Source organism: Pantherophis guttatus, chromosome 11 (assembly GCF_059756535.1).
Source record: "Pantherophis guttatus breed Tessera chromosome 11, ASM5975653v1, whole genome shotgun sequence".
Classification (NCBI taxonomy): domain Eukaryota; kingdom Metazoa; phylum Chordata; class Lepidosauria; order Squamata; family Colubridae; genus Pantherophis; species Pantherophis guttatus.
The window spans coordinates 24,549,437-25,692,835 of NC_142073.1; the positions used below are offsets into that span (position 1 = coordinate 24,549,437).

A 1,143,399-nucleotide genomic window follows, 5' to 3' on the forward strand; every position below is an offset into this window, starting at 1 on the left:
CCTGCAGAGGCAACAGGAGAGAGTCAAGTGCTGAAATGTACATAATGGTATCCAAAATCATTTGATGAATGGGTGGCCTTATAAATTTTCAAATTCATTTTTCCTGTTTTCTTTGTTCCTTCTCACAAATTCTTCAGAATGTTAACAAAACTTTTATTTTATTTTATTTTTTTTATTTTTTTAAATTTGATTTATATGCCGCCCTTCTCCGGAGACTCAGGGCGGCTTATAGTGCGTTAAGCAACAGCCTTCATCCTTTTGTATATTTATAAAAAGTCAGCTTATTGCCCCCACAAACTGGGTCCTCATTTCACCTACCTTAGAAAGGATGGAAGGCTGAGTCAACCTTGAGCCTGGCGAGATTCGATCTTACTTTAATTGCAGACAGCTGGTGTTAAATTACAGTGCTTCTGTCTGTTGAGCTAAACCAGCTAAACCAGCTCTTTTGTTATATCCAGTCTAGGAAAATTATCCAGGTCTCTCACTCTCTTGGTTTGTTATTTGTATTTCCTTTCTAATTATTAAGACATCAGTCAGTTTCTTTTGTATGTCCAGGCTAACATCTTTTTATTATTATTATTTGAAGTAAAAAGAAGGCATATAAGGTTGGTGTTAGGCCCAAAGATCACACAGTGAAAACTAATCAAGTGCACATTCCATCCCAGTTGGATTATTTAATCAAGGTCAAAACTGATATATAAATTGATCCCTTAATGGACTTTTGCTGATATCAGGACTAAAATGGGGAGGTTTTATAGCTTTGTTTATATGGGATACGGGATGAAGAGATTATTTATTGTATTTTAAGGGAAGATGATGTTAGTCAAATTGTTTATGCTCATTGAGATGGTGGGAAGTCACTTCTTTATATATGTCTTTTCTTTTTCTTTACTATATTCTTTTTTCTTTTTATCTGCACTTTTTTTATTTTTTTAGTTTTTTAGCTTGTATTAATTTCTATAGTAATTATAATTCTTAAAATACTAAAAAACATTCCAGTTCAATAAATAAATTTTGAGTCATATATTGGGACACAAGTGTGTAAGAGCAGGAAAGCCCTCAGTATAATGGCTTCATAATGTGGCTCTATCATTCAGATATAATCTTTTTTCTGTGGATACTCATCTGTGTGGATACTCACTCGGCATGTATGAGTATGTTATGTGAAGCAGCCCAGCCTGTTAAGCTGTCACATGGTTTTCTGTGTGGTTCTCAGACATTCTGAGGAAACCACTCTGAAAATGGTCCATGTGCCACTTCTGGGGAAAAAAATGGATATAACTACCTGCAATCCAGTGCTTTATCTGGCTCCCCCTTACCCTCACCCCAGCAAAAATATATGTTTGGATGGTAGGGAATCACAGTCCTTTACTCAAGTGGAAGAAAGAAATGCAAAACTTTAAACTTTGATTTCATTATAAATAGAGCTCATGTTTGATGCATAGCATTAGCTGGAATTCTTTCATGATACCTTCAGAACTTTTCTGCAATAATGGTAATTATCTGAATTTTTGTATCCTTGAAAACCAACTCTTGAAATTTTTTTTGCATTGTCAGTCAAGGGAACCCTGACATAAAGACCTAGAAGTTGCATTTGCACAAAATGTAAAGATACTTTAATTTTAACTTGGTTAGCTAATAATTCAAGATATTATGCAAATATCAATAATAAATCAGTTCATTAACCAAGTTAAGTGTGTTGTGCAAATACCATCTTAGTGGCTTAGCATGCACATCAGGTCATTGTGTAATTCTGCCCTTAACAAAGCAGAATGGAGCACAAGGAACCACACATCCAATTAACTGAATAGGTTGCTGAGTAGGGATCATCAGTTCAGATAACGGGGCTAAAGAAACTCGAGCAGAATATTTCTATTCAAAGACATAAAATCTAAAGACTGGTCTGGTATACCTCCTCCACACCAAGAAAGGGAATGGACAATGCACCACGGGACAACTTGATGCAGCCCAATTCAACAGTTCTATTTAATTAATTAAAATTATTTTTAAAATTATTTTAATTTTGGTCATTCACATTTTACTTTGTCCTTCCTTTGGTATCTTTTCTTTAATTATTCTATTAAATGGTTATCCAATCTCTTCTTAAAAACTTCCAGTATTGGAGCATTTATAACTTCTGGAGGCAAGTTGTTCCACTGATCAATTGTTCTCACTGTCAGGAAATTTCTCCTTAGTTCTAGGTTGCTTCTCTCCTTGATTAGTTTCTACCCATTGCTTCTTGTCCTGCCCTCAGGTGCTTTGGAGAATACCTTGACTCCCTCTTCTTTGTGGCAGCCCCTGAGATATTGGAAGACTGCTATCATGTCTCCCCTGGTCCTTCTTTTCATCAAAGTAGACATGCCCAATTCAGTGGTGGGCTGCAAACTGGTTTAACAATCAGTTCTGTGAGCACTCGCTGGGCGTGCACATAGCGTTCAAAATACAGCAATTTGAAGCTCAGGTGCTTACTTTCTAAAGCAGCCCCGTAAGTAGAACAGTGGAGGTGTGGAAATCAGCTGTGCTTCAAAAATCAGCTGAGCCAGAAAGAAGGAAATATAGGACAGGATAGGGCGGGTGCGGGTGGGCGGGGCCATCTGATCGTTGGAACTATCGATCCAAATCGGTAGCAGCCCACCACTGGGCCAATTCCTGCAACCGTTCTTCGTATGTTTTAGCCTCCAGTCCCCTACTCATCTTCGTTGTTCTTCTCTGCACTCTTTCTAGAGTCTCAACATCTTTTTTCTATCGTGGCGACCAAAACTGGATGCAGTATTCTAAGTATGGCCTTACCAAGGCATTGTATAAGTTGCTGTAGATCTGCAAGAAATCCATATGCCTTTCTTCATATTGTCACAAAGAGTGGTGTTGACAATCCTGGTGGAAATGTGTTGCAGATATTTAAATTTAAACTTTTACTTATTTCTAAGTATACTAAGTATACTTTTGAATAGGTTGAAGTACCCATGACAACAACACACTGAATACGCAAGGTCCTGGAGAGAATAGTTGTTGAAAGCAATTGCAGGGAAAAACAGTGGCATAGAATATCCACACAATGAAAGACCTTTTAAATGCCAGACAACAAAGCATCTGCCTTCGATGCATAAAGAATAACCTTGCCATTCCACTCTGCATAGTGACTCTCTTCCAACTAAAGTGCTTTTCCATTCTCCTATAAATAAACCACTGAAACTCACTAGGTTCTCATCCTGCCAGAAGGAGAAAAATATTGTCGCAACTGGTTGGGAGAAAACTAAAGATTGTTGAAAAGGGCAAATAGTACAGGGAGTCCTCATCTTACATCAACTCGTTTAGTGACCGTTCAAAATTCCAATAGTACTGAAAAAAGTGACTTACGACCATTTTTCGCATTTACGACCATTGCAGCATCCCCACAGTCATGTGATCAAAATTTAGACGCCTGGCAACTGGCTGGTATTTCTGACAGTTGCAGCGTCCCGGGCTCATTTGATTCCCTTCCGACAAGCAAAGTCAATAGGAAAGCCAGATTCACCTTATTACTAACTTATTGCAGCAATTCACTTAACACGAAAGGTCACGAAAAGTCATAAAATGGGACAAAACTCACTTAACAAAGTCATAAAATGGGTTAAAACTCACTTAACTATCTTGCTTTTGTATTTATTTATTTTGCCATGTTCATGTAGTATATATTGGAGGTGCTGACCCTTTGAGAGCTGAATGCAATGAAATTTCATTTTAATGTATGCCGATTAGTGTACATTCAAAGTGACAATAAAGTTATTCTTAAAGTCTTAAAAGTAAAAAGTTGCTTAGTGTTAATAGGATATTCAATTTAGTAGCTGGAACCCAGAGGTGGGTTTCAACAAGTTCTGACCAGTTTTGGCGAACCGGTAGCGGAAATTTTGAGTAGTTCAGAGAACCGGTAGTGACAATTCTGACTGGCCCCGCCCCCATCTATTCTCTGCCTCTCAAGTCCCAGCTGATCCAGAGGAAATGGGGATTTTGCAGTAACCTTCCCCTGGAGTAGGGTGGGAATGGAGATTTTACAGTATCCTTCCCCTACCATGCCCACCCAGCCACGCCCATCAAGCCACACCCATAGAACTGGTAGTAAAAATTTTTGAAACCCATCATTGCTGGAACCGTAAAGTGTACCACAGGCCAGAACACACAGTTGTAGTTGATTGATTGGAGAGTGCTGCTCCTGCATGAGGCAATCTACGCTATGATTGGTTGCTCTGGGTAAAGGGGGAGTTTCCTTTTTTCCCGCCTTTTTCTTCCCTGTGCTCTGCATGCTGTTTAAATTTACCTCATGATGTTCCTGTCTTCCTGACTATCTTCTCTGATATAAATATAATTTTTTTTTATAAATTTATATATATTTATTTCTATAAAACTACAAGTTCATGTCAATGTCTCTGACCTCATTTGGTTACTTGCTGCACAATTCCCTGACACTTAGCCATGAAAACTTTGACCTCCATTGTGGTTGTAAGTCGAAGGACAACTATAGGTCCACACTCAGTGACTCTGACTGGGCTTTCTTCTCTGCCAACACTGGATCATCAGTGGCGGGACCTCAGTGTCCAGCACTGGGATAAGTTTCATGTGTTCAGGGACCTGTGGCTGCCCTTGAATTGCACATGGCTCTTTCCCCATAGCCCCCACCAATAAGCAGAAAATGGCATCATAAAACGACGTGTTTTGTTCAGTCATGATTGGTTTAAGTACATGGAATTCAACCCACACTTTACAACAGTGATGATTTACAAGCCATCATGTGGCTGGATTCCGAATTCACATCCCGATGGCTGCATCTCCATTGCTTCTTTGCTCTAGCATACATTGCACATTGAAATGAGCTTCTTTTGATGCTTCCTGACATCAACCAGAAGCATCAGTGGCAAAGATCAGGGAAGGCTTGTCAAGAAAAATCATGCCAATGAAAACCATCTCACATATGCCTTCTGGCAGAAAATGAATGCTAAGAAGCAAAGTTACACTCAAAAAGCTGCATAACTGAGCTTTTCCTATGCGCTTTCCTCCAACTGGGAAGTTTAAATAATTTCACCTGGCAGAAAAAAAAACTATTGTTTTCTTCTTTGGCTTCTCTTGGATAAGGCAGGAAGGCTCCAATTTGCTCCAGTGGGCCTTCTGATATCTCAGGCTCTTACTCTGTAGTCAGAAGCACAACTTCTGTGCAAGTAAATGTCACTACAAAATTGGTGGGAATTTTGTCAATTAGTTCAAGAGGACTTGAAGATCTGCTGCCTGGAGTAACACATTGCATATGCAAAGTTGCAATTTGCAAAGAATTTCTTCATCACTACCACAGCTTTCTTTTTCCAAAATTTTACATGGCAATTAATGCTCTGTTGCTTGCATATTCTTTCCTGCCCACTATTCATAAGGCAGCAGCACATGCTTCAGCAAATGTCTGAGAAATAAAGCTTTGCCACATTTCAGCTAAGCCAAACCTGCCCAGTGTGTGGACTTAATGCAGCTTGCCAACCAAAGATTGATGCCTTAGACAGTGCAAGAGAAGTCTACCATAATGGAGTGTATCAGTTGCTGTTGGTGTCTGAGCATAAGCATTCTCAGCTTTGAACCATAAAAATGGAATGCATCTTATCAGTGCTTGGTAGCCCAACAGGCACCTGTCCACCCCACATTTCTTGCTACTCTAGATTGACTGCAAAAAGAGTCATAACCCTGGGGGGGGGGGATACTTAAAAAGTCATGTCAAAAAGGCCTGAGCTAGGACATGAAGTGAATCATGAATTTCCTCAAAGAAACTGAAAAACAAATGCAAGAATTGTCCTGATTATTTAAAGTATTCTGACTAGAGTTTCTGAGATCTGTAATCCAAGTTATCTCAGGTGCATCAGATTAGTAAAATCTTAAGTTAATACAATATTTCTGTGACAGTGAAATGCTTCTTCAAGCTCATAAAAGCCACATTTGGGGGCTATAGGGTGAACACTCTGTTGAGATGAAATACCAGAGTGTTTTAATCTGGAATAAACATCACCAATATAACATGTTCTATTTAAACTACATGTCCCATAAAACAATGTTCCACTTTCCCCTCCCACCTGATATAAAAGGTACTCACCTTCTAGTTGTATTCCACTCTCGTTTGTGTTCCAGTTATACAATGTACCTAGAAAGAAGATTAAAGGATAGACTTATTAGTTTGGAAACAAAATAAAACATATATTTTGATTCTATTTATATGGAGTTGTTTGGCTTGATCCTTTTTTAACATAACACACTCACAGAGCAGAATTTATATTTATAAAGCAGTATGCAGAAACACTTAGGATTGACTGAAATTTATTCTTTGTGGAGTGATTAAACACTGTACTTTACAATATCATAAAGACTGCTAGCAGCTGATGAAACAGTGAATTGTACCAAAAGCCGATGTGTGTTTATTGAAGAGTAAATTCCACCTCATTCAGTGAGGTTTATTCCCAAGTAAGTATTTAGGAAAAATAAAGGAACTCCTGAGTCACTAATTCAGGATGAAGCAACTTTATAGTGGCCAGAAAGCATACTTAAAAAAAAAAAGTTGCCAAAAGTCACAATGGGCAAGACATGAAAGCACCACACAGCTACCACCCCCTCATAAAGCACTTTCAATTAACTGCCTTATTTCTACATATTTTTATGATTTGGTTTATGATACAAACCCATTTAACTTGGTACTTTGTGTCTCAGCATATTGTGCAACTCCAGGAAGTTGAGGAATTGTGTCTGCAAAACCATCATAGAATTAGAGAGTTGGATGGGACCTCAAGGAACATGTAGCCCAACCCTCTGCCATGAGCAGGAAAACCAACTGAATGATCATTGAGTGGTGGCTATTCAGCTCTTCTCAAAAACCTCCAGAGAGGGAGAACCCACTTCACCTGTAGGGTGACTGATCCACTTACTGTTTCCTTTATACTGTTTCCCTACCCAGATGTGATTTCAAAATCACATCTGGGTAGCTTCAAGTTATGCCTATTATTTTGATAGCTGAAGAGGAGAGTCCTTGCCCATCTTTCTTACGGCATCCTTTATGCATATGAACATTGATATCATGACTCCCTTTAGTTTTCTTTTTTCCAGACTGAGCATCCAAGTTCCTTCAGCCTGTCTTGATAAGTTATCTGTGAATCATCTCTTCGGACTTGTTAATAACCTTCTGGAAATGTGGTGGCCCAATCTCCACAGGTTCAAATAGAGAAATAATGTTTTCAAATGGCTTTGATAGGAGCCTTTTTCAAATGCAGCCCAGAATTGTGTTAGCCCTTCTGGCAACTCTCTCACCCTGCCAATTCAAATTCATCTTATTGTTACTGACTACCCCAAGGCCTTTTCCAATGTCGTATTTCCCAGCTATGATTCCCTCGTCATGTATGCACGTCCTACAGTTTTTCTCCCTAAATGTAATTCCTTCTATTTCTCCCTGTCAAAGAACATCTTGTTCATCTCAACCTGTCCAAATTTTCTACCATCCTCGGTGTGTCATATTCAAATGTGCTAATCAGCCCATCAATCCCAACCTTCAGGACATTGAGGAATATGTTGAATAATATTGGTCCCCAAACCTTTTTAGGTGTGTTAAATTCATTAACAGCAATAGCAATAGCACTTAAGACTTATATGCCACTTCACAGTGCTTTACAGCCCTCTCTAAGCGGTTTACAGAGTCAGCCTGTTGCCCTCAACAATCTGGGTCCTCATTTTACCAACCTCAGAAGGATGGAAGGCTAAGTCAACCTTGAGCCTGGTGAGAATCGAACTGCAGGCAGTCAGCAGAATTAGCCTGCAACACTACATTTTAACCACTGTAGTACCACAGCTCTTTGAAAATCCATGAAGAATTGCCCCTGTATATCATACACAGATTGCTTCTTGATTCCACAATCTTTGGTTCTTCCATTCTTACTTGAAAGACGAATTCTGTGTGGTACTCTGCCTCAAACCAAGGTATTCTTGCTTCTCCCAAAATTGTTTTTCTTCTGATGTGAAGCTATGCTAATTGATGATAATGGGAGTTGGAATCCATCCCAAAACTCCCTCAGCACAGGTACGTTTCTTCACCACCCTTTGCCTGCTGGGATGACTGATCAGCATGCCCATCTGAAGTCTATCAGTTAAGGTTAAGGAAAAAGGCTAAGAAAAAAAAAAGCAATTTTGTTTTAAAATGGAGGGAATACACATTCCCTGAAACAATCAGAAATGCAAAATATCTCAATGGTTTCAGAAAAGTAATTTTCATTAGTATTGAGCTAGTTGTTCATCAGCACACTTGTTTACAATTTTCTATAGCACCGTCTCTAGCTAATAAATAAGGCAAAAGAGGTGCGTGCATCTGCATGAACATTTGTCTTTCTTTTTTTGAAACAAATTCTCTGTTTTTCAAAGATCTGTCATGAGTATGCATTAAACTAGAGACTTTAGGAATAAAATGTAATACAAATGACATGTATCTTGTTGAAGGATGGCAAAAACAGTAGATCAAATTGATATATTTGAATGCAAACGTAGCTAAACAATTTCCAGTGTTGAAGCTGAAATTGTAAGTGATCACAAAATGCTTCTTTGCATCAGAAAGAGCAGAATGGAATCTCATAACCTGAGTGCCCTTGAGAAATTATGCAACTGCACAATCCCATCTTCTAAAAGTTGGACAGACAATTCTGTAAATATGGATAGCTTATTTTTCCACATTCAGAATTGTCCTCATGAAACATGCAGTCACTTGGCCTCCCATCCCTGCCTGCTTTGCCTGAGTAAAATAGTTCACTCTTAAAAATGGCAAGGCCTCATCACCACTTTCTTATAATATTTATTTTCTGAAACATACAACCTTGCTCCCAATTTTTTCTCATACCTTCCTGGGTGCATGGTCAGTTGCAGGTCAGTTACTAGGTAAATATCCCACAAGGAGTAACTGAACTTTTCTGTTTGAAATGTTTTGCTTCTTATCCGAATAGCTAAGCAGCGAAAGGAAGGAAGGAAGGAAGGAAGGAAGGAAGGAAGGAAGGAAGGAAGGAAGGAAGGAAGGAAGGAAGGAAGGAAGGAAGGAAGGAAGGTGCTGTGACTCAACTTCTAGACAACTCTGCCTGGATGACTGAGAATCTTCATCAAACCCACGAAGAAGGTAAAATCATGTATCTCAGGAAAAAAGATAGATGATCCCATTTTGCCTGTTCTCCCCCAACCCCCCAAATCTAATCATATTAACTTCCTTCTCTCTTCCTCTGGGCAGCCTCTGAGAATGAAATTTCCTGGATTGTTTGAAGTTACTGAATTTCTTCATTAGAATGTAAAGTTAAATGTTGACTGCTAAATCTTTTTAAGATTCTTGCTTTATGTGTCAAATCATCTCAGTTGCTATCATCAGCTCCCATTTATTGAAGCTATCCATTTAATAGCTGAGAATAATTTCCCCTCTTGGTTGCTATCACATTTAATAGGTTATGAGCTGTCCGCATAGCAGAAGCATAAATTCCTAGTTGAATTCCAGAATAGAGCTTGGCTGTCCCCAGAAGGGAACACACATCCTCCTGAGTTCTTCTTCCCTTCTTCAAATTCAAATCCAACCTTTTTACAAACCATCTGCTTTCCTACTGCATCTGACTTCAGGACTGATATAGGAGAAAGGCAGATAATTGGAAGCCCAAGGCAACAGAAATCACCCCTTTCAAAGTATTGAAAAGTATTTATTTACATTGATTAATTCATTCATCCATCCATCCATCCATCCATTCATTCATCCATTAATTGAGGGATGTTTGTGGAGATTCTCAGTCCTCCAGGTCATGGTTGTCCCAAAGGTGCTTTTTTCAAGAGGCAGCTGGACTTTCTTGTTTTTCTTTGAAGACATTTCACTTGTCTTCCAAGAAGCTTCTTCAGCTCTGACTGGATGGTGGGGAATGGAAGGATTTATATTCCTTGCAGACAGCTGGTCATTTGAATTCTTTTAGAGAATCATTGAGGCCACTTGGAGGTTTACCTGTGTCCTCAGGATCACCTGAGTGGAGCCTTCTTGGAACTGCTGAAAGGACTGTGTTGTAGATTGGAGATAGGTGATGTCATATCCCTCCCCCTCTGTTGAGAGAGGGCTGTTCAATTCTGACATAGATGGCCTCTTTGACCCCTCTTTCAAACCCTTGGTCCTCTCTGTCCAAAATGTGGTCTCTTTTGGACGGAGACAACCGCTGGGATATTAACTGAGAGGTATTCCAATTAGGGAGGGACACAGTGCCTCAGTGGCTAAGACGCAGAGCTTGTCGATCGAAAGGTCTGCAGTTCAGCAGTTCGAATCCCTAGTGCTGCGTAACGGGGTGAGCTCCCATTACTTGTCCCAGCTTCTGCCAACCTAGCCGTTCGAAAGCACATGAAAAATGCAAGTAGAAAAATAGGGACCACCTTTGGTGGGAAGGTAAGAGTGCTCCGTGCGCCTTTGGCGTTGAGTCATGCCAGCCACATGACGACAGAGACGACTTCAGACAGCGCTGGCTCTTCGGCTTAGAAATGGAGATGAGCACCGCCCCCTAGAGTCGGGAACGACTAGCACATATGTTTGAGGGGAACCTTTACCTTTACCTTATTCCAATTAGGATCCACAAAAAGGACCCAAATGCCTGGATAAGCTTTCAGTTCTCCAGAGCCATTGATCAGTCCCAGTGCTGCGAGAACAAAAAGAGAACCAAAAGCAGGAGAAGCTGCAGAAAACTGCCAAATTAGGCCAGATGTTTTACGTTTTTGAATTTAAAGTCACTCCCGAAACGGAGACACGGACTTAACATAGATGGTTATTTCACAGGGGTGTCCCAAATTACATCTAATACTTAAGAAAAAGTATCAAGAGAAGACAACCGGCATCTCGTGGAATTAATTTTGATCTAATCCGTTCCCATATTTTACTGGATGGAAACATTTATTTTATAGAAGAGTGGCTTGAGGATGGTTTCCTTTTTTTTCAAGTGGAAGAGGGGTGTGTGTGTGTGTGTGTGTGTGTGTGTGTGTGTGTGTAGGTACTACCAGCAGATGGCCCAGAAGATAGCAATCTGGTTGCCTGCTGCAGTCTAGTGGTCGCTGCAGCCCCTGTTTCCATTTACACCTGATCTTCCTTATCTCAGGACTCATCCGGCAAGGCCAAAACAGAAGAGTCACATGAACATTTTTACAACCTATACTTGTAATTGTAATAAGTTTATATAAATTGCAAAAAAAAAGAGAGAGTCCCTTTTCACTCCTATGGGTTATCTGTTCTTCAATCTCAGATCTTCTGTCACATGCCTGGAAGTTTTGGCTCTGCGTAGAATCTTAGCTTTTCCTAGCCCTGCACTCTTCTGGATAGAGCACTCTGATGCCATTTCTGGGATCTGTTGGAGACCCTCTCCCAGTTTAGGAATCTTAGACCACTTTGGCCTTGACTTTCCACATCCTCTCTGGTTGCTCCTTCAGGCCCTGGTGCTTCTCCAGCTTGTCATAACTACTTTTTCCCGAAGTTGCTGCCACTTGATACTGCTATGTCTATCACCACCTCTGATTTCTGGAAATGAATAAAAATATATAATTCTGTGCTAATAGAAACACATTTTAATCTTTTAATCCACATTTTATTATGCAATTTTGTTATGCTTTGAGAATATTTTTGTGAAATGTAAAAATATATACCTATATATATCTAAATAACAAATAATCCGGTGTATTTCTAAAAAGGTCCTTCTTGTTAAGGATATTTTGCTTGCCCTATTTCCAATGGGTTCTCCCCACCTTAACTCCTGGCCATTATGAATATTTTTTTTTTTTTTTTTTATTGAAAAGGTTTTCAAATACAAATTTTTCCCCCTTTTTCCCCCCCCTCCCCCCCCTCCCTAACCCCCCCTCCCCACCCTTCCCCCCCTGTGACTTCTTCGTAACAAAAAAAAACCCTAATTCATAACAGATTACTTACTCCCTCCTCAAAATACTGACCTTTACTTACTAAAAATATTATAAATCCCCCTTTATCCATACATTTCAGAAAAGAAGAAGAGAAAAAAAAACAAAACAAAAAAAAACAAACACATTATACTATAACTATTATAAAATAACTCTAATTTAGCATAATAGTGTTTTATATCTATGCATTATTGCAACAATTCAAAACCACCTTCCACTTTAAAACTATACAATAAGTCCTACTTTAATAACATTTCGAAGCGGGCTCCCCATAAAATCTAATTTAACATTTATTCCACTCTATCCATTTCCTCCACTCCCCTAAATGTATCACTTAAAAATCCCTTTTCTTAAACTAATCAGTCTGTAGCTAGCTTATTCACCCACTGTCTTACAAATTTACCATACACAACAATTCTTGATATCTTTAATTCACTGCCCACACTACTTAAAATATATATATATATATATATATTCCATTATATCTAAATAAAAAAAGAAAAGACAATAACTTTAAATTTATAGTCCATATAATATCTTCTTGAAGTCTTTCCACTGGATTGTTAAAACCAACATCCATAATAGGGTGACATAGCTTGCGGATGCAACAGTTTATTCAAGATCTCCAATCATATCTGCCCCCATCAGTAGTAAACATCTTCTTATATATATAAAAGTAAAAACAACCACCCGAGTGACATTATAATTGTATTCCATATAATAATAATTGTGGGTTTCATCAGGATTATTAATTTCCATCATCGTATTGGGTAACAACCCGATCTTCTGCATGTCCCAATGTGATTCTCTTGCCTTATAATTCAAGATAATTATAATATATTTATCAACACAAAAAGAAGTTTCAAAATAGATAATTCAAAACCATCAATTTGAGGCTCTTTCCATGTCCCAAAATTACGGCAATGCAGAGATCTGCCACTATCCTCAGGATGATATTGACCAATATGTCGCCTCCTCTATGTTTTCACATAATCATTCATATTTTAAAATCACTGGCTTCACTGTTGCTTGGGTTAGAAATTTCTATTTTTGTACAACCTATTTCTTTTTTTGTTTTCTTTTTTTTGTGGGTTTGACCTCCATCCTAATTTTTTGTGTCTCGCATTTCTTTTTTATCCCTTGTATATCCTCTAATTGGTTTCCATGCTTGTCCTTGCCTTGATAAGTCATCACATTAAAATCAGATGGCACTTCTCTCAAATTTGTAGATAATCCAGCTGGGGTATCCGATGAATCCAAAGGCAATTTATCTGGTACAGTCTCTGTCTTTAGTTCCAGCTCCTTCTGCTTATCCTGTATTATATCTGAAGACGTTAAATTCATTTTCAACCTATTTTGATAAAATTCTTCCGCCCTTTCAACAGTATTTAACTGGTATCTTTCTCCTTGATATCTCAATATAATACCAACTGGGACGTCCCACCGGAATTGAATATTTCTCCTTTTTAACTCAGACACCAGAAAGCCAAATTTCTTCCTTTCCATTAGTATCTTAGGTGGGAGTTCCTTGTAAATCCAAATCTTTCTTCCATACAATTGCAAATTAGAATTGAAGGAATTTTGCACAATTTTATTCCTAATTTCTTTATCTGAAAAATAGATTACCACATCTCTAGGCAATTGCCTTTGCTTGGCAGTCCAAGAGTTTATTCGATAAGCTCTGTCAATCCTACAAAACACTTCCTCAGGTTGAATCTTTAAAATCCCAGCTAGAAATTCAGAAGATATTTTCCTTAAGTCATCTCTGTTATTTTCCTGCAAACCTCTAAGTCTTATTGCATATTCTGTGAAATTATATTGTATCTTTAGAACCTCTTTTTGAATCCTCTGTTCCAGATATTCTACATTACCAGACTTTTGGTCAGCATCCATTTTAAATTTTTCTTCTGAACTATAATCCTGAATATTTAACAAATCATTTTCAATTTTTTGAATTCTATTGTCCAATTTATCTTGAATTTCATCCATTTTTGACTCTAGTAAATTAATATTTGTATCCAACCGAATCATGAATTCTGGCAATTTTAAAATTTTTTGCTGCAAAAAGTCAAACTTGGATTTCACCAATTCCTTAGTTTCCTGCTTAAATTTTTCAAGTTGCTGATTCACAATCTCATCCCTTCTTTCAATCTCCTCTAAGAGAAATTCTATTATATTAAAATCAGGTTTCTGGGACTGAAGAGTTAAAACATATTGCTTTAAATTCTTGGTGGGGGAATCCCCCCCACCTATTTGTTTGTCTGACTTCACAAGCCTCAGTGCCATGTTTCCGCCTAAGCAGGCTTTGTTAGAAGAAGAAAAAAAAAAAAAAACAAGACAAAAGACTTCCAGCCAGCAACACTCAAGCCTCCAGGGAAAAAAGAGAAAAACAAAAACAGGAGCGGAGTTTTGTCTACAAATGTAGCCAGTGGTATTTATTCCGCTACATTGTAATAATAAAAAACGGAAGAACTTTCCCTCTCAAACTCTTCTCCAGCCGCGGCAGACGCCATTTTAAAAAGAAACTTTTTTCCTCTTTCTCTTCCTCTATTCTCTTAAGTAATTTTTAAAAGATAAGTAAAATACTTGCGCTTCAGTATTACAGGTCCAGCTCACATTTTCTTTGAGTAATCTGTCAAATTCGCAGGCTTGCTTTTGACGCCTGGCTCTGCATTAGCAGAGGTCTCCCAAAGCCCGGAGCAACGGCTGGGGATATGGGGCATCTCATCCGCTCCATCCCAAAAGTAAAAGAAAAACTTTTGGGACTCTGCAGAGAGTTCTACCCACCCCTGCCGGCTCTATCTCCGTTTCCTCATGGGAACGGAGTTTTTTCGAGCCGCCGTTCCGTTGTGAAGGCGGCTCTGACAGGCAGTGGAAGCTGACGATCCCTAAGGAACGTCTGGCGGCGGCCAGCAGCAAACAGGAAGTTCGCCATTATGAATATTATAGCCAGATCCGAGAAGAGGGGAAAATAGAGCAGAAAAACTAAATTCTGCTGCATTTCTGGTCAGGGCTTCTTAATTAATTAATTAATTAATTAATTAATTAATTAATTGGTTCGATTTATATGCCGCCCTTCTCCGGAGACTCAGGGAGGCTTACAATGCGTTAAGCAATAGCCTTCATACTTTTGTGTATACCAGCTTAGTAGGGCTTTCCCCCCCCCCCAAGCAGTGTTCTTTTTTATACAAAGTCAGCTTATTGCCCCCCCAATCCGGGTCCTCATTTTACCTACCTCGAAAGGATGGAAGGCTGAGTCAACCTTGAGCCTGGTGAGATTTGAACTTGCAGTAATTGCAGGCAGCTGGTGTTACTTAACAGTGCTTTAGTCTGCTGCGTCACCAAGGCTCTTATGAATCTACACTTAACTTAATCTACACTTAATCTACAAAGTCTTCCTCTCCCAACTACTAAATACTCTATTTTCAGAAGAAAATCCAGAGCAGGGCTGACTGTTCAGAGCCAGCATTTCTTCATCTCCTCCTGACCCCAACCATCTTGAACTTGCTAGGAGAGGTGGCATATATCAACGACAAACATTACATTTTAATCTTGGCATCTGTGCTCCTGGCATAATAAGTTACCTGTGCTCATGAATAAAAGACTTTCTTGCTGTTTTCACGTGTTAATGTAGCTCTTTGTCCCCCAGCAGCTCCTGAAACCTTACCTTTATAATAAACTATTATGCCATTTTGAGTAGATGCTTGTTTTCTGATGTGAGGGAGCTTTGCAAATCATCCATTTCCCAAAAGAGTCTCTCTATGAGGGACTTAGATGGGAGATATAGATGAGGGAATAGAAAGGAAACTCATCAAATATGCAGATGACACTAAACTAGCAGGAATAGCCAATCCCCCCCCCCCAGAAGACAAGCTCAGGATCCCAAAAGATCTTGACAGACTTGAACAATAGGCCCTACCCAACAAAATGAAATTTAACAGGGAGAAAAGCAAGGTTTTACACTTAGGCAGGAAAAACCAAAGGTACAAGCACAGATTAGGTGAAACCTGATTCAAAAACAGTAACTGCGAGAGAGATCTTATGTACAACTGCTTAAATATGAGCTGGGAGTGTGTGGCAGCAGCCAAAAAAGCCTTAGTTGCATAATAAACATAGGCATCAAATCTAAATCATGTGAAGTATTTGTTCCACTTTATAAAGCCTTAGTAAGGCCACACCTAGAATCCTGCATCCAGTTTTGCTCACCACATGACAAAAAAGATGTTGAGACTTTGGAAAAAGTGCAGAGAAGAGCAACTAGGATGATTAAAGACCTGGAGACTAAAACATATGAAGAACTGGGTTTGGCTAGTCTAGAGAAAAGAAGGACTAGGGGTGACATGATAGCAGCATTCCAGTATCTGACGGGCTACCACAAAGTACCAGAAGACAAGATAAGAAACAATGGATGGAAACTAATGAAGGAGAGAAGCAACCTAGAGCTAAGGAGAAATTTCCTGACCATTAGAACAATTAATCAGTGGATCAACTTGCCTCCAGTTGTTGTGGGTACTTCATCACTGGAAGTTTTTAAGAAGGGACTGGGCAGCTACTTGTCTCAAATTGTAGGGTCTCTTGCTTGAGCAGAGGGCTGGACTAGAAGACCTCCAAGGTCCCTTCCAGCTCCATTCTGATTGATGATGGATTGATAAAATGGTGGTTTCTAAGTGTGATAAATAAAGCAAAGAAACAAACAAACCCTTCCAGCTTTACTTCATTAGTGGACTTCAAGTCTAATCTTTCTTTGGTCCTGACTTGTGTTTTTCCCTTGAAACACACAATGCTACTAGCCCTGTTTGTGATGGGAGGAATTTCTCAGTGATGGGTTCAGCCGCAGCATTTCATTCCTATCTGAACCCAGGATCTGCAAACAAGTCCAGTAAAGGTTTCTCTTAATAAAGGGCTTTTTCATGGAGCTGCTTTGTCTTATCATTGCGCATCCCAGCTACTCTCCTCACAGGATGTTCTGAATGCTGGTTTATTGCCACACTGGAACAGTTGCAGTTTTGGGAAGGCTTTTATATTACAGCTATATTATTGCTGAATTGCTGTGTCCAGAAACATTTATTTGCATGTTTTATAACCATCATATTTCTTAAAGGATTTTTTTTCCCAACCAAGAGACAACAGTAGATAAAAGGAGATTATGAGAGTGGGTAGGATTGGAAAATGTTACCAAATTATATTTTCTTTTTGTAGAAAGGAAAGGCTTTATGGCAGTGGGCCCCTGAGCAAAGAATCTCAGTTATTGACTAACTTCAGGGGACTGAGGGCAAATATCAACTAAATCACATTTTTGCAGGTTCTAAAATTGCAAAGAGAAGAATGGAATGGAATGGAATGGAATGGAATAGAATAGAATAGAATAGAATAGAATAGAATAGAATAGAATAGAATAGAATAGAATAGAATAGAATAAGCTGGAAGGAACCTTGGAGGTCTTCTAGTCCAGCCCCCTACTCAAGCAGGACAACCTATCGCATTTCAGATAAGTGACTGTCTAGAGTAGATCCTTCTTAAAAACCTCCAGCCATGGAGCACCCACGATTCCTGAAGGCAAGCTGGTTAATTGTCTTCACTGTTAGGAAGTTTCTCCTTAATTCCAGGTTGCTTCTCTCTTTGATTAGTTTCCATCCATCGTTTCTTCTCTTGCCTTCAGGTCAAGACCCCCTCTTCTTTCTGGCAGCCCCTCCAATACTGGAACCCTGCTATCATGTCACCCCTAATTCTTCTTTTCTTTAGACTAGCCAGACCTAAACCCTGCAGCCGTTTTCCATAAGTTTTACTCTCCAGGCCTTTGATCATCTGAGTTGCTCTTCTCTGAACTTCTTCCAAAGTCTCAACATCTTTTTTATAGTATGGTGACCAAAATTGGTTGCAGGAATCCAGGCGTGGTCTTACTAGGGTTTTATAAAGTGGCATTAATACTTCACATGATCTTGATTCTATGATTCTCCTTATACAACCCAGGATTGTATTAGCTTTTTTGGCGGCGGCTGCACACTGCTGGCTCATATTCAAGTGATCATCTACTAGGACTCCAAGGTCCCTCTCACAGTTTTTTAGCCATGTCTTGCCTAATCTGTATATAGGCATGCCCACAACTGTAGCACAATAGTTATCAGCATAGATCCCTGAAAGTATTCCCAGTTCATTTAGCCATGTGTTATAAAGATTCGGAATGGATGAACTGGTCATCTGAAGAAAATGCCCTCTAAGAAATTTTACCTGGGCCATAATGTTTGCCAAAAGTACATGAGGTGCAGAATTTTCATGAAGACATGTCAATCAATTTGGCCCTTTGCCCCTCACATGATTGAAACATTGCCTGTTGCAAAACCCCAGAGAGTAGAGAGGAGAGACACACAACTCTCGACAGAGTAGGTTTCATTGGCCCTCTCCTGAAGGCTACAATGATGAGCATCTTCAAAAGTGAATCTCTTACAGGTTTTAACAACAGTGGGATCTGTAAATATAAAAAGATATCTAATATACAGGTAGTCCTCGACTTACAACAGTTCATTTAGTGTCCATTTAGACATTACAACAGCACTGAATACAGTGACTTATGACCATTAAGAGCCACGGTGGCACAGTGCAGGGGTGGTTCTACTTACCTTTACTACCAGTTTGCAATGGGATTGCGCATGCGCAGATCACCAATGACGACATCTGGGGCAGTGGGCGGGGCCTCCTATCGGGTTTACTACCAGTTCTTGCGAACCGGTCTGAACCGGGGGCAACCCACCACTGGCGCAGTACTGCAGGCTACTTCTGCTGACTGCCGGCTGCCTGCAATTTGGCAGTTCAAATCTCACCAGGCTCAAGGATGACTCAGCGTTCCATCCTTCTGAGGTGGGTAAAACGAGGACCCAGATTGTTGGGAGTAAGAGGCTGACTCTGTAAACCGCTTAGAGAGGGCTGGAAAGCACTGTGAAGCAGCATATAAGTCTAAGTGCTATGGCTATTGCTATTTTTCATACTTATGACCATTGCAACATCCTCATGGTCATGTGATCCAAATTCAGATATTTGCCAGCTGATTCATATTTTTGATGTTTGCAGTGTCCCTGGGTCACGTGATCCCCTTTTGCGTCCTTCTGACAAGCAAAGTCAATGGGGAAGCCAGACTCACTTAACAACCGTGCTATTAATTTAACAACTGCAGTGATTCACTTAACAACTGTGGCAAGAAAGGTCGTAAAATGGAGCCAAACTCACTTAACAAATGTCCCACGTAACGACAAATTTTGGGTTCAATAGTGGTTGTAAGTCAAGGACTACATGTACATGACTCTGGGAGGCTAATATCCAAGCTATAGCTAAGGATTTGTGCCTGAAGGGGTGGATCACCAATAAAGCTAACACAATTCAAGATTTTAGGACTTGCTTCCTTGGTGTGTCATCTACATTAGCCAAGTTCCAGTTCCAATGGCAGCAATCCTTCTGCTGTGGCTCTTCGTCTGGTTTGGCCAGTCCCAGGGACGATTTCCTGGCTCATGTTTAGGGACGTCCAGCCTAGTCTCACTCCCATATGCTCCACTGCATGCCATGGTTGTAAGAAGGCAGCTGGCAGGGGCACAGGCGGTAAGGAGGCCAGAGATGAGCAATCTGGTCCTTTGGCTGGAGATCATGAGACTACAACTCAGCCTAAAACCTGTTGCAGATCCTCCCCTGCCATTATAAAGGCACAAAATCACCCTTGGATGCAAGAGAATAAAACAGATTGTGACAGGATACAAATGAAATATACAAATCAATAAAGTAACAGTCATCATGAAAATCTGTGGATGTACGCATGGCACCTGTTATAGAAATTAACACCTCTAACAATAGCATGCAAGGTGGCAAAAGAGAAGAAGCCAGATTGTGATGGTTCCTACTTGCTGACCCAAATATAATCCCATAAGATGCATATTCATACTTCTAAAACGAGGGCTTTAAATAAGCTTGAAGAGGAAATGTACATTGGCAAGACTTGCTGTGTTTTGCACCTAAAATCGGATGCCTCCACCATAAAAATATTACAGAAATACACATGCGTTGAGTTCATTTGCATAATGCCTTTGATTACTCTCCTGATTGTTTTGTAGCATTTTTTTAATGGGGTTTCTTTTGTAAAACAAAGATCGCAGTCTATAGAAGCATAAAGCCTTGGTGAGCGAGCTGTGATCCTCTGGGTCTTACTGAGCATAATGAATCCTTTCAATCACAAAACGGCCTAAACTACAATTCCATTTTAAGGTGTTTTGTCTGATTTGGAAGTATTTCTCAGCCAAACTCATAGGAGTTATGGAAAAAGGGAGGAGGGAATGTTATGGATGCCAGTTCTTGGAAAGAGGGTTAGGCTATTAAGCAGTGGTGGGGTCCTTCCAGTTTAACAACCAATTTGGTGATCATGCGCAGTGCGTGTGTGCACAGTTGAACAAAAAATCACCTTCTGCGTTAGTGCTAGGGAATTAAAACAGCTGAGGTGCGGCAATCCACTCTGCCTCTCTAATCAGCTGCAAAGATAAAGGTAAGTAAAGTGCAGGGGTGAGCAGGTAGGCCCAGCTATCATCAGAGCTACCAGTTCTCCTGAACCGGTCCGAACCGGTAGAATCCCACCCCTGCTATTAAGCAAATAACAACCTCCAAACTCACAATGAAATAGAATAGAATAGAATAGAATAGAATAGAATAGAATAGAATAGAATAGAATAGAATAGAATAGAATAGAATAGAATAGAATAACAGAGTTGGAAGGGACCTTGGAGGTCTTCTAGTCCAACCCCTGCTTAGGCAGGAAACTTTATACCACTTCAGACGAATGGTTGTCCAATTTCCAAGTGTTGGAGCACTTACAACTTCTGGAGGCAGATTGTTCCATTGGTTAATTGTTCTAACTGTCAGGAAATTTCTCCTTAGTTCTAAGTTGCTTCTCTCCTTGATTAGTTTCTACCCATTGCCTCTTGTCCTGCCCTCAGGTGCTTTGGAGAATAGCTTGACTCCCTCTTCTTTGTGGCAGCCCCTGAGATATTGGAACACTGCTATCATGTCTCCCCTGGTCCTTCTTTTCATCAAACTATACATACCCAGTTCCTGCAACTGTTCTTTATATCTTTTATCCTCAAGTCCCCTAATCATCTCAGTTGCTCTTCTCTGCACTCTTTCTAGAGTCTCCACATCTTTTTTTTACATCGTGGCAACCAAAAGTGGATGCAACATTCCAAGTGTGGCCTTACCAAGGCATTATAAAGTGGTATTAACTCTCCACGTGATCTTGATTGTATCCCTCTGTTTATGCAGCCTAGAACTGTGCTGGCATTTTTGGCAGCTGCAGCATACGATTGGCTCATTTTTAAGTGATTATCACCTCAGTAGCTGCAGCTCATTTAACCAGTAATCTGAGGGATGGTGCCCATGGAGGGGGAAAGGAATGATAGACTACAAGGAAGCATCACTTTTCCAAGAAGGAGGGGCACATTCCAGAAAGGGGGGGCAAGACAAGATGCAGCCCAACTTGGAGCTGGATAGGATAGAAAGGAAGAGAGTCAGGATAAGGACTTCCTAGAATCTCCCAGGGTATATCTCTTAGAGTGAGAAGAGTAAAGTGAAGATTATGCCAGACAAACCTTATTGCATTCTTTGACAAAATGGCTAAATTAGCAGGCCAGCAAAATGAGATAGGCATAATATACTTGGACTTCACTAGGACATTTGGGGAAGTAGACCACAGCCCGTTTCTGGCTAAGATAGAAAAATGTGGGATGAACAGCATCATCACAAAGATGGATTTGTAAGTGGCTGACCAACCATACTCAACATGTAGTCCTCAACGGAAGTACATCTACAGGCTCAAGGTTGACTCAGCCTTCCATCCTTATGAGGTAGGTAAATTGAGGACCCGGATTGTGGGGGCAATAAGCCGACTTTGTATAGAACAACACTGCTTAGGGGGCCCCGAAAGCCCTAATAAGCAGGTATATACATAAAAGTATGCAGGCTATTGCTATAATGCATTGTAAGCCGCCCTGAGTCTACGGAGAAGGGCGGCATATAAATTGGACAAATAAATAAATAAATAAATAAATAAATAAATAAATAAATAAATAAATAAATAAATAAATAAATAAATAAATAAATAAATAAATAAATAAATAAATAAATAAAAAATAAATAATGCATGGAGGGAAGTATACAGTGAGGTATCTCAAGGTTCTGTCTTCGTCCCAGGACTTTTCAACATCTTCATAAATGATCTAGATGAGGGGATAGAAGGGGAACTCATCAAATTTGCAGATGACACAAAGGCAGGGGGGAGGATAAACACTTCAGAAGATAGGCTCAAGATCCAGAAGGACCTTGACAGACTTGAACACAGGGCCTTATCCAGCAAAATGCAATTCAGGTGGTGAGAAAAATAAGGTTTTACACTAAGGCAAGAAAAAACAAATGCAGAGGTATAGACTAGGTGGTACTTGGATCAACTGTGACAGGGATGTAGGAACCCTAGTAGACAATCAGAATACAGAATTACAGAGTTGAAAGGGACCTGGGAGGTCTCCTAATCCAACCCCCAGCCTTGGTAGGAGAAGCTATACCATTCTGGACAAATGGCTGTCCAATCAATCCTTAAAAACCTCCATTGTTGGGGCACCGACAACTTCTGAAGGCAAGCCCTTCCAATGATTAATTGTTCTCACTGTCAGGAAATTTCTCCTTAGCTCTAGATTGGATATCTCTTTGATAAGTTTCCATCTGTTTTTACTTTTTATGTCTTCTCCAAACTACCTTAAGTTGTTCCCTCTTTTTTGTGACAGCCTCTCAAATATCAGAACACTATCATGTCACCCCCCAGTCCTTTTCTTTGATAGACTGGACATACTCAGTTCCTGCAGCTGTTCATTATATATTTCAGCCTCCAGTCCAGTCCCCTAATAGCAATAGCACTTAGACTTATATACCGCTTCACAGTGCTTTACAGCGCTCTCTAAGCAGTTTACAGAGTATTGTCCCCAACAATCTGGGTCCTCATTTTACCCACCTTGGAAAGATGGAAGGCTGAGTCAATCATGAGCCTGGTGAGAATCGAACTGCCAAATTGCAGACAGCTGGCAGTCAACAGAAGTAGCCTGCAGTACTGCATTTTAACCACTATGCCACTGTGGCTCAATCATCTTTGTTAATGTTTTCTGCACTCTTTCCAGAACCTTAAGATCTTTTTTGTATAGTGGTGACCAGAACTGGATGCAGTATTTCAGGTGTGGCCTTACCAAGGCCGTATGTAGTGGTACTAATACTTCACATGATCTTTATACTATTCTTCCGTGGATGCAGCCTAGGGAAGGCACTGAGCCAGGAACTGATCCATCTTATACTGGAGAGCATGTTGGCTGAGGAATGCTGGGAGGTGAAGTCTTAAAGCTGAGAAACATTGCAACACAAGATGGCGAGGCTTCCACCTCTCCCTCATGATACAAATGGTCAACAGCCATCTTTCAGTGAGAGTTAATGGAGAGATTAGGAAAATGACAGAAAGAATGTCAGACAACCAACTAATCAACTAAGAGAGGCATTGCATCAGTAGTTGATCTCATGAACTACAACTCAATCCAGGTTGCCAAACCCCAGAAGAAGATCCTCTCTCAGTGATCTCAGCAATAAATAAGGACTGACAGTTCATCCTCAAAAAGTCTGTACCTAACCCTAATTCTTGTAGCAAAAAATCTCATGGAAATCTGCATATTCTTTCTTGTTTGTTTATACTAATTGTGTTTGGCTACTCCCACCAGAGTTAGCCAATCAGCTTAGCCTGCAGCTATAAAATTGTTTATCTACAAAAGTTTAATCCAGTTCAGCCAGAACACTTTAATTCCTCAAATATTTTAACAACTTACTGTTAAAACCATAGTACAAGAAGCTTCTGCAAGAGCCTTTTCCAAAGAATTAACATTTCCGGAGCACGTCTTTCTAAAGGTCTTCTCAAACAACTGTCCCTTAGCAAGTTACTGGGCTGTATGAGAAGAGAACCCTCTTGCCCCAGGAGGCTTTCGGTACCATAAGGAAGGGGTCTCCCTTTGAGAGACTCCACTTCTTCTTTTTTAATTTTTATTTATACATTTTTCCTTAAACATACATAGGTGCTTAATGAACAGTGTATTGTCTGAGTCATTTTAAATAAGAATAGAATAGAATAGAATAGAATAGAATAGAATAGAATAGAATAGAATAGAATAGAATAGAATAGAATAGAATAGAATAGAATAGAATAGAATTCTTTATTGGCCAGGTGTGATAATAATAATTCTGATAATAATAGTAAAAAATAGTAATAATGATAATAATGTTTGCTTATTTATAATAATAATTTTCCATCTTTTACTTAAACATAATGGTGATTTTTCATCTTCTAATTTCTACCTCTTTAATCTAAACACTGGTAAAACATATCCCATGTTGAAAAATATTCTGTTTCTTGTCTTTTATTTTTAACGTATTTATGTTTTTTATCCTGTGGCTGTTCACCGCCCTGAGTCCTTCGGGAGTAGGGCGGTATACAAATCAAATACAAATCAAATAAAACTAAACTAATGTCAATCTATCCATCTCCGCAAAGTCTAATTTTTTAAAATTATATTTTCATCTGTAGGGGTGTCCTCATTTTTCCAATATTGTGCAAATATAATTCTTGCTGCTGTCAACATGTGAAGTATTAAATATGTATTTCTTTTATTATAGCTTTCTGGTATTATGCCTAACAAGAATATTTCTGGCTTCAAGTCTATATATACTCGTGTTTCTCCAAAAAGACGAGCCACCTTGAAAAGAAACCCTATCATGTTTTTGAGCGCATGCGATTAAATTAAGCCCTACCCTCAAAATTAGCCCTAATTAAGACCCCGCCCACCCCGGGGTGCAGTGGGTTGGGCGACGTACACAGGTAAGTAATCTAGGGTGGGGATGGGGGTGGTGGAGCTGCCCTATTTACCAGGCCTTGCACACCCCGAGACCTGCCTCGCCTTCTTCTGCAGCCACTTGCCACTACTCGCACACATCACCCTGGCCTCCATTTTGCCTTCAGATGCCTGCCAGAAGGCATCTGCAGCCGATAACAAGAGCTCTGGACTGATCTGTTTTAGCCTCCAGTCCAGTGGTGGGTTTCAAAAATTTTTACTACCGGTTCTGTGAGTGTGGCTTGATGGGCGTGGCAGGGGAAGGATACTGTAAAATCTCCATTCCTATCCCACTCCAGGGGAAGGATACTGCAAAATCCCCATTTCCTCCCGATCAGCTGGTACTTGGGAGGCAGAGAATAGATGGGGGTGGGGCCAGTCAGAATTTTTACTACCGGTTCTCCGAACTACTCAACATTTCTGATACCGGTTCTCCAGAACTGGTCAGAACCTGCTGGAACCCACCTCTGCTCCAGTCCCCTAATCATCCTGGTTGCTCTTCTCTGCACTCTTTCTAGAGTCTCAACATCTTTTTTATAGTGTGGTGACCAAAACTGAACTAACTGCGATAGCACTTAGACTTCTTTATTGCTTTTTTTTTTTTTAATTTGATTTATATGCCGCCCTTCTCCGGAGACTCAGGGCGGCTTGCAATGCGTTAAGCAATAGCCTTCATCCTTTTGTATATTTATACAAAGTCAGCTTATTGCCCCCACAAACTGGGTCCTCAATTTACCTACCTTAGAAAGGATGGAAGGCTGAGTCAACCTTGAGCCTGGCGAGATTCGATCTTACTTTAATTGCAGACAGCTGGTGTTAAATTACAGTGCTTCTGTCTGTTGAGCTAAACCAGGCTCTGGTTTAGTAAAGCTTCACAATGCTTTACAGCTCTCTCTAAACGGTTTAGAGAGTCAGCCTATTGCCCCCAACAATCCAGGTCCTCAGTTTACTGGCCTCAGAAAATCGATCTTGAGTCAGTCAAGGATTGAACTCCTGGCAGGGAGCTGAATTAGCCTGCAATACTACATTCTAACCACTGCGCCACCATGGCTCTATCCAAGTATTACAGTAATTAGTCAGCATGGTTTTGCCTTACAGAGCAGGCACTCGGCATGGGGTTGGCCTCATTTTGCTGGGATTTATCCGCGCCATTTTGGTGGCAGGGCATTTTGTGTGTGTGTTGATCTTTTGGATCAGGAAACAAGCCCATCTAGTCTGAACACTTGGTCCTGCAGTTCCCAGCTAGACGCTGCTGTACTTGGAAGGCTCATAAACTGGGTAGAATTCTAATGTACAGTATGAATTACACAATTGTGTACACAGTACGCAATTCTTAGTAAAGGCTGGGTTGATTTGTATCTACAATATGTTATTTTGATCTCATATTCAACATTTACGGAGTCTGGAGTATAATCCTGATTTATGTTTTACCCATTTACATAGCAGTACATCTCAGTAATTGGTTATAAACGTATAATATATAAACTGCTGCTGTTATGACCAATTCTCACTCAGTTGCCTCTATTTCCACATACCCAGAAAGCACCGTAGCCTTGGACACGACTGAAGAGTTGCAGAAATTGCAAACGCTACACAAGAGCAGAAGAGACTGTGTGGCACAAGCCAGGAAATGAGAGTTTGCTGTTTAAATTTCAAGAAGACAAGCTGTGATTTTCTCATGGGAGAAGAGATTGGTGGTCATTCACCTGCCATTCCTTAATTGTTATGAGGATTAATGTCTTGTATCCACTTTGGGAAAGGAAACGGGGAGACAGTTCATGAATCATGTCAAGCTATTGAAGGAAGCCACAATTATCTAAATGCACACATCGTGCAATGGTAAAACTAAACAAGCAGCATTCTGGTGAACACAAAGCGTGAACTCAGGCAAATTAATAACACTGATCATCTCCTTCACCAAAGAAGCTGTTAGTGGGAAGAAAGAAGAGATGTTAACAACCAAGGCACCTGGACAACATTGAGGTGAAGGCCGTCAACTAACTGGATCAAAAGAGCCTTCTGTGACTGATGTGTTTTGCTCTGCTCTGAATCAGCTGATGCATCTTTACAGATAAACAGAGTTGGAAGGGACCTTGTAGGTCATCTAGTCCAACCCCCCGCCCAAGCAGGTGACACTCCACCATTTCTGACAGAGGGCAGTCCAGTCTCTTCTTGAAAGCCTCCAGTGATGAAGCGCCCACAGCTTTTGGAGGCAACTTCTGTTCCATCGGTTGATTGATCTCACTGTCAGAAAATGTCTCCTTATTTCTAGGTTGAATCTCTTCTTGGTCAGTTTTCTTCCATTATTCCTTGTCTGGCCTTCAGATGCCTTGGAAAATAGCTTGACCCCCTTCCTCTCTGTGACAACCCCTCAAATATTGGAACTTCTCCAGCTTGGGTAGAGCTGGCAGGTGGGGGAAGGCCTTGGGTCAAGGTCCCATCCACAATGGATGGCCAAAGAAGCACATTTTTATGTATTCAATTTATATGCCGCCCCTCTCCGAAGACCCAGGACTTATTTTGCAGATAAGTCCTTGACTTACAACAGTTCTTTTAGTGACCATTCAAAGCTACAACAGCACTGAAAGAAGTGACTTATTATGACCATTTTTCACACTTACAACCATTGCCCAAGGTCATGTGATCAAAATTCGGATGTTTGTCAACTGGTTCATATTTATGATGGTCGCAGTGTCGCAGGGTCATGTGATCTCTTTTGCGACCTTCTGGTAAGCAAAGTCAATGGGGAAGCCAGATTCGACTGTGGCAGGAAAGGTCATAAAATGGGGCAAAATTCACTTGACAAATGTTTCTCTTAGCAACAGAAATAGTAGGCTCAATTGTGGTGATAAGTCGAGGACTACCTGTACTTAAAGCTCTTTATCAATTTCCAGGAAGAATGTCAGAAACTAAATAAGAACTACTGGCCTTGTTTTGGGTACATTAAGTTGTTTGAACTTCTTTCTCATAGACCCTTTGTAGATCTCCGTGGACTGAGACTTTACTTCAGCTATAAGGCTGTTCCTCACTCAACATGCTTCGAGAGCCCCCTTCTCCATCTTACATTCGGAGAAGACCCTCACATCTTGTTAACCGGAGTCAAACTAAACTTTGCTACATCCTGCATATCAATGGTGGGTTCACCAGCATCAACTGGTGTTACCACCGGTTCTCTTCGCACACGCGCTTTGCGCGCGATTGCAGGCAAAGGTGGTTGCCATAGGGAGGGGTCCTTAGATTTTAAAACAGTGGTTGGTTGTTCCCGGTTTGCGCTGGTTCGCAAGAACCAGTAGTAAAAATTTGTAGTAGTTCAGAGAACCGGTAATAACATTGGCTGGCCACGCCCCTGAACCGGTCCCCGGCCTGATTGCCACTCGCTTACCCCGCCCACCTCATCAGAGGCTTTTTAAATTATTATTTTTAAAAGCATTTTTTCTACAACCTCTTCGGCCGAAGAGGTTGTAGGGGGAAAAAATGCCTTTAAAAGCCGCTGGCAATCCCAACTGAGTTGCCTGATCATCAGAGGCTTTTCAAAGCATTTTTTTCTGCAACCTCTTAAGGTTGTAGAAAAAATGTTTTTAAAAGTAAAAAAAAAAAAAAAAGGTGGCCACGCCCACCCAGTCACATTATCCCCACCAAGCCATGCCCACAAAATAAACCACGCCCACATAACGGGTAGTAAAAAAATTTAGAACCCACCCCTGTCTTAAAACCAAGGAATCAATCATTGGTTCCATATGTGGAGAGAGTCAACTGATCCTAAAGGCAGAAGTTCCCAACCCTTTTTCCCTCTGGCCACATTCCTCCCATGACAAGGTGAGTACGAGGCATAGATGAATAATGTATGGATGTGCATAAAAGGCTTGGGTTTGCCTCTGTAAAATTCTGCTGTATCTTTTTTCTCCCTGCTAAAGGAAAGAGACAATGACATGGCATCTTCACTGGCTATTTCAAAAGCACACACACACACACAAATCAGAGTGCATGTTGTGAATATGATCACAACATATAGCACAAGCAATTTTCTGTCTCTCCCCGGTATTTCTTAATCACAGAAGGGATTTCTGTGAATGTGCTTTCCTTCTCAAACCCACAAGTAATGGTGGTTTAGTATCTTATTAATATTCCCCAGCAGTTCCCTTCACCAAAAACCCAGGACTGTCCCAATTAAGTCCAGCCACAAGCAAACCAATGTGGACTCCTTGGCCAGAACAATGGCCAAGGAGTCCACAAGGGACTTGAAAGCTTCCCAAATAAGATAAACCCACCAGGCAAAATTAAGTCCTCAATACAAGAGGGTTCCCAAGGCACGATCCAAAGTCAAGGCATGATGTCAATCCAAAACAAGGCAGGAATCATGACGACCAGAAAACACACAGCTCGGAAATTAACATGTTGTTCCCAGCATTGCTTCCATATGTCTGCTGTGCTAAATAGCCAGCTTCTGGTGCAGCCCATCGAGAAGAGCGAGGCTGCCTCCTTACGAGTAATCTGGTTGACCTTCTCTGCTCCTACCAGTTCTTGGTAGGCAGAAGGCAGTTCCTCTTCCTCATCCCTGACCGGCTGCAACTGCATGCTTTCCCCACCTGAAGCCTCAGGGCTGTCCCTCTGCAGCTGTGCTTCGGACAAATCCCTCTCAGCCAGCTGCTCCCCTCCTGATGTGCCCAGGACTGGTTCGTCCTCCTCTGAACTGACATCTGGAGAGGTATCTGGGGAAGTGTCTGGAGGAGTCATCACAGTGAGTTTGCCTCTTCTCCATTCTGGAATTTCCCAAGCAGACCTCAGAAGCAGACTGAACTAAAGCAACTTGAAAGTTTACTTCATTTGAAATGAAGGAGCCCTTGAGTTGGGAACAGCTCCATCTTGCCAAGTACAGCCTCCTTTCAATCTGGTGTCTACAGGAACACAGTTTTCCACCTTCCTCCACACTCAAAAGGACCAACTCTTTCCACCTATATAGAATAGAACAGAGCTGGAAGGAGCCTTGGAGTTCTTCTTCTTTTTTTTTTTAATTTGATTTATATGCCGCCCTTCTCCGAAGACTCAGGGCGGCTTACAATGTGCTCAGCAATAGCCTTCATCCTTTTGTATATTTATACAAAGTCAGCTTATTGCCCCCACAAACTGGGTCCTCATTTCACCTACCTTAGAAAGGATGGAAGGCTGAGTCAACCTTGACTCTTCTAATCCAGCCCCCTGTTCAAGCAGGACATCCTATGCCATTTCAGATAAGTGACTGTCCAGTCTCTTCTTAAAAACCTCCAGTGATGGAGTGCCCACGATTTCTGGAGGCAAGCTGTTCCACTGGTTAATTGTCCTCACTGTTAGGAAATTTCTCCTTAATTCCAGGTTGCTTCTCTCCTTGGTTAGTTTCCATCCGTTGCTTCTTCTCCTGCCTTCTGGTGCTTTGGAGAATAATTTGACCCCCTCTTCTTTCTGGCAGCCCCTCAAATACTGGAATGCTGCTATCATATCACCCCTAATTCTTTTTTTCTTTAGACTAGCCTGACCCAAATCCTGCAGCTGTTCTTCATATGTTTTAGTCTCCAGGCCTTTGATCATCTTAGTTGCTCTTCTTTGAACTGTTTCCAAAGTCTCAACATCTTTTTTGTAGTATGGTGGACCAAACTTGGTTGCAGTATTCCAGTGTGGTCTTACTAGCGTTTTATAAAGTGGCACTAATACTTCACGTGATCTTGATTCTATGCCTCTATTTATACAACTCAGGATTGTATTAGCTTTTTTGGCTGCTGCTGCACACGGCTGGCTCACATACCAGTTGAAGAAAGTTCTTGTAGGAGATGACTGGTGCAGGGATGACCATACTTGTTCTGCTCTAACCAAGCTTCTTCCTCCCGCATCAGGGACAATGTGACTTTCTTCTGAACATTGGACTGTCTTCCACATCTCCATCCAGAACGGTGAACATGGAAAAAGCATGTTACATAGTACAGTATTTCAGGGAAGTTAGGGCTATTTCTCAGATTCTGAATGTCTCCCTGTCCTTCCTGATGATGGAGGACATCATTTTCAGCAACAGTAATAATTTCACATAATTATTAATGTGAACCAATTGGAAGAATAGAAATGGCTGCAAATTTTTGATTTTGAAGTGTTTTTGGAGGTGGAAGATGAGCTGTTCCTAATGAATCTGTTTTATCTGCAGAATGGGTTCTTCTGCTGGTGGAAATGTGTTATTAATTATCTATTGTTGCTTAATAATTTTGCAGCCCAGCTGCACCCCTCTCTTAAAAGCATGGACAATAGAAAATATTTTCAATAAACAAGCAAACACACCAGAATTTTTGCGCATATATATGGGATTTGTTTGAAAATTTCCCCTCTACGTTCTTCAGTTTTCAGTTCTTCCCTGCTTCCTGTCCAATAACCCAAAGTAGTGTGCACATTTTTAATGTATTATTTTCACCATGGAGACACATCACATAGCTGACCTTTCCATTTCTAATAAAAATAGATTTTCTTCATGCACATTTCTTGTCATCGACTGTGCCTGCAATAAGAACCGAGGGCCCTCATGCCCTAATTTTGTTCATGCGTTTACAAAAACACACCTGAGTGGTCTGGAAAACTATGGCAAAACAAGGGAGCTGGGCTTGTAATTGTTTACATCAGGCCAGAGTTGAAAAGTGAGCCACTTTTACACAGGGAGGAAATCTGGGCAGGAAAAGTTTCGTTCTGAATTCTGAATTAAGTCTGTATGGGGCCACAACATGTTTGCTGAGAGGGTGGGGCTGTGCTTGCCCCTCTTCTATTCTTTATTTGCCCCCCCTCCCCCGGTGCACTTGTGGAGGAGAAACGTACAAGTAGCCTTGACTTAAAAGCACAACTGAGCCAAAAATTTATGTTGTTAAGTGAGACATTAGTGAGTTTTATTGCATTTTATGACACTGCTGTTAAGCGAATCACTGCAATTGTTAAGTTAGCAGCACAGTTGTTAAGTGAATCTGGCTTCCTCATTGATTCTGTTTGTCAGAAGGTTGCAAAAGCGAATCCCATGACCCCAGAGGTGGGTTTCAGCAGGTTCTGACCAGTTCTGGAGAACCGGTAGCAGAAATTTTGAGTAGTTCAGAGAACTGGTAGTAAAAATTCTGACTGCCCCCGCCCCCATCTATTCTCTGCCTCCCAAGTACCAGCTGATCGGCAGGAAATGGGGATTTTGCAGTAACATTCCCCTGCCACGCCCACCAAGCCACGCCCACGGAACCGGTAGTAAAAAAATTTGAAACCCACCACTGCATGACCCCCAAGACACTGTAACCGTCATAAATATGAGTCAATTGCCAAACGGCCCAATTTTGACCAGGTAAGCGTGGGGATGCTGCAATGGTTATAAGTGTGAAAAATAGTCCTTTTTCAGGGCCGTTGTAACTTTGAACGGTCACTAAATGAAATGTTGTAAGTCGAGGACTACCTGTACTGAAGGAGAAAGGGGGGAGGGGCTACATGCAGCAGACGTAACGCTGCTCAGAAAAACATTCTAAATGCACATTGGCAATTTGGGCATACAAGTGAAATAATTCTGTTTTAATAATTTCCGTTCAGGATTAGGTGAATTTATAGGAACCAATCTCACAGGTGATTGCCACAAATGTATATTTCTGCATCTGATTTTTCCTTTTTTGTTTCCTTTCCCAATAACAGCCCTTCAGGGTACATCAGGTCAGGAAACAGGCGGCACAAGTACTACAATACAAAGAAAAATGCTGAGGCCCTAGAACGAGCGTAGAGAAAAGGAACAAAGGTGAATAGAAGTCTGGAGACTAAACTGTACTATGAATGGTTGCAAGGAATAGATAGGGATGTTTCGCCTATCAAAGGGAAGACCTAGGGGAGACATGATAGCTGCCTTCCAGTATTGGAGGCTCTGTCGGAGGGAAGAGGGCTTTGATTTATTTTCTGAAAGCAGAACAAGAAGCAATGGGTGGAAGCTCCCTAAAGAGAGACCCAACCTGGAACTAAAGAGCAATTTTCTGACAGTGAGAACAAATACCCCTTGCAACAACTTGCCTCCTGGAATTGTGAGTATTCCATCACTGGAGGTTTCTAGTGGACAACTATTTGTCCAGGATGGTTTAAGGACTTTTGGCCAGGTGTTTGGATTAGAAGACCTTCAAGGTTTCTTCTAGCCTTATGACACTATGTGTCAGGGTTCCAAGTAACATCCCCAATGAAAGAAGACTCACTTCTTCCTGTCTATCCAGGCGAAGAGATTTGCCTAAAGGTGGATTTGCCTAATTCCTTCAAGAAGGAATTCCTTCTTGAAGGCCATTTCTGTGCTCCTCTATACTCTGGTGGAGTCTGGACAGGGCCACCTTTGATCTGATGGGACTTCATTCTTTTAAACATCTTTTCCTTGGACATGGGTTTATTTGGATGACGAAGTTTTCTTCTGGCAAACTTTCAGAATTGGATCTGTGATTTGGTCAAAATTTTCTGCATACACATAATCTGAAAAGCAGACTCAATGTTAAATCAACTCAATTTTTCATGCCTATCTGAATCATCAAAATGGATTCAAATTAATGTGCTGGTTTCATTTTCTGAATGAAATTTTAAAAGGGTTTTAACATTGAAAGGGTGTGCAGGTGTTTTGATTTGATGACTTGGACTGAATAATTGGTTTGATTTGGAAAGGGGGAGTGATTGGCAGATTCATTCAAATTGACTTTAATTCTAATTTCCAAAACTCCCTCCCTCCCTCTCTTTCACACCCATGCACTCATATAAGTTCCCAATAAGCAACTGAGTTGAAAGATCATTTAAAAGCAGTTTATTCGGGTACCCTGATAAAATGGGATCTCTTAATGAAAAAGGAAGCGAGAGAATCTTGAACCCTATGTTTCCCTCCTTTTTATAGTTTATTAACTTTGTTGTATTAAGAAAATGTAAGAGGAAAGTTGATTGGACAGGGAAAAAGTACCCTCCCCTTTGCATAGGCAATTACATGTAGTCAAACATATTAGATATTTGCATCCCATAATATCACACATGTTCATTAAAATGAGGTCTGATGTTAAAAGGGACATCATTGTAAGGAAAAAGGTTGTTTGGAGTTCACAAAAGAGATAAACCAGACCCCAATTTGTACTAACCAGCTTTTTCTGATCTGGAGCTAGTCTCCTGCTTGTTTATCAGTTTACACCAGTTTACACCACTTCAGACAAATGGTTATCCAATCTTTTCTTATAAACTTCCAGTGTTGGAGCATTTACAACTTCTGGAGGCAAGTTGTTCCACTGATTCATTGTTCTCACTGTCAGGAAATTTCTCCTTAGTTCTAGGTTGCTTCTCTCCTTGATTAGTTTCTACCCATTGCTTCTTGTCCTGCCCTCAGGTGCTTTGGAGAATAGCTTGACTCCCTCTTCTTTGTGGTAGCCCCTGAGATATTGGAAGACTGCTATCATATCACCCCTAGTCCTTCTTTTCATTAAACTAGACATACCCAGTTCCTGCAATCGTTCTTCGTATGTTTTAGCCTCCAGTCCCCTAATCATCTTTGTTGCTCTTCTCTGCACTCTTTCCAGAGTCTCAACCAGTTGTGAAATCTAATTTTTTTTACTATCAGTTCTATGGGTGTGGCTTGGTGGGTGTCATGTTGCTTGGTGGGCGTGGCTTGGTGGGCGTGGCAGGGGAAGGATATTATTGGTTATCATCCAGGCCAGCTCAAGTATGGAAGGAGCTTCATTTTGCAATCATTTTCACCTGGCTCAAATACCGACCCAGACTGGCCATTTCGTAGCCTCTTTCAAACAGGAGCATCCACTACAAAGAAACAATTATATAACCCTGAGCTCATTTTTTTTTCTTACAATTTCTTTCCTACTGGACTGATATCATGCCTCTTCTCCACAAATGCAATATATTCACCAAGAGATTCTGTAGCCAGGTCTCCCCACTGCAAGCCCAACCCTTAAGCCTTACACAGCCTTGATTCCAATGCTGAGTAGAACGATTTCCCCCACTATAACTAGAAATAGTAATAAGGAGACCTTACAAGAGCTAAGAAAGAGAGGCCTATTTGCGCAGGCAGGTTTTTTTATCACGCTGAAATGCTCGGAGATTGATCCTTGCTTTGAGATGCGGTTTTGGTAGCTTGTCAAAAGGGAGAGGGGGGGGCATCCTCCATCATCAAAAAATGTTACGAGTTTCTCGGCACTTGGCAGCATAATGAGAAGGAAACTCAACATGCAAGAGACCCCACTTTGGATTTTGTAGTAGCACATCCAAAAGTCTTCTTAGATGAAGAGGCCCCTGATGCAAAATAAGAGGTGCTTCACGTTTTGCTAAATCCCAAACATTGTCACAATGCAAGTAGTGTGATTCTCTCACCCTCCCCAAATAGGATAAGGGATAAAAATGGGGGCTTAGAGCCACAAAGTTCCTCCTGCTGCGTTCATGATCCCAGAGATGATCACATTCCTCTCAGCATCTTCAGGATGTTCCTGGAGAAGCTCCATTTTACAAAACAAAAACAGCAGCGGGAAAGTTTCCTGGGTGCTTGAGGGGGATTTCCTCTTAGGAATTGCTAATGACAAAATCCGAGACTCACATCTACGTTGGAAGGAAAATCCATCTGGTTCAATTCCAAGCTAGGAGAAAGACACTGGAAGCAACACGGAGGCTGATTAGAAAGAACTACGTACACAAAGGCAGTGTGCAGTTTTGGGTCAGCTGAACAACTAGTAGCTGAGTGAGAGGAAGGGTTCTTATAGGGTTCTGTGTTTCTGAAGTTTGGGATTTGTGCAATATGGGCTTTGTATTTCTAAAGAGGGTGTCGGGCAATTCCCATTGTGGCTGATGGTTTATGTCCTGTGCTGGATTTTGGGTGAGGGGCTGCTTGTTATAATCCTATTACTTGGCTTTTGTTAGCTGTTAAATTTTGCTGTAAGGCAGTGTTTCTCAACCTTGGAAGCTTGAAGATGGGTGGACTTCAACTCCCAGAATCCCCCAGCCAGCAGCTGGCTGGGGGATTCTGGGAGTTGAAGTCCACCCATCTTCAAGCTACCAAGGTTGAGAAACACTGCTGTAAGGGGTTTCAAAATATCCTGTCTTGAATGTTGCTTTGTTGATTCCGAGTTCATTGTTTACCTTTAGACTCACTTCAAAATAATGCTCGCACGTCAATTGGATATATGGCACAATAATTGTTGGCCTGTGTTTGTTTCAACAGTCATTTGTATGCTGCCTACTCACAAGACAAGGGAAATTCCAGGTTGATAGAAAATGATCCTAAATGCCAGAGATAGTTTCCATATATTTGAGAAATGAATAATATGCCACTAATTCTCTTCATATATATTTATCTTGGTCTTGGTCTGCAAAATTGGTTTTTAAAGTATGTCAGTTACAATTGACCAGGCTTATGAAAAACTCAAAAAATGACATCGGGCTGTTTTATCAAAAAGAGGAAGGTCATTTCACAAAAGCTTCTGCTTTTCCCTTTTGCAAAAAGAGATGAATAACATCTGATCTTAGAATGGTCATTGATTATCAAGGATTACTCCTGCAACTAATAGGGGAAAGTACTGGTCTTCATTTGACCACACTGTTGCCTTGCAAGCAACTAGGGAACAATTGGCTAGGATTGGTGTAGGATGGGAGAATATTGGCTTCATAATCCCTGAACCCAGATTTTTTTTCATTCTTCTTTGCCAGCCAATTGGCCCTTGAACCACCAGCATTCTGCAAAACAGCAGAATGTAGGGTTTGAGATAGTCGCAAATAGTCATGGAGTCAAGATTTGTGGTTCCTTGGAATCAGTGCTTAGAGGCAAAATTTAAACATGGGGCTTAATACCAGTGGTGGGTTTCAAAAATTTTTACTACAGGTTCTGAGGGTGTGGTTTGGTGGGTGTGGCATGGCTTGGTAGGTGTGGCTTGGTGGGTGTGGCAGGGGAAGAATACTGTAAAATCTCCATTCCCACCTCCCTCCGGGGGAAGGATACTGCAAAATCCCCATTTCCTCCCCATCAGCTGGGACTTGGGAGGCAGAGAATAGATGGGGGTGGGGCCAGTCAGAATTTTTACTACCGGTTCTCCGAACTACTCAAAATTTCCGCTACCGGTTCTCCAGAACTGGTCAGAACCTGCTGAAACCCACCTCTGCTTAATACTCACCAAGCTCATCTCTGCGGAAGACACTGCAAAACTGATAGGTTTGGGCCTGTATGTCATTTTGTGGAAACCAAGTTGTGCAGGATGTCATGTGATTGATTCAGTTTGAACAGACAATGGAAAATTCTGTTGTGACTCTGACCCCCGAGCCCGTCTTATCGGAGGGAGAAGACTCCGAAGGTGAAGGAGAGGAGTTGGCCAGGCCTCCCTCTCCAGGACCTCCTCTCTGGCAATGCCTCAGGTGTCTCCCAAGGGAGAAGAGATTGGCCAGGAGCCAGGTATCTCCGAACAGTCGCAGTCGGACAGTGATGGAGATAAGTCTTGGCTGGATCCACACCAGCGTCGGAGAGACAAGCGCACGCAGCAGAAAAGGAGGCGTGCCAGAGATTAAGCTGAGTCACTGGACCACACCCCACAGGGGATAAAAGGGGGTGTGGTGGCCATTCAGGCTCTGTGATGGACAAAACTAAACAACTAGCGAGTCACATTGTATCTCTGAAACTACGTTATCTGCCCGCCTTGGATTTAATACGGACTAGACTTGACAATTCTTTGACTTTCTGTATTTGTTTTGGTTTATCTGACAGAAGAGGAACACCTCCCTCTGTGAGTAAAGTTCTTGGCAAGCAGCTACTGGGTTGCTGTCAATCCTGTTATCGAAGGAATTTATTGTCTGCAAGTTTTATTTAACCCCTGGCTGACTGTTTGTGTGCGTGTGTGAGACGGGGACAGAACAGATTCCCAGGATCAGATTAAAAGTGCAGTTGGGCAAATGTGAGTGCATGTGGGCCCAGATCTTTTTTCCACGTCCTAAGTCAGGCTTCTGCAACTGGATATCCTGCAGGAATTTGGACTTCAGTTCCAAGAACTCCCCAGCCCAACACAGCTGCAGTTAAGTATTCCTGACATTAAAGACCATGTAGCTGGAAAGTGCAAAGTTTAGGGTTAGGGTTTCCTCCTCCCTTGTGCCTTAAGGTCTAGAAGAAAACCCCAAATACTTACCTCGACTTATAACAGTTCATTTAGTGACTGTTCAAATTTACAACGGCACCGAAAAAGTGACATATGACCATTTTTTACAGACTTTTGCAGCATCCCCATGATCATGTGATCAAAATTCAGATGTTTGGCAACTGACTCATATTTATGACGGTTGCAATGTCCCGGGGTCACATGATCCCCTTTTGCGACCTTCTGACCAGCAAAGTCAATGGGGAAGCCAGATTCACTTAACAACCGTGTCATTAATGTAACAACTGCAGTGATTCGTTTAACAGGTGTGGCAAGAAAGGTCGTAAAATGGGGCAAAATTTATTTAACAAATGTCTCACTTAGCAACAAAACAATTTGGGCTCAACTGAGTCGAGGACAACCTGTGTTTCCAAATATTCTGTTTAAGAATGTGAAATGTTGAGTTCCATATTCAAATAACATTTTTTCTCTTGTGTTTTAAAAAAGGAGAGTTCTGGACCTTCAGGCATATCTTGCTTGTTTTGCCAACCATCAAACATTTCCAGCCATTTTAAACTCTGCATAGCAGTTCAGGTATAAATAGAATTCACATATAACAAGTATGAAATCAGAAAAGGCGTCAGCTGTCAAAAGTTCAGAATCATCCATTTCAAGTGTGACTTATTTGTGAAATCCAAATATCACTTTAATATTACTAAATGTAGGTAAATACTGCTTTTCACTATAAGCCAGCCCTAAAAGGAAAGTTTGCCTAGACCATTTTAATGGCCCCATGGCCAAGCTTTTAAGCTCTTTAATCTATTCTATTCTATTCTATTCTATTCTATTCTATTCTATTCCATTCCATTCCATTCCATTCCATTCCATTCCATTCCATTCCATTCCATTCCATTCTATTCTATTCTATTCTATTCTATTCTATTCTATTCTATTCTATTCTATAGAAGCAAGTAGGAGAATGGGTTCCTTGGTGATGCCCTCAAGCTATGGAGTTCCTTCCTCTACAGTTCTGGAGAATTTCCTCTGACTTGTTTTTAAAAAAGGCTAAAACTCCTTTTTTTATCCCAACTTTCCTCCTCAAAAAAGTCATTGATACTTTTGTGGATTTGATGTAGTATTTTTATGTGTTATTGTTTTCTGAGATAACTGGACTTTGTGGATGATGATTTATATCTTGTTAAAGGCTCATTATGGCATATAGTTTCTGAGATTGAGAGAGAGATCCTTGGTCGGTTGTCAGTCAGTGACCTGAGCTTGGTATTCTGACACCTTCCCAGACCGTATTTTGTTTAACCTCACTTTAGTTTTGAGATCTTCTCACCTTGAAAATAATGCGGGTAGATCATACAGACTTCTCCTACAGGGGTTCCTGATTCAATCCCAAGGAATCTCCTAGCTGATGTGGAGAAGATCCCTGTCTGAAAGTCATAGAGTAAGACAATTATTTGGGCACAATAAAGAGTAACTTCCTAACTGTCCAGGCCTGCTAAAATATCACACTTCAAAATAAAGCATCATGGATAAATGAGTAAAAATTTAGAGGCTGCCTGAAAAAAAAAAGTGACAGATTGACAGGAAAGTTGGTTAAGGAAAATTTGAGGAGATTAGTATCGTTTCTGCTTTCATGGGATGTGTTCTAGTGGATTTAAATCAATCTTTTGCAAGTATATTCATTACGCTGCCCCCAAATCACACACAACTGTACACACTTATTGCTATCTGTTTATTACCCACAGGATCAGAATTTGAAGCAGGTTAACATTCTGTCTAGCTAACGGTTCTCTCCAGCAAAAATGGATTCAAAAGCAGAAGGAACAAAGCGGGGCTTTGAGAGATGCCACTCAAACATAGAATTGGCAGGTTGGCAAAGTTTCCTGGTGCCAGCTAGGTGCAATCAGAGAAGAGCAGAGCCAGGCAAATACTCTCTTTTAATCAATCGCTAGAAAGAACACAATGATCTGGATTTGAAAAGATGGCTTTTGATTGAAGATGGCTGAATGCTGAACAAAAAAGGGATGAGCCATATCTGAAAGGACAGCTTGAGAAGCAAATGAAAAAGCACAGAAAGAGAGGGAAAGATGGATTGTAACAGGGATAGATGTGTGTATGTTATTGTAACATTGCAATCAGACAATGGTGCCCACAAGCAGAGCCAGTTCTGGTGAGGATTGAGCTTCATGTTTAGAAGTCTCCCCCTTTGGGCCTGAGACCCCTTCTTTCTTCACCTCCAAAGCACAATTTTGGATATGAGTTGATCATGACACATGACAAACATATTAGCCAATATTTCTAGTTTGATCTAAGTAACTCCCAAAATGAGAAGAGTGAAGCCGGCGGGCAGCCTCAAAAATGGGAACTTAGCTATTTCATAGCTCATGGAATCAAGCATCTCCATTTATTCTTCAATAGGAAAGTGGCATCAGAAATGGCCAGGAGAGAAACTGGGCAGGGGGTCCCTGATGTTTGGTGCATGTTCTTTGTAGTAAGGTGACCAATCGTCCTCCTTTAGGGAAGACAGTCCTTCTTCCGTAAGTTCTGTCCTCTCTTGAAAAGTGTCCTCCTACATGTCCTCCTTTTCGATATTTGAAGACTAAACTGTAAATCTCCGTATTCGATTGATGCCGATCCGATCCGTTGCATGTGATGTGATGTATTTGTATTTGACATGACGATTCGTCAAGACTCGGTACAGTGCGGTGAGACACGATTGTGAGACACATGCACTCCGCACAGGAGAATTGTTTTGAGAGAGTGCGCTGCATGCAAGTGGCTTTCCAATACAAATCACAATAAAATTAAAATCAACAACCCAATTAAAACAATTTAAAATTATAACAATGTACACCCATAACGGATCAGTTAAGTTGACGAAAGAGCCACGTCTTCAACTCACGACGGAAGGAAAAGAGGCCGGGGGCTGTCCTGAGCTCGGTGGGCAAATCATTCCAGAGGGTCGGGGCTCCCACAGAGAACGCTCTCCTCCTGGGGGCCATCAGCCGACATTGTTTGGCTGAAAGCACCCAGAGGAGGCCCACTCTGTGAGATCGCACGGGACGGTGGGAGAGCAGCTGGAGATGGTCCTTCAAGTACCCCGGGCCTAAGCCATGAAGGGCTTTATAGGTAAACACCAGCACCTTGAAATGAATCCGGAACGCCACCAGCAGCCAGTGCAGCTCGCGCAGGAGAGGTGTTACATGGGAGTATCGAGAAGCCCCCGTAATTACCCGCGTGGCCGCAGATGGGAGTTGAAGTTCATTCATGTTTAAATAGCCAAGGTTGAGAAATAGTGTGCTACAGTCAGAAGTCCGACATGGCCTGAGAAACCAAAGCAGACTCTTACCATTGCTCGTTGCAGCCCATTCCTAGATACTACAAATAAGGTGACCAACTTTTTTACAAGGAGAAGGAGGACACAAATAAATTGAAGAAAAAAAAATTCACTGAGAAAGAAGTGAGTCTAATGCGTGCCTGTCTGCCATGTCATGTTTTGGTAAGAAGTAGAAGTTTTTGTAAGCCGCCCTGAGTCCCTCGGGAGAATGGCGGCATATAAATCTATAATAAATCGCAATAATAAATAAATAAATAAATCTAAACCACGTGAAGACTAAAGACTAAACCATATGAAGAACAGCTGCAGATTTTGGCTATGGCCCACCTAGAGAAGAAAAGGGGGACATGATAGCAGCATTCCAGTATTTGAGGGGCTGCCACAAAGAAGAGGGGGTCAAATTATTATCCAAAGCCCCAGAAGGCAGGAGAAGAAACAATGGATGGAAACTGATCAAAGAGAGAAGCAACCTGGAACTAAGGAGAAACTTTCCAACAGTGAGGACAATTAACCAGTGGAACAGCTTGCCTCCAGAAATCGTGGGTGCTCCATCACTGGAGGTTTTTAAGAAGAGACTGGACAGTCATGTATCTGAAATAGTAAGTTCTCCTCTTGAGCAGGGGGCTGGACTAGAAGACCTCCAAGGTCCCTTCCAGCTCTATTCTGATTCTATTCTCAGAATTGCCCAGCCAACATGCTGGCTGGGGAATTCTTGGAGTCAAAGTTCACCAGTCTTAAGATCGCCAAGGTTAAGACACACTGCTCTGGTGTTTACATATTATATGTTGTATGCTATGAATATATTACAAATATGATGCACAATGTATAATATATATTAGAATACATCATGAGTATAATAGGCCTAAAGTATAACCGTATCTAGCCTTTTCCTGAACCCAGTGGGAAACCCACATTGCTGGAATGTGCGTATCACTGATAATGGAAAATCTTGGATGTGTGTGTGAGTGAATTATTGCTGGCGATACTAGGTGGAACATTAATGGTTCACAAGGAATGCAGTGGATGGCATTTTTCATGGAGTCATAGAACAGGGAGTAAGAATGTGAAGTTCCTGACGTGACTGGGGCAAGATGTACCATACACATGGATTCAGAGTAAACAAGCTGGGTATAAGGAGAAGACTGGAATGAACCCAGACCCTGAGGTAGGAGATGACTCTTGTTGGAGCAGGGGATGTCCTGGGTCTGCTTCCCAGCTCATTCTAACACAGCCGGATTACCTGCGTATGTGAGTGTTGTGTGAATGGGTAGCCTAGTTGGACAAGACTTACAGCAACTTGAGTAGCCTTGTTGGGCATAGTTTCTTGATAGCCTAGTTGGACATAGCTTACCCTTGAAACTAGACAAATACAGGTAGTCCTCGACTTACGACCACAATGGAGCCCAAAATTTTTATTGCTAAGTAAAACATTCGTTAAGTGAATTTTGCTCCATTTTATAACCTTTCTTGCCACAATTGTTAAGTGAATCACTGCAGTTGTTAAATTAGTGACACGGTTGTTAAGTGAATCTGGCTTCCCCATTGACTTTGCTTGTCAGAAGGTCGCAAAAGGGGATCTCGTGACCCCAGGACGTTGCAGGTGTCATAAATGTGAATCAGTTGTCAAGCATCTGAATTTTGATCATGGGGATGCTGCAAAGGTCATTAGTGTGGTCATAAGTTACTTTTTTCAGTGCCGTTGTAACTTTGAATGGTCACTAAGTGAACTGTTGTAAGTCGAGGACTACCTGTAATATATATGTATATGTGTATGTGTATGTGTATATGTATAAATTAATTGCACGCTTGCCTTGCTTTTTGTCCGAATAACACAAGAATAAAAGAACTATTGGAAAACTCTACTTTGAGTGGTTTGAACTCAATTTTACCACATCAGCAGATCAGAGACTGTTGGATTATTGCAAAGAAAACTTTGGAGGACGGATGCAAAGTATATCAGCAATACATGAACTTTGTCCAGGAAAACAAGATACATGAAAGGAATTTAGAGTTATTCTCCTATGACTCCCCTTGGTATAAGAGGGAGGGAAGAGTGTTCCAATAGTTTGATATTATCAATAAAGTAGAATTTCAGTAAGAGCCGGTTTGGTGTAGTGATTGAGGCAATGAGCTAGAAACTAGGTCCTAGTTACTAGGAGATGCCTTAGAGCAGGGGTCTCCAACCTTGGCAACTTTAAGCTTGGCGGACTTCAACTCCCAGAATTCCCCAGCCAGCAAAGCTGAAGAGTTGAAGTCCACAAGTCTTAAAGTTGCCAAGGTTGGACATTCCTGCGTTAGAGTACAAGATACCATTGCCATTCTTCAATCCTCCTCTTCCTCTTCCTCCTCCTCCTCCTCCTCCTCTTTCTCTTTCTCCTCCTCTTTCTTCTCCTCCTCCTCCTCCTCCCCCTTTTCCTTCTTCTACCTTAGCAGCCATCTTGGGAGGAAAGGTTTGTTAGTAGCTGCCACAGGAAGAAAAGTAGCTGGCACCTCCATGCGTGCCACTGCCACCACCTTTCTTTAACCTTCCTTCTCCTTCCACTCCTCCTTTTTCTGCTTCTCCTCCTCTTACCGTGAGTTCTAATTTTACTTTAGATACAAAACTCTCAGGTGCAAGAAATCAGGAGCCAGGATAGGGTTCAAAAATGCTACAAGTTTATTCCATGTTGCCTATACACAAGAACTGGTTTACTAACAGTCAAGACAAATTGGTGCCAGGTAAGAGTCAATGGACTTAAGGGGGGGGGGCTGAATCTAGGTCTCTTTTGGGGGCATAGGGACTCCAAACTGATGATGCCTTTGACCCTGCCCTCAGGTTCAGCCTGGTCATCTCCTACAAAAACCAGCTAGCTGATCTTGGAAGGAAGAAGGCAAGGCCAAACCAAAACATTGCCAAGAAAACTTCAGGGACTTATCCGGTCAACAACTATGAGTCTAGGCTGACTCAAAGGTACCAAACAACACCAACAGTATTTTTTTGTGGAGTTCATTTCATGACCTGGCCTATTTATAGGGCTGACATCAATTCTGAAAACCATACAGTGTTTCCCTTTCTCTCCCTCTATACCAAGAGTTCATGTTTTGGTCATGGTCTTCATATAACTTTCTCCAAGGTCATCTCTGTAGTTCTCTACAGTAACAGGAAGAAAGTGGACATCTTGGAGAAAAGTGAAGGAAGTACTATATGTGTCTGGCCAGGTTGTCTCTCTCTGTATGTAATGTCAGTCCCAGGAAGTCCAGGAAGTAGGGGAGAAATGAGAAGGACAAATAGGGTCAGCAGTAAGAAGCTGAAAGCCAAGGGTGATTAGACATCAGAAAGCAACATCTTCATTTTGGCTTCTTTAGGAATGGACTATGGATGCCAAAATTGAACCCAACCCAACTGGAGAAAAAGTGCTGAGGAGCAATGTAACAGAGAAAGAAAGAATTACAATAAGGGACAGATTAATCTCTGCTGTTGAAATACCAAGCAGAGACAGAACATGGATGGACATGATGTGGAGTGGATGTTCTTCTGGCTGTTTAGTAGGTCCCTTCAGCCACATTCCCTGGATGGGAACAATGTCAACAGCAACAGTAGAGTAATAAATGCCGGCAAATGCCACAATATTGTCCGTTCGCAGGGAGATTCACCCCTGTAATAGTGGTCTCACTCAGTAAGAAAGGGGGTCATTCTTCTTCCCAGGAATGACTGGCTGGTGACAAGAAGAGCAGACTCGGGCCTTGTGACAAGTTGGATGGGGACAGCAGCTCCAAGAAGACCTATTCCTCCATTGACCAAAGGCTTTGGCATCCCTTTTTCTCTCCCTTGGACTGAGAAGCCTGTTTGCTGCATGCCTGCATTGAGAGACCTTCAGGGGAACTACAAACAACCCATCCCGGCAGCTTTCAATTTGTTTTCAAAGGAAAAAGGGTTGGCTCCTCCATCTTTAAATCACAGAAGCTGCTGACGCCTCCTACATCACCAAGTGTTTTCTAAATCTCTGCCATCTTAAGACATTCGCTCTGCGGTTGAAGTATGGACTGAGGGGGTTTGATTATTTTAATGGGTTTTAATATATGTTTTAAATTTATATTTATACTTTTATGTATTTTGTATGTATTTTATGTTTCACTGGGTTTGTTTTTATTGTTGTGAGCCGCCCTGAGTCTACGGAGATAGGGCAGCATACAAATCACATAAAATAAAATAAAATAAAATAATAAAATAAAATAAAATAAAATAAAATAAAATAAAATAAAATAAAATAAAATAAAATAAAATAAAATAAAATAAAATAAAATAAAATAAATAAGGTCCACAACTCTTCAGCAAAAACGAAGGACCTGGAGCCATCCAGATGTTCCTCAAATATGAGTTCTAGTAGTCTCAGCCTGGATGATAAATCTTGAATTGGCTTGGGATCTCTTGTTGAAAGCTATCTGGAGGCCACAGGATTCATTGCCTCTTGCCTTGAGTCAGGAGGGCAGAAAAGAAGCAGAAGCAAAGCCAAGTTTTCATGCTGGTCCCCAATGTTAATTTGAGAGATTAGTTGCGGGACAGTTGGGGGTAGGAAAGACAATTGGGGGATAGAAGAGACAGTTGGAGGATAGGAAAAATCTATCCTTTTTAATAAAACCCTGTCATCTACATACAATAAGGCCCTGAAACAGGACTTGTGTAAGTTCCATCTGTGGATGAAATAATTAGCAGTGATTAATAATTAACAGCATATAAATTTGACTTAATATTTTAATGGAATAGTTTTCCGAATTGGGAGTCATTAGTGTATCTCCACACAAAAGTGCTAAGAACTTTTGGATACATTACAAGAGTCTGTTAAATATAGAATTAGTTGGCCAGGATTCAGCCAGCTACTTTGGGCCTGTCCTGAGGGAGCCCCGGTCTTTTTTTGGGGTGGGGAATAAACAGTTTCTGGAGTCAGCCTGTCTTGGAAACCCCTACACTGCCAAGAAACCACTGAGACATGGAAGGAAAACCTCTTGCTTTGAGAATGCAGACCTCCGCCATCTTACCGTCATCAGCCCTGCACACTTAAGATTCATGCCTAAACACACATAGAAATCCTGCTGAATTCAATAGGGTTTCTTTTATGAGGAGACATGATTAGGATTAGACAGTTTCCTGCTTTGGGTCTTGTCATCTCTCTCAAAATGGCTGTGCTGGCTGAGGATTCTGGGCGCTGGAATCCCATCCGGATAAAATTGGCTTAGATTATATGACTGTAATGCCTACATGGTAAATACTCCAGGAAATACTCCAGTTCTGCTCCCGTGATCATCCTTGTGCCTCTCCTGTTTCAGCTACCTAATTTATTTCTATAAACTTCTCCAGGTAAAATTTTACCTTTGTAAGAGGACGGGAAAGTTTGTAGTGAAACAAAGATAGAGTTAATTATTCAGGAGTGTAAAATTCCAACTGTAAGTTTCATGATTTTTTTTAAAAAAAAGAAAATTGAAGTATGTCTGCTTGCCGATATTAGTGTTCTCTGGCCATTCAAAATAGATAAAGCTGAATACAATTAGTAAAGCAATCATCCAAAACCCCAACAAATTTCAGCTTAAAATGTATTGTGCAGAGCGACGAGGGGGGAAAAACATAGAGCTGTTTAAAAATGGTAGTTTAAAATTCATAGCACTAAAACTTCCATTTAAAAACATGGGTATAAGGCAGAGGTCTGCAACCTTAAACACTCAAAGAGCCATTTGGACCCATTTCCCACAGAAAAGAAAAAAACAGAAGCCACAAAACCCTTCCCGTGCCTGACTATTTCTTGAGCGGCCACAAAACTAGCATATGTAGTTGAATTAAATGTTTTATTTTCTTCTGAAACTTTTCTTTTCTTGGATTTATTCATGGTTGGCCTACCGGAGGTTGAAAAGCTCAATAAATTGCGTGCTGGCGGGTATTGCACATTGGCGGTTTGAGTGACAGGGAGCCGCAGCAGACGGGTGAAAGAGCCACATGAGGCTCCAGAGCCGCAGGCTGCTGACCCCTGGTATAAGGACTCCTGCCTTGGGCAGGGGGTTGGGTTAGAAGACCTCCAAAGTCCCTTCCAGCCCTAGGACTCCATATCTGGAAGAATAAAAACAACTGCTGGAAGGGATCTCATGCCAATCACCAGGGGAAATCAAATTGTCAGGAGAACAAAGACAATCGTCTCCGCTCTATATCCCGAGAAGTCGCTTGCACGAGTTCGCATTTGCTGAATAAGCCATATGTCACATTCAGTTTGTTAAATCAGGCTGTGTGCCTGGGGTTGCCTAGTCTATCGGCCATCAGTGTGGCTTGTAATTCACAGGGGCTGAGTTCTCACAACAAGGAGCAAACAGACACCCGCAACAAACACAACCTTGAGTTAATTGTTGTTTGAACACAGTGGAGGTGGGGGGAGGCATTCTGCAAAGGGCAAAGCTGAATCCTGGATTGATGGCCAGTTTGGTCTGAAGTTCAGGGGGGGAAATCTGAGACTGCAACCACATAGGAGCATCACATGGCTCAGCGGTTTTTCAATCTTGGCAGGTTTAAAAGGGGTGGTCTTCAGCACCCAGAATTCTCCCAGAATTCCAGGCTTTCCATGAAACAGTAGCTGCATTTCAAACGCAGAAGGAGACAATGGTGCCAGGGCTGGACTAGAAGACCTCCAAGGTCCCTTCCAGATTCTGTTCTGTTCCATTCCGTTCCGTCCCATCCCATCCCATCCCATCCCATCCCATCCCATCCCATCCTATCCTATCCTATCCTATTCTACTCTACTCATTTGAGTCTCTATGGGGGAGGTATCGGAATGGTGGTGGGCACAATTTTTTTTTTATTTGATTTATATGCCGCCCTTCTCTGGAGACTCAGGGCGGCTTACAATGCGCTAAGCAATAGCCTTCATTCTTTTGTATATTTATACAAAGTCAGCTTATTGCCCCCACAAACTGGGTCCTCAATTTACCTACCTTAGAAAGGATGGAAGGCTGAGTCGACCTTGAGCCTGGTGAGATTCGAACTTACAGTAATTGCAGGCAGCTGGTGTTAATCACAATGCTATCAGTCTGCTGAGCCACCAGGCCCTGTGGAATTGAAGCCTCACTCACAAAAGGGATTCGAGTTTTGATCCTGATGTTGCATCCAATATCTTGCAGAATTTGATCTCTGCCATGGATGTTCCTGGATAGTGTCAAGACGCATACAAAGCACATATGCATATACTTGTTACAAACACTGGTTGGCTACTGATAAATCAGGTAAAACTACTGACTTCAGTAACATTTTTACACAAACAGTTTAGAGTTTTCTGGAATCCTTCAGCTGATCTAACACACCCGCTGCTGGTCATTTGCTCTTTAAACGTAAAAGCAGATTAAGAATAATAGGTCTCCGACAAACTTCATAGATTCGGGAAAAAATTTTAAGATAGAAAATTCATTAGCAAGTTATTCTGTTAATCCGACTTTGGCATTCTGCCTGAGCAGAGGAAGGAAAAAAAAAGTAGATGTAAGCAGTCAAAAAAACCTTAATGCAGTGGCCACAACCATGTGATTAAAACAGAAGGAAGGAAAGGGAAGGGAAGGGGAGGGGAGGGGAGGGGAGAGGGGAGGGGAGGGGAGGGGAGGGGAGAAGAGAGGAGAGGAGAGGAGAAGAGAAGAGAAGAGAAGAGAAGAGAAGAGAAGAGAAGAGAAGAGAAGAGAAATAGGGAAGGTTGTGAAGAAATGGGATATAACAGAACAGCTTGTAATCTATTTTGACTGCTTAATGGCTCCTTCTCCTGATTAGCCCTTGCAAACCAGAAGAGACAAAGCAGGAAATCCATTCTTAGTGCCTTGTGTTGGCATCAATTTTAAGTCACTTCCTGGTTCAGAGTTTGGTTAACAAGATCATTTTCGGTAGAGAAGTAGCCTGTATTTTCCGTCCTCCCCTGGCAGCTTTCTTTTTTTTGGAAGTTGATCTCATATAGTGGGATTTCTATTTCATTAGGAGTTTGCTCCTTTTGGAAATAATGGGTCTCGGGCTGTCTTCCCCCCTCCCTCTCTCTGTCATCACACAATGAAACGAATCTTGAGGAGGGGATAAAAGGATCTTCTCGAATGTGTCAGCAGGAAATGCTCCGGCAGCCTGCAGTGTAATGGAAGACAATCTCGGCTAAAATTGCACATATCAACAAGGCATCAACAGCAGGAGCAAAGGTGATGGAAACACCTGTCTTGGGTTAAGCAGTATTGATGAGAAATGTTAACCAAAGGAAAAAAATAAAAAAAGGAAGACCTCTGTAACAGCTTAAGAAAAAACCCACACCAGCCAAAATACTTAGAACTTACTGAGGTTCTAAGTTGCTTTCAGAAGGATGGAGGTCGGAATGGGACATCATCCGTCCCTTGATTGTGAGATGGCTGTATAAATATGGTTGATAGATACATAAATATGGTATATAAATAAAGTTTCTGCCTTCATTGAAAAATCTTAAACCTCATTGAGATGGGCAGTCTACATTGGATACCAGATGAAATGTGCTTCTTTGACCCCACATCCTTAAATTGAAGTGGAAATCGGACCCAAAGGGAAGTCTCTGAGGTGATCACCAAACTCATGGAGACTTTAGGGCTTCTTCCTTCTCTGTGCTTCCCTGGTTCTACACCTCCTTCCTAGATATTGGCCTAAGAATGTCCTAGGGCAGGGGTGTCAAACTCGATTTCATTGAGGGCCGTATCAGGGTTGCGTTTGACCTTGGGGGGGGCAGAGGGGGCGTGGCCAGCTCAATGTCACTCGTGTTGGGGGCGCCTGTGGTGGCCCAAGTGCTCTGCCAGTGAAAACAGGCTCCCGAGCTCTGTTTTCGGCTGCAACGGCCTCCTGCAACCCTCTGCCAGTGAAAATGGCACTTGGGAGCTTGGCACGCAGCAGTGGTGGGTTGCTCCTGGTTCGGCCCGGTCTGGCTGAGCCGGTAGCGGTGACACTATTATGTCACCAAACTGGTTCTCTTTCTTCGGGAACTGGGCCCTCCTGCCCGCCCCCCGCGTTATTCCGACCTTATATTTCTTCTTTTTTCACCCAGCTGAGAGGTGCGGCAGAGCGGATTGCCCACCTCAGCTGGGCAGATTCACAATGCGCTTGCGCAAAGCGCAAGTTTGGCACGCATGTGAGCGAAGCAACCATGCGCGTGGCGATCGCGCACAAAGCACGCAACCGAAGAGGTGATCACACGCGAAGCATGCGCACAAAGAGAACCAGTAGTAAAGCCGGTTAGAACCCACCCCTGGCACGCAGCCCTTCCGATCTCCGTTTTCTCTAGCAGAGGCACCACGGGCCGGTCCTTCATCATTTCCAGGTCGGCCCCACGGGCCAGATCTAAGCAACCCGTGGGCCAAATCTGACCCGCGGGCCTTGAGATTGACACCCCTGTCCTACAGTCAGATGTTCTAGCAGGAACCAAGAAACCTTTAAACTGGTCCAAAGAGCCAAGAGGCACTTGCTGAGGATTATAGAAGTGATCCTTCCAACAGGAGGAATCTCCAGAATCTCTGTCACCAGACAGAGGACAATTCATTCAGATTTATCAAAGTCACTTAAAGGGACATGACAAACTCATTTCCTTATGAGAATGGATGGCTGCCATCTGGTTTCTTGAGGTTTACAGATAGACACCTGCGTTATATTTATGCAGTCTTTCATGTGACTAAATTATGGGGGGCAGGGAGTATATTCCCTGTTGACTGAGATGAGATTAATTAAAATGTAACCTTTATTGTGACCCTCCCCCAACAATCTGTTCCTTTCTTTTGTATTTTTCTCCTTCAGCAGAATTACACACTAATAAATTGTGCTTTTCTAAGAGGGAAGAAATTCCACAATACCGAAAATATATATATTTTTAATTTTACTAAATGTTTTATAGAGGACATTATATATGTATGTGTGGGTGGGTGTTTTCTGAGGTTTTCGCGGGTATTTGTATGTAGGTCTTTGGTTATTCGGGTTTTCTCCCGCGTAAAATTGGAAGTACCTTAGCGACGTTTCGATGAAGTCTCATTCGTCATCTTCAGACTAGTGTCTTCGGCCTTGTGCTTCTAGGAGCAATGTGTGATCATGGTTGTTTCTTCATTTTAACTGCCAGAGCACAGCCAAGCCCCCTCCCAATCAGAACACAGCCATGCTCCCACCCAATCAGTTCATACTCCCACTGGCAGTTAAAAAGAAGAAACAACCATGATCACACATTGCTCCTAGAAGCACATAGCTGAAGACACCAGCCTGAAGATGACGAATGAGACTTTGTCGAAACATCGCCAAGGTACTTCCAATTTTACGTGGAAGAAAACCCGAATAACCAAAGACCTACATAGATAGATAGATAGATAGATAGATAGATAGATAGATAGATAGATAGATAGATAGATATCTCCTCCATGTGTTCAGCTACCCAGGATTTTAAACCCATGTTGTCCTGTTCACCATTAAACCATCCTTGCAAGCAGCCTCCATGTTTCCAGTGACTTCCTTCCCACTTGGAATTGAACCCAGATGGACATTCCTTCTAACTGTTCCTCGCTCAGGGCTGCATCCAGGGATTGGCTGGAGGGTGCTGGCTAGGTGCAAACTCTTATTAGAAATTCCCCAACAGAAATTTTCAACAGCAGCTTTTCTGCAACTGCAACTTCCAAATGCTCTTCAAAGGCAGCCTACTTTGCTGTGCTCTCTCTATATGAAAGATGACATGGACATGAATCGCAATTATGACTTGCAGCTGTGGGGCTAAATTGTGGTCAATGTTGGGTTCACACCTTTCCTTTTCCCCATTTCCCTGCACAGAGGAAATAAGAACGTTTTCATACAACCTGCAACCAATACGCAGTACTCCATTTGCTCTGTGCTTTGTGGAGACCAGAGTTTGCAATGAAAGATTATTCGGTTTTGATTTGCTGGTGTGGCTTGAAGAGACCACAGTTCGGCGTTTGCCAGAAGAGAGAAGGAGAAGCTTCGGCCCCATTTCCACTTGTGTGAAAATTGGGAGGATGGGGGAGATAGAAGGAAAGTTTCCTCCCAGCGCCCAATAATTTAATCTCGCCATGACAAATTGTTGCTATAGTACCAGTGTTTTTTGAACAAAAACATTTATTTCCTTCTTGGTTTAACTTAGCCAACTGTATCTTCTTGTCACATGGAGAAATATTCACAAAAGACTCCAGAGATAGCTGGAGGTGATAAAATTCAGTGGAGTTTTGAAAGTAATCTTGGAGACAGGCCTGTTTTCACACCCAGATGTGATTCAGAAACTGCCCTCACTGTAGCCTCAAGCACAGAAGGATGGTAGGAAACAGCTCCCATCTGTTCCTCTTTATCGTGTGTGTGTGTGTGTGTGTGTGTGTCTGTGTCTGTGTCTGTGTCTGTGTGTTTCTGCTTCAAAATACCACAGTTACCTTTTTTCTTTTTTAAAAAAATTATTTTTATTTTTCATAAACACATTTACATGTACAGTCATTTCCATCATTTTTCATTCATATTTTCTTTTAACTTTCATTTTTAATTTTTACTTTTTCGGGGCTGCCCTTTAACCCTTTACCTTCACTCCAACCTTCTCTTCCCCTGTTTCTCCTCTTACTTCCTTCGTTCTTCCTCTCCTCTTTCCTACTTCCCCTTCTCTTCTCCCACTCCTCTCTTCTTCCCCCCTTCTAACCTTCTCCTCTACTCCTCTTTCCACTCCCTCTTCTTCCTCTCCTTTTCTCTTTCTTCTTTCTCCTCTTCTCTCCTCTCCTCTCTTTTCCCTTCCTCTCTCTCTACTCCTTCCCGGCTCTCCTGTTGTTTTCCTTTTCAGTTCAATCTAAAGTGGAAAATACCACAGTTACCTATAAGCAGTCCAGTCCAAGCAAAATAAATTGTATTCTATTTTGGACTGTATTATAGGAGAATGCATAACTATATGGAAGAAAAATGCATGCAACATTAGTATCTCAACTATGGGAAGAAGGGAGGGAGGGAGGGAGGGAAGGAAGGAAGGAAGGAAGATCCACAAGATTATAATAGGAGAATAATAATGGCAGATGAACTGGAGATAAGTAAATCTGTTAATTTTGGTTTTTTGTATCTCTCATTTTTGCAACTGTGCCATGTTCAAATTGATATTTTTAAAACACTTTGCATTCAATTTGTTTATTTTGTGCACATTTCTGCATTGGTATTATTGCTTATCATATTGCTTAATCTACTGCTTTTGCTTTACAATTTTCCATCATCTAATCAATGCTAAAAATTGATACCAGGAAAATGTCCGCCTGTTTTTGTTCTACAATATTTTGGAAATAGCTGGATATTTTTCTTCCCAGGCTCAGGGAAAAGAACCCATCTCCACTGCCATCTCTCAAGTCTGAACTCTGGGCAACCTCAGCACATATTGCCTTTTTAGATGGGGTAAATATTTAAACATTAACATCTTAAAAGACTATAATAAATGTGTTTGGCATTAAAAAGATAGCAAGCAGGGGAAAGCGTTCAGATGTGCTCTATACTGGACTTTACATGTTAACATAAATATAATTCCATTATATTGAGGATATAAATAATATAATGTGCATAAAAATTCTCCTGCATTTTTTATTTAATCATTTAAATCTGACTAAATAATTCACATCTGAAATTGCAAAGGAGAAGAGGGTTTTTGAAGAATTCCCCCTCAGCAGCATGTGGAATTATTTAATGCAGTGTTTCTCAACCTAAGGAGGTTGAGGTTAAGGAGTTAGGAACACAAGTGGTGTTTTCATCTGTACTTCCAATGATAGGTCAACATCCAATAAGGCAACAAAGAATTTTAGACATGAACCACTGGCTTTAAGAGTTGGTGCCACGAAGAGAACTTCAGACTCCCAGACCACAGTCTGCATTATCAACATGAAGTGCTTCTGGCAACGAATGCGTTGCAGTTCACAAAAACTGGGAAGAATGTATTTGGAAAACGACTGGCTCAGCTTATCCAAAGGGCTTTAAACTAAAATTGAGGGGGGAGGCTGACCAATCCTTAGAATCTTTAGGACCTAATTCTATGCATAAACTTCAAGACAACAATCGAACAATGAGGTAGAGAATGATGGGAAGTGGGGGGGAACCCTCATAAATGTAGGAAGAATACTGAGTGGTGTGGTGGCCTAGAGCTGGAGCTCTCACCTCACAATCAGGAGGCTGTAAGTTCGATCCTGGGCAGATATTTCTCTCTCTGGGTACAATGAGAATATATCTGCTGAACAAAACTCCGCATTGGTAACAGGAAGGGCATCTGGACAGTAAACAGTCTGCTAGCTCCATTCAGTTGCCCAGACTCCACTCCGCAGGGGATTATAGGGTCATTAAAAGAAGATGATGTAGGAAAAGTACTCAGGGTCAGCCATACAGGACTTGTCCCTGATTCACTATCTCCTGGATCTGTGTCTGCTGCCTCTCCAGGTGGATAGTCCGTCTGATTGTCCCTTTCAGCCACAGATTCTGGTGTGGAGTTCTCACTCTACATCCCTACAAGAAAGAAGTCAAGGGGCCAACCAGTTCTTTCCAACCTTGGAAAGAAATTGTCAGGCATCTGGAGAATAAGATAAGTAACTCAAAAGCATCTTTGGAAAAAGCCATTTGAAGTAAACTTTTGAGAAACGAAGCAGGAATGAACCAAGAACCACTATCTTTACAAAGGAAGAATGTTTGTTTTGAGAAGCTGGAGGGGACAGTGAGAATGAAAAGGCCTGCTGGAGGCAAGGAAGTGACGTTGGCAGTTCTTTAATTGAAAGTCCCCAATGGTTAATTTAGCTACAGACTTGTTCAATTTATGGTTCTTCTCAGGGGCGAAATGCCCCCGGTTCGGACCGAATCACCCGATCCGGTAGCGATGGCAGCGGATGGTTCAGAGAACCGGTAGCAAAAATCCCTGCACGCCCCTCCCCCATGCCCAGCTGAGCCGTGAGATCATCAGAGGCTGGGGTTTTTTACTTTTAAAAGCATTTTTTCTACAACCTCTTCAGCCAAAAAAATGCTTTTAAAAGTAAAAAAAAAAAGCCTCTGATGATTGCGCGGCTCAGCTGGGATCGTCAGAGGCTTCTAAAATCATTTTTTTTCTGCAACCTCTTCGGCCGAAGAGGTTGTAGAAAAAATGCTTTTAAAAGTAAAAAAAAAAAATGTTGGCCACGCCCACCCAGTCACATTACCCCACCACCAGCAAGCCACGCCCACAGAACCGGTAGTAACAAATTTTAGATTTCACCACTGGTTCTTCTTCATCTCTAATGAATGTCAATTCAGACTAAGGCTGACATGTCCCCTATTGTCTTGGCCTCCCTCCTTTATCCCATTCAAAGCCAAGAATACTTTCATAGTGGATAATAGAGAGCCCAAAGTGTTGTGGGGAAGTAGAAGATACAGGCCTAAATTTGGAAGGGTAGGAGACCCTACAGAATCTTAGGGAAGTGTTCATCTAAACCTCAATCTCAGAAAGTTTAGGTTGTGTGGATTTCAACTCCCTCCCTCAATTCTGGAAGTTGAAGTTCATTCATCATAAAATAGCTAAGATTAAGAAACACTGGTCTAAACTCTTTGGGGTTCTGAATTCTACCTCCACATCATCACAACTTGATAACAACTTTGACACTTCTTTTCATCATTCATTCAGTGTCAGCACTCCAAACTACATTCGTTCCAGTGCTGACATAAGGAGGAGAAGAGGGGGCAGCTGGCAAGAGGACGCTTGACTTTTCACCTACTTATTTTCCCTGGATAATATCCCCTAGGAGATGGAGATGGGAGGGGGAACATTCCTGGGAGCTGAAGTCGTAGATATGGGGAGAGTGATTTGGAAGATGGCCAATGAGATGCAGAGAATTGGGGAACGGAAAGGAAAGGTTTGGGGTCAGGAAGTCAGTGTTGGTTACGACATAATTGGGGACAGATTGTCGTGCTTAATAAATGAAAGATTTCATCAAAGACTTTGTTTGAAATGCAATTTATTTGAGATGACTTCGCAACCTGACATTCAGAACATGATGATGATAGCAATAGCGATAGCACTTAGACATATATACCGCTTCACAATGCTTTCCAGCCCTCTCTAAGCGATTTACAGAGTCAGCCTCTTGCCCCCAACAATCTGGGTCCTCTATTTCCTTCCATCGGAAGGTCCTTCCATCGGAAGGATGGAAGGCTGAGCCAACCTTGAGTCTGGTGAGATTCAAACTGCCGAACTGAAGGTAGCTGGCAATCAGCAGAAGTAGCCTGCAGAACTGCACTCTAACGTCTGTGCCACCACGGCTCTTGCTGATGATGTTACCTAGTTGGGTCATGTAATGCCCCAAGAATGCAAGAATGTAATGCAAGAAAGCAACCCAACTCAGAGAGCCCCCAAGGATCCCTCATTTCAACCCTGAGCTACAAATATTCTCTTCCATCAGTAAAATACAGAATATGGAGTAACTGAAAACATTGTAAAATATGTTCTATTTCTTGTATTATGATTAGCTAATTCTGAGAAATATCCCACCCCCACCCCCCAAGCCACCACATCTTTTCTGATATCCCCAAAAGACTCCATTTCTAAGCTGGAATTAATTACTTTCCTTTTGGGGGGTTTGTACCACAGGTGGGCATCACATAATGTAACAACTGGTTTGCCCAGTACCAAAAATGTGAGCCCGCGCGTGTTGTGACCCAGGCCCAAGTAAGTAGTAGGAAAATCAGTCAGTGAAAAGACAAACAAACTTTATTCGAACAGCTGAGAATTACTTCATTCCCAGCATCGTTCAACTAAGTTCAATTAAAGCAAATTCCTCCCAACACAAATTCCTCAGTCCTATCGCAAACCTTGGTCCAATTAGGCAAACTGCCAAAGGCCTTTCTTGGCAAACTTTCAGAAGTCACAGATACAAAAATAAATACAAGACATAGACGAAGAAGAAGATGAAACTACCAATGTTGTTTTCCAGCAAAGCCCAAACGCCATTGCTGGTCTGTTTTAAGCTTTATGGGAGGGGCCAATCATCTCTTGGCCCTACTCCTGAGTCGTCCACTTTGCTTGAGCTGCTCTTGCCTTCTGGCAGCTCTTCTCATGCGTGCATTAGAAACAGGCTCCTCCTGTTCCTCTGCCTCACTCCTGTCAGCCTCTGGAGGCACTGGAGTCCGCACCTCACTCCCAGATGGCCCTGGCCCCATCTCTGCCTCGGACGCAGAGCCCTCATCCGGGCCTTCCCCAGCCTCCAGGACTGGCCCATGTTCTTCCTCAGCCTCATCATTGTCCGCCTCTGCTGCCAGTTCCGCAGGCTGCAGGCGGAGCACAACAGTGCGTGTGCTTCAAAAATAGCAATATAGAACGGGATAGGGCCCACCCGCTGGTCGCAACTACCAGTCCACTGAACCAGTCAGAACCGGCAGCAGCCCGCCTCTGGCTTGCACACTGTTTCTATTTCCAATGTCTACGCCAACGGCAAAAATAATCTTTGCTTTCTGGGCAGGAGAAGGTGAGCAAATGCGCAATCCTATCTTGGACTCCAGGTATCTTTGACGTACTTCATTTAAGCATGTTACCGTTAACCTTGTAAAATGTGCTTCCGTATGTGCTAGTGACTTCATTAATTATATAACATTTTATGGCTTTAGAGTGATAAATGGGGTTTAATACCCCAGTGGTAGGACCACTGAACTGGGAGAAAAGTCCCTTTCGGTGCTGTTATTTTTATTAATAATTGGTTTAATTGGATTGCATTAATTGAGGGACATAGATTAGATAGCAGGATCTGGCAAAGAGGGCATTGTAAACCATGACATATCAAAACTGTGGTCTCAACAGAAGATGACAATTGTTCAAATTGCCAAATTGTTGGATTGTTTGTTTAAAACATTTATGCCACCCTTTACAGACAAACTCTCAAGGGTTTGAGTTGAGGGCGGTTCATACTCCAGAAATAAAACAATTTATGTCACATTATAACACAAGAACCGATAAAATCACAACATAAAAACCTGGTGCCACAATCATACTTCATTGATGTGATTCACTACATTCTCATTTCCTCGCCTGATTGTTATCATTGTTATCATAGAAATGTGGAATTATAGATGTGGACTACAAGGATGATGAACTCCCTATAATGTGCAAAAAAGCCTGAAGCAAAAATTGTCCTGAAGAAAGAGTCATCCAGTTTTTTCTTTGTTTCTTTGGCCATGAAAAATAGTTCCGGCCATCTTTCCTAGGGTCTCCTATATGTACCCAAACTCAGCTAACAATGCCTTCCTTTAATTGCCTTTATTCCAGACTGAATACCCCCAGGTCCTTCAGCCTGTACTCCTAAACATCTTCTTAACCTGCTGTATCATCTCTGTGATTCTCCTCTGGACTCTCTCCAGTTTTTCAATATTTTTCTGAAATGGTGATGTCCAGAACGTACATAGTACTCCAATTATAGTCTCAGCAGTACCAAATAAAGAGGAATAATGACTTCATAGTTTTTGCTCCTGTGTTCCTTCCAACATCACCCAGAACTGAGTTAGCTCTTCTAGCAGGTACATTACACAGCTGACTCATCTTTAGCCAGTTGTCAGGATCATCTCCAAGTTCTTCTCCAAAGTAGAATTATGTTTATTCATGTTTTATGTTATTCCTGTCTCACCTCTATTTCAATGAGTCCAAATGGCGTACAGAGCAGTGGTGAAATCCAATTTTTTTTACTACCGGTTCTGTGGGCGTGGCTTGGTGGGCATGGCAGGGGAAGGATACTGCAAAATCTTCATTTCCACCCCACTCCAGGGGAAGGATACTGCAAAATCCCCATTCCCTCCCCACTCCTGGGGGAAGGATATTGCAAAATCTCCATTCCCTCCCCACTCTGGAGCCAGCCAGAGGTGGTATTTGCCGGTTCTCTGAACTGCTCAAAATTTCCGCTACCGGTTCTCCAGAACCTGTCAGAACCTGCTGGATTTCACCCCTGGTATAAAGGTTCCTCCACTGTCTGACATCATTATGAAGTAAAGTACACCGAGAGATTTGAGATGATTGGAACAGTCAGCAGTCTTCTTGGCTGCTGTAATGGCTATGTGGGAATGGCCTTGGGAGACAGGACAATGAGACGCAACCAAGGGAACAGTCAGATAAAAGACAGCTGAGTCCACAGCTGGGCAAGAGGCTCAGAAGAGGCCCTCCCTAGTTTTGAGATTGTAAAGGGACAAGTATACTGCAATGTACTTCCAGACTAGCAAGATTCTGTTAATGTAATCTTATAATAAAGTAGAATCAGCTCATCTACTCGTGTTTCCTATCTGTAAGGCTGACAGCTGCATGGGGATTTTAACTTGGCTGTCTCAAATCTGAGTCCAGTTCTCAAATCAATATACCATGTATGGTTTCCACTTGGAGTAATTCTAACAGTTCTATAATAATTACATTTTCTCCCTGTTGGTTCCAAGACTTATTTCATAGCCCTGTTTTGTTAATCCAAGCCCTAAGTGCAAGGATATGAAACTACAATGTGACCCTCCAGATGTTGCAAAAATATAAGTCCAGTAACGCCAGACATTACAGCCAATGGCACAGATTGTCAAAACTGTTGTGCTTGTGCTCTTTCATCGCTTGGTGCCAGTCTGCCATGAACTCTGAGGAGGGGGAGGATTCAGGAGTAATGAAGAGTTCACTGTATCTGCCAGAGACACAACTTCAAGGTTGGACGGCTGAGAATGGACCACAGCTGCGTTCCAACCCACATTGAAGCAACCGTTCCAAAAACAACCTCTCTGAATTTGATTGGACAATGGGGCTCAGCAGGAGGATGCACCCAAGGGAGGGAAAGTTACACTTGGGATTTTGGTGCATGCTTTTCATTTCTGGCTTTGCTCTACTGTATTTCACTTGACTTTTAGTAAACTATACCTTTCTCAACAAATGGAGTTAAGGATTGTTCTTGCTTAAAGGGTCAAGTTGAGGCAGGTCTGACACAGATTCTGGGGAACAGATGTGGAACAGATAGAATTCCATGTTTAGGACTTTGGAGAAAGTGGCTGCCTTGGTCCCTGATTTTCTCCACTCTGATATTCATATACCATTGTATGGACTGCAAGACTAACTAGGAGCCCCTTTAAGGGCCTAGTAGGGATGGCTGTAGGGACGCGGTGGTCAGTGGCTAAGATGCTCAGCTTGTCGATCAAAAGGTTGGCAATTCAGTGGTTCGAATCCCTAGTGCCACGTAACAGGGTGAGTTCCCATTCCTTGTCCCAGCTTCTGTCAACCTAGCAGTTCAAAAGCACGTAAAAAATGCAAGTAGAAAAATAGGGACCCCCTTTGGTGGGAAGGTAACAGTGTTCCGTGCGCCTTTGGCATTGAGTCATGCCGGCCACATGACCACGGAGACGTCTTCGGACAGCACTGGCTTTCTGGCTTTGAAACGGAGATGAGCAGCGCCCCCTAGAGTAGGGAACGACTAGCACGTATGTGAGAGGGGAACCTTTACATTTACCTTTAGGGATGGCCATAATTCTTATCTACTGCTAGTATTGCCCAGTCCATATTTTAGCACTTTATGCAGGAGACTACGAGGAGGCATTCTGTCAAAGGCTTTGTGAGATCCAGAAGCATGAGGTCTGCAGCATTGCCCTGATCTACTGAGCTAGTCATCTTATCAAAGCAGGTGACAAGGTTAATCTGGTATGACAGGTTTACAGCACACTCATCCTGGCCGTCCCTTTCATCATTCATGCCTCTCCATGTCTAAGAGGAGGCTGCGCTGGAACTCCCGTTTTTACTGATCTGCTTTGCCAAACTGTCTCCTTTCATGTCTAAGGCTTGAATATATTCTTACCAGGCTTTAGATCGGTGTTTCTCAACCTTGGTAGCTTGAAGATGGGTGGACTTTAACTCTCAGAATCCCCCAGCCAGCAGCGCTGGCTGGGGGATTCTGGGAGTTGAAGTCCATCCATCTTCAAGCTTCCAAGGTTGAGAAACACTGCTTTAGATGGACATTCTTTATATGCATTTTAATAGTAATTGCAGGTGACCAGGCTGAGCCCGAGGGAGGGGTCAAACATGTCATCAGTTTGGAGTCTCTTTGCACTCACAGTAAATCTAAGTCCAATCTCCCTTGAATTCCATTGACTCTTATCTACCACCAATTTGCCTCCTATAACCTAATTTCCTTTCAGTTTTTCTTTGTCCCTTCCCATAAAATTCTTCAAAACTTCAAGAAGTTTCTTTTACAAATCCAACGTAGGAAAGTTATCCAAGTCACTTTTTTAGTTTGTCATTTGTATATTCCTCTTATTTATTATGACGTAAGCCCGTCCCATTTGTATGTCCACATCTCTTTCTGTATCATTCTTATGAAATCTTTTAAACACAGTCTGTCAAGAATGAGGCAATGATTCTTAAAATTAACTTTTGCGTACGTTTTTCAAAATATCCTTCAATACATCCAATGTTAAAATATTTTGCTTCGTCTGTATTAGCAAGTCAATTTTTCCCTTGCTTCTTGTTCCCTCTAATGTCCAACTTCATAAATTCCATCAAACTTATTTAAATTAATTTTCCCACAGGAGACATTCTTATGATTAATTCCAAAATATTATTTCAAATCCATCTAGACTTTTAATTCATTTGTAACTTTCCAAAATCAAAGTCCTTTTGCTATTTATTCAAAAACCATTTTTAAAACTTAAAGTTGTATTTAAAATTTCTTTCACTAAGGATTAAAGGAAGCTCATCTGGTGTTTTCTGATTTGTTGAGCCAAAAGTTCCTGATAGCTGAAAGTGGTTAACAAGAAGTATGTGAATTTAGTTTTCCTTTCCAAAGTGTCACCCATAGTCCAAGCAAGATAGAACCACAGAATCATAGGGTTTGAAGGGACTTTGAAGATCTTCTAGTTTAAGGGTGTCAAACTCATGTTGTCACGGCAGTGTCATGTAGTGTATCGGGACTTGTTTCCACTTTGCTAAACTGGGTGTAGGCGTGGCCAGAGCATGACGCATCCGACCCACGGACTGTGAGTTTGACACCGCTGTTTTAGTTCAACCCCCTTTCCAAGACAGGAATCCTCAAACTACCATGAACAAATGGTTGCCCAATTTTTTTCTTGAAAACCTCCAGGGATGAAGCATCCACAATTCCAGGAGACCTGCTGTTCCACTGCTAAATCGTTCTCACTCTCAGGAAATTCCTCCTTATTTCCAAGTTGGATCTCCTTCTGACAAACCTCCGTCTGTTGCTTCTTGTCCTGCCTTCAGGTGCTATGGAGAATAAATCGACCCTCTTCCCTGTGCAGCCCTTCAAGCATTGGAAGGCTGCTGTCGTGCCTTCCTTGTCTTCTCTTTTTGGTAAATGTACATTCTTTATGGGATTTAGCCCCCAGGCTCCTTATCATTTTTGTTGCTCTTCTCTGCACTCTTTTCTACAACCTTAGCATCTTTTTTTGTATTGAGGTGTCTAGAACTGGATTCAGTATTCCAAACATGAGCTCACCTGTGCATTATATAGTGGTGCTATCACTTCCCATGATCTTGATGCTGGCCCTAGGACTGCATTGGTTTTTTGGGGTCATATTTAAGTGGTGGTCAGCCAGGACACCTAGATCCCCCTCACAGGCAGTGCTGTTGAGCCAGTTACTGACTATCCTATACCTTTCCATTGATTTTTTTTTCCTGCCTAGATGCAGGGCCTTTATTCACTGAATTGCATCCTTGAGATTTTCCTCTGAAGTGTTAGCCAGGCCCCTGTGCTTGGTGTCATCTAGTAATTGCTTTGCTCATTTCTAGGTGCACACTAATCCGCTGCTTATCTTTTCTGGGATTTTCTCAGGTGTTGATGTCAAGCGGATTGATCTGTCATTTCCTGGATCCACTTTTTTCCCCCTTTTGAAACACTGAGACCACATCAGCTCTTTTCCAGCCCTCTGACAGTTCCTGTGTGCTCCAGGAGGTCTCAAAAGATTTCATTCAGTTATTTTGAGATCATGTCTGTCAGCTCCTTCAGTACTCTGGGGCATAAACCATTTGGTCCAGCCAGGAGACCCGAACTTGCTCAGAGCATCTAGATGTTCCCTAATCAATTCTTTGTCTATTTCCTCCTGCATTCGTCTTCTATCTCCCACAGTGGTGGTTTTGACAGGTTGAACTATTTTTTTTTCCTTTTGTGTAAAGACAGATGCAGAAGCAGAAGGGGAGAAAGGAAGGAAGGAAGAAAAAGAAAGAAAGAAAGAAAGGTAGAAAGAAAGAGAAAGAAAGAAAGAAAGAAAGAAAGAAAGAAAGAAAGAAAGAAAGAAAGAAAGAAAGAAAGAAAGAAAGAAAGAAAGAAAGAAAGAACATAGAATCATAGGGATGGAGGGAATCTTGGAAGTCTTTTAGTCCAAACCGCTTCCCATCACCAGCAGATCTTATACTATCATGGACAAATGGATGTCCAGTCTTATCTTCAAAAACTTCACGCAATGGAGCACCCATAACTCTGGGAGGCAAACTGTCTCATTGACTAATTGTTCTCACTATCAGTAAATTTCTGCTTAGTTCCAGGTTGGATCTCTCTCTTTAACGAGCTCCCACCTACTGCTTCTTGTCCTGTGCTCAGGTGCTTTGAAGAATAGTTGTTCCCCTCTTCTTGGAGACAGCCTTTCTAATATTGGAAAACTACTATCATGTCACCACAATTCCTTCTTTTCATTAAACTAGACACACACAGTTCCTGCAACCGTTCATCGTATATTTCAGCCTCCAGCTCCCTAATCATCTTTTTTCTCTGTACTCTTCCCAGAATCTCAACATCTTTTTTGTACTGTGCTAACATAAAAAAATGAAAGATAATGACAACTGTAGGGAACACACAGGGAAGAGTGCAGGTCGACAATGAGACTATCGAAGCCATAAACCATCTGGAACGAGCTCCCCCCAGAGATACGGAAGATCCCGGACCTGCGCACGTTTCGCCGTGCTCTCAAAACTTTTCTATTTCAGCAAGCTGGCCTGGCCTAACTCCCCTCTTTTAAATTTTTTAAATTTTTTAATTCGTGACTTTATAAATTGGGTGTTTTAATCTGTGTTTCGGTCAAAATATTTAATAATTTTAAGGGATTTTTAATATTTGTATTATCTGTATTTTATCTTGGCTGTTCACCGCCCTGAGTCCTTCGGGAGTAGGGCGGTATAGAAATTTGATTAAATAAAATAATAAATAAATAAAATAAAGGAATTCATCTTCCTGGGCTCTAAAATTGACCAAAGTTGTGTCTGCAGCCCTGAGATCAGAAGCCCTACAGCTTCTTTGAAGAACCACAATGTCTGATATGAATAACATCTGGAAGAGTAAAGACATCAGCCTCACAACCAAATGCAGATTAGCTGATGGAATAATTTTTCCAGTTGCTACTTATGGCTGTGAAACTTGGACTCTGAAAAAGGCAGATAGAAGGGTGGACACCTTGAGAACTGTGGCACCGGAGGTGACTTCTGCATCCCATTGGCTGCCAAAATAACAAGCAAAGAAGTCCTAGACCTGTGATGGCAAACCTATGGCAAGTGTGCTAAAGGTGGCACACAGAGCCCTCTCTGTCGGCATGCACGCCGTTGCCCCAGCTCAGCCAGCTGGTCATTGGGTTTCTGAGGCGTACATGCACACCGGCCAGCTAATCATTTATTTATTATTGTTTTATTTATTTATTGGTTCGATTTATATGCCGCCCTTCTCCGGAGACTCAGGGCTTACAATGCTTTTAAGCAATAGCCTTCATACTTTTGTATACACCTGCTTAGTAGGGCGTTCGCCCCCCCCCCAGTGGTGTTCTATTTTATACAAAGTCAGCTTATTGCCCCCACAATCCGGGTCCTCATTTTACCTACCTCGGAAGGATGGAAGGCTGAGTCAACCTTGAGCCTGGTGAGATTCGAACTTGCAGTAATTGCAGGCAGCTGGTGCTACTTAATAGCGCTTTAGTCTGCTGCGCCACCAAGGCTCTTCGGGTTTCCAGTACTCTTTTTTTTTTTGTAAAAAGTTTATTTTTATTTTTTACACACACACACACACACACACACACACACACACACACACACACAGAATGTATTTTTGCTGAACAGAGTGTTTGGCCGATTAACAAATTTAAACAATTTTTAATCTTTACAACTAAAATTACCATTTCTATACCTCCTTTTTGCCATAGTGTTTATTTTATCTATTTTTTACCAATATCACCCTTCATTTTCATCTCTAATTTTAACCAAATTCCAATTTTCCCTTCTATTCTATATTAAACCCCTTCTTATTGTCATCTGTTTTTATATCCATCATCAGAATAATTAATTTTATGATGTTACAATTGTTCAATTCTTATAGGAATAGTGAACCCACTTGTTTTATAACTTACATTTTCTTAAGTAATACAGTCCAACATTTTAATATAATCAGTTACTTATGTAAATATCTTTTCCATTTATATATTCAAACACAAAAAGAAAAAAAATATAAACATGGCTATTTCAATTAGTTCCATTTTCATACATCAAATAATTTCCCCATATCATTTTAATCATTTTTATACACACCACCATAAACCATTAAAAGTATTTCAATTATTACATTTTAATCTTATTCATATTTCTCAGAAAAGAAAAAAAACTCATCATTATCTAGATTTCAAAAATATAAATGATAATATTCCAATTATTGTACAATTCATTTTCACCATCATATACTTTACCATTATTTCTCGCTACAATTCACATTTCAATTCTAAATGTATACCTCAAATTCCTCTTTCATTTCTTTCTCCTTTTCTCCCTTTTCAATTTTATTTTTACATTTTTCTTTCCCCTTCTTTCCTGCACTTTAAAATCCTGATCTCTCCTATTTTGCCCTATATTTCCCATTGTTCCCTCTTTCTTTTCTCTTTTTTTTATTTCACCACTGTTTAGCCTGCTGTTTAACCCAATATTGTCATTCTGTATATCAAAATTCTGGATTTTTCTCTTCTGCCCTATATTCCCTGTTATTTTCCACCCTCTTTCTCTCTTTTTTATTTTTTCACTGTAAATCCCAGTGTAATCATTTAAATTCTTTATATCCTTTCTGTTCCACTCTTCGGGTTTCCAGTGCTCTGGTGTGCATGCATGCCTTCTACTTTGGTCACTCTGTGCCTAAAAGGTTTGCCATCACTGTCCTAGACCAAACCTCACCAAAAATATAATTTGAAGCCAAGGTTATCAGACACAAGCTGTCATATTTTGGTCATGTCACACAAGCAGACTTATCTGAAAAGTCAACCATGCTGGGAGCGATCAGTGGAAAAAGGAGAAGGGGCCACCCTAGTACCCATTGCCTGGACACTATAAAGAATAACACTGGGAGATCCAAAGGAGGCGGTGTGAGACAGAGGAGCATGGAGAGTGCTGATCCATAGGGTGGCCAAGAGTTGGACATGACTGAATGGCTGATGACGACACCGTATTCCAAATGTGGTCCTACCAGTGCAGCTTAAAGTCATACTAATACATCACGTGATCTTGATACTATCCCTCAGTTGATAAAACCTAGGACTGCATTGGCTTTTTTGGCGGTTGTAGCACACTGCTGGCTCATATTTAAGTGACTATCCACGAGGCCACCTAGATCTCCCTCACAGTCACTACCATTCAGCCAGATACCATCTATTCTATATTTATGCATTTGGTTTTTCTTGTCTAAGTAGAGAACCTTGCTTTTCTCATCACTGAATTGCATTGTGTTGGAGAAGGCCCAGCGTTCAAGCCTACCAAGATCCTTCTGATTCTTGAATCTGTCTGCCCAAGAGTTACAATTTCCTCCAGCTTCATTTCAAATTTGATGAGTGCCCCCATATCCCTTTGTCTGAATCATTTATGAAGGTATTGAAGAGTACTAGGCATAAGAAAAAAAAAATTTGAGTACTCACTGCATGCTTCCCTCCATGTAGATGTATTTCCATTGAGGACTACACGTCGAGTGTCATTAGTCAGCCACTTGCAAATCCATCTGGTGGTGATGCTGTCTAACCCACGTTTATCTATTATCCATCAATCTCACCAAGAAATACAATAGGTTGTGGTCTACTTTGTCAAATGCTTTACTGAATCTAAGTAAACTATGTCCAAAACATTTTCCGGATCCATTATTTTGGTCACTTTGTTGACCAAATTAAAGTTTTGTCAGTCATGATTTGTTTTTAACAAACCCTTGTTGGCTTCTGGTCATCGCTTAGCTCATTTCCAGGTGATGACAAATCCACTGTTTGATTATCGTTTCCATTATCATTCATTGGAAATGATTCCAAAACCTAGATCATTTTCCCAGGTATTGATGCTGATTGGTTTGTAGTTGCCTGGATCATTCCCCCCCCCACCTTTTTGAAGATTGGAAGCACATCGTCTGTTTTCCAGTCCTCTGGCAGTTCCTCAATGTTCCAGGAAAGAAGCTTTTTGGTTTTCAAAATCATAGCCAGTTGCCAAAAATTCCTCTAAAAATATCAGCAAGTACTTCCAGACTTGAGAGAGACCTTTTAAGGATCGGGCATACAGTATAACCTTCAAGGTGGGTGTGAGGAGTGTTTTGCAGGTTAGCTTTTCAGGAAAGACCAGAAGGGGCTTGTTGGTCAAAGTTGTGAGTGGCAATTTTTGCCCCAGTGGGATAACAAGACATTGAGGCTGTCAAGGGAATGTCTTCTTCCTCAATTTAAATGAGGCTAAAACAGAGAATCCAGAGTTGCTTATATACCCCGGGGCAACTGATTGGATTCAGCCCCTCAATTTCTCTTGCCTTGGCTTAGTGAGGAATTCTTCACAAGGAAGGAATTCAAGGTTGCACCTATCAATATTTCAAGTTTGCTTATTGCAGTCAAAGGAGCCCAAGATTTTGTGTGGCAGTTTTGCATTTTGAGGCATTGGATGTTCTGTTTTGACAGTTGAGATTATTTCTATGTGTTTCCAGGTGCCTAAATATTTTATTAAGAACTCCATCAGATAGATTGATACTTTAATATTTATTAATTTTATAAAAAAACTAACCAGTTTTCTTCTTTCTACTCCTTTCTCCTTTAGAATAAAGTCACACTCCTTTACTATTGGTAGACTGCCAACTGGATATTTATGATGAGAGGGGAAGGCAGCAGATGTTCTGGCTCCCTTTTTTCTTTTCACACTGTGTTTTAGAGGTGAACAAAGACACAAATAAGACAAACGGCTTTGTCATTCATTAAAAATGTCCTCGGTTTTATGCAAATCATATGGGAAGAGAAAAACACAAGGGTATTGATTTACCACCAAATACATTTTCATGATCTTTATGAGCCAAGATTAAAAAAGAAACAACGGGTTGGGTACCCATGCTTTTAAACTGTCAACCTCTTGCTAGGCTAGGATGATATGTATCACTCAATAAGTTTACGGTTGTGACCAGAGGTCACGACAACATTACACAGGATAAAAAAGAATGCAATTAGTAATAAAATGGGGGAAAAGGAAAATAAAGAGAAGGCAAGCAAGAAAATTAAGGTGGGACCAATATTAAAATGAGAGCTGAAAAATCTCTAAGGCTGAAAGAAAGCATCGCAAAAGTAGCAACTTATCTGCCAACAACTGGAATTACACCTGGAAGATTAGTTGGAAACTAATCAAAGAGAGAAGCAATCTGGAATTAAGGAGAAACTTCCTAACAGTGAGGACAATTAACCTGTGGAACAGCTTGCCTCCAGAAATCGTGGGCGCTCCATGACTGGAGGTTTTTAAGAAGAGATTAGACAGTCACCTGTCTGAAATGGTATAGGTTCTCCTGCTTGAACAGGGGGCTGGACTAGAAGACCTCCAAGGTCCCTTCCAGCTCTATTCTATTCTAAAGTCATTCAGTCATTTAGATTACAGATTAACAGAGTTGGAAGGGACCTTGGAGGTCATCTAGTCCAGGCCCCCACCCAATCAGGACACCCTACACCATTTCTGACAGATGGCAGTCCAGTCTCTTCTTGAAAGCCTCCAGTGATGAAGCTCCCACAACTTCCAAAGTCAACTTCTGATCCATTGCTTGATTGTTCCCACTGTCAGAAAATTTCTCCTTATTTCTAGGTTGAATCTCTCCTTGTTCAGTTTCCATCCGTTATTCCTTGTCTGGCCTTCGGGTGCTATGAAAAACAGCTTGACCCCCTTCCTCCTCTCTGTGGCAGCCCCTCAAATATTGGAAGACTGCTATCCTGTCTCCCCTGGTCCTTCTCTTCACTAGACTAGCCAGGCCCAATTCATGTGTTTTAACTTCCAGCCCCCTAATCATCTTTTTTTCTCAGATCAAGGAATAGCTCAGATCAAGGAATTTGATAGCAATGATCCAGATTTCCATATGACTTATGGCCATTTTCCACACCTAGAATTGTTCTGTCAGAAAATTCCTCCTTATTTCTAGGTTGAATCTCTCCTTGGTTTCCATCCATTATTCCTTGTCCGGCCTTCAGCAGTTGAGCCTTTTGTTTTCCCCCTGATTTCATGGTAGATAGGGAGGGGATAGTATATCCAAACTCATTTGCTCAGCTAGCTTATAGTTCACCCAGTACCCAAGTGTTGGAGAATGTGGTTGTGAATCCATATTGTGTGTGCCTCTGGTTCCCCTCTGAAGGTCTCCCCTGGATTATGGGCAAAACTCTTTTGCGGTATCCATTTTGCTAACTAGAAGGTTCTTCCAGGCTCACTCCAGAAAACCCCTCCCTTAAGCCCATCCCGCGGCTGCCAAGGGAAAAGGAAAAATAATTGCACCCAAGCTCTCTTTCTTCCCTTGCAAATATGACACCGTCCTTGAGAAAAGATTTTCTCTGAAGTGTGTCTCCATCATTATTTAAACCCAGGGCGCCCCATTGATTTTAATGGGATTATGCTGGAGACGAAAGGAATCCCAGAGTGCAGCCAGGGACAGACGGTTGCGTGTTGAGAGGACTTTTGTTCTGCTTCTGCCTTTGCCCTTCTGCGGGCTGCTCAATTGGGCTTCCCTTATGGAAGCAAATGCAAACCCAGCAGAGGTGGAGATGGGGAAGTCAACAGGAAGCAAATTAGGAATCGATCGTCTGGCTCCGACTGCTGTGGAGGCAAGACTAAAGCAGCAAAGATGAAGGCAAAAATGGGCCTTTGCAGAGGAAACATAGTAAGAATAACAGACTTGGAAGGGACCTTGGAGGTCTTCTAGTCCAGCCCCCTGTTCAAGCAGGAGATCCTATACCATTTCAGATAAGTGACTGTCTATTCTCTTCTTAAAAACCTCCAGTGATGGAGTGCCCACGATTTCTGGAGGCCAGCTGTTCCACTGGTTAATTGTCCTCACTGTTAGGAAGTTGCTCCTTAATTCCAGGTTGCTTCTCTCTTTGATTAGTTTCCATCCATTGGTTCTTGTCTTGCCTTTTTGGTGCTTTGGAGAATAATTTGACCCCCTCTTCTTTCTGGCAGCCCCTCAAATACTGGAAGACTGCTATCATGTCCCCCCTAATTCTTCTTTTCTTTAACTAGCCTGACCCAAAATCTGCAGCTGTTCTTCATATGTTTTAGTCTTTAGTCTTCATATGGTTTAGATGGGAGTTGAAGTTCAGGAAATTTCTCCTTAGTTCTTGTTTTTTACAAACGCCCATTCTTCCTATTACAAATCTATTCTGCATCTCCAGATCCTGAACATTTTGAAGAATTGCATCAGCGGATATTCTACCTGAAATGACTTTTCCCATTATCAAAGAGCTGGCAGGAAGTCCCATTTGATACCTTTTTCGTGTCTAACAAAATGTTGCAGAGGAGATCTTGATCTCCAAGCTAAAATGAAACCCCCCTTGAAAGGAAAGGAGAAACAAGGAACGGTTGTCTTCAATGATACTACCTGTGTGAGATTCCCAGGAGCAACCGGCTGTTTTATGCCAGAGAAGATTGAATTGCAGTTCACATGGACCTTTGTTTGATGTAACAAGTAATTAGAAATCAGGTGGGGCCCCAGTGTGATGGATCTAGAAAAGTGACCTACAAGGTCCCTTCCAACTGTGTTAATCTGTAATCTGTAATCTAAGAAAGAAAGAAAACTGATTCCTCCATGCAATGCAAACTAATAGCAACACAACATGGACTTTGTTCCTAGCCTGGCTCATACTTCTTGCTAAGCCAAGATGCTTTGACCTGTAATTTCTCAAGAACCTGGAATTAGTTAATATAATGACATCTGGGATTCCTTTGCACAAAATGCAGTAATTTAAAAATAGAATATCTTTGTTACAGAAATGTATTAGAAATGTGGGCTTTTTCTGTTTCTCTGTATTATTTTAAAGCAAGAAACTATTAATAATAATAATAATGAAAAAAAGAAACTGGAATGAGTTGAGTTGAATATTATGCAACCAATGCACTGTGGCTTGTCCCCATGAACAAACCACAGACCATTCGTGGCAGAAAGCAGACAGTTCCTGCTTATCTATCTTGAGCTGTGGTGGCCCAGTGGTTAGAATGCAGTACTGCAGGCTACTTCTGCCAACTGCCAGCTGAGTGCAATTCAATTCTCACCAGCTCAAGGCTGACTCAGCCTTCCATCCTTCTGAGGTGGGTAAAATGAGGACCCAGATCAGAGGTGGTATTCAGCTGGTTCTGACCAGTTCTGGAGAACCGGTAGTGGAAATTTTGAGTAGTTCGGAGAACCAGCAAATACCACCTCTGACTGGCCCCGCCCCCATCTATTCGCTGCCTCCTGAGTCCCAGCTGATCGGCTGGGCCTTCTTTTGTTGCCCTGCACACGGAGCTGGAAAGCAGGTTAATGGGGTGGGGTGGGAATAGAGATTTTACAGTATTCTTCCCCTGGAGTGGGGTGGAAATTGAGATTTTACAGTATCCTTCCCCTGCCACACCCACCAAGCCAAGCCAAGCCACGCCCACCAAGCCAAGCCATGCCCACCAAGCCACGCCCACATAGCCAGTAGTAAAAAAATTTGAATCCCACCACTGACCCAGATTGTTGGAGGACAATAGGCTGACTCTGTAAAACCGCTTAGAGAGGGCTGTAAGGCACTGTGGAGCAGTATATAAGTCGAAGTGCTATCGCTATCGCTATGTCAGTCCTCAGGGAAATTAAGTTGAATCCTGACTTGCACCTCCAACCTTCCCTTGCCACTCCTCTGGATTCTCTTGTGTCCCCAGGACTTTTGCTCCATCCCACTCCCAGCCCTCGAGTAAGCAGCCATAAGAGTCCCAGTCCTAAAAGAGGTTTTGCCCAACACTGTCCAAGAAACCCTCAAGATACATTAAAACTGTTAGAAAACTGTTATCCTGGAGGAACTGGGGTGACTGAATATGGAGGCACAGGTGGAGGGGGAAGGAGGATCAGCAATGGGGACAGCAAATGTCACGCTGGTAGAGTTTTGGATGGGCCCGATCTTGTCAGATTTCTAACAAACTTGGCACTATGTTGAGCCCATTTACTGGGAAGATAGTTGGTTTTGTCAATTTTTTGCTCCATTGCACATGGTGTTTCAAAATGGCTTTAAACTGTCAATGTGATAGTTTTACTGTTTAACTACCCAGAATTGTGTGTTAATTGGGTAGCCACATCAATCCAATCAACAAATGAACAGTGTTGTTTTAACAGACTTTGTACAATTTTATTCTGGTTTTAGTTAGATCTCGACTAAGAAAAAGAAATAATAAGTTGGCTTTTCTTTTCCTGTCTTTCTTCTGTGGACGTTTTCATTTTTGTTAGATTTTGGATAGATAAAATCTAATGCATTGTTCCAATCTCGTTTTGTGAGCTACCCGAAGAGTTCCTGCTTTTCAGAAGCTTGGAGATCCAACTGCATCTCAACATAGCAGAAAAATAATTAATATAATCACCATGTAATAGATTATTAATAGGTTGCATACTGTACCGCATGCTAATTGCCCATGTTCCCACCTGCAGTTGCCATTAACATTTAATGAGAGAATTTGCAGAGATTTTTGTAGGCAGCTTTATTTTTCCCACTCCTTGGGGGCCAATAATTATCTCCTGCTCCTGCCGCAAAAGGCAAGATCCCTTGCTTTGCAGAAGACCAAAGAGGCTGCATCTCCAGGCCGTTTCTGCCTGGCTGCCCTTCCAGTAAGGGAATCTGATAGCTGCCCTTCATAAGCAGACGGTGGCTAGGCTGCAATGTTGGTTTGGGGCAGTGGTGAAATCCAAATTTTTTTACTACTGGTTCTGTGGGCGTGGCTTGGTGGGTGTGGTGTGGCTTGGTGGGCATGGTCTGGTTTGGTGGGCGTGGCAGGGAAGGATACTCCAAAATCCCCATTCCCTCCCCACTCTTTGGGGAAGGATATTGCAAAATTCCCATTCCCTCCCCCCCTGGGGGAAGGATATTGCAAAATCTCCATTCCCACCCCACTCCGGAGCCAGCCAGAGGTGGTATTTGCCGGTTCTTCGAACTGCTCAAAATTTCTGCTACTGGTTCTCCAGAACCTGTCAGAACCTGCTAGATTTCACCCCTGGTTTGGGAGTTGCTTCAGTATAGAGGTTGAACAGATCAATCAGGAAGAGCTGAAGAGGAAGCAGTTCTCCATAAGAAGAAGAATCAAAGAAGAGAACCCACTCAGGAGACAAGAGTGACCATCAAATGCAAGAGCTGTAGATGTTCTGTCCTCACTACACAGCCTGTGTGCAGCCTGACATGCAGCTAAACCCACCTATCCTCCAATAAAACAGGCCGTGTGTGTAGATCTGAATGCTTTATTGAAAGAACAGTATATGGTGAAACGGGGGGAAATAGGGATCCATACAATGAGAACCAAATACAAGATAGGCAGTATTGAGTTACTGCTGAACATAACAATTAATAAATACAAGCAATTTAAATCTCACCAGGGAAGCTCTGTGTGTGGGATGCGAGTTTGTCCTTGGATGACCATGCGTCACAGATTAAGATGGATTCTTCTTTGTGCTTCTGCCTTTTCCAAATGCTAAAGGAAAGGGAGTCTGGCTTCTCAGCGTGCACTTGTTTTGAGAGTGCGGGCTGATAGGTAAATGGGTTGGGTTAGCTTCAAACAATATACTTGATATTTGTCACTCCAGCCACTAGATGGTGCTAGAGAGCAACAATAGTATATAAAGATCCTGTTAGGGTATATTTGTCCTTCCAGCCACTAGATGGGGCTAGAGAGCAACAACAGTATATAAAGATCATGTTAGGGTATATTTGTCCCTCCAGCCACTAGATGGGGCTAGAGAGCAACAACAGCAGTGGTGGGATTCAGCCAGTTCGCACCACTTCGGGAGAACCGACTGTTAACTTTCTGAGCAGTTTGGTGACCAGTTGTTGGAAGAAATTATTAGGGCAGAGAACCAGTTGTTAAATTATTTGAATCCCACCACTGAACAACAGCATATAAAAATTATATGCTGGGGCATGACAGTGGAATATAGTCTGCACTACTGGAACTGAGGTTCTGAGCAGGGGTGAAATCTAAAAGTTGTTACTACCGGTTCTGTGGGCGTGGCTTGGTGGGGGTGGGGGTAATGTGACTGGGTGGGCTTGGCCAATTTTTTTTAACTTTTAAAACCATTTTTTACATGTAAAACCATGTTAAAAAATGCTTTCAAAAGGCTCTGACGATCCCAGCTGAATTGCCTGATCAGCAGGCAACTCAGCTGGGATCGTCAGAGCTTGGATCGTCAGAGGCATTTAAAAGAAAGAAAGCCTTTGATGATCGTGCGGCTCAGCTAGGCATGGGGGGCGGGGGCAGGGATTTTTGCTACCGGTTCTCCAAACTGCCCGCCGCCATCGCTACCTACTCGCCCGAGCCGGTCCGAACCGGGAGCATTTCACCCCTGGTTCTGAGCCTTCAGGGGAAGAAAATAAGAGACTTCCAGTATTGGCTGTATTGACCAACACACAACTTCAGGAGTGAGGACAAGATGTTGAGTTCCTGAGGTCAACCTTATGAGGAACAGCTGAGGGAACTTGAATGAATGAAGCCTTATGAAGAAGATTGCCCACTGCAATATCACAGCGATTATGTATGCCTACCAGGCTTTAAGTTCTAAGCCTATTCCTTCCAACTTTGTGGATCAACAGATATTTGGTTGGTTGTTACAAATGTTGATTTGGTAAACCAGGAGTATCAAACTCAATTTCATTGAGGTCCACATCAGGGATGTGTTTGACCTCGGTGAGCCGAGTAGATATGGTGGGTGTGGGTGTGGCCAGCTCAATGTCCTGAAGCTCTCTGCCAGCGAAAACAGAGCCCAGGAGGGTCACGTGACCCTCCCAAGTTCCGTTTTCGCTGGCAGAGACCCTTCAGGCCGGTCCTTCGCTGTTTCCAGGGTGGCCCCATGGGCCAGATCTAAGCACCCCGTGGGCCAGATGCCGCCCATAGGCCTTGAGTTTGATACTCCTGTGGTAAACCATAGTTCCAAAGATGAAAAAAGAGCCGAGGTGGCACAGTGGTTAGAGTGCAGTACTGTAGCTACTTCAGCTGACTGCTAGTTCAGCAGATCAAATCACACCAGGCTCAAGGTTGACTCAGCCTTCCATCCTTCCGAGGTGGGTAAAATGAGGACCCAGATTGTTGGGGGCAATATGCTAATGCAATATGTTAATATGCAATATGCTATATGCTAACTTTGTAAACCGCTTAGAGAGGGCTGTAAAGCACTTTGAAGAGGTATAGAAGTCTAACTAATAAATAAAATAAAAATAAATAAATAAATGAATGAATGAATGAACAGATAAGCAGTTTCAGGAATGGAGTACGCATGATTACCAAAAGTCATGGAGAAACCTAGAAGTCGTTTTAAATATTCCAAAATAGCTGGCTGGTTGGTTGAAGTTCTTGGTCTTAAGGGAAAGCAATGTTATCCTAGAATTAAAGAAAGTGGATGTAGGAGTTGAGCAGGCTGAGCCCGAGAGAGGGTCAAATGTCTCATAAGTCTGGAGTCCCTGTGCATCCACAAGAGATCCAAGTTTAGCCCACCTTGAATATGTCTCTTATCTCCCGCTCATTTCCCTTAATGGCCAGTTGGTCAGATTCTTCTGGAGAGCTTAAGCTTGCAATAAATCTTTATACTAATTTGAACCAGTGGTGGGTTGCCCCCGGTTCAGCCCGGTTCTATAGAACTGGTAGTAAAACCGGTGGGAGGCTCCGCCCACCAACCCCGACGTCATCAGGAAGCTTCTGCGCAGAAGCGCAAGCGCGAAGTGGGCATGAACATGCAGCCCCATTGCGAACCAGTAGTAAAGGTAAGTAGAACCCACCCCTGATTTGAACTGCCTGAATCTCCTGATTTCTCTGGTGCTTGACAGTGGAGTTAAGTAGGACTCCTTTGCATGATTAGCTAATGGGAAATAGAGCTCAATATGGGTAAGGGCTTCTTAGGAACAAGATATAAAAAGCATAATTGTAAGAAATTCCAGTGAGGGGGGGGAAAGGATGCACAGCAGAAGACGCCAACAGAAAGAAGCAATATTATAGAAAATGGAAAGATCACAAAGAAAGAATAAAAACAAGTAACCTGTAATTGTAAAGCTGATGAAGCTCAGAATAAGGCGAGGTTAGGAAAGAATGCTAATAATAACAAAAAAAAAAAAAACTTTTCATCAGATATATTCAGAATAAAATAATGAGAAAATAATTAGTGTATCAGCTGCTTGCAGGAGACTTGCTAGAATTGATGTCAGCTCTACAAGGTAGACCAGATCAGGAAAATGACTCCACAAGAAGACAACAACTGTGCTTTACTGAGATGGACTCTGCTGCATTTCCCCTTCTCTTCCTCTTATATCCCAAGGAGTCAAGGGGACCCAACCTGAGTCGTCTTCTAATACTTTCTCTCCTCATCAACAGTACTTCATAAAAGTGGATATCAGGTGAATGCTCCATTTCTAGTCAAAGTACCCTTCAACAATTAATAATGGGTTAACCCTATTTCTTGTTTCTTTCTTTCTTGACATTGGTCAGAAGATTCCTGCTTGTGGTGGACCAGAAGACCTCCAAGATTTCGTCCAACTCTAGGATTCTAAGACTGGAGCGTGTGCTTACCAAATTGTTGGATGACACAAAATTGGGCCGCCTCTAGAATGTAGAATCCAAAATCATCTTGGTATGTTAAAGAAACACACTCAATGTAACAAAATAAAATTTAAGGTAGAAAGATGCAAAATTTCTTCACCAAGAAACAAAGCATAAACATAGCAAGTATAGCAAGAGGGATATCTAGCTTCCACCAAAGTTTGTGAAAAAGTAGCTAATTACAAACCCAATATGACTCAGCAAAGTAATACAATTGCCCAAAAGGCAAATGCAATTTCGCATTGCATTAAGAAGAGAATTATGCGATGCGATGCATCCATGTCACTGTGCTTTTGTCAAGCAATGCACAAGCTGGGCATCCTATTTTGAAGAGGATTCTAAGAAATGGTGGCACGTGCAGAGAAGGGAAACGAAAACAATCTAGGAAGTGGAAACTCAGTTTACGAGGAAAGGCTCAGAGAACTGGGTATTGAATGTTTAGCATTCAGAAGAGAGGACAGAATAGAATAGAATCACAGAGTTGGAAGGGATCTTGGAGGTCTTCTAGTCCAACCCCCTGCTTAGGCAGCAAACCCTACACCACTTCAGACAAATGGTTGTTCAACATCTTCTTAAAAACGTCCAGTGTTGGAGCATTTACAACTTCTGGAGGCAAGTTGTTCCACTAATTCATTGTTCTAACTATCAGGACATTTCTCTTTAGGATTGTGGCTTGAGGGTTTTACCTGAGAGGAAGTGGCAAAGAAGAAGATCAAGACTTGTCTTCTCTCGTTTGAGAGAACAGGACATGAAATAATGAATTTAAATTACTGAAAGGCAGATTCTGAATGAATATTGAAAAACAGCAGTTTAGCCGAGGAACTTGTGACCCAGAGATACGATGGGCTCCTTCTTGTGTGGACACCGGGCAGTAGGCAGCCAGCTGATGAAGAGGCTTTAGTCTGGATTTCTGCACTAAGCCGGAAGCTAGGCGTGGTCCTCTCTAAATAGCTTCTTCCAACTCTAGGACTGTAGTGATTGAATAGGCATGCTCAGCCCTCTTTAATTCCCTTGTTGGAGAACCATCCGCTTCCATGAGCTTTGCAGAAACAAGATGAGGTGTGGGCTGAGCCAGGGGTGAAATCCAGCAGGTTCTGACAGGTTCTGGAGAACCGGTAGCAGAAATTTTGAGCAGTTCTGAGAACCAGCAAATACCACCTCTGGCTGGCCCCAGAGTGGGGAGGGAATGGGGATTTTGCAGTATCCTTCCCCTGCCATACCCACCAAGCCACACCCACCAAGTCACACCACGCCCACCAAGCCACGCCCACAGAACTGGTAGTAAAAAGAAAATGGATTTCACCACTGGGCTGAGAACTCCACAAAACAACATGCAGACACACTCTGTTATCCCCCAACACAATGCCTGCCCCTAATGTACACAGAAAGCAACTCCCTGTTCATCAATACACTCACAAGTCGCTTCCCTGTCCCAAAAGGAGGGGGGGCATTGGTCACAGGACTGGCTGGGACTGAGGCATCGGAAGTCCTGAATTTGGCCGCCAGGGATGGGGGCATGATGGACACTGGCTAGGTGTGACCAGAGATGGGTTTCAGCAGGTTCTGACCAGTTCTGGAGAACCGGTAGCAGAAATTTTGAGTAGTTCGGAGAACCGGTAGTAAAAATTCTGACCGGCCCCACCCCCATCTATTCTCTGCCTCCCAAGTCCCAGCTGATCGGGAGGAAATGAGGATTTTGCAGTAACTTTTTCCTGGACTGGGGAGGGAATGGAGATTTTATAGTATCCTTCTGGAGTGGGGTGGGAATGGAGATTTTACAGTATCCTTCCCTTGCCATGTCCACCAAGCCATGCCCACCAAGCCACACGCACAGAACCGGTAGTAAAAAAATTTGAAACCCATCACTGGGTGTGACCTCTATCTCCTTCTAAAGCCCAGCTAAGCATCACTCTGCTCTGAAGGATTTGACTCCCCTTTAGCAAAAGTCCCAGTTGGTTGTGTGAACGGACCTCAAGTGTTATCTGCAAAATGCATCCAAGGAGCAAGATCATCCATTTATTTGAAACACCCGGAATAATCAACCCGCTTGCTCCTGGCTGAATTGATCCTACAAGGCATATTTCATCCACCGAGGCCTTCTATTAAGGATCAGACATGAATCAAAGTCTTCTTTAAACAAACACATTTACTTTATGGCATGTTTTCCTAAACCAGCTCCAGCCATTAAAATGGATAGGCTCCTTCATGCCCCCTTCCCCCTCTCTATCTTGTTTGTCAAGGCTGCTGGAGGGGAAGGGCAAAAAGAAAGCAGCCTCAGGGACTGCAAACAATTCAAACTCTCGTAGACGTCTATGGAGATTAGAATAGAATGAGAGTTGGAAGGGAGCTGGTAGGTCATCTAGCCCAACCCCCCACCCAAGCAGGAAACCCTACACCAGTGATGGCTAATCTTTTTGTCGTCGGATGCCAAAATCTGGGAGTGCGGGGGGGGGTCGTGTGTGTGTGCCCACACCCATAATTCAATGCTCCCCCTGGTGCCCTGTCCCCCGCGCATGCGCCCCCCCGCACTTCCCTGCACATGCGTGCATGACACCTCCCGCACCCCATTTTGGGCCTAGCAGGTCTCCGTGAAGCCTCAGAGGCCAGAAACGGCCCATTTTCAGACTTCAAGTAGGCCCGTTTTTCGCCCTCCCAAGGCTCCAGAATATTTCCTGAAGCCTGGGGAGGGCAAAAATGGCCTTCCCCGCCCCACAGAAGCACTCCAGATGCTGGAAATGGTCCATTTCCTGACTTCCGGTGGGCCCAGAAGGTCCGTTTTTTGCCCTCCCCAGGTTCCAGAATCTTTCCTGGTGCCTGGGGAGGGCAAAAACAGCCTCCCCCACCCCCCGGAGGCTGAAAACTCCCTCCCAGAGCCTCCGCATGGGCCCTGTACTTACCTGGCATCCAAAACAGGCCACATGGAGACTCCTGGGAGGGGAGGGGCACCATGGGCGGGGCCAGCCAAAAATCAGCTAGCCGATGCACGCATGCATGCTGGAGCTGAGCTAGGGCAATGTCTCACATGCCATAGGTTCACCATCACGGTCCTAGACCATTTCTGGCAGAGGGCAGTCCAGTCTCTTCTTGAAAGCCTCCAGTGATGAAGCTCCTACAACTTCCGAAGGCAACTTCTGTTCCATTGGTTGATTGCTCTGTCAGAAAATTCCTCTTTATTTCCGGGTTGAATTTCTCCTTGATCAGTTTCCATCCATTATTCCTTGTCTGGCCTTTGGGTGCCTTGGAAAATAGGTTGACCCCCTCCTCTCCGTGGCAGCCCCTCAAATATTGGAATACTGAATAGCAATAGAACTTAGACTTATATACCGCTTTACAGTGCTTTACAGCTCTCACTAAGCGGTTTACAGAGACAGCACATTGCTCCCCAACAATTTGGGTCCTCATTTTACCCACCTCGGAAGGATGGAAGGTTGAGTCAACCTTGAGCCTGGTGAAATTTGAACTGCCAAATTGTCAGCCGGCAGTCAGCAGAAGTAGCCTGCAGTACTGCACTCTAACCACTGCGCCACCGTGTCTCATGCATGAGTGCATTCCAAAATAGAAACAGAGGTTCATACAGTTGATAGGATCTATTTGGGCCATCAAGTCTAACATCCTGCTTAGTGCAGAAATCTTCATCAAAGCATCCGACAGGTGGCTTTGATCTTTAGCCGGTGGAGACCCCTCCCCCTTCTCTTGGTAATGGGTGCCATTATTGAAGTGCTCTTAGTTTTAGGATGTTCATCCTGGTTTCCTACCAAAGTTAGGAATTCTGCAATTAATAGCTTGTAATTCTGAATTTCGCACCCTGGAACATGAGATAACAGATATTGAGCTGCATGGTGTCTATCTGAGTCTTTGAAAACAAGTACAACTGGTCCTTGACTTACAACCGTGCATTTAGTGACCGTTCAAAGTTACAACAGCACTGAAAAAAGTGACTTATGACCATTTTTCACACTTATTGCCTTTGCAGCATCCCCATAACCGTGTGAACAAAATTCAGATGCTTGGCAATTGGTTCATACAAGGTCATGTGATCACCTTTAGTAGTGGGGTAGCCAGATTCACGTAACACCTTATCAACTGCAGTGATTCACTTAGCAACTGTGGCAAGAAAGGTTGCAAAATGGGGCAAAACTCACTTAACAAATGTCTCACTTAACTTTTTGGAAATTTTGGGCTCAATTATGGCCGTAAGTCGAGGACAGAAACTCATATCCCACTACAATTCTCTTCTCACAAGGCAGTTTTTGTCGCCAGAAATCCTCACTGCCCCTTGTTCGTCGCCTGCTTCCGTTCTCGGAATCTTCCATAAAATTTCATGCTCAGAACTGGACAGGAGACTCCGTGGAGCCTGATCAAAGCAGTGCAAAGGGGAGCTTTTGTTTCATGGGCTATGAAAACTGTACTTTTATTCACATTCTCCAAAATGAGATTGGCCTGCAAGGCGACGCTGACTCATGTTCAGTTTTGCGATCAGCTACGAATCCAAAATATTCCCAACTATTTTTACCAAGTCAGGAATCCCTTTTCTCTTTGCATTTGATTTCTGTTTCTTGGTGAAGTGCTGCACAGTCACGCTTCTAGATTTCATTCTGCTATTTCAGAAGATACATTACCTCTGTGTCTCCCCAGCCAATGATCTTCCCAAGGCCGGAATACCCCCCCACTCTCCCAGCGAGGCAGGCTGGACCATTGCAGGAAAAGGGCTCCTTCTGGCTGCAAAACAGTTTGGTCTTGAGTTTGCAGAACCTCAGAAGAGGCTCCTTTGGGAAACAACATTTTGGTCCTTTGGGCTTTAGCTGAACCCCTTTTTATCCCACAGAGTGTTCTTTAAAAAAAGGAAAGAAAGGCAAAACATTCAGAGTGCTTTTTCAGCTTCTTGCTATTTTATTACCTGCTTTATTGAGTTTTTATGTGCTGTATTTATTGATACTCTTATTGCTTCTGATTGCATCTTGATGACCATCCTGTTTTCTGTCTTGATTTTGAGGCACTGTACTTTGTATCATATATTTTTATTATCCAGCTGAGGTTATTTGGCAATTTAAAGCCTAACAAACAAGTAGATCAATAAAGGACCCTGCTGAGCCAGGGAGTCAATGTGGAGTTTTGAAGAGGCAGTTTTTTTTGGAGAGCTCACCAAGTGGAAGGTTGCAACCCAATTCACATTGTCTTTTGGCCTCTGCTTACAGATCAGCTCAAAGGCTTTGGGGGAAAGTGCAACAAGTTCCCAGGACAGAATGAAAAACTGCCAAGTGTCTTGCATAGCAACAGAAGGCAAGACAAGAAACAATAGATAGAAACTGATCAAGGAGATAAGCAAAAGTGAGAACAATAAAACCAGTGGAACAGGTTCCCTTCAGAAGGTATGGGTCTTCCATTACTGGAGATTTTTAAGAAGAGACTGTATGGTCACTTCTCTGAAATGCTATAGAACAGAACAGAACAGAACAGAACAGAACAGAACAGAATAAGAATTAGAATTAGAATTCTTTATTGGCCAAGTGTGATTGGACACACAAGGAATTTGTCTTGGTGCATACGCTCTCGGTGTACATAAAAGAAAAGATACATTCGTCAAGAATCATAAGGTACAACACTTATTGATCTCTTGCTTGAGCAAGGATTTGGTCAAAACTTTCAACTTTATTCTGATTGACAGATTAACAGAGTTGGAAGGGACCTTGTAGGTCATCTAGTCCAACCTTTTACCCAAGCAGGAGACCCTACACCATTTCTGACAGAGGGCAGTTCAGTCTCTGGATTTCACTACCCAAATTCCCCAGCCACCACGTGTAGAAGCCTTTTCTGACAACAGGCCCTTCCTAATCACGAACCCTTGCTTGTCAACCAGTGTGCGTGCGCGCACTTCAGTATTGTGTGAAGGCAGAGCTATCTTTCAACCCCTCCCTCTTCCCAAAACACATAATTCTCCTCTAGCAGGAGATGGTTCAATTCATGCAGGAATAATTAAGTGGGGGGAGCAAGCCCTCCTCCCAAGGTTTACAGCAGGTCTCTCTCCTCTTAGCACCAGTTGTTGACTTGCACTCTCCACACATCCTGAAAATGCTTGTTTTCCCTCCAAAAGGAAAAAAAGGAAGTATGTGGCCAGCATCTCTGTCCATGGGGCTCCCTAGATTCTGGGCAAAGCACCTTCCAGCCCCAGGCGCCTCCTTCCTAGTTTTTCAGTCTGCTTCCTCTGCATTTACCCTTCCAGCCATTCCTCACAATAACACCCTCTGGGGGGGACGGATCTTGGGTTAGTCAGTTGCAAAATGATAAATCAAAATTTAGTTAACTGTTAAAAGTGGGAAACAGTATGGAAAGAGAGTTATGTCTGGAATAAAGTACTACCAGTGTGATGAGGTTTTCTGCTTTCCAGCTAAGACGTATTTTTCTGCCCAGGTAACTAAAAACAAACTGTAAGTCCACCTGAGAATTTTTGGCTTGGGGTTTGAAATGTGTGCCTTAGTTTGGACTCTTTTATCCTGAAGCCAAATGAAAGCAAAATGCCATGATGGGTTTGTTGTTTTGTTTTAAAATATATATATATAAATGATGCCTCCTTTCCTAGAAATTAATTTCCTCTATAGATGATGAATAATTCAGTAGTTTGTTATGTGGACTATGTCCTGTGGGGAGGAAATGCTACATTAGAAAAGATCCCTTTGATTCAAATGCATCTCTTTGGCTCAGGCTACATCCAAGCAGGACAGAAGCGCATCATTCTGGCTCCTGAGCAAATCCCTCTGACTGGGATCCCCAATGGTGAGAGCACCTCAGTGGTACTCAAAAATTGCCTATTGAGAGAAGTGGGGCATGGGGCAGGCATGTCCATGGGTTGATGTAAAGGAGTCAAGCTGGCATCTCTTTTTGATACTATCTTGATTATGATACATATAAAAGGGGCGGAGTGTGAATCTCCCATTCGTGACCCTCCCTTCACACTTTTGACCTGGGGGAGAAGAAGGGTCAGAGCCTTGATAGTACAGTGGTCAAATGCACCCTGTTATTAACACAGCTGCCTGCAATTACTGCAGGTTCGAATCTCGCCAGGCTCAAGGTCGACTCAGCCTTCCATCCTTTCTAAGGTAGGTAAATTGAGGACCCAGATTGTGGGGGCAATAAGATGACTTTGTATAAATATACAAAAGGATGAAGGCTATTGCTTAACGCACTGTAAGCCGCCCTGAGTCTCCGGAGAAGGGCGGCATATAAATCAAATTTTTTTTAAAAAAGGGTCATTTGGCCGGTTTCCTCCCTGCAGAAATGGCAAGCATGAGCCCCAGAGGGTTTTTCCTCCCTTTGCTGTCACCCAAAGCATCCCTTTCCCCCCCCCACCTCTCTCTTCCCATTCAAAACATAGATCGGCCCACCTCAAAAGACCCCAAGCCCCCACCTCTTAGGCCTTCCCTAGGGAAGCTGCAACATGCAAGCTCATTGCTAGGGGGCAGCAAAGAGTGAGGTGTGAAGGCTTTTTGGTCTTTGCTGGCATCTAGCGCAAGGGTCCCCAACCCGATCCATGGACTGTGGCATGCCAGAAACTCTCTCCATGGACCCGATCCCTGGTGCCTAAAAGGTTGGGAGCCACTGATCTAGTGGAATGCCAGAATGGGGGTCTCTTCCCTCCCCCTGGGATGGTCTGAAAGCTCCAGATACCAGTCACAATGCTGCCACTGGCCTGTTTTTTATTTGAGCCACACTATTATGGCCACCAACTGTAAAGAGCCTTGGTGGCGCAGCAGATTAAAGTGCTGTAAAGTGCTGTTAAGTAGCACCAGCTGCCTGCAATTACTGCAAGTTCGAATCTCACCAGGCTCAAGGTGGACTCAGCCTTCCATCCTTTTGAGGTAGGTAAAATGAGGACCCGGATTGTGGGGGCAATAAGCTGACTTTGTATAAAAAAGAACACTGCTTGGGGGTGGGGGGCGAAAGCCCTACTAAGTAGGTATATACAAAAGTATGAAGGCTATTGCTTAATGCATTGTAAGCCGCCCTGAGTCTCCGGAGAAGGGCGGCATATAAATTGAACCAATAAATAAATAAATAAACTTTTCCTGGAGCAGTGGTGCTGCAGTGGTTAGAATGCAGTATTGCAGGCTAATTCAGCTCATTGCCGACAGTTCGATCCTCACCGGCTCAAGACTGACTCAACCTTCCATCCTTCTAAGGTTGTTAAAATGAGGGCAATAGGCGGACTCTGTAAACCACTTAGATAGGGCTTTAAATCACTGTGAAGCGGTATATATGTCAAAGTGCTAATGCTATCTTGGCTGTTCTGACAATACCCTGTGGACATCCATGGGAGAAAGAGAGAAAGGAAGCCAGAGCTAGCAGAGCTCCCTCTCTCTCTCTCTCTCTCACACACACACACACAAACTTCCAAGTTGTGTTGCTGGGATTGGCTCAGGAGTATCAACTGGATTTCCAGGAGGAGGGAGCTTGAGCAGCCTTTCCTGCCTCATTCTATTCCCTCTTTTGGCACAGCTCCTGCCAGGAGAGCAGGAGAAAGCTACCAAAAAGGCTGTCTGAAAAAGTCCAGGTGGCCACTAGAGAGCCACAAAAATATGCCGCCCATTCTCTGTCTCTTCAGTGCCATCTTTTGCTCACTTCAGTTTTTGCAGGGCGATAAATCCTCCGTTCAGATCCCATCAGCTCTGAGTCTGTCCATGAAACGGAAGTGTTACAGCCAATGATTTACCATCTCAATTAAGAGATTATGCAAAGGACTTATATTGACAGTAAAGACCTATCTTTTTTTTTTAAAAAAAAAAACAGACATCAGCCAGAAACACTGCCTGAAATTTTGCCTTTTCTCTCTCCCCTCCAGTCTTTAAAAGGAGCTGGAAGTCTCTGATCCTGGTCCCTGCGGAAACTGTCAGGATAGGGCCCGTCTTTCCCCAGGGAAAAGGCAGCAGCTGAGAGAAAAACCCTCCCGCTTTGCCCCGCCAGAAGGGCGGCTTTGCCCTCCTGCTCCGCCGATGGCCTAGTTGACGGGGGCAAAGCAAGGCGGGCTGCAGGGGTGTCGCATTGTCTTCAGGCGGAAGCCATCGCATCCTTTGGCCCTGATGCAAGATTAGTTAGTTAGTTAATTATATTTATATACTGCCCCGTCTCCCGAGGGACTCGGGGCGGTGAACAGCCAGCAAATAAAATACACAGATGCAAAATTTAAAACAATATTAAAATCCAATTAAATCAATTTGGCCCATAGTTAAAAACCCTATATTAAAACCCTTAATTTTTTAAAACAACTATTTTTAAAAAGAGTAGGTCAGGCCAGCCCGGCTTGATGAAACAAAAACGTCTTTAGGGCAGTTCGGAAAGCGCGAAGGTCAGGGATCCGCCGTATCTCTGGGGGCAACTCGTTCCAGAGGGCGGGTGCCCCCACAGAGAAGGCTCTCCCCGGCATTGTCTGGCCGACGGCACCCTGAGGAGGCCCTCTCTGTAGGAGGCTACCGGTGGCATAAGGTTGAGGGGCCACAAGGGACCCCCGCGGGCCCCCAAGCCGGCTGGTCCCGGCCCTCCGTCGCCTCGCCGCCCACGAGCTCCTTGGCCTACAACAGCCCCTCCCGCCGCTTTGGAGCAAACAGGGCGACTTTCTCCTGCCGTCGGCAGCTCCTCCGCTGCGGAGGGAGAAGCGGGCCTAAAGCGGACAGATCTTTCGCTCCCTCCGCCGCGCTCCTGCTCCAGAGTCCCGAGCGCGCGTCCCGGAGTTGGCGGCGGCCGCCCCTTCGCCGAACTTGTGAGTTCTGGCAACTTTGGGGCGGGGGGGCGGCGGGAAGGCTTGTCGGCGCGGAGGAGCCGCGGCAGGTGCTGCCCGAGGAGGGGGGGAGGCGCGCCACACCTGCGCCCCCTCCGGGCCTCCGCGCCCTCCGGCTTCCCACGCCCTCGGCCGGCGGCGAAGGCGGCTGGGCGCGCGAGGAGCCCGGCGCCGCTTCCCCTTCCCCGCTGGCGCGCCAAGCGCAGGTGACCGGAAGGAGGGCGCCGGGGCGGAGGGCGCCGCTTCAGCCACCCGCGTCTGGCCTCGCGGGGGGTGGGCGGCTTTCCTGCGGGTTGCTATGGCGGAGGCGGAGGGAGGCGGAGGAGGAGGCGGCGGCTCGGTCTGCCTGCGGCGCGGAGAGCAGCTCTTCTTCGCCGGCAGCTTCCAAGAAGGCGGCGGCAAGCGAAGGCAGCCCCGCCCCGCCCTGCCCCGCCCGCCCGGCCAGCCGCTCCCGGCGCCCGGCTCTTCCGCGCAGCGTCCCCGCTCGCGGCTCGTCCGGCAGGCGAGGAAGCCGGGCGGCCGCTGTGCATCGACGGCGCCGGAGAGGACGGAGGAGGCAGACGGAGGACCGGCGAGATGCGGTGCTGAGCGCTCGGCTTGCACCGGCGCGGACAACGGTGCGCCCCGCCCAGGTCAGTGGCGGCTCCGTTCCCCGAGCCGAGCCGGCTGAGAGGGCGGGGGCGGCGGAGTCCCGGACGCGTTGGGCTGAGGCGGCCAGAGGTCTGTCCGCGGGGCCTGCGGAACTCCGGGCGACCGCTCGCCACGCTGGAGCCCGGGGCTGGGAAAGGCAGCCATGGAAGCCTGCGCGGGCTTCCCCCTTCGGTCTCCCTCCCGACGGGCCTCGGAGGGGCGGCGGTGGGCGCGGTCGCGCAACTTGGCACCAGTTGCTCAGAGGTCGGAGTCCCCCCCGCCCCTCCCTCCCGCGGTGCGTTTGGGCCGCAAGTTGGCGCCTGGGGAGACGGAGGGCGCAGCGCAGCAGGTGGGGAAGGCGGGGAGCCTTCGGAAGAAAGTTTTTCCCTCAGCCGGGAAGGGAGCGGGGCGGCAGGCGCCCCGGGAACTCCCCGCCGATTCAGACCGAAAATCGCTCCTCCCGCTTGGTGGGCCGGCCTGCTGTGTGTGTGGGGGGGGGGGGTGTTGGGGTGTCTCCCTCGGCTCCCAGTCCCGACCCTTCTTTCGACGCCCTCCGGGTGGGTTCGGCGCGGATCATCGGAAAACCCTCGGGGGGCTCCGTTCCGTGTGGCCGCTCGCTTCGTCTTCCCACTCAGCCTCTGGATCGGAGTTTTGCCTTGCGGGTCCAAATTGGGAGGCTGGGGGGGGGATGTCGGACCGGGTTCCCTAAGGTCATCAAGACGCCCTTAAGCATCCGCTCTTGGGGTCGGAGAAGCTTGGGAGACCCCGATCTTCCCTTGTGAAGCTGTGGTTCCCGCGCCCGTCCGGTCGGCCGGTTGCAGATTAAACTCCGGGATGCCTTCCCTTAAAGTTTGCCCGGTGAAGATCTAGCTAATTCTAGCAGATGCAACCTGCTAAATTGTTTAAGTGCTGAATGTGGTTGTGTTATTTTTCTAGCTTAGCACGTTGTGTGAACCCGGGCTGGTTGTCCACTAATGTAGCTCAATATAGTGCACAAACGTAGAAAGTGGGTTGACAGGATAACCAAGTAAGGCTTGTCTGAATGCAGGCAATTAATCCTTGATTTAAATTAGATATGGGAAGAATGGGCTCTGTTGCCTTTGCTAGCTAAGGGGCTAGACAGGAAAGGGATTGCAACTAGTTGATGCCAGGAGTTTGTTGAGAAGTTAGTTCTGGTCTGCTCCATTGTCCTTACTCCCGAGGAAGCCCACTGCATCGCTTAAGAAACCCAAGGATGATTACACACAGACTTACTGTAGTTTCCATGATTTAATTTTTCATTCAGCCTTCTGAATTAGGAGCTGCCTCTCCAGGCTCCACTTGTTGAAGGCAATGCTTGGCCTGGATGGGTGCAGTGTTTTAATCAGCCTCTTGTTTTTCTGCAGGGCACTTTAGGAAAAGTGCATTCCGAATGCCAGGACTAATGCCCAGCTGGGGATGTGCCAGGGGAAAGTGGTCCTTTGCCAACTTTTGTGGAATTGATTAGGAGCAGGGTGGATATTTTTGTTTAAGTGCCACTCAGTGCCTCCCTGCTTTCCTTCGTTTGACTTTATGCTGAGAGGCCTTTTGCAGAAATGCAACCTAGTGGTTGCACACTCGTCACACCTCATTTTAGCCTGCACATCCAGCCCATATTTAATGTCACTCAACTTTTCATGTAAGTCCCCAGAAAGCGAGGCCATTTCATAAAACTGGTTCAGTTAACTCGATGTTTCTCAATCCCGGCAATTTTTAAGATGTGTGGATTTCAACTCCCAGAATGCTGGCTGGACCATTCTGGGAGTTGAAATCCACACATCTTAAAATTTCTGAAGTTGAGAATCACTGAGTTAATCAAAAGCAGCTCAGGTTTACCTACCCAATGATTATTTTAATAACTATGCAATGTTCCACTTCCTGTTCCCCCTAAAAAATTGTATCAGGAGGCAAGAACAGAATTTACCCACATTTGGTAGAAATCTGTGTGAGGTTTTTTAGACAACTCGAGTGAAAAAAAAAAACCTAAAGGCTAAGAAAAAAAGCTAAGGGTGCCTTTCCCTTTGATGTTTCTCCAAAAATCTTTGCATGATCTGATAGTAAGGGAATCAATGCTCACTGGCTAATCCAATTAGAGATTAATGGGTTGAGTGAAGGAGGTTTGCTCACCACTGGAAGTTCAAAGATGCTCAACAGGCTCCTTTGGGGAAAGTGTAAGGATGAGTACATGACCCAAATGCATTTATCACAGGCTGCAGATTCTTGCAAGATTTATACTCATCAGGTCATAACAATGAAGTCATTGTTTGAACCAGAAAAGCCCTAGATATTTATCTGTCTGGAACGGAGGTTGGGTGCCTCTCCATAATCACCAGGAGACACGCTGGCTAGTGATCATAATTTTAAAAATCTTGCTACACCATCCCTGGTTTCTCTTGCCCCCTCCTCCTATGTTGTCCTCAAAGCTGATTGTTACAATGTGTTGCATCATACATAGCATATCATTGTTGGAAATGGGTATTGGCTGAAATACTACCTCTGAACTCTTGACCGGCCAAACTCAAATACTCTTCTTAAAAATTGCACATCAATATGCATTTTTTAAGGATAAAAATTATTTTTGTATCTGGTGCATTATGGCCTTGTTTGCAAATCAAAAGAATTACGTTACATTAGAAAATCCCTATACTATTAAGGCTTGTTGCATTCTTGAATGATATCAATGTGTCCTTCATTAGGATGTCAGAAGTCCATAAAGATGGAGGCAGCATGAACTGAACCCAAGGATTTAGTGGTCTTTAGATAACCATGGGTATAATTTCATTTTGAAGCAGACAGTTTCTGCAGTATGGCAATCTTCAAGAAAATGGCTAAGTCTTATATTGTTTACAAATGATATATTCTGAATGTGCAGTGCATATATTAGACCTATTTAAATTTAGTATTCTTATGATTACAGAACTAAAATGGAACATGTATTGGTTGTTCTTAGTATAAATGAATTCATTAGGGAATTAGTACAATTTTTCTGTAGACATAAAGGTTTAAAGTAAAAAGAATACAATTATCATCTATAACTGTTGGATGCCTATTTCATCAACCCTGATACTAAAATATTTTTTTAAAAAAGGAAGCAGAACTCTTGAATGTCAGTCAGTCCCCACCCCCTGGCACACTTTGAATAATAATTTTAGTGTCCCAAATCATGGATGCTTGGATATCTAGACTAGATGGATCCTGAAGAATCCTGATCCTTCTTTGTTTCTAGAGATCTTAATGGAAAGATCTGTTGTAGCTGACTTGGAGATAAGCAAAGAGGTTCCCAGGTGGATTTGACTCACAACTCTCTTCCACTTCAGTCATACCTTTTTTTGACTGATGTGGATTTCTCTGATCTCAGTGTCCAAAAGGGATTTGGTCATGTCAGCTTGCAATTAGACTCAGTTGCATCTTGCTCCCCATCTCTGGGCCAAAAGCTATCAGCTAGAACAGTGATGGCTAACCTTTTTGCCGTTGCGTGCCAAAAGTGGGGGTGCTTGCGTGCCCACACCCATAATTCAATGCACCCCGTCCCCCTGCACATGTGACTCCCCCCCCCGTGTTCCCCCTGCTTTTGGCATGTGATGGCACAATGGGCCCATTTCTCACCCTCCCCAGGCTCCAGAGGCTTTCTAGGAGCCTGGAGAGGGCAAAAACGGCCTTCCCCGATCCCCTGGAGGCTGGAAATGGCCTGTTTCCTGACTTCCGGTGGGCCCAGAAGGCCCGAAAACCAGCTGGCCAGCGCACGCATGCACGCTGGAGCTCAGCTAGGGTAATTCTTGCGTGCCCACTGATATGGCTTCACGTGCCACAGGTGGCACACGTGCCAAAGGTTCACCATCACGGAGCTAGAAGGTACATTTGACCTCACTGGTTTTTGTGCACAGTATTTGTTCATAAAATCTGCCAAAATCTGTGGATCAACTCCCAGAATTCTCCAGCCAGCTATACTGGGTGGGGAATTCTAGAAGTTGAAGTCCACATATTTTAAAGTCCCCAGGACTGAAAAACACTGGTTTATTATCAATTGCCCAGACGATAGAACTGCAGCTTATGAAGCTTATTTTGGCTGCAGTGTCCATGGATGGAGGTACACAGCAGGTCTGATTCATAATAGGTGTAGCCCAAATTATTACCAGAAAAAAGTACTTTTTGAAAGGTGCCGTATATTTCAGGAAAGCCAGCTTTTCCTTGGGGATATTTGCTTCCATGTGAATGCCCGAAGAGCGAATGCCCGAGTTTTCTGGAGTGAAGGATTGATTTCCTCCAAAAGTGAATCGCACCTACCTATTCTTTCTAGGGTGGGCATTTTGCTCTTCTTCCCAATCCTCCGTATTCTGCCTTTGGTTCCAAGCTTTGTCTAAATCGTGATTTTGCAAGGTTTGTTCTTCCTAGATCCTTCCCTCTGGTTCCTTAGTGACCTGTTTGGACCAGTTCCAGCTGCTATTCCCCACTGAATTCACTCTTGCCTCTGATTCCACAGCACCTGACCTGATGCAAGGCAAGCAGAGATAAATCTGGAAGATGTGAATTTTGCATTGGTGCTTGATTTGTAACATAATCCATAATTCTTTATTTGATTTCTTTCTATCTATTTATTACCAGTTAGTCTTCTCAGCCAGCCGCCTCCTGCTGCTGCCCTGATCGAAATTGCCAAAAGTGGAAGCTTCTTGGCAGCTTCTCAGAAAGCTTCCACCTGCAAATCCTCCTGGTTTCTTTATGTGTGAATTTATAGGATAGAACTAATGTAACTTGAATGTGGTCTGAAATTCTGCTGAAGAAACGGAATACTTTGGAATTGTCCCGATGTACATGCAGAACTTGCTTTCATGCTTTGCCCAGGTATGCCTTACAGTTTCTCAGGTGCACTCGCCCTTCATGAAGAAGTTTTCTGCTTTTCTGACTCTCTTCTGTTTTAAAGTTCTTCCTAGATTTCTTTAAATGAAGAGTTTGGATTTCCCTTATTTTGAACTCCGCATCTTTCCCTCCATCTGAAGCCCCTCCCCCCTCACACACACACATTGAGGTAGGCTGCAGATGGCTGAAGAGAAGGTTGTGTGGTGAAGGGACATCTGGGCATGCTTTTTGGCCAGCTCTCACTGGGAATTGAGCTTCATATACATTAATTCTCCTCCTCTTCCTCTTCCTCCTCCTCCCTCCTCCTCCTTCCTGGTTTTCTCCAATATTCTGTTTGAGGAAGAAAAAGCAATGAAAGCAAATTTTCTTACATCAAATTGGGTGAAAATGAGTAAAGAAAAACGGGGGAAATATCCACTGAAATTAGACTGCCTAATCAAATGAAACTCAGTTTCAAGTTTTCATTTGAATCTTCTTTTCTAGATTGATTTTGAATTCGTTTGGCAATTTTTAAAGCCAGCTCTCTGCTTTCTAGTGATGGGTATAGAAGTCTGATGTGTGTGGCACTGGAAACCGCCAAGCTGGGGGAAAATCTTGCATTTTCTTTTTGCTTCCTCTTGTCTGAAGTTTCGAAAAGGTGAGTTGCTTGATGTGAAAGAAAGGGAACGCACAGCATTAGGTGTAACAGGTTTCTTGGCAGTTTCTACAGACCTAAATGAAAGCAGTCTGAAACGGAAGATTTAACCTTGTATTTACACAGCTTCTAGAATGCTAGGAGAGGAGTGGAAGGAATTTAATTTTTTTTTCTTCTTTGTTGCAACAGCGATTGTTTTTTCTTAGTAGGAAACTCCCATAGATGCAGATGAGATTTGTCTCCTGTGCCCAAAAACACCATTGGGAGAAAAAAAAAATTCTGAGTCGACAGGTAAGATTTGTTAGGCCAAGGGCTGTTATCAGGAAGATTGAGGTCTTGGATTTGGCAGGCAGTTTAGCTGAGATCCAGGTTGCAATCTGCAATAAGCAGGTGACTGAGCCCACCTTAGTCCCATGTGGCCTCTTCTCTCTCTCTGCTGATCCCATGATGCATACTGGCTTTTCCAAGGCTTTTCAGGAGACGAAGCACCAGATGTGGAGCATCGCTAGAGGAAGGCAGAGTGAAGCTGATGGACCACAAGTGAGAGCTCCTATTTGAGCCTGTCTCCTGATGAGAAGGGCAGCCAAAGACTTATCACCCTTATTGAAGATGTCAGTAGCTGCCCAGGAGCCCTCTAGCATGGCCAGACCTGTTGGGTTGGGAGGAGGGAAGGGAGGACATCTATAGGACCACAGTGAGGAGTAGTCATGCCATATGGCAGGAATGTCAAACTCAATTTCATTGAGAGCCGGGTCAGGGTTGTGTTTGACCTCCGAGGGACTGGGATGGACATGGCCAGGGTGGGCATGGCCAACTCGATGCCACTCGTGTTGGGGGTGCCTGTGGTGGCCCAAACGCTCTGCCAGCAAAAACGGGATCCCAAGTTCCGTTTACGGATGCGACTGCTTCCTGCAACCCTCCGCCAGTAAAAACAGAGCTCGGGAGGGCCGCGTGCAGCCCTCCCGAGCTCCATTTTCACTGGCAGAGGAATTATGGGCCAGTCCTTTGCTGTTTTCAGGTCGGTCCTGCAGGCCAGATCTAAGCATCCTGTTTCTTTTTAATTAAAAATTGTGTATTTTGATACTGTAAGGCAGGGGTCCCCAATCCCTGGGCCTCAGCCCGGTACTGGGCCATGACCCATTCAGAACTGGGCCACATGAGTGATGGGTGAGCGCGTGCATGTATGCAATTCCATTTGTCCGAGCGGTGGGCACTTGCAGGCGTGCGTGAAGCTCCATTTGTGCTAGTGGCAGGCATGCCTGCCGCTCATGCCAAATGGAGCTTCACGCAGGCGTGCGAGGGCCCACCGCTTGTGCAAATGGAGCTGCACATGCCTGTCACTCGCGCCTGTGATTCACATGGAACAGTTTCCTCCCCCCCCCCCACCAGTCCTCAAAACTGGAAAGTTTGTGGATCACTGCAGTATGCCATCCAGAGTCTTGTAGAATAAGTGGCCATAATAAATTACAAAATAAATAAATGAATAAAGTATATTGCTTGATGACGCCACAGAAAAGACAGATGCTTTCTATGGCCATCACTGTAAAGGGCTTGGAAAGAGTTCCTGGAACTGTGTGATTCGGGGCAGCTCAGGGCTACAATATGACTCCCTTCCCACTTTCTTTCCACTCCATGTCTTTTTCTCAGGAGGAGAAAATACAGCTATTTGCAGGGTGGCAGCGTTGGTGCCATGTAATTATGTGGGTCTCTAAAATTTGTGACTTGTAGCTGCTGGATAGCGACAGATAGACTGAGCTGGCTAACTGAGAATCTCCTCCTAAACACAAATTTATTTTGACATTTAATTTGAGAGAGACTGGTGGAGTTATTCTGGCACATATTGGGCCCCAGTTACTGGAATATCTGAGGCAATTTTTAATGGTGCTCAGGGTCAGTCAACAACTGTGCAGATACCTCCAGCAACTGTTCTGTTTGACAGTTTGGCTTTCCCCCCCTTTTAAAAAAAAATATGCCTCAGAACAGCAGGCTCTTTGGAACAGGGAGGAAGAAAATATTTCAAGAGAGAGTTGCCCAGAGTTTGAAGAGGAGAGGAAGAAGGTCCCAGTGAAATGAAGATGTTTTTATCGTTGTTACCAAGCAATTGCAATCCTTTCTTCTCAGAGAAGCTCTTGTGTTTCTCAATGAGTGCTGAATGATTTCTGGATGCAGGGATTCTAAATCTGATGTGAGGCTCATGTTGGCACTCAGCAGAGAGCATCCCTAGGAGATGAGCCGTTCCCACTGCCATTACAGCAGGATGACTGCAGGAGGGTGTAGCAGAATTAGGCTTCACCTTGAAGGATGCTGAAAAAGAATGACTACGAATACAGATTAGGCGAGACCTGGCTCAAAAACAGTGAGAGGGATCTTGGAGTCCTAATGGACAATCACTTAAATATGAGCCAGTGGTGTATGGCAGTAGCCAAAAATAGCTAATACAATCCTTGGTTGTATAAACAGAGGCATAGAATCAAAATCATGCGAAGTATTAGTACTGCTTTATAAAACCTTAGTAAGACCACACCTGGAGTACTGTATCCAGTTTTGGTCACCACATTACAAAAAAAGATGTTGAGACTTTGGAAAAAGTGCAGAGAAGAGCAACTAAGATGATCAAAGGCCCCTGGAGACTAAAACATATGAAGAACGGTTGCAGGATTTGGGTTTGGCTAATCTAGAGAAAAGAAGGATTAGGGGTGACATGATAGCTGTATTCCAGTATTTGAGGGGCTGCCACAAAGAGGAGGGAGTCAACTTATTTTCCAAAGCACCAGAAGGCAGGACAAGAAACAATGGAGGGAAACTAATCAAGGAGAGAAGCAACCTGGAATTAAGGAGAAACTTCCTAACAGTGAGGACAATTAACTAGTGGAACAGCTTGCCACCAGAGGTTGTGTGTGCTTCATCACTGGAGGTTTTTAAGAAGAGATTGGATAGTCACTTATCTGGAATGGTATAGGTTCTCCTGCTTGAACAAGGGGGTGGACTAGAAGACCTCCAAGGTCCATTGTATTCTGATTGATTGATCTTCTCTCCGTATGTGGGAGACCAGAGCCCTGGATTCCATTCTTTATCCCAGTCTCGGAGGGCTGTTTTGCACCACCCCGCCAGGCCTTGCATCCAATTGGAGGAACCACTGACAACTAAGGAATCTTCCTAGATTGGAACAACCCTGGCCAAATCCTTCCACTCTTGGGAATTGATTTCTGCCTCATCAATTCCCTTGGCGCCTGGGGATTTGCTCTTTGTCCAAGGTGGAGGCCTTGAAAAGCCTCTCCGTATTGTAGAACAAGCTTTTTTGAATGCATGACTTTCCCAGTTAACTTGGCCAACGCTTGATCAGGAAAGGGGGAAGAGTCTGCAGTGGGGTCTTTCCCATAGCACATCCTATATATGTGTACACGTGTGGCTCTTCCGTTTTTCTACCCACGATCCTCTGAAATTTTGATTCTTTCCCAACCAACCACAGGCTTTAGTGGGGGAGGAAGGTATATCTTGGATAAATAACCCTCCATGATGCCTAACCAATACCAAGCCAATAATGCTGAATAAAATCTAATCTAGTGAAAACTTATGACAAATGTATAAATGAATATTATCATGCCCTGTTTTGTCCTCTCTTTCTGGCATCAGAAAATTTATTGTACGCTTGTTCCCAGGGTGAAAAATTTAGACAGCTCCATAATGGAAGGTCAGAGATTAATTATTTATGGGGGGACATCAATCAGCCTGTGGAGATGATTTATTTATAAATTCCAGAGCTGTAAGTGAAATGTGAATTCTGATTTTGCCTTAGCTTCTTTCTTTCCTTTTATTGATTGTTGAAGAAAGTGAGCGTTGTGTAAAATTCTATATTGACTGCTACAGTATCAGTTCTTTGGAAATTAATAAGAATTCTGTATTGGGATAACCTGAGAGATAATCATTTATGCTTATCTTTTGAGTTCTAGCAAGAAAACTAAATACTTGCAAGATAATTTGCTGTTAAGGAGGATTTTTTTAACTTTTAAATATCTTCCCTTGTCTTCCTCTTCCTTCTTTTTGTTATCTTCATCCACTTGTAACATTTCTTGAACATTAAACTGTAAAGAGAGGCTTGTGTTGGGTGAGCATGAAAGCATGAAAAGAAAAGGCTTGAAGAGGGAAGAAAGAAAAAAAATTTTTTTTAATGTTTTTTAATTGTGACGATCAGCTTGAAGTTTACATAGATAAGAGCTGTTTGGGCCATAGTAGATCTCCTGGACTACCAATCAGGAGGGCTCTGTGTCCCTTGTTCTGACTAGCAAATTCTATTAGAAGGCACGAATCTGCACAGAAGCTCATACCTTTTAATAAATTCTGTTAGTCATAAAAGGTGCTGACGGATTCCTGATTTTAGAGTGGAGCTCCGTGTTAGCTGCTCTTCAGCCAAGCTGATAAAACACAGCTCTACCCTCCCCCTCGCCGACCACCCTGGATGGTATCTTCAGAGAAATCTTTGTGATTCCAAATTTTAAAAATTGCTTGGTTTATCCTTCCCATCTCTGGTAGCCTCTGGATATTGCTGGACTTCAGCATGTCTCCCTCCCCTCACAGCCAGCAGAAACTATTCAGGGTTGAAGCGTGGAAGTAAAATCTGCATTGGACTCCGCTTCCACCCTTATGCGGAAGAGTTTGTCCACAGGAGCATAGCTGGATGTAGGGGATCCTTTTGGCCAGAAAGATGTGTGGGTGTGTTGCTAGGGTTTGAGCCAGACTCAGGAGTCCAGCCTGAGGGCAGCACCTGAGACTGTATCCCTGACCGAATTTGAACAACAAGCTAAGCAGAGTCTGGGCTAATTGGTATTTGGGCGGAAGGGCTTCAGACCAGACTGGGAGGTCAGAAAGCAGCCCAGAAGAAGGCATTCTCACTCGGCTGCCAAGGAAACCAAGAAGAGCTTCTGAGGTTGTTAGAAGGCCCTGAGCTTGATTTGAAGATTTACATTTTTTTCTGCCAAATGTCACAAAAGAGGATGAAGCTGCATCAGAAGGGAGAAATCCAAGATAGGTTCACAATATTTACCTGGCTGCACCCTCTCTCTTCCCCCCACCCCACCCCACCTTTGAGGAGGAAACATAATAGACGCACAGTGCCAGAGCTTTTCATCTCACAATTAAGAGTAACCTTATTATGTTCCTGCATGTGTATAAAAAGCATTTATAGTGAACTAGTGGAAGAAGCCTCGTTAAATAAACAGGGTTCCAGTTTAGTGATTTCTGGACAAAAGGAAACGGGGGTCTGTGCAGGGGAGGGCCAGGGAGCCACTCCTGAAGCCATTGAAGTCTGGAGCAACTGGTGGATTGCTTGGTGGAGCTGCGAAAACGGTGATTTTGATGGGGGTAAACATTCCCCTGGAGGAACAAAAGGAAAGATGCAGACTTCAGTGCTTTTAATAATCATTCTTTTTGTTCCTGTTGCTTCGCTTGCGCTCCTGCTCAGCCACATCCATTCAGAGACCATCCTGCTACTCGGTGGCTACCCATCTTTATCATTAAGGGTTTATCATTAAGGCAAGTAAACACAATTAAGGAAAAGAATGGGTGAGTGTAAGCAATGCAAATGGGGTGCGTGTTGCAAATAAATCTTTTAAACTGGATTATGAATGTTTGCAGGGGTGTGGGGAAGGGGGTTGCACACTACAAATCTGCGAAGAGGCTGACCTTCCAGGCTATTAGAAAGCCAGAGGGGAAAGCTATATAAAATCACTTCACTTCTCCCTAAAAGTTTTTCATTTAAGATGTTATAACAGCCAAGGATTCACCCAACCATCCTCAGTCACGGTGAAATGTGAACTGCATCTTATTTATTTTCTTCAGTTCTGGAAATGTCAGGATTAAATTAGCTGTGGAAAAGAATGCAATTTGAAGAAAGCAAGAGAGAAGAGGGAGATGAGAAGGAGGAAGAATTGGCCAGGAAGATGGCTCTGAGGCACCCTGGCTCACCATTTTCCACGTCCTTTAGTATTCTTCATGCCAAGGATAGCCAACATTTGTGCTTGACATGCCACCCTTAGGACAATAGTCCCCAGGAATTGCAACATGAATAGCCTGTTCTTACACATGGCTCATCCCATAATAACCTAGTCTTACCTGGAGCTTTGGACTTCACTATTACTGATTTATAAAACATCTAAATCATCTTTCTGCTCAGATCAGGCTTTTAATGGCGTTCATGTCTAAATCCAAGCCTGGCAAAGGTGCCAAGTAATATAAGAGGAAGTGAAGGGAAGAGCCCGTTTTCAGGTTGGACAGCTCTGGAGAAGACCAAATTCATATTTTAGGCACCACTGGAGAAGGAAGGGGAAGACCTTCCTTCAAAGGGTGGCTTTTTCAAAAGTTGCTGTTTTGCACTGTTGATGGTGGTTGATGTGGTATTGATTTAGTATGAGGTGAACTCAACTTTCGAGGTTTAGAAACCATGGTTTATTATTTATGGTTGAGTGTGAGTCCAGTCAATTTTACTTCATTCAACAAATCACTCAAAGGAAACCATTCTTTAGGCTATAAGAAAGACAGAAGGATCAGTATGTGTTGAAAATTCGACCTCCAGATTTTGAAATAAAACTTAAGACAGTTGATCTCTTTCCAATTAAGTGGGTTGCAGCTGCCAGGTTCCCTATATTGGCATTCCAGTTTTATTATTAACACTCTAATTCAAAATCTGAATGCTTACGGGATTGTGATTTTAATCATAGGATAAAGCTTCATGTTTTACATTATACTTCCCTAACTTGTTCATATTCAGCTATGTTGGACATTGGCTTCTATGATCTGCTATCTCAAGATGCATGGGAAACACTGAAAAATGAGATTATAAAACCCCAGTCTAACACAATACTGCAGAGAAAGAAAAACAAGAGACCCAGATGAAACCAGCATAGTTGCATGAAGAATTTTTTGATTAAGTGAGGGACAGAAAGGAAAATAAAAAAAATGGAAAAACAGAATACCAACAAATAGCTTCCAAGGTGCCTTCCGTTCCTATCTTTTATTGATATTGATGTGTTTGCTGCAGGATTAGGGAGCTTGCAGCTCAATACATTTGAAGTGCACTAGATGGAGAAAGGTATTTCAGACTAGTGAAACTGTTGATTTGTGTAGTTGCAAATAAAAATGAATAGTAGCTATTTCTGTTTCATGTTAATTAGGGATGATGACAGTTACCAAATACTATTGTGTTATATCAGGTACAACATCAAAGAGACCTATCAGTTGTCGAATAGGCTAAAAAGCAATGTGTCTTTCATTGAGCTTGGCACTTGGTGCTTTCATGGCCACATCTTGGCATCAACTTGAAAGCTCTCCCTTGCTAATGTTTGGCCTGGTCTTGCGTTTATCCCAAAGTTGTCTAATGCCACACTGAGCTGGGCCCAAACCCTTTGTATTATTGCTTATCAATAATTGAGTGCTAATAGCTCTCACCTCTCATTGTCAAATAATGGAAGAGCATGTCATGCAAAGCTTTGAAATAATCAACATTTAATCTGTAAAATGGAAACTTCAGGAGAATTTTTTGCAAAAGGAATGCTGACAGCTCTTTCTTGCATCTTCTGGACTATATGTCCTGACCTAGACTTCTGATAGTTTTCACCCTGCTGCTAGTTTATATTTATTCTCAGTCCCTTCAAAAAGTACGTAGCTCTAGAGAAAAGCATTGTTTGTCACTAAGTCTAAAATAACCTATCGAAGTAGGAATAGTAAATGGATATTTTATTATAATAATTCACAAATGAGGAAATGCCTGAGAAACAACAGGTAGCCCTTAAATTATGGCCAGTCACTTGGTGACCATTTGGAGTTATAATGGACTTCCTCAGGACCACTAATGACCTGAATTCACAATTTCTGATGCCCCCCCCATGGTTCCCCGATCGCATTTCGGCTGCTTGGCAACTGACCTGCTTTATAGCCTTTTATAGCACATCACTGCGATTTATGGTGTTCTTTGCTGGAAACTGGGGTTTATTTCTGGTTTCTGACCAAAAACATCCAGTGAGGACAATGGATTCACTGAACAACCACAATATTCATTTTACAGTGGCTGCATTCACTTAACGAGCGCACAGAAAAGGTCACAACATGGGGTATGGTGAGCTCTCCTTAATGACCGGCATGATTTAACAATAGTATTTCCTGGAAATACTACTGTAAGTCATGCCGGTCATTCAGAAACCAGAAATAAACACCTGTTTCCAGCAAAGAATACCGTAAATTGCAGTGATGTGGCCATGGGATGCTGTAAAAGGCCGTAAAGCAGGTCAGTTGCCAAGCAGCCAAAATGTTCCTGTGGCTCAGGAGAGGTGGAGACCCTGGGTCACCTATTCCTTCAATGTTCCTTTAACAGAGAGATTTGGAAAAACCCATATCCTTCCCATAACTGCTAGGCACCCTGGCCATTCCAAGCCTGCTTATCTCCAGTGGCTGCTTAAGGACGAACGGTCCATAACTACAGCGCAGGTGGCTAAATTCTGCACAGCAGCCCTGGGGGTTCATCAGAAATACGTGTCAGACCCACCATAGCCCTTCTACACAACAAATGTGGCAAACCCTTGCGCTGCTTATTCCTTTCCCTTTTAGCATTAAACTGACTACGGGCCACACAGTTTATGGCAGTTTATGGCAGCCTCCGCTTTGGCTGCTTTGGCTGCCATAGGAACCGGGAGGGGGGAGAGCTAGGGAGCTTGGGGGGGGGAAGCGTGCTGGAGGAGGGGCATGGCTTCGGAAGAAACGAAACTGAATCCTTGAAGGGGCTATCGGGTCAACCGTCGAGGCATTCCTGATTGATGACGCTGCCAGACGTGCTTCCACCTGACCCTGGGAGACCTTTGGATTGGATGATTTACGATGGACAGTGGGAGGGGATGCTTTCTATATGCACTTTTCGTGCCTAATGCTTTAATTTCAGCTTAGCTGTGGTTGCGTTCACTTCACTTCTAGTAAAAGTACCCTCCTCTATAAAACATGGAGTTTGGGTCATTCTTTCCTGGACTTTGAAGGAAGCACACCTGACAGATTGTAATTTTAATATAGTTAGACCATCTGTAATTGACAGACTGGATTTTATCCTAGATTTTAGCTGTTATTTATTATTTTATACTAGAATTTTTAACTGTATATTTACTCATCTCCTTTTAATGACCCCATAATCCCTTGTGGGGTGGAGTCTGGGCAACTGAATGGAGCTGAGTGTTTAATGGCCGGATGCCCTTCCTGTCGCCAATGCAGAATTTTATTCAGCAGATATTGTGCCCAGAGAGAAATATATGCCTCTACCTAGGATCGAACCCATTTAATGGTATATTTACCTAGTGTTTTAATTTGTTCTGGTCGCTGGTCTATGACCGTAATAAACCGAATTGATTGATTGAATTGTAAGTCGGGGGTCTGCCTGTATATAAGGGCAAAGGTAATGCACGCATACAAGTTCTCCTCCTGGATTGTATGGAATTGAGGGGTTTTTTTCTCCCCTGCGTTTTGTCTGGTTTGGCTGCTGGCAGGGTGGGTGTTAAGCAGCCCATGAGGGTGGATTTCAGAAATTAGTCATGGCCAAAGCGGAGGTTTTCACACCTCCTGCTAAACTTGACAGTGAGGCATGAAACACGGCTGCCTGATTAGTGCAGTTCTAATTGAGTGAAATAATGAATGTGTGAAAATTAGTCATCTGCTGGTAGTTGGTGCATCTCCTTATCTTCAGATGAATAAGGCTTGTGGCAGGGAAGATTTTTTCTCCCATATTAAGCTTTGGATGAAACAAAGCACGTTGTATTGCAGTCTCCATGATGTTGAGACTCTGGAAAGAGTGCTGAGAAGAGCAGCCAAGAGGATTACGGGACTGGAGGCTAAAACATACGAAGAACAGTTGCAGGAACTGGGCATGGCTAGTCTAGGGAAGAGAAGGACCAGGGGAGACATGATTGCAATGTTAGGATGGCCAAACAGAATGAGATGCCTGCCTAGATCAGAGAGAGCAGGTTCATCTCCTTGGGATGAGGGCTTGGGCGATCCTAGACCTGGAGGTAGCTGGGACCTTTATTGTCCACCGTTTTGCATGCTGGTAGTTTCTGAGATGGTCTCCTGAGATGGAGTTTTCCTTGTTATCTCCCACAGCAGGAAGTCATGACAAATAGACAGGAGCCACCAATGGTGGGGAAAGGATTAATAATAGAGACCAACCCAATAGTTGGGGATGCTGGTTCTTCATTGCTTTGCTATTCTTGGCAATCCATAGCCTATAACAGTGATGGCTTTTTGCCATCGTGTGCCAAAAGCAGGGGGAGTGTGGGGGGGTTGCCACATTTTGCAAGGAATTAATGAACTTTATATCTGTTTGAGGAGATATTTCTCCAAGAAATATTGACTGGAAGTTTTTGTTATTTCTTTTTAAATTAATTCCCTGGATTCATCTGAAAACCTGGCATATTTAACAAACCTTCCTTTGCCATTTTTTAGATCAGTGGTAATTTGACATCCCGAATGACTGCTTTATGCCAGCTTTGAATCAAAATGATATTGAACAGACACATTTCTGACAGTGTTTATAGCTGGAGGAGCCATTAAGTATACCAAATTGATAACTGAGATGCACCTTTCAAAATTCTTGGAATGCCTGTCTCAAAAGGGTTTTTTTTTTATTCATTAGATGTAGGTGATCTCTGGAATTTCTGTACAAACTGACTTGATCCCCACTGCTATAAAGGTCTCCTGCAAAGACTGATTTTCTCACTTCTATAAATGGTCTCAGGCAATTCTTGTGTAACGCAGCTATTTCTGATGTTTTATTTTGAAAGCTTTATTCAGAAATTTGCTGCCTTTTAGAACGGTTACAAGTTTCTCCATCTTTTGATTTTTCAAAAAAAGTATGACATTATTCTTGTTTATCCAAAGATAGAAAGGCAGATAAAATACTTTTGGTAGATTTAGCTTCATATGCCAAAATGGAGAAGGCTGAACAAGCGTTGCTATTTCTTTGCAAGCAGGCAAAAGAGAAAGGGTAATGTTAAAATGCGACATAAGATAGGGCTAATTTTCTTCAAAAAGACTGTACTGTGTTCCATCTTGCTGAATGCATGAAGAGAAGGTGGCAGACTTTCAACAAACCAGTAATGTGGGGTTTTCCCCATAAATGCTGCAGTTGTGGCTGTTAACCTACAAGTAATCCTTGTCCAGCAACCATTCATTGGGAGACTGTTTGAAGTTAGTGCTGAAAGAGGTGGCTTAGGAATGTTCCTGTCACTTGCACCAATCCCAGGGTCTCCATGGTCCCCTCCCCCCATGATTGTGATCTATGGGTTTGGCAACTGGCTCTCCATTACGAGGGTCTCCGTATCTCACCGTCAAGCAATCAATACTTGCAACCTTCACTGCTGGCTTCCAACAAGCAAAGTCAGTGGTGGGGAAGCTTGCAGGTCGCGAATGGCAGGTCACAGCTGGCAATCACGGGACCCTGCAATGCTGCAGCCACAGGGATTTGCCTAGTGACAACAACTGGGACCCACAGAACTCCTATTGTATGTCAGGGAGGTCGTGTGACGTCACTCTTTATGGCCGTGTCCCTTAGCAACAGAGTTGCTGGTCTGAACTACCGTCATTAAGCAAGATAGATTTGTTAATTAGTAAATAGGTTCCTTAATGATTCCTTTTAAAGGATAACATAATCTTGTAATTTTTATAAGCCTCTTTCTAGCTCCTTATGTGGGAAAACCATACCATGCTTACAAAACACAATTGAATTTATGCTGAGTCAGTGAGACTTGTATCCCAGAACAGGATTATCCTGGTAAGTATCCAAAGAGGTCATTGCTATTATCATAGATGCACAGTTGCTTCCACACATGCCACATTGCATTTAATGAATCGATTTTAAATTATTAAATATTTTAAAATATATAGCTGCCCATTTTTTAACCAGCTCTGGGCAGCTCTCAATCAAGAATTAAAAGATGTATAAAATCATTTGAAAAAGTATAAAACTCAACCTGTTAAAACACAAAACATTAACAACAACAAAAACCTAGCCCCAATCTGTGCTAACATGCCATCATCTAATCTCCCGATGCTTGTGGGGGAAAAGTCTTTTGGAAGACCAGGAAGGCAGAGGCCTGCCCAAATTCACGGGGCAGAGAGTTCCACAGGGCAGAAGCAACCGGGGAAAAGACAGGATTCCTAGGGCCCATCCGTTGGCAATATTTAGGAGAAGGGACTAGGAGCATGCTCACCCTATCTGACCTGGTAGGACACACAGGTGAATTTAGGGAAAGACAGTCCTTCAGATAGCTCGGCCCTGTGCACCTGGAAAGACACAAGAAGCCAGTGAAGCTCACATAATACAGGTATTACATGGGTAAATCCAGGGGCCCCCATTACTGTGTGTGCTGCTGCATTCTGAACCAGTTGAATTTTCCAGGTGCTCTTCAGGTATAGCCCTATGTAGAGTGCATTGCAGTAATCCGGACCCCTCCGTCAGTAGGGGGCCATGCAGATTTGGTGACAACCAGCCCCTCGCGTTCATTTTATGAAAAAGACAGTCAGTGCAGAAGTGGTTGTAAAAATTCCCATCTCGAGAGCAATAGATGAGAGAATGGATTAGAAAATTGAAGATAGCTCATTATCTCCAAGTGGAGAGCAGAGGCTGGGACCTGGAAAAACTTCCTAGCCGAAAGAACTTCCCTTTTTAAAGCAGCTTCCCTGGAAGGTGGAGCCCTGGCCGCCGGCTGGTTTCAAACAGGCAAGGCAAAATTAAGCAAAGCTCAGCCCATTTTCAACAACGTCCTTGGCCCTTTCAGGTTGGAAGAAACCTTTGACTCTGGATGCAGTAAGAGGTCAGATTCAGACCTTTTGGGGGGCAACTTTCTGCAATTTAACTTCTAGCTTTCCAACTCTCTATGGCATAATTTTTAAAATGTAGTTTTCATGTTTTTGCATGATGCGTTGGCTCTCTTGTGAACCCTTTGGATAGAATATGATCCATTTCAGATGCTAAGAAAAAGATTTGCAATGTTCCCGCAAATACTTCTCAAAAGATGAGCACCCTCTTCCCACAAAGAGCCACCTGGGAAGAGCTGCCTTTTATTGGGATTCTGGGCGACGTGCCCTCCTATGTCGCAAACAGAAACGTGCTGGTCTTTATGTGGATGTCTGAATATTCAGTGGAAACGATCTCCGGAATGGGTTGCCTTGCCTTGTGTATGTTAAATGGCATTTGACTGATTCCACAAGCAACACTTTCACTTGAAGATGGATTTTCTGTGGAATTTCTTCATTAGTTCTTACCCAATTCTCCCTCCGCCTCTCATTTGCCCACAGAAAGAGTAGGAAACCAAGAGCCATGGACTCTTTGTGGAGTAGATCAGAGGCATACAATGACTCCAGTTTGCTGAGCATACAAGGCTTGGCTGAAGCAGGGCTGAGTGCTGGTAAAAGTAGACCAGGGGAGGCTTTTAGACCCGACTGTTAATAGGACAAGGATCAGAGAGAAGCTATCCCTTCTCCCCCAAAGACCTTTATGTAGAGTGGGTGGGGGGAAAAGAGGACCAAGTATTTGAAGATTGATTGCAAGTATAAATATAATTTGCATTTGATACATAGCAGTCGCTGCAATTCTTTCATAATAGCTTTGTAGATTTTCTATAATAATTAAAAGGTTCTTGTGTCCATGTCTCTCTGCACTGGTCCAGTTTGGGGAGACATTACAAGTCAGCTTTCAGGGTATTAGCGGACTCTTGATAAGGGCTTTGCACCCTGCTAGAAGTAGACTACTCTATTAAGCCTTAATAAGGTTTATCTATTTGGACATAGCATGCTGTATGAACACAGTAATTGTGTTTTGTTAACCCAAATCTAGGCCTAATTACATTTTGTGAAGCCAGCTGTTGCATTTCAGCACTGAGCAGGAAAGGAGAGCCCAGATTTCCAGACTCTGAATGGATTCCTTGGTGGGGAAACACACAGACTGCCTGTGCTCAGAGCCTCCGGAACGCTTCAGCTTTAGGCTGCCAAAACTGAATGGCAAACTTCCCAAACCCAGCATCTTGTCTTTAAAGCAAGAGAATACAAAATGCTGTGGTAGTAAGCCTTGAATAGAAAAATATATTTATTTAAATTAAAACCTTGGAAAATCTCCCTGAACTGAAATGAGGCCAAAAGGTTCACTGCCACCCATTTGATCGTATGACACTCCTTGTAGCTCTTCAGGGTGGAGAAAGAAACGGCAAGAAAAGAGGCCACTTCCTGGTTGGAAAAAGGTATTTTTACCCAGGAGGCCGAAGAGTGCTCAGCAAACCAGCTAGCTGTATGGTGAACTGAAGGAAGTCCCTGGGTGCTTCTGCCTCAGGCCCTCACAAAGCTCCCTCTGTATTTATTTCCTTTGGTTGGAAACAGAATGCCATTTCTGGAGGATTTGCTATTTCTCAGGAGTTATGAAATAATTAATTTAGGGCAAGGTAATAACTCTGTAGACAGAAGGGGGGAATGGGAAGGTAGCATGAAACATACAAGCCTTGAGGCTCACAAAGCTTGGATGTCACAACTCTTTGGGCTGGGATTTAGAAGGGTAATTGTATTTTTCATTTGGCCCGGTGCTGGGAAAGAAAACAAAATACTTGTTCATAACTTGTCCATTGGCTTGGATTCTAAGAAGCAAAATAATATTGATTCAGTTTGTCTTGAGAGGATGGTTCCTTTGAACAAAATGTTGGGTTGTGGCAAGGTGGGAACCAGTGGTAAGGGGCAAGCAGGAGAGGTGGAGGGAACATAGAATAATAAGGTTGGAAGGAAGCTTGGAGGTCTTCTAATCCAACTCCTTGCATAGCAGGGGACTCGACACAATTCCAGTCAAATGGCTGTCCAGTCTCTTCTGGAAAACTTCCAGTGATGGAGCACCCACAATTTAAGAGTTAAGAGATTCCACAAAATAATTGTTCTTGCTGTCAGGAAATTTCTCCTTACTTCTAGGTTGGATCTCTCTGTATCAAGTTTCCATCCATTACTTCTTGTCCTGCCCTCTGGTTCTTTGGAGTCAATCCCCTCTTCTCTGTGACAGACCCTCAAGTATTGCAAGACAGATCTCATGTCCTCCTTAATCCTTCTCTTCCTTAGGCTGGACATACGTAGACAGGTCATCATACAATGTAGCCTCCAGTCCCCTGATCATCTTTCTTGTTCTTTTCTGCACACTTTCTAGGATTTCAGCATCTTTTTCATATTGTTGTGACCTGGATGTAGTAATCTAAGTGTGGTCTCACCAATATAAAGCGGTACCATCTACTGGATACTGGCCAGTGTCTACAAGAAGGCATCTCACAGAAGCCCTTTGGGAATATTCTATTGTCACATAAAGTTGTAGCATCTACTTTGGATAAGACAACTGGGCCGATAACGCCTATTCACTCCTACGTGTCCCTTTTTAGCATTTTTCATCTCCTTCAGTATTAAGATATTATTTGTTTATTCTTAAAAAAATAATTTAGTTTGTGTGTGTGTGTGTGATTTAAACAATCAAGGCTGGGTAAAAACTAGCTTTCCTCCCCTCCATTATGTCCCAGTCCATATTGAGCAATCAATGGTTTCATAAAAATAAATACAAAATTGGAGCTGCACATTATACATTGCTGTGTTCCTTGTTGTTTACCTTTGAAGTCCCTGGACAAGACTTGACACTTGTGAGGGTTGGCAAGAAGTCAGAAAGAGAGTAACCAAGTCCCAGGATGGAAAGGAAGCGAAGGAAGAGCTGCAGGGCAGAGAGGACTAATTAATGGGCAGTCAAGGTCTCCATCGAATCAATCCAAAGAATGAGCTTCCATTGAGCTACCAGGAAATATCCGTAGATTTGCCTGGACGTTTCCATTTCAGTTCACAAATGTTTGTTCAAGACAGAAGGATCATTTATTAACTAGTGTCATTCATTCCCTTTGTCAGACGGGTAGCTACAGATGCAGAATCCACAGGAGAGAAGGGGAGGCGGTAGCTCCCTGGTCCTTCCCTGCTTGTTGTGACATGTTGTGTGACTTTCACATGGGTGACTTTGGGCTAGTCCTCCTCTCTCAACCCAACCTACTACACAGGGTTGTTGTGGGGAAAATAGGACAAGGGATAAGTTGCCCTTGACTTACGACCACAATTGAGCCCAAAATTTCTGTGGCTAAGTGAGAAATTTGTTAAGTGAGTTTTGCCCCATTTTACGACTTTTCTTGCCACATTTGTTAAGTGAATCACTGCAGTTGTTAAATTAGTAGCACGGTTGTTAAGCGAATCTGGTTTCCTCATTGACTTTGCTTCTCAGAAGGTCACAGAAGGGGACCACATGACTCCACGATACTGCAACCATCATAAATGTGAGTCAGTTGTCAAGCATCCGGATGTAAATCAGGTGACCATGGGGATGCTGCAATGGTCATAAGTGTGAAAAACGGTCATAAGTCACTTTTTTCAGCGCTGTAACTTTTTCAGTGCCGTGAATGGTCGCTAAGCTGTTAACTGTTGTAAATTGAGGACTACTTGTATTAAGTATGTGTGCGATATGTACGAGTTACAAATAAAGTAATAAAGGTAGGATATAAATCTAATAAATCAAATAAACATCACCCACCCCATTTTTTCCCTACATTTTGAGGGTTTTGTTTGGGGGGAGAATTTTGCCAAGGAGAGGAGAGAGTCAGTTACAAAGAATTTGTTCCTCCAAAGTGGAAGTGTGGAGCCCCACTGATAGCTGTGGCTGCAGTATGTCAGTTTCTAAAAAGGAACTTCCTGTGGTGCGTTGTTTTTTGAACAACAAACAATCATACAATTAATTCTTTACAATCTAAAAAAAACCACTTTGTCTTTTTATTGGCAAGAGTCCATGATGTAGACAAGGAGAGACAGATCAGATTAACATAGTTGGAAGGGATCTTGTAGGTCATCTAATCCAACCCCCCGCCCAAGCAGGAGACCCTACACTGTTTCTGACAGATGGCAGTCCAATCTCTTAAAGACTCCAGTGATGAAGCTCCCACAACGTCTGAAGGCAACTTCTGTTCCATTGGTTGATTGTTCTCACTGTCAGAAAATTCCTCCTTATTTCCAGGTTGAATCTCTCCTTGATCAGTTTGCATCCATTGTTCTTTGTCTGGCCTTCAGGTGCCTTGGAAAATAGCTTGACCCCCTTCCTCTCTCTGGTAGTCCCTCAAATATTACAACACCGCCATCATGTCTCCCTGGTCCTTCTCTTCACTAGACCAGCCATGCCGAGTACTTGCAACCGATCAAGCAGGTTCTCTGTATTATGTGATCAAAGATAAAAATGAAATCTACTCTCTGTGTATCTAATGTGACAAAACACCACTGAATCATGGAGACAGATTAGCAACTTTAAGATATATGGAGTTCAACTCCCAGCATTCCCTCTTGCTTTAATTTCATCTCCATCCCAGTACTGAGATTTCCTCTAATCAAAAACCAAAAAAAAAAAAAAAAAACCCAAACAAAACATTCTTTGGTTCTGTCTTTTCCTTAAAGAAGAAGAGACGTGCTTCTCTGGGCAGGTTTGAAAAGCAGTTTGAAGAGACAAAATGGCAGCTTGTGCTTGATGGGACATCATTGGGGATTCCCTCTAAAGCATTAAATGAGTTTGAATCTTCAAAATCAGACAAATCGTTTCTCAGGCTACCAAACCTTTGTTTATTATCCTTCAGAAATCCTAGCGTGCCTGATGCTGGAGGAGACAAGCATTATTCCCAACTTCAAAAGAGGGAGGAAAGTAAGAAATCCAGGGAGCTACAGATCAGTTAGTTTGACATCGTTAGCTGGGAAGATTCTGCACGGCTGTTTCCCAACCTCAAAAACTTCAACTCCCAGTTGAAGTCTGAACATCTTAAAGCTCTGAACCAAATAAAAAAAAAAGACCTCTGTGTAAGAATGTTTGAAACAAACCCATTAAAAGGAAGCAGAAGTACAGATAGTCCTTGATTTACAACAGTTCATTTAGTGACCGAAGTTACAACGGCACTGAAAAAAGTAACTTTTGACCATTTTTCATATTTGCAACCATGGTCTCCATGGCCACGTGATCAAAATTCACATGTGTGGCAACTGACTCATATTTATGACGGTTGCAGTGTCCCGGAGTCATGTGATCACTTTTTGTGACTTCTAACAAGCAAAATCAATGGGGAACCAGATTCACTTAACCACCGTGTTCTGAGCCATGGTGGCGCAGTGGTTAGAATGCAGTACTGCAGGCTACTTCTGCTGACTGCCAGCTGCCTGCAACTTGGCAGTTCGATTCTGACCTGCTCAAGGTTGACTTAGCCTTCTATCCTTCTGAGGTGGGTAAAATGAGGACCCAGATTGTTGGGGGCAAATAGGCTGACTCTGTAAACCACTTAGAGAGGGCTGCAAAGCACTGCGAAGATGTATATGTCTTAGGGCTATTGCTATAGCTGTCTCTCTCTATGTCTGTCTGTTTGTCTGTCTCTCTCTCTCTTCCCTCATCCATCCATCTATCCATCTCTATATCTATCTAAGAGCCGTGGTGCCACAGTGGTTAGAATGCAGCATTGCAAGCTAACTTTGCAACCACCAGCAGTTCGATCCTGACCGGTGGACTCAGCCTTCCGTCCTTCTGAGGTGGGTAAAATGAGGACCCAGATTGTTGGGGGCAAATAGGCTGACTTCGTAAACCGCTTAGAGAGGGCTGCAAAGCATTATGAAGCAGTATATTAAGTCTAAGTGCTATTGCTATTGCTACTAACTTAACTGGAGTGGTTCACTTAACTGTGGCAAGAAAGGTGGTAAAATGGGGCAAAACTCATTAAAATGTTAGCAACAGAAATTTTGGGCTCAATTGTGGCCGTAAGTCGAGGATTATTTGTATGCAAGAACAAGGCTTTAATAAGTGAAATCTTCATTTTTTGATAAACTACTTGAAAATAATAAAACAACACAAATTATTAGAGATGAAAGGAAAGTTAGTCATTTGTGAAAAATATCAACAAGTATTGGATGGGAGATGCTTGGCTTCGTAAAAATCTATTTGAATACTATTTTGACATTTTATTTGATTGCTACATGGAAGTGAACCAATGATCAATATTGATGGTGAGGACCCCTTGATTGGATGATTTAGAGGCAGAAGTTGGATGCTGTGACTGAATGGAAGGTGAGCAGCGTGAGCAAAGCAAGGGGTATCAGCACTGCCTTTTAGCAGCATGGCAACCACAGGAAGCAAGGAAAGAGCCCAAGATTTCCTCTCTATGGTCCCAAAAGGCAGGATGCAAAATAAAGCATCTAACACAATTGAAGATTAGGAGATAATTCCAAACCGAGAAACAATTCAAGAGTGGAACCAAAACCCCAGTCAGAGAGAGAGGTTACAAAGACCAAATGTCGATCTCCGACTTTCTGTCAGCTTCCTCTGGAACCACCTGTGCTCCGCCGTACAAACACCACACGCACACGCTCAAAAGAGAATGCTATATGGTTTAATCGTAGCTTACACGGTGGTCAAACAGAAAGCGCTGAAGTTCTTCAAAGAGAAACAAAGTCGGAGATGGCCGTTCCGCCAGGCATCCGGTTTTATAGAACGCTATTCAAGCGTCCCGCCCTCGTTCTATTACAAACTTAAAGCAACCGCGTCAGCTTTCCCACTTAGCTCCGTTGCGGCTCGCTATCCATTCCAGTATTCGCTGTTCCTTATAATATCGATATCTACTTTCTCTCTACATCTTTATGCCTACTGATTCCCCCCCCCCTTATTCCCCTTTCCGTCCACCACCTTATATCACCGTGCCCTGCTAAACGCAATAACATCCCCCCCTTCACCGTGTCTTTGGTCGTCTGGTTCATCGTGCTCTACCCAGCCGTCCATGGTCAGGTAACTCATAGTCATAGTCCCCAGGATATGGTGTTGAGGGGGTTTTGACACTTGACATGCGACCCCCAGGTCTCTTCCTGTGGGAACAAAAGCATTTGGTTATTCTTGTCAAGTGGAACTGTTTCTACCTGGTTTATTAGGGTATGTGTCATGGAATCGTTTGAGTAAACGTGGAGCGTTTATGTCTTTGGCTTTCACCCATGTTGCTTCTGAGATAGGGTACCCCTTCCACCGTACTAAATATCTAACCCTCCCATGATGTAATTTCGAATCGAGTATTTTCTTGATTTCGTATACATTGCCTGCTATAGGTCCTGGGCGTGTTCCTGTCTCTCTTATTCTGGCTGCTGATTTCAGGAGACTAATGTGGAACACTGGATGTATTCTTTTTAGTAAGGGAGGTAGTTTCAAAGACACCGTTACGGGATTTATTATCCTGGTGATGGTAAAGGGACCTATGTACTTTGGACCCAGCTGACACCAAATCCAGAGCCAATCAAGATAGGACAGGGATAAGAGACCGTTTTTGAGGTTAAAATTTTCATCCTAAGGGTCAGGAAAAATGCTAGTGGGGGCATCAAGTCTTGGCTGATGACCAGGTCTTTGCAATATTTTTTCCCCTCTCATATCTAAGCTGCAACCTCAGCTCTTGTCTAACCTTGTTCAGTGTGATAAAATATTCAGCAAGAATTCTCTCTTGCTCACCCAGCCTCAGCAGCTAAACGATACTGTATTCCCCATCACAAACAGAAAGCTTTTGCTCTCCACCCTCCTTTGTGTCTAATGTTGGGGTAATAAAATAACGAAGCATGATGGTTAAGTGACAAAAAATTACCAGCTCACTTTTGAGTTATGGAGTGCTTCTGTAAAATAGCATTTAAATTATATCAAGCCAATGCATTTCTTACTGAGATTGCCACAATGGAGTTATAATTGCAACTTCCCTTCAGCGGCTGAGGTGAAATTTGCCAGACATGAATCAACAGAATTGAAAAAAAGAAAAAAAGGTTAAATATATCATTTTGTTTCATCTTCCTTATTTGTGAGTCTTCTGGACAACTGGAATTGAACTGATCCCCATTTTCATTGTGGGGCAAGCTCTTTGTGCAACAGACTTCCCTTGCTTGGTATCTTTCAAATACAGATTACACCTGGCAACCAGATGGATATCCCGGAAACTGGAATCCAAAGGCAATTTTTAAAAATTGCTAAACCCCTTCCCCCAATAGTTTACACTTGTTTTGTTGAATGGAAAAACAATTGCCTTCATTCATAAGGAGTTTCTTTATATATGGATCCTTTTTCCCCCTTATATTTTTCTTCCTTCCCCCCTCCCCTTTTTCCCCTCTGCACTTCTTTTTGTATTTTTCTTAGCTTGTATTTTTTTAATATTTCTATTTTTAAACTTCAATAAAAGTTATTATAAAAAAAGGAACTGTAATCCAAAGGTCTCTAGAAGGTACCACATTGGAAAAGTCTCTTCCGTAACCTGGCACTAGAATCCCGAGTGTGCCTGCCCGATTTTCTCAGCTCAGAAGCCGCCCCTTGCCAGGGATTTTATGTGTGAGAAAGCAGAGAATGGAAAATGGTTGGGAGAAACTGGCCTCTTATGCCCTGCATTGTTTCTGCTTTGTGAACAATTTGATGAAAGAGGATTCGCCCCCAGAAGGTATTTCATAGAAAAGGGGAATTTCTAAAATTTTCTTCTGAATGAATGTGCTACTTCGCCCCCTCCTAACTGAAGAAGAACAAGGGACCCTCTCTGAGGGAGGTTTTATATATATATTGAGACACTGGAGAAAATATTGCACAAAGAAAGACTGGCTGTGTGCATTACTGACCCCTCCCTCCCCTCCCTCTGTTATATACCTCTTACCTCTCGTCTGTCTGTCTGTCTCTCTCTCTACTCCAACATATGGGAGGGGGCATTCTGCTCCCTTTTGCCTTTCAGCTCCAATCCAGGAGCCCTCGAGCAGTCGCATTCACGACAAACCATTTTATACCAAATTTATATTTTGCTGATTGATTGATTGATTGGTTCGATTTATATGCCGCCCTTCTCCGGAGATTCAGGGCGGCTTACAATGCGTTAAGCAATAGCCTTCATACTTTTGTATATACCTGCTTAGTAGGGCTTTTTTGCCCCCCCCCCAAGTGGTGTTCTTTTTTATACAGAGTCAGCTTATTGCCCCCCCAATCCGGGTCCTCATTTTACCTACCTCGAAAGGATGGAAGGCTGAGTCAACCTTGAGCCTGGTGAGATTTGAACTCGCAGTAATTGTAGGCAGCTGGTGCTACTTAACAGCACTTTAGTCTGCTGTGCCACCAAGGCTCCCTTTATTTCTTTATCAGCAAAATAGAAATTTTATATATAATCTCTCTATTATCTCTGTCTCTCTCTCTCTTTCTCTCTCTCTGAGAGAGATAGATGATAGATAGATAGATAGATAGATAGATAGATAGATAGATAGATAGATACCGAGACACAGAGAGAGAGATGGAGATGTAACACAGGGAGGGAGGGGTAAGTAACGCACACGGCCAGTCTTTCCTTGTGCAATAATCTCCCCGATGGTCTCAAGCCCCCAAGGTTAGTAGTGGATTCTTTCCAGAAGGTGTTTCAATCCTCCTCTCACTGCTAAAGTGGGGACAAAATGGTTAGAGAATTCTTCCAACCCTTTGGAACTGTTGGGAAAGACAGTTCACCCAACTGACCAAACAGCTTTATGTGTAAGCTCCATTGTGACTGTGGAAGACTAGGATGGAAAAAGCCAGGCCGCCCTAGATCGATGTGAGAAGTGAGAGTTAAAAGAAAAGGGGAGGTTGCCATTCTGACTATACCAATCCAACTTCTCTTTTCAAAGACTCCTGGGCTGTCATTGAAGATGCTCAGGAATTGAATTCTCCAACGAAAGTTGGAGATAGAATAAGAACTGGGTTTTGATGGCCATGGTGGCAGAGCTTCTGCAAACTCTTGCGACCACATTTGGTTTGTGGGCAAAGCACTAAAAGCCTTTTAAGATCTTCTGCCAAATAGGTAGGTAGAGAAAACTGGAGGAGCAAATTCTCTGAATTTTTCAGGGCGGGGAAAGAAGGAAAGAAGCACAAGGGAAAAAAAACCCCCAAACCATTTCTATTACCTTGTACAGATAAAGCGATCAGAAAAACCTCACCCAAATAAATGCCAAATGAAGCAGAAAAGGAAAAAAACCTTTTGTGGAATTAAAAAAAAAACTTTGGGAAGAGTGAAGGTTTGGCATGAAGCGACTCCATTTGCAGAACAGGCTCCTGAACTCACTTGGGTATTCTGGAGCTTCGTATGTTGTGGGAAGAAGGGCAGCTTGATTTTTTTAACATGCTGTTTGACCCAGGCCATCATATTAAGCCATAATTTGGTTCATATATTGTGTGAACACAGCGTTTGCCTGTTGTCTATTTGTTACCAGCCCACATATTCCTCTGAGGTCCTGGGGAGAAATTTACAGTAAGAGATGCATATGGCAACATTGATTTTTATTAACAGATCATGTCATCACACCAACGCAACATGTACTTAATGCTGCAGCAGAAGGAGCCCCGTCTGCTGTTGAGAAAGAAGGGAAAAGATTTTCAGCAGGACACAAAAACTCTTGCCCTCAATTGTATCGGGGTCTTCCTTCTCCACTCCCCCAGGAGAGGATTTGGGTGGATACCAGCCATGGCTGACTTCAGCTTCACCCTGGGAAGGTCTACAATCTACATAGATTGTCTACAAAAACAATGGCTACCAACCTGCTTTCCATGGAGGACCTGTATACTGCACGAGTCAAAAAGAGGGCTGTGAAAATATCTACAGACCCCTCACATCCTGGACATCAATGGTTTCAACTCTTACCCTCAAAACGACGCTATAGAGCACTGCACACCAGAACAACTAGACACAAGGACAGGTTTTTCCCAAACGCCATCACTCTGCTAAACAAATAATTCCCTCAACACTGTCAAACTATTTACTAAATCTGCACTACTATTAATCTTCTCATTGTTCCCATCACCCATCTCCTCCCACTTATGACTGCATGACTGTAATCTTGTTGCTGGTATCCTTAAGATTTACATTGGCTGTTTCCCTATGACTATCATTAAGTGTTGTACCTTATGATTCTTGACTAATGTATCTTTTCTTTTATGTACACCGAGAGCATATGCACCAAAGACAAATTCCTTGTGTGTCCAATCATACTTGGCCAATAAAAATTCTATTCTATTCTATTCTAGGTAGCCATGGGATCTCCTGTGTTATGCCGGACACGAGGCCAGCTGGGTCTCCTGCGGAGTACTGGCAAATGGCTCTTTGCCGTTGCCAAGCCTGGCAGGGTGCCCCTGAGCTTCCGGTGCAGCTGCAGACAGGCAGTCAGGTTTTGCCCTGGAACTGGCTGGCTTCCACCCCCCTTCTAAAGAGAGCAGAGGCTCTTGTGTGGATGCTGGTTTGTTTTGGGGACATGGGGAGGGCGCGGGCGACAGAGATTGGCATCCAAATAGATTCTGGAATCCAAGTTCCAAAGGTAAGTTCCGCTTACCTTTGTAGCAAAGGTGGGCTTCACATAATGTAACAACCGGTTCGCCAAGTCAAATACGTGAGCATGAGTGCACCTTGCACACATGCGTGCTGCGTCAAAAATACGGCGATTGTATAAGACGGGATAGTGTCGCGGTGGGTGGGTGGGCCCAGCCGCTGGCTGTAATTACCGATCCACCTGAACCAGCTGAATCCCACCCGTGCATTGTAGGAAGAAGACAGATGGCCTCTGGGCAAGAAGGAGAATATGGCTCTGGCTTTCCTCGCTGGTGCAAAACCCGTAATATTTTGTGGAGATGTTCTTGGACCATGATTTCTATCTACCTTGAGATGCTCCTTTTCTGCTGGGTGGATCCTGATATTAGTCTTCCTAGAAGACTAACTCTTAACTCATCAGTGTGTAACTTATTACCTGGGTTTGCAGAGCATGCTTAACTTGGCTAGTTAAAAGAATTCGGCAGCTGCATTTGCATGAGAGATTAAGCTTGGCTGGTGTTAACTTCGATTCGTTCTTGTGTTGTATGAACTCAAGTCTATTCAGTTTGTGGTTCAGTGAGTTCTGCACAGTTAGAAAAAGGGTTAATTCAGAAGCCAGGCAAAGTGCACTGTGTAAGCAGTCAGCGGTGTTCCTAGATAATGCTTTTGTTGTGTAATTGCCCTCTTTGGTTTGTGGAATTGACCTGTGATGAGAGGAAATTGGGACCCAAAGGAGATGTTGGATTCCATATTTGGGTTTGCACAACAAACTAGACTAGCATCAACAGACTTTGTGATTCTGTGTGCAGTGGAAACCCAGCTGTTATCTTAGTAGGTTGCAGGAATCAAGTTACCCTTTCAGCAATAACATGTTTTGTTTTTAGTATCTCATGTTCTATGAATATAAGAATCTAATTTGTTCATGTAGGTTTAACTTGTTTGAACCCAGCCAGAAAATTTCCATAATACAACCAATAACATATATGGAGACCAGCCCTATAATTCTTACATAAAATTTCAGGCAGGAAAAGGGGGTTGTACGACCCCACTTATCACACCAACTAATCTGGGATCCTTCTGTGAACCGTAGCCCCTATACAGGTAGTCCTCGACTCATGACCACAATTGAGCCCCAAATTTCTGTTGCTAAGTGAGACATTTGTTAAGTGAGTTTTGCCCCCCACAAAAGGGGGTCACATGACCCCGGGACACTGTGACCGTCATAAATATGACCCAGTTGCCAAGTGTCTGGAATTTTGATCACATGAACATGGAGATGCTGCAGTGGTGGAAAAAGCTGTAAGTCACTTTATTCAGTCCCGTTGTACGTTGAATGGTCACTAAATGAACTCTTGTAAATCGAGGACTACCTGTACAGTTGGAAAGCAAAGGGGGGTGGGGTCAGCAGGTCAATAGAGGGATACCATCTAGATCAGAGTTCTCCAACCTTTCTGCTTTGCAGAGTGGTGGGCAGGGGGGCAGAGGCAATGATTCCGTGTGAGTGGCTGGCAAGCGTGGGCACGCACACAGCTCCATTGGTGTGAGAGGCACGCACACACATCTGCCTCTCTCACAAATGGAATGCAGGCGCACACGCCCACCCACTACTTGCGCAAGCGAGGATGTGCGTGCGTGTATGCTTGCCAGCCATTTCCATGGCCCAGACGCCATCCCCTCATGGCGCACTAATGGCCACGGCCCCCAGGCTGTGGACAATGATCTAGATCAGCGGTCACCAACTGGTGGTCCGTGAGAAAATTTTGGTGGTCTACAGAAAAATTATTTGCATTTTTTATATTGCACTAAATCAGGGGTCCTCAAACTACGGCCCCTGGGACAGATAACGTGCAATGAACGCTTGTGTTGCTGCAGAGAGTCTCCCCCTTCGGGGTCTTCTTGTGTGGGTCGGAGGGGGGCAGAAATTCCAACTTTGGGGCCTGCTTCAGCCTTCTGGTGGGGGGCTTTGGACGAAGGCTGGAGGGAAGCACCACTGGCGGCGAAGAGCGGAGGGCCTCGTTCCAGTGGGACTGCATCATGGCCTGGAACTAACTGACCATCTCAGCCCTCTGAGCCTCCAGGCGCCGGCACCTGGTCTTGCACTCCTGCAGGTCTTCCCTCTGCTTGGAAAGCCTATGCTCCTAGTCCTCAGTGAGTTGCTTCTGCTGAGCCTCCTTCTCGGTCAGATCCAATTTGAACTGAGCTGTTTTGCCAACTCTTTCTCATGGGGGCTGCTCTGAAGGCTCTGAAGACTTTCTTGTTTCAGCGAGCCGGGCTGGCTTAAGATTTTAATTGATTAATTTTATGGGTAAGGGGTTTTAAAATTGGGTAGCCAAATTGATTTAATTATTTTTTAAATTATTTTAATTTTCATACTGTATGTATTTTAACCTTGGCTGTTCACTGCCCTGAGTCCTTCGGGAGAAAGACAGTATAAAAGAAAAAATAATAAATAAATAAATAAATAAAATAATTAGCTCCAACAACTGCTTCCTGTCGGGGCACTAAGGAGCCCGGGCAGGCAGGCAAGGAGGAACTGGGAGGGGAGGAGCAAGTAGAGGCTGGCGGGGCGCCCCTCAAAATGAGTGACATTGAGTTGGCCATGCCCACCCAATCACATGCCCACCTAGCCATGCCTACTCAGCTGGTCATTAGCCAGATCATATTAGTGGTCCATGGGATTTAAAATTATGAATTTAGTGGTCCCTGAGGTCCAAAAGGTTGGTGACCCTTGATCTAGATCACTTAAAGGGTTAATAACACTTTATATTGTATTATTGAGACCACACTGGCATCCTGCTCTGGTTACCCTGATACAAAAGAGATTCCCGAGAGTCTAGAAAGCGTTCAGAGAAGAGCAACAGAGAGGATAACTAAATCAAATAAGGAACGGTTGAGGGAGCTGGGTATGTTTAGCCTATCAAAGAAATACTTAGGAGAGACATAATAATTGTCTTCCAGTGTTTGAGGGGCTGTCACGGAAAAGAGGCCTCCAAAGCAGAACAAGAAGCAATGGGTGGAGACTTGCTAAAAAGAGATCCATCCTGAAGCTAAAGAGAAATGTCCTGACCGAAGAATTAATCAGTGGAACAACTTGCCTCCTGGAGCTGTGAGTTCTCCATCATTGGTGCTTTTCAAAAGTAGACTGGACAACCATTTGACCAAGATGGCATAAGGTCTGCCCTTGACCAGGAGGGTGGACTAGAAGGCTTCCAAGGTACCTTTTAGCCTTGTGAGTCTATGTCCCATAATAACAATATCACTTAAGACTTATATACCGCTTCACAGTGCTTTGCTGCCCTCTCTAAGCGGTTTACAGAGTCAGCCTCTTGCCTCCAACAATCTGGGCCCTCACTTTACCAACCTTAGAAAGATGGAAGGCTGAGTCAACCTTGAACAGGTCAGGATCAAACTCCTGGCAGTGAGCAGAGTCAGCCGGCAATACTTGCTTAACGCATTGTAAGCCGCCCTGAGTCTCCGGAGAAGGGCGGCATATAAATCAAATAAAAAAAAATACTGCATTTTAACAGGAAGGAAGGAAGGAAGGAAGGAAGGAAGGAAAATAGCCCTTAGACTTATATACCACTTCATAGTGCTTTACAGCCCTCTCTAAGCAGTATACAGAGTCAGCCTATTTGCCCCCAACAATCTGGGTCCTCATTTTGCCCACCTCAGAAGGATGGAAAGTTGAGTCAACCTTGAGCCTGGTGAGGATTGAGCTCCTGGCAGTGGGCAGAGTCACCCTGCAATGCTGCATTCTGACCCCTGCAAAGGATGGATGGATAGATGGGAAGGAAGGAAGGAAGGAAGGAAGGAAGGAAGGAAGGAAGGAAGGAAGGAAGGAAGGAAGGAAAGGAAGGAAGATAGCACTAGCCATTAAGACTTATATACCGCTTCACAGTGCTTCACAGCCTTCTCTAAGCAGTATACAGAGTCAGCCTCTTGCCCCCAACAATCTGGGTCCTCTTTTTACCCACCTCAGAAGGATGGAAGGCTGAGTCAACCTGGAGCTGCTCAGGATCGAACGCCTGGAGTGAGCACTGACTTAACCGGCAGTACTGCATTGCAACCACTGCGCCACCATGGCTGTAACCTGGAGTCTTCATTCCAAGTCCAACAACCTGGGCATTATACTTGTCATCAGTGCATAAGAATGTTATTTCCCTGCGAGTCCAATCTCAGAAATGCTCCACCAAAGCAGGAGTTACGGCTGGGCAGAGATTTATGCTGAGTGGTTGATTGAACTATTATTATAGATAATAATAGATATATATAGATATTATTATAGAACTATTATGGTAGGAACTGTGCTGAAGAAAGGGTGGCTGGGACTACAGGAAGGACATTTTTACAAAGTTCATTTGTGTTCACATTTTATTAAAATGAAATATACTTGTTTTATAAACACTTTGGGTAGTTTAATCACTGCCCCTTCTATCACATTAAACATTTACAGCTGTGACGTGACTATCGCTGGGGAGAGGTCCCAAGGTCGGGGGGCATCTGCAGCTGATCTGTGTCAAAAGATCAGGGGCCCTGGTGGCTCATATGGTTAGAACATTGAGTCAAAAGCAGGGGTGAAATGCTCCCGGTTCAGACCGGCTCGGGTGAGTAGGTAGCGATGGCAGCGGGCAGTTCGGAGAACCGGTAGCAAAAATCCCTGCCCCCACCCCTCATGCCCAGCTGAGCCGCGCGATCATCAGAGGCCTTTTTTCTTTTAAATGCCTCTGACGATCCCAGCTGAGTTGCCTGATTGGCAGAGGGTTTTTTAAAAACTGAGGTTTTGTTTTTAAAACCTTCTGACGATCAGGCAACTCACCTGGGATCGTCAGAGCCTTTTGAAAGCATTTTTTACATGGTTTTACATGTAAAAAATGGTTTTAAAAGTAAAAAAAAATTGGCCACGCCCACCCAGTCACATTACCCTCCCCCCACCAAGCCACACCCACAGAACCGGTAGTAACAAATTTTAGATTTCACCACTGGTCAAAAGCCTTGAGCGGTGGCAGTTCGAAACCCAAGAGCCAGCCGCGTGACGGAATGAGTTCATGTCAATTTGACCCAGCTCATTCGAAGCCATACTGTCAGAGGCAATCGGCCCCGTTACCTTCCTGGGGTAATTGCCTGGATCGTGGCATTTTCCTTGTGTATGCTCTTGAAAAATAAAACCTGAATACATTTCTTCTAAGAAAATTCATTTATTTGTAAAGAAGAAAATAAAACACCTAACTGATCTAATAAGTTACATTTTGAATAAAAGTTCGGACTTCTGGCAAGAGAACAAAAGGGGAAGAGTGTGAAGGAATGCGGATACACGTAGCTTACTGATAAGAAGTTGGCAAGCTACGGAAAGTCTGACAGTCCAGAAATGAGAGCTCAGCTGGTAAATACAAAAACACAGTGACACATACGTACAAATGCAAGTAGATAAATAGGTACTACTTTGGTGGGAAAATAACAGGGACATGAAAGAGCCCCCTCGGGCGTCCCCTGGCCGACAGTGATGTCACCGGCTAATCCTTTCAACCCAGAAGCACCTTAAATGCTGCCTCCGACACGAAGTAGTAGCCAAAAAAAATCAATACAGTGGCCGCAACTGTATGATGGAAGTGCTACCTCATCATCAACAGGTGAAGCTGCAGCCGTAGGCTTTGGGTGCTTCTGGCTGCAGCTCTGATCTAGGGAGAGAAAAGCCATGGCCTTCAGTTTCCTGGAATGGCAGCGACATTTTCTGGAGAGCTGCGCAAAGAGATTCCCACCCAGTTTGAGAGATTCCAAGGTTACATTGCAGTCAGCCTGAAATGAGAAGAAACTTCCTGAAATTCTTTTAACCATTGTTCTGCAAGAGAAGATTATTACCCTGCCATGGAGGCAGATCAGACTTACGTACTATGGGATACACCCATAGATCCTCACCTTTTGTATATTGGAGTAGGAGTTTAAAGATTAATCAAATAATGCATATGGGGCCCCAAACCACCCACTGCGGTACCAGGCCCCTAAGTTGCTTGCTCGTTGGTTGTGTCCCTTGCCGCCAGTAACCTCGGAGGCTTGTGTGCTGCAAAGAGAGAAGGCCACGCTTGTATATCATCTTCTGAGAGACCCATATGCAACACGCCGGGCTTTTAGCCATCCTGTAACAGTAATTATGCTAAGCAAACAGACACTCATCTCATTTCAAAGCAAGCCTCTGCCAGACTTCTTAGCTTCTGTTTCCAGCAAATGGAAAAGCGAAAACATTTGTGGTTGATTCATGGAGGCTGACACTATAAATCGTAGGTGGTGAAAAGAAAAAAAGGGGGGGAAGAAATCCAACCTTGGCAAGTAAATTGGATCGTCTTTATGATCCCACTTTAATGCTCCTGTTAACACTGGATTGATTATTGATTAAGGAGCCCCTTCTGCACTGATTCCAGTTTTTCACGGCACACAATTCCAGCTACTTCACATTTTGGGGAACAAAACTCTGAACCCAAAATCTTTTCAAGATGATTATCCTAATACACTTTTCTGTAGGGTGGATGGCACTTAGAGATAATGTGTGTGGGTCTTTTGGGTGGAGCATCATTTGGTGTAGTGGTTAGAGCAAGGCAGCTTAGTTAGGTAGATAAATCCATTTTGGATGCTTGAGAACAAATTGCAGACTTTACTATAAAACTGTTGTGGGGGAAAGTATTTATCTGACTAGCTTTTATGCCACTCCAGTTGTTGACAGATTCAGAGCAGCTCACAGTCCTACCATGTGTAAAGAGGAAAACCAGATAACAAATGCTTCCTGCATAATTTTAACACAACAATAATGGAATTCTCCCATGCCAAAGAACTATAAAAATCCATGCAGTCATACACTCAAACGCAGGAGGAATCTCTCTCAACTCATCTCCCTCCCAAAGCTTTCTGAAACAGTAAAACCTTTATTGCTTTCCTAAATCCCAATAAAGTTTGGGCAAATTGAATATCCAGGAGTAGCAGAGAAGGGAGCCTGTTTGCAAATCTACAGATTTTGGATGCAATTTTTTTGGGGGTCTTAAAACGTGAATAGAAAACAAATCACTCTTGTTCCATCCTTAATCATTCTAAAGCTCCCCCAGAGCCAAAATCAGGCTGTAGAAATCAGCTGTTTTGCTATTGAATTTCAGAAGCACAATTTGAGATGTTTATATTGGGGAGTGAAAAGGTGCACGGTTTTGAACATGGAACTGCAAACAATGGCATCTGGGAGGCATCGCACGCCTTAAAAATCTACCCAAATTGCCTCTCTCATTGCAATCTCATTGAACGATGAACCTGGCTTTCGTAAGCTGGGGAAGTGCATTTTGGCCCCTCTATGGAGAAAGTGATAAGCCATCCCTGCTCAGGGAGGAATGCAGGTTGAAGCTTCCAGAAAAGGCTGCCCCCCAAGACTGGCAAAGGGGAGGACGCCCATCTCCTCAGGCCAAGGACCTGAAATGAATTTGAGATGTAAACTTCAAAACTGTTTTCCATCCCTCCCACCCCCCCAAGCAATATAACCATATTGTCGAGGAGTCCTCCTCGGTGGGGTAAGCTGTAATGCCATGGGGTTTGCCCAAGAGGAAGCTGGGCCAGTCTTTGCTTTCGACTCTTCTTATGTCCTGACGGATACTGAAGCCATTTCTGTTCTTCTCTGGCTGCATTGCTGCTTTGGAAGGCAATTCCTTCCTCCCCCACCCAATTCAAAGCCATGCTCAAATTTTCCACTTTTGGTGGCTGGGTGTAAATTAAGGGATAACTTCTCAAATTGTTCCTTCAGCCGATTCTGCACTCCTTTCTTTCCCTGCGTGCTTTTCCCCCAATTGAAATCATTAAATGTGCGCTATGAATTAGGGCTCCTTGGCCATAATCACACAATGTAATTGGCAGCCGAGCAGGCTCCACCAGAGCTGCCTCTCCCCACCCTCCTCCCTCTCCACCAAAGTTTAAAGGTCAGTGAGAATATTTTTTTCTATAATCTGACAGGCACAGGAGGTATATGGTGACTCATTTGCGGCAAGGTAATTCACCAGGAAATCTATAAATCAAGCTAAGGGGAATATTGGATCATGCTCATATCTGAACCCATTTGATTCGGTTCACGACAGAAATCAATAGGAGACAGGCGGCCTGGAATTGCCGCTGATTTATGCCCTTGTAGCCCAGGGAAGGAACATTTGCAGGTGTCAAGTCTTGGCTGCTCAAGAGAAGCCCAAAGGCACCGAAAGCTCCTAGGAGAGAAGTAGCCCACGGGAGCTGCCAGCAGCTGCTGCCTGATCATGCCTTGTAAAATGGAACGGAATGGAATGGAATAGTTGGAAGGGACCTTGGAGGTCTTCTAGTCCAGCCTCTTGCTCAAGCAGGAGATCCTATACCATTTCGGACAAGTGACTGTCCAATCTTTTCTTAAACTCCTCCAGTGATGGAGCACCCACAATTTCTACTGGAAAGCTGTTTCACTGGTTAATTTTTTATTTATTTATTTATTTATTATCAAATTTATATACTGCCCTTCTCCCGAAGGACTCAGGGCGGTGTACAGCCAAAGTAAAAAACATAGATACAAACATTAAAAACAATTTAAAAAGATATATATATGTTTGGCCCCATAATTAAAAGAACAATAACAGACCTATTAAAAACATTTAAAAAGTGAGGACCCAGTTGTGGGGGCAATAAGCTGACTTTGTATAAATATACAAAAGGATGAAGGCTATTGCTGAGCACATTGTAAGCCGCCCTGAGTCTTCGGAGAAGGGCGGCATATAAATCAAATTTAAAAAAAAAAGTATTAAGCTAGCCCGGCTTGCTGGAAAAAGAAGGTTTTAAGGGCACTGTGGAAGGCACCAAGGTCTTGAATTCTTTTTTTTTTTTTTTTTTTTTTTTTTATTGAAAAGGTTTTCAAATACAAATTTTTCCCCCTTTTTCCCCCCCCTCCCCCCCCTCCCTAACCCCCCCTCCCCACCCTTCCCCCCCTGTGACTTCTTCGTAACAAAAAAAAACCCTAATTCATAACAGATTACTTACTCCCTCCTCAAAATACTGACCTTTACTTACTAAAAGTATTATAAATCCCCCTTTATCCATACATTTCAGAAAAGAAGAAGAGAAAAAAAAACAAAACAAAAAAAAACAAACACATTATACTATAACTATTATAAAATAACTCTAATTTAGCATAATAGTGTTTTATATCTATGCATTATTGCAACAATTCAAAACCACCTTCCACTTTAAAACTATACAATAAGTCCTACTTTAATAACATTTCAAAGCGGGCTCCCCATAAAATCTAATTTAACATTTATTCCACTCTATCCATTTCCTCCACTCCCCTAAATGTATCACTTAAAAATCCCTTTTCTTAAACTAATCAGTCTGTAGCTAGCTTATTCACCCACTGTCTTACAAATTTACCATACACAACAATTCTTGATATCTTTAATTCACTACCCACACTACTTAAAAATATATATATATATATATTCCATTATATCTAAATAAAAAAAAGAAAAGACAATAACTTTAAATTTATAGTCCATATAATATCTTCTTGAAGTCTTTCCACTGGATTGTTAAAACCAACATCCATAATAGGGTGACATAGCTTGCGGATGCAACAGTTTATTCAAGATCTCCAATCATATCTGCCCCCATCAGTAGTAAACATCTTCTTATATATATAAAAGTAAAAACAACCACCCGAGTGACATTATAATTGTATTCCATATAATAATAATTGTGGGTTTCATCAGGATTATTAATTTCCATCATCGTATTGGGTAACAACCCGATCTTCTGCATGTCCCAATGTGATTCTCTTGCCTTATAATTCAAGATAATTATAATATATTTATCAACACAAAAAGAAGTTTCAAAATAGATAATTCAAAACCATCAATTTGAGGCTCTTTCCATGTCCCAAAATTACGGCAATGCAGAGATCTGCCACTATCCTCAGGATGATATTGACCAATATGTCGCCTCCTCTATGTTTTCACATAATCATTCATATTTTAAAATCACTGGCTTCACTGTTGCTTGGGTTAGAAATTTCTATTTTTGTACAACCTATTTCTTTTTTTGTTTTCTTTTTGTGGGTTTGACCTCCATCCTAATTTTTTGTGTCTCGCATTTCTTTTTTATCCCTTGTATATCCTCTAATTGGTTTCCATGCTTGTCCTTGCCTTGATAAGTCATCACATTAAAATCAGATGGCACTTCTCTCAAATTTGTAGATAATCCAGCTGGGGTATCCGATAAATCCAAAGGCAATTTATCTGGTACAGTCTCTGTCTTTAGTTCCAGCTCCTTCTGCTTATCCTGTATTATATCTGAAGACGTTAAATTCATTTTCAACCTATTTTGATAAAATTCTTCCGCCCTTTCAACAGTATTTAACTGGTATCTTTCTCCTTGATATCTCAATATAATACCAACTGGGACGTCCCACCGGAATTGAATATTTCTCCTTTTTAACTCAGACACCAGAAAGCCAAATTTCTTCCTTTCCATTAATATCTTAGGTGGGAGTTCCTTGTAAATCCAAATCTTTCTTCCATACAATTGCAAATTAGAATTGAAGGAATTTTGCACAATTTTATTCCTAATTTCTTTATCTGAAAAATAGATTACCACATCTCTAGGCAATTGCCTTTGCTTGGCAGTCCAAGAGTTTATTCGATAAGCTCTGTCAATCCTACAAAACACTTCCTCAGGTTGAATCTTTAAAATCCCAGCTAGAAATTCAGAAGATATTTTCCTTAAGTCATCTCTGTTATTTTCCTGCAAACCTCTAAGTCTTATTGCATATTCTGTGAAATTATATTGTATCTTTAGAACCTCTTTTTGAATCCTCTGTTCCAGATATTCTACATTACCAGACTTTTGGTCAGCATCCATTTTAAATTTTTCTTCTGAACTATAATCCTGAATATTTAACAAATCATTTTCAATTTTTTGAAATCTATTGTCCAATTTATCTTGAATTTCATCCATTTTTGACTCTAGTAAATTAGTATTTGTATCCAACCGAATCATGAATTCTGGCAATTTTAAAATTTTTTGCTGCAAAAAGTCAAACTTGGATTTCACCAATTCCTTAGTTTCCTGCTTAAATTTTTCAAGTTGCTGATTCACAATCTCATCCCTTCTTTCAATCTCCTCTAAGAGAAATTCTATTATATTAAAATCAGGTTTCTGGGACTGAAGAGTTAAAACATATTGCTTTAAATTCTTGGTGGGGGAATCCCCCCCACCTATTTGTTTGTCTGACTTCACAAGCCTCAGTGCCATGTTTCCGCCTAAGCAGGCTTTGTTAGAAGAAGAAAAAAAAAAAAAACAAGACAAAAGACTTCCAGCCAGCAACACTCAAGCCTCCAGGGAAAAAAGAGAAAAACAAAAACAGGAGCGGAGTTTTGTCTACAAATGTAGCCAGTGGTATTTATTCCGCTACATTGTAATAATAAAAAACGGAAGAACTTTCCCTCTCAAACTCTTCTCCAGCCGCGGCAGACGCCATTTTAAAAAGAAACTTTTTTCCTCTTTCTCTTCCTCTATTCTCTTAAGTAATTTTTAAAAGATAAGTAAAATACTTGCGCTTCAGTATTACAGGTCCAGCTCACATTTTCTTTGAGTAATCTGTCAAATTCGCAAGCTTGCTTTTGACGCCTGGCTCTGCATTAGCAGAGGTCTCCCAAAGCCCGGAGCAACGGCTGGGGATATGGGGCATCTCATCCGCTCCATCCCAAAAGTAAAAGAAAAACTTTTGGGACTCTGCAGAGAGTTCTACCCACCCCTGCCGGCTCTATCTCCGTTTCCTCATGGGAACGGAGTTTTTTCGAGCCGCCGTTCCGTTGTGAAGGCGGCTCTAACAGGCAGTGGAAGCTGACGATCCCTAAGGAACGTCTGGCGGCGGCCAGCAGCAAACAGGAAGTCCCCGTCTTGAATTCTTCATATCTCTGGGGACAGTTGATTCCAGAGGGTGGGAGCCCCCACAGAGAAGGCCCTCCCCCTGGGGGCCACCAGTCTACATTGCTTGGCCGATGGCACCCTGAGGAGGCCCTCTCTGTGGGAGTGCACAGGTCGGTGGGAGACCATTGGTGGCAGCAGGCGGTCTTGAAGATATTCAGGTCCTATGCCATGGAGTGCTTTAAAGTTGATAACCAACACCTTGAAGCGCACCCGGAAAAACCACTGGGAGCCAGTGCAGCTCATGCAGGAGAGGTGTTATGTGGCAGCGCCATGCAGCTCCCGTAACTACCCGCGCGGCCGCATTCTGGACCAGCTGGAGTCTCCGGGTGCTCTTCAAGGGGAGCCCCATGTAGAGAGCATTGCCGTAGTACAGGCGAGAGGTGACGAGGGCATGAGTGACTGTGCACAAGGAATCCCGATCTAGGAAGGGCCGCAACTGGCGGATCAGGCGAACCTGACCAAAATTCCCCCTGGCTACAGCCGTCAGATGTTCCTCCAAGGACAGCTGTGTATCCAGGAGGACGCCCAAATTGCGAGCCCTCTCCGTGGGGGCCAACGACTCGCCCCCAATAGTCAGTGATGGTGTCAACTGACTATATCGGGATGCCGGAAACCACAGCCACTCGGTCTTGGATGGGTTGAGCCTGAGCCTGTTCCTCCCCATCCAGATCCGCACGGCCTCCAGGCACCGGGACATCACTTCAAGGGCATCATTGTCCTCCCTGTTAGGAAGTTTCTCCTTAATTCTAGATTGCTTCTCTCCTTGATTAGTTTCCATCCATTGTTTCTTGTCCTGCCCTCTGGTGCTTTGGAGAATAAGTTGTAGGGACTCAGCACTTCTGGTCAGCCATCTCTTTTCCCAGAACGTGCGAATATCTTCCGCTTGCCTTTGTTCATGTCTTTTTAAATCTCATAGCCAGGGTGTCCGATCTTGTGCGGGATGTGTGTGTGTGTTATGGCAGACCAGGCACACCTCACAGGATGCCTCCAATATCCTCCTCACGGACACACTGTGGGGGGCATTATGTGGGGTGTGTATGGTCTGTCATTAAAACACCCCTTTCCCAGAAAGGACCTGAGCTGTGAATTATTTTCTAAGGCTCTGTATTTCCATGATCTGAAGACCTTCCTGGATAAGTTCACAGGTTCCATGTTGGAGACTTGGGCTTTCTTGGGTGGGGCTGTGCACTTCTGTGAAATGAGACGGGAAAGAGTTGGCACTGATCGACCTTGCTTGGTGGGTAAGAGGGCGAGCTAATTTTGTGGCAGGCTCCACACATTCAGCTGGAGGTCCGGCCTGTGTCCTTTAGCTGGTGAGAATGAAGTGAGGGAGAAGAAAGAGAGGAAGAAGACAACAGTGTTGTTGTGTTTGTTAATGATATGCCATAGAGCAACCATTCATAGTTCTGCTAAAGTGATTTGTCATTTTTCTCTCTCTACTGTTGGGTCAGACTTGATGGGAAGTGGGATTCTAGTGGATCAGAGTTACTCACGCTGTATTCAGTTTTTAAAAGCATTGCAGGAGGCAAGGAGTCTAAGTTGTAGCTGTAGGACCAAAGGATGGTATTTTCTTTTCTGTACTTATCTTCCTACTGGAAATCCCCCAGCCTTGGGCTCTTTTTTGCTGATGGATAAAACCTACGGATAATGCATATTCTGTTTTACCGCCGCAGTTGGCTGACTTGCTAGGTGTTAAGAAACAGAGATTGGTATTCTTTCAGTCCACAGTAAAAGGCTCATCTTCCCATAAATACCTGCATTTTATTTCCCTCGTTTTGGGCTTAAAATAAGGCATCCAGAAGATAACAGGCGGTGTGAGTGTCTGGTTTTCGCATCTCTTCTCTGCTTTAACACGAACATGGCACAGGCACACACACACACAGAGACCACGAACCAAATTGACCTCTTTCTACCTGTCTAATTACAATTCACAAGACTTTGGATTTGATCCTTCCTAGATGCAGAGCACACAATGTAAATACAATTGCATAAATGGGCTTTTCATTCAAAGGTGGCTGTTATTAGTTTCCCTAATCCTCACACCTGAAAAAAGTACCAAATTTAATCCTGCCCCTTGTCACTTCAGATACTGAAGCTTTTGATCTGCTTTAGAACATTGGGGATTTATTCAAGAGCTTTGACATATGCCTCACATCCCCCAATTTAGTAAAAATCTCCAGCTAGCCCTCAATTCAGCCTCTTGGGAGATAGTTGGAAAGTGCCGAATGAATTCTGGTCCTACTCAGGAGAAAGAGCCAAGAGGAGATGGGTGGAGAGCAGGAAAGTCTGCCGGGGAGGGGTCTGGGTGGAGGACAGAGGGGTCACCTGGAAGGAGAGACTTAACTGCAGGGACAAGAGGAGCCAGAGATAGAGGACAAGAAAACACCGTCCCGTAGAGATCTCCCTTCTGGCAGAATTCCAGGTTGCAAGTCAGGGGATAGCAGAGAAACGGTGTTTCAGAGTTGTAGAAGGCATGGAGAATGGCCTTGAAGCACAGGAGGAAGATCCATTACCAAGGCAATAATCAGACAATGATGGCTTGAGCCCATTCCAAACAACATCTCCGATAGTAAAGGTAAAGGTTCCCTCGCACATGTGTGCTAGTTGTTTCTGGCTCTAGGAGCCATGTTCATCTCTGTTTCAAAGCCGAAGAGCCAACGCTGTCCAAAGACGTCTCCATGGTCATGTGGCCGGCATGATTAAACGTCAGAGGTGCACGGAGCACTATTACCTTCCCACCAAAGGTGGTCCCTATTTTTCTACTTGCATTTTTTACCTGCTTTTGAACTGCTAAGTTGGCAGAAGTAACACTAACAGACAAGTAATGGGAGCTCACTCAGTTACGCGGTGCTAGGGATTCAAACCGTTGAACTTCTGTCTTAGCCACTGAGCCACCCCATCCCCTAACATCTAACTAACCGCATCCCCTAACATCTCAAGATAAGCCCCTCCCTAATTCACATGAAGGTAAAGGCATGTTCTGACAGGATAGTCAGAGCTGAAGAAGCTTCTTGGATGAGAAACAAAATGTCCTTAAAGAAAAAACAAGAAAGTCCTGAAAAAGCACCTTTGGGACAACCATGAGCTGGATGGCTGAGAATCTCTACCGACTTCTATACGGCATTGGTTTCTAGGTCTAATTGTACCTTATGTCAACTTCAACAATGGCTGTGTGTGTCTGTTGTGATCTAGGCTTCCTGAGTCATTAAAACACACGAGTAGTCCCAAAAATCTCTTCTATTGCTACAGCTGTGAATTACGTTCATTCACAGCTGAATTCCAATTAGTTGCAAAAAGTCCTTCAGGAGAAGTCCTTCGTGTTAGAAAATGGGGTTGAGGGGTACCCCGGACCGTGAACCAGCTCATGAGCAAACACACTGGGACTGAAATAAATCTGACAGAGGCGTCTTGTGTAAAAATATAATTTACTTTAAAACATTTAAAAAGCACTATGTCTTTAAGAAAGCACATTAAAAACAAAGTCTTATCTTGGTTATGTGAAGCAAGGCTATCTCCCTAGATTCCTCTCCACAATACCGAAACAGTTCACAAGAGAATAAAGCTAACATGAAGATAAGCAGCTTCGGTGTCGATACATCATCGAGGTAGTAGAAGGGCGGCAGCACAAACTTCACAGCTAAAAGTCACCTGAAGTAAAAACAGTTCAAAGAAGCAAACGTAGCTTGAAGTTTGTGGGAGGCAGAATGTCCAGCAACAGCAGTCCCGATGATAGCTTGTGTGCTTCAAAACAGCAAAAGGCAAGCATCCGTAGGAGTTTCTCTGCAACAGCGTCTGGAGTCCTTATCTGTGCTTCTCCTCCCATCTGCGACGTTGCACTGAGCTCTGCTTGCAGCTTCCAGCAAGAGCTCTTGCATCTAGGCCTAAAACAGCGTTTAGGCCTGAGTAGCAAGCAAAAAGGTCCTTGCTTATATGGGGAGTTAACCTGCAATTAACTAGGGCGGGGAAAGCTTGCAGGTAATTGCAAACAGGAGATGGCTTAATTGAAACCATACTGTTTGTGACTGATCAAGTAGCCACAGCAATCCTGAAAACACTCGTGACATTTCGGGATAATCACCAACCTTTAGCTCCCTTGACACGCTGCCAAAGACCTACTTGGCAAAGCCACAGGGAGGTCCAGAATCAGAGGGAGCAGAATTAACAATGTTGCTTTCCTGCAAAGGGCCCATGTACCTTTGCTTCTCTTTTAAGCCTTATGGGAGGGGCCAATCATCTCTAGACCTTACTCCTGAGTCGTCCCTTTAGTTTTAACTGTTCTTGCCTTCTGGCAGCTCTTTGCATGCATGCATTAGGAACAGGCTCCCCCTGTTCCTCTGCCTCTCTGATGTCCGACTCTGGAGGCTCCAGAATCCGTGCATAGCTCCCAGATGGCCCTGGCCCCATCTCTACCTCCGACACAGAGCCCTCGTCCGAGCCTTCCCCAGACTCCAGGACTGGCCCATGTTCCTCCCCAGCCTCCTCACTGTCCGACTCCGCTGCCAGCTCCACAGGCTGCTGGTGGATCGCAACAGTGTCCTGGATGTATGTATAGAGTGGATTTATTTACAGTTCTTGCAAAAGACTGACCACATCTTTCTGGCAGTGGTGAAATCCTCCAGGGATCACCACTGGTTCGCTGCCTGCGTGCTGTGTGCCAAACGCACGCACTGTGCACGCACCTGTGCAGCACACCCCAAAAGCACGCTGCACACGCATGCACAGTGCACACAAAATGTGCGCTTTGCACAGAAAAAGAAAACTTCACTAGGTAAGTAGAACAGCTGTGCCGTACGATTTAGCTTCGCTAGAAAGCAGGATTTCTTGCTTTCTAGCGAATATAAACCGTGTGGCACAGCTGATTGTCAGAAATACCGGTTAGCTTTTTTTAACTACCGGTTCGCCCGATCCGGTAGCTTTTTTTTTTACTACTGGTTTGCCCAAACCGGTAGTTTTTATCACTACCGGTTTTCCCAAACTGGAGCAAACCGGTAGCATTTCACCCCTGCTTTCTGGTGCTCATGTGAGCAGTTCAGATGTAATGCTAGAAGCATTCTTGGGCACAATGGAAACAACTCCCATAATCTGAGACTTTGTCGAATTCAAGAGAAGCCCAGGCTTAGTAGAGGGTATAGGAGTTAGTGATCTCGCAGGTGGAGCAACAGATGAGACACCAACAACAGAGCTTTAGCTACAGCACACTAGTACCGCCGAACGAAGACACGGGGAGCCGTTCTAATAAGACTGGCCAATACAGGTAGTCCTCGATTTACAACAGTTTGTTTAGTGAGTATTCAAAGTTACCACGGCACTGAAAAAACTGACTTACGATCATTTTTCACAGTTATGACCTTTCCAGCATCCCCATGATCATGTGATCAAAATCCATATGCTTGGCAACTGATTCATATTTATGACGGTTGCAGTGTCCCAAGATCATGTGATCACCTTTTCCCACCTTCTGACAACCGAAGTCAATGGGGAAGCCCGATTCACTTAACAACTAGATTACTAACTTACCAACTGCAGTGATTCACTTAACAACTGAGGCAAGAAAGGCCGTAAAATAGGACAAAACTCACTTAACAAATGTCTCACTTAACAACAGAAATTTTGGGCTCAATTGTGGTTGTAAGTCGAGGACTAAGGCTATATAGCCAGTTCACCAAAAACCTGAAGCTTAAAATGTGGAGCTTTTAACCTTTCCCTTGGCTAAGGTGAAGTTCTCTCCCTTTTAAGTGCTCTTCAGGCCATGAACAAGTTTCCGAGGAAATATCAGTTGTGTTCACGTAACATCCTTAACTTGGTTACTGAGTTGACATATTTTCTGAGTTCATAGAATCAATCATAAATGAACTCAGTGCTGGATTCATTTAGCACACTAAGAGCAAACAAAATAAATCATAGTTAAAGTTAAGAAAACTTAGCATGTTCCATGAATGCAACTGTTGATTGTTTAATTGATCTGATTAAGCATGTCAAATAAACAGATATCCTTCCCAGATTCCACTGCAATAATTCGTTGGGTTTAGATGTGTTAATAAATTATGCTTTCTTGGTAGATCATAAGATTTAAGTACTGCGAGTGATAGGTAGTCCATTCATACTTTAGAAAATTTAGCTTAATTTCTGTGAAAATTAGTTTCCACATAGACAAAAGTGAACCAACCGATACCAATCATTGCTGAAATGATAAAAATTGTCTTTGCCACCCAAAAGATAAATAACCTTTAACTTCTTATGTAGAGTGCGTGGAAGGTAGAGGCAGAAGAAATTTGAATATGATTTATAGTATAAGTATATACTATCATGCCGGACACACAGCAGTCATTGGAAGTGTGCGGGAATGGCTTCACTGTTTTGCCTCAATCAATCTATCTGAGGTTTGTTTTTTGGGGGGGGATATTCTATGGTGCTTTGCCTTGTTAGCCAGGAGTCCCCTGAGCTTTTCACAGGCTTCATTCTCTGCTTCGCATACACCTTTGAGGAATTTCATGTCTACTATGATGGAAGGTAAAATATGGAAAAGGGGTGATGTGGGAAATTGGCTAGAAAGGGAACGTTTTATTTCATGCAAGTGTAACTCGGCAACAGGTGTGGGGAGGGGCTCTTCCTGGGAAGACATGGCATCTAGAACCCAGTTCCTGCAGTGAGTGGGGTCTGATGTAGCCACCAGTGGAATAAGAGGGTGCCAAAGTTTGTAAGCTGTCCTGCAACTGGTGGGTGTGGAATTGGCCTGAATTTGGGCCTTCGGGGGGGTTGCTGTTCATTATGGATGGAGCTGCACAAGCCTTTTCCTCCAATGATTAGATTAGATTCATAGAGTTGGAAGGGACTTTGTAGGTCATCTAGTCCAACCCTCCACTCAAGTAGGAGAGCCTACACCATTTCTGGCAGAGGGCAGTCCAGTCTCTTCTTGAAAGCTTCCAGGGATGAAGCTCCCACAACTTCCAAAGGCAACTTCTGTTCCATGGGTTGATTGTTCTCACTGTCAGGAAATTTCTCCTTATTTCCAGGTTGAATCGCTCCTTGATCAGTTTCCATCCATTATTCCTTGTCTGACCTTCGGGTGCTTTGGAAAATAGCTTGACCCCCTTCCTCCTCTCTGTGGCAGCCCCTCAAATATTGGAACACTGCTATCCTGTCTCCCCTGGTCCTTCTCTTCCCTAGAATCATGGGCTACCTGTATTTGTTTCTAAAATTCAGAACACGAGCAAGGAATTGTGATTGTCCCTGCAGCTCTATGCTGTAAAATAGGGATTCTAAGCAAAGCGTGGCATAAGCGTGAAATCTGCAGTTGTCCCAAAGGTGCTTTTTTCAGGAGGCCACTGGGCTTTCTGGTTTTGCTTGGAAGACGTTTCGCTTCACATCCAAGAAGCTTCTTCAGCTCTGAGTTTCATAAGGATCCTCATTTTCAGGTGTAAGGGTGAAGGACAGAGAGCAAAAGAGTCCCCAGCTGTAAGACACTTGGAAGATATTTTGGGGTATTTTTTTCCCCCAGATCACAGGTAGTCCTCGACTTACAACAGTTTGCTTAGTGACCTTTCAAAGTTACAACAGCACAGAAAGAATGACTTAGGATTGTTTTTCATACTTACGACTATTGCAGCATCCCCATCAGTAGTGGGTTTCAAATTTTTTTACTACTGGTTCTGTGGGTGTGTCTTGGGCGTGGCAGGGGAAGGTTACTGCAAAATCCCCATTTCTTCCCGATCAGCTGGGACTCGGAAGGCAGAGAATAGATGGGGGTGAGGCCAGTCAGAATTTTTACTACCGATTCTCTGAACTATTCAAAATTTCTGCTACCGGTTCTCCAGAACTGGTCAGAACCTGCTGAAACCCAGCTCTCATCCCCATGGTCACATGATTCCAACCTCGACAACTTTAAGATGTGTGGCTGGCTTGTGAATTCTGGGAGTTGAAGTCCACGTGGGATAAGAGTCGCTGAGCTTGACAATCGCTGCTCTAATGGGATGAACATCGAACATGAACATTGATGAGAGGCCACTTACTTTCTCAAGATCAGTGAAGGGCAAGAAAAACAAAAACATCTGAATATTTGGTTCATCTTCCATGGATATGACGACCCTGGAAATGAATGACAGACTTTCCCCTCAGTTCCAAAGACCTGAAACGATTTGTGCAGCTTTGCAGGCAGATGAAAACCTTTTCTTGTGATGCTGGTGGTTGTATTTGAAGCACAACAGAGAGGATATTGAGGGCTGGGAGTAGTTTTACAATGTGCACATTTTTACAATCAAGGTATTGATTTTTATTAGTTTTTCATTTTAGGACTATATTATGACAGTTTAATCTGCAATTGGGAGAACACTATCATAATCTATAATGTAGTCATTCTTTTATTAATTCACATCAATGGCATTATCAGAAGATTTTTCCTCCAGAAGATACACTGAGTCTATGCAGCTTCTGTTTCTTTCAGTGGGGATTGCAAAAGCAGCTATTGATTATTCACATTTATCTGTTTGCTGTGATTTACTATTACTCCATAAGGTATTGCCGGCAGTATATACAGTGTCATCAAGAACAAATAGCAACAATAAAACTGCAAAAGTAAGAGACATTAAAACTACCCGACAGTGTAACCAACTATAATCCCATTCATAATTAAAAAGTTTAGAGGAAAAGAAATGTTTCAATCTGGCACAAGAATGAAGCAAAGGTCAGTATCAATTGCATCTCCTTGGATTTGGCATTCCCAAAGTGAATTTCCACCATACATCAGCTCCTTAGTTTGGTTATTCCACACTACAATTCTACTACCACTATTCATAGATAGTAGTGAGAGACCTATGAGAAGAAAACAAATATTTGCATCCCAGGCCATTTATAACCAACATCTTGAATTGAGCAGAATAACAAACAGAGAACAAATATAATCCCTTTAGAGTTATTATGCTGTACAGCAAACCAGACTCCCATTCACGGAATTCTGCTCACATGAAAATATTGGAACTGGAATGTATTTGCTTCAAAACCAGTCTGAACTATCATGTTCCAAATTTCTGCCATGAAAAAAAAAACAGATTGCTGGTTGGGGGAGCATTTGTAAGCATTCTGTGATGGTAGCCACAGAAAGTGATTGCAGCCAACTGGACTGGGTAGGGTTCTGCACTTGTCCTCTAGGGCTATTTCAATGATGACCACTTTGGATGAATGCAGATCTGATGAAGAGCTGCAAGAGGAATCGGGGGAGGGAAGCCACCGTTTTCACTGTTTGGAATTTGCAGTCCTGGCAAGTTCTCATGAGCTCGTCTTACGGGCAACATAACTCCTAACATAACATAACTCCTAAGAATGACATTGTTTCAGAGTTATGGAGGGAATTGGACAGTGCATCTATGACTTGCTCCAGAGTCAGGAATTTCTAGGTTTAAAAAAAATGTTACGGCTTAATTAACAGCTTTGTTTTACAATGGTTTTGCACAACATGGTGAACCATGTCTGGTTTAGTATATTTTTTGAACTCAGCCAGTGAATCTTTTAAGAATTTTCCATCTTTCCATATATCGGGATGAACAAGGAATTGTGAAAAATCTTCAGAACTCAAAATATCTCTGTGGAAAGCTACCTAAGGAAGAAAGAGAGATGCTGCACCGCTTTCATAATTCCCCAATAAAATGATGCTTTTGTTTCATTCTTTTGATTTTATTTGCAAATTTCCATCCTATTTTTTCATCGTTCAGTCTTACTCATTGGTATTCTAATGATAATTCTGTTTATTTCATTGCTCTCAATTTTCTGGCTGGACTTTGCAGCCCAGGAGCAGATGTTCAGGGCTTTGTTATCACTATTCCATAGTGAGATCGAATTTCCAACAAATTGAGGTTTGTCAAGAATCCATTCCAATTCTGTAAATCTTTGGGGCAGTCCTTTCTAATAGCGATAGCACTTAGATTTATATACCGCTTCATAGTATTTTACAGCCCTGTCTAAGCAGTTTACAGAATCGGCATATTGCCCCCTACAATCTGGGTCCTCATTTTACCCACCTCAGAAGGATGGAAGGCTAAACCAACCTTGAGCCAGTGAGGATCAAAATGCTGGCAGTTGGCAGAATTAGCCTGCAATACTGCATTCTAACCACTGCACTACCAAGGCTCTTTGGTAATGGGCTTGTCACCTGGAAAGAAACTTCTCTAAGAAGTGATCTCTTTCATGTAATGGCCTCATTTGAGAAGGTGAATGAGGTGATCCACAGTCCTCTGTGGCATTTACAAGCCACGATGGCGTAGTGGTTAGAATGCAGTACTGCAGGCTACTTCTGCTGACTGCTGGCTGCTAGCAATTTGGAAGTTCGAATCACGCTCAAGGTTGACTCAGCCTTCCATCCTTCCGAGGTCGGTAAAATGAGGACCCAGATTGTTGGGGCAATAGGCTGACTCTGTAAACCGCTTAGAAAGGGCTGTAAAAGCACTGTGAAGTGGGATATAAGTCTAAGGGCTATTGCTATTGCAAGACACACTGGTCCTCTTCTCAAGAAGCTGATATTAACAGCTCACATGAATGGTACCAGCTCAGATAGTTGGCCGCAGGGGACCCTAGTGCTTGATCACAAAAGAGATTATCTTGGGAATAAATATAGACTTGTCTATATGAGTCTGTTGATGGACTTCATGGTGTTTTGCATTTCCTCTACCAAGATCCTCATGTAGGACTTTTAGAACATCTAAGCTGGCCTGTCAAAAGGCCCTGAGGAGGCCTTGAGGGCAAAGTGAGTGGATGGGCTCTCTGCCCCGATAACGAAATTCCTCACTTGCTGCCATAGCTGTGACTAGCATCAGATTCCAGATGCTACCAACTCTCAGACTTTATTCTGGTAGACACCGCTATCCTACCCCAATTACTGAATGCCAGAAACTATATTACACATGCAGACATGATAGCTGTATTCCAGTATTTGAGGGGCTGCCACAAAGAAGAGGGGGTCAAATTATTCTCCAAAGCACCGGCGGGCAGGACAAGAAACACTGGATGGAAACTAATCAAAGAGAGAAGCAACCTGAGATTAAGGAGAAATTTCCTAATAGGGAGGACAATTAACTAGTGGAACAGCTTGCCACCAGAGGTTGTGTGTGCTTCATCACTGAAGGTTTTTAAGAAGAGATTGGATAGTCACTTGTCTGAAATGCTAGGATCTCCTGCTTGAGCAGGGGGCTGGACTAGAAAACCCCCAAGGTCCCTTCCAGTTTTCTTTTCTTTTCTTTTCTTTTCTTTTCTTTTCTTTTCTTTTCTTTTCTTTTCTCTTCTCTTCTCTTCTCTTCTCTTCTCTTCTCTTCTCTTCTCTTCTCTTCTCTTCTCTTCTCTTCTCTTCTCTTCTCTTCTCTTCTCCTCTCCTCTCCTCTCCTCTCCTCTCCTCTCCTCTCCTCTCCTCTCCTCTCCTCTCCTCTCCTCTCCTCTCCTCTCCTCTCCTCTCCTCTCCTCTCCTCTCCTCTACGCTCTCCCCTACCCTACCCTATCCTAGCTGGTGGTGTGGAATGTAGAGTTGCAGTAGAATGGAGACAGGTTTCGATCAGGGAAGGGGGAAAGGTCATTTTGTTTTGAATGAGGGCTTTGTGGGTTAGAAAAGGAAGCCACTTCGAGGCAAGCAAGTAATTGGGAGGTGGCTGTGAAACAGGCAGTTAGATGACTGGACAAGTGAGAATGAGGGGCAGAAAAGAAAAAAAAGGCTGCAGAGAACAAACGCACCATCTCTGTGAGTCTGGCTAAGGAAGAGCTTGGATCAGTGTGGTTCTGCCCAGCATGGCCAGTTGGTCATCGGCATCCCCAAAGAACCACAGGGACCTGAAAGCAGCAAGTGGGAGCAGGCGAGTTGTGCATGTTGCTTTCACGATAGACTAAGCTGTGCTGTGGTGCAGCTCGGCATGCATCTGAATCTGGCCTGAGGCTCATTGTTATTGTTAAGCTACAGCCGCCTTAGCCAAAGTCTCTCTCTACCACTTAAGTTTTCCTTTTTTTACTGTATGGCCTGGCATGACCCCGAGAGCCAGATAGGGAGCAAGTCAAGTCCCTTTCTGGCTTCCAGAGAAAATCCAGCTAATATAAGATAGCATAAAGTTGAGTTGCTTTCACAATAATAGTCCTGCTGTGGTTTTGTTTTCACCTTTTTTTACCCCCATGGAGGACACACACAGATGTCAGTCAGTCAACGAAAGACTCTCTCCCCCACCCTTCATTTAGGTGCTACCATCCAGATGCAGCTACTACCTACCACTTTTCAAAGTAGGACTTGCCAACTGGCCAGGATTGGAAAAGTGTCTCCTGAGATGCTGTCCAAAGAGAAATCAAGCCAGTTGTAGTTCACCATGTCATCTGCAATATAATTGCAAGACCAAACTTGACCCTGACTCTGCTTAAGAGTGCAATGCCATGCTATCCTAAAATTAAATCCTCCTTCAAAGTTCACAGTGAAGCAGTGGATTTTCAGGGAGGCTCTTTGCACTGCTCTGCAACTGATCTTTAGCACGGCTACATTTTTGAAAGAAGAATTTGTGAGCCCATAGATGGAATGCGGGTGCCATTTCTCCAGAGCGGAGGTCACTCTCTCCATCTCCTTCAGCTGGTGGGATTTCTTTAGCGTGGACTTTTTCCTAATGAAGAGATCCTCCTGCCCTGTAGGTCAGCATCATTAGTTCTCTACCAGACAGCTTTTCTGTAGAGTTTAGTTTAAAAACTTTTACTCATTCGAAAAGCTGCTGAATGCAGAATTTTTAACGGTGAAAATACAGCCATTTTTGGCATTTCTAGCAGCAGAACAAGATCTTAGCGGAGCAAAGAGAGATGGGACTGAAATGTCAGATGGACAGGGAACATTTTCTTCTCCACCTGAACCGCAAGCATTAATTGACTTAATTAGTAGATTAATTATCTGTAGCTTAAGTGGGAGCTGTGCAGAGCATGGGCTTTTGCAGGAGAACTTCGCAATAAATTTTGTTTCTTCATAGGTCAATTAGCAAAGATCAAATCAAAGAGTTAAGACAATCTTTATGCATTTACAGATTTATTTTTATTTTGGGTTTCTGGTGTTTCATTTTTCACATATAGCCTGGTGTTCAATTGGCTAGAACAGAGGTCTTCAAACTTGGCAGGTTTAAGACGCGTGGACTTCAATTCCCAGAATTCTCCAGCCAGCAAAGCTGGAGAATTCTGGGAGCTGAAGTTCATACATCTTCAACTGTGCTCATTTTTTCCTCATATGATCTTAGACCATTTCCCAACTGTCTTTCTACTCTTATAAACTACAGAAAGGTGTTTGGGGGCCCGTTTTTAATTTATTAATTTATTATAAATGGATTAGAAAAACAAGTTTGTTTGCTAGTATTTTTGCATATTAGTTCCTGCACTGGGTAGTGCTCTCTTTATTCCACATTTATAGCGGTGACAGTTTCCAGAATATTTTCTTGGCAAGTGAAATAGCCATTCTGAGAATTTCTTCAAATTCCCCTTCCTGTCCCATTGTTGGAAAACTGGACCTATAAAGGAGTGAGGGCTTGTGTTGTCAGCCTAATTAATTAAAGTGGGAAGGTGGTGGGGTCTATTTCGAACATTTATTTGCATTTATTTCAATAATTTACATGGCTGCCCAATTCAACCCATGTGACTCAGGGTGGCATGAAACAAAAAATGGGAAAAGTGACACAGTCCCCCTCCCAGAGAATCCAGCTAGCTTGGTCAAGTGGCTGATTTTGTTTCCTGGCTCCTCCATCCCCTGAGAAACTCACAATCTGCCCAGGGGCCTAAGGCTTTGTGCAGGGGTCAGGCTGGCAGCTCAAAGCCCCAAGCCCTTTACTTTCCTCCTTCCCCGTTTGAGAGCTTCTCTGCTCCATTGTGGTGGCGCAGTGGTTAGAATGCAGTACTGCAGGCTACTTCTGCTGACTGCCGGCTGCCTGCAATTAGGCAGCTCGAATCTAACCAGGCTCAAGATTGACTCGGACATCTTTCCAAGGTCGGTAAAATGAGGACCCAGATTGTTGGGGGCAAGAAGTTCAGATCAGAGAGGGCTGTAAAGCACTGTGAAGCAGTATATAAGTCTTAAGTGCTATTGCTATTGTTGTCCTGATTTTGGAGAAGTCGGCTCATTTGGCAGGAGCCCAACCTAGGCTTGTAGCTCCAGCAGCAAAGTCCTTCAAAATAGGTCAGCGTAAACACTCGAAGGAAGGGCACGGTTATTTTAAAAAGATTTCTACACTTCTAAGCTGTTGGCTGCCTGTCCTGCAACATTCATGGCCTGTAAGCAGTTCTGGCTAAGGTTTTGCAACAGAGCTGGCCTTAGTTAGAAAATCAACATGTTGTCAACAACGAATTGTACCTGTTACCTGGTGGCCTTAATGAAGGAGGGTGCTGGGGTTCACGTGCACCAAAATAGCTTCAGCCAGATAAAGACTGCACATCTGGCTCCAGCTGCCCATGCTGTCTTCCATGCATGCCTCTTCCTTTCCCCTGTCCTTCCCCTGCTCCTAATCTGCCAGTCTTCCCCGTGGCTGGAAGTCTGCAGAGTCCATGCGTGTCCCACATTTGCATATGGTGGTGTGACTTTGCATCCCACGGCTAAGCCCACTATATGCAGAGTCACAAACTCCTTGAACACCCGAGGAGAAAGTAAATGTTTGGCTCCCTTTCTTCTTTGTCCTCCACCATTAATTAAAGCTTCTTTTTCCTCCTGGGTGACAATTAAACATCTGCAGGATGCAGAGATTTTTTAGCACTGGGCAGGGAGAAAGAACTCCCTGCGCCTTGGCATAATTGCTTGGTTTTTAATGAGGGAGGGAGGCTGTATGCGCACACAACGCCTCCTGCGCCTGCCGAATGCCCGACTCTCGCAGCCGTAACTTGCCGGATTATTTGCATATCACTTCATCAAGTTAAAAAGGGTGTGAAAATGCCACACTCTTTTCCTCTCCCTGTGCTAGGTTTTAATGAAGGATAAAGTTTCTCACTAATGACAGTCAGGAAATTAGTTTCAGATCCCTGAGGACTTGTGAAAGAGGTGCCAAGGATATCAAAAGGACAAAGAAAGGAAAGAGAGAACAAAACGGGAAGCATCAGAAATTGGCTTTTGTCGTTGGAGGTCCCAATTAGCTTGGTCTTTAATATATGCAGTCAGACATTTTTTTTAATCAGGTAGCTCAGCCGACTTCTCCGAACTGATTACTGACGTGGCCCTGACCAGTAATTTATCGTAACAAGGGCTAGAATCAGTCTCCAGCTTTGCTAATTAAAAGACTACTGTATCAAGTATTCTCCTCTCCTTGTGGTTTTGCTTCTATTCTGATGGTAAGATACATTACGCTTGGACAGTGCAGACGCAGGGCCGGTTAAATGGCGGCTTCTCTAGTTTTCAGAAAACAAGACACCCTCGAGAGTTCATTTCAATGCGCTTGTTGGCTTAAAGCAGAACCCTTTTTGTCACAGCCATTTTTCTCCAGTCTGGGACCTGCCGTGTGCCAGTTGGGCTTTGAATCTCCAGCACCAAGAAAGTCTGGTTTAATTCTTAATAATGGGGCCCACCTGAAAGAGCCTTGGTGGCGTAGCAGACTAAAGCGCTGTTAACTAGCACCAGCTGCCTGCAATTACCGCGAGTTCAAATCTCACCAGGCTCAAGGTTGACTCAGCCTTCCATCCTTTCGAGGTAGGTAAAATGAGGACCCGGATTGTGGGGGCAATAAGCTGACTTTGTATAAAAAAGAACACCGCTTGGGGGGCCCGAAAGCCCTACTAAGCAGGTATATACAAAAGTATGAAGGCTATTGCTTAACGCATTGTAAGCCTCCCTGAGTCTCCGGAGAAGGGCGGCATATAAATCGAACCAATAAATACAATAAATAAATAAATAAATCCCAACTGCTCCTTGAAAGAAGCTTTGGTGTTAACTGAAGTAGAAAACTCTGCACAGCAACAACCTCTGGAAGCACAGAGGTTCTCCCAATCCTTAAAGGAGGCCCCTTTGGATAGCCTGTCTTACTCAGGTGCAGACTAAATCTTTGCTCAGCACTGAATGGAGCCCAGAAGGCAAAGGGTAAATCAACACACTCTGGGGCTGTGCTGTGAGTAGCTAACCCAAGAGCCAAGCTTTGAATAAGGAATTAGGACTTAGTGGTTACCTCTGTAATTGTCAGAGCTGCCCCATTCAGATCCCTTTGGAAAGAGAGACCCTCGGCTCCATTTGAGTGAAGTTTCCTGTGCAAAAAGTTACAAACTTTTCCACTTCATCCTGGCCCTCTCCCCTTGATCAGTCTGTCTTCAGCCAATGGAGAGCTGCATAAGTCTTTTGAGAATCGCTTAGATGTTTGGGGCCATCCACCTTCCATTCTCAGGGTGTGCAACCTTGAAGACTGGCACAGGCTGGTTCCAGCTTCTCTGGTCTTCGTCAAGATGTCATTCTCCCTCCCTGTTTCCCATCATTACTCCATACAAGTTTATTGCCCCTTTTGTTCCCCTCACCCCTTAGCTTTTGATGGCAGGATCCCAGCAAGGCGCCAAGATGAAGATGGCAGAACTGACACCTATTTTTTTCCTAAATTGACTGCCTCTTTGGCGTTATATTTCCGTTGGTCAAGTTATATATTATCCTAAGCTTAACAATGTCTGGTGAAAAATGCTTGCAGGTCTGGATGTTCAACACTTTGCTGCCCAATGTCGTTCTGACCCAAACGAAGATCTCCGACCTGCTGTTTATATTGGGAGGTAAGCTGGCATTTGAGCTTTCCTCCCAGGCCTTCTTTTCCAGAGCAGCTTAGCTCTTTCAGAGGTGCTGCTGATGACAGGATCTCAGAAAAAGAAGACTCCAGCAAACATTCCTCAATTTCATTTCATTTCTCTAACTCCTGGTTAGATATTCTTCGTTGGATCTCTGAAATCTACCAAGCGGAGAACGTTATCTATTTGTTTTATATAGCCCTAAGCAAGGCCTTGTTTGAACTTTTTCCAACCGGTTCCCCAGGGGGTGTTCATTTCAACTCTCAGAATTCCCCAGTCAACAGAAATATTGTTGAGAATTTGGGGAGTTGAAGTTCTCACAAAAGGAGGCTCCCTGGTTAGCTGGAGCCAATTTTCCCCCATTCTTGAGATTTCTGGACACATCCCACAATTCTCAGGTAGCCCAGCCCTCTGGAAGGTACCAAGCTGGATAAAATAGGATCTGTGTACACTTCCTTCTGGGCACTTTTCTAAGACAAAGCTTGCCATGTCTAAAATGGGGGCCTTTCTGGAACCAGCCACAGGAAGCCTCATTAGGCCCAGGATAAGTTTGCCCAGAGCATGGGCAGTGAACAGTTTCCAGAGAGCCCCAATTCCAACTTCTCTTGTTCTTTGAGAGGCACAGGGGTCAGCAGGCAATTCTGTGGTCACTTCTTGTCTCTCCTGGGCTCCAGGACTTTGCTTCTTCCAAGAGAAGCCCATGGAACAGCTGGCCAGAGCTTCCATGGGAGCAGAAAGGTGCTGTAATGAAGGAAGCTTGAAAGTGGCTTCTCTTGGGACTGTTCCCTTCAGAAGAGAGGATGCTCGTATCATGCTCTTTGCCATAGAGGGGTTCTGTCAATGTCGTCTCAAATAAAATAAATTGCATTTCCAAACAGATAGTCTTTGAAGAAATCTTTCATTTTATTAAGCACAGCAATCTGTCCCCAATCATGGCATAGCCAACTCTGACTTCCTGACCCCAAACCTTCCCTTTCCATTCCCCAATTCTCTGCGTCTCATTGGCCTTCTTCCAAATCACTCTCCCCATATCTACTACTTAAGCTCCCAGGAATGTCCCCCCTCCCATCTCATCTCCTAGGAGATATTATCTTCAAGGAAAATAAGTAGGTGAAATGTCAAGCGTCCTCTTGCCAGCTGCCCCCTCTTCTCCTTCTTATGTCAGCACTAGAGTAAATGCAGGTTGAAGTGCTGACAGGTTCCTGGCTCCCCATCCCAGAGCATTTGCCTAGCGATTTCTGCCAGATTTCAAAGGCTATCCCAGCAAGTTGCTTGCAGCAGTGAGTGGGAAAGCTGAGATGTGCTGCCAGAAAACCATAATAATAATCAGAATCAGAATAGAGCTGTGGAAGGGACCTTGGAGGTCTTCTAGTCCAACCTCCTGCTGAGGGAGGAGACCCTATAACATTTGGGATAAGTGGCTGTCCAGTCTTTTCTTAAAAGCCTCCACCCACAACTTCTGGAGTCAAGCAGTTCCACTGGTTAATTGTCCTCAGTGTTAGGAAATTTCTCCTTAATTTTAGGTTGCTTCTGTCCTTGATTAATTTCCATCCGTTGTTTCTTGTCCTGCCCTCTGATGCTTTGGAAAATAAGTTCAACCCCTTTTCTTTGTGGCAGCCCCTCAAATACTGGAAGACTGCTATCATGTCTCCCCTAGTCCTTCTTTTCTCTAGACTAGCCATATCCAGTTCCAATTGTTCTTCATATGTTTTAGTCTCCAGGCCTTTAATCATCTTAGTTGCTCTTTTCTGCACTTTTTCCCCCCAAAGTCTCAACATCTTTTTTGTAATGTGGTCACCAAAACAGGATGCAGTATTCCAGATGTGGCCAATCAGTCAATTGATTGAATTCAACCAATCAGTTCAATCAGTCAACCACAACATCTGAATGCAAGCCTGGTTAATTGTTCTCACTGTTAGAAAATTTATCTTTAATTCCAGGTTGCTTCTCTCCTTGATTAGTTTCCATCCATTCTTTCTTCTCTTGCCTTCTGGGGCTTTGGAAAATAGGTTGACCTCCTCTTCTTTGTGACAGCCTCTCAAATACTAGAATACTGCTATCATGTCATCCCGGTTCTTCTTTTCTCTAGACTTTCTTTCCATAGACCTTGTTCTTTTATCAGAACTTTTCAAGTGGTTTTATATTCTGTAGGCTGGTTATGATCAGCCCAATGGTGAGGTGCTGCTCTCTCCCCAGTTTCCTGCTGGAAAGAAATTGAATGCGCAAATCGTCCTTCATCATAATTACAGTAGCGAGGCCAAGTAATTCATAAAAGAAGGAGGGATATATTGAGAGCCAATATTGTTTCAGTCTTAATCAATATTAATAATTGTTTGGTTTTTAAAAGTGCAGCGTGCAGTCGGAAAAGATATACTGAGATGAAGTCCTTAACCTGCCAAATTTTGTTATTACCCTTAAAGGAATCATAATTCTATGGCCAGGCGTTTCTTTACAAAGGGGACGTCATTAGTTGTAGAAATGTATCTTTTATTTATTTCCAAAACGTCAGGCCCTGCTTTTAATTATACATGAGCTAAAAAGGTCATTGACTCTTTCATTAAAGTCAGAGCTGCAGAATTGAGGAGCTTCATGCAAATCATATTTATACAGCGCCAGGCTGCTGCCAAGGTCTGTCACACCTTCAGCTGCTAAGAAAGGAACGGTTACCGACACATTAGCAAAGGTTAATTCTAGAATATTGAAGGGAGGGAGACCTCCTGCATTCCTGACAACAGACACGGTATATAAATCTTTCAAAGGAGTTTTTGCAGGTTGCAGTGATGGGAAATATCTTCAGGGGAAAAAGTCTTTCCAGGAAAATGCACAAGGGTACGGTGACGGCAAGAGCTCAGATGCAGCAGGTTGTTTGAGTTTCATCAACTGATTGTGCTTCAGACGAATAACACCAGGAGTGTGGAAGGAAGACGCTAAAGCCAATTAAGGAGAAAGTTGGCACTGGCACTACTGGGCTGGGCAGAGATGGCATGGGGGGGAGTGTAGGGTCAAGATGGCACCTATTGACACGTGATGGAAGCTCCACACCTCAGAATAGAGTGGAATGGAGCTGGAAGGGACCTTGGAGGTTTTCTAGTCCAGCCCTCAGCTCAAGCAGGAGAACCTATACCATTTCAGACAAGTGGCTGTCTAGTCTCTTCTTAAAAACCTCCAGTAATGCAGCTGTTCTTCATATGTTTTAGCCTCCAGGCCTTTGATCATCTTAGTTGCTCTTCTCTGAACTTTTTCCAAAGTCTGGACATCTTTTTTGTGGTATGGTGACCAAAATTGGTTGCAGTATTCCAGGTGTGGCCTTACTAGGGTTTTGTAAAGTGCTGCATACTTCATGTGATCTTGATTCTATGCGTCTGTTTATAAAACCCAGGATTGTATTAGCGTTTTTGGCTGCACATTGTTGGCTCATATTCAAGTGATCATCCACTAGGACTCCCAGGTCCCTCTCACAGTTTCTGTTTTTAGCTTTTCCAAGAGCATATTAGATGTGGTATAGTTTAAAAGGAGGCAGGGATTGGGACTGAAGGATACAGAAGGCGGGCCCTGCCAACTGGGCTTATTGGATTTGAAGTCCATGAAGGCTACTAGGCAGTAAATGATGGTCAGGCTTTGTCCTTGCTTTAGGAGGGAAGGGAAGAAGAGCAGAGTCAACCCTCATGTCCATGTTTCTTACCAGATGTGCCGTTGCCAAAGAAAGCAAGGCAATGCCAGCATTGTTCTGGTTTTATTTTCTAAAAACATCAGGGTTTGTGTGTTGGAGGCATTGTGGGAAATTAAGGCCGAGCTAGATGGCAGTATTTGCATTATAGCAGACCACTCACAGCATCGATTTTTGATTTGTTATTCATTATTGCTATTATAGTTTATTATATATTGCATGCTTTTGTTATTTTGCTATATATCATATTTATTTTTTATCTTATATCATTGTATTCGAATCGTCTTCATATTATTTCCAGAAAAACTGAAAGGAAGAGCCAGTGTAATTATGAAAGTTTAATTCTGGGACTTTTTATCTTATATTTATTCTATATCTAACAGATCTAAACGCATTGTGCAAATAATGCCATTTTTCTTTATTCAGGGAACTATGTAAAGTTTTCTCTATGGTATGAAAAGTCCAATGAAACTAGGACTGAAGTGATTTTTCTGGCTAAAAATGTTAGATGATTATGCTGTACCATCAGTTGAATTTACAGCCCATAGAGGCAAAATGCAAGAGATCAACTTCACATGTAAAAAACCTTTAAAATACCAATTTAGATAAATGGCACCACACAAAGCTTGGAATGAGTGGCCCACTCTTTTGAACACGATTGAGCCTCTTTTGCTAATTTTGTTAGCATTTAAAACAAATAAAAAAACAAACTACTTGGAGAACGTATTTAAAAGGACATATTTCAAAAAAGCGGAAGCAGGTCTGACTGTCCACAATGAAAGTAATTCTTAAAGACTTTCAGCCCAACGGTCTGTGATTCACTGTGAGATGGGGATTAAATCCAGATTTCTCATAAAGGAATGTATCTGTCTGTTTTTTCTCAATTCCTCATTTTTTCCCATCCATTTGCAGTGGCATCTTTCCAGATAACATATGAACATTATTTTTTCATCAAACTGAATGAAAACGTTGGGGAGGGGTGGAAGGCATCTTGCAACATGCCCAGGAAATCATATTCAGTTACTCACAGCCAACCTGTGTGCAATTTATCCACTCCGTGTAGTGTTAAGTTCATTTGGATTCCCCTGCGTCAAAATGCCAGCCAGGCTTCTTATTAACTCGTGGGTGGCTTATGTATGAAAGGCAGAGTATGTTTCCAGAACTTCCTTTAATTAGAGGTTTCATTTTAACAGCTGAAATCAAGATTAGCAGGGAAGGACTCCGCTTGGAATAATGCATCAAAGTCAAGAATCACCTTGACAAAAACAGATGGAAGGCTCAGTCATTAAGGAGAAAATGTTTGCATTTTTTCGAGGCATTTTGACTTTTAAGATTAAGGAGAAGGCTAGCAGGGAAGGAAACTGCTTTGATGGAATAGATGAAAGTTGCTAAAATTATATCACAATTTTCTTCTCTGCCACTTTCTTTGTATTTCTTACAAGAAGCACCCTGCATGAAATTTGGAGGTAGTTGTGTTTGCATAAACTCTCCCATGATAATAGCTCTCTGTACTGTGCAAACTGCTGTTGAGATCATATTATGCTAAGTCATGGTTTTGTATACTCGGATCTGGGCCCCGGGCCTTGAGTTTGACACCCCTGGAGTAGCCAAATCCTAATGTGGGAACCCAATCATAGTCTCCTTACATGAGAAGAGTCCCTGGGAGCTTCTGTACAAAAGAGGGGATATTAAGGCACTTTAAAGGTGTGGTATCTGCCCAGACTTCTTTGGGATGGAGGTGGGTGGGTTAAGTTATATGTACTATAAATGCAAATAAATGCTATCATAAATAAAATAAAATAAATAGAAATAAACTTTGATTGGGGAAGCTTACAAAAGAAAACAAGGCTAATGGTGAAGGTTTCGTAGGGAGTTCATGTTACGTTCACTGTTGTCGACTCAAACTCTGCATGTTGAACATCAGAATTATGTTTTCTTTGAAATATTTAACATTTAAAATGCACCAAAGACGATCACACTTGTGTGTCCAATCACACTTGGCTAATAAAGAATTCTATTCTACTTCAGTGAGGCTGGAATATTGTCCCATAAATGTCAAAATTTACCAAGGTTATAAACCTTGATTCTTGTTGAACTTTTAACCCAGCTTGTCCAATGATGTGGACTTCAACTCCCCAAAGCTTTGGTACTTGCCACGCTCACTGGGGAAGGCTGGGAGTTGCAGTTTCCATCCCAGTAGTGTGCGGGGAGAGCTGGACAGCTTGTCTTCAGAAGAGAAGCTGTTCCAACAGTGAGAACAATTAACCAGTGGTTAGTTTGCCTTTCTGTTCAGAAGTTGTGCATGCTCCATCCCTGGAGGTCTTGAAGAAGAGACTGCACAGCCACCTGCCTGAAATAGGGTCTCCTGCTTGAGGAGGGGGTTGGACTAGAAGACCTCCAAGGTCCCTTCCAGCTTTACTTGGATTGATTGATTGATTGATTGATTGACTGATTGATTGATTGGAAGGCTGCCTACCCCTGGTCTTTCTGCATGCATTTTTTTCTGGGAGGAAAATCCTCCACCAAGGCTCTTCATTCATTCATTCAGCCTCAGAGCCCGTCTACCTCTCCAAGTCTGTTGGTAAAGAATCCCGTTCCCTTCGCATTTCCAAAAGGGAATCCAGTTACCCGCACCGTTTCTGTTCTGGTAGCGAAGAAATTAAGACCAAATGGTTCCCCCATTTGCTATTTACAGTCTTCCAAGGGAGCTCCTGGAAGATTTTCATCTGAGTAAAGAGCATTAAAAAACTGCTTATGATAGTTTTTGGATCAAAAGTAGTATAAACTACACTTGGAGGACCTTCAAGGCTCGCTCGTTAACTTGCTAATGGATGTAGCGTGTTATTATGAAGATTAGCCGCTCGTGAGCCCCGCCGTAATTTGTACCCTGAAAACTTATAAGGAGAAATCGTTTTGACTGCAAAGGCTTGGCGCTTGTTTACTCAGCTCTGCTTATTATAGTCTTTTGCACAAGAGGGAAACAAGGCCTGTGGGCGACTAGTGCATGCGGTCGGTGATTATATCGGTAGAGGCACGCTCGAGTGTGTTTATGTATACGTTTGTAAGACACAGTGTATACTTATTATGCCTTCTCTGGGACTAGAAAGCAGTTGGGTACCACCATCAGCCCTTGGTCTCCGGCATCCCTTCCTCTCTGCTTCCCTAGGCCTGGACTGGCTCTCAGAGCCTCTCTGAAAGGGTGCTGCCAAACTCCTCCTATTTTTAATGTGATGGAAAGAAATTTAAATCCAGTATTTTAGAGTAATCCTATTTATTTATTTATTTTTGTTCAGTCTGATTCTTGGAGGCAGCTTGGAAAAGTCACTGCAGTTTTCTTGGTAAGGTTTTTTCAGAAGTGGTTTGCCATTATCTCCTTCCTAGGGCTGAGAGAGAGCGACTGGCCTAAAGTCAACCAGTGGGCTTTCATACTTACGGCAGGACTAGATCTCCCGGTCTCCCACTTTATTTTATTTATTTTATTATTCATATTTCTATGCCTTCTTTACCCTGATGCCTTACCCGGCATCCTGGTTCTCAATCCGACTTAAAGTGTCTACCAAATTAAAGTTTGGTAGGTTCTACTTCTTACTGTTACTTGTGCACTTTCCCCCCTCCCAGAAAAATCTCCTGGAATACCCCTCCAAAATTTGTACCATCCTTGCTTAAAAGGATTGCCTTCTCTCCCCTGTTGGCTCCTGTGGTCGCTGACATTCCCACAACACACTTAATCTGTTGACTGGCTTTGCCCATTTCCAGGTTCACACAATATCTTGGCCCATAGACTAATCAAGCAGTTTGTGTTCAGACAATATGCTAAGACACACAACTCCAAAACAACTCAGAACAACCCCTCATATCACACACACACACACTCTACCTAAGTTTGTGTTTGTGCCCATGCAGGCACTGTGCTTTTTCCTTACCTGGTTATGCATGTTGTAGCTTCTCGGTCATTAGGAGGAGTTGGGGACTTTCTCGAACTCTGACGCCTGCCTTGGGAAATCAATGATGGCTTAAGTTGGCTTTGGGACTGCTGGCTTTGAGGAGTCTGTTTGGGAGCTTAATAGACTGATCAGTTCCAGGTGGATTTTGGCTTTAAATATATCCTCAACTTGTACAGGTAGTCCTTGATTTACAACATTTCACTTAGTGATTGTTTGACGTTACCACAGCACTGAAAAAAGTGACATGGCCGTTTTTCACAGGGTCATGGGATCAAAATTTGGATGCTTGACAACTGATTTATATCTACAACAGTTGCAGAGTCCTCGGGTCATGTGATCTCCTTCTGACAAACAAAGTCAATGGGGAAGTCAGATTCACTTAACAAGCATGTTACTAACTTAACACCTGTGGCCAGAAAGGTCGTAAAATGAGGCAGAACTCATTTAACAACTGTCTCACTTAGCAACAGAAATTATGGGCTCAATTGTGATAATAAATCGAGGACTACCTGTACTGTTGTTGTCCTGGTTAAGCTTTTTTTCCCCCTATTGTGGGGGAAATTATTTTTCAGATGAATGGGACTGTTTACTAGACAAATTGAGACATAAGGAATGTGTCCTTGTAGCTCACAGCAGCCTGTGGTAAGTTTTATCAGAACATTCCCATAGCAACACCTGAATGTCAAGATGCAAATGTTTCTTTTAATGAAGACCATTGTTCTCCGTAGATAACAGAAGGGCAGGAAGGATCCTGAAGTCTATAATATGTTATTACTTATGAAAGTGCATGCACACATAATTTCCCCCCTCCTTTCTGAAATGTATAACTATGAGTGCATCTCTTTGTCTGCAAGGGTGTGTTTCCCACTAATTTTTGAGAGGAGACCCGTCTAGTGTGTACCTGATCGTTTACGTTGGGTCCTGGTTTTGATTTTACACTGTTGTCCATATGTAGCTAAGCTTTGTTGTTTTCCCAAGGTGCTTGCTGTCCAGCCCTCGGAAGACCTGATGCCCCTCACTCACGTGGAGTCAAATAATGGCTCAGACATGCAAGAGCCATCTATAAATCTATATGTGTGGAACGTCTATACTCTGCTGTATATAAGCCTTTTTTCAAGGCTTAGCGTTGACTTAGAAGGATGCTCATTCGTGCTCATTCTTCTTCATGGAAGAATCAGGATAGAGACTGTACTCATACTTTCAAATTTGTTGTGGGAGACAATTTTCAAGAATGCCATGAACATCTTAGAAAACAAAAGGTTCACAGAACACATTAATCCAGAGCAGGGGTCTCCAACCTTGGCAACTTTAAGACTTGTGGACTTTAACTCCCAGAATTCCTGACCCAGCATTCCAGCTGTGGAGTTGAAGCCCACAAGTCATAAAAGGGCCATAGTTCCCCACCTCTGTTTTAGAATAATGATTCCCAAACTTCTCAACTTTAAGATGTGTGGCCAGCAACTCCCAGAATTCTCCAGCCACCCATCCACACATCTTACTCGACAACATTGAGAAATGTTGCTTTAGCTCTTTCTTGTGCTCCCTCCCTGTAGAGCTGTACTTCTTTTCCATAATATTCGGCCTGTTGGTTGATCTTTTTCTAATTTCTGGGTTGTCCTGGGGGGATTGGCGAGGAAAGGAGAGCGGGAGCTTCTAGGTGGAACTCTGCACAGTCCCATGTCCTGCCCCAGGGGGTCTGACTAACACTGTGTAGTTCTCAGGGCAACCCCAGATGTCTGGGCCGTAGATCGCCTTAGGCATGCTTGAAATTGCCCCTATAAATATGCTTTCTTGGATAAACTTGTCCTAAGCAAATCATCCTCCACAGAACTTTATTTCTTTGTGTGTGTGTGTGTGTGTGTGTGTGTGTGTGTGTGTGTGTGTGTGTGTGATGTTTTATTTGTTTTATTTATATAGCTTTCAATTTTCATCAAATAGTGTGTGATCTGGGTACAGTTACGTTTAAATAGTCATAATACATATCTTTGTTGTTGTGTTCATCACCATAATATTGATAATATAATAACAATACCACAGAACTTTATTTCTGGTCATTCTTTTTCTCCTGTGAAATTGCAGTGGGCTTTAGAAAGAGCCTTGAGGAAGAGATGCAACCAAGACAATGCTCAGATAAAAAATATTGTGTTGGAGGTGAAAATATAACCTGAGAAAGCTCTCAAGTTTTTCCTGGACATAAAGGGATTCATAGCTTTGGTTTCTTAGTCTGGTCCACCTCGAAGGGCTGATAGAAATTGCCATTGAGAATGTAGCAGAGCCCAACATACAACAGGAAGAAGTTTGCCTTCAAAACTGCCCTTAAGGTGGCAAATTGTTTGTGGGATAGGAAACTTTAAAAACAAATGTTTGTCTCTGCAAGGAGGATTTCCAGTTATTTTTTTTATATATGTAGCAGTGCACCCTGTTATCTGAAAAGGATAACAGCTAAGTGCAATGTGTTAATTAAAACAATAACCAAGAAGCATCCTGATACTTTTGAGCATTAATGTATGCTAATAGGCATAATTTACTTTTCTTTTGGTAGAAAAACCTTCCCTTGCTTCTAAAGCATACAAAATACCATTGCAGTTTCAATTTCCAGAAAACATAATAAAATAGAATCTCGGTAATATCTTCTTAGAATGACCTATTCCCCACGTGAATCATGCATAACGCTTTAATGTGGCCAACAAGGACAATATAGTGTAGACATTTATTTAATTACGACTATACAAATTAGTTGTAAATTTTGCAAAGCCGCATATGGTATTTTCTCTTTTACTGCCATTTTAAACAGCACAAGAACCATTTTTTTTTTTAAAAAAAGTGTTTGATTCATTTAACATTTGCAGCGACAGACTGTAGAAAAGGTTGATCCACTGATTTTTCTTCCTGCTTCTATGTGAAAAGAGTCTCTTGGTTTTCCCACTATTTAGCAGCCAGGATCTTTAACAGAAGGTTTGGCCAGGAAAAGAAACCAGTCCTGCCTGCTGGAAAGCCACAGATACGTCATTGGAAAAATGGTGGCATTAAGCAAGGCTAAGGAACGATGGCTCTTTTATGACTTGTGGACTTCAACTCCCAGAATTCCCAAGCCAGCCATATTGTTCTCTCCCCCCTTTGTGTGTGTGTGTGTGTGTGTGTGTGTGTGTATGTGTGTGTGTGTGAAGGTGCTGTGGGAAGAAATATCCATCTGGTTCAGTTCCAAGCTGGGAGAAAGACGCTGGAAACACGGAGGCTGATTGGAAAGAGGGTTTAATGATGAAACAGAACCACATGGGTTCTGGGCAGCTGACCACATGGAGTTGAGAGGGAGGGGGTTATGCCTTCTCTTGGGCTTTGCACTTGAACTTCCTGTTCCTGTGCAAGAACATGTATTCTATTGGCTGTTGTCAGACTCCTATGGGGCCATGTAGGGGTCATAGCTGGCTCTCTAGGCAAAGTACAAACCCAAGGAGCTTGTCTGAGCTACGTTTGGTTGAAGTTTGGGGTGATGCAGTGAAGGGGCTTTTGTTCTTAAAGGGTGTTGGACAATTCCTATTATGGCTTAGTGGCTTTTTTCTGTGTTGGAGCTTGAGTGAGGGTATTTGCTTATGAATAGAGCTGTCTAGATACTTGGCTTCTTTCAATAAGCCCTTTCTCTCTTAAGTGCTGGCATCTGTTGTGGGCTACTAAGAAAAGTTGGGGGCTGCTTTCTCCCTCTAAAAAAACATGTTTCTTCATTTCTCATCCAGGGAAATATAATATTCTGCCTTTTTAATATTTCTCAAAATATTTCATTCTTCTAGGAGACCACTCTCCTAGAGGGTGCTAACTTTCTACCGTGCAATTGAGGACAAAAAACTCTGCCAGGGAAGAAGGTTTAGCATGATCCCTAGGTTTAATGTTGTGACACAAGTGACCTAAAAGATGCTGTGCAATTTCCGGTATATAGGTATGAAGTTATCAAAAGCTTTGGTTTTTTTTTTTTCCTCATGTGATGAGGGCTAATATCAAAGGACTAAAAAAGAACAAAGGAAAAAAGTAATAGGGGCTCACAGCAACAGGGCAAATATCAGCAAATTGGCAGAAAGATTGTTTGCTTTTCTTTTTTTCTTTTTTTTTAAACAGCCTTGATGTAGCCCAGAGGGAGCCTTTCGTTATTGGGACACACAAAACATGCACCAATTTTATGGTTTCAAGTCCTTGGGGTTTCTTCATTTCAGATTTTAATTTTTTTGTCTTGAGGAAGAGATGACCCAAATTATTTCAGATTCAGTTGGAACAGAATTTGAGTGCCATATACTAACAGCCAAATACATTCTTTCTCCAAAAAACAAACAAACAAAAAAAAAAAAAACCAAAAAAAAACAACAACCCTGGGCCCAGCTTATTCCTTTTTTTTTTAATAACAACTGAGAATGAACTGCATGATAGTTTTGCTTTTTTTAAAAAAAAATGCTAATCTAAAATATTTATTTTTAAATACGTTGCACTTAGCAGAATGTGGATTCTTCTCTCTCTCCTAACTTCAGGATTCATGTTGTCTTTTGAGGCACAGCCTCCCCAAAGCAGTTTACAAGGCACAACATCTTAAACAATAATTTAACAAGTTAAAATAGCATCCTAAAATATTTTGAATAACAGATGCAGCGAGCATGATAAAATACAGATGGACATCCATTCCCTGGAACAAATCTCCACATGGAGTGTTTTGCTGTTTCATATTCTTGGTCGGTAGGCCCAGGGAGAGGTGGGAGGAGAGAGGAGGCAACATATAGGAAGTTTATTAGCTATGCACAATATTTAGTAGCCGCTTACTGCTTTCTTTCTACCAGGTGGCCCTTGAAACAGGAAGCCAACTGAGATGCTGACCTCAACTCAAGCTTTGGGGATTAAAGAGAAGACCTTTGCTTCTTTCGGTGGGCTTAAACTGGATTGATAAGAGGACATTAATGATGAAGCTGACCTGCATGTTTTCCTTCATTCTTCTGTTTGGAGCAGCTGGGCTTCTCATTTTCATCCATCTGCAGGATCCAGAAGAAGTTGTACCCCAGCAAGCTTCAGGTACCTTCAGGTTCTACTTCACACTGTTTTTACCAAATGCATTTTTTTTTAAACTAAATAACACTTATGGGAAAGAATATCCTGAAAGATTTTCTGTAATTCAGATAAGTGGCAAGGTTCAATTATCAGTTGAAGAGAAGTTGTGGCAAACTGTTCTTGAAGGTTCTTGAACAGTAAAGTTTATTCATTTCCTGCAAACTATACATTGCACTGTTGTTCCCAAGCAAACAGTTGCAACCTTTGATTCAATGATGGAAAGTATTGTCAACGTGTATGGCTTGTCAGTTCAACAGGCAATATTTTCCTGCGCTGTCTGTTCTGAACTGATATATCTAACACTCAGGGGAAAACCCGGCTGACAGCAGTTTCTCAACCAAAATGGAATCACCCCAAAATCTCATGTGGAAAAAAAGTGCATTTTCTCATATACCAAAGAAAGACAAGCCAGAAAAATACTATCGTGGAAATTGTATTCTAATTAATAGTGAGAAAACGTATCTGTAGCCTTTCACTTAGGAATTAGTGCCAAGTCAAGAATGTTTTCAGTCATGTATATCACCAAAACGCACCTACATACTACTTTCACTAATCTGGTGTTCTTGAGTTTGTATCTGTAGCTCCAGAATTCTCACAATGACTAGGATTGCCGCATGTTGAAATCCCAGCAGATCCAGTGGTTGGGGAAGGTTGAAGTATATAGAGAGGATCTGCCACATTTGGTTTAAGTGGTCTGGAGAGGATTCCTAAGCTTTGTTTGGGAATTCATCTGCTCTTTCAAGTTGTTAAAAACAGTCTTTTGGGGTTTCATGAGGACTAGGCTTTGGCTCTTGTCTAGGTTTATAGTGGAATAACAGTGGAATAATTTTGATTGGTTTATAGCATGGGTGTCAAACTCTATTTCATTGAGGGTCGCATCAGGGTTGTGCTTGACCTTGGAGGACCGGGTGTGTGTGACCGGGTGTGGGCATGGCCAGCTCGATGTCACTTGTGTCAGGGGCACCTGTGGTGGCCAAGTGCTAAAGCAGGACTTCGCTGAGACTCTCCCTCCCTCATTATAATCCTTCCTTCCTTCCTTCCTTCCTTCCTTCCTTCCTTCCTTCCTTCCTTCCTTCCTTCCTTTTCTTCTTTTTCCTTCCCTCTTCATTCTCCTTTCTTCTTCCTGTCCCTCTTTCCTTATTTTTCCTTCCTTGCTCTCTTTCCATCTTTCCTTCTTTTTCTTCATCTTTTCTCTTTCCCTTTCTCCTTTCATGTCCCTTCTTGCATGCTCAAATGCAAAAGGGGAAACATTTCTCCTTTTGTTTTGTTTTTAGTTTGTTTTGGTAGCCCTCTGCCAGCAAAAACAAAGCTCAGTTTTTGCTGGCAGAGGGCTGCAAAAGACCCGAGTTCTCTTTTTGCCAGCAGAGGCACCGCAGGCTGGTCCTTTGCTGTTTCCAGGCCAGCCCCATGGCCAGCAAGATCTAAGCACCCCACAGTCCAGATCTGGCCTACAGGCCTTGAGTTCAACACCCCTGGTTTATAGTGTTTGTAGGTATCCAATAAAAACTTTCCCCTTACCAAAGTGGTACTATCTGAACCAGCCAAACACAAGATTTCCCCATCAAATTTACTAGGGTAGGGAAAATATTAATATGAAGCAATTGTAGTTGATCCTTGGTAGCAACCAAGTCCTTCCTGTCAGATGCCACCTCAGCATATCTTAGAATAACCTCTGCATTTTTTGTGCATTTCCACAAAAGTGCCACCATATGATACTCCCAAGGAGAAAACAATGATACCTTTTCTGAGGAGAAAATAATCACTGTTAATATAGTCAGTCCAGTTAATTAGAGATAGTGGTCATGTGTTTTGTGGGGGGGCTAGAAAAAAACTCTTGCTTGACATGGTTGAGGAAAACAGAAAGGAAAAAGAGGTTGATTAGAAGTTAATACATCTACTTAATATGCAAGTAGCCCAAGTTCGAATCCCAGAAGGGTATGGCTAGCTGATGAGGGCTAAATAGGAGCCCTGGTAGTGCAGCAAACTAAAGCACTGTTATTAACATCAGCTGCCTGCAATTACTGTAAGCTCGAATCTCCCCAGGCTCAAGGTTGACTCAGCCTTCCATCCTTTCTAAGGTAGGTAAATTGAGGACCCAGTTTGTGGGGGCAATAAGCTGACTTTGTATAAATATACAAAAGGATGAAGGCTATTGCTTAACGCACTGTAAACTGCCCAGAGTCTCCGGAAAAGGGCGGCATATAAATCAAATTTAAAAAAAAAAGCTTGAAATAGATCTATACTAGTCTCCCTTTATTTCTTTGTCAATAAACGTAAATTTAACACAAAAAAATAGTCTGTCGCTAAAGTGACTGCCTGCAAAGGCGCCTGGATTGGGGGCTGAACGGCTAAAGCGGAAGCAGTATGCTCCATCCCATAATTGGGTAGGCCAGGTTGCCCTGATAGACGGGTCTCACAGGAAAAAACATTTAGATAGGAAATAAATTAAATGGGATAGACTGAATCCGGGAATTCACTGGAATCTCCCTGGAACAGCTCTGGATGATTTGTGGGAACAAATCAAGGGAATGAAGGATCATTTGTCCATACAGTTGTCAAAGTCAGACTTGACTTGATGGCACTTACCTAAGTAGTTTCTGAAGCAAAGTTAAGACGAGATAATTTTGTTCTTCAGTTTTCACTGCCTGCTTTAAAGATGGTAGTTTGTTTATAGCCTGAGCAGCCGTGATGCAAATTAAATGAGAATCATAAAACTTTTAAGTAATGCTTGCATTACTTCCCGTCACCAAAGTACTCCTGACAGTGGCTGTTTTTGTTGATTTGTTACCGTTCATTTATTGCTTCACACTGCAACCTAATTGTTATCCTGTACCGAGAAAGCAATATCGAAGTAATTTTCCACAACATTAGTTACAATTTTCTTCTGATCCTTCAAGTGCAACAATCCCATCCTGTTGGCTTCTCTGAGCATATAAACCTTGATTACATTTATTTCTTGGAAACGAAGTCTTAAAATATATATAAAATATATGTATTTGCAACCGCAGGTGTTGTAGAAGCTTTTTCCTGGCGGTTGTCAGATATTTTGTCCTGATATTAGGTGAAGTCCAGAGCATTTCGTTCTGCTTTGATGGACTGTTTTGATGGACAGCTCTTTAAAAAGGGCAAAACAGAATCTATGAGCGCTTGCGTTAAAACTATGCAACATATTTTGTTTGCTGTGTCAGTTATGGTAACTTCACCCACTGTAGAGACTTGGAGGAATATCACTAATGAATGCCGGAGTGACATTTGAAGGGCTGCACAGAATGTTCTAAAAAGATGATGTTTGTTTCAAAAGTTGGAGGCAGCTGAATAGATTGCCAAAAAATTATATTCGCCTCCTGAACATTTGTGTTGTTTTATTGCTGGTTTGTTCTGTGCTGTTTGATTGAAGTGGCTGGTTCCTCTTCATCATCCACAATCTTTGGCTTCTTTGCTTAAATTCTTAGTGAATGGTTTTGACTGTAACCATCTTCACGCCTTTCCATGACATCATCCTTCCTGAAGCAGGATTGTGGCATCCACAATATCACCTAGATGGCACGTTCCACCAAGTTTTATTGCATTGTGTAGGCAAAACAAATGAAGGCTTGGACCAACAAGGAGAAAGGAAAAATGTCGACTGGCGGCCCCTAGGGGGAGAGCCTTCTCTGTGGGGGCACCTACGATCTGGAACGAGCTTCCCCCGGAGATACGGAGGATCCCGGATCTGCGCACCTTCCGTCGCGTGCTCAAGATTTTCTTATTTCATCAAGCTGGCCTGGCCTAAATCTTTTCCCCTTCTAAATGTAAATTTTAATTTGTTTTTAAATTATTGGGTATTTTAAATTTGTCTCAGCCAAATTATTTAATTCATTTTTATTTTATTTTAAATTTTTGTATTTATGTGTTTTATTCTGTGGCTGTTCACCGCTCTGAGTCCTTCAGGAGTAGGGCAGTATATAAATCCAATAAAAACAAAAACAAAGCAAAACAAAATATGAAATGAGGTAAAGTGACATTTCAGCTCCATCCTAGAAGTGATGCTGAGAAAAATGTTGTCAAAATAAAAGGAACATGAAAGTGATAGGAAAGAAATGGAAACATCTTTGTCGCTTCTGCAACTTTCCTTTTCTGTTCTAAGGACTTATCCTTCCAAGTAGAACATTGTTTAGATTTAAGTCAGCGTGTGTCTTCAATAACTTTTTCATTAAACATACACCCACATCACTTTTCTTCCCCCGTTGTTATCCCCGTGTGCACAGTTATGCTGCTAAAGCCCTCCAGATCACCAGCCTTCCTCAGACTGACACCTTCAAGATGATGAATGGGGGGCTGCAATACCCCAGAATTTCTGGCCAGTAGGGAATTCCGGTCATTGTAGTAGCAATATATCACCATGTACAGGTAGTCCTTGATGTACAACAGTTCATTTAGTGACCATTCAAAGTTACAATTACACTGAAAAAAGTGACATGACCGTTTTTCACAGGGCCATGGGATCAAAATTTGGACGCTTGACAACTGATTCATATCTATGACGGTTGCAGAGTCCTGGGGTCATGTGATCTATATTCAGATACTTGACAACTGACTCACATTTATGATGTTTGCTGTGTACCAAGGTCATGTGATCGCCTTTTCCCACCTTCTGACAACCAAAGTCAATGGGGAAACCAGATTCACTTAACAACCAGGTTACTAACTTACCAATTGCAGTGATTCAGTTAACAAATGTGGCATGAAAGCTAATAGAAAGGATGCAATTTGGAGAACATTTTATACAATCTATTTAGGCAATATATCAAAAACAAACAGCGCAAATAATAATCAATGGTGGTTTAACAGATAATTTTAATATAGAAAAAGGAACAAGGCAAGGCTGTCCCTTGTCTCCGTTATTGTTTATTTTGACGCTGGAAATTTTATTAAATAAAATACGTGGGACTAATATAATAAAGGGAATCAGAATTAGACGGCATGAATATAAGTTACGAGCATTTGTGGACGACCTGGTGGTTACCTTAACCCAACCGGTACAATCGATTACAGCCTTGATGGATATAATCTGCTCATATGGACAAGTATCTGGTTTTAAAATAAATACAGCTAAAACAAAGATAATAGCTAAAAACATGGACAGAAGCCAGAAAGAAGAGATAGAAAGGTTAACAGGATTTGAAATAGTTAAGAAGGTTAAATATTTAGGGGTTTATATTATGAATGCAAATATGAAATTATATCAACATAATTATGAACCGTTATGGCAAAAAATACAGAAAGAGATGGAAAATTGGAAGAAATTGCAACTGTCTTTGCTGGGTAGGATAGCTGCTGTAAAAATGAATATCTTACCAAGATTCTTATTTCTTTTTCAAATGATACCTATACTTAAAAAAGATGAAAATCTGAAGGAATGGCAGAAGGGCATAAACAAGTTTGTGTGGGCAGGGAAGAAACCTAGAGTTAATCAAAAGATAATGCAAGATACCCGAGAAAGAGGTGGTCTTAAAATGCCCAACTTAAGACTGTATTATGAAGCTGCTACTCTCTTAGCAATTACAGATTGGATAAATTTAACGGAGGAAGAGATACTGAATATTGAAGGATACGGTCTGGTCTACGGCTGGCATGCTTACCTATTGTATGACAAGAAAGTAGATAAGACTTTTAAAAGTCATATATTAAGAAACAATGTAGGCTGGTGGCCCCCAGGGGGAGAGCCTTCTCTGTGGGGGCTCCTACCCTCTGGAATCAGTTGCCCCCTGAGATAAGGAGAATCCATGACCTCAATGCCTTCCGTCGTGCCCTTAATGCCCATCTTTTCCAGCAAGCCGGGCTGGCTTAAGAAATTTTTAAATTCTTTTAATCAGTTTGTGACTTCTTAACTTTCGGGCCAAATTTATATATATTTTTAACTGTTTTTAATATTTGTATTCTATGTTCTTATCTTGGCTGTACACCGCCCTGAGTCCTCAGGGAGAAGGGCGGTATATAAATTGGAAATTAAATTAAATTAAATTAAATTAAATGCTCTACTGCATGTCTGGAAAAAGTATAAATATAAACTAAAGGATAAGTTACCAATATGGACAGTACCCAGACACGCGATAGAGAATATAAATTTGGAGCAAAAGCAAGATAAGTTTACATATAAGGAACTCCTTTATAAGGAAGGAGTTAGATTACAACTAAAATCTATGGAGCAATTAAGAGAAGAAGGAATTATTAAGACTTGGTTTCAGTATGGTCAGCTGCAGGCCAGATGGAGAGAGGATCAAAAAACTGGTATTTTGCAGCAGGATGAGAATTTGATAAAGCAAATAAGAGATAAAGGTCAAATGCATATTAAAAGGTTGTATAATGTATTAGTGGAAATAGATTCAGAAACAGAGCTAGTCAAGGATTGTATGATAAAATGGGCACAAAACATAGGTGAACCAATAATGTTGGATACATGGGAAAAGATATGGGTTAGAAATGTAAGATTTACACAAGCTCAAAACTTAAGAGAGAACTTTTACAAAATGTTTTATAGATGGCATTTAGACCCAAAAAAACTAGCCTGCATGTATCCAAATTTACAACCCAAGTGTTGGCGATGTGAGTGTGAAGATGCTACATATTTTCATATATGGTGGACATGTAAAAAAATTAAGGCTTTTTGGATTAAAATATGGTGGATTATTCAAAATATTTTAAGGAAAAAAATTAAATTTACACCACAGTTTTTTTTGTTGGGAATAGTCACGGATTGTACTGTAATAGAGACTAAGTTGGTTTTGAATTTAATAACAGCTGCCAGGTTACTGGTGGCACAGTACTGGAAGAAGGAAGATCCACCTACCATTGAGGAATGGACATTAAAAGTTGTGCATCTGGCTGAGATGGCAAAAATTTCATCATATCTTAAAGATCATTCAAATGAAAGATACATATCAGAATAGAGAAGATTGACTATATGCAAAAAAAGTATCCGAACAAGAAGATTCATATAGCTTATGAATGAAATATTTTTAAGTAGTTTATGTTTATAGTTCTTGAGTTATAAGGAGTTAAAGACTTAGGGAGAATATGAATGTAATAATTTGTTAGCATATTTTAGCTTTATGTTTGTGAATGCTATACCCTGTGCCTGTTCTGGGGGAAAGGGTGGTAGTGGGGAAAATGTTTGTATTTCTTATAAAACTCTTAAATAAAAAAACAAAAAACAAAAAAACAAATGTGGCAAGAAAGGTCATGAAATGGGGCAAAACTCACTTAACAAATGTCTCAATTAGCAATATAAATTTTGGGCTCAATTGTGGTCATAAATCGAGGATTACCTGTACTGGAAAATGTTTTGGGATGCTCAGAGGAAAGGGAAGGGTTGAAATACAAAGAAGGATGAATTTCTCTCACTTCAGTCTGTTTGCAGAACTTCGTGTGAGTGATCTGTTGCTATGTTGCATTTGGACGTTGTATGGAGTGGATTTTAAGCAAAATTATGGCATCTTTGCATACAACAAAATGCTTGCTAACGTGTGGGAAATATTTTACAAATGGTCAGGAAATAATCAAATGGTCCAGAAATTTATGCTGAGAAGATCAATGGATGGGTGAATGTATCTATCAGATTTTAATAAAAAATTGCCACCCTTGGCAAAAATAGGAGAAAGACGGAGGGGGCAATTAATAAAGCCATGAGAAATGTTTGTTTGGGCAACATTAAGCAGTGGAAAAAAACATTTCATTTAGATTAGTCATGGAACTTCTGTCAGTTGATGCAGAAACAAAATGTTACTCTTGGCATAATTTTTGTTAAGAGTTTTGAGTAAAAGATTAAAAACTAACAATAATTAATATAAAATAAAAGAAAGTAAAAGGAGAGGGAGAAAAAAACTCCCTCAAAAGGTGCAAATAGAAAGAATGAAAAGAAATAGAAAGAAGCAGTTTCTGATTTTTTTCAGCAAATAATAAGTACAATTACAAAATTATCTTTTACTCTGTGGTTACAAGGAAAGCCCTCTCTTTCCATTATCTACTCTATTGTTTTCTAATCATCAAAGCCATTTTTGTTTTGTTTTGTGCAAAGCAATTTAGTTGTTTCTAGCAACTAAAATAGATGTTGTCTTCTCTAATCAAAGAAGTCAGTTTTGGTCACCTCCAGTTTCCATCATCTCAACAAATTCCCCTACTGAGAAGTTTTTCCACTTTAAAAAAAATAAATTTTTATTAATTTTCTATTAATTACATTTCTTAGTGCTTAATAAACATCGTGTTGTCTGGGTATTTAAATTGCTTAGCAATACAAATTCCTTTCTTACTCTCCACCCCCTTTTCTCCAACCACTGGTAGAATAAGTTCCATCTTTGATAATATTCTGTGTCTTTTTTCTGTTTGATTTTCAGTGTATGTCCATTTCTGCACAATCTAGTATCTTCTTAATTATCTCTTTGTCTTGTGGTGTTTCTTCATTTTTCCAATATTGTACGAAGATAATCCTCACTGCATGTAATATTAAATGTATACTTTTCTTATCAATTTTTTCAGATATTATCCCTAATAACATATCTTTTCTTTTATGTACACTGAGACCAAGACAAATTCCTTGTGTGTCCAATCACACTTGGCCAATAAAAATTCTATTCTATTCTATTCTATATTCTATAAAAACAGTTCAGGTTTAAAATCTACATGTTTCCCTATTATCTTTTCTAGCCATCTGTGTATTTTTGCCCAAAATTTTAGAAGTTTTCTTACTTTTGAACATGCAATAACAACTCTGCAATTATCATGCAAAGTTCCATGACTTTTTTTTCCCAACTGCCTATCAATCCCAAAAGAAAAACCTCTGGTTTCAATTGTATATTACAGTCTTTAAGATCTTCTGAATTAGTGTATGTATTTGCATCCAAAACTTTCTGAGTTTTCACATGTCCAGCAAACAAGAAATGCCCCTGCCTGTTCACATTCCTGCAAGATATATACTAGAACAGCTAATAGTTCCATGGCTTTTTACCAATATTTTCTAGAACTAATCATGTGAACATTTGCTATTGTGGAAATATTTCTTTTGATTGATCATGGATTGTTTTAATTGTTTATTGAATGAGACCCAAGCCATGTTTATATAACACAGTGGCTGTACTTACACTGTCTAGTAATTCATCATGCACAGAGAGTTCAGCGATATTCTTCTTAATCCTTCCCATTAAATAACAGCATTAAGGATAATGTAAAGCATGCAAATAAGTTTTCAAGTAAAACAGTATGTGGAAAGGTATTTGTTCTTACAAATATTAGGTATAACAGGAACTATTCAGTGGTGGATTTCAAAAATTTTTACTACTGGTTCTGTGGGTGTGGTTTGGTGGGCGTGGCATGGCATGGCATGGCTTGGTGGGCATGGCAGGGGAAAGATACTGTAAAATCTCCATTCCCATCCCACTCCAGGGGAAGGATATTGTAAAATCTCCATTCCCTCCCCACTCCAGAGGAAGGATACTGCAAAATCCCCATTTCCTCCCAATCAGCTGGGACTTGGGAGGCAGAGAATAAATGGGGGCTGGCCAGTCAGAACTTTTACTACTGGTTCTCCGAACTACTCAAAATTTCCACTACCGGTTCTCCAGAACTGGTCAGAACCTGCTGAAACCCACCTCTGGAACTATTACTATAATTTTGCAGATGATGCTAAGCTGGCAGAATAGCCAACACATTAGATGATAAGCTCAAAATCCAGATGGATCTTGACAGACTTGAACATGGGGCCCTATCGAACAAAATGAAATTCAATGTAGAGAAAAGTAAAGTCTTACACTTAGGCAAGAAAAACCAAAAGTACACATATAGACTGGGTGGAACCAGGCTTAAGAGCAGTAACTGTGAGAGGGATCTTGGAGTCTTAGTGGACAACCAATTAAATATGAGCCAACAGTGTGCAGCAGCAGCCAAAAAAGCCAATGCGATCCTAAATTGCATTAACAGAGAGATACAGTCAAGATCAAGGGAGGTACTACTCCCACTCTGTAAAGCCTTAGTAAGACCACACCTAGAATCCTGCATCCAGTTTTGGTCCCCACACTATAAAAAGAGGTTGAGACTCTAGAAAGAGTGCAGAGAAGAGCAACCAAGATGATGAGGGAACTGGAGGCTAAAACATACAATGAACGGTTGCAGGAGCTGGGCCTGGCTAGTCTAGTGAAGAGAAGGACCAGGGGAGACAGGAGAGCAGTCTTCCAATATTTTTCAAAGCACCTGAAGGTCAGACAAGGAATAATGGATAGAAACTGAACAAGGAGAGATTCAACCTAGAAATTAGGATAATTTTTTTGGCAGAGAAAACAATCAACCCATGGAACAGAAGTTGCCTTCAAAAGTTCTGGGAGCTTCATCACTGGAAGCTTTCAAGAAGAGACTGGACTGCCATCTGTCAGAAATGGTGTAGGGTCTCCTGCTTGGACTAGATGACCTACAAGGTCCCTTCCAACTCTGTTAATCTGTTAAACTGCTGGTGTTAAATTTATAATGAAGAATATATTTTGTACAGGGGGTGATGGTTGGACCAAAGAGTTTACATTTGCAGCTAAAGCGCTGGCCATGACCTGCATCACTTTAATCCTGAGGACAGATAAACAAGCCAGAGATTGGAGCTGCCCATTATTACTGCACTCAGCCATGAGCTCTCTCAGAATAATGGCAACTCTTTGAACTATGGAAAATTTCAAACCCTCCCCTCCCTTTGCTTACCAGGACAGAATTCTCTGTGCTTAAATCCAAAAAGAACGGCTTCTGCGCAATTCAGGAAACTCAGGTCAATCTTGGAATGATTCAGATAAATGACTGCATTGGAAAGCTAACCTGGAATAGACCAGTCTGACAATCCCAGGCTGGAGTCTGTAGAGACCACAGAAGTTCAAGACAGTGCAAGACAAGAGTTTACAAATAAATCCGTACCCAAACATAGATTTTAGAACATAGAATAACAGAGTTGCAGGAACCTTGGAGGTCTGCTAGTCTAACCCCCTGCAAGTGACCCTATATTATTCCAGACAAATGGCTCTCCAGTCTCTTCCTGAGCATCCCTAGTGATGGAGCACCACAACTTCTGAAGGTTAATTGTCTGGTTAATTCTAGTTAATTGTCCTCCCTGTTAGGATTATTCTCCTTAGTTCTAGGTTGGATCTTTCTTTAAGGACCTTCTATCAATTAGTTCTCGTTCTAATCTCGGGTGCTTTAGAGAATTATTTTTGCAGTTTTGTACCACAGTAGATTGCACACAGCCATGGGACCTTAACTTCCCCCCAAATATTAACTTTTAGTATCCCGGAGTTGTTTGGGAATGGGGCATCACTTAAATCAGCCAAGCAATTAAAAAGAACTAGCAAACAAGTGCCACTGATTTATTTTTTTTAATTTGATTTATATGCTGCCCTTCTCCGGAGACTCAGGGCGGCTTACAATGCGTTAAGCAATAGCCTTCATACTTTTGTATATTTTATACAAAGTCAGCTTATTGCCCCCACAAACCGGGTCCTCAATTCTCTACATTAAGATAAAGAAGCAAATGCTCTTTCTGCGGAGCTGTGATGCCATTTATTTTGCTGATTGTGGCCTCTTGAGATGGAAACTCTTGGGAACTAACTAACTTACACGCACCTTTTCTGGTAATGAGCGGATGATAGATTGGATAGGATCCAGATGTAGAGGTGTAGTGCTCAACTTACAACAGTTCTTTTAGTGGCCATTCAAAGTTACAACGGCACTGAAAAAAAAGTGACTTATGACCATTTTTCACACTTATGACTGTTGCAGCATCCCCATGGTCGTGAGATCAAAATTCAGACGCTTGGCAACTGACTCGCATTTATGACGGTTGCAGTGTCCCAGTGGTCATGTGATCCTCTTTTGTGACCTTCTGACAATCAAAGTCCATGGGGAAACCAGATTCACTTAACAACCAAGTTACTAATTTATCAACTGCAGTGATTCACTTAACAACTGGGGCAAGAAAGGCCATAAAATGGGACCAAACTCAATTAATAAATGTCTCACTTAACAACATGAATTTGGGGTTCAATTGTGGTCGTATGTCAAGGACTACCCGTACCATGTTTCATGGAAAAATGCATCCACTCACAGAAAGGCTGTTATTGTCCCAACGTCTGTAATGAAAAAAGCCAAATAATGAAACACATCCAAGGATAGTTTTTGACTTACTTCTATTGTAAAGTATCCAGACTGACTATAAAAATCTTAAATAAATAAGCAAAACTCAGAGAAGCTATTGTAAGCACAAACACGTTACGGAGTTAATTTTTACTTAATGTATAACTTAATTCTGTAAATTCTCATGCAGACTCTTTCAGAAGCATTTGCTGAAAAAGGTTCATGCTCAGTTTCTTTGATATTGTTTTTTGAAGGGGATCTTTTTTCTTCTTTCCTTTTAAATTGAATATTGTTTTATGTGATATTAGTTATGAAAGAGAACGGTCCTGCTTTTGTGCTGTAAAATTATTTTATAAAAACATTAAATCCTCATTACTACTTTAATATTTCACGGGTCCAGTAAAAATTGAGTTTGAACAGCTTAGAAGTGCTTTTATTTACAGATTCCAATATAAGAAAAAGTCTTTTTAAAAATGTATTGGATAATTTTTCTTGCCTCATATATTCGACATTAGTCACTTCTGTAGGCTTTTCAGTCTCTCTTTAGTGTCTAAACATTGTTTTAGAGACCTCATAATATTCAAACCAAAATGGATTCTCGTAATAAATTGGTGACTTCTCCCAATGGAAAGCATTGAGCTAAATTATAAATTTGGGTCCTGCATTCTTGTCCATTGGGATAATAAAACTGATGCACACAAGATACCTGGATGTGCATCTCTCTACAATGGCAGGTTTAAGCTATCTTAATTTTGAAGAAGGAAGGGCAGAAAAAACTGTAAGGCAGCTGTGGCTTGCCTATCCCAAAGTTACAATGGCACTGAAAAGGACGATTTATGACCAGGAGTGAAATGCTACTGGTTTGGACTGGTCAGGGTGAACCAGTAGTAAAAAAAATGCTACCAGTTCGAACGAACCGGTATTTCTGATGATCTTGGCTTGGCTTCCGGTGGACTTCCGGGTGCGCTTCAAGGTGTTGGTGATCACCTTTAAAGCGCTCCATGGCTTAGGGCCAGGGTACTTACGGGACCGCCTTCTGCCACCAATAGCCTCCCACCGGCCAGTTCGCTCCCACAGAGAGGGCCTCCTCAGGGTGCCGTCGGCTAGACAATGCCGGCTGGCGACCCCCAGGAGGAGAGCCTTCTCTGTGGTGGCACCTACCCTTTGGAACAATCTACCCCCAGAGATACGAGTGATCTCCGACCTCCGGACCTTTCGTCGGGCCCTAAAAACTCATCTCTTTCAGTTAGCCGGTCTCTCTTGATTTTATGATTTTATGGTTGGTTTTAAATTTTGATATGGATTTTAAATTGATAAATTTTAAACTATGGGCCAAATTTAATTATTTTAAATCTATTTTTAATTGTATTTATGGATAAATGTTTTTATTTTGGCTGTTCACCGCCCTGAGTCCGAAAGGAGAAGGGCGGTATAGAAATTCGAATAATAAATAATAAATAAATAAATCAGCTGTGCCGCGCAATTTAGATTTGCTAGACAGCAGGAAATCCTACTTTCTAGCAAATCTACATTACGCAGCACAACTGTTCCCCCCCCTCGCTGTTTTACTTACCTTAGAAAAGACTTCTTAATCCTCCTTTTTCAGCACTACGCGGTAGTGCCTGAGGTTCACATGTGCGTGAAGCGCGCATTTGGCACGCACTGTGAATGCATGCGTGCAGCAAACCGGTAGCAAAGCGAACCGGTAGCAGACTTCGGAGCATTTCACCCCTGTTTATTTCACCCCGGTTTTTCACAGTTATGACCTTTGCAGCATCTTCATGGACATGTGATCAAAATTCAGATGCTTGGCAACTGGTTCATATTTATGACCATTTGTTGTGTCCCAATCATTTTTGGTGATGTCCTGACAAGCAAAATCAATGGGGAAACCAGATTCCCTTAACAACCGGGTTGCTAACTTATCAACTGCAGTGATTCACTTAACACCTGTGGCAAGAAAGACCGTAAAATGGGGCAAAACTCACATTACAAATGTCTCACTTAACAACAGGGCTCCATTGTGGTCGTAAATCGAATACTACCTGCACAATGTTAAGATAAGACAACCTTCTCAAAGGCAAAGAAGATGAGTAAAAAACAAGGACTGGCAAACCTTAGAGCAGTCTAAAAACAACCATTCATTACCATCAACTTCTGATGGTGTCCAGGGTCGAAACTGGACTGTGGTGCCAGAAAAAGATTTGCTGGGCCAGTTTGTACGTACCTGTCTTTGTCATGCATTAGAGCTCTGTTAGGTTTTGCAGAGGGAAAAGGTGGGGTGTTTGCTCCAGAGGGGAGGTCAGGAGTCATCCCAGTTAAGATTTGTTTCCCGCTGTTCCATTGGAGTTTTCTTGAATGCCAGAGCCCCATCAACAATGCCCAGCAACTCACTGCAATCATTTATTCCAAACATATGCACACGTCATGTTGGGTACAAATTACAGAGCGTGTACACAGCTCAGTGATAACTGCTCATTTCCATAATGCTCTTCTACTCCACAATGCACAGCTTGTTATCTGCACAAGGAGCTTGAAAAATATCTTGACAAAGCAGTTGAGGATAAATGGGAAGCTATATGTAATCCAGAAGAACGTACCTTTTAAAGATATTTAAAACAATAGGGTGCGAACGTTACCAAGCCATCAACATGGCCTAGAATTCTGAAGGACCTAAAATACAGGCAGTCCTCGACTTATGACCACAATTGAGCCCAAAATTTCTGTTGCTAAATGAGACATTTGTTTAGTGAGTTTTGCCCTGTTTTATGAGTTAAGTGAATCGCCACAGGTGTTAACTTAGTAACACGGTTGTTAAGTGAAGCTGGCTTCCCCATTGACTTTGCTTGTCAGAAGTTTGCAAACATGACCCCAGAACATTGCAACCGTCATAAATATGAATCAGTTGCCAAGCATCTGAATGAGCCTTCATCTTCATCAAGTCTACATGCCTGTTTTGCTCTTTGAGAGCACAGAAAGAATGATAGGCTTTGTGTTTTCTGTGTCAATCTTGGAGGGCATAGAGCAGGGGTGAAATCTAAAATTTGTTACTACCAGTTCTGTGGGCGTGGCTTGGGGGGGGTTAATGTGACTGGGTGGGCGTGGCCAACTTTTTCTTTTTTTACTTTTAAAAGCATTTTTTCTACAACCTTAAGAAGTTGCAGAAAAAAATGCTTTTAGAAGCCTCTGATGATCAGGCAACTCAGCTGGGATCGCCAGAGGCTTTTAAAAGCTTTTTTTTTTTTTTTACAACCTCTTCGGCCGAAGAGGTTGTAGAAAAAATGCTTTTAAAAGTAAAAAAAACAGCCTCTGATGATCGCGCGGCTCAGCTGGGTATGGGGGGGTTGCAGGGATTTTTGCTACCAGTTCTCCGAACTACCTGCCGCCATCGCTACCAGATTGGGCGATCCGGTCCGAACCGGGAGCATTTCACCCCTGGCATAGAGTTTCTTCCAGGTTTCTCCTACAGGTGTTTTTGGGATTGATTTCTCTGATAGGGTGCTAGAGAGGTAACTGTGGGTGTTGAGTCTTGATAAACTGCTTCCCATCCTGTAGCCACTGAAGTTGTAATTGGGAATATTTTCTATTGAGACTTAATTGAATAGTGATACTCAATAATGTGTTGTTGTTGTTAGTTGCGAAGTCGTGTCCGACCCATCGCGATCCCATGGACAACGTTCCTCCAGGCCTTCCTGTCCTCTACCATCCCCTGGAGTCCATTTAAGCTCACGCCGATTACAATATTGCGTAGTAGTAGTAATTAATTTACTTCCCCTTGAACATTTCACCACTAAATGCGGTAGATACCAGAACGCCACAAATTCTCTTGTGGGAATTTCACTGAAATTTTCTTCTGCTTGGCAAAGATTTCAAAAATAAATTCTCTTATACTAAAGTTGAATGAGAATTGGTAGGAAAGGATGCAGGGGAACTTGAGGTGCCAACTATGTTAACACTAATATCCAATGGGGATATGAGGAATGAGAAATGACTTCTCATTTATTCTGTGTTTCACACTCAGCTTCATGAAAGGGAGAAACACATTGTGGGGGAGTGCCTTTTTCAAGATACTTCCGATTGCTAGAAAGTCTTCATTTTCAGATACATTTATAAATAACAAAATTGCATGTAGTTTTAGATGACCAGAATGGAAAATGACCTTCATATCCTTAGCCCACTGTGTCTCAACCTTGACAACTTGAAGATGAGTGGACTTCAATTCCCAGGCTTCCCCAGCCAGCATCTTCAAGAGTGACAACTTTCAATTCTCCATCAATTTATCCCACCCCTCTTTCAAGCCATCAAAGTTGGCCATCAACTCACATTATGACAATAAATTTGAAAAGTTAACTTGTGTTTTGTTATTAAGTACTTTCTCTTCTTTTAAGGGCCATCCTCATGTCTCTGTGATTGTGGCTCAAAGATGACTAGTGAACCATTTTTAAGACATGCATCTTCCCAATGACCTTCATCTCATCTGTAGCCCACAGAAGAGGCAGTTTAAAGTCATATTTAGCTGTTCTACTTCAAAGGAACTTTCTATGCCAGCTTATTTTTCTGCCAGTTTAAGGACTGGAGAAGTGCTGGTTATAAGCACTAAATCTCTTCCCTCTCAGATTGGGATCACTCCTAGCCATAATGTTTGAAAGATAAAAAAAAAATCTATGAGCTTTCCCTATGCCATGTTTGATTTAAAACACTTCGATCATGTTCCCTCTCATTTATCCCTTTTGTAGCAAAAGAGACCCAGATATTAGAGTCTTCTGCACATTTTCATCTCTTATTGCAATACATCCTTTCACAGAGAGGCCAACCAGAACTTCTTATCACACCCCAGATGCAACATTTGGCATTATAACATTCACAGTTTTATTTTTTGATTCCTTCCTGATTGGTATTTAGAATGAAATCCACTTTAGAAATTTTTGAGAGTATTCGTAGTTCGGGTTGTAGGTTTTTGCAAGCGTTACGTTCTCCGAGCTTGCTGCTCAGCTCCCAGGTGTTTCGTTACCAAACTAGGTAACATCTTCAGTGGGGTTTTTGGGTGAAGGGTCTTGTTCATTTATATAGGAACTGGGTGGTTGCTTGGTCTTGTGACTGATTGAATCACAGGACAGATTCTGATCCTGTGACTTTTGACTGGTTGCTGTGAGGTGCAGAATTCAACAGGTGAAGGGGTGGTCGGTTCTGTCATTATAGGTGGGTCAGATGGTCCACTTCCTTATTGGTTCATACGCTGGTTCTAAGTTAGTGTGTTTGTTGATGGACTTGTTGGTAGAATGCCAGGCTTCAATAAACTTGTGTGGCCAATGACTTCAGTTTCGTCCCAGTTGAACTGGCATTGTTTGTTGTCAGTGTGACTGGTTAATGTTAATGTTAATTTTATTTATATACCGCCTTTCTCCCGAAGGACTCGGGGTGGTGTACAGCCAATTTAAAAACATAAATATACAGACATCATCATTAAAAGTAATTAAAATCAATTAAACTGTTTCGGCCAAAATTTAAAACCCCAAGTTAAAACTCCAATTTAAAAACCACTTAAATAGACAGCCCCGCCTGTCGGAAGAGTAGGGTCTTAAGGGCACAGCGAAAAACCCGGAGGTCCGAGATTGTACGTATTTCCGGGGGCAGTTCATTCCAAAGGGCAGGAGCTCCCACTGAGAAGGCTCTCCTCCTGGGTGTTGCCAGCCAGCATAATTTGGCCGACGGCACCCTGAGGAGTCCCTCTCTGTGGGAGCGAACTGGTTGGTGGGAGGCTATTGGTGGCAGAAGGCGGTCCCGTAAATACCCTGGTCCTATGCCATGGAGCGCTTTAAAGGTGGTAACCAACACCTTGAATTGCACCCAGAAGACCACTGGGAGCCTGTGCAGCTCGCGCAGGAGGGGTGTTACGTTGCACCCATAACCACCCGTGCAGCCACACTCTGGACCAGTTGGAGCCCCCGAGTGCTCTTCAAGGGGAGCCCCATGTAGAGAGCATTACAGTAGTCCAGCTGGGAGGTGACAAGGGTGTGAGTGACCGTGCGTAGGGCGTCCCGGTCTAGAAAGTGACGCAACTGGCGGATCAGGCGAACCTGATCACCTGACTGGTGATCAGGAACTTTGGGTCATGCCGTTTGATGGCCAGCTGGTGTTCATAACTTCTGGTTTTTAACTGTCGTCCTATCTGCCCGACATAGAACTGGTTACAGTTATTGCAACTGATTCTACATTCACCTTTTTTTTATAGCTACCGCAATCAGAATCAACATCTTTATGGAATTGTGTGTCCATGATTTTGCCCAGTTAAGAACAAACTGCTCAGATCCTATCAGTGTAGATTGGATGTTATGATATTTCCCCCTGTATGCATCATTTTATATTTACTTAAACTGCAGCTGCTCTTTGTGTAGTTCATCCGGTTTAAAGAAGTCCTTCCGGAGCTCCTCCCGATCTTCTTTGGTTTTCTTTCTCTGAATTGTATAACCAGCATCTTATCAAAGGTCAAGAACAGTATCAAGAACACAGAGCCTTGAGGGATCTATTTCTGACTTAACTCTATTGAAAAAAAATGCCTATTAAATTCTTCATTTTCTTTTTTAAAAATCCAATTAGGAAATGGAAGATTTTTATATCACGTGGCCACTAAGTTTACTTAAGAGTCTTTGATACAGAGCTTTGTCAACAACTTTGAAATTTCAAGTATATAATGCCCCTGGGTCATCTCCACCCTCTGCCTGTTGATTTCTCTCAAAGAACTACATGGTCATTGAGCCAAGATTTACCTTTGGGGAATTTTTCTTCTGATACTTAATCACTTTTTGTTTGATTACAAATGTTTATCATGGAGCTGTGGCAGCGCGGTGGTTGGAATGCAGTACTGCAGGCTACATTTGCTGACTGCCAGCTGACTGCAGTTCAGCAGTTCGATCCTGACCAGACTCAAGGTCTCAGACTAGGCCTTCCATCCTTCCGAGGTGGATAAAACGAGGCCTCAGATTATTGGGGGCCATAGGCTGACTCTGGAAACCACTTAGAGAGAGTTATAAAGCACTGTGAAGTGATATATAAGTCTAAGTGCTATTGCTATTTGGGAATGTTATGTGTTTTTGCTAAGAGGTCAGCCCTCTCACATTGGAGTCCTTTACAAGTCTCAGGTAGAAGCTGTCAGGATCCAATGATTTGTTAGCATGTCATAGTCTATCAAACTATCCTAGAGTACGTTCTCTTGTGTCTCAGTTTGGTTCAGATGTTCTAATCCAATCCAGCAGACTCCCGATGACTGTCCTATGCCTTCCACAGTGCACACAGATGCAGAGAATTCCTTCAGTCTCTTTACAATCCCATAATTCTCCTTTTTCACCTGCTTTCCTGTTTGATTGTCTGCTTTAAATACTTGACTTTGGTCTTAGAAACAAGAGGGCTATGGTGTTTTGCAAAGCAGCTTTCATGGAGTGCTTTGGTCAAATCTGTATAAAGGTGAAGGACATTTTGCAAATCACTCTTTCTCCATCACTGAATGAAAAATTGCTGGGGGGTGGGGAGGAGGATATTTTCCTTTTATTTTTTTAAAAATTAAATGTATAAACCATCAAATCCAGCAAACTCAAAGTGGCCTATCATCAAAATAGAACATCAATTCTTTTTATTAAACATTCTTTTTAAAAAAGAAAGATGTAAGCATCCAAAAACACTAAGGGCGGTCTCTATTCTGGCATTTTCCAACATAAATAAAATAAAATAAATTGTCCCCGCTTTTCTTTTGAAAGAGTGAATTCCATTTGTGAGGGTTTGATCTGTGTGGAAGCTGCCTTTATTCCAGCAAGGGGGTCTCAGGGGCTGAAGCAAGCTGAGGCTTGGCCCATGCGCTGGGTCCAGACTTTTGACCAACCAGCATCAATGATTGGAATAGGCAGGGAGAAAGAAATCACTAGGCAGATTTTAAATGGATTCTGTCTGAGAGAGCTCAAAGACAAATGCCAACGTTGTATGGATCAGAATGAGACTGGCGTAATTAAATTTCAAGTGAAGAGGGGAGATGTGGCAATGGCTCTCCTTTGGACTTCAGGGATGGAGGAGTATTGACTGTGCCTTAGCTAATACGAGGAGTAAATCAGGTGCAATTCAGCCTTTGATGTCAGTGATGGCAGAAAGAGAAAATTCAGTTGCATTTTCTTCTGCATACATTCCGCAATTTCCTGGAAGAAGGATTTCTTTTCAGAAGACAAGCATGCCTAGTTTATCCGGGTGCTTCAAATAATGTTATCCTTTCTGCATAAACAATAACAAGTTTGTTCTGTGTGTATTGGCAGCTTGGAATAATTTCCATGGAGTGGGATAATCTATATTTTCTCCTTAATGCCTAAATTGAAACCTATTGAAACAAGAAAACACTTTAACTCCAGCCTCCATGGCTTCGAGCCTTGAAAAGAAAAGCAGAGATTGCTTATCAGATTTTCAGGAGAGACTGAATTGGTGGGATAGCTTATAACTTAGAAAAGAGAAATAAAATTTAAAACGATCATGATAGTTTAGAGAAATGAGCTGGAAGTAACAAAATGAAATTTAACAAATGAAAAATACAAAATGCTCAAGTTAGGAAACAGAAATGAAATGCACCAGTACAGAGGTGAAAGCTATGTGGTTTGATAATAATATTTGTGAAGAAAGATTTCAGAATAGTAACGGAATGCAACACGAATGTAAGTCAGCCATGTGTTGTGGTCCGCCAGCAGCCTGCGGAACTGGCAGCGGAGTCGGACAGCGATGTGGCTGAGGAAGAACATGGGCCAGTCCTGGAGGCTGGGCAAGGCCCGGATGAGGGCTCTGCATCGGAGGCAGAGATGGGGCCAGGGCCATCGGGGAGTGAGGTGCAGCCTCCAGAGCCTCCGGAGACTGACAGGAGTGAGGCAGAGGAACAGGAGGAGCCTGTTCCTAATGCACGCATGAGAAGAGCTGCCAGAATGCAAGAGCAGCTCAAGCAAAGAGGACAACTCGGGTGTAGGGCCAAGAGATGATTGGCCCCTCCCATAAGGCTTAAAACAGACCAGCAACGGCTCTTGGGCTCTTTGTCGGAAAACAACATTGATAGACTTGTTCTTGTCTTGCTGCACTTATCTCTTGTCGGCGTCTTCTGCTTCTGAACTTTTGCCAAGAGAAGCCTTTGGCAGTTTGCCTAATTACACCAAGGTTGTTGATTAGACTGAAGAATTTGTGTTATGAAAAGTTTGTTTTAATTTAGTTTGGACTACGCTGAGAATGAGTTAATTCTCAGCTGTTCTAATAAAGTCTGTTTGTTTTGGAACTGTTTGCGTCGATTGCTACCTACTTGGGCCTGGATCACAACACCGTGTGTGGCAAAGAAGAGAAAGCAAAAGCAATGTTAGGTTAGGAAACCAACCAGTCTGGGGTATGTGCAAGACCTGCTACTTCAGAGAAAGGCCCGGACTGCCCAACCCTCTGACCAGAATGTGGCAACCCACCTTATCAGACATGCCATTGGCACTAATGAGTATGGCGAGATAGACCAGGAAAAGCTTATGGCAATGTTGACTCTTCCTGATGACTTAGCACGCATCAGAGGTGGTATTCAGCCGGTTTGGATCAGTTTGGGCGAACCGGTAGCTCTGACGATGAGCTGGCCCAGCCCACCCACACCCGCCCTGTCCTGTCCTTTATTTCCTGCTTTCTAAGTCATCTCAATTGCGCAGCACAGCTGATTCTCCCCCCCTTGCTGTTCTACTTACCGTTGCTGACTTGGAAGGTAAGCAGCTGAGCTTCTAAAGGCTCGATTTTCAGGGTGAAGCACATGCTCACCAAACCAGTTATTAAACCGGCAGCATTCCACCACTGGCACGCATGTATAGGGATGATATAACTGTTATAGTGGTAATAAAATGCATATTCTGGTTCTCTATCACAGTAATGTGACAATATTTTTTTGAATTCCCCTAGAATTCAGTTCAGAAACCGAGTGAGGGCCTCTAATAGTAGCACCCCTGAAATGTGAGGAGTGGGCTCTGTGGATCCGACACTAGGGGAGAGATAATGTCCCAGTTGTTTAGCCTGTTTTGTGTGGTATCACATGTCACAGACCAGTTACATTATTGTACAGGCTGACTGTGGAATTCTGGGAGTTGAAGTCCACATATCTTCAAGCTGGGAAGGTTGAGAAGTATGCAATCTTGTATTGCTAGAGACTTTAACTTCCTCTTAGGACTAAAATTGCATGCTGGGTTGAAAATTCAGCCAAGCTTCAGGTTGCTTCTATTTATGCTACTGTCGTCATTTTATCACCAGGGGGACCTGTGAGCAATAAAGTTTGCTGGGCCCCCAGTTGAGTAAAAACTAATTTAAGAATTGCCATCATTAGACTGAAATTTAATTCAAGTAGACTTTCTTTTGTCTCTTGATGTTGGCCTTTTAGTTATTTTTCCATTAAGTTTATTGTCATGTACCTAACAAGCTCATTTTCTGTGAATGGATATCTTTAAAAACCTTCAAGAAAAGCAAATGATTGGAAACACATTTATCACAGAGTACCAAGTTTCTATTTTAAATACAATTTTATTGAAGGGTTTAAAAACAAGATTAAAATTAATACAAATTAAAATGCAGCAAGAAGGAAAAAAGAAAAAGGAAATTAAAAAGTAAGCTAAAGTGCATAAAGAATAAAGGGAAAAGAAAGAAAAGAAAGTAAAAAGAGGTAAAGAAGTGGCTTTTGATATTCTTTACAGCTATATAAGTGCAATAATTTGTATTAAATACTGCAGTTATAATGCCACTTTTCTTAAGGCTGAAGAGGAGTGCTGAGTACTGAGAAAGGATTCCGGTAGAGGATTCTCTGGGCCTGCTGATAACGTCCCTGTTTTCTCAGCGTCCCACAAGTTTAGCCTTTGCAGTGGGGACTGATATGCATGTGTAAAGTTTTATCTCTTAGTTCACCCATCCAGTCAGATATGGAATCAGGAAAATGTTCTTCTCTCCCTCCCTCTCCCTGTCCCCCTGTCTTTCTCTTTCTCCCTCCCTCCCCCTCTGCCCCCCCCTCTCTCTCTCCCTCCCTCCCTCCCTCCTTCTCTATCTATGGATGATCATGTCATTTATTAGAGAAGATCAGAATAGCCTCTGAAATTTGAAGCTAGGCTGCTTAACAAGGCAAATTGCAGGCATCCTGTGATTCCCACACTCAAAGGTTGGTGCCAGTTTTCAGTTGTTTATAGAACAATGTGACACTTTTAAATCTTAGCAAGTAGCAATACTTAGCCAACATGGGCTGGCCTAAAAATAACAACAACAACCTTAAGTAGCCTAGAACCTTCTTATAGCTGGGTGGGAGCCCACCAAGAAATCTGCAGAGTCTAGAGTCTCATTGCATTGAAAGGAGATAGATTCCACCCCCTCCCGTTATGGCCAGATAAAGTATGTCAGTGGTGACCCTGAAGTTGCTAGGAGTCAAACTTGGTGTGAGTGGTTTTTGCCTAAGAAACTTGAGAGCAAAGACCCAAAGGTTCTGTAGGAAGCCCCTCTCCCCAGATTAAAATATTCTTTATTCTTAATTTTAAAAAGAGGCAAGATAGAATATTTCCCCAAAGGAGGAATGGAGAAAAATCTTAGTTAACAAAGGCAGAAAGCAGCCGCAGTCTTCCTGCCATAGGAAAACAACTTCAAACTAAGATTGAAGAGGCTGCCCTTTGGGAATGCAGATTTTGTACCCATTCAGAAAGACCCGGCCATCCTATTCATAAACAAAATGCCTTTAGACACAGCTCCCCCAGGCTGGAGCTGGGGATTAAAAATTTACATTCCCCCACCCAAATTCTGAAGACAGGACATGACCTTTAAGACATAATAGGTTTAACTCACTCACTACCATTGAAATAGCAAAAGTCACAAGCCTCACTACATTGCACAACCCTCTGAAGCATCTCAATCACAAAACCCCAGAACCTAATAAAGATCCATCCACTCACTCAGCCACTTTGTCAGCCACCCCAGAAACATGCTGCTGTCACTGAAGTTTCTGGAAAGCCAATAAACAGAGACTGTCTTTCCAACCAACCAGCCTCCATTTCATCTCCAGCGTCTTTCTCCCGGGTTGGAACCAGACCTGCTTTTTCTTCCCCCAATTCCCTCTGGCATCACTCCATCATGGAAGGCCGATTTCCCTGGCACCTGGGAGAGTTGTGTCCTCCATGACTCCCAGACTCTCCTCCCTCCACCTTTAGAAGAACAGCTGGATGCCCCTCTGTCACCAGGCCTGGAGGGGCAGTTTCTTTCTCATGTGTAAATGTATTAGTCACCCTATATCAACTTTCTCAGGAAAATGCATTAAAAGAACAAGGTTAAATATAAATACAAAGATATAAGAGCCATCAGTGAAACAGCTGTTGCTGAAAAGATCTGAAATTAAAGCAGCAAAGATAGAACAAAGTATACAAAAATGCAGCGCAGAAGTGCAGAGTTTAGATTCTAAATCACGATGATACAGATGTTTGGAATGGCATCTGAATTCAATTGCTGCTTACCTTGAGCCTTAAAAATATGAGCCTTCATTGGCACTAAACAATGCCATCTCTCTCACCCAACCTGGTATCTTTGTCTTGTTTGGAGTAGAACTGAGCTTTGATTCTTAGTAATGTAGGAAGTTAGCACCCACCCCCTCCTCCTAGAAGAATGAAATATTTTAGGAAATATTAAAGAGGCAGAATATTATATTTCCCTGGATGAGAAAAGCGGAAACATGTTTTTAAAGACAAAAGCAGCTTCTTGCAGCTCCCTGCCCCCCCTCCCCCCGCTTCACTCCAGGGTGATGGGATTAAGACATGGCCCTCAGGCAGAGATGGGTTTCAGCAGGTTCTGACCCAGTTCTGGAGAACCGGTAGCAGAAATTTTGAGTAGTTCAGAGAACTGGTAGTAAAAATTCTGACTGCCCCCACCCCCATCTATTCTCTGCCTCCCAAGTACCAGCTGATCGGCAGGAAATGGGATTTTTTTTTTTTTTAATTTGATTTATATGCCGCCCTTCTCCCGAGACTCAGGGCGGCTTACAATGCGTTAAGCAATAGCCTTCATACTTTTGTATATTTTATACAAAGCCAGCTTATTGCCCCCACAAACTGGGTCCTCATTTCACCTACCTTAGAAAGGATGGAAGGCTGAGTCAACCTTGAGCCTGGTGAGATTTGAACTTGCAGTAATTGCAGGCAGCTGAATGTTAATAACAGGGTGTGTAGACCACTGTACTATCAAGGCTCTTTTGCAGTAACCTTCCCCTGGAGTGGGGAGGGAATGGAGATATTACAGTATCCTTCCCCTGCCACGCCTATCAAGCCACGCCCATGATGCCATGCCACGCCCACCAAGCCACACCCACAGAACCAGTAGTAAAAAATTTTGAAACCCACCACTGCCCTCAGGACATGATAGGATTAGCCCTCTACCCATCTAGCAACAGAACTCACCACATGGCACCTGGGGAGATTGCATCACCCAGCAAGAGTCAACCAAGCTTGGGACTCAAGACACTTCAAAGTTACCCCTGCATGGGCCCATGGGAATCTGACAACCAATCAGAATACAGGAACAGGAAGCTCCAAGGCGGGGCCCAAGAGAGGGTTTAAATCTCTCTCTCTCCCATGTGCTTTTTTGTCCAGGACCTCAAACCCATGTGGTCCTGTCCACCATTAAACCATCTTTCCAAGCAGCCTCCATGTTTCCAGTGTCTTTCTCCCCACTTGGAACTGAACCCAGATGGGCATTTCTTCCAACAGTAACAAATTAGAAAAAATGTGCCCTAGTGCCACTAGTAGAGATTGTTTCATGTGACACAGCTGGGAGCAGTCTTTCTTTTTATCTAACTGATTGTGCGTTTTATGAAAAGCCATATTTATGGATCTGTTTGTAGCCTATGATCTCCTCTTGAAATGTACAGTAAGAGAAATGAATGATAAAGTACCTTAACAAATTCAGATGCCCCTGAAAGAGAGCAAGAAGCAGTTACAAATATTACAATTAAGGGCTCACCCACCCCTTGTTTGCCAAGGACAGGTATCACAATAGAGCCTCCATCTCGTTGTCGGTTTGCTGGTGTGGTGGAATCATTGGCTAAAGGAGAGGGTGTGTGTGTGTGAAAAGGCAATTCAGCATGAAGTCACTTCATGAAAGGAGATGGCAGAGGCCCGGCCATTGAAGACTTTACCTGGGCTTCCCAAGGGCAATGCAGTCAGTGGTGAACACTTGTAAATAGGTGATCAACAGTAAATAACCGGCTTGGCTCTATTCATGAAGTTGTTCTGGTTCCTTGAGCCTGACAGCTGCCAAGGCAAGCCATAGCCTGTCCCTAGTATTCTGGTTGAGAGTAGCATCGTTCATCTTGCAACAGCAGAAGACTTCCCCTGTGGACTTCCTTGGTGCACGAAGGAGGCGCCTGCAAAAGCAAGAAGACAATCATACGGGAAGCTGGACCTCTTGGCTGATTTCCTTTTCCTTTCTCTAGTCCTTTCCTCCAGTATCTTCTGCTGGTTGAATTTTACTCTTCTGCATTTTTCCTATTGTTGCTTATCGTTAAAGGGAGTAACATGAGGATCATACATATAAATATGTAAGAGTTATTTTAGCTTCAATGTCACCACATTACAAAAAAGATGTTGAGACTTTGGAAAAGGTGAATAGTAGAGCAACTAAGATGATTACAGGCCTGGAGACTAAAACACATGAAGAACAGTTGCAGGAGTTGTGTATGACTAGTCTAGAGAAAAGAAAGACCTGATAGCAGCAGTATTTGAGGGGCTGCCACAAAGAGGAGGGGGTCTGATTATTTTCTAAAGCATCTTGAAAGCAGGACAAGAAACAATGGATGGAAGCTAATCAAGGAGAGAAGCAACCTGGAACTAAGGCAAAACTTCCTAACAGTGAGGACAATTAACCAGTGGAATGACTTGCCTTCAGAAATTCCTGAGAAGCTCCATCGCTGGAGGTTTTCCAGAAGAGACTGGACAGCCACTTGTCTGAGATGGTATAGAGTCTCCTGCTAGAGCAGACAGTTGGACCTTCAAAGTCTCTTCCAACCGGTGGTGAAATGTAAAATTTGTTACTACCGGTTCTGTGGGTGTGGCTTGGTGGGGTGGGGATAATGTGATTGGGTGGGCATGGCCAACTTTTTTTTTACTTTTAAAAGCATTTTTTCTACAACCTTAAGCGGTTGCAGAAAAAAATGCTTTTAGAAGCCTCTGACGATCCCAGCTGAATCACCCCCCCTAAGCGGTGTTCTTTTTTTTACAAAGTCAGCTTATTGCCCCCACAATCCAGGTCCTCATTTTACCTACCTCAAAAGGAGGGAAGGCTGAGTCAACATTGAGCCTGGTAAGATTTGAATTTGTAGTAATTGTAGGCAGCTGGTGCTACTTAATAGCACTTTAGTCTGCTGCGCCACCAAGGCTCTTTGTCCCATGAATGCAATGCAACAGGTTGGAAAGTAGCTTTTAAAGGAAATTAGCAGTGCAGCAAAAACTCTGCAAAGCAAATGGTGGTGTCAGTTCCATCTGGAAGAATTTGGAGGCCTCTTCTGCTGCTCTCCTCAACCACAATGAGTACCTGGTGTGTAGCAGTGCATCCATGTACAATGGAGTGGGGGCAGCCAATACTTCTTTTGCTCTCAGATTGAGCGATCTATATTAACAAGGAGATTAAATAGCAGTCAGAAACTAACAGACAAAATTGGGCTGAAATTTACAAGTTACCCATGGGGGGATATAAAAACAGCTTGAGCAAAAGAAATTGGTTACTGCAACAGCAATAAGATGCAAGGTTTTGTGCTTTGTTGGTTTGTTTTTTTAATGGAGGATTTATTTTAATAACACAGTGATCTTGGAAACATCTTGAATTAGATGCCTCTTAAGGGCAGCATGTTTAGAAATGCACATTAGAAAATGTATTGCCCTATTTAGATTAGGATCATTTAAAATATAATATTCAGGCAAGCTCAAAAGTAGTAAAATCAGCATTTCTCAGAGAGGCGAGGCAGCTGGGCCAGCAAAGCTTCAAGTGGTTCATCTGTAATGCTCTCTACATGGGGCTCCCCTTGAGGAGCACCCGGAGGCTCCAACTGGCGCAGAGTGCGGCCGCGTGGGTGGTTATGGGAGCGACATGGCGCTCCCATGTAACACCTCTCCTGCGCGAGCTGCACTGGCTCCCGGTGGTCTTCTGGGTGCGCTTCAAGGTTTTGGTTACCACCTTTAGAGCGCTCCATGGCTCAGGACCTGGTTACTTACGGGACCGCCTGCTGCCACCAGTAGCCTCTCACCGGCCAGTACGCTCTCATAGAGAGGGGCTCCTCAGGGTGCCGTCGGCCAAACAGTGCCGACTGGCAGCCCCCAGGGGAAGAGCCTTCACTGTGGGGGCACGTGCTATCTGGAATGAGCTCCCCCCGGAGATACGGAGGATCCCGGATTTACGCACCTTCCGCCGTGCCCTCAAGACCTTTTTATTCCAACAGGCTGGGCTGGCCTAACCTCCCTTTTTAATTGTAAATTTTAAATTTGTCTAAAACTTTAGGGGTGTTTTAATCTGTTCGGGGCCAAATTTATTTAATTAGGTTTTTATACTGTTTTTAAATTTTGTAATCTGTGTGTTTTACCTCTTGGCTGGTCACCGCCCTGAGTCCTTCGGGAGTAGGGCGGTATATAAATCTAATAAAATAAAATAAATAAATAATTTGAAGAATCAAGCGGATGAGGAGAAAACCTTCATGGGAGCCCTTATTAATTTTATTTTATTAATTTTTTAATTTATTTCTATTTAGCCCTGATTTTTAAAGGAAGATGGCTTTTGGGGCCAACGAAGGCTCCTACCTCCCAGGGCAAATAGGCACAGGCAGAACAGTAGGATAAAGCAGGTGACAGGATCTCCTAAAATAATTAGTGACTTTGTGTGACGCTGTCCTTCAAAGTATCAGATTAGTCTTACCTTGCCTGGATAGGTTGGTTCCCTTTGGTCTGTCAGCTATGCAGCTCTGTGTGAACAATGACAGTGTTTTTGCCTTGGCTGGTCCTTCCACAGCCTCTGTGCTTCCAACAACTTTCCTACAGCAGCCCCCAAAGCCCTCCTGAGCAGTATGGATGGGATGGGATGGAATCTTGGAACAGACCTTGGAGGTCTTCTAGTCCAACCCCCTGCTCAGGCAGGAATCCCTTGAACCATTTCAGACAAATGGTTGTCCAATCTCTTCTTAAAACCTTCCAGTGTTGGAGCATTCACAACTTCTGGAGGCAAGTTGTTCCACTGATTAATTGTTCTCACTGTCAGGAAATTTCTCCTTAGTTCTAAATTGGTTCTCTCCTTGATTAGTTTCCACCCATTGTTTCTTGTCCTGCCTTCAGATGCTTTGGAGAATACCTTGACTCCCTCTTCTTTGTGGCAACCCCTGAGATATAGGAAGACTGCTATCACTAGTCCTTCTTTTCATTAGTTGATTGAGATGCTTTTCCCAGTTTAACCTTCTTTGTCTTTCAAGGACAGCTCTTTGGGGAGAGGGCGGGAAGAGACTGTCCTGATATATACATTTAGTGAATGCCACCATTGACATATTCTTTGTTGTCTACTGGTTACCTGCAACCAGTAGACATCAAAACTGTTATACTGTGCAGAAGCCTGACATCCCTTTCAGACTCCAATCCATGAGTTGTCATGGCCAAAACAGAAGCATTACCCAGAGTGCTGAGATTTCATCTTTTCCCTTCTCCAAACATCAGTCTGAAAGGAAGGTATGTAGTGCAAATCCCTTCCACCTATTGTTCTCAAAAGTTTTAAATGGCAGTTTTTCAGAGAACACACACAGACGAACGCAGAACAGGAAAGATTTCCAACGTACCCAGGCACTCTTAAATTATATTATTTTTTGATCATTATAAAAATTATATTTTTCATTTTGTTCTCTCAGTACAAGTCATTGTTACTGTCTCCGGATCTGCTCCCAGGAGAACAAGTTAAAAGCCTCCTTATTTTCAGCTTTTTAAGGTGGTACTGGGCATTAAGGTTGAACCTGATTAGTAGTTGCATGGAAGAACACTGGAAATCATATTGGAACTGCTCTTAATTTTAGGATATTCTTGGTGTCCAGCAAAAATCTACTTCCACTTAATTTAAACCCACTGTTTCTTGCTGGTATTCAGGCTAGGAACCATTCTGAGTGATGCTGGCCTTTTTTCTACATGGCAGCATATCTGGAAAACAACTTTTATCGAATTTTGCAGTAACATCATCGTTGACCAGTAACTGAAAGGAAAGAAACTCCAACTCCAATTTGGGCTGTGGATTATGGAAAAGGCAGGTGTCCAGGTTAGTACAGGTAGTCCTTGATTTACGACCACAATTGAGCCCCAAATTCCTGTTGTTAAGTGAGACATTTGTTGAGTCAGTTGTTAGCATTCCAGAAAACCCCAACTCCAAGTAAAGACGCAGAAGCAAGCATTTTCCAAAGTTCTCCTGTCAGCATTGGACGCCATATTAGGCCGGAAGCTTCCATGCTGCCATCAGTTTTGCCCCATTTTATGACTTTTCTTGCCCCAATTGTTAAGTGAGTCACTGCAGTTGATAAGTTAGTGACACCGTTGTTAAGCAAATCTGGCTTCCCCGTTGACTTTCTTTGTCAGAAGGTCACAAAAAGTGATCATGTGGCCCCAAAACACTGCAAAGCTCATAAATATGAATCAGTTGCCAAGCATTTGAATTTTGATCACATGATCATGGGGATGTTGCAAAGGTTGTAGCTATGAAAAACAGTCATAAGTCACATTTTTCAGCATCCTTGTAATCATTGCTAAGTGAACTGTGTAAGTCGAGGACTACCTGTAGTATTCAGCCATGTTCATGAAAAGTCACTGGCCCCCAACCCTACTGATATAGAGTTGGTCATGACGGATCGATATTTTCCCCAACAGACATTGATACTCATGTTCTTGTTTATTGAATGCTCATTGTTTATTTGAGTATCTAAGTTTGGAATCGTGATTGCATTTTCTTTATTTTATATCTGATGTTTGAAGTTGGACAGCATGTGGTGATGATTCCTCCCCCAGCTTCAACACAACCCACACTCTCTTCAGCTCCCATCTCTTGGCAACACCGTTGTCACTTTGGTTGGGTTCAGGCTTGGTACGGTGTCCTCTGGATGGCCTCCAAGAAGATATTTGTGGTTTTGTAGTTGCTAGGAAACAGGCTTCTGGGCTTCCCAACCATCTCCATGTGGAGCATTGGGAGCATGGGGTGTCAGAAGAGATGATCAATGGCAGCCCAGCTTATTTATTCCAACCTATGAACAAGAATCTGGCCCACTAAAGTTCAACACTAAATTGGTGCCAGATACTGTAAAAGCAGGGTGGATAAAAATCAATGATTTTTTTTTAAAAAATCAAAAAAAAATCAGATTTTTTTTTTATTTAAATCAGATTTTTTTGATTTTTATCGAATTTATTTTAATGAAAAACTTTTGGGGTAAAAATCTATCGTAAGATAGTTTTCCATTTAAGATACATGAATAATTTAGTTTATTCAGCATGAAATGGAGCTTAGTTATGTAGCATGAGGCTGTATATTCCGCAACACTGGGACTATCGGTGAGTCAACAGAGGGCCAAAGGAGTAGCAGAGATGACAGTTGCTCTTTAAAAATTATGATTTAAATCGAGTTGATTTAAATCAAGCCTTTTTACTAGTGATTTAAATCATGATTTAAATTGTGATTTAAATCAACTCGATTTAAATCAAATCCACCCTGCTGTAAAGGTCAATGGAATTCAGGAAGGGGTTGGACTTGAAGCACTTATGGGAACACAAGGAGGCTAAACTGATGATGCACTTAACTGCCCCCCACCCCACCCCAGCTTTGCCTGCTCTTCTCCTATACCAGGGATGTCACACTGCAGGAGCCTGGATAGCTCAGCAGACTAATGCATTGTAATTTAACTCCAGCTGTCTGCAATTAAAGTAAGATCGAATCTCGCCAGGCTCAAGGTTGACTCAGCCTTCCATCCTTTCTAAGGTAGGTTAAATGAGGACCCAGTTTGTGGGGGCAATAAGCTGACTTTGTATAAATATACAAAAGGATGAAGGCTATTGCTTAACGCATTGTAAGCCGCCCTGAGTCTTCGGAAAAGGGCGGCATATAAATCAAATTTAAAAAAAACCCAAAAAACTCCAGGCCTGTGGGCTGCATCGTGGGGCTGCCCTGGAAACAGCGAAGGACCGGTTTGCAGTACCTCTGCCAGTGAAAATGGGCTCCCAATGTCCGTTTTCGGCAGACGCGGCCCTCCTGAGCTCTGTTTTTGCTGGCAGAGGGTTGCAGGAGGCCGTCCCAGCCGAAAACGGACATTGGGAGCCCATTTTGAAAGGCAGAGCACTCGGGCTACCACAGGCACCCCAACACAAGCGACGTCAAGCTGGCCACGCCCACCCTGCCCAAACCCATCCCGGCCCCCCAAAGTCAAACACAACCCCGATGCAGCCCTCAGTGAAATCGAGGTTGAAACCCCTGTCTTATCCCTACCTTCTTGGGTACCCCTTCAAGAAGGATCTCAGCCCATCTCTTCAATGGATCAGGCATTGCTACCATGAGATTCAATCCCAGGCAGGCTCCTGAAGGACGCACTATATTTTAAACTATTGTATGACTAGGATCCACATGATTGGTCTTGTCCTAATACCAGGCATGCAGTGAACCCCAAACTTGCTGTAAGGGCTTCAGAAAAAAAGCAGAATAAAGACCAGTTTAAATTTACATCAAACTTGTAACATACTTTCCTTCCTGAAATTGAACATACCTTCAATTTCAAGGGTTATTTATCATTAGGACATTGATTGATTGATTGATTGGTTCGATTTATATGCCGCCCTTCTCCAGAGACTCAGGGCGGCTTACAATGCGTTAAGCAATAGCCTTCATACTTTTGTATATACCTGCTTAGTAGGGCTTTCAGCCCCCCCAAGCGGTGTTCTTTTTTTATACAAAGTCAGCTTATTGCCTCCACAATCCGGGTCCTCATTTTACCTACCTCGAAAGGATGGAAGGCTGAGTCAACCTTGAGCCTGGTGAGATTTGAACTTGCAGTAATTGCAGGCAGTAATTTGTCTTCTAATGCTTCTATTCGTGATTAAGTGCTCCTTATACCTAAGTGCTTTGTAGATTTTTGTGAAAAAATATGCCTAAAATACATATAAAAGAGCAAAAATAGTTGGACTAGACATTCTGTTGCATTTCTCTGGAAAACAGGAAGAAGCAACGCTAGGGAAATGTGGTTGTCAGATCCCGTGTCTGTCTAAACTTTTACCTGTCTGCTACAAGCTGTTCTATTGGACCCTTGCCTGATTTTGTCATGGACCATGTAATATACTTTCCAACGTCAGTTCTTGTCTCATTGACTGATTGATTGAACTCAGTCAACTGATGATTGATTGAACCTTAGTAAGGCCACACCATCCAGTTTTGGTCACCACATTACAAAAAAGATGTTGAGACTTTGGAAAAAAAGTGCAAAGAAGAGCAACTAAGATGATTAAAGGCCTGGAGACTAAAACATAGGAAGAACTATTGTAGCAGTGGTGAGTTTCAAAATTTTTTACTACCGGTTCTGTGGGTGTGGCTTGGTGGGCGTGGCAGGGGAAGGATACTGTAAAATCTCCATTCCCTCCCCAATCCAGGGGAAGGTTACTGCAAAATCCCCATTTCCTCCCGATCAGGTGGGACTTGGGAGGCAGAGAATGGATGGGGGCGGGGCCAGTCAGAATTTTTACTGCCAGTTCCCCAGAACTGGTCAGAACCTGCTGAAACACACCTCTGAATTGTACGAACTGGATATGGCCAGTCTAGAGAAAAGAAGGACTAGGGGTGACATGTTAGCAGTCTTCCAGCATTTTGGGGGCTGCCACAAAGAAGAGGGGGTCAAATTATTCTCCAAAGCCCCAGAAGGCAGGACAAGAAGCAATGGATGGAAACTAATCAAGGAGAGAAGCAACCCGGAGTTAAAGAGAAACTTCCTAACAGTGAGGTCAGTTAACCAGTGGAACAGCTTACCACCAGAAGTTGTGGTTGCTGCATCACTGGAAGCTTTTAAGAAGAGAGTAGACAGCCATTTGTCTGAAATAATATAGGATATCCTGCTTGAGCAGGGGTTTGGACTAAAAGACCTCCAAGGTCCCTGCCAACTCTATTCTGATTGATTGATTGACTGTTTCAGAACTGCAGCTTTTAAAAATATCACATCCCTGTGCATCATATTCTTCCAAACTATTCTTATTGCACCTTAGAAAACAAGAGTGTAGCCGTGAAACAGGACTAGACCTCTCGCCTCTTCTGCATTACCAGAAATCCCAAAGACAGAAGCCAAGCTGAACATCCAAGCACAGGGGAGGCAACTCACATCTGGATGGGGACAGATCAAAATTCTGATATACCCTCCTAAACATTTTAAGATCTTTCAGAACATCCCATTCCAAGAGGCCAAGCATCGTCTTCGTATGATCCCTGGAAGCCCTTGTCATGCCCCAGCGATTTACATGATAATTCACCAGTAAACTTTAAAATGGCTGATTCGTGATTTTTTTTTTTTAGTTCTTCATTGCAAATTATAGAGATAGAGCTGTACAATTTCATTGCAGCAAAAGCAACAAAGGACACCCCCGCCCACCCATCTCATGTCAAGGTAGTGTAAGCATTCTTGATTGAAGCTACTTCTCCAAACCTGGTCTGTCCATTGAAAAGAAGAAAAATTCTGGGGGGAAGATCAGTTCTGCCCCTGTCAATGTTCAGCCTTTTTCCAGTGGCAAACAACCCACAAGGGATTCCCAGCCCTCAATTTCCAATTTCCCAGCCTCCCAAATCTTGCCGTCAAAATTCAGTAGTGAATCTCCAGGTTTGGACACTGCTTTATTTTCATTTTAAAAAAGGCCTAAATGGTAAAGAAAGGTGGGTTCATCTATTTTTCTTTTAACGCCAAGAAAAATCCACCCGAAAATAAAATCTGGTTGAAAATCCATCCTATTTTCTCCACATGCAGCTAGTTCTCGAATTAGAACCATTCATTTAGAGACTGCAATGTTATAGTGGCACTGAAAGAAGTCAGTTGGGACCAGTCCTTGCACTTATGACCATTGCAGCAGCCCCACGGTCCCCTGATCAACATTTGGGTGCTTGCCAGCCGACATGTATTTACAAAGATTGCAGCTTCCCAGGGTCCTCAGATCACCCTAGGCGACCTTCCCAGGCGGCTTCCAACAAGCAAAGCCAAGGGGAGGAAGCTGCTTAACGACCTTGTGATTCACTTAACCACTGTCGCAAAAAACTAATAAAATCAGGCAAGACTCACTTAATAACATTGCTTTGCTTAGCAATGTCAATTCTGTTCCCAACTTTGGTCATAAGTCAAGGATATGAGACAAACAGATTGGAATGTTTCATTATGCCAAAGTTTACTTTGCACACAGTAATCTTAAAAAAAAGGCTAAGCAACAACATACAGGTCGTCCTCGACTTACAACCACAACTGAGCCCAAAATTTCTGTTGCTAAGTGAGATATTTGTTAGGTGAATTTTGCCCAATTTTTACGACCTTTCTTGCCACAGTTGTTAAGTGAATCATTGCATTTGTTAAGTTAGTAACACGGTTGTTAAGTGAATCTGGCTTCCCCATGGAGTTTGCTTGTCAGAAGGTCACAAAAGGGACCACGTGATCACAAGAGACTGTCACAAGTCATAAATACATTTGTCAAGTGTTTGAATTTTGATCGCACGACCCTGGGGATGCTGCATTGGTCGTAAGTGTGAAAAATGGTTATAAGTCATTTTTTTCTGTGCAGCTGTAACTTTGAACAGTCACTAAATGAACTGTTGTAAGTTGAGGCTACCTGTACTAGCTTTCAGCTAGATGAAAGAAGAGCAACCAAGATGATTAGGGGACCAGAAGCTAAAGCATACGATGAACAGTTGCAGGAACTGGGCATGGATAGTCTAGGGAAGAGAAGGACCAGGGGAGACAGGATAGCATCTTCCAATATTTGAGGGGCTGCCACAGAGAGGAGGAAGGGGATCAAGCTATTCTCCAAAGCACCCGAAGGCCAGACAAGGAATAATGGATGGAAACTGAACAAGGAGAGATTCAACCTGGAAATAAGGAGAAGTTTTCTGACAGTGAGAGCAATCAACCGATGGAACAGAAGTTGCCTTCGGAAGTTGTGGGAGCTTCATCACTGGAGGCTTTCAAGAAGAGACTGGACTGCCATCTGTCAGAAATGGTGTAGGGTCTCCTGCTTGGGCAGGGGGTTGGACTAGATGACCTACAAGGTCCCTTCCAATTCTATGAATCTGTTTAAAAAAATAGATTCGTCCCCAACTGCTACTGCAGGGCCTTCAATTTAGGCTGCCTTCCCCACCACCCAGTATTGACGCTGAGCAAATCGGACACGAAAACAGCAGCTGCTCTTAAGCAAACAAGAGGCTCCCATCTGCACGGACAATATTAACAATTCATAAATGCACCAAGAAGAAATAAAAGGCTTAACGGCTCTGCTAACAGGCATTGATTAAGCGCTCGTAGCCATTTGAGCAGTTAGTCAATAATATCAATGTTTGTCTACCTCCATTCTTTACCCTTGTCTTTCTTGGCTAAACCGTTTCATCTTTACTGGCAGCACGTTCCCAAAATAAACAGCTGCCGCAGGATAATTAATTGACAAAGCCACAGCCTGCTGGACCACTCCTTTCAGGAAGTGTCAAGATGAAGATCTGGCCCTGCAGAAGTTGCTCTTGGCAGCAGGGAGAGTCCCTCAGGTGGGGAAGGAAGGAGGGGTGGCCTCCTCAGAAAGGGGAAGGCAACGGGCCCACCTTGAAAGAGCCCCTGTTGGGCAGCAAGGAAGAGGATTTTACAGGGTCCAATCTGGGTTGGTCAACCGGACCAGAGGTTTACTTTTGGACTCATGCTGGAGCCCATCCTCAGGGAACTTCCCTCGATCGGAGTGTGCGCTTTGGGAAGTGGGAGATGCTTCTAATGTAATCTACCAGATCCCCTGCATGGATTGTCCCATGACACCTCTCCTGCGCGAGCTGCACTGGCTCCTGGTGGTCTTCCGGGTGCCCTTCAAGGTGTTGGTTCTCACCTTTAAAGCGCTCCATGGCTTAGGGCCAGGGTATTTACGAGACCACCTTCTGCTACCTATAACCTCCCACCGGCCAATACGCTCTCACAGAGAGGGCCTCCTCAGGGGGCCGTCGGTCAAGCAATGTTGGCTGGCGGCCCCCAGGGGGAGAGCCTTCTCTGTGGGGGCACCCGCCCTCTGGAATGAGCTACCTCCCGGAATACGGCTGATCCCGGATCTCCGCACTTTCCGTAAGGCCCTGAAGACGTTTTTATTTCAGCAAGCCGGCCAGGCCTGAATAGGTTTTATGGGTTAGTTTTAATTGTATAGCTTGGGGTTTTAAACTGGGAGGCCGATTAATTTAATTTATTTTTAGTTATCTTAACTTTTATATTGTATGTTATTTTAATTTTCGGCTGTTCACCGCCCTGAGTCCCTTCAGGGAGAAGGGTGGGATATACAATACAATACAATACAATACAATACAATACAATACAATACAATACAATACAATACAATACAATACAATACAAAAATAAAATAATAAAATAAAATAAAATAAAATAAAATAAAATAAAATAAAATAATAAATAAAATAAAATAATAAAATTAAATTAAAATAAAATAAAATAAAATAAAATAAAATAATAAAATAAAATAAAATAAAATAAAATAAATAAAATAAAATAAATAAAATAAAATAAAATAAAATAAAATAAAATAAAATAAATAAATAATTTTTTTAAAAAATGACTATGTAGGACAGACGGGGAGGAAGCTGACTACCAGATTGCAAGGACTCAAGGGAGCGGACAGACAAGGAGACTCAAACTCATTGGTAGCCTCACAATGCAGAGTCCAGGCAGTCACCTATCTGAAACGGTATAGGTTCTCCTGCTTGAGCAGGGGGCTGGACTAGAAGACCTCCAAGGTCCCTTCCAGCTCATTCTATTCTATTCTATTCTATTCTATTCTATTCTATTCTATTCTATTCTATTCTATTCTATTCTATTCTATTCCATTCCATTCCATTCCATTCCATTCCATTCCATTCCATTCCATTCCATTACATTACATTACATTACATTACATTCCATTACATTACATTACATTCCATTACATTGAACAAGGACATTCAATTTTGCAGCTTAGTGCAGATTGTTGGATGAGCAGGCAAAAAACAGTCAGGGAAGTGATTGAAGCCTGGGAAACAGGCCCCTTGTCAGTCAACAAGAATGCTGATTTCCCCCCAGCTTATCAAGCCCTTATGAGGTGAGGGTTTGGAAGCACAAGGAAACAGTAGCCATCAAGACCCCAGTCAACAACTAAAGAGCCACATCCCATAAATGCCACCCACAGAATAGCCCAAAGCTCACCTTCTGGTGAGAGAGAAGTTCCCTGAGGATGGGCCCCAGCACAAGTTCAAAAGCCCAGAAGAGTAACCCTCTGATCCCAGTGACCGACAGAGATTGGATCCTGCAACATTTTCATGGGACACGCATATTTGCCTTCATTCAGAAGAGGATTTTAGTTAGTTCATCTTTATTTTTTTTATTTTTTAAAAAAGACCCCTTTTTAAATCAACTTTCTTCACTTCCCATTTCTCATATCTGGCTGGGGAATTCTGGGAGTTGAAGTCCACACGTCTTCAAGCTGCCAAGGGTGACAAATGCTGGAGATGATTGTCATGTCCATACAGTAGAGCTTTTCTTGGAGCAACAAGAAAAAAATGGATCAACCGAACGGATGGCAAATGGGGTTTGGGGTGGGTGGGAGGAGGAGTATAAATATATTCCCAAATTCTCACTGAATTTCAAGGGAATATGTTGACATTGGGGGAATTGTACGAATTGATTCAAATTTCTTCCCTGATGAAGTACTTTCTTCAGATGTCTTGGGACTTTAAGGATAATAAAATGCACAATTTTTTCCTAACACCAAAGTCCCCCTCCCTTATTTTCCAGTGATTTGGTTGATAGATTTCTTGTTTTTTAAAGGAACACTTGGAATAATTTTAAAAAAAATATTCTTTTTCGTATTTTGCGAACTGATACAGATTTCTCATTGCCTTCTTTGGGAATTTTTGTTGGACTTCCTCCTCTCGGATTTTCTAATAGTGCATCCCCGGAATATCAACCAGGTCAAAACTATTTTTGAGTTAGACACAACAATTTCTTCCATTTTTTCATAAACAAGTTGAAAACAACATTTTTTTAAAAAAAATAAAACCTTCAAACACGGGAGAAAGTCACATTGACAGATTGATGTATCCAAGCAGGGAATGTTGAGTGCTAGCTTTAGAGAGCTTGAAATCCATCAAAGTTTCCTGACCAGCCTCTCACTTTTTGCACTTGTATATTAAAAGCAGGTTCAGTATCCTTCTTTCCATTCTGGGAATCAGGCAACCTTTTGATTTTGGCAGAAAAAGATGAGTAGGAAATTTGTTTGGCTCAGCGTTTAGAATAGAATAGAGCTGGAAGGGACCTTGGAGGTCTTCTAGTCCAGCCCCTTGCTCAAGCAGGAGATCCTATATCATCTCAGACAAGTGACTGTCTAGTCTCTTCTTAAAAACCTCCAGTGATGGAGTGCCCATGATTTCTGGTGGCAAGCTGTTCCATTGGTTAATTGTCTTCACTGTTAGGAAGTTTCTCCTTAATCCCAGGTTGCTTCTCTCCTTGATTAGTTTCCATCCATTGTTTCTTGTCCTGCCTTCTGGTGCTTTGCAGAATAATTTGACCCACTCTTCTTTGTGGCAGCCCCTCAAATACTGGAATATTTCTTTGCAAAGAGATTTCTTTTTTAAAGGGAAGTGATGGAGTTGTCCATTTCTAGTTGGAGGTTATCCAGAAATGGTTGGTCTGGGGGAGGGTCTTTCTGCTGTCAGCGAGGCCAAATGTTGATGAAGTATCTCAAGAAGGATTCTGCCAAGATCTCTGGAAGTAATAATACTCCTCTAGATTCCATTGGCCAGACAGCACCTGGAATCCTATGCCCAGTGCTGGTCATCACAATACAAAAAGGATGATGAAGAACTGGAAAAAGTACAGACAAGAGCCACAAAGACAATAAGAGTTTTGGAGGCTAAATCCTAAAACAGTTAAAGGAAGTTGGAGGGGGAAAAAAGGAGGCTAGGGGAGACATGATGGCATTGGAAATGTTTTAAGAGAGGCTGACACAGGGCAAAGGATTTATTTTTCACTGTGCCCATGAAGCACAAGGGCAAGAACCAATGGGATTAGAAACCCTACAGAGGGAGGTCCGAATTTGAAATAAGAGGGCATTTCATAATTGTGAGAGCTATAACTTCTGGAGTTGCAGATGCTCCAACATTGAGATTTCCAAGGAAAGATTGGTGAGCCATTTCTCTGGGATGGTCCAGAGTGTTGCACTAGAAGACATTCAAGATCACTATCATCTCTAGAATTCAAGAATTCTATGATAAAACATGCTTTCAACTAAAGCAACTTTACATACAGTATGTTAAGCAGTATGTAAGTTTTATGCTATTCTTCAGCTATTTGTTCCAAGATTAGAGGTGTCCAGATTCTAGAACCCACAATACAGGCATTGCAACAAAGCAATGTCCATAAAGGAGAATTCTGAAGAATCCAATTTTAAACCAAGAGCTTATTAGGTCACAGAAAAGTTTTAGGTGATTCTCACGAGCCTAGAATTCAGTAAGGAGTCAAACCACAGTAGAAATATTTCCTTATACACCAAAGAAATTCACACTATCTAAAATAATCTGTTTCATCAAACTCTTTATTTGGACTACGGGGCATGACACTCATGAGTGCCTCATTTTTGAATTCATGTGGACTGTATGCGTGGCACAAGGGTTATACAACTCAGATTGACTTCACAACATTTATTGGGACTTTCAAGAAAAGCATCAGGAGCACTTTACACAGTTGCTGAATTGTGAATTTGGGCATTTTAACTACTCGTCAAACTAACTGACCGTCTTCACGCCGAAAGCTTAATCGGTTACTAAATTAATCCATTTTCTGCGTTTCCACAGATAGGAAACCTGGCTTTTTCCAAAGGCCTTTGGGGGTTAATTACAATCAGCAGCAGCATGCCAAACAAATTTTAGTCTATTAATTTTAGTACCTAATTAGATTTTACTATTTTAATTAATTACAATACTGATCTTTGTACCACGTTTTATTTTGTAGGTTTTATAAGCCATCTGAAGTCAGGTAGCAGATAAGTCTTGTAAATAAATAAATCTGGTATCATACACTTGTTGAGTTGTCCCCAGCAGGCTTTAACTACCCATGAAACCCACCAGCCAGGCCTGTGATGTGAAAAGCCCTGCTCCTCTGTGCAGCACTTATGCAGAGTGAAACTAAGAGCCAAGGTGGAGCAGTGGTTAGACTGCAGTACTGCAGGCTACTTCAGCTGACTGCTAGCTGCAGTTCGGCAGTTCAAATCCCACCAGGCTCAAGGTTGACTCAGCCTTCTGTCCTTCCGAGGTGGCTAAATGAGGACCCAGATTGTTGGGGGCCAGAGGCTGACTCTGGAAACCACTTAGAGAGGACTGAGAAGCACTGTGAAGCGGTATATAAGTCTAAGGGCCATTGCTAGTGCTATCAATGCTAATGTCCCTATAGCAGTTTTGAAGGGTTGATATACAATAAATCAGTTCACCATGATCTAAGACTGTGTCTGCAGAAAAGGACCTATTGAAACCATAGCTGTTAGGCAGTGCTCTCTGCAAGGATCCCTTAGAACTTGGTAAAACACCCCAGAAAATTCTGACTTTTTTTTATGCATAGTTAATCTTTATCAGACCAGTATGACTTAGTTTTCTTGAACACAGCCAGATTCTGCTATACTGCCTATAAAATTAGACACACTCTTTGCCACTAATTGTAACATTCTGACCAGATTTTGTGTTTTTATTCTTATTTTATCTTTTATTTTGAATTCTGGTCTGTGATTGTAGTGAACTTTGCTTGTATCAGTCAATTAATCAGTTAATCAATCACTAGTACAGGTAATCCTTGAGTTGCGACAGTTCACTTAGTGACCGTTTGAAATTATGACATTCCCCCCCAAATACTTACGACACAGTCCCTAGGTTATGAATGTTGTAGCACCATGGCAGTCGTTCACTCTTACGTACGACTGCAGAGTCACTGCAACATTCACCCTGCCAATCCTCCCCCTCCCGCCAGATCACTTCCCTTGCAAACATCTAGCGAGCTGTGTCCTCTCAGCCTCTCTGCTGTGGTTCCTTTGCCTGCATCTCTGCAGGCTCCAGTTGTCTTTGCAAAAAGCCTTTGGTGCAAAAGCCTTGAAGAAAGCTGGCCGAACCCTCCAGGGGTGAGTGATTATGTCCCAGTAGGCTCCAGTCATCTTTGCTAAAAACTTTTGTAACAATTATAATCCCCATGTTTTCTCAAAGTCAATCGGATGAACCTGTGACTGGTTCTCTTAGCAAGGCCCTGTTCTCCTCCAGGAAGCTCAGGGAGCTCTGGTACCTTTGCTTACTTCGTGCGATGACTCCTCCGGACGCTTCCCCAGATATATCTCCAGATGTCAGCTCGGAGGAGAATGAACCAGTTGCAGGCCCGTCTGGAGGGGAGTTGGCCAATGGCTCCAAGCAGCCGTCTGAGAGGGATTGGGCTGAAACAGAGCTACAGCAGGACAGCCTTCGGGTGGGGAAAGCATGCAGCTGGAGCCGGCCAGTGATGGGGAAGAGGAACTGCCTCCTGCACTGATCCAAGAACACGCAGGGCAGAGAAAAGGCAGGAGCAGAGAAGGTCAGCCAGATTACTCCTAAGGAGGCAGCCTCGCCCTTCTTGATGGGCTGCCCCAGAAGTTGGCTTTTTAGCACAGCAGACAGAGGGAAGCCATGCTGGGAACATCGTCTTCATTTCCTAGCCGTCTGTTTTCTGGTCGTTGTGATTCTTTTCTTGCTTTGGATTGACAATGTGCCTTGACTTGGATCGTGCCTTGTGAACTCTGGGCCTTTCTTGCTTCGTGAACCCTCTTGTGTTGTGGATTTAATTTTGGTTGGGACACTTTCAAGTGCCTTGTGGACTCCTTGGCCATTGCTCTGTGGACTAGCATCGGTCTGCTTGTGGCTGGACTTAATTGGGACAGTTCTGGGTTTTTGGTGAAGGGAGTTGCTGGGGAACATTAATAAACCCACTAAACCACTATTAAATGTGTGTGCGAGTGAGTGGGGCAGCATACTTTGGTGCAATGTCTAGTGCAGGGTGAATGCAGCGCGTTGTTCTAAAAACAAGGATACAAATTTCAGCTTTATCTCTACTAATTCAGACACACTGTGGATAACACTGCTGCAGCCCAGAAAGGTCATTCATGTTAATCCATTTCTGAGCATACAATCTTCTCACTTGTCCAGATACATTACCTGGACAGGCAGCAAATGCATATCTTCTTTTCCTTTTTTTCCCCCGCACAGATAAGATGGACAGTCATTCAGAAATAGCCTTTGATTTTAATTAAAATTGATTTTTTTAATATTATACCACCTGAAAGTTAAATTAGCTCCTTGTAGAAAAATTGAAGTATAGTAACTGTAATAAATAAATGAAGATTCAACCAGTGCAACAAAAGCTAGGCCAACACTTTTGATCCAGTTCTTAACTGGACCATTAACTTCCCTTTTTGAAAAAGGCTCCCTCTCATAGTTTCAGAGGAGTAAACGATTTTCCTTCAAATTCTTGCCTGGTGGATGGTTTGGCTTAATTTTTAGAAGATACTTACCTGTATCCAGGCCTGTCCTGGTATTGTTCTTATGGGTTTTGGAAAATGATTTGGGTTGCTCTTCCCTTCTTAGAAATCCTCCGGTCTTTTAATGTCAAATAAGAAAATCTCACTTTTGTGGTCAAGTTAGCCCAGGGTGAATTTCGTACCCATTATATATTGCTACAGATGGGAATATACAGCCAGTGCAAAACTGAAAGGGAACCTGCTCTTGAAATTGCTTTCAGTGGAGAATAACATTTCCATGGGATTCTGCTGGGAGCAATGAAATGCTCCTGCATTTCGGAGGGAAGGAATGAAATCTTCTCCGCATCCTCTGAGGTTAGAATCAGAATATAGCTGGAAGGGACCTTGGAGGTCTTCTAGTCCAGTCCCCTTCTCAAGCAAGAGATCCTATACCATTTCAGACTAGTGACTGTCCAGTCTCTTCTTAAAAACATCCAGTGATGGAGTTCCCACAATTTCTGGTGGCAAGGCGTTCCACTGGTTACTTGTCCTCACTGTTAGGATGCTTCTCCTTAGTTCCAGGTTGCTTTTCTCCTTGATTAGTTTCCATCCATTGTTTCTTCTCCTGCCTTCTGGTGCTTTGGAGAATAAAATGACCCCCTCCTCTTCTTTGTGGCAGCCTCTCAAATACTGGAAGACTGCTATCATGTCCCCCCTAGTCCTTCTTTTCTCTAGACTAGGCATACCCAATTCCCTCAACCGTTCTTCATATGTTTTAGTCTCTAGGCCTTTAATCATTTTAGTTGCTCTTCTCTGCATTTTTCCAAAGTCTCAACATCTTGTTTGTAATGTGGTGATCAAAACAGGATGCAGGATTCCAGGTGCGGCCTTAACTAAGGCTTTATGAAGGTCTCATCCTTGTAGACGGAAAGCCCGCCCACAGGTGGGCGGTAACAGTCAAGGTGGAGTTTGCTTATTGCTCCATTCAGTGATGGTGTAGCGGAGAGGGGTGGATGAATGTCCTTCCTTTTGATGTGCAGCCATCTCTCCTATAGTCCGCAATAGCCTCATTTTGATCCCACAAGAGACTTCCAGGAGCTTTTTCTGGTTGAGAAGTGTGGGAATTTGGGGTGATAAAAAGAAAGCCATTTATTTGGTATCTGGGTCACCTTTCTCTCTCTTTTTTTGTACACCAATTTTTCTTGTTAGTGCTGGGCATATGTTTCTGTTTAGTTTGTTTTTCTGTTTTGTATTTTGCCTCTTATGACAAAACAAAATAAATATGCATAACAAAAACAGAAAGAAAGCAACCACAGTAACCGCTCTACCCCTGCTGGCAGAGCATTAAAATACCGCCAGGAAAACCCCCAGGATAAATGCTCCCTGAACCCTGGTGGGTTCAGATGGAAAGACAGGGAAGACTCTTGTGCAAGGTAGGGGGGAAACTTGAGGCTGGGTTTTAGTATAGAATGAAGCCCACTCCTTGACAGGGATGGAGCAAGAGCCTGCAGAAGATTTTTCTCCAAAACTAAGAGGGGGGGGCGGGATGTCAAGACTCGTCACCTGAACAAGGTGTTGCTAATTCTCTGCATCGCTCATTGCATTTCTGCTTCAGAGAACAGGCAGTGTTCTGTATGTGACGGTCTATGAGTAATGTTTGTAGCTGCTCTTATTCTCACCTGTTCAAAGATAGCTCACTGCCGTTTGCTCAGTGGGCTGCGACAGCTCCGTTAATCAGGCAATTGCCGAGCTGTTCGGTGCCACCAGCATTCATCAGACAAGAGCAGGGGGCTCATCCCCTCTCGCTCCCCATTTGTTCCTTTGATACCCTAAAAGCTGCTGTACCCATATTTTTTTGTCAAAAAGATCTATGGAAGACTTTCACTGCTTTGATTACTGCAATGAGTTTATATCATTATTACCATGGGACGCGGTGGCTCAGTGGCTAAGACGCTGAGCTTGTCGATCGAAAGGTCGGCAGTTCAGCGGTTCGAATCCCTAGTGCTGCGTAACGGGGTGAGCTCCTCTTACTTGTCCCAGCTTCTGCCAACCTAGCAGTTCGAAAGCCCATAAAAAATGCAAGTAGAAAAATAGGGACCACCTTTGGTGGGAAGGGAACAGCATTCCGTGCGCCTTTGGCATTGAGTCATGCCGGCCACATGACCACGGAGACGTCTTCGGACAGCGCTGGCTCTTTGGCTTTGAAACGGAGATGAGCACCGCCCCCTAGAGTCAGGAACGACTAGCACATATGTGCGAGAGGAACCTTTGCCTTTACCATGGGCTCGTTGTTGTTGTTGTTTTTAATTAGGCCTGAATGGATTGAAGACGTAAACAATACCTGTGATGCAGATTATCTGGAATCTACTGTAAAATGGAACGGATGTATGGTAAAGTTGTGTATGAAATCACACACATACTCACACATGTAAGTATGTGTGTGATTGTGTGAACCTTTTTTTCAACTCCAATATGCTGAGTCTCCCTCCCTCTCGTGTTTCCTTCTTTCTTTCTTTCCAAGAGCCTAATTTAAATGGCCAATTTCCTTAGTAATAGATCATCCTGTCACCATCACTGGTCTTCAAATCAATGTTGATTCCTGGCAACAGCCTGAAAATCTCTGCACTTTACTTGGCAACGTTTTTGGAAGTTTGTCCTGGCCGTATTCCTGGAGCTGGCAGTCACTGGCCCAAAGCTGGCTTCCAGCCTAAGGCAGCGCTAGAACTCACGGTCTCCTGGTGCCTTGAACCACTCTGAAAAACCGATGTATTCTTCTCCTGTCAGTTCAGCGAGGAAGGAAGAGGACTAAGGGAGAAAGCCTGAAAAAGCATGAGAGTATAGGTAGCCCTCGACTTACGACCACAATTGAGCCCAAAATTTCTGTTGCTAAGTGAAACATTCGTTAAGGGAGTTTTGCTCCATTTTACGAACGTTCTTGCCAGAGTTAAGTGAATCTGGCTGCCCTATTGACGTTGTTTGTCAGAAGGTTGCAAAAGGGAATCACAGGAGCCCTGGACACATAAATAGGAGTCTTGAATTTTGATCATGTGACCATGGGGATGCTTGCAACGATTGTAAGTGTGAAAAACGATCATAGGTCACCTTTTTTAGTGCTGTTGTAACTTTGAACGGTCACTAAATGAATTGTTGCAAGTTGAGAACTACCTATATTGACTTCACTACAAAGGAGCAAATGGAGAGATCTTGGGCACAGATGAGTTTGGAGTAAGGAAGCGGGTGCAAAGGGAAAGACCCCTCAAGACAGAAGAGTTGCAAAGAACGGCAGGACTAAATTTTGTGTACCTTAGAATGCGAGGCATGGACAATTTTAAAAAGCTTTTCAGAGACAGATCTAAAAAAGAAGGATTCAGATTCTTTTTTGAGCCATTTGAAACACATATTCATAGAATCGTCCCAAACTCTTTCAGCATTCCCCAATCAAGTGGATCAGTACAAGCCAATAGAAAGTATAAGTGCAGTTCTGAGACATTATTTCTTTATAAAATTTTATATTCTATATCTGAGAATTTGCCAATTATTTTTTTAAAAAATAAATGTACGGTGGGATGCAATTGAATTAAAATGTCCAAAAAGCTTAGTTCATACTTAATTAAAACAGTTTATAAATGAAAAATCAATAAAACCATTAACAACATACATTGAGGTGGCCCAGAGGTTAGAGTGCAGTACTGCAGGCTACTTCAGCTGACTGCTAGCTGCAGTTCACCAGTTCAAATCTCACCGGCTCAAATGTTGACTCAGCCTTCCACCCTTCCGAGGTGGATAAAATGAGGACCCAGATTGCTGGGGGCAAGAGGCTGACTCTGTAAACCGCTTAGAGCGGGCTGTAAAAGCACTATGAAGAGGTATATAAGTCTAAGTGCTATTGCTATTGCTGTACTATACATTAAATCTACAGACTCCTTTTAAATCTGTGTGATTGACAAGAACCCTCCTGATGCCCTTCTCTCTTGGGAAACTAGAACAAGTAATCCCCAAATGATCTTTGACCCTTTTACCAAATAACCTTTTGATTTCTGGAGAGCTTGAAGAGAAAATGGGTATCTCTGAATTCCAAAGCAGTGAGAAGCTTGAAAAAAGTATGGTATCTATTGGATCGTTTTGGAAAAGACCCAGCTGACTTCATGTCTCCAGGCTGACCACTTTGGAGCTAAGATTTACCTACAATCAATGCTGATTGTTCTGAAGGGCTTCTGAATTTTAGTTCCTCTCTGACCCTTGCTGGTGAAGCTGTTTTACTGGTGCTGTCCAAGGTGCTGCTCTCACTAAAATACGAAATGGTCTATCTATCAGTACCACAGATATATTGTCAGCCCTGCCTCTGCTCGATCCTTTAAGTAAGAGTGATCCTTGACTCCATTTAGTCAGAAAGGTATAGTTGACTAAAGATCAAGCAGAACACAGTTAAAGCAAACCCAGGTCTGAGTTTTCCCGTGCCAAATTCCCAAATGTATTTCCCCCTTCCCAAGACTCTCTGCCTTTCGTGCCTGGTTGTCCAATCATTCAAACCAGACGTTGTTGGAACAGTCTTCTTTAGAATGCGGCTATGTTCCTTCCCAGACAGTTGTCCTTGAAGTTGTGTCTACAGCCGGTAGAGTGAATAGTGGAGCCTTCTTCCTCCCTCCCATTAAGTCCGTCCCCCCACCAGAGTTCATGGCAGACTGGCACTGAGCAAAAGTACAACGCAGGTGTGAAGTGGCAGTCCTGACATATATTATCATGTTTCATTTGATTTTTGAGCAAATTCCATTTTTAAAAAATAGCCCTCAGTATACTCTTTATACTATACAACATTTCTTAATTTACAGGTATTCACTATGCAACTTTCCCAAAGATACATTCGTGTTACACATTCTCTGGTTTTACTGGTATTATATAAAGAGAAGTGCTCAGTTTCTCAAAGGTAGGAGATTTACAGCAGGTTTCAGGGAAGGAAGTGTAAAGGGAGAAAAGCTATGTGATAGTGGAGAATAATCTCTCTCTCTCTCAGCATAAATGGATGGATGTGCAAAGCGGTATGTGTCGGTGTAAATAATATGAATTACTCTTTATTTCTGCTTTTACCTGTGACATAGCAACTTGGGGTTGAAAAACTTAAAGCATCCATGTGGAACAAGAATAAATGTCAAACGAGATCATTGTCTATGCAGAAATGGGTGTATTTTGAGGGTGGTTAGAATGAAGGCCTTCCCTGTGCTAAACCTTTTTTTTTAACCATCTGTGGAATAAGTGATTGAGTTGCAGAAGGGCTCTTCTTGTCTTCCTATTACAATCACGTTTTGTCTTTTCCTAGACATGAATCAAGGCTTCAAGAGCCCAGGAAGAGTTAAAAGGAAAGGAGCCCTTGCATCGTCCTGGCTCCCCTCTTTTCTGTAGCAGGCATGAATCTCCTGAAGAGCTGTCAAGCCAGGCAGCTTTGCAGGTCTGCTTAGGTGCCTTAGTAGCCTCCCTCGGTGGCTGTCCATGTTTTCTAGTTGACAGCCCCAAGATAGCAATCAAAATGAATCACTCAGCAAATGAGACACATTTTGGCTCTGCATTTCCAAATGTGACAGTCACGTTTGTTTCCTCTTTCAGCAGCATTTAAGGTCTTTCTGGAGCTCAGGCTGATGTCAAGGAAGAGCTTGACAAGGAGGGGGGGAGTACCCCAAAGTTAAGCAGAGAGCGAGTGTGTGTAGAAATAAACCTTTCTCAGCCAGATTGAAAAATTAGGCTTGAATATGCTGCTTTTCTTACTCTTAAGAATTCTTTGCTTAAGAGAACTGGCCCTCAGCTTCTAAGTGGTGTGTGTGTGTGTGTGTGTGTGTCACTTAATGGCCGCTAAGTTTGCTTTACGACTGCCCCATTAATTTAACAACCACCACAAAAAGGTCATAAAATCAGATTGGTCATGTGATGACCTGCTTTACAACCGTCATGACTTCCAGTCACAATTGCCAGGTTCAATTATGCTCCTACATGAAGAACCAGCTGTTTTGGATCTGTGTCCTATTGATCATCTTTCCTAGTCATAACTGAAGCCAAGGAGAGTGTTGAAAGTCCTAAATTGTTGAATGGATGCAAGGAAGAGGTATGTGACAGTGGAAAAGAATATCAATCTCTCTCCCTCTTCTCTCCCTCCCTCTCTCTCTCTCTTTTTCTTTCTCTCTTTCTCTTTCTTTCTCTCTCTTTTTCTCTTTTCTCTCTTTCTCTTTCTCTCTCTCTTTTTTCTCTCTCTCTCTTTCTCTCTCCCTCTCCCTCCCTCCCCCTCTCTCCCTCTGTGTGTGTGTGTGTGTGTGTGTGTGTGTGTGTGAGAGAGAGAGAGAGAGAGAGAGAGAGAGAGAGAGAGAGAGAGAGTATCTCTGTGTGTGTCAGCGTGTGTGTGTGAACTTAATCCAGACAAGACTGAGATTTTATAGAGGTCTACTCCAGAGTTGGGCATATAACCTGCTTGAATGGGGCAATAACAGTCTTGAAAGTACAACTTCTCAACTCATCTGGATAAACCTAAGCTGGAGAAGATTAGCACAACTCATCCATAAAAATACACTATTGATAACTATTGGAAGAAATGTAAAGTGCTGCCTCTCAAGTCAATCTGTCAAGGACTGCATGAACACATCCATGTGGATTTCTGGGCAATACTTCAGAAGTTGTTTTCCATTGTCCTTTTCTGGGATCAGAAGTATCTTGATGACAATCTTGGATTCTACAAATGCCCCCATGCAGGGCAGGTTTTCTTAATTGCCAGTCTAGCCCCTTATGTTCTTGGTCTCCCAGCTAAGTACTAACCATATCCAGCTTTGTTTAATTTTATTGACTTCTGCCAAGGCTACCTAGATGCTGCCCAAAAGCTATTCATTCTTTTAAAAAATAATGTTTCTCTTTCTCTCTGTATGACTCCTTTAACTGGGTCAGTTTAGCCTACAAAAAGAGATGACTAAGGGGAGGCATGATCACAGTCTTTGAATATTTGGTTCAATTTCAAATTTAAACAATTTGGTTTCAGGAAAAAACTATCCTGTAATCTGCAATTCCTACACTGCAAAAACATATGGACTACACAACTCGATCAGGGCAAAGCAATAGACACAATTTACATAGACTTCTGTAAAGCCTTTGATTCAGTGGTACACAACAAACTACTTCTAAAATCTTATGGCATTTCCGGATCCCTGCATAAGTGGATAGCTGTGTTCCAGGGGTGGGTTCTACTTACCTTTACTACCGGTTTGTAGCGGGGCCGCGTGCTTGCTTGCTTCTCTCATGTACGCTCTTCTGCACAAGTGCAGAAGCTTCTGCACATGCACAAAAGTGTTTTGATGATGTTGTGGTCGGTGGGTAGAGCCTCCTGCTGGTTTTACTACCGGTTCTATAGAAACGGTGCGAACCAGGGACAACCCATCACTGCTGTGTTCCTACCAAACAGGCAACAAGTAGTCAAAATAGGGATCGCCCTATCAAACCCTGCACCTGTTAACAGCGGTGTCCCCCAAGGCAGTGTTTTAGGACCCACACTCTTTATACTTTACACAAATGACCTTTGCGATCATATTAAAAGCAACTGTGTTCTCCTTGCTGATGATGTAAAACTATTCAACACCACCACCAATACTGCTGCCCTTCAAAAAGACCTTGACTATGTGTCAGAATGGTGAAACAAATGGCAACTTGAAATCTCAACCAACAACATATTGGCAAAAAAAATCAGAACATAAAATACATGCTGGATGGATACAATCTTGTAGACATCCCTCACTCTGTTAAAGACCTTGGAGTACTCATCTCTAATGATCTAAGTGCCAGAGCCCACTGTACCATTGCCAAAAAGACAATTAAGAGTTGTTAACCTAATCTTGCATAGCTTCTTCTCTGGTAATATTGTACTTCTAACTAGAGCAGGGGTGGGCAAATGTGGCTCTTTTACAACCTGTGGACTTCAACTCCCAGAATTCCCAAGACAGCCAAGCTGACGCAGGAATTCTGGGAGTTGAAGTCCACAGGTTGTAAAAGAGCCACATTTGCCCACCCCTAAACTAGAGCATACAAAACATTTGCTAGACCAATTCTTGAATACAGCTCATCTATCTGGAACCCACACAGTATATCGGACATTAATACAATTGAGAGAGTCCAGAGATATTTCACGAGAAGAGTCCTCGACTCCTCTAACCGCAATAGAATACCTTATGCCACCAGACTTGAAATTTTGCACTTAGACAACTTAGAACTTCATCGTCTTCGGTCCAACCTAAACATAGTACATAAAATTATCTGCTACAACGTCCTACCTATCAATGAATACTTCAGCTTCAACCAAAACAATACATGAGCAAATAATAGATACAAACTCAAGGTAAACCGCTCCAAACTCGATTGCAGAAAATACGACTTCAGCAACAGAGTGGATCAATGCCTGGAATGCTCTACCTGACTCTGTGGTTTCTTCCCCAAACCCCCAAAACTTTAACCTAAGACTGTCTACTGGCGACCTCACCCCATTCCTAAGAGGTCTGTAAGGGGCGTGCATAAGAGCATCAGCATGCCTTCCGTCCCTGTCCTAATGTTCCCTTTTATTCGTATCCATTTCATGTATTCATAATCATGTTTATACTTTTATCTGTTATCTTATACATGTTTGACAAATAAATAAATAAATGAATATCGAATATAGAATATAGAATGACAGAGTGGAAGGGACCTTGGAAGTCTTTAAGTCCAACCCCCTGCTCAGGCAGGAAACCCTACACCACTTCAGACAAATGGTTGTCCAATCTCTTCTTAAAAGCCTCCAGTGTTTTTTTTTTTATTATTTTTATTTGATTTATATGCCGCCCTTCTCCGGAGACTCAGGGGCGGCTTACAATGTGTTAAGCAATAGCCTTCATACTTTTGTATATTTATACAAAGTCAGCTTATTGCCCCCACAAACTGGGTCCTCAATTTACCCACCTTAGAAAGGATGGAAGACTGAGTCAACCTTGAGCCTGGTGAGAATTGAACTCGCAGTAATTGCAGGCAGCTGGATGTTAAATGCTGCCTTAGTAGGAGGCATTAGCCTCCTACACCACTCAGGCTCAGGCGTGTTGGAGCTTTCACAACTTCTGGAGGCAAGTTGTTCCACTGATTAATTGTTTTCACTGTCAGGAAATTTCTTCTTAGTTCTAAGTTGCTTCTCTCCTTGATTAGTTTCCACTCATTGTTTCTTGTCCTGCTTTCACATGCTTTGGAGAATAGCTTGACTCCTTCTTCTTTGGGGCAACCCCTGAGATATTGGAAAACTGAAGGAATCCATAGATTCTGTGGGATGGGTTGGTCAAGAGCCAATGGGTGGAAGCTTTACAGCAGAAGATTCAAACTTGAGACAAGGAGGGATGTTCTGAGTGTAAGAGCGATTAAGTGGTTTTCAAAAAAGGCTGTCAGCCATTTGTCTCAGGTGGTCGAGGATTTCTGCCCTAGTTGAACCAGGAACCGCCCCCCCCCCAAGGTTCCCTCCAGCCATAGGATTCTATAATGTTAAACATGAAAACAAAACACTTCTTGTTTATGTTATAATTGGATTCAGTTCTTTTGAACTCTAGTGGCAAAGTTAGTTCTTATTTCACCATATATTATTCTTTTATTGGGTTTCCACAATTGTTTTTCCTCACGTTAATCATGAAGGAAAAAATACAATGACAGCAGTGACAAAATCTCTTGTATCGTAATTGCTTCTGCTAAATATGAGAGTGAAACTAAGTCATTTGTTCAGTTGTCTCATTCTTTTAAAAAATGACTGTGAGAATGATAACTTAACATTTCTTAATATAGAAAAAGCCTTATAAAGGCTGGGAAATCTGAAAATGACAAAATAAGGAGAATGGGAAAAAAGTTAACAACCGAAAGAATGCTAATTCATTTTTTTCCAGGGCAGGCTGAAAATGCTATCATACATATTTTGAAATGTCTTTGATCTTTTGACCATTTAAAAGCTTCAAAAATCCATTCCAGCAAAATATGGCAACATGTCAAGATGCTCATTACTGTTCACAAGAATAATCCCAATAAGCTTTAAAGAAATGTGAGAATGATACCATGCTGATATAATTGGGACTGAAGATTTCACTTATAGGTGTGTTCCATTTCCAGAGGATCGTTTTTATTTTATCGGTCTGTATGTTGGAGTGAAAGGCAGACTAAAGGCTGATGTCACATCCATCACTCTTCTAAAACCAGCAAGCCTTTAGAGAGCAGGATGAAAATGGCTCTGAAATTTGCAGCTAATCATTTTGGGGGTGATTTCAGCAATACTTCAGAAGGTGGCAGAATACCTGAAAGGGTCCCTTGGGAACCTTTATTCTTGAGTTTTGAAATTGTTCTTATACCTGTCCCACTTAGGATGAATGTTTCCTACAGAATGGTCTAGAATGGAAGTGCTCCAAGCCGTCTCTCGGGGACATTCCCCTCAAAATCATCCTGAGCAAATCTGAGGAATGTCAAATTTCGTTCAGACTGATATTTCACGAACCTTAGGAATAAGCTGAAGGATACTATTCTGATAATAATTATTGAAGATATGAGCCAAGTCCTTAATCATGAAGAAATTCAGCAATTGCCAATGCTTACACATGAAACTCTTTGTAGGACAGGTCTGTGGTCCAAATCCTCCATCTCCTTCCCTGACCCTTTTCTCATAACTGCTGCTTTCTCAGAGTAAGAAGGGGTTCACTCCAATTGGATTATTTTAACAGGCTGTGTCAGTTTAGGAACTCTGCTTCTGAGCTTCCGTGATCTTGCTCTCATATTGCTTCCCTCTGTTTTCTTCTTCTTCCCTGCCTCCTTTGATCTCTGAGAGGTAGGAGCTTCTCCTCAGGGAACTGAGAGGCCTGTATCTCTCCCACCATTTCCATCCAAGTCTCGACAGAAGTGGGCAAGGTCTCCTCCTTTTCCCCCTCTCATCTGGGAGAATCAGAGAGGAGAAATGGATGGGGAATTTCCTTCTGTACTATATCCTTTTTAGCACCTTTCCCAGCAGTCTCTGTAAATTGGAGGGCAAAGGCCGGTGAACTCTGGGACTTGAAGCCCACCTCTCTTAAAGTTGCCAAGGTTGAGAAACTTTGTTCTAGAATCGCTTCTTTAGCTTCAGGCAAGGGGTTGTAGGAGGAGGCTGGAGTTCCCTCTACCTGCCTTGATAATGGTCCAACTACCTGCCCCATTCACCAGGTCAGTTGGCTTCCAACTCAGAGCCTGAAGGCTGGCAGGTGCTGGCCAATCAGGCAGCTTGAGTTTGTATGGGTATTGCAGATGGACACAAACCAGGCGGGTTTCATTCAAGTGAAGGAAAAAAATATTTCTGGCGGGAAGGTCTGGGAGGCAGTGGAAATGTGTAGCTTTAGATCATTTTCCTCAACGAATACAATGAACAATCATGTTTTATTCATTTGTTGTGAGTTCTCTTTATCTAGTTTTAGGATTGTGTGGAGAATAGATCATGGTTTAGATCATGTTTAATCAGAAACATTGAACTTTCAAAAGGTTCACAAACTTTTAAACACCATTGTGCTGGTTCCATTGACCTCTGCAATTAAAGGGAACACATGTGGTTCTTTAGACCGTCTTGTTGAGGAAAGAAAGGAAAGTGGGTCTGCGGAATGATATGTGGTAGCAATCTAACAGGGAGGCCTTCTTGGTTTAGTTTATAATAAGCTTTTGCAAGATGAGTTTTTCTTGAGAGATTATTGTGCTTCCTGGAGAAATCTGGAGGCTTCTGGAACAGGCATAGGCAGTTAATCTGATGACAAATGAATGAGTTATGAGTCTAGGATCAGGCCAGCTGAGTTACTGGTAGTTTATACAGCAGTGAAAGTATTGTTCCAAGGTGGAATTTGTCCTTTCAGTTTCACAACTGGATCGCATGAGATTGGCTGACAAAAGTTGGAGTTTAGCATCCAAGAGTTGAAAGAGAGCCTTTCACAAACAGACCATGAATTGAGTGCCTCTGTCTGAGATCAGATTATTGGGCCAAAAACTGTGAATAAACAGATGGCTGAATGAACAGTCTTTGGAAAGGAGAAAGGTCACAACTGGGTATGAAATGAACTGTTTAGAACAAAACATTCACCAGGTCCAAAATACTTCCAAGCCTTTGTCAAGGGGTGTTTAGTAATAAAACCCAAGAAAATTGTTCCACGATCACTTCAGGCAATGAAAAGAATGAACCCATCTAGTTGGCTTAATGGTTAAAGAACTGCTACCGGGATAACTCTGGCAAAAAGAAACATTGGCATTGACATCTATTCTAACTGAAGGCCACCAAAAGTCACGGAGGAGGTGGTGGATGGTTTTTAAGTAATCCAGATGGCTCTCTTGCAAGACTTTCTCCTCCAGGAAAGAGGAGGATGGGATGAGGAGAGGAGAGGAGAGGAGAGGAGAGAGCTGGAAGGGACCTTGGAAGTCTTCTAGTCCAGCCCCGCGCTCAAGCAGGAGAACCTATACCACCTCAGACAAGTGACTGCCCAGTCTCTTCTTAAAAACCTCCAGTGATGAAGCACCCACAACTTCTGGAAGCAAGCTGTTCCACTGGTGAATTGTCCTCACTGTTAGGAAGTTTCTCCTTCATTCCAGGTTGCTTCTCTCCTTGATTAGTTTTCAACCATTGTTTCTTCTCCTGCCTTCTGGTGCTTTGGAAAATAAATTGACCCCCCCCTAGTAAGTAAGTAAGTATACTTTATTGCGGTCATAGACCAAAAAAACCAAAACATCCAAGACACACAGCTGGCACACGACTAGACTGAAGTGCAAAACGGCAACAAGAGCAGTGGTGGAAACCACTCCGTCAAACTCACAGTACATGTATTTTAAATTTTTAGCTCCAATCTATATGGACTGTAGTCGATTAAAATTGTACATAGGTAGAAACTACTATATTACAATTTGCATAAAATCCACACATCGGCACTTTTTACAACCACCAGCTAACTCAACCGCTGGCGGTCAATAAAGCTAACCTCAGTCAGTGCGTCCAGCCCATCCCTTCCCCCGGCTCTTACGTCCCAAGACTGCAGCAAAATTTTTTGCTACCTTTAGTGTAATCTTAGAGTCATTGACCCCCCTCTTCTTTGTGGCAGCCCCTCAAATACTGGAAGACTGCTATCATGTCCCCCCTAATTCTTCTTTTCTTTAGACTAACCAAGCCCAAATCCTGCAGCCGTTTTTCATATGTTTTAGTCTCCAGGCCTTTGACCATTTTAGTTGCTCTTCTCTGAACTTTTTCCAAAGTCTCAACCCAGTTGGCCATTGGGATGAATTCTTCCCATTCCCAAGATGAGAAGGAGGGTGAAGCAGAGGATTCAGGAAATTCGTTCCAAAGGTGTTTTCTCAAGAGGCAACTAGACTGTCTTGTTTTTCTTTGAAGATGTTTCAGTTCTCTGAGCTGAAGAAGCTTTTTGGATGAGAAGTGAAACGCCTTCAAAGAAAAACAAGATAGTCCAGTTGCCTCTTGAGAAAGCACCTTTGGGACAGCCGTGACCTGGATGACTGAGAATTTCTGTAGACATTCAGGAAAGTCTCGTATCCCAGCAGAGCACCTGGCTGTTGCTTCTGCCAAATACAAAGACTATCAGTCAGGAAAGGAGACTCCTTCTGAGCCCCATATTTTCTTGGGGAAAGGGGAGCAAAGGTGGGAAGGAGTTGTATAAAACAAAGTATTGAAGATTTGTGTAGGAACATTTGTTCCATGAGGTAAGGATGCTAGAGATGTGAAATTTAAAATGCATCAGACACTTGACAACAAATGCACCCAAAATGAAATTCTCACAGAAGCTTCACTAACTATATTTTTAAAAAGTAAAATAGGTTAGGTTACAGAAAGCTTGACAAATGACTACCTTCACTCCTAGGATGCAATTTATCTCTGAGTTCACTGGAGCATCCCTTCCTTTGTTCTCTTGATAACACTCCTTTGATGGACCAAAGAGCTGAGTATCCCTTTCCCAAATTATTTATTATTTATTATTTAAATTTTTTATACCACCCTTCTCTCGAGGGACTCAGGGCGGTGCACAGCCACAATAAAACACACATATCCATAAAATTTAAAAGCAGTTTAAAAACATATTAAATAATTTGGCCGCTAAATTATTAAAAAACTAAAACAACCATTAAAATTCATGTTTAAGCCAGCCCAGCTTGTTGAAACAATAATATCACAACTGAGGACCCAGTTGTGGGGGCAATAAGCTGACTTTGTATAAATATACAAAAGGATGAAGGCTATTGCTTAGCGCATTGTAAGCCGCCCTGAGTCTCCGGAGAAGGGCGGCATATAAATCAAATTAAAAAAAAAAAAAGTCTTGAGGGCACGGCGAAAGGTGCGTAGGTCAGGGATCATCCGTATCTCCGGGGGCAATTCATTCCAGAGGGCAGGTGCCCCCACAGAGAAGGCTTTCCCCCTGGGGGTCACCAGTCGACTTTGTTTGACCAACGGCAACCTGAAGAGACCCTCTCTGTGGGAGCGTATTGGCCGGTGGGAGGCTATCGGTGGCAGAAGGTGATCTCATAAGTACCCAGGTCCTAAGCCATGGAGTGCTTTAAAGATGGTAACCAGCACCTTGAATCGCACCCAGAAGACCACCGGGAGCCAGTGCAGCTCGCGCAGGAGAGGTGTTACATGGATGTGCCATGTCGCTCCCATAACCACCCGCGCGGCCGCATTCTGGACCAGTTGGAGCCTCCGAGTGCTCTTCAAGGGGAGCCCCATGTAGAGAGCATTACAGAGGTCCAGACGGGAAGTGACGAGGGCATGAGTGACCGTGCACAAGGCATCCCGGTCCAGAAAGGGACGCAACTGGTGAATCAGGCGAACCTGATAAAAAGGTCCCCTGGCCACAGCCATCACATGATCTTCTAGAGACAGCTGTGCATTCAGGAGGACACCCAAGTTGTGAGCCCTCTCTGAGGGGGCCAAGATCTCACCCCCAATAGTCAGTGATGGAACCAGCTGGCTATACCGGGACGCCAGAAGCCACAGCCACTTGGTCTTGGAGGGGTTGAGTCTGAGCTTGTTTCTCCCCATCCAGATCCGCACGGCCTCCAGGCACCAGGACATCATGTCAAGGGCATCATTGGGGTGGTCCGGGGTGGAGATGTAAAATGATGGGAGAATGAACATATGTTCTAAACTTGCAGTGTTTTCCAGCCCACCCTCTTCTGTCCCAGAGAGGGAGAAGATCAGAAGAAGAAAAGAATTGTGCCCACCTGATTTGACTCTGCAGGAGCTTGCACAGAATCTTGTAGGTGTTCTAGGTTCTTGTGATCAGGGAAGACTTTGATGGGGTGTGGAACTGCTTCAAGGAAATGGGGGCTTTCCTCACAGCACCTGTGTCTGCTAACACCTCCTTGTTAATAAATCATACTACTTTTCAGCAGGCAGGTGTTTTCTCCTGGGCCAGGCAATGTAATCGCCTCCCAGGACAGGGGCTGCCTGTAGAAACGTGGCTCAAAAGCAAAAGTGGATATATCTATGGGAATAACAAAAGGAAGGTGTGATCTTGGATTATAGAGAGAGGATGTGAAGTAAAAAATGGTAGGGGGATTGTCGAGGAGTTTAATTCAAAAATTTAATTTTAACGTTTAATTCATAGCTGCAGAAAAACAAAATGCATTTAATGCTGAGTATCAGAACAAACTACAGATGGAGCGTAAGATCATAGAAAATAGAATTCATAGAGACAGCTTATAGGCATATGCAGAAACTGTACATAAGGTGTTTAAAAAATGACTTTTATTACATTCATCACCACAGAGTTGGAAGGGACCTTGGAGGTCTTCTAGTCCAACCCCCTGGACAAGCAGGAGATCCTATACTTGTGATGGCACGCGTGCCGGAAGTGGCATGCAGAGCCATCTCTTCTGGCACACGAGCTGTTGCCCGTTGCTCTTCTGGGTTCCGGCATGCTGGCCAGCTGGTCTTCCCTCGTGTGGGAGCACCGGAAATGGAAGAGCAGCCACCCTGGAATATAAATCCTTCCCCTCCCCACCATCCAGTCAGAGCTGAAGAAGCTTCTTGGATGAGAAGTGAAACGTCTTCAAAGAAAAAAACAAGGAAGCCCAGTTGCCTCCTGAAAAAGCACCTTTGGGGCACCTATGGCAATGTCATTTCTTTTTTTCCCATTTATATTAGCCCATATGCATTCAAGGAGGCTTTCATCCATGGTTTTATTTTAACATGGGCATAAATTACCCAAAGTCTGTTTTAACGGATATCCCTGGTGGTCTTGGCAAAGTAGCAAACATATTTAGCTGTTCCAAACTTCAGCCCCATCTGGGGATTGCCACCGAAGGTGAATGTTTTATTTGTACAGTCTTTGTTTCTCATAGGTGACTAAAATCCACCCAGGAGTTTTTATATGGCAAAGGTAGCTCACAAAAGCAGCTCTTACAAAGAGAAATAATATTTATACATAAAGATTTTGTTTTGGGGAAAGATTTTTCTTTCACAAGAGAGAAGTCTGCTCAGTGTCAGAAACTCACTTGGAGGGAACCCATTTGTAAGATGAATAAGGAAGGCTGGTGCACATTGCAAACGCAGGAATAAAATTATGACAAATGTTGGCAAACTGCGGAAAATGTTGCACCTCTTTGAGTACATTTGGGGCCTGGCAAGATAAATGGAATCCATTTCACTTCAGCCTGGATGCCTTTGAGGAAACGGAATTGCCAAAATAACTGAAGCCAACACATTTCCTCAATTTGGCATACAAGTTGTGTTGTTGGGAATCACCTAAGTACAATGTGAACCTATTTGATGCGAGCAATTGAATCCTCAAAAGAGATCAACAAGTCATCCAGGTAAACGGCCCAATACATGTTGAACATCTAGTGAAAGGCACGATTCATAAATTGATCAAGATTAATGGGGCATTCACTAGACCACAAACTCTTTACAATGTATTTAAACTTGAGTAACATGTCAGGGCAGTAATGTGCAATTCTGCCTTACTTATTTCAGCCATGTCATGTGATCAGACTGACTGGATATTATATTGGAATGGTCAGTGGTAAAAGGAAAGGAGGATGCCAAAAACCCCAGTGGCTGGACACCATCAAAGGCAACACTTACATAAAAGAACTAAAGCATAAAAGAACTCGGAAGAAGCTGTTCAAGACTGGAAACCGTGGAAAGAGCTGGTCCATGGCATCGCCAAGAATCGGACATGATTGAGGGGATAGCATCATCATCATCATTGACATGGGTCAAGAGCAGTTAAATTTTCATGCTCATCTTTGATATGAATCGGGTTCTTGACTCCTCTGAGACCCAGTTCAATAAAAATGAAGCGTCTTCTGCAGCTGTTTAAAGAACTCATACGTGAGAATAAAGATAATAATCCCTAATGGATGCAGAATTTAGGTCTATATAATCATGAAGTTAATTCAGACAGCTCTTTTCCACTTTATCAAAGAGCTGGGGGCAGCTTTTTCGACTGCTCTCCAGAACTCCTCAAAAGCTGGCCGATTGCTTCTCAGACATGGACAGTGACAGGAATCTGTAAGCCAGGAATTACTTTTGTAATACAGTGGTGGAATTGCGGGGGTGGGGGGGGAGAATCTCTGTTTCCCCTTCATCAGCATAATTTGAAAATTTGTCAGGTAAAATGGGAAAGGTTTCTGTGACACAAAAAGTGTGAGGCTATTTGAAGTGCAATTTGCATGGCTGGAATCAAAGGTTGTTTTGTCCCAGCGAGTGTGTGGAACAGGAGTCTAAATCCAATGCATACCTGACACGAATGGAAACATCATGGGGGCCTGAGCTGCTACTCTGTAAATCCTGATTGGTGCTCTTCTTCTTAGAATTAAGGGAAAAAGTTAGTTTTTATGCCCAGATGTTAGATAGATGATAGATAGGCAGGGAATATAATGCTAATTTGGATAATTGCAGATGGTGAATAGAAATTATTTTTCTAGTAGAAAAATGGGACCAGAGTGCCAGAAGAGAGCATCTTCCTCACACAGTTTGACAGAATAAGTGTGTAACATTTATTTTCAGGTAATTATGGAATCTTTGATTTCTTTCATCAGGCCTGTTTAAATCCAAAGAATGGTCAGGACAAATTACTCAGATGGATCACCAGACACATAAATTCACATAAATTCTGGTTCTCCACTTCTGAACTCTTTGAGGTTGGAATGAAGCCATTTCCTGAAAGGCCAATCTTATAAGGACTTCAAGTACCTGTCAGCAAAATGCCTGCCTTTTGAGTGCCCCTGCTTTGGCAGGTCGCTTTTGTGCAAAATAGCTAGATTTTCTACAATAGATCTACCGACCATCAGTGCTGCTTTTCTTTCATGGATAGAAGGTCCCACCTAACTCCCAGACGGCCGGGGTGTGCATCTAAAAATCTCTGATCAATTAGGGGGAGAAAGGCAAGGAGGGAATGAAAAATGTGGCTTCTATGCCTTCATCAGGCTCTCTTGGCAGCCAATTTTACCAAAATTAAGATTTTCAACAAGTTTTTAAAAAAATGTTTTATTAACAGAAGAAGGAGTTGAGTTGCAGAGATTTCCCTAATTTGATTACTTTCATTTTAGAACCCAAATTATTTTTTACATCATGGGGCAACGATTTCTTCAATTTCTAGCACTAATAGGCCTTCTCTGAATTGACTGGCTGTTCCCTGGGAATGTGATAGCTTCTTGTTCATGTTTTCCCACACACCTCTTGAAACATTAACATGCTATGAAGAGACAATTCAATTATTATTATTTTGCTGGAATTCCTCCAGTTTTCCATCTTTTCCCAAGCAGAAGTGATTTCATATTTCCAGAGTCTCTGGGGTGCCCAGGTGAATGAGCCCTTTGAGTCCAAGTGGCTGATTGAGCCTGGCTCATTTTAGCTCACATTCTGTGCTAACAATTGAAAGGTGGCCACATGCATTTATGCTTCTTATTCGTGCCCGATTTCACCACTGGCTATCACTCATTTTGCAGCTTTCAGCCTTGCTCTAAAGTCAGCCTAGTCGTTCTCGTCTAGGCTATTCTGTTGCAAAAGAAAAGTCCCCATTTGGCAGTTCCTAAACTGGCTAAAAAAGCAATTATAAATCTCAGCCAGGAGCCATCTGCGATAAATTCTTTATGCTTTAAAGAGAAGTATTAGTCATACCTAGTCTGGAAGGTTGTACAGTTTCCAGATTGACCCTTGTATTTCAAAGAGGCAGGAGGCCGTTGCTGGAGAATTGCAGTGGGTGAAAACAGTAGCCTTAAGGACCCTTTTTTTCTGGTTGGATTAACATCCATAGCACAGGTAGGCAGAGGCCTGCAGGAGGCCGTCGCAGCCGAAAACGGAGTCCAAGAGGACCACATGAGGCCCTCACAAGCTCCATTTTCACTGGCAGAGGCACTGTGGGTCGGTCTTTTGCTGTTTCCAGGGTGACCCAGCAGGCCAGATCTAAGCACCCCACTGGCCGGATCCAGCCCACTGGCTTGAGTTTGACAACCTGGTCTAGACTCTTCTTAAAAACCTCCAGTGATGGAGTGCCCATGATTTCTGGAGGCCAGCTGTTCCACTGGTTAATTGTCCTCATTGTTAGGAAGTTTCTCCTTAATTCCAGGTTGCTTCTCTCCCTGATTAGTTTCCATCCATTGTTTCTTGTCCTGCCCTCTGGTGCTTTGGAGAATAAGTTGACCCCCTCCTCTTTGTGGCAGCCCCTCAAATACTGGAATACGGCTATCATATCACCCCTGATTTTTCTTTTCTTTAGACTAGCCAGACCCAAAATCTGCAGCTGTTCTTCATATGTTTTAATCTCCAGGCCTTTGATCATCTTAGTTGCTCTTCTCTGAACTTTTTCCAAAAAAAGTTTTCCACAAACTTGTGGGCTTCAATTCCCAGAATCCCTCAGACAGCCATGCCAAGTCCACAAATCTTAACAGTGGCCACATTTGGAGATCCCTGATCTGACTCATAAGAGCAGGCAGTGATGTTCAGAAATGTAAAAAAACCTTCCTTACTAATAATCTGATTTATTAATTCAGCACTCTCAGATTTTTTTGTTTCCCTAAAAAAATTTATCTGGTTTGGTTTGAGCTGTAGCTAAATATTTTTTTCTTTTTATGGAAAAAAAGGGACACAGACGAGTCTTTGGTGTTTTAATCATTTGACCATCCATGTAAGTTATTAGAGAAAAATTGTAGCCATTAATTGAATGGAAAATTGCTATTTACCCTGTGGAAAAGGATAATTACGGCTGTTGGCCAGTTCTTCACTCTTCTTTCTCATATTTCACATCCCCCCTTTTTCCCTTTTATGTGCGGTTTTTGGAAATAGTAATACAGAGAAAAGGAAGGTTATAAATGAGCTCCTAGCTCCAGTCTATACATCAAATACATCATCTGCTAATTTCTTCATATTCAGAAGAGGGGAGGGGGGTTGCTTGTCATTTCCAGAGTTATGTGCATAGATTTTCCAATTCTTCTTGCCAATCTTACTGCTTGCTTATTCAGGAAAAGTCGATTTACCGGGAGCTGGTGTTACAAAAAAAAAAAAAAAATGGGCAGAATTGAGGTTCTTTTCTGTTTAATCAGGGATGGAACCAGAGCCCAAATATCTTTGAGGGGAACAAGATCAGGAACCCCCAATACGTATCTATACACTATAGAGCTGTGATGGTGAACCTATGGCACGCATGCCACAGGTGCCATGCAGAGCCCTCTCTGCTGGCACATGAGCCGTCACCCCAGCTCAGCTCCACCACACATGCGTGAGTGCCTCCAGCCGACCAGCTGTTTTTTGGGTCTCTGCCGCACAGGTGTAGGGGGCAGGGCACATGCGGGAGACATGCGCGTCTGCATGTGCCGGAAGGGGTGTTGCGGGGAGGTGCGGTGCAACCCCCACAGCCCGTTTTTGGTCCCAGGAGGCTGCAGGGAGGCCTGCTAGGCCCAAAATGGGGCACGGGGGGGTTATGCGCACATGCACGGGGGAACGGGGGGTGCCGTGGGGAGCGCATGGGTCAAGTGCACATGCACGGGGGCAGGGGGAGCATGGTGGGGCACACACGGGGGTGTCGCACACGCATTGTATTATGGGTGCTGGCATTGAGTCATTGCACTGCCTCGCACCTTCAGATGCTGAAATCTGCCTTACAATTAAGTTTATTTTCCCTTTGACAGAGGCTTCTATTTTTCTCTTATTCTCAGAATGCTCAAATGCTGTGTCTAATCAATTAATCAATCATCCATCCCCCAATTTTATTTTGGTATTTATGCAGCATAAAGTGCAACCCTGCAGAATAAATTACATATCATAACAATATAAAAAAGACACTATAATTGTAATGGTGTATGGGAATGGCCTTGGGAGACAGAGCAACAAGAGGCAGCCAAGGAAACAATCAGACAAAAGGCAGTTTAGCCGGCACAAGGAATGTAGGTATGTATGGCAAGAGGCTCAGAAGAGACCCTCCTTAGTCTTAGGGCTGTGAAGAGGATGGGGGAAGAAATGGACTTTAAGACTTGCAAGGTTCTGTTAATACTAATTCTTAGTAGAATTAGCTCATCTGTTGTGCTTCCTGTCTGGTCTACTTTGTATGGCCGCCAATAATACTGCATTTACCAGTGTGCCAATCCTAACTTCAGGTAGCAGGCAGGCCCTGTGAGGTACCATTTTGTGTTTCCCAGCTTTTCTGAACCTCAGTTTTCTTGACCGAGATGCCATTTTTCTGCATGGCAACCAGATATGCTAAAATAATGACGTTCCTTGCCAGACCTTTGGAACACCTGCCTCCCTCCTTTCCTCACTGGAGCTAGTTAGCAGGTTGCAGGTCAGGCATCTTCCATTCAAGAAGGAAGGAAGTCCCAGTGGTATTCCAGTTCTTTGAATCTGGCAGGTGCCACTTGCCAACTGTCTTCTAAGCCTCCGTAACTGTGAATATCAAAATGCTAAGCAGATCAATAAGATTTCAGGGCCCAGCCCAAGATCAATAATAAAACAGGAGTTCAAGGATTAATTGAGTCCTGTGATGGACAACAAATCATTGCTCATCCTGTGTTCAGCGCGTAGTAATAAAAGCCCATCTTTATTTTCGACCTGAAAGAAAATGATTCCTCCTCTTTTTTCTTTTGTTCTCATTCTTTACTGTTCGTGGGATACATGGAGCTGAAACAGATCATCTTTTAACAACGCCATAATCCCTTGTGGGGTGGAGTCTGGGCAACAGAATGGAGCTGAGTGTTTTAATGGCCAGATGCCCTTCCTGTCGCCAATGCGGAGTTTTTTTTTCAGCAGATACATTCTCATTGTGCCCAGAGAGAGAAATATCTGCCTCTACCTAGGATCGAACTCACAGCCTCCTGATTGTGATGTCTGCTTCAAATTCCTCCTTGTAAAGAGGAAATATTTGCAAATACTTTCACCATGCTCAAATACAAGTAGCCTTCGACTTACAACAGTTCATTTAGTGATCATTCAAAGTTACAGCGGCACTGAAAAAAGTGACTTAGGACCGTTTCTCATACTTAGGACTGTTGCAGCATCCTAATGATCATGTGATCAAAATTCAGATGGCTTGGCCACTGGTTCATACTTATGACAGTCACAGTGTCCCGAAGTCACGTGATCCCTTTTGCGACCTTCTGACAAGCAAAGTCATTGGGGAAGCCAGATTCAGTTAACAACCAGGTTACTAACTGCAGTATAACAACTGTGCTCCGTTTTCACTGGCAGAGAGCTGCAGGAGGCCATTGCAGCCAAAAACGGAGCCCGGGAGGCCTCACGAGCTCTCTTTTCACTGGCAGAGGCACTGCAGGGCAGTCCTTCACTGTTTCCAGGGCGGCCCTGCGGGCCAGATCTAAACACTTTGCAGGCCACATTCATCCCTTGAGTTTGACACCTGTGTGTTATAAGAACTCCGAGGCGGGATGATGATAACAGGCCATCCTTGGGGCCCTGCCATCTCGGGTATCAGGCTGGAACTGACTTGGAGAGAAGGCATCTTGATGGCCCAGTGCCCCTCCCTAATCCCCATACAGTTACAGCAAAAGCAAAAGCATTCAAGGCATTCATCCCCCAAGAAGCATCCCCCCCTCCCCTTCAAAATGGCAGCGTTTTGGCAGGGACCCAACACCATGGCTAGTTCGCTAATTATGTGAGTTGCCTTCAGTCACGGGATGCAAATTCTCCTCCTCCCACCTGACCGATTTAAAGCCAGACAGAGCTTCAGGAATCTCTTGCTGTTCGGACAGAAGCACACACGACTAAAAAGCCAAATATTTGTAAACCATTTTCCATTTTTGAGTCTTAGCATATGATAATTGACACAGTCTAATGGTCATCTGCCGATTGTGTGGTTTCTCTAAAGCATGGATGTTTATGGTTATAATAAAGGGGGGATATTATTTATTTATTTATTTATTTATTTATTTATTTATTTATTTATTTATTTAATTTCTATACCGCCCTTCTCCCGAAGGACTCAGGGCGGTGAACAGAATAAGATTTCATATACATATAATATTTTTTTTTTATATAAATAGTAAATAATAAATTGAGTCAACTTGGTGTATCTGCTAAGACCTTGGCATAGAACTTAGATGTTTATGCTAGCCCTGCTTGTTGAAACAGAAAGGTCTTCAGGGCACGTCGGAAAGTGCGAAGATCTGGGATTATTCGTATTCCAGGGGGTATTTTGTTCCAAAGAGTAGGTGTCCCCACAGAGAAGGGGAATATTATCACAGTTGTTCCCACTTTCAAGGTTTTCTTTGGGAAGCAAACTTTTCTGCACTTTCAACATTTGTCAAGTTCCCGTAAGACATACTTGAACTTATCTATGGCTTTGTAGAGAGTCGAAGAACATGGTTAGGAAGGAAATGTTTGGTGTCACTCAAGAACAGTGGTCCAGAAAGAGTGCAGAGAAGAGCAACAAAAATGAATAGGGGACTGTAGGTTGAAACTTATGAAGAACGGTTGTGCGAATTGGGTTTGGCTAATTTAACGAAAAGAAGGACTCGGGATGACATGATAGCAGCCTTCCAGTATTTGAGGGGCTGCCATAAAGAAGAGGGGACCAAAGCACCAGAAGGCAGGAGAAGAAACAATGGGTGGAAGCTAATCAAGGAGAGAAAAAAGCAACCTGGAATTAAGGAGAAACTTCCTAACAGTAAGAATGTGGAACTGAAGTTGCCTTCAGAAGTTGTGGATGCTCCATCACTGGAGGTTTTTAAGAAGAGACTGGACAGCCACTTGTCTGAAATGGTATAGGGTCTCCTACCTGGAGGGAGGGGTTGAAGTAGAAGACCTCCAAAGTCCCTTCCAGCCCTACTATGAGTCAGCAGTTTGAAAAATATAAAAAGTTAATGGCCACCAAGCAGTTTCAGGCTTGGTATCTTTATCACCTCCTAGTTTAATTCCACACCCACCCACTTTTTTTCCCCCTTCTGCATCACAAAATTCTTGCTTTCTGTGTTAGTAGCAGTTTCATGCTTATGTTCTCTACATCTCTATATTTATTTATTTATCTATTTGTTATTCTGCACCATCCAGAAGCTTCTTGGCAGCTGGTAAATCATCTGTTACACTCAGCTTTTCATTCCAGTGTTCAGATACTTTGCTCCTCTTTTCCACAGTGTTATTAAATTTTTGTTAAACCAAGAGAGTTAAATGTATTCAAATGTGTAATTTGTGATTGCATCACCAAAATCCTGTGACTTTGCAAAATAAATATAGGCAGCATTCTTTAGGCAAATCCATAGTACAGGTTGTCCTAAAAACCAGAATTTCCACTGCTAAACAAAGCGGTTAAGTTAGTCATGCCGAGATATTTTTTTCTCATGGTTGTTAAGCAAACCATTGCGGTTGCTCAGTCAATCATGCGGTCATTAAACAAATCTGACTTGCCACAGGTTCGTCATCACGGGCCTAAGAGTTGTGTTATTTAATCTAGAAGGGTGTTTTCTACTTGCAAATATATGTGTCTTGCTAGGGTTACTTCTCTGTCTCAGAGTTATTGTTGTCAGGATTCGGTGTCATCTCAAATAAACTGCATTTCAAACAAATAGTCCTTGATCGAAATCTTTCAATTATTAGACACAACAATCGAAAACTCCGACTCAGTCGCAGCCAACAGTGACTTCCTGGTCCAAACCCTCCCTTTCCTTTCCCCACTGCTCTGCTTCTCATTGGCCATCTTCCAAGTCACTCTGCTGTTATCTACTACTTCAGCTCAAAGGAATTTCCCCCCTCCCAACCCATCTCCTAGGGGATAGTATCTCCAAGGAAAATAAGTAGGTGAAAAGTCAAGTGTCCTCTTGCCAGATGCCCCCATCTTCTCCTTCTTATGTCAGCACTGGAGTGAATGCAGCTTGGAGTGCTGACAATTGTCTTTTTTCCTCCCTCCCCTCCAGGCAGTATTTCTCAACCGTGGCAACTTTAAGGTGTCTGGACTTCAATTCCCAGAATTTCCCAACCATCCACATATCTTAAAGTTGTCAAGCTGAGAAACAGTGCTCTGTGGGATGTTCTTGAAACATCCTCATCTGTCCTCTGCCACTCCTTTCCAGGCTGCCCCTCTTGCTCTTTAATATACCCTTCGGCAGAAGTGGGTAATGCATGGGCAGTGGCATCATTATATTACTTAAGGGGTTACTGGGCTCTATCATTCGGTTCATTGAGCCAGAAAATGCCAAAGTTCTTTACTGGTACAGACCCAGCCAGTGTTTTCATTTTATGATTCAGGGTGTTGTGCAAACTCAGAAAGTTGGATAAATGGCTCTGTGTATAAATTGAGTGTATGTTCAGGAAAGGCAGCCTTAAATGTCTATTATTTCTTTTGTTTTCTGCTGGAAACCAAGAAGCAACTATGCTGTTGCCATTGGTTGATGGGCCCTCCCACAGCCATGATATAATCTAGTGGGCTCTGTAAAAATGGAGGTTGAAGGCAATCCTGCAGCCCATCATCTACAAAAGTGGTAGTCAGTTTTTAGTTAGGAGTGTCCAGTCATTAGCAATAGCAATATCGCTTAGACTTATATACCGCTTCACAGTGCTTTACAGCCCTCTCTAAGTGGTTTACAAAGTCAGCATATTGGGTCCTCATTTTACCAACCTTGGAAGCGTGGAAGAAGCCTTGAGCCGGTCAGACTCAAACTCCTAGCAGTCGGCAGAATTAACCTGCTATATTGCATTCTAACCACTGTGCCACCACGGCTCCTAAATTATCTAAATTTTTTCTCTGCTCTGGTTGGGATTTTCAGAAATGTGCTTGCAACACAAACCAGCTTTCCTTTTGCAAACTGAAAGTCATTTTTGGTCAAATATGTTTGATAAATAAATGGGATTTATGGACTGGATGGTTAAAAGTGTGTCATGCAATATTAAATGGTTATTAGATTGAGGATGAAAAACATTCAGTTCCTCTTCTGAGTCTGCCATACCATGAGACAAAGGGAGGCAGGAGCTCACCTGGGATTGGTTTTCAGTCTTGTGAAAAGCGAAGGATTAACTGAATGTGCCTTCTAGTATTTTAATGCAAGATGGGGGTGAGCTATACATGAATATGAAAGAGATGAAGAAAATTGGCCTTTGGTGTCAAAATAACTCACCTTACTTTGAATTTGCTTGGTATTTCGAGGCACCCTGGCCAGAAAAAGGCTCTTAACTCATTGCATTTCCTAATTGAGATGAATACCTAGAAGAACCCTGCACATGTAAGGGTGAAAAACCTTATTTCTCTTTGCAGAGCTGGGCAACTGCAGATCTATGGAATAGCAGAAAATTGCTCTTACAGCTTCACCCCAGTGTGAAGCAGCTGGCAGCTAACTGTCCTGTGGCCAAAGGCCCGGGCTGGGACAAACGATGTCTCAGCAAATGGGCCAGGCTGAAGGGTACGGGGCGGAAGCAGGAGTGAAATGCTCCCGGTTTGGACCGGATCGCCTGATCCAGTAGCGATGGCAGCGGGTGGTTCGGTAGCAAAAATCCCTACGACCCCCCCCCCCACACACACACACACCATGCTCAGCTGAGCCGCACAATCATCAGAGGCTTTTTTTTTTTTACTTTTAAAAGCATTTTTTCTACATTTCTTCTGAGAAAAAAAATGCTTTTAAAAGTAAAAAAAAAGGCTCTTGATGATCGTGTGGCTCAGCTGGGATCGTCAGAGGCTTTTCAAAGCATTTTTTTCTGCAACCTCTTGGCTGAAGAAGTGGTAAAAAAAATGCTTTGAAAAGTCTGTGAGGATCCCAGCTGAGTTGCCTGATCGGCAGAGGCTTTTCAAAAAATGCTTTGAAAAGTTTTTTTTTTTAAAGTTGGCCACGCCCACCCAGTCACATTACCCCCCACCACCAAGCCACGCCCACAGAACCGGTAGTAACAAATTTTACATTTCACCCCTGGGCGGAAGGGCGGATGCCCATTGGCCAGGACAAATAGTTGGGGGAGAGTCAGCGGAGGAGGAAAGCTAGCTGTAAATTGGCAGAGGCAGGAAGCTGGAGGAGAAGGAGGCACAGCCAAAGGTAGGAGCCTGAAGGTCCTAGACCTGAAGCAGGTATTGTTCCTGTGAAAGCACTAAAATAACTTCAGGGTTTTTTCCTCCCTCCTTCCATGTGCTTGCTAGGTTGCCCCTTGGCAACACTACTCTGCCCATTCTGTCTCTTCCCTGCCTCCCAACCCAATCCTGGTGAGGCCCTGAGATGGAGATGGGGAGCAGATTGTCTGCAGCATTGCTCAGCTGCACTTCCTCTGACAAATGGAGGAGTGTAAGTGTGCTTAAAAAGGAAACTGATACAGTGATTTTTGCATAATCAGAAAGGGTGTTTGGTATGATCTAAGAGAGCTATTTTCGTCCAGCCGAAGGTCCATTAGTCAGAGACTGGTGACTAAGTCATGCCACTCCAAATTTAATATTATCCCCAAATGGAAATGTATGGAGAATAAACTAGAAATGTGCCATAATACAGTCTGGTGTGATGCTATCATCAGTCACAGGCTGCACACATCCAACACATGAAACCAAAGCAACATGGGGCTTGGGGACTTTGTGGATTTAACATGTTGTGGGAATTCAGCATCTTAGCATCTTGAGTGAAGCCATCATACATATTGGTTTGAGAATAACCAAAGAGTGAGGCTATATATGTCAGCATTCCAAGTAATGCATCTGCCAAAATCAGAATTCCGAGGCAGGTAGATTCCTCAAAGAACATGTTTATTGGATACATCATATTGGCACAGCTAATGAAAACCAACTCTAAAAGTTCCCACGTTTTTTCCTCTAATTAAAAGAGCAAATAATTCCTTCCCCATATGTCCCTAGTCCAAGGAAAGCAGCTGGCAGGCTGCTTGGTCACTCCTCTCCTCCTTCAACTGCCACCTGTTGGGATGATCTTGGTTCCCACAAGAAAACTTTTTTGTTTTGACTGGTAGTTGGTCTTTCTACTTTCCCCTCTCAGAGTTCGTGACAACTATGAGGCAACAAAAGATGGCTTTAGCCAGGTTCATTTCAGAGTTGATTGCATAATCACATGACTATGACTGCCATCTTGACTTTTTCTTTACAGACACTCCTGGCATGTGATGTTCACCCAGAACATTTTTCTGACTGACTTCGCACTTTGACTTTGTGCAAGTGCACAAAGTAGCCCTTGGGCTGAGAAGAAAGTCTGTGGGCATCTCTCTGCACATCCCTGGTCCTTTCGCTTAGTTCATAACCCAAGATTAAGAGAAGTGAAACCTGCAAAGCTTCATCAGTTTTCTCCCAAGGGAAGGGCTTCATATTGGTGTCAGTATGGCAGAAAAGTTGATCCCTGTTATTGCAGAGATAACTCTTTGTGGTGGGGGGGGGGGGGAAAGAATCTGGCACTGGTTGTTTTTGTTCCCTTTTCATTTCTTTTTTCCAGTAGGGGAAAGCAAAAAGGAAAGATTCTATTTTATTTGCCACCAGACCATAAACAAAGAAATATGAACCTCTATCAGTTATATTGCATACATCATATTTATTCTGAAATTATTTCCCTTTTGCCTTACAACGGAGCCCCGATACATTTTAAGGAAGTGGATATATTTTGGGGTGATCTCCCTCAACAAATTCCCCTTTGGATCCTGGGTTGCTCTTTGCAGTGGGGAAGTGAGAGTTTTGTGCTGTCACTGATCCACATTTTTCCGGCGTCCAGCATGTAAAGCAGGAGCCCTATATATTTGGGGGAAGCAAAGGGCAGATACACTTGTAAATCTGCTTTTGCATCAGGAGGGCATATATGGTGCCCTAATCCGCTAGACAAAACATCAACCAGAAGCAGTATGAGAACCAAGGTCACGGCAACAAACATCTGCTGAGACCAAGGGGGAAGCTACTACTGGATTGATTGGTTAATGTGACCCAGGACACCTGAGCGAGGTGGGACGTTTCTATTCTTTTTATTACTCTGAAGCGCGGGAAATACTCAGAGCTAGCTTCAACTTTCTAAGTATCGATACGATGTATTCAATAAAAGGTCTTTCAAGCCAGAATGGAGCTTCCAAGTCCTGATTGAATTGGGTCCATTGCTCAGAACTATGACAGTAATTGGACAAGTTGGAGATAACCAGGGGAAAGCTGGGGAGAAGGGACAAGTTAACCAGATGCTTTGGGCATGAAAGTTCAGATCCGGTTTTGCTACACTGAAACCACTTAGCTTTAGTAAAGTGTGTAATGGCTTCCAGAATCTTTCTTTCGTAACTGACCAAGTTGGGGAGGTTACCTTTTGGTCTCAAACCAAGATGAAGAGCCTTTGATTCAACGGCAGCCTGGCCAATGCAGGAGAATTCAAGACAGACTGGCAGAGCGGTGGTCTTTCTTATTTCTATCCTTTGGAGCTACCGATGAGCTGGCGTGATCCTCTCCAGAAGACCAGGGAGGAGGCCTGACCTGAGCTCTTCCCTTGGGGTTCAAAGGAAGTTTGGGAAGCCAGGGAGGATGCAGAGCTCCGGAAAGATACAGTGGAAGATGGGGCCTTCACACAAACCCTTGGCTACCTTGTGGCTGAAGAAGTGCAGAAATGCCACTCTTCTTCTTCTGCAAAAACTTCTTCTGCGAAAGGAACTGAAGAAGTAAAGTCTCTTGAAAATTGAATGAAAGTGGTAGAAGAAAAGCCAGGACAATATATTTACCCAGCATAACTTGGAGCTAAATTAGATATTGGAGAGTTTCCATTGCAAAAGCATCAGTGCCAAATTAGTGGGTTGAAACTGGGGAAATCAGTTCAGGTTATTCTATTATTTTAGGTCTAGGCCCGTGATGGCGAACCTTTGGCACATGTGCTCAAAGTGGCATGTGAAGCCTTGCCTGTTTGTCTTTCGGGTTTCTGGCCCACATACGCGTGTGACAATCAGCTGTCCTTCGCACGCGTGGTAGTGCCAAAAACCAGCGTCCACATGTGCGCCAGCCAGCTGATCATTGGGCGCACATGTGCGCTAGAACCCAGAAGTTCGGCTTTTCTGGAGCGTGGCCCTGACGAGCACGCGCGTGGCATTTCCCTGCAACCTTTTCAGCACTCGGTGCCAAAAAGGTTCACCATCACTGTCTAGGCATTGCTTCCTTTAAGGGAGTCGAGGTTGTGTAGTGGTTAAAGTACTGGATTCAGATTGGGAGTTTCCGTTACCAGGGATAAAAGCTCTTTGAGTAACTTTGTGCTGATCGTTGACACTCAACTTGATTAAATAGAGTTATGTACAGAAAATGGAGGGGATGCTGTTTGCTTCCTTAGTTGACAGAAGAACTGGATTTAACTGGATATATAACTGAATGGGAATACACCTAACTAAATAAACATTCTTCTCTCTATCCTGGCTCTCACAACTGTATCAAGTAAAGAAAAAAAATCACAGCCATAACCACTTGGGTGATGTACCCCCACTTAGTAACACTTTGAGCTCAATTGTGGTTGTAAGTTGAGGACTACCTTTACTGATTATTCATGGTTTTTTGGGATGCAGTTTGGAAATCATCCCCCTTTTGTGTGGAGGGAGAGGTAGGAGATGTTTCTGCTGCAGGACTGATTTTTGTATATATATATATATTTTATATATATATATATATATATATATAACCCCTTTTTTTAAAAAAAATTGATTTATATGCCGCCCTTTTCCGGAGACTCAGGGCGGCTTACAATGCGTTAAGCAATAGCCTTCATTCTTTTTGTATATTTATACAAAGTCAGCTTATTGCCCCCACAAACTGGGTCCTCAATTTACCTACCTTAGAAAGGATGGAAGGCTGAGTCGACCTTGAGCCTTGGAGAGATTCGAACTTATAGTAATTGCAGGCAGCTGGTGTTAATCACAATGCTATCAGTCTGCTGAGCCACCAGGCTCAGCTTGTGCTGTTTCTAATTTGTTCTCTCCCTTTGTCCTGGCACAGAATGTGTCTAGAACCCAGTATTTTATAAAATTAACTAATATCTCTGCTTATGTTGATGGATCAATAGCTGAGAACTCCAACCGGTAAAGGAGAGATTTGCCTCTGGCTTTCCCCAGGATAACACCAGTCTATGTAAATTACTGGCTTGTTTTTCTCTCCCCGCTTAAAAAAAAAAGGGCGAGGGGAAGTAAGCATTTGCAGCGAAGTAAGAACATGGTTCTTCTCTTGGATGGCTGAATATTTTACCATCAACACGAAGCCTTTGAAATTCCTGTAAGTAATCAAGGATACTCATTTCTTCCACTGCTCTGCAATTCTGGTTTGCCTGTAAAGCCACTGTGGTCTCAGCGCACTGAAATGCAAAGCCGTTGCTGGAGCTGAGCCTAACATCTGAACATTTTCATCTAAGTTCCCAGATTCCCTGTGATTGGATTGTTGGGCTGAACTGCAGGCCTTTTCCAAACTGATTTGGAAGATTGAATTAAATCCGGTGGGCCCAATTTTCTGAATCAGTTTAAATCATCAAATTGAATTGACATCCAAGTGGAATCAATGATTTGAAGCAGATTAAATCTGATCTCCATCACCCAAATTCGTTTCCTCCCTTTCCTTCTTCCTTTTGCCTTATGACACACCTGGTTCTGGGGGAATGGACTCTTTTGGAGCCTCAGAACTTGACTGCACCTTTTTTGTATACTTTTTTTTTTTTTTGTAAGAGTAGGTTCAAGCTTGATCCTCTTACTTGGAAAAGCAGGAAGGCTATTAATTCTTTTTTTCTTCAAATAAATTGACAGATAGGAGACAGTTAATCTCTAGCAATTTAGAACAAGTTGCTGTGAATGCCATGTGGGGCTGGAGCCATCCAAAAATATTTGGAAAGCATTGTCAAATCAAGAGCTGAGAAAGTTAAAAAAAAAAAAAAGCTGCTCAAATTGTTCCAATTTCTGATACCACCACCACCCCCTCCCCCGCAAAAGGGGAGAGCAAGGGGACTGCAGCTGAAGAGGCAGCAAGAGAAAGGTTTAACCAGATCTTGACCAGAGCAGCTCCTCTGGTTGTGCCTGCAGGCTAGAATACGGAATTGAACTGGTTGGTTTACAAGAGTCATGAAGAAGGCCAGAAAAGGAATAATGGATGAAAACTGATCAAGGAGAGATTCAATCTGGAAATAAGGAGGAATTTCCTGACAGTGAGACCAATCAACCAATGGAACAGAAGTTGCCTTCAGAAGTTGTGGGAGCTTCATCCCTGGAGGCTTTCAAGAAGAGACTGGACTGCACTCTGTCAGAAATGGTGTAGGGTTTCGTGCGTGGGTGGAGGGTTGGACTAGATGACCTACAAGGTCCCTTCCAACTCTGTTAATCTGGTGCTTCTCTTAGCCAGACATTGGCTGCAGATCCCGGAATGGGACAACTCTCCATGGTCAACTCACCAGAGACCAACTCGCTGTAGGACAGTTCAAACATTCTATTTAATTATTTAAAATAATTTTAAAAATATTTTAATTTTTGTTATTCACATTTCAGTTTGTCCTTCCTTTATCATCCTTTCTTTAATGATTCTATTCAAGTACTAGCTGGATCCCCGGTCTTCACTACGAAACTATGTGATTGGGCTTGATAAATCGACACTTACAGCTTGAATCCTCCCCTATCCTATCCCCTTCTCTCCCTCAGGCTTTCTGTCCCCTTCTCTCCATGAGGCTTGCCCCACAGAAGCCTCTCCTCTCCTATCCCCTTCTCTCCAGAGTTATTTTCAAGTTGGGAGGGGGAGTAGAACGTCTAACTCCTTAGCATCAGAACGTGTTAATAATAATATAGGAAATACTAATGCTCTGATGGTCATTTCGAAAAATCCTTTCTTAGTGAGCACCTAGAAGCCAAGAGGAACATACGTGGCAAATTTCAAGTTTGTAGGCTTTACAGTTCTGGAGATTTTGTGATTAATGCGTGAGTGGTTTTCACTTTTATATATATAAATTTCTTCAATATTAGTGTAACTCTTGTGCCACAGTGAGTTGGCCATGGCAAGTTGGCTGTGGTGAGTTGGCCATGGTCAGTGGCGAGCTGTCTGCTTGATCCCTGGGAATCCATTTGGGCAAACCAATTAAATTCAACTGCTCTTCTCCATTGCTTAGAAAAGGATGGGCATGGGTGACTTTAAAGGGGCGCTCTGTGGAAGGTGAAGTGAAAGAAAGCTCTCTTTACAATGTTTCTCAGAAAAGGTGGAATTCTTTTGGGTAGAACCCTCTTCCCTTTAGATCTGGTAGGCTGCTTCCTTCACAGTCTTCCCAAAAGTCACCATTTGAGATCCCAAGAAAGGTTGGGTGAAATTCTCCTGCAGGGAAATTCTCTGTCCTGTCTCTCTGGCCACACGTTTGAAGGGGAGTTTCAAGAGGCATTTGCTCCCTGCTCTGCTCTGGGAAAGATTTGCGAATTACTCTATTCCTCCCTTCCCTCTGACATGACAGGAGCGCCATGAAACAGGATCCAGGAAAGAGCCCAAGCAAAAGGGAGCATCTTGTTTCAGTTGGTGTAGAGATTGTTCCAGCTTCATGGAAGCTGAGCCAGTCCATTGCTTCATCAACAAAATTGCATAAGATTCAAAAGACTAGAAGAAGGTCATAGAGAACAAGCATTTTGGATCCAAATGGATTTATAAATATGTAAGAACTTACATGAGAATCAAACAGTTCCACAGTATCCATTTCTGAAGCCCAAAACTTGATAACACTTAAGAAATCCCTGTAAGAAATCTCTCTGATTTGTATTAAGACGCCTTAGCTTGTGTTGTTAGAGAACTAAAACATTTTTTCTACAAAACTGCTTTCCAAATGTGTAACCTCATTAGGAGAGAATCTATAAACAAGTAATCTAACTTATTACCTGTTTAGGTACAAGCATTATAAGTAAGCCTATATATTATATAAATAAACTTATACTCCTCTTTGTTCACAATCCTGTAACCAAAAAAAATCAATTTTCTTTTTGATAGTATTATTCTTATTACCCAAAAAATGCCACAACTCTTTAGATTTTTCTTCCCTTTGAAACTGATACCATAATCCCTTCTTTATTTCATCCTCAATTACTAAATGGATGAAAGTTTATTCTGGTTCTCTGATCTTTTATAGCATTTCCCCTTGCTCTTAAACGGTGAACATGAATTTGTGCTCAGAAATTATCTAAAAGAATCTGAGCCCTTTAAAACATTAAACCCCCTGGCTAGATGAATCTAAACATTTTCTTTCATCACCTACATCAGTCTATGTTCTGCAAATACTTTCCTTCTTCATCTCTCCCATGTTAAACCTGAAAACGTTACATGTAATTATTTTGTAGTTACAGTTCAAGAAAGAATCTCCTGAAACAATTTCATAAATCTCATTATATTTATATTTCATGTGATATTACAGCTCTGATATAAAATTTCCCATCAGACAGATACTGAGTGGGGTTGTTGTTGTTCAGTTGCTAAATTGTGTGTCAGCATTCTGATGCTGCCATAAAAAGACGAGGCTTGACTTTTCACCTACTTTCACCTATTTCTCTGTAGATAATATCCCCTAGGAGATGGGATGGTGGGGGGAACATTCCTGTGGGGTGAGGTCAGAAGCTGAGGAGACTGACTTGGAAGATGGCCAATGAGAAGATGAGAATTGGGGAACGGAAAGGGAAGGGTTTGGGGGTCAGAGGGTTAGTATTGGCTACGACTAAGTCGGGGCCAGATCTGTCGTATTCAATAAATGGAATACTTCAGCAAATGGCAGATGACATCGAAACCTGACATTGTGTCTATGACCCCATGGACCACAGCACACCCCCCACCCACCCACCCCGTGCCCCACAGTCTCACTGGGTCTGTCTAAACTCTTTCCCACTGCATCCAGGATACTCTCTAACCATCTCTTCCTCTGCTGTCTCCTTCTCCTTTTTTGCCTTCTGTCTTTTTTGCCTTCTGTCCTCCTCGGATCTTTTCCAAGGAGCCCTCTCTTCTCATTTGTGACCAAAGTATTTGAGCTCCAGCTTCAGGATCTCCCAAAGAACAGTCATGGTTGACTTCCTTTAGGATTGACTGATTTGATTTCCTTGCAGTCCGATACCTCAGTTGGAAAGAAAGAGTTCTTCAGCACTCAGCCTTCCTTATAAGTCCCAAGTCTCACAGCCAGGCATTGCTACTGGGAAAACCGTAGCTTTGACTCTAGGACTTTGTTGGCAAGGTGATGTCTCTGCTTTTTAATAAGCTGTCTAGGTTTGCCATAGCTTTCCTCCCAAGGAGCAAGCCTCTTTTAATTTCATGGCGGCAGTCGCCATCTGCAGTGATCTTGGAGCCTAAGAAAATAATTCTCCTCTTTTACCCTCATCAAGAGACTCCAATATATATTTAGTTCCTCTTCACTTTCTGCCATTAGAATGGTATCATCTGCATATTGAAGATTGTTGATTTCTCCTGGCAATTTTAATTCCAGGGAGTGTGCGCAGGTATGCAAACAGACCAGGAGTGGATTCTACTTACCTTTACTACCGGTTTGCAACGGGGCCGCGTGCGTGCTCTTGCTTCGCTCGTGCACGTGCTCTTCTGCGCATGGGTAGAAGCGTTTTGATGACGTCAAGGTGGGTGGGCGGAGCTTCCCTCCGGTTTTACTACCAGTTCTATAGAACAGGTCTGAACCGGGGGCAACCCACCACTGAAAGAGACTCCTAAACGTAGAAATATAAGGACAGATAATAAGGAATTTATCCTTATTATCCGCATAGTAATCTTTTGAGCCTGATTCTGAGAATCTAGGGTTAGCTAGTAGCAACTGAGAAAACCAAAGTTATGTGACCTCTTCTTAGATCACAATATTTGACACCACATATTGTATGAAAGTAAATAGATTTGGCATTTCTACCCATTTCCATGATCAGAGATGCCAACCCTTTGCATACTTTCCATTTCCGAATCATTCGGAAATTCATACATTCAATTCTTTGAAATCTGCACTGGTCTTGTATGCCTAGGAAATGAGAAAGAGTCAAAGAAAGAAGCATTTCTTACGAGTCTGGGGGTGGTTCCTAAGGGTACCATAGATGGCAAAAACTGGACAGCTTCATAAAGGCTGCTCTTTTGAGATGATAACCAGCAACTCACATTCTTTCAGCATGTGATTTGAGCAGGTAATGGGTTAAGAAAAAAACAACTATCCTTTGCAAGATTAATAGCTTCAGAAGGAAAGAGAGACAACAGAGAAGACAACAGACCAAAGAGATTTACTGAAAAGACTTTGGAAAACCTATGAATTCCTACCAGAATCAGGTCAAGATGGGTAGCAGCTGTCCATATAATCACTGAGAAACAAAACAAACAGGGTGGCACCTAATTCACCAGAGGTGGGTTTCCCATACTGTAGCAACCAGTTCGCCCAGCACCGGAAATGTGAGTGCACACAGTTGCGTGCGACGTCAAACAACACGACAATTTGCTTGCGTGCACTGTCCACACATGCGTGCAGCATTAAAAACACAGCGATATAGGACCGGTTCATGCGAACCGGCTGAATACCACCTCTGTAATTAACCCTGGGGGCTTGGAGATGAAACAGGATAGATGCTTAGTGTATCTCACACTATTCTGACCAATTGCTGTATTTTATTCTCCTGTATCCAAGTTGCAGTAGTATCCACAACAAACAATATTGATGCCAAAATGATGACCTCTGTGGTGACTTTACAAATAATTATTATTGTAGCCATTATATTTTTGCCTTTTGACATCTGGAGCAAGTATATACATTGTATGATGGCATTGTCACACATGTCTTGTCCTTTGACAGTCTCACAGCTCATGTCCCCCCCCCCCACCCCTCTGCAGACACCCATGTCAAACTGTTAACCCGACACTATTGTTGCACACCACAAACTAGTTATTCTGAGCAACCATCCATTGGGATATTGGAATAAGTGATGGTCAAACTTTACTGGGCTGGATTTAGAAAATTGGTGTGGGATGAGAACCCCGCTTCAGATAATTTATTGGTTAAGTCAGATCTGTCTGCATTATGTGCTCAAAAAAAAATTAAGATGGCAGCCACAAAGTTGAAAGCCTGTCCATAAAAAAAATAGACACTGTTTTGATCACGTTGTTACATCCTGCAAATTCCCTGTGATAAGTTCTTGGAGCTTTTTCCAAATGTATTCAGAACATTATTTGATCACACACTGAGTCACAGTTTGCTTATCTATGATTTATTGAATACAGTAGAATAGTCCTTGCACACCTAATGCTGAGCCCTAAAACATGGTTTGCAATCCAATTTGGTTTGGATAGCCAGTGAAGCTGGCCAGTCTGCTGTTGTCCCTCACTCAGCAGGGACTTCACCTGAAGGAAACCCTTTTTAACAGATTAACAGAGTTGGAAGGAACCTTGTAGGTCATCTAGTCCAAACCCCCTCCCCGCCCAAGCAGGAGACCCTACACCATTTCTGACAGATGGCAGTCCAGTCTCTTCTTGAAAGCTTCCAGGGATGAAGCTCCCACAACTTCTGAAGGCAACTTCTGTTCCATGGGTTGATTGCTCTTATGTGATCAGCAATTAATATCTAGATGAGAAGAGATTAACACCAAGATTAACAGTAGACTAACATTCAGGAAGCAAACAATACCCCAATCAAGAAACTACCAAGCCAGACAAATAAGATAACAGTAAATAACGGCCTAATCAAGAACCACCAAGTCCATTAAGTATTTGGGGATATATCTGACAGCAAGATGCAGTACACTCAAGGAGATGAATATATTGCCTAGAATGCTATATTTGTTCCAGACAATTCCAATTATGTTGGGAAAAGATTATTTTGAAGATTTGAACAAAATAGTGTTAAAATATATTTGGCGGGGTAAAAAGGCGAGGATAAAATTAAAACTGTTGCAAGATGCTAGAATAAGAGGAGGTTTTGGGTTGCCTGATTGGGAATTATACTACCAAGCAACAAATTTGATGTGGATTAAAGAATGGATAATGTTAAGAAATACTAGATTGTTGAGTTTAGAAGGACATGACTTGTTTTTGGGCTGGCATGCTTTTTTATGGTACAAGGGCACAAAAACACAGGGGTACTTTAGAAGACATTATATACGAGAGTCTTTGCTATTAAATTGGGAGAAGATTAAAAGACAACATTATTTAAAAATTCCAGTCTGGTTATCTACTGTTGAAGCATTCTCATATTCAATAACATTTAGAAAGGAACAAATGGTTAGATAAGGTGAATTATTGAATGAAAAGGGTGAACTTAAATTGAAGCAAGAATTAGAAGAACAGGATATAAAGATGAATTGGTTTTCTTATATGCAAATACGTTCTAGATATTACCTTCTGTAAGACAGAAGGTTTTTATAATAACTTGACTAATCTAGATAAAATTCTAACAGGTACCGATGACAATGTAATTAAAAAATTGTATGGATATTTACTAGAAGTTAAACTGGAAGAAGAACAAGTTAAAGAAACAATGATTGCTTGGGGGGGAAATTTTGGACATGGAATCGACTTAGAGAAATGGCAAAAATTCTGGTCACAAAATTAAAAAGTGACAATGTCAACTGCATATAAAGAAAATTTGTATAAGATGTTTTACAGGTGGCATCTTTCCCCGACTAGAATAGCCAGAATGTTCAAAAATAAATCTGAAAAGTGTTGGAAATGTCATCAGATACTGGGCTCATACTACCATATGTGGTGGACGTGTGTAGAAGCCAAAAGATACTGGACTAAAATCCACACATGGTTGGAAAAAATGACAAAAAAACACATAGACTTTAAACCAGAGATTTTTTTATTAGGGATTGTACTAGAAGTATACAATAGAGAATTGAGATATTTGATTGTGAATGTATTAACAGCAACTAGAATTTTGTTTGCTAAAAACTGGAAAAATGAGAAAATACTAACGCAAGATGAAGTTATTAAGAAAATTATGGAATGTGCTGAAATGAGCAAATTGACATTTGAAATTAGAGAACAAGAAGATAAACAATACTATAAGATATGGGATTTATTTTATCAATGGCTACATAATAAAATATGGAAATGAAATAGGTAATATAAGAACGGTAGAAATATACAAAATACAATACAAAGTTGTATGACTATTGTTAACCTAGGATGAAGAAATGAATGTTATAATATAAATATTTGAAAACAATTTTTATGGAAAAAGGGGAAAGCCATAGTTTGTTTGTTTGTTTGTTTGTTTATTATATTTCTATACCGCCTTTCTCCCATAGGACTCAAGGCGGTGTACAGTCAAGAAAAATATAGACACACAAACATCATAAAATTGCTAATTAAAATTATTACTTAGTTTGGTCAATTAAATAAAACCCAGAATTAGATCACATTTAAAAAATCATTCACATGTTCATATGTTTAGCCCTGCCTGTTGGAACATCAGGGTCTTGAGGGCACGGCGGAAAGCACGGAGATCAGGGATATTCCGTATCTCCGGGGGCAGTTCATTCCTAAGGGTTGGAGCCCTCACAGAGAAGGCCCTCCCCTGGGAGTCGCCAGTCGACATAATTTGACTGACGGTACCCTGAGTAGTCCCTCCCTGTGAGAACGAACTGGTCGGTGGGAGGCTATTGGTGGCAAAAGACGGTCTCGTAGGTACCCAGGTCCTAAGCCATGGAACGCTTTAAAGGTGATAACTAACACCTTGAATCGCACCCAGAAGACCACTGGGAGCCAGTGCAGCTCGCGTAGGAGAGGTGTTACATGGGCGTAACGAGCTGCACCCATAATCACCTGTGCAGCTACGTTCTGGACCAGTTGGAGCCTCCGGGTGCTTTTCAAGGGGAGCCCCATGTAGAGAGCATTACAGTAGTCCATACAGGAGGTAACTAGGGCATGAGTGACCATGCGCAAGGCGTCCCGATCTAGAAAGGGACGCAACTGGCGGATCAGGCGAACCTGATAAAAGACACCCCTGGCCACGGCCGTGACATGATCTTCTAAAGATAGCCGTGAATCCAGGAGGACACCCAAGTTGCGGGCCCTCTCTGTGGGGAGCAAGATCTCATCCCCTATTGTCAGTGATGGTACCAGCTGACTATACCGGGACGCCGGAAGCCACAGCCACTCGGTCTTGGAGGGGTTGAGTCTGAGCTTGTTTCTCCCTATCCAGATCCGCATGGCCTCCAGGCAACAGGACATCACAGCAAGGGCATCATTGGGGTGGTCTGGGGTGGAGATGTATAGCTGTGTGTCATCAGCATACTGATGAACACACCCCGAAACCACGGATGATCTCGCCTAGCGGTTTTACATAAATGTTGAACAGAAGGGGTGAGAAGACTGACCCTTGTGGCACCCCACAAATAAGGTGCCTCGAGGTCGACCTCTGCCCCCTGCCAACACAAACTGCGAACGGTCAGAGAGGAAGGAGGAAAACCACCGAAGCACGGTGCCCCCTATTCCTAACCCCTCCAGCCAGTGCAGTAAGATACCATGGTCGATGGTATCAAAAGCCGCTGAGAGATCTAATAGGACCAGGATATAGGAGCAACCTCTGTCCCGAGCCCTCCAGAGATCATCCACCAACGCGACCAATGCCGTTTCCGTGCTGTATCGTGACCTGAAGCCCGACTGGAATGGATCCAGATAGACAACTTCATCCAGGTATCGGGGTAGTTGTCGCGCCACCACACTCTCAACAACCTTCGCAACAAAGCGAAGATTGGAGACTGGACGATAATTTGATAATATAGCCGGGTCCAGGGAAGGCTTCTTGAGGAGGGGCTTCACCACCGCCTCTTTCAGAGAGGGAGGGAAGAAACCCTCACTCAAAGAAGCATTAATAATCCCCTGGAGCCAGCTCGTGTAACCGCCCGGGAGGCCAGCACCAACCAGGAAGGACACGGGTCCAATAAACATGTGACAGCGCTAAGCCTACCCAGAATCCTGTCCACGTCCTCAGGAGTCACAAGGTCAAACCCCTCCCAGATAACATTCTCAAGACCCACCTCCGTCACCCCATCCGAATCTACCCAATCAGAGGCCAGGCCTTCCCGAATCTGAGTGACTTTGTCATGCAGGAATTGCACAAAATCCTCAGCCCTGCCCTTCAAGGGGTCTTCCCTTGCTCCCAGATGAAGGAGGGAGCGGGTCACCCTAAACAGGGCTGCTGGGCGGTTCTCTGCAGACCCGATAAGAGCGGAAAAATAATTAGATTTTGCCACTTTTATCGCCACCAGGTAGATCTTAATATGAGACCTCACCAGTGTTCGGTCAGATTCAGATTGGCTTGTCCTCCAATCGCTCTCCAGGCATCTTTTCCGACACTTCATCTCTCTCAGCTCCTCGGAAAACCAAGGAGCTAGATGAGATCGGCATCGGGTCAGAGGCCGCAAAGGCACAATGTGGTCCAAGGCCCCAGTAGCCGCCCTGTCCCAGGCGACCACCAGGTCCTCAGTCGAGTCATGAGCCAGAGTCTCAGGAAATGGCCCAAGCTCCATCAGGAACCTTTCGGGGTCCATCAGGCGCCTGGGATGGAACCATTTGGTTGGTTCCGTCTCCCTGCGGTGGGTGGAAGTGACTTGAAAGTCCATGTGAAGGAGAGAATGATCAGACCATGACAAGGGCTTGATGTCTATATCCCCTATTCTTAGATCATTCAGCCACTGATCAGAGACAAAAATCAAGTCCAGAGTGTGATTCCCCAAGTGGGTGGGGCCTTGAACTACCTGGGTCAGGTCCATGGCCGTCATGGAAGCCATGAACTTCCGAGCCGTCTCCGACATCTCACCAGCGGATGGCAGGTTAAAATCCCCCATAACAATAAGTCTGGGGGTTTCCACTGCCATCCCGGCTATAATGTCGAGCAGCTCAGGCAGGACCGCTGTTACGTGGCAGGGAGCCAGGTACGCAATCAGTAGGCCCATCTGAATCCCCCGACCCCACTTCACAAGGAGGGACTCACATCCGGCTATCTGAGGAACAGTGGCCTCCCTCGGGCAAAGACTTTCTCTAATGATTGCTGCCACTCCCCCATCCCTTCCCTGAGTCCTTGGCTGATGGAATGCACGGAAACCTGGCGGGCACATTTCCACAAGGGGAACTCCTCCCTCCTGGCCTAACCAGGTCTCCGTAATCCCTGCCAGGTCAGCACCCCCCTCTGAAATAAGATCATGGATGAGGGGGGCTTTATTTACCACTGACCTGGCATTACATAACATCAGCCGTAGTTAAATGATTAATGAGGGTTATATTACAAAGATACTTATTAGACTGGTAATATGAGAAATTAGATAATTAGTAAGCAATGAATATGGTGAGGAAGCATAAAAGACTTGTAACCGACTGACACACTGTTTGCAATTGTATGGATGATGGATTTATGTTTTATGTTTTGTTTTTAAAAAATAAAAAAATGCTTAAAAAAAAAAAAGAACCACCAAGTCCACTCTAACTAACATTGACAGGACAAGCCACCAGGATATAAAACGAGAGCAAACCCTACTCTCTTATTAATGCTGATGATGTTACCTAGCTTGGTAATGAAAAGTCTGCAAAAAAACCCCATCCAGACTCCACAACTCACCCCTGAGCTATAAATATTCTCTTCTATCCTAGTGATCTGCTAGCCTCTTTCAGCATCTTTCTGGGTGAAGAACACAATCTAAATGATGATGAATGAAAATACAAGGGGAAAAGAAATGCGTAATGTGTTCAAAGAGAAGAATTAACTATTCTCCTTTTTTGTAAATTAATTACCAAGAGATTAAAACTATGTCTGTGCATTCATCTGAAAAACAAATGTGAGCTGCCTGAATGCGCCTCCATTAATTATATGTCTATTGAAAAAGAAGAATGAAAATAATTAAAAGGAAAGAACATGTGGCACTGAACATGAAAATTATAAAATGAAAGGAAAATGATTTTTCCACAATACAGCTCCATAGTTAAAATGTACATGTGAAGGGGTTTGCTATTATAGAAAATCTAAATATGTCAAACGATTTAAGTCACACAAGAATTAGATTTCATTATTTTGTTTCCATTTATCTATTTTATTCCCTGCATTTTGGAAAACCACTAATTGGAAGAGCTGATCACTGATCCGTGTTTAGGAAGGCCCAATTTACATCCGTCTTTGAGCCTCTTGTTTGCACTTTCTCCTCAGGAACACGAGGCCTAATTTATAGCCTGAGGGAGAATATTTGTGAATATTTTATTCGGTCGAAATGACTGCTAGAAAGTTACATTTGTTAGGGATGCTCAAAATTTTACAGGCTGTGTCTAGTTCAGCTCACTCATTACAGCTCCTCTGTTTTTCTTTTGACTTCTTTGTAGAAGAAGATTCATGGCAAGAGCAGCACGCGGCATCCACAACAGCCTTGATTATAGAAATCTGCTTTGAATGTTGTAAGAAATGTGTTTGTGTTGAATCTATTTTGGAGAATGGCTTGTTTGAAAATAATGTTCCACTTCGTGAAATATACAGCAGAGTGAAATCTTCAAAAATGCTCTTCTAGTGAAATTCAGGTCTTTTAATTGGGAGCTTTTAACTGGATTACGGCACGATCCATATTTTATCCTAAAGTTTCTCTCTGTTATTCAATTTGATGAAAGAAGAGGTGCTTTCAGAATTTCATGCGAAAAAGTTGAGAATTTGGGAGAAATCCTCCACAGTGAATTATGTCCTTACACTTCTGCAGAATATATTCACAGTTGCCGAAGGGATCGTGTGAAGTAAAGCTCACCCATTAAAAGGAACTGTGAGGAGATTCCAGACTGACTTCTTTTCCCATGGCAGAGTTAAACTGCAGGACTTGCTGAAGCCACCAAGATGGCATCAGACAAATGTGTGGAAGACCATCAAGATGGTTGTGAGCTTCCCAAAGCTGCTCTGGAGCACAGAAAGTTGTAGTAGAGGAATTCAGGGCCAGCTTTGGGATTCTTTTCCTTCACTAATGGAAAACTCCCCCCCCACCCACCCCCCATCTTAACAAGTGTGTGTGAATTAAACTAATTCAGCCATTGCACCTTGCCCCTCTCCATAGCAGAAATTATACTAGTAGTCTAAGATATTTGGAAATTAATGTTCTGGCAAGGCTCAACCGGTCTTTTAAGAATGCAAATCCTAATTTTCTACGTAACTCAGATATATACAGTATCTGTGTTCCATAGAAAATTAGGATTTGAATTCTTAAAAGACCGTGTGTGTGTGTGTGTGTGTGTGTGTGTGTGTGTGTGTGTACACATATATACACACACAAAAAAATAAATGCATGTGATGTCCAAAAGGTTTTGGTGTCATGTGAGCAAACTAACAATTATCTACACTTCTAGTCAAGACACCGTGTGTGTGTGTGTGTGTGTGTGTGTGTGTGTGTGTGTGTGTATCTTTTCTAGAAGAGGGCTGCAAATAAGAAAAAAAACCCATAAAATCATAATTGAAATGTAATTAAAAGTCAAAATAAAAATGTATCAATCAGTTAAAAAGCTAGGAGTACCAGGAAGAAATTATTTGTATTCCAGTCAAAAAACATTCTTCTCCATTTTTCCAGTTAATAGACCAAACAACACATGCCTTTTGTTTTGAAAATAACAGTAATAATAAATGTTTAAATTTCTGATGCAGCTGCAGTTCAGTGTTAGGCATGCAATCAAGTGCCAAGTGGTTCACATCCTGGGGGATTGTAATCTCATACCTGGCAAGCCTCCAAAGAAATGAATCTATAATACAATTAGTATAAACCCATATTTTTAGCGAAATGTAGTAATTATGTAATTTACTCAATTGGCTTAGCACAGAGAGAGAGAGAGCTTCCCAATAAAAGATATAAAAGCAGCCTAATTTGATCAAAATTAGAACTGAACTATCTTTGTCTGGAGCTGTTGAACATGATTTGATTTGCTGGGAAATACAAGCCACCTGAACAAAGAGATGAGTTATTTGGATGGATGTTGCACCTAAGATGTATAAATTACAAGACAATAAACGGAGAAATGGGGCCATATCCACTCTCCCTGAATTGCTGATGCCTACAAGCATCTAAAAATAGATCAGTTCAAACAAACAAACAAACAGAAACACTCAATTTTAAGGCCAGGAAATGGGAAATACCAGCTGAATGGCCACGAAGAAGCCAAGTTCATTCTCAAGGACGAAGGCCTGGCCTGGAGCCTTAAACAGCCCATGTGCCTACACAGTTGGGGAATATGGGAAGGGCCACAGCACTGTTGCAAAACCATCTTCATCTATCTCTCTTCCATAAACTCATCACCAAAAAAGGACTTTCCATCTAAGATCTCGGGGTCAACAGGGAGGGATCAACAATGATGGACAATACAGTAGGTAGATTAAAAGCCCATCCCTTTTAATGCAAGTTGCATGCATCTGGTGGCACCTGCTGTTTTGCTGTCATTAACCTCACCTATATGTGACCTGTAAAACTTAAGTTGCTTTTCCCAACTTGCCCTCCAGATGTATTGGGATAAAAGAAAATCCAAACAGATCTTGGAAGCTATATAGTGTCGTCATACCAAGTGAGGAGCAGCTTTAAATCTTTAAAAATTAATTTGAACACTAGCAGGATCTGTAACAAAAGCTTACAGAGTGAAGAAATTCTTTTCAGAATATGTGCCAGCCAAACAACCTTCTAGGTAACTCCATTCCATTCTTTGCTCCCTATTCAATAATCGAGCATCACTGATGTTCATCTTTTTGACTGCCTCCATTCTCCGTGCTTCTATCATGCTGATGTTTCCCCATGGTGACTGACACTTTCCTTTGTTTCTGAGTGACAAAAGGGCTAGCCAATAGGGAAGAGTAGCCCATTTGGATGGATTCACAGGACAGACTGACTCCTGAATCCAAGTCAGTAAAACAAAATTGCTGTGGTCATGTCAGTTTTGTCCAAGTGCTTAAGCAGATGCTGGCTGAAGTTAAAAATCCTGCTGCAACAGCATCTGGCCAGCTTGCAAGTATGCAACACATGCTCCCCTAAGCTGATGCAATCAAGAAAAGGAGAACTAGGGGTGATAGGATACCAGTGTTCCAGTATTTGAGGAGCTGTCACAAAGATGATGGGGGCAAATCAGTGGTGAAATGTAAAATTTCTTACTACCGGTTCTGTGGATGTGGCTTGGGGGGGGGGTTAATGTTGTGACTAGGTGGGCGTGGCCAACTTTTTTTTTTTTTAACTTTTAAAAGCATTTTTTCAGCCGAAGAGGTTGTAGAAAGGAGCCTGGTTTAGCTCAACAGACAGAAGCACTGTAATTTAACACCAGCTGCCTGCAATTAAAGTAAGATCGAATCTCGCCAGGCTCAAGGTTGACTCAGCCTTCCATCCTTTCTAAGGTAGGTTAAATTGAGGACTCAGTTTGTGGGGGCAATAAACTGACTTTGTATAAAAATATACAAAAGTATGAAGGCTATTGCTTAACACATTGTAAGCCGCCCTGAGTCTCCGGAGAAGGGCGGCATATAAATCAAATAATAATAAAAAATATATTAAAAAAATGCTTTTAAAGGTTTTTTAAAAAGCCTCTGATGATTGCGATCCAGGGCGATCCAGTCCGAACCGGGAGCATTTCACCCCTGGGGCAAATTGTTTACCAAAGCACCAGAAAGCGAGACAAGAACCAATAGATGGAAACTAATCAAGGAGAGAACCAACCTAGAACTAAGGAGAAACATCCTGACAGGGAGGACAATTAACCAGTGGAAAAGCATCACTGGAGATTTCCAAGAAGAGACTGGATAGCCACTTGTCCGAAATGGTATAGATTCTCCTGCTTCTGCAGGGAGTTGGACTAGGGTCCCTTTTGTTATTTTATGTTCTATATTCTAAGATGTGCTGCTGAGATGCAGTGTCCAGACAAGAAGCGTCTCGGTCTCTCCCAGTTCTTCATCTAGGTTGGCCACTACTCCTCCACCCTGCTGTGGAGCTTCCCCTTTTGATTGCTTTTTAGTTTACTTTGTCAGGTTGTATAAAGTCTCCTGACTCTGGTGGCATTCACCTGAGTGAAGGTGGGAACTCTTTGGAATTGGGAGCATTTCAATCTCATGATAAAGATTGCCCTCACAGAAAATAAATAAGACCGAGTCAGCTTGTTAATGTCATCGCCCCTTTTCTTACCATGCAAGTCTGCCCTTTTGGCTACGCAGCGGAGATTCTGGATCCATGCATTATTTAAAAAGGGCCATTTGGCTCCCCATAGGATATTCAAGTTGCTAGGACAACCATGCTATCGTTTACAGAGTCCATGGTCATGAAAAGTGTTTTGCCATTCTCTCACATCTTTGAGCAAGGGGAGGACGGGGTTCCTACTGTGACCCATCCCACCTGATGGGGAAGTCGAGGACCCGAGAGGCAGCTAAAAGATTGATGCCTGAATTGGTTATAAATAAATGAATAAAATGGAAGGGGCCACCACCTGCTACGTTTCAGCGTACTGAGCATCAAATTCTGCCCAGAAGTAGGGCTGGTCCTGTGGTTTCCATTATAAGGCCAAGAACAGGTCCAACTAAGGAAATTGAAGCATCAAATCTCCCTTCATGGGTGCTTTGATTGTGAGCCTGAAACATTTCCTTGCAGAATAAATTTAACATGTTCTTATTCTCAAATGTTAAAATGGAGGCAAAAGCCCTAACAAATTAACTATGTGGTATTACTATTTGTGCTATGTTTGGGGCCTATTTAATTAATGCCCCATCTCAATAAATGCCAATTTAGAGCAAAAACATTCTGTGCAGGAGGCACCGATGCGGTTGGTCCTGCCTGTTGGCATCTGCTCATATCTATTCCAAAATTAGCTGCTTAAACACTACTCCGCTCACCAAAACATCCTCTCTAGAATTTGGTAGATGACATAGAAACAGGCAGTTCCTCAGAAAATGCTGTAGAAGCAAACCATTTAGAACTGGGGTCCCAAATGCCTGGTCCGCAGCCCACTACCAGGCTGTGGCCCATTTAGAACTGGGCCACGAAAGTGGCAGGTGAGTGCATGTGCGAGGTGAGTCCATTTGTGTGAGCGGGGGAACATGTGCCTGCCGCTTGCACAAATAAAGTTGCACTTGCATGCACAGCTGCTGCTCGTGCGGGACCGTCCCCTCTCTCCACCCCATCCCACCCCTCCGGTCTGCAAAGCCGGAAAGGCTGAGGCCCACTGATTTAGGACTTTCCCCCTTAAAAGGAGCCGGTCTAATGGTTAAGACACCAGACTAGAAAGTGGGGATCATGAGTTCTAGTTCTGTCATAGCCATGAATTCCGGCTGAGTGACTTTGGGGCAGTCACTCTCTCTCGGTCCAATTCACCTCACAGGATTGTTGTTGTTGTTGTGGGGAAAATAGGTGGAGGAAGATGTGTTGAATATGTTCGCTGTTTTGAGTTATTTGTAAAAATAATAAAGGTGGGATATACGTAAATAATAAAATAAATAAATAGTTCCTCTTAAAAAATCGATCTGTGGAGTCCTGGGTCTTCTCTGAGCTTGAGGGTTATTTGCAGATGTTTCATTACCCAATTAGGGTATATCCTCTCTCTGAGGGAACAAACCTCCTACACGCTAGCCTTGATGATGATATTACCTAGTTGGGTAACACGTCCCTTAATGTTGGCAGGATTTGGATTTGGCTAGTCTAGAGAAAAGAAGGACTAGGGGTGACACGATAGCAGTATTCCAGTATTTGAGGGGCTGCCACAAAGAAGAGGGGGGTCAACTTATTCTCCAAAGCCCTAGAGGGCAGGACAAGAAACAACGGATGGAAACTAATCCAGGAGAGAAGCAGCCTGGAATTAAGGAGAAACTTCCTAACAGTGAGGACAATTAACCAGTGGAACAGCTTGCCACCAGAAGTTGTGGGTGCTTCATCACTGGAGGTTTTTAAGAAGAGACTAGAGAGTCATCTGTCTGAAATGGTCTGGGTCAGGTGTCAGCAACCTGCGGCTCCGGAACTGCATGCAGCTCTTTGGGCCCTCTGCTGTGGCTCTTTGTCAGGTGGTCCCACCATTGGCTGACCCCGCCCCTCATCCTCCCCTCCCAGTCACTTCTCGCCTGGCCTGAGAAGGTAACGGTGACGGCAGGGGATGGAGAAGCAGCCAGGGCAGAGACAGAGAGATACAGAGAGAGGGGGGGAGAGAGAGAGATGTCAAAAGGATTTTGTGGTTCCTGGTGTTTTTTAACAACCGGTTCTCTGCCCTAATGACCGGCTGGGTAGGCGTGGCTGGGGGGGTCATGTAAGCAGTGGATGTGAGTGACATCGAGTTGGCCACACCCACCCAGGTTTTGTGGCTCCCAGTGTTTTCTTTTCGGTGGGAAATGGGTCCAAATGGCTGTTTGAGTGTTTAAGGTTGCAGACCCCTGGTCTAGGTTCTCCTGCTTGAGCAGGGGGCTGGACTAGAAGACCTCCAAGTTTAATTTAATTTAATTTAATTTAATTTAATTTCCAATTTATATACCGCCCTTCTCCCTGAGGACTCAGGGCGGTGTACAGCCAAGATAAAAAACATAGGATACAAATATTAAAACATTTAAAAATATATATAAATTTTGGCCCGAAAGTTAAGAATCACAGACTAATTAAAAGAATTTAAAAATTTAAAAATTTTAAAAATTTCTTCTTAGGCCAACCCGGCTTGTTGAAAAAGATGGGTTTTCAGGGAACGACGGAAGGCATTGAGGTCCTGGATTCTTCTTATCTCTGGGGGCAACTGATTCCAGAGGGTAGGAGCCCCCACAGAGAAGGCCCTTCCCCTGGGGGTCACCAGCCTACATTGTTTGGCTGATGGCACCCTGAGGAGGCCCTCTCTGTGGGAGCGCACGGGTCGATGGGAGATCGTCGGTAGCAGCAGGCGGTCTCGGAGATAGCTAGGCCCTATGCCATGGAGCGCTTTAAAGGTGATAACCAACACCTTGAAGCGCACCCGGAAGACCACCGGGAGCCAGTGCAGCTCGCGCAGGAGCGGTGTTACATGGGAGCGCCATGTTGCTCCCGTCACTACCCGCGCTGCTGCATTCTGGACCAGCTGGAGCCTCCGGGTGCTCTTCAAGGGGAGCCCCATGTAGAGAGCGTTGCAGTAGTCAAGGCGAGAGGTGACGAGGGCGTGAGTGACTGTGCACAGGGAATCCCGATCCAGAAAGGGCCGCAACTGGCGAATCAGGCGAACCTGATAAAAGGTCCCCCTGGTAACAGCCGTCAGATGTTCCTCCAAAGACAGCTGCCTATCCAGGAGGACTCCCAGATTGCGAGCCCTTTCAGTGGGGGCCAAAGACTCGCCCCCAATAGTCAGTGATGGAGTCAACTGACTATATCGGGATGCCGGGAGCCACAGCCACTCAGTCTTGGAAGGGTTGAGCCTGAGCCTGTTCCTCCCCATCCAGATCCGCACAGCCTCCAGGCACTGGGACATCACTTCAAGGGCATCGTTGGGGTGGCCTGGGGTGGAAATGTACAGCTGGGTGTCATCAGCGTACTGGTGGTATCTCACCCCAAAGCCACGGATGATCTCGCCCAGCGGCTTCACATAAATGTTGAACAGAAGGGGCGAGAGGACCGATCCCTGCGGCACTCCACAAATGAGAGGCCTCGAGGTCGACCTCTGCCCCCCTGCCAACACAAACTGCGACCGGTCGGAGAGAAAGGAGGAGAACCACCGCAACACAGTGCCTCCCACCCCCAACTCTTCCAGCCGGTGCAGCATGATACCATGGTCGATGGTATCAAAAGCCGCTGAGAGATCTAATAGGACCAGAACAGAGGAATAACCCCTGTCCCGAGCCCTCCAGAGATCATCCGCCAACGCGACCAATGCCGTTTCCGTGCTGTGCCCAGACCTGAAACCCGACTGGAACGGATCTAGATAGGATGTTTCCTCCAGGAATTGTGGAAACTGTTGCGCGACCACACTCTCAACAACCTTCGCAATGAAGCGAAGGTTGGAGACAGGACGATAGTTAGCCAATATTGCTGGGTCCAGGGACGGCTTCTTGAGGAGAGGCCTCACCACCGCCTCTTTCAGGGCAGCGGGGAAGTAACCCTCACTCAACGAAGCATTAATGACGCCCTGGAGCCAGCCTCGTGTAACCTCCCGGGAAGCCAGTACCAACCAGGAGGGACACGGGTCCAGTAAACATGTGGCCGCACTAAGTCTCCCCAAAATCCTGTCCACATCATCGGGAGTCACAGCATCAAACTCCTCCCAGATAACATTCTCAAGACTGTTCCTCGTCACCCTGCCCTGATCTACCCAGTCAGAGTCCAAATCCCCCCGGATCTGAGCGATTTTGTCATACAGGTATTGTCCGAAATCCTCCGCCCTGCCTTCTAAGGGATCCTCCCGCGCTCCCGGATGGAGCAGGGCGCGGGTCACCCTAAACAGGGCGGCCGGACGATTCCCTGATGACGCAATAGAGGCGGAAAAGTAGTTAGACTTTGCCGTCTTTATCGCCACTAGGTAGGTCTTAATATGCGACCTTACCAGTGTTCGATCAGATTCAGCGAGACTGGCCCTCCAACCGCTCTCCAGGCGTCTTTTCCGGCGCTTCATTTCCCTCAGCTCCTCAGTAAACCAAGGAGCCGCCCGGGATCGGCATCGGGTCAGAGGCCGCAAAGGCACAACTCGGTCCAAGGCCCCACCAGCCGCCCGATCCCAGGCGGCTACCAGGTCCTCGGCCGAGTCATGTGCTAGATCCTCAGGAAATGGCCCAAGCTCCGTCTGGAACCTATCAGGATCCATCAGGCGCCTGGGGCGGATCCATCTAGTTGGGTCCGCCTCCCTGCGGCAAGGGGTCGCGGTTCGAAGATCTAGGCGAAGGAGTGAGTGGTCAGTCCATGACAAGGGTTCCATGTCTATATCCCCTATAACAAGACCACTCAACCACTGGCCAGAGACAAAAATCAAATCCAGAGTGTGACCTCCCCTGTGAGTAGGGCCATGAACTAACTGGGTCAGGTCCATGGCCGTCATGGAAGCCATGAACTCCCGAGCCACCTCAGACGTTTCACCGACGGATGGCAAGTTGAAATCACCCATGACTAAAAGCCTGGGTGTATCTACTGCCACCGTGGCTATCACGTCGAGTAGCTCAGGTAGGGCTGTTGCCACGCGGCAGGGAGCCAGGTACGTAAGCAACAAGCCCATCTGAACCCCACGGCCCCACCTCACAAGGAGGGACTCACATCCGGCTATCTGAGGCACAGTGGTCTCCCTCGGATCCAGATCCTCGTTAATAATAACCGCCACCCCCCCGCCCCTCCCCTTCCAGCTCTATTCTGATTGGTTGATCTTCTGGCTACCACGGAAAGTACTGCATCCTTCAGGCAGCACAGATTGAGGGAGATGGGACTCGGCCTTTTTTTTTTATCAGCATTTGCAAAGGTCAAATGGCTCACTCATTGATCGTCCACTCTGTGTAAAGGGCACCCAAGCTTGTTTCTGCCCGGGCATCATCAGAGCAGCCTTGGTGCTTCCAAGAAGGTGATGTGTGGCTGCCAGTCTGGTCTGTGTTGCCACTGAGAACAAGCATCTTCAAAGGAAAGAGAGAGAAGGGGCCTTTGCTGTTCGGACTGTGAAAATGCTCTTAACAATTTGGTTTCTTCTTCTAATCCAGGGGTGTCAAACTCGATTTCATTGAGGGCCACATCAGGGTTGTGTTTGACAGTGGGTGGGTATGGCCAGGGTGGGCATAGCCAGCTGGACGTCACTCCTGTTGGGGGCACTTGCGGTGGCCTGAACAGCGGTGCCAGAGAAAACAGGCTCCTGAACTCCGTTTCTGGCTGCCACAGCCTCCTGCAACCCTCTGCCAGTGAAAACGGAGGTCGGGAGGGCCGCGGGCGGCCCTCCCGACCTCCGTTTTCACTGGCAGAGGGTTGCAGGAGGCTGTGGCAGCCAGAAACGGAGCTCGGGAACACATTTGCTCTGCAGGCTGGTCCTTCGCTGTTTCCAGGGTGGCTCCACGGGACAGATCTAAGTACCCCGCGGGCCAGATGCGGCCCGTGGGCCTTGAGTTTGACACCCCTGTTCTAATCCTCTGCTGCATTCGAGAGTCACAGTGAACAAAGAAAAGAAACTCAAGCGAGGACTTCGTTTATTTCCCCGTTGTTGTTGTTTTTATCTGAGCAATGACAAAATGCATTCTCACATCAAGGATGCACCACAGAAGTGTTTGGTTCTTCATTTGGTTCTTTTTGCATTGTTCCTTCTGTTTCTGCCCCACAGAAGCTTGCAGAAGGATAATACGGTATTTTGTGCTTTGGACCTGAAGGAGGGCTCTGAAGCTGCCCAGGCTGCCTTCTCCCCTCGTTAGCAACAGCAATTAACCCTGAAGGAAATGCCTCCCTCCCCCCATTCCCGACACAGCCATAAGCATCCAGCAGAAAGAATTTGCTTCTTAGATGCATCTTCAAGGAAAGATGCTTCTTCTCCCTCCTGTTCGATTAGCCAAAATGTTCCCAGGACTCTCCCCAAACTGCTGGAAGTGTGGGGAGATAGGTACTTACTATTACATATGGTGGACCTGCCCTAAGGTAATCGAATTTTGGAGATTTATACAGAGGTGGATATTAGAAATCACGGGATATAAATTACAATTGAAACCAGAATATTATCTATTAAATATTAGGCCAGATAAGATAGGCATCCGCATATATATGGTGTCTGATTACATATATCACAACTGCAGCAAGAATATGTTTTGCTCAACATTGGAAGGGGAAAGACCTACCGGCTGAAGATTTGATTTTGGGAAAAATTATCGAATATGCAGAAGCTGACAGATTAACAAAAACTCTGAGAGATCAAAAGGATTCCGTATATTTTCAATGTTGGGACCAGTGCTATATCTGGTTGAATGATAGAACAAAAAAAGGATAAGGTTAGTATAGATTTTATTTTTTATTTGTATATCTTGACTGAAGTTAATATACTGTGTAAAGCTCCCGTCGCAATCTGTGTGTGAATAAATGTTTTGTTGTAAAGAAATTTAAAAAAAAAATTTAAAAAAAAAAAGGAAAGATGCTTCTCATCCTTATTATTTTTCTAATGAATCCCTGTCGGAAACAGAGGTGGCTACAGCCATTTCTAGTAAGAACTTCTAGTATGCCAAGTCAAGAAATGATTTAGGGCAGTCTAAGTGGGCTTCTGGCATTCTCTGGAAGGGTTCCCACAAAGTTGGGAATTAACCTGTTGCCTGAGTGTGTGTAAAACAGATTTGTCCCAATGGCTCCAGGGCCCAGTGCGCCTTTTCATCCTTGCTTGTCCCAGATTTAATCCTTTCGTTTTTATGTCATGTATTACTGCGCCTTTTAGTTTTTTATGTTTTTGTGTTATTTATTGTTCTGTAGCACCTAGTTGGCTATATAAAATAGACAGACAGACAGATACTGCACTGTAAGCTGACAAAATTGATTGGGTTCACACAACATGCTAAACCACAAAAGGATACAACCCAGATTAAAAACTCAAATTTAGGGTGTTTTGCAGATGCAACCACAATTTCTTTAATCGATTAGTTGAGGAAGTTCTTTCTATCAGGAGTCAACCAGCCCTACGTATTTCTCCCCAGATTCAACTTGATGTACGTAAATCAATTATTTAGGAATCCTTCCTTGTTTAATTGGCATTTCTGAATTTTCAGTAGGAACAGTATTTGTATAAAACAGAATAAAAGCAATTTAAAAATTAGAAGACCATGGAGAATTCCCATGTGTCTGCACAGAAATTTTAATAACTAGTAGGAAGGTGGAAATATAGGAAATGAAAAGAGAATCAGATCACCAAGGAAGAGTCCAGGCAGGGGAGCGAGGAATTATAAAGTAGGTATCGGAGAGGCAAAAGTTCAGAAGGAGATGAGACTTGGGGGGGGGGATCAAGGGAGTTTCTGATGAGTGAAGGTGGCATAATCCCAGGATCTAAACCAGTGTTTCTCAACCTTGGTAAATTTAACAGTTGTTGTGGACTTCAACTCCCAGAATTCCCCAGCCAGCAAAAGGCAGGGCTAAAGAATTCCTCTTTCAGCTCTGTATTTTCCAATGTGTTGTCAAACAAACTAATGAAGCTTGAGACAGATAGAAACATATATGTGTGTAGAGAGGAGGGGGAGGGAGGGAGTGGGGAAGAGAGAGGAACTACATCTCAAAGTGGTAAAAGAATTTGAGGACAGTCGGACCTGTTAAATCCAAACAAACCAAGATGGTGGGGGGGGGATCAAATTTTTGTTTTTTATGTGCATCACATATAAAAACAAACAACAGATGGTTGCACTATTAAAGCTGCAGTCTTCATTTTTGTTTTTGTTTTTTTGTTTTTTGTTTTAATTTGATTTATATGCTGCCCTTCTCCGGAGACTCAGGGCGGCTTACAATGTGTTAAGCAGTAGCCTTCATCCTTTTGTATATTTCTACAAAGTCAGCTTATTGCCCCCACAAACTGGGTCCTCAATTTACCTACCTTAGAAAGGATGGAAGGCTGAGTCAACCTTGAGCCTTGGAGAGATTCGAACCAGCAGTAAATTGCAGGCAGCTGTGTTAATAACAGGGTGCGTAGACCACTGTACTATCAAGGCCCCTGTTTGACCAGACCAACTAGACATCCAGTTGTTCCATGGACTAGAAATTAAATCCTATAAACAATGTTTGAAGAAATTAAACAGGCTTTCCCTTGGGAAAAGGAGACTCAAGAATAAAGGATGAAATATTTGGAGGGTTGTCATAACAAAGAAAGTAAAAATCTGTTGTCCATTGTTCTACAGCACAGACCACAGAATAATTAGTTTATGATATAGCCGTGATGGTGAACCTATGGCACGCGTGCCACAGGTGGCACGTGGAGCCATATCGGTGGGCACGCAAGCTCAGCTCTGGCATACATGTGCGCATCGGCCAGCTGATTTTCGGGCCTTCCGGGCCCAATGGAAGTCGGCAAACAGGCCATTTCCGGCCTCCAGAGAGCCTCTAGGGAGGTGGAGAAGGCCATTTTTTGCCCTCCCCAGGCTCCTAGAAAGGCTCTGGAGCCTGGGGAAGGTGAAAAACGGGCCTACTGGGCCCACCGTGCCATCACATCCAAAAGCGAAGGAAGCACGCGGGGGTCGGTGGGGGTGTGTCACGCACACATGCACGGGGGCGGGGCGCATAGAATTATGGGTGTGAGCACACTCGCGCACAACCCCCCTGCACTCCCTCCGCTTTTGGCATGTGATGGCAAAAAGGTTAGCCATCACTGTGATATAGGAAGGTAAATTCCATATATAAACTTGGGGGGGGGGGAAGCTTGATGACAATAAAAGCAAAAATGGTAGAGGGACGTGTCCCAAAGCTGCTTTTTCAAGAGGCAACTGGCCTTGAAGTGATTGTCCACTAGGACTCCAAGATCCCTTTCACCTTTACTGCTATTGAGCCACGTTTCACCTAATCTGTACCTGGACATTGGGTTTTTCGTGCCTAATGTAAAACCTTATTTTTCTTTCCATTGAATTTCATCTTGTTCGAGTCTGTCAAGATCCATCTGGATCTTGAACCTATCTTCTGGGGTGTTGGCTATTCCTGCTAGCTTACTGTCATCTGCAAATTTGATGAATAGATATGTAGATATGGTAGATCAGTGTTTCTCAACCTTGGTAGGTTGAAGATGGGTGGACTTCAACTCCAAGAATCCCCCAGCCAGCGCTGCTGGCTGGGGGATTCTGGGAGTTGAAGTCCACCCATCTTCAACCTACCAAGGTTGAGAAACACTGTGGTAGATGATAGACAGACATCATCTAGACTTCATTATGGGGCGCTGTGGGTGCTGATGTCAGCGTTCCAGAAAAACCCCAACTCCAAGTAAAGACACGGAAGCAAGCATTTTTCCAAAGTTCTCTTTACTAGAATAGGTAAACTGGCACATCTGGGAAAACCCAAATCTGAAAAGCCCAGGTTTTCCTTCAGTAAGTCAAAGCTCCGAAAACCATCCCCTTTCCCCTCAGTCGATCACATGCTCCAATCTGTCACTGCGTTTTTGTATTTACCAGATGAGCTCTTATTTTTGGACTTTCAGACTTACCGTAGCTTGCCAAGTTCTTATCAGTAAGCTAACTGCGCATGTCCACATTCTTTCACTTTCTTCTAACTTTCTTTGTTCGCCTGCCAAGAGGTCCGGCAGGAACGCTGCCAAGATGTAATTAATTAGCTAATAAGATGTTTTTACTTCTTTATAATAAAATGTGTTTATTAGAATATATCTCGGGTCACGATCCATTCTCTAATCAAGGTGCAATTACCCAAAAGCAGAATGGGATTAATTGCCACCCTGACACAATCAACGTCCGTCCCATCTCGACCCAGCCTCCTGACCACTCCTTCTCCAGATGCTGGATCGTCCTGACCTTGACCGACAGGAAGAATGCTATTATGTCTACTAACAACAACCCCCCCCATCCTTAATCCCCCCGTCCTACTTTCCCACACATGAGAAGGTGGCCGCATTGAAGCTTGCAGCCTAATATGGCTTCCAAAGCTGACAGCTGAATTGATAGGGAAGCATTCTTGAGCTGTGGTATTTTATTTTATTATTTTTATTATTTTTATTTTTAATTTTTATTTATTTTTATATGCCGCCCTTCTCCGGAGACTCAGGGCGGCTTACAATGCGTTAAGCAATAGCCTTCATACTTTTGTATATTTATACAAAGTCAGCTTATTGCCCCCACAAACCGGGTCCTCATTTTACCCACCTTAGAAAGGATGGAAGGCTGAGTCGACCTTGAGCCTGGTGAGAATTGAACTCGCAGTAATTGCAGGCAGCTGGATGTTAAATGCTGCCTTAGTAGGAGGCATTAGCCTCCTACACCACTCAGGCTCCTCTATTCTTGGGCAGTAGCTTTTCCCAGGCTCCATCTCCAGATTTCCTGGACTTCATTTCCCATTGATATGGCTAAGGCCGAGAATGTAAACTTGCGGAAGTTGTTGACAAGCAAACCTTCCGTAGTGATCCTAGCCTGACTTTCCCGGGAAATGTCATCTCCACCCTTGCGAAGAAAGAGAGCAGAGGCCCTTATGACTGTTAGCAGAGGTTGACCATGACTTGCAACTTGCATCTACCATCTCCAGAATTGGCCAATGATTAATAAACAATTCAGCAAACCTGCTTTCTGCTAGGCCTTGAAATAAATGTGTTGCTTTCCGAGTAAATAAATCCCCCCAAACCTTATGATTCATCTCCCCAGGGAGCAAATGCTGCGCCTTTGTTCTTCCTAGCTGAAAGTGTGATGGTGATGCATGTTGTCACCGATGGTATTAATGACCTTCTATTTTTGTATAAAGACAATGGCTGAATCTCTTCTCTACCTTCCCTTGAGAACTTGGTCTCAGCCTCTTTTCTTCTTCTGCAGAAATCTTCTCCCAATCTCCCCAACCCCCAGATCGGCTGCTTTCACTGATGCGTACATATAGTTGTCTGTGTGTGTATGTGTGTGTGTGAGAGAGAGAGACTAGAGACTATTTGATGCCATTCAAAATTATTAGTGAGTTTCTTGCCTTTCTAATTTGTTGTGTTTAAAATCCCACCCAAGAGCATGTGCTGTAATTTAATCTTTCACTATAGAATTCATTTTTTATTTCCCATCATGGCTCCACAAGGGCTCTTGACTGGCAGCTTTCAGATGCTTTTATAAAAACAGAATATCCATCTGGAAGCCCCCCTTGAGGGGAGGGGAAAGGGAAATGGAAAGGGAATCTGATCGACCCTTTAGTCTCTGCTAGCTGCAGAAAATTCGCCCTGTCCTCATGTCCCTTGCCATTACTCAGTCTTCAGTCGTAGAACATAGAACCATAGGTCTGGAAGGGATCTTGGAGGTCTTCCAGTCCAACCCCCTACTCAAGCAGGGGACTCTGTGCCATTCTGGACAAACGGCCACCCAATTTCTGCATCAGCCTGTGCCTGCTGCTCCCACGACCACCACTACACCAGTTGCAAACCACCCCTTTAGCAGAAGGCACCGACAGGAAGAGGTGGCAGTGATGGCAACATGTACACCATACTTTAGATTCAAATACTGACAGGAGTGCCCACCACTCACACAAATGGAGCTGTTCACATGCCTGGCACTCACAGAACCATTTCCTCCTCCTCCGCTGGTCCACAAAGCCAGAAAGGTTGGGGACCACTGCCCTAGATTATAGCATCCCACCGTCAAGCACTTGCCCTCCACTTAAAGTCCATTAGTGCTGCACAGCCTGCTCCCTTTTGCAATTGCAATCCATGGACTCCATGGGCCTACGGGAGAAACAGGGCACCAAAAGATGGCCATGATCAACAGGGGATCCTTGGTTCTCGCTGACTTTGGGGGGGCAGCTGGAAGGGTCAGATGCTGCCAAAGAACGGGCAGTTTTCTCTGTCGGAGAGAAGCTGGCATTCCCCCCCCCCCCCCCGAAGACACAATCTATGAGGAGTCGGCCAGGCTGGCCTTGGAGAAGCCTCTCTCTGCAAAAAGGTAGCACAAAAAGAAGGGTAAAGAAACAAAATAGATGCGACAGCAAACTAGTAATTATGCCAAGTTGTTTTCAAAGTGGAGCTTTTGAGGACAGTCTGTGAGTGGTGCGATTGGTATTATTCATGTGGCTGCATTAATCACCCTATTTCTCTCAGAAGTTCCCCCGAGACTCATTTTGTATAATAACCTTTTCCTCCCTGACCTCTTTCTGAATCGTTTCATTCGCCTGTTTTAAACACTGGGTTTTTCCGCAAATTAGAAACAAAAAAGAAGAATCAGCATTTAAGGCCACCCAGAAGGCAAGAGATACAGTAACACTCTCTCAGCTCCCCCCACCCCCACCTCTCACATTATAGTGTAACAAGTACAAATTCATGCTGCACACCTACCCGGCTGTACCCTTTTTCATCTGCAATAAAATTAAACGGAATTAACATAAAACCAAGAAGTGGGATGCCTGCTGCTTAATTACTTTTCACTTTAAAGGGATTTCTGCAAAATCCAGGAAAAAGAAGAGCATCATTCAGGGGAATTCCAGGGCTCAGGTTAGGCTGAGAGGAGGTCACAATCAGTGGCCAACCACATTGGTGCCAGCAAAACAACATGGAAGCCACCATTAATGTAATGTATCAAGTTTCGGCGGGAAGTTTAAAGATAAATGCACGTTGGTGATTGGCTAGCTCCCTAGCCAGAAAGGTCTATAAAGGGAGCTGTTCCACTGTATCTTTTGCTGGAGTCACACCGTGAATTAAAGAGCTGTTGTTACTGATGACCTGGCTTCTGTCTCCTCATTCACCCGACTTAACAATTAAGTCAGACTCACCCTGAAGGAGATTTGCCTCCAACGTTCTTGTCCTAATATTGGTGAGCTTGAGTGAAATCATCTTCCAGATTCCTATGGATAATAAAAAGCAGAAAACTGGATGAGGGCTTCGGTGCATGAATGCCCGTATGATAGAGAAAGCATATTGATAAATCAGCAGTTAAAAGGTAAAAGATCATTGGTAGAAAATTGCAGAGACCTGTTATTTTACATCTTACGGAGATAATTTTTTCCCATCTCTTCCATAAAGTACATTTACTGACAGGGAGGGAGATCCATTTCTTCATTCTCTGGTTCTCAAATTGCTCTGCTCTCTTCATGCCCTCCTGCAGAAGGATACTTCTGGGGGGAGAAAAGGAGAAATTTCCTGGTAGTGAGAACAATTAATCAGTGGAAGGGCTTGCTTGGCCTCCAGAAGTTGTGGGTGCTCCATCAGAGGAGTTTTGAAGAAGTATAAGGTCTCCTGCTTGAGTGGGGGTTGGGCAAGAAGACCCCCTTCCAACTCTTATTATTCTGTTTCTGCATCTACTTTTGAGTTTCTTGCATGGATTTTGCAGTCGTTTTTCAACAATTTCAGTGTTGCTGTCTATTACCAGCAGCCCACCAAGCGACCTGCTTTTGCAGATGTTCTATATGGGTCATTTTAAATAGCAATAAACATCCTCCGCTGAGGACAGTCCCCAAATGCCCTGGTTGTGGGCAAACTCAGGCAGCAGAAGGCAGGAAGATGGAGCAAGCGAAAAAGAGGATGGGGATAGACAGTCAGAAAAGTCTCTTGAGCTCCCCAGATATTTCTAGGAAGGAAGAAGTGACAAATGAAAAGCATAAGCTGCAGGAGGCCATTACAACAGTGGAAATTAATTCCTCACCATTCTTGTTCCAATGACTTCTTATTAATGGCATTCAGTTCCTAAAGCCCCTCAGAGGCTTGGAGAACAGCTCACATCAAGAAGGCTCAAACTAAGCAACCAGCCTTCTCCTTTTGCTTTGATGTACGCCTGGTTTCTCTAATCAGTCTTATAGGTTAAAGACATCAGGGGCTGAGTGAAATCCACACAGCCCTGCATTGTCAGGATCCCCATTTTTACTGAACTCGCTTGCAGCTGGATAATTATACAAAATATGACGTTGGTTGGAGGTGAGAGAGGAAAGTAATGAAAGCAGCATCAGATCATTGTGACACAAATGTCTCTGGAGATTCTCAGTCATCTGGGTCAGGGTTATCCCAAAGGCGCTTTTTTTCCAAGAGGCAACTGGACTTTCTTGTTTTTCTTTGAAGATGTTTTGCTTCTCATCCCAGAAGCTTCTTCAGCTCTGACTGGATGGTGGGGAATTGCAGGATTTATATTCCTTGCAGAGGAAGACGGCTCCACACCCATTTGCACCACTGAGGTGACCCTGAGGACACAGAGAAACCTCCAAGTGGCCTCAAGGACTCTCTGAAAGACTACAAATGACCAGCTTTATCTGCAAGGAATATAAATCCTTCCCTGCCCCACCATCCAGTCAGAGCTGAAGAAACTTCTTTGATGAGAAGTGAAATGTCTTCAAAAGAAAACAAGGAAGTCCAGCTGCCTCCTGAAAAAGCACCTTTGGGACAACCATAGCCTGGATGATGGAGAATCTCCATAGACTTCTAGCTATGCGTTTTTGGATGAACACCCTTTGAATGGTGTGGGAGCGTGAACAGATTTCCAGAAAAATTGCAGGCTACAGGAACCGTTTGCGCTTCAGTTTGAGATGCAGGCAACACAGACTCATCCCCAACAGCCTCCGCCTGACTTCAACAGAGAAGGGACACAGGGCAGAAAAAGCAGCCAAGAAGGCTCCACACGCATTTGCACCACTCAGGTGACCCTGAGGACACAGAGAAACCTCCAAGTGGCCTCAAGGACTCTCTAAAAGGATGCAAATGACCAGCTTTATCTGCAAGGAATATAAATCCTTCCCTGCCCCACCATCCAGTCAGAGCTGAAGAAGCTTCTTGGATGAGAAGCAAAATGTCTTCAAAGAAAAACGAAGTCCAGTTGCCTCGGAAAAAGCACCTTTGGGACATTGTGACACAAATTGTGCTTCTTTGTTACAAAAGGTCTCCAAATCTGGTAAGTGTCCCTTCTCTTCTGTCTTCTGCATCAGCCTTCATGAGACAGCTCACAAAAATCTTGATGGTTCTGTTCAGGGGTGAAATCCAGCAGGTTCTGACAGGTTCTGGAGAAGCGGTGGCAGAAATTTTGAGCAGTTCGGAGAACCGGCAAATACCACCTCTGGCTGGTCCCAGAATGGGGATTTTGCAGTATCCTTCCCCTGCCACGCCCACCAAGCCACACCACGCCTGCCAAGCCACGCCTACAGAACTGGTAGTAAAAAAACTTGGATTTCACCACTGGTTCTGTTGTCTCCTCTTTTTCCAGTACTCTAGGCCTGTGATGGCAAATCTATGGCACGCATGCCAGAAGTGGCACACAGAGCCATCTCTCCAGGCACACCAGCTGTCACCCGTTTGCTCTTCCAGGTTCCGGCATGCACATGCATGTCTGCCAGCTGGTCTTTGCGCACATATGTGTGCCAGAAGCTGGAAACGCGCCAGGTGACCGGCATGCATGCGCATAGCGGAAACCAGAAGCATAGCTGCCCAGCGTGTGCATGCACACCAAGAAACTGCTATTCCAGTTTCCGGTGCTCCCCCGCTCGCATGCACACGCTCCCGTTTTGGCACTTGGTGCCGAAAAAGTTCGCCAACAGTGCTCTAGGCTAAGAACATGTAAGAGTACATATGACCCCCAGACAGCACAATCTGAATCATAGAATCACAGGGCTGAAAGAGATCTTGGAGGTCTTCTAATTCAACCTCCTGCCCTAAGCAGTGATCCTTATACCATCCTGGATAAAGGGATGTGCAGTCTATTCTTGAAAACCTTCAGTGACAGACAGAGGACCCCCAGCTCTAGGAGGCAAACGGCTTTAATAGTTCTCACTGTCGGGAAATTCAACCTTATTTCCAGGTGCTTCCTGGAACTAGCTTCCACCCATTGCTTCTTTCCTGCCTTAAATGCTTTGCAGAATAAGTCAATCTCCTCTTTGCTGTTACAGCCCCCCAAGTACTGGAAGACAGTTATCATGTCACCCCCTAAGTCTTCTCTTGATAGGTTAGACCCAGTTCCCTTAACCGTTCATCATACAGTTTAGCCTGCAGAGCCCTGATCATCTTTTTCTCCCCCCCCCATGTTTTATTTACTTTATTTGAATAACATAAAAATCCCATTTCAATCAAACAGTCTGTTGTCTGGGTACAGATGCTTTTTATTTAATCATAATCAAAATGTTTGCAATAACATTCATCACAATCACATTGATGCTATAATAACAATAATATGTTGTTTGTCTGTTTTATCAAATTTCCATTTTAACATTTATCCTTTTTATGTCCCTGCATTTCTAACTTCCATTTTTCTTGTCTAACCATTGGTAAAATAAAATAAAATGATCAGACCCTGATCTTCTCTGCACTCTTTCTAGGGCCTCAGTATCTTTTTTGTATCACGGTGACCAGAATTGTACCACCAAATGTGGCTTCACTGGTGCACTATAGAGAGCAGTATAGAGCAGTACCATCACTTCTCATCATCTTGATTCTATTCTTCGATGCATAGCCTAGGACTGCATTGCCTTTTTTGGCAGCTGCAGCACACTGCTGACTCACACTTACCGTATTTTCTGGCATATAAGACGACTTTTTAACACATGAAAATCTTCTCAAAAGTCAGGGGTCGTCTTATACGCTGGGTGTCGTTCTCCTGTAACCAGGCAAACCAGCCTGAAAGGCTCTGACGAGCCAAGCTCTGACTATCCCAGCTGAGTTGCCTGCTAATCAGGCAACTCAGCTTGGATCTCCAAAGCCATGTAAAAGAAAAAAAGTTTTCCCCCTCCAGCTTGCTTACCTTAGCTGCTAGTCGCAACGCTTGCCTTGCTTCGCTTGCCTGCAATCCATTCCATCAGCAAGCAACTCCCTGCCTGCAATCAAGCAGGCAGGGAGTTGTGGACTTCAACTCCCAGAATTCCTCAGCCAGCAAAACAAAACTGGCTGAGGAATTCTGGGAGTTGAAGTCTACAAGTCTTAAAGTTGCCAAGGTTGGAGACCCCTGTTCTATTGGGTAAGTTTTTTTCCCCTTTGGGATCTTTAAAAAAAATAGTTAATTGGGGGTTTTTTTTAGTTGTTCTTTTTTAGACCTAGCCATTTAAAGTTTAGGAAGTTTTAAATTTAGCTTTCATATAAAAATAAAAATAAAATAATATATGTGCAGCTTTCTGAGATTTAGTGTGTTTCTGTAGTGTTTCACTCTAACTACACAAACACACAAAATCTCACAAAGCTGTATGTGGGATTTTGTGTGTGTAAAGTGTGAAAGTTGTTTTTTTTGGGGGGGGCTTTTTGTGGCTGTGTGAGGTTCCTGCTTGTTGCAGGGGCCATTTTGGGTCTAGCACAGCTGCTTTTACATTGTGGGTGAGCCAGTTGATGTTTTTTAATTTTTATTTGGTATACATTGGAAGAGGGGTAGTCGTATACGGCGAGTATAGCCCAAACCCTATATTTTAACAGGAAAAGTCGGGGGTCGTCTTATACGCTCAGTCGTCTTATACGCCGGAAAATACGGTAAGTGGTTCTCAATTAGGATTCACAGACCCCTCTCACAGTTACTACTATTGAGCCAGGTACTGCCTATTTTATACCTGGGCATTTGATTTTTCTTGCCTAAGTGCCTTACTTTCTTTCCTAGAAGCCTTACTTTTCCCACCGCTAAATTTCATTATGTTGGATAGGGCCCAGTGTTCAAGTCTGTTGAGATCCTTCTGGATCTGGAGCTTATTTTCTAAAGTTTTGATGTTATCTGCAAATTGGATGAATTCCTCTTTTATCACCTCATCCAAATCATTTAAGAAGATATTGAAGAGGACTTGAGCCTAAGACAGAACCTTGAGATACCCCACTGCATTCTTTCCTCCATATAGATGTAGTCCCATTGAGGACTACATGTCGAATGCTGTGGGTCAGCCAGATGTGGTGGTACTGTGTATCCTGCCCTGTTCTATCTTACTAAGAAGTAGATTGTGGTCTACTTTGTCAAATGCCTTGCTGAAGTTTAAGTATGCCATATTCACCAGCATTTCCTTGATCCACTAATTTAGTCACTTTGTCAAAGAAAGCAATAAGGTTTGACTGGCATGATCTATTTTTGACAAGCCCATGCTGGCTTCTAGTAATTTTCTTGTTTGTTTCTGGTGCTCAAAAATGATTATATTTTCCAGGATTTTTGCACGTATCGCTGATTGGTCTGTAATTTCCTGGGTCCACTTTTTTTCTCTTCTTTGAAAATTGGAAGCTCTTTTCCAATCCTCTGGCACTTTCCACATGGTCCAGTATTGTTAAAAGATTTTATTTAGAGATCACATCTGCCAGTTCTTTCTGAACCCTGGGATGTAAACCATCTGGTCCCAAAGATTTGAACTTATCTAAAGTGGAAAGGTGTGTTCTTACTTCTTTTTTTTTTGGCCTATGTTGACCTGTTTTCTTGTTCTGTCTCCCATGATGCTGCTTTTGATAGGTTGAACTATCTTTTATTTTTGTGTGAAGACAGGTGCAAAGAAAGAATTACAGTTCCTCCCTGCTGCCCTTCATTCTTTCCAGATAGATATATAGATATATAGAGATAGATAGATAGATAGATAGATAGATAGATAGACAGACAGACAGACAGACAGACAGACAGACAGACAGACAGACAGACAGACAGACAGACGGAGGAAAGGGGGGAATAGAATGGTGCATTAGCTTTGGAGGGCAAAACTCCTTGGAGTCCTTCATAAAAGATGAGAATCCATTGCAATATTTTGCTATATTTCTCACTTGTCATGTTTGTTATTCTTGGCGAGCAATTAAGTAGCGCAGTCATGCTGCGCATCTACAGGTGGCATATAACAGTAAATGTAGTTGATGCATAATTTACAATATGATAAACAGTGGAAAAAATCAAAACTTTAAACCAGATAAGCCAGTGGCCATGAATAGTGGAAGTGAAAAAGGTGCCTAAATTGATTGATTGATTGATTGATTGATTGATTGATTGATTGATTGATTGGTTCGATTTATATGCTGCCCTTTTCCGGAGACTTAGGGCGGCTTACAATGCGTTAAGCAATAGCCTTCATACTTTTGTATATGCCTGCTTAGTAGGGCTTTCCCCCCCCCCCCAAGCGGTGTTCTTTTTTATACAAAGTCAGCTTATTGCCCCCACAATCCGGGTCCTCATTTTACCTACCTCAGAAGGATGGAAGGCTGAGTCAACCTTGAGCCTGGTGAGATTTGAACTCGCAGTAATTGCAGGCAGCTGGTGCTATTTAACAGCACTTTAGTCTGCTGCACCACCAAGGCTCTGATTGAAATTGAAAATAAGGTTGGTGGATTCCTTATTTCTAGGGAAGAATGCGCTTCATTGGCTGGATGAAGGATGCAGACCTTCTGCCTAGGAAAGCAGAAGTTCCATCTTACTCTGGCCATGGTTTCTTAAACCCAATTGTTTCAGAAGGCTTTTTCTACAAGTCATACTTTAGTGTAACAAGGCTGAAAGTTTAATTCTCTGTAGTGAGCCAAACCATTTCTTTAAGATCAGTGAAATTTTTTTTTTAATTTGATTTATATGCCGCCCTTCTCTGGAGACTCAGGGCGGCTTACAGTGCGTTAAGCAATAGCCTTCATACTTTTGTATATTTTATACAAAGTCAGCTTATTGCCCCCACAAACTGGGTCCTCAATTTACCTACCTTAGAAAGGATGGAAGGCTGAGTCAACCTTGAGCCTGGCGAGATTTGAACTTACTTTAATTGCAGACAGCTGGTGTTAAATTACAGTGCCTTGTCTGCAGAGCTATCCAGGCTCATTCGATTTTATTTTATTTTCATTTTATTTCAACTTCATTTTATTATGTTGCTTCCTGTTGCTTTTGGTCCTAGTCTCAAGCCTTCACTCAGAATTATGGCTCACCCATCCCTGATCATGAGCTCATAGGTGGACATGTGTTGAGCAAGATCAACCCGATGGCACAGCCTGAATTCTCCAGGAACAGGACCTCAGAACTGCAAAGGGCACCTGGTGAGATGGCCTCCCTTGGATTGAGAAATCAGGGGTCAACATCACTGCTCTAGAGACAGGAATTCAGGAAGGGTCTTGTCCAGAGGTGAAATGTAAAATTTGTTACTACCGGTTCTGTGTGCGTGGCTTGGTGTGGTGGGGTGGTAATATGACTGAGTGAGCATGGCCAACCTTTTTTTTTTTTTTACTTTTAAAACCATTTTTCGGCTGAAGAGGTTATTTAAAAATGCTTTTAAAGCCTCTGACGATCCCAGCTGAGTTGCCTGATCGGCAGAGGCTTTTTTTTCCTTTTAAAAACATTTTTTCTATAACCTCTTGGGCAGAAGAGGTTGTAGAAAAAATGCTTTTAAAAGCCTCTGACGATCCCAGCTAAGCTGCGCGATCATCAGAGGCTTTTTTTTTACTTTTAAAAGTTAAAAAAAAAAGCCTCTGATGATCGCACGGCTCAGCTGGGCAATGGAGGAGGGGTAGGGATTTTTGCTACCGGTTCTCTAAACCACCCGCCTCCATTGCTACCGGATCGGGCAATCCGGTCTGAACCGGGAGCATTTCACCCCTGGTCTTGCATAAGAGTGGCAGAACTTTATGAAGTTCTCAGGTGACATTTTGATTCTCTTCTGTATTCACCTGTACAACCAAGAGTTACTTGGTTAAGTTGGGCAGCAAAATAAAATAATAAAATAAAATAAAATAATAAAATAAAATAAAATAAAATAAAATAAAATAATAAAATAAAATAAAATAAAATAAAATAAAATAAAATAAAATAAAATAAAATAAAATAAAATAAAATAAAATAAAATAAAATAAAATAATAAAAATGTCCTAGGGATCATTGGGAACACTAGGAATGGAGTAGCAGAAATACTCTTGGACTCTCTTAGGCTGAAAAAAAGTTCCTTGTTTCCGTCCTCTCGTTATGAGGGCCACAACTTCAGAAATGCAGGCTCCTACAGCATCTCACTTCACTTATTATTATTTATTTATTTTTTATTTATTTATATGCCGCCCTTCTCCGGAGACTCAGGGCGGCTTACAATGCGTTAAGCAATAGCCTTCATCCTTTTGTATATTTATACAAAGTCAGCTTATTGCCCCCACAAACTGGGTCCTCATTTCACCTACCGTAGAAAGGATGGAAGGCTGAGTCAACCTTGAGCCTTGGAGAGATTCGAACCCTGCAGTAATTGCAGGCAGCTGGTCTTAATAACCAGCTTAATAACAGGGTGCCTTAAACCCCTGTACTACCAAGGCTCTATCTCTATCTTTTATAAGATACATCAACAAATTGCAGCTTCCTGCAATAACACCAGCGGAACTGCAAAACACTGCGCTACTTGGAACATCGTACATCTTAAGAAGGTACTTGGCTGATACCTAGGACGCTGGCAGCAACCCGTATCAACCATTAGTACCAGTCAATGGTATTCGTGATGCATTTTTGAATGTTCAGTTGACTGAGTTTCATGTTTAATGAATAAAAGAGATAATAAAGAAGATACTTGGTTGATACCTAGGACGCTGGCAGCAACCCGTATCAACCATCAGAGCCAGTCAGTGATATTTGTGATGCATTTTTAAATGTTCAGTTGACTGAGTTTCATGTTTAATGAATAAAAGAAATCATCATCATATATACTCAGGCATTACTTTAACAGTTTTTACAGTTAGGACTTGAACTGTTAAATTTTTACCAGTCTCATACTGTGAATCAAATTGAAGATTAAATCAATAATAATAACAATAACAATAACAATATCATAATGGCAGTTAAGACCTGAGCAGTGCCTGTAATACAATACTCAGCCAGAATAATTGATTGGGCTTAGTTAGAACTTGATAACTTGGATTGAAGGACAAAAAATCTAATGACAATGCACCATGCTTTGCACCCAAAAAGTGATGTTGATCGATTGTACTTGCCAAGATCTCAGGGTGGCAGAGGTCTCTTACAGGTTAAACAAACTGTGGATGAGGAAAAACATGGCTTAAATGAGTAAAAAGCAAAAGAGCCTCTGCTGAAGGAGGTGAACAAGGGAAACCTTTAAAACAACAAGATTGAACAGAAACAATTGAGCATTTGAGTTTCTAACTGGAAAAAGAATCCTATGTGCAGCCAATACCTGAAGGACATCGAAAGAAATGAAGATTCAAAGCTAACATGGAGCTGGTTGAGAACAGGGGTGCTAAAGAAAGAAACTGAAGGCTTAATTTTGGCTGCCCAAGAACAAGCCTTGCAGACCAATTCCATGAAATCAAAAATTCATCATGTCAGCAATAACAGCAAATGTTATGAGAAAAACGAAACATTACATTCTGTGACAATGCCTCTATCAAACATCCACATCTGCCTATTCCAGGTCTTTGGGAAGGATTCAATAGGTGGGCAAAAATGCCAAATCCAGTCTAAACATCTGGCTGACTGTGTGAAGAACCATAATTCATTTAACTTGTATGCTGCCTGATTCTCAGTGACGCTGGACAGCTCACAACAATGAAAAAAGTTGCAATAATATCAAAAGATTTAAAAAAAGAAAGATAAAAGATGGCAAGTATGATGATGTGGGCCCTCTCCCTTACCAAATCCTGGGTGAAAATACCCCTGTTGAGCCTGGTGCTACTCACCCCCAGTGAATGAATCAGGGTTATTGTAAAACCTTTCCCTAAAAAAGGGTATTTCCCTTTATGTGAAGAAGTTGTTCTTTCCTAATTTTTATTGTTTTATCGTATCTGCAAAATGCAGGGGGCTCTGGGCCTGCTGGAAGGCACCCAGACACAGCCTCCATCCCTGTTAATGAAGGGAAGAATGCATATTCATTCCAGAGATGATTTTTCCCAAGGAAGGTGGGCTAGACATGAATATGGAGAAAGAGGGACGTTTTTTTTCCGTGGTTTGCAAGATTGCTGGCTTTTTGTTCTGTGGGTTCAGGATGAAAATAGCGGTGGCCTAAATTGTGCAATTCACTTGTGCCAGAAAGAATGGCAAAGCTCCTGAATGGATGACTGAGACGTTTCTCCCAAAAGAACCTTTTAGCTCCTCCAGCTCTGGGATTTTATAAAAGACATTGAAATATTCATGCAGCTTTTCACCGCCTATTTCTCTTCTTTATTGAAGGCTCTATCAATAGTTGCATGTAGAATTGTAGCGATCCTACTTGGCTAAAAATAGTTCATGGCAATTACTCTGACCCTGGAGCACTGAAAGCTGGCTGGCTGCCCCTGTGCATGCAAAGTAGAAAACGCAAAAGATCTGGACTTTCTGAGTGGTTGGATAGCTAAGATGGCACCTCCATCCCCAGCAGGTAGAGGGAGCAGGTGGCAAGTTCTCCCAAACACTGGCTGTTCTAAATTAAGTGAGATTCCACTGGCTCCAAATAAGTGGTGGTTAATCACGTTCACCCTTCATGTGGCTAGTAAAGTGTACGAAAGTACACTTTACTAGAGCCAAGTGGTTACAGGGTAGCAATGCCAGATCTGAATTTTCACGCCCAAAGCATCTGGTTAACTTTTCCCTTCGCCCCACCTGTCCCCCTGGATATCTCCCTTATCCAATTTCATTCAAGCAAATTGTTTTAGTTACAGTCTCTGGCTTGGTGGGCTGGATGGCATAGCAATAGCACAGTGTCAAGATTTGAGGCCATCTCAAATAAATTGCATTTCAAACAAAGTCTTTGAAGAAAAACTTCTATTTATTAAGCACGACATTCTAAACCCGACTCCAATCGAAGCCAACACTGACTTCCAGCCCAAAACCCTCCCTTTCCATTCCCCACTCCCCTGCACTCATTGGCCATCTTCCAAGTCATTCTACCCCTAATCTACTCCAACTCAAAGCAATTTCCCCCCTCCCATCCCATCTCCTAGGGGATATTATCTCAAGGGAAAATAAGTAGATGAAAAGTCAAACGTCCCTTTCCAGACGCCTTCACTTCTCCTTCTTGAAGTGCTGACTTCTAGACTTATATACCGCTTCACAGTGCTGTACAGCCCCCTCTGAGCAGTTTACAGAGTCAACCTATTGCCCCCAACAATTTGGGTCCTCGTTTTATCGACCTCAGAAGGATGGAAGGTTGAGTCAACCTTGAGCCTAGTGCAGGGGTCTGCAACCTTAAACACTCAAAGAGCCATTTGGACCTGTTTCCCACAGAAAAGAAAACACCGGGAGCCACAAAACCCTTCCCGTGCCTGACTATTTCTTGAGCGACCACAAAACTAGCATATGTAGTTGAATTAAACCTTCTGTTTTCTTCTGAAACTTTTCTTTTCTTCGATTTATCCATGGTTGGCCTACCAGGGATTGAAAAGCTCAATAAATTGTGTGCCGGTGGGTGTCACACATTGGCGGTTGTGATGCATATTTTGAGTGACAGGGAGCTGCAGCAGAGGGGTGAAAGAGCCATATGCGGCTCCAGAGCTGCAGGTTGCTGACCCCTGCCTAGTGAGATTCGATCTGCTAAATTGCAAGCAGCTGGCAGTCAGCAGAAATAGCCTGCAGGATTGCACTCTACTTCAGCTCCCACAGCATGGCACAAAGTTTAGAATCCCCTCGTCCCAGCCTCCCCTCTACCTCTCTGCAGCTCCCTCCCCCCATTGCCTATGGCAGGCTGGCATCTGGAGAAGCATGGCTGGTGTAGCAGGAGGGCAGTCCTGACAGGTGGCTTCTCTTCCCTTCTGGCTTTCAAGACACCGAGTCTAGACTTTTTAGATCTTAGTGTGACAACCTAGTGCCTGAACCATTGATGGGGAGCTGGCACTGGCTAATGGTGGCAGGGTTAAGTGTATTTTACACACAGGTCTGAGAGTCTCTTGAGAGTTTGTCCAAGGATATTTTGACTGCAGCTCATCTTTACAATTAATGTGCTACAGAAGGGTGCTGACCTCTGCAATTATACCTGACAAAACCCACATGAACCAATCTTCAGGTTTCACTGCATTTCTTTTGTGCTCTTGTAATAAAGGAAGTGATTTTGGACGGATGGAATTGGAAAGGTTCCTGCCTTGAAAGTTTTAATCTGTCATTTTACATGCCAGGGCACTTGGAAGACTTTCATTTTTCTCCCTCTCCTGCATATTTTAGCCTTCCTTCATCAGCACCTTTGTACATGGTTAGGAAATGAAAATGTGGCAGGTTTATTAGGATGTCCAATAAACACAATCATACGAATCCTTCAAACAATACGGGAAGCTGTAAGGAACATTGAATTACGCCTGGAATGTTAAAATGCTTAAAGGGACAAACACGACAATGTCCAAGGGAAGATGGGAGGCCTGCTTGTTGAAAGCCTGCTGAGCAGAAACAGAGCAAAAGGAAGGAAAATAAGAGTAGTAAGTGGCTCCTGATGCAGTGACTCCTCCAGACGCTTCCCCAGATGCCTCCCTGGATGTCAATTCAGACGAGGATGAACCAAACACATCAGGAGAGGAGTTGGTCAATCACTCCAGGGCAGGGGCTGCAAGTCCACGTCAGGGGGGTTTAGGACTTTTTTTTTTTAATTTGATTTATATGCCGCCCTTCTCCGGAGACTCAGGGCGGCTTACAATGCGTTAAGCAATAGCCTTCATCCTTTTGTATATTTATACAAAGTCAGCTTATTGCCCCCACAAACTGGGTCCTCATTTCACCTACCTTAGAAAGGATGGAAGGCTGAGTCAACCTTGAGCCTTGGAGAGATTCGAACCAGCAGAAATTGCAGGCAGCTGGTCTTAATAACCAGCTTAATAACAGGGTGCCTTAGACCACTGTACTACCAAGGCTCCTACCCTTGGCCACGCCTGCTTCTCCGCCAGGCTTCCGCCTCGGGGGATTCTCCTCTAACTTTTCTCCTCGGCTGACACTCCTCTGCCCATTTGCCACGGCCAGTCGGCCACGGCCCCTCCGTCCCACACACTTCGGCACGGCCCATTCGACGCCACACTTCTTTTTTTTTTGAAAAGAATTTTTTTTATTTTAAAACAAAAACAAAACATAAAACCATCATCATTCCAAACAATTACAGACAGTGTGTCGATCGGTTAGCGTTCTATTGTGCTTAATCCCAATCTTCAGAATACCAATTTGTAACAAAAGTTTATTTCTCATAAAAAAAGAATTTCACATATTTTATCTTTACGTCCACCTCATATTACATATTTCATCTCCATGTTTTATTACCTATCCATTGATAAAACAAATCCCATATCAAATAATATTGTTTATCTTCCTGTTCTCTAATTTCAAATGTCAATTTACTCATTTTAGCACATTCCATAATTTTCTTAATAACCTCATCATCAGTAGGTAACTTCTCGCCTTTTCAATTTTTGGCAAATACAATTCTAGCCGCTGTTAAAACATTCACAATTAAATATTGCAATTTTCTGTTGTATGTTTCTGGTAAAATCCCTAATAAAAATATCTCTGGTTTAAAGTCAACGTGTTTCTTTATCATTTTTTCCAACCACGTGTATATCTTAGTCCAATATCTCTTAGCTTCTACACATGTCCACCACATATGGTACTATGATCCTGGAGTCTGATGACACTTCCAACATTTCTCCAATTTGTTCTTGAACATTCTGACTATCCTCATCGGGGGTAGATCCCACCTGTAAAACATCTTATACAAATCCTCCTTATAAGCTGTAGACATTGTCATTTTATAATTATGCTACCACAATTTTTGCCATTTCTCTAAATCAATACCATGACCAAAATTTTTCCCCCATTGATTCTTTAACTTGTTCTTCTTCCAATTTTACCTCTAGCAAATATCCATACAATTTTTTAATTACATAGTCATCAGAACCCATCAAAATCTTATCAAAATAATCAAAACATTGTAAAAACCTTCTTGTTTTAAGATCTTCTTCATATCTAGAACATATTTGCAAATATGAAAACCAATCCATCTTAAAGCCCTGTTCTTCTAATTCTTGCTTAAATTTAAGTTCACCCTTTTCATCCATTAATTCACTATATCTAACAATTTGTTCCTTTCTGAATACTACTGAATATGAAAATGCTTCAATTGTAGATACCCAGACTGGAATCTTCAAATAATGTTGTTTTTTAACCTTCTCCCTATTCAACAATAAAGCTTCTCGTATCTGGTGCCTTCTAAAGTACCCCTGTATTTTCGTTCCGTTATACCATAAAAAAGCATGCCACCCGATCAACAAATCATGTCCTTCTAAATTCAATAATCTAATATTTCTCAAAGTTACCCATTCTTTAATCCACATCAGACTTGTTGCTCGATGCCACACTGTTAGTTCTGGGCTTTTCACTTCCTGGGACAATTAGCCTCCAGCCGCCATTCCGACGTCAGGGGTAGTGGTTGATGGGAAAGAAACTGGACGAGCAGCTGGCTGAGAAGGATTTGGCTGAAGCACAGCTGCAGAGGGACAGCCCTGAGGCTTCAGGTGGGGAAAGGATGCAGCTGCAGCCGGTCAGGGATGAGGAAGAGGAACTGCCTTCTGCATTTGATCTAAGAACACGTAGGACAGAGAAAACGCAGGAGCAGAGAAGGTCAACCAGATTACTCATAAGGAGGCAGCTTTGCCCTTCTTGATGGGCTGCACCAGAAGCTGGCTATTTAGTACAGCGGACAGATGGAGATGATGCTGGAACAACGTATTTGTTTGCTTGCTGTGTGTTTTCTGATGGTTATGATTCCTGCCTTGACTTTGGATCATGTCTTGTGAACTCTGGACTTTTCTTGCCTCGTGAATCCTCTTGTATTGTGGATTTAATTTTGCCTGGTGGGTTTATCTTGTTTGGGAAACTTTCAAGTGCCTTGTGGACTCCTTGGCCATTGCTCTGTGGACTAGCATTGGTTTGCTTGTGTCTGGACTTAATTGGGACAGTTCTGGTTTTTAGTGAAGGAAATTGCTGGGGAATATTAATAAACCCACTGTAGGTGTGAGTGAGTGGGACAGCACACTGATTGATAGGCAAAAGTTGGGTACCTATTAAGGTTCATCAGCAAAAGTCTGATATTCCTTGGAAAAAAGTTTGTGCATTCACAGTCGGAGACATACACCATAGGCAGCACGCAAGAGGGAGGCTTGTCTCTTCCCTTGAAGCAGTGAGCGTAGAGTGGGGTTTCTGAACCGTGACAGTTTGAAGAGGTCTGGACTTCATGCTGGCTGGGGAATTCTGGGAGTTGAAGTTCACATCTCTTAACGTTGTAGAAAGAAAGGTGGCCAACCTAGTGCCTGAACTAAAGATTAGAGAGATGAGCAGCTGCTCTGGATGAAACAGAAGACCTCTCATGAACCATACCCAGCAATGGCCAAATCTGTATAGCCAGAGTTTCGGGACTACATTATGCATGTTTGTGTGCATATTTACATGAGGTATGTTTCACAACATATGTCCCGCCACTTTAATATGGGGTCATATTATTTTACCCCTGGGTTTAACACTACAGTTATGTTTCCTGCACCCAGATGGCTGGGCAATTTGGCAGTTGTAGTTGGAAGAGAACCTCTAAATTAAAAAAAATAAATAAAGTGGGGGGGGGTTGTTTCAGGTTCCAGGTTAGCTATTTTATCTTCATGTGTGAGATAAAACTCCCTTAACTGAAGAGGCCGAGATCAGGAAAAAGACTTGCAGCCAGTCCTTTCCCTGACAGGCCACTGATTTTATACAGGGAATTTCTTTATTTGTGATGGAGGGAAAGATTCAGAAGACTGTATGATCTTTTCCTGTTTGAAAACTCCATTCTAGGAAGAAGCATTTGTAGCAAGAGGGTGGATTCATCCTGAGCAGCTGGTGTTGGGCTCCAGAGCAGGGAGACCCGGGTCCAAGTTCTCTGGGGGTTTGGCACCTGCCACTTTCTCGTAGCCTAGCCTGCCCCACAGGGCTGTTCTGGGGAAGGCTGGAGGAGGCTTCTCCGGATGGAAACTTAAGAACTGCATAAATCAGTACCTCCCCAGAGACTCGGCTCTTCTTACCAGGAGCACCAGAGGACAAGCAACAGTAGAACAGAGCCAGGCAGCTGCTGCACTCAAAAATCACAAATGCTGCCTTTTGCACAGGCTCAACTTTGCACTGTGTGAGCAGGACCCCAACCAGCAATGGTAATCCTCGACTTACCACAGTTCATTTAGTGACCGTTCAAAGCTACAATGGCACTGGGAAAAGGGACTTAGGATGGTTTTTCACACTTATGACTGTTGCAGCCTCCCCACGGTCACATGAGCAAAGGTGTGGTGCTTGGCAACTGACTCACATTTATGATGGTTGCAGTGTCCTGGGGGGCCACGTGTTCCCCTTTAGCGACCTTCTGACAAGCAGAGTCAACGGGGAAACCAGATTCACCCAACAACCGTGTTCCTAACATAACAAATGCAACAATTCACTTAACAACTGTGAAGAGGAAAGTTGTAAAAATGAGTCAAACTCACTTAGCAAATGTTTCACTTAGCAACAGACATTTTGGGCTCAGTTGTGGTCATAACTCGAGGACTACCTTCTATTCGGTTGGCCAGAGTGGGGCTTCCTCCACATTTGCTACTCTTACTTATTTCAGGCATCGATGTCAAGTTGGCCTATTCACATGCGTTTCCTACACCTGGTAAGGCCCTTTGGGGCAAGAGTAATGCTTTTCCCATTTCCTTCCAGTTTTTCCAAACAAACAGGAAACCCACAAATCTTCTGAGGGAGGAGGCTTTGGCGGGTGAGTGGCAAGCCATCTTTTTGACTGGAGCTTATGCTTGGAAGTAAACAGTGATGACTTGGTGGCACAGCAGACTAAAGCACTGTTAAGTAACACCAGCTGCCTGCAATTACTGCAAGTTCAAATCTTACCAGGCTCAAGGTTGATTCAGCCTTCCATCTCTTCCGAGGTGAAATGAGGACCCGGATTGTGGGGGCAATAAGATGACTTTGTATAAAAAAGAACACCGCTTAGCGGGGGCCGAAAGCCCTACTAAGCAGGTATATACAAAAGTACGAAGGCTATTGCTTAACGCATTGTAAGCCTCCCTGAGTCTCCGGAGAAGGGCGGCATATAAATCGAACCAATAAATAAATAAATAAATGACTGCAAAACCATCCTCCTAAACATTGTCATCTTCCACCCCCAATGCAGTAACTCTCCTGCATCTTCTATTTAAGCCAAGAGATGCGGTGTTTAAAAATACACTGTTAGTACCTTTTAGGCAAACTCGATGCAGTTCATAATTTATGCTGCTTTTTCTCCATGGAACTTCTCTTACCTTGAGTGTCTGGCACATCTGGAGAAAGGGAATAACTTCCTACTATTCCATTGTTAGCGGTTCAGTTCAGCACAAATACCGAATGAGAAAATAATATTTTTACATAGCTTGAATACGAAATTAAAGAAAAGGTGGTACATTCCCCTACGTCCATGATGGTGAACCTATGGCACGTGTGCCACGGGTGGCACGTCTAGCCATCTCTGCGGGCACGAGAGCCGTCGCCCTAGGTCAGCTCCACCACGCATGCACGCATGCCTCCCACTGTCCAGCTGATTTTCAGGTCTCTGCCGTGCATGCAGGAGATGCGCACACATGCGCAAGGGGGCAGAGGGGTCACGCAGGGTCGGGGGGCATTGCATTATGGGTGTGGGCACACACACGTGTGCTATTGTGCACGCACGCACTTTTGGCACCCAAGGAAAAAATGGTTAGCTATCACTGCCCTCGGTAAAGCTTCTGCCTAAAACATTCTTGGAATGAGTGGGAATTGTGAGATTTCATCATTCAGATGTTTTATCTGAACTAGCAGAATTGTCAAAGAGAGAACGCACTAAATTCTTGAATGATGTTCTCAAATGGCATAAAAGATTCTTCTCCTCTTGTAAATAACTTCTAATTACAGTATGAAGTATTAGCTGTAACGTCAGGAGCTCTTCCAAATGAATAAATACATGATTGTAGGAAAGTGTCAAGCAATGTTTCCTACCAGCTGCCAATTAGGAGAGTCTCTGGACCACCGTAGCGCAGTGGTTAGAGTGCAGTATTGCAGGCTAACTGCCTAGAGCCAGGAGTTCGATCCTGACCAACTTAAAGTTGACTCAACCTTCCATCCTTTCCAGGTGGGTAAAATGAGGACCCAGATTGTTGGGGGCATTAAGCTGACTCTGTAAACTGCTTAGAGAGGGCTGCAAAGCACTGTGAAGTGGTATGTAAGTCTAAAGGCTATTTCTGTTGCTTTGGCCAGAGAGACCACTTATAGCATGACCACAGAAATAAGAGATACACTGTCTAGCTGACTTAGAACTTAGAATAACTTTATTATCACTTTGAATGTACACGAATCGGCATTCATTAAAATGAAATTTCATTACATACAGCTCTCAAAAGGTCTCCTAATATACACTACATAAACATGACAAAATAAATAAATAATAAATAAATAAATAAATATTTATTATGCATATACCGGTACCTACATACCTACATATATTATATGACACAGAGAAACAACCCAATCTAGTTTGAATGTATACATGTACATGATGAGAAAAACTAATCTTGCGAGTTTGCCAGATGGATGGCAAAGGGAACAAAGCTGTTCCAGAATCTGATAGTCCTGTTAGAAATACTTCAAAACCTCCTTCCAGAGGGGAGCAACAGAAACAGACCGTGAAATGGGTGTGTGGGGTCTCTAACCATGCTTTGAACTGTAAGCACATAGCGCTTATAAGCAGTATCCTGAATAACGGGAAGTGAGCTTCATGTAATCTTCTCCACTGTCCTCACCACTCTCTGTAGGGGCTTTCTATCTGAGGCGCTGCTGCGCCCAAACCAAACAGTGATGCAGTTTGTTAAAATGCTCTCAGTTGTGCCTCTGTAGAAAGTGACTAGGACAGAAGAAGAAAAATGACAGTTTCCGAATAAGGGATATAGTCGCAGATAAACAGTGCCTTTATTAAGACAGGACACACCATTAATACTCACTCTCTCAGGAGATGAGCTAAAACTAAATAATATTATTCTAAGTTTGGTTGCTCTGTGCAGAAGGGGCTGCAATTTCTGGGCTGCAAGGCTCCCGGGAGCCCACTAGAGAGCAGTAGGGTATCTAGTGCCCATCCTTGCTGCCCAGATAGGAGAATCTTGCAAACAGGGTCAAAAGCTCCCCACAGGGAAAGCCCACCATTCTAAGCAATCCCAGCGGCAGGCATCCATCACTTGAAGAAGGTGCCAATATATTCTGTGGAGCCTTCTCCTTTTGGTATCTCCCATGAGCATTTGCATGAAACCATGCTCAAAATGCCTTTTATGCTTGGCCAACCGTGATCTCATGGCCAAGTTGTATTCCTTCTCATGGCTGCTCTAAATAATTATAGAGCATAAGCAGAGTTCAAGCTTGGCTTGCAGAGGGACGTGTCCTCTTTTTTGTGACAGTAAAAGCCAGATGGGAAGAGCTGCTCCGAAGAAGTGATAAAATTTAAATGAGCTCCTTCAGAGATCAGACCAACCGCACCTGGGAGATTTCAAATGCAAAGCGTGTGATCAGACTGTAATCAAGTCGGTGAAAAATAGAGGGGGCTCCTGGTATAAGAGACTATAATTGGACAATGGGTATACGGTTGTTGCAATTGTCATGCCTCTTGACTTTTTTGACCTCCCCTCCAAATGCCCTCATGGTCATCACCTACTAAGAAGGAGAGGAATTGCCATGGGAATTGCAGTCATCGTGAAGAGAGGCAGAGAAGAGGGATCAGCAACAAGAGAAAGCAGATTTCATGCCGGGATGTTTTTCTCCCATTTCAAGGATGGGTGGAGAAAGATGCTCAGTTGATCTCCTGGGCCCAGGGGAAGGGCCTCCACCCTAGCCTTGCTTTCGCAGGCTTTGAGCTTTCCAGCTGATGCACCTGAGAAACAGAATTCTGCAGATAATAAAAACAGGTGATGTTTGTTTATGTAGGTATATGATAAACAGACTTAATGAGCAGTGAGGTAAGCTAATGAGCCGAGGTGGCGCAGTAGTTAGAGTGCAGTACTGCAGCTACTTCAGCTGACTGCTAGTTCAGCAGATCAGCGGATCAAATCTCACCGGCTGAAGGTTGACTCAGCCTTCCATCCTTCCGAGGTGAGTAAAATGAGGACCCAGATTGTTGGGGGCAATATGCTATTTAGTATACAGTCTTTGGTGTAAGCCGCCCAGAGTTCTCGGAGAATGGGCGGCATAGAAATAATAATAATAATAATAATAATAATAATAATAATAATAATAATAATAATAAGAAGAAGAAGAAGAAGAAGAAGAAGAAGAAGAAGAAGAAGAAGAAGAAGAAGAAGAAGAAGAAGAAGAAGAAGAAGAAGAAGAAGAAGAAGAAGAAGAAGAAGAAGAAGTTAGAATGTTCTTCAGGAGGAAAATAAATGTCCTTCAATGGGGAGATATGTAAGGCATTAATGTTGAGGAGGAGAAATGGAGGGCACACATATAAGATGGGGAGGCTGAGGATGGGAAAGCCCTACATTGGAGAAGGACTTAGGGTGAATTAGCTGGACATAGACAGTGGCTAGAAAGGAAAGTAGAGTTCTGGGCTGCATCAGAGCAGCACCAGGGGTGAAATGCTCCCATTTCGGACCGGATTGCCCGATCTGGTAGCGATGGAGGCGGGTGGTTCGGAGAACCGTTAGCAAAAATCCCTGCGCCCCTCCCCCCCATGCCCAGCTGAGCCATGCGATCATCAGAGGCTTTTTTTTTAACTTTTAAAAACATTTTTTCTACAACCTCTTCAGCCGAAAAAATGCTTTTAAAAGCCTCTGACGATCCCAGCTGAGTTGCCTGATCGTCAGAGGCTTTTCAAAGCATTTTTTCAAAGCATGTAAAAAAATGCTTTTAAAAGAAAAAAAAAGTTGCCCACGCCCACCCAGTCACATTACCCACCACCACCACCAAGCCACACCCACAAAACCAGTAGTAACAAATTTTACATTTCACCACTGAGCAGCATGGTATTGAAGATATCATGGGGAACTGAAAGCTAAAAGATATATAGTGACTAGAATTTGGTATGTCTAGTTTAATGAAAAGAAGGACTAGGGCGGTGACATGATAGCAGTCTTCCAATATCTGAGAAGAGAGGGTCAGCCTATTCTCCAAAGCACCAGAAGGCAGGACAAGAAGCAACGGGTGGAAACTAATCAAGGAGAGAAGCAACCTAGAACTAAGGAGAAATTTCCTGACAGTGAGAACAATTAACCAGCGGAACAACTTGCTTCCAGAAGTCATGGGTGCTCCATCACTGGAGGCTTTTAAGAAGAGATTGGACAACCATTTGTCTGAATTGGTATAAGGTTTCCTGCCTGAAGACCTCCATGGTTATTCTGTTAAGATCATGAAATCATGAAATCACTATTGAGCCACCCTGAGTCTTCGGAGAGGGGCAGCATATAAATTGAATAGATTAGATTAGATTAGATTAGATTAGATTAGATTAGATTAGATTAGATTAGTTAAATTAAATTAAATTAAATTAAATTAAATTAAATTAAATTATTAAATTAAATGAATTGAATTGAATTGAATTGAATTGAATTAATTCCTCTCTTCTTGGTCCTTTTGGACTCCTGTGTGTACAGTTTTGGGCACACAAAACACATTTCAAAAAGAATATAGACTGGTTAGAACAGATTCAGCAGAAAGCAAGAGGGGTGATAACAGGGATTTGAGGTTATGCCCTAGGAGGAGACACTAAACAAACTTGGCATGTTCAGTATGAAGGAAAGGAGAAGAGATGTTAGCCACATTTAGGTTCATGAAAGGGTGCCATAGGGAAGATGGTCAGAAGCTATTTTTCATGACCACAAAAGAAATAATGGGTACAGGTTGCATCCACTTAGATTCTATTCAAATGTTAGGCAAAACATCCTGGCAGTAAAATCTGTACAAAAGGGGAACCACCTACATATATGAGCCATGGTGGCACAGTGGTTAGAATCAGAGGTGGGTTTCAGCAGGTTCTGATCAGTTCTGGAGAACCGATAGCGGAAATTTTGAGTAGTTCGGAGAACCGGTAGTAACAATTCTGACTGGCCTCGCCCCCATCTATTCTCTGCCTCCCAAGTCCCAGCTGATCGGGAAGAAATGGGGATTTTGCAGTAACCTTCCACTGGATTGGGGAGGGAATGGAGATTTTACAGTATCCTTTCCCTGCCACGCCCACCAAGCCACGCCCACAGAACCGGTAGTAAAAAAAATTGAAACCTACCCCTGGTTAGAATGCAGCACTGCAGGCTGCTTCTGCTGACTACCGTCTGCCAGCAATTTGGCAGTTCAGATCTCACCAGGCTCAAGGTTGACTCAGCCTTCCATCCTTCAGAGGTCGGTAAAATGAAGACCCTGATGGTTGGGGGCAAGACAGAGGCTGACTCTGTAAACTGTTCAGAGAGGGCTGTAAAGCACTGTGAAGCGGTATATAAGTCTAAGTGCTATTGCATTGCTATAGAGGTTGTGTTTTTTCAACTTTGGGGTTTTTAAAGATAACATTACATAGCCATCTCTTGAGGATTGGTTTAATTGGTTTTCCTGCATAATGCAGAGCAGTAGATTAGATCATCCTTATCGTCCCTTTCAGCTCTATTCAGTTATGTGCTTCCATGCGGTGGGTTCATATGAATGCGCACATGACTTGTGTTGACGTCCATTTCCCATATAAATACAAGAGCAAACAATAGTTAAGGGTTGATCCAGCCCCCTTCCTCTGTGCCTCCTATTCTGTATAAAAAGAGATCATCCTTATGAGTCACTGTGAAAGCTGACTTTATGGCAAAGGGACTGGAGTAGAGGGATATCTGAAACCTTTTTGGGTACAAATTTGGGTTGACGTTTTTTTCTTTCTAACTCCCAAATTGTAATCAAAACATTATGTTTAGAGCAAAATGGTAATTTATTGGATAAAATCTACTGGTGCAATAACAATTAATAAAATACACCTATGAAAGATAAGACGCACAGACTTTTGCATGGAAGTCTCTTGCACAGTTTCTGCAACCTTGCATATTCATCAGAATATATCAGAAGAAAAGCAGTAGGGGCATCGGCTTCCTGTATATATACAGGAAGCCCATTTGCCTTCTTGAAATAATCCTTACCTCCTTCCATGGTAGGAGTGCAGTGGCTCATGAGTTTAGGATGCTGGGCTGACAATTGGCAGGCTCGCATTCGAGACCTGATGGCTTCTATTGGGGTGGGGTGAGCTCCTCTCACATGCTCCAGCTCCTGCCAATTCAGCAGCTTGAAATGGGTGAGTGCGAGTAGATAAATGGGTACCACTTTGGTGGTCAACTTAACAGGGATATGAAAGGAGCCCCCAACTGGCTATCTCCCGGGCAATGGGGAGGTCACCATTCAATCCTTTCAACCCGGAAGCACTTTGCCCCCCCCCCCGCCCCGACATAAGTATAGCAGTACTCCTTAAACTCTGAGTCTTTCTTGCAGTTGAATTTATCTATAGCTCTGCTACTGTTTGGGGTATTAATACGAATACAATCTTGCAGGAAGGATGCGGATCTTTTTTAAAACCTGGAAATTACATTTTCCGTGTAGGTTCTTATCAGCAAATCAAAATATCATGTTATTTATTCGCTTGATAGAAAACTTGAATGAATTATGTTGTCAGAGAAACACTCCAAGGGGAAACTTCACACTACTTTCTCCCTGGGAAAAGGTAAGACAGTGCAGATGACAGAAGGTAGATTGGTAGCGTGAAGTCAGAAGATAATAATTTCTTGGTTGTAGTGAAAATTGATTGTGTTGAGTAGGAGTTCAGGATGAATATCAGATGCAACATCTGTGGAGCTTCTCAATCATCCAGGTCATGGTGGCGTATAAATGTAATAAATAAAATGTATTATTTATTTATATGTACTTCATGTTTCCAAACTGCCCATCTCCCTTAAACTCCTTATAAGTTTATAGTAACAGAACTTTGAAAGTCTGAATGGGTTTTTTCCACCTCCCTTTATATTTGAAAGAATTAGAGGGGGTTGTCTGAGAATTTTTCTCGTTAGTATCTCAGCTGCTGTCAATTACAACATAGAATAATACAGTTGCAAGAGACCTCAGAGGTCTTCTAGTCCAACCTTCTGCTGGAGCAGGAGATCTTATATCATTCTGGATATCATTGGTTGTCCAATCTCTTCTTGAAAGCTTCCGGTGATGGAGCATTCACAGCTTCCGGAGGTAAACTGTTCCACTGATTAATTGTTCTTACTGTCTGGAAATTTCTCCTTTGTTCTAGGTAAGATCTGTCTTTAACAAGTTTCCACCCATTATTTCTTGTCCTGCTTTCAAGCACTTTGGAGAATCGATTGATCCACTCTTCTCTGTGACAGCCTTCAAGTCCTGGAAGCCTGCTATCATATTATCCCTAGTCCTTTTCTTTGTTAGACTAGACATACCTAGTTCCCTCAATCATTCATAGCTAATGCTCTCAATCGTTCATCATATGGTTTAGCCTCCAGGATCCCTTACCATCTTCGTTGCTGTTTTCTGCACTCTTTCTAGAGTCTCATCTTTTTTGCCTCAACATCTTTGTGATGACCAGAACTGGATGCAATATTCCAAGTGTATTCTTACCCGTATAAAGTACCCAGTATAAAGTACTATCATTTCATATGAACTTACTACTATCCCTCTGTTGATGGACCCCATTGGCTCTTTTGGCAGCTGCAACACACGGCTGGCTCATACTTAACTGGTGGTCCACTGGGACAGAGGCTCCCAACCTTTTGGGCATGAGGGACCAGTTCCGTGGAGAGAGTTTTTCCGTGGACCGGAGAGGGCATGGTTTCACGAGCTACCTGCGCCCCGCGGATGGGGCTTCGCTTGTTTGCACAGCCTGGTTTCTGGCCTGCCACAGCCCAATGCTAGTCCATGGACCAGGGGTTGGGGACCTCTGCATTAGGACACCTAGATCTCTCTCACAGTTACTACTCTTGAGCCAGGTACCACCTATTCTGTACACATGAATTTGGTTTTTTCCTGCATAAGTGCAGGACTTTATTTTTCTCACCATTGAATTGCATTTTGATGGATGGGGCCCAGTGTTCAAATCTATGAAGATCCCTCTGTGTGTTGAGTCTATTTTCCAAAGTGTTGGCTATTCCCCCCCATATTCTGACTTCTGTATTTTTTTTTTACAACCTGAGTGGTTTTGTGTGGCTATCCCTTTGCAAAGCATAAAATAGGAGGCATTTGTCTGCAAGTTTAGTGGCATCATGCAATTGTAATGGTCAAATCAGAGGCATCTGAACTATGGCATTCTGATTTTAAATTGTAATCTTAATAGGAGTGCCAAGAGTACACTTTGATATTTCATATTTGCAGGATGTTCAGCTCTATAGCTTTTTTAACATGTGGCAAAATGGAGCAGATGAAGTGTACAACTTTTTATTTTAAGTATTGAGGATGCTACCAATTTTTTTCTTTTTCTTTTTTTCACCATTTTAAAATCTGAGCCATCTTACAACTTACGTCAGGCTTCTCTTTCTTTAGTGTTGTGATATCAAACAATGTATCATATCAAATCTGCTTTCAAAGCCTTGGATGTCTACTGTATACTATTTTTTTTTGTTAGTTCAAGTACCTTAAAATAGAATACCTTAGACAGATTAGAATTTTGTATTTAATAAAACCTATCCAACTCGCCTGGAAACAAATTCCCCAAAATTCAAAATGTCCATCAATGTTTAAACAACTTCCCATGTGCTCTTACTGTGCAACATTGTTGTGGTTGGGTACCATTTGAGAGCATGTAAAGATGCACCCAAAGTCCCAGCTCAGAATTAATTGTCAAGAAAACTAAAGACTAAAACATTCACTATTTTTGCAACAGTCTCAGGAGGGCCCCGGAGTTTTCCTTAATGGTTTTTCAGCTCATGTTGCAAAACCGCCTGTTTGCTCTCATTGTCACAACTGTCACTTAGTCTCACTTTTGACTGCTTTAACATGTCATCTCATCTGTTCTGATTGACTATATGTACAGCCTGTCAGAGGTGTCCACAGAGACGGTCAGAATTGTCAAGATGGCCATCATGACTGCACTGTGAAACATCACATCCATAAAATTAGGAGGGGCTTCAAACATCTTGATGTTTTGCACTTCTGCTGCTGATGCTCCTTTCTATAAATTTAAAAGCTTAAGAGATGCGCAAATATTGCAGAGGCCTGGAGGTTCTGAGACCCTGGTAGTCATTTAGAGGTGCTGGGTGCTGACATCAGCTACGGCAGGAATTTGAACTTAATCGGGCAGAAACAAAAACCTTTGTACCAGAAAGCTTGGCCAAACCAAAACTTGGCTGGCACAAATAGCCTATTTCAAAAGTACAACTTGGCATTTGGTAATTCATTTACCAGCAAGCCTTGGTACTACAGGGGTTTAAGGCACCCTGTTATTAAGCTGCTTAAGACCAGCTGCCTGCAATTACTGCAGGGTTCGAATCTCGCCAAGGCTCAAGGTTGACTCAGCCTTCCATCCTTTCTAAGGTAGGTGAAATGAGGACCCAGTTTGTGGGGGCAATAAGCTGACTTTGTATAAATATACAAAAGGATGAAGGCTATTGCTGAGCACATTGTAAGCCGCCCTGAGTCTTCGGAGAAGGGCGGCATATAAATCAAATTAAAAAAAAAAAAAAAAAAAAAGCCCTGTCAACCATATGGCTTGTTTATAGGACTTAAAGAGCTGACTATTTCATAATTCTAGGTGGCTTGTAGCAATCCATAAAAAAAGTTGTTAAAACCGAAGTACCCTTTCCCCCAGGCCCCAGACCAAATAGCCCACCCATTCAGCCCCTTGTCTTAGCCCAGTGTTTGAGGGATGTGCTAAAGGGGGAGGCATCCTTCAGATCTCAGGTGGAAGGCAAGGAGCTGTGGCAGAGCCAAGAAGGTGCACCTCCAAACTCCCATCAGGTGCAATATTTAAGGCAGGGCACCTGGAGCACACTCATCCTACCTAATTTAGACACCCTCATGGGGAGGTGGTCCTGCACATAACCCAGGCTTGGGCCATGTGGGCCTTTAACGATGATAACCAGCCTCTCAAACTCTCAGCACTCAGAAAGCAACGGGAGCCAGTGCAGCACACGCAGCAATGGGGTTGCTTGGGTGAATTATGGGGCAGCCAAAACTGGGTACACCACTGCATTCTGGACTGGCTGCCATTTCCAGATGGTCTTCAAAGGCAGCCAAAGGTAGAGCATGTTGAGCATGCAGGAGTGGGCACAATTATGTATGTTCAGGATGAATTTTGCAAAGGCCTCTCTAGCCATGGTTGCCACCAGCTCTTCCACCACAAGTCCAGGAGGACCATCAAACTGTATGTCTGATCTGTCCAAGGGAGTGTAACACCCTCCAGAATCAGAGATGTCAGCTCTTCTGATCCCGTGGGAAGCAAAGACCCACTCAATCTCGTGTGGGCGCCTCAAAGGCAAATGGCTCAGAAAGCCATCACATCCCAAAGTTTGCAGATGTTAGGCTTACTTTAAAAGAGACAGAAGCTGGTATTCCAAGGGCTGCTTCATTGATGGAGGAAGGTTTTTTTCCCACAACCAGCCTCGGCACGCGACCTCAGGGCAGTCTCAGGTCAGACAGCAAAGGCTCCCCTGTGCCCCTCTTTTCTTTTCCATCCAGCTGTTACTTGTCTCTTCTTTCCTGCAGAACCTCCCGCCCAATGTTGGTCTCTTGCAGCCTCCACATTAGAAGCCGCTTTGTGGCTTCTAATCGTACAAAATAGCCTGCTAATCCCATGGAAACGAACAGAGAAACATGGATGCTTGACAAGTCAACAGACCTTCCAAGCATGACCGACATATTTATCTCGGAGCATTGTGTCTGCCTTTCCCAGCTGCTCATGACACAACCACACTTCTTAGCGCAACTGCACGGCTCAGCGGAAAGGTCAGTTTGCAGATTGCGCCATCTTTTCTCCAAATGCTTCTGACACAGCCAGATGGCCTTTATTTTCCTCCCAAGCTTAGGTTCCTGGAGTCTCTCCGTTGTCTCTGCAGCCGTTTTTATTTTTCTTCCCCAGCGTCGTTTTCAAAGCCATTTGCTACAGAATCCCAAGTTAGGTCTCCATTTGCAGCGTGCTCTGGCTCCCTCCAAGTCGAGAACCGGTCCCAATTATCTGCGTCTCCAAATTAATAAGGAAGCCTCCAACAGGGAAGTAAAATATTCATGTATTCAGGATGTATTTATTGTTCAACTGCTTATTGCAAATGATGGCCCTGATGGCCTAAATGTCTTCTTCTCTGGAGGTGGTAAATGTGATCCGACAGCTTAATAATCAACCCACGTTTAATTCCAGCAAGAGTCTTCAGTCACAGCTTCTCGGTTTTGTTTATTTGTTAGGCAACAAGTTGCACCACGACTTAAACCTTTAAAAGCCTCCGTGGAAAAGAGCCTGGTACATCAACTCTTTTAAAGCCGATGCCTTGGGAATACGGCAATGATTAGATTGCAAATACAATTAATGCGGAGTTAGATCCTCTCGGAAGACATAAAGGTTACTCTTCCTGCGCTTGTTTCCCTTCCATCTGTTCAACTGCAGGCTGTGGGATCTGGGCTTAGACGAAGGGAAACATGTGGACCTTTGCCGCTCCGAAGGAGGCTCCGTGAGAAATACACGGGAGGCACAGAAGCAGACTTGGCCAAGCAAGGGATGAATGAATTAAAAACAAGGGGTGAATAAAAGAAGGGCCTGCAGGGGGCAGATGGCTGTAACGACAGGATTGAAGCCCCACCCGGTATTAGGTGCAAACCATTGTGGTCCCGCCTTGACTTTTTTTGATCAGTTGATCCCTGATATGCATTTAGCTTGACCAACATGAGAAAAAAGCCGCCTAAGTCCCAGAATGAGCAATCAAAGTATCCTAGGATTGGGGTGGAGGGAGGGGTGGGAAAAGGGTCTCCAGACTTTGTTTGAACATATCCAGGGAACCAATAAAGGAGGATATTTGTAGCTCGGGGTTGAAAGGAGGGTTAATGGTGACTATCCTAGATTAAGCCAAGTCCAAAAATGCTAGGGAATTTTTAGAAGCCTGGCATTCTGTGTGCCTGTTGATTAGCCATCAATAGGCACATAGGCATAAACAGTATCTATACACTATATACTGTGTAAAAGAGACAATCAACAAGCCAAAAAGGGAACAAAAAGACCCGAGCACCTCTCCACCAGCAATCAGCACCCAGATGTCCCACAGGTTTCCCATCCGTGATGGCAACCTGTGGCACGCAGAGAGATCGCTCTGGGCATGCCGGCCGTTGCCTGTTGCTCTTCCTGGTCTTTGAGTTTGACACCCTGGCCTAGACCATCTGATCCAAAGTCCAGCCTGCTGCTTTCCCAGGATGCCCGGGGCCTTGCCCTGAAGCCTTTGGGTGGGCAGCAGCCCTCCCCCCTTCCTTCCCAAAGGCCAGCGCCCTTCTGTGTCGGCAGCCCAGGCAATTTTCCAGCTGAATATTTTTCTGCTACCTCTATTCCATCTGCTGCTGGTGTGCTTTTCATGTGATTCTTGAGTAATGTTTAACATTTCTGGAAACTCGGGCCCATTTATTTCTGTTGCTCTGCTAATTAGCAAGTATTGCAGTTTTTCTTTTTTTAAAACAAAGTTAAGCTGGTTTGACGGCTGGTTTTTTTGGCATTTGTTCAGATCTCCTGAACAAATAGGCATCCAATAGATGAGTAATGCTGCTATTTAGTGAATCTCGAGAGTGACTGAATTACCTGACTTTAACATTTTTAAATAGGTTAAAATGGATTGCTATTTATAAAACAATGTTGATGGCTGAGAAACAATGCTGTCGATTCCCATTCTCATTGGTTAGAATAGAAAAGCAGAACTTTCAGACTTCAATACTTTGATGCTTTGCAACTCAGCAGAATGTAAGCAAAGTCTGAAAAAGCACTGAGAAAAAAAGAACCTTCTGATCAACTCGTTTTTGTTTTTAAGCCATGCAGTAGGAAGAGAAATATATTTCAAACTATCTACAGACTCTTGCATTTTCTTAACCTGTATTGTTTAAACAAATCATTTTAAATGTATTACTTTCTCAAAGTCATCATGCCTTTAAGAGTTCCAGGAAGAGATTTCAAAACCGCCTTCTCTTCAAGCAAAATTCCATTTATTTTGAAAGAATAGAGAATTTTAGAATAATTCGCAGGAATGAAGTGTGGTGTCTGTGCAATTATGTACAGGTAGTCCTCGACTTACGACCACAATTGAGCCCAAAATGTATGTTGCTAAGTGAGAAATTTGTTAAGTGAGTTTCGCCCCATGTTACGACTTTTCTTGCCACATTTGTTAAGTGAATCACCGCAGTTGTTAAATAAGTCACATGATTGAATCTAAGTGAATCTGGCTTCCCCACTGACTTTGCTTGTCAGAAGGTCGCAAAAGGGGATCACGTGACCCCAGGACACTGCAACCGTCATAAATGTGAGTCAGTTGTCAAGCATCCAAATGTAAATAGCAATAGCCCTTAGACTTCTATACCGCTTCGCAGTGCTATACAGCCTTCTCTAAGCGGTTTTATAAAGTCAGCCTATTGCCCTCAACAATCTGGGTCCTCATTGTTAAAAACTGATCCTGCCAAACAAACCTTATTGCCTTTTTTGACAAAGGTGATTAAATTAATGGATAAGGGAAACACTGTGGACAAAACAAAACAAGACAAAACAACAATTTACAGAATGCAAAATAACAAGAGTTGGAAGGGATCTTGGAGGTCTTCTAGTCCAACCCCCTGCTCAGGCAGGAAACCCCTACACCATTTCAGACCAATCTCTTCTTAAAAGCCTCCAATGTTGGAGCATTCACAACTTCTGGAGACAAGTTGTTCCACTGATTCATTGTTCTAAATGTCAGGAAACTTCTCCTTAGTTCTAGGTTGCTTCTTTCCTTAGTGACTTTCCATCCATTGCTTCTTGTCCTGCCCTCAGGTGCTTTGGAGAATAGGTTGACTCCCTCTTCTTTGTAGCATCCGCTCATGTCAAACCTCTTCATTAGACTAGACATACCCAGTTCCTCCAACCGTTCTTCATTTGTTTTAGTCTTTGGTTTCCTCATCATCTTTGTTGTTCTTCTCTGCATTGGATTCTGATTTGTCAGTTCTCATGTTGGAGCTCCTGGAGGAAAGGATGAGTAGAAATCTAATAATTGACTAAATAAGTTTGAGCAGATACCTGTCAGGTTGGCTCTGCTTTGATTCAGCTGATATTTTTCCAGGAGGAGCCAATCTTAAAAAAGACACTTGGTTTTTGCAATAGTTCAGCAAAGCCTCTCCTTGGTGCTGCTTTGGAGAACAACATGGTCCCTCACTGTGAAGAGCAGACAGCAGGACCAACAACTTGTCATGATTTTTTCCCCTTTTAGGTTCACCTTCAACACTGCTTATTTTGTGTTTGTTCCCTTTCTGAAGTTCTTCTGTAGTGACCCCAAGAGAGGCAACCTTTTGCCTTCCCAACATCCCAGCTATAAGTACCACCATGGCCACTGACAGAGGATTGGGGAAGTTCCAGTTCACAACTTCTCCACAAGGATTACCACCAATCAGACTCAAGTCTTAAAATGTGATGTTTAGCACTCCTCTGCAGTAACCGTTCATGTCTTCCAGAGTCCCGGGTGTCTATAATGTTCATAAACACAAATCAAAACCAATATTTCCCCCCATCCAGGAGCTGAGAAAATAGACGTGTGATTTCAGATCTACCCAGGGAATGCTGTGACATTTAAATCCAATTATCTTCTTTTCCCCTCCTTGATGATGAAAATATATCAGCCGGGAGAAAGATCTGCTCGATAAATCTATCACCTTCTGGTTCTTAAAAAAACTTTGCAATACAACTTCTGAGAATTTGCAGTCCTTTCTTTAATAATCCTTTTGATGCAAAGAGAAGACCAGAAATCTAGAATAAATAAAGGGCACGAGGGGGAAAATGTCCATAAAATTAAGTACAGCAAATCTTCAATGAATCTGGATCCTTCTCCCCATTAAAACCATGGATGGGAGATCTAGAGAAATATCAGGTCTCCCTAATAAATTAAACAGCTCATCACTCAGGCACCCTTGTATTGTACGGTTTTCCTCAGCTCTTAGGTTACCGGCTGAATTTCATTTTTCTGCCTGCCGTCTGCAGAAGAGGATAATTAAGCATATTCTAGCATTCCAGTACAGCTCGATTTCACACAGCACTAAGGAATAATTGACTCCAAATGAATTGGAAAGTGGGTAAGTAATTGTAGTTATTATTCTGATGTAAATATTAGCTCTCGACTGACATTTCGAAAGATTTAGTGGAGGCATTTTGTGATAGCACAGATCATTACTTTAGCACCAAAGGAGAGAAGGTATGGGGAAAGGAAGAAACTATTACAATTACTTTATGTACCTGAAACTTATGTATACAATATCATTTATTTTCATGTAGTTATATGGCCTGCAAAAACTTTCATTAATACCAGTGTGTGATTTATAGCGATCTGTGAATTGCATTAGCACCAGAGTAATAGATGGCACATTTCTGGAAATAGTTCTGTGTTATGCATTCCAGGAACACATCATAAATTATTCTGCCATTTTCCTTACTGCTATCAGCTGATAGATATTCCTCTGAGTTCTAATTGTAATAGCTGTGTAACCAATGAAAATATTTGTTAAAATGACATAATTGTTAACTGGTGAATAAAATCTCAAAGATAAGGAGTTGCTTGGCAGGATGGAGCAGCCTAAACCACTTAGTACCATTTTCCAATACTTTCTACCTTCAAAGCATCACCAATGTCGATTTCCAGATTTCAGATTTGGCTTAGGCAAGTGCATCTTACGAGCCATGGTGGTGCAGTGGTTAGAATGTAGTATTGTAGGCTAATTCTGCCGAATGCCAGCAATTCAGTCCTGACCGGCTCAAGGTTGACTCAGCCTTCTATCCTTCCATGGTTGGTAAAATTAGAACCCAGACTGCTGGGGGCAATATGCTGAGATTGTAAACCACTCAGAGAGTGCTGTAAAACACTATGGAGAGTTATATAAAGCCAAGTGCTATTGCTATTTTGAAAACGCCAAAAGAAAATGTAAACATGGTTTGAATAAAGATGCTTAAAAATTATAGTGAGGAAGGACTTCCTTCAGATGAAAGTCTGGCTTACCTCCTTGATTTGCAGGGTCCAGACACAGTTTCCTAACCTATTACAGATTTAATCAAGCAGGAGACCCTACACCAGGGGTGTCAAACTTGCAGCCCGTGGGCCAGATGCATCATGTGCTGGCCACGCCCATCCCCTGTTTAGTGAAGGGGGGAAAAGTCACGATATGTCATGTGACGACAATGTGACACCGTGAGTTGGCACCCTTGCCCTACACCATTTCTGACAGATGGCAGTCCAGTCTCTTCTTGAAAGCTTCCAGTGATGAAGCTCCCACAACTTCTGAAGGCAACTTCTGTTCCATGGGTTGATTGTTCTCACTGTCAGAAAATTCCTCCTTATTTCCAGGTTGAATCTCTCCTTTTTCAGTTTCCACCCATTATTCCTTGTCTGGCCTTCCGGTGCTTTGGAAAATAGCTTGATCCCTTCCTCTCTGTGGCAGCCCCTCAAATATTGGAAGATGCTATCCTGTCTCCCCTGGTCCTTCTCTTCACTAGACTAGCCAGACCCAGTTCCTGCAACCGTTCATCCTATGTTTTAGTCTCCAGGTATGCACAGAGGGTACAAAACACATTACTTCCTGGTTAAAACCAGGAAGTAATAATAACCGGGCAGGTGGGCAGAGCCTTGTGTGGCGATCACTACTGATCGCCGCACAAAGCATTGTAAGCCGCCCTGAGTCTCCGGAGAAGGGCGGCATATAAATCAAATTAAAAAAACAAAACAAAAACCACCCGTCACAATTGCTTCTGGATCGGGCAATCCGGTCCGAACCAGGAACATTTCACCCCTGAATTCAGGGGTGAGAGAAGAAAATCCTACATACAGGCAAGACAAACCAAATGCACAAATATAAAACATGTGATTGTAGCAACTGTGAGAGGGATTTAGGTGTGTTAGTAGACCACCAGTTAATTATCAACCAGCAATGTGCCAAAAAGTCAATACAGTCCTAGGTTGCATCAACAGAGGAATAGGATCAAGGTCATGTGAAGAGTTAGTATTGCTTTATACTGCTTTGGTAATGCCATATTTGGATACTGCATCCAATTCTGGTCACCAAGATACAAACACCCCCCCCCCCACATATTGTGATCTTAGAAAGAGTGCAGAGAAGAACAACAAAATGATAAGGAGTCTTGAGACTAAACTATATGATGAGTGATGGGGGAACTGGGAATGTCTAGACTAACAAAGGGAAGGACTAGGGGTGATACCATAGCAGTCTTCCAGTGCTTGAAGGGCTGTCACAGAGGGGCTGTCACCAAGAAGAGGGGGTCAATCCCAAAGCATCTGAGGGCAAGTAGTGGGTGGAAGCCAGTGGTGGGATTCAAGTAATTTAACAACCGGTTCTCTGCCCTAATGATTTCTTCCAACAACCACTTTGCCAAACTGCTCAGAAAGTTAACAACCGGTTCTCCCGAAGTGGTGCGAACTGGCTGAATCCCACCACTGGTGGAAGCTTGTTAAAGGAAGGTCCAACCTAGAAGTAAGTATCCAGATTTCCTGACAATTGCCTTCTGAGTTTGAGGGTGCTCCATCACTGGAAGTTTTCAAGAAGGGACTGGACAACCATTTGTCCGGAATGGTATAGGGTCTCCTGCGTGAAGAACTCAAAGGTTCCTCCCAACCCTATTATTCTATGTTCATCACCCTCACAGTTTTCTTTCTTCTCCTCCTCTAGTGCAGAACAGTACAGAAACCCTGTCTAATTCAAACCCAGCAGGAAATTTTTCTACTTCCATGTCCACATGAATTAGGAGATGGTGAGAAGTAAACAATTATGCTAATTTCAGCCCTGAATTAACTGATTTATCTCATTAACTGCCTGGCATTTAGGACTGGCCCTCAACCAGCTGGTCTTGTTGAGGGCTAAACTAAATATCCTTGGTCAACTTCCCTCCTTCTCCCAGACACAGAAGCCACTAAAGTGCTTCCTGCCCTTTCGTCTTCTCTAATGCAGACCAAGTCTGCAAATAAGAGCCTTGGTGACGCAGCAGACTAAAGTGCTGTTAAGTAGCACCAGCTGCCTGCAATTACTGTGAGTTCAAATCTCACCAGGCTCAAGGTTGACTCAGCCTTCCATCCTTCCGAGGTAGGTAAAATGAGGACCCGGATTGTGGGGGCAATAAGCTGACTTTGTATAAAAAAAGAACACCGCTTAGGGGGGCCCGAAAGCCCTACTAAGCAGGTATATACAAAAGTATGAAGGCTATTGCTTAATGCATTGTAAGCCTCCCTGAGTCTCCGGAGAAGGGCGGCATATAAATCGAACCAATAAATAAATAAATCGAACCAATAAATAAGTGAACCTGGCTTGTCCCTAGATGTCCATTTCTGCTCCTTTAATCCCACTGCCAGCACGGAGGGGGAGTGTGCATACAAATGTAGCTGGTAATTAAACAATTAAACCAGTATGTTGTCTATTGGCCCAGGCATTCCTACACTCCAGGCCTGAAATGCATGTCAAAGGCACACATCTTAATTACATTTTTTTTAGAAATGTAGCCTTTGATCTACAGTATCTAAGTGTGGTCCTCAGAAAACTGCTGAACCGTTTCCTCTTACCAAACCCATTGACACATTTGCTTCCATTTTTTAATTCATCAGTTGTGCTTCTCTAAGCAATTATTTTTCTTACCCTTGAAAATAGATCTTGGTAGAAATTTCTGAAAGGGAGAAAGTTAATTGATGTTTTGGGACACAAAGATTTAGCGAAGCTCCTAGGAAAAGGAAGTTCTTTCCAGAGCAGAGAAAGTCAAACACTAAGGAAGGAGGATTGCAGAAGATCAGCTATTACTGCTCGTCAAAATTCCCCTTCTAATTCCAAATTATCTGCCAATAAAAGAGAATAGCTGAAGTTCAGGGTTGAACTCTGGAGTCATTGGTACTTTCTGAATTTGGTGGATTGCTGGCAGATGGTTATTACCTGACTAGGTGACATCTGTTGTGGCTCCGTTGCCTGAGCCTAGGGAGAGGAGTTGGCAAGGCCTCCCTCTCCAGGACCCTCCTCTCTGGCAATGCCTCCAGAGGACACCGAAGGCCAAGAGATAGGCCCAGAGCCAAGCATGTCCCCGCAGCCACAGGTGGACAGCGACGAAGGAGATAAGTGCTGGCTGGATCCTCAACAGCGGCGCAGGGAGAAGTGTGCGCAGCAGAGGGGAAGGCGTGCCAGAGATTAGCTGAGTCACTGGACCACACCCCACAGGGTATAAATGTGGGTGTGGTGGCCGGTTCAGTTTGTGATGAGCAAAAACTAGAAATAATCCATGATCTCTGTGTTACTGGACTTCTGCCTGCCTTGTCGGACTGCATTTGGACTAATCCTTGTATTGCTGAGCCTTTGCCTGCTTTATCGGAATGCTTGCAGTCTAATCTTTGTTTTGTGTGAGTAAAGTCTGAATTGGCAGCTAGCCACTGAGTTGCTGCCAGCTTTATCTTCAAATACTTTGTCGTGTGGCTTATTAACTCCGGGCCATCTGTGGGGGTGCATGTGGGGTACGGGGACAGAACAACATCATCAATCCTGGTGAGTGTGGGATTTGCTCCCTGTTTATACACGGTAGCTTGTCCTGACAATGTTGATGGGGGTAGTAATTTTCCCTGTGATCGTTCCATAATTAGAGACTGTTTTTTGCTTGATTTTTTTATCTGGTGTTATTCCCTGCTTATTTGAGTCTTGGCTGCTGGTAGGGCATGTTCTGATCTTCCTGTTTCCGTCCTACCTTTTTTATGTTCTCTTTTGAATAGTGTGTAAATGTGATTTATTACTGTGTCTATTGATGGCTGATTTGTGGGAATGCCAAGCTTCCAGGAATTCTCTTGCATTTTTGGATTTAGCTTGGTCTAGAATGCTCCATTTCCCAGCTGAAACTATATTTGAATCTGTTAATGATTAAGGAGTTTTCATCATATCTTCTGACTGCTAGTTGGTATTCATGGATGCCTCTGCTAGACTTCTGCCTGTTTGTTCTATAATATAATGCCTATTACAATTCATACTTTGCATGTTGGAGACGAGTCCTGGTTTTCTTTTTAGACTACTGGGTCTTTTGCTTTAAGAAGTTTTGGAGGGCTTTAGTTGGTCAAAAGACAGTCATGGCACGTTCCATCTTGTTGAAAATCATTGTCAAGGGAACCTGTTTCCTTTTTCTGGGGTTCTGTGTTGCTGGCAGTCCATTTGTATTCATCTGAATAATGTTCTTATGCAGCTCCTGTTGTGGGAGGTTGGGTTACTTTAGTAGTGAAAACTTGGCTAGCGTAGATTGTTTTTTAATAGATTTGCTTTTTTAAAATTTGCTATCATTTCCTCTATTGATGGAGATATACAGGAAGGGTAATGTGGTGCAGTGGCCTAGAGGTGGAGCGCTCGCCTCACAATCAGGAGGCTGTGAGTTCGATCCTAGGTAGAGGCAGATATTTCTCTCTGGGCACAATGAGAATATATTTGCTGGGGAAAAAATTCCACATTGGCGTCCAGAAGGGCATCCGGCCAGTAACACTCTGCTAGCTCCATTCAGTTGGCCAGACTCCACCCCGCAAGGGATTATGGGGCCATTAAAAGAGGATGATGATACAAGAAGAGTAATGTATTGTTGCTTATTTTTATGACTTTTATTCATTTGAAGGAATGGTTAATTGTTGATTGTTTCATGTGTCTTTTCTAGTTGTTCCTTTTTTCTTAAGAGAAAAGTATTGTGTACATGCTGGATCCATACTTTTGATTATATACACTGGAGTGCTATAATTTCTATATTCTGCATTACAGTCTCAGCTTTACAGTCCTGAGAGCAATGATCCCATTAGTGTTCATAAGATTTGTTGGTATATCTGATTCTGTGCTATAATTATCTATGTTATGTTTTCTGAGTCTTTAGCAAGTCCTGTGGTTTACCTGGTTTACCTTGCCTGCTTAGCTGCAACTCAACTGATTTAGTTCAATGTCAGAATCAGAGTCGTCTGTGTAGGGACGTTTGGATCAGCAAAATACATTTCAAGTCAAATCATCTCAAGTTAATGTCCATCTTAGAAAACTCTTAGCTCATTGGGGTAGTTCAGACGAGAAGCATAACCATGAGCACGATTGATATCGTTATTGTAAGGTTACATTAACAGACTATAGAAATAGAATAACAGAGTTGGAAGGGAGCTTGGAGGTCTTCTAGTCGAACCCCTTGCTTAGGCAGGAAACCCTACACCACTTAAGACAAATGGTTATCCAGGCTCTTCTTAAAAACTTCCAGTGTTTGAGCATTCACAACTTCTGCAGGCAGGTTGTTCCACTGATTAATTGTTCTAACTGTCAGGAAATTTCTCCTTAGTTCTAAATTGCTTCTCTCCTTGATTAGTTTCCACCCATTGCTTCTTCTCCTGCCTTCAGGTGCTTTGGAGAATAGCTTGACTCCCTCTTCTTTGTGGCAGCCCCTGAGATATTGGAACACTGCTATCATGTCTGCCCTAGTCCTTCTTTTCAATAAACTAGACATACCCAGTTCCTGCAACCATTCTTTGTGTGTTTTAGCCTCCTGTCTCCTAATCCTCTTTGTTGCTCTTCTCTGCACTCTTTCTAGAGTCTCCACATCTTTTTTTTACATCGTGGCAACCAAAAGTGGATGCCAAGTGAGGCCTTACCAAGGCATTATAAAGTGGTATTAACACTTCACGTGATGTAGTCCTTAACTTACAACAGTGCATTTAGTGATGATTTGAAGTTACAATGGCACTGAAAAAAGTGAGTTATGATCATTTTTCACACTTAAGACCGTTGCAGCATCCCTATGGTCATGTGATCAAAATTCAGAGTCTTGGCAATTGTCTCATATTTATGACGGTCGCAGTGTCCTGAGGTCACGTGAGCCCCTTTTGCGACCTTCTGACAAGCAAAGTCAGTGGGGAAGCCAGATTCACTTAACAACGCTGTTAGTGATTTAACAACTGCAGTGATTCACTTAACAACTATGGCCAGAAAATTCGTAAAATGGGGCAAAACTCACTTAACAAATTTCTCACTTAGCAACATAAATTTTGGGCTCAGTTGTGGTCATAAGTAGAGGACTACTTGTATTGCAAGACTGAAATATTTCTCCCTTCCTTTCCTTTTACTCTCTAAACTAAACTCTAAACTAGAGAGGGTTCCTTCTGAAATCCTTCCCACACCTTCCCTCCTTCTGTGGGCTGAGATATTTTTTAAATGTGGGTTGTCCAGTCTGCAGTTCTTCCTCCTGCCTCCCAATTCCATATACCATTATCAGAACTCTTCACACCTACAGGGAGTATTTTTTATGTCTTTCTCCCCAAAAGATGCATACGAAAAGCTGACTCCAATTGTCAGCTAAGCAAGGTATACCTGACTAAGAAACCAATGCCACGAAGGACAGAGCTACTGTTGTGGTGACAGCTGTAGTAGCAGAATCTTGCTTCCTGCTTTGGTCTTTGTTTCAACTAGCTTGGTCTGAGTCATTTTCTCAAGTTATTTTCTTGGCCCCAGCTCAAGTCCTGCCTATCTAACTCTTGCCTGGGTAGAGGTTCTTCCTCCTATTCCTGAAGACTAATTCTCTACACCAGGGGTGTCAAACTCGATTTCATTGAGGGATGCATCAAGGTTGGGTTTGACCTTGGGGGGGGGCATGACCAGCTTGACGTCACTGATGTCGGGGCACCTGTGGAGGCCTGAGTGCTCTGCCAGTGAAACCGGGCTCCCAATCTCTGTTTTCGGCTGGGACAGCCTCCTGCAACCCTCTGCCAACTAAAATGGAGGTTGGGAGGGCCGCATGCAAGCCGGTCCTTCACTGATTCCAGGGTGACCCCGTGGGCCAGATCTAAGCACCTCCAGCTCATGGGCCTTGAGTTAGACACCCCTGCTCTACACTGTTCTCCTTGATAAGTCATGTAATTCTATGATGGTTTTTTTAAATTCTATTTCTTTATATTAATTCTACTAGCTGTACCCGGCCACACGTTGCTGTGGCCCAGTCTTGTGGGTATTTTTTGACCGAGTGCCAATAATGTCCCTCAGTAGCTCAGGTCACGCCTACTTTGCCTCCGTCCCAGTTTGCCGCGGGTGTAAGAGCTGGTTTCCCGGCTTGCCGGTATAACCGCCTTCACCTTCGCAGCTCTCTGCACCACAGGCGGCATCGGGGTCTCTGGCAAAGGTACGGCATACTCTGTTAGTCGGGAGGACGCTTGGCGGCGGTTGACATTTCCCGCCATTTTGCTTGTGGGTTTGGCGGCGGCGGAGTTGAGGGGAAAAGACCCGGCTCGTGCCTGCCATTGTGGTGCTGCGATGTTAAAGTCCAAAAAGATAGTATAGCGTGTGTTGCTTTTATGTCCAACAGATGGCGCTGTTTTTCAAAAACATGTTTTTACCTGTCACAGGTGTGACATGTATATAATATAGGTTTATAAAAACACGTGCGTATTCGAATGCAACGTTGTGTCAAAATTTCAAAGCAATCGGTGAAGAACTTTCGGAGATTTACGATTCTGAACAAAAGAACATTTACATTTTTATTTATATAGATTCTAAAGAATTCTATTCTTTATATACAGTTGTATGTGAATAAGTCATCTATCTAATTGGGTATCAACCATAATTGTTTTGTTTTCTGATCCTTGTGCTAAGGGTTGTCTAGATATTAGTTGCAAGGTACCTCTTTAGTCAGTAGTTTTGTGCCTGCTAAACATCTTCCTGGCATTAGGATTGCTTGAATGGCCTGAGCAGTTATGTTTCCCCTCTAGCGACAAAAGTCCTGTCACCTAAAATCCTGTCTTGTAATGGAGTGGTGTTTTTCAACAACATCATTGGCCCATCTTTGAAGGCACCAACTTCTGAGCGTTTCCATGGAGCAATTTAGAAATTATATGCTATTGACCTGCAAAGCAAGTGGCTTGCAAGAGCTGATCATAAGCAATAGCCGGAGCAGTTAGATTTATGTGCCGCTTCTCAGTGCTTTACAGCCTTCTCTAAGTGGTTACATCTTGCACCCAGCAATCTGGGTCAGCACTGTTTTATTATTGTTTTCCTTTGGGTTTTTTTCAAGCGATGTAAAGTCATCTAGGAAATTGCTAGCAGACTCTGCATTACTTTAAAGAGATTTTTGCTCACCTGTCCCCAGCAGCTTTTCAAATTCCATCATTTGTTGTTGCCAACCAAAATGAGCCATGATGTCAGGATAGGGATCTTGTCTGCGTGTGGGGTCCATTTCCCCCAAGATTGGATTTGACCCCAGAATGTTTTAGAGGTCATGTGCACAATGCATTAACAGAGTGAAGATCCACCATTAAACTTGAGCAAGATCTTTCAGCTTTTGACAATTAGGAAGTGGAGCTATGGAGGTATTAATGAGTCTGAGATGGAAAGAAGGTGATGGAAAACACAATTCTGCCACTTCACTGGGTAGGAAGCTTTTAAGTCCATGACCCTGTCTTGAATCATGCAATAATTACAGTTTGCTGAAGAAACTAAGAACAAAATAGAAATGGAAGAAATAAGTGCTGTGGCTGCTCCTAAAGCACAGAAGAGAAGGAAGAGGAGGAGAAGGAGAAGATGGAAGGGCGGGAGGGAGGGAGGGAGGAAGGAAGGAAGGAAGGACTGGCCAGCTAATTCTTCAGAAGTTTACCATGCAAGAAAAAGTCTCACTTCAAAATGATAAAATCTGCTTACTATTAGCATCCCCAATTGTTCTTAGCAGAATGAAAATCTCTTCACTGAAGGTTATGGACTGTAATGTACCACTCTTGCCCAATGCAGATTGGCAGATAAATGCTTGTTTGACTTCAACATGATATCTGTATTTTCATTACCACCCACCTCTTTCTTTGCAGTATTTCTAAGCTGGATAGATTTTAAATTCTTGTTTCCCATCCCATTTTGTATTCAAGTCTTCCGGCTGAAGCTGTTGCATAGTTTTAACCACTAGGAGCATGAATAAGTACAAAATTCCACACGGAATGTGATAAAATCCACAAAAACACGTCTGTCTTCTTCCTTCCTTCCATTATAATTCGCTTTGGTTTTTTGCTCAATAACTGTAGCAAATCATTGTGAGTTGCTGGGCTACGTTAGAGTCAGTTGAATTGTGACATCATTGTGAGTTTTAGGCATTCATTGAATTATTATAATTTAGTGATTCCTTCAATGGCTGTTAGAAAGGTTATAGAGAACATTGCAATAAGGATTTGTCAGTCGGTGTTAAAGTAAGTTTAACAGACATTCTAGAATAGTCTGTTGCAATTTCATGCCCTCCACAACAACTGCCATCGTTCTTATCCTGTTTCTTCCGTTGGGCCAGTTTAGGACAGTAACCCCCTCCTGGATTGCAAGCAAGAGAAAGGGAGCCCTTCAGGAAAGCTGCTCCCAAAAGCAGGCCTTGCGTTCTGAATGCCTTTTTTTTAGTTTAGAGAGAATTTCGTCCCCTTTTGCTTTTGCTGGATTATTTTAGAAAGATAAGGAAATGGCTCTTAGGACAAGTTGCCCAGCTCTGCAACAGATGCATATTTTCAGAATGGAGTGGCAAAACTGAAGAGCAAATGAAAAGAATCATCTGAAGCAATGAGTTTTATTTATTTAATGTCTGCGAGGAATTTGAAATGTTGGTTTAAGTCACGTAGAGCCTTTCTGAGAGAATTTGCAAATGTTGCAGGAGTAGGTAAACACCACATCCCAAGGAAATAGGTCAAGGATGCCTTGGAGCGCTTTCCCATCTCACCTTGAAATAAGTTCTCCAAAGGTTTCAGTCTGTCAGTCCCATTTGGTTGGGGAGGGCTGCATCCCTTACGCCGACGACAGAGGAGCCAGACGTGGGGAAGAAAAGCGCCAGAGGTTCCCTGGGCTGCCTGTTTGCTCCTGCTCCAAGGCATTTTGCAGCTGTCAGCGGAGGAGCTTTTTCCTCCTGCCTTTCCTTCTTTGCCTCAGCAAGGTGGGAGAAGCACCGAGAAAAGAATAAATGTACCTTCTCCTGTGGAAATCTCATTCACGTTCGTGTTCCTTCCTCTCTGCATAGGCATAAAATATTAAGTTAGCCCTTGCTTTCCTTTCTGAAGCCCCTTTTCCATCAGCCAGCCGGTTTCACCCAACACTTGTGCACCAATTCACTTCTGGCCTTGAGGTTGTTTGTTTGTTTGTTTGTTTGTTTGTTTGTTTGTTTATTTATTTATTTATTTATTTATTTATTTATTTATTTATTTATTTATTTATTTATTTATATGCCTCCCTTCTCCGGAGACTCAGGGCGGCTTACAGTGCGTTAAGCAATAGTCTTCATACTTTTGTATATACCAGCTTAGTAGGGCTTTCGGCCCCCCCAAAGCGGTGTTCTTTTTTATACAAAGTCAGCTTATTGCCCCCACAAACCGGCTCCTCATTTTACCTACTTCGGAAGGATGGAAGGCTGAGTCCACCTTGAGCCTGGTGAGATTTGAACTCGCAGTAATTGCAGGCAGCTGGCAGCTAAGTGCTACTTTAACAGCAGTTTTAGTCCGCTGCGCCACCAAGGCTCTTTTCTGGAGGTAGGGTGGGAGGTGGGGTGGTGGGGGAAGGGAGCTTTTAGCTGTGTGTCTTCAACCAATTGGAGTCTTCTCTGCGAAATGGCTGGGGTGATTTGGGAGTGCCAGCAACAGTGATCAGGTGGTTTTCCCCAATTGGGAAAGCCAAAAGGCGATTTTCATGTTGCATATCTACGTCTGCTGTTCATGATTGGTGAACTCTACATATAGGCATCCCAGCTTTGGAAGCTGTGCTGAGAGCTGTTCTCGGCCACCCCGGTGCAAATCTGATTCCTGGTTGGATCTCAGCTGCGTCTTCTAGTTCATCCCCTTGCTCAGGCAGGAAACCCTATACCATGTCAGACAAATGGTTGTCCAATCTCTTCTTAAAAGCCTCCAATGTTGGAGCATTCACTACTTCTGGAGGGAAGCTGTTCCACTTGTTAATTTTTCTCATTGTCAGAACGTTCCTCCTTAGTTCTAGATTGGTTCTCTCCTTGGTTAGCTTCCATCCTTCATTTCGTGTCATGCCTTCAGGTGTTTTGGAGAAGAGATTGACCCCCCTCTTCTTTGTGGCAGACCCTTAGATATTAGAACACTGCTATCACGTCACCCCTAGTCCTTCTTTTCATTCAGGTATCCTTGGCCCAGCTTTCTTTCACTGAGAAGAGATTCTGGTTTGGTTTACTGGGCTGCTTCTTCCAATAATGGGCTTTTTGTCTCCAGGTAAAACCATGGCAGAGCTCAAACAGGGTTTGTGACCTCTATATCCCCAAAGACAAATGAAATGTTTTCCTTATTATGAGCTCATAGGTGTCTCTTGACTATATCAAAATATTTTTGTAATATCTTTCCTGCAGTGCATAGAAAGGAAATTTACTTGGGCATAAATTGTCACCCTGCTGTCAGTGATGACCACAGGCAGATGTTAAGTCATAATCTTTGCCAGGATTGCACAGAAGCTGGCCTGCATGGGGACCCCTAGAATCTACGCTGATGATGCTGATTTGAATCATTTGCAGTAGATCTGGCTTCTGGTATGGTTGCCAGTTGCTTGCTTGCCTCCTTTTTAGATTATTTCAGGGTTGTGCTGATTTTTGATAATTTTTGGTCTATGGCTGGTGTAATTAAAAAAAATTAAACAAGTCGTATTTGCTATCCTGAGCAGGTCGGTGATTGGACAGATGATGTGTCCACCCCAGCCAAATAATCCAGGTGTTTGTATACCACCCTAAGTCTCTCTGTGAGAGAGATGAGCAATTTAAAAGTTGGCAAATAAAAGGATTTCGTGCACAACCTGCATGCTCACTACCAGCCAGCTAAAATCTGCATTATCCACATGTCCATGAGTCATTTGAACTAAACTCAACTAGCCGTCTTCCAGTATTTGAGGGGCTGCCACACAGAAGAGAGGGTCAACCTATTCCCCAAAGCACCAGAAGGCAAGACAAGAAACAATGGTTGGAAACTAACCAGAGAAGCAACCTGGAATTAAGGAAAACTTCTTAACAGTGAGGCCAATTAACCAGTGAAACAGCTGGCCTCCAGAAATCGTGGGTGCTCCGTGGCTGGAGGTTTTTAAGAAGAGATTAGACAGTCACTTATCTGAAATAGTATAAGTTCTCCTGCTTGAGCAGTGGGGCTGGGCTAGAAGACTTCCAGGGTCCCTTCCAGCTCTATTCTACTCTACTCTACCCTACCCTACCCTATCCTCCCGAGCTCCGTTTTCACCGGCAGAGAGTTGCAGGGAGGCCGTGGCAGCCAAAAACGGAGCTCGGGAACCCGTTTTCACTGGCAGAAACACTGTGGGCCAGTCCTTCGCTGTTTCCAGGGTGGCCCCACGGGCCAGATCTAAGTACCCTGCGGGCCAGATCTGGGCCCTGGGCCTCGAGTTTGACACCCCAATGTAGAGCCTGCATGGAAAAGCAGGGTTTCTGTCAGAGAACTCAAGGACAGCAGAGTGACCCAAATTCAAAGGGAGGAAACTCAGAGGCTGTTCCTGTCAGGATCACTTTAAATCTTTTTTTCTTGAAGCAGCCTGTGTCCAGCACCCCGTATTTTATATGTGAACATCCAGAGCAGGGTCTTGTTTTGTTTTGTTTTATTACGGTTTATTGAACAAACCACAAGTAGCACCAGAAACTTACTAAGCAAAAAATCGAACACCATACATTATGATAAGCATGATATGTGCAAGCCAGCCTAAATAGATTAAGAATGGAGATACACTTTGCAAACGCTGTGATATTCTTCCTGGGCGCATATTTGGAATTTTTGTGTTAGAAGAGTTATAACTCTGAGCTGAAACAAATGTTCTCATCCGATCAAAACCTTAGTGTTCCTGGTTTTTTTCCCTTTGTCTCTCACTCTCATTCTCCCCCTCCACACACACTTATGTCTGGAATGGAATGGAACGGAACGGAACGGAATGGAATGGAACGGAACGGAACGGAACAGAACAGAACAGAATATTAGAATGAAGAACAGGACAGAACAGAATAGAATAGAATAATGGAATGAAGAATAGAAAGAAACTTCACAGCACTGTGTAAGCCCCTCTTTCGCCAGCATCACTAATGAATGACCCAGGCCTCTGAGCCTGGGATTTTCTCAGACTGATAGGCGTGGGTGGGGGGGAGCCCAGTTTGAAAGAACTGTACTCTCCCACTGTCCAAAATGGAAAAACGTGCCCAAAGAAGAAAATGGAGGGGAGGGATGATCCCTTCCCCATGATCAGTAAAGCTCGTCACATATGTCCATGGCAAAACCTGCTCAACATTCTGGTTACCACTAAGGATGTTTTCAGGTTGTAACAGAAATGGGTGAAGAAATAATATTTGAGGGTAGCATCGTTCTCTTCTGGCTCAAGAAAAGATGCTGTGTCACGTTGTGATGCCACAGTACTGAACAGCTGGAAAGAACTGAGAGAAGAAGAAGAAGGACAGGGATGCTGAGGGTCTTGGAGGTTCAGTCCCATGCAGAGTAGCCACAGGAACCAGGTATAAAGAAGGGAAAGAGTCACAGCAGGACTCTCTTATAAGGAGAGTCACAGTAGTAAGGATTTCCTTCAATCCTTTCAAATACAGGGATGTCACAGGACAGTAGAGTGTTTCCTATTCTCCAAAGCATCTGAGGGCAGGACAAGAAATAACAGATGGAAGAATATCAAGGAGTGATTCAACCTAGAATTTAAGGAGAAATTTCCTGATGGTGAGAACAATTCATCGGTGGAACGGCTTGCCTCCAGAATTTGTGGCTGCTCCATCACTGGAGGATTTTAAGAAGAGACTGGACAGCCATTTGTGCAGCAGTGGCTTGGACTAGAAACCTCCAAGTCCTTCCAACTCTCAAATGTCATTATTTTATAAGTTCAAGTTAGCAGTCAGAAAAGCTTCACAGTAGAAAAATTTTTTCCTAAAGCTATGGGATAATATGCAAAATATTCCATGCACTAACTGTATAGAGCTAACTCAGTTTGGTCTAGTGCAAAGGTATCAAATTAAAGGCCCGCAGGCCAGATCTTGCCCGTGCGGTGCTTAGATCTGGCCCACGGGGCCGCCCTGGAAAAGCGAAGGAACGGCCCGCAGTGCCTCTGCCAGCGAAACAGGCTCCTCAGCTCCGTTTTCGGCTGTGACGGCCTCGCGCAACCCTCTGCCAGCGAAAACAGAGCTCAGAAGAGTTGCCTTTCTGAGAAAATGGCAGGAGGCCATTTCAGCTGAAAATGGAGCTCAGGGGCCCGTTTTCGCTGGCTGAGCGCTCCAGGCAGCGACACGAATGACATTGAGCCGGCCACGCCCAGCCGGGCCCCCGAGATCAGGCACAACCCTGATGCCACCTTCAATGAAATCGAGTTTGACATCCCTGGTCTAGTGGTTTAGGTACCAGGCTGGAAAGCAGGAGAGTTCAAGCCCGGCCTTAGCCATAAAAACCGGCTGGGTGACTTTGGGCCAGTCCCTGTCTCTCAGCCCAACCCACCTCACAGGGTTGTTGTGGGGAAAATAGGAGGAAGGTGTGTTGAATGTGTTCACTGCCTTGAGTTACTTGTAAAAATAATAAAGGCAGGCTACAAATAAATAAACTTTTCCTTGCACGAAGCGACCCCTTTTAGGTGATCCAAAGCGAGTTTGGTTTGGAGACCTAACTACGTGCTTCGTTCCAGATACAGACCAGAAGACACAATGTTCTGGGCAGAAGGGTTTCCATGGAGAGAGGAAGGGAAAAAAGCCACCGATGTTGGCAGCAGCATCCACAGCTGCTAAGGGGAGGTAGGGAAAAGAAGATGTGGGGAAGGTTGGTGGGCAGGCCAGCTCATGGGCCCAGCAAGGGAGGGAGAGCCCATCAGAACCTCCAGATTTTATTTTGATCAACAACCAGAACAACAAACAAAATATTCTACTTTCAAGTCTGCCAGACTGCAGTGCATCCCAAATGGTTTGGCAGAAGTTCTGAAATATTGACTGTAGAATGTGTGCATAATAACAAAAACACCAAACCAAGTTAAAACCATAAGACAATAGCCAAGGTGCCATGACATAAGCATTGGCCTTAATTGCTATCCTAGCCCCGCACCTGGGGAAGAGACAAATGGAAGGCCCGGAGGATTGGGCCCTCTGGGTCTCAAGCTGTTCTGTCCCCGTCGCACGCACGCACGCACACACACACACAAACAGACAGCCAGGAGTTAATGAATCAAACAGTCAGGAATTCCTTTAAGATAACAGTCGTGGCAGCGAACCATGAACTCCTTCAAAAAGAGATTTTACTCACTAAGGGAGGTTTTTTTCTCCTCAGTCCGATATACCAAATTAATTCCTCAAAGCAAAGAATTGTCAAAGTCCTGTCCGAAGAAATCCAAAAAGAGATTCTTTTTTTTTTTTTTTTTTATTGAAAAGGTTTTCAAATACAAATTTTTCCCCCTTTTTCCCCCCCCTCCCCCCCCTCCCTGACCCCCCCTCCCCACCCTTCCCCCCCTGTGACTTCTTCGTAACAAAAAAAAACCCTAATTCATAACAGATTACTTACTCCCTCCTCAAAATACTGACCTTTACTTACTAAAAGTATTATAAATCCCCCTTTATCCATACATTTCAGAAAAGAAGAAGAGAAAAAAAAAAAAAAAAAAAAAAAAAAAACAAACACATTATACTATAACTATTATAAAATAACTCTAATTTAGCATAATAGTGTTTTATATCTATGCATTATTGCAACAATTCAAAACCACCTTCCACTTTAAAACTATACAATAAGTCCTACTTTAATAACATTTCAAAGCGGGCTCCCCATAAAATCTAATTTAACATTTATTCCACTCTATCCATTTCCTCCACTCCCCTAAATGTATCACTTAAAAATCCCTTTTCTTAAACTAATCAGTCTGTAGCTAGCTTATTCACCCACTGTCTTACAAATTTACCATACACAACAATTCTTGATATCTTTAATTCACTGCCCACACTACTTAAAAATATATATATATATATATTCCATTATATCTAAATAAAAAAAGAAAAGACAATAACTTTAAATTTATAGTCCATATAATATCTTCTTGAAGTCTTTCCACTGGATTGTTAAAACCAACATCCATAATAGGGTGACATAGCTTGCGGATGCAACAGTTTATTCAAGATCTCCAATCATATCTGCCCCCATCAGTAGTAAACATCTTCTTATATATATAAAAGTAAAAACAACCACCCGAGTGACATTATAATTGTATTCCATATAATAATAATTGTGGGTTTCATCAGGATTATTAATTTCCATCATCGTATTGGGTAACAACCCGATCTTCTGCATGTCCCAATGTGATTCTCTTGCCTTATAATTCAAGATAATTATAATATATTTATCAACACAAAAAGAAGTTTCAAAGTAGATAATTCAAAACCATCAATTTGAGGCTCTTTCCATGTCCCAAAATTACGGCAATGCAGAGATCTGCCACTATCCTCAGGATGATATTGACCAATATGTCGCCTCCTCTATGTTTTCACATAATCATTCATATTTTAAAATCACTGGCTTCACTGTTGCTTGGGTTAGAAATTTCTATTTTTGTACAACCTATTTCTTTTTTTGTTTTCTTTTTGTGGGTTTGACCTCCATCCTAATTTTTTGTGTCTCGCATTTCTTTTTTATCCCTTGTATATCCTCTAATTGGTTTCCATGCTTGTCCTTGCCTTGATAAGTCATCACATTAAAATCAGATGGCACTTCTCTCAAATTTGTAGATAATCCAGCTGGGGTATCCGATAAATCCAAAGGCAATTTATCTGGTACAGTCTCTGTCTTTAGTTCCAGCTCCTTCTGCTTATCCTGTATTATATCTGAAGACGTTAAATTCATTTTCAACCTATTTTGATAAAATTCTTCCGCCCTTTCAACAGTATTTAACTGGTATCTTTCTCCTTGATATCTCAATATAATACCAACTGGGACGTCCCACCGGAATTGAATATTTCTCCTTTTTAACTCAGACACCAGAAAGCCAAATTTCTTCCTTTCCATTAGTATCTTAGGTGGGAGTTCCTTGTAAATCCAAATCTTTCTTCCATACAATTGCAAATTAGAATTGAAGGAATTTTGCACAATTTTATTCCTAATTTCTTTATCTGAAAAATAGATTACCACATCTCTAGGCAATTGCCTTTGCTTGGCAGTCCAAGAGTTTATTCGATAAGCTCTGTCAATCCTACAAAACACTTCCTCAGGTTGAATCTTTAAAATCCCAGCTAGAAATTCAGAAGATATTTTCCTTAAGTCATCTCTGTTATTTTCCTGCAAACCTCTAAGTCTTATTGCATATTCTGTGAAATTATATTGTATCTTTAGAACCTCTTTTTGAATCCTCTGTTCCAGATATTCTACATTACCAGACTTTTGGTCAGCATCCATTTTAAATTTTTCTTCTGAACTATAATCCTGAATATTTAACAATGCGGCCAGCAGCAAACAGGAAGTCCAAAAAGAGATTCTAACAGGGTTCTAGAAACACAATATGACTTCCGAGCTTTTCAATTTGTCCGTCACAAGGCCTGAATAGCCGACACACCCCCTTTTATCCCTTGTGGGGTGTGGTCCAGTGACTCAGCTCAATCTCTGGCCCGCCCACGCCTCTTTCTCTGCTGCGCACGCTTATCCTTCTGACGCTGTCTGGGGTCCAGCCAAAACTCATCCCCCTCGCTCTCTATCTGCGGCTGCTCCGAAGTGCCTTGCTCCTGGCATATCTCTTGGCCTTTGGAGGAAACCGGAGGCATTGCCAGAGAGGAGGGTCCTGGAGAGGGAGGCCTTGCCAAATCCTCTCCTTCACCTTCTGAGTCCTCTCCCTCTGTTAGGACAGGCTCGGGGGTCGGAATCACAACACAAGCTGTGCCATGGGGCAGGTGCCAATTCCTGGGTGTCAACCAAGGTGCATTGTTTAATAGAGAGAATTCAAGGTCTGTGTCAGACCTCGTAAGGCAGTTGGTCTTCAGAAGAGATGAAGGAGATGTCTCTGTGCCATGCAGAGCTTTAAATGGGACAACCAACACATTACGGAATACAGAATACAGAATAACAGAGTTGGCAGGGACCTTGGAGGTCTGCTAGTACAACCTCCTGCCTGAGCAGGAGAACCTATGCCATTCCCTTCATAAAACCTCTAGTGATGGAGCACCCACAACCTCTGGAGGCATGTCCAAATGGTGGTTTTTCAGGAGGCAACTGGACTTCGTTTTTTCCTTGAAGACACTTCGCTTCTCATCCATGAAGCTCCTTCAGTTCTGAGAGTTCTTGGATAAGAAGCAAAACATCTTCCGGGTGGGGGCGGGGGACATCCATGACCTGGATGGCTGCTAATCTCCATAGACATTCTGGAAACAAGCCATTCCACTGATTGATGCTTCTCACTGACAGGAAATTAGTCCTTAATTCTAGGTTGGATCTGTCTTTGTTAAGCTTCCATCTGTTATTTCTTGTTTTGCCCTCAGATGCTTTGGAGAATTGGTGAGAAACCCCCCCCCCATAATAGCCCCTCAAATATTAGAAGACTGCTATCATGTTACCCCCAGTCTTTCTCTTCATTAGATTAGATATTCCCAGTTTCTGGTGGCACAATGATTAGAATGACTCTGCCCACTGCCAGGAGTTTGATCCTGACTGGTTCAAGGTTGATTCAGCCTTCCATCCTTCCAAGGTTGGTAAAATGACTCTATATGTCATTTCTGACAAGTGGCTTTCCAGTCTCTTTTCAAAAATCTCCAGTGATGAAGCACCCATAACTTCTGGTGGCAAGCTGTTCCACTGGTTAATTGTCCTCATCGTTAGGAAGTTTCTCCTGAATTTCATGTTGCTTCTCTCCTTGATTAGTTTCCACCAGTGGTGAAATGTAAAATTTGTTACTACCAGCCCTGTGGGCGTGGCTTGGTGGGGGGGGGTAATGTGACTGGGTGAGTGTAGCCAACTTTTTTTTTTTTTTTACTTTTAAAAAAAAATTTCTACAACCTCTTCGGCTGAAGCGGTTGTTTAAAAAATGCTTTTAAAAGCCTCTGACGATCCCAGCTGAGTTGCCTGAGCGTCAGAGACTTTTTTTTCTTTTAAAAGCTTTTTTTCTACAACCTCTTCCACCGAACAGGTTGTAGAAAAAATGCTTTTAAAAGCCTCTGACAATCCCAGCTGAGCTGCGCGATCATCGGAGGCTTTTTTTTTTACTTTTAAAAGCTTTTTTTCGGCCGAAGAGGTTGTAGAAAAAATGCTTTTAAAAATTAAAAAAAAGCCTCTGATGATTGTGTGGCTCAGCTGGGCATGGGGGGGGGCAGGGATTTTTGCTACCGGTTCTCCGAACCACCCGCTGCCAACACTAACGGATCGGGCGATCCGGTCCGAACTGGGAGCATTTCACCCTAGTTTCCACCCATTGTTTCTTGTCCTACCCTCTGATGCTTTGGAAAATAATTGACCCCCTCTTCTTTGTGGCAGCCTCTAAAACACTGGAATCCTGCTATCACGTCCCCCCTAATCCTTCTTTTCTCTAGACTAGGCATACCCAATTCCTGCAATCGTTCTTCATATGTTTTTGTCTCCAGGCCTTTAATCATCTTAGTTGCTCTTCTTTGCACTATTTCCAAAGTCTCAACATCCTTTTTTGTAATGTGGTGACCAAACCACATTGCAAAATTTTCTTGCCTACGTGTAAAATCTTACTTATCTTTCCACTGAATTGCATTGTCTTAGATAATGCCGACTGTTCAAGTCTGTCAACATCCTTTGGATCTTGAGCCTATCTTCTAAAATGTTGGCTGTTCCCCCACAGCTTGATGTTTTCTGCAAATTTGGTGAGTCCCTCTTCTATCCCTTCATCTAAATCATTTATGAAGATGTTGAAGAGTACTGGACCTAAGACAGAACTTTAAGTTATCCCATTGCTTACTTCCCTCCATGTAGATGTGGTTCCATTGATGACTACACATTGAGTGCAGTTGCATTGGTCAGCCAGTTATGAATCCATCTGATGGTGATGCTGTTTATCCACATTTTTCTATCTTATTAAAAAGTAGGCCATGGTCTACTTTGTTAAATGCTTTACTGTGAAATCTACTATGTCCATTTAGCGATCCACTAATTTAGTCACTTTGTCAAAGAATGCAGTAAGATTTTTTGGCATGATCTCTTAAAGTTGTAAAATTTAAAAATGTTTAAAAAATTGTAAAAACAACCTAAAATATAATTAATAATATTTTTTATTATTTTTTTCCTTTTTTTATACAATTTTTAAAAATAATGAAAATTCAGAGATCTAGATATAATTTATAAATTTAATTACAATTAGTTATGTTTAATTAAAATTGGTTTTTTTTAAAAAAAATGAAGATTGGATTAAGGGAGGGTTTTAACCTCTTGAAATTAATCCTGGAATAAGTCTTAAAAGTTAGTCCTCCACTCCCTGATGCAGCTAGATTTAAAATCAAACAGTACTTCTCAGAGGGAAGAAGAAAAAAGAAAAAAAATAGAGAATAAAAATAGAGAATTTGTGTCTGTCTGCGTGTGTGTTTACATACATATTTATTCTGCATTTTATCTATGCATTATATATGATTTCTGTAGAAGCCATCTTTGTAGAAACCTGCAGGAAACACACTGGTGGAGCTTTTGAACCAGCAAACTTCAGCAGGTGTTAATGCTTCTGAGTGTTTTTCAAGGGCCCCCTTACGCCAGCACTCCTAACATGTATTTGCCATTTTCTGCTCATCAGGATTCTCATCAGGAATAGTTGATAAACCCATCGTGTTCCGAGTGGGTGTTTGTCCACCTCTCAAAGGCTGCAACAGGAACAGGTCCCAAAACACCTCTCCTTGGGGTCTTAATTCTCTAGCTCAGAACTTCATCTAGAAGTTCTCCAGTCCTGTTTCTGGCAGGTGGAAGGAGACCATCTGTGCTGGCAGTGACTGATCAGGAAGGAATCATAAATTGGCAGTGGTCAAATGGTCATGTTTGTGTGCCACAAATATGGATTTCCCCACCCAAGTAGTGATCTTTGGGCCACCAGAAGCTAAAGTGGTTTGAGGATGATAATAAACCTCTTTCAGGCAAGAAGAAGGCTGCCCTGCAGGCCATGGATTCTCTTGCCTTCCAAGCAGAGGGAAAAATAGTGGTTTATTTATTTATTATTATTTATTATTCAAATTTATAGACCGCCCTTCTCCCGAAGGACTCAGGGCGGTGTACAGCCAAAGTAAAAAACATAGATACAAACATTAAAAACAATTTAAAAAGATATATATAAGTTTGGCCCCAAAGTTAAAAAACAATAACAAAACATATTTAAAAAACATTTAAAAAGTGTTAAGCCAGCCCGGCTTGCTGAAAAAGAAAGGTCTTCAGGGCACGGCGGAAGGCACCGAGGTCTTGAATTCTTCGTATCTCTGGGGGCAGTTGATTCAAACCACTGCTTTGTGCCAATTTCCACATTGTTGGGATTTGTTGCCACAGAGTCTCATATGCCTCCCCCGAAGCATATTAATAAAATCACGATATTCATCATTATGCAAATCTTTGCTATCCAACAAGTCATCTCCTCTTCCTTTGTTATTCCTACTGTCTGAATTTCATTATGAAACAGGATTATCACCAAGACAGTGTGTGGAGGGAAGGAAGGCGGCCTGTGGAAATGTCAATCGGTGCTTTTCAGAATAGATCCAGTTATTGTTTGAGGCTTGTTGCTTTTTGTACTTCTAAAAGGGGTTCTTAGCAGAAATGAAAAAAAATAAATAAATATGAAAGATGTGGAGAGTGTGTAGGCAAGAGTCTTTCCTTCAAAGCGTGTTACAATATTGGGAGATTTGAGTTGGGTGACAGTCGTGCAGCATGATGTCCCTTTGAATGAATTGCACAAAAATAATCCTTGTGCAGCTCTCCCACCAGTGTGAAGATTTGGGTAGGGAAAATCTCCAGGGAAGTGATGAAAGAACATTTGCATTTGTTCCTTCCTTCCTTCCTTCCAAAAGCTGTCCCACTGAGTATTGCTTAAATCCACTCTCTAGATCAGTGATGGCTAACCTTTTTGCCATCGTGTGCCAGGAGGGGCGATCGGGGGAGTCGCGCACACGCGTACCCACAGCCATAATTCTATGCACCCTGCACATGCGCGCACAATCCTCCCCCCTCCCCCCGTTCCTGGCATGCGATGGCCCGGTAGGCCCGTTTTTCTCTCTTACCTGGCTCCAGAGCCTTTCTAGCAGTCTGCGGAGGGTGAAAACAGCCTTCCCCACCCTCCCGGAGGTCCTCCAGAGGCCAAAAACGGCCCATTTGCCAACATCCGGTTGGACCGGAAGTTTGCAATCAGGCCGTTTTCATCCTCCGGAGGACCTCCGGGAAGGTGGGGAAGGCCATTTTTGCCCTCCCCAGACTCCTAGAGAGGCTCTGGAGGCTGGGGACAGCAAAAAATGGGCCTTCCCCACCCCCCACCCCCGAGGCCCTCTGGAGGCAGGAAACAGCCTGTTTCCCTACTTCTGGTGGGCCCAGAAGACCTGAAAATCAGCTGGCGGAGCTGAGCTCGCATGCCCACTGATATGGCTACACGTGCCACCTGTGGCACACGTGTTATAGGTTCACCATCACGGCTCTAGATTATCAACGCATGTTTAGGCTCAGTAAGAAGGCAGCCCTTAGAAAATGGTGTTTATATAGATTGTTGTTCAACTGAAAGATCTGGAACACAGAAGTTTGCTTCCTTTATTAAAAGAATGAAGTTATTTATTTATTTATGTCTTGTCTTTCCAGAAGGTCCCCAAGCAGTTTAAAATTACAATCCAAACAGATTAAAACAAAAGCATTACTGAAGTTTCTTGCCATATGCATCAGACTAATGCTGTTACTTTTCTCCTTAGTTTCCCTTGGCAGCCCTGGCATTTGCCCAGATGGAGGCCTGATATTCTAAACAAATCAATCATCTGTTGATTAAGAATTTGTTTGCTGTTTATAAATTCGGAGAATGACAGCTGTTTGCATTTTATTTAATAAGAATGATGGCATGTAGGGTTTTTTTCCCAAGTTATGCATCAGGAGCTCAGCAAAGGTATTGAAACTGTCGGCATACACGTTTCCCAGCAAATTGTAATTCAGAGGCTTCTAGCGCATCACATTTTTGTTCTTTTCCATTCCGCCCCCCCCCCCCCAGCATTATTTATAAAATACGTTGCAGTCACTCTGCTACAATTGCTAAATTTTGAAATACATTGTGTTGGCTAACTATGATTTCTTACAGAAACAATTGGGTGTGCTGAGTTCACACAACATGCTGTAAGAACAGGAAAAAAGCTGCATGATTGTATTGCTTAGCGCATTGTAAGCCGCCCTGAGTCTCCGGAGAAGGGCGGCATATAAATCAATTAAAAAAAAAAAAACTAAGTTTACCCAAGATAAAATGGACAAAAAAGAAACTGGATCTTTTGTGGTCCTCTCTGTTTTGAGAAGCATCTTTGTCTCAGTTGGGGATGTGACACCAACCCCCCCTTCCCATTTTCTTAAGCCAGAAGAGAATTTTGGATGTATCCACAGAATCACCAAAACTGCCCTTCCATAACTATTGCATGGATAAATTATTCTACAATCTTAAATTTGGAAGAGAGAATAAAATCATTCAGGGGCATCTGTAAGGGGAGGCTGGAATATGGCATCCAGTTTTGGTCACCACATTACAAAAAAAGATGTTGAGACTTTGGAAATAGTGCAGAGAAGAGCAACTAAGGTGATTAAAGGCCTGGAGACAAAAGCATTTGAAGAATAGTTGGAGGAATTGGGTGTGGCCAGTCTAGAGAAAATAAGGACTAGAGTTAACATGATAGCCATATTCCAATATTTGAAGGGTTGCCACAAGGGGGTCAACTTATTTTCCAAAGCAATGGATGGAAACTAATTAACCTGCATGCTTACTACCAGCCAGCTAAAATCTGCATTATCCACATGTCCATGAGTCATTTGAACTAAACTCAACTAGCAGTCTTCCAGTACTTGAGGGGCTGCCACGAAGAAGAGGGGGGTCAACCTATTCCCCAAAGCACCAGAAGGCAAGACAAGAAACAATGGTTGGAAACTAACCAGAGAAGCAACTTGGAATTAAGGAGAAACAATGAGGACAATTAACCAGTGGAACAATTGTGGGTGCTCTATCACTGGAAATTTTTAAGAAGAGACTGGACAGTCACTTGTCTGAAATGGTATAGGGTCTCCTGTTTAAGCAGGTTGTTGGACTAGAAGACCTCCGAGGTCTTTTCCAGCTCTATTCTGATTGATTGATTGATTGATTGATTGATTGATTGATTGATTGAGACAGTCAAGTGAAGAGGATGCCTGGGACTGCTCATTGAAGGGGGGGGCAGGACTTCAGATTGCCTCTGCCATCTTGATTCATTTGAACACCGTTTTTTAGGTAACCAAGAGTGGATTTCTCTTAGATATGCTACCTTGTTGATAGATAAAATGGATAGAAAAAAATAGAAGGCTATATATTTTTGTTTTGTAATGAAAAAGTTTTCTTGATGCCCAGCACCATTTTACATCATTTTAAATGTATCTATTCATCAGAGGGATTTTTCATCTGACAGGAAAAAAAGTCTATTTTTACAGATGATCCTGCAGTCTCTTGGAATAATCATAAGTTCAAGATAAAATTGTTAATTATTCAGTGGCTGTATCAGAGCATTCACACTGAATTCCTATGTGCTAAAAGTTTCAGAAGAAACAAGCAATTCAAATAAAATATTGCAGAATACTAAAAAGGCAAACAGGGACACATTCTTGTGCTATGGACTCCTTGCCACTTTCCTTTGTGACCAGAGGCAAGCTCACCTGACCAATAACCAGCCAAGACACAGAGAAAACCTCCTTGTTTCATTTATTACAACAAATAGGGAGAGAAGCTATCAAAAGTGCATATCGGACGTAAATACAATCGAGAGAGTCCAGAGATATTTGTTCTGCCCCAGCTCCGGATTTCCGAGGATATTGACACACACCAACGGTCCTTATCAAATTTATTAAGTAGCAAGAATAAACAAGATCGGCAAAGGTTGGCAACCAGCCCAGAAAACAAGATATGATAAACCAAAATACTCTGATTATAAATACGAGTTGTTCCAGCAAGAACGCACTAGCTGCGTGCGACTTAAATAGGCTAAGGGAGTGGCCAATTATCCTCAAACCTTACTCTCCAGTAGACCTCCTCCTCCTGAGTAGCCACTCCTGCCTTCTGGCAGCCCTGCATGCTCGAGCATTGAGGAGAGGCTCCTCCGCTTCGCTCTCTCCACTTGAAGGAGCCTCTGGAGGTTCTGAAGGCCCTGGCTGAGTCTCTGCCTCTGGCACCACATCCTCTTCAGCCTCCTCACTGTCCGACGCGAGCGCCGGCTGTGCCGGCTGCTGGCGCAACCCCACACCAGCCTTCTCGTTGTCGGGATCAGCCATGATCCCCGCAGGACGCTGGCGGGCCACCACAATTTTAAGAGAAGAGTCCTCCAGTACTCTAACCAGACTTCAAATTTTGGGCTTAGACAACTTAGAACTACACCGACTTCAGTCTGATCTAAGCATTCCCTTCTTTATGAAACCCTGTCCCAGCCACCACATCCCTCCTCATTCCCCATTGGCTGAGGTACTATGAGGTTACATTCTTTCCAACTGCCTTCTACATATTTCCTGCTATCCTTCCCTAACATACTAAATCGTACAACACATGTACATTTCAATTAGCAGATAATACATGCAAGGTGTGTCAACTAATATTCAATAGTCTATTGAGCATGCTCTTTTAGCTTTTGAGTTCTTGGGTTATTTTATGGCTTCTTAGCCAGTGCAACTTGTTCCGTCCCAACCCAGCCATTCCAAATCAGCTACACCCAGTGAGCGGCGTTGAGCCGGCCATGCCCACCTAGTCGCAGCAACCCAGCTGTGACCACCTAGCCACACCTACCCAGCCACACCCACCTGTCCGCTGTGAGTTGTCATAGTCTTACATGCAGTTGACTATTTGAAGGCAACCATAATGCTGATCCAGACCTCAATGAAATTGAGTTTGACACCCCCATTTTAGAACAATAGGTTCTTTCTTGTTATTCAGTTTTAGCTTTGTCTTTCCTCTTATACAATTCTGTTTTAGCTTTCCTTTAATCTTCAATTTTTGAAGACCTTTCATTTACTCCTATCACTTGGAAGGCAGCACATTAAGCTGAAAGCATTTGTCCCCAACAGGAAAGTCTTCAGAACTGTAGACATGCTGACCAGTTGCAGGAAAATGTTCCTCCTTCTCGGGAAATTTGGTCAACATTTGTTTAAAGCAATTTGAACCCTTATCTTAATTAAATTAATTATACCATTTATCAATCACATAATAATATTTTCTGGCTAATGTATAGTTCAAATATGGTAAAATGAGGACCCAGATTGTTGGGGGCAAATAGGCTGACTCTGTAAACTACTTTACTTTACTTTACTTTACTTTACTTTACTTTACTTTACTTTACTTTACTTTACTTTACTTTACTTTACTTTACTTTACTTTACTTTACTTTACTTTACTTTACTTTTTGTCATTGCACCTCATACAACGAAATTAAATGCTATCTTCAGTGTAGTAGGAAATCAAGGTTAAGGCATCTCTTATCTTCACCACTACTGAAGATCTGATTAGCATCAAGATGTTCAGCAATGAGTAAAAGTCTTGACTCTAAACCTGGGATGAGCTGTGTAAAAGCTGTTCTTGCAATTGAAAAATTTAACAATAACATCTCTGATTTTCATGATATTCTTTCATGGGTGTGTATGTTTTAGCTACACAGGTTGCAACACAATATGCAGTGCCCCATGGCCCTCAAATGCAAAAAGGAAAGATTAAATCAAACATTTAATCTTTCTTCTCCTGCCACCATGGCTCTTTTATGTAAGAAGCTGGAGACATAATTGGAAACGGAAGCTCTATCTGCAGTTACAAAAAGAAGAGGGATACCTCTCACCCCTCTAGATGAAAGCTTGGAAGGGCTTTATGCTGATGGAAATCTTTGGGACCCCTCCCATACAGGGATAGACAACAGGGGTGAAATCCACTTACCTTCACTACCGGTTCGCAAATGTGAGTGTGCGTGCCTCCTGCACACATACGCAGAGCCTTCTGTGCATGCACTGAGGGTCAAAATCAGGACGTGATGACATCCAGGTGGGTGGGCGGAGCCTCCAGCCGCTGGCACTACCAGTTCGCCCAAGCCGGATAGAACCAGCTGAATTTCACCACTGGTAAACCGTTCACACCTTTCACACTCTAGCTAGCCAAACAAAAAATGTGTTTTCTTTTTCCAGTTTCATTCAACTGGATAGAAAAAAGAATTTGTTTTTCAAATTTCCACCAACTGCTAGAATTTGGCTAAAATTCCCCTGAGTGGAGTGCAGTTCTTTACACTGAATTCAGATTATCAGATCTAACAGCTCCTCGTGTATTCTTACTAGGAACTTATTAAATAAACCCAGACATTTTGTCAGGTGGAAGTCAAACAAAAATGTGCATCTTTCTTTTGTTCTTGTCCTCATTAAGGGAAAAATTGTCATTAGGCAGATCTATTTAGAGCTGGCAGAGAAATGTGTTTTGACTTTGATTATGGCAATTAAAACCTTGGCCATTCAAATTCAGTGCGTGTTATTACTTAAATAACAATTTCATTCCTGGAACACATTTTGCTAAGGAAGGCTGTTAAATTAGGTGATAAAAGGTTACTTTTGTCTTTGAAGTTGAAATATGTAAGCATTATTCTTATCTGTCTCGAATTAGAAAGGCTGCCATATCATATATTTTAGAGGCCTCATTATCAAATTTCTCCAGACTTCATAAAACAAACAGATACTTCACTTCCTGTCCTGTTTAATTCTGGCATAGCAATTTATTTTGGTTTTCAGGAAGAGGGAAGAAAGAAGAGGTTTTTTTTTTAATGTTTGACAGGAGAAGATATCTTTTCATTTGAAATGTCTCAAAGTGTAAGCCTGAAAACTATGACAGCGCTGCAGATTTATTTATTGGTCACATTTATATGGCCGCCCATCTTACGAAAAGGGACTCTGGGCAGCATATAGCAAGCCAATAAAACAATAAATATAAATAGTTACAGTCATTATGAATACTTATTACAACATTAAAAACTATAAAAGCAGAACTGAACAAGAAAATAGTAGACAGAGGGGGGCCATCTCATGAGTCCATCCCTACCCCAGGGTCTCCAGGCCTAGCCAGGTCTTGAGGGGCCTTCAGAAGTTCCATGGAGAAGGGCTACCGCGGTGGACAAAAGGAGGAGGAAAATCACAGAAGAGGAAAAAAGTTTTGAGGGGGTTGTATCTGGGCAAAAATTCCTTTAAAAAACTGTAGGGGGAGATTGGTGGTGTTGTTTAAAAAGCAGGGTAGAGATTAAGACCTTTAAAAAGGACAAGTCTCAGAGAAGTCAAATCTTAAAGCCAAAATGTGGGATTTTGATATTTTTTCCACTTGGTTTTTATTAGCGCTAATCGAGAATCTGAAATGAAATCCCTCACAATCCTATGGAAGTCCTTTTGAGCGTAATAGGACTCAAGATGCAGAATTGCACATAGCCTTTACTGTATTCCCACATAATGTTAGCCGGTATTCGTAAACTTAATTTGAAGTGTTTATTCTGCCAGTCATGAGGCAATGAAAAACTTTGTGACCTTCTCTCAAAAGCATGGAATCAAAATGGGAACGTTCACACATGAGATCCCAGAGCGGAAACCATGGATATCTCAATAATGATCTAAAACTCAGACCTGAATCTGATTCCGAGCACTGGTTTCCAATAATAAGAAAGAGTAACTATGCCATTCTGCTCTTCAAGATGAATCTTAGAATGAATCCATTTTTTGTTGATTTCTCTTTCTCCAGGCCTGAAGCTCACATAAACCTCAATTCCAGGATTATTATTTATCTGAGTGGGAAAGTGGGTTGCTTCTGGGGGAGAATAGTGGACAGAAACTGCCCAGGAACTGGATTTTTACTTAAAAAATGATTAAAGGATAATGTTAGAACTATGTTGGATACTTTTCAATATGTGGAACAACATAATGAAAAATAAACCGCATTGATTTTTTTTAGATGCAGAGAAGGCTTCTGACAGTTTGAACTAGACTTGCTTGTTTAAGATTTTGGAAGATATGAATTTCAGAGAGAATTCTTAAATGGGGAAATTGATTTATATTTTGTCAGTGGCACAAATAATTGTTAATGGAGATTTAATCGAACTGTGAGATACAAAAAGGAACAAGATAAGGTTGCTCACTCTCCCCTCTTTTGTTTATTTAGTCTTTAACATACTGAATACAGATATAAGATGTAGGAGTTGACCAGGCTGAGGCCAGCAGGATCAAATGCATCATCAGTCTGGAGTCCCTTTGCACCCACAACAGATCAAAGTCTTGAATTCTATTGACTCTTTTCTCTCACCAATTTGCTTTGATTGTTAGTACTTCAGATTCTTGTAAAGAGTGTTAGCAAGCAATAAACCTGCATTTATTTGAGCTAACTTGCGTCTTGATTTCTTGCACCTGACACAGGGTTAAAGATCCATGTTAAGAACTGTTGTGGATGACCTGGTTCTGATTTTGATAGCCCCATTGAAGGGTTTGAACTATTAATGATTAAATGAACATAATTTGGTATATTAGCAGGTTTTAAGATTGCTAGCAAGTTAAAGACGTTAACAAAATACATGAAGATTCAAGATCACACAGAATTGAAGAATAAAACAGATTTTAAAATTGAAAAGACAGTAAAATACTTGGGTATAACTGTGACAAATATGAATTGTATGTTATTCAAAATAACCATATTAAGACATGCAATGAAGTTAAAACAGATATGTCAAGATAGGATAAATTACAATTGTCATTGTTGAGTAGAATCTCTGCGATTAAGATGAATGTTTTAACTAGAATGTTATTTTTGTTTCAAACTATGCTTGTTTTGACAACTGATTTACTATTTAAATAAAAGCAGAATGATTTATCTACATTTGTTTGATAAGGGGGAAAAGCCACAATCAAATAGGAGGTACTGCAAGATGCTAAGCTAAGGAGTGAGAAGGATTGGGCCAAGTCGATTTGAAGTTATACTTTGCTACCCATTGTTGAGCATGGATGAAATTGTGGGGGATATTAAGAAATAGATTATTTGAGTTAGCAAGACATGATCTGAGATTTAGGCAGCAAGGATATTTATGGTATGATAAAGCTAACGTTAATGCAGATTTCAAAATAATTACATTAAGATGGGCCATTCTTAGAATATGATATGAATATAAATTTAGGTTGTGTCTAAACTTCGGTAGCCTTCAGTTCATAACTATTTTGATTAGAGAAAAGACTAGTTTTAGCATGAAACCAAAAAAGTGGATTTACTATTTGTGGTTTTTATAAGCAGGAAACGAAAGATAACAGAAATTGTGAGGGGGGGTTGTAGTCATAGAGTAAGAAATAACTTTGTAACCATGCTTATATTTGCTGCCGAGGAAATCAGAAACTTCTTTTTATTTTCATTTTTTTCTGCACTTTTTCTTTCTCTTCCTTTTCTCTCAGTATCTTTGTTTTCTTTCTGAAATGTAGTGGGTTCCAATGAGCCAGGCAACTCCAGGTGACTTCAACTCTCTTTATTCCATGTTAAAAGCAAGTAGTAAAAGGCTAGAACAAGCTTTCTTAACCAGGAACAGACCAAGAATATACGTTGTTAAGGCTGCTGCTACAGGCTGGCCACTGGGTGGAGTAATTGACCAACCAAGCGGATTAGACCTACAACCCCGGCCACCTATTGGTAGAATCAGAGAACCACCAGCTGCGGCCGTTGCAACCCGGAAGCACAGCCAAGCCGATCCCAAGACACAACACTTTCTTCTGCATTAGTTTGTGTTAGCTTTTATGTTCTTTTTAAAACATGTAGGTATGTATGTATCTATACTATACAGTAGCTATCACAGAAGAGAAGCCATTCTTGAACATTAGTAACCAGGAAAACGAATGAAATGGGTGAAATGCCAAAGAATCTGAATGTATTATACACCGCAGACTGCTAAATCGACTTGGCTGCCGGTGCCTCTGCCCTTGTGATGGTTTCTCATTTGCATGGGTGTCTTTTAAACTCCAAAGAGTTCTGGAAGACGAGACCTTGGGAAAGGAGAGAAGGCAGGAAGGAAAGGGATCAGCACTGAGAACCAACCCAATGAATGCTCTACTGTCCAGGGGTGGGTTCTAATTTTTTTTACTACCAGTTCTGTGGGTGTGGCTTATTTTGTGGGTGTGGCTTGGTGGGGGTAATGTGACTGGGTAGGCATGGCCAACTTTTTTTTTTTTAACTTTTAAAAGCATTTTTTCTACAACCTCTTCGGCCGAAGAGGTTGCAGGAAAAAATGCTTTTAAAAGCCTCTGACGATCAGGCAATTCAGCTGGGATCGCCAGAGGCTTTTAAAGGCTTTTTTTTTTCTACAACCACTTCGGCTGAAGAGGTTGTAGAAAAAATGCTTTAGAAGCCTCTGACAATCCCAGCTGAGCTGCGCAATCATCAGAGGCTTTTTTAAAAATTATTTTTAAAAGCATTTTTTCAGCCGAAGAGGCTGTAGAAAAAATGCTTTTAAAAGTTTTTTTTTAAAAGCCTCTGATGAGGTGGGCGGGGTAAGTGAGCAGCAACCAGACCGGGGACCGGTTCGGGGGCGTGGCCAGCCAGTGTTATTACCAGTTCTCCAAACTACTACAACTTTTTACTACCGGTTCTTGCAAACTGGGAGCAACCCACCACTGCTACTGTCCCATCTGAGGACACTTCAATTACCCGAGTGTTATTCCAGAGACCCCCAAGGCCACACAGTTCACTTTGTTATGATTCTGGAAAATAATTCTGTGTTCCACAAAAGTAAAAATGATGTCCAACTCTGAATAACATTTGCCTGGTTTACCCTGTGTCTAACCAAAATCTGCTTCCTTGCAGTTGGTCTGGTCCTGTCTTCTGGGGGAACAGAAAAGAAGTCTACTCTCTCCCCTATATTCTTTAGAGATCTGGACATTATTATTGTATCTTCCACCAGTTGTACCTTCTGCAAGTTAGACATCCCCAGTTCCTTTAATCGATCCTTGTAGGACATGGTGTCAGGTCACTTTCTGGCCCCAGGTTATCCCTCTTCACAGTATGCTCTGAATGTGCTTAGGAAATCCAAGTGGGGATTGCCAGGGCAGAGTAGAGGAGACCAATTATTTTCCAGACTCTGCGCTCCCTTTATACAAAGCTCAGCTGTTGTGCAATAGATGTACTTGTTTTTTAGATATATAATTCCACTTACATGAAAAATACTAAAGAAAGCTAACAAAAGTTGCATGAATGAAATCTAAAAAATCAATACAGTGCAGTAGACTTGGTGGTTGGCCAAACCTAAGAGGGGCTATTTCCATTATTGCTATTTCCCCAAATATGAAAATGAATTGGAGGGGAGAGAAAGACCAATGTGATTCAGATAGAAGGTAAAGGAGGCAGTCCAGGGTTTTTTTTTCTCCCAATGGAATTTCACCAGTTTCCTAAACTTTTGTAGAATCCTCCCAGATCTTTCAAGATTTCACTGAGATTTCATACGATTTTAGCATTCATATGCACGATCAAGTAAGATTTCAACATTCTCATGTGGGAATAAATAGAGTCACAGTAGCAATGAGAAGATGGCATAAAATTGGATAAATAGAAATAAAGTGCATAAAATTCTTGAGGAATTGTGCAAGACTCTTGCGATTTCATCAATAATTGTCACAATCCCTCAAGTTTACTTTTCATTAACATTTTAGCTGTTTTAGAGAAAAAAAACAGATAAAAGATATGAAATAAAACAAAGGATTACAAATATCATAGAGATAATTTCCAGTTATAATTTATTGTGAATTAAATGAATATATTTTAATATTTTAGAGAACCAAGTTGAGGTACTGGCTAAGGCATCAAGATATAAACTGGGGGTCCATGAATTCTAATCCTGCCATAGGTACAAAGCCAACTTGGTGGCCTTGAGCCAGTCACTCTCTTTCAGCCCTAGGAAGGAGGCAATAGAAACCACTTCCAGAATCATGCCAAGAAAACTGAAAGGCCTTGTCCAAACAGTAACCAGGAGTCAAGACTGACTTGAAAGTTCCAATATAATTTTAAAAATATGAATTTTATGTATTTATTTATTTATTGTTGATACAACTGTTGATACAGTTCTTTACAGGAATTATTGAATCTGTCATTTATACCTTTATAACTTGGTTTAGGGGACGTGGTCGCTCAGTGGCTAAGACGCTGAGCTTGTCGATCGAAAGGTTGGCAGTTCAGCGGTTCGAATCCCTAGTGCCGCACCATGGAATGAGCTCCCGTTGTCCCAGCTTCTGCCAACCTAGCAGTTTGAAAGCAGGTAAAAAAAGTGCAAGTAGAAAAATAGGGACCACCTTTGGTGGGAAGGTAACAGCGTTCCGTGCGCCTTTGGCGTTGAGTCATGCCGGCCACATGACCACGGAGACGTCTTCGGACAGTGCTGGCTCTTTGGCTTTGAAACGGAGATGAGCACCGCCCCCTAGAGTCAGGAACGACTAGTACGTATGTGCGAGGGGAACCTTTACATTTACCTTAAACTTGGTTTATCTCAGCATTGTTTATATGCATAAACAGGTAGATATAGTTTATATACAGTACTTTACATGCATATAAAGCCCCCTTGCACTGATGATATTGCACAGTCAAGTAATGAAACATCTACAAGCAAACAACCACATTCAGGGAGCACCAAGAACTCCACAGTTCAACCCTGAGCTCCAGACATTCTCCAGGAAACTGGAACTGGAAAGGGGTTTGTTCTGTCTTTCTTCCAGGACGGATTCTCCAGTTCCCAGTCTAGCCTGCAGCCGGGGGATTCCCTGGGGGTTTGCCATCCAAATGCTAACTAGGACCAATCTATCTTAGTTTGGGAGATTAGCCAAGATCGGGCGTGATGTCCGAGAGTTCAGAAATCAAGTTAGCACCCAAGAAGCCTTCCCATTCTTTGCAACATCCCCCTGAGGTTGGCTTGGCATTGCTGCCCCACACACTTCAGTCTGCAGCCCTGCAACACGTACTCTTTCATTCAGAGAATACAGAAGCAGCTATCAGCATCCAACCTATATTCATTTTGTCAGAGCTCTGGAATACTTTCCATCTAGATGTTCCCTCGCCTCCTTCCATTGTTCATGGTCTTCCAGTTTATAATGAAGTTGTAAAGTTGCAGTTAGTGTAGATATTGGTCTTCAGGTGCATGGTGATAGCCACTTTGTGGGGAAGCTGGGAGACATGCTCCAACATGCACAAATGGTTACTGATCTCTGATCGAATGGGGTCTGGAGCAGAATCCATCAAAGTGAGTGATTCTCATATTTATTAGAAATTTTGTATATAGCCCTACAGAACAGATAGTGCAGAATCCACATGTATTTTTCTGTTTAATTGCCACAAGGAAGCAGGAAACGTTTATTCAGAGAAAAGACATAGAGTATACCCATAGGGTATACCACCAATAGCCTCCCACCGGCCAGTACGCTCCCATAGAGAGGGGCTCCTCCGGGTGCCGTCGGCCAAACAGTATCGACTGGCGGGCCCCAGGGGAGAGAGCCTTCTCTGTGGGGGCACCTATCGTCTGGAATGAGCTCCCCCCGGAGATACGGAGGATCCCAGATCTGCGCACCTTCCGTCGCGCGCTCAAGACTTTCTTATTTCATCAAGCTGGCCTGGCCTAAATCTTTTCCCCTTTTAAATGTAAATGTAAATTTGTTTTTAAATTATGGGGTATTTTAAATTTGTCTCAGCCAAATTATTTAATTCGTTTTTATTCTATTTTAAATTTTTGTATTTATGCGTTTTATTCTGTGGCTGTTCACCGCCCTGAGTCCTTCAGGAGTAGGGCGGTATAGAAATCTAATAAAACAAACAAAACATAAAACAAACCCATGATGGCAAACCTATGGCACGCATGCCAGAGGTGGCACACAACACCTCTCTGATGGCACACGAGCTGTCGCCCCAGTTGAGCTCTGCTGCGCATGCATGCATTCCTCCCGCTGGCCAGCTGCTCTTCAGGTCTCTGCCACACATGCGCCAGGGCCACACATGTGCAGGGGGGGCCTGCGCACATTGCATTTTGAGGGTTTGCACACTCTTTGGGCACTCGGTCCAGAAGAGGTTATCCGTCACTGGAGTATACCATAGGTGCAACTGCAAACCTATAAACACTGCCATCTACTGGTTGAAAAATATACTGCTGTAGTTGTTGTACAAAATACATGAACAATGTATTCCAAGAAACTTTTATTTGTGTTTCTCAGTCTGAAGGGCACTTTTTAGTTCAGTGAGATCTAAAATTCAATTCTGATGATGAAAACAAACATCATATGAACAGCACTGCCCTACATCTACTTAATACGATGTCTCCTCAAGGAGACTTCCTACAATTATGTCTGATTGCAGCTTCAGTCTCTCAAGCATCAACATATTTATCAAGGTTGCTATAGCCCTCTCCTCTGCCTTTCAGTTCTGCTGGTTTACGCATCGTACTAAACTTTGAAAAACATTTGTTAAGTAAACCGTGACTGGATCTATAAAACAGGGTTTCCTGCCCAGAATGTTTAGGTTCTCACAATGTATTATGCCAGAGAAAACACATTGCAGTCTAAGATCATGTGTGAGCTCACCCATAGATGTTCAGGCTTGGAAGCGTTTCCAAAGAAAGAGAAGCAGCAATGGAGGATCAGCTCCATCGTCTAAATTAAATGCCTTTTTGCAAAAGCAACTCGATGCTTCTCCCACCAGCCAGAGGGGTGCAGGAGCACATGGGCTCTCCCTCCCCAGTCTGAGACAAATCATTACAGTATTTACTTCCATTCTGAATTCCCTGACTGCAGTTTAATGGGCATATTTACAAAGCTGTGCATAATAATAAAATTATCTCTAATGATGTTTAGAAGTGTGACTTTGGCGTTTAGAGAATTCTCTTATTATCTCTCCGAGCAGATTAAATCTCTGCCAGGCTTTTGTTTGAAGCAGATGGAAAAGGGGCAGTTGGCGCTTACGGGAAGGCAGGGTTGGCTGCCTATGGAAGGGGGCTGAGGGATGGTCCCGTTGGACTGAGAGGGCAGGTGGGATGAGAGCGTTTGCCACTGTTTAGCTTTGGCCATTGGACCCTTGGCACGAGCCCTTTGGAGCTTTCCATCTTGGAGGGCAGGAGCTTGTAGGGTGCCGAGACAGAACACACGGAGAAGGCCCTTGTTATCGGCTGCAGCGCTTGCAGGGGTCAAGGGAAAGATCCTGGCCTGAGCTCAGGTTTGACCCTCAGTCTGACCACCATGCTAGGTGGTTCCACCCTGCCTCTGACATGTACCCGAGTTTTTTTTTTTTTTAATTTGATTTATATGCCGCCCTTCTCCAGAGACTCAGGGCGGCTTACAATGCGTTAAGCAATAGCCTTCATTCTTTTTGTATATTTTTTTTATACAAAGTCAGCTTATTGCCCCCACAAACTGGGTCCTCATTTCACCTACCTTAGAAAGGATGGAAGGCTGAGTCAACCTTGAGCCTTGGAGAGATTCGAACCAGCAGAAATTGCAGGCAGGTGTGTTAATAACCACTGTACTATCAAGGCTCTTGAGTTTGCTGTATTCGCAACATCACTCAGGGATTTATTTTCTTTTTACCTGAATGATAAGATATCCCTTTGGTGGTGACATGTCCAACCCGACCCGACAGCTCCAAGGATACAAGAATCAGAGATTTCAAGAAAGCCTCTTTCACAGGGGTCTGATGGTAAAGACAAAATCTTGGAAACAGCCAGAGGAATCTCATTTATAGGGAGGCTTAACAAAGCAGGGCCTCTCAATTTACTGGAAATGATCCTTTCCAGGTTTCCTGCCATTTGGGTAGACAGTTTATGAGAGCAGCTGTCAACAGACTTGCCCTCCATCTGTCTCTCCTGTCCCTTCCATGGTTTCCTTTGTGTCCAGATTCAGTAGCTGAGACACCAACATTACTTGGATGGGGTGAGATAAGCTACCAGTGGACTCACTCCCCCTTGTCACTTGGCTGCTGATGTCTAATAGTCCATTCATTACTCTTTCAGTCTCTCCCCACTGTCACCGGTGGAACACAAGCTATTCATGGAGAAAGTTCCTTTTTATTCTTCCTCTTCCTTCTTTTAAGGATTTTTTAAATATACCATATCTTCCTTAATAGCAAAGGCACTTAGACTTATATACCGCTTCACAGTGCTTTGCAGCCCTCTCTGAGCGGTTTACAAAGTCAGCCTATTGTCCCCCAACAATCTGGGTCCTCATTTTACCAACCTCGGAAGGATGGAAGGTTGAGTCAACCTTCAGCCGGTGAGACTCAAACTGCTGGCAGCCGGCAGTCAGCAGAATTAGCTGCAGTACTGCATTCTAACCACTGCGCCACGACGGCTCATAAAGGCACACATTAACATTGAATAAAGGCCCACAAATGCACAAGAACCAAAATCTTCCTTGCTATAACCTCGAAAAGTGATATTTGTGCACTCTGAAGTTATGAAAGTGGACTCGCTCCACGCACCTCCAAGACTGAAGTTAGACACCCCAATGTGATCCTGACTCTCCCAAAGTTTGATTCCTTTCCTAAAAGTGCTTTAGATATGAAGGACAATGCATTAAAAATATAATAAATTGCCCAGCAAATGGGAGAAGATAGGTGTACAATGGAGAAAAATGACCCCCACTGGGATGCTCAAAGAAAGCAATACTTGTTATTCCCTCCCCATACACCCTTGGTTCTCTTTGCAGCTTTCACCAGAACTCCCTTTCCTTGGCAGTGGTGCCCTTCCAGCTACCTTTTGCTTTTGGGTCACTGAGTAAGCGCATCAAACAAGTGCAGAACGTGGTGTGCAGAATCACATGCGGAGGGTGGAGGTTCATTCTCCCAAGCTCGTGGGTTGGTTTCCGAATCTTCATTACCAGGCTAGATAACATCTTCAGTGGAGTTTAGGAGATGCCAGTATCAGTGTTCCTCTATTTATAAAAGCTTCATGTGATCAGTAGGGCTTGTGATGAGGAATTCACATCAGGTGAGGATTGTTGTGTGAAGTGCTGGTTAGGGGCGTGGGGGGGTTGCATGTGTGGTTGAGGGTTGGTGCTGTTGCGGGTTGGCTGTACGGTTGATTCAAATTCTCAGGAGTTCGTAGCAGGGGTGGGTTCTACCCAGGGGTGAAATGCTCCCGGTTCGGACTGGCTCGGGCAAGTAAGTAGTGATGGCGGCGGGCAGTTCGGAGAACCGGTAGCAAAAATCCCTCCCCCCCCCCAGCCTCCAGCTTGCTTACCTTCGCATACCTGCCTTGCTTCGCTTGCTGTAATCCCTGCAATCCATTGCATCAGCAAGCAACTGAATCTCCCTACCTGCAATCAAGCTCATCGGTGAGCAGCTCTTTCTGCCTGCCTGCCTGTAAGTTTTTTTCCCCCTTTGGGAGCTTTAAAAAAAATAATTAATTGGGGTTTTTTTTAGTTGTTCTTTTTTTAGACCTAGTCATTTAAAGTTTAGGAAGTTTTAAACTTAGCCGCTTTTATATAAAAATTAAAATAAAATAAAATAAAATAATATTTGTGCAGCTTTCTGAGATTTTGTGTGTTTCTGTACTACACAAACACACAAAATCTCACAAAGCTGTATGTGGAATTTTGTGTGTGTAAAGTGTGAAAGTTGGTTTTTGTGGCTTTTTGTGGCTGTGTGAGGTTCCTGCTTGTTGCAGGGCCATTTTGGATCTAGCACAGCTGCTTTTACATTGTGGGTGAGCCTGTTGTGTTGTGTTGTGTGTGTGAAAGTTGTTTTTTGGGGCTTTTTGTGGCTGTGTGAGGTTCCTGCTTGTTGCAGGGGCCATTTTGGGTCTAGCACAGCTGCTTTTATATTGTGCGTGAGACAGTTGTGTTGTGTTGTGTGTGTGTAAAGTGTGAAAGTTGGTTTTTGTGGCTTTTTGTGGCTGTGTGAGGTTCATGCTTGTTGCAGGGGCCATTTTGGGTCTAGCACAGCTGCTTTTACATTGTGGGTGAGCCAGTTGTGTTGCGTTGTGTTTTGTAGGTTAAAAAAGGGCAAAGAAGTGACATCAACTTGGCCATACCCACCTGACCAACAAGCCACACCCACCCAGTCATCTGACCACTAAGCCACGCCCACTAATTAAGCCACACCCACAGAACCAGTAGCAAAAATTTTTAGATTTCACCCCTGGCTCTACCTACCTTTACTACCGGTTCGCAATGGGGCCGTGCACGCACTCTTCTGCGCATGCACAGAAGCATTTTGATGATGTCGCGGTCGGTGGGCGGAGCCTCCCGCCGGTTTTACTACTGGTTTTATAGAACCGGTCCAACTGGGGGCAACCCACCACTGGTTCGTAGGCTGGTTGTAGGTCGATGGAATTGCTTGTGGAGTGCCAGACTTCGATAAGCCCGTGTACGTGGTAGCGTGGCCGATGATTCTTGTATTGCTCCAATCAAATTGGTGCTGCTTGGTATCAGTGTGGGTCGAGATTAGGGATTTGGGATCGTGGCAATTGACTGCCAGCTGGTGTCCATGGATTCTGGTTTCAATTTCACATCTCTTGTTCTGAGGAAGACATGGGCTCCAGCTGGCTGGAGAATTCTAGGAGTTGAAGTCTACAAGTCTTAAAGCTATCACGTTTGAAGACCTCTGGCCTAGTGTGTCATTCAGGGAAACCCAGCCCTTCCTTGAAGACAAGCTCGCTTGTCGTGCAGTCAGCTGATGGATGGCTTTCGAAGAGGCTCTCAGACCGAAAGTGGGCTCAGACCAGGAGTGAAGAAGCCCAGGCTTATGGGTGGCCTCGGGGACAGTCTTTCTTTCTCTCCCACCAGCCCGACCTTCCTCACAAAGTTCTTTTGAGGACAAAACCTCAAATCTTACTGGGAATCAGGAGGCATATAAATTTACTACAGTGTCATCATCATTAATGCCCTCGTGTCAACCTGATCTCTTGCAGAAAAGGTGGGATGCAAATGAAATTCAGCATCATCTGAAAGAATAGCTATGGGAGCTCTATCGATGAAACATCTGTTAGGGAGAGAAGCAATAAATTTCTAGATTCTAGTAGGAATAAAAATAAAGAGTTATATTTTTATCCAATATACTGCAACATTAAAACAGCAAGCAGACAGATGTGAACAATGGAATTAATATACTGAATTAAAGCAAGGAAATGGATAACGTGTGATGTCACCTGATGCAACCTTTTCTCTTGGGAGAAATTTAAATAGGTAGCATGTCAAGTTGCGGCAAGGGACCTAGTGAAAACTGCCTTGGATTCAAAGTGAGGTAGTGTGTTTCATAGGTGCGTGAATGTTTATAATAAATAAAATAGAATATTAAAGAGATTGCATAGCAGAAGCCTTCCTTTACCACAAAATCTTCTCTAAACCAGGCCTTCAGTTAGGTCAGATCATGAAACAGACTGCAAAGGAAGCATTTAAACTTTATTTAATAGGCTATAATAAGCTACATTAAAATAACATCGCAGGATGCAATGTTTCTTCATTTCTTCTTGGTCCCATATGAAGGATTCTTAAAAGCTTTAGCAAGCCTCTTTTACGAAAGAGGAAAAAATATCCAGGGCACTCTCTTGATTTCTCATTTGTATTTCCCTTTTAAACGTTAACACCTCAGCCAGTTCCTTGGGTAGATCCAGTGAAACATCCTTTCCTATATCATTCGCTGGGCCTGTCAGTTGTAAATCCTCTTTCAATGCCATCTCTATCTTGTTAGATAAAGTTTGTTCTACCTCTGTCATTTCTTCAATAACGTCTTTTGGACATATTCTATTGATAGAAGAATACTATCATTACTGACAATTGATATTGGGCAACTGTTTTCTGATTCCATTTTTTAAAAGTCTCCTTCAGTATTTTTATTGTTACAACGTTTGCCTCATATTACAGACTTGTAAATCTTTCTTCTGCCTAAAAACTGTAGTGTCCAGTTTTTGAAATCATCAAATTTCCTACCTTATAATATCTTGTAAAAACCAAAGCTGGATCTATAAAGCTGTTTGTTCTTTATAATTAATTCCAAATTTTTATTTGGACCATAATACTTTTATAACTTTCTAAGATCTAATTTAGCTTTTGGATGTTTATTTCAGATTCTTTAAATTCTTATGTGTATGATTAAATTTTTCTTTTGTTCAGGATTGAAGGCACTTGGCATTTTCAAACTAGTTGTTGTGAAGGTTGGTAACAGCTTAACAGTAGTTAATGAGCAATTTCCAAAAGTGATTAGAAAGTTAGGTTTGCAAACTTATTGTCCTTTAAATGTCTCTGCCAAAGGTGTGCAGAAGATATTTAATCCTGTTGTTGTCCAGTGCTCAAACCTGTGGAAAATTTCTGTCCTGCATTCTCCTTGCAAGGAAAGCTGTCCAGAGCATATGTGAGCGATCTCCCTTCCTCTTGTTATCCAGAAAGTTCCAAGGAGCTGGTCTAAAAGACAGACCAATGTTACAAGAACATTGGGGGTTGGACTGGCCCTTCCCAACTCTGTTAATCTGTCTGTTAAGAAACAAATAGAATCCAATTTTATTTTTTTTAAAAAGGGGGAAGTGTAAATGTAAAAATTTCCTTTTTAATTTTAAGTAATCGCATCTAAAACAGAGAGAGACAAAAAATGTCCTCTATTCAAAAGACATATAAAATCAGAAAATTCTTCCGATGAAGGATATGCTGTACTGTGTGGTACTCCAAGCAGGTCACACAATGCCAGTTTGAAGAAGACACATAGGAATTTAATTTATACAGAAGCAACCAACTTTAATCCAAATTTGGAGACAATTTTAACTCTGTTCCTACTCTTCCCCTTCAATATCCAACTTTTGGTTCCTTTTCTCTTGGAGTTCTCTCTGCAGTCTTTTCAAAGATGAAACCCTTTTCATACCTAGCAGAAATAGAGAGGTTTGTATACATGACCCCGGGCATGTCTTTTAAGCAGATGGAGATTCCATCTCTGAGATAAATGAATGGGTCTGAAATGCAGGCATATATCTGACTGTCAGTAAATCAAGTTTTCAAAAAGAAAAACATTACTTGGTGCTGTCAGAATGCCCAAATGGATTAGACCTCTTCTCACCTAATCGTATTTTCTAGATAATAAACATGTTTTCAGTCATGTTAACAATCAGTCCTTCATGTTTGAAATGGACTTTTAAAAGCTTTTATGCCTGTTTGCTTTTCAGTGTTATGACTGGAATTACATCTCAACACTATGCAAATGTTGGCTGTTTTGCTAAGTCAGAACCTCTGCAAAAGCAGCCCTGAGCTGTACCTTTGAAATTATTAAATAAGACTTAAAATTATCTCTTAAATCCTAAAGATTTCTGGATGCGGCATTTACTTATTGCTCAAGATATAGTAGAAGGTTGGTCTAGTATTCAGACCAATTCTGAATACAATTTCACAAATCCTGGTAATTAGCATACTGTTGACTGTGGGAAGGGCTTCTTGATGCTTCAAACTCTGTACCAATCCTTACCCCAGAGCTCCTCATCCATTTTTCACCAATGGGCATATTTGGAATTTTGAGAGCCTAATATGAGTGCTGACCTAGTTGACACAAAGGGACAGTAAGAACAGAATAACAGAGTTGGAAGGGACCTTGGAGGTCTTCTAGTCCAATCCTCTGCACAAGCAGGAGATCCTATAGTAATCTAGACAAATGACTTTCCAATCTCTTCTTTAAAACCTCCAGTGATAGAGCACCCACAGCTTCTGAAGGCAAGCCATTTGACTGGTTAATTGTTTTCACTGTCAGGAAATTTCTCCTGAGTTCTAGGTTGCTTCTCTCCTTGATTAGTTTCCATTCTTTGCTTCTTGTCTTGCCTTCTGGTGCTTTGGAAAACAGGTTGAGCCCCTCTTCTTTGTGGCAGCCCTTCAAATATTGGAACACTGCTCTCATGTCACCCCTAGTCCTACTTTACATTAAACTAGACATACCCAATTCCTGCTAACCGTTATTTAACTTTCAGCTCTCTAATCATCTTTGTTGCTCTTCTCTGCACTTTTTCCAGACTCTCTACATCTTCTTTTATATCATGGCAACAAAAAATGGATGCAGTATTCCAAGTGTGGTCTTACTAAGGCTTTATAAAGTGGTACCAATTCTTCACATTTTCTTGATTCTATTCTCTGTTAATATACTCTAGGATTGCATTGGTTTTTTTGACTGCTGCCGCACACTGCTGGCTCATATTTAAGTGGTTGTCTAGTAGGATTCCTAGGTCCCTGTTGTACTTACTGCTATTGAACCAGGTTCCACCAAATCTGTACATTTTTTCTTTCCTAAGTGTAAAACTTTACTTTTCTTACAATTGAATTTCATTTTGTTAGATAGGGCCCAGTGCTCAAGTCTAGATCGTGAGCCTATCTTCTGTGGTGTTGGCTATTCCTGTCACCTTGCTGTTGTCTGCAAATTTGATGAGTTCCCCTTCCATTCCCTCATCTAAATCATTTATGAAGATATTGAAGACATTGGGCCTAAGACAGAATCTTGAAATACCCCACTGCTTACTTACTATTAAAGACTATATGTTGAGTGTGGTTTGTCAGCCAATTACAAATCCATCCGGTGGTGATACTGTCTACCTTTAGTAAGTTTTTCTAACTTACTAAGAAGTAGGTTGTGGTCTACTGTGTCAAAGCCTTACTGAACTCCAAGGGGGTTGGACTAGAAGACCTCCAAGGTCCCTTTCAACTCTGATATTCTCTATTCTGTATTCTATATCAAACATGAACTTTCGTAAGAAAAGTCTATTAAAGGCTCCATCACTTTTCTTCATTTGGGACATAAATTTCCAGCACTATAGTTCAACTCCATATAAATAAACACCATGTTATTGTTTTAGGAAGTTAATGAGATACATTGTGTGGATTCTATTTTTCCCCCATTGCCTCAGTTGGGAGGCCATATAAATGCATAAATAAATAACTGATGCGGCTGAAGTTGCCCCTCTGCTTTAAGGAATGTCAACTTCCCTATTATTACTATAACTACCACTATTTTTTGATGTTACAAAAACTCTTCAAAAAATGAAAATGGGTCAGGTGGGCCACAGAGTCCATAAGTGGTGAGACAAGTACCGTGTTGCACGTCAGAGCTTTAACCAATTGTTGGTGTGGCTCACCGTGGTAGAGGAGCAAGGCAAGAGAGCTGAAGTGGGAGGAGGAAGACAAGCAAGGAATTGCAAAGGAAGTGAGGAAAATAACCATGCAAATGTTGCATACAACATCAACTTATGACTACAACTGAGCCCAAAATTTCTTTTGTTAAGTGAATTTTGCTCCATTTTGCAACCTTTATTGACATAATCATTAAGTGAATCACTGCAGTTGATAAGTTAGTAATCTGGTTGTTAAATGAATCTGAGTTCCCCGTTGATTCTGCTTGCCAAAAGATCACAAAAGGTAATCATGTAACCCTGGGATGCTGCAATGGTGATAAATATGAACTAGTCGCCAAACATCTGGATTTTGATCACATGATCATGGAGATGCTGCAAAGCTTGTAACTGTGGAAAATAGCCACTTTGTAACTTTGAATGGTCACAAAACAAACTGTTGTAAATTGAGGACTACCTGTATTGGCAAGGTTGAATCTGGATTGTTCAACTTGGAAGTAGGTTAACAGAAAATATGAACTCCATGTGAGATAGTCACCCTAAGTGGCAAGTACTCATTTGCTGCCTGGGAGTAGCTGGAGATGCTGCCTGTTATCAGTAGGGACTTTCATATTTTTTTTATTTTTATTTAGTTTGTCACACATGTATAAGATAACAGGTATAAGCATAAACATGGACATGAGCACAGGTAATGAGTACAAATATTGCGAGGCTTCAAGCTGAGCTCCAACTACTTTCTCTATAAGGGATGTAAGGAAGAGATAATGTCCTTCAGTGTGCCCAAGAAGGAGGAAAATGCCAACCTTCTAGTTAAAATAATGGCCCGGGGGAGGGGGGAGGCTGTTTGCAGGCTGGGTCCATCACGGCTGTGCCTAGATTACTATTGGCCAGCAAAGAAACACTCCTGGAGTTTCTATCTACCAGTTCTCGCTCTACCTAACAAAAGAGGCAAAGCTTTTCAAGTACCTTGGAAAGGAGAAAGAGCTTCTGAGAAAACATCATGGTGAGATGGGCTGTTTTCATCTTGGCTGAGGGGCCAAAAGGCTATGAGAGGGCCTGTTCGTTTTGGGGTGCCGTCCTCTCTCCAGCAATCTGCAGCCTCCCTACGCATTGAAGAGGCGGCTTGTGCCAAGGTTGCCTCTCTCCAAATGCAGTCATGTGGCTGATTTGCTTTTGCATATTGTATGAAATCTGCAAATTATCTCTTATGCTACAAAGCCCAGTGAATCACAGTATGATGTAATGTGCTAAGTGAACCTTGTTAAAGGGGAAAAAGGAAATCTTTGTTATTTGGAAAAGATAACATTGATTGCTTGGGCATTGTTTTCATAAATTGAGCAGACTTAATTTTAGCTCTAGTTATTCCTCCCTCAAAAAAAAAAGGTGAAATGTTGTACAGACTCATAATCTTACTATCCAGTGAACTATTCCAAAAATATTTTGCACTTTCAGAAGTCCTCTTTACTGGTTAAAAGATAATTCCAACATGTATATTAAGTCCTGACAGCATGCACAGATTTTGAGATAAAAGTCAGGGAAAACTAAATTTCTACCAGTATTTCTCTTCAACTCACATAAGGCAAACAGTATAAATTTTAATGTTGTCAAGCTTTTACACCCAAGCAGCTCTCATAAAATCTAAAAATATGAAACACTCTTTTTTTGTGATCTGAATGTGTTGGTCTTCGGGTGTCCTACGTCAGTCTGTCTTAGTTTATAAATACTTTCGATCAAGTTTTCTTTTATGTTTTCATTTAAAGCAATTCACTCACCTTGTATGAAATGAAAATGTTGGTTTTCATTTGATTATTACTTGAGGTATAAGTTTTCTTCTATTAAACTCATTTACTTTTTATACAGTTTTGCCTTTGAAAAAATATTCATCTCTATAAAGCTTGATTCCAAATTCAATTGAGATATTTTCATAAAATCCATGGTTTCACAACTCAACCAGTAGTAGATTCACGATTGGCTCCAGGATCCTACTCAAAGGAGAGTTATAAATGGGGTTGAAATCTCTATGGAGAACATCTCAAATGGGGTATGGCAGATCTCTGCCTAGATCCAGTGCTGTTCAGGGACTTTATAAGAGGTATGGATATGAGGGAATGCTTACCAGATTTGCCGAGGATAGGAACCTAGGAGGAATGGCTATTATTTGGGGAAGAAGGAAAACATTCAAAAAGACTTAGGCTTGAGCAGTGGGAAGAAATAAATAGGATAACATTTATAACAAGGAGAAATGTAAATTCATATGTCTAACAAAACAAAAGAAACATGGACAGAATAGGGAAAATCTGGCTGAAGAGCACCATGTATGAGAAAAACATGGGCGTACCAGTAGAACATATGTCCGAACATTGCAACGCAGCTGCAGAGAAGGCCAATAATATCTTGAAGAACATCAAGAGGGACATGGAATCAAGGTTGCAGAAAGTAATCATCCCATTCTATTCTGCCTTGGTCAGACCTCAATTGGAGTACTGTGTTCAGTTTTACACACAAAGTTTAAAAAAGAGTTGACCAGCTGGACCAGACAGGGGTTCCAGTTAAAGGACTGGAAAATAAGTCTTACAAGAATAGTTAAAAAACATTTGCAGGAACTGGGTATGGCTAGTCTAGAGAAAAGAATGACTAGGGGGGGCATGATAGCAGTATTCCAGTATTTGAGGGGCTGCCACAAAGAAGAGGGGGTCAACTTATTTTCCAAAGCACCAGAAGGCAGGACAAGAAAAAATGGATGGAAACAGATCAAGGAGAGAAGTAGCGGAATTAAGGAGAAACTTCCTAACAGTGAGGACAATTAATCAGTGGAACAGAAGTTGCCTTCAGAAGTTGTGGATGCTCCATCACTGGAGGTTTTTAAGAAGAGACCGGATGGCCACTTGTCTCAAATTGTATAGGGTTAGATTAGAAGACTTCCAACGTGTATTCTTCCAGCTCTATTCTGATTGATATTAAAATAAAAGCTGTCAGGCTTAGCTGCAAGTTGCAACCTTAATGGGCATTAATGTTTCTGTTCATCAGGCTACATATAAAAGATGGAATTTTAAACTTTAGTTGAAAATCTTGGTCTTCACCATATAACACTGCCAAAAAGAAACCACAGGAAAACCTACCTTAAAAAAACATAATAATAATCAATTAGTAGCAACATGACCTTTGGCCTCATTCTGCAGGCATTCCCCACACCATCTGTGACATCAGGGAATGAAGGCAGGAAGCTCCCGCCCCCACATCCTTCATTTTTCTATGCAGAAATCAGGGCATTTGCAGTGGGGGGTTAGGGTTAGGGTTAGAAAATAAAAAAGTCAAGGTGGCCATGTGATCGGAGACCCACTCCCACTCCCTTTTCATCTGTACTGTGCATTCAACATATGTAAAAAAAAGAGTGAGTGTCAACTGTCCGACTAGCGAACCCAAAATAAGGAAACACTCTGGGGAGCTTTGAAATCCCAAAAGTAAAACTTTATTGGATACACTATTTCGGTACTGAAGAAACAAAACCAGCTCTGGTTTTCCCGCGCAAAGGCTTGCCCAGTTAAACAATAACTTCCTCTTCTCCCAACCCCTGGGTGATCACATTGTCCAATTATGAAACATCCTTTTGTCTTTCTCCAGCACCTGCAGCGGAGACCTTGATGGTTTCCAGACTCTCATGATCTCTGCCTATGTTCTCAGCATTCCATTTCCCCTTTCCTTCCTCCCAGTTCATTAGCAATCATTAAGGTTTGAAAGAAGCAAAGTGGTTCAAGACTGTATGGCCACCATCTCGACTCTTTGACAACCCTGCAGACTCTCCCAAGAGCAATGATAAATCCTAATCAAGGGAGTCCCAGGTTACTCTCCCGGAGGGGTTCATTCAGGAGAAACGTTGCTTCCTTACTAGGATTTGTTTAGAAGATCCATCAGTACATAAATGTCCCAAGGCTGAAACTGAAACTGCTCCAGTGGGAAATCGACATTTGAAACGCCATTATAACTGCTTGGAAGCCCATCCAAGAACTAAGAAGGTGGAACCCACAAATGTCCTTTAATGAATGCCAAATGGATTTGGGAAACACTCCTGGGAATGGGCCATCAGCTACCCTGGCCCTTGAAGAGAATCGTTGTATCTAAGAGCAATGATGGTGCAGTGGTTGGAATGCAGTATTGCAGGCTGAATCTGCCAACTGCCAGCAGTGTGATTCTCACTCTCGCAAGGTTGACTCATCCTTCCACCCTTCTGAGGTTGGTAAAATGGGGACCCAGATTGTTGGTGTCAATATGCTGACTCTGTAAACCGCTTAGATAGGGCTATAAAGCACTGGGAAGCAGTATAGAAGTCTAAGTGCTATGGCTATTGTTATTGCTCTTCCTTCCTTCCTTCCTCCCTTCCTCCCTCCTTCCTTCCTTCCTTCTTCCTTCCATCCATCCATCCATCCATCCATCCATCCATCCATCCATTCATGATGAGCAGTGGCTAGAATGCAGTATTGCAGGCTAACTCTGCCCGCTGCCAGGAGTTCAATTCTCACTGGCTCAAGGTTGACTCAGCCTTCCACCCTTCTGAGGTGAGTAAAATGAGGACCCATATTGTTGGGGGCAAGAGGCTGACTCTGTAAACCGCTTAGAGAGGGCTGGAAAACACTCTGAAGTGTTATATAAGTCTAAGTGCTATTGCTGTCCTACCTGGAAAGGCCTCCTCTGAGAGGAAGCATTTAGCAACTGCCAGGAAGCTCTTTCAGGTGGGTGCCTGCATTTGAATGATGAACCCAACCACTGACCCCAGCTGGAAGTGCGAGCAGTGGAACCAGCTCCTTGCAGCCAGTAATTTCAAAGATGATGGGATCTTTTCATTTCTGTGCTCACAGAAGAGTGTCAAAGCACGCTGGCGCTGGAGTTTGTAATGGGATTTAAGACCTTTAATCTACCAGGTCAGTGGTTCAGATCCAAGCAAAGCCATTACCTCTCCTGAACTTCTGAGGAAAGTTATTTCAGTTCCGACAAAGAGGGACCCACTCTCGTCCAGGAGAGATAACAACCCCAGAGCGCCATTATCTTCCTTGCAATTTCGAATTCTTCTCTCTCAGCTTTGCCCTTCTCCTAGCCAGAGTCATCTTTGTTGGTCCTTCTCAACATGGACTATGCTCAATAATTTAAGGTTTCACAGAAATTGGCCAGGAGAGATTTAAAATATCATGCAGATGATGCCGTGCGGTCCTACGGTCTGAGCAAGAAATATGGGGTGGGGGGAGCAAAATGGAGGCGGGGGGTCTATGGACCTTTCAAAGGACAGAAGGAAGCCCCTCAGCTGCTTTATCATAAATTCAGTGCCTGTTCATCCCAAATCCATCCCTCCTTTCGGTGGGTGGCAGCAGGCTTCAATCAAACTTCTTGTAGCCATTTTCCTACTTAGAATCATACAATCATAGAATCCGTAGGGGTGATTTTAAATTATTTTAATTAATTTTAATTAATTTTAAATTGATTTTAATGTTTATGTAATTTTTTGTTCGTTCTTGTAAGCCGCCCTGAGTCCTTCAGGAGAAGGGCAGCATATAAATTACATAAATAAATAAATAATAAATAGAGCCTTGGTAGTACAGTGGTTTAATGCACCCTGTTATTAACACAGCTGCCTGCAATTACTGCAGGTTCGAATCTCGCCAGGTTCAAGGTTGACTCAGCCTTCCATCCTTTCAAAGGTAGGTAAAATGAGGACCCAGTTTGTGGGGGCAATAAGCTGACTTTGTATAAATATACAAAAGTATGAAGGCTATTGCTTAACGCATTGTAAGCCGCCCTGAGTCTCCGGAGAAGGGCGGCATATAAATCAAATTTAAAAATAATAATAATAAATAAATAAATTGGGAAATTGGAAGGATCACAAGGATCAAGTGAACCCGAGGAAAGCCAGATAAATCATTTGTTAGAGGTAGCTGTTCTGCCTTTTAATAACCTCCATAGTTTGAGAAATGTGGCCTCTGAAGTAGACTGTCCCACTGTTATAAGAGGTTTTTCTGTGTTTTCAAATGGAATCTAAGTAGTTGCAACGTAAGTCCATTCTTTCTGATCCTAGTTTCTGTGACCAGTACAGTGTTCCTGTCCATCTTCCCAATGGCCCTTTTTATATCGTACCTGAACATCTAATGTTTCCCTTCACTCTTCTTTCCTCCTGGCTGAGTGTCCCACCTTCTCTCAGCCTTTCCCACTAAACATCTTCTCAAGTCCCTGTATCATTTCTCCTAGCTCCTCTCCAACCTTCCCATATTCTTCTGGAAATGTGGTGCCCAGAACTGTGCATAACTTCCACAGTGGTCTCAACAATGCCAAGTGGAAAGGAATAATATGTCTTCTTCTAAAGCAGAAGAATCGAAGTAGCAGCTGTCTCACTGCTGGCTTGTATTCAGCTACTTGTCAGTGATCACTCCCAAGTGCTGCTCTGAAGCAGATTTCCAAGCCATGAATCCCCTACCTTGTGTGTATGCCATTCCAGCTGCATCTTTTTTCACACATCCTCTTAACAAATAAGATATTTTTTTTTTGTTTTAACCAAATAACAGAGTTGGAAGGAACCTTGGAGGTCTTCTAGTCCAACCCCCTTCAACAGGAGACCCTATATCATGAGCCGTGGTGGCGCAGTGGTTAGAGTGCAGTACTGCAGGCTACTTCTGCTGCCTGTCAGCTGCCTGCAATTTGGCAGTTCAAATCTCACCAGGCTCAAGGTTGACTCAGCCTTCTATCCTTCTGAGGTCAGTAAAATGAGGACCCAGATTGTTGGGGTAAACCGTTTAGAGAGGGCTGTAAAAGCACTCTAAAGCGGTATATAAGTCTAAGTGCTATTGCGATGTCTATCATCTGGGCAAATGACTGCCCAGTTTCTTCTTAAAAACCTCCAGTGCTGGAGCACCTACAACTTCTGTAGGCAAGCCCTTAGGTTGATTAATTGTTCTCACTGTCAAAAACTTTTAGGTTAGATTTCCTTTGATAAGTTTCCATCTGCTGCTTCTTGTCCTGTCCTCAGGTGCTTTGGAGAATACATTGATTTTGCAGTTGATTTCTGTTCCCAAATGACAATAATTTTCAATTATCTCTGGTTGGTTGGTTGGCTGGCTGGCTGGCTTGTTTATTTGATTCCAGGCAGTTTAACGTAATATGATGCCAAAGATATAAAATGAAGGATGCAGGTTAAGACAAAGGTAACAAGGATTACTAGGAGACAGCAAACCTAGGTTTTGAGGAGAGAGACTGAAGGAATTGGGATATTTCAGGAAGGGCTGCGCAAGGAGGATACAATAGCACCCCTCCCAGAAAGGATGCTTTGTAGAAAATCAAGATCCATTCTCTTTCATATAGTAGTAACTGTGTAACTGAAAAATAACTGTGTAAAAGTAGTAACTCAATAGTAGTTGACGGATCTTGGAGTCCTAGTGGACAATCATTTAAATATGAGCCAGCCATGTGCAGCAGCTGCCAAAAAAGCCAACACAATTCTGGGCTGCATAAACAGAGGGATAGAATCAAGATCACGTGAAGTGTTAATACCACTTTATAATGCCTTGGTAAGGCCACACTTGGAATATTGCATTCAGTTGTGGTCGCCATGATGTAAAAAAGATGTGGAGACTCTAGAAAGAGTGCACAGAAGAGCAACAAAGATGATTAGGGGACTGGAGGCTAAAACATATGAAGAACGATTGCAGGAACTGGGTATGTCTAGTTTGATGAAAAGAAGGACTAAGGGAGACATGATAGCTGTGTCCCAATATCTCAGGGGCTGCCACAAAGAAGAGGGAGTGAACTTATTCTCCAAAGCACCAGAGAGCAGGAAAAGAAGCAACGGATGGAAACTAATCAAGGAGAGAAGCAACTTGGAACTCAGGAGAAATTTCCTGACAATGAGAACAATTAACCAGTGGAACAACTGGCCTCCAGAAGTTGTGAATGCTCCAACACTGGAAATTTTTAAGAAGATATTGGATAACCATTTGTCTGAAGTGGTGTAGGGTTTTCTGCCTAAGCAGGGGGTTGGACTAGAAGACCTCCAAGGTCCCTTCCAACTCTGTTATTCTAAATTCATTACTGAATGCAGAACACGGAGCAATGCATTTAAGGGCAGGAAGGCAGATTCCTTGGGGGGTGGGGGGGTGCTAACTGTCAGAGCAGCTGGGCAGAACAACGCATGACCCAGAGATGTGGTGGGCTCCCCTTTGCTGGATATCCTCAAGGGGAAGTGGAATCCTGTAATTTGGATTCCTTCACAGCCCTGAATGACCCTTTGCAGCTCTTCCTTGTACTTTTTCAAACTGCTTGCAAAGGAGGCTTTTGTTTGTCTATCTTTTGAAGGGACTTTAAAATCTTCCAGATTTCAAGAATTATAGTTGCGCGCTAGCTTGAGCTTTGGCAGTAATTGAAAACTTGGATTAGTATGACGTCTGATATCTATTGTTCTCCCTTCCTTTCTGAACTGAAAAGAGCCAATGGAAATGTTCTGTCTGGGCTCTTTGGGATTGAGCCAAAACCAGCCACGGAGGTTGTCAGAAAGCATAATAAAAATTATGCACCTCTTGGCCATTTCCTAAATAGGAAATGCAAGACTGCCACGCCCCACTCATGAATTTCAACCAACATTCTTGGGTCCTTTGACAGAAATACCTAAAGGTAAATTTCTTTCACCTAATAAAAGAACTTTGGAAGAGGGGTGAACTTCTCTATCCAGCACTAAAAGTCAACCCATCATCCATAAAGTCTTCAAGATGAAGTTGCTTCTGGACATGGATCGGGGTCCTAATTATACAGCAAAGTTTAATCTTCTTAGCAGTTCAGGTTGAACAAGACACCCATCTCGATGCCATATTGTAAGGTTGCAACACTGGGAAATACTTGCTGAAAAAGAAAGAACAATATAAAGCAGGGGTCTCCAACCTTGGCAACTTTAAGCCTGGCGGACTTCAACTCCCAGAATTCCTCAGCCAGCAAAACTCAATCCCAAAGAACATTTCCATTGGCTCTTTTCAGTTCAGAAAGGAAGGAAGGAATTCTGGGAGTTGAAGTCCACCAAGGCTTAATGTTGCCACGGTTGGAGGCCCCTGATATAAAGGAAAATCAGCGGAGTTAATAGCAAAGGCATAACTGGTTGTCCTCTGGCTTTAAATCCAAGGTAGCATCCAGCAACGAGGAAATTGGGGCCGATTAGAGATGGCAAAGGATTAAGGTGGGTGATAAGCCCACCATATATACACCACGAGTTCCACCATTAGGAGGGATGCCAGCCTAGATTTCCCCCAAGGGCTTACTTTTGAATCCACTGGGAATTTTGCAATACAGGGAGTCCTCGGCTTACGACCGCAACGGAATGAAACATTTGTTAAGTGAATTTTGCCCCATTTTATGACCTTCCTTGCCACAGCTGTTAAGTGAATTGCTGCAGTTAAGTTATAACACGGCTGTTAAGTGAATCGGGCTTCCCCATGGACTTTGCTCGTCAGTAGATCGCAAAAAGGATCATGTGATCCCAGGGCACTGCGACCGTCATTAATATGAGCCAGTTGCCAAGGGTCTGAATTTTGATTACGTGATCCTGGGAATGCTGCAATGGATGTTAAGTGTGGAAAATGGTCATAAGTCACTTTTTTCAGTGTCGTCTAACAGTCACTAAATGAACTGTTGTAAGTCTGAATAGGCTGATGTAAAAAAAACCCAAACCATCTGAAGAAACCATCCTTCAGCTGTGGAGAGGGCTGGCCAGAAGTTGCTATTTGTAGCCTTGAAAAACAGACTCTTCATTTTCTGTTCTGTAAAGCAAACATGGTTTTAATGTATTTATTGATTTTAAGTACTGCTGGTTTTATTTTTTAATTTAATTATGTTCTCTTATAAATGTTCTCTTATTAACGGTTTGGGATTTTGGATTCTTCCGGGAGCTGGAGAATAGAAATAAAATCAACTACTACAACTAAAGCATAGTTTAGAATAAAATTAAATAAGAGCGATTGTTTCCTCTTTGTTAATGGAAGGAAAAGCGTGCCAGAGAGAGCAGCCTAGGAAGCCTCTGGCTCACCTGCTTTTCATAGCATTTCCCAAATTACTTTATGGAATTTCAGCTGCAGAACTGGGGTTGAATGTTCTACGTGAAGTCATACGGGGGAAGTTGAAGAAAACCTTAAATGAGATCAAATCAAAACAGGTTCTCTCCAGTGACATAATTCTGCACTACGAGGATCCCGGCGTCACGCAGGCATGCACATACATGGGAAAAGTTCAGGGAAGAGCAACTGAGATGATCAAAGGCCTGGAGACTAAAATATATATGAAGAACGGCTGCAGGATTTGGCTAGTCTAAAGAAAAGAAGGACCCAGGGAGGACATGATAGCAGTCTTCTGGTATTTGAGCCGCTGCCACAAAGAGGAGGGGTTAAATTTATTTTCCAAAGCATCAAAAGGCAGGACAAGAAACAACGGATGGAAACTAATCAAAGAGAGAAGCAACCTGGAATTAAGGAGAAACTTCCTAGCAGTCAGGACAATTAACCAGTGGAACAACTGGCCTTCAGACATTGTGGGTGCTTCATCACTGGAGGTTTTTAAGAAGAGACTGGGCAGTCACTTGTCTGAGGTGGTCTAGGTTCTCCTGCTTGAGCACGGGGCTGGACTAGAAGATCTCCAAGGTCCCTTCCAGCTTTCTCTTCTCTTCTCTTCTCTTCTCTTCTCTTCTCTTCTCTTCTCTTCTCTTCTCTTCTCTTCTCTTCTCTTCTCTTCTCTTCTCTTCTCCTACAATCCCTACAAACACCACAAGACAAGTGCAACTTTGGGAGCAATATACCCTGTGGGGATCTCTTGATATTTGCTCCTGTTCCCTGGAGGCCAGTAGAGTTGCTGCAACTACAAGCATGCCATTTGATTGAATCATTCCCTTGATTGGCGCGATAGAAACGGAAAGGAAAACCTGGAAGGAGCTCTGCAAATGATTGTGGTCCCTGAAGACAAATCCTATCTGGCTCTGGAATTATTTTTAGTAACCCTAATACTTCCTCTCCTCAGAGAAACTCCACAGGGTATGCGCGAAAAAGAACAAAGCACCTCCAAGATCTTGCCGGATTCATTATTTCTATTTCCAAGTAAGTATCTTGTTGCATTCTCCAGGGCAGCTGAAAGTGACAGCCGAAAGCTGCAGCTTGAATTTCTTATAAGAGGGAGATCAATAATTTCAGAGCTGTCATTTTGGACAATTCTTTGCTTCCCTTTCAGCAGTGTGACTGAAACGAGGAAAGTTTTTTCTCTTACATTTGTTGCATTTTATCTTTCCAAAAATTACCAATTACACATACGCAGCCAATCTTCTTCTTTGATCCTGCCCCCCCCAACTCCTTGTCCCATAACAAAAAACTGTGATTTGGTCACAATGTGCTCAGTGTCACTTATAAATGTATTAGAAGTAGCCTGCTCTAATTTCATATTACTGTTGTTATCAAGGATTCACATCAGTTCTGGTTCATTTAGCATTTCCAAAGTGACAGACAGTAAAAGATAAAATATAAAAATAAAAGATATATAAAAAGAATTCAGGAGCAGGAAGAAAAGCAAAATATAGTTTTAAAAAAAGAGGAAAGCTGGTGAATGATGTTATTGATTTTTATCTGGTTTAACATTTTTATTGAATTATAAAATAGTAACATCAAATCACAACTTTTTGCTTTTTCATTATAATATGAGGAAGCCATTTCTATAGAAATAGAAATGTTACTGATTTTTATTGATGTTATTATTATTGACCATTATTATTGATAAATGGACTTCATTTTAGCTAGCATTTATTTGGTCAGGGATCTGCTACATGCCCACACCCAATTTTCCATCTATTACATAGGTGTCAAACTCGCCGCGTCACATTGCCATCACGTGACATATCACAGTGTTTTTTTCCCTTCGTGGAGCTGGGGTGGGCGTGGCCTGCGCGAGACGCATCTGGCCTGTGGGCTGCCAAATTTGATACCCCTGATTATTAGAATTCCAAATCTCGAACAATATTCCATGAATTGCCTTGAAATATGGCCATTGAATGTTTCACTCTCCCTGTGGAACAGGGCTGCATAGCAATGGAGTGAGCAGTACAGCCACTGCCTGGAGTCTAAAAGGACTTTCTGCAGCTCTTTAAAGCAGCTGTGTCTTTTCCCAGGAAAAGGTGTATCTGTTCTGCCCCGGCTACAGACCCCAAAGAACGCAGCATACACAAAGTCTGTACAAACCTTACTTTACTAAATTAAATCAGTCTTTTTCAAACAAAGGCTGTTAATTAACTTTCTTAACAGCCTACAAGAATCCAAAGAATAAATAATCATAATCTTACTGTGGTTGGCAGAAAGCCCAGAAGCAATTTGCAGGAAACTGATAAGAGAACTAAAATCAGGACGCGAAGGAGAGTGAACGAAGTTGTTCCCTGCAAATTGCCTCAGTCGTCGTCCTTCCTTAAATAGGCTAAAGGATTGGCCAATTACCCCAAGCCTTACTCTCGAGGAGACCTCCTCCTGAGGAACCACTCCTGCCTTTTGGCAGCTCTGCGCACCCGTGCATCGAGATGAGGCTCCTCCTCTTCTTCCTCTTCACTTATGGGAGCTTCTGGAGGTTCTGAAGGCCCTGGCTGAATCCCTGCCTCTGGCACCACATCTTCTCCAGCCTCCTCATTGTCTGACTCGAGTGCCAACTGCACAGGCTGCTGGCGCAGCACCACACCAGCCTCCTCGCTGTCAGAATCAGCTACTAGCTGCACAGGCCGCTGACGGGCCACAGCAGTATTAATTGCAAAAGGCAAATCTGGAAAAGTGCTCAGTTTAAAGAGTTGCCAAGAGGTGCTGGGTGGGTGCCCAGGAATACTGAAGCCCTTTTAAATCTGAAGCCCTACCGAGATCTATATAGATAGTCCTTGATTTACGACCACAATTGAGCCCAAACTTTGTTGCTAAGTGAGGCATTTGTTAAGTGAGTTTTGCCCCGTTTTACGACCTTTCTTGCTATTATTGTTAAGTGAATCATTGTATTTGTTAAATTAGTAACACTGTTGTTCAGTGAATCCGGCTTCCCCATTGACTGCTTGTCAGAAGGTTGCAAAGGGGGATCCTGGGACATTGCAACTGTCATAACTGTGAGTCAGTTGCCAAGCATCTGAATTCGGGTCACGTAATCCTGGGGATGCTGTAAGGGTCGCAAGTGTGAAAAACGGTCATAAGTCACTTTTTTCAGTGCTGTTATAACTTTGAACAGTCATTAAATGAACGGTTGTAAGTCGAGGACTGCCAGCCATGTGGGCCTCTGCTCCTGTAATTCCAAGGCAAGTTGCATGAGATCTTCAGAATTCTCTTCCCATCCAGTAGCAGCTCTTGGGAAGGTTCCTCTTCCCCTGTGTGGTTGAAGAGGGCAAGGAGCAGCCATCACCCCCTTCTCATTATGTAGTCCTGATATTAAATACAGGGAGTCCTTGATTTACAACAGTTCATTTAGTGAACATTCAAAGTTGCAACTTGTGACCGTTTTTCACACTTATGACCATTGCAGCATCCCCGAGATCACGTGATCAAAATTCAGACGTTTGGGGAATTGACTCATATTTATGACGGTTGCAGCGTCCCGGGGTCACGTGATCCCCTGTGGCAGCCTTCCGACAAGCAAAGTCAATGGGGAAGCCAGGTTCATTTAACAACGGTGTTACTAACTTCTCAACTGCAGTGATTCACTTAACAACTGAATCAAGAAAGGTTGTAAAATGGGGCAACCGTCACTTAACAAACGTCTCCCTTAACAACAGAAAATTTGGGCTCAATGGTGGTTGTAGGTTGAGGATTACCTGTACAGTGCATGTTCCTATAGCCCAGGCAGTGCTGAAGCATTTGGAAGCGGCTGCAACCTCCATGCCATGCACTGAGCACTCAGATTAACAGAGTTGGAAGGGACCTTGGAGATCATCTAGTCCAAAACCACCCCCCCAACAAGCAGGAAACCCTACACCAAGGATGGCTAACCTTTGGGCCATTGCGTGCCAAAAGCTGGGAGAGTGCGGGGGGGGTTACTCACGTGCGTGCCCACACCCATAATTTTATGCATCTCACCCCCCACACACATGCGACACCCCACGCTCCCCCCACTTTTGGCACATGATGGCCCGGTGGGCCCGGTAGGTCTGTTTTTCGCTCTCCCCAGACTCTAGGAGCCTGGGGAGGGCGAAAACAGCCTTCCCCCCACCTCCCACTGGAAGTCAGCAAAAGGGCCGTTTTGGGCCTCTGGAGAGCCTCGGGGGGGGGGAGGTCGTTTTTGCCCTCAACAGGCACCTAGAAAGGCTCTGGAGCCTGGGGAGAGTGAAAAATAGGCCTTCCCCACCCTCACCCCGCCCCCTGGAGGCCCTCCGGAGGCTGGAAACAGCCTGTTTCCTGACTTCCAGTGGGCCCAGAAGGCCCGAAAATCAGCTGTGCGTCAGAGCTGAGCTCGCGTGCCCACCGATATGGCTCTGTGTGCCACCTGTGGCACGCGTGCCATAGGTTCACCATCACGGCCCTACACCATTTCTGACAGATGGCTGTCAGTCTCCCTTTGAAAGCCTCCAGTGATGAAGCTCCCAGAGCTTCCGAAGGCAGCTTCTGTCCTTGAGAAGCAAGAAATCCTGTCAACAGAGGGAGCTTTCCCATTTCTCCGGTGGCTGCCCGTACGCCTCCTGCCTTTGGGAATCCTGCCTTCTCCTTTCCTTGTTAATTGAAGGCAACCTAGATTTTGCTCTGCTTGAAATTCAGAAGGTCAGAAGATTGTAGGGGGCTCTTGGCCACGTCTGGGGCTGCTTCCAAAGTCTGATCCTTCAGACCCCGAGAGGGAAGCAGCAAAGCCCTTGGACATGCGGGTGGAAGGAAAGGAAATGGTCTTAATCGATTCACCCTGGAAGCTTTTTATGGGGCTGTTCAGGAGAGCTGCATGGTGCCTAGAAATGCGAGGAATGATTGATTCCTGCCGGGTGGGCATTAGGACAAACTGGGCTTCAGGAGAAAGGGGCTCTCTGTGGAAGCATTTTCTCACTGACGGACAGCTTGCCGTAGAAATTGTGTAATGAGTGAGCCACACTGTGAAATATCCAACCTTTCAATGACATTTCTGACATTAAACAAAAAAAGAAGGCTAAATTGCTAGCCAAGCGAGTGACAAAACGGCGGAGAGGCTTGATGGTTGATCATTGTTAGCAGCCTGGCTGTGAATAAACGATACATGAATAAGGCTGGTAAAGCTTCATTTCTGCTTTTTAAAATTAATGGAGGGAATCATTTTTGAGCCTAAGCGTATTGTTTACAGTATCGTATTTTCTTCAGAAGCCCGGATTATTTAAAGCACAGACAGATTACTCAAGGGGTTTAACGTGTTCTGGCTCCGAAAAAGAAAAAGGAAATAAGAGTTGAAATGTTTCCAAGTAGTTATTTTCACTCCGCTCAAAGAGAACCCAGAGATGAAAAATAAAACAACAACTAACTAGGGATGATGATGGGTAGGGAAAAATGTTCTTGGTGGGTTTCAGCTCCGTCTTAAAATTGATGTTTGTGAGGAAAGAAAGGCGTTGCTGCTGAATGGGTTTGTGCGGGTCTGTCTTTCATGTGGATAAGTGAAAAGAATCAGAAATTTTTTTGCAAGCCATTTGCTGAAAGAAAATATACTCTAGCTGCAATTCTGGAAAAAATGCACCAGCGTTTGTCTTGAAACTGCAGCTAGTGGATTTCAAAATGATTGGATTTACACAATATACAGGTAGTCCTCGATTTACCACCAGAATTGAGCTTAAAATTTCTGCTGTTAAGTGAGACGTTTGTTAAGTGAGGTTTGCCCCATTTTACAAACTTTCTTGCCACAGTTGTTAAGTGGATCTGCCTTCTCCATTGACTGCTTGTCAGAAGGTTACCAAAGGGGGTCACATGATTCCAGGCCACTGCAACCGTCGTAAGTATGAACCAGTTGCCCCACATCTGAATTTTTTTTTTTTATTGAAAAAGTTTTCAAATACAAGTTTTTCCCCCTTTCCCCCCCTCTTCCCTAACCCCCCCTCACCACCCATCCCCCCCTGTGACTTCTTCTTCACAACAATAAGCTAATTCATAATTAATTACATAATATTTTACCATGCCCTTACTCACTCCTCAAAGTACTGACCTTTAGCATAATATTCTTATAACTCCGCTTTTCTCCGCTTTTTGCAATAATCTACCCTTTTTCTCCTCCCCCAAACTTATAAAATATTATTATTATTACAACAACATAACCTTTAATCTTTTATATATATTAATATAACATTTCAAAGCAGCCTTCTCCAAATTTAACATTTATTCAGTTCTATCCAATTCTTCCACTCCCCAAAATATATGACTTAAAAATCCTTTTTCTTAAACTAATCAATCACTAAACTAGCCTATTTCAACCCAGTTTCCTGCAAGATTACCATACACTACAATTCTAAATATAATCCACTGCCCACTCTGCTAAAATATACATATGTCTATATATACATTCCATTTTATAAAAAGAGAAAAGACAATAACTTTAAATTTATAATTTATAAATTTATAAATCCATTTAGTATCTTCTTTGATGTCTTTCCACTAGATTGTTAAATCCATCATCCATAATAGGGTAACATAGCATCCTGGTGCAACAGTTTATTCAAAATCTTCAGTCATCTTCTGCCCCCATCAATAATGAATATCCTCATGTATATATAAAAATAAAAACAACCACCCGAGTGACATTATAATTATATTCCATATAGTTGTAATTGTGGTTTTCATCAGGATTATAAATTCCCATCATCTTAGTGGGTAACAGCCAGATCTTCTGCATGCCCCAGCATAACTCTCTTGCCTTGTAACTCAAAATAGTTATAATATATTTATCGGTAAAAGAAATCCAAAATAGATAGTTCAAATCCAACAATGTAAGGCTCTTTCCACATCCCAAAATCACGGCATTGCAGAGATCTGCCACTTTCCTCAAGATAGTATTAAACGATAATTCGCCTCCAATATCTTTTCACATATTCATTTGTTTTTTAAAATCCCTGGCTTCACTGTTGCTTGGTTTAGAAACTACTATTTCTACGAGATCTGTTTCTTTTCTTTTTCTTTTGCGGGTTGCATTTCCATCCAGATTTTCTTCCTACAAGTTGTGTATCAGCTGATCGGTTGTCATTCTGCTTTGTAAATTGATCTTGTTGGTTTTGTTTTATTATCTCATATGTCTTTTCCATCACTTGTATATCAACTAGTTGATTTACGCACTTGTCTGTAACTTGATAATTCATCACATTAGAATCAGATGACACTGCTCTCAAATTTATAGACAGTCCAGCTGGGGTATCCAAGGAGTCCGAAGACAGTTTATCTACCACAGCCTCTGTAATTTGATGTTTTCCCTTTATTTCCAGCTCCTTTTGCTTGTCCTGTGTTATGCCTAAAGATGTTAAATTTATTTTTAAAATTTTTTGATAAAATTCTTCCGCTTTTTCGACAGTATTCCAATCTTACTCCTTGGTATCTCAATATTAAACCAACTGGGACGTCCCACCTAAATAGAATATTCCTTTTTTTTAACTCATTCACTAGAAAACCAAATTTCTTCCTCTCCATTAACATCTTGGGCGGGAGTTCCTTAAAAATCCAAATCTTTCTTCCACGAATTTGCAAAGTAGAATTATAAGAATTCTGCACAATATTATTTCTAATTTCTTTGTCTGTGAAATAAATCACCACATCTCTAGGCAATTGCCTTTGTTTTGCCAACCAGGAGTTTATTCTATAAATTCTGTCAATCCTGCAAAACACTTCATCAGGTTGAACCTTTAAAATCCCAGCCAGAATTTCAGAAGATATCTTCCTTAAATCATCTCTGTCATTTTCCTGCAGACCTCTCAGTCTAATTGCATATTCTGTAAAATTGTGTTGGATCATTAAAACTTCTCTTTCAATCCTCTGTTGTACATTTTCTTCATTACCAGTCTTTTGATCAACCTCCATTTTAAGTTTGTCTTCTGAACTATTATCCTGAGTGTTTGCCAAATCCTTTTTAATTTTTTGGATCTTGTCATCCAAATTCTCCTCAGTTTCTTTCATTTTAGACTCTAATAATTTAGTATTTGCTTCCAACTGAATCACAAAGTCTGCTAAGCCATTAGCTGTTTTTAAAATCTTTCGATCCAAAAAGCCAAACTTAGATTTCACCAATTCACCAATTTCTTTGATTTCCAACTTAAATTTTTCAAGTTGCTGATTCACAATCTCATCCCTTCTTACAATCTCGTCAAGAAGAAATTCTATTATATTAAAGTCAGATTTCTGAGACTGGAGAGTTAAAACTTGTTGATGTAATTTATTAATGGGGGAACTCTACCCACCCCAGCCGGCTCTATCTCTATCTCTATCTCCTAATGGAAACGGAGTTTTTTCGAGCCGTCATTCCGCTGAAAAAGGCGGCTCTTACAGGCAGTGGGTTCGACGATCCCGAAGGAGCGTCCAGCGGGGACAAGCAGCAAACCAGAAGTCCGCCCCACATCTGAATTTTGATAAGATGATCATGGGGATGCAGCAAAGGTCATAACTGTGAAAAACGGCCGTAAATCACGTTTTTCCGTGCCATTGTAACTTGGAACGGTCACTAAATGAGCTGTTGTATGTCGAGGACTACCTGTACTGACTTTTGAGGTTAACTGTACAATTTCTGTGTTGTTGTTGTTAGCCGAAATCAATCCGCCTCAGGATGAAGGCCTCATCATTGCAGGCTGTGGACCAATAATACTCCATACTGGACCAGTGCAGGTTGGTAGAGAGAAACTTTCTAACTTCCCAGACTAGGGCAGAAAAATGAACTTTTACCCAGTCAAATTTACCCAGCTTCTCCGGGTCTTAGAAGCCTCAAAATGTTCCTCTTCTCCGCTGTACTCACCACTCTCTGTAGGGACTTTCTATCTGAGGCATATGGTTCTTTAATTTCATTAGAGACCATTCCTGGCGTACTCCATAGAAAATATTTTGTCTTTTTGCTTATCTTTGTGTTGACTTACCAAGTTGTTAATGCCTGGCAAGTAAAATAAAACAATAAAATAAATCCCAGCCATTTCTTAAACTTCATCTTCCATGTAGCCTTTTGGTTCTTTATTCTGTATTACTAAAAATGTAACGAAGTGTCAAAGGTCGTTATTCAATTTCATTGCATGTGGCAAAACAGCGCCATTTCCTGTGCAAAGGCCGTCGTTTATTGACAGTCAAATGGCAACCAGCCTCTCTTCGCATTTCTCCTTAGGCGTCTCAGGCGGGAAGCAAGGCCCTTCAGCACATCTTGGCTGGAGAATTTGGATCCTGCGAGTGACGTTCCGCCAATTTTTGCCTTTACTTTACTCTCAAGTGACAAGAACAGGAGCAAACATGGCACAGCAATCTTAGCACTAAGAATTAATGAGGATAGGGAGCGGGGAAAAAAACACACACAGGCACATTTCCAATGATTTATTAATAAATTCTTCAGTAAAAACCAAGCAAGTTGAATTTTCCCATTAACACAATTGAGAATGTAATGAGCTTCTTAATTTATGACTCCAGTAACTTTCTCTGATTTGAATTATAAAAGAATCGCGTGAGCTCCATTCTAATTGCCCAAGTGTGTCTGGAGATGACAGTTTGTTTAGGTTCATTCCAGCATCTAATCTAAATAAATTAACAAACAGCAGACAGTCTCTGCTGCAAGTCATTGTGATCTAACTGTATAAATGGATTTTTTAAATGGATCAGATCCAAGTTAATAAAACAGGAATAGTGAGCTTGCCTCCTTAATTCAGACACTGTCCACCCGATAGAGAATAGTTTTATCGCTAACGGCTTCACAGTTACAGATCTAGGTCAACCGATGGAGCCCATTTTGCAAATATTTACATCTCATAAATTTCAGTCTGGCGATTGCCCCGTCTCAGGCGATTCCTCACAGGGCTCAATGGAAGCCCCCAATGCTGCTCCAGCCCTCATCCACCTCCTCTGTGCCTGCACATTGAAGGTCTTCAAGACGGACCACCTTGGCCACAGGAATGCTGCAGAGGACAGGTTCCATTTGGGGATCCTTCAGCAAATGCACCCCGTGCTCCATTTCTTATTGTCCACCAAAGGCTGCTCAGCCTGGAAGTCCAGTGTCCCTGAAGAGCACCACGGTCAGACAGACAGACAGGTTAACAGAGCAGGAGACCCTACACCATTTCTGACAGAGGGCAGTCCAATCTCTTCTTGAAAGCCTCCAGGGATGAAGCTCCCACAACTTCCGAAGGCAACTTCTGTTCCATGGATTGATTGTTCTCACTGTCAGAAAATTTCTCCTTATTTCCAGGTTGAATCTCTTCTTCTTCAGTTTCCATCCATGTTTCCTTGTCTGGCCTTCAGGTGCCTTGGAAAATAGCTTGACCCCCTCCTCTCTGTGGCAGCCTCTCAAATATTGGAAGACGGCTATCATGTCTCCCCTGGTCCTTCTCTTCAAAGGAGTGCCTGCAACTCTTATGCATACAGCTGTCAGTCCTGCCCCCGAAGCCCAGGTGGGCCTTCCAGGTCGCTTCAGCATGTAGTATGGGCACTTCTGACCCACCCAAAGCAATTAAGGGAGATGAACGGAGTGGACTGGCTTTGACAATGTGAACTGAGATGCCTCCAACAACCCAAATGGCTTCATCAAAGCACATCACCACTGCTTCTCATTGGCCTTGCCTTGAATATATTTTATATACTGTACATAGGCAGTCCGCTCATAGATGGCAAGGACTATCAGGTCTTCAGTTCATTGAGTGAAAAAGGCCACATATTTATCTTTCCAATACCGCAGCATCAATCCTTTGGCCATAATAAGATATGGGGAATCCATTTACGTTGTCCAGCTGTCAAATTCCAGATACTAGGTATCTAGTTCAAAAGGAAATTATCATCTGAACATTTTAACACAGAATTATGTTTTTTGTAAAAATTTGTGTTTTAATGAAACCTCATCTTACTGCATTTCTAACAAATGCTGTTTTTGACAGCCTTTTCTATATCAACATAACAGTGCAATAAATTCTAAATATTTTGTACAAGTCAAAATTAGATGTTCACTCTTGTTATGGAACTTTAAAAAATGTCAAGGTAATAAGGAACCTCTAGTTCTTTATTCCACTCATTTCTTAGGATCTGCATATCAAATTGATGCTTTTTTTTCTTTTTTCTTTGTTGCATTTCTTTCACTTTCTTATAAAAGCACTTTCTACGTATATATTTTTGTTTTCTTTGGCAATATATGTATTTTTATCTTTGCAGAGCATTTTCATTTCTTTTTTGCCACTCTTAAATGCAATAAAATAATAATTAAATAAAACTGGATTTTTTTTACATAACAAGAGCAAAAAAAGGAAATTTCACATGCAAACTAGTTCTGCTATCTATTAATGGTGGATCATTCCTGTTAGGGCTTCTAAAATGGCAGGTTTGGGGGATTCAAGATGCCAGAAAATGTAAATGTTCCTTTACAACAACGCACCCAGGAGATCTGCCATTAAATATTATTATTATTATTATTATTATTATTATTATTATTATTATTATTATTATTATTATTATTTAAATTTCTATACCGCCCTTCTCCAGAATAGGACTCAGGGCGGTGAACAGCCAGAGTAAAAAACAATACATACAAAATTTAAAAGCAATTTAAAATAATTAAATATTATTTAATTATTAATTATTATTATTTATTTATTTAAATAAATAAATTAAATATCCAGTGGGGACCACAATGGTGTCACATTGTGTATGTTTTGTGCGATGACATCACTATTAATTACCTCCCAAATCTTATTTTTTTTAAATCATGCTGACAGAATCATCACATGTGACCAATTCTGAGGGCTGCAGAATTGCAAACCATCTAAAAATACTTTATTATTTCATGTTTGCAAGTGGTTTTACCAGCCTCTTTAAATGATTATAACATAAATGATGATAATAAATAAAACAGGAAACAAACAGGAGGTGTGGAGACAACAGGAACCTGCACCACTGCTCTGCCAGGCCTTGAAGAATTTGCACGCAGGGTCTTGAAAGTTAACCTCATAACCTTTGCTGAAGTAATTCAATGTTATTTTAAATCACGGGTGTCAAACTCGCCATGTCACAATTCGCACCTGACGTTTCACAACGTTTTCCCCATTTGCGGAGCTGGGGTGGGTGTGGCCTGCGCGTGATGCATCCAGCCCACAGACCACCAGTTCGACACCCCTGTTTTAAATGAACTGCGCCACTCAGTCCAACAGTCAGACTAAACCCAAGAATGATGTAGAACAAACAAGCCAGAGTTCAGTTCTTTATTTGTTCACAACAATAGACAGACTCTTGCCAGATTAAACCCTTACTACTCTCATCCCACTGGAGATTCCCGGGGAGATTCTAGGACAGAGTTTCTCAACCTTCTAGGAAGATGTTCTGTCCCCAACCACACACACACACACACACACACCAACAGACGTTCAGAAGTTAAAGACCAAACCAGCTGGCAAAATCCTTTTCCTTAAGATAACGGAACTTGGCAACAACCTAGTGGCTGCCTGCCAAGAGTTTATTATTTACAAAGAGGAGAGATAACTTCTCCCCACTTCTGATACATCAAAAGAAACAGCTCAATAATTACGGAGTCAATCAAGTCCAGAGATAGTCCAGCTAAGTCTTATAGCAAAAAGTCCGGCAATGCAGAATGGCGTGGAAGCTTTCATCTTTGTTCATCACAAGGTTTGACTGGCCACCACACTCCCTTTTATATCCTGTGGGGTGTGGTCCAGTGACTCAGTCTAATCTCCGGCACGCCTTTTCTTCTGTTGCGCGCGCTTATCTCTGCGACGCTGGCGTGGATCCAGCCAAGACTCATTACCCTCATCACTGTCCATCTGTGGCTGCGTGGATGTGTTTGGCCCCGGCCCTATCTCTTGCCCTTTGGTGGACACCGAAGGCATTGCCAGAGAGGAGGGTCCTGGAGAGGGAGGCCTTGCCAACTCCTCTTCTTCACTCTCGGAGTCCTCTCCTGCCGATGACACAGGCTCAGGTAATGGAGCCACAACAGAAGTAACTATCCTTTCTTCCTTTTCCTCCTATCCAACTCTGGATTGTGCTGCCTCAGCCCCTCTCCTTTCAAGAATGCGCTCCCTCCTTCCTGGGAACTTGCCGCCCCCCCCCCCCAGAGAACAGGCAGCTGAGAGAGGGGGGAGGAGGGGCTGCCAATGTGCAATTTATCACTGTCTGGACTTGCCAGTGATGTGGGACTATAAAAGAGACTGTTTCAAAGGTTAATGTTTGCAGCATCTGAAAGTGATATCATATCAAGATTTATAGCAGGTGCTGGCAGAGAAGAAAAGTTTGTGTCTGCCCACCCTATTCAGGCGTCTCCCTGCTGCCAGCCCCCTATGCCTCCCCCCGGGAGACAGTCCGGTGGGGAGGGGTGACATCTCCCTGCCTCACTTTGGGGCAGGAATGGCGCAGATGCTTCTGCTCAACCCTCTGACAGCCACACGGAGTCAGCCCCATCCCCCTCCTATCCCAATGGGTCTCAATTTGTGGTCTGAAGGCCCTGAGGGGCCTTGATCAGTGGTGGGTTTCAAATTTTTTTAATACAGGTTCTGTGGGTGTGGCTTGATGGGCGTGGCTTGGTGGGCATGGCAGGGAAGGATACTGTAAAATCTCCATTCCCACCTCACTCCAGGGGAAGGTTACTGCAAAATTGGTAGTACAGTGGTTTAAAACACCCTGTTATTAACACAGCTGCCTGCAATTACTGCAGGTTCGAATCTTACCAGGCTCAAGGTTGACTCAGCCTTCCATCCTTTCTAAGGTAGGTTAAATGAGGACCCAGTTTGTGGGGGGCAATAAGCTGACTTTGTATAAATATACAAAAGTATGAAGGCTATTGCTTAACACATTGTAAGCCGCCCTGAGTCTCTGGAGAAGGGCGGCATATAAATCAATTTTTTTAAAAAAAATCCCCATTTCCTCCCGATCAGCTGGGACTTGGGAGGCAGAGAATAGATGGGGGTGGGGCCAGTCAGAACTTTTACTACTGGTTCTCCGAACTACTCATAATTTCCGCTACTAGTTCTCCAGAACTGGTCAGAACCTGCTGAAACCCACCTCTGGCCTTGATGTCATCACAGAGGGCTTGAAAATGATTTAAATCTGGAGTTAAGTCTTGGGAGTCCATGGCTACGAAAGGTATTTAAAGGGAGTTGGTAGTTAAGAAAAGGTTGAGGACCACTGTCCTATCCCATAATTCCATTGACCACAGTTTTAAAATGTTCAACAAGTTCAGGGTGGGGCACACACACACATCCTGTGAAGTTTGCTAGGGAAGGCAATAATAATGACTGGTTTACAACAGCCGAGCTATGGCCAGTAGAAGCTTCAGTTGTGATTTCGTTTTGTATATGAGTGAGGCAACTGTAAACTGCTCAGACTATGGTTAGATCTTGGCTTTCTATATTACCTACCTCACCATTATAGTTTAGCAATTATTTTGTGTGTGTGAGTGAAGAAGGCTTTTATAACATGTTCAACACTAGGTAAATCTGCCGTGCGAAGACAGACAGCAAATGATGCGCCATGGGACGCCGTAGCTGTCTAAAGGTTTGGAACTCTTCCTGCCCATCAGTCTAGACATTATGCTAATTAGCTCTCTTCAGGTCACCGATTACAGCGACTTCATAAAGTCATTTTTTGTGAAGATTATTGGGGTTTTGCTATGGTGCAGCCCTGTGAATACTCGGAACGTGATGTAAAAATGTTAGTTTTATTGTGTGGCCTAGGATCATGCTTCTAAGCTGGAAGGAATTCAAAAGAATTGTGAAGAAGACTGCCAAAGAGCATAGAATAAAAATGAAACTCCCACACAGGTACACCAATACATAATGCAAAAGTTCATAAAAGCTTCTGGTTGCGTTTATGAGGAGTTTAGCTGTTGTCAGCATTTTCCTTTTTTATGTTCATTTAATGTCATTTTGAAGAGCAGTAGATCTGGAAAATCAATAAAGAAATAATGGGTTACATAACTGGTTTGGCACCTGCAGTTCCATGCCTTTGAAAGGACCTTGAGCCCACTCCAAGACTTCAGTGGACCTTCTGAGGAGAAGGCCTCAGTTACTATGTCACCCCTTCCTCCAGCTGGGAAGGGGGAAAAGCAGTGGTGAAATCCAAATTTTGTTACTACCGATTCTGTGGGCGTGGCTTGGTGGACATGGTATGGCTTGGTGAGTGTGGCTTGGTGGTGTGGCAGGGGAAGGATACTGCAAAATCTCCATTCCCACCCCACTCCAGGGAAAGGGTACTGCAAAATCCCCATTCCTTCCCTACTCCTAGGGGAAAGGATATTGCAAAATCTCCATTCCCACCCCACTCTAGGGCCAGCCAGAGGTGGTATTTGCCAATTCTCCGAACTACTCAAAATTTCTGCTACCGGTTCTCCAGAACCTGCCAGAACCTGCTGGATTTCACCCCTGGGGGAAAGGAACCCAGGTTACCTCAGGGGTGTCACCAGGTAGATGCCACTTCTCTCCAATTACCTCCCTGTGGTTTCTTAAATAGAAGATACAAGCGATCTGAATCGGGATTTTTAAGGTCATAAGCATGTGTGAATGGGGCCCATTTTAAAGGGAAACAATTCAAAATGAGAAATGAGCCTGTTTTTTCCTGTGTTTCAAATTACAAATCCTAGGAAATGATTATAAATCTTGTGTTTTCTCCGTCAGCTCATTTTAGCAGAGCCATCTATAATAGATGGATAATACTTGCTTTCCTATCTGGCTGCCACTTCCAATTTAGCAGATTATCATGACAGATTCAATTCTGTTTTGATATGGCCTCTGCATTTAATTAGCGAGAGAAAACAGAGGTTGACTTTAATGTGATTGTGCAGCCCATAATTGGTTAACTACATTGCTGGTTCTGTGCCTGGCATCTTCTCACTTGGGAACCAACCAGCCACCAAAGGCAATCTTGTATTCCTTCAGGTAGTCGTTTTTAGGTGGACCAAATAGCTCCCCATGCATCTGGATCAGAAGTCGGGAGGGCACCCAGGCCATGTCCATCTTCTTATTCTAAATCTCCTCCTCCTCCTCCTCTTCCTCCTCCTCCTCCTCCTCCTCCTCCTCCTCCTCCTCCTCCGTTCCTTTCAACCCCTGGGCTTCAGCTGTTGCCACCCAACTCTTGTTGGTGAACCTCTAGCAGGCTAGAGAGGGATGTACTTGTGATGTTCTTTGGTGACGCACTCTGCTGCAAACCAGGATTTTTGTGGTTGATCCATGGTGGTACAGTGGTTAGCACGCAGTATTGCAGGCTAATTCTGCCCACATCCTGGAGTTCAGTTCTGACCAGCTCAAGGTTGACTCAGCCTTCCATCCTTCTGAAGTTGGTAAAATGAGGACCCAAATTATTGGGGGCAATATGCAGACTCTGTAAACCACTTAGAAAGGGCTCTAAAGCACTATGAAGCGGTATATACCCTGTTTCCCTGAAAATAAGATATCCCCTGATAATAAGCCCAATTGGGCTTTTGAGCACATGCGCTAAAATAATCCCCCTCTGAAAATAAGCCCTCCCCGAAAATATTTAAACGCATGTGTAGCCGGTCCCCGCCATTTCCTCTGGTTTCCTCCACGTGCCCCAAAATAATAAGACCTCCCCCAAAATTATTTCGGGGTTCAAAAAAAAAAACAAGACGGGGAAACACGGTAAATCTAAATGCTATGGCTATTCCTGTAAGACTGCCAAATCTTTCCAGAGATTTCGGGGGGTAGGAGATAGGCAAGGTAACTTCCTCATTCCAGAACAACAAAAAATCTTATTGATGACTTGTCTGACTGTATCAAAAACCTATCAAATCAATATAGAGAAATCAGTAGGATATGGTCATAATACTGGTAGCCATCGGGTTACGATGGCACTGAACAAATGGTACTTATAACCGATCCCAGGAGTTGTGGCCATTGCAACACCCTTGTGGTCACGAGATTTATGACCTTTCTCCCATAAGCAAAGTCAATGGGGAAGCTGGCAGGAAATCACTGGCACATGAGGTCCTCGCTTAACAACCTGGATGATCCTTGCTTAACAATGGCAATTGGAACTGCTGGAGCTGCCATCACTAAGCAACGCAGTTATGTGACATTTGGCAATTTTCAATTGCTTAACAATGGCAATTCTTTCCCAGTTATTGCCCCTGAGGGAGATGAGCAGTTTCTAAATGTGATATACGAATAATAAAAATAAATAGCCCAAGAACTACCTGTAAATTGTCACCCGTACAGTTAACCCCAATTTGTTCTACATAGTCTGTCCTCTTCAAAAAGACCTTTTGTGTAAAAATTGCAGTCTTGATTAGCAGAAAATATGAGCTGGAATAAGACGGCTCCTCCTAGGTGTCTCAGTATTTTTGAGTTTTCAAATAAGAATCTAAGTAAGTTTTTAAGAAGAGATTGGACAACCATTTGTCTGAAATGGTACAAAGTTTCCTGCCTGAGCAGGGGGTTGGACTAGAAGACCTCCAAGGCTCCTTCCAGCCTTATGACTCTGTGATTCTAAGTTGTGTGCCTCCGTTAACTGTCAAAAACACAACTTCCAGTGATGTAGGGTGAAGATTCAGTTCATAATGCATATTGCTTGCTCCAAAGTTTGACTGCTTTTTGATTCCAGTGAGTTCAAAGAGAAGATGCTGAATTTTCAAGCTTCTTTGTGTGATGCCGGAACATTTTTTGAAGAACTGGCACCAAAAGCAAGAAGGCTTATGTTCTTGCAAAGCAGCAAGACAAATTTGTGTCATTCCTGGGCAATGCTAGAAAATGTTGGGAAAAGGGAAATCGACTGGTTGCGGAGATAAAGCTTGGGGTGCCAGAAATCCATCCATTCATGACACCGTTCGGTGAAACAAAGAGATTAATTTGGTCTCTCCAAAGAAAAGAAGTGAATTGTACTCTCTTAGGAGAGGAGTTAATGCAGGGCACATTCATGCTTTGTACTCATTTCTTATGATAATCAAACAATTAACTTTTACATTTTTAAAAGCTGCCTTCTCTGCAAATCCTAAATATCTTTGTGTGAGTTCATATTACTCAGGTAACCTCAAAAGTGTCAGAGCAATCTTGATGCGCAAAACAAGGATGCTAAAAGGGGCTGATTCCTTTTATTAAGAATCCTTCTTGCCTGAAATGACACCTTGCAAAGCTTTGCTCTCAGCTTAGAGGCAATTGCCATCTTTGTAATTGGACATAACTAAAGATGAGGAAGACAGAAAGCCTGACATTTATCATGTTGTTCTGTCCCCGTCTCACACACGCACACAAACAGTCAGCCAGGAGTTAAATAAAACTTGCAGACAATAAATTCCTTCAATAACAGGATTGGCAGCAACCCAGTAGCTGCTTGCCAAGAACTTTACTCACAGAGGGAGGTGTTCCTCCTCCATCAGATAAACCAAAACAAATACACAAAGCCACAGAATTGTCAAATCCAGTCTGTATTAAATCCAAGGCAGGCAGATAACGTAGTTTCAGAGATACAATGCAACTCGCTAGTTGTTTAGTTTTGTCTGTCACAGAGCCTGAATGGCCACCACACCCCCTTTTATCCCCTGTGGAGTGTGGTCCAGTGACTCAGCTTAATCTCTGGCACGCCTCCTTTTCTGCTGCGTGCGCTTGTCTCTCCGACGCTGCAATGGATCCAACCAAGACTTACCTCCGTCACTGTCCGACTGCGACTGTTCAGAGATACCTGGCTCCTGGCCAATCTCTTCTCCTTCGGGAGACACCTGAGGCATTGCCAGAGAGGAGGGTCCTGGAGAGGGAGGCCTGGCCAACTCCTCTTCTTCACCTTCAGAGTCTTCTCCCTCCGATAAGACGGGCTCGGGGGTCGGAGTCACAACACATATTTCTACTGAGTCTCTACACATGGCTCTTAATGCAAGAAGGACTTGCAAATTCTTAGCGGGGAATATTAATTTCTGCCTTGGATTAGATTTGTATGACAGGTGTAAAATGGGGGTTCTGATCTCAGCAAAATGTTCTTAGAACACCCTAACTAGCCCAATGGACTGCAGCAGGATTTATTTGCTGCATCTCTCTTCCTTCCAAAATGATGCAAAAAGCTGCTAATCATCTCATAAATCGTCTTCTAGCTCCCCTTTTACAATTTTGAATTCAAACGGAAGGAGAGTGTCATCAAATTATCTGAATTATCCCAACATTGTTTGTATTCCATATTGTTTAAAGCAATCTGACTTTTAGGAATTGTCTGTAACAGTTTTCTCTTAGCATTAAAACGTTGGATCTCAGTTGGAGGTGTTGTATTTTATGACAGCAGAGTATGTTTTGAGACATCATGTCTACATGTGGACATCTAGTTTACTTGTGTGAAAAAAACTACAGTGCGCTGGAATTTTGTCTGTCCTCTTCTTGACAGCAAGTCATGCCAAACCAACCTGATTTTGTTCTTTGACAAAGTGACTAAATGAGAGGATTGGGGGAAATGCTGTGGATAGAGTATACTTAGACTTCAGTAAGGCAATTGACAAAATAGATCACAGCCTGCTTCATGATAAGATAGAAAAATGTGAGATAGACAGAATTACCAGCAGGTGGATTCATAACTGGCTGACCAACTGCACTGAACAACAGACCTCTATCTACATGTAGAGAAGCATACAGTGGGGTATCCTGAGGTTCTGTCTTAGGCCCAATACTGTTCAAAATTTCATTTAGACAAGTGGACAGAAGAGGAAGCCATCAAATTTGCAGATGACACCAAGCTGGTGTCCAACACTTTGGAAGATTTGACGAGACTTGAACATCTTGTTTTGTTGGGCCCTATCCAACAAAATGCAACTCAATGGTGAGAAAAGTAAGGTCCTGCACTTAGGCAGAAAAAAATCAAATTCATATGTACAGAAAAGGTGATACTTGGCTCAAGTATAGTAACTGTGAGAGAGATCTAGATGTCCTAGCAGACCACGACTTAAATATGAGCCAATGGTGTGCTGCAGATGCCAAAAATGCCAATCCAGTCCTGGATTGCATCAACAAAGAGATAGTATCAAGGTCACATGAAGTGATAATACTGTTTTCTACTGCACTGTAAGACTACACTTGGAATTCTGCGTCCAGTTCTGGTCACCACAAAGATATTGAGACTCTAAACGAGTGCAGAGAAGAGCAACAATGATGACTAGGGGACTGGAGGCTAAACTACATGATGAATGGTTGTGGGATCGAGGTATGTCTCATCTAATGAAGCTAAAGACCCAATAGCTATCTTCCGGGATTTAAGGGGCTGTCATAGGGAAAAAGGAATTGAACTATTCTCCAAAGCATCTGAGAGCCGGACAAGAAATGACAGATGGAATATCATTAGAGAGAAATCCAATCCACAATTAAGAAGAAATTTCCTGAGCGTTAGAACAATCAACCAGTGGAATGGCTTCCCTCCAGAAGTTGTGGATGCTCCATCACTGGAGGTTTCCAAGAAGAGATTGGCCATCCATTTGTCTGGAATGGTATATAGCAAGGGTGTCAAAGTCAATTTCATTGAGGGCCGCCTCAGGATTGTGTTTGACTTTGAGGTGCCAGGGGGCGTGGCCATGATGGGCATAGCCAGCTCGATGTCACTTGTGTCAGGGGCACCTGTGGTGGCCCAAGCAGGGCTGGGAGGATCCACTTTTGCTACTAGTTTGTTTTGCTAGCACTCTGCTAGCGAAAACTGAGCTCGGGGGACCACGCACGGATCCCCCGGCTCCATTTTCGGCTGTGACGGCCTCCTGCAGTCCACTGCCAATGAAAAGCGCCACTGTACAAAGCCCTCCCAAGCCCCATTTTTGCTGGCAGAGTCACTGCGGGCTGGTCCTTCGCTGTTTCCAGGGCGGCCTCACGGGCCAGCCCAGATCTAAGCATCCCGCGGGCCAGATTGAGTTTGACACCCCTGGTATATAGCAGGGGTGGGTTCTAAAATTTTTTACTACCGGTTCTGTGGGCATGGCTTATTTTGTGGGGGTGGTTTGATGGTCATGTGACAATTCTTTAGGATTTAGCCGAGGTACTGATCTACCAGGCTTTTAACTGCTTGCAGAGCTGTACCGGTCTACCCATTTGTTTTTGGAGGCACCAGTCTACTCATTTGTTCTTGGAGGCACCGGTCTACCCATTTGTTTTTGGAGGCCCTGGTCTACTCATTTGTTTTTGGAGGCCCCGGTCTACCCATTTGTTTTTGGAGGCACTGGTCTACCCATTTGTTTTTCGAGGCACCGGTCTACTCATTTGTTTTTCAAGGCACCGGTCTACTCATTTGTTTTTGGAGGCACCTGTCTACCCATTTGTTTTTGGAGGCACTGGTCTACCCATTTGTTTTTCGAGGCACCGGTCTACTCATTTGTTCTTGGAGGCACCGGTCTACCCATTTGTTTTTGGAGGCCCTGGTCTACTCATTTGTTTTTGGAGGCCCCGGTCTACCCATTTGTTTTTGGAGGCACTGGTCTACCCATTTGTTTTTCGAGGCACCGGTCTACTCATTTGTTTTTCGAGGCACCGGTCTACTCATTTGTTTTTGGAGGCACCTGTCTACCCATTTGTTTTTGGAGGCACTGGTCTACCCATTTGTTTTTCGAGGCACCGGTCTACTCATTTGTTTTTGGAGACACCGGTCTACCCATTTATTTTTGGAGGCAGCAGTCTACTCATTTGTTCTTGGAGGCACCGGTCTACCCATTTGTTTTTGGAGGCACTGGTCTACCCATTTGTTTTTCGAGGCACCGGTCTACTCATTTGTTTTTCGAGGCACCGGTCTACTCATTTGTTTTTGGAGGCACCTGTCTACCCATTTGTTTTTCGAGGCACTGGTCTACCCATTTGTTTTTCGAGGCACCGGTCTACCCATTTGTTTTTGGAGGCATCGGTCTACTCATTTGTTCTTGGAGGCACCGGTCTACCCATTTGTTTTTGGAGGCCCTGGTCTACTCATTTGTTTTTGGAGGCCCCGGTCTACCCATTTGTTTTTGGAGGCACTGGTCTACCCATTTGTTTTTCGAGGCACCGGTCTACTCATTTGTTTTTTGAGGCACCGGTCTACTCATTTGTTTTTCGAGGCACCTGTCTACCCATTTGTTTTTGGAGGCACTGGTCTACCCATTTGTTTTTCGAGGCACCAGTCTACTCATTTGTTTTTCGAGGCACCTGTCTACCCATTTGTTTTTGGAGGCACCGGTCTACCCATTTGTTTTTCGAGGCACCAGTCTACTCATTTGTTTTTGGAGGCACCTGTCTACCCATTTGTTTTTGGAGGCACCTGTCTACCCATTTGTTTTTGGAGGCACCAGTCTACCCATTTGTTTTTCGAGCGCACTGGTCTACCAACACACTGCCTTTTAACACTGATCAGCTGTAGGGTGGCCCTTTAGCAACAGTTTAAACAGCTTTTTTCCTAGCCGATCAGCTGGGACTCAGGAGGCCGCGAATAGATGGGGGGCGGGGCCAAATAAATAATGCGGGGAGGGGCAGCTCCCGAACAAAGAGAACCGGTTCGGTGACATCATATTGTCACTGCTACTGGCTCGGCCGAACTGGGAGGAACCCACCCCTGGTATATAGGGTCCCCTGCCATGCACAGGGAATTGGACTAAACAATCAAGAGCTTCCCTTCTAGTTCTATGATTCTTTGGCCAGGCAGCCTCTGCTCCTTGGAGCATATAAGGCGTCCATCTTTTCAGGGGGGAAATATCAAGATGGTGGCTAGACGCTCCAGCCATTTTTCAGGTATGGCTGCCTCGAATCTGGTATTCTGCAGCTTCTGAACTAATTCAGCAAGTGCATTGGAAGTGATGCAGGAAAGACAAGGATTTGTGATTTTTTTTTAAAAAAAAGAATCGTCTCTTTTCAATGTTGTATTGACCACAAAGTAAATTTGATTAGTCCAAAGAGAAGGAAATGAGCAATGTGGGTGGGAAAGAGAGCAGGAGAATGCTTGCCAAGATAAAGGGTTATTGACTTCCCAGGAGCAAAAGGAAATATTTATCAGGAACTCTAATCACTGTGTTGAGAATAAAGAAACATTATAGAAACAGCTTTTTGTTTTTTGTTTTTTAAAAGTCCTAATTTGTTTACCATAATTAGATTTAATTTTTAAAAACATCAGAGTTGTCACAGATATAATTCATGCCTGCAGGTTTTTTTTATTTGATTTATATGCCGCCCTTCTCCGGAGACTCAGGGCGGCTTACAATGCGTTAAGCAATAGCCTTCATACTTTTGTATATTTATACAAAGTCAGCTTATTGCCCCCACAATCCGGGTCCTCATTTTACCTACCTTAGAAAGGATGGAAGGCTGAGTCAACCTTGAGCCTGGTGAGATTTGAACTTGCAGTAATTGCAGGCAGCTGATGTTAATAACAGTGCTTTAGTCTGCTGTGCCTCTTTCTGGCAAATTTATTGATATGGCAAAATAACTGGCATGTCCACAGATCACAGGCCAGGGCTCAAAATGCCACATCTCACTCCTGAAGGAAGGAGTAACTATGGTGAGTGCTAAGTCCCAGCCGGAGTTTTTTGCTAATGTTCCATTCCACACTTTGGAGTAGGGGAGGGTGGGTATTTTCTTAAAGGAAGCTAATCAACTAATCTAATCTGGAGAGAATTAATCTAGAACTAAAGAAAAATTTCCTGACAGGTAGAACAATTAATCCGTGGAACAACTTGCCTCCAGAAGCTGTGGGTCCTCCAACACTGGAAGTTGGACAACCATTTGTCTGTAGTGGTGTAGGATTTGCTGCCTCAGCAGGGGGTTGGACTAGAAGACCTCTAAGGTCCCTTCCAACTCTGTTATTCTATTAAACATTCATTAGGTAATTCTGTTACAGGTTAGTTCTAAGCAGCATAAGTAGGTGTGGTTGTGGGTTTTTTCCTGCTCAGCCTTAAAGGAGGAGGAGCCGGGAGTGACAGGCAGCTGAAATACGGCTTGCTGCCCGTTATGACTTCATAGGTGGGTCAAGGCAGAACAGGAGGTGAGCGCCAGATGACGATTTGCCTGAAGATCTCCAGTGCACTTCAGTCGTGGGGTCTGCTGTGCAGAGGCCAGTCCTGGGCATTTCAGACAGACTTATTTGCAAGCAAACGTGCAGAGACATATAAAATACTCTGGTGATTATTCCATCTTTGAAAGCTAATGGAAAAATCTTTCAGACATAAACATCTGATAGCTTTCAATTCCCCTGTTAAGTTGGCTTTGCGAAGAGAGGAGCATGTTGCTTTCCTGGGGAGGGGAGGGGAGTGATGAGCTGAAGCTGCCTCTCCATATTTCACACACTGAGCTCAACGCAATTGCTTCTGCTGTCTATAACTTTGGACAGCAATCCACGGTCGGGTGCACATTGGTGTCTCCTCCTCAGAACAAATGGCCTGCAACCTCCTTTGCAAATCGAGGTGAGACCAAGTTTGGTCCGCTCAGACTCACATCTGCTTGCTGCCAGATGTGAGGCTGGCATCAGCACAGCAACGTGGTCAAATGGAAGGAGTAAAAAGCCAGGAAGCTGCCCTTTAGTAGTGGAGGCCTCTCTTAATATGCGGGTGGTATAATGACTTTGAAATCGTTTGGCTCTGTGCGTCACCTCAGCCCAGTTCCTTGCCTCTTCCTTCCCCGCGGTTGCTCCAGGATTGTCAAACAATTGGACAGCACTTGGTAAGGCTGCCTGCAAGGAATATAAATCCTTCCCTGCCCCACCATCCAGTCAGAGCTGAAGAAGCTTCTTGGATGAGAAGCGAAAGGTCTTCAAAGAAGAACCAGAAAGTCCAGTCGCCTCCTGAGAAAGTGCCTTTGGGCAACCATGACCTGGATGGCTGAGAATCTCCATAGACATTTAGCTAGGCACTGGTAGGGCTGAGTTTGGTTGGCAGTCTGCTGCAATGAGAACAAAGCATCTGTAAGGAACAAAGATTCCAGCCTGTATCCTTTAACAGATTAACAGAGTTGGAAGGGACCTTGTAGGTCATCTAGTCCAACCCCCCACCCAAGCAGGAGACCCTACACCATTTCTGACAAATGGCAGTCCAGTCTCCCCTTGAAAGCTTCCAGTCATAAAGCTCCCACAACTTCTGAAGGTAAGCTGTTCTTGAGAAGCGTCTTCCTAAGAGAAGTCCTGACAACAGACCGACCTTTCCCACTTCTCAGGTGGTTGCCCATACGCCTGACTTTGAGAGTCCTGTGTTGTAGCGCGGGAATAACGAGAGGCACAAGCAAGCTAGTGACAACAGCTCTTTAATTCAGGGTGAGACTTCAGCAAAGAAACACAGGCAACAGCCCTCTTTATATACTTTTCAGAGGCAACCAAGAACCAATCAGAATTCACTGTACATTTGAATTTCCCGCACAAAATAGATACATACATAACATCCTGCTTTCTTCTTTCCTTGTTAATTGAAGGCAACTTCTGTTCCACAGGGTTGATGGCTCTCACTGTCAGAAAATTTCTCCTTATTTCCAGGTTGAACCTCTCCTTGTTCAGTTTCCATCCATTATCCTGGCCAGATTTCAGCTACAAAAAGATGGAGAAAGAGCCCCTTGGATTTTTCCTGCCTGAAACTTTGCATATACAGTTCTTTAAATACCAGATTTGTACTTTGACTAGAAAAGGAGTGCTCCACTTAGGGGTGGGGTTCTGTCAGTAAGCTACCTATACCGTACTACCTATACTGCATATACTATAATGCACACACCTTCTTAATTAATATGCAGGTGCAGTTGCTACTCCCCTTAGAATTATTCTGTTCTCCAAATTTTGGAAGGCAGTCTGCTCAAGATATGCAAATCTTATGGGAAGGCCCATTCCAGTAGTGGGTTCCACTAACCTTCACTACCGGTTTGGAATTGGGAGCATGCGTGCGTGTGTGTTTGCTTTGCTCATAAAAATTTGCAAATAAGAGATTTGCAGATGGCACTCTAATTTTGATTTTGCATTACTTAAAAAATGCAAAAGATTAGACATAGACCACAAATTTCTTACCCATTCTAATGGGCTTTGTCTCCATTTTAAGCCAACCATTGGCAATTCTGTGCTGGTTTAAGGTCTGCCGGACTGGACTGCAGAATCTGGATGACCACTAGAAGGCAGTGGACAAGGGAACCTTTCTCCATCTCTTGGCCACCCTCCAGCGGTCTTCTGATTTTGGCCACCCCCATTGCAAGTGCCCCATTGTTACCACCGTGCTTTGTCAAATACTGTCTTCATGCAAATATTCGATGCGACAGCAGAGAGTAGCTGAAAGTTGTTAAGTAGAAGCCACAAGTATGTGCTGACAGAGCCCGAGCCCTAATGGAGCTAATTATTGCTATTCCTGGCAATAGAGCCAGAGATGATGGGGTGAATTAAAAGCCCCAGGTTGGCATTTCTGCTCTCAGGGTAGAATTCCAACGGAATATTAATTAAGTCCAGGAAACGTCGCTCTAATTGGGATGCCTACAAGAATAAGCAACAACATAAAGTTACGAGTTGCGCTTCTAATGATGCAGAAGGATTATGGCGCCTCTGCTTGCGCTGTGCTGAGTTTTCCATCTCCCTCTTCCATCATGCAGCAAATTGCTCAAAGTTCTCTAATTTCATGGCGCAGGAACCAAAAAGCAGTTTTAGGGAGTTTTGTTGGTGTTTTATTTTGCCACAGAGGTGAGGATCAGCGAACAGATGCGGCCCGATCCAAAATCACACCACCCAGGAAACTTCAGCTAGTCCTCAACGTACAACAGTTCATTTAGTGACCGTTCAAAATTACAACAGCGCTGAAAAAAAATAACTTACGACCATTTTTCACACTTGTGACCATTGCAGCATCCCCATGGTCACATGATCAAAACTCAGATCCTTGGCAACTGTTTGTGACGGTGGCGGTATCCCTGGGTCACGTGATCCCCTTTTGGGACCTTCTGACAAGCAAAGTCAATGTTGAATCCAGAGTCACTCAACAACTTGGTTACTAATTTAACAACTGTGGTGATTCACTTAATTGTGACAAGAAAGGTCGTAAAATAGGGCAAAATAATAAATGTCTCCCTTAACAAAGGAAATTTGGGGCTCAACTGTGATCGTAAATCGAGGACTACTTGTACTAAATGTGCTTCCTGATGTGCAAAATAGTGTAAATTTGCTCCAGGGAAGCTGGGCCCCAGCAGCACTGCAAACCTACAGGCTCCCTGTTGGGAAGTAGGAGGATTCACTTCTTCTTTTCCACATTTCCTCTTTTTTGTGGATAATTTTTATTACAGGAACATTTTACAAAGATTCTTAAAACTATAGAAATATAAATGCAAAAAGAAAGAGATTATAGACGGGTAAAAGAATAAGTGAAGAATGACAAAAGAGTAAGGAAAAAAGAGATATCCAAAGAAGTGACTTCCTTTTCTTTGTGTGTGCAGAAGTTGCCAACAGAGCAGCTGCCATTCCCATCATCCACGTTGCACATCACGCTCTCTTCTTCCCATGGACAAAGCTTTTTAATCAGTAAATCCCCAAATCAGCCGTTTGCGTTTATCCCTTTTCAGCAAAGAGTCTGAAAAGAGTTTTCCAGTCTTCTATAAACGTAGTTTCCTCCTTAATTGAACAAGTCAGTTTAGCCATTTCTGCAAACTCGACCACCTTCACAATCCATCGCTGTGGCCTTCCATCTTTGTGCCTAGCACAGCCTGGCTATAGGAAACCAACCGACCGTGAGCCTTTTCTAGTTCAACGCTCCTAAGATCCACTTTCATCTGAAGGTTAATTTTTTAAAACTCTGCATCATCACATGTATTTGTATCCAGCACCTTTTCACTTTTTCATAAGTCCACCATGCACGATAAAATGTCCCTTTGCGTTTTTCACATTTTCAGTTGTGATTAGAAGTACCGTCGTACATCTTAGACAATTTCTCTGGTGTCACATATCCATGGTACATCATTTTTAAAAAGTTTTCTTTTCAATTGTGAGGCAAATGAATTTCAGACCTTTTAATTGTCTTCTCTTCCATTGATTTATTTGAATATTATAACTAAAATTCTTTGCCCGTTTTACGATACGTTCTTTAACTTGCTCTTCTTCCATTTTAAATCTCAATAAAAGTGTATATGTTTTAGTATAGGAAGTCCTCAATTTACAATCTCAATTGAGCCCAAAATTTAGGTTGTTAAGGGAAACATTTGTTTAGTGAGTTTTGCTCCATCTTTCTTGTCCTGGTTATTAAGTGAATCACTGCAGTTATTAAGTTAGTAACAAGGTTGTTAAGTGAATCTTAAGTGTCCATCATAAATATGAGTCAATTGCAAAGTGTCTGAATTTTGATCACATGACCATAGGGTTGCTGCCACAGTTGTAAGTGTGAAAAAGTGTCATAAGTCACTTTTTTCAGTACTGTTGTAATTTCAAACAGTCACTAAATGAACTGTTGTAAGTCAGGGACTGCCTGAAATCACATGTTCATCTTTAAGCACAAAACTTTTTCAAATTCTTTTTTATCACATTCTATTCCTGGAGGGACGCAGTGGCTCAGTGGCTAAGATGCTGAGCTTGTCAATCGAAAGGTCGGCAGTTCGAATCCCGAGTGCTACCGCGTAACAGGGCGAGTTCCCGTGACTTGTCCCAGCTTCTGCCAACCTAGCAGTTCGAAAGCCCGTAAAAAAAAAATGCAAGTAGAAAAAATAGGGACCACCTTTGGTGGGAAGGTAACAGTGCTCCATGCGCCTTTGGTGTTGAGTCATGCCGGCCAGATGACCACGGAGATATCTTCAGACAGCTCTGGCTCTTCAGTTTTGAAACGGAGATGAGCAGCGCCCCCTAGAGTCGGGAACGACTAGCACATATGTGCATGGGGAACCTTTACCTTATTCCTGGAATGGTCTAGTCATCCAGGCACCAGTCTAGAAAGCAAGAAACCATGAGTTCAAGTCTCGCCTTAGTCCAGTTGCTCTCTCTCAGCCCAACCAACTTCACAGGCTTGTTGTTATTGCCATGGGGAAATTGTGTTGGATATGTTCACCGTCTTGAGTTATTTGTAAAAATAATAATATGTTCTTCCACTGAAAATCTAAAAATGAGGTAGATATAGCAGACTTCCCTAGGTTAGTCAGAGATGCAGTAGTCATATTTACCTAATATTCTAAAATTGTTTAATCTTAACCTTTCTTATTTAGAGAGTTTGCAAATTGGGCAAACCTATTAAATCTACATCTTCTGATATTTTTGTAAAGCCGTCAAATTCTGTAAGAATTAATGAGAAGAAGGGGGAGTCAAATGAAAACCTCAAAAGAGAAGAGAACCATATTTTCCTGAGCAATTCTCTTTATTAAGCTGGTAAAAATCAAATATTTAATAACTTGTTTTGAAGGTGAAACTATAGTTTATAACAGTTGTTGGACAAGAAATACATCGACGCTGACAAAAACATTCCATATTTTGTTTCACACAATTGCAGTACCGGCCCATGAGAATTTTCCAGTCACACCACAATGTTTAACTACAGGTTGTAGTCCTTGAGCTACGGCCACAATTGAGCCCAAAATTTATGTTGCTAAGTGAAACACTTGTTAAGTGAGTTTGTCCCCATTTTACAACCTTTCTTGCAGGAGTTGTTAAGTGAATCACTGCAGGCGTTAAGCTAGTAACACGGTTGTTAAGTGAATCTGGCTTCCCCGTTGACTTTGCTTGTCAGAAAGTCGCAAAAGGGGATCACATGACCCAGGGACACTGCAACCGTCATAAATATGAGTCAAGCATCTGAATTTTGATCACGTAACCGTGGGGATGCTGCAATGGTCATCCGTGTGAAAAACGATCATAAGTCATTTTTTTCAGTGTTGTAACCTTGAATGGTCACTAAATGAGCTGTTGTACAGTAAGTCGTACTTGGAGGGTACTCATATGCTCTGGAGCAGTGGTGGGTTCCTCCCGGTTCAGCCCGGTTCGGGCGAGCCGGTAGCGGTGATGATATGACGTCACCGAACCGGTTCTCTTTGTTTGGGAGCTGGGCCCTACCGCCCCCCCACCCGTGTTATTCTTACCTTTTATTTGGCCCCGCCCCCAATCTATTTGCTGCCTCCCGAATCCCAGCTGATTGGCTAGAAGGAAAAAAACTGTTCAAACTCTTGCCGCGGGGCTTCAAAGGGCCGCCCTACAGCTGATCAGTGTTAAAAGGCAGTGTGGTGATAGACCAGTGTGCTCCAAAAAAAAATGGGTAGACCGGTACAGCTCTGCAAGCAGTTAAAAGCCTGGTAGACCAGTACCTCTGCTAAGTCCTAAAGAATTGTCCCATGACCATCAAACCACGCCCACAAAATAAGCCACACCCACAGAACCGGTAGTAAAAAAATTTAGAACCCACCCCTGCTCTGGAGAGAGATGGGAGCCTTCTGCTACTCACCCTTGAAATCATTGCAAAGACGCAGGGGGACAGAGGAGCCTCCGATATGCAGATCTGTGAGCCGTGGTGTCTCAGTGCTTAGCATGCATTGCAAGCAGTCCTTGATTTACAACAGGTCATTTAGTGAACGTTCAAAGTTACAATGGCACCGAAAAAAGTGACTTATGGCCGTTTTTCACACTTATGACCGTTGCAGGATCCCCATGGTCATGTGATTTACATTCGGATGCTTGGCAACTGATTCATATTTATGACGGTCGCAGTGTTCCAGGGTCATGGGATCGACCCCCTGACAAGCAGTGTCAACGTGGAAGCCAGATTCACTTAACAGCTGTGTTCCTAATTTAACGACTGCAGTGATTCGCTTAACAAATATGGCAGGGAAAGTCATAAAATGGGACAAAACTCGCTTAGCAAATTTCTCACTTAGCCACTTAAATTCTGGGCTCCATTGTGGTCATAAATCGAGGACAACCTGTACTGCAAACTAATTCTGCCCAGAGCCAGGATCAGGCTCAGGATCAGGCTCAGCCTTCCGTTTTACTGGCCACTTGAGAGGGGACCACAGACAACAGCAGGTGTATCTGCTTTGCCCGTGGCCCTTCCAGGTCTACAAGTCTCTCTCTCCTTGCTTTACCTACTTTCCCTCTCCTGAAACAAAACTGGGAAATAGAAATGTTGAGACGAACAACATTTCTTGGTCTACGAGGCAGAGAGCTCCTTGGCCCAAAAAATTAGTAGCAATTTAAAGCAAAGAAGCAACATGAATAAATATTCATCAGCAACAGCAATAAAATATTATTTATGTTCAATCTGCTTTCCAGTCTTTGCATCCAAGAGCTGAGAAGCCAGTTCCAGCTCATGTCCCAAACAGAGACACAGAAGACGCAAATGGTGCTCAGTCTCCTGGATTTCCAGATCCCTCCTCCAACCAGTGGGACAGAAGCCAGGAAAGAACAGCAGCTGACCTCTGGCCTAAGGATGGCATTTTCCTACCTGGAAAATGCCATCATGACCAGCAGTTTCCCATCCTGAGTAGTGCGGTGTCCTAGAGGTGGATCTCTCACCTCACACTCAGGAGGCTGTGAGTTCGATCCTAGGTAGAGGCAGAGGTTTCTCTCTCTGGGCTCAATGAGAATATATCTGCTGAATATAACTCTGCATTGGCGACAGGAAGGGCATCCGGCCAGTAAACGCTCAGCTCCATTCAGTTGCCCAGACGCCACCCCCCAAGGGATTATGGGGTCGTTAAAAGAAGACAATGACAAGCAGTTTCCCATCCTGTGCCCACCTTCATCTCTTCTTCCAATCTGACGTAGTTGGAGTCGCAATGCCCATCATTTGCTGTGCACCCACTGGGTAAAATCAGGATTTTGGTGTGGTTTTATTTTAATAAAGATTCCCCACCTCATTTTTTTTTCTTAAATAACTGCACTGATGGCAGGAGAAACTAGAATTATATTCTCTCCAGGGAAGTGTTCGGCTTTCACACTCCCAACTTTTAGGAAAATGACAGAGTCCAATTTCTTTCAGCAAGCTTTTCTTAGACGGATATTAATTGTCCTGATTTTAAGCTTCATTTTAATTTTCTTGACTTTATTCTTCATTTCTGTATGTTTTAAAGTTGGTTTTATTGTTGTAAGATGACTTAGAACATAGAAGATAGAATCAGGAGCCTGAGTGGGGTAGGAGGCTAATGCCTCCTACTAAGGCAGCATTTAACATCCAGCTGCCTGCAATTACTGCGAGTTCAATTCTCACCAGGCTCAAGGTTGACTCAGCCTTCCATCCTTTCTAAGGTGGGTAAATTGAGGACCCAGTTTGTGGGGGCAATAAGCTGATTATGTATAAAATATACAAAAGTATGAAGGCTATTGCTTAATGCACTGTAAGTTTAACCCTGAGTCTCCGGAGGAGGGCGGCATATAAAAATAAATAAAAATAATAAATAAATAAATAAATGGGACTGGAAGGGACCTCAAAAGTCTTCTAGTCCAACCTCTTGCTCAAGACAGGACACCATCCCAGCCTTAATGGTTGCTCAGTCTATTCTTGAAAACTTCCAATGATGGAGCTCCCACAATGCCAAGAGGCAGCTGCTTCCTTGGTTAATCAGAAAATTTCTCCCAACTTCTAGGTTGGATCTTTCTTTGACAAACTTCCACCCGTTACTTCTCGTCCTGCCCACTGATGCTTTGGAGAATGAATCAATCCCCTCTTGTCTGTGACAGCCCTTCAAGCACTGGAAGACAGTTGTCCCCCAATTCTTCTCTTCAATAGGCTGGACATATCTACTTCCCTTAACCATTAATTATATTGATTTAGCCTCTGAGCCCTTTAACGTCTTTGTTGCTCTTCCCCGCACACTTTCTGGGGTCTCAGCATCTTTTTTTGCATCATGGCGACCAGAACTATACACAGTATTCCAAGCGTGGCCTCCCTAGTGTGATATAAGTAGTGTTGTCATTTCTCGTGGTCTGGATGCTGTCCCTCTGTTGATGCAACCTAGGACTGTGCATTGGCTTCTTTGGCTGCTGCAGCAGACGGCTGGCTCCGTCTGCTTAAACTGCGGTCCATTAGGACACTTGGATCACAAATTTAATTGAATGATAGAATGATAAGAACAAGAATAACTGATTTTATTGTTGGCCTCCAGGTGTATTGTTTTTTGTTTGTTAAATTTTTATGCCAGCAGCGCTGGCTGGGGGATTCTGGGAGTTGAAGTCCACCCATCTTCAAGCTTCCAAGGTTGAGAAACACTGACCTATATAAAGTGAATCAGGGCGGCTTGCAAGTTATAAAAGAGATAAAGGAATAATTTAAATGTTAATACGTTAAAACTATGCAGATTAAGATTACAAAAACTATTCTAAAACAACAACTAAGAGATGGACAGGAAAGGGATCAGGTCTTCGTATCCCACTAGCCACCTCCTGCTTCCTTGGAGCCCCAGCCAACTGGCAAGGCCACATTTTAATGCCTTCCAGAAGGCCAAAGGGGTGGGAGCAGTTCCACAGGGATGGAGCCACAGCAGAAAAGGCTCTTCTGGTTGAACCCGGCTGCTGGAATTCCTTAGCAGATGGGATCCATAGCAGGCCTCTCCTGCTGGCATCCATTGAGGAAAGATGGCTCCTCAGATGCCCTGGACCCATGCCACGTAGGGCTTTAAAAGTGACAACCAACACCTTGAATTGGATCTGGAAGCAAAGTGGTAACCAATGCAGCTCACACAGTAGCAGTGTTATGTGTGCTGCACTAGGAGCTCCCAGGATTGCATCCTGCAGCTGCTGCAGCTTCCAGATTCAGCCACCCCATCTTGCCTGGGCTCAACTGAAGCCTGTTGTCCCCATCCGGATCCCTGTAGCCTCCAGGTACCAAGAAAGGGTGACCATGTCACTGCGTTTTTTTATTTACCAGCTGAGCTCATTATTTCTGGACTATCAGACTTTCCATAGCTTGCCAAGAATCCTTATCAGTAAACTAAACTGCGCATGTCCACCCACATTCCTTCACACACTTTCCTTTGTTCTCTTGCCAGAAAGGTCCGGCTGAGAAATAGCCGGCACGAATTTTTTCAAAAATGTAATTAATTAGACTAGTGAGATGTTTTATTTTCTTTATAACAAATAAATGAGTTTTCTTAGAAGAAATATCTTCGGGTTTTGTTTTCTTAAAGTATGCTTGCAAGGAAAAGCCTCGATCCACTCCTCATAATCAAGGTGCGATTATCCCAAAGGCAGAATGGGATTAATCAGCGCCCTGACAGACCACAGCATCTCTTGGATCTCCAGGGATCGAGATTTATAATTTGCAACATCAGCATATTTATTTCAGCCCATGTAGTCAGATGATCCCACCCAACAGGTTCATGTAGATGTTAAAATGGGGCGGAGAAAGTACTGGAATGGCTGTGGGCTGGACCCCTTGCTCCCTTTGAACACCGATTGGGACCAGCCTTGGAGAAAGGAATGGCCTCCAGCAGCTCAGCCAGGGAAGTTGCTGCTGCCAGACTGGCTGGAACCATTTCCAAGAGGGAAACTCCCCCATCTGGCCTCACCCAGGTCTTGGTGATGCACACCAGGTCTGTGTGATCACAAATAATGGGGAGGGGGCTTGTTGTTGACTGCTGTTGTGGCCCACTAGCGGCCTGCACGGATTGTGGCTGATCCCGACAATGAGGAGGCTGGTGTGGTGTCGTGCCAGCAGCCTGTGCAGCCGACGCTTGAGTCAGACAGCGAGGAGGCTGAAGAGGATGTGGTGCCAGAGGCAGAGACTCAGCCAGGGCCTTCAGAACCTCCAGAGGCTCCTTCAAGTGCAGAGAGTGAAGTGGAGGAGCCTCTTCTCAATGCTCGAGCACGCAGGGCTGCCAAAAGGCAGGAGTGGCTACTCAGGAGGAGGTCTCCTCGAGAGTAAGGCTTGGGGCTAATTGGCCACTCCCTTAGCCTATTTAAGTTCGCACACAGCTGGCAAATATTGCTGGAAACAACGTTTGGTCCTACGCAGAGCATTTGAGAGTGAGTTTTTTGTTACAACTTGGTTTCTGGGCTGATTGCCAACCCTTGTCGGACTTTGTTTAATCTCTGTAATTCATAGCAGGCTGATAAGGACATTTGTGGTTAAAGCCTGCATTTTGAAAGGGGTCTGCTTGTATTAAACGGAGTTTTTGGAGCTGTGTGTGTGTGCTACACTTTTTGGGACCCATAGCAGAACAACTGCCCTGGCATTCATCAGCAGCAGACAAAGGCCCTGGCCTCCGGGGGTCCACTGTCCAGGGTCTGGGCTTGAGCTCAGAGAGCCGGAATATGCCACCGATATTAAGTTTAGGGTTGTCTTCCCCTTTGGCTCCCACCTCACCCCATGTCTGTCACCACTTGAATCTGTTGCTACATCCCCCACCCCAGGAGAGGATTCTCTGCCTCCCACACTGGCCCTGATAGGACTGGTCCAAATTAATCTGATAGGACTGAGCTTTGCTTTCCAAGAGACGTTCCTGCTATCATGTAACAGACACTGACCTGCAGTCGGCACACAGGTCCTCATTAATTAAACTGATGCTTCCCTGGGCAACTCTGACAGTGACAAGTGGCAGCATCTATTCTAAGGAGGTGCACAAAAGAGGCTGCTTAATGTCAGTCACATTCACCAAGGAGGGAGAGGGGGGGAGTCGCATTCCCCCTTGTGCTAAGAATCAGGCATCCCAGCCTTGTTAAGCCATCCCCAGTCATGCACTGCGATCGACAACCTGCCACCCTGATTTTCTGATGGGCTCTCTAGGGTACAACAGTATCCTATGAATCTACAGCAGGCCCTGTTTCTCAGGAGGGTTTGGGAAGATGCTCCAGAAAAATCTGCAGGATTAGAAACACGGGTATTAATGGAAGTTATAGTGGAACAGAATAACAGAGTTGGAAGGGACCTTGGAGGTCTTCTAGTCCAACCCCCTGCTCAGGCAGTAAACCCTTACCATTTTAGACAAACGGTTGTCCAATCTCTCCTTTAAAACTTCCAGTATTGGAGCATTCACAGCTTCTGGAGGCAAGTTGTTCCACTGATTAATTGTTCTAACTTTCTCTTTAGTTCGAGATTGCTTCTCTTCTTGATTAGGTTCCATTCATTGCTTCTTGTCCAGCCTTCAGGCTTTTTGGAAATAGGTTGACCCCCCCCCTCTTCTTTGGGGTAGGCCCTATTATGCTATTATGTCACACCTAGTCCTTCTTTTCATTAAACTAAATATACCCAATTCCAACAACCGTTCTTTATATGTTTTAGCCTCCAGTCCCCTAATCATCTCTGTTGATCTTCTCTGCACTCTTTTTAGAGTCTCAACATCTTTTTTACATCGTAACAACCAAAACTGGATGCAGTATTCCAAGTGTGGTCTTATCAAGGCATTATAAAGTGGTATTAACACTTCATGTGATCTTGATTCTGTCCTTCTATTAATGCAGCCTAAAACTGTGTTGGCTCTTTTGGCCGCTGCAGCACATGGCTGGCTCATATTTAAGTGATTGTGTACTAAGACTCCAAGATCCCTCTCACAATTACTACTGTTGAGCCAGGTACCACATATACTATACCTGTGCATTTGGGTTTTCTTGTCTAAATGTAGAACCTTACTTTTTTCACCACTGAATTTCATTTTGTTACATAACGCCCAATGTTCAAGTCTGTCGAGATCCTTCTGTATCTTAAGCCCATCTTCTGGAGTGTTGGCTATTCCTGCCAGCTTAGTGTCATCTGCAAAGTTGATGAGTTCCCCATCGATCCCTCAGGCAAACCATTGATGAAGATGTTGAAGAGTACTGGGCCTGAGACAGAACCTTGGGGTACCCCATTGCATACTTCCCTCCATGTAGATGCAGTTCCATTGAGGACTACACGTTGAGTGCGGTTGGTTAGCAAGTTACAAATCCATCCGGTGGTGATGCTGTCTAACCCACACTTTTCTATCTTATCAAGTACTAAGTTGTGGTCTACTTTATCAAATGCCTTATTGAAGTCCAAGTAAATTATATCCATAGTATTCCTCTGGTCCACTAATTTGCTATTCCTGACCCTGGAAAAATCTGCCTGGACTTTGTCTATCTCCATTCACTTGCTTGAGGTAGAAGCTTTATGCAAGCATCGAATTTGATGCCTAATTCTATGCTTGCATAAATGTCTCTACAACAAGGGAGTGAATGGAGATGGACAAAGTCCAGGCAGATTTTTCCAGGGTCAGGAATAGCAACTTCTATTTTTGCTGGCTGTAGCCCTAAAAGAAAATTAAATGGAAATGCTGCGCCAGTTGAATTAAACAACAGAACCAAGAACCAAGAACACAGAATGGTGAGTTTTTCTTCCAAGAGCAGCCTGTTTTGAAAGGTTATACCTCTCAATTTATACGGAGGGTCATAAGTGTTTCCTCTATCGGACCCTAATCTCAGCAATTCATGAGGTCAATGAGATAGGTCCAAATCCACCAATCCATCATGGACCCAAACCCCAAACCTACCTGTTACCTGGTCTCTTCCCTGCCCTCAGGAGTCTTCAACTCCTTATGCTTTTCAGACCACTTGTTTTAAAGCTAGTGGCCATTATCCTATCTTGTCATAATTAATTCCACCAGTCATTTATGTGCCCTTTAATTTATTTTAAACTGCCTTCTGGGCAACTTCATTGGTTGATCCTTGGGTCAGTCTCACTTTCTCTATGCAACACATGTTTTTATTCGCTCCAACCTCCTTTTAAGCAAAAGAACTCCAAGGGTTTTGGAGCCCTTACTCATCTGGTAGCCTGCTTCTCTACTTTTCTCATATCTACAGGAAGTCCTCGACTTACAACGGTTCATTTAGTGACCATTCAAAGTTACGACGGCATTGAAAAAAGTGACTAAAGACCATTTTTCACATGTTATGACCATTGTAGCATCCCTGAGTCATGTGATCAAAATTCAGACTTAGCAACTGGCTCATATTTATGACGGTCGCAGTGCCCCAGGGTCACGTGATCCCTTTTTGCAGCCTTCCGACAAGCGAAGTTAATGGAGAAACCAGATTCACTTAACTGTGTCAGTAATTGAATAACTGCAAGGGGGGCAAGAAAGGCCGTAAAATGGAGCAAAATTCACTTAAATGTTTCAATTAGCAACTGAAATTTTGGCCTCAATTGTGGTCATAAGTCAAGGACTACCTGTATTTTATCAACAAGAACGTCACAAAATATTCCAGATGTAGACATGCCATGGATTTGTATAAGGATTTACAGTTTGGCAGTTTCATTTCCAGTCCCTTTCCAAAAAATCTTTAGGGTGGATTTTTAGCCTGTGCCCACACTGAATGGATCCTAAGATTCCTGTTCAATTACGGACTGCTCATAATCTGTTGAGCCGGTTTAAAGAGGTTGTTGAATAGAATCACCTTTGGGCTTCATCACCATGAACTATTTGGTGCTCTCTGCAAGTATGACCAATTCCATCCTAATCCCCAAGTCAAGACATTTGAAACACTTTTTAAAAAAGCTCTAAATCCAACACAGATCCTAGAGGGAAACCATTTTCACTTCCTCTGACTGGAAAAAAATCACCCATTGATTCTTACACTTGGCTTTCTGTTTCCTGAAGAATTAAGAAATCTAGAAATAAAGGACAAGCCTTCCATCGTTGCAACTATTAAGTTTCCTCACAAGTCTTCAATGAGGGACCTCAATAAATGGTGAATTAGTAATCCTGTTTTAGAGCTCTCCCAAAAGCCAATTCAATTTTAAAGTCATTTGATCAAATCCCCAAATTGAATCGACTTCCTGAATTGAATCAGGATCTCAAGCTGAACCATCAAATTGTATCAGATGCATCTAAATTGATTTTGATTCTTTGGGCAGTTTTGCACATCTCCCTTCTCTTCAATTCATTAAAATTGTGAGATCAATTGATACAACTGAATTGCTGCTTCGGTTCTTCTTCTTCTTTTTTGAGTCGCAAGGCCTAGTGTTTCTATCACTATCACTACCTGGAGAGTGGGGAGAGGGGGAATATGGCCAATGGATGAAGCAGCCCCTGGGCAACGTGTGGAGCATAATTGGGAAGCACATCCAGAAGAGACGTTCTCTATGGTCCCCTCTTCAGCCTTAAACAGGCACAGACGAAGCCCCTGCAGCCGCATTGAAGACGTGATGCAGGGGTGAAATCCAGCAGGTTCTGACAGGTTCTGGAGAACTGGTAGCGGAAATTTTGAGCAGTTCGGAGAACTGGCAAATGCCACCACTGGCTGGCCCCAGAGTGGGGAGGGAATGGGGATTTTGCAGTATCCTTCCCCCAGGAGTGGGGAGGGAATGGGGATTTTGCAATATTCTTCCCCTGGAGTGAGGTGGGAATGGAGATTTTGCAGTATCCTTCCCCTGCCACGCCTACCAAGCCACACCACGCCCATCAAGCACGCCCACAGAACCGGTAGTAAAAAAATTTGGATTTCACCACTGAGGTGATGGGATGAATCCATCTGGCTGCAGCAGAGATGCTTTGGCGAAGTTCACACAACATATTTAAACGATAAGCTAGATTGACAATTGCATCATTATTTATTTATTTATTTAGGAAATTTATATTGCCTATTCACTCATGGCAACTCAAGGCGGGTTACAGGAATATAAAAACCTCATACATAAAAAATAAAACTAATAAAAGAGAATAATCAAATAATATAATAACCCCGGCAACATCACATCACCCGAGCCATTTAATGGGCTGGGTCCTGCTCTGGGTTCCCCAGGCCCTCTGGCAGAAACAGGTCTTCAGCACCTTCCGGAAGACTTTTAAGAGTGGGGTCCAGTCTAATCTCTGTGGGAATAATGTTCCAGAGAGAGGGAGACACCACAGAGAAGGCCCTTCTTCTGGGTCCCACCAGGTGTATCTCTCTAGGGGATGGGACCCACCACATTCCTTGCCTCCCCACTCTGGTGGGGGGATGTGACCGGGAAGAGAGGGTCCCTCAGATCACCTGGTCCCAAGCCATGAAGGGCTTTAAAGGTGACAATCTTGAATTGCACCTGGAAGCAAATCAGCAACCAAGGCAGTTCCTGCAGGAGAGGCGATACATGGGCACACCAAGTCTACACAAAACCATGCGGGCCACTGCATTTTGCACCAACTGGCGCTTCCGGATGCTCTTCAAGGGCAGCCCCATGTAGAGCGTGTTGCAATTACGAATTTCCTGTGAATATTGAACTGCTGTAAAGCACCAGGTGCAAGTTGGCATTTGCTTTAGAAAAAAAGAGTCAGAAGGCAGTTCTGTTGGCTGTTTCCGAAGAAGGAAAGGAGCTCAGATGCCTCCTATGAAAGCAACTGATTATACTGCCTGTTTCCTAAAAGTGTAATTCCCAAGAAAAATAAACCCTAAGAGGTTCCAGATTGGTATCCTTCTGGATTTGTTTTCTGTTCTCTGCCCCCGTCCTCTTGGCTTGGCATGTCCCCCCATCCCTTTGGAAGCCAACCCAGGGGGAAGAGGGAGAGTTAGGGCCAGAAGATTGAAGTGGGTGGAAATACAAAATGAAGGGAGGGACAGCAAAAAGCCCTTAATAGAGCTTCTCCTCGATCTACGACCACAATTGAGCCCAACTGTGCTAACTGAGGTATTCATTAAGTGAGTTTTGCCCCATTCTGTGACCTTTCTTGCCACATTTGTTAAGGGAATCACTGAAATTGCTAAGTTGGTAACACAGTCCTTGAATGAACCACTGCAGTTGGTAAGTTAGTAGCACCGTTGTTAAGTGAATTTGCCTTCCCCACTGACTTTGCTTGTCAGGAGGTCACTAAAGGGGATCATGTGACCCAGTGGGACACTGCAACGGTCATAAATATGAGCCAGTTGCCAAAAAACTAAATTTTGATCACGTGACGACCCTGGGAATGCTGCAACAGTCGTAAGTGTGAAAAACGGTCACGAGTCACTTTTTTCAGTGCTGTTGTAACTTTGAATGGTTGTAAGTGGAGGACTGCCTGTAATGGAAAGCAGCACACTGGATCAACCAGGAAAGTGAATGCAACATTTTATGCCGATCCCACTTGTGACCACCCTTTCTCTTTTCTTTCTTTAGGAATGAGATACGGCCAGGGATCTCAGGAAGCTAAAAGAGTAAGCTGCCTTTGCCTTGCCTTGCCTTCTTTTCCTTTCCTTTCCTTTCCTCTCCTCTCCTCTCCTCTCCTCTCCTCTCCTCTCCTCTCCTCTCCTCTCCTCTCCTCTCCTCTCCTCTCCTCTCCTCTCCTTTCCTTTCCTTTCCTTTCTCCTTTCTCCTTTCTCCTTTCTCCTTTCCTTTCCTATCCTTTCTCCTTTCTCCTTTCCTTTCTCCTTTCTCCTTTCTCCTTTCTCCTTTCTCCTTTCCTTTCCTATCCTTTCCTATCCTTTCCTTTCTCCTTTCCTTTCCTTTCCTTTCTCCTTTCTCCTTTCCTTTCCTTTCCTTTCCTTTCCTTTCTCCTTTCTCCTTTCTCCTTTCCTATCCTTTCCTTTCTCCTTTCCTTTCTCCTTTCCTTTCCTTTCTCCTTTCTCCTTTCTCCTTTCTCCTTTCTCCTTTCTCCTTTCTCCTTTCCTTTCCTTTCCTATCCTATCCTATCCTTTCCTTTCTGAAATCCGTGGGGAAGGCTGAGTGGAAGGAAGACAGCCTGAAGAGAGAAGGAGGTTTCCTTGAATGTAAATTCCCTCATTGCCACCTCTCGATTTATTAGATCAATAAATGATCTAATAAACCAAATGCACTTTTTGAAATACACCTTTTTTCTTTTTTTTCTTTTTTGAAGTTGCCTAGGCTGAATAAACCGAATGCACAAGAAATATTCCACATAACCATGTTTTGCACCCAGCCTGGCTAATCAGAAACTCCTCCCGATGGCCCAATTCATTCTGAATGGAAAAGAAGTTGGGGATAAGGCTCCCCCTGCTGTCGCTTTGCAGTCAACAAGGGCTCTGCTGAAGAGGGGCAGGGAAATCAAGGCCTGCCTTTGGGAATCAGCTGGAATAATCCAAAACCCCTCCTCCCCCCTCTTATTGACATAATTGCAAGGGAGAGCTGAGCCACCACCCCACTGCCGGTATTTGCTGGGGTGAGGGGAATTGCCAGGGGCAGCAGGGAGATGCACATCAGAAATGCAAGCCTGGTAAATATGAAGTGCCACAGGCTGCCATCAATTGTTCTAATCAGCTAGCAATCCAATTTTGCATTTTTTTTTCAGAATTTTGCAATGCAATTCATTAAAAGTTAGATAACCAGACAGAGAGACTGTCAGGTTAAATGTCTAACCCATTCATATCACATCCCCTCATAGTCCTGCAAGGGTTAACACAACCACATATCCCATCACTCCACCTTACCTCCGACTCCTCCCCCTGGGTATAAGAGGTCCCACCACGAGACCATCCAGTAGTTCCAGATGTGTATCTGCAATAGAAGGACAAAAGGTCAGTTACTGTTAGAGGAATGGGCCTAGGAACAATCCAGGCCTGCAATAAAAGAATTCCTTGAAGACATTACTCTGTCTCACGAATTATTGGGTTAGATCCATCACTGTATCAGAGACAGACAGGTATACATATCAAATTGAATAACAGAGTTGGAAGGGACCTTGGAGGTCTTCTAATCCAACCCCCTGCTTGAGCTGGAGATCCTATACCATTTTAGACAAGTGGCTGTCCAGTCTCTTCTTAAAAACCTCCAATGATGAAGCACCCACAAGTTCTGGAGACAAGCCGTTCCACTGGTTAATTGTCCTCACCATTAGGAAATTTCTCCTTAGCTCTAGGTTGCTTCTCTCCTTGGTTAGTTTCCATCCATTGTTTCTTGTCCTGCCTTCTGGTGCTTTGGGAAATAGGTTGACCCTACTCTTCTTTGTGGCAGTCCCCCAAATACTGGAACGCTGCTATCATGTCTCCCGTGGGCCTTCTTTTCACTAGACTAGATATACCCAATTCCTGCAGCCATTCTTCATAGGTTTCAGCCTCCAGCCCTCTAATCATCTTGGTTGCTCTTCTCTGCACATTTTCCAGAGTCTCAACATCTTTTTTATTTTGTGGTGACCAAAATTGGATGTATATTCCAAGTGTAGATATATGTATAAGCATACATAAGCAAACTTGTGAAAATTATGAACAGAAATGTATGTGTATTCCAGAAACCTTGTTAAATTTTAAATTGCAAGGAAAAATGAATATGGCTGGAGAAATCAGCGTCAAAATATAGACACATTTTACTCCTAAAAGCATCCTCAAGTTGGCACATATTATAGTAGTTTGCATTATTCACACAACTGAGAAATTCAGAAACAAACTTGACATACCATAATTCAACCCTATGTCTGAAGGAAATGGAAATTGTTATACTCGGTTTTTGTTGCTGCATGCCGCAGAGTTGCATTTTTGTGAATTATGCAGCCATGTCAATCCAATAGCTCAATAAATCTTTTTTGTTCAATAGTGAGTCGCTTGACTCACTGCTTGTGACACTAATTGTACAGTAAACCCAAATAACCAACAAGAACATCATACCCAAGCAAAAGACTCTTGTGACAACTTGATGTGATTATCTCAATTGCAAAATGTGCAAAGTTGATTGCTTGTTTCTCACAACATACTCACCTACAAATTATCCCATTTGAGGCTGGTCCAATGTGTTGTGCAAACACAACCATTCTTTAATTAACAGAGACCGGACAGAGTTTTGACAAGACTGTCCAGGACAAGTACAGATGTTCTGGGGCTGTCCTGGGGGAGAGAGGAGGGAGGAATGAAAAAAAATCAAGCTGGCAACTCTGGCCGTACAATCAAATAATCTGTGCATTACATGTAGAAAAGGGCTAGTCGTTCAATCACACAATCTTGACTTGCTGCGGGACAAGAAATGGTCCGCTAACATCAAAGAAATGGTGGAATAGAATCATTAAAGAAAGGATGCAAAAAGAAGTGACAGAATAAAATGTGGATGGCAAAAATTTTAATATTTTTTATTTATTTTAAATAAATAGAATTGTTATATTGACCCGTAACAAGTTGACTGTGATGAGTTGGCTGTGGCAAGTTGTCCCATTCCCCTCTAGATGTCCCTGCCAGTTCTTCTCCTCACACTTTGTGCTGCCCCACTCCCCTCACTCACTCACTCACTCACACACACACAGACACACACACTCTCATACAGTCGGAGTTTTACAGGTGTATACAAACCTCCCCCCCCCAAAAAAAAGGTCCTCCGAGAGCAGCCCCATTGCACAGGTTCAGATTCCAAGCTGAGCACAGCAAGAGTCACTGGGTAACTGAGTCCAAAGAGGGACGCAGGAAGTCCAGGAAAGCAGTCCAGGAGTTAAACAGATCAGGATACACAGCACAAGCACACAAGGCACAAAAATGGACAGGTTGCTCCAGCAACACTCAAGTCCTCAGGGCGGGATTAAGTAGGTGACCCCAGCGCAGCCCTTCATGAGAGGCCAGGTTGCTTCCTCGTGAGTAGCCTAGCTCAGGGGTTCCCATCCTCTGAACTGTGGGAGGGGCCCCCAACTAACAGGCTGCAGCCTATTCAAAACCTGGCTGCAGGAGAGATTGCCATGCTTGAAGTTCCACTTGCATGAGTGGCTAGCAAGCACGTGCACGCATGCTTGAAGCGCCACTCATGAAAGTGTAGGTGCTTGCACTCACGTGCAACGCTCCACTCGTGAGAGTGGAGGGCACTTGCGCTCGCACACAGAGCTCCATTTGTGCATTGAGATTAGTTGATGGGAGGGGGAAAGATAGGTTCTGACAGGATGGGGGGGATGGGAAAATTGTGTTTTCAGTCAACTGGTCTTAACACTCTCTGGGAGCCATTGTAGTTACTTGGGGCTTTATCTGTGCCCTCAGGGTCACCTGACTCAGGTGTGGGATCTTCTTGGAACAGCCAAAAGGGCTGCATTGTAAATTGGGGGTAGATGGTGGTCTTATCCCTCCCCCTCTGTTGGGAGAGGGCTGCTCATTGTTAACATAAATTGCCTCTTTTCAAAAATAAAAACCACTTTTGACCTGGATGACTGAGAATCTTCATAGACACTAAGCTTTGAAAATATGAATCCTGTTTCCTTGGTGGTTTCCTTCTCAGGTTTAGCTCTAGAATTGATGTTCAGATTAATAGCGACACATTCAAAAGTAGGAAGTAAAAAAACCATCACCTCAGCCTCAGTGTGGTGTGTAAAGCAGTGCACGGCGTGCCAAAGTTTGGCTGAGCTAAAACGGTAGATATGACTGGCATCATTAAACTCTGCCAGCTGTGATGAATGCTGCCTTCATTGAGTAATGCCTTGGTTCTCTTCTTCCATTAGGAAAGCGCGTCAAGCAATGATCAGGGCGGGAAAACACAGGCAAATGGAGGCGCTACCTTTCCGGTGGGAAACCAGAGGGCCTCATTACATCCCGTGCAAGATGAGTCTGTGAAGCACCGAAGCTCAGGCCAAGCCCGGAAGGCCTTAGCGGGGATTCGAGACCGACAACGGAAAAGTTCAGCTGCTAATTCTGCCAGGGCCTATCAACGAAGGAGGAAATTTGTCCTGAAAAGCAGCCCCCTCCGGATTGCAGTTAATGGCTCCTTCCTCAGCCTGCCCGTCCTGAAAGCTGAGGCGAAGGACGAGCTGAGGTGGAGAAACCTCTATGAGGTCCAAAGAGAGAGAAAACGCATCATGAGAGAGACGTGCTCCAAGTACAAGAGCAACAACAAAAGAGTAATCACCCCTTATCATGTGTCCAGGATATTTGTTGAAGATAAATATCGAATTTTATATTGTGAAGTCCCTAAAGCCGGCTGCTCCAACTGGAAGAGAGTACTCATGGTTCTCAATGGACTGGCCTCCTCAACCAGGGTTATTCAGCACAATACTGTCCATTATGGGAATTATTTGAAGAAGCTGGATGGTTTTGATCACAAAGGGATCAACTACAGGCTCAGTACTTACACTAAGATGCTCTTTGTTCGCGAACCTTTTGAGAAGTTAGTGTCGGCATTTCGAGACAAGTTTGAGCATCCAAACAATTATTACCATCCCGTCTTCGGCAGGCCCATTATTTCAAAGTATCGCCCCAATGCCACCAAGGAGGCTCTGAGGACAGGCTCTGGGGTAGAGTTCAAAGAGTTCATTCAGTATCTTCTCGATGTGCATCGGCCGGTCGGCATGGACATCCACTGGGATCACATCAACAGGCTCTGTAGTCCTTGCTTAGTAGACTATGACTTCATTGGGAAATTTGAAACAATGGAAGAAGATGCTAACTTTTTCCTCCATTTGATAAATGCTCCCCAAAACTTGACTTTTCCTAGGTTTAAAGATAGACATTCCAATGAAGAGAGGACAACCACTCAGATCACGCAACAATATTTTACACAGCTTTCTCCTTCTCAAAGGCAGCGTAGTTATGATTTCTATTACATGGATTATTTAATGTTTAATTACTCGAAGCCTTTTGAAGACCTTTATTAAGTGGAGGTGAGCTGTTGGTTGCAGCCTTGTGGGGCTCCTCCTATGCAATTTTGTGGAACAGACATTTATACTAATACATAAGCTCCGTGAATGAGCTTCATTACACCAGAAGCTTAAATTAGTTGTTCTGTCTTTCATATTCCCAGCAATCTCCAGTTTTCCCATGGGTGTCTCTGTGAGGTTGGCAGGGTTGGGAAGTCTGATAAAGTATGTCTCACAGTGTCACAATCCCAGCTTCTCCCTTTCTGTTTTGCCTGGAACATCACAAAACAAATTCAGAGGGACGGTATTTGCATTAACACATCACAGGGCGCACTTCATCACTTTGGCACCATAATGGTTAGGCACATTTTAATTTAATTTAATCATTATATTTGTGGTGAAAACTCTGGAAGGCTTGCAAAACTCCCAAACAGTAAAACAGTTAGAACCCACAGAAAGGGACAGCCCTGACCAAAACAGCTATAAAGCTACACAAAAATACGACAAATATATAACAAGCACATTAAGCCCAAGCCTGGGAACAGAGCCAGGTCTTAAAGGTTCTCCAAAAGCCTAAGAGATGGATATCATCCAGGCAATATCTTGCGGGGGGGGGTGCTATTCCAGGGGGGGGGGGCTGATGAAGAAATGCTTCAGAGGACAAGATGGCAGCACTGAGTGGAGGCCAGATATGCCAAGTAAGCTGAAACAATTGGAGACAGGCAGTCCCTCAACCAAGTGGGCTCTAGGCCATGAAAATCTTTATAGGTGATAATAACTTGAATGGCACCCAGAGGCCAACTGGCAAGATCTGCAGCTCATGTAGCTGGAGGGATTCATAACACCGAATTTTGTACCAGCTGCAGCTTCTGGATGGTTTTGAAAGCCAGCCCCACATAGACCATATTGCTGTAGTCCAACCTTGAGGTGATCAGGGCCTGAGTGACCATCTGAAGGGCTTCCTGGTCAAAGAACTGGCCCGATGATTACACAAGATGAACCTGTACAAATACCTGCCTGCCCACAGTTGCCCTCCAAGTAGGATTTTAGAATCCTATAGGACCTTCAGGTAGTGCATTACAGTAGTTTGAGTGGAGAAGGGCAACCCCACCCAAGGCCAGCCGTGGAGATGTCCCCAGCCCAGAGGGCAAAATAGCCACTGCCACTCAGTCTTCTCAGGATTGGCCCAAACATTGTTCTTGTGCTGCCCCGCTCACCTCCCCCACACACGTACATACAGCAAAAGTCTAGAGGTGTTTATTCAAGCCCTGCAAACAGATCCTCTGAAAGCACGCCCATTGCACAGGTCTGGACTCTGAGCTCAGCATGGCAAGAGTCACTGGGTAACCAAGTCCAACGGGCACACACGAAGTCCAGGAAAGCAATCCATGAGTCAAATGGGTCAGGACATGTGGCATGAGCACACAAGGCACAGAACTGAGCACGTTGCTCCAGGAATGCTCAAGTCCTTAAGTAGGCAACGACAGTGCAGCCCTTCATGAGAGGCGAGGTTGCCTCCTCACAAGTAGTCTAGCTGACCAGCTTTGTGCCTGTCTCCTCTCTTCTCTACCTGTCCTTGGATCAGGATGAGGTGTGGACACCACCTCCTCTTCATTGCTAATGGGTGGCAGCTGCTCCTGCTCCTTACCTGGAGTCTCCTAGCCAATTTGCTGCAGCTGCTGCTCATCTCCCTCAGCCTCAGCCTGCCACTCGTCCAATGGCCTCAGGCTAGCACTCTCCAAACCCCAATCCTGACCAACAGTTGGCTCCTCACTTTCCTCTGCTGATTCAAACTCACCCTCCTCCTCTGAACCTGCATCTGGAGAGGGGTCCAGGGGTGGATCCATGGCACTTCTGCCCCATCCAGACCCAACCAGCCTCCAGATATTAGTACATCAACAGTCTCACCTGCCCAATTCAGGGTTGTAATGTACAACTGGGTATCATTATCATACTGACAGATTGCCTCATCCAGCAGTTCCATTAGATGTTAAACAAAGGGGAAGAAAGCATGGAACCCTGAGGCACCCTACAAAGTGAGGGGCCATGGGAATGGTCTGTCTTCTCCTGCCAATTGAGAGGAGACCGAGACTGATCATTGAGGAAGGAGGCAAAACACTACAACGCAGAGCCTCCCTCTCCAACCCCCCTATCCAGTCCATGAGGATCCCATGGTCCATGGTATTGAAAACCAGAGAGAGGAAAGAGCACGAGGATGAATGCGCCATCCCAGTTCCACCAAGCATCATTAACGAACTCAACCTCTGTAAATCTATTTAACAGTAACAGATCTAGACAATCCCTTTCCTCCAAGATCCTCTGCAACTTCTAGCCAACCATCTTCTCCACCACCTTTCCCAAAAAGGGAAGTTTGGAAACTGGCCAATACTTATCCAGAATTGGGGTGGAGGGGTAGATTGTCTAGCAATAGCCTCTTTTTTTCTTATTCTATTTTTATTGTATTTTTAAAAAATTAAAATGCAAACACAAAACTTCTCTTGAGGAAGAGGCACACTACTTTCTCTTCAAAGGCAGAAAGAACAGTGTTCCTTCCTTCAAATAGAATAGAATAACAGAGTTGGAGGGGACCTTGGAGGTCTTCTAGTCCATCCCCCTGCTTAGGCAGGAAAGCCTACACCACTTCAGACAAATGGTTATCCAACATCTTCTTAAAAACTTCAAATGTTGGAGCAGTCACAACTTCTGGAGGCAAGTTGTTCCACTGATTAATTGTTCTCACTGTCAGGAAATTTCTCTTTAGTTTTAGGTTGCTTCTCTCCTTGATTAGTTTCCACCCATTGCTTCTTGTTCTACCCTCAGGTGCTTTGGAGAACAGCTTGACTCCCTGTGCTGATATCACTGCATGGACCCAAGCCCTGGTCGCTAGACAGGTGGGTGGACTCATATATTGGAGGATTTTGTCCACATCCTCAGGAGTCACAGGACTGAACTCATCCAGATAACCTCACAAGCCTCAGGAAACTCACTTGGACCTCCCAGCCACAGCCCACCTCCAAGCGTATTTGAGCAACCTTATCCACCAAACAGTAGTCCTTGATTTACGACCACAATTCAAACCAGATTTTTCATCGGAGGTCATGGTGAGCTGCACCCAATTTTATGACAATTTTTATAGCAGTTGTTAAGCAAATCCAGCTTTCCCCAAGGCATTTTCTGCCATGGTGGCACAGGGGTTTAGAATGTAGTATTGCTGGTTGATCCTTCATTCCCACTGCCAGCAGTTCGATCCTGTCCTGCTCAAGGTTGACCTAGCCTTCCATCCTTCCGAGGTGGGTAAAATGAGGACCCAGATGGCCGACTCTTGTAAACCGCTCAGAGAGGGCTGTGAAGCGATGTATAAGCCTAAGTGCTAATGCTATTTTTCGGTAAAAATTGGCAAAAAAAAAAAAAAGGTTGCAAATCTCAATCACATGATTGCAGGACGCTGGAATTGGTCGTGAATGCGACTGTTTGCCAGGTGCCCAAATTGACTTCAAGGGTGGTACAACAGTCATAAGTACAAGTACGTAACTTTGAACAGTTATTAAACAAATGGTCTTAAATCAAGGACTATCTGCAGAATGAAAATTCCTCACCACAGCCCTGTAGATGGTCCTCCAAGCTCAATTCTCCCTAATGGAGGGAATCACTCTGAAACAGGTTGCTGGGAAACTCTTGGCAGACGTGGCAAGGTTGGAATACATTTTTTGTATATTTTTTTAATTGAAAGTTTACAAAAGATATAAAAACCATGGGAGGGAGGGAGGGAGGAAGGAAGGATTGTAGGTTTGTAAAACAAATAGCAAGAAGCTTCCAATTTCCTTTGCAGCAAATATAAGTAGGAGCACAAAATTTATGATGACAAACCCTTCCTTTTTTCTATTATTCTTTTTTTCCCCCTTCAAAATCACAAGTCGAGCTTTTTTTTTTCTGTTTCGTGCAAAAAGTCTATAAGGGATTTCCAGGCAATCAGAAGTGTAGATATTGTTTTGGGGGTTTTTTTTGTAATCAAACCAGTAATTTAGCCATCTCAGCAAATTCCATCATCTTCACCAACTGTTGAAGGTTGCGTCGAGTCTTGTCACTTTTAAACATGTCATAGTCTCACTGCAATCATCATTTTAAAAACAAAGTCCTGTGACTTTTTTCTAGTGGCTTGTCAGAGACCCAAAGTTTCTGGTTTCAGTAGTACTTTATTTAACCTTTAATTTTTTTTAAATTGATGCATGTATTTGTATCCAAAATGTTGCTTTTTTTTTCATGTTCACATTTCCAACGAAGATTCAAAATACTTTTGTACATTCTAGACTATTTCTCTGACCACAAATGTCAACAATACATCATTTTATAAAAATTCCCTTTAAGGCTAGAACATAATGAAAATGTCAAGCCCTTCAATCACACATTTTCCCATTAGTCTATTTGTATATTATAGCCAAAGATTTTAGCACATTTTATCATACAGGTAGTCCTTGACTTACGACTACAATTGAGCCCAAAATTTCTGTTGCTAAGTGAGACATTTAAGTTAGTTTTGCCCCATTTTACAACCTTTGTTGCTAAGTGAGTCACTGCAGTTGATAAGTTAGTAACACGGTTGTTAAGTGAATCCGGCTTCCTCATTGACTTTACTTGTCAGAAGGTCACAAAAGGGGATCATGTGACACTGCAACTGTCATAAATATGAGTCAGTTGCCAAACGTCTCAATTTTGATCATGTGACCAGGGGTGAAATGCTATTGGTTTGCATGAACCGGTAGTAAAAAAAATGCTACCAGTTCAGGCGAACCGGTATTTCCAACAATCAGCTGTGCCGCACGATTTAAATTCGCTAGAAAGCAGGAAATCCTGTTTTCTAATGAATCTAAATCGCGTGGCACAGCTGTTTCCCCCCCAGCTGTTCTACTTATCTTTGCAGACTCAGAAAAGGCTTCTTAATCCTCCTTCTTCAGCGCTGCATGGTAGCACCTGCAGTGCGCATGTGCGCGAAGTGAACCAGTAGCGAAGCGAACCGGTAGCAGACTTCAGAGCAGTTCACCCCTGCATGTGACCATAGGGATGCTGCAATGGTCATAAGTGTGGAAAAACAGTCATGTCACTTTTTTCAGTGGTGTTGTAACTGAACGGTCACTAAACGAACTACCTGTAAGTTGAGAACTAACTGTATATTCTTTCACTTGCTTTTCTTCTGTCAGTAAAAATTTATACATTTTAGCTGAAATATCTTCATCATTAATACACAATTCTATTTCAAATCAGTCTTACCTTGTTCAAAACCATAACATCTTTTATTCACTTTAAACTTTTCTGTTAAATGTAGATAACAAAACAGTTGACAAAATCTGTGGGACCTGCCACAACTTAGATCTCTAAACAGAAATTATCCTTGGCTCCATTTGTTGAGAAAGGTAGAGTTTATTAGAGATCAAGTGTGTTGCAGTAGTGCAAAGCCAGAACTGAAAATCATGCGCCAAAATCTCTAAGTTCTCCTTTTCCCTCCTTTAACTATCTCTCATTGCCCACCACAGTGTAACCAATCAGATTCAGGCAAAATGTTTTCCTAATGGTCAGTCCAAGCATAGTTTGGTATGCAAGCCCCTTTTTTTCCTCCAGCTGGGTGGCCTTGAGGCAGCATCTTGAGGAAATACAGCATTTACTTTCATTTCCCCAAGCATTCTTCCCTTCATTCCCCCTCCGAAAAGTTCATGGCAGCCTGTCACCGCATAGCAGTGAAGCACAAGCAGGCATAAAATGGCAGTTGACATTCTGCTCTCCTTGGGAAAAGGCATTAGTCCCAGAAATGAAAAGAAAAGAGAAGAGAAGAGAAGAGAAGAGAAGAGAAGAGAAGAGAAGAGAAGAGAAGAGAAGAGAAGAGAAGAGAAGGGTTAATAATTTAATGAAGTTTATCAGGATACTGGGCATGAAATTTATGTAAGAGCTTAAGAAGCCTGCACATGTTGAGCGGCCACCAATTCAGTTTCAGAGGTGGGGAAATGTCCCTGTGAGATCAGGTATTGGTCCTATGGAAATGTGAGTCCAAAATTTCCTTCACTTCAAAATGTTGCTCACCTTCTATGAGATCGGGAGGAGGAGGGGCTTCTGCAAGGAGAGGTTTTGGCTAATTTAAGTAGACTGCAGTGGAAGACCATAAGGTCCTTTGCAGGGGTGAAATGCTCCCGGTTCGGACCGGATCGACTGATCCGGTAGCGATGGAGGCGAGTGGTTCGGAGAACCGGTAGCAAAAATCCCTGCCCTCCCCCCCCCAAGCCCAGCTGAGCCGCACGATCATTTTTTTTCTTTTAAATGGCTCTGACGATCCAAGCTGAGTTGCCTTGATCGGCAGAGGGTTTTTAAAAAACCCTCTGACGATCAGGCAACTCAGCTGGGATCATCAGAGCCTTTTGAAAGCAGTTTTTTACAACCTCTTTGCTGAAGAGGTTGTAGAAAAAAATGGTTTTAAAAGAAAAAAAAATTGGCCACGCCCATCCAGTCACATTACCCCCCACACACACCAAGCCACGACCCACAGAACTGGTAGTAACAAATTTTAGATTTCACCACTGGTCCTTTGGTAATTTAAGTTCAACAGTCACTGGGTTAATCATACTTACAATGGGGAAAGGACCTACCAACTTTTTTGAAGGTTGTTTAAACTGCAGATACTTGGTAGACAAATAAACATCAAGCTCTGTGATTTTTTTCTGCAGTGTCCTCTTTTTGTCAGCATGTTTCTGATATGTTTCTCTGACCTCATCTAGTGCCTGCCGAAACATTGGCCGTGTGGTTTGCTATTGTTTCACCCACTCTGTTAGAGAGAGGGATGTAGGTGCCTCCTCTGGGAGTTCTGGCATGCCTACAAAGTCAATGCTGGTTGCAACTTGGAAAGGGACAAAGCCCATGCTGCTATGTACTGCATTGTTATACACTTGCAAATGGGAACAGCTGTGCCCAGTTATCCTGCTGATAATTGGCACAATATCTCAGGTACTGTTCCAATACACCATTGGTACATTCATAGGCACCATTGGTCTGAGAATGATGCAAAGAGGTAAGACCTTGGGTGGTGTTGTTGTTGTTAGTTGTGAAGTCGTGTCCAACCCATCGTGACCTCATTGTCAACCTTCCTGTCCTCTACCATCCCCCAGAGACCATTTAAGATCATGCTGACTGCTTCAGTGACTCCACTTGGGTAGTAATTTCAAGAACTCTTGCCAGAATTGAGAGGTGAATTGTGCTCCTTGATTGGAGATAATTCTCTCGGGAGCCCCATGTAGACAATAAATGTGTTGCACAAACAGTTTTGCCAGGGTTCGTGCAGAGGTGATCTTGGGCATGCTAAAAATGTACTAGTTTAGGGGGGAAAAGGTCGGTGGTAACCCAAATCACAGTGTTCCCAGAGCTTTCAGGTAGCTCAACAATGAAATCCATGGAGATTTCTTTCCAGGATGCTGAGAAGTTAGCCACCTGCTGTAGTAGCTCCTGTGGCTTGCACACCATCTCTTTTGCCACTGCACATATAGGGCCATTAGCCATGTAGCCTTCCATGTCCTGTTTCATACTCAGCCACCAGACCAGACATAGGGTTTTAATAAAACCAAAATGCCTTGTGGTTTTAGAGCTGTGGCTCCTCTGCAAAACTGAGAATATATCTCAGTCAAGTCATTGGCATCCTTCAGTCTCAAGAGACTATGGTATCGTGCTCTGGAAAGAGGTCCTAAAACAGCATCTAGTGTGACTAAAAAGGCCAATTCAAGAGTGGCAATCCCTTCTACACTGAGGGCAGATACATTCTGTTCCCTGCTCAGCCCCCAGATTTCGCTGATTCCGGGACTGCCTCTTTGCCTCAGCCTGCCGAACAAGTGTCTCTGAACATTTCGAACGTATCTCAGTAGGTGAGCCATTTATGTTGACTTATCATCATCATCTCTACAGGTAGACCTCTACTTACAATTCATTTAGTGACCAAAGTTACAATGGCACTGAAAAATGTGACTTATGACCATTTTTCACACTTACAACCGTTGCAGCATCCCCACGATCACGTGATCAAAATTCAGACTCTTGGCCATTGTCTCATATTTATGACAATTGCAGGGTCACGTGATCCCCTATTGCGACCTTCTGACAAGCAAAGTCAATGGGGAAGGCAGATTCACTTAACAACCCGGTTACTAACTTATCAACTGCAGTGATTCACTTAACAACTGAGGCAAGAAAGGTTGTAAAATTTGGCAAAACTCACTGAACAAATGTTTCACTTAACAACAGAAATTTTGGGCTTAATTGTGGTTGTAAGCCGAGGACTACCTGTAAAGTACTTGTGCTGAAAGCTATAAAGGTGTTTTTGGCAACACCTGAGTTTGTATTTATTCCCTACTTTAAGAATAGCCAAGACTTTTTTTTAAAGTCTTCATTCACTTGAGCTTTATCATCCCATAGATCTATCCATGCTGTCCAAATCTTAGATGTTCTAAATCCAATAACCTTCTATTTCTTAACAAAACTCGCCTTTTCATCCAAACTAAATAGCAAGCAGAAAAATATAATTTCAAACCTAGTAAGACCAACCCTTCTTTTTCTTTTGCAGCTTCTAGTATATTGCCCTGTTTTTTCCTTTGCCATAAAATTTAGATATATCCTGCCATTATTTAAATAGTACATCAGTTCTCAAAACAGGTGCTGACTGAAACAAAAATAACATTCTGAGTAAAACATTCATCTTAGCCACAGAAATTCTCCCAAACAATGACAATTGTATTGACATATTTTTTAACTTCATTCCATTCTTAACTAAATTGTTTTGAAATACATTCATATTAGTCAAAATGATATCCAAATATTTTGCCTTCTTCTTAATTCTGAAACTCATTTTATTCATTTTATTCAGTTCCGTTTGGTTTTATGACTTCACATTTTTGTTAATATCGTAGTCATTTATTAAGTTTAAACCTACTAATCCAAAATCTTTTCATTTATTCATTAAAAGTTCAATTTCCCTTAAAGGTTCTTCCAAATTAAAATCAAGTCATGTGTGGCTCATTCTTAATCTTTACTCCCATAATCCTCTCATCTTATTATCAGCGTTCCAAACTATGATTTATTTTATATTTCTAAATTAATATTTCAAGGATTAAAATCAACAAAGGAGGAATCAATGGGCAACCATTGCGTTCCTTTTTTGTCTGATGTGGTTTAGTTCAATTCTTCATTAACGATTATTTGTGATGAAGTATAAATTTCACCCATTTTATAAAATTCTCCTCAAACTTCATATCTTCTTTTTAAAAAGTCCAAATTAAAAAAGCATTCTCTGCATTTAAAAAAAATCAATGATGCTTGTTTTTCGTTATGTTATCCAAATATTCCAAAATAGAACACGGAATATAGATTGATGGAATTGGAAGAGGCCTTGGAGGTTTTATAGTCCAATCTCCTGTGGCAACAGATCCTGATACAGGGATGCATTGATAATGTTACCTAGTCTGAATAATGAAAAGTCTCCAAGAAAACAGCCAACCTCAGATAAAACAACTGGACCACCAAAGATCTCTCATTTCAACACCAAGCTAGAAATATTCTCCTCTTTCAGTCCTATACCATTCCAGACAAGTGGCTGCCCAGTCTCTTCTTGAAAACTTCCAGTAATGGAGCACCCATAACTTCTGGAGGCAAGCCATTTCATTGATTAATTGTTCTCAGTCATTCATCATATGGTACTGCATCTGACACAGTTCTTCCATTAATTTTCAACTATCTTTTAGGTAAAAACTCACATCGATCTTCATGAATACATTCTTGCAAAATTATTTCCAATCTTTCAGGTAAAATTGTGAACAACTTATCATTGTTATTCAACAATGATATTGATTTGTAATTTCTTACTGAAATCAAATCTTGCCCCTCTATTAAAGAGGGTCGAGGCTACGTAGCTAACACTTTGGAAGACAGACTCAAGATTCAAAAGAATCTCAACGGACTTAAAACACAAGGTCCTGCCAATAAAATGCAGTTGATTGGTGAGAAAGATAATCCTTTCTCACCAATCCTATCCTTAGGCAAAAAAAAATCAAATGCAGAGATATAGAATAACAGGCTTAAGAGTAGTAACTGTGAGAGAGATCTAGGTGTCCTAGTCAATCATGGACAACGTTTTTCACCCATTTTACCATACAGTCCTTAAGGTATTTATCTTTTCCAAATTCATCCTAAGTAAGAGACTTTGGAAATCAAATGGTCTTTCCCAGAACATAAACTCAATTCAATTTCTGACTGTCTCCAGCAAAAGCAAAACATTTTTTATCAATTTGAAATTTTTCAAATATTCAATTAAACCAATCACAATTAAATCCATCAGTTACTAGTTGTTGCCTCGCTTTTATCTTAGGATTTCCTACCAATATCAATAGAACACAATATATCATCCATTTAGATGTGATTAGCATCTCCTTCCTATCATGTGGTGACAGCCACAATGGTACCTTAGTAGCCAATCTTCTTTTATATTTCACCCATGTATATCCATCAATTGCCTAATAGAACGATTCTTAAAAGTAGGTTAAACCTTTATTTTCTCATACCATAAATATGCATACCACTCAAATCTCAAATCAAAACCTTCAAGGTCCAACAACCTTGAATTTTTCAATACTATCCACTCTTTCAGTCATATCAAACAACACACGTTATAGTACCATCTACGATCTGACAATCCAAGACCTCCCCTTTCTTTTGCTTCTTATAGAAGCTAATTCTTATTTTTTTACTTTACTTTGCCAAATAAATTTGGAAATATCCTGCTGCCATTGTTTAAAGGAGAGGTCTTTAATCAAAATCAATATGGTTTGAAACAGAGATAGCATTCTAGGTAAAATATTCATTTTAGTAACAGAGATTCTTCCTGTCAGTGACAGATCTCATTTTTCCTATTTCTGCATATTGACTTTTATCAGTTTTAACATAATTATTTTTATACAATGTAGATTTTTTGTTAGAGAGAATCACCCCCAGGTACTTTACCTTTTTCACAACCTTGAATCCCAACAGTTGTGTTTTGTTTTCCAATTTTCCTTGATCTTCTTCATTCATATTCGTAGCCAACATTTTTGTCTTTTGTTTGTTTATTTTCATCCCCACAAGTTCTCCAAATATTTTAAGCTTCTTCATGACATGTTCAATATTGTCCAAAGACTCTTGTAGAGTCTTGTAGAGTCTTGTAGAATCAGCAAAAGCATGTCACTTATACATATATGTGCTTGTGTGCCTTTACTTGTAATCCTCTTACTCCATTGTCTTGTTTAATGTCTCTGTTTAGTAATTCAAACACCAAGATAAATAAAATAAAGAGGATAAAGGACAACTCTGTTTTGTCCTTTCTATCTCTCATACGCTTTCATCAGATTTCCATCTGCCATAATCTGGGCCTTCTATAATGTATAAATAGATTTCAGTGCATGTATAAAATTCAATCCAAAGTCTATCTTCTCAACTACATTAAACATAAGATCCAGTGGTGGTATTGATTTACTTTTGCTCCCAGTTCGCAAATGTGAGTGCGCACACGTGACACCTCTGTGCATGCGCAGAACGTCAAAAATGGGTGGGTGGGCGGAGCCTCCCACAGCTGCCACTACCAGTTTGCCTGAACTGGATAGAACCGGCTGAATACCACCATTGATAAGATCAAATGTTCAAGGGCTTTCTCTGCATTCAAAAAGATTGTTACATCTTGTTTATCATTGCTTTCTTGTAAATATTCAATTATGTCCAAAACAATTGTTACTTTTTTTTTAATTCACTGAATTTCTGTAGCTGCCAAACTCAACCAAGTGACTCTGCAGGCATAATTCTAGGTTGTTCTGCTCTCCTTCATCATTCTTCTATTAGTCACTTTTATCCCAGGCAGATGGTTACTAAACGTAAGCTTTTGTCATGCAGAGTTTGGAGAGAGGTGACACACATTGCAAATCAAGGCTATTCTCTTTAACTAGCTCCCTAATAAATTGTATCAAAGCCCTTTCACCAAAAGTAAAACAGTAAAAATAAAAATAACCGAATAAAAATTAGACTGTCCCCCTAGCCATTGAAAACTTTAATAGGTCCTCTCTTTTTCTCATAAGTCTTTAAATCTTTAAACTGAGGTTGCTCTTGTATTTTTGTAGTTTCAAAAGAACGTTTAGCTTACCGCAAGGAGTCTTATTTTTGCTGCAAAAGGAAATCTCTCTTCAACTCTTCAGGAGCCTGAGTGGCGTAGGAGGCTAATGCCTCCTACTAAGGCAGCATTTAACATCCAGCTGCCTGCAATTACTGCAAGTTCAATTCTCACCAGGCTCAAGGTCGACTCAGCCTTCCATCCTTTCTAAGGTGGGTAAATTGAGGACCCGGTTTGTGGGGGCAATAAGCTGACTTTGTATAAAATATACAAAAGTATGAAGGCTATTGCTTAATGCCTTGTTAGCCGCCCTGAGTCTCCGGAGAAGGGCGGCATATAAAAATAAAAAAATAATAGTTAAAAAAAACCTATAATTAATTACTTCTTAAAGTGAATAAAAGATGGGGAGAACAAGGCTGTAAAATCTGTAACAGTTCCTCTGAAGTTAGGAGCATAGAGAAAAGTCCAGGGCTCCCAACAACTCAAGTTTCAATCTAACTGCAAATGTTTTTCCATCTCTGCAGTTTAATCAGAAGGAGCTTCCATTCGGAAAACACCTGGTTAATTCCCCACCAGAACTAAGGAAAAGGTTGGAGTAATTACAATGCTTTGTCATCCTTATCACCATGTTATAGGCCCAAAGGCGCAAACTGTCACTCAAGTTTGGTTAGATTTACTTTTTGTCTTTCTCCAGTGTTGCTGCAGCAGTTGCTGCTGGTGCTTCATGTCTTTAAGCTTCCCAGAAAACCATGGTGGACCCCAGGATTGGCACACAGGGGGCACACGGGCACAATCCACTCAAGGGCCTCAATCACCCACCTATTTCAGGCTGTAACCAAGGCATCGGCCAAACTTCCTAACAGATTCTCAGTGGAAATGAAAAGCTCCCTCTGCAACCCAGCAGGTCCCCAGATTGGGCCGATCTACCTAGCCCCGTCTCCCAACCCCATCTCATGAATCATTAGGTTCTTTCCAGCAGAAACTGAGGCGAATGCTTTGGTAAATCCAAATAACAGGTGGGTCTAGTGTGGAGTCTAAATGAATTCCCATGTTCAGGTCAATTGCTGGTATCTGCAGACCTTTATCTCCTCCTCCTTTTTTTTTTTAAGCAGCTTTGCTGTTTTCCAGTTTTTATGATATCTCATTTCGCAGTTTGCTTAATTTCAAATTATTTTAAAAACAAGAAATGCAAATATATAATTGTCACTTTAACATCTTCTTAGATTGAAACATTGATGGAAAAGAACTTTCAGCTGTGGATGCCTGTTGGTGATACATGCTAAACATTTTTTTAAAAACTCCATTGCAGAACGATTTCTCAGACACAGCAGGAAAGTGATAAATCAGAATATACATTTACGGCATATTAAATGTACATGCGCTTTAACTGTCTCCATGACTTTTTATTTTTCAATAATGTCTGCATTTAGTATATTTCTATATCTAATGGCAGGGTTCCTAATAAAACACCTGATTTTCTTCAGTATGATCTTGATGTCTGTTTGCATCATATAGTAATGAAAGTTGGAAAACGGAGTAGAGGGAATTCTAAGGGAGGCTTGACTCCTCAATAAACAGATAATCAGGAATTTGCAGAAAATGCTATTTTTGTAGGTGGTTCCAACTCCCTTTAGGGAATTTCAAAAGTGGATGCACCAATGGAAGACAACAGCTATGTAATGAACACAAAAGTGCAAAATTAAGCCAGATGTTAGTTTGTAGGATGTGAATATATTCTGTTCCATCTATAGCTCCCTGATGGCATATTTGTCTGCAGAAAAAAAATGGAACATAGCACATTTACATCTTTATGCATGCTATTAAAATTCTTTTAATCCTTGGCATTAACATAAATCTTAATTTTAATCTATGTAGTCTCAGGGAATATCAGATGTTGCTTTTAAAGAAGCAAATAAATTTAGACACAGCTTTTATTTATTTATTTACTTAGTCATCAGGTGTTTTTTTTTATCACTAGAAAGAGCTAACTGCCCCCTTAAAAATCTCCAAGTAAGGAGATTTTTAATTTCCATAAACTAAACCCAGTTTTCTAATGACATCTATGTTGCAAACCAGAAGTATTGAATCATGACAAGCAGGACCAATTTTCTTAAAGGGAAAAACAACTCATGAAGATTGGGAAACTGAAAATATGATTATAAAAGTCCAGTCCAGCACAATACCACTGAAAAAGAAAAATAAGAAATTCAAGAAGAAACCACCATGGTTGCGCAAAGAATTCTCAGATAAATTGAAAGACAAAAAGGACAAGTATAACAAAGAGCCAAGGTGATGCAGTGGTTAGAGTGCAATACTGCAGGCTACTTCAGCTGACTGCTAGCTGCAGTTTGGCAGTTCAAATCTCACCAGGCTCAAGGTTGACTCAGCCTTCTGTCCTTCCGAGGTGGGCAAAATGAGGACCCAGATTGTTGGGGGCAAGAGGCTGACTCTGTAAACCGCTTAGAGAGGGCAGCAAAGCACTGTAAAGCGGCATGTAAGTCTAAGTGCTATTGCTATGCTACTTCAGCTTTCTTTTGCTTTACAGATTTTCACATTTATAAATGTGAGAATTGGTCATAAAGCCCTATGAAGCGGTATATAAGTCTAAGCGGTATATAAGTCTAAGTGCTATTGCTATAACAATTAGAAAGAGGGACATATAAATAAGGCAGAGAAACAGCAGGTAGCCCGAATCTGCAGAGATGAAGTCAGGAAGGCTGAGTCTCAGAATGAACTAAAATGTAGGATAGACAGCAATACCACCAGATGGATTTATAACTGACTGATAAACCAAACTCAACCTGTAGTCTTAATGAAACTACATCTACCATACATGGAGCAATGGGGTACCCCAAGGTTCTGTTATAGGCCCAGTACTGTTAAATAACTTCATAAATGTTTTAGATGAGGGAACAGAAGGGAAACTCAACAAATTCGCAGACTCTGCTAAATTGGCAGTAATAGCCAACACCCCAGAAGATAGGCTCAAGATCCAGAAGATAGACTTGAATATTGGGCCCTATCTAACAAAATGAAATTCATTGTAGAGAAAAGCAAGGTTTTACACATAAGAGAAAAAACCCAAATGTACAGCTACAGATTAGATGAAACTTGCTTCAATAGCAGTAACTGCATGAGGGAACTAGTAAATGATCTCCTAAATATGAGCCAACAGTGTGCTACAACCACCAAAAAAGCCAATGCAATCCTAGACTGTATTAACAGAGGGATAGAATCAAGATCACATGAAGTGTTAATTCCATTTTATAATGCCTTGATAAGACCATACTTGGAATACTGCATCCAGTTTTGGTCGCCACGATATAAAAAAGATGTGGAGACTCTAGAAAGAGTGCAGAGAAGAGCAACGAAGATGATTAGGGGGTTGGAGGCTAAAACATATGAAGAACGGTTGCAGGAATTGGGGATGTCTAATCAAGTGAAAAGAAGGATTAGGGGTGACATGATAATAGTGTTCCAATATCTGAGGGGCTGCCACAGAGAAAAGGGGGTCAATTTAGTTTTCAAATCATCAGAAGGCAAGATAAGCTATGATGGCTGCAGAATTCTGGGAGTTGAAGTCCACAAGTCTTAAGGCTGCCAAGTTTGAAGACCTCTGTTCCTAGGCGCTCATTTTACAATCCAGATACACTTCTGGAACTTTCTGGAACATTTGATTTCTGGACTGACACAGATCATTCTAACTTCTTTGCCACTGCACTATCCCATTGGTGAACCTGTTCTGTGCTGGCTTCTAGTTTCACTATTTGTCTCATGCAGGTACAACTCTGGACTGCGCTTTGTTCCACTGACATTATGCCTTAGCTATCAAGCAACAGCATGTTTATTTCTCCTCTTTGCCCACCTCCTGTTTGCCCAATGGGCATGCTCTTTACCACTGATTTTTCTGGTCATTAAACGAATTGGAACATATGCCAGTATGTTCTGCTTCTCATGTTACCCTGATAATTCTACCTTGAGTAGAACAAGCAAGGTAGTAGTAGTAGAACCACATCTGGAGTACTGCATCTGGTTTTGGTCACCACATTACAAAAAAGATGTTGAGACTTTGGAAAAAGGGCAGAGAAGAGAAACTAAGATGATTAAAGCCTGGAGACTAAAACATAGGAAGAACGGTTGAAGGAACTGGGTATGCGTAAATATCCCTGGACTAGCGTAAAGGTGGAACTCCGAGTGTCTCATCTTACAAAAACTAATACAAGCAGCCAGTTAACAAAGCTGAGTGTACGTACTGTAGGAGGATGGAAGAATGATTGAGAACATAATCTGCTATTGTTATTTAAATACTTAAAGTGGTCCTCAGACTTGGGTTAGAGCCTGGAGTAGCAGAAGATGATCCAGAAGGAGGAAACCAAGCCAAGACCACAAGGGTTCTTCCCTCCAAGACCTAACTCCTCTTTAGGCAATGGCTCACTTGCCCCAGAGGAAGGCCTCAGAGGGAAGTCCTCCCATGATTGGTCAGTAAAGGCCTCAGGTTAGGGAGATGCTGTGGCCCCAAGATAGAGACATTCTGAAGAAAAGAATGGCCCTACTTCATGCCTTTGCAATCCCAGCTACAGCAGAGAGAAAGAAAACGATAGTGAATGTCATTCCTGAAATGACATTAATTGAAATGGCCATCATTAGTCAAATGATGGATCTCTTTCATCAGCAACACTGGAAGAACTTGAGAAGGTGAGTGATTACTATTTTCCTGTAATTATTGCATAATGAAATGATTTTTTTTTATCCAGGATGCCTTCTTGCCAGCAGCTTTTCCCACTCAAGTAAAGCAGAATAACAGAGTCTGAAGGGTCCTTGGAGGTCTTCTAGTCCAACCCCCTGCTCAGGCAGGAACCCCTATGCCATTTCAGACAAATGGTTATCCAATCTCTTCTTTAAAACTTCAAATGTTGGAGCATTTACAACTTCTGGAGGCAAGTTGTTCCACTGATTAATTGTTCTCACTGTCAGGAAATTTCTCCTTAGTTCTTAATTCTCTCCTTGATTAGTTTCCACCCATTGCTTCTTGCCCTGGCTTCACGTGCTTTGGAGAATAGCTTGATTCCTCTTTCTTCTTTGTGGCAGCCCCTGAGATATTAGAACACTGCTATCATATCACCCCTAGTCAGTGGTGAAATCCAAATTCTTTTACTACCGGTTCTGTGGGCGTGGCTTGGTGGGCATAGTGTGGCTTGGTGGGCGTGGCTTGGTGGACACGGCAGGGGAAGGATATTGCAAAATCTCCATTCCCACCCTACTCTGGAGGCAGCCAGAGGTAGTATTTGCCGGTTCTCCAAACTACTCAAAATTTCCGCTACCGGTTCTCCAGAACCTGTTAGAACCTGCTGGATTTCACCCCTGTCCCTAGTTTCTTTTCATTAAACTAGACATACCCAGTTCCTGCAACTGTTCTTTGTATGTTTTAGCCTCCTGTCCCCTAACCATCTTTGTTGCTGAACCAGTTTGGTCTAGTGGTTAAGGCATCAGGCTAGAAATATGACCTTTAATTATGAGATGGTTGCGGACAATGAAACTTTAAGGGAAAGCTAAGTTTTTTAATACTCTGATACACTCCCTTAGTACAGCCATAACCTCTATAAGCTACAAACTCCTGCAAAGTATTTGATACAAACATATTAAGGCCACTTAAATAGTTAAATAGTTCTCTTCTTTCCAAATTTTGCATTTAAAGGAAAGGAGCGCTCAGGTTAATTCTAGACCTCTGCATTATATTTCAGAGGAAGGTACCCTGGAACTCCTTGTAATGCAGAGAAGGTAAGATTTGCTTCAGATGAAAAGACCAGACGATAAAAAAAATGTACATCATGTCTCACCTCCTAAATTAATGCTGAGAGGCTCAATTTTCTTCCATTAGTTTGTATCTTATGTTCACAGGGACTGACAAGTTTTATCAAAGTTTCTCTTAAAACCTATCCAGAGTTTTCCCCTATTACGTGTTTCTATATAATCAGTGGCTGATGAGTGACCTGCTCCTGTTTGCAAAATGCCACTAATTAATTAACCACTCGTTAAGAAATCTGTTGTTCCTTTATTTATCTCTTTTAGAATGTCATAAAGATGCTGGCACGGTAGAAAAGCCGTAGTGCAAACTGGTGGCTTTTGCAAGTGTTGGGAAAGTTGCATGCAGAAAATGCTGATAAACAGTTCTGCATTGTCCTGAAGGCTGATTGAGGGTTGCCTGTAACTGCCCTTAGCTGCCACCACGTACCTTTGCTTTGAAGGAGTTGATGGGTAAGTGGAGGTTGAAGAGGGCCACGAGAAATGATCAAAACCATTAAAAAGCGAAAGTTAGAATATTTCAGACATGTGATGAGACACCTGGAAAAATACGGCATCCTTCACTTAACCCTCCAGGGAAAGATTGAAGGTAAACGAGGTCCAGGCAGAAGAAGAACATCATGGCTTCAAAATCTAAGGGACCGGTTTGGACAAAACTCAACAGCGCTTGTTCATGCGGCTGTTGATAAAAATAGGATCACCAACATGATCGCCAACATCCAGTGATGGATATGGCACAAGAAGAAGAAGAATGCAACTGTCTCCAAATGACAGGTGCATCTGTTCCCTCATGTGCGGTGGCTGCAGAGGTCTGCTCCAGCCTTTAGCCCACCTTTATAAAGACCAAGAGGGGGGAATGGAAGGGATGGCTATTACATTAATTCGTAAATGAAATCAAGCTACACAGGTTGATCAACCTCTTAGAGACTCAAATTCCAGCTCATAGTGACCTTGACCAGTTCGAACAGTGGGACAGAACCAAGAATTACATTAAATGGAGACAGATGTCAAGTCTTGCATTTGAGTAAGAAAACTCAAATGTATAGGCCCAAGATGAGAGACCCCTAGTCTTGGTGATAGTCCTTGTGATTCAGGAGGACTATTATTTATTATTTATTCAATTTATATACCACCCTTCTCCTATTGGACTCAGGGCGGTGCGCAGCCAAGGATAAAAAACATACCAATACAAAATTTAAAATCAATTAAAAGAATTATATAGCTTTGGCCCACAATTTAAAACAATCCAATTAAAACCCAATTTACACTTAAAAAGCTAAAAAACTAAAAAGAGCTAAAAGGGGGGGGGGTTCATGCCAGCCCTGCTTGATGGAAAAGAAAAGTTTTTAGGGCACGGCGAAAGGCCCGGAGATCTGGTATCCTTCGTATCTCTGGGGGCAAATTGTTCCAGAGGGCAGGTGCTGCCACAGAGAAGGCCCTCCCCCTGGGGGTCACCAGCCGACGTTGCCTGGCTGACGGCACCTTGAGGAGTCCCTCTCTGTGGGAGCGTACTAGTTGAAAACCTGCTGAGTGTGAGCAAATGAGGGGTTGAGGCCAGTGAAATCTTGGTCTGCAGTGGCACAAGCACTGCATCCAAGTCACAGGAGATGGCTAGCCTACTGAGCATTTTGTTTAGACCACATTTACAGTAATATGTTATGTTCAAGGCATTTGGTTTAAAAGTGGACATGTCCAAAAGCAAAAAAAAGTTTGGGCGAAAATGCATGTGTGGTTAGAAAAAATGTTAAGACAGCATATACCTGTAGTTTTTAAGTCATGACTATTTTTGTTAGGCATAATACCAGAAAAATATGATAAAAGGAATGTATATTTGATATTACATGTTTTAACAGCAGCAAGAATTGTATTTGCACAACATTGGAAAGCGAGGAAACACCTACGGAAGAAGATATAATTTTAAAAGTATCGGGCTGTGCAGAAATGGACAGATTTAAGACTGAAGTTAAAAGAAAAAGAAGACACAGAATATTTTCAAACTTGGGACTTGTTTTATCAATGGTTGTTTTATCAACGGGTAGAAACTAGGAATTTAAGAAGTATTACTATGTAAATGAATGGACTCAGTACGCTGTTCATTAAGCACATATTGAATGTAAAGAGAAAACCAATAAAAATATTTAAAAATAAAAAATAAAAGGCCTGTTGGAAGAAACATCCTTCTGGGTTCTGCTCCAAGTGGGGAAACAGACACTGGAAACATAGAGACTGCTTGGAAAGATGGTTTAATGGTGGACAGGATCACATGGCTTGAGTTCCTGAACAGAAAAGGGGGCAGATACAGTAAATCCTTGGGTTTTTATGCTCTCTCTGGCTCTGCATTTCCTGGGGCCCAGAAAGAGTATCCTGATTGGTTGTCAGACTCCCAGGGGGTGGGGGGTCTTAGCTAGCCGATGGTCACATGTGCTTCCCAGGTCACATGTGGTGAGTTTCTGCTGATATTGTGTAGAGAGCTAATCCTATCTTTGTTGGATCTTTGGCAATTCCTACTATGGCTCTGCCTGAAGGAGGTAGATCTTTGTTATGTAGAATAGACTGGCCCAGGCCTTAATGGCCCATTGACAAAGGGTGGGGGGCAGGAAGGTGGGAGCTGCTTTGTCTGTAAAATATGCTTCTCCATTTCTCATCCAGGGAAATATAATATTCTGCCTTTTTCATATTTCCTAAAATATTTCACTCTTCCAGGAAAGGGGTGGGTGCTAACTTCCTACAGGCCCATGGAGAAGGTTGAAGGGAGAGCTCCAAGGATGATAAGGAGGTCTGGAATTATTGAGAGTTTGCAGAAGACTAATAGAAAACATGATCATCATCTACAAAGACCTAAAAGTGGCCAGGTATAAAAGGAGCATGATCTGGTGTAAAGGTCTGATGTGTTCTCCGTGAGGGAGCAAGCAAGCAGGAAGAACAATCAGAAGTTTTGACAGTCAATTCAGAGAAGGGATGAGGCGAGAACGAGGGAGAAGAAGAGAGAAAGAGAGTTGGTTGCTGCTGTTTCCAGAATGCTGCTGATTTCCTATTGAGTGTGACTGGAGCATTGCTGCCTGCTGACTTAGTTGAAATAGCTTCAGGGGATATATAAGGAAACTACTCCCAGAAAGGAGGTTCACTATGCAACAAACAAGGAGAGCCAACAACAGGGTGGAGGAGAAGTCAAGTGTGAAGAGGTGTTTGGTTTGTTGTTCAACAGAGGAAGCTCTTGTGACCTGCAAGAATGTGCCATCTTGATTTTCCTTATGGAAAACAAAAGTGTATATACTAAGAGGGCAGGGCGATAGACATCCTGGAAAGGAAGACAAAGAGGCTGGAGTTAACTGTTTGCCCCCTGTTTATCTGGGATCTTAGATCTGACATTGGAAGGGATTTGTAAAAGGGACAATAGTACCAAGAAGCCTCTCAGAAGAAAGATACCTCTAGCTGTAATCATGGTTTTAATCCCACTAAATTTCAGTAATAGTAACAATGTCATACCTGCCCTCAGCGGTTCTCAACCTGGGGGTCGCGACCCCTTTGGGGGTCGAACGGCCATTTCACAGGGGTCACCAAAGCCCTCTCTCGCCCCCCCCCCACGCCTTCACTCACCCTCACCCTCTGCCTCTGTTGGATCGCCCGGTCGCCGTTCGCTTACCCCGCCCACCCCCAATCTATTGCTGCCTCCGGAGTCCCAGCTGATGGCTAGAGGGAAAAAAAAACTGTTTAAATTCTTGCCGCCGGGCTTCAAAGGGCCGCCCTACAACAGATCAGTGTTAAAAGAAAACAAATGAGAAGATCGGTGCCTGCAAAAATAGAAAAAACATCCTCTTTCAGCTTCAGCAGAGGTTAATTAGCATAAATTGATTAGCTCGCCCCCCCCACTCTCAGCTGATTTGCTCTCAGCTGTTTTGTGCAGGCTCCTTGGCAAGCTCTTGTTTTCCAAGCTGCAAAAGAGTGCAGGAGCATTTTTTTTTTCCCTAGCTAAAACGAAACTGAAAGGGTCTTTGCTGCAGCGTGACAAAATGAGGCAGGGAGAGAGATTTCTTTTTCTTTTTGCTCACCAAAAAAGGTAGGTGCAAACAATGGGAAATTTAGGGCAAAAGAGGAGAGTTCAAGATTTTAAAACACAAAAGAAAAAAAGCTCTATTTAACTAGGGAATTGTAATAATTGAGATACTATTAATTGTATATTGTGTTGAAAGCAGAAATGGTTAAGTTGTGGTTTGGAGGAATGTATGGGGGAAATTATTTGGTTTATTATTATTGGTAAATATAATTAATGGATTTGTAAGAAATTGGATTGCATGGAAATAATTGGAATATTCATGTTCATATTGATTAATATACAAAAAAGATAGTTATATAACTAATTGATTTATATTAAAATGTTGAATTTGTATTAAACAACTATTACATAATTAACCAATGTGAGGATGGATATAAAAATAGATGACAATGCGAAGGGGTATAATATAGAATAGAAGGGAAAAATTGAATTTGATTAAGATTAGAGATGAGGATGAAGGGTAATATTGGTTTTTAATTGGTTTTTAATCTATTTTAAAATAGATGAGGAATAAATATGGTAAAAAGGAAATATAGAAATTGTAAATTTAATTGAAATGACTAAATACTGTGTTGGAAGAAATATCCTTCTGGGTTCTGCTCCAAGTGGGGAAAAAGACACTGGAAACATGGAGACTGCTTGGAAAGATGGTTTAATGGTGGACAGGATCACATGGCTTGATGGGGCCCATTGTGTTAGTTTCTGTTGCTATTGTGTTGCAAATGTCCTTTGACAAAGGATTGACTTTCTGCCTCTGGCCCATTAACAAAGGGTGGGGGGCGGGAAGGTGGGAGCTGCTTTGTCTGTAAAATATGCTTCTCCATTTCTCATCCAGGGAAATATAATATTCTGCCTTTTTCATATTTCCTAAAATATTTCACTCTTCCAGGAAAGGGGTGGGTGCTAACCTCCTACAACTGTTTAAATTTGTGAACCGGTCAAATACTCTGTTCAAAGAAAATACGTTATATGTTTGTATGTGTGTTTCTAATTATTGCTATTTATTGCTATTTGTTCTCTTTTATTCTTTAAAGTTTAACAATTCATTCTTTATCTTAATATCTTAATATTTGTTTGGGGTTGACTTTCTTCCCTTTCATCTTTTTTATTGTACAGCAATCTTTCTCCTCGAACCTACCACCTCTCTCTTTTCTTTCCTTCTTACTTTCTCTTCCTCCCCTTCTTCTTCTCCTCCCTACTTCCTTTCTTTCTCCTTCTCCTCCTCTCTTCCTCCCTCTCTTACCCTCACTCCTACTCTAATTTCCCTTCCCTTCCTTCATCCCTCTCTATTGCTGTATCCTTTTATGCATATGGACTACTCAGAGGGCTGAAAAAGTTATTTTTGATTGGTCCTCGCACTTTTGACTTACCTCAAACTTACGATTGTCCTCACAATTTACGTTTTTGCCCTATGTTGTCACCATGGTGAAGAGAAGCAGTTGTGAAATGAGTGACATGGTTGTTAAGAATGCTGCACGGGCATAAATGTGAGGATGGTCATAAGTGTGAGGACCAGAAAAGTGCGAGGACCTGTCAGAAATGACTTTTTTCAGCCCTCTGAGTAGTCCCTATATACATAGCCATGGCCACCCGGTCACATGACCAGTTAGCCACGCCCACCCAGTCACATGACCTCCAAGCCACACCCACAAAATAAGCCATGCCCACAGAACCAGTAGTAAAAAAATTTAGAACCCACCCCTGGTTGGGGGTCACCACAACATGAGGAACTGTATTAAAGGGTTGCGGCATTAGGAAGGTTGAGAACCACTGTGCTAGGACTTCAACTTTGCTCTGTTTGTGCCTCATACTTTGAACATTAGCGCATCTGAGTCCTTTTTGGCTTACCCTGTGTTTACTTCCTATATCCATGTTGCCTAGATCTATTCTATGTTCTATGTCTCCTGTTTTATGTCTGAATTCCCCTTCCTTCTCCCCACTCCTTATCTCATTGTTTCATTGGTTGTCTTGAAATTTATGCTTGGGATTAAGTCCTAAAGATTTGTCTCTCTCTCTCCTTCCAGTTTTGCTTTAAAGTCCTTTGGGTAGGCCAAGCCAATTGTTTTTCTTTTCTTTTTCTTTTTTTGAGTTTCTTTGCTCTTCAGCTTTTTCACTGGTGTTTGAGTAACTTCCAAGTGTTTCCAGAATTAAAGACTTGGCTCTCTAAACGTTCATTCAATATTGTGCAGGAGAGCAAATGTATTCCTAGACCATGAATTCCCACCTGATGTGTCCTTTCCTACTGTATGTGTTATGTTGTAGGTCTTTTCTATCCCTTGATTTACTTTTATTTATTTATTATTTATTTATGAGTCCAATTTATATGCCGCCCTTCTCCGTAGACTCAGGGCGGTTTACAATGCATTATAGCAATAGCCTGCATACTTTTATGTATATACCTGCTTATTAGGGCTTTCGGCCCCCACTAAGCAGTGTTGTTCTATACAAAGCTGGCTTATTGTCCCCACAATCCAGGTCCTCAATTTACCTACCTCGAAAGGATGGAAGGCTGAGTCAACCTTGAGCCTGGTGAGATTCGAACTCGCACTAATTGCAGGCAGCTGGCAGCTAAATGCTAGCACTTAACAGCACTTAGTCCGCTGCACCACCGAGGCTCTTTATTTCCTCAGTAGTAATTCATTTTGCACTAGCAAGTGTCAGGATCAGATAATGCACACATCCTTATACACTTTCAGAAGCTGGTCTGCTAAAATATAGATGTGTAGAAGCTGATACTTCAGAGACAAGGCTCATGCCTGTAGTGTACATGTAGCCATTGTAGCACAGACTTCTCAAGGAATCAACTTACACGCTTAGGCCCACTAATGAAAGCTTCACCATTGAATGAGGGTGGATTTGAGATGGTAGCCTGTTCCCTTGTTTGACAGTTCATACAGTCAGGAAGTTCATACAGTTCATACAGTCTGATTTCTAATCTGAGCCTCCTTCGTTGTAGTTTGAACCCACTAGATTTGATCCTGCCTTCTGTGACAATAGAAAGCAAGTCCCTTTCATTTTCAAGATGACAAACTTAAGATATTTGAAAACTGCTGTCATGTCATCCCTCAGTCTGTAGGCTAATCATGGAAGTTAAACCTTTTAACCATTATACCTAGGGTTTGGTTCCATCCTGACATATCTCCCCTGAACCCTTCTATCCTTTTTGAGTGCAAAGCCCAGGACTGGGTAAAATATTTGTCAGTTGGGTCTAACCAATAAAATATTGGACTTGAGCCAGAGCATATTCAGGGAGAACAAAGTAGAAGAAAATCCCCAGATCTAGGGCTTTGAACTCTGAATGGAAAAGTTGGATGCAAATCTATATATATAAAAGCCAAATACCACTCACTCATCACAAAATCTCCAGAACTGTAAAGCCTACAAACTTGAAATTTGCCACGTATGTTCCTCTTGTCTTCTAGGTGCTCACTAAGAAAGGATTTTTCGAAATGACCCTCAGATCATTAGTATTTCATATACAGTATATTCATATACAGTATATTCACACACTCTGATGCTACGGAGTTAGATGTTCTGCTCCCCCTCCCCACCTGAAAGGAACTCTGTCCCAACTGCCAGTTGCCTTATATTAACACACTCTGATACTACCCCTTCACTAAACCGGGCATGGGCGTGGCCAGTGTATGACTCATCCGGCCTGCGGGCTGGGACATTCTACTCCCCCTCTGTTCCAACTGCCAGTTGCCTTATATTACCACGCTCTGATGCTACGGAGTTACACATTCTTCAGGCTTTAAGTATCAATTTATCATGCCTGCTCACATAGTTTCGTAGCAAAGCACAGGCATCCAGCTAGTATACTATAATATTTGAAAGAAAGAAAGAAAGAAAGAAAGAAAGAAAGAAAGAAAGAAAGAAAGAAAGAAAGAAAGAAAGAAAGAAAGAAAGGAAGAAAGAAAGAAACCAGTGTTGGGATGTAACCTGTTTTGAGGATCACTGGGGGAGATGCGGCCCTCCCGAGCTCCGTTTTCGCTGGCAGAGGCACCGTGGGCTGGTCCTTCACTGTTTCCAGGGCAGCCCCATGGGCCAGATCTAAGCACCCTGTGGGCCACATCTGTGTCACATTTTGACACCCCTGGTATAAACTTTTCTTTGCGATAATACAGAATCTCTCTGTGGAAACTGCTTAAAATGCTTTAGTTCCTTCCCATATTTTTACCCTCTTCAGCGGCATCCTTAACCGTGGCAGCTGAGAGCGGTTCATTCCCACATGCAACTCCTTCCTCATCCGGGGGCGGGGAGGAAAAGGCCTTCTGTCCCTCCTTTTCCTTTTCCACCATGCTCAGTTCTCCAGTGGGAGAGACAGAGGCTTTTCCATGGCATCTCCTGCAGAGGAAAAGGAAAGCAAAGTGTTTCTGGAGCCGTTCCCGCCTTCTGTTTGAAAGAAAAGGGACATCTCATTCTCACAACGATCCCATGTTTCCATTAGATCCCTCAAAAACTCAGAGAACTTAAACAAATCTAATTGGTATCTCGCTCTCCACATCATCATTGCAGCCAGGATCTCGTTTGCGCAAGAATGGAAATCCAAAAATACCCCATCGGAGGCTACGTTAACCGCAAAGATCATGGACTGTGCAGAGGCAGACAAGCTTACCGGACTTTTGCGAGATAGACAAGAATCGGGCTATATATGAGTTGGGACCGGTGGTCTGCTTGGCTGCAAAAAAGAAATCTTAAGAAGAATGTAAAATAATAATCTTAGTGTGACTGTGGGTAAATATTTATAGGAATATTGCATGGCAGTTGAGAATTCATTCTTCTGGATAATCTTTTCTTTTTTGATGATTTGGTTTAATGGAGGTTTGTACTATTTCTAGGCAAAAATTGATGCTTTAAAACTCTATATGTATTATATTACTGTTCTGTCCCCGTCTCACACACGCACCCCCACAGACAGGCAACAGCTAAAGAACTCAGCTGACAACAGTTTATCTGGTATCAGAATTGGCAGCAACCCAGTGGCTGGCTGCCAGGTATTCTTTACTCATGAGGAGGGAGTTTCTCCCTTCGTCCAGGAACAAAGCCAATACACAATAATCAACAAAGTCCAGTAAATACAAAGAAGGTCGTCCGATATCCGTTTTTTGCTTGTCACAGAGCTGAACCGGCCACCACACCCTCTTTTATACCCTGTAGGGTGTGGTCCAGTGACTCAGCCTAATCCCTGGCACGCCTCTTCTTCTGTTGCGCGCGCTTATCTCTGCGACGCTGCCGAGGATCCAGCCAAGACTCATCTTCCTCATTACTGTCCACCTGTAGCTGCGTGGACGTGCTTGACCCCGGGCCTATCTCTTGACCTTCGGCGGACACCAAAGGCATTGCCAGAAAGGAGGGTACTGGAGAGGGAGGCCTTGCCAACTCCTCTCCTTCACTCTCGGAGTCCTCTCCTGCCGATGACACAGGCTCAGGTAACGGAGCCACAACAATTACTCTCTGCAATTCTATCCATATTGCTATATCTTTTTTCTGTAATTTTTAATAATTTTCAATAAAAATTAAAAACAACAACAACCCAGAGTTGGCTTGCAAACAAAGGCATGTTGTGTACATGAAGGCATGAAGCCTTCTTGGCATCTGGGTTTATTCTGTTAATGATATAAGGTTGAATTCTTCTTTGTTTGTTTCATGATGTCCAGAGTCACTTTGATTAAGTTAGATGGCTAGCTAAACCCTCCAATGCAGCCCTTTTCCAAACTCTCTTGTAGTGTTATTGAAAACAAGAAAACAAAATTCTGGTGATTTTTTTCAGAAGGAGAGGAGAAAAAAATGTAATTCATATTATGAAAGCATTCTACTGTGAAACCTGAAGCAAGAGTGGCATCCAGTGGTGTCTGTTTTTAATAAAACACCGCAGAAAGCAGTTAAAATAATTGTTTTCACTAGCTCCTTCCAACACAAGACACCTCGGCTGGTTGCTGAAATGATCTTCTTTTTGCTTTATGCTCAGAAGCATCAACCGAGCAGCCAACCTTACAGCCAGAGGGGGGTAAACAGACGGGTGTCTAAAAGATCAAGTTGTCTGCATGTAAAAATCAGGTGGGTCTCTCAAAGCCGTCGGCCAAACAGTTTCGACTGGCGGCCCCTAGGGGGAGAGCCTTCTCTGTGGGGGCACCTACGATCTGGAACGAGCTCCCCCCGGAGATACGGAGGATCCCGAATCTGTGCACCTTCCGTTGCGCGCTTAAGACATTTTTATTTCATCAAGCTGGCCTGGCCTAAATCTTCTCCCCTTTTTAAAGGTAAATTTTAATTTGTTTTTAAATTATGGGGTATTTAAAATTGTTCAGCCAAATTATTTAATTTGTTTTTATTCTATTTTTAAACTTTTGTATTTATGTATTTTATCTTGTGGCTGTTCACCACCCTGAGTCCTTCGGGAGTAGGGTGGTATTGAAATTTAATAAATAAAATAAATAAATAAATAAAGCTGTAGCTGCCATCTTCACTTTTTTGACACCTAATCCTGAAGATCCCCTCTTCCCACTGCAAAGCCACTACCCAAGGTTAAAACCGTTTCTTCTACCTGATCTGGTTCAGTTTATTGTGTGAACAGAGCCTTATATTAGGTCACTTCTAGGTCAGACACTCCTGACCTGACAAAGTGCTCTGAAGGCTTTGTTGAACACTTTTGAAAAGTTTGCAACTGAGAACCCGTCTGTAAAACATATGACTAAGGAGACCCAAATAATACCCTACCAAGTGCAGAGTTTGTGCACGTTCAAGCCAGCCCAAGTTTGACTGTGTCACTGCAGCCAATCAGTCCTAAGATCTTGAGCCATCCACGCACGGATATTGAAAGGGTGAGGCTTCAGGCTCCTGCTTTGGCATCAGAAACTCTGGGAACATCAAAAATTGGAACACGGAATGGGACAACTTGCCGCAGTCAACTCACCACGGGACAACTCGCTGCAGGACAATTTAACAGTTCAATTTAATTACTTAAATAAAAAATATTTCGGTTTTTGTCATTGACATTTCATTCTGTCCTTCCTCTGCATCGTTTCTTTAAAGATTCTATTCTACCATTCCTTTGATTTTAGTGTAACTCTTGTCCCGCAGCAACTTGGCCGTGGCAAGGTGGCTGTGGTGAGTTGCCTATGGCGAATTGTCCTAGAGCCCTGGAGCATCCCCTCCTTGTAGGAACATCTGGAACAGGCAGATGTTCTTGGGAGAATCCCTCAAGTTAACCAGCAGCACCTTGAATCCTGTGCAGCTTGTTAGATAAGAGCTTTGTGAGCGTTGGTGGCACAGCGGACTAAAGTGCTGTTAAAGTAGCATTTAGCTGCCAGCTGCCTGCAATTACCGTGAGTTCAAATCTCACCAGGCTCAAGGTTGACTCAGCCTTCCATCCTTTCGAGGTAGGTAAAATGAGGACCCGGATTGTGGGGGCAATAGGCTGACTTTGTATAAAAAGAACACCGCTTAGGGTGGGCCAAAAAAGCCCTACTAAGCAGGTATATACAAAAGTATGAAGGCTATTGCTTAACGCATTGTAAGCCGCCCTGAGTCTCCGGAGAAGGGCGGCATATAAATCGAACCAATAAATAAATAAATAAATAAATAAATAAATAAATAAATAAATAAATAAATAAATAAATAAATAAATAAATAAATAAATAAATAAATAAAAACAGAATTGTTTGCACTGAGACGGAAAAAGAGAGCTGGGTTGGTGTAGTGTTAAATTCCTAGGCTAGAAACCAGCAGACCCTGCATTCTAGCCCTGCCTGAGGAATTAGGGAGCAGGCAATGGCAAACCACTTCTGAAAACCTTACCAAGAAGACAGCAAGGATTGGTCCAGGCATCACCAGGAATCAAGATTTACTCAAAGCTTCCGGCCCCCCCCAAAAGACAAAAACAGTATAAAAGCAACATCTTGGATTAAAATACTTTTGGCAATACTTGTCAACTGTCCCATTGGGTTAGACAGCAAAAGAAACTCCTGGCCCATTTATTTTAACCAACAATATAACTTTATTGAAGTAGAAAAGCCAGTTCTAATGATCTTGTGCGCAAACAGCATAGAAAACTCCCTCTGGAGACTTCCCATTGTCCATTGTCCACCAATCATTTTCACTCACTTTGTTTTGGGAACGGTCTGTCTGCCTCGGACACTCCCAGCTGGAGGCCTTGGGGTGTTGGGTCCATCTCAGGCTTCCAGTTCGCACACTTCCATTCCAAATTTCCCTTCAAGGGCCTCCCTTACATTCCAATGCCTTTCCTGCCCCCTCCCGTTGCTGGTTGCGAGCTCGGGTGTGTAGTGAGTCAACCATGACAGCGATGAAGCTATTGATCCAAGGCAAGGGACAACATTCCCTCTCAGGACCCAGAAATAGAGCAGGCCAACAAACCAAAAATGGCGCTCCATACCCGTCTTCAAGGGAAATTGGAAGAAAGTAGGGGCAGTTCCTCCCATTAGTCTCATCAGCTGAGAGTTGAGGGTGACAGGAATACAGCTAGACCTCGACTTACAACAGTTTTGTTTAGTGACTGTTCAAAGTTACAACAGCACTGAAAAAGGTGACTTGTGACCATTTTTCACACTTATGACCATCGTCACTGCCACATGATCAAAATTCAGACAGTTGGCAACTGGCTCGTATTTATGACAGTCGCCGTGTCCCCTGGTCACATGATCCCCTCTTGCGAACCTTCTGACAAGCCAAGTCAATGGGGAAGCCAGGTTCATTTAACAACGGTGTTACTAACATAATAACTGCAGTGATTCACTTAACAACAGTGGCCAGAAAGGTGGTAAAATGGGGCTAAACTCACTTAACAACTGTCTCACTTAGCAATGGAAATTTTGGGCTCAATTGTGGTCGTAAGTCGAGGACTACCTGTAGTATTCCAACACTCTTCTCCAGAGCACAAATTGGGGAAGGTTTTATTACATGTCTGGAATTATCTTTATTGAATAAGCAGAAGCAGCACACTAAAATTGCTCAGATGGTGGATGACCGTAACAATCTCAAACATTATTGAAACTAATATATTGATCCCTCTTTAGGGATGAAAACTGGCTGGGTGACTTTGGGCCAATCTCCAGGAGATTCTCCTTCAACCCAATGGGTCATTGTTGTGGGGAAAATAGGAGGAGGGGGTAGTATTAGGTATGTTCACTTAAGGTTAGAGTATTTATAAAAATAATAAAAGTGGGATATAACTCTAATAAATAACAAAAAAATCCTTCAAAATGAATTTTGTTCTTTAAATCGGTTGTCTTAAGAATCAAACTGGCATTTAGGGCAGCACAGTGATGTGTCCTCCTGCAGGTTGTCATATCAGGCAACAAATGATTGACCTACAAAACTCTACAAAGAAGTTGCTTTGATTGAGTCATGAAATCTCTTTCCCACTGATGGCCACAAGGTGTCAGCAGATATATTATCTGTGTTTGGAAGATTACAAAAATAATACAGTACCGTAGTTGCAAACCTGCATGCAAAGAGGGAAAATATTTTCTCTTCAATTTCTCACTCGTATTGTACAAAGAAAGCCGTTAAGGAAACTGGCTGTGGCACCTGCAGTAGAATCCTGACAGCCTTCAGGCTCATGTGCAGTTACCTGGTTAGAAACAAAGCTTTCTCTTCAAATATATAGTCAAGGAGCCCAGGTGAAGAAGACCTGAAGTTGTTAAACTTTCATCTGGACTGAATTGCAAGACATCGACTTGATCCCAAGAAACAACAACAAAATTCCGATAAATGGTCTTGAGGACCTGCAAGTTTTTGACATATAAAAAGTTCTTGGACATCAAAAGTTGGCTTTGTGCAACTTAATTTGGTCAAGTGGAAGTATTTTCACCATGGGTTTTAGATTTTTCTGGCAGTCAATGTGTTACTTTATAGCTTTTCTGCTTAAGGCTATCTATAAGACAACAGATATTGGACAAACCTGCTGAAATTTGAGGGTCCATTGTCTCCAACCAATTGTATTGATTTGACTTTGACTAATAAGGCACATTGCTGACGAACAGCCCACAAGGCGGATTTCTCTTCTCTTTTTCTACTCGTTCTGGAATCTGTGTATTTTACGAGGATGGGAACAGGTTTTAATTTAAAACAATTCAGAAACAGTAAATTTACCTATTTTTGCTTGGATTTTTTTCCAGCAATCTTTGGAATAACCCACATTGCAATAATGGGTCCTTCATCATTTGTATGTTTGAAAGCTTCCTATCAAATCCTCTAGGGCAGTGTTTCTCAACCTTGGAAGCTTGAAGTTGGGTGGACTTCAACTCCCAGAATCCCCCAGCCAGTGGGAGTTGAAGTCCACCCATCTTCAAGCTACCAAGGTTGAGAAACACTGCTCTAGGGTTGTGTTGTAGCAGTCAATGGGTTTTAAGCCAAGTCACCTTTTTTCTTTTCCCCCCAAAGCTTGCTTGCTTCTTGTGTCTGTCCTGAAGGAAGGAAGCGGCCTTAGAAAAAGTCTGCGAAGGAGAATGAAGTGTGAAGAAGATGGGAGCTGGAGTAGCATTTCTCCACTTCTTCCTGTGAATGGTTGTGAGTCATCTCTGTATGCAAAGATCGTGAGAGCTTGGAGCCAGCAAGGTCACCACTGCAGGTGGTTGAGAAAGAGATGGACTGTCTCATAACAAAAGACAGTGTCATAATTGGACAATGTCCAAGAAGGAAGGATTGTTTAACTGGGCAAGCATTTGCAAAGGAAACCAGAACTTGTTTCGCTTCTTCAGTACCAACATGGTGTATCCAATAAAGTTTTACTTTTGGGATTTCTCCCAAGAGTGTTTCCTTGTTTTGGATTCACTAATTGGACAGTTGACATTAAACCAGCTCTCTTAACTCAACTCAGCCTGCTCAGGGAAAACCAAGAGAGCTGTGACCTAACAATGTCCAGAACGGAGCAAAAAGCTGATGCCACAGCAAAGACTGGATCTCACCTGGATCTTACCTGAAAAACAAGGAAGTTGAAGAGCCGAAACAAAGGGTTATAGCAATTGCAGAGAAAATAAAGCAATATGATAACCAACTCCAACAAAACTCATAATTTTGAGCGAACCAGCTTCATTTCTACCACAAGTGAACATGGTGCTACCACAAGTGAAAAACCTAATGAAGAAAATACCCTGAAATTTGGGAAGAACTTGTGGGAAAACAGCAAGAAGCACAATGGGAATGCAAAATGGATCAAGCAGGTTGAAAGCATTGTAAAGGTGACTAGAATGGAAGATGTTCACATAACAAAAGAAAAGGTGCAAAAACAAGCCAAGAAGATCAGGAACTGGAGTGGCCCCTGGTTTAGATAAGCTGCATGGATTCTGGTTGAAATCATTAACAAATTTGCATGCAAGATTAGCAAACCAAATAAATTAGGCTCTGGAAACACCAGAAAGTGAAAAATGGCTAACATCTAGAAGAACCTTTTTGATTCAGAAGGATGTAGAAAAAAGAAATAAACCTGAAAATTATAGGCCTGCTGACAGCATACAAATTACTTACAGTCATGACTGCAAACCAAATTTAGGGATATCTAGAAAATAAGGTTTTGCTACCTGTAGAACAGAAAGGATGCTGCAAAAATTCAAGAGGAACCAAAGACTAACTGATGATTGATAAACTGGTTTTGAAGAATTCAAAGAAAAGACAAACAAGTTTGTTCATGACTTTGATTGATTATAAGAAAGCATTTTATTTTGTTCCACACAGCTGGATTGAGAAATGCTTGGACATTTTTGGAATTAGCAGCAACATCCAGAAATTCCCAAAGACTTCCATGAAACTATGGCAACTAAGTTGATGGCCTGTGGAGAAGAACTTGGTGAAGTTGAAATCAAATGAGGAATCTTCCAAGGCCACTCATTGTTATCTCTGTTATTTGTACTTTGAAGCTGGGACAGCCAAGGCAACAAAGAAATGTGCAGGAGCGGTGTAGATGAACAGTGATTGAACCTGGGTGAGAAGATTCCTTTTTTATTTAGACCCTAACTTTAAAACGAAAAAAAAAGAGAAAAATCCAGAAAAAGAGACTCTTAGAACTATTTCTTAAAGCAGCGAACAACCATAGAAAGAAAAATCCAAGACCCGAAAAAAAGGAACTGAGGGGAGAAAAGCTAAAGACCTTTTAAAATATAGAAAATTGGATTTTTAAACTGGGTAGGCATTGTTTTGGAAAGGCATTATAAAATACTGGAACTATCTACTTGAATAGCTGACTTTGTTTCCATAAATTGAACTAAAATTGGATTAATCAATCAGACTTGAAACAATGCTGAAACCTAAGCTGAGGGCGCCATCTACTGGTGAATGGCAAATATGCCATACCCCTACAAGCCTGGGAAAATTCCTGATAAGAAAAATAAACAATATTCATGTGGAGGATTCATGTGATACTTACTGTTCTATAACTATTTACTTTATGATTACTGGAAACTTTATTGTGAGAATAAAAAGACTCTTAAGTAAAGTGACTTTTGATTTGTGGAAAGCTGCCTGGACTATTTAAATGGAACTGATTAATAATCCTGAGTTGTAAAGAACTGTGATGATTGAATTTTCTGAGGAGCAACATTGGACTTGAATATATTGTTTTTGGACTATTGAGTAAGAGCGGGACTTACTAAAATAAGACAAGATGCTCCACCAGGAAGAAATGAGTGAGATTTCAAAAGAAATTGTGTTGATGTTTCAAAGCATTAGGGACACTATAACAAAGAATCACAGAGCGATAAAGAATCTGTTGCAAGGCATAAATGGAAAAATAGAAAATATCCTACAATTGATGATGAATGAAGATCAAATAGTCCAGGAAAGAGAGGAGACAGGAGAAAGAATGGAGGAAAAGATAAAACAGACAAACCAGCAATTAAAGCAAGAAGATGAGAAGAAGACAATAAAGATACTAATGACTGATTAAATAAATCAAGGGAAAAGTACATTAAGAGATTTAAAAATGGAATTGGATAACCTGGAAGATACTTTTGAAAGGGAGATAGGGGTGTGGGTGGACACTCTGGAGATCTGGCAGCTTAGGAGGATAAAGATGGGAGAAATATTCAGACTGAATGGTGAAGACACAGATGCTGATAGAGACAACGATCCAAGAGAGGAGAATGGGAAGCAAGCTAAAAAATGAATAAGAATTGAAGTATTAAAATGGGCAAGAGATGATGGATAGAAAGGAATTTTTCTCTTTTTTTTTCTAATATAATGATGGCCTGATTAAAAACCAGAATAGAGGTAGAAATAAGAATACATACCTTTATATAAAGCAATAGTTGAATGGAAAGATTGGAGGTTGAAAGATGGTACTATTAGGTATGATTAAATAATAGGATGATTGGTACTAGAATGATGCACTGAGACTCTGAATAATGAAGGACTATGTCTTGATATAAACATGTGTATTAACACTAGGATTAGTAATGGTGGCTTGACGAGAAGCTAGAACACAGGTAGAAATAAGAAATAGGGGAAATATTTGCAGATATAATCTTTATATAATAGTATATAAGTAATAACTAGATGGAAAGATTAGAGGTTGAAAGATGGTATTACTATGTATGCTTAATAATATCATTGGCATTAAAATGGAACATTGAAATATTGAATACACTAAAACAAACATGTATATACTAGGATTATATAAGTTTGATTAATGTAACATGTTGTTATTTTTGTTGTTGCTGTTGTTATTGCTATTTGTATCAAAATGAATTATACCTAGAGGCCACACTGTTCATGTATTGATATTGATCAGGGGTGAAATTCACTTACCTTCCCTACCGGTTCACAAATGTGTGCGCACCGAAATCTTTGGTTGAAATGCTAAAGGAGATAAGTGACTGCCTGTTCTTGCTATGATGAAGGGGGAAAACATTTCTTTTTATATATATTTTTCTTTATTTTTTCTTTTCTTTATGCTTCATTTTTTCTCTTAACATCCTATATTTGCTTTGTAATAACTTTTTGTCTTTGTATTTTTAATCTTTAATAAAAGTCACTCTTATCCCAATGCAGACTGGAATGAGCAATTCTTTGCAGCCTTTAGGGATTTACTGGATGCTCTTAAGGAGAGAGTTGATCAGAAGCTGCTGGTGTTTTCTTCTTTTTCCCCTCTCCCTTCCTTCACATGCTTCTCTTCCTGCTTATTTTGGCCGTGACCTATTTTTAGATCCCCATCAAACATGACTGGGAATGTCACTTGAGAGAATGACATCCAGAAGATTCAACTCTATCACAAGTACGTACAGCAAACTGGTACCTAAAAGTTGCCTTGAAGTCTTGCCTTCCTGTCTATTCCAGGATGAAGGAATTGAAAATAATTATAAATGAAGATCAACTGGTCCCTGCTGTGATTGTGAGTGAAGGCTGCATCAATGAGAGGGAAAAAGAGAGCGCCTGCTTGCCTGCCAGCCAGAGAAATTCCCAGGTCTGGCATTGTGAAGGAAGAGAAGTAGAAGAGTCTTTCGCTGAGGAGGAGGAGGAGGAGTTTCTTCCTTCTCTCAAGCTGAATGTGTGGGAAGGAAGGAAGGAAGGAAGGAAGGAAGGAAGGAAGGAAGGAAGGAAGGAAGGAAGGAAAGGGAGGGAGGGGGGAGAGGGAGAGACACAGAGAGAGGGAGGGAAGGAAGGAAGGAAGGAGGGAGGGAGGGGGAGAGAGACAGAGAGAGGGACGGAAGGAAAAAGGAAGGAAGGAGGGAGGGAGGGAGGGAGGGGGAGAGAGACAGAGAGAGGGAGGGAAGGAAGGAAGGAGGGAGGGAGGGGGAGAGAGACAGAGAGGGAGGGAAGGAAGGAAGGAAGGAGGGAGGGGGAGAGAGACAAAGAGAGGGAGGGAAGGAAGGAAGGAAGGAGGGAGGGAGGGAGGGAGACAGAGGGAAGGAAAGAAGGAAAGAAAGGAAGGAGGGGGAGAGAGAATGAGAACAAAAACATTTCACTCTAAGACTGCCCAAAAGATAAAGCAAATGCTTACTGCTATCTTTTATCTTTTTAAAATTTTGTGTCTTCAAGTCCGTTTTTGGCCACAGGCAATTATCTGGTCTAGATCCTGCAGTTTTCATGGGAAGATTTTCAGAAGTAGTTTGCCATTATTTCCTTCCTGGGGCTGAGAGAGAGTGGCCGTCCCGGGATCACCCAGCTGGCTTTGTGCCTAAAGCAGGACTCGAATGCAAGATCTCCCGGTTTCAGGCCTGGCCCTTTAACCACTCCTGTGGCTCTTCACTGTAATAGTAGTACGTCCTGTAATAATGCTCATGTCCAAACAAGGATTTTGTTCTTTTACTGCCACTTACATTTGTGTTTCTCTATCTTGCTGGTTGCTTTCCAAGGCCAGTTTGCCAGAAGCTACAAGTGTTCTGATATCATTAAGGCCGTTTTCTCACTCTCTGCTTCAAACGTATTTTTTTTAATATTGAACACTTTGATATATCTGTTTTCACCTCTAAAAAGATGAGGCCAAGTCAGTTACCAATATGCTCCGGGTTGAATAAATTGCTGTCATTTGCGCAGGTCAGCACATTCTTACCTTCTCCTTGTTTCATAGAGATGATTAGCACTGTTTGAAATCCGCCTAGCTCAGTCATCACTGAATCCCTTTCCTTCTTTGCAAGGAAGACCTCAGGGATGTCCACAGGATGTAGTTGTAAAGTCAAGCTGGCAACGATGGTGATGCAACTGAAGCAACCCACATAAAAAACAAGTGCTATTGCTAGCTATAAATGAATATTTTACCAAAATTTCTATTTCTTTTTCAAATGATACCAATACTTAAAAAAGATGAGAATTTGAAGGAATGGCAGAAGGGCATAAATAAGTTTGTGTGGGCAGGGAAGAAACCACGAGTCAAACAAAAGATATTGCAAGATACTAGAGAAAGAGGTGGTCTTAAGATGCCCAATTCAAGATTGTATTATGAAGCTGCTGCCCTCTCAGCAATCACAGATTGGATAAACTTAACGGAGGAAAAGATATTGAATATTGAAGGATATGGTTTGGTTTATGGCTGGCATGCTTACTTAGTGTATGATAAGAAAGTAGATAAGACTTTTAAAAGTCATATATTAAGAAATGCTCTATTGCGTGTCTGGAAAAAGTATAAATATAAACTAAATGATAGGTTACCAATATGGACAGTACCCAGACACGCGATAGAGAACATAAATTTAGAGCAAAAGCAAGATAAGATTACATATAAGGAACTCCTTTATAAGGAAGGAGTCAGACTACAGTTAAAATCCATGGAACAATTAAAAGAAGAAGGGACTATTAAGACTTGGTTTCAATATGGACAGCTGCTGGCTAGATGGAGAGAAGATCAAAAAATTGGTATTTTGCAGCAGGATGAGAATTTGATAAAGCAAATAAGAGATGAAGGTCAAATGCACATAAAAAGGTTGTACAATGCATTATTGGAAATAGATTCAGAAACAGACTTAGTCAAGGGTTGTATGATAAAATGGGCACAAAATGTAGGTGAACCAATAATGATGGAAACATGGGAAAAGATATGGGTTAGAAATGTAAGATTTACACAAGCACAAAATTTAAGGGAGAATTTTTACAAAATGTTTTATAGATGGCATTTAGACCCAAAAAAACTAGCTTGTATGTATCCAAATTTACAACCCAAGTGTTGGCGATGTGAGTGTGAAGATGCTACATATTTTCATATATGGTGGACATGTAAAAAGATTAAGGCTTTTTGGATAAAAATATGGTGGATTATTCAAAATATTTTGAAGAAAAAAATTAAATTTACACCACAGTTTTTTCTGTTGGGAATAGTTACGGATTGTACTGTAATAGAGACTAAGCTGGTTTTGAATTTAATAACAGCTGCCAGATTACTGGTGGCACAGTACTGGAAGAAGGAAGATCCACCTACTATTGAGGAATGGACATTAAAAGTTGTGCATTTGGCGGAAATGGCAAAAATTTCATCATACCTTAAAGACCATTCAAATGAGAGATATATATTGGAATGGAGAAAATGGATTGATTACATACAGAAGAAGTATCCGAATAAGAAGATTCATATAGCTTATGAATGAAATAATATTAAGTAGTTTATGTTTGTTTTTTCTGAGTTATAAGGAGTTAAGGACCTAGGGAGAATATGAAATGTAATAATTTGTTAGCACATTTTAGTTCTTGGTTTGTGAGTGCTATACCCTGTGCTCGTTCTGGGAAGTCTAGGGAGGGGGGTGGGGGGAGGGAGGGGAAGGGAGGGTGGGAAGGGGAGGGGGGTTGAGGGGGGAAGGGTGGGGGGTGAAAATGTTTGTATTTTTCATAAAACTTTTTAATAAAAAAAAAACAAGTGCTATTGCTATTGCTATCAAGCTGATTTATTGATAATGTCCACAACTATTCAAAACCATAGAAATTTCAGTATTTGCCAAACCTCAGCTTTTCAAATCTCAAATCTGCAGAACTGCATCATTGTCAATGGCCCTCAGATGCATCTGGCTTCAGAAAGATGGCAGTTTGCCTTAACAAAAGACTCGGGGTTTTAGTTCCTATCTTGATGTCTATCGATGGCCCAAGTTGGGTGAGCTTTGCCAGCATCGCAGCTCAGTGCCATCAAGCAGGATTGTTCAGCCACATTGTTCCTTTTACTTGCTGAGCCTGAAGTCAGCAATAAACTCTGCAACAATATTTCTGAACTGGATGCTACGAACATTCTGGGGAGAACAGGTAAGTCATCCTGCAAGGACTTGCTTTTCTGGATTTCTCTAGAAACAATTTTGCATCTTGAGATCATAACCTTCCAATTTTGTCCTGATACCAAGAAATATCTTGCCCTGCAAACCCATCTTAACACTGCAAATCTGGCTCATGGAACCCCTATAAGGGGGGAACCATCTGCTTCACCCCACTTGACAGGTTCCATTTCACGTTTGCAAGAAGCTCCTGAGATTGTAACTTGTCACCTGCAACTTGAAGGAACTTTCTGCTTTCATCCTTAGAAACCAGAAAAGCTGAAAAATCAAAGCTATTTTTATGGCTTCGGGTACAGTTGCCATCCATTCTCCATTTGTTATTGACTATATTTTGGGTCATATCCTTTCTCTCCATCTTGTTCCATTTCTTTACTCCAATCTGTTTCTTAGAGCTTGTTACAGCTGCTACGGAGATGGAAATTAGATAACTCCCTAAATTTTTAATTATGGAGTAATCTAATCTCCATCCTTCAGAAGAGTCCTCTTCCCACTGAAGAAACTGAACCGATTACATGACCCTTCCATTCTCTCTCTAGTCTAATCTTCTCTTTATTTTCTTAAGAGGGAGCTTTCCAAATTCTAGCTACCTCTCTAGTTAATGTATTGGAGAGCTTTGGGTTCTGTTCCTTTCCTCCTCCTCCCAGGATCTTCTTCTCCAATGCATCCCAAGTGATCTTTGGTTACCACCACAGCATTTTTCAGAGACGCATCAAGCCTGATCTCATACTGATGAAAGACATGTAATTTCAAGCTTTTGTCATTAATGTACCCTGAGGGTCTACAGTCTGGGGCTTCGGAACCACATCTGATGCCCTGAGCAAAGCTCTCAAACCTGTTCAGAAGATGCCATCAAACTGTAATTTTAAATGACACATGGGGGAAATGAGGAATAATCATATTAACTAATTTTAAGCATTGTCTTTGTCCTGCCCCCAAGTCTTCTATTTTTTTAGTAGGTTTCTGAATTGCTTCTGAAATATGAGGTGTCCTATTAAGTAGTGTAGTGTCTTTTGTAGCAGATTTTGGCTATTGGAATTTATGCCCATCCATCGATGGAAAGATGGTTCTGCAGCTCTCTTCTCTGATAAGCTTCTACTCTAGCTTTCAAGCAAAAGGTTTCCCTGATGTGAAAACTGAGAAGGTTTATTGATTTGTAACCGAATCCTTTGGTGGATCATCTGCACAAGCTGACATCCCTTTTGCCATGCCATTGCAACTTGAGATAACTTTCCCATAAAGTGGGAATTCCTGGATTCCCCATAATGGATATTTGCACTGGGCCTGGCTATAGCAGAGCAGAGCAGAGCAGAGCAGAGCAGAGCAGAGCAGAGCAGAGCAGAGCAGAGCAGAGCAGAGTAGAGTAGAGTAGAGTAGAGTAGAGTAGAGTAGAGTAGAGTAGAGTAAGGAATAGAATCGAATCGAATCGAATCAGTGGTGGATTAAGGCTCACTGGTGTCCTAAACACTGGCAAATCTTGGTGCCCCCCTCCTTTGTACATACTGTACAAATCTTCATTGGTTTTTTTCTTTCTTTCTCAACTTTGTGGTGCCCCCTTTGGGCCTGGTGCCCTAAGCACGTGCTTAGTCTGCTTAATGGTTAATACACCACTGAACAGAGTAGAGTAGAGTAGAGTAGAGTAGAGTAGAGTAGAGTAGAGTAGAGTAGAGTAGAGTAGAGTAGAGTAGAGAATATAGAGTAAGGAATAGAATGGAATGGAATGGAATGGAATAGGGAATAGGGAACATGGTAGAGTAGAGTAAGGAGTAGCGTAGCATAGCATAGCATAGCATAGCATAGCATAGAATAGAATAGAATAGAATAAGCTTTGCCAAACAGTGACAGGAGGAAGGTGGTGAATTCCTAAGTGGGGGAGGCTATGGAATGCAAGAGAATCTTCTGTTGCTAACAGATGTTATTTATCAATATCAAATTATGAAGGATGTTTGACCGGAGTAGATAGTTTTTCCCAAACCAAAGAAGAAAGGGATACTAATCTTTGGGCTTGATTATTGATGTCCCTTTTCCAGGTGTCTTCATGCTTTCTTTCTGGGGGGTGGGGGTGGGGATGATATGAAATCAATTGCTCAGCTCCAGTGGGGCTGCACCAGGCTGGACCAGGCTATTCAGCAGGGAATTTGCTGTTGGTTGTTGTTTTCTTCTATGAGTGATACGTCTCCAACGGTCTGTCTGTAAAGGTTCATGTACAGGTTCATTTCATCTGGTAGTTTTGTTCCTTATTGTGTTCAGTTTGGATACAGTCTTCTTCCTTTGACTGGAGTTGCTCATTGTAGGTTGTGCCTCAGAGTGTCTAGAGTTGCCTCTAGATCTTTTTCTTCAAGTAATTTGTTTAATTTAATTTAGTATAAGGAAAGTTATAAAAGAGGAATCACTGCACTTTGAACTATATTAAAACAAAAGAAACCAGGCAGATCTCATTTGGAATATGCAAAAAATTTCATGTCTGATAGAAATTTCACAGTGATTTTCACCATGCCAGATTTTTCACATGCTAAGGAAGGAACATGTGGATTAATTTGGAAGGTTTGCACTATTATTTATGGTATGTCATTACCGGTTTATTTTTGTTAAATATTTTATGGTTATGCAGCAGTGTTCTATGTAATTATGCTTGCAATATGTATTGGTTTGGCGGGTTTTGTCTGTAATAAATTTGCAGATAGATTGAATCATTACAATGATATCTGAAAAATCAGCTACCTGAAAATATAAAATAGTAGACTTACAGGGTTTTGCTTTTTTTGTTACGTTTTGTTTTTTAAACCCTCCAAAACTATTGCAGTAGGAAGCACAACATGCAACCTCCTTCAACTGGGAACTAGCATCTGGCTGTATAGGATTTCACACATCGTGTGTCAGCATCCCAAGGAGGCGCTAGCTCTGCCAGAAAACGTTGTAGGCTTGTGAGAATCCCTTGAGAACCTCAGTGTCTCTAGCAAATAAAGGACTAGATCACACCCTCCATATTTGCCGCTCTTTAGATTGTAACTATATGTGTCTTTTGTCTTTGAATGCATATCTGTATATATCTATATATATATCGCTGTATATAAACAGAGATGATTTTAATTATCACAGCTCTAATTTGATTAAGGCGGTGTTCAAGCAAACTTCCCATTCAGTGCAATGCCGGTGATTACAGAGCAGTAACAGAAGAGCTGCTGCCACAACTGGCAATTGGACTCTAGCCCTTTTCAATCTGGGTCTCCCCAGATTCGGAGGACTTCAGACTCACCTATCTGGAAAACATCAGCTCCACACACCCAAGATTACCAAATTGAACATTCCGATTCCAGCAGCACAGGGAATGCTGGAAAAGCTAAAATCATTGAGAGCTTCTGTGACCCTCATTCTTAAATTTGATATCTCACCCATCTCCAAAGTTAAATGACTTAGATGAGGGAATAGAAGGGGAACTTATCAAATTTGCAAATAATACTAAGCTGGCAGAATAGCCAACACCCTAGATGATAGGCTCAATATCCAGATGGATCTTGACAGACTTGAACACTGGGCCCTATCTAACAAAATGAAATTCAATGTAGAGAAAAGTAAAGTCTTACACTTAGGCAAGAAAAACCAAAAATACACATACAGACTGGGTGAAACCAGACTTAATAGCAGTAACTATGAGAGGGATCTCGGAGTCTTAGTGGACAACCAGTTAAATATGAGCCAACAGTGTGTGATGGCAGCCAAAAAATCCAATGCAATCCTAAATTGCATTAACAGAGGGATTTAATCAAGATGAAGGGAGGTATTAATACCACTCTGTAAAGCCCTACTAAGACCACATCTAGAGTACTGCATCCAGTTTTGGTTACCACACTATAAAATAGATGTTGAGACTCTAGAAAGAGTGCAGAGAAGAGCAACGAAGATGAGTAGGGGACTGGAGACTAAAACATACAAAGAACAGTTGCAGGAATTGGGCAGTGAAGAGAAGGACCAGGGGAGACATGATAGCAGTGTTCCAATATTTGAGGGGCTGCCACAGAGAGGAAAGAATCAAGCCAGAGGTGAAATCTACTTACCTTCCTTACAGGTTCAGAAGTGCATGGTCCTTTAAGAGGTGAGGTTTCCGAGGAACGAGGAGGGGCTACCATAGAGACAAGGAGTTGATGCTCCTGAGAGCTCACACTGGAAGGTGAAGAATTGGGGGGAAGTGGATGGAGGGATTCCCCCCTACCCGTGGAACTGCATGCAGGGGATGTTGGTCATTCTGTGGGCAAAGATGAGAGGGGTGAGGAATTAGGTTGGCAGTATGATCGAAGCTGGGCCCAATGTGGGGGAGACTGTGGGGTTAATTTGGCCAGGCAAATTATTACCACCCCCCTGCTATCAAAGTGGATCCTGAGTGCTGCGCTACAATTGAGAAATGGGCAACGGAGCGGCTGGCACGAGGGAAGGAGGAGGAACAGGGAGAAGAAAGAGGCGGCCTTCTCCTTCCCTCACGCTGGCCACTCTGTTACCCATTTCTCCATTACAGCGCAGCGCCCAGGATCCATTTTGAGAGCTGGGGGGGGAGGTAATTTAACAACAGGTTCACACGAATCGGTGTGAACCGGCTGAATCCCACCACTGGGTATCCTCAACTTTGGTTTTTTTAAAAAGCCAAGATGGCAGCCATAACAGTATGCTCCAAATGCTGCCTGATACATCATATTCCAGGCTGTTTTGGTTCTTCTTTCTCCTAGGCTTGTCAGCTTTCAGATCTTCACTAGGCATTTTAGGCAGGCTGGCCAGTTTCCTCTCCTACGTATGCAGAGATCCATCATGTTCTTTTCTTTCAGGGTCGGTAATCTTTCAGGATGCAATCTGAGAGGTTTTGTCTCATGAGCTTTTGGACTCTGCTGGAGCCCATCTTCAGGGAACTTCTCTCTAGCAGAGTGTGTGCTGTTCTGAGGGTAATGTTGTGACCGAGGCCCACGTGGTGATTACCAAACACAATTCAGTCCTGAACAGACTTATTTTATTAAAACAGCTGAGAATTAATTCATTCTCAGCTTAGTCCAAAACAAAATTCTTCATAACCAGTCCTACAGCCTTATCACCAACCTTTGATGTCTTTGGCAACCTGCCAAAGGCTTTTCTTGGCAAAAACCCCACAAAGTTCAAGAGACACTGACAAGAAGCACTGGAATCTACGTTGCTTTTCTACAACAGCTCGTTGCTGCTCTTTTAAGCCTTATGGGAGTGGCCAATCATCTTCTGGCCTTACTCCCAAGTCGTCCTTTTTGCTTCAGCTGCTCTTGCCTTCTGGCAGCTCTTCGCATGCGTGCAATAGGAACAGGCTCCTCCTGTTCCTCTGCCTCTCTGCTGTCCACCTCTGGAGGCTCCGGAGTCTGCGCATCACTCCCAGATGGCCCTGGCCCCATCTCAACCTCCGACGCAGAGCCCTCATCCGGGCCTTCCCCAGCCTCCAGAACTGGCCCATTGTCCTCCCCAGCCTCCTCACTGTCCGACTCTGCTGCCAGCTCCGCAAGCTGTTGGCGGACCACAACAGTTGGTGCTTATGTGATGCCTGTTGTATGTGGGGTTTTTAGATGTTGATTGGGGTGTTGATGGCTGGCTTTTAAGATGTCGGCTGTCGTTTGCTTGTGCTGTCCAGCCCTCGCCTTATAAAGTCTTGCTAATCTTATCCAGAGCATAGAAAATGAGTATTAAGTTAGACAGACAGAGAGACTTATGGAGGAAAAAAATGTAACAGGGATATTTACACTATTAGTTTACACCTTTCAATGCAAGGTAGTCTTTGTTTAGCAACCACAATACGGACTAGCAACTGGCTTAAATGAAGCAGTCACTAAGTGAAACCACAACTGTGCTTATGATCTTACTTGAGCCATGGTGGCGCATGGGTCAGAGTGCAGTACCGCAGGCTACTTCTGCTGACTGCCGGCTGACTGCAATTTGGCAGTTCGAATCCCACCAGGCTCAAGGTTGACTCAGCCTTCCGTCCTTCCGAGGTTAGTAAAATGAGGACCCAGATTGTTGGGGGCAAGAGGCTGACTCTGTAAACCGCTTAGAGAGGGTTAGAAAGCACTGTGAAGCGGTATATAAGTCTAAGTGCTATTGCTACTTCAGCTTTCTTTTGCTTTACAGAGCTGCAAAGGTTATAAATGTGAGAATTGATCATAAAGTTACTTTTACATCACTGCTTTAACTGTGAATGGTGGCTACATGAGGCAGTTGCTAAATGAGCACTATTTGTATCTCTCCACACTTTGCAATCCTTACAAAACCATCCTAACTTCCATCACATCCTCACATAACTTTTGTAGCTCTTTCTTTCTGAGGTTCTCATAAATTCCATTCAGTCAAATCTTTTTTTGCTCTTCCCCTTTCTAAAACTCCCTTTACGTTTTCCACGCTTTGGTAATCCACTTCATATGCATTATGGGATCAAACAGCCTCAGTATTTTGTTTTCTTAATGGTCATTCACTTTTGTATTCCATCCACATTCATTCATCAGCCATTCATGTTTGCTTCAATCTTCTTGATTTACCACCTTTCTTTCTTAATCATCCCTTCGCCGCTGTATTCTGCTCTCATTTCCATATAATAAAGGGGAAGGAATCTTAGACAAACCATTTTACTTATTTCAACAAATACTCATTCGCCACTATTGCAAAAATACTCATTCTTCACAACCACTACATATTACACATTACTTTTCTACCAGCATTTATACTTTTATTAATTGTCTTCATCCATTTCCCCCATATTTAGTAAATGTAAATGTACCAAGGTACACAAATTCATCAACTTGCTTGAGTTTTTCACCAATTATATATATTATAATTTTAATTATTTTAGTTCCAGAGTTCGCAGAATGTCTGTTTCTTTCTTTACATCTATATGTGTGTGTGTATTTTCTTACTTCTTCGTAGGATTTGTGTGTGTTTTTCCTCTAGCCAGGTTTTTCCTACGCAGAAAAACCTTGGTTACGTAGGAAAAACCTGGCTAGAGGAAAAACATATCTATCTATCTATCTATCTATCTATCTATCTATCTATCTATCTATCTATGCATATTCTTTCTAGCCAGGTTTTACCTACGTAAACTTAGTTGTTCTACAGCCCTAGGTTCTGTGAAATCTCATTCACAAGTTTCTGGGCCTTTTTTCTGCTGACAAACTGCAACTCTGTGTTGCTCTCTGGGAGACTCAGATAGCTATTTCTGCCTCTTAAGGCATCTTCGGTGAGCCACACCCACTTCTCAGATATCCTTCCTGTAAAGGTACAATGTATCTTTGTTCCTGTAGAACAACTAAGTTTATGTAGGTAAAACCTGGCTAGAAAGAATATGCACATAAAAGCCTACGAAAAAGGAAAAAAGATACATTGTGATATTAAAATTAGAAATGGTGACTATAAAGAAGACATTTTCTGGAAAATTTGGAAACCATTTGTGGACTATGCGCTGGGAAAATTGGATGCTTCGGTACCTGTACCCCGAGAACGTGGATTTTGGCGATCATGAGGATATATCTGAAGAACCAAATCTTCCTTTCTTATGTATAGCACAGGGTGAAATATTGTATATGTTGTTTGTAATGTTAGTAATTTAAAATATAAAATGTTAAAAAGAAAAAAAAGAAAAGAAAAAAAAAGAAACAGTCCTGTCACTTTTTTCAGTGCCATTGTAACTTCAAACACTCATTAAATGAACTGTTGTAAGTTGAGGACTACCTATATTAGCCCAAACTGGCTTACACACTCTATTCTGCGCTTCTCAAGTTTTGCTCATTTTCCACTCAGGATTCTGCAAACACCATCCCAGAGCCGCTTGATAAATGAAGCCCCTACAGTTTTTGCATTCAGTCGTGTTGCTTTTCCCTTTGTGTAAGGCAGGGGTGTCAAACTCGCGTCCCCCCCGAGTTTTATTTTCGCTGGCAGAGGGTTGCAGGAGGCCATCGCGGCTGAAAATGAAGCTCGGGAGCCCGTTTTCACTGGCAGAGCGCTCAGGCTGCCACAGGCGCCCCCAACATGAGTGACATTAAGATGGCCATGCCCCCCCTGGCCACGCCCCCCTCCCCCCTCCCCTGAGGTCAAACACAACCCTGACGTGGCCCTCAATGAAATTGAGTTTGACACCCCTGGTGTAAGAGAACTGTTGCAGTCTTCTTTCCATAATCAAGTACAGATGCAACTTTCAAACAGAGGAGGGAACAAGGCAGCCAGCTGCTTCCATAAAGCACTGTTTCTGCTTACTGCCATATAGCACGTCTTACATATCCTGCTTCCCGCTTCCTCTCACCGGGCTGGTCTCATTGCTTTTATTTTTAATTCCATTCATTTTGTTAGAGGCTCCTTATTTAGCGCTCGTCGCCTACTTCCCAGGTTTTCTTTTTAATTCCATCAAAATTATTCTTTTTCTTAGCCATAAACTTTACTTGATTACATTTCATGCAACTTAGCCTTTTCTGTATATACAGGTAGTCTTCAACTTACAACCACAATTGAGCCAAAAATGTATGTGGTTAAGTGAGACATTAGTTGGGTCTTGCCCCATTTTACAACCTTTCTTGCCACCGTTGTTAAGCGAATCACTGCAGTTGATCAATTGCAGTTGACCCAGTTGTTAAGTGAATCTGGTTTCCCCATTGACTTGGCTTGTCAGGAGGTTACAAAAAATGATCCCATGACTCTGGGACAAAATAACGGTCATAAGTGAGAACAGTGGTCCAAAATCACTTTTTTCAATCCCATTGTAACTTTGAACTGTCATTAAATGAACTGTTATATATCAAGGACTACCTGTATACATTATGAAATATCTTTCAGTGATTATTTTTGCAGTAGGCTTAATTCATCCACAGCTTGTCATATTTTAATTTACCACCAAGCAAGCATTTTATTTCACAGTTCCCATCAATGTAACTCTCCATATCTCCGTGGCACTCTTACCGTTCTCCAAACATCTTCCTCAACCTCCCTCCTTCCCTACATCCAGTTCCCACTTGGTTGGGAAATTAAGCTACCTTCCAATATGTTCCATTCGGGATTCTGAATTTCTCTGCCTTCAAGTGTTCTATTTTTATTCTCCTTTCTTTCATATATTGCCTTTTCTTGTAAGTCTGTTTTTTCCCCTAGGATTTGATTGGAACACTATCGAAATGAATGAAAAAGAAAAGATCCAGAAGGATCTTGACAGACTTGAAGCCTATCCAACGAAGTGTAGTTCAGTGGTAAAAGTAAGAACTTACACTTAGGCAAGAAAAACTAAATGCACAGGTGTAGAAGAGGTGGTACCTGGCTCAACAGTAGTAATTGTGAGAGGGATCTTGGAATCCTACTGGACAATCCAGTAAGTATGAGCCAGCCGTGTGCTGTAGCTGCCAAAAAAGCCAATCCAGTCCTAGGCTCCATCAACAGAGGGATAGAATCAAGATCACCTATGATCAAGCGGCCATTTGACTGAAATGGTCTAGTCAAACCCCTGAGCAGGGGTTCGACTAGAAGACCTCCAAGGCCTCTTCTGAGTCTGTTATATTGTAAGTATTAAAATGTGTTCGATTCCATTCTCACAACCTCTCATGCTCATTAATTCTGTCTTTTTTCTGAACAATTTCACAAATAAAATTTTAAAATTTGTTAAGCGTATTTGGAACAAAGAGATGTTTTCTGAGCAAACACTCATCGAACAGATCCCATTCCTAACCATTTTGAGATTTCACAATGGTCTTTCACCCTCTTGAAAATGAAAGAAAAGATTTCACCCTCTTTTCTTTCATTGCCACATTCATGTCATCTAGAAGAATAATTTGCTCCCTAAAATATCGGAATATTGCACAATCCCCAGCTCCATCTCTGTTTGGTCCATTATTACTGTTGGTTCCTCCAGTTCAGAGTGCCTTCGTTCGGATCTGCCCCCTTTCTTAACTAAATAGGCATCCACTTATCCATTCGCTTCATCTGTCATTCAATACATTCTTGCACATGGTGCAGTTGTCACTAGATAGGACTGCAAATTTCTTCTGCTGTCTTCCATTTCCCACCCATCCCGACTGGAATTGTTTGTAAATGTACACTTAATGTATTATTTCTGAAGACCCCATCCATCTTGAAGTCCTTTTCCTGCCACAACAATTTATATTTTCATTGCTCTTAAGTTTATTAAAATCAATTTTCTATGACTACACTACCCTGTAGCTTGAGAACTTTAATATTGTTTGCACACTTTACCTGATGTTTCTGCCACATTTTCTGAGATTCAGGGCAACTGGGCAGACCTTCTATGAAAGAAACCCACATCACTGTGACATCCAACCAAGGGAACTAGGAACTGCAACTGCCGACAGAACCACTAGAGCAGTGTTTCTCAACCTTGGGCGCTGGACGATGTGTGGACTTCAACTCCCAGAATTCCCCAGCCACGCCCAAGGTTGAGAAACACTGCACTAGAGTTCGAAGAGATGAAACCGCCATTGGCGTTGGACAGGTGCCACTAAAAGCTGATAGAAAGCCATGTGAGGTATCACAGAATAACACCCACAATTATTAGAACAATGGACTTCCAGTGCCCCCACTATGCTAGACTCTACGCTTCCTAACTGGGCCTGCAAAGCCACCTCCATGTCATGCCCCCATCGGAGCCTGAATCTGCGGGGAAAGATGAGCTGGAACAGGAGCCGACAGTGATCGAGGAGGCAGCTCCATTAGCTTTGGAGGAAACTGGGGAAGGGCAGAGCCAGTCAGGTGAAAGCATTTTAGGATTAGAACAGTTTATAAACCTATAGGCATGGAGGAACAGGGGCAAGATGAACATGAGAGACAGAGCTCAGGCGATGAGCAAGGACCACCCCCTCCTGATCCTAGAGCACAAAGAGAAGACAGAAGGCAAGTACACAGGCTGAGCTGGCTACGAGGGAGGAGAGTGCCCTGCCCCCCTTCACAAGGCACACTGAGATGTAAGGAGATGCCGGCGGGAGGGGCATTTGTCGGGAACAAGCACTGAATCTATGGAGCCTCGTGTGCACTTGCCGACATCTGGAGATTACTGTGCTCTGTCTTGTGGGGCTTGGCCGGTTTACCTGCTTCGCTGGACAGCTGGCCCTGGTTACTGTTTTGCTCCCCTTGCTTACTGGACTACTCACAGTCAGAGGCTGTTGAAGGTGCATGTGAGAGCTTTGCTCAAGGACTTCTAGTAAATGTGGGGATGTTTGGAGGCAAAATCGGAGCAATTTTATTGAAGTTAGACCTGTTCTCTGGCTGTGTTGCTTTCGTGCCATGCCCCGGATCATCACACTCCACAAATGAACTGCATCACAGCATGTGGTGCTCGCTGAGAAACCATACTCAATGAGTATTTCTTAATGGTACTATATGGAAAGAAAGAAGTGGTGGGTTATCCCAAGGTTCCGTCTTAGGCCCAGGACTCTTCAACATCTTCATAAATAGCCGCCCTGAGTCTCCAGAGAGAGGCGGCATATAAAATAAATAAATAAATAAATAAATAAATAAATAAAGAATGAATGAATGAATGAATGAATGAATGAATGAATGAATGAATGACTTGGATGAGGGAATAAAAGGGGAACTCATCAAATTTGCAGATGACACTAAACTGGCAGGGATAGGCAACATCCCCGAAGAAAAGCTCAGAATCCAAAAGGATCTTGACAGACTTGAACAATGGGCCCTATCCAACAGAATGAAATTTAATATGGAGAAAAGCAAGATTTTACACTTAGGCAGGAAAAACCAAAGGTACAAGTACAAATTAGGCGAAACCTGGTTTAAAAACAATAACTGTGAGAGCGATCTTGGATCACTTAAACATGAGCCAACCATGTGCGGCAGCAGCCAAAAAAGCTAATACAGTCCTTGGTTGTATAAACCTTGGCATAGGCTCAAAATCACATTAAATATTAGTATCACTTTATAAAACTGTAGTAAGGCCATACCTGGAATACGGCATCCAGTTTTGGTCACTACATTACAAAAAAGACGTTGAGATTTTGGATGAAGTGCAAAGAAGAGCAGCTAAGATGACCTAGAGACTAAAACATATGAAGAACGGTTGCAGGAATTGGATACGGCTAGTCTAGAGAAAAGAAAGACTAAGAGTGACATGATAGCAGTATTCCAGTATTTGAGGGGCTGCCCCAAAGAAGAGGGGGTCAACCTATTTTTCAAAGCACCAGAGGGCAGGACAAGAAACAATGGATGGAAACTAATCAAGGAGAGAAGCAACCTGGAATTAAGGAGAAACTTCCTAAGAGTGAGAACAAGTAACCATTGGAACGGAAGTTGCCTTCAGAAATTATGGGTGTTCCAACACTGCGGGTTTTTAAGAAGAGATCAGACAGCCACTTGTCTGAAATGGTCTAGGGCAGTGTTTCTCAATCTTGGTAGCTTGAAGATGGGTGGACTTCAACTCCCAGAATCCCCCAGCCAGCGCTGCTGGCTTACAGCATTAAGCTTAGAGTCTAGAATTACTTAGATTTGCCACAGCATGTTTTTCCAGCTTATCCTATTTTGATTTCCAAAATTATCAGATTATAAATGACTACTTTCAAGATTTATACTTTTTATTGTGTTTTTATTGTTTGTAAACCGCCTAGAGTCCCTGTGAGTCTTCAGGCTATATACATTTTCTAAATAAATAAATAAATTTATATACACCGGACTTTTGAGCACAGCCACCGAGAGTTACCCTAAAATGTCCTCAACTTGTAGAACTTCATTTTAACAAGAATAGCATAAAAACATCCTGTTTTTTATATTCTGTCTTAATTGAAATATTTATCAGCCCTAAGAGAACAACTTCTGCAAGAAAAATGCTACTGGCAACTAAAATGTTGTCTTCAAAGTAATCTAAACTAATACATATGCTTTATATCCTTAAATAGTCAATTATTCAGATAATAATGAATTAAATGAAATGATATTGATAAAGTATAGAAATAAAAATAATGCACCTCTTGCATAAATTTTGTTTTGCCCTAATATCCTCATCAGTAATATTTTATTTCCACAGTAATTTTATATCATGAATCTGGATGAAGTTTTTAAGGACATAGGAGTTGCATGCTGAAGTTGAGTAACTATATTTTAATTTTTTTGTCTTTTTGGTTTCAACACAATACAGAGTGGTAGTTTCCTTTGTATGGTTTTAAATAGTTGAGCTTTTAACTGAAACTCGGGGAAAAATCCTATCATAGTGGTGAAAGATGTTATTTTCAGGGTCAGAAGTACCATCCTGAGATTTCTTTCTTAAAACAATGACACTTTAGTATCTCAGTGGCTCTATGAATACTTTTGAAGTGTCATATTAAAACCCATCTCTTGGCCTTCAGGCAAAAAGAAGCAATTAGTCTCCAAGTTGTGAATAAATAAAAATCCATTTATAAACCTGTCCTTGACATGTACCTTGAAAATCTTAGAAACTTCATCTAGTGGGAAAAGAAACGTTAGACTGAAAACACCAATACTTAATCATACTGCAATGTTTCTCCATGATACTGTTTAGTTGGCATTGTGTCTTTTAAGTATTAATTCATATGTATATATTCATTGTACTGACATGCAGGATCCTAAAACAACAGAAAGAAGAAAGAATTGCAGCATAATAGAGGTCTGTAAAACGGAAAACATGCATTATGCCTGAACATTTTTGCGACTTTAAATATGCATCCAGCTGATTCAGATAAACAATACACCTTTTCTATGTGGTAAACATTTAAAATGAGTGATGATTAAAAAACAACAACCCTATTTTAGTCTACTCGGTTCAAAGTCTAATTAGGCAGAAGGTTCAGATGGCTTGTTCCATTCCTATTGTCTTGTTGTGAGAAATTGGATTACTGAAAGGGATTCTGTCTTCCAGATTATTTGGACTACAACTCCCACAAAACCTTGCCGTTTGGCCATTTGGGTTTGAGTTAATGGAGTTAAATTGTTAGTGCTAAATTCCTGAAGGGCATCAGGTGGCTTGGCCCTATTAAAGGCAGGAAGGAGGACAACACTTTGCAATGGTTTGTTTTGTAATTTTATGCACTTTACCATCCTGGGAATGGTGGGAACTGATCTTTCCACAGCCCCTCCGTCTTTCAGCTGGACTGTTCACGTAATTAACCTGCAATTCATCAAAAGTGGCCTTCATGCTGGGCCCCAGAACAAATCTAGTTTCTAGTTTCTGCCCTCCTTAGGAAAAGAGGTAGACCTCTTCCCCAGTCCGTGTCATTCAGGCAGGGACCCTGAGACTAATGTACCGATTGTAAAAGAAAAAATGTAGGTCAAATATGTGAGCACCCATAGACATCTACCCTGAACCTCATCTATACAGTGATAGGAACTGAGCTGGTGGGGATCTTGTATGGACAGCGGACTGCATGGATTTAATCTTTTGGGAGAGTCAACCCAATTGGTGTCCTCAGATTCCCAACTAAACTTGTTCAGTGTGATTTCTTCCAAGATCTGTGGCTGAGCCACCAATATAATGATGCCCTTTCTATATTGTTCCTATATTATTCCTATATTGTTTACCATCCATGTCTTGCATTTTACAAAGGATTTTACAGGGCTCCAGAAAAGAGGACAAACCAAAGGCTGTTTCATTATAAGGAAAGATGATGGCAATTGACTTCTTTAGTATGGGACAAAGGAGGGCTAATGGGAGACACATCAGACAGAGGAAATCACGCATGTGATAAAAGTGAGAGAATGAGAAAGAAGCATTCTTTCTTCTCCCACAGAAACTCAAGGTCATCCATTAAAACTAAGTGCATGGAGATTAGGATCACCAGGGGGAAATGCATTTTTACAAGGTAGAGAGGGAATTCACTACCAGCAGAGTAGCCAATATAGCTGGTTTACAAAGGGCCTGATGGGGTTTTATGGATGATGAGGCCCTCAGGACTACCCATACTGGTGGCTCTTCACTTCTTTCTGAACCTCAGGGAGTTTTAATGGTGGTTGGCAAAGGCAAAAAGTAGAAGGGGTTAGCACTGTTAACCATCCAGATGGGCCTGATCTACCCTCTGACTATAGGCAGTCCTTGACTTAACAATAGTTCATTTAATGACCGTTCAAGGTTACAACAGCACTGAAAAAAGTGACTTATGAACATTTTTCAGTTAGGACCTTTGAAGCATCCTCATTGATCATGTGATCAAAATTCAGACACTTGGCAACTTATGACCATTGCCGTGTTCTGGAGTCATGTGATCCCCATTTTGTGACTTTCAGACAAGCAGCCAGTGGAGAACCCAGATTCACTCAACAACCACGTTACTAATTTGTCAACTGCAGTGATTCACTTAACAACTGTGGCAAGGAAGGTTGTAAAATGGATAGAGCCTGGATAGCTCAACAGACTAAAAAAGCCTGTTATTAACATTCAGCTGTCTGCAATTATTGCATGTTGGAATCTCGCCAGGCTCAAGGTTGACTCAGCCTTCCATCCATTCTAAGGTAGGTAAATTGAGGACCCAGTTTGTGGGGGCAATAAGCTGACTTTGTATAAATATACAAAAGTATGAAGGCTATTGCTTAACGCATTGTAAGCCGCCCTGAGTCTCCGGAGAAGGGCGGCATATAAATCTAATTTTAAAAAAAAGGGGGGGGGACAAAACTCACTTAACAAGTGTCTCACTTAACAACAGGAATTTGGGGCTAAATTGTTGTTGTAAGTCAAGGACTACCTGTTTGTGTCCACCTATAAACTGCCTTGCACTTACATGACACCAACTTCAACCTCTGTTATCTGGTGCTATTTTTGTCCAAATCTTATTTTTGTTCTTTATTGCTTCTATGTCATTTGGGAAAGGGTGAATCTGTTGCATACTCACAACAATATGTTTCAGCTTGGTAGGTATTACCACTGTTACTTGAGGGATACATGTGATATTAACTAGCAGGGATTAGGAAATTTAAGTGGGGTTCTCTGATAAAATTGGTTTGGTCAATTGACTTGAGGCGCAAAGGCCAATAGAATAAAGGGGAGGGGGAGAGCTCCTCATTCCTCTTTCTCAAAACATTTTTTGTAAAACTAGGGAGTAAAAAGAGGGAGTCAATCTATTCTCCAAAGCACCTGAAGGGAAGACAAGAAACAATGAATGGAAACTAATCAAGGAGAGAAGCAACCTTCAATTAAGGAGAAACTTCCTGACAGTGAGGACAATTAACCAGTGGAACAGCTGGCCTCCAGAAGTGGAGATTTTTAAGAAGAGACTGAATATCACTTGTCTGAAATGGTATAGAACAGTGATGGCTAACCTTTTTGCCATCGCGTGCCAAAAGCGGGAGGGAGCACGGGGGAGTCGCCAGTGTGTGTGCCCACACCCATAATTCACTCCCCCTGCATGTGTGGCCCCCCTGCACATGTGCTCATAACCCCCCCCCCACGCCACATTTTGGGCCCAGTAGGCCTATCTGAAGCCTCTGGAGGGCGAAAACAGCCTCCCCCACTCCCCCAGAGACCCTCTGGAGGCCAGAAACGGACCATTTCCCAACTTCTGGTAAGCCCAGACGACCTGTTTTTTTCGCCCTCCAGAAGCTTTCCTGAGGCTGGGGAGGGCGAAAACAGCCTTCTTCACCCCCCCCCGGAGGCCCTTTGGAGGCCGGAAACACCCTCCCAGAGCCTCCATGCGAGCCCTGTACTTACCTGGCATCCAAAACAGGCCACTTGGAGACTCCTGGGAGGTGAGGTGTGGGGTGGAGCCAGCCAAAAATCAGCTGGCCGGTGTGCGCATGCACGGTGGAACTGAGATAGGGCAACACCTCACGTGTCCGAAGATATGGCTCCGCATGCCACCTGTGGCACACGTGCCATAGGCTTGCCATCATGGGTATAGGGTCTCCTGCTTGAGCAGGAGGTTGGACTAGAACAGGGGTCTCCAACCTTGGCAACTTTAATTCCCCAGTGCTGGCTGGGGAATTCTGGGATTTGAAGTCCTCCAGGCTAAAAGTTGCCAAGGTTGGAAACCCCTGGACTAGACCTCTAAGGTACCTTCCAGCTCTATTCTGATTGATTGACCTCCTTGACTACCCACTGCTAAAGGAGTTATTTTCCCCTGGCAAATAAATTGTTTACAAATAGGATCCTCTGCAGATCCAAATTTCCCCCAGAACTGTATCCGGAAGCTCCCCTTGCTTGCAGTCTGGGATGGCAAAGAACGCCCCAAAATCTCAAGTTGTTCTGATGGATGCAGTAAAAAACAAGCAGGGAATCCTAACCCGGATAGATCTCTATCCAATGACCTACTTCTCTTTGTCTTCTCTTCTTCTTCTTTTCCCTCCCACTTCAGAAGCTGAGCTAAAAAAAAAATCCATAAATTAAGGAAATTAACTGATGGAGCCTCTGGCATCTTTGTAAGCTATTTAAATCTTTAAATTTACAACATCTTCTGCATATATCAAGTAATTGAAGTAACTGCAGGGATGTAACTTTAATGAGAAAATTTCCCTCTTCTCCTGCAGCTTGTGTTTGGGAAATAAATAAATAAACTCCCCTTGGGGGGGGGGGAAAGTTTCTGCTTTACTTCTTAAGAAAGTGGTTGGAGGCTTTGTCTGTTTGTGGGGCATTCCCCAGGTTCGAACAACCATCAGAAAAACTTCAGGGAGTCCAACTGAAAAAAAGCCTTTCTTTCTTTGTAGTGAATGTTAGGAGAGTTTTTCTTAACCCTATGGGTGAATTGACCTTTTGCATCAATGGCGAGCAAAGAATGACATAACTTTTTTGCTGTTTCTCCTCTCTGCCCATAGTAGGCAGTACAGCTGCAAACTTACCTTCACGCTGCCCCAAATGTGCGCCCAAATTCTGTGGTTAAAAGGATTGTTAAGGTGCAATTTAATAATGCTTGTGTTCCCTTGAGAACAAACCTCTTTATCAGGATTTTATCTTAATGCTGACAATTTTCTACCTAGCTTTTAAACCAAGGATATACAGATAACCCTTCAGAAGTTGTGGGTGCTCCATAATTGGAGGTTTTTAAGAGACTGGACAGCCACTTGTCTGAAATTGCATAAGGTTTCCTGCTTCAGCAGGGGGTTGGACTAGAAGACCTCCAAGGTCCCTTCCAGCTCTATTCTGATTGATTTGACTTAAAAGTACCCATGTTAAAAACAAGAATGTATAGATCACATATATAAGTAGCAATAACCATAAGGATACCAGGCCAGCCTTTGTGATTGAAATAGCAGAACAGGGAAAGTTCTGCTTAGCTAAGCATGTTTTGGTACTTCTGCCACCACATCCTAACCAGGAGAAACATCGGTGCTTTGCTTTTTATCCTTCTCAATTTTATAATCAACACGCATTACAATAGTGGCAATAAAGGTGCTTTTTCAAGAGGCAACTGGACTTTCTGGTTTTCCTTTGAAGACGTTTCACTTCTCATCCAAGAAGCTTCTTCAGCTCTGAGCATCTTTAAAGAAAAACCAGAAAGTCCAGTTGCCTCTTGAAAAAGCCCCTTTGGGACAACCGTGACCTGGATGACGGACAGTCTCCATAGAGAGTGGCCTTAAATGAAGCCTTCATTACGGTGCAATGTTTATTTTCAGGGCGCATCTTAACATGCTGAAGCGGAAAGGGTGAGTATAGGATACGACCAAAGCTCCTCCAAGGGGAAACCCGGACTGGGTCTTCACAGGCCCCCGAACGATTCAGTGTTTCCAGTAGCGAAAGGCGGCCTCCTTCTGAGCCGCTCGGGGCCCGGAGAAGGAAGGCTGGGAACGGGGGCCGGTCGAGGAGCAGCTGGCGGGGCAGGAGACGGGAGGGAGATGCGGCCCGACGGGGCGCCGCAGCCGCAGCCGCCGCTCGGGGCGAGGCAGGGCCGACGGCCCCAGGGACTCGCAAGCTGGCGCCCCAGCCTGGGAGAGCCGGCTGGAAGACCCCCGAGGCGGCGCTCGCCAGCCACGCCGCGGCAGAGCCGGGGGCGCGGGGAGAGGCCGGGCAAGCCGAGGCGGGCCGGGCCCCCGGCAGCTGCCTTCGCCGAGCCCGCCTTGGAAACGGCGCCTGTGGCCCGCGGCGGCCGGCGCTTCCCTCCAACGGCCACGCACGTCAGCGGAGGAGCCTCGGCGGGGCCCGCGCGGGTCGGGGAGGCAGGCCGGGCGCGCGTGGAAGCGCCAAACTTGATCCGCCTTATCAACAAGTGCCCCTCGCGCGCCGCCCTCCGCCCGTCGCCGGCAGAGGAGTCGCCCGTGCCCGCCTTCCTCGCCCGGGAGCCCGACGCCGAGGCCGGCTGCAGCTGCGCGAGGAACCGGCGCGGCGATGGCTCGAATCAGCCCAGCCGCCCGTCGCCGGAGGGACGCGGCCGCCGTGGCCTGACGCCGTCGAGCAGCGGGGACGCTCGGACCGTTAGCGGGCGCGGAAAGTGAGTGCCGCGGGAAGAGCGCTGCCCCAGGGGGCCCCGGCCGCCCCCAATAGCCGCAGGCAGGGGATGCTCCGGTTCCCTCGGCCGGGTCGCCGGGGGCGCTGAGCGCTCGGAGGGGGCAGAGCCCGGGGCGAGAGTCGGCCTCCGCCGCGGCTGCTGCCCGCCTGGCGCTCTCCCTCCCCGCGGCGCTTGGCGAGCGGAGAGGCGGCCGCCTCGCCTGCCGCTCCGCTCCGCTCCCCTCCTCCTCCTCCTCCTCCCTCCGCAGACCCAGAGACAAAACAAACAGAAAGGAGGCGCGGGGCGGGGGGAGCCGCCTGGCAGAGCGCTCGCAGCCAGCGGGCGGCGGCGGCGGGGGACAAAAGGCAGGCCAGCGCCCGGCTCCTGCCTCTCCGGGCCGCCGACCGAGCGGAGCAGCGCCGCGGACAGCCCGCAGCCAGGGCGGGGAGGCGGGGCGCGCATCGCCGGCTCGCCCGTTCTGCGGCGCACAAGGTAAGGCGAGACAGCCCAGCCGGCCGCGGCTCTTCCTGCCTGTCTGCGCGCGCGCCGATCCTGGCCGGCGCCACGGGGGACGTGCGGCTTGCGCGCCCGGCGGGATCGGGGCCCCCGGGGAAGCCCCGCTTCCCGGCCTGCAGGGGTGGGGGAGGACGGACGGACGGACGGGGGCCGCCAGCGCCGCCACCTCCGCCTCTCGCCTCGGCCGCGCCACGGCTCCGCTTGGGAGGGAGGCCCGCGCGCGCCGCCGCCGCCGCCGCTTCCCCCGGAGCCGGTTCCTCGGAAGGGGCAAAAGCCGCCGCCGCCTGAAGAGCGCGATGCCCGGCTCGGCCTTCGCCCCACCGCCGCCCGGGGGAACGTGGTTCACGCCGGCCCACTAGTCCCCGGAGCCGCCAGGGCGGGCGGGCGGCCGGCCGGCTCTGCAGCCTCGCATGGTAGGGTCCGGGGCGCGGGGGCGGGCCGGGCGGAAGGCCGGCGAGGGCCGCGCTGAGGGCCGGCAGGGATGACAACGGGAGCGAGAGGCCGCGGGGTCGGCGGGCGATCGGCGGCTGCTCTGCCTCCCCGCTCCGCTTGTGCCGGCAGCTCGTCCGGGCGCCATGTTGGGCTTTTCCTCCGGGGGGCAGGCGGGTCGCCCGGCCTGGCCGCTCGGCGCTTCTCGGCGAACTTCGGGGCGCCGCGCGGACTCCCGGCGGGTCAGCGCGGCGGGGATCGCTCGCACGCCGCGCTGGCCGGCCGGCGCTCGGTTGCCTTCCTGACGGGGCCGAGCCGGGAAGGATGGCGGGAAGTTCGGCGCGCCGAGAAAGTTTCTGAGGGGAAGCGAGAGCTCCGTGGAGGGAGCCGCGCCGGCCGAGACAAAAGCCCACCTGGCCGGGACCCCTTCTCGGCCCTCTCCCGCTGCCCGGGGTCGGCCCCGCCGGACATGGAGGCATCCCGGCGGCGACGGATGAAGGGGATCCCGGCGGCCGCGGTGCCCCGGAGGGCCGGGCTAGGCCGGAGGGTCGGCGGGGGCGCCGTGAGGGGAGGGGGCTGCGCTGCAGGGGAGGCTGGCAAGGGGGGGGGTTGCGTGTTGGCGCAGAATTCACGCGGCGTCTTAAATGGGCACGAAGGAATCAATCGCGGGAGTGAATCCGAGCGCTGGTTTCAATTGTTGTCGTTAATCCAGGCAACCATCAACTTGGGAAGCAGAAGCGTTTTTATATCCTTAATTAGCCTGGCTTCCCATCTGCAGCCTCCGTGGAAACTCTGAGCCCCCTTTGGCTCGGCTCCTGTGTGGCGCTTGCAGTTCTCTGCCCCCTCGGCGGCTCCTTCTCTGCGGGGGCTCTCAGTGCTGCCCTCCACCAGCTCCCATCCCACCCCCCAGCGGCTCCTCTCTTCCCCCCAGCTGTGAGCAAATGGGAGAAAATTTCATCCAACCCAACTTCCTTTTTGCATTTTTGAAGTCTTTCTAAAAGTAGGAATTCGGTCTGAAACTTCTGTTGAAGAATAGCGGGCTTGAGGGAGGTTGGGGGGGGGGGCAGGCAGAGAGTCAGGCAGACAATACCCTGGAAACTTCTGCAGCCTTTCCTCCCCACTTTTTCCCCCCAGGGTGATTGCCATGGGCACAGAGGAGAATGGAGCTTGCACAACTGCCTTCTGTTACCTTTTATGGATAAAAATGAAAGTGTCCCAGAGAAGCAGCTATGTGGAGAAACAATTCTGGTAAACTCATCTCAAGCTGTAGCAGCCTAGCTAGTTTAATCACCCCTAGAGAGCTGAACAACTGTGAGCTCAATGGGACACAAAATCATTTTGTGTGTAAATGAGCATGGGATGGCGCTTATTTCACTTTTCATGGGCAAATAGATTTTACAAGCAGTGCTTTGGCAGTTAGCATAGGAAAGCAGGGAGGGAGGGAGGGAGGCAGTGAAAGATCCCAGTGAGCCATGCCAGATGCACACGTCAGTTCCACTGGTTTGGGGCACGAGCCACTTGGGAATCTTCCCACCTTAATGGAAAGGTGCCGTCCAGAGTTGCATATTATTTTTTGGCCTGGTTGGGGTGGGGAGAAGCAATATACCTTCAGCAGGTTGACACGATTTTTTTTCTCCAGGGGCAGGTTGTCCACACAGATTGTTTGAAACTTGGTGTGTGTGCCCCTTACTATTCTTAAATGTTTTCCTACCTGGATTTCTTGAGTTATTATTTTAAGAATTATTTGAATGCATAATAATAGGTAATGCTTGAGTAATATGCTATTTTAAGGACATGATATAATAAATTGCATGTCTGTAATTCAAAGCATGATGTCCATCTTCTGTGACAACAGTGATGAGTATCTTTGCATCCATCTTTTTAAATGTGGGTCTTAGTTTTAGAATCACATTTGTTAAGTTTGACTCTTCTTTTCTTGCCTTTTCTTTTCTCCTGCTGTGAGAGACAAAGAATTCACAAGATTGATTTCAGGAAATCCTACTAGGGAATAAATATATTTTTCTGGCTACTTATTGAAAGTGAAAATAATATTGCAGCTCAGTGCAAAATTGCTGCAAAGCAAGCCCTACTGGACAGTAAAGTAAACCTTCTGTAAGGTTTGTGAACCTAATGTTGTTTAGCACGTAACAAATGTTATAATCTGAGAATTTGTTTCCAAGGAAGCCTCTTTGGCATAGCTAAGATCTGTCTTCCATATAGATGTTAGATAGGCTTCTCCTGCACTGTTAACATCAAAGAGAATTATAGCAGCGAGTTGAACATTCGCTCTTGAGCTGGGTAGGGTGATGGGGCAGCAGGCATATATATTTCAAGATAAAGCTCTTTTTTCAAGTGGCTCCTTGCTCTAAAATTTCATTCCAAAAATGCAAGGAATGGGAAAGGTTTCTTTTCATTAAGGAAATGGTGAGCTTCAACTGACTGGACTTTTTAAGCAAGAAATACCTTTCCTTGGGCTTTGGACTTGAGCCATTCTACATGAGGTTGGGTCTGTGGAGTTTTGGATTTAACCCTCATGAACACAAGGATGTGGCTGTTAGGAAAAGACTAGGTATCAGTCCTTAAGAGGAGGTACATTGGCAAATAGAATACAATGCCAGGAGACAGTGAGATTTGGGTAGGTGTGACAGATACAGCGCATACATTTATAAAAATCCAAGTGGCTTGAGTTGCCACATGAAATATTCCCCGAAGAAAAGGAATATCCACTCCCTTAGAAAACTCAATCCTTCTTGAAGTCAGTACTTTGCTTGAGATCAGTACTGTGTTATCAAGAGTTTCCTGTCAACTAGCTGAGGCTAGTTTTGATCAGTTTGGGTTCTGCACAGGTCGAGCCTTCGTACTAAGAGAGAGCAAATGATGGAGATCCGAGGTGATGCCAAAGACAGACTCCCCAGAAAGGACTCTTTGCCCACCATGTTGCTACATTTGTCCCTGAAGTCCAAAAATGGTATTTTCCATCTTAGGAAAAGTGCTTCCAGTTGTTGCCTGTTGTATGGTGGGAATGGTGTTGCCCAAGTGAACCCCTGGGATGCTATTTCGACGGAAAGATAAAGATTCTGAGAAAAGAGTTTAATCTCTAAACAAGCAAAATGTTCTGTGAAATGCCACAGAGGAGATATACTTGCCAACTCTTGGCTGAATAGACTTCTGCAATATGACAACATTAAATTATACTCAAAACATTGCATATAATTAAACATTTCATAATTGTTTAATCTTTGGCATATTTTGCTTTAATACATGAAGGAGAGGTTAGAAGTGCTGGGTCTGCTCTGTTTTTTGCAAGATTTTCTGCTGGCTACCTATATATATGCCCTACATTGATGCCAATGAAAATAACGGGTAGACTTCCCTATGTCAAATATTAAAAAGTGAATATTGACAAAGTCCTTATATTTCTGCATAGATCAGAATTCCATAGCATTTGAGTAAAATGGTAATACACGTATTTCATTTAAAGACGTACTGCATCTGTAAGTTTCAAATGTGGGGTGTATGGAAACAGCAGCTTTAGGTATTAAATATAAGAGGATTGAGGTATGTGTGTGTTTCAAAGTGAGGCCACTGGATAATTGGAAATTATGTACAGAAAAGACATTGCAGGGCAGTGATAATTGATTAAACCTTTAGTTTTGCCTGTCCTTCCATTCTCTCTTCTGGGTACATTGTCCTGAAGATAACAAATAGCTATCTGTTTTCTTGTGTGGTTAGTTATTTAAAAAGCAACAAAAATAGTTCCAAGTTTGATGTGAATTTTACTACATGTCTAAATGAAACGCCTTAGGTACTGAGGAAGTCACTAATTTAGAGGTGTCTTGTTACTGAGACAAACTTGCAAAAACCCCTGAATCCCAATTCACAAATTGGTTATTCGTTTGTCAGGGGATATTTCACATCTAACACATAAGCCTGCGACCTTTAATTAGAATTTTGCAGTTTGTTTTATGCCCCTTGAGGCTGACACCTTGAAAAAGATTTTTTTCCCCTTGATTTCTTATTGCTAATAAGCATCTTTTTCTTTGCCGCTGGTCCTTCGAAGACTATGATGCAAATACACTTAATTATGGAGGTGGCAATAATTTGTTAGCTGAATATGTGATCAGGCAGATGCAAAAGAGATCTTATTAGATCTGTGATCACGCTGGAATCAAGGTAGCGCACAACAGCATTTAAGAGGAAATTGTTCTTTTCTGTCTGAGGTTTCTAGGAGGAAGGCAGAGCGATGTCCCGGCTCTCTCTGACACGGTCCCCAGTTTCTCCCATTGCTGCTCAAGGAATTCCTCTCCCTGCCCAGCTCACCAAATCTAACGCCCCGGTGCATATTGATGTAGGAGGTCACATGTATACCAGCAGCCTAGCAACTTTGACCAAATACCCAGATTCCAGGTAAGGTCACCCTTGCTGAAGGGCCAATGCCTTTGCATTTTTTGTGGTGGTTGTTATTACTATTGAATAAGAGAATTCCAAATAATTGTGTTATTTCCAGACAACTGTGATTTTGGAGGATGATGCTCTTGGTTCAGGGGAAGGAAATGTGCTATTTAAAGGCAATTTTAATTCAGGGGATATATGTTTTTTTGTCAGCCAACTATCCAACGATTTGTCTTTTGTTTTTAAATAAAAAATTCTGCTGTTTTCCCTTTCAATAGTTTTTTTAAAGGTCTTGTTATGTCAAGGGGATGTTCTTCCATAGGAAGGTTGCTTTAATCTGCAGCAGCCTTCCATAGAATGGTAAAAATGTGAGTCCTCCTATAACAAACACTCTCTCGGTGCATGTATGTGTATGTGTTTGTGTGTGTGTGGTATTAATTAATATACAGGAATGACATAAGCCATTAATTTGCTGGTGCTGTACTTCCCCTTGCCTCTTCTGAATGATTTGGAAGTAAATTCCAGTTTCAACCACCTTGCAAACACATGTCATTTTCATTTGAAAGCATTTCCAGGGGTAGAGTCAAAGGCTTAAATTGAGCAATACCTTCTAAATGTTGAACCACAATTTGCTGCTGCCTAGAGTGACTTTTATAGCATTGTAACTGGTAGAAATTAAAGCCACATCCATTTCATCGAGAGGGGATGCTTTGGGGTTTTCTCTGCGGTTTCGGTATTGAATTCCATTGGAAGACGGTCTTCTTGGATGAAGGTTGGATGCCATTTTAAGCATCCCCCCGGCACCATTGCTATCTAGTTGGAACAGATATAATCCCAAGGAGTTCAGAATAAGTTAACATCAGTAAGAAGTTAGAATTCCCTAAAGAATTCTGGCCTAAAGAAAGGGCCTGGCTATTGCACATTGATCCCCTGGTCTTTCAGATCATGGACATACTACTTGCTTGATCGTAGCTCATCATTAAAAAGGCCTTCCCTAGAAAAACCACAGGATTGTTATTCTTGCAGAGCCCATATGGACCCATAATTGTTTACAAAGAGGAGGGACCCCGGCTGTCTGAAAAGAATGGTTACGTCTACCAATAGGCAATAATGTAAATCCATGTAGTTTTTCAGCTTTGGTCAACCTTCCCCTCTCTATTACATTAAAGACATTGTAGAGGAAGAGACCTATTAAGCCTATTTGGGCAAAAGAAAAGTCAGAAGGAATCTGACAACCACTTTAAATGTATACATTTTATTAAAAGGCATATGTTTTTTATGAAAATCACACTCCTGGTTTTTAATACTATATTAACACACATGGGGCTGTTTGGAATAAAGCCGTTAGAAATTTGGGTTCAACCCCTTCCAATGGGGCAGAAGAACCATAAGGCCTGAATTGAGCCCCTGGCAATAATTGTGTATGTGCTTTGGCCAAACAAAGCTTTAATACAAATGGGATAATGCAGCGTACCTCTGTTTTCTATGCATTTAGGATGAGATTTTTATCTGCTCTATAATTTAGCCTTTTAACTTTGGAGTTCCAAGAGCTGTAATTACGTGTAAATTCCATAAATGTAGTGATTCAGTATGAGTGGGATAATGTTTGCAAGCAAGCAATACCAACCTTTTTGGTGACAGGGTAATTTTATGCAGTTTTATGTGGTGTAATGATAATTTGGAAGAAAACATTGCTTGATGTTATTGATGTAAAAGATACCTATCAGTTATTAAAAATCATTAATATTAACACTACTTTTTTGCAAGTATCTTCCAATGGATTCCCAGAAATATATTTTTAAGTTGCTTAAATGTGTTCATGTCTCTTAAATAACCAACTAATAGATGAGCCATAGTGGTCCTAATAACATAAAAGCTGATTTAAAATCATCCAGTTTATTGGTAGCCATGCCTTTGTCCCACAACTATGGATATGTTAATATGTGTACATAGATTCACATCTTCTTTTCTATCATTCTGGTTGTTTTTAAATTTCTTTAACTTTGAAGTCTGTAATAAAATGCTGCTTATACCTTTTAGGGTCTGAAGAAGGGAGCTTAAAGATGCTGATTATATTAAAGTTTTGTTACATGTGCATCCTCTTTTCTCATTGGTTTTAATCATGGTGTGGGTTTCATGTGAGCATATAATTTTCAAAATCAAGAGATAGGCTGTAATAAATGTAGGCTGGCAAGTAAAACGCAGGAGCCGTAAGCCATCCCCAACTAAGGAAAGGCATTGAAGGCTTCTGGACTATCCTGTTCCAGGATAGATGGCTGGAACAGACATTTTTTTTTTTAATTTGATTTATATGCCGCCCTTCTCCGGAGACTCAGGGCGGCTTACAATGTGCTCAGCAATAGCCTTCATCCTTTTGTATATTTATACAAAGTCAGCTTATTGCCCCCACAACTGGGTCCTCAATTTACCTACCTTAGAAAGGATGGAAGGCTGAGTCAACCTTGAACCTTGGCGAGATTCGAACCTGCAGTAATTGCAGGCAGCTGGTCTTAATAACCAGCTTAATAACAGGGTGCCTTAGACCACTGTACTACCAAGGCGTTCAGAATAAGTTAACATCAATAGAAGTTATAATTCCCATTCTGCTTAATTGATAATAACTGAATGCACTCCAGGTTGCCTCTGCTGGAGAATCTCTGGATGCATTCATCAACTTCATTCTAAGAAAGCAAATCTTGCTGTGTTCATTAGGATTATTGTCATACATGTACCGGATTGTAGCCGCAACCAAATGTCTGTTATTTTGCTTGGATTTGTGTCTGCACAGTAATTTATAAACTTCAGACTTTCTGGTCCATTATTGGTTTCTCTTGGAGTTAAAGAGACCATGTTACCTGAAACTTTATTAAAAGAAATGATTGTTATAATTCGATGTTTGACAATTGGGAAAGCAATTAGAGTATTGGGGGAGTCTATCAGGATGTGTAGGGATGAGCATGGCTGTGAGACAGTCATTTAAATCAATTATAAGAAAAGAATCAAGAGGGCAGGCAGAGAAAGAACACCGAGGATTGGAATTCGCTTCCTGGCTTCTACCGCCCTTGAGCAGCCAGAGAGGCCACATGTTCAATGCACCACCTTTGAAGATGAGCATCTGTGCTGGTGTGGCTGCAGAGCCCCCCCCTCTCCCAGGTCTCATGCTCAGAAGCGCTCCAGCATGAGAAACGGGAGTCCCATGGAGAAGCATGATGGCCCAGGGAAGGGTCAGTGAGCTGCTTCCTCCTTCATGGCATCTTGCCCAATTCACGCCGCTTCAACAATGGGGTGTGAGGATGAGGAGCCTTGTACTATCCTGGTTTGTATCCCAGGGCAACTTGGATTCCCGTTACTTGTAAAAGGAAGGAGGGACGGGAGCAATCTGCTGACTTTCAGATGTCTCCCCAACAAATATTCAGTAGTCAATCTATTTTTTCAATTTGCATCCTGTCTTTATAATCCCAAGTGGTGAATGCCGCTTCCTCACAAGAGTATTTCATTTTGGTTCTAGAACTTCTGTCTACCTCTGTGGAATGCAGAAAAGCCTCATAAACTGCCAAGTTGGCAAATGCACACCTGTATCAAAGGACTTTTTATTAAGTTTTTCTAAATCAGGAGAAAAACTGGCTTGTAGTGTTGCATCCCATAGTAAATACAAAAGTGGTCCCCAGCCTTTCTGGCACCAGGGATGGGTTTCATGGAAGACAATTTTTCCATGGAGCAGGTGGGGGGGGGATGGTTTTGCATGCAACCTAGATCCCGCACATGTGCCGATGAAGCTTCGCTTGCTCTCCCGCCACTTGCGTGGCCTGGTTCCTAACAGGCCGGTAGGGCCCAGTCCATGGCCCCAGGGCTGGGGACCCCCACTGTAGATGAATTCATGATGCCAGCTCGGGAGCCGTTGAGCGAGGCCTCTGGCTTCCAGCTTCTCCCACCTCCGCAGACTCCCTTGCCTGCCTCTTTGCAACCCTGATGTGACGGGTGGGGAGAAGGAAAGATAACGCAGGACTCTTGTCACTCCTTTACCGTGAGCTGGAAGCTTTGGGACAAATGCAGCCCAGAAATAGGGCATTACAGGCAGCCCTCAACTTACAACCATTCATTTAGTGACAGTTCAAAGGTACAACGGCATTGAAAAAAGGAACCTTTGACCGTTTTCACACTTACAACCTTTCCAGCATCTCCATGATCATGTGGTCAAAATCCAGCCGCTTGGCAAATGACTCATATTTATGACGGTTACAGCGTCCAGAGGTCATGCACATTCGGACAAGCAAAGTCAATGGGGAAGCCAGATACGCTGAACAACCGCGTTACTAATCTAGCACCTGCAGTGATTCACTTAACAACTGTGGCAAGAAAGGTCGTAAAATGAAGCAAAACTCACTTAACAAATGTCTTGCTTAGCAACAGAAATTTATTAATTCAATTTGTTTATTTATTTATTTATTGGTTCGATTTATATGCCGCCCTTTTCCGGAGACTCAGGGCAGCTTACAATGCGTTAAGCAATAGCCTTCATACTTTTGTATATACCTGCTTAGTAGGGCCCCCCCTAAGCGGTGTTCTTTTTGTTTTTTTAATACAAAGTCAGCTTATTGCCCCCACAAACCGGGTCCTCATTTTACCTACCTCGGAAGGATGGAAGGCTGAGTCAACCTTGAGCCTAGTGAGATTTGAACTTGCAGCAATTGCAGGCAGCTAGTGCTACTTAACAGCACTTTAGTGTGCTGCGCCACCAAGGCTCTTTGTGGTTATAAGTCAAGGACTACCTGTATAAACAGTACACAGAGTTTTAAAACCCATTAAGAACAAAAAGAGAGCCAGCTTGCTCTGGAAATATGGTAGAAATTAGGAGATGGTGAATTCTAGTCCTTAAACAAAAGTCCGTCACTCGAGGCCTGAGGAAAAGTTCCGGCAAAGCCACTTTTCACAGAGAAGGATGCTAAGAAAACTGCAGGGGCTTCTTCTTGCGGTTATCAAGATTGACCGCAATGACCCTGATAGCAACAACAGAAAATAGAAATAGTTTTGCCTGATGCCCAAATATTTCTTTATTTTTATGTTTATTAAGAAAACAATACGGCTGCCCAACCCACAGTGGCTCTAGGCAGCTGACAGAAATAAAATATTTAATAAATGTTCAATAATAAATAAAATAAAATAAAAAAGCGCCCATGAGCTTGCTCCTAGGATAAGCGCCTGGGAGTGGCACATGCATTTGAGTGAATGTTGGTGACCCCCTCCTCCCCCCCCCCAGTGAGAGTCTTCAGTGGTGGGTTCTGCATGAACCAGTCCTCCTCCTCCTCATTGGTCAGGGAGAGAGACCAGCCCACACATGGAGGAAAGTGATGGTTGAAGGGTGGATGGAGTGGAGGCAGAGAGCTTGAGCTGTTGCACTGGTGGGGCTTCCTGCCATTCCTGTCCTCCCTGGAATGACTGAGCGGATGCACGTGAATGATTGGGGTGGGGTGGCACAGCCTTCGGTTCTACAGGGAGGTGGGCCTGGGGGCCATAGGGTGGCACATCGCATCAGTGTAGTGATGGGCATTGGGCACTATGGGAACCAGGGGCAGGCCATTCATTGCAGGGGAAAATGCCCCTGATGTTTAGTATCCGTGGCATTTCCCGCCCCCATCTGAGTTCACGCTCAGTCCCTGGACCGCATTCCCTCAGAGGCCCAAATCTGTTGCTGCTGCTGCTGCTGCTGAATGTGAGGTCGGTCAACAACAAGGCTCCCCTCATTCTAGATGTTGAGGAGGAGCATGCTGACCTGGGGGTGGGGGGTTTCCCCTCTTAGAGATATGTCCAGCCAGGTTTAGGATTTGGCACCAGCTGAAGCCCCAGGGCAGGGGAGTGGGGCAGGGTGGCAGTGGTCATTGGAGAGTCTCTTTCCCGCTTCAAGGGCCTTGCTGCCGAAATCCCTGGCTGCAAGACCCTGTTTCTGAGGCTGGGCTCCCAGGATCGTCTGGGAATGTTGCTACTTGACCAAACTCCCTGCTGCAGAACAACTTCTTTGCCTGAAGTGCCAGAAGCCGTCTCAGTAAAGCTTAATGGTTCTGGGTGGCTTCCATCTGTCTTCCCTAGGTTTGGCTTCAGAAGCAGCTCAGGAGTTCATGTCCTTCACGGTGGCCATGGACCTATTTCATATTGTCACAGGTCTGACTTGGAACAGTGGTCACACACCAGATTTAATACTCTTATTGGAGCAACGTCAACATGGTCAAGTGGGGAGCCTAACCTTATCTCCCCAGTTATGGTTTGACCACACCCTGATAGCCTCTTCCATCACCACCTCTCTGCAGGGAGACTGGGCCCATTAGGATGGTTCACTTCTGGAAAATGGTGGACCCAAATCGATTCCAGGGGGATCTGGAGAATATCCCGAGAATTTGCTGCGTGGTCCTACCAAAACCTTAACAGTAACCACCTACAACAGAATTGTGCCTTGGTGACCTACCACGACCCTTCGCTCCCATCGTTCCCTGTGGTTCATGGAGGAACTGAAGAGTTCTGAGATCGGTTCAAAGACATCTAGAGCACTGCTGGAGAAAAACAAAGGATGACTCCAAGTGGACACATCTTAGAGCTGCTATTAAGACCTATCTTGGCGGGGGGGGGGAGTGGTGAAAGAAAACTATTTCTGCTCTTATTCCATCCACAGTGTCACCCGTCAACCTTGTTCTGGCTCACCCAATCCCTCCTATCCTAGGGGAATTCGGACAATCATCTTCAGGGCTGTGCAGAAGAATTTGTTGAACACCAGTTGGATACAATTGCTCGGATTTATTCCCAGTTAGAACTTTGCAAGGTGCTAGTCCTTATGAGATGCCTAGGAAGACAGCTTGCCCAGCAATTTGGAAACAAGTTTGTCCCAATTGGACCTAGGGAAGTGGACAGTGTCCTCTGTGCTGTCACAGTCAGTTAGACCCTTGTCGCTCCTGGCTGGTGAAAGCCTCCAAGACAGTGACTACCACGTGGGTTCATGCAGTGATAAGTTCTTCAGTAGATGAGGGGACATTCCCAGGACCTTTTAAAGAGCCCTGGTTTTTCCCCTCAAAAAAACATCACTTGACCCCACCTGCCCGGACAACTTTTGTCCAGCCTCCCATCTTCCTTTTTTGGGGAAGGTAGTGGAAAAGGTGATTGCTTGGCAGCTGTAGGGGATCCTGAATGAAACAGATTTCCTGGACCCCTTTCACTCAGGATTCAGGCCTGGCTATGGGATATGGACAGCCTTGGTTGAACTTATGGGCAGCCTCTGGTGGGAGCAGGATGGAGGTAGTGCAACCGTTCTCACTCTCCTTGACCCCTCAGCAGCCTTTGATACTATTGATCCTGGTTTCCTCTTGGACCAATTATATGAGTTGGGGCTGGGTGGCTCCTCCAAGGTCAGTTCCAGCTGATATTGATAGGGAGCGAGAGATCCAGTCCCAGACTGCTGATTTGCGTTGTCTCGCAGGGCTCAGTACTCTATCCACTCTTGTTTAACATCTACATGAAGTCATTGCGTGAGGCCTTCCATCGCCATGGGTCAAGACATCATCGATACATTGACAATGCTCAACTCTTCCTCTTCACACATGGTGACCTGAGTGATGCTGCCTCTGCCCTCTTGCAAAGCCTGGAGGTTGTAGAGATCTGGATGGAGAACAACAGACTCAGACTGAACCCTGGCAAGACTGAATGGCTTTGGATGCCATTCCGCATTCTGCGCATGCTCCAAGATGGCGGCGACCAAATGAGCTCCGTTTCGGGGATGGGAGAGTTGCCGGTCGTCAGGGTCTTCAGGAGCCTTCCTGTCCATCTCCGGCTCCAGTCCCAGTGAGGGGAGCATCCGCCCTGCCTGTTGAGGGCTTTTTCGCCCTCCGGAACATCAGGGCAGGGCTGGACGGCACCGCGGGAGATGGGGCGATGGGCCTGGCTGCGGCAGCTGTTTCCGGTGTTGGGGGGAAGCGGAGGCCAAAGCGTCCGGCGGCGGGCGGCGTTTGTGCGGCGGCGGCTTGGAAGTGGCCCCCCCTCGCTCCCTATAGCCCTCTGGATCCCTGGGGCGCTCTTTTCCGGCGTTTTCGGGGGCTCCGGTGAGCCTTGGGAGCTTGGGGTGCCTGGTTGCGAGCTGGCGACGACGGCGGCGGCGGAGGCAGTGGCTGACATGAACCGGCCGGCCAGAGAAACAGCCAGGCAGCAGGTTGATGGGGGAGAAGCGGACAGCCTCACCCCTAGGACTACCATCTGGCTCACAGTAGATTTTTACTGTGATGGGGTGTTTTTTAGAACAAAGCTGTGACTGGGGGGTTGTGGAAATTGGGGCTGGAGAGGCGGGAGGCTGACCATGGTTTGGTTGGTTGGCCGCCTCGGGTGGCCTCTCCTCCCCTCCATTTCCCCCCAGGTAAGGGTGGGTGTTGGCCTTAATGGCCAATCACCCCTGGATTGAGCTTTCCTGTCTCGCTACTCCTACTCTCACCTCAAGGAAGATCTTGTGCTCGTGGGTCTATTATCATCTTTATTACATCTTTATTATTACCATCGTTATTAACATCTACACTTTGGACACTTTGGACCCTTATTATGCTCCACTCACACCCTCGCTGGTAGGAGAGACTGTGCACCATTTGAGAGAGCTGAGGGATTTTCCACATCCCAACGGAGAGGATAGAACATTGTTCCCGTCAACCTTGTAACGGGACCGGCCGTCGTGAGAGGATGGTTGGCCATTAACCTCTGTTGGAGAAAAAGAACATTGGACCTTCTCCCTGTCGTGAGAGGACAGTGGAGTCCAGCCCTATAAATGGACATATTGTGACCTTTATGCTCAGTTATCCCTTTGGACTATGATAGACTCCCGGACTGGCTTTTCTTTTCCCATCTTTGGCTCGGTTGATGCTCCAAAAAACCGACCTTCTTGCGCTGCGAGACTCCCCCCTCTCGCAGGCCTGGCCCTCCACATTATCGAGGGCCTATCTTGATGACGGGCTTTGGGACCCCGAGAGATGGCATGCAGCAAAGAGGGGGCTGAGGGGTTTTTTAGCTAAATTTTTAAGGAAAATTTTAAGGGGACCCGGGAGGACGGGTGGGGGTTGTAAAAGTGGACCTGGGGGGGTCCAGATAGTGACTGTGCGGGATGATGGGTTGGTTAGCTGCAGCAGAGGGGTCGCGAAAGGAAATTTAACTGGGGGGCAGGGGGACGATAGAAAGGGCTGTGTAATTGAAATCATGAGTGGGAGGGGCAGGTATGACGGGCGCAGGGGGTCATATCAAGTGTCGGGGGTGCGCACGCGCTGTCTCCGAGCGATTGCGCACTCCGGCCCCCAATGTGTGACTCGTGTCCTGGGTTGTGTAGAGCCTCAGGCCCAGGGTCCGCGGCTGATGTTATGTAATGCCAGGTCGGTGGTTAATAAGGCCCCCCTCATCTGTGATCTTATTTTGGAAGGGGGTGCAGACCTGGCAGGTATTACGGAGACCTGGTTGGGCCAAGAGGGGGGGGTCCCCCTCGTAGAGATGTGCCCGCCAGGTTTCCGTGCATTTCATCAGCCAAGGGCCCAGGGGAGGGGTGGGGGAGTGGCGGTGATCATTAGGGAGAGTCTTTGTCCGAGGGAGACCACTGTTCCTCAGATAGCCGGATGTGAGTCCCTTTGTGTGAAGTGGGGTCGTGGGGTGCAGATGGGTTTGCTGACTACGTACCTGGCTCCCTGCCACGTGGCAGCGACCCTGCCCGAGCTACTCGACGTCATTGCCGGGGTGGCGGTCGATACCCCCAGACTTATTGTCATGGGGGATTTCAACCTCCCATCCGCAGGTGAGGCGTCAGAGGTGGCTCGGGAGTTCATGGCTTCCATGACGGCCTTGGACCTGACCCAGTTAGTTCAAGGCCCCACTCACATAGGGGGACACACTCTGGACCTGATTTTTATCTCTGGTCAGTGGTTGAATGATCTTGGTAGAGGGGACCTAGATATTAAACCCTTGTCATGGACAGATCATTCACTCCTTCAACTAGACTTTCCTACCGCCTCCCCCCACCGCAGGGAGACGGAACCGACCAGATGGTTCCGTCCCAGGCGCCTGATGGATCCCGAAAGGTTCCTGACGGAGCTTGGGCCATTTCCTGAGACTCTAACACACGACTCGACTGAAGAGCTGGTGGCCGCCTGGGAAAGGGCGGCCGCTGGAGCTTTGGACCGCGTCGTGCCTTTGCGGCCTCTGACCCGATGCCGATCTCAATTAGCTCCTTGGTTCTCTGAGGAGCTGAGAGAGATGAAGCGTCGGAAAAGACGCCTAGAGAGCATTTGGAGGACTAGTCAATCCGATTCCGACCGGACACAGGTGAGGTCTTATATCAAGACCTACCTAGTGGCGATAAAAGCGGCAAAATCTAACCATTTTTCCGCTCTTATCGCATCTGCAGAGAACCGCCCAGCCGCCCTGTTTAGGGTGACCCACTCCCTTCTTCGGGGGGGAGTGCGGGAAGATCCCTTGCAGGGTCGTGCTGAGGATTTTGTGCAATTCCTGCACGATAAAGTCGCTCGGATTCGGGATGGCTTGGACTCCGATTGGATGAGTCCACGGGAGGAGACCGGGGCAGGTCTTGAGAATGTTATCTGGGAGGAGTTTGATCCTGTGACTCCCGAGGATGTGGACAGGGTCCTGGGTAAGATTAGTGCCGCCACGTGTTTATTGGACCCATGTCCCTCCTGGTTGGTACTGGCCTCCCGGGAGGTTACACGAGGCTGGCTCCAGGGGATTATAGGTGCTTCTCTGGGTGAGGGTGCCTTTCCTGCTGCCTTGAAAGAGGCAGTAGTGAGGCCCCTCCTCAAGAAGCCTTCCCTGGACCCGGCTGAATTAGCCAACTATCATCCAGTCTCCAACCTTCGTTTTGTGGCGAAGGTTGTTGAGAGCGTGGTGGCACGACAACTTCCCCGGCACCTGGATGAAGCTATCTATCTAGACCCGTACCAGTCGGGCTTCAGGCGGGGGTACAGCACAGAAACGGCATTGGTCGCGTTGGTGGATGATCTCTGGAGGGCTCGGGACAGGGGTTGTTCCTCTGTCCTGGTCCTATTAGACCTCTCAGCGGCTTTTGATACCATCGACCATGGTATCATGCTGCAGCGGTTGAGGGGGTTAGGAATAGGGGGCACCGTTTTGCGGTGGTTCTCCTCCTTCCTCTCCGACCGCTCGCAGTTCGTGTTGGCAGGGGGGCAGAGGTCGACCTCGAGGCGTCTCGCATGGGGAGTGCCGCAAGGGTTGGTCCTCTCGCCCCTCCTGTTCAACATTTATGTGAAGCCGCTGGGTGAGATCATCCGTGGTTTTGGGGTGAAGTGTCATCTGTACGCTGACGATACTCAGCTGTACATCTCCACCCCAGACCACCCCAACGATGCCCTTGATGTGATGTCCCGCTGCCTGGAGGCCGTGCGGGTCTGGATGGGGAGGAACAGGCTCAGACTCAACCCCTCCAAGACCGAGTGGCTGTGGCTTCCGGCGCCCCGATATAGTCAGCAGGTGCCATCGCTGACTATTGGGGGTGAATCTTTGCCCCCCACAGAGAGGGCTCGCAATCTGGGTGTCCTGGACGCACGGCTGTCTTTAGAAGAGCACATGACGGCCGTGGCCAGGGGGGCCTTTTATCAGGTTCGCCTGATTCGCCAGTTGCAGCCCTTTCTGGACCGGGACGCCTTGCGCACGGTCACTCATGCCCTTGTCACCTCCCGGTTGGACTATTGTAATGCTCTCTACATGGGGCTCCCCTTGAAGAGCACTCGGAGGCTCCAGCTGGTCCAGAATGCGGCCGCGCGGGTGGTTATGGGCGCAACCCGTTATGCCCATGTGACACCCCTCCTGCGCGAGCTGCACTGGCTCCCGGTGGTCTTCCGAGTGCGATTCAAGGTGTTGGTTACCACCTTTAAAGCGCTCCATGGCATAGGACCCGGGTACCTCCGAGACCGTCTTCTGCCACCAATAGCCTCCCACCGACCAGTTCTTTCCCACAGAGAGGGCCTCCTCAGGGTGCCATCGGCCAAGTTATGTCGGCTGGTGACGCCCAGGGGGAGGGCCTTCTCTGTGGGAGCCCCAGCCCTGTGGAATGAACTGCCCCCGGAAATTCGTAAGATCTCCGACCTCCGGGTGTTTCGCTGCGCATTGAAGACCCTGTTGTTCCGCCAGGCCGGACTATCAACACAATAGTTTTAAATTGGGGTATTTAAATTTATTGGGGTTTTAAATTTGAGCCACTTATTTAATTATTTTAAATTTTATATCATTGTTTTGTCTGTGTTTTTAAATAGGCTGTACACCGCCCTGAGTCCTTCGGGAGACGGGCGGTATAGAAATAAAATTATTATTATTATTATTATTATTATTATTATTATTATTATTATTATTATTATTATTATTATTATTATTATTATTATTATTATTCAGCCTCGGGATCCGAGTGTTTGTCATCCTTAGTTTGGGTGGGGTTGCAGTACCCTGTTCAGACCCAATTCTCAACTTAGGGATTCTCCTGGACTCAAGAGCAAGTGGCGGGTGTCACCAGGAGAGCTTTGACACCACTCCAGTTTGTGCACCAATTGCAACCTTTCCTGGATCAGAACTCCCTAAGCTCAGTTACTCAAGCCCAGGTCATCTCTTGCCTGGACAACTGCAGGGAGCTGTTTATAGGGGAATCCTTGAAGTCCATTTGGAAGCTTCAACAGCAGCAAGAGCAATCTTTGGGGCCCCTAAGATGGCCCATATTGCACCTCTGTTTCGTGAACTTCCCTGACTACCGGTCTGCTTCTGAGTGCAGTTCAAGGTGTTGGTTATAACCTTTAAAGACCTAGATAGCACAAGTCCCGGCTACCTGGTGACCTGCTTTGTCCTGCTAAGAGAAGCCCATCCTACTTGTGCCGGCAGAGAAAGCTTTGTATTTTGTATCCCAGTCAAAGAACTCCCAACGACTATCAGGGTCCCAAAGAAGAGCCTTTTCTTGGCTACAACACCTGCCCTTTGCAGCATCTTACCCTCTAAGGTAAGATCTTCCCCCGCCCGCCTATCCTTCCCCAAGAGCCTAAAGATTTGGCTCTTCCGGTTGGCCTGGGGACCAAATGGGGGTTCCATGCTGGAGGTGGCTGCTAGATTGACAGCGGACTCCACCCCCCCCCCTCCTCCCTGCACTTTGCTCTCTACCTGCCCCTCTCTTTGGTTATCATATCGATTACGCTCTGTGTATTCATTTTCATTGTCTTTTTATGGTTCTATTGTTTTACTTCCGATTACACTACTCTTACTTTCTTTTTATTATTGTAAGCCACCTAGAGTAGCCCCATGGCGAGATAGGCAGCAAGTAAAGTTAAATAAATAAAGTTGGTATTAATAATCTGCCTGGAGAAAACCTTACTCAGTTTGGGGATTTGAAGCTGCCATAGAACGTGGACACTGTAGATGGTTAGAGATGACTTTTTGGGATGCCACACAGATCAAAGACACGCAACAGGAACTGAGTCCCTACACTAAAATATCCCCCCTTTCTTGCCTGTAGCACCTAGAAATGTCAGAGGAATTCCAGATTTCCCTGGAAGAGGGCAGGAAATAGGCTCTTCCAAGCATCTCCTCTGATTTCTGTCTTGTAAAATGGAAGGCAGAAGAGGGGACCCTTGCCTGGGAATCCTTTCACCAACAAGCAGAAGCTTCACAGCCAACATAAGGTTCCTTCATCGTCAATTGTGTGCACTCCTGGTAGACAACCTGTCATCTCTGTGGACAAGCTTTCTCTCTTAATTTATTTTAAGCATTTTTCAAAAAAAAGTCAAACATTTGTAAATATTAGGTATTTCTATTCCATGGTTGATGCTACATTTTTGAAAGAAAAGTCTCCTTTGGATTTCACATTCATTATTCCATTCTTGCTAATATGGAAACGGTTGTTTTATTATATCATGATCCTTGGATGGAGACTTACTGTGTATCAAGTAAATACATCTGTGCACATAATAATCCTATTGAGCAGGAGATGCAGAAATTATTGCAGCTGTGCTCTAGGTCTTCATAGAGTCCACACGGTTTTAGGCCAAACTCTAACCTAACAAAGAAACCATTTCTCCACTCTTGTGGATGGTACTGATTCACATATATTGAAGTTGAAAGGGCCACCTCTTTTGTAAAACAGGGTCACTTTTCTTCCCCTCTCCATCTTGAATAGAATAGAATGGAATTCTTTATTGGCCAAGTGTGACTGGACACACAAGGAATTTGTCTTTGGTGCACATTCTCTCAGTGTAATATATATTCGCCAAGAATCAAGATATAACAGTGATAGTCAAAGGATACTAATAAGCAATCAAATCATACTAGGAAACAATAAAAACAATATAAGTTGTAAAGATACAAGTAACATTGATATAGCCATAAGTGGGAAGTGATAGGTACTAGTAAGGGTGAGAAGAAGAATAGTAATACAGTCTTAGTAGTTCATTTGACAGTGTTGTGGGAATTAGTTGTTTAGTAGAGTGATGGCATCCTGAAAAAAACTCCTTGTGTATTGTTGTTGTGTGCTGAGCCCTGTAGTGTCTACTCCATTAAGTGCTTGATTCCTATGTAACATTGAGTCTTGGTGTTCATGGAATTGGTTAAGGAGATTCTACAATTTGCTGTAAGAAGCTAAGCCCATGCAAAGAAAGTACACTAACATACAGTGCATTCAGGAAGTCTTCATACACCTCTTTCACCCCCTTTTGTCGATTTTGTTATGCTGTAACCAGATTCTACAGTTGTTGAAATTCATTTTTTCTCATTAATCTACACTCAGTACCCCATAATGATAAAGTGAAAACAGAATTTTAGAAATGTCTGAATTTATTAAAAAGAAAAAACTGAAATATCACGTTGGCATATGTATTCAGACCCATTGCAACAACATGTGAAATTTAGTTCAAGTGCCTCCCATTTCTCTTGATTGTTGCTGACATGTTTCTACACCTTGATTAGAGTCCACCTGTGGTAAATTGATTGGACGTGATTTGGAAAGGCACACATCTCCCTGTAGAAGGCCTCACGGCTGACAAGGCACACTGTAGCAGAGCAAAAGCCATGAGGTCAAAGGAACTGCCTGCAGAGCTCAGAGACCAGGATTATTGCAAGGCACAGATCTAGGGAAGGCTACAATAAAATTTCTGCTGCACTGATGGTTCCTAAGAGCAGAGTGGCCTCCATAATTCTCAAATGTAAAATGTTTGGCACAACCAGGACTCTTCCAAGAACTGGTTGCCTGGTCAAACTGAGCAATCAGGGGAGAAAGGCCTTAGTAAGAGAGGTGACCAAGAACCAGAGGTGGGTTTCAGCAGGTTCTGATCAGTTCTGGAGAACCGGTAGCAGAAATTTTGAGTAGTTCGGAGAACTGGTAGTCAAAATTCTGACTGGCCCCACCCCCATCTATTCTCTGCCTCCCGAGTCCCAGCTGATCAGGAGGAAATGGGGATTTTGCAGTAACCTTTCCTTGGATTAGGGAGGGAATGGAGATTTTACAGTATCCTTCCCCTGCCACGCCCACCAAGCCACACCCACAGAACCAGTAGTAAAAAATTCTGAAACCCACCACTGCCAAGAACCCAATGGTCACTCTGACTTAGCTCCAGAGATCCTGTGTGGAGATGGGATAGAGTTCCAGAAGGTCAACCATTACTGCAGTTCTCCACCGATCTGGGTTTTATGGTTGGTTGGCTAGACTGAAGCCTCTCCTCAGTGCCAAACACATGAAAACTCACTTGGAGTTTGCAAAAAAGCACCTGAAGGACTCTCAGACTGTGAGGAACAAGATTTTCTGGTCTGATGAAACCAAGATTGAACTGTATGGCCTCAATTCTAAACATTATGCCTGTTGGAAAGCAGGCACCACTCCTCACCTGCTCAATATCATCCCAACAGCAAAGCATGGTGGCAGCATCATGCTGTGGAGGTGTTTTTCGGCAGGAGGGACTGGGAGATTGGTCAGGGCTGAAGGAAAGCTGAATGGATCAAAGTACTTGAAAACCTGTTCCACAGCGCTCAGGACCTCAGACTGGGCTCCAAGATGACACATAGCCAAGACGAGACAGGAGTGACTTAGGGACAACTGTGAATGTCCTAGAGTGGCCCAGCCAGAGCCCTGACTTGAACCCTATTGAACGTCTCTGGAGGGACCTGAAAATGTCTGTCCACCGATGGTTGCCATCCAACCTGACTTGAATTTGCAAGGAAGAATGTTAGAAAGTCCCCCAATCCAGCTATGCATAGCTTGTTGTGTTGTACCCCAAAAAACTTGAGGCTGTAATTGCTGCCAAAGGTGCTTGAGCACCTTCTTTGCCCAGTGAAGGGTCTGAATACTTACGCCAATGTTATATTTCAGTTTTTTCTTTTTAATAAATTTCTAAAATTCTGTTTTCGCTTTGTCATCATGGGATACTAAGTGTAGATTAATGAGAAAAAATGAATTTCAACAATTGTAGAATCAGGCTACAGCATAACAAAATTGACAAAAGCGAAGGGGGTCTGGATACTTTCTGAATGCACTGAAGCTTAATATTTTGTGTGGAACCTTTCTTTTTCAATAAAAGATCTACCAAAGGTAATCAACAAACAAAATCTATTTGCCTTAGCACTACTTTATGTCTCAATTTGAATACAGACAGAAAGAGGTATAGATATTCCATTTCATCCAAGACTCTTTGGCGCTACAAAGCAACCACCTTCTCAACAACTTCCCTTAAAAGGGGAAGTTGGAAGAATAATAAAAGTTGTCTAAATCTTTTTTCAGATCCAGCAATTGCTTCTTGAGAAGGAAGTGGACCACCATTTCTTTCAGAACTGATGGAATCTCCTCTCTCTTACCAGAGGTGGCATTTACCACCTGATAGACCCACCTGTATGCTCCTTCCCTGGAGGCCTTGACTATCCAGAAGTGCATGGATCTAAAACTCAAATGGTTGACCATAGCACCAAGAGCCCTCTCCACTTCCTCAGAACTAACAGGATCAAATGTCTTCCAAAAAGACTGCCAATTTCATTGGACCTGCAAAACTGGAGTCCAACTCATCTTAAAGCCAAGCGGCTTTACTTACAAAGTATTGTAAATAGTCCACATGGTGGTCCTACAGGTATTCCACCCATCCACGAGAGAGACCAGGTTACTCTGAACAGGATTACATTTTTAGACACAAGAGTCAGTTAATGTAACATTGTAATAAAATACAACTAGTTCAACTGGTAGTATTTCCCATCTGGTCTACCTAGTAAGTCTGAAAGTAACCATTCTTTTCACCTATTTCCCTTATAACCTGAGAAACAAGAGAGGGTCTCTTCTGAGCCTCTTTCTCCACTCATTATGCAGCTGGGGCCTCTGCTGTCTCTTGTCTGACCATTCCTTTAGCAGCATCTCTTGGCCTAGTCTCCCAAGGACTTCCTCCCATAACATCACTTAACTGAACTAAGTCAAACCATGCATCAAAGCCTCAGGAACAAGTTCCTTCTGAAATCTAGTTGGATCCATAAGCACTTGGGGAAGATGAATTAAACAGGCCCAGCCTCCCTGCAACTAGAGGTACCTCAATAAATTCTAGGGTTACACACACACACACACACATACACATACACATATACATATATATATATTTGCCAATTCCTGATCATGTTACAACTGTCACAAGACAAAAATCCATGGGCCAAGTCCTCAATAAATTGGATTAGATCCATACTTGTCATAGTGGCCAACAAACCCCTGGGCTCCTAAGAAATGTAGGATGAAGTCCCACAGCACTGTAAGCCTGGGTAGCTCCACTACTAGCAGCCAAGGCCAGGAAGCTATGACACTTCAGAGAGGTTGGTACAGCAGTTCAACCCATCCCTGATGCCTGGTCACACCCAGCTATTGGCAAGGTATGACAATCACCCAGATTAGCTACCCACCCCTGCCCTGGGGTTGTCGTGGGTTCCGTAGCTGAAACCCACTTTGGCACATTTCTCAACTGTACATGCCAGCTTTTGTTTATTTTTCTTTTTATACAGCATGACGTCCCAAATGAAATATAGAACATAGAAGTTGTTTGCTATGGGACTGTTATGTCTGAGTTGTGACTTTGAGTAAGAAATGTACAGGTGCTGTGTCCTGCTGCACTGGGAACTGAGTGGAGCACTTCACTCTTACATAAATGGGCCTTTAGAGAAACAAAGGAATTTGGTTGAGAGGTTTGGTTTGTAGGATGAGCTCGTTGCCCAAATGCTGATTTTTAACACCCCAGATTTGTGTTACATAACATAAAACAGTAAAGGGATCACCAAAATCCTTGACACAATAAATGTTCTACAGCAAGATGTAAGATTGTTTCTAAACTCACTGAATTGTTTTGCAGCTTGAGTGTGTTTTCATGTATTTGTGCGAGATGGAATTAGCTTAAGGGTGATCCTTGCTCTTTGAGTAAAAAAAAAAAAAAAATGGGTCTAGGCAAACCCATTTTAACCAAGAGAACCTCAAAGTCCTGCCAGTCAGTTAGGAGATGGATTGGGGCTGGAATATTAGGCACACACAGTGCTGTGTTTGAATACCAGCAGTTGCCTATTCAAGACACCAGGAAAGCTAATAATGCTATCTGATTCTCCAGAAGATGTGGAAGATCTTGAGATTCTGTTATAAGGCTGAATAAGTTCTGAACTTTGTGTAAAACTTGGTTGTCTGCCTAAGGATGCTGTATGGGGTAGGTCTTATGCTTGGAAAGTCACACTAGCCCATAATTAGTCAAATTTTGTAGAGATTCTGAGCAGAAGAGTCCATGGATAATACTTGATTCATTAACAGAAGTCACTGGAGGACTCTTGCTCAAATCAGCTAATAGGCCTGATGTGCTGGGCAAGCCATCTTAAGATCTCAGAGGGAAGTGAGATAAAAAGCTAGTTGAACTAAAAAAAAGGATGTCATTTGACTTGGATCAAAAGCAAACATTCGGGTATTTTGCTGTGTTATCTTTTGATGGGTTGATGTAAATACTGAAAAGAGAAAATCTTATCCATGTTAGTGTGCCATACCATGTGTACTAATCAAACAGGTGATAAGGATGAAGGGTAAATCAGACATAAAACAAGTTATGTAGAAAGCAAACACAGGGTCAGTCGAAAAGGACTCAAATGCCTATACGCCATTGCACAAAGTATGAGAAATGAACAGGGGGAACTAGAAATGCAAGTACATGAGGGCAGATATGAAATTGTTGCCATGACAGAAACTTGGTGGGATGAAATCCATGAATGGAATATATAGCTAGAGGATTTAAGCTGTTTAAAAGAAATAAAAGAGGAGATGGAGTTGCACTATATATAAGAAATAACTACATCTCTACAGAAATACAGCAGAACATTGATGAAAACCATCTTGAATGCATTTGGGTCAATATAAAAGAAAAAAAAAGAATGACATTGCAATAGGTGTATAATATAGGCCACCCAACCAAATAGTGGAAACAGGTGGAACATTTTGCTAAGTCAGTTAACTAAGATATGTAGGAAGCACATCATAATAGTAATAGGGGACTTTAATTATCCTGACATGAACTGGGAGACAAACTCTGCACCAAGTGGAAGATCAAACAGGTTCCTGACAAACCTAGCTGACAATTTTGTCTCCCAGGAAGTAGAGAAGAAAACTAGAGAGTCAGCCATACTGGACTTAATTCTCACTAACAGAGATGAAATGATATAATAGCAATAGCACTTGGGTTTATATACCGCTTCATAGTGCTTTACAGCCCTCTCTAAGTAGTTTACAGAATCAGCGTACTGCCTCTAACAATCTCGGTCCTCATTTTACCCACCTCAGAAAGATGGACGACTTGAGTTGGTCAGGATCGAACTGCTGGCAGTTAACATTGAGGTAGCCTGCAATACTGTATTACTGCATTCTAACTACTGCACCACCATGGCTCATTGAAGGCAATGAAGGAAATTAGAGGGGGGAGGACCATGCAATATTGGAATTCGACATTATGCAAGCACAAGCAATAGAACAAAGTCAAACTAGAGTCTTAGACTTTAAGAGAGCTGATTTCAATAAACTTAAAGCTTGGGAAGGATTCCATACATGAGAATCCTCAAGGGGAAAACAGCCCAAGAAGCTTGGGAATTGTGAAAAGTGAGATTCTAAAAGCCCAGTTAGCACAATTTCAGTAAAGAAGAAATATAAGGGATCTCAAAAGGAACCAGCATGGCTACACAAAGAATTCTCTGATAAACTGAAAGACAAAAAGGACAATTATAAAAAATGGAAAGAGGGGCACATAACTAAGGCAGAATATCAGCAAATAGCCAAGTCTGCAAAGACGGAGTCAGGAAAGCTAAGGCTCAAAATGAAGTAAACCTTGTGACAAAAGTCAAAAATAACAAAAACTTCTTTCAACATGTAAAAAACAATAAAAATGTCAAGGAAATGATTGGTCCATTAATGGGAGAAAATGGCAAGAAGGTGATGAGCAACAGGGAGAAAGCAGAACTGCTTAATTCGTTTTTTGCATGTCTTTACACAAAAGGAAAAAATAGTGCAGTTTATCAAAACAAAGACAGATTGGGAATACAAAGTAAAGTAGGCAAGAACACCTGTCCACCCTAGATGAGCTTACCAGGACCAAATGGATTACACTCCAAGGTTCTGAAGGAACTGGCAGATGTGATATCAGAGCCATTGAGTTGGAAGAGACCTTGGAGGTCTTCTAGTCTAACCCCCTGCTCAGGCAGGAAACCCTATACCATTTCAGACAAACAATTGTCCAATCTCTTCTTAAAAACGTCCAGTGTTGGAGCATTCACAACTTCAGAAGATGTTCCACTACAATTGTTCTCACTGTCAGGAAATTTCTCCTTAGTTCTAGGTTGGTTCTCTCTTTGATTAGTTTCCATCCATTGTTTCGTGTCCTGCTTTCAGGTGCTTTAGAAAATAGGTTGACCCCTCTTTTTTGTGGCAGATCCTTAGATCCATCTATCTGTGATTATTAAAGGAAATATCCTCATAAAAGTAGCCAGTAATAAACAGTGAATTCTCAGGTGGACCTGAGAATCCTTGTTTCCAGTCTTTTTTGCTTCAAAATCACATTTTTCAAGACAAAACTTGCATTCCTTGATAGCTCTTTATTCATTAGACAACTGTTTCCATGTGACAATGACTTAATCAGTATTTATAACTCTAGAAGAACACCCTGATGATATTTATTATTCAAATTTGAAAGAGTTGGTGCTTTTCAATTCTCTTTCATCATGTTGTTACTGGGAAATATGCATGTAGAACTTTCTAAATAAATTAATTTGCCACTTTGGTACACTTGACTTTTAATGTGGGTTGTCCCTTCTTTTGCAGAAGGAATCTTCTCATCTTTGCAGATAATTATGTGTATTAAATCTGGATGACCGTAATTCTCTATGCTGTTCAGTCACTAGATACAATTTTGATCTGCAAAAGTTCCTGGGACATTCCAGGAAGAACATTTACAGGCAGGAGAAACACGATGTTTAGACAAAATCCCAAAGCATTTAACCTTGTAGGGATGCATGTTGAAACCTGCTTGGCACCAGTGTTTATTAGGCCTCATTGACTACCTGTGTTTGAAGGAATATCAGAGAGGGAAGTTTGAACAGTTTCAAGTACTCGGCATGGCTAGTCTAGTGAAGAGAAGGACCAGGGGAGACATGATAGCAATGTTCTAATACTTGAGGGGCTGTTACAGAGAGGAAGGGGTCAAACTATTTTCCAAAGCACCCGAAGGCCAGACAAGGAATAATGGATGGAAACTGATTTAAGGAGAGAACCAACCCAGAACTAAGGTGAAATTTCCTGACAGTGAGAACAATTAATCAGTGGAACACCTCCAGAAGTTGTGGGAGCTTCATCACTGGAAGCTTTCAAGAAGAGACTGGACTGCCATCTGTCAGAAATGTGTAGGGTCTCCTGCTTGGGGGGGGGTGTTGGACTAGATGACCTACAAGGTCCCTTCCAACCTTGTTCATCTGTTAATCCCCTTCGGCCCCATTAGCTTTAGCAAGCGTTGCCCTCAGAGAAGCAAAACAAGGCAACCAAAATTAGGGATTAGGCCTCAGAGCCGAAACTGCTCCCCACCCTTTTATTTTGATAACAGCGGTGCGGTATTGATGCCTGCATCTAAGATCATGGTTAAAGACAGAATAACCATTATTCTACATCTTAAATTGTGTTTTTAAAAGAGAGGAAACTGCCACATTGCTATTTTGGGGCAGATTTTGACTGTAGTTTTGAGAGCCCTGGTAGATCTTCATTATTGTTCACCTGCTTTTCTTCTGCCCTGGTTGAGGGATTTTGGGGGAAGGGGTTGGTGGAGGTAGCCTTGAAAGGTACAAAAAAAGAGAAGTGACCAATCCCGAAGTTCAATCTGATGGCTGCATTTGATTGGAATCTAAAGCTAGATAGATGCTCCTTTGGAAGCATATGTAAACCAGCTATTGAGGCAGAAGTGTCAAGCAATTTATTCAGTGGAAGAAAACACCATTAAATGCATAGTTTGGGGGATCCAAGAGGAAGCAAATGGGAGTGAAAGTCCACCATGATTACAAGGAAATCCAGGAAACAAAAAGGAAATCCAGGAAACAAAGTCTTTTATATCCTGTAATATCCTATATGAATGGCATACCAGGGCTTAAAATTACCCACAAATGGCTCCAATTTCCTCTCCCTTGGATTCTTTATATGAAATTCAGGAACTTTGCATCTAAATTATTCATTCACCAAAAAAGTTACTAGAGTATTCTGTTTACTAAGAAAGCCTTCTTGTTTTACCAGTCAATAAAAAAAATAAGACAGTTTCTGCCTGCAAAGATATTTATTTCATTAAGTAAATATATTAATTTTAAGCAATAAATTATTAAACATAATAAGTAAATTAAATATATTTATCTATATCCTGCCTTTAATATTTTTACAAATAACTCAAGGCAGTGAACGTATCCAACATACCTTCCTCCTATTCTCCCACAACAACCCTGTGAATTGGGTTCTGCTGAGAGTGACTGGCCCAAAGTCACCCAGCAGCTTTCGTGGCTATGACAGGACTCGAACTCTCAGTAGTCTAGCTTGGTGCCTTAACCACTACTACACCAAACTGACCAAACTTAAGCTATAAAAGACATATCACAAAAGAAAAAAAAAGAGATTGGAAGTGAAAACAAAATCGATGTGTGGTTTCTGTGCTTAAACCACTCTATTTTAAAAAAAAAAAAAACTTTGTCTGAAAGAGAGTAAGTCTATTTTACTTGGGCAATCTTACTACTTTTACATAGAGTGCTGCATCCCTATATTAAAGCATCTTTAAAAAAACAGAAAAGGCTCAGTTTTACAACCCATCTGTCTAGTCTATGGAGGCTAATGGCTGGTTGCCTTTGTAGGTCATCCTGTCTGCTGGAATCATGTAACTTTTTGGTTCACACAAAGCACAAGGCAATTAACTTTTTTATTTGACAGCTGTCCTAAGGCTCTTCAAACCAGCTTTGTTCAAGAAGTCGCCCTGGGAAAGGAATCGTAAGGCCTTGTAGCAACCAGTGGACTGCATTCACAGGACACCCTCAGCCTGGTGCTCGTATTAGTAACTCATTGGTGCAATAGATTAATTTACAAACCAGTCCAGTGAACCATAATCTGCTAATCCTGGTTATAGGTGAAATGTAAAATTTGTTACTATCGGTTCTGTGGGCATGACTTGGGGGGGGGTGTAATGTGACTGGGTGGGTGTGGCCAACTTTTTTTTTTTAACTTTTAAAAGCATTTTTTTTTCTACAACCTCTTCGACGGAAGAGGTTGCAGAAAAAAAATGCTTTTAAAAGCCTCTGACGATCCCAGCTGAGCCACATGATCCTCAGAGGCTTTTTTTTTTACTTTTAAAAGCATTTTTTCAGCTGAAGAGGTTGTAGAAAAAAATGCTTTTAAAAGTGAAAAAAAAAGCCTCTGATGATCTCATGGGTCAGCTGGGCATTGGAGGGGGGGCAGGGATTTTTGCTACCGGTTCTCCAAACCACCCACCCGCCATCACTACCGGATCGGGCCATCTGGTCTGAACAGGGAGCATGTCATCCCTGGTTTAGCATCTTGTGCGAACGCAGCCTTTGAGCCTTTATCCAACCTTGACGGAGGCTGGGCTGGACCCAAACCTGGAACCTGATGCTGAAGGTGTTTCCCTGGATATCTCTGGTTCAAAACAGACAGTGAAATAGGAGAAAAATGGCCTTGGTGGAGCCCTCTATTATAATCCCTACCATGCTGATTGTAAAGCAGGGACACTAAAAAGGGGGACAGTTCTGGTCCACAGCATGAAATTTTCCTATTCAATTCTTATTTACATTGAGTTTTTCACCATGAGAGAGAACTTTGGGAGAATTTGGACCAATCCCTCCCTTTCAGCCCCAAAGCCAGTGTGGGGCAAAGTCAAGATGAAGGGGCTGGGCTGGGCTGGGAGCAAGAAGACTCAGGTTAAAGTCCGTCCCCCAGAAGCTCCTTGAAGGGGCTACCTTACAGGTTTGTTGTAGGGAGAAACAGGAAGATCCTGTACAAATGATGGGATAGAAAGAAGAAAATAAATAAATGGAGCATGAATGGACACGAGACACAGTGACACCTAAGCCATGAATCTGTTTCCCGTAACAATTATGTTTTTGGTTGTGTTCCTAAGCAAACCTTGCTGTTTGTAAGCTTAATTGGGGGGGGGGGGAGATTTGGAATGCCACAGACACTAAATAGCTTGTGCAGGCGTGTTTTGTCTTGCTAGCTTGCTCTTAAAAGGTTTTTAAACAAAAAAAAGCATAAGCATGTCAAGATACAGAATAAAGAATGAGAGAGTTGAAAGGGACCTTGAAGGTCTTCTAGTCCAATCCCTTGCTCAGGCAGGAGACCCTATATGAGCTGTGGTGGCGCAGTGGTTAGAGTGCAGTACTGCAGGCTACTTCTGCTGCCTGCCGGCTGCCTGCAATTTGGCACTTCAAATCTCACTGGCTCAAGGTTGACTCAGGCTTCCATCCTTCCGAGGTGGGTAAAATGAGGACCCAGATTGTTGGGGGCGATATGCTGGCTCTGTAAACCGCTTAGAGAGAGCTGGAAACCACTGTAAAGCGGTATATAAGTCTAAGTGCTATTGCTATATCATTCCAGACAAATGGCTGTCCAATCTTAAAAACCTCCATAAGACATAATAATCAAGACATAATGCAACGACAAACATAAAAATATGGATATCAAATTCATATTTCACTATTATACTAATGCCGTCATCTAAATTAACAGTACCTATAGTCTGTAAATGACATAACATGGAAAAACCAGAGAAAGAAAAGGTTTGGAAATGCAATTCAGAAACGACACAAATCTAGGAAATTTCAGCAAGTAAAACTTCTCGGCCCTTTGATTGAAAAGTGACCAACTTAGACATTGATCAACAAAATACTTTGGCCACACAGCACTGCAGATCAGGGTAGATTTCTTTTTCAAAAGTTGTGTGCTTATTGTACAAGGGCAGCTCTCAACAAACTCACATGGTATTCAGCAGAGAAATGCAAGTTCGGCTTACTTCCCCCCACCCCTCTCTTATATCCTGCCTTAACATCACCCATATCCTGTTTGTTTAAGCCCAAGGGCACAAGATGGCTTGTTCTCCTATTAATTCAGATCTAATTTTGCCTACTTAGCAGAGGTTGCAAAATGGCCCATCCTGTTTCTTGCTTCCCGGGAGGTGGGCGGGAGGAGCATTCAAAGAGCAAAGTGTTATTCTGCTGAAGGGAGCCTTGCTAAGGATAGATAAGGAGGCCATTCTTATTCTTCTCTTGAATGGCAGAGAGAAGAACAAAGGATCCCGTATTGCCTTAGCCGAGGGCCCAAAATCCAGTCTGCTTTAGGGGATATATGCTGAGGGTAGACCCAGGTTCTAAACTAGATTAGATTGAATGTCTCCTTAACTAATATTTATTTATTTACTAAGTACTGTATAGCTAAGTACTGTATAACTACAGTGAGCACTGTTACTCATGTATTTCTGATCTATATCTGCCATAAGCCTGTCTTCTGGAACGCACCCTGGTTTGGGAGGGTTTGAAGAAACAACATTTTATTACAGTCTAAGACTAGCGCATAGGAATTAAAATGACCTCATATGATTTGAGAATACAACCACATCGCATTCATTAAGACTTCTGTTGTAGGCTGTGACAAGAGCGAAGCCTTGGGACTTGGGTTGGGATTTAGCAATGGTGTAAGTGATTCCAGGGCACTCACATTTTAGGAATGCCCCTAAATTCCTTTGTTCTCCAGCAGCGCGCATAGAAGGGACGTTCAGGTAAGACAACGTCCGGTCTGAACAGCCAAGCAGTCTGTCAAGGCTTGGGGTCATTGAGCGCTCCATTCCTTCCCAAGCATGCACATCAAGAGAGCGATCTTAACAACTCTGAGGTCATGTACCTCTGGAGTAGGGCCTTTTGATGCCTTCTTTCTGGTAACTGCAAAGCCCTTGATCTTGATTTCCTGGGGTTGGGCAGCTTGCAAGGACTTCAAAGGCTCTGGCTAGTGAGACTTGGGTGCCCCCTCCCACCAGCCCCATTGCTGCCTCCTGGGGAATGCCTCTCTCCAGCTCGGCAGTGCCATGTTGCCCACCTCTGCCTCTTGAATGCCATATCTGAGGAAAGAGGAAATGACAGACACCACACAGGGGAGAGGGAAGAGCTCAGGGAACTTGTCAGCTCCGCTCTGTCTTCTCAGGTTTCTGGGGATACGACAGCTCTCAGGCAGGATGGGGAAGGGGGCAAGAGGAAGGGGTCTCTCTACAGGCTGGCCAGGTTTTGCCCTCAGGGCCCCCGGACAAATCTGAATCTTTAAACAGGGTTCTTTTGGAGCTTGTTTCTCATAAATGAACCGTTGTATTGTGACCATTTGACTTGGGACAGGGAAAATACCTTTGCGATCCATTAAAGAGCACAGATACAGCTGAATAATTAAAGGTTAGTTGCGCGATTTGCTGAGAATAATGTTTAAAGAGCTCTCTTTGCAAGGGAGATTGAGACCCTGCTATGCCACAGGGAAGGGAATTGCCCCCAGAAATTGAACCACTCCCGTCAGCGAGAAAGCGAAGCAGTTCAAGTGCTGAGCTGCTAGAAATGTGAAGTCTGGGACTTTGAGGGATTTAGCACAATTGTTGCACTCCCCTACATGTGAAGCTGTAGAAAGATGTCCACAATAACCTCTAGTCTAGTCTAGTGTAATCAATGTCTTGCTTCTCACAGCAGGACAATCTTGAGTGGGCATCGGGCTGATAACTGACAGCCATCATGGCCACTGTCTTGACTTGGGAGATCCCTGAAGATGCTGGGTCTCAGAATGTGAACCCCAAACCACCCAATCCTTCTCCAGAGGGAGTTGCTGCAGGAGCCTAGGATGGGAAAGAGAGGCGTGTCTGCAGTGAGGTAGTGACCGAGAGCCATAAAATGGGCTCGGCCCTTAATCTATGCAAAGTATAGCAGGCTCCCCAGGTGTCTGCCTGAGGAAACCACACCTGAGACCGGAGGCGCAAGCAGCTGCTCCCAGCTGCCTGCTCTGGAAAAGGATGGGGTGCCCCTCTCCTTGGACTGATGCTTGGTACGTGGGGCCAGAAGCACCTTTTGTCTTGGTGGCTTCATGCTAAGCCTGAACGAAGAAGGCATACAGCTATTATGGCAGCCCAGAATCTGTGAGCCCAGCCAGCCCATTCATTGGCTTTGGCTTGGAGCACTTCAGAGCATCTTTATTACAAAATTATCAACAAATGTACATTGTAGTTCAGAGCTCTCGTGATGGAGTTCAGCCCCACAACCGCAACACACACACACACACACACACACAGCTCTCCTGGTGTGTAGGGAGCAAAGGAAGCTCCTGCCCTTTGGAAGAGGGGCTGTTTTGAGGACAACCCCCAGGTTTGCCCTGGGGATAGCGTCTATGCTGTTGGTACCCTTGCCTTAGAAGGCACAGGCGGCAGTGGCAGAGGGATTGTTTTCAATTAATTGAAGACTTCACACAGGCCATTCTCTTGGGCTGAGAATTGATACGCTTGCTTGCTTACTAACCTTTGAAGCTCCTGGTTTTTTTAAAAAAAATACTATATTTCATTGTAATTTTATCAAGGGCCCAGCTGTTTTGGTAGAAAGTTCCGTATCCCAGCACGTTTTTTTTTAAAAAAACAACCTCAGTCCAACAGAGACGGATCTTTTTAATGGGAATAAAACATGCTGCATTTGCTATTTATAAGAAGAAAGATGCTTTCTCCCTGTGGGCCCTGGGAAATTAGAATGGCTCTTGTGCCTTTGCGTGATGGCCATCCCTGCCCCGTGCTGTGGTCTCTCCTCCTGAACTTCTCCTGCTGCCTAAGATGAGACAGCACAGCTGCCAAGGGATGCCCCAGCTGTGCTCTTTCCTTATATTGTCAGCTGCCGTTTGACTGCTTCCTTCCTCCCCCCCCCCCCCATCTTCTTTATTTTTAAAGGCATTTGCAGTTTCTTTTCCTGCTTTGGGGCAGAGATGTTGAGACCTTCGGCTTTGTTTGGAGAGTGGGTTAGAGGAGACGGCTGAGTCTAGAATGGCATGGGAGTTGCCACTCAAACACGTTCAGCTGCCTCGCCTGCCCGGATAAGCCATGCCAGGAGGGCGTTGGAGGGGAGCCCTAGGCAGCCGATGTGGGAAGATTAGCCAAGGCTGTTTAAAGGCAGCCCAGCATCTTCCCGAAGGGCACATTGGGGCCTGGCTAGGGAGTGTTTCCTTGAGGCAGGAACAGAAATGGGTGAGGGTGTTCTTTGTGAAGAAGGGAAACGCAGGAGCTGGTGGATATGAGTAGACTAGTGTGTTTTCAGAAACAAAAGGAATTTCTGCGTATATTTAAATATACATTTAAATTCATGTATTTGTTCACAGCACCATGACACATGATGTTTTTTTCAAATTTATGAGCACAAGAGCCTGCCCCAAGAAACTTATAATAAAAAAGTCAGCCTGGGAAATGGAAGGAGCTTCTCAAATTGATGTCCTCCATAATGTGTAAGATTATCACTCCCTGCATCTATCCCCTCTTTCTCTTTCTCCCTCCCCCTCCCTCTCTCACACACACACACAAAACGCTCACACACACCCCCACCCCACACACCAGGCCTGGAGCAGTGATGGCAAACCTTTGGGGCTCAGTGTGTCAAACATTTGGAAAATGCCTACTTTGTCTCTGGTGATCTCTCTCTCTCTCTCCCTCCCCCACCCCCACCCCCCCGTCTCTCTCTCTCTCTCTCACACACACACACAGAGTGGTACTCATTGGCAGCACCAGGGCTGGGTGAGGTCCAGAGCTCCACTTCAGCCCTCGTGCCACTGCTGCTGGTCATGAGCCTTGGCGAATGGCACAGCTGCCCTACAGCCAGTGCTTTTCACGATCCTGCAGGCACCGTTTACCTTCAGGCAATGTTCTCTTTCTGTTGTCAGGCCTATTAGGCCTCCTGGAGCCTCTTCCACGGGTCAAACGAGGCCTTCATTCTTGAAGTGGCTTCAGTGAATGCTTTTCCGCAGCCTCCGAAAACCAAGGGTGCCATTTTCGGAGCAAAAGCATGTCCCCCTCGTGTGACTTCCGGAGGCCTTCTGAGAGTACACCCCATTCTTGTGTGGCCTCTGAAATTCATGTGAAAACACCATCCTAAAAGGATGCAAATGACCAGCTGTCTGCAAGAAATATAAATCCTTCCATTCCCCACCATCCACTCAGAGCTGAAGGAGCTTCTTAGAAGAGAAGCGAAATGTCTTCAAAGAAAAAACAACGAAGTCTAGCTGCCTCTTGAAAAAAGCATCTTTGGGACAACCATGACCTGGATGTCTGAGAATCTCTACAGACGTGTGAGAACAAAGCCTGCTTTCAAGAATAGCTGTTGTCAGGTGTTGGTAAACACTGGCATGTCACCTAAAATGTCATGAAGAGTCACCTTTAACTTGTGTGCTATATGTTCGCCATCATTGGCCTAGAGGAAATTGAAAGCCCAAGCGTCTGAAAGGCACCAGTTTAGGAAAGTTATCATTTAATAATAGGTTTAGCTTGTTATTAGGCTAGCATGACAGAGGACATATTTCAACAGAGTAAAAAGAGCACATTTTAGAGCAGGGGTCTCCAACCTTGGCAACTTTAAGACTTGTGGATTTCAATTCTGGGAGTTGAAGTCCACAAGTCTTAAAGTTGCCAAGGTTGGAGACCCCTGTTTTAGAGGGCTCACTTAAAGCTTGTTTCAATCACACCATAAATATAAGTGATATAACACCAGATGTTATTCCCAACTGGAAGTGAATTGGATAATGGTCTACTTGGATAGGCCTTGGATGGTCTACTTGGATAGGCCTCTTCAAAGTTTTCTTCTCCCACGATCAAGGCTTCTGGCTTTTTATCTTATTTTCAGTCCACTTGAGAATTCCTTTTGAATTTTTGAGTTTTCCTGGAGCTGGTCAGGGAAGCTATTGGTTGTTTCTTGTGGCAAATTCCTTGAGGACTCCTGGCTGCCTGAAATGTGAAAAAAGCCACTTTTTGTGTCTCCTTGGGATTTAGCAAAATGCAGGAAGCCTGGGAGGCTACTGTCACCAGAGAGAGGAGAGAAGCCCCCCCAAAAACCAAAGAGCCTTGGTAGTACAAGGGTTTAAGGCACCCTGTTATTAAGCTGCTTAAGACCAGCTGCCTGCAATTACTGCAGGGTTCGAATCTCGCCAAGGCTCAAGGTTGACTCAGCCTTCCATCCTTTCTAAGGTAGGTGAAATGAGGACCCAGTTTGTGGGGGCAATAAGCTGACTTTGTATAAATATACAAAAAGGATGAAGGCTATTGCTGAGCACATTGTAAGCCGCCCTGAGTCTTCGGAGAAGGGCGGCATATAAATCAAATTAAAAAAAAAAAAAAATCCCAGAACATCCCTGTCATCCCTTGGCCACCTCAATATCAAATCTATCCTAGAGGAGGTCCATACTTCCAAATTCTTTTTTCTCTCAAATGCAAATTCCTTTAATTAATGTTATTAAGGCAGGTGGGAGAGCTATTTTTATATAAGATTCTAATTTCTCTGCCTCCATATCCAATGATGGCCCAAGTCCAAGTCTTCCCTGCAGGTGAATGGAACTTTGAGGAACATTGAGGAACATCTGAAGGTGCACAATTTGACTGCAGTCGAGGGAGGACATGTGGATGAGTCCTATGGTCAGGAAGGGACATTGCCAAAAACAGTTTGCTGTAAGTGGTTCCAGAGAAGGGGGAAAGCAAGTACCTGGAGGAAGTGATGGGTGGCAGAATAAATAGAAGATGGAACAGGGAAGGTGTGGGGTCAGGGCCATGTGGAAGGCCATCCTCAAATACGGAAGCTAAGTGTGGGCAGGTCTCTTTCTCTCAGCCCAACCTCCCTTGCATGTTGTGGGGATCAAGTGAAGGGAGATTCTTAACAGGAGCCCCTGGGGGAAAGGTGGGCTTTGCAGCTCCTCAGCCCAGAGGCAGAGGATTGAAGATGGCATTACCTTCCATTAAGGAACACGTTGATGTCAAAAGGGAAGCCTAGTGGAGGGGGGAGGGGGGGCATGCTAGCAAGAGAACATCTTTCCCAAACTGACCTCAGACTGATTAGGACACTATCTGAGCTCTTGGAGGGCTATCAATGGAATCTTTGGACCTGATTAGGAGAGAATCTCCCAGGCTCCTTTCCTAGCCCAGCCCCCTTCCAGTATCCGGGCAAGCAAGCTGAGCTGGTTGGGAAGGCAGCAGAGTTTCCAAACCTCTTATTTTTAGAGGGTCCCGCTCACTTTAAGGTGGGAGCCAGGTTGCTTCCTTGGATCTCAGGAAGACAAAGTCTGGAGGGAACACCCAGCCTTGAGTTTCCCCCACTGCTGTTACCACACGGTGGGAGGCAAGGGATGACTTGACAAGCATGGTCTTGGGGCTGTTGCCATGGGGGAAACTGGGAATTCTTCTCCAGCTCAATTTTTCATTCCCCAGAGATTTGTTTCCAAGCCAAAGCTTTTTGCCTCATCCCTAAAAAATCCTTTTCTCCCTGACAAACCCCAGTTTCAAGGACTGCACTTTCATATGTCTTGAGAAACTGCAGTACTGCACTCTAACTAGTGGTTAGAGTGCAGTACTGCAGGCTGCTACTGCTAACTGCCAGCTGCCTGCAATTTGGCAGTTCAAATCCACCAGGCTCAAGGTTGACTCAGCCTTCCCTCCTTCCGAGGTGGGTAAAATGAGGAGCCAGATTGTTGGGGGCAAGAGGCTGACTCTGTAAACCGCTTAGAGAGGGCTGTAAAAGCACTATGAAGCGGTATATAGTCTAAGTGCTATTGCTATTCAAGGCGGGGTGGAGGAAATATTTTAAGTTGGGGGGTGTACTTCTGTACTTCTGTCAGCAGCACAAGTCTTTGAATGGGAAAGTTAGTTGGGACACACGGAGAACAGTCATTCAGAGCAGCACTAGAAATGAGGGGTTTTCCAGCTGTTCTCCATGTCCCCAATTGAAGGGAGGAAGTCCCACAGCATCTAAGGCAGCAAATGTTGCTTTCCTTCCCTTCCACAGCCAGGAGAATTCTTGAAATCTTTAGGTACAGAAATCCTTCTTTGAACACCTCAGTTCCCACAAGCCTCTTTTGCATCAGTGGCATTCTGTATTTTAAAGACGGCCAATGCTTCTGTGTGAACTGTGAGCTAACTATGTCTAGTCTATCAAAGAGGAGAATGGGGAGGGGGGGGCATGATAACTGTCTTCCAGTACTCGAAGGCTGTCACAGACAAGGCGGGGGGGGGGTGACTTCTATGCTCTATGTAACAAGGACAGGCCTTTCCACTCATTTTCTCATATTATGCTGCACTACAGTCTACATAGAATAAAAAGGGTCAAAGAAGCTAATGTCCAAGGCAGGACCTCTTCAGTTGTGTGCCTTTTTGAGTCTGAATTGAATTTCCAGTGTTGCCAAGTGTTCCCTGCCAGTCCCTGCACTTCTCTGTGGTTTAAATTGAACGTTCTTCTCTCTCTCTCTTCCCCCCAACCTTTTTGGTTATAGTTTTAATCATTACTTCAGCTAAAGCAGCAGCTTCCTGAGCTACGTAAATAATAATTTGATTTTACTCAATTCCTCTGGGATGTGTTTTTCTGCCTTGCAGCAAGCATGCTTGAAAGGAAGTAAGATCAGAAGTAAGTGGAACTCATGCTGGATCTCTGCGTTTAAAAATTGTCAGCCAAATGTCCTTGCAGGGGTCAATTTTTTTCACTTTGGTTGGTTGGCTCTGCCCATTTCTTGACCAGATAGGAAAATGCAAAGGGCTTGGGGAGATGGATTTTAACAGAAATGTAATTCCACCAAAGAAAGCCAAAAACTCAGGCTGAGGGAAACAGAATAAGAGTTGGAAGGGACCTTGGAGGTCTTCTAGTCCAACTCCCTGCTCAGGAAACCTGCTGTCCCACTGCTCAGGAAACCTTCTACCATTTCAGACAAATGGCTGTCAATCTCTTCTTAAAAACGTCCAGTGTTGGAGCATTCACAACTTCTGGAGGCAAGTAGTTCCACTGGTTAATTGTTCTAACTGTCAGGAAATTTCTCTTTAGTTTTAGGTTGCTTCTCTCCTTAATTATTTCCATCCATTGCTTCTTGTCCTGCCTTCAAATGCTTTGGAGACGAGGTTGACCCCCTCTTCTTTGTGGCAACCCCTGAGATTTTGGAACACTGCTATCACATCACCCCTAGTCCTTCTTTTCATCAAACTAGACATACCCAGTTCCAGCAACCGTTCTTTATATGTTTTAGCCTCCAGTCCCCTACTCATCTTTGTTGTTCTTCTCTGCACTCTTTCTAGAGTCTCAACATCTTTTTTACATCGTGGCGTCCAAAACTGAAATGTGGTCTTATCAAGGCATTATAAAGTGGTATTAACACTTCACGTGATCTTGATTCTATCCATCTATTAATGAAGCCTAGAACTGTTGGCTTTTTTTGGCAGCTGCAGCACATGGCTGGCTCATATTTAAGTGATTGTCCACTAGGACACCAAGATCCCTCTCACAGTTATTACTATTGAGTCAGATACCACCTATACTATGTGCATCTGGTTTTTTTTGCCTAAATGTAATACCTTACTTTTTTCACAATTGAATTTCATTTTCTTGGATAGCACCTAATGTTCAAGTCTATCAAGATCCTTCTGTATCTTAAGCCCATCTTCTGGAGTGTTGGCTACTCCTGCCAGCTTGGTGTCATCTGCAATTTGATGACTTCCCCATCTATGTTGAAGAGTACTGGACCCAAGACAGAGCCTTGGGGTACCCCACTGCATACTTCCCCCCATGTAGATGTAGTTCCATTGAGGACTACACATTGAGTGCGGTTCGTCAGCCAGTTACGAATCCATCTTTTCACGTAGTAGGTTGTGGTCTACTTTATCAAATGCCTTACTAAAGTACAAGTAAATTATATCCACAGGATTCCTGTGGTCCACTAATTTTGTCACTTTGTCAAAGAATGCACTAAGATTTGTCTGGCATGATCGGTTTTTGACAAACTCATGTTGGCTCATGGTTATGACTTTGTTTGCCTTTAAGTGTTCGCTGATTCATTGCTCGATTATCTTTTTCAGAAACTATAATCAAATCCATCCGCTTCTGGTGATTTGAACTTGTCTAGGGTGGACAGGTGCTCACTTACCATTTTTTAACCTATTTTAATTTATATTCCTAATCTGCTTTTACGGTACTGTTTTTGATAGGTTGAACTGTTTTTTCCTTTCATTTAAAGACGGATGCAAAAAATGAGTTTAGTAGTTCTGCTTTCTTCCTGTTGCTTGTCACCTTCTTGCCACTTTCTCCCATTAATGGACCAATCATTTCCTTGACTTTTTTTTTTTCTATGAAAAAGTGGTAAAAGGGAGCACAAAAGAGAAAGAGGTGGAGACCAGCCCTTAGTAGGAAAGAAAAATCTTCCTGCAAGCACCAGTAAACTACATTCATTAATACTACTTGTTCATGTTAGTGTTGCTGCATTGCTAAATTAATTCCATATAAAATTGAGGACAAGCCTTATCACTTTATCCTCCTGCAGATTAATTCTGCTTTGAATCAAGAGGAGCTGAAAGCAGATTCAGTCCAGTAGCAGTCATGGGCTTACAGCTGAGAGGACTTAACCCTTGGTTGCACAAAGCATTGTTGTAACCCTGGAGGTTCTGAGTCTTGGGGGGGGGGGGGGGCTTTCCCATATTGATTTTACACCATGTTGGTTCCATTCCAGAAAATAATGGGTGAGGTCAGGACAAAAATGGAAATCGATTCATCTATCTATAAAACCAGCAACATTAAATACGATAAAGTAATGCTCCTCTCTGCCTTAATAAAAGTGTGATTTAGGAACAAGGAAGTCTTCAGGGAGTCTCAGGTGGCCTTGAGTTCAAAGAGAAGGACTCTCTTCTGCTTGCCAAAAAATAAAAAATGAAAGGCAAATGTAAGCAAGCAAGAAGAGGTTTTAGACATGCAAGTATCCCTGATGAAGATCATCTTCTCGTTAGATTTATTTTGCAGTGAACTGTTCTGAATGCTATCTAGATAATTGCATTGTAAATATTGTCCTGCTAATACTGATCCAGAATAACAGAGCACAGGAGCTGTTCCAAATATCGGAGTTTACTCTTGAGCAATGCTGGGGGCAGATTTTTTGGAGGGGGGGCAGACAAAAAATATTCTTGCAACCAGCTTTGGCTCAAGGCTTTCTTCTCTGATCTCTAGATCATCTGAAAGCTCTCAAAACCCGACAAGGTCGTCATTACTGCACATAACCGGCTCGGTTGCTGCAGGAAAATTCCCTGGTTCTCACAGATAACACCTTCAGCATTGATGGTATCATCGGTATCTTTAAAACATGTTGATGTGTGTTGGCAACCCAACATTAACAGGATTCCCAGGGTGTTCAAAGAAGTGGGCGTGTCCCCCACTGACATAAGCCAGCCCACAGGATGGCTCAAGGATTTGGATCCAGGCAAGTTTTGGCCAAGATGCTGTAGCAGGCAACGGATTGCCACCCAAACCTTCCTGCTCCTTTTGGGAACCCATGGCATAATTAGTGGCTATGGGGCAAAGTAACCAACACACCGAGGCTTACTAAGATGATTTCCTAATTAACTCCAACCCCAGCAATGGGCTGAAACCAGGAGTAGGAGGGAGAGTTGGCCACTGAGCGGGGAAGCAGAGCCTTTCTCTGGCGTTCAGCAGGGAGCGGGGTATTCCGCAATATTAAATATCTCTGTAATTAACCCAGAGGAGAGTACAGATGGAAGGTATATTAATGAAATCTGCGGATGATTACTAAATTAGAAAGAACTGGAAACTCCAGATTAAGGACCGATAGTGGAAAGGAAATTATACATGAAGTGGGAAGACAAGGCAACATCAAAAGGAGGCTTCGATCTGGGCCATCCAGGGAGGAGGGAGGCAGCCGCCTGTCCCCAAACTACCCGTGTTGAGTCAAAAACTGCACCCAGATGCCTGGGGGCCACTCTGCTTCCGGAGAGATGCGGAGAAAGAAGGAGGGAAAGGGGGAAGAAGGGGGGGGAAGAGGCGCTTTCTGCCAGCAAAAAATGTTGGCCATAGGAGACTTTTAAAGATTGGAGATATTTTGCAGCCAGACGACAAGAGAGTGAAATGTGTAGCTTCTTCTGACAAGGAGCCGTTTGGGGTTTTGCTTTTTAAGTAGGCTGCATTTGCGAACACCCCCAGATGGGAAATTGGGCCCCAGAAGAGATTGCATCACACGGTTTCCCCCTCCCAAAAGATGAGACGTGGCTGGAAAATTTTAGAAGGAAGCAATCTCCAAAATGCCTGGTATGGACGCCATGTCTTCAGTTTCATAAACCATGGTTCCTAAGCCGAGAACAGAAGGTGGTTAGGGAAGATTCCCCTTGTGCCCCCTTTCTCCCTGCAGGACTGACTGGCTGCCTGTGATGAGCACAGGACATCTGGCCTGCCCTCATCCTGGACCCCTGTCGTGGTTGTGTTTCTGCTGAGGACTCAGTAGGTTGTGTCAGGGTTCCATGTAACAACCCCAAAGCAATCCAAACTCCGAGGCCTAGAGTTTCCTCAAAGCATAATTTTATTTGGGATGTCATATTGGCACAGCTGGTGAAAGCCCGACTCTGAAGGACCCAGGGTTTTCCCCGCCCAAATCAAAACCTAAAGTTCTTGTCCCCCAGGTCACATATCCATCACGTGGTCCAATCAGGTCGCAGTCCCAACTCCGGCTAGCTTTGGTCCACACTCTTCCAACACCTGGTAGAGCGTCCCAAAATCCATGGGGATTTTGGGAGCATCTTCAGGGCTACCAGGTTGTGTGGTTCAAGCAGTGGTTGCGTCCTCCTGAATCAGAGCCACCTGAGCCTATCCTCAGAGCTTTCTTTTGCAGGGAGGGAAAGAAGGGACTGATGCTGGCCTGCTTTCTAGAGTCATCTGGGCTTCTTCTGTTCCTCAGCCAACCAGTCCTGTGACCATCATCGGTTCGTGGTTCTTGTTCATATTCGTGACCATGTGACTTGACTCTGGGGTGCATGTGGTTTAGTCTGCAGGACAAACTTAAGTTCTGCAGCCTCCTGCCCTAAAAATGAGTCTAGGTGAGTTAAGGAAAGCTCTCTGGGACCTTAGAAAGGATGTGCTGCCTTTCTGTTTTTCCCCCAGCCTTCTGCTCCCTTTGCCAACTCTTTTCCTTTTCTCCCCTCTGCCTCCCCAGAATAAGCCGCCTCTTTAATGGCACAGAGCCGATAGTCTTGGACAGTTTAAAACAACACTATTTCATTGATCGAGATGGTGAAATATTCAGATACATCTTGAGCTTCTTAAGAACTTCAAAGCTGCTGCTCCCAGAGGATTTTAAGGTAAGACAGGCAAGAAACCTGTAATCTGTTTTTTTCTTATTAATTAATTGATGTTTCTTCCTTCTCTTGTCCTCTCTGTCTGTAGGGAGGGCGAAAAGAGTTTGCCATTTTCAAACTCAATGCAGAGGCTGACACCACGCTTGGTTATTGTTTGCTTAACCATGGTTTGTTCAATAAACCACAGTTGTCTGGGTTCACACAACATGCTATACCAGGAAACACAGTTTTCCAGACTATGGGATGCATTTTGTAGTGGAGAGTTGTGCCATGGGCTCTTTTCCAGAAACAAGATGGAGCCAGGATAAAAACCAGATTAAAATAGAATTAAAGTAATTACTGATAGTTAATTCCAGGTAGTTATGTATGTATTGAATGTAATGTTTCACATTGAAAAGTTATAACAAGGTGCCCACTTTTGTAGCGGTAGTGAATTCTTTGATTTTTCAAGGCAGGGAACTGGGGTCAACCACGGTCTAAAAGTCAAGATGTTGCCCACAACCACACAGCCCATGGTTTAATTAGTTTTCTTTTGTACTAGAGATGCCCTTGACTGGGATACCCTACAGCTTGTACTGAGCTGCCTCTGGCTTCAGGTGACATGTGGTTTGGTTTAGTGCAGGAGTGTCAAACTCAAGATCTGGCCTGCGGGCCCACCCTGGAAACAGCAAAGGACCAGCCTGCGGTGCCTCTGCCAGCAAAAACCGAACTCGGGAGGGCCACACGTGGCCTTCCCGGGCTCTGTTTTTGGCTGCAAGGGCCTCCTGCAGCCCTCTGCCAGTGTAAACGGAGCCAAGGAGTGATGTTGAGCTGACCACGCCCAACACACACACACACACACACACACACACACACACACACACACACACACACAGGGTCAAATGCAACCCTGATGTGGCCCTCAATGAAATCGAGTTTGACACCCCTGGTTTAGTGCATTTTGTGGACGTGGTGAGCTTTCTGGACATATACTTTGAAAGGGCTGCTTCCGCAGGAGCTTAGGATGGCATTGGGCATTAGAATCATGGCCTTGAAAGGGCTGCAGCAGCAGACATCCCAACAGGAGGCATGGGCAATCTGGAGAGCATTGTGCCTAGTGTCAGGTTCCAGCCAAGTGCTCCTGCAGTTCCGAAAGCTCACACTTGCCATGCACAGGTCTGCTTTGCTCCCTGCTGAACCGTTCCTGGCCAACCCAGCTCCTTTGATGCTTCCCAATGGGTGTGTTTCCCTTGCTGGGAGTGTCCCTTAACCTTGTGCTCTGCTGCGGTTATTGGAACAGGGATGGGAGTAAAGCACCCAAGTCAGAATAAGGAGTGTGCAGTGCTTGAAACCTTCTCTGGTAAGGACCCACCTCTGAGACAGCCTGCTCAACCAGGCATCCTTCAGATGAATTGGGAAAGCAGCAAGCTGGCTGGCAATCCTTGAAGCTGAAGCCCTGAACTCTCTGGAGGAGGCCAGTGTAGAGAATGTGGATCTAGCAGGGTTTTCCCCAGGTATCAGGCACCTGGGCTTATTTAATCCTTTAGCCAAAGTATTGAGGATCGATAAGAGGATGAGTTGGAAATAGCTATGGGTAGGATAGCGCTGAATGAACTACGGTTATGCGTGACCCTCAGAATTCTGGCCACCCCTGCAGCTGCAGTCACGTGATCTGAGAGCTTCACAACCGGTTCATACTCACCGCAGGTTTCAGCACATTGCAATCACATAATCTCCATTGGCAACCTTTCCCCAGAAAGGTTCCCTGCGGAAGCCAGCAGGGAAATTCTCAAGACGCTGAAGTAAATCTCCTCCAGCCCCTCTGCACTGGTATTGCACAGCCCCCCACGCTCACCCTCATGTCTCCCTTGGCATTCTTCTGACTTCTTGCATTCCTCCTCATACCTGACCTGTGCCATACCTCTCAAGCACCCCCTTGTACCCCTTCCCTCATCTGCATGTCTTGCACATCCCTTTGCACCTGATTTGCACCCCACTTCTTATACACCTGACCTATGCTGAGCTGCTCACACATCCCCTTGCATCCTACCCCACATCCCATGCACTGCTGCCCCACCCAGCAGCAGCTACTTATCTGCTTGCCGGCCTGCCTGCCTGCCTAGGATTTACAACTTCTTGCTTACTTCCCCACTGACTTTGGTTGTGGGAAGCTGGCAACAAGTTGCCTTGCCTAAGCAAGGGATTCAGTTAACAATAGCAATAGCACTTAACAATTCGACTTAGACTTATATACCGCTTCACAGTGTTTTACAGCACTCTCTAAGCGGTTTTACAGAATCAGCATATTGCCCCCAACAATCTGGATCCTCATTTTACCCACCTCGGAAGGATGGAAGGCTGAGTCAACCTTGAACAGGTCAGGATCAAACTCCTGGCAATGAGCAGAGTCAGTCTGCATTCCAGCCACTGCGCCACTAGAGCTCTTGCAATAGCAACAGGATTGCAGGGATTGCTGTCACTAAGCGATACAGCCACAATTTACTATCACATCACTTAGTGATAGAAATTCCCATTGCGATTACTTCCATCAATCAAGTACCTCTATAGCCACAATACATTTTTATTCTTTTATTGTTACTTCAAAAATGCATAGCCATCCTTTAGAGCAAAAGCTTTCCATGAATTACTTAAACCTCTTAAAAAACCACAATCCAAATATTTCAGGTATAATTTCAGTTGTATACAAAATAGTAATACTCCACTGTGATAATTTCTAGCAGAGGCACAGAAAAGTATCTGATCCCAGGCATTTAGGGTTTATAACTGGTTGCCTCAACCACATGAAATGTGTTTCAACTGAATTCAAAACAGCTTTTTGAGCTCAAAAGACTTGCAACGTAGAAGTTGAAGCCTCCTGTTTCAAACAAGGGAATGTTGAAACTTGAAACATTCTGAATTCAAACCATTAGTAGCAAAAAGTAAAGCAGCATAAATAAAATAAATTAAAAGGCTCTATTGCAGCACAGCATATTAAATTATTAACATATGCCAGGATATGAGCCTTTATCCCACTTGGGAAATAGAAATCTTTGATGAGGAATCACTGAGCCAAATTATGCCAGAAACTATAAATGTCTTTAGTAATGTGTTTTGGATGGTCAGGAGAAATGTGCTTTTTCGGTTTTGTTTCTAGATTTGGAGAAATAAGGGGGTGTCGCATCATATCAAAATGGCAGGGAAACGCAGGTGCTGGACTTCTTTTAGCATGAAGCAGCAGGTCTTGAGTGACCAACCTCTCTCTCTAGGCTTCTCGGGAGGCTTGGGAGGCAATCAACATCTGCTCTACTTTAATGCTCCTTTTGCTATTATGATTTGAGATACCTAAGAAAGAATGTAAGCATCCAAGACACAGTTGTAACAAGGCTTAGTAAGCCTTAGTAAGACCACACCTAGAGTACTGCATCCAGTTTTGGTCACCACACTATAAAAAAGATGTTGAGACTCTAGAAAAAGTGCAGAGAAGAGCAACTAAGATGATTAGGGGACTGGAGGCTAAAACATATGATGTACAGTTGCAGGAACTGGGCATGGCTAATCTAATGAAGAGGAGGACCAGGGGAGACAGGAGAGCAGTCTTCCAATACTTGTGGGGCTGCCACGAGAGGAGGGGGTCAACCTGTTTTCCAAAGCACCCGAAGGCCAGACAAGGAAGAATGGATGAAAACTGACCAAGGAGAGATTCAACTTGGAAATAAGGAGAAATTTTCTGACAGTGAGAACCATCAACCCATGGAACAGAAGTTGCCTTCAGAAGTTGTGGGAGCTTCACCACTGGAGACTTTCAAGAAGAGATTGGACTGCCATTTGTCAGAAATGGTGTAGGGTCTCCTGCTTGGGCGGGGGGTTGGACTAGATGACCTACAAGATCCCTTCCAATTCTGTTAATCTGTTAAGATTATGGCAGTTCTTACAGAGGAAAATGAATTGTACGGCTCCTTTTGGAACGTTTCATGCAACTCAGCAGGAGTCGTTGAAACAAATTTCCAAGGATTTGTGGATGCTGTCCCTTTTAAGCAGCACTATGAACAGAATGCAGCATCTCAGAAATATTTATGCTGGCTACATGGGCCATCAGTGTATTTGCATCCAACTGCTAGGACTTAAGTGCTTCAGCATTTCCGTTAATCAAAACAATATTACAAATAGAACCTTTTTAGATTTGAAAATTACAGGACATTGATCGAATTTGGGCTCCTTGGCATTCTCCACCATCTCTTGCCTTCCAGAAAGTCTTCCTTGTTTGCCAAAGTGGCTTGGAAAATAGTATTGCCATGTGGACCCTATTATGAGTTTGTTGATTAGCTGGAATACAGCCACACTGGATTCTGTTCAACATGCAGTGATGCAAGATACATTTCTCAAAAACTTGTGCTGGAAGGACCATCATTGCTGTTTCTACCACCAGTTAATCCTGTTCTTCAAAGTTGCCTTACTGGAGTCCATGCTAAGAGCTGTCTGATCTACAAGGGATTCGGTCATTCTTATAGTTAGGAGCTAATTCTTATAGGAGCTTCATCACTGGAAGCTTTCAAGCAGAGACTGGACTGCCATCTCTCAAAAATAGTGTAGGGTCTCTTGCTTGGGAGGGGTTGGACTAGATGACCTACAAGGTCCCTTCCAACTCTATTAATCTAATCTAATCTAATAGTGAATGGGGAAGTATCTTCCATTGGAGGTTAAGCCATCTTACTCAACCAAGGGGTTTGTTTCAGAATTCATGATTATTATTAGTATAACTCCTACTTGTGCTTTTGTCAATTGCTCTAGTCATTGTTCGTTTTTTAAATCATTTTTCTCTGCCATTCTCCTCAATGTTGGGGGAGGGGGTGTCTGACATACACACAAAAGAGAAGGGCCTTCATTGATATAGTTATGGACATCGATTTGATTTTTTTGGCCTCTTACGTGGAATTGGAAATCAGTGGTCAGCTTTTGTGGAGAGAAAGGCTCAGGACAAAGATCCTGAGACCAACTTCTCAGAGGCTCTCCTGAGTTTCAGAGAAGGAGCTTCATGGGCCTTAAGGCAAAGCTTCTCCGTGGAGACAAACAAGGTCCAGAGCTCCGTTCAGTGCATGGAGTTGGCGGAAGAGCTCTTATAGCTTTGCCAGGCAGCCCAATGCCAGGGCCATTTTCCAGTAAGGTGTCTGAAAAAGGTTCGTTCTTTGGCCACTTCTTTGGGGTGATATGGTGATTGGACCTCTCGGCAATGCAGTCTATGGGGTCTTCAGCATTTAAAAGCTCCCAAATTCTCACCACAAAGTTACCAGACTGTAAAATCTGTCTAAATCTGAATTACCTGGTTGAAGGAAGGAACAAGAAGGAATGGAGAAGATAACTTCCAAGGATGAAGAACAGAGAAGCCAAACTGTCCCTTCAAGTTTTGGAGAGGATGTCTTGTGAGCTTATCCAAGCCCAGCTCAAGGCTAGTTTCTGGGACTGCTTTGCTTTAGATCAGGGGTGTCAAAAGTCAAGGCCTGGAGGCTGGATCTGGCCCGCGGGGCTGCCCTGGAAACAGCAAAAGACTGGCCCATGGTGCCTCTGCCAGTGAAATCGGAGCTTGGGAGGGCCCCGCGCGGCATTCCCAGACTCCATTTTCGGCCATGATGGCCTCTTGCAGCCCTCTGCCAGTGAAACTGGAGGCCATCATGGCCGAAAACGGAGCTCGTGAGCCTGTTTTGCTGGCCGAGTGCTCAGGCCGCCACAGGCGCCCCCCCCCCCGGACATGAGTGATGTCAAGCTGGCCATGCCCACCCTGGCCCCCTGAGATCAAACACAACCCTGATGCGGCCCTCAATGAAATCGAGTTTGACACCCCTGCTTTAGAGGGATTTATAAACTGATCCAGACGATGGGAAGGAATGAACAAAAGAAAATGCTATCTATAAAACAAATGTGCTGGTTTTGTTTTATCTTTGCTATGAGATAGAACAATGCAAAATATAAAGGGAGGTGTCAATCCTCGCACCTCTTATTCCAGGAGTTTTTCCACCAGTTCTAGCAGGGCTGATTTTGGATGTGGGCTCTTAAGAGTCCTGCCTGCGTGGAGGGCTGTTTTCAGACTAAGCGAGTGCTGAGCAATGAAGACAGTCATACCTTTTATGTTCCTAGCTAGCAGTTCTCTATTATCACATCTGGCTGAAGTGTGTTTACAGTGCATATTAACTACTGTTCCAGTTGCTAATAAGGCAAGGTTCAAAGTACTCTCTACCTTGGCTACATCCTCCACTTAACTCCACAGCACGTAGCAGCAAACAACAGAAGGACTTTGAGTTAGCAGTTACGGCTTTTTATAGAAGTCACAGGCACATGGAAACTGTCTTTGCAATTGTGAGAAGGCTTCCTCAAGAGCAGGCCGTAGGAGGAGTGGGGGACCCATTGGAGTCATGTGGGTTGCTGGGATCTTCAGAGCTTCTCTTTCCACCCCTTGCGCCCTCATGCAGCTCCGAGGGCTGAAATTAGGCCTAGCCAGCCTTCCCCAACCTCTGGGGCTTTGTCTGTGCTAGCTTGAGAGAAGTAGTCCAGACATAGCTGAGAGCACCAGCTTGGAGGAGATGGTGGTGGCAACAGTGAGACTTGTTAGATTCAGTGTTTTGATCATTTAAGACTTGAACGAGGTCATTAATTGTTATTAATATTGCTGGAGAGTAAACCGTCTCTCTTGCCTTGCGGGATTCCTCCAGTAGGCCGGAGCTTGTATTTTAGCCATTTCCCCTGGGCAATGAATGCCAGAGGGGCTTGGCTTGTTTTCCAGCACCTTGAAAAAACCTTGTCAGCACTTTTTCATTTGGACTCCCCGTTTCCTGCCCTGAGTCATCTGAATAAAAATGGGAGTAAAGCCTCCTTCTATCAGATGAGCAAGATCAGATTGGCAGCTTCCCGGGTGCAGCCAGCAGCCAGCCTGAGAAGGCAATTCTGCTTCTGCCTTGAAAGTGTTTCGTGGGTGTTCCCTTGCACGGCTTCCTCTTGAGCAAGAGAGTGAAATTGCACTGAAGGATGGGATGCTCAGGAAGCAGCGTTGCTTTCCAAGCCGCATACGAGAACTTGAGCATGTGGTCTCAGAAGAGCCACCCCTTGGAGAGGTAGGACTTCTGAAGACTCAAGAGAGAGACCAGACTCAAAAGAAGCAGGGAGTTCTTGGGGAGAAGGAGAAGGGGGGGAGGAGAGAGAGAGAAGAATATGCTTATATTAAAAATGTCCTTTTCAGAAAACTGCATAGATGAGAAGGAATTTAGCTGCTTTCTTTCTTGTTTTGTTTGTCTCTCCATCCCTCTGATAATCTTCTCAACATCCTGTATAGGCAACAATCTTTGGAAGCTGTATTAAAGGAAGCAGGGAAAGAATGATTGAAAATATTTCACCCTTAAACACCCCTCTGTCAGGTGCATAAAATAATAAGAATTCTTATTTTCTAGCCAGTTCACAAGAGAAGAATATTAGCAGATTTCTCCTGTTGGGCCTAGTAATCCCAAATAGAAATAATTTGGCATAGTTCTCCACCCAAATATATTATTGGAATGTTTTCAAGTCATCTTAAAGCAAAGCCTATAATTAGAGGAGGCCCTTGCAGGTTGCCCTCTGGTAAATCTTTGCTACACTGCTGGGAATAAGATCGCTCCTGCCCTCCCCGGCCTGTAGCCATTTGGGCCATGAGAACAGATCACCAGAACCCGTCCATCGCTCTCCTCTTGGCCCTGTTCACTGCGGAGTCTGGGAGTTGCTCTCAACACACCTGCAGGGCAAAGAATTGGAGCAGGCAGTGCAGAACAACCCAATCTTAATATTCTTTGCAAATATTAAGATGAGACTTCCTGTCTTCTCCAGGTGTGGCTCTCAAGTGCCATTCAGGTTCTTGTAGGGCTGGCTGCCAGATCTTTGAGGTATGTTTTGCAATGTTTTGCTTAAACAATATCCTATGGTGGAGAGTTCTGCAGATTTCCTGCCAGATTTCAATAAGAGAGTGAAACAATTGTTTTCCTTACAAGCTATTCAGCTTCGTCCTTGCAACAGTAAGAGGGAGATTACTGTTGCTTGGAATATAAACCTATGGATTAAAGAAATATAATTAGTGAATAAATTCTGGAATTTAAGTTCTCTCTCTTGCACGATCTTCGGGACAGGGCTAACCTGCTGCTGTTGCCCCTCACTTCAGCCTCCCTCTGCAGGTACATCATGATGGTGCCTTTCCATAAATCAGACATTTGGACTGTTCAGATGCTCTGAAATTGAATGATTTGCAGTCCACCTTCTGTTAGGGAAGGAAGAGGTGGCTCCATGGCTGGGATTGGACTTCTATGGCCTACAGCTTAAAATGCATGGGAGATTGCAAGGAAATTGCAGTCCAGGAGTCAGGAGACCAATAGGAGCACATAAGGCATGGGTCAAAGAAGAAATATCCAAAATTAGGATAGTTGGAGGGTGGAGGTTCGTTCTCCAAGCTTGTGGGTTGGTTTCTGAACGTTTTGTTACCAGGCTAGGTAACATCTTCAGCAGAATTTAGGGAAGTGCCCGGAGAGTGTCTAGTTGCAGAAGGCAACCAGCCAAGTCTTGGGCTGCAGATTTCTGATGTTTTGCTCTGAACATTTAGTGCTGTGTAGGCACAACATCTTCATCTCTTCCTTCTTGAGGACTTTTTAAAGATGCTTCTAAGCAGGGGAGTTAGACAAAGCAATTTCCCCCCTTCCAATATTTGTGGCCTGAACTGAAGTAAGTCTTCTTGATTCATCTTTTATTTTATTTATTTATTTATTTATTTATTTTTCATATTTGTATACCGCCCTACTCCCGAAGGACTCAGGGCAGTGAACAGCCATAATAAATACAAATACATATAGAAGTTAAAAACTATTAAGAAACAGATTAAGTAATTTAGGCTCAAAGATTAAAAACATCCAAATTTATCTAAAGAGGTTTAAAACTCAATTTAAAAGCCAGTTTAAAAGCCAATTAAAAAGGGAGAGTTAGGCCAGACCAGCTTGTTGGAATAGAAATGTTTTCAGGGCACGGCGGAATATGCGTACGTCTTGGATGTTTCGTAACTCCGGGGGAAGCCCGTTCCAGATGGTAGGTGCCCCCACAGAAAAGGCTCTCCCCCTGGGGGCCGTCAGTCGACATTGTTTGGCCGACGGCACCCTGAGGAGTCCCTCTCTATGGGAGCGAACTGGTCGGTGAGAGGCTATTGGTGGCAGGAGGCGGTCTCGTAAGTACCCTGGTCCTGAGCCATGGAGCGCTCTAAAGATAGTAACTAAAACCTTGAAGCGCACCCGGAAGACCACTGGGAGCCAGTGCAGCTCGCGCAGGAGGGGGGTTACATGAGAGCACCACATTGCTCCCATCACCACCCGCGCAGCCGCATTCTGGACCAGTTGGAGCCTTCAGGTGCTTCTCAAGGAGAGCCCCATGTAGAGAGCATTACAATAATCCAGGCGTGAGGTGACAAGGGCGTGAGTGACCGTGCGTAACGAGTCCCGATCCAGAAAGGGATGCAACTGGCGAATCAGGCGAACTGATAAAAAGTCCTCCTGGCTACGGCCGTCATATGCTCTTCAAAAGACAGCCGTGAGTCCAGGAGGATGCCCAAGTTGCGAACCCCATCTGTGGGGGCCAACGACTCGCCCCCAATAGTCAGAGATGGCGCCAACTGACTATATTGGGACGACGGAAACCACAGCCACTCGGTCTTGGATGGGTTGAGTCTGAGTTTGTTCCTCCCCATCCAGATCCGTACGGCCTCCAGGCACCGGGACATCACCTCGAGGGCATCATTGGGGTGGTCTGGGGTGGAGATGTACAGCTGGGTGTCATCAGCGTACTGATGGTACTTCACCCCAAAACCACGGATGATCTCACCCAGCGGCTTCACATAAATGTTGAATAGAAGGGGCGAGATTCTTGATTCTCCAAGACACCCATTGGAGGTTTCTGGGGATCAGGGAAGAAACCTTTGAAGGAGGTTTTCCTTGTTGGATGGAGATGTCATTTTCTAGCCAGGGATGTTAGGATCAGTTGGACCTTTCTTGTGGGAGAACTGCTCTGCTACAGCCTAATCAGGGCCACAGGCTCCCTCATCTCTCTCATTCCACAATTAACCAGTGGAACAACTGGCCTCCAGAAATTGTGGATGCTCCATCACTGGAGGTTTTTAAGAAGAGACTAGACAGTGACTTGTCTGAAATGGTATAGGTTCTCCTACTTGAACAGGGGGATGGACTAGAAGACCTCCAAAGTTCTGTTCTGTTCTATTCTGTTCTGTTCTGTTCTGTTCTGTTCTGTTCTGTTCTGTTCTGTTCTGTTCTGTTCTATTCTATTCTATTCTATTCTATTCTATTCTATTCTATTCTATTCTATTCTATTCTCTGCCCATCTTAAGGTAGGCTTTATGCTATATTTCTAACGGCGCTCAAATGCTTGCAGAAAGTGTTTGAATGAATTCTTAAACCTTGGCTGCTTGTAAGTCTACAAACAGGATGCCTTCATTTTTCTGTATTGTTTTGTTTGGTATGTGTAAATCTGGCAGGTTTTCTGAAAAATGATCTCTGAACAGTCCCCTTCTTAAGAGAGGTAGGGTACCACAGAGTTGCTTCGGGGAAGAGGATGGTACCAAAGGAGGGGAAAACATCTCCAACCTGAGCGATGGTCACTCGATGCAGGAAAATGTGTGTACCTGCTTGGTTAAACTTGAGTTTTGCTTTGTAAAACTTTTTTGTAAAAAAATTTATGTACAGCTCTTTTTATGTACAGCCTCACTTTTTTTATACTTTTATTCCAAAGTAAGTCGCACTGTATTCAGTGCAATAGGGTTTCCGATTCAGATTGAGTAGCCAATAAAAATTTCCTATTTGATTGCAAGGAGTGTTCATCAATGACAAAATGGATTCAGTGGCTCATACTAGTGGAAGACTTTTAGGTAAGTAGGGATGACCATGAATTAGACTGCCATTTAGCCTACGGAGTTCTTTCCTGGTTACATTTTTAGAGAATGAGATGCAACTGTTGAAATAGTGACAATTAGGAAAAGTACACTAGGACAGGGCTCCCCAAAACTACCGGGCCACGGCCTGTTCGAAACCGGGCCTCATGAGCAATGGGCAAATGTTCGTGTGCAAAGCTCTATTCATGCGAGTGGCGGGCCCTTGCCCTCGCACACAGATCTCCACTTGGGCGAAGGAGTTTGTGCGCAAAGTTCCATCCATGAGCACTCTCTGCTCATTCACCCTTCCTTCACATGAGTGCAAGTGCCATCCGCTTGTGTGCAAAGCTCCATTTGGGGGAGTGGAGGTCGCCTTCCACTCACATGCACACACACACCTCTGCCAGGCTACCAAGGTGGCAAGTTGGGGACTGTTGCCCTAGGAGATCAGTTCTGGCAAAGACTCTGTTTGAGCTGTGGTGGCGCAGTGGTTAGAATGCAGTACTGCAGGCTACTTCTGCTGCCTGCCGGCTGCCTGCAATTTGGCAGTTCAAATCTCACAAGGCTCAAGGTTGACTCAGCCTTCCATCTTTCCAAGGTGGGTAAAATGAGGAGCCAGTTTGTTGGGGGCAACATGCAAGCTCTGTAAACCGCTTAGAGAGGGCTGTGAAGCAGTATATAAGTCTAAGTGCTCTTGCTGTTGCTGTTTCTGCTATTGTGCCACGTGGCTTCAGTTTATTTTTATTTTATTTTTTTTAATTTGATTTATACGCCCTGAGTCTTCTCCGGAGACTCAGGGCGGCTTACAAGGCGTTAAGCAATAGCCTTCATTCTTTTGTATATCTTATACAAAGTCAGCTTATTGCCCCCACAAACTGGGTCCTCAATTTACCTACCTTAGAAAGGATGGAAGGCTGAGTCAACCTTGAGCCTGGCGAGATTCGAACCTGCAGTAATTGTAGGCATCTGGTCTTAATAACAGGGTGCCTTAGACCACTGTACTACCAAGGCTCTTATTATCTTATTGTATGGTTCTTATATGCACAAGTGGAATAAAAGGCAGGCAGGCAAATACACTGCAATCACAACACCTTGGCAAGGTCAGAGTGAGCATCCACACAAGCTGGCAGGGCAGGACTTTGGCCACATCGTTGTGGCTGCCATCTTGACTTTTTGACTTCCCCCCCTCCCCCGCCCCCCAAGCAAAAGGATATAATGGACTTTTTGGCATCCGTGGAATATTAACCTTTTTTTTAAGAAAAAGTCTCTATTTGCAGGGGTCAGGGGAACAATCCATTGCTGTTTCTAGCCTCTCCCTCTCCCTTCCTTCAAAAGGACTTCAGTCTTTTATATGAAGAAGCCAAGTATTACCAGCTGCAGCCGATGATCAAAGAACTGGAGCGATGGAAGCAGGAGAAAGAGCAACAGAAACATTTCCAGCCCTGTGACTGCTTGGTGGTGAGGGTGACTCCGGATCTCGGTGAGCGGATCGCATTGAGTGGGGAGAAGGCGCTGATTGAGGAGATTTTTCCAGAGACGGGGGATGTGATGTGCAACTCGGTGAATGCTGGCTGGAACCAGGACCCCACCCACGTCATCCGCTTTCCCTTGAACGGGTACTGCCGGCTGAATTCGGTGCAGGTAATTCTGCCCTTCCACCTCCTTTTTTGTTGGCGGAAGAATCCTCTCTGCTTTCGTGTCTCTCCATCTAGTGCACGGCAATGTGTTTATGGCAGGGGTGTCAAATCCGGCCTGCAGGGTGCTTAGATCTGGCCTGCGGGCCCGCCCTGGAAACAGCCTGCGGTGCGTCTGCCAGTGAAAACGGAACTCCGGAGGATCACGCGCAGCCCTCCCGGGCTCTGTTTTCAACCGTGACGGCCTCCTGCATCCCTCTGCCAGTGAAAATGGAGCTAGGGAGGGCCCTCCCAGGCTCTGTTTTCACTGGCAGAGGGATGCAGGAGGCCATCACAGCCGAAAACAGAGCCTCCTTGAGTGATCTCGAGCTGGCCACCACCCACCCACCCACCCAGCTCCTGAAGGTCAGACACAACCCTGATGTGGCCCTCAATGAAATCGAGTTCAACACCCCTGGTTTATGGTGAGCTCATGCACTGTTCAAAGTATTCCCCCCCCTTCCTCTCTCTTCTTCTTTCCCCTCCCAAGTTCAAGCAGGAGAAAAAAAATAGATTTAGATTTTGTATATGTTAGCACCACGCTGATCTCATAATGGTGTTAGCCTGACAAATGCTAATTTTTTTTCATCATCGCATACCCTGCAGTCCTCTTTTTCCTTCTACGTTGCCCCTAGGAAGGAGGGGAAGAAAAAACCCCCTATCAAACTATAGTACGTACAAAAGGAGAAAAGGAAAGGAAAGGGGGAGAGAAATGTTTTGCATGCCACTTTGTAGAAAATGCAACAATGTTTAAATGCATAATTTATGTCCCGCTCATAATTAAATGATAGAGCCTGCAGGATGGACTTTAAAAAATGATCTCTGCACTTTTTTCCCCCAAAAAGATGTACTGTAAAAATTGCCCAGAGTATTTAAAATAAAATGTGTTCCACTTTATACTCAAAGGCTTTTGTAGGGATTGATTGAGAGTTTTTTTTTCCTTCCATCCTTTTTTAAAGTTTTAAAATTAGGTCTTGAAACAAAGGCAGGCTGATCAGCAGGTGCAGGAAGAGGCAACCCAGGGTCCATGTGTCCTTTGGCGTCTTCTTTGGAAGAGTTCTCCCACCAGGGCTAGTCGCCCCCAGGAGGGGGGACCGCTCAGCAGGCTTTGATAGAGCCTCATTAATTAGGGAAGCCCAAAAAACAAGGGCCTTCTTGCAGGAGATCTTCCTTAGGTGCCATGCAGGGGGAGTTCATTTCTGGCCAAAGATTTGGGCTGGTGGGAGCCAAGGAAGCCCCCCAGGACCATGGTTATTGTTGTTCTCTTGAGTGGCCAGTCCTGAAGAAGAGAAGGAGCAGCCTCGGAAGTCACCGCTGGTCTTTTTGGTGATGCTGGTGGCTGAGGATGAAGTGGGAGATGAATTCCTACCCAATTTAATCCTTGAAACCCCAGTGGAATTTCTCCCCACCGTTTTTAAATCAGTTTATTTATTAATGAAACGTATTACATGCTTGACTTCACTGTCATGATCGCAGAATGGAATAGATGTAGGAATAAAAGTTATAAAATTACAACAGACTATAAAACAGCAAGAATGGATTAAAATTATAAAACAACAGTGATCTTAAGATACAAGAAATAGAAGAATAGTTTGACTCTGTATTAGAATTTCTAGCAAGCCAAATCCTTCTGTGGCTCACTGGGAAATGGCTTAAGAAGCCACCCAAGATCCAAGTGCAAAAATGCCTCCTTCCAGGAATGAGAGAAGAAAATTGAGCTTTGGTTTATTTTTACCTCTAGAATTGTATATTCAGTGAGGGAAAACTATTAATTGAGCAGCTGAACATAGATCTATGTTCATTCATAAATCTAAAGATTATGCTTCCAAAATTCAGCAACTTCTAAAGTTTCTAGCTTGATGCCTTAATAGAAAAGAATAGAATAGAATAGAATTCTTTATTGCTAAGTGTGATTTGGACACACAAGGAATTTGTCTTTGATGCATATGCCCTCAGTGTACATAAAAAGACAAGATACATTCGTCAAGAATCATAAGGTACAACACTTAATGATAGTCATAGGGTACAAATAAGCTATCAAATCATACTAGGAAACAATATCAGTATAAATCGTAAGGATACAAGCAACAAAGTTACAGTCATGCAGTCATAAGTGGGAGGAGATGGGTGATGGGAACGATGAGAAGATTAATAGTCATAGTAATGCAGACTTAGTGAATAGTTTGACAGTGTTGAGGGAATTATTTGTTTAGCAGAGTGATGGCATTTGGGAAAAACTGTTCTTGTGTCTAGTTGTTTTGGTGTGCAGAGCTCTATAACACAGTTATATCACTAACCAACTGCAGCTTATGATAATGAAGACAAACCAGGAGTTAGAGAACCCCCCCAAAAGATAAAACAAATTGATTTTTTAACTTTAGGGCCATGAGATCAGGTGGTATAATGATCCATGATGACTACGTCAATCTTAGGACATCTTAGGACCTGGGTACTTACGAGATCGCCTTCTGCTACCGATAGCCTCCCACCGGCCAGTACGTTCCCACAGAGAGGGACTCCTCGGGGTGCCGTCGGTCAAACTATGTCGACTGGCGACTCCCAGGGGGAGATCCTTCTCTGTGGGGGCACCTGCCCTCTGGAATGAATTGCCCCCGGAGATTCATATGATTTCTGACCTACGTACCTTTCGTCGTGCCCTCAAGATGCTGTTGTTTCAACAAGTTGGGCTGGCCTGAATACCAAGATCAATTTTAAGTTATATGGGTTGTCTTTGTCTTAATTGAAATGGGCCAAATTATTTAATTCCCTTTTAAACTGTTTTAAATTTTATATGTGTTCGTTTTTATTTTTGGCTGTGCACCGCCCTGAGTCCTTCCGGAGAAGGGCGGTATAAAAATTAAATAAATAAATAAATAAACCCTCCAAATACAGAAAAATTGCCAAAACAGGCTACTTTAAAACAACTAAAAAGGAAGTGAATTAAAAGCATAATTTTTGTATTATAACAGCCATGCTTTTCCCATCAGGAACAGTTGAGTTAACTACAGCAGGCTATAGCAGCAATGCAAACACATAGAGTTAAGAACTGTGGAAGCAGCTAAATTACTTTTAATTAAGCTTAATTATTCCCAATTTCACCTTTAATCTACCCACTCCTTCACCCAAAATCCCATTGCTGTAATTCAGCCATTTTGCTGCCCAATCTGAATCATATCATTTGGGGCCATTTTTTAAAAAGGAGTCCTAGGAGCAGGTGGCTTCCAGGAATCTCCTACCTTCTTTCCTATTCTTATTTTTGAAAAATAATACAAAAAAACTATGACTCCACAAATGAGCCATTTTGCCAGCAAATGTCAGTGGCCAATCATGGGGGACAACTGCATTTAGGGAGTAACAATCAGAGTACAGCCTCCCATCCCTGAAATCATGCTGTCAGCTCTTGAAAAAGTGCTTTCATTGGCAGTAATGAGACTCAGGAGTGTTTTCCCATGTGAAAATCCCAAGCCAGGTTCAGCAAGGAAAATAAAGGCTTCCCTTTTTTTCCAGTTCTACCCACACTGATGGGATGGAGGCCAGTATGGTATAATAACTGATCTTGGATTGCAAAGGTCTGAGCCAGATTTCTTGTTAAACTATGTTGTCTTGACAGTGGAGCAACCAGAGAGAAACCCCAAATCATATTTGCACCTAAATATGTTACAACTTCGACATGAAGGTTTGACATTCAAACCTTCTTGAGTATCTGCCAAGGTGTCCAATAAAGCATTTGATGAGTTAATTTTATCTGGAGATAATAAGAAATATATTTAGCAATATTTAAAGTGCAAAAGCATCAAGTTGCTAAATTCTTCATTTCAGATTTTTGCAAATTATTGGATGTCTGTTCATTTCACCTGCAAATTTATAATCTTTCACAATGCTTTTCAGCACGACAAGAAATTAAGAGGTTTCAGAAGTTGCTAATGTGTTAGATCTAAATCGAAAACGTTTCAGTTGAATTCACTGCCATTCAGCAGTTTTAGGACATCTAAATTCTTCTTGTACTACATTATATTTTTTGAAGAAATGATTCATAAGCTGGTCTGAATCATATAATTTATTGTGTGTGTATGTAAATAGAGACATATTTGCCTCAAATTTTTAAATTAAGATTAGTCCAAAGTAATTTCTTCATGTGCACAAAGATCAAATTTTGGTCCCCAAATTTTCCCAATGTAAATTGCAGCTTGTCATGCTGGAATTGTGCCTCTGCACAAATATATCTTCATGCGAATAATTATTCTAGGATATTTGGTAAGAAAATTCCATTTTTATAAATGTCTAGAGATGTGTTAGATCCAACTATATAATGGGTTTATTTCAGTTAATTCAATATCCTGATAATTTCTTAAACTGTTGTACAATATCTACAACATGAAGTAAATAATCTTAATTATCAAGGAGACTCTAAAGACTAAAAACACCTTTATATACAAAATATCATTTGATTTATTAGTAAAACAGACCAATAGTACTAAAACCAAATTAAATCTAATGGAACATAAATAATTTCCTTGGCAAGTTCCTTAAGACAACATACAATGTGAAGAAATATATTTATAATTTGAAGGATTGAGATATATTGTACTAATAATTACAAAAGATAATCCAGCTCGAAATATATTTCAAGAATTCAACCTGCATCATAGCAAAATATTCTTTTTCATACACGGTGAAGTTGTCATTGCCAACTTAGTTTACTCTAAATCTAAAATATCAGTTAATAGGCTAATTCTGACTGAAATGTATTGCTGTTTTATTACTGCAAAGATTCAATTGGATTCATTGGCATAGCCTCATTGCCAGAGTTGCTGTGGCAATTTTTGGAGGTATATTTAACAAATAGGCTTCAGTGATCATTTGTACACTCAGCAAAATTAACCCTAACCTTCCTCAGCTTTAATGTTAATGAAAGGGGGGGGGGAAACTTGATTCCTTAGCTCCAACAGAAAAGCAGCAAAAGGCTCCACGATATCCAGTTGCCCAGGAAAGCCAATTTAGCTGGAGGACTTCCTGGTTTCCGTGGATTTGAAAGTGTCTTTTACTTCCTATAACAATAATGGTGCTGCCAAATAACAATTCTGAGTTTTAGCAATGTTTTAAAGATTTATCTTGATCAAAGAAATATTCAGTTTCAGGAACCATTGTGTCAGCATTTAAAGTTTGATTTCACACTTTAAATGTTGTTTTATTTAATCAAAAGGTTTGTATAGTGGCTGAAGTTTAGAGTCTGAGTGACTGGATCGAGGAAAGGGCTCAAAGGGTGCACAGTGGAAAGTGGCACAAAGGCTCTTGTAGCCAAGACGGCTACCTGTTGTTTGAGTAGGACTCAAGAGTCCGGGAGGGACTCACAGGGTCTCTGGGAAGCAGTGCAACCCATCCAGAGCTAAAGATGTTAAACTCCCAGATTCTGAAGCCTCTCGGTCTCCCCAGGATAATTTATATGATTTAATTACTGTAAAATCTCCATACGTACGGAATATTGACTTCCAATTTAGCACATAGAAAAATGTCATATAATTCTTAAACTAGGAATTATCACAATTCCAAAGTCCATTAATTTTTTTCCAAATTAGTGCATTAATTTCCCCCCTGAAATATATGCAACAAGCTGACCCAGCTATAATAACCCCAATAGTCATTAACTTTTATATCATTTACCTAAATTTTTTGTTTTAACTGGCTAACAAAAATCATAACACTACTACTGTTACCAGGAAAATTTGTTTTATTGATAAAACAAGTTTTCCTGATAACAGTTATAGGAGCCTGATTGGATATACCAGGAAAACATGTATTACAGTTTTTCTACCCCTTCAATTCTGGCTATTAAAAAATAATTGCCTAAGTTGGGTGGATAGATGGACAAACTATCTACTTTCCTTGTGGTGGGCCACAAAGTTGATTTCCATTGGAAATGCATGCATGTACCTATTGCTTATCAAAGAACTTCTGTCAATATTGAAATGAATAACGGGCATTAAGAGCCCAATCTCCAGTATGAGTAGAAAAGGGCCCTCCTGTTTTGGGGACGATTCGAATGTTCGGCCTTTCTCACTGCAGTTTCCCATTCGGTTCCCAGGCCAGGTGTCCTTGGAGGCTGTTTTAGTCTGGTTTGGCACCTCTGGTTTGCCGTTTGTCCTCTCATTCCCAGTCCCATATGTTACTGCTCCAAATTCCTCTTCCCCTCCCATGCGATTTATGGCAGGATGCCAGCCAAGTGAAGAAGCTGAAGATGGCAGACCTGACAATGTGTGCATTCCATAGATAAGGCAAAGTCGAGTTGTAAGCAAGCAGCATTATGCAAATTTGGGTTGGGGGAGCCAAGCAAAAGGCATCTGCTCCTGTTTGTCCTGGCTCATTGACTCCAACTCACAAAGAAATGCCTCATTAAGTGGCACTGAGGACCTCAAGGGAGGAGGGGAAGAAGCCCAGGGTCAGCCTTCTAAGGAGGCTTTCCAACCACTCTTGAATCAGATCTTTACAGCAGATTCCACCGTTCAGCAGTACCGTGCATGTGACTCCGCAACGACCTCTTCCTCTTGTGCCGTATCCATCATCGGACATTGGCGATCATGTTGGCGATCCTATTTTTATCAACAGCCGCACGAAAAAGTGCTGCTGCGTTTTGTCCAAAGCGGTCCCTTAGATTTGGAAGCCATGATGTTCTTCTTCCTGGACTTCGTTTGCCTTCAATCTTTCCCAATCTGCAACGACTAGAGATTTTATTTGTTTGTTTGCTTATTTATACCACGCCTCTATTATTTTACAAATGAATGAAGACGATGAACATTCCCAGCACACCTTCCTCCTCCTATTTCCCCCCCAGCAGCCCTCAACCCTGTGGGGTGAGTTGGGCTGAGAGCGTGTGGCTGGCCCAAAGTCCTCCAGCTGGCTTTCATGCCTAAGGCAGGACTAGAACTTACATTTTTGCTTTCTAGCCTGGTTGTCAATTGTCCCACTCAGCCTTCTAGCAAAGAAAGACTCCTAGCCATTTGTTTTTGCCCAGAGTCTGCTTTTCTGAAGCTTAAATAGTTACAGAATTAGCGAAGCTAAATCTGAGGATTTCCTGCAGCAACAGTTCAAAGTAATTTTTCCTCTTCCCCTCCCTCCCCCTGGGTTATCTGCAAATGTCCAATCAGGTGCTTGTATATTGTTTAGGAAACAGGCGCTTGATTTCCAGCTCTGCATATTGTTAGTTGGCCTTGGCTGGCTGGAGCTTCTCACAAGGCTCAACTGGGCTTTTGTCCCCACTTCTTCCTTACAGTCCAATCTGCCCACCACCCCCGTTGCTAAAGTCAGGCTGTCAGTTCATGAAGCTTGGATAGGTGAGATGCAGCCATGACCCGGGTGCCCTAACCACTAGACCAAACTGACTTGAGATGGCCCCTTGCCCCCTGCTGCCTGGCACAGCTCTCATCCCGGGCAGGAGAGGTCCCGGCTGTGCAGGTTGGAGCTGAGGAAGAAATAGGCAACTGGGTTGAGAAGGACCTTTGGATCCCTTTGCAAATTTGGAGGCCATGGGCCAGGTGCCAACATAAAATTGAGGATGTAGCTGTGTTGAGATCTGGTGGAAATGACAGCACCATAAGAAAGACAAATCCATGTGTGTTAATAGCAGATCTGTTCCTTCCCCCTCCCAGAAACAAGGAAAACCCCTAAAAGACAAATTGCACCAGTAAATGTGTTTGCAGACGTTTGCACTGTCTCCCCCCACTCCCACCATTGCATATTCATGATGAGTCATAGCCTCATTTGGTTATGACTGAAGCCCTAGCGTTGCTTTTCCTTAAGAGGTTGCATCAATATCACTACCAGACAGAATGTTACTCCATAATGTACTGAACTGCCCTGCAGAACGCTTGTTTGTTTGATTAATATTTGGCTTTTCTGTAGAGGTTTGCTGTAAGCAAGACTTTAATCACACTGTAGTCATTTAGGAATAACTTATAGAATTATCACTGCATCATATGCTAGGAGATCCTGAAAGACCAAGATCTATCATGTAGCTCCTAGCTCCTCTCCTGGGCCCTTTGGAACCAAGTATTTTGCAGAGTCATTTATACCCTAAACGAGTCCAGAAAACTAAAATAACATTGAAAAAGTCCGCTGGTAGCCTCAGTTCAGAAGAAATCCTGCGTTGAAATCCTTTTTTGACCAAATCGCATTTGATAAACTCTCAGATTCAATCTCTACAGCGTCGTCCCTGTCTGGAGTCCGAAAGAACAGGGAAAGAAGGTGAATGGCCAATTGCTTTAACAAAAGTATTCCAACCTTTAGGTTATTGCTCTTTTGCTGCTAAGTCTTCATAAGGTTTGGCTGATCCATGGCTAAGACATCTTAAAGGAGCTTTTGCCTTTTCAAGCAATTTTTGCTGCAGATATAAAACATAGAATAATAAGGATTGTGTAGGATCTTGGAGGTCTTCTAATCCAACCACCTGCCCAGGGCAGGAGATCTTATACCATTCTGGACAAACAGCTGTCCAGTCTCTTCTTGAAAACCTCCAGTGATTAAGCACCTGCAGTTTTTGAAGGCAAGCAGTTTGATTGTTCTGTCAGAAAATCTCTCCTTATTTTTAGGTTGGATCACTTCTTGGTTAGTTTCCATCCATTGTTTCTTGTCCTGCCTTCTGGTGCTTTGAAGAATAGCTTGACCCCCACTTCTGTGTGGCAACCCTTCAGATACTGGAAGACTGCTGTCATATCACTCTTAGTCCTTCTTTTCATTAAATTAGACATACCCAATTCATGCAACCATTCTTCATATGTTTTAGCCTTCAGTCCCCTAATCATCTTTGTTGCTCTTCTCTGCACTCTTTCTAGAGTGTCAACGTATTTTTTTTGGTATTGTGGTGACCAGGAACTGGATGCAGCATTCCAAGTGTGGTCTCACCAGTACAGTATAAAGCACTGTTGATGCAACCTAGGACTGCATTAGGGTTTTTTGGCAGCTACAACACCCTGCTGGCTCATACTTAAATGGTTTCTCACGGTTGCTACCATTGAGGCAGGAACACCTATTCTATATCTGTCCTAGTATTTCTTGCGTATGTGTAGGACCTTACTTAGTCACCATCAGAATTTTGTTGGATCAGGCATGATGTTCAATTCTGTCACGGTCCTTCTGAATCTTGAGTCTACCTTCAAAAGTGTTGGTGTCCCCACTGCATGCTTCCTTCCATTGTGGATGTGGTTCCATTGAGGACTACCCACTGAGTGCGGTTGCTAAGCCAGTTGTAAACTTGCCTATCACTACTGTCCCTGTTGCGGGTTTTCCATCAGTTCTGCCATCAAGGAGTTGTGCGTGATTGCACCGTTTAATTGTTCCATCAATCATGGTGTCCTGCTGAACTGGCTTCAGGAGTTTGGGATGGATGGCATTGCATTGTGCTGGCTCTCCACCTTCCTCTGGAGTCAATATTGATAAGGGAAGGAGAGATCCAGCTCACAGCCTCTATTTTGTAAGGTGCCTCAGGGCTGGGTTCTCTCCTATTGAACCTCTGTATGAGACCACTGAGTGAGGTCATCCAGAAGATTGAGGCAAGGTATCATCAATATGCTGATGAGATCCAGTTTTACCTCACTATTCCAGGCCGCCTGAGCAGTGCCATAGTTATCCTGTCTTGGTGCCAGAAGACTGTAGAGAACTGGATGGAGCACAATGGGCTTCGACTCAACCCAAGCAAGGCTGGGTGGGTTCTGCTATCTGGGCACTCCAGTGACAAAGGTCTTCCATCTTTGTCCTGGATGGGGTGGAAACCTGGTGTGCAATCTGGTGGTCCTCCTGGAGTTATGACGCCTCCTAGAAGGGCAGGCGGCTGCTGTGGCTAGAAGAGCCTGAGCACACCTTTGGGTAATGTGCCCATTGTGTCCATTCTTGGACTGGTGGGCCCTGCTCACCATCACTCACAGTTTCTGGCCTCTTGTTTGGATGACTGCAATGCATTCTACGCGGTGCTGCCCTTGAAAACCATTTGGAAGCTTCAACTGGTGCAAAATGTAGCTGCATGGGTAGTAAATGGTATTGTATATTCAACGTACGTAACACCACTATGAGAGCTGCATTGGATGCCTGTGTTTCTGCTGGTTGAATTAAACCTGGAAACACACCTTTAAAGCCCTTCATGGCTTGGCTCTGGATTGCGTAAGGAACCATCTTCTCCCAGTGGGTTCCACCTGTCCAATCCACTCTGGTGGTTTTGCATGCTACCGGTCCCATCAAGGAAGGAATGTCAGCTGGTGGGAACTAGGAGACCTGCCCTTCCCACCATTCTCCTCCCAGAATTAAAGATGACCCCAGCCCTCTTGGCTTTTTGTAAGACTTTGAAGACCTGGCTTTGTGTCCATGTCTGGGGATCATGAGTGCCCTCTGCCAAGTCACTTGCTTGTGGTGGGCAGCTATAGAAAATAAATGTTCCTAATATCTCTGAGGGTTTCAGAAAGGGCACTGCCAACCTCACCTCTGCTTCAGAAGGTCCTTCAAGACCTTGTAACGGTTGCATCCCTCCATCTATTATTCCTGTTTTAGCTTTGCTTTTATTATTTTAAAATAGTTTAATACTTATTATATAATGGCTTTAGCTAATGATTGTCTTATTTATTTACTGTTATTTACTGGATTATTGTACGCCACCCAGAGTCACTTTGGGTGCGATGGGTGGCCCTAAAAAAAATGTTTAATAAGTAAATGTAGCTTTAGCATTCTTTTTAGTCTTCTGGGTGGGGAATAATGGAGATGAGATGCATCTCCAAATAACAGAGATGATACTGAGGAGGCAAGTGTGACTGGGAGCCTCTCTGGATAAGAAGCGAGGAGAGGGCCATTCCTGTTAGGGAGATCTGCAGGCAGTTCATGAGTTAGATTACTGGGAGCCATTGGAGAAATTCCATGCTCACTGCCTCAATGCAACCTGTTCAACAACATGGTTTTGCCCCACTCTCTACTTCCTAAAGCACCTTGGAATAGAAGTATTTTAAAAGCAGCAGAGCAATTATACCACCTAGTGAGCGATCCTTCGGCCATGGTGAAAGATTAAAGCTAAAAGCAAAGAAAGATAAGGACTTAACCATAATTAAAAGCAAAATGCTGGGTCTGAAATAAGATTAACAATTTAAAATGAACAAGGGACAGTTGAAGTTAGGATTATTTACTTTAAAGTATTTTTTTAAATAATGAAATAAATAATTCACATCTGACTGGGAAACAAGAAAGCAATTGGTGGGTTTTGCCGAAGAGGTAAGAGAAAGTTGCAAAAGATCATAGAGACCATAGAGATCATGTATCATCGACATAAAAGATCATGTAGACCATAAAATAACAGGGTACTGAATGCCTTTTATTTTTACTTTTCCTTACTGGATTATAAATGAAAGAAAGACTACTGTTAAGAAAGCAGTGAAACTTGCAGAATTGAGGAGAGGATGTTTGACGGAGCAAATGACAAAAAAAGGGGATTTTATCAGAAATACTGCAAAGGATATTCAAAGACTTAAGGGAAAATGTGACTGAATCAGTCGAGAGAGGTTCAGCCTCATTGGAAGGAAGAATGGAGGAGAAATTTGAAAACATGGAAGAAAATATAAATTTTAAAAAAGTGAAGAATCTGAAGATTCTTAAAGTGAAAACCAGAGACTTTTCTTTTGGGTCTAATGGAAAAAGATTTGGGGAAAAATCTTTTTTTGTTGACAGCAATAAGATTACTTTATGCTCAAAAATGGAAGGACACTTTGATTCCCACAATGGGTGAATGGCTGTAAAAGTTGATTGATTTAACAGAGATGGCTAAATTGACTGCTATGGTTAAAGAAAACATGATTAATTTTGTTTCTACTTGGAAACCACTTTTGGACTTCGTGCTTGAGGTGGAAAAATGAAACTTTGATTTTGGGTTTTGCCAATTAAATACAGTGCATTCAGGCAGTATTTAATAAATTTACAGGGAGTTCCAAAATTCTGTTTTTGCTTTGTCATTATGGGGTACTGAGTGTAGATTAATGAGGAAAAAAATAAATTTCAACAACTGTAGAATCAGGCTGCAGCATAACAAAATTGACAAAAGTGAAGGAGGTCTGAATACTTTCTGAATTGCACTGTAGATTTGTTATTATAGAAATTGTTACTTCACATTATGATATAAAAATAAAAATAGCAATAGCACTTAGACTTATATACCGCTTCACAGTGCTTACAGCCCTCTCTAAGCGGTTGACAGAGTCAGCCTCTTGCCCCCAACAATTTGGGTCCTCATTTTACCAACCTCAGAAGGATGGAAGGCTAAGTCAACCTTAAGCTTGGTGAGATTCGAACTGCCAAATTGCAGGCAGCCGGCAGTCAGCAGAAGTAGCCTGCAGTACTGCATTTTAACCACTGCACCACTGCACACAAAGATAAAATGTAAGCAGTATCTGTTTAAAAAAATTGATTACATTTCATGGGAGAATTTAAGGAAGATCTGCAAATATGGAAAAAAGATAAAGAATTTGAAGAATCTACAATACAAATGAGCAACACAGAAACATTCAGCCAAAAGATGTAAAAAGATTTAGATAATGTGGCATTACTGGATTTAAAAGAGAAAGAATGTTGCTTGGGAGTGAGAGTAGTTAGGGAACAATCTGGCAAATTCTCAATTTACTGAGAATTGCTGAAGCCTTAAAAATAGAATGGGAAGAAGAAGACATGGTTGCAGAAGTCAACACGTATCTGTACCAAAAATAAATGTACCAAGAAATATATCTGTGCATCTTGTCAGGAAGAAGACAAATTAATGCCAAGCTAAGGACCAATAATGCAGAGATACTGGATAAGAGAGCAGAATATAAAATTTACTTCTTTCATAAGGGACAAGACAATAAGGTTCCTTTAAAAATGCTGGAAACTTTTAAAATACTTTTTGCTCAAAATGGACAAAAATTGGTTGATTATTTTGGGACTTACAGGGTGAAGGATATGGGAAGAAATGAACTATGTATGTAGTTTTAAAGTGGGATAAATAATACTAATAATAACTAAGGTTGAAACTACTGTAAAAATGGAAGTAACCGCATTTCTTTTTCTGTTATTTTCTGCCCTTTCAAGCTTTGCTTTCTCAATTTCATTTTTTGTATTTTATGTTTATCTTTCACTCATTTAAAAATCCTTAATAAAAATTATATTTTTTTAAGAAAGAACATTAAACTCAGGTACAGAAATAGCATAATCAGGAGTCAAGGATCGAGGAAGGTTTGGGAGGTTCATTGAAAAGAGCCCTCACTCACTTATCCCGTCCTTCAGCAAGACATGCATCCGGAAACATGGATGTCCTCCAGAGTAATTTTGCCTCTGACACCATGCTAGATATAGCCAACTTTAATAGTGGCCATGGAGAGCCTATTAAAAAAAATTCTCATTTACTAAATTCATTATAGTTTAAATGGCTTCTGTTCTTACCTCTCAGGGGGTAAATAAAATATCAAAAAGTTTTATAACCCAGAAAAAAAGTTATAATTATGACTAATCCTCTCAGTAAGTGGAAGAACTTGATTCCTTTCTGAAGAGAACAAAACAACATTGCATAACTTGAGAGTAACCAAGGAGAAATCTTGACAAGGTGAACTTGGAAAGTGAAGGCATTTTGAAGACAATCATATTGAGATTGGTGGTCTGTACAGAAGTCAAGCGTTAAGTCTCTGAGGTCATCATTGGTTGAAACCAGAACTTCAGAATGTGATTGGGAAAGGGTTGGTGACAAAATTTCCTACAAGATGAAGTATATGATCCCATTAGGATCTATTAGTAATGTTAACTGAAGGGTATCATCTGTTGCCTAAAATTCTAGACAGGAACTTTTTAGCCAAAAAATCTTGCAGTTGAATTTAAGATTCTTTTCACATCAAACGTGTATTCTAAACAAATGAAGTTCCTTCAGGAAGAAGTCCTTCAGGTGGCCATTTGTGGCTTATCAAAGGTTGTGGGCCAGGCCATTTAGGGAAGCCTTCCAGATATCTTGAAGTGGCAATTTTTCATTTCTGCCTATTTATTAGAAAATGTAGCCTATTGGAGTCAGGAAAGCATCTTTGGATCTTTTAGGGGCATATTGTATATGAAATCTTGTTCTAATATATTTCTTTTCCCCCCCAAAATCTCCAGGTTCTTGAACGGTTGTTCCAGAAGGGATTTAATGTGGCAGCGTCCTGCGGTGGAGGCGTAGATTCCTCCCAGTTCAGTGAATATGTGCTGTGTCGTGAAGACAGGAGACCACAGCCCAATACCACCATCAGAATAAAGCAAGAACCCCTGGATTAAGGACTGACTCCCTCCCTCCTTTGAGACAGTAGATGTGTTCAAAGGTCCCTTGGGTGGAAACACTCAGAACTCCCAGAACAGTATTATGCAGGAGCAGCCAGCCTGTTTCTGAAGCAACCTGTTGCATGGCCAGCCATGACTCTCGCGTGGAAACAAGGACAATGACACAACACAGAGTTGTTTGTATTATTACTCAAGTCATCGCAGTGCACTTGGAAGCCTGGCGTTTTGTGGGATTGTTTTGGCACATGGAAAAGTAGTGATGCTTCTGTAAAGAACTAACTGGACTGAATTTGGTGGAAAAGACCAGTTTATGTAATTAAAGTATGTCTCACTGAAGGAATAAGCCCACCAGCTTTCTGGAGGATAGCCCCTCTGTCCTATGAATGTGTCAAGATCTTGATAGCTGCCAGAAGGAAGCTGGTGGTATGCTGAGCGTCTTCCCTGAACCCTGTACTATCTCTGGCCTGTCAGTCATTACTTTCCTATCTCCATTTGTTACTCATGATCTTTTGCTCATTTCTTGGATTCATTGTATTATGGCTTATTTTTCTACGACAATTGTCTTAGAGGAGCCAGTTCAGGTAGGGACCAAAGCTGTTAATGGTGCTGAACCTGATTTCATTCTTTCCAGTCCCACATCTTCACTGTCCTCCTTTCCCCATACACATATACATCTCACACAGTGCAAATTCTTTAAAAAAATGAGGTTCAAATCAATTTTTGCAAAATTGTGTAACTTTAAATAGGTCCTGAGGTAAGGCCAAGTTAAGTTACGCTGGTTTTTATTGTCGTTAAGAACGGGAACTGGCTAAATTGTGTCTCAAGTCACCTTTCATTCTTCATTTGAATTCAGTCCCCATATTGCCTTGACACAAGGAAATGGATGGTGCCACACTGATTGGATGTTGTGTGTCATCTTTTTAAATGACACAAAAGTGTGATGCCTTTCTTCTTTTGAGCAACTACTTTAAATACTTTGCTTCCATTCACAAATCCTTTGGCATCAGCATTCTTTGAGAAAATAAACTTGGTTTTCAATCTCTGAGCAGTCATGACAGTTCAGATGATCCAGAAAAATCTGCCCGTTTATGCTGTGCCATAATTTGGTGTTGTATGAATTACTCTCTACATAGGTTGTATACCTTGACTGGTAGGTTAGTGCATCCTTCCTGACCAAAGGAACGTCAGACCTGTTGGGGCTGCCATTTCCCAAAATCCAACGGGTATAACACATAGGAAGAGGGACGACAAACAGTGTAATCGCTAGCACTATTTTCTTCACTCGCTGATTGACTGGTTTTGCACGAAAACTCAAGAATCGAAGCCCGGGTCAACATGCAGAAGATGGGCTGCATTTATATGCCATGCTATGCTCAAATATTGATGGCCGTTAGGACTTTGAAGGACAGCTTGTGTAAGGTCTTGCCTCAAGGGTCCCCTCAAGCAAGCAGAACTCTTGAAACAGGTAGCATTTCAAAAGAAATGTTTATTCGGTGACAGTGATAGCAAAGAGAATAGGCAGGATCTAAAGTTCCCGCGCTAAAACGTTAGGTTAAAAGTTGTTCGTTAAAACCCCTCCCCACTGCTCAGTTCATCGCAGGCCAATCACCATTCACCCAACTTGCCAAGGTAAGTACTTGGCTTCCTAGAATGCACTGAATTCCTCAGCATGGCATATCAGGTTGTACGCACCTTGCAATTGTGCAAAGTGTTTGAGTTTTGTGAGTAAGTCCCAGTATGAGGCTGCTCAAAAGATTTAAAAAAACAAGGGAAGGGAAGCTCTCCACCCCTGGTGCCTCCTGAGCAGAGTATTGAGTGAGAATCCAGACGTTCTGGCCAGGCCTTCTCATGTAAGTTGTACTGACAGAAAACTTCTTTGGAGAACCTCATTGAGTTGAACTATGAAATGTATCTGCAAGTTCATGGATCCAGCTAAGTTTGTTTTATTGCTTAGTCTCGACCCATTTCTCACGAGCACAACTTCAAAAATCGAGGCTTGGAGAGAAATCTTTGTATCTGAGGAGTGTTCAGTCATAAATAGTGTATTTCATACTAAAAATGCATATCGATTCTCTTACCAGTTTAATGTGGAATCCAGGGAATTATAGTTCTGATAAGGTGCAAATCTGGCCGAGAACCTCAGTTATATTACCCTCTCAAAACTGCACTTCCCAAGATGCCCCACTGCAGCCATACTCGGTTTAAGCCTGGAGGGCAAACCAAACTGCCAATTCAAAATGTTTAGGAGAAAAGGCAGTTTTCTTGAATTAGTAAACCTGCTAAGATGGATGAATAGCTCTAACTGAAGTTCAAGGGGAAAAAATGTATACCAAAATGTGGCAGGGCCACATGAAATGAAACCGCACGGTACCAAAAACTCACCCTTAGATTTTAGCGTCCCTTGTGAAGAACTTCATTAAGGAAATTTGGTATCCCTGCAAGCAGCTGCTCTTGAGCAGAATGGCCCATTTTTGAACTGACCAAGACATATTTGTTGACATATTTCATCAACAAGAGTAATAATCGAATTGCCACAAATAGAAATTCCCCACCAAATTTGTGGATAAGAAGGGATTTCACCAGAGTAAAGAGAGGTTCTCCCAACTATGTAAGGACAAAACTACAGTTAGCTGTGATGAGCGGGAGAGGGGAAGTGTCAAACTACAAGATGGCCGCCACATATTGCATTTTGCAAGATGTTGTCCCTGCAGTTTTGCTGCCCTCTGTGAATGGTGCTGAAGGCCAATAAAAAGGCCAGGAGGACTTCTTCATGATTCCTTGGGCTATAATGGAGACACCAGGAACCTGGAAAGAGAGATCTGGGAGAGGACGGTGCTACCAAGAAAAACAGGGCATTCATTCACACACACACACACACACACACACAAACACATCCCTTAGCTACCTCAGAACTAAACAAGTAACAGAATTGTCACAACACACCACTTTTTCACAAAAGTTCTCTTTTGCAAAGTACAGGTTTTTTTAAGCACGCTACTTTCATCAAACTGAGTGAGAGCTGTTAAGCAAAAAAAGTTAGGAGAATTTCTCCATCTGTCCCCCCCAAAACAACTGGTTGAGGGTTATCTATGCAGAAAAGTTGCTGCATTGTACATTTTGTGCCATCAAGTTAGTTTAATATCTTTTCTACGTAAATAAAATGTTTAGGTCTTAATGCCATCCCTTTTGTATGTAAGATACCTATTAAATTGTATTGTACTGTAAATGCTTAATATTGTACCTTCTCGGCATTCCTCTTGCCCTTCATAAAACAGATCGTGCAATGTGTCCATCAACCATTCTTTGGTGTTTGACATACCCATAAAGTCAAAAGCCAAATATGCAGAATTTTATTTTATTTCCGTGTTTGAGAACAGAATTTGGGTATTCAAATGAATTCTCCTGGGACATTCCTTCTGGGTTGTACGCTTGAAACAGAACCCTTCCCATTTAGCTAACTGACATATTTATTTATTTATTTTATTGGTTCGATTTATATGCCACCCTTCTCTGGAGACTCAGGGCTGCTTACAATGCATTAAGCAATAGCCTTCATACTTTTGTATATACCTACTTAGTAGGGCTTTCACCCCCCCCCCCCCAAGCGGTGTTCTTTTTATACAAAGTCAGCTGATTGCCCCCACAATCCGGGTCCTCATTTTACCTACCTCGGAAGGATGGAAGGCTGAGCCAACCTTGAGCCTGGTGAGATTTGAACTTGCAGTAATTGCAGGCAGCTGGTGTTACTTAACAGTCTCCTTTAGTCTGCTGCGCCACCAAGACTTGCTCTTCATGGTGGCTCATCTAGTTTGACCTTTGCACCAGGAAACAACTTAAATTCTGCTAAATCTCCCCCCTCCCCCATTTTTAAAAATGCATCAGGATTTCACTTTGGCTCACACAGTAGTAGTCCTGTGCATGTAACTAGACTACTTTTTTTAATTAATGTTATTTTAGCTATAGAGTCATAACAGTTGAAACACCACTTAGAAGTCTAGTACATTTAGGTGGCATCCAATAGTGTCCAACCTTTCAAAGCCATTTCTTTGTGGAAAAATCTCAAGGCATATTAAAAATTCCTCATCTTTCCCTAACTCCAGTTTAGAAATGTTTTTGCCATCCAGGTTGATTCATTTACCTGTGGGACTCTTTGCCTATATCTGCAGTGACCACTATGCCTATGTAGATTCAGCCTTGATGCATTCCTCACTTGACTGCACTCTACCATGTCTCTGTTCTTAAAAAAAAAATCAGGAAAAAATAAAACGCAAAACCTCTCAGGGCAGAATACTCAGCTGGCTTCTGGATAAATGTTTGCCCTTTTCTGCAAGCAACCTTGGGTAGCCAAATTGTGTGCCAATCAAAATGCCATCACTGTGTGTGATTCATTACCAAGGTGACATGTCCTGTTGAAAATACTGAGGAAGGGTGTCCATAGAGAATGTGGTCAGGAAGACATGCACCAGACATTAAAAACACGGGTGGTGCCATTGTGGTTGCCATCTTTTTTATGACATCCTGTGGAGAAGTCTTAGGAAAGAGAAGCAATTAAAGTACAATCTTGTTTCTGGGATCCCTCAAAGACTAGAGCAAAAGTCTGCTCATGATTATCCCACCCACTCTCCTCCATTCCCCTCTTCCCACGTAGACATTTGCGAGGCATTTCAACTTACATAAATCAGCTTCAAGCCTCCTTAAGTCTATTGGGAAAGTCCTTCCATCAAAGGTTCCTGCAAATGGGAAACTTGTGAGTCTTGACTCCAGAACACTTGCTGAAGAACAGTCGTGAAATAGGAAGGACACCTGGAAACACTCAACACCTGAGGATGACATGCCTCCTCTTTAAAGCCTCTAATGCTTGACTAACTGACTTCATGATGCAGGATGTAGAGTTCTAATTTCATGTGCAAGTGTGTTTTTCAATGCTTGGATCTTCAAACCACCACATCAATGACAGCTGTGTCTTATTTATTTTTCCCATTATACACACCAGATTGAATCACAAAGGGGAAAACAACAGCAACAGCAAACTCCCTTTCTGATCCAAATGGTGCACAGGAAAAAAAAGGAAGAAAATTCAAAAGCAAAATCCCTGGCAACCAAATTGATTCAAATGGCTGTTTTGATTACAACTTTTCTACAGCTCCATAAATGTCTCCTGGGTGGTAATAATATCTGTTGCTGTGTAATTCGGGAAGTCTGCGTCAGGATCTTCCAATGACCAAAAAGGTCCAAACATGCCTTGGTCCAGCTGTTTGGGGCAACTCTTTTACTGTAACCCAATATAACTCTTTGGAATTGAGCAGAGGGAAAAGGCCACTTTGCTGGCTATGCTATATTCATTAGCTCAAACATTTTATGGTCAACCTGCCCATGCTCATCAGCTCTGCTGGCATAGCTACCTAATGAAACCAAAATAGCTTTTTTTTAAAGTTCAAGTAAATGGTTTCCATGGAACCCGTTTAAAACATATGTCCCCCTTTTCTCCCTCTGATATCCCTAATATTATGTGAGGCAGGCATGGTAGCCGATTTCTCCTCTGTTTGGCTTCTCACAGGACAGAAAATGGATCTCTTTAGACAAAGCAGATTTTGGCTCCTTCTCTAGTAGACATTTCAGCTTCACTAAGAGTTTTGAATATTACTTTTGATATGTTTTCCTTCTTAAGAACCAATTTTTCAAAATCAACAGTACCAGTTGTAGTTTCAGATCAACACTTCACTTCCAAAGCATTTTGAGATGCTTTTCTGTACAATGAAAACATATTCCTACTAATTCTTTTCCTTAGAAATTCCAAATGGAATTTCTTTAGGCAAGTTTCTCAAAGAGAAGTATTTCACAAACAAGGGCCGTGATTAAAAAAAAAAAAAAGTAGGGAAATGACCATGGGGGGATAATATATACATCACAATTTATGGCTTCTCCATTCTAGATTTCTTCTTCACCTTCATCTGTTCCAAGTTTTGGGATCAAAGAAGTATATCCAAAAACATTGATTTTTTTTCCTGTATCCATTTATTTATGCATTTCTGTTTTCTGCACAACGGGTTTCATTTATTTAAAATTCACTTCCACCCACCTTCTGATGTGATGCTGACAACCATCTTGGGAGACAGATAAGATTCGGGTCTCCAGCATGGTGTCCACTCGCCCAAATAGGATCAACGTTTTGCTTTGAAATCTGTTAGGCTTCCTCTTCCCATTTGCATTTCTCTTGAGGTTCTTTTCATTACAAATAAATAAAAAGAAGTTGTGAAGTTAACTACTAGTCTCAAGCATCCTCTCTCTTTCCACATATATCACAGAGACTTATCTTCAAAAGTAAAAATGGCAGGGGGTTTCCTATTGAAATGAGTTCCTTTCTGTAGAGGGCATAGGGAATGGCCTTCTAAAATCTGTAACCAAGGCAACAAATAGGCAGCAAGGCCTTATGCTTGTTCCAAAAAACAAACTTAAGGAACACTGCAGGCTGGCCCTTCCCCAATCCAAATCAAGATAAAGCAAGGGAGGAGCACATTCTGACTTGCAAGCTTTTGTTGCTATGGCTGTTCCAATAAAAATAGTTCTAGACCTATGTGGCCCTGGTTTCCTTACAGGACTGACATCTCGTCAGAAAAAGTCAGAGTCAAGGGAGGTAGAGGATGACAGGGAGCATCTCACCACTTCTGATAAAAAGGTATTTTATGACTCGCTGTGCTCGTGTGTGGCAATTCTTTTCTCACCCAGATAGCAAATACAGGTAGTCCTCAGCTTAGGACCACAATTGAGCCCAAAATTTCTGTTACTAAGTGAAACATTTGTTAAGTGGTGTTGGAAGGAAAATCCATCTGGTTCAGTTCCAATCTGGGAGAAAGGCACTGGAAGTAAAATGGAGGCTGACGGCGGATTGGAAAGAAAGGTTCCCTTTATTGATGAACCAGAACCACCAACCACATGTGATTCAGGGATAGCTGACAAAATGGAGTTTAGAGTGGGTGGGTTTTTATACCTTCTGGACTCCTATGGGGTCATGTAGGGGTTAGGGTTAGGGTTAGGGGTCATAGCTGGCTCTATAGCAGTGATGACTAACCTCTTTGCCATTGTGTGCCAAAAGCATGGAGACTGGGGGGGGTGAGTTGCATGCGTGCCCACACTCATAATTCAATGCCCCCCCGTGCCCCACTGCCCCATGTGTGACCCCTCCACGCCCCGTTTTGGGCCTAGCAGGTCTCCCTGACGCCTCTGGAGCCTGGAAATGACCCATTTCCAGATTTCCCGTATGCCATTTTTCGCCCTCCCCAGGTTCCAGAGGCATTCTTGGAGCCTGGGGAGGGTGAAAATGGCCTCCCCCACCCCCTCAGAGGCCCTCCAGAGGCCGAAAATGCCCTCCCAGAGCCTCTGTGTGAGCCCTGTACTTACCTGGCGTCCAAAATGGGCCATGTGGAGACTCCTGGGAGGGGAGGGGCAGCGTGGGCAGTGCCAGCCAAAAATCAACTGGCCGATGCACGCATGTGCGCTGGAGCTGACTAAGGGGAACGGCTCACATGCCCACAGAAATGGCTCGGCATGCCATCTGTGGTACACGTGCCATAGGTTTGCCATCACAGTTCTATAGGCAAAAGAGAAAATGCAAATCCTAGTTGTTTATCTGAGCTAATTTTGCCAACCTTTTGCTTGTTGCTTATCTGGAGTTTCTGTCTTGACCCAGTCTTTCTGAATGGATGACCAAATCTGCATTTCTAAAAGCTGGCCTCCTCAGTTTCTGCTTCGGGCAGGGAAACTGGGGCTGGTTTCTGCCTCCCTTAAGAGCATGTTTCTCTGTTTCTCCCTTTGGGGAAATATAATATTCTGCCTTTTTTAATATTTCCCAAAATATTTCATTCTTTGGGGGGGGGCTTCCCACAGTGGATTTTGCTTTTCTTGTCATGGTTATTAAGTGAATCACTGCGGTTGTTAAGCCAAGAATCTGAATTCTGATCACGGGGATCCTGCAATGGTTGTAAGAGTCAAAACTGGTCCTAAGTCACTTTTTTCACTGCCATTGTAATTTTGAATGGTCACTAAAAGAGCAGCTGTAAGTTGAGGACTACCTGTGCGTCCCTGAATTAGACTGAGGAAAAAGGACTGCAAAGAAATACAAATCCGGCTCTTTCGCAGCCCCACAGCCCCTTTCCCTTTTCACCAAAGCTGGTTGTGTTAAACCAGAAGCAAAACATTTTGGCTCTGAACCCTGGACTAATGGTCTCACCTCTCATGGTGTTTTGCAGGAACCCTGGGAAAGGATCGGAACCCCATCCAAGTCCTGGACATAAATGAAGAGGTTCTGACTGTGCTTGTTGTAATAGCTTGGATGGTTGGATTTATGAGCCAGAAGAAAATCTGCTCGCAGCCCGAGGGCTGCATAGACAAAACCCTAATGTGATGCCAGATTAAAGCAGTCTAGCTGGAGGGCACCCAGCAATCCACAGCTGGTAGATGGACAGACTTTAATGAGGGAGGGGGGGAGAAACCGAGCAGGGGAGGAGGCAGAAGCTGGGTGGGTTTAAACTGATTGCTAAAGCTAGACATGCTTCTGGTCACACCACCCTGGGCAGGCCGAGTTCTTACGGAAAGGAAATCTGCTCTTGGCCATTCGCCAGCTTTAGCTTCATTATTTTCCTGCTTGATTTATTAAAATGCTACCTCCAAATGAATCTCACAGTCCAATCAAGATTTGGGTGCAAGGCAAGGATTCAGGGAGCATCTTGTTCGTTTGACAGTCACTCTGCCATTCCTTGCCCGGTTGTTGAGCTGAGGGAACTGAGCCCGTGGCCCACCTGTCACGGGATGCCTAGGGAGCATCGCAGCAAAAATTGTCCTCCTTTACCTGGGCAACACCCAATCCAGTGTGGGAAAGGACTTCATCCCTCTGGCTTGTCAGCTGGGATCTTTCTGGCATGGGAGAGTTTTGGACCAGCATGACATGATGGGGGATGATGATGATGATGATGATTTCCAATCTGAACTATAAACAAAGCTCTCTAACTGCACTACAGGTGTGCAAAAAAAACCCTAACACTTAAAACTTAAAAAATATAAAGAGAGAGCATGGATTATAACAGAGGATATGAAAAATAAACCAAGCCACATTCCACAAATAATCCTAGCATGCGTTACTAAAATCTGGCTGGGTACCAGGGGTGGGTTGCCCCCGGTTTGGACCGGTTCTATAGAACCAATAGTAAAATTGGTGGGAGGTTGCGCCCACTGACCTGACGTCACCAGAGGTGATCTGCGCATGTGCAGAAGCAAGATGCATGCATGAGCGAAGCGCATGCATGCGATCCCATTGCGAACCAGTACTAAAGGTAAGTAGAACCCACCCCTGCTGGGTACATAATGTTGGCAACAGCATGTTGTGGCCCGTCAGCAGCCTGTGCAGATTGTAGCCGATTCTGACAACAAGGAGACTGGTGTGGTGCTGGCGCTCAAGTCGGACAGTGAGGAGGCTGGAGAAGATGTGGTGCCAGAGGCGGGGATTCAGCCAGGGCCTTCAGAACCTCCAGAAGCTCCTTTAAGTGAAGAGGATGAAGAGGAGGAGCCTCTTCTCAATGCACGGGCGCGCAGAGCTGCCAAAAGGCAGGAGTGGCTCCTCAGGAGGAGGTCTCCTCGAGAGTAAGGCTTGGGGCTAATTGGCCACTCTCTTAGCCTATTTAAGGAGGAACGCCGCTTGCAGCAAGCTGTAGGGAACAACTTTGGTTCAATCTCTGGATTCTCTGCAAAACTGTTTCTGGGCTGTCTGCCAACTCTAGTAAGACTGTGATTACCTTATCTTAGAATTCTGGTAGGCTGTCAAGACAGTTCATTAAAAGCCTTTGAATGATAAAGACAAAGTTATTTTGAGTAAATAAGCTTTGTATAGAGTTTGGGGGTGCTGCGTTCTTTGGGGTCCGTAGCTGGGGCAGAACACAGCGATGACCCCCACCCCCCCAAGGCAAGGGTGGCTGTTGTCACCTGGGAGAGTCTTCTGGCTGTCAGGATCTCCATCGTCGGCCTGCTGGGTTCCTGCCATCAAAGGGGAAGGGAGGGGGGAGGCATTGGGGGCACATCCACACTAGTGTATCTAATGGTGGGAAATGGGGAAAGGGAAGTGACAGTAGAAGACCAGATCACCAAACCAGCTTGAACCAGGATCTTCAAGGCCGTTTGCCCTGAGAATGGAATGGAGAGCCACTCTGGCTCATGACTGCCCTGTCTCTTAATCCCAGCCTCCCTCTGGAGGCCTCTGAGTTGTCAAAACTCTCCCCCGCTGCCCTGACTCACCTGTATATTCCAATAGAAGAAGAAAACCAACCCTCAAACAAAGCCAAAAGCAATGGCCAGGGAACTTTCTGTCTGGCACAGAAGAGACTGTATTGCTGGCATCAGTCAATCCTTTTACGTAGCATGTATTATAAATCAGTGGCTGCAGCTAGAAGAGAAATCTTTGTCAAACAGGATCTAAGAGATACCCCAAGCCGGGTCTTAATATCAAGGAAAAGGGATATGAAAGTTGACATGCCTTCTTCGTCTGCTTTGGGCCAGAGACATTTAAAACCTAGAACTGTGAAGACACCTGGAACTCGTCCCAGAAGAATAGCCAGCGACAATTTTTCATAAAAATTCAATAAAGGTTTTGTTGTTCATTTCTTTACAAACTGAAATTAATTCCTGGAACTGGAATACCGCTTGAAGGCTCAGCTATCCAAGGCAAAAAAACAAAAAATGTAAAACGGAAAAATCAGCAGGAGGGGGAGATTTTGCCTCCAGCTCCAGGAAGCGGGAAAGCACTTCGGGGAGGGGTGTGGGGGGGGCACTTGCAGGTTTAATCCTTTGTCTCTGATTTTGGGATTCTAAGGCAAGCAAGTTTGGAGATCTGAGAAACTGCCTCAAGTTCAGACAAGCAGCCTCTTGGAGGCCATGAGCCCATTGGGGATTTTGAGATTATTGTGTTGGTCGTCAATCTCAATCTCAGCCAGGACAGAGGTTGCCCAGTTCAGGAAATAGCTGCCCAGTGAGTGAAGCCCCACACTCTTCTTTTCCCATAAAGCACAAGGAAGGGTTGCTCAGGAACCCCAACCCACCCCTCAAGCTCTTGGAATGTTGTATCAACACCAAAAGCAACTTTAAAATGAAAACTGCCTGGAAGTGTTGAAAGCATAAAGCAGTGTTTCCCAAACTTTGGCAGCTTGCCAGCATAATTATAACATAGAATAACAGAGTTGGAAGGGACTTTGGAGGTCATCCAATCCAACCCCCTGCTCAAGCAGGAGACCCTGTATTGTTTCAGACAAACAGCTGTCCAATCTCCTCTTAAAAGGCTCTAAGCGATGGAGCACCCACAACTTCTGGAGACAAGCTGCTTCCCTGGTTAATTGTCTTCCCTGTTAGGAAGTTGCTCCTTAATTCCAGGTTGCTTCTCTCCTTGATTAGTTTCCATCCATTGTTTTTTTTCTTGCCTTCTTTGGTAAATTGATCCCTTCTTCTTTGTGCCAGTCCCTCAAATATTGGAAAACTGCTGTCATGTCACATACCTGGGCCTTCTCTTCACTAGACTAGCCATACCCAGTTCCTGCAACTGTTCTTCATACGTTTTAGTCTCTAGGCCCCTAATTATCTTCTCTGCAATCTTTCCAGAGTTTCAACATCTTTTTTATATTGTGGTGACCAAAACTGGATGCAGTATTCCAAGTGTGGCCTTACCAAGACACTATAAAGTAGTACTAACACTTCATGTAATCTTGATTCTATCCCTCCGTTAATGCATCCTAGGAGGATCTACGATAACTCACAAACATTACTAACCGTTGTCTTTGATAGCTAATTGTCAGATCTATATTCCTTACAGCATCATACAATCTGTGTAACATCTGCTGCAAATTGTTCAGGTTTTCAGCCAACATACAGAGGTATATACACATTATTATCCTCAACCAATGCAACCAATTAATCACCTTTTTAGTAATATCTTATACTTTCTCTTCTGGCAATCATTTTATGTTCATTCTTTTTTTCACTACTTTATTTTTATTCCCTGTTTTCTACTAAGATCCATTACAAAAAGGTAGTCTGTCTCAAATGCAGAACCTCTTATAATCCTTGTATACCTCATAAATAGTCTCAGTTTTTCATCAAAATTCATTAAATCAATCATGCTTTTACAATCATCCACTGAATATTGGGATTTATTTATTTATTTATTTATTTATTATATCACAACATTATTATATTTATAAATAATTCAAGGCAATAAACACAGACAAAACACTTTCTTCCTCCTATTTTTCCCACAATTACAACTCTGTGAGGTAGACCAGGTGTGATTACTCTCTCCCTCAAAACTAATCACTGCTAAAAAAAAATGGATCCAGGAAACTGGAGACCAATCAGGCTGACATCAATACCTAGGAAGATCCTGGAAAAGATAATCAAGCAACAGATCTGTGAGCATCTAGAAACAAGAAAAGTTATAACCAGAAGCCAACATGGGTTTATCAAAAACAGATCATGCCAGACAAATCTTATTGCATTCTTTGACAAAGTGTCTAAACTACTGGATCAGTGAAATGCTGAGAATATAATATACTTGGACTTCAGTAAGGCATTTGACAAGGTAAACCACAAATTGTTGAGACAGAAAAATGTGAGAGAGACATTACTACCGGATGTATTCATAACTGGCTAATCAATTGCACTCAATCTGTAGTCCTCAATAGGACTACATCCACATGGCAGGTGGTAAGCAGTGGAGTTCTGTCTTAGGCCCAGTACTCTTCAACATCTTCATAAATGATTTAGATGAGGGAATGGAAGAGGAACTCATCCAATTTGCAGACAACATCAAACTGGGGGGAATAGCCAACATTTTAGAAGAGTGGTGTAGAATAGATGGTATCTGGCTCAACAGCAGTAACTGTGAGAGGGAATCCTAGTGGACAACCCTTTAAGTATGAGTCAGCAATGTGCTCCAGCTGCCCCAAAAGCCAATGCAATCCTAGACTGCATCAACAGAGGAATAGTATCAAGATCACATTAAGTGTTAGTGCTACTTTATACTTGATTTGGTAAGATTGCCCTTGAAATACTGCATCCAAATGTTGAGACTCTAGAAAAAAATGCAGAGAAGAGCAACAAAGGTGATTAGGGGGCTGGAGGCTCAAATGTACAGTGAACATTTGCAGGAACTGCATATGTCTAGTTGAACAAAGAGAGGGACTAGGGATGATATAGCAGTCTTCTAATATCTGTAGGACTGTCATAGAGAAGAGGGGGAGTCACCCTATTCTCCAAAGCGAGGGCAGGAGAAAAAGTAATGAATGAAACGTATCAAGAAGAGATCCAACCTAGAACTCATGAGAAATTTCCTGGCAGTTAGAACAATTAACCAGTGGAACAGCTTGCCTCCAGTTGTGGGTGTTCCATCACTGGAGGTTTTAAAGATGAAATTGGGAATTTGTCCAGAATGGTATAGGATTTCCTGCTGGAGCAGGGGGTTGGACTAGAAGATCTCTAAGGTCCCTTCCAACTCTGTTCTGTTATTATCACTATTCACTGGAGTGTAACAGCAACTATCACTATCATAGAGATTCCAATTCTTTTACACTGTAGTGACAAACTAGATGAGACCAATTTCCATTTTAAGTCCTTTCATTCCTAATTAAAAGGTAAAAGTAAAGGTTCCCCTCACACATATGTGCTAGTTGTTCCTGACTCTAGGGGGCGGTGCTCATCTCCGTTTCAAACCCGAAGAGCCAGCGCTGTCCGAAGACGTCTCCGTGGTCGTGTGGCTGGCATGACTCAATGCCAAAGGCGCACGGAACCCTGTTCCCTTCCCACCAAAGGTGGTCCCTATTTTTCTACTTGCATTTTGTACGTGCTTTTGAACTGCTAGGTTGGCAGAAGCTGGGACAAGTAAGAGGAGCTCACCCCATTACATGGCACTAGGGATTCGAACTGCTGACCTTTCGATCGACAAGCTCAGCATCTTAGCCACTGAGCCACCACGTCCCATTCATAATTAGACCTAGATATATTCATCAACTCCACTCCACTTACCTAAGTGACTCTGGGTGGTTTCCAATACTCAAGTTATCCTATACAAGCGAGGTCTCCAACCTGGAGACTCTCTTGCAACCCAACATATTGAATCCCAGAGTCTGGAATTCACGCTGACAGATGTGATTCTACGCCTCCACTGTGTGGGGAGGGGGAAGAACCTAAGGCAAGTTTCCCAGTGAGTAAAAAGGTTCAAAGCTCCAGGGAATGCTTCGGGATCCCAAGGAAAAGCTGAACTCCCTTGCTCCGCTTGCTCCTTGGAGACCTTTCTGAGCAGTTCTATCCCAAAAGAAAACTGTTGAGCTTACAGCGCTCAGGCCTACCACATAAGATCTAACTTTGTGAAAGACTTTGAGAAGCACCTTACAAGTTCAGATTAGACCATGGTGTCCTGCTGGCTGAATGGTTGGAATCCATTTAAGGCAGAGTTTATATGCTGCTCTTCCTTCCAATCAGGCAATTTAAGGGCAGGAAATAGTTTCTTAATCTTATGAGGTCTTTTGATTTCACTCCCGAGGAGGATAGAAGCATGGCATGTGAAACTGAAAGAAGATTCAATTGTACGTTTTCTGTAACTTCAGCAGGAGTAAGACAAAAGCTCTAATCAAAATGCTTGAAAAACAGCAACAGATTCACAGATTCAACAGATTCACAACAGATTCACATCACACTATTCCATTTCATATTTGTGAAACCAGATGCAGAGAATATCAAAGCTATTATTTCAACCTCCCGCTTTAAAAAAAAAAGCGCGTGTTGTAGGATGTGATTCTGTGCTACCCACTCATTCCGTGCCATCTTTGAAAAACTCTGCTCAGTTCCAGGGACTTTCCTCCCAGCAGGTCGGATATATCATGCCCGAAGGGTAGAAGCGCTAGGAAGATGGAGCAAGAGAGACTGAGGCACGAGACTACTTGAAGAGGAATAGAAATGAAGACGCCATCAAATTTTAATAGAAAGCCTCCCTTCTGCAGTCAGGTTCTTGGCTTCACAGATATGAATACTGACTACTTTCTTATGGGCAAGAGGAAAAAAAATTAGTCTAAGATTTAACCTGAATGATCAAAAGATATTGGTGCTTTACAGAAAGTAAATTATCTAACTGCTACATGTTGGGAATTATAATCTGAGCAATGCGCTTATTTTAATATTTTCAATTCTAAGGAAAAAGACGAGTTTTTAAAAGAAGAAAAAAATATAGAGCTGACAATATCTGCTGCCAAGATTCTTTGGACAGGAACTTGTGAGGGAGACAGGAGATTGCAGTTAATATTTTATCTATTCTTCCTTTACCAGAAAGAATATCTGTCTTGACTTCCACCCTTTCAGTAGAAAGTCAACTGGGGCTACTTTTTCCCGGTGACCCAGAGAAGACATGCAAGGAGGATAAAACAGATGTGCTTTTTTTCTTCCCAGGCTACAGAGCTCATTTCTCATGCAGCTTTCCATCTCCAAAGCACGAAACAAGATAGAGAGAGCCTCCCCGGAACCCCAGATACAGTCCAAGCGCAGCCATATGCATGAGGCTGAAAGGACCGGGCAGGAGGGCGTGGAGGCCACAGAGAAGGCAAATGTTCTTGACACCCAGGAGCCACGAGCGGAAAGGGAAATGGCAGAAGGCTATGGAGAACATTATCACTCCTCCTCTTGCGGGCTCAGCTGAACAGAGAAGAGTTGTTGTTTGGAGACCTAAGCAATGGGAAAGTAAAGGTATAAGCAGAAGAAAGTTTGCGTGATTTTTTATTTTCTTATCATAAATGCCTTTATGGGTTTCAAAGAAATGTTTCCAAAGATTACCTATGCAGCAACTGAAAAACTGTCAAAACCTTTCCAGAATCCCTCTTCTTCAATGGGATAGGCAGCATGTTGGGTTTCCAAGTTAGAAGAACATTCAACTCTGTAATGATTATGTGGCCCAGAGTGCCTTTTAGCAATGTTATTTTTTCTCCATTAGAAGAATCTCTCTTTCGCATTATTGTCCCAAAGGTGCTTTGTCAAGAGGCAACTGGCCTTTCTGGTTTTTCTTTGAAGACGTTTCGCTTCTCATCCAAGAAGCTTCTTCAGCTCTTTCACATTATTATTATACTCATTAGGCTCCTGTAGATCTCTTGAAAAACCATCAGCTGCCTAATTCTAACCCCAAATGGTGGATGATTGTTTGGCCATTAAAATTAAACAAAGCAGATCCTATTCACTTAAAGAATGAATGGCCATCAAATACGTATATAACGTGTTTTTTAAAATGTGCTTTTATAAGAATTTCAAAAAAAAAGAAAGGAAAAGGGAATATATTGATAGAAACGAGAGGGAGAGGGAGAGGGAGAGAGTGCACATCTCCAATAAAGGCAAGTAAAATATGAGTGGAGAAGCAACAAATCTTGAATAACTCACAAATCTAATATGGCCAATATCCAATTAACAACCAAGAATAAATATTTCACTCTGACTTTCTAGTCCAAACATGTCTCTGTTGAATCGTAAACTATTTACCTAGCACAATTAAAATCAGTAAGGAAAACCGTATAACCTTGAGTTTTTGTTTTTGTTTTTGAGAAAAACAAGGTATGTTTTTGAGCACGTTAGAAAGCAAGACAGGACTGGAAGCCATGCAGTTGAGACCATTTTGTTGAGCTGTATTTCTTTTTCACTGTTTATCTGTCTGCAAGCTTTTAGGCAGGCTAAACATTAAAAAAAATGAATTAATAAATGGTAATACTGGATTACTAAGTTATTTATAACTGAAAACGCTGTTAGTCACATCAGCTCTACACTACCCAAATTACAAAATGTTTCTGAAAGGTGTAGGCGGTGGTATGTTAATCAGCCAGCATAGCAGACGTCTGAGACGATTCCAGATATGTAATGTTTTTTAAAAATGAAAATTTCAATTAGCAGTATTTTATATGCAAAATTGGTTCTGTCTACAAGCCGTGCTTTGTTATGGCATGCTCCTCCTCCCCCCTCAACGCAACTGAGCCCAATAGTTTCATTTTGGCACCAGTTCACTTAATGCCACCTCAGCTCCTCCGGGCATAGGACACGCCCAGCACCCTGCAGCCAAATATCAAGGAAAGAAGCCATTTTCACGAGCACCAGCAGCGCCTCAAATACCAGAACCATTGCAACATTCTAGGGAATCATGTGGCTCCTTTTCAAGTTGGGAACTAACGAGAAGGCCAGGAATCCTGGAGCCACCGAAATGGAGGGGTGGGTGGGGGAAAATCCCTCGCTGAATTCATTCTGAAGCACTTTTCTGTTGATGTCACATGAGGTAAAGCTTCCAGAATGGGTAAAAGAAGAAAATGTTTGCTACAGCAGGGTCCCTCCCCAAGCCCTGGGCCACAGCCTGGTACTAGGCCACAGGCCGTTCGGAACCGGTCCGCGTTAAGTGGCAGATGAGCGTGCATGGAGGGCTCCGCTCTCTCTCGCACGCATGAAGCTCCATTGCACGCCCATGCCCACCACTTGCACAAATGCCAGTCCACGATGCCAGAAAGGTTGGGGATCACTGTACCACAGGATCAAGAAACAAATGCAAAACTTGACTAACATTCTAAAATCGTAAGTAGAACCATAATTTATACAAAACAAGTTTTGAAATGACCTGGAATGGGACCAAGATCTGACAGAACTGGGAAAAATAAAATCTCTGGATAGGGGATCTTTGCCCATGGCTGAATTAAAGCGCTTTCCAACAGACAATGAGCCTGCAGAAAACTACGTTGGGATAAAATTTACTGCCCAATTCTGATTCTGCCACAAGCATAAATGGAATTGGCAGGTGGCCCCAGCTCCTCCCCTCCCCTCTCCCCAATCTGATCCCCAGCAGTAAAGCATTTGTGACTCTCCCGGAGATGGGAAGGAACTGAGGAGCAAGCAGGATTAGCCAATGGCTTGTTGGGTGGGTCCAGCCACCTGTTAGAGTTTCCTCTGGGTCAATATCATTCTTCAAATGGGGCCTGAATAACCACTCCTAGTTATGGCAGGTGCCACGAAGGAGCAAAGGAACTACCAGGTACTGTGTGGGCTGATTCAAGTCTTTGAGCCGGGTTGCCTTGTTGAAGACATCAGAACTATGGTCACACAATTAAATGCTTATCTTAATCAACTTAAACAAAAGAACTGAATAATGGAAATGGAATGTTGGAAAAGAAGAGGAAAAGATGCTGCCCCAGCAAGATTTTACGGCCTCCCCAAGATACATAAAATAGGGGTCACCCTCAGATCTATCGCAGGATTATGGGATAGTCCTACCACAAGTGTTGTGGCTGGCACAATACTTAAGCTTCCTTAAGCTTGAACACTACCATCATATTAACCATATAATTTTTGACAATGTCAATTGTCCCATTTGGCACATTAAAAAAAAAAAACCTCCTGGGTCTTTAAATTGATCAATGGTATAGCTTTATTGAAAGATCCATCTAGGCCCGTGATGGCGAACATGGCATGCAGAGCCCTCTCTGTGGGCATGCGCGCCGTCGCCAGCTGCTCTTCCAGGTTCCATCGCATGCATGCGTGCCAGCAGCTGCTCTTTGCACGAAGACCAGCTGGCCGGCGTGCATACGCATGACGGCACCCGAAAGAGAGCAGCTGTCCAGCATGCATGTGCGTGACGGAACCTGGAAGAGCAGCTGGCCACCGCACGCATGCGCACCAGCCAGCTGCTCTCTTCCAGGTTCCAGCGCTCCGGAACCTGGAAGAGGCATGCTCCAGTTTCGGCACTCGGTGTCTAAAAGGTTAGCCGTCACTGATCTAGGCACAGCAGAAGCAAAGTCAGTTCTGAGGTTTTTCTGTCAAGATGAGGTGCTTTGGATGTATCACCAGCATCTACATAAACTTAAGTCAGTCCATCTGTTGTCCATGTTCTATCTGGATATGGGAGTTGTAGGTCACAATCATTATAACATTTGACAATGTAAGACAAAGTACAAAAAACCCAGCAATTTCTCCTATTATTCATGTTGCACACCCATTTTGTAGCTATAATTCTGGCCCTGAAGGATAAAAATTGCTCAGCTGTCATGCTCTTAATGGAGGAGAAATCTATTTTCAGAATAATTCTTCTACTACACTAAACCTTGTTTTAATCTTATTGCATTCCTCTATATTTTTAATGGTAAAATGTTTTTTCCTTTTTATTGGAAGGTAAATGTGCAATAAACGTGCTGTGAGACGAGAGGGGTCATTCCTTCCTTGCTCCCACAAATACTCCATTTCGGTGAGAGACGGTGCAGTGCATGCTGGGAAAGCAATGGGAGGAATATTAGACATACCAAGAGCTAAGTCAAGAATCAATTACAGGTAGCGCTTGGCTTACTACCACAATTGGGTTTGGACTTCCATTTCTGAGCAAGACAGTTATTAAATGAGTCGCATCCAATTGTATGACCATTTTTGCCAATTGTCATGAATCACGTGGTTGTTAAGAGAGATCCTAAAACTGAAACATTTTCTGACAGCAGAAATAATTAATCAATGGAACTTCCTTCCCATACGTGTGGGTGCTCAATCAACGGAGGTTTTCAGGAAATGATTAGACAACCATTTGCCCAAGATGTTACGAGCTCCTGCCATGAACAGAGATATGGATTAGAAGACCTCCAATGTCCCTTCCAGCCCAATGATTCTATGCTCTATTTAAGCAAATTTGGCTCATTGACTTTACTTGTTGGAAGCTGGCTGGAAAATTTTCAAATGGCAACCGTGTGACCCCAGGGTCAAGGTTCTGACTGACGAACCCAACCAAGCAAACACAATCCGATCTCTTAATGCAAAAGTTTATTCGAGTACATCATTTCAGCACAGAATGAAAGCAAAACCAGCTCTGGCTAATCCCCGGGCTAAACCTCATAGTTTGTTGGCAACCTGAGAAGCAGGAAAAGTGAAAGCAGCCTGAATACACTTCGAAGCTCGACACCCAGGTTCCTGCAACTGTTGTCAATACATGCCCATTGCCAAATTGCTCCTTCCGTCGGGACCTGAAGACTTGGCTGTTCAAGCAAATAGGCTGACTCTGATTCTGGGTTTTATTATTTATTAGTTATCAGTTAATTTGATTTAAAATGGGATTTTGTTGTACATGTTTTTAACTTATGTTCGCCGCCCTGAGTCCTTCTGGAGAAGGGCAGCATATAAATACATGAAATAAATAAAATAAAATAAATAAATAAATAAATGCATGCCTGAATTCTGATCATGTGTATCATGGAGATATTGCAATGGCCATAAGTGTGAGGACCATCATGTCACTTTTTTTCAGGGCCACTGTAACTTCAAACAGTCACTAAACAAATGATTGTAAATCAAGGATTATCTGTACCTCCAGAATTCCATGAGGAATTCTGTACCACAGCAGTCCCCAACCTTTTTAGCCACCAGGGACCGGTTCTGTGGTTTTTTCTGTGGACTGGAGGGGATGTGGTTTCGTGTGCTGCCTGCATCCCGTGGATGGGGCTTCCCTTGTTTGCACGGTCCGGTATTTGACATGCCACGGTCTTGTGCCGGTCCACGGACTGGGAGTCAGGGACCCCTGCTGTAGCTGGGGTCTTCAAGCTGCCCATATTGAGAAACGCTGGTCTGCTAAACAGCTCAGTTCATGCTGCAAATACCCAGGGAGAAGGAAAACAGGGCCAGAAGCTCCTTCCCAGTTTCTAAGGTTCTATATTTACCTTAATCTTTGCACTGAAAACACTTTACAGAACTTGGTTTCTCGGTTTCCTTCCCCGTGTTCCACTTGAGGGCCTTGCCATCTTCTGCAAGAAATGCACGCCATGCATCAGAGCACAGGCCATGCCAGCGATGGAAGGCTGCCCCTGGTGCCATCCCGTGGAATAACAGGATCCGTTGAGGCAGGCCAGGCCAGGAAACGGGAGGCTAGAGGAAAGGACCTTGATGTGGTGAGGCCGATCAAAGCCACTTTGCGCTTTAGCTTATTCCTAATGCAATCAGGGGAGTTGTTTTGAGTGCCTTTTTTCCCATACTTTCCACTTTCCCAGAATTCAAATCTCTTTTCAGGAATGATTTGGAGCCTTTTGAGTCAACCAAACACACAAACTATAAGTAAAATTTATTTAAAAACCTGTCTACTTTCTAGACCATATTACATACTGTAATTCCACATCATCACTTATACAATAAACATGTGTGTGTGTGTGTGTAGAATGTGTATATGTGCGTTATGTATGTGTATGGGTAGATATATATACTTCCTTTTGAGAGCAGGCAACAGAATGTCATTTTTAATGTGTGCCAGTGTGCTCATAGTAAAAAATGACAATAAAGGTGATCTTATCTTAGTAAGCAGATGTTAACCTTTTATTCCTTGACTGTCTCTCAGGTAAATCAACTGCAGAGCCAAATTTCCAAATGCTTTTCATGTTTACTTTTCCCCAAGAGTTTTTAAAAATGCAAATTCCCAGGGTGTAGACCCTGCTTTCAACATATATAGATGCTTTTTGAGGGCAGATGTTTGTAAGAAAAAGCCAAACATTTCTATGTTCCTGCAGGTGTGGCCTGTCTAAATTTGGGGCAAAACTGACATCCCAATGACACTTTCTCAGTCAGTGTGCCAGCCACTCACCCTTCACACTTTTCTGTATAGATAAAGACATATTTATTTATTTATTGGTTCGATTTATATGCAGCCCTTTTCCGGAGACTCAAGGCGGCTTACAATGCGTTAAGCAATAGCCTTCATACTTTTGTATATACCTGCTTAGTAGGACTTTCGGGCCCCCCCTATGCAGTGTTCTTTTTTTTTATACAAAGTCAGCTTATTGCCCCCACAATCCGGGTCCTCATTTTACCTACCTCGAAAGGATGGAAGGCTGAGTCAACCTTGAGCCTGGTGAGATTTGAACTTGCAGTAATTGCAGGCAGCTGGTGCTATTTAACAGCATTTTAGTCTGCTGCGCCACCAAGGTTCATTTGTCCGTAATGTCCATCCATAGATTTGCATACAATTCAACTGGCATTCTGGTGCTGTTATTTCTAGGCACTTTCCCTACCTGGAAAAGGGGCTGCAAGCAGATAGGAACCATTTCCCCTCCAGCAGCTCCCGCAACCTAAGAACGTCTGTCCGCTTTCCCCCCTTATTTCACAAGACTTTCTTCGTGATCTTGAAGTTATACCACTCTCCTTCTGGATGGGGTTGGGGTGGGGTAGGTGTAGAAGTGAAAGCTCCAAGTGCAAAAATTGCGATACACTTTGTATGTGTAAAAACAGATCCACATGAATCAGCTGCAGTTAAATGCACAAACACCCCTTTCACGCACTTCCATCCGTTGAACTGTTGATAACAGGTAGAAGGATAATTAAATTTGTCTGGCATCACTTTCACCTACAAAGTCATTCTTAGCTTTGAAAACAATCTAAGACTAGTTGCTGTGTGGTTCATGCAACAGATGGCATAAAGGTACCACCTTCGCAGCAGACTGACAGAAAAGGAAGAGGGAGACATTAATTATTCCCTATTTTCAGATGTGGCCCCATATTGAAGCCAGGGCAGAGAATGGAGCATTAAGGAAGCCCATGGTTCAGAATGGAATTCAATCTTTTGGGAGGGAAAAAAAACCTCACTTATTCTCCTCCTGGACAGTTTTTGACTTCAGCATGTCTAAGCACCTTTCAATTTTCTGCCTTCCTCCCTGAAAATATATTCGCGTATTGGCTGTGGCAGCAGTAAGAATAGAGACCGCAGCTCCCTTCCCTACTTTTTCCATTCTTGGGAAATGCTGCACATCCTGTTCAGAAGCTCAAGGCTTCACTCTCGGTATTCTGCCCTCCAGTTTTATTCCACCATCTTGGAGTTGTAATTATAACCACAATCATTAGTAACATTAGTGGGTCCCATGGGGGAGGGGGGGAGGGGGGGTGATTTGCCCTTGCATCCTTCTAGGTGTTCTGACCCAGCTCCCCAAACACTAACAAACCCTCTAAAGTTAACTCAAAAGATTCCTTTATTAGGAGCGCCAGCAGCCCCGGCAAAAAGTTTCTCTCTCAGGCTAACAAGTCTGTCCAGCAGGGAGATGAATAGTTGTCTGCCCCATCTATTCATCTCCGCCCTCTGCCTCTTATCCCCAGAGCTAGGGTGGGGCTTCGCTAGCAGCAGTGGCTCTTCCTTCCCAAGGACCGGCCCACAGATTTCCACTGCTCTCCTCTCCTCTGCCTTCTGCGCATCCACGCGTCAGGCACTGGACCCAGCTGTTCCTCCTCTTCCTCATCAGCCACCTCCAGACCTGGGGGCTATTGACTCTCCATCTGAGGGCTGACGGACGGCCCAGTCTCCACCTCTCTCTCTGCCAGCTCCATTCCCTCTTCCCCCTTGGAGCTCCTAGGTTGCCTTGACGCTGACCCTGATTCCCACGCCTCCTCTTCCTCCTCTGATTCGGCTGCTGGGGTGGCCGGCAGCTGAGAGGCCACAACACCAGGGCTCAGAGTGTGATTGACCCAAGGCTACTCAGCTGGCTTCATGCCCAAGGGAAGACCTGAACTCACCATCTCTTGGTTTCTAGCCTGACCCCTTCAGCATTAAACCAATCTGGCTCTCCATTTCTTTGACAAGGGGTCCTCTTCCCCATAGTGAGAAATTATTCTTGCCTTTTCTTTTTGCAACCCAATAAGTTGTTGCTTAAGTCCCCATTTGGCCTCTCAGCTGTGCCAAATTTCCAACATCAGCCTGGAAAAGCTTGACTTTTGGGTCAAAGTTGTATTGGAATGGGGCAAGTCGCTGCATGGCTACTCAATTGCAGGACAATTCAACATTGGTTATCTCAATGCAAGTTGTCTGTACTCCAGGCCCGTTCCTCTCTTAATATGATTAGGGTGACGATCTGCCTCAGGTCCCGGAGGGAGGAACAGGTGGCTTCCAATAGTTGGGAGGACCAGGGCTTTGGCACTGGAGCAGAAGCTGTCTCCCTTTGCAAAAGGCGGTTATTCGATCACCTCCGCTAGCTGGTAGCCCAGCTTCCAATTGCGTCCAGGGCTTGGGGAGAAGAACCTCTCCTTCGGCGTGCTGCACTGGACCCTGACAGCTCCCGGGCAGGGAGGGGGCAAGCAGGGACGGTGACAGGGCGGCTTGCTCCCGATGGCCATCGCTATGAAGGTATGAAGTGTCCAGCCCAGAACAATGACTCTCACTTGGCCTGCCTTCTGCAGGGGGGGAGGGGAGGGCGCTGGAAAACAAGGCAAGGAAGCCTTCAGAGGAGTGTGGGCTGGCAGGAACTTTTGCCTCCCTTAAGCCAGGCTGGCTTTGGAAACCAGAATGGAAGGCCCAGGCCTGGTTTAGTTAAGCATACACCGGTGTAACCACAGCCTAAAAATTCAGTGCAGCCAGTACCCCTTTCCCACATGCCAGGGAACACGTGCTGTTGTGATGAACTCCGACAAAAAGCAAGGGAGGGCAGCTGGCTTGAAATTCTGAAGCAGCCCAGAACATTGGGAAAGTTGTGGAATGTAGTTCCTGTGGACAGCAAACAATTCCTGCAAGAATTAAAATGAAAGAGATGGACAGATCAACAGGGGTTCACCGGAACCTACTAAAATGTTTAAGAAATGTCCAAAGTAATTGCTTTTAAAATATGTATGCCACCTTAATTCTTAGTGGGAAAGGTAACTCAATGTGGAAAAAGTTAATTCAGGAATCAATCTGGGAATTTTCTCCAGCAAATGTGCAAAAGGTTTATGAGGAAAAGGATCACACTGAGGCCAAGCAGGAAGGCGACTGCGGTAAAAGATCCAAAGTACAGACAGACAACATTCAGAGAAGTGTCTTCTTTTCATTCCATACACAGAGAGAGAGAGAGGGAGGGAGGGAGGGAGAGAGAGAGGGAGGGAGGGAGAGAGAGAGAGAGAGAGAGAGAGAATTTTTCTTCCCCTACAGACATTTGCAAGGAGGGGCTTTAGCTTCGCTTTTCCCATCAACCTTCATCAAGATTGCTTTTAGCAGGGGAGAAGTGCAGTTTTCTTCATAGATTGGCTGGGGGTGTGTGTGTGCAGCATTCAAGCATTTTCCCCATCAAGTTCACTGCTTTTCCATTGCAAAAGCAATTTTGGGGGAGGGGAGGAAGAGAAGAGAGAGAATATGAACACTGACACCCCCACCTCATGTCTGGCAGCCATCCTGACAAGCCTGCAGTTTTCTCATATTAATAAAAATGACTTAATTCTGCTCTCTGAGCTGATCACGGATTAGCTGGGCACAGAGGAAAAGGGACAATCAAGTTCCCAGCGAAGGCTTGATTCCCAGGGAATCAAGCATCTCTTGCAAACTGAAAGTGATCAGTGATCAAGAGATTTTTAAAAATCTACGTGTGATTGAGTACGTGCCTTCACCTGTGTTGATTCTCTGCAAACACATAGATTTTGTCCCTAACCTTCAGGTCTCCCAACACTGCAATTCATCCCCACCCTAATTTGCTGCTGGTTGTTCTCTTCCTTTTTCCTTCCACCTTTCCCCATATTAGGAAGCTGGTCTTCACATAACGTGTCTGAAGTAAGATAATTTGAGCCTGGTCACCTGTGCCTTGAGTGAAAACTCTGGGGTGATTTGTTCAGTGATCTGTTTGCTTTCTTGGCTGTCCATAGTATTCCCTCCACATGGAGGGGAGTAAGCAGTGGGGCACCACAAGGTTCCGTCTTAGGCCCAGGACTCTTCAATATCTTCATTAAACGACTCAGATGAGGGAATAAAAGGGGAACTCATCAAATTTGCAGATACTAAACTGACAGGAATAGCCAACACCTTAGATCCGTGATGGCGAACCTATGGCACGCGTGCCACAGGTGGCACGTGTAGCCATATCAGTGGGCACATGAGCTCAGCTCGGGTCTTCTGGGCCCACCAGTAGTAGGGAAACAGGCTGTTTCCTGCCTCCGGAGGACCTGCCCGGGGGGGTGGGTTCAGAAAGGCCCGTTTTTCTTTCTCACCTGGCTCCAGGGCCTCTCTAGGAGTCTGGGGAGGATGAAAATGGCCTTTCCCACCCCCCTGGAGGTCCTCCGGAGGCCGAAAACGGCCCTTCTGGTGGGACCAGAAGGCCCATTTTTTGCTGTCCCCAGCCTCCAGGGCCTCTCTAGGAGTCTGGGGAGGGCGAAAATGCCCCATTTGACAACTTCCGGTGGGACTGTTTTTGGAGGCGGTCATCACGTGGCCATCGCATGCCAGGAGCGGGGGGGTGCGTGCGCATCCACGGGGGCGAGGCACATAGAATTATGGGTGTGGGCACACGCGTGCATGACCCCCCCCGCCCCCCTTCCTGACACGTGGTGGCAAAAAGGTTAGCCATTTTTGCCACCACGTGTCAAAAAGAAGATAGGCTCAAGATCCAGATGGCTCTTGACAGACTTGAACACTGGGCCCTATCTAACAAAATGAGAAAAGTAGTCTTACACTTAGGCAAGAAAACCCAAAAGTACACATATAGACTGGGTGAAACCAGGTTTAATAGCAATAACTGTGAGAGGGATCCTAGAGTCTTAGTGGACAACCAGCTAAATATGTGCAGCAGCAGCCAAAAAAGCCAATGGAATCCTAAACTGCATTAACAGAGGGATACAATCAAGATCAAGGAAGTTACTAATAGCACTCTATAAAGCCTTAGTAAGGCCACACCTAGAGTACTGCATCCAGTTTTGGTCATCACACTATAAAAAGATATTGAGACTCTAAAACATACGATGAACGGTTGCAGGAACTGGGCCTGGCTAGTCTAGTGAAGAGAAGGACCAGGGGAGGCATGATGGCAGTGTTCCAATATTTGAGGGGCTGCCACAGAGAGGACGGGATATCAAGTTATTTTCCAAAGCCCCCAAAGGCCAGACAAGGAATAATGGATGGAAACTGATCCAGGAGAGATTTAACCTGGAAATAAGGAGAAATTTTCTGACAATGAGAACAATCAACCGATGGAACAGAAGTTGCCTTCAGAAGTTGTGGTAGCTTCATCATTGGAAACTTTCCAGAACAGACTTAATTGCCATCTGTCAGAAATGGTGTAGGGTCTCCTGCTTGGGCGGGGGGCTGGACTAGATGACCTACAAGGCCACTTCCAACTCTGTTAATCTGTATCTGTATTCTCAAGAGTCTTTTCCACACCATTGTTCAAAAAGCATCAATCCTCTTCCCATCCTGCTTCTTCAGCTTTCACTTCACAGAGTCAGAGGGAACACAGTTGTCTGCACAATTCTGATCTTGAGCATCCCAGCATCTCAATATCTTTTTCAAGGCCTTCAAAGCTCCTCTACCAAGTGCTAGTCTGCAATGTATTTCCTGAATACTGGTTCCTTTATGTTAACAGTTGTTCCTAAAGTGCAGACGCTACCTATCACCTCAATATCTTTGCTGTCAACTCTAAAGCTGTTTGTTCTATTTGTTCTCATTAATTTGGTTTTTACTTTTAGTTCCACTGTTTCATTGTGCTCCTTGACTTTTATTACTTGAGTTTGCAAATCTTTTCCAATTTAGGGATTCATTGTCGTGTCATCAGCACAGCTCAAATTATTGAAGTTTCTTCCTCCAGTTTTAAAACCATGAACATCTTCTTCCAAAGATCTACATATAAGACATACACAGTTTTATAGACAGTTCAGGACAGGTCTTCCATCAAGCCTTTGCACTTTTACCACTATCACAGAACCCGAGATTTGGAGGGCATTTGGGGCCATCAGGTCCAGCCTTCTGTTATGGATTCCAGATCAACAGCCATGCCAATTCTGCTGGAACTTAGTAGCCAAAGAAAGGCACTCCATCCACCACCTCACTGGGTTATTGATTTCACTGTAGAATTGCTCTCACTGTCAGGAAGTTCCTTCTACCCCTATTCAGTGAGAACCTACTTTCATGGAACTTAAATCCCTTATTCAGTTTCCTGTACAGGTAGTCCTTGACTTACAACCGTTCATTTAGTGACCGTTTGAAGTCCCAATGGCACTGAAAAAAAGTGACTTGTGACTATATTTCACATGACCGTGTGAAATTCAGACATTTGACAACTGACTCATATTTATGATGGTCGCAATGTCCTGGGGTCATGTGATTACCTTTTGTGACTTTCTGACAAGCAAAGTCAATGAGGAAGCTGGATTCACTTAACAACTGTGTTACTTACTTAACAACTACAGTGACTCACTGAACAACTGTAGCAAGAAAGGTCATAAAATAGGACAGAATTCACTTAACAAGTGTCTCACTTAGCAGGGCTCATAAGTGGAGGGCTACCGATATTCTCACCCTTTGGGTGAGATCCTTGCTTACTTACCTTCTTCTATCTATCTTCAGGGGATTATCCTCGTTTTTGTTCTCAGAAATGGTTACAATTTTTCTGAATCTTTCGTAAAATGTGAAATCCAGTATTCATGGTGGAATCTGACCTAACTAGGAGAAAGTGGAGCATCCTGTGGATTTGCCTTTTCTGCAACCATATTACACTGCCTCTCATCCATCCATCCATCCATCCATCCATTTACAAGAAGGAGAGGCCATCCAACTCTAAAGCGACTCTGGGTGGCTTATGCTAAAATTTGAAAACAAGTGAAAAATTATTTAATTTTAATTTCCCAGCCACTTTCCGGTATTAATCATCAAGACAGCCAATCTCCACCTATACTTTTGCTTCCAAAGTCTGTTTACTTCCCTTATTGGCGAGTCAGTATTATCTGCTGTCCATATTTTGGGTAATATTTCAATCTTCCATTTCTGTACATTGGTCAACTCTACTTTAGTTCAGTATTAAGGAATTGCAACGAACGGCTGACAGCTTCTTGTATGCTGTCCTGAACCCCCAGGGTCAATGCATGGGGAAAGATGCATGAATATGCATGGGGGAGGGAGGAATGTCTAATGGTTTGATTTATATTCTGCCTTTCTCCCAGCACACACATAAATTGCTCTCCTGTTTTCCCATATCCCTACCCCTTTGGGCTGAGCGCGACTGGCCCCAAAGCCATCTATGGATTTCCATGGTAAAAACTGGAGCTGAATCTGGGTCTCCCCAGATTTAGTCCAACACCATAATCACTATACAAGGCAACTGGTCTACTTCAGCAAAGGATCCGACAAGTACAGATATTTGCGGAGAGAAGGGCTGCTTGGAGGCAAGTTCTGTAAACATAATGACTCACTTTAAAAGCAACTTTTGAAGGAGGCAATCAGCTGTTAATGAAAGATTTCTTTCTAGCAGCTCTCTTGGTCATGGAGATTTCTCTGAAAGCAAGACAAATGAAGACCCTGCAGGCGAGCAGAATAAGATCAAGTATTCCAAGCTTTCACATTTCCAGATTTTCAAGCTCTGCTCATGATTCAAAAGGGTTTACTCAAAAGCACAATACTACAAGGTTCTTTGTAATCACGATGGAGGAAGAACTCTGGCAGGCCTTTCCTTCAAGGAGGAAGGAAACACTTTGCAAATAAGCCTTTTTAAGGACCACGTGCAACTCCAGCCCTTAAAAAGCAACCCAATTAAGCTAGGCATAATATATCTCTATAACCATTCAAGAACACCCACAAGAATGGTGACATTCTGAAAAAGTATGCAGGATTGTTTCTTTCCCTAGAGCAGTGAGTTTTTAATCCAACTCACAAGGACACACTCAATAAAAGCTGAGGACTTGAGATTACTCTGGTTTCAAATTGCTAAGGATCAACTCTTCCTGAAGGCTTCCTCTTCCTAAATACACTAGCCCATTTTGTAGCTTGAGTTCACTACACCTTTGAAAAGCAAAACCTCCAGACTTGTTATCGAAAGGGAGACATCCAGACCATGAATTAGTATGGAATAGTAGAACTGGGACCATGTTTCTTATGGCATCTCAAGATGCCTTGTTCGCTGTCCCTGGGACCTTGGCCTCTGAGAGTGGAAAGCTATTTCAAAAGATGTTTTTAAGTATGGGATCCTACTGGAAGCTGTTGACTGAAGGGCATCAACCACAAATCCTGTAGATCCATCCATCCATAAAGCTCAGCTTATTGCCCTGGGATTTCAAGACCCCCGAGGACCTTGCTAGGCTTCCTCAGACTTGGGGCAGCATCCGGACTGAGAAAAGAGAAGAAAAAGAAGAAGCAAACACAGAAACTACAATTCTCTGACAAATGGTTATTATTGCTTTGCTCCCAAAAAAACTCCCCAAAAATAAAAAAACAGTATTTAATGAAACTTTTAAACATTAAAACAATAATGAAGCCACCAACCCTAAACAATTTGGATGATGTGCAAAAACGAACTTAATTTTGAAAAGGCAATACAGTATATATATATATATATATATATAGTGTATTTGTACGTCTTATTTCGCCTCTCTGGTGCAATCCATAACAGAAAATACAAAATGACATAAATAGTATAGAGAATAATCCCTATACAAGTAACTGGGGGAAAAAGACTAGTCATACGTTTCCATATGTACGTGGAGTGATTGTGATTGTGTTTAGGAGTCTGACAGCCCATGGGTAGAAGCTGTTTTGAAACCTGTTTGTCCGGCTGGCTATGCTTCGATGTCTTCTGCCCGATGGTAGAAGCAAAAAGAGACACTGGCAAAAAGCAGAATACTCCTGCAACAGAGCTCACTCCAGAACTGCTTGAGTGAATGTATTTGTATCAACTGCCCCTGGAGCTCCGGGTGGCCCCCGACCTCCGCTCTTTCCGTCGCGACCCGAAAACGTGGCTGTTTCGTTTGGCTGGCCTGGACTGATGGGGTTTTAATTTTTAACTTGTTAGTCTTAATTGCACTTTTAACTGTTAAATTATGAGATTTGGATTTAATTTCTTTTTAACATTTTCATTAGATGTTTTTTACTGTTGTGAGCCGCCCTGAGTCCGGCTGGAGATAGGGTGGCATATAAATCTCAATAATAATAATAATAATAATAATAATAATAATAATAATAATAATAATTTTCCTGACTGTGCAGATCTTCTAAAGCAGGGGTGTCAAACTCAATTTCATTGAGGATCACATCACATGTAAGACTATGATGACTCACAGTGGACAGGTGGGCATGGATGGGTAGGCATGGCTAGGTGGTCAGAGTGGGTCCCCGCGACCAGGAGGGCATGGCTGGCTGGGTGTGGCTGGTGGTCACAACTGGGTTGCTGCGGATAGGTGGGTGTGACTGGCTCGATGCCGCTCTCTGGGCACGGCTGATTCAGGACGGAACAAGTTGCACTGGCTAATTCAAAGTGGGAGCAACTCGGTGCTCCACAAGCTCCTCACCTCCCCAAATTGCTGGCAGCCAAGCACGTGCACGCATGCACACACACACACACACACACACACACACTGCATTCCAAGTTTGGGGTCTTTTATCCACAGAGGAAGGAGAGGGCTTCTCCCCAAGCCGAGGCATGATTGGCAGTTTGCTAGCTCAGATGTGGATAAAAATCTCCAAGCTTGGAATGGTGTGTGTGTGTGTGTGTGTATGTGTGTGTGTGTGTGTGTTCTTCTCCCAATCCCTGACATCCTTGGGGTTTCCCTGTCCTGTGTTCCCTGCCAGCAAAGCAGGAGGCAGAGGACGATGCTGCTGCCTGTGGAAGCGTGGAGGAGAAAGTTTGCAGGAAACCGTTTCCTCCGAGTCCAACTTCTGCCTTGAAAGATCTCTGGAGAGGAGGAGGGGGCAGCAGGGGAGCTGTGCGGGGATCTAAAGACATCATGGGCCGGATCTAGTCCACGGGCCTTGAGTTTCACACGTCAGTTCTAAAAGGTGCTCCATAAATTAAGCAAATAATCCACCATAATCCATAATGCTGCCAACATGACACAATCCTTATATTGGACCCCACAAATCAAAAGGTCTGCTCTAGACTTTCAGAAAATTTTCCAGTGAGTTTCCCTGCTGGGCTATCAGTTCAGAGGTCTACTTTTAATGGCTACAGTCAGTTTTATCCTGGGTAGAGATAAGGGCAAGTCAACGAAAAGGGAAAACAAGAGAGTTAGAAAACACATGGATAAAGCATCACAGCACTGAGATCTGCTTCATCCTGCCTCAAAAATAAGAACTCTGCTCTGACAAGACTCCAGCTCTAGACTCAAAATCCTCCAACCTAATATTCTGCAAAAAGAGAGAAAAAAAACTCTTTATCTATTGAAGTTCCTTAGATCATCTTTTCTACAAATATTCTCTCCGACGGTGTCTGAAGGAAGAGATTTAAATTTCACCAAAGTGTGAAGAAATCAGCTTGTGAGTTACAATTTTAGTTTTTCACACATGAATTGCTTAAATATGTTATTCAGTGTTATCTTGAGGCACCAACATAAAGCATGTAGGTTAGAAAAATCAAAACAGCTGCCCAAAATATTCCCTGTTCCTAAGAAGTTTTCTTCTCATGCAAATGATGCACCACAGCCCTTGATATTAACTTAAATGAATGTGAGCCATGTTGCAAAGGTCATAACACAAGATCCCTGCGTGGTGTTCCTTCGGTCATCTGCATCCCTAATGCAGGGGCTGAAACCACAGTGGGGATGGGTGACCCCACTCATCTCTCTCTGCAGCTCTCCTGCCCATCCACCTCCTCAAAAAACCTTTGCACACAACATCACAATCCTGCACACAGAGACACTACCAAGCAGCAGGCGTGTCCTGCCCACAGTTGGGCTTCTCTGTGGTGTAGACCTAGTGAGGGTGGGAATGAGCTGCTCTTTATCAATTCTACCAGTGGTGAGTTTCTACCGGTTCGCCCCGGTTTGGGCGAACCGGTAGTGGCGGCGGCAGGAGGCTCCGCCCACCTGCCCAGACATCATCACGAATGCTTTGCGCATGTGCAGAAGGTTCTGTGGATGTGCAGAAGCGCCACGCACGAGTGAAGCGAGCATTCATGCGCACACGCTCCCAATTCCTTGGTGGAGCAGCACACTAAAGCACTGTTAAGTAACACCAGCTGCCTGCAATTTCTGCAAGTTCAAATCTCACCAGGCTCAAGGTTGACTCAGCCTTCCATCCTTCCGAGGTAGGTAAAATGAGGACCCGGTTTGTGGGGGCAATAAGCTGACTTTGTATAAAAAAAAAGAACACCGCTTGGGGGGCCCGAAAGTCCTACTAAGCAGGTATATACCAAAGTATGAAGGCTATTGCTTAACGCATTGTAAGCCTCCCTGAGTCTCCGGAGAAAGGGCAGCATATAAATCGAACCAATAAATAAATAAATAAATTCCAAACCAGTAGCGAAGGTTAGTGGAACCCACTACTGAATTCCACCCTCTTTTTGACAGCCTGGGGGGTGGGATGGGTAAGTAAAATTGCCAAAGCTTAGTATATATCCAGAAGCAGACAAAATGGTATGCCTCAATTTCCCAGTTTGGACACCACAATCGGGAAGAGTTGCAGAGGGCTAAAACAGATTCCAAAAGGCAGAGGTGCATCTTTTCACAGAGTCTGGAATTGTATGAATAAACTATTTTGAATCAAATTAGATGGGGTAGGGTGAGTGCTAAGGGACCTTCCTTTCTTTTTATTTTATTTTTTTTACTTCTGGCATCTTTTTCACGTTTCTCAACTTCCTGATCCTTATCCCAAATCATAGGTTGATGAGAACAATGGAGGAGATATTGCATAACCATTAGGCACAAGGCTCTTCTGGATTTTGCTGATTTTTTTCTGCTTTCTCTTTGCTTGCCCTGAACTACTGCCAAAATGAAGGGGGTTTTTTTGAAGTTAAAAATCAAATTCAAGAAATCGGAGTCTTCTTAACATAAATTTTGAAGGCACATTCCTGGATGGTGTTTCTGTAACAGCACAACAGAGAACCACACATCAGCTCTTGCCCCACTGCTTCCAGCTGCTGCAAACCCCTGGCAGAACACACTGAAGTTAGAATAATAGAATGATGAGCGGGAAGGAACCTTGGAGGTCTTCTAGTACAACCTCTTGCCCAGGGCAGGAGTCCTTATTCCATCCCAGACAAATGATTGTCCAATCTTTTCTTGAAAACCTCCAGGGATGGAGTATCCACAACTTCAGGAGACAAGACCATTGACTAATCGTTATCAGTGTCAAGAAATTTCCCCTTAGTTTCAGGTCTGATCTCTCTTTAACAAGCTTCCACCCATTACTTCTTGCCCTGCCCTCAGGGGCTTTGGAGAATAAGTTGACTTCCTCTGCTCTCAAGTACTGAAAGATTGCCATCATATCACCCCTAATCTTCTCTTTGTTAGACTAGACATACCTAGTTCCCTTAACCATTCAAATGTAATTTAGCTTCCAGACTCCTTATCATCTTCCTTGCTGTTCTCTACACACTTTCTAGGATCTCAGCATCATTTTTGTATTGTGGTGTTCAGAACAGGATGCAGAATTCCAAGTACGATTCAAAAAAGATACTGAGACCGCAGAAAGTGTGCAGAGAAGAGCAACGAAGATGATAAAGGGCCTAGAGACCCAATTGTAGGCTGAACAGTTGAGAGGTGCATCTAGTCTATTGAAGAGAAGGATTTGGGGGGGGGTGGAACATGATAACTGCCTTCCAGGACTGTCACAAAGAAGAGGGGGGTCGACTTATTCTCCAAAGCACCAGAAGGCCGGACAAGAAGTGATGGGTCAAAGCTTATTAAAGAAAAAGATCCAACCTAGAAGTAAGGAGACATTTTCTGACAGTGAAAACATTTAAGTCAATTGAATAGCTTCCCTCCTGGAGTTCGAGAGTGCTCCATTAGTGGAAGTTTTCAAAAATAGAGTGGACAACCATCTGCCTGGAATCTTGCCTGTCTTGAGCAGAGGGTTGGACTAGAAGATCTCTGAGGTGCCTTCCAGCCCTATGATTCTATGTTCTATGTTTTCAATCCTCTGGCATTTCCTATTCTCCAGGAGCTCTAAAAGATTTCATTCATTGGTTCCCAGATAACATCTGCCAGCTCCTTCAGAATCTGGGATGTAAACCATCTAGTCCCAGCAATTTATATTCATACAAGGTGGAGAAGTACCACTCTTACCAATACCCTGCCTATTTTGACTTGCATTCCTAGTCTATCTCACTCAATGCTGGTTTTGATAAGTTGGGCTGTTTCAATGCAACTCACAAAATGGTCGCTCAGGTGTTCTGCCAGAGGAAGTGCCTTTCTGGCAAAAGTGAGGGCCAGATTGAAGAGAAATACGGAGGCTCTCTTCTGATTGAGGGAACATGAAGCTTCTGGATTCCGCAAATCAAGGCAAATATATGTATCCCATGATAATGTTGCAACATCCAAACTTGAAGTCACCGAGACCAGAGGTTTACTCTTCCAAACTTGTGGGGGAGCCCATCCTCAGGGAGCCTCTCTCTACCGGAATTTACATTCCCCTTCTTTTTCCCTCTGAGCAGAAAGGAAATCCATGCCACCAGGCAGCCAGCAACAGAGACAAAGCAAGGACTGGATGGAAAACTGCCCACCACCATCCACCACTAAGTCTGATTCACATTTAGTAACATGGTTGTTAAGTGAATTTGGCTTCCCCATTGACTTTGCTTGTCGGAAGATCGCAAAAGGGGACCACGTGATCCCGAGTGTCCAAATTCTGATTTTGTGACCATGGGGATGCTGCTACAGTCATAAGTGTGAAAAAGTCACTGTACTTGCCACTATAACTTAATGGTCACTAAATGAAAAGTTGTAAGTTGGGGACTACCTATATTTGGAACAAGGTATTAGAAATTCTATATGCATTCCCATTGTGTTGAAAATTGTAAGTGTCCCTTTGTTTCTGCCACCTAATGCATACATACACACGGTGCTGCAGTTAATGCTGCAGTTAATTATTATATAATAATAATACCATTATTTTTATATAATGGTGTTGGAAGAAACATCCTTCTGGGTTCTGCTCCAAGTGGGGAAACAGACACTGGAAACATGGAGACTGCTTGGAAAGATGGTTTAATGGTGGACAGGATCACATGGCCTGAGTTCCTGAACAGAAAAGGGGCAGATACAGAAAATCCTTGGGTTTTTATGCTCTCTCTGGCTCTGCATTTCTTGGGGCCCCGAAAGAGTATCCTGATTGGTTGTCAGACTCCCAGGGGGTGGGGGTCTTAGCTAGCCTTGCTGGCTGATGGTCACATGTGCTTCCCAGGTCACGTGTGGTGAGTTTTGGTTGCTAGATGGGGCCCATTGTGTTAATTTCTCTTGCTATTGTGTTGCAAATGTCCTTTGACAAAGGATTGACTTTCTGCCTCTGGCCCATTAACAAAGGGTGGGGGGCGGGAAGGTGGGAGCTGCTTTGTCTTTAAAACATACTTCTCCATTTCTCATCCAGGGAAATATAATATTCTGCCTTTTTCATATTTCCTAAAATATTTCACTCTTCCAGGAAAGGGGTGGGTGCTAACTTCCTACAATGGTAAACGACCTTTAGGATCAGATTCAAACCGTTTTGCATTAGCTTCCCCAATTAAAGGAGAACATTCATGTTCCCATAATAGGCTAATTGGGCAGAAGAGGTGCTCAAAGCTTGATTTTTTTAACCTTTGCAAGCTGTTTCACATAATTCAAGGAGCAATTAATAGAAATATCTGGAACCAAGAACCCAGGATTGGGTATTTTCGGGGGGGGGGGCGTTTCCTTCCAATTGCTTCTGGCCCAAGAATGGAACTGCAGCAATGCTGGTGTAACTGTTGCCCTGGATTTAGTTGTCACAATCACAAGTAGCCATTCTCAGGGCAAGGACCAGAAACAGTGGCTATGAATTGTTGGAATGGATCCCATGTGGGGAGTCTAGAGGCAAAGCCTTCCAGAGAAACGTTTTCCCCCCAAAAAAGAAAGTCGCACTTTCCTGACTGACCGCTTCCGTGAAAGGGCAGCTGCTTTTCCGAGCTCTTGGTTTTTACGCCGCAACCAATTCAGCTCATTCTGTCCCACTGGATCCCTCAACTCCAGGGACCTGATTGATCGGGGAACGTTTTCGGAATGATAATTGCTCTGTAACGGGGGGGCGGAGGTGATGGCGAAGAGATTTGACTTCAGCCCCAATTTGGCTCCCGCTGCCCCCCGAGCAGCCCCCCGCCCGGCCAGCTTCTCCCTCCCCGGCAAAGACGAAGCCCCAGCCCCCCACCTCAAAAGGCGCCAGAGGCCCCCGCCCTCCGCGTTCCCAGGGCGCGCGTGGCGAGGCGGCGACCAAGCAGGAGCTCCGCGAAGGCGAAAAAGAAAGAAGTTGGGGGGGGGGACACCTTATTACTTCTAACGCCCGCGAGCCATTTTGCTCTCCAAAGGTTCGCGAGCGCCGCGAGGCTGCGCCGTTGCGGGAAATGACTCGCCTTCGCACGAACGCCGCCCGCAGCGCCTCCGGCCGCTTAACTCTTGGCTAGCCGGGCGCTTCCCAGCCCGCCTCGCCTGGCCCCTTCACCGGGCTCCCTGGCAGGCCGGGCTAGGCGGAGAAGCAGCCGAGCCAGGGATGGGTTGCGTGTCGCCGGCGGCCGCGGGACGTTTCCCTCCACCTTCCCTCTCAGTCGGGGCGCCTCGTGGATTCAGACGGCCGCGAAGACCTGGGCGCCCCTCTCGCCCGCCCGGGCTGGACGACGAAGGCGGCCCAGGACACACTTTCACCCTCTCATCTAACAGGGAGCGAAACCGGCGGGATTTTACCCGAGAGGAGGAAGGGGGAGCTTTGAACAAACCAAAAGAACGTAAAGGGAGACGAAGCTCTTAACAGTAGCAGCCACTGATTTTCATGTCGTAGGAAAGAATAATATTGGCAAATTTACCTTAATTCCTGTACCAACTTGGACATGCCTTGGCACAATATTTCTTCTTCTGGAAGGTTTATTTCTGTGTTCCTCAGATATGCTGGTGGTCTCCCATTCCCTGCCCCAAGCACATCCATCCTGCTCAGCTTTTCAAGCTTTTCTTAGCTGGGTTAGATCTTTGATGGGTCTGTCTTTTAAATGGAACTAAAATTGAATGGAATCGAGTTTATGAAGCTCATAGACCCCAAATTAACTGGCAGTCCTTTCTTGGTAAACTGCTGTGGAATGTCTCCCCTTCAAAACGGTCCTTTTGCTAAGATTATTTATTTATTTTATTTATTTGTTCAACTTGTATGCCACCTTTCTCCGAAGACTCAAGGCGGCTTACAATGCATTTAAAATCATTATAAAAAACATTTAAAAATTAAAAACATTAAAAGCTCATTCACGCCATTCATGGCCGGATCTCGCCAGATCGCAACAGCGAGATCAACGGCCCCAGGCCTGCCGGAAGAGCCAGGTCTTCACCGCTTTTCGGAAGGCCAGTAGGGTGGGGGTGGTCCGGACCTCAGGAGGTAACTGGTTCCAGAGAGCCGGGGCAGCCACAGAGAAGGCCCTCCCCCGCGGGCCCGCCAGCCGGCATTGCTTAGCTGACGGGACCTGGAGGAGACCAACTCTGTGGGATCTTACCAGTCGCTGGGAGCTATGCGGTAGAAGGTGGTCTTGAAGATAAATCAAAATGCCCAGGAGAACCCCAGAAATGTGCATTACGGAATTCTCCATGCTGATGACACCCCACTTCCCCAGAGTCACTTTAATTGCAGGGCCCTCTTGCAGTTAGGAGACAGAACTAAGCAGACTGTGCAAATGGCTGCTGCAGAGATGCTAGAGGCAACAAAGTGAAGGCAAGCTTCTCAAGGAGCACCCTCTGGAGGGTTAGGTGCACGATCCAGGCCCCAAAACAAGCACCCAGGATGTGAGCAAGAAGACTGGCATCCATCCTAAACCAAGCTCTGTTCTTCAGCAGGCACCAAGAGCCCAAGAGGGCTCCCTTTTCATCCCCTCAAGAGGAAAACACTTGGCAGGGGCATCCACAGGGTGTGGTGGTTTTAAAAAAGGTGGCCGTGATGGCACAGTCAAAGCTCCACATAAAAAGCAAGCCGAACTTTAATCATGTTTTGACTTTTGACCATTCCCTGCAGATACCTCTCGAAAAATATCAAAAAAATCCAACCAAGGTCTTCCTCATTTGTTCCACACATGCAGACACGTGTGGCAGTTGACTGAAATATTTTAGACTTTTTTGCAGAGGCCCATCTCTTGGTCCAGCTAAAGATAGACCTCCAGCCCTCCAGAAAGAGAGCAGCAGAGGAAGACTGAAACAGGTTAGGTTACGAAGTGGTTAATGCAATTCCTAAATGCTCAGTGATCACTTCAATTTAGTGCCATTTTGATTATTACGCAATAAACAGACCATGTTGTCTGGAAGCAAAATTTTATGAGAATAGCTGAAGGGACTGCAACTTATTTAGCTGCTGAAACTTCAAAAGAAGGGACAATTCTCAATGCTAGCCTCCTGTTCCTACCTGGATACAAGAGGAAGTTTACTGAGGGGTCAGCTCTAGTCAACGTTTTATAATTAAGTTCCTGCTTAAACCTTTTTTTTTTTTTTTTTGGCCCAGGAAAAGATTTTTTTAAAGATCTCAACAAGACGATAGAGAAATACTTCTGGCAAGGAAAGAAGGCCAGAATTAAAATAAAATGCTTACAGGACACAAAGGAGAAGGGAGGCCTTGGTTTACCAGACTGGGAGCTATACTACAAGGCGGCGTCGCTAAATTGGATCAGAGAATGGATTGACCTATCAAACAGGAGAACACTATATTTAGAGGGATTTGACTTGAGTCGAGGTTGGCATGCCTTTCTGTGGGAAGGCACAGACAAGCAACATGGGTACTTCCAGAGACACTTAATTAGAAGTTCACTATATAAAACGTGGCAAGGTATCAGAAGACAATACTATAGTAAAATCCCGCGATGGTGGTCGCCCATGAAAGCACTAATCTACCCAAATACTATAGAAATAGGAAAGATGAGGAAATACCAAGAGCTGCTGAATAGTGAAGGAGACCTATATACGAGACAAGAATTGGAAAGACGGGGTATAATTATCGATTGGTGGCCATATCTCCAAATAGAGCCAAGATTTATGGCAGACCGGACACAATATGGATTCCAAAGCCAACCAAACGAATTGGATAAAATATTAAAAGGCAAGGAGGAGAAAATGATAACTAAAATTTATGGATATTTAATAAAGTATAAATTAGAGGAGGAAACGGTGAAAGAAAACATGATAAGTTGGGCAAGAAATATAGGTCACAATATAGAATTGGACAGATGGGATAAGCTATGGGCAGAAAAATCTCAAAATGACAATGTCAATCCCATACAAAGAAAATCTATACAAGATATTCTATAGATGGCACCTCCCACCGGCACGTTTGGCTAAAATGTTTCCAAGTACATCACCAATATGTTGGAAATGCAAGACACAAAAGGGGACATACTACCATCTCTGGTGGTTTTGCAGGAAGGCACAACACTACTGGCAGGAGATTAAGAGAATAATTGAAGAAATAAGGCAAAAAGTAGAAATGAAACCAGAATTTTTCTTATTTGGAATGACTACACCACAACACACTAAAGAGATAAAATATCTTATTATCCACATTTTGACAGCGGCACGTATAGTGTACGCTCAAAATTGGAAATCCGAACTACTACCAACAGAAGAAAAAATAATTGCAAAAATAACAATGTGCGGAGATGGACAAGCTCACTAAGGAGCTTCAAGAAAAAGAGGATACCGATTATTATTTAGTTTGGCAAAGATGGTACTTATGGCTAGAGGGAAGGATAGGGCCAACAACATAGGACAGTAGGAGAACTTAAATTAAGAAACATAGAACTAGACACACGAGAAGAGTTGTATGATGGTATAAATAAATGGTTAACATGGCTGTAGAAAGATACAGCTCAAAATGTATAAATATATCAAAGTGAAAACAAACTAATCTGAAAACTGTAAAATAAGGGGAAAAAAAGGGAAATAGAAATTAACCACTGATGCGAGAGTTTCTTAAGAGCTAATCGATAGACTTCTTGTTTCTTTTTTGTTTTAGTACTGTGTTAATGTATATATGTTTGTATGTATTTGTGTTTTACGTTTGTCTATGTTAATAAAAAAAAAAAAGTTCCTGCTTAAAAATGCTCTTTACAGGATGGGGCTCTGATCAATTGATATGCTGCTTCTTATAAAGAAACGGTCACGATTTCATCTTTAAAAATAAGTACGTATGTACAAATAATTTGACTGCAGTCATTTTCCAATTCTTATCAGTATTTCACCAAATAAATATTTCTTTAAGGGAAATTTGTAATAACACAGAATTCATACTTCCCACCCAACTCTTTTATTCATTCATTTTCTTTCAAGATCACATATCTAGCTGCAGCATTTTGTGTTTGTACCCATAAATTCCTTATCCCAAAGGACAGGATGGCATCATCTTAGGATACAATGGCGACAGTGCCCCAGGCAAAAGCATTGGGGATGATTCCAAATGCCAAAAGTCGAACAGCAAATGCTGCCACAGGGAGTGCCTGGTCATCCAGCCTTCAGAGCTTGAGGGCACTAAGTTTTATGACGGAAGGGGACAATTCAGAATTGTGATAACTGTAACCTTCCTGTAAATACCATTAGAAAATGAAATGACATTTATGAAAAATGGTAATTTTCTTCAAGTATAAATGTCATTTAAAACATGCTACATGAAATTTAAGCTGCTTTTGAGAATTTTTTCAGAAGTCAGGGTGGTCTAAAAAGTTTGGGTGCCAATTAGATGTTTTCAGAATGTCAAGAATTTGCTTAAAACAAGTGCTATTGGTTTTTTTTACTGAATATTCTGATGGCATAAAATAGCTTGCAAAGCATAAAGCCTTGTTCATTATCACCAAATGAACAAACTGTTACTCTGCAGTTTTTTTTTTAAAAAATATTATTATTATTAATTGTCCTACTTGTTCAGTTTGATCACATGGGAAACCCTGAAGAAGGAAAAGGCATGACTTGAATTTAATATTTCATCATTGCCAAGATAGATATGGAAGATCAATGCATTTCTGGCCCAGATTAACATCAAGAAGAGGCATGCTTCATTCTTAAAGACAAACTGGGTTTGTTTAACTCTTTCCTCAGATGCTTTCACCACCTGCTCATCCTGAAGGCAAAGTCCACAGCAGACATTAGTGCTTTCAATGGGCTGAGACTGGCAAGGGTTCCAATATCCCATTGACTGTTATGAATTTTTATTCCCTTTGCAGCAAATTTTAGTCTTGCGTGCTGAGTTGCTTCACTTGAATGAATAAAAATGAATGAAATTATGCAGCCAATAAACCATTATTTGTGAAGTTCTTCTCAACATATACTCAAATACCTCCGGGTATTTCGCTGTGCACTCAAGACCCTGTTGTTCTGCCAGGCCGGGCTATCAACATAATAATTTTAAATTGGGTGTTTTAAATTTCTGGGGTTTTAAATTGAGCTGACTTATTTAATAATTTTAAATTATTTTAATTGATGTTTGTCTTGTGCTTTTAACAGGCTGTACACCGCCCTGAGTCCTTCGGGAGAAGGGTGGTATAGAAATAAAATAATAATTATTATTATTATTATTATTATTATTATTATTATTATTATTATTATTATTATTATTATTATTATTATTATTATTATTCCCCATATACTAAGGTATAGCATTTGCAAATAGAGGCAGTACTGTGCTACTTTCAAATTGAGTGCAAGAAAGGGAAGTTATTATAAACCCCTTTTATATTGTACTGCAATTAGTAAAATTAATCTGCATTAATCTGAAAAGAAGGCTTTTAGAAGAGAGAGGAAAAAGACTGTTAAGTTTAAACAGAGAACCTTTCAGGGAGTCTGTAAAGTCAAATACATATTTTAAAATTTCTCAGTTTTAATTTCTAATACTGTAAACATCAAAAGATATATCCCACAAAAACCAACACGGTTTGGGTTTCTCCGTTATTTTAAGGATGTAAAGGGCTCCTAGACCAAAACGTATGAGGACCACCGGTCTATAGTATCCAGAAATCCAGAATCTGGTAGCACAGGGGTGTCAAACTCAAGGCCCGGGTGCCGGATCTGGCCTGCGGGGTGCTTAGATCTGGCCCTCAGGGCCGCCCTGGAAACAGCCAAGCACTGGCCCACAGTGCCTCTGCCAGCGAAAACGGAACTTGGGAGGCTGCGACGGCCTCCTGCAACCCTCTGCCAGCGAAAATGGAGCTCGGCCCTCCCGAGATTTGTTTTCACTAGCAGTGGGTTGCAGGAGGCCGTTGCAGCCTCCCAAGTTCCGTTTTCGCTGGTAGAGTGCTCGGACCACCACAGGCGCCCCCGACATGAGTGACATCAAGCTGGCCATGCCCACCCTTGCCATGTCCCCCTGGCCCCCAAGGTCAAACACAACCCTAATGTGGCCCTCAATGAAATCGAGTTTGATACCCCTGTGGTAGCACCTTTTCAGACTAACAAAGCAGAAGTAGATGCACATAACAAACAGGTAGAGCTCTTATCACACCTTCACAGTCAACATCTTGACTTTTTTTTTTTAATCATACCCCACAGGTACCTCTGGACAGGAGCCAGATGAAAAAGCTGCTTTCACTGCACAGCTAAATGGCAGACGTGTCTTTTCCTTGCCAACTGAAGAGAGACCCCTTCCAGCCTGCCAAACTCTCTGTTTCACACACACACACACAGCTATTCCCAGGCTACTTCAAAACACCTGGGAGGACATAACCAGCCATGTCGGTCTGCTGCAGCTGCTCTATATTAACTATAGTGTAGCTGTATTAACAGTAGTGTAGAAACAGATGATTACAAAGCTCTTAACGTTTTGCATCATGAACATAGGAACTCATTCTACTATATCATATCCTTCCTTGGTTTATCCAACCCGGCATTGTCAAAAGTTTCAGGCAGGGTCTTTCCAGCCTTCCCCAGAGCGTGTGAACATGGAACTTCTGCAGGTGACACATCTGGCGATGAAGGACTATCTCTTCCTGGAAGCAAAGGCCTTTGGAAATTCATGAGTACGTTGCATAGATTTACAAATTTACAAAGCTGGAAGGGACCTTGTAGGTCATCTAGTCCAACCCCCCACCCAAGCAGGAGACCCTACAACATTTCTGACAAATGGCAGTCCAATCTCTTCTTGAAAGTTTCAAGTGATGATGCTCCCACAACTTCCGAAGGCAACTTCTGTTCCACTGGTTGATTGTTCTCACTGTCAGAAAATTTCTCCTTATTTCCAGGTTGAATCTCTCCTTGATCAGTTACCATCCTTTATTCCTTGTCTGGCCTTTGGGTGCCTTGGAAAATAGGTTGACAGAAAACAGCTTGACCCCTTCCTCTCTGTGGCAGCCCCTCAAATATTAGAAGATGCTATCCTGTCTCCCCTGGTCCTTCTCTTCACTAGGCTAGCCATGCCTGGTTCCTGTAATTGTTCTTCATATGTTTTAGTCTACAGTCCCCTTATCATCCTGGTTGCTCTTTTCTGCACATTTTCTAGAATCTCAACATGTTTTTTATAGTGTAGTGACCAAAACTAGATGCTGATAGCACATGGATTAAGCGGAACACATTTAAGAAAATGAAAAACAATCACCAAATCAAGCAAAATTTAAGACATTCTCAGTAAATACATGCTGTAATAATTTAATCTGACTGGGATTAAGCTTCAGTTTGCTTGCCCTCATTCCATCTCAAAACTGCCTGCAAATATTTGCTCAAGATTTTCAAAATCTCAAATTTCTAAGAAGAAATGTGAAATTTAGTATTATATTGGTCATATATTTATAGAGTCACAGAATCATAGATGCCCTTAGAGGAAGAGGTCTTGGGTATCATCTCTAGTCTTCCAAATTATTTTTTACTGTGGTGGTGCAGTGGTTAAATGAAGTATTGCAGGCTGACTCTGCCCACAACCAGGAGTTCAATCCTGACTGGCTCGAGGTTGACTCAGCCTTCCGTCCTTCTGAGGTCGGTAAAATGAGAATCCAGATTGTTGGGGGCAAGAGGCTGTCATTTCTAAACAGCTCAGAGAGTGCTGGAGTGGTATGTAAATCTAAGTACTATTACTATTGCCACTAAAGCGTTACGTTTATTGTAAAATTGGAAGACAGAAGAAGGAATCCCAAAAGTTCTCTAAGGTCAGTGGCCACAGAATCCTCCTGTGTCCTGGCCAAAATCAGGTCAATTGAAGCTGTAATGTCATTGTCCTTACACTTGATAAATATTGCTTTGTGTAACACTACCTATCTCCAAACTAATCAGGATTTAAGAGCAAAACGTGTGTTTTAACGTTTTAACTTTTTAATGTCTTCTTTTAACTTTTGTATGGGATATTGTTGCATTGTTTTATTCTCTGTTGTAAGCTGCCCAGAGTCCCTTGGGAGTTGGGCGGCATAGAAATGCGACAAAATAAATAAATAAATAAATAAATAAATAAATAATAAAACAGGTCTGTCCTCCCTCCCTTCGTCTCTCTCTCCCTGACCTACCACATCCTATGTTTTAGTTCCTGAACTGCTACTTAAGATCTTTTCAAAATTAATCTTTTTTTATAATTAACATAGCCCAAAACATCATTTGCAAAGCTATTTCTGATTATGATTGTGAACCGTGAGTGGCAGCTGACCAGTTAATTACAGTACACAGCACAAACGTACACTGAATAAGACCCCTTTCTGCAGGAATAAAAGAATGACCAAACTGTTCTGTCCCCAACCACATGCACACACACCAACAGACGTTCAGGAGTTAAAGACCAAACCAGCCGGCAAAATCCTTTTCCTTAAGATAACGGAACTTGGCAACAACCTAGTGGCTGCCTGCCAAGAGTTTATTATTTACAGAGAGGAGAGATAACTTCTCCCCACTTCTGATATATCCAAAGAAACAGCTCAATAATTACGGAGGTAATCAAGTCCAGAGATAGTTCGGCTAAGTCTTATAGCAAAAGCCCGGCAATGCAGAATGACGTGGAAGCTTTCAGCTTTGTTCGTCACAAGGTTTGACTGGCCACCACACTCCCTTTTATATCCTGTGGGGTGTGGTCCAGTGACTCAGTCTAATCTCCGGCACGCCTTTTCTTCTGTTGCGCGCGCTTATCTCTGCGACGCTGGCGTGGATCCAGCCAAGACTCATTACCCTCATCACTATCCATCTGTGGCTGCATGGATGTGCTTGGCCCCGGCCCTATCTCTTGCCCTTTGGTGGACACCGAAGGCATTGCCAGAGAGGAGGGTCCTGGAGAGGGAGGCCTTGCCAACTCCTCTTCTTCACTCTCGGAGTCTTCTCCTGCCGATGACACAGGCTCAGGTAACGGAGCCACAACACTAACTATCTGAGCTCCAATCCCATAACCCAGGGATCTCCAGGGCCACAGTATTGGACCATGGCCTATCTGCCTCTGGGCCGCATGAGTGGTGGGCCAATGCATACACGCAGCCCCACTTGAGCTCGCAGCAGGCATCTGCGCCCATTGCAGTACCCCCATTGTCACATGATCAAAATTCAAATGCTTGGCAACTGATTCATATTTATGACGGTCAGAGTGTCCCGGGTCATGTGATTCCCTTATGCAACCTTCTGACAAGTGAAATCAATGAGGAAGCCAGGTTCACTTAACAACTGTGGCAAGAAAGATCATAAAATGGAGCAAAACTCACTTAAGAAATGTTTCACTTAGCAACAGCAATTTTGGTTACAAGTTGAGGGCTACCTGTAATGAGTTTCCCCGTTAACACACCAAATATAAAAATGTTAGTAACTTTTCACCATCTCTCCATATAGAACAAATGAGGTCTACTCCCTATTTCCTATTTCTTATCTACTAAAAAATCTTTAAAGCTTCATTGTTTAGTCTTGATCAGCAAAAATCCACTAAGGGTTAGAGATAAAAACATACCCATTTTGAGCTTGATAAATAAACCAACTTAATATTTCTTTTACTTTATTCCTTTTGCCTTGATCTTTAGAGTCAACTAATGTCCTATTACTTAATTTCTCTTCGTTTTTTCTGGACAAAGAAAAAATGTTTTTCTTATAAAAATTCTTTAAAACTTTAACATGCGTCCTTTTTTAAATCTAGTATAGGAAGATTATCCAGGTCATTCTTTTAGTTTGTTATTTGAATGTCCCTCTTAATTATTAAGACAACCGCTGGTTTCCTTTGTATGTCCAGTGTAGCATCTTTTTTCCAAATCATTCTGGTAGGCTGTCATTTTAAAATCCACATTCAAATCAGTCTGTCTTATCTGTAAATTGTGTTCCTATAGCATCATTTAAGCTGACTCTATAAAAATAGATTCTCTTAAAATTAACTTCAGGTCCAAAAATATCCTTCAATATGTCCAATGTTAAAATATTTTGCTTCATTCTGTATTAGCAAGCCAAATTTGTTTGGTCTCCTTCTTTCATTGTAATCTTTAGTTCCTTCTGGTTCCCTCTAGTGTCCAACTTTCAAAATCTCATCCTATCATTTTTTTAAAAGAATTCAGAACAAAAGCATTCTGCCACTGGATTCTTAGAATTAATTCCAAAATCTTATTTCAAATGTATCTGGACCTTTAGTCTGTTTGTATCTTTCCACAATCAGATTTCTAATCAAGTCCATAAACTTGTATTTACAATTTCTTACATGAAGGATTGAAGGAAACTCACAACTCACTGTTTTTAGACTTGTTAAGAACTGAAAAGCAGTTAGGAATCAATATCTGAAAGTGAGTTAGAACAGGAAGTATGTCGACCCAGTTTCATTTTGAAGGCACCAACTGCGATGTCAACAAGATTGTTATTTCCTTGTCTCCCAAACTGCCAGAGACGGCTGTCTTGCAATTTTCTCATGAGGAACAACTATACGGAGCACTTGTGGGCAATATCAGGTCCTATCCTAGTCTGGAGGGGAAAAATGAAGCGTCAGTCTGTTCACCAGCTCTTTATTCTACTGGGATTGTCAACTCTGCTTTTAGAGGAGTCATCTTAATTTTGCCAATTCTTTCCTACACCCAGGGGTGGGATTCAGCCAGTTCGGACCGGTTCGGGCAAACCGGATGGTAATTTTACATCTGGTTCACTGAACCAGTAGTTGCAAGGACTGGCTGGCCCCACCCACTCCACTCTGCCACTCCCAGGAGTCACCATGCGGCCCATTTTGGATGCCAGATAAGTGCAGCACCCGCGTGGAGGCTCTGGGAGGGCGAAAAACAGGACTTTCGGAAGTCTGGAAGTGGGCCCGTTTCCAGCCTTCGGATCACTGGGGAGGCTATTTTCACCCTCCTGGAGGCTCAAAGAAAGCCTCCAGAGCAGGGATGGAGGCTTTGCTTTACTACTTACCTTTACTACCAGTTCGCACGGGGCCGTGCGCTCTTTGGCACATGCGCTGAAGCATTTTAGTGACGTCAGGGTCGGTGGGCGGGGCCTCCCGCTAGTTTTACTACCGGTTCTATAGAACCGGTGCGAACCGGGGGCAACCGACCACTGCTCCAGAGCCTGGAAAGGGTGAAAAATGGGCCTCCTGGAAGTCTGGAAATGAGCCTGTTTCTGGCCTCCGGAGGAGCTCCGGAACCCGGGGGAAGCTGTTTTTGCCCTCCCGGAGGGTTGAGGAATGCCTTGGGGGGCTTGGAGAGGGTGAAAACGCCCCCCCCCCACACCATGGTGCAAGAAACCGAGTGCCGAGCCCTGCCGGAACTCGCCATTACCCCCCCCCCCCAGTAATGGCGAGTTCCGGCAGGGCTCAACACCGAGTAGGCCATGGCCACGCCCACCCAGTAACTGGACAGAGAACCGGTTGCTAAAATTTTTGAATCCCTGTTTACAACTCCCATAAATTGGCAGGTTCTTAGTACAGGTAGTCCTTGATTTATGAGCCTGGAATTATGGTCGTAATTCCTGGCAGTTGTTAAATGGGTTATCCGATTTTACAACTTTTTTTGTGCTGGTGAACACAGTGATCCTTGAATGTACTGATTATACTCAATTGGTATAACTTGACCATGGGACACTGCAAATGGCCATAAATGTGATCAGGGGAAGTCAGCCATTGGAACTTTGAAACTGAGTTGTATCGGTAAGTAGCTCTGGGAAGGTCCATTGGAACTTTGAACAGTTGCTAAGCAACTGTTGTAAGTCGAGGACCGCTTGTAGGTTACAATAATTTAATTGTAATAAAATGTGCATGGTAAAAAAACCTAGGTCCGAACTGGGGTTTTAAATAACTTTAAAACCCCAGTTGAATGCAGTATGCTAGAAATCATAACAGCAGCCAGAAAATATAAACTGTCAATAAAGAAATGGCAGCATTCATAATTTAAGGACCCTCTTAAATAATTCCGCTTTTCTTCATTTGAATTCAGGTGATTCTAGGCTTCCTGGTGTGTCTGACTAATGTGACACTGCTTGCTCTTCTTTTGGGAAGCTGGTAGTGGAGCAATGGAGGAGCAAGCATGGGGACACCAAATGGCCTTCAAGAGTTCAGCATAGGGTGAGGTGCATCTCCACCCATTTCTTACCTCCACCCACATCACAGCAAAAGCCAACTTCATTGCCCCAAGAGTCCTGCCAAGCGCCAGCTGTGTGGTGCCTTCTGAGGGCCCATCCTGGGGTTGGTTGCGGTTTACAGGCACATGGTCCTCTTCTTCCCCGCCTGCCCTCCTGCTTTCAGAAGAAGCTCTTGGCAGGGTCCATGCAATTCCTGCCAGGGCCAGAAAAAAGCATCCTCTACTTCTAAGGACATGGATCCGTAGAAACAGTGGGAGGATAACCATGGAACCAGGGGTGAAATGCTCCCGGTTTGGACCAGATCGCCTGTTCCGGTAGCGATGGTGGCGGGTGGTTCGGAGAACCGGTAGCAAAAATCCCTGTGCCCACCACCACCACCATACCCAGCTGAGCCGCGCAATCATCAGAGGCTTTTTTTTTTTACTTTTAAAAGCATTTTTTCTACAACCTCTTCGGCTGAAAAAATGCTTTTAAAAGTAAAAAAAGAAAAGCCTCTGATGATCGCGCAGCTCAGCTGGGATCCTCAGAGGCTTTTAAAAGGATTTTTTTTACAGCCGAAGAGGTTGTAGAAAAAATGCTTTTAAAAGTAAAAAAAAAAAAGTTGGCCACGCCCACCCAGTCACTTTACCCCCCACCAAGCCACACCCACAAAACCTTTTACCACTGCATGGAGGGTTGAGTTCACCTATCATGCTGAATTATTTATTTTTATTTTATTTATTTTATTTTGAATTTGTATACCGCCCTTCTCCCTGAGGACTCAGGGCGGTGAACAGCTAAGTAAAAAATATCAAATACAAATATTAAAATACAGTTAAAAGATATATATAAATTTGGCCCCATTAATTAAAAACGATAAACAAAACAATTAGAAACACTTAAAAAATTAGGCCAGCCCGGCTTGTTGGAAAAGGAAGGTTTTAAGGGCACGACGGAAGGCACTGAGGTCTTGGATTCTCCTTATCTCTGGAGGCAATTGATTCCAGAGGGTAGGTGCCCCCACAGAGAAGGCCCTCCCCCTGGGGGTCACCAGCCTGCACTGTTTGGCTGATGGCACCCCGAGGAGGCCCTCTCTGTGGGAGCGCACGGGTCGATGGGAGGTCGTCGGTGGCAGCAGGTGGTCTCGAAGATAGCTAGGCCCTATGCCATGGAGCGCTTTAAAGGTGATAACCAACACCTTGAAGTGCACCCGGAAGACCACCGGGAACCAGTGCAGATCACGCAGGAGCGGTGTTACATGGGAGCGCCACGCTGCTCCCGTCACTACCCGCGCTGCTGCGTTCTGGACCAGTTGGAGCCTCCGGGTGCTCCTCAGGGGGAGCCCCATGTAGAGAGTGTTGCAGTAGTCAAGGCGAGAGGTGACGAGGGCATGAGTGACTGTGCACAGGGAATCCCGATCAAGAAAGGGCCGCAACTGGCGAATCAGGCGAACCTGACAAAAGGTCCCCCTGGTCACAGCCGTCAGATGTTCCTCCAAGGACAGCTGCGTATCCAGGAGGACTCCCAGATTGCGAGCCCTCTCTGTGGGGGCCAAAGACTCGCCCCCAATAGTCAGTGATGGAGTCAACTGACTATATCGGGATGCCGGGAACCACAGCCACTCAGTCTTGGAAGGGTTGAGCCTGAGCCTGTTCCTCCCCATCCAGATCCGTACAGCCTCCAGGCACTGGGACATCACTTCAAGGGCATCGTTGGGGTGGCCTGGGGTGGAGATGTACAGCTGGGTGTCATCAGCATACTGGTGGTATCTCACCCCAAAGCCACGGATGATCTCACCCAGCGGCTTCACATAAATGTTGAACAGAAGGGGCGAGAGGACTGACCCCTGAGGCACTCCACATATAAGAGGCCTCGAGGTCGACCTCTGCCCCCCTGCCAACACGAACTGCGACCGGTCGGACAGAAAGGAGGAGAACCACCGTAACACGGTGCCCCCCATCCCCAACTCTTCCAACCGGTGCAGCATGATACCATGGTCGATGGTATCAAAAGCCGCTGAGAGATCTAACAGGACCAGAACAGAGGAACAACCCCTGTCCCGAGCCCTCCAGAGATCATCAACCAACGCGACCAATGCCGTTTCCATGCTGTGCCCGGGCCTGAAACCCGACTGGAACGGATCTAGATAGGATGTTTCCTCCAGGAATTGCGGAAACTGTCATGCGACCACACTCTCAACAACCTTCGCCATGAAGCGAAGGTTGGAGACAGGACGGTAGTTGGCCAATATTGCCGGATCCAGGGACGGCTTCTTGAGGAGAGGCCTCACCACCGCCTCTTTCAAGGCCGCGGGGAAGTGACTGTCACTCAACGAAGCGTTGATAACACCCTGGAGCCAGCCTCGTGTAACCTCCCGGGAGGCCAGTACCAACCAGGAGGGACACGGGTCCAGTAAACATGTGGCCGCACTAAGTCTCCCCAAAATCCTGTCCACATCATCGGGAGTCACAGCATCAAACTCCTCCCAGGTAACATTCTCAAGACTATTCCTCGTCACCCTGCCCTGATCTACCCAGTCAGAGTCCAAGTCCCCCCGGATCTGAGCAATTTTGTCATACAGGTATTGTCCGAAATCCTCCACCCTGCCTTCCAAGGGATCCTCCCGCACTCCCGGATGGAGCAGGGAGCAGGTCACCCTAAACAGGGCCGCCGGACGATTCCCTGATGATGCAATAGAGGCGGAAAAGTAATTAAACTTTGCCGTCTTTATCACCACTAGGTAGGTCTTAATATGCGACCTTACCAGTGTTCGGTCAGATTCAGCGCGACTGGCCCTCCAACCGCTCTCTAGGTGTCTTTTCCAGCGTTTCATCTCCCTCAGCTCCTCGGTAAACCAAGGAGCCGCGAGGGATCAACACCGGGTCAGAGGCCGCAAAGGCACGACTCGATCCAAGGCCCCACCAGCCGCCCGATCCAGACGAAGGAGTGAGTGATCTGACCATGACAAGGGTTCAATTATGATTTATTCAATCATGGTTCATGCATAATCCAATTTTTCAGCCTGAAATCCTGCAGATGTTGGGATTAAAGCTCACAGAATGCCTAGTCCAACACCTCTGGAAGGTATCATGTTGTGCTTTTCAATTCCCAGCAGGAGGGATCAGATATCACATTAAGTCAGAGCCAAACCATGGTAAGATCGATGAGGCTAGTGGGCTTTTAATGAACTCAGCTGATTGGTTTTGGCCTGTTTTTGGTGTGTATATCTCCTAGTACATCTGGAAGACACACTTCCAGTTGTTTCTTGCATCATTATCTACGGGGTCCTAATGAGATCAAACTTTTTTTTTGCTACGTTCCATCCTCTCCTTTTGGCCTTTCTGAAGGAAATTCACCAAATCAGGGATGGAATTGCATACTGCTTTGCACTACTAAATGATTTAATTTGATTTTATCTGGTTTTTAAATTTTTTGTACCTATGTATTTTATTGTTTGGCTGTTCACCACCCTGAGTCCTTCGGAAGTAGGGCGGTATACAAATCAAATAAACTAAACTAAATTAAACTAAACTAAACACTAAAGCTGTTCCCACAACCAATTTAAGGAAATGTAGGAACTGTGTTTGTATAAGCTTCTATGACCCACCCACCCCCAAATAACTCATATTCTGGCTTAATATGATGTCCTGCTTTACAAAAATGGGTTTCCACTTCAGTCTAGTTGTATGAACCTAGCCTAGCCCTATTAGCCAGGTGAGAAAAGAGTGGCTATTTGGGAGCCTGGACATTATCCAAGCTACTCCACTCATTTGCAACCAATAGGGTGTGTGTAAATCTACTGGATCTATTTCTTTGTGGTTGTTTTTTAAAAGAGAGTTTGGGATAGCACAGCCAGAAAATAAATGGTTGTCTGAGACAGTTTTTGGAGCAGTCAAATTGTTTCCCTATTAAGACTGCAATTCTGGGCTTGAGATTTTACGATAAACCAGCCCTGAGGATATGAGGTAAGACAGAAAGCCAAATAAATCGATAAGTTTATATTTATGCACAGTTAACAATGACCATCTATTAAATCTTTGCAAGTGCACGTTAAAGCTGAATTATTGTCAGCAAAAGCCATCGTTGAATCTGCAAAATCACAGAACACGCACCAAACTCTAAAATGCCTCTTCCTCTCCCCCGCCTCTTTTATTCCACATCCTATTGGGAGACCCCTGGATACTAAACTCCCAGACCTCAGTGAGCAGAGAAAAAGGGAAACAACAATCTGAAGTTGGGATTGATTTACTTCATTAGCTGGGATTACAAGTTTAACTTACAAACCAGAGGTCAAAATTTCTCATTAACAAGGGGGCTGTGGGTAGCTGGAGGGCCTGGTTCAAGAGGAGACCACTCTTATTACCAACTACACATTTCAATCTGTCTTTGATGTTTTCCTTCTGCCCCCTCCCTTTTATTTTTTTGGCAGAAGAGCTGATTTTAATTGTAGCTATACAACAGGGCTCCCAATGCCTGAAAGCAGCCCTCACATCTGCAGTGTGTGCTGCTTAGTGATACCGGGCACAGTCCTTAGCTCTGGGCTAATTTTAATGGCTCCCCTTTTCGTACAAGGCTCAGATTGTTTTCCACATGATTCTGGTTAATTTAGCTGCAGGAAAGGGCATCAGTTTTCCTTGTGCATTTGAGATGTTCTACTCTTCAACAAGGGGAAATGAATTAAAAGAAGAGAAATGATCACAAAAAAGCAGAAAAGCTTGCTTCTAACTTCTGAAGGAAAAAATACCAAGTGATTTAATTTCCACTGTATTCCAAATGGGGTGAGGGGGAGAATGTGGTATATGACAATTACCAACCTAATCCAAAGGGAGACACCCTCCAAGAACCGAGACACAGAACAGGACAATGGCATCGCCCTCCTCCCTTACATCAAAGGCACCATAGATAAAATCAGCAAAATTCTCCACAAACACAATATCAAGACAGCCTTCTGCACTGACCAAAAAATAGCCAATCTCTTAAGAAACCCCAAAGACAAGATCCAGCTAGAAAACCAAGGAGTCTATGAAATACCATGCAAAATCTGCCCAGCCGCATACATTGGACAAACTAATAGGAGAATAAATGCACACTTTGTAGAACACAAGAACGCAATCAGAAAAGAAGAAAAAACTTCCTCCCTTTTCCAGCACCTTAAAACAACAGGACACGAAATTGACTTTGAAGGAACCAAATTAATCTCCAAAACTGAACACTTCAACAAGAGAATAATCATGGAAGCCATTGAAATAGAGAAACACTCCCATAACATGAATAAACGCAATGATACCTCCCGCCTACCGGACATCTGGAAACTAGCCCTAGTCAACAGAAGAGTCCCAGCCACAAAGATTAACACCGGACCCAAGATAACACATGACACCACCACCAATCATCCTCACCAGATTCAAACCCAAACCCATCCCATAGACGAAATACAACCACCATCCAGAAGCCAGACCATGGCGGCATCACCATCCTCTGTCCTGGTCCTGTTAGATTTCTCGGTGGCTTTTGATACCATCGACCATGGTATCCTACTGCGACACCTCGAGGGGTTAAGGGTGGGAGGCACTGTTTTACGATGGTTCTCATCTTACCTCATGGGTCGTTCGCAAGCGGTGTTGGCGGGGGGACAAAGGTTGTCCCAGAGGCCCCTTACGTGTGGGGTGCCCCACGGGTCGGTCCTCTCTCCCCTTTTGTTCAACATCTATATGAAGCCGCTGGGGGAGATCATCCGTGGTTTTTCTACCCACCCCGAATCAGCCCAGCAATACCCTCAACGTGATGTTCCGGTGCCTGGAAGCGGTGCGGCTCTGGATCGGGAGGAACAGGCTTTGGCTCAACCCTGCCAAGACGGAGTGGCTGTGGGTACCAGCATCTCAGTTCCATGGGGATGCTCCACCGCTGGTTATAGGGGGTGAGGTGTTGCCCCCTGTTGACAGGGCGTGCAACTTAGGCATCCTCCTGGATTCACGGTTGTCTCTGGAAGATCATGTTACGACCGTGACCAGGGGGGCATTTGCCCAGATTTATCTGGTGCACCAGTTGCGCCCCTACCTGGACCAAGATGCCCTACGCACGGTCACTCATGCGCTGGTCACCTCCCGGATTGACTACTGCAACGCTTTCTACATGGGGCTGCCCCTGAAGACCACTCGGAGGCTTCAGCTGGTGCAGAATGCGGCCGTGCGGGTAGTGATGGGAGTGTCCCAACGCTCTCATGTTACACCCCTCCTGCGCGACCTGCATTGGTTACCGGTTGCCCTCCGTGTGAGATTCAAAGTGCTGGTGATTACCTATAAAGCCCTACATGGCTTAAGACCGGGGTATTTGGCGGACCTTCTGCGGCCAGCAACAGCTCCCCATCACCCAGTGCGTTCCTACAGAGAGAGCCTACTCGGGGTGCCATCGGCCAGACAGTGTCGGCTGGCGACCCCTAGGGAGTGGGCCTTCTCTGTGGGCGCACCTACCTTCTGGAATCAGCTCCCCCTGGAGCTCTGGATGGCCCCCGACCTTCGCTCTTTCCGCTGCGAACTAAAAACGTGGCTATTTCGCCTGGCTGGCCTGGACTGATGGGGGTTTTTAATATGGATTTTAATTGATTTTAGGGATTTTATGTGTAACTTTTAACCAAGACTCCATATACAAACCCCTAAACACAGATCCCACCACCTACCTGGAAAAAACCACCAGATCCAAAATAAAAGCCTCCCCCATCAGCGAAGAGATTCAGCAAAGAATCATACCCAGAGAGAAATCATCCAGATGCCCTAAGCTTTATGGTCTCCCCAAGATACACAAAGAAGGAACCCCACTTAGACCCATAGTCAGCTCCATAGGCTCACCTCTACAAAACCTAGCCAAATTTCTCGCCAAACAACTACAGCCCTATGCAGAATCCATCACCTCATACGTAAAAAACTCATTCCAGTTCATAGACATCATAAAGCAACAAAACTTACAGCCCAGTGACCTACTCGTGAGCTTTGATGTCATATCCCTCTTCACCCAAGTACCAATCAAAGAAGCCTTGACAGTTATCCAAAACAAATATAACCCCCCCAAGCACATCTTAGATCTGACCAACCACTGCCTATCCAACACATACTTCATCTATAATGGACAGAAATACAAACAAACAGAAGGAGCACCCATGGGATCACCCCTCTCACCTGTCATTGCCAACCTCTATATGGAATACTTTGAAACCCAAGCTCTAGAAAAATCCGATCACAAACCCAAACTCTGGCTCAGATATGTGGACAACACCTTCATAATCTGGCCACATGGGAAAGAAAAACTGGACAACTTCCTCACACACCTCAACAGCCTACACCTCAAAATACAATTCACCATGGAAACAGAAGTGAACAACCAACTTCCCTTCCTGGATGTCTTAATCTACAGAAAATCCAATGGCTCCCTAGGACACACTATATACCAGAAGAAAACACACACAAACCGCTATCTGCATGCACTCTCACACCACCACCCTGCCCAGATCAACTCTGTAGCCAAGACACTCATTTCCAGAACAAAACGCTTAGCTGACGAACAACACCTAAAAACCGAACTACACACCCTCACTAACGTACTCACATCCAATGGATTCCAAAGAAATAAGATCACCAACCTAATCCAAAAAGAAACCCCCACTAAAATCCAAGACAGAGAACAAGAAAACGGCAAGGCCCTCCTCCCATACATAAAAGGCACCACAGACAGAATAAGCAAAATCCTCCACAAACATAACATCAAGACAGCATTCTGCACAAACCGAAAAATATCCACCATCCTAAGGAACCCCAAAGACGAAATTGAGTTAGAAAATCAAGGAGTATATGAAATCCCATGCACCGCCTGCCCCACCACATACATCGGACAAACCAACAGACGAATAAGTACACGCATAGAACAACACAAGAACTCAGTCAGAAAAGAGGAACCAACTTCTTCCCTGGTCCAACACCTTAAAGCCACAGGACATGATATTGACTTTAAAAAGACCAGAACTATCGCCAAAACTGAACACTTTAACAACAGAATAATCAGAGAAGCCATCGAGATAGAAAAACACCCACACAGCATGAACAAACGAGACGATACCTCCCGCCTACCAGCCATTTGGAAACCCGCCCTTATTGACAAACGAGTCCCTAACATGACGAATGACACCAGACCCACACTCACGAGTGCCACACCTGATGTCACCACCACCCATCCATGCAGAAAGCAGACTCAAACCCACACTGATAATGAGCCACGACCAAGGACCAGAAGCCAGACCGCAGCTGCATCATTAGCCACTTTAAACCCCTCCAATCCATACATGAAGCAGACTGACACCCACCATGAAGAGCTCGCACGGCCACAAACACAAAGCCAAACAACAACAACGCAGCTCACCAGCTCAAATCCCCCTGCAACTCAGACTAAGCTGAGCACAACCAAGCCTCCACCCAAACAGAACACAACCCCAGCCAATCAGAGCACAGCCAAGCCCCTAACCAGTCAGAACACACCTCCACCCAATCAGAACACAGCCAAGTTCCCACCCAATCAGCTCACACCTCCACTAGCAGTTAAAAGGAAGAGACAGCTGCGATCTCACATTGCTCCTGGAAGCACGAAGCCGAGAACACCAGCCTGAAGATGACGAATGAGACTTCATCGAAACGTCACCAACACACTTCCAATTTTATGTGGGAGAAGACCCGAATAACCAAAGACCTACATACAAACACCTGCGAAAACCTGAGAAAACATATATATATATATATATTATATATATATATATATTATATATATATAATATATATATAATTATATATATATATATAATATATATAATATATAATTATATATATATATAAACATATATATATATTATATATATATATTATATATATTATATATATATATATATATATATATATATATATATATATATATATATATATATATATATATATATATATATATATATATATATATATTTCTGTCAACATATCCTAATGTGTCATTTTTTATTAGGGGAAATGCTGAGGTAAACGCATATTGTGCCTTCCTAAACCTAAAATTTAAAAAGGAAAAGAAGATCAGATGAGTAGCTGTTTTTCAAAATCTCCAAATGCACATTTAAAATGTTAGAACGCCATATTTGAAAATGAAGTTTCACTAATTATATATGTGCTTATACCACCATACAAACACAGAGACATGTGTGTTTACATACATAAATATGTAACTGAGCATCTTTGTACATTAAACACAGATTTAATGTGACCGAAAGGATATCTAATGGATAACCAGGGGATAGTTCATATGTAGGGAGCTCTTGCAGAAACCTTGCGAAATTCATTTTCTTTCTTGAGATGGGCCCAGATCATTGTGGAGAATGCATTTCCATCCTCATGCATGCCTAGCTTGGTGCTTTCCGAAAGCATCCATGGTTGGTTTTAAAAAGTGAAGGAAACTGTTATGTCCGTATAAGGACATCCGCCCTGATTGGCTGCTAGCCATCGGGCGGGAGATTTGAATCCCTGTCAAGGGGCGGTGCGTCTGCCGGGAGCGAATATAAGGAGAGCTCCGGCAGCGTGCCAGCCAGTCTTGTCTTGCTACTTGTAACTAATAAAGTTATTTAATGTATCGAGCTGGTCACGTCTTCTGTTCCTGCGCCTGATCTAACACTGGCGACGAAGGACTAAGAGAAGAGAACCTGAGAAAGACTCACGGCACGATCGCCCACCGAGCTGAAGTCACTACACCACAGCGACTTCCAGAATGGCTACCCCGCAAGCCCCAATGACCGCGCTGAACCCATTCGACCCATCCCGGGAGAAGTGGAGGTCATACATGGTCCGATTCCAACAGTTCCTGCGTGGCAATGGCTACCAGAACCTCGACGATGAGCGGAAAAGAGCCCTCTTCCTGGCTCATTGCGGATCGGATGTCCTAGAGATGGCAATTGACCTCGTGGCACCCAGGGACATTGAGGAGATGTCCTGGAACGACCTGCAGGAAGTCCTACAGAAGCACTACGCACCTACAGGCACCCCCATCGCAAACAGGTTCACCTTCCAGCAAAGAAACCAGCGGGAAGGTGAATCCATCAAGGAATTCGTGGCAGCGCTTCGCCAAATCGCTGCCAACTGCGAGTTCGACAACGTGGATAATGCCATCCGAGACCGCGTTGTTTTTGGAATGCGAGATGTGGGGCTGCAGAAGAAATTCCTCAGCCGAAAGAGGATCCCACTCAAAGACGTCCTCGACGAGGCGACAGCAGCCGAAACATCAGAGAAAGCAGCCGCCGCGATGATAAAGGCAAGAGGGATCCATAAGATCCACAAGTCGGGCCTGACCTCATCAGACGAGGCAACCACACAATCCGAGTCAGATGAGGAAATGGCCGTCCACAAGGTCTCCCGCCCCCCCAGGCGGGAAAACCCACAGCATGGCGACCGGGGAGAACGATGCGGCAGCTCCAGAGGCGACCACCCCAGGGCAACCTGCAGATGGAGGGACGCGACCTGCCGCCGATGCCTGAAGAGGGGGCACATCGCAGAGGCCTGCAGAGCCACAGACCCAGCCCCGGAACCGCCCAGACCACGAGCCCGGGAGAATCGCAAAGACAACCAGAGGACATCCAAACGGTCCTCAAACCAGTCCCGGCGTGGGGAGGAGGACTATCCCCGAAATAGAACGGTGCACCAGACCACCACCATCGCTCACACAAGCGACGAGGGGACCACCAAATTCCACGTGACGCTGCTGGCAGAGGGGTCACCGTGCAAGATGGAGGTAGACTCCGGATCCGCCTACTCCATCATGGACTGGCAGCACCTACAGCAGCTGAAGCCATCCTACAAAAAGGCCCAGCTGAAAACCCCAAAGTCGAGGCTTGTGGACTTCAACGGAAACCCCATTGAAATCCTGGGCAGAGCCACCATCCACGTGAAGTACAACGACTTCAACGGGAAGCTGCCCATCACCATCGTGGAGCACAGCCGACCGAACCTGTTAGGCGTGGAGTGGTTTAAGCCGCTGGGACTTTCACTTCAGGGCATCAACGAGATCCACAGGGACGAACTCGACACCATCATCGAAGAGTTCACGGAAGTCTTCGATGGTAAGCTGGGGAAATTTGTGGGGAGGCCAATTTCCTTTAATCTGGACAAGGGAATCACCCCAATTAGGCTTAAGCCCCGCCGAGTTCCGTTTGCCCTGCGGCCTAAAGTAGATGAGCAGCTGGATAAGCTGATCGCCCAGGGCGTCCTGGAACCGATCGATTATGCTTCATGGGAGACCCCCATTGTGACCCCACTGAAGCATGATGGGTCTGTGTGCATCTGCGCCGACTACCGTTGTACCATCAACAAGGCGTTGGCACAGAGCGCATACCCAGTCCCAGTTGTGCAACACCTACTGCATTCCCTGGGATCTGGCTCAATTTTCGCGAAACTGGACCTGGCCCAGGCTTACCAGCAACTGCCAGTGGATGAAAAAACAGCGGAGGCACAAACAATTGTCACGCACAGGAGGGCATTCAAATGTAACCGCCTCCAATTTGGAGTCAGCGCTGCCCCCGGCATCTTCCAATCTATGATGGAACGCCTTCTCCAAGGCGTTCCAGGGGTGGTGCCTTATTTCGATGATGTGCTCATCTCCGGTGACTCAAGAGCTCAACTCCTTGAGAGGCTCAGGCTTGTCCTGCAGCGATTCAAGGACAAGGGCTTGAGGGTCAGGCGGGACAAGTGCATCATAGGAGTACAGGAAGTCGAGTTCCTGGGCTACCTCATTGATAGCACAAGCATCCACCCCACCAAATCAAAAGTGGAAGCAATCCATGAAGCTCCAAGCCCAAAAAACAAAACGGAGCTTCAGGCTTTCCTTGGGTTGCTCAACTTCTACGCCATTTTCTTAAAACAGAAAGCCACAGTTGCTGAGCCACTCCACCGCCTGCTGGGGAAATCGGCTTCCTGGAAGTGGGGCCAGGAAGAGGAAGCAGCGTTCCGGGTCATCAAGGGACTATTGACGTCCAAAAGCGTCCTCATTCAATACAGTGAGATGCTGCCCATCAAGCTGACCTGTGATGCGTCGCCGTATGGGGTGGGGGCAGTCCTCAGCCACGAACTGCCCAACGGCACGGAAGCCCCCATCGCCTACTTTTCAAAGACCATGTCCGGCGCAGAACGGAACTACAGTCAGCTGGACAAAGAAGCCCTGGCCATCGTGGCTGGAGTGAAGCGCTTCCACGAATACCTCTACGGAAGACGCTTCACCATAGTCACCGACCACAAGCCACTCCTGGGACTCCTTGCAGGCGACCAACCCACCCCGACCTTCATGTCTCCACGGATGACGAGATGGGCCATCTTCCTAGCCGGCTACTCCTACCGGCTCGTGCACCAGCCAGGCACAGCCATAGGAAACGCCGACGCGCTCAGCAGATGCCCGTCGAAAAATCCAGTTGAAGACCCAGCCCCCACGCTCCACCTATTCCATATTGATGACGACGCCAGCTGTCCGGTGTCATCCGCAGATGTGGCCGTTCACACCCAAAAGGACCCCACACTCCGCCAAGTGAAGTCCTGGATCCTCAGAGGGTGGCCATCGGAAAAGCCAGAGGAGAAGTTCAGCCCGTTTGCCAGGAAACAGAAGGAGCTGTCCACCATAAAGGGCTGTCTGCTATGGGGAGACAGGGTGCTGATCCCAGGGTACTCTGCAACGGCGGACGCTAGAGACTCTGCACAAAGGGCATCCGGGCATCGTCCGCATGAAGGCCCTGGCACGGAGTTACGTCTGGTGGCCCTCCATGGACAAAGACATTGAGCAATGGGTCTCCAGGTGTGACCCGTGCCAAGAAGTTCGCCCAGCGCCGCCGCAATCCGAAGTCGCGAAGTGGGAGACCCCCAGCAACCCCTGGTCGAGGATCCACATCGACTTCGCGGGCCCGATGCAGGGGCGACACCTCCTCATCGTGGTAGATGCCTTCTCCAAGTGGCTCGAGGTGGTGCCCATGGCATCTACCACAACAGAAGCAACGATCCGAGCCCTGCGCCGTCTGTTCGCCACACATGGACTACCGGACGTGCTGGTCTCAGACAATGGCCCCCAGCTCACATCCCTGGCCATGGAGTCCTTCCTGGCAGGACTGGGCATCCGCCACGCCCTGTCCGCCCCTTACAGGCCGGCCGGAAACGGACAAGCTGAACGCATGGTCAGACTGACCAAAGAAGCCCTCACCAAGATGGGCCCGGGAGACTGGCAAGAACGCATAGACAACTTCCTCCTCACCCAGCATATCACGCCACATGCCACCACCCACAAGAGCCCGGCCGAAATGCTGATGGGCAGAAGGTTGAGGTCACCCTTGGACCGGCTGCACCCCCAATACAGCCCGGAAGTGACCGCAACCGCCAGCCGCCCGCTTCGCGCCTTCAGCAATGGAGATTCAGTTTTCGCGCTGAATTTCAACGGCTCTCCTAAGTGGCTGAAGGGGAAGATTGCCAGCACAACCGGCCCCAAATCCTACACCGTCGAGTTGGAAGATGGACAGGTCTGTAGATGTCACATCGACCAACTCCGGAAAAGGTGGGGGGGAGCACACGAAAACCAGCCTGACGAGGGAGGCCTACAACACCCAGACGAGGTAGGCCTACAACACCCCGGCGAGGTAGACCTACCACACCCAGATGAGGTAGGCTTACAACACCCCAGCGAGGTAGGCCTACAACACCCAGACGAGGTAGGCCTACCACACCCCTGCGAGGCAGAGCAACGCCATCCCGACAAGGTCGGCCCGGCACACTACCAGGTACTGTCACGTCGGCAGTCCAGCGAGGTAGACCGGGACCAACCGCACGGGGGATGGCAACACTAACCCAGCCAGGTGGGCACCCGGCACAACAGGGCCAGGGACTACCAACCCAGCCCGCAAGTAGACAGGGACCTGCCCAGAGAAGGAGCAGCGCACCCCACCAGTGACGACAGCCGACGCCAGCCCAGCCAGGGAGACCGCAGTTCCAGGCGAGTAGACCGGGACCCAGCCAAGACGGGCAACCCACTACCCATGGGCGAGGGTGGCATACGACTCCCCGGCGAGAGGGACCCCCGCCCATCGCAGAAGACAGCCAGGAAACAACAACTCGACCCGGATGACCCCAGGCACCACCCGACGGTAGACCAGGGACTAGGGGGAAGGGAAAGCCAACAACAACCCGGCCAGGGAGACCTACACCACCCCGGCAGGGGAGACCTCCGCCGCTCCGCAGAGGTAGTCCCGCAACAACGTCCTGACCAGGTCGACCACCACCAACCAGACGGGGTAGACCAACACCAGCCCAACCGAGGGGACCAACGCCACCCCTGCGAGGTCGGACAGCACAACGACAACCAGCACCACCCACAGCTGGCGGACCGGACCCGAGGGCACCGAGCGGAACCAACACCCAACCGGCAGCAGGCCGGACCGCGACCGAACCGCAGCGCCCGGGAGACCAGGGAGGAGCAAGCGACAGACTTACCGAGACTCAGACGCCCTTCCTGGGTCGGAACCGAGCAACCGAGACGAGGCGATAGATCCACAGGCCAGGAGGAAGACCAACAGAACCAGCAATCCAAGGTCTGCGGTCCGGCCGGAGGCACTGGTGGTGACCCCGCTCACTCGACAGCCGAACCGAGCCCGGTTCCGGAGAGGGAACCAGGAGACGAAGGAGCCCCGTCCATCCAGGCCGGAGACGGAGAAGAAGTGAGACTGCGCAGGTCAGCTAGGGTGCCGAGGCGTCCTACGTACCTGCGCGATTACGTGACTTTTGTGGACGAGATTTGACAGTTCGGACTAAGGGGGGAGGAGTGTTATGTCTTTATAAGGACATCCGCCCTGATTGGCTGCTAGCCATCGGGCGGGAGATTTGAATCCCTGTCAAGGGGCGGTGCGTCTGCCGGGAGCGAATATAAGGAGAGCTCCGGCAGCGTGCCAGCCAGTCTTGTCTTGCTACTTGTAACTAATAAAGTTATTTAATGTATCGAGCTGGTCACGTCTTCTGTTCCTGCGCCTGATCTAACAGAAACGGCCATGATTGCATAATTATAAAAGAGTTGGAAGGGAACTTCTGGAGGCAAGTTTTTCCACTGATTAACTGTTCTATCAGGAAATTCCTCCTGGGTTGCTCCTCTCCTTGTTTAGTTTCCATCCATTACTTGTTGTCTTGCCTTCAGGTGTTTTGAAGAATAGATTGATCCCCTCTTCTTTGAGGCGTCCCCTCAGACATTGGAAGACTGCTATAATGTCACACCTAGTCCTTCTTTTCATCAGACTAGACATACCCAATTCTTGTCTTCATATGTTTCAGTCTCCATCCCCCTAACCATCTCTGCACTCTTTCCAGAATCTCAACATCTTTTTTATAGTGTGGTGACCAAAACTGGATGCTAAGTGTTGCCTTACTAAGGCTTTATGTGAACTTGATTTATTCCTCTAATAATGCAGTCTAGAACTGCATTGGCTTTTTTGGCTGCTGTTCCAAAAAAATCCACTCATATTTAAGTGATTGTCCACAAAGTCTCCAAAATCCCTCGTGTGGTTATTGCTCTTGAGCCAGTTTCCACCTAATGTGTACCTATGGATTTGGTTTTTCTCTAGACTGAATTTCGTTTTGTTAGATAGGGCCCAGTGTTTGAGTCTGTTGAGATCCATCTGGATCTTGAGCCTATCTTCTGGGGTGCTGGCTATTCCCACCAGCTTTGGGTCATCTGCAGATTTGATGAGTTCCCCTTCTATTCCCTCATGTAAGTCGTTTATGAGGGTATTGAAGAGTCCTGGGCCTTAAACCAAACTTTGGGTTACCCCACTGCTTACCTCCTTCCATGTGGATGTAGTATCATTAAGTACGACACTTTGAGAATGTTTTGTTAGCCAGTTACAACTCCATCTGGATAGTTCTGTCTATCCCTGTGTGAAGCCCACTTCTCTTTGTTGCTTCGAGAATAGGCTACCATCATTCCTTTTTAAAAATCCCCCTCTCCCTTAATACAACTTTTGGGGTAGAAACCCCCCCTTTGGAAACTTTTATCTGTGTCAGCCCTCCAAGACAGACCAAACTTGGAAACCAAAGATACAGAAGCTACTAACTCTTTTTTAATGTTACAAGAAAGGAATCTTGTAACTCAAAATGCATTTCCTCTTCCCTGTACTTATCTCCTTGGGAACTAGGGAAGCTAATGCTTGAGATGCTTTCTGTAATTATGTTTTTGCCCCCAACTCGGATTTCTTTTATCTGACCATTATCTTGGTTGTGAATCTTCTTCCTGCTACTTTGGATTTTTTCCTTCTGTCTATTACAATCTGCTGGATACGCTTTAGAATTTTCTGTTCATAATCATGTAGGGAAAAAACTTTCTTTTTATAATTTAAATGAAGACATTCACCTACAGCTTTACCAGCCTTGTTTGTGTCATAGAATAGCAGAGGCCATTGCTTTGAAAGACTCTCAAGGAAAGTCAGTGCCCTGGCTTTGCTCTTCTGCCTTTGCCTCTCGACTTGCTCCATGGACAGCTTTTCTGACTACAAAGCAGAGATATCCTCTCTCACTGCGAAGTTATTTATTCTCAGAAGGCAAATATGTGTGGAATTCATAAGGCAAAAGGATAGGCGTAAACTACATTTATTTGTTTCATTTTGACTTTGAAACCACTCACAACAGATTATGCCACAAACAGCTTCTCCCGAGTTGGTTACCTGCTTGGAAGGCAGATCAGACCAGCTTTGAATACAAGATTCAGGGTCTTGCCCTTTTTTTTAATCGGGGGTCTGCAGGATATAATGGAAAAAAAGTCAACATGGCATCTATGAGCCGCAGTGGCACAGTGGTTAGAATGCAGTACTGCAGATTACTTCTGCTGTCTGCCGGCTGACTGCAATTTGGCAAGTTCGATTCTCACCAGGCTCAAGGGTGACTCAGCCTTCCATCCTTCCGAAGTGGGTAAATTGAGGACCCAGACTGTTGGGGACAATACTCTGTAAGTAGAGAGAGTATTGAGAGAGTACTTAGAGAGCGCTGTAAAGCACTGTAAAGCGGTATGTAAGTCTAAAGACTTTTCCTATTGCTATCTATGACAGCGCAATCAAAACTCTTCCTATTTTTATGTGTCATAATCACCCATCTTGCAATTGACATCTTGGAACCTATATTTATAATTCTTTCCCAGTGATTAATAGAGCATTATAAAAAATTGTCTCATTCTTCTTTTGACCAATGTTTGCACCTCATAGCAGCAATTTCCCAACTTGGACAATATAGACAGGACAATGTAACCTGTCCTCAGAATTTCCATTGCTAAGCAATGCGGGACTTCCCATGGTTGCTTTGTTTAGTGCTGGCACTCCCTGCAGTCCCTTTGGCATCGCTAAGCAAGGACCTCATGGGACATGGGAAGAGGTGGAAATCCAGAAGCGTTCGCTTACGCTCTGAATCCGGGTCTCTGGCAAACAGGTGGACAAGAATTATAGGCAGGCAGTACAAGTTCCCCAGGCTGCCCCGGGGGCTGCGGGGGAGGAAAAGCAGTGGAAGCAGGAGCAACTTGTAGAGCAACATATCCTTTCGGCTTCCTCGTTGACTTTGCTTGTGGGAAGCCAGCAGGGAAGGTCACAAATGGCAGGCATGTGATTACGGGATGCTGCAAACTGGTGGCCAAATGCTTGAATAACTGCCCTGTGACTGCAGGGATACCGCGATCGTCGTAAATCCCCCTCTTTTAGCACAGTCATAACTTTGAATGGTCACTGAACAGGTGGTGCAGTATAATACTGAGTTTTTTTTCCCTACAGGAGGCTCTCCCACTCCTCATCAGCGACCTCATTTCTTAGGTGCCTGGATTGCTACAGATGTCAGGCTTCTCCTGACTAGGGCATTTAGGAAAGAAAGACCCTCAACTCCATTCTTTGAAGTGAAAGGTTCTTTTACTACAGTCAAGCAGTTACAGCTTAAGCAAAGCTGGATCTGAGTATTCCCACAAAAAGATTGCATTTTCCCCTCCTCCACCGCACCCGCCTTGACCAATTCATCAGTGTCCAACAGCATTAGTTTTTAAATGCTCCGCCCTTGATTGGCTGGTTTACTCCAGATTGACACCTCTGGTTCCTGTCACTCTGTCATTCCTGCCCCCCCCTTCTGCCCATTCCTTACTTCCCCAATGGCCTCTCGCCTCCCTTGTTCTATATGGCAGAATGCCAGCGAAGTGAAGTTTGCCAAAGATGGCAGGCCTGACAACGTCTCTAAGAGACCCCTTAGAATTGCAGGCTCCTCTGCAACAGGAGAGAAACCTGTCATTTAACTGCCAAGGGCAGAACCAACCATTCAGGGCCATCTTTATCTATGTGATTGCCCAGTGTAGAATACCTACCCATAAAGAGCCAGCCAATCCCCCTGCCCCATGCACCGATGATGTTACCAAGCCAGATACCACAATGAAACATCTTCTAGGAAAATAACCAGTCCACAAACACCAGAAACTACATATGTTCTCCTCCTCTGGAACCTCCCCACCTCTCCCTCTCGAAGGAAGCCTTGTTGGCCAAAACGATGTCTTGCAAAGGCCAATTCCCCACTGGCCTTGAGAATGAAGGGTTGCCTCTGTGTGAGATTAGTTTTAAAAACTCAGCATTTGATATCAGTGAGAAGCAAGCAGGGTGAGATCCATAAATGCTGCCTTTTTCCTGCTTCTGGCCAAGGCCGGAGGCTCATTTCTAAGGAGATGGCAACTCTGACAAGCCCATCAGTGCAGCTGAAAGCAGGGCAGGCACCAGCCTCCCCAAAGCCCTCGGAGGCATCCTGTGACCCCCTTCAAGAAGTCACATTCGCTTTGCTCTTGAGAAAGGAAACGCAGCGCTGCAGGCGTTTGGTTTTAAATCAAGTGAAATAAGGAAATTCCACTCCCCACCCCCTTTGCAATGGCTCAAAAGCCAAAAGTAAAAAAAGAAAAAAGAAAGAAAGGGCTTCATTTTGAAAGTGTGTGTAAAATTTGATAGATTCACCAGTAGGCAGTAACTACAAAATGCTTAGGGTAAAATATGTAAATTGTAAAATAATCTTTTGAAAGCCATCTCCTTTTGTGCCTGAGTTTTTTTTTTTTTTCTTTTTCTGCAAAAGCATATTTCTCAGCAGCATTAGTAAAAAAAAAAAAAAAAAGTTATTCTTTAGTGAAACAAAACACGAACAAAAGATCCCCAGGATTTGAGCATAAAAAATGTGGGATAGAAATAAATCTTTGTTAGGATTTGTTCATTCTTTGTTCTTCAGTTGTCTTCTTAGTAGCAATGCAAATAATTTAACGTGAAAATTACATAATTCAAATTTTAAGTAGGGTTATTTTTTCCCCCAAGAAGCAATATCTTCCTTCCTTCCTTCCTTCCTTCATCCCTCCCTCCCTCCCTTCCTTTCTACCTTCCCCTTCCTTCCTTCCTTGCTTCCTCCATCCCTCCTGTCAGATGTAAATGCCTTATTCTCCAATGTGTAAATAATGTATATATGGAACATCAGAGGTTAACTTATTCTTTGGACTCTAATGTATTCATAACTTACCACTCCCATTCCTAGCTCCACCCCTTGTATATATAAGGAGCCACCCTCACCATTCTCGTTGCTTCTACCTTGAATATTCAGTGAATATAGAATGCCTATCATAATTAAAAAGAAATATATTTAAAGCTTTAACTCCTATTATCTTTATTGAGTCTGATCCTGAAAATATTGCAACAATCTGGTAGCAGAGGATGGTTAATTGACTCAATAAGTAATTAAAAATGTCCAAGAAAGATAGGCCCAACACCAGGGCCTACAGCAAAGAAATAGAAACTGATCAAGAGATGATCAACGAATCCACCAATGCGATTTCGAGAGAATCCGAAGAATACACCACTGAAGAAGAAGAACTAATGAGTGAAAATAATGACCAGAAAGAAATCGAAATAGAAAATAACGAACTCAGGTCAGAGATATTAAAGATACTAAAAAGCCAAAAGAATGATGAAAGTCTCATCGCGGACCTCCAGGAGATGTTGAAGAACAGCGGAGCAGCGAGAGAGAAAAACGTCATTAAAGAAAAACCCAAAGATCAAAAAACCGTAAGTGAGATGACTACTGAGAAAATAGTTGTTAAAAAGAAAAGATGTGATCCCGCGCGAAATTTTGAATGGCAGCCATCTTGGTTTCAACGAACTTCAAAAGAGAATGGAGCAGAGCCAATCAAAACGCTCAGTTCAAAATTTCTGGCGCGAAAAACACTATCAGACGAAGAAAGTGAGAAAGAAGTCTCAAACTCTTCAGATGATCCAAAATCAGAAAGTGAAGACGATTTAACAAAATCTCAAGTAAAATCAGCAATGAAAACACTTTTTGCTGCTTTTGGGCCAAGACTGAAAATTACCAAGACATCTACGAAGAAGCAAGAAATCAAACCGGCGACTCAAGACCTGCACGCTCCCATCCTGACTTCGAAAGCGACGACGCCCGAGCCCAGAGAGCCATGCCGATTTCGCCCTACACCACAGACAAGATCGAATACCAACGCACACAAAAAGAAGAAAAGAACCGTCGCCACCACCAGAACCCCAAAAACCGAGCCAGAGACCGACTCATCTGAGGAGGAGCGGATCGAGAGAGCTGAAAGGGAGAGAACCTTCCACGACGCCACCAAAGAAGAAATGAGCAACGCGCATGTGCGAAACTACGTAGACGACCCAGAAGGACTTGAACTGGCCAGAGAACCGCGCAGACTCATTGCAAGCATCCCAATGCCGTTCTGTAATTTCCTGCACTTGAGAGATCACGGACTGCCCCAGGTTGTAAGTAATGGACAGAATAATGTAGGTAACTTACCCAGTGACTTCCCAAAACTTAGAATTGATGGCATTAATTTACAAGAGTGGTATCAACAGCTTCAGGTTATTTTCATGAAAGAAAATTTACTATTCTTTATAACTAGCCCTCCAAGAAGACCTTGGACTTTAAAAATAGATTGTTTACATCATAGAGCATTTTTCATAATAATATCTAGCGTGTCTCCTGCAATGTATCATAGCATCAAACCAAACCTAACTGTATCAGAAATAATTCAATGCATGTTTAATCTATTTCACAGCGATAGCGTAGCTACAACCACAAGAATGTCTAAGGATTTCTTTTCCTCTAGAGTAAAACCAGGGGTTTCTATAAGTGAGCATTTGATAAATCTAAACAAAATAAGAGCTGAGCTACAATTGAGGGGGGAAGTGATTTCAGATCAAACAATGAAAAGTGTTATTATCAATTCACTTGACCCATCATGGGATAGCTTTATGTCACACTTAGATACCATTAATTTGGGATATTTATCCATAGAAAGTCTATCTAACAAATTGATAGCAGAAGACAATTCAAGAAAAAATCGATCCAGTAACCAAACAGACCACAAACCTTTTAGGAAAGTAGTCTTTCAAGATAAACATAATGAGGCCTTTAGATGCTACAATTGTGGATCCAGGGAACATAGTAGAAGAGACTGTCCCAAAGTCTCAAGAGAGAGACATAGGCCAGAATATAGGAGCAAATATAATTACAGACAATCTTCCACAGATAGACACAAATATAGAAGTCCACCAAATTACAAAGAAGGTAGAGGGGGTAGAGAAAATTCAAAAGAGAGGAAATCTGGGTCACTGAATGGGCTAAATAAACAAGACAGCACCAGAACACAGCAGGACGAGAATAACAATTGGCTTATTGATTCTGGTGCAACAAATCACACCACCAACAACAAAAGTATATTATCTTCATTTATAGAAGATAAGTTTGTGATAAAGGTAGCTAATCAAGAAAAGGTTCAAGTACTAGGCAAAGGAAATGTGACCTTGCCTGGTCTAGGGAAAATAGAGGGGGTATTATTAATCCCAGAAATACCTCACAACATACTAAGTGCCATAAAATTAAGCAGAGAATCTGATATCAATATAGTTTTCTCAAAAGGGAAAGCAACTATAGAAAAGAACAAAACAAATGTAGGTACTGTAATGATAAAAGGAGGTCTACCCTATCTGATAACTAAAGAAAGATGTTTACATAACATTGATTCAAATATGGAAGATTGTATTGAAGCAGATGATGAAAATGTCAGTAACAGTGACAATGATGAGTGTAGAATAACTCATGATCACAAAAATACATACAAGGAAAAGAAACCAAAAATAGGTAAACCAATTCATGATGAGTGTGCTCACATCTTACACAGGAAGTTAGGACATGCAAGCTTTCCTGTAGTACAAAAAATGACTGAACACGCAGAAGGTGTCAAAATAAAAAATTGTGAAAATTATTTGGAATGCTCAGTATGTAAATCCACCAAACTAAAAACCAGTCCCAGACCAAAAAAATCTAACAGATCAACTAACAATATTTTTGATTTGGTACATATGGACTTAGTTGGTCCATTAAGTCCCTCAATTACCTATAGAAAACGTTACTTCCTAACAATAGTGGATGACTACAGCCGATATGGTTTTGTTTACACATTAAAGCACAAGGATGAAACATTTCAGAAATTTAAGGAATTCTACAAACGTATAGAAACACAACATAATATCAGAATAAAGCAAATTATGACAGATAGGGGATGTGAGTTCATGTCTAAAGAATTCTCCCAATGGTTAAAGGATAGAGGAATGTTACATTTCACGTCCAATCCTTTTTCTGCATTTCAAAATGGAGTTGCAGAGAGGAAAAATTCCACACTACAAACCATGATTAGGTGCACATTAGAGGATGCTGGTTTAGGCAAACAATTTTGGTCAGAGGCATTACATTATTCGAATTACACTCAAAATAGAACCTGGTCCAGTATTGTGAATAAGACACCATATGAGGTGATGTACAATAGAAAACCCAAATTATCACACATGCACATATTTGGAGTCACTGCAGACGTACACATACCTAAACAATTGAGGAGAAAGGGAGAAAACGTATCCAGGAGATTAAGATTCATGGGATACGAAACTGGAACCAAAGGGTACAAATTTATTGATAGTAATAACAAATTTATAGTATCCAGAACAGCTGTGTTCCATGAACAGGCCAATTGGTCAAAATTGCACCTTAATGAAATATTTCCTAATAAATGTAAAGATACGATATCTTGCGAGGAAGGAACAACAGAAAATCAAAATATTAACAAAAGTAAGAACAAAACCAAAACTTGGATTAATAGTCAGCATAAAATAAAGACAGACACATTAACAAAAAAGGAAGCTAGATATTTGCATGATAACCATAGCAAGCCTGAAAGAACTATTAGAAACAATAGAAACCAAATACCAAATAAATACAAAGATTACATAATGCATATGAATGGAGAACAAATAACACCTAATACATATGAAGAAGTATTGAAACTTCCACATGAAGAAAGAGAAAAATGGGAACTAGCTATGGAAAAAGAGATGGAAAGTTTACAAGGATTAAATGTATTCACACCTGCGATCGCACCTAAGGATAAAACAATTATAGGTACCAGGTGGATTTATAAAATTAAGAACTTAGAAGGAGGCAATACCTTATACAAGGCTAGACTAGTTGCACAAGGCTATGCACAAAAATATCCAGAAGACTATACTGATACATATTCACCCACAGTGAGAACAGAGAGTGTCAAAACAGCCCTTGTAGTAGCATCTGCACTCAATCTGGACGTATTCCAATATGACATACAGACCGCATACTTACATGCAAAATTAGATAAGGAAATATATGTAAGAGCACCACACAGTCAATACACTAATAAGAACGAAATTTGGTTATTAAATAAGAGTCTGTACGGATTAAAGCAATCCGGCAAAAGATGGTACGATTGCTTGGTAAAAGTACTTAAGACCATGGATTTCAACGCCACCACTGCTGATAATTGTTTCTTTGTAAAAAAGAGTAATGATCATATTGAATTTGTATTAATTTACGTGGACGATATTTTATACATTGGAAAGCATAAAGAGAGCAGGGAAATCTTTGTAAATAAGTTAAATGAACACTTCTCACTGAAATCTCTGGGTAAAGTGAATAAATACCTTGGTGTGCAAATTAACAAAACTAAAAGGGGATTCAAACTTACACAGAAAGATAAAATCATCGAACTCCTAAACAAATGTAACTTAAATAATGCCAAAACCTGTGACACCCCTATGCAAACTGATTTTCTTAGAAACACTGATGAATCTTCCCCTGAGTTTAAAGACAACACATTTTACAGATCAGTTATAGGTTCACTCCTTTATATATCTAATTGGACTAGGCCAGATATTGCATTACCTCTCAATCTATTGTCAAGATATGTTAGTAAACCAACCTTGTATCATTGGGAAGCTGTCAAAAGAATTCTAAGATATCTGAAGGGTACATTAGATTTTTGTTTAATGTTGGAACCCAATAATGACAGAGAACCAAAAATTACTTGTTATGCTGATGCAGATTGGGCTGGTGATACATCATGCAGAAAGAGTACTTCTGGTTATGTTTTTCTATTGAATGATTGTCCAGTTTACTGGTATACTGGTAAACAAGAACTAGTAGCCACTTCTACTACAGAAGCGGAATATGTTTGTTTGTCCAAGGCTGCAAATAACCTTGTATGGTTCAATGATCTGATCACTGATGTTTGGAAGAAACCCACTTTACCATTTATTATGCATGAAGACAATAAAGCGGCCATTGAAATATCCAGATCCGATGCAATTGGACAAAGGTCCAGGCATATTGATATAAAGTTTAAGCATGTGAGACAACTGTCTCAAGACGGATTCATTAAAGCAATACATTGCGATACTTCTGAACAATTAGCTGACATATTAACAAAACCCTTACCTTCTAAACAACACAAATATTTAACTTCTAAATTATATGTATTATATTGTCCTGAATCAGAATGTAATTGGTGTTGTGTAACGAACCGGCATTTAGAGGGGGATTTGTCAGATGTAAATGCCTTATTCTCCAATGTGTAAATAATGTATATATGGAACATCAGAGGTTAACTTATTCTTTGGACTCTAATGTATTCATAACTTACCACTCCCATTCCTAGCTCCACCCCTTGTATATATAAGGAGCCACCCTCACCATTCTCGTTGCTTCTACCTTGAATATTCAGTGAATATAGAATGCCTATCATAATTAAAAAGAAATATATTTAAAGCTTTAACTCCTATTATCTTTATTGAGTCTGATCCTGAAAATATTGCAACACCTCCATCTCTCCATCCCTCTCTCCCTCCCTTCCTTCCTCCCTTCCCCTTCCTCCCTCCCTCCCTCTATCCATCCCTCCCTTGCTACCTACCTTCCCCTTCCTTCCTTCCTGACCCTCCCTCCCTTTCTTCCTACCTTTCCCTCCCTTCCTTCCTCCATCCCTCTGTCCCTTCATCCCTCCCTCCCTTCCTTCCTCCCTTCCCTTTTCCTTCCTTCCTCCATACCTCTGTCCATTCCTCCCTTCCTCCCTTCCTCCCTCCCTTCCCCTTCCTTCCTTCCTTCCTTCCCCTTCCTTCCTTCCTTGCTTCCTCCGTCCCTCCATCCTTCCATGTCTCCATCCCTCTCTCCCTCCCTTCCTTCCTCCCTTCCCCTTCCTTCCTCCCTCCCTCTATCCATCCCTCCCTTGCTACCTACCTTCCCCTTCCTTCCTTCCTCCATCCCTCTGTCCCTCCATCCCTCCCTTCCTTCCTCCCTTCCCTTTTCCTTCCTTCCTCCATATCTCTGTCTGTTCCTCCCTTCCTCCCTCCCTTCCCCTTCCTGGCCCTCCCTCTTTTCCTTCCTCCCTTCCCCTCCCTTCCTGTCTTCCTTTCTTCCTTCTTTCCTTCCTCCGTCCTTCCCACCCTCTGTCCCTTCTTTCCTATCTATCTGCTCCTTCCTTCCTTCCTTCCTTCCTTCCTTCCTTCCTCCCTCCCTCCCTCCCTCCCTCCCTCCCCCTTCCTTCCTTCCTTCCTTCCTTTTCCTACAACAATTACTCTTTTCTTTTTCAATCAAAATGCTTTTCATGTCTTGGCAAAACAGATTCCAGTAAATTTCCTTTCTTCTACTCCAGAGTCTTTTCATGTCCAGTTGAAGGAAAGCAGTTAAGCACTACCAATCTTCCTTAAAGACACCTGAACATGAAGTGGCGCACGAGAGTGCCACCTGTTGGACACAAGTGGATCCGAGAGTGCCACCTGTTGGGACCTCCAAAGCAGGTCTACTCTGTCATGGCACCTGTCTTTGGAACAGCAGTCCCTCCGGAAATCCATAGGCTGTCCTGATGAAAGTCATTGGACCTGGCTGTTTTCCCAGGCCTTGATTTAAACTATGCATGGTTCATTTTCTGAATGCATAGACTCTACAGTACACTTATGTCCTTTTATTTTATTGTTTCTGCTTTTGAAATGAGCCATCAAGAGCCATTAGAATCAGGTGGCCTCTAAATTGTATGTATGTAGGTGAGCAATTTGGTCTGGTGGTGAAGGACCCGGGCTAGAAATCAGGAGAATTCTAGTTCCTTTTAGTTATGAAAGCTGGCTGGGTGACTGGGCCAAGCACCAGGAGACAGTACGTTCTAGTCCTGTCTTGATCTTGGCCAAGCACTCTTTCTCTGTCCACATCAGACTTGGGCGAAAAACCAGTCAGTTAATTCCTGTCGCAACCAATGGATCAACACTCAATCTGAAAAAATAGTGGACCTGCACTTGTGGGGAAATTCTAGAAAGAAAAAAATGGTATGTATGTATGTATGTATGTATGTATGTATGTATGTATGTATGTATCTATCTATCTATCTATCTATCTATCTATCTATCTATCTATCTATCTATCTATCTGGGTCTTTGGTTATTTGGGTTTTCTCCCACGTAAAATTGGAAGTGTCTTGGCAATGTTTCGACGAAGTCTCATTCATCATCTTCAGGCTGGTGTTCTCGGCTTCGTGCTTCTAGGAGCAATGTGTGATCGCAGCTGTTTCTTCCTTTTAACTGCCAGTGCGGGTGTGAACTGATTGGGTGGGAGCTTGGCTGTGTTCTGATTGGGTGGGGGGTTGGCTGTGCTCTGATTGGCTGGGGGTGTGTTCTGTTTGGGTGGGGGCTTGTTTGTGCTTGGGTTATCTATCTATCTATCTATCTATCTATCTATCTATCTATCTATCTATCTATCTATCTATCTATCTATCCATTCATCTATTTAAATCAGGGATGTCAAACCCAAGGCCCATGGGCTGCATCTGGACCACAGGATGCTTAGATCTGGCCGCAGATCCGGCCTGGAATTAGCAAAGGACCTGGCCTGCGGTGCCTCTGGCTGCCAAAATGGGGCACAGGGGGCTGTTGCGGGGGGTCCCCATGCCCCATTTTGGCCATCAGGGTGCTGCAGGAGGCATCTGTCCTGTCTTCCTCCCTCCCCCAGCTGGCCTGAGGAGGAGAACTATAATGCTGATCTGGCCCTCGAAGAAATCCAGTTTGACACCCCTGGTATAGGGTCTCCTGCTTGGGCAGGGAGTTGGATTAGATGACCTACAAGATCCCTTCCAACTGTGTCAATCTGTAAAGTTACGATCTATTGCTATCCATCTATCTATCTATCTATCATCTCTTGACAACATTTTTTTTCTTGATAGGGTTAAATTAAATACATGATATCCAAGTAAGTGTCATAACCTTGGGATGCCAGCTTCTTGTAGATTTTATTTATTTATTTATTTATTTATTGGTTCGATTTATATGCCGTCCTTTTCCGGAGACTCAGGGCGGCTTACAATGCATTAAGCAATAGCCTTCCATGCTTTTGTATATACCTGCTTAGTAGGGCTTTCGGCCCCCCCTAAGCGGTGTTCCTTTTTTTTATTCAAAGTCATCTTATTGCCCTCACAATCCGGGCCCTCATTTTACCTACCTCGAAAGGATGGAAGGCTGAGTCAACCTTGAGCCTGGTGAGATTTGAACTTGCAGTAATTGCAGGCAGCTGGTGCTATTTAACAGCGCTTTAGTCTGCTGCGCCACCAAGGCTCTTTTACTTTTACTTTTATTTTGTTCATTTTCTGTGATGTTTGTACACTTTAACTGATTAAAAAAAAGACAAACCCCCATTAAATAACATATATACTAAATTTAATGTTATTACTACTCAGGAGCTATGACAGAGAAGGAACACTATGTCTCACAAGTTGCTATTGCTTAATTGATGTGTCCTGAATCATGACCATTCTGGTTGCCCTGGGTGTGTAGAGACAGCCAGAGACAGGGCCATGCTAGGAAGGACTTTATAGGTGATCACCAGCAGTTTGAATTGCAACTGGAAGCCATCTGGTAACCAGTGCAACTCGTGGAACAGGGGCATCATATGAGCATCACATGGGCTATTGTGCCCACATTCCTTCTGGCCTTCGTACCAGAGTTTTAGGTTGGCATGGCTGGAATGGCAATAGAATTCCTCACATATGAGGTCCTAGGAGACATTTATTTGCCCTCTTTGGCATGAGTTCACGGTCATCATAGCTAGCATGGATTTCACCCAGTTCCCCACTGCCCAGTTCACCATACAGTCTTCATCCATGCCAACAGACTTTCCAATAAGCAGCATATTTCCACTAAACCCCGATCTCGTTGATAGGAGCCAGGTAACTCTGAGACTGACCGCTCAGCAGATGGCTGATCTTGCCATTAGCTCCTCCTTTCAGATACTCACATATGTTCCCAATGTCTAGTAAAGACTCAGATAAAATTCCTAGCAGTGGGCCCTTGAGCTGGTTCTAGTTTCTTAAGAAAATGTGGGCTGCTTACATTGGTGCTCAAAAGGACTGTGATTAGAGAATGGATTTGACTAGAGACAAAGTACTTGTTTTCTAGTTGATTCTTGTTTCTTCTTTTTTTGTAAGTTTTTACCACAGTTTTTCTGCTTTGGCCACAGTGTCTTGTAATCCTTACTCATGGGATAAAGATTCCTCCCCACATCATCTCCTCAAATGCTTCTTTCTTATGGCACTTCAACTTGCTGTAGCCCATTGGATTTCTTTCTTCTGCTTCCTCCGTTCCTCTGTTTTGGTTGATGATCCTAAGCCTATTTTTCTACATAACCATCTATTCTGATCATTTCTTCTTGCATATCATTTGCTTGAAAATGCATTTCCATCCTTCCATCTTATGTCTGCAGCAGGTGAGAAATATGAAAATTTTTAATAATCACACCTTGGATGGTATGATTAGAAAAAGAGTAAAAACTTGGAAATGCTTCCACATTTAATCATATTTAAACTCCCTGAAATCAGAAATTTGCCTCAGTTACAGAAAGCCCTCTGATGACAGTTGAAAATTTTCCATGGTAGCAGTAATGAGAACATTATCACATTCCAGAATAAGACTCTATGAATCCAGCTACAAATAAATAACCTAATTTCTTTTCACAAACAAACAAAAATGCTTTAAAGGCAAAATTAAAGTAACCAATCATTTGTTTTTAATCATTTATTTTATACATTATGGCACAATTAATAGCCTAGGTTGCATGAATAAGAATAACAATCATCTTTTACAGAATAAGACATTTCCCTGTCTGCTCCTAATTTCTCTCTGGTGTGAGTATCAGAAGGAAGATAGCAAGTAAGTGATTGTCAATCTAAAAATAGCACCAATAAACAAGAAAAAGATTATCTTTAATGCAAATTATAGCTAAAAATTTGTCAGGGCTCATATTCCAAACTATCTTACAAATTCTCATGAAATATAAGCATTATCTGGTAATAACTGATGGTATTTTGGGATCTCGTGTGATCTCACAAAATTTCAGGCCATTTGATCGTTGGGAATTTCAGGCCATCACAATGGTAGTGATGATGCCGTTGTTACTAGCATGGACTCAGAAACATTTAGAAACATATCAAAAGACAATAGGATGAAAAACTCATCAATACAAACGCAAGCCATTTCATTAGTCCCAAAGGAGCTTTTTCAAGAGGCATCTGGACTTTCTGATTTTTCTTTGAAGACGTTTTGCTTCTCTGGATGAGAAGCAAAACATCTTCAAAGAAAAACCAGAAAGTCCAGATGCCTCTTGAAAAAACACCTTTGGGATCCCCATCACCTGGATGATGGAGAATCTCCATAGAGGTCGAGCCATTTCATTACTTCAGTTGATTTCTGTGAATTTCCTTACCCCAAATCAATCCCTCCAGAGCACTCTACAGTTAAAGCCTTTACAGGGAAGGCATCCTATGCAGGTTATTTGGGTGTCAACATCTTTGAAACTAATCACATATTTTTAACAAATATTTACTATTAATAATTAACCTGAAGATACAATAATAGGGAATGTTTCACCTTCTGATTGTCTCAACTATCAAAGTCATAGTACTTCAAATTGGAAGAAAGGTGAACATTCCTTGAGCAAAAAGCAAAATTCTTTTATTCCATCCAAAACCATGTTTACTTCGAAACATATCTATTTTTATAATATATGACTAATAAAACTTTGCATGAGAGAAAGCTTCCTTCAAGTTTCCCACAAATCTACAATTGATAATCCATTGTTTTGAAGTAATTTGTGCAATTGAAGATTGAGTCCGTAAAACCCATCATATTACAATATCACACTGAGAATTGTAAAAACTTTTATCCAGATTTCTAAATAAATGTTTTCTTACACCTGTTCCTACAATTAGAAACTCAAAGAAATAAAAAATAGGCTAATTGGGCAACTTAAGTTTGCCATGTCCTGAAATTCATAAAACTTGGTTACTCTTATATTGAAATAAACATGAGCTTTTGCAATAAATACTCATCATGATCATAATTCTAGCTCTGATTTCAAACTTTTCCCAGCAAGACCTGGATATGTTAGCCTAGTTAGTGGTGCACCCTTAAAGAGCAGAAGACAACCATAGGCATGGTTATTTGCTAAGACCCACTCCACCCCTACATAGTGACACAGGCACACAAGGGTGTGCTAAAAATGTCAAGATGGAGACCACAATAGTGTAATGGCAGCTCCAACTTTTTTTAATGTGCGCCATACGTGGGAGAGGTGAAGTTTTGGGTGCACCTTCCAAACCACCATCACTTTTTAACCACATCCTGGAGATCTCCTGCTAGCATTTGAACAAAACTGGGCTAAGAAGGCAGCGTCCATCTCAGTCACTGCACACTCTTTTGGTGTGGCACAGGACCATCTAGGCCAGGAGTGTCAAACTCAAGGCCCACAGGCAGGATCCGGCCTGCGGGGTGTTTAGATCTGGCCCACAGGGCCGGCCTGGAGACAGTAAAGGATTGGCCTGTGGTGCCTCTGCCAGTGAAAATGGCCCCCCTGAGCTCCGTTTTTGCTGGCAGAGGGTTGCAGGAGGCCATCCCAGCTGAAAATGGAGATTGGGAGCCCATTTTCGCTGGCAGAGCACTTGGGCCGCCACAGGCACCCCTGACACAAGTGACCTCAAGCTGGCCACACCCACCCTGGCCCCCCCAGGTCAAACACAACTCTGGTGCGGCCCTCAATGAAATTGAGTTTGACATCCCTCATCTAGGCGATCGACGAGATTGCTTTAGTTGAGTTGTTGTCTGCATACACTCAAGACAACAATACTGTCTTTGCACACCTTGAGATGACTTTTATTCCTAGGCCAAGGAGATGCTTGACTATCAAAATCATTTGTCAGGCATTTATCTCGATGAAGGATTTACATCTCAGAAGATGCTGTTTGGGCCATTGGTTTTCTCTGTTGCTACTTGGATGAGACTGTGGCTCTGGAATCCATGCCAGGATTGCAAGTCTGGAGTCTTTCATTGTTCAGTACTTGGCCTCTTCTCTTCTACCCTAATGGATGTCTCAATACCTCATCCTAACTTCTTGCTTCTAAGTTAAGGGTGCAAAACCTGTGGCTTCTACTACCTTAGATACATAATGTTCAGTGTAATAGAAATATTCTTAAATTCCATCAGGCCTAAACCATCATCTTTTCATTGCTAAAAGAGCAGTTACTTAGGCTAAGCTAGCCTATATACTCTCATGAGCTGTGAGATAACAAACTTTCCACTCTAACCTCAGATCATTATTTCCTTCTTTTGTTTAGCAGGCCCACAAGACCTATTTCTAATAAATCTCCCCTTGCCTATGCCCTAATCTATGCAACTCTGGAGTGGGGGGGAGGTTAAAGGGCTATTAGATTTGCTCAAGGAAGCCACCCTTTGTGAATAGCATTCCATGAAACATGGAACCCCGGTATTGTAAGTATAGGGACTATTTCAAGGAACTTTTACAATATTGATATTATTGCACTTCCTTTAGTGTTGTTCAGTTTCTGTCCTACAAATTTTGAAAAAGGAATGAACGTACCAGAAACATACCTTCAAATGTCAGATGCCACTTCTTGAGTTCCATTTTACAATCATCATCATCTTCATTTAACAACCCCACAATCCCTTGCAGAGTGGAGTCTGGGCAACTGAATGGAGCCGAGTGTTTACTGGCAAGATTCCCTTCCTGTCACCAATGCAGAGTTTTATTCAGCAGATATATTCTCATTGTGCCCAGAGAGAGAAATATCTGCCTCTACCTGGGATTGAACTCACAGCCTCCTGATTGTGAGGCGAGAGCTCCACCTCTAGGCCACCGCACCACTCCTGAGCTCCATTTTACAATATGAAATAAAAATAGGCTGGTCTTTATGGCCCTCTCACATCAAAATAGTATAAAGAAGTATAAAATTGGAAAAGGGATCCAACTTTCAAAACATATTTCAGTAAACTTTTCTAGCAAGCCTGAAAAAAATCTTTTGAGCAACATCTCCGTTTTCCCCCTTTCCAGAGTGACAAACCACAGAGGTGAGCAGTTTGTCTTGTCTTGGCAAATAAGCACAAATGCCGCCCTTGCTTTTATTATTAGAAAATATCAAGGAGGCCGATGAAAAATATTGTAGGCCATATTGATTTCTAATGTACAGTTTGGAGAAGCACAAGGAACCCTGCACTCTGGCAATGGGATCCAATAACTTCTCTTGCTGTGACGACATCCTGCATCCCTGGGAGCAAAAGATCTTTGCAGTAAAGGTTGTCACCTAAATCTTACTGTTAAATATCATCTGCAAAACAAGCCTCTCATGTAAGCATCTTAAAAAAAACACTTGTATACAAATAAATACCGGAAAGAACAATACAAAATTAAACACAAATGATGCTGCCACTCTGCCACCGTGGAAGAAAAATTATATTTTCAAATGTTAAGGTATTTCAGCAGTGGTAAAATCCTCTGCGGGTTGCCACTGGTTCACTGCCTGCGCATGTACAGTGCGCATCAAATGCACACCGCATGCGCACATGCACAATGCACGCCAAACGCATACTGCACGTGGAAAAAGAAGCCTTTTGAAGGTAAGTAGAACAGCGGGGGAGGGAACAGCTGTGCCGCGCGATTTAGATTCGCTAGAAAGCAGCATTTCCTGCTTTCTAGCGAACATAAATCGCGTGGCACAGCTGATTATCAGAAATACTCATTCGGATGAACCAGTAGCTTTTTTTACTACCGTTCTCCTGAACCGGTGTGAACCGGTAGCATTTCACCCCTGTATTTCAGCCAAAAGAATGTGCCACCTGTTAATCCTATACTCTTATGCCATGCTTTACATTATCTAGTGGTTTACTCAGAATCTTTAACGTAAGGAAAATATTTTCAATACTTGAGCAAATGGCTGGTAATGCCAATAACATCTGCTTCTTTTTCAAGCTATTTTTCAGTGCAAAGTGGATGGTTTTTAATGTTCTTGTCTCTTGTACTTTGATCTTTGGATTCCATCTTTCCTAGCAACTTGGCTGTAACCTGTATGAAAATTCAGAATAAGCAGCAGGAATGGTACAGAGCAGGGGTGAAATCCAGCAGGTTCTGACAGGTTCTGGAGAACCCGGAGCGGAAATTTTGAGCAGTTCTGAGAACTGGCAAATACCACCTCTGGCTGGCCCCAGGAGTGGGGAGGGAATGGGGATTTTGCAGTATCCTTCCCCTGCCACGCCCACCAAGCTATGCCCACAGAACCGGTAGTAAAAAATTTGGATTTCACCACTGGTAGAGAGGTATGTGGCAAGACCAGGTAGTATAGGAAGGTGCACTTTGAACACCTTGTACTCAGCACATGAAACAGTGGTAGAATTTCTCCAGTTTCATTTTTATTGACCACATTGATTTGGAAGGAGCAGAAAGGTCTGCGTAGGCTTCTTTTTGCCAAGTCATATTAGCTTTTTAGCTAGATATTTATCTTTGGCTCTTTTCCAGATTAAATGCCAGTTAGAAATACCTGCCCACTTACCCTTTCCAGGTAGATAGAATGGGGCAAGCTCTAATTATTTACAAAGGTCACGATCAGAATCGAGCCCGTAAGCAGTCATTTAAAATTCGATTGATCCCTATTTGTAGTCAGGAAGGGAAAATGGACATTTCAGCTGCATTGTAATTATGAGGCTTCAAGGCAGCTGTAAATAGATGTGTGAATCCCATCACTGGCCAAAGCCTGTGAAAAGAAATTATTGCTACCTTCTTATAAGAGAGCTCGGAAAGGTTGGACCTAAAACTGTATATAAAGAAGATAAATTATCTTCTCTCCCAATTTCCTCTGGTTGCTGCTGTATGAGGGTTATCACAATTATTCCCGGCCATCTGAATAACACAATCAGAGAGAAGGAACAATCACAGAAGCTGGGAATAAGCTGGGAATGGTGAAAATTACATTTTTGGTGACATAACTCATCCAATCACAAATATTATTCAAGCCCAGCATAGAATATCAAAAGTCTGGATGAAGATGATCCCTGCAAGTACTTGGGCAGCCTTCAAGCTGACAAAATCAAGCCCACTGAAGTCAAGAAAAAGTTTAGAAATGAATACATCAAGAGAGTAAAGATCTGAAGTCCAAAGTCGATAGAAGACATATCAAAGCAATCAACACCTGGGCAATTCCAATTATTAAATACACAGCTGGAATAATGGGCTGGACTCAAGCAGAACTAAAAAGCCTAGATAGGAAGACCAAAAAAATAATAATGAATCGTGCCCTTCATTCTCGAAGCAATATTGACACTCTACTTACCAAGGAAAATGTGGAATGTTGCAAGTATTCTCAAATGGTTGAAGAAGAAGAAAAGCATCGGCCTACAAGAAAGACCAAATAAAGAACAAAAAAGAGGCATGTTACTTTCCCCTTGTAGTAAAGTGATCTGATTTTACTTACAGATTCATTTTCATTGTAGGACATAACTCCATTCTTTCTGCAGTTATTCTGTTATGAAACATCTTGTTCTCTTGTAACTGAGAGGAATTCCCTACATCTCATTGTGAAAGCTTAGCTATAAGTTTTGGACTATATTAAAAATGAAAACAATAATAATTAAGGATTTTGAATATTATACATCATATACACTTTGCAGTGTCTATAAAAGCCTTTGAAGATTTTTTCTTTAATTTACAAACTCTAAATGAAAAGAGATAAGAGGTTTGATGAATTAATAATGGTCTTAAACCAACTCCAAAATGACATTCAGATACTTGATTTAGCAGGTTAATCAGGCTTACAACTGGATAGATTGGAACCTAATCTGTTATTGGCAATGAAGGAGCCTGGTTTGAGAATTGCGGGCTTGGAGAAGACTGGAAGGGGCATAAATTCAAAAGACTTTGAGATGATAGAATCGATGAGAGATCTACTGGACTTTCTTAAGAAATTGATGGAGATTGTGGAATAGGGTTAGAAAACAATTGGCCAGAGATACTGGGTTTTGACTTGTAGGAAGAATCTTTGTACAACAAATGCTGCAGAGGTATTTACAACAGAGATTTATGACTTTGGGGAATGACTTTTCCCTTTGGAAAGATCCCAGTTAATATTTTAGGGAAAAGTTTTTATTAAGAATCAGTCGAGGATATTTGATCCCGGGATCCCAGGGATAATGACTGTGGTGGTTTATCGTAGATTAGAAGTTGTGGACTTTCTGAACAGAAAGTTGTGGACTTTCTGTTAAATAGATTAAATAATTGGACAGCCATTTGTCTGAAATGGTAGAAGGTCTCCTGCTTGACAAGAGTTTGAACTAGAAACCTCCAACTTCCCCTATTGTGTTACTGCATCCAGTTATGAAAGCCCAGACCACCCCAACGATGCCCTTGAAGTGATGTCCCGGTGCCTGGAGGCCGTACGGATCTGGATGGGGAGGAACAGACTCAGGCTCAACCCATCCAAGACCGAGTGGCTGTGGTTTCCGACGTCCCGATATAGTCAGCTGGTGCCATCATTGGGGGCGAGTCATTGGCCCCCACGGAGAGGGCGCGCAACTTGGGCATCCTCCTGGATTCACAGCTGTCTTTAGAAGAGCACTTGATGGCCGTGACCGGGAGGATTTTTCATCAGGTTCGCCTGATTCACCAGTTGCGTCCCTTTCTGGATCGGGACTCCTTACGCACGGTCACTCATGCCCTTGTCACCTCCTGCCTGGACTATTGCAACACTCTCTACATGGGGCTCCCCTTGAGGAGCACCCAGAGGCTCCAACTGGCGCAGAGTGCGGCCGCACGGGTGGTAATGGGAGCGACATGGCGCTCCCATGTAACACCCCTCCTGCGCGAGCTGCACTGGCTCCCGGTGGTCTTCCGGGTGCGCTTCAAGGTTTTGGTTACCACCTTTAAAGCGCTCCATGGCTCAGGACCTGGGTACTTGTGGGACCGCCTACTACCACCAATAGCCTCCCACCGGCCGGTACGCTCCCATAGAGAGGGGCTCCTCCGGGTGCCGTCAGCCAAACAATGCCGGCTGGCGGCCCCCAGGGGGAGAGTCTTCTCTGTGGGGGCACCTACTATCTGGAACGAGCTCCCCCTGGAGATATGGAGGATCCCGGATCTGCGCACCTTCCGCCGAGCTCTAAAGACCTTATTATTTCACCAGGCGGGCCTGGCCTAATTTTCTCCCTCTTTTATAAAAGATTTTTAATTTTTAAATATCTTTTAGTATTTTATATATTCAAATTTTAAAATTGGTTTAAATAGTTTGGGGTTTTAATTTGTCTGGGCCAAAACTATTTAATTTGATTTTAATTCTACTTTTAAATTTTGTATGTATGTGTTTTATTGTTTGGCTGTGCACCGCCCTGAGTCCTTTGGGAGTAGGGCGGTATAAAAATCAAATAAAATAAATGAATAAATAAAATAGAAGAGCAGTGAAGATACTTAGAGGTTTGGAGGCTAAAACATGCAATGAACGGTTGTGGGAACTGGGTAGGTCTAATCTGGGGATGACGGGATAGCAGTTGTCCAATATTTGAGAGGTTGCCACAAAGAGGAGGCTTATTCTGCAAAGCACCTGAGAGCAAGATAAGAAGTAACAGACAGAAATTTATCGAGCGATCCAACCAGAATTAAGGAGAAATTTCCTGTTAGAAATTTCAATTAATCAAACTTGCCTCCAGAAGTTGTGGGTGCTCCATCACTTGAGGTTTTTAAGAAAAGAGTGGACAGTCCTTTATCTGAAATGGTATAGGGTCTTGAGCAGAGTTTGGACCAGTGGTGATATTCAGCCAGTTCTATCCGTTTTGGGCAAACCGGTAGCAGCGCCTGTGGGAGGCTCTGCCCACCTGCCCGGATGTAATCACGTCCCGTTGGCCCTGATGCACTCACATTTGCAAACCGGTACCGAAGGTAAGTGAATACCACCCCTGGTTTGGACTAGAAATCTCTGTAGGAAGTTAGGACCCACCCCCCTCCTAGAAGAATGAAATATTCTAGGAAATATTAAAGGAATATTATATTTCCCTGGATGAGAAAAGGAGAAACATGTTTTTAAAGACAAAGCAGCTTCCTGCAGCTCCCTGCAACCCCTCCCCCCCTTCAGCTCCAGGGTGATGGGATTAAGACATGGTCCTTAGGCAGAGTTGGGTTTCAGCAGGTTCTGACCAGTTCTAGAGAACTGGTAGCAGAAATTTTGAGTTGTTCAGAGAACTGGTAATAAAAATTCTGACTGCCCCCGCCCCCATCTATTCTCTGCCTCCCAAGTACCAGCTGATTGGCAGGAAATGGGGATTTTGCAGTAACCTTCCCCTGGAGTCGGGAGGGAATGGAGATATTACAGTATCCTTCCCCTGCCACGCCCATCAAGCCACACCCACCAAGCCATGCCACACCCACCAAGCCACACCCACAGAACCGGTAGTAAAAAATTTTGAAACCCACCCCTGCCCTCAGGACATGATAGGATTAGCCCTCTACCCATCTCACCACATGGCACTTGGGAAGATTACATCACCCAGCAAGGCTCAACCAAGCCTGGAACCCAGACAGCCTACAAAGTTAGCTAAGACCCCCGCCCCTCTGGGAGTCTGACAGCCAATGAGATATATTTCTTGTACAGGAACAGGAAACTCTAAGGCAGGTCCCAAGAGAGTGTATCAATATATCCCTCTCTCCAGTCCATGTGCCTTTTTGCCCAGGATCTCAAACCACGTGGTCCTGTCCACCATTAAAAACCATCTTTCCAAAACAGCCACCATGTTTCCAGTGTCTTTCTCCCCACTTGGAACTGAACCAGTGGTGAAATGTAAAATTTGTTACTACCGGTTCTGTGGGCGTGGCTTGGTGGTGGTGGTGGTAATATGACTGAGTGGGCGTGGCCAACTTTTTTTTTTTTTTTAACTTTTAAAAGCATTTTTTCTACAACCCTGATCGGCAGAGGCTTTCTTTTTTTTTTTAAAGCCTCTGACGATCCCAGCTGACTTGCCTGATCGGCAGAGGCTTTTTTGCCTTTTAAAAACATTTTTTCTATAACCTCTTCGGCCAAAGAGGTTGTAGAAAAAATGCTTTTAAAAGGCTCTGACGATCCCAGCTGAGCCGCGCGATCAACAGAGGCTTTTTTTTTACTTTTAAAAGCATTTTTTCGGCCAAAGAGGTTGTAGAAAAAATGCTTTTAAAAATAAAAAAAAAGCCTCTGATGATTGTGCACCTCAGCTGGGCAATGGGTGGGCAGGGATTTTTGCTACCGGTTCTCCAAACCACTCACCTCCATCACTACTGGATCGGGCGATCTGGTCCGAACCGGGTGCATTTCACCCCTGAACTGAACCCAAAAGGATATTTCTTCCAACACCTCCAAGGTCCCTTCCAATACTGTTATTCTATTAATCCTGGGAGCGCATATCAAAAGCGCTCCAGTAAATAAAGATCAGAATGTCAGAAGCTGCCTTGAGCCAAGGCCTCCTTCGGAGTATGGCTGCATTCCACAACAAACATAAATGATGATGAAAATTCTGGAAATAATATCAAGCTGTTTGAGAAGGCCTGTGGAAATCATTCCTCCCAGTCCCTCTGCAAGCAGCTCTTCAAAGGCAGAGGTGTATGCATGCAGTCATGCAGTCCCGGCTTGCTCGTTAGAAACCTGATTAGTAGGTATTCCGCTACTCTCTGCTCTTCCCCTTTTAAAAACCACCTTTCAGGCAAACATCGGGCTGAGAACATTTGAGCCCCAGGGGGAATGTTCCAAAAGGAACGAGCTATGGGAATATTGTTTGGGAACCTTGACCAGGAGAAGATCCTCCAGTGGATTGTCTTTCTTGCTCTTGAAATGGGAGAACCGGAGACTGTCTCCCGGGAAGCGGTGGAAGGACTCCCCCTTCTCAAGGTGGTCTACTTCAGGGGTGTCAGATGAGCCTTGAGGCCTGGGGCCCAGATCCGGCCCATGGGGTACTTAGATCTGGCCAGCGGAGCCGCTCTGGGAACAGCAAAGGACTGGCCTGCGATGCTTCTGCCAGCGAAAATGGGCTCTCAAGCTCCGTTTTCACTGGCAGAGGGTTGCAGGAGGCCGTGGCAGACGAAAACGGAGCTCAGGAGCCTGTTTTCGCTGGCAGAGCACTTGGGCCGCCCCAGCGCCCCTGACAGGAGTGACATTGAGCTAGCCACGCCCACCCCAGCCCTCTGAGGTCAAACACAGCCCTGATGCAGCCCTCAGTGAAATCAGGTTCGACACCCCTGATCTACTTGAAGCCCTGGAAAGCATGGAGCTGCTGTCCCAAGTAAGAGCATCAGAGGGGGAAAAAAAGCATGAGGCTCAAATTTTAACCTACACCTACTTTTTAATTAATATTTTCAGTCAGAGCTTTCCTTTCTGTTCTCTTGCATTACATGTCGAAATGAAAGACTCGCAGCAGAAATGCAAACTTAATTCAGGCCTGAGATTGGGGTGTCCCAGGCTGACAATGCGAGAGCTTGAGAATTGGTATCATTTGCTATCGTTGGGTGGTTAGGCAGGAACTGGGAGTGCAAAATCCAGATTTTAAATAGCTGGATTTTTGTGTGTTTGATATGCTTACTGTTTTGGGCTGGGACCCAGGATTGCCATCTCTATATTTCAAGCACATGACCCTTTCCAGAAAAGGGGTTTATGTTGTGGCCTGTATGTGGCCTGTACAGCTAGTAGCTGATTCTGACAGCAAGGAGGCTGGTATGGTGCTGTGCCAGCAGCCTGTGCAGCTGGCATGCGAGTCGGACAATGAGGAGGCTGGAGAAGATGTGGTGCCAGAGGCAGGGATTCAATCAGGGCCTTCAGAACCTCCAGAAGCTCCTTTAAGTGAAGAGGACGAAGAGAAGGAGCCTCTTCTCAATGCACGGGCGCGCATAGCTGCCAAAAGGCAAGAGTGGCTCCTCAGGAAGAGGTCTCCTCGAAAGTAAGGCTTGGGGCTAATTGGCCACTCCCTTAGCCTATTTAAGGAGGAACGCCGACTGAGGCAATTTGTTGGGAACAACTTTAGTTCACTCTCCTTCGTGGCTGGATTCTCTGCAAATTGCTTCTGGGCTTTCTGCCAACCATAGTAATATTGTGATTACTTTATCTTTGGTTTCTTGTAGGCTGTTAAGAAAGTTTATTAACAGCCTTTGTTTGAGAAAGACTGAGTTATTTTAGTAAATTAAGTTTTGTACAGACTTTGTGTGTGCTGCATTCTTTGGGGTCCGTAGCTGCGGCAGAACAGCTTACAAGGCAGCACCTTTAAGGTACTATATTCACAACATCGTAAGGCACAAGTAGGGAAGTGCCATCCTATAAACTTTGTAATCTACCATTTTTCTCTCCTTCCTGCAAGAAGGGAAAAAAAGCACTTAATATGCAGTGGTCTTTCAAAGGCAAACTTTCCATTTAATCCAGAATTGGCTGGTTGGGGGACAAATTACTGAACCATAAAGCAGAGCGACATATCAGTCGCCACTCCATAGGGAGGGGGTGTTTAATGGGGAGACAAAACTGAGTGCAGCTGATTTCTCAGTGCAACCATCCTCTCCTCTCCAGATGCCCACCTCACTTTCTCCTTTCCCTTTCAAGACAAAGATTGCCATCTGATTGCCCCCAAGAATGGAAATGTAGTTTGATGGCTGAAAAATTATGAGAAAAGGAGAGAATGAATCAGAATCAGGAAAAAGAGGGACCAAAGGATGGATTTGGATCTTGGTGGTGTGAATCTCAAATGACCCAAATGTGATGGTGGTGGAAGAAAACGCCTGTTCAAACGTCTCTCCATCATGTCATTCTAAACTTTTCTCAGGAAAAGCCGATTAGGAGGCTGGAAGAATAATTAAGCTAGTTTTGAAATATCCATGTTGCATCTCCCTACCACTGTAAAGCAAAATAATAATAATAATAATAATAACCAGAAAGCAAATAGCGCCCCCTTAAGCGGAGACTTGAGCTTTGTTTTAAAAGGAAACCTTGATGTGTCTTTGTGTGCGTGAGAAGCCAGTGCTCACCGCCTGTGACTTGCAGCGGGGTGCTTTGATTTACGGTGTCATTATTTATGTCTGAAAATAAATGAGGCATAAGGCTGAAACATGAAAAAAAGGTTCCTCCCAAATTCTCTTACTTTTTGCACTCTATTTACATGAAATATGCATTTTCCCCCAGACGTGGGGCTCCGTCTTTGTTGACCAGGCCTGGGTGCTTCCTTCCAATGGCTTGTCATGTTCGCTAATTAGAGAGAGCTGCTGCATGATTCACCTTGTTAATTAGAGGGACTCGCAGACAAAACTCCTCCAGGCAGTGCGGAAAAGAGCCTCCTAACAGTGCCCTGAGTAGGCTGAAGCCTGTGAAGTAATTCTTCTAATCTACCTTCTATTTTTTATTTGAAATGAATAAATCATTGAGATTTTCCTTGTGCGGAGTGAGAATGCAAGAATTCACATTTGTGAGATGTAAATTATATGTGATCAATAGAGAGAAAGTGCCGATATTGTACTTAACAAGCCCCTCTCTAATTTGCTCTTTGTCCCTGTATGAAAAATGACTTGAAATAGTTTTCCTCCATAGTAAGGCTGATTCCCTTCATTTGCTCCCCTTTTATTTATTTTACGCCTTGATCTATTAGAAAAGTCTGCTTTGCTCAGTGTAATGAAATCTCAACTAGAAATTATGTCAAATTTCAACAGTCTAGTTTTGCGTTCCCAGCAAATTAATAGCAGTTTACTCGATGGGATTTTCATATTTGAGGTGCAGAGAAGATGAGGTGTCACGTCCTGCCTTAAACCTGCCCTCCCTTTCCTTGCTGCATCTCCCAAATCTAAGTTTTGGCAGTAAACTAAACAACCTGTGTCCCCTTCAGAAATATTTCCTTACCGGACTCCTCAATGCGTTCAACAAAGGCAGAGCTTCAACTGAAGGGGCCTGTCAAGCATCAGGAACTCAGCACAGGAAATATTTTATCACATTTTGTAATCAATCGTATAATGTTCATGAAAGTTTTATATCTTCAAATGTTTTATAACATTTGCCAAATTTCAGTTTCTTGGGAATCATGGAGCCCAGATTTTGGATGCATTCTGTAAATTAACCTATTTAAGGTACTTTGGTTGAAAAAGTTTTGCCTTATCATGAATCACTTCACCCAGCTAAAGGTTACAGACATGAGGATTTTAGTAAGAGATTAAAACTTCTTTTTTAAATGTGCAACTTGATCAAACCATGATCTAAACTGCAGAAAAGGGCACCATCCTAAATATGACCTGGGAAAATTGCAGCATCTACTGACAAAAGTTGTTTAGCTCTGCCTCTTTTGTACATGTTGTATAAAACATGTGCACATGTACACATAGAAAATGAAAGGAGCAGAGTTTGTGTCGTGCTGTTACCCAAAAAAATTTTTGTTCATAATTATTATATGAAATGTAAAATATGAATACGACAATGTATTCTACGGTTGCCTTTGTGGCAAAACTTTAAGCTTCCCACATCTTCAGCTGTAGTTGTTTAAAATGTTTGTTTATTAAAGCTAAATGGTTTTTGCAAATTGCTATGCTTTTAGCATTTATATACTATAAATGAAGTTCTCGGTCTGAAGATGAGAGCAAGCCAAAGGTATGAAAATAAACAGCAGACTTTCCTATTTGAAGAGACTGGCACTGGACGGCCTTTAGGGTGGTCTTTGTAGCTTCTTTGCAGAAACCACTTCTCAGCCCCATTGAAATCAGACCTCTTGTTATTTGAAGGCCAACTCTTCAACCATCGATGCCACTGGGAACATTTCTACCAACTCTACAAAGGGACAGCCTCGGATTAAGTCATTGAATGCAAAGGCTGACAATTTCAAGAGGAAAAAATTTAGTTACTGTAATGGAATCAGGCCCTTTCTGGAATAAAAAAAAGTTTTGCCCCATTTTACAACCTTTCTGGTCACAGATGTTAAATCTGGTTTTCCCATTGATTTTGCTTGTCGCAAAAGGAGACCCCGGGAGACTGCACGATCACGACCACAGGGATGCTTACAAGAGTTTTAAGAGTGAAAAACATGTCACATTTTTCAGTGTCGTAACTTCAAACGGTCACTAAATGAACTGTTGTTGCCTTCAGAAGTTGTAGGCGCTTCATCACTGAAGGTTTTTAAGAAAAGACTGAACAGCCACCTGTCTGAAATAGTATAGCTTCTCCTGCATGAGCAGGGGGTTGGACTAGAAGACCTCCAAGGTCCCTTCCAGCTCTATTCGGATTTGAACACTGGACTCTATCCAACAAAATGCAATTCAATGGGGAGACAAGTAGGGTTTTATACCAAATGCAAAAAATCCACCAAAAACCCAGATGCACAGCTATAGAATAGGTAATAACTGACTCAACAGCAGTAACTGTGAGAGGGATCCAGGAGTCCTAGTGAGCAACCACTTAAGTACCGGTAGGTCCCAAAGGTGCTTTTGCTGGAGGCAACTGGACTTTCTGTTTTTTTCTTTGAAGATGTTTCACTTCTCATCCAAAAAGCTTCTTCAGCTCTTCAGGATAGTAGGGAATGGAAGGACTTATATTCCTTGCAGGCAGCTGGTCATTTGCATTCTTTTAGAGGGTGGTTGAAGCACTTGGAGGTTTTAGTAGTGCTCCTGGTTCCTGTAGTCTGCAATTTTTTTTACCCCTCTGGAAACCCATTCCTCCTCCCAAAGGGTGTTCATCCCAAATTGCATAGCTAAAAATTTGTAGAGATTCTCAATCGTCCAGATCATGGTTGCCCCAAAGGTGCTGAGGAAGTTTCTTGGATGAGAAGCGAAACATCTTCAAAGAAAAAACAAGGAAGTCCAGTTGCCTCCTGAAAAAGCATCTTTGGGGCAACCATTTAAGATCAGATGAAGTGTTAGTACCACTTTATCCTGCATCAAACTTGGAATACTGCATCCAATTTTGGTCCCCATGATACAAAAAACAAAACTTTGAGAGTCTAGAAAGAGTGCAGAAAAGAGCAACAAAGACGATTAGGGAACTGGCAGCAAAACCATACAACGAACACTTGCGGGAACTGGGAATGTCTAGTATAAAGAAGAGTAGTGTGACATGATAGCAGTCTTCCAATATTTGAGGAATTGCTACAGAGAGGAGGGGGGTCAACCTCCAAAGTACCCGAGGGGAGGACAAGAAGTAACAAATGGAAATTTAATAAGCGAGATCCAATCTAGAAAAGGAGAAATTTCCTGTCAGTGAGAACAATTAAGTAGTGGACCAGCTTGCCTCCAGAAGTTGGAGGTGAGGGGCTGTCACAGAGAAAAGAGGGTTGACATTCTCCAAAGCATCTAAGGGCACAATAATAATGGAAGCTCATCAAACAGATTGAACCTAGAATTGGGAAGAAATTTCCTGTCAGTGAAAACAATTAATCAATGGAACAGATTGCCTGCAGAAGTCCTGTGTGCTTCATCACTGGAGGTTTTCAAGAAGAGACTGGACAGCCACTTGCTCTTGCTCACGTAGGGAATTGCACTAGAAGATCTCCAAAGTCCCTTCCAACTCTGTTCTTCCATGCCCTGATTTGAAAGGGCAAGTGATTATGCAACTCTGCCTCTGAAAGAAGAAAGAGTTTGAAATGTTCCCTGGTGTATAAGAGCTTAAGCGTGACTGTCCTGTATTTTATCCATCTCTATCTGAAGCCTGTCTCTTTTCCATTTAGCCCCAAGAAAGGCTTTAGTTGGGCATGAGGGAATCTGTGTTTGTGTGTGTGCGTGTGTACTTACAAGCATGTGATCAAAGCTTGGCCCTTATTAACTTGTCATGGTTGCAGCTTGTCTTTTTTGAATTTCCTGTGGCCACCCATGCGCTGAACTTTTCTGATAGGGACACGCTTGTCTTGTTCTGTCCTCTGAGAAATTACAAGCAACTTCTGTCCAATTGGCAAAAGAAGAGCAATTTCCAAAGACCATTTCAGTAGCGCAAGAGTTGTGTAATATAGTCCATGTCCAATCAAGACATGTGGCAAAATTTTAAATGATCAATCTAATTAATATCTAGAGCAGGGCAGGGGTGAAATGCTCCCGGTTCGGACCTGATCGCCCGATCTGGTAGTGATGGCGGCGGGTGGTTTGGAGAACCAGTATCAAAAATGCCTGCCCCCCCCCATGCCCAGCTGAGCCGCGCAATCATCAGAGGCTTTTTTTTTACTTTTAAAAGCATTTTTTCATTGGCCGAAAAAATGCTTTTAAAAATTAAAAAAAAAGCTTCTGATGATCGCGCGGCTCAGCTGGGATCATCAGAGCCTTTTAAAAGCATTCTTTCTACAACCTCTTCAGCCGGAAATGGAGCTCGGGAGACCGTTTTCGCTGGTAGAGCACTCAAGCCACCAAAGCACCCCCAACACACATAACATCAAGCTGGCCACGCCCGCCCTGGTCACACCCACCCCGGCCCCCAAAGGTCAAACAGAATTCTGATGAATCCCTCAATGAAATCGAGTTTGACATCCCTGATCTAGAGTCTTCGGGACGTTCATCAAGGAGGCCCTAAAAAATCAACTACTACTACATGATCAAAGCTGTGTCCCCTTTTAGATAAGGGTTTCCATCACATAGTTGTGAACATGATCTTAATTTTTTGTCCCATGAACAACTTTGGGGATTGATGTCCATCTTGGCTTTTGCTCAGTCCACTAAGGCTGCCAATCCATGAATTTGCATTGCTTTAATTTCTCCAGAATTCCTCTAGAATTCTCAGGCTCTGGGTTTTGTCAGTATGCAGGGAAGCATATGACCAGGCATGCAAGGTGTATGGAATCTTGGATGCTCAGTGTTGCAGTCCAGCTTGATGGTGGAAACAGAGTTGGAAACTCTTAAAGCGTTAAGATACACATTTTAAAAAGCAGAACTTTAATTAAACTTTGTGTCAGTCCTGGAAGCCATCTTTTACTTTGGATCTTCAGGGCTGCCACATTTAGTGCTGTGGGAAACTGGGAGTAGGGATTGTATGGAGTTGGGGAGACAGCTAGCCATAACATTCTTTTCTCTGAGACTCAAGGACATCCTGCCCTGCACCTGGAGTGGCGTGACAGGGAGGCATCTCCAGTTGGGACGGTGCTGTGATTGGGCCATGTGGTGGTCATGTGAGTGTTAGGCAGGGACATGGACTTTTGGGTGGGGAAAACCTGGAAGCTTTCAGATTCAGGTTTTCCCAAATGTGCCAATATGACATCTCTAATAAAATGGAACTTTGAGGAACCTCTGGCTCAGAGTCTTCTTTCGTTGAGGGTGTTACTTGGAACCCTGGCACTTTGGCCATTTCTTGCCTTTTTCGAACACACGCCATGGACATCCCTGAAAGAATGTAACTGAATTTAAGTACAGCAAGGGCGTCAAACTCAAAGCCCGGAGGTCAGATCCAGCCCATGGATCTGAAGACAGCGAAGGACCAGCCCGTGGTGCCTCTGCCAGTGAAAATGGGCTCCTGATCTCCGTTTTCGGCTGGGACAGAGCTCAGGAGCCCATTTTTGCTGACAGAGCACTCAGGCCACCACAGGTGCCACTGACACAAGTGACATCAAGCTGGCCTCGCCCACACCGGCCCTCCAAGGTCAAACACAACCCTCAATGACACCCCTGTTTGACACCCCTGAAGTACAGGCGTTTTTTTTAAAATAAATATATTACCTGAGTTGATACAAAGCCTTGAGCTCCAGCCCTTCCAAAGCACTTTGGCAAAGCTATAACTTACTGGGATAGGATAGTGTCCATGGGTCGTGCAAGAGGGAGGCTGATGTTCCATCTTTCTTCCTATGTTTGGTTTATCATTTGCTCCATACCTTATTTACATGTCCGTTTGCACTGACTTCTCAAAAGATGAAGATTCATTTTACAAAAAGTGCTCATATTATCTGGTAAATGTGTCAGACGTCAAATAGGCTTTAAGGAGGTGCAGAGATACAAAACTGAACATGAATCTGAAATCAAGTGCTAATTGAATTCAAGCAGACAGTTGAGATGAAAAACATTCTGCTAATAAGAAATACGTATGAAATAACGATAGAATTGACATGACAAATGCAAATTATGTATGGTTTAGCTTTTACATTATTAAATTATTATATGTCTACTTTTGTAAGCTGATTCAAAGGTAATCAACACCACCATCACTTTATAAGCAATGACTGAAGCACAGATGAATCTGTGATTTTTGAGAACTAAACTACGATGCTCAATTTAAAATTTGATTGTTTGATATGTACCATCAATGTAGACTGTTTGGTCTCCTTTATTATTTTAGTCCCATTTCTTCACTGTTCCCTGACTTTTTTGATTAGGCTTGCATTTTTGGCTATCTGGATAGTATCAGCATACCACAGGTTACTGATGATTATTGTTTTAAGATCACACTCAGATCCTTCCAATGCAGCTTTCCTTAATTCACATATACCTTCAATTCAATTCAATTCAAATCAAATCTTTATTGTCAGTGCACAACATATGTACAATGAGATTGGTGGAGCTCCCTCAGTGCACCCCCCCCCCAGCACAATACAACTCACAGTGAAGAGAGAAAATCCCTAATCCAATAAATTATATTAACAAAACACCCAGTCCTATTGCACCAGTGTGAACATGTTACATATTTAATAAATAAGGGGAGAGTATGCAGCTTTGTCTCACTTCTTTGCCAACCAAGTGATGTCCCGGTGCCTGGAGGCCGTGCGGGTCTGGATGGGGAGAAACAGACTCTGACTCAACCCCTCCAAGACTGTGGCTCCCAGTGTCCCGATATAGCCAGCTGGTGCCATCGCTGGCTATTGGGGGCGAGTCATTGGCCCCCACGGAGAGGGTTTGCAACTTGGGTGTCCTCCTGGACGCGCGGCTGTCTTTAGAAGAGCATATGACGGCCGTGGCCAGGGGGGCTTTTTATCAGATTCGCCTGATTCGCCAGTTGTGTCCCTTTCTGAATCGGGACTCCCTGCGCACAGTCACTCATGCCCTCATCACTTCCCGACTGGACTACTGCAATGCTCTCTACATGGGGCTCCCCTTGAAGAGCATCCGGAGGCTCCAGCTGTCCAAAATGCGGTGGCGCGGGTGATTATGGGAGTGGCGGGGCACTCCCATGTAACACCTCTCCTGCGCGAGCTGCATTGGCTCCCAGTGGTCTTCTGGGTGCGATTCAAGGTGTTGATTAACATCTTTAAAGCGCTCCATGGCTTAGGACCTGGGTACTTACGGGACTGCCTTCTGCTACCGACAGCCTCCCACCGGCCAGTACGCTCCCACAGGGTGGGGCTCCTCGGGGTGCTGTCGGTCAGACAATGTCGACTGGCAACCCCCCGGGGGAGAGCCTTCTCAGTGGGGGCTCCTGCCCTCTGGAACAAGCTGCCCCCGGAGGTACGGAGGATCCTGGACTTGCGCACCTTCCGCCGGGCCCTGAAGACTTTGTTATTCCAGCAAGCCGGGCTAGCCTAATTTTAACAGTTTTAAATTTTTAAATTGGATTTCAATGGGATGTTTTAATTGTGAGCCAAAGTATTTAATCTGGTTTTAAAATTGTTTTTAACTTTTATATTTATGTATTTGATCCTGGCTGTTCACCACCCTGAGTCCTTCGGGAGAAAGGCGGTATATAAATATAATAAATAAATAAATAAATAAATAAATAAATAAATAAATAAATAAATAAATAAATAAATAAACAAACAAACCTGAAGGCAGACTGTATCACCATATTTTGTCTATACCAGGGCTGTCAACCTCGCAGCATGCAACCCGGATGTGTCACGCACTGGCCACGCCCACGCCCAGTTTAGCAAAGGGGAGGAAAGTCGTGAAACGTCATGTGACGACGCTGTGACAACGTGAGTTTGACACCCCTGGTCTATACTGTTGTTTCCTCATTTGAATATCACTTTCTTGCAAGGACAGTGAGGTATTTTAGGATTTCCATTTCTCTGAACACATTCCACAACTTGACATGGTTGAGACAAAGACCTTTCTGTGATAGATGAAGTACACGTTGACAGCATGCATCAACAATAAGATCTCATGTTCTTCAGCCAGCTTGAACATCTGCCATCTCTTTTCCTTGTCCAGCCATTCCCCACAGGTCAAGACTGGTTTGAAAGCACAAATACACAAAGCAGACACAAAGCTGTGTGTAATCCAACTACATTTTCCTCTATTTCCAAACTTTGTGTCTGCCCTCCCAAGTAAATCAAGAGAGGAAATATAACTAGATGAACAAATTATTGTAAGGCAAGTCTATGGAGATTCTTAGTCCTCCAGGTCCTGGTTGTCCCAAAGGTGCTTTTTTTCAAGAGGCAACTGGACTTTCTGGTTTTTCCTTGAAAACATTTTGCTTTTCATCCAAGAAGCTTCTTCAGCTCTGACTAGATGGTGGGGAATGGAAGGATTTATACTCCTTGCCGACAGCCGGTCTACAACACAGTTCTTTCAATAGTTCCAAGAAGGCTCCACACCAATTTGCACCACTCAGGTGACTCTGATGACACAGATAAACCTCCAGGTGACCTTAACTACCCACTAAAAGGACACAAATGATCAGGTGTCTGCAAGGAGTATAAATCCTTCCATTCTGCACCATCCAATCAGAGCTGAAGAAACCACCATCCAATCTTGGCTGTGGTTTCCGACGTCCCGATATAGTCAATTGGTGCCATCACTGACTATTGGGGATGAGTCATTGCCCCCCACGGAGAGGGTTCGCAACTTAGGCGTCCTCTTGGACTCACGGCTGTCTTTAGAAGAACACTTGACGGCTGTGGCCGGGAGGTCTTTTTATCAGGTTCGCCTGATTCGCCAGTTGCGTCCCTTTCTGGATCGGGACTCGTTAAAAACGGTCACTCATGCCCTCGTCACTTCACGCCTGGACTACTGTAATGCTCTCTACATGGGGCTCCCCTTGAAGAGCACCCGGAGGCTCCAACTGGTCCAGAATGCGGCCGCGCGGGTAGTTATGGGAGCAGCATGGCGCTCCCATGTGGCTCCCCTCCTGCGCGAGCTGCACTGGCTCCCTGTGGTCTTCCGGGTGCGCTTCAAGGTCTTAGTTACCACCTTTAGAGCGCTCCATGGCTTAGGACCGGGGTACTTACGAGACCGCCTTCTGCCACCAATAGCCTCTCACCGCCCAGTACGCTCCCATAGAGAGGGGCTTCTCAGGGTGCCGTCAGCCAAACAATGTTGACTGGCGGCCCCCAGGGGGAGAGCATTTTCTGTGAGGGCACCCACCATCTGGAACGAGCTCCCCCCAGAGATACAGAAGATTCCGGATCTGCGCACTTTTCGCCGTGCCCTCAAAACATTCCTGTTTCAGCAGGCCGGCCTGGCCTAACTTTCCCTTTATATTGCTTTTTGATTTTATTTTAAACTGGGATGTCTTGAATTATCTAGGACCAGAATGTTTAGTATATTTTAATTGGTTTTTTATTATTAACGTTTGTATTACATGTATTTTTATCGTTCGCTGTCCACTGCCCTGAGTCCCTTAGGAATAGGGCGGTATATAAATTTAATAAATAATAATTTAATAAATAATAATAATAGAAGCGAAACATCTTCAAAGAAAAAACAGAAAGTTCAGTTGCCTGTTCAAAAAAGCATCTTTGCGATTGTAAGGCAAGATTAACTGAACCTTCTCTATGTGTATCTGCTGCTATTTGTACCCAGGTCTTGTCAGTTGTTCCAATTGTTCCTTTGAGAGTTGGGTTTCTTGCCTCTTGTACCAGAAACCTGTGGCACACCTTATGGTGGTTTCTTGTCTAGTTACCCAAGTGGAATCCATATGTTGCCTGGAATGGAGACATACCAATAGAAGTGTGCAGCATTGTTATAGGCAAATTGAACGAGGTAGCAGTTCAGGCTAGTTGTCTTGCTAGAAAGTGTTCTGTCCCCGTCTCACACACGCACACAAACAGACAGCCGGGGGTTAAATAAACTGGCAGACAACCAATTCTTCCAATAAGAAGCTTGGCAGCAACCCAGTAACTGCTTGCCAAGAACTTTACTCATAAACAAAATACACACAGTTCAAGAATTGTCCAGTTCGTAAAATAAATCCAAGGCAGATAATGTGGTTTCCAAAGATGCAATGTGACTTGATAGTAGTTAGTTTTGTCCGTCACAGAATCTGAATGGCCACCTCACCCCCTTTTATACCCTGTGGGGTGTGGTCCAGTGACTCAGCTTAATCTCTGGCACGCCTCTTCTTCTGTTGCATGCGCTTATCTCTGCGATGCTGCCGAGGATCCAGCCAAGACTCATAACTGTCCACCTGTGGCTGCGTGGACGTGCTTGGCCCCGGCCCTATCTCTTGCCCTTCGGCGGACACTGAAGGCATTGCCAGAGAGGAGGGTCCTGGAGAGGGAGGCCTTGCCAACCCCTCTCCTTCACTCTTGGAGTCCTCTCCTGCCGATGACACAGGCTCAGGTAATGGAGCCACAACAGAAAGAAATATGACATCTTAAAACTGCTGCAATAGCTGATTGCCTCATATTTTTCCATTGGAAGCTGAATGTTGAGATGGATGACATACAAATATGGATATTTAATAATTTCAAAGTGCCCTCCAAATTTTTGAAGTTGATTTCTTCTCTGGGTTCTGTCATGATCGACTAATTGTCTTCTATCAAGAAGTGGTTCTTTAAGGGGCTGTTGGGAGATCCAGTGGGAAAATCTTTGGGACAATCATGACATAGATCGCTGAGAATCTCCATAAACATTTCTTTTCTTTCAATATATAAATAAAGTCAGAGAAACAATCTGTCTATTAATGGGAGAAGATGGCAAGGAAGTGACGGGCAACAAGGAGAAATCAGAGCTCTTCCTTTGCATCTGTCTTCACACAAAAAGAAAAAAAATAGCCCAACTATCAAAAAGTACCATTAAAAAAAAAGAATTCTAATTAAAATACGCAAGAAGATGGTTATCAGAACACTTGTCCAGTCTTGAGTTCCAATCATCCAGAATTACATCCCAGAGTTCTGAAGGAGCTGGCAGACGTGATCTCGGAACCAATGAACTATATCTTTCAAAGACCATTTAAGATTCTTTAAGAAATAAGCCATAGCTTATTTAACCCTGGCATGGTTGGCATGGTAAGGAAATGTGGCAAATGCAAAGACACAAGTGTCTAGTCATTAATGAAAGAAGGAATTCAATAAAAAAAGTTAAAGACAATAATCAGCACAAGCTTAAAATGTTTAGGCAATCACAAAAGGACTATATAAAAGTCTCTCCACGCTTGGTGCTCTTCAGATATAGTGAAATGCTCAATATTAGTTAGCTTTCCATTCTGGAAACTGTGATTTCTAGGTTGTGAACGGGCTGTGCTGAAAAATAAATGATAAATTCCTGAAATGTTGCATGGATAAAAGAGGAGCTGATACATTTGTGTTTGAAAATTCAGTAAGACTAGATGCCATTGCAAAGTCCAAACTTGTCCTCTTCTGATGTGTTGAGATGTAGAAATTAGATCAGAGCATGGCACACTACAGTTATTCTTCAAATCAGAAGAACATTGAAAACTACATTATCTTCTACCTTCATCAACTTTGAAAGCTACCAGGAAAATATACAAGATTTTAGGCCTTAGCAATCCTAGGTTGCATTAACAGTAACAGGGGTACTACTAAAACCACTCTATAAAGCCTTAGTAAGACTACACTTGGAATACTGCATCCAGTTTTGGTCTCCACATTATAAAAAAGAGTGCAACAAAGATGATTAGGGCCCTGGAGGCTAAAACATATGAAGAACGGTTGCAGGAATTTCTAATGAAATTAGATTTCTAATGAAATAGTGGGTATTTCTAGTGAAAAGTAGGACATGGTGGCATTCCAATATTTGAGGGAGTACCACAAAGAAGAGGAGGTCAACCTATTTTCCAAAGCACCAGAAGGCAGGACAAGGGCAATGGATGGAAACTATTCAAAGAGAGAAGCAACATGGAACTAAGGAAAAAAATCCTCACAGAGAGAACAATTAAGCAGTGGAATGGAAGTTGCCTTCAGAAGTTGTGGGTGCTTCATCACTGAGGCTTTTATGAAGAGACTGGACAGACATTGTCTGAAGTGGTATAGGTTCTCCTGCTTGAGCAGGGGGTTGGACTAGAAGACCTCCAGGGTCCCTTCTGTTATTCTTTGTTCTGTGTGTTCCTTCAGGGAGATGAGAGAGTTGAAAAAGGGATCAAGGGTTGCACAGGGTTACTTTTGCCCTACGGTTACACCTCTCATTCCTAAAGGAAATTCTTTCTCTCTCTTCCTTCCTCCATCACATGATCAGAGTTAATAATAATGATTTTCAAACTAAACAAATATATTTCATAATTCTATTTGTTCTGGATGTTTCTAGCACAAAACTTTTCAATTCAAACTAATAAGAAAGCAGGTTGTTTATCATAGATGACCAAACACAACTAACAATAATAATTGATTTACTGACTTTGCTAAGATGGATGTTAAGATTAATTGGCTTCAGTCAATTGCAGCTAATTATGTTTTCATTTTTTAAAAATTTTGTGTACTTGAATCACAGTACTTTTGCAGGAAGACGTATCAAATTTGATTATCCATATTTTTACTCTGAATAAATTTATTTATGAATAAATGTATCAATTATCAGGTTAACATCTGGAACAATACAAGTGAAAATGAGTAGCTCATTCTCATCTCGTTATTGCACTTGGTTTTCCTATTAGGTACATAACCTTTACAATTTGTTAAAATACTTTATTACTCAGGTTGTACAGATTTCTGCCCAATATGGTGCCCTCACTCATCAGTCTTCAAACTGAGATTCTAGAAATTATCCTCTTCCTATCTGGAAGGTCTGAACTTGAGAAAATGGGATTCTGCTTCTTTTATATCAAGATTGCTCATGGCCGGTTTCAAGAAGGAGCAGTAACAAAGAATTTGGTTTGGACTACATGCAAAGAGGGGTTGGTTTTTAATCTAACATTTTAAAAAATTACAATATTTAATGTTTTAAAATTAATTATTTAAAGCAAAATATTAATTTAATAGGCAAAGAAGTTGACCTGTGCAGAAAGATTTATGTCCATGAAGGAGATCTTATGGCCAAGTGTAATGATTGAACAGTGGCTTTTCATTATCCAGTTACTTCTGCTTATTGTACATCATTTTGAAGTAAGCATTTATCTAAAATCTGAATTTCTAAAACATCCTGTATCAGCCAAGATATGCAGGAATCATGCATGGAAACCAGAGGCTGAATGTCTTTGATGGATAATTCTGTGAAAAACAGAATTTTATTTAGAAAAAATGCACTGGAAAAAAAATGGCTTCATGCATGTACATAGTTGTCAAATCCATTTCTTTCTGCAGTTTCTAGTTTAGTGGGCATGTTTCTTTGTGGCCATGGCTCTCTGCTCTCTCTCTGCCACTTGAGAAACCAAGGGCACTTTTGTCCACAGCTTTTCATCCATTAAGGCCTCGTTGTCCTGGGACATGGACAGCTCAGGAAACTAACTACTCTTCTTGGATACAGGATGCAAATTTGAAACTTTTGTGCTAGTTTTAGCTTTGCACAAAATCTGATGTCAAGAGTACAGAGGGGATGTTGAATAGGTAGGTGAAGTTGTAGTTCCATTCGACCTGGCTGAATTGTAGCTACTCACCTTTCCAAATAAATAGCATAACAGAATTGAAAAAAGGGCTGGTATTTCATATTGTCCCTGTTAAAGGCAATAGTAATCTACATATGAAAACTCACCCTTACAAAACAAAATTTAGGAAACTTCACATTAGTTCATAATGTCACAAAATAGACACCATGACCTAGATAAAAATGAGGGGAAAACAAAAGTGATCATTTGGCTGTACAATGACAGGAAAACAGTTTGGTTTCATTAATGTAGACTTTAAAAACCTTTGAGACCTGTGGTAAATAGTTAAGTTTCTCAGATTTGATGTTTTGTTCTCTTTTAATCAAAAATCAAAGCTGAGAAACTATCTGAGAATTGTAAACAACAGGAAGGTAGCGACAGGAAGGTAGCAAACTGGTATGAATTCAGAATTGTGATAAAGTGTATTACACATATGTTTTCTTTGAACATCATAAAGCGACCTACTCTTAGCAAAGTCTGTTAAGCGCCTAAACATAGAAGACACCAAGGTTTCAATAAAGGAAAATGTTGCTCAAAGATGAAATGAGAGCTTGGGGTTTGGGGCTCTATGAACTTGGTTGTTTTCTTGCAGATGTTTTATTACCCAAACGAGGAAACATCATTAGTGAACACTGATGATTTGACCTAGTTTGGGTAAAGAAACATCTACAACCAAGCTCAGAGGGTCCATGGAGATTCTTAAGTCATGCAGGTCATGGTTGTCCCAGGCTTTTCAAAAGGCAACTGGACTTTCTTTGTTTTTCCTTGAAGACGTTCTGAAGAAGCTTCTTAGATGTGAAGCGAAACATCTTAACGGAAATAAAAGTCCAGTTGCCTTTTGAAAAAGCACCTTCTGGGCAACCAAGCTCAGAGAGCACCAAGAACTCCTCGTACCAAAGTTTCAAATTAAGTACCAGATCTTATAAAGAACTGTTGATCCATGCTTTCCCTGAGAAGGAGATTTGAGAAAACAACATTTTTTTAATAGTATAGGTTTTAATCATATGACAAAATTAATGTAGACTTTAAAAATCATGTTAGAAACCCTATACTAAGAATATGGAATAAATATAAATTTAGGCTATGCCCTTTTACTGGTTCCAATTTTTATTTATTTTATTTTTTATTTTATATCCAATTTATATACTGCCCTTCTCCCTGAGGACTCAGGGCGGTGTACTGCTGAATAAAAACATAAATTACAAACATTAAAATAGTATTAAAAGGATATATATAAATTTGGCCCCGTAATTTAAAAACAATAACAAACCAATTAAAAACATTTTTAAAAGTGTTAGGCCAGCCCGGCTTGCTGAAAAAAGAAGATTTTAAGGGCACAGCGGAAGGCACCGAGATCTTGGATTCTCCTTATCTCTGGGGGCAGTTGGTTCCATAGGGTAGGTGCCCCCACAGAGAAGGCCCTCCCCATGGGGGTCACCATCCTACATTGTTTGGCTGATGGCACCCCAAGGAGACCCTCTCTGTGGGAGCACACAGGTCAATGGGAGGCCGTCGGTAGCAGGAGGCGGTCTCAAAGATATCTAGGTCCTATGCCATGGAGCGCTTTAAAGGTGATAACCAACACCTTGAAGCGCACCCGGAAGACCACTGGGAGCCAGTGCAGCTCACGCAGGAGAGGTGTTGTATGGGAGCGCCATGCAGCTCCCATAACTACCCGCGCGGCCGCATTCTGGACCAGTTGGAGCCTCCGGGTGCCCCTCAAGAGGAGCCCCATGTAGAGAGTGTTGCAGTAGTCCAGGCGAGAAGTGACGAGGGCATGAGTGACTGTGCGCAGGGCATCCCGATCAAGAAAGGGCCGCAACTGGCGTATCAGGTGAACCTGACAAAAAGTCCCCCTGGCCACAGCTGTCAGATGTTCCTCCAAGGACAGCTGCATATCCAGAAGGACACCCAGATTGCGGGCCCTCTCCGAGGGGGCCAAAGACTCGCCCCCAATAGTCAGAGATGGAGTCATCTGACTATATCAGGATGCCGGGAACCACAGCCACTCAGTCTTGGAAGGGTTGAGTTTGAGCCGGTTTGTCCCCATCCAGATCCACACAGCCTCCAGGCACCGGGACATTACTTCAAGGGCATCGTTGGGGTGGCCAGGGGTGGAGATGTACAGCTGGGTGTCATCAGCGTACTGGTGGTACTTCACCCCAAAACCATGGATGATCTCACCCAGCGGCTTCACATAAATGTTGAACAGAAGGGGCAAGAGGACCGACCCCTGAGACACTCCACATATGAGGGGCCTCGGGGTCGACCTCTGCCCACCTGCCAACTGTGACCAGTCGGAGAGAAAGGAGGAGAACCACCGTAGCATGGTGCCCCCCATCCCCAACTCTTCCAACCGGTGCAGCATGATACCATGGTCGATGGTATCAAAAGCCGCTGAGAGGTCTAACAGGGCCAGAACAGAGGAGCAACCTCTGTCCCGAGCCCCCCAGAGATCATCTACCAATGCGACCAATGCCGTTTCCGTGCTGTGCCCGGGCCTGAAACCCGACTGGAACGGATCTAGATAAGACGTTTCCTCCAGGTACTGCGGAAACTGTCATGCGACCACACTCTCAACAACCTTCGCCACAAAGCAAAGGTTGGAGACAGGACGATAGTTGGCTAATACTGCCGGATCAGTAGAAAGCATTTTATAGAAAATGAACAGTAGTCAAAGAAAAATATTTGACATATCAATATATATTAGTACAGGAATATGGGGAATTTGAAATGAAGTCAAGAGAACAATTGACTAAAGAAGGATTTAGATTTCCTATGTATATTTAAGAAAGAGATTTACTATAGATAAAAAGTATTTGGCATTGAAAAATACAAAATGGAAATTGAAATTTAATTCTGTACAAATGATGAAATGATTGCTAAAATGTATAAACTTTTGAGATTTTAAACAAAGAATAATTTAAAGAACTGCATGATAAAGTGGGCTAAGAATTTGGTTATAAGATTCAGATGGATCAAGGGAAGAGAATGTGGATAAAAGGACTTATATTTACATTGTGTTACAGCTTAAGACAGAACTTTTATAAAATAATGTTATTGCATACAAAGATACTTCTAATCAATGCCAGAAATGTGAAAACATAAAGGGACATTGTGTTATGCATGATGCAAAAAAGTAAAAAAAGAAAAGAGTAAATGCCAGAGGTGGGTTTTAGCAGGTTCTGACCAGTTATGGAGAACCGGTAAATACCGCCTCTGACTGGCTCCGCCCCCATCTATTTTCTGCCTCCAGAGTCCCAGCTGATCAGGAGGAAATGGGGATTTTGCAGTAACCTTCCCCTGCCACGCCCACCAAGCCAAGCCACACCCACCAAGCCACGCCCACAGAACAGGTAGTAAAAATTTTTGAATCCCACCACTGGTACATATATAAGACTTTTAAGGGTCAATATTCAGATGAAACAGAACTTTTCTTACTGGGACAATGGATAGCCAATTAGTTAAGACTTATGGAAGATCAGTATCTGTCTGTCTGTCTATCTATCTATCTATCTATCTATCTATCTATCTATCTATCTATCTATCTATTAATCACAATCCATTTTGAATACATAGCAGAAAAAAGAGTCTTCAGACTTAATGGTTGATACTATATGGCAGTGATGGCTAACCTTTTCTGGACCGAGTGCCCAAAGAATATGCGGCCCCCATAAATGCACCCCACCCCAGGTGCATTGCACATGGGCCCCTGCATGAGCCCTGCCCCCCACGCATACATGCATGCCCCCCTATGCCCCACCCCCTGTGCATGCACGGCACAGATCCAAAGACCAGCTAGCCGGTGGGAGGCGTGCACGCATGCACAGCAGAGCTGAACTGGGGTGACGGCTCGTGTGCCATCAGAGAGGGCGCTGCGTGCCACCTCTGGCACGCATGCCATATGTTCGCCATCACGGCTATATGGTATAAAGCTATTACTGAATCTATTTGTTCTGCTTCGGACGCTGCAAAGCCTCCTCCCAGAACATGGTTCTCTTCTTCCCATATTCAACCATTTTTTAAATCAAGAAAATTAATAAACCACCATTTCTCCCCCCTCCCCCATTTTTCACAAAAAGTCCATAAAAGGTTTACAGTCTTCTATAAAAATACTTGCTTTAACCAGTGGTTGGATTCAAGTAATTTAACAACCGGTTCTCTGCCTTAATGATTTCTTCCAACAACCAGTTTGCCAAACTGCTCAGAAAGTTAATAACCGGTTCTCCCGAAGTGGTGCGAACTGGCTGAATCCCACTGGCTTTAACCCTAATCAAAATGCCACTTTCATCATTTCTTCTGCCATCTTCAAAATCCACCTCTCCATTGTGGGTATTTCAGTATGGTCTCATTGCAGTTACGATATCCAAAACCTAAAGAATATTAAACATTTTAACTAATCAAACACTTTCAAAAAAAACCATCAAAGACAAAAGCTGCAAAAAAAGTTAGGAAAAATAGATGGCTTTGGCTTCCATAGGGCAGGTGCCTGATTTATTGAATCCTGATTTGGGTTCACCTATAACACTAAACAAAAAAAAAATATGTTTGCAAGTTCACATCTCAGCTAAGCCAGAACCAAAATAAGTTACAGTGTAAGTGTGCTTTGTAAAATGAGACGTGCACATGTCTTGAGAATAATTTTTTTCCAAATAAAAATGCAGGGAAACGTAATTCCAAAAGTTGTTCCTTATGCCTTCAACAGAGCAGTTTATTTCTGAGCAAAAGGACAGATGTTAATGTAACAAAACAAAGTTTGTTTATCCTTTTTGATTTACCCAAGCATCTAGAAAATAAATTTCAACAGCTTTTAAAGAAAAGGTAGAGTGTGAAGTAATGGAGAAAATATGGCATCATAAAACACTGCAGGTGAAATAAATTTATACACCCCACTACTCTTTTTCAAAGTCCTTGCTTGGCTTCAGGTGCCAGTTTGCCTCCTGGCTACAAGCCCATTCTTCACCCATGCTGAGAATGTTGAAGAAAACTACAACAATCCGAGAATGAATACAGACTTCCAGTTCTTTGCCCAGGGGCTCAGCAGACAGGCATCTATTTGTCCTCAGGTTAGAGGTTAAAATTTAAATTGGCCAACAGCATAATTCTTTGTCCAGATGATCAAGGCAAAGCTTGATCACAATTGCTGTTTAATAATTTCCTGAAATTTTATGGACTTACTCAAATGTCGCAGAATTATTTCCTACTTTCTTAATGGATGAAAAGGAAGAAAAAAAGAGAGAAAAGGCTACGGCTTTTATTCACTAATTTTTTTTCTCTTGCAGGGGAAAAGGAACACACTTGACAGCTTATTTACCAAAACTCACTAAAGATTTATTGATTTGTCAATCAGTGCCTCAAGCATCACACATTCTCTTCACAAGAATATATGTATCTATATAAATTTCTACTGGCATCTACATATAACTAAGCAAATGCAAGAACAAATTAAGCTCCGTTTAAAACATCCAGGAGAAAGAAAACACTCAGTCTTCTTAGAGTCTGTGGGGGGTTCAGTCTGAAAGTTTAGTCAATGAAAAAAAAAAGTTATTTAGGACAGACAGAGCCAAGGAACCCAACAGACACTGGAAAGACTCTGCAAGAAGTTACAACCTTGGAAAAGGTAAATACTTTCTGATTACTAACAGCCGACCATTTTCTTTGCCATATCCAGAGTGTGGTTTTAAAACCATCAAAATGGTAGTTTTGTGATGTGAGGCACATAATCGCACAATGATAGTCATTGTCCTTTTACCATGCCTTGTGGACATTTGTAGCAAATACCAGCGGGTAAAAGTAGAAGGGATTTTCAAACAATTCTGCTTCTTAATGAATCCACATCTGAATTTAAGTGGGCGTTTCCCAATGACAGAAAAGTCTTGGATATCTGTAGCTGCAAGGCCTATTAAGCCAATGAGGGACTTAAATCCGGGCTTGCTACGTCTCCTAACATTCGACAACAGTGTTGAACTCTAGAAAAATGTGGCTGCACCGTCACAGCCTCTTCCTATATTTGCGGGCCTTTGCTGAAAGAGTAGATGACAGCTGCGGCTAGGAGGCTTGGCAAAGACTGCACCTTTCCTGGATGGGGCGCCCTTCTCACAGTCACTCATGCCTTAGACACTGCTTATTTGAATTGCTGCAGACTGCTCCCCTTCAAGATGATTCTGAAGCTGCAACTGGTCCAGAATACAGAGGGTACACGTGGTATGTGTCTCTTTACTTCACAAGCAGCGTATCAGCTGCCAGTTGCTTCCGGGTGCCAACTCAATGTGATGATAAGTCTTTCTTCACAAAGGGCCTGGATATTTGTGCAACTGCCTTTCTCCATTTTTTTTTTTTAATGACTGTCCCATCAAGTCTGGCAGGGTCAGCATGCTCCCTCCCAATAAAAAGAAATTATCTTACTAGATCTTGCCTTCTTTATTGTCACATCTATGGTGCATCCCCAACTCTGCATCCTTCAGGAAGACTTAAAGATCCGACTCCTCAGAGAAGCAATGGAGGGGAGCTGTTTGCGAATTAACTGGAATGTTTTTTTTAAAAAAATATTTTTATTAAAGTTTATAAATACAAAGGTAAAAAACAATCACGTACTGAGAAAAAGAAAAAGAGACATGCAAAGAGAGAGGGAGAGATAAAAGATGGCTCTCCTCCTTGCAGACAAACATAAACAATTTCAGTAGCTTATTTTCTCTAATATCTAAATTAAAAAGGAATTCTTCTTCCCATATCTTATCCTTTATCAATAATCAAATTACAAAAGCTCATCATTTACTCCTAATCAGCAAAAAAGCAACTAGAAATAGATGTAGTTAGTTTATTTGTGTCAAATGCATCACAATTAAAATAAGGCATGCTAAATGACATAAAATTTAAAATATAAATAGAAGATTAAAATATGTACAAATTAAACATCTTGCCCAGAAACTAGCAACATTAATTGCATTCTGTCAAGCTGCCATAAGTGTACATTAATCAAGGCACAAAGGCAGGTATATATATTTGTGTTGTTGTCTGCATGTCACCACAATCGCAAAGAGCAGAAGCAGCCAGATGGTCCCATTTGTTCAGAGGGCCTCTGGATCTTGTTGTACGGGTGCTCTGTCTACTCGATGCTTTCCATACTTCCCAGGTTTTGCCAGCTCCTCCGATGGTTCCATCCAGTCTTAGTTCTTTGTAGCTTTCCATAGGTCCACTCGGCTTTCAAATTCTTCAAAGTCTTCCACTGAACTAAGGAGAGGGTTATTAATCTAAGTTAATTTTGTATTTCAATTTATCACTTTCTCCAAGAAATAAAGCAAAAAGAATCTCACCATTTTAAAAAATAGATCATCAGAGCCTCGTCATTCAGTCCTGGTCAAAAAAAATTCCATTAACAGCTACCAGAAACCATAGCGCATATATTTTAATCTTGGTCAAATTTATATTTCTTGTGTTTACTTTTTTAAAAAAAAAAACGTGATCATTAATCCTGTCAAATAATGTCCTGCAAATTGATTTACCATTTTCTCTTAATCTCCTTTCAGGAACAACTTCAGTAGTTTGACATGGTAAATCCAAGATAAGGTTTTCTAAATCTTTCTTCCGATTTATTACTTGCATGTCCTCTTTAGTTATTAACACATCAGTCGGTTTCAAATGTAAATCCATTGTGACATCCTTTTTTATATCACTCCTATAGTCTGGCATTTTTAAATCCAATTTCAAATCCAAAGTATTTTTTGCCACATCACTGTTGCCTGGAATTCTTAAAAATCCATTTTTAAATCCAACTTCAAATCAGCCTCAGTCTTTGTTTTATCTAGTTACGGTAAGTCTATTCTTTTATATTCTCTGTTAAATTCATTTTACAATATTAGACATTCTTAAGTAATTTATAAGTATGTTGTTCCCAATTTCCCAAACCTAGGAGGAGGAGGAGGAGGAGGAGGAGGAGGAGGAGGAGGAGGAGGAGGAGGAGGAGGTTATCCATTCAGTTGTGTCCAACTTTTGGTAATTTTATGGGCCAGGTCCATAAATTGATTGCTTCATTGCATCGAGTCTGTTCTTCTATAATTGTAATCCTTAGTTCTCTCTAGTTTCTTCTGGTCAACTTTCAAAGCCTGTCTTATCGTATGTTTATTTTCCAATCAACTACACTTTCCCAGAGGAGGACTTTTTACAATTAATTTTAAAAACATATTTTTTATATAAAATTTTAAACACCCCATAGGAAATATTCTTTCAAGTCCATCTAGTCCTTTAACTTTAAGTTTCCAAAATCAACATTCTAATTCCCCTTTTGCTGTTTTCCAAAAATTAAAGTTTTTCTTTTTAATCTTTAAATGTACATTAAACTTCTTTCATCCAGCATAGAAGAAAACTCTCCCAGTGATGAACTTTCCCTTCAAAAGGTTCTTAACATCCAGAAAATCATTAACAAACGACTTCCTACAGCAGTTAAGAGAGGAAGTATATTATTTATTTTATATTATTAGTATTAGTATTATTATATTTGAGGGGCTGCCACAGAGAAGAGGGGGTCAAGCTGTTCTCCAAGGCACCAGAAGGACAGACAAGGAATAATGGATGGAAACTGATCAAGGAGAGATTCAACCTGGAAATAAGGAGAAATTTTCTGACAGTGAGGACAATCAACCCATGGATCAGAAGTTGCCTTTGGAAGTTGTGGGAGCTTCATCACTGGAGGCTTTCAAGAAGAGACTGGACTGCCACCTCTAAGAAATGGTGTAGGGTTTCCTGGTTGGGCGGGGGGTTGGACTAGATGACCTACAAGGTCCCTTCCAACTCTGTTAATCTGTAATCTGAAGTGGATGAACCCAGTGTCTGTTTGAAACTGCTGACCTGCAGCTTATACAGGATGATTTCTCCCCAGCTCCCAGTGCTCTCAAACTAGCTGGAAATCACTATTTATTCACTGGCAGACTCAGTATGGAGCTATAAACCTGTGGGCGATCCTAGTCTTCTTGATCTGTTCCATGGAGCAGATCCATTCACTGACTCCTCTTAATACCACAATCCTGGGTTCCAGTTTTGAAGAGCTCTCTTCAGTCTGCCATTGCTTCCCTGGAAGTCCTTGAATAGACTTGAAACTTTTAAGATTTTTGAATTTTGAATCAGGTTGCAGTTCAGATACTTGATGAAGTTACAGGTTCTTCTAAATTATTTTGCACAGCCTTGTGAGTTCTTGGTAAGATGTCTGGAGGTATATGCATGCACAAGACATTTTTGTAATACAGCCTACATAACAACCAGATGATTATTAAGTTCCATTTTATGTAACCCCATATCTTATGATAGGAAAGCAAACTTCTATTTCTTCAGGCTCTGGGAACCTCTGGCCCAGCCAGGGTGAAGATGCATCTTACTCTCAGTTACAGATGATTCAAATGCTGAACCAAGAAATGATCTATCCCACCAGTTTCATGTACATGTTGACTGTTGAATATAGAAAATAGAAAATACTGAGTATAGGCCATTAAAAAACCCTTGGGAATAATTGTAACCAACAGGTGCAAATCACACCTCTTCTCTGTCTTAGGCTACACCTGGCCACGGCTGAGATTAAAGCAGTAGCAGTTCTGGCTGGGCACAGCCTGAGGTCATTGATCTCCATTAAGGCCACAGCTGCAGCTGTTCTTTCTGATGGGCAGCAACTACATCCGTTTGCTTGAAAATTTATCTACCTGAACAGAAGAAAAAAAGAGGCAAAGAAGAATTGATGGGGGGAGTGAGAACTAGTTGGAAGCATAATTCAATTTGCCTTGCAAAAATTTTGTAGATGCCACACTGTTCTGCTAAACTCCTTCGATCAGGCCTTCATATGTGAAGATCGAACATCAATTGTACTCTGGAGGGACTGACTTGGTATGATAAATATGTGCCAGCCAATTCATATTGTGTGTTATACAGTATTTGATGGTGGGACAGAGATGAAGTAGCCCAGGTCTCACATTTTATTCATCTACCTACTAATCAATGAGATTTACAGGCAAATCAATCTATTTAAATTTAGATTTCATATCTTTATGAATTAGTAGTTGAATGTCTTTCCCCAAAATGCTGGGTTGGTCTTTGTGGCCGTCATTGGCTGTAATTATAAAAGGACCCTGAAAAATTAATGGCAACAGAAGAGGAGAAACTCAGTGGAGCTTCCCACCGATACCTGTTTTCCATTATCAAAAGACTATAGTAAGGCTGCAACAAATTTAACTGCAGGCTAAAACAAGAATGTTATCATTAAGGATACTGCAGCTGTCAACCAAAAGTTACATTGTTATTGAAAATATGATATATAAGAAACAAAAAATAAATAAGAAAGAATAGAATAAACAATGGGATATGTAATACACTTTGCTTAATACAAATGGAAAACCTATATTTGGAATTTTTATTCCATTTTATAGGAAAAATAAATTAAAACTAATATACTAAAGAAAAATAATGTAAAAACACTGCCCTCTAGTGTTGAATTTAATTAAAATGAAAGAGTTATAAAGGGTGTCTACTCTTTTTTTTAAATGCAAAAACTTTTCTCTTTAACCTGAAAGAACTAGTCTCAGGGAAACAAGGGCTTGGTTTTATGCTTTGCAAAGATCTGTACATGACCTTTGCACCTCAGACTGTTAGCCTGTCATCTATGTACTATATTAATAACAAAATACCGTATTTTTGCACTGTAAGACGCTCCAGACCAGTGGTCACCAACCAGTGGTCCGTGAGAAAATGTTGGTGGTCCACAGAAAAATTATTTGCATTTTTTATTTTACACTAAATTGCACTAAATACTATTTATCTTTTTTTAAAAATTCATATTAGTGGTCCGTGGGATTTAAAATTATGAATTTAATGGTCCCTGAGGTCCAAAAGGTTGGTGACCGCTGCTCCAGACTATAAGATGCACCTAGCTTTTGGGGAGAAAAACAAGAAAAAAATATCTGCCTCTGCCTCCCAGCAATTTGCCTCCTTGCAACAAACAGCCTGGTCAGCTTCAGCACAGCCTGATTTAGCACGAGTAGCTGATTGGTGGTTGGATCTCCTTCCCGGAATACCACCAATCAGCTGTTCCAGGCTGCAGTGATTTCTACCATCCATCAGCACCATCACCACTGATCACCGCCACCTCCATACACCCCATTTTTGGCCTCCAGGTATCCCATTTTTGGCCTCTGCACGTCCCATTTTTGGCCTCCATGCATCCTGTTTTCAGCTTGTTCCAGGCCGCGGCGATCACCACCACCGCCTATCACCACCACTGCTCGGCAGCGATAGGTGGCAGTGGCAATCCCTGCCTCCTGTCACAGGCCAAAAACGGGATGCATGAAGGCTGAAAATGGGGCGCGCAGAGGCAGCAATTGGCAGCAGCGATCCCACAGCCTGGAATAGCTGATAGGTGGTATTCCAGGAGGCCGATCCAATCGCCAATCAGCTGCTCATGCTAAATCAGTCTGTGCTGAAGCTGACCAGGCTGTTTGCTGTTTGCTGCAAGGAGGCAAATTGCTGAGAGGTAGAGGCCGAAGGGGGGAGCCGGAGGATGGGTGGGGCTTCGGCAACATTTGCTCTATAAGACACACAGACATTTCCACCCACTTTTTTGGGGGTGGTAAAGTGTGTCTTATAGTGCGAAAAATATGGTAGTTATCAGGAAAACAATAAGAGTATTATATAAAATAATAATTATCAATAACGAAGACAAAATTAAAATCCAAAATTCTCAATTGTTAACAAATTGTTATTATAATCAAGTTGTAGACAACATGATCTGAAATCATCCCAAAAATTTAAGCCTAATTGGTCCTGGATCAAATATCCATTGCTTTCTTAATGCCATCTCTTATCAATTGCTCATTGATTAAATACAATGTCCAATCTCCAAAGCCAATCTATCTTCCTGAAAAAAGTCAGTTGGGATTGTTCCCCAATTAAATGTAATGTTTCCCCACTCTCCTTCAAACCCCTTAAAAAGAACCCATTTATCACTTATCCACCCAGAGTTAGCTACTATTATATGAAAACACAAGTGTACAAAGTTAGCACCCACCCCACTTCTTAGAAGAATGAAATATTTTGAGAAATATTTAAAAAGGCAGGATAAAATATTTCCCCTAAAAGAGAAATAAAAAATCTTAAGGGAGACAGAAACTCAGAGCCCCAGCTCCCTGCCCCCAGCAGATATTTGGTGCCCATTGAAAAGGCCTGGGCCAGCCTATCTACAAAACAAAAGACCTTCAACTCCAGAGTGTAGAGATTAAGACATGACCCTCCAGAACATAATAGGATTATCTAGCAGCAGAGCTCACCACATTGCAAAATCACCTGGGGACATTGCATCACCCTTCAGGTTTCAACCAAACTTCTCCGACAACCTATAGGGTTAGCTATGACCCCTACAACAGCCAATAGAATACACGTTCATGTATTCTATTGGCTGTTGGAACAGGAAGCTCAAAGGCAAGGCCCAAGAGAAGGTATAAATAACTCTCATCCTCAACTCCATGTGGTCAGCTGCAGTGGTGGGTTGCCCCTGCTTCACACCGGTTCTATAGAACCGGTAGCAAAACCGGCGGGAGGCTCTGCCCACCGACCCCAACATCATCATCATCATTATTATTATTATTATTTTATTTCTATACCGCCCTTCTCCTGCGGGACTCAGGGCGGTGTACAGCCAAGATAAAACATTGCATATAAAATTTAAAAACAATTTAAAAAACAATTAAATAATTTCGGCCCAAGATATTAAAAACAACCCAATTAAAACCAAATTCAATTAAAACTGAGAGGATGGGATCAAGCCAGCCCAGCTAGATGGAATAGGTGTGTTTTCAGGGCCCGGCGAAAACTCCGGAGGTCTGATATCGTGCGTATCTCAGGAGGTAGGTCATTCCAGAGGGCGGGTGCTGCCACAGAGAAGGCTCTCCCCCTGGGGGTCGCCAGCCGACACTGTCTGGCCGATGGCACCCTGAGGAGGCCCTCTCTGTGTGAGCGAACCGGTCGGTGGGAGGCTATTGGCGGCAGAAGGCGGTCTTGCAGATAACCCGGCCCTAAGCCATGGAGCGCTTTAAAGGTGGTCACCAACACCTTGAAGCGCACCCGGAAGACCACAGGAAGCCAGTGCAGCTCGCGCAGGAGAGGTGTCATATGGGAGCGCCCCGTCGCTCCCATAATCCCCTGTGCGGCCGCATTCTGGACTAACTGTAGCCTCCGGGTGCACCCCAAGGGGAGCCCCATGTAGAGAGCATTGCAGTAGTCCAGGCGGGAAGTGACGAGTGCTTGAGTGACCGTGCGTAGGGAGTCCCGATCCAGAACTGGGCGCAACTGGCGTATCAGGCGAACCTGATAAAAAGCCCCCCTGGCCATGACCGTCATGTGCTCTTCTAAAGACAGCCATGGATCCAGGAGGACGCCTAAGTTGTGAGCCCTCTCCGTGGGGGCCAGTGATTCGCCCCCAATAGCCAGCGATGGCACCAGCTGGCTATATCGGGACGCCGGAAGCCACAGCCACTCAGTCTTGGAAGGGTTGAGTCGGAGCTTGTTTCTCCCCATCCAGGCCCGCACGGCCTCCAGACACTGGGACATCACTTCAAGGGCATCGTTGGGATGGCCTGGGGTGGAGATGTACAGCTGAGTATCGTCAGCGTACTGATGGAACTCCACCCCAAAGCCACGGATGATCTCACCCAGCGGCTTTACATAAATGTTGAACAGAAGGGGCGAGAGGACCGACCCTTGTGGCACCCCACAGGCAAGGCGCCTCGGGGTCGACCGCTGCCTGTCAACACAGATTGCGACTGGTCAGAGAGGTAGGAGGAGAACCACCGCAGAACGGTGCCCCCCACCCCCAGCCCCTTCAACCGGTGCAACATGATACCATGGTCGATGGTATCAAAAGCCGCTGAGAGATCTAACAGGACCAGGATAGAGGAGCAACCCCTATCCCGAGCCCTCCAGAGATCATCCACCAACGTGACCAATGCCGTTTCCGTGCTGTACCCAGGTCGGAAGCCGGACTGGAGCGGGTCTAGATAGACAGCTTCATCAAAACACATCTGCGCATGCGCAGAAGAGCGCGTGCGTGCGGCCCCGCTACAAACTGGTAATAAATGTAAGTAGAACCCACCCCTGGTCAGCTGCCCAGAACCACCCATGTGCTTCTGCTTCATCAATAAATGGACCCTCTTTCCAATCAGCCTCCAGCCTCCATTTTGTCTCCAGTGTCTTTCTCATGGCTTGGAACTGAACCAGATTGATATTTCTTCTAACACAAGGTTGAGCTTCAGAGAGGTATATGAGGTTGGTTCTGTCATTTCTAGATCCATGTTTATTCCTGGCTGTTTTACTACTGGATAAGCAAGGCTCCTCTTGGTTTGTCTTTGTCTGTGTTGTTTCTGAGTCATGTTTTCCAAATCATCTGCTACATTAAAAAGAGATTCCTTTTGTGAGTTTAAAATATTTAGGGTTGATTTTTCCAAAATGTTTTCCATGGACTTTATAAGCACATCAAACCTTTGAGAGAGTGCTTAGTAAACATGCAATTGACTATAGATTGCATATTTACTAAGCAGTCTCTTTTCTCTCCCCGCCCCCCAAGTGTCAGCCTCCTTCTCTGTAATTTGATTTGTTGTTACTCCAGGAAGCAGATCAGCAGAACGGGATAATAAAGATACAGAGAGGATAGCTTCTAATTGTTCTGATCCAAGTTAATAAAATACAGATTTCCTAAGGTGAATATACAGTAAAATATAGCCCCAATATACATTTTCACCATCCAGAAGCACATGCCGGGTTTCCATACGGAAATACAGAAATTGGTAAGAACACAATAAATCAAAAAGAAAACAGAAAACACAGATGAAGTCCAGCAGGGCGTTGAAATCAGTATTTAGCCAGCCAATTAACATCTAGAGATAAAATAAAAATGAAAACAATAGTTGAAAAAGTAAAGTTAAAAGTTTCAGGCTTGCTTATGTAGGAAGTTAGCACCCACCCCTTTCCTAGAAGAATGAAATATTTTAGGAAATATTAAAAAGGCAGAATATTATGTTTCCCTGTATGAGAAATGGAGAAGCATGTTTTAAAGATGAAGCAGCTCCCACCTTCTTGCCCCCCCACACTTTGTCAATGGGCCAGAGGAAGAAACTCAGTTCCCTCCCATCTTTGTCAATGGACTATCATCTCCAACACAATAGGACCCATCTAGCAACAGACACTCACCACATGGCACCTGGAAAGATTACATCAGCCAGCAAGGCTACCTAAGACCCCCGCACCCCCTGGGAGTCTGACAACCGATCAGGATACTCTTTCTGGGCCCCAGGAAGTTCAAAGCCAGAGAGGGTATAAAACCCAGGGACTCGCAGCATCTCTGCCCTTTTTCTGTTCAGGAACTCAAGCCATGTGATCCTGTCCACCATTAAACCATCTTTCCAAGCAGTCTCCATGTTTCCAGTGTCTTTTTCCCCACTTGGAGCAGAACCCAGAAGGATATTACTTCTAACCATTTGGCACCCCAGATGGGACTCCAAGCTAACCTAACCAATGGACCTGGCCCAGGTAAGCCTCCCTTGCTAGCAGCAGACCCATTGAGTCTGTGGGCATGTTTTCGTGGACCTTGGCCATTTGAAACTAGGTTTTAAAGGGGTTTTGAGTGTTGAGCTCAAAGGCTGCTTGGAAAGAAGGTGAGTACCTCTACATTTTAATTTTAAAGCATGGAAAAGCATGGGAAATATGTGTATCCCTGCGTGTGTGTGAGGGTCCTTTTCCCAATCACAGCTGGATCTTACTTCCTCTGTGCATTTCCTAAGGACAGAAAGACCAACAGTCTGGAGAGCATGGGGGTTTTGCCAGAGCACAGGACCTTCTGTTAGGGAAGGAGGAAGTGTGTGTGCGTGTGGGATTCCACCCAGACAAGAGTTTGATTTTACCTCTTTGAGTGACCTCTAGCTGCACCTCTGCCTACCGCTAGCTCCACCGAGCCATGACCGGTAGGATAGAGAAAACAAGGGGGGGGCGCCGAATGTAGAACTTTGTGTTTAAAAAGGAACGGAAGCCGAGTGAACGCCAAGCGAAAGTGAAAAGGGTAATAAAAAGTAAAGGGAGTCCCTGGTGTATTCCAAGAAAGCAGCCCCAGTGTATGTGTATTGAGTAGGGAGGTGCTAGTACTAGCTGTAGGGGCAGTGAGGTCCTTCCGGATTTTTTTTTTTTATCCAAAAACCTAGACGAATTCCCTAACTAGGAAGGGGCCCGTACTTCGTGAGGGAATCGAAGTCCTTCCCAGAACTGTTTTTTCCTGAAAACAGAAGGAGTGTTGCCCGGCTAAGCCCAAGTGAACCTTACATTTCAAGGATCATGGGAAGCGGTAGCTTGAGGGTGATGGAAAATCCTCTGAAAGAGTTGATTGTGGCCGAGGACGCCAGTGTTACCTGGAATGAGTAAAAGGAAAGCTCGGAAATTGTGCAAAAAAAATGGGCTCTGCTAAGAGATAACACCGGGAGACAAATTTGGCTAAATAAAGGTACTTAAAAGAAAAGAGAAATATATAAATAGGAATGTTGGGGTTTTTGTTTGTTTTGTTTGATTGTCTCTTTCTCTGTCTTCTATGCAACCACGTGGTATGTTTGTTAAGATTTGTGCCTTCCCTAATTTAACTGAGATTTGTGGCGGGAATGATCAGTGTGTGCGTAAATCTCAGAGTTCTGCCCTTGGCTTGAAAGTACCTCTCTTGTCCTTTACGTTATTCTCCCAAAACTAGGATGGGAGCCTTCTGAGACCTTTCCTCATCCACACCTCTCCCTCTGACTCAGATTTTATTTATCAGGCTGTTCTCTAGGCTGCGGCTCTTCATTCTGTCTCCCAAGATTATTGTGCCAAGCCAGGAATGGTCATTGGAGATTTTGGGTAATGTAACCAGGCACACAAAGAAAGAACAAGACTGGGGAAAGTTGTTCTAGATGGCATCTCTGGACCCCCAAAATGAACCCCAAACCTTTCATACTTCTTTTAAATCTTACGAGACTCTTGTATGACATCTTACAGTTTCAGACAAAAACATAAAAGATTTGATGATCTAATTTAAAACAAAATTAACATTAAAACATGAGATTTGCTCACCTTTTTAGTTTTTCACGTTTCACATGACCCACGGACACTGCAACTGTCATAAATATGGGTCAGTTGCCAACCGTCTGAATTTGGATCACATAACTATGGGGATGCTGCAACAGTCGTCAGTGTGAAAAACGGTCATGTCATTTTTTCCAGTGCCGTTGTAACTTTGAATAGTCACTAAATGAACTGTTATAAGTGTTATACTAGAAGCCAGCATATGTTTGCCAAAAACAGATCATGCCAGACAAATCTTATAGCATTCTTTGACAAAGTGGATCAGGGAAATACTGCAGACACAGCTTACTTAGATTTCTGTGAGGCATTTGACAAAGTAGACCAAAGCCTATTTTTTGGTAAGATGCAAAGAAAATGTGGGTTAGATAGCATCACCACCAGATGGATTCATAACTGGCTGACCAACCGCACTCAGCGTCTAATCCTCAATGGAATTACATCTACATTTGAGGGAATGATGCAGGAGGTACCTCAAAGTTTTCTCTTAGGCTCGGAACACTTCAACTTCTTTTTTTTTCCCAAAAAGTTTTTTATTTTTATTTCTCATAAACACATTTACATGTACAGTCATTTCCATCATTTTTCATTCATCTTTTCTTTTAACTTTCATTTTTAATTTTTACTTTTTCGGGGATTCTTCATCAACAATTTAGTTGAGGGAATATAAAGGGAACTCATCAAATCTGCAGACGACACCAAGCTGTGGGGAATAGCCAACACTTTGACAAACTTGAAAACTGGGCCCTATCCAACAGTGGTTAGAAAAGTAAGGTCTTACACTTAGGCAAGAAAAACCAAATGCACAGTCATAAAATAGGCAGCACCTAAATGCATTAACAGAAGGATAGATAGCATCAGTGTCACAAGAAGCGATAGTACTGCTCTATGCTACACTAGCCACACTTGGAATATTGCATCCAATTCTGGGCCACCACAATACAAAAAAAAATGCTGAAGCCCTAGAAAGAGTGAAGAGAAGAATAACAAAAGGGATAAGGGATTGGGAGGCTAGACCTATCAACGTATGATGAACGATTGCAGGAACTGAATATGTCTAGTCCAATAAAGAGAAGGATTAGAGGTGATATGATAGCAGTCTCCTAATATCTGAGGGGTTGTCACAGAGAAGGGTCAATTTATTCCCCAAGGCACCTGAGGGCAGGACAAGAAGAAACAGATTGAAGAGTATCAAAGAGAGCGCCAACCTAGAATTAAGAAGAAAATTCCTCTCAGTGGGACCAATTAACCAGTGGAACGGAAGTTGCCTCCAGAGGTTGTGGGTGCTCCCTCACTGGAGGTTTTGAAGAAGAGATTGGACAGCTATTCGTCTGAAATATAGGGTCATCTGCTTGAGCAGGGAGGTGGACTAGAAGACCTCCAAGGTCCCTTCCAAATCTGTTGTTCTAGGATTCTAATATTCACCCAAATACTTTCAAAAAGGCTTTAATCCTTGATATGATGTTTCTAATTACTACCCTAGGTGTAGTAATTAGAACATAGAATACAGAATCATAGGGGCTGGAAGGGACCTCGGAGGGCATCTAGTCCACCCCTCTGCTCAAGGCAGGAGCCTTACACCATTCCCAGTCATCCAGTCTATTTTTGAAATGCTCCAGTGATGGAACATTCACAACTCTGGGAGGTGAGCTGTTCCATTGATTAATTAATCTGTCAGGAAATTTGTTTTTTTCCCTATTTTTGGTGATTTAAAAAAAAAAACATAAATATGAAAATTAATTTCATCTCTAGACTGTAATTCCAGAAGAACCAGGCCCTTTTAAGAACATCAAATATTCAAGGAAGGAAGTTGCCACTAGATGGTAGCAGTTAACACACAATATTGTGAGGAAAGTCTATGTGCGTGAGGATTCTGGAGGATGCCGCATGAGGGTACTCTAAGTATTAGACTTAAGTCCAAAACCCTCTTTCACATGCATTGCACCAAGCTGTAGATTATTCAAACAGTTGCTTGAATAAGTTCCCATTATGATTATTTTTTTCTTTTCATTAAGCATTTTAAAGGAATATGTGGTGTGAAAAATAAGAGAGATTTAACAAGAAAAGCAAAATAATTATGGCATGAGCGGGGTCATTATGTCTAATTTTTCTTATGCAATATATTTAGTCATTTGGGTTGTTTTCTTGTAGAATAGTAGAATGAAAATTATGCGTATAGGCAACTACCTTAACAATGCAATACTATATTTCAAAATTAATTAACAACTAAGGATTGGAGGGTTGGCTTTGGAGTGGCACTGAGTGCTGGGCCTGGGATGAGGTCGGGGAGGGAGGTTGTGGAATACAGCAGGCATGCAAGGGGGTGTTGTGGTAAGGTGCAGGTGAAGGTGCATAAAATAATGGGGTGAAGGCCATCATGGAGCCAATTGGAAAGAAATTTAGAACAGGCACTTCTTCATACTATTTATTCATTTATTTGCCAAATATGTATCGTCGTCCATCCCATTATTGTGTAGCTTACATCAAAACACTTTTTCCTAATCAATCTGTGCAAATCCATTCCCTGTAGGCTCCCACTGGTTGGGGACCACTGATCTACTGGGAGTGGATTTGCACAGATCGATTAGGAGAAAGTATTTTGATCTACACTACGCAATCCTGGGATGGATGGCTTTATACACATTTGATAAAGAGCGCTGGTAGCGCAGCAGACTAAAGCACTGTTATTAACATCAGCTGCCTGCAATTACTGCAGGTTCAAATCTCGCCAGGCTCAAGGTTGACTCAGCCTTCTATCCTTTCTAAGGTAGGTAAATTGAGGACCCAGTTTGTGGGGGCAATAAGCTGACTTTGTATAAATATACAAAAGTATGAAGGCTATTGCTTAATGCATTGTAAGCCGCCCTGAGTCTCCGGAGAAGGGCGGCATATAAATAAAATTAAAAAATAATAATAATGAATAAATAGTGTGAAGAAGTGCCTCATCTAAAGTTCTTCTAAAGTTCTTTCTGAATGGGCCGCAGTGCCAGACAAGTTTGAAGGCCCCAAAGGTGTTTTTTCAAGAGTCAACTGGACTTTCTTGCTTTTCTTTGAAGACGTTTCACTTCTCATCCAGGAAGCTTCTTCACTTCTCACTGGATGGTGGGGAACAGAAGGATTTATATTCCTTGCAAACAGCTGGTCATTTGCATCCTTTTAGAGCAGGGGTTTGGGTGGGGTGGGGTGGTAGTGGTGGTGCAAGATGATATTCCAAGGGGTGCGAAAACTTGGGTTTAGAAGTTTCAAAATTATAGTGTTGATGTATAACTATATGCAAGGAATTGTTTTTTTAAGGGGTGGGAGAATATATATAGGAGCCTGAGTGGCGCAGCAGACTAATGCTACTGATAAAGGTAGTATTTAGCTTCCAGCTGCCTGCAATTACTGCGAGTTCAATTCTCACCAGGCTCAAGGTTGACTCAGCCTTCCATCCTTTCTAAGGTAGGTAAATTGAGGACCCGGTTTGTGGGGGCAATAAGCTGACTTTGTATAAAATATACAAAAGTAGGAAGGCTATTGCTTAACGCCTTGTTAGCCGCCCTGAGTCTCCGGAGAAGGGCGGCATATAAATCAAAATAAAAAAATAATGTCAGAAGCGTCCTGGGGGTGCGGGGTACAGAAAAGGTTGGAACCCCGTTTTAGAGGGTCGTTGAGGCTACTTGGAGGTTTCTGTGTGTCAACTTTGAAGGCTTTAAGCCTCCCACAACTCCCAATATTCAGAGTTCCGGGCGGGGGTCGAGATGCCTGACTCGGAGCCTCCTCCCCCCCTCGTGCCAGGGAGCTGCACCCAGCCGCCTCCTCAGGCCTTCTCCTCCAGGCCAGGCACCTTCGGGCTCCTCCCGCGCCAGCCGCCCCGAGGCAGATCGAAACCTCCGGGCCCGCGACGGTCGCCAGCCCTGCCTGGATCCCTCGGCCGCCTCGACGGCCCTCCCGGGGGAAAATCTCCCCGCGGGTAGCGCGGCCTTCTCCTCTTCGCCCTGTTTCTCGGAGCGCTAGAAGAAGGTCCGGCGTCCCCGTGGAATTCAGGTGGCCGCCAGGCGAGACGGGGCCCTTCGGCCCGGCGGCGGAAAAGGAGGAGCCGGCAGGAGGAGGGCCTTGCGGCGGCAGAGGCCCCCCTGCTTGAGGGGGCCGCGAAGCCCGGGACAGAGATGCTCTTTCTGGCCGGTGCTGCGACCAAGCAGCCGGCCCCGAGAGCGACACAAAGACCGTCGTGGCGGCGGAGGCCTGTGGAGGCCGCGACTCTCGGGCATCAACCGGCCTGACAGGCGATCCGAGCCCGCCTGGACTACAACTCCCAACATTCATAGCGGCGGCCTTCCAATCTCCCGGCCCCCGTTTTCTCCGGGGTTCTCGCGAGATGTGGCCGCTGTTTCCCGGCATCCATTTCGTGGCGCTGGTGAAGGCGGTGGCCGCCATATTGGGAGCGTTGGGGCGGCTGTAGCCCGGAGGCCGCTGGCGCGGAAAGGAAGCGGAGTCGGCGGCGGGCGAGGTCGGCGGCGCCATGAGTGGGGGCACGCCATACATCGGCAGCAAGATCAGCCTCATCTCCAAGGCCGAGATCCGCTACGAGGGCATCCTCTACACCATCGACACCGAGAACTCTACCGTGGCCCTCGCCAAGGGTGAGGCCGGGCGCTCCTCGGGCTTCCCAGGGCCTCCTTCGCGGGTCGTCGGCGTGGAGTATCGGGAGGCAGGGCCGCGTCTCGGCGCGAGCGAGAGATCCGGGGCCGCGAAGCCCTCGTCGGCCGGCCGTCCCCCACACACTCATACACGGGGACCCGTCCCTCCCCCCCCCCCTGTCTCCTGGTGGAAGCCGAGGGCTTGGCGGCGTTGGCCTTTGGCAGCCGGTTCATCGATCGGCCTGTTGCTGCGTTTGTCTTGGAGAGGAAAATAGAAACGGCTGTGGCCTGTTAACATGGTCCCTTTGCCTTCTGTGGTTGACGCGACGATTCCCCCGCCTTAAGCCCGAGTCGCCTTTGCAACTCTGAATAAAAAGAGCCTTTGGGTGGTTCGAAACGGTATTATTTGCGAAAATGAGCATTGACAGGGTATTTTGTTTTCAAAGATCCCCCCCCTTTACTTTTAACGCCTTTCCTAGATCATTTCAATACTTGATCTTGTTTCTGCTTCCACTCCACATTATTGTTTGTTGAGTTTCATCCCTTTTGTCTTTTTTTTTTTAAAAAAGAATCCTCACTAAAAAAAATTTAAAATTTGATTTATATGCCGCCCTTCTCCGGAGACTCAGGGCGGCTTACAATGCGTTAAGCAATAGCCTTCATACTTTTGTATATTTATACAAAGTCATCTTATTGCCCCCACAATCTGGGTCCTCATTTTACCTACCTTAGAAAGGATGGAATCAGCCTTCCTCAGCCTCAACTAATTAAGTCTTTAGATACTCTTAGAGTGGATAGAATAGCAAAGATCCCAACCTTTTGGGTAAATATTTCTGTTCTGTTTTTCATTCCTTCCAGTTTTACTGTATGAAATAGTGTCACTTTTTGGAAATAATTCTTTGGTACAACATGTGTTGTGCATTTCAGAAGCCTTTTCGGCCCTTCAACATCTTCAGGTAGACATTTCCAGATTAATGTCTGAAGTTGTTGGACACGTAAATTGGGATCTTAGCTGAACCTGAAGATGTTGTCAATCCAACTGTCCCTGTATGGGGGGACTGGAACTCTTGCTGGAGGTGTGAGTTGTAGTTCAAAGTATAAGAACTATTAGTTTTGAATTTGACTGTGAAGTAGACATAGCAAGCAGCAGACAGATGTGAAAAAGAGAACTTGTGTCACTTCCCCAGGAAACATTAAATGAAGACAAAATTTGATTACAGGCAAAACATCTTGACTAACTAAGCAAACTCTGCTTACCCAAATTATAGGAACCACAGTACAGTATTTGACTGAAATTTTGTAAAGGGAGACCTGATGTTTAAACTGTTGCTGCAGGCAGAAGGTACAAAAGATAGCTCAGCTCAGCCTGTAAAAAGGAAGCCAGGCATAGTCTGATTCCATAGTATAACAGCTTCCATAGTAATTCACATTTTCCAATTGTTATGATTATTTTCTAAATATACTGAAAAGTTCTGTTTTCCTTGGTACATAATTTCTGTATTTGGTTGGTCACCTTGGTTGTAAGATATTTTTAAGTCTGGTCAGTATTTAAAAATGCTGTTAGCTTTTCACTGTGGAAACATGTATAATATGCCAATATCAATTGCTCAAATTGCATTGGCTGATAAGTTAGTAACACGATTGTTACTGGCTTCCCCATTGATTTTGCTTGTCAAAAGGTTGCAAAAGGTGATCAGATGACCTTGGGGCACAGCAACAGTCATAAGTATGAATCAGCTGCCAAGCATCTGAATTTTGATCACATGATCATGGGGCTGCTACAAAGGTAAGTGTGAAAAATGGTCATAAGTCATTTTTTTTCAGTGCTAAACGAACGGTCACTAAACGAACTGTTGTAAATTAAGAATTACCTGTACATGCCAGTTGTCAAGCCCCTGAATTTTGGTCATGTGACCATGGGGGTACTGCAACGATCATAAATGTGAAAACTGGCCATAAGTCATTTTTTTTCCAGTGTCTTACCTACAAACTATACTAGACAAATGTTTGTGAGTTAAGGACTACCTGTATAACAGTCACAACATCCCATGGCCACTTGGAACCTTCCAACAAACAAACTCAATGGGGAAACCTGCAGGAAGTCACAGGGTTGTAAGATATTGTGATCAGTGATCCGTGGTGATTTCCTTAACAATGGCAGCTAGAACTGACGAACTGCCATTGTAAGTTGGACACGGTAACATGATACTTCACTTTATGGCCATGTCACTTAGCAACAGAGTTGCCAGTCCTAATTGTGGTTGGTGAGGGCTTCCTGCCCATCTGATGCTCCTGCTTGTGAGTTCTGTGTGGGACAGTCCTGGAAAGCTGGATCTGTAAAAGTAGAAATGCTTCTTGTCCTTGATGGTTGTGTACAGATTGGGACAAGACTACACTTTTGGGTTTGTGCTGTTTAATGTAGCTGCTGCATTTTGGTTGTCTGATGTTTGATTTGATTAGAGGCGTACCAGATTTCACAAATCATTTGGCTAACTACGCTATTGAGGTGTGGAGAATAGAGTAGTTTAGGGAATTGATTGTCTTCTATTTCACAGTATATTCTGACGTGATATAGTGGTATTTTAAAAGATTCAATTTGTCAGTCAAAATTAGAGATTTGGATTATAAAAATGAATCGATGCTCAAGAACAACTTGCAGAAAATTCAGAAAATTAACAACATGGAAATACTAAAAGCAGATAAAATATTTCTGGGCAGTCATGTGTTGCGTGGTGTGCCTCTTGGTATATAGGTAGTCCTTGAATTATGACCATAATTGGGGCTGGATTTTTAATCACTAAGCGATGCAGTTCAAATGCGAAGTCATATGAACACATTGCTTAGCGACTGCAATATGGGCATTCCCCATTGCCGTCCTTAATCAAATTCTACCCATCATTAACCAAGGATCTACCCCAATCCAAGCCATTTCAAGCTTGGTCCCTCCCAACCCCAACCCTCAGTAATGAAAAAGACTGCTTCCAATTTCCCCACCTGTCTTCTCTCCCCCCCCACCCCCAAATCTCTGCCTTTTGGGTGTCCTGCTCCCTGCCTTGCAGTACAAGTAGCACCATAACTGTAAGGCTTTGGGGCTGCTTGCCACACTGTTGCTCAGTCACTTCTGGTGTGCCATGACTCTGAGACTGCAAGAAGCCCTGAACCACAACATGAAGACCAGTTGCTGCAGCCACACAGTGCAAAGTCAACCGTGGGATGCCACACTGCATTGGCAGCGCAAAGCCATAGCAGCATCAGCCCTGGCTCAGCTACAGTCAGTCCCCCCCACCCCCAAGGTCCCTGCCACCCTGTGCTCCACTGGCCCAGCTGATCTTTGCCATCTTCTTGCTCCTGCTGATGTCAAGGCGTGCCCAGCCTGGCCTTTCATGAGACAATTGCTGGCCATGGGAGGCCATCTTAGCCAGGTCCTGTGAGGAAACTGCCGTTTGCCACCTTGGGAAGAGAACTTTATATGGCTAGCAGTTATCTTGTTAAGGACCTGTGATGACTCCTCGGGACGCTTCCCCAGATATATCTCCAGATGTCAGCTCGGAGGAGAATGAACCAGTTGCAGGCCCGTCTGGAGGGGAGTTGGCCAATGGCTCCAAGCAGCCGTCTGAGAGGGATTGGGCTGAAACAGAGCTACAGCAGGACAGCCTTCAGGTGGGGAAAGCATGCAGCTGGAGCCGGCCAGTGATGGGGAAGAGGAACTGCCTCCTGCACTGATCCAAGAACACGCAGGGCAGAGAAAAGGCAGGAGCAGAGAAGGTCAGCCAGATTACTCCTAAGGAGGCAGCCTCGCCCTTCTTGATGGGCTGCCCCAGAAGTTGGCTTTTTAGCACAGCAGACAGAGGGAAGCCATGCTGGGAACATCGTCTTCATTTCCTAGCCGTCTGTTTTCTGGTCGTTGTGATTCTTTTCTTGCTTTGGATTGACAATGTGCCTTGACTTGGATCGTGCCTTGTGAACTCTGGGCCTTTCTTGCTTCGTGAACCCTCTTGTGTTGTGGATTTAATTTTGGTTGGGACACTTTCAAGTGCCTTGTGGACTCCTTGGCCATTGCTCTGTGGACTAGCATCGGTCTGCTTGTGGCTGGACTTAATTGGGACAGTTCTGGGTTTTTGGTGAAGGGAGTTGCAGGAGAACCCACTAAACCACAGTTTTGTATATGTGTGTGTGTGTGAGAGTGAGAGAGAGAGAGAGAGACAGAGACAGAGACAGAGAGACAGCCAGCACAGGACCAGGCATGGCATCATCAGTGGGAGCAGGAAAATGGTGAAGGGCAGTAGGGGCTGCAGAGTTCAGGGGGCTAAAAGAGCATAGATGGGGAAGATATGTAGGTGGGAGGAGTTGTGCCCATAGGTGTGGATGGGCTATCAAGCATCCAAATTTTGGTCACTTGATCATGGGATGCTGCAACATCTGCAACTTCAGAGACCGGACATGTCCCTTTATTCAGCAATGTTGTGACTTGACTACCTGGGTGAGAAGCAGTTGCCACAGCATATGGGTAGTCCTCAACTTATGATCACTATGTTGTTTTAACCTTTTAGTTGTGTCCATCTGTAGAATTTTTAACAGGATGTGGACTTGTAAGTGTTTCTCTACTGAAGTCAAAGGTAAAGCTGTGTGCTTAGTTTGTGAAATACGGATCGCTTTGTTTAAGGATTACAGTTTGAATCCCTACTCTGTGACTAAACACAGAGAGAAGTTAAACAGCTTGACTGATGCAGAGTGGGCACCAGCATCTGATGCTTTGCTAGCTAAGCTGGAAAATGAACAAGATTGTTTTTTGCCAAGCTTCACACATCCAGGAGTATCTCACAAAATCGCAAAAAACAGTAAGCCATTTTTTGATGGGGAATTTATCAAGGAGTGTTTGGTGGACTCTACAGCGCTACTGTGTTCCAAGAAAAAAAAGAGGCATTTAAGAATGTGCCCCTATCTAAATGAACCATAACTAAAAAGATTGAGGGCATTGCAGGAAATCTGGAGTTTCAGCTGCCAAACAAAGCAGACAATTTTGACTTTTTCTCCTTGGCTTTGGATGAGAGCCTAGACAGGACATAGGCTGGCACACAGCTGCCAGAGCCTGACTTGACTCAATATCTTCCGACCCTGTGGGGAGCTTATTTACATTTGATTCCTACTTTCCAGTTGACCTCACATAGGCCAGACAAGGGCTGGATGTGGCCTGGGGGACTACACAACAGTCAGATCATGAGAAATTTGCAGTTTCTTTCAAGCCAAAGGGAGGCCAACATTCTTACCCGCTTGCCAACACTAAAGGAAGCCACACCATCAGCTGATCAACCTTGCAGATACTTGTCCATGTTATTAAGTGCACTGCGTGGTGAGTTTCCAAGGCAATTTCAAAACTTCAGAATAGTTGAGAATAAATTCACTTGATTTTTTCCTCCCTTAACTATTCTGCAGTGTAGATAATACACCCAGCAATGTTCAGCTCGAATTCATTGACCTGCCGTTTGATACACTACTGGCAGAGCCCTTTTAAGTCAGCATCACTGCTGGGTTTTTACTTTTCTCTCCAAGTGGAGGAGGACTTTCCACACATGAGGAGGCATGCTCAGAAGATGTTAATTCTCTTTGGATCTACCTAAAAATGTGAACAAACATTCTCTGTGATGAAATTCAACAAATCCAGATATAGATCTTCTCTCACTCATGATCACCTATCAGCTGTCCTTCGCATATCAACCTCAGACATTGAACCAGACTTCAGTGCCCTTGTTCCGTCCCAAGACAGACTGAATTTCTCTCTTTGAATGAGAAAAAAGAACTGAAAAACATCAAAGGCACTTACTGCTTTTTGTATAAAGTTAATTAATTGCAGGTCTTTTAACATATTGCAAAGCATATACATTTTCAGTATTGTTGGGTTTTTTTGTGAAGGTTAGCAGTATGTTATGTTGAAAATAAAATGAAATAATGATACAATGATTGGTGTTTTTACTATTTCTTACTGCTGTAATTTGAGATGCTCCACATTTTCATAGCCTAATTGGAGTGTGTATTCTTACCAGTAGCAGCTAACTAAAACCATATAATTTACTGCTTTTTATAAATCAATTTAATATTAAGCAAATTTAAGTTCAGCCTATTGGTTTGGCCTTCCAAAACAGTCTCAGTTTCTCATGTGGTCTGTTGGGGAAATTAATTGCCCATCCCTGTTCTATAAAGACTTCTTCCCCCACACAATACAAGCAGTTTTTCTTTAGTGACTGCAGTTAAAGCAATGATGAAAAAGTAACTATGGCCTCTCGCATTTTGGACCTTGGCAGCCCAGTAAAGCAAAGGAAAAGTGAAGTAAGGATCATAAGCATAGTCATGGTCTTGCTTGATGGTCAAGTTGCCGGTCCCAATTGTGATTGCTAAATGTGGACTACTACTTGTTCGGAATCAAGTTTGTCGATCTAAATGGCACTTCAGGTGTTTCTGCAAGGAGTGTAGTTGGCCTGCTTTTTCTCTAAACCAACGGATGCATTGAAGAGCCAACACTACTGACGTCACTAGCCTGCTACTCCCAGATGTTCCACCTCTATATCTATATCTGCTGTTTGTTTTAAATTTAATTTAAAAGGACAGATTAAAAATATTGGCATTGTAGAATAATAAAATTATATCCAAGTGAAAGGGCAGGTAGCTTGCAAGTTTCCTTGTTTTGTAGCCTTGAAATATATTTTAAAGAGGCTCTGCTCTTATTTCAAGCTGCTATTAATTAAAATGTTTAGTATTCTGAATTGTTTTCAGCTATTCCTTTCTTCGAAGCTGTTCTTAATTTTCTCTTTAGGGTATTACTGTTTTAGTAAGAATTTGTTTAGTTTGAACAGTGTTTTCTAATAGAATCTCCAGCTAGAGTGGCGGGAGATGTTAAGGTCAAGCTTAAAGTCCTTGCACTGCAGAAAGCAGCACAAGCCTGACCTCCAGAATCTCTCCAGCATACCTGGCCGTTCCATAGGGAATGTAGTCAGTCTGGTGAGATTCTTGTAACTTCGGTGACTAACGATAAACTTTTTGCTTAAGACTACAGTGGATGGTTCTGGTTGCTCGTGTCTGATGGACCATTGGTAGCTAGGCATGATGTGACAGGTTATTGTAGATTCATCACTGAGCAGTATGCAAATGCTGAAATAAATAAGACATTGTTTCAGATTGATATGCCTCTATTTAGCTCTCCTGTATTTTTGAGAATACATGTTCATTTGAAAATATTGTCATAGTAGACCAAATATATGAGTAATATTGCTCTAGGATTCCTTAGAGCAGATATGTCTAACCTGCAGCCCACTGCGTGCAACCCTGGACAGCTAGTAATGCCACATCACAAGATTGTAAACTTTAACATTACTATGTGATTTATGTACATTAACTATTGCCCAAAACGATTCTTCTTCACTCAGTGCAGTTGGACACCCATGGCTTAGAGCAGGGGTGTCAAACTCAAGGCCAGATCTGGCCCACGGGATACTTAGATCTGGCCTGCGAGGCCGCCCTTAGAACAGCGAAGGACCGGCCTGCGGTGCTTCTGCCAGCAAAAACGGGCTCCCAAGCTCTGTTTTTGGCCGCCTGGGCTTCTTGCAACCCTCTGCCAGTGAAAACGGAGCTCGGGAGGGCCGCGCACTGTGTGCAGGTGCCCCTGACAGGAGTGACGTTGACCTGGCCAAACCCAACCTCCAAACACACACACATACACACACACACCAGGTCAAACACAACCCTAATAAGGCCCTCAGTGAAATCTAGTTTGACACCTCTGGCTTAGAGCAAATACTTTAATGATTCAAAGTCTTTGTTTGCATATAACATTGATATAAAATTGTTTTATTCTGCAGTTTGTTCATTTGGAACTGAAGACAGACCAACGGATCGACCTATACCACCTCGTGATGAAGTATTCGAATACATTATATTCCGCGGAAGTGATATTAAGGATTTAACTGTTTGTGAACCTCCTAAACCACAGTGTTCTCTTCCCCAAGATCCAGCAATTGTTCAGGTACCACACTATAACACACTGAGTTTTATGAGAGTCGGGTCTAATTGTGAAAAGTGTGTGTGTGTGTTTTTTAAAGTGCATTAAATGTTACTATACATAAATATTTTCTGACTATTTCCCTGAATTTGAGAGAAAAACACCCAATACCTTTGCACAATGGATTTTTCACTTCCCTCTATCCCCAACAGTAGAACTACAAGTACTTGAGGCAAAGTGAAAGGCATTTGTTAAGGGAATGGGCAAGTCTTTATATAGGGTACAGAAATAAATGATACATACGCTTTATATATGCAAAGCAACAAATTAAACCAATAGCATTGGTGTGCAATCAAGGCTTTTGTTTTGTTAGACATGAAAAAAGGCAGAAATCCTTAAAGTATGTTACATCTTTTCCTTTTGTCCTCGGGGATTTGTTTCTTTAACACTTGCAGCTTTAATAATAAAGAACTTCAGAGGACACTTCTATCGTTTGGTTGCTGAAAAGGCTAGATTTTGTACATCAAAGCTTTGGCTCAAGGGAAAAACGTGATTTCCTAAACTTAAAAAAGAGACATGGATGCCATGCTGAAATGCTGATTATCACTAATTTATTAAATTGCTAATAATAAAGCTTAAATTTCATATAACACAATTACCAACAGGATATCATGAATCTTAAATAATTATTAATAAAATAATGATCAAGGCCAATATCTAATATGTAGTCCTTGACTTACAGCTGATCATTAATGACTATTTGCAGTCACGACAGCTTTGGAATGGGTGCCGTAAGGCACTTCTGACCAATGTAAAACACCATGCTGTTACCTGCTTCCCATCACATGGAGGCATTTCGAGTGTTTGACAGCCTGTTCGTATTTATGACCAGTTGCCAAGTGCCCTGCAATCATGTGATCACCATCTGGAATCTTCTCTGCCAGTTTCCCCAATAAGTCAATGGGAAGCCAGCAGGGAACGTTGCAAATGGAGAGGATATTAAATTTGAAGTCTCTTCCTCCAGTGCTTTGAGGGATTTCCCCTCCCCTCTGGGCAGGATGGGGAAATCCTCCTGCACACTAGAGGAATGGGCCTCAAATCAGTTGAAAGTGCCATGGTTCAGAGTCTTTGAACAATGCTTTTCCACATCACTGAGGAAAATGCTAGCAAATGCCTTAGCAAGTGTTTATAAATCAACAAATGTACAAATCATGCAAGTGACAAAAGCTAACTTGCCATGCATATTGCTGCTAGAACAACAAAACATAGAATAAGAGGGAGTGGCCAACATAACTTAAGAATTTTAGTGGACATAGCCTCGTATTCAGGTTGAAGTCATTGTTATTCCATACTTTATTATCTTAATTAATGGCTGATGAATTGATGAAAATTAAAATTATGTATGTCTCCAATGTGTAAAATGAATTTTTATGAAAGGACAATTGCATTTCTTGCACGCCATTGATTGTGAAGACTTAAAAGAAGAGCCTCTTTTGTTCTTATTGCTGATTTCTAGGAAACGGCACAAAATCTCTTTTGGGGCTCTATTTTTCACTGTCTTGATGAGTCTCTTCCAAATATTGTTTTCTTCAGTCTTCTCTAGGATCATCTTCTACTTCTTCATTCCAGTCTGTGGGATCTTATGGTCCTTTCGGCAGAATGCCGGCTTACAGTCAGTTTAGTCCAAGCCCCTTAGTGAGCCAGCAGTTCGGGGCTGTTGGTGCTGGTAAGCTGCATTGTTTTTTTCTTCAACAAGCAAAAGAGATTTGCACAGTGGACAGAGGGATGCCTGAAGCTCTTTGAGATGCTCCCTTTTGGATGAGTTGAGCTTCTGAGTGGCCTTCAAGGGCAATCCCATATAGAGCTCTCTACCCGTAGCCGACACCCAAGGTGTCTGAGTGACTTCATCTGTTTAAAAAAAAGGTAAAAATAACATTTCTTTTATCTTGATGCAGGAAATTCATTAACATCGTTTGGAACAGAAACTCCAGCGAGTACTAGCTTGTCCCAAAACAGTGCAGTTGGTTCCACTTTTACCACAGATGCAAGATCACTAAAAACACAGCTCTCTCAAGGTAGAGAATTAATCCTTTCATATTCCTTATAATTGTCATTCATTCAGTCATGTATTCCACAATGTAATAGGTGTTCTATAAATCGGGTCTCCAACCTTGGCAACTTTTAAGAATTTGTGGACTTCAACTCCCAGAATTCCTCAGTGAAGCGAAGCTGGCTGAGGAACTCTGGGAGTTGAAGTCCAGAAGTCTTAAAGTTGCCAAGGTTGGAGACCCCTGCTGTAAAGCTCTACTCTCCAAACAGTAATGATAGCACAGGTTTAAGCATAGCACAATATTTTTATATGCCCTGCCCTGTTCGGATATTAAAGCCTTGTGCTGAAGTTCCTTGAATGTTGGATCACATTAGATCTTAGGTAATTACAGGTATAATTTCTAAAATCCTTATTTGAGAGTAGTCTGTTTTCTACGTAAGTGTACTAGTCAGCAGCTATAAATGCAAACAAACATATCATAGAACAGGGGTGTCAAACTCGATTTCATTGAGGGCCACATCAAGGTTAATTGTTTATATTGTATGTTTTTAACTTTGGCTGTGCACCGCCCCGAGTCCTTCGGGAGAGGGGGCGGTATAAAAATCTAATAAATAAATAAATAAATAAATAAATAAATAAATAAAGGTTGTGTTTGACCTTGGGGGTGTGTGGCCAGGGGGCGTGGTGAGCTCGACATCACTTGTGTTGGCGCCTGTGGTAGCCACTGTGCCAACGGAAATGGGCTTCCAAGCTCCGTTTTAGGCTGTGACAGCCTCCTGCAACCCTCTGCCAGTGAAAACGGAGCTCTGGAGGGCCACAGACAGCTCTCCCAAGCTCCATTTTCACTCACAGAGGGCCAGATATAAGCACCCCATGGGCCAGATCTGACCCCCAGGCCTTGAGTTTGACACCCCTGTCATAGAAGGAACCTAGATTCTCATGCTGTTTTTTGTTGGATATACAGATAGTCCTTGACTTACAACCATTTGTTTAATGACCAAAGTTACAACAGCGCTGGAAAAAGTGGCTTATGATTGTTTTTCACACTATGACCACTGCAGCATCCCCATGGTCACATGTTCAAAATTTGGAGACTTGGCAACTGGCATGTATGCTTGGGCATGGGGATTGGACTAGATGACCTACAAGGTCCCTTCCAACTCTGTCAATCTGTATCTATATGTATGATGGTTGCAGTGTCTCAGGGTCATGTGATTACCGTTTGCATCCTTCTGATAAGCAAAGTCAATGGGGAAACCAGGTTCACTTAGCAGTGTTACTAACTTAACAACTGCAGCATTTCACTTAACAACTGTAGTAAGAAAGGTGGTAAAATGGGACAAAATTCACTTAATACCTGTTTTGCTTAGCAACAAAATTTTGGGCTCAATTGTGGCTGTAAGTCAAGGACTGCCTGTATAACCCTATTCTTGCATCATTATTGAAAGCTTTATCTCAGTCTAAGGTTGACTCAGCCTTCCATCCTTCCGAGGTGGGTAAAATGAGGACCCAGATTGTTGGGGGCAATATGCTATTTAGTATACTGTCTTTGGTGTAAGCCGCCCAGAGTCCTCGGAGAGTGGGCGGCATAGAAATATGATTTTTTTTTAAAAAAAAGAGGTGTTGATTAAGTAAACTCCATCAGACAACAATGGTGCAAGCTTACAAAAGCTCTGATAAATTGCAGGCCTAGATTGGGCCTGAGTGAGTCTAGGTTTATTGAACTCTATGAATTTTGGGTGGTGTTACTGTTGAAAAATCCTTTCCTCTAGAATTCAAGATCATAAACTACTGTACTACGTTCTTTGGTATAAGGAAAATATTAATTTATATTCTCTGGCTTTCAAGTACAATTATATTTGGTTCGTTTTACTCTATAATTACACATTATTTTGTCTGTTCTGTAGTGGTATTCAAAACATTTCAAATTCAATGTATTTCAAAACTGAATGCCTTTTCTCAAATTCAAAACAGTCGGTCCAACCTAACCAGAATTGCTGCAGTCCTCTTTTATGATTCCAAAAATATTTTGAGCTCAAAACAAGATATTTCAAACTTAAAAATTCAAAATATTGTTTGTGCCCTTCGCTATCTACTGCTGGCTTTGTTATTTGAATAATTTCATAACCTGTTTCAAAGACATGTCAGAACATACATTTCACTTGGGAGAAAAAACTTTCTGAAAACATAATTAATAGTACTACTTTTTAGAATGTTCAGTGATCTGATTAATGAAATCCCATAATGTTATAACATTAACATAATAATTAAACATAATTGAAAGGTGTTTTATTGTGCCTTTTCCTAATAAACAGAGTTAATTTGTGCAATGAGGATACACAATCTGTTTTACCAATCAGATAACATATCTCCTAGAACTTAAGAAAGCCATTTCCTTCTTGTTCAGGCTCTCTTTTTAAGCTGTTGTCTTAAGAAAATGACTATAGAACATTAATGCCATGTCTTGAACAAATTTAAATAAGTGATAAAATTATCCACCACACCTAAGTCTGGCAGATCCAGTATTACTGGATCCTTTCCTCCTTAAAAGAGAGAGGAGAAAAATTTATGGGAAGTGAATTAGTGACTGAAGATAAAGATTTACAACAAGACGAGTTCCCTTTCTTTAAAATGAGAAAGGGGGAATATTTTCATCTGGCTTTCCAGTTAAATTCTATTTGAGAAAGCTACAACTACTTCAAGTGAATTAGTAGATTTTCAAGGCATCCTTAAAGGATTAAAGGATATTAGCCTAAACTAATACTGTATTCCTGCTTCTCTTTCAGCTCGGTCCACCCCGCCTCCCTTAGATCACTTGAGAAAGAGTCCGACTCTGGAACAAGCAGTGCAAACGGCCCATTTACCTGCCTCAGTCCCAGTTGGGAGAAGTTCTATTTCAAACCGACCACTTGGGTCTATCAACCAAAAAACATTAGATCACCAAGATCACAGGAGAGGTAGAATATTATTGTAATGTGATATTGCTGCAACATTGTGTTTGATGGGGTGTTTTAGACATGTTGGCCTTTTGAAAGTCCATGTAATTGAATCTTGATTTGTTTTATGTGCTAAAGTGGAATAGTGATTATCTGCCTGCAGGTAAATGTCAGGCCTTGAGATAAAATGAGAGGTGCCTTTCTCTGTCTTGTATCTGGGGAGATACTTTTGGCAGCAGAGAAGTCTCTTCCGTGGTGGATTCCAGCTTGGAAAAATTCCTCCTTTTGTTCTGGGGCGTATGTAGAACAGAAAACGTAACGGTTCTTAATCTGGAAACAAACCCATCACATTCTGAGAGTTCCACTAAACCTTTAGAGTCAGCCAGAGTTTGGCAGAAATGAAACCAGGAATATTTTGATTCTTCCCAAGCCCCAGATGAGACAAAGCCTGATGTGGGATGACTAGGGCAAGGCTAGCACACACTGTCATGTTTCTCTCCTCAGGAGCTAAGAGTGCAACATCTCTCACCTGCTCCCATGGCTCTGGCTTCCCACTCTGACCTTCCCAGCACCTTTCTTTCTCCCTTCTTAGCCACTGCTGCTGCACCAATGCAGGAAATGCCACCAGCCTTGACCTTTCCACTGCCAACATACAGGTAGTACTTGCTTAAAGACAGTAATTGGGGCCAGAATAGTCATCACTAAGCAATGGGGTTCACTGGACCATGCCACTTAGCGATGGCAATTAGCAGGCCTCAGTCACTGTCACTAAGCAAGGACCTCACATGATCCCAGCTTCCCCATTGCCTTTGCTTGTAGGAAACCAGCAGGGAAGGTCGTAAATCACAGTGACGTGACACTGTGATGGGTGGAATCCAGGCTCATTGCTAAGTACCTGAGCTGTGTTCATGTAAACCACAGGGACTCTGCGATGGCCATAATCTTGAGGACCATTCCTAAGTACCACTCATTCAGCACCATCGCGAGTTCAAATGGCCACAGAGCAAATGATTGTTAAACGAGGACCACTTGCCCTTTATGCAGAGACCAAAGCATGCCCTGACCCTGTTCGTTCTGCTCTGGGGTCAAAAGGCACAGCTCCTGTTTCAGATATGTAACCACTTCAAATGTGCACAGAAAATCTTGTACATCTGCATTTGAAGCAGTGAACAAGGCGGCTTTCTCACAAACCCCTACTGCACTTGCTATCAATTCTGTGCTTTTGTGCTAAGCAGAATTATTAATCTGTTTATTATAAGTATTATTTGCATTTCCTCTATTTCTAGCTGAAGCACAGAAGGTGACAAGATGTGAAACAGAACATCTAAGAAATGAAAACAAGCGACAAATAGGTAAACTGAAATCACTTCTCAGAATCAAACATTCTGCCATAGGGTGGGCTAAACCACAATGATGCCATAAAACTTCTTCCCGGCTTTAAAGGGTTGAGATATAAGAACATTCTCCCCCCTTCCCTCGTTTTCTGCTTCCTTTGGACATGAGAACAACTGGATAGAACATCTTGCATACAGAGACGGTGGCTTGTTTCAGCCAGTGCTGATTGGAATAAACCAGGCCCAGAGTGGATCTCAGTTCTGATCCACAAACAGCTAGCTCCTTATTCAGACATTACAAGGATGTTGTTTGTGAAAGAGAAAAAGCAACTTCTTCCCTCTCCTGAGAGAATTTGGGAGGGGGCCTTACTCATGAGCTTTCTTTCTAAGGATACTTAGTATGTTTTCATCGCTGATGACTGTTGAGTTTGTGTCTCACCCAAAATGCAAATATTTTTGATCCTGAAATGATTGACGAATAGAACAATCTTCAGTCTTATGAAACACATTAATTCAGGATTTCTGTGACTTTTTAAGCTAATTAATCCAAAATAAAACATTCAGTATGTCTTCAGGAAACTGATCTTATCTGGTGACATCAGATATAAGTTGTTTCACATTATTAGTATCAGCAAACAGAACATTGCCCATTGGTCAATGTTGAATGTCATTTGAGGATGTTTCTTTACCAAAATCTGGAAATCTGTGGTGCCTTTAGACCCTGTTCATTTTTCTTTTTCTTTTTTGGTTACAGTTCCAGGTGCACCTTCACGGAGGAGCCGGGGAGGTCATCGGGGAGGCAGAGGAAGGTTTGGTATTAGGCGGGATGTTCCTATGAAGTTTGAGAAGGATTTTGACTTTGAAAGTGCAAATGCACAGTTTAATAAAGATGAAATAGATCGTGAATTTCATAATAAGCTAAAACTGAAAGGTAAGTGGTGAACAGAGCCTTTTTTATTTTTATGAGGCTTGCTGACTTTGGAGTTAAGAGTTATGGGTGTTTTTGTTGAAGAGAGGTTTCATTTAGACACATTCAAAGTCTTTGAGTTTTCTCCTACATAATTTTCCTTTCCCCTAAAGTAATTTGCAAAGTTGTCTTACATTCTAAAATGCAACACTGTATGTACCAGATTTAAGTAGCCAAATAGTCTGAGTTAATAGAATGTAATTATACAGTTTTCAGTGGATTCAGTTCATACCAATCATGCTTAGAATAGATTGAAAATTATCATGACATCATGATTTCAAGTGGTTTGATTCTAAGTGTAACTAAATCTGGATCTAGCTGATTGTCCTGGTGCAACTTTAGTTTTTGCTACTTACAGGAATATGGTAAAGTGTGGTAAAAGAGTACGAAAAGAAACAGAAAATTAAAAGAACCATTTTGTGTTTCTTCCCAGTTTTGGGGTTCCTTTCCCCCATGTGACAATGTTGTTTGCAATCATTGAACTGTTCTGCTCCAAAAGCAGCTGCACCCAAGAAGATCAGGCAGCGATAGTGAATTTAGATGGTTATCTGCCTTTTTTTCAGAGATTATTTTCCTAGAATGGTCATTGAGGATGGTCATTTCCCCCCCCCCTTGATTTTCTAGAGGATAAGCCTGAAAAACCTGTGAACGGGGAAGATAAAGGTGATTCAGGTGTGGATACCCAAAACAGTGAAGGCAATGCAGATGATGAGGACCCGCTTGGCCCCAATTGCTACTATGACAAAACCAAGTCTTTCTTTGATAACATTTCCTGTGACGACAACAGGTACCAAGTTTTTCTGAGCAAGCTACACATGGCATTCCTTTGACACTAACAGGCAGTATGTCTGAGCCAGAATTTTGCATGTGAATGGAGAACTGAAGTTTCTTTTTCATATTAAGCAGAATGAAGGCAGTAGAATGAACTGGACTAGTCCAGCATGTAGGTGGGTGCAACTTTTGATTGCAGTGTCTGCAATTAAAAATGATTTCTATCTTATGCGAATACTAGTAGCTTCTTTTTATAAGTATAATCTTTCTTCTGTATTCAGGCATGCCACAGTTCATTCTACTCTACTCATTTTGCTGCAGGACTAATGAACCATAGATGGAGACTTCTGAGCTTGTCCAGATTTGAGCATTTAGGAAAGAAAGACCCTCAACTCTATTTTTGAAGTGAAAGGTTTACTTTTATTAAAGTCAAATGGTTACAGCATAAGCAAAGCTGGATCTCAATATTCCCACGCAAAACCGGCATTTTTCCCTCTTCCCTGGCCCTCCCCCATTGACTGTCAGTGTCCAATGATATTTGGCGCCTCTTTGCTGGAGTTTCACAATCAGTTCTCATAGCTCTGTTCTTGATCGGCTGGCTTCTTCTGGATTGACACTTATGGTTCCCGTCACCCTGTCATTCCCCCCTCCTACTTCCCCAATCTCTCCCCCTCTGCATTTTATGGAAGGATGCCAGCAAAGCAGAGTATGCTGAAGATGGCAGACCTGGCACTGAGATTCAGTCTCATCAGGCAGGTTCTCTCAAAATCCAAGGCTGAGGCAGTGGACAAGGTTGTTTCATCATTTTTCTCTTGCAAAAAGGTGCAACCTATTTTTTAAAAAAACATTTGAGACTTCTAAGCACTGCATCAGTTTATCAACAGTTTAATGAATTCCTTCTGATCGCAGTTCTCTCCCAAGTGGAACTTAATGAAGATGTTGGCATTTCTAAATTCACCTTTGGGTGTCCACTACTAAAGGTCTGAGAAAGGGGTTACATAATATGCTGTAATACAGTTTTTACTTTTCATTTTGCTAACTAACCCTGGCATTCCTAGTGGTCATTTTCTGGAAGTATCTTTTTAGGAAGAAATTGGTCATAACTTGAAGCAACAGCAATGTGTCACTTCTGTATCTTTCAGAGACCGAAGACCAAACTGGGCAGAGGAAAGAAGAATAAATGCAGAGACATTTGGAATTCCACTGCGTTCAAACCGTGGTCGGGGGGGATACAGAGGCAGAGGGGGAAGTGGAGGAGGAGGTGGCTTCCGGGCAGGTAGAGGACGTGGAAACACAAGAGGAAACTTCAATGCTCCTCGGGGTTTTCGTGGTGGATTCAGAGGTGGCCGTGGTGGCAGGGAGTTCGCAGATTTTGAATATAGGGTAAGGCAATAACCAATATTATTATCTGTAAATTGCTAATTATAGTGCTATTTACAGAACTAAAATAGTTTAGATAATTCACTCACTTTTTTCTTTAATTATGGTACCATTATCTCAGTACATCTTTTATGATTTTTACAAATATATATTTGGCATAATATTATAAGTACAATGAAATAGAAAACAAAACCTGAAATGGTTCTATGAATCTTCCTGCCAGTTTTTCCTTTCCTTTCCGCCACTGGTAGGTGGCCTCATTGAATTAATTAAGCAGCACAATAAAGGGGCTACAAATTCATGGTGAAATTTCCTTTTTATCAAGTCAGACCATTTCTCTGTCTAACATCATTAGCTATACTCCCCAGCAATAGCAATGAATTGGGACTTTTCACAGACCAAACATAGGTGCTAAAGGAAGATGCATGGCATAAATTGTTCTATTCCATTCATATTTTGATGTACAGTAGTTATTCTTGTAGCTTATTTATGTTACATAGCAGATAGGTGGCAGGGTCTAGTAGATGTAATGAAACTCATTTATTCATTTTGAAAATTTGATGACAAGTTTATTATTTATCAAATTTGTATGGCTGCCCATCTTTCAAGATGTTTATGATTTTGATCAAATTGACTTTATACCAGCTTGAACAAAAAATAATGTTAATCTTGTATTGCTTTTTAGAAAGACAACAAAGTTGCAGCATAATCTACAAAGAATTTGAAAGCAGGTGGACTTGCTGATCTTCATGGTACCAAGGAGGTGTTGGGTTTTGCAAAGAATTATGTTCATTTGCTGTTAAAACTTCACCAGCACTAGCGTTCGTTTTTAATTTCAAAGGAGGAGTAACTTTTTTTGAAAATATGGCCATCTTCAAAAACAAGAATATTAAATATATTTGAGATAGAAAACTTAAATACTTTCTTACATATAGTTAAAAGTATAAAGCAGTACTTCAGTGGAGTTTTAGTATTTTTTTTTTCATTACAGAAAGGGTTTTTCTGAATTAAAATTGTATTTTATAATTGCTGCAGGCTATAAAGACAATTGTATGCAGAAGGCCGTCAGTACTGTGAGTGTGTTGATCCAGTGAAGGTTGTATTTGAAATCCTATAATCTCTTTTCAGATAGTTGTAATTTTTGTCAAATAGGATGCTGGGCAGTAAAAAAAAAAATTCGGTTTGTCAGTAAAGAAAGTATAAACATGGAAAATGCTGTTTCTTGGGCAAAGGAAGCTTTTTATAGTTGTATAATTCCATGATTATCCCATTGCCAAAGAAACACTAGGGATTTTGTATAGCTGTATAAAAAGCAACTAATTTTTTAAGAATAAACATTTTTAAGTCTACAAAACTGCCGTGTTGAAATGCTAAACACATGTTTGGAGGGTTTCTTTCTAGCTTTTCAGCTTTAAATTTGTTTGTTTTTATATTTTGACTACCAATAAATATTTGAAATGTTCTTCCATTATTCAGAAGGATTAAAATATTTCTCTTGCAAGAAATCCATTTTCTAGTTTTTGGTCTTGCTGTAGGATTGGACCACACTAAGGGACTATTTAGATAAAGATAAATCTTTAACACTTTATGCACAGTTTGCAGGTCATGTTATGATAGTAAGTGAAAAAAGAGCCAGTCACTGACTTCTTGTTCCTATTGATGTGCCTGGAATAAAAATGAAATGTCTCCATGTGCCGATTCTTAAAATGTTGTTTTGTATTGTTGGCATACTCAATTAAGAATGATTTCTTAGTGTCTGCGATTGCCAGAGTTTTGATGGACTGTAGCTTGGAGACATTGACTGTTCATTTTTACCCCAGTCTCACTAGAGTGATTTTGCTTGGAGTAACTGAGGTTAATTCTGAATAACTAGTTATGACTTCTTTTGCTATTAAGTTATAATTAGATACAGATCTTTAATAATTTGTATTTTTATGTATATCTGAAAGCCGCAAGAATAAAGGGATCCAAAGATTAAAATATTTTATCTAATTTGCTGAATTTTTGTTCATTTTCCTTCGTGTTCAGTAGTGATAAAATGTGGATAAATGCACTGTTGGCAAATGGGAATACTAAAGTGATAGAACCGTAATTTTATATTTTTTGTATAGCACTATAAGGAAGTATTTTGTAATTCATTTCCATATGAGGTCAAGTATTTGGCAACTGTAGAAATAGATACGATTTTGTTTAGTAATATTCTGCATGTGAACGCCTTTTTGGAATCCACAAATCATGATGCTGAACAGTTTGGAGAGGGCTTTTTAGACAAAAGGCAAGTGCTGTATTGTTGCAATAACTATGTATACTGTATAAGGTGTCCCAAACTTATTTAAACCAGATAAATTGTAAATACCAATGAGATATTATGAAGGTATGATTTGGTTTCAATTTACCCATCAGTTATTTGAGTTTACTAATTGGGGTGTACTGTACCCCAATGAACAGCAGCATGACATCCCTTCAGTGTATCTTGCTACGGAAAAGTGGGCCTTCTTACTCTTAAGCCAGAATAAAACCATTCAATAAGAAAAGTAATCTTTGTGAAATTTCTTTACAGCTCAATCATATTCTAGACATAGATATTTGGGGCAATTCTTTTGGCTCACTTGTTTTAAGACCATGTAAAGTTTATCAATTAAACCTACAGCCTCACAGCTTTGGATGGAAACGTGCTTAGTGTCAATTTTAACCGGACTTGTTTTTAATTTTTTGATTATTTTCTTATGTTACATCTTAATGGTCCACGTTCTTCTATTACCATTCAATGTCAAATAACAGAGAATAGGTTTGCCCTATTAGGATCATCTAATAGGAAGCAAAAGAAAAAAAGAATAAATACACTTGATGTGCAGGAAAACCAACATTTCCAATTTCTGCTTTTGAAAACCTGTGACTGGGCCCATAAAGAGCGCAAGAATGTTCACCCTCATCCCACGGATGCCGTTTTTGCACATTTATATTTAAAAAGGCGATTGTGGGCCGCAGAATCAACGGTTGGATGGCCTCCTTACCTTGTAGGGAGGCAGCCCCTCTTCAACTGCCAACGCTTAGCAGGGACAGGCCTGCCTGCCACGAGAGAGAAACGGCGGGTGGCTTTCCTGTTGCTATCCCTGGCTTGACGTGCGAGGCCTGCGGGGAAGGGGGCTGGCTGGGTGGGCCACGGAGCTGCCCCGCGATCAGCAAGCCCCTCTCCCGGAGGCCGAGTTCCCGTGGCCGCAGCCGCGGCAGCATTTGCGCCCCTCCCCCGGGGAAAGCCAGTCCCTTCGCGCCAGCTCCGTCCCGCCGCTTTCCTGCCTCCCCTAAGTTCCCGTCCACGGCCTCGGCCGGCGCCGTTCCGAGAGCCCCCCCCCCCCCCCCCCCACGAGCAGCCGCCGCCGCAGTCCGTCTTCTGGCTGGAAAGGGACAGCTTCGCGCGCCCACGTTTGGCCGCCCTCGCCTGCCGTCTCCGCGAGGGCGGGGCGCTTCCGGTCGTCCTGCCGCTTCTTCCGCCACGTGGGTGGCCCGAAGCGCCATGGCGACCACTCCGGCCCGGGTGCTGCTGGGGCTGCGCGACGCCGCCGTCCCGCCGGGCGATGGCCTCCCGTCGCAGGGCGCCGCCAGCAAGCTGGGCGGGTCTCCGGTGGGTTGGGGACCCGGGGCCGTTCCGCTGGAGGCCGCCGCCGCCTCCTCCTCCTGGCGGTCTGGGCGGGGCAGTAAGAGGGAGGCCGGGCTGGCTGCGAGGGTTCCCTCGGGAATAGCGAAGGGCTGGAAGGTCTCGGGAGGGTCTCCGGCCTCTGCCGACCCTCTGCGGGAGCCGCGGTGGAGCGGGACGCCGTGCCGGTGCCAGCTCGGAGGAGCCGGGTGTTCTCGGGGGGCTTGAAAGCCTCGCCCGAAATGGACCCGCCCAGCTTATGGCGCTGGGCAGTTGGGGGGGGGGAAGGGGAGCGGAGAGCAGCTGCCTTTGCAGGGAACCTGCAGGTATTAGGCCACCTGTGTGGAGGGCGGGCTAACCAGCACACCTGGGGGCTTTTTCTGGCACTGCTTGGTAACAGGAAGGAAGGAAGAGCGCAGCAGACTAAAGCGCTGTTAAGTAACATCAGCTGCCTGCAATTACTGCGAGTTCAAATCTCACCAGGCTCAAGGTTGACTCAGCCTTCCATCCTTCCGAGGTGAAATGAGGACCCGGTTTGTGGGGGCAATAAGCTGACTTTGTATAAAAAGAACACCGCTTGGGGGTGGGGAAGCCCTACTAAGCAGGTATATACAAAAGTATGAAGGCTATTGCTTAACACATTGTAAGCCTCCTTGAGTCTCCGGAGAAGGGCGGCATATAAATCGAACCAATAAATAATAAGGAAGGAAGGAAGATCTGTTATTGAAGGTTAAATAACGTTGGGTTCTTCCCCTTTTCTCCTAGGATTGGAGGCTCTCGGTCCCTGTGATCCACCCGTCCTGTGAGGTTTGCGGGGCTGGCCTGCTCCACATGGTGCAAATCTATTGTCCCCTTGAAGGCTCACAGTACCACCGGGTCATCAACGTATTTGCTTGTGCCACGAAAACCTGCTGGGGGAATTCTGATAGGTAGTTTGGGTTTTATCTCGGCTTTTGAGGGGAAGAACTTCTTGTGTTTAAGTGAAATTTGTGTACGTAACTAAGAAGTAATGCAATATAACAATTCCCTCTGTAAAGTTCTTCATATTTTCTGCACCTTCCAAAAGTAAACCCTTCCTATTGCAAGCGTTTGCAAGAGAGATGGACGAGCACCTTCCTTGTATGCCAAAAACCTCAAGTGGTAAACAGTATTCCAGAGCTCCGTCTATTTGGTTCAGGGACCCCAGCAAATGATAAACATTGTTTACAGGCTCAGCAACTGTTAGAAGTTGTGACACTGTTGAAGAAGTGATATGTGCAACTGGTCCTTGAAGTTCCAGCTGTCATTTAAGACGATTGCAGCATCCAACAGTCACCTGCTCACCATTTGCAACCTTCCCAACTGACTTCCCACAAGCAAAGTCAATGAGGAAACAGGCAGGGAAGGTCACAAATCACTCCCATAAGCCACTCCCACTGCTTTTTTTCCCAATGAGCCTGTTACACAAGACCCCCTGCCTTCACTCCCTATTGTACATTTGTCTGGTCAAGCTTGCGCAGCACCCCTGCCAACCACACTCTGTAACACTCACCTGCCAACTGGCCTTGCAAGCCAACTGGGACTTAAGATTTCCTGCTGGCTTCTCCATTGATTTTACTTGTGGGAAGTTGCAAGTCATGGTCACGTGAGGTCCTTGCTTAACAATCCACGATCCTCATTTAACAATGGCAACCGAGACTGTGGGAATTGCAAGTGCTAAGTGATGAAGTTATATGATTTGATTTATGATGGAAATTACCATCATTAAGCAAGGACTGCCTGTATGGCTTAGTATGCTGTGTGAACCCAGCCATTGTGATTTATAACCCATAGTTTATTTTTTTACTCTGTTGGGGTAATCTGTGGTAATAAACCAAACGGTATGTTGGTGAATACTGTGCAAAGCAAAATAGACTAGTAACCTGTTTTACAATGGGGTGGCATCCTACATTTGTTCACCCAGTGAGAACATGGCAGAAAAGGAATACAAATCAGAATTTTTTTGATTTATGCAGGTTACTTTTTTGGCCTAAGTTGTCAAATCTAGTAAAGTTACTGTGAAGTTTATTTATTTAGCGTATGGTTGGTCACACACAGTATTAAAACACTTCATTTTTACACGTTAAAAACAATTAAAACAATAAAAAAACAGTAAGAAAACCTAAAAGGAAAACAGAAATAACATTTCAAAGTTTAATGTCGAGTTTACTGTGAAGTAATGTCAAAATTACTGTGAAATAATTTTGTTAGCATTAATTTGTGTCTCTTTTGCTATTGTCTGTACCATGTTTTTAAAGCTGGAAGGTGTTACGATCCCAGTATTTGCAAGTCCCAAGAAAAGAAATACAAGACTCCACATGGAAACAGGTAACATGGGCACAGAGAATATATTCTATAAGTAGTTGCATGTGGCCAGGTCAGTTTTCTAACTGTGGAGGAACTTCTAACGTAGAAGTACAAGCCTTTGCATGTATTAGTTAAGAAATTTACATTAGAATTGGGGCATTTAATGGCTACTGAACTAGTAGCTGAACTAGTCCTAAGTATCAGTGAAACATAGGCAGAGATAGCATTATATACATTAGTCTGTTGAAACACAAGGGTAGGTTGCAACATCCTACAAGATAATATGTGTAGTCTTCATCAGAATATATTTATTATATCTGTGCACCTTATCTCAATATAGCTACTGTATATAGCTCGGTATAGTTACATGGAATATTAATGGGAAGACTAATATGCCTTTTTACATCAATTTCCCAGTCTGGATTCAAGGGCAGGCAAACATTCTCTGTGAAGCAGAAGCAGTTTGCTATGTGTTTGGTTAGATTATAATAGGATGAAAAATGTTCAAATTGTTTAAAAAAACATGCCTAATTTATTCTTTTTGTTCAAGTTGGTTTCTTAATGTGGTGCCTGCTCCAGTTGGGATTGGCATATTTCACTCTTGGAGGATGTCCTTTGTTTGCTGAAACAATTCAGGGAAAGTTTAACAAAAAAGAAAAAAGAATTGAAGGTTCCTTTCCATCCCAGCTCCCCCACAGGTCATTGACAAGTGTAAGGAAGGCTGCCTCAAAACTAAACCCCAGCCTGAAATTTAGCTAAAATTGGCCTAGAGCCCTAGACAATCTATCGGAGTTTCTCTCCAGAATATCCCCTTAAATTTGAGGGGTCCTTGGCACTCACTCAGCTTGGTGGTTTTCTTGAAGATGTTTCATTACCCAAACTAGGTAACATCCTCAGTGCTAGTAGAGAGTGAGTTTTGCCTTTATTTTCCCTAATGGAAGTGGTCTTGGAGGTTCTTTGGTTGGGCTGTTTCCTGTTAGCTTGTTTGGCAGTTTCTTGTTTGGAGTATTGTTTATTTCTTGATTGTTGGTTGGTCTGATGTTAATTTTGGCATTAATCTTGGCTCATCTGGGTGTTGATTGCTGACAGTAAGCTGTTTTGGTCTTTCTTCCTGTTTTGGCTTGTTGATTGTCTCTTTTGCATAGTATGTAGATGTTTATGTCTTACGTATCAAAGGTAAAGGTTCCCCTCGCACATATGTCTAGTCGTTCCCGACTCTTATGTGTCTATTGATGGCCAATTTGTGAGAACACCAATGGTCAGAACACGATTCCATGGACACCAAGGAGAAGTCAGATGACATGATGAAAACCCTTTAATTTCACAATATATGGGGAGAATAACCATAGTTTCAACTGGACAGCTGTGACCATCCTAAACCAAGCCAAGTCCAAAAATGCTACAGAATTCCAGGAAGCCCGGCACTCATTGGCTATCAATAGACACATAAGCAACATACAATGCAAAAGAGGCGATCAACAAGCCAAAAAGGGAACAAAAAGACCAAAATGCCTTCCTATCAGCAATCAACAATCAGATGAGCCATGATTAATGCAAAGATTAACATCGGATCAACGATCAAGAAGTAAACAGTACCCCAAAGAATTGCCAAACCAGCTAACAGTAAATAGCCCAACCAAAGAAACTCCCAAGACCATTTCCACCAACACTGATGGGACAAGCTGCTAGAATAAAAAAGAATATAAAAATATCTTGACTCCCCAAGGTCCGAGAAAGTCTCCAGCTTTGATGGATTGAAGCAATTGCTTTATAACTGCTTGGATCTGGCTCTGCATAACTCACTTTTGCATCCCTTGGGTTTCATAGGAGCAAGAATGGACACAAGCAGCCACAGACTGGTGCAACGGAGCAGATGACTGGGGAGAAAACTGTGAAGAGGCACCTTCTGAGCTGTGTGGGACTTTCAACTCTTTTCCACGAGAAACACAATGTGCAGCTCTATTGCAGAGGATGAGCCTGGGGAAGAACACGGGGTCCTTTTGTGATGTGACTCGGGAAGAGCAAATCAAGCCCTCCAGCTGTGCCCAGGAGTTCCAGCCCTACTACATCAGTGTAGTGGAGGAAGAAGACTATCTTTGTTGGGATGATCTGGATGATGCTCAGAGGCTTCTAAAGGAGTATCAGCGGAGGGAGGATATGGATTTGGAACATTTGATGTCAGCAAGGTGAGGCTTGAGTCAAGGTGAATCTGAAAGTTTTCTCTGGATTGCGAAGAGTGGCTGGAAAATTTGTACCAAGCAACAGCCAGTCTGCAGATGCAGAGAATGTACAGCATAGAATGGAGAATATTCAAGAGACTTGCTATTTGAATATTTATAGTTTTCTATTCTAGGCTTCACAAAGCAGTTCACAAAAGCACAGACCATTCCGATAATAAAATACAAATGTAAAAATGATCAGGATCAGTCATAAAGTCAGCAGCATAAAGGAGTATAGATAAATCTTCCTCCAGGTAGGATAAACCAGGCACAGCTTCAGCCCTGCTAGCATGGTTTTTAACCACATCCTGTGGATATCCCAATCCATAGTTTTCTCTTTCTCTCTTTAGTAGAAAACCCTTCTGAGTCGGTTAACTAATGCTGTAATATTGTGACTGGTGTAATATCAGTGTCTCCCTTATGCTTAGTTACACCCCTGATGGTTCTGGTGAGAAGTATGAGAAGAGTGAAGCTGAAAAGAGAAACCAGATATTCTACAAATTCATGAAAAGAATTTCCTGCTGCCAGGAACAGATCTTAAGGTAGGTTAGGCCCATTCATTTCGCTCCTGTGTATTAAAAAACAGAATGTGTTTGGAAATAAGTTAGAATTTAGAATATCTTTGAGCCCTACTGTCAACCGTCCCACGCAGTTCATTCAGCAAATAAAGACTCCTGGGCTAGCTTCATTTTCCAAGAATACAATTTACTGAGCTGACATGGATACAGAAATAGCAAAGCTAATTTAACAGATTCCCACACAAATCGCATAATTAAATGTCAGCCATCCCACCGTCACTTTATTTCCTCCAATCCACTGTGTTCGTTTTGTTTGGGTAACAGACTTTCCCAGCTGGTTGACCTTGAGGCGTTGGCTGTCAGACTGGCCCCAGCTTTGCTCCTAGGAAAAAAACTCCATAGGTGTTAGAGAAAAGGTACTGGGTGCAGCACAAGCGAGGCAAGCTCTGAGGAAAACCTGCATGAAAATTACATAGTGAAAGCAATCCTCATGTCCCAAATCCCTCCCCCCTTTGGGAGCAGTCCAATCAGGCATCGTTCCAATGTTTGGGAAACCAGGTGCCTCTGGCAGGGTTGTAAATTCCTTTCCCAGGGTCGCTGTCCTTGAAGGCAGGAAGATAGCTCACTTTGACGCCTCTGGTTCCTGTTGGTGTCTATACTCCCTTATTTCCCACAGCATTCCTTCACACCTCCAGATCCCTTCCCTTCCCCAATTCTCTCTCTCTCTCTCTCTCTCTCTCTCTCTCTCTCTCTCTCTCACACACACACACACACACACACACACACACACACACACACACACAGGGTTATGGCAGTTGCTAGCCAGTTTCAAAGAAAGTGAAGATTGGCATCTGACATAGCTACAAGCTTCGAGTCTGCTCTCTTGCATCCCTTTGGACCCCCTCCCAATACCTCCCTTTCATTCCATTCATTCCCTCCCCCCATTGCTTCTTGTCTGGCTGGGAACAGGGGTTCCTGCTGCAACCCATGCTTCAGCCATGACACCTATACGAAGGAGAGCATTCTAAATCATGGGAAGCAGGCTTTTAGACTCTTAAAAATGGAACATTTTTCCTCCAAGGCAGTGGGCTGCTGATAATGTAGTGATGTTCCTGGAAGGTAGGGAAGTGGGTTATGGGGCTTCGTTTTAGCAATGGAAGGAGAGGATCTGTGGGAAATAACGACATTCGGCTGGCAAGTATTTTATATATCTGCTGTAAACATTAGTTTACAGTAAAAACTTTATACTTCATACTTTAACTGTACAGTTAAAGTATGAAGAAAAGCAGTAGCTGCCAATTGGCACGTTGCATTGAATTTCGGTGCCATCCTTGCTGAGCAGGTTCCCCACTGATATGGGAGGTACCAAAGGGCTCTTCCCCTTTTTAAGTAAAAATTCCAACCGTTCCTAGGCTCCGATGAACTAAACAAAACTAAAAGATGGACTTATCAGTCCTGTTCTGCCCCAGCTCCAGATCCCAAGGAGTGTGACACACACCAAGCTCCAAAAACTCAGTTTATTACAAACAGACCCCTTTTAAAATGCAGGCTTTCAGTGCAAATGTCCTTATCAGTCTGCTATAAAGTACAAAGAATAAACAAAGTCTGACAAAGGTTGGCAACCAGCCCAGAAACCAAGATGTGATAAGAAACTCACTCTCCAAAATGATCTGCGTAATAATTAAACGTTGTTTCCAGCAACAATTGGTAACTGCGTGTGACTTAAATAGGCTAAGGAAGTGGCCAATTAGCCCCAAGCCTTACTCTCGAGGAGACCTCCTCCTGAGTAGCCACGCTTGCCTTTTGGCAGCCCTGCGTGCTCGAGCATTGAGGAGAGCTCCTCCACTTCACTCTCTGCACTTGAAGGAGCCTCTGGAGGTTCTGAAGGCCCTGGCTGAGTCTCTGCCTCTGGCACCACATCCTCTTCAGCCTCCTCGCTGTCCGACGCGAGCACTGGCTGCACAGGCTGCTGGCGCGACACCACACCAGCCTCCTTGTCGTCGGGATCAGCCACAAGCCACGCAGGCCGCTGGCGGGCGGGCCACAACAAGTCCGAAGCAAAATCTTTTCCATAGGTGTCCTTGTAAAGTCCTTGTAACAATAAATCAAGATCAGGGATTCCAAATAATGTATAAGCAAAAAGTTTGGCAATTTCTGTAGGATAAAATGTTCTCAACTGATCTCTTTTGGTTCATAGAGCTGTGCTGTAATGCTGCACAGTGTGTGTTTTATAACACACTATACACTATATAATATGCCATGAAATACAATGACAGTGGTATACAGATAGTCCTTGACTTATGACCACAATTGAACCCAAAATCTATGTTGCTATGTGAGACATTTGTTAAGTGAGTTCGGCCCCATTTTATGACCTTTCTTGCCACAGTTGTTAAATGAATGATTGCAGTTGTTCAGTTAGGAACACGGTTGTTAAGTGAATCTGGCTTCCCCATTGACTGGGCTTGCCAGAAAGTCACAGAAAGGGATCATGACTGTGGGACACTTCAACCGTCATAAATATGAATCAGTTGCCACACGTCTGAATTTTGATCACGTGACCATGGGGATGCTACGAGAGTCGTAAGTCACTTTTTTTAGTGCCTTTGTAATTTTGAACGGTCATTAAATGAACTATTGTAAGTCAAGGACTACCTGTATTATTAAACCAAGTATCTTAAAAAGATAGGAATGGGTGTTTTGGAATTGGAGGAGATCCAGAAGGGCCATGGTGGCGCAGTGGTTAGAATGCCGTATTGCAGACAAACTCTACACAGCCTGGAGTTCAGTCCTGACTGGGCTCAAGGTTGACTCAGCCTTCCATCCTTCCAAGATCGGTAAAATGAGGACTCAGATTGTTGGGGGAAATACACTGAGATTTGTAAAGCACTCAGAGAGTGCTGTAAAACACTATGGAGTGAGCGGTATATAAATCTAAGTGCTATTGCTATTGCTATTGTAAGTATTCTAACTGCATTTTTTGTTTAGCTGCCTAGGGAGAACTTTTTCCCTAAATGGAAGCTTGGGGTAATTAATAGGTTTGGGACCTTTTGCTTCTTAGATACTCCTGGAATGGCCAACCTTTATTTATTACCCACCCATCTGCAGAGTTCCAGACAAGAATCCCACCCTGTAATAACTGCAAAAGTAAGAGAATCTTTGAATTCCAACTGATGCCAACCCTAGTCAACATGCTGAAAACCAGAGAAAATGGTAGGCGGCCTGAATTAAGATTTTGGCTTGCAGTTCATTCTTTTGGGGTGAGGGGTGGTTTCTTCCTTTCTGTGGTGTAAATAGGGAAGGGAAGAGAGGCTAGGTAGAAAATTGGAGGTTCTACTTCAGAATGGATGACTTCTGCTGGTTTCTGCCTATATGCTGCTTCTGTTTGCAAATGCCTTGTCTATCTGGTTTGGCTGTTGCATTACTCCTACAGATTTCTATTACAATAAATTATTTTCTCCCAGTCTGCCAGACTAGCTACTCATTGAGATGCTAACAGCTTGCAGGCAATAAGTCCCGTGGAGACTTAACCTCCAGATCTTTGGAATTCAGAAGGTGCAGTCATATCACACTCTCTTAAGTACCTTCTGCCTGAGACATTTCAGGCTTCTTGCAAGCATATTCTTGTTTTGCTTGAAACCTTTCTTAGTTTTCTTTTGTTCTTTGCAAGTTATTTATAGGATAGCTAAGAATTTGGATAAATGTGGAAATACTTACAGCTGGTCAGGGTTTCCCAAATCACCGTTAGGAAGGATCAGTGGAACCCCCAGCACTGTGAAGAATATGCTTAGCCTCTTTTGGATAAAGTTGCTTGGATTTGCTTTAAGAAGGTGATCCCATGGAAGTGACTGAGGCAGGACTTTGCTCAGTTATCTGAGTAGAGATTCAATTGGTTAGTCCTGAAAAAGTAGGCAGGGTCCTTGCAGCTGGCCCAGCTGTGGTCTGGCCCAGGGGTGGGTTCTAAAACTTTTTACTACCGGTTCTGTGGGCGTGGCTTACTTTGTGGGCATGGTTTGATGGTCATGTGACAATTATTTAGGATTTAGCAGAGGTACTGGTCTACCAGGCTTTTAACTGCTTGCAGAGCTGTACCGATCTACCCATTTATTTTTGCAGGCACCGGTCTACCCACTTGTTTTGTTTTAACACTGATCAGCTATAGGGCGGCCCTTTGAAGCCCCACAGCAAGAGTTTAAACAGTTTTTTTCCCTCTAGCCATCAGCTGGGACTCAGGAGACAGACATAGGTTGGGGGTGGGGCCAAATAAAAGGTAAGAATAACGGGGGCGGGGGGGCAGAACCGGTTCGGTGACGTCATATCGTCACCGCTACCGGCTCGGACGAATCAGGAGGAACCCATCACTGGTCTGGACCCATATCCCTCCTGGGTAGTCATGGCTTCCCAGGAGGTGGACCATGGTTTGGTCCAGATGGTGGTTAATGCCTCTTTGGAAGAAGCCGTGGTTCTCCCTGTTCTCACAAGGTCAACTTTATGGATCTGACTATGTTGGACATTTGTCCAAGACTCTAAGCTTCTGTTCAGGTGGTCCAAAATGCAGCAGCACATGCAATTCTGAGCAGCCCTTACCCTTCCTATTGCGGCACAAGTTGCAACAGCTTCCCATTTCTTTCCAGGTGTTGGGTGTCATTTTTGAAGCTCTGCATGGCCCAGGGCCTTTGAGGGATCAATCAGCTCTCCTTGACGACACCTACCCATCCCACTAGATTGGATAAGGTGGGCTTGCTCTAGGTCTCTTCTGAAGTGTAATCTGATGGGACCTAGGAAGGGAGCATTTTCTGTAACCGTGCCTACCGTCTCCCCTGAAATACGGAGGGCTCAGTCCCTCCTTGCTTTCCAGACGGCTGTTAAGGCTTGTCTCTTCCCTCGGGTGTTGGGGGGGGGCAGCATTTGGGGCATTTTTTGAGAGACTACTGTTATGGTGCTGACTGAGGGGAGGTTGAATTTTAATCTTGTGTTTTTATTGTTCCTCTTTGTTAGAAGGACAACACTTTCATAAATTATCTTTTTACATGCATTTCTGATGAGGGCAATAACCCTGAATATGCTCTTCCTCTTTTTTTTTTTGGCAGATAGATCAATAGAATTTGGAACTGCAGTAGTATACACATGTGAGAAAAGTTGTTGGACAGCCAGTTGTTCTTCACCCTTGGAAGAATTTATTTTTGTACAAGAAGATCCAGACCAGCGATTGTTTAAATAGATTCTGTTTAATTCCTTGCCTGACTGAAGGCACACAAGAAGAGTGAATCAGATATCAAGCCCTGTAATTTGTCCAAAAGAGAAATGTTGACCTCCACTGGTCCTACCTGCCTAACCTAGTCCAGGCTCAGAAGCATATATTGTGCATATGTGCATCCATGTACGGCTCTGTAAAGCCCTTTAGGTTGGGGGCTGGGTTTCTGCATCTTCCCGCTACAGCTGGGCTGACCATTCTGATGCGGGGAGAAGCAGCTATTTGTTCCCAATTTCCTGGAGGCCCTGCCTTTTTGGTGCTGGAGCTGCCCTTCTGGAATGGCCTTAACAGGTTCATTCTTCTGTCCAGTGGTGGGTTGCAACTGTTTAACAGCACACAGTGTTCAAAATACAGCAATTTGAAGCTCAGCTGCTTACCTTCCAAGGCAGCCCCAGTAAGTTAGAACAGTGGAGGTGTGGCAATCAGCTGTGCCGCACGAATCAGCTGAGCCAGAAGGAAGGAAATATAGGACAGGATAGAATGGGGGCCGGTGGGCGGGGCCAGCTGATCGTCGGAACTACCATTTCGCCTGAACCAGTACGAACCAGCAGCAGCCCACCACTGCTTCTGTCTCACATTTGGTCTACCTTTCAGAAAAAGCTTTTCCAGCAGGCTTTTGAGACCTGTTATTCTATATTGGGCCTGGGTTTTAATTATCGTATTTATCATATCATATATTACTGTATATTCCTCTCTTGTGAGCTACCAAGAGTCATATGATTACAATATGGTATAAATTTGATTAATAAATACTGTTACTGTTGTAATGATTTCATGCATTTTTTACTCTTACTGTAAGTGGGGGTGGATATGGGTGTAGTTCCATTCTCACCCTTATAGGTGGCCTGGGTTTTCCTCAACCTTGGGTCTCCACCAAAGGCGGTTCTGCACAGTGTCTGGACAGAGAGCTCTAATCTCATTTTTGGGATCGTTACAGTTTAGGAATCACAGCCCTGAGTGCTCCTTCCACCACTGGGGCCACTTTGGCCTTGACTTTCCACATCTTCGGTTCCTCTTTCAGGTCCTGGTATTTCGCCAGGTTCTCCTCACCCCTGCTGTCTTTTGCTTGTTGTCCACTATCGCAATGTCTGATTGGTTGGCCAGTGTACCTGTCTGTCGGGATCTGGAAGTCCCTCCGAACCTTCGCTTTCTTAATTCTCCACACTTTTTGTGGGATCTCCCATCTAGATACTGTAAGATAGATAACTTTATTGTCATTTTTTTTATTGTGAGCCCACATTAAAAATGAAATTGTTACATTCTCAAGAGAAAGTATGTATCTACCCAAACACATACACATATTATATACATACATATATACCTTCACCCATACACGCACACGCACACGCACGCACACACAGCTCAAAAAAATAAAGGGAACACAAGCAGAAGATAGATCTGAATGAATGAAATAGCCTTATTAAATACTTTGTTCGTTACATACAGTAGTTTTGTGTTCCCTTTAGTTGTTTGAGCAGTGTATAAACTATGATAAAGAACAAAGTATTTAATAAGGCTATTTCATTCATTCAGATCTCAGATGTCTTCTGCTTGTGTTCCCTTTATTTTTTTGAGCAGTATATATATTAATCACAGGCCATTTAGAATATATAATGGAGAGAGGAAACTTGAGAGTTCAGGTTGATGCTATATGGTACAAAACGGGGACTGAATCTAGATGTTCTGCTTCAGATACCATATGCTACGTCCTAGAGAGAAGGAAGTGAACTGCCAATGTTCCTGTACACAGTGCCAGTTACTTGGCTGTGCCGCTCAGTGTATGCTGTTAGGCTTGCATGTTGCACCCTACCACTAGGTGTTGGGACTGTCTCTGAGGCCTTTCTGCATAGCCTGCACCTTGGGTCCTCTCTAGTGTGGTAGACTCCAGCTGCTTCTGTGGGTCTGGTGCTCAGTGCTGATTCTTGTGCTGCTCTGATCAGTGCCCCAGTGCCGTCTTTCAGTCTACTCAGGGGTGTCAAATGCAAGGCCTGCGGGCCGAATCCGGCCCATGGGGTGCTTAAATCTGGCCCACAGGGCTGGTTTGGAAATAGCAAAGGACTAGCCCGCAGTGCCTCTGGCAGCCAAAACAGGGCGCGGGGGGCCACGTGTGGCCCCTGCACCGTTTTTAGCCTGGATGGCCTGCACCACTTTGCCAGCCAAAAGGGGGTGTGGGGGGTATGAGGCTCCCTACGCCCCATTTTCAGCCTGGATGGCCTCTGCACCACTTTGCTGGCCAAAACGGGGTGTGGGGAGGCCCTGCACCGTTTTGGCTGGCAGAGGCATCCATCCTGTTTCCCCCCACCCTCCGGCTGGCCCATGAAGGTGAACTACAATTCTGATCCAGCCCTCAAAGACATCCAGTTTGACACCCCTGAGCTGCTACCACCTCAGGCATTCTCTCAGCAGCCTATCTTCGGGTGCCATCTTACTGATGTACTCTTGGATGCTCTAGGTTTCATCCATGACAGCAACTGTGGCAGTCACCAGACACCCCCCCCCCTTCTGTCTTGTTGGTGTGCAATCTTTGGATGTTGGGGTGGAAACCTCTACATTGTGAGGAGCTTCCAGATCTTCACATCAGCAGCTTCCAAAGTCTTTCTTTGGTCAGGTCACTATACCGGTATCTAATGACTGGCAGTGGCAGGGAATATCTGTTCATGGCATGGACCTTGTTCTTCCCATTGAACTGACTCTTCAGGACCTGCCTGATCTTTTGGTGGTCCTTGGATGTTGCTATCTTCCTTGCCTCCTCCTCCTCCTCAAGTCCCATGAGCAGTCCGTCTTGAACCCAATCTGGCACTGCCACCAAGGTGTTGAGGCTGGTGACATTTACCCTCAGGGTAAATGGCCTTGAAGATGCCAGCACCAATCGGATCCCAAACTGCTCTTCTGCTCCAAATCAATTTGGTGGCGCAGCGGACTAAATCTGCTCCAAATCAAGAGAGCCAAATCTGTGCCAAATCTGGCACAGCGGACTAAAGTGCTGTTAAAGTAGCATTTAGCTGCCAGCTGCCTGCAATTACTGCGAGTTCAAATCTCACCAGGCTCAAGGTTGACTCAGCCTTCCATCCTTCTGAGGTAGGTAAAATGAGGACCCGGATTGTGGGGGCAATAAGCTGACTTTGTATAAAAAAGAACACCGCTTGGGGGGGGGGCGAAAGCCCTACTAAGCAGGTATATTCCAAAGTAGGAAGGCTATTGCTTAACGCATTGTAAGCCGCCCCGAGTCTCCGGAGAAGGGCGGCATATAAATCGAACCAATAAATACATGAATAAATTGTCCCCCCCCCAGAAACAGGAAGGGCTCGGCTGAGGTGCGGGCAGAAGGGAGGCGAGGGCGAGGATGCCTGAAGCAGCCACAGGAAGCGGCTGCTAATCGTCCTGGACACGAAGCTCTACGGGGGCATCGGGGGTTCCGCAGAGCGACGGCGCCCTTTGTGTCCAGGCCTTTCGGCAGGCGACGCAGAGTCCCCGTTAACTCAGATCCCGGGCGAGGCAGGGACTGTCGGGGACGTCGGCCGGAGCTTCCATCCCATCGCCGGAGGAGAAGCCGCCAGAAACGGCGCTCCCTTCGCCGGCATCCTTCGAAGGGCTCCAGGGGGCCAAGAGCGCCTCTGCTTCGCCCAGCTCTGCCGCGGGGCTCCCCGGCCTCTCCAGCGGCGGCTGCCTGGAACTCCCGCCCTTCAGGCTGCTCTGCACCCCCCCCGCCCCCCGCCCATCGGGGCCTTCCCAGCCTCGGAGGCTCCTTGGCCGAGGGCGGCTGGAGAAGGCCCCGCGATGCGGTTGCGGGAAGCGCCTTCAGGGAGGCGGCCTGGCCGGGCACCGGCCGCTGCGCCTTCTCCGCGGCTTCCAAACGCCGCCTGGAAGCCGAGAAGAGGCCGGTGGGCCTAAAACAGCGCGGGGCGCCCTTCGCCGCTTTGCGGGCAGCCGGGCCAGAGTGGCGGCGAAGGGCGAAGGGAGTCCGCGCCGCCGCCTGCCGGCCGCTAGGGGCAGCCGAGGCATCGGCCGCTCTGGGAGAGCGCTTCCCGCTCTATGGTGACGGTCGCCGGAGGCGGCCTGAGGAACGGCGCATGCGCGGCGCCTGGCTGGAGTCGCTCGCCGTCCCTTTTTCCCGCTCGCTTCCTCAGTGCTGGGATGGCGGCGGCCCTGGCCCTGCAGGGGGAGCTGGCCCAGGCCGTGGCTTCCGCGCGGGTGCTGGTGGTGGGCGCCGGCGGCATCGGCTGCGAGCTCCTCAAGGACCTGGTGCTCACCGGATTCGCCCACATCGACGTGGTGAGGCCTGGGAGGCGCGCGGGCGGGCGCGCGTGGGGGGGGGGGTGGGGGAGGCGCTCGCGCTGCTTGGCGCCTTCTGGCCCCTCGCGTTCCAACCCCCCCCACCCGCGGGAGGGGCGGGGCCTGACGGCCGCGGGCGGAGGGAGTCTCTCTCTCTCTCTCTGCGGGCGGCGTCCGTGTGGGGGGAACCGGCCTCCCTCGCAGGGCCCGGACGCCGGAGGGCCTCGCGACCCCTGGGCCGCCTGCGCTCTCTCCTTTGTTGGCCCGGGCGAGATGCGAGAGAGGGAGCGGTTGTCCGCAGCTGCCCTGAGGGATGTGGAGCCCATCTCGCATCTCCCGAGCAGGTCTTGTTCGGACGTGGGGGCTGCTGACGGTGGAGCCTCCCTGTAAGAGAGCAGGCTACCTCGAGAGCAGTGTTTCTCCACCTTGGAAGCTTGAAGATGGGTGGACTTCAACTCCCAGAATCCCCCGGCCAGCAGCGCCCAATCCACCCATCTTCAAGCTTCCAAGGTGGAGAAACACAGCTCTGGAGCCTGGAAACAACCAAGAGAAAAAAGAGCGGCTTCTTTCACGGTGGATTTTCTGTCGGGGAGTGATTTGTATTTTGAGTTCAGTCTTTCTGTTGGTATCTGAAGCCTTATTCTGTTTATTGATTGGGTACTTACGAGATCCTATGAAAGTTTGTGCAAGATAGCCAACTTTGTTATAAATTAAACCCGTTTTCCTAGATTAGTCCATTGAATTAACATTGACCCAAAAAGAGACCTCCCCTCGGGTTAAAACTACTGAAACTTAATTGTTGTGTGAATGCATTTAATGGGGCTTTATACTTATTTATTTATTTTATTGAATTTCTATACCACCCTTCTCCTGAAGGACTCAAGGCGGTGTACAGCCAAAAATAAAACCATGACAATATAAAAATTAAAAGCAATTTAAAACAAATAAATTGGCCAAAAAACTCTAATAAAACAACCCATTTAAAATAGTAAAATGTTGTTATTATTTAGGCCAGCCCTGCATGTTGGAATAATAATGTTTTTAGGGCGCGACGAAAGGCATGAAGGGCACCCGGAGGAGCCCCTCTCTGTGGGCGTACCAGTCAATGGGAGGCTATCGGTGGCAGAAGGCCGTCTCGTAAATATCCAGGTCCCAAGCCATGGAGCCTTTAAAGGTGGCAACCAACACCTTGAATCGCACCCGGAAGACCACCAGGAGCCAGTGCAGCTCGCGCAGGAGCAATGTTACATGGGAGCGCCATGCTGCTCCCATCACTACCCGCGCTGCTGCATTCTGGACCACTTGGAGCCTCCGGGTGCTCTTCAAGGGGAGCCCCATGTAGAGAGCGTTACAATAGTCCAGACGGGAGGTGACGAGGGCGTGAGTGACTGTGCGTAGGAAGTCCCGGTCCAGAAAGGGACGCATACTTACAGTTTGGCTGTGGTTGCTGCAAGATTGTCAATTCATAACTGGGTTATTTTTGCTGCGAATGCAACTTTTTAAAATATATTCCCTGCAAAGTTGAAAGGTCAAGTGTTTTGTTTTTTATTGGGACCAGTCTGTTTCAATGTTTGTGTACTGGGTACACAATTTACCTAATTGTAAAAGAATTGTGAATTAATGTTTTCCCAGAAGGGCTTAGGGTATGCAGGAAATATAAAATACTTAAAATTTCAAATTTTAATATAAAGAAAGAATACAAAAACTGTGGAGGATTTCAAGTAATATTTTCAGACATCCATAAATTAAACTGCTATATCCTATATTTCTAGCTTAGATAAATATACTTTTGCACCTGTATGGGATGGGTACAGGTAACATTTTTTTTCTACTAATAAAGCTTAGTTTAGCTATGTTTTATTGATTAATCTCATTCTATAATTTGAGTTCACCAGGACATAATAGTAGAACAGGCAATAGAACTTATTTTATAATGCAAAGGAAAATAAGTTATTACTTGTTGATTATTGCAAAGTAAAAGCTAGAAAATAGATCTATATACGTTTAATATGCAGTAGGTTGGATAAAGATTTAATTATGGTGGGAGCAAATCCACTGATGTACACTGAGTGCATATGCGCCACAGACAAATTCCTTGTGTGTCCAATCACACTTGGCCAATAAAGAATTCCTATTCTAATTAACTCAAGTCTAACTGATTTCAGTTATTCTAAACCTGAACCTAGTTCATTCTGTTTGCATTCCAATAATTATGGGATTATCAAAGTACCTACATGAAGCCTTGAGCATACAAAGAAGAGACCCATTTGACACTCATGGTTGTATAAGATTGTTGTGTACATAACAGACAATATTGTGTGAGATATATTCTTTTCTGACCTTGGACTGCTAATTGAAGTAGGCAGTTGAAAATATTGAGAATTGATTGAGAAACACTATTTCTTAATTTAATAATGTGTATCCCACAATGACCCAAATCCAGATTGGTGTTCAGCTTTTAACATGAAATAGTATCTAGCTGCATTTTTGGAGAAGTCTGAAGTGAAAGCAAAGAGGTGGTCTATCTCTCTGGGTCCTTCCTCATTCAATGACCACAGAGCTTGATCTCTGATATGCATAAAATAGGCTTTTGCTAATTCATCTGAATAAATCTGGTAACTACAATTACTATATTTCTAGATTGATCTGGATACCATTGATGTCAGTAATCTCAACAGGCAGTTCTTGTTTCAAAAGAAGCATGTTGGGAGATCAAAAGCTCAGGTAAGAGGAATCCTAAGTATAGATAGTTTCTTATATTTTTCAGCTAATTCAAATTATTGACCATTTATAGCCTCCCTCCCTCTCAAGAAATCATTTTCATTTGTTCCTCTCCATTTTTCATTGGACAACAGTTCCTTAAATATTCGTTCATTTTATTCAGTTTTGTGGCTTTCTAACTCACATATTGCGGCTTTGGGTGTCTAGCGTTGTATTAAAAGCAAGTAAACAAGAAATAATAAAAATATGTTTAAAAAGCAGGCAAAAAAATTACGCCTCCAAAGCCATCCAGATCTGAGCACTAAGTAAAATCATAAGTTGTTTAGGACTTAGAACAAGGGTGCCAAACCCTAAACCGTGGTCCGGTATTGTGATACGGCCCGTTCGGAACTGGGCTACGCAAGTGGCAGGTGAGGGTGCATGCGCAACTCTTTTTGCGTGGGTGCCTCTATTATTTCATATCTGTTAGTAAGAATGTAGTCCAATATAGCTGACTGACTAGTTACTTCCTCTACCTTTTGGATGATAAAGTCGTCATTCTGCCAGTGATCTTTGCAGTGTCTCTTTCCCTCTCCCTCTCACACCTGTTCATGTAGCAGCTATTTTGCTTACTGACCAAGTCACTGGAAAGGACTGCCTCCCATCACTAAATAACAAGAGGGTGTGTACACACCAACCTTTTGCTTTTCATCTCAATTTGGTTTGTAACTGCCTATTTGTCTTGTAGAATTATTAAAAATCCATAAGGTCATTTCGACTTACTGTACAAAATTTAGATTTAATTGGTTGAATATCAATTTGCTTTCTTGATCTCTTGCAGGTTGCCAAGGAAAGTGTGCTACAATTTCACCAACAAGCTAATATTATTGCTTATCATGACAGCATTATGAAGTATGCCTGATTCTTGTTCTTAAGATTTTTAGTGCTTTTTTTTAAATGTCTGTTTTTGGAAATAATTTCTGTTTGTCATACACATAACTGGGTTTCTTCCATAAATTGAAGGATTGTAATATATCAGACCATTTGAATTATATATTTTTCTACTTAACTCTGATTTGATAACATAGAATACCTGATAGCGACTGAAACCTCATCGTCAGCTGTACATATTCCAAACAAAGATAGATTTCACTAGATATCTGCCTAGATATAACAGTCAATTTTTTTTCAGTAAAGAGAATGCTTTTTTGGATCCTAACTAGCTTTTTGCTTAAAGAAACAGGTTGTGGAGAGAGCAGCAATCTTCTATCAATTAGCTTTCCATCCTGAAATAAAACATTTTATTTTTCTTCAAACTGTTTTGATATGTTAACTGAAAGAAAGTATTTTTGAATTACATTGTGTAATGGACTGGGTAACCAGTGGAACTACAAGTCTAGCAATTTGATGTTTGGAAAATATTGTTTTCAAATAGGTTTCATTTGACACACTTAATTAAAACAGATATGTGCTCTTTTTTTGCAGCCCTGATTATAATGTGGAATTTTTTCGACAGTTCACCCTAGTAATGAATGCCTTAGATAACAGAGGTGAGATATCTCTTTGCATCTTACATTTTTAAATGGGTCCCACACACAAACACATTTGTAATCTCAAATATTCTCTACATCTCTTTCAATGTATTTCATAATAAGATGGGATGCATAGATAGACAGAGTAATATATAAGAATTAATTTGCAAGCTGCTAATTTAATTGTTGCCCAGTGATCAAAGTGAACAATATCTTCTTGTAGAGGGCCTAGGGAATGGCCTTGAAGGACAGAAGAACTGCTGCTCATGCAGTAGAAACTAATTTGAGAAAAATTAGCCCCTCCCTAAAGAGCTGTGGTGGTGGCGCAGTGGTTAGAATGCAGTACTGCAGGCTACTTCTGCTGACTGCCGGCTGCTTGCAGTTCAGCAGTTCGCATCTCACCAGGAGGACTCAGATTGTTGGGGGCAATAGGGTGACTCTGTAAACCGCTTAGAGAGGGCTGTAAAGCACTGTGAAGCGGTATATAAGGCCTACTGCTTTATCACACAAAGATAAAGGGCGGGAGAAGAGAAGCACATTCAGACGTGTTAGATCGGTTACAAAAAAAACAGTTCCAATCTATAAGGTTGTCAAGCTCTGCCCAAAAAATGACATAGAATAATCAGTCAAAGTTCAGTTTATTATTTGCTTCCATCAAATAGACCAAATCTTATCAGACTAAATGTATATTAATCTTGCTTTAAGGCCGTGATCATGTGGGCATGTGTGGTGTCACCAGCCGCTCTTGTGGTTTCGGCGAGCGCATGTGCACCGGCCAGCTGGTCTTTGGGTTTCCGGTGCACATGCACGTTCCGGTTTGGGCACCTGGTGCCTAAAACGTTTGCCATCACTGCTCTAAGGGATCTATCCTGGGAGATATTCTAGGAAGTGGCTATTCTAAATCTCTTGTTTGTTTGTTTGTTTGTTTGTTTGTTTGTTTGTTTGTTTGTTTGATTGATTGATTGATTGATTGATTGATTGATTTATATGCCACCCTTTCTCCGGAGACTCAGGGCGGCTTACAATGCGTTAAGCAATAGCCTTCGTACTTTTGTATATACCTGCTTAGTAGGGCTTTTTTGGGGCCCCCCTAAGCAGTGTTCTTTTTTATACAAAGTCAGTTTATTGTCCCCACAATCCAGGTCCTCTTCCTCTTGTCTTCTATCCAGCTCTGTATTGTGTTGCTTCTTCTTGGGCCTTTCTTGGAATGTGCTCCCTCCTTTCTAGAAACTGCTACGTTACTGTAGTCCATTATGCCACCCCTTCCATAGGCACCAACCCTCAGCAATGGCATAGGTTTCTATAAAAAAAATTAGAATAATGAAGTTGGAAGGGACCTTGGAGGTCTTCAAATCCAACCCCCTGTTTGAGCAGGAGACCCTATACCATTCCAGACAAATGGTTCTTCAATCTTCTTGGAAAACCTCCAGTGATGGAGCACTTACAACTTCTGGACGCAAGCCATTTCATTGGTTAATTGTCCTCACTGTCAGGAAATTTGTCCTTAATTCTAAATTGGATCTCTTCTTTTGATGGCGTTCCACACGGTACTTCTTGTTCTGCCCTCAGGTGCTTTGGAGAATAGGCTGACCTCCTCTTCTCTGTGAAGCCCCTCCAATAGTGGAAGGCAGCTATTTTAGTCAGGTCTATCTTGTAGGACTGACATCACTCTACTTTCGGGAGAAATATGGCAGTATTGGACCTAACTCTTTTGGTTCTTGGAAGTCAATAATGGTCATCTCTTTACACAGCTGCCCGTAACCATGTGAACAGGATGTGTTTGGCTGCTGATATCCCTCTTATAGAAAGTGGAACCGCAGGCTATCTTGGGCAAGTCACCGTTATCAAAAAGGTAAGACATTATTGTCTTTTTGGTCTCTGGTGCTGCAGCATTATAATCCTCAAAATTATCAATACTCACACTGCAGTAATTGTTTTTTTGATTTTTTTTCTTCAATAGGGAGTGACAGAGTGTTATGAATGTCATCCTAAACCAACCCAGAAAACATTTCCAGGCTGCACCATTCGGAACACTCCTTCTGAACCTATCCACTGCATTGTGTGGGCAAAGTATTTATTCAAGTAAGCTGCCTTTCTTGAAGGGAAAAATGCCATTCTCTTGTTGCAAAGTTCAGAAGAGTTCTGCTATTCTCTGCTCGTAACTCCTTGAGCTGGGGTTCCTTACCTGATTTATATAGATTTATCGGCTAGGACTATTGTGCGGATGATCCCATTTTATCGAAGAAACCTGGACGTAATAGATCATTACAGTTAACATGCTGTAAATGTAAACACAAGGAAGACACATTATCCTGTCCTGTTCAGTTGCAGCTGCCAAGCGTGCCTGTTTTCTGTGGAAACTTCTCTGACGTTTTTGTAATAATCCTTCAGAGATTCTTTCTCTAACAGTTGCATTGAGTGATGAATACCAAGAACACTATAACCAGCAGGGCCCTTTTGGACAAATTCCAGTAGTTGCAGTCTGTTCTTTATTAAATCAGATAATTTGGAATTGGTTCAAAGGATGATCTTTAAGAAAGATCAAGGAAAGTGGTAGATTTGGCCTTGAGAAGACAACTCTGAGAAGGATATGGGGACACTTGTGAAACTCCTCTAAGGATGACATATAGAAGACCAAATCCTGTCTTTGTCACTGCATGAAATAATGGATTAAATTGGAGGAAAGCAAATTCCAACTGAATGCCAGAGAATTTTCCTTAACAATAAATATATTTGAGGAGAGAGCTTGGAGGAGAGAGTAGACTGCTTTGTAAAAGAGGAAGATTTACTACTGGTAATCCTTGATTTATGACCACAATTGGAACTGAAATTTCAGTCACTATGCAGACAATTGTTATGCGAGTCATCAGGTAAGCAGACCTGATTTTATCAGTGCTTTTACTGCAGTTAAGCAGGTTAAGTGAATCACAGTCATTAAGCAAATCCAACTTCCCCAATTGACTTTGCTTGTCCGTTGTCTGCTGGGAAGGTTGCAAATAGTGATTGCTTGACTACAAGATACTGCAACTGCTGTAAATGGGAGCCTGTTGCCAAGCACCCAAACTTCAGTTGTGACTCCAGGGATGGTGCAATCCTTGTAACTTCAAGGGCAGGTCATAAGTCACTTTTTCCAAGGCTGTCATACCTTGAACTATCACTAAACAAACTGTATAAGTCAAGGACTGTTGAATAACATTTGAATGCAAGTCATTTAAATAATATTTGAATGTCCAAGTCAGTCTTGGAATTGGACACACAGCATCTCTAACTCTTACTATGGGGTTTCTCTCTCTCTCTCTAATTCTTAAAATAAACCTATGTGACATAGTTTTTAAATTGGACTAAAGTCAGCAGACATTCCTATAAACCAAAAGGATAATTGCTCTTCCAAATGCTGTATTTGTGGTGCGTGTGTGTGTGTGATATGTGTATGTGCATATTCACATCCTTTGTTCACCGTCAAATTGTGTATCTTGTGTGTTTGAACCCACAGCCAACTGTTTGGAGAAGAAGACGCTGATCAAGAGGTGTCTCCTGATAGAGCTGATCCTGAAGCTTCTTGTAAGTGTGAAATTCTTCTTCGTTCTTGAGCCCTTTACTCTGCCTGTTGGAGGCCCAGAACCTTTCACTGCTCACAGGGCTTTTCTCCCAGAGGGCCAACCAAGGCTGTTCCGTTCTCCTTGCCACAAAACCGTCGCTATCCGGACCATCCAAGTCTTGGCCCTTTTCTTAAAAGGTTTGGATTAAGAAGACTTAGATTTAGAATAACTTTTTTGTCACTTTGAATGTACCTAATCGGCATACATTAAAAGGAAATTTAGTTACTTACAGATCTCAAAGGGTCACCACCTCCAATATACACTACATAAACATGGCAAGATAAATAAATTGCAAAAGTATGCATATACCCACATATATTATTATTATATGACACAGAGAAACAACACAGTCTAGTTCAGATGTATACATGTACATGGCGAGAAAAATGAATCTTGCAAGTTTACCAGACCGATGGCATAGGAAGCAAAGCTGTTACAGAATCTGGTAATCATGCTAGAAATACTTCAAAATTTCCTCCCAAAGGGGAGCAACAAAAGCAGACCGTGAAGTGGGTGTGTGGTATTTCTAACAATGCTTTGAGCTCTAAGCACATAGCACTTATAAGCAGTATCCTGAATGACAGAAGCAAGCTTCCTATAATCTTCTCCACTGTCCTTACCACTCTCTGTATGGACTTTCTATTCAAGGCACTGCAGCCACCAAACCAAACACTGGTACACTTTGTTAAAATGCTCTCAATCATGCCTCTGTAGAAAGTGGCCAGGACAGAAGGAGAAAGATGTGCTCTCCTCATCTGACGCAGGAAATGCAGAATGTAACCTGTCTTGAGAATATCTCATATGTCCAGCCAAACTTATCTGAATGATGTCCGCAATCATCTGTGGGGGCTGTCTTCCAAAGAAGTATCTGCTCTTTGCCCAGTAAAAGATCTTGGGCAAAATATCTTAATGGTGAATGTAAAATGTTCCATTGTTGACAGGGGAGCCAGCAGAAGCGGAGGCTAGAGCAAGAGCCTCAAATGAGGATGGGGACATCAAGCGGGTTTCAACGAAGGAATGGGCTAAATCCACAGGCTATGACTCAGTAAAGCTTTTCACTAAGGTAGGGCAGGCTCTGTGTTTATGTTTGTACAAGCTGAAGAAAAACAGAACTGTGGACTTACTTCCATGGGGCCTATTTGTATACTAGGAGGTAGTGATAAATTAAATGAAACATGGTACCACGGTAGTCATCAGTTTTTAATTTTAAAAAGTTCTACATTTTTAAAAATTTAAAATTGTAAAACACTTCAGTGTGTTAATTAGTGATGTATTTTGAAAGGTGAAGACGAGTACCATATATCCCCTGTCCTCTATACCTGGTGAATCTATATAGCCCAGCGTGGTTGCTGTGGGACATTGCCAGTTTTGATCAGCTGCATTTAAGCTCTTAATCAGGGACATTTAAGAGACAGGAGGCTGTTTCCATACTGTAGAACAGGGGTCCCCAACCCCAGGGCCATGTCCTGTTTGGAGTCAGGCTGCACAAGTGGCAGGCTGCACAAGTAGTGGGCACACACACGAAGCTGTATGTGCCTTGCTCCCTCACCGTCCTCTTCCTCCTGTGCTGGTATAGGAATGCTAAAACTCCAAAGGCTCCCAGCTGCATTCACACTCTCCATGTTGTTTTAGAGAGAGGGCTGTTTTTCATAGCGACAGGCTGTACATTTGAGAAGGGAAAGCTGCTAAAATAGCAAGGAGGGATTATGTGGACAAATGTTTGTATCAGGTGGCACCATTTTGGGTCTGGGGGCCGTACTCTATACCTGAGGAGTGCAGTGAGATAAGCTGGGGATTGACATGACCTTTATTATATTTTTTTTATGGGCTACTTCAGTTTATGTTAACTTTAGTGTTCGCAAATAGAATACAGCATGTTTACTAATTTTGCTCTCTTTATCAAATTTACACAAAATTGCACTCAGCAATTTCAGATATTCCAGAAATTTACTATTATCAGCAAATGTCAAGATTCAGCGTATCTTTGAAACAGCTCTGTTGCTAATATTCCCAATCAGCTCTAACCAGAGAGCTGTTAATATTTCTAGCAAACAAGAGCATCACTTAATATTAAGCTTCCTTTCCAAATCTGGTTTTCTAGCTTTTCAAAGATGATATCAGGTATCTTTTAACAATGGATAAACTCTGGAGAAAAAGGAAGCCTCCTATTCCTCTGGACTGGAATGAAATACAAAATCAAGGTAAGCATTTTTAGATTAAGAGTTGAAAATAACTGAATCGGCCAAACAGTATTTCAATACTGGCCTCCAGCAGAACTGATATGTCTATTTACATCATTTATTTAGTGCTGATCCCAAAATATTTGTTTGAAGGATATGATCATGCCAATTTAAATTTGACAAGTTGCTCTTTAAATTTTTATGCCATCCAGCTCTCAAAGAACTTTGAGTGGTAACAAATAAAAAACATCAAAAAAGAAAATACAATCATTTTTATTTGTTTATTTAACATCCACAGCCGCCCATCTCATATACGTGACTGGCTAGCACACACAATTTCACAAAAACAAAACCATCAAAATACAACTAAACGGGTTAAAAACTATAAATAAAAATAAAATATGGGAAAGTACCTTCCATAACTTACAAGCAATTAAGTTTTGTGCATTCCAAAACATCTTGCAGGCTCCATATTTTGATTGAATCCTTAGCTGAATGACAAAACCAGATTTTAAGAGCTTCCATAAGGTCAGGTTGGAGCCAATCTCGCCTCAGGAATGATGTTCCACAGGAAAGATGCCACGACGGAAAATGCTCTCCTTTTGGGTTCTGCCAGATGAAGCTCCTTGGCAGGCACAATCCACCATTGTTGCCTTCTGCTGGACTTGATGGTACAGTAGACATAACCAGGAAGTGGCAGTCCCTCAAATAATCTGGCTTCATGTTACGTAGGGCTTTACAGGTCAAAACCAGCACTTTGAATTGAACTTGGAAGAAGACAAGCAACCGAGGCAGATTGTGAAGCAGAAGGATGACATGTACGGTTCTAGGGTCATACATAACTGCCTAAGCCATTGCATTTTGCGCCAAATGCAGCTTCTGGGTGCTCTTCAAGAGCAGCCCCATCTGGAATGCATTAAAGTAGTCCATTTGGGAGGTGACCATGGCATGAATGACTCAGGGTAGAGCTGCAGGATCTACATCTCTTTCAGTATATTACATAATAATATGGGAGCATAGATAGATATGGGAGTAATATTTAAGAATGTTAAATGCTCTGATTGCAAGCTGCTATTATTGGCCAGTGATCAAAGTGAATACCCTCTTGTAGAGGGCATAGGGAACAGCCTTGAAGGACAGGAAGAACTGCTTATGCAGTTGCACAAAAGCCTTCCTAGCAACACACTCTCCTCAAGCCGGAGTCATAAAGTCAAAAGGACCCCCAGATTGGACACTGGGTTTATTTGCAGTAGTGCCACCCCATCCAGCACCAAAGATGTCCTAGGCCTATAACTGACAGGCCCCAAAACAAAGTAACTTGGTCTTGTCGAGGTTGAGCTGAAGCCTTTCTGTTCCCCACCCAAACTCCTACAGCCTCCAGATCTTGAGACAGGTCATCAACAGCAATGTTTAATTTGCCATGGGCAAAGTGGGGGCCTAGGGAGTCATCCCCTCAACCAGTGTTGACTGGAACTGGCTCAGAAGAATAGAAATAGAAATAGAAATGAATAGAATAGAATAGAATAGAAATTAACATATATTAAAACGAAATTTCATTGCATTCAGCTCTCAAAAGATAAGCATCATACATATATGCGCGCACACATGACACAGAAAAACATCACTGTCTAGTTTAAATGTATACATACACATGGTGGGAAAAAGGAATCCTGCAAATTTACAATATAGATGGCATTAGGGACAAAGCTGTTACAGAATCTAGCAGTCCTGCTATAAATACTTCAAAGCCACCTTCCAGAGGGGAGCAACAGAAACAGACCATGAAGTGGGCGTGTGGGGCTTCTAACAATGCTTTGAGCTCTAAGCACGTAGCACTTATAAGCAGCATCCTCAATAATGGGAAATGAGCTTCCTATAATCTCAGCTGTCCTTAGCACTCTCCGTATAGACTTTGTATCTGAGGCTTTGCTAACATCAAACCAAACAGTGATGCAGTTTGTTAAAACGCTCCCAACGGTGCCTCTGTAGAAAGTGGCCAGGGCAGAAGTAGAAAGATGCACTCTCATTCATGCAAACTCTGGTTTGCATGCTTCACTAAGCTTGCACACTTCCTCAAAGGCACGATTGATGGTTTCAGAAGCCACTGAGAAATCAAAAAGCACAAGGGTAAATACACCACCTGCATCCTGATTTCACCCCAGGTCATCTATAATTGAAGTGTGACCCAAGCTGACTAAACACTAAATCCCAACCTGAAACTGGACTGGAACAGATCTAGATGATTCATTTCCTCCAGGGTTCTCATCAGACTGACCACCTTCTCAACAATCTTCCCCCAAAGTTATCAAAAGCCATTGATTGAAGGACTTCCTCAAGTTTATTGCATTTCACAAGTGCTGGTGTGAAAACGTTGAGGATGTTTGTGTTTTTAGATATCCTGCCTCAAGTTAACGAACTTTTCAGAGCAGAGGGGTTTCAGACCAGGCCGTTCTGAAGATCACTTTTGGTTGCCTTCTCAGCATTGGAACTATTGTCCTTCAACTGTTTGAGGGCCCATTTTTCTCTGTCAGCAAAGGAGTGTGGATCACGGCAGGAACCAGGCTGTGGCCAAAGAATAGCTATTGTTTCAAGCTCAACCTTCCACCAGTGCCACCCAGCACCCCTGCCCCAAGATCTCTGTGCTTTCCAGGCTTCTGTCCCCAATTCAGATGCTCCAACCTGGGCTGCCACCACTTCTTCTCATCAGGAATTTAAACATTTATTTATTTGTATACCACCTTTATTATTTTTACAAATAATTCAACCCAATACACCTTTCTCTGCCTATTTTCCCCACAACAACAACAATCCTATGAGGTGAGTTGGACTGAGAGAGAATGAGGGGCCCAAAGTTACCCAACTTTCATGGCCAAGGTGGGACTTGAATTCACTTTCTAGCTTGACGCCTTAACCACTAACCAAACTAGACCAAACTAGTCAAGGCAGAAGGAGATCCCTTGTATCCCAGTTCTGGGGGCATGGTTTGGTGGGGGGGAAGGGTAATGTGACTGGGTGGGCATGGCCAACTTTTTTTTTAATACTTTTAAAAGGATTTTTTCTACAACCTCTTCGCCCAAAGAGGTTGTAGAAAAAATGCTTTTAAAAGCCTCTGACAATCCCAGCTGAGCTGCGTGATCATCAGAGGCTTTTTTTTTTAACTTTTAAAAGCATTCTTTTGGCTGAAGTGGTAGAAAAAATGCTTTTAAAAGTTTTTTTAAAAAGCCTCTGATGATCGCGCGGCTCAGCTGGGCATGGGGTGGGCAGGGATTTTTGCTACCAGTTCTCCGAACCACCCGCCACCATTGCTACCAGATCGGGTGATCCGGTCCGAACCGGGAGCATTTCACCCCTGCCTTGTGTAGGGGAAGCAGTAACCAAAGTCCAGACTGCTTCCAAGAATCAAAGACAAGCCCAATATTTTGAGATACTGTTTGGGTGAATATTGTGCCTACCCACTAAACTTAATCTCTGTTGAAAGTGGCAGCTCATTTCCAACAGAACACTTCTTGGAAACTCTGGAAACTGCTGCTGTTTATTTGCTTCAGACATGCATTTGTGTTTGCAATAGTAGAGTGAATGGAAGCCTCGTTGTCTTAATGTACAAATAATATGTTTGATGTGAATGTTTTATAGAATAATTTGATCAGTTTTTCTTTTCTCCTTTTCCATCTGAAGACAACAGCACATCTAATCAGCAGAATGAGTCTCCTTTGGGCCTCAAGGACCAGCAGGTTTTAGATGTAAAGAGCAATGCCCATTTGTTCGCTAAGAGCATAGAGACCCTGAGAGTTCAACTGGCAGAAAAAGGTGATGGAGCTGAGCTTGCATGGGATAAGGTTAGTTCAGCAAATGTTTGAGAGTCTGTTGAACGCAGAGGAGTAAACCAGCCTGCTTCCTTAGAAGTAGCATTGTATACTGTTGAACAGAGCCAGAAAACGCTATTTAAGATGAAACGAATGACGGAGAGTCCAAGGCTGACTTGAAGGCTGATAAATGGATCAAAATGTTCTTTACTGGATAAATATGTGAGAAAGGTTTTGAAAATATATGAAACTGGAAAAAATGACCCATATAGTTTATATTTCATGATGGAGCTATAGATACTTTCTTGTTAACTGAAGATAGAATCTTGATTACAGGATGAGCCTTCCGCAATGGATTTTGTCGCTTCTGCTGCAAACCTCAGGATGCATATCTTTAGTATGAACATGAAGAGCAAATTTGATATTAAATGTAAGTTCTGGTTTCCCTGAGCTTTTTAAAATATTTGCTGTGCTGTTTCCACGTACAGGAAAAGCATCCTATTTTTGTTTCCTTTTCAGCAATGGCAGGAAACATTATCCCTGCTATAGCTACCACCAACGCCATCATAGCTGGTCTGATAGTGCTGGAGGGTCTAAAAATCCTCTCAGGAAAAATTGAGCAGTGCAGAGCGGTAAGTGTGGTGCAGCTAAGTACTTTTCTTTCCTTCTTGGCCTTCCTGAATACATGATTTGTTTTCTCTTCTCCTCTTAAGATTTTCCTGAATAAACAACCTAACCCCAAAAAGAAGTTGCTTGTTCCATGTGCTCTGGACCCACCCAATCCTAACTGCTATGTTTGTGCGAGTAAACCAGAAGTGACAGTGAAACTTAATGTCCACAAAGTCACTGTTCTAACACTGCAAGACAAGGTAAGTCAGCTGCGCTTTTCCCATTCAATTCCTACTTGAACAGCATTGATAGAATGCTCCTCCCCAGAATCTGTGCCCCAAGACTGATTTTTAACATTCTTGTTTTTAATTTAGAGAGAAAGGGAGAAAGAATCTTAGCATCTGAAAGTATATTTTTATCTACAGATAGTTAAAGAGAAATTTAATATGGTAGCGCCTGACGTCCAAATAGAAGATGGAAAGGGAACTATTCTCATCTCTTCAGAAGAAGGAGAAACTGAAGGTATGAAATTAAAGCTAAAACCGGATGGTGAATATAAAAAAAAAATTAAAGGAAAAAACACTTCTCAATTTTCTATATATTACATTTCATCAGTATTATTCAGTCCAAACTCCAATCCCACCACAAAAAATCCCTTGTTTTTTTTCTGAGACGCACATTACACTGTATTCTGGTTATAATTAATTTAACAAACATTCTCTTCTCAATTCACCATCTTTGCAACTGAACTAACTCAAGGAAAAATCTGCTGCTTAGCCGGATCATCATCCCTTATTCTCCTTTTCCAAAAAGCAAAAGAGAACAATGGTGGGGGGAAAGATTGCCCTTCTTCAGCCACTTTTAAAGCAGGAAAAATTCATGAACACAAATGAAAACATGGATGTTCCTTTTTTTCAGTGGTTTCTTTGAGCATCAAATTTATTTTCCTTGTGTACTTGCTAGAAGTGTGAGATGCAAGGAAAAGGGTACTTATGATGGGGGAAATGGAAAGAGATAAATGAGGATTGGACACTGACTCACCTGGACAAATATGGAAGTGGAAGAGAAAGAAGTCTAAGGGAAAGGGCTCTGAAGTCCTATCCTGAGCTGAACTATAAAGAGGAATGCATATTGGGCTGGAAGATGGCATGCTTGCAGTTAGACATGGGGTTGAGTAAGAATGTATTTTTAGTCACTTTTAAAGCAACTCTTTGGGCTGTCAAGGAAGAAATAATTCTGAAAACACTGACTTCGGTGCTTCCATAAAACCTTTACATCTTTTGTCCATATTCCTTTCTCAAATATGGTACATGCATGTCTCTTTTTTTTTCAGTCAGGCAAAGAACTGACTATAATTCAATGTTTTACCAGCCTTAAGTGTTTGATTATTATAACAATTTTGTAGATTGCTTTCATAAAACATTGCATGTGTCCTTTTTCTGATTTCCTTTCTTGCTTACAGCAAATAACCACAAGACATTGTCAGAATTTGGGATTCGAAACGGCACTCGGCTGCAAGCAGATGACTTTCTGCAGGATTATACCCTACTGATCAATGTGCTACACAGGTGAGGAAGGTCAAATCCAACTTTATGAGATATTGTTGAAATCAGAATTCCTGCGAAAAGAATGACAGAGATCTTGCTGGTACAGAGATCAAATCTGTGGCTTTTCTTGGCCAATTGCAGGAACCTAGAGGAGGTTCAGAAACACTTCTCATTAACCATGCAGCCATGCCCATATAGAAGCTTATTGTTGTCTGTATCTTTTTGAGCAGCGAAGAGCTGGCAAAAGATTTGGAATTTGAGGTGGTTGGCGATGAGATCATTGGTCCCAAATCGGAACCGTCCACCAAAAATATCACCAATGGAAGTGATGACGGAGCACAGCCCTCAACATCTACAGGTAAGAAAAAACAATATTGCTGATGTATTTTGGTCATTTTGGAAGTTTTGGCAGTCATGTTGCATGTTGAAATGTAAGCTATTTGCAGAGAACTAATTGTTTTGTACATTTTTTAATATTCTGTAAAACACAGATTTTACTTAATCCTCTGAATAAGGATTACACCAATTTCTTTCCTACTAGGTTGGTCTTGTCCCCACAACCATGTGTCTTCCTCTCTCCTTGACCAGACATTTTAGGAATTAAAGTGGTTTAGCCATTCACATCCTTCACTGCAAATGTCAGGTTGTGACATAGTCATAAAAGATTGTTCTCGAACAGCAGAAAATACTGATAGAAATAAAAATGCAGATTTTTCCAGTAAATGTGCATTTTAAAGAACTGTAAAAGCCAGTTTGCTGTATGGTGCTCCTTTCTTTTCCAGCTCATGATGATGATGATGATGATGATGTTCTGATTGTTGAGACTGAAGAAGGTCCATCAAACAATGCTGATGACACAGAAACTAAGAACCGCAAGAGGAAGCTTGATGACAAAGAATACACTGGTGCAAAAAGAGTGCGATCCGAGCTGCCAGATGACAAACAGGATGATGTGATAGCTCTGGACTGAGGGCTGCCATGCCAGAGGGTGTGCCAAAAGGCCAATGGAAGGGAGGTGTGAATAGCTGTATCAGCCCGATTTGCAGAATCTCTGCCATTGTCATTCTGTCACATTTAGATCTTCCCCAGTATGCTATTTGAAATATACTGGATTATCTTATCCACTCAAGCACAGTCACAAAAATTAAGCTCTCTATAATGTTTGAAAGCTGAATTGATAAAGGAAAACAAAGAAACCATAGTGAAAAGTTATCAATTGGTAAATTTTCAGAACATTTCAATTCTGGCTTAAAAAAACATTTCTTAGCTTAGTTCTTGCGATTTGTCACACCTTCAGAGCTAAATTTGAAAATGAAGGTGAGCTGTGTTTCAAGTAGTCATTGGACACTATGTAAATTACTGTAAAACAATTTACTCCCTCAGCTGGTAGTGCCTGCTGTGTGAAAAATGGATGTTGGTGTAGTGTTAGAGTTTCAGATTATTTATATAGGATGTTATGTAAAACTTAACTGCTACTCTACCAGCCATCTAATGGACCAAGTAAATACATTAGCTGTAAACTACATCTGTTTGCACAGACCACCTGTGTGCTGACCTGAGGATTTGTAAAGTGATTTCATAATACTGTACTAACTTTGATCTTAAACATCCACAAACATACTGCAGGGCTTTTGAAAAATATTCTTTGTTGGCATTGAAAAGGGAAGGGTTTTTTAAATAAAAAAATTTGTCACTGATTGTTGGAAAAAAATCTTTATTTGCCATGAGAGCATTTAAATCAACTCCCTTTATTTCTTTATCAGCAAATATAAACTTGATATAAAATGGTTTGTCGTGAATACGATTGCTTGAGGGCTCCTGGATTGGAGCATTGGGGTAGACCAGGTGCTTCGATAGAAAAACACTTTATTATTTATACATACATACATACATACATACATACATACATACATACATACATACATATGGTTTTGAAGTGTTGTTAGTTGGATTGAGATGCTTACCTTAATAGCAGAAGGAGCAATCAATAAATGAAAATTGCAATGGAACTAAAATGCTATAACCTTCATTGTTGAGCATCTTGATCAACTCCAAAGGAATCCACAACATAGACCTGAAAGTAGATTTGGGATTCTTGCAAGAAACAGCTTTAAACAAGGAAGTATTCTTTGTTTCTCAGTGATCTGTATAAAAGCCAAGTTCATCATGTTGTCTTCAAGACCCAGGATCTAGTTTTTACTGCATTTACAGAAAGGGTAGCCTACTTTCATCTCGGTCCTTGGGGATGAGGGCAGAATCTGGCCTACACATGGTTACCTGATGTGACTGAAGAAGCTGCACTTCATGAATGCACATGTGGAGTTTAATCTGCAGAGAGCTGAGGACTTTATTAACCTCCATTCTCAGTATTTTTGTTAAAAGATTTGGTTTTTAACAGGCTTGTTAGGTGGATTAAATAAGGAAAGAGCAATCTTATTTCAGAACGACAGAATGTGAACTCCGTTTCTTTACCTGCCATCCTTACATCAATGTCTCTAAAAGCCTTGAATCCCAGGGGATGGCCCCATCTATCTAATCTTAGGTATTTATGGCATATCAATCATGGCTGAATCTTCTGGCTGCTTATGCAGCTGGTGCTTGGCTGTATCAACATTCAACTATTGAAAGAATGGCAAGAATCTAAATTGTATTAAGGCTGGTGGGCAATGAAAATGGTATGCAAGTTATCAATGAAAGGTCAGTAAAACAAAATTATAAAATATTTTTTTAGATTTGGGTCAACAAATCGGCTGGGACAGAGACTGCTCCGTCTCTGAAGGCAATCCCTCTCCCTAATTCCCAAGCAGTTACAGCAAAAGCATGCAAAAAATGCCAGCAAGTCATCCTCCCCTTCCCCCCACCCCCTCCGATTGTCTTCAGCCGGTTCCTGCCTGGTTCCAAGGCCATTGTGCCCTGAGAGCCCCCTTCCAACAGAATGGCAGGACACGATGTGGAGCCAACACTACTAACACTAACTAACACTAACCCAGGAATAATTTCCTAACAACTGCAAGAAAGAACAGACTTCCTCAGAAGGTGAGCAGAGTCAGGAGTAGGATCTATCATGGATGCTGAAGTAGAGATTGTTGTGCAAGTGAAAGACTGTGGGAGATGATAACAAGAGTTGGACAGGACCTTGTAGGTCATCTAGTCCAACCCCTGCCCAAGCAGGAGACCCTATACCATTTATTACAAATGGCAGTCCAGTCTCTTCTTGAAAGCTTCAAGTGATGGAAGTTCCCACAACTTCCAAAGGCAACTTGTTCCATGGGTTGATCTCACTGTCAGAAAGCTGCTCCTTATTTCTAGGTTGAATCTTTTGTTCAGCTTCCATCCATTATTCCTTGTCTGGCCTTCAGGTGCTTTGGAAAATAGCTTGACCCTTTCTTCAGCACCTCAAATATTAGAACACACGATCTCAAAGGTCTTCAATCTTTATAGTTTATGAAAATCGGGATACTTTTTCCAGCAGTGAAATGCACTTACCTTTGCTACCAGTTCAGAAATGTGAGTGTGCACGTACCTCTTCTGTGCATGCGCAGAGGGTCAAAAACGGGACATAATGACGTCTCAGTGGGTGGGTGGAGACTCCCGCTGCTGGCCCTACCGGTTCGCGCAAGCTGGATAGATCCGGCCAGATTTCACTGCTGACTTTTTCCCTCCTACATGGATAGGTCTCAATTTACGACCACAATTGAGCCCAGAATTTTGGTTGTTGAGTCATCACGTGACCAGACTCCAATTTATGACTCTTTTTACAATGGTTGTTAAGTCACTAATCACATGGCTTGTAAGTCCAAATCCATCTTATCCAATGGGTATTTTATGCCATTCATTTTGCTGGAAAGCAGCAAAAAATGTCATGTGACAGACAATTCAACTGGTCGTAAATGTGAACTGGTTGCCAAGCCACCCAAAATCCAATCACATGACCAGGAAAATGGTGAGGTCATTAACTTCAAGGACTGGTCATGAGTAACTTTTTTGAGTCTGACTTAACTTTGAATGGTTGTTAAGAGATCGGAAGGTCATAAATCAAGGATTATCTACATTTGGACGTAAAAAGTTCACTGAGACCGAATCACTCTACATGCTTAGCCAACATTTAGCTGATGGTATGGGTTGGCCTTCCCCTTGTACCCAGATACTACTTCTGCTGCCCACCAGGTTCCTGTCCCACCCAAATCACTTTAATTATTATTTTGGCAAAATAATTTTTTTTAGGAACCTTTCAATATTTCAATAGGAACCAGACATGCTACAGGTAACCCTAGTTTAACAGCCATTCCTTCCACAATTGTTGGACATTATGACAAAGTTGAACTGTTCCTTGAAGTTGTGGTTGCTGCAGCGCCCCCTGCAGTCACAGGATCAAAATCTGGGCAGCCGGCAGTCCACCCACACGTTCAACCATGGCATGTGCTTCAACTCCCATTCAACAGGCCCTGCTATGGGGCTGCACCCCTTGGGCCCTCCAGGATCCTGTCGCTCCCTGGAGCATTTCTGCAGAAATTGGTAGATCCTGCCCTGCTCTCTAGCTGTTGCAGCCTGGTTCTTTGTATTTCCGTCTAATGTGCATCCTGCTACATCGGAGCATTTCAGGGGCAGCCTGCAGTTTCCATTTTCTGCTCTTCTGTTCCCAAAGCACACTGAAACCAGAATTGCAGGGAAAACGTTTTTCACTCTGCTCAGGGCCATTGTAACACAAACACACAAACACACATAGAGAGAGAAAAATAATGCATAATTGAGAGAGACAAAGTTCTTTTCACTGCAGAACCTCTTGATGCAACAGGCATGGGGATTAGGGGACTGATGAGGGTCTTGGGAGTTCCAGAGCGCCTGTAGCAATCTGCATTTCCTTAAAATCGAAAGCAAGGATGATGCAGAACACACAGACACAGACACAGGCACCCCTGAACAGAAAGGGTGCCTGTTATGGGAGGGCTGCACCAGCTCTGCTTGCTTGTTCCTCTCCCCAGGGATGGGAGCCTTCTGAGAGCTGCGGCAGGGCTCCTGGTAAGAGAACAGCCCCCCCCCAAGCCCAGGGCTGGTCCTCAGGGTCTTCCTCCGGCCTGTCCTTTGGCCACCTCTGCTCACAAGCTGGCTTCCAGGTGAGAGGAACACCTGAGGTGAGGCTGGCTCTTTTTCCTGGGCAAGACCTAGAACTTAAGACTTAGAATAACTTTATTGTCACTTTGAATATACACTAATCGGCATACATTAAAATGAAATTTGGTGGCCTAGAAGCCTCAAAGGGTCTCCATCTCCAATATACACTACATAAACATGACGAAATAAACAAATCAATATTAAATTATGCATCTACCCGCGTGTATTATGTGGCAGGGAGTTCCTTCGGCCGCTGAGCGAGCCCGCATTCTGGATCGGCAGAAGGCAGCAAACGGGAAACTTTGCCTTCGCCCACTAAGATGCGGAAAGCGGGGGTGGGGGGGGTCTCTCATCTGGGCCATCCCGAGCCCCGGAGGAAGCGCTCAGCTGCTGCCCTGCTTGGCTGAATGAGCCCAGCCCCCAAAGGAGTTCCTGGGGCTCGGACTTCCAGTCGCCGGTCCTCCCGGCCTATAAAGCGAGGACGGACTGCGCTGGCACAAGCCGAGGCCGGGACTCGCAGCGCCACCTCCCCTCGTGCCGTCGAGCCAGACCCCGAAGGTCCAAGGCGGGCAGGCGCATGGCGGGAGGAGGGGGGGGCAGAAGCTGCAGGGGGTCCGGGGGGGCTCGCCCGCGGAGGAAGGCAGGAGGGGGCGGGGGGGCGTCTCCCTGGCCCCGCCCTCGCCCGGTTCAAGCCATTGTCTGGCTCCGGAGCGAAGCGCATTCCAGAGGGACGCAGCGCCGTCGGGCTCCTCCGCGCATTCCTGCCCCACACAAAGAAGTTCCTCCGCCGCCGCCGCCGCCGCCCGCACAAAGGAGGCGCCGTCCGGAGAGCGCCGGCCCGGACGGGGCAGCGCAGCGCAGGGGCGGCGAGCGGAGCGGCCGGGCGCGAGGCGGACCTTCCCGCGGCGCCTCCCCCGCGCGTGGCCGGCCGAGGCCGGGATGCCTGGCGGCGGCTCCTGGCGCCGAGACGCGGGGCGGCCGCGGCGCTGAGCAGCCGGCCGGAGCGCGTGGAGCCGGGCGAGCCCATGGCGGAGCCGGCGCTGCCCCAGGAGGGCGTCGGGCGGCGCCGGCGCCGGGAGCAGCCGCTGAACGGGCCCCCGCCGCCCTACCCGTCGGGGGAGCCCGCCTGCCCGCCCCAGCGCGCCCCGCCCGGCGAGGAGGCCCCGCGCTCCGAGGTGGCGCTGCCCTGCTACAAGCGCTACTCGGCCGAGGGCTTCCCGCGCGGCAAGGCGGCCGGCGGGGCCAGTCCGCGGGCCTCGACGTGCTGCGGGCCGGCGCCGGGGAGCGGCGGCGGCGCCCTGGCCAGCCCGCGCGGAAGCCTTTCGGCCGCCGAGGCGCCGCTCAGCCCGCGCTCCAGCTACGCCAGCACGGCCAGCGACGCCAGCAAGCCCTCCAGCCCGCGCGCCAGCCTGGCCGGCTCCTCCGACGGCAGCAAGCCCAGCAGCGCCCGCACCAGCGGCATCAGCCTGGGCTACGACCAGCGGCACGCCAGCCCGCGCTCCTCGGCCGAGCTGGAGGCCGCGGCCGGCCGGCCCCTGGCGCCGTCGAGCTCGGCCGGCGCCGCCTCCCTGGCCAGCCCGCGCTCCAGCCTCTCCAGCCACAGCTCGCGCAGCTCCCGCGGCTCGATGGGCGCCTACCCGGAGCTGCCGGCTCCCTCGCCGCGGGCCTCGCTGCTGCCCGACGACGGGCCCCCCGCGGCCGACGCCGAGCCCGCCAAGCTGCGGCTGCCCTGCCAGGTCACGCCGGCCCGGGAGAGCGGCCCCAGCCAGGTGGAGCGGCGGCTGGAGGCGCTGACGCTGGAGCTGGAGAAGGAGCTGGAGCTGCACGTGCGGAAGGAGTACTTCGGTGAGTCCTCGTGGGGAAGCGCCCTCCGCCCCCTCCTCAGGCGGGGCTCCCTGGCGCTGCGGTGGGGTCGCCCAGCCACGGACGGCTCCCCTTCGCCTCCTCTCAGGTGCCCCAAGGCCCCGGCTGCCCTGGCTTCCCGTCCTCCCAGCCTCTTCAGAGGGGCCGGGTAAAGAGCAGCCGAAGGCTCCCTTGGCCCCTGGCAGGCTGCTTGAAAGGCTCTGCTTCTGCGACTTGCAATCTGCCGCTGCTACGGCCAGATTCTTTCCCAAGCACCAATGAGGTCAGAAGGAAGCCTTTTCAGCCCCCCCCCAAGTGGCTCCCTCGATCCCTTCCTAGGGAGGAGAGCCCCCCCCCCCCCGCAGGTGGAGCTGCCTGGATTAGGTGCTCCGTCCAGAGGGCAAGGAGAGGGAGGGGTGCCGCCTCCCCCTGAATGCCCTCCCTGGAGGAGTCACTCAGCCAGAAATGAGCTTTTGCTGGGATTCTTTTTCCACCCTAACAAGACTAGTTTGGGGCTTCAGTTACGTTTCACTAGCTGAGCCAAGAGGGGCTGCCTAAAGTTGAAACCCCAAGTTTGGAGCCCAGTGGTCCCCACGGCCCCTTCCAACTCCAGGCCACCATGAGGACCGGAAGGGCAGCTGCATTACCAAGAAGGCCTCAGGCCGTCCTTTTCTGGGCCTTGCAAGTTTCCTGCAACATCTGGCCAGCTAGAGGTAGACGTGGCAAACTGACAGGCCAGGTGGCCCCTTTGTACCATCTGGCTGGAGTTTTGGCTGATCTGCCAATCTCTCAATGGGGCAGCCATCATTGCTAGCCATCAGGAATGGCCAGTAGAGAGAATCCTGGAAGCTAAAGCCCACCTAATGCCCTGTTTGAATGCCGAAAACGCCCCGAGGAATCCAGGCAGGTTTTGGATGTGGCTATCTGTACTGCCAAGGCAGCGTAGGGTATCCTTGTAGTAGCTACACACTTAATGGCACTTAGGAGAAGGAAGGCTAGAGATTTCTCATCTTTTAAGTGGAAGAAGGCTGGCAGTTTTCCTTTTTAATTTTCTTGTGCCTCTTCCAGGAGTTCCATTCTAGTTTTTGGAGTTTCCCCTTCTCCATGACAGGAAACTATTGTCTGTTTTCGTGGTGAAATGGAACTCCATGACCCAGAAAGAGTGTACCATATCTGCTTCTGAGTTGATGAAGTTTAGCATGTTTCTGAGGTGAAATGAGAGTGATCCTCTCCCTGAGGTCGAATCTTTGTAAGAAAAGACCGGGTGAGGGGGGTGCAAGTTTGGAGAGTTGCGTGTAATGACTTAGAGTCATCAGCAGAAGTAGACTGTCAAAAGCAGAAGTCATGCTCAAATTACATGTAGCATATTAGGCCTAATTCCAGGTCCAATATTGTAGGACAAACTGGACATAGAAGACAGCAACCAATAATAGGGAAGAAGAAAGAGAACAGTTGAGGGTATTTGGTATCATTAGCCTGAGGAAGATAAAATCGTGTGGAGGGGGGGTATCATAATGACTTTGGAGTAGACCTGGGCATCCTACGGCCTGCAGGCCACCTACGGCCCTTTGGCTGTTCCTGTGGGGGCCGCCAGGGCAGGGAGTAGCCCTATTGGTTCGACCCTCCACAACAGTCCCAGTTTCATATATGGCCCCTTGGGAAAATGAATTGCCCACTCCTGCCTTAGGCTGTCTAAAGGGCTGCCGTGTAGAATTTTGCAGCAGAATTCTTCAGAATTGTTTTAGAACTAGAAAATTCAGCTACATCTTACAAAAAGTGGATCAGGCATAATAGCCATTCAAGAATGGAATAAGCTACCTCAGAATATTTCATGGAAAGGTCAATGAACTGAAGAGTTTGGGGATCCCTGATTTGAGGTTCTCTGAGAGCCTTTTTAACTTTTTCGTTCTGTTTCTGGGAATTTTCAATGTCTGTACTTATTGCACATGCAGAGACAGTTTGGTGTAATGGTTTAGACAGCAGGCTAGAACCCAGAAGAGAGTGAGTTCTAGTCCCTCATTAGGCATAAAGCCAGCTGGGCAGCCTTAGGCCACTCACTTTCTCTCAGCCCTAGGAAGGTGACAACGGCAAATCACTTCTGAAAAATCTTGGCAAGAAAACTGCATGATCTTGGCCAGTAGTCTGCAAGAATCTGACAGGATTGAATGGAATTTTTTAAAAAATCACACAGGCAAAATCTGGAATGAGTTTTAACAGTGCAGCCTCTGTAAAGCCTGAGCAGTTTTTAAAAACATGATTCTACACTTTTCTTGTGATGCTCAGAATTCCAGCCTACAGTTTAGAACCTTAGTATAATGATTGAAATAATACAAATATATGCGTTATATTTTTCCTTTCAGGGAAAGCATAGAACATGAAAACATAAGCCTAAGAAGAAAGGAAATTATAACTAAAGGCAGTATATGCCAATTCCATTACCTTGTAACTCTTTGTACCTTTGTTTCTATGAAACAACCCTCTTGAAGCTTCCACCACATTCACACTTTTTTCATAGGCTACCTTGTGCTCTTTAAGCTTTCACTCCTCTCTGTTTGAGGTTCTCATCAGCTTCTTACCATGACTCTCTTGAGTCTTCCCTTCCTCTCCCACATAGTCTTTCATATATTTGTTTTTGTGACTGGATTCTGCTTGCTTCCCGTAATACAACCACAATTTGTCAACAACACAGCAGTGTCCGACATTCCTGCTTCTAAAGTGATATCTCAAATGTCAACAAAGGCATTCCTTATGCAGGTAGACCTTGACCTATGACTATTTGGTCAACAGTGTTCCAAATTACAACTACCCTGAACAAATGATGAGTTTTGGCTCTTCCAGTACCCTGTGGTCACATCTAAGAGCAATCGGTTGCCAAGTGCTGTGATCATATGATCATCATTTGCAACCTTCCCTATTGACTTCCCCAGAGAACCAAGAGCAGGGAAGTTTGCAAGTTGTTGAAATAAGTCTCCACCAGCCATGCGCCCTCCTCCAATCCCTCTGTGTTTCGGCTGGCTACTAGCACTCACTCACACTCACACACACACACACACACACACACAACCTTCCCCCCCAATCCTTGCTGCACTTCCCACCGACCTTGCACTCTCCCCGACCTGCATCGCTCTGACTCTCAAGTACCCTCCCTTACCCACACAGCTCCCCTCTCACACTGTCCCCAATTTGCAGTGTGCCTCTTTGTGTACCCTTGCTGGCTTAGAAATTCTAGAAGTTGGAAATTGCCAAGTTGGAAAAACACTGATATAGACCAAGAAATCAACTTCATTCCAAGGCTAAAACTATTTTCCTTAATTTTGGACATAGTAACAGAATCTTGCAAGTCTTTACTCTCTCTCCGCCCCACCCTGTCTGAGACTCATATTAATTAGGGAAGTATCTGTCTGTGTCTTTTGCCTATGCCCGTGATGGCAAACCTATGGCACACGTGCCACATCTGCGGGCACGCGAGCATTGTCCTAGCTCAGCTCCAGAGTGCATGCGTATGCCAGCCAGCTGATTTTCAGGCCTTTTGGGCCCACCAGAAATCGGGAAATGGGCCGTTTCTGGCCTCCGGGGGTGGGGGAGGCTGTTTTCGCCCTCCCCAGGCTCCTAAAAAGCCTCTGGAGCCTGGGGAGGGCAAAAAACAGGCCTACCGGGCCAAAAGCGGTGGGAGCGCAGGGGGGTCGTGCGTGCATGCACGGGGGGGGCGGGGTACATTGAATTATGGGTGGCTCAACCCCCCACACTCCCCCCCCCGCTTTTGGCACACAATGGCAAAAAGGTTAGCCATCACTGGCCTATGCCTTCTTGTTTTGGACTTAAACCCTGTGTTTCCCCTTGTCATTTTGGTAACAGATAAGGTCCACCCATGTCAAGGTTATCTGATTCCTTATAGTACTCTTGTAAGTCAGCTATGAGTGCAGAATATGGGAGAGCTGCCATAAGGCCCCGAGAGATACCGACACTGGAAAAAGAAAAGTCTGCTTGCCAGTTCTTCTGTATTGGCCCCACATTCTCATATTTAGAGTTCTAATAATCTGGGTTTCCACTAGCGGAACCTGGAAGAGGCCGTCAAGTCCACTATTTGGCCAGCTTGTTGTTCGGGTGCTATTTGAATGCATCCAGTGAAGGGAGTCCCTCCCCTCTTTGGTTTTATTCTTGTTAAACTTTTTGTAAGGTTGTACAGGAATATAATCCAACTGAAAGCTACCTCCTTGTAAATTCACTCCTATTCTGTGTCTTCCCTTGGGATTGATGGAGAGCAAGTGTTGACTTCTGTACAGTATTTTAGATATGGGAAGACTTATTGTTTGTCTCCCCCTTTCAGATTTTCTCAAGGCTAAATACAGTCAGTTTGCTCGGTTTATATGTTTAGGACTTAGTTCCCAGTCTTTTTATCATTTTCATGCACTCTCTCTCTTTTTCTTGTACCTGTCTGGATGGTAATTGAGGCAGAGACTAAAGTAGAGCTTTTACGCCCTAGGATTTGTCATAATCCTACATAATTAAATTGGGCTTTTTCATTGCTGGAATCCATTTCACATGTATGTATGTATAAACACACCATCTATGTATGTATGTATACACGCACTTTGCACCTCAATTCTGTACATCTGCATTAGATGTTGTTTTTGTTAATCGAAGCCTGCATTTCATACTGTTATTTTCAAACCATTCTCTAACTTAACTAATAAGTTTGAAGTTGCTAGTTATTTGTGAGTTTCCATGTATGTTCCACCCTTTCCACTAGTTTTAATGTTTTTGTTTTTAGTTGCCAGGGGTTATTGAATATTTCTGTTCTGTACCCTTACTTTATGGGCCACGTCCTTCTCTTGGCAAGAGCTTCTCCACTATTGTCTGTGGATCTGTTAAAACCTGTCATATTTAGACCAGTTCATTTTCAATCTATAGCTCAAGGCTGAACTGTGGAATTTTTGGTGCTCTCTGAGCTTGGTTGTTTGCTTGCATTGTTTCGTTATTCAACTAGATAACATAATTGGTGCATTGATGATATTAGCTAGTCTGGTACTGAAACGTCTGCTAGCAAATAACCAAGCTCAGAGAGCATCGTGGATTCTCCAGTTCAATTTGTTTCTCATCCTTCTAAAACTTAATTCCCCTTTTTGAAAATTTGTTTTAGAATATTCAGTCAGCAGCACATTCAGTGGGATGACCCTTGGAAAATGGGTGGTGGGAGGAATTCCAAGACTAACCCAGCCCTTGTGATTTCATTTAGCAACCAGTCTAAAGCTACTGTGGGTTTTTTTGTGCCTTGAGATATTCTCCATCTGATTATTTATTTGTAATTTTTTAAACATTTGGATTGTCTGCAAGGAAACAAAAGAGCATCTTTGAAACAGATACCTGAATATTAGTTTAAAAAAAAATCAAAGCTGCTACAAAAGAAAGCTTTCACTTTCAGTTATTGGAATTCTCTAACCCTGTGTCTTTCTTCTTCATAAATTTTGCAGAATTGACTCTGTAACTCATACTTGGAAAGAATTGCTTTCAATTTTATGCACCTGCCAAGCAGCCTTAGAGATGTGCCATACATGCATAAACCTCATATGATAGTTCCCGGTGCATTTTTATGATAGACCCTGAGAGACACGGAATGCTGCATCTGAGTGCCACATTTTAAGAAGGATATTATAAGTTAGAATGTGTCCATTGCATGATGATTTAAAGATGGGGAAGCATCTGGAAATGACAGAAAGGGCTAAAAAATTTAGTCTGTAGAACAGTAAGATTAGACATGCAAGCCTGCTTTTTGAAACATGGCCATGTAGAAGTGTCTTGTGGTTGCTCCAGAGAAGGACTAGAACCAGAAGGAAGAAATTGCATGAAATAACTTCGGTTCAACTTTGGGTGAAGCTTCCTAGAAATAAATAGCTGATATTGTAAGTTTTGATTTGCTTGAGGCTCTGTTGTCCCTTCCAATAATGTGATTCTTGGAAGTTAGGTTATCAGATCTGCTGCTATGTTTGAAGATTTTTTTCCAAATGAAGACTTCCTAAAATAAATGTTCATTAAGTGAGCAGTGAAGGTTGCACTAATTTCGGAAACTGAATTACCCGTTTGTGAGTTCCTTTTTTTACCCAGACAGAATTTTCACACTGTAGTGCCTTGAGTTCAGGCTGGTTACAGCTAGTGCATTCCTCTAGAAGAGCGTAAGGGATCTTGTCCCCTGCTGGTTGATCCTATGAAATTCTAGCTGCTTATGACTGTAGGAGTAAATCTAAGTGAGCTGTCATAGTATTTGTATCTGGCTAAGAAAAAGGGCTATAATAGTTGAAGACGTGTCTTGTCACTGTTAATTTGCTGGGTGGTTTTAGGAAAGTCACTGAAATTATTATTGTTGTTGTTATTACCGGTAATAATACAACACAACACAACACAAAGTTCTTGTCAGAACTGCAGCTAAATATGTGAAGAGCTTTAATGTATGTTAAAGCTCTTTGTATAGTAAAATACAAAGATTAAGTAATTTTGTTATCAATTTTGAATAAGAGTATTTTGCTAGATGTCGTTATAGACCCAGATTGGGAGAATTCTGTCACTGCAGAAGAAATGCCTGGGTTACTTTTTTCTATCAGTGGAGAAGAGACCTAATCTCTTAACTGGGGGGAGGGGGGGAGAAAAGTATTCACTAGAAACAGGAAATGACTGAAATGTATGTAAACATGGTATTAACTATATGTTCTCTAGATGTTTGGAGACTACAACTCCCTGCTTGCTCAAAATTTATTTTATTTATTTGTTCAACTTGTATGCCGCCTTTCTCCAAAGACTCAAGGCGGCTTACAATGCATTTAAAAACCATATATAAAACATTAAAAGTTAAACCATTAAAAACAATTAAAAGCTCATTCACACCATTCATGGCCGGATCTTGCCAGATCGCAACAGCGAGATCAACGGCCTCAGGCCTGCCGGAAAAGCCAGGTCTTCACCGCTTTCCGAAAGGCCAATAGGGTGGGGATGGTCCGGACCTCAGGAGGTAACTGGTTCCAGAGAGCCGGGGCAGCCACAGAGAAGGCCCTCCCCCGCGGGCCCGCCAGCCGGCATTGTTTAGCTGATGGGACCCGGAGGAGAACAACTCTGGGATGTTACCGGTCGCTGGGAGCTATGCGGCAGAAGGCGGTCTCGAAGATACCCTGGCCCTGAGCCATGTAGGGCTTTAAAGGTAATAACCAACACCTTGAATTGTGACCGGAGACCAATAGGGAGCCAGTGCAGCTCGCGGAGAATTGGTGTAATGTGGGTGTACCTAGGTGCACCCACGACAGCTCACATGGCTGCGTTCTGGACCAACTGTAGTCTCGAAACACTTTTCAAGGGTAGCCCCATGTAGAGCGCGTTGCAATAATCTAACCATGAGGTGACAAGGGCATGAGTGACTGTGGGGAGAGCCTCCTGATCCAAGTAGGGTTGCAATTGGTGCACCAGGCAAACCTGTGCAAAGGTTCCCCCTAGCCACAGTTGAGAGATGTTGCTCTAATCTTAGCTGTGAGTCTAGGAGGACACCCAAATTGCAAGCCCGTTCTGAGGGGGACAGTTTCCCCCCCCCCCCAGGACCAAGGATGGACAATCGACATAGTCTTTAGGAGGCAATACCCACAGCCACTCGGTCTTGTCTGGGTTAAGTCTGAGCCTGTTGACTCCCATCCAGACCCTCACGGCCTCCAGGCACCGGCCCATCACATCCAATTGTGGGGATTGGAAAGGCAGGACTTCTGGATGGTGCTCACTTAGGAGAAACTCAATGTTTAGAGTCACCATGGGATCATCTTGATAAACTATGTCTTTATGGATCTCATAATTAGCTGATAAAATTCACTGCCATTGTGAAGTTACAGATGACAGCTTGGGTGGCTTCTGTGTTCTAAATTCGTAGTGGGCAGATACAATAACTGTACCAAATGACCTGGATGACTGAGAATCTCCAAAGACATTTACAATAAGTGTACTTGATTGCAGAAGTTCTCTGCATTGGAAAGCACAGAGGTAGGTGCTAAACAGAGACAAAAGGAGTCTTTATCTTATGCCTTTTCTAGAAGCATCTGAGCAGGTGCTGCTAAGAGTGGGTGCCGGATTTGCATAGCACAGCAACACTCTATGTGAAGAGTGGGATGGGCAGGGCACCGAGGCTGACCGAATCACTTTTTGTTGGTCTTTTTAATAGGCTTGTCCCAAAAAGGGGGCTGTAGCGTTTTTTCATTCTTCAGATACTCCAGTGCCTCTTTGAACAATTTTCCCAAGTGAAATAGCATCTGTTTAGTGGAGGGAAATGACCACGATCTGCTGTACACAAATGTTCTCCCAAAGTACTAGAATTGTCCATAGGCCAAATTTTATTTTCAGTACATAACTTTGGCAAACAATGCAGCTGTGTTTTCTTCCAGTGACTCGGCAAATGCTACTCTTTGTTCTTGTTCTCTGGTCTCATGTAATGAGTATTCCTTCTTGCCCCTTGCCAAGAGTTCCTTAATTCCATTCCTAAAATATAAGCGAACGTGCTAAATGTACACGTGCAAATTTGCAAGTGGTGCTTTCTTATTTTATTACAAGAATCGGCATTTGTTTCTCGTGGAATTAGGGAACTTCTTTGACCTGGTTTCTGCAAGAGTTTATTTATTTATTTATTTATTTATTTATTTATTTATTTATTAAATTTATATCCCGCCCTTCTCTCCGAAGGGACTCAGGGCGGTGAACAGCCGAGAATTAAAATAACATACAATATAAAAGTTAAGATAATTAAAAATAAATTAAATTAAACGGCCTCCCAATTTAAAACTCCTATCTATACAATTAAAACTAACCCATAAAACCTATTCAGGCCAGGCTGGCTTGCTGAAATAAAAACATCTTCAGGGCCTTACGGAAAGTGCGGATATCCGGAATCAGCCGTATTCCGGGAGGTAGCTCATTCCAGAGGGCGGGTACCCCCACAGAGAAGCCTCTCCCCCTGGGGGCCGCCAGCCCACATTGCTTGACCGACGGCACCCTGAGGAGGCCCTCTCTGTGAGAGCGTATTGGCCGGTGGGAGGCTATCAGTAGCAGAAGGCGGTCTCGTAAATACCCTGGCCCTAAGCCATGGAGCGCTTTAAAGGTGAGAACCAACACCTTGAAGCGCACCCGGAAGACCACCGGGAGCCAGTGCAGCTCGCGCAGGAGAGGTGTTATATGGGAGCGCTATGTCACTCCCGTAATCACCCGCGCGGCCGCATTCTAGACCATTTGGAGCCTCCGGGTGCTCCTCAAGGGGCGCCCCATGTAGAGAGCGTTGGTGTAGTCCAGGCGAGAAGTGACAAGAGCATGAGTGACTGCATAAGGAATCCCGACTCAGAAAGGGGTGCAACTGGCGTATCAGGCAAACCTGATAAAAAGCCCCCCTGGCCACTGCCATCATGTGCTCTTCTAAAGACAGCCGTGTGTCCAGGAAGATGCCCAAGTTGCGAGCCCCCTCTGTGGGGGTCAATGACGCCCCCAATAGCCAGCGATGGCGCCAGCTGGCTATATCGGGATGCTGGCATCCACAGCCACTCGGTCTTGGAAGGGTTGAGTCGAAGCCTGCTCCTCCCCATCCAGACCCGCACGGCCTCCAGACACTAGGACATCACTTCAAGGGCATCTTTGGGGTGGAGATGTACAGCTGAGTGTCATCAGCGTACAGATGGCATCGCACCCCAAATCCACGGATGATCTCACCCAGCGGCTTCACATAAATGTTGAACAGGAGTGGCGAGAGGACCGACCCTTGTGGCACCCCACAAACAAGGCGCCTCGAGGTCGACCTCTGCCCCCCTGCCAACACAGACTGCGACCGGTCGGAGAGATAGGAGGAGAACCACTGCAACACGGTGCCTCCCACCCCCAATCCCTCTAGCCGGTGCAGCATGATACCATGGTCGATGGTATCAAAAGCCGCTGAGAGCTCTAATAGGACCAGAACAGAGGAGCAACCCCTGTCCCGAGCCCTCCAGAGATCATCAAACAATGCGACCAATGCCGTTTCCGTGCTGTACCCAGGCCTGAAGCCGGACTGGCACGGGTCTAGATAGACGGTTTCATCCAGGTACTGCAGGAGCTGTTGCGCAACCACACTCTCCACAACCTTCGCAATAAAGCAGGTTTGCAGGGTTCATCCTAAGGACCAATTCATTTGGCACCAATGACATTGAGCAAAGGTTCTTCTGTGGGTCTCCAGTGGTAAAGGTGCAGGGATGTAACTGACAGTTTTTCTCCCATCCCTCGGTCCCTGCTAGAACTTGGGCAGCCCCCCTTTCCCACACACATTGGCTGAGTCCCTGTGAGGCAAGTCGAGCAGAGAGAGAGTGACTGAACCAAGGTCACCCTTTCATGGCTAAAGTGGGACTTGAACTCACACAGTCTCTTGCTATCTTGTCTGGTGACTGGCTCCCACCATCTTCGTTTCCCACATCTGGATGCGTCTGTCGGTGTCCTTCCTACAATCCATTGCTGGATGCATATTCCAGGAAGAATGACTTCTCTGGTCTTGGCCCTTTTCCACTCATATCTCTGGCTTGATGCAGAACATTTGATGTACCTGTGTAGTGGTCCTACAGCCCTGCAAGGACCTTTCAAGTCAGAATGTATTGCATTTCTTCCCTGAAATCACCTGCTTAATTATTTCATGGTTTTGCTCGGTGTCAGCTTTAGGCTGACAGACACATATTTATCTCTTGTCCCTTTTTTGGAAAATACAGTAGGAGCAATATTTGCCCATTTCTAATTCTCCCGTTATTTGTTTCTATCCTATCAGTTTTTCCAAGCAGTAGATCTTCCCCTATTTCATATATACATCTTTTTTTTAAAAAAAAAAAGCTTCGTCTGTAACCATCTTTTTTTTTAAGTCAGCTCCTTTTTTTATATAAACTTGGTGCATGGGGCCAAAGATAGAGGATACTTTTGTTTTTTCATTAAAGTAAAGCTCTTCACTAAAAAGCAAAGTTTACCAAGGGGCATACGGTAACATTTACTTAAAAGAATGAAATGTTAATGTAACAATAATACATTGAAAAAGAGAGTCTCCCTTACTCGCTCTTGATCATACTGCCAAAATTTGGCCATAAAGCCACCCTCTCAGCTAATTTTGCCTGTGATTTGTGGGGGAAAGACTGTATCCATCGTCCCCTCCCGAATCAGCTGCCCCACTAGATTCCCTGTAGCTCATGGGTGCTGAAAAATGCATGACATGAGCACCCAGAAGTTGGCGTCTTCAAACCTGGAGCAGCAGTGCAGAATCTGTGGCAACTCCGTCGGTAACTGGGCCGTCCCAACTTCCCAAAGCAGCCCCTGTTCAATGTATTTCATGTGCTGGAGAAGGAAGGCCCTCCGTGGTGCTTTCGAGGAAGCAGGTCGAGCTCCACCTTTTGGCTCCTAAATCAGAGCTTCTTCTCTTACATAATTTCTAGGGTGAATGTTACATCCTGGAACTGAAATCAAGTGACACAAGTTTTTATTTCCACATAATTCCATCTAGATATTGTACAGTAAAGGTGGTATCTGTGTCCGTTTTTCCTCCTTGGATACAGATGGGGGAGGGAACATATACGTCAAATTTGTGCTTAAGTGGCTTGGACAGATGTTGGCATTTGCTTGTTCCAGGATTCCCTCCCAGCCCAAGTGTTTCAATCCGGCCTCGCCACCCGGTTTCCACTTCCCCAGCTGTTGGCCTGCAGGGTTGGCCAGCCTTGGAGGCAAGGTAGAAAAAAGAAAAATCTGGATCCACGGCTGGGAATTCCTCCTGACAGCAAACATGTCTGATTCCCAGTATTTTAAGAAAAGCAGCTAAAAATATTGTTCACCTACCTTTCTTAAGAGACTTAGACTCTAATCTCTTTCCACCTCCCATCTTTCTTGAGAGGCAGCTCTTTTTCTGACCTGTTACTTTTAAAACGAGGGCAGCCTTCAAAAGCCCCTCTGCTCTCTCTCGGCCCCGTGGCTCTGAGCTGCAGCGTAATGTGAAGATGTAGCCGCCACAGAGCCCCCCACACACACACACACACACTCCAAGGCCCTGTCGCCCAGAGCTCTAGCTGGCCTTCACCATCTCCTGGGGGAGTTGAAGGTCATAAGTGCGAATGGGCTGCCAAGTGCCCAGATTTTGATCAGATGACTTGGGGGAGTGCTGCAATGCAAGTCACTTTGTTCAGCGCCATCGTGGCTTTGAACTATTGCTGAACAAATCGTCATAATCCGAGGGGTACCTGCAGCCGCCCGTTGGCCCCTGTCTGATGATCTTTGCGCATCTCATTTTATTCCTTACTCTCAAGTAGCATCCATTTAACTTGAAAGTGTTATTTGTTGTCCCTGCTTGCTTTTTATTAGATAATTTCTTGTGGATGTTTTTATCATGGTTTTCATTCTTTAAATTTTGCAATAGTTTTTTTTTTTTTTTTTTTTTTTTTTGGTGCTTAAAGTGATATACACGTGAAAGGCAAGATACCAGTTTCTGCATATTTATGTGTTGCCCATATCACACTAGAAAGCGGCTGTGGGTAGCTAAATGTATTTATATTATATTTATATATTATATATTATCTTTATATATAAATAAAAAATTGGACATTTCATGTAATTGACAATGGAATGTCAACAGTTGCAAAATCTTTTCTTAGCTTTTGTGCACTCATGATGCGATGGGCATCTATTCGTCCAAGGCATACATATTTTGCATAAACTACATCAGGAATAATTTCAGTTATATTGATGACTTACATGCTGAATGTTCTAGAAAACGCTTTTTTAACCTGGCAGTTGTTCGGTGATTCCATTTTTCAATTGAATGCATTGCAGTCATCAGGAACTTGCTAATAGTTGAAAGGTTGAGGAGGCAGATAAAACACAACGGGCTCTCTGGTACAATGCTGTTTCCCAGGAGAGGATTATGCATGAATCGATTGAAGGGGGGTTGGGGGGTGGCAAGAGCTGGCCATGTTTTATGAATGAGTTTGCAGAAAACAAGATGTTTCATTAAGGATGTTTGGGCTGAAACTCAGGGAAACAGTTTCTATTGTTCTGAAACATTAACAAAGTCAGTTAGTTAGTGTTGTGCTCAGATTCTGAAAGTTGGAGGAGCGAAAAGTTGCCCAAAGACCCTGGAAGAATTGTTAGTATTATTAAGACACCAATTAGGGACAAGGGGTTGAACTGAACGAGGGATCAGTGCTTATTCTGTAGGAATGAGCCCCAGTCCAAACGCAAGGTAATATTTCCTTGGTGATTGTCTATAAATCAAAAATGGTATTTTCATTTTGGGAAGTTGTTTGCCCAGAATTTTAAAATCTTCCTTCTGAATGTAAAAACTAGGTAATTTAATACCAACGTTTTAATCCATTTGCTGCCATGTGATGATGTGAGTTCTCCTTTGCTGGAGGTCTTCAGAAAGGTCAGGGCCATTAGGCAATCATCTGCCAAAGATCCTTCCAGTGAATCTTGTTTGAGCAGAGGGTAGAGGATGGATTACGTGACCTCTGTTGCCCTTCCAATTTGGTCATTCCGTTCTTCTCTTTATAGCTAAAAGGGCTTTCTTTCTAATCCCAGTTTTGCAATATGAGAGATTACATTCTAATGTACATGTGGCAAGAAAATATATTAGGAAGAGAACTAACGGATTATCCTCTCTACCTCTGGTAATACTAGAACGTAGATTTTGCCTGTTTCCAGACCGATGAAATAAATCCATAAATAATGTAGTACCATCTTCTGATTTTTCAGTAGGTTACAGCTGTAAGATTTCCTGGTGTCCTCCCATCCATATCCTAACTAGATGTGTGCCTACCGAGCTTTTGAGATCAGCCAAGATAGCCTAACAAACCACATGTGCATAAGACAAAATCTCTGGGTATCCCCCTCAGTGTCATTGATACGCAAATTCTGTTCTGAGCAGATACGAAGATAAATACTGTATTTATCCAAAAGGAGAGAACCCCAAATTTAAGGTGCCCCCCAAAGGAAAAGTAAATAGAAAAAAGCTAATCAGAAGACATTCCTGTCCAATGTCCAGCTTCCTTGTCAACTTAGGACAGCCAACTCCAGTGAAAGGGCGGCATGGAGTTCCCATATGAAGCCACTCCCAATGTCCTCCCAATGCCAAGAAAAAAATAAATAAAAGCAATAGCTGGCAAGAAAATTACTTGCTTCTGAAATAAGCTACTCCTTGGCAACAATAACTGGTTCCCATTTGAGTTTAACAAGCATGGTCACTCATGCACAGAAGCACGTAAGTATGAGCATGTTAATACCCACTCGCTGCCTCCAACAGAGCAGGAAAAGATGGAGAGAAAAGGATGGGAAAGAGGAAAAGGCTGAAGAAATTAGAAGTGTACCACAGGGGTTAGAGGCATTTGCACCCCACGGCTCTTCTGTTGGAATGTCATGTTGTCCTATAAATAAGAGACCTGCAGATTTCTAGTGGGGAGGGGTATCTGCAGACCATTAACAAGGTCTAACATGCCTTCTTTTTTTTTTTTTTTCTCCAAAGGTATTTGTATCAAGTGTGGAAAGGGGGTATATGGGGCCAGCCAAGCTTGCCAGGCCATGGGGAACCTTTACCATACCAACTGCTTTACATGCTGCTCTTGTGGTAAGTTCCACATTTATACTCGGACAACACCTACACCATTCATATGTCTCAGGGCCCCTGGTAAAAGTGAACCCTGCCAGCACCGATTGTTCAGTGTAAATTGTGATCCGTGCAGAAAGTCTATCTTGAGAATGAATGAAGAGTGAGGTCATTTAGAAGGTGTGCAAATGGGAGTGGTGTACAAAAGTTGTGATTGGGCCAGAAATGGAAAGGAACGATAGTGTGACTGTGGCGAGACAAGTGGCAAAATATGTATCACAATATTTCGCATTTTGTACTTGTGCGTGCCTGTGTGAGAGAAGTACTAAGGAAGAGAGCTTACACCATGAGGTAATAATAATACCTGCTTAGTCATCTTGGCATTGGTTAGGACTGGGCACTTGCTTAATAGGATATAAAACAGGGATTTAAAACTATTTCAGTCCTTTTTCAGGGCTGCCTTATGAAGCTTAAAGAGAACACCAGGGAGAGCTTTCAAGAGTATGGAGGGAGGGAAAGTATCTGAAGTGGGGAAGGGTCCTCCCCACCTGTTTCTTTCACCCTGGAGATTTTCCTTAGAGGCCTTTTTGTACGGGTGGAATTGGAGGATGCTACTTAGGAACAATGTGGCCTATTACTGTACAGGTAGTCCTCGACTTACATCCACAATTTATGTTGCTTAATGAGACATTTCTTAAGTGAGTTTTGCCCCACTTTATGACTTGCCCTGGTTGTTAAGTGAATCATTGCCTTCATTAAGTTAGTAACAGTGTTGTTAAGTGAATCTGGATTCCCCATTGACTTTGCTTGCCAGAAGCTCACAAAAAGATCACATGACCCAAGATAAGGATCGAAAGTTCGATCACGTGACCATGGGGATGCTGCAATGGTCATAAGTGTGAAAAATGGTCATGTCATTTTTTTCAGTGCTGTTGTAATTTTGAATGGTCACTAAGTGAACCGTTGTAAGTGGAGGACCACCTGTATAGTGACTGTCACACAGACTCAGAAGGAAGATAGGAAGAGACCTTCAGATGGACTTGCTTCTCTCAGCTGTTCTGCCAGCCTGGAAGCTTCTTGGGATTGACTTTCCCCCAATTTCCTTGAAAGACCCAGATGTTCTTGGGGACTTTTGGGGAGCAGAAGCAGCAGCTTTTGTGGTCACTGGAGCAGCGTCTCTTGAGGGTTGGTTGCGTGATTTCTAATCTCATGATTGTGACAGATTATAAGACATCAGAATGTCCCATTGGATTAAAAGCACATTTCAAGTAAAGAAGTATTTAAAAATCAACACATAATGATTGCAAATCATTTGTAAAGAGACGCTGCAACAAAGACAGAATATTTCTGAAACAGAATAAGAAAGTGCTAAGAATGGTATATGTTTTCCTTGGAAGAAAGGGAAATCCAATCAGTAAACATTTGACAGAAAGCACATTGGAAACACCTGTTTACTTCCTACTTCGGATCTAATGTTATTAAAGTGTTGGTCTAGGGATGGAAACATCTGGGATCAAAACATGCTTAATTGGGAAGCTCAGTAGGTAACCTTGGGAAAACTATTGTCTCCTAGCCTAAGCTGACTTTTGGGGTTATTGAAAGAATAATATGGCAAGCAAGCCATGTATAGAGCCGTGGAGGTGCAGTGGTTAGAGTGCAGTACTGCAGGCTACTTCTGCTGCCTGCCGGCTGCCTGCAATTTGGCACTTCAAATCCCACCAGGCTCAAGGTTGACTCAGCCTTCCCTCCTTCCGAGGTGGATAAAATGAGGACCCAGATTGTTGGGGGCGATATGCTGACTCTGTAAACAGCTTAGAGAGGGCTGTAAAGCACTGTGAAGCGGTATATAAATGCTGTTGCTATTGCTTTGGCTTCGGGGATCAGAGTTTCCATAGCTAAGCAGTATGGCTATAATAAAGTGCAACACAATTGCATTGCTTAGTGACCTGGTTGCTGTTGAAACTCCAGGACCATGGAGGTTATCAAGAGTGAAGAGGCAAGCAAGGGGTACGGAGGAGCGTGCATGGCAGATACACGTGGGAGTTGGTTTGTGGGTGTGGGCCAGTGGAGACCTCAGGCAGGGAATAAGGAGTTCCAGTAATGACTCTGTGCATGTGTCCAAGGGAACACTGACTGGCAGGGGTGCTGCAGGTGGGCAGAGCATGCCACAGAATCTGGGATCTCGTACTCGGTAGTAGGGCTCCTTGGGGGGAAAAATAGTAGGAGCAGCTCACAAATGCAACCTACAACCTTCCCTGCTGACATCCTCATTGGCTTGAACTGGAAAGAGGAGAGTGACAAATTAAAGGAACTTCATATGTTTGGACTGAAGAAAAGAAGGCCGAAGGGAGACATGATAGCAGTTTTCCAATCTTTGAAGGCTGTCACAGGGAAGAAGGGGTGGATTTCCCATAACTCCCCAAAGTCAGACAAGAATGGAGAGCGAGAGATTCAAACTCAAAATAAGGAGGAATTTTCTAAGCTGTATCCAGTAGTGGGACCGCCTGCCTCCTGGGGTCATGGAAGGCTGCATCATTGGAGGCTTCCAGCTGTGGGGATGGGGACAGCATTTAAGGAATTGGACGTTGCTCTCCTTCTCACCTATCCATCTCTATGCAACCCAGGAGGCAAGAGAGGTGTCTGAAATCTCGGGCGTTACTGATGAGGCTTTGGGCATCCCACATACCTGCTTTTTCCTCACTAGGATTGGCAAAACCCAAAACATACAACAAAAGACTGCTCATATATTTTAAAATCAATATAATCAATAATATTTTGATTTGTGGGATCCATCGTGCTCTCTGAGCTGAGTGGTTTCCCTGCAGATGTTTCATTTTGCCACTAGGCAACATCACCAGTGCTGGAAGGGAGTGGGGTTGCCCCTCTGTTTATAACCAAGTGGCTTGCCCTGCCAGCGTTGATGAGGGTGTTCCTGGGAGCCTCTTGATTAGGTTGTGGTTTACTGCTTGACTTTTTTTTTCTGGTATTAATCCTGATATTACTCTCTGCTTCTCTGAGTGTTAGTTGCTGGTGAGGAGATGCCTTGAGGTGTTTTTTGTTGGTTGGTTTGTTTTCCTTTTCACTTTTTGACTGTGTCCTTTAAATGGTGCGTAGATGTTGTTGAACCCTGAGCTACAAATATTTTCTTCTATTGATACATTTGGGTTTCTTGTTGAAAAATGTGGATTGCTTGGTAAGAGAACATTTTAGTGCTATGTAGTCTTTGGCCAGTCTTCCTCTGCATTCCATGCAGAATGCTTATTTTTTGCAATGATCTGTATACAAGCAACTTTTTAAAAGAATGCTCTTCTACTCCCTTCCCCCACATTTCTTCCCACTGCCCAGAACTTATAATTTTAACATTCTTTGGATGCTAAAAAAAAATTATCTCCAGCAGCTGTGGGAACCAAAACAATGTGGGACACAAATGCCCCGTCTGGCTGATCAGAGTAGCTTGGCATCAAGCCTGCTCAAACAGTAAATTCCTCCTGTGAAATGGAAGGTTTTCCATATGATGCTATCCAAAGAAAATTGTCCTTGGAAATCATTGAAAGAAGGCTGTCATTGCCCCTCACATGGGCTTCGTGTTTGATTTTTCTCCATTCTTAAATGTCACAAAATGGACCTGGATCCATCATCCATAACATGATGGATGTTAGCTGGTTGTAGCTTCTCCAGTTTTGTCCTTGATTGATGTGTGCTTCTCCAGTTCTCCTTGTAGCCATTTTGTCAAGCTGGTTTGAAGGATATACTAGATTAGGGAAGAGGATCAAACCAAGAGGAATAACTTTGGCAACTTTTCTCTCAGGATTCACAGCAAGGAGCCATGGTGTAACCCATGATGCAGTGGTAGCCAAAAGGTTGCCTCTTCCTCTCAAACTCTGTACTTTCAAGGACAGTTCCACGTACGTCCTCTGGCATCGCAGAATTCTTAGGTCAGGTTCTCAGCTTGATACTTGACTCATAGAGAGGACGCAGTCCCTATTGTGGAGCTGAGAAGCATTTCAGATGCACTTGGCAGAAGAGTTCATACTTGTAGATCTGAAAACTGCCCAGATGAAAAACTGGCAGATAGGGTTCCTATATAATGTAGTTTGGTGAGTGGGAATGAATCCATACAATGAATTCATGTGCAGTTCCTATATAATTAAAGCTTCTACAGCAGGGGTGTCAACTCGATTTCATCAGGGTTGTGTTTGACCTGGGTGGGGGCAGGGGGCGTGGCAGGGGGGGCGTAGCCAGCTCAACATCACTCATGTCGGGGGCACTCATGTGGTAGCCAAGTACTAAGGCAGGACTTCTCTCAGACCCCCCCCCTCCCTCTCATTATAATCTTCCTTCCTTCCTTCCTTCCTTCTTTCTTTCTCTTCTTTTTCCTTCCTTGCTCTCTTCCCATCTTTCCTCTCTCCCTTTCTCCTTTCCTGTCCCTTCTTGCATGCTCAAATGCAAAAGGGAAAACATTTCTCCTTTTTTTGTTTGTTTGTTTCTTTTGCTAGCCCTCTGCCAGTGAAAACACAGCCTGGGCCCCATTTTCAGCCACAACAGTATCCTGCAGCCCTCTGCCAGTGAAAACTGAGCTTGGGAGGGCTGCATCCTTTGCTGTTCCCAGGTCAGCCCCATGGGCCAGATCTAAGCACCCTGTGGGTCTTGAGTTTGACACTGCTGTTCTACAGGATTCTTGGACAGGTTTTTGCCCTCTGTAGTTTGGCCGTAGTTCAGTTAGCTTAGGGTATCAGCAGGCCTCCATCGCTGTTCTCTGTGCTGAGAGGCATTTTAGAATCTGCAGGAGGAGGATGGGGCAGTCCACTTAAAGGGCATCCCAAAGATGTTTAGATTTCGGAGACTGTCTTCCTTCTGGAAAATGCCCAGTAGGGTCCCTTTTTGTGCAGTCCTATTCCTGGTAGTGATGAATGGGCTTCCTTTTGTCCTTCAAGAACTGGTAGAGCTGCTAAAGGCATTCAGGGGTGCAGAAAAGTAGCTCCTGGGATGACCCTCCATAACTTGGAATTTTGCCTAAGGGGGAGTTCTGCTGTTCAGGCAGACACATACCCCAAGTAGGTGACCTGAGCAATCTAGTCCTGTTTGAGATTCCCATGGTCATTCCCCACACATTTCCAAACATATCAGCGGAGGTGCATGAGCTAAAACTCGCTCTAATAAAAATTAAAGTTGAAATTTTCAAGAAGTTGCACATGCACCAATTTTATGGGACCTCGATATTAATATTGGCAGTGATTGATGCTGTTGAATAAAGCAATGCACCTTTTAAGAGATGTTCAAAATACTAACTTTGGAGAATGAATAATAAATATAGGAATTAGATATAAAATGTAATCAGTGTAACCACCCCCTCTCATATTTACACATGTGTGTATTACTTCAGTCTTAAAGAGGATTTTTTAAAAAAAAATTTAAAGAGTTCTTTAACAATAAAATAATCTTTACTGAGGTCAGCGTACATGGGATAGAGCTTTCTTTTGTAAACCTTTTCAAAGAACAACTTGCATTCTTCAGGATGTACATGTATGTGCATGCTGCAAGGTGTGGGGGGGGGAACAGGACTGCCTCTCCCATGCTTAAATTGTCAAATTGCAGACGGGGGTGAAATATAACTGAGCAAGTCAGTGACCTCAGCCTCCAAGAATGCTCCTTGTTTATGTAGCGCTCCTGCTAGTTTAGCAGCAAGCCTTTTGTTCTGCGCAGACATGGCAGGCCAGGTTTGTGTTTATTGGCCAGCCAAAAGCTTGTGCGATATGAGATTTGCATCCTAATACTTGTAGTAACAAGACACATGCGGCCCCTCAAAAACACAGTGCTGGGATCTTTTACTGTGTCTTGGAGATGTGGAATGGTTTTTGAAAAGATCTGCTGCAAACATCCTTTTGCAGATCTGATTGATAGAAAGAAAGAAAGAAAGAAAGAAAGAAAGAAAGAAAGAAAGAAAGAAAGAAAGAAAGAAAGAAAGAAAGGAGAAATGCACTGGCTTCATTTTGTTTTAAATAGCAACTTTTGCCTCCAGGTTCTGCCTTGATTAAGCAGGAATTTTATTACTCGGAGGCCTGAGACTTCTAAAGTATTTTGGGGTCTCTTGACCTGCTGAACGACTGGAATGCACTCTACTGTAGTGCAGAAATTGTGAGAGTGTGTGTATACTTTCTCCTCAGGATTGTCTTTCCCTTCACCACAAAAGGCCTTTTTAGCTTGTTCTAGCCTAGTATCCGATGCACCTTCAGTTCCATTTGAAGAAGGAGTGGAAGGGTTCTCACCGGGGTGCCGCTGAAACAACCTTAGCATAAAACAGGAGTGTCAAACTCAGGGTCCATGGGCCGGATGTGGCCCATGGGGCGCTTAGATCTGGCCCGCGGGGCTGCCCGAGAAACAGCGAAGGACTGGCCCGCGGTGCCTCTGCCATTGAAAATGGGCTCCCAACCTCATAACATAACTAAACTCCATTTCATGCTGGATAAACTAAATTATTAATGTATCTTAAATAGAAAACTATCTTTAGATAGATTTTTACTCCAAAAGCATTTTATTAAAATAAATTTGAAAAAAATAAACAAAATGCCATTTAAATTTTTAAAAATCCAATTTTTAATTATTTTTTTTTTAAATCATCGATTTTTATCCACCCTGGTCTAGAATGGGCTGTTAGAGTTCCTTTCACATTGTGGTATGAAGCTGTTGAATTCATTTTATGGTAGTCTAATCCAGCCTGCTCTTGCTATCTTCTCAGTTTTTCTGGTTGCCTTTATTTCATCCATGTAGTTCTCTTACAGAGGGATTTTTAATTTATTTACTTCTTTATAGCCCTTCCCCCTTCTCAATCTGACGCTTTTCAGATATTATAATTTACAAGTGGGATTTGCTGGCTGGGATGAATTATACACCCAGCTTTCCTATCTGCTAAGTCCCCAGTGGACATGCTTCCTGTCCTGGAACAGCCTTTCCAGCCTCCACTAATTGGGAAAAATAGAGTGGAGTGGAAGAAATGGTTACTTGATGAGATTTGGAGTCTTTTGGTGGCTCAGCTACCACATGTTTCCTCCCTTTCCACCAGTTCACACACATAACTTAAATACAGGTTGTCCTTACAGCCACAACTGAGCACAACCACAAAATGTCTGTTGCTAAGTGAGACAGTTGTTAAGTGACTGTTGCCCCATTTTATGATCTTTCTTGCCACAATTGTTAAGTGAATCACTGCAATTGTGAATCACTACAGTAACATGGTTGTTAAGTAATCTGGCTTCTCCATTGACTTGGCTCATCAGAAAGTTGCAACGGGATCCCATGACCCAAGGAAATTGCAAACATCATAAATAAAGTCATAAGTTCCGAAGCATCTGAATTTTGATCATGTGATCCTGGGGATGCTGCAACAGTCGTAAGTGTGAAAACGGTTCATAAGTCACTTTTTTCAGTGCCATTGTTAACTTCGAATGGTCAGTAAATGAATGGTTGTAAGTCAAGGACTTCCTGTATCTCAGTCCCCTATCTGTTAATTACAGATTTTTGCAGGTTGTTTCCCACTAAAGCATTTTGGTTTAAATAGCCTTGTGGATGGATTTTTGTTTTAATTGCCCTACAATGCTGTTGGTCTTGCAAATGGGGCTTTTGCCTGTAAAGGCAAAATGAGCTGCTCTATAGTTCTTCACCTAGACTGGCAGGTGTGAAATGGAGAACCACATCCACTAATTCCCGAAAACTGGTCCGGCCACATTGCTATGCCAGAGGTTGTAGCCAGGTAAAACCACAGCAGGAGGAAGGAAGCCCTTCATCTGGAAAACACTCTTGAGATGGAGACTCTAAGAAAGCTCAGGAGCAGGAACTTTCTTTCTGGAATAATTGAATTCTTAGAGCAGAGCCATTGTAGGATTCAACCCCAGGCAAAGAATCTCCCAAAGGGGTCTGTGGAGTACAGGACTTTGCAAGGCTTCTTCCATTTCCCACTCTTTTTCCATTCCAGCTGTTAGGCTGGCCCTGCTCACTTGGCACTGGCTGGCTAAAATGGTGGACAACAGGAGAAATTAGCTTGCCGATATTGCATTCGGGTAACTGAGTCTGCAGCTATCCTCTGCCATTCAAATTCCGGACGTTCCCCTAATTTTTATGGAAACTTAGATGTAGAATATCTTAACAAAAGTAAATTCCATCCTCCTAAATTAGTTTGAAAGTTGAAAATTATGGCCTTAGTAAGAGGTCTAAATTGAGTAGCTGCTTTACTAAGCGTTTCAAGTGGTTTAGAGGATGTGCCACAGCCATATTGTCCTTTTATTTTTCTCAAGGTGGACACTATATTCCAACTTCCTTACAATTATTTGAGGCAATAACAATGTGGTTCTCAGCTGCCCAAAGAATTAAGGATATAGAAGCACAAAATGAGATAGCTATCCTTGGTAAGGTGGATAACTTGAAATGGCTGAGCAAAAACAAACATACTTTTCAAATAGACAGCTATTTGAAGTTATACCTGCCAAGACTTCCGGCGGTGACGTCAGCGTGCATGGAGCGAGAGAACAGGGCTCCATTCTTATAGCTCCAATATTCCCAGCCAGGAAGCCAAATTAGGCACTATTGATCCCAGAGAGATTGATAGAAAAAAGAGGAATCTTCAAGGACCTCGGGGGGGAAAAGGCAATTGTCCCAAAGATTCAGGAGAAACGTCTTAATTCCGGTGGGGAAAAAACCAGCCATTTTGGCTGGCCCGAAGCGCTGACAGCCGAGGAGTAGGAAGCGAAAATTGAATCAACAGATCGCAACAGTACGTGAAGAGACTTAAAAAAAAAGAAGTGAGGTATAGCTATATTGTGGAAGGGAAGAGCAGAGAGATCGAGGCTCCAAAATCAGCGGCCGATTTGCAGCCAGATAAACATGGCGACGAAAAGGGAGAGGAGCGGAAGAAGGAACTTTGACAGGTAGTGACTGCGCGAAAGGCGAGAGAACGGGTGAGAGGAGGAAGAAAACTCCAACGGATATATTTCAAGGCTTGAGAGGGGTGTTGACTATAAAATAACAGATTTTCTAGAAGATGGTGCTTTGGACCAGGACTGTGAGATTGATGGAAGGCTTTAAAGATCGGAAAAGAGATAACGAGTGGCGGAACTGGAGTGGTGATTGGAGAAGTGGCGGTTCTAACGGAAATATAGACGGAGCAGAGTTGGAAAATAACAAAAACAACAAACTTGGAACTTTTTTTCTAAAATTGTTGAAATTGGATATTTGGACATTTTTGGAGAGTGACAATAAAAACTATTTGAAGAGAGTCGAAGTGGAGGCTAAGCGGCAGACAAAGGAGGAAAAAAAAGACTGAACAGAGGACTGAGCAGAGAATGATGCAAGAGTGAGAGAGGACTGCATGGAAGAAGAACATCAAAATATATATACATAGACCAAGTGATTAATGAAATGTGACTATTCTAATTAGAATTAATTATTAGTAATTGTTGATTATTAATTGGTAATTAGTGGTTAATGATTGAGATAAGATGGATTATTGATGTGGAATATTAACCTTAAGTAACTGCTAATTATATCTACCTATCTTCATATTTGATTACATATATAGCACTAACTATACTGTTAACAAATTAATGCATTTTTAGAGTTTTAAAAAAAAATTTCCTCATTTTTCTTCTCTTTCATAAATGTATATATGTGTTAAAATTTATAGGGCCTAAATAAGTACATAGAGGGACATAGTATATATATAGTAAAATATATAGCCTTATATAGTGATAAACGTATTTATACAGCTATAGTCATAATATTATAAATATAGATTGACATCTAAAGAATTGCACTATTTAGGTTAAATTTAAAAACTATTCAAGTGACCCTTATAGGTAACAAATTTAAGGATATTAAAAGTAAGTCATTGTATGAAAATTTGGAAGAACTTGCAGCAAATAATAAAAATGACAAGCACAGGCACAACAACGATAACCAAAATAAATAAGAAAACAACCTCAAATCAGGCATCTCTTACAGCATCCCGAGCACAGCAAAGGTTGCTAGAAAGCTTGCTGGGAGCAGATAAAGAAAAGACAGGCTCCATTTCCAGTATACAAAATATTCAGTCAGTGTTGGCAATGATCCAGGAGGCAATGAACAAAACACAAGAATCCATTGCGAATAATCACGAGGAAACAAAAAGAAATCATGAGGACCTTTTTTTTTTTTTTTAATTTGATTTATATGCCGCTCTTCTCCGAAGACTCAGGGCGGCTTACAATGCGGCTCAGCAATGGTGCTTTGGACCAGAACTGTGAGATTGATGGAAGACCTTAAATCTGATGTGGGAGAAATAAAAGACAATATTTAAAAAATGGACGATAAAATAGAAAAAATCCAACAGAACATCTCTAGGAGTGAGCAAAGGATCCAAAAAGTAGAATCAAAAATGGAACAAACAGATAAGAAAATAGAGACATTGGAACAAAAACAGATGTCAACCAGTAGGGAACTAGAAGAATCGATTGTGCATCTGGAAATGGAAAAGGCATCATTTTATCTTAGGTTCCAGAATATTACGGAAAATAAGGATGAAGATTTAGGAGAGATAATGGCAGAAATCCTGGCAGAAACAACACAAAGAGATAAGGAGGATATATGAAGGGACATTGATGAGGTCTATAGAGTGCACACAAATTATGCATGTAGGCACAAATTGCCAATAAAGGAAGAAATCTATTAAAAAAATGAGAGATGAGGCAATATTGTATAAAGGAAAGGAGATAATAACACTCAAACAAATTCCAAGACGAGTAAGAGACCAGAGAAAAAATTACAGCTTTCTCACATCACAATTAAACAAATATAAAGTCATGTTTCGATAGCTGATACCGGAGGACATCCTAATCTCTTGACAAGAGAAGAAATTTAAGATAGATACCTTGGAAAAAGCCCAAGAATTTTTTGAACATCATTTTGCCTTGGAGTAAGAACACACCTAAAACTAAAGTAATATGGTAACAATGGAACAGTGGCAAAGAGGGTGTTCTTCTTTTCTGCCATCGATTATGCAAGTTCCTAAAAGTATCTCCAACAAAGCTTTAGGATTATAATAGAAGAGAGTATCTGTAGCTCAGGGTTGAGCTGTGGAGTCCGTGGTGCTCGCTGAGCTTGGTGGCTGGATTACAGACATAACATCACTGCTGCTGAGCGGGGGGGGGGGTTGCTCCTGTTTATATTACAGCAGCTTGGCCTGTCAATGTTAGTGGGGTGTTCCTCCTTGGTGGTTCCCTAGGATATTGTTTTCTGCTTGATCGTTTGCTTGATATGAATCCCTGCTTATCTGGATGTTAGCTGCTGCTGGAGAGAATGAGTTCTGGTATTTTTGTTTTCTTCTTAGCTTTTTTATTGCCTCTTTTGAAGGAGTGTAAATGTAGTTTGTCTATATCTATAGAGGACTGGTTTGTCTGAATGCCATGCTTTCTGCTTCCCGCTTTTCGGGGTTTACCTTAGTCTAGGATGTTTACAGTTTCCCAGTTGAAACTATGGTTTAGTCTATCTATGTGTGGTGAGATGGGTACAATATCCTAATCAAGGAACTACTAAAGAGAAAATCCCCCCCCCAACACTAACAGGGCAAGCTACTGTATGTAAATAGGGAGCAAATCCCACCTCACTCCCACTGATGAGGTTACCTAGTCAGGTAGGTAAAATGTCTGTAAGCAAACTACCAAGTTAGAATTACAGTTAGGAACCACCAGGGCAGGCACAGGAATGCCATTTTAAACTACCAGTTGAAATTAATCTTTAGCCTGGTGGTTGATCAATAACTTTCAGCCAACCTGTATCAGAGAAGAATGTGCTGCCAGTGTTTTCTCTAGTGAGGAAATGCAGAAAATGAGATGTGCTGAAGCAAAACAAATATTGGGGGTGGGTACAGTAGATGGGTGGATTCTTGACGTGGGATGGCAGTGTGTGATTGGCATGGCACCAAAGTAATGTAAATCTTTAAGACGTGCTAGACCATTAAGCCAGCTGATGACTGCCAATCCTTAACAAATCATAAGACATCCAGACCATATGCCCGAGTTAGTTTGGATGCACTGTCAGGTAAGTTCATAGAATCATAAAAGTTGAAAGGGGCCTAAGAATTTATATAATCCAACCCACTGCATACTACAGGATGTGTTATACCATCCCCAGCCTCTGAAAACCTCCACTTTATTTTCTGAAAATGAAAATTTAATTAGAACTACAAATACTTTGATAAAGTATGATCCCAGGAGCAAAACGAAAAGCATATCCTAGATGTCTCAGCAGCCTTCAGTACCATCAACTGTAGTGTCCTTTTGCACTGCCTTTTGCACAGGCCGTTGGGAAGATGGGGCCCCTGTTGTGTGATGGAGAGGTGAAGGCCTTGCTTCGTAGGGAGCCTGAGAGCCCTCTTCTCTCTCTGCTCCTTTTCAATATCTACATGAAGCTACTAGGAGACTTCAGCTATTGTTTGGCGTGAGGTATCCTCAATATGAGATGATAGCCAGTTACACGTGCCTGTCCCTGGCTCTCTTGAGCTTCTTTCCCAACATCTGGCGGTTGTGAGTCTGGCTAGGGAAGAAGATGTTGCGGTTCAATCCGGCCAGGACTAAGGGATTATGGGCTTGGGGTTTCCCAGATCCGGGAGCTGAAGGGTTTCTGTCATCTGTTCTAGATGGGATGACACTCCTTCATTCAGATGTGGTGCACAATCTGAGGTTTTTCCTGGGCTTGTAGCTTCTGGTAGAACTGCAAGGCCACAGCATTTGCCCGGGGGTGCCTTAGGACAACTGTACCTTATTTACCAGTTTCTTCCATTCCTGGACCAGGAGGCCCTGCTCATTGTCACACGTGCCTTGCACACCTGATGGGATCATTGCAAAACATGGGGATACTCTGGAAATTTATCTGGAAGCTTCAGTTGGTCCAGAATGCAGCAGTGTGGGTAGTTATGAGAGCATCTCATTATGGCCCCACTGTTCTGCAAGTTGCAGTGGCTTCTGTAATAAAACTTGCGTGGAAAACTTTTATAGTAAAACACAAATAGGCTTTAATCCCAGGAAAATACATTTTAAAAAAATTAGAACTAGGAAGGTGAGAAAAGAGAATTGGAGGATGATTCAGCCCCCTTCATGAGAAATTTGAATTCCATCTGCTTAGCCACGCATTTGATGAAATTGTTTGAATTGTTTTTTGTTGATGTGTATACAGAATGGAACTGTGGGGTTTTTTTCACAATCACCCATGTAAAGTAGACCCATCTCATTTTGTATATGAGAAAACAGGTTATCCTCCTCCACCTCCCCTCCTTCACTTTGTCTGCAGGCAAGCGCTTGCTTGCTTCAAGCTTCCATCTGGGTGTAGATCCTAAACAAGTCCCTACAAGCCAGCTCCGCTTAAGGGCATGGTAGAGCGGGGGGAAGAGGGGGGGGCTTTTTAAGTCTGGGTAAAAGAAGGCCTGAGCAGCCATTTGCCTCCTCCCTCCCTCCCTCCCCCAACTCTAAAAATATTCTTTGATGTAGTCCAAATTCCAGTAGCTTCTATGATTCTTGGCAGGAGAAGGCAGAGCAGAAGATAACAACAGAAAGAAGGGGGAGGTGGATTGGTAATTATTGGATATAAAACTAAAGCTTTAATGTCATTTCAGAAAAATATAAAATATTAATCCTCAATTCCCGCCCTTCTTTCTGCAGGGTGGGCTAAAGATGTTGGGTTGAAAGGGCTCCAGAAGCTCCCTGACTTTTTCCAAAGGGAATCGTGGGTCCAGGGTAATGGCTGGGCGAGGGTTAGTAACAGCGCATGGATGAGTTGGAAAAAGTAGCACACGGCATCTTTGCAACTTTGGGGATCAAGCAATCCCCACATGTTATAAGCGACTGGAATTTCCATGGCTAAGCAATGCAGCCATAAAGTGTGACCTTGCATAATCCTGGCATTCACTGTTGCCGTCATTATCCAAGAATTGCACATGGGTTAGCAAGTACTCCCCATCCCCCACCAACGCAAGCAACCTTGGTAAGATAAGAGGCTGCTTTCTCTTCAACTCCCCCACTGGCCTCTCTTTCGCTTCTTCCCCCATCTCTCCCTTTTGGCCCCCCTCAAAATGCCTGCCTTGCAGACAGCACCAGAAGACGCAGCTCAGGGGCTGCGAGAGGCTGCAGCCAGCAGCACTGCACAAAGCTGCCGTCGCAGGAAGCACCAGTGCTGTAACAGGAAACCACAGCAGTATGACGCCACCGCCCTTTGGGAGGCCATTTTCCCCAGGTCTCACAAGGAAACCGCTGTGCACAACCTTGGGAATGAAGCTATTTCACAAAGGGCCCGGTGGGTGGGCAGGCTTGCTCAGAAGTGGGAGCAGGAAGAGGGCAGAGGGGATCAAGGATCGTGGAGTCCATGGGCCCTAAAGGACATGTGGGGGGGGGGGCAGGAATTGAAGTGCCCCTGAAGTCATAAATGCAGATGGACTTCCAAACACCTCAATTTTGATTATAAGGCTTTGGACTGGTTATATAAGTCTCTTCGTTCAGCACCGCTATAACTTCAAACAGTTAGTCATAAGTCAAGGACTACTATCAAAGTCCCATTCCCCAGGGGAAGTAGAAGGAATAGACCATTTACATGGAGCAGAGCCTGCAGGAGAGAGATCAAAACGGAGGATAACTTTGAAAGCAAGGCCTGTTTTGTCCTCTTACGGCTTCTTGTTCGGCTCAGTGGGGGGCCTAGGTCTTATGATGACCTCAGCACAAAGTCATAAGGTTTGTTGTCACGAGGTATGTTTTTTTCTTTACTTCTCACTGCCCACAGAGGGCTGCATGTCCTAGGAAGATCGTCTGCAAGTAGAAACTTCCTAGTTTGACTTCTAGAATGTTCCTTTACAGTAATCTTCCCCAATTTAGGGTCTCTTCTCAAGCACTGTTGATGGTAGGAGCTCAGCATTGAAAACAAGGACCTTTATTGTGATCAGTGACCTGTCCGTAGGACACCTTACATTCATAAAGTACATAGCGTTATTTCACCCATTAGGTAAACAGATTAGTTAAAGTGCTGGACATTCTACATATAACTTGATAAAATTTGGGTACATTTAAGGAACTGAAATAATTTGAATCTGAAAGTTTTAGGTAATACTGATCAGGATATTTAATTAGGTATGGAATTAGCAGCTCATGGCAAGTCCCAATATAAAATGGTAGGTACATTTGATTCACCTGAGCTAGGGATAAAACTCAGAAGGCCCCATTTTTTGTGTATTGCCTTGACCCAAGAGAAAATAAATCTGTCAAAAAGTGAGGTTAGACATGCCAGGGAGAAAAGTAGCTTAGTCCTATATGTGAAAATATATATAGCCAGGCAATGGATTCAGTCTTGCTAACGGAAGCTTATCTTTGACATTGGATCATGTTTGAGACATAATAGGAAACTTGAAATAAAATCTTGAGGAACTTAGTCCAAAGGGGAAAAGAATGGTATGCACCTATCTGAGCCCCAAACAGTAATTGCACCCAGACTTGGGCTGAATGCATTAAAAGTGCAGTAGGAACATTGAGTATAAACAAACGTTTCAAGAACTGTGTCAGGTCTCTGGGCTTTTTGAATGACATATTTCATATGCAGCCTACATTTGGTTGTGGCTTGAAATACAGTGCTGAGATATTTGGATGACTTGATCTGCTCAGTTGGAGTATTTAATTCCTGGGTGTATTTAAGGTATTTTGTGAACAGTTCATTTTACTGTGCTGTACTTAATTTCTAGGGCTTCTGCATTACAATCTTCATCCAGGGCCCAGAATGCTCTGTCCTGGTTTCCCAGGTCGGGAGAATGGTGTGAATGGACTAAATAATTAATATAATCCTTCAATAATGAATGTATCCCTACTGAACTCTGTCAACAGGGATTTTCTTGGAATAGTGATCCTGAGAATAGTTGCATCTGATTTTTAGAGTTGAATTGTCATAGAATTTGTAGACAGGTGAATAACAGAATGTTAACAGAGTTGGAGGAGATCTTGTAGGTCATCTAGTCCAACCCCCCGCCCAAACAGGAGACCCTACTCCATTTCTGACAAATGGCAGTCCTGTCTCTTCTTTAAAGCTTCCAGTGGTGAAGCTCCCACAACTTCTGAAGGCAACTTCTGTTCCATGGGTTGATTGTTCTCACTGTCAGAAAATTTCTCATTATTTCCAGGTTGAATCTCTCCTTGATCAGTTTCCATCCATTATTCCTTGTCTGGCCTTCAGGTGCTTTGGAAAATAGCTTGACCCCCTCCTCTCTGTAGCAGCCCCTCAGATATTGGAACACTGCTATCATGTCTCCCCTGGTCCTCCTCTTCACTAGACTAGCCAGGCCCAGTTCCTGCAACCATTCATTGTATGTTTTAGCCTCCAGTCCCCTAATCATCCTGGTTGCTCTTCTCTGCACTTTTTCTAGAGTCTCAACATCTTTTTATAGTGTGGTGACCAAAACTGGATGCAGTACTCTAGATGTGGTCTTACTAAGGCTTTATAGAGTGGCATTAGTACCTCACGTGCTCTTCTGTCTATGTTGGGATTTTGGAGTTTTAAGATTAGAATGGAAGTTTAGGTCATGGGCCACTGTAAAATCTGTGAATGCTGCATAAAGCTTCACAGCTATATTTTGAAGAGTATTTCTCTACCAAGTGTTGCAGAATAACAACGTGCTCAAAAATAGAGCAATAGTTTTAAATCCAACTTGTTCCTTGACTAATTATCTATGAGTAACCAGTCCTAAAACATTAGGGATAGGTTTCTGGCATATATTTTGCTGGTCATGCTCAGTAGACTGACGGGACATGGGTCAGTTGGAAGATTCTGATTATCTTCCTTGTAAATAGGAACTGTTAAGGCCAGGCCAGGCCTCAGTCTTTGGGAATCATCACGGTATGATAGATGTATGTAAACAGAAAAGCTAATACCAGAGTCCACCAGTCCAAATTATTTTAAAGAACCTCAGCTGTAATAAAATCTGTGCCTGACAGCTTGCCTGGGCTGAATTCTTTGAGTCCTTTGCAACTTCAGCCCCTCCAGCATATGTGAACTGTCAATTTAATCAAATTCTGTGTCAAACGTAAATCATGTATCATGTATAGGGTTCGAAAACTTCTCCCACTTGACACTGGTACTGTATTAATTAGGGAGCTCAGGATGGTTTAGTGCAGGGGTGTCAAACTCTATTTCATTGAGGGCCTCATCAGGGTTGTGTTTGATGTGGGGGGGTGGCCAGGGAGGGTGTGGCCAGCTCGACATCACTAGTGTTGGGGTGCCTGTGGTGGCCTGAGCGCTCTGCCAGCGAAAACGGGCTCCCAAGCTCCGTTTCTGGCTGTGATGGCCTCCTGCAACCCTCTGTCAGCAAAAATGGAATTCGGGTGGGCCATGGGCAGCCCTCCTGAGCTCCCATTTTTGCTGACAGAGGCACTACAGGCCGGTCCTTCACTGATTTCAGGGCAGCCCTGTGGGCCAGATCTAAGCACCCCGCAGGCCAGATCCAGCCCCCGGGCCTTAAGTTTGACACCCCTGCTCTAAAGCATTATAGTAGTACAAGCTTTTGAAAGCTGATGAACATCTTGGCTGAGTCCCAGAAAGCTACAAAATCAAATTGTTTTCATTAACTTCTAATTAAACTTAAAACTTCCTGAATTACAAAAATTTATATGACTGCATATATATTACATATGGCACTTTCCCCATTCTGTTATGTGAAAAATTGCTTTTATACCCAAAACTGTAGTTTGAGCAGATACTCCTGAAGCCCTCTGTTCCTATCCATTGTATTTTTATTAACCCCCTTTTGTAATATCCCCAAAATATTAAAGGTCTGACAGTGCAATATTTTTAACAGGGAGAAGATTACGGGGGAAAGCCTTCTACAATGTTAATGGAAAGGTCTACTGTGAAGAAGACTTCCTAGTAAGTAAGATTTTAGGCATCTCTGAGTCTTGTAGGAAATTAATGTAAGTGTGTACAAAACTCACAGGCAGCTATACATTAAATGAGGCTCAATTTCATTTGTGTGAATTGCAAAATCAAAGACAAATTGTGAATAATTGGTTAAATTCTTAGGAAGTTGGTTACTGATAGTAGCAATAAATCCCTTTTTTTCATGTTACCTTGATTATGCTCCTCTCTGAGGAGCAGCTGTAGGGCATAAGTACCAGAAAGGTGCTGGTAAAATCCAGTGTACTAGCCTGCCACTATGTGAATTTTTGCACGGATTTTTCCTTATTTTAAGTATAAATTACAGAACCATTTTTGACAGATTGGAGATGGAAAGGAATCTTAGATATCATCCACAAGATTTCAGGCTGGTTTTCCATCATAATTCTGTTTATTTGCATAATTATATTGCCTTTGTGAACTAATTGTGGGATGAACTGTTCCCTCCTCAGTCTTTTCCATCTAGATGGTAGATGGCTGGATGGCAGTTTCCTATGTATGGCAGTGTGTAAAGTCAAGATAGCCATGTCCCGTATGATAGCACCTTGTTTCTTTTCACATGGGTCACAGGGTTTTGGCTGCAGAGAACATAGCATAGTCATGGCCACCATCCTAACATTTTCAATCATCCCTACATGCTGATACTTCACAACAGTTGTTGTGTGCGCAATCTGCACTATAGTCTCATGACTAAAAGGAGCTCTTGCAGGGCTCTAAAAAGCTTGTTGAGTTAGCCATGAAAGGCAGCTGGGTGACTTGGGTCAATCACTAGGAGATTGTGAGTTCTAGTCCTGCCTTAGGCATGAAAGCCAGCTGGGTGACTTTGGGCTAGTCTCTCTTGCTCAGTCCAACCACCTCACAAGGTGGTGGTTGTGGGGAAAATACAAGGAGGAAGGTGTGTTGGATATCTTGGTCGTGTTGAGTTATTTGTAAAAACAGGAAAGGTAGAATGCAAATAAGTAAGCATTTTGACTATCTTGGAGCAAGAGATAAATATTGACAGTGAACTAATAGAAGATCAGTTATTTGGATACATCCTGAAATCCTAAGATCAAATGTCGGAAGTAACGGTAACAGGCACAAAATATGCCATGGAAGTAGTTATATGATTGTGGGGTTTGTTTACCCAATTGTTAGACCATCTCCCTAGATGGAGCAACTTAGGCTGAAGAACCTCCACTGGAGGCAGCTATTTGGGGACGGGCAAATGGCCATTTCATGGAAGTAGCAATTAGGTTGCGTTACCTACTTAAAATAATCCTGAGTTAGGAGATGAGGTAGGGTCCAGAATACAGTAATTCTCTGCTCCATGTAGAAAACTAAATTTAAACATGCTTGCATGTCATGTAACATTCTATCATAATCTGTCTTGTTGTAACATAAATGTATAATTTTGGGGTTTTTTATGGTGACATCTTTTCAGGTATTTGAAGAATACTATTATGTCCCTTCCCAGTTTCCTTTTTTCAGGACTTCCCAACTCTTTTACATGTCCTTGTAGGATATGTAATCAAAAGAAAGAAAATATACTTCAAAATGAACACAAGAAGCCATATATTTCCAAGATGTGACATAATATTTTGTCACAATCTAGATCCAAATTCCAGTAGGAATGAGAAAGTAGTAGGACATCTTGGGCTATTTCCAGTTCCAACAGAACCAAAGACTGTCGTGATGTTGAAAGATAGAAGAGTGGCATGTTCTCTAATGGAGTTTGCAGCACAGCTTCTAGAAGATGTTAGAAAATTTGGGAGCATTAGAAGGTTGTCTGGTGGCCAAAGAGTTGGGAACTGCCAAGCCAGTCTCCATGGACTGAATGCTTTGAAAGGAGAGTAAGGCCTTGATGGTTCACTCTCTGGTTGGTCAGCAGGCCTCCTGTGGAGGAAGTCTTGAGAGGATAGGCTTCAATAGGGTGTGTGTGTGTGTGTGTGTGTGTGTGTGTATACATACACCAAAGTATGTGGCAATGGTCAGGTCCTACAGTTCAGTGAGAGCAGTTTCCACAGGAGGACACTTTATCTTGGGAGGTAGTTCGGATTAGAATTCTTGCAATAAGAATTCAGTACAAAAGTTGGAGGACTCACCCGAGTGGCTCCTAATGTCTGTGTCTGAAATTAAGTTCCTTATCAGCAATTTATCAAAAAATATTTAACTTAATAATGTGGTATCATTATATGCCACCTTTATAGATCTTAAGGCGTCTTTTGGTCTAGTATCCAGGACCAGATTATGGGAGAAGCTGGAAGCCTCATCAATCCATCAATGAATTGTAAGCTTCTCGATTTAATTCACGCCCGAGACATCCATATGATTCTTAAGGTCAGGTGCAGTATGCAAGGGTTCTCTCGAAGCCAGTTGCAACACAAAGGGGGGGGGACAGGAATTTATCCCCCCCCCCTTCAGTGTTTAGGTCAACAGCATGGTGAGATGTCTACATGGCCCAAAGTTCCATCCCCTAAACTTGAGGATGGCAGCATCGCCCTTCTACTCGACACTGATGAAGCTGTAGTTTTCTTCAGACATTAATAGGCCTCAAAAAAACTCTGAGAACTTTGGTCCAATTCTGCAACAATGACAATCTGGAAATCTGAAGATAATCTGAAGATTATAGCTTTTATTGAAAGGCCGAAGCTTGTTTATGGTGCATTAATGGCCATAAAATAAAACAAATGATTAGCTTTTATGTATTTAGGAATAGTCATGCATACCATCGGCCCATTGCAAATATGCTGCTGCTACTGGACCAAGAACTGCCGATGACACCCTTTTCTGGTCCAAGGGAGAAAATTAGGTTCCAGCCACACTTCAACTCTTTTAGGCTAAGCCACTAGCTCAGTTCCTTTATGGGACACTAGTTAGATAATTGGCCGCCCAGCTTCTTAAGAGGGTGCCTTAAGAAAAAAAGAGAACATGGGGGCAACAGGGAAAGAAGTCCTTTTGTGTTGTGTTGCACGGTTGTGCGCCTAATCTGAGTTCTGATTTTGCAAAGAACCCAGCCATTGGTACTGCTGCACAAACCCTTACCATTGGGACTGTTTAACTTACCAGTTGGATTAGGCTGGCATTCATTTAGGATGATCCTTTTGCCTGCCTTTTACTCACATAAATATTCCCAGCCAGATAGTCTTCCTCCCTTTCGATGATAAATCGCAGCATTCTTAAAGCCGAAGAAAATAGGGCCTGCTATTTTTAGTTGGGAACAATCTGCTCTCCCTGCTGGCCTTTGAATACATGTTAGAAAAGGGAAACATACTGTAAATCATTGTTGACCCGGGCAAAAGATTTAGGAGAAATTTCCATAAATTTAGAACAATTTGGTCCACCCTGGGAAGGTGACATGAGTTGTGCGGGACTAGAGCAGATTTTCTGGTTTTTACACCAATAGTTGCCAATATAGATTATGCAGTCATTTTTAAAGCTATGACATTTGGAAAACAAATGTTAATGACCTCCTGGCAGAGTTCTTGCAGTGGGCAGGCACAAGGCCTTCAAGATTGACTTATCTTCCTCAGTTCTTCGATTTCACATTGACAGCCACATCCTGAGGGTGTTCACTATGCCAGTGGGTTGCTTTTGATGCCCTTTGCCACTCCCTTTTTGAATTCCTACCCTGTCCCATCTAAGGGTAATCCTAGGGGACAAATACAAACAAAATTGATAGGTCAGACAAAGGAGAAAAGGACTCAAATGCTTTCTACCAATGAAGTGCTTCAATTACATACAGCTATTGTGGATAGCAGGTTCCTTGAACAGACCTTGCCATCCTCATTCTCTCTACCTATCCATCTAGCATAGGGTTGGGGAACTTTGGCCCTTTGATGACTCCCAGAATTCCTGAGCCAGCCATGTCCCTAAGTCATAAAAGGGCCATAGTTCCCTACCTCTGATCTAGCATGAATAAGAATCAGAGCTCATTCAACCAACCCTGGTTCGGCAGTGATTGCCACACAGCTAAGAAACAACTGCCTGTTTCAAGGAATATAAAAAAGGATTCCCCCTCCTACTCACGACCTGCTGCTGCTTAAGAGGAAGTATAAACAGCTAATACAGCTAAAGAAGAGACAGGGACCAATTAATCTGCTACTCATTCCAAGAATTCAGCTCTATTCTGGAAATATATATACCGTATTTTTCGGAGTATAAGACGCACCTACTTTTTTTGGTTGTTTTTTTTTTAAAGTTTTTTTTTTTTTTTTAGACAAACACACATACAAACATACAATGTATTTTCTTTGAACAGAGTATTTGGCTGGTTCACAAATTTAAACAGTGTTTAGTCATTTCAATTAAATTTACAATTTCTATATTTCCTTTTTGCCATATATATTCCTCATCTATTTTTAAAAAAAAACCAATATTACCCTTCATTCTCATCTCTAATCTTAATCAAATTCAATTTTTCCCTTCTATTCTATATTATACCCCTTCCCATTGTCATCTATTTTTATATCCATCCTCACATTGGTTAATTATTTAATATTACAATTGTTTTATACAAATTCAACATTTTTATATAAATCAATTATAACTATCTTTTTTGTATATTAATCAATATGAACATGAATATTCCAATTATTTCCATGCAATCCAATTTCTTACAAATCACTTAATTATATTTACCAATAATAATAAACCAAATAATTTTCCCCATATATTCCTCCAAACCACAACTTAACCATTTCTGCTTTCAACACAATATACAATTAATAGTATCTCAATTATTACAATTCTCTAGTTAAATAGAGCTTTTTTTCTTTTGTGTTTTAAAAACTTGAACTCTCCTCTTTTGCCCTAAATTTCCCATTGTTTGCACCTACCTTTTTTGGTGAGGAAAAAGAAAAAGAAATATCTCTGCCTCATTTTGTCACGTTGCAGGAAAGAGCCTGCTTTACTTTCAGTTTCGTTTTTTCAGCATAGCTAGGGAAAAAAAATCTGCTCCAGCACTCTGCAGCAAGCAAGAGAGCCCTGCGCAAAACAGCTGAGAGCAAATCAGCTGAGAGTCGGGAGGCCGATCTAATCAACTTGTGCTAATTAACCTAAGCTGAAGCTGGATGGGGCTGTTTTTTCTTGCTGTTTGCTTGCAAGAAGGTAACTGCTGCGAGGCACAGGCCAGAGGGTGGGCGTCAGTGGGTGGGCAGGGCTACATTTGGTGTATAAGACGCACCTAAATTTCCACCCCCTTTTGGGGGGTAAAAAGGTGTGTCTTATACTCCGAAAAATACGGTAGCTCTTTGATCTGCTTCCCCTTACTGACTATCTCACCCTATATTCCCATTGAAGGTGCAGATGGCTGTTCACACAGGAGGAACTGCCACACCCAAAAGGGAAATTAGAATCTGAAGCCCATCTCCTGCTCTCCTGGCCCCCTGTGTCAGGCTCTGAAATTACCAAATTGATTGAACACCTGAAACCAAACAAACCTCCAGAATACAATCTTATTTCAGCAGAGATGATGCAAAATAATCTAGATTGGTGGGTACCTGTGCGGGCTTCCCTATTCACCTGTATCGATAATCATGCCAAGGTTCCTGGCGATTATAGCCTAGCTTTGGTGATCCCATTTTATAGAAAAGGAGGCAGAGGGAGACCTAACCGATTACCATCTCATCTTAGTGCTTTCTCTGTGCTATCCATTACTTCCTTGATATCTTCTCTCATATGTGAACCAATTGTTTCCTTGACTTTTTTCTTGTTTTTTTTATATATTGAAAGAAACTTATTATTTTTGACATTTGTTGTAAGTTTTTTCCTATCCAACTCTACTTCTCATTTTAAAAAATTCTTCTGGCCAATTTCTGCCCATTTTTCTGATAGTCATGATTGTTACCCTGTGCTTCTGCTTTCTTCTGATTTGATAATCATATTTTCTCACCCCTCATCAAACATATTTATAAATATCTTGAACAAAATAGGGCCTAGAACAGGGTCCTGTGGTACAGCCCTTGGCAGGCCTATCCAGATCACTCATTCGCTTTTTGTACAATTATTCAACCATTGAATCCATCCGCTGGTAACATAGTCCAGCCCACATTTTGCAGCCTTCTGTACTGGAATCTCACCCAGAAGACTTTGTCAGATGTTTTTCTCAAGTCAAGGTACATTATACATACCACATTCCTGTGGTCAGCTAAACAGGTCACTCTTTACAGAAAAAAGAGATGAGGTTGGCTTGTCATGATTTATTTTTGATAAACCCATGTTGTGTCCTGCCAAGTATGCATTCTTTTCTCACAAATGAAATACTGAATAATCTAATAGTTTATATCAACTGACTAGTCTGAAGTGACTTTAGTCCTCTTTTTCCCAATTTTTTTCAAGACAGGAACTGTTCTTCTCCAATCTTCTTGATCTGATTCTAAAGACATAAATGCATTAATGTTGGCCAGGGACTCCTAACCATCTTTTTATTTACCTTGGATTTTCACTCCTTTTTTGCCAGATGATGGTTTTCCTTTGGAGACAAGATTAAAGCAGAGTAATTGCTGAGAAGTTCTGCCCTCTTCCCATCACTTGTCACTCTCCTACCAACTTTTGCATCATTGGGTTTCACTTACAAGCATAAGCTTTTTTATGTTTTCTCATACTCGTTCTGCAAATATAAGTTATGTGCAGCTACTCCTCCTTGGTGGTTACACTCGTTTTCTATCCCTTGAACCTGAGTAAAAGCTCCTTCCACCCAGAATGGCTTCTAAAGCTGCTCCCTTGTTCTTCATTGGCATGGGATACAATTATGTGTCAGAAACGTATTTTAAGAACTCTCCATCCCTCCTAGGCTCCCTTAAATATGAGGATTTCAATCCATGGCATTCCCTCTGTTATAAGGTTGCTTAAACCTGCTTCTTGAACCTGGTCTGCATATGCAACTGTGTAGCAGGTTTTCTTTCTGTTGGATCTTGCATCCCAAGAAAACATGAGTCACTTTCTGTCAAGGTCCCCACAGCTTTTACCTCTTCAATCATGCTTGAATGAAAATTTTGAGGGTTTTATTTGCCATCTTGGCTGAGTTGGTTCTCCAAGAGTTGTCCAGGTGATTTGACCTAGTAGAGTATTATCTAGACCTTCTGCCTGTCTTGGTCTGTACCACATCCCCACAACAGTATTTTTGCTCCTTCCCTTTCCATGTGTTCTTGCAGGAACCTCATGTTCAGATTCCTGCATCTCAGCTCACGTGTTCCCTTTTTTCACATGAAATTTAATTCCTTCTTCATTCAGGCTATTTTTGTCCTTTCTCTTCCCACACACGCATGCAGACATATTTTGGCTACATTCGCCTAACATGCCTTTGCCAGGTATATATTTTTAATAAATTCTACACCCAATAATCCTTGCATTTCATCCCTGAGTTTCATCCTAGAGGATTAAGTCACACTGACTAAGTCATTCTTCCTGCTTTTAGATTTCCTAATGTTTCCTGTTGTTCCTCACATTTGCCAGTTGCACCCAGGAATTCCTGGGTCACGTAAGATGATCTATTTCCAACCTATATTGATGTGCTTATTAATCACTGCCTCCACATTAGATCTATTTGCTTTTAATTTTGAGATAAAAAATATTTTTATTAGGTAATTACACTTAATCTACCTATGATGCCTTTGCCATTCTTTCATGCCATGTCTTCTCCTGGCTTAGTGACACTATGGCACAACAGAACATAAACCAAAATGAGGAGAACATTGATGAGGAACTATTTTTGAAAGCAATATCAGAAAAATCACCCAGATAAATGGGCAATTTAATATTATCTTGCATATTTAGTTTTTAAAATGTAAAATTACGTGCAATCTCTAATATAAATGGATACGACTTCATAGAATTGAGGATGGAGGAGAGGAGAATTTTAGTAGAATCATCATTCGATTCTATTATGTCTAAATAATAACCATTTGGAAAAGATTTAAGAAATAATACCCTCCCTGTCCAGCCACCGGAACAGAGATTCAACAGTTCCACCCTCGATTGTAACAAAGTAGAGCTGTTGGTTTTCTTTTGTCTGATGTGGCAAATTGAAATTTGTACTCATGAAATTGAAAAAGATGTTTCGGTGCAAAACCGGATTCACAATTGCTGTTCTCACCATTGCTTGGGGTTTTGCCTATGTTGAAGTGAGTTTTCAGTGTTAAATATCACAGGTATCTTCTGAGTAATAGTTTCATTTTAACTAGGTGAAAAAGATTTCAGTGCAAGCTTGCCATGCAAATTGAAATTCTTGGATCAAAAATCTCTCCTCTCCAGTGCTATTGTGAAAAGGTTGGGAAAGTCTCATTTTCAGTTTAGTAGTTAATCATGAATATTTGCTTGATTGCCGAAAAGAAAATGTGTTTGTGACTTAACAGGACGGAAAGGGAAAGCCTTGTAACTGTCTCTCCCCGCCTCCCCTTTGTTTTATGAACAGTATTCGGGGTTTCAGCAGACGGCAGACAAGTGCTTCATTTGTGGCCATCTCATCATGGAAATGGTAAGAGTCCTGGCGTCAGAAAAAGGGTGGCCGCTGGGTCGCTCGGGCTGCAGCCTTCTTCTTCTCCCCCAGGCACGCACGCACACACACACACACACACACGCACAGCACCATCACAATGGAGGCCAGGTTTGCCTTTTACGTTGAACAGGTTCAGGAAGGTGCCGGCAGCTGCATTTGTACAACCTGCTAAGCTTGATTATTTTTAATCATTAATGTTTTGTAGTGTAATGTTCTAAGAATTTGGCCGATTCACTTTCCATTTCAGTCTGTTGTGTGCAGCCAGAAAACAGATTGGTCTCTGTTGCATGAACCCAACCAGTCACAGGTGTTGTGTCTTAGAAAACTCCTCCACCACCCTGAGCTCCCCAGGGCTCCTCTCTGTGGCCCCAAGACACATTCCAGGTGGTTCTGAAGGATGGCAGTTCTCTTCCTTGCAGGCTGCCTTTGAGCCTCCCACAGTGCCCGAGTGCTGGATGGGGCTGAGCCTCCCCCTCCCTCTCCCCCGGGGGAGATTTGCCTCATGGTACTGCATAAAATCATAAAATGAACCGATTTTTTTTTCATGGACAAAGAAAGTTTGCCACCAAGGGAAATTCTGCTGGCAATATATTAATACAAATATTTTTGCTTCTCCTTTAAAAATGTTGCACCAGTTTTTGTTTCTTCAAGAGATGGCGGGAAGGTATTCCAGATAGCGTTGAAAGCCATTTGTCTCATTTGTAAAGAAGACGGAACCTTCTAGCAGAGCAGTTGCTTTTCGGACAGTCCTTCCTGACTCCTGGAGAGAATGGGGCTTCTTCCCAAACATTTGGCTTCACAGATACCATAGTAATCTGTTCTCTAACTTAATCTGCAAAAATTGTGGATGCTCTTATCACTGGAGGGTTTCAAGAAGAGAGCGGACAGTCTGGAATGGCGCATGCTTGAGCAGGGGGCTGGACTAGAAGACCTCCAAGATCCCTTCCAACTCTTATTCTGTTAGCCAGACGGATTGCGCTTCAGCAACTGCTGAAAGATCAGGCCAGGTGGGCCTCTTTAGAAAACAAATGGGACAACGCAACCACAGCCAACTTGCTGTGGGACAATTCAACAATTCAGTTTAATTATTTTAAATAATTTTTAAAAATATTTTAATTTTTCTCATTCACATTTCATTCTGTCCTTCCTTTTGCATCCCTTCTTTCATGATTCTATTCCAGTGTTTCTTCAATATTATGTAACTCTTGTCCTGCAGCGAGTTGACTGGGGCGAATTGTCCTCGACCCCTTTAGGAATGATGCATCCCTGGGGTGTCTCTGCAAAGTTGCCCGAGTCCGATTGCCTCCTCTCCCTTCAGGTCTGCAACCCCCTCCCCCTCCCCTCTGCCTCCAGCACCCATTCCACTCTCAAGCAAGGCTTCGCTTTGAGGTCCAGCTTCTGCCTCTCGAGGGCTTCCTCGTGCCTCTCCTGGGGGATGCCCACTTGAGCGTTCTGCCCTTCTCTGGTCAGCTCTCTGGGGAACTCGGGCTTCCTTCAGGGGCATGGGAGGGAGTGATGGTGAAACGTAGCTCTCCCCCCTCCCTTCCGCTTTCCTTGAAGCATTTATACACTCACAATTTTACTCACAAGCCTTCAAGCCAACATTGCAGCTAGAATAATTGGGGGCTGTTCAAGGACCAGAGGCAACCTCGCCTATCCAGGACCTTTGCTTACAAAAGCAAAACGCTAAGACAGATTTGGAGGAAGTGGAGGCGACGTTTGAAGACCGGCAGCTCTTTCAAGGGGGCAAGTCAACTGCTGGGACCCCAAGCTGCAGTGAGCAGTACTTTTTGGGGGGGGGGTGGGGGTGTTTCTGCTGGGATCTTTGCCAGAGCTTGGTAAGCAGCTGGAAGAGGAAGAACACACTGAAGCAGCAGCTCGTTGCAAGTAACGTAAGGACTTTTGGAAGGAGGCGAAGGTTTCATTCTGCTTTGCAGATTATAATCTTTTGCTTGAACCAAGCATTAGAGGACTGAGCATCAAAGGCCTGTTTAGATGACCACCTTGCAAGTTCTAGAAGGGTGAAGTGCAACAGCCTCTAGTGGGGACGGTGTGTGCTGCAGTAAAGCATTGTGTCCAGACAGGCTAAGTGGTATGTCTAGTCATGGACAGTAAAGGACCCTCACAGAGCAGCCACTTTCTCCACTGCTATTCCTCACTTTTCATTGTTTGCAGATTATATTAGAAGAGTGCTGGTGGCGCAGTGGTTAGAATGCGGTATTGCAGGCTCATTCTGCTGATTGCCAGTAGTTCAATCCTGACCGGTTCAAGGTTGGCTCAGCCTTCCATCCTTTTGAGTCAGTAAAACAAGGACCAAAATTGTTGGGGGCAAGATGCTGACATTTGTAAACTGCTTACAGAGGGCTGCAAAGCACTGTGAAGCGGCATATAAGTCTTAAATGCAATTGCTAAGTGCTATATTTGGTCATTTATTAGGTTTCCCTCCTGCCTTTCATTCAGGAGCTCAAAGGGTAGCATTCCTTCCTACCCTTTTTCACCCACAACGGCCCTGTGGAGTAGGTTGTGTGCAACTGGCCCACAGTGACACTCGTGAACTTTTGTGGCTTTCAATCTCTAGCAAGGAAAAGATCCTTGTTGGGATCTGTTCTTTCTGTCTTCCATTTGACAGTCAGAGAAAAGGAGAAAAAACTCTGACTTGAATTAATACTTGATTCAAAAATGTTGAGGATAAAACTTACCTCCTCCTTCACCCAAACTTGTCTTTGGTCTCTGCCCCCCACACACCCCCACCCACCCTTGGCCTCTCTGTCCCTTTGAGGGGCTCCAGAGCCCTCCTCCCGCTGCCCCTCTCCCTGCAGCTCCCGGGAGAGCCAGCCTAGCCTGCTGCCCCGCCCAGGGGCCCGCCCAGGAAGCCTCTCAGCCACCGAGGAGGTCAGGGGCTTGGGGTGGGGCAAAGCCTGGGCTGAGGGCAAGAGCCCTTTCGAATTCAGAATTTATAAAAGTTTTATTACACGCAGCAAAGTCCGAGACCTGGAAGAGAATTGGAAGGAAAGGAAGAATTGCTTTCTGGAATTTGGTCTCCATCATTGCTCCCTTTCATCAGAGCAATCCACAATCAGTTTCACTGAACCTGCTGTGCAAACTATTTGCTCCAGTCCACTTTTTGCAGGCTGGGCATTTCCTCTTCCTCCCATCCACTCACCCCCACCCCCGATCTGGCTTCCAGACAGCCTCCTGCCAAGATTCATTCATTCATGGCAGAGAGCAGGGAGAAATGGAGGTTGGCAAAGCCCGCCTGATCAGCTCCTGACTTTGGACTTTCCCAGGAATCCGTTTTTTCCCTCCTTCTCTCTCTTTCTCTCTCTTTCTCTCTCTTTCTCTCTCTCTCTCTCTCTCTCTCTCTCTCACACACACACACACACACAGCCTTGATGCTGCTTTCCACGTTTGACCCTGGAGCTGCCCCCACAGCTGCCTCTTGCCCCCTCACTGAGCCCCCATTTCTCCCCCTGCTTGACTCCATTGGTATTGCTCTAAAGAAATCTCCATGCCCCCAGTTGGCAGCCAATAAAAGCCCCCGGGCAGTTTTTGTTCACAATAAACTTTTGGTCAGAATTCTGCCAACATTTTCCCAGATGCCTTTAATAAATTCATTTCTCTGTGGTTTTTGCATTCATTCTTTTCCAATCACTAGGCACAGCTGCAGCCTTCACAGAGTTTTTTTTCTTTTTTGCTTTTATTAATTCTTACAAATTATGTATTATCATAAAGAAGAGGTATAATCCTAATAAAAACAAGTTTAAAATTGGTCCCAGAGACAGTCAGAATGATTGATTTCCAATATTTGAACAATTGGAAACACAGAAGTGGATGTTTGCTCCTTCTCACTCAGCAGGTGTTTCTCCATCATTCCAACTGTGATTTTAGAAAAATGTTGACCAAAGGTCAATCATGGACCAGTTACCTTTCTTTTTTCCCTATTCATAATATTTGAGTACAATATTTTTTTTTTTTTAAAGATCATGGTATTTCATACTCAACCAGAAAAAGTACAGCTTGTTTTCTTGCTCAAGTAAAACTTCAGCCTCAACTCCAGCGCTAGAGCGGTTCAAAAAGGCCACTTCACACCATTCCCCATGGCCCATCCGGTCATTGCCCTGCAGTCCAGCATTCCCCAGGACCAGCCTTGTGCCACTTACCTTCAGGCAAGAGTCTCTTTCGTTGGTCAGGCCCCTGCAGCCTCCATGAGGCTACTGGGTGTACGTGCCTTCGTTCTTGAAGCAGCTTTGGAGAATGATCTTTCGTGGCCTCTGGAGCCTCCCAAAACCATGTGGAACCATGCTTCCTCACACAATTTTCAGAGGCCCCAGAGGCCATGGGAGAGGACACCCCATTCTCACATGGCCTCTGCAGCCTAGGAAAATCGCAGGGCGTGCTTTCAAGAATAGTTATTGTCAGGTATTGATGAATGCAGTTATGCCACCCAAAATATAATGGTATATTACTGTTGATGTGTGTCACAGGTTTATCATCGCTGACCTAAAGCTCCCAATTTGGCAACATAAAGATTTGTGGGCTTCATGGTAGTTGGGGAATTCTGGGAGGTGAAGTCCACAAGTCTTTTAAGCTGCCAAATTGGGAGACCCCTGAACTAAAGGATACCTGATTGAATTTTCATAAACATTTATTCACATCAGTCATCCCTGCATAAGTTGAAACTTTCGTTTCACAAATCTTTCAGATGATTATGCGGCAGTTAAGGTTCCCCTTTGTGGATTTAACAGATTAAAATTAACAGATTTTGGAGTTGGAAGGGACCTTGTAGCTCTCGTCCAACCCCCCGCCCAAGCAGGAGACCTTACACCATTTCTGACAGATGCCAGTCTAGTCTCTTCTTGAAAGCCTCCAGTGATGAAGCTCCACAACTTTTGAAGGCAACTTCTATTCCATTGGTTGATTGTTCTCACTGTCAGAAAATGTCTCCTTGTTTCCAGATTGATTCTCTCCTTGTTCAGTTTCCATCCATAATTCCTTGTCTGGCCTTCTTCATGACTCTTGTTAAACCAAACAGTTCAATTCCATATTCTAGCCTGCAAGCCCGACCAGAGGAGCTGCTCTGGTCAGGATCTGGTTAAATCTTTTCTCTTGCTGCCTCTTCAGTTGCTACCAAATGTATCACAGTTCATAAATGGCTAGAAGGCATCAGTGATCCACAAAACATTGCTCTTGCAGTCTGCTCTTCAGATGATGAAATAATAGCAGTGGAAATTGCTAATCTGCAGTGCTGCTGCTGGTTTAGGCATCAGTAATCTTGTTAGATCTTCAGAAGAAATATAACCATACCAGCTATCTGGCAACAATTCCACTGAGGGGACAAAAAACTGATTTTGGTTGACAATCAAGGCCATGGAGCTGGTAATGGACTTTTCACAGCAGAGGGTTCTTATGTGCTGAAGGTAGTCCCAGGGCATTCAATAGCATTGCATTGCCTCTCCCAATCTCTGTTTCTCCCTTAGGGTCGCTTGAGATGACACACCTCCCCAACTATCTGGGTTTCAGAGTCTGATCTAATTTTCAATGTTGTTTTCTTTGTTCACTTCTATTTTAATTATGCTTGGATTTGAAAGAATCTTTTTTCTCAAGACTCTGTGGGAGAATGTACCTCCAACTGCGTTAGTTAATACAGGTGGGAGAATGTTACCAGTATCTGAATGAAAGCATGACAATAAGAAAAGATAGGGTTGAATCTCTTGGTGCTAATTCCTTTAGTTAGCATGCAATACAAACCAAGAACAGTCTTAAAAAGTTCAAGGGATAATTATAGTCCATCTGCCAATCAAAAGAGTTGGACTTGCTAAAGGTAATGTTGGGTGAATCTCTTTTTTGTCTTTTGGAGATGTTGCCACAAACAAAACAGGGTTGAGGCCTAAAACTTCTAAGGAAGGCTGGTTGCAATTCCAGACTTGGTTCTAAAATTTGCAGAAGAGCAGAGTAGAGGGAGAAACAGTCATCCCTACTGATTAGTCCTTGGATTGGATTGTAGATGTCTAGGAAACTCAGCACTGCTGTCTAGGCTAGGAATTTTAAAAAAGCATGCAGGAATGGCAAGCGACAACTGTATTGTGGCTTCTCAAGAGTGCCAGTTACTCCAGCGGTCATTCCTAGTCATCCAAATGATTTCCCCAAGCCCGGCATTCACTGTCTCTTCATGCATGAAATAAATGATCAAAAGCAGGAAGAGGCTTTGCATAATTTGTGACCTGTGATTCTTTTTCAGATTTTGCAAGCTCTCGGGAAGTCCTACCATCCTGGCTGTTTCCGCTGTGTGGTGTGCAATGAATGTCTGGATGGCATACCCTTCACTGTGGATATGGAGAACAATATTTACTGTGTCAAAGACTACCACACGTGAGAATGCAGAGCTCTGCAGGGCAAAAGGAAAAGGGGGACCCCCGGCTCAGATCATGAGGAAGGGTTGACTGCTGCTAAAGGATCCAGGATCCAGGATCAAGTCCACTTAAGGACTGGCAGCCAGGCGATCTAGTGGTCAACATTTCTGTATGTTGCATTGAAAAATGTAACAGGAACCGTGGCTATATTGAAAGGAGATCACGGCTGTTTTCTTTTTTCTTTGAAACATTTCCATCAGAATTAAACCCTGCCTACTAAAGCGATGGCACATGGGGACCAATAGGTCTCACTAGACGGCAGCCATTCAGTTGAGGGGATTGTCTGAGGTTAATGGGATCATCATTTTGTTTTGCTATCCTGCTTTGACTAGAAGGAGGGATATTCTTAAATCCATAGCTGAATTTAGATTTCATACCATTGTGGCCTAAAATAATGCAACACACTCATGGGATGGAGTTGGGATTAGCTATCATTGTTTGCTTTCAATTGTTAAAATGCTGCCTGCCATTCTCTCTCTTTGCTTCTCAAGAAAAATATAACTTATTTTCCTCTTTCTTCCCCCCTCCCCAAATCTAGGGTTTTTGCACCCAAGTGTGCTTCCTGTAACCAGCCTATTTTGCCAGTCCAGGTATGTTCTTCTTTGTCATTTGATTAATACTTTGGCCTCAGCACAGCCATTGTGTGCTGGCTACAAACACAACTTTTTGTCTGCGCAGCTGAGTTCTCATATTGCTCCAATCCTAGGAATTAAATCATTTTGATCTTTGACTGCTTGCTTCTCCTTTTCTTCTCTCTCTCTATATATATACCTCTGTCGTCTGTCTGTCTGTGTCCGTCTATCTATCTATCTATCTATCTATCTATCTATCTATCTACCTACCTACCTACCTATCTATCTATCTATCTATCTATCTATCTCACTCTCTCATATATACCCATAATGCTCATATGGTATATATCCAGAGGCAACAGCTTCTTGCGTACAATCTGCTGGAAAGCCTTTCCATGCCCATTAAACTGAGCAATTCACTGCAGGCACTTCGCCTCCTCAGGCACAGGGAAGTTCACTAGCTTGGTTTCCATCATACATTGACCCAGTCGGCTGTGTTGGCACCTGCTGAAGCCCTCCAAAGGGATCCATCTGCCCTCTTGAGTGGGCAGTCTCAGCAGTTCTCAATGTCTGAACCGTATGAGATTCCTAAAGTGTTTCTTTTCTCTACTCCACTGATGTGGGCTCCTGCCTTTCTTATCATAGAAATAGGACCAAGCCCAAATTTTGCACAGAAAGTATATGAGCCGTGGTGGCACAGTGGTTAGAGTGCAGTACTGCAGGCTACTTCTGCTGACTGCCCGCTGCAGTTTGAGTCTCACCGGCTCAAGGTTGACTCAGCCTTCCATCCTTCCGAGGTCGGCAAAATGAGGACCCAGAGTATTGGGGGCAATAGACTGACTCTAAACCGCTTAGAGAAGGCTGTAAAGCCTTGTGAAGCGGTATATAAGTCTAGGTGCTCCTGCTATCTTCAGGAACCATAATTTCTCCACTTAATTTTGCAAGGAAGGAAATCATTTTTTTCGGGAAATGGAAGAGGTTTCATTGTGGCACTTATATAACAAGGAGGGATTTATATTGTTACAGAGGGAGGTTTCAAAGTACCTTTATTTTCCTTGAAAGCCAACGATGGACACCTCCCCAATTTTCACCCTCTTTCGCTGTCTCTCCAAACTAGGGTTCCGAGGAGACCATCCGGGTGGTGTCAATGGACAGGGATTACCATGTGGAGTGTTACCACTGCGAGGTAAGCCTTAAGAGCTGCTGAGGCAGCCCAGTTGAAGGGAGGGAGCGGTTTAGGACTAGTCCTCCCCCTGGGAAAAGAAATCTATTCAAAAGGGTTGGTGGAAGCATATTCCTGGTATGTTTTGCTTTTATTTCCTAATTTGCCTAAAGACCAACCATGACCCAAATGACTTGAGAATCTCCATAATAGACATCTGTACTCATCATGTCTTCCTGAAGCTTACTTCAGGTATCTTAAGTCCACTGGCCACTAACGGATGGGGGAATCTTCTTTTTCTTAGGATTGTGGACTCCAGCTGAATGACGAGGAGGGCCGCCGATGCTATCCACTGGAGAGACACCTGCTCTGCCACACCTGTCATATCAGGCGCTTGAGCACTAAAGTGTCAGTACACTCTCCCTCTGGGTACCCCATGCATATCACGGAGCTCTGAGGCTTCCGCTTCCCATCTGCTCAAGGCCAGGAGGAACCCCTGCTGGGAAAAGGGCTCAACAAAAGACTCTCTAGAAAGACAAAGCAGCCGCCATTATTTATTGCTTCTAAGATTGGAAAGGAAGGGGCACCTCTTGGGTTGCCTCTGGGTACAATTTCCATGATGCTGGTACTTGAAAAGTTGTGCACCCCATGGATTGGATGGGAAAAGGGCATGATGTCAGAGCTGTTGGGATGATTGGCCACCCATTAATACTGGCTTGTTGCTATTTTTATGGTTGATTGTTTGAGCTCCCAGAAGAAACTAGCTTTCCAACAGGAAAGAGACCAAAAGACTTTCGCCATGTTTTAGGTCTTCTTGCACCCTGACCTTGTGATTCTCACAATTTGAGAGGCACAGTGGTTGTTGCATGCATCAAAAGAGTGATGGCCAAATTGAATGTGATTTAAAAAAGGAACCACTTTGTAGGGGATACCTGTGGGCGTTCCAGCTTGGCCTTTTGTTGGGTTTTGTTGAGTACACAAGACACCATGAGCTGGAAGCCCATGCATGAAAGGACAGAGAGCATTCCTATTTCAGGCTGTGTCAGGCACGGTTCTCAGGTGCTTGGCAAGGATGTGTTTCCAGGTGGGGCAGAACACACAGCTAAGGGGAGAGCTGCAGGCTCTCTGGGAAGACCGGTTACCTCATAGCTTTCTGGGATCCGACAGGCAGCAACGGTCTGCAGAGGAGCCTTGCTGAAAGCAGGGCTGCAGATGGGGAAAACAGGAAAAAGCTGCTCCATTCCCAGTCCACAGTTTTTTCTTAGCACTCTTCCGTGGCAGAACGTGTGAATGTGTCAGAATGGGAAAAATTTATATACAGCATATTCATTAAATTTAATTCAGATTTGAATTCAGCCAAATTGAGTTTCTGTCCCATCCATTGCTTTGCACCTGCCACCACTTATTTTTGAAGGGAACTTTCCCAGCATCCCGAAGTTCAGAGGCAGCCTGGAGTCCAGGAAACGATTCTGCTCAAACAACAGCAGAACCTGCCAAGGCCCAGGTGCACTGGGGCTCCCTGCAGAAGCCCTGCTAGTCGCTCTCTCTTCCTCAGGACAAGGAAAGCGGATTCTTGTGCTGGATCCACCAGGGGACTGCAGGCAAAGAAACGGGATCTCTTGTCAAGAAGGATCTTCCGTACATGTCAAACTTCACTTGGCACTTCTCAAAATCACTCTTTTGAAATGGACTTCGGTTAATAACTTCAGCTTGGAGTGTCTGCAGAAAGGATCCAACAGATGAAGATGCTGGTTTCAGCTGCATGGTGGTGGCCATTGTCTTGACTCTTTCCACCCCATTGTCCTCACCTGAAGAGATCCTGACTCTTGCAAATGTACAACATTTCATTCCTTTCAGTTTAAGGGATGGCAGCTCTGTGCTATGACTTGCAAACATACTTCTTCTAGAGGTATTTTTAAAACAGTTGCTTCCCTATTTTTCTTTTTTACAACTTGGTTATAACCCAGCTTTAAAGGCCAAGTTAATTATACTTGAATCCACAGCACTTGCATAATAATTCCCATGGCCTCTTGACCATACAAAGCATTTTTAGATAGGTCACAAAACATTTTTTAAAAGTCTCAGGAAAGTCTTTTTATCTAGGTGTTTGGATGTAAAGAAATTGGCTCAGATGTATAGCAGGGAAATATCTAATTTGGAGCATAGAGGATTTTTTTTAATTAGCAAAAATTAAAAAGTTAGCAGTCTTACACTTCTATTTTGGCTAGACTTTTAAAGCACATTTCCAACTCTGGGAAAATCTGTGTTCCATATGGAAAATGTTTACTTTTTCTATTAAAAAAATAAGTTACATTTTGTTTATTTGAGACAAGGAGGTACCATTAATGTAATTAAAACTGACTACATCAGTATACTCTTCAGGTTCAGCCGTTTTGTATTAATTCCGTGCATACATTGACCTTGAAACCGTTTCCACTCGCTCCTTCTGATAAAACCACCTGGATCAGCCCTTTGTAGACTGAAAGCTGTTGGTGCTCCAGCAACTTCAGTGAAAGTCCACTTTGGGAACCGGATGGAAATATATAGCTAAATCTGTTTGAAAAGTGCAAAAAAGGCCCCTCGTGGAAGAGCAGCCAGGCTGACTCCCCCCCCCCCCCCCCCCCGACTATTCAAATAGTCCAGTTTGCTGCAGCAGGACCGTTTCCCAAGTCTGAAGGGCTGGGAAGAGGGAAGAATCAGGTGAGTCAGTGCAAAAGGAATGTAAGCAGTTCCTTCCAAATGGGAGCACGATGGGGCGCTTTGAAACGAGTCCCCCTCTCCTCCCCTCCCCATCCCATCAGACTAGCCCTTTTAAGGCTGTTTCTGATGGTCCCGTTGGCCTTTTCATGTTTTGAAGTTTCCAGAAAGTCCTTGTAATTCCTTTGATTTTACTGCAAAGGTTCCACCTCGTTCCTCTTGCTTTCTGGTTCCTTCTGGAAAGTACCTCTCATTCTTCTGCTGTTTATGGCATCTTGATTATTTTAGTGTCAAACTTGTCCATTCCTGCTACTGCCTTAATCTTCCGCAAATACCATAACAGCTAAAATATGTACACAGCCTATTATTTTTCAAACATACCAGGCTATTTCATTTGTTTAAAATATTTGGGGGGATTACTTCTTAGATACTTAACAGATTTGTCAACCTGGTGATTTCCTTTGTAAACATTTTGCTGTTTTAATTTTTGTTTTTCCTCCATTGCCAAAATACGATCACAGCTGAAGAGTTCTCTTTTTTCAATGCCTTTTTTTCATTTTAAAAATATGGCCTTTAAGGAGAAAGCAGCTAGAAAGTGTCATATAGCAAAAAAAAAAGATACTGCAAAAAATGTGAAACATGCTACCTCCCATCAATAGTGGCTGAACTGTGGAACCCAGGGCCCCTCGAGGGCTGGGCTGGCCCTGCTCCACAGCAGCCTGGTTGCTTTGCCCACTGGCCTCTCTTGCTGAAAGCATGGGGAGGGAGAGATGGCCCTCCCCCACCAGTCCTGCCAAGGGAAGCTGCCTGCCAGCCTTTCTCCTTGGCAGGAGTTTCTCCACCTGGTGCCCAAGGACAAGGGGTGCCGCACCAAGAGACGCCAGATGGTGGAAGCTGCAGACAAACACTGGGAGTTCAGTGCCACCTCTACATTTACTTCAGAGAGTTTGGCTCCACAGGGATGAAGTGCTTTTAACATTTGTGCCAAAATATTTATGGGAGACCTTCCTTCCTTCTTTCCACTGATACATATGTGCATGAGCGAGGAACCCAAGATTGATGCACTTAATGAAAACAAAGTAAATATTTGGAAGACCCTCCTGCCCCATAACTTAAGATTCCAAAGGAGATGAAGAGATTTAAGGATGGGGAAATATTTGTTTCAAAACGGGTGGAGGTCTTATCATTTAGAAATTAAAAAATTGATGGGAGAGTTCCATTGAGTTAGCCCCCATTAAACTCTTGTGATTCAACTAATGCCATAACTAGAATATATGATTTGACTTAAATTAAGTTTGTTTCTTGAGAAATATTTGCATTTTCTTTAAAAGAATATAGGTTTTATTTCCAAGAACTTGGACCAATGTTAATTTTTCTTTTGTAGGAAATAAAAAAATGGCCAATTTGTATATTATGTGTCTAGTTTACATCTGCAAACATATTAGTTTAACCATGTTTGTATATATCTTTCTAAAATGTCAGACTTCTAGTTCATAAACTTGTCAGAGTTTTTGTGTTACCACATGGTTTCTATGATTGTTGAAGAATAAATGTTGGGAAATATAGATTTATTTATCTAAAAAAACTACTTATATTATCCTAAGTTATTTTAATATTAAAAGTCAGAATTTCATTTAACCTTAGATGTTATAATCTGCTTTTTTTCAATAAAGACATTTTGTAGTTACCTCTTGATTTTATAGTGTATTAACATAGAAAAAAATTGACATAAGGACAACTTACCTGTTACATGACATCATACATCATTCTTGAGACTTATTTACTGTCACTGGGAATTAGTTGGGTAGCCATATAAAATTTCCTAATAAATATTTTATGTTTCTTTGATTAAACCTACATATTTGTTTATAGTCATTTTAGCCCAGAAATTCCAAGCAATTCTAGAAAAGTAAACCAGAGGGGAAGGATCGGCCCATCCATTACGAACTTCAAGCAGCTGCTTCATGGGGAGATTGGAAGGCATTTTGCAAATCTCCATTGGATGTGATAGTGGAGGCTGAAGAGAGAGAAAACCTCTAGGGGAGATATTTAAGATACAAAATTAATTCCACTCCTTTCTGAATAAGTTCTTTAGCACTAATAACTTGTAGTGTTAAAGCAGTTTAGTTCTTATGTCACCATCTATGTGTTTAGTTCTTATGTCACCATCTATGTTACAGCAGAGTTCCCCAAACTTTCTGGCTTTGTGGACTGGTGGGGGGGAGGGGATGGTTCCACACGAGTGGTGGGCAAGTGTGTGTGCTCAAATTGCACAAGTGGGCACGTGCACCGCTGCTCATTCAAATGGAGCACATCCTTACCCGCAGCTCACACAAGTGGGGATGTGCACATGTGCGCTCACCTGCCACTTCCGCTGCCCGGTTCTGAATGGCTCAAGGCCCAGTAGTGGTTTGCAGCCCAGGGGTTGGGGACCCCTGTGTTACAGTCTCAAAAACCTCCAATGATGAAGCACCACAACTTCTGGTGGCAAGCTGTTCCACTGGTTAATTGTCCTCACTGTTAGGAAGTTTCTCCTTAATTTCAGGTTGCTTCTCACCTGGATTAGTTTCCATCCATTGTTTCGTGTCCTCCCTTCGGGTGCTTAGAATGTTTTAGACTAGAATAGAGCTGGAATGGACCTTGGAGGTCTTCTAGTCCAATCCCCTGCTCAAGCAGCACTTCCTATACCATCTGAAGTGACTGTCCAGTCTCTTCTTAAAAGCCTCCAGTGATGGAGCACCCACAACAAGCTGAAGGCCAGCTGTTCCAGAATTGCTTAGAGGTCTCTGCAAAACAGACACATAGGTACTTCCGAAGAACTGTTGTTCTTGCCATTTGTGACAATATTTCTGGCTTTAGTTTTTATGATTACTCTTGTATGGAGGCAGGTTGTTTTCAGTGTCTGTTGAATACATTGCCTATCTCACAAGAAGTTACTCTGGGCAGCATACAACAAAAAATGTAAAACAATATGTCAAAAGCACATTAGAAATGCAAAAAAACATAAAAACACCTAAGAGCAATAGAGAGACTTGTGATCTCACCCCAGAGACATAGTCTGTCCCACAAGGCCTGATGACATAGCCAAGTTGTGAGGGCCTTCCTGAAAATAAGTAGGGATAAACATTAACTCACTGGGATGTGGCGGTGGGGATTTCCACAAGGCGGGCACCACAAGAGAGAGGTCTCACTTGCCTGGGCCCACCAAATGTCATTCCCTGACAGGCTGCATTCCTCATGCTGCATCTGATGGGACAAGCAGATGTAAGCAGGTTGAAGCAGATCCTAAAATAACCCAGCCCTTTGCTAATGAACCTGCAACTGGAGAAGCCTGAAGAACATCGTTGGCTACAGCAGACCTCACTCCCTTATTCAGGCCACCTGAATGGGTTCTACTGTAGGGTCAGGCTTGCTTCCTTCAAAGTCCAGGAAAGAATGAGCCAAACTCCATATTTTATAGAGTAATGTACTTTTACTGGAAAATGAAATGAATGCAATCAAGCAATAGGCGCGAAAGTTGCATATAGAAAGCATCCCCTCCCACTGTCCATCATCAATCACCCAATCCAAAGGTCTCCCAGAGGTCAGGTGGACACACGTTTGGCATCGTCATCAATCAGGAACACGATGACGGTTGACCCGATAGCCACTTCGGTGCTTAGGTTTCGTTTCTTCAATCCACCAGCTTGCTTCCCTCCCCCCATGCTCTTCCCTCCCCCGTTTCTTATGGCAGCCAAAGCAGAAAGTCAGAGGCTGACAGTAGGTCCAAGAAGAGAAGACTGATCTCTTCATCTTCTACTACTACCTACCCCATCTCAGATACACTAACAGTAGCTAATTTTCCTACACCCATCTCCATCCCCCTGGGCCCTCCACCTCTGGTGATCTTAGAAAAAGATGTGTGAGGTCTATTTCATAGACTAAAAGATGAAAAGCACCAGGTCCAGACAGAATGACTCCTCCTTGCTTGAAGGTCTGTGCTGAACAACTGGCCCCCATCTTCACACAGTTTTTAAAAATAAATTACTGGAGACGTGTTATGTCCCTTCTTGCTTCAAGCACTCTACTAATCAACCCAGTTTCTTAAAAATCCTCCCTCAGGGAGCTGAATGATTACAGGCCAATTGCTCTAACATCTGTGGTTATGAAAACCTTTGAGAGGTTGGTGCTGGCCTACCTGAAAGTCATCACAGATCTGCTATTCAGACCCCTTGCAGTTTGCCTTCCAAGCAAACAGTTCGGCAAATGATGCTGTCAATTTGACTTGGCACCACATCTTGAATCCCTGACAACCTATGCACAGGTTTCAAGGTTGTGGCAATTGGGATCGTAGAAACACCCAGGAGCATAGAAGAGTCCAAAGGCAGATGCATGACTAAATGTGATAAATGTATTTATTCATATAACAAAACATATTAACTATATACAAAGGCTGTCTTAATATCCATTAGGATAGGGGGCACACAGCATGTGTGACTACCCCTATCAAAGATCATGTCTCATGGAGAACAAACGTAAAAGAGAGCAAGGTGGAAAGGTTAGAGGGGGTTTTATACTCAGTGTAAGCCCCTCCTCTCCACATAGGGGTGGGGGCACTTCCTGCCTCCACTAGTGTCTGTATGATATATGTGCCAATGGCTTGCAAATACTTGACAGTTCCCCTCCTTGCGAGACAATGGCATGCAAACATACAAATGCAATGCACAACAGATTTTACCCTGTGAGACATAACTTTTTACACAGATCTTTGTGCCTATCTGCTGGTAGAGGTTTTGTGAAAATATCAGCTGTTTGATATTTGGTCTGACAATGTGATAAAGATATAAACCCCATCTCTACTAGTTGCCTAACATTTTGATAGCGGATATCAATATGTCTGGACCTTTTTCCCACTGCATAGGCTTTGGCAATGCCTATGGCCCCGGTGTTGTCTTCTATAATTTGGATGGGCAAAGTCGGTGGTGTCCAGATGCTAGAAATTAAGGCATCAAACCATATCAGATCGTTCCCTGCCTCTGATAAGCATGCATATTCAGCCTCAGCGGTGGAGCACGAAACAAATTTCTGTTGCCCCACATGCCAATGGATGGGTGCCTCATTTAATAGTACCAAGAAGAGCCTTGATAGTACAGGGGTTTAGTGCACCCTGTAATTAACACAGCTGCCTGCAATTTCTGCTGGTTCGAATCTCTCCAAGGCTCAAGGTTGACTCAGCCTTCCATCCTTTCTAAGGTAGGTGAAATGAGGACCCAGTTTGTGGGGGCAATAAGCTGACTTTGTATAAAACATACAAAAGAATGAAGGCTATTGCTTAACGCATTGTAAGCCGCCCTGAGTCTCCGGAGAAGGGCGGCATATAAATCAAATTTAAAAAAAAAAAAAAAAAAGCCCGAAGTACTCCTATGTGTCTTGGTATCTCTGGCCCAGTCCGCATCCGCGAAGCATTTTAATTGGGCCTTGTCTCTATTCTCAGGTTCCAAGCGAAGCACGTAATCTGCTGTGGTCTTGAGATACCTTAATAGCTTTTTAATGGCCAACCAGTGGAACTGGGTAGGATGTTCCACTTGTCTAGATAGCAGGTTTACGGCCAGGGCAATATCTGGACGGCTCCAGTTACTTATATATAGTAATGAGCCAATCACTGACCTAAATAGAGTATTATTTTGGAACTCTGGGCTATCCTTGTGTGCCAATCCATAATAGTCGGTCTGCATTGGGATAGCCGTTGGCTTGCTATCTTCCATTTTACATTTCACCAAGAGTTCCTCTATCTTTTCCTTTTGGGAGAGAGCAAAACCTTTTGGTGTAGTGATGATTTGTACGCCTAGGTACTTGTCCACATATCCTAAAGACTTTAGAGTGAACTTTTTTTGTAGGGTCCTGGCAAATATAATACTTCCCCACTTGTCAGGCCCTATATATAAAAGGTCATCGACATACACTAGGACTTTCTCCAGCCCCCCTTTGGTATCCCTTGTGAAGGTACATTTATCAGCTGGAGATGGATGGAAACCCAGTGATTTGAGAGTTTTAGTCAGGCATTTGTACCACAGTCTGCCTGATTGTTTGAGGCCATACAAACTTTTCTTCAGAAGCCAGGTGTGGCCTTCCTGCCGTTGAAATCCAGGGGCACCTCTGACGTAAATTTCTTGTTTTAGATGTGCGTGTAAATAAGCAGTTTGCACATCAAATTGAAAAATGTGTTTCCCATGTGCTGCTGCGGTGACCAAAGCAGCCCTCACACTTTCCGCTCTCATGGTGGGGGAGTATGTTTCATCAAAGTCCTGCAAGTAGTGCTGTGCGTAGCCTTGTGCTACCAGCCGGGCCTTATAGAGGAGTTTGTTGTTGGGCATTGGCTTGACCTTGTAGACCCAACGGGTGCCAATTGCTTTCCTCTTTTTGGGGACTTCCATGGGGATGAAGACTTTCAATTTTTTGAGACTGTCCATTTCCCGCTCCATTGCCACCCTCCACCTGCGCTGTTCTTCCTCGGGAAGCTGGAGGACATCTGAGTACGTTTTAGGGGCCATGGTAACACTGTTGACCGAGGCAACACAGCCAATGTCCAACCTTTTGGGTGGCACCCCTTTATTGGAGCGTTTTGACCGTCTGGGAAATTGCCACTCACCATCATCATTGTCATCCGGAGCATCGGTGTCAGAATTGGAGCTGCCGGAGGTATCTTTCCAATCAAAATGGGGTGGTCCTCTGTCCCAGGCGCTGCGAAGATATGGTCATTTAGGTGAGGCAGGAGGTGTGAAGTCACCCAGGGATTCCTTGTCTGAATCGTCAGAGTCAGGTAGGGATTCGTCACCATCTGGATCTTCGCTGGTCAGTTGCTTGGAGTTTGTTGGTTCATCCTCTTCAGGTGGTGCTGCTTGTTCAGTGTCGCTTCTAATGGGGGAATAACCGGGTTCATTGGAATGAATTTTTGACCAATTTGACCCCTCCTCAAAGGAAGCTGATCTAGAGACAATGACAAGGTTATTTTTGTCTACAAACCTAGAGGCCTTGCTGCCGGTTGCATAACCTATAAATCTGAGCCTCCTTGATGCCTTGCCCCCCTTTCTTCTGAGGTGCTTGGGAATATGGACCCAGGCATAGGAACCAAAAATTCTCAGGTGTGAGAGGCTAGGTTTCCTTCCATGGACCAGGAAGTATGGGGTTTGGTTAATGGCACTACTCCACGTCCTGTTGACTAGATAATTAGCCATTTTGACCGCTTCTGCCCAAAAAACTTGGCTCATGTCAGCATCTGCAAGTAGGCGGTTCATGACATTCTGCAGCACTCCATTTCTCCTTTCTACAATGCCATTCTCGGACGGAGTTCGAGGGGATGATTTAAAATGGAGGATACCTCTCTCCTTCATCCACTTTTCAAAAATCTTGGATGTAAACTCAGTCCCCCTATCACTCTGCACCTGAGCGATGCACACCTTGTGTTGCGTTTGGATCTGGTTGTAAAGATATTTGAAGTTGGTAAAGACTTCAGTTTTGTCCTTTAAAATAAATACATGGCCATAACGAGAGTAATCATCTACTACTGTTAAAAAATAACGCCGCCTACCAAGGGAGGGTCTAAAAGGACCAACCAAATCCATGTGTACTAGCTGATAAGGGTACCTTGCACGACGGGAAGAGACCTTAGGTATAGCAGCAGTTTTAGATTTTGCTGCCTTACAGATGGCACATTCCAAATAGGTATTACAATTCTTTATCTTAAGCCCATCAGAAAAATCTTGCATTTTCTTAATAACCGGGAAGCTGGCATGGCCGAGCCTGCGGTGTAATATATGAGCACAATCCAAATGTAAAGGTTTACCCATGCATACTTTGTCAACCTTATGTATCTTACCATTACAAGCCTTGGTCTGTTCAGTAATGAGAGTAGGCACTGGATTAATGGTCACCTTAGAGTTCCTCAGGGTTGGCTGAGGAGTTGTGACCTTAATGGGCTCAGCCTTAATGGCTTTGGATGTCCTAGGAGCTGGTTTAAAAGCTTCATTGGTTTTAGGTCCAGGGTCCTTGAGTTTGGACAACCTGGGGGCTGGCACAGAAGCTTTCTGCTCTGTCTGGGCATTAGCTCCCTGAGCCCTCTTGTTAGGTTTCTTGTGCCTTTTGACCTTTGCTTTTGGAGAAAAATAAGGCAAATTGTTGATTTTTACAATATCGCCAACAACACCCCCATTTTCAAAAACATAACCTCCACCCTTCTCAAAAACCAGTTTTACATTTTTATCCTCAGTCAATTTTAAGATGCTTAAAAGGTTGTTCTTGATTGAGGGAACATACAGTGCCCCTGTGACATCTCCTATACCAGGCACATTGATCACGCCTTCCCCAGTTACCTCTGCCTTGTCCCCAGTGGCAACTTTTACTGAGGACTTGAGTGGGTGTAAAACCTTAAATCGTTGCTTCGTGTTGGCTATATGCGTTGATGCACCTGAATCAAGAAGCCACAGCCCCTCAGCATCCTTTACCTGGGAGGTATGATTGTCACTAGTGACACTACAGAATTGGTATCCTTTATGACCACCTCCCCCTCTTCCACGGCCTCTTTTATTTTTATTGTGCTTAAGTCCAGCCGTGTTGGCCCTAGAGCGAGGGCACTCCCTTTTAAAGTGACCTTGTATGCCACAGTCAAAGCAGGTGGGAAGGGTATTAATCCTTTCACTTGTGTCCTGGCGCCTCCTCTGAGGCCTAGGTCTGTGATATGCTTCCTTCATTTCTTGTTGTTCCTCATCTCTGCGCCTTAAATCTTCCTCAATAAAGCGGCCAGAAAAGTATTCTATATTTCTTTGTTCCCTAGAAACCCCTTCTAGAGAAATAATAAAGGGACTCCAGGATTTGTCTAGGGAGTTCAACATCACACTAATTAAAGTAGATTCAGAAACAGGCTCCCCGCTCTGTATAAGCTCATCCCTCATGGCTTTAAGCGTTGCCAAATGTTCCCCCATTTTGACACCAGGTTTGAGTATAATTGTGAAAAATTCTTGACAATCTGCTGGTTGCAGCCATATTGTCACTATGGAACAAATTATATAGGGCAGTCCAAACTTCCTGAGCTGTGAGGCCGTCTGAAAGACTGGCATAAAGAGCTGTGTCTATAGAACTTAACAGGGTTGTGTAAGCTCTTTTATGCAGGAACTCAATTTCAGGGCTCCAAGGTAAAGGGGGTGGTCTTTTGATAATGTCCAGAGTATTTTCTCTTAAGAGAATTATCTGAATCTCTTTACACCATTTTTTTAAATTCTGACCACTTAAATGTAATTTTTCAAAATTATTTGGCAAAGTTACAAAATTATTGCCATTAAACTGCATGGGGAGTTGTTCAAATGGGTGAAAAGAGCCTGTTGTGAATGGCATTGGGATCCCTAAGCCTGGGATCGATTGCTTAGGTCTGGCTCCTTTTTGTAGTCCTTCTGTAGTTTGAAGCAACTGGGCACGTGCAGGAAATGGAGCATGCTCCAAAGCCTTTTCTTGTTGGAGCTCCGATCTCCCTCTCTGAGCTCTGAAGTCGGGTCTGGCTGGAGCTTCAGTACAGGCCCGGACATCAGCGATGTGGCGGGGAAACCTTGGAGGAGTGGGGAGAAGGCCTGGAGATCTTTCTTATTTATTTATTTATTTATTTATTTATTTGATTTGTATACCGCCCTACTCCCGAAGGACTCAGGGCGGTGAACAGCCAACAATAAAATACATAAATACACAAAATTTAAAAACCCGATAAAATCAAATTAAACTTTTTGGCCCAGACAAATTAAAATACCCCAATAATTTAAAAACAGATTAAAATTTACATATTTTAAAAAGGGAAGAGATCAGGCCAAGCCCGCTTGATGGAATAAAAAGGTCTTCACAGCACGGCGGAAGGAGCGCAGATCCGGGATCCTCCGTATCTCCGGGGGGAGCTCATTCCAGATGGTAGGTGCCCCCACAGAGAAGGCTCTCCCCCTAGGGGCCGCCAGTCGACACTGTTTGGCTGACGGCACCCGGAGGAGTCCCTCTCTATGAGAGCGTACTGGCCGGTGGGAGGCTATTGGTGGTAGTAGGCGGTCCCGTAAATAACCAGGCCCTAAGCCATGGAGCGCTTTAAAGGTGGTAACCAAAACCTTGAAGCCCACCCGGAAGCCCACCGGGAGCCAGTGCAGCTCGCGCAGGAGAGGTGTTACATGGGAGCGCCATGTCGCTCCCATTACCACCCGCGCGGCCGCACTCTGCGCCAGTTGGAGCCTCCGGGTGCTCCTCAAGGGGAGCCCCATGTAGAGAGCATTACAATAGTCCAGGCGGGAGGTGACGAGGGCATGAGTGACCGTGCGTAACGAGTCCCGATCCAGAAAGGGACGCAACTGGCGAATCAGGCGGACCTGATAAAAAATCCTCCCGGTCACGGCCGTCAAGTGCTCTTCTAAAGACAGCCGTGAATCCAGGAGGACGCCCAAGTTGCGAGCCCTCTCCGTGGGGGCCAATGATTCGCCCCCAATAGTCAGTTATGGCGTCAACTGGCTATATCGGGGCGTCGGAAACCACAGCCACTCGGTCTTGGATGGGTTGAGCCTGAGCCTGTTCCTCCCCATCCAGATCCGTACGGCCTCCAGGCACCGGGACATCACTTCAAGGGCATCGTTGGGGTGATCCGGGGTGGAGATGTACAGCTGGGTGTCATCAGCGTACTGATGGTACTCCACCCCGAAACCACGGATGATCTCGCCCAGCGGCTTCACATAAATGTTGAACAGGAGAGGTGAGAGGACCGACCCTTGCAGCACCCCACATATGAGGGGCCTCGGGGTCGACCTCTGTCCCCCTGTCAACACGGACTGCGACCGGTCAGAGAGAAAGGAGGAGAACCACCGCAACACAGTGCCTCCCACCCCTAACTCTTCCAACCGGTGCAGCATGATACCATGGTCGATGGTATCAAAAGCCGCTGAGATCTAACAGGACCAGGACAGAGGAGCACCCCCTGTCCCGAGCCCTCCAGAGATCATCAACCAACGCGACCAATGCCGTTTCCGTGCTGTACCCGGGCCTGAAGCCCGACTGGAACGGATCCAGATACGTCGTTTCATCCAGGTGCTGGGGAAGCTGTTGCGCAACCACACTCTCAACAACCTTTGCCACAAAACGAAGGTTGGAGACCGGACGATAATTTACCAACATTGCCGGGTCCAGCGAAGGCTTCTTGAGGAGAGGCCTCACCACCGCCTCTTTCAAGGCGGCAGGAAAGACACCCTCACCCAGCGAAGCATTTATAATCCCCTGGAACCAGCCTCGTGTCACCTCCCGAGAAGCCAGCACTAACCAGGAGGGACACGGGTCCAATAAACAAGTGGTCGCGTTCAGTCTACCCAGAATCCTGTCCACGTCCTCAGGGGTCACAGGATCAAACTCATCCCAGATAACATTCTCAAGACCTGCCCCAGTCCCTCCCCCTGAGACTATCCAGTCGGAGTCCAGATCTTCCCGAATCTGAGCGATTTTGTCATACAGATATTGGACAAAATCCTCGGCTCTACCCTCCAAGGGGTCCTCCCGCGCTTCCTGGTGGAGCAGGGAGCGGGTCACCCTAAACAGGGCGGCCGGGCGATTATCTGATGATGCAATAAGAGCAGCAAAATAGCTACATTTTGCTGCTTTTATCGCCACTAGGTAATTCCTAATATGAGCTCTTACCAGTGTCCGGTCAGATTCAGAAAGACTGGCCCTCCAACTACTCTCTAGGCGTCTTTTCCGGCGCTTCAACTCCCTCAGCTCCTCAGTGAACCAAGGAGCTAAATGAGATCGGCGCCGGGTCAGAAGCCGCAAAGGCACGACCCGATCCAGAGCTCCAGCGGCCGCCCTATCCCAGGCGGCCACTAGGTCTCCAGTCGAGGCGTGTGCCAGAGCCTCAGGGAATGGCCCAAGCTCCATCTGGAACCTATCCGGTTCCATCAGGCGCCTGGGGCGGAACCATCTTACCGGCTCCGCCTCCCTGCGGCGGGGTGTAGCGGTTCGAAGGTCGAGACGAAGGAGAGAGTGATCAGACCATGACAAGGGCTCGGTGACTATATCCCCTATCTCGAGATCACTCAACCACTGTCCAGAGACAAAAACCAGATCCAGCGTGTTTCCCCCCGTGTGGGTAGGGCCATGAATTAACTGGGTCAGGTCCATGGCTGTCATGGAAGCCATGAACTCCCGAGCCACCTCAGATGCCTCACCAACGGACGGCAAGTTGAAATCCCCCATGACCATAAGCCTAGGGGTCTCAACCGCCACCGTGGCGATGACACTGAGTAGCTCGGGCAGGGCTGCTGCCACATGGCAGGGAGCCAGGTATGTGATCAGCAAACCCATCTGAACCCCGTGGCCCCATTTCACAAGGAGGGATTCACAGCCGGCCGTCTGAGGAACAGTGGCCTCCCTCGGTCTCAGACCTTCGTTAATAATAACCGCTACCCCCCCGCCCCTACCCTGCAACCTCGGCTGATGGAATGCGCGGAAACCTGGTGGGCACATTTCAACAAGAGGGACCACCCCCTCTTGGCCCAACCAGGTTTCCGTAATACCTGCCAGGTCCGCTCCCCCCTCCTGAACAAGATCAAAAATGAGGGGGGCTTTATTTACTACAGACCTGGCATTGCATAACATCAGACGGAGGCCAGGGCCCTGAGGATCTGCGCCACCTGGAAAACGAGTGGAGCTTTGGGGGCCGGAGCGCGCCACCGCTCGAAGACAGCGGGCGCGCGCTCCCCTAACATGATATGGCCCCCTGCTCCCGCCATATCTACCCCTCCCACCCACGGTACTGATGGTAAAAACCTTATCTGGATGAACTTTATCCCCCCTCTTGACCCCGGGCCCCCCACCCCCCATGCCGTGCTCCACAGCCTTACCTGGCCCTCCCCTTAGTGGGTTATCCCCCATACCCACGGCCTTACTTCTGATCCAACCCTCCCCCCCCCCGGAACCCCTTAAGACATTTGCTAAAACTTTATCTAAAAAACCCCTCAACCCCCTCTTCGTGACATGCCACCTCTCTGGGTTCCAAAGCCCTTCATCGAGGTAGGCCTTCGATAACATGGAAGGCCAGGCTTGCGAGAGGGGGGAGTCTCGCAAGGCAAAGAGCTCAGCCGGTGAATACATTCCTGCAAGTTCGCTTGGGGAAATAGAGTCAGGCTAAGGATTCAATGATGGTACATTTAAAAGTCCAGGAGAGACAGTTCACCATTTTGGCGCGGATCAGAACCGGGGCTCCACTGTCCTCTCACGGCAGTGGAGAGGAGTCTCAAGCCGATGCCCTGAAAAGCAATGACCAAGCCACCCTCTCACGGCGGCTGGTATCGACAGGTCTAATTCAGTGGCAATAACAGCAAGGTGACTCCCTCGGTGACCACACCCAGGCTTAAGCGTCTCCTCACAGCAAGGCATTGTAAATGTGACTGGGACTGATGATATAGCCGGAAACCGGGGGTCAATTATAGTCAGGTCAGGTCAGGGGTCCAATAAGTCCAATGCAGTCCAGTGCCGGTGCAGATAAGGTCCAGATCAAATGGCCACGGCCCCGCCCACGCCCATAACCAGGCCGCGGCGGGGAGGGGAAAATGGATACAGGCCAGGGGGAGGCAGGCCAGTCGCCCAACTTTGCCAAACCCCCAGTCTCCATAGGGTCTTCTAATCCCCTTTAAGCCCCGGTCTTCAGGGGTCTTCAGAAGTCAGCAACCAGTTGGACTGCATTCTTCCCTTCCTCCCTCCGCAGTAAATAACCGACCCTGGTAAAAAAGTCTAAAGTCGGTCTGAAGTCAGTCTGAAAACAGCCAGGATAGCGCCGTTCCACCCAGCACAGCCCCAGCGGCCGTCGTTTCATCCCCAGCCGCCGCAGCCGCCGCTCCAACCGTCGCAGCCACTGCTGACAGCTGGGAACCATATCGGGGTGCTTTTCCGGGGGGGGACGCTCCAACGAGCTGCTGTCTCCCCACACCCCTCCCCGCTCCGGCCAACACTGGGAGGGCGCCGCTGGGGGGGGCGCCGCTGGGGGGGGATGCCAAGGCAACCCGGCGCCGCCCCGACCTTGCTCCAGCCTCCCGTTCACCGCCGCCATAGCCTCACGGCGTTTTTCGGCTCCAGCCGCCCACGCCGATCATCCAGGGGAGCTCAAAAGCTCGCGACAGGCCGCCCACACATTCCTCTTGCTGGGCGAGGGCCAACAGCTGATATTCGGCCCCCCAAAAGTCCTCAGTAAGCCCTACTTCTCCTCCGAGGCATCGGAGCTTCACCTACGAGCCGCCATCTTCGCACATGCTCAGAAGCCAAGATAGATTTCTGGAGACTGGAGGCCCATCAGATGAGATCCATGGGCTGGATAGGCCTGGAAATGTCTCTGGATGTCCTCTTCTCCATCAGAGGAGCAGGATTGCAGCTCCGGATCATCCCAGCAGGGAGGCCCAGGGCCTCAGCCTGGGCCTCCCTGGAGCATTCAGTGAATGGTGAGCGCCTCTGCAGTGGGGGGTGGGAGGCTGCAGGTCCATCTGGGTTCCTCCGGGGGTGGGAGGTTGGATTTGGGGCCCTCCTTGAGTGGGCAGCTGGGTCTGGGACCTCGGGGCGGCCGGTGGGTGGTTGCTCCATAAGTTCCAGGGCAGCGACCAGGGCCTCTATGGCCTCTTTGATGTTTGCCGTGGCAGGCGGGGCCTGGCAAGGGGCTTGTGGGTTCGGAGTGGTCCTCTGGGCCGCTGGAATGCTGAACTGACTGGCTGGCGTTGTAGGCCTGGGCTGTGGAGCTGGGGATGGCCTGGCTCGTGGTTCTGGCAAAGTGCCCAGAGGAGCAGCCATCTTGGAGGAAGTTGCCTCCGGAAGTGGCCTGGTGGCCATTTTGTTTGGCGGGAAACTAGGTGGGGGGGGAATCTCTCTGGCGGCAGGCGCCATCTTGGAGAGATCAGGCAGGGGAGTCCTTACCGGGATGGCAGGCATCTCTGGTGCTGCCTCCTCAGGCCTCTTTCTGGCTGCTGCCCTTGTCCTCAGGAGGGAGGCGAGCGCTGCTCGGCATTCCTCTTCTGACATCTCAGCCACTTGCCTGTCCAGGCTTTCATCTGGTCCTTCTGCCCCCTCTTCGTCAGTGCTGAAGAAGCCTTCTCCAATATTGCCTGGCTCGGCCCCTGGGATCTCTTGCTGCATCTGGGTGGCCTCTGGCTGCCAGGGTGTAGCTGGATGGAACCCCCCTTCAATGTTTTCCATCGTTGATTCAGACTGGGGCTGCTGTGAAGTTCTCCTCCGTTGAAGGCCTCTGGTCACAACAGGGGAGCTTCTCTCACAGGTTATTTTGGAGGGTATATCGCCTTTTCAACAGCTCCTGGAGTGGAGTTCTGCTACCATTCCCTCTGCTACCATTCTGTGGAAATTGGGATCGTAGAAACACCCAGGAGCATAGAAGAGTCCAAAGGCAGATGCATGACTAAATGTGATAAATGTATTTATTCATATAACAAAACATATTAACTATATACAAAGGCTGTCTTAATATCCATTAGGATAGGGGGCACACAGCGTGTGTGACTACCCCTATCAAAGATCATGTCTCATGGAGAACAAACGTAAAAGAGAGCAAGGTGGAAAGGTTAGAGGGGGTTTTATACTCAGTGTAAGCCCCTCCTCTCCACATAGGGGTGGGGGCACTTCCTGCCTCCACTAGTGTCTGTATGATATATGTGCCAATGGCTTGCAAATACTTGACAGTTCCCCTCCTTGCGAGACAATGGCATGCAAACATACAAATGCAATGCACAACAGATTTTACCCTGTGAGACATAACTTTTTACACAGATCTTTGTGCCTATCTGCTGGTAGAGGTTTTGTGAAAATATCAGCTGTTTGATATTTGGTCTGACAATGTGATAAAGATATAAACCCCATCTCTACTAGTTGCCTAACATTTTGATAGCGGATATCAATATGTCTGGACCTTTTTCCCACTGCATAGGCTTTGGCAGTGCCTATGGCCCCGGTGTTGTCTTCTATAATTTGGATGGGCAAAGTCGGTGGTGTCCAGATGCTAGAAATTAAGGCATCAAACCATATCAGATCGTTCCCTGCCTCTGATAAGCATGCATATTCAGCCTCAGCGGTGGAGCACGAAACAAATTTCTGTTGCCCCACATGCCAATGGATGGGTGCCTCATTTAATAGTACCAAGAAGAGCCTTGATAGTACAGGGGTTTAGTGCACCCTGTAATTAACACAGCTGCCTGCAATTTCTGCTGGTTCGAATCTCTCCAAGGCTCAAGGTTGACTCAGCCTTCCATCCTTTCTAAGGTAGGTGAAATGAGGACCCAGTTTGTGGGGGCAATAAGCTGACTTTGTATAAAACATACAAAAGAATGAAGGCTATTGCTTAACGCATTGTAAGCCGCCCTGAGTCTCCGGAGAAGGGCGGCATATAAATCAAATTAAAAAAAAAAAAAAAAAAAGCCCGAAGTACTCCTATGTGTCTTGGTATCTCCGGCCCAGTCCGCATCCGCGAAGCATTTTAATTGGGCCTTGTCTCTATTCTCAGGTTCCAAGCGAAGCACGTAATCTGCTGTGGTCTTGAGATACCTTAATAGCTTTTTAATGGCCAACCAGTGGAACTGGGTAGGATGTTCCACTTGTCTAGATAGCAGGTTTACGGCCAGGGCAATATCTGGACGGCTCCAGTTACTTATATATAGTAATGAGCCAATCACTGACCTAAATAGAGCCAGTATGCTCTCACAGAGAGGGGCTCCTCAGGGTGCCATTGGCCAAACAGTGTTGGCTGGCGGCCACCAGGGGGAGAGCCTTCTCTGTGGGGGCACCTGTTATCTGGAATGAGTTCCCCCCAGAGATACGGAGGATCCCGGATTTACGCACCTTGCGCCGCACCCTCAAGACCTTTTGGGGTGCGGACCTGGCAGGTATTACGGAGACCTGGTTGGGCCAAGAGGGGGGGGTCCCCCTCGTTGAGATGTGCCCACCAGGTTTCCGTGCATTTCATCAGCCAAGGGCCCAGGGGAGGGGTGGGGGAGTGGCAGTGATTATTAGGGAAAGTCTTTGTCCGAGGGAGACCACTGTTCTTCAGATAGCCGGATGTGAGTCCCTTTGTGTGAAGTGGGGCCGTGGGGTGCAGATGGGTTTGCTGACCACGTACCTGGCTCCCTGCCACGTGGCAGCGACCCTGCCCGAGCTACTCAACGTCATTGCCGGGGTGGCAGTTGATACCCCCAGACTTATTGTCATGGGGAATTTCAACCTTCCATCCACGGGTGAGGCGTCAGAGGCAGCTCGGGAGTTCATGGCTTCCATGACGGCCATGGACCTGACCCAGGTAGTTCAAGGCCCAACTCACATAGGGGGACACACTCTGGACCTGATTTTTGTCTCTGGTCAGTGGTTGAATGATCTTGGTAGAGGGGACCTAGATATCAAACCCTTGTCATGGACAGATCATTCGCTCCTTCAATTAGACTTTCCTACCGCCGGCCCCCGCCGCAGGGAGACGGAACCGACTAGATGGTTCTGTCCCAGGTGCCAGATGGACCCCGAAAGGTTCCTGACAGAGCTTGGGCCGTTTCCTGAGACTCTAACACACGACTTGACTGAAGAGCTGGTGGCCGCCTGGGAAAGGGCGGCCGCTGGAGCTTTGGACCGCATTGTGCCTTTGCAGCCTCTGACCCGATGGCGATCTCAATTGGCTCCTTGGTTCTCTGAGGAACTGAGAGAGATGAAGCGTCGGAAAAGACACCTAGAGAGCATCTGCAGGACTAGTCAATCCGATTCCGACCGGACACAGGTGAGGTCTTATATCAAGACCTACCTAGTGGTGATAAAAGCGGCAAAATCTAACCATTTTTTCGCTCTTATTGCATCTGCAGAGAACCGCCCAGCTGCCTTGTTTAGGGTGACCCACTCCCTTCTCCGGGGGGGAGTGCGGGAAGATCCCTTGCAGGGTCGTGCTGAGGATTTTGTGCAATTCCTGCACGATAAAGTCGCTCGGATTTGGGATGGCTTGGACTCCGATTGAGAATGTTATCTGGGAGGAGTTTGATCCTGTGACTCCCGAGGATGTGGACAGGGTTCTGGGTAAGACTAGTGCCGCCACGTGTTTATTGGACCCGTGTCCCTCCTGGTTGGTACTGGCCTCCCGGGAGGTGACACGAGGCTGGCTCCAGGGGATTGTAAGTGGTTCTCTGAGTGAGGGTGCCTTTCCTGCCACCTTGAAAGAGGCAGTAGTGAGGCCCCTCCTCAAGAAGCCTTCCCTGGACCCGGCTGAATTACCCAACTATCGTCCAGTCTCCAACCTTCGTTTTGTGGCGAAGGTTGTTGAGAGCACGGTGGCACGACAACTTCCCCGGCACCTGGATGAAGCTATCTATCTAGACCCATACCAGTCGGGCTTCAGGCAGGGATACAGCACAGAAACGGCATTGGTCGCGTTGGTGGATGATCTCTGGAGGGCTCGGGACAGGGGCTGCTCCTCTGTCCTAGTCCTATTAGATCTCTCAGCGGCTTTTGATACCATCGACCATGGTATCATGCTGCAGGGGTTGAGGGGGTTAGGAATAGGGGGCACCGTTCTGCGGTGGTTCTCCTCCTTCCTCTCCGACCGCTCGCAGTTTGTGTTGGCAGGGGGACAGAGGTCGACCTCGAGGCGTCTCGCATGGAGAGTGCCGCAAGGGTCTGTCCTCTCGCCCCTCCTGTTCAACATTTATGTGAAGCCGCTGGGTGAGATCATCCGTGGTTTTGGGGTGAAGTGTCATCTGTATGCTGATGATACTCAGCTGTACATCTCCACCCTGGACCACCCCAACGATGCCCTTGATGTGATGTCTCGCTGCCTGGAGGCCGTGGGGGTCTGGATGGGGAGGAACAGGCTCAGACTCAACCCCTCCAAGACCAAGTGGCTGTGGCTTCCGGTGCCCCGATATAGTCAACAGGTGCCATCGTTGACTATTGGGGGTGAATCTCTGCCCCCCACGGAGAGGGCTCGCAATCTGGGTGTCCTCCTGGATGCACGGCTGTCTTTAGAAGAGCATATGACGGCCGTGGCCAGGGGGGCCTTTTATCAAGTTCGCCTGATCCGCCAGTTACAGCCCTTTCTGGACCGGGACGCCCTGCGCACGGTCACTCACGCCCTTGTTACCTCCCGGTTGGACTATTGTAATGCTCTCTACATGGGGCTTCCCTTGAAGAGCACTCGGAGGCTCCAGCTGGTCCAGAATGCGGCCGCGCGGGTGGTTATGGGCGCAACTCGTTGTGCCCACGTGACACCCCTCCTGCGTGAGCTGCACTGGCTCCCAGTGGTCTTCCGGGTGCGATTCAAGGTGTTGGTTTCCACCTTTAAAGCGCTCCATGGCATAAGACCCGGGTACCTTCGAGACCGTCTTCTGCCACCAATAGCCTCCCACCGACCAGTCCGCTCCCACAGAGAGGGTCTCCTCAGGGTGCCATCAGCCAAGTTATGTCGGCTGGCGACACCCAGGGGGAGGGCCTTCTCTGTGGGAGCCCCAGCCCTGTGGAATGAACTGCCCCTGGAAATACGTAAGATCTCCGACCTCCGCGTGTTTCGCTGCGCACTGAAGACCCTGTTGTTCCGCCAGGCCGGGCTATCAACATAATAGTTTTAAATTGGGGTATTTTAAATTTCTGGAGTTTTAATTGAGCCAAATTTATTTAATTATTTTAAATTTTAATTGCTGTTTTGTCTTGTGTTTTTAAATAGGCTGTACACCGCCCTGAGTCCTTCGGGAGAAGGGCGGTATAGAAATAAAATTATTATTATTATTATTATTATTATTATTATTATTATTATTATTATTATTATTATTATTATTATTATTATTATTATTTATTCCAACAGGCTGGCCTGGCCTAACTTTCCCTTTTAAATGGTATATGAGTAATTTTAAATCTGTTATTAAATATGGGGATGTTTTAATTTGTCTCGGGCCAAATTGTTTAATACATTTTTATACTGTTTTAAATTGTATAATCTGTGTGTTTTATCTTTTTGTCTGTTCACCGCCCTGAGTCCTTTGGGAGTAGGGCGGTATATAAATCTAATAAAATAAATAAATAAATAAATATTGCTGAGCACATTGTAAGCCGCCCTGAGTCTTCGGAGAAGGGCGGCATATAAATCAAATTTAAAAAAATAAATAAAAAATAAATCCTTTTTGTGGACTCCACCACAATAGTCAGTATTATCATTCCAGAAATTCTTCACTCTAAACTGATTCAACTCACAGTGCCTGTTCATACAGCAACCAAAAAAAAAAGATACAGACTCGAACAGATAGGACTGCAAAAAAAATAAAAAATAAAATTGCAACCACCCTGCCTTCCTAAGAACTTTATGTTGTACAGGTCAGAAAGAGAGCTGAGAAGATATCTGCATACCCCTCACATCCCACACATGAACGATTTAAACTCCTTCCCTTGGGATGGCGCTATAGGGGCATTGCATGCCAAACAACTAGACCCAGGGACAGCTTTCTTCCCTTGTGCCATCCCTCTGCTGATCACCTAATTCTTAGTGATGTCTAATGTCTGTATATATTTACTCATCTAGTCTGGCTGTACTATTATTCTTTCTCCTGCTTATCTTTAGTCTTTAGTCTCCCCTTTTATAGGGTGGTGATGAGGATTCTGTTGCTTTGTATGTACACCGAGTGCTTCTGTACTGGAGATAAATTCCTTGTCATATGCTTGGCACCTTGCTGGCATTCTACCACCAATCGGGGAAGAAAGGGAGGAACAAATGGGCAATAAAGCTGTATACCTTTACGATGGGAAATTGGGACAGGGGAATTGACAGCTGAGAAAGAACAGCACGCTTTGGAATCCAGTTCGTGTTGGCGCACTGACATCTTCAAGGCCGTTTACCCTGAGTGGAATTTCACTAGCACGAACACCTCAGGGTTTCCCAAAACGTCTTGGTGGTGCCAGATCGGCTACACATGGACAGACTATTTGGGGGGGGGGGGGTTTAAGGGGAACCAGGGGTTTAGTTTTGTATTGGCGCATGGGAAATGTAGATTTGCTTGACTTTACTGCAATCAGTGTCTCTTAATAAAAGTGCTTTTCACTTCAACCAAATGGAGTCGAGAGTTTTACTTCCCTAGATCAGACTGGGGCAGGTTTGACATTAAGCGGAATCTGCAATTGTGGTCAACACGGAGAGGTTGAATGCTGGAGGGAGGATTCATCCAGGTCCCCTCCTGGATTGGATCTCTGACTGCATGAAAGCTGTGGCAATCCACCAAGACCTAGTTTATTTACTAGTTTATTGGTGCAGTGGTTTGAATGCAGTACTGCAGACTAACTCTTGACAACTGCCAGGAGTTCGATCCTGATGAAGGTTGACTCAGCCTTCCATCCTTCCAAGGTCAGTAAAATGAGGACAACTCTGTAAACCGCTTAGAGAGGGCTGTAAAGCACTATGGAGTGCTGAGTGTAAGTGCTACTGCTCTTATGTGTATCTCTGGGTGGGGGGGTGTATGTGTGAGTGAGAGAGAGAGAGAGAGAGAAAATCATTCTTTTTGGACGAAGTGGCTCTTTGGAAATTGAGAGATGGAATTTGATGCCCCCAACCTGGCCTGAAGACCATTAGACATTCTCAACCTTTTCTCAAAGGGCAGAACCAGAGAAGAGAGAACAAAGGGGACGGGGCTCGGGGGGGGTCTACAATCCCTCAACATGTCCCCTTTCCAAGAAACCTCTGAATATTTGTGGATTTGTGTTACAAACCTCAACTGACAGCAATTTTCCCCCTTGTGATGACTTCTGATGTCAAAATGGACTTAATAGGAGACATTCATCAAAGAGTGTTCAATAGGGAGACCACCACGGATCTCTGGACTGGAAGTCTCGAGGTAGCTTAAAGCGTTTTTTTCTGAGGATGAAAAATCTAACTTTGCAGGGTCTCAGGATGCCTGAGTCCCTCCGTATACAGACCAAGACAATTTACAGTCCAAATAAGGAAGAACAGAAAGAGAAATGTGATGATTAATTCTGGTTTATTTCTGTGCATGTAAGACTGGGTCTTCACAAGACAACACGGAAAAGGTTTCACCACCTTCTACAGGCTGCTCCCGTCTCCACAACAGGACCAGGCACGGGGACTGACACAGAAGGGATACACATCACAGTTGCCATGAAGCAGTCATCACTAGGTCAAGTTTCTAGATTTTTAAGGATTCCTTTGCAAACACTGCTTCCAATACAACAAAGCTAACCATTAAGAACAAGGAGGCCAGAACTGTTGAGAAGTCTGGCCTGGGAAGTGGCTAACAAAGCAGCAGCTACAACAGTGATCTGGGCATCAGCCACGCAGCCTGTTGCGATCAGGCTCGGTTCTTCTTGATGAAGGCGATCAACCCGTTAGTTGAGGCATCGTGGGAGGTGACCGGTGCATCAGTTGCCAGTTCAGGCTCAATTTTCTTGGCCAGTTGTTTTCCAAGCTCAACACTTATGAAAGGAAGAGAAGGGGAAAATTCAGACTCCAGAGTGAAAGTTTTAAAACAGGCACCAAATCACCATCCCCAATTGTTCCAAAATCCCCTTGCAATATAGGAGGGGATAGCTGGGCTGAAACACTGCCTGATGTCAAAACCACACTGAAACATGTTTTGTTGTGGGAATCCAACCACAATTTATGGCTTAGCACACTGTCACAAATGTTTACAGCACAAAAACCATGTCCACTACTACACAAACATTAAATGGTAAAAAGTTACCCAACTAACTTCTTAAATGTTGAGAAAAGATTTGAATCCAAGCCTTAGAAGTTGACTCGGTCATTCAGTAACCTAAACCCTAAACTGAGAGAAAATGTACCAAAAAGAAGTTTTATGGCTATGGCCATTTGTGTTGCAGTGAAGGTGTCAACTTGTGGAGCCTTCCAATTAGGGCCCTGGTCAGAAGTAAAGACCCTGTGAAATGGGCCCAGATTCAAGTCTTTTTCTCCAAACCAGGAAGCTTACCAGTAAATTCATTTTGCCTTGTAAGGAACTCAGTACATGAATTGCCCAGAATCACTTGCTTGAGATGGGCAGCCAAACAAATTGAACTGACTACGTAAGGAGTTTCTAACGCCCAGGAAAGCAATGGATACAATCTTAGTGAGTGGAGACAAACACCATTAATAATTTGTATATGGTAGGACACTTACCCCCACTGATCATAGCTATTAATATCCCATACAATTCCTTGGACAAAGATCTTGTGTTCATACATTGCTGGAAAAAGATTGTTTTCAATGAGAGCAGTGTTAATAATAAGTCTTCTGAGACAATATATTTAAGTCAAGAAACAAAAATATGGAAGAGGAAAAACTTACCAATTAAGGCTCCAAGAATGAATGGAGTAAGTTTAGTAAAGACAATGGAATTGGTTGGGCGGTTTCCTTCGAAGACCTTTAAAGAAAGAGACAGAGGTTATGTTTCCATTTTCACACATCTGCTAGTGGTAAAACATTATATACACACAAGAATTCTCTGTTCCATCCCCAAAACACCAGACACCGCCAATTTTTCATATCCTGAAGTCAAGAAAGTTTAGGATTGGCTTCATAAACATAAACCTAGGCATCCCCAATGTTATCACCTTCCTCATAGAGAGCAGCTCGTAGTTGCAACCTCTTTGGAACAGATACCCATAATGCCTCGTGTCCCTCTGAAGAAAGCTCAAGCTTGACACAGCTCACAAATCCCAGGTGGATTAAAGGGCTCATCCTCCTAATTAACAGCAGCAGGCTAAATCAATGTATGGAATCTAGGGCACAAGTCTTGATCCCTCCCCCTTTGAGACCATCCAATCCATCATTAATTGATCAAATCAGTGAGCAAAAGGAAGGGACTCCCACTGAGATCTAGAGGAAACCTGAACTCCAAGTACCTTATGTGGAAGCAGCTTCTCCAGAGTCTCTCCACTCAGTCCAGCGGCCTGTAACTCCTGGCGAGCCTCCTCTGTTGTCTTCCCTTTCATTAATGCCTCTGTTTGAGCGAGAAAGTTGGCCAGAAGAATCTAGCAGGAAAAAGCTAGAGGTTAGAATGGCAAGTTGGGCACCTGGCCTACCGAACAGCTGGCTGGGACAAACAGCTTCTCTTCTGCTGAAGAGCAGCTACCAGGTCTGTAGGATCACCACCTGAACACCATGGAGGTGAAAGGATGCCTGCCGGGCATTCCAGGACAACAAGGCAAATGTCAAAAGGCCAAACCTAAATCTGCCCTGACTTCCTAAGGAAATTAGGAAAGCATCAAATTTACATGCAACTCCCTACACTGAGCTCTCTTATACTTTTCCCTGAAAACAGGAGAAATGGACTCACTAGAAAAGATGGAGACATTTAAATATGGCAGAGATGTAGAGATGTGTGTCTTTTCTTTTGGGGTGACTGAGGAAGACTTTTCTTTGGGGGCAAAGGGCACATTTTCACATGGGATAGTCTGGCTTCAGTTTCTCAGCTTTGCCAGTTAAAGAAATCTCTTTCTCTGGCTAAAATTCTAAAATGCCAGGACAGACGGAGGGGGACCTGATACAAGTTAAGATGACCCCATTAGCTCTGTTGGGTCACAACAGGGTCTTTGTTATTCCATGGATCCACATCCTGCCTTGTGTTTTGCCTTTCCAGCAGCCAGACTCTCTTCAAAGCCTGCAATTTGAAATGGGTCCACAAATAGGTCACCCATTCCCCTTTCTCAACATTTGCATCATTTCCTGGGGAAATAATCGTGACTAAAACAGAGAAATGACTGAAGTAGAGTCTTGTGGCAGCAGTGTAGAATATACATCTTACAATGGCAGCAACGTTACATATTATAATTTCTCAAAACAACAGAAGAAAACACAGGGCCAACACAATATTTTGAGAGTGGTGGAAGTTATCCCTGTATAAAAGAAGGGACTCATCATCTGCCCCTTTCTAATTATTGGAGGCAGGAAGGTTGCTCGCATGAACCACGATGGACCCTGGACAAAGATTAGCACAAGAAGGCTAGGAAGTTAAGGAAAAGGAAAAGTGGGCTTACCTTGTGATGCAGGCCATTTCTGATTGGATGCTGGGTCTGGGCTGGAATCAGAAAGTCACAAGGGATCATGCGAGTACCTGCAAAAAGAGGAAAAAGTCATTTTATAATAGCAGGGATATGTTGTGGCTCCGTTGCCTGAGCCTGGGCTATCGACAGATGCAAACTCTGAGAGTGGGGGAGAGGAGTTGGCAAGGCCTCCTTCTCCAGGACCCTCCTCTCTGGCAATGCCTCCGGAGGACACCGAAGGCCAAAAGATAGGCTCAGAGCCAAGCACGTCCCCGCAGCCACAGGTGGACAGTGACGAAGAAGATAAGTGCTGGCTGGACCCTCAGCAGAGGTGCAGGGAGAAGTGTGCGCAGCAGAGGGGAAGGCGTGCCAGAGATTAGCTGAGTCACTGGACCACACCCCACAGGGTATAAATGTGGGTGTGGTGGCCGGTTCAGTTTGTGACGAGCAAAAACTAGAAATAATCCATGATCTCTGCATTACTGGACTTTGCCTGCTTTATTGGACTGCATTTGGATTAATCCTTGTATTGTTGAAACTCTGCCTGCTTTATCGGAATGCTTGAAGTCTAATCTTTGTTTTATGTGAGTAAAGTCTGAATTGGCAGCTAGCCACTGGGTTGCTGCCAGCTTTATCTTCAAAGAGTTTTGTCGTGGGGCTTATTAACTCCGGGCCGTCCGTGGGGGTGCATGTGGGGACAGAACAGGATACGGAACTATTGCTGGGCTACAGGTCATCTTAGCCCATCTCTGGTCACGGTCATGCAGTCTGCTGGTGAGGCCAGCTGGACCTCAACACGATCTGGAGGGCCAGAGTCAAATCCTACCATGATTGCTGTACAGGGAAGATCACACAACTAGATTGGCCATCATAAACCTTGCGGACAAGTTCTGTGCAGTTAAGCCACACAGCTTTGTATTCTAAATGTTAGCCTATACTCACTCAACGCTCCCACAAACTAACTTGATCAAAGGTACAGTCGTTTGATCCCAAGGAACTCACATCAAAGTGGGGCTTTTCTACAGCAGCAGAGAGATCGGAGTCCAACCTTCTTTGATTGGCTAAGATGGCTAAAAAACCCACCCCTTCTCCATACCTTGATGAATCAGCTGATAGAAGGCATGCTGTCCATTGGTTCCAGGTTCGCCCCACACGATTGGTCCAGTATTATAGTTCACACGGGTGCCCTTCCTTGTGATGTACTTCCCATTCGATTCCATATCCCCCTAATCAAGAAGAGCAGAAGAACCGCCAGGCTTCCTTAGGCCTTTGAAAGGACAGGGAAGCTGGGACAAGGCCAATGGCGCAAGGCCAATGGAAGCATGTAAGGAGAGTCAGGTATTGCTTAGGAACACAGGCACCCCATGAATGCATGCAGCAACGAGACTGCCCCCCAAGGCTTAAAGTAGCCCAGGACCGCCCTCAAAGAAGCATGGCCCTCAACACCCCCCACCTCCCCTGTGAGAACCCCTTCTGCTAGAGAACCCAAAGGAGCCATCATCTCACCTGCTGAAAGTAAGCAGCGAAGCGGTGCATGTACTGGTCATAGGGCAGAAGCGCATGTGTTTCTGTGCCGTAACAGTTGATGTACCAGACCCCCAACATCGCCAGCAGCACGGGGACATTCTTCTCCAGGGGAGCTGAGCGGAAGTGATTGTCCTTTTGGGCAAGTAGTATAAAACCAGAAGTGGATTAATAGGACAAGCTGGACCCCTAGAAGATCCAGTACAAAACTCTAATGGAATACTGAGATTTTTAGGGCTTCCCAATTCATATCAACTGCTAGGAAAACCATTTAAAAAAAAAAAAAAAAAGCTAAGGCTATTTTAACCAGTGGAAATTCTAACCTAGGCCCAATAGCTCAGAATCCTGTCCTGCCAGGGCAGGGCATCATGGGCAGCCATTTGCTTGTTACACTTTGGGAAGGACCCAGATAGCCCACATCTATCACCCACTTCCCCCAACTCGAGATCAGCTGCTGAGACGAGTCAGGGACTTACCATCCAATGGGCTCCAGCAAGCAGTTTCTCAAAATTGTCAAAACCTAAATAAAATTGTTGTATTATTATTTATGTATTATTTAAAGAATCTAGGCTTTAAAGTCCAAGGCTTAATCCTACGTGCTGCTGCCCAAATAATTGCTCTCAAGATGTTTTGGAGTCAATATCCATGTGGCTTAAAGAGCCTCCCTCTGCCTGAGAAGAAGGCTCTTTGTCCACTTCCTCCAGACCATCTGCCTAACCAGGCAGGAACCTTGTATAGCAGGGGTGTCAAACTCGATTTCATTGAGGGCCGAATCAGGGTTGTGTTTGACCTCAGGGGGCCGGGGTGGGCGTGGCCAGCTGACGTCACTCCTGTCCAGGGTGCCTGTGGTAGCCTGAGGGCTCTGCCAGAGAAAACGGGCTCCCGAGCTGTTTTTGGCTGCCACGGCCTCCTGCCACCCTCTGCCAGCAAAAACAGAGCTCGGGAGCCCGATTTCTCTGCCAGAAGCACTGCAGGCCGGTCCTTCGCTGTTTCCAGGGCAGCCCTGCGGGCCAGATCTAAATATCCCGCGGGCCAGATCCAGCCCCAGGTCTTGAGTTTGACACCCCTGTTGTATAGGGATCACATGTCTGAATACCTTGAATGTGCAAATCACAATATTTTGTTATTTTTTTCTAGCTGTTTCTCTCAATTTGTGCATCACCTGGCATTGTAATATCAAAGAACCAGGTTTTTTCTTTTCCACAAGCATGCTGTGGGCCAGATGTCTGTCTGCTTCGATCCAAAAGCCCCACAGGATCTTGACTTGCTCATTTTCAAGAACTTTGTGAATTTGGTGTTCCCAGTAAATTTTGCTGCATTCAAACCCAAATGTCTGGCAAAGCTTCCAATGCATGGTATTGGAAGTCAAGGTATTGTCTCACTGGGGGATTATTACTATGATTATTATGGTTAATCTTCAATTGGATTCAGAGTCTGGGACTGGTAAAAATTTAACAGTCCAAGTCCTACCCAAGGACCCAAGAGCTCTTAAGGTAGCATCTGGCTATATAGGCAGTTCCAAGTAAGGTGGTTTTTTGCGAAGTCAGAATATCCAGGTGTAATAAGTTCAAAATTTCCATGTATCTAAGGCAACTCTATTGCTATTAGTACCATTCATTTCCTCCTCCCCCCCTCCCCCCTCCTCATTATTATGCTGTTTTGCATGTGCATTGAGTGTTTCTGTACAGGCAACTAATTCTTGGTGTTTCTAATCACACTTGGCCAAATAAATTACTCAGTTAAGCATGGAAGCACAAAAGGTTGATAGAATACTACAACCTTCTAAGATGTTTTAAAAGCATTTCTTTCCTTGGGAGACACTGATTTAAGAACGATCCAATCGGTTATTCAGCTAAACTAACTTTAATCACCCTCCGTGGAACATTCAGTTCCCAGGGAAGCAGATACATACCAATATGCAGAGCAATGGAGAGGCCAATGGCCGACCACAGCGAGTAACGTCCACCAACCCACTGCGAAAGGAAAGGGTGGGAGGAGAAACAGAGATTACATTTATCTGTGGCATAGGAGTGAAAATGGAAGCTTGGGGGGGGGGGGACGACACAAAGTCTAGAAGAGCCCTTCTCATCAGGCATGAAGAAGCACCCTGTGGCCCCCATTCCTGCTGCTGCCAGCTCTGCCCTCTCCTGGTGGCGGATAATTCTGCCAAGGGCTCATTCGAATCTGCACAAATGCCAAATGACGAATGGCCAGATGGGGAAGGGCAGAATACTTCTGAATCCCCAGGGAGATGGGGGGAGGGAGGGAAGGGGGGCATTTTGGGCACCCAAGTTCAGCCACGTTCTATACGTGAGAAGAAAACAGTCAGGTGGGACACTTGATATGTTACTAAGATTAACAAGCAGGAAAATAAATATTGCCTTCCTCCAAAAGGCAGATTACTCAGAGCAAACTTCCTAGGGCTTTGCACATGAGATGGTCAAGGCGCCCAATTTAAATGATTAGCCATACAATCAAGACTGCACTTCTACCACATACCCCGGAGCTTCCCAAACTTTATTGCCAAAGTAGTTTTGCTCCAATCACTTGGGAAATTCAGGGTTGAAGTTTCCAACAAAATGTGACCTTTAGTGGCCCAAGTGACAAGCTTTCACAGGCAAATGTCATGGCTTATAATAGCATCTTTGGATTGACCTGAAAGCAATTAAAGCTCTTTTTACCCAGCAGCTGTTTAAGCCAAAATGGGGGCAAGAACCCCCTGGCCTGGCCACTGATCAGCCCCCGGCAGGACAGCTGAGGAGCAGGAGGCTCCATGCTTCTGCAACTGCAGATGCCCAGCCCTGGCACCGCTGCTGCCACGGCAAATCCCATCTGCCGCTCTTGGCTCTTCTGCCCCGCATCCATTGCTGCTCCTGCAACGGAGGCCACATCCGGGTCAAAGTCTGAGACTGAGTTCTTGGAGCGCTGCTGCCAGAGGACGGGATCCATTGGGGGGAAGCTGATTTATATTCCAAAATGATTTGAAAAGATCTGCGAGGTGGTAAGAGAAGCTTTCTGACACCAATATTTCAACTGAATCCTGGTATTTCAGGATGTGTGTTTAATACAAGGATGCCATCCGCACGCCCGTGGAGGGGGCAAAACATACTCTACAAAAGGATGCTGGAGGTGAGAGGGAAACACTGTCCAAGTAACAAAAGTGACCCTGCACAGATTTTACTTACATCCCAGAACTCAAACATGTTTGCAGTGTCAATTCCGAAGTCTTTGACTTTAGGCTGAAATTCCAAGAGAAGAGAAAGCACACATGGAGGTTTGTAAGGTTGGATTTCCCAGACCCCCCCCCACCCCCCACCCCAAGGCCAGGCATTCGCAGGTGAAGGCTCCCAGCAATAGTTGGACATTTTTAGAAAAGCCTCCCACTTTAATTTGATCCATCAACGGGGATTTAGGGTTGTCAACCCCAAATGTCTTGTTAGTGAAATACTGCCTTGAAACTACAGATTTTTAAAATGTGATGTACTCACCCCATTGGTAGAGAGGGCAGCAAAGTGCTTGGCCACAGCAGAAGGCTTTAAATAAACCAAATAAACCAATTAGAGCAACATTACAAGTTTTTAAACATACGTTTTATGAGTTTTATGCTTTGGATACCAGGAAGGCAACTGAGGTCCTAAGAAATTGATTATTGAGCTAAGTCAGATGAATTAGGAGGATTAATATGATATGTGTGGGGATTAGAGATGCAGGTTTAGTGCAGTGTGTGCTCCACTTTCATTGGGAAATAAGGACTGAAACAACCCAAAGTCTCTAGGGAGCAGGAAGGCCCATGGCGAGCAGCCTAACACGAGAGAGGGAGGGCAAGGGACTAGAACTGACTCAGCCAAGGATAAAGGCAGGGAAGCAAAGGTCCTGAACAAGCCTAGATTAGATGCCACCCATCTGTTCTGCGGCTCCTATGTATGGATCCTTTGGTAATTTACAGATTGTTGTGGGAATCAAGAATCCTTCCCCCCTTGTCTGGGATCCCAGAAAGCTGGACACAGCCACAGGTTGCCAGCCAACCCACCTGCTGGGCTTCCCCAGTTCCCAGCATGCATTATGCACTTTGGAACACAGCCAGTTGGAGACCTGGAAAGCTGCAATCTCATTGCTGGAAAGTGTGTGTATGTGTGTGTGTATGTGTGTGTGTGTCTTTAGGCTGTCACTGGGGAACATCAGGGACACCGCAATAATACTGCTCCTGTTCTGAATGCAATTCGGAAGCATCTTCCTTTATGCCTTCAGTTGGACAGCATCACTTAAGAGTCCTCCTGGGTCACTCCAGGCCAGGGGTGTCAAACTCTATTTCATTGAGGGCCGCATCAGGGTTGTGTTTAACCTCAGGGGGCCGGGGTGGGCATGGCCAGCTCGACATCACTCCTGTCGGGGGTGCCTGTGGTGGCCCAAGTGCTCTGCCAGGGAAAATGGGCTCCCAAGCTGTTTCCAGGGTGGCCCTGCAGGCCAGATCTAAGTACCCCACGGGCCAGATGTGGCTCCCAGGCCTTGAGTTTGACACCCCTGCTCTAGGCTATAGTCCCATCCCAGAAACTCAGTAATGGGTCCTCACTGGATCCCCTGCCCTTAAAAAAACGGTCTTTTGTTCAGGATTCTATCAGCTAACTAGCCCTGCCAAAGAGAGCCTGATAGGATCCAGATAGTAGAGAAGCTCCTGGAGAATAGAAGGAATAACCAGAGGAAGCCTATTCATAGACCGTCTCTGAAAAGGCCTCTCTCCCTCTGGCCAAAGTCCAAGGAAAAGCACCCAAGTCGCCAAAGCGGCCTCAGGTTCTCTTGCGGCACAACAGACCCCTCAATGCTGCAAGGCTTTTCATAGAACAGCTTGGGTGAAACCTTTCAGGAATGGGTGCTTCACCCCAAGCAAAACTGCCTTCTTTGCCAAGTTTAATCTCACTGGGACGAATAGTGGCTCCCTCCTAAAGCAGAGCTGGGAGTCCATGGCTCGGATGCAGCTTTAGCAACCAGAGTTAAAGGTGGGCTAGGGAGGAAATGGATGCCCGTCTCTTCTGCATCTGCACTCAATGTTAGATCAGGAACTTTGGCTTGAGAGGCAAAGGGGAGGGGCAGGTTGATTTGACTTTGAATGTAGACATTCAGGTAGGATGCCAAAGTACAAACAAAACGAAACCCTTGAAAAATTCAAATTCAGAATTCAAAAATTGTGCTTCTAAAGATGGACTTCTCCAAAGATTAAAAAAAAAAGGCCTATACATATCCACAAACCTTTTCACATAAAAACTGTTTGCATGGCACCAGACAGAGGTTTTGCAGTGGTGGTCCTATCTTGTTCCCTATCTTTAAACCATTCAAAGACAAAGCCAGGCAAATTATGGGATGCTCCCAGGTAAACTGAATACCCAGAAACAGTCAGTTGAGATCCCAACTTCTCACTGGCTGTAGAGCAATCAACAACCTTCTCAGGGGACACACCCCTTTCTCTGGAAGGACAGACCCCTCTCATCCTGCTGGCATTTGGAAGCAAGTTAAAACCATCTTTTGGCTCTTAGTTGTTCCTGGCACCTCTGTTTCGTTGTTTCACTTTTCTCATTTTGAGTTATATATTTTATCTTTTTTTTTTACTCACCCAGAAGACTGGGATGGGATATATTGGAAAAAAACAAAGCCACCCAGAGTCACTCTGGACAGCTAGATGGGTAGCACATAAATCATAACATAAAATAATAAAATAAAATAAACCTTTACTTACATCTTTAGCAGCTTGAAGGAACCATTCTTTGGCAGTTTCAGCATTCGTGATTGTTTCTTGAGTGGTAAAAGTCTAGGAACCAAGAGAGAAGAAAGGGTGAAACACCTGGTCAGGTCATCTAGCAACTCAGTGCCTGGTGCAGCAAAGCCAGGGAGGAGGTTCCTTCAAAAGGCCCTTCAGGCTTCTTGTGACAGAATCAGCTGTGCAGCAGCCACAGAGACCAATGTTTAAAATCTTGGTAACCTGACTGGCTGCAGAGGGAGAATGGAGAACTGCTTAATTTTTAATCAGGTTAGCCCTAACAGATGAAGCATCTTTGTGAACAGGCCAAATAAGTTCCTTTTTGAGCTCTTCATTACCAAGGACTATAAGGAAGACCACCCAGGTTCTACAGAAAGAAATGCTAAATTCTGTGCTCTGCATAAACCATAACACTCATTGACAGGATGGTAGCATTTTGGGTATTTCATCTAGGTTCTGTCAGTTACAGAAATGAAAAACTAGATAGATATGTAAAGATATGAGTGGCATTTTTTTAAAGTTTGCTTTTTAAAAAAAACAATGAAACTATTTTGGGAGGAGGTAATGTTAATCCTCAAGGTTACATATGAATGGTTGGATAAGCAGATCCAGTGGAGAAGATTGTTTCCTAATCAGCTGCATAATTATGTCATAAAATACAGTCATTTCTCATTTAGTGGCTACTTCATTTGGTGATCATTCACAAGTTCAGCAGTAATTTTTTAAAAAGATCTGATCAGTGCATGCCCTTAAAATCAATTTTCTGTATCCAACAACAACATGGCAGAATGAGAGTAAGACAGACACAGCTGCAGAAGAAAACTTGATCTTAAGGAATTGCAGTTGCTAAAGAAGCAGATGATATAGGCCAAGTTTGGCTAAGAGGCAGATTGCCCGAAACTCATAAACAATAGCCAAGTTGCCTGCTTAAATAGGGCATAGAGGGGGTGGGGAGGCAATCACCAATAATTCCAAGTTTTAAAATCAGCTGTTAGAAAATGGGACTACACACATTTCTCCACAGATATGCCTTGGGGCTCTGGTGGCTTTTACCCCAATTGCATGAAGGGTTCCAAATGGATTGTTTCCTTCTCCGAGTAATGAACAAGTATGTTTGTAATTAATACAGTTAAAGTGTTGAATTAAGTCAAAAGAACTAAAAATGTGCAAATGTTAAACAGGTTGAAGCAGAATCGTTAAAGATTCAGACCAGCATTGATTTGTAGTGGCTTGGAGTTCTATTGTTTTTAGAAGGGATTACAAGGAATGAGGCAGTGCACAAATTACACTTTGCATCCATCACACTTCACAAAACATTGCAGTGGCTATATACATAGTTTTGCTATCATTTGAACTAAAGGTGAAGCAAAGATAAACAAGATGCCTCATCCTCATAACCCTCAACAGAGGGACTGGCCCTGGCTGGCTGGTCTTTCAATGACTGAGCTGGCCCCCCTGGAGAATAAAACAGGAAGCAAGCCAGTTGCTAATCCCACTTTAGTCTTCGTATGGATGAAAAAATTAATGCCTAGGGCTCACCAACACTTTGAATCTTTTCCACCACATTAATGACCCTGAACTGCTTCAGCAAAGCTCACCTTCCAGATTGCCAAGAAAGGCAGAGACTGCTGAAAGAATGGGGGGGAAAGTCCCCTTCCCCAGAGCAGGACATACCTTGGAGGCAATGATGAAGAGCACCGTCTCGGGATTCAGCTCCGCAAGAGTTTTGGCCATGTGAGTGCCATCAATGTTGGACACAAACCAAACTCGAGGGCCTCCCTTGGAATAAGGCTTCAGCGCTTCGGTCACCATGAGGGGCCCCTAGATGAAGAAGACAAGCCTTGAACATGCTCTACTCCGGAACTCGCCAGTCCTGTCCAGGCAGACACGGCAGAGACTCACTCACCAAATCAGAACCACCAATGCCAATGTTGACCACATCCTTGATGGCTTTTCCAGTATAGCCTTTCCAGTCACCGCTACGGACTTTCTGTAAGAAAGGAGACAACAGCCCGTTCAGAAAGTATGGTTTGCCTCTTGGACACAGGGAGGACCACCAGGTTTTAAAACTTTGCTTTAAAAAATGCTGTGCCTTTTGAATGAATGCCTTAATATTGTGATAATGGGGAAGCCCAATCTGCTCATTTGAGTAAACCTGCAAGGTAGTTTTTACAATTCTGTGGTCCTAATTTGACTCCAAATCTTCGATCTGTGATTTAGCCTATTTTTCTTATTCTGCTTTTTTATGCTAGAAATTTTTCCATGGGCCTTTCTCTTCATGACTCAATTCTCCCTCCCCAGCCCAACCCCTGGCCTTCCCCAATGTATGCCGCTATACTGTAATTCCACAACGAACAAGGCTACCTTGCTCTTTAGACCCAAACTGTAGGTCCACCACACTGCATTTTATGAGGGTTACAGCTAATAGCAATCACACTTAAGACTTATCTACCACTTCACAGTGCTTTCCAGCCCTCTCTAAGCGGTTTACAGAGTCAGCCTCTTGCCCCCAACAATCTATGTCCTCATTTTACCCACCTCGGAAGGACGGGAGGCTGAGTCAACCTTGAGCCTGGTGAGAGTTGATCTGCCAAACTACAGGCAGGCGGCAGGCAGCAGAAGTAGCCTGCAGTACTGCACTCTAACCACTGCGCCACCACGACTCTTAATACTCAATGACTATCTGTTTGGGGACTGTTCAAAGTTACAATGATGCTGAACTAGACTAATGATCTGTGCCCAAAGCAGTACATGCATCCCCCCATGTGATCACAATTCAGGCCCGGCAACCCACCCACACTTATGACCCCAGGGGCACTTCAATTCCCTCCATCTATGCTGCTTTGGCCCCCTGTGCGCCGTAACCTCCTATGCTATCCTAGCCCCTGCCGTCCTAGCTGACCCCTCCATCTTCTTGCTCCCGCTGCTGACGAAGCATGCCCAGAGTGGCCCTTTGCTAGGCAGCTGTTGGCTGTTCCAGCCTTCCAGAAGCTGCGTGTGGCCTTCTTCAAATCCTGGGAAGCCTTCTCAGAAGGTTCAGAAGCCTTCTAAAGGCTTGGAAGGCAGCCATGGGCTCTTAGAGAACGGTGTGAGTGGCCTTGTGGAGAAGGCCTGGCCTGGCCAGCAGCTGCCTTCAGAAGGCCATGATGGACAAGGCTCGTCAACGGCAGGACCAAGTGAACAGTGAAGGTTGAGTGCAGTGCAGCGTGGGCATCTGGGCAGGACTTCTGGGCGGGAGAGGCAGCTAGTGGAACTTTCTGGGCGTTTGATGCTTCCCTGGGTGTGGCACCTTTTTGGTGTGCTAAGCAGGGTAGATGCAGCCTCTTTCCCTGGCCGCCTTGTGCTCAGGCCACATTGCAGTGCCCACCAACCTGTGCGTGGCCTGCGCTGAGCCTCCAAGGCTTTACCTGGGACTCCGTCTGCTTAACCAGCAATTCTCGCTTAACAATGGTGGCAGCTGGGATTGTGGTTGTTAAGCCAAATGGCCACATTTTGAATCTCACTTTACCATTTTACCTAGTGCCTGAAATTCCAGTCCCAATTGTGGTCATAAGTCAAGGAGTACCTATATATGGATATGTTACAGCAGTATACTACCAGTATGTGTAATAGAGACAGTCCTTGGTTAGTGACAGGAAATGCTTTATACCTGACAGAAATTCTTCATCTTCTCCAATACTTGGTTTACTTCTGGAACAACATCTTTGCCTTCAACTAAGATTGGAGTATTTGAGCGATTCCGGAGAGCAATGTGAAGCACAGCTCGGTTCTGCACCAGGAAGCAAGGAGAGGAGAGTGAAAGGAAGTTCAGCCCCCTCGGCTACCCAACAGAGACCTCCAGCACAAATGCCACTCTGCTGGGCATTCACCCAGAATAACCGTTGATCTAAAAACCAATGTAAGCAAAGACTAATCCCTCTTCCTCTCACCTCGCCATTCCCACAATCCCCTCAGGAAAGACTTGAAGCTTCTTTGGCCTGGTTCCTCCTACAGCATTTCTTGATTCTTGACTGGTGACCTCTCCAGAGGGGGCTGCTTGCCTGTTTTCTCTAAAGGCAGGCACCCTACTTCGTTTATTTACAATATTTTATACTGCCCCAATTACTTGATTTTCAGCAGTTCACAACACAAACATAGAAGAACCGATCAATTAAAGACTATAAATGTAATGTAGCTCAAAATTGCTCAGGTCAGAGCCTGTCATAGCTTCCTGGGATACCAAGCGCTGGGGGAGCAACCACAGACAGGCTGCACAGGATCCTAACCACCACCGAGGAAGCCCGTGTCCCTTTTGCCTGTTGCAGTGACAGGGACCTGAGCAAGCCTTCTCTTGATGGTCTTACAAGATCACGTGTAAGTAACCAGGCACTGCACAGGCATGACTGGTGCTGTCTCAGTGTCTGGAAATTGTGACAGCCAGAGGGGCAGGAGGGAATGCCAACCGCTAGACTTAGCTAGAATTTCTCCAGACAATCGGATGCTTGCAGCCCCCTAAACTAGCTTGGAGAACTATGGCTGCATGAAGGTTGATTGCTTTTCTCTATAAAGTCTTAATAGGTTTTTCCAAATCAAACACAAACATTTTAGAAAACTTAGTAAAAAGCATTTTACTAAGATTCTGCTAACATACTTCTCTCATCTTAATGCGTAGGCTAAGGCAGTAGGCAGCTTGTCCTTACAAGTCAGCCGGCAATTTTTATTTTCACCAGCAAGCCATCAATTATCTGAGCCCAATGGCTAGCATATCCCATCACTGCACATTCTGGTCCCCAAATCTGGAGGCTCCCGGTTGGAAGAAGCCTCGGTTACTGGAGATTCTTCAGAAACTATTTAAATATTGGTTTTACTTTTGTGCAGCTATTACACAACCAAGTAACGAACATAAGCTGAGAGTTAGAGAAGAGGAACTTCAGTGGATTCCTCTGCCACCACCGAGGAACTTGCTTTGCTCATGTAATTCCTCCAAGATGTATTTTAAGCTACCAGGCGGCCTCCCAAAGAGCACCGGGTCATTTGGCTTTGCAGAAGCAAAGTGTTTCATAACAAGTGGTCAAGGCATTTCGTGTGCATCTTTTCAGAACTTCTGACTATCAATACTACACAATTCTGCTCAGATGACATTGCCAAAACCAGTTGGCAGACTTTATGTAAGCATTTTGGATATAACTGATAAGCTGCCCAGTCCGCTTGTAAGGGAGATGGGTGGCATAGGAATTTAATAAATAAAAATAGTTGTATCAAGTCCTCATAATGTGTGTGTAATAAACCTATTTACTCTTAATCTCAAGCCTCCAAAACCAGATCATAACTGTTATTTCCTCTGCTGATGTGACCACTGCATTATTTGTGGTCTCTGCATTTGGGGGGGAAGAAAATGCCCCTTGGCCCCTGGAAGGTTGTGCTTCTTGACCTGAGGCCTTATCCTACTCCTTCCAGACTGGAGTGGAAGAAAAAGAAGGACCTATTATACCACCTGAATGCCATGGGGAGGCATGTCTCCATCCCCAGATTTTAGAGGCTCACGGGATGTGCAAAACAAGGCAGGGGAGGCAAGAGGTGCGGTTTCTGCATTCTTTCCATTCTTTCCTCTACCTCCAGTAGGCACAGCAGGCTGCAGTTTCCCTTGGGTAGCCAAGTCCCACATTGTCCCTGGGTCTGCTGTACGAATGCCCTACTTCTCCTCTGGATCCGAAGGAAAAGGGCTTGGGACAGAGCAGTTGCCAGCAGCCAGGGCAGGACATTTTCTCTGTATAGCTGCTGGATGCATCTGGCCCATTTCCAAACACCCTAAATATGGCCTATGCTCTTCAGTTTGAGGAGAGTTATCTTCCACTTTTTCACACATTTGTATTTATATCTTGGGTCTTGGATAAAAATATCCAGTGATGCTAGACACCAGCTTCCTCCCCCTCCCAAGGAGATCGCGTTTCATAGATAAGCACCCAGCCCTGGCCAGACTGGCCTGTCAAATTATTTTTCTGTACTACTTAAGAACCCTAAATTGTTCTAATCCAGTTGCTTACAGCTATTAATCCTTAAAAAGAGTTGAAATCCGTTGATCGGATGGACTGATAAAAGCAACCAGATCATGGCACACCCTTCTAGCCCGAAGCCTTAAGGTTTCACAAGCATGAAAAACCTTCAGATCATGGATAAGAACAGCTCATACCTCAGTGAAGTTGATTTTTTCTCCCGTGAACATTTGCTCTCTAGCTTTTTCAACACCTCTTGATTTGGCCTGAAAGTCAAAGGAACTATTTAATGTAGGAAATAATAGGCTTTCCAAATCCTCCAGCACAAATCAGATAAATAGCTGATCCATTTCCCACACTTAGTCAACGATCTCTAGGTAGCTGAGCTGACCTTTTGTCTGGGAACTCAAGGGAGCCCTATATAGCTCTCCTCTTTCTCATCTACTCTCTTAACAGCATCCCTGCCAGATGGGCTAGGCTGAAAAACAGGCCCAAAGTCACCCCATGCATTTTCCACAGTGGAAGGTGGGCTGGAACCTGGGTATCTGAGGTGCAAGTCCAACCCATTACCATTGCTGGTTATCAGGAGGGTGGTGCATTAATGCCAGAGTCCTTTTCTGCTTGTTTTCCTTAAATTAGGACTCAGCATATCACAGACTCCTAGTCAAAAGGAGGGTACTGAATTCACCCCTTGCACATGGCAGAAATCCAACTTCCCTGACAGAGAACCACTTTTTGTACATGTCTAGGAAAGGGAAAAGTAAAATATTGTTAGGAAAGTCAGGTCAAAGCCCAAAAATACCTCCTGTGTTCTGGGCAAGTGGGTTAGTGGAGGCAAGTGGTATATGCAGGGCTTTATAAAGAGGAGTAGCTAAAGTCCAACATGCCAGAGCCTAGAAATATGTAAACATCACACTCTACCAATTCATTAATGTTTGTATTTGGAGGAGTTTCATTTCAGATTATCTATAAAATGAGCTGGCTTTTGTGGAGATTGTTATTTACTTATGGTTCATTGTAAAAAGCACATGCAATGCAGATGATACATAAATGTGACCAAAAGTTATAAAACATTATTGTAGACATAGCGGATTAAATTACCAGTTCCACCAGCAACTTCATAACTTCTTCTGTAACAAGATTCTTCGAATAGTCCACCAAGATGTCCCCATGCTCTGTCTTCAGGGTCACACTGCAAGAGAGCAAGCAACTCCATTACATAAACGAATATCCTACCACTTATCTAAGAAAGGAAGATATGTAACGAAGGAGAATCCTAATAATCCTCTAATCCAAATAGGAGCATAAGAAGAGGCAGCAGACAAATGATAGATACCTAAAGCAGGTAACATCATCAGTGCAAACTGCACTCCTTACTAGCACTGATGTTACCTAGTTCAGGTAATGAAATGTTTGCAAGAAAACAAGCTCAGAGAGCTCCAATGACCCCTCATTTCAACCCAGAGCTACAAATATTCTCGGTTATAGGACAGGTATGATTTTCTATTCCAGGCAAAACAGAATGGGACCTGAAATCACAGAAATGGCGAGGAATACGAAGGAGTCCCAGAGTTAACCAAACCCCAGAGGTTATTCCTCTCAGTCTGTGAAAGTTTACCCCCCCCTCCACCACATGCTTTCTCTCCTCGTGCTCATTTTCCCATGCACTCTCCAAGTAACCAAGTGCTCAGAGAAAAATAAGCATGTAATGTATGACATGAAAAATCTGAAAAATCAGGGGCAACTTGTCTTTCTTCAAGTTCAAAAATTCTTCTAAAACTGAAGAATTTTTGCCTTCACTTGAAGAAAGATAAGAAAATGTCTCCATAGAATATCAAACAGGAACAGAATTCACTGGGAATCCTGTGCCTTTGATACCAAGGTGAGCACCCCACAGTTATTGTCCTTGCACAGCTCCTCGTCATTCTCCTTCCAAGGTCTAGCTGGACTTCAAGCCGCTCACTCCTATGCAATTCAAAAATTTTGAAAATTAGTGTACAGTATAGACTGGAAACTTTTTTGTTAGGGTTTATGCATAAGGAACGCGGTGACTCAGTGGCTAAGATGCTGTGCTTGTCAATCAAAAGGTCGGCAGTTCAGTGGTTCGAATCCCTAGTGCCTCGTAACAGGGTAAGCTCCTGTTACTTGTCCCAGCTTCTGCCAACCTAGCAGTACGAAAGCACGTAAAAAATGCAAGTAGAAAAATAGGTGGGAAGGTAACAGCATTCCGTGCGCCTTTGGTGTTTAATCATGCCAGCCACATGATCACGGAGATGTCTTGGGACAGCGCTGGGTCTTTGGCTTTGTAACGGATGAGCACCGCCCCCTAGAGTTGGGAACAACTAACACGTATGTGTGAGGGGAAGCTTTACCTTTATATGGATAAAATAGTGGAAAGATCTCATGGTGTTTTGTTGTTATGTAAGAATAGAAACACAACCTTTATTTGCTCAGCTTTGGAAAGATCCTATGACATCCATAAATGGTTAATAAGAACAGAACTAGCAACAGTTTTCATGAGAGAAAAATCACTGAAGAAATTCATCTATAATTCAAGGGAAATTCAGCGCTCCATGTCATAGGACCTGGATATCGAGACCGCGCGCTGCCACCAATGGTCTCCCACCGACCTGTGCGCTCCCGCAGAGAGGGCCTCCTCAGGGTGCCATCGGCCAAACAATGTAGACTGGTGGCCCCCAGGGGGAGAGCCTTCTCTGTGGGGGCACCTGCCCTCTGGAATCAACTGCCCCCAGAGATACGAAGAATTCAAGACTTCGGTGCCTTCTGCCGTGCCCTGAAGACCTTCCTTTTTCAGCAAGCCGGGCTGGCTTAACACTTTTTAAAATGTTTTTAATAGCTTTGTTATTGTTCTTTTAATTTTGGGGCCAAACATATATATATCTTCTTAAATTGGTTTTAATGTTTGTATTTATGTTTTTACTTTGGCTGTACACCGCCCTGAGTCCTTCGGGAGAAGGGCGGTATATAAATTTGATGATAAAAAAATAAAAAATCCCTTTGTGGCCTTTTTGCAAGAGATAAATCAAATTTTGACATATGGATCTGTTGATTGTTAAAATTTAAAAAGGGGGAAAGAATTACTATTTTCCCTTCTATCCCTGGAAGAAGTCAGAAGCCATTCTTTGTGTATTTGTGTTTTCTTTTCTTTTTAAATACCTTTTTCACACTTCTATCTCTATTCTCTCTTTACTCTTATAGTTTCTATTGTTTGTTGTTTTTTTACACGTACATAATAAAAGTGTAGCTAATTATGTTGAAAAGTTACTGGTCTTTGCAACAGATATAAAAAAGTGAGGAAAGTAAAGAAAAATAGTGAGGAAAAAATGTTATTTATTGTATCAAAAGTTCTAATGCATTTCCAAGGAGCCATCTTTCATTAGGAAATCAAATGAATTGGGGAGCTTATAAAAAGTGGATACTCATTTCCTAATTTTATTTTGCGGCTATTTCCATAAATGTAACAGATCTGTCAAAGAAGACTGGACTGGACCAAAGAAGGGGCATTTTAGAAAATGCTTTATTTATACCTTGCCAAGACTACTGTACCTCTTACTCAAGGAGGCAAAACCTTCCACAAAAATATTCAGTCAAACCATAAAAAATATATTTCAAACAAGACATGAGAATCCAGATTTTCTGGATGGGTGGATATTTTCTGTGGGCAAGTGTTCCTTCCGGGCATGTTTCTGGCACAAGGGTTTTGAAAGCGGCTTGCCCTTGCCTGCTTTTCTGGCAGTTTTCAAGGTCACCCAGGTGGCTTTGTGCCAAAAGAACCAGGATTCTAGGTTAGTAGGCAGGTGCCTTAAGACTACCCCAAACTGACCCTCTGGACAGAGAAGGCAGGAGAAATCTCTCCAGGGCAGAAAACCATTTTTAGAGCTACTTCCTGTTTCTCTTAAAATTTTGAAAGTCATTTTGCAACTTCGGTACCGGAATTGTGGGGAAATTCTACCGAAAACCACCAAAACTAGTTCAGTAACGAGCTTATTAGCCTCTGAAGGGGGAAGGCAGAGGAGCGTCGGTTGTGGAGAAGCAATAAGCCGCCTCTGCCGCTAACTTCAGGGCAACTGAGCCCCCCAAAGAGGAAAGCAACAGTCCGGCTTCGGCTAGAGCCGGGAGCTGCTCGGAGGCCAAGGCGGGAATTCAGAAACGGTTTCCAGCTTCGCTGGGTTTGTGCGAATCCACGGAGACCCCCGGGGGCACCGACGCCCACCGAGGCGCCCAGAGGCCGCAAAGGCAGCGACGGGCTTCTTGGCGACGGTCCCGCTTTAGGAGCCGCTGCCGACCCAGCCGCAGCTTCAGCCGCGCTCTCAGGGCCCACAAAGGGCAGCTTCCCTCAGCTCCCTCCGGGCGCAGAGGGGGCCAAGGGAGGGCCGCCGCCACAACTGCCGACTCACCGCCCCGGCAGAGAGAGAGACAGAGAGAGAGAGAGAGAGAGAGAGACCCCCCCGGGCTTCCTTCTTCCCTCCAGGCCCCAGCAGCCTCCCCTCCCCCCTCCCCCTCCCGCCCTCGCGCCCCGCCCTCTCAGGCCCCTTCCAGGCAAAAGCGCCCCCGGCCCCCCGCCCGCCCGCCCGCCCGCCCTGCCGAAGCCGCCCGGGAGCTGCGGAGCCTTTGCGGCCGGCTCGGCCCTCCGCGCCCCGGACCTCTAGGCCGCCGCCCGAACCCTTTAGCCCCGGCCGACCTTCCCCCGAAGCTGCCCCGCTTTGCGGAGGGTCCGGCTCGGCCTGCGGGGCGCCGGTGGCGGGGAAGGAGGCCGGCGGGAGGGAGCCCACCTGAGCTTGTGGAAGCGCTCGGGGTCTTCCTGGAAGAGCTTCCGCAGCACCAGCTGCCCGGCGTGGGCCCGCTGCCATTCGGCCAGCCTCTGGAAGCAGGGATCGGCCGAGAGCGCCATGCTGCGTCGGGGAGCCCGGCAGGAGGAACGGGAGGAGGGGGGGGCGGAAGGGGCGCGCGGGCGCTTTTGGCCGAGACAGGGAGCTCCGCCCCCTCTCTCGCCCCGCCCCTCCGGGGGCGGCGCTGCCGTTGCTGCTAATACAGGGGGAGGAGGGGGCACGCGGGCGCTTTTGGCCGAGACAGGGAGCTCCGCCCCCGCATCGCCCCGCCCCTCGCCCCGCCCCTCCGGGGGCGGTGCTGCCGGTGCTGCTAATACAGGGGGAGGGGGAGGAGGGGGGGCACGCGGGCGCTTCTGGCCGAGATCGGGAGCTCCGCCCCCTCTCCCGCCCCGCCCGTCCGGGGCCGGCGCTGCCGTTGCCGCTGCTGCGCGAGGAGGAGGAGGAGGAGGAGGAGGGGGCGGCTCCCGTGGGTCACCTCAGGCCTCCGGGCCAGTCCGGGTCGCCCTTTCGTCTGAAGAGACGCGCCCGGCTCGCCTTCGCGTGTCGTGTGAATCCCGATGGTGGCTGACTCGATTAAAGCTTGAGGAGAAGAAGAGCTGGCGAGTTTTGGGTGACTCTGTGGGAAACAGAGGCGGCGGCGGCTGCTGCTGCTGCCACCTGCTACCTCAGTAACGGTCAGGAGAGCTGGTGGCCTGTGAGGAAAATACCCCCCCAGGGGCCTCTCATCTCGCGGAGGGAGGAGGCCGAAGCTTGAGAGCTGTAGGTAGGAAGGAAGGTCTCTGCTAGGCTAGAAAGCGGCCCTGATCAGGATTGGCCGATAAGGGGGCTACTCTGGAGACCCCCTCTAGGAACGAGGCCCAGAGACCCAGGACCTCTGCAAATAAGGGCAGAGGGGAGATTATGGTCACTTTAAACCAGAGGCCTTCAAATCTGGCAGCTTTGAGACTTCTGGGAGTTGAAGTCCACAAGTCTCAAAGCTGCCAAGTTTGAAGAGAGACTTTAGGCGCTTCGGGTCGCCTGGGTACTAAGCCAAGGAGGGAAAAGTGGGAGGGAAATTAGGGAATATATATTAGGAGGCAATGAGTCAAATCAAATCAAAGCTTTATTGTCAATGCACAACATGTGTACAATGAAATGGAATATAAGGGAAACCTATTGATGATTTCACTGTACCTTTTTTTTAAAACAAATTTTATTGGGTTTTTTTTTCTTTCACACATTTTATGAACAGAGTATTGGCCAAATCATATCTTATATAATTTATCATATCCAAATACACTTTACATAATTTCAGTTTCTGCCAAAGTAACTGGCAGAAATTCCCTACTTTTTTATCTTGTCTTAATACTTCTATACTTATTATATAAACAGTATCACCATCCGCCTTCAAATCCTAATTTCATTTTATCCATTGTTAATCATATATACTCTCTTTTAACTTTCATATTAGTTCATTCTTCATCCTAGTAAGTTTGAGTATACTCAGGGTTGCCCTTCTACCATTCCATCTCTTATTTTACAACACTTCTCCTTCTCGCTTTCCCTTCCCTTCCTCCTTTTCTACTTTCTTCTTTCCTCCTCTCCTTTCCCTTCTCTACTTCCCCTTCCTTTCCCCCACTCCTCCTCCCTTCCTCCCTTTCTAACCTTCTCTCCTATTTTTATTTCCCCTCCCTTTCTTCCTCTCCTTTTCCCTTTCTTCTATTCCTCTCTCTCCTTCCTCCCTTTTCCCCTCCTTCTATCCCTTTACTCCTCTTTCCATCCTCCCTCCATTGTTGTATTCATTTTCAATTCAATATTTTCCAAAATGGTATCCGGGCAATCCCGATTTTTTCTTCATTTATTAAATATGTTTCTCGCAATCCCCATCACCTTTTTGATAGTTAACAATATATTTCATCTTATTCCATTTTTACATTGAAACCTTTTAACTTAGTTAGCCTTCCACCTCTTATTTTCCTTACTTCCTACTTTCTTATTCATCAATTTTATATCTTAATTTCAGTTATTTCCATAGTTAAACCAAATTACATTTCATATTACATCTGCTGATCCATTTTACAATTAACAATATACTTCATCTTGTTTAACACAATTCCCTTGATTCAACTAATAAATGCTTTATTTCCCTTTCTTCTCTCCATTATTCTTCCCCTTTTAACCATTTTCTTTTGGTCTCTCCAAGATTCTACTTCTTAATATTTTTCCCCTTATCCCATTCTCTTGTCGTCTTCTTTTTCTTTTTATATTTATTGTATCTTTTCTCCTGAATTCTTTCTCTAATTATTAAAACTGTTACCCCCATAATTCTCCTTCTGTTTTTACCCAGGCTTTTCCCATTTCCATCTCTTCCCTTCTTTTGGGGGGGGGATATTCCCCCCTAACCATTATTTTTTGCCATTATCAATCCCAGTGTAATTATCTATCTTTTTATCTTTATTTATTTTCCCTTCAACATTGTATTCTTGCTTCTCATTTTTATTCTTTTTTTTCTTTTTTGTGTATTCTAACCAGGCTTCTGCTTCTTTATTACCCTTAAATGCTTCATGCACATTTTTAAACATCTCCATTAGTTCCTCGTATTCCCAGTGCTCCATATTGTCAATTCAGAATTTTTTTACTTTACGTTTAATTAAGATTCAAGTCCATGTAGTCTCTCTTTTTTTTTATTTCCAAGTATTATCCAGTTCAAATATTTATCTAGTCCATTCCACTTTAAGGCTTTATTCTTTTTCACCTCCTTTCAAAGTCAAGCTGTTTAAAAGTAAACAAATATGCCTTAAAATATCTCACAGTAATCAAAAACCTTTAGTCCTTTAATTTTCAAAGCAATTGTTGTAGTGCTTTCTTTCCACCAGCAGATGTCTCTCTCCAATCCACAAATCCCAAAACAACAAAGTAGCAGGTTTAAATCCACATAGAAAATACTTTCTCTTCAATTTCTTTTCCTTTTATTGTTTTTATTTTCTCCAAATTCAATTTTAAATCCAGGTAGAAGGTTTTTTTCCTTTTTGGTGGGCTTTAGTCCTTTTACTTCCTTTTTGTTCTTCTTCCTCCAATTAAAATTCCCAAGTGCCAATTAGCCGCTTCTAATTAGACCTTTTAAGCTTTTTAAAACATTTCTTTTTACCTGTGAGTTGGCCAATTGCTCACCTGGTAACTATACTCCATTCAATCATCGCTCCTGCATAAATCTTAGTCCGGTTACCCCAGCTTCAGAGCAGTCGTTTCAATGACCACCACCGTTGCCGGTTCAGAGAGCTGCCTCCGACCCTTTGAGGAACTTGCCTGTTCCTCTTGGTCATCCAGGGTGCCTCTCCTTCTTCGCCATCCCTCCAGGATGGTTTCAATCCGAAGACTCCCCGACAGCGGTTTGTCTGGCTGGATTTTCGCGAGGCTCATTGGAGCTCAATATTTTCCAGCCAGTTTCGCCACAACGCTTCCAGTTCTATTGTGTCCACTGTACCTGAGTGTGTTAATGACCATTTGAAGTCATGACTGACACCCCCCCCCCAGCTACTTACGACCCATTTTCAAAGTTATGGCTCTGCATGCAGACACATATACACCATATGACCTGATTGCTTGGCAACTGGCTCACATTGACAGCCATTTGTAGTGCCACATGAGCACAATTTATGGTGTTTTTTTGCTGGTTTCTCTTGTTTACTTCTGGTTTCCTGCAAGAAATACCCACTGGGGAAAATGGGTTTGCTTAATGATTGTCACATTTACTTAACCATTACAAAAACAGATCACAACTCTGAGTCAGATCATGTGGTGCCTCAATACATGAAACAACAATTTATAACTGAAATTCTATAAAATTCTAGACAAATGGTTGCCCGATGTTTTCTTGAAAGCCTCCAGTGATGGAGCACCCACAACTTCTGAAGGCAAGCCCTGCCACTGATTAATTGTTCTGTCAGGAAATTTCTCCTTAGTTTACATCAGGTGAGCTTTTTTTGGGAGGGGGGTGCCTTCAAGTCAGTGTTGATTCCTGACTTTCATTGGACAAGCCCCTGCTGTTTTCTTGGCATGGTTTTTTGGAAGGGATTTGCCATTGCTTTCTGGGGCTGAGAGAGAGGGACTGGCCCAGAGTCATCCGAAGTCTCCCCGTTTCTAGCCTAATACCATATCCACTAAACCAGGCTGGCTCTTAAAGAAGTGAGTTACAGTTCACAAAATCTTCTGTCTTTTACATAGTACAATTTGTCAGATGCCAGCGGCGGGCTCCTAATTTGGGATTATGTGTATGAAGCAGTCCAAGAATTGAATTGGTTTCTAATACTGTACTTGACATCTACAGCAGACGGCAGTGCAGAGCAGCACACAGGCTCTCCCACTTTCAGGAGTTTGTACAGCAGCTGCTTTTTCTCTCTCTTCACCTCAGACTAAAACAGTTTATGGATAAAGTAAATCCACTGATAAAAGGTTTGATTCTATGTCCTGTACAACAATTAGCTCTTTGGTGGTTCAAAGTAACAAGCAGCATAGGTTATTTCGCAGTTACAACAAGCTGGTTACTCTTTTAGTTTCAAGTTTAATGAATGCAGTTTGTTAGAAAAATGTGTTGTTAATCTGCACTTAAGAGTCACTTAATACTGCTGTATATACATACATCACACCTCAGTCTGCTTATATTGGGCAGACTTTTTAAAATAGGACTTTTTAAAAACTATAAAACTAATACAAAGTAAGGAAAAAATAAGGAATTAGGAGGGAAAGGCAGGAAGGAAGGAAGAAAATAAAGGGGAAACAGAAACTGCAAGAAAAGAAAAAGTAGAAGAAAAGTAGAAAAGAAAGATACAAAGTAGCTTCCAAAATTCTTCACAGCAGTTATAAGTACAATTATATTTTAACCTCTCTATCTAAAAAGTCAGAAATCCAGTCAGAGCTGAAGAAGCTTCTTGGATGAGAAGCGAAATGTCTTCAGGGAAAAACGAGAAAGTCGAGTTGCCTCTTGAAAAAAGCATCTTTGGGACAACCAGGACCTGGATGACTGAGAATCTCCATAGACACTCTCTATTTAAAGTTAAATCATTATACTCTTCTTTCTATATCCGTCCAATCATCAAAACCATAAGTCATGTTATTTTCCCCTTTTTTATGCAAAATGTCTACAATGGGTTTCCAGTCACCAATGCATGTAAATGTTTTTTTCTCCAAGTCAATTTAGCAATTTACCTCCTGCCCAGCCAGCAGTTTGAAAGCATGCAACATTGCAAGTAGATGAATGGGTACCACTGGTGGGAAAAACTGAAACCTAGTTGCGTTCGTGTGTGCGGAGAACGGAAGCCGGCGCTGGACTTGGCCGGACACAAGGCGGCGTGACACAAGGCGAAGCGGGGCGAGACTGGCGGAAGAGCCTGGAAGAGCCAGCAAGCTGAGTGCCACTATCATAGTCAGCTGGTGTAAAGCTAGTTCACTTCCCACCATGTACCAGGGATAGGTGCATAAGCAGTGAACAGAACGAACCAGCCATTTAGGCTATCAGGAGGGCCGCATTGTGTGTCTAGCATGTGTAGATTTCCCTGACAGTGTATGCCATACACTAAATCAATAAATCCCTTTCAGACTATAACATAAATTTCCATACTTTCAATCTCATATTCTCTCATTGTTCTATTTGTACATTATAATCAAATTACCTTTTTAATCAAGATTGTAGCCAATTTAATTGTACATTCTTTGACCTTTTTTCTTTTTCAATTTCAATAAAAGCTTATACATTTTAGCAATTACACATTCATCATTTGTACACAATTCCGTTTCAAATTCTTACATTGTTCAATACCTAAACAATGAATTTTTTCATTGTTTTATAGAATTTTTGTTTTCACATAATTTTTTGCCTACTTTAAATTTTTCTTGTAAGTAATAAAACCATTGGCAGCAATGCCCCTCGGTCATCGGTGTTCTCTTTATTTTGGCATTTCATGATATGTTAATATCTTTGCCTATTATGTATAAAATGCTTCTTGTACTGAAATTCATAAGGGTGCTTTGGGCACAGCCTGATTTGTATCTATTCCTTTTCAATATGGCACATTTAACATAATGATTTTTGAAATCTACATTTACTTTGACTTCGTTGTATTATAAATAGCCATGTCACCCAAATCTCAGATCATGACTTACTAAGACTAAACATCTTTTATTTCTCAGTAATACCCACTCTTTCGTTGAAACCAAACAACAAGCTGCAAAATACACTTTCAGATCAGGTAAACCCAACCCTCTTCTTTCTTTTGCATCTTATACTTAGCTCATGATTTTTTTCCCTTGCCTCACAAACGTAGATATATTGTTTTACCAGGTCACAGTTACAAGAGAAAAAGTAAAAGGGAAACTTTCCGCTCCCACACTTTTTTTTCCAGTTTTGACTTTGTATCCTTAATGCTCATTTGACATTTATTTGAGTCTCATTTGATACTCTGTAGTTGCATTCATACTGTCTGTTTCATATTACCTTTATCTCTTTATCTCTGTTTTGTTCTGATGTGTTCTGATTGTGTGCTCAGCTGGACATGGGGGCGGGGGCAGGGATTTTTGTTACTGCTTCTCCGAACCACCCGCCTCCATCGCTACCATCTGAACCAGGAGCATTTCACCCCTGATCTTGACATATTTGAACATTGGGTGTTATCTAACAAAATGAAATTCAATGGGGAAAAGATAAGATTCTACATTTAGGCAAGAAAAACCAAATGTACAGGTTAAGGATAGGTGGTGCCCAGCTCAATAGTAATTTTGACAGGGATCTTGGAGTCCTAGTGGACAGTCATTTAAATATGAGCCAGCAGTGTTAGTTAGTTTAGTTTAGTTAGTTAGTTTATTTGATTTGTATACTGCCCTACTCCCGAAGGACTCAGGGCAGTGAACAGCCAAACAATAAAATACATAGATACAAAAAATTTAAAAACCAGATAAAATCAAATTAAATCATTTTGGCCCAGACAGATTAAAACACCCCAATAATTTAAAAACAGATTAAAATTTACATATTTTAAAAAGGGAAGAGATTAGGCCAAGCTCGCCTGATGGAATAAAAAGGTCTTCACAGCGCGGCGGAAGGTGCGCAGATCCGGGATCCTCCGTATCTCCGGGGGGAGCTCATTCCAGACGGTAGGTGCCCCCACAGAGAAGGCTCTCCCCCTAGGGGCCGCCAGTCGACACTGTTTGGCTGACGGCACCCAGAGGAGTCCCTCTCTATGAGAGCGTACTGGCCGAAGGGAGGCTATTGGTGGTAGTAGGAGGTCCCGTAGATAACCAGATCCTAAGCCATGGAGCGCTTTAAAGGTGGTAACCAAAACCTTGAAGCGCACCCGGAAGACCACCGGGAGCCAGTGCAGCTCGCGCAGGAGAGGTGTTACATGGGAGCGCCATGTCGCTCCCATTACCACCCACGCGGCCACACTCTGTGCCAGTTGGAGCCTCCGGGTGCTCCTCAAGGGGAGCCCCATGTAGAGAGCATGTAGTGTGCAGCAGCTGCCAAAAAAGCAGCTGTTCTGGGCTGCATAAACAGAGGAATAGAATCAAGATCACATGAAGTGTTAATACCACTCTATAATGCCCTGGTAAAACCACACTTGGAATACTGCATCCAGTTTTGGTTGCCATGATGTAAAAGATGTTGAGACTAGAAAAAGGACAGAGAACAGCAACAAAGCTAATTAGGGCACTGGCAGCTAAAACAAAGAACGGTTGCTGGAATTGGGTATGTCTAGTTTAATGAAAAGAAGGACTAGGGGTGACATGATAGCAGTATTCCAATATCTCGGGTTGCCACAAAGAGGGAGTCAAGCTGTTCTCCAAAGCACCTGAAAGCAGGACTAGAAGCAATGGATGAAAACTAATCAACTAATCTAATCAAGGAGAGAAGCAACCTAGAACTAAGGATAATTTTCCTGACAATTAGAACAATTAATCAGTAGAATGACTTGCCTCTGGAAGTTGTGGGTGCTTCAACCCTGGAAGTTTTAAAGAAGAGATTGGACAACCATTTGTCTGAAATGGTATAGAGTTTCCTGCCTGAGCAGGGGGTTGGACTAGAAGACCTCAAAGGTCCCTTCCAACTCTGTTGGAGGGGCAGAATGGAAACTACAGTATCATGCTACATTTCAGGAGAGTAAGATTCCCCAAAAGAAACCTAATATGTACATATTTAACAAATTTTCTAATAACTTTGCAATAGGACTTTGGATTGTGTGTGTGTGTGTGCGCGCTAAATGCTTTGAAATATCTTGTCATCTGCAGTAGTTTTGATTATGGCTGGCTGCAGTAATTTGGACTATTTTTAATAGGACAGCAAGTATAAAAATGATTCACAGGACCACCAGTCTTTTGGGACATACCGTATGGGAGGGGAAGGGGCTCAGGAAAACCATCCGGAAGAACCTGGCATTAACTGAGCAAGGCAACAACACTGCCAGACAAAGCCCTGTTGGGGCAGCCACATTATGAGAAGGGTAAAGGAGGTGTTTCAAAATCCTGTTATTTTACAGAGTAAAATAAGAGTTGGAAGGGATCTTGGAGGTCTTCTAATCCAACCCCCTGCTCAAGCAGGAGACCATTTTTCTATCTCTAGGGCAAGCAAACTCAGTGGTGGCTCTATGGCACCTCAGTATCTAGCCTCAGAGAGGTAGGGCTAAAAGCTTTGCTACTGATGGGGGAAAAGAAGACATTATATGCAGTTATAGCTCAGAACTGGCTTTTATCTCTACTTAAAAGGTTCATCTCAGAGATTCTTGCTGTTGCAGAAGAGAAGTCCACATTAGCTTTCTGTCAGGTTTAATGGTGCTGGCAAAACAAAGCCCATACAGAATATTTTGCCACAAATTGTTGACCTGCAGCATAATTCTTACACCTCCCTCATTGCTGGAAGGGCAGCCTTCCTACTGTAACATGGTTCAGGAATCTCCACAGGGCTTGTTCCAAAAAGTCAAGATGGGGCTCTCATGTCGCAAGAGAAGCTCCACCCATTATCACATGCACTGCACTATCACAGCCAAGATCCTGACTTTTTCTGACCATACCCTGTGCCTGACCCGTTGTTGATGATGCTAAAAATAATTAATTAGTAGCAACCAGGACAATCCAAGGAGAGGGCAGGAAGACATTTGCTTTCTTCACAGATGGGCTGCAAAGTAGGGACTACAGATGGATCAGGAGTAGCTTTGCTTGGACAGAGGATGTACCAACTCCATGGTACCTGCAGCTTTGATCCAGCAGCCGCACCTGAAGCAGGATCAATTGTGTGCATCAAGTTGTTATCAACTCCTAGCAACAGCATAGATTTTTTTCCCCCATGAAAGTTGTTCCTAACTTGCATTCTCAGTTCTCCTGTGATGCACTCATCACTAATGTAGCCGAGTCCATCCACCTTGCTGCTTCTCTTCTTTCCCCTTCTATCTTTCCCAGCATTAGAGCCTTTCCAGAGACTTAATGTGTCCCAGGTAGGATAATGTGAGCCATTTGTATCTCAAAGGGCCATAGCAGACCTAAAGGTCACTACTTGCAACCACAATTGAGCCCAACATTTATGTTGCTAAGTGAGACATTTGTTAAGTTTTGCCCCATTTTATGACTTTTCTTACTATAGTTGTTAAGGGAATCACTATAGTTCTTAAGTTTGTAATATGGTTGTTAAGTGAACCTGGTTTCCCCATTGTCTTTGCTTGACAGAAGATTGCAAATGGTGGTCACAAATGACCCTAGGATACTGCAACTGCCATAAATACCAATCAGTTGACAATTTTCCTCATGTGACCCTGGGGATGCTGCAACCTAAGTGTGAAAAAACGGTCCTGTGTCACTTTTGTCAATGCCACTGTATCTCCAAATGGTCACTAAACGAACTGTTGTAAGTCGAGGACTAGCTGTACTGTGCGAACCTTTTAGGCGGTCCTGCAAAAATGCTGTGAGTGAAGAACGCTTTCTGAAATAGAAGCCTTGAAAGGGTTTGGGGGTTTTTTTATCCATTACCAACATGGAAAGTAAAGGAGCAGAAGAGACATCCTAATAAACGCGGTGTTTGGGATCACCTCTCGGTGCTGGATCATCAAGAAGAGCCCGAACCGTCCTCTCGGCTGGGCCTCCCAATCCCGTCCCGGCCCAGGGCCCCAGCTCCCCTTCCCGGGGGACGAGCCAGAGCCCCGCCTGGGCCCAAGGCGGCCCATAACCGAAGCGAGGCCCGGGCGCCGAGTCGCCCACGCCGGGTCTGGCCCGGGGAACCTGCGCAGGTCCAGCGCCCCGAGGCTGGCGGGCTCCGAGGGCGCCGCTTGGCGAAAAGAGCCGCTCCAGGCGCTCCACCGTTTCCGGCCGCCCCGCCCCTCCGCCTGTCAGTCCGGCAGAAGCCCCGCCCCGCGCAGACCCCTCCCCTCGGCGTCCGGCTGAGAGCCTCCGCTGCCGTCGCCGCCGCCGCTCCTCCGTTTCCGGGCCGCCGCCGCCGCCGCCGCCGCCGCCGCCCAACCACCCGACCGCCAGACCGCCGCTCCGGAGCGCAGCCAGCAACCGGCCGAGCCCGCCTGACGGGCACAGCGCCGCCGGCCTTCAGCGCGGTGGCAGGTGAGCCGGGGCCTGGGCTCCCTCAGGAGGGCGTCCGCGCTGGGAAGGGGCGCCGCGCCTGAGGGCCCTCCAGCCGGGCCGCCGCCCAACCCCGCGGCCGGGAGGGTCGAGGCTTGGGCCCGCGGAGGGAGGGGGGGAGGGAGGGGGGGAGAAGGGAGGGCCCTGCCCGGAGGGCGAATTCTGAGGGCGGCGAGTGCGCCTGCGCCGGCGGGCCCCCTGCTCTCCCCTCGCGGCTCGGGACCCTCGGCCGGGCCCGGAATCCCCGGCTGCCCCGGAAGGACGGGGCCGGAGGCGAGTCGCAGCCCGGTGGCCTCGGCTGGAGTGGGCCGCCCTAAGTCCCCGCGGACGGCCTGGGCCGGTTGCCTTCGCAGCAGCAGCAGCAGCGGCAGCGGCGGCGTAGGGAAGGAAGGTCTCCCGGGGCCGGTCGTAGTGCGGGGCTGAAAGGCGGCCTGGGGCCATTTTAGGCTGCCCGGCTGGCTTTGAGTAGGGAACGGCCCCCTTTTAAAGCGGGGCTCGTGTTGAACGAAGGACCGGATTCCGTTGGTTTTGAACCTGGGGAAGAATCCGAAAGTGCCTCGTTTTTTGGGGTGGATCTTGCCATGCCTTGGAAAGTTCATCAGCTGCCATCTCCAGCATCCTTTGAGAATCCAGAATGTAATGGTGTCATTTCCAAAGCTTAAATATTTCATCCCATAGTAAAAAAAACCCAGACAGAATAAGCCAGCATCTGAAAAGGCAGGAGCTTCGTCTTTTTTGCTTTTGAACCTTCTTAAAAGGATTGAATTTTCAGGAAAGATTTATAATAAGCAAAGCGTGATCCCCTCTATTGTAAAATTGTTATTCTTAGGTTACTCCTTGGTGTGATAATTTTGCCATTAAGGTACAAGGTTACCCGTGTATAGAGTTTCTAATTGTGCACAGTAATAAACTGCTTCAGGTATAATATCTTGCTTTAATGCAATAACAGTATTAAAATACACATGAAGGCCCAGTAAACAAAAGTGTTGAATATGAAAGCATGCTGAGCTAGTGCGGTAGCTTTATTTCATTATTTTGAACGCTATAAATAAAAAAAACACACCTATAAAATTGTTTGGAATAGTTCTCATATTTTTGGATAATGTATTTGGGTTATTTGTACATAGATTAGTCTGCTACAGCAAAATTTTTAGAGTTGTGATTCTTTAAAGAGTACAGTAACACATTTATTGTGCTATATTTTGCATGGACTTATCAACCAGTCCATGAATTATCTCAGTTTAGCTAATTTCATAGGTTCACAGGAGTGGGTTCAGAGAAAAAAAAAAGCAAAAATAATAGAAATTAACCATTATGCAAAAGATTGAGCAGGAACATCTTTAATTTAGAGTTCAGTTGTTTCACACAGGCTGTTTATTTGAAGTTTATTTATTCAAGAAATGAGCTATGGAATGTTAAAACTTGCCATTTTTACATATGTTGTTATTGAATCTTATATCCTTTAAATGTGTTTGTTTGAATTCAGAATTCAAACACTTGTAACTTTCAGGTTGTTTTTATATATCACAAAAAGGGCAGTTTATAAAGAAAAGGCATGAGTTAGTACAAACTATGAAACTGGTCTGTCTTTGAATGCAACTTATCTCACAGTGTTGTAAGGAGAACCGAGAAAAGGAGTTTTATATAATATTTGGTATCTTCAAGTACTATAGGAATGATGAGATAAAATGTACTGTGTGAATAAAATGCTCCGAAGTACAGGTAGTCCTCGACTTACAACAGTTCATCTAGTGTCAATTCAAAATTACAATGTCACTGAAAAAAGTGACATGACTATTTTTCACACTTACGACCATTTCAGCATCCCCATGGTCATATGATCAAAATTCTGACGTGTATATTTGACAGTTGCAGTGTCCCGAGGTCATGTGCTCACCTTTTGCGACCTTCTGACAAGCAAAGTCAATGGGGAAGCCGGATTCACTTAACAGTTGTGTTACTAATTTACCAAACTGCAGCAGTTCACTTGACAATAAGAAAATGGAGCAAAATTCATTTAACAAATGCTTCACTTAACAACAGAAATTTTGGGCTCAATTGTGGTCGTAAGTTAAGGACTACCTGAACTGTTCTTCTAGCAGTATTTGTGTTAGATTCCGTGTTTGGTTTCTACTTTAAACATAATTTTTCCAAATTCCATGGTATATTTTTTACATTATGTCAATTTGTGCTTCATTTTCCTGCAATTGCAAGTATATTGCACTTTATATGTATGTAAGACTGCTCTTTATTTTTCTAGCAGTGCTGTTCAGTCTTTATATTGCTGAGATGATTGTTTTACCTATGCAGCCTTAATAAATTTAATCCTGTGATGCTGAAATGGCATATATGCCAGTGTTGCAGATGGAAATGCTGACTTCAAGTTTTTGGGAGCCGCAGTAGAAGTTGCTAATTAAGGAAAGTCATTGTTCGGTCACTCTGGTATGACATGAAGTTGATACGCGGATTGAGATCCCAATTGTGCCGTTAGTGAATGGATTTGGATAAGTGGCTGGTTGGATTCACACATTGTATTCATCTGTAATATGGCCTGTTTGACCACTGCTGAGTCTGTAATGTGATCCACCAATTAGGACTTATACACTATAGTTTGTGAAATAATATAACTGTGGATCCAACTAATTATGGGTTAGTCAAAGAATATAGTTAAGCACAGTATATGAGCCATCTATGTTTTTCCTATATTATTGAAAAGTTATGAAAATGATGGTATAGCAGAAGTTTTAAGAGAACTTAATAAAGGCATTAAACCTGTAGTGTAGCATGGCAAAACTTCCAAGAACTGAGTACCATTTATAGTAAAGTTTTCTTCTCTAAATGAGCCACAGTGTGTGCTTGCCTTTATGAAACTACTGTTGAGATATGCAGTCAGCCTCTCAGAAATTCTTGATGAAGTTTTGTGGCTCCAGGAGATGGGACGGATGTTACCTTGCTCTTCTGGATTCACAGATGTTAAGAATTGTCCTGATTAAAAGGAAGAGAGAAACAAATAGCCCAACAGGCAAGAGTATTGCAGTTTTCTTCGCAGCCATCTTTGTAAACAGCTTGTTTTTGGGCATAGATGTCCCACAAGGTGTTTTCATAGTAAATTATATAACCCTTTGTCTACTACTTAGTGTTGCTGGTTTGAATAAATATAGCTGTCTCATAGTCAACTCACATATTAAGCATGATTTATTAATAAACCACAGTTAGCTGGCTTGCCTATTGTGTTAAGATACAAGCTGTGTTTTATAGACTACAGTTGTTAGGTTGCCACAAGCTAAGCAAAAGTCAACAAATCATATTTAGTCAATGTAAAGTCCTCTCAATTATGATTTGTGAATCATGGCTTATGTCTTATTAAAATGTGCAAATGCTGTAGATGCAAGAATCTTCTTTGAAAATATAAATTATGGCTGCTGACATCTATATTTAAAGATATTACATTGTTTTAGTTAGTGTAATTTGTGAATATAAGCAGAACTAAGTTAAAACCATGTTATATTTGATGCAATATTTGAACTCAGCATATATTCAAAGTCTTAACTAGGAACAAAACTTAGTATAATGTGTGAACTTGCATATGCATGCATCAAAAAACAATTAAGGATCAATAATTCTAAGAGAACTCATGTAGACGATATTGTATTCTGGATCCTACTGTATCTATTGTACATTTTCAAGTCTTAAACAGATTTATGAAAATGAATCTTATTGATGCATAATAAGGTTAAAGCAAAAGTGTAAACTTGCAGGTCCAATCCTAAATTGCAGTTATTCCGCTGACCTACCACTACAGCAAGAGCTCTGTATCTTCCTTTTAATGCAAAAAGTACTTGGTAGTATTCGTGCACAGAATTATATTTCACTTTCAGATATTGGTGTTTGGAGACACGTGTTTCAGATAGGCATTTTCTGTTGATTCTGCACAGGGGAAAAATACTGTTATAGAGATGAAGTCTGGTACATGTTATAAATTTTGTGGTTATTGCCTATCCAGAAATGTTAAATGGATAATTATTCCTTATTAATATAAAAAACAAACTTCAGATCAAAATATTGGATTCACAATCAGAAAAATTCATAAACCTTGGTTTTAAAAATCACAGTGCTTAGGTTCATAGAACATACTAAGTTGAAACTAGCTAAACCATACTGGTATTAGAATATAGAATAACAGTTGGAAGGGACCTTTGAGGTCTTCTAGCTCAACCCCTGGTCAGGCAGGGTATACCATTGCAGGCAAATGTTTGTCTAGTCTCTTCTTAAAAACTTCCAGTATTGGAGCACCCACAAAGTCTGGAGGCAAGTTGTTGCACTGATTAATTGTTCTAATTGTCAGAAAAATTCTCCTTAGTTGTAGGGTGCTTCTCTCCTTGATTAGATTAGTTTATTAGTTTCCATCCATTGATTCTTGTTCTGCCTTCTAGTAAATAAGTTGACCCCCTCTTCTTTGTGGCAACCCCTCAAATATTGGAACATTGCTATCAGGTTATCCCTGGTCCTTCTTTTCTTTAGACATTACTAGACATACCCAAATCCTGCAAGCTTTCTTCGTATGTTTTAGTCTCCAGTCTCCTAATCATCTCTGTCGTTCTTCTCTGTCCTCTGTATAGAGACTCAACATCTTTTTTACGTCATGGAGATCAAAACTGGATGCAGCATCCCAAGTATTACGGTATCTTACCAAGGCATTATAAAGTGGTATTAACACTTCATGTGGTCTTGATTTTATCCTTCTGTTAATGCAGCTTAGGACTACATTGGCTGTTTTGGCAGCTGCAGCACGTTGCTAGCTCATATCATTAGCTAGCTGTGAACTTGGAATTATAATTTCTTACATAAATTATCATCATGGAGACATGTTGGCCTGATTCACAACAGTCTGTTTAAACAGCGTTTGTCCAATTTGCCATTCGAAATGCTAAAAGCCAAAATCAAGCCAACCATATTATAGCTTAGTTTAATTGATTATTGTTTGGTAATTATTGAGAGGTCAACATTTATGAAAATTATGAAAGCTTTGCCTTTTATTTATGAAATTAGTGCAGTACTTCAGATGAGTATCATATAAGTATGTACAAATGAGACTACATGTATGCAATGACATAAAAATGTGAATTTTTCTAATCTTAATGTGATTTAATTGTACACATCAGCCAGCTTAACTGAGAATGAAACTTGTTAACACAAATCAGTTATTAGTGAAAGTTAACAGTACTCAATGCATACTTAATACTAGTTTTCTGAAATTAAAACTAAGTGAAGCCAAATATGTTGCTGGTCATCCTCTTTTCTTTTTCCTTTTCCAACGTTCTTCAGAGAGCTAGGTCTTCATAAAATGTGTCCAAAGTAGGATAATTTATATAAAATAATTTTCATTGCATTACATTTCAGCTAGCTATTGACCACATTTCATGGTTTACTTTAAATTCATTGAATTGCCAAAATTGCTGGATCCACAAGTGTAAAACCATTATGTAATTTATTGATTTTTGGCTTTGGGCATAAATCCAGCTCCTTGTGCTTTGTTCAGGAAACAGTGGCTCAAGCGAGGATAGTTTAGCATAATGTATGAACTCAGTTACCTGGTCTGTACATGATGTCAAGCCATTAAAGCCAGAGTTTATAAACTGGATTCACACACTGAGCTAAGACAGCATAGGACTGAACCATATTATGGTTTGCAATAAGCATTACTTTCCCCATTGTTTTTTTAGTCCTTAAACTGCTAGGTTGGTTAAGTTTTCAGTAATTTCAGATCTTACTGCAGTCCACAAGTTACTAGTTAAATGATGGAAATAAAATGAAATTTCTCTCTTTTAGCAGATTGTGTTTAAAATTAGAGATAGATATAGACTCTGCTGAAAAATTGTAAAAGTATGTTCAAACTGAGAAATCTCACCCTGATGTAGTGGATTAATGGTCAAGATAGTAGATTTAGTAGGTAGCAGTAGGGTACATATGAAATTGTCATTTGGACACTGCAGCTTAATTCCTCCTCTTCTTTAAGACTGGGATCTGGAAGGGCAGTGAGCTGTTATTCTTTAATGCTGTGAGAGATGCATCTCATGAAGGCTTGTGCTATGGTTTATGAAGGGGAATATGTATAGCACAGTTGCATAGCTATGCATAGCAACATTTAGTGTTCTTACCTGTTGTGGGTATTCCATACCCTTTTTTTCTTTCCTGCATAATTTCAGATGGATGCTTCTCCCCCTATTTTTGAGAATGTTACAGGAAATAATTCCAAGCTGCAGGGTGAAAGAATGTGTGTGGTCAAATGGAGCACAACTGAAATTGGTGATCATTAAGACAAACAGCTTGTTTTTTAGTGAGTGCGTTAAAAGCAAGTGCCATTACTTTGTTTTCCTCAAAATTCCATAGCCTTAACATTCATCCATAGATTCCTTTTGCATGTATATTTCCCATTATGAACTCTTTATTTGAAAAAATAGTAACAATGGAGGAATTGTAGTTTAACGTCAAACAGAACTATTCTGATTTTAAGTGTTTATGTCTTTCTGCAAAAGGAATATGGGAAGACCAATTGCTACGTGAATACTGTATGACATGAATGTTCCAGAAGCCAGGTCTGACAATTTCAGTATTTCCTGTGAGATGGAAAGTAAATTTGGTTAATTTTACAGTTAGAAAAAAAAATCATCTTTCCCATTGAAAATAGAGCAAATTATAGAAGCTTAATAGTTAAAGTAGAATTACTATATCTTTCCTTTATCCTCCATGCATGTTGGACTATAATTCCCTTATTTCATGGCCATTGGCCAACCAGATTTAGAAACAGAGTGATTATGCTCCAACACAGTTGGGAAATAATAGTCTATAGAACCTCTGAGCTGAGCTCCATTGCCTATGATAATTAACTTTTAAGATAGCATGACAGAATAGAGCAGTGGCTTTCCTGTCTTAACACAAGGGGCTTTAGCAGTTTGTGCATACCTGGCATCATTATTTTTAGAAATATTGTTCAGTAAATGTTAAGAATAAGTTTACTATATTTTGTGCTTTTGCAAATTTATGCCTGTCTTTTCAGAATTTTTAAAGCTCCTTAGCTATACTATATTACACAAGCCAGAAAGAGAGCTGAGAAAACATCTACAGACCCCTAGATATAAACTGTTTTAATTTCTTCCCTCAGGACGCCTCTGTAGGACATTGCATGCCAATATAACCAGACAAGAAAGACAGTTTTTCTCCATGCCATCACTCTGCTAAATACATAATTCCCACAACACTGTTTTATGCCTAAGGATATCTAACCACGTAGTAGGACTGTATTACTATTATCCTTCCTTCTCATCTTTCTATTACCTACTCCTTTCTTATGATTATCACTTTGTTGGTTGTATGTACACTGAGAGCTTATGCACCAGAGACAAATTCCTTGTATGTCTGGCCAATAAAGAATATTCTATTCTATTTATGTTTGAAGAATGTTTTGACTAACACAGCTTTGATTTAACTATGAATTAATAAGGAGTGGATCTTCAAGTAGTTTGAGAGTTACCATCCAGTGTTCAGATTCTGAAACCAAAACTAATTGCAGTTTGATTTTCAGTTTTTTGAAATAATTATCTTGAAATAAAAGATATTTATTTTGGTTATTGAGATTTTCAAACATATTTGGTTCACAAATGATTTATCTTTATAATTTTGCTAGCATTGATAGATAAAGCTTAGAAAAGCATTAACTAGGAAAGGACACAAAGATGGAAATATAAGGATTTATGTGTGGAATGACTCTAGACCTGTCTCTTAACATATTAAGACAGGGCATTTAGGTCACAAGATGTAATGTTTCATATGAGACACAATGTCTCATAAGACAAAATTGGGTTCACACAGCTCTGTAGCCAGTTCTTATTTTGGCTTTGTTGTTTGTCTAAGCCACTTTTCTTATCCTCAAGCACTTTAAGTAGTGTGGATTGGCATGCTGGATGAGGAATTCTGGGAGTTTAACTTGACTTAAAGCTTTTACAGATATCGTTGCAGGATGTAAGTTGTTTTGAGTTGCCTTTTGCAATTGACTGATAGTGGATTTATCAATCCTAATGGTGTTCAAGTGGTGCTCCAATTGTTTTGGGATTGCACCCAAGGCAGCTATTACTATTGGTGCTACCTTTACTTTCTTTTGCCAAGGTTGTTCGGTTTCTGTTTGCAGGTCTTTGTATTTTGTATTTTTCCATTTCCTTGTAGAGGTGGCACTTATTATCTGTTGCCATGATTTTAGTTCTTTGGTACATTAAACCTGAGCAAAATGGCACACTTGGGATCAGTTCTTTCTGACATGCTATTTTTTGTGCAACCTAATAATTTGACTTGTGTTGCTTTGCAATTAATTTGTTGCTTGGTTTTGTGACTTTAAAAATATATTGACCTAATTAAATCATGATGTTTGCCTTGTATTTGTAGCTGAAAATATAATCTGATTAATCTAGTCAAACTGCTAGTGATTAATTTCTGATTTTATGGTAAAAGTATGTCACATTTTGTAGTGAAAACTGATGTAACTAAGGAAATTTATGATCAAGATAAAAGGATTTTTCCTTTAAAATCTGAGCAAGTAAAATATTTATCTTCTACTTAAGTGATTTTATTTTATTGCATAATAAAATAAATTAGTTTTAATCAATGGGAATTAACTCATTTTTTGCCTGTTCCTTTCAAAGGATATAAATTCAGTTAACTTAATAAGATAAAGTAAGTGTTATTTTGTTAGTTTCTAGTTTTCTTACTTTATACTGTGGACCAGAAGTAAGATGAGCTCAGGCTATGTTCTTGTGTGGTAAGAAATGTTGAGCAAACTCAACATTTAACTCAATCCAATTATTAATAAACTTGTTCGAGGTTAAATTTATGGAGTTCAATAGTGAAGATACTTAACAGTCATCAAATATGTTGAGCATTGCAGAAATGGTAAATAAATGAAAATATATTAGAACAAAGTGCTAGTTCATTTCATTAAGCAATGCAAAACTTGTATCATGAAAAAGAAGAAATTTGATCATGATTGGGGGATGCGATGGCTTCAGTAGTTAAAGTTGGTGAGTAGTATTAACTCTTTGTAGTAGCTTTTTGGATCATTCATGTGCAGTTTGCTTTTTCTCTCAGACTTTTAACTAAATGTCAGGGTGGATTTAAAATGTTTTAGTGGATCTTTAAATGCACATTAAAATAATATAGTGGGTTTGTTAATAAGTCTGAAAATTAAGATTGAAATTGTTTTGAGTTACCAGTATTCCAAAATGATAAGCTAAGTTTTGAGAAATGTATATGTTGCTTGTTCATTTACACAGAAAAGTCCTTTAGCACAATTACCATATTCCTGCAAAATGATAACTTAGATTTGAAAAGAATTCTCATTTCTTATTCAGAATGGTGGGCCTATGTACAGTGGCTGATTTGTTCTCACTTGGCTTCTTCTGTCAGTGGGTGCAGCTACAATGACTAGAAACTTTCCAGGGATAAAAACTTTAATGTTGCATTCTAGCAAGGGCTTCAGGCATTCTGCTCCCAAACAAGCCAGTAATAATTGGAAACCAATGTTAGATCCTAGCTTTAGACTCTAACTTGGTGGTAAGTAACTTCAAGGTACAGAGGGTCTTGCTTACCATCTGGTTGTTTAGCGACTGTTCAAAGTTACAATGGTCCAATGAAAAAATAACCTTATGGTCCATTTATGACCTTCACAGTGCTCCTCAATCATTTTATTGCCATTGCAATCAGTATGTGTTGTCTTGTGCCTGACCTGTGGGTTTCTTTTTTCCCCCCTTGCACATCGAAAGCAATGCAACCGTGCCTGCAGCCTGGGGCTGAGGGCTGGGACACATTATGCAAACAGCTTACAGTACTCTCTTGAAATCTTCTCCAATCTGTTTGCTCTGCAGGGGGTTGGAGAAGCAAGTGATTTCTGTAGACAATTTCTCCTTTGCCTTTCTGGCAAAGTGGAGAGATTGGTGAGGAAGACATTTCAAGAGAGTAAGCCATTTGCTCTTCCACAGATCAAAAGGAAATGTTCAGCTAGACAACCTTGGGCCAATCACTTTCTCCCACCTCTAGGAAGGCGGAGATGGCAAACCACTTCTGAAAAACTTTCCAAAAAAACTGCAGTCCAGACAGTCTTTGAGAATTGGGCACAATTGGATGCAAGAAAAAAAGCTCATGGTTTGCCTATGGACTTTCCCCCCCCCCTCATTATCCTTGGTCATCACCATAAATAATTCAACAAGTATGAAGGATATAAGTTGAGAAACTTTGGTTGCTTTTATGAAGGGCCGTACAAGAAGACTGAAATGCCAGCTCTAGCTCTGAAACAATGCACATATTGTACATATAAGAGGACAAAAATACAGTTCATTTCAGTAGCTCTTAATTCCAACTAATTTGTAACTAATTTCAGAGCTCTTAAAATACTAAAATATATGTTATAAAATATATTTTAATGCCAAATTATGTTTCATAAGTAGATCATATTTTAGGAGCTGATCTAAAAATTTATAGAGTGGTTCTTGGGAGCAGGGATGTCAAAATCCTTAGAAAGAAGAAGGGAGCTTCAAAGCAAAAAGTAGCCTGAATTTAAGACAATAGAATAGTAGATAATCTCTCATTTTGATTAAACAGCAGTGCTGGAGAAGGGTATTTAATGCTTCCTTTTTTGAAGAAAAAGCAGCAATGGTTGTTACCCTTTATTCCTGTCCTGGTGGTACTGAAGCAATACAGGAAGTTCATTTGGGAAGTCTGCTGTTCTAATTTAGCATAAGCAAAGAATGCTCTGATCTAAGGGAAGAAAAATAGGAGGAAATCCATTCTTGTTTTTCCCATGTCACATGTTCTTTGACTCTGAAACAAGACTGGTGTACTGTAGGTTCTCCTGCATGAGCAGGGGGCTGGATTAGAAGACCTCTAAGGTCCCTTCCAGCTCCTGTTCTATTCTATTCTATTCTATTCTATTCTATTCTATTCTATTCTATTCTATTCTATTCTATTCTATTCTATTCTATTCTATTCTATTCTATTCTATTCTATTCATACATATACATAACACGTTTCTTCTTCTTCCAAGTTCTTCTTTATCAAAAGATGCTTCCAAGGAAGTGATGCATTGTGGCTCAGGAAGGTTTGGGTTTGTTGTTCATGCAGAAGCAATGGTTGTACGTTTATTTATTCATTCAATTGATATGTTTGTCTTATTGTTTTGAGTGATTTTGGGTGGCTTATAATAGTATAAAATATACATATAAAAGTATTAAATTTAATAAGTAAAAGGTTAAAACCAACTGTACAGACGGTACTGGGGTGGACCTTTGTCTCTCACTCAGCCATCTACAGCAGAGGATGCTCCTTTTGGGGCCCCAAGCCAATTGGCAGAGCCAAATTTTAAGGCTCTTCCTTAAAGAAGAAGGAAGGGTTGAAGCGGATCTCACCTCAGGAGGCAAGAGATTTCAGAGGATGGGGGTCACAGCAAAGAAGGCTCCTTGATCCCATCAATTGAAATGTTGAGCGATTCAGTTGCATCAATCAGTTCTCTATTGGCATTTGCTCATGGTTCTTACGTTTATTTGCATCACTCTTCCTTTCATTGTATCTGTTAATGTGCAATTTCATTTGTCTTCATGAATTCACACTGATTGATTGAATGATTACAGGCCGTAAAGGCAGTGGTGGGATTCTGCCAGTTCTAGGCGGTTCAGCCGAACCGTTTGTTAAATTGCTGGCTCGCCCGCCCCTTGCCCCGCCCCCTCCGCACCACTGGGTGAGGGGTGGGCGAGCCAGCAATTTAACAAATGGTTCAGTGTTTTTTAATAATTTTATTGGCCTCGCAACTGCCGCAGGGCTTCAAAGGGCCGCCCTATAGCTGATCAGTGTTAAAAGAAAACAAATAAGTAGACCGACGCTTGCAAAAATAAATGGGTAGACCCAGTGGTGGGATTCTATTTCGGTAGAATCAGTAGTTAAGTAGTTAAGCCAGTGATTGCCAAAGTGGGTGGTACCGCCCCTGGGGGGGCGGTGGAATGCCTTAGAGGGCGGTAAGAGGCAAGGGGGGCGGCAGGGGGGTCTAAGTGGCAAAGGGTGGCCCCCACCCTTTGGCCTGTGCCTCGCAGCACTTACCTCCTTGAAAGCAAATAGCAAGAAAAAACAGCCCCTTCAGCTTCAGCATCGGTTAATTAGCACAAGTTGATTAGATCGGCCTCCGACTCTCAGCTGATTTGCTCTCAGCTGTTTTGCCAGGGTTCTGTTGCTATCTGCAAAGAGTGCTGGAGCAGATTTTTTTTCCCCTAGACTAGCTATGCTGCAAAAGCGAAACTGAAAGTAAAGCAGGGTCTTTGCTGCAACGTGACAAAATGAGGCAGAGAGAGATTTCTTTTTCTTTTTCCTCACCAAAAAAGGTAGGTGCAAAACTGCAAACAATGGGAAATTTAGGGCAAAAGAGGCGAGTTCAAGATTTTAAAACACAAAAGAAAAAAAGCTCTATTTAACTAGGGAATTGTAATAATTGAGAAACTATTAATTGTATATTGTGTTGAAAGCAGAAATGGTTAAGTTGTGGTTTGGAGGAATATATGGGGGAAATTATTTGGTTTATTATTATTGGTAAATATAATTAATTGATTTGTAAGAAATTGGATTGCATGGAAATAATTGGAATATTCATGTTCATATTGATTAATATACAAAAAAGATGGTTATATAACTAATTGATTTATATTAAAATGTTGAATTTGTATTAAACAACTGTAATATTACATAATTAACCAATGTGATATAAAACCAATGGGATATAAAAATAGATGACAATGGGAAGGGATATAATATAGAATAGACGGGAAAAATTGAATTTGATTAAGATTAGAGATGAGGATGAAGGGTAATATTCGTTTTTTTAAAAAATAGATGAGGAATAAATATGACAAAAAGGAAATATAGAAATTGTAAATTTAATTGAAATGACTAAACACTGTTTAAATTTGGGAACTGGCCAAATACTCTGTTCAAAGAAAATACATTGTATGTTTATATGTGTGTTTCTAATTATTGCTATTTATTCATATTTGTTCTCTTTTATTCTTTAAAGTTTAACAATTCATTCTTTATCTTAATATCTTTATATTTGTTTGGGGTTGGCTTTCTTCCCTTTCATCTTTTTTATTGTACAGCAATCTTTCTCCTCAAACCTACCACCTCTCTCTTTTCTTTCCTTCTTACTTTCTCTTCCCCCCCTCTTCTTCTCCTCCCTACTTCCTCTTCCTCTTCTCCTTCTCCTCCTCTCTTCCTCCCTCTCTTACCCTTACTCCTCCTCTAATTTCCCTTCCCTTCCTTCATCCCTCTCTATTGCTGTATCCTTTTATGCATATGGACTACTCAGAGGGCTGAAAAAGTTATTCCTGACTGGTCCTCGCACTTTTGACCAGTCCTCGAACTTACGACTGTCCTCACATTTTATGTTTTTGCCCTATCTTGTCACCATGGTGAAGAGAAGCAGTTGTGAAATGAGTGATACGGTTGTTAAGAATGCTACAATGGGCATAAATGATGACCAGTCATAAGTGCGAAGACCGGTCAAAAGTGCGAGGCCCAGTCAGAAATGACTTTTTTCAGCCCTCTGGGTAGTCCTTTTATGCATATGGACTACTCAGAGGGCTGAAAAAGTTATTTTTGACTGGTCCTTGCACTTTTGACCAGTCCTCGAACTTACGACTGTCCTCACATTTTACGTTTTTGCCCTATCTTGTCACCATGATGAAGAGAAGCAGTTGTGAAATGAGTGACACGGTTGTTAAGAATGCCGCAACGGGCATAAATGTGAGGATGGTCATAAGTGCGAGGACAGGTCAAAAGTGCGAGGACCAGTCAGAAATGACTTTTTTCAGCCCTCTGAGTAGTCCCTTTGCAGATAGCCACGCCCACCCGGTCACATGACCAGCTAGCCATGCCCACCCAGTCACATGACCACCAAGCCACACCCCAACTAAGCCACGGCCACAGAACCAGTTGTTAAAAAAAATTGAATCCCACCACTGCATAAAGGTCTTTTTGTTTCCTAGTCATACAGTGAGTTAATTTGAGCCTGGTCATTTGTGCCTCAAATGAGAGCTCTGGGTTGGGTTTGTTTGATGACCCACTGGTTTGTTTTCTTGGCTCTCCATGATATTCTCAGAATCATCTACAAAACCAAAGTTCAAAGGCAAACTCTTAGTATCTTGCTTCTTCAGAATACAACCTTCATTTCCATTGAGTGGTACAGGAAATATCATGGCTTGTAAAGTTCTGATCTTTATAGGTATCCAGAAGTGATGGCACTTTAGTCCTATCTTCTCTGGCTTTTAGTATTAGGATTTATAGATCCTTTGTGGTGCCATCAGCCAATGCAGCTTATTGAAGTTTCTTCCTCCAGTTCTAAAACTACACTTATTTTCTTCCAATCCAACTTTTCTTGATATGCAGCATGTTCAATATATATAGGTTGACTAAACATGGAAAGTGTATACAGTTTTGTTGGTCTCCTTTGCCATGTTTTGTCTATAACCGTGATGGCGAACCTATGACACGCGTGCCAGAAGTGGCATGCAGTACCTTCTCTGATGACACATGAGCCGTCACCCCAGTTCAGCTCCGCTGCACATGTGCGCACGCCTCCTGCCAGCGAGCTGGTCTTCGGATCTCTGCCACACATGTGGTGACAGGGCGCATGCACAGGGGTGTGCATGCATGCATGGGGGTGTGCGGCACCTGCGGGGGCACATGCACATGCGCAGGGCCTGGCGCACATGCAAGAGGCCACAAGCGCTGGGGCTGGGGTACATGTACGGCGCCACGCGCACATTGCATTTTGGGGGTTTGCTTTGGGCACTTGGTCTAGAAAAGGTTAGTCATCACTGCTCTATAAGATTGCCAGACATAAATTCAAGATGGATACGGAACAGGCCTACCTTGTTCATTATCACTGATATTAATTATAAATAGTCTCCTTTGTAACATGCAGTGCAAGGAGTTGGAAGTTTTCAGAAAGCAATGAGATTTTTTCCCACACACATCCCTCTTTAGGCAAGCTTAATTAATCCTGTCAAAGCAGGAAAAACCTCAATATTTCTTAATTATTTAGTAAAAATGCTGGAAAAAAATACCTACCAGGAAACTTCAACTCCCTTCTTTTTTCATGCTCAACAGAGGTATCCTGTCTCGGATCTACAGACATGACCAAAAAAAAGGATGGAGAAAGGAGAATTTTGGGGAAAAAAGATGTCATTTTTGTTTCCTTTGCCAAGGAAATTTACCAAAATAAATGGACAAGAGTAGACATCCTTGTTTTCATAAGGGCCAGATCCTGAGTCATGTTAAAAGGAACATTCATGATTATCAAAAATAACCCCATTGATTACAGAAAGGCCTTTGATTATGTTGATTACATCAAACTGTGAAAAGCAGTCAGAATTCCAGAACATCTCAGTGTCCTCATGAGAAATATATGTATAGGTCAGAAAGCCAAATTATAGACCAGTGACGGCTAACCTTTTTGCTGTCGCGTGCCAAAAGTGGGGGGAGTGCGGGCGGTGTGTGTCACACGCACGCATGCCCAAACCCATAATTCAATGTGCCCCACGCATGCGCGTGCAACTCACCCATGCTCCCCCGCTTTTGCCACGCAATGGCACAGTGGTCCCGGTAGGTCCGTTTCTCACCCTCCCCAGGCTCCAGAGGCTTTCTTGGGGGGTGGGACTGGAAGTCGGGAAACATGCCGTTTCCGGTCTCTGGAGGGCCTCCGGGGGGGTGGTGAAGGTAGTTTTCGCCCTCCCCAGGCTCCTAGAAAGCCTCTGGAGCCTGGGGAGAGTGAAAAACGGGCCTCCCACCCCCCAAAGGCCCTACTGCCGGAACTGAGCTAGGGCAATGCTCGCATGCCCACTGATATGGCTCCGCGTGCCACGTGTGGCATAGGTTCGCCATCATGGCCCTATACCATTTCAGACAAGTGACTGTCCAGCAGGGTGGATTTGATTTAAATCGAGTTGATTTAAATCACAATTTAAATCATGATTTAAATCACTAGTAAAAAGGCTTGATTTAAATCAACTCGATTTAAATTATAAGTTTTAAAGAGCAACTGTCATCTCTGCTGCTCCTTTGACCCACGGTTGACTCACCGATAGTCCCAATGTTGCAGAATATACAGCCTCATGCTACATAACTAAGCTCCATTTCATGCTGAATAAACTAAATTATTTAAGTATCTTAAATAGAAAACTATCTTACAATAGATTTTTACCCCAAGTTTTTTATTAAAATAAATTCGATAAAAATAAAAAAAAATCCGATTTAAATAAAAAAAATCCGATTTTTTTTGATTTTTTTAAAAAAAATCATTGATTTTTATCCACCCTGCTGTCCAGTCTCTTCTTAAAAATCTCCAGGGATGAAGCACCTGCAACTGCTGATGGTAAGCTGTTCCACTGGTTAATTGTCCTCAGGAAGTTTCTCCTTAATTCCAGATTGCTTCTCTCCTTGATTAGATCCATTGTTTCTTGTCCTGCCTTCTAGTGCTTTGAAAAATAAGTTGACCTCCTCCTCTTCGTGGTAACCTCTCAAATACTGGAATACTGTTATCATGTCCCCCCAGTCCTTCTCTTTCTCTAAACTAGCCAAACCGAAATCCTGCAATCATTCTTCATATTGTAGGAAGTTAGCACCCACCCCTTTCCTGGAAGAATGAAATATTTTAGGAAATATTAAAAAGGCAGAATATTATATTTCCCTGGATGAGAAATGGAGAAGCATGTTTTAAAGACAAAGCCGCTTCCTGCCTCCCCCACATACACCTTTGTTAATGGGCCATAATCTGCAACACAATAGCAAACAGAAACTAACGCAGTGGGACCCATCTAGGACAGAAACTCACCACATGCCACCTGGAAAGATTGCATCAGCCAGCAAGGCTAGCTAAGACCCCCTGGGAGTCTGACAACCAATCAGGATACTCTTTCTGGGCCCCAGGAAGTTCAAAGCCAGAGAAAGCATAAAACCTGGGGACTCGCTGTATCTCGTCCCTTTTCTGTTCAAGAACTCAAGCCATGTGATCCTGTCCACCATTAAACCGTCTTGCCAAGCAGTCTCCATGTTTCCAGTGTCTTTTTCCCCCACTTGGAGCTGAACCCAGAAGGATATTTCTTCTAACAATATGTTTTAGTCTCCAGGCCTTTAATCATCTTTGTTGTTGTTCTTTGGACTTTTTCCAAAGTTTCAACATGTTTTTTGTAATGTGACTAAAACTTGATGCAGTATTCCAGGTGTGGCCTTACTAAGGGTTTTATAAAGTGGTACTGATACTGATTTTGATTCTATGCCTCTATTTATACAACCAAGAATTGTATTAGCTTTTTTGGCTGCTGCCGCACACTACTGGCTCATATTTAAGTGAACATCCACTAAAGCTCCAAGATCCCTCTCACAGTTACTGTTTTTGAGCCAGGTTTCACCTTGTGCCTTTGGTTTTTCCTGCCTAAGTGTAAAACCTTGCTTTTCTCCACATTAAATTTCATTTTGTTGGATAGGGCCCATGGTTCAGGTCTGTCAAAATCTTTCTGGATCCTGAGCTTGTCTTCTGGGGTGTTGGCTATCTCTGTCAGCTTGGTGTCATCTGCAAATTTGATGAGTTCCCCTTCTATTCCCTCATCTAAGTCATTTATGAAGATATTGAAAAGTCTTGGGCCGAAGACGGAACCTTGTGGTACCCCACTGTTTACTTCCATCTGTTGGAAGAAAGGGGTGGGTGCTAACTTCCTACACCTCCATGTAGATTAAGGATGACTCATTGAGTATGATTTGTCAGCAGTTACAAATCCATCTGGTGGTGATGTTGTCTATCCCACATTTTTCTAGCTTACCAAGAAGTAGTTTGTGGTCTGCTTTGTCGAATGCCTTACTGAAGTCTAAGTATACACAGTATTTCGCTGGTCTACTAATTTAGTCACTTTGTCAAAGAATAAAATAAAATTGGTTTGGCATTGGTTTGGCATGATCTGTTTTTAACAAATCCATGCTGGCTTTTAGTTATAACTATTTGTTTCTAGATGTTCGCAGATATGTTGTCAACTCTGAAGCGAACCTGGCTGAAGCTATCTTGTGCTGTCTCATAGTTGCCACAAACTCTGAAAGGGGAAGGGAGGGGGGAAAATAGATATGCTTGCTAAAAGTCAAAACAAAAAGTTTTCTTGTGGGAACCAAGGTCATCCCAACAGATGGCAGTTAAGGGAGGAGAGGAGTGATCAAGCAGCTTGCCAGCTACTCCCAATGTGACCTATGACATCTGAGGAGGGAAGATTTGCTTTTTTAACTAGGGAAAAATAGATTTTTTTTATCCATCCGGAGGATCTCCAGTATTAATTTCAGTTAAAACTGGTGATCTAAGCTGAGAAGTGGCAACGCTGGGGGTTTTACAGTATTTCTAAGTAATCTTCAGCAAGACATTTTCTTAAAATCGGTCACATTCAAATATCATCTGACTTCTCTCAAGGCATTTTGCAAGATCAATAGTATAACTAGAGGAAGTGTTAAATGTCTGAACTTTAGATTGGACTGTAAATGACAAAAGACTTGTGATATCTTGAATATATTTATCGTATTTCAGTTCAGTTTACAAATAGGATACATAAGTGTTTATGTGATAATCTACTATCCAGATTATTGTCAGACAGGTAGGAGTTAACTTTTTATAATAGAACATATTACTAAACAATAAACTTTTTGCAATTTTCCCTTGCCAGGAAATGACCTAGAGGCCTTACATTTCTGCGTCCTATATACTCTACAATCAAGAAAAATGAACCCTGAAAGCACCACTTAGTAATATTAAAAGGAAACTACCTCAGCACCAAGAAGCAAAAGTGGAAAGGCTTGCAATAAAAAGAAAAGAAAACATATGTTATGAATAAAGTGTAGTAGCAAAGACTCTAGAAAAATATATGCTTTTTTTCAGTATTAAGATGGGATTTGACTGACGGGCTCTGTCAAATCAAGAAGTTATTTTGTCTGCTGATGTTATGACTCAGTGATCCTTCAAAAACAGTCATAGTCTGCATTACTCATCACTGTTGAGCAGTGATTTTGCTTTTCCTTTCCTAATACTAATTGAAGAAAAATATAACAATGGTACTACTTTTTAAACATGAGCTTTCAATTTAAAACAATATTAACACCAGGTGTCAGAAATGCACTGACAGGAAAACTACAGCAAATGGCTTTTGTGTCTTGTACATTGCAACAACATTTTGGGTGCCCCCTGTAGGATGCTTAAGGAGAAAATAGTACTTTTAGTTACCACCACTTGCTTTTATGATTATAATTTGTAATTGCAGCAGTGCTGCATTTGAACAGCGAATTGTACGAGTCAGCAAAACAGCTGCCATTTTCACTACTGACACCTAGTACCTAGATTTTTTTTCCAAATGCCTTTTCTGAAAATTATGTGCATGCTCCTCTGCTATTGCTACACATAGATGGCTTTCCAAGAGAGCAACTCATGAGAATGAATTAATTCAAAAAACCCTTGGCCAAGTACTTCCTTATGTATTGCTGCAGTGCACAAGAAAGTAAAATGGACTATAAGCGGCGCTTTTTGCTTGGCGGGTCCAAGCAAAAAGGGCAGCAACACCAGCAGTATCAAGTGCCAGAACTGGGCAAGACTCTGGGCGCCTCCTTAGCATCTTCAGCTCCAACCTCTCCTCTGGTTTCCCTGGCTGCTGCTGGCAGCTGCAGTCACGCGACCCCAGTCGCAGACCTCCAGCAGGGAATCTCCAAATACCTAGATGCACTCAATGTATTTTGTCGTGCAAGCACTTTCCTCACAGACCTTTTCAGCAGTGTATTCCGGAACTCGCACTATTCTAAGGCAGCTATGCAACTGAAGGACGTGCAGGAACATGTCATGGAGGCAGCAAGTCGACTCACAGCAGCAATAAAACCAGAAATTGCAAAAATGCTCATGGAACTTAGTGCTGGAGCAGCCAACTTTAAAGATCAGAAGGAGTTCAGCCTACAGGACATTGAGGTAAGTTGCTTCCTTTCTTTAGGCAAGATCTGCTGAGAGGTTTTAGGGTTGCAGTCAGGGTAGACATATCCAATAGAAATTAGAGAAACATCTGAGCTACTGCACCTGGTATTTTCTTTGGAAAAAGAGCAGTTGTATTATAAAATGTTTAACAAGTGGAGTGATGCTGTCATAACACATACCTTCCCAAGTAATTAAAGTACCGCTAATAAATGTATGACAAAAGAAACCACCATGGGATTATGGATAAATGGTAAATTAGCTTTACTTTGATACTGACATTATAAGAATGAATGCAATTGTTGTTTTTAATTTCCCTGGAATCTATGGATCACTTTTCTTTTATATCAATCCCTGTGCATGTGGGAAATAAAATGCAAAAATTCACCAACATATCCATCTGTTACTGCAGTGACAGTTCAAAAAACAATTGCATTATAGTGTAGAGTTTGGATGTTTAAAGTAATAACTGAATCCGTATGTTTGAGTATGCTGCTTCTAAACATTGCCTCTTACAAGATGACAGTGATCTAAGATTACATTTTGAACCCTTTGACTCTTTTTTGAGGTTTTGTACAGTGTTCAGAAATAAGGCCCATCGGTAAGGTTTATGACATGCAGTGGATTCCTGAATTCCTTATGAAGTTTCCAATTGTCATGGCTCCACTTTATGAATTTAAAAGATGGTAAAATACTTGTTTTGCGGTGTGATAGAGTTTGATTGTCTCTTCCAGCAGCAATCCGTGTATATTGAATAAGAGCCACCCATACACACCTTCTGTTTGGAATAATAATTAGCTCTCTTGAATTGCTAATACATATGGTAAAGCACAGTCCTGAAAAGATGGAAGATCCTCTGGATTGCTCCTCTGTTTGTGGAGAGAGAGATTCAGCTAATTTTGGATGGTGCCATATTTTTTTAGCATTTTAGGCTTGCTGAGTAGCTTTTAAAAATGGCTCAGAATACAGAATAACAGAGGGACCTGGGAGGTCTTCTATTAACTGCCTCACCCACCCCCACCCCCTCATAAGCAGAAGACCCTACTTGATCCCAGACAAATGGGGGTCTAATCTGTTCTTAAAACTTCTGTGGTGCAGTACCCACAACTTCTGGAGACAAGCCATACCAATGATAGTTTTCACTGACAGGAATAAAATAGAATAGAGATGGAAGGGACCTTGGAGGTCTTCTAGTCCAGGCCCCTGCTCAAGCAAAGAACCTATGCAATCTCAGACAAGTAACTGTCCAGTCTCTCCTTAAAAACCTCCAGTGATGGAGTGCCCACGATTTCTGGAGGCCAGCTGTTCCACTGGTTAATTTTCCTCACTGTTAGGAAGTTTCTCCTTAATTCCAGATTGCTTCTCTCTTTGATTAGTTTCCAACCATTATTTCTTGTCCTGCCCTCTGGTGCTTTGGAGAATAATTCAACCCTCTCTTCTTTGTGGCAGCTCCTCAAATACTAGAATACTGCTATCATGTCGCCCCTAATTCTTTTCTTTAGACTAGCCAGACCCAAAACCTGCAGCCATTCTTAATATGGTTTAGTTTCCAGGTCTTCGATCATCTTAGCTGCTCTTCTCTGAAGTCTCAACATCTTTTTTGTAGTATGGTGACCAAAATTGGTTGCAGTATTCCAGGTAATTTCTCCTTGGTTCTAAAATGGATCTCTCCTTGATAAATTTCCATCTGTTACTTCTTGTCCTGCCCTCAGATACTTTGGAGAATAATTACCCCCCCCCCCCCCCCCGCTTTCTGTGACAGTCATTCAAATATTAGAAGACTGCTATCATGTCACACTTAGTTCTTCTCTACATCAGACAGGCATTCCCAATTATGGCAACCGTTCATCATATGCTTTAGCTTCCAGTCCCCTAGTCATCTTGGTTGCTCTTCTGTAGGAGATGATCAGGCTTGAGCCCGAGGAAGGGGTCAAATACATCATAAGTCATGAGACCCTGCGCTCCGGCAAGAGATCTAAGTCCAGCCCACCATGAATGCCGCCTTAATTCCTGCTCATTTGACCTTGACTGTTAATAGCTCAGGTTTTTGTAGAGAGCTTAAGCTTGTAATAAAACTTTATACTCATTTGAACTGCCTGAATCTCGTGATTTACCCGGCGCTTGTCATTTGGAGTTCCTTGGTAAAACCATGATGCTTTAGAAAATGTGTGGCTGTTGAGAGTCTATGGGGATGCAGTCTGGTCCAAGGCTTCTGTGCAGGCAAGCAAGCAAGCTGCAGCAAGAGCCTCATCTGAACTCTGCAAAAGCTTTGGAAAAACTCCCAGGCTTCCTCTGAAACTCCATAGGATCCAAGTGACCCTACCGCATAGGGTCAATCCCAATCAGTCTTGGAGTGGGCTGATTAAATAGGGACACCTCTCTTTAATTAGGAGCAGTCATGACAGTGAACTCAGACTAACATTCCTAAACTCCAGATCACAACACCACAGCCTCAAGACAAAAACAGACACAATGTGTGACCTCTTCCCCCCCAATGTGAGTCAGGCCCTGAATGTCCGTGATCCTCAGTCCATTTGTCTTGGGAAAAGACTGCACATTCCATTTTAGTTATGTATCAAGAGCCTGACAACACACCCTTTCATCCCATACTTAGGCCTTTGATTTGTTTTCACATCCAAATGAAGATCATGTGTATTTCTCTTATTCTAATCATTTTATTGGTTATAGCCTATTTTTTTTCAGCTTCTCAATAGTTTCCTAGACCACAGCCTACTTTTTGGTAAGCTAGAAAAATGTGGTATAGACAGCATCACCACCAGATTGGATTCATAACTAGCTGACCAACTGCACTCAACATGTAGTCCTTAATAGATTGTACGTGTATACGATCCCCAAGCTTAATACGTATCATCTGCAAATTTGAAAATCATATTTTTGACTGTGCTGCTCAAATATTTATAATTTATAAATATCACAGAGCTTCTGCCTGACCCTTCTCACTAGGTTAACACAGGTGCTAATCATTGATTTGTTTGAAATAGTTGTTCAACCAATTTTTTTCAGTTTTATGGTAGTAGAGGCCACAGCACACAGTTTGCCATCTCTCTCACTCTCATTCACTAATAAATCAAATAGATCTTTTATTAGCAAGTACAAATACAGCCAAAGTGTGTGGTACAATTTTATATTCCATCTTACTCTACCAAATTACCTTACAAGAATTGGGTTAGTGATGAGTTGCTTGGACCCTGAGCTTGATGTTGATACTATCATCTTATTCTGGCCCGGTCAGAATCATTTTTTATTTAATCATTTTATCTAATTCTGGGTTTTATTTAATTGACCAAACTAAGTAATAATTTTAATTAGCAATTTTATGATGTTTGTGTGTCTATATTTTTCTTGACTGTACACCGCCTTGAGTCCTACGGGAGAAAGGCGGTATAGAAATATAATAAATAAATAAATAAATAAATAAATAAATAAATAAATAAATAAATAAATAAATAAATAAATTTTTTCTTGCATAAATGCTTGCTAAACAGCAAGATTATTCCACTCCAGCTTAGTGATGTCTGTCTTTATATTGTCAATAGCTTTCTTCACATCGTCTTAAGCTACGTGTTGCTTTATGACCTCTATGTTTTTGTAAGAGATACCCCTGGTAAAAATATTTCATGTTCTAAATTTGCAAAACTCTCCTGTGCAACTGGTACTGTTAGCTAAATTTTCTGCATTCTTATTCTCTATATCCATCCCAACAGTTTGCCTCAGGCATTTCTGTATTAAGTAAAAGTGACAGGTGTCACTTTATTTTTATTGCATAGTGGCTATTGCTGATACCACATGTTTTGCCATCTAAGCATTAGGGAGTACACAGTCAGAAGTGCATTTTTCTTTTAGCATAATGCTAAATATACTCACAAAATTTATAATTTGGGATATGTAAGTATATATGGATGAAGTTACATTGGAATATGTCACCCTTTATTATAGATAGCCTTGATCGTTCTTCTGTGTCTTCATGTCTGAGTTTATGTGTAAGAAAGTATTATTTCCAGTCAGAGCTGTTAAGCTTCTATGGTGTTTATAGTGAGGCTAACAAGCAGCATGTATTTTACTGTATACATAAAATAATTTAGGAGTTTAGGTTAAAACTCTGATGGTAAAATCCGTCCAACAGTTTACATACAGAGGCTTTGCCCGTTTTGGGAAGTTTTTAAGACAAGGCTGGAGAGCATCTCTTGAGGATGATTTAGCAGGCTTTCCGGTACAATTTAACAGAATAACAGAAGACAGGGTGGGGGGGGGGGGTATTCTTGACTTACAACAGTAATGGAGCCTGCCTATTACTATTGGAAGTCAAATTATATGTTAAATGACATGCATAATTAATGACCTACCAATCCCTGCTTTCCCCAATGCATTGGTTAAATGAATGAATGGTCATTAGGTAGAGCATCAAGTGACTTGGGTTGGGGAGGCCTAGTGCAGGCAGAGGTGCACCCCATCTTCTGAGATATCCCATGTTCTGCTTCCTGCCCCTTGGGTTCCCCAAAGCCCTACGGGCCTCCTCCATACCCCACCCTATCACAATCACACGCTTACCTTTTGAGCCCAGGAAGTTGGAGTAGGGAAGGCCGCTCTGTTGCTGGGCTACATGGCACAATCCAGGAGAAGAGACACTGCTGCTTTTGCTCCCCTTGCAAAAGGGGAAGAACTGGAGTTGGGGAGGAATGGATTGCGAGGGGAGCAAAAGCAGCAGCGTTTCTTCTGGATTGTGTGTAAAGCTAGCTGTCAACTCTGAAGTTGGCCTGACTGATGCCATCTTTGAAGCTTCAGTGTTGCCACAAGGGAGATGAGGGTTAGAGAGGAGGAAATAGAGATAGCTGGGGGTTTGTAGCCAGAACGAAATACTTTCCCTTGTTAACCAAGGACATTCCAACAGGTGGCTGAAGAGAGGAGGAGTGATGACCAAGCAACTGGACAGCACTCTGATTGGACCATGTGACTGTTTGTTTGGGAAAAGGGGAAAACTTTTAATTAGGTGAAAACTGCGGGAACCTTTAGAGTCGGCTTTCATCAACCTGTGCCAATATGATAGATCCAATAAACCTGTTCTTTGAGGAATCTACCTGCCTCAGAGGTCTGTTTGTTATGGATATATTACTTGGAACCTTGACGCTAGCGTGGCTGGCACTGGGAAGGACAGGATTGTGAGGGGAGCAAAAGCAGAAGGATTTCTTCTCAGTTGTGTCACGTGGCCCAGCAATGGCCCAGCAAGGGAGCCGCCTTCCCTACTCTGACTTCCGAAGCTCTGGATATCTTCAAAAACTAAGTGAGCGAATGGTGATTGGGGGTGGAGAGGAGTGCATGGAACCCAGTGGGGTGGCAAAGCAGGCCACCCCTTTGGGGACCTGGCAAGCCAGGATGGGGGGGAAATACGTGAGTGAGTGTGCTGTAGCATCTCTGCGGTTGGTCGTAAGGGTGAATGACTGCAAGGATGCTGCAGGGGTTGTAACTTTGAAATGGGTTCATATATAGCTTTTGGGGAGGATGTTGTAGCTTCAGACATTTGTTAAATAGCCTATTGTACCTCGAGTACTATCTGCCACAGTCACTTTGAATGCAGTAAGGATTGTCTGATATGATCTGTTTTTAACAAACCCATGTTGTCTTCTAGTAATAGCTTTGCTTGCTTCTAAGTGTTTGCAGATCTGTTGCTTGATTGTCTCTTCCAGGATCTTCCCAGGTCTTGATGTCATGCTGATCAGTTTGTAATTTCCTGGATCCATTTTTCTTTTTCCTGTTTTGAAAACTGGAACCCAGCCAACTCTTTTCCAGTCCTCTGGTACAGACTTTTCCAGCCAGCCTCTTTGAGAGTGAAAGAGCTGCTTGGTGGAGGGATTTCTCCCATGTGGGATGAAATCAATCTGGTAGGAAGCCCTTTTGCTCTTAAAGAGGCTGGCTGAAAAAGTCCATCTTGAAATCCAAGCAATATTTTGGCATAAAGTGTTTGCAGCATGGGGTGTTTGCAGCTGTCCCCCAAAAACAAGAGGACTCCTGGCTCCACCCCCACCCCTGCTGCTAACGCTCCATGCCAAAAACCTGCTTGATTTTGGAACTCACCTTTTTCAGCCAACCCCAGGAACCAGAGGAGTCATCTTGGCATTGGCAATGGCTTGCAAACTTCTCTGCTGGCTTCTTCATTGACTTTCCAAGGAAGCTGGCAGGGAAATTGCAATGGGGATCACATGATTGCAGAGCGTAAGTGTAAACGATTTGCCAAGCACCTGGATTGCAATCATGTGAGTGCAAGAACATTGCAATGGCCGTAACTTGGGAGACGTAAGTCTCTGTTCAGCACCATCATATATCATAATTTCAAATGGTCGTTAAGCAAGGACTATCAGTAGTTTGGTGATTCTGTGCAGAATATTGGTGTACGAACAGAAAATAGTTTGCTATTACCTTGAAAGGACCCTAAAAACCTTCAGGCCTATATAGCATATAGTGTTATGAGAAATAGTATCTTTGTGTTCCTCATTGATTTGGCCTCATATTAGATGATCTCACATTCTGCATTATTGCTGTTCAAATGTTTCTGTGGAGTAGAAATCGAGATGGAATTTTCCCTTATTCTCTACCTTTAACCTGCTTATGACAGCTTTATTATTTTATTTTATTTTATTGTTATATTTTATTCTTTTATTTTATTTTATTCTTTTATTTTATTCATTTATTTTTTACTTTTCATTCAAGAAGCCCAAGGTGATGTATGTGCTTATGATTGTATCTCTCACATTACATCAAAATGAAAGTTGAACTTTTCCTAAGCCCTTGTTGTAGACTATTGCTAAATGATACTGGCATGCTAATCAGAAGAATTAAAGCAATTTCCAAAAATCATTTTGTCCCTTTAAGCTACTGCAGTTCCTGGAGAGAAGTATGAGGTGCAAATTAACTGAAACTTTTGATGCAGGCTTTGGAAATGTTTTGTTTGGAACTTGTAACAGTGCCTCCTACCTGCAAGCAGAGGACAAGTTAGGGCTATTCATAGACCAACCTGCATTAACCCTTTAACTTCTACTTGGAATCTCATTCAGAATTGCATCCTTAATATACATTTGCTTCATGGCTATCATCTCTTGCAAGCTCCTTAGAAGCTGTTCTTAAACAAAACTGCAACAGATAGCCAACCTGGCTTGTCCATAGTGAATGTATTTAAGAATTTTCATATAATAAAAGACTAATCAAAAGAAAAAAAGAAGTGCCAGAAAAGAAAAATGAAAGTTAAGAAATGAATAAATTACCTCCAACCTTTTTTGAACAGATAATTACAATCTTATTGTTCCCCCTCCAACTTAAATATTTTTCACATCTCCATACCTCCTGATTTAGTCTGAATCTTTCTCAGTCTTCAAATCCAACAATTCATTTTTTATTCAACAAAAAAAAAATCATATAAGGTTTCCATCTTTCAAAAAAGATTTTCTTTGTTCTCTCACTAAACAGAGAACATTAACATCTGTATGAAAAGTTTCATCATTTCTGCAAATTCTGACATTTTCACAATCCCCTCCTCCACTGTGGGAATTCCATTATTCTTCCATCGTTGTGCATACAATAAATCTTGTTGCAGTTACCGTATAAAGTATCAATCTGCCATGAGTTTTTTCTAATGTATTGTCCATACGTCCCAATAAAAGGAATTCTGGTTCTTTTAGCACTATTCACCTTGTAAGTTCCTTCACATTATTATATGAATTTGTATCCAAAATGTCATAGCTTTCTCACATGTCCACATGTATCCTGATGGGCCTGTGTTCCATCCTCATTCAGATGCTTAGCAATTGCCATATGTCCATTCCTCCAAGGTCACACTGGGTTGTAATTGAGAAAAATGCCATCCACTATTTCCACTATTACAATCTCTGGGTAAACCTAAGACACTTTTATTCAAGTGATGATGGTTTGTGCACATAGACAATCTTTTAACATAAAACACTCACATTTTCTTGTATCTCAATCTGCAACACTTTGAAGGAAAACCAGTATTTTGAACTCTGTGTTAGGCGCACCGGTTGTTAAACTGGTTGCAGCCCACCACTGCATAACTTGTTTTTATTTATCATACTAGGCCAAATTATGGAACTGCAAACTTCTTTGTATTATCACATGCCCTTTAGTCTGATATTTTCAAAGTAAATATGAAAGCAAATATATTAAATACATTATTTTAAGTGAAATGAATTGGATTCAAAACCAGTGGTTTTGTTTCTTTAAGAGGTTTTGTAAAGCCCCTAAAAGTGGTGCAATTTTTTTCTGGTATTTTCTTGTTGAATACTTAAAATAATGAAACTTCACAAAGAAGTCGGTCAGCATACTTAAGCTGTTAGGTTTAAACTTTGTAGGAAGAAAGGAAATGATTGAATTGTAATGGAATGTCAGAGGAGACTGGATGAAACGGACAGGGAGGAGTGAGCCACTACCAGTTCTACTCAAATAGATTTGTGTTCCACCATTTCTGACCAATTCTTGTTAATAAATAAATAAGTGAAGTAGGGGGAAAGGTTAAGACCATATATGCTTTGATCTGTGAAAAGCTTTTGATTGTCATTCTTTTTTTAATCATAGAATCTTCAAAATACTGGCATCAGTTAATTTGATAAAAATACATTTCAGTCAAATAACTTTCCTAGAAAATTCTTTTCCAGATCCCATTGGCAATAGCATCACGGATAAAATATAAGGTTTTTTTTTTTTGTTTTTTTGGGAGGGGGGTTACATTAGATGGCAAAAGTAACTGAAATCATTTCTGCATATTTAATAAGACTTTATAATAGGATAATCGTCTGAAACTTTACTGGAACACTTGAATTTTATTTAAATTTGCATAGGAATCAAATACTTTATATTTATATAAAAAAAGAAAAACCTAATTTACTTTTGGAGGAGCTCTTTACAGCTGTTGTTGTCTGTCCTCCATCCCCCTAATCGAATCAAATACTGAAAATAGGACTAGATGACTTGTGAGTTGCTTACAAATGTATGAGTCTATGAAAAAGAATATTTATTCTAGGAAAACGTTTCTGAGCTATAGAATGTTCTCCTGACAACTTTTTAGTGTCTCAAAAGGATTTTATTTCAAGACTAATAAAAACCTGTTGATCAATAAATTTTCCACAGATTGATGGATTTGATTTAGGTTCTGCCCAATTCCAGATTAACTTTGGGTGCTTCAGTATAAGAACAAATAAAATATATGTAATCTAAGAAGAAAACCTTAAATAAGATGCCACACAAAAACCTATGACAAACTCGTACCACAAGGGGTTGCAATCCTCTTAGGCCAGAGCATGGGAGAACAGCCAGGTCTTTAAATCCACAGGAGCACCAGCATGGTGGGAGCCCCACAGCTCCCGGTACCATTGTAACCCCAGGACCAAACAGGTTGTTAAGTGGGAAAAGAAAAGAGTCCTGGGTAAGTGGGGGGTGGGCACTACAGGGGGGTGGGGGGGGTGCTCTGGGCAGGTGTTCTGGAGCCTGGGCAAGCGAAAAAGCAGTGGAAGCAGGAGCAGCCGCTTACTTCCTGCCAGCTTCCCCATTGAGTTTGCTTGTGGGAGGCTGGCAGAAAAGGTTTGCAATGGGGATCATGTGACAGCGGGACTCTGCACCTCCTGTAAGAGAGAGTTGGTTGCCAGGCACCCAAGCCGTGATCCCATGATTGTGGGGATGTTGTGATGGTTGCAACTTCATGGACCACTTATAAGTCTCCCTTCTTTAGTTCCATTGTAATTTTGAATAGCTGCTGAATGAATGGACGTAATCCTAGCACTGCCCATACTGATTTTTAACCTTCAAATGTGAGAGGGACCTAGGTGTCCCTAGTGGACCACCATTCAAGTATGAGCCAGCTGTGTGGAAAGCCCATGCTGTCCTGGGCTGCATCAGCAGAGGGCGAGTATCAACATCAAGGAAAGTAATAGTGCTGCTCTATATCACACTGGTGAGGCTACATTTGGAATATTGCATCCAGTTCTGGACATCACAATACACAAAAAATGCTGAGGCCATAGAACGAGTGCAGAGAAGAGCAACAAAGATTTATCATCTTTGATCTGATCTGAAAGCTAAGTCCGAGGAAGAACAATTAAAGTAACTGGGTGTATGTTTAGGTCAACAAAGAGAAGATTGAGGGGAGTATATGATAGCAGTCTTCCAATAGTTGAAGGTCTGTCACAGGGAAGAGGGTGTTTCTTCTACATAGCACTTGAGGGTAGGAGAAGAAACAATAGGTGGAAGCTCATTAGAGGAAGAGGCAACCTGGAAATAAGGAGGAATATCCTGACAGTGAGAACTGTTACACAGTATGGCGAACAGATAAATTTTGAGTCATATTTATGCAAAAATATTAACAATTCAAGAGTTCATAAACTTTTGAGTGCTACAGTGCTTCAAAAGGTCAGGCTTCTTCCTTTCCCAATGTCCGGGAAGCATATTTGAATATGTGACGTGCTGTCTGCCGTCTGCTCAGCATTTGAGCAAAAAGAGCCAGAAAGATTGACTATGCTGCCCAGAAAAATGGGAGCTGGAAAGTTGTTTTGAGCTTGTAGCTTTTGAATGGATTCATTACCCATTTCAAGTGGAGATACCAGCATCCAGAAGGAAAGCCAGTTCCTAGCATTAGTGGACTTTGTGATTCCTGTCTTCAGCTCTCCCCAGATAAGCACCTCACATTTATTGGTTTCAATTCATGGCTTTCCCATCAAAAGGTTTCCATGAAGGCTCAACCCCAAGATTCCTTTTTAGTCTTAAGCTGCTTTTTTATGGGTCTAGGAAACTAATCAGAGTAAATAAATTAATCAGAGATCAGAAACTAATCTGGGTAAAATGATCCTGTTATTTCTTTTTCCTCATTCTGAGAGCAAAGACCCCCTTTGTGCACCTTGTAATCTTGGTTGAGTTGGGTTTCCAGCAGCTGAGTTTCCTTTGATTGCTGTATGTCTCCTACCTGAAAGTCCTCTAATGAAATCCAGGAGGGAATTTTTCAGATGATCTCCTCTCTTGGCCATTTATGGAACATGTATTCCTGCTCTTGGCTCCTGCTAATTTTTTCCTGTGCCTTTTCCTCTGTTCCCTCTTTCAAGACAATGTGTGTTCCTTGATTACAAACTAGTTCAGATGATGTCTTCTCAGTCTCTCGTAAGCTTTCTCCTGCTTCCCAGCTTCCCTTCTGCTTGTTTGCAGCCATCTCCAGACAAGCCTTCCTGACATCTTCACCGGCCTTGCTCCAGAAGCTCCATTTCTCCCAGATTGTTTTCTTGCCCAGCTCTTCTTCAAGCCTCACTCACATTATTCCTGCACTTCGCCTGCCAATTTCATGGATATTTTCTCCCTTCACTGAAGCCAGGGCACAAAAACAACAGAATCTTGCAAGTTCTGGAGCTCCTTCTCCTTTATATAATTCAGAGACATAGGAAGGCATCTGTCTGAGCCATTTCCACCATTATCTTGTAAGCCTCCGTCCTTTGGAGAGGGAGCCAATGGTTAAGATCCCAGATTAGAATGCAAGAGATCATGAGTTCAAGTCCCGCCTTAGCCATGAAAGCTAACTAAAAGTTTTTAAATTACAGAATTGAACACAGTACCCCAAGTGAGATCTGCCCAAGGCAGAGTGCACCCAGATAATTAATGAGATGAGGGTGGGTTTGTTTTTGGGGGGGGAGGGGGTCACATTCCTCTGTCTCTACTTCTCTTCAGCTTTCTTTTAACTTCAGGGGCTATTTGGTGATACAGGTCCCTCACAAGAACTTCCTGCGCCAAATCAAGAATCCATTGTCTTGTCAAATAAGCTGGACAGTTTATCTTTGCCTTCTCTAGAGGATCAATGAGTGTAGAGAAGCAATAAGAATGAAGAATGAATCCAAGGGTGGTTATGTAAATGTCAGCTTGCCCCAAAAGGGAGGCGAGAGTGAGAAAGAACATCAAGATTGCCCTATCATGATTCTTGTAGGTGTAAAAGGGGGGCTTTCAAGAGCCTGTTGTTATATCCTGCAGCAATAAATTACATTTCTAATAGTGTAGTAGGGGGGTCTGTTTCCCGTGATGGCCTACCTCAGAGGGCCGGCAGTCAGCAGGACAGTTCTTGTTTTCGGGAAGGAAAAGAAACATGGCAGATTCCCTGCAGGTCATGAAAGCAATTTTCCCCAACTCCACTCTCTTGCAATGAACATGAAAGCAATAACAGTCATTTCCTTGCTCTCCCTGTTTGCTTACAGTAAGGATTACAGCAGGGGTGTCAAATTCAATTTCATTAGGGTTGTGTTTGACCTGGGGTAGTGTGTGTGTGGGGGGGGGGGCAGGGTGGGCATGGCCAGCTTGATGGCACTCATCCAGGCTCCGTTTTTGGCTGTGACGGCTTCCTGCAGCCCTCTGCCAGCGAAAACTGAGCTCAGGGAGGCCGTGCATGGCCTGACAAGGGCTGTTTTCGCTGGCAGAGGCACCGCAGGCCGGTCCTTTCCTGTTTCCAGGGCGGGCTTGTGGGTCAGATTTAAGCGTCCCACGGGCCGCATCCAGGTCGCAGGCCTTGAGTTTGACACCCCTGGATTAGAGTGTTTAATAACTTAATTGATAGTATATGTTTGCTTAAATTGACAAACTACAAAAAATACCAATAACATACTGCAGTTTAACATTCCAGGTTAGAGCACATTCACATACCATATATATGTTTATTCAACAATAAATTCCATGATATTCCATGTGCTTATTTCTAGAATAGAATAGAATAGAATAGAATAATAGAATAGAATAGAATAGAATAGAATAGAATAGAATAGAATAGAATAGAATAGAATAGAATAGAATAGAATAGAATAGAATTTTTTTATTGGCCAAGTGTGATTGGACACACAAGGGATTTGTCTTGGTGCATACTCTCTCAGTGTACATAAAAGAAAAAATACGTTCAACAAGAATCATAAAGTACAACACTTAATGATAGTCATAGGTTACAAATAAGCAATCAGGAAACAATATCAATATATTCTACTTAAATGTCTAACTATAGGTAGTCCTCGAGTTGTGACAATTGAGCCCAAAATTTATGTTGTTAAGTGAAACATTTGTCAAGTGAGTTTGCCCCATTTAATGACTTATTGCCACAGTTGTTAAGTGAATCATTGCATTTGTTAAGTTAGTGACACAGTTGTAAAGTGAATCTGGATTCCCCGTTGACTTCGTTTGTCAGAAGGTCGCAAAAGGGGATCACGTGACCCCGGGACACTGCAGCCATCACTAAACTCCTAATTAAGCATAAAGGCCACTAGGAAATGCCAGGATGGGAAAAAAATCAAGAATGAGATAATTGAACATTTTGCATGTGAAGATCTAGTTTGAGTTCCTGAACCTAATGGTGGTCTATTTTTTTATTTTTATTTTTAACAGGTACTTGGACGCTGCTTTTTGACCGTGATGCAGGTTCATTTTCAGTTTCTATCCCAGGCTTTGCAGAAAGTCCAACCAGTGGCTCAGTCATGCTTCATTGAGGCTGCAGCCCAGGAAAGAAAAAATTCGAGCATGAGTGAGACATCCAGCGCAAACCCCACAACCGAACTGGATGAAGCAGTGCGGTCATGGAAGGGAGCAACAGAGGTAGGACTGTGCTGCTGCGTGGGGATGTCAGGAGTTCTAAATTCAGGCCTCTATCCTTAATCAGGATATTTATTTATTATTTATTTATTAATCAAATTTCTATACCGCCCTACTCCCGAAGGACTCAGGGCGGTGAACAGCCAAGATAAAATACAGATAATACAAATATTTAAAAAATCCCTTAAAATTATTAAATATTTCGGCCGAAACACAGATTAAAACACCCAATTTATAAAATCACGAATTAAAAAATTTAAAAATTTAAAAGATGGGAGTTAGGCCAGGCCAGCTTGCTGAAATAGAAAAGTTTTGAGAGCACGGCGAAACGTGCGCAGGTCCGGGATCTTCCGTATCTCTGGGGGGAGCTCGTTCCAGATGGTAGGTGCCCCCACAGAGAAGGCTCTCCCCCTGGGGGCTGCCAGTCGACACTGTTTGGCCGACGGCACCTTGAGGAGCCCCTCTCTATGGGAGCGTACTGGTCGGTGAGAGGCTATTGGTAGCAGAAGGCGGTCTCGTAAATACCCCGGTCCGATGCCATGGAGCGCTCTAAAGGTGGTAACCAAAACCTTGAAGCGCACCCGGAAGACCACCCGGAGCCAGTGCAGCTCGCGCAGGAGGGGAGTCACATGGGAGCGCCACGTCGCTCCCATAACCACCTGCGCAGCCGCATTCTGGACCAGCTGGAGCCTCCGGGTGCTCCTCAAGGGGAGCCTCATGTAGAGAGCATTGCAGTAGTCCAAGCGGGAAGTAACGAGAGCATGAGTGACCGTATTTAACGAATCCCGATCCAGAAAGGGACGCAACTGGCGAATCAGGCAGACCTGATAAAAAGTCCCCCTGGCCACGGCCGTCATGTGCTCTTCTAAAGACAGCCATGAGTCCAGGAGGACACCCAAGTTGCGAACCCTCTCTGTGGGGGCCAGTGACTCGCCCCCAATAGTCAGTGATGGCACCAACTGACTATATCGGGATGTCGGAAACCACAGCCACTCGGTCTTGGATGGGTTGAGCCTGAGTCTGTTTCTCCCCATCCAGATCCGCACGGCCTCCAGGCACCGGGACATCACTTCAAGGGCATCATTGGGGTGTTCCGGGGTGGAGATGTACAGCTGAGTATCATCAGCGTACTGGTGGTACTTCACCCCGAAACTACGGATGATCTCACCCAGCGGCTTCACATAAATGTTGAACAGAAGGGGCGAGAGGACCGACCCTTGTGGCACCCCACATACCAGGGGCCTCAGGGTCGACCTCTGCCCCCCTGTCAACACAGACTGCGACCGGTCAGAGAGAAAGGAGGAGAACCACCGTAGGACGGTGCCCCCCATCCCTAACTCCTCTAGCCGGTGCAACATGATACCATGGTCGATGGTATCAAAAGCCGCTGAGAGGTCTAATAGGACCAGGACAGAGGAACAACCCCTGTCCCGAGCCCTCCAGAGATCATCAACCAACGCGACCAATGCCGTTTCCGTGCTGTACCCAGGCCTGAAGCCCGACTGGAACGGATCCAGATACGACGATTCATCCAGGTACTGGGGGAGCTGTCGCGCTACCACACTCTCAACAACCTTCGCAATGAAGCGAAGGTTGGAGACTGGATGATAATTTGCCAACACTGCCGGGTCCAGGGAAGGTTTCTTGAGGAGAGGCCTCACCATCGCCTCTTTCAAGGTGGCAGGGAAGACACCCTCACTCAAGGAAGCATTTATAATCCCCTGGAGCCAGCCTCGTGTATGGAAAATTGTTGCCTTCACCTATCACAGAATTGATCTTGGCTTCCTTTATGATAGCTAGGTTTCCATCTGTAGGGAATTCTTCGATGGTCACATTCAGAAGACATGCTTAATTAGGTTAAAGAGTTTAGTGGGCTATGCAAGAGGAAATTTGACCCAGCCAATAGAACTTAAAAGGGCCTAGGTTTAGCCCCTTTATGCACTCAGTTGATAAAGTAATTCTGCTTTTATCAACTGAGTGGATAAAATAGCTGATGAGGATAATTAACACTTCTAATTTTGCACCAGGGGCAGAATCTTAGAATGCTGTATTAATAACAACGCAATAGCATTGAGACTTATGTACCACCCTATAGCACTTTGCAGCCCTCTCTGGGCAGCTTACACTGTAGAAGCATTATTTGCATGTTGCCCCTAACAATCTGGGTCCTCATTTTATTGACCTCGGAAGGATGGAAGGCTGAGTTGAGCCCTATTAGGATCGAACTCCAGGCTGTGGGCAGAACTTGCCTTCAATACCGCACTTTAACCACCACAACACCAGAGCACCTTCATTTTTGTGGGCATTTGTGGATGAGCCCAACAATATTTTATTGTTGATCATCTATATTTCAAGAATCTTGTCCTTGGGAAACGGATATAGACTAGAGCAGGGCTGTCAAACTCCCGGGCCACAGGGCGGATGTATCATGAGCTGGCCACGCCCACACCCAGTTTAGCAAAGGGCGGGGGGGGGGAAGTCCAATACATCAGATGACGATGCTATGACGATGTGAGTTTGACACTCCTGGACTAGAGGTTTGATCTGAGATGTTTCCTCCCTGAATGAGCTCTAAGTTGGGACGTCTGGTCACCCTCCAGGCAAAGCCCCTTTCCCTTCCAGTTCCACCCTACCCTTTTGTGGCTGTGGCCAAGGCAGAAGCAAAGGCACTCCCTTTGCTGCCTGCTTTTGTTGCTTACCTGCCTTCTTTGAAGACCCAGCTTCTACTGGGGCCATTTGCTACACAGGGCTAAAGTCAGGCTGGGTTTGGAAAGTTTTAAAGAAATAGCTGGCGAAGATGCGAGAATTATTAGAGACGGCAAAATTGACTTGTTTGTTTAGAGAAATGACAATAACATTCATTAGTGATTGGAAATGCCTTGTGGACTTTTTGCTGAAAAAAGAAAAAGAATGAACTGGTGATTTACAAATTTGAGGCTTAGAAAGGATAGACTATGGGGGGGAAATTAGATTGTAGCCTTAGACGGAGTGAGTACAAGATAAATTAACTGCTGATAAAAAGGAAGCCACTTCTTTATAACTTTTTTCTTTTCTTTTTTTTTCTTTTTCACTTACTACTTTCTTTTCCTTTCCTCTTTCAAAATTTGTACTATTTTTGTTTCTAAAATGTTTTCAAAAATGATACATATTTGCATAGTTAGTCCCTGTGTCTATCATGATGAGGTGATCTTCGATCAGAGTTGTGTCTGCAAAAACAACGTTGCAGTGTCTCTTTCCTAAACTTTGGCTAATGTCCCAACATGAAATATAAATTATGAAATTTAACTTCACTGAACAATTCAAAATTACTTCTGTCATTTTGTCACCTTCACCTTTTCTGCCACCTCTTTAAAGGCCACTTCACGGCTTCGAGAGAAAGAGGGAGGCCGCGAGGGCTGTTTGGCTGGAATCGAGGTCCAGCAACTCTTCTGCTCTCAGAATGTGGCCATTCCAGAGCACCAGCTAAAAGAATTGAACTTGAAAACAGACAGTGCTTTGCAGGTCAGTTTCCCTGGTGGGATTATTTTCTTTACTGTCTAGACTGGGCACAACCACAGGCCCATGTTAAGGACTGATTGAATAGAGGGGTGATTTATGGACAAGCTGTTCTGATATTTATCTCTTATGTGGTGCTTTTTTTATACATATATCAGGCATATAAGATTGCTTTGGAAAGTTTGGGTCACTGTGAATATGCAATGAAGGCTGGTTTCCACTTGAATCCAAAGGCAATTGAAGAAAGCTTGCAGGTAAGAGCCTCTTTCTCTGGATCTAGTCAAGGGAGGCAAAACCGGTGGGTAACAATTAAATGGTTATGTTTTGCTTTGCTCTTTTGTGTCTTCAGGGCTGCTGCAGTGAAGCTGAAGCTCAGCAGACTGGACGGAGACAGACTCCCTCTCAGCCTATTCAGTGTGAGCTGCCAACAGTTCCCATCCAGATAGGGGCCCATTTTCTGAAAGGAATATCCTTCAATGAATCTGCAGCAGATAACTTAAAACTGAAAACGGTAAGTCTCTAAATGAAATAGTTTGCATTGTCAAATCTTTTCCTGCTGGGAGTAGAATTTTCTGGCTGAAAACACATAGGTAGAGAGCAGGCCTTTGAAAATTTGTGTTACGGGGACAAGTAAATTCATGAGAAGGTGAAGTCAAATTAGGTGCAAAAACCGATTCTGTGTTCAACTTAGAAAATCTCTCCGCCATTTTACATGGGCCTCTTTTCTGCTTTGAGTCATGCCATCCTGAACTTCTCTGGCAGTTTCTTCTTGCATTCAGAACACTTTGTATGATCATGGTTTGCTTAATGTCTGTGGTGATTCTCAGTCATCCAGGACATGGTTGTCCCAAAGGTGCTTTTTCAAGAGGCAACTGGACTTTCCAAGAAGCTTCTTCAGCTCTGACTGGATGGTGAGGAATGGAAGGATTTATGGATGAGAAGCAAAACGTCTTCAAAGAAAAACCAGAAAGTCCAATTGCCTATTGAAAAAGCACCTTTGGGACAATCATGGTTTGCTTCCTTGTCTCAATTTGGGCAGCACATTTTTACCTGTAATTGCAAGGAAATTCTTCCTAACATCTCATGTGAACTTAACCTCTGTGTCTTGGTCAAACCTTCCAATTCCTGCTGTGTTTTTCCTCATGGTGGCAGGGATGGAGGTGGGGGCGGCAGTGAACAAGGTATGTTGTTAATTCTGGCAATCCTTTAGGGACTTTTTGCTGACATAAGAACTGAAAAGATGGTGTTTTATAGGTAAGAGATGGGATATGGGATAAATTTTGCAACCTCAGAAGAAGTGAAAGAGTCACTGAAGTTGTTTACACTTGTGATGACGATTGGAGGGCACCTCTTTATATATTTCTTTATTGTATTCTTACTTTTTTCTTGCATTTTTACTCCTCCTTTCTATTGTCTTAACTTTAGTTTGTATTAGATTTTACTATTATAATCAACATTCTTAATAAAAATTGTGTTCATATGTGTGTGTGGTTGGATACCATAGTGGTTAGAGCACTGCCGTTTGATGTGGGAGACTGGGGTTAAATCCTAGATGGTATCTAGTTTACCAGTAGAGATTCTTGAGCAAAGACCCCCTAATGTTCACCTCCCTACTTTGTGTATGAGAATGAAACAAATTAAGAGTTATGCTGGCTCAGGTGTCAACTAGATTAACAAGCATCACATTTGGGAAACCAACAACCTGAAGATAAGTGAGCTACTGAAACAAACCAAATATGGATGAAAGAAGAGAACCTGGAATTGATGAAATGTTACTATAACTGTAGTCCTGATCAGAAGAGACATATGATGGACAGAAAACCTACTGTAAGGACCTGCCTCAGCTATCTTCTCAGGAAAGCATGACTCTTGGAATGTCAGTTTCCATCAGGAACCTGACACCTACACCACTGAAACACCCAATGCTTCAACAGTGGAAACTGTTCTCACAACATGGGGTAGATTTAACTATATATTACATTCCTGACTCAAGAAGAATTGGAAAAACAACTGGATGTGCAACCAACACCTGAAGCTGGAACGTTTCCACCCCCTCCATTACAGAGTACAAACATTAATATGGGGTATAAGATCATGGATAATTTGCAGTCAACTTTCAATATGTGAAGCCAAGACTCAGTGGAGAAGTGCCATTAGGTAGTACGTGAGATGATGTCAAAAGAGCCCTCATGCCAATCCTTATTGCCATCACAATTTAACCCGATGATATACTACAGCTGCTGTAATCCTGGTGATGATTGGCTGCATAATTTAAAAGACCCCCCTCCCCTGAAAATTAAGTTAGAAATTTTGATGAAGACATCTCAGAGAGAAATTAGTTGATAGAACAGAAGGTTATGGAGATTAAAGATAAGACTTGATTACTTAAAAAATACAAGGGCCTGATAATCTGAAGCCTTGGAGAATGCTGAACAAAGGCTTACGGCACTGGCTACCAGGTTAAGGAGATATGCTAGAGAAGCAGAAGCCAAGAAGATAAATGGCCAGTTCTCCAAAGAATCATCCAAGGTGAACTCCTAACTGCAGTTCAATAACAAAGTAACACCAGAACCACCAACAGCAGAAACTCAACTGAACTGGAAGAACATATTGGAGAAAGAGAAGATATGTAACACTAGTGTAAAGCAACTGCAGGAACTGAGAGCAGATCACAGCAATCTCCTAGAACACGAATCAGTCATCATCACAGTAACAGTAGCGGACATCCAACAAGTGTCAGGGTTCCAAGTAACACCCCCAATGAAAGAAGACTCTGAGGCTAGCAGTTCCTCAAAGTTCCATTTTATTAGAGATGTCATATTGGCACATTGGGAAAACCTGAATCTGAAAGCTTCCAGGTTTTTCCCACCCAAAAGAAACTCCAAGTCCCTTCCACTGCATCCACATGTTCATCACATAGTCCAATCAATGCACCGTCCCAACTGGAGATGCCTCCCAGTCATGCCACCCCAGGTGCAGGCTGAATGTCCTTGACTCCCAGAGAAAAGAATGTTATTTTGGCTAGATATCTCTCCAACTCCATACAATCCTCCCTCCCAGTTTCCCACATCACCAAGTGTGGCAACCCTGAAGATCCAAAGAAAAAGTCAGCCTCCAGGGCTGACAAGTGGTTCAAAAATGTGAAAAATAAATTAAAAATAAAAATAAACTAAGCAAAGGGTCAAGATCATGAACAGCCGAACAATACCTGGTCTGGACATGATCCATGCCTACTGACTGAAGAAACTGACACCTGTGGGCTAATCAATAAAGTAAACTAAACACCTAGCAGCACAGATGCTGCCAACAGCCGGCTTCCACCCAGAAACAGTCCAGGACAGGACTGATTATGAAGGGCCCCCCAAAGGAAACAAACCATCCAACTATTGTGTTTCCCCGAAAATAAAACCAGGTCTTGTATTAATTTTTGCTCCAAAAGATGCATTAGGGCTTATTTTCTGGTTAGGTCTTATTTTGGGGGAAATACAGTATTAAATGCATCCGTCTGACGATCTTAACGGGGTTATTTTTCAGGTAGGGCTTATGAGCATCCTGAAAAATCATGATAGGGCTTATTTTGTGGTCAATAACCTTTCTGTCCACAACATGGAAAATCTTTTTAGACTTTGAGGGTGCTGTCAGAAGAGACAAGAAGCAGTATTACAACATCTGTAAAGACATTGAAGATAGAAACAAACACAGAAAAATCTAGCCCCTCAAATACTAGAAGACACATCACCCTTAGTCCTTTTCTTTGCTAGATTAGACATACCCAGTTCCTGCAGCTGTTCATCATACGCTTTACCTTCCGGTCCCTTAATCATCTTTGTTGCTCTTCTCAGCCCTCTTTTTGGAGTTCTTAAAACATAATGAAAGCAATTTTTTGTAGCCTCCAGTAACCTAGGATGAAGTCCATCTGCCCCATGACCTAAATTTCTTTAAATTGGTTACATTCTTGTATTTCCCTTGCCCAACCTTTTTTCTCCAATGTCATAATAATGGTCAGCTAGGACTCCAATTTCCTTTGATTCAAAATAGGAATTAAGAAGCTCTGCCTTCTTTCCATCACCACTTTCTGGAGCTACACCCATGGAAATGACCTTGAATTCATCTTCCCCTTCTTACATTTCCTATAGATTTCTCTTTTACTCTTATGATTCATTCTGTTAGCATAGTCTTATCTTGAACTCTGCATATTTTCTCTGTTCCTATCAATTGGCATAGTATATCTGAGCTGTAAAAAACCAGCATTTTTCATTAAAACGTGAAAAAAGTTGCTTCTTTTCACATTCTTTTTATATTTCAATGATTCTATATTTGGTCAATCAGTTATGGTCTTGAAACTTGCAAATATCTTTATAAGGAGAGTCTGTTCTTGATTAATTTAATAATATAATTACTGTATTTTTCGGTGTATAAGACCCCCCCCCCAAAATAGTGGGTGGAAATGTCTGTGCGTCTTATACAGCGAATGTTGCTGAAGTCCCGCCCACCTGCCGGCCCCCACCCTTCGGCCTCTGCCTCCCAGCAATTTACCTCTTTGCATCAAACAGCAAACAGCCTGGTCAGCTTCAGCGCAGCCTGATTTAGCACAAGCAGCTGATTGGCGGTTGGATCGGCCTCCTGGAATACCGCCTATCAGCTGTTCCAGGCTGCAGGGATCGCCACCACTTGTCGCTGCCCATTGCTGCTGCTGCCTATCGCTGCCTCCATGAGCCCCATTTTCGGCTTAAGCGTGCCCTGTTTTTGGCCCGTTCCAAGTGGTGGGGATAGGCGGTGGCAACGATCCCCACCGCCTGGAATGGGCCGAAAACGGATGTGCAGAGGTGATGATGGGCGGCAGCAGTGGTGGCAACGGGCGGCAGCAATCCCTGCAGCCTGGAACAGCTGATAGGCAGTATTCTGGGAGGCCGATCAACGCCAGTCAACTGCTTATGCTAAATCAGACTGTGCTGAAGCTGACTAGGTTGTTTTCTGTTTGCTGCAAGGAGGTAAATTGCTGGGAGGCAGAGGCAGACTTTTCCCCCCTTCTTTTCCTCCCCAAAAGCTAGGCGAATCTTATACTTCAAAGCGTCTTATAGTCTGAAAAGTATGGTAGATAGAAATCCTTCTCTCTGCAATTCCTCTTGGTCTCTGGGATTCCTATCATTGGGAGCATTTCAACTGAAGCGAGCAGAGCTCCACTTGAAATCTCATAGCCTGGCTCTTTTTTTCAGATATGGAAAGTTGGATTTAATGTCAAAAATAAAAATTAAAGCAAACAGTCTCTCTTTAAACTATCCCCAAATCTCTCCAACAGGATGGTTTCATGCATTGTTTCTTTCTCTCCACTCAGTACCACTTTCCAACATTCTCTTGTACTGCTTCTGGATGCCATTGGCATTTCCTTTTGATCCTGTCCATGTGCACATCGAATAATTGGAGCTGGAACGGGGGCGTGGCAATGCCTGGAAGCAGTAAGTTTGTGGGAAACTGGTGAAGTTTGGCTTGGGCCATCATAACTTGAACAACAGTACTATAAGTAGGAATGCTAGATATCGGCAGTGCAAAATAGATTGAGTTGGAGTGGGCAATATTTATCCTGCTTGGTTTTTTGCTTAACCCCTCCCCCTTGTGTTTATTGACAGCACACTATGATACAATTAATTAAAGAAGCTGGCTATCATAATGGAATGACCCCAAGAGATGACTCTCCTGTGACAGAAGTCCTGAATCAAGTTTGCCCTTCTACATGGCGGGGAGCCTGTAAAACGGCAGTACAGTTGTTGTTTGGACAAGCTGGGCTGGTAAGTAGCGGTTGATTGACAACTGTATGAAGGTGGCCAGAGTTAAGGGAAGGCAGGTCATTTAGTCCTGAAAGACTAACGTTAAATTACGGCATTTGGGCCTGCAGCAAAATGATGGATTCAGGGTTTCAGCCAGTTTGTTTTCTTCACTTTGCTCCTCTCAACTTCCCTATTTTTCCGCTTTGTCACTCTTGAGATGATCAGCTTATCATTTCCTGTTGATTTCTCTCCTTCAGTTTTTTCTTTGATCTTTGCAAATATTGCCAATAACACCTCTTGTCTATGTAGCTAATTCAGTTTGAACTAAGTTTGCTTTCAGCAGATATCGCAATATCATTAACCAGCACCTTCTTCCTGATCATTGTTTTGGGGAGGACATATAAAGCTAGAGCAAAACGGGTCTGAGCAGAAGTTTATACATATTTCCCTGTATGGAAGACGAAGTTTCATCTACTTTACCATGTTTTTCCTTGAGTTGTGAGAAAAAGAGATGTTCAAGTGGGCAGCTTATTTTTGAATTTGACATGGGAAAATATTTATATTCCTGAATAGATGATTTTTCATCCTAGTTTCAGGCAGCTGCTTTCGTCCTCTGCCCACAGGGGAAAAATTAGAGGTGGGTACATAGTTAGTCCTCGATTTAGTGATGTTCATAGTTACGGCGGCACTGAAAAAAGTGACATGACCAGTTTTCACACTTATGACTGATGCAGCATCCCCAGGGTCACGTGGTCAAAATCTGGGGACTTCGCAACTGACATTTATTTATTTAGGGGTCATTGAGTGAATCTTGAATGCCAATCTCCTTTAAGGCCCATTGTTTCTGGTGAGTTGAACAGAAATCCCTTTAGGTGCTTTGCAGAGCCAGAGAAGCAGTTTCAGGAAGTCCACTCCATTGCTTCTAGTTGACTGCGCTGGTGAAGATCCTGTTTGGGTGGTGGTGGAGGAGGAAACATCTGTCCAGCAAGAACAATGGCTGCTGGAAGTCATTTCCCAGGCCGGTGGAAGGTTAATTGACGGGGATGAGTCAAGTTCGGTTGAATAGGTTGGTTGTGTGCTTGTTTTCTCTGAAGGAGATAGTGGGTATTCGACCACTAAGATCTGTTGTCTCAGAGTGCAGACAGTTTGAGACATTTGAGGGAATGAGAACAAAGCAAAGGACCTTCATGCAAAGGACCAGAGGGTGGTCAGGATTTGTTTTTTCCAATCTTGTCTAGCAGTTCACAGGAGAAAGCAGGATTGAAATGGATCCCTTGAGTTCAAATGTTTACACCTTTCCAAAAAAGCATGAAAAGGAAAATTAAATTATCAGCTGATGAAAAATGCTTATTGAAACACTGGCCTCTTTAAATACATCCTGAACTTCCTTAGCTGTTTATCATTTCAGTACCTCCTCACAACTGTAAATACCATTCATATATCTATATCTTGGTTTGATGTTTATATGCACTTGATCAGTGTTTAGCTCCCCAGGGGCCATGGTGGCTGCAACAAAATGATTTGTTGTTAAGTTTGAAGAGGGACATTCTAGTACTTTTAAAATAGTGGTTGCTTACTTATTTTTCTTTGCAATTAGGTGGTTGTAGACACAGCACAGAATGAAAACAAAGAAGCTTATGCACCACAAATCAGCTTGGAAGGCTCCAGAATTGTGGTTCAAGTCCCATCAACTTGGTAATTAGAATTTGCTACTTAAGGAAACCAGAACAGCATTGTGTGTGGAAAAAGTTAAGAAATTTTATTAAAAATCTCAGTGTGGTTTACAGCATCGTCAAAACTATCCTAATACAGTAATTTGAAGGAAGTACATACTTTGTCATGCAGTTGGTCATTACAGTGGTAATAAGGTTTGAATGATCTCTGGAAGCTTCACTTCACACTGAGAGCCTTCCTAACCTTTGTCAGAGGATTGTCCTGTGTCATGATCAGAACATTAGTAATCTGATCATTAATTAGTAATACTAATTAATGTAATTAGTAATTACAGTAGTAATCTGGAAATATCTGATTCTCCATCTGCATCAGGTGCCTGAAAGAAGATCCTGCAACCATGTCCCTCCTGCAGAGAAGTCTGGATCCAGAGAAAATGTTAGGACTGGTAGATGTACTTTATACTGCTGTGTTTGACCTAAATCGCTGGAAAGAAGGAAGGTTGGTAGGCCTGACTGTGGCTGCAATTGGTACAGAATTAGCATTGCATGACACTCCTTGTTCAGGTGAAAATGACTATGAGAAGCTTCACCTAGTTGCTAAAGCCACTTACACTATGAATCAGAATTTCTGGGTAGCCGCATTTGACACGGTAGGAAAACCATGGTGGGTTGGTTTTTTTCATACACATCTTAGCTTCCCATTTCAAGGACATCTTAGATTTATATGCCTCTGAGAAATTTGCTTTAATATGTTGCTTTAAAATGGGGGTGGGTGGGAGTGGACACAGAGAAATCCAGAGAGAAGAGGATGTGATCACTCCATAGCAAGGGACTGATCCCCCAAAACCCAGATCAGAACACCACTACCCTGAGAGGAAGACTAGATCTAATGTGTGACCTCTCCTGTGGGTTGGCTCTGCATAAGTTGTAGCCTGTCCATGGTGTCCATGAACTCCTGAACCAGCCTTGGTACCAGGTTCAAAGAAGGCAGCTTGAAGTTCCCCAGGATCATAAAAGCCTTGGGAACTCCACTGCCTACCTAGCCATAGAGTTGTGGATCTCAGGCAGTTACTGCTATACTGCAAGGAGAAAGATAAGCAAACAGAAATCCCAATTGATCAACCTCACCTAGTAAGTCTCTCATCCAGCTATGTCTGGGACAGCACACCTAAAGGCCTTTGGAAACAACCATCAGTTTCCATACCTGCCCTGGAGTCTTGGCTAATGCCACATCCAAAATCCAGGGGTGCACATTACAGAGAGGAGGCACAGACACATCTGGTTTCCATATTATGACGCCTGGAGAGCGGTTGGAGGGCCAGCCACTCCGAATCTGACCGAACACTGGTGAAGTCTCATATTAAGACCTATCTAGTGGCGATAAAAGCGGCAAAATGTAATTATTTTTCCGCTCTTATTACATCTGGAGATAACTGCCCAGCCGCCCTGTTTAGGGTGACCCGCTCCCTTCTCCATCTGGGAGCGCGGGAGGATCCCTTGCAGGGTCGGGCTGAGGATTTTGTCCAGTATCTGCATGATAAAATCACTCAGATTCGGGAAGGCTTGGTCTCTGACTGGGTAGGTACAGACGAAATGACAGAGGCAGATCTTGAGAATGTCATTTGGGAGGAGTTCGACCCTGTGGCTCCCGAGGACGTGGACAGGATCCTGGGATGGCTGAACGCGACCACATGTTTATTGGACCCGTGTCCCTCCTGATTGGTGCTGGCCTCCCGGGAGGTTACACGAGGCTGGCTCCAGGGGATTACTAACCCTTCTCTGAGTGAGGGTGTCTTGCCTTCCGTCTTGAAAGAGGCAGTGGTGAGGCCCCTCCTCAAGAAACCCTCTCTGGATCTGGCTGTTTTGGCTAATTACTGTCCAGTCTCTAACCTTCGCTTTGTGGCGAAGGTTGTTGAGAGTGTGGTGGTGCAACAGCTTCCGCGGTACCTGGATGAAGCTGTCTATCTAGATCCGCTCCAGTCCGGCTTCAGGCCTGGGCACAGCACAGAAATGGCATTGGTCGCATTGGTGGATGATCTCTGGAGGGCTCGGGATAGGGGCTGCTCCTCTATCCTGGTTCTGTTAGATCTCTCAGCGGCTTTTGATACCATCGACCATGGTATCATGCTGCGCCAGTTGGAGGGGTTAGGGGTGGGGGGCACCGTTTTACGGTGGTTCTCCTCCTATCTCTCTGACTGGTCGCAGTCGGTGTTGGCAGGGGGGCAGAGGTCGACCCCGAGGTGCCTTGTTTGTGGGGTGCCGCAGGGGTCGGTCCTCTCACCCCTCCTGTTCGACATTTATGTGAAGCCGCTGGGCGAGATCATCCATTCCTGAATTGGATGTTTATCTAGTTTCCTAAGCCATTTTTGAATCTGAACTAGAAGGTAATTTTTGTTTCCCCAGGGAACAAGCGTTGCCCTACATCCAGATCCAACTGCAACGTGAGAGCTCTGACTTTGGAAGTCACGCTGACTTACCATCTGGAAATGGCAGTAAAGCAGCGGGGGGGTTGCAGAAGACTTTCTCAAAGTTGACATCACGATTTACCAAAAAAACTTCTTGTACAAGTTCAAACAGCAGTGGAAATTACTCCATTCCTAATATACCTTCTAAAACCCATTTTATAGCTAACAACTCAGAGGACAAAGCAAAACTACCAAGTAATGCGGATGCGCGACTGCAAAGTATTTTGAACCTTGGCAACTTTCCGAGGGTTCTTGAGCCTGCCCAGCTGATGCAGAGCTCAAACCACCATGGGGTCAATGGCCTCCTTGAAAGGCCGGAGGGAGGCATTGTAGAAGATGGTAAGGATGCCAAGGGCATGAATTTACCCACTGACCAGGAAATGCAGGAGGTCATTGATTTCCTTTCGGGTTTCAACACGGGCAAGTCCCAACAGACTTCTCCACTGATGAGAAGAAGAACCTCGGTTGCCTCTTCTTCTGCTGCAGCAGAACAGAAAGCAGCTGCTGTGCAGCTGCCATCACTACAGTCGTCATCTCACACCCCACTGCACCATCTTCAGCCCGGGCTGCCCCAGCAGCCCCATCCCCAGAAACCCCAGCAGCAGCAGCAGCAGCAGCAGCAGCAACACTATCAGCCCTTGCGCCAGCCCATTGGGTCGCAGCAGCGCCAGCCCAGTAAGTGGCCAGGGGGTTCCAGCCAGCCCCCAGGCCAGCCTGTTGGGCCAGGACTGTCCTCGCTGCCTCAGTGGAGCAGCCACGCCTTTTCCGATCTGAGCTCTGACCTCTATAGCCTGGGCCTTGTGAACAGCTACATGGATAACATGATGTCAGAGATGCTGGGGCAGAAACCTCAAGGGCCTAGAAACAACACATGGCCAAATCGTGACCAAAGTGATGGGATCTTTGGGGTGCTGGGAGAATTTCTACCTTTTGACCCTGCAGGTGAGTTCAACTAATCAGTATGTTATTTCACAGCGTTTCAAACTCCAGATGTTTCTGAGCACCAGGTCATTATCCTGAGCTAGCCTTCTCCTATCTGATCTGCTGAAGGGGCAGCCCGATTTTGAGTTTAACCTAAAATTTTCTCTCTTCCTTTGAACTGAATTGCTTTATTTTGTTAATTGTTTTTCAGCATGGTGAGCTAATTTGTGTTTATGCTTTTGATAACATAACTGCTATTGTAAGCAACCAACAGCAGCTTTTTATGATGATTGTTTTCTTTTTTGATCATCAAAGAAAGTTTTCCTTCAGGGGTCCATGGGCATCAGGCCATCACCGCTTCCACTACATGGGCAATTGCCTGTGTTGCTGCTTTGCTCGTGGCTTCCTTGACACAAAGACCACTTTCCAGGAAAGCACTTTTCTGTGAAAGGCTGAATATTCAGCATTCCACAAACGTTCTGCTTTCTTAGGCGTGCCCATGGATGTAGGCACACACCGAGGGGTGGCTTGCTAAGCATAAAGAATGAAATGACTGGATAATTGGGGAAGAAATAGCTGACTGACAGAGATTCCTTTTCTTCTGCCCAGTTGGCTCAGATCCAGAGTTTGCCCGCTATGTGGCTGGGGTCAGCCAGGCCATGCAACAGAAAAGGCAGGCGCAACACTTTCGTCGCCCCAGCAATGCACGTAGCAACTGGTCTCATCCTGATGACCTTCACAGGACCTGGCCCTTCCCAGAGTATTTCACAGATGGGTAAGGAGCCCTTGGAAACTCTCCTTTGTACACTGCATTGTGCAAACTATTATAGAAATTAAGAAAATTGGTTTTAATGGATTGTTGTGAGGCTGTTTTGTTGATCCAATACATTTTATTTTTTAGATTAAATGTTCATGCTGTACTTCTCTTAGGTTCAAAATGGTACATATAGATAAGCAACGCTTCTATTTTTCTTTTTAAGAGCTCAGGATACTTAGCTAAGAATAATTCCAAACATAGGAACTTAAGCTACAAGATCAATTCTGTATTTTACCTTGCAGTCTAGTGAATTTGAAATTGTCCCTTGAGATCTTGCCCTATCAAGATTGACTCTGAATAGGGAGTGCAAGAACCCCGTTTTCCCCAGCTTCTTGGGCAGCCCCTCTCAACCCTGCCTTGCTGTTTCTTTGTAGGGAGATGACCAGCAGCTGGTCAGGGACTCAGGGGGACTCTGCCAGCTCCAGTGATGAGACCTCCTCAGCCAATGGAGACAGTTTGTTTTCCATGTTCTCAGGGCCTGACATTGTGGCTGCTGTCAAGCAAAGAAGGTACGTCAAACAAGGAATGTTTGCGTTGCAGAAGAGCTGGCTGTCTTAACCTTAGTTTTTTCCCTTGCCTTAGCAGGAAGCAGCTCTGTTTTGAAATTCAGATCTCTCTCCTTTCTTACTGCCCCTGAATTGATTTCCGTGTGGTGCTATCTCAACTTACTATATAGATTTACATCGTAAATGAAGGGCTGAGAGGCAGAATTCAAATAGTTTGATGACACATACATGGACCAGTTGCGATGCCCCTGCTTTTGCGGAGTCAAGATAATTGTTGTAAAGTAATTATGAAAAGAGTCTGTGTGGGAATGTCTCACCTGTCCAGGTAACAAAAGAATGGAGCTGGTATGAATTGGGAATGGCTCTGGTCTTGTGTCAGAGCTAGTAAATGTGTTCACGCAATCGCTGGATGCATGGATGCCTCCCAAGGGTAACCCAAAGACATGGATGGAGAGTTGAATCTTTGCTTAGATATCTAGCAGGTTAATTAAACATACTTGAACTAGATGAATTCTTGGTTGGGTCCAGCGAGATTGCTCCTAGTTTAGATATGATAGGGGGAGCAATTACAACTTCCCAGTTATTCTAGATGAATACTGGGGTGCTGATTGATGGAATGCTAAAGTAGAATTCTCAGAGTACTGTGTGTGGATAGGTGGGTTGGTGTACTGAATGGAATCAGTTAATGTGGGGATCCCTTCGTCTGGCATATTTGGGGGTGCCATGCCGTCTTTCAGTGTGACTATAGAATGACTGAATACAGGATTGTATAGATTAAACAGATTTTTTTTCATTAAACTATCATGACATTTTCCCTTCATTGAAATGAATACATGTAAATCATTTATCGCTTGAAAATCGCTTCGAAGAGAGATGGGTGGCAAACAAATTTACAAATCAATAAATTAATCAACATTTTGATTTTTTGATTTTTCAGAAAACACAGCAGTGGAGAACAAGACACAAGCACACTTCCTTCACCGCCACTCCTTTCCACCGTGGATGATCATAACCAGGCAAGTCTTGGACTGAATATGGCGCCTCTTAAAGAGGCTGAGAGCAGAAGGCATGCATTGAGTTGGCTCGCGGGTCAGTTTTCAAAAGCAGCAACTTGAAAAAAATGGAGACTCAGATTAAGCTGCTTTCTTAAACTTCCTAGATTAAAGGCTGATGACTCCCCATTCCCTTTGGGTGAATGGAATTTATTTCAGGTTGCTTACTTTTATTTTATAAACAAAATGTATTATTATGAGGTTGCTTATAAGGTTGTTTCTTCAGGGAATTGTAGTGATTATCCCTCTTTGTTTTTCCACAGCCAGGTTTGGGGTTTGGCAGGAAAACCCTTTGGGTGAGGAGCTTAGATTGGCTGATACCACTAGAAAACCTTCATGGCAGCTTGTGTGCATTTTCTCCCATAGCCTTAAATTCAGGAAGGGGAGAATGCTCAGTTGGAGGGCAGGAACTAAGGCGAGGGATGGGCATGAGCAGACGTCTCCTTTGAAAAACCTTCCCAGAAATCCCCCCTTCCATGCGGACACTTAAAAGGCAGCCCAGGGGCACTTTTACAAAAGCCATCCGTTCGGTGCTCTGTCCAAGAGAAAGTGAGACGGCAGGGCTAATATATAAAGATCTTACAAGGCAGCGTTGGGTTACCTGGGGCAAAGATTGCTGAGGGACAGCTTTACTTTAGTAGTTCATACTTTTTTTCCAGAACACTACAAAAATGATTGAATGAGCCATTAAGCAGTTAATTGTATGAACAATAACATGAAAGGCTATGTTAAGAGCTGATTTAAGATCCCGTTAAAGCCAAAAGATTGGGTGTGTGATTGAAGTCTGTGTATTTGTCATTTTTCCCTGGCTTGGGGACAGTGTGTGAAGCTCAGATGTCCTCCTTGCTCTTGCAGGACAATAAAACGAAAACTTGGCCCCCGAAGGCTCCTTGGCAGCACACGCAGTCGGGTCAAACTATGTCTTTCTATCAGCTAAGCAGCCCTGCCAGCCACTGGAACGACCCCATGCAGATGCTACCATCTCCCGTTTGGTCAGCCACCAATGACTGCCCTCCACCCACAGGGATGGCCTCCCCGTTTGCCTACACCCAGCAGCCTCCGCAGTCGCCACCATTGCCCCTGGCTCAGCACAAGCAGGGGCACAAGGGCTTTAAACCTTTTCCAGGCAAGCACGAGCGTCGGCCATCCTATCTGCCACAGTACTGATGCCCCGTTTCCTCCTGGCCGGAGAAGCAGCAGCCAAGGACCAAAGTCTTTGGTATGATCTGGGCTTGCTTGGTTTCTGTCTGCTGGGTGGGGGGTGGAGGGGTGACAGCTTTGGTAGTGAAGTCTGTCGTTCCTTGCAGCCCTTGGCACACGGTGTCTACACAACAGCCTAAACTGTGACCCTTTCAAAGCATATGAAAGATGCCCCGGTAACAAATGGTGACACTCTTACCACAGAAAACACTGTATTTTATAGCTATTTTTTCATATAGATTTATAGTTACCATTTCTTGCTAAAACAGATTTGAGTATTTTTAAGCCAATCTAGCAGTTTTGCTCAACGCTCATTTTCTTCAGATTTCTAATTGACAAAATTATAAAGTCTTCGCTCTGACTTTCACAGGCTGTGATAGCTTTTTTAATGCAGTAGTTGTCAATATGCTGCAAACTCTTTGAAACAGGAGTGGGGCAAACAACAACTGAAAACCTAATTCTTTCCAGTTATTTAGTTTGTGCAAAACAGCTGGAACCACTCAAAGTCTGTGAAAAGTGATTTGGCCAAGCAGTGAGCACCATCCACCTCCATGAAGTCCTTTTGGTGGGTTTATGATACTACATTTGATACTCTTACATTTGGCCAAAGGCATTATCCATACAGTGCTCCTTAAATATATGAAAGAATAGTTAAGACTACTTGCAAATATAAGTCTTATTTCAATGCTAGACTTAGTGTGTAAAAACATGAGCTGGCTCAGAAGAGAGAGAACTTAAAACACTATTTTTTGTAGTGCTAAGAATTAAAATAAAGTACTTACAGTCAATATGTGCCATTAAATAAATGAACCTGTGGAATTAGAAATATCTTCCAACCAAAGTGGATCTGGGGAATGACTGGTGCTTCAAATGGGAAAAAGGTAAATATGTATAGTGATCCCATTGTATATTAATTGAAGTGAGAGAAGTCTTTATAAAACCTATTTAAATTTTCATATTTCATCTTTGAAAGAGTAATTATAAGCCACAATATTTTCTGGTATAAAGGTTTTTGACAGTATTAATATTATTTTTATATTTTCTTAATTCATATCATTCTAATACATTGACAAGTAAAATGGGTTATTAGTTATAAATACACATAGTTTTTGATGAAGATAAAAGCACATTTAAGTTCCCATTTTCTACAAACTTACATGTGTATATTAAAGATACCAAATTTTTATATATATATATATATATACATGTGTGTGTATATGTATACACACACACACATACACATATATGTATACGTATGTATATATATGTGTGTGTGTGTATATACGTATGTATTATATATATATATATATATAATATATATATGTATGTATGATATATATGTATGTATTATATATATATATATATATATATATATATATATATATATATATATATATATATATATATATATACATATATACATACATACATATATAGAAAGACACTAAATGTTGGGGTGGATAGCATAAAAGCCCTTCCACCCTCTGCTTGTGCGCCGTTTGGCGGGCCTAAAATGTTACTCTTTGTGCTGGTTAAGGATGCCAATGTTGCCTGTATTTATGATATTGTCATCTTGTTTCCTGAAATCCCATCCTTACCATGTTTACAGAACTGTTTGCTGTGCATAACTTTACAGTCATGTGCTTTGCACAATCAGTGTGGCTTCTGTCTGTACATTGTTAATGTTCTGTACTTTCTGCTAAAATGTTGGTGAATTTAAAAGTGATTTTGAGTCTCCTCAAGTATACAATTGAAAACTTGTATTGGACCTAAAATTGATTGCAGTTGTATGCCACAAGGCTTTCAAGTACAGATATATGTTGTGTTGAAATTTCCTATAGAGCATTTAAGCTGCTGTTGCAGTTGAGTGACAAATGCAAACATTGGCAATTTTCTAAAATTGAAGTTAAATAGTGGAAATGCAGGTGAATCATTTTTTGTCTGGTAGGTGCTGCATCATCCACTGCTTCCAGTTATTCTGAACACCTATAATTTTCCCAAGTATTGGCAAGCAAGGTTTCACACAGCCAAGTGCAAGGGGCATGGTGCTTAGTCAGATTATCTTTTAATGCAGTACTTATGTGAATAACTAATGCTTTGGAACTGGAACTGTACCTTTTGTTTTTAATGTTGAAGCACCTGTAAGTAAAAACTACCCTATTTGCTTTATTAAAGATATACCTTTAATAATAAGATTATATTGTGTTAAAATAAGATATATCCAAAAGATAACGAGTACAATTATGTTGAAAGTTATTCTCCTGCTGTGGCTGGAGAGAATCGTTAGCTGGGCTCCTCCTCATTCCAGCAGACAGGAACAATTTTGGGGTGCCCAAGGTGGGAGTAAAAGACTTCTTCCTACTGGAGGTTGGGAGGCAGCCCCTACTGCACGGATTCTACATACAATTGATTCAACCTTCCCAAGGCGGGAGTAGGGGTCTGCCTGCCACTGCAAGAGCTTCCTACTAATCTGCCTCCAGCCTTCCTATTTTCGTTAAATATTTTGGTTTTATCGATTGTGGTGCCCTCTAAAAAGCTTGTAGATCCTGTAACCATCTTGAATATTTCAAGAGAGATCTCAGATGGCTGGCTCCCTAATTTGGAGCAGGGGTCACCAATATTTCGGACCTCAGGGACCACTAAATTCATAATTTTAAATCCCACGGACCACTAACATGATTTTTTAAAAAAAGATAAATAGTACTTAGTGCAGTATAAAAAAATGCAAATAATTTTTCTGTGGACCACCAACATTTTCTCACAGACCACCGGTTGGTGACCACTGATTTGGAGGGCTCGCCTTCAAGCAGCTACCTATCCAGGAGGCCCAGTCACCCCATCTGCCAGGCAGCATTCTCTCCTCACATCCCAGAGGTCTTCCTTGGAAAGCCCAGTGCAGATTCCTTAGGAGCAATGGTATCCTTGATCCCTTGCCCTGTAAAAGAAGGGTGCCCCCCACATGGACCAAAGGGGGAATGTGTTTTTTTTTTTTTAGAAAAGGAGCATCGAACGCCCAGAGAACAGGTGCTCCTATGGCTAACACTATCACTGGGGGATCTGGTTTTCTGCTTCTAGATAGATAGTAGGGGAGGGAGAGATGTTGAAGGGTTTCCATGGATACCATGAAGTTTCTCATTGCTGACTAGAATTTTTTATAAAATTCTCATTTCTGAAGGAACTCAATCCTAGCCATCCATTAATCCATTATTGAAACTGGTGACTGAAGCCTTCCCAGTAGAAAGCAGCCCATTCCATGCCCCTTGGTGGAGAGCAAACTACCAATCAAAGCAGCAGCGATCCAGATCCCAAATAACAAAGACTTCTCAAGATTTTTTTTTTCCTATTTGCCTAAATGACCTACTATACCTACAGTACCATAGATACCTGAGTGCTTGGCAGTTTTCCATAGCCATATTATAGAATTCAAGGCCCTGTATCACAATTGATTTATAACTGTGCCCTGGTGATAATAGAAAGAAAAATATTTCCGGAGGCTCCAAATCATTGGTCATATCCTTGCCACCAAGGGCATAGAGGCAGTTCAACTGGCAAGAGTCTCAATTTGTTAACAAGGTTTTTTTCCATGGTACCTCAAAACAAGGTGGATTGGGGGGATCTAGATTTCATAAAAGTATAAGTCGGTATCGGAGTCCTCCATATTTCTTATGGACATACAAAATCCCTTTCAGATTACTTTCAGCCTAGAAACTATGAAGCTTCTTGGGCAAATTTACATACATTTTTTTGCCTATTCCACTGGAAGTTCTTGAGATATGAATATCAGGGCTGCCTCTCCCCGTCCCTCCTTTTGGGGCAGCATTGACATCCAGAATGTATAGAGACATCAATCTACCCAGAGAGTTTAATCTACCCAATTCTAGGTGACCTCATTAAAAAGCCATGCTTCCTACCTTAAAAAAGACAAGCATAACATCCAGAATCCAATGCTTCTCACCTAGTCTTGGCATAATTATAGTTGCATGTCAATTAAACTGAATAATCTTGGTTTATGTCTAGGGCCTTATCATGCATGGATTGAGTTCACTCATACCCTGCTTGAGCAAGGGGTTGGACCTCCAAGCTCCCTTCCAATATAACAATCTTCTTACAATGAGTGCAATTTTCCTTCCAGAAAGCAATAATGGTGGGAAAACAAGCTATGATTCCATTGAGCCTTACACATGGAAGAGTCCTTTGAATAGTGGATATTTAAGGCTGTAGACAGGAAATCCTATCTTGGAAGTATCCCTACTCATTCTAATCACCACCAAAGTTAGTCTTCTGGATTGGGAGACCCTTAATCATGGCTGCCTAGGCAATGGGTCACACAAGGCTTCTAGTATACCATAAAATCTTAGTGGGCTGGAAAATCAAATATGTAGAAACTTGAATTAGTTTGTCGCAAGAGAAGCTCCGAGAAATTGGGAAGAGGTGTCAGTTTCTGTTCTTCTAGACAGAACACATCTAGGGCTCTTTCAGTTCCAAAGGCAGATTTGGTTTAACTGGTCTGATGTGGATCTGGAAAAACGTAGAACAGGGATGTCAAACTCGCGGCATCATATGACGTATCACAACTTTTTCCCCCTTTGCTAAACTGGGGGTGGGCGTGGCCAGCGCATGACACATCCAGCCCGCAGGCCATGAGTTTGACAGCCCTGATGTAGAAGAATGTAGGTTCTCCTATTGAGCAGGGGCTGGACTAGAAGACCTCAAAGGTCCCTTCCAGCTCCTATCCTATCCTATCCATGTTTTTCAAGAGATCACACAGTTCAGAATCCTTCAGTAGATCTTTTTCCACTATAAGCTATAACTGCTGCCTGAATAACAATATCTTCATGGCGGTAGCCATAGATTCTCTGGACATCAGATGTTCCCAGGGGGTCTTCTGTGCCTCGCCTCAATTCACTCTGCTAACCCAGATGCTGCATTTGATACATCTGAAGACCACAGCTGATTATGATGCAACTGTCCACAAACCCTACCTTTCCCACTGATTGCCCTCAGCCAGTGACCCCAGCTGCACTCTGGGCTCCACTGCTTGGTCCTGAAAGGGCTGCTCTGCCCACGTGTTTGAATCTGTCTTAGTAGCAAGTAAACTTCCTCCTGCAAGGTGAGCTTCCTGGGCTGGTTGGACAGGCCTTCATGGACCCGTTCAGCATTCCCCACTCACATTCAAGACAACTCCGCCTTCTATGGCATTCAAGACGTACACCAGCTGTGCTTCTGTTGACATTTAGAGAAGCAGTGACCCTTTAAAGCCCATCTTCATTTTCTCTCCAGTGTGCCAGTGCTGCCCACAAGGCCCGTGACCTTGTGACGGTTCCCGAGTGAGTTCTATACCTGTGTGGTGTTCGGGCCTTGTCTGCAGGTGTCCCACCAAAAGCAACACAAGCCCAGGCCTTTTCCATTAGTGCTTCTCTGAGCAGGAAGATACTCCTCCTACATATATGTTGTAGTCCTTCGAGTCTGAAGAAGACACACTGTCATGCAGTTCATCTGTGGATAGGGAGGTGGCTCTGCAGTCCCGCTGAAACTCCAGGGTCTAGCACAGCGGGATGCTTGCCACGACTTCGGTCAGCAAGCTGCAGTTTCTAGTTCCCATTGCTTAATATAGAGGTCCTGCACCCAGCCTGTTCAGCTAATAGCCCCCACCCCTCTTTGCAACCCCTCCAAAGTTCTACCCAAAACGTCATTCCAATCACAGGAGGAAAATAAAACACGACTTAGCAATGAATTGAGGGTACCTGCTCTCCTCTTGCAAAGATGATTGATTTTGCTGACCAGGGAAATGTATGTACAGTATGTTCCACCTACTGTCTTTATAAAAGAAAGCGCTGAGGTCGATTTGGGGTGGGGTGGGGTGGAGAGGAGTATCTGTCTTCTAGTATTGGAAACAAGCAAATAGGTGGAAGCTACAAAAATCATTGCTGAAAAATTCAACTGTCCTTGAAAATTAGCTTGAACCTTACTTGTTTGCCTCTTTCTCTTCTCTTCATTTACCATTCCCTTGCTTTCTTTTGATCCATCCAGTTTTCTTCCTTCTGTTCTCTTTAGTTCTCTTCCCACTGGAGCTATTATTTTCCCTTGCAGCATCTCCATCTTATCCCCCCCCCCCCATCTTCTTTCTGGCTGTTTCTGCTAGAAAGAGTAAGTGTTGTGTGCATATTTGTTTTCTGTGTGAGAAAGAATGAGTGGTACATGCAGATGGGAATATGCTAATTTAATAAAGGGAGTGCCTTATTTTACAGGTAATACACTTTGATCAATAGGCTTAAATTCAATGAATAAAAATAATTTTTTTCCTCCTTGCCCTGCCTATTGTTAGGCTGTGGATTCTGCCACATATATTCACTTAACACATGTACATACAAGCCATTTATTGGAGCATATGAATATGCAGCATACGTTTCATCTGAATATACTAAGATGTGTTTTAAAAAGCTGTCAGATTACCAAAGTCAGCATGTCACAACTATGGTAAAATGGTCAGGCACTGCAGTGCTATAATATGCTGAACTTTCAGATTTGGTTGACTTTTCTTATCACCCTGGTAACTCAAATTCAAGAAGTTAAATAATAGTTTATTTAATTGAAATCCTTAATAAATGATTTTGGAATTTTTAATACATTTATAATAGCTTTACAATGATTTAACAAGTTCTAATACATTTGTGGATTCCAAACTATAACTAGAGGGCAAGGTCACTTGCATTTAGGTTCTAATTCAACATTAGCCACAGGAGAGACTGAAAGGAGAACTAAGGAGAAATTTCCTAACAATGAGAAGAATTAACCAGTGGAACGACTGGCCTTCAGAAGTTATGGGTGCTGGAGGGTTTTAAGAAGAAATTGGGCAACCATTGTCTGAAGTGGTAGAGGGTCCCCTGCTTGAGCAGGAGGTTGGACTAGAAGACCTCTAAGGTCCCTTCCACCTGTTATTCTAAAAGACATTTAAGAATAGAAATTTTTAGGGTTTTTTTTATTTCTTCTAAATTTTTGGGAATTTTGAAAATTATTTTTAGATGAACTTCAAGAATGTTTTAAAAAATTCTTATAAATTTTTACATATTTTTTTTAATTCTGAACATTAAAACATTTTTTCCAACATTTTTCGGAATTTTCTTTTCTACATTTTTGAACATTTTGAAAACTGTAATTTTTTTAATTTTTAAATGAACTAATTGTGAAAAGAAACATAGTCATGGAAAAAGTGTCTGATGCTGTTGTGATTTGCAAAATATGTTCCATGTATGTACTCATGACCTGAACTACACATGTACCAAATGTAAACTTAATGAATTTCTTGAAGTAAAAGTAAAAGATCTAGCGGCAACTCCAACCAATCTAAGACTCAACCTACAAAATGAGAAACTCCAACCAAAGCAAGACGACTATCCCCAAATTGAACATAAGGAACAAACTACTACCAGAAGAAATGAACCTGTACACGAACCTTTACAGACAGAGACCGATGGCAACATAGAAGAAAACAACCACCGTCCTAGAGCAAAATCCCTGCTGTCTAGTGTAGCCCAGTCCAGGGAAGCCCCACTGAAGCTGAGCAATCAATTTCATATCCTCCCCCTGGAAAAAAGCCTGCAGACACCTGGAGAAGGACATTAACAGCTGTGACAGGAAGAAAAGCAGCCCAGACTTTCCCAAGAAAAAAAGGTGTGTGTTGGTGATAGGAGATTCACTTCTCAGAAGAACAGAATTGGCAGACTAGATCAGACAATCCATCTAGGGAGATATGTTGTCTCCTTGGAGCAAAAATCAAAGATGTTGCTGAGAGCCTTACTAAAATAATCAAGCCCACAGATTACTATATCAAAAGACTATGAGCAGCTCTGCAAGAAAGTTAAGGAGTTAGGAGCACAAGTGGTGTTTTCATCAATACTTCCAACAAAAGGTCAACATCCAATGAGGGTACAAAGGATTTTAGAAATAAACCACTAGTTTAAGAGATGGTGCCAAAGAGAACTTTGGATTCCTAGACCAGACTGCATTACCTACATAAAGGGCTTCCGGCAAGGGATGGGCTGCCCCTCAAAAGAACTGGGAAAAATGTATTTGGAAGACGACTGGCTCAGCTTATCCAGAGGGCTTTAAAACTAAACCTGAGGGGGGAGGGTGATCAATCTCTAGGATTTTTAGTGCCTAATCCCAAACTTAAACCCCAAGACAGCCAACCAAACAAGGTAGGGAATGATGAGGAAGGGGATATAAAGCAAGAGATGTAGGAACCATATCCAGAGTGAGCCATAAAGGACTCATGCTTATACACTAACGCTCAAGGTTTGGGGAACAAACAGAGTGATCTTAAAAGTACTAGTATATAAGGGCAGGTATTGCTACAGTTACCATTACTGAAATTTGATGGGATGAAACTCATGACTGGAATGTACTGCTGGAAGGATATAAACCGTTCAAAAGAAACAGACTTAACAAAAGAGGTGGTGGAATTGCATTACATATAAAAAATCATTACAACTTTATAGAAATGCATAAAATCAATATAATGAAAAATTACTTAGTTTTATTAGCAGGGAACATTTCAAGACTGCTAATGGATCTAAAAAGAACAAAAAAGCCACTTTGAAAGCACATTACCCTGTTTGCATCAATCTGTTTCACTTGGAAGCTCATTTACATTAGATAGCCAAATACATCAGGATTTAAGATAATTCCAAGGTTTTTTTTTAATAAATTATAGTTTACAATCAAAGCTTGGCATTCTTAGCATAAAACAAAACAAAAAAATATGAAAAAACTTCTGCCTGTGAAAACTATGATCCCCAAGACTTCCTGTAGTGAAATATTACTGTAATTGACTTCAATAGCATTTTCGTTTGGCGTATGGAGAGAAATCAAACAGTATTTACTGATCGTGCCAAGGCATGTCCTCTTTTACAGGAAGCTCAGTTCTGAGATTCTTCAGGTGCAGCTGGCCATCTCTTCCTTAAACGATTCATTCTCTGTAAATACAGATGTGCTGGGAATGGTATCACTCTATGACCGTCTTCTCTACATTTGGGGAAGGAGATGCATCAGCAATAGTAGCCAAATAAATAAGATTTCTGTGCAATGTGTGCTGGTGCCTGTAGGAAGAAAAACGAAGCGGCAGTTGAATTTTCAGAACTGCTGTTCTGGTTTCTCAACAGCTGCCAAAGACTTCTGGGGCCTCCTCACTAAAGCAAGCTCTATCCTGTATTCATAGGATTGCAGTTGATGCCTTACACTAAGCTGCTTATTTATGCATCTAATCACTTACTTTGATTTCCCAATTCCAGGACACTGTAAGCCAGTCTAGGGTTAATTACTAACCTCCACCTGAAATAGTATTTTGTTAACTGCATGTTGTCCAATTCCAGTTTGATTATTCTCATCCAGCTAAGTGGAATGGGACAACTTGCCACAGCCAACTTACTGTGGGCCAACTCACCGCAGGAAAATTTAACAATTCGATTTAATTATTTAACAGAAACCTGGCCTTTGAGTTTATCAACACTTTCATGCAAAAGATATTTCCATTGGAAGAAGCACACTTCAGGGGCAGCAGCGGATAATCTGGAGTACGTGACATGGATGCCACTCTTCACCGGAAGGGTTAGGATGATCAACCTGCCCTCAATGGATCCAGGCATGAAAATTGAGTGGGATTTAATCCTGCGTCCTTCTGTCAGAATAAAAATCCTTACTGCAGACATTCTGCGGCTCTTCCTTTATTCTGATATTCCACAATGCAGCGGATCAGCTGATCGTTTTCTTCCAGCAGCTGAAAGTCACAAGAGGCACTGTTACATACAAAGGCAGCTCCTTCTGTAGGAAGTCTGCATCCACCCACCCGCCCTCCTAGAGAATGAAATATTTTGGGGGATATTAAAAAGGATGTTTCTCTTAAATTTTGGGCCAAATGTATATAGATTTTAATTGTTTTTAATATTTGTATTTCATGTTTTTAATTCTGGCTGTGCACCGCCCTGAGTCCTCAGGGAGAAGGGCGGTATATAAATCGAAAATAAATAAATAAATAAATAAACTAAAATAAAATAAAATAAAGAAGGAATTGGGGGGCGGGGAGTCTTAAGGGAGGAAAAAAACCAGCCCCAAGCAGAAACTGAGGCGGCCAGCTTTCAGACATGTGGACTTGGTCATCCATTCAGGAAGGCTGGGTCGGGCAAGGGGGAGGTTGCCAAGATTAGCTCCTCCAGGACCCCACTGGAACCCCACCCACCCTCAGCCCCATTTTGCCAGCTGCCCCAGAAGCGGCCGCTGCGGGTGGGGTGCCTCTGCTCGTCAACAAGCGGCCCTTCCAACTCTTCCTCGAGGCTTCCTAAGCGGCCAGGCCGGAGACGCCCCTCGGGGCTCCCTCAGCCCGGGACCCTCGAATCCACCCCGCAGGCCGCGCGGCCGGGGCTGAAGCCGGACTCGCCATCGGCACATTCGCCATTCCTTCTCCGCCGAGCAGCAGCGCCTCCCGAACCTCCGCCCCAGGCGGGAGACGCTCGCAGGGAGGAAGCGCGGCCCACCCGGAGCCGTTTCCTCCCCGCCCCAGGACGCTCCTTTCGCCGCCAGCCGCCGCTCACCCGTCGCAGCGTCTCCTGGTTCACCTCGGCTTTGCCGCGCAGGCGCTCGGGGACGAAGACCACCGACATGGCGCGACCGGAAAGCCCGCTTTCACGCCGCAAGGCCTGCCGGGACTCCCCGCTACGCGACCATTGGCTGCTCTCTGCGGCTCTCGCGCGGGAGGCCCCGCCCCCACGGGCCCTAGAGACGAGCGATCATGTAGACAAGTTCGCCCCGATGGGCTCCCTAGCTTCCGGGTAAATTTTTTCCCGACCCGCGGAGCGTTTGGGTGCCTTTAGGGGAGACGGGACAGGTTCGGTATTTCAGGGGCTGCCGCGAAGAAGGTGGGAGGTTGCCTGTTTCCCAACACAAGAGCAACGGATGGAAACTAACCAAGGAGAAGCAACCTAGAATGAAGGAAAAATTTGCTAATGGGAAGAGAAGATGCTCCAAAGAAAAGGAATCGAACCTATATCATTTCAGATAAAGCGACTGGTAGAGCAATCAACCAGTGGAATGCCTTCCCTACAGAAAATTCCAACTTTTTATTTTATCTAAGACCTTCCCTTGGGGATTGATCTTAAAACTTCAGGTTGCAAGTTTTCCTGAGCTGCGATGGCGCAGTGGTTAGAATGCAGTACTGCAGGCTACTTCTGCTGGCTGCCTGCAATTTGGCAGTTCAAATCTCACCAGGTCAAGGCTGGCTCAGCCTTCCGTCCTTCCAAGGTCAGTAAAAGGAGGACCCAGATTGCTGGGGGCAAGAAGGCTGACTCCGTAAACCGCTTAGATCTTACAATCCTGTAAAGTGGCATATAATTCTAAGTGCCATTGCTGTTCCTCATCCGAAAAGCCTCCAGTGGCCTCATCCAGGAAGCTTCTTCAGCTCTGACTGGATGGTGGGGAATGGAAAGATTAAATAAAAATAAAGCAACACAGAAAATCATATAATTGCAACTTATGATTTTACTTCTTTGTTTCTATTAACCTTGCTTGCACATGCAAATGAAAATCACATGGCCTTAGAATTCTGGCATGGTCTTAAATGCAAGGTTGGTCACAAAGTTTTAAGAGCTTAACAATGACCATTTAAAATTCTTGAGACCAAAGGTCATTTAAATTTGACAAAAATTTTAAGTTGTGTTAACTTTGAACAGCCTCTGAAACAGTCAGTGAGCAAGACTATCTGTACACATTAGTTTCTAGCTTCTTCTGCAACTCCAATTCATGCTGACATTGTTGAGTGGGTCTCCAAAATGTTTTTTAAAAAAGCCTCCCCTGTGATAATGAAATTAAGAGATTTCAGGTCTTCACCTAAAGTTTAATGCTACAAATCAGTTAAATTGTTGGGCTTTATTTATGCATTTATCAAATTTATATGGCTCACCACAAAGTGATTCTGGGTAGCATGCAATAAAATAAATTAAAACATATAAAATCAGTATACCATATACCATATAAAAAATTAAATACCAGTAAACCATATAAAAAATTTAAACATATAAAACAAGCATTCCCATCTTTTTGTTTTCCTGTCTGCTGCCATTAACTGGACTCTTGGCAACTCACAACAAACATACATTGAAAAAATAAAAATCATAAAATGTCACTTAAAAAAACTTTATTCAGCATAATGTCCAGCACTTCAGTTTTTTAACAGCTTTCAGAATCATTGCCTCAGTAAGATGGGAAGAGTAGAAATTCAGTAAATAAAATTTGGGCCACTGGAGCGTTTGCTGGAGATGGAGCCATAAGAAAAGGTTCCTGTGAATGCCAGCCTTCCTCTCGGTATTAGGGAATCAGAGGCAGCTCCTCCGGAGGTGCCCCTGGCTGGAGAAGGCGGCTCCAGAGGGGCAGCCTAGCTGTCCAGCTGCTTCCCACAGGGTTTATTGGGCACCTTCTGTTAAAATGGGCCCAGAAGGGAGGGGGGGCATCACCCCCACTTTCACCCCCTGGAACCCATTTTGGTCACCATACTACAAAAAAGAGGTTGAGACTTTGGAAAAAGCTCACAGAAGAGCAGCTAAGACGACCAAAGGCCTGGAGGTTAAACCATACGGAGAACGGCTGCAGGATTTGGGTTTGGCCAGTCTAGAGAAAAGAAGAATTAGGGGGGGACATGATAGCGGCCTTCCAGTATTTGAGGGGCTTCCACAAAGAGGAGGGGGTCAAATTATTCTCCAAAGCACCGGAAGGCAGGACAAGAAATAACGGATGGAAATGAATGGAGGAGAGAAGCAACCTGGAATTAAGCAGTAGCTTCCTAACAGGGAAGACAATTAACCAGTGGAACAGCTGGCCACCAGAAGTTGTGGGCGCCCCATCCCTGGAGGCCTTTAAGAAGAGCCTCCCTTCCAGCTCATCCTCTTCCACTCTTTGCAGGCAGCATCACGCCGCGCCCCTTTCCCGGCCCTCCTCCTCTTCCGCGCCTCCCGGGGAGGGACGAGGCCCCGAGCCCCCGCTCCCTCCCCCCGTGGCCCAGGCGGCGCTTACTTCCGGCGGCCCTGCTCTGTCAGGCCACGCCCACTTGAGGCGCTTCCGTCTACAGCCCCGCCCCTTTCGCGCAGAGCCTTGTTCTCCGCAGAAGCCCGGCGCTGCGCCTTGGCGACTCTGCTTTTCTTAAGTCTACGGGAATCGCAGCCCTTTCTCGCGCTCTCCAATCTCGTAGCGATTGGTCAACGTCTCCGGCAAAGGCGGCCCTCGCTTTGATTGGCACGCCGGCAAGCCAACGACAGAGCCAGGTAGTCGTGCCCGGGAGGGTCGCTTCGTGCGCGGTCTGTTGCCAGGGCGTCGGTTGTCCGGCAGCGGCCAATCGGGGCGCGGGATGGGCTGAGGGCGCCCGGAGCCGTTCCCCGCAGAAGCGCCGCCGCTCCGCCAGGTGGGTCTTCAAGCGGCTCGCTGGGCCGGAGGCCGCGGGGGGCTTCCCGGTCTCAGCTCGCCGGGGGTTGCCGCGCCATTCCTCGGCCGGCGGCGCGGCGGAACTCCCCGCCACCAGACGTCAAGGCGGCCCGAGCCGAGGGCGGAGTCGGGCCGCAGCCCGGTGGGCTCGGCGCGGTTCTGGGCTCCCACCGCATCCCCGGAGGGAGGGCGGGGCTGCGCTGGGCTTCCCTTTCAGCCGATCTCCTCCCGCCTGCAGAGCGCCTGGAAGGGAGACGCCGCCGCCGCCGCCGCCACGGATGGTTCCCGGCTGACGAAGCTGCCGCAGCTGCTCTCTCGGGGGCCGGAGCCGGGGACCTGGGGGGCTGAGCCCCCGCGCTGCCGGACAAGGCCCCGGTCAGGACGGGGAGGCGGCCATGGCGGCAGCCGTCGCCACCAAGACGGCCTGGAAGCTGCGTGAGTGGAGCTGCCCCGCTTCTCCGCTTCTCGGCCCTCGCAGGAAGGGGGCGGGGGAGGCGGGAGGTCGGGGGGGGCGGTCAGAGGAGGCTCTTGGCGGCTGCTCCGGGAGGAAGCCCAGGAGGAGGAGGAGGCGGCGGCGGCTCTTGTGCCCCATTGCCCCAGTGTGGGTGATGCTTGGCGGCCTTTCCCTGAGAGCAGAGGCAGAAGAAGCCCCTGCAGGAAGGGAGCCGAGCGAGCGAAAGAAGCCAATAACCGCCCTGTTTTTATGCAGAGGAAATCATCGCCCACAGCAGCAACGTCTCTTCGCTTGTCCTGAGCAAAAGTTCAGGCCGGCTCCTGGCAACGGGCGGAGATGATTGCCGAGTTAACGTCTGGTCAGTGAACAAGCCCAACTGCGTGATGGTAAGGTTTGCTTCCCTCCTTCGCCATAATCCAAGAGCCCTGGTAGCGCAGCAGACTAAAGCACTGTTATTAACATCCACTTACATCTGCTGCCTGCAGTTACTGCAGGTTCGAATCTCACCAGGCTCAAGGTTGACTCAGCCTTCCATCCTTTCTAAGGTAGGTAAATTGAGGACCCGGTTTGTGGGGGCAATAAGCTGACTTTGTATAAACATACAAAAAGTATGAAGGCTATTGCTTAACGCATTGTAAGCCTCCCTGAGTCTCCGGAGAAGGGCGGCATATAAATCAAATTAAAAAAAAAAAAGATGAGCCCAAAGCAGCTCTGCCTTTGTCCTTTTCCACCCTGGTCCTCCTTTTCTTCATCGGGAACCAAAGAGGGGAGGAGCCCTTGTTTCTTCCTCCCGGGTTGTCAGTTGTGGCTCTTTAGGTCAGTGTTTCTCAACCTCAGCCCCTTGAAGATATGCAGACTTCAACTCCCAGGATTCTGGAAGTTGAAATCCGCACATCTTCAAGTGGCCGAGGTTGAGAAGCACTGCTTTAGGTGCTGTGCTGGGCAGTTGAAAAGGGCCCAGGGAGCTCTGGAACAAGAGGCTTGACACGTGGGCCCAGGCTGATTTTGAACGGTTAGCAGCAGAGACTGGCTACCCTGTTTTATTGAGTAGACTGCATTTGGTGGGATTCAAATCACCTGCTAAGCCAGAGAAGCCACATCATGGCTTTGCAAAAGTGGACGTTCTGTCTCTTTCCCGCAATATTTTTTTTTATAAATGTGTGATTTTTAAAGGGCTTTCTTTCTTTCCTATCTCCACACAAATGTATTGAATAAAAGTCACTGTTTGAGAACAGCATTACAAGATATGATCCTATGTAGCCGGCTTGTATTCTCACTGATGCGCTCACCAGTACGCTCCCATAGAGAGGGGCTCCTCAGGGTGCCGTCGGCCAAACAGTGTCGACTGGCGGCCCCCAGGGGGAGAGCCTTCTCTGTGGGGGCACCTACCATCTGGAACGAGCTCCCCCCAGAGATACGGAAGATCCCGGACCTGCGCACGTTTCGCCGTGCTCTCAAAACTTTTCTATTTCAGCAAGCTGGCCTGGCCTAACTCCCATCTTTTAAATTTTTAATTTTTTTAATTCGTGATTTTACAAATTGGGTGTTTTAATCTGTGTTTCGGCCGAAATATTTAATAATTTTAAGGGATTTTTTAATATTTGTATTATCTGTATTTTATCTTGGCTGTTCACCGCCCTGAGTCCTTCGGGAGTAGGGCGGTATAGAAATTTGATTAATAAATAAATAAATAAAAATGCCCCTTTAGTTTGTTGGAGGGTTACATATAATAATATTGATATTGCCAGAGTTTCTTTTTCTGCTGATTGTTTAATCTTCCAGATTCTGTGTAGTGTATAAAGGAGAAAAGAAATGTACTTAGTAGACATACATAAGGGCTGTGCTGCTGGAATATTATGCTGCCTAATTCTGGCCCGGTGGAATTCCGAATTGGGAAGTGAAGAAACAAACTTGACAAACCCAGGGCTACATTATTTGAGGAGAGAAAGTGACCCTACACAGGTTTTTGTTACTGCTCTAAGAAAGTAATTATTCTGCTGCCCTTTTTGGCTAACAATATTAATGTTTTGTTTTTCTTGGCTGATGACTTACTATCTTTTCAACAATGAGGTGCTTAACAGAATGGCCATGTACTCTACCATCAGTTACCGTATTTTTCGCACTATAAGATGCCCTGGACTATAAGATGCACATTAGCTTTAGAGGAGGAAATCAAGAAAAAAAAATCTGCCTCTGCCTCCCAGCATCCATCCAGTATTCATCTGGCTAGCATCCTTGCAGCAAACAGCCTGGCTCTGCTGCCTCCATTTGGGAATGCTGGAGCCTTTACTGCCGAGCAGCTGATTGGCGGTTGATTCGGTCTCCCAGTGGTGATCAACTGTTCTAGGCTGTTCTAGGTGGCGGGGATTGCCGCCACCACTCATTCTTCACCGAGTTCATCACCGTTGCCCAATCGGCGGCAATAGACAGTGGTGATCAGGTGGCAGCGAACGGGCGGTGGCAATTGGTGGCAGTGAATGGCCAGCGATAGGCCTAGAGCAGCTGAGCATTGGTATTCTGGGAGGCCTATCCAACCCCTAATCAGCTGCTCAGCAGAGAAGGCTCCAGCATTCCCTGGTGTTTGACGCCGCCGCACCAAACCCAACCCACCCATCCACCCACCCCCGGCCACAATATTTGCTCTATAGGACGCACAGACATTTCCACCCACTTTTGGGTGGGGGGAAGTGTGTCTTATAGTGTGAAAAATACGGAATATCCTAAAGAACTCGTGTTTTGATTACCATCCAGGGCAATATAGGTTATCATCAAGTAACAGTGTTTTTCTACCAGTTTTCCTAATTGAAAGTTCTTGGGCAAAATAATTATTGGCTGCTATTTGATTTGCACTACATCCCCACAGCAGAACGGTTGAATCTGTAAGGTGAAAAGCAGGTCTCAACCCCACTTTCCCAAAAGCCCTCAAGGAGTTCCAGCACTTACCTCAGCCAGGTCCCGCTTGTTCAGTGGCATGGAAGTTCCCACTTCCATCCACATATCTCCCACCCCCAAAGGCTGTGTGTGAAGGAAGTTGCTAACAACCTGTACTGCCTTTAGTCCCCAGAAAGTTAAAATGGAGATAACGAACTAATTATAATGCAACCTCCTGGCCAGAGGATTCAGATTTTGTTTCGTTCTCCAGTGGGAGATGAGCCAATTTCATAAAAGTTAAATTTTATTAGGAAAAAAAGACATGAGGAATCCTCCCTTTTTATTTTAATACTCGTTAAGAAAGAAGGTAACTTGCGGAGCTGCCCAATTTCACAGGAGGGTGTGTGTTTGTTTTCAAACTACTCTTGACTCTTGGCAACTACAAAGTCCATGTCGTTTCCTAGGCAAGAGTTCTGGCAGTAGCTTTGCTATGGCTTACTTGGTTAAAAACAGAAAAGGGAAAATTCCCAAAGACGTATGTTACACTTCTGGTAAACCACAAGATGGTGGTTTTACAGGTTGCTTCGACAGTCTTTTGGCAACTTAACCAAACACTTTGCTGGAAGAAGAGAGGGGCATCCACTAAGTAACTCTTTCTTTTGCTGACTTAGCGTGTCTCTAAAGACAGCCATCTCCAGCAGTGTGTGAGTTGTGCTTTTCCGTGGTCACACCCTAGCATTTTAGCCTTGTGGTTGGGCAAATTTCCTTAACCAGTCAGTAGGCAGCTCAACCTGCAGCACAGTGTGATAAGGGAGTTTTTTCCCAGTGTTTGGCCCAACTGACTCCATATAGCGATGGGAAGGGACGGCATGCACTACCCTAAGCTGCTTACAGGAGAGGCTGGGTAAAATGCCGTCTGCTTCTTGCTCATAACAGCACTTGTTCCTTTAGGATGCTCTCAACAGACCTTCGCTTTTCCCAAGTTAACATGCCCTAAGTGCAAACATACTTCTACACAAACGTTAGAAATATATTTGGGTAGCAATGAATGCTGACAGAATGTTTCTGGCTAATGATATTTTGCAGTCCAGTATTTACTTAAGGAAAATTACTGACAGTTTTTAATTTTGATACTACAAAGGCTGTGATGACGATTACCCCAGCCACTGCGGCTTCCTTAGCAAACCATTACTCTAAACACTGCAAATCCGGTTGATGTTTCATCCAAGAAAGTTATATTGCATCCCAAACAGAGGGACTGTGAAGTTGTTAAGCTGCAGCTTCTAGGCCTTCTCTATAGCTGGGAATCTGAACACAGCCAGTGCAGGGTGAGTGTGGATTGCTGATATTTCAGCTTCAGGTTGAGGCTAGATTGGTGGGCTCCCAATCTCACTTTTACAGCACAAATCTCCCAAGGCCTCTGGGCTGATCTGGAGGCCGGTGAAAAATCTCCCTCCTCCCCAAAAGGCCCAGTAGCCTTTGTCCTCTTAAGAGAAAAAATACATGGCTTCTAGAAGTTGGCACTCTTTTCCGGAGCATCAATATCCAGAAATTGGGGTGACAAGGAAAAAAACAACTTTAGGAATCATGTTGGGGGCCATCATGATTAAATCAGTCACCATTGTAAAAGTAGCTTATTGTTTAGATATAAAGTCATATATAAATCTCTGTTTGTGAAAGTAACTGCTACTGTATTGTTTCACATTACTCCACAAATGGAGATTATCTAATTTCCAGAGCAAACTTCACAACTGTGGTGATTGCACATTACCAAGGCTTTTCTTTTTATTTTCTTTTAAATATTTACTGATTAATTTTAGCAATGAATACCCCAAATGTGTATTCCTTACACTAGATGTAGAAAGTCTACATACTGCTGTTAAAATGTCAGATTTTTGAGATGTAAAAAAATAATAGCAACATGAACCATTTCAATTTTTTCTACCTTTAGGATAACATAAACTGTACAATTCAATTGAAAAACAAACTGAAATCTTTTAGGGGGAAAAATAACAATTAAAAAACTGACAATAATGTGGTTGCATAAAAATGCACACCCTTAAACTAATACTTTGCTGAAGCAGCTTTTGATTTTATGACAGCATTCAGTCTTCTGGCGTAGGAACCTGTGAGCATGGCACAGCTTCACTTGGGGATCTTTGCCCACTCTTCCTTACTAAAGCACCCCAAAATCTGCATAGGAGATGCCCTCCAAATTGTGAGGGCATCTCCTGTGCACAGCCCTCTTCAGATCATCCCACAGATTTTCAGTTGGATTCAGATCTGGGCTCTGGCTGGGCCATTCCAAAATCTTGCTCTTCTTCTGGGAAGCCATTCTTTTGTTGATTTGGAGGTATGCTTTGGTTCATTGTTTTAGCAAAGGGTGTATAGACTTTCTACATCCACTGTATATGTCAGCACAGCACCCAACCCCATATTTCCTTCTGGCTCAAAGAAATGGAACTATTTTCCATTGGTTGACATTTGTCTCCTTGCTAACACAGATATCCCTGGAGCTGAACAGCTGTAGATACTCTTTTTAACAGTGCTGAGAGAGAGATTCTGCCTTTCTATGAAGAGAATTCAGAGGCAGAAATAGCAGTTGGTCAATAGGAAAAAAATAGTAATTTATTTTGCAGTCATCTTTTAAATCAAGAAGGTACTTATTGTTTACTAAGACAAAGACTAGCAAATTGACATATTTGCATAATTTTGACCTGTCTTGCACCAAAAGACAAAATTAAGCCTATCACAAAAAAAATTTATGTGCTGCTACTGCTCAGATCCTTATTTCATGACCAAGTTAATTGTGGCTGGCACCCCTCCCTTCAGTTGGCTGACTCTTGTTTTTTTCATCTTGATCAGAGTCTAACCGGTCACACAACGCCTGTGGAGAGCGTGAAGATTAATACAAATGAAGAGCTCATTGTTGCAGGATCTCAGTCAGGCTCCATTCGTATCTGGGACTTGGAAGCAGCCAAAAGTAGGTTTGAAAGACGTTCTGGCACCTTCCCTCATCTAGCTGGCCTGTAGAAAGGAAGCCAGAGAACCATGTTTTGCTCTGAGGGTTACTTCTTTAGTCTTTTTCAGATAAAAGTCTGTAGTTGATCTCGGTCTGTTCTGTATGAGAACTGGGTCTCCCTGGATTCTCCCAGGTGGGCCACCGAGAATGATCAGGAGTTTTGAGCCACAGATTTCCTTTCTGGGCACACAGTAGCTTTGCCTTAAGAAATCATAACATGAAAAACAAAAATGCACGTGACCCTCAGGTTTTCCATTGCACATAGACATTTATTGAAATTGATTGGTGATCTTATTTAGAATTAAATCTTCGTTAAAAGTGCCTGTTATTAAGAGAACTGGTTCTCCTTCAAGCAACAGAGAGAAATTATACAGTACATAGATTAGGATTTCATTTGATAAATATTTATAATATAGACACACAATTCAGCAATTATAGCATTTTAAATGCCTTGGCATGTTATATGCTTATGTGTAATATCAGCAGGGTACCACTTTTCAAAAAGCATGAAAATGCCTTGCTAGCATCAGTCCAATAACTAGAGCCAGGCTTCATTAGAAAAACACGATTCTGTGGTGTTCTTAAAAAAGCATGTGATGTTCCAAAGAATGTGGAAAGGATTCTGGCCTGTAGGGTCATTTCTTGGGACATTGGCTCTTTTCTGTCTCTACGTTTCATCTATAAGCCATGGCTAATTATAAAACTCTATATAAATGTGTAATCATACAAATATTGCAATTATAGCAAGAACTATTTTAAAAAGGATTATCGTATTTTCCGGCGTATAAGACGACTTTTTAACACAGGAAAATCATCTCAAAAGTCGGGGGTCGTCTTATACGCCGGGTACCCGAATCTGAGTTGCTGGCGCTGACCGATGACGCTACGGGAGCATTGAGGGGAAGCTGTGCCAATCTCGTCAAGCCTGCATGCCACTCAATGCTGGAACCAGCTGGTTTCTGCGCAGAGCTTCCCCCAGGCATCCAGGGGGATATTACCGACGCTCCGACTTCCCCAGTTGACCCCCAGTGATGGCGAGCCCCACGTGTCTGGGGAAGTCGGAGCGTTGGTAATATCCCCCTGGATACCTGGGGGAAGCTCCGCTCAGCAACCAGCTGAGCAACCTGTATTTTTAAACCTTTTATATGTTTTCGTCCCCTATTGCAGTGCAGGCTCCAACATGTTGTACTTACTATAGCCTTCAGCACCCATACAAAAAAAATTCATATCCCTGGTTTATGGTTAAGATGCCCAATTTATGGTATTTCAGCCAGAAGTAATCTGCATTATACCGGATAATGCACTTAAGTTCAATTTAAACCTTAAGCAGAATGGCTTGCCTCAAGTCTTTATGACTAAGCATGTTTGCTTTAACCAGGTTTTATGCCAATACTATGTAATTGGAAACTGTTTTTAGTAAAACCTTAAAAGTGTTTTTCCCCCCTCTTTTTTAAGAAAATGGATGAGGAAGGATATAAGTACAGTGTGCTTTGTTGGCTGGGTAAAATCATTATTGTCTGAACCGCGAAATTTAAAATTATGAAGTTGGTGGTCCCTGAGGTCCAAAAGGTTGGGGACCCCTGGCCTAAGACCATCAGAAAACACATATTTTTGATGGTTTTAGGAATAACTTTATGGTTGGGGGTCACCACAACATGAGGAACTGTATTAAAGGGTCGCGGCATTAGGAAGGTTGAGAACCAATGCCATAGCTGCTTGCTTTGCTTCGCTTCGAATCCATTCCATCAGCAAGCAACTCCCTGCCTGCAATCAAGCAGGCAGGGAGTTGTGGACTTCAACTCCCAGAATTCCTCAGCCAGCAAAACAAAGCTGGCTGAGGAATTCTGGGAGTTGAAGTCTACAAGTCTTAAAGTTGCCAAGGTTGGAGACCCCTGTTCTATTGGGTAAGTTTTTTTCCCCTTTGGGATCTTTAAAAAAAATAGTTAATTGGGGTTTTTTTTAGTTGTTCTTTTTTAGACCTAGCCATTTAAAGTTTAGGAAGTTTTAAATTTAGTTTTCATATAAAAATTAAAATAAAATAAAATAATATTTGTGCAGCTTTCTGAGATTTAGTGTGTTTCTGTAGTGTTTCACTCTAACTACACAAACACACAAAATCTCACAAAGCTGTATGTGGAATTTTGTGTGTGTAAAGTGTGAAAGTTGGGTTTTTGGGCTTTTTGTGGCTGTGTGAGGTTCCTGCTTGTTGCAGGGACCATTTTGGGCCTAGCACAGCTGCTTTTACATTGTGGGTGAGCCAGTTGATCTTTTTTTAATTTTTATTTGGTGTGCGTTGGAAGAGGGGTAGTCTTATACGGTGAGTATAGCCCAAACCCTATATTTTAACAGGAAAATTCGGGGGTCATCTTATACGCCCAGTCATCTTATACGCCGGAAAATACGGTAGCAAATGGAAAAAACTGTCCCAAAATGATCTCATAAAAGGTATTGATTAATACAAGAACTCAGAACTTCATTGTGTTTTGAAATAAAAAGATGACTCTACTACGTTGGCCAATTGCATCCCAAAAGCAGCAGGCATCACCTGATCACCTGGCTCACACAGGGAGATTTCAACAATTCCTCTCCTATGAAATCCCTGGCCTGTGGAAGAAGCAGCCGGGGGGTGAGCCAGGGCAGGTAGAAGCAAGCGCTTAAAAGGATGATCAGGGGAAGGTTTTTCCCACCAGGCTGGCTTCCCTGCAGTCCCCCCACCCCACCCCCCGGTCTTTTTCTGGGCTCAGGCAAAGGATGTCTAGGCAGAAGTATTGGCATTGCTCTTGTTGAGTGAAAAAGTTGGCATTGTTTACAAGCATCTGGAAAGTCAGTCGCAGCAACCACCAGCTGAAGTGGCCTTGGTTTCCTTACGATTTACCTCCACACTAATGGGACAGACCAGACTCTGGAGCCTTCTGGACGAAAATGGCTTCTGCAACTGGCATATTTTTCCCACTACTGTAAAATCATTTCAGCCCTTGACTGTTGCTTGCTAGGTTTGACTAGTCGGTTGACTAAGAAGTTGCAGCTGTAAGTTTTTATCATTCATCTATTATAGGAAGTAGATCCTGTTTGTCTGGTGTGTTCAGTTCAGTTTTGCACACAATATGTGGCCTCCTGTAACAAGTTTATAAAGATTTAATATCCTTCCCCATTGATTTCTTCTGCTATAGAAAAATGATCCTAATCTGACCCATTCGCTTTTAAAAGAAGCCGCATTTTTATTTAACTTTATAATAAATTATTTTAAAAAGAAAACTTAACTAAATATAACACAAAATTATACCAGCCATGCTGTCTGGCATGCATTTATCACTGGCAAAATAATGTCTTTTTAAATCAGAATTTTCTTTCCCTGAATTTCCTCTTCAGTCCTCCGCACGTTAATGGGCCATAAGGCAAATATTTGCAGCCTGGAGTTCCATCCTTATGGAGGCTTTGTAGCTTCAGGGTCCATGGACACCAACATTAAGGTAAGACCAATACATACATACATACATCTCTCTCTCCCTCCCCCCCCCCCTCTCCATGGTCTTGTGGAATGGTGATGAATGTTGTGACAGGCAGAAGCAGATTAAACGAATTAATAGTCAGTGTACTCGAGTAGCTGCTTGGAGTTCTTGTTTTTGAATGTGTCTTTTTGCCACTTCTGAATTTTGGTCAATTTCTTGTCATCCTATTGTAGTCTGCATTTCTTCATGAAATGAAGATGGGGAAGAGTTTTGCTGCTTGGCAGATTTGCTCTTTTCAAAAGCGCCCAGAGATCTGAAAGACATGAATATTGTTCTGGGTAACCCTGAACAAACAATACTTTCCCCCCAACATGGAGGTAGCCCAGCCATTTCTAGAACCACAGAAAGATCTGTGCACCATTATCAAACTCAGAAGGAAGAGGAAAAGAGGAATGCAGAAGAAGTTCCATGAAAAAGGGAGAGATGCGTCTTAGAGTGCGCCAAATATCCCTTTCAATTCTATTCGCTCCGTGCTCTGAAACAGTTACTCAGTCCCAAGTCAGAAATCAGGACTTCTTCATGTTAAGACAAGCCTTGATTGATTAGGACAGTTAAATGTTTTCTTCTTTTCAAAAGAAACAATATCTTTTCTTTCTTGCAGCTTTGGGATGTAAGAAAAAAAAGTTGTGTCTTCAGGTACAAGGTAAGGAGAAAAATAGGTTCTGTTTCACCTGATGTCCTGAAACCCACCTGTGCAACGCATAACATTTACTGGGACAATTTGAAAAGCTTTATGATCAATATACTTGTATTCTAATAAAGAGAAAACTATTAATCCATTTTCCTGTAAGATAAAGTATTCCGTTTTAATTGCACTTATAAGCAATTTGTTTTTCCTGATGTTCCCCCGGTTGAGCCTACCGTGAAATCCAGAGGCCGGGGGAAGGGGCAGAAGAGGGCGAGGGAAGCCGTCCTTTGGCAGACCTGGCCCTGGGATATTTGCGCACCCGAGAGTTGTTAAGGGTCTTTCCCCTCCTTCCGTCTCCTTTGCTGTCTTCTCTGACCCAGGAATTTCTCGGGTGTGTCATCCTAGGGGCTGACTTTAGGCAAGAACTTCTCTCTCAGCCCAACCTCTCATTGGCTGCAGTTGTCTAAAGGTGGGAGAAGCAGGTATTTTGAACGTTGCCTTGAAGGAAAAGCTGGATGCAAACCCTTTCCCTTTGCAGGGCCACACAGGACCGGTTCGGTGTCTCCGCTTCAGTCCAGACGGGAAGTGGCTGGCATCTTCCTCTGAAGACCACACAGTGAAGGTAGATTCCTCTGGCCCCCCCCCATGCCCCCCCTCTCGATGGCAGCCTGGGCCATCAAACAGCTTAGCTGATGGGTGTGAAATTTGTGAGCACCCTGGCAAGAAAAGCTTTTGTGGTTCTTTCCCTGCCTAGTTGTGGGACCTGGCTGCTGGAAAGATCATGTCTGAGTTCACGGGACACACGGGACCAGTCAACGTCATTGAATTCCACCCCAATGAGTACCTTCTGGCCTCAGGAAGCTCCGACAGGTAAAATTGGCTCCGGCTGGGGCTGGAGATGCTGTCTTGAGGTGGAAGATTTGCTGAGGGTTTGTTAGAATATGTCACAAGCACTCATGGTGTGGCGTGTAGGCTTTGAATTGTTGTTGACGTTGTGCGTGGAAGATGTTCCTGCTTTTAGGGAAGCCTTTTCTTCACCAGCTGGAAGCTGGTGCTTCAGAAGGAAGTCAGGATTTGCCCTCTGAGGTCCCCATCATGTTTTCCATAGTGTTGAAGCCTCCATGAAGCTCCTGAGAGATGTTGTACCTGGTCCTGGAGATGCTCTTTGTGCTCAAACCCAGCATTTCTCCATTTGCTGCCCTCCCTCCCTCCCTCCCTTCCCTACTGCGAAAATTTAGCATTCTTCAAATGTCGAATCCTTCAGGATTCTCTCAGCTCTCAGGATTCAATAACTGCGTGGCATAAACAGAGGTGTTGATGCTTAACTGGCCTGTTAAGTTGTCAGTATGTAAAATCTTTCCCGGTGGGTTGTGGTCCCCTAAAGCAGAGCTTCCCAACTTTTCCAGCTTTGCAGAACAGCAGGGGGAAGGGGGATGCCATGCTTCCTTGTGAGCGGTGGGCAAATGCACACGCAGCTCCATTTGCGCAAGCGACTGGCACACAGTGGAGCGCATGAGCTCGCCCACTGCTCACATAAGTGGAGAAGTGTACCTGCACCTGCCCAGCACTTCTGTGCCCTGGTTCAGAACGGCTCAAGGCCCACAGCCCGGGCATTGGGACCCCTGCCCTAAAGGATTCAGCTGCCTGGATGCTTCTTGACTCAGACCCAGCAAAGTGTCTTCTTCCTGCTGTAGAAGAGAGGGTGGTCCTTCCCCCGTCAGCCACAATGCATGCCAAGTGGTTGTTCTTGTCTTCCCATGTTTTTTAGCCTGCTGCTCTTCTCCAGAGTCTTAGGCCGGAGTTGTGTGCCTTAGAAGTCTTGTCTTCTGCCCTCTTTTGCCACTCATTGGCTTTCCTCCTGAGTTGTGCAACCCTTTTATTATTTTTATTTCCTGGATTATCAATTAAACAGGATTAAATTGTAGAAATATACTTCTGTGTATTCAAGTCAGTTTCTTTTGCTGATTCTACATTTTTCAAAGCATTTGTAGCATGAAATGTTAGCCTGCATTTCTTAGACAATATCTGCTATCTTCTTTCTCTGACTCAAAACCAAAAGTTTCACTCCAGATACGTTTTCCTGATTTCCTAGCAGTGTTTTACTTTTGGACATACTGTATCCTATGTTCTGATGGTCATAGATACATAGGTGCATACATAGGGTCATGTTTTTAAAAAAGCCAGAGATCCTTATAATCTTCCTCAAAGGTTCTTTGATTAGGAAATATTAGCCTGGATTAAAAAATGAAGCCTACTCCAGTATGTTGATAGGAGGGGCCATGTGCAGAAGTTTACTAGGCAAAAGCTATTTGAAGCCCCACCCCCCAAAAAATATTCATGCTCTTTCACATTTCCCCCAGGGGCTTAGAGCCCGGCTGAGGTACTTCTTGCTCCTTTAGATGACGGATGGTCTGTTCAAGGAGAGGTGGGCCAGCGTTCCTCACTTTAGGGATTTGAGCAAGTGGCAGCTCTCCTTCAGAACCCAGAAATAGAGAAATGAGATGTAAAAGGAGCTGGAAGTCGGAGCTTGGCGGTTGGTTGTGGCTGGAAGCAAAGAAGGTGGGATTGGAGAGAGCTGATCTTTCACTTCCATCGTCTTTGCTTTTTTGTTTTCTTGTAGGACAGTCAGATTCTGGGATTTGGAGAAGTTCCAAACAGTGAGCTGCATTGAGGAAGAGGCCACGCCTGTTAGGTAAGATGCAACAGGTGTTTGTCAGCAGGACTGGGGGTGAGTTGTTAGTCCAGGGGTTTCCACCCATCCAGAGCTACAGCTGGCCAATTTCAGGCTTTCCTTCAAATTTGGGGGCCGTGTCAGGTGGAATGGCACTCTTGTTGTTGCCTCCTCCCCCAACCCCCTGCAGGTGCGTGCTTTTCAACCCTGACGGCTGCTGCTTATATGCCGGCACCCAGGATGCCCTGCGAGTGTATGGCTGGGAGCCCGAGCGCTGCTTTGAAGTGGTCTTGGTGAATTGGGGCAAAGTGGCTGATTTATCTATCTGTAACAATCAGTTGGTGAGTGAAGGAATGTCAGAGTCAGATTTTCTGGATGATTCTGGCTCCAGTTGTTGTGCTGCTCCCTACAAAGGGCTTCAAGGGGGCTGGGGCAGGAACAGTGGGGATCCCCCCACCACCACACACACCCCTTGTTGCTTGCCAAGCAGCTTTCGTTCCCTCTCCTGGCAAACCCATAGCCCTAGTTCTCCAGATGGCTTTGAGGAAGGGCAGCCAACCTGATGCAGCACAGAATCTTTTTCTAGATGGTGCTTGAAAACACCTAAAATTCTAAGAATGTGGATTCTTTCTGTTAGATTGGCGTTTCTTTTACCCAAAGCACCGTCTCATCCTATGTTGTGGACCTCAGCAGAATCACAAAATGTGGGTCTGGGCTCCATGGGCTGATCAGAGATGACAAACCCCTGAGTCCGCCCCCATCGCTGGGCTCCTCCCTACGACGAATCTATGAAAGGCCAGCCACCACCTGCAGCAAGCCCCAGAGGTGAGGGAAGGGCAGGCTTTTCGGGAGGACGGGTGAACGGGGGGCTCCTGGGTGGTGGAGGCTCAGCTTCCTGGTCCTGTCTCTGTCTCGCACCCATCAGAATGAAACACAACTCAGAGAGTGAGAGGCGCAGTCCAAGCAGCGAGGATGACAAGGAAGAAAGGGAATCCACTGCAGAGATCCAGAACTTGGAGGATTACAAAGAGATATTCCGGCCAAAGAACTCCATCAGTGAGTTGGACTTAATGTTCTTGGATTGCTTTGGCTTGAAGTTGGGCAAAATCTGTGCATAAATCTTTCCAGTGTGTATAGCCTCAGCTTTATGAAGCTGTTAAGAATGCCTGTTCTATAAAGCTCCAGCTGCTTTTGTCAACTCTTCCCTCCAGAAGCTTCCAAGAGGCCATCTTGAGTCTCCAGGTTGCTACAAAAGAGCTTGACCCACAGTTACTCAGGTGGTGAGAGAGATCATCGTATCTGAGTTTCCAGGTGGATCTTTAGCAAGGGTTTTACTTCCCCTGAATGCACTGTTGGAAGGTATAAACAGCAGTGATTTGGAGCTTGTATTGCTAGGCTCCTTGTGCCCGGAGTCCTTCGGGTGACCTGAAGGCGGGAAGAGTTACTAGACAGCGCAGAAGTTAAGCTGCAGAAATCCAGAATAATGCCGTTTCTTTTGTAACCTTATGAAAAAGAAAAAAGTTCCAGTAGAAGTTGGGGTTTTGTCTCTACAGCACGAACTCCCCCCAGCAAGAGCGAGCCTTTTCCTGCACCTCCAGAAGATGGTGAGTTCAGAGCGCTGGGGAGGGGGCGGGGGGGGCTTTCCTGACGTCTCTTGGGCATTTGTAAGCAGTAAAGGGGAACACTGGGTGGGGCTGCGGTTTAACCTTTGGTGTTCCTTGCAGTCAATGAAAATAATAGGGGGAGCATTGAGTATAGTGGACAGTTTGGTTCTTTGCTCCCAAGGTGGCCAAAGAGGAGTCAGCTCAGCCCAGGGCAAAGGAGAGCAGAGACTTCCCCTTGTAGCTGGGCCTTCAGAGATGCCTGGGAGCAGTGGGGGTCTCAGGGAAGCCCCCAAGCAGGGCACGTACCCAGATGCTCCTGTCTTGCTTTCTGCAGCAGTCCAGGGGGTGGTATCCAGCCTCCCTAACTGCAGCCCTAGGTGGCCACCTTTTCTCTGGGACTTTGCTCAGTCAGTCAGTGGCATTTCCCGCGGAAGCTACTCATCCCCAGGGACCATCGTCCTGTTTTGTGGGACTGAACTACACAATTCCTGTGAAGAAATACCTAAGAATTGGGCCGAATGAAAACTTCCCACCTGCCGTTATCAGGCAGTGCGTGATTTTATGTACTTTCGTCAAGCGACTTTTTATGCACCATCTTTGTAAGCTTCAGAAAGTCCAAACCCTGGGGCTTTTCTCCAGAGCTCTCGTGCCCCCCTTCTGCCCAGCAGCATTGGTTTGGTTGGGGCTTTTTTGCCCTCTCCCAAGAGACCCTTTCCCCCTCTCCCTCTAGAGGCAGCCCCTGTGAAAGAAGCCTCGCAGGCTGGTCAAATAGGAGATGTCGCGTCCCCGTTGCCAGGCCAGGAGAGGGTAAGTGCCTTGCCCCCCGGTTTGCCAGATCAGGGCTGCTCCTTTGTGGGTGGAGGCCGCCTCTGTCAACATCCTGCATTGGGGTGGGGGGGCAAATGAGTGGCTTTTTTCGGGCTTTGAGCTGGCCAGTCCTGAGTGAGCGTGAGGAAAGGCTTGTGCCTGCAGCCCTCTTTGTCCAAGGGCCTGATTAGGCTTTTGAGCAATGGGGCAGCAGGAGGGCAGCAGGTCTCCCTTCCCCCCCCCTCTCTCCTTCTCTCTCTCTCTGTCAACCATCCCATTGGTAAATGTAGCAAAAGAAACTCCTGGGACATTATTTTACCAAGAGTCTAACTTTACTGATAATTCCACATTGGCACAGAAATAGCAACACCAGTTCTAAAAACAGCATAGGTAAAAAACCCTTTTCCCCCTGGACCTCCCCACAGTTCATTGTCCACCAATCAATTACTACTTTCATTTTATCTTGGGAACATTGTGAGCACCTTGGAGTTTTCCCAGTGTTTGACCTTGGGATATTGGGTTGCATCCCAGGCTTTGTCCCTGCCTTACATTCCAATACTTTCCCTCCCCCCTTCCAGTTTCTGTTGTCTGGATGCAAGCAGGGGTGTGTAGTAAGTAAGCCATGATTCTCATTCTCTCTCTCTCTCCCCCCCCTTCCCCTCTCTCCCTTCTTTCTCTCTTTTTCTATCTTTTTGCCCTGGAAAATTGTGTGACCGTCCTGTCCTGCCCTTCCCTACTGCAGACAGACCCTATTCAGAGGCAGCCCGTAGCTGCTTCCACCCCAATAACGCGGGTGGAGCCCTCGGTGATTCCAGCTGCCAGGAATGAGCCTATTGGGTTGAAGGCCTCTGACTTCCTGCCGGTAGGTTTCTTGCTTGCCAAAAAAAGAAGAAATAGCTCAGCAGCTAAGTTAGGGAGCAGTTTTCGATTTGACCAAAGGCCGAACAGTCTTTAGCGCATGCTCGAAGATGGCGGTGTTGGGTGAGCTCCCGGTCTGATGATGGGGGCTATTTGGTCTTTTCGGGGGGTGTAGGGTCGCTAAATCCATCTGCAACCCCGAGCCCCAGTGAGGAGAGCCCCTGCCCAACCTGGGGAGGATTTTTACCCCCTCTGTGACATCGTGGTTGGAGCGAGGGGCTAGCGGTTTGGGAGAGGCCCTGGAGAGTGCTGAGGACGCCGCTGAACGCCGCAAAATTGATAGCAGCGGCGGCGGCGACGCTATGAAACCACCCTGGGCGCTTCGGAACTGCCTGGAGCCCTGCGAGGTTATGGCGGCAATGAGGGCGCCGTAAAACAGCTGAGGGCGCCGAAAAACAGCTGAGGGCGCCGAGAAGGCAATGGCAGTGATGGCGGCGGCAGCAGCAGCGGTAACGGCGGTAGCAGCGATGGTGGGAGCAGCTTGGTGTGGCCGCAGAGAGTCATCTGGCTGCGGTCTTTATTTTCCATCAAAGAAGAGGGGCTGGAGGGGGCTGGTGGCTCCGGCGGTAGTGCGAACGGCCATGCGGCGATGCCCCCCCTCCTCCCCTCCCCCCCACTCAAACCAACAGAGCCAAGGTGGGGCTGGCGGTGGAGGCCAGTTGGCGGCGCTGGTTGCCCCCCCCAGATGCATTATGTTATGGTGCTGGGGTGGGGGGGGTGACACTGGCGCCGGTGATGGCGTCTGCCACAGAATGCTGCAATGGTAGTCTGCTGAGAGTGAAGAGGAGAAGCTGAAGTGAGGAGGCCTGGACTTATAGATCGGCAGAGGAAGAGATGTTACCCTCCTCTGGGGATATTGTTTCCCCCCCTCCCTCTCCCTGCCTTCCCGCCCCCCCTTTTTTATGGGGGGAGGGGCTTACGAACTGCTGCACTCTGGACACTTTGGACCCCCCCCCCCACCATGTTCCACTCATGCCCTCGCTGGCAGGAGAGACTGAGCACCATTTGAAAGAACTGAGGGACTTTTTGTATCCCAACGGGGAGGATAGAACACTGTCCCCGTTAACCTCTTGTAACGGGACTGGCCGTCGTGAGAGGATGGTTGGCTATTAGCCTCTGTTGGAGAAAAAGAACATTGGACCTTCTCCCTGTCGTGAGAGGACAGTGGAGTCCAGCTCTACAAATGGATATTTTGTGATCCTTATGCTCAGTTATCCCTTTGGACTATGATAGACCCCCGGACTGGCCTTTCTTTCCCATCTTTGGTTCGGTTGATGCTCCAAAAAGCCGACCTTCTTGCGCTGCGAGACTCCCCCCTCTCGTAGGCCTGGCCCTCCACATTATCGAGGGCCTATCTTGATGACGGGCTTTGGAACCCCGAGAGATGGCATGTAGCGAAGAGGGGGTTGAGGGGTTTTTTAGTTAAATTTTTAAAGAAAATTTTAAGGGGACCCGGGAGGGAGGGAGGGAGGGGGTTGTAAAAGCGGACCTGGGGGGGTCCAGATAGCGACTGAGCGGGATGATGGGTCGATTAGGTGCAGCAGGAGGGTCGCGAAAGGAAATTTAACCGGGGAGCAGGGGGATGACAGGAAGGGCTGCGAAATTGAAATAATGTGGGAGGGGCAGGTATGACGGACGCAGGGGGTCATATCAAGTGTCGGGGGTGCACATACGCTGTTTACGAGCGATTGCGCACTCCGGCCCCCAATGCGTGACTCGTGTCCTGGGTTGTGTAGAGTCTCAGGCCCAAGGTCCGCGGCTGATGTTGTATAATGCCAGGTCGGTGGTTAATAAAGCCCCCCTCATTTGTGATCTTATTTTGGAGGGGGGTGCGGACCTGGCAGGTATTACGGAGACCTGGTTGGGCCAGGAGGGGGGGTCCCCCTCGTTGAGATGTGCCCGCCAGGTTTCCGTGCATTTCATCAGCCAAGGGCCCAGGGGAGGGGTGGGGGAGTGGCGGTGATTATTAGGGAAAGTCTTTGTCCGAGGGAGACCACTGTTCCTCAGATAGCCGGATGTGAGTCCCTTTGTGTGAAGTGGGGCCGTGGGGTGCAGATGGGTTTGCTGACTACGTACCTGGCTCCCTGCCATGTGGCAGCGACCCTGCCCGAGCTATTCGACGTCATTGCCGGGGTGGCGGTTGATACCCCCAGACTTATTGTCATGGGGGATTTCAACCTTCCATCCGCGGGTGAGGCGTCAGAGGCGGCTCAGGAGTTCATGGCTTCCATGACGGCCATGGACCTGACCCAGGTAGTTCAAGGCCCAACTCACATAGGGGGACACACTCTGGATCTGATTTTTGTCTCTGGTCAGTGGTTGAATGATCTTGGTAGAGGGGACCTAGATATTAAACCCTTGTCATGGACAGATCATTCGCTCCTCCAACTAGACTTTCCTACCGCCGGCCCCCGCCGCAGGGAGACGGAACCAACTAGATGGTTCCGTCCCAGGCGCCTGATGGACCCCGAAAGGTTCCTGACGGAGCTTGGGCCGTTTCCTGAGACTCTAACACACGACTCGACTGAAGAGCTGGTGGCCGCCTGGGAAAGGGCGGCCGCTGGAGCTTTGGACCGCATTGTGCCTTTGCGGCCTCTGACCCGATGGCGATCTCAATTGGCTCCTTGGTTCTCTGAGGAGCTGAGAGAGATGAAGCGTCGGAAAAGACGCCTAGAGAGCATCTGGAGGACTAGTCAATCCGATTCCGACCGGACACAGGTGAGGTCTTATATCAAGACCTACCTAGTGGTGATAAAAGCGGCAAAATCTAACAATTTTTTCGCTCTTATTGCATCTGCAGAGAACCGCCCAGCTGCCTTGTTTAGGGTGACCCACTCCCTTCTCCGGGGGGGAGTGCGGGAAGATCCCTTGCAGGGTCGTGCTGAGGATTTTGTGCAATTCCTGCACGATAAAGTCGCTCGGATTCGGGATGGCTTGGACTCCGACTGGATGAGTCCACGGGAGGAGACGAGGGCAGGTCTTGAGAATGTTATCTGGGAGGAGTTTGATCCTGTGACTCCCGAGGATGTGGACAGGATTCTGGGTAGGACTAGTGCCGCCACGTGTTTATTGGACCCGTGTCCCTCCTGGTTGGTACTGGCCTCCCGGGAAGTTACACGAGGCTGGCTCCAGGGGATTATAAGTGCTTCTTTGAGTGAGGGTGCCTTTCCTGCCACCTTGAAAGAGGCGGTAGTGAGGCCCCTCCTCAAGAAGCCTTCCCTGGACCCAGCTGAATTAGCCAACTATCGTCCAGTCTCCAACCTTCGTTTTGTGGTGAAGGTTGTTGAGAGCGTGGTGGCACGACAACTTCCCCGGCACCTGGATGAAGCTATCTATCTGGACCCGTACCAGTCGGGCTTCAGGCAGGGGTACAGCACAGAAACGGCATTGGTCGCGTTGGTGGATGATCTCTGGAGGGCTCGGGACAGGGGTTGCTCCTCTGTCCTAGTCCTATTAGACCTCTCAGCGGCTTTTGATACCATCGACCATGGTATCATGCTGCAGCGGTTGAGGGGGTTAGGAATAGGGGACACCGTTCTGCGGTGGTTCTCCTCCTTCCTCTCTGACCGCTCGCAGTTTGTGTTGGCAGGGGGACAGAGGTCGACCTCGAGGCATCTCTCATGGGGAGTGCCGCAAGGGTCGGTCCTCTCGCCCCTCCTGTTCAACATTTATGTGAAGCCGCTGGGTGAGATCATCCGTGGTTTTGGGGTGAAGTGTCATCTGTACGCTGACGATACTCAGCTGTACATCTCCACCCCAGACCACCCCAACAATGCCCTTGATGTGATGTCCCAGTGTCCGGAGGCCGTGCGGGCCTGGATGGGGAGGAACAGGCTCAGACTCAACCCCTCCAAGACCGAGTGGCTGTGGCTTCCGGCGCCTCGATATAGTCAGCAGGTGCCATCGCTGACTATTGGGGGCGAGTCTTTGGCCCCCCCAGAGAGGGCTCGCAATCTGGGTGTCCTCCTGGACGCACGGCTGTCTTTAGAAGAGCACATGACGGCCGTGGCCAGGGGGGCCTTTTATCAGGTTCGCCTGATTCGCCAGTTGCAGCCCTTTCTGGATCGGGACGCCCTGCGCACGGTCACTCACACCCTTGTCACCTCCTGGTTGGACTATTGTAATGCTCTCTACATGGGGCTCCCCTTGAAGAGCACTCGGAGGCTCCAACTGGTCCAGAATGCGGCCGCGCGGGTGGTTATGGGTGCAACTCGTTGCGCCCACGTGACACTCCTCCTGCGCGAGCTGCACTGGCTCCCAGTGGTCTTCCGGGTGCGATTCAAGATGTTGGTTTCCACCTTTAAAGCGCTCCATGGCATAGGACCCGGGTACCTTCGAGACCGTCTTCTGCCACCAACAGCTTCACACCAGCCAGTCCGTTCCCACAGAGAGGGTCTCCTCAGGGTGCCATCGGCCAAGTTACGTCGGCTGGCGACACCCAGGGGGAGGGCCTTCTCTGTGGGAGCCCCAGCCCTGTGGAATGAACTGCCCCTGGAAATACGTAAGATCTCCGACCTCCGCGTGTTTCGCTGCGCTCTGAAGACCCTGTTGTTCCGCCAGGCCGGGCTATTAACATAACGTTTTAAATTGGGGTATTTTAAATTTCTGGGATTTTAATTGGAGCCTAATTATTTAATGATTTTAAATTTTAATTGTTGTTTTGTTTCTGTGTTTTTAAATAGGCTGTACACCGCCCTGAGTCCTTCGGGAGAAGGGCGGTATAGAAATAAAATTATTATTATTATTATTATTATTATTATTATTATTATTATTATTATTATTATTATTATTATTATTATTATTATTATTTAGGGTGTAAACAGTAAACTATTAAGAGTAAAATAAGTGTAACAGTAACATATTAATATTTAGAAAGCAATGGATGGAAACTCGAGATCCAACCTAGAAATAAAGAGAAATTTTCTGATAGCGAGGAAGATTAATCAGGGGAAGAGCTTCCCGCCAGAAGTTGTGACTGCTCCAACACTGGAGTTTTCCAGAAGAGATTGGACAGCCATTTATCTGAAATGGTAGAGGGTTTCCTGCCTGAACAGGGGGTTGGACTAGAAGACCTCCAAGGTCCCTTCCAGACTCTGTTATTTTGTTGCTCTGTTGTTCTGAAAGTGGGTGAGGGATGGGTAGAAAACACCCAATGAAAACAGTGTATTTTCTGGGTAGTGTTTTTATTTATATTGACCACCAGGGGGCAGTATTTGTCCTATTCTGTGCCCCCCCCCCCCCCAATCTTTCAGGTAACAGGACAGGAGGGTTTATTTCTCTGTGTCAGTTTGCACAGTCCCCATAAATTGCTTTGTTCCTAAGCTACAATCCTGTTGCCTCCAAAGAAGAACCCAAACGAGATGCATCTTCCGGTTGTGAGTGCTCGGGAGGAAAGTCCTTTGCAAGCATTCACGATCTGCCCCCACCTGGCTTGGTTTTACTTCCCTTTTGCCTCTGTACTTGCAGGCCATGAAGAACCAGGGCCTGACAGAGATTGTAGACGAGGAGGCCATGTCTCAGATCCGGAAGGGCCACGAGACCATGTGTGTGGTGCTGACCAGTCGCCATAAGAATTTGGACACAGTGAGAGCTGTGTGGAGCACGGGGGACATCAAGGTAAGCTTGGAGGATGGGTTTGAGGCTGGGTGGTTGGTTTTGGCTTTTCTGACCTGGGTCCCAAGCTCTGACCTTCGTACAGGACTCCAGCATCCTATCCCTAGATGGGTTAATTTCCCCATTATTATTTATTGATTTAGTGTATGGCATACACTGTCAGGGAAATCTACACATGCTAGACACACTCCTGATAGCCTAAATGGCTGGTTCGTTCTGTTCACTGCTTATGCACCTTTCCTTGGCGCATGGCGGGGAATGAACTAGCTTTACACCAGCTGACTATGATAGTGGCACTCAGCTTGCTGGCCCTTCTGGGCTCCTCCGCCAGTCTCGCCTCGCTTCGCCTGTGTCACGATGCCTTGCGTCTGGCCAAGTCCAACGCCGGCTTCCACTCTCCGCACACAGGAAGGCAGCTAGGTTTTTCCCACCAAAGTGATACCCATTTGTCTACTCGCAGTGTTGCATGCTTTCAAACTGCTGGCTGGGCAGGAGCTAGGGATCGAGCGACAGGAGCTCACTCCATCTCACAGAGTCAGGCTTATCTGAGTGCAGGTCATTTCTGGCTAGCAGTTCCAGCATCATTAAGCCTCCCCATTTCCCCATTGGGCTGGTAACATAACACCTGTTTTGATAATAATGGGATATAACTGACAAGTAGTTATTGTACTTGTCTATAATGTAGACAACCATCTACATTACGGTTAGTTGATCAAACAGAATCTTATTTCAGCACCGCAAAATCTAGTCCTAACTTGTATTCTTGCAAGAAACAACACAAATTCAGGATCCCTAAAATTTTGATCTCTTGTGTTTGTTATGATGCTCATCTGGAAAGGAAGGTGCCTCTCTATGGATGTGGTCTTCTCAGGGATCTGAGACCCCCGAGTTCCGCCTAAACCTAAGATCCTGGTGTGGGATCCCACCAACTTCCCACCAAAGTGATGCCTTTGGTAGGAAGCAGATACCTTCCTGCTCACACTGAGTGCCTCAGTTCTTCTGTTGCCACAGTAGAGAGCTACCTTCATAGGAGCATTTTCACCTGTTTCTTCTGTAATCACTAAAGAATTTAGGATTTCATTTCAGTTTCTTCTCTGACTATAATTTTTTGGTTACCATTTCTGGTTTTGTCGGGCCTTTTCACCAAAGATGTATGTCCTAGTTTTGCTTTTGACCTGTTGTGCCAGGATTGGAACAAAGGTACTTGGCATATTGCCACATGGGGAGATTGGTCCCAGAAAAACTCAACTTGCATATATTCTGGAACTTCCTGACCCCCAGATGACCTGGGCACAGGTGATCACTGATGCTAAGCAAGTTGACATTCAGCCTCTTGCCATCTGGAGTTTGGAAATCTTTTGATCTTCTGATCAATATTGTCTTTGTCTGCTGGTCCATATGAATTTGGAAAAGGGCTTGTGGGAGTGACTCAGCTTGGCCTTCCTGCCTCAGTCCCAGGATTTGCCCCCGGGTGAGTCCAGTCTGCCAAAAAGAGCCGAATATTGTCATGCAAGTGACTAACTTTCCTTTCCAACAGAGGAGAACCTTTTAGCTCAGGGCTGAACTGTGGGGTCCTTGGTGTTTTCTGAGCTTGGTTGTTTTCTTGCAGATGTCAGATAACAGCACCAGTGCTTGAAGAGAGGGGGGTTTGTTCTCATTTTATATACAAAATACTCTCATTTATTTAAGATGAGAGCAAATCCCATTCTCTCCCGGTGCTGATGTTGCCTAGTTTGATAATGAAATGTTTCCAAGAAAAGAGCCAAGCTCAGAGAGCAGCTTCACCGTCTATTTGACCTAATAGATGCTGTCAATCTCTAGAAGCAAATCCATTAGAGGGTGGGGGATGCTGGGACTTGTGTTTCAACCTCTGGAGTCCCACTCCCCTCGGTTCCCACCTGCCACCAAGCTACTGCGGTTCCTTGCCATAATCCTATTCTGCCACTGTGGTTTCTCCTCAGACTTCAGTAGACTCCGCTGTGGCCATCAATGACCTCTCGGTGGTGGTTGACCTTCTCAACATTGTGAACCAAAAGGCGTAAGTCTCAGTCTGCGTTTCTTCTGCAGGGAGAGCGTTGGTTGGTTGGGCTGCCTGGCACCAAGTTCTTTTCATTCACTGCCAGCAAATCCTGGAGGTTCCAGAGAACGAGCTGGTGTAGTGAGACGTGCGATTGCTCCCTTGGCATGTAACCTGCTGTGGATCCCACAGGCTCTCCTGGGGATCCAAATATTCTTCTTTATCCTGTCTGGAGGGGCACCAGGTCCCCTGGGTGGGTCAGGGCAGAGAAGGCTATTCTGGGGCTGAGCTGGAAGCCGCTGCAGCCTTTCATTGTTCTCTGGTGGGAACAGAGTCTGCAGCCCACCTCACCTTCTGCTGACTTTGGCTGCTTCAGTCAAGACTTTGCCTCCGTCTCTGCCTGAGGACTCAAGAAGTGAAGGCTGCCATAGTCCAGGATAACCTCTCTTCTTTTTCCAGATCGCTTTGGAAACTGGATCTGTGCACGGTGGTCTTGCCACAAATAGAAAAGCTGCTGCAAAGCAAATATGAAAGGTAACTTTCTTCGGGCCACAAGCTTTGTAAATGCTCCTTGTTCTGCGTTATGGTTGCTAAAGTAGCAGTGCTGCCTCAGGTCAAGCCAGGACCCCGGGGATGTGCCTTAACCAGACTAAGGTGCCTGAGGCAACGGTGGGAAGGCAGGCTGGCTGCTCGGGGGGCCAAGGTGAGAGGCAGCACTGAGCACAGTGAAGCTTTATATCGGGGTGTCAAATTTGATTTCATTGAGGGCCGCATCAGGGTTGTGTGTGTGACATTAGGGGCTGGGGGGACATGGCCAGCTCTACATCACTCGTGTCAGGGCCGCCTGTGGCTGACCAAGTGCTCTGCCAGCGAAAATGGAGCTCAGGAGGCTGCGAAGGCTTCCTGCAACCCTCTGCCAGTGGAAGTGGAGCGCAGCCCTCCCAAGCTCTGTTTTTGCTGGCAGAGGCACCACAGGCGGTTCTTTACTGTTTCCAGGCCAGCCTGTGGGCCAGATCTAAGCACCCCAGGGGCCTTGAGTTTGACACCCTGGTTTACATCATCCACATAAATAAAATGTGGAGGCTTTATTTCACAGTGGAAGGGCCGGTCCCTCTCCTTGCAAAAGGAGCCAGGCTGCCTATGCCTCTAATTGCCCCTTTTCTGCCACACAGCTTTGCCTTTGCAAATTTCTGCCCTTCAGTTGCTCTCCGTTTCCTCCGGGGAGGTCTTTGCTGCCCACCAGTGTGGCTACTTCTGCCTCTTGCCTAGTGCCAGATAATTCCCAGGGACGTTGAATTAGCTTTGTTTGGGTTTATTAGTTGGAAACTGCAAAGGAGGCCACAGATGCCTTAATGCCAGCTGTCATGGAAGGCCCTGATTGCTTACCAGTTCCTCTGAGGAGTGTTTAACTGGCCTTATTTTTTTTTTCCTGTAAGCCTTTGATGAGAGATTTTGTTAAAAGCTTTCTGAAAATCTGCAGTTTTTGCAGCTACTCAGCCAGAGCAAGGAGCCCTTTTTCCAGATTGATGCTGGATGCAAATGTGCAGGTTACTTCATAACTACCAAGTTTTGACTGGGAGACTGTAAGATCTTAGACCAAACTAAATCCAAAAACATGGGAAGTGCGGCATTCAGTCATCAGTACAGAGACAAACCAGATTTACCCTCCTTCAAAAGACACAATTAAAAATGCTAAGAAGGAAACAAAATAACCATAGCACTTAGACTTATAGACCGTTTCACAGTGCTTTACAGCCCTCTCTAAGCAGTTGACACAGTCAGACTATTGTCTCCAACAATCTGGGTCCTCACTGTACCCACCTCAGAAGGACAGAAGGCTAAGTCAACATTGAGCCGGTCAGGATCGAACTGCTGGCAGTGAGCTGAATTAGCCTGCAATATTGCATTCTAATTGTCATACCACCACAGTTCAGTGAGCACCAAAAAGACCAGAGAACACATCTTCATATAGGCAGGGATTTATACTAATCTACTAAGGAGAAAACCACACACACTCCAATACTGGCAGGGCAAGCTATTTTATATAATCAGAGAGCAAATTCCACACTCACTCACACTGATGATGTTACGTAGTTGGGTAGTGAAACATCTGCATACAGACAGCTCAGGGAGCATCAAGGACTCCACAGTTATCACTATTTGTTAAAAACTCTTTCAGGAAAGCTCCATCTTGTTTGTTCTCTTTGTGTCATAAGAGCTTTGTGTCAAAAGCTCCGGGTCCTGCCCTTGACAGCAGAGGGTCTCCTGCAGTCAAGATGCTGAGTCACTGGAGAACTCTTGAGGGAAGAACTGGGCAATACTCTGGAGTCGCTGAAAGGGCTTCCTTTGAAACTTTCTTCTCCTCAATCCTTTTTCTCTTGTGCCAGTTACGTTCAGACAGGCTGTGCGTCCCTGAAGCTAATTCTGCAAAGGTTTCTGCCCCTGATTACGGACATCCTTGCCGCACCCCCATCAGTGGGAGTGGACATCTCCCGAGAAGAGAGGTAACATACCTTCACTTCTCTTCTATCAGGCTTGGGATGCTGTGAACCTTCAGTAATCCTGCCCCTCTCATAACATAGCGGATTCCAGAGATTTTGGCTAGAAATGCACCGGCATGTTCCACTTTACCTAATGGGGTCCAAAGATGTTCTACCAAGGTTGATTAGAGGCTTCTGATGGGGACAAGTTCTTATTTGCTCCCTGCCCACCCCCACCCAAATCAAGATCCTTTCAGAGCTTCTTTCCCAAGACATATCTAAAGAGAGGATGAGGTGAGTTTCTAAAGCCCTAGATTGTTTTGCCCCTTGAGAATCTAATTTATCTCCCAGGTTCAAAGCCAGAAATGTTTTTAGTTTCTTCCTCGCATTCCTGGTGTGAAGTGGCAATGGAGTGCCTTGTTCTCTCAACTCATAAGAGGAATTTCCAGACAGTTGGATGTGAAGTGCTATCACGTTTGACCGGCAGTTCCAAATGGCTTAATTGCTCACATGTTCTTTCGCCTTTGGTGAATCCTTGCTCCCTCGTTACCTGTTCAAGCACTATTTAGGGAGCAGAGCACCCTAAAGGCTGCCTTCCTGTGGGCAGGGCCTCCTCTGGGCCTTTAGCCTTCTGTTTGCCAGTTGACCTGAGTGTTCAGCCAGAGCAGGGCCTTTGGGGTAAGGGGGGATTGTCTTCAGGACCTGTAGGTTCAACTGACATTGCTGGCCCTGGATATACAGACACATACACTTTTCCTGATTTAATGATGTAAATACCATTGCTTTGCTAATTCTTTGCTCTGAGAGTGCGTTATAAAAATAAGTAAAATAATATTTGAGCCTTCCAGAGTGGTACAGCCCCTTTTGCCAGCTGCTTTTCTTCTTGACCCAGGCTCCAGAAGTGCCACATGTGCTACAAACAACTGAAAACCATCAGCGCTTTCATCAAGAACCGGTCTGGCCTCAGTGGTCGCCACGGCAGTGCCTTCCGGGAGCTGCACCTCCTGATGGCCGTCCTGGAGTGACCGCTGTGGCCAGGCTGCCTTTGCCTGCTGCTTTGCCCTCCAGCTCTGGATTGTCTTCTCGCGGCCTTCCAGGAGGCAACTCTTCTGCACTGCACCCAGTCCAGTGCCTTACAGAACACCTTTCAAAGCAGACTTTCCTGCTGTGGCACCACTTCCTGCACCTGTGCAGCTGCCTTCGGAGGGATTGCTGAGGACAGACGGCCCGATCTCCTTCTGGCCGAAAGGCTTCCATTGCCTCGCATCCTTTTCCTGCTTGCCAACAATGGTGATAAACTCCTGACTCGTGTCCAGCTCTCCAGCCATCTTGAATTGTGGGGGACCGGCCTAGGGTCGCTGGTATCCATGACATGGATACTTTCCAGGACCTTTCCTCTTGCCTTTCGGCCTGCAGAACCTGAGCCAGGTTTCTCTGGTAACAGACGGAGCCATCGCTGGCTTTTTCTCCCCGGTGGAAAGTGTCTCGGTACTGGGGAACAGAATGGACTTTCCCTGCATTGCTGGAGCCAGCTGGTCATACAACTGTAACTTATGACAAACTTTATTAAATGTTTGTAACCGGAACTTTGTGTGTCTACATTCTGCAATTCAGAATAAATCATCTTCCTTTATAATGGATGCTGGTCTTACTGAAAACGGATGGTTTAGCTCACGGCCAAATAGCAGTGAAGTTTTTAGCTGCAAAGCTTGAAAGCCTTCCATGGAAAAGCTTCAAATGTTGATCTATATTTATTTTTGTTCTTTTGCTGGAGGAAAAGTAAACATTTTAGAGGAAATTTAAATGGGACTCATTTATATGAATCCTATTTAAATTTCCTCTAAAATGTTTACTTTTTCTCCAGCAAAAATACAAAAATATAGATCAACATTTGAAGGCCTGTGAAAGTGTCTCTGATGAGTATATATACACCCACACCCACACACACACACATACAATCATATGAGAGAAATGAAGCGTCGGAGAAGACGCCTGGAGGGCGGTTGGAGATCCGATCTGAAGCTGACCGAACACAGTTAAGAACCCATATTGGGTCTTATCTTGTGGCAATGGAAGCGGCAAAACATCAATATGACCCACTCTCTTCTCAATCATGGAGCAAGGGAGGACCCCTTGCAGGGCTTTTGTACAGTTTCTGCAAGATAAAATCGCTCAGATTCGGACTGGGCTGGACTCTGACTGGGCAGAGTCTGGCGAGGTGACGGGCCTGTCCTGATGGTAGCATCTGGGTTGGGTTTGAGCCTGTTTCGGTGGAGGAAGTGGACCGGATCATGGGTCGGCTGGGTGCCTCCACGTGTTTATTGGACCCTTGTCCCTCCTGGCTTGTTTCTGCAGCCAGAGAAGTGACTGGAGGCTGGATTCAAGCGGTTGTCAACGCTTCTCTGAGGGAGGGGGCCTTCCCCGCCACACTTAAAGAGGCGGCGGTTCGTTCCCTCCTCAAGAAGCCCACCCTTGATCCAGACTCCCTTAACAATTATCATCCAGTCTCCAACCTTCGCTTTATAGCGAAGGTTGTTGAGTCCGTGGTGGCACAGCAGTTCCTGGAGGAAACTGACTTCCTAGACCCGTACCAATCGGGTTTCAGGTTCGGTTACAGCACGGAAACGGCATTGGTCACCCTAGTGAATGATCTCTGGTGGGCCAGGGACGGGGGTTGCTCCTCCATCCTGGTCCTTCTTGACCTCTCAGCGGCTTTTGATACCATCAACCATGGTATCCTACTGCAGCGACTCGGGTTGGGGGTAGGAGGCACCGTTTTACGGTGGTTCTCCTCCTACTTCTCAGGCCGCTCGCAGTTTGTGTGGGCGGGAGGAGAGAGATCCACCCCGGGGTGCCTCAGGGGTCGGTTCTCTCCCCCCTGCTCTTTAACATCTATATGAAGCTGGGTGAGATTATTCGTGGTTTCGGGGTGAGGTACCATCAATATGCTGATGATACTCAGCTTTATATTTCCACCCCAGATCACCCTGGGGATGCCCTTTCCGTGATGTCCCGCTGCCTGGAAGCGGTGCGGGCCTGGATGGGAAGAAACAGACTCAGACTCAACCCATCCAAGACTGAGTGGCTGTGGATACTGGCATCTCGTGATCTAGTGGCCCCGTCACTTGTGATGGGAGGGGAGGTTCTTACTCCCTCAGAAAGGGTCCGCAATCGGGGGGTCATCCTGGACTCACGGCTATCTTTAGAAGATCATTTGACAGCCGTGACCAGGGGGACCTTCGCACAGGTACACCTGGTGCGCCAGTTGCGTCCTTTCCTAGATCGGGATGCCCTTGCCACGGTCACTCATGCCCTTGTTATGTTTCGGTTGGACTACTGTAACGCCCTCTACATGGGGCTGCCCTTGGGATGCACCCGAAGGCTACAGTTAGTCCAGAAGGACTAACTGCGCGGGTTGTTACGGGGGCTTCTCGATACTCCCGTGTGACACCTCTCCTGTGCGAGCTGCACTGGCTACCGGTGGTTCTTCAGGTTCGTTTCAAGGTGCTGATGCTCACCTATAAAGCCCTACATTGCTTAGGCCCGGGGTATCTGCAGGATCATCTCCTGCCATCCTCCCATCGTCCGGTGCGCTCTGAGCGGTCCTCCTCAGGGTGCCATCAACCAGACAATGTCAGCTGGCAGCCCCCAGGGGGAGAGCGTTCTCTGTGGGAGCACCGACCCTCTGGAATGGGCTACCCACCGGCCTCAGGACAGCCCCGGACCTCCTCTCCTTCCGCCGCGAATTGGAGACGTGGCTCTTTCACCAAATGGGCTGAATCCATTGGGGTGATTTTTAATAATTTTAATTAAATTTTTAATTAATTTTAACTAATTTTAAATTGATTTGTTATTTATGTAATTTTTCTTCCTTCTTGTAAGCCGCCCTGAGTCCTTCGGGAGAAGGGCGGCATATAAATTGCGTAAATAAATAAAATAAATATATAACACGCACAGACGCACAAGCTATCTCAACCTGCATTTGTAGATTTAATATTTATTTGTAAATATATTTATATTTTAAAAATCATGCTGAGGACCACTTTCTGTCTTTTAAGAGGAAAGGAGGTGGCTACCAATTCGAACCATCTCTAAAGAAATGTTGGAAAGTTTTCCTTTGCTTTGTTCCTCCGGACTGCTTCATCGCTGAGGATCAGTTTGTTTTGCTGAATGTCTCAACATGCCTCACCCTGACCAAAGCAGCAGCTAAAACTACAAGGATTCCACCCTGTCTTATCACGTGTCCCATAAATGGCGAGAGGGTTTTGAGATACCAGTTTAGTCAAGAGTAATACGATTATCATCTTTAGCCATCAGCTATTTATATATCGCAACCAAAGTAATCCCCAGATGGGTGAGGGCCTAAATTAAATTCATTGTTTTGTTCTGATTCTTTTCTTCCAGTCTGTATCTTTGAAGAGATTGCTTCATGCTCTTAAGCTATTCATTGATGTAACCTTACTAGACATTCTTACTAAGAGACATTCTTACTAAGAAAATGTAGAATGTAAGAAATGAAGGCAAATCCATTAATTTGTATTCTCAAATTTAACAAATAGTTTGTGTTTAATCTAATTTGCCACCTATCTCGTTGTGGGGTTAATCTAGGTGGTTTACAACAATAAAAAGGAAGCAGTGAAAGAAGTATAAACAGAAGTAAAATAATAGAATAACATAAACAATGAAAAAGAACCCAACACGATTACATCAATTTGATTACCAAAAAGATGGAAGGGTGGGGTAGAGAGCAAATTTGAGGGGGGGAGATGGAATTCGCCATCAGCCCAGCAACCTGTCCAACACTTAACTCTATGAAAGATTTTTTAAAAGTCCGAATGTTGCAGAGCCTTTGCGATTGTAAGGGCGAACAACTGCTGTGGTGCTGCAAGAATAGTAGTTTTGGGCATTGTTCGGAAACGCTAGGGGGCACTGATGGTGTTAACTTTGAACGCTCGTAACCTGGGGATTGCCCATATCTTTAGGCCCTGCCAAGAGTTAATAGTGTCTGAGATGAAAGGATAACTCGGAACTCCTTCAGCGCTGCCTGACTGTATTTCAATCATAGTTTTCATATTGTCCTTCGGTACCATGTAAGATTGAGATGACAGACATAGAATAATAAAATAAAATATTAGCAATAAGTTTCTGGACTTCCAAGAATTCCGACTGGGTGCAACATTTTTATTCAAATAAAAATGAAAGGGAAAGGGTACATAAAAGCAAAGTCTGTGTTCACCGCCTCTGCTCTCTTTTAAAAGAAATGTGTTAAAAATCTGTTGATCAGGAAGTGACCCTTCCCTGAAGTCTGTCTGGTTCCAAGCACCCGGCTCCACTGCCAGCAGTGGATGGGGATGACCGATCCAAACCCTGTGCTGTAGTCCCAGTCCAGGGTGCACGTTTAGAAAAGCCGGCATGGTTTCCCAAAGTCCCCGTTGAAAACAGCTTTTCCTGACATCGGCCAGTTTTCAGAGAGGAATTGGCCTCGGTTTCCCTAAAACAAACAGAGACAGAAATGAATTCTGGCAGAGAATCCCACTGAACAGAGGCCTCCAGGAACTGCCGCTTCCCAACACACCAACCATTTTGCTGCAGGCACCCAGGCTAGCCAGCTCCTGCATGCGGCACCCAAAACTTTCCCTGTGCAGAACCTCCGCGGAAGGAAGAGTCAATCTAAATGATGCAGGCGTTCCGTTTAGACTTGGGAGTTTCACGCAGGCTTCATTCATTATTCCTAGACTATACCCATTAAGGTCAATGGGTCAAGTAGTTCTATTTGTTTTGTCTCCTCTGAGCAAAATCAAATCTGCACTTTATTTCTTATTACTCTACGTCCCAAAACCTACTAGAATTAAGGTCAGTTTGGCTCATTCAGTACAAATCATTCCTTCAATATCACATCTGTGATTGCTGCACAGGAAGCATTTCAGACAATGAAGCTGTTTTTCCATCTGCAGCTGAGAGCCTCCAAGAGGCAAGAGGGGCTGTGAGCGGGGTGGGGGGGGAGCAGGAGGTGCTTCCACAACCCAGCAGAGGAGAAACCTGAAGAAAGCCACTTAGTGAGCCAGGTGCAAAAGCATTTCAGCACAAGGGAATAAAGCAGGACAAATTTGCCCATTTTTTACTTTTGTAAAAAGCAAAAATGCATTTGTTTGTATCTATCTAGTCTATTTTAACACGCAAAGGACATCGGTTTCCAGCCTAAGTTTATTTTTGCTGTACTTGTCTTCTGTAGCGTTTGTCCTTGCAGGTAAACCAGAAGAGGGACTGCAGAATTAAATCAGACTGAGAGGCAAGAAGCCAGGCATCGCAAAGTGGGCAAGGGAACATGACCAGGAGGGGGCTCACAAGAGAACACTGCAAAAATTCTGCTCTCCCCCCCCTCCACTGCCCCACCAGGATGCCAGGGGAGAATTTTTGGAATTTCTGCCCTCTGCAGTCCCAACCCCATCTGGCCCATTTCTGAAGTCTGTCTTCTGCCAACTTCAGCTACACGTAACACCTGTTGGTCCTGCACCATTCTGATTTTGGATCGTAAGCAGGCTGGCAGACAGAAGTCCAGGCTGCATTACACAATTCCTTCCAATATTCAGTTGGGTTACAAAGAATAAAATGCAACATTAAAGGGGAAAGTGAATTTTTTGGATTTCATGCTTATCCCCGGCTCAGTCTGATGTTAATTCTAGAGACAAGGAACAACTGACACCCAAAGGCAGCATCGATCCTGCTTTCCTTCTCATTTTGGCCACAGCAGAACTTAACGTCTTCTTAATCAGAGTAAGATCTTGTGATCCGGGCGTGTATTTAACTCACCTGGAGGCAAACAGAGCTTCTCTTAATTCCAGGCTGAAATCAAATGGAATAACTGAAGTTTGTCTCATAAAGCAGTAAATGGATACAAAAGCTGCTTTGATTAATGGAACACCAAGATATTGTGGATGATTGTTAAGCTTCCCTGAAGTATCTGGCTAACAACATAAGCAGATAAACATTTGACCAGGTGTTTCTAGTGAAGTTTGTGAAGAAGATGCACACATGACCACATGGCAATGAACGTGACCACAGGAGAGGCTTCTATATTGTCTGCTGTTCCATCACACTTGTCAGGCGCTTTGCTACACAACACGGCTATGACCATCAACTCCTTTTAAGCATCCTCAAAACGTTCCCCAAACCCAGCTCCTCTTTGGCCGAATCGGGCACACTGCTGCTTTTCCCCTTCTTGGGACAGATGGGAGGCTCCATCCCCTTCCAAAATTTCTCAGCCCAATGGTACCTTCAGGCATAAGCACCTCGTCTCTTCCCCTCTTCTGCCTTGAATGTCTCACATCTTCCAGGCTTGAACGACTCTGACAAGTGGGGGGAGGGCTACAACCTCTGCCCTCAAAAAGCCTCGGGCTGTTCTGCCAAGGGGCTGCTGGGAAAGATGCTGAGAGGGCAGCTCCCCCCCCCCATCCTCAGCACAGTTGGGCAGTGTTGGGTAATTTGCAGCCATGTGTTCCCAACTAGGCATACAAACAAACAAGGATACAAACAAGAACAAAAAAAAATCCCTGTGGCAAGAAAGGATGCCCACCTGGTTTGGGGATTCTTTGGTGGCATCAGGAGGACCCTACTGGGCACTCCTGCCAGATGCCCAGAAGGCTTCAGAGAAACAGACCAAGCTCCTCCCCTGACTGTTGGAGAAGGATGGAACCGGTGATTCCTTCTTTGAAGGAAGCCAAGCAGTTCTGCAACCAAAAGGGCTCTTACCTGCACTCGGGGGCTTTGCCCGAAGTGAGCTCGATCGCCCCGTTCGAGGAGAAGGCTGGGTTCGGATGCAGGGCTGAAGGGCGGCGGAGGGCTCCACCTGGAGACAAGCAGCCACAGGAAAACAGAACTGTGGCTGTTACCAGGAAGGTTCCTTCAGATGATGTGACAGGGGCTCCGTCTGCCAAAGCAATCGTGCACCCAAGATCTCCCCCCCCCCGACACCCCCCCCCCACTCCTTTCAACACCAGATTCAGATCCCACTTGGTGAAAGATGCCATCCCTCCCTCAGTGGTGAGTCATGGCTGGAACTGAGAGTGGCCATAAAGGAAATGTCCATGCCGGGAAGCCACGGAAGCCACCGGCCTAGATGAGATGCTGAGCCAACTGGGCTCACCAGACACATCGAGGCAGAACAGGAACTCTCTGGACCAAGTGCTCCATGCTCCCTCCCTCAGGGCAGTTGCACCCAGGGACACGGGACAGACACCTAAGTGACTTATAGCCTGTCATGTCTTGGAGGGCAGCTTTGAGGAAACCTTGCAGGTTGGGAAAATGCAAGCGGGCAACCTTTTTCGGCCATTCTCCAGCTGGCCACACAGAGCCTTCCAGAACCCTGAGCACAGAGATGCTGGCTTTTTTTTTTCTTTTTGCTGTAGCTCTGGAGAGTTTTAAGAGGAGCATTTCATTCGCTCCCATTTCCAATCCTATTTTACAGTCTTTGTCCCCAAAAATGTGCCCCTAAAATTCAACCGCTTTGCTCCCGAGAGTTGGGGAGTTCAGGGCCAACAAGAGATTGCTGTGGCCCACCTGGCCAAGGGGCTGCTTGTGGCCTCCCCTGCCGTAAGGCCAGGTGAGGGTGCTCCCCATTCAGGGCTCACCCTCAGCTCAGAGGGGCCGTGGCAGGCTGTTCCCCCCTCTAGCCTAGAGCCATCAGATCCCCAACAGATGGGACTGGCGCTGTGGCCACCTTGACGAAGAAGAGGATCGAGCACAAAATTGCAGCTTTAGGCTTAGACCGTTTTGCATCACCCCAAATCCTCAAAACTGCCCTCTTCAGTCCTGGAGCTGGGGGGGGGGGGGGAGTCAGAAGCTTGCACTCCCACCTTGAACCGTGCTTCAAGTTTCCAAGGGTCCAATGGCAGAAGCAGGCAGGCTGCAGTTTCCCTGCTGTGTCTCCTGGGGGATGTGTGAGGCTGGGGCCCTCGTCCACCTGCCACCGGGACCCCAGGCGCACGGAGGCTGCCTTCGAAAACCTATCCTTGCCGCTACGCCTGGCACAATCAGGACATAGCGAGCCAGGCTCTTTAACAGCCTGAACCGAGGCAACCCCTCACCTTCCTGGAAACGGCTAAGGAGGCAAACCAGGATGGCTGGACCCCCTTTGGGGACCCAAGCACCCATCTGCGGGACCCCCATGCTTCAGGAACTCTGAGGGAAATGGAAGGTTAGGGTGAGGGACAGCATCTTTCAAGGAAGGGATCTGCTTCACCAGGGGCCCCCAGGAAGCCCAGCAGGCAGGAAATCACAGTACCTCTAAGTGCTCCTGGCTGGTCCAGGAGCCCGTATCTGCCCTCCGAGTGCCAGGACCCAGTTCCACAGAGCGAACCCTCTCAGCAAACTTGAGGGAGCAGAGCGTCTCGCTTGTATTCTTCTCAACCGGAGAAACCTGTGAAACGAGAGGAGGAAATGGCACTCACAGCCCAGAGCCCACAAGTGACCCGTACGGAAGAGAAGGCTGCGTCTGTGCCACCCCAGGTGCCCCCAAAGGGCCGGCCAGAGGAGCTCTTGTGGCCGGGCAGCTGGCCTTCCTGGGATCTTGGCTCCGTCTCTAGGTCAAGATTGGCTGCTCGAGGGACCCCACTTCAGGAGCTTCTCAGGAAGCAAACAGGTGAGACAAGAAAACCAAATCCCAACAGAATTTGAAAGGGAAGCCAGCAGGGAAGTTGCAGAAACTGCTGGGAACCTTCTCCCTCGTCCTCCCAAGCTCACTGCACTTGCCCTGGGCCCCTTCAGGAGCTTACAGGCACACCATTCGCACACCAGATAAAGCCACCTCACCTCCCCGCCCCACCCCCACTGTGCCTCCCTGTCACCCACATACCCTTGTCAAGCCTCACACCCTTCCCCTCTCCCACCGGGCAGCAGCCTCCCCCACCCCACCCCGAGTCCTCCTGCTGCTATGTCTCTCTGATCACTGCGCACCCCTCCCTCCCTCCCTCCCTCCCTCTGGCCTGGACCACACAATTTCCTGCCGGCTCCCTCACCAACTTGGTTGTTGGAAGGCAGCAGGAAGTTGCAAGGAAATGCTAACATAAAAACCTGCCATTTTCACTTGGCGACGGCAAGGAGGGATTGCTGTCACTAAGCGATGTGGTCACATGACACCACACATTAGGACCACATCGTTCAGCCACAGAAATCCCGATTCTCATCACCGTTTTAGCCCAAGGACTCCCAGCATCGCTCTGAAGACAAGATGGGTGACATCTAAATATAAATAAATAAACTGTAACTGCAGTGAGGCTACAATATGCACGAAGATGGACAATTGCAGAAATAGTCACAAGAGAGGAATGGAGTGGGAAGATGAAAGAATTTACTGAAATGGCCAAATCACTTGTCTGATTAGGGAAGGACACATTTACTCCTTCTCGCCCTTCTGGTTTGGCCGGTTTTCCCCACCCTCCAATCTCCACCAAAGGCGCTTCTGCACAGTGTCTGGACAGAGAGTGCCAATCTCATTTTTGGGATCCATTAGAGCCACCCCCAGCTTGGATTCTGTCAGTGTGGTAAACCACAACCAGCCCTGAATATTTTCCAAACATGTAGCCAGACACCATCAGCCCCACTTTGGCCAGCCAGAGTGGTGCACCGAGTAGCAACTGCAAGAACGTGCACTGAGGAGAATTTGGCGGAGCAACATTTTATTCTCCACTAATTATTGTGGGGGTCAGAGGGGTATCCCTTTTAAGGTTTCTTGAGATATTTTTGGAGACTTGGGAGTTACTTTGAGCTTTTACGTATTTATTATATTTATATGCTTCCCATCTCACTTTGGGAGCAACTTTTGGAATGCTGCTTCAGATAAATAAAGATCCAAGTTCAGAAAACCAGTTTTAGTGTGCACGTGGTCCTGTCCCTGTTTGTGCTTTGTGGCCCAGAGCCCAACTGATGTGCACAATGGAAGGCAGGCTCTGGACTCTGGGAGGGGCCTCCGGTTGCTTTTTTCAAAGGAGGATTGGGTGATTGTCAAGAGCAGGGCAGGCACGCACAGTGGGGAGGTTACCCAGCCAAGCTATAAAAGCATTTTTTGAATGACCCCAAAAGGGTCAGCTAGAGAGCAACGTCAACCATTGAGGTACAGGATTCCTACGCCATAACATAACCGTCAAACAAAGAGCAAAGTAGCGGGCGCATCTGATGCAAAATCAGGACCCTGCATTTTGTCCCTGGATCACCTGAAAAATGAAAAACCCAAGTCCGTCTTTCTCTGAAACGCTCACCTGGACCATCATGAGGGTCTTGCTTTCACCACTGAGAGAATCCTGGAGGAGGTAGGTCAGCTTGGAGTTCCGAAATGGCACATGAGACTGGCGGGAACGCAGCGCATAGATCACGTCTCCCAAAGCCGAAAGCGACTTGTTGATGTATTGAGCTTCACGCAACCTGCTCCCTTCAGCACCAGATCTACCCACACGCTCAGATCCTGCCAGGTCTACTAAATTCAGCTTCCCTGGAGATAAGAATGCAGACATTGAAGCTGTTGTCCAAAGCTTCTTTCTTTTAGCTATGGGGTCCATGGAGGACCAAGATCCATCCAAGATATCAAAGGCTGTAATCTTTTGGGGAGGGGAGGGGCGGGGAGGGGGCAGGCCAAGTGATGAGCAAGGCTAAAGCACGTGTGTGTGTGGGGGGGGGGCTGTGGCAATGCCCTCTTTCACCCGTCTGCCTCCCCTTCTGTCTCTGCGGAACAGACGGCTCTCATCAGAGGCTTCAACTGAGTCTTTTGAAATGGACCTTTCAGATCAGACTTTCTTGCTGCAGAGGTCCACTCATCCACCAAATGGACTGACTGAAATCAATCTTAACAATATCACACAATAGCAACAGCACTTAAGACTTTACAGCCTTCTTTGACTTTTACAGAGTCAGCCAGTTGCCCCCGAGAATCGGGGTCCTCATTTTACCAACTCTGGAAGAATGGAAGGCTGAATCAACCTTGAGCTGGTGAGAATCGAACTCCTGGCAGTGAGCAGCGAGTTACCCTGCATTCCAACCACTGCACCACCATGGCACACAAGATGGATTGATGTTCTGGCTTGATAAAACGACTCCTCTGCCACCCACAAATTGAAAGCAAGCTGCTCCTCTTTTCATTCAGCATAAAAATGGCAATATTTCCTCTATTCTGAATAACTATTGTTATTTCGCATGCCATGGCATTGTGTCTCACTGACTTCCAATAAGAAGAGCTTACACCTTTATCAATTTTACAGCTTGCTCAAGCACAGCCCCCGCTGAAGACAGATGCCTGGAGCATTTCACAGAGGCCACCCCTGGCATTGGCCAAACTGCCTCACTGAGGGTTTAGGTTGCCTGAATAAGCCGTGATTCCTCGATTCCTCCGTGCTTCTGTGGAGGCAGGGAAGGGTATGAAATTCGTGTGATTTGCATGTTCACGTGAAACAATCTAATTTGAACATCTAAAAAAGTATGGTTAAGTTCTAGAATGCAATTATCCTTTCCATCTGCACTTTTTGGAATTTTGTAATGTAGTTCCTCAATCCTCCCCCCAAGCATACAAAATGGAAATATTTAAAAAATGGAGAAAACCCTTCACAAAGAGCCTACGTTACAGAAAAATGTAAAGAACTGCTTACACCTTTTTGCTGACGTAACATTCAAGTGAGTATGAGTTCTTCTCAAGAACAGAAGCTTTCTAGGAAAATATTGAACAACAGAATAACAGAGTTGGAAGGGACATTGGAGGTGCTTGAGCAGGAGGCCCTATGCCGTTTCAGACAGATGGCTGTCCAGTAGCTTCTTAAAAATCTTCAGTGATAATGTTAGTATTACAGAAAACTAAGGAGATGCATTGTCCGTTGTTCTGTGACTGCAAAAGGGCTGCCACCCGGGAATGCAAATCCCATCTTTTTCTCAGCACCCAGCCAGCTACTGCAGGAGCGCCAACTAGGATCCGCTCGTCTCCCGTCAGTCCCCCTGGCTAATGGTCAGGATATTCTCCTGGTTCAGCAATTCATTCTGAATCAGGGGAGGAATCCATACCAACCTGTGGTTTTTATTCCGGTGCTGCAATCGGTTCCCCTCACTGTGATCATGAGGAGGGCATGAGACCTGGAGCTGTGTTCGTTCAGGTAGGTGCACTCAGTTGCTCGGTTGATATGACCAAATTCAAAGACCTGGAGAAAAATGGAGGAACCGTAATGGAATTCCCTCAGTCTGGAAACGTTTGCAAAAAAAAACCACTGGCAAAATCCTGCATAGCCACCTCTTCCCTCCATCAAGGGGTGGTGTTAGAAACAGGATCAGAGGCATGAAGGAGGCTGTTGTGGCCTGTCGGCTGCCAGCCCCTCCAGCAGCCAACTCAGAGGAGGAGGAGGAGGCGTGGGAGTCAGGGTCAGCCTCAAGGCAACCTGAGAGCTCCAAGGGGGAAGAGGGAATGGAAGGGGCAGAGAGAGAGAGAGACGGAACCTGGGCTGTCCGTCAGCCCTCAGATGGAGAGTCAACAGCCCCCAGGTCTGGAGGTGGCTGATGAGGAAGAGGAGGAACAGCTGGGTCCAGTGCCTGATGCACGGATGCACAGAAGGCAGAGGAGAGGAGGGCAGTGGAAATCCATTGGCCGGTCCTTGGGATGGAAGAGCCACCGCTGCTAGCGAAGCCCCACCCTGGCTCTGGGGTTAAAAGGCAGGGGGTGGAGATGAATAGATCTGGCAGGCAACTATTCATCTTCCGGCCGGACTTGTTAGCCTGCGAGAGAAACCTTTTGCCAGGGCTGCCGGCATTCCTAATAAAGGAATATTTTGGGTTCACGTCAACGGGTTTGTCGTGTTTGGGGAGCTGGGTCAGAACATAGGCCCTGCCCTAACAGATACAGAGCATCTACGCAGCATCCAAGATTCTGTCACACCTTTTCCCTGCAACGGATCTGACTGGCAGGATTAAAGGTCTGAGAATTTAGTTTTCTTGGCTGGGAGCAGTTTTGGGGGGAAGAGAGAATAAGCTGGATCTGCCATGCTCAGTTTCTGATCCTCCTTTTCTCATCCCTGTCTGGTAGAAGGACTGAGCACCCGGGATGTCTCTGCCACTTTTCAGTTGTTCTTACCCGAGCACCAATTCATGGGGGAGCCCTCCACTCAAGGGCTAAACACACAATTGGTGGCTGTTAAAATCCCAAGCAAACTGGCTGGGGCATTCTGGAAGTGCAGGCAGCTTAAAGAGGCTGAGTGGGAAAACCTCAACTTCAACCCTCTGACTTGCCCAAACTCCAGCTAAAGCTCCATCTCAGGAACTGCTTGAGGAAGAGAACGGACTTCCCTCCCAGACCCCTTGGGTGGGACTGGCACACCAGGAAGCCCCTCCTGCCCCCACTAACCTGGTTGATGTCTTCCACACTATGGACAGGGAACTCAGTCAAGCCTGGAACATAAAGCTGCCCGCTGCCATCTGGGCAGAGTCTGATCTCCAGCTTTTCCTGGGGCTCCTTTCCAAGCAGGTCTCTGAAAGGGAGACAGTGGAAGTGCCGGTCATGCAGAATGCCTTCACCCCAGGAGAAGGAAAAGGCATCGAAAGACCATGCAAAGACGGAAGCAACTTCCTATTGTTAAGAGGCAAAAGGAAAGACAAGAATTGGCCTCTCCTTTAAAGGGCACAGCCCCAAACCCCATTCAGCTCTTCAGGGAAGCTGCCATTTTGCTGGAAAACCCAGAAATAAGGCTCTCATTTTAGTCCAAAAACTTTACTTTCTAACTCAAATAAAGTCAGACAAACCACAACCACGTATGGCTGCTCTGGCCTGAGGCAGGTTTGTTCACTTGCGTCGAGAGAGAGAGGGGGGGGGAGCTGGGCGATTGGGGGTGGGGGTGGGGGGAGCTGCTTTGGAAGATCACCAAGTGCAACTCCGAAGGCCCCCACCACCACCGCACAATGTGACTGTTGCTCCATCCAAGGCAGGCAGGGGCTGCCCTTCCCACCCGCCAAGGCCCCTCTTCCCAGCCATGTCCACGGAGGCCACACCTGCTGGAGAGGCTGGTTTCCTGCTGTTACCTGAGAGCCTCGTTATAGATTTCAGCCACGCTGACAGTGATGCTGTAATTCCAGTCGGGGGCCTTGGACTGAACCTCGGAGAAGAGAAGCCGCAGAGCCCGCTGGTTAATCCCGGGGTTTTCCGGGCTGCCCTGATGAGAAAGGCAGACATGAGTCGTGTTGATGTTAAAAGTGAAGGAATTCCAAGAGAAGAAACTGGAAGTGGCCATTTTAGAGCTACCCCAAGGGGCAGCCTGAGGGAGACCCTGAAAAAAAACAGACCTTGGCATTCTCATGACCTGCCAACTCCATCCCTGCTCTCTTTTCCAAGTCCTAGAGGGAGGGAGCACCCCGGAAAGAAAGTTAGGTCGAGGATCTGGTGGAGGTCAAGCCCCCATCCTTTCATTTTTTTAAAAAAATATATGTTTATTTTCTTAAAGAAAAAAAATGAAAGTAATTAAAAGTACAAACTAAGAGGAAAAAAACAAGAATCTATCTTATATTTTAAGATTTTCATTTCATTCCAGTATTTCATTACTGGTCACTGGTTTACCAATGAATTTGCTATCATAAGATCAACAATGAAAGAAATCATTGCAAGGTATCCCAGGATCTCTGCCATAGTAACACACATTGTTCCATTCTGATTAGTAGAAAATATTGCCTTTCTCAAAACACAGAGATCACACATTGCAAAAACCATTCCTTGACATTTGGAAAAATTCCAATTTCTTAATACAATTCTTTTTGCCACCACCCTTCCTGGAAATTGATTTGAGTGCCTTTTCAACTTGGAACAGTTCAAAAAAGGCCAAGTCAATTATTTGATATATTTTCCAAAATATTAATCTTGGTTAATCTTAGTTTGACAGACCTCAGTTTACTTTAGACAGGCTTCTCTTCCAAGCATCACCCCAAAATAATGGATAAAATTTACTGCATCCAAATTAATGTGAATGCTTTGTGCAAATTATTGGTTTCATTCTTCCTCACATCCCGAGCAAGTGGTCCATTAAACCAAGAGTTTAAAACTCTCCTTCTTTGTGATAGTGAATCCACTTGCCAGCTCAGTGATAATCACACATGCGATGGCGCTGCCCTTTCTCCTCAGGCTGGTGTTCAGACTTAACTGCTGCCTCAGGACCTGGAGCTTTCTACCAAGGACCTGAAAAGCTGACTTGGCCATCTGGCCTGGAGGTCAGAAAATGGTGTGGAACCCCTCAAATGGCTGTGCTGTTCTTGAATGGTTGTGCTTTCCCAGTGACTGCAGTGTATGGTTTTTAATTCTTTTAAACGTTTTGTATTGTGTATTGTTCTTTCCTCTTCATGGATTACTGCCCTGTCATGGCGAAGGGCCTTGTAAGATCCATGAATCAAGGCAAACTGGACATGGTCAAACAAGAGATGACAAGAAGATGAAACTCAAATACTTTGGCCACTTAATGAGAAGGAAGGACTCACTGAAGAAGAGCCTAATGCTGGGAACGATTGAGGGCAAAAGAAGAAAGGGACAGAAGAGAACGAGGTGGCTGGATGGAGTCCCTGAAGCAGTCGGCGTGAGCTTAAATAGACTCCAGAGGATGGTGGAGGACAGGAAGGCCTGGAGGAATGTTGTCCATGGGGTCGCGATGGGTCGGACACGACTTCGCAACTAACAACAATAAATTGTTCTTTTATTTTGGGGTTTTTTGGTACTCCTTATGTTTTGATTGCAAGCCACCCAAAGTCATGAAAGTGAAATAAGCAGTGTCAGGCCCTGTCCAAGAATGATGTAACACAATCCAAATGTAAGTCTTTATTTACTCACACCAATAGACAGACTCTTGCCAGACTTAACCCTTATTACTGTCACCCCAATAGAGATACCCTGAGAGATTCTAGGAGTGGCTACCCTAAATCCCTTCCTCAGCCCCGGCTGTCTCTTGCCTCGGCAAGGGCCCCCGGCCCTCCTTGGAATGTGCTCCCTCCTTCCTGGGCATCTGCCACTTTATTCTAGTAGTCCATCACAGGAGTCTATATAGAATGAATGAATGAATCAATCGATCAATCAATTGTTCTGCCCCATTGCCACTGGAATGGGGAGATATGACTGGAAACTAACTACTCAGATCTCCGAAGCCTTAAATGTGCTTGTCATCAGAACGCTGATGATGTTACCTCGTTTGAGTAATGAAACGTCTGCAAGAATGCCATGAAGCTCAGAGAGCCTCACGGACCTCTCATTCTTCTATTTCTCTCTCACCACTGAAACAACCGACCCCGTTAGCTTTTCTGGGTATTTTCTGGGTATTATTATTATTTTCCCCTTAGTTTTATGTGCACTATATGCACTTTTGTGATGTTGATCACAACATTGCCTTCATCACTGTTACCATCTATTTTCCAAACACGATTAGCTGCAGATAAGCAACACATCCCAGAAGGCTCACTGGTGGGTTCGTGGCAGACATTTGGGATTTCAGTGGCGCCCTGGACACAGAGCCCTGGGCCGTCTGATTGACAAGCCAGCGAACTCTGGGCGAGACCACTTGGCAATTACGTGGATATGGAGTTGATTTGAAACGTGCACTCAAGTAGAGCCGCTCAATGGCTTGGAAGGAGGGACAAGTGGATGACATGATACAAGAGGACAAATTTCTCTACTCTCCATTTTTCATTCATGACTTGGGTGAAGACGAGAAGAGCCTATTTACTGAATTTGCGGGCAACACTGGATGGGACAGCTAATATTCTAGAAGACAGAAAACCAATTGAAGTCCCTCTTGATACACTAGAGAAAAAGGGACTAAAATCTAAGAGAGAACAATGCAAACTTCTTCACTTAGGGTCCCAAAAATTAAATGTACAGGTACAGAATGGCTTAAAAGTTTAGAAACTGAGGATGGGTCAACAGGGTACTGTGACTGCAAAAAAAAAGCAAGACATGCAATTTTAGCATCAACAGATTCTCCAAATTGTAGGTAGCAAAAGTTCCATCATGCAGCACTGATGGGATTCCATCAATGGTAACATCTCCAATTCTGGATGCATTTTTTAAATCAGGATTCAGGTGAACTAGAAGGAGTTCAGAGGAAGGCAACAAGGATGAACAGGGAACAGAAATCAAGTCGCAGGAAAGGAGCGTGATGGAACTGGATATTGGCAGGTCAGCCACGATAGTTTCCATCCCGGCTCCCCTCGGTAGCGTTTTTCCTGGCTCTCTGAAACCGGCCTGGCTGGTCTGCAGCAAGCCTGACATGAAGGGAAGGAAAACAGCTCACCTCCATGGTGTACGTCTTGCCAGCCCCCGTTTGTCCATAGGCAAAAATACAAACGTTGTAACCATCAATGCATGATGTGATCAGCGCCTGAACTTCTCGGAAGACCTTTGGGAAACAAGACATGCTCAGAAATGCCCCCCGGCTGAAAAGGGGCCCAGAGGCACATTCGCATGAACTGTCCTTTTAACTAAGAGCTTCTTGATGCAGAAAGAAGAGATATTACAGGAATGATCTGTCAGATAACAGGAGCACAGAAACCCCCCGTTATTATATCTACTAGATTTCTATCCCACCTTTATTTTTTTTAAAATGACTCAAGGTGGCAAACATACCTAATACTCCTCCCTTCTCCCATTTTCCCCTCAACAAGAACCCCGTCAGTTGGGTTGAGCTGGAGGAGAATAACTGGCTTTTGTGCCCAAGGCCGGACTAGAATTGACCACCTCCTCATTTCTAGCCTGGTGCTTTAACCACCAGACCACCTGGCTCTTACAGTTGAGGAACCCTGCAAATAGGAGTTTCTTTCCAGGCCCCCCTGATTCTCTAGCCCAGAAGATCCTCACTTACGTCTTCTTGTGTTGCTTCTGGACGGAAAACTTTGTCCAGTTCAAAAGATACCAGCTTCCCTTTGTGCATCAGATGCAGGATGGCGTCATCATCAGGGTCAAAGGTGACTGCGCCCACAACTTCTGGCCCCTCACCATCCTCTGCTTGTATTGGCCTAACACGGCCAAACACTCGGATATTGCCTTTAACAGGAAATGAGACTGTTTTAACGGTAACAGAGACAATCCAACACCGTCCCCAAATTATGCTGCTGCAGTGAACAAAACCAAAAGTTCATAGAACAATAGAGTTGGAGAGGGCCTTGGAGATCTTCTAGTCCAACCCACTTGCCCATGACAGGATGTCTTATACCATTCTGGACAAATGACTGACCAGCCAATTTTTGAAAACCTCCAGTGATGGAGCCCTCACAACTTCTGAGGCACTGATTAATTGTTCTCATTGTCAGGAAATTTCTCCCTAATTCTAGGTCGGATCTCTCTTTAATAATCTTTCACCCATTAGGTCTAGTTCTGCCCTCAGGTGCTTTGGAGAGGAAGTGGACCCCCTCTTCTTTGTGACAGCCTCTCAGATATTGGAAGACTGCTGTCATGTCACCCCTTGTCCTTCACTTCATTAAACTAGCCATACCTAGAGTCCTCAATTGTTCATCATATGGTTTAGCCCCCAGACACCTTATCATCGTTGTGGTTCCTCTTCTGCACTCTTTCTAGTATCTCAACATCTTTTTGTATCATGGTGACCAGAACCAAGTATGGTCTCACCAATGCTGTATAAAGCAGTACCATCACTTCATATGGTCGTGAAACTAGCCCTTTGCTGATGCAACCTAGGACTGCATTATCCTTTTTGACAGTATCAGCACATTGATGGCTCATACTTAACTGGTTGTCTACTAGGATACCAAGATCCCTCTCATAATTGCTACTGTTGATCCAGGTGCCACCTTTTCTACTGTATACCTGTGCATTTGGCTTTTCTTGCCTATGAAGGAGGTTACTTTTCTTGTCACTGAACTGCATTTTGTTGGGATAGGGCCCAATGCTCAACTCTTCAAGGTTCTTCTGAATCCTGAGTCTATCATCTAAAGCAGGGGTGTCAAACCTACAGGCCGAATGCATCACACGCTGGCCACGCCCACGCCTGGTTTAGCAAAGGGAAAAATGGTCATGATACATCACGTGACGTTGCAAGTTTGATACCCCTGATCTAAAGTGTTAGCTAGTTTTCCCTAACTTGATGTTGTCTACAAATCTGATGAGTTCCCGTTCTGTCCCCTCATCTAGATCAATTATGAAGATGTTGAAGAATACTGGCCTAAGACAGAACCTTGAGGTACCCCACTGAATACTTCCCTCCATGTAGATGTAGTTCCATTGAGGACTACATGTTGAGTATGGTTGGTCAGCCAGCTATGAATCCATTTGTAGTGATGCTATCTATCCCATGTTTTTCTCTTACTAAAAAGTAGGTTTTGTCAAATGCCTTACTGAAGTCTAGGTAAACTATGTCACAGCTTTTTTCTTATCCACTGATTGAGTTTATTGAAAATAAGTTTTCCCTGGCCTGATCTGTTTCTGACAAACCCACGCTGGCTTTTATGTCTTTTTCATAAGACACAAATGTGGTCCTTAGTTATTTCCCCCCAGATCTTCCCAATATCGACGTGAAGCTGATTGGTCTCTATTGGTCCTCTATCCACCTTTTCCCACTTTTTGTAGACTGGAGCGCATCAGCCTTTTCCAATCCTCTGTTAGTTCCCCGATGCTCTAGGATCTTTGGAAGATTACGTTCAGTGGTTCCGAGATCATCTCTGCCAGTTTCTTCAAAACGCTGGGATGTAATGCATCAAGTCCTGGTGATCTGAACTCATGCAGAATGGACAATCCCAAAGATTCTTTTCCAAGCACCTTTCTTGGTTTTTCTTTGAAAACGTTTTGCTTCTCATCCAAGCGGCTTCTGCAGTTCTGACCCAGATGTTAGAACTGAAGTAGCTTCTTGGATGAGAAGTGAAACATTTTCAAGGAAAAAAGTAAGAAAGTCCAGTTGCCTTTAGGAAAAGCACCTTTGGCACAGCCATTACCTGGATGGTCGAGAACCTCCATAGACACCTAGAGTGGACAGGTGTTGCCTTACCATTTTCTTGCCTATTTTGACTTGCATTCCTATTCTGTCTCCCACAGAAGAGTACCGGGCTTTTAGTAGGATAGATTATTTTTGTTTCTTTTCATGAAGACAGATGAAAAGAATGAATCGAGCAGTTCTGCTTTCTCCCTGCTACAATGTCCAAGGTTCACTGTAAACCTCTTCCAATTCTGGACTCAAAACAGAGCTAAACAAGTGGAAGAGAGGTTTCCTGACTCCCATCCTCAACCCAAGAGATCCTCCAGGTACTCTCCCTGCCTGGGGAATTCCCACGAGTATCTTCCTTAATGGCTGCTTCCCTCAGTCAAGCGAGAGGCTTCTCACCTCTGGAATCACTTTGGCAGCCCCTTCATCAGGTGCAATCAAGTCCTTGGATCCCAAAATGTGCCTCCACTACGTCAGGCAAGTCCCCCCTCCCCAAATCAGCAACTTTGGCCAACAACTCAAGACCCATTACCAACACCCCTACTGTGCCCGCTTTGCACACAATGCATGCAAGGGAGGAGGAGGAGCAAACCTTTCAATCGCACCAGCTCGTTGTGACATTTCTTGCGGAGTTGCAGCTCCTTTCGGTATTTTCTCAGCAGCTCCTGGTTGGTGCTGCTCACTTCTTCAATGGCTTGGCCAATCTTGGGAGAAAGACAAGCTGCATTAGGGGCTTCTATGTCCCTCAGCCTTTCCCAGGCCCCTTCTGCTTCCTAGGAACATGAGCTGCTCTCCCTGGGATGTGAAAAAGGGAGGAAGAGGAGGACGAGCTCACCTCAGCCCTGGCGCTCTGCAAAGCCTCTTGCAGCAGAAGAGGGAACTCTTTGACCTGGCGCTTCAAGCTGTTGTAGTCACTAGTGAGAGTACGAAGCGCCGGCTGGAGCGTGAGCAGATTGGCCCGCACGCCTGCAAAAGGAAGAACTTCAAAGTTGGCCTGGAAAACGCTCACTTTCATTGGCTATCTCCGTTTTTAATTAACACCACTATCGGGTAACTCGGGGGGTGCTGAAAGAGTCTCCCAGCTGCCGCTCGGAAAGCAAATCCAAGCCGGCACAGGATGGGCCTCCAGGTCCAAGTTACGCACCTGCCAGATTTTCATGAACTGCTTTCATTTCTAGTTGTGCTTGAGCAAAAGCTTCCTCAATGGCTCGGTTCTTGTCCTCCTCCATGTTCTGCATCTCCTCCAGCATCTGCTCCCGGGACTGCTCTAGCTCGGATTCGTACATCGTCACCTGGAGGAGGATGGACATTTGAAGTTCTGAGGCTTCTCCCCGTCTTCTTGAGCAGGACTTGGGGAGCTTCTTCTGCCACTTAGGAGAAGGGAGGAGGGGCATCTCCAAGCAGGGCTTTTACTGGGCGATTGCTCTGCCTCACCAGGCTTTAGAGAGGGAGGGCAGATGAGGCAACCCCCTCCTGTGTCCTTTCTCAACTCTATTCTCATCTCTGCAAATGGCGATCCCCTGATCATCTTTGTTAAGGAGGAAGGCAATGAGCTAAGCAATGCTATTTCATCTGCAGCACTGGAAAGCTGCCCTCCTACTAGAATCCAGGGATAAAATTGTCCCTATAGGAAGTCCTCAATTTACGATGGAAATCGGCACTAATTTTCTTCAGTAAGTGTGACATCACATGACTTAACATCATGCAGTCCCAGTCGATTGTTACTGGGGAAGCTGGCAAGAAGTTACAAGTCGCAGACCAGCAGACAGGTAAGTGGCTGCAGCCAGGGAGGGAGGGAGCGAGGTGGTTTGCAGTGAGGGTCCTGGAGGATGTGCAAGAGTATGGTGAAAGTCAGGGAGGGAGCGTGAAAGTGTGCAAGTGGCTGGTGTGGCACAAGTGTGGTGCAAATGCAGAGGAGTGGAAAGGATGCGCAGGTGGGGAGACTTACCCCAGTGACTTGTGACTGCTGGCTTCCCCACTGATGTTTTGGGGAAACCAGCAGGGAAGATTGCAAACGGTGATCATGTGATCACAGAGTGCTGCAAACAGTTATAATTTTGAGCTGGTTGCCAAGTGCCCAAGTCACGATGTGGCAGGAAACGGTGCTGGGATGGCGGGAACTCTGAGGACTGATCATAACCACCATTCGTTCAGCACAACTTTGAATGGACGCTGAAGGAATATTTGTAGGTCAAGGACGCTCTGCACTTAGGAGCCCACCAGATTTAGGCTTGAGAAGGGAAGGAACCACAGAGAGGGGGTGCCCGGCTGATTAAAGTTGCAGCAGCAAAGAGGAAGTGGAGCCGCACCATTTAGAACCTGGACTCGGGTCCTTCCCTGAGGGACCAGAAGCCAAAGAGAAAGAAGCACCAGTGGTGACCTCAGTCCTCCGAGCAAGAGTCCCCCTGGAAGGCCTCGCCTCCTTCTTCCCCTCCGCCTCCGACCTTCTTTCTCTCCCTAGTGCTTGGGAGGGCTTACCTGGGCCCTGAGCTGAGCCGCCACCTTCTGGGAGCTCTGTAGCTGCTGCTCCATCTCCTTCAGCACCTGCCTCTGCATCCCAACCTGGTCCTGTAAGTACTGGTTCCGTGATTGGGCTTCGCTGAGGGCCTGCTTGGTCTTGGAGGATTCAACTTCCATCGTTTTGACGACATACTACAGGAAGCAGAACAGAACAGCCCAGACTGAGCCAACTCCCCAGAGCTGGGAAGAGAGGAAGAACTGGCCTGTCAGTCCCCTGGCGCTGCACAACGCCATCCTCACCTTGACCTGATGAGGCTGGGCCTTGAGGCTTGCTATCACTTCCTGGCTGTCCCGCAGTCTCCGGCTCAGACGCTCCTCCTCCTCGGCCCTCTCTGCCAAGGAGTCCTTCAGCCGCAGCTCTACCTCCGCCAGACGGTTGGTCTTCTGCTCCACCTCCAGGTCCAACTCCGAAAGGCGTCCTTTCACGTCTTCCGCTTCCTGCTTCACTTGTGCCAGCTTCTCCTGCAACTTGACGTTCTCCTGCGGGAGGAAGGAAAAGTCCCTAAGGAACAGGCCCACCTACAGGAGGGCCAACCGGAGGAGCAATGCCTCACCTGGCTGTGTGCACAGTTGGTGCATCTGACCGAATGCTTCCTCAGCTCCTGCAGCTGGGCCTCACACAGCTTTAACTCCTGCTTTAAGTGCACGTTTTCTGCAAGCAAGAGGTCTCTATGCTTCTCCAGGTCCGTCCCACCCTGTGAAGAGGCAGGAAAGGAAGAGAGGTCAGGTTCACGCTTTCAATGCTAAGAAAAGAGAATATTCGTAGCTCAGGGTTGACATGAGGGATCCTCGGTGCTCTTGCAGGCGTTTCATGATCCAAACTAGGTAACATCATCAGTGCTAGGGATGATGATGTTTTGCCTAGTTTGGGTCATGAAATGTCTGCAAGAAAAGTTCAAAGAACACCAAGGAGCCCTCACTCTTTCAATGGCCAGGCTCCCTCCCAGAGAAAAGGCCAGACAGGAAGAGAAGAGAAAAGGTCCTTGACAAAAATATTGGAAATCTTAAGAGCATATTTCATCTCCTCAGTGGTTCCAAGTCTAAGTCCAAGACATCTAACTGGATTTAATTATCAATACTGTGCACGGATGAAGATTTAGACGTAATTCAGTCCAGAGTTCTTTTGCTTATTTGAATGCAGCATTCATTTCTAATGCATTTACCGGGGGCAAAACATTACAATCTAAAACTATGGAAAACTGAATTAAATTATTCCTATAACCGTCCTAAACGCACTGCTTGTCTTTGTGTGCACGCAGATAGCAAATAATGACAGGAGGAGGCGAGCTCAGCCTGGGCCCTGCTCAATAGAAAGAAGGGCCGGAGTAGAAGGGAGCTTCTTCTCAGACAATCTTTGGAAGACATCAGGAGACTGAGCAAAGGCCTGCAGAGGGAGGAGGAGGAGGAAAGGCTCCAATGAGTCACAGTCAAACAGAAGACGGACTCGCTATAAACAAGCCCAGCAAATTAGGCGGAAGGCTGTAGCGTCAGACTGCACAACACAACACCTGTGGGTGTCATCTGTTGGGCAGAGAGCCTACCCAAATGAAGGCAACAACAACATAAACAAACCCCAATTGATCTAGCAATGAAAAGCATGTGTGTGTGGGGTGGGTGGGTTAATTATTGTTTTTCCTTCAGAACACCCTCGTAATTTGTACAAATGAACGTTGCATTGTACACCACATGGCTTTGATTATCAGGTATTAACATACACACGGCAGGGAGAGGCTTTGGTTTCCTGTGCTTATTTTCTCAAGCAGAGTCCCTGCTCTTCTGGCTCAGAGAAGGCAGGCCAGAGTCCTCCAGGCTCAAAGCAAAGCTGGCACCAACTTCTCCCCTCCTGGCAACTCCTCCGCTCTAGCCATGCCCTCCTTTTTAAAATAAAAATAAAACCTTGACAAAAATATTTCCTCCTGACCAGACCAGTTCATAGCTTCCTCCAAGTGCCCACAATCCCTATCCCTCCCAGCCAACATGCCCGAAGCCCTGTCAGTTGTAGACGATGGAATTTGTAGTCCAGTACCTCCTGAAGGCTCAAGAAGGGAAAGCCATTGTCAAAGAAGGGCTTGTGAAGGATCCGGGGGCCAGTGAGGCAGGGGAGGAAGTGGGTTTATCTGCCATGGAGCAATGCCAACGGCAGGCCTGAGCGGAGCTGTTCCTCGAAAGACCAGCGCAAGGATAGAAGGCTGGCACTGACGCAGACACATCTGCCTAAATTTGAGTAGGATGTGGCTGTTTCAAACCAGGTTTTGTGAGTTTCAGAAATAACACAAGGTTAGCAATTCAGTGTGCTGCACTTCCCATAAGACACATCGCTCTTTGGAAGCTTTGGCACACAAATGCAATGGTCAGTTAGCTAATAACAACTGTTGGGGTTGTCAAACTAGTACCAAAATCCAACCCTGCAGCGAGTTTGAAAAAACTACTGGACACACCATCTGGGATTCCTTCCCTTATTTAAGGCTGCATCATACACACAAGTGGAATTTGACTGATGCTGACCTTGGAAGTCCTGACTGGAACCAAGAGAGAAGCCCCCCAACTCACCAGCGTGGAATGAAGCCTATTCATCTCTTGAGCTGGCTTTGGGAGTCTGTCCTTCAGGCTTTCTGTCTGCCAATACAAAAGAGGGACTGAAATACAACATTCATTTATTACACAAGGAGTTTATTTATTTTATTAATTTATTACACATGGAAATGCTAAGTTAAATTCCACCTGCCAACTTCTGCTTTACAAGTTGCTCAGTTGTTTGAAGTTTGGCTCTGGTCTCTCAGCTCCAGTTTTTTAATTCTACTGGCTTATCTCAAACATCAGACTCATGAATTCTGCCAGCCAGCCTCTTGCAAAAGTCATCTTAAGCAGCAGCTGCCAATTCCTTGGTGAGCCAAGAGGAAAGACGGACGGAAGCGTGGAAATGCCTGTCTTGCATACCCAGCTAGCAAAGGGCGCCGTGCACCGTGAGGTTAGCCATGAGAGCAACTCTTCCAATGTTTATTAAAAGAACGGGAAGCCCAGATGAACACACAACTGGGTTTCACCAGAAACTGAGTAAAGGGGAATCTTTCCACATCTTTCCATCTGTAGCAGAGTCATAAGATCCTGCGCAATAAGGAACAAGCCAAGCCCACAGAGAGTATCAAAGTGCTGAGAAAGTTTCATGCAAACAGTGAGGCTGAGAGCAGGAGATGACAGACCTTCTTCGCCTGGCCTGGGAAAGGCACTGGAGGGAAAGCTGAAACTCCTTTGCAGGGAAGGCAGTTTCACACCGTTTGGCATTTTCTAAGCACTTAAGATTGTTTCCTGCAACCGAGGCCAGCTGCAGATCCAAAGGGCCATTTCTCTTCAAGCCACGGCTGGAATTGAGCTAACTCAAATTCCCTTTCTGGGCTATAAGACTCAACCTACGTGTGCTCTGGACGTTCCTATCTGTCTGGAGCTGCAGATTAACCAAAAGGGGCACAATTATGTGCCAATTAAACATTTAGGCATGCTGGCAAGCTGGAATTGTTTTAGAGAGAGGGAGAGAGAAGGAAAGAGAGGGAGAGAGACTGACTTAGCACTCTGAATCAGGAAGGCACATGTAGAAACATGGTGTAGAAGTTCCATGCAAACTTTTAAAAGTTCTATGCAAATTTTCACTACACATTTTGGGTGTGATTTTCTTTTACTCCCCCCTCCCATTTCTTAGTTGCATTTATTTATTTATTTATTTATTTATTTATTTATTCATTCATTCATTCATTGTTTTCGATGTGGTTTTGGATAATATGCCATGTTAAAATGAAACAAGCTCGACATATTACACAAATGCAGGTGTTTTGCCTTTGGTCATGGTGCTTAAGCGTATTGTACAAACACAGCCTTTGGGTCTTGGCATTAGACTCACACAACCATCCGAGTGATGTTGAGCCACAGAGAAGCCGAAGAGGAGGAGGGTGCAGGAGGTACTAGGATGGGGCAGAAGGGTGGGAGGCAAGACTCCTCCGGTCCTCTCCAGCCATGGGGGATGCATATGAGGGAGGAGGTGGGGAGAAAGGAGGGCTGGTCAGGGATGCCAGCAAAGGGCACCAAAGTCGTCCGGATTTCTCCTCTGGAAAGTACCTTGTTCTGCAGCTGCGCAGCCTGAGGGACGGGGCTGCTCTCTCGCACGGCAACTTTCTCCTGCAGCAGCAATAACTGTTGCTGCAGCTGCAGCTTCTCCTCCTGCAGTTGAGCGCAGGACTCCACCAGCTTCTGCACCACCGGGAGACGATGGGGGCCACCGGGAAAGTTGCTCCGCTTCCCACCAAAGACTCTTCCTCCTGCCAGAAAAGAGGGAATTGATCAGAGCCCTCCAGAGCAGCGGCCAGCCTGGTCAGCAGCCTCAGGGCCAGAAGTGACATCAGGAAGGGCAGCAGGCAGAAAGCGGCCTTCACTGCAGCAAGGGCCCCAACAGAAGATCCGGGGAGGGTGGCACAGCAACGACAGTCTCGTTGCTCTATAGGACAGTCTCCTAGAGGACGAGAGGGGTTTTCTTGCTGCTGCCAGGAGATGGGGGGGGGGAGCTGCCCCATGCACCTGAGCCAAGAAGGCCCAGCCTGCCTGGAACAAGTGAAGGGAACTGAAAAAAATATTACATTTACGTATTAGTTTGGGATGCTGCCAGAGGCGGATTCAAGCTTTTCTGACTTTCTCTGAGAATTTATATTCTCAAAATCAAACTGGGCTTTTCACCTCCCTTCCATCCCAGGAGCCTGGAGGGGGGGGACAGTTTCCACCTGGCAGGAGCAAATGCGATGGGCAGGTAATCTGGGCCATTTCTTTCCATGGGAAGAAGTCACAAGGAACCTTTGGCCAAACTGTTTTCCATCAAAGACAGTGAAGTGGTACATTTTGAGAATGTTCCCTTCTCTGAAATTCTGTTTGTTTTCTTCATCAGATCAAATCTGTTATGTATTGATACTTTTGAGCGGGAGTTTCAAACCTGCCTACGTTTCTGATTGGCTGACAGTCCCTCCAGGATTGTATATAAGGAGGGCTGCAGCCTCTGAGTTTTCGCTGAAGTCTCACTGTAAATTAAAGAGCTGTTGTCACTTGCTTGGTTGTGCCTCTCGTTATTCCCGAACCACTTCATTGGCGACGAGGATGGGATTGAGGTCACAACAAGCGAACCAGTGAGACCACGAGCTTCAGCTAGGCGACGAGGCGAACCACAGGAGGCATACCGAACATGTCTGCCTACGTTCCGCCCAAGCCTTTTGATCCGACCCGCGAAAAATGGGTCTCGTACCTGACGAGGTTCGAATGCTCGCTCGAAGCCAGCAACATGCAGGGGCTCTCCGCTAATCGGAAGAGGGCCCTCTTCCTAAGCCACTGCGGACCGGACGTGTTCGAGATGGCAGAGTCACTGTGCGAGCCAACGCCGGTCCAGACCGTTTCCTGGGACACCCTGATGGCCACGCTCCGGGCTCACTACGCTCCCGTGCCCTCCAAGTTCGTGCAACGATACCAACTCAGACAGCGCGTACAGCGAGAGGGAGAACCGGTCAGCGCATACATGGCCAGCCTGAGAAAAGCCGCAACCCATTGCGACTATAGAGACTTGGACGATGCGTTGCTTGAGCAACTCATCTGTGGTGTCCGGGACATTAGGCTGCAACGGCGCCTACTCGCCAAGCCTGATTTAACGCTTGCTGGAGCCCTAGACGAGGCCAGGGCTCATGAAGCCTCCACTAAAGCCGCAGAAACGCTGCAGCGTCCGCTGACCAGCAAAGACAACCCCAAGTCTGCCCCGGTGCACAGAGAAGACGCCGGATCCAGCTCGGAGTCCGAATCGGATGAAGACGTCTTCCGAATGGAGCACCAGAGAAAGGACACAGGCAGCCCCCGGCGAAGCTGTCCCAGCTGCGGAGGGCACCATGACAGACTGTCCTGCAAATATAGGGAGGCTATTTGCAGGCGTTGTGAGAAAAAAGGGCACTTGGCGCGAGTCTGTAGAGCCATTCTGCCCAGAAAACACCAACCACGTGAGCGCCGCAGCCAACCAGAATCAACGCGCCAGAAACAACCAACGAGAGAAGGCGGCGCGAAAAAACGGCGCGAATTTGAACCTCGAGATGGCCGCAGCATTCACATAGACCAGGCCAGCGCGGAAATCGAGGACAAAGTCAGCACGGTGGTCGAAATCAACGGCAAGCCATGCTCAATGGAGATCGACACCGGATCGGCTCTCTCCATAATGTCTTGGGCGACCCTAAAGACCCTCCTGCCGTCGTTCCGGAAGGACCAACTCTCCAAACAGAGACTGCGCATCCTAGACTACCAGGGGAACCGAGTCCCCCTCGAAGGCGTGGGCACATTCCGAGTCACCTACGGAGACTACGAAAGAGACCTGCCACTGACCATCGTCACGAAGCAGCTTCCCAGTCTTCTCGGCATGGGGTGGTTCCGAGCCCTCGGCATGGGCTTCACCGGCGTCCACCAGATGCTCAAGTCATCGTTAAAAGACAGTCTCCTGACCGAGTTCCAGGACGTTTTCGGGGACACGTTGGGCAAGTATGTGGGGACCCCTATCTCTCTTAATTTAGACCCCAACGTAGCCCAAATAAGACTCAAGGCCAGACGGGTGCCTTTTGCATTGAAACCAAAGATCGATGCGGAACTGGACAAACTGATTAAACAAGGGGTGTTGGTTCCCGTTGACCATGCAAAGTGGGAAACCCCTATAGTGACCCCAGTAAAGTCTGACGGCTCAATTAGAATCTGTGCCGACTACAAGTGCACGATCAACAAGGCTTTGCAGCTGAGCGCCTATCCGGTGCCGATCGTGCATCATCTACTACACTCCCTGGGGCCCGGAAAATTTTTTGCCAAATTAGACCTGGCTCAGGCCTATCAACAATTACCAGTTGATGATGCCACGGCAGAGGCACAAACGATTGTTACTCATAGGGGTGCATTCAAATGCACCAGGCTCCAGTTTGGGGTGAGCGTCGCACCCGGCCTGTTTCAGAGCACCATGGAGCGCCTTCTGCAAGGGCTTCCCGGAGTGATGCCCTATTTTGATGACGTTCTAGTCAGCGCCCAGGACGAACGTCAGTTAGGGGACAGAGTAAGGAACGTCCTTTCTAGATTTAGGGAAGCGGGACTAAGGTTAAAAAAAAATAAATGTATGATCGCTGTCCCCTCCGTTGAATTTTTGGGGTACAGGGTGGACGGCACAGGCATCCACCCTACCGAAAGCAAGGTGAGAGCAATTAAGAGCGCACCTGCCCCCAAGACCAAAGCTGAGCTCCAAGCCTTCCTTGGACTGCTCAATTTTTACTCAATGTTCCTGAAAGACAAAGCTACCGTCGCAGATCCCTTACACAAACTATTGGGAAAGAATGTACCATGGGTCTGGGGGAAACCACAAGCAGCCGCTTTTGAGGCAGTTAAGAGACTTCTATCTGAAGACAGTTTCCTAATCCAATACAACGCAGCGCTACCGCTTGTATTGGTTTGTGACGCCTCCCCCGTAGGAGTTGGTGCCGTCCTGGGCCATAGACTTCCGAACGGCCTAGAGGCGCCCATTGCGTTTTACTCTCGCACCCTGTCAAGCACAGAGCGAAACTATAGCCAATTGGACAGAGAGGCTCTGGCTGCAATTGCGGGGGTTAAAAAGTTCCACGAATATCTCTTTGGCCGGCAATTCGAACTTGTGACTGATCACCGGCCCTTGCTAGGACTTTTGGCAGGCGACAGGCCCACCCCCGCTGCTCTGTCCCCACGTTTGACTAGATGGGCTATTTTTCTCTCGGCCTATTCATATCAACTTGTGCATCGCCCTGGACGGACCCTGGGTCACGCGGATGCCCTCAGCCGCTGTCCCCTACCTGACTTACTGACCAATCCAACACCTGAGGCCTCCGTCCTTCTACTGGACACATTAACCTTGGGACCTATTTCCTCTGCCGAAGTGGCTAAAGCCTCGGCCAGGGACCCGATCATTCGTACTGTGATGGGGTGGGTGCTAAAAGGGTGGCCGGTCAAGGTGGACGGGGGGGACTATCAAGGTTTTGTAAACAAACGAAACGAACTGTTTACGCAAGGGGGTTGTTTGTTGTGGGGTGATCGGGTGGTAGTGCCAACAAAACTACGAACGAGGGTCTTAGAATTGTTGCACGAAGGGCATCCGGGCATTGTCAGAATGAAAAGTTTAGCCCGCAGTTACGTTTGGTGGCCCAACATGGACCAAGTTATCTCTGAGTGGGTGGGGAAGTGCAGACCCTGCCAGGAGTCTCGCCCCGATCCCCCGGTAGCGCCCATCCGAGAGTGGGAGAAACCAAAAGGGCCATGGGGGAGGATCCATATTGATTTTGCTGGCCCCTTCCACGGGCAAACGTTTTTAATTGTAGTAGATGCCTTTTCGAAATGGCTCGAAATCATTCTAATGCCCTCTACCACAGCCGAGGCTGTTATTAAGGCCCTTCGCAAGCTGTTCGCCACACATGGCCTACCGGATACCCTAGTATCTGACAACGGCCCTCAGTTCACAGCAACCCTGTTCGAGGGATACTTGGCCGGACTGGGCATCCGCCATGCCCTATCGGCCCCGTTCCACCCGGCTTCTAACGGATTGGCCGAACGTTTTGTAAGGACGGCCAAAGAGGCCCTATCCAGACTAGATAATGGGGACTGGCAGGCCAGGATAGATCAATTCTTAGCTGTCCAGCATGCCACACCATGCACAGCCACAGGGAGAAGCCCAGCAGAGCTCCTCATGGGCAGGAAGCTCCGATGCGTGTTAGATAGGCTTCACCCCAACTATTCGCACGAGAATTTCAAGGGAGAGACCTCCGGACTAAGACAGTTTCAGGTTGGGTCCCCGGTGTTCGCTCGCAACTATGCCAGCGGACCTCTATGGGTTGCAGGAACCATAGTGGGCATAACGGGCCCGAAATCTTATACGGTAGATGTTGGGGTAGACAGACTCTGGAAGCGCCACATAGACCAGCTGAGAAAAAGGGTAGTCGGCGAAGCAAACATAAATTTAGACATATCCGAGCCTAACTACAACAACTTTCCCAAAACAGCTAACTCAAGCCCGGGTTCGCGAGAATACTTAGCTGACAAGCCCTGGTTCCAGCGCCGCCCCAGCAAGTCGCCACTCCCAACCGGGGATAACCACGCCCCGGACAAAATCCAGGAGGTTCCATTTTTTAAAAAAATTAAATATTGAATTCAAGTGAAGAGAATTTGAATCTTATCCTTCGGCCGTAATTTAGCAATTGCTGGATCAACATTCCTGTTTGTCTTTCACCTCACAATCAATGTAGCTACTCCAATTTGTAAACACGAGTGTGTTGGAGAGAAACTTGAATAATTCAATCTGTTATCAAACCACAAAACAAGGACACAGGACATCTGATTAATCAAGAGTACAAAAATACAAGTTTCCAAACGCAGCACCGTGATCTGAGAGGGACATAAAATAACACAAAAGACACAGAAAGGGAGCATCAGAAAGGCTTCCTCAAACTCCCAAACAAAATACTAGAAGCGGGATGCACACAACAACCACACAAGTGGAGATAAGCCTTTGCGTCTGCCCTCCCAGCCCACAGCCATTCCTGTCCCCAAAAGTGAGAGAGAGAAAAAGAACACTAAAGCAGAATTCAGCTCCAAGATTCTCTCTGATTCTTGGAAGCGCCAGAGCCAGGATAATGTCAGTGCCCCTGTGCTCACTGCATTGCAAATAGCCTGGGCTACCTTGGCCTTGACAGAGAGACTGAGGAGGGAAGGAGGGGAAAGAAGGAACAGGGTCCTTTTCTGCAGGAAGATGCTGTGGTTGACCAAAGGAGCCTCTTTGCAAGACTTTCCTCCAAAGGTCCCAACCCTACAGAAAGATGTTTTTCCCCCTGCCTTCTCTGCAGCCAGCAGGAAAGGCAACTAGAATTACTTAAGGAACCTGAAGTTATAAGTGACTCTGCTCATTTGTTAAGTTCAGGATTAAAATCAGTTGAAGTGCAGGAAAGTCAATTGAGCGGGAAGGAGAGAGAGAGAGAGAGAGGTAGTTGAGCTTCTAAAATTTGCGATTTGCAAAAAATTTGCTGCTGCAGAAGTGGTGAAACTGACGTTGCTCCTGCAAAGAAGTCGTCTAGTGCGAGTTGGGAACTAAGTGCCAGAGAGCCCAGGAAAAGGGGCCATGTTGGGGGGGGGAGGCACAGAGGGAAAAGGTTCTTGGAAGCCATCAATGAGGAGCAGGGCGGCTGGGAGTAACCATCATTTTTGGCACTATCCTCCAAATGCATTTGTTTAAGTCAAATTTGAAATGTTAATGTTTCTTAGATGTTTATAATTATAGAATCAGCACCACTTTTATGCTAAACACAATTCAGTTTACCTTCAGCCTCCAACTGAGGCTAACAACCACCTGTCTTCCAAAGTTGTGTATCTACAATTTGAGATACAATCACAGCCATACAAGCAGAAAACCGATAAGCAGCAAAATTCGCTTGTCATTCGTTGCTTCTCCACTACACACTCCATGCAGCTGATGGACAAGAGATCCCCAGCCCTCCTCCTGGCTCCTAACACAGCTGCAGCATCCGAAGAGAACTAGGAACCTCCTGAGCAGTTCACCGGATCTGGGACCGTGGGAACTCATTCTACTATCCAAGCAACGTGTAGATCCAAATGGCATTCTGGATTTCTACTCTTCCAAATTCTCGTCTAAAATAGCAGTAAGTGGCTTGCTACTGACTAAAACAAACTCTTTCAGAAGCAAGTACTCATCATCTTGTTAAAAACACCCAGAATGTAAATCCTGTCCTTCCCCATTCCTCACCACTTAATTGTGCGCCTTGCTTCCAATTATCCATGTCCCCTTATAAATCTCACACCCAGGTGATTTTACTAGAAGGAAAAGAGCAGGGTACTCACAACCGCACGGTGTGGCACATGTCAAGCAGCAGGTGTCACCTGCTTGCTGAAAATCAGATTCCCCCCCCCCCTCAGGCTTTCCGCCCCTTGTTGAGAGGAGCCGTCTCAGTATTTCCCACAAACCTTAATGCTGGGGAGGCTTTCAATTTCTCCTCTGCTCTTCACGGCCTGAGGCAGTTGATGGGGGGGGTGAGGGGGGGCAAAACAGCAGAACGGCAGAACGGCAGGTGCATCTGCCACAGGCCCACAGCAAGCCGCCTGCGCAAGCCACGGAACTGCACGGAATCCCTCATGCAAGGTTTGTATCATGGGGAGCTTTCAAGTCCTGAGGAAGACCGGCAGCCATCCTGGGTTTTGCTGCACGAGGACCCCCCCAATGACCCCCCAGATGAGGCAGGGGCTTCCAGCCTGGTCCTCCTCCTTTAAATCTCCTAGCAACCTCTTCCACCAAGGAAAAATCATGCCAGGCCCAGCTGATTGGAGCAGCTACGCCACTTACAGATCTCCGTTCCTGCTGCCAGAAGGAGCCGTGGCTCTCTAAGTCTCCCCTGGCCCTTTGCTCGCTAGAGGTGCTTCTTCCGACGCTTCCCCATCCTTTCCAGAGCCCTCCATTCCCAGCCTGCTTTCAGGAGACGTCTCTGCACATCGAGGGCTTCCTTCACTGGCTCACCTGGCCGTGAAGCCCCAGAGTAGGAAAAAAGAGGCTTGTTGCAGCCTGCAAGCCAGAACCAACTCAGGGCTGCCTCTTCCTCCCCCGGATAGACCTCGACAAGCCCAAGCTGGCTCTGAACAGCAGAGCAAGAAGCAACCTGCAGACCTCCCTGTCTGGCTTTCCCCGGAGAAAAAAGCAAATGAGCAAGAAGACCCCATCGATGCTACTCTGACAGCCGACGGAGGGGCCAGCCGAGGCAGAGGAAACCAGGGCTGAGAGCAGCAAAGGGATCCTGCCAGAGCTGTGGGCAGGAAGGGGCGAGGGACCCTCTGGCTGGCATCTCTAGCCAGGAGCCAGAATGACTGGCCCTGGGGAGGGGGACGGTGGGAAGCCAGAGAGGATGCCTGCCTGTGGAGTATCCCCCATGCCGCCCATCCAAAGGCTGCTTGCCTGCCTTCCTTCCGGCTGCCCTTCCAGCCTGTCTCTGAGGGCTTCACGGACTCCAGAGGGAGGTTAAGAAAACCAAACCACACAACTGAAGTGCTGCCCCTTTTTCTAGGTTGCCTACTTTGGTAACGACATGTTTGCAAGGAGAAAACCGAACCCAATTTATTTCCTTTTTATTTACCAAACTCAGCAGGGTGTGGTAGGCGAAGGTGGCTCTCCTCCAGGAGGGGATCTTAAGAATCTCCCTGGGGCCACTCAGTCTTGCCAAGGCAGCTTGAAGGCCACGTTCAGGGTGGATAAAGAGCTGAGGTGGCGCAGTGGTTAAAGTGCAGTACTGCAGGCTACTTCAGCTGACTGCCAGCAGTTCGATTCTCACCAGGCTCAAGGTTGACTCAGCCTTCCATCCTTCCGAGGTGGGCAAAATGAGGACCCAGATTGTTGGTGGCAATAGGCTGACTCTCTAAACTGCTTAGAAAGGGCTGTAAAAGCACTACGAAGTGGTATATAAGTCTAAGTGCTATCACTATTGCTATAATGGGGATTAACACCTGGAGCTACGGTATATCCAGGACACCTGCAGAATTTGGTGAAAAAAGTCAAGACGGCAACCACAACAGTGCGACCAAAGCGGTGTTGCATGTAAAAAAACAAGCATTGGTCACATAGCCACCATTTTTTTTTTACCAATCCCGTGGACAGCCCACATCCAATTTTGCTCTAGGTGGAAGAGTGGGAGACGGGAGAGCCAAGAGGGCTTTCAATACATTCTGGAAAAGCAGAAGAGATGCTGAAACAAGCAACAATAAGCAACAAACCGGAGGGCTGGGAAAGCACTGGATCTCAACCATGTCCTCTTTGAAGGATGCTTCCAATGCATGAAACTCGGGGCAACAAGATATTCCCCACATCTAAAACCTCTCTTTACCAAAAGCCATGCCAGTCCTGAGTTGCTGCAAAGGACTCCAAAGGCCAAATTAGTCTTAACCCTCTGGAGATGCTAGAGAGCAGGCTTCCGATTCCCCCCCACCCACCCACCCAGAACCTCCAGCAGCAACTTGAAAGGTTTGGGAACATCCATTAGTCACATCTCAGTACCTGTGTTCTCCATGTTCCTCCTGTCTTCAGCTCTCCACTCTGGGACGCTGCAGCTGCCGGTCCAGCGTTTCTGTGGCTGCCAAGGTGGCCCTCAATCTTCGTCTGTCAGCTGGTTTTGCACACCTTTGTGGAGCTGCTGGCAAAACAGAAATCCTCAGCTGAAGGTGGAACCTCTTCTGACTCACCGTTTTGTCACAGCCAAGAGAAACGCTGTGGAAATGAAGCGCTTTTTCCCCTTGGAGCCTTACACAAGTCAGGAAGGAGAAGTTCCTGATTCTGGAGAGTAATTCAAGCATTGTTGTGAGCCTGTGCTTCAAGTCACGGACTTTGCAATGGCTCCCCGAGTCTCTTCCCAGTCAGCTGTTCAACATGCAAGCATCTGAGTTGTGGGCAGAGCATTTCTCTTGGCTGCAGGCACCCTGGAGGAGTCTGCCAGGGCCAAGTTGTTGTTTCCTCCCGTTCACCTCAAGAACAGAATGCTTGAAACACACACACACACACACACACCAGGTTTTTCTGAAAAGCAACCTCTCAACACCTGCAGCAGCCCCCCTTGGCATCCCAGCTAGGGGGAAGCAGGGATCTGAGAGAAGGGCACCGTTGGCCATTCCCTCCTGCCAACGCCAAGGAGTAGCACCAAGAGGCATTTCCTGTCCAGCTGGTTATTTAAGGCCATTCATGGATGTCCAACAGCTCTGACAAACCAGGACAGACTTTATAGCAATAAGAAACTGTAAATCCCAGGAGAGGGGAGGGGAGGCGAAGGCCAGTTCAGCTGCACCGCAGGCCTTCCCTATGGAAGGAAGTCATTCTGGGCTCATAAACCAAGAAACACCCATCCAACATTCACCTATCGAGAGATACTCGGTGATGTCTCACACAGCCCTTCTCCCAGTGGCTTTTCCTTCTTAGAGGCCCTGCTCTGTTAAGCAACTGACCTCAGGATCTCCCCAGATGCCATTCACAAGGCTCAGAACACTCTGCAGCCCCTGAAATAATTTGGTTCTTTGGCAAATTCTTCCAATTTTCACCCTTCTTCCTGGCTGGCAGGTAATCTGGCTGAAGGTGGGAACAGCTGGCTGATGGAGGGTGCCTCTCTAGCTGACAAGAGCAGCTCAGGTGGCCCCAACTGTTTGGCATCCATAAAAAGGGCTGCTCGGTGGTCCCAGTACCAGCTTCAGCAGGACCCAATTCCTGAAAGGCCCTGAACGGCCAGCTGAGAACTGATGGAGGAGAGCCACGTTCCTCAATCACAGGAGCTTCCATGTTCTGCCAACAACCTGAAGTCATTCCTACGGTGCTAACACCCCCCACCCACCCCCCAAGAATGGCTGTTTGGACAGGTTCACTTTTCTGAAAGTACTTTTTAAAAGAACAAGGCAAAGTGAAGTGCAATGAAGTTCGGTTTTTTTTCAGTTTAAACAGCTCCTTGCTAATCAGTGGAAAATACCATCACCTCAGTTCACAGGATGTTTTCCTCCCAATCAGTTCCAACAGATATTTGTCAATTTAGGATCCCTTCAATTGCCAAATTCTTGCAGGTGCCAAGAGATTAAGTAAAACCACAAGAACTGAGGCCCGTACAGCGCTTTCCAGGATGTAAGAAAGGAGGGGGGTCAGCAGGGCCTTCTAGCAAAGCCAGAAAAGGCTGAGGAGGAAGGTCCGGAAGTGGGAAGAGTCAACAGAGGCCAAACTGCCAGGAAAAGTGTGCAGTGGTTTGGGGTTGCCCAAAAAGAAAGAGCAGGAAGGCCTGCTGCAAGGATGATGGTAGGTGGCAAAAAAGATCAAGGGGAAGCCCCAAGTTCCAAACAGCAGAATTCCTTTAAATCTGCTTGAAGCAGAGAAGCAGCTGAAATGAAGAGGAGCAAAGAGGCCTTCAAGGCAGAGACGGCAGAGAAACCGAAGGCACCTGCCTTTATTGGGGGGGTGGACGGGCACAGGCAGTTAACTGGGCCAGCAGTGACTTTCTGGGAGACCTAAAGAGGCAACCAGGGAAGATAACCTGGGACATCTTGAGAGGCCGCAACACACGAACCAATCACCAGTCCTGAGGGCCTCTACCTGAGACTTTGTAAAGGATTCCAGACTGAGATTTTTATTTATCTATTTATTCAATTTCTACAGCCACTCAACTCATAGCAAAATAGGCCACCTGTTCCTAAAATTGGCATCATTCCAGAGGATGAGAAGACAGACAATGCGACACCAGTTTTTCCAGGGGGGCCCAGGGGAGAAGCTTGCCAATCTTTGCACAAGTAGCTTGCCAATACCTTCTTCCTAGGGCGGAGAGAAAGTGACTGGCACCCAGCCAACTTCCGTTCCTAAGAGAGGGCCAGAACTCTGGTTTTCCCACTGCTAGCCTTAAATAATAATAATAATAATAATAATAATAATAATAATAATAATAATAATAATAATAATAATAATAATAATAATAATAATAATTTTATTTCTATACCGCCCTTCTCCCGAAGGACTCAGGGCGGTGTACAGCCTATTAAAAACACAGAACAAAACAACAATTAAAATTTAAAATCATTAAATAATTAGGCTCCAATTAAAATCCCAGAAATTTAAAATACCCCAATTTAAAATCGTTATGTTAATAGCCCGGCCTGGCGGAACAACAGGGTTTTTAGTGCGCAGCAAAACACCCGGAGGTCGGAGATCTTACGTATTTCCGGGGGCAGTTCATTCCACAGGGCTGGGGCTCCCACAGAGAAGGCCCTCCCCCTGGGTGTCGCCAGCCGACGTAACTTGGCCGATGGCACCCTGAGGAGATCCTCTCTGTGGGAACGGACTGGCCGGTGTGAAGCTGTTGGTGGCAGAAGTCGGTCTCGAAGGTAAATAAATAATAAATAAATAAATAATTTTATTTCTATACCGCCCTTCTCCCGAAGGACTCAGGGCGGTGTACAGCCTATTTAAAAACACAAAAAACACGACAATTTAAAATTTAAAATCATTAAATAATTAGGCTCCAATTAAAATCCCAGAAATTTAAAATACCCCAATTTAAAACGTTATGTTAATAGCCCTGCCTGGTGGTACCCGGGTCCTATGCCATGGAGCGCTTTAAAGGTGGTGACCAACACCTTGAATCGCACCCGGAAGACCACTGGGAGCCAGTGCAGCTCGCGCAGGAGGGGTGTCACGTGGGCGCAACGAGTTGCACCCATAACCGCCCACACGGCCGCATTCTGGACCAGTTGGAGCCTCCGAGTGCTCTTCAAGGGGAGCCCCATGTAGAGAGCATTACAATAGTCCAGCCGGGAGGTGACAAGGGCGTGAGTGACCGTGCGCAGGGCGTCCCGATCCAGAAAGGGCTGCAACTGGCGAATCAGGCGAACCTGATAAAAGGCCCCCCTGGCCACGGCCGTCCTATGCTCTTCTAAAGACAGCCGTGCGTCCAGGAGGACACCCAGATTGCGAGCCCTCTCTGTAGGGGGCAAAGATTCACCCCCAATAGCCAGCGATGGCACCAGCTGACTATATCGGGGCGCCGGAAGCCACAGCCACTCGGTCTTGGAGGGGTTGAATCTGAGCCTGTTCCTCCCCATCCAGGCCCGCACGGCCTCCAGGCAGCGGGACATCACATCAAGGGCATCGTTGGGGTGGTCTGGGGTGGAGATGTACAGCTGAGTATCATCAGCGTACAGATGACACTTCACCCCAAAACCACGGATGATCTCACCCAGCGGCTTCACATAAATGTTGAAATGTGAGACGTAAACAAATAAAATATTCAAATCTGAGTATTCCTCCAACCTTCCGTTGAATTAATGAAAGCCAATGAACAAATTGCAATTTTAAAGCATGTAACTGCAGGGTATTGTGAATACCGGGCTACAACTGTGTTCTGGAAAACGCATCAGCTGTCTCCTGCTCACAGAATGGCAACTGGTCAGATTCCCCCCCAAATGACAATGCCGAGGCTGCATTTCTGGAAAGCTCCCTAAGCATCACTGGCAGCAAAGGTCAGATTTCCAGACCAGACAAGAAACACCACCAGATGATCTAATTATAATAAGCTTTATTATAAGGCTACATTAACAGAATCTTGGGAGCCTTAAAGGTGAGATGTGAAATGTAAAAGTACACTTCTCCCACCGTCCTTTTTGCAGCCCGAGAACTTAAGGAGCGTCCCTCTGGAGCCTCTTGCCTGCCCATTGTCCAGCTGCAGGCTCAGCTGTCTCTTATCTGCCTCTTTCGTGGGCAGCGTCTCTTGGCCCAGCTTCTCAAGGTCTTTCTCACAGCGCCTTACAGAAAATGAACAAGCAACCACAAAACTGCAATTTCAGAAAAGACTCTTCAAGTCATGTATTATTATTATTATTTATTCAATTTATATACCGCCCTTCTCCTAGTGGACTCAGGGCGGTGCACAGCCAAAACTAAAATACATAACAATACAAAATTTAAAATTAATTAAAAGAATTATATACTTTGGCCCGAATTAAAACAGTGCGAATTAAAACCCATTAACAAATTAAAACTAAACAATTAATAACCATTAAAAACTAAAAAAGGGGGGCGGGGTTCACGCCAGCCCTGCTTGCTGGAAAAGAAGTGTTTTCAGGGCTCGGCGAAAGACCCGAAGATCCGATATCCTTCTTATCTCCGGGGGCAAATCGTTCCAGAGGGCGGGGGCTGCCACAGAGAAGGCCCTCCCCCTGGGGGTCGCCAGCCGACATTGCCTGGCCGACGGCACCCTGAGGAGTCCCTCTCTGTGGGAGCGTACTGGACGGTGGGAGGCTATCGGCGGCAGAAGGCGGTCCCGCAAATACCCAGGTCCTATGCCATGGAGCGCTTTAAAGGTGGTAACCAATACCTTGAAGCGCACCCGGAAGACCACTGGAAGCCAATGCAGCTCATGCAAGAGAGGTGTCACATGGGAGCGACCCCTCGCTCCCATAATCCCCCGCGCGGCCGCATTCTGCACCAGTTGGAGCCTCCGGGTACTCCTCAAGGGGAGCCCCATGTAGAGAGCATTGCAGTAGTCCAGGCGGGAAATGACGAGTGCCTGAGTGACTGTGCGTAAGGAATCCCGATCCAGAAAGGGCTGCAACTGGCGAATCAGGCGGACCTGATAAAAAGCCCCCCTGGCCACGGCCGTCATATGCTCTTCTAAAGACCGCCGTGCATCCAGGAGGACGCCCAAGTTGCGAGCCCTATCCGTAGGAGCAAATCCTTCTTTCCTTAAAGTTTGCTTAGCAGTAGTTTAAAATAAACTACCCTTACTTGCTCTGATTAAATCTCATCAAAGATAAATGTTCTCTAACCCAGTGTAGCCATATTACGTTTACCATATTAATATTTAAAAGTGGCTCACAGGCTCTTCCACTTTGGGATTTCCCACAGTTCTAAATCCCTAACTCTTCAGCCTAAAACAGTTAGACAGAGAAATATTTTATCACATACTTAGAAGAGCAAGAATAATTCAAGAGTAGAACCACGTACTCAAGGCACACTGATTCACTATGAAGTGAGCAGTTAGGAAAAAAATCAGTCATAACTCACACATTTTCTTTGGTGAGCTGCACCTGAAGAAGGAAGCTGCAGCTCATGAAAACAGGCCTTTTAATAAAATCAGTCAGTCAGTCAGCAAAAGCCTGCCAAGCTCCTTCAGCTAGCTGTGGATAGTGTCACACAAGGATACCTGCCTGTCTGAGGTGATTTTGAGTTCCCAAATAAGTAAAACAAAATAAGTAATCATTTTAATAAGTAATAATTATAAATAACTCAAAGCAGTGAACATACCTAACACTCCTCCTGCTTCCTATTTTCCCATAACAATCCGGTAAGGTGAGAAGCTCCTTTCTAATTGTTCCATTCTATTATTCTTGCCCCATTTCTCACCTTTCTGCTATCACATGGTTGGCGTTATAATTTATACAATACAATCATTGCACATGGATCCTTTAAGTTAGAGAAACAACCGAAGGGGAGAAATAGAAGCCTAAATAATCTGGCATATTTGGGTTATCTATCATTGTAGTCCAGGAATTGCTGGTCTACATCAAAGGTGAACTTGGCAGGAGGCCAAAAAGAGATGTTTTGGGATGGCAGCCTAGTAAGAAAGGCAGAGTCAACTCACATGTTGCAGACCTGAGGACGACAGAGACGGAGGAGCCATCCAGGATGTGTCACAATGTTGGGCAGAGCAAGTTTGTGCAAGACACAGCAATGCCCAGGAAGGCACTAAAGGACTTCAGCTCAAGAGAGGCAAACAAACTTTGCATCCTGAGGTTGTGGCACATTTAGAGGCAAGAGTTGGACTGAAGAAAGATCAGAAAAAAGAAGCAGAGTTTGTGTAATGACAAGACAAAATCTGGCAACGGAATGGACTCGAGAGGGCAAGAAAAAGATTCAAAAAGTCAATGTCACACCTGAGCAGCAAAGGGTGTGGTTGATGGGTGAGGAGAATGAAAGATGTATCTGTAGGACTCATTTAACACTCAATGCAAGGGACTCCAGTCTGTTCACAATGACAATGAATAAAGATTGCATTTAGTACAAATGATATTACTAAGCGATTCCCAGCACCAACAGCTCTGCCCAAAATTGGTCCTCAAAGGCCCTGCAAAAGACCCAGAGCTGGAGCCCTCCGTGCCTCGGGAGGCCAGCTGCTCTAAAGGAGGGGAGCCCGAGGAAGCCTCCTGCTGAGGTCCTGGAAATAAGGGGGGCTTTCAACAGGAGCCGACAGATCCCACCTAGGAAAGTTGATCTGCTGGATCCCACCCAAGGCTTTCTGCACAATTCTGCACCTTATTGTGTACTCAGAATACGCCACTGGACAATACAGCCCCCACTTGGCTGCAGGGAGCCCTGGACGGTGGCCGATCTGTGTCAGCCTGATGCACGCACATTTACTTGACTGCCTTGCTGATGGAATACCCAGCTGAGGGTCCCGCCAGTTATCCCGGCACTGCTTTTCCTCAAAATGAGCCCCCAAATGCTTTGACTGAGGCCGATTCAGGGCTTCAGTTGTAGTAAACAATTCACACCTTTTCCTATCTTGACAAATCCCATGATGTAAAAGCAGAGGCCTTTGTGAGCTGTAGCCCGCTTCATCCCAGCTCTGGCCATTCCACAAAATCTGCCCACGAGGAGAGATGCTGCCAGGCTCCTTGGCTGCTGCCAGCTGCAGTGCTGTTTCCATGGCTGGTGGGATCGGCTGAGGAGCACAGAAACTCTGGCTCAAAAGGAAGGGAAGGCAAGCCAGGGAGCTGTCAACAAGCCTTTGAAAACCAACTCAAATGGATTAAGGTTGGCTTCACTAGAAAGCAGGTGAAGTGCCTGGGAAGGGGGGGGAGGACTTCCCTGCTGCTACCCCACAAGGAGTCTGGTGGTTTTTAAAAAGAGCCACAGCAAATGAACAGGAACCTCCACACACAGAACACTTGGTGGCAGCTTAAAAATAGACTGCAGCAACTGCAGCCTGTAACCACAGCCCTCTCTGTTGCCCCAAAGCCCCTGGCCCTCTGGCCTCTCCTCCTAGGCCTTAAAGGAGCCCCAGGAAGAGGTGAGGACCATCAAGGGCCTGGTAGCTCAGCAGACAGATAGCATTGTGATTAACACCAGCTGCCTGCAATTACTGCAAGTTCGAATCTCCCCAGACTCAAGGTTGACTCAGCCTTCCATCCTTTCTAAGGTAGGTAAAATGAGGACCCGGATTGTGGGGGCAATAAGCTGACTTTGTATAAACATACAAAAAGTATGAAGGCTATTGCTTAACGCATTGTAAGCCGCCCTGTGTCTCCGGAGAAGGGCGGCATATAATTCAAATTAAAAAAAAAAAAAAAAGGGCAAACCCAAACGGGACGGCAACAGCAGGACAGCCTGGTAAACAGCCAGAAAACCTGCTAGGAGCTGCACCAGGAAACCCTGGGCCAGAGCCTCCGGTGTAAGTTCATCAGAGGAGGGGTCCGGCAGAGGGAGGGTCCTCTTTCAGAACTTGGGAAGTTCCTGGAGAAACTGGCTGGACTCTGGAGGAGAAAAGCCTTCCTGAAGAGGGCAAGAGTTAGAGCTTGACAGGGAGGGAGGGAGGGAAAGGAAGGAGTTGAAAAGGAAGGAAGGCAGGAAGGAAAGGGAAAAAGGGAAGGAAGGAAGGAAGGAAGGAAGGAAGGAAGGAAGGAAGGAAGGAAGGAAGGAAGGAAGGAGTCAATTAACAGAGAACTGAAGAGGTAGAGCTACTAGAAGATAAAATCCGGAGCCAATATACGGGCAATCTACCTGGGCACAAAGGTTATTTACAGGCTGCAAACAAATCTGGCATTCCTCAAATGGGGGGAGGGTTAGACAGCCGCTCTCCTGGAAGAGAGAGGTTCCAGGAGAGAGAGGCAGCCCTGATCCACCCAGCTACACAACACAGAGACTCACAGGAGACACTGACTATGGCATTGTCTGAAATAATTCTGTAGATCCTTTGCCAAAAACTATTTCTGTTATTACTTGGATTCTGAGCTTTCTGGTATAAAATGTTTGGAACAAACAGATACATAATTAGGAATAAAAATATGTTTTTTCCCCTCAAGGTAGCACAACTACTTTCTCCAGTCTCATTCTCTAAATGTCTTGATTTGGGCTACCTGGCAAATACATCCTGGTTAACTAAATTGCTGTAGTTTGGACCGGGAGGAGCTCCTAAACTTCCAGCTGTTCAAGGCAACCTCCAGGTACCCACTGCCATGAGGTAAGTTTGATAAAAACAGCCTCTCTCATCACTGAGTGGCCTCTTGTTTTCCTCCTCCTGCCAAATGCAGCACCTGGCTCCCTGCCCTGCCAGAGCCCCAGCAGCTACCCGGCCCTTTGCTCCTCCTCTCCATGGTGCCTGCCCAGAGGCCATCGCTGTGTCTGTGGAAGATGGGAGAGTTCCTTCACATTTACTGGCAGTCTCAGCAAAAGCAGCTGGCACAACAAGTAAGTGAAGTAATTTTTGCTGCATGCATTTTATCAGCAAAGAAAGACTGAATGTTCCAAATAAATACTCCAATGGGCTCCAAGAACTTGGTTGAAAAAAACCTTTTCCTTATCCTCCACTGGGCAGAAACCCAAGAATTCTGCAAGAAAATGAAGACCATTAGCAGCAACCAAAGAGAAATCAGCCTGGCAGCTGTGCTAGATTTCTGCCCTCTGAACCATCAATCGAGTGGGCCAAATCACATGCAAGCAAAGAGCCTTTGGTTCTTGACTCAGACAAATGGGGCCCACGACTGGCAAAGGTCTGGCCGGGTCTCCTACAGCAAAGCTGGCTGAGGAATTCTGGGAGTTGAAATCCCAGGTCAGAGCCAGGTTAGCGTCCAGGTGAACTCAGAGAGACAAAGAAGAGCCAACCTCCTGCACTCAAGATCCAACCTAGCCTTGACACTGGAATGTGTACCCACACACAGAGCAATGGCCACAAGATTGTTTCATTTGTTGTTCTACTCTTGCAAGTTTTATTACGTGCTCATCTTGTCTCTCAGCGCAGCGGAGCAAACTTGCAGAATAAAAGAGTTGCAAGGGACCTTGAAGGTCTTCTAATCCAACCCACTCCTCAAACAGGAAACCCTACACCATTTCAGACAAATGGGTGTCCAGTCTCTTCTTAAAAGCCTCCAGTGATGAATCACCCACAACTTCTGGAGGCAAGCGGTTCCACTGGTTAATGGTTCTCAAGTCCTAGATTGGTTCTCTCCTTGATTAGTTTCCATCCATTGCTTCTTGTTCTGCCTTCTGGTAAATAAGTTGACCCCCTCTTCTTTGTGGCAACCCCTCGAATATTGGAACATTGCTATCAGGTTATCCCTGGTCCTTCTTTTCACTAGACATTACTAGACAAACCCAATTCCTGCAACCGTTCTTCATACGTTTTAACCTCCAGCCACCTAATCATCTCAGTTGCTCTTCTCTGCACTCTTTCTAGAGTCTCCACATCTTTTTTGTATCACGGTGACCAAAACTGGATGCAGTATCCGAGTGCGGATTTACCAAGGCATTATAAAGTGATATTAAGAAGTCAAGGGTATATAGGGTCTCCCGATTAAGCAGGGGGTTGGACTAGAAGACCTCCAAGGTCCCTTCCAACTCTTGTTATTCAACCGCAGATCCTAGACAGAGATCTACAGCCACCCAAAGGCTGGAAGTCCCGTTGGGGAATGGGAAGGCGGCCCTTCCTTCGCTGCCAGAGAAGGGGCTTCCTTTCCCTGTCCATGTTGCCGGCATCGGCCGTGACCAGATGCCTCCACCGGGTCCCCCTCGCTCCTCTCCTTCTAGCGAAGAGGCTGGAAAGGTTCCTCTTCGCACAGCCGACGCAGCCCGCGGCCCCCCCCTTTGGGGCCACTTCTCTCCTCGGGAAACAAGGAGGCCCTCCGCTTCCCTTCTTGGGGCCCAAAGGCCCTTCGGGTCCTGAAAGGGGAAGGCCGGCACGGCTGCCCGGGGGAACCGGCTGTCCTGGCAGCCTCTGCCGTGGAGAGGAGCCCGCAGGCTCCCCCGGCCCCCGTCAGCAGCCCAGCCGCCGTAACGACCCGGACAGGCGCGAGGGGGCGGCCGAGGGGCAGCGGCCCAGACCCGGCTCCTTCCCTGCAGAGGCAGGCGGGGGGGGGGCCGCGGCTTCCCGGGGAGGCTCTTGGGCAGCGGCTGGGCGACCCCTCCCCTCCCCGCACCCGGGCCTCCCCCGCCTCGCCCCCCGCTCGGGGAGCCGCAGAGACGGCGCCGAGCCCGCCAAGGCTCCGCAGGGCCGTCCAGCTAAGGGGCCGGCCGGCCTGCCGAGAAGCCGCGCGCGAGGGCCGAGCGGCAGCCGCTCCCCCGGAGCCCATCCCGGCGACTCACCGGCAGCGAAGGGCGAGCAGCTGCCAAGGACGCGCCGCGCCACGTGCCTCTCCGCAACGCCCCCGCCGAGGCCCGCCGGCCCGCCCGCCGCACCTTCGCCCGGCCGGCCCCAGAGGCTGCGCGGCCGCCCGGCTGGCCCGAAACCGCCGCTCATGCCGGGCGGCCCGCCTGGAACGCCAGCAATGCCGCCGGGCCGGTTGCCGAGCGGGGGCGGGGCGGGGCGGGGCGGGGGTCGTCCGGAGCGGCGCCCGGGGGGGGGAGGGGAGGCGGCGGCGGCCCCAAGGGAGGCCCCTCACGACGGCTGGCCGGGGCCGCGGGGGGCGGCGCGGCGGCTCCAGGGACGGAGCTCACCTGGGCGCGCGCGCGGAGTTACGCCAGCCGGAGACCCCCGGCCGAGAGGGTCCGGGACCGCCGGGGGCTTCTCCGAGGGAGCCGCGGGACGAGGCGCCACGGCCGCCGGGGGGAGTAGCCGTGGCCGAAGTGCGCCGCCGTCCCGAGTGGGCAGGGAAGGAGCCGGCCGGGATCTCCTGGGAGGCCGCGGCGTCCACCCGGCTGCCTTCGACGCCGCACCTTCGCCCCCCTCCCCCCATCTGCCATCTGCGCCAACCTCCTTGGGAGGCCAGGCCGCTGCTCTCCCCCGCCGTCGATGCAGCCCCGGCCTCCCGAACGGCTCCAGGACCCCCGGAGACCCCGAAGGGCAGGAAGGGATCCGGCGTCCTGCTGGCTTGAGTGAACTGAACATCAGGCAGCACCAAAGCCTGTGAAGAAGTCGATTATGATTCAGTCTGTGACCTGGTTCACACCACACCCTGAACCCCAAACGGCTCCCTCCCTCCGCTGGGATCTGCTTTAGAGGTGACTGGGCAGCTCTCCCATTTTGATGCAAAGCAACACACACACACACACACACACACAACTGGAGCAGCTACAGATAACAGCAGCCCTGTTCTTCTGAGCACAAGTGGTGGGAACAGTTCTATAGCTCACAAAAAGGAGTTAGTTGGAAAAGGTGTTGTCCAACTCTGATTGGTCCTCAGGAGCTCCTGGTCTTTTCCCAAGGTCTTCTGCCTCTCACCTTTCCTTCTAGGTGGTCACACTCAAGACGAGGATGAAGAACTCTTGTCCAGCCCCATCTGAAGCTCACTGCTCTGGCTGGATCCTGCCCTGCCTGCCGTTCTTGGCGCCGTTTGGGTTGCTCAGAATATGGCCAGAAGGGCTCTGGAAGGTCTTTGAAGTTCTAAGAAAATGCCTGAAATCAGGAGGTCAGAGGGCTCCAGCTTTCCAGCTGGTCGAGAAATGAGCCACACCATGGATCAGAGAAGAGTCATGTCTTTGCTCTCGAGAACATTTCTCGCTAAACTAGGAGCTTCCTTTGTTGTTTAAGGTATTCAAAGTATGTGCAGGAGGAAAGCTATGCCAGGTGACTGGGTTTCGGGGGTTGGAGCGTTAGATGTGACACTTCTGGTTTATCAACTGGCCGGTGAAGTAATTCCTTAGCTGCTGCTGGGAAGAGGCCATCAAGGAGAGTTTCACAGTCACATTTGACAACAAAACAAGCCCTTTCCTGGTTCCTATGAAGCACAGACCCAAAACCGACAAGCTTCACACTTTCTATATGCTCAGTCACAGGAAATCACGTCAATGTTGAAAGTCTCCCGGCCTAGCACATTGTGTGACTGCGGGCTCCAGACTTGTCAAGTGTGAATCCAGCCATTGAGTGTACAGACTACAGAATAAGAGAGTTGGAAGGGATCTGGAAGTCTTCTAGTCTACCCCACTGCTCAAGCAGGAACCCCGATAGGATTCCAGACAAATGGCTGTCTAATCTCTTAAATGATGGAGCACCCACAAATTCAGGAGGCAAGCCTGATTAAATTATATCACGAATAGGAAATTTCTCCTTAATTCTGGTTGGATCTCTCCTTGATAAATTTCTGTCCGTTACTTCTTGTCTTGCTCTCGGGTGCTTTGGAGAATAGGTTGACCCCACGGGGGGTAAAATCCACTTACCTTCGCTACCAGTTTGCAAATAGAAGAGCGTGTTTGCACACCACACCTCTGCGTATGCGCAGGACCTTCTGTGCATGCGCAGAGCATCAAAAATGTGACGTGATGATGTCCGGGCGGGTGGGCGGAGCCTCCCACCACCAGCGCTACCGGTTCACCCGAGCCGGATAAAACCAGCTGCATTTCACCACTGGTTGACCCCTCTTTTTTGTGGCAGTCCCTTAAATATTGGACAATTGCTATCATGTCACCCCTAGTCCTGTTTGTTAAACATTCTCAGTTCCCACACCGTTCATTGTTTTAGCCTCCAATCCCTTAAGCATCTTTGTTGCTCTTCTGTGCACTTTCTTGTATTGTGACCAGAACTGGATGCAGTAACACAGTAACAGAATAATAGAATTGGATGGTACCTTGGAGGTCTTCTGCACCAGCAGGAAATCCTATATTATTCTGGGCAAATGGCTGTGCGATCTCTTCTTAAAAACCTCCAGTGATGGAGCAGCCACAACTTCTGAAGGGAAGCCATTCCAATGGTTAATTGTTCTCACTGCCGGGAAAATCCTAGGTTGCTTCTCTCCTTGATTAGTTTCCATCCATTGCTTTGTTCCTGCCTTCTGGTGCTTTGGAAAATAGCTTGACCCCCTCTTCTTTGTGGCAGCCCCTCAAATATTGGAAAATTATCATGTTACCTTCTAGTCCTTCTTTTCTAACTGTCTTTTAATGTTATGTGCTAGTGGAAATATGATAATTTTTACGTTCAGTTATTTCAGTCTTTTTACTCTTAAAATGTGATGGAATTTAATAAGGAGGTGGATTTCCAGCAGGGAGGGGTGCATTTCCAAGGAATAAGAGTAACTCAGTATGGATGTTACGTGTGAGGGAAAGAGGTTGAAGTCAGTCCCTCCCTAATACTAGTTCCCAGATTGTACGGTAGATACAAATAGTAGAGCTTGGAAGAATCACCAGGTATCATTCTTGGTTTTGGAGCTGAAATATTTCCATCTAGTGATAGTAGAGGGTCTTTTCTACTAGCTAGAGTCCCCAGGGCTATCAACTGCTCTGTTTTCTCCCTGCATCCCAGGATTTCCCGCTGTCTCTGATTATTATGTTGTTGCTGCCTCTTGCCATAATCTGAGAAATTCCTTTCCTGATCTGGCTGGCCCTCCTCAGCTGGGGATCCACAAAAGTCCCACCGATTCCTATATGTTGCAGTCAATGTTGAGCTTGCTAAAAAGACACATTGATTGTATTCATCCCAAATGACAGCTGCTCTCCGACCCTGGGAACATTGCTTATTCAAATCCCTGTCAGAACTTGTATCGTGTTTCAATATTTTTGTTTCCGAAGAAGGATGGTTGTTTTAAAATTCAGGAAAGCCAGTTTAATAAACTTCATGCTTGAAGACTCACAGTTCAAGGTCTTAATTTTTCCAGTCAAGAAACACAGCTTCCGAGGGTTTGTGGAAAATAGAGCATGGGAGACCTATGTCATCGTTTGCTATTATGATTGTGAAGAAGGTTCAGGAAGACAAAGCTTTTACAGCAGCTAAGTAAATTCTGCCTCTTCATTCCTTTCATTCTTGGCCTCAGAAGACAAGGGTGCTTTTCTCCATCGACCGTGGGAGCCTCTGTGTCCCAATGTCTCAGGCAGGTCTCTCTCCTTCAGTAGAAGCCCATCTGCAGGCCTGTCCACTCACTCAGGTTGCCCAAGCCAGAAGAAGGAGATATGAGGAGGAGCTCCTCCCATAACGCTGACCCCAGAGCACTCGCCCCAAAGGACACCTTTGAGGAAACTCTGCGGAAGCAGCAGTTACTTTCCCAGCCTGACTCGCATCCAAGGGACATAAGCGGCTGGATCATTAATCTCAGAGCAGCCAGAGCAGAATGTGGGGCTGAGCTTTGACAAAGGCCACAACCGGTGCCACTCAGCTCATTCAAGGGCATCCAGATCAGAGTCGCAATAGGACTTACACCTGTCTTCTGGATAGCTGAACCCTTTTATGCAGTAAATCCCATGGCCATCCAGGAGTTCCTCTACCCCAGAACCATTATGCTATCTTGCAGGGCCATCTCCTTCCAATCAAGCTCAATAGTTTGTGGACATGTCCCTGCTTGCATTTTTCTTGGAAATAAGGCAGAAGTTTGCCTTGCCTTCCGGCATGAGGGGTTGGGTTTTTTGATCTTTGTTTCCTTCTTAGCCTAACCTCTAATCTCAGGATTTTATCCTATCCAATGAAGCCGGCCTGAGGCTGCTGACTTTTTCCAGATCAGCCAAGGCCAACCTTGTGTTGCCATCTAGCTGGGCATATTGTATAGGCAAAAAAGCCAGTGGCATTAAAGGAAGACATTTCTTTCTGCTGAGTAAACACAGAGCATAGAATAACAGGGTTAGAAGGGACTCTTTCTCCATGGAGCTGTGAGGGGTCATTTCCTCCTGGTGGGCATCCCCTGTCTCCACAAACATTCTGCCACAGTGGCATCACTCAGATATGGTACTTTGCCATTCTTTTATGTACGAGCTGATGAATGGTGCCAAGATGGCTTCTTCCCATTGTTTCAACATCAGCAAATTTACAAACAAGCAAACAAGCTCCAGCTGGGACCAATTTTTGCATTTTCCTTTTGTCAGCTGTTGGAACTCTGATTGATGGTGGTGCTTTCAGCAGTTCAAGAGGGTCATAGCCAACTTAAAACTACTCTGAGGGCTCTGGACGCAGACATTTGGAGCAATGACTTCCCAGGCTCTCATTTGCAAATAGCTGCAGGTGTCATCAGGGTTTTATCCAAGGAGGAGAAATGAGGAATAATTATTCTGCTTTAAAGGCAGTCTTGAGACAGAGGCCTCTCATTACTGCCATAACCAAAAATACATCTAGAGCAGTGGTTCCCAGCCTTCTTGGCACCAGGGACTGGTTTCACGGAAGACAAATTTTCCATGAACCTGGGGAGGGGGAGATGGTTTCAGTTTCACTCACTTGCCCACCGCTCACCTCCAGCTGAGCAGCCTGGGAGTTGGGGACTCCTGATGGGCTGTGGAAGTGGTGAGTGTGTGCAAAGCTGCATTTGTGAAAGTGTCCAAAACTATCTCTCTCTCTCACACACACACACACACCGCTGCTGCCTCGGCCGATTCATCGAGCCAGAAAGGTTGGGAACTGCTGATCTAAAGTATCTGGCTCCAAACTGTACAGGGGCCGCTACTTTGGGAATTCCTGCGTTCAAATTGCCAGGGCAGGAGCAACAGAGAAGCCACATGCAGCAAGGGTGACGGAGATCCCTCCTGCCTCTCACAAGGCAACAGCCACACATAGTCTTGAGGAGCAGATCTTGGAAGAGGAGGAGGAAGACAAGGCAAAGCAAAGCGAAGGAGGCCAGACATGCCGCTCCCCTCCGGGACCCCAGCGGTGGGGAAGATTTCCTTTGCTGAAAGATGTACCAAGTGCAAGAACTTTTCTGTTGACCTTTGGACTAATTTAAAGTTTTATTTTCATTATTGCTTTAAGTTTCATTTTAATGGGTTCGGATGGTTAATTTTGATGTACCTCATTGTTAATTGGACTATTTCAAATTAGTGCCGGTGGATTCACTAGAGATCCATGGAGTAAAAAGGTGGATTAAAAGTGTTCCTATACAAGTAATTTAATGACTGAATCCTGAATAGAATATTGTTGCCTGGGGCATATGTGCATGAAAATGAAAAATGTGTGTTGCGATGCAAAAACCATGACTGACGTGTTTGTGTCACATTTCTGACCTTCGTCCACCTTAGGTGTTACAGAGACCCTTGGCAAGACTCACACCCCGCCCCCTCTTATTTCAAAAGCTTTCTGCTCATCCCAATCTGTCTGCCCATCTGTCTATCCTGCTGAACATAGAGAAAGAACAATAGGGTTGGAAGGGATCCTGCTCAAGCAGGAGACCCTACCCCATTCTAGACAATGGCTGTCCAGGCAGGACTGCATTCCTGGTCGTTCTTTGTCACCTGAAGTTCTCTACCACTGGTGAGGAAGACAGACAAAAAGCGAAAAGAAGAACACTTTCCTTGCCAAGTGCTTGCTTGGAACCTGCTGACTTTGATCCCTTTGATCCTTTGGCCTCTCTTGACTCAGACTGACTGGTTTGACCAGCTGTGGTGCGGATTCCCTGTCCTGACTGAGTTTCGCCTTCCTTGCTCAGCAACATCATCACACACTTCCGACATCCTTCCCCAAATCTTAAATGCTGACAGGTGGGGGAGAATGAGACTAGAAACAGAAGCCCAGTCATCTTCACACAAAAAGAAAATGCAAACCAGCTTAACAAAAACAGATCCATAAATGACAAGTTAGGAATGCAAATTGAAATAAGCAAAAATAAGGTAAGAGAACACCTGTCGGCTCTAGACAGATTCGAATCACTGTGTCCTGACAGATTACATCCCAGAGTTCTGAAGGAGCTGGTAGATGTAATCCCAGAATCTTTCAATTTCATAGTTCTTGGAGCACCAGGAAACTACCTGAGGACTGAAAAAAAGCTGACGTGGCTTCCATCTTGAAAAAAAGGGGAAAAAATCAGATCCAGGAAATTACAGACCAATCAGCAACATCAACATCAATACTTGGGAAGATCTTGCAAAAGATAATCAACCAACAAATTTGCAAACACCTTGAAGCAAACAAAATTATAACCAGTAGCCAATATGAATTCATCAAAAACAGATTATGCCAAACAAATGTTATTTTTTGTATCCCTTTCAGATCCAAACATACTGCTTTAGCACAGCCTGGCACTAGATAAATCTGAGGCAAATTTTATTCTTGCATGGTGTCTGACTCCATTAGCCATTGCAAAAGCCAATGCAGAATTCACCCATGTCCGCCAAACAAATATTATTTTATTCTTCAAGAAAGTTATTAAATTAGTGGCTCAATGAAATGCTGTGGACCTAGTATACTTTGATTTCAGTAAAGGGGACCACAGCCTACTTCTTGGCAAGCTAGAAAAATGTGGGGTAGACAGCATCACCACCAGATGGGTTTCTAATTGGCTGGCAAATTGTACTCAGCGCGTAGTTCTTAATGGTACTACATCTACATGGAGGGAAATAAGCAGTGGGGTACCACAAGGTTCCATCTTAGGCCCAAGACAATAGCTTCATAAATGATCTAGATGAGGGAATATAAGGGTACTCATCAAATCTACTGATGACACTAGGCTAGCAGGAATACCAACACCCTGAAAGACAAGCTCAAGATTCAAAAAGATCTTGACAGACTTGAACACTGAACCCTATCAAAATGAAATTCAACATAGAGAAAAGTGATTTTTTTTACATTTAGGCAAGAAAAAAAGTCTGTATAGGTACAGGCTAGATAAAACTTGGCTTAATGCCAGTAACTGTGAGAAGGCTCTAGGAGTCCTAGTGAACAATAGTTTAAATATGAGCCAACGTGCAGCAGCAGCCCAAAATGCGAATGCAATCCTAGGCTGCATTAATAGAGGGATAGAATCCAAGATCACATGAAGTTCTAGTACCTCTTTATAAAGCCTCAGTAAGACCACACTTGGAATACTGCATCCAGTTCTGGTCACCACAATATAAAAGTGATGCTGAGACTCTGAAAAGAGTGCAGAGAAGAGCAACGAGAATTATTGGGGGCTGGCAGCTAAAACCTAGGAAGAATGGTCACAGGAATTGGGTATGGCTAGTCTAATAAAAAGGACTACCGGAGACATGATAGCAGTTGTGGGTGCTCCATCACTTAGAGCAGAAGTCTTCAAACTTGGCAGCTTTAAGACCTGTGGACTTCAACTCCCAGAATTCTCTAGCCAGCTATGGAGAATTCTGGGAGTTGAAGTCCACAAGTCTTAAAGCTGCCAAGTTTGGGGACCCCTGACTTAGAGTCTTTTGAGAGGAGATTGGAGAGCTGTTTGTCTGAAATGATATCGGGTGTCCTGCTTGAGCAGGGTCTTGGACTAGAAGACCCCCAAGGTCCCTTCCAACTCTATTATTCCATGTTCTTTCTTTTGTTTATCAGAATAAGATCCCCCAGCCCAAATACTGTAATTAGTCAGTGAAGGAAAGGTGAGGATAAAGAAGGAAAAGGCTTCCCAGAGACCAACCAGTGCGGATCACCTGGGCATGAAACTGGCCTAAGAAATCCTGGTCCAGATTTCAGCCACTTCATTCTCTTTGGGGGGGGCAGAGGAGGAGGCGCTGAAGCTCCATCCTGGCCATGATCTGGGAGCTCTCAGCTGCTTTACTCTCATCACTTTCACTTGAAGGGCTGGCTATCAGATGTTTTGAAAAACTTAATGTCACTTAAAGGCATCCAGCTTCCTTTGGATGCAGGTATAGCATCCAGCTTTAAAATGAGAGTTCTTTATTTTTCCAGATTCGGCTATCTGGTTTCTGCTTTGGGTTCTCCTACACGCTTCTTCCAGGAGCAGAGTGGTTAGATTTATTTCAGGTGCGAAAGGTCCCCGATTCGACATTGGGCAGAAACGTTTATTTTTCTGAAACTTTTACTTCTCCCGAAATGGGCTTCCCAAGTCAGTTAAAGATGAGCTGGTGCTGGCAATTCAGCCCCTTGAAGGAGTGAGTTAGTGAAAGGGTTGGGGGGGGGGGGGGGTCAGATTAAATGGTTTGTGGCTCCCAGTGGCCGGCAGGGGGCGCGCCCGTTCACCCATCCCAGCAGAGGCCCTTTGCCCAGTCGGAAGGGGGCGCGGGGAAGCACGCGAGGAGGGCGGCTGGGGTTTGCATGTGGCAAGCAGGACTGCAGCTCTGCCCCCAGGCTCTAAATGCGCCTTGCGGGACGGGAGGCTCGGGAGAGATTAGCAGGACCCTCCGGCCTGCCTGCCTGCCTGCCTGCCTTACGACGGGCCTTTCCAAGGCAGGGCAGGGCTGGGCGCTCCAACCTTGGCAAGTTCTCAAAGTCCACCAGTCTTAAGGTTGCCAAGGTCGGAGAGCCTGTTCCAAAGGGCGCCTGCAACCCGCGACTGAAGGAGGCCGGCCGCCCCGTCCCCCCCCACCGCCATTCGGCTCCCTTCCCCCTGGCCGCCCCCTCCTGCCATCGGGCTCGGCGCCTGCAATCGCCGCAGGTGGGAATCGTCCGCACGGCCGGCAGATCCCGGGTTTCCCCCTCGCTGCGCTCCGAGGGAGCCAGGAAGGGAGCGCCAGGAGCCAGCCGCCCGGCGCTCTCCCCAAGGTGGCCCTGGCTGGACCGCTGCCCGGCCCATTGAGCAGAGCGGCGTCTGCTTGGAGCACCCGCTGCCGGCCTTAGGAGCAGTGCCGAGCCGAGCCGCCCCGGGAGGAGTGGGCGCGAACTGGCGCTGCGCTCTTGGCGTCCGACTGAGGGGAAACCCACAGCAACGCGGGAGAGGCAGCCTGGGGCGAGGCTGGACTCGAAGCTTGCCAGCCTTTGGGGGAAAGTGGAGCTCCGGTTCCCGGCTGCGGCTGCTGGTTGGGGGGCCCTGAGCGACGGCGGCTCCCGGCCTCGCTGGCGTGGGGCAGAGGGAGCGCGGGGGAGTTTGCGAGGGCCGCTCGGAGGGACCTTTGGGGAGGTTTCAGCAGCCAGAAATTGAATGAAAAAATTTGGAGAAGCTAATAAACTGAACAATTGATCTGATGCAGACATTTGGGGCTTGTGATGCATCCATTGAGATTCTTTCAAATTAATATTTCTACAGCTGCAATTCTTGTTTCATTTCATCTTCATGTCAGTAAGCAAATACCACAAAGAGTCACTGAAGGGAAAACAGGTCAATATTATGAACCTTTTCCTTCTACTGTGTGGGGGAAATGACTGGTAGCCTATAATCCATCTTAACTTCTACATGGCCTGCATCTTCTGCTACTGTGTGTAGATGTCCTTATCAATGCTGTTTTCTACTCTTTCTAACATACTTTTTTTTTTGCATTTTTCTGCTGTGCAATATATTAAAAGACACACAACAGAAGGTGTTTTAAACAAATCAAATATATTTACTGTATATTTAGAACCTGTAAAAAGCCAATATTGCTTAATAGAGATTTCACTTGCTCTAATTTCTCTTGGATTTTTGCTGAAATTCTTCTAAGGATACAGTTAAATAGCTCAGTGTGTAAAAAAGTTTTTTTCTCCTTCAGTCATGTCCAATTCTCACAGACTATCTGGACAAGTCCCTGCAGTTTTCTTGCCAAGGTTTTTCCAGAGTGGTTTGCCATTACCTTCTTCCGAGGGCTGAGACAGAGTGACTGGCCCAGGGTCACCCAACTGGCTTTGTGCCTAAAGTGAAACTAGAACTCACAGTCTCCTGTTTCTAGCCTGATGCCTCAGCCAAGACAGCAAATTGGTTCTCTAAATAAAGGGTAAAAAATTATAGGGGTCTCTTAATTGCCAAGACTCCATCTCAGCCCACTTTGTTCTTAATAACACAACATTAGAGATTATTTTGAATGGCTGCACAATCCAAGCAAATGCGACCAGCAAGGAGATATGGAGGCTCATCTGGTTCTTCTACTTAGGTTCCTCTTTTTCCAAGACTTCCACTGAGAGAACCTCTTCATCCCCAGTCAGGGTTGGACTCATGGAAATCCGAACAGGATGGTTGGGACTCTTGCAGATCTTTGTCTCTGTTCCGCAGTCGTTGGGCTTGGGGGAACCAGCTAGTGAAGCATGGCTAGCTGGTGACTTGGGGACAACTGGTGTGGAACTGGCAGCCTGAAAGAAAAGTCAGTCCGATTGGGAATCGTATAAGAGGCCTTGATAGGAAAAAGATGCTTGCCTTAAAACTGGGGAAGCAACATCTTAGTTCTAGAGTTCAATCTTCTAGATCGGGCCCCAGAGTGATGTCCATGGGCATAAATATGCCCAGAGATATATCACCCACTTGGTTCCCTTCTAAGCTGACTTGAGTTTGCTTTGGGTTACTTTAATTAAAATGAGATTGACACGGGAACTGGAATGCTGCAGAGCAAAATGTCCATTGAGCAGCAGAAGTATTCCTGGAAGATAAAGTTGACAAAAGATTTTTTTGTCACAAAAGATTTGCTCACAAAACAATCAAGAGGAGCAAACATGGTGGAATCCACCTTAATGGCTGATAGAGGGTAAATCATCAGCATCGTCCCAGTCAGTGGTTATTTGAGACGGACATGCACTCCCAATATATGTACCCACCAGCTCCGAATGATGGGAACTTCCTTCTCATCTCACGAAACTACCCATTCAAGGTTCAGCTATGATTTCCTCCAAAGTGCGATAAGCCATTTTCCCCATCTTGGTGTCTCCCAGGGTTTACTGTACAAGCTGCAATTTTCTGGGTCCATGTTATATGCTTGAGCCATGGTTTATAAATGTTTGGCTTGCTGAGCCACAACCATGATTTAAAAGTTGTAGCAATTAGATCCATTAGTGGACCAAGCCAAAGGTGAAGAAGGCTACATGGCTCCAGCCCACCCCTTCCCAGGCAGATTTCCATAATGCTCCCCTCTCGCTAGGCCACTTGGAGGGTTTCAAGCACACCTGGATTGCCTTCAGCTCCTTCAGTTTCCAGCGGAGGTGAGCCAGTCTGCCCTTGCCCCCCAATCTCCCTGCAGCCACCAGGGCAGCTTGCAAAAGCTTGGGGGTCCCAGCTCTGGGAGGGATGATGGGGAGCCCCTTCTCTTCTTTGGGCTTGGTGTTGTTCTTCAGCATTCGCCTAGAACAGAACAAAAGCATAGCATTGGAAATTGGCCAGATCTGTGAGAATAAATTGCATGTGTGAATGCAACAAAATGACTGTGTGAATATCATGGCCCTTCTCTGAACTTCCTTCAGAGGCTCCTCTTCTAAAATGTGTGTTTATGCTTCTTTGGAGTTTCCTTTTAAAGTGACAGACAGGAGGCCCTTCCAGATGATGAGTGCCCCATGTGAGTCCCCAGAATCACTTTGGATAGTGAGACGTGTGGCACATTTAATTAATTCTTTAATTAATGAAAAGCGTTGTGCAGTGTCTGCAGCGAGAAAACATAGGAAGATCTATTTCCCACTTAAAACTCTCGGGGCAGAGGGCTGTACAGTCAAACCTCATATGAAAGCTGTGGTAGTCCACAGAATTGTTCCAATCAAGAGCAACCTTGTCATTTCCATAAAATTGGAGAAATCATCAAAGGTATCAAAACATGGATAATTGAAGAAAATAATTTAAGCACCATCTGAAGTGAATCGTAGCCTCTCATAGTGCTGTCAAACTCTTAAATATGACTCATTCACTTCCATTCATGTATAGAATCCCTTCCCTGTCTTAATCTGTTAGTCCTTTCCCTGACTAGTAGAGAACCTGCTCCCCAAATTTGTCTTGTTTCATGGCAGGCCTGGGGAACAAAATAAAACCTGAAGGGCCAAATGCCTATTATCTGAACTGTGTTAGGCAGAGCCATGTATTCTTGGGCAAGGAAGTTACCCCAGGAGGACAAGAGGGTCCTCATGACAGATTTCCAGGGAAAAACTCAACCCAACACCTAGAGGAGAGGGGAAGAGAGGAGGGGAAGGCTGGAGGGAAGGGAAAAGTTGAGGAGGGGAGAGGAGAGCAGACCACACAAAGCCAGGCCAGGCAGGAGAGGGCATATTTCACCACCAGCTGATTCTGGCCGCAGACATGGCTCCCATCGCACATCAGGTAGCAGGAGCCTCTCCGAATTGGACTGACTGGCATGCCGTAGAAGGGAGAGCAAACTGATTAATCAATTAAAATAAACCTTTGATCATCCTACATCTCACCTGGCTTTCTTCCGCAGCAGCTTTTGGGACTCAGGATAGTGCACCAGAATTTCATTCAAATCCTTCTTATCCAGAATGAAAAGGTTTGTAAATCCATGTGCCACAACATTAGCGGTACGCCGATTTCCACCTCCCACAGCCAGTAAACTAATAGAAATAGCAAAAATACAAACTCAGCAGCCAATTTCTCCTCTCCTATTCCATAGAAAGGGGCAGCAACTTCATTCTACCTGCCTCCACCGAATCTTCCAAGACTGTCATTCAGTAACAACTAAACAAATGTAAGATCCAGTAATCCAAAAATTTCTTCAATCCGATAGTACATAACCACTGTGCCAGGCCGTACTGCCCACACAGCCTCAAGGTAACCTGAGCAGGAGGTGGGGAAAAGAGCATCCTAGATTTGTGGGGAGAATGGAACTCAGCAGCTTAACCAAGATCTTAGAGTCTTTGCTGCCAGAGGTCTTCTCAGCCAGGGTGAAACCTTTTAACTCTCGGAAGTCATCCAGGTAGCAGGCTAATAAAGGCTATTTTGCCCAATATCTAAGAATGGCCATGGCAAGATTTCATTTCCCTCAGTTTCTCCCTATTAATTCCAGCTACCAAGACTGATTTCCTCCAGGCAAGATTGTTTGAGAGTCAGTGCAGCTTCATTCAAGTATTTATTTGATTAGGTTTATCACCTGCCTTTCTCTACTTGTATAAATGCTCAAGGCAGCTTGTAAGTTTAAAAATCAAACATTAAAATTAACTATTAAAGGCTAAGTGAAAGGATGTGTCTTTGTATTTTTCTGATACTGGAGATACAGGATTAAGTGCACTTTCCTGGGAAGAGCCCCTCTTGCACCCCAGGAGATGAGCCTCCGGAGACAGCAAGGCTCCTCTGGTGAGGGACTGGCACTTCCTCCCACAGCAGATCAAGCTGCTAGAACCTCTCCTTTTGCCTGGAAAGCCATGGGGAGCAGCAGCATCACAGGTTCCTGGTTATTGCCTCCGTCAAGGGTTGCTCACATAAACTATGTCTCAAGATGAGATGCCTAAAGAAGAGTCACCTGGTGGCTTAGGTGCTGGAATTGGAAGGGGAGAGTCAGAGGATGGCTGCCCTCCGTGCCCAAACTGTACTTGTCACCTCACAGACCTGTTGCTATGAAATGCCATTGGAGAAGAAGCTCCCCTGAGCCTCAGAGAAAAGGCGGAAGAGAAACGCAGCAGAGAAGGGAAGAGGAACACCTCCTGCGGTGGGCCTGACCTTATTTCTCCAAATACAGAGCCGGCTTTCAGTGTCACGAGCACCGTTTTCCCATCCGGTCCCCCAATCACTTGGACTTGTCCCACCTGAATGATGTACATCTCGCGGCCGATCTCTCCCTAAGGGAAAATGAGGGGAAAAATGAATCTGAGCGGTTCTGCCCCCTTGGCTCCTTTTGCTCTGCAGAGTTGAGGGTTAGTGCCCTGAAGTGCCTTCATTAAGGTTGTCCTCAGAAGGAAGAATAATTGGGATAACTTTTTCTTTTGGAAATTTTGCACAAATTATTATTATTGTTCATCGCAGTCATCCAGATGTTCAGACTGTATTTGGCAGTTTTTATCCCCCTATTTTATCTCTCCTTCCCAAAGACCTGGGATAGACAGACGTGGACGTTTGATGGTGTTCCAGATACTGTCGCAGGATGTAAGCCCTTCTGTGTAAAGCTGCCTTTTGCAATTGATGGTGAATTTGTCAATCCCAATGGTGTTCAAGTGGTGCTCCAGTTGTTTTGGGATTGCACCCAAGGCACCTATGACTATTGGTGCTACCTTTGCTTTCCTTTGCCACCGATCTTGTGATTCAAGGTGACTTTGAGCGGAGTTATTTATTTATTTATTTATTTTAAATTTTAATTTGTATACCGCCCTTCTCCAACAGGACACAGGGCAGTGAACAGCCAGAATGAAACAGAACATACAAAGATGGTACAGTGGTCTAAGCACCCTGTTATTAACACAGCTGCCTGCAATTACTGCTGGTTCGAATCTCACCAGGCTCAAGGTTGACTCAGCCTTCCATCCTTTCTAAGGTAGGTGAAATGAGGACCCAGTTGTGGGGGCAATAAGCTGACTTTGTATAAAATATACAAAAGCATGAAGGCTATTGCTTAATGCACTGTAAGCCGCCCTGAGTCTCCAGAGAATGGCGGCATATAAATCAAATTAAAAAAAAAATTAAAAACTGTTTAAAAATAATTAAATATTTTTGGCCACAATTTAAAACAACCCAATTAAAATCAACTAAATTTAACCAAAAACTGTGGGATCAAGCCAGCCCGGCTAGGTGAAATAAATAAGTTTTCAGGGCCCGATGAAAAGTCCGGAGGTCTGGTATTGTACGTATCTCTGGGGGGAGGTTGTTCCAGAGGGTGGGTGCCACCACAGGGAAGGCTCTCCCCCTGGGGGTCGCCAGCCGACACTGTCTGGCGGACGGCACCCTGAGGAGGCCCTCTCTGTGTGAGCGTACTGGCCGGTGGGAGGCTATTGGTGGCAGAAGGCGGTCTCGTAAATACCCCGGCCCTAAACCGGGGTATTCAAGGAGTTGCCTTGAAATTACAACTTCTGCATCCTAGAAAGTTGCATCTGCAGTTGCAAAGTGGAAATGCAGTATTTCTGTGGGCTGGGGTAGAGGTTTTAATAAGGGAGGTGTTATCAGAGCAATTTAAGGCTTAAGGAGACTTAAAGAGACAGTGCAGTCTTAAAGGGAAAGGGCTGAGCCACCATCCTTCCCAATGTAGGCCCTGGAGAAATTACCCTATCTAATCCGAGAGGAAAATTTCTGGGTTAAATATTGTCTGGCACCAAAACTGGCTCTCCCACTTAGACAGGAAAGGAGCTAATTTGCTATCTCTTCATTCTTGTGAATTTAGGGTCAGCAACTAAATGGCAAATAATGACCAGGAAAATGAATAATGCCCCATATTTGTATATTTGCAGATAATCCTCCATTTGATGTTTTTTGTCCTATTTTCATTCGTGACTTCTGATTTTCAGAGGAAAAGGAAGAAATGAATTCTCTTTTAAAAAAAACAAGCTCTTCCTCCAAAACTTGTGTGTATTTTTTAGCTCTGCTACTTCTGCTTTGCCATTATTTTAGTTACTGGCTTGAATGCTGCTTTCCCTGACATCTAATAACTAGGAATCGTGTAACGGCTGTGATGATGGCCAATTAGATTTGGCTACCACAACCAAGCATCTAGCTCCACTGACATTCCCACACTTAAAAACCCTCTTTCTATTGGCTTCAGTGGCATTATCCAGAAAAAGCATAACGTGGGGAGCAGGTGATGGAAGAACTTCCTCTCTTCTTCCATCACCTGCTCCCCACGTTATGCTTTTTCTGGATAAATTCTTACGCCTTACCAGCGTGACTGAATTGTGCTGCAGCATTGCTCACTGGTTACCTTTTTGCACACGTAGTCGTTAGGTAAGTACACCACAGATCGCAGCCTCTTCAGCATGTCAAAAATCATTTGCCGATCACAGCCCTGTCCCAAAGGAAGGAAAGAAGGCTTGGACTCTGCTCTTCTGGCCAGGTAAGAAAGAGGAGCCTCAAGTCAGCTGGCAGTACCTGGAAGAGCGGCACTTTGCTCACAATGCTGTAGTTTACATCGATGGCGATGTCCAGCTTCATCTTGTCGGGCAGCTGCGTGAGCAGCTCTGATTCATCTGCAAGTGAGGGAGAGAACAGTTTGCCTTCTGGCCTCGTGGTCCGATGGGAGAGAATGGGGCCGGGGTATCCGTGATGAGCCCCATCCCTGAATTCCCCATCCTGAGCAGCCTTGCATTTGCTCACATGGGAAGACAAGCCTCCCGGGATCAGAAGCCTCTCAAAGGTTGGCGGCTCTTTTTGTCTCCAGAAGACCCCACCCTGGAAGAAGGTCAGCAAGGGGCTGGGGTGTGAGTTCAGCCAATTGTCACGTGATGGGCAGAGAACAAGATTACAGTGCCAACTGGATAGAGGGAGCTAAAAGCTGGATAGCCACTCCCCCCACCCACCCACCCCCGCTCAAAATGCTCCCTCAGTTTAGGGAGCAGAGGAGGCCAAGCAAGGCCTGCCTCTAAAGGCATCTTGTGTTATCGCCTTAAATTATTATTTTAAATAACATTTTCACCCCAAGAAGAATTGAATGTCATACAGTATATTGGATGCGCACTACAATAAGGTAAAAGTTTCCCTGTCCAGTCGTGTTCGATTCTATGGGATGATGCTCATCTCACTTTCTTAGCCAAACAGCCAGCATTAGCCGAAGACATTTCCATGGTCATGTGGCCAACATGACTAAAGGCGCGTGAAACACTGTTACCTTCCCACCAAAATGGTACCTGTTACTCTTCTCGCATTTGCAGGCTTTCGAACTGCTAGATGGGCAGGAGGTGGGGCGAGTGACAGGAGCTCACCCCTTTGTCTGACTCTCAGGTCTCAAACCCAGGCTGTCAGCTTTCCAGCTGACAAGCTCAGCATCTTTAACCACTGAGCCATTGCACCCCCTCCACAAAACACGATGAAAAGGGAATGCCAGGAGGCACAAGAAGTATTTTCCCCAGCTTGTGCAAATAAAATGTTTTCAGCTGTGCCCCAAAGTGTCTCTGTGACTCTTCTCAGCAAACAGCAACAGCGACTCTTTCACAGGTGATAAACGGAAAGTGGAGAATGAATTCTCAGGGGATCGTTTGAGCCCTGAGCCTACAGCCTTCACCTGTGAATAATAAAGATGAGGGCCAGGCTCTTTGTCTCAGTGGCACAATTTAGAAAATTGACTAGAATTTTGCATTGCTGGAGCTTCTGCGCCATTATCGAGGGTGGCATCCCATTACAGGAATCCTGCCAGGGATTGCAAGAATCACTGCAGCGAACAGCTCATAGCCAAAAGATGGTCAACCCATTTTTCTAAGCCATACAGCTTCCTCAAGAGCTTGTGTCACCTGAGGATAAGAAGGCATCTTCAGATGGTGGATCTAATCGTACAGAGGAAGAACCGTCTCCAGAACAGGCAAGGGGAACGTGTTTTTTAAAAACTGGGATAGGGGAGTGATTAAAACATACGATGAACGGTTGTAGGAACCAGACATGGTTAGTCTAGTGAAGAGAAGGACCAGGGGGAGACAGGGTAGCAGTCTTCCAATATTTGAGGGGCTGCCACAGAGAGGAAGGGGATCAAGCTATTTTCCAAAGCACCCGAAGGTCAGACAAGGAATCATGGATGGAAACTGATCAAGGAGAGATTCAACCTAGAAATAAGGAGAAAGTTTCTGACAGTGAGAACAATCAACCTGTGGAACAGAAGCTGCCTTCAGAAGTTGTGAGAGCTTCATCACTGGAGGCTTTCAAGAAGAGACTGGACTGCCATTTGTCAGAAATGGTGTAGGGTCTCCTGCTTGGGCTGGGGCTGGGGGTTGGACTAGATGACCTACAAGGTCCCTTCCAACTCTGCTAATCTGGTTCTCAGGACAAGAACCACTCCTGCAGGTCCGCTGGACCCCCGGCAGGGGTTTCCTGCCTCAGCTGACAATCAGAGCAGCTGGGAAGCCTGTTGGTCCAGACTGGGGAGGAAGGAGAAGACTGCTTTCCCCTCCAGTTCCTGCTCTCAGGATTTGAATGCGCAGATTTGAGGTTCGAATGCATTTCATGCTATATCTAGTCTGCAGCAAGGGAGGATCAAAAAGGCAAGATGGCAGCAACATTATGATGCACATAAAAAATGGGCAGGACTTAGGGTTGCCATGACAACCACCATCTTACCAATACCTTCATTTGTAAACACCAATAATTGCAATTACACAACAGAGAAAGACCAAAGAAATCCTTTTGTCTCTGAAAGTAAGGTACTTACCCAGCATGCCTTGTGAATGCCAAGTATATTCATACCAAGTTTTGATTCTGTTCTGAACTGAACGGGGAATTCTGTACAAAGCCATATATTTTACAGTATTATCCATGCAGCTCCGATAGTACGATTGTCCTGCTGTGGCAGCACCAACAACATCCCTCATCTGTATAGGATTTAAAGAACAGAGCAAATGGAAGGCCATTATTCCACGTTGCCCACAGTCATGACTCATCTGATGAAATTCCCTGGAATACGGCAGGTGATTCAGATGTCCAAAAGGCCTCCGGTGCTGAGATGGAATCCATTAGTTTAGTTTTAGTTTAGTTTTATTAAATTTGTATACCGCCCTACTCCCGAAGGACTCAGGGCGGTGAATTAGACACACCTGAAAAGCTAAACCTGACAGGCTGAGAATCTGCCTTGTTTTTGCTAGGCTGGGACACAATATCTGAAGGGCCACTCTTCATTTAATGATACTTCAAAGTTATAATGGTCTCAAAAAATGTGATTTATGACCTGTACTTACACTTAAGACTGTTACATTCCCCCCTCCCAATCAGGTGATTGCAATCGCCCTGCATTTATGACCAAGGTCCTGCGGACACGTGATTGCAATTTGCAACCATTTTTGCCAATTTCTGGCAAAAAAAACACCCATTGGAAAACCTGGATTTGCTCAACAACCATGCCGATTTGCTTAACATCTGCCATAAAAATTGTCAAAAAATCAGGTCCAAATCAACTTACAACACCTATGACTTACAATGAAAATTGGCACTTCCATAAAAATGGTGGTGTGCAGCAAATGAGAAAGGAAGACAGCAATTTTTGTAACCCACAGAAGGTGTGAAGTAAGAGCTCACCTGGCCGATCATCACTGAGAAAGCAAAGACGCCCGTGAAGTAATTGAGAAGCTGAAAAACAATCTCGAAGAGGTTGTGGGGCTCCGGCAGCCCCCCGATGGTGATGAGCGTCTTGACAGCCCAGTAATAACAGCGGATGTAACTGCCAAAGACAAAGCACAGGAGATATTCAAAGGCTGTGTACGTCTTCCTCCTTGCCCCTTCTCCAGAGACGGCTGCCCGGCTGCCCATGGTGCCTACCTGTTTCCTCTGCCGTCGTAGACCCAGGGGGTGGAGCCGATCCCCTGGAAGGAGGAGGCCCAGTAGTATAAGCAGGAGTTCAGGTGCAGGCTGAAGAGCAGGTAGGCCGTGATCCTTACGACTCTGCAAAACAATAACCCTGCTAAGGAGGGGCTGCTAAACTCCCGGCAGAGGCAGAGGCTGCCTGTGCTTTGCTCATCTGCTGCTGCTTCCCCATTCCCCCCTCTCCCCTCCTCCTGCCCAGGAGGGCATCGCTTGCCCTGCGTTGCTCCCAGAGGGAATACAAGAAGCAGGAACCTCAGAAGGTGCGCTGGGAATCAGGTATGGCTGGAGGGGAGCATCTGCAGTGCCAGGTGCAGCCCGGCTCTTCTCAGCCAGCCAGGATAGTGTGAGATTGCCTGCAAAGGGCAGGCAAAGGGCCAAGATGCCCCCCCTCCCACAACAATATACTCAAAACTCTGCCTGGCTGCTATGTAAATTGTGCAACACACACACACACACAAAACACAGGCACTGCTTCAATTGCATATCACAGCTGCCATCTTGACTTTCTTGACTTTGCTCTGCAGACAAATGGGGGGGGGGCTGTTTTGAGTCTGGAAGTTGCTCCTGAGAGTTCAGTGCCTTTTCCCTCTTGCTGGGCTTAGGGGGTTCCTCCTTCTCCCCTTGGTCAGAGTGGCAGGTGTGACACTTTCCTTCCTTAGTTACTGTGCATACAGTCACTCGCACAATGTTATGAGGGAATGGGGGGTGTAATGCTCAGAAAGAGGTGCAGGAAAACCAGTGACGACCTCCTCTTGTTTCCCTTTGCACAACTCCTTCAGTCAGTGCATCCCACCCCACATCAAGGAGAAGGCTTCCGAGGCAGAGGCTAAAGGCTCAGGTAAGCTCAGGTACATGTATAAATGTTCAGGCTTTAAAACTGGTCTGGTGTTTATGCTCAAACAGGTCACAGACTGTACAATTCAGTCTCCCAGCGGCTCCTCCAGCCTCCATGTCAGCCGAGCTTCCCAAGCTATTTCTAGAGGTGGCCTTATTTATGCGCAAACTGCCCTATTTATTCTGTCTGAGGAGTTCTGCTTTAAGTTCAGTTAACCTCAGTATGGCATAATATTAATAAGAATGCTGGCCTTTAAAATAGAAATCTCTGCTCTTTGGCTGCCATGTGGCTTGCAACATTGGAAATAAAGTGGACGTCTAGTTTGATTCTACAAAACCATCGTGTAGATTTCGTTGTTGCTATTTCCTTTAGAAAGGTTGCATGTCAGTCAGACATGTGAGAGAAGGGCCAGCAGAAGCTGCTGAACTGCACTCTGCCCAGAAGGACAGAACCTCACCTGTAAACATAGGCCATGCTCAAAATGGCTTCAAGACGATTGTTAAACTCAAAGAAGGCCAGGTACTGTGAAAAAGAAATAAAAGCCCCATTAAGCTCCAGAGAAGATTCTGCCTGCAGTTCACAAAGGAAAGGAAAAACATTCCGCAAGGAAGCAATGGATGAAATCTTCAAGGGGAGCACAGAGAGGGACCGGTCCCTTGGGAGCTGCTCTCTGTTGACCTGCAGGGTTAAACCAGCACCTCCTTTTCCAGCCCTTCCCTAAAGATGCGAAATCAGGATGGAGGAGGGTTCACCTTTAGGCAGCGAGGCAAGCGCAGGAGAGGATGCACGCCAACCTTGAAGTACAGAAAATCCAGGGGGAGAAGGCAGAGGGCATCCATCTGAAAGAGAGAGAAGGCAGGAAGCACGTGGCTCTCTGGAACCCCACTGACAGAGGCATTTGACCCGGTGATTCATTTGCAAAGGTTAAACAAAATTGCAAACAAAAATGTATATATCTGAGGAAATATGCATAAATATGCATAAACGTTTTAGAGCAAACTTTTTAAAAATGATCAAGTGCAATTAAATAAATTTTACCATTTTACAAACAAAGGGAGCAATTAACAGAAACTAATTTTGAAAAAGATAGACTCATCCATCTCCCCATCATTCAAAAGATATCAGTGACAGTGATATTCCCAAATTATATATGTATAGTATATACAATTTTACTGCATATAATGAGAATCACATTGGTAAACTTTCTGCCGTTGTTACAACAGCCACCCAAGCAGATAATATCTATACTATGACAAAGAATTCAGCATCCAGAACATTATTTAAGGATCTTATGATGGAGAACGCTGTTTCACTCGGATGATCTGGTGGTCATTTTAATTAGGAGTAAACTAAACAAAACACTACACACCTTAAAGCGATAGGACTTCAGGTAATTCTTCCTCATGGCTCTCTTATCAGTCTAGAAGATGAAAGAAAATGCAAAAGGGTACCACCCAAAACTCAGAAGGAAAACTGAGGCACAGCCAGCAGAATTTATGTGCCTGGCATGGAAACAGGCACAGTATCAAAATCTGCTGCACAAGAATTGCTGCTCTTCTGAAGCTTCTTAAGCCTTGCAGATGGTTTACACTTGGGGTAATTACCTCCCCTTTACAGATGGACACCTTGTGTTATAAACCTAAAATAAATGTCCTGGCTCCATCTTGGGAAAGGCTTAGTGGTCACTGAGATTTTTGCAGCCCGGATCTGCTTATTTATGGATGAATATGGGTTCGGGTATCAAGCTCTCAAATCAAGAATCAGAACTCAGGCATGGATGGGCTTGCTGTGTGCCACTTACAATAATATCTCCTTGATGAACAAACTGCAGGCGGACCTGAAAGACGGCGATGTCCAGAAAATAGATGAAATCACAGAGGTAATCAATAGCCATCCAGTAATAGACATTCTCGGGTGATTGATATGGGAAAGCCCAGCGGACCGGAATCAGCCAACAGTTCCAATTCCACGCCATGACCACAAGCAAGAGCCACAACACGTACATCAGATCTAGAAGAGGAGGAAAGCCCGGGAGATACTCAGGACTCTCATGGCGCTTCCCTCAAATTCCCATTTCAAACTCCTCAGTGGGAGAGCCAGCCTTGCACTCTGCTTGCCCAAGGAGCAAGAGGGAAGAACAACTTGCAGATCAGAGGGTCAGAGGTAAGGCAACAGTTGTCACACAGTGCGCCACACAGCCTGTGAAGCAAGTGGGCTAAGAGGTGGAACTAGTCCTCTCAAAGTCAGTTCAGCATGAATGTGTTGGCAGGCCATGTCCCAGCATCTTTCTCAGCTTCAAAAAGTAATAAAGATGGAGATGATAATCTTGGCCTCCCCATCAAATATAGAACCCAAGATAGAATCAGAAGACTGGAAGGAACCTCAGAGGTCTTCTACTCCAAGCCTCTGCTCAAGGCAGGAGACTTTATACCAACCCAATCTAACAGTTGTCTAGTCTATACTTGAAAACCTCCAGTGATGGAGCACCCACAACTCTGGGAGGCAATTCCCATTCCATTGATTAATTCTTCTCACTGTCAGAAAATTTCTCCTTCCTTCTAGCTTGGATCTCTCTTTAACAAGCTTCCATTCAATACCTTTTGTCCTGCCCTCTGATGCTTTAGAGAATAAGTCAACCCCCTCATCTCTGTGACTGCCCCTCAAGTATGGAATTTAATTTAATTTAGTTAATTAAATTTATATGCCGCTCCTCTCCGAAGACTCAGGGCGGACAGTTATCATCCCCCTCCTCCAAAACCTTCTCTTTGATAGGCTAGATATACCTAGCTCCCCCAACCGTTATTATACAATTTAACCTCCAGATCCCTTATCACTTTGTTGGTCTCCTCTGCACACTTTCTAGTGTCTCAGCATCATTTTTCTATCACTGGGACCAGATACAATTTTTATGCAGTACATAGTATCCCTAGTTATACTGCATTCACTAGTACAAAGCGGTACAATTAGTTCTCATTGTCTTGATGCTATCCCTTTGTTGATGCAGTCCAGGATTGCATTGGGTTTTTTGGCAGCTGCAGCACATTTCTGGTTCATACTTCAATGGTGATCTATCAGTAGTGGGTTTCAAATCCCGTCGCTACCGGTTAGCTTGTGGGCGTGCGCACGCTCACACACGATGCTTCTGCGCATGTGCAGAAATGTCCAGGCAGGTGGGCGGAGCCTCCCGCCACCACCTCTACTAGTTTGCCTGATCTGGGGCGAACCAGTAGCAACCCACCACTGGGTCTACTGGGACTCCTAGATCCCTCTCATAGTTACTACTTTTGAGCTAGGTACTGCCTATTCTATACCCATGCGTTTGGTATATCCTGCCTAAGTGCAGGACTGACTTCTCTCACCAATTAACTGCATTTTTTGGGATAGGGCCCAGTGTTGAAGTCTGTCAAGATCCTTCTGAATCTTAACTCTATGATCTAAAGTGTTAGCTATTCCCAGCTTATACTTGATGTCATCTGCAAATTTGATGAGTTCTCCTTCTATCCCCTCATCTAGATAATTTATGAAGGCGTTGAAGAGTACTGAGCCCAAGACAAAACCTTGGAGTACCCCTGTATGCTTCCTTCCATGTATATGTGGTTCCATTAAGAACTACACGTTGAGTGCAGTTTACGTATTTATTTGTTCACTTTCTATGGATGCCCATCTCAATCGATAATTTTGGGTGGCTTACAATTCAATTAGTCAGCCAATTGTGAATCCATCTGATGGTGATAGTCTCTATCCCACATTTGTTTATCTTATGAAGAAGCAGGCGGCGGTCTATTTTGTCAAACACCTTACTGAGATGTGGAGCTCTCAGGAGGAGCCCTCAACAATCCCTACCATTTGCTTCCAACTTCCTTCAGGGAAGAGTGTTTGGAGCTTAAGAGAGGCTTACGGATGGTTGTCCACAATCAGTTTGCAGTTTAATTAATTTAACCTACACTGCAAGAATACTATTGTGGTCAGTGGTGAAATGCTATCAGTTCGCACTGGTTCAGGCGAACTGGTAGTGATAAAAACTATTTCCCACGATCAGCTGTGCCGTGCAATTTAATCTAAATCGCAGGGCACACCTGTTCCCTCCCTCACTGTTCTACTTACCTTTCCAAGCCTCCTTTTTCTGTGCGAAGGACACGTTTGGCACGTACTGCACATGTGCACATGCGCAGTATGCATTTGGTACGCGCTGTGCATGCTCACACAGTGCATTTGGCGCACACTGCACATGCACGGCCAGCAAACCAGTGGCAAACCAGTTCAGATTTCACCACTGATTGTGGTGGGTTATGAATATCTCCACTTTTTGGACTATATTTGCAATAATTAAAAATGTCACTTGTGAAAGACCTGAAGTGCCTTGTTGTATTTAAGGGTTCATACAAATTATTTGGCATTTCGAGGGATAAGAATTAGCTAATTGCTTGAGTGGACCATCAAGTTTCCTGGGGATTTCCAACAGGTCTGCATTCCTCACAGGCACGAAAGACCATGAAGTTCCCAATTAAACTGATTTATTGCTCATGCCTATTCATAGGAATCTACTCAGCTAGTGATTAGCACTACTTTGGTACTAGATACAGGTTGATAGAATTCAAGGAGAGTTTGTCTTAGTCTATTTGTGGCTATGTAGAGATTCTAGACTGATTTCTCTTTTGACTCTGCCCCCAGGTTCTGCCACTCTTTCTCTCACAATTCCCTTCACAAAGTCCCTCCTGCTCATTCTTCCCTTCTCTCTCGGAGTGCCGTTGCCTTTTCAATCCAAAGCCCTCCCTGTTACTTACTGGAGGAAGGGTCAATACTGCTGGGGAACTGGACTTTCCTCATGTGGCAGAGGAAGGGGTGATACTTAAACCTGCAGCAAAGGACTTCATGGAAACGCCCCTCTCCATCTTCCTCGGATTCTTTGCCTTTCTCCTCTGAGGCTTTCTCTTTGGAAGGAGCTGAGAGAATAAATCAAATTGGTGAAATCGAAACAAAATGGAGAGACAGTTCAGAAACACGCTCTCTAGTAAGAATGGACAACCCATCTGGCCCCAAATCCTGATTGGCAGCCACCCCCCCACTCCCATCAACCAGGATTGCTTTTTTCCAGTTAGGGCTGGAATATCTTGTGCCTAAGAGTGCAGGGGTGGGGGAACCTTAAGAATGCTGAAGCTGTTCTGAAACACATTTCCTTCATTAGTAAAATAATATCACCCTTTAAAAACAGCAACAAACAGAATGTAAAATTATTGTGTTCCCCTTGGAAGGAAGATTCAGATGCAGAAAATTTGGGAGGGCAGGAGACAGTCTGGCTGCTGGGCTCATGCATCACAACATAAAATAAGGGTCTAGTATGCAGTGGTGGGATTCAACCAGTGTAACAACTGGTTTGCTTCGGGCAAATCCCCGCGCGTGCAGTACATTTGAAAACAGCACCTTCTACTGCAGCTCCGGTGAATAAAACAGCTGAGGTGCGGCAATCTGTGCTGCCGCACCGATCAGCTGGGCTTCAAAAAAGGAAATAAAGGTAGGTATAATGGAGGGGCAGGCGGGCGGGCCCAGCTGATCATTGGAGAGAACCGGTTCACTCTCAGCTGATCGTTGGAGCTACCGGTGCGCCCAAACTGGTCTGAACCGGCAGAATCCCACCCCTGCTAGTATGTCAACATGCCAAGGCCAGGGCTGCATTCCCCCTGTGAGCTGAACATTCTCCCTGCAAACACCAGCTGGGAGGCCAAGGCTCTCTCGCCAGCCCCTTGGGACACAAGAGTCCCAGCCCTTGTCTCCCAGACTCACTCACAGGTTGCGGGGGTCTCATCCTCGGAGGAGGCGTCAGGGTCTGTCAGCTTCTCCTTGACTTTCTCAGTTCGGTCCTTGAAGAGCCGCACCAGCTCCTGCAGCCGATCGTTGATGACGGCACTACTCTGGCTGGCGGCTGAGCTGCCCCGTCTGGGTGAGCTGTGAAGCAACCGAGAGGGGGAATCAGGTCCTGTCTTCCCAGGGACTCTGAAGGGCCCTTTAGCTCCCCATTCTTTGCTCTCAAGATTTATTCAGTGCCTCAGAGAGCAGCTGGCCCCTTTTTGACCCGCAACAGGCTGGATAGGTTAAAAAGGCTGGCTAGAAAAGTAACCAAAATAAGTTTTTCGTTTGCCTGCATTGTGAGACCCTTCCTGGTTGGCTGGTAGAAAAAATGGGGCAAGGGGGTGAGATCTCTGGTAAAGCTGCCCCCTCTGGCCTGGGGGGGGGCAGGGGGGGAGAAGCAATTTTACAGATGTCCTTGCCTTTGAATCAGCTGCTGAGCCTACTCTGCAAGGCTGGGAGGTTCAACCCAATATCAAAAGCAATACCTGATCAATTTGTGTGTCCGTGTTTATCTGGTGCACTGCCTCCTTTTGAGGCACAACCATTCATTCATCAGCTCCTCCCCTCAAAGCTGCCCCATAGATGCTTTTGACTGAGGAGCAGTGAGAGGAGGCACCGCTTATCAAGGCAAGGCGTGAGAAAAATAAAAATGGGTCAGGCTACATCCAGTGTTCCCACACTCTGGTCATCCCTGGATGGGCCCCCAAATATTGACACCTGTCAGTTTTAGTCAGGCTGGGCTTTCTGCAACGCTTTCTGTAAGGAAGGAAAGATTAGTCCAGGCTGAGTAGTAGTTATGCCTTGTGCAGCATTGCCTCCACCTGAGAGACAGGACCAGTTAGGGGCCCCACGCACCACGAAAACGCAGATTTACCCTGGTTAGTCCATGCAATTCTCTGCAAGCTAGGCTCTCTTTCCTAGAAACTATCTAGGCCACTGATGGCTAACCTTTTTGCCGTTGCGTGCCAAAAGTGGGGGGGAGCGCAGAGGGGTTGCACACGCATGTGCCCACACCCATAATTCAATGCCCCCCCGTGCCCCATCCCCTGTGCTCCTCCATGCATGCACACACGACCCCCCCTGCCCCGTTTTGGGCCTAGCAGACCTACCTGAAGCCTCCGGAGGGCAAAAACAGCCTTCCCCACCCCCCGGAGGCCCTCCAGAGGCTGGAAACGGTCCATTTCCTGACTTCCAGTGGGCCCAGTAGGCCCATTTTTCACCCTCCCCAGGTTCCAGAAGCTTTCCTGGAGGCTGGGGAGGGTGAAAACGGCCTTCACCAACCCCCGGAGGCCGAAAACACCCTCCCAGATCCTCCACGCTAGGCCTGTACTTACCTGGTAGCCAAAACAGGCGGCGTGGAGACTCCTGGGAGGGGAGGCATGGGCATGCACGCTGGAGCTGAGCTAGGGCAACGGTTCACGTGCCCAAAGATATGGCTCCGTGTGCTACCTGTGGCATGCGTGTCATAGGTTCACCATCACAGATCTAGTCCTATGCAATGTACCAAGAGGCTGACTCTCTACAGCAGCCTTTAGTTTTCTGTGTCCATCATTGCATAGCAACATCCCTATCTATGATGGAGGGTTTGAGGCCTTCAAGGAGATACTTTTCTGAAATTTCTGCATACTTTTCCCCTAGGCATGTAGAGAGCCAAAGTACGGTTTGTGCAGTACCAGAATGTACCATGGTATTCTAGACTTTGTAGATTTTCTTTTTTCCAAAACATTACTTTTCTCTATCATTAAATAGGCTTCAGTTTTTCTGTATCCTCTGTCAGGTCACTAATAGGCAACTACAGCAGCCCTGGCTATGCCATCCTTAGGAGGGTAGAGTGGGATGCTGTCCTGGCAAAAGGTTGAAGTCTGATCCAACTACCAGCCCAGTCATGTATGGGTAAGTGACAGGCCATTCATGAGGTCTCAATCAAATCTTGCAGCAATAACCTGGTTATTAACCCAGGGCCCGATCTGCTGAGGTAGGATGCTTTGGGATTATACCTGTTGAGTTCTTCCTGTGGACTGGACTGGTCTGGCCAGGCATTGACTGGGGACAGTCTCAGCTCTTCCACATTTACTTCTTGGGAAGAGGATTTCCTCCTAAAGTGGGGAAAGAATTTGGAAAAACAAAGCACAGCACAGTAATTGCTATAGAGTATCTGAGTACTCAAAGGAATAAGATTAAGATACTGCCCAACAAATGATGCTTTGATAGACCAACTGGAGAAAGATACTCTAAATTACTCGTTCAGACTGCTGTTCTTATCCATTGATTGCATTGACCAACTAGCATTGAGATTTGATAAAGTAATGAAAAAAATACATCAACAAGGCAACTCATGCAGAAAGAAGAAAGGAAATTTGGGGGGATGTAGCTGATTTTAGAGACTAGTTGCATGGCCCAATCTAAGTCGGTCACTGGGACCAGAGGTTTGTTCTTGCAAGCTTTCAGACTCTTGTTGGAGCCCATCCTCAGGGAACTTCTCTCTCTCTCTCTCTCCCCCCTCCCTCCCTCCCTCCCCCTCCCCCCCTCTCTCGATGATGGCTGGCTATTAAGTCTTTGATTGTTGTTTCCTTGTGCTGCTATGTCCTCGGCTCCTCAGTATGTTAGGGATACATAGGGAAATACGTCAGGGATAGTAAGTTAGGGATAAATCAGCACTTCGTCAGTCCACAGAGTGCTGATTCACCACCAGCTTACCAAGGATTTAGGCACCAAGAGCGCACAGCACAAGGAAACAACAATCAATGATTTAATAAGCGTTCATCAATATCCCAATCAACAATTAAAAGCCACACACAACCAGACATCAATAAATGCCATAAATAGAACAGCTCAGTGCACACATCCTGGATATCAAGAAGTTCCCTGTGGACTTCCGGTTTGACGTTGCGGTGAGACAGCCAGGAAAATAGTCGGCTCTGAGGAGTCCTGCAAAAAACCCGACTGCCGAACCGCTGCCAATGGGTCTTCGGACCAAAACTGTCCTGCAGGGACTGGGTAGGAAGAGAGGTGCCTCGGATGACCAAGAGGAATAGGCAAGTTCCTTGGAGGTCGGAGGGAACTCTCTGTGAGTCGGCGGTGGGGGGCGGCAGCCATGGCGGCTGCCATGAAGCTGGGACAAACCGAACTAAGAGATGAGCAGGAGGAAAGAGGAAAAGAATGAAGCTCTTTGAAGCCGGGTGAGTGACACCAACCTAGGCTTGAAACAACGCTAGAGCAATGATTGTTACTTATAAGACCCCTAGCCTTAAAACAGTGACTGTGGATTTGAGGGGCATAGAAGATTTTGAAAAGTAACTTCAGGAGGGAAAGACCCGCTAGGAAATTTATTCTGGTATAGATTCAATTGGAACAATTAAACATTGAGGCATGCTGAAAAGACTGGAAAAAATTCTCAAATTAGAATTGAACTTTGAAAAAAGAAAAAGTTAGGGATTCAACACTTTTAAAACTCAAGAGAAGAAGAGAGTTAAATTGGACTGTTAAATTGGACTGTTACATAATTGCAACAAAATGGATACCGGAGTGACTAAGGGAAAGTGTGGATTGCAGAGATACACCTTCTGCTGTAAAAAGAAACACTATAACTTGCTGTTTGTTTTGGAACACTCTGAAATTACAAATAATAGCCGTGGGATTTTGGTGCTGGAGGTCTCTTTGTCTACAGACGGCTTCTTCGGTGAAAAGAAAGGGGAAATACAATGGAACTTTTATAATTGTTACTAATTGGCACAGGAACAAAAGAAAATGGCGCAGGAACAAAAGAAGGAAAGTTGATATACTTTGCATGGAATAGAAGTAACAAAAAGAACTAAAATGACACATGGAGAATTAAATTTGGGAACACTGAATTTGAAATGGAATATATGTTGTTAGACAAGGAAATGGAGAAATAAAATATATACGATTGGGAAAAAAATATAAAAATAGTTTGATTAAAAATGAAAATGTAATGTTATGAATATTAATTATAAAAAGGAGGTGTTTATAGATGTATAAGGATGGAAAATAAAACTGTGATTAAAATAGAAAAATAAAGTAAAGATGGATAGAATTGATAAATAAGAATGAATATGAATATGAGAAGAATCCAACAAATTTTATTGATTTATATGGGAATGTGTCTGATGTAAGAATTAAGTCTCAATGTTAAATTGCAGACAAAGCTAAGAATGATAATATGATTAAATATGAATAACTAATGTATAGATAACTAATGTATAGATGGAAGGTAAAACAAAATAGGGGATTACACTATTTTGATTACACTTAGGTGCCAGCTGCCTGCAATTAGTGCAAGTTCGAATCTCACCAGGCTCAAGGTTGACTCAGCCTTCCATCCTTTCGAGGTAGGTAAATTGAGGACCCGGCTTGTGGGGGCAATAAGCCAACTTTGTATAGAACAACACCACTTGGGGGTGTGTGTGTGAAAGCCCTAATAAGCAGAGATATACAAAAAAGTATGCAGGCTATTGTTATAAGGCATTGTAAGCCGCCCTGAGTCTACGGAGAAGGGCGGCATATAAATTGGACTAATAAAATAAATAAATACACAGAGATAAACAGTATTAAGAATATGCTTAATGAATATGCTGGAAACAGCCAAATAATAGATGAATATGCTGGAAAACAGCCAAAACAATAGATGGAGATGTGTTTTTTATTGGGTGTGATAATAAAATAAAGATGAATATGCTGGGAAACAGCCAGTTAATATGAATATGCTGAGAAACAGCCAAATAATATGAATATGCTGGGAAACAGCCAAAACAATAGATGATTATGCTGGGAAACAGAAAAATAATAAATGAATATGCTGGAAAACAGCCAAAAGAAGATGATCAAGAGATAAATAGTTAAAATAAATATGAGTTAAGCTGGAATTGATGGTAATAATAAAATGATTATGTTGGGATTAATATTAAAAATAAAGGTGAATATGTTGATATGAATAGTAAAATGAAGATGATAAGATTGTAATAGTGAAATGACTCTGTGTAAAACGAAGAGTGTAATGTGTGATAAGCTTAAGAAATATAGATGCAAGTTAAAAGAGATTAGGATTTAAAGATTTAATGTAATGGGTCCTAGGTTATGGGTATATAGATTGAATTTAGGGTAATAATTGTAATTAAATATTGTGTTATTTGGAAATTAAGATTCGTGGTGATACATTAGAAAGGTAAATGTTTAGATTAAGATATTATAATTGTGGAAAAAAATTCTGTTTTGGTTTTTATTTTAAAAGATGTAATGGTGGAGATTTGGGAAAGAGCTTGACAAAGAGGGGTAAGCGATTGTACCTATTCATGACCGGATCAAAGCTCCGTTCTTAAAAGATGTATTTTATGTTTATGTTGTTAAAAATAATTTTTAAAAATTCAAAAAAAAAAAAAAGAAGAAGTTCCCTGTGGATGAGCTCCAGCAGGAGCCCGAAAGCTCTGGTCCTGGTGACCAACTTGGATTGGATCCTGCAACATTATTTAGGGACACATATATTTGCCTTCAATCATTAGAGACTACTGGACAAATTCAGGGCTGTGAATAAGACAGGGAACTAAGAATAATTTTGCAAGAGGCATCAAAGTACAATTATTATCTTTGCCGGGACAGACAGAATGGTTGTGTAACAGCTCCAAGGCTGAAAAGCACAAGGCAAAAGGACTGCTTACATCAAGGGAAAGGCAGGAAAAAGAAGCAGAGTAATTAAACCGCTCTGGGTACAAGAAGAATCACTTTGTGGTGACTGAGGACAAGCAACTCATTCTATGAAACAGAGAAGATTTTTATCTGTAAAAGCTGAGCCTGCCTGCCAAGGTCAGAAGAATTGGAGGCCTGTGGACTAGGGAGAGAGGAAGTGAAATGAAATATATTAAGAAAACATGTATTAGCTAACCATGATCATCCAGGGATCAGTCAAGCATTTGTTAAGTTGGAAGAAACCAAGAGTCTAAACCTCTAGACTCTGCCACTGGTGTCTTTGCAATGCAGTGGGCGATCGGGTTGAGTATAAGGCTGCAAACTGGTCTGTAGCCATGTCTGAAACTTTTCTACTAGTCTCATCTACAACAGAATTAAGGGTTAATTATTTGGAGACTCCTGTTTGCTAAGTCTGAGTTGGAAGTCTGACATTATCTAGCTTTACCATGACAAGGATCCAGGTAGTTCTGCCAGGTTTAGCTGGGATCTCCTAGTTCTAAGGAAATGGTGCCAGTTTTTGCTGAATTAGTTCCAGAAACTCCTGACAGGAGTTGAGGACATATATAATTTAGTGATCTGGTAGAATGGTAAAGGTAGGTAGTTACAGAAGGGTAATTCAGGCCGAGGTCCAGGTTCCCACAGAATACCAAACTCTGCATAGACACAGGCTTCATACCTCTTGGGAGCCTTTGGCGTAGGTGGCACAGTGAGGGTGTGCAAGCTCTTTGGGGCTGATGGCCGAGCTTGGGAGGCAGGTATTGGCAGCCTGGAAGAGCCAGAATCCACCTTTGGAAACTTCACCGTAGGGTATTTGCCAGTTGGTTGTCCTTGGGCAGGAAAGAAATGTAGGTTACTGACAATATGGCCTCAAGCAAATTCCAAAATGCTCAAAAACATGGCTGTAGATTACAATCAATAATCTCTGGCAGCTTCCTCTGCTTTGCTCAGTTATGCCCTTGTTCCTAGATTATTTTCTGAAGAAAATTCAAGTCATCTTTTGAAGGCATCAGAATGTTTGTAAAATGTTTATATAACTCAACCTCTATGGCAGCCAGAAAATGGAAAGAGTTGGGTTAAGAAATGAAGTGAAATCAGATGTTATTATTTTCATAGGCAAGATATCCCATCTGCCGTTAGAAGATGCTTCTCTAGAATCTTTCGCCATGTATTTATGATTCAGTATTGGCTAACTTATTGTTATTGTTGTTGTCATACTACCCTGTTCCCCCCAAATAAGACATCCCCTGATAATAAGCCCAATTGGGCTTTTGAGTGCATGGCAATAAGTCCAAGCACTTATTTCAGGGTTCAAAAAAATATAAGACAGGATCTTATTTTCGGGGAAACATGGTAGTATCACAAATTCTTATTGAAGTTCTTTCTTATTAGTTTCATTAGTTGCCTTGGCCACCATTTTGAGAGCTTTTGACCATGCTTTGCGAACTCCCGTGGTGGCCTGAAAATGTTTTATTTCCAGATAATGCTAAAATGACTATTAAATGCAAATAACATCTGAATCTTTACATAGATTTAATCTAGGGTTGGAGTCCCTTTCTGAAATGGATGCAATGTTTAGGTTGGTTTATTTTATTTATTTTTGACATTATTGCCAAACAGCTTTCTCAGCAGTCTTTCCTTATCTTCTGTCTCAGAGCTGCAAACCTTCTGGCTGACAAGGCCCATTGCCCACTCTCCATTTTCAGGAGTCCTGAGGGATGGGTTTATTAATCTTTTCTCATTCCTGTATCCCTTTTAATGAATGCCTGCCCCCAAAATTGTGCACATTTCTTCTACATTTTGGAGGCAACATATATTGCTCCCTATAGAAATAACACCCTGTTTGGAACTAAGCCCCAAAGTGCAGGAAGGTCAGCCAGGAAAGCTGCAAGCACTAAAGTCTTGGCAGGTGCTACGTTACCCCTGATGCCCAAGCGGGAAGCTTCTTCCTTCTGAAAACTGGGGTTGCTCAGGCCAGCCTTCGGTTTCCTAGGGACGAGGACAGGGATGTGGGAGGGAGGAGCAGAGCTGTGGTAGCTGGGGACATTGGGCAACTCTTCCACGGCGGCTGAGCAGGAAAGGGAGGCATGCAGATGACGTGGCTTCTTGGGCACCAGGCGAACCAGCTCCACAGCGCGGGTTGGCCTGGACATGGCGGCACTAGGGAGCCAGGTGCTTCAGGGTGAGGCTGTGGGGCTGGGAACTGCAAGAAGAAACACACAACCACCCAGTGAGGAGGGGCGACACTCTACCCGCAGGGAGGCCCTTTCCTGGCCAAGAGGGGAAGACGGCCTCTCCTGGGAGCCAAAGAAGGCCCAGCCAGTGGGAACTCTCCCCAAGAGAGTGGGGCCTTGATGCCCACACCTAACTCTGGTCTGAGGCACTGAGGAGCCCAAATTCAGCACCAAAACAGCCTTTTCAGAGCAGTATCTGTCATTAAAACTAGCCTACAACTCTTTGCATGCATCCTTAACTCCCCTCCAAACCACCACCAACCCTCAGTGCAAAAGAAAACAAGGAAAAAGGCAGAGGCCGAATGCTGAACTTTGGCCAGTGGAATTTCTGAGGGTGTCACTGGTTTATGACACCCCCTGTAGTCCTCAGGGACCAAATAATGGGGTGGGGGGGTATGAGTGGATTGAAAACATTGCCAGGGAACAGTCTTCATTTGTAAGCAAATCTGAAGTATCTGGAGATAACCATTCATTTTTATAGTTGTTTAACCCTGGTTTCTAGGCCTCTCCATAGGTTGTGATCAAAAAGGTCAAGATGGCAGCTTCATTGGCCTGATCAGTCTCCCCCCTTGCTTATTATGTGCACCAATTGCACTTTTTTGACCAAGCCCTGCAAGCACCCTGTTAGCTTCTGTGCACCAAATGCTGCCCTTGCACTCCCTGGAAGAGAACCCAGTGGCTCACCTGGTGGAATTGTGGACCTGAGGGGCTGCCCTGCACAGAGAGGGGGCAGACCGTCCTGGGTGAAGTGCACAGAACCTGCAGGTGCCACCAAGGCAGCTGCTGTTGCCTCCTTTCTCTGAAAACAAACAAACAACAGAGAACAGAGAACATTAACATGGAAAAGCATCCCATCATCCCAAAATAGCAGGAGTGCTGATTTTTTAACATACACCATAAAGATTTTGGAAGGAACTTTTATTCCATTGAATTATTTATCAACATATAAAACATAATTGAATTACTATGCTCTCAATTGGTCCACCAATCAACCAAATATGTGCATCCACTACTGGATCTCTACACAGCTTTATTAAACAATGGTAGAATTCTTAACAACATATTTAATTGGCTAAATTATCACATTACACTAAACAAGAATGTGGTTTGTCTAGCTTAGCCTTAGCATGTTTTTGCAAACTTATCTCTCTTGGCTATAAACCATGGCTTGTGACTTACTTCTATACCAATTCAACAAATCAGACTTAATGTGATGTATGAACCCTATATCCAATTGACTGTAAGACTTGAACTAAATATGGTTTTGTGGAGACCCTTCTGTTTGAACAAAGCAAAATTAGCAGAAGATCCTCCCAGGCCTCAGTGCTAGAAAGGCATCGACCTTTCCCAAGCCCAAACGGTCTGAAGCCAAAGGAAGAGATTGTAGTACAGTGGACTAAAGCACTGTAATTAACATCTGCTGCTTGCAATTACTGCAAGTTCAAATCTCACCAGGCTCAAGGTTGACTCAGCTTTCCATCCTTTCAAAGGTAGGTAAAATGAGGACCCAGTTTGTGGGGGCAATAAGCTGACTTTGTATAAATATACAAAAGTATGAACGCTATTGCTTAACGCATTGTAAGCTGCCCTGAGTCTCCGGAGAAGGGCAGCATATAAATTAAAGCAAAAAAAAAAAAAAAAAAAGGTTCTGAAGGCCATGTACAAAATGTTCTCCAACAATGATTTGGAATATTAATAGTAGTAGCAGTATTTATATAATGTTTCCTATCATTTCAATTATAGGAAAGCTCATTTCAGTTGAGAGTTAAGAAATATTTCCTAACAATAAGAGCAGTTTTATTATTGTGAAACAAATTACTGAGAGGATAAATAAATGAATAAACGTAGAAATACATAAACAGACACCAACCTGAATTAAGGGATTTGCAATGTCTCTCCTTGCCTCAACTTTTGCTGAAGTCAGTTGTCCCAATGTGCCACTATTTGAAGCTTCCCTGGGACAAAAACCGAGTCATCGGGATCAGATGGAAAGTCAGAATGGAATCTTACAATCCGAGGTCCTCTGGATTCAGATCAGCTGCAGCATTCACACAGCTCATGTTAGCCAAGACCTTCAAATGGAGGGTGCCACAACCCAGAACTACCTGAATATCATCGCCAGGGCTTACTCCTGGCACTGCCATGAAGGTTATTTGCCTGGCTATTAAACTTCCTGAAGTTGCAAACCTAGTGGCTATTCCACTAGCACTGGTGAGCTGCCCACTCTGCCCACTCTGCACAGCACAAAGACGTGGTATAAATCAAACAGACGAATAAACCAGGGTGGGGGGGGCACATTTTGCAGTTGCACATGGGAAGTTTGAGTATGCACCAAATGCTCCCCAACCTCTTGGGTTACATCCTGATGTAACAAGGAAGCAAATGGGGTGAGAGGAGGAGGAGGGTCCCGAGGTCTCCTCTCTCCTCTGGGTCCCAGAGGTACCTTGCCTATCAGAGTGAAATCTCACGGTTGTGGAAGGAGTTTCCTTCTGGAGATCTCTAGGCAAAGACGTTCAACAAAACAACAGACAATCTATATCTCTATATATCGGGCCTTCTCACAAGACATGGAAATTGTGCTTCCCCATCACAAGGTAGGAAGAATTCAATTAATTGGAAAGTGAAAGGTGTGTTGTTTGTAAGAAATTTTAAAAAATGGCCTCCTCTTCTCCACTGAAGGCCATCCTTCACTACTTTTCCAGAATCTGGATTTAAGCAAGTACCTTTGACTCATGAGCCTGACATCAAATGAGCCCAGTTGAATTTATAATGGGAAGCATCACAGAAAAAACCCGAGCCCAGAACAAGGAAGCAGCAGCTGAAGATGCACCTACTCACCTCTTTGGATCACATTCCTCCAAGGGCAGAGCACTTCATCTCGCCCTTCCATCAACCCTCGGGATTTGCTCCATCCTTCCAAAAGGCTTCCCTGTCTGATGGTGCTACAATAATCCGCAACAGCTTCAGAGCCAGAATTTTGCCACTGTTTTAGATGCTGTTGGTTTAAACTGCCTGTCCCTTTTCCTCCTTACGTGGGATGTGTTTGTTTTGCTGTGTGGGACCTGCCCCCGTCCACCCGGCCTGCAGCCCAGCAGTGCTTGGGGACCGAAGACCTGCTGTCTCCAGGAGCAGGGAAGTTGCTAGGAAGGAAAACGAGTCACCAGGCGACTCGGATGGTTACTAAGCACTGTGCATCACTGCAAGCCCTCGGAAACGCTAACAGAGGCTCTTTCAGAGTGCTGCTTTTGATGTGGTGCTTTGGCGACTTCAGAAACGAATGCAGGAACAATGCAAGGGGAGGCCTCTGGCACTTCTGTTTTTCAGCTACACTGCAACCTTCTGCTTTTTTAGGGGGAAGTCAAAGGGTTTAGAAAGTATTTAATTTCTATTACTGCAACAAATGCCTGAAGCTGTTCTTTTAGAAACATGATTCGTTTGCGCTCCTGGGAGGCATTAACATTGCTTGAAGCCAAGGATTTCTTTTTCACATCTGTTTGAGGAAGGATGAAGTGACCTCCAGAAGAAGGGCTGATCTTCTTACCTCTAATTCTGAATGCAAAGGAGACTTTGGCTCACAGGTACTCAGACAAGACCAACATGGAAATGGGAATAAAAACAAACTCAAAGGAAAAGCAAGATCTGCTACTCTGCCATGGCCAAAACCTTCAGTCTGGCAAGGGCTTCTTTCCATCACAGGTTCTTTATTTCAATTCTCTCTTCTTTGTCTACAGGAGCTGAAGGGCACACATAACGCCCCTGTCCCTATTTGACCCGTGGCAGCTCTCTGGGGAAGAGGCTTGGGCTGAGAGGGCCAAAAGAAGAGCCAGATCTTGGACTGGAACCACCCAGGCCCACCCTGGGCTGAGAGGGAGACCTATCCCAAAGTCACCCAGGGAGCTTCTAGCACTGAGGACTAGAACCTGGCTCTCCCTGCTCCTAGCCCAGCACCCTCAGCATTAACCACATGGGTTTTCCCAAAGGAACCGTCCACCTCTGCCCATTGCTGTTTGAGTCCTTCCTTGAAGGGGCAGTGGAAGAAGCAAGAAGAGTCTGCAGCTCAGGAAAAATGCTCTGGAGAATCTGGGATCCCATCCAGCCTTTGCTAGGCAGGCATTGTCCAGGCCCCCAGACCCCTCTGCCCCCCACCAGGTAAGGCCTTGGTTTCTGTGGCCACAGCTCCCCCATCATCTCCCATCTGTCCTGAAGGACCATTCGTTAGTGCCTACCTCCTTCTTTCCTGCTGGCTTCCATAGCGCTTCCTCCCTGGGCTGGGGGGAGAGCCCAGATGATACTCGGGTAGGTAGGACCAACATCTCACTTCCACCTGGATCTCACCATCATCTTCTGCATCCCTCTCCATGGAAAAGGTACAGGCTGAAAAAGAGAAAGCAAGGCTAAGCGGTGAAGTTGGGCTTTACAGGGGCAAGGGAAGAAATGGTTCCTAAGATAACTTTAGGAAAGAAAGGGGCATCAGTTTCCACAGAAAGGAATGTGGAATACTTGTGGCTCCAGACTGAATAGCCCTGCCTGATTCAGACTCTTCGCTTGCTCATTAAACAACCTAGATGGAATCTGGACTCACAAGACTCAGAAGTCACCTGAATGGCTGCATGACTTTCTCTCAGTTGCCACAATTGGCAGGGGACTCTGGCACGAAGGGCCTTCACTTCAGGTCCCAGTTACAGAAAAGGTTAAGGGTCCTGGCCTGTTTCAGCTGGCTGTCTTTCCTTGGGAACAAATCTCCTGCGTGCCTACAGCACAGCTTCTTCGAAAGACAACAGCAGCTTCCAGTTTCATTTCCTCATGAATCTTCCTGGATAATCGGGGCTCCATCTTGACCTATTTTGTGGCTGGATTGGGTTGTTGTAAGAATAGGATGAGGGGAAGCAAACCACTATCAGTGGGTCTCTGCCATTGGGACATTTGCCTCAGGTGGAACTCAGTAAAGTACTCTGACAGATATAACATCAGTATGTTTGTAAATTGAAACACTATTCTGGGAGGAAGTGGACTTTTTGTTTCAACCATGAGGTCCTTCGATAGAGTGGCAGGAGGTAAGATGCAAGATTGAGAACATTGGTGTACTGGTGTGCCTCAGACAAAGGCTGAGCTATTTCAGGGGCGCGTTTCAAAACCCGTTGCTACCAGTTCGCTCGTGGGTTATATGTACAATGCACTAAATAAAAATTAGGACCAATTTGTACAACTGAGATTCAGAATCTGAGATTCAGGCAATTCAGGACCTGTGGAAGCCTCCTTTGACTAGGCTCCCAATCATTACTTCATGTAATTAGTTGTAGATTCTTTTAATTAAAAAGGGGAAATAAATGGAAAGATAATGTTCTGGAGAGCATAGCATCATCTTTTTATCCCAGGGCTCCACAGGTTCTTTGTGGAGATCTTCTGGCTATTTATGGAACCTAAAAATGTTGAGTGAGTATGAGAGCTTGCTTGAAAATGTATTTACAGTCTAGAAAAAAGAAAGAAGTAAAAGTAAGCTGAGGTAATTGAGGCCATTTGGTATCCAGAAAGTTGCTGGAAAGCTTGATTTCCACTGCAGAGGGAACTTGCTCTTTCATAGGTAGTGCTCCTCCATCCAGAGAAGCACCAACAAAGAGCCCAGATGTTGAAACAGCAACTTCATCTTCATCTTTTCATCAATGTGGTGATGCGTGGTGCGACCGTGGTGCGACCGGAACAATCTGGAACTGAACACACTCAAAACCGTAGAAATGGTGGTAGACTTTAGGAGAAACCCTTCCATACTTCCACCTCTCACAATACTAGATAACACAGTATCAACAGTAGAGACCTTTCTGCACCAACTCAGGAAGCTCAAACTGCCCAAGGAGCTGCTGATCCAGTTCTACAGAGGAATTATTGAGTCTGTCATCTGCACCTCTATAACTGTCTGGTTTGGCTCTGCAACCCAACAAAACAGACACAGACTTCAGAGGATAATTAGAACTGCAGAAAAAACAATGGCTACCAACCTGCCTTCCATTGAGGACCTGTATACAGCACGAGTCAAAAATAGGGCTGTGAAAATATCTACAGACCCTTCACATCCTGGACATAAACTGTTTCAACTCCTACCCTCAAAACGACGCTATAGAGCACTGCACACCAGAACAACTAGACACAAGAACAGTTTTTTCCTGAACGCCATCACTCTGCTAAATAAATAATTTCCACAACACTGTCAAACTATTTACTAAGTCTTACTTAGACTTAGTAGATTTACTTAATCTTCCCATCGTTCACACCGCCCATCTCCTCCCACTTAGGACTGTATGACTGTAACTTTGTTGCTTGTATCCTTACAATTTATATTGTTTCCTGATTGTTTATTGCTCCCTATGACTATCATTAAGTGTTGTACCTTATGATTCTTGACAAATGTATCTTTTCTGTTAGGTACTCCGAGAGCATATGCACCAAGATAAATTCCTTGCGTGTCCAATCACACTTGGCCAATAAAAGAAAATTCTATTCTATTCTATTCTATTCTATTCTATTCTATTCTATTCTATTCTATTCTATTCTATTCTATTCTATTCTATTCTATTCTATTCTATTCTATACTATTCTATTATTCTATTCTATGTAAATAAACATGGTGAGCCATAAGGAAGATATTGTTGCAGGCTCATCAGTAGGGAACATTCCTGACTCTCAAAGGCTGGCTAGAACTGCAGATGCTCCCTGCTGGATGCTCCCGCAATGCCCAGCAAGAATCCTGGGAAGCAGTTAAATTGGAGATTATTTCACAGGCGCACAAGCAGCCAACCATCAAGTTGGTGCCAAATGGGAAATCTTCACGAAGATCATAAACTGCTGTCTCTGGTTGCTCCAGGATTGCCCTTTTCCAGGGCCATAATTGGCTGTAGTTGTTTTGGCACTCAGACCCCATGCTCAGCTGGGTCATCTTAGGATGTAGCATGTTGTGCAGACAAGACAGCACAAAGGGCACAGGCAGGGCCAAGAGCACAGATTAACCCCATCCACAGTTAGGAGCCCAGGATGAACCAGACTGCCTTGTTCACTGAGAAACCAGATCCGATCAATTGGCAAGTAGTATCCAACCCCCAAATGGTCAGTCAGCTCTCCAAGAAAAATGGATGGAGCCATACAAAGCCAACAGAATTACAAATTTGGAAGGGACCTTGGAGGTCTCCTAATCTGCACAAGCAGGAGACCCTATCCCACTCCAGACAAGTGGCTGTCCAGTCTCTTCTTAAAAACCTCCAGTGATGGAGCACCCACAACTTCTGGAGATAAGCCATTCCACTGATTAATTGTTCTCACTGTCAGGAAGTTTCTCCTTAGTTCTAGGTTGCTTCTGTCCTTGATTAGTTTCTGTCTGTTGCTTCTTGTTTTGCCTTCCGGTGCTTTGGAGAATAGGTTCATCCCTTCATCTCTGTAGGAGCCCCTCACAACATTGCTATCATGTCGCCCCTAGTCGTTCTTTTCATTAAACTAGACCTATCCAATTCCTGCAACCATTCTTTGTGCATTTTAGCTTCCAGCCCCCTAATCATCTTTGTTGCTTTTCTCTGTACTCTTTCCAGAGTTTCAACATCTTTTTTATATTGTTGTGACCAAAACTGGATGCAGTATTCCAAGTGTGGCCTTACCAAGGCCTTATAAACCGATACTAACACTTCATGTGATCTTGTTCCGGCACTCACTGCTAAAGCCTGCCAGGTGAAGGGCCCTTGATCTGATACCACAAGAGTGAAATTTGATTGGCTTTGGACTGAGTGACATGTGACCCCAGCTATTGAGAAACCTGTGGCAACTTAAAAGTTAGCCATTTTATTAGGATATAGATTTTTTTGGGAGAAGACTCTTCTCAGATTTGGAGATGAGGTCCAGGAAAGTGTTGGGGTTGTTTTTTAAATCCACAGGACCTCCCAGTGCAGGCAGATTAATGTGAATGATGTAGGAATAGTATAGGGTCAGCTATATGAACACTGAAGGACCCTCATTATTCACATTATTATAAGAAAGAAATGTGCTTGTTTAGAGATTACACTAAGTCAGCTAAATTTCATTCTTGGTAATATATATCTTCTGAGGGGCCTAGCTGTCAAGGATGTAAAGACATGCAAAGACATCCATCTGAAACAAAAAGTTACTCATTATCCAAAAGCAGCCATGAATCTATGCATCAGCAGTCACAGAATTGAGGAAGGATGTTTAGCTAAAATAATCTTATGAACTAGAAAATAATGAAAGAATTTAGTAATTAGAAAGTGTCAATTATCATGTAACAAAAGTATGTTAACCATATATGGAAAACTGCTGTGCTCGCAAAATCCTTTGTCTTGCAGATGTATAAAAGCAGTTGTATCAGAGCTCTTCTTGGTCCAGAATTGCAGATACAAATCTGGTTCTGAAACTGCGCAATAAAACTGTCTCTGGCTGACCCAGGAATGTTGTTTGGTCCCATCATTCCATAACAAGATGACTCACACATGACCCAGTCCTGCTGCAGATGTTGTCCTGACTGAGGGTGGGCTCTAGAAACAGCCCTGATTGGGTCTTGGAGCAGAAGAGGTGAAAAAGAGCAGGGGCTGCAAAAAGAGCACGAACAGCCAAGCAAGGAAGATCTCAAATGGCAACAGGAACGGTGGAAGAAACAGCCAGGACTCTGAATGCCAACTGAAAGTCCATCCCTTGGCTCTCCCTGGTTCCCTGGCTGCTCTGGCCAGATCCTGATTTTCGGATTCGAAGCAGGCAGTACACACAAGTTTTGACTTCACAACAAGCAGAGTCACTGGAGACTTTGGTAGATGCTGCAGAGAGAATCCCTGCTATTCTCCAGGAATTTGAAACACTTAACATTTGCCTCTGTTGAAGGGATTGCCACTCATGGGAACTTCTGCAGTTTTGCTCAGTTTGTTAGTCCTTAACTGCGCTGCTAGGCTCTTGCTGATTTGAGGCAATCTTCGTAATGTGTTCCTACACTTCCGCTCCCATCCTCCCCAGCAGAATGCCACCTCTGCAGAAAGAGGAGAGTGATGCTTCTCTCTCCCCAAGGAGGGGAGCCCAATGAACCCCTGAGGGGAGGTGCCTCACTCGCCTCATTCTCAGTGGGGCAGCCTGGAAAAAGAACAGAGGAGGGAAGGGTCCCAAAATGTTTGCACAGACCCACTTTCACAAGGCCAGAAGGTTCTCCGTTCTCTGCCCCCAGGGCCATGCAAAGGATCATGTCTGGGCTGGGAGTGAGAAGTTGAGGACTGCATGCCGAAAACCTAGGGGCAGGGGGTGGGTGGGTGGGTTTGCCAGAGCAAACATCAAACTGATTGCATCTAATTTGCATCCTAACCACATGTAATTGAAGTGAAATAGTTAACATAGTGCACAGGGTTTTTTTTGCCTGTCAAATTGAAATAGCCTTTGTGTAGCAACTTCTGGGATGTCTCAACCAAGATTTTCAGGGTCTCACAAGGCCCAGGGGTCTAAGGAGGTGGGAGATCCCACCATAGTTGGCTGGGCCAGGCAGGCTCTGAGGCTGTATCAGGTGCTCTTGTGCCTTGCTGCAGAGGCTCTCGCCTGGCCTGGAAATTATTTGCAACCTATCCTGGCAAGACCAAGCAAATGTCAGGATGCCCTGGAGTTTGAAGGTTGTGGCAGAAGACTAGGATAAGAAGGAGGCTCAACTAGATCTATAGATTCTGGCCCTCCAGGAGAAGATACAGCAGAAAGCTCCATCTTGCAGGTGGCCATGACCAGATGAAGTGCTTCAATAGAGAAGGTGCAGACAGTAAGCCACAATGCACATCCTGGCTTCTTAAATAAGGCTTTGTGGCCATAGAATCTTTTCATTATCCTAATGAAGGAGAGTTGGAGTTATCTGAGTCCCATTTCCTGCTAACCTCTTGGTTGGTTAGGGGTTCCCTATGTTGCCTAATCACACTAATTGATTTCCCTCATTTAACCCCAAAGAGAAAAACATTGACAGATCCATGCCAGGTAGGGAAGTGAGCGGTGCAAGATAGGAGTCCTATGGAATCTGCCTTTGGCTGACTTTGGGGTACAGAAAAATTGATGTTAAGTTTGGGGTACTATCAGTGATTTCATTTAATTTTCATTTAATTTCATTCCATTCAGTTAATTTAGATTTTACTGGATTGAGTGAATGCTCCCCAGAAAGCATCAATTTGATAACTGAGCCTACAGTGTTGTTGTGAACACAGCCAACATTGGCATGACAACAGGTGGGATGGAAGCCTCCATAATTCCAGAAGAACTACACCTGATGGGACACAGGAAAGATGGAGGCACAGCTGTTGGTATACTGCAAGTCTGGACACATTCAATAATATGATTTGAAAAAGAAATGCTGATTAAAACTAATTTTATCCAAGTAAGCCCCCAAATTAGCAGTTTTTGCTATAAACTTTTGAGGCACAACCAACCCTCAACTTTCAAGGAGAGGCACTAATCCTAAGTGACCATCAGATGGAGCCACAAAGTCCCTAAATTGTCCCTATGTTCAATGTGGCTTTAACCAGGGCATGTGACCCGTAGCTAAGAAGACCTTCAGAGGAGGAATGATCTCGAAGGCCACAGTCCCCAACTCTCCAGAGGTTGCTTTTTTCATAGACCTGTAACCCAGAAAAGCATCTCACATTCAAAATCTGCTATAAGGTTTACTTTATTTTATTTTGGAAAAGAAACCCTTTGAACTCTGGTTTTTCATGATTCTGACTCAATATGCACCCCCAAAAGTCAGGCTGGCTTCACTTGGTTCATGAAAAGAGATCTCCAAAACCATCCGTGTCCATTTGTTTCAGGGGTGCTAAGCCCCTTTGCTTGCTGAAACAAAAGGAGAAGGGAGGAAAGTTAGATGACCGTGAACTGCTTGGGCTGGAAGAAGGGCGAGAAGGCTGGCACTTTCCTCACAGATAAGTGAGCGGGTGCTCCTCAGGTGGGCTCGGCTCCACTTGCAGTTGCCAAAGGGATCTGGGGCTAAACAGCACTGGCCTCTTCTGGGCAACCAAAGAAATGAATGGAATGCCTCAATGGCTGTTGAATTTGTTTTTTAAAAAAGCAGTTGGCTGCTCCCAACAGCGGCTTTTAGAGAACCAACTCCCAATACTAAGTGGGAAATCACTGCCCTTCTGCATGGATCCCTGAGACGGATCCCCACCCGCCCACCCAAACTTCCCTTTCTGAATGGAGATGGAAAACGTTGGGACTTGCTGCTTAAGCTGGATATCTCTCAGAAGAGAACGTTCATCCTTGCATGGAATTGAAAATCAGAAGATGGGGAAACTAAGGGCCAGGCTCACACTTCATGCCATGGTTTGCCCCACTGGATGAATTCATGTAATGCCGCACTTGTGGTTTAATGTGTTGCCTAAACCCTTGTCTGAACTCCACTGGCCTTAAAAATCTTCCAGGGTAAGGAACCATTCTTGCAAGGGATTCCTTATTCAGATGCATCTAACTGAAACCCTTCAGCTATATTGAACTACACTTTCCACCACCTGCATCAAACAAGGTCCCGTTGTCCATACAGTGGTTACCGAGACATCTGCAGCACACAAAACCAGACACGGCTGTGGGCTGTGGGCTGTGGGCTGTGGGCCTCCACAGCCCTTCTCCCAGGGACTGCCCTTGCCTATCTGATACCAGCTGACAGGGCCTCTCTTGAACAGATTGTAGGCTCCCCATGGGATGGTGCTGCTGCCAGGCGTCTTGAAGGAACAAGGACTGGGGGCCAGCCATGGCTGCCTAACAAAACAGCATCAAAGGGAACCAACACTGGACTTACTTTCTTCTTCTCGGCCCTGGACTGTGCTCTTCGTTTGCTGGAGGGGGTGGAGAAAAACAAGTGGGAAGGCAGTTAGTGACCGCCCTCTCATCTTTTTCACCCACTCCCATTGAGAGACAAGGACCTTCAAGCCAAGAGAATATTCAGCTTTCTTCCCTGGGGCAGGAAAATCCCCATGCCCGAGTCTATGGAAGCCTGTGGAATCACCCCTCCCTTCTAGTAGCCAGTAGAAGATGAAGCAGGTAAACAACACGTTGGACTAAGAGCTGATGGGATGCTGGGTGAACACCAACCCTGGTCTTGGCTAAACTCCTTCTGAAAGTGAGATTCACCCAGCAAGACCTTGCAGAGGCTTCTGGATTTTTGAAAAGATCCTTTCCTTTCCTTTCCTTTCCTTTCCTTTCCTTTCCTTTCCTTTCCTTTCCTTTCCTTTCCTTTCCTTTCCTTTCCTTTCCTTCCTTTCCTTTCCTTTCCTTTCCTTTCCTTTCCTTCCCCTTCCCCTTCCCCTTCCCCTTCCTCTTCCCCTCTCCCCTCCCCTTTCCCTCTGCTTGAAGCTTGATAGGGCATTCCTGGGACCCAAGGTCAACTCACTGCAAAGCAAGACCAGCAGAGCGAGCAATCATTTCTCCCAGGCCTTTGGGAAACCTGTTGGCAAGACTCCACTGACCAAAAGAAACAACCAATTTCCTTGACGGCTCATGGAATCTGAGGCATCTCCATGGTTTCTTTTCTCAGGCAGAGATGCTCAAGGACCTGGGAGCCCAGTGGATCCCTTTTGCTCCTTGCTTCCTTAGAGAAGTGGATTCTCTCTCATTAAGTTGCTGCTAAACAACCTTCTAGCTTCTGTCTTGGCCTACACAGGCTAAGCTAGCTGATGGCTCTGGTTGCAATTGTCCCAACTCTGTAACCCGAGGACGTTTCCCTACTTACCTGCCCATCTTGTTTTGCTTTAGTGACAGGCTGGGGCATCACTTTCTCCAGTCCCTGAAGGAAACACTTGAACAGGCTGTTGGGGAGGGAGAAGAGTCTCATTAGAAGGACATCCAACTTCTCCCCAGGGGGCCTTCCTGACAGGAGGCTGTGTGAGGCAGCAGGGCAAGTTCCCAGCTCTTGTCTCCCTCCTTCGCTAAATCACTGGGTGCTTGCTAAGAATTGTGCTCAGGCTCTTGGTCCTCCCAGGGGAGCATAGCTGCTCTTGACTGCTCCTCTGTCTTCTCCTTCCTGGTCAAACCATCCCTGGACTCAGGGAAAAAGCAAAGGCTTTTTACAAATCTATTTTCTCTAGCTCCAAAACTTGTGATCCTTTATGTAAATGTGAAGTGAAAAAATAAATGCATTTTCTTATTTAAAACTGGGTTCTTTCCTCCTTCTTGCTTCTCCTATGTCCTTACCAGAGCTTAACAAATCTTTTTCATTTATTCTGTTTTTTCTTCATCATCCGCTTTGTGCCCATGATCAGACTCTGGGAAATGCCAAGGAAATGGGGGATGGGCTGGGCTCTCTTGGTGCAGTCACCAAAAGTTGCTTCTTACCCGCCAGGTACCCCAACCACCGCACTGCAGCCTCACTCCTCCAAACCCCAGTTAAACCAAGGCTGTGACCCACTGAGTATCCACCTGGTCTCTTGGGCCCTTTCTGACTCAGGAGTGTGTGTGTTCTGGAAGGCCCCCCTACCTTTGGGCTCCGTTGCCTCCAGGTCTCTGTGGAAAGAGAGGAAGGCTGAGGTAGGACTGCTTGTCAGAGGTTCCATTCATTGCTCCAGTGGAACTGGGAGGACTGCCTGGGAGAGGGTCACTCTGCGACGTCACTCGACCGCTCCCTTTTAAATCAGCTGAGGATGATTTACACACAGGAGGAATTGAGGCTGGGGCTGTGCTACCACCAAGCCATCAGAATGTTTTGGTGTTAAAATTCCATTGCAAACACTCAGCATGGCTTTCATTGGTTAAAAAGGCAATACACAAAAGACAGTTGTAAAATCAATACAATATCTACTTTAAAAATAAAATATAATTATTTTTTCTAAATAGAAAAAGAAACACCCTTGCCTGACTTTCCTTCTCAAGGAAACCTGCAAGTAGAACTGATTCTAAGGACTAATGTGCAGCTCAAAGGAGGCTTAAGAGACAGAGAAGCTCCGAGGTGCTTGGCACCAAAGAGCTGAGGTGGCACAGTGGTTAGAGTGCAGCATTGCAGGCTACTTCAGCTGACTGCTAGGTGCAGTTCAGCAGATCGAATCTCACCGGCTCAAGGTTGACTCAGCCTTCCATCCTTCTGAGGTGGATAAAATGAGGACCCAGGTTGTTGGGAGCAAGAAGCTGACTCTGTAAAACCGCTTAGAGAGGGTTGTAAAAGAACTACAATGGGGTATGTAAATCTAAGTGCTATTGCTATTGTTAATGAGCTTCCAGGGTCAGGACAGGGCAGATTTTCTCCGTTTTCCCAGACTACCAGGAGTGAGATTTGAGTTTTCAGTTGCAACACCCTCTCTGACTCTGAGACCTCAAATATTTCCTGAGATCAAGGCCAGGTTGCCTGTTGGTGCCATCTTTTCATGATTCTGATTATTCAGGTGCTGGATTCATAGCTCTCTGCTTAGCAGTTGTGAGAAGTGTGAGTTGTCAGGTTCAATGGCCAACAGCAAGAAAGGCTTGTTCCTGACACTATTCAGGGAAGTCCATGGAAAATATATAAAGCCAGGACTCACCCCCATCCCAACCGGGATAAATAAATCAATGTTGTGTCCCATCAGGGTTTAAGGATCATCAAGGCCACCTCCCACCCACCCCTTCAATATCAGAGGGTTAAGCACTCACCTTCAGCAGCTCTTCCTGGGATCCTTTCCTGGTGCAGAAAGAAGAATAAAACGAGCATCCAAATCACAGGGCTGTCTCAGATCCCCCAAGAACCGAAAAAGCCATCATGGCCCCCACACACCTGGGGTCCAAGGGCTCTGAGGAGTGTATAGCAAAGGTGCAACAACTAAACCTCAATTGCTCTGAAATCCATTGATCAGTGACACACATTAAAATGATGCCAGTTATATTCAATGCAGGTTCTTGAGCTTCTTAAGCAGAGAAGTTGCACGAGCTCAAGTTTCTGTGTGATTAGAAAGAGGGAGTGCTGGCCATGGAAATCCAAACAGAACAGGTGTAGGGGTCCTGCTCCCCTCCAAGCCCCACTACAATATACACTTTGGCAACAATTAATTTGTGACCTAGATTGTCCGTGTGTGTAAGTGTGGCTAAAGGACAAGACACACCGCATGGAAAAGCCACTGGGAGCAGGCAGAAGCAGGAGGATGCTTCCTGGTGAAAACTTTCTCCTGATGCTTCAAAGTTTGACTGAACTGGGGTCTTGGCTGGGCTGGAACTCACCGACGTCTGCAAAGCCTTTAAACACCCAGGTGGAGAAATTGCCCCAGCTCAAAAATTCTCATTGCACATTATCATAATCAAGGTTTAGGAACATAGATTTACACAGATATGATTTTCTATCCCTATGGATTTTGCTTGAATGTACCCAAGAGTTCTTGATTTCCTGGCCGGATAAATTAGATGATGCATTTGCCTCCCTTGCACTCACCTCGGCTTTTTTCCTGTTCTCTGGCTGAGGCATTAATTTTTCAAATCCTTCCATCAGCCAAGTAAATACTTTCCCCCCATTGCTGGAAAGATAAAAGAGCCCTGATTAAGAACTGAGGCAGCTCCCCCAGGCGTAGGGACTCAGGGCCTTGGGCTGTAATCAACAAAAGTGATCCAACCCCAGCCCCTCCATCCCTACCCCTACCCCTACCCCGCCTCTGCCCTCTCCTGCAGCTACCACGTTAGACGTGGGTGGGTGGGCTCCAGCCCACCAAAGACTTCCCAGGGGCCCATGGAACTGCATTTGCCTCAGAAATAAGAGCACCGGGTAGGTCCGACTTGGAAGGTTTTTTAATCTAAGCCCAGAGGAAGCTCGGAGCCCGGAGGTGCTTACGTGTTAACTGGGGTGTTGCTGTCACTGCTGGACTGCACTTCAGACTCTTCTTCTGACTCAAGGACCGTAATGGCTGAAAAGGAGAAAAGCGCCTGATGACCCCATGCATGGAAATGAAGCCAAGAGCTCTAGGCCACCTGCTACTTCCAAGAAAGACACGTGGCTGACATTTACCTAATTCCTCCTCTTCTTCATGGAAGCTTTGGATTTCCATCTGAACACAGACAAAAAACAGTCCTTGTTACCACCAGCACCAGGATTCCCGCCAGGAATTAAACCTCCAGAGAGGAATTCAAAGACGGAAACCGGCGTGTCCCGCCTCACCTCTTCTGGAATATCAATGCTGGCCTCCAGGACCTGGGAGCTCTCCGGCAGCTGTGGGATCGTCTTCTGCAGCCTCTGGGAGAGCCAGAAGAGCAGCCCCTGGCCAGCCCTGGGAGGAAGCGGGAGGAAGCTGATGTGGAAGCGCCAAGGACCGGAACAATGGAGCAGGCAAGTGAGGTCATTTGGCCAGAACTGCTCTACAATAACAGGCAAAACTGCAGCTCCATTGGGATTGTGCATCCCAGCCCCCTCAGAATTCCACCCTGGGCCCTTCTGACCTCGGCCCTTCCTGCTAATGCTCTGACTTTTTTGCTCTCAGAAGGCAAGACTGGCACAGGCCTCTTCCCCTCTTTGTCCTATAAAACGTATTTCAGCCAGCGAAGTGATCCTTTCTGCACCCAGAGCAGACTGACCCACATTCGACAGCAATCCACACTGTCCCTGCAGGTGGTCCAAGAGGCCTCTGGGGAAAAGAGTGGCCTCCTTTGCCCTGAAAAGGAAGCAGCCGGTACCTTTCCCTCGGCAGCCACAGGTCCATGGTGCCCAGGCCTTCTTCTGGGATGGACGCTATGTGAAGAAAAAGAAAAACTGGTGAATCTTTGGGGTGACAGCAGCTCTTTACTGAGACAGCAGCAGGAAGTCTGGAGGCCTCTTGCGAACCTTTCTCCACACAAAGTGCTGCCTTAGATGAGAAGCCTAATTTTTTTAAAAAAGATGCTGAAATAATATCAGGGTGAAAGGGCATCCTGCCATCCACCAGACATCTTGTGAATAAGTAAATATTGCTCCCAAACTGGGGAGGGGGAGACCCAAAGGAGGGAAAGGAGTATCCCAGGAATCAAGTGTGACTCTTCCCCACTGGGACCGGGCAGAGCACATCCTGCAGGACTGACAGAGGGGCAAGGACTGCCCTGGGATGTTGGGGGCAGCACCTGGCACAGCCTGGGCACAGCCTGGGCACCTGCCCATCAAAGCTTTGATGGGGAGCTGAATTACCTTCTGCTGGATTGCAGCAGTCTCCTTTTGGCAGCTTTAAGAAAAGAATGAATTACATGAAACATCAAGCAGTGGAACATGGAACAGGAGGCCCTGACTCCATCCTTGTCACATTGTTCTGAGTGAATTCTGCAGGGCTTCCTGAGAACATCAGCCCTTGAGGGAGGGAGGCCAATCTGGTCAGCCCTTCAAGGAAACCAAAGTCATACGTGCCAAGACTATTTTTATTATAAGTCACAGTAACAAAATCTTGCAAATCTCCCCCCCCCTTATCTTCATAAGAACTAGAGGGGGTCTCATATGAGACATTTTTTCAGTTATGATTCTGGCCCAGACTCACATTTTTTTTAATCTTTTGCTATCTTAGTGCTCTCTCTTCCTCCTGTTCCTCAAGGTTATTCCTTATGTTGACTGCATTTTGTGACTTTTTCGTTACAAAAACAAGCTGAAGCAACAACAAAGGCTGATCCGGGTTCAGGAACAATTGAAGAAAGAGTGGCAGACCCAGGGAGGCCTTTAATGCGCCAACTGGCTTTGAGGACACCCAGTGATGGAGATCCTGATCAGTAGGTCCCATCCAGCTCCGATCTTCATCCAACCTCTTTCCCAGTTCCAAAGCCCCTTTGTGCTAATAAGCAAAGTTGAGGTGTTGGAAGCACCACTGGATTGTCTGCTCTGTTAATGTGTGTGCGTATATGACTCGGTTTCCTTTGGTTGTCCTAAAGTCTGTTGAACTTCAGCTGTTTTCGTTCCTGGGCAGACTGACTGAGGTTCTCTCCACACCAAGTGGGGGCATCTGCTGGCTAACTGTCTCAGAATAAAACGAATAAAGAAAAACAGAGTCTGGCAGTTCTATGCATCGCGGGATCCCAGCAGCTGTTTTGCCATAATGTATGCTGCAGTCTATCCCATTAAGCCCCTATGTGGCGCATTCACTTTAGCAGAGCATGTTAGGTGAATGCTGCCACGCTGCCACAGCCTGTTTAGCCACCAGCAGCCAAGTGGCCAGTGCAACTTTGGACCATGACACAGAATCACCCAAGTGTTATTCCCCCTCTGTGAGCGGTCCCCGAAAGGTTCACTTTTCCTTGGGAAAAATTGGAGAACTGACTGGGTTTTGTGCACCCTCGTCTGGCACTGGCATTCTGTGCAGGTAAGAGAACTAGTAATAATAATAACCTTTCTTGTCACTGCACAACATATGTACAATGAGATTGGTGGAGCTCCCTCAGTGCATACCTCCAACACAATACAACTCACAGTGAAACAGAAAATCCCTAACCAATAAATCGTATTAACAAACACCCAGTCCTATTACACCAGTGTGAACATGTTACACATTGCGCCGGCCCTTCAAGTCCATCATACTACGTAGTTATGATGTTATTTCGCATTCAGGAGTCTGACAGCCCATGGATAAAAACTGTTCTTTAGCCTGTTTGTGCAGCTGGCTATGCTTCTATATCTCCTTCCCAATGGTAGGAGGGTAAAGAAGCCATGACCAGGATGAGAGTCGTCCCAGAGAATTTTCCTCACTCTTCTAAGGCAGCGAGGCCTAGCAATCTCAAGTAGCACAGCATGATGTTTTGTGCTGTGCTACTTCGAGGCAGCCACTCACCTTCTTGGCAAGTTCTGGTTCGTCCACAGCTGCACTCTGTTCCACTGGTGCATCTTTCTCTCCCACCACAGAAACATGGATTTTCACAGGAGGCTGGGGTACCACCTTCTCAATCCAGTCGAACATCCTGGCACTGGCAGAAGGCTGAATCAAGGGCAGGGGACAGCGTTGACCCAGGGGAGACTCAGAAAGTGGATGAGTGAGAGAAGCTCCAAGATCAAGACGCGCCTGGAAAAGAAACCCCAGGGGGAGGCATGTTGGAGGAGAGACCAACAGTTGGCTTGGTTCAGAGAGGGCCACCGATGCCAGGCCTTCCTGCATCCCTCTTACAGTCTCCTAGGAGGACAGGGATGGCTTCATGGAATGGTCCAAAAAGTGCAGTGGCCACAGTGATGGATCCATGCTCTGCCATTTTTAATAAATCCACCTGCACTTTTTGGACCAGGACCTGCAGAGGCCCTGTCAAGACACCTGGGCTGCCTTCGTTTAAGTGGCTGACAAGCCCTGCTTCACCCACCAGAGATCATTTGGCTCCAGTTATCTATCCCAGCCTCATTTGGAATCTGCCTGCCGTAGTCCTCAAAGTTGCCTCTGGAGGGTTCTTGGAGCCAGTTGGGCCTTTTGCCCCTTAGGCATTGCCACACTGTGGCGAGTGGCTGTCATACTTCTAGGGCAATTACTGTAAAATCATGACATGAGGCTCCGGGTGATGGCAGGAATGGTCCAAGAAATCAAGGGGACAGCCACAACGCAGCAATTGAAGCTCCACTTGCTTTTTATGCATGGCACCTTCTGGTGAAGCTGCGCACAGATCATTCTGAATTGTCCCCAAAACAGAAAAATGATCTAGAACAGTGGTCCCCAACCTTTTTATCGCCGCGGCCCGCTGAGCGCGCGCAGGGGTGGGGGCACGGCCCAGGAGCTTTTGCGCACGGCCCAGGAGCTTTTGCGCACGGCCCAGGAGCCTTTGCGCTGCAGCGTTCATGTTCCCCGGCCGCTGTGCGGCCCGGTGCCAGGTACTCCACGGCCCGGCACCGGTCCGCGGACCGGGGGTTGGGGACCACTGATCTAGAAGGTTCCTGATGGCCAGGGAATTGCTGGTCCAGTGAAGCTCAAGTCCCAAGCAGAACCAGCAGATGCAAATACTGCATTCCAGGTCCAGCCAGATCGCCCCAGTTCCTAAAGTGGACGGCTGCAGGCAGTGGCGCAAAGCAATTCCCAGTGAGGAAGTGAGCTTCCCCTCAGGAAAGCTCTTTTGGTTGTGGCTAAGTAATTCAAGTTCTGTGTACAGCCCTGAGAGCCAAGAGCCCATCTGGGAGATGGTTGAGGCTTTGGCAGCAGAAACATTCTGGCCAGGGATGGAAGCCCTCAAGGAAGCGCTTCTGGGTCAACTGCCAGAGGGCGGGGGCTGCTCTCTGGAGCCCATCAGGAGGCAACACCCGTCGATGGAGAACCAACTGCGTTTTGTTCCAGTTTGACCAGCTCCGGTCTAAAATGTTCTGGACTCCTTTTTCCACAACCAAAGATCCAGCCGCAGCTGCCATTTTCATACCCTCCATGCTACCAGTGGCTCTTTCACCAACTGGGGAAAAGGGAGGAGTTGGGTGGCAACAGCAGAACTAAAAGATCCCAAGAGAGGAGATGACAAGAAACCTTGCTTAACATCTGGAAAGAAAGTCTCTGAGAAAAAGGTTCAGAGTTCCTCTGCCATCCATGGCACTGACTGAATAATGGACTCGCCATGGAATCACCGAGAGGCAGATTCCAATCAAAATCTATTCAGCTAAGCCCTTTGATAGCAGAACCAGGTGAGCTTCCATTATTGAATGCATTCAGATAGCAGCTGGAGAGCATTTTCTGGGATGCCTACAGGAGGGGGGTGGGGATTGCAGGAACAGACAGACTGACACATACATGCACAAACCGCACATGCACACTGACAAATGCGGGGGGGGGTGATGGGGGGTCAGAAAAACAGGCTCAACTGTTACAATGGCTAAAGACCACCATATCCTCAAGCAAAGAAGCCGCTTCCCATTTGCTTTCCCTGCACAATGATCTGAGGTCCTCTTCAGGTCACCAAAGCATTCCCCCCCAGCTCATCACCTGCACTTGGGGAGCAAGGCCCCAGCCCCCTCCTCTCACTGTAAAAGTGCCATTCCCAGCAACATTTCTCCCTCTTCTCCCCAGGTACAAGGGCTGGCCGGCCCCCTAAAGCTGGCCACTTTGCTCTGGAAGAATCAGCTCTGGGGGCTGCTGATGTTTCAGCAGGTGATGGGGCTGAACCCAGGGGTGGGGGGGTTGGGCTGCTTGGAAGCTCAAGCTCTCCGCTTCCTGGGAGGGTCGGGGATGAACCCCAGGGACCGGGGAAGGGGCTTCAGGCAGGCTCTGGCTGCTCTGGGAGCGCTTCCTGCCGGGGCCAAACTTACCTGCAGCAAAGCCGAGGGGAGGCGCCTGGCTGCCCCCTTTCCTACCCCAAAGAAAGAGACCAAGTGAGGCAGGTAAGATGGCCGCCTGCCTCCTCCTGATGCTCCTCGAAAGAAGCGAAACAAGTGATCTGGGAAGCCAGCCGGTCAGGGGATCAATTAGCTCAGAACAGAGAGTGCAAATTGGATTAAGGCAGCAGGCTTGGGCTCAAAGCCCAGAGAACTACAATCCCTGACCTCCTCAGCCCCCCCCCCCACACACACGTGTAGACAACGGCCTTGTGTAGAAGGACACGATCTGCGGGTGAGGGAAGCAAGTCATGCATTGCAAGAAGAAACCCGAGGGCCCTGGGCCCCTGACAGGGAGCCTCCATGCTGCCAGCTAAGGGCAAAGCCCCTTCCCATTACTCTTGGGCCACCTGAATTTGCATTAGCCCTCCCCCCTCCCTCTGTAGGGGAAGCCTGCCGAACCACTCCCAGATAATCCAAGGATTTTGGATGTTGCCTCGGTTGCTAGGCAACGAGGCCTTCTGCACCCTCAGCAAATTGCAGCTGGCTTAGCGCTGCTTCCAACTCAGAGTAAGGCACAACATAAAAACAAGGATGTGCAGTCAATTAGAACCAAAGCAATGCAAAATAATTACAAGATCCAAATAGAGGACATCACAGCCAGGGGAGTCCTATCCGTCCTCTCCAAGACCTACCCGGAAGGCCAGCAGGGAGAGATGGATGCATACCAAATGTATGGTTACATTTGTAGACTTCAAAGTCGGTTGACTTACTTCTTAGCCGTTTATCTGCTAATTGGAAGGGTTGGCCCAGTTATTTAGGCTCCGGATTGTCCCTGTGGAAACTACAAATGCGATTATTAAATTATAAACAAATAAGGTATGAAATTGCCCCTCTGAAGGTCCATGTTTGTGATGGATCTCTGGAATTAGTATTTGATATTGCTGAGCCAGTTGGCTTATCTTTCTGAAAAGTACATGGCACCAGTATTAGTTGCCTAGATTACATTGGAATATCCAGCTTGTGTTGTTGCCTAGAAATTCAGAAGGAGCCGATGGTATGCCAAAAATTTCAGAGAAATGCCACCTTTACGTTTGCAAATAAGTTTTTTTTCTCACCTAAAAATACAAACCACCAAGAAATTCAGGCAAAGTAAGGAATATTTATGGGGAAGGAGGGTAGATTATACAGGGTATAATATATAACATACACAGTTTTTATATAGGGTACAGTAACAAAAATACATACATTTAATATATATGATGCATTAGAAAGCAACAAATCAAATAATAAAATACATTAAACCTGAGAATTAAACAATAGAAAATGTTGACTCTAGATAACATTCCACAAGTGGCAAATTTATGATTACGTTACCCATTCTCAGTTGAGTTTATATTTTGCATGTGTATGCCAGGCCTTCCAGGAGATGCTGCCTATTGTGTTAATTGCTGAAAAGGCTAGATGTTATGTATTAAAAAACAAGAAATGCCTTTGGCTAAACAGAAATTACGTTTCCTGAACTTCAAAAGGAAGCATGGCGGTCATACTAAAATGCTAACATCACCATTATTAAAAAGCTAATAAGACTTTAACTCTATTTTTAATATATTTACCATTTCAAAGTATGCTTAATATTTGAGCCTTCTTTTGTATTAGTTTTATTGCTTTTTTAAAATTATTATGGTTTGTCATAGTCAGCCAGAAATTTAGACTGGATTTGGCATTTTTATCCACCTATCGAGTCCTTCCCAAGGGCCCGAAAAAGGAAGAGGTAGATGTTTGATGGTGTCAGAGGTATCGTCACAGGATTTGAGCTGTTCTGAGTAAAGCCGCCTTTTGCAATTCACTGATGGTGAATTTGTCAATGCCGAAGGTGTTCAAATTGTGCTCCAGTTGTTTTGGGATTGCACCCAAGGCTCCTATGATTACTGGTCATTACCAAAGTCATTCCATTTCAATTTGCAGATCTTTCTACTATGTTATCTTCTCCAGATATCCTTCTCTTGTGCTCTCTCCAGATATTGCCAAATCCACTATCCAGACTTTTTTGTCTTTCTTATCAACAATTGTTAAGTCTGGCATGTTTTGTGACAGGTACCCATCTGTTTGAACTCTGTTTGAAGTCCCAGTGCACTTTAACTTCTTCATTTTCTATTACTTTCTCTATTTTATGGTCCCACTAGTTCTTGCTTGGCAGGCAAATGATATTTCTTGCAGATCTTCCAGTGCAGCATTGTTGCTACTTTATCATGCCCTTGTTTGTAGTCAGTCTGTGTGATCTTCTTGCAGCGGCTAATTAAGGTAGGTGGTCCAGTGTTTTCTTCATCTTCCTTGCAGAGGTGGCACTTGTTGTCTGTTGCTGTCTTCTCAATTCTGGCTTTGTATGCATTTGTTCTTAAGGCTTGATCTTGTGTCATTTCTTCTTATTTAATTTATATTCCACCTTTATTATTTTCACAGATAACTCAAGATGAAGAACATATCCAACACACTTTCCTCCTCCTATTTTCCTCATAACAACAATCCCTTGTGTTTGGTTGACTGAGAGAGAGGGACTGGCCCAAAGTCATCCAGCTTTCATGGCTAAGGTGGGACTAGAACTCACGGTTTCCCGCTTTCCAGCCTGTTGCCTTAACCCCTACTAGATTAAACTAGAATAATATAGACCAATCATTGTTTAGCCACCCAAAGTCCCTTCCCATGGATACCCTGTCTTCATGTTCCTTATTTCCAGAACTTCACTTTCTTTTTTTCCTTTTAATTGCTTATAGTTGTTATAAACAACACAATTTGGAAACTTTGGAAAACATCTGAATGTGACAGTTGAATGCTGTGGGGGGTGGAAATGCTTAGTTCAATTTCCTGTGAGCCCTAGGGAGGGGCTCAGGGGCCTGAAGTGACCAGGCTGGGGTTGCCTAGTGACCTGGCCTCTTGACCAACAATTCTCGGCTCCCTGAGGTTGCTATGGAGAGTGAATGAGCAGGGCCCAGAAGGTAGACCTGGCACCCAGCATGTGAGGCCTTGAGGGACACCACAGGACTCTCCTTCTTCCCCACAAGTTGGGCCCACACTTGGAGAGGAGCTTGGTTAGCATTGCCACCCCAAGGCATCGGGGCCTCCGGAGCACCCCTCTGCTTCTTTTTAACTGTCTGGCCTGCCTGGTCCTTCCTGCCTGCCTTTACGCTGTGCAGTGACTGTCAAAAGATTTGGGTAAGCAGCTTCCCTACCAATGGAAAAAGGAAGACTGGGGAAGAGAAGGATAATTCTAAATGTCTAATAATAGTAACAATATATTGGAAGCAATTCTCTAAACATTATAGCATTATTATTATTATTATTATTATTATTATTATTATTATTATTATTTAATCTTTAGTGAGATTCACAGCCTTTGAGGCTGGTTAATAGCTCAGCAGCTTGAATCCTAACCAAGGACCTAGGAACTGTTAAGGTATCGTCGGAGGATGTAAGCTGTTCTGAATAAGGTTGTTGTTGTTGTTGTTGTTGTTGTTGTTATTATTATTATTATTATTATTATTATTATTATTATTATTATTATTATGGTTGCTCACAAACTCAGTCATACATTTAAATTGTATTTGTCAAGGACCTGGGATAGGCAGCTGTTCCAAATAAAGCTGCCTTTTGCAATTGACTGATGGTGAATTTGTCAATGTAACTTCAGTTGTTTTGGGATTGCACTCAGGGCATCTATCACTATTGCTATTGCCTTTGCTTTCTTTTGCCACAGTCATTTTAATTCTATTTGCAGGACTTTGTAGTTTGTGATTTTCTCCAGTTCTTTCTATTCTGCCCAGGCACTGCTGTGTATCCAGACTTTTTTGTCTTTCTTATCAACAGTTGTTAAATCTGGGATGTTACGTGGTAGGTGGTTGTCTCTTTGAATTCTAAAGCTCGCAACAATGTGAAGTCACAGCTGCCAGTCCTTTAGTTAGCATTGGCCTTCCTATGCATCAGGTTATTACCAAGAACCCTAGGATGTCATAATGTATCAGCATAGTATATGTATGGATCCAAGCAGTATGGCCTTTTACCTGTCAGTTGCATATTTTGTCAAGGTGCATACTGTCCAGGTGCCAGGTCTATGATTTTCTGGTATGGCACCTAATGTGCCGATAACCACTGGGACCACCACAGCTAGTTTATCCCAGAAACTTTCAATTTAAATTTTCAGATCTTTTAACAGTCTGTATCCAGAAATCCTACAATATTCTAACCTGCTCATTTTTGACCACTTTTTCAATTCGATTTTCTTACTATGGCACGTGGTAATTTTTAACATGTTCCAGTGAATCATTTTGGCAATATGGGTTATGTTGTTGTTTATAATCAGTCTGTGCAATTTATTGCATGAGATAAGTATGTGAGCTACTGTTTCTTCTGCCTCTGCACAGTTTGTACTTTGAAGCAACAATTTTTCAATTCTGGCTTTGATTGCATTAGTTCAAATAGCTTACTCTTGAGCAGCCAAAATCAAGTTTTCAGATTCCTTTTTTAATGTTCCAGTTGTAAATCATTGCCAGGTTGAACCATTTTCTCCTCCACTGTTTGCAGAAATTGGCCATGTACTGTAATGCTTTTCCTTGCCACCATTCTGTTCATGTTTGTATTACATTATTTCAATGTTCAGGTGTTTCTTGGACATTCTGCAAGTTCCAATTTTAAACTTGGATCCCTGTTATCCTTGGCTGTCTTTTATGGAATCCGCCAATGCCTGCCTTTCATCTTTGACAATTTATATGACTTGAAGTAAACCTCTGCCTCCATTTCTGCAGGGCATCCATCAATATCGCTAAAGGGATGTAATGCATAATGAATAGTTGATCAGTTTTCTAGTTTTTTGGTTCAAACTGCCCAGTTAATAATTGCTGCAGTGTATTGTATCACAGGAATAGGCCAAGTACTGATGCCTTTGATGGTTATTGTGATGTCGAGAGACCCTGGAATGTGTGCAAAGAGCAACTAAAATGATAAGGTTTCTGTATGGTGAAGGGAGCTAGGCATGTCTAGCCTATCAAAGAGGATTAGTGGAGACATGAAAACTGTCTTCTAATACTTGAGGGGTAGTCACAGAGATTGACTTAATCTCCAAAGCACCAAAAAGCTGGACAGGAAGCAATGGGTGGGAGTTTCTTCCAATCTAGAAGTTAGTTGAAATTTTCTGACACTGAGAACAATTAATCAATGGCATTGCTTGCCTCCCAGAGTTGTGGGTGCTCCATCACTGGAGGTTTTCAAAAATAGACTGGACAATCATTTGACCGAGATAGTAGAAGGCTCCTGCCTTGAGTGGAGGGTAGGACCAGAAGATCTTCACATCCCTAGCAGCCTTATGATTCTAATCAGCATATATTTGCAAATTATTATTTTCAGCCTTTGAGTGTCATGGCCATGACTGAAAAAGAAAAAAAAAGCAGAGCCAGGACAAACCCCAAATCTGATATGAATCAAGTAATGAAATGCAGTTAATACTTTATATTTCATAATATCCCCTTTTGTCAGGCCAACACAGCAATTGTATGAAATGCTCAAATGTTGCAAGTCAAAGCTTGGGGGGGGGTCATAAATGATCCCCCAGATGCTCAGCCAGATGGAGATGCTCCAAAAACCTCTGTGGGCAAAGGTGTTGAAGAGCCCCAAAGCTGCCCTACCAATTGAGCACCTCCAGAGTGGAGAGTTTTTCTCAGGGATGACCAAGTCTGGTGTTTCTATAGGGCTAGCTTTATTGGTTTTTAATTGCCCTTCCATTACTATTTTATTCTGTTGTACATGTTGTTATTGAGAGAGAGAGAGGGAGAGAGAGACAGACAGATAGAGACAGAGACATAACTTTGAATAATTTGTAAACTGTTTGTGATGCCTGTGCCTTGAATCAGTATTGACTTTTGTCGACTACTTCAGCAAGTCCCTGTAGTTTCCCTGGCAAGGTTTTTTGGAAGGGCCTCCTTCTTGGGGCTGAGAGAAAGTGACTGGCCCAAGGCCACCCAGTTAGCTTTGTGCCCAAGGCAGGAGTAAAACTCCTGGCCTGCTGGTTTCTAGTCTGATGCCTTGACCCCTGCACCAAACTGGCTCTGAAAACTTAATTCCTTCCCCATAGAATCTAAATGGCTCCATCACCTTCCCTGACTAGCTTCCTCCAGATATCTGGGGACAGTGAATCCCAGAGAGCCAAGCCAGCTGCTGGGGCGAGGCTCAGTTGAGGGAAGATGGCTCTCTCTTCCTTCAGGGTACCCAGTGGCAACATCTGGTGAGTGACACCAAGGGTGGGTTTCACTTACCTTTGCTACTGGTTCACTCGTGCGTGCACCAGACTGTATTTGATGACGTCCGGGCGGAGCCTCCTGCCGCTGCCACTACCTGTTCACCTGAACCAGGGCAAACCGGTAGCAACCTACCACTAGGTGACACTTTGTGGGATGCTCTGCAGCTTCATTCTAACTAGTTGTTGCCAGCCCAGGGTGAACATGAGTAGAATAGAATAGAATAGAATAGAATAGAATAGAATAGAATAGAATAGAATAGAATAGAATAGAATAGAATAGAATAGAATAGAATAGAATAGAATAGAATTCTTTATTGGCCAAGTGTGATTGGACACACAAGGAATTTGTCTTTTGTGCACATGCTCTCAGTGTACATAAAAAGACAAGATACTTTCGTCAAGAATCATAAGGTACGAGAATGGCATTTGCTCAACTGTGGAAAGATGCAGACACGCCCCCTGACCATCTGATAATAAACAAGATTCTCCGATGTGCTAAGATGGACAGGCTAACGTATATCTTAAAAGACAAGAAAGATTCAGTATATAACAGAAGTTGGGAGAGATGTTTGGTTTGGCTCAAAAGAAGATTAAATTTAGGAGAAGGGTGATAAGATCGTCTAATTAGATTAACTAGATATTTACTAGGCTTTATAACTCTTTATAATTTTGATAAAACAGACCAATTGTTTTGTAAGTTAGTAAAAAGAACTTGATTGCATTGAAGTGTTTGGCTAGGACGGTATTAGTTAATATTAATTGGAGAGTGAGCTTAACTCTTGGTTAGTCTTGCTTGTTGTTTGGTTTTAGTCCTGTGTTTAGGTGTTTCTATGTTTCGCTTCCTATATTGCTTTTCAACCATTATTGTGAGTTAATTTTATTGTAAATATTTAATAAAGATTATTTTTAAAAAAAGAATCATAAGGTACAACATTTAATAATAGTCATAAGGTACAAATAAGCTATCAAATCATACTAGGAAACAATATCAATATAAATTGTAAGGATACAAGCAACAAAGTTACAGTCATACAGTCCTAAGTGGGAGGAGATGGGTGGTGGGAACGATGAGAAGTAATAGTAATGCAGCCTTGGTGAATAGTTTGACAGTGTTGAGGGAATTATTTTTTTAGCAGAGTGGTGGCTTTTGGAAAAAACTGTTCTTGTGTCTAGTTGTTTTGGTGTGCAGTGCTCTATAACTGTCATTTTGAGGGTAGGAGTTGAAACCATTTATGTCCAGGATGTGAGGGGTCTGTAAATATTTTCACAGCCCTCTTTTTGACTTGTGCTGTATACAGGTCCTCAACGGAAGGCAAGTTGGTAGTAATTGGCTGTAGTTTCCTTTCAAACCTGCAGTAAAACACATTCAGGTCATCTGCCAGTTGTTGATTTCCTTCAGCCTGGGAAGGAGGTTTGCCATAACCAGTGATACTTTTAAGAGTTTTCTACATATTTGCTGTTATGCAGATGCACCAGGAATTATCAGGAAACTTGCACTGTGACAGCCTTGCTGGAGGAGGCCAGGTTTTCCAATGAAGCTCCACTCTGTCTTATCCCAGAGAAATTTCCTTTCTCTACAACAACCTATAGATGGAATAACAAGCGTGTCCTTTCTAGAGTGAATAGTTGCCTCAGTTGATGATGATCACGATGAAGAAGAAGAATTGGGCCATGAGCTGTTTGATAATGGATGGGGCTACCTGGGACAGTCTCTCCTTGTTTTGTAAGCAGGCTCGAATGGAGTCCTGAGTTCTTGCCTTGCCTAGATGGATTCTGAAGTAGGAGACCTATTAGAGCACTTTCATTTGGGTTTCTGTTATATCTGAACTGGTCATAAAGCCACTACTGTGTTGTATATCTCAGAGCAGAAAATGTAGAACCTCAAGAAATAAAGAGTTCAAATTTGGAGGTTGTTGTAGAGAAAGGAAATTTTCTTAGTGGAAGACGATTAATAGTCTTAATGTTATCTTCTCCAGGCCAAACCATAGTTAAGTATGATGGACAAATGTGTCCCTCTGTGTCTCATTTGGTACAAAATTCTCCTGTTCCCAGCTAGAGAACTTTGAAAGTTTTGATCGGCTGTAACCCTTAAATTAGGATCAGCTCAAGCCAGTCAGAAACAAACTATAGTTATGGCTTATTTATGATCTCTGGTGCACAGCAGAAGGGAGGGGAAAGAGAAGCTGAGGCTCTTGTCTTGGTTTATGTGGCTATCTTAAATCATGGCTTAGCATTATCTCTGAAGGCACCTTGAGCACTAGTAGCTTTTTCACCTGATACTCCCCAGACATGAGAGTGATTCTCAGCTAACGAAGCCAACAGCCATGGGAGTTCCAGCATGTCTTGGTGGCCAGAGTAACAGTAATGCTATTACTATTAGTCTTGGTGGCTGGAGCTGCAGTGAACCCCTGGTCTCCCGAGTCACATGATGGTCCTGGCCCTGTGTTACGTGCTACAGGAGCAGAGGGCATTCTGTCCTCAGCCATCTGCCTATCTTCACAGGCAGAAGGTCCTTTAGAACTCTTCTGTGACATTGGGAGAATGTGGATCTTCCCACGCAACTTCAATATCAATTTGGTGTTGGATATTAGAACTGACATCAGCTTAAACTGATTAGGACCGGATGCAGTGACTAAAAGCAGAGTAGTGTCTACTGCATATTCCCAACCCACCAACTATTCCAGGTCATGGACCAGCTAAATGGTGCAGGCAACCTTGATTACCACTTGATATACCTGTACAAAACCTCCCCAGGGTGCAAAAAAACAAATTACTACTCCTTGTAACCTTTTCCCCAGTGCAGCAGTAGCTGCTCTTCCTCCTCTTTCTCCCAGCGCTATTACACTGATATAAGGAGGGAGAGGTCAGAGCAGCCAACTGAGAATTGCCAGCTAGAGCTCAGTGTGTTCACAGCAAGAAACAGTCTTCCACAACCTGCTAAAGTTGCAGGGAGTGAGGACTGGCGCCTTGCCAGGCTGATGAGAGCTGCTACGGGGACAGCATCCTGCCTTCCCTGGAGGAACAACATTCCCAGCTCTGTCAGGGAAGCTGGGGAAGTGGAGTGGGCCACTGGGCCTGGCTGAGGTTCCAGAGAATGGGGCTGCTTCGGCAAGGATAATGTTCCTTGGTCTTCCTAAGCGATGTGGCAGTCAAGTGGAGAAGGAATGGCCTGACGGACATCGGAATCGTAACTCTTCTCTCCTCTTTTTTGGGCTGGCCAAAAGAGCTCTTTTGGCTGGCTCTTTTGCAGCAATGGCCCAAACTCTGGACTTGATCCCCTGGCCCCCAGATGCCAGCCCCATCTATGCAGCACCCGCAGTTCTCATTCCGCTGGAGCCCAGGAAGACCATGTTAGCTGGAGTGAAGGAGCACCTCTACCACCCCTGCCTGCCAACGCTGAGGCGCATGGACATGGACACCGTGGCCAACAGGCTCACTGACCAGCACTCCAGGACCAGCACCACCTGCTCCAAAGGTAGCAGCCCGGCCGAACGGTCTGGGAGCAGAACCGGGGCAGGAATGCAGCCCCCTTAGTTCCTCCTCTTTGTGCAATGCAACGGGAACCCTAGCAATGGGGGCCGGGCGTTCCAAGAGCCCAGGCGGAACTTGGCCTCTTGCTCCAGCACATCAACTAGGCGGCTCCCCAGATGTTCTGATGTGACCTGCTTCTGAGGGGGGAGGGGCAAATCGTAAAAGTTTAGTTTGTGTCCCCCTCCTCTGTGTTTTTTTTGGGGGGGGATTTCTTCTCTAAATCTGCCGGGCCGAAAAGGGCCCCTCCTGGGACGCGGCCGGTGTTCTGTAGAGCTTCCCAGCGCCCGAACCCGCCACGTCTCTGCTCCGTGTGTTCTGCAGAGGATTTCCAAGGGGCGACCTTCACCGTGGCCGGAGTGCCCAGCAGGCCCGTCCCTTCCCTGGTGAGTCACTGCCCGGCGGGTCGGGGGTCCCTTCCGGGGCTGCGCGGTCCCGGCCGGCAGTTCAGTCGGTCTCTCGGAACGGTCGAGCGACCGACGGGCCCGGGGGATCCGACGGCCCCTGCGAGGAGTTCTGGGGACGCCGCTGCCCCGCCTGGCAGCCCACCAGCCCGAGGCCGCCCCCTGCCGGAGGGCCGGAGGGGGCGGGCGGAGCGCCGAGGGCCCCGCGAGCGCCGCTGCAGCCGCCCCGCTTCCCCCCTCTCGCCAGGGCATGTCGGAGCTGCGGCAGTCGCTGGCCGGCCGTTACCGCGCGGGGAAGCTGGCGCCGCTGCCGCCCAGCACCAACCAGGAGGAGTGGCCCGGCTACACGCGCGCCATGCAGGACTGGTCCCGCTTCGTCTCCGCCGCCGGCGAGTTGGCGCTGCCCAGCCACCGCGGCAAAGGTAGGGCGCCCTTCGCCCCGGGGAGGCTCGGCTGAGCTTCCCGGGACCTTCCGCCGCGGTCGGTCCGCGCTGGGCTCCGGGGCGCCAAGGGGTGTCCGCCGTCCGACGCTCTTTCCCGGGCAGGAGATGCGGGAACACGCCGGGAGGCTCGCCCCCGCCCCTCTGGGGGCTCAAGGGGGGACGCCGCCTTTGGGGGCAGATGGAAGAACCGGCCTCAAAGGGGCCCTTTGCCTCCTCCTCCTCCTGCCCCCCCCCCCGACTGCTTCTCTCCTGCCCCACTACTGGGACCCCCCAACTCTTCTCCTTCAGGAGCGGCAGGGCAAGGGTGGCTGGTGCGGAGGGGCCCCTAGCAGCTGTCCAAGCCAGGCCCAGCTCTTGAGTAATGGGCACCTGGCAGAGAGAGGCCCTGCTGAGCCAGGGGAGAGCACAGCTGGGCTGAGCCCAGGTTCCCCCACCAAGTGGGGCCTTTCCAGCTACTTGCCTGAGTCAGATGTTACCTAGTTTGAAATGTCTGCAAGAAAACAACCAAGCTCAGAGAGTACCAGGGACTCCTCATTTCAACCCTGACCTACAATATTCTCCTTATATTGGTCTTTTTCCTTTCCTTTCTTTTTTCCACTCCTCTCCTGTCCTCTTTTCATCTTTCTCAGTTCTTGGCTTCAGCTGTTATGCCGTCAGATACTTAAAACCAGACATCACTCAAACCTGGAGGGTAAGCAAGAAGGCAGTCTTGTTGGGGGGGGGTGCTCAAAAGACCCTTTTTAAAGAGCAAAGGGCACCTCTGCCAGGAGAATCCAACTTGATTGCAATTAAGGCGTTATCACAAGGTGGTTTGGGGGAACTCTGGAAAAAGGAGTTTTGGTTTTCAATCCAACTATTGGATCCTCAACTCCTTAAGAACGGTGGTGATAGCAGTGCAATTATTTCCTCTAGTCTCAGTTTGTTTTGTTGGCCAGGAAAGAGCTTTTTTAGCCAAAGAATTGCCAAGACCACAACTTGGCAGGCTTTGGAGGCAAACAAAAAGGTTATTTTTTAATGAAAACACAGACACACACCTGCCCAAGAACAGCTGGGTCCTTGGTTCTCAGCACAATTTGCACCATGTCCTAAGCGAAACCGAAACCATGTCAATGATGGTTAAATTCCTTCTGAGTCTGTTGCAACGTCCAGGTGCTCCAGCGTGTCCAGAATCTCAGAGAAACTCCAGGATCTCACAGCTGAAAAGGCTCCCTGTTGTTTGACAAGGGAGTGGCCCAAGTCCTAACCTGAGGCTGATGGCCAAACTTGCCTGCTCAGCTGCCCTGCAAGACCCCCACACACAGGAGAGCCCTACAACTGCCCCCCCTTGCAGCAGATGAAGAGCAAGTGCAAGGGGGGCCTGGGCCCCTGCCTGACAGCAGGAAGAGGTGGGGGCTTCACAGAAAGGGGGAGGGTGGAAAAGCATGGACGTCCTTAGTTTTAACATAAGGCATCTTCTTCCGTTTTTTTCATGCCAGTATTGCCTCAATCAGAATCCCAGCCTGGATCGATACGGACCAAAGCCTCTTCCTTACAACACAGTGTAGGTATCACCCCTGCACTGCCCCTTGCCTGGGGCTCATCACCCTGCCCCCCCTTGTGACTTCCCAGCAACTCACGTGATGTTCTGCTCTTTGGCTACAGGAACACCTACAGGAGCTTTGGAACTGCCCACAGGTACCTGACTCTTCGAGGGAACCAAAAGTAGCATGGGGGTGGGGGTGAGGCCTCTGCTCTCTTCGCAGCCCCAGGTGGAATTGGCTCTTAGAGGAGGGAGGTGGCTGGAGAGTTGCAAGAATTTTGTTAGCTGAGGGCAAAACTATTTGCAATGTGAAACCGGATAGGATCACACTATATGGGATGAGGTAGCAATTTTGCAAACGGCTCTTTTGAAGATGCTAGAGTAGAAGGTCCAGCAGGCTGGAAGAGACCTTGGAGGTCTTCTAATCCAACCCCCTGCTCAAGCAGGAGAACCTATACCATTTCAGACAAATGACTGTCCAGTCTCTTCTTAAAACCTCCAGTGATGGAGCACCCACAACGTCTGACGGCAAGAGAGTCCAAGAAATGTCAGGGTTGCAGGCTAGGCTGCTGTGGAGAAATCTCGTCTTCCAGGCCATTCAAACAAATATGCCATCCCCAGGAGGCTGGCTGCCGGGGAGAATCTCAGAGTCGATGGTTCCCACATGGAGAAGCTCCTGCTCCCCAGTCATTCCTCTCTCAGACTCGGGCAAATCTCTTCTGCAGTGATCCCAGAGTAACCAATGCCGTCTCCAGCCTGGGGAGGGATCCATGGGGAAGATCCTCAAGGAGCCCTAGCAGATGTGGAGCAAACATGTGTCCTTCTTCCTTTCAGCCGCTCTCACTATCTGGAGCCCTGGCGCTAAGGAGCCGGTCCATAAGGAGGCCTGAGGCCTGGGATGAGCCTTTGCCCAGCTTTTGAACATCCAGAAACAATAAAAGCTACTAGCTGCCTCAAGAGGAGACGTGGCCGAGGAAGGCATCTCCCAGGCAGGCAAATCATGTTTTCGGCCTTGTGCTTTAAGTTTCAAGGAGGCAGACAAAGAGGAAAGGCCTCCGGGTCGTTTCTCCAGGCTCCCCTGCCCCCCCAGGTGTGATGAGAAGAAGCATCCCCAGAATCAAAGCACCTCTTGAAACAAGCTAGGATCTGACCAACCTATAAAGGCCGGCATCTTTCTTTCACCTCATGGAAAATTGGGGACCGAGAAGTCCTTGTTCTCATCTGGAGCTCAGCTGGTTTGGCTTTTCTGCCCCAAAGCCAAACCAGCTGTGTGCGTTAAAGGGGTGTGTGTGTGCGCATGCATGCGTGCGTCCATCCAAGGCCCAAAGACGGCTCTCCAGAGTGACCCAGGAATGGGAACCTGCTCAGCAGATGCAGACCCAGTGAAAATGGTGAGGCCATTGGCTGCATCCAAGCAAGACCCTCAACAGTTTACAGGTGGTCCTTATCTTACAAGCATTCATTTAGTGACTGTTCAAAGATATGACGGCACTGAAAATAGTTGCTCATGACTGGTCCTTGCACTTACAACCGTTGCAGCCTCCCCACGGCCACGTGATCAAAATCCAGCCACTTGGCAACTAGCATGTATTTATGATGACTGCAGCATTCTGGGGTTATGTGATGACTATCTGTGACCCTCCCAACTGGCTTTTGACAAGCCAGGTCAAAAGCGGAATTCACTTAATAACCTCATGATCCACTTAACAACTGCAATGTTTCACTTAGCAATGCTAGCAAAAAAGGTTAAATTGGGTGCAACTCATTTAACAGTCACCTCGCTTAGCAACAGAGATTCTGGTCCCAATTGGGTCGTAAGTCAAGAACTGCCTGTACTCAGAAGTGGTGAACCTTGAGTCCATCTGCAACTAAAGACCGATAAGCTACAGTTCTAACCATCCATTTCTAGATGGGTGCAAAACGGGTTGTTCCAGGTACTTTCCCAATAGATTCACCAGTTTTTTGCTTTTGAAGGTACCTGCTACTTTCCAGCCCAGGAGCCAACGGAAATTGATGGAAAGAGACGCTGACCGACTGAAGCATATCAGGGCTTCTGCCCATCCCAGAAGTGGAGGGGGGCAAGATCAAGAAACTGCCTAGGAAGCCTGCCCAAGTTTCTCCCTGCCCCATCTTACAATAAGCTAAGCCAAGATAGGGTTAGTTTGAGTTTCTTTCTCACAAGTGACCAATTTTTTCCTTCCTGTCCCCAGGTCAGAGTCAGACATACATTCCTTCGCACCAACACTCTTTCCCCCACTCACCACTCTCCTGGCTACCTTTCTTGGCCTGTGGGAAGAAGGGGGAAGTCTTCAGTTGTTAGTGCCCCACCCCATAGTCATAAAAGATCCGAGAAGGGACAGCACAGGGTGGGGAGGAGCCAGGCTCTCCCCCAGCCCAAAAGGAAATGGCCCTAAATATCAAGGCTCAGGGCAGTGCCACCCAAGCCTTGGCTGATCAAAAGGATAGCCCCAGTGGTGAAATCCCCATTTTTTTTACTACCGGTTCTGTGGGCCTGGCTTGGTGGGCGTGGCAGGGGAAGGATACTGCAAAATCCCCATTCTGACCCTACTCTGGGGCCAGCCAGAGGTGGTATTTGCCAGTTCTCCAAACTGCTAAAAATTTCCACTGCCAGTTCTCCAGAACCTGCTGGATTTCACCCCTGGATAGCCCTCCTGCTTGGCATGGCTTGTACCAACTGAAGGAGAGAACCCCATCTCTGGAGGGGAGCAAGGAAAGGCAGCGGAGGATACCAAGCATCCATGTTCTTGCCAGATGGTCAGGTATCCACATTCCAGGGCAAGCAGCAGGTGCAAATGAATGTCGGTTTCCACATAACCCAGTTTAGTCTGTTTTGCAATGAGCCGCCTCTGGAGAGTAATTCCCAGCATGAGTATTTTTGCAGTTGGTATCTGTGGCTGCTGACCATGTTGGTAGAGCTGGCAGTGCCATATCTGGAGGGCAACATCACTCTTACATTTGAGAACCAGAACAAGCCAGGGCAGAGCAACTCCACCCCTGAACCAAAACTTTCAGCAAGGCTCAAAGGATGGTGTGCAGCCCTTTGCCTCATCCGGGCATTTCCTCTGTCCTGCAGGTGCCCTAAACAAAGCTGTTTTCTCCAAAGCAGCAGCTCTTTTGGCTCCTCCCGGCTGTGCCAATGCCAGCTGCTCTCAAAGCCTCACGTGACAGTTTTAACCAACAACCAGGATATGAAGGTGCTGTTGGCCTCACCAGTCAGCCCCCACCTCCCTCTGCACTTGAGGCTCTTGTCTCAGTATCCCCACACAACCTGCCCGATTTCTCCGATGTGTCTTGTTAGAATTCTGGCAGAAATTGGTCCACCCTTGAATGCGTCCATTGCTGTAGGAAAGTTGGTGTAATCTCAACTGTCCACCCCGGCAGTATTACCATTCAAGAGTCCTTGGGTTGACTGGGCTTCCAACAACCCATTAGGAGTCAGCAGCTGACATTCAATAATGGGGCAATTGTTGTGCCCACATCCCTGGGGCAAGGCAGATCCTGGGGAGAGCCACTAATGGTTAGATGGCTTCCTGCAGAAGTGTAGCGTTTCAGGCACTGACTTTGTATTTCAAATTGTTTTAAGTGTGTCATCTAAGGTAACGGGGGTCTACCAGCTTTTTGATATTCTATTCCTGGTTTGTTTCTTGATTGCACAAATATCCACCTGAGGCTGCTATGCATAATCCAACCTAGGAATTGTATTGATAGACATACTGCCTCTATCTGGCCTAGAACAAGCACCATTTCAGGTACTGCCGGAACACCAAGCCTCTGTGTCTGCATTAATGGCATAGGTGCCTTCTGCAAGCAACCAAATGTTGGTCTTGGCATCAGTATGGGACAAGCCCCCTCCCATGTGAGACACATTCTTACCCCCCAACTGTGAAAATGAGAAAAGGGTGGGGGGAGAAACAGATGTGCTGCCTGAACTCTTTAAGGGATCAATAGAATTAAAATCCAGAAAAGAGACCTTTCTTGTTGACAGAAGCCTCCTTGCTCTGCAACAACTGTGTTATTAAATGTATGCTGTTCTTGAGATGCTGCTTTCAAAAGTGCTGGCATTTTGCTCATCCTATTCCCCATTCTGGTGCTTAACATTTGCACTGAACTTGTCCACAGGAGCCCAGCCTAGCCTATGCATACAATTTTGGGCAAATTCAGTTTCTCACACCTGACCTAAAGGATGTTGCTACAGATAAATTGAATGAGGGAGTTCTGAGCTCTTGGCAAAAGAGCATTTTTTAAAAATTGAATATATTGGGAAATCTGCCCTGGATACAGTACAAATGTATTTCCCTTCCAAATTCTGTCTAGAACCCAGCAAGGAATATTTTAACAATAGAAAAGCAAAGCACCAAGAACTTTGTTTTGTATCTGGACATGGAACCCAGTTGTACAAAGGAGCCTGTCATTCGGCAGTGTTTAACACCTCATGTTTTAATTTTTATATTCTTGGTTGAAACTACTTTTAATTGATTTAAATTTTGTTCATCATTCGCTCACTTGAGATGGGCAGCCATGGAAAATAAATCTAAGCAAGCAAAATTCATTTTTATGGGATGATTTGTTACCTCCATGTTTATAGTAAGGAGTTGAACTGAGAAATCTCTTTCTTGGTGATTCCTGTGTTCTCAAAAGGAAAATGCCCCTCCCAGCCATAGTCACAGTCCCCTGGCAAAGGACAGGGTACAAACTCTTCCCCCAAAGCTGCAGGAATGTCGCCCTTTCTCCTCCATAAATGGTGCTGGGATTCTGCACTGGAGGGCAACAACAGGGGAGAACCTGTCTCTGTGCCCCAGATGGAAGGCCAAGCCAAGGGCATTTGGCTGACCACAAAAACCCGTTTGCTAGGCACATGACGGAGGGTTAGCCTTAAATTCTGTTGAGTGGAAGGCTGTGGATTGTTTCCCATCAAAACTCCATTCTGTAACATGTAATTTTGGGGTAATTTTCATTGGATGTTCTGTGGTTCGCTGTACACCACTTCAGCGTTAGGAGCTCCTGGTTGTTCCTCTGCTTAAATTCTTGGTTCAGACCTCTCAGTGTGCACACACACACGCACACACACACGTGTGTTTTTGTAGGTATAGGTATGCAAGTCTTGATGTATTCGGGTCTACTCCCGTGCATATATATATATCACTGCACACTAAGAGGTCCCAAGCAAGGATTTAAGCAGAACCACCAGGGGCTCGTAACACTGAAGTCTTGCTTGAAGTGCCAGAGGACATCCTGCAAGAAGGAACCCGTGGATTGGGCTTGGATTGGGCTCCATGCTTGATTTTGCCTGTCCATGCAGGCAAGTCTCCTCAGGAACTCTAGCTCCAAAGAAGAGAACTCCATGGGCCTTTTTGCTTGGGATTTCCAGCTCCCACTTCAGCTGCTTCACTGAGACCCAGACTGCCTGTTGCTTTTTGAACGCTAGGAGTGAAAATACAGCTTCCTCCCCCAAATGGAATGCTCTTGCCAGAAAGGAGGATTCCGTCTGCCGGGACCAAACTAACCCTCCATCCTGCAGGGCCCACAAGCTGACGGCCATTTCCCTTGAAAGATCAGCCCTGCTTTATATCAGACATGAGCCTCTCCGGTCCAGGGGGCAAAGGCAGCAAAGAACAAGGGGCCAGGAACTGTCCTTGGCCAAATCAGCCTGGATGACCTGGGCCTGACTCTCACACGGGGATCCAGGTGTCCCCAAGAAGATTCAGAATTGAGCTCAAAAAAAAACTCAAGTAAGAAGAGAGGTGCAGCACAGACAAAATGGGCTTCAGCAGGAGAGGTGGAAAATAGGCAGAAGAGGAAGAGTTTGGGGGAGGAGGGACAGAAACAATGGAGCCTGCAGAAAGGAAACCTACGAAGAAGACGGAAAGAAAAGCCGCCCAAGGGAAGGTCTTCTTGGCTCTCTGGAAAGGGAGGGGCCTGCTTCCATCTCACAATATCCTGCCTAGCGGGCTCTGGGCAAAGCCTTTCAAATGAGGCTGGAGCCTTCCCCCCAACTCCCCCCCCCGACAAAGAACTCCCACCTTTCCAAGACTGATGAATTCAAATTATTGGAGAATCCACTGTGCGCACTTTTGGAAGACTGTAAAACTGACATCCAGCTGAGCTACATGGTAGTTAATCACGACTTTTAAAAAAAGCACTTCCCAAAAGGAAAATTCCCTAAAAGCTACCTCTGCGCTGCTGGGTTGCCATGAAAAGGCCCAGGATCCACAAGAAGTCAGCAGCTCAGTTCCCCCACTCCAAACGGGTTATACTCTGCTCCTCCTTCAAATATGATCCACCCAAAGGGATCTGGGATAGAGAGCCCCCTCTTCTCCCCCACCGCCAAAAAAAGATAGCATCACTTGCTTTTTTTATACTGACCCCACGGCCGGTTTGCAGCGATCTTCTAATTTAATGCAGTAAGTGGTTCTACGTACCTCGTACACATGTATATGCACACACACACACACACACACACCTGCTCCACGCACACCGGTCCCCAATGAAGGCATGTGCAGAAGCTCAACTATCTCAAATCTGGTTTATCTGACTAGCAAATGCACCCTTTTTGTTTTTGGGTTCCAAAAGATACAATTCCAGGACAGATCAGTGCAGTTTTAATGTTTTCTGTCCAAGGTCTTCAGTTGCATGTCTTGCATGTTAACATTTCTCAGAGGTTACACAGAGAAGCCTATCTATTTATAACACAAGGAAGGGGTAGAAGGAGGCGGCTGGGGGGGGGGGTGTCTGCTCTAGCTTTATAATACGTTTAAATAGATAAATCGAGTTTTTCTCCATGCCCTTCCTGCTGCATTTCCAATGGCTGGAGTGGAGGAAATTCAGTCCTGATGGTTGTACACTACTGAAGCCAAAACAACCACCTAAGGGCTGCCGGCTGAAGCACCTGCATGGAGAAACCATGGCAATGAGTAAGAGGAGGCATTTCAGCCTGGCGTGCATGCCTCCCGAGCCCTTCTTCTCAGCCGCTCTCAGAGTCCTGCTCCATCGTTCACAAACAGCAGAGGCTTCACTCCAGAGACAGCCCTTTGCTTCGCAAACAGTGGAATCACGGCAGGGAGAGGCCAGAGCTTGGCAGGCTTGACGACCCAGTCTTTCCAAAGCTAGACACAGCCTTGGCACGGCACGGCCCCTTCGCTCCTGTGGCTTAGTTTACTCTGTCAGGTTTGCCCATCGAAGGGCTCTCTTCTGGCAGGCAGGGACCAGCTGCAGAAGGGCCCTAGAGCTGTGCTTGGCAGAGGAGCTGCTCAGGGCAGGCAGGGAGCCACCGTGTAAGTGCCTTCTGTGGAGGTGTGCTGCGCGCTGTGCTCCTGCAGCAAGCCCAGGTCCAGGAAGCGCTCGCCACACCACATGCACTTGTAGTGCTGCTCTCGGGTGTGGACCCCGTGGTGCTTGTTCAGGTGCTCCCTCTGTTTGAAGGCCTTCTCGCAAGAGGGGCACTTGTACGGCTTTTCTCCCGTGTGGACACGCCGGTGGCGCTGCAGGTCGGAGGCATACTTGAAGCGCTTCTGGCAGTCCGGGCACTTCAGGGGCCGTTCGCGGGCAGGATCACAGCGGTGCTGCACAAACTCTGAGGAGGAGAAGAAGCGCCGTTCACACAGGGTGCAGCGGAGGGGCTTCTCGGCACAGTGGGAAGCCAGCTGGTGCTTCTGCAAGGCGGAGGCACGCTTGTAGGCCTTGCTGCAGGCCGTGCATTTGAAAGGCCGCTCAGCACTCTGCACACAGCGGTGGCGCAGCAACTCAGAGGACTGACTGAAGCCTTTCTGGCAGGCGTTGCACTTGAAGAGGTTCTCGATGCCGTGGACGTGTTGGTGGTAGAGCAGGTGGGCTGGCTGCACAAAGCCTTTTTCACACAGGGAGCACTTGAAAGGCAGCGGGGCGGCTTCCTGCTCTGAAGACGGGGCAGGGACCACAGCCTTGTGAGTGCGGCGGTGACGCATGAGCGCATACTGTTGCTTGAAGCTCATCTGGCAAAGGTCGCACTGAAAGGGACGCTCCGTGCTGTGGGTGCGCTCGTGCTGCCGGAGGTCCGAGGGCCGCCGGAAGGCCTTGTGGCAAGCCGCACAACGGAAGGGCCGCTCACCGCTGGGCGTGCAGGGGTGCTGCAGCAGCTCTGAGGACTCTTTGAAGTGCAACTCGCAGACATTGCAGCGGAAGAGGTGGGCCTCGCCCGAGTGGGCGTACATGTGGCGCACCAAGTGGGAGCGGTGCTTAAAGGCCTTCTCACACACGGTGCATTTGTAGGGCCGTTCAGCGCTGTGGGTACGCTTGTGATGCACCAGGTGCGAGGACTGGCTGAAGCTCTTGTCGCACAGGCTGCATTTGTAGGGCTTCTCCCCAGTGTGCACCCGCTCATGTCGTGACAGCTCCGAGAGGTGCTTGAAGGGCTTCTGGCAGATAGAGCAGCTGTACGGCTTCTCCGCGGGGGTCCGGTTCAGGGCCGCTGGCTGCTGTGGTGGGGCAGGTTCCTCGGGAGCTGCCACTGCCGCTGCGGCCGCCTTGTAGGTCTTTTCACAGATGGAGCACTTGACAGCCGTGTTGCCATTATGGACACTGTGGTGTTGGGCCAGCGAGGTGAGCAGGGAGAAGCCCATCTTGCAGACGCCACAGACAAAGGGCTTCTGTTCCACCTGCAGGCACTGGTGCTCCAGGAGGTCCGTGGCCTGATGAAAAATCTTCAGGCACTGAGTGCACTGGAAGGAACGGTCGTGGCCACCTTGTAGGCATTGATGCTCCTGGGGGTTGGAGAGGTGAGACAGGTCGTGCCCACAAACCCCACATTTGGGAGAGGCCTCCCCACCGCCGCTGGCAGAGATGGGTGGGTGCTGCAACCCGCTGGGCTCCGGCTGCAGGAGGATACCATAGACGGCACAGCCCAAAGGGTTCTCGGTCACTGCACTGGGCGGAATGGGGTGCTCTGGAAGGGTGGCCGTGGCCCCGTGATGCGGGGGCTGCTGGGGGGGTGGCGGCTGCTGTGACCAGGTTTCTGACATGCTGGGGAGAAAAAGAGGGGGGTTCCACAATAACTGAGGCAGAGCAATCAAGGAAACCTATTCCTAGAGAACGATCACTAGAGTGGTCGTGCGAATCCTCGGAGGAGGGGCCAGCTACCTTTGAGACACATCAGACCAAAGCAGGCCAGACATCCCGGTGGTCACCTTGTGGTCCCAGCCCCTTGTCCTTCTTCCAGAAAGCCTCTGAAGGAACCTGCAAAGAAAGAGAATAGGCTAGTAAGAATCACCTGCAACTGCCTTTCCAGCAGAAGCGGATTTCAGGTTGGGATCAGGGTACAAGAGCTCCAAAACAAGGTTCCTTCACATGAAACACAGCATTGAAAACTGAGGATCAGAATCAGCAAGAGAATTTTGCTAACCAGGGCCATAGTTCAAGATCTGTCTCCCCCACCAGAGTCCCTGAATTGAAATATCTTGCTTTCTTCACCGCTATCTGGAGTTCACTCAATTCTGAAACAGAATTTCTGAATTCTGAAATCACGGTGCCTATTACTGCAGGCCTGGGAGCTCTTTATTTGAAGTCAGGAAGATCGGAAGTTAGGATCTGTGATCACCAGCCTGGAAAGAACAGTCTGCTCAGTTGCTGGTGGGCTACATTACAATCAGAAAAATACTCATTGCAAGGACCACTGATGGAAACAGAAGAAAACTCAAAGGAGCCTTAGGATCAGTCCCCTTTCTTTCAAAGGAAGCGACAGATTGCCTAAGAATGTTCACATGGCTTTCTCAGCTTTCGGCTCCACAGCTGCTCTCGGGGATCCCGGGTGCCTAGCGCACTGGGGAACAGAAGGGCTGCCCTTCCTTGATCCTGAGGCTTCTCTCCACTCAGGCCGCCCGGCTGCAGAGTCAGAGGGTCCCCCAGGCAAGTCCTGCCGAAGATGGGCACAAACCCCCAAGTCCCCGCAAAGGCCGCCAAGCACCAGACGTGCAGTCAGCCTAGCCTGGCGCTTGTTCCGACCGGGATGCTCTTCGGGGGCGGCACAAACCCGACCCGGATCCTCGGCCCGAAAGTGCCGCTCGTCCCCCGGCTCCGCAGAGCGGCCGCTCTTTCCGCTCCTCCACAGGCGGGCAAGGGAAGGCCTTCGGGCCGCCGGCTCTGCCTTCGGAAGGGGGGGGGGCTGGAGGGGGAGGCGCAGCGGCAGCCTTAACTCTGCACGGAGACGGGCCCGACCGGAGGAGCCGCCCAGGGCTCGTGGCTGCCAGGCCCTCCGGCTTCCATTCCGCGCCGCGACCCGCAAGGCCGCCCTCGGGGCTCCCGGGCCGCGCTTCCTCTGCCGCCCGGCGCTCCCGGCTCCTCTGGGGAAGCCCCGCGGGCGACCGAGAGGAGCGGTGGGGCGGCGGCCGGAAACCCCGGAGGCCGAGGGCGCCGACTGCCGGGCGGGAGAGGCCTGCGGGCTTCCCGGGCCCGGCAGACGGAGCGCGGCGCCCTCTCGCTCCGCCCCGCAGCGGCCTGGCTCGCCCGAAGCTCCCCGGCGCCGCCCTCCTGCCTACCTGGGGCCCGGCGCGCCGCCACGATCCCCGGGCTCGCGTAGCGGATGGGCGGGCGAGGCCGGCTGGCTGGGCGAAGAGGCGGGGGGGGGCCCGGCGGTCGAGGAGGCGCCCGGAGGAAGGGGCGGCGTCGGAGAAGAGCCGCGGAATCGGCGCTGCCCTCTGCCGGACCGCAGGGGCAGCCGCGTCGGACGCGAGGGGAAACTGCGGCGGGCGGGCGGGCGGGCGGAAGAGCGCCCCTGGTGGTGGGTCCGCCCGCTCTGCCTCTCCGCGGGCGCCGCTTGGCAAGGAAGGCCTCTCTGCGGCCTTGGCGGCAGCCGCGTGCGGACGCTCCCTTCCCCCCTCCCGCTGCCCTGCGGCGGGGTCCCAAGGAAAGGGGCCGAGGAGCGCTGGGCACCACAGGCGGAGCTGGCCGGTCCGTTGTGCCAACCGCCAAATGGCTTCTCTTGGAAGCCGCGGCGCTTCTGCCAGGGCTAGCCAGGATTGCCTGGCTCTTTGGGTAGCGGCAGCAGCCAGGCGGTCCTTGCTCCCCAAGCCCAGCCTTCGGCCCAGGCTTCGGTTGTTGTCTCCCAAGTGCAAATGTGCATTTTTGAACGACACCTTATTAAGTGAGAACCAATAAATATCAGTACCCTTTTATAGGCCAATCTGAGGGGTTAGCAACCCCCCTCCCCCCAATTTTCTGTCATCTGGGATTTTTGTCCCCTCATGTACATCCTTTATAAAAAAGGTTGAAGAGCACAGTCCAGTGGGCAGTCCTGACAACCAAACACTCATTTATTTTCCCCAAAGTTTCTGGGAGTTTAAAGTGAACACAGGGAGATCTAGAGTTCGTGCATCAAACTAAGTTATAATCTGAACAATGCTCCGTTAACGGGGCTTTTACAGGGTACTACTAAGCCTTGAGCTCTGATTTATAAAGCCCAATGCCTGGGCTCATGAAACCTGCTAGATTAAAACTAAAGCATTATGGCCCTGCATGTCGGTTGCCTGTGGGGTCTAATGTGACTGGTGAGACCCTTGCCATAGAGGTGGTAACAACCTGTAATTTTGTCCAACCGCTTCTCCACTCCTAGCGGGTGCCATCTGGGCCCTTCAGCCAATCAGATTTGCAGAGAGGCAATCTCACCCATTGCTGAATTGATCTCATTGCTAGGAAGTATTTCCTCACCTACAACAGATCCTACCTTCTTGTAATATAAGCCCACCATATTTTGTCCTGCGTTCTGAGAACCAGCTTTTCAAATGATCCTCACTTAATGACCACAGTTGAGCCCAGAATTTCCATTGTAAGTCACTGTGGTTATTAAGAGGTTACCACATGACTTAAAGCAAATCACCTAAGTCATTAAGCAAAAGGAATGGTTCTTAAACAAATCTACTCTTCAGCATGGGCATTTCCTTTAAAAAAAAAGTTTTTTTTTTAAAAAAAGAAACAGGGTGGGGTGGGGTTGAACAATTGTTAAATGATCAGTCATTAAGTGAGGACCACAGAATACAGACGAACTGTCAGGTCCCTGCCGGAACGCAGCCATTCCAAGAGAGGGGGGAGGCTTCTTGGGGCTGATTGCTTTCAATGCTTTGGCTTTAGTTGTAACTGCATGGGAATTAAAGAGGGGGACCGGTCCTTCAGGATGGATTCCCTCTCAGCTGGTTCCAGCCTGTTACTCAAGGCTGTGATGTCCCGAGGATGACCTGTTATCACTATCCCATCTTGGAATTCTCATAACACCTTTGCGGCATCGTATTGGCTACTGGTGGACATGGGGCTCTGGGTGGGGGTTGAACAGGGGAAATTAGCTTAATGCTTTGTGTGGGAATCTTCAGACTCCACCTGACTTCTCTGCAATCACTTCTCTCAGTAAAAGCTCCTTTTGAAATACCATCTGTTTCAAGAGTCATGCGTTCCTGAGAAGATAGCTGAGGCAGGGCCTTACATTAGGCGGAGTCTGCAAAATGGTCAACCCGGAGAGGCATCTGCCCTACTGAGGGGACCGTGCAAATGATGTCTGCTAAAGGCAGCGACCAGGAGGAAGCAGAATGCTGGGGTGAAGATGGCACTGAAGAGCTTGAAGGTTGAGAAATCTTTTTTTTTTATAATACTTTATTGATTTTAAAAAGAATTTTTAAAAAGAAAACATCAAATCTCGGTTAACATCTGAGGTGTCGTGCGGTTACATATTTACATTATGTACATATCAAGTATCTTCAAATCTACCATTATTAGAAATAGACATATTCTTATAGTCTTGTTCTCTTGTTCTTCAAGACAACAAGAAGAAGGTTGAGAAATCTATCCCCTCATTTAAACGAGAGGAGGGAACGCCGACCCCACCGGAGGGTCAACTCCAATGACCCCATGGTAAGTGGCCTGATCATACCTGTTACCATGCCCATAGAGTTACACCTCCTGGGGACTGGACTGAAGGCATCCCCAAAAGCCTGTACCAGATGCTTAGTGAGCCCAGCCCTGGTAGAGAAGTTGAGAATAAGCCTGAGAAAGCTAAAAGGACTAATCCCTTTTTGCCAGCTCAGTCACAGGGGACATTCCTGCCATTTTCGCCACCAAATCCCTAGGAGTCCAGATGGGGGGGCCCATTCAGAGGCTTTGAGCTTCATAGTAGCCCTGGGGATGGAAAAACCCTTCATACTGGGGCTGGGCTGGTTGAAAAAATGGAACCCATGTGTGGACTGGAGAAGGGGGCTATTGAAATTCCCTCCAGGGGACAAGCCCCCACATAGAGAGAGCAGTTGATCAGGCAGGCCTTATGCCAGGAAATGGGAGCAGCAATGCAAGGGAAACCCCTTCCGGTCATCCGCAGAGAATATCGAGACCTGAGGGATGTGTTTAGTGAAAAGGGGTCAGACGAGCTTCCCTCCCCCTGGACTGTGCTATTGAGATCGTTCCCAGGGCCAAGCTACCAAAACTGAAACTCTACTTGATGACCCCTAGGGAGTTAAATGAGTTACATGCCTTCATCGACAAGAACTTAACCCAGGGCTTTATCCAGCGGTGAAATCTGGCCGCAATTGGCCGCAATTGGCCAGTGGTAAAACAGATTAGAACCCACCACTGTCTGGCATGATCTGTTTTTGACCCATGTTGGCTTCTGATTATAACTTGGCTTGCTTCTAGGTGTTTGCAGATCTGTTGCTTGAATACCTTTTTCAGGCTCTTCCCAAATATTGATGTCAGACTGATTGGTCTGTGGTTTCTCAGATCCATTTTTTTCTTTTTTGAAGATGGGAACCACACCAGCTCTTTTCCAGCCCTCTGGTAGTTCCAGTGCTCTAGGATCTTTGAAAAATATGGTTCAGTGGTTCTGAGCTCATGTCTGCCAGCTCCTTCAAAACCCTGGGATGTAATCCATCTGGTCCTAGTGATTTGAACTCGTTTAGAGTTGTTGGAAGAAAAATCAAGCCTAGTTCCAAGCTGGGAGAAAGGCACTGGAAATAAAATGGGAGGCTGATTGGAAAGGATGACTGTTTATTGATGAGCAGAACCAACCACAGCCTGCATTTCTGGGACAGCTGACAAATTAGCTTGATGAGTGCAAGGATTTTTATAGTTTACAGTATTTTATAATTTTGAGATTTGCTTTGTCTGTTTTTATTATTTTATTAGTGGTCTATTATGTCCTAAAGGTCATGTCGTGTCCTTAATTCCATCACCTGGAGTTGAAGATGTTTTCTTTATGAATAGATTGGCCCTGATTTCTTAATGGGCACAAAATATCCATCTCTAAAGATTTCAGGCATCTGCTGGAGGCTTGTTGGGGGGTGCTTTCTGCCATTTCTCTATTTCCTTTGGGGGAATATAATATTCTGCCTCTTTTAATGTTCCCCCAAATATTTAATTCCTTTAGGGGGGGGCTTCTCACAGAGTGTATAGGGGTTCCCTTGCCATTTTTTTGTCTATTTTGAGTTTTATTCCTAATATCTATATTTTATAGTACTGTTTTTGTACATTGGGCTATTTTTCCCTTTTGCATGAAGACAAATGCAAAAAATGAATTAAGCAGCTCTTTCTCCCTGTTGCTTGTCATCTCCTTCCCCTCTTCTATTAGTGAACCAATCATTTCCTTGACCTTATTCTTGTTTTTTACATGTTGAAAGAAACTTTTATTATGACGACTACAGAGTCATCTCCCTAGCCTTCCGTTTTTAATTCCGCCCTCTTGGGATAACTCCTTTTCCTTCAATGCCAGTCTCGAGCTCTGGGCAAATCCACGATGCCCGGAGAAGCTCGGCCAGCCTGAGCTTGCAGGAGAGGCGTCCAGGGAGATTCCCTCGTCCCACCCGCCGGCCGCCTCCCGCTGCTCTGCCGACCCCTCCCCCATAAAGGCGCCCCTGGGTCTCCGGGAAGCAGGTGGGGAACCCTCGAGGCCATCGAAGCCACCCCGCGAGGAGACGAGCCAGGCGCCGGCTCCTACGCAGGAGGGAGAGAAAGGCCTCCGCTTCCCGTGGCCCGCCCCCCCTCCCCCCCCCCCGCTCCGGTTGGTGAGGGAGACGGAGGTGGCCACTCAGCGCTCCGTTCACCTGCTCCGCAGGGGAACCGCCCACCGGAAGCGGGCCGGCGGAGACGACTTTATAGGCCGTAAACCCTCATCGGGGGGCGGATGTCATTTCTGCGCAGGCGTGACCTTTCGGTTTCCTCTTCCGGCCATGAGGGCGGCGTTGGTGGACTACAGCAGCTCCGGCTCGGAGGACGAGAGCGAGGCCGCCGCCGCCGCCCGGGAAAAGAGCAGCGGGGACGCCCGGTCTGGCCCGGCGGGCGGCCGCGGTTTCTCCCCTCCGGGCAGCAGGTGAGCTTGAGGCGGTGCCGGTGAGGCCTTGGGCGCCTCCGCTCTCCCCCCCTCCCTCCCTCCCGAGGGCGGCAGCTCTTTCCCCGCAGCGGAGGCTGGGCCGGCTGCGCCTGCGCGGCGTTCGTGGGGCCCGAGGCCCCGTCCCGGCTGCCTTGGCAGAGCCGGCCAGCCCAGGCTCCAGCGGCAGCGGGTCGCCTCTTCCCGGGGTGGCTGCTGTGGGCAGAGGGGCGGCCGGGCCTCTCTCTGCGGCGCTGGTCTCCTGCTCAGACTCGGGCTGGGCCGCGCTAATAGTGCCCGAAGCCCCCGGAGGCTCTGAAGCCGCAACGAGGTCGCAATGTGCCAGGAGGAGGAAAAGGCCAAGGACTTTCCGGGCTCCGAGGCCTCCTGGGGTTGCAGCACAGGGGCAACATCTGGTATCGGGGGGGGGGGCGGGGGGGCTTCCTCCTCCTGGGGCGGAAAGTGGCAGAGCACAGCAGGCTTTGGACTCGCCTGTTGACTCAAACCAACTTGGTTGGTGCAATAAACTCCATAAACACAATAAGTAAAACCAACATATTTCAAGCTACCCCAGACTGGAATGTTCTGGAAAAGGCAGTTCTGCTCTCTCAGCCCCGTGAAACACGCCTAGCCCTCCTCAAGTCACCTTTTCCTTAAGGTGGAGAAATTTCTCATTAGACAAGCTGCAATATTCCATGCCCAGAGTTCTGACCTGTTTTTTCCCTATTTTTTCACTTGATATCAGTGGGGAGAGTCCGTCCCTCTGTGGCCTAGTCCCAGAATACCTCTTTGCCCTGCCCTAACTGGAAAACCCCACCCTTTCCACTTACTCTAACTGGACAAGTGGTGCTGTTGCTGTTGGACAGGGATAGAGTCTGTTCCAAGGCTGTTTGTCTTCTGATCTTTGAGCAGAAAATGCTTCGGCTGCCAACTCTCTCCATCCATTTTGCAGAGCTGCAGTGCCCTCCCTCCCCTTGCCAGACAGCGTGCGGAGGATGTTCAAGGATCAGGAAGAGAAGGAAAGGGTGGTGGATGACTGCAGTAAACATGAAGGCCGCCTGCGGACATTTCCTCATGAACGAGGCAACTGGGCAACCCATGTGTACATGCCGTGTAAGTCTCTCTTGATGTTTCCCCCTTCTCTGGAAGAGGAGTGGAGGATTGGCCCTGGCCTTGGGAATCTTTATGGCTGTCTTGAGCAGAGTGGAACAGTGGAGCAAGGCTTTCTCTGCTTCTGACCTGCCCAGAGAGCTAATTTTTCTAACATTTCTAAAGCAATGAAAGAATTTTGGGTTTCTGGAAAAAAAATGACAATGTGTGTGTGTGTGTTTTAATGTACCCGGTTTGGTGCATTCTTTTCCATAAGTACTTTGTTGATTGGAGAAATGCATTGCAAAATTGAAGGAACTGGTGGAGGATTTAACATTATTCCCCCCCCCCCCCACCCCATCATAGTCAGATCACAACCTGGTGTCCTTGAGATTCTGTTATGCCATCCCTGTCTACAGGGAGACCATTTGAGTGGACTATCCTGCCAATTGATGGACTCAGATGAATTCCAGATGGAATTGGAGGGTGGGCGTGGGGGTGGGGGGACGGCTGTCCAGAGGAACTTGTTGAACACTCAATGCACAAAGATTGGTTCCCAGTTGGATTGTGGTGCAGGTCCATGTGGGATGCCTGGTGAAAGGTCTTGCTCACTTATCTGGGGACAGTTCGATTCTGTTTGACCAAGGAAGTGAACAGGGTCCTCAGCATGGACATTGCAGCCATCTGTCAATTAGATCCTCGTCCCTGCTGATTGGTGAAAGCCTCCAGGATGGTGATTGGTAGGTTCAGGCAGTGAGCAATTCCTCACTGCAAGAGAGCCTTTTAAGGAGTCCCTGGTTGGCCCCTTCCTCAAAAAACCATTGCTTGATCCCACTTGCCTGGACACTTTTGTCCCATTTCCCACCTTCCCTTTCTAGGGAAACTGTTAGAAAAAGTGGCTGCTTGGCAGCTTCTGGGGGTCTGGACCGCTTCCAGTCAGGCTTGGTTATGGGACAGAAACAGCATTGATTTTGGATGATCTCTGGTGAGAGCAGGATAGGGCTAGTGCAGCCATCCTTGCTCGTGATCTCTCAGGAACTTTCAATACCATTGTCTGGGATTCTGACCACCCCAAGGCAGAAGGGATGCCAAGGGACTGGAAAGCAGGCAGAGAAAAGCCCCCCATATAGTGAGATCCTACAGAGAGCAATTGAAGGGATGGGGCTTTTGAGCCCAAAGAAGAGAAGAGCCCTTTCAACCTTCCAATGGACAGGGGTGGATATATTTTGCACAGCTCTTGAGGGCAAAACTCGACCCAATTGGTGGGACCTTTTAGGGAGTGGTCTAAACTGAAAATAAGAATTTCCTGACAGTAAAACCTATTAAGTAGTGGAGTTGCCTAGCTCCTGAAGTTGTAGGGCTGGACAGCCATTTATCTGGGAGGGATCTGAGGATTCCTGAACCTGGCAGAGAGTGGATTGGGAGGTCTGGCAGTTAGTCTGCTGCATGGTAAATGGTCAACTCAATCACACTGGCCATGCCCTCCCATGGCGGTCATCTTGCAAAGGTCCTCCCAACCCTGGGATTCTAAGTACACCTTGGGCCTTTCTGGCATCCTTGGCCAGGGCAAAAAGCATTTTTAAGGCAGTGGTTCTTAACTGGGCATTATTAGGGCACAACCTGTAATTGCTTGTTTGCGAACTGTTTGGGATTCCTGCTGTTGAGATGCTTGTGTAAAATAGTAGACTTGGGGGAGGGAGTTGGGGTGGAGTGGTAATATTATTTGAGACCAGAAAAAGGGGTCATATAGTTTAAGAGCACCTGTTCTGCTTTTTCCACAGGCAAAGCTGGGGAGGACTTTCTGGATTTACTGCAGCTCCTCCTAATCTGTGGGCGCGCTTATGTGCCTCTGCTGACGGGACAGGAAGAATTCCACATCAGCCTCTCTCAAGGTGTAGTGTTGCGCCATCACTGGATCAACTCTTTTGTCCAATCCCTCAAAGAACGCTTGTCTTCCTGCCACAGGTGAGGCCCATAGTCCATGCTGGCAGTGAGTTTCTGTCGTGACTGATAGCATAGGACTTACAGGCTGCTTTGGGGAGGTTATCTGGCTTCTGATGAGCAGATGAGCAGATATGGGCAAAGCAGAAACAGAAGCCCATCAGGTATTGATAAATGCCTGTGGGGTAGGAGACAGCATACATAAAATCCCACAGGAGGGGACACCTGTTGTGGCTACAAGCAGTGGCATTTTTCTTCTGCAGAGTGTTTCTCAAATTTCTCAAGTTTTAAACTGCATGGACTTCAACTCCCAGAATTCCCCAGCTGCAAGTCCACATATCTTACTCTTGCCGAGATGGAGAGCCTCTATTCTAAAGTCACAACTGTTAAAGATATTGTTGTGTTAACAACCAGCAGAGCGTAGAGCACATGGAAACGGTGCTGAGAGCAATAATGAATACAATACATATAAACTGATTTATCAAAGTTTTTACTTAGTAGTGAAAAACAATCTCATAGTCTTTAATCAATCCAAGTCTTAGCCAATCATAATCAGTCCAGAAATACAAAATTCTTCTTACCAGTTTGTAGTAAAAGGATCAAACAGGAACAATATAAATAGTTCTTAAAAACAGAATAAATAAACCATGATCACATTAGACCATGTAAGAGATCAAGTAGAAATTACAAAACAGCAGTAGATAATAAATAGTAGCAAGTTCACACTGATAACAGGTCACGATGGTGGCATGTCCACAATGATTACATTCAAGCTCTCCTTAAATACAGTTACTACAGAGCTTATCCAATCAGGATACAATGACTCAGCATTACAATGACTCAGCAGTACTTCTTAAAGTCATAGAATACATATTCATCATGTTTTTTGTTTTTTTTAAAATTTGATTTATATATGCCGTCCTTCTCCGGAGACTCAGGGCGGCTTATAATGTGTTAAGCAATAGCCTTCATACGTTTGTATATTTTATACAAAGTCAGCTTATTGCCCCCACAAACTGAGTCCTCAATTTAACCTACCTTAGAAAGGATGGAAGGCTGAGTCAACCTTGAGCCTGGTGAGATTCGAATTTACAGTAATTGCAGACAGCTGGTGTTAATCACAATGCTATCAGTCTGCTGAGCCACCAGGCCCAATGTTAGCTTATATATTGCCTGGCCAACCTGTTAGGCAAGCATCATATCCTAACATACTCCCCTTTGGATAGGTCAATATATACTGGTTCATATTCTCAAGCCATAGTTTTCACAGCACATCTTATGTTTAATTGCACCCTGCGCTTTGGTGAAATTATTGGCAATATTGTTTTCGGACATACAATATTCCAGTTGGACCATATTGCTTTGAATACTCTGACGAACATTTAAATAACAAATGTCAGTATACTTAGACCTTGTCTTAACTGCCAAATTGGTCGCCATTTTTATGGCAGCTTGGTTATCCTCAAAAATTATAATTGGATAATCTACCTTCAAGCCGACATCCATCATTAGTTGTTTATAATATATCAGATCGGTACACACTAGTGACAAACATGAGAATTCTGCTTCCATAGTGGATAGACTAATGTGTTTCTGCTGTATTGATTTCCATCCAATTAGACAGTTTCCTAACATCACAATACATGATGTAGATTTTCTGGTGGTCAAATCAGTAGCAAAACTGGCATCAGCATATGCGCTCAGTATAAGATCACGGTTAGGTTCCAAATAGGCATAATGCATTGTCATTTTTAAATATCTCATTATCCGCTTTGCGGCTTGCCAATGCCGATCTGTTGGCTCTGCATTATATCTTGCTAATTGGTTTACGCTATATGAAATATCAGGTCTCGACCAATTGCTGATATATGATAGACTTCCTATTAGAGATTGATAGATCTCCTTGCTAAATCCAGGACTTTGGATTTCTCTATGTTGAAAATCCTGAGCCATAGGAGTTTTAGCTGGCTTTCATAGCTCCATACTATAGCGTTTCAACATTTGACTTATCTTGCTAGACTGAGACAGTCCTAACAACAACAGAGCAAAACAATGATGTTGCAAAGGGGCCATAAACTGCTGCTTTTTCCTGTGTCTTGTGTTGGTCTTTCTGAGGGGAAGGTTTTTGTTTGCTTGTTTTTTAATTATGTTATATCTACAAAGAGTTGTATTTCATGCCCCAAGGCAGTAGAAAGCCATGGCACTAATTTTCACCAGATGTGACAAGAAGGCAAGAAAATTGCAGAGCTGCTGACTATGGTAGAGCTCCGGTCCCCTCCTCCCCCAGCTGACAGTTCATGATGCCTGAGAAGCACCTGCCCTTCAGGAGTCCTTGACTGCACTTCCCACGCATGGAAGTGGCAGTCTTTGGGGTCAGGGACATTTCTGATAACATGTACTGGGGGCCTTGCAAGATGGCTGCCATGGGAGGCCATGGCTGGCATTAATGAGTTGCCTTTTACTACGTAGCAGACTGGCTGCCAAAATGCTGTTGGCCGTCCCAGAGAGGCTCTGTGGGCCTCAACATGTTGCTGCAAGCTTCCATTCCCATCATTAACTCTGAACTTTGGAGATCAGACTGGCCCCAACTCCGTCAGCCCTTTGTAAGGCCCTAAAAACCTGTCTATTTCTCAAGCCTGGGGCGCTGAATGTCACAAGGGCCCTGTTCCCTGGCTGTATTGCTAATTGGCCAAGTAGCTTGCTTTTGTGTATGTTGAATTAGATACTTTCAATGTTTTTCACTGGTTTCCTGTTTTTATTGTTTTTATATGTTGTTTTTTATCTTTAATCGTAATATATTTTCAGAATTGTAAGCTGCCAGAGTCATTGAGATGAGCGTCCATAGAAATTGAACTAGTAAATAAATTAGGCAAGTGTCCCCAAATCTCAGCATGCAATGAAGGAGGGAAAAATAGCACAATGATTAAATTGGCATAATTGAATTGGGTATCGAAGCTTGGAAGTGTCATCAGAAAGTCCCGGAGAAGCAGAGAGGTAGCTTCGTCTTGTTTCTGCCTTTCGTTTCCAGTTTAGTTGGAATCTCTGCTGTTTTTCAGATTCATCTTCAGAGCTGATCAAATGAAGGTTTATACCAATGAGACCAAAACCAGGTGGGTGAAGGATTGTTGATCTCCCCCCTCAGATGTGGAGAGCCTTGTGGGCTAGAAATAAAAGGACCTGGCCATTAGTGTGGGAAGATTGCTTCAGTTGCATTAGCAAAATATTTCTGGATATGAAAAGGAGGACAGGATGGGCAGGTGTGGTCTCAGCAAGTCCAATGTGGCTTTTCCAACTCCAGGATAGTCCCTGCTCAGGGGTTTTGTCTGCCCCTGTTACGATTCCAAATTGGGGGTGTTTGAATGGATGTGCCTCTATCCTGGAGGGGAGGGGCATTGGCTTCCATGGCATAAGGACTGTGGAGACTGGCAGAGGGAAAGGAGCTCTCTTGGAAATGTTCTACATGAATCCCCCCCTCCACCACTTCAGCAGATAGGGGTGGAGGTTTCCTAACAAGGACTGCAATTCCTTGTTCCTATTGGAATTCCTACAATTTCACCAGCCCCCCAAATTTGGCCACTCCTCCCCTTCCTTCCTTTCAGCCCCCACCAAGGTCCAGGGCATCCCTGCTCAGCAGATTTCCTCCATTAAATCCTCCTCAGCTAATGCAGGTGGTGCTTCTTCAGTACAGTTGCCTTCTTACCGGAAAGTGGTCCTTTGCTTTTATGCTTCTGTTTCCCCTGAACTTTAAAACCTTTTGTGCTGTCAGTTTGGCATCGCCCAAAAGCCATGCACATCTCCAAGAAAGCCTTTCTGTTTTCTGCAGGTGCCCTGTTTCCATGCACTCTTCTCTTGTGTTTGGGAACCGAGTTGCTATCCCTGCGAGATGTTGACAGTGGAACAACTGCTGCAAGTTACTCTCTAAAAATCTTCTTGCAGGACCTTTGTTGGCTTAGAAGTCTCTTCAGGACATTCTCAGATGTTGGAGTTGGTTTCAGAAGTGGATGAAGTAATGGAGGAATTTAACCTAATGCCTTTTTACAAGGTGAGGCTTGTAGCCATCTCAGGGAAAATAAGAAGTTACTGCTTTAGAATGAGTCTCTGGAGGAAGCTGAATGGTAACACTTGAATAATCAATTAAGCAGCTATTTAAATGCACTTCCAACAGCTCCAGTCTTCTTGTTTCCCTCCACTCTGCTTAGGGTAGTCAGTATTCCATTACCAATATTTGATTCTTTTACTTCTGTTCTTTTATGAACTCTGAACCATCTTGCAATGCAGACTATAGCTCCAATTTATTCTAATTGAAGTGTTGGCAGTCAGTGCGCTATGCTGTGCTTGGCTATGCTGGTGGACCTTTCTCTGATCTTGACCACTGCTTGTTGCTCATAGGATCCCTCGTTCCACCTGAGCCTCGCCTGGTGTGTGGGGAATATGTCGGAAGCCCTCGGAGGCCAGTGTATTCAGGAAATGCAGGTAACCAGCCTTGGAAGCCTTTCGCTTTTGGGAAACTTGCTGCCAGGCAAGGAGGAGGGATCAAGTAGGGAATTAGCCTTGAGTGATTGCACAGCCACAAGAGAACTAGGGCTGACACACACACACACAAACAAACACGCACGCACGCTGTTTGTTCCCAAGAGAAGGCAAGCAGTATAGGGAGATTCTTGTATTATAGGCAGAGTTCAACAAAGTAGTCAGCTTGAACCCTACATTTATAGGTCTGATTGTGTGTGGCTGACATTAGCAGAGAGACAGTTGGGTCACCATACAGGTCATTCTGTGTCCCAATTTTGAAATGGACTTGGTTCAAACTTCAAACATGTTCAAGGTGGATCCATGTTGGATCCAGTTCTCTACCAGTCAGGTTAGAAGATCCGGTTTTCTCACCTTTCTTTTTTGATGAAGCCTGGAGTGAGTGTAAAGACCCAGCTGGCTGTGAGGGGAAGAGCGGAAGATTGTGACCAGAGACAGCATGAGACATGCACTGATTGGCTTAAACAATCTGCATTTCTTGACGCACCTTTTCAACTTGCAGATATGCCCAAGTCATACAGCCTTTCCTCTCCAGAGGGAATTTACAAGAGCCTGGCCCTTACAATTGTTTTAGCAGTGGAAGACTGAGCAGGCAATTAGGATGAAGGCACATGTGAAGGGGGCTCCTGGCATTTGCAGGGATCCAGCTGTGTAGGCTTTAAGCAACTTGGAATGAGGTTAGGGACCAGTGGATAAGCGAAGGACTGAGCCAAGCTGGAGGCAAAAGTTGATGCTGATGAATTCTGCCAGGCTTGTCTTATTTTGCTTCCCTGTTGTTGCAGGAGATTGTGGATGACTTTGAGGAGTCAACCCACTTGCTGCGAATTCCTGGGACTGAAGTCCGTTGCAAATCTGGCAATAAGGTCTTCTCGTTTCCTCTGAGATAGAGAAGCCCAGGAACAATAACAATCAATTTGCAGTAGAAACCATCAGCCCTTTTCCAAAGATGGTCAGGGGTGCCACCGGATTCCCATGAAGTCCATTGGGAGCTCAACTACCCATGGCAGCAGTAGACCATCCAACAGCACATTTCAGAGCCACGGCAGTTAATGCCCTCAGGCCTCTGCCAGGCCAGCTCCTACTTTGTTCCACTCCAGTTCTCAGCTGCTGGAGAAACACAAAGTATGGGAGCCAGTGAGATGTTTCTCCAAGCTGCAGGATTTTGTTTTGTAGAAGGCTGATCTCGGGGCGAGAGGCTGCCGGAGGATGCCTTGGGCATGGCGTCTGGTCATTTTGAGAGTGGACCACAGGTGAAATGAAGAAAAGGAGAGCCAATTTTCTTCATTGTCGGTTTCAGACACTTTGCTGAAAGGGTTCATCAAAGCTTCCTGGATAAGTGACTGCTCAGAACCTGCTTTGATTGTTCCGTTGGAATTGTGGCAAAAAAATCATAAACGGGATAAAGTAAGAAATGTGTATTGGAGCATTGGAGTTAGATGAGCTCTCCCAGGCACATACTGACAAAATACTGAATTCCTCTAGGCCAGAATCCAAACTGAACCTTTCATTTGTCCATCAAAAGTACAGCAGTGGCCTTGAACGGCATTCAGATATCCCTAACTTACGAGAACTGGAAAAGGTAAACTCAGTGCGATCCATGCTTATTTCCCTGCTTTCTGGAGAGGAACCGGGCAGGGCTGTGGAAAAAGACTCACCTTGTTCCCCTGAAGAGCGTGATCTAGGTAATTTTGAGATTTGTTTCCCGCATTCTCATGATCCAAGAAAGAAACTTGTGAATGCAATAAATCAAAATACCGGCTGAGAAATGTGATGGGGCAGATCACAGAACTGAAATGTTGCAAGCTTTTGGCTTAGTCAGTTTCTATTGGCCCTCCCTAATAGGAATCCCTCCAGTAGCGCCAACTTCAGCTCCTGTGAGCTCCTGCCTTTTGGGGATACAGCAGTTATTGCCAATGTCGTCCTGGTGGGCTTTGGGCCCCTTCTATTAAATGTCATTTTATGGGAAGTGTGCCTTTTCTGCTCACCCCATCCCCCTGGGACCGCCTTCCCTGTGGTTCCCAAATGCCCTCAAGAGCTCCGATGTGTCGGTGGGACCCCCATTGGGTTGATGATTTGATTGGTTTAGTCGGGGCTGCCCAGGGAGTGTTATGTTTTTGACTTTATTGTTTTCTGTTTGTAAGCTTCCTATATTCCGTGGGGTGGACGGCTATAATAAATTGAAATAAGTAATGTATTTTGTTAGAGAAAGTGTACTAAGCCAGGACAAAATGTGAATGTTAAGGCAGAATTTTTTCAATGCCCAATACATTATTTCTCTTGTAACTAATGAATAAAGACTAGATTGTCTGTCTGTCTGTCTGTCTGTCTGCCATATGGAACATTCACATCACATGTTTAATAAAAATACAAGAGACACAAATACAAAATATGAAATATAAAAAATCAAACGTACGTTTTTATTACAAATGCAATTTTTGCTTCATTTGTCTCCATTATAGGCTTTATTTTGGTACTCTGTCACTATATCTTGGATAGTTGGTTTTTCGGCCCGCAGTCACAATTCGGTGGATGGCATTTTGCCTCACTTACACAGGGCATCTGCAGATCATCCATGGCTGGTTCAGTGTTGTCCATGTTGCACAGGCTGGTCAAATCCTGGTGGCTTTTCCAAGATGAGGGGCAAACGAGGAGGCTGAGAGGAGGAAAGGCCAAACATTGGTGTCAGATGCGCTTGGAAGGGTTGTGGTCCCGGTGCTCTTCAACCGTATTTTGAGGTTTTGTTTTTGCATTGGCACTGAATTAAGTAGAAGCTCTTGAAGCGCCTCCCGTTCCCGTATTTGGGCTGCCAAGGCCGCCTCCGGTTCGCAAGAGGGTTGAGGGTTGCGGCTCTGGCGGGGCAAAAGGAGGGCCGGCCCCCCTCGGACGCGGCTCCCTCCCAGAGGCGCTTCATCGGCGGACCTCGATCAATGCGGCCTCCTCCAGCCCGCCGCGCCCCGGCTGGCCGTTAGGCGGCAGCCCCGTCCGCGCCCGCCGAGAGCCCGGCCCGGCCAGGGGCGCAGCGGGCGGTGCTTGGCGGCGGCGGCGGCTCAGGGGGCGGGCGGGGCGGCCGCGGGACCGAGCCCGGCGCCAGCCCAGAAGGCCGCGGCGGGGACGGCCCAGCCAGCCAGCCAGCCAGCCAGCACCAGCATGGGCGGCGGGGCCCGGTTGCTGCCGCTCCTGCTGCTGCTGCCGCTGCTGGTCCCGCGGGGCTCGGCGGCGCCGGTGCAGAGCGAGGCGGAGGCCGAGGTGGGTGCGGGTCGGGGCGGGCGGGCGGGGGCGGCGGTCCCAGCGGCTTTCGTGCCCGCCGCACCTGCCGCTGCCGTGGGCGGCCCCGGGCGCAACTCTCGCTGCCTTGCAGGCCTGGCTGCGCTCCTACGGCTACCTGCCCGCCGCCCCCCGGCAGCCCTCCACCCTCCGCGCCGCCCGGAGCCTGGCGGCCGCCCTGGCCGAGATGCAGGCCTTCTACGGCATCCCCGTCACCGGCCTGCTGGACCAGGAGACGCGAGCGTGAGTGCCGGCCCCGCGCCGCCTTCCCCGGCTGGGGGGGAGAGGGGGGTCCCGGCGGCGGGGGCTTCGGAAGCGCGGAAAGGCCCGGCGGGGGGAACGGGGAAGCCGCGTCCCTCGATCCGCAAAGCCTCCCCGGGATGGAGCGACAGGTGGCCCGAAGGCCCCGCTCGGAAGTCGGGCTCAGCCGGGGGAGGGGAGGGGGCGCTGCGCTCCTGCCTTCCCGTCGGAGCCTCGGGCTGCTTGCGCGGGTCCAAGAGGCGGAAGGAGGCCGGCAGGCAGGCAGGCAGGCAGGCAGGCAGGGCGGCTTCTGGGCTCTGCGCTTCCCCGCGGAGTTTCCCCCGAAGAGCCCGTGGGCTCCGCTGCCCCCCCCGCTCCCCTTGACCCTGGGGGGCCCTCCGGGCACCTGCTGCCCACTGGTCGCTTTGTGGCCCCGCAGCAGCGAGAGCAGCTCTCCCGGCGCCCCGTCGGTCCCGCCCTGCCGGCAGCAGCCCAGCCCTCCCCTCCCCGCTTCTGCCCTTTCCTGGGATTTGCCAGAGAAGTTTGGAGGAGCCGGGATCTCCCGGGGGTGGGGGTGGGGGTGGGGTGGGGGTGGGGGGGGGTGGAGATGCCGGTGGAAAGAAGCACCTGCGGTAAGAGGCCAAAAGGAAGAAAGAGCTTTGCCCTCCCTGAAGCCAGGCTCCTTCTGGGATATCAAAGCGGGCAGGGGCACAGCGGCAAATCTGGCAGCTTGAGTCAAGGTAGGCACACAACTCCTGAATTCCTAGCAGATGTTCACTTCCTTGCCCCAGTTGTGAGCAGAAGGATTTGGCTCTGATGAAGTTTCCTGGCCAGCCAAGTTGGTGAGACATTGGGAAGAGCTGCACCAGCATAGATGGCTGGTTGGAAGAGAAGGAAGGTGGCTTTTCTGTCCCAAAAATGTCACTGCACCATTTGTAAGCTTCACGTGCTCACCCTTCTCCCACCGTTACTCAGCTCTCTTGGTCCCCTTCCTTATTTGAAAATTACACAGTTGGCAGAAGCTTTAGAGGATGGGAAGCAACGAGTTGCCTCTTCATCTGACATACAATGGGACCATCGTCATCTTGAAGCCTGCAGCCTGGATCCTGGCTAAAAAGCTCATGCTAGTCACTTCAGATAACATTCCAGGGGACAATTTGTAAACAAGAGTCATTCGTCCTTTATCCTCACCAGCATTTTTTTAAGGTAACTCTTTTTTGAGGCTTGTTCATAATTTTAAGGTTTTGAACTCATGATTGTTAGGGACCATCACCTGTTATCTTAGACCCAATAGACCATCTTTAAAGGACATGCATAGTCAGAAATTTGGACTTCAAAGGGGCTAACAATTTGATCAAAATGAAAGGAGGAACATGAATATTCAATTGCCTATCAGATTTATCAAATATATACAGCAATAGCAATAGCACTTAAGACATATACCGCTTCACAGTGCTTTATAGTCCTCTCTAAGCGGTTTACAGAGTCAGCCTCTTGCCCCCAACAGTCTGGCTCCTCATTTTACTAACTTCGGAAGGACAGAAGGCTGAATCAACCTTGAGCCTGGTGAGACTCGAACTGCCAAATTGCAATCAGCCGGCAGTCAGCAGAAGTAGGCTGCACTACTGCATTCTCACCACTGTGCCACCAGGGCTCATAATGCTGTATGGTTTGGTTAACATCTCCAGTTTTGTTGCAGATTTATCAAAATATTTTCTGATGTTTTGGACAAATGTGTAGTGGTACAATTGGAGCACATGCTCATTTTTTTCAGAAATCTGATCTTTGTACAAGCCTCAAACGTCTTTGAGAAACCTTGCAGACACAAACTTTTTATGATGGGAAAACTGCTGTTGATTTTCCTGAGTTGGACTGTGGGTTACCAGATCTCTACAGAAGGGCTATAAAAGTATAGTCCGTGTTCTCATGGCAGCCATCTAGAAATAGGACAGATGTCCAGTGTTTTCTGAACTTTGCAAATTATTATAAAATGTGCGACATCTCTATCAAAGTTTCTGAAGAGAGGACATAAGTTAAGATGGTCCAGCCAAGAACAAGCAGGATTACAGGATTTGAAACTCTTTTCCTGTCCCTGTTCAGACAGCCAGGCTGCCCTTGTCCCTCTGTGAGGCAACCACCGAGTGTGAGGCCTTCTCTTTCTCGTTGGACTAGAAGACCCCAAGGCCCCTTTCGGTCCTATGATTCTATGAAAGGCCAAGCAGGGCTCTATTCCCTCGACTTCTCCCAGCTGAATGGAACGACGACATTTCCCTTCAAGGGCTGCTTGCAATCAAGGCAGTTTTCTGGCAAGGAAGGTGTTTCCCAGGGAGAGCAACCCCTCCTGGGCCCTTTGGGCATGCAGAGATTACGAGATTAGACTGTTGGTTTGAGCTCCAAGCTTGGCAATTTGGTTGCAGACGTTTCGACACCATTCGAAGAGACATCGTCAGTGTATTTGCACTAGTGAGATCCTGGCTCCCCCAAACTTCTCTGGCAAATCCCAGGAGAGTGCAGAAGTGGGGAATGGCTGGGCTGCCACCTGCTGTAGAATGACCATTACGACCAAGGGCAGGCCCAGAGTAAGGAGGGAGGCCTGAGGTCAAAGGTGAACCTCAGGATGGTTTTGTTCTGCGTTCTTTCAGTTCTCCTGTTACTTTCTAGAAATGTCAGCAGGCTTAAAAGTCCAGCGAGGAAGATCTTCGGGTTTGCCTTTTTGCTGCTTGTCTTCTCTTCCCTGATTATTGTAACTTGTAGGTGGATGAAGCGTCCCCGGTGTGGAGTCCCTGACAAAATTGGGGCTCAGGTCAAAGCTAACATGCGACGGAAGCGATACGCACTGACTGGACGGAGGTGGAACCAGATGCACCTGACTTTCAGGTATGTCCAGCTGTTGAGGCCTGAAGCGGAGCTACTGGGAGGCAGGGGCTGCTGTAGACCACCGCTCAGTTGCAGCTCTTTAAATGCTGAGTGAGAAGAGGTTCACATACATTTGCTCCATGCCAGGATCTGATGGTTGCAAGGCTCAGATGATTTTGTCAAAGAGGGTTACAAAGACGGAGAGGAAGGGCTGGAGGCAGGGATGAGGAGAGGAGCCAAACATGCACTTCAGAAGGCCAATTCTTGGTTGGGGTCATTGCTTGAAAATTTCCAAGACCAACAGGGACATTTCTTTGTTGCCAGGAGAACAAAGTAAGGTCTTTGAAGATTAGGAATCTTACCTTCACCTACAGATTTATTCTTGCCTTTTGAATTTGAATTGTCCGAGGTGCACCTGAATTATGTTGATTGTACAGTCACAGGTTTGGTCCCTGCTGATTTTCCAGATGCTTGGCATAGCAGCGGTGTCTGGAGTCCCTGGAAGAAACATTCTTCCTATAGATTCTCTTAAGACTCTAAATGCTGAGCAGATTTTGTGGCCTTCGTGGGAAATGGCCCACCTCATCAGATGCCCCCATACCCTGGTCAGAGAGGTGGCAGCTGTGATGTATTAGACCTGTACTGAGGTTCAGTGGCGGAAAAACCAAGCAACAAAGGTGAGGCCTGTGGATAAAAAGTGGTGATTCAAGGCACTCTCCGCTCTCTGCCTTCTCTGGAGCTCAGCACTGTCCTCAGCCGCTCTTCTGCCACAGGACTACTCTTCACCTTTGCTGGAAGCTGCAGTTGTGACTGCTGTTCTCTTGCATCTCCCTTTCAGAAAGCTTGGGGAGCAGGGGGGGGGCTTGCAGCCCAGCTACTGAAGCATGGGGAACTGAGAGATGGAGGGACATTTGCAGGAGGGGAGGCTCGCTGGAGGACTTCCTAACCAAAGGCAGTAAGATTTCTCTGGGTTTCCTACCCACCCCCTGTTCTTTTTTGGCAGCATCCAGAACTATACGGAGAAACTGGGGTTCTTCCATTCCTACAACGCCATTCGCCAGGCTATCCATGTGTGGGACCAAGTGACCCCGCTGATCTTCCAGGAGGTCCCCTACAATGAAATCAGACAGAAGAGGAGAGCAGAGGCAGACATCATGGTGCTCTTTGCCTCCGGGTTCCACGGGGACAGTTCCCCCTTTGACGGCACGGGGGGCTTTCTGGCACATGCCTATTTCCCTGGTCCTGGAATGGGAGGAGATGCTCATTTTGACTTGGATGAGCCCTGGACACTGGACAACAGAGACATGTTGGGTAAGGAGAAAGTTAGAAGGGAGAGAGGGGGGCCTCCCTTGACAGGAGGAGCCACCACTAAGGCAACGGGGATAAGTGGGGGTTGAGCCTGTTCCAAGAAACTAGGTTGAGTAGTCAGACAACTCCCTCCTTAGTTTCCGTGAGGGAAGGGAGAAGCCCATGCAGACATGCAGAATTCTATTTCTATGGCTTTACAGTAAAAGAATCCTGGATGGCCTTGCTTTCTTACTCTGGTCTACCTTGGAAGGGCTGACAGGAGGAAGAAAGGGGAATAGGAAACCTGTGTGGGCCTCAGCCTGCCCAACCAGATGGCACTTCCCAAGTGATTCCCACTTATTCAGTCTTAAGAGAACACCTGTCTAGATTCAGCTGGTGAAGCGTCCTGAGTTTCTATTTTCTTCTTTGCTTGACAATGTATCTCTTCCATCTATACCAGCGGGCTCCTCTTCCTTCCCTGAAGCCAGCTGCTGGCCCAGGTGGCCTCTGACTGGAGGCCCAGGTGTTCTTTGTTCGCCCTGGATGTTCCTCTTCAAGTGCAAAGGGCCCCCTGTAACTGGGCAGGTGTGGGTCAGTGGGGTGCAGAATTTGGAGGCCTTCAGGCTTTGCTGTTACCTACAGGGAACAATCTCTTCCTGGTGGCCCTCCATGAGCTGGGCCATTCCTTAGGCCTGGAGCACTCCAGCAACCCCAGTGCCATCATGGCTCCCTTCTACCAGTGGATGGACACAGACAACTTCAGGTTGCCAGAAGATGACCTTCGGGGCATCCAGCAGCTGTATGGTAAGTGGCAACCGAGTGATATTCTGGGTGTATCTGTGGGTTCAGGCTTAAAAAAAAGAGGGATGCAGGATAAATATTAAAAACTGCATGGCAGGTATCTGAAGATGCTACATGAGTGGGACGCTATTTCCTTCTTCATCTCCTGATCAGCAGTGACCAAGTGGAGATGATGATCTTTGCAACCGTCTTCATGATATTTACCATTCTATCTCGAGAACTGCCTGGCATCTGGCCTGGTGAGGGGTAAAATAAGAGCCTTGGTGGCGCAGCAGACTAAAGTGCTGTTAAGTAGCACCAGCTGCCTGCAATTACCACGAGTTCAAATCTCACCAGGCTCAAGGTTGACTCAGCCTTCCATCCTTCCGAGGTAGGTAAAATGAGGACCCGGATTGTGGGGGCAATAAGTTGACTTTGTATAAAAAGAACACCGCTTGGGGGGGGGGGCAAAGCCCCACTAAGCAGGAATATACAAAAGTATGAAGGCTATTGCTTAAGACATCTCCGCCCTGAGTCTCCGGAGAAGGGCGGCATATAAATCGAACTAATAAAATAAATAAATAAATAAAAACGCCTGCAAGGCATCTGCCAAGCTCCGAGAGCACCAAGGGCTCCACAGTTCAACCATGAGCCTCAGAGACTCTCTTCCGTTGGAGGGGGAAAGGATAGGTCAGAGGGCGACAATATTTACTTTTGGTGGTGGATAAGTGCTCCGTTTGAGATTTGGTCTATATTTGAAAACAGCCAAAGGGCATCCCATGGCAGCCACTGGTTTGTTCCATTGGCAGCGCTCCTCCCTGGGCATAATTTGGGTACGTTCCTGCTGGAAGGAGAGTGAGTTGACTGTAAACAAAAGTTTATTTCTCTTTGTGGGCAACCTTTGCCTCTTGGGCTACATTAGGCCTTCCTGGCATTCCTTCTAAGTCTCCAGAACCCCCTAACCAGCTGGGCTCAACTACCCGTTTCAGCCTCAGGTTTTCAAAAACATTCAAATCCTAGGATTTTTTTTTTTCTTTCTATCATTAGCAATCTTTAAAGGAAACTTTGCAAGCTTGGTCTAGGCATTCAGTGGCCAGGCTGCCTGTGGCCTTCGGAGGGCAAAGTTTGTTATGTTGCACTTTTTATTAAGCATTTCTAAGAAAAAGGAGAAAGAAAGGAAAAAAGAAAACATAGCAGGCAAACATGTATATACACTTCATATACATCATAGAGGTAGGTTAAATTTCTCAATGTTTCATTAATTATGAGTGTAAATAATTGTAAATCATTTTAAAAACTACCAGTCCTTGTTAACCTAAAGTAATATATGAATACTGAGAGCCATTCTCAGCATAGCATAAACCGTAAAGAGGCCAACATTTAAAAGCAAATGGGCTCCGGCCCAGAGGAAGCCTCCCTCTCCCACCCCCGGTGATCTGTGTGCTGGTCTTTCCTTTCCCCCCCAGGGATGCCAGGGCAGCAGCCCACCAAATCCCTGCCGACTGTGGTACCCCGGAAGCCAGACCAGAAGCCCCCAGACAAGCCAAACCGCCCCCCCCAGCCTGGCCCCCCTGACCAGCTTGAGCCCAACATCTGCGATGGCGACTTTGACACAGTGACTGTTCTGCGTGGAGAGATGTTTGTCTTCAAGGTGCTCCTCTTTGCTTTGCTTCTCATGAAGGTTTCGGGGGGGAGGGGTGACTTCTGTGGTGGGGAATCCTGGCAGTTCTGCCAACTGGGCAGTTTGTCCTGAAATGGAGGGCTTGCCTGGGCTTCAGCGAACAGATTGCCCCCTCGGCACTGCAGAGCCAAGTTCTGGCCCTTTCTCAAGAGCACAGACAGGCTCGCTTTGGCTTCCTGTGCAGGAGCCGGTATTTGCTTGCCTGGTTCCTGGCCCCAAATGATGCCATCTCAAATGCCAGCTGAAGAAGGCTGGTCAGGCCTGAGGCCCAGCCTTTGTCCCTCACAGTCACCAACCAGTTTTCTTGGGTACCTGCAAGGAAAAGACGTAACCCCCTCTCACCTCTTCTGGTGGACATTCATTCAGCAGTGACATTGAGATTCAAGTCCATCAATTCTTGACCAATCAAAAACCTGCCCAGCTCTTTTTGAAGGCCAATCAAATCTGTGGCCATCATCACATCTGCTAGTAATGAATTCTCTGGAACTGCTTCAGCTGGAAAAGATTTGAGATCGCTGGGATGAAGACAGGCTGTGTGGGGGCCCTTCTCTTCCCTGCAGAAAGGCCCCGATCCAGAGGACCCCCTTGGCCGAGAGCCACTGGTCAGGAGGATCCCTGGTCCAGTGTCTCTTGGGGAGGGGTTTGTCACCATAGCTCTGGGCCCCCCTTACTTTTTTTGCCTCTCTGGCAAGGTTGGAAAGGATTTCTGCCACATTAGGAAAACAAATTGCTCCACTGGGATTTCTGTGGCCCTTTTGCAGAGTGCAGGTTTTCTGCTTTGCGTTTTGAGTGACTGGAGTCTTCGGCCTTTTGTCTGCTCACCAGGATGGGGGTGGATGGAGCCATTGGTTCTGGAGGAGGGGCAGCCCTGCTTGGATTGCACTGCTGTAGGGGGAAAGTGGCCACCTCGCCGGTGTTTGGGCTGAGCAGGAGGCGGAAGGAGGGCTGGGCTTTGCTGCTTCCAGGGTTACATTCTCCGTTGTTTTTTATTTTAAGAATTCTTGTCTCCTAATGCCATCTCAAGACGTCTTTCTCCTCTGGAGAAAGCCCAACGGATGCACAATTGTGTCCTTCTCAAGTCAGTGGTTGCTTGCTTCTTTTCAGGGCCGCTGGTTCTGGAGGGTCCGGCATAATCGGGTGCTGGACAACTACCCCATGCCCATCGGGTACTTTTGGAGGGGACTTCCTGGGAATATCGATGCCGCCTACGAGAGGCAGGACGGACGATTTGCCTTCTTTAAAGGTGAGGAGCTGCAGCCGGGGGCAGGGGGGGAAAGCAGAGGTTTGGCCGGGCCTGGTCAGAAAAATGGGCAGAGGTTTCTTCTCCCGATTCCAGCTTCAGAGCCGCCTTTCTGGGCCATTGATCAGACGGTCCCTCTGGGGCTAGATAGCGCAAGGGCCCCGCCTTGTTCATGGGCACTAGACGGCCTCCTGCCTTCAGTAGCACAAGCTGGAGGTGGCTTTGGCTGTGTCCTCAATCGTGGCCCTTCTGGCTGTCCATGCTAAACTCTTTTGGAGGAGGCAAAGCTTGCCAGGCCACACCTGACCAAGGTGAAAGTCCCAATGTCTAGGTGGTGCCTGGGAGCTGGCAGGCCAGAGAGAACCTGGGAACTTCTCCCAGTCCTAGCCTCCGTGACAGACAGACAGCTGGGATGAACCTGAAATCCTAATACAAGGCAACAGACTCCCTTTGCTAACTGCTGCTGGGACTTGGTGGATGACAGGTATTCTTAAAGTAAAGCACTTATGTAGGATAGAGCTGATTAAGAAAGAAAGGACGCCATGGAAAAAAGGAGGAAGAGCAAGGCATGTAAACTGTCTCTTTATCAGCACAAAGTGGCCGGGGCCACAGGAGGCATTTCAGCCGCCACCATCACCCCGTCCATCAGAGAGGTTGGGGTTCTCTTTCGCATTGCAGAGGCTGCGGGGGCTCCCCCCCCCCACAGAAACCTCCCTGGCGCATAGTTCCTGGGGGTGGGGGTGGGCAGATGCCCTCTCTTGGGCTGGCCTGATTTCCCTGCCTGTCCTTCCTTCAGGCGGTCAGTACTGGCTCTTCCGAGAGGCAAACCTAGAACCTGGCTACCCGCAGCCCCTGAGCAGCTACGGGCTGGGCCTTCCTCACAACAGAGTGGATGCTGCCGTGTGGTGGGAGCCCACGGGACACACGTTCTTCTTCCAAGGAGACAGGTGGGTCATGGGTGGCACAGCGGCCTCCTCTTCCTCAGTGGGCTTCCCTTCATGGTGGGCCCTTTCCTCTGCAGGTACTGGCGCTTTAACGAGGATGGGAGCTCCGTGGGCCATGGCTACCCAAGGAAGGTCAGCGTTTGGGCGGGGGTCCCTGCTGCCCCCAGGGGTGCCTTCCTCAGCCCCGATGCTGGTAAGTAGAACAAGCCGGCCTGGAAAATGGCAGGGAGAGGGGGAGGCAAATGACTGCAGATGGGAAGGTCACCCTGGGCCAGACCGGGAGGCTGGGCAAGGGAGAAACTCCAGAGGGACAGATGAAGCATTACCAAAGAATTGGAGGTAATCGGTGCAACATCAATTCGTTCTTGAAAAAACGAGCATTTGCTTCATGCCCGCTCTACATAAATTAGGCTCAGCTTTATTAGAACTATCATCCATTTGGGCTGGTTTGTGCCACTTGACCTCCTTCAGATCTCCTGCAGTTCCAGGGTCTGTGAGCGAATTGCACTCATCTCCATGTCCAGAACCCTTAAGCCAGAGAAAAGTAACTCGGTTTGATAGCAGTCAGGTGTCACATGTTGGCCCAATGTAGGCGGTGGTCCTTCTGTCTTGGCTGCACCTTGGTGAACACAGCCGATGGAGGCCTCCAAACCCGGCACCACTGCTTGCCTCCCTGCCTTGTCCCGCTGCCCCCCTCCCCCTCCTCCTGCTGCCTTTCCTCTCAAGGGCAAAGGCGCTGCTGAAGCCACTCGTAGAACAGCCTTTCCAGAAGTCGGGGTGGATCTGAACAGCCGTGCTTTGCGAAATACATTCAGTCCAGGGGATTGTTTGTGCAGAGTAGTGCACCCCACAGAGCCCCAAGAGCCTTGCAGCTGCAGTGGGGGTGGGGGGGGTGGGGGCTTGGGGGCCTTCCTGACCAATTGCCCTCCTGCTGTCTTCCAGCCTACACATATTTCTATAAGGGCAGGTTGTACTGGAAGTTTGACAACGAGCGGCTGAAAACGGAGCCCGGCTACCCCAAGTCCATCCTGCAGGACTTCATGGGCTGCCAGGAGGAGGTGGCTGTGGAGCCAGATCCCGGCCATCGCTGGCCTGACATGGGAAGGCCCCCCTTCCAGCCCCGGCAGGACAAGGAAACGGAGGAAGGCGCTGCAATCCCCCACCCAGGCCCAGAGGAAGAGGAGGAGTCTGTGGTGGAGAAGGAGAGGGGGGGGCGTGGGGAAGAGGGGGGTGGGGACGTGGACATTGTGGTGCACATCAATGATTACCCGCTGACGGTGAGCGTCGTCATGGCGGTGGTGCTGCTGTTTCTGCTGCTCTGCGTCCTGGGCCTGGTCTATGTCATTGTGCAGCTGCAGCGGAAGGGCCGGCCCCACATGCTGCTCTACTGCAAGCGGTCCCTGCAGGAGTGGGTCTGAAGCCAGAGGGCTGCTGTGGGGCAGGGCCAGGAAAAGGCTCCTCTCCTTCTGCACCCTCCTGGGAACAAGGCCGTCTGGCTGGGGGGCACCCTGGGGCTTGCACAGACTCTGACCCGTGGCAGGGAAGGTTCAGGGGCCCACCTGTGGGGCTGCAGCCCAGTGCCGATGCTGAAGGCTGAGCCACTTCTGGCTGGAGGGATTGTTGGCCTGGTTAAGTAAGGAGGAGAGAGGCGGCTGGCAAGGCGTAGTTTTTTCCTAAGTTGCTGTTGGAGATAAATCCTGTAGCTCTTGCTCTGAGATCCTCCATCCACGGGGATCCAGGGGCAGGCTTCACTGTTTGGGATCTGTAGATCTTCTTCTGCATGTGTTCCAGAGACATGTTTGGATCTGCTGGAGGCAGGGAGACCCCCTCGTGCCATTTGCAGCAGCTGGTCTTGGCCAGCAGTGGCCGTCATCAGTGGCCGATCGGCCAAAGGTGGAGGGAGGGGCTGACATCCTGAAAACCTTGATCTATTTTTGTACATTTTTTTTTCCAGAGCCTCTTTGGTTACAAAGCTAAGCATGGAGTATTTCTTTCTACTGTAATAATATTTCTATTCCTACTGATATTTACTTCTGCTTGAACCCCCCTGGCTGAACAGAGGCTTCAGCCAAGGTCTGGTTGGGTGACCGCCCCTTCCAGCCTTCCCCCCGTCTTCCTGCTCCTTGGTTCTCTGGAGTCGCTCCTTGATATGCCCCCAGGCCAGGCCCACTGCTGGCTCCTTAAGTCTGACTTGTACCCTTGGGAGGTGCTGGATGTAGCTCTCCACGAGGAGGGGTCTTTAGGTTCATCCTGAGGGCAGCCAGCAAACCAGGAACAGGGTGATGAGAGAAAAAGGATCCTTTTCCTGGATCTGTTAGCCACCGACCCGTGTTCAGGGACTTGAATGGCCACCAAATCCACTTGAAGCAATGAAACTCTGACCACCCCTCTTTGGGGGAGGGGAGAAGGTCCCTGAGCAGTGGCAGATGGAAGGAACCGCCCACCCAGCATATTCTACGTGGGGGGGGGACCCCTGACAGGCTTCCTGCCAAAGATGAGACCTTTGTGGGAGCAGGTCAGCGAGGCTGCAGCTGCCGAAAGAATTTCTGAGCCACCGCCTGGGCTGCAGCTTCCCCCACCCAGACGTGCTCGGGCTGTGTTGCATTCCTCTGCCCGTCTGTCCATCTGCACACAAACCATCACCTTGCCTTCCTTCTGTGCCTGGCTACAGCTGGCCTTTAGGGAGGAGGCCAGGTTGCAGTGACCTGGACAAGCCAGGCCTGGCTGTTCCCCCACTCCCTCTCTCCCTTCCTTGTACCGCCAAACATCCACTGGGAGCCTCCTGTTAAAGGCTGCCTCCTACGGCCGCTTCCTGCCTCCCTCCTGGGGGCTGCCAATCGATCTGCTGCAGTTGGTATTTGGTGCATTAGGGAGGGTAGCCAGGTTGAGGAGAAGCATTTCCTCTGCACTGAATCTGGCAGCTTGTCTGCTGATTGGGGAGACTGGAAGAACTGATTCATGTAACACACATAAACATGCAAATGGTCATCATTCACAGGCTGTCAATAAAAGTCATTTGTGCTGACGCTTGGTGTAAGCTACCTTTTCTTCTGCATGTCCTCGAGCTGGCTGCATTTCCCAAGATGAAGCTCCTTCTCCTCAGAAGGTGAGCTGAGGACCAGTCGGAGGCCTTTTGAGCCAGCCTGGGCACGAAGGGGCTGGTGAGGACAGCTTAGGACAGCCAGCTGAGGGGTCAGTCTGGCAGTCCTTCAGGGGCCACCTGGAGAGCTGGGGCAGGCCACTCCACTCAATCCCAGCCTGACTCGGGTCCCTTGCTTTCCTCAGCTGCCTAGGGAAGTCCAAAAGTGATGGGGAGTTGTGGCCCCATCAGTCCTGGCGGCCTTTTTCCAGAGCCCCCCCCCACGGGACAGGTAGAACCCCCCACACACACACAGTTTAGGGGATTTGGGCCTGGTCTCTTGTACAACAGACCCTGTCAGGGCGGCGGCTTTTTCTCCCTCCTGCCAGGAATGGGCAGGCTCTGTGATTGCTGGCCAGATGTGCCAACCTGAGGCCTAGGGGGCTCCCTCTCGCCTGCCCAAGAGCCGAGGGAATTTCTCACTGCCTCTTAGTCTTGGGCAGCCAGCCTCAGTTTCCCATTTGGTGGTTGGAAGGCTTGGGTGCTTTTAGCCTCTCGTGAGCTGCTGGTGCAAATGGCCTTGGCCAAGCTGACCAGATGCACAAATGCAGCTCTCAACCAACTTGGAGAGAGGGTGGTACCCACGTGGCTCCCAATTTGGCTTCTGACATGGAGGTCACCAGTTTGGTCCGTAACTCTTGTTCTTGCTCTTTGATCACTCAGAGACAGCAAAGTATTTTTGCAATTTGTACACACACACACACACACACACAGTGCAGTTTTGGTTGCCACAGTAGAAGGCAGCTTCTGAGGGAGTGGAAAGAGGGCCCAGAAGGTCAACCAGGAGAGTTACGGTAAATCTCTTCAGCCTGAAGGGAGGCTGGGGGCAGACAGAGGAGAGGAGATGGTCAAGTGAGCATATAATGACAGACTTCAAGTATCTGAGAGGCACAGAAGAGGGAGGGAAATTATCCTCTGTGCTCTGTTACATCTTGTGGACATGAACCCGGAAGGAAGCCGGTTCTTGCCATTTGTTAATTGTGTTGTTATGAGGTGGTATAAAATGAGACAATTTCCTATTGTGGAAGAAGGCTCTGCTCTGAATCCGGCATGTTCCTCCACTAAGAGATTTCTTTCCATTACCGCATTTTTAGATCTCAGGGCGGCTTTTGATTCTATAAATAGAAACATTCTGTGGATGAAATTGGCCAATTTAAATATGGGACCTGGACTCTTATTTTTGGTCAAGACCCTCTGCCCAAACACCTGTTTGAAAGTCTGCAGAGGTGTAAATGGCTCTCTAAGGAAGAGTATCCCCACTCATAACAGTGTCAGACAGGGTTGTATTTTAGCCCCCGTGCTTTTTAATTTCTATATCAATTATTTACCAGGATTCCTGTATGCTACAGACACTCATATGCCAAAGATCCATGATAAATTTATTTATACTCTTTTATATGACAGTGACATAGTTCTAATGGCCCATTTCCAAATAGGCTTGGGAAGACTGCTGTAGAAGCTAAATACCTACTTAATTCTTTAAACATCAACAAAAATAAATTTAAATTGATGCTATTTAGCAAAAAAAAAAAAAAAGGTATGAAATATAACTGGCAGATAAATGGGGAGCCTATTGAATAAATGAATTTTTTTACCTAGTTAGGAGTGGTTTTACCAAAACTGGGTTGCAGTTAAATCATTTTAAAAGAAGCTTGGCAAGGGCCGAGGTCAGTATTAAAAGATTATACAACTACAATTACCCAGGTACCTTGATCCCTATATTGAAAGTATTCAGGGCAGAAATAGTCTCAGTGCTATCCTGTGGGCAGAAATTGTGGGGGCTGAATAAAGCTGCCCCACTTGAACAGATACAGGCCATTTTAAAGATGTATCCTGAGAATGGTTAAGAACCCATTTGCCTTTGAGATCACCGCAGAAAAAAGTATTAATTCCTTACATAGCAGTCTAATAACTAAAATTGTCACATAGTTGAGAGGCAGATGATCCATCCGCTTTCAATTGGCCTCACAGGCAAGAGACATTTTTAAACCAAGAGTCTTCAATATCAAACTGACATGGAATTTTTAGCCGAAAAGAGATCTCTAAATTGGTTGGTCAAGAATAAAAGTGTTCTTTTATTTAGAACAATACTTGTCATTGAATCTGATACATTTTTAAGAAGGGCCTATTCAAGAGCAAGATTTGAGTTATTGGACTTCATGGCCAAATAGGGATGCTTCCACCGTGTCACATTTTGAGAGAACCTGTACGTATATCTAGCCACTGAAAATATTTCCCATATTTCGTTTGACTGTCAATTGTATGCCCCCATAAGGCTTAAATACTTAGCATCCCTTTTGGAAAGAACAGCTTAGTTAAATTTGAACCTCAGATTGACATATTTCCTCCTGGGCTCAAATGTGTATACTGGACATAGCACTGCTAAGTTTATAACTAAGGCAATCATCCTACACGTTGAACAAATTGAGGTACCCTGCAAAGGGAGATTCATTTATCTGATTACTGTCTCTCTGTATCAACACACTTTTATTTTATCACTTTAATTCCTCCTTTCTTATTTCAAAATTAGACTATGTACTGTATTTTATTTTATCTTATTGATAAGGCCACAAGAGCCATCAATCAATAAATTACTATTCCTAATATAGTAGAAGGAAGCAGGTTCTGGCTAGGTATGAGCTTGACTGTACAAGCTGCTAGCCAGAAGAACATCTCTCATGTCATAAATGGAATTATCCTTTGCAGGAGGCCTTTCTACAGAAGCTGGAGGGTCATCAGTGACACAAAAGGTTAAACTAGGTAACCTTTTTAGTCCCCTCCAACTCTATTGTGGGAAGCCGCCACCCCCCTTCCTAGAAGAATAAAATACTTTGAGGAATATTTTAAAAAGATAGGATAAAATATTTCCCCTAAAAGAAAAAGAAAAAATCTTAAGGGAGACAGAAACTCAGAGCCCCAGTTCCCTGCCCGCAGCAGATATTTGGTACCCATTAGGAAAGACTGGGCCAGCCTATCTACAAAACAAAAGACCTTCAGCTCCAGGGTGAAGGGATTAAGACATGACCCTTCAGGACATAATAGGATTAACCCACTAAGACACAGAGGTCATTTCACTGCACAATCTCCTAAGGACATTGCATCACCCTCAGAAACCTCAACCAAACCTGGGAGCTCAGACAACCTACAGAGCCAGCTATGACTCCTACATAACCCCTACATGACCCCATGGGAGTATGACAACCGCCAATAGAATACATGTTCTTGTACAGGCACAGGAAGTTCACATGCAAAGCCCAAGAGAAGGTATAAAAACCACCCATTCTCAATTCCATGTGGTCAGATGCACCAGAACCATGTGCTTGGTGGTTCTGCTTCATCATTAAACCATCTTTCCAATCGGCCTCCACCCTCCATTTTATCCAGTGCCTTTCTTCCTCCTTGGAACAGAACCAGATGGATATTTCATCCAACACTATGATACTGTGGTGCCTCAAACACCACATTGTGGTGTATTGTGAGAAGACAATTGGGCAAACGCAACTTTCTACATCTTTCTACATCTGCCTAGAAATCCTGCACTTCAGGGCTCCAGTTGCAGACGCCAAATGCCATTACCCACCCCCACCTCCCAAAGCAAAGGAAAGTCCTTGTGATGAGAAACTGTGGAGGAAGGAAGGAATTTTGCCCAATCCTTGAATCTGAAGCTGGCCCACAAGCGTAAGACAAAGGCCAGCTTTCTTTCCCCCTGAAGGAGGAGAAGGAGGGTTGAAACAGGCCCAGGGCTCTGCTGAAATCCACACTGAGCAGCTTCTGTCTTCGACTTTGAGCTGACAGTTGGACATTCCAGCAATATATTTTGTACATCATCTGCATCCTGTTAACGTCTTTCCTTAAGAGAATTCTGGATGGTACAAGAACAAATCCATCCAGCTGCTCATGTAATTAATAAAAAAGGCCACTCAGGCCATGCCCATCTGCAAATAAATGGTAGACTGTTCTTTCCAGCTGGCAGGCAGGATCAATCCGTATGGAAGTGGAAATTTCCACAGCAAAGTTCCTGGCAGATCAAGTATGAACATTGTTATGCTGTTATAGATGCACTCAATAACTGGAAGGATGGAGGTGAAAGAGACCATGAGAAGGTGGAAATTGTATCCAAAGAGGCAAGAACATCAACAAAAATCCTCAGGATGACTGCTAAACACACAGCCACAAAAGGCAGCAAATGATGAGCCCACCAGGAATCTGCAAAGCCTTTTTGCTCATTAAATCTGGGGCAAAATTGGCCCTAGTCCTGGGCAGTTTTAAATGCAATAAAACAATGTCATTTTCATAAAATGTTTACCCTTTACCCTTCCTGCTTTTGCATAACTCCAGCCAGAAGGCAGAATGGCCCAAGCTAGAATTTGGGAGGAGGATTTTCCTGAAGCCTGGCTCCACTGAAGACACACCATTACTGGTGCTGAGGAAATCAGTTCAGACTCCCCCTGAGATGGGGCTGGTCAGTTCAGGTGGGAAAAAATAAAACGGGCATCGGGTTTGACCCTCGACTGACAACCATTTGTTTAGGGACCAAAGTTACAATGGCACTGAAAAAAGCGACATTCACACTAACAACCATGATTAAAATGTGGACACTTGGCAACTGGCATGTGTTTATGACGGTCGCAGTGTCCTGGGTCATATGATCCCCTTTTGCGACCTTCTGACAAGCAAAGTCAATGGGGAAGCCAGGTTCACTTAACAACCATGCTACTAACTTAACAACTTGCAGTGATTCATTTGACAACTGTGACAGGAAAGGTTGAAAAATGGTGCAAAACTCACTTAACAAAGGTCTTGCTTAGCAACGGAAACTTTGGGCAAGGTGGATTGATGCCCATCTTATCAGTGATCATAGGCTGACAGTCAAGGCGGGGACCCAAATCACGGTGCCATGGCTGAAGGGCAGGAAATCAAGGAACGAGAAAACTGGTCGTTGTTGCCTTTATTAAGCTCTAATGGAGGGATCCCAAAGCAAAGGACACATGATCTTGGCAGATCCACTTCAGGGGCCAAAAAGATTCAGCCCGGATGACTAGCTGAAGTTCTTCTTCCAGGTTGTCCCAAAGGTGATTTTTCTGGAGGCAACTGGACTTTCTTGTTTTTTCTTTGAAGACGTTTCACTTCTCATCCAAGAAGCTTCTTCAGCTCTGACTGGATGGTGGGGAATGGAAGGATTTATACACCTTGCAGACAGCTGGTCATTTGCATCCTTTTTAGAGGGTCCTTGAAGCACTTGGAGGTTTGTCTGTGTCCTCAGGGTCACCTGAGTTGTGCTAATGGTTCCTGTAGTCTGCAATTTTTTTTCGCTCTGAAAATCCATTCCTACTCCCACACTATTCAAAGAAAAAACAAGAAAGTCCAATTGCCTCCTGAAAAAGCACCTTTGAGACAACCTGGAAGAAGAACTTCAGCTAGTCATCCGGGCTGAATCTTTTTGGCCCCTGAAGTGGATCTGCCAAGGATCATGTGTCCTTTGCTGAGAATCTCTACAGACTTCTTCTTCCAGGTTTAGTGCCAGGAGCTGGAAGGCGTGCCAAGGAGAAGCCGCTGCTCCAGTGGAGCAAGTCTGCAACAGAGTGAGAGAGTCTGGAATCCAGCCAGCTCTCAGAACAAGGCCGCCTCCTGCAGCTGCCTCGGACCAGCTGTGTGTGTGTGTGTGTGTGTGTGTGTGTGTGTGTGTGTGTGAAAGGAAAGCCAGCAGGGTGTGTGTGTATGGGGAGGGGGGGCGCGGAAGAAAACGACAGCACTTTTCTCTGCTGGAACAAGCTGAGAAGCCCCTGGGCCACATCCGGGTCACCCAGAAAAAGCCTTAGATGAAATTGTCGTGTTGAAAGAAGAAAACCAGGTTTTAGCTTATGGAACCAAAGTTATTTCCAGACTAAAGAAATTAATTCAGGGGTTATCTTTAAGGGCTGCTGAAGCTAGTTAAAAATACTTGTGCTTGTGACAAAATGATTTCCAATTTGAAACAAAAACTACAGAACAAGAGTTTTCATGTAGCCCAATTAGCTTAAGGCCAAAGCGGATTCTGGACCAACATGACAGACGTTTGGGGCTCTGACTGACTACCCCACAGCTGTGCCAGGCAGAGGAAGGCAGTGACTCTTCAATTAGGGGAAGCTAATTAGAGAAACGCCTCTCAGATGTTTGGCCTGGATCTGCCACTTGCACTCCAACTTCTCTAGGCCCGGAAGGAGGTTGATGGTAGGATAACATTGGGCGATGCTTTGACTGGAACATGCAGGACGTCCAGGTGATTCAGGAGAGGGGCAGCTGCTGGAGGTTCTGGCATTGAGGAACAGCTGAAGACCAGGCTGCAAACCAGGGAAAGTCCTGCTGTGAAATGGAGTCCTGAGGGCTCATACCGTGGATAATTGCAGGAACAGATAAACCCAGGAATTAATTATAGCTTTAAATCTGTGGCAAACCCCACAAACTGTTATGTGGAGCCTAATGCAGCCCCAGACTTTAAGGCCTCAGATAGGCCTGTTTGTGGCACCTGCCGAGATGCCCACTTGGCTGCCAGCAAACAGTTGCAAGCAGAAGTCCAAAGGAACCTTCGACTAATGTCTCGAGACCCAAAGCTGATGCCAGCTCTGCCTGGGACCCGTCTTTCTGCACATTGGAGTGCCTACCTGCTACCGTGGTGCAGGTCTTTCTTGGATCTGGTCAATGGAATCAGCCCATTTTCAAGCACCATCTTTCTCCTGCCAGCCTTTTTCCTGTTCTGTGCCATATGGCACACCTCCTGCTTAGGTTTGCCTGCTGACAGCAACAGACTGACAAATGGGGTCTCCAGCCTCTTTATAGTGTGTCTTTCCAACATTTCGTTGGGCTGGGAACCAGAAAAAGGGTTAATCCGAGCAAGAATACGGTCAACCATATTCAGATATATAATCAGCTAGAGTTTTTTTTGCAAGGACATCCCCATGGTGGCGCAGTGGCTGAAGGGCAGTATTGCAGGCAAGTGTTGCCCGCAGCTGATGGGGTTCAAGGTTGACTCACTTTATCCTTCCGAGGTCAGTAAAATGAAGAGCCAGATTGTTGGGGGCAAGATGCTGACTTTGTAAACTGCCCAGAGTGTGCTGTAAAGCAGGGGTCTCCAACCTTGGTGCAGCTGGCTGGGGAATTCTGGGAGTTGAAGTCTTCCAGGCGTAAAGTTGCCAAGGTTGGAGACCCTTGCTGTAAAGCACTACCAAGACCTGCAGCAGCCCCTGGAGAAAAATGTGTGCTCAAGAGCCTGGAGGCTCTTCCTCTGTTCTGCTCGGATTCCTGAGATCCCTGTCCTGCGGCTGACATTTGTTATGGAGATGCTTCTCCCAAAGTCGATTTTTTTTCAACATTTTCTATTTGCTCATCTGACACTGTCTATTCCACTGCTGAAAGTTGACACTTCAGAAACAGCTGGCAAAACTGGACGAAGGGAGCACCGGGCAGCCACTCTGCTTGCTGACCAAGGGGGACCCTGGCTCTCCAGCCCTGCCAGGAGCATAGCTGGTAGGAGGGATCCCGAGAACCCCCCAGGCATTTGCACCCTCCCTCCCACCCCAGGGCTCTGTCCATTGGCAGTGGGTACCACTTCCAGGCCATGGCCTGGAGCAGAGCTGCTCTTCCGGCCAGCAAAGACCCATCAGGGCACCCTTTCCTCCCTAATTTTACCAGAAAGGACAATCTCGGCCTCTTTCCTCCCTCTGCTCTGTCGGAAGCAGCAAAAAGGCTTTCTTCGATGGCCTTTGAAGAAGGGGGTTCTCTGACAAAGGGAAGCAAGCCCAGCGCCCGTCTTGCTAAGCCCGGAGGGAGGGGAGAAAGAGGCGCCAGGAAGCGGGCAGAGGTCAGGAGGACTAGCACCAGATGCTGAGTGGAGGACAATGAGGGCCTTCTGCTGTCCAGCCAGTCCCCTCACCCCCCTTGTTCCAGCTGGCCATGCAACAGCTTCAGCAGTTTTTCCTGTTCCCATAGCAGCCCCAAGAAGTGTGTCCTGGGAGGAGCAGCTGAGCAGGTCTTGGTGGATCCCAAGAAGGTGGCAAGGGGCTCCACAGGGGTTCCCAAGGGAATCACTTGGGAGGGCAGATCCAGCCTGTGACTGGGGGAGGATGAGTGTTTTACCCAAGAAGAGGAACCAGTAGCCCACCTGGGAGCAAGGGAGGGCTCTGGCCAGGCGGGAGGGGGCTGACAAGATCTCTGCATCCAGGTGCAGCCTAGAAGGGCCAGAAATCCCTGGGAGCTGGCAAGTCAGCCTTGGCAGGAGAAAGGCCTGGGCCCCACAGCCTCTGGCTGTTTTTGCAGTCTCTGTCCAAATGTGAGAACCGTTATCAGTGGAACGGCTTGCGTCCAGAAGTTGTGGTTGCTCCATCACTGGAGGTTTTCAAGAAGAGATTAAACAACATTTCTAGCTCCCATCATAGGACCAGAAACCTCCCCTTCACAAGTTATGGGTTGGCATTCTCTGCCAATAGGATGCCATTTTTACTAATTTACATTCCCTTATAATTAACATATATTTAACATTAACAAAAAAGTACATTGTGTTCACAAATTTGCTTTTAGTATTTTACAGCTCCAAAATTTATTTTACTCAATTTCTACAGCCACCCAACTCAACCAAGTGACTCTGAATAAGAGTAACAGAGTTGGAAGGGACCTTGGCAGCGTTCAACCCCCTTATGCCATTCCAGACAAGTGGCTGTCCAGTCCTTCCTTAGAAGCCTCCAGTGATGGAGCACTCAGAGACTCGGCATTGAAATTCTTGACCTCCACACCACGAATCTGTTTGGTTTCATCCAACACCCCCTTCCAGTGGAGCTGAGCAAGAAAGCAGGCTGGCTTGACACAGAACCTTGTCATGGCAGCCTTCGTTGACTTGAGTTGTGTACCAATGACTTAGGGCACATTGGGTGAAGACAGCCACAATGTTCTCCCTGTACCATGCTAATCTGAACTGTTTTCAGAAATCTGTTTGTAGCTCAGTAATCAAGAAGCCTTTTTCAGGGCTGCACTTGGGCTCCAGATCAGCTTTCCACTAACCCACACGAGCCCCTTAGCGAGAGGCTGCCAGCCGTTTCCATCTTGCACCTTGAACCATTCCCAAGCAAGCAGGGAAGCTGATGACGCAGCCCGGGAGTGGCGAATCACTGCCCTCCACCCCCTGAGGCTTTTCAGGCCTTTTCCTTGACCAGCCATCCAAACTGTTGCCGTCTGGAGTCTTGGGAGTCCAGTAAGAGATGCTGAAGCCTGCCCAGCACTCAGAAGGGGGGAAGATGGCCCTGCTCCTGGCTTTGGAAGTGGGAGCCTGGAGGAACTTCAGGAGTTAGCAACCTTCTTCCTTGGACAGTCTCAAGGGACACACCAGAAGAGCGCCACCTGGCGGCCACTTCAAAGAACAGAAAGGCAACTGTATTTGTCTTTTGCAGGGAAAAACCTGCAAGGTTCTCATGGCCCCTTCATGATGTTCAACTTCCTTTCCGTTCATAGCAGAAAGAGTGTTGAGTGAGGGGGAGCAGAATTGCAGGCCCCCATCCGTCAAGAGGTGCTGGGGGTTCTGTTTTGTGGCAGTTAGACTGCAGCCCTTTCATCACTTTATTTTCCACTGCACTGGCACCAAACTTTGTCATGTTACCGTCTCAGATGAATTGACAGAACTCCTGTGCTTGCACTTTAGCCCGGAGGGAGGGAGGTTAAAAACACACTGAGTCATCCGGAGATTTGATTTTGGTTTTTTGACTCCTGGATGAATCTCTGCAGTTTTCTTAGCCAGCTTTTTGGGAAATGGCTCGCCATGCTTCCTTCGGAGGACTGAGGGGGCCTGGCCCAAGATCACTCGCTGGCTTTGTGCCCATGGTGAGACTGGAATTCACATTCTGCCCGTTTCTAGCATGGTCCCTTCACCATTATACCAAACTGGTTCTACCTAAGGTAGAAGAGTTAGGTGCGAATCCAGCCAGAAACCATGCTTCCTCGTCATTGGAAACCAGCTGCTAGGTATCCTTTGGCGGCTCCTTTCCTGCCCTGCTTGCAATGGCAGCTTCTTCCATTTTGTCTTTGGCAGACACACAAGGATTGAGGCCGAGCAGCCCTTCAGTCAGAGACCATCTGAATGGGACCGCTCCCAGCAATTCACTCGCTAGCAATTGATGGCTGGCATGTGTGCATCTTATACAGGTAGACCTTGACTTATGACAACTGAGTCCAAAATTTCTGTTGTTGAGTTTTCCCCTTTACCTTTCTTGCCACAGTTGTTAAATGAATCACTGCAGTTGTTGTTAAATGAACCTGGCTTTCCTACTGCTTGCCAGGTCCCAAAAGGTGACCATGATTGCAGGACAGTGATCATCATAGACATGAATCAGTTGCCAAGAGTCTGAATTTCGATCACGTGACCACGGGTTTGCTGCAACAATCCTGCGTGAAAAACAGTTTGAAGTCTCTTTTTCAGGGCTGTTGTGACTTAAAACGGTCACTAAATGAACTGCTTTAAGTCAAGGACTAGCAGTACTCGTGCTCCTCCTTGTTCATTTGTCTGGCCGGCCCAACTGCCCAAAGTGGAGGACCAGCCTGCCAATCTTCCCTGTGACTTCACTCTGCCTGCAGCAGGCCTTGGCGGGCAGCTGCAGCTGGATGGCGAGAAGCGGTTCAGGGCACGTTGGCCCAAAGCGGACCAGGCCAGGAAATCAACTCCAAGGGTTGTTGACAGAATCTTGCCATTGTGCTGGACTTCCTCCCTTTCTCAAATCTGCACCGAGCTCAGCCAGGCTGGACGGCCTCATTCCCTCAACCATAGGCTATTTCAAGGGGCTGTCCAGTCTCTTAAAAATCTCCAGTGATGAAGCAGCCCAATTTCTAAAGTTCCACTGGTTAATTGTCCTCGCTGTTAGGCAATTTCTCCTTAGTTCTAGGTTGCTTCTCTTTGATCAGTTTCCATCCATTCTTTCTTGTCTTGCCCTCTGGGGCTTTGGAAAAGAAATTGACCCCCTCCTCTTTGTGGTAGCCTCTCAAATACTGGAATACTGCTTTCATGTCACACCCCCCCCCCGTTCTTTTCTCTAAACTAGCCAAACCCAAGTCCTGCAACCATTCTGCATGTTTTAGTCTCCAGGCCTTTAATCATCTTAGTTGCTCTTCTTTGCATTTTTTCCAAAGTCTCAACATCTTTTTTGTAATGTGGTGACCAAAACCAGATGCCGGATTCCAGGTGTGGCCTTACTAAGGATTTATATTAGCTTTTTTGGATGCTGCACATTGCAAACTCATGTTTAAATAATCATCCACTAGGACTCCAAGGTCCCTCTCAGCCAAGGTGGATAAAAATCAATGATTTTTTTAAAAAAATCGAATTTTTTTTATTTTTATCGAATTTATTTTAATAAAAAACTTTTGGGGTAAAAATCTATCGTAAGATAGTTTTCTATTTAAGATACATAAATAATTCAGTTTATTCAGCATGAAATGGAGCTTAGACAGTGGGTCAAAGGAGTAGCAGAGATGACAGTTGCTCTTTTAACAATTATGATTTAAATTGAGTTGATTTAAATCAAGCCTTTTTACTAGTGATTTAAATCATGATTTAAATTGTGATTTAAATCAACTCGATTTAAATCAAATCCACCCTGCTCTCAGCTACTGTTTTTGAGCCAGATTTCGCCTAATCTGTACTTGTACCATTGGTTTTTCCTGCTTAGATGTAAAATCTTGCTTTTCTCCATGTTAAATTTCATTTTGTTGGATAGGGCCCATTGTTCAAGTCTGTCAAGATCTTTTTGGATCCTGAGCTTTTCTGGGGTGTTGGCTATCTCTGCCAGCTTGGCGTCATCTGCAAATTTGATGAGTTCCCCTTCTTTTCTCTCATCTAAGTCATTTATGAAGATATTGAAGAATCCTGGGCCTAAAACGGAACCTTGGGGTACTCCATTGCCTACTTCCCTCCATGTAGACGTAGACCCATTAAGGACTACTTGTTGAGTACAGTTTGTCAGCCAGTTACAAATCCATCTGGTGGGGATGCTGTCTATGCCACTTTTTTCTAACTTACCAAGAAATAGGTTGTGGTCTACTTTGTCAAATGCCTTACTGAAATTTAAGTATACTATGTCCACAGCATTTTACTGGTCTACTAATTTAGTCACTTTGTCAAAGAATGAAATAAGAATGATTTGGCAAGATCTGTTTTTAACAAACCAATGCTAGCTTCTGGTTATAACTTTATTTGTTATTGGCTGCAACATATGAATCAACCAATCAAACTAAACCAAAGTAATCATGGTCAGTCAACATCACATTTGGTCAAATTTTTATCAGAATGCGTTAAGTTCCCCCTCATCCAAGCCCTGTTCTTGCTGCAAACCAAAAGCTAACCAGAACAAAAACTGACCAGCTCTGTCCCTTGTCAGATGTCTGTAGCAGAAGCCAAGCCACGCTATCTGGGATGGTCCCTTGATTAATGAAAGAGCAAAGTTTAGAAAGCATCTCCAGTGTCAGGGAGAACCAGCCTGCAAATGCCATTCCGGAAAAAATCAACTGGTCACCAGAAGACAGATGCTGACAGAATCTCTTTTAGACTAGCAAGGTCTCTTCCTACAGTGCCATCCTGCTGCTCAGCAAACCTATGAAGGATGCTTTCTGCCAGGCTTCTTGCCCAAACTTCTTGTAGCCTGGCTATCCTCTAGATCTGTGATGTCGAACCTATGGCACATGGAGCTATATCTGTGGGCACATGAATGTTGCCCTAACTCAGCTCCAGCACGCACCGGCCAGCTGATTTTTGGGCCTTTTGGGCCACCAGAAGTCGGGAAACAGGGGGTGGGGAGGCAGTTTTCATCCTCCAAAGGCTCCAAGAAAGCCCACTGGTAACCTTTTTGCTGTCATGTGCCAAAAGCGGGGGAAGTGTGGGGAGTCACGCGCACATGCGCAAGGGGGTGGGGCGGGGGTGCATTGAATTATGGGTGTGGGCACCCGTGCGCACAACCCCCCCATGCTCCCCCGCTTTTGGCACGACGGCAAAAAGGTTAGCCATCACTGTTCTAGAGGGACTGGAAGCAGCCCTGCCCATTAGGTCTCCTCAAAGACAAAGGCTGCCTTTGCTTTTCCAATCAATAAAATGCCCATTTCTGTTGCTCAGGAGGGACACATAGCAAGAAGCAAAAATGTATTGTGGCTTAGCATGATTTATGGACCAACTATTATGGTTCAGTTTAATTTGTGGACTCTACACCTATCCTTGGTGTACAGAGAAGCTGTCAACCTGTGCTTTTACACTGCACTGGCAGGGAGGAACCTTTGGCTCCGAATGGCCAAGAGAGACCAAGCACAGCCTTACAAAGAAAATCAAATATTTAATAGCAGCTTCCAGGACAAGAGTAGCTCACACGCACTTGGGGCAAACACAGAGACAGCAAAGAAGGAAACCACTGGCATCTGTGAGGGCACCAGGGTTTCAGAACTGCTTCAACAAAAGCCTCCACTTGCTAGGCAAATCAGTTCCACGATTCATGGTCTCCCTAGGAGTGATCCACAACTTCAAAGTGGAGCCCGATCCATCTCTCACACGGAACAATGATATATTTTGTTTTGTTTGGTCCCAGCATCACAGATACCAACTGTTATTAAATATAGTTACTCAAGGAAATCCACACCTACATTTTGTTTCTAATTAAAAAAAAATACTCTTCCATCAGCATCTTCACATTGTTTCTGCCGGAGGCTTCCCATCACGCCATCATTGCTGCATTGGGCAACATGTGCAAAGAGACAATGTTATTCAATATACACGTAGCAATCTTTTACTTGGACAGAAAAAGTCAACTCTTTGGGCAGCATACATCTCTAGAAACACAAGACAGGATTTGTTGGGAACATGGCGCTCAACCACTATGAAACTGGGATTTGAAATGTGGCCTGCTGAGGGGGAACCTGCTGGGCTCCCTAAACCTCTCAGGGCCCCTGAGCTGTGCATTCTCACAACAGCAGCAGTGCCCACAGACTGTGAGAGACCAACTCCTTTACTAAAATGCCTCCTTCAAATGTTGAATGCTAGAAAAACATTCTAACAGGAAGAGCAGCTCAAAGGGGAGACTAAAGAGAAGTGTAGTCTCTTTTTCATTCGGGGACTAGACAGCCATTTCTCTGGGGAGATGCTTCCGAGTGAATTCCTGCACTGAGCAGTGCTTGAACATTGGCAGAGGGAGCCTTTCCAGAATTTATTTTGGGAACACAAGCAAGACACCATCCTCCATAGAGAACAAGCAATTTCTTGGCCTCACACATTTTTGCTAAGAGCACCAAATGCAAATATGGGTCTCTCATCCACAACTGCCCTAATGAAACTTGTAGTTGTAGGACTCTTCACGGAACAGAACATCCCATCCATCCCCCACCTGCTCACCTTTGCCTTGTTCTGGACAGGAATGTAAAGTTTGAACTCAGCAGGAAGCTCGTCCTCAGAGTAAAGTCTGTCAGAGAAGTAAATTCTGCGGATGCGACAGTTTGCATGGATCTGAAAAGGAAATCATATCTGAAGATGCAGCAAGACCTACTTCAAATCCTACCATCTAAAAATGGCCTGGCGTTTCATTCAAACCAAATTATCAAATTTTTACAGCCTAGTTCCTGGAGAACAAAATCAAGCAGGCAAAGGACTATTTATTTATTGGATGGCATCTCCAATCTGGACCTTTACTTCTGGATAGTTAGAGGGCTTATGCAAACAATAGTTTCAACAATCACGGCCAAAGCCTTTTGAACTTCCCTACAAGGCTCAACTACCTAGTGAGCTTCTAGTGGCAGTCGTGCAGATCCACTGCCCAAGAGCTCCCTTTCAGATGGACCCAGAGCTCCTGAGTGCAAAGAACTTCTTTTCCACTCAAGGGTTTCTTCTACCCATATCCATGCTGAGAAGTTGCACAAAACTCACTGGAAATGTCCTTTGATGAAAAGCCTAGATCCTTCAGTGTTGACAAGTTCTGAAGTTGTTGACTCATCGCTATCAAAAGATGTTATAATTGCCTGATTTTTTTACAGAAAGAAAGGGGCGTTCTGTGTTCCCTGACAAATTACAGATCCTCCAATAACAAACATTTATGCCTAATCCTATCAACTGAGCTATTCACTCTCATTTGTTCTGCATGGGCTGCTATTCCAAATTTGGATCCGTTCCCCTGTTTTAATTCAGCCCAAAGGTCAAACTGGGGTTGATGTGTAACTGTACTCTAGTGTGCCCAAAGACAAATTAAACCACAAACAAAATAGAGGATCATCTTGTGGTACATTTCTTTGTAAAAAGAAAAATGGGAGTTATGAGCCCATTCTCACTTTTGCTTTTGTAAAAGAATAATGATTATAAAACCTTTTAAACATTCCTAAGGAAAAGAGTATCTTGAATTAAAATTAGATATTAGTATTTTTTAAAAAATATCAAAGCCCTTTGAAGCAATAAATGAAATTTTAAGTGGTCCATCTTACATTATTGGTAAATTTTGTAACAGGAAATAACAGAACCTCATCCCACTGACTTTTAAAAACAAGTCCTGCTTCTTTCTTTATGCATTATTTTGTGTCAATTTGATATTTTGGGAATTCAAATAACTGTTGAAGATGCCATCCTCAAAACCCAACATTGGCTCATATGAAGAGGCTGTAGTTCCTTAAAACAAATGTTCTCTCCTATAGTTTTGCTCAGAAGATTCCTTGGCTTTAATAAAAGTATGCTTTTTTAGTTTGTGAAATTAACAGGACAAAGGAAATTGCTACAGAATATATTTTATAACACAACTTGATTGGAAGAATTATCCGATTACCCAACAGTCAGGAGGACCAGCTCTCCAGAGAGACATGTTTTTCTTCTCTTCCTGGCCCCCTCCCCCTTTGGTATACCAAACCTTTTTAAGGAGAAGTAACTTCATTGGCATCACTAGGAATTAATCACAGCCCGGGAAGCTTTCGGCCCTCAAACTCTCTACCTGGACTCTCAGGGTCTCAATGTAGTTGGTGCCATAGGCCCGGCGAGTGAAGTCCGACAAGTTGAACTGGATCTGGTTCCAGCCATCATCCAGGCGCATGGGCATGGTGCAGATGAAAGGCTTGACCCGGGTGGTGCTTTGGTAGTTACTGGCACGGAACCGTCGGCGCACATTTTTATCATCCAGCACCTAAGAGAAGGAGACCCTTCGGCTAGTATGGGGATGCCATTGAGGAGGAGTAAGATGAAGGGCAGCCGGACCCCCCCCCCAGCCCCGGGGTGGGTGGGTGGGGTGTGGGAAGATCCCCAGGGGGGAGCCAGGATTCTGCTCCTTCTGGCTGTCACCCTCTGGACAACGCTGCACACCAACCTGCACTTCGAAAGTAAAGTACTTCTTCAGGTTTTTGATGATCATCACCAAAAATGGCAACTTGATCCCCAGCGTCTTCTTTGGGTCGGCAGGACACGTGATGTAGGTGGTGCTGCGGAGGGAAGAGAGCGGCCTTTGGCGACCCCCAGCCCCCCCTTCCCATCCCCCAACGGCGACCTCCAGGCCTGCCGGTGGGAGCCAGCAGAGAAGTCCCGAGGCAGCTCCTCCCGGAAAGGCCGCCGCCGCCGCCTCCTACCTGACGTTGGTGCCCTCGATCTCCAGCACCAGCGACTGGATGTCATTGTCGGTGATTCGCTTGATGTGGCCGTTCCGCACCTGCGAGGGAAGCGAGAGGAGCAACCGTCGCCCGCCTGGCCGGACCCCCGCGCGGCCTGCCCAGCCCTCCGCCCGGCGCCTTCGGGCTCCCCGCCCCGCTCAAGCGGCCGCGCAAAGCGGGCGAGGCCGAGGAGGCCCTTCCCCGCCAGGCCCAGCCGCCGGCCGGCACCTTCTTGTCCCAGATCTGCAGCGGCTTGCTCCCGATGCTGTAGAGGATGGACAGGAAGCCGCTCTGGAACGTGTTCTTGAACATCCCGTCGCCGCGGGGGCTGCTCCGCTGGGCGCCTCAGGACCGGCCGCCTGTCAGCCGCCTCGCGCGCGCCTCCCTCACGCCGAGGCCCCGGCGCGGAGGGAGACAGGCGCCCAAGAAACCGCTCCGCCGGCGCCGGCCGCTTTCAAGCGGTGCCCCGTCGCCAGGAGACGGACTACTTTCGAACGGGACTCGTTTTGCCTCCCGCCCTGTGTTGTCGGAGACCTCTTGTCGCCGCGGCAACCAGGGGCGGGGCGAGGGGCTCACAAACCCCGCCCCTGAAATTCAGAAAGGGGGAGGGTTCCCCGGAACCGAAAGGCGGGGCTGCCGGGCCTCTAAAACGATTCCCCAACCCGGCGCCCTCCAGGTGGATTCACAGCAGGAGGAAATCAGAATGGCTCTCCAGAAGGGGCCTAGAGGTCATCTAGCCGCCCCTCCCAGGAAGGCAACGGATGCAACTGCAGCGAAGAAAAAAAGTATTGCTGCATCCTTGGAATGTCCTGCTGTAACCTTTGGGGGCTTCCGAATTTGCTGCCTCCAGCTCTGGAGGCTCAGGGGTGGCATGATCAGACCTGGGGCACCCAGGAATCCCAGGCTGTGGCCCCGCTCCACGGAAGGAGCAATCCAGCTGCCAGCTCAACCTTCCGTCTGGAAAGAGCCAGGCATTGTGGCAATTGTGGCCACAGCAAGTTTCCAGTGAAAGACCCGTTCAGGAGTTTATGGTTCCCTCCGTGCCACGTTGGACCGGCTCCCCTGGTCTAAGGTAGCAACATCCCTTTCACCTCCACTGGGACATTCAAAGCATATTTGTGCCTGCTGCCAGGCTGGATCTAGGACAACTCAACATGATGTTATCCATTTTTGTCAATGGAAATAATGTTGGCAGCAAAAGCTCCTATGGTGGTGAGGAAACCCTGTCTGGGTCACAGAAACAACTGCCAATGCAGGGGGGAGGGGGGTGCTGCTTTTGTCTCTTGCCGATGTTAAGGGTGCTTGGTTGGGCCCAATCCTGACTCTCCGTGACTTCATTTCCTGCCAGGGCACTTGGAACGGGCAGAGGCCTTGCAGGGGCATCTCCTTCAACGCCTGCACTGGAGCAACCAGGCAAGCAGAACTGCTGCCAGATATTCAGGCTGATTACGAGGTGGCTTTCAAAAGTCCTTGCAGATTGGCCTCCACTATAATTTCTATTCCTGGTGCGGTTTTCTCTTTAATTTGAAGGAATTTGAAGCAGCCCTTTTTCTTATTTGCAGCAGCTTATGCTGCCTGAGGATACACAGGTGAGCTATAACCTTACCTGGTCAAGGCAAGCAAACAAGCAAGCAAGCCCAGAGAGCATCAAAGCAAGCAGAGATGGGCCCTCCTTTCAAGTTAAGTGTTTCTAGCCCCAATGAGGACTGAACCCATTGGTTTCTATTAAAAGATGCAGATCCCTTTGCTGAAGTTTTCTATGGGGCCACTCCTGCAGGTGACAGCATGGTTGTGAGTTCTGCAGAAACAGCCCAGACTCACAAAGGCAACAGAGTACAACTTTCCATGAAGTTCTATTTCCATTAGGAAAATAAATAGGATACAGCAGATGTTTCATTATACTGGGACTGATGGCACCTGAGAGCTTTGCTTCCTGCTGCTAGTTTTGCAAATGCACTGCTTGAACAGGTACCCTAAAGCAGAGGGTCTCATCTGCCTTAATACAAAAATTGTTTGTATCTTCTTTACAGGAACTCTTTGACTTATGATCACAACTGAACCCAGAATTTCTGTTGCTAACTGAGACAGTTGTTAAGTGAATTTCACCCATTTTATGACTTTCCTTGCCATATCGTTAAGTGAATCATTTCAGTTGATAAGTTAGTAACCTGGTTGTTAAGTGAATCTGGCTCCCCCATTGACTTTGCTTGTCAGAAGATCTCAAAAGGGGATCATGGGACACTGCAGCTGTCATAAATATGAGTCAGTCATCAAGCGTCTGAATTTTGATCCCATGACCATGGAGATGCTGCAATGGTCATTAACTGGGAAAATCAGTTGTAAGTCACTTATTTTAGTGCTGTTTTAACTTTGACCAAGTGGATGGTTGTAAGCTATCCCCTTTGTGCTGCTTCTAAGCCCTGGGAGCAAAGAGCTGGTGAAAAGGCTGAAGTCTTGCAACCTTCCTGAATGTTCCGAGAGTGCACAAACCTTGCAAAGTGCCCCATCATTCTAGCCGCCTAGATTATGAAACACTTCAAAATCGACACAAATATGGGCTGCTTCAACCAGCCTGAGTATTTTCATTCTCATTCTTCCCAGGCAGAGAAAAATAAGAAACTTATAAATGTATTTATAACATCAGGAATTTATAAATGTAAATCATGGTTTTTTTTAAAGAAAAACTTGCAAACCACAAAGGCAAGAGAGAAACAGCCACAGCTCAGACTACTTTGAGAGCCGGAGGAACACTTTTTCTTCTTACACCCACTAGAAACTCCACATAGCTGGGAGTCCACAGAGTGCAGGAAAGCAGCTACTGAATTGGTCTGCCAAACTCAGCTTAATTCTTTTAGCTTTTAAATGGAGGTCAACAATAAGACGTTCCTCTTAACTCCCTATGCAAAACCTCAGGCCTGAACCAGTCTTTCCCTCCAGAGAAGCCTCGGAGACGAGAGGAAGGAAAACACAAGTTTGTACATAGAGATTTATTGGTTCCAGTGAATCGTACAAATGGATCTGACCTGATGTCAATGCCAACATATCATTACTGGGATATGGAATGTAAACAGATGCTTCAAATAGAAACAGTCTAACTGCATCATTTAAAATTAAATATCTGACAATGTAATAAAGAAAAAAATTCTGTATTTAAGCATGGTGACAAAAATGTGTGAATTTAGGTTTACGAAGTCACCAGAATCACACAATATAATCTCCCCAAAGGTGGGGTTGAACTAAAGGGCTCAAAAGAGACCCAATGGGGGGGGGGAGGGGAAAGAAACCAAAAGGAGCATTTCACCCATGCCCCCCCCAGGGAGAGGACTGCACCCCAAGGGCTCCAAGGCAGGGCTGGACATGTGCAAATGCGACGGGGCAGGTTTGTTGCAGACCAACTCTGGGCAACCCCCAGTTTCTGCTTCCAGAATCTGACTGCTTTCTTTGCAGAAACCCCTCCCTCTTTGCTTCTTCACATATTCAAACCTGCTGTAATCAAAGCAATGCTAAATTTGACATTGATGGGAATGGGCCCCGTTGGCTTTTTTTAGCAATAAGAACATGCCTCACTAGAAAAAAGCTCTTGTTCCGTCTCAAAGAACAACTTTTCTTCAAGCTCAGGCTGGCAGTTCCCTACAAGGGAAAAAAGTAACTGGGTTCCCTCAACGGCTGCCTGTTTTGAATGGGTCTTGATGCAGATTAACTTGACTGACTCAATTCGTTACCAAGACTTCTGATTTGTGGGGGGTGAAGGGCCCAAACCACAGGAGGGGGGAGGGGGGCCTCCCCATGCACAGGTCCGCACTTGCTGATGACCCCAGAAGGGTCTGTTTCTATGCAGACAGGCTACATCCCAGTGCACATGGGAGGGGGAAAACGAAGGTGGCCCAACAGGAGGTTAGGAAAGGCAGATTAGGAAACTGCAGAATCATCCTTGAGTCAGTCATGCAGACCTTTGGACACCCTCGGATCCATGTAAATCTTACACAGCCATTGGGATCAGGACTTTGGTAACACACAAAGGAAGTTGGGATAGCCACAAGTGCTGAAGAGAGAGGGCGGCTAAGCCTTAGCTCTCTTCAAGATGAGGCTTCTGCTGGGCAGAGAGGGGCTGGGTTCATCCCTTCCTTAGGTGGCAGAAGGGTGTGTTTGTATTTGTAAACCTCTGGAATTACCCGTTGTTACCCAAACTTCATCGTGTGGCTGTGAGGCTACTGGAGAGCACAGGGCTATCAGAGCCAGGCTGGGATTGCTCCTTCACAACTGGGTCTGTGGAGATAGAAGAGAGGAGAGTTGCTGGAACCCAAAGAACCCGTCATAATGCATCTGGCTCTGCTTTGGGGTAGCAGGTATTCCCAGCCTGGATTTCCTGGAGGAGGACTTATCCAATGCAAACATTTCCTCTCCACACTCTTGCCAGGAGACCTGCTATACCTGACAATTTTCTGGGAAAATGATGCTCTTCAGCAATAATTCACCTTTGACTTCTTTTAGGTAACTCATATTTAGAAGTACAGTATATAATGAGACACTAAGACCATCTGTGATGAAACCTAGGCATATCCCTAAAACTTTTTGAGTTTTTAAGAATTGCTTTAAGCTGCTTTAATGCCTTCAAATGAAATAAATGAAGCTGTACTAACATATTATTCAATGGGCAGCCTACGGGCACATAAAACTGTTCACTCTGTAACTTTCAGTGCTTAGCAGATGGACTGAAAACAAAGCCTTGGCACTATAATTTCACAATGCTCTTGTGGTCTTCTGCATTCCCCATTCTCCTCCTGCTTGCTACCTCTGCATTTTCAGCTAGCCATTAGTGGGGAAGAATTGTTGATGTGATCCAGTAAGCGTCTATATACCAAACAAGCCCAAGCAATTCAGCAAGGGAGCTTCCAACGGAAGCTGAACTCCTCAGTCCAAACAGGCTCCCAGGCCTATTTTCTACGGGTGCCTGGGCCTTTCTGCTTTCTCCTGATGCTGAATGAGGAGACCCAAAATGCCATTTCTGGAAAGATTTATCTCAGTGGCTATCACTGCCTTTTAAATCTGTAGATGCTTGGGAACAAGGGGTTTAGCAAGTATTCTTGATTTGTACTGTAATGCATGTAGCAGGAAAAATCTGAATCCTAAAAACTTTCGTTATGAGAACAGATATTCCAAAAACCAAATACATTTAAATAAACATAATTAAATCAAATATTTAGCCCTGTTAGAACATCTTGTATTTTCAAAGATTGGGATTGCATCCTAAATTCTAAAAAATGTCTTCCTAAATTTACTTTCTAAATTTACCCACATCCTTTGGATAATTATTTCTAAGACAGCAGCCCCATCTCTGCTGCAACCTATGGTGGCACTTTAGTAATCAATGACCAAGATAAAATGGTTTTGCAAAATACGGATGTAGAAAGTTTTCTGAAAATATTCCCACATAGCAAAGCAATTGGAGTTTCCAAAGATAAAGAAATGGAGTTTCTTCTGATAAAGAAATGCTGAATAGGCACCTGCATTTCCATATCTCCCCCCAATACTTACAGAAATAGGGGTGTTCCATGGCTTCTTTGGCCGTCAATCTCTGCTGATGGTCATATCGCAGGAGTTTGTCCAGAAGGTCCAAGACTTCTGGGCTGACTAGGTGTCTGTTTTCACTATGGATGAAATTCTCCCAGCGCTTCCGCGAGTGCCTGAAAGCAGAGGGGAGAAGCCGGGGCTGAGGGGAACGAAGAGGAGGCAGGTGCAGGAACGTAGATGCTCAGCAATGCAGTTGGCAAGTTGGGTTCTTTTGCAAAGGCATTTTTTTCCTTTTTTCATTACCGCAAGATCAAATTTCCTTGGCGGTTAGTTTTTATCAACAGAATCACAGAAATAATTTAGCTGTTTCTTATTTTTGTGGTATTCATTTAAACCTACATTTTAACTAGCTAACAAATCTAATATGTATTCTGGAAGGTACATTAAGCCCAATTCTCAAACATAAAATATCTGTTAAATATGAACTATCTTCCACAATATACAATATATATTGTATACTGTGAAAATCAAACATGGTATTCCTAAGGGGAAAACCCACAATACAATACAATACACTAAAACCACAACACCAATTTTAAAAAAGGTAAAACTAGCCACATCATATCCTAACATGTCTGATGAAAGCTAAAAGGCCTTCTAATAACTTTGTTAGTAGAAGTCCAAAACTGATCTACATCAAAGGAACATGACAACAAAACAGTGCATTTCTGGGCTACCTTTAACCTTTCAATATTACCTTGGAAAGCTAGAGTAAACGTGGGTTACAGGATAGACTCTGGGTCTCCCTTCAAATTCCAATTCAAAAAATGAATTGAAACCTGAATTGCAATTGCAATATCTGAGGTAAAAGTTTTCATTAATTTTAGGTTTCCGTGAGAATTCAAAATACTGAACGTAATGCTTGCTCGCTGGGTCTCTCTGACACTATAAGAAGCATTCTGGTTCCTGCCTTCTACAGGTAAAGAGTGCTAAGAACCCTGAGAGACAAAGCCACACACATTCACTCAATCTGGATGCTCTCTCTGTGATTTGGGTAGTGTAACGTAATGATTTACACCATGATTCTAACATATTAGGCAAATCAGAGTTCCTGTTTTACACATAACCCAAAATTAACTATGGACATCAGAGCTAAAAAAAGCCAAAGGGAAACAATTCAGCATGGTGCATAATCAGAGTTGAAGAGGGGTCATTAGGGACACTGAGTCTAGCCCCTCACTCAGTGCAGAACTCTATTTCTGATCGTCTATGGAGATTCTCAGGGTGACTCCTGAGGACACAGATCTCCAAATGGCCTCAATGGCTCTCTAATAGAATGCAAATGACCAGCTGTCTGCAAGGAATATAAACCCTTCCATTCCCCACCATCCAGTCAGAGCTGAAGAAGCTTCTTAGATGAGAAGCAAAATGTCAAAGAAAAACAAGAAAGTCCAGTTGACTCTTGAAAAAATACCTTTGGGACAACTCTATTTCTGATTTTATCCAAGAAATTAAAACTTATTTATCAACATTATGAGAGCCAGTTAGGTATAGTAGTTAAGTCATGAGGCTAGGAATCAGGAAACGCATGAGTTCTAGTCCTGCCTTGGTCACAAAGTCAGCTGGTGACTTTGGGCCAGTCCAGTGGTTGGTTGCTACTAGTTCGCCCTGGATCAGGCAAACCGGTAGCGGCGGTGGTGGAAGGCTCCGCCCACCCGCCCAGACAATTCTGCACATGCACAGAAGTGTCGTGTGCCGGTGCCCACGAGTGAACCGGTAGCAATAAATTTTGAAACCCACCCCTGAGCCAGTCCCTCTCTCTCAGCCCTAGGAAGGAGGCAATGACAAACCACTTCTGAAAATCTTGCTAAAAAAATTGCAGGGGTTTATCCAGGCAGTTTCTGAGAATTGGACACAAATGAATAGAAAGGGAAAAAAAATAAGCACCGTACACTCATATTAGTTTCATATTATCAATACATCCAGAAATGTTGAAATCTGGAACCCTAATTCCCATAAAAATTGCAGAGCCAAATTCTGGGGGATTCTATCAACAATCTATAGACCTCAACAAATACCTCGAGGCATTTACTGGCATTCCAAAGTAAACAATGTAGTCAAGGTAATCACAGGTTGTCATGAAATTGAAACCTCATGAAACCGGAAGAGGAAAAAGAACTTGTAAAGACTCTGAGCACTGGAAATCCACAGACTATAGAATTGGCCATACGGTATTTGGAAGCCCTCTCACAAGAAGGAAAGGCTGCACCTACTCAGAGGCCCAAAGGTCTGCCTGCCAGGAAAGTCCACCTCACTTGGTGTCATCCTTCAAACTAAGGGTCCCAGTCTGGGTAACGCAAGAGAAAAATATGCCACAATAAACTTACTGTCCCAAGATATCATTGAAGTGGGGGTCCAGTTCTATATGGTACTTCTTCAGATAACCATATAATTCATCTGTACCCAGAACTTTTGCGATGCGAACCAACTGCAACAGAGAATAGATGTATAGCACCAGAAAAACAAATAATAAGACCCTGCTCCACTCTTCCGCAGGGAGAATCCGGAAGGGTTAATGACCTGCTTTCCTGAGCCAACAACTTGAAACTATACAAGTTTTGCATGCAGGGTTTTTCCTTTCTCCAGTAACCTTGATAGTTCTGGAAGTTATTCTCACCCATAGAGAAGGACTATGGAAGGACTTCAGCCAGAGTATGGTCGATGGAGAAATATGCTCCCAGGTTCAAGCCTCACCACCTCCATTAAAAAGAAGCTACTCCAAAGTGGTTCTTGATAGACCAAGAGTATTCTCAGATATGTCATCCCTTCTAAGAGTCACAAGCTTACTCAAACAAGGCTTGTCAAAACCTGTGAGCAGAAGCCTGGCTCCTGAAAGCCAAGGAATGGCCCAGTCTGAGTCTTCTTGACTGTTGCTTTGTCAGGAGCAGAACAATGACAGTTAAGAGATATTCGGGCACAGAATATCTGAATGCAGCATAAGAGAATTCCAAAATAAATTCTAGCATGGAATTGTGGTTTAAAATACAATAAGCTAAATTTGTGGAATTTGTCTTTAAAAGGAACCAAAACAAGTATCAAACTCAACTACCCACCTTAAAATACTTCACAGCAGATCAGTGATCTTTGTTTTGGAAAGATAATGTTCTTTATAATATACAAAGTATTTCAAAATGAACATGGATTCTGTCTAATTATAAGTGGTTGTGTGTTGTTATTAATTTGATATCACTTTGAAAGTCTTATTACATAATGAATGTTGGTTGGTTTCTTATTTCTGGTTGGCCTCAGTTACAACTTCTGAGTGCCATTTGTAGCATCCCCAAGAGAGACACCATTGGTTCTGCCAAAGGCTGGAAGAGCTTTGCCTGATTCAGAGATTCTTCGGTTTTGATCTCCACTAAAAAGCGCAGCAAACGGCAGATGCTGGAGACCCCAGTCGCCCTTGCCCCACTGTTTCTCACCTGGTCATAGTTGTCCTGACCGTGAAAAAAGGGCTCTTTCCGGAAGATCATGCTGGCCAGCATACAGCCTAAGCTCCACATGTCTAAACTATAGTCATACATCTGGGAAGGAGAGGAAACAGCAGAAAGAAAACTATGAAAATGCACGCTAATGTCCACTCTGCCTTCTTCACTTTCCACTAAATTTTAAAACATGCTATTGTCACCTTTTATGTAAGAGTTCTGTCCAGCACCAGGGAAGGCAGCGGTTTCAAAAATGAATTCCAGCCAAGGCTCTCTGCTTCTCCCTCCAGGCTGTGTGTTATCGGAATGGACAGCCACCACCAGTTTCCAAGAGGTGCTCAACGCAGATCAGGAACACACGGCACATACTCAGGTTTGGCCCCAGGCAGTCGGGTCCAGTTGCCTCTTCTGTGCTAATATTACCTCCTGATTCCCTTTTCCTTTGTCTGTGCTTCTACCCAAATCTACCCAAGGGATGATGCTCCCTGTGCAAAGCTCCTGAACTTCAGGAAGTGCATCCAGAATGACCACCTAACGGGCCAAAGAGGAGCGGGCACTCCAGTGAACAGGAACTCTCGGCCAAAGGGAACCCGTTCTCGTGTCTTTAAGGCCCTTGTTTTGCTTTCCTCCCACCCAGTGTCGTCAAGACCTCCTTTGGCAACCAGGTATTTCCTGCACACCTAGGAGGAGTCTGGGGCCAGGTGGCTTTCAATGGTTCAGATGTGTTACCAAAAACATCCCTCTTGACGATACCAGTAACTGATTTGGAAAGAGAGCTGGTCTTTTCCTTTCTGGCAGGCTGGAAAAGCCTGCCAGCCTAACATCCCAGCCTAAGGGACACAGCAAGGCAGTTTGGGCTGGGGCTATCACATCTGTAGCACAACTACAGGATACTCAATGGTTTCCCAAATGTTCCTAAAATATATTTTGCCAGCACACAACTTAAGCTCCTGGTATCATAAACTGCACTAGTTGGGGGGGGAGGGGAAAACGGCAGCTACAAAATGCACACTAAGCTGCATTGTGTCTTCTGCCAGATCTCATGAGGTTTTATCCCATATTTTTAATCTGTTTTAAAATTTCATTTCTTTATATATTTGTGGCAAACCCCGCTAACCCTTTTTTCTGTGGGGAGGAGTGGAAAGTAGCATTGACACACATCAGTTTCTCAGAGCAAGACCCACAATGGAGGGCAAATCTTACTTGGTAGTCCACAAGAAGCTCTGGCCCTTTGAAGTACCTCGAAGCTACCCGGACATTGTATTCCTGAGCTGGATGGTAGAATTCTGCCAAGCCCCAGTCTATCAGCCGCAACTGTGAACAGACAAAACGGTCAGCTACTGAATACACTCTGGCAAATGAAGACTGTCCAACAGCTCCATTCTGCCCTTCTGTTCGGCCTGATAAATTTAGTCCTGTACTACCAGTCTGATTGAGAATTGCTGGGTGACTCACCAGACTCACCTAAAGAAAGTTCACTGTTAGAAAACGGACCAGATGCCTGTTGGGGACATCTAAGCCAGAAGGCTCCCATCAGCTTCTATCCACAAAGTCAACTGCAAGAGGGAAGCTTCTGCAACAGGCACCAGGTCTGCCTCCAAGCACAAGCTGGGTTTCCCACCTTATTCTCAAGTTTCTCCTCCTAAGGATTCAAAACCAGCTGCATCCAACATTCACATGGCACAAAGGGGGAGGAAGCCCATTTTCCTGGCCTGATTCAGCGTTAGACTAGAGGATGTCAAAAGGAAAGGAGACAAAGAACCGGAAAGGAAATGGAAGGTGCCAAGTAGGTCCAGGAGACCTGCTGGGGAAGCACAGGGATGGCTGGGTCCCAAAGAGAAAAGGAACTAATCAAGGAGAGAAGCAACCTGGAATTGAGGAGAAACTTCCTAACAATGAGGACAATTAACCAGTGGAACAGCTGGCCTTCAGACATTGTGGGCGCTTTATCACTGGAGGTTTTTAAGACACTGGACAGTCACTTGTCTGGAATGGTATAGGGTGTCCTGCTTGAGAAGGGGCTTGAACTAGAAGACCTCCAAGATCTCTTCCAGCTCTATTCTGATTCTGATTCTTATTGAAAAACTCAAAAATATTGGAGCATTCAAGAGAAACAGTTTTACTTTTTGCAGGGAAGGACATTTTGAAGAGGACAAAATATTTAGATCAGATTGAGGTTAACTGTAGGGGTGATGACTTACTCTGAACATATCCTACTGTTTTCTATCATTGATATACTTTTATTAGTTTTATATAATTGACATGGTTAAATAACTTAATCAATAAAGATTCTATTCCTTAAGATATTTGTGCCACCCAGCTCTGATGCATGGAGGGTGATGGGGCCCCTCCGATGCCTTTCAGAAGCGTTACCTTTTTTTGTTGATGGTCTATCATGACATTGTGGGGCTTGACATCTCTATGCATGATCCCCATGCTGTGACAGTAATCCAAGGCCTGAAAAAAATATTTGCTTAGAAATTATGCTTGTAATGCTGTCCAACTCCAAATGGCTTTGCGCCATGAACAACAATACTAAAACAAAATATTACAAAAACCAAATGCAAAAAAAGTCAAAAATATATTTTTTAAAAAAACTTGGAAGCACAATGGTTAACCTGGAAGGCACAACCAGGCACCAGCCCCACTCACAAAGGAATCAGCAGCTGGTTCAAGACTGGGAAGCCCCCTCCCAAGGCCATTTGAGATGGCTGCAGAAGCAAGGGGGGCGGATGGGAGAGCCCTTTCACCAGCTCACCAGGACCCCTGCAACTCCCCAGAGCAAGCCTGCCTTTCCCAGTCTGGATCAGCACCCAATGGCTTGATGCTGCTCTCTGCCAGATGGGCTCATCTTTTCCCCTTCTTTCCCTATCCCTTTCTTTTGCATAGTATCTGGTTAGACACTTAGTTCCAAGTATCAACGTTTTCAAGAAATAATCATCTTCTGGCTCCTGAAAGAGTAAGTGTGGGCCAATGTTGCCCAGATTTTAGCTTGAGTAAACCCAGCCTGGGCACAACAGACACCCAGTATCTCAAGATCTGTGCCCAGCCCTTCCTCCGGGGAACCTCCTTAACAGGGCAGGAACAACCTGTTCTCAAAACAAACGCTTCAAGCAGAAATGCTACTGGGGTGCCAACAAGGGTCTTTGATTTTACTTCTATATTACTAACTCCCATGTTGTGCCTTCTGTGCCCACACGTTCTTTAGAGTTTGCTCTACCTTCCAGAAACTTAAGTGGAAGCAAATAACGGGCAAGAGCAGGCAGAAGAAAGACCCCCATTCCCCATCTCCTGCATGGCAGTTATTTGGGACGGAGTGGGACAGAGAAGAAAATCAAAATGTACCGGGGGTGGGGGGCTGCACTGGCTGTGCCATGGTTCCATCCTATGCAAAATTAACTGACCTGGGAACAAAGCATGAAGAAGCATGTCCAGAAGCATGAAGTCTAAAATACATTAAACTATTGGGAATTCAAAGCATGGCCCTTCTGGAGATCTGTACCCAAGTCCGTTAATTTTGTGCATCCCTCCATAGACAGAAACTTATACCTTGGTTCCATAAGGCTGTGGTTTCCGTCGTCCCGATATAGTCAGTTGGCGCCATCTCTGACTATTGGGGGCGAGTCGTTGGCCCCCACAGATGGGGTTCGCAACTTGGGTATCCTCCTGGACTCACGGCTGTCTTTTGAAGAGCATATGACGGCCGTAGCCAGGAGGACTTTTTATCAGGTTCGCCTGATTCGCCAGTTGCATCCCTTTCTGGATCAGGACTCGTTACGCACGGTCACTCACGCCCTTGTCACCTCACGCCTGGATTATTGTAATGCTCTCTACATGGGGCTCCCCTTGAGAAGCACCCGAAGGCTCCAACTGGTCCAGAATGCAGCCGCGCGGGTGGTAATGGGAGCAATGTGGCGCTCTCATGTAACCCCCCTCCTGCGTGAGCTGCACTGGCTCCCAGTGGTCTTCCGGGTGCGCTTCAAGGTTTTGGTTACTATCTTTAGAGCGCTCCATGGCTCAGGACCAGGGTACTTACGAGACCGCCTCCTGCCACCAGTAGCCTCTCACCGACCAGTTCGCTCCCATAGAGAGGGACTCCTCAGGGTGCCGTCGGCCAAACAATGTCGACTGACGGCCCCCAGGGGGAGAGCCTTTTCTGTGGGGGCACCTACCATCTGGAACGGGCTTCCCCCGGAGTTACGAAACATCCAAGACGTACGCATATTCCGCCGTGCCCTGAAAACATTTCTATTCCAACAAGCTGGTCTGGCCTAACTCTCCCTTTTTAATTGGCTTTTAAACTGGCTTTTAAATTGGGTTTTAAACCTCTTTAGATAAATTTGGATGTTTTTAATCTTTGAGCCTAAATTACTTAATCTGTTTCTTAATAGTTTTTAACTTCTATATGTATTTATATTTATTATGGCTGTTCACTGCCCTGAGTCCTTCGGGAGTAGGGCGGTATACAAATATGAAAAATAAATAAATAAATAAATAAATAAATTGAATTGTGAATTATTATTTAAAGCATAGAGTAATTAATTGTGAATTATTCTTTAAAGATAACAGTTAATTGTGAATTTAAGTTAATTGTGAATTATTCTTTAAAGCTTGGAGTATTATGTAAACTAGGTCAGTTGGCGTTTACTCAATAGACTAAAGATAAATTAGAGTGATATATGAACCAACCAAAGGCTTTAGCCCCACATGTGTTCAATTCTGATTCTGCAATGTTTTGGATCTCAACCAACATTCAGATGTCTTTAATGCTGAAGCAAAGTCATCGGTGTCTTTCTCAAGCCTGATTGCAAACTTTCCGATTTCTTTTCTCTTTATTTTTTGGAGAAAATTTTAAAAAATGATTTGGCATCATTACACAGCTCCCCATCTGAGAAAACGTAAATTTAGGTACCATGAATGTCTCTGCTCACTCATTTAAACCACTCAAAGAACTTCAGATACTAGACAGTTTAAAATTTCTAATAATTAAAATCATGAACACTCACCTTGAGCAATTCATACATATAAAACCGAATATCAAAATCTGTTAGAATTTGGTACAGTTGCTGAAAGAAACACAAGAAAAGATAAATCAGGTTTGTGGCTCCATGACCTTTTACGTCTTAGGTCCTCCGACTGGGTGGCTGCAGCTGCTCTTCTGCACTCAGCAAGAAGTCTATATGGACTGCAAGAGCCCTAAGAGGAGACTGACAAAGCCTCAAATGACCCTGGAAAGCCAAGGTACGGGGCAGGATCCTAACACTTGTTTTCTCTACCCACCATTTGCAATCTGATGAAGCTCCCATGGAGATAGGCGGGGTGTTTAAAGTGAAGAACTCATGCTGGGAAGATTGCCAAGTGGTTAGGTAAAAACAAGCTGGCACTCTAACATGGCATTGGGGTAGGGAATTCTCTGCATGCTAACCTGACCATTGATGAACAACAACATTAATAGAGGCAGTCAGAACCCTGCAATATCCCTAGAACTCTGTTCTAAATTGCTACTTAAGGCACCACAACCTGCTCACCAATGTTTATGGTGACCCTGTAAGGGAAATACTTCTATCTGCAGGGGAGAATAGAAGTAACACCTTAATCTAATCTCCACTGTAGTGACAGCAATGTTGCTCCTGTCCTCCCTCCAACCCTCACCTAAATTACTGACAAAGAAGTTAAATGGCACTGCTTGCAGAAAGGATAACTAAAGATCTTAATTTCCCTCCATTCTTAAAATGATTTATATTCTCTACTTATGTAATTCACGTAGCAGCCCCCTCACAAATTAGTCAGGATGGTACACAATTAAAAGTTACAACCCATAAAAGGCATTGCTCTCTCATCCAAAGCCTGCCAGATTTATGAATACAGAATCTACCCTGATCACCTCCACCTTGACACTCGTCCATAGAAAATCTAAAATTTGGAAATGCTACATTCTGTGGCTACATTTCAAACGCCAGCTGGGGAAGTGGCACACATGCTAGCAATTTTATTGCATGGCCAATTGTGTCATACTTGAGCTCTGGGAAGACTCTAGGTATCACCCAAGTATTTAGAATCTCACTTCACTGCCTCTCTCGGACATGATTTCCCAGATCCTTCCTTAGGAAGAAAATGGGTTTAGGCATCAATCAGTATAATCAATTAGATCAGATACAAATCCTTCAGCAACTTCTTCATATATTTATTCTTCAACAGCTGACCTAACTGGCTGGCTTCCTTTATTTAAAACAAAATTGGGTTGTTTTAATGCATTGGACTTCTTGCTTTCTTACCAGTTCAAATTACTAACAACTTCAGCTTGTTCTGCCAGAATATATCATATTTATATATACCTGGATTGAATAACATTCATCAGAAATTAATTTCTTTTGTTAATTAATTAGCTACACTGGCAGGCAACTTCTTTTGTATGACCAGGGCTACTGAGCTGAACCTGATACCAAAGCAGGATTCATTTCCCCATACTTGCTACCCACAACCTCAAGAGGCAGGCTGTGAATGTGGAGAAGCCCCTCTTCCCCTGAGATCTGGGCATTGGGTATTTGCCCAAATAGCATTATTGCAGTAGAAGGAACCCATCATGACCACCGGGCCAGCCCATTTCTCTCACTAACACAGATGACCCTTGGAGACTCAAGGGAAGCGGAATATCCTTCGTACTACTCTGGTTTACTGGATTTTAATTTCAATAATCCTGTGGAGTATCTGTTCTATTCCAGTTTTCTAATTTATTAGACTACATGCCTTCTATCTGAAGGCACATTCGCTGGTATTTCCATTAGATTTTATATCCACTGATTATTTCACTGATACTTGGGCTCCTTCTCTCTATAATATTCCTACAATGTATATAGTTTCTAATGCAGGGGTGTTAAACTCAAGGCCCGGGGGCTGGATCTGGCCTGTAGGGTACTTAGATCTGGCCTGCAGGGCCATCCTGGAAACAGTGAAGGACGGACCTGCGGTGCTTCTGGCAGAGAAAGAGGATTCCCGAGCTCCGTTTTCACTGGTAGAGGGTTGCAGGAGACTGTGGCAGCTGAAAACAGAGCTTGGGAGCCCATTTTTTCTGCCAGAAGCATAGCAGGCCACCACAGGCGCCGACAGGAGTGACAGGGAGCTGGCCACGCCTACCCTGGCCACCCCCATCCTGAGGTCAAATACAACCCTGATGCGGCTCTCAATGAAATTGAGTTTGACACCCTTGTTCTAATGCAACCAATGTTCTTCTAAAAAAATTATACAGTACAGTGTTTCCTAATTTTCTTCACTCCAGATCTGCTGCTCTTCTTCCAAATTTCCTTTAGGTGTGCAATTTTATTCATAATTCTCTGTTGTTATTAAACAGCTGCTGATGTCTCTGTGAGCTCATTCCCACCTTGAAGATTTATTACAGTGTCAGCAGCGTAAACACACAGCTAATTCTTTTTGGCTTTCTCTCTAAAGAAAATTATTATAATTTTTTGCAATGTTATGTTCAACAAATGTGTCCCAGATTCTAAACCATTCTACAGCCCGGTCTTAATTTTTCAAAAAAACTGAATTAAATCCACCAGGACTACTGTTTATTTCAAAATTTAGCCCAGTTCCCAAATGAAGAGTGCAACTATAATTGAAGTATTACTGCACAGAGATGAGTGTGGAATGACCCCCTGCAGGGCCACTGTTGCTATCCTGAGATGGATTCTCCAAGCAAGGCAACAAACTGGCTCTGAGTAGCTTTCTTTGAATTGTGCCACAATAGCCAGTTTCCTGTTGGCAGGTCAGCTTCTTGCAAATTGCCTTAAAAGCTCCAGAGTTTGTTCTGCCAGAAGAGCAACTCCACATTCCATCTCCCAAGCATTTCTGACTCACCTTGAAGTCTGTATTATTGATGTATTCAAACACCAGAGCTGGAGTCTTTGACTGAAAGAGAGAACAGTTCAATTTAATTACACTCTGTTCTAGTCCATTTTCCTAATTATTTCAATTTTTTTTTCAATTGGCTCAAATTAAACAGCCGAATTGGTTTCTCATTAAAGATATAGCAAACAGCATTGAATTATCTCACACTCGCTGGTTTCCTCCTGTTTCCTGACCTACCTCGAGGACTGAAGGGGAGTTTTATCTGAAAGAATATTAAACATTTCAGAAACCAATTAGAAATCTGAATCCAAATGTTCCCTATGCGGTGAGATGGAGGATGCACCATCAAGCCAGCCAGATCAGCTGATTCTTAGTCAGTCAGTCAGACCTTCTCCAGGATAATCTGACCCCAGCCTGGCCATTCAGCTTTTCCAACAGATGTGTGGGCACACATGCATGCGTCTGTGTGTGTGTACAGACACAAATAAAACATATACAAATCAGAATGTAATTCCGTTCTGTAGGTGAAGCAAAGAATCCCAGTACCTTTCATTTATCTTGATACCTACCACTGGATCTTTGACTGTATCAATCAGTTTAATAATGTTGGTTCCACCACGCAGATTCTCCAGAATCTTGACTTCACGTTTTATTTTCTTTTTCTTCACTGGCTTAAATACAAAAGAGTGATTAGACATGAGATTTATTTCAGCATTGCTTTGCAGCCAGTAATTCAGCTGGGCTGATGCAACGTTGGCAACATCAGGAGGAAATTGTTACCACACATTAGTGGCAAATATGTTACTCTTGAACTGGGAAATAAATGCAGGAGAATGAGAGCTCTGCATCATTCAGACCAGAAATGGCCAATTGTGCCTTGGATCTGGCACAGACTGTCTGAAGCTCTCGGCTGGGCCTTAAAGGAGGAACATTTTTTCCTGGGTTCAAAGACATCTCTGAAGACCAAGCCAAATGTGTATTTCATTTAAGGAGGTGTTATGGAGGTATTTGAACAGATATGGTTGTAGTTGCTGTTTTAATCTTTATTTTGTCACCCAGTCACTCTTGTGAAATGAGCAGCCATATAAGCCATAAAGCTAAACTGAGAAATGTGAACATGCAGACAAAGAGAATGGCAAATCAGTTTGATACAGTGGCAAAGAAAACTGAAGACACAGATAAAATGACCTATTATGACACAACTTACAACTGGTTATAATGCCCCCACCCCCACGGTCGTGTGATTGCATTTGGCTGTTTGCAGTGTCCCATAGTCACGTGACAACAATTCATGTTTTTGCCAAAACTGGCCCACAGCAAACAATGGGTTTGTTTAGAAACAACTTAAGTAAAAATGATATTAAAAACAGGTACAGTTGTGGGGTGACCTGCTTTATGACCATCGCGACTTATGACCATAAATGGGCAGATTTAAAGTAGAGGATTAGTTCTGTAGTTCTGTCCACCTAAAGTTGAGCTTGACTTGAGTGCATTTTTACCTGTCCCAGGATATCATGAGAAGAAGGATGAAAGCTCAACAAGGCAAGGGGACATACCTCTTGCTTCCATCATAAAACCCTGGTTGTCTTACAACTTGGGGATATGACCACATTTCAAGGATAAAGTTAACACGTTACAACAATAAATTGGCCTTTCATTTTTACTTCAGAGTAACGTACAAACCCCTGTTGTGGTAGCTTAGAATTATTAAAAATTTTAGAATGTTATCTGTGAACAAGCCACTTTAGGCCATTTAGCAAACCATTGTTAAAAATTATTGTTTAGCATCTCATGAGCTAACAATACAGCTTTTCTATATTTGATAATTTAGGGGTCCCTGAGTCAGGCTCCATTCAGACTCTTGCATCCATCCCATCCACCCACTTTTCTCACTCTGCTCTCCTCCTTCTATTTCCCTCAGCTCTGCCAAGAATAGTTTTACTCATTCATCATCCCTCATAGCACTTGCCCCAAATATGCTGAGTTTTTGCTTCCTGGTCATCGCCAGGAAGCAAAGGTAAGGCTTTCTTTAATGCAAAAAACTGATTAATTCTCCTTGCACTTTGTAATCTAGTTAGTAACTCTCTCAAAAGCCATCATCACCAAGCATTTCTCCTGCTCTTTCAGATTTTTTTACAGCTGTAACTGTGAAAAATACTCCGTTCACTATTCTGACCTTCGTTGTCATGGAAATTAGTAGAGCTATGCAGGGCTTTAGATTCAAAGACCCAAAAAAGAGAAGACGATTCGAAGTCTGTTTACCCAGAATCTCTTTAGCTATTAATGGGACTCAGGTCACAGGATGAGATAGTTAGAAGGGATTCCCAACCCTTCTCATATTCCACCATTTTCCCTTGCAGATATTAATCATCCCTGTTGCTCTTCCCTGAACTGCTTTGTTATCTGAATCCTTTTTAAAAATTTGATGCTGAGAATTAGGTTCCATACTCGATGTTTTGGAAATTATACATTTGTTGTGATGCAATCAATGTAAAACTGCATTTCTCTATTTTGTGGCTTATACTCGGGTTGCAATTAACTTCTACTCCAAGAAGTTAATACTAGAAATACTATTGCCAAATGAAGAGGAGGGCTTGTGAGATTCTCTTATTATAGATAATAAAAGCAGTTTTAAGCTTCCTACGGAGTTGATTACTAGTCTGGCCTATCTGGTGGGCTGACAAGTTCTGAATTACATTTTGATGCTCTAAGATGGCAGGTATCTCACCCAAGATGGTGTCATCTACAGATCTGATAAATATTCTTTTCAATTTTCCAAGTCATTAATAAACATTGGAAGATCCCACCAGGTATCTCTCATTTGATGAAGAGACACATGATTTTCAAGTACCTTCTAAATTGTCACGCCACTCAGTTTACCTTTAACTAGCTTCCTAATCAGAAGATTTGGGATATTTTGTCAAATGCCTCACTGAAATCACATTCAATTTACCAGATCAAAAGTGAAAATAAGCCGGCCTTGCAAGATTTGCTCTGGATATATCCATTACTATCTTGTTTGTTTAAATCTTCTAAATGGTCTGCTCTACACAAATAATGTTATCAGGATTACTTGTATGTAGTTCCCCTAGTTTTTCCCCTTTCTGGAGAAAAGCTGCTGTTCCTTAGGATTTTTCAAAGAAAATACACAAATGTTTGGCCAGACTACCAGCTAGGTCCTTCAGTCATAGGATGTACCGTATTTTTCAGACTATAAGACTCACCAGTGTATAAGACGCACCAAGATTCGAAGAGGTAAGTAAGAAAAAAAAGGTTATTGGCCTCCCCCAGCCCCCAGGAGCAGTCTGCAGGCCTCGCAAACTCTCTGCGTGCCCCATTTTTTGCAAAACTGGGCCCATTTTGGCAAAAAATGGGACGTGCAGAGGGTTTGGGAGGCCTGCATAGTGCTCCTGGGGGCTGGGGGAGGGCAAAAATGCCCGTTTTTGAAAAAAATGGGCCCATTTTTCACAAAAATGGGACGACCGGGGAGGGGCTTCGGGAGGCCAAAAATGGCTGTATTCAGTGTATAAGACACACCAACATTTCCACCCTCTTTTATGGGGGGGAAAAGTGGGTCTTATATTCCGAAAAATATGGTAATTTATCTAGCTGCGGAGATTTAAATTCTCTCAAAGTAAATAGGCACACTTTGGCCAAATTAGCCATTTTAAAGTTTAGTTCTATTAAAGAGAACATTGAACCAAAATAGGAACAGGGAGTTCCCCTCTTTATCACTAATCAACATTTTGTGGCTTTTAAACAGCAGCCTGGATGCTGTTTGTTTAGTTCTCTTTATTCAGAAGATAGCTGAAGAAGCCCTTTTCATCTTTTCCAATCCAATGGAAGGTTGGAAAATTATATAGAAACACACCGTTCTCTGTCGACCATCAGCTGGAGGCTCATAGAAAACAGAACATGATAACATTTGACATGGCACAGAAACTGGCAAAAGAAATCTGCGCTTGCAAATGGACCAAATCTGGCCATGTATTGTGAGGAAAAAATAATCCAGAAAAATTCCACCAGTGCATCCCAGCAAGAAGAGTAATAGTTTGGAATGCTGCTGACTGCTCCATTCTAAGATCCCATTTTAGAAACGATGCTGTCTGTCATTGTTCCCAAGTCTACACATGTGTTGTGGTCTTCCAGCAGCCTGCGCAGCTGGCAGCAGAGTCAGACAGTGAGGAGGCTGGGGAGGACCATGGGCCAGTCCTGGAGTCTGGGGAAGGCTCAGACGAGGGCTCTGCATTGGAGGCAGAGAAAGGGCCATCTGGGAGGTACGTGCTGCCTCTGGAGCCTCCAGAGTCGGACCTCAGTGAGGCAGAGGAACAGGGGGAGCCTGTTCCCAGTGCATGCATGTGCAGAGCTGCCAGAAGGCAAGAACAGTTAAAACAAAAGGGACGACTCGGGAGTAGGGCTGGGAGATGATTGGTCCCTCCCATTGACTTAAAGAGGAGCAAAGGCACGTGGGCATTTGCAGGAAGCAACTTTTGTTCATTCTGTTCAGCTTAAAGCCTGAAGCTTTGTTTGATTCTGGACTCTGTGTGGCTTTGCCAATTCGGTCTTTAGCAGCGTGTCAAGGGAGATAAAGGTGGGTGATTATCCCAAAGGACTTCTCCCGAAGGACTCTTTACAACTAATTGGGACTCATCTGTGAATGAACAGAATTCACAGTTGTTGCAATAAAAGAGGTTTTTGGGAGTACTCGTGTGTTTTAATGACTCAGGAAGCCTAGGTCAGAACAACATGTGGGTATTGTGCCTTATGTACATCAATCAATCCTGAGCTCCTTTCCATTAGTTTCTCTAGCCATGGACTCCTAGTTTATTGCCACATTTATTAAAATTTGGTTTCTTACTCTGCAAGATACCATTCAACTATACTGTTTTAGATTCCCTTAAATCAAGAATTCCAGCACAACATTGTCATCCTCCCCCAGTGTCCCTAGATTAAATCTTCCCATAGCCACACCAGACCAGTCTATACAATAAGAATGCCCAAGAGAGTAACGGCCATCCTCACAGGATCCTCCATCACACCTGCCTGACAAGTGTGTTGCTGATGGGATGTTTATGCCTTTATCACCGATAAAGCAGTTTATTCGTCTTCCTTAAGACTGGGTTAGTTTTCAGATTGTTCCAGGGCAAGGTATATAATTAACTATATGAGCTGAGAAATGGCAAGCCTTTTCCTACAGTACTATAGACAATTGCAGACCTCAGAGCCAGATTCAGGGCTGGTTTGGACATTTCTCTCTGTCTGGGATAAAATAAGCGATGTTGGTTCCCCATCTGGTTCAGCCACTGTCTTTCCAACTTGAAATAAGAGTTCCCTTGTTAATATACAAACTTAACACTACCTCTAAAGCTGACAGAGCCCCATATGCATATATGCGGATTATTCCCATGATTCCTATAAAAGTGCAGGCATGGCCTCGTTATACATATATTCATATATATTTATCCTGCCTTTTATTATTTTTATAAACAACACAAGCATCAAATGAAGCTAATACTCCTTCCTCCATCTATTGTCCCCACAACAACCATCCTGCGAGATGGATTGGGCTGAGAGTGACTGACTGACCCAAAATCACCCAGCTGGCTTTTATGCCTAAAGTGGGACTAGAGCTCACCATCTCCTGGTTTCTAGCCTGGTCCCCCCACCACCACTAGACTAAATTAGCTCTTTTTTTAATTTTGTCCTTTCCCCCCCCCAAAAAAAAGGGGGGGGGCAAAATGACAAGTTCTGAAAACTCAAAATTTATAGCACCTGATTGCTCTAGTACTTTCCCAAAATGTTCAAAGCAGTGTGTCCAAACTCAACAATTTTTTTTAAACAATGGAGTCCAATCTTCTTTCAGACTTAATGAAAGACAGTAGCATCTTTTATGACTGAAATATGGTTTTGGGAGGGTCCCTCCTTGCTCATAACCCGGCCATTCTACACACCGTCTTAACTAACAAGTTGCCTTGTTTTACACTCCTAACAGCCAACAGATAACTTCAGCCAACTTATAGGAAAGGCTTGCTTTGGAGAGGGACAACAGGGGAGGAGGTGGAGAGAGGAAGCTGGACAGCAAGACCCAAAGAAATCAGGATCAGAAAGACGGCGTGGGCCTCCAACAGCTACACAGAGCAAGTGGGATTTGCACTTGGAGGGCACAGAGGCAAAGCTGACAGTTACTATAGTAACACAATACTTACAGTATTGTTACAGTTACACAAACCAATCTTGTCAGCAAGCTGATAGAGTTGTTAGTTTACAGTTTAAATAAAAGTAGAGGTGGATCGTCTTTATTTCTTATATTTATATTCTGCTTTACTTTATCCTTCCAACTGTCACCTTACGAGGGAGGCCCAAAGTGACCTCCAAGGTCAAGTAGCAATCAACCTACGCCTCCCTGGCTTAGACCAAAACATTAACCTGCTCTCCAGTTTACCTGTGCCACGTAAGGAACATGCTGGCCATAAGCCTCTGCCTACACAAATAGGTTGCTTCCTATGCAAGAGGAATCCGCTATTAGTACAGATCCTAGCAGCATGGGAGTGAGCACACAGAATTTCAAGAATTCATCTTGACAGAATTCTTGGATGCATCTAGCAACTCTCCAAGATATGAATTACCAGACTAATTTGAGCTAAATGTGATGTAGGAGAATCATTTCACGTAAGATTAGTACAGCCACCCATCAAGACAATGAGGTCCAGAGAAGGGAAGCATAAGACTGGAAGGGACCTTGGAAGTTTGCCTCTCCAGCCCCCTGCCCAAGGCAGGACTCCTTATTGCATCCCGGACAAACGGTTGTCCAATGTTTTCTTCAAAAATCTCCAGCGATGGAGCACCTACAACTCTGGGAGGCAAGCTGTTCCACTGATCAGTTGTTCTCGCTGGCAGAACATTTCTCTTTCCTTCTAGCTTGGATCTCTCTTTAAAGAGCTTCCACTTGTTGCTTCTTGTCCTGGCCTCAGGTGTTTTGGAGAAAAAGTTGATCTCCTCTTCTCTGTGACAGCCCCTCAAGTACCGGAAGACAGCTATTACATTAGCCCTAGTTCTTCTCTTCTTCCTTCTCTGTTATGCTAGTCATACCTAGGATCCTTAAGCACTCATAACACAGTTTAGCCTCCACATCCCTTAACATCTTTGTTCTTCTTCTCTGCACTCTTTCTAGGGCCTCAGCATCTTTTTTCTCTTGTGGCAACCAAAATCGGATGCAATATTCCATGAGAGGTCTTGCCAAAGCATTATAAAGCGGTACTAACACGTCATGTGATCTTGATGCTATCCCTTCGTTGATGCAGCCTACAACTGCACTGGCTTTTTTGGCAGCTTTTTTGAATTATACTTAAGTGGTTGTCCACTAGGACCCCAACCCCCAGTCCACAGCCCATTGGGAACTGGGCTGTGCAAGCAGCGAGCAAATGTGTGAAGCTCCATTCGCACATATGTGAGATAGGTTGCAAGCACAAAATCATCCCCTTCCCCTGCCACCTTTATGCGGAGCCGGAAAGGTTAGGGACCATTACAGGAAGACATTTAGATCTGTCTTACAGCAATTAGTGTTGAGCCAGGAACCACCTATTCTACACCTGTGCATTTGATTTTTCTTGCCTAAGTGCAGGACCTGGCTTTTCTCATCCCTGAACTGCATCTTGTTGGGAAGATAGGAAGATGAGAGTGAAAATGGCCACTGCAGTTTTAACACAGGCTTGGTTCCATATATGATTCCAATTTTTCAATTATTTGTCCTTTTTCAAATGGCATGAATAGCACCCATTGTACTGATCAAATAAATACAATTACAGTATTTTCTACGCAAAGAGAAACCGGGCCATCCATCGCTGCAGCTCACAACCAATGTCCAATGCTCTGCGACTCTTAAGGGAATGCACAGGGCCAATGATCAGAGACAGGAGTCACAGGAAAAGGATTTTAGCCACAGGATAAAAGATGTGTGACCAGACTGCAACTCCAGAATGGAAGACACGCAACAGGAGGCCACAACAGGAAGCACGTGCAAGTTAGCAAGGACGTGCATTGTTGAAGAGACTCTGTGTGATGAGGGTGGAGGGACAGAGAGAAAGAGAAGCTCTAGTAGTGCTTTTCCTTCTGTAGCGTGCAGGTGTGTAAAAGAGAAAAAAATGAATTATTGAACGAACGATAGGAAAAGACTCAAGCCATCACAGTGGTTGTAGTGATATGATCACCTCGGCTATGAATATTATTTTATTTTATGATTATTTTTAATATGCTTTTTATTGTTTATCATTTTTAACTGTTCTATTCTGGTCATATATATGAGATGAGCACCTACATAAATTGGAATAATAAATAAACAGATTTTTGAGCCCAACTGTTCCCCATCTCAGTTTTGTCAGATATGGAGACAAAACTCATCTGCCGCTCCCTACTAGCCATAGTCTAACATTTCTCATAATGAATTCAACAGGTACGGTAGCTACCTAAGACTGGAAAACTCCAACCACCAAAGCCCACCTGCTTGTCTGAAGCTAGAAAAAGAGACCACACGATTTCTACTTTTGAATCTCTGCAAGTGTTGCCCTCCATCTCTTGGTGCTACTCAGTGCAACTCCAATTAATTCAGCACAAACTACCACATTCATATGAACAATTACCAGCATGGAGGCATGAGGGATGCTACCAAGAAAAAGGAACTGTTTTTCACAACATCAGGTATTGAAGCCTGTGGAAAGACAGGGGCTGCATAGGATGAACCCAAAGGCCTTGAGACAAGGCTGTCCACTTTCTCCACTCTTATTTATATTAGCCCTGGAGGTATTGTTAAGGAAAATTAGGCAAAATAAAGAAATACGGGGATTGGAAATTAGGAATGAAACCTTTAAGATTCAAGCTTTTGCCGACGATGTAGTGTTGATAATGGAGGACCCACTAACAACAGGCCCAAAAGTATTGAAAGAACTAGATGAATACGGGAAGCTGTCAGGATTTAAATTAAATATGACAAAAACTAAAATGTTAACAAAAAATATCCCAATAAGAGAACAGGAGATACTAGCAAATAATTTGGGTATTCAAATAGTTAAGAAGATTAAATATCTAGGGATTTGGATTACTGCCAGATGCTCAACCTTAAAGGAAGATAACTATACACCCTTATTGACAAAGATAAAGCAAGATTTGGATAGATGGGGGAAATTGCAAATATCGTTCCTCGGTAGGATAGCCACTGTCAAGATGAGTGTTCTCCCCTACATGGGGCTCCCCCTGGGGTGCACCCGGAGGCTCCAGCTGGTCCAGAATGCGGCCGCGCGGGGGATTTTGGGGGCGACGAGGCGCTCCCACGTGACACCTCTCCTGCGCGAGCTGCACTGGCTCTCGGTGGTCTTCCGGGTGCGCTTCAAGGTGTTGGTGACCACCTTTAAAGCGCTCCATGGCTTAGGGCCGGGGTACTTACGAGACCGCCTTCTGCCACCAATAGCCTCCCACCGGCCAGTACGCTCCCACAGAGTGGGCCTCCTCAGGGTGCCGTCCGCCAGACAATGTCGGCTGGCGACCCCCAGGGGGACAGCCTTCTCTGTGGCGGCGCCCGCCCTCTGGAACAACCTCCCCCCAGAGCTACGTACAATAACAGACCTCCGGATTTTTCGTCGGGCCCTGAAAACCCATTTATTCCAACTAGCTGGGCTGGCTTGAGTCAAATTTTAAATGGATTTTAAATTGGAATGTTTTAATTACGGCCAAAATTATTTAATTATTTTAAACAGTTTTTTAGATTTTGTATGTTTGTATGTATGTCTTGTTTTTACTTTGGCTGTTCACCGCCCTGAGTCCTACATTGGAGAAGGGCGGTATAGAAATTTAAACAAATAAATAAATAAATAAATAAATAAATTACTATACCTATTTCAAACCACTCCTGTTAGTATTGACAGAAAATATTTTTCGGACTTAAATGGGATAGTAAGGAAGTTTATCTGGGGAGGGAAAAAAACGAGAATTGCATTACGGTCCTTGCAGGAAAAAAGGAATAGGGGCGGATTCGGACTCCCAGTCTGGGAACTATACCATAAAGCGGCCAATTTAGTGTGGCTACGAGAGTGGGCCTTATTAAGAGATAAGAGAATTTTACAACTGGAAGGGCACGACTTATTGAGAGGCTGGCATGCCTACCTCTGGGACAAAGGAAAAGGGACAGGGATACGTTTCCACCAACATAAAATTAGAGATACATTAATGAAGACATGGAAAGAAATCAGGCATAAACATTATTTAAAATACCCAAAATGGATATCCACAATGGAGGCACTGATCGATCCAAATGTATTAGGTAGGGAGAAAATGGTCACCTACCAAGATATCTTGGATAACAGCGGTAACCTTATACCCAATGGGATGCTAAAAGAGCAAGGGATCCACATAGATTGGGGCCCTATTTACAAATTAAATCCCGTTATAGCAAAGATAAACAAGAAAAGGGAATAGAGATGGGGACAAATAGTTTGGATAAATTATTAGCCAAATTATACTCCTACCTCCTCGAATACGATAGAGAAGGTGAAATATTAAAAGATCAAATGATCGCTTGGGGGAAAAACATCGAATCAAAGATAAATCTTGATGATTGGGAAGAAATATGGAATAGCAATCTTAAACTGACAAGAGCAACAAGCTATAAGGAGAATCAGTATAAGATGCTATATAGATGGTACTTAGCACCATCTAGAATTGCTAAGATTTACCCAAATGCAAGCCCCAAGTGTTGGAAATGTGGTCACCACCAACGTATCTTCTATCACATGTGGTGGACGTGTCCAGAAGCGAGGAAGTTTTGGAAAAAAATACAAAAATGGATCCAAGAAATATTAAAGGAGGATATTAACTTCCTCCCGGGAAATTTATCTCCTGGGAGTGCTAAAATGAACATTTGGAAAGGACAAGAAATATCTGATTATTCATATTGTCACAGCTGCTAGACTCTCCTATGCCAGATATTGGAAAGAGAAAAAAGGACCAACCGAGGAACAGATAGTCAATAAGATACTTGACTGCGCAGAAATGTGCAGATTAACGTATGTGTTAAACGGAAAGGAGGATTCAGAATTTTATACGATCTGGGATCTGTGGTATAGGTGGTTAGAAATTAAATGCAAAAGTTAATACTCATGTGGAACAATGCACAACCATTAGTTAACCCTATATATTATTGTACTCTAATTTAACAGTAATTAATTTTACACACAAGAATTTTTGTACAAACTGTATAAATAATTAGATGATTAGATACCGCACCTGTAAATATACAATATGACTACACGTTGCCGAACCGTATAGTTTGAATTGTAATATGTTCTTAACTCAATAAAACTTCATTAAAAAAAAAAAAAAGGATGAACCCAAAGGCCGAACACGAAGCAATTCAGAGCAAGCTGCTCTTTTGGTGGTCTGGCTGAAATAGCCCGAGTCTAAGCAGTTAAGAACAAATCGCAGAAAAGGTCCTCCAGAAAAAACCAAGCAACTCCTTCCAATTGAACAATACTGTTATTATGAGCAATCAAAAGAGCACAAAAGAGAACTCAGGTCTTGGGTTCCTTACTTCCCTGCATCAGGTGCAGCACAAAAGCAGAAAATACGGTTGAAAAATTCAAGATCTAGATGGTGACTGCAGGGAATGTGAATCCCTAGTAAGTCAGGTATGGGGAACAAAAAAATAGTGGCTCCCCACTTTCATGTCTCTTTTGAAAACACTTTTGGTCTGTAACAAACCTTGTACAGGGGTGTGTGTGTGTGTGTTCCACAATGACCTGTAATCATTGGCTTGGATAGTTACAAAATGCTTTGCTGAAAGGATTGTGAAGATGTTACTCACCACTGGTGGGCTGAAATGTATTCAGATATATTTTGCTTTAAAATTAAGTTGGACGGGGATATTGAAGGACATATTTATAGGCATATACTGAACTACTACATCCAGCACAATAATCCAATTAAATAGCATTTTACTAATATTGAAACTACTGTAATGTCAGTGCCATTATATTTACAGAGAAACCAGCACTTCAATATGCATTCAAAATGAGAGCTCGTTTACTTAAGGTAGTCATTGATTTACGACAACTGAGCCTGGAATTTTGGTTATGACTATAATCATTAATCGAGGCACCCACATGATGAACGAAATCTGAGCTCTCCCACTGTGGCTGTTAGGTGAGCGTATGGGGTGCATCAGTGGGGGAGGCTCTGGGAGGCCTAGCACCTGCAGGTGGAAATTTGCCATGAGTCGGGAGGCGCTGGATGGCTAAGCCCATTGGCATGCTGACCCTCTTCCCACCCACAGGTGTGGGTCCACTTACCTTTCTGTTGTCATGCTCCATTCTACAGGTGGGCCCTATTCTCGCGATAGTTCGGAAGGCTCCTTCCCCAAATTACACAATTTGGAGAAAGCGGCCTTCTGAACCATTGTGAGAGGATGCTGGCGGGGAGGATTGCAAATCATGACATGATTGCAGAGCGCTTGGCAATTAGTTGTAAATGCAAACAGGTCGCCAGCATCTGAAATATGGTCCTTTAATTGGGAAGGGGGGAGGGCAACATTTTATGATGCCCAGAAATGCTTTTACAGGTCAAAAAGCATCTGTTCTATGGCTGCCATGACTACAACCAGTCGTAAATCAAGGATAACCTGTATATCAATCTGTATATCAATCAGAATACTAGGAAAACAAGATATCAGTGTATCATTCCTAATTGCCATGCTAAGTATCCAGTAAGAACTCACCTTAAGAATTTTCACAACCACTCGCTCATTGTTAGTGATGTTTATAGCCTCAAAGACTTCACTATATTTCCCCCGGCCGAGTTTCCGAACGAGTTGATAATCGTCTTGATTACTGCAAATAGTGAGGGAGGAAAATGACTGAGAAGAGATCCTCTGCTCCCTCAGAGTGAGGAACTAGAAAAAAGACATCCTCAGGTGAGCAACAGCCATGCCTCTTCTGTATGCTCTCACTTGACCGCTCCTGCTGGAAAGGAGGATTCTACAACCACCCCACCCATCAGCATGATGGTTTTTACCTTTTTTAGTGTTGCTTGTAAACTGGTTTTGGTGCATTTGATGGGTAATCTATTCAAATCTTTTAAATAAATAAAACAAATTGCACAAGCTGAAGAGAAGAGGAAGGCAGCCCACAACCTCTCAGGCATCTTACCCTTCTGTTTGCTACTGTTTGGTGGGGAGAAGAAAGGGAACTGATGTGGATGGGGAACAGGGGTTCAAACAGCAGCTCTGTGAAAAGGGCAGGAACAAACCCCAAGATGAAAGGGAGAAAAAAAAAAAGGGACTGGCCGGCAATGAAATGGGATGGGGACAAATCCATTGGCAACTTCAGAGGGCCACAGGAAGCCTGGAGAGAGAGGAAAGCTGAAATTTCTCAGCAGTGTAGAAGAGCTCTCATTCCTGCTATGGAAGTGACGTTCAAAACTGCACAGAACTCTAGATAGTCTGAAGGCTCCTCTGATCAGCCATATTCTCTCCTAAGAGCCTTGGTAGTACAGTGGTCTAAGGCACCCTGTTATTAAGTTGGTTATTAAGACCAGCTGCCTGCAATTACTGCAGGTTCGAATCTCCCCAGGCTCAAGGTTGACTCAGCCTTCCATCCTTTCCAAGGTAGGTAAATTGAGGATCCAGTTTGTGGGGGCAATAAGCTGACTTTGAATAAATATACAAAAGGATGAAGGCTATTGCTGAGCACATTGTAAGCCGCCCTGAGTCTCCGGAGAAGGGCGGCATATAAATCAAATTTAAAAAAAAAAAGAGTCTTTTCCATCTGGGCTAAGAATTATGGGATTTGAAGCTTCCCAAACACCTGGGAAGTGCCTGCGGGAAACGCCAATCTAGCCCCCCCATCAAATCCCGTCCAAGAGCTTCATACAAAAGAAGGGTTGGGGGGGGGGGGCTTTAGCAGGAACCTAACAAACTACAACCCCTTTTGGACATCTGGGGTTTGCCCAGTGCGGGCTGGTCCATTCGGAGCCCAGAGACTTTCAGAAGCCCTACTTCTTACAGCTAGTGAGGCCCGTTGCAAGAGGAACGAATGCCGTTTATCCCAGCAGTGGAGCTTATCGCTGCCCATCCCGAGGAGCCTTTGTCCAAACGTCTCGCCTTCCCCTCGCCCGTCCCGCGCGGGCTCTCCAGGCCCTCCGGCCCCTCCAGCGCAACCACCGTCCTGCGGACTCGCCTCACCAGCCCGAAGAGGGAGGAGGCGGCGGGCTGGTGAGGCTGCCTCGTGGGGCTTCCCACCCAGCGCGCAGGGCGAGCGGCCGGCCAAGCCCGGGACTCCGCCGCTCCGCGGCCCCTTCCCCGGCGGCACAAACGGGACCGCGCCGCTCCTTCGGCTCGCCCGTCTTCCGAGAGCCCGAGGCGGCTGCCGACGCGCCCCGCCCTCCCTCCCTGCCTCCCTCGCGGGCCCGCTTACCCCCAGGTGGGGACGTGCGCCTCGTAGTCCCAGTACTCGCGGCTGCGCAGGCCGTTCACCTCGGCGTACACGCGGGCCCTGCTCCCCGCGGCCGGGCCGGGCATGGCGGGGCCGGGCGGCGGCGGCGCGGCGACGAGGAGGAGGAGCAGGCGGGGGCGGCGGGCGGGGGCGGCGACGGAGCGGCAGCACCACCGGCGGCCCAGCAGCTCCGCCAGCAGCAGCAGCCCCGAGGCGCGAGCGGCGAGCGGGGGCTGCGGCGCCAGGCCGGGCCGAGCGGGGAGGCCGGGGCGGCCGGCGGCGGCGGAAGGGCGCTTCTGGCCTGGCCGCGGCGCTGGCCGCCGCACCGGACGCGGCAAAGGCGGCGGCAACACGGCCCGGCCCGCCCCGCGCGAGAGGAAGCCCGCGGTGCCTGCCGGCTCGCCCCGGCGCTGCAGCGACCCCTCTGGCGCGGCGGACCGCGGGCGAGCCCTGGCGGGGCCTAGGCGGCTCTCGCGCCGGCCGGCCGGTCGCCTTGACGCCCAGGAGGACGCCCGGCGCCTCGGACTGCAATTCCCAGGATGCCTCGCCATCGGCCCGGGCCGACGGGGCCGACGGGAGTCGTAGTCGGGGAGCGTCTCGCGCGCCTTCTGGCCGGGGCGGGCGAGCGGCTCTGGGGCTCCGCGGGCTCCCAGCCCGGCAACCGACGCCCGGCAGGAGAGGCGCTCCCGCGGCCCGTTCCCCGCGGCCGAGCGCGGCGGCAGCATGGAGGCCCTCGGGGAGAAGGCGGCCTCGGCGGCGCGGGGCCTGCTGCGTCTGCCGGGCGCGGAGGGGCGGCCGGGGTCCTGCGGCGGGCCGGGGGAGGCGGTTTGCTGGCCGCCCGTGGGCCGCGTCTCGGGCAGCGCCATGGCGGACGAGGAGTCGGAGCGCGACAGCGTCCACACGGGCGAGTCGCACGAGGGGGCCGAGGAGCTGCACGTGGAACTGGCCCAGCTCTCGACCGAGCAGCTGGTGGCCCTGGTGGAGGACAACAGGTGCGGCCGCCGCCCGCTGGCAGGGAAGGAGGAAGGGGCGGCTCGGTCGGTGCCCGGACGCCGCCGGGAAGGAGCGCGCGAGGCCGCCTTTGCAGCCCTCGAATTGGAGGCCACAGCCGCTCCCCGCCCGATCTCGAGGCCCCTGGGGTGGGGTGGGGTGGGGGGGCTGAGAGACCCACTCCCAGCAGGGCCCCCCAAGGCGTGAAGGCCACCCTCGCTGCCCTGCCACAGGCGCCTCCCTTGGGCAGCAGCCATCTGAGGAGCGAGGGAGAAAGGAGCGTCCGTCATAGTGCAGAAAGCGGGGGAGGTCAGGATCTAGCAAGATAAAAGGGTAAGAAAACCCCCGTCCTCTCCTCTAGAGTTCAGATCACGGGGGACCTGATGGGTTACAATCCCAGAGTTCTGAAGGAGCTGGCAATGTTATCTCAGAACCATTGAACTGGACCTTTCAGGGATCCTGGAGCACCTGGGAATTACCTGAGGACTGGAAAAGAGCTGCTGTCCTTCCCATCTTCAAAAAAAAAAAAAGGAGGGGAAACAAATACAGGAAACTACAAGACCTATCATCCTATCATCAGAAATATAATAAATAAATAAATAAATCCTGACATCAATATCTGGGAAGACCCTTGAAAACATAAGCAACAGATACCTAGAAAATACCTAGAAAGAAGCAAGGTTATAACCAGTAGCCAATATGGGTCTGTCAAAAATAGATCATACCAAACAAATATTATCACATTCTTGGACAAAATGACTATATTAGTGGACCAACAAAATGCTGTGGACATGGTATACTTAGATTTCAGTAAGGCATTCGACAAAGTAGACCACAACCTATTTCTTTGTAAGTTAGAAAAATGTGGAATAGACAGCATCACCACTAGATGGATTTGTAACTGGCTGATAAACTGTACTCAACGAGTAGTCCTTAATGGGTCTACGTCTACATGGAGGAAAGTAAGCAACGGGGTACCACAAGGTTCCATCTTAGGCCCAAGACTCTTCAATATCTTCATAAATGACAGATGAGGGAATAGAAGGGGAACACATCAAATTTGCAGATGACACCAAGCTGGCAGGGATAGCCAACAACCCAGAAGATATATTCAAGATCCAGAAGGATCTCGACAGATTTGAACACTGGTCCCAATCTAGCAGAATGAAATTTAATGTTGAGAAAAATAAAGTTTTACACATAGGTAAGAAAAAAAATGTACAGGTAAAGATTAGGTGAAACTTGGCTCAATAGTGGTAACAAAAGGATGTTGGAGTCCTTGTAGACAGTCACCTAAATATGAGCCAGCAATGTGCTGCTGCCGCCAAAAAAACTAATGCAATCCAAGGTTGCCTTAACAGAGATAGAATCAAAATCATGCACCAAAAGGCAAAATAAACAATGGATGGAAACTAATCAAGGAGAGAAGCAATCTAGAACTAAAGATAAATTTCCTAACAATAAGAACAATTGCCTTTAGAAGTTGTGGGTGCTCCATCACTGAAGGCTTTTAAGAAGAAACTGGACAGCCGCTTGTCTAGAATGCTACAAAGTCTCATGCTTGAGAAGACCTCCAAGGTCCTTTCCGACTCTTATTCTGCTTCTGTTCTGTAAACCATCTCTGTGAGAAAACTACTTGGATAGAAAATATAGATGAGGTAATGCCAGATAATGCTTGCACTAATGTTTGTGATGTGGCTAGATTGAACTCTTCTGGGAAGCTAGTTGATGATGCTGCCATGGGGAAAAAGAAAATCTGAAGCTATGAGGAGAGAATTAGAGTGGGAACATGGAGTGTAAGAAGCTTGAGCTTGGAAAAGCTCAACTCAGTGAAATATGGAGCAAGTGCCAATTAATATCTTGGACATCAGCTGAAGTCGGCTGGGATTGAACACTTAGAAAATCTAACATGAAAAATGTTGAAAGAATAGGATTGCTTTTATAGTTACCAAGGATACAGCAAGAACAGTTCTTGGATACAATGCAATTAGTGACTGAATAATATAGGTTAGACTTGTGGACAACCCTTTAATGTAATGATTATTCAAATTTATGCTCCAACCACCAAAGGAGGTTGACAGAACATGAAGGAAGATGTGTCACTTGTGATTGAAGACTGAAACATAAAGAAATGGATGAACATAATGAAGCATAATGAAAATTGCTGAGAAGAGAAGCCAAAGCAAGAAAAATCTTTTAAAAAATGTTAGAGAAGAACTTAACAAAAAGTTTCAGAGAACAGTTAGAAAAGCAAGAAGCAATATTGCAACATCTGTAAGAATAAAAGATGGAAGCAGATATGGAAAAATAAGGATAGTCCTCCAAAACATTTCTGAACTCAGAAGGCAGTTCTCACCTTAATTTGATGTGCTAAAGGATGCTGATGGACAGGTAGTAACCAACTCAAAGGAAATGGAAGGAAGATGGAAGGAATATGTTGAAACACTACACAGTAGACATATCACCATCCATTATTTACAAGAAGCTCTAGTAATAGAAGATGGTTAGCTCAGCAATTTGGTCCCTTCCTGAAGGCTACAGGAACTGATGGATACCCACTGAAATATGGCAAGCAACAAGGAAAAATAGCCAACCTGTGCCAGTAAATCTGAAGTGACCCAACAGATTGCCAAGAGTTGACACTAACCTGACATAATCAATCAACTTGGTATAGTTCAATAAAAGTCTAAGTAGAGGGGATGTATAGTCTTAGGATTTTATGGTGAATAGTCTCATTTGAGTGTTTCAAGTTCCATTTGGTCAGGAACAACAACAACAACAAATGGGGGAGGGGGGGTGGAAAAAAGTTCTTTGAAATGTAACATCTTTCAGTGAAGATTAATCTATTTAAAAGACATTCACAGTAAACATTAGGGAGCTGTAGGTAAAGATTATCAATATTGCTACATGGAACATTGGGACAGTTTTGCATATTATAGTCTGCTACCTCCCATTGAAGCCACTTTCTGTTCTGAAAATGATGCCCAACTTTCATCTTTTGCTTCCAGAATCAAGGAATGGTTGTTGTTATTTATTGAAATTGTATGGCTACCCACCTCACCTAAGTGACTAATAATCCAATAAAAACAGGTTAAAAACCAATATAAAAACACATAAGACACTGTCCCTAACCATTTTAAAGATAGAAGATCTGATCAACAACATTAAATCAAGAATTCAGCTCACCCAGCCCATTTTCAAGGATTCTAATGAGTTGCAACTCAATAAAATGAGAGGGGGCTGGTTAGGTATTTAAAGCTCTAATTCTATGGGTGAGTAATAATTGCTTGAAGTGAAGAAAAGGGGGGGTTAAAATAGAATTCTCCAAGGGCTTTTTTCCTTTTTAGCTGAGTTGAGGTAAATAGAAGGTAACTTGAATTGTACTGCTTGGTTTTGATAACATTTATGGAATATAGTCCTCGATTTATGGACTATTCATTTCAGAACTGTTCAGTGTTACAATGCAGCTGAAAATACTGGTGACTGGTCTTCGCACTTATAACGGTCGCAGCATCCCTGCAGTCATGTGGTCAGAATTTAGGTGCTTGCCAACTAGCATATATTTAGAGAGGTTGCAGTGTCCTGGGATCACGTAATCGCCAGCGGTGACCATTCAGAATTTACATTGCTGTTCCTAATCTGAAAGGTGCTATTTGGTCTACATGCCTAAAACCCTTGAAAGGGCTGAATTGAGGAAAGGAATTTGTCTTTTTCAGAATTTGTTCAAGTACTACTGGCGTTTTTTCTCATTTGTGACATCTAGATGAGCCATGTGCCTATAAGTTCACTCACTGAGTTTTTCTCTGTGTTCAGCCATACCAACTCCATGCTCAAAATTGAAACAGAAATGTTTGAGAAATTTTTCAGTAGAGTGGAGCCAAAAGACTTGGGAGCAGAAAGACATGGTTCATCGCTGGACTTGGGACAAGCACCGTATGTAAGCTATGTAATAATTTACTCTGCTGCCATTTTAATTATGAGATAGGTTTCTGAATGACGGAATTACATCACATGCTTACTGGTTACTGAATGTATCCATAGTCTTTGTTTGCCCAACACAAAGGGCAGCACTCACACATGTCTTAGTTTAAAACACCGTCGAAGTGAAAACTAAAAATACGTTGTGCAAATGCAACCATTGGGTTTTTACTAACCTGGTTTAGCTGTTTGCTCATCTAATACTTGGATACACTTACCTTCTTTTTTTTTTACTCCTCCACACAGTTAAATCTAGCTTGCCAATTCACCCTGAAACGCTATATTTTTATTGTTTTACTTATTAAGATTTACCTTATCTTAATTCTTTCCTCCAAAACTTTCATTCAAATATAATTTCTCCATGGCAGTCAGAGTCTGCATTTCAACAGTGCAATTCCAACTTGTTCATGGTAGCCTGAATTTAGGAGCATCCTCCGCCCTGCCCCTGCAACTGCAACCCATGAAATCTGTCCAACTCAGGTGATCCCAACAACAGGGCAGGTGGAGTGCGGGTCAGAAGTCAGATTTGGCTGCCTGGCACAAGCCAAAAGCCCAGGGAGGAGCTCAGGAAAGGCCCCTCTGGCAATGCAGTGGAGACAGAGAGGGCCAGTTTTCCCATTGCTTTGCTTTAAAATGACTCTTGAGAGCTGCTGAGAACGCTGTGCAAAACATTACTCTCCTTTTAAGGATTCCCCACCCTTTGAAAAACACAATCTAGTGATAGCTTTCGATATTTGCTAGATTCAGGTTGCCATTCCTCCACAGCCTCAGGGTTTGTTTTTTTGGGGGGTGGGGGTGGGGGAGGTTTGGCCACAACAGTCCAATGAAGTCAGGCTGAGAAATTAGGACTGTCAACAGGCAGCCGAGAGTAGATTGAATTGAGGATTCCCCATCCCTTGTCCAACATTGTCAGGGTTAGGTAAGGTTCGGATTGTTGCAGCATTTTTCCTCAGCAAGGATAGAGCCTGGATTAGATTGGTCCACACATGGAGATTTATGAATTCTACTAAATTCCAAATGGAGTAATTTCTCAAACCTGGCCAGCTACCTATAAGTAACATGGGTGAGAAATAGAACATCAGAGTCCCCTGAAGATTTGATTAAATGGCCACTAAGCATCCAACCCATGTTAGAGCCTGTAGCAGTGGAGCAGAAGAGCAGAAAGGATAAAATACAAGTGGGATTGTGGCAACATCATAATAATAAGAGAGTTGGAAGGGACCTTGGAGGTCTTCTAGTCCAACCTCCTGCTCAAACAGGAGACCCTATACCATTCTAGACAAGTGGCTGTCCAGACTCTTCTTAAAAGCCTCCAGTGATGGAGCACCCACAACTTCTGTTTGGAATAAGATAGTCCCAATGCATTGAAGCCAGTTTGACCAATATTATGCCATCAAGTTGTGATTATGTTCACATCACTCATTAATGTTTATTTGAATCCAATTCACAATTAAGTACTTGAAAAAATGGATAAGAAGTTCACATTTGTATTTTGGATCTATCGCTGGCTTTCTTTATAAAAGAGCCTCCCTCCAAATACCTCATCTGACCAATGATTGTGTTTCTCCCAAAATGCTTCTTTTTTACAGGTGGATTTTCATCATTTTTAAGGGATGCACCAGTGATATTGTTGCTTAGGAAATCATCCTTTAATCTTAAGTATCAGCTAATGTCCAGTATTCTATATTTTTCCAGATTTAGGGAAATAAAGTAGATTATTACGATCCTTTTCATTCTGAGTTTAGACTGGGATTTGACATGGAGACAACATTGGTCACCCAGATCTTTACAGAGAGGAAAAAAATAGTGATTTTTTTTTTGTTAATCTTGAACTCTCTATGGTTTTTGGTGTTGTTGACTTTAAATTCTTGCTGGAGTGCTTGAGGGAGCTACTAGTTGAGGTTCCACTTTATGGTGCTTCTACATTTCCAGAAAATACTGGAGAAATTCTGCTTAGTCATTTGGGAATTTTCTCCTGCTGCATTCAAGGTTATTTATTGTCTTACATCCTCTATAAATATAATATAATATAATATAAATATAAATTTATATATAAACAATCTACATTAAGCTACTTGGAAGGCTCATTCACAACTCTGGAACTAATAGTAGAGAGCCTTATTTCTCTTTTCTGATGAACTTAAAGTTGGGCATCTCCATGGCTAATGAATGTAAGGAAGTGGATGTGATTGAAACTCAGTGGTCTCAAAATGGAGGATACTGTATTTCAGGATTTGGGAGAAATGCCAATTATGGACGGAGTTGCTTTCTCCTTAAGGATCTGGAGGCTCTAGATCAGGGGTGTCAAACTCACATTGTCACTGCAGCGTCACGTGACGTATCGGGACTTTCCCCCTCTTCGCTAAAGGGCGAATGCGTGGGCGTGGGCGTGGCCAGTGCATGACGCATCCGGCCCTGGGACCGGGAGTTTGACAGCCCTGCCCTGCCCTAGATAGAACAGTTGCAAGGAAGGCATTTTATTGGCTTCAGCTGAGAAAGCAATTGCATCTCTTATCAGGAGGGAAAAAAAACTGGCTTTGGTGACTCATGTGTTGAACTTCATGAAACAGCTCATAAAGACATTTTGGAAGGCACATGGGTTGAGATGCTCACAAGCACATACACGCATAACGACATAGGGCTCAACCCATTAACAGGATTATCCTGTTCCCTTCCATCATCAGCAAGGCATATTTTAGGTATTCCTGTAGATAAATTTAATACCTGTGGTTAATTCTGATTCCTCCCTGTTGGGCCCAGTGTAGAATATGCTGCCGGAGTTGTTGAATGAGTTATTTTAATTGTTTCCATGTTTACATTTGAAAATATGTTTTCTAAGTTGACATTTTATGGTGAGATGTTAAGTCATATTTGCACCCAATGTCTCTTAAGAAATCTAAAAGTTAATACTGAATCTTGAAAAAGGAAAGCTGAAAACTAGTTTGGCAAATTCTAGGATTAAAATGCCCAAAATTTGGCTTTTGCTGGAGGGTGACTCGGGACCGTGCCTTTGGATTGTAGCCGCGGAGCAGGCGCAAGTCGAAGTCCCGAATCACAACGGATCGTGTGATATGCCTGACAGTGGAACAGAAATGTGACCTGGTGCAGCGGGAGTTAGAAGAGACCAAAGAAGATCTGCAGCTGTTGAAGGAGAACTCAGAAAGGACCTTGCAGAATTACCTGGTAACATTTTCCTTAGAATGGCTGTTTGGGGTATGCTGCTGGGGAATTCTGGGAGTTGAAGTCCACAAATCTCAAATTTGTCAAGGTTGAGAAACACTGGACTGGATTGTATTTCCCAGCCTGTGTCACCAGGTCCAGGAAGTTGTACTTTACTATCTTGAAGGGGGCAGATTGTCACCCATCCCTGAGTTAAAACAAGGCCAAGTGTTCTTAGTGGCTGTTGGTGGTGGCTCCTATGTAAGGGTGTCTGCTTTGCTTGGCTGGCTTGAGCTTCAAGGCCTGCCCCCGCCCCCCAAGCAAATAAGTGAAATATATCATGTATTTATTTCCAATGTAATTTGAATTCTTCAGGCTATCCTAGAGGAAGCAGATATTCGCTTGGTTGAAATTAAGAGAGCTATGATAGAGTTTGACAAAGACATAGTCAAAACCATAACTAAGAAGAAAGGGAGCGTCATTGCCTCTGATAAGGTGCTGCGATACCTGGAGGACTGGATTCGCTCTAGGGTCAGTAGAGAAAGTTGGCAGTTAATCAGTTCTTCTCATTTTATTCTTATAAATTATATTGACATTGGTGAATGTGGACACAAGGTCTCTTTTCCCATTGGCATTCTTACAGTGTTCCTGACAATGAAACACCTTTAGATATCTGTAATTGTCATTGCCTTCAGAGAATTATTGAATTATTGTTCGTTTATTAGACCATCCTCAAAAATAAATAATCTTTCACTTTATAGAGCTCCATAAAAATATGATTGCCATTTTGGAGATCTCCTGTCTACTTGATCCTCCATTATTGAATAATCTGATAAACAAAATAAATAGAATATGCCATCTTGCTTCTTGATTTAACTGTATGTATCCTAATGGTAGTCACAGCTTCTCTCCCTCCAAGATGGAGAGAAGGGAAATTCTCATCGGAGCTGTAAAATGTGGGAAAAGTGTGGTCATTCTTTTCAGGGATTCAAACTGAGGGAGGTCAGAAGTTTGGGCTTGGAAGTTTCAGGGTGCTTTAAGCCTCCCAAATAATTGAGGAACAGACATCACTCCTTAAAGTTCCTGAAACGCTCCCAAAATGAGAATGCAGCTCTTGACCTGTAATTGACATGTTAATTTATAAACTGTGCCAATGGTGTAATCCCTGAGCCAATGCAAGTAATCTGTCTTGGAATAAGGAATGTCCTTTCCATTGACCCCGTGTCTTCTCTTCCTCAGAGTATTGTGGCTAACACCATTTAAGGTGTACTTGGTTTCTGTTTCATGAATTCCAGTTATCTTGCCAGACTTAAATAAATAAATATAACGTGTTTCACATATTTTTATTTCACAGAAAATACGGACATTGTAATTAGTTCCCAAACTCAGAAATTATTGTGGTAGTTATATTTTTATAGCAGAATTAAAAGGCAGATTTCCTTTGTCATATATGATGGCTGAGATAAGACAGTCCTGGCTTGTAAGATTTGTTTTCACAATGTTGAAAGCCACATGACTTGGTATATTTATTTAGATTTACTTCTTTAATTCAATTTATATGGCTGTCTAATTGAAACATAACTCAATATATAGTTTATGTGACATAGTCCTAAACTTCATGGATTACACAAGCCCTAATCTGGACAAATGGCTTTCTGCCTTACCAGGGTGCGGAAATCTGTCCCAGATCCCTGATCCACCCTGGTGTCTTGATCAAATATGGGAGGGAAAATGATCTTCCCAAAGGAAAAAGTCTGGAAAATCAGCCAGGTTGCTTTATTTTTCAGGATGTTATGAAAGAAAAAATTCATTTGAAAAATGATTCTCTAAAAGTTCAGAAGAAGAAGATGCAGATGCAACTCAAGCAGGTACAGACCTTTGGCAGCCCATTCTTGACGATGCCAGCCAACGTGCGCCTTTAATTTTTTATATATAATGTAGAAGCAATAAAAAACCTGAAGGATACAAAGCATTACATACACAGTAGCTGCTTTTAAAATCTCAAACAGAAAGCAAGGGTGAAGTGCTTCTGGTTCGGCCGAACCAGTAGTGATGATTGCCATTGGTTCGCCGAACCGGTAGCAATCCCTGGCCCCGCCCATGTCCACCCAATCGTCCGCTTGCCGCTTCCTTCCGGCTCACTCACTTTTCCCACTACTTGGCACTTCTGGCCCACCCACCCCATCCCTGGCCAATATCAGTTCCCCTTTTCCACACGGCCCAGCCACTTCGCCGACGCCTGCCCGCTTGGACGCCTTGCTAACAGCCACTCACTTAAAAAGGTTAGCTTAGCTTAGCGAGCACCCCAATGCCCAGCCTTGAGGACTTCGCACAGCTGCCAGGGATTGTTTGCGTGTTGCGGCGCTTCAGAGGAAGGAGGCTCATCCACGGTGCCGCTTCCTGCAAACGAAGAACTGGAGCGAGAGGCGCAGAAGCCGCTGACGGGGCAGCAGCCCCCCACACAGGAAGAGGGCCAGGACAGAGCATGTAGTGCTTTCCTTTCAGCCAAGGCAGCAGCGCTTACCCAGCTGGGCCAGTGCAGGTAGCACTTCATTTTGCCGAAGGCCAGGTCGCCGCACTTATAGTTGCGCAGCCGGCCGGAGCGGGACATGGTGCGGGCGAAGAGGCCAATGCAGCCCCCACTGAGGCCACCCTTGCTGAGCAATTACCATGCCTCTGCAGAAACAGGTGCACCGGGGCCACCTTGCCTGCCTTCGCCTCGGTGCGCTGCACTTGGAAGGGGCCGCCGCCACCACTCTGCCTCCCCGCTTGGCTGCACAATGTGCACACGTCCATCTGCCCTCCTGAAGCAACCCCGCCGCCATTTGTTTTCATTTCGTGGCGTGAGAAGGAAGAAAGCGAACGGCGGTGGTGCATGTGCAGGAGCCCCGGGACGTGCGCAGTTAACCTGCTCTTCCGGAGCATCGCCATGACGCCGCCTCTTGCTTTCATCAGTGGCAACAGTGTGTACATGCGCGGCCAGTGCATCGAGCAGGGCAGCGATGGCACGTTTAAGAAGGGGAGCGCAGCTCTGGTAAGTTTAGCTACAAGATACCTGCAGCCGCTGCGTCTTTTGGCACAAGAAGCGCCTCCAGGCGCACCGAAAAAAAGGCTGCAGCTGCAGGTATCTTGTGACGGGAAAATAAGGTTTTAGAATAGAAAATAGAAATTTTTTTTTTTCCCTACCTGGTTCTGTGGGGGTGGCTTGGTGGGGGTGGTCATGTGACTGACTGGGTGTGGCTGTGAGTGATGTCAAGTTGGCCACGCCCACTCAGTCACAGGAACCCCCCCACCAAGCCACACCCACAGAACCAGTAAGGAAAATTTTTAGATTTCACCACTGACAGAAAGCAAGCAGAAAAAGGAAAAAAACTTAGGAGAGGGGGAATCCAACTAAAGAAGGTGTGTGAGTATTAAAATAAATGAATAAAAACAACTAGTTGAGCTTCACCCATGATGGAAACGGGTAAGTTGGTGTTCTAGTAATTTGGCTTCAGAGATTGGTAGTGTGAACATTTTCCTTCAACCCAGAATTCCAGCTCTGGAGGGAGAATTCCTTTTGCCCCAGAACTTAATTACAAGTTTAACTAGAGTTCAAAATTGATAAGATTAAGTTCTTCATAAATGGATAAATTCCAACTTGTGACATATAATTAGATATCGCCTTAACATTTTAAATTCTTATTTCTCTTTCTTACTTATTTTTTATATATATATATATTTTTTTTTATTGCAAAAGTTTTACAATTACATTTTCACCCCTTTTTTTCACCCCCCCACCTCCCTCCCCAAACTTCCCGTCCTCCCTAGCCCTCCCTAACCCTCCCCTCCAGACTTCCCTATTATATACTCATAACTAATAATACTGATATATATACCTGAACCCATCCCTCCCCCTATATAATTTTCCCTCTTTATCTCTTTACATTAAAATATTTCTAATACATTGTTTTCAAATAAAAGCTATTTGATACTTTCTAGTTTGGTATTTGTTCTGAACATATTCTATCCACCTTTTCCATTCCCATTCATAAGTCTCTTGTGAACAGTCTTTTAAATATGCTGAAATCTTCGCCATCTCTGCAAAACTGGCCATCTTCAAAGTCCATTCCTCGATAGTAGGCAAAGCTTCATTCTTCCAATATTTACCTATCAACAATCTTGCTGCTGTTATCATATACAATATTAATTTTATTTCGCCCCGTGTAAAACCCTTAACTATACCCAATAAAAACAATTGTGGAGAAAATTGAATTTTTTTCTTCAAAACATTCTGCATGACCCACCATATTTTTATCCAAAAAGCCTTAACTTTCCTACAGGTCCACCAAACATGATAATACGTAGCATCCAAACAGTCACATCTCCAACATTTTGGCTGAACATTAGGATACATACATGACAACTTTTTAGGATCTAGATGCCATCTATAAAACATTTTATAAAAATTTTCCCTCAAATTCTGCGACTGTGTAAATTTAACATTCTGAACCCAAATTTTTTCCCATGTTTCCAACATCACTGGTTCTTCAAAATTTTGTGCCCACTTAATCATACAATCTTTAACTAATTCCGTTTCTGAATCCCTTTCTAGCAAAACATTGTAAAGCCTTTTAATATGCATTGGACCTTTCTCTCTTATATGTCTAACCAATTCTTCCTCATGCAACATAATACCAGTTTTTTGGTCCTCTTTCCATCTCAATTGTAATTGATTATATTGTAACCAAGTTAAATTAATCCCTTCGTCCAACAGTGTCTGCAATGTCTTCAACTGCCATCTGCCCGCATCTGTAAAAAGAACCTCTTTGTATAAAAACCCCCCGAGTGACATTATATTTGTATTCCACAAGGTATGACCAAGATCCAGCCATAGCGGTATTTTATAATCCCATTTGAGTCGGTGCTTCTTCCAAACTCTCATCAAAGAGTCTCTAAGTATATGACTTTTAAATACTTTATCTACTTTGTCATCATAAAATAAGTAGGCATGCCATCCAAATTCAAGATCAAAACTTTCTGCATTCAATATTCCAGCCTTTTTACTTCCAAACCAATCACTTGTTAAAGTTAAAGCTGCTGCATCATAATATAACTGTAGGTTTGGAAGTTTAAGGCCTCCTCTTTCTGGAACATCTTGCATAATTTTCAATTTCACTCTCGGCTTTTTCTCGTTCCAGACAAACTTATTAAGTCCAGTTTGCCAAACTTTCAGTTGTTTATCACTTTTAAGCACCGGAATCATTTGAAACAAAAATAGAAATCTTGGCAAAATGTTCATCTTAACTGCTGCTATTCTTCCAAGTAAAGACAGTTGCAGCTTTTTCCAAGTCTCCATGTCTTTCTGAACCTCTCGCCACAACACCTCATAGTTATTTTGAAACAATTTCATGTTTGATTCTGCAACCTGAACTCCAAGATGTTTTACCTTAGGTACAATTTCAAAACCTGCCCTCCTTTCAAACTCATGTTTACGATCTTGTGTCATATTTTTAACTATCATTTTAGTCTTTTTTGAGTTCACTCTAAAACCTGAAACTCTACCATAGTCTTGTATAATGTCGTTCATCAAGATTATTGATTCCATTGGTTGTGATAGGGTAACCACCAGATCATCTGCAAATGCCTTTATTCTATAATCCTCTTGCCTTATCGTTATGCCTTTCAAAATTTTTGAGTCCCGTATTATATTTAGCAAGACTTCCAATGTTAAAATAAATAAAAGTGGGGACAACGGACATCCCTGTCTTGTTCCTTTTTCAATTTTAAACTCTGTCGTCAAACTTCCATTAATAATAATCTGTGCTTTTTGCTCTTGATAAATTGCTTATTTCTCTTTCTTAAAGCTTATCAATAATAATGTGAATTTTAGACAAAAACAGGTCAGCTTAAATCATAGGTATTAGAATCCCCTTAAAAATAACTCCAGCATAAAAGTTCACATCCAGCCTGCCACGTGTCCAACAAGCATGACAGGGAACCTTCTGATGAATTAGGACTGATCCCACATCCAGGCTGTCCCAGTATGAACAAGGGCTACTAACTACCTCTTAAGAGCAGAGACATGTAGTGTCCTCTACTTGCCCCCACTGCACATTGTCAGCCTTTCGAGGTAGACCAGATTAGGAAACCAAAGTCATGAATACTAAACCTAGTTGTATTATGAGCTTGCAGAGACATCCTGGGTGTGGCTCCCTTTCCTCCCTTTGTCTTCCTGAGAACTAGGGAGGGCCAAGCCTGAGACGCTTCCTCAAACCGCATTTCTAGCCCAGACTCCAGTTTCTTCCATCCGGCCTCTCAAGGTTATCCCTACCGCCCCTCCCATTCTGGGCACCCACCGGGAAGCAACCTCTGCCTACCTTCCCTGCTGCACTTCAGAAAGAGGGCTGGTGCACGAAGGCTCGGCAGTCCGCCTCTGCGCCTCCTTTGATTGTGAGGCAACCCCTCACTGCGTGTTGCAAGAGGAGCGCCCCTTCCTCGGCATCCCTGGTGGCACTTTGGCTCTGGGCTACAGGACAGCTGAAGCGTTGGTCATTTTCTTCTTTCAATGGTTCCTGCCAATTGGGCTGAAGTGGAGAGGAAGACAAGGGAGGGCTTTCCATTGAAATCCTGTGTCCTTAAAGGCCCCCTCCCCACAAAAGGAAACTCATGGTGGCTTTTCCCCCACTGTGGCAGGAAGCCAGCAGTCCAAGTCAGGGCAAGTACTGTTCAGATGCCCCCCCCCCGTCGTCCCATCCTGTCATCCCCTCCCCTCCCCCCCTCATCAACCTCCACCCCCGCGGCTCAGAGCAGCTGAGAGGTTGCCGGCCTGGGCATCCGGCTGCAGGGCAGGAAAGGTCTCACTTGAAGAGGACAAAAAAAAACCTTGGACATTCTTCCAGACACAAGATGACTCATTGGTTAAAATACTCCTATTCCAAAGGGTATATTCCACTACTCTCTGTTTTAGCGATATTCTTCAGTGACCTATTGAAATAAACATAGGTTTAGCTTTTTTAATTGGGGTGATTCCGAAGTAGTTTTTAATGAAGAGGATTCAGACTTCAGCTCTCACCCAAATCCCTCCAACTGTATCTTGCAGCCTTCATTGTTGGAAAAACAACAGATTTGTGGCTAAAGTTGAGCTCTGCCAAGGTGTCTGAGAGATCAGACAATAATTTTCTAATTATGCCAATAATGCTTTTTGAAACAAATTGCAAACAGAAGTAAAAACTTCTAAGATTTTATTTAGTCCAGTAGGATAAATCCCTTGGTAAATTGAAAATGTAGAAGCTAAAATTTGCCATCTTTATATGAAAGCTGCAATTATACAGAGAAAACCTGGGAAGGCTGCCTCTCTCCATCCTATAAAAATATTCTCAATAACTTATTGATTTGTTGAGTATTTAAGACTAATTAGCATAGGAAATATTATCTAGAATTAAGGTTCATTTTAATAATATTTAGCCTTCTTCCATAAGTTTGTGGAATTTTCAAGTACTCAATCATACCAATATTAATATAACTCCCATATTTATAACAAACATGTTTGATTGCCAGGCCAAGGCCAAATTAACAACAAGCGCCTGAGCAAGTTGATAGGATTTCATCCATTTTCCATGGTTCCAAGCAAGAAGTTGGACTAGAAGACCTCCAAGGTCCCTTCCAACTCTGATATTCTGTTATTCATTCCATCTATTGTCCTTAAATTGAGGATATGTCCAGAACTGGGATACCAAGGAACAAAGCAAAGCAACAGTTTGAGCAGGGCAGACTAGCCAAATGGACTTATTTCATACACCATAGTAACTAACTAAGTAATACCATAATACCAACTAAGTAAACTATCCACAAAGAGCCAACCAGAGCTAAATGGTTAGCTAAGGATAGTTAAGGCTTGAATAAAAGTCTCTAAAAACCTGGCCTAACCTCAGTTGTTGCAGGACAGAAGAGCAATGTATTTGCATATCAGGCTTGGGTCTGCACTTTAAAGTTGTGCTGTCACTCACCCCACTTTCTGCCTGCGCTCTCTCTCTTTACCCTACTCCAGAAATTCTCTTGCTTTTCTCAGTCTAGGCAGCCACAGCTCTTCAGCCCCTTCTGGCAGTTCAGAGCACTCTGTGTTTATCTGAATGTGGCTTTGCTGCAGTGAAGCATGAATGAAAGAATGATCTAGCAAAAGGTCAGGTCCCAGGGCTGCCCCAGCTTCCTCCAGCCTGGTCAGGCTGGGCTGGCTCTGAAATGCTTCAAATGGGTGCCTGTCTATCAAAATTTGTGGCTGATTTGCAGAAGGAGGAGCTGGGAGAGGCGCTGCACGAGGTCGATTTCCAGCAGCTCAAGATTGAGAATGCTCAGTTCCTAGAGAAAATAGATGAACGAAACCAAGAGTTACTGCAGCTGAAGCTGACGGTTGGCAACACCCTGCAGATCCTCAACTTCTACAAAGTAAGATAATTGAGTCCTCCTGGCTCTGGCCCTTCATTCCCAGAGGACTGCTGACAGGGTCCCGAAAGATCACCCAGCTCACACTCCCCATCCCTGCATCACATATGGACCCCCATCGCTCTCGGCTCTCCTGCTCAGTCCTGTGGGGGAGAGATCAGTGTTAGTGTAGGATAGGCGACCAATAAGGGTGTTCCTGGGAACCACTGAGGAGGAAAAGGGAAACCTGAAAGGCTCCCCAAACAAGCAGAGTCCATCCTGTATTTGGGGCGGTTTTGTCCAACCAAGGTATGTTCACATTTCTATACTTCGACAGTGATGCCACCCTCAGGATCGTGTTCTATTTTAGAGGAAGCTGCACTATGCAACGGCCATGGCTACCTACCTGGTGAGAGACATTGCGCAGAGAAAGGAGTCCCTGGAGAAAATTGCACGTGAGGCCATCCTTGTGGAAGAGGTAGGGGGAAGAGGGGGCTCCAGCAGGGGCCAGGAGGAGAAAGATCTCGGGGGCTTCTGCTGGTTTACTCTGGGGAGACAGCCAGGTCGCCTCCAGGGGACATTTAGAGCCATCTGATTATCCGACCTTTACCGTAGTTTTACTTTTTTCCCTCTTGCTTTAACTGCTGCCATCGATTCCTCAGGTTCCTCAATCAGTGTAGATCAAATTGTAGATCAATCCAGGCCCTAAAATTAAAATTAAACAAGCCAAAGGTTCATGTGTGCTAAAACCTGGGCAGGAAATTAAAAGAGTCATCCTTGGAATTACTGGCTTCACCATCTTTCATGCTTCAGGGTGTGAATAAAATGTTAAAAACCTGTAGAGGGCAAATTTGGATAATGAAAAAGCAGATCTCCTTTAGTTAAAAAGAAATGGTGCCTGTTCAGCACCGGAAGCCGTAGCTTTCTCCACTCTGCAGACAGAGCAGTTTACTGACTCCTGGGGAACTTCTGCTTCCTTCCTGGATTGCCATTGTCTGCCTCTTCCTTCTGGTGATGCAAGAAAAACTGCCCCAGGCTGGAGCCCTGTGCTACTTGGGGTAGCCCATTCCGTCCCTGGAGGGAACTTGGCTGCCCCCAGCCCACAAGCGGCCTTGAGGGCTTGGCATCTCTTGCTCAGTTGCTCACCTGAGCAAGCCCGAGGCACAGCCGTGAGGAGTGAACATCCATTTCCTCCTTTCCTGTACTGGGGCAGCTGCTCCAGTTTTTTCAAAGGGGGCAGGAGCTACTGGACTTGCAAGAACAGAGGCCACCTGGAGCAGGCCAGCACTTTTGAGTCCTTGTTCCCAGCATTTCTGTGTTGGCAGAAGGGAAGACAATTGGACTTTTTCACACCACTTTACCGATCATTGGAAAATGGAAATGGTGACAGTATAGAAATTCCCTGATCACAAATAGTAGATTTTCCTAGGAACCCATGAAGTGTACTATGAATGCCATTTCTTCAAAGAAGCAGGAAGGGGCTCAGTATTTAAGGAAGCAACAGGATAAGGGCAGATGGGTTTAATCCTTTTCCAGTGCCATTTTTTATACAGGTAAAGATCCTGAGTCCCAATTAATGTTAATCCAGTGGTAAGCAAGAGATCAGGGCCAAGATCATATTCCCTCTCAGAGTGCTTCGTCTCTTTCACAGGAACGGGTAAAGGCTGAGGTCCTGAACAAAAAACTACGGCGACAACTGGCAGAGTACAAAGTTCCTCCTGTTCTCAACTATGTTCACGAGAAGGTGGCTGTTCACGATCTAGAAAACAGCCTCAGGATCTGGGAGAGGAAGGTGGAAATTGTAGAGGTAGGGCTGTGATAGTGGGTCACTTTTGGATGGAAGCACATTTGATACTCGACTGCATTTTTCATAGGAATACAATTTAGTGGATGTGCCACAAGACAGTTTGTGGCATCTGGTTGAAGAAAACCAACAATCATTGGAGAGACTTCCTAAAGATCATGGGAAAATCACGTCAATAAATATGCTTAAGCGTCTGTTGTTATGAAGGACCGTGTTTCCTAGTTGGTAGCCATGGGCAGGAGCTTGTTTTTCACTGTTTGTAGAGCATCCTTTGTTTTAAACTTTCCAAGCATTAGAAGAGGTCAGTAACAAAGTAAGTGTAGGTAAGTTCTGACCGTGGTGTTCGTTTGCATTCATGTGGAAGGTGGACATGGCTGATTTTCTGGTTACTTTGAATGGAATCACGCTACGAATCCTCCAACATTGACAGATGCAAGAAAGAAAGAGACTTAGAATGAGAGTTGCCATGTTAGGTGCTCAGGTGCTTGAGATCTAAAAGAGAAATAAAAATGAGGACAAGATAGTATTTAATCTTCTGTAAGAACCAATGATCATTTGTCCATAAGAAGGACCTGCACCAGGTTCTTGGGCCATCCTCCTTGTTACTTTGGCTTCTGCTTTGGAATCCAAGAGATCTGCATGCCGCTTGGGCCACAAAGAACACCGTTGTTCTGACCCAGCTCCCCAAACATGACAAACCCTCTGAAGTGGATTCAAAGATTCCTTTATTAGGAGCGCCAGCAGCCCCGGCAAAAAGTTTCTCTATCCCCAGAGCTAGGGTGGGGCTTCACTAGCAGCAGTGGCTCTTCCGTCCCAAGGATCGGCCCATAGATTTCCACTGCTCTCCTCTGCCTTCTGCGCATCCGTGCATCAGGCACTGGGCCCAGCTGTTCCTCTTCCTCATCAGCCACCTCCAGACCTGGGGGCTGTTGACTCTCCATCTGAGGGCTGACGGACGGCCCAGCCTCCGCCTCCCTCTCTCTCTCTGCCCCTTCCATTCCCTCTTCCCCCTCGGAGCTCTCAGGTTGCCTTGAGGCTGACCCTGATTCCCACGCCTCCTCCTCCTACTCTGAGTTGGCTGCTGGAGGAGCCGGCGGCTGACAGGCCACAACAGTCGTGATAGGGAGACTGTCACCCATTGCTGAGAGGGAGAGAGGATGCCCACCGTTGAGAGGGCTGCTTGAGGTAGACCTGGAGCCTACATCATGACGTGCTTCCCTGGGGTTGAATGGCTTCCCTGCTTACTTGACCTTTTTACATTTTAGGACATTTTTGTAATAAAGTAGAAAGCTGGCGTTGTTGTTGTTATTATTGATTTAATCTTCAGTTTGATTCACAGTTTGGGACTGGTAAAAACTTAACAATTCAAGTCCAAACCAAGGGCCTAAGGGCTGTTAAGGTAACGTCTGAGTATATAGGCAGTTCCGAGGGCGTTTTTTTTTTTTGCAAAGTCAGAATATTGGGGTCTGAGAAGTTCAGAATTTCCATGTATCTAGGCAACCCTTTGGGTGTTGCTCCAAGGACTCCTATTACTATTGATACACCCATGGGTTCTTCCTCCACAATCGCTCAATTTCAATTTGCACATTGCGGTATTTAATTATCTTTTCTAGTTGTTTCTCTTCAATTCATGCATCACCTGGTATTGCAATGAACCAGACTTTTTTCTTTTTCTTCTTATTCTTGCTGTTGTTATTGTTGTTGTAGTAGTAGTAGCAGTGATAGTGAAACTGGCTCAAAGTTACTCAGCTGGCTTTCATGAGTAAGGCAGGACTAGAACTCATGGTCCCCTGGTTTCAAGGCCAGCACCTTCACCACTACAGGTAGCCCCTTGAATAACAACCATCGTGGAGTCTGCTGTAACTTGGAATGGTTACTAAATGACCGGTCATTAAGTGAGGACTACCGTACACCAAACTAGCATGCAGCAAAGCAGAGTGCCAACCTGCAGGAACATCTCTGTTCCCAAGTATTCCTCTAGACTCCAACTGCTCCCTCCCGCCCCCGGCAGCCTTTCCAGACAATAAAAATTGTGGGCACTGTGACTTGTGCTTTGTTTGGAAATTGTCCCATGCCTGGGGAAGAATAAAAGGGTGATCTGCAATATTCTGCCATGGGGGCAGATACTGTAAGTAACATTCTGGTAAACGATTTTAATGGTTATCTGCTAGCCATTTTGTGAGAACATCCATAGTGTGTTGTGAAAATCTCAACTATGCACGTCAGTCCACATCAGGCCCCCCAGAAGTGGAGATTCCTGGGGGAAGGGTGGGCTCTGCCCTTCCTCGAGGCCAGCGGAGGCCTCGGTTGGCAGGAAGGGCTGTGAGGAGGAGAGACTACCCGTTCCCACCTTCTTTCCTCTCGCAGATGGCCTTGCAAAGCTACCGCAATGTTTGGCACAAGGCGAAGATGGCCAGTCACCAGCTGCAGGCGCTTCTGCCCGAACAGGAGAGACAAAAAGCAACAGAGGTGGGGAAGGGGGACCCTCGCCTGGCCTTTGATGGGGGGGGGAACGATGACCAGGAGCCCCCTCAGCACAGCAGGGGCTTCTATGGCCTTCCATTGCCTCTCTTGGGTGCCTGCTGTATGTATGATAATAATAATAATAATAATAATAATAATTTTATTTCTATACCGCCCTTCTCCCGAAGGACTCAGGGCGGTGTACAGCCTGTTTAAAAACACAAACAAAACAACAATATAAAATTTAAAATAATTAAATAAAGTGGCTCAGATTTAAAACCCCAATAAATTTAAATATCCCAATTTAAAAACTATTGTGTTGCTAGTCCGGCCTGGCGGAATAATAGGGTCTTCAGTGCGCAGCGAAACGCCCGGAGGTCGGAGATCTTACGAATTTCCGGGGGCAGTTCGTTCCACAGGGCTGGGGCTCCCACAGAGAAGGCCCTCCCCCTGGGCGCCGCCAGTCGGTGATGCCCCCTCCCCCCATTTTTCTTTCTAGTCTGACTTTGGGGCCCATGATATTTTCTCCCACCCCCCGCCACACGGTTTCTTCCCTTTAAAGAAAGGGCTTGTGCTAAAGTCACACCTGGCTTTTTTTCTCCGCAGGGCCTATAGAGAAATAAGGAGAAGGAAGGCAGGAGGAAACTCGCAAGCCGTCTGCTGTGCTCGTCGCCGCATTGTCCTGATGCAGACCTTCATCCTGATGATGCCCTCTCTCCGCCCCCTCCCCTCCCCCCACTCCCCCCGGGCCAGGCCAAGGCAGGTTTTGGATAGGCACAAAGCCCCTGGAGGTCACCAAACGGGAGGCTTTCTCCATGTTGCATCAGACCTCAAGGCTTCGGTTTCTACCCCTGCAGACTGGCTTTTATAGTGTGTTAGTAAACTGATCTCTTTTAAGCTATTAATAGATCACGATAGACCTGCTTGACTACAGAGCTATGAAGTTTATTCAAATCACTCAGCAATATGAGAATGAATAAAAGGAGTGGTAATACATCCAGGCTCCTCGTGCACTGGGCTGAAGTCTTGGGAAGTTGGGGAGAGGGGTCTGAAACCTTAATGCGATACATTTTCCAAAGACAGGCCCTCAAAGCGCCAACCAGGAAGTGCAGCTGCAATTGCCAGCAGACAATGGACAGCTTGCTGGGAGGATTTCTCTGCCAGAGCCTGAGAAAAAGTGGAAAAGGAGATGTCCAGGTGCACGTCCAGAGGAACCGGATCTCAGGGCCATTAAAGAGCTCAGCCCCCTTTCCTTCTCACGGGTGTTTTGCACTTCATGGGAGGGGGTTGCTGGATGGACCCAAATGAAAGGTGAAGCCAGTCAAGCCACCAGCTGTAAACTGCCTGCCCCGGAGAGAGCCAACCAATCGGGGTCCCCATCAGGTTAGTGGGTGATGAGACCTGAGAAGGACTGAATGGGAAGATGGACTTGGATTGTCCTCCACACAACGAGAGGCCATTTTCAAAGCAGCCTGAGGACATCCCCGTGTCACCTTTGCAAAGAGCATGGTACCATTAGTTGGTATAACAAGCATGGGTGAGCCAGCCAGAGTGGCAGTGTTTCCAAGAAATGAGGGCGGAGATGGATGTTGCCTTTTTTGTGGTAAAGGAGAAAAATAGTGCAAGAGGAAAAGTGATCCAGTTTGCCAGTGCTTTGAGGGTGTCACCCTAGAAATATGCCAAGGAAAACCCCAATTAATAACAAGCAAGAGGAGGCTTAAACCCCTGGAAATGTAGGAGGCAAATGCCTGAAGCAGAAATACGGGGATGTCTCTGTGACAACTTAGGTAAAAGAGGAAACTTTTGAAAATGCACATTTTATTTATTTAATTTATTTATTTTGTCAAGCATATATAAGATAACAGATAAAAGTATAAACATGATTAAGAATACATGAAATGGGTACGAATAAAAGGGAACATTAGGACAGGGGCGGTAGGCATGTTGGTGCACTTATGCACGTCCCTTACAGACCTCTGAGGAATAGGGTGAGGTCAACAGTTGTCAACATTGCCCGAGGATACCGTCCTGGGTCAGAACTTTCCAGCACAGGCTACGTCTCTGTTCGGGAAACACTAAAACAAAACAAAACTGATAGGTTGGAGGCAGCATCTAAAAATGTCCAGAATATTTAAAATCTTGTGTGAAGTTTTATGGTGAGAAATCTTTAGCAGGAGATGCATGTTTTAAATTTACATATTGCAAGTTAAACATGTTGAAATGGGAAAAAAAGCTGAAATATGAGAATATAAAGAAATGTTGAACTGAAAAAAATAAGAGTTATATAACCCCAATTTTTCTTGGCCTGTACAAAGAAAATGGCTGACCAAATGTTTGAGAATAAATGCAAATGGATTCATTAGGAATTTACAATCAGAAATGAAAGGCATCTAGTCCAACACCCCCCCCCCGACACACACACACCCCGATCTTCAGCTGCATCAGATGAGCCCCCTGGGGCCCTTGAAAGGAGGAGGAGGATGGAGAGCATGGAGACAAGAAACAAAATGGGGGCTGCATCTCCTCCCTCCTGGTCTTTTGGACGTGAGCAGGGTCAAGCCTAATCCCATCAGACCCAAACGGACCCCAAAGGTAGCACCCCCCCCAAGCCTCCCACTCCCAGGGCTGCCCTAAGAAGGGCAACAGCCCCAAGCAAGACTTTCTGTCCTGTAGCTCTTGGCTTCTATAGGAATCACAGGGCTGGAAGGGACCTTGGAGGTCTGCTAGCAAGAGACCCTAAGGCATTCGGGACAAATGGTTGTCCGGTCTCTTAAAAGTCTCCAATGATGGAAAACCCACAACTTCTGAAGACGAGCTGTTCCACTGATTAATTGTTCTACATACTAGAACGCCAACTAAACCCCACGTAAAAACTTCATTTAAAAATGTAGGTTGCTCGGTTCTATTTCTGATTTATTTTCTAATTGCTGGAGAACAGTGGCACAAACACCCAGGTGCAGCCTTTGGGCATCTGCAGGCGGATTCCGTGCCATGTGCTAAAGGGCACTCTGCTGAACACGAGGGCAGAGATGGCAGCCAAAGCCTTTGCAGCAGGGGTGAAATTCACTTACCTTCCCTACTGGTTCACAAATGTGTGCAAGCCATGTGCGTGCTCGCTTCGCTTCTGTGTGCCGTCATCCGTGCATGCGCAAATCTTTCTGCGCATGCGCGGAGGCTTAAAATGTCACAAAAAAGTGACATCCTGACATCCATGTGGGTGGGCGGAGCCTCCCGCAGCCGCCGCTACCGGTTCACCCGAGCCGGATAGAACTGGCTGAATGTCACCTCTGCTTTACAGGTCATCTAACCAAACTGGCATTCCAAGGAGATGGAAGCCTTTCACTGAAGGAGAATATTTGTAGCTCTGGGTTGAAATGAGTTTGGGTAATGAAACGTCTGCAAAGAAACAGCCAAGCTCAGAGAGCACCAAGGACCCTTCATGGTGGAGTTTCTTCTCCAGAATTTCATTAGGCAAGAAGTTTTAAAATCCAGAGATCAGGAAAAAACCCCAAACATCTCAGGCATGAGGTTGCGGCTCAGAGTTATACCCTAAGTGCAAAGTTGTGGACCAGATCCATAATTGGTACAAGGAATCCCCACCTTTGCACCCCTTGCTTAACACATGGTGACCACTGGTCCCAGTCTAGCAACAGGCCGCTCTCCGTCCTGGCCAAAAGCTCAAGTAAAGGCACATCTCATTAATAATAGGACACAAAAAAGGATTTAATGGATGCAGAACCCATAGCTGTGGCCATGGGGTCAAAGCCCTGCATGAGGCACGCAAAGACAGGCCGTCATGAAGTTTCCTGTGGTTGATGCTTTGTGTTCTCCCCTCTCGTGATGTCCCAACTTCTCATAGGGCAAGAAGACCAAGGAGGGTAAAAGGATCTCCCAAGAGAAATCTGATCTCGAGGCCCAGGAATAGTTCAGGAAGCCGGGAGGTGCAGCAGGAGGCCCATGCAGAGGAGGCCCTGCAACCCCTGTGGTTGGCCGGTCTTTGCTGAAGAGATGGCAAACAGCTCCCCCCCATAGTAGTCGTAGTAGAGTGGAGGGTTTGCTCGTGCCTCGGGGGGTCCTTCCACGGGGCCCAGGCTGCCCTCCTCCAGCTCCTCCGAAAGGTTCAGGCTAAGGGGGTCTTCTGAAACATCGGAGACATTCAGGGCTCTCAGCGCCAAAAAGGGTTCAAACAGCAGCCTTGCCTGTTCCTCTGCTGGGCCCCTAAAGGCTGGATGCCTTTGGCCAGGAAAGGGGGATGCTGGAGCCCTCCATTTGGCCATGGTGGCCACAATCCAGTCGCTGTAGTAGATGAGCCGGCTGTAGAGGAAGGGCCCGTAGCATCTGGCGCCCCCTTCACTCAGCAGGCCCTTCAGCACCCACCTTCCGTCCGCCTCACACAGGACTGGGTTGCCGGCTGACCCCTTGGAGAGAAAACACAGGTCACAATTTGAGGCCCTTTTGGACTATCTGAGGCACAACTAGTTGACCTCACGGATCCCAACTCCCCTGCAGGGTGGATGTCTCGGGGGCTCAGCGCCCCCACAGGAGAAAAACAGACCAGCCAAGTGAGCAAGGTGGAGTCCTGAAGGGTTTGAAGAAAGGAGCCCATCAGCCCAAATGGCTGCCCCAAGGTCTCTCGAAGGGGCTTAAGGTTCCTGACGGCCACTCACAGGAGTGGTACAAGCAAATGACTGTACATTAGCATCCTGCAGAAATCTCTGCCCATTTGAATAATTGTGATGCAAATGCAGACGATCCTCTACAGCAGGGGTGTCAAACACAAGGCCCAAGAGCTGAATCTGGCCCACGATATGGGCCGTCCTGGAGAATGTAAGGGGCCAGCCCATGTTGCTTTGGCCCAGTCTACCCAATGCAAAGATGAAACATGCCATCAGTTTGGGGAGTGGTGTCAAGCTGGCCACGCCCACCCAATTGGCCACACCCACCCAGTCAGCCACGCCCAGCTGGCCCCCCAAAGTCAACCACAATCCTGATGCAGCCCTCAATGAAATTGAATTTGACACCCCTGCTCTACAGTATACGAGAGTTATCTCAAATCCAGATTTTAGCAATTATTTTGTTTAAAGGCCAGAGACACAGACGTTACTCAGTTCTTTAACCTGAGAGGCTTGCCAAAGAAACATGGCGAAATGCATACTTGCTTTCTGGCAGATTCTTGCTCAGTGCAAGCTTGCTTGAAAAAGCAGGAAAAGGTGGCCCTCTGAAGCCCCCAGTGGGATCAAGGGGAGGTTAATGCGCCCTTGAGGGCCTCCTCACCAGGCATCCAGGCACTTGGTCACCTTCCCGATGGCTGCAGCATTCCGTGCTGACGGTTCTGTGCAAAGGGCAGGGGTCCACATCTTCCACCGAGAGTTTCTGCAGGGGACCCGTCCCTGATGAGCCAAGACAGCAAAGAACCGCTATGAAGTTGTAAAGGTTGGCAAACTATTCTCCATTGCCTCTTGGCTCTCCTTTTGGGGCAGAGGGAGAGTGTTGCCAGAAGAGCTCTGGCTCACCTCCTTGAGGGTCCGGCCAGCCGGCCACAAAGCATTTCTTCAGCATTGCCCCTGGGAAGTCTGGGGTGGGGAAGCAGGTGGGCTGCACGGTCACGCTGAAACGGAGCGGAGTGCTTGTCTTCAGCAGAGCGATATTGTGCACCAGGGTTATCTCGTCAAAGGCCTCGTGTGGGACGATAGTCTGGATGTGCACCAGATACTCCCCGGGCCCTTTTGGATCTGAACCTCCAGCCAGAGCAGAGATCTGGGTCCTGCAAACAAAGGAGGGACAGCAAGAAACAGTGAAAAGTCTGTAGAGATTCTCAGTCCTCCAGGTCATGGTTGTCCCAGAGGTGCTTTTTTTTCCAAGAGGCAACTGGGCTTTCTTGTTTTTTGTTCGAAGACGAAGAAAAAACGTCCAAGAAGCTCTTCCCCACTATCCGGTCAGAGCTGAAGAAGCTTCTTGGATGAGAAGCAAAACATCTTCAAAAAAAAAAAAAAGTCCAGTTGCCTCTTGAAAAAGCATCTTCGGGACAAGAAACAGCAAGAGTACTGGAGGAAACATGGATTGTCCAGTAAATCTGGAGCCCTGGTCACTTTTCTAGATGGGCTTGGCCACATTTTTCTGGCAGATCTCCTGGGCTGGAGGAACAAAATTTTATTAGATGAATTTCTGCTGCCTGGAGATGGAATAGTGGAGGAAAATTTGTCTGTTTAAAGCCAGTCACATGCAAATAGCAGAGAAGACACAGGAACCTCAGGGTCAAATTAGATTTTTTTCATCAGCATCCTGGCTGAGAGTAGAAACTCAGATTTTCCCACATGCTTCAAAAATGTTAAAGGCAGCAGCCTGAAAGGGCCGTCTGGGTACAAAAAGGCTTTGCCTGGCTGATCGCTGGTGTGTGTGTGGTTGTCAGAATCAGGCACAGGGCTGGGCTGAGGCCCTGTTGGGACCAACAACAACTGATGCTCCCTTTCCATTTCTTTTCTAGCGCCAAGAGGACAACTGAACTACTCTTAACATACATAACAAAAAAATTTTTTTTGTTTAAATCAAAATAAAAAGGCAAACCCCCAACACACTGAAAATATAAACTAAAAAAGAAAAGAGATATATAAGAAAATACATTATATTTTATACTTATTGGTAGTTTTTCCCCCATTCAATCATGTTGGATTCTCAGAGACAGGACAACATTTTCTTGGCAAAATTTTTAAAAGTGGTTTGCCATTGCCTCCTTCTTAGGGCTGAGAGAAAATAAATAAATAAATAAAAATAAAGATTGGCTCAACTAGCTTTGTGCCTAAACTGGGACTAGAACTCACATCCCCCAGTTTCTAACCTGATGCCTCAACGTCTACCCCAAACTGGCTTGTATCAATAGTTATTGGTTGACTAATATATGCACTGCTGCAAAGTAATCAATACAAACTATCATTGTAGAAGAATTCTACCAAAAAAACCCCATGGTGCTGCACCCTTTAATTAGGAGAATATGCTGCCTTTTCCAGCTGTACCGAGTTGCTTGAAACAGCCGCTGCCTCCCTTCCACCCTCCCTCGTGGCACCTGGTCTGTTACCATCTGCTTCTTACACCACCAGTGCTGTGAAGGACAGGGACAGGAAGAAGAAGATGGCAAACAGCCCCTTTGGCTTGACTGGCGGTGCAATTTAGGGAGCTGTACATACCCTGCTAGCCAATGCAAGTAGCAATGGGCCCAAGCAATAGCAATAGCACTTAGATTTACGGTATATACCACTTCATAGTGCTTTACGGCCCTCTCTGAGCAGTTTACAGAATCAGCATCTTGCCCCCAAATGTTTGGGTCCTCGTTTTACCTACCCTGGAAGGATGGAAGGCGGAGTCAACTTTGAGTTGGTCAGGATCGAACTCCTGGCAGTGAGCTGAATTAGCCTGCAATACTGCATTCTAATCACTGCGCCACCCCGGCTCCAAGCAGCATTCATATTTATTAAGTGTGCCTCAGGGAACATAGTAATGATGGCATACGCTACTGTTTCACTCTATGCATGTCAAATCCATAAACATATTTTTCAAAAAAATCTAAAACAAGAGCCAATGATTTTTTAAAAAGGAGCCAGTGGGCCTGCGGAATGCCAGGGAGCTAAGCACAGACAATTGATGGGAAGTGGGAAATGAGCAGGATTTTGAGAATCTTTACCATCTCAAAATAATCATTTAAAAGTGGTCTCTTGTGTTCCACCAGGATCTCAAGTGCTGCTTTTGTCACCATCATGAATGCAACGTGGCTGCATATCCAGGTCCCAGATGCAAAGAAAGGATGTTGCTGGAAGAACTCCCATGTGTGTGTGTGTGTGTGTGTGTGTGTGTGTGTGTAAAATCCCAGGAGGGCTGTCTTTCTTGCTTGCTTGGAATGAGCTCCTAAGCATTACCTGCTGTGGAAACTGGAGGCTGCGCTTAGGATCCAGTCTTGACTTAGGATGGAACCAAGCCCAACGTGGCTGCCCTGATCCTGCAGCGAGACCAGCCAAGGGAATTCACCGACAGCAGCAACCTCTTGGACAGAGTTTGTGGGAACTAAGCTGGCTTGTCTGCCGCAACCTGCAGCTTTGTGAAAGAAATGTGCAAGTCCATCATCAAGGCCTCTTTGTCCTTGCTTTAAGGTTTTGCATTTCTTCCCCATTTTCCCAACTATAGCATGGGTCCCCAACCCACAGTCCGTGGACCAGCGCTGAGCCTCAGCATGCCAGAAACCGGGCCATGCAAACAAGCGAAGCCCCATCTGCAGGATGCAGGCAGCACATAAAACCAGTCCGTGGAAAAATCTCTCTCCACGGAACTGGTCCCTGGGGCCCAAAAGGCTGGTGGCCCCTGTTCTACAGGATGCTCAAATGGCACAGCTTCATTTTACCATTCTTTCTGCTATAATTTGTCCCTTGCACTTCCTGCAATGTTGCCCTTGTTTCTGATCGCTCATTAAATTGCTGCGTACAAATTCTCTCCCAGAGCTCCCAGCTTTCCTTCCTGGCTTCCTTTCAAGGAAGGAGGGTGTATACACCGTTTTGGGTGGTGCACCTTTTGTGCCCATTCCGCACTGGGAGGCTCTGCTCATGGTCATTTATGCCCTCGTACCAGTAGTGGGTTTCTACCGGTTCACCTCACTTCAGGCGAACCGGTAGTGACGGCAGCAGGAGGATGTCATCACGGACGCTCTGCGCATCTGCAGAAATGCTGTGCACAAGCAAAGCGTGTGCGCACTCACAGTTCTGAACCAGTGCAGCTGTACAGAATGCAATGAAGGATCCTCAGACATGCAATACGTATAACACCACTACTGTGTCAGCTGCATTAATTACTGGAGTATGCAATTCAAGGTGCTGGTTATGACCTTTAAATCCTACCAGCTTTGAAGTGCCTTACCTGGAGTGTCTTTTCTCCGTGGTTTCTACCTGTCCAATCCTGTCTGGCAGAAATGGGCATGCTGCAGGTCCTGTCATTCAAGGAATATCGGCTGGCATGGACCAGGAGATGTGCCTTCTCTGCTGTAGCTCCTGCCCTCTGGACCGTCCTTCAGAGACTCAGATGGCCCCAGCCCTGTTGGCCTTTCGTAAGGCCTTAAAACTTGGCTATGTGCCCAGCCTGGGGCTCCGAATGCGTTAAGAGACCCGTTTTTTGGTTACAATGCCAATTATAATAATTTCCTCAGCAGCTGCATATAGTTGTTTTTGTACTGTTTATAACTGTTTTAGAAATGTTTGCTGCCCAGTATAACTGGATTGAGATGAGCGGCTATAGAAAATGAATCGTCTTTTCATGGTCAGTATTGACAATCCCAATTCTAGGAAGGCGCCCATTGTGTGAAATTACTGGTTGTGTTTCCTAGAATTGGGATTGTCAATACTGACCATGAAAAGAAGATTCATTTTCTATAGCCGCCCATCTCAGTCCAGTTATTCTGGGCAGCAAACATTTCTAAAACAGTTATAAACAGTACAAAAACAACCATATGCAGCTGCTGAGGAAATTAATTGAGAAATTAATCTCAATCCAATTGCGAAGTTTTTGTGACTGTAAAAATTGAAGGGAAGACAATTAGCAACACCAAAGCAGCAATAAAAGGATTGAAAAATGCTTCAGCAATTGGAAAGGATACTTCCACCAATTAAAGCAGTTTATCCAGTCTCACTTCTTTCCTGCCTGGACAGGATCTGGCAATGGCAGCAGAGGGCAGTCATGGGCACAAACAGGCATAATGCTGTTTCTCCATTACTTTGTGTTCCTTGTACCTCCCAACGCCAAAAGCCTCTGCCCAAAAGCTCTTGTTGTGGTCCTGTGAATTGGGGGGGGGGAGGTGTATCTGGGCTCAGGAGCTCCACTCACCAGCTCCTCCAGAAGAAGGCAGGATGAAGACAGAGAGGAGAAACAGAACTCTGACATGCTGGCCCTGTCAAAGAGAGGGATGGTGAATTGGGGAGGGGGGCAGTTCTCTGTCTCTTCACCCACAGGCCAAGCAGCTCTGGTCAGATGGGCAGCCTCAGTACCCCAAGAGGAGCTGCTGCTCAGTTTCCCATGGAGTATTTCTAGGCAGGCTGAGTCTGGAAACTGTTGGCTTCTTGGGGTGGATGGCAGTGTGTGAATGATTCTATGGGCTTCCTCAGGAAAAAGAGTTAATTTCTCCAAAACACATTCTCATCTGCAGTGGCCGAGTGCATTTAGGAGGAGTGGGCTTGGGTGACATCTACACCATGCATTCACAGCCACTGGGTGGGTCACAGCAAGTTCCCAGCAGTTCTGGCTAGGGCGAAGCAGGGAGTCCTGGGCTCAGTTTTCAGCGTGAGGATCTTTGGTGGAGAGATTAGTCAGGGGAGAAAAAAGGCCTCTGGTAATCCAGAGTTTGGAAGGAGAGATGGTAGGGAACTCACCCTCCCAGGCAGAGGGCAAGAGTTTTTACCAAATAACTTCTCACTGGGTCTCGGGATCGCCGAGTTTCTTCCCTTCTTTGTTTGAGACAGAAATGTGATGTCTCTTTCATTCTGCAATGCCCAAGATTGCAGAACTGATCTTCTGCTAAGGTTCTGTGTTTGTTTGTATTGCCAGCCCCTGTTAAGGCACCATGGTTACCATGGGGTCAGAATTCTGCCTCTTCTCCATCACTGGCAGAGAGAATTTTCCCCATTTGCTATGAGCAGCCAGCGTGAGAGGTAGGACGCAGGTATTGCCGGGCAAGGAGGCCTCCTTTTTCTTGCCTTCCATCAGTTGACCCAGCAGCTTCTGCAAGGCTTCTGGCCAGGGGTGAAATGCTCCTAGTTCGGACCGGATCGCTCGATCCAGTAGTGATGGCAGCAGGTGGTTCGGAGAACCGGTGGCAAAAATCCCTGCCACCTCCCATGCCCAGCTGAGCTGCCTGATCATCAGAGGCCTTTTTTCTTACTTTTAAAAGCATTGCTTTTAAAAGTAAAAAAAAAAGATAGCGCGCCACAGCTGATCACCCCCCCTCGCGCGCTGTTCTACTTACTGCATGCCTCCTTTTGGTGTGTACTGTGTGTGCACACCTCACATTTGGTGCATGGTGTACACTGCACATGCGCAGCCAGTGAACCGGTTCAGATTTCACCACTGCTTCTGGCCCCTTTCCCCACTGGCTTCCTGGATCTCGATTGCCAGCAATCCAATCCATTGCTGGCAAGACTGGGTTACATCACCCAAGATCTTCCTTCAAGGAGTTTTCTATGACTCCCCAAAGAAGCAGAAAGTTTCCAATTGCAGACAGACAATTGTTATAAAAGTGGGTGCGGTAGTGGGTTGCAAATGGGAAGGAGCAGAAGCAATGACATTGGTAATCCTGGGTGTCTCCCTTCCCACCATTTTGACCTGAAGGAATTTTTGAACAACTATGTAAGACAACCCTTACACAAAATGGGTAGCATTTACTTGATATTTACTCTTAAAATAAATTTTAACAATTTCCTGAAATAATTTTAAGTCATGTTTATGTATTTTGATAGTGAATATCGTTTCAAAATAAATCAAGATTACTGAGAGTAGGGATAGGTGAGAAATGTTTGTAAATCCTTGGCTTCCAGATTACAAGAATACCGGCAAAATAATTAAGAATTTCTAGGTATAAATGAGAACATCTTCTTCTATTTTATACAGGTAGTCCTCAACGTACAACCATAACTGGGCCCAGAATTTATGTTGTTAAGTGAAAAATTAAGTGAGTTTTGCCCCATTTTACGATTTTTCTTGGCACATTTGTTAAGTGAATCACAGCAGTGGTTAAATGAGTAACCCAGTTGTTAAGTGAATCTGGCTTTTCCACTGACTTTGCTTGTCAGAAGGTCACAAAAGTGACTCCGGGATGCTGCGACCATCATAAATGAGTCAGTTGTCAAGCATTCTTCTCTTTCAGGGCTGATCATGGCACCCTCACCAAGTTGGCCACTCTTTTTTTTTTTAAGTTTTATTGGATTTTTTAAAATATACATCAATATCAATACCTGAACAGTGTGGCCTCTGGGTATAATTCATTTTGATACAAACCGCAATAATAGTGATAATCATAATTGTTACATTTATCAAACTTATGTAATATACATGATTGTTTTTAGAGTAGTTATTCAATATTTCAATGTTCCATTTTAATGCCAGTGATATTTTTAAACATACATAGTCATACCATCTTTCAATCTCTAAATATTTATTTATTTTATTTATTTTAAATTTATATACCGCCCTTCTCCCTGAGGACTCAGGGCGGTGTACAGCCAGAATTAAAAAACATGAGATACAAATATTAAAAACAATTAAAATATATATAAATTTGGCCCAAAATTAAAAATACAAACCAATTAAAACATTTAAAATTTCTTCTTAAGCCAGCCCGGCTTGCTGGAAAAAGTGGGTTTTAAGGGCATGGTGGAAGGCGCTAAGGTCTTGGATTCTCCTTATCTCTGGGGGCAACTGATTCCAGAGGGTAGGTGCCCCCACAGAGAAGGCCCTCCCCCTGGGGGTCACCAGCCTACATTGATTGGCTGATGGCACCCTGAGGAGGCCCTCTCCGTGGGAGCGCACAGGACGATGGGAGGTCGTTGGTAGCAGCAGGCGGTCTCGAAGATAGCTAGGCCCGATGCCATGGAGCGCTTTAAAGGTGATAACCAGCACCTTGAAGCGCACCCGGAAGACCACTGGGAGCCAGTGCAGCTCGCGCAGGAGCGGTGTTA

The 1,143,399-nt window shown here is 44.3% G+C and overlaps 21 protein-coding genes, 3 long non-coding RNA genes and 1 other non-coding gene across 95 annotated transcripts; 13 read left to right on the forward strand and 12 right to left on the reverse strand.

Annotated features, from left to right (window-relative positions):
* The first annotated feature begins 87,484 nt into the window (after positions 1-87,484).
* Positions 87,485-397,593, forward strand: CHST8 (carbohydrate sulfotransferase 8). The gene is made up of 4 exons (XM_034425556.3): positions 87,485-87,700; positions 158,702-158,930; positions 391,989-392,026; positions 396,223-397,593. The coding sequence occupies exons 2-4, from the start codon at positions 158,819-158,821 to the stop codon at positions 397,369-397,371; spliced, it is 1,299 nt and encodes a 432-aa protein (XP_034281447.2). The 5' UTR covers positions 87,485-87,700; positions 158,702-158,818; the 3' UTR covers positions 397,372-397,593.
* On the forward strand, positions 145,106-685,072 carry PDCD2L (programmed cell death 2 like). 5 transcript variants are annotated; one of them, XM_087877129.1, is made up of 8 exons: positions 673,805-673,978; positions 674,387-674,503; positions 674,752-674,915; positions 676,263-676,332; positions 678,139-678,497; positions 678,959-679,072; positions 682,110-682,261; positions 684,139-685,072. In XM_087877129.1, the coding sequence occupies exons 3-8, from the start codon at positions 674,818-674,820 to the stop codon at positions 684,267-684,269; spliced, it is 924 nt and encodes a 307-aa protein (XP_087733255.1). In that variant the 5' UTR covers positions 673,805-673,978; positions 674,387-674,503; positions 674,752-674,817; the 3' UTR covers positions 684,270-685,072. The 5 variants fall into 5 exon arrangements, 4 of the variants coding, with proteins under 4 accessions (XP_087733256.1, XP_034281455.2, XP_087733255.1 ...); XM_087877130.1 differs by lacking the exons at positions 673,805-673,978; positions 674,387-674,503 and adding an exon at positions 145,106-145,209; XM_034425564.3 differs by lacking the exon at positions 674,387-674,503 and having other exon boundaries at positions 673,741-673,974.
* KCTD15 (potassium channel tetramerization domain containing 15) lies at positions 455,716-529,793 on the forward strand. 16 transcript variants are annotated; one of them, XM_087877131.1, is made up of 6 exons: positions 456,214-456,399; positions 458,476-458,589; positions 461,570-461,748; positions 499,496-499,640; positions 511,879-512,184; positions 526,347-529,793. In XM_087877131.1, exons 2-6 carry the CDS (start codon positions 458,536-458,538, stop codon positions 526,500-526,502), a joined length of 840 nt encoding a protein of 279 aa, XP_087733257.1. In that variant the 5' UTR covers positions 456,214-456,399; positions 458,476-458,535; the 3' UTR covers positions 526,503-529,793. The 16 variants fall into 16 exon arrangements, 14 of the variants coding, with proteins under 14 accessions (XP_034281452.1, XP_087733265.1, XP_087733257.1 ...); XM_087877137.1 differs by having other exon boundaries at positions 456,241-456,399; positions 461,562-461,748; XM_087877133.1 differs by lacking the exon at positions 456,214-456,399 and adding an exon at positions 456,701-456,888.
* Positions 652,726-672,886, forward strand: LSM14A (LSM14A mRNA processing body assembly factor). Its single transcript, XM_034425563.3, has 10 exons — positions 652,726-652,927; positions 660,775-660,938; positions 662,508-662,640; positions 662,870-662,989; positions 665,751-665,921; positions 667,187-667,252; positions 667,989-668,165; positions 668,826-668,988; positions 670,115-670,355; positions 671,038-672,886. The coding sequence occupies exons 1-10, from the start codon at positions 652,807-652,809 to the stop codon at positions 671,059-671,061; spliced, it is 1,380 nt and encodes a 459-aa protein (XP_034281454.1). The 5' UTR covers positions 652,726-652,806; the 3' UTR covers positions 671,062-672,886.
* A 2,541-nt stretch (positions 685,073-687,613) lies between the features above and the next one.
* Positions 687,614-706,241, forward strand: UBA2 (ubiquitin like modifier activating enzyme 2). Its single transcript, XM_060681534.2, has 17 exons — positions 687,614-688,574; positions 691,215-691,298; positions 692,116-692,186; positions 692,760-692,824; positions 694,558-694,658; positions 694,767-694,888; positions 696,300-696,367; positions 697,347-697,468; positions 698,507-698,606; positions 702,261-702,421; positions 702,725-702,818; positions 702,908-703,020; positions 703,102-703,257; positions 703,423-703,519; positions 704,460-704,565; positions 704,775-704,902; positions 705,327-706,241. Exons 1-17 carry the CDS (start codon positions 688,335-688,337, stop codon positions 705,512-705,514), a joined length of 2,016 nt encoding a protein of 671 aa, XP_060537517.2. The 5' UTR covers positions 687,614-688,334; the 3' UTR covers positions 705,515-706,241.
* A 2-nt stretch (positions 706,242-706,243) lies between these two features.
* Positions 706,244-710,128, reverse strand: LOC148112311 (uncharacterized). The gene is made up of 2 exons (XR_015729615.1): positions 709,874-710,128; positions 706,244-709,193 (listed from the first exon to the last, which is right to left on the reverse strand). It is a non-coding gene; the product is annotated as an uncharacterized LOC148112311 (long non-coding RNA).
* Positions 710,129-710,582: 454 nt separating this feature from the next.
* WTIP (WT1 interacting protein) lies at positions 710,583-765,032 on the forward strand. Of its 2 annotated transcripts, XM_034425568.3 has the most exons (8): positions 710,585-711,501; positions 726,011-726,112; positions 743,934-744,001; positions 752,421-752,483; positions 758,743-758,873; positions 759,453-759,504; positions 760,604-760,672; positions 760,953-765,032. In XM_034425568.3, the coding sequence occupies exons 1-8, from the start codon at positions 710,682-710,684 to the stop codon at positions 761,103-761,105; spliced, it is 1,458 nt and encodes a 485-aa protein (XP_034281459.2). In that variant the 5' UTR covers positions 710,585-710,681; the 3' UTR covers positions 761,106-765,032. The 2 variants fall into 2 exon arrangements, with proteins under 2 accessions (XP_087733267.1, XP_034281459.2); XM_087877141.1 differs by lacking the exon at positions 726,011-726,112 and having other exon boundaries at positions 710,583-711,501.
* A 20,303-nt stretch (positions 765,033-785,335) lies between these two features.
* Positions 785,336-806,636, reverse strand: GPI (glucose-6-phosphate isomerase). The gene is made up of 18 exons (XM_034425570.3): positions 806,410-806,636; positions 802,718-802,808; positions 801,814-801,882; positions 799,294-799,413; positions 797,551-797,634; positions 797,319-797,465; positions 795,624-795,695; positions 793,384-793,428; positions 793,081-793,134; positions 791,808-791,868; positions 790,372-790,415; positions 789,878-790,030; positions 789,468-789,597; positions 788,366-788,442; positions 787,232-787,360; positions 786,675-786,750; positions 786,507-786,573; positions 785,336-785,803 (listed from the first exon to the last, which is right to left on the reverse strand). Exons 1-18 carry the CDS (start codon positions 806,526-806,528, stop codon positions 785,680-785,682), a joined length of 1,662 nt encoding a protein of 553 aa, XP_034281461.1. The 5' UTR covers positions 806,529-806,636; the 3' UTR covers positions 785,336-785,679.
* A 9,706-nt stretch (positions 806,637-816,342) lies between these two features.
* On the forward strand, positions 816,343-869,402 carry GARRE1 (granule associated Rac and RHOG effector 1). The gene is made up of 14 exons (XM_034425571.3): positions 816,343-817,032; positions 835,827-837,109; positions 850,520-850,726; positions 854,078-854,224; positions 854,377-854,472; positions 854,568-854,729; positions 859,846-860,004; positions 861,581-861,678; positions 862,030-862,155; positions 864,060-865,063; positions 865,652-865,817; positions 866,234-866,368; positions 867,303-867,381; positions 868,273-869,402. Exons 2-14 carry the CDS (start codon positions 836,627-836,629, stop codon positions 868,582-868,584), a joined length of 3,174 nt encoding a protein of 1,057 aa, XP_034281462.1. The 5' UTR covers positions 816,343-817,032; positions 835,827-836,626; the 3' UTR covers positions 868,585-869,402.
* Positions 869,403-875,177: 5,775 nt separating this feature from the next.
* On the reverse strand, positions 875,178-879,373 carry SS18L2 (SS18 like 2). Its single transcript, XM_034425572.3, has 3 exons — positions 879,204-879,373; positions 878,316-878,392; positions 875,178-877,715 (listed from the first exon to the last, which is right to left on the reverse strand). The coding sequence occupies exons 1-3, from the start codon at positions 879,270-879,272 to the stop codon at positions 877,622-877,624; spliced, it is 240 nt and encodes a 79-aa protein (XP_034281463.1). The 5' UTR covers positions 879,273-879,373; the 3' UTR covers positions 875,178-877,621.
* A 2,298-nt stretch (positions 879,374-881,671) lies between these two features.
* KATNB1 (katanin regulatory subunit B1) lies at positions 881,672-910,308 on the forward strand. 6 transcript variants are annotated; one of them, XM_034425575.2, is made up of 20 exons: positions 881,672-881,921; positions 882,317-882,513; positions 882,788-882,918; positions 888,269-888,386; positions 891,795-891,895; positions 892,536-892,577; positions 893,101-893,184; positions 893,317-893,432; positions 895,183-895,254; positions 895,424-895,574; positions 895,871-896,058; positions 896,159-896,289; positions 896,787-896,837; positions 897,568-897,644; positions 898,387-898,506; positions 904,029-904,178; positions 906,137-906,213; positions 906,652-906,726; positions 908,580-908,696; positions 909,565-910,308. In XM_034425575.2, the coding sequence occupies exons 2-20, from the start codon at positions 882,474-882,476 to the stop codon at positions 909,695-909,697; spliced, it is 1,974 nt and encodes a 657-aa protein (XP_034281466.1). In that variant the 5' UTR covers positions 881,672-881,921; positions 882,317-882,473; the 3' UTR covers positions 909,698-910,308. The 6 variants fall into 6 exon arrangements, with proteins under 6 accessions (XP_034281466.1, XP_087733465.1, XP_034281464.1 ...); XM_034425573.2 differs by having other exon boundaries at positions 881,721-882,058; XM_087877339.1 differs by lacking the exon at positions 882,317-882,513 and having other exon boundaries at positions 881,672-882,058.
* Positions 910,309-913,832: 3,524 nt separating this feature from the next.
* On the reverse strand, positions 913,833-957,392 carry KIFC3 (kinesin family member C3). Of its 37 annotated transcripts, none has more exons than XM_087877354.1 (20): positions 957,091-957,392; positions 945,204-945,336; positions 936,209-936,408; positions 934,652-934,717; positions 932,656-932,796; positions 932,342-932,581; positions 932,060-932,233; positions 930,726-930,873; positions 930,417-930,547; positions 930,174-930,285; positions 927,512-927,693; positions 926,945-927,049; positions 923,706-923,836; positions 923,035-923,158; positions 921,712-921,841; positions 919,925-920,154; positions 917,953-918,087; positions 916,422-916,518; positions 915,483-915,515; positions 913,833-914,163 (listed from the first exon to the last, which is right to left on the reverse strand). In XM_087877354.1, the coding sequence occupies exons 2-19, from the start codon at positions 945,214-945,216 to the stop codon at positions 915,505-915,507; spliced, it is 2,370 nt and encodes a 789-aa protein (XP_087733480.1). In that variant the 5' UTR covers positions 945,217-945,336; positions 957,091-957,392; the 3' UTR covers positions 913,833-914,163; positions 915,483-915,504. The 37 variants fall into 37 exon arrangements, with proteins under 37 accessions (XP_087733480.1, XP_087733469.1, XP_087733470.1 ...); XM_087877343.1 differs by lacking the exon at positions 957,091-957,392 and adding an exon at positions 956,623-956,802 and having other exon boundaries at positions 916,422-916,554; positions 945,204-945,339; XM_087877344.1 differs by lacking the exon at positions 957,091-957,392 and adding an exon at positions 956,623-956,786 and having other exon boundaries at positions 916,422-916,554.
* A 5,348-nt stretch (positions 957,393-962,740) lies between these two features.
* LOC117670489 (small nucleolar RNA SNORA15) lies at positions 962,741-962,875 on the reverse strand. The gene has a single exon (XR_004592652.1). It is a non-coding gene; the product is annotated as a small nucleolar RNA SNORA15 (small nucleolar RNA).
* Positions 962,876-965,961: 3,086 nt separating this feature from the next.
* Positions 965,962-991,144, reverse strand: CNGB1 (cyclic nucleotide gated channel subunit beta 1). Of its 2 annotated transcripts, none has more exons than XM_034425588.3 (19): positions 991,046-991,144; positions 990,049-990,330; positions 988,807-988,957; positions 984,428-984,526; positions 982,369-982,526; positions 981,368-981,526; positions 978,385-978,593; positions 977,953-978,003; positions 977,336-977,422; positions 977,041-977,105; positions 975,704-975,826; positions 975,464-975,605; positions 974,604-974,763; positions 972,341-972,438; positions 972,174-972,257; positions 969,992-970,110; positions 968,743-968,889; positions 967,507-967,681; positions 965,962-966,702 (listed from the first exon to the last, which is right to left on the reverse strand). In XM_034425588.3, the coding sequence occupies exons 2-19, from the start codon at positions 990,278-990,280 to the stop codon at positions 966,499-966,501; spliced, it is 2,463 nt and encodes an 820-aa protein (XP_034281479.2). In that variant the 5' UTR covers positions 990,281-990,330; positions 991,046-991,144; the 3' UTR covers positions 965,962-966,498. The 2 variants fall into 2 exon arrangements, with proteins under 2 accessions (XP_034281479.2, XP_087733324.1); XM_087877198.1 differs by having other exon boundaries at positions 966,626-966,986.
* Positions 991,141-993,295, reverse strand: LOC148112312 (uncharacterized). The gene is made up of 3 exons (XR_015729625.1): positions 993,200-993,295; positions 992,232-992,399; positions 991,141-991,160 (listed from the first exon to the last, which is right to left on the reverse strand). It is a non-coding gene; the product is annotated as an uncharacterized LOC148112312 (long non-coding RNA).
* A 547-nt stretch (positions 993,296-993,842) lies between these two features.
* LOC117670446 (uncharacterized) lies at positions 993,843-998,800 on the forward strand. Its single transcript, XR_004592641.3, has 2 exons — positions 993,843-993,939; positions 994,093-998,800. It is a non-coding gene; the product is annotated as an uncharacterized LOC117670446 (long non-coding RNA).
* Positions 998,801-1,001,009: 2,209 nt separating this feature from the next.
* Positions 1,001,010-1,011,865, reverse strand: LOC117670447 (uncharacterized). Its single transcript, XM_034425590.3, has 13 exons — positions 1,011,495-1,011,865; positions 1,009,066-1,009,293; positions 1,007,448-1,007,481; positions 1,006,964-1,007,018; positions 1,006,452-1,006,560; positions 1,006,302-1,006,341; positions 1,006,128-1,006,200; positions 1,005,735-1,005,816; positions 1,004,966-1,004,993; positions 1,003,824-1,003,980; positions 1,003,080-1,003,155; positions 1,002,150-1,002,186; positions 1,001,010-1,001,188 (listed from the first exon to the last, which is right to left on the reverse strand). Exons 2-13 carry the CDS (start codon positions 1,009,189-1,009,191, stop codon positions 1,001,172-1,001,174), a joined length of 834 nt encoding a protein of 277 aa, XP_034281481.2. The 5' UTR covers positions 1,009,192-1,009,293; positions 1,011,495-1,011,865; the 3' UTR covers positions 1,001,010-1,001,171.
* Positions 1,011,866-1,014,475: 2,610 nt separating this feature from the next.
* SPMIP8 (sperm microtubule inner protein 8) lies at positions 1,014,476-1,028,246 on the forward strand. 2 transcript variants are annotated; one of them, XM_034425591.3, is made up of 8 exons: positions 1,014,476-1,014,713; positions 1,021,011-1,021,261; positions 1,021,639-1,021,700; positions 1,021,966-1,022,140; positions 1,022,791-1,022,852; positions 1,023,637-1,023,701; positions 1,023,803-1,023,835; positions 1,024,515-1,028,246. In XM_034425591.3, exons 2-8 carry the CDS (start codon positions 1,021,039-1,021,041, stop codon positions 1,024,543-1,024,545), a joined length of 651 nt encoding a protein of 216 aa, XP_034281482.2. In that variant the 5' UTR covers positions 1,014,476-1,014,713; positions 1,021,011-1,021,038; the 3' UTR covers positions 1,024,546-1,028,246. The 2 variants fall into 2 exon arrangements, with proteins under 2 accessions (XP_034281482.2, XP_087733296.1); XM_087877170.1 differs by having other exon boundaries at positions 1,025,655-1,028,246.
* Positions 1,028,247-1,030,283: 2,037 nt separating this feature from the next.
* On the reverse strand, positions 1,030,284-1,034,338 carry ZNF319 (zinc finger protein 319). 3 transcript variants are annotated; one of them, XM_034425592.3, is made up of 3 exons: positions 1,034,207-1,034,338; positions 1,032,813-1,032,908; positions 1,030,284-1,032,695 (listed from the first exon to the last, which is right to left on the reverse strand). In XM_034425592.3, the coding sequence occupies exons 2-3, from the start codon at positions 1,032,845-1,032,847 to the stop codon at positions 1,030,949-1,030,951; spliced, it is 1,782 nt and encodes a 593-aa protein (XP_034281483.1). In that variant the 5' UTR covers positions 1,032,848-1,032,908; positions 1,034,207-1,034,338; the 3' UTR covers positions 1,030,284-1,030,948. The 3 variants fall into 3 exon arrangements, with proteins under 3 accessions (XP_034281483.1, XP_034281485.1, XP_034281486.1); XM_034425594.3 differs by lacking the exon at positions 1,034,207-1,034,338 and adding an exon at positions 1,033,075-1,034,176; XM_034425595.3 differs by lacking the exon at positions 1,034,207-1,034,338 and adding an exon at positions 1,033,865-1,034,153.
* Positions 1,034,339-1,034,383: 45 nt separating this feature from the next.
* Positions 1,034,384-1,048,876, forward strand: USB1 (U6 snRNA biogenesis phosphodiesterase 1). 3 transcript variants are annotated; one of them, XM_087877169.1, is made up of 8 exons: positions 1,034,384-1,036,278; positions 1,036,473-1,036,565; positions 1,039,958-1,040,118; positions 1,041,876-1,042,059; positions 1,045,092-1,045,145; positions 1,045,972-1,046,077; positions 1,046,425-1,046,508; positions 1,047,348-1,048,876. In XM_087877169.1, the coding sequence occupies exons 3-8, from the start codon at positions 1,040,001-1,040,003 to the stop codon at positions 1,047,450-1,047,452; spliced, it is 651 nt and encodes a 216-aa protein (XP_087733295.1). In that variant the 5' UTR covers positions 1,034,384-1,036,278; positions 1,036,473-1,036,565; positions 1,039,958-1,040,000; the 3' UTR covers positions 1,047,453-1,048,876. The 3 variants fall into 3 exon arrangements, with proteins under 3 accessions (XP_087733295.1, XP_034281489.1, XP_034281491.1); XM_034425598.2 differs by lacking the exons at positions 1,034,384-1,036,278; positions 1,036,473-1,036,565 and adding an exon at positions 1,038,412-1,039,008; XM_034425600.2 differs by lacking the exons at positions 1,034,384-1,036,278; positions 1,036,473-1,036,565 and adding an exon at positions 1,039,090-1,039,421.
* A 601-nt stretch (positions 1,048,877-1,049,477) lies between these two features.
* MMP15 (matrix metallopeptidase 15) lies at positions 1,049,478-1,061,882 on the forward strand. Of its 2 annotated transcripts, none has more exons than XM_034425596.3 (10): positions 1,049,478-1,049,811; positions 1,049,924-1,050,072; positions 1,052,824-1,052,946; positions 1,053,929-1,054,236; positions 1,054,855-1,055,016; positions 1,056,459-1,056,643; positions 1,057,778-1,057,916; positions 1,058,710-1,058,860; positions 1,058,935-1,059,050; positions 1,059,800-1,061,882. In XM_034425596.3, exons 1-10 carry the CDS (start codon positions 1,049,713-1,049,715, stop codon positions 1,060,273-1,060,275), a joined length of 1,908 nt encoding a protein of 635 aa, XP_034281487.2. In that variant the 5' UTR covers positions 1,049,478-1,049,712; the 3' UTR covers positions 1,060,276-1,061,882. The 2 variants fall into 2 exon arrangements, with proteins under 2 accessions (XP_034281487.2, XP_087733287.1); XM_087877161.1 differs by lacking the exons at positions 1,049,478-1,049,811; positions 1,049,924-1,050,072 and adding exons at positions 1,050,329-1,050,809; positions 1,051,082-1,051,275.
* Positions 1,061,883-1,074,159: 12,277 nt separating this feature from the next.
* On the reverse strand, positions 1,074,160-1,079,189 carry CFAP20 (cilia and flagella associated protein 20). Its single transcript, XM_034425602.3, has 6 exons — positions 1,078,824-1,079,189; positions 1,078,575-1,078,654; positions 1,078,319-1,078,430; positions 1,077,950-1,078,138; positions 1,076,377-1,076,487; positions 1,074,160-1,075,716 (listed from the first exon to the last, which is right to left on the reverse strand). The coding sequence occupies exons 1-6, from the start codon at positions 1,078,905-1,078,907 to the stop codon at positions 1,075,711-1,075,713; spliced, it is 582 nt and encodes a 193-aa protein (XP_034281493.1). The 5' UTR covers positions 1,078,908-1,079,189; the 3' UTR covers positions 1,074,160-1,075,710.
* Positions 1,079,190-1,081,567: 2,378 nt separating this feature from the next.
* CSNK2A2 (casein kinase 2 alpha 2) lies at positions 1,081,568-1,110,632 on the reverse strand. Its single transcript, XM_087877156.1, has 11 exons — positions 1,109,890-1,110,632; positions 1,108,194-1,108,305; positions 1,096,006-1,096,107; positions 1,095,446-1,095,496; positions 1,092,598-1,092,657; positions 1,089,965-1,090,048; positions 1,088,795-1,088,905; positions 1,087,589-1,087,690; positions 1,086,494-1,086,594; positions 1,084,131-1,084,279; positions 1,081,568-1,082,861 (listed from the first exon to the last, which is right to left on the reverse strand). Exons 1-11 carry the CDS (start codon positions 1,110,630-1,110,632, stop codon positions 1,082,785-1,082,787), a joined length of 1,692 nt encoding a protein of 563 aa, XP_087733282.1. The 3' UTR covers positions 1,081,568-1,082,784.
* CFAP263 (cilia and flagella associated protein 263) lies at positions 1,110,631-1,131,697 on the forward strand. 3 transcript variants are annotated; one of them, XM_034425603.3, is made up of 10 exons: positions 1,110,631-1,110,899; positions 1,114,711-1,114,834; positions 1,117,897-1,118,058; positions 1,118,410-1,118,565; positions 1,119,822-1,119,902; positions 1,126,303-1,126,458; positions 1,126,805-1,126,912; positions 1,128,086-1,128,241; positions 1,130,606-1,130,707; positions 1,131,308-1,131,697. In XM_034425603.3, exons 1-10 carry the CDS (start codon positions 1,110,631-1,110,633, stop codon positions 1,131,314-1,131,316), a joined length of 1,323 nt encoding a protein of 440 aa, XP_034281494.1. In that variant the 3' UTR covers positions 1,131,317-1,131,697. The 3 variants fall into 3 exon arrangements, with proteins under 3 accessions (XP_034281494.1, XP_034281497.1, XP_087733291.1); XM_034425606.3 differs by lacking the exon at positions 1,118,410-1,118,565; XM_087877165.1 differs by lacking the exons at positions 1,128,086-1,128,241; positions 1,130,606-1,130,707 and having other exon boundaries at positions 1,131,308-1,131,450.
* Positions 1,131,698-1,134,403: 2,706 nt separating this feature from the next.
* Positions 1,134,404-1,141,327, reverse strand: PRSS54 (serine protease 54). Its single transcript, XM_087877321.1, has 7 exons — positions 1,141,298-1,141,327; positions 1,141,099-1,141,251; positions 1,140,557-1,140,620; positions 1,138,609-1,138,783; positions 1,136,215-1,136,465; positions 1,135,976-1,136,091; positions 1,134,404-1,135,119 (listed from the first exon to the last, which is right to left on the reverse strand). The coding sequence occupies exons 1-7, from the start codon at positions 1,141,325-1,141,327 to the stop codon at positions 1,134,628-1,134,630; spliced, it is 1,281 nt and encodes a 426-aa protein (XP_087733447.1). The 3' UTR covers positions 1,134,404-1,134,627.
* Between the last annotated feature and the right edge of the window lie 2,072 nt (positions 1,141,328-1,143,399).

What these genes read in the sequence shown, in the direction of transcription:
- CFAP20 (XM_034425602.3), bottom strand. Translation starts at nt 1,078,907, where the DNA reads ATGTTCAAGAACACGTTCCAGAGCGGCTTCCTGTCCATCCTCTACAGC. An exon ending in TGCAGATCTGGGACAAGAAG is followed by an intron (nt 1,078,655 to 1,078,823) that starts GTGCCGGCCGGC and finishes CTTCCCTCGCAG; the next exon opens with GTGCGGAACGGCCACATCAA. An exon ending in ACTTTACTTTCGAAGTGCAG is followed by an intron (nt 1,078,139 to 1,078,318) that starts GTTGGTGTGCAG and finishes TCCTTCTCTTAG; the next exon opens with GTGCTGGATGATAAAAATGT.
- PRSS54 (XM_087877321.1), bottom strand. Translation starts at nt 1,141,327, where the DNA reads ATGGAGAAGAGGCAGAATTCTGACCCCATG. An exon ending in GGCAGAATTCTGACCCCATG is followed by an intron (nt 1,141,252 to 1,141,297) that starts GTAACCATGGTG and finishes AAACAAACACAG; the next exon opens with AACCTTAGCAGAAGATCAGT. An exon ending in GCCTCCAGTTTCCACAGCAG is followed by an intron (nt 1,136,466 to 1,138,608) that starts GTAATGCTTAGG and finishes CTTTGTTTGCAG; the next exon opens with GACCCAGATCTCTGCTCTGG.
- LOC117670447 (XM_034425590.3), bottom strand. Translation starts at nt 1,009,191, where the DNA reads ATGTTCGACTGGATTGAGAAGGTGGTACCCCAGCCTCCTGTGAAAATC. An exon ending in TGAAGAAGAGGAGGAATTAG is followed by an intron (nt 1,006,201 to 1,006,301) that starts GTAAATGTCAGC and finishes TCTCCTTTTCAG; the next exon opens with CCATTACGGTCCTTGAGTCA. An exon ending in GGAGGCAACGGAGCCCAAAG is followed by an intron (nt 1,003,156 to 1,003,823) that starts GTAGGGGGGCCT and finishes CCTCCCCAACAG; the next exon opens with CCTGTTCAAGTGTTTCCTTC.
- GPI (XM_034425570.3), bottom strand. Translation starts at nt 806,528, where the DNA reads ATGGCGCTCTCGGCCGATCCCTGCTTCCAGAGGCTGGCCGAATGGCAG. An exon ending in AAAAAATCAACTTCACTGAG is followed by an intron (nt 799,414 to 801,813) that starts GTATGAGCTGTT and finishes TTCCTGGTGCAG; the next exon opens with AACCGAGCTGTGCTTCACAT. An exon ending in AGATGAAGAATTTCTGTCAG is followed by an intron (nt 797,635 to 799,293) that starts GTATAAAGCATT and finishes CCTTTCTTACAG; the next exon opens with AAAGTCCGTAGCGGTGACTG.
- USB1 (XM_034425598.2), top strand. Translation starts at nt 1,038,869, where the DNA reads ATGAGGGCGGCGTTGGTGGACTACAGCAGCTCCGGCTCGGAGGACGAG. An exon ending in TTCTCCCCTCCGGGCAGCAG is followed by an intron (nt 1,039,009 to 1,039,957) that starts GTGAGCTTGAGG and finishes TCCATTTTGCAG; the next exon opens with AGCTGCAGTGCCCTCCCTCC. An exon ending in ACCTAATGCCTTTTTACAAG is followed by an intron (nt 1,046,078 to 1,046,424) that starts GTGAGGCTTGTA and finishes TGTTGCTCATAG; the next exon opens with GATCCCTCGTTCCACCTGAG.
- KCTD15 (XM_034425558.3), top strand. An exon ending in ACCAAATACCCAGATTCCAG is followed by an intron (nt 461,749 to 499,495) that starts GTAAGGTCACCC and finishes CTGCCTCCCCAG; the next exon opens with AATAAGCCGCCTCTTTAATG. An exon ending in TGCTCCCAGAGGATTTTAAG is followed by an intron (nt 499,641 to 511,878) that starts GTAAGACAGGCA and finishes TTCCTTCAAAAG; the next exon opens with GACTTCAGTCTTTTATATGA.
- MMP15 (XM_034425596.3), top strand. Translation starts at nt 1,049,713, where the DNA reads ATGGGCGGCGGGGCCCGGTTGCTGCCGCTCCTGCTGCTGCTGCCGCTG. An exon ending in AGAGCGAGGCGGAGGCCGAG is followed by an intron (nt 1,049,812 to 1,049,923) that starts GTGGGTGCGGGT and finishes GCTGCCTTGCAG; the next exon opens with GCCTGGCTGCGCTCCTACGG. An exon ending in GGACAACAGAGACATGTTGG is followed by an intron (nt 1,054,237 to 1,054,854) that starts GTAAGGAGAAAG and finishes TGTTACCTACAG; the next exon opens with GGAACAATCTCTTCCTGGTG.
- CSNK2A2 (XM_087877156.1), bottom strand. Translation starts at nt 1,110,632, where the DNA reads ATGCTGCCGCCGCGCTCGGCCGCGGGGAACGGGCCGCGGGAGCGCCTC. An exon ending in GCGCACGTCCCCACCTGGGG is followed by an intron (nt 1,108,306 to 1,109,889) that starts GTAAGCGGGCCC and finishes CACTATTTGCAG; the next exon opens with TAATCAAGACGATTATCAAC. An exon ending in ATACAGTCAAAGATCCAGTG is followed by an intron (nt 1,095,497 to 1,096,005) that starts GTAGGTATCAAG and finishes TCTCTCTTTCAG; the next exon opens with TCAAAGACTCCAGCTCTGGT.
- LSM14A (XM_034425563.3), top strand. Translation starts at nt 652,807, where the DNA reads ATGAGTGGGGGCACGCCATACATCGGCAGCAAGATCAGCCTCATCTCC. An exon ending in AAGATCCAGCAATTGTTCAG is followed by an intron (nt 660,939 to 662,507) that starts GTACCACACTAT and finishes TGTTTTCTTCAG; the next exon opens with TCTTCTCTAGGATCATCTTC. An exon ending in TCGCAGATTTTGAATATAGG is followed by an intron (nt 670,356 to 671,037) that starts GTAAGGCAATAA and finishes ATTGCTTTTTAG; the next exon opens with AAAGACAACAAAGTTGCAGC.
- CNGB1 (XM_034425588.3), bottom strand. Translation starts at nt 990,280, where the DNA reads ATGTCCAGGCCAACCCGCGCTGTGGAGCTGGTTCGCCTGGTGCCCAAG. An exon ending in TTCCCGCTTGGGCATCAGGG is followed by an intron (nt 988,958 to 990,048) that starts GTAACGTAGCAC and finishes TTCCTGCCCAAG; the next exon opens with GACAACCAACTGGCAAATAC. An exon ending in ACGACTACGTGTGCAAAAAG is followed by an intron (nt 970,111 to 972,173) that starts GTAACCAGTGAG and finishes ATTTTCCCTTAG; the next exon opens with GGAGAGATCGGCCGCGAGAT.
- SPMIP8 (XM_087877170.1), top strand. Translation starts at nt 1,021,039, where the DNA reads ATGGCCCAAACTCTGGACTTGATCCCCTGGCCCCCAGATGCCAGCCCC. An exon ending in CAGCACCACCTGCTCCAAAG is followed by an intron (nt 1,021,262 to 1,021,638) that starts GTAGCAGCCCGG and finishes TGTGTTCTGCAG; the next exon opens with AGGATTTCCAAGGGGCGACC. An exon ending in AGCTTTGGAACTGCCCACAG is followed by an intron (nt 1,023,836 to 1,025,654) that starts GTACCTGACTCT and finishes TTGCTTTTGAAG; the next exon opens with GTACCTGCTACTTTCCAGCC.
- GARRE1 (XM_034425571.3), top strand. Translation starts at nt 836,627, where the DNA reads ATGTATTGCTGCAGTGCACAAGAAAGTAAAATGGACTATAAGCGGCGC. An exon ending in ATAACTTAAAACTGAAAACG is followed by an intron (nt 854,730 to 859,845) that starts GTAAGTCTCTAA and finishes GTTTATTGACAG; the next exon opens with CACACTATGATACAATTAAT. An exon ending in TCTACCTTTTGACCCTGCAG is followed by an intron (nt 865,064 to 865,651) that starts GTGAGTTCAACT and finishes TCTTCTGCCCAG; the next exon opens with TTGGCTCAGATCCAGAGTTT.
- KIFC3 (XM_034425579.3), bottom strand. An exon ending in CGAGCTGGTGCGATTGAAAG is followed by an intron (nt 927,694 to 930,173) that starts GTTTGCTCCTCC and finishes TTCCTGTTAAAG; the next exon opens with GCAATATCCGAGTGTTTGGC. An exon ending in GTGTGGAAGACATCAACCAG is followed by an intron (nt 921,842 to 923,034) that starts GTTAGTGGGGGC and finishes ATTTTTCTCCAG; the next exon opens with GTCTTTGAATTTGGTCATAT.
- CHST8 (XM_034425556.3), top strand. Translation starts at nt 158,819, where the DNA reads ATGATGAAGCTGACCTGCATGTTTTCCTTCATTCTTCTGTTTGGAGCA. An exon ending in TGTACCCCAGCAAGCTTCAG is followed by an intron (nt 158,931 to 391,988) that starts GTACCTTCAGGT and finishes TTCTTTCTTTAG; the next exon opens with GAATGAGATACGGCCAGGGA. An exon ending in GATCTCAGGAAGCTAAAAGA is followed by an intron (nt 392,027 to 396,222) that starts GTAAGCTGCCTT and finishes TTCTTCCATTAG; the next exon opens with GAAAGCGCGTCAAGCAATGA.
- PDCD2L (XM_034425564.3), top strand. Translation starts at nt 673,867, where the DNA reads ATGGCGACCACTCCGGCCCGGGTGCTGCTGGGGCTGCGCGACGCCGCC. An exon ending in TGCTGGGGGAATTCTGATAG is followed by an intron (nt 674,916 to 676,262) that starts GTAGTTTGGGTT and finishes ATGTTTTTAAAG; the next exon opens with CTGGAAGGTGTTACGATCCC. An exon ending in TGCCAGGAACAGATCTTAAG is followed by an intron (nt 679,073 to 682,109) that starts GTAGGTTAGGCC and finishes TTTGCTTCTTAG; the next exon opens with ATACTCCTGGAATGGCCAAC.
- CFAP263 (XM_034425603.3), top strand. Translation starts at nt 1,110,631, where the DNA reads ATGGAGGCCCTCGGGGAGAAGGCGGCCTCGGCGGCGCGGGGCCTGCTG. An exon ending in ACTTGGGACAAGCACCGTAT is followed by an intron (nt 1,114,835 to 1,117,896) that starts GTAAGCTATGTA and finishes TTTGGATTGTAG; the next exon opens with CCGCGGAGCAGGCGCAAGTC. An exon ending in AGATCCTCAACTTCTACAAA is followed by an intron (nt 1,126,459 to 1,126,804) that starts GTAAGATAATTG and finishes GTTCTATTTTAG; the next exon opens with AGGAAGCTGCACTATGCAAC.
- KATNB1 (XM_034425575.2), top strand. Translation starts at nt 882,474, where the DNA reads ATGGCGGCAGCCGTCGCCACCAAGACGGCCTGGAAGCTGC. An exon ending in GGACTTGGAAGCAGCCAAAA is followed by an intron (nt 888,387 to 891,794) that starts GTAGGTTTGAAA and finishes TTTCCTCTTCAG; the next exon opens with TCCTCCGCACGTTAATGGGC. An exon ending in GCCTCAGGAAGCTCCGACAG is followed by an intron (nt 893,433 to 895,182) that starts GTAAAATTGGCT and finishes GTTTTCTTGTAG; the next exon opens with GACAGTCAGATTCTGGGATT.
- WTIP (XM_034425568.3), top strand. Translation starts at nt 710,682, where the DNA reads ATGGCGGAGCCGGCGCTGCCCCAGGAGGGCGTCGGGCGGCGCCGGCGC. An exon ending in CGTGCGGAAGGAGTACTTCG is followed by an intron (nt 711,502 to 726,010) that starts GTGAGTCCTCGT and finishes TTTTCTCCAAAG; the next exon opens with GTATTTGTATCAAGTGTGGA. An exon ending in TGTGTCAAAGACTACCACAC is followed by an intron (nt 758,874 to 759,452) that starts GTGAGAATGCAG and finishes CCCCAAATCTAG; the next exon opens with GGTTTTTGCACCCAAGTGTG.
- UBA2 (XM_060681534.2), top strand. Translation starts at nt 688,335, where the DNA reads ATGGTGACGGTCGCCGGAGGCGGCCTGAGGAACGGCGCATGCGCGGCG. An exon ending in GATTCGCCCACATCGACGTG is followed by an intron (nt 688,575 to 691,214) that starts GTGAGGCCTGGG and finishes CTATATTTCTAG; the next exon opens with ATTGATCTGGATACCATTGA. An exon ending in GAGCAAATTTGATATTAAAT is followed by an intron (nt 702,819 to 702,907) that starts GTAAGTTCTGGT and finishes TTTCCTTTTCAG; the next exon opens with CAATGGCAGGAAACATTATC.
- ZNF319 (XM_034425592.3), bottom strand. Translation starts at nt 1,032,847, where the DNA reads ATGTCTGGCCTGCTTTGGTCTGATGTGTCTCAAAG. An exon ending in TGGTCTGATGTGTCTCAAAG is followed by an intron (nt 1,032,696 to 1,032,812) that starts GTAGCTGGCCCC and finishes TTTTCTCCCCAG; the next exon opens with CATGTCAGAAACCTGGTCAC.
- SS18L2 (XM_034425572.3), bottom strand. Translation starts at nt 879,272, where the DNA reads ATGTCGGTGGTCTTCGTCCCCGAGCGCCTGCGCGGCAAAGCCGAGGTG. An exon ending in ACCAGGAGACGCTGCGACGG is followed by an intron (nt 878,393 to 879,203) that starts GTGAGCGGCGGC and finishes TGTGACTTTCAG; the next exon opens with CTGCTGGAAGAAAACGATCA. An exon ending in AGAGCCGCAGAATGTCTGCA is followed by an intron (nt 877,716 to 878,315) that starts GTAAGGATTTTT and finishes TTCTTCCTACAG; the next exon opens with GCACCAGCACACATTGCACA.